The 1142453-nt window shown below is 43.1% G+C and overlaps 16 protein-coding genes and 3 long non-coding RNA genes across 70 annotated transcripts; 9 read left to right on the forward strand and 10 right to left on the reverse strand.

The window, feature by feature from the left end:
- Nucleotides 1–623: 623 nt before the first annotated feature.
- On the forward strand, nucleotides 624–21536 carry snta1 (syntrophin, alpha 1). 2 transcript variants are annotated; one of them, XM_069884513.1, is made up of 7 exons: nucleotides 624–1141; nucleotides 12513–12720; nucleotides 16002–16209; nucleotides 18269–18399; nucleotides 19091–19287; nucleotides 19664–19815; nucleotides 20166–21536. In XM_069884513.1, the coding sequence occupies exons 1-7, from the start codon at nucleotides 703–705 to the stop codon at nucleotides 20256–20258; spliced, it is 1428 nt and encodes a 475-aa protein (XP_069740614.1). In that variant the 5' UTR covers nucleotides 624–702; the 3' UTR covers nucleotides 20259–21536. The 2 variants fall into 2 exon arrangements, with proteins under 2 accessions (XP_069740614.1, XP_069740613.1); XM_069884512.1 differs by having other exon boundaries at nucleotides 626–1141; nucleotides 19664–19854.
- LOC138735900 (uncharacterized) lies at nucleotides 17549–22028 on the reverse strand. Its single transcript, XR_011339991.1, has 2 exons — nucleotides 21899–22028; nucleotides 17549–17807 (listed from the first exon to the last, which is right to left on the reverse strand). It is a non-coding gene; the product is annotated as an uncharacterized lncRNA (long non-coding RNA).
- Nucleotides 22029–32031: 10003 nt separating this feature from the next.
- tox2 (TOX high mobility group box family member 2) lies at nucleotides 32032–324278 on the reverse strand. 10 transcript variants are annotated; one of them, XM_069884518.1, is made up of 13 exons: nucleotides 324122–324278; nucleotides 276817–276919; nucleotides 262721–262815; nucleotides 226791–226980; nucleotides 215901–216010; nucleotides 71749–71814; nucleotides 54368–54613; nucleotides 46748–46999; nucleotides 43843–44070; nucleotides 38063–38143; nucleotides 36951–37361; nucleotides 34791–34930; nucleotides 32032–33054 (listed from the first exon to the last, which is right to left on the reverse strand). In XM_069884518.1, exons 4-13 carry the CDS (start codon nucleotides 226810–226812, stop codon nucleotides 33018–33020), a joined length of 1593 nt encoding a protein of 530 aa, XP_069740619.1. In that variant the 5' UTR covers nucleotides 226813–226980; nucleotides 262721–262815; nucleotides 276817–276919; nucleotides 324122–324278; the 3' UTR covers nucleotides 32032–33017. The 10 variants fall into 10 exon arrangements, with proteins under 10 accessions (XP_069740619.1, XP_069740615.1, XP_069740618.1 ...); XM_069884514.1 differs by having other exon boundaries at nucleotides 46748–47002; XM_069884517.1 differs by lacking the exon at nucleotides 276817–276919 and having other exon boundaries at nucleotides 46748–47002.
- Nucleotides 133820–140655, forward strand: LOC138737477 (uncharacterized). The gene is made up of 3 exons (XR_011340951.1): nucleotides 133820–133899; nucleotides 135620–135723; nucleotides 140567–140655. It is a non-coding gene; the product is annotated as an uncharacterized lncRNA (long non-coding RNA).
- Nucleotides 324279–324375: 97 nt separating the features above from the next.
- Nucleotides 324376–435498, forward strand: ralgapb (Ral GTPase activating protein non-catalytic subunit beta). Of its 8 annotated transcripts, XM_069884525.1 has the most exons (35): nucleotides 324376–324498; nucleotides 332002–332129; nucleotides 340252–340474; nucleotides 341036–341238; nucleotides 344500–344663; nucleotides 346691–346877; nucleotides 350850–350981; nucleotides 352402–352580; nucleotides 357771–357815; nucleotides 361863–361928; nucleotides 364816–364967; nucleotides 366461–366677; nucleotides 367071–367106; nucleotides 367596–367797; nucleotides 377049–377216; nucleotides 379341–379455; nucleotides 381409–381556; nucleotides 381644–381711; nucleotides 381895–382033; nucleotides 390948–391081; nucleotides 395633–395815; nucleotides 397696–397847; nucleotides 402644–402831; nucleotides 408565–408668; nucleotides 409784–409936; nucleotides 413035–413244; nucleotides 414525–414683; nucleotides 418750–418915; nucleotides 422063–422185; nucleotides 423833–423969; nucleotides 426042–426150; nucleotides 427556–427634; nucleotides 429383–429531; nucleotides 430347–430513; nucleotides 431532–435498. In XM_069884525.1, exons 3-35 carry the CDS (start codon nucleotides 340292–340294, stop codon nucleotides 431568–431570), a joined length of 4656 nt encoding a protein of 1551 aa, XP_069740626.1. In that variant the 5' UTR covers nucleotides 324376–324498; nucleotides 332002–332129; nucleotides 340252–340291; the 3' UTR covers nucleotides 431571–435498. The 8 variants fall into 8 exon arrangements, with proteins under 8 accessions (XP_069740626.1, XP_069740628.1, XP_069740627.1 ...); XM_069884527.1 differs by lacking the exon at nucleotides 361863–361928; XM_069884526.1 differs by lacking the exon at nucleotides 357771–357815.
- Nucleotides 408483–409499, reverse strand: LOC138735903 (uncharacterized). Its single transcript, XR_011339992.1, has 2 exons — nucleotides 409190–409499; nucleotides 408483–408687 (listed from the first exon to the last, which is right to left on the reverse strand). It is a non-coding gene; the product is annotated as an uncharacterized lncRNA (long non-coding RNA).
- A 5630-nt stretch (nucleotides 435499–441128) lies between the features above and the next one.
- chd6 (chromodomain helicase DNA binding protein 6) lies at nucleotides 441129–659903 on the forward strand. 11 transcript variants are annotated; one of them, XM_069884536.1, is made up of 39 exons: nucleotides 441129–441299; nucleotides 453491–453547; nucleotides 469170–469325; nucleotides 498157–498710; nucleotides 523462–523597; nucleotides 546055–546207; nucleotides 550548–550616; nucleotides 559611–559666; nucleotides 568553–568670; nucleotides 571292–571378; nucleotides 575853–575987; nucleotides 576914–577035; nucleotides 578921–579164; nucleotides 580355–580531; nucleotides 583230–583373; nucleotides 588147–588402; nucleotides 589223–589433; nucleotides 590691–590886; nucleotides 591912–592076; nucleotides 593723–593902; nucleotides 594692–594802; nucleotides 596339–596541; nucleotides 597905–598104; nucleotides 598750–598909; nucleotides 599238–599327; nucleotides 601169–601272; nucleotides 604686–604815; nucleotides 606412–606478; nucleotides 608027–608087; nucleotides 621763–621982; nucleotides 622723–622928; nucleotides 627536–629086; nucleotides 630532–630686; nucleotides 631595–631816; nucleotides 637216–637647; nucleotides 641037–641225; nucleotides 641688–641828; nucleotides 647260–647364; nucleotides 648556–659903. In XM_069884536.1, exons 3-39 carry the CDS (start codon nucleotides 469269–469271, stop codon nucleotides 649447–649449), a joined length of 8301 nt encoding a protein of 2766 aa, XP_069740637.1. In that variant the 5' UTR covers nucleotides 441129–441299; nucleotides 453491–453547; nucleotides 469170–469268; the 3' UTR covers nucleotides 649450–659903. The 11 variants fall into 11 exon arrangements, with proteins under 11 accessions (XP_069740637.1, XP_069740641.1, XP_069740635.1 ...); XM_069884538.1 differs by lacking the exon at nucleotides 441129–441299 and adding an exon at nucleotides 445774–445793; XM_069884537.1 differs by lacking the exon at nucleotides 441129–441299 and adding an exon at nucleotides 452274–452299.
- Nucleotides 525227–529024, reverse strand: LOC138735905 (uncharacterized). Its single transcript, XM_069884546.1, has 2 exons — nucleotides 528748–529024; nucleotides 525227–528315 (listed from the first exon to the last, which is right to left on the reverse strand). Exon 2 carries the CDS (start codon nucleotides 526219–526221, stop codon nucleotides 525367–525369), a length of 855 nt encoding a protein of 284 aa, XP_069740647.1. The 5' UTR covers nucleotides 526222–528315; nucleotides 528748–529024; the 3' UTR covers nucleotides 525227–525366.
- Nucleotides 659904–663543: 3640 nt separating the features above from the next.
- rbl1 (retinoblastoma-like 1 (p107)) lies at nucleotides 663544–746852 on the forward strand. 2 transcript variants are annotated; one of them, XM_069884547.1, is made up of 22 exons: nucleotides 663544–663795; nucleotides 669313–669446; nucleotides 671329–671529; nucleotides 674067–674131; nucleotides 681132–681260; nucleotides 692744–692904; nucleotides 696253–696317; nucleotides 699076–699262; nucleotides 701912–702078; nucleotides 703591–703703; nucleotides 706194–706297; nucleotides 706385–706522; nucleotides 709143–709307; nucleotides 711479–711611; nucleotides 716662–716925; nucleotides 725996–726216; nucleotides 727952–728128; nucleotides 734340–734411; nucleotides 735645–735738; nucleotides 736470–736666; nucleotides 740016–740180; nucleotides 740786–746852. In XM_069884547.1, the coding sequence occupies exons 1-22, from the start codon at nucleotides 663661–663663 to the stop codon at nucleotides 740954–740956; spliced, it is 3258 nt and encodes a 1085-aa protein (XP_069740648.1). In that variant the 5' UTR covers nucleotides 663544–663660; the 3' UTR covers nucleotides 740957–746852. The 2 variants fall into 2 exon arrangements, with proteins under 2 accessions (XP_069740648.1, XP_069740649.1); XM_069884548.1 differs by lacking the exon at nucleotides 727952–728128.
- Nucleotides 746853–761358: 14506 nt separating this feature from the next.
- On the reverse strand, nucleotides 761359–796220 carry ergic3 (ERGIC and golgi 3). 6 transcript variants are annotated; one of them, XM_069884550.1, is made up of 15 exons: nucleotides 796000–796219; nucleotides 795498–795568; nucleotides 794304–794391; nucleotides 793825–793944; nucleotides 792740–792830; nucleotides 788305–788470; nucleotides 784461–784518; nucleotides 779025–779039; nucleotides 777127–777158; nucleotides 769500–769596; nucleotides 763735–763799; nucleotides 762757–762893; nucleotides 762488–762543; nucleotides 761925–762024; nucleotides 761675–761765 (listed from the first exon to the last, which is right to left on the reverse strand). In XM_069884550.1, exons 1-14 carry the CDS (start codon nucleotides 796085–796087, stop codon nucleotides 761945–761947), a joined length of 1164 nt encoding a protein of 387 aa, XP_069740651.1. In that variant the 5' UTR covers nucleotides 796088–796219; the 3' UTR covers nucleotides 761675–761765; nucleotides 761925–761944. The 6 variants fall into 6 exon arrangements, with proteins under 6 accessions (XP_069740650.1, XP_069740653.1, XP_069740656.1 ...); XM_069884551.1 differs by having other exon boundaries at nucleotides 761676–761765; nucleotides 761936–762024; nucleotides 796000–796220; XM_069884549.1 differs by lacking the exon at nucleotides 761925–762024 and having other exon boundaries at nucleotides 761359–761765; nucleotides 796000–796220.
- On the forward strand, nucleotides 764450–768072 carry romo1 (reactive oxygen species modulator 1). 2 transcript variants are annotated; one of them, XM_069884569.1, is made up of 3 exons: nucleotides 764450–764556; nucleotides 764898–765028; nucleotides 767883–768072. In XM_069884569.1, exons 2-3 carry the CDS (start codon nucleotides 764898–764900, stop codon nucleotides 767989–767991), a joined length of 240 nt encoding a protein of 79 aa, XP_069740670.1. In that variant the 5' UTR covers nucleotides 764450–764556; the 3' UTR covers nucleotides 767992–768072. The 2 variants fall into 2 exon arrangements, with proteins under 2 accessions (XP_069740670.1, XP_069740671.1); XM_069884570.1 differs by having other exon boundaries at nucleotides 764527–764625.
- Nucleotides 796221–796973: 753 nt separating the features above from the next.
- Nucleotides 796974–825435, reverse strand: cyc1 (cytochrome c-1). 2 transcript variants are annotated; one of them, XM_069884568.1, is made up of 7 exons: nucleotides 825333–825435; nucleotides 805879–806066; nucleotides 804700–804826; nucleotides 802755–802912; nucleotides 801582–801742; nucleotides 800782–800882; nucleotides 796974–797875 (listed from the first exon to the last, which is right to left on the reverse strand). In XM_069884568.1, the coding sequence occupies exons 1-7, from the start codon at nucleotides 825375–825377 to the stop codon at nucleotides 797771–797773; spliced, it is 885 nt and encodes a 294-aa protein (XP_069740669.1). In that variant the 5' UTR covers nucleotides 825378–825435; the 3' UTR covers nucleotides 796974–797770. The 2 variants fall into 2 exon arrangements, with proteins under 2 accessions (XP_069740669.1, XP_069740668.1); XM_069884567.1 differs by lacking the exon at nucleotides 825333–825435 and adding an exon at nucleotides 822126–822302.
- Nucleotides 825436–825564: 129 nt separating this feature from the next.
- On the forward strand, nucleotides 825565–850176 carry LOC138735908 (CMP-N-acetylneuraminate-beta-galactosamide-alpha-2,3-sialyltransferase 2-like). Of its 10 annotated transcripts, none has more exons than XM_069884562.1 (7): nucleotides 825565–826001; nucleotides 837785–838504; nucleotides 838958–839145; nucleotides 839403–839564; nucleotides 846699–846741; nucleotides 847044–847163; nucleotides 847575–850176. In XM_069884562.1, the coding sequence occupies exons 2-7, from the start codon at nucleotides 838241–838243 to the stop codon at nucleotides 847854–847856; spliced, it is 1059 nt and encodes a 352-aa protein (XP_069740663.1). In that variant the 5' UTR covers nucleotides 825565–826001; nucleotides 837785–838240; the 3' UTR covers nucleotides 847857–850176. The 10 variants fall into 10 exon arrangements, with proteins under 10 accessions (XP_069740663.1, XP_069740658.1, XP_069740657.1 ...); XM_069884557.1 differs by lacking the exon at nucleotides 825565–826001 and adding an exon at nucleotides 835070–835289; XM_069884556.1 differs by lacking the exon at nucleotides 825565–826001 and adding an exon at nucleotides 835070–835289 and having other exon boundaries at nucleotides 838127–838504.
- Nucleotides 850177–852140: 1964 nt separating this feature from the next.
- On the reverse strand, nucleotides 852141–897434 carry mtss1 (MTSS I-BAR domain containing 1). The gene is given in 15 exon segments (XM_069884571.1): nucleotides 852141–853582; nucleotides 854188–854214; nucleotides 854785–854826; nucleotides 854829–854949; nucleotides 857005–857172; nucleotides 861178–861292; nucleotides 862014–862114; nucleotides 862501–862608; nucleotides 862849–863006; nucleotides 865479–865553; nucleotides 865913–866004; nucleotides 866230–866314; nucleotides 885595–885668; nucleotides 886005–886066; nucleotides 897058–897434. Coding segments are annotated over 15 exon segments (2118 nt in total). The 5' UTR covers nucleotides 897133–897434; the 3' UTR covers nucleotides 852141–852767.
- Nucleotides 897435–897566: 132 nt separating this feature from the next.
- On the forward strand, nucleotides 897567–935634 carry LOC138737478 (ninein-like). Of its 2 annotated transcripts, none has more exons than XR_011340952.1 (3): nucleotides 897567–897984; nucleotides 900055–900178; nucleotides 902916–903112. XR_011340952.1 is itself a non-coding variant. In XM_069888190.1 (3 exons), exons 2-3 carry the CDS (start codon nucleotides 900131–900133, stop codon nucleotides 935508–935510), a joined length of 501 nt encoding a protein of 166 aa, XP_069744291.1. In that variant the 5' UTR covers nucleotides 897581–897984; nucleotides 900055–900130; the 3' UTR covers nucleotides 935511–935634. The 2 variants fall into 2 exon arrangements, 1 of the variants encoding a protein (XP_069744291.1); XM_069888190.1 differs by lacking the exon at nucleotides 902916–903112 and adding an exon at nucleotides 935058–935634 and having other exon boundaries at nucleotides 897581–897984.
- A 4672-nt stretch (nucleotides 935635–940306) lies between these two features.
- On the reverse strand, nucleotides 940307–964848 carry osgn1 (oxidative stress induced growth inhibitor 1). Its single transcript, XM_069884572.1, has 6 exons — nucleotides 964753–964848; nucleotides 954545–954684; nucleotides 952540–952676; nucleotides 949381–949572; nucleotides 946035–946126; nucleotides 940307–942768 (listed from the first exon to the last, which is right to left on the reverse strand). The coding sequence occupies exons 2-6, from the start codon at nucleotides 954603–954605 to the stop codon at nucleotides 941760–941762; spliced, it is 1491 nt and encodes a 496-aa protein (XP_069740673.1). The 5' UTR covers nucleotides 954606–954684; nucleotides 964753–964848; the 3' UTR covers nucleotides 940307–941759.
- Nucleotides 964849–964891: 43 nt separating this feature from the next.
- On the forward strand, nucleotides 964892–986578 carry LOC138735913 (uncharacterized). Of its 5 annotated transcripts, none has more exons than XM_069884574.1 (4): nucleotides 964892–965131; nucleotides 969932–970198; nucleotides 970956–971108; nucleotides 984570–986578. In XM_069884574.1, exons 1-4 carry the CDS (start codon nucleotides 964918–964920, stop codon nucleotides 984788–984790), a joined length of 855 nt encoding a protein of 284 aa, XP_069740675.1. In that variant the 5' UTR covers nucleotides 964892–964917; the 3' UTR covers nucleotides 984791–986578. The 5 variants fall into 5 exon arrangements, with proteins under 5 accessions (XP_069740675.1, XP_069740679.1, XP_069740677.1 ...); XM_069884578.1 differs by having other exon boundaries at nucleotides 985040–986578; XM_069884576.1 differs by having other exon boundaries at nucleotides 983611–984599.
- eif6 (eukaryotic translation initiation factor 6) lies at nucleotides 979438–1023193 on the reverse strand. The gene is made up of 6 exons (XM_069884579.1): nucleotides 1023005–1023193; nucleotides 1009634–1009719; nucleotides 992889–993064; nucleotides 983631–983807; nucleotides 981322–981503; nucleotides 979438–979602 (listed from the first exon to the last, which is right to left on the reverse strand). The coding sequence occupies exons 1-6, from the start codon at nucleotides 1023109–1023111 to the stop codon at nucleotides 979593–979595; spliced, it is 738 nt and encodes a 245-aa protein (XP_069740680.1). The 5' UTR covers nucleotides 1023112–1023193; the 3' UTR covers nucleotides 979438–979592.
- A 10772-nt stretch (nucleotides 1023194–1033965) lies between these two features.
- On the reverse strand, nucleotides 1033966–1113310 carry mmp24 (matrix metallopeptidase 24). 3 transcript variants are annotated; one of them, XM_069884580.1, is made up of 11 exons: nucleotides 1113024–1113310; nucleotides 1077017–1077165; nucleotides 1068915–1069031; nucleotides 1066412–1066716; nucleotides 1060454–1060501; nucleotides 1045065–1045226; nucleotides 1044038–1044252; nucleotides 1040964–1041102; nucleotides 1038698–1038848; nucleotides 1037110–1037225; nucleotides 1033966–1036200 (listed from the first exon to the last, which is right to left on the reverse strand). In XM_069884580.1, exons 1-11 carry the CDS (start codon nucleotides 1113162–1113164, stop codon nucleotides 1035863–1035865), a joined length of 1881 nt encoding a protein of 626 aa, XP_069740681.1. In that variant the 5' UTR covers nucleotides 1113165–1113310; the 3' UTR covers nucleotides 1033966–1035862. The 3 variants fall into 3 exon arrangements, with proteins under 3 accessions (XP_069740681.1, XP_069740683.1, XP_069740682.1); XM_069884582.1 differs by lacking the exon at nucleotides 1113024–1113310 and adding an exon at nucleotides 1081888–1081953; XM_069884581.1 differs by lacking the exon at nucleotides 1060454–1060501.
- Nucleotides 1113311–1142453: the final 29143 nt, after the last annotated feature.

Below are 1142453 nucleotides of genomic sequence, written 5' to 3' on the forward strand. Positions count from 1 at the left end.
GCTGCAGCCAAGCCTGGCACCCCACGGTGACGGCAGCATCCCGACCAGATTACACTGTGGGAGGGGCGGCAGAGGGAGCGCCGCACTGTTGGAGGGTGGTGAGGGAGCGCCGTGCTGTGGGAAGGCCTTGGCGATGAGAACGGGCCGGCGATGAGGGAGTGCCGATCTGAGGGTGGGGCAACGAGGGAGCGCCGATGATGAGGGAGCACCACACTGTTACGGCCCTGGGACTGCATCTCCAAGTTTGCAGAAGACAAAGGCGGGCTATTGCTCCGGTAATTGGGCCAACGCTCGGTCTATCAGCCGGGCAACATTTCTATAGAATTGTGGGCGAGTCACGAATTGGAAAGCGGTGATTTGGGTTCACAGCGGCCCGGAGCGGGAGGTTCCTGTTCAGAGTCGCCTGCAATCCTGGAGCAGAGCTCGGGAGACGGTTGTCCGAGCTCGAGGAGAGGATGGGAAAGTTGCAGAAAGATTTTTACAAGTTATCAAAAGTTTGTGAAAAAGTTATGAAAAGTGTGAGAAAGTTTTGAAAAAGTTTGAAAAGTGTGAGAAAGTTTGTAAAAAGTGGCGGAAAGTTTTGGTCTGGCTTTGAAGCTGCGGCGGGCCCTTTAACTGGGGGCGGGCCGGTCCGGAACAGCGGGAGGAGGGTCCCAAATCGCCATCCTGGCCCCGGACACTCTGACCTTGCCCGGCGCTGGGATGGTGGTGCGGAGCGGTCTGCTGGAGGTGCGGAGCCCAAAGCCGGAGCCCGAGCGCTGGCGGCGGCTCCTTGCTTCCCTGTCCGAAGACGCGCTGTGCCTGAGCCCGGCCGGAGGAGTGGGTGGCCCGGGGCTCAGCAACGGCGAGCCCGAGCTCGAAACTCCGGGCCCGGACACTGAGCCCGGCAATGGCTGCAAGCGCACGGTGCGCATCGTGAAGCAGGAAGCGGGCGGCCTGGGCATCAGCATCAAGGGTGGCCGCGAGAATCACATGCCCATCCTCATCTCCAAGATCTTCCGCGGCCTCGCCGCCGAGCAGAGCCGCCAGCTCTTCGTAGGGGACGCCATCCTGTCGGTGAACGGCACTGACCTGCGGGACGCGACCCACGACCAAGCGGTGCAGGCGTTGAAGAAGACGGGCAAGGAGGTGGTGCTGGAAGGTGAAGGAGTGGGGGGGGGTGAGGATAGAGGGCGAAAGAGGAGGAGGAGGGAGGAGGGGGCGGAGGAGGGAGGAGGAGGAAAGGAGAAGATGGGGAGAAAAGAGGGGAGAAGGGGATGTGGAGAAGAGGAGAGACCTGGATTAGAAAATAGAATTGAGGGAGAGGAGGGGGAAATGGGGATGGGGAGAGAAGAGGAGGGTTGGAAACCGAGGGGGGAGACCTCGGGAAGTTGAGTGGGCCAGTAGGAAGCGGGTGCATTCCTTGGGTGAAAGGGGAGTGGAGAATAAAAGTAATGGGGTGGAGAGAAAGGTCAGGGTAATGAAAAACCATGTCCCCCTCTTAGTGAGGGTAGATCCGGGCATTGGGGAATTCTTGTAGTGGAGGGGTGGTAAAGTGACCACTGCGTGAGGGGTGGGAGGTGCCCAAGTTGTGACCTTAGGCCAGACAGCTCGTTCACTGGTTATTTTTGTTCTGCTGGTTCAGTCAGCAGTTTTGGGTAATCAAGACACTCTGTACATTTGCTGCAAACTTTACAACAGTATGGAAGCAAGGGTCACCTGAGAAGGCAGGGGCAGTGACCTTGGCCCTGGGGTGTGGGAGCACCAGATCTTCTCCCTTGTTTTTGGACAGGGAGCAGGTCTCAATGAGACATGATGTGGGGCTGTTGTGGATAGCTGTGAGTCCCTAGGGGTAGGTTAAACCTGCTACTGTCAGTCACAGTGAAATGGGTTCAGAATTGCCAGGGGTTGTGGTGATGTGGCTGTGTGTGGGATCAGGTTTGAAGAGTGACAGCACTGGATGGAACAGGCTTTCTGGCTTTGTACTATCAGCCCCACGAGATCACACATATTCAGGGCTGGTTAACCCACCAGGGTGTAGGAGGGAAGTGGAAACCCATGCAGTCCCTGGGAGAACGTGACAACTCCATTCAGACAGCATCAGAGGTCAAGATTGAACCCATTGCACCACCATGTTTGCACACATCGAGAGAACAGCATAGATGCAGTTGGTATGAACTGCTCTGGGAGTGGAGAACTTCACTTACCCTGCTATATCCCCACTCTTGACCCTGGACCTTCTCATCCTGTGTCAGGGGCTGTTTAATGAGTCTACGAATTGAACACCACATGCCGCTAACCTCGTTGGGCCACCTCTGGGCTGCACATTGTAGGAAGGGTGTGGAGATTTACAGGAGGGTTGGCAGTTGTGTGGGAAGGGAAAAGTTCGGTGGGTTCAAAGAATAGTGAGTCTGGACACAGTGGTTCTCAACCTTTTATTTTCCACTAACATACCACTTTAAATATTCCATAGGTGCTCTCTGATTTGTAAGGGATTGTTTAAGGTGGTATGTGGGTGGAAAGAAAAAGTTTGAAAATCACTGTTTTAATTGTACCTAATTGGCTCATTATGTGCACAGTTTCATAACTCCAAAGGAAATGGGCCAATGACAATTTTTCTCAAGCAAAATATTTCAGTAATAATTGGGTCTAGAGTAGTGGTTCTAAACCTTCCCTTCCCACTCACATACCACCTTAAGCAGTCCCTTGCTAATCACAGGGCACTGATGGCAATTAGAGATTAGTTAAAGTGGTATGTGAGTGGAAAAAGGTTGAGAACCACTGCTGCTAAATGCAGAAATATTTTTTATTGAACCGCGCATTCGGGGATTGCAACAGGGATAACACACAAGTATTCTCAATCACACAACGCAATGGAACCAGTCACATCAGACTTAACACTACCAATACCAGTACCTGCTTAAACTGAAAAGCACAGTTCAACCCAGTCACATCTGACATATACTACCGATATTAGCAACTGGTGATATAGACTTTTCACAACCAAGGACTGCAAAATAGTACCTGCTGTTCCTTGTCTAATGCAGACACAGCTCAGATGCTAACTACAACCGTATACAGCACCCCTGATCCCTGTGTAGTGGAATACCTTACCAACGACTCCTCCAGAGTTGTCCACAGCAGGGTTCATCTCAGAGCTAAAAAAGAAGAGTTGCTGCATGTAATGGACTTCATACTGAAGGATCCAACCCAGTTAATCACTAGATGATTAAAAGAGCCAATGGGCAGGTGTGCACTAATGGGTGGGCAGAGTCCAACCTTGATTGGCAGCTGATGCAACTTCTGACTAAGTACCTGACGGCGAGGCCACATGGCCCTCCACAATCCACATCCCCACCAGGTTCCAGACTGCGAGGCCACGTGACCCTCCACAATCCACATCCCCACCAGGTTCCAGACTGCGAGGCCACATGGCCCTCCACAATCCACATCCCCACCAGGTTCCAGACGGCGAGGCCACGTGACCCTCCACAATCCACGTTCCAACCAGGTTCCAGACGGTGAGGCCACGTGACCCTCCACAATCCACGTTCCAACCAGGTTCCAGACGGCAAGGCCACGTGACCCTCCACAATCCACGTTCCAACCAGGCTCCAGACGATGAGGCCACATGGCCCTCCACATTCCACATCCCCAACAGGTTCCAGACGGCGAGGCCACGTGACCCTCCACAATCCACACTTCAGCAGGGTTGCAGAATAATCGGATATGGGAAAAATGTGTAGGCTGGGAACACCTGGATCTGTGGAGGTAGATCAGAAGGAATGTGTCCAGTGGTGCTACTTGGCCTGCTGAGTCTTTCAGAAATTTCTGTTCGATGTGAGTGCTTTCAGTACCTCTTGGTTGGCTCCTTAAGAATGTAAAGACTGGTTGGTTCCCGCGGATGAAGGTGATGGAGGGAGTGCCATTATTACCGATTAGCTGGGGTGGGTGGGGGGGAACCAGGTGGCAGAGGTAGTGACCAGGTGGTAGAGGTGATGAGAGGTCTGGGGCTTGAGTCCTGGGGCACTCCTCCATGTTTATACAGCAGCCAGATGTGCAACTGGAAAGTAGTGGCTGGCAGAGCTGGTGGGGGTATGAGACCAGGGGGACAAAACTGAGATGTCCCCAGGGTTTGGGGCAAATGGAGAGATTCCCAGTTTGGGGAGGAGAGAGATTCCCTGGCTAAGGCAGGGATTCCAAGGTCTTCTGAAGGAAGGGTAGAGATCAAAGAACCCCCAGAGTAAGGTGGGGGGGGGGTCATGCTGTATATTGTGTGGCTGGAGAAGCAACTTGCATTCATCTGTCACCTAAAACATTGGAGCTGTCAGCCAGAGCCACACTGGATGGTGAGAGGATGTGAGGAGGAGGTCACAGAGGGAGTTGCAGAGTTGTGGGCCCAGAGCTGGGAAGGTCTACATGGGTGAAAAACGGGTGGATGGAGTTTGTAGGAACATATGAAGCCCTTCAAGAGGCAGAATGGAGTTCATGTCAAAGCCTGAGGTCAGCAGGGTTGGGGGTGGGGGGGGGGTTTTGTGGAGTGTCGGAGGCTGAGGGAAGACCTGATTGAGGTGTGTAAATGATGAGAAGCCTTGATACAGTAGGCATTTTTCCCAGGGTGAAAATATCACGTGTCAGAATTGAAAGTGGGAGGGGAGGGTTTAAATGAGATTTTCACGATGTGGGAGAGGCCTGCACGTCTGATCTAAGGGCCTGTCCCCATGATGCACCATTCCATCTGGTTGGGAGTGCAGTGGTGTATTGTGAAGAGGTTGTAATTTAAAAGTTGGAAGTATTGTTGCAGTTGCACAGTTCTGATGAGACCACACCTGGATTACTGGCACTGTTTTGGTCTCTGTGTTTAAAGGAAGGATACGCAGGCTTTGGCAGCAGTCCAGAGGAGATTCCCCAGCCAGTGGCTGGGCTGAGAGATTGTTCATTCATCAGGGGATAACAAAGTTAGGCCTGTGTTGTTGGAGTTGAGAATGAGGGGTAAATGTGGACCATCGTAAAGGGGCAGTTATGCTGTGCTATTGAAGGGTGTTTAAAGGGGAAAATTACAGAAAGATTGAGGAATTTGGGAATGCCACACTGCATGCTCTCAACAACTGGTGCACCAGGACTCCCTCCTCCTCTTCCCCACCTCTCCAATTCTGATAATTTACCTTCCTATTTCTGCCACCAGAGTTGACAACCTCTTGTTGATCCACAAAGTCTTGCATCTCCCACCTGTTGGCCCTCTCCCTGTCCTGATCATGCTGGAGCCTCTGTAGCTCAATCCACCCAGATTTGTCAGCTGGAAATTTGGAGATGTTACATTTCATTTGTTTGTCTCAGTCATCAGTGTACACGGTGCTGGAACCACATCTCTTCACAATATCACCACTTGACACTCAGAAAATAACTGGTTCATTCCCACTCTCATGATACTCCAAGTGTGGTCTCACCAGTGATGGAAATGTTGCAATGTTAACTCCCCACTTCTATATTCTGAGCCCTGATCTATGCACTTCTCTTTCTATTTTTCTTGCCATTTTCACGGAGCTATGGGGTTGGTCCCCAAGGTCCCTCTAGTTATCCTGTTGCTTGTACCCTCCCATTTATTGTGTGCGTCCTTCCTCTGTTTGACGGCCCAAATGTGTCATCACATTTGGGATTAAATTCCATTTGTCAACACTCTAGCCAACTTCCCAACCAACAGAACCATGTCCTTCTGTAGACATCCTTCCCAACTGATCCATGTCGTGTTGTAGCTGTGGCTGGTCTTCCTTTCCACCAGTCTCTGTGCCATTTGTGAAGTTGATAATCATACATCTACATTCACTTCAGTCGTACATTACAATTGACAAGGTTCCAGCACTAATCCCAGCGGTTCACCACAGGTCACTGACTTCCAGTCAGAAAAGCCCCCTAAGTATATCCTCAGAATTCCAAGAAAGTGGTAAAGCCCAAGTCTCCTTTCACGGGTTCCTGCTGACTGACCAACTCTGTAAGTGTTTCAGACACTCCGCACCTCCCACTGCTGCCTGATTATCATTCTCTCCTCTTTTCTAGTCATTATTTGTGCCACACAACAATCTGTGGAATTGCTCCAAAAGAAATGTGAAAAATCACAACCAATGCAAACTGTCTGGCCCTAGGGATTTATCCGAATCTGGTTTATTGTCATGAACTTGTCACAAAACTTACTGTTTTTGCTGTAGCAGTTTTGTACAGTACAGGTGCACAAATGACTATAAATGACATTATTAGACTTCAATCCCATTGATTTCCTGACCAATATTAACCCCTTTAGACTCACCCTGTAATTCTCAATGTTTCTGGGTAAATTGTATCCTCCAAATGACGCCAATACCAACATTCTGCCACCATTTCACTGTTGTGCATTATTCCCCCCATACTGACTGAATGCTGTCAACATTTTTTGATAATCCTTTCCCCTTCATAAACCGATAGTAGCATTTATAATCAGGTTATGTGTTCCCTGGAAGTGTGCTCTGCTACTGCTCTCCCTTACCCTTCCTCTGCTGAGTTCTAACCAGCACTGTAACACGAGCCCGCACCGCCCAAACACACCCCTGTGACCAATTAACTTACTAACCCCGTACAACTTTGGAATGTGGGAGGAAACCGGAGCACCCAGAGGAAACCCATGTGGCCGTGGGGAAGACGCAGAACTCCTCACAGACAGCAGCATATTGAACCCTGGGTGCTGGCACTGTAATAGCGTTGTGCTAACCGTGCCACGTTTTGCTGAAACCTTTACCCCTCCGATTCCCTTTGAAACTCCTCCCTCTCATCATAAGCCCAGGTCTCTAGTTTTAGACACCATCTACTTTCTATCTAAATTGGAGAAACAACACCTAATATTACGTTTGGGTCCTCTCCAATTAGATGGCATTAACATCGACTTCTCTGGTTTCTACTAGCCCACTCCCCGTTCTCCATCCCTTTCTCTCCTTTCCTCCAGCTCTCCACCCCTTCCCTCTCCATTCACAGAGCCACCCCCCTTTCCCGTTTGCTGGTGTGCCCACCCTTATCCACCTTTTGCCTGTGAGACAGTGCTTCTCCCCCTGCTCCATCCACTTGCTCATTCCTTGATGAAGGGCTCAAGCCCGAAATGTTGGTTATGTATCTTTATCTTTGCTATATAAAATACGCTGCTTGACCTGCTGAATTCCTTCAGCATTGTGTTTTTGTTTTAATCACTCCGACTGCAGACTTTCATATTTTACTCCACTATCTATCACCCCTTGTCTCACTCTCTTCATTTTGTATTTCTCTCCCATGTCACCTTCATCTCCTTTGGTCCCAGCCAATCTGACCATTCCTCAATATCTCGAACCATCCGGCCCAGTCAACATCGTGAATCATCTCCACGCCATCTCCAGCTTAATTCCATCTTTCTGGTAACACAGTGAGGTCACTGTTCTCCAAGCCCAATGTAACCAATGCTTTGTACATCTGTAACAATCCAGTCGCCTCATTTCTTGCCCCCCTCCCCCTCCATCCCTTCCTCCATGACCTTGAGGGAAGGAAAATTCATGGTTTCAGGCTGAAGCCCTTCTGTTCCCAGAACCCTGTGGTGGGATCATGGGCTGTGCTCTGAACTTCCAAAACCATCTCCTGGGAAAATCATCTGTAGTTTTCCCAGGTACCCTCACATATGGACTGTAAATACTTGCTGCATCCAGCAACCTTCCAGCTACCCTAAATTAAAGGATTTTCCACTCTAACATAACATAACAATTACAGCATGGAAACAGGCCATTAGGCCCTTCTAGTCCGCACCGAACCAAACACCCCTTTCTAGTCCCACCTCCCTGCACAATGCCCATAACCCTCCATCTTCTTCTCATCCATATACCTGTCCAACCTTTTCTTAAATAATACAATTGACTCCGCCGCCACTATTTCTCCCGGTATTCAAAGGCATCCCACCAGCTCTCTCACTGCCGAGAGTTTCTCCACTGCAGGTAGACCTCGCATGAAAAAAATCTTCCAACAAAGACCCTTCAGCCCATTCTATCAATGCTAATTTGACCTGTGGATGGACTTTGGCAATCTGTGGATGAGACGTAGACCACCGACCTCTGTTTGAAGAGTCAAGTCCTACACGTCCTCCTGCCACTCAGCCCATTATTTTTGTGTTAGCCCTCTGGTGGACCATTACAGAGCAGATCTCCTTGGCCACATTCTGTGCAGCAAAAGCCTCAACCACCCAGCCTGAGAGCTCTGAAGTTTCCTATCTTGGGTAGGATGATTCCACGGCACATTCTGGGGCAAGCTGGGAATGGGTGGACACTTCTCCCCTCCAGCAGCCCCACACTCATCCTTTCAAATCAGGGGCAGGGGAAGGCCATCCCATCCACCATTCAATAAGACCATGGCCCTCCAATTTAACCTTGTGCTCTCCTGAACCTGAAGCTGGGATTGATGTACAATAATCCGCAAGGAACAGCAGAGCTGAGGTGGGTGATGGCTGGACACTCTGGGTAATTGTGAGCCTCCCCTGGCTGTGAACTGTTTCTAGTTTGTGCTTTTCAGAAATATTCTCTTCTAAATCAATCTTTCATTTCATCTCAATCAAAGCCACATGGATCAAATTTAATGCTGTTGTCTCCTCTCTCCTCCACAGGTCCAGCCTCTAATTCTTTCCCCAGTGAATGGGGGCAGCATATCCAACAGCACTTTGCCTGATCCCTTGATAAGTGCCCATCCAGCACATGGTTTGCCTCCATTCACTGGTAGTTGTTGTCCCACTGCCCCCAATACCTTGGTCATGAGTTGATTGCTGGATCTTCAATGGAGGATTGTTCCATGTTGAAAGTAAAAACATAATGCTGGAGAAACTCAGCATGTCATACATTGGTTAAGTATCTTTGCTATGTATCATTTTGTTCACCCCTTGATGAAGGGCTCAAGCCCAAAACGTTAGTTATGTATCTTCATCTTTGCTGTATAAAATATACTGTTTGACTTGCTGAGTTCGTGCTTTTACTTCATCCATGGTTTCTGCGGACTCTCAAGTTTTACTAATGTTCTGTGGTCATTGGTGTGCTGGTGGTTCCAAGACCTGGGCTAGTGATCTGGGGATGCTTTGGATGTCAATGCAGCAGTGTTTGTTGCAGGGAGTGAGGAAGTTACATTTGGGGAAAATAATCTGAGGTCAGTATTTGTGATGGGCTTTGGATTGTCTGAAAGCTTAAATGTCACTGAGTTGTTCAGGGAGGGGATCTGGTGGCCTGACCCAGTGTGGCCGCAAACAACTCCAGACCCACCCATGTGGTTACTCCAGCCTGAGGCTCCTCCGCAACCAGCCCACCGTGGGCAGTTGTGGATGGGCACCATGTGCGATGCCTGCTGGTGGTGCCCATGTCCTGGGTACGAACAAATGCCCCTTCCTTTCCGCTCCACCAAATGGCCTGCGTCCTGAATCTCTGGCCTTCACCCCGGGCCTGAGGCCCAGCATTTAGTCAAATCTCCAGCTGCTGTGCACCAAGGTCACTGGGCTCTGACTGGCAGCCTATTTTCAGAGCAAGCATTGTGTTTCCGGCGGCTAGAGGCCAGCTGTTATTTCAGGGATCCTTGTGTTCCATGGGTCAGGCCAAGTTCCGGCAACGTGGAGAGTGATCTGCTTTCGGTAGACAGCCCAACACAAGATCGGAGTGCGGGGGAAATGGTTCTCTCTCCACCTTTGCCTTCCATTCCTCCCCTTCCTGCTCTTTGAGGGATCTTGCCTTGGTAACATTGGTTGTGAGATGCTTTGGGAAGTCTGCTGCTTGTGGGATTTTCTTTTCAGCATCTGCAGGACAGGTCAAGGGTGTGATGGAACCCTCTCCTCTTGCCTATCTGAGTACAACTCCAGCAGTTTTCAGGAAAAAGCAGGTGCTTGTCTGCCATCCCATCAAACGCCCCTTCAACCGCACTAAAGTGATTTCCCCCTTATTTTTGTGTACAGAATAACATAATTGCACCCCCCAGTACCATCCCCTCTCAGCATTGTCGAAATGCTCTCCTTCATCAATCTTGTAGCTCCCCTTCCTCTCTCACCTGCTTCTTCACCACCTATAGTATCTGTACCCCCTGGTCATGAGCTGCTCCTCCCTCCCTCAACCATGTTTCTGTAATCATTATAATGTGCCCACCCAATTCCCAGATGAAGGCACCAGAATTTTTGTAAGGCAGAAAGAACAAGAGATGGAAGGTTTCCCGGTGCTGAGGGGAGCCTGGAGTTTGGGTTCCAGTGAGGGAGCAGACTGGGGGCTCAGCCTGCTTCTAGGTCTCTCACAGACCTGCCCCACGTGTTCACTCTTGAACAGCTGAAGGCAAGCAGGCTAAACAAACTGTGCCGGTGATTGATGGCTGTGTTGGAAGGTTGTTCAGCACCGAAACCGCCCTTCCCCGCCTGCACTCTGTGGTTGTCGACACCATTGCCGGCAACAGGGAAGATAACCAGAGACTCAATGGACTCAAGCACTCAGAAAAATTCCATTCCAGAAACAGTTTTCACTTTGAGGCCTCGAAGCAGAGGATCCACTGAAATGAAGCAACCCAAGTCTGAATTCAAGGCAAAAAGCCCTCCGGCTTAACCCCCCAACCACGGTGCAGCAGAGTGTGTGGCCAGGATGACCTCGCGGGGGGGGGCTCACCTTGACCAGAGTGGTTTGTGCCAGTGTTTGGCGTGGGGGTTTGAACACAACAATAGGGAAGGCCCAAGGATGGGTAAATCACTTTGTCAGGAATGAATGGAGTGTCAAGTGAAACACGAAAATCTACAGATGCTGTGATTGCAGTAAAAAAAATACACAGAAATCTCGGAGGAACTCAGCAGGTCTTGCAGTGTCCATAAGAGACTTCTATTTACCTTGAGGAAGGGCTCAGGCCCGAAATGTTGGTTATATATCTTTGCCTCCAGTGAACGCTGCGAGACTGGCTGAGCTCCTCCAGCATTTCTGTATTTGTACTACAATCACAGTGTCGAGTTTTGCTCTGTGTATCTTGTGCGTGGGAGCAGCAAGTAAGAATTTCAGTGCATCCATACATTGTACTTTGGTATATTCTTCCTTACATGACATTAAAGGAAAAGGTCCTTCTGGAAAGAATCCTAGAAATAAATTAAAGAACAAAATACAACCAAAATGTTGGAGGAACTCAGCCGGTCTCGCAGCATCCAGACGAGGCCTCTCGTACCTTGACTAAGAGCTCAGACCCTATACGTTAGTCATATATCTTTGCTTCCAGTGAATGCTGCGAGACTGGCTGAGCTCCTCCAGCATTTCATTGTTTTAACTGGAGTGTTCAAGCCATTTTAGAGATGGCTTGATTGAAACTTGCCAGATGCTGAATGTGGAAGTGCAGACGGGAATCTAGAACTCGGAGCAACAGCAAACAAACTGCCAGGGGAACTCAGTGGGTTGAGCTGCAGTGGTGAGGGTACAACAGTGGTTCTCAACCTTTCTCTTTCCACTCACATATAACTTTAATCCTTGTGCTATTGGTGCTCCGTGATTATTAAGGGATTGCTTAAGGTGCTTTGTGGATGGGGAAGGAAGGTTGAGATCACTGCTCTAGACCTAATTGTTACTGAAATATTTTGCTTAAGAAAAATTGTCATTGGCCCATTTCCTTTGGAGTTATGAAACCATGCACATAATGAGTCAATTAGGTACGATTAAACAGTGGTTCTCAACCTTTCTCTTTCCACTCACATATAACTTTAATCCTTGTGCTATTGGTGCTCCGTGATTATTAAGGGATTGCTTAAGGTGCTTTGTGGATGGGGAAGGAAGGTTGAGATCACTGCTCTAGACCTAATTGTTACTGAAATATTTTGCTTAAGAAAAATTGTCATTGGCCCATTTCCTTTGGAGTTATGAAACCATGCACATAATGAGTCAATTAGGTACGATTAAACAGTGGTTTTCAACCTTTTTCTTTCCACCCACATACCACCTTCAGCAATCCCTTACTAATCACAGAGCACTTATGGCATAGGGACTGCTGAAGGTGGTATGTTAGTGGAAAGAAAAGGGTTGAGAACCTCTGGATAAAGGGATGGTCAACACTTCAGTTGAGACCTTGCACCCGGACTGTGTGAAGGAGAGGGAGGGCTGAGATAGACCGGTAGGTTGTGGAGTCTACAAACAGAACAGGCCCTTTGGCCCAACCAGTCCATACTGACTACCAGCATTCTGGGCTATTCCATGTGCCAGCATTTGGTTCATGACCCTCTAATTCCCCCCACCCACCCATAGATCTGTCTAAATGTCTTTTGAATGTTGTAACTCGACCTGCTTCCTCTGGCAGCTCCTTTCAGATACTCCATTAGATTTGAGAACACAATATTCCACACACTAATCTGTGCCAACTCCCTCCAATCAGTCCTGATCTATCCAAGTGCAGGTAGATCCTTTCCCTTGGTCAGAATCCTCTTCAGCAATGTTTCACCAATGGACACCATCTCACTGGCCTGTGGTTCCCTGGCTCGTCCAACAGTGACATTACTGACGTTGCGTCTCCTCTCCCGGCAGTGAAGTACCTGAAGGAGGTGTCGTCGTACTTCAAGAACACTACACAAGGCTCCCCGCCTACCTGGGATTCCTTGTCCAATCCCACCAGTGGTTCAAGTTCACCGGCATCCCTGGGACACCTGCCTGGAGACTCTGAGCAGGAGGAGACCATCCCCTTAAAGATGTGTTACATCCGAAGGAAAACCAGGCCTCCTGACACAGAGAACAGGTATGGAGAGGCTGGGGCGATGGCAATGGGGGTGGGGAAAAGGGGAGGGGTTTGGGAGGTACAGGTGAGACGTACCAATATTGAATGATGCGGCACAGGAAATGTCCACTGAGCGATGAGGCAGGCTCTCCATCCAGGACACGTATCACCGGGGCTTCCACTGGCAGGTAACCCAGCTGCTCGAGGTTCCTGATTTGTGAAATCCCATGGCACCCTCTGGCCCCTCCCCCATTTTCTGCTCCACCCCTCAACTCCAGTCTCCTCTTCAAATACAGTAGAAGTCTGAAAATCCAAACTGCTCGGGGATTGGGTCAGTCTGGATTTTTCAGCAGTAACCTTTAAAATTCAAATTTGAAGAATAAAGAAATGAACAAGTAGATTTTGATAGTTTATTCATTAGCAAATAACATTGTGCTTCACTAAATTTAAAAAGTTTGAAAGTTTTCAGAGTCCAGATTCTCGGGTGGTCCGGATTTTTGGCATCCAGAATTTTGGACTTCTACCTGCATTCATCCGTTCCCCACGGATAAATCCTGTTGAAACTGCTCCTCGTGGGTAGTCAGTTCCAAACCTACTACCCCCCACCCCCCTTCCCCACCCCACAACTCAGTGGGTCAAGCGGGATCAGAGGGAGAAATGGAACGGTCGACGTTTCTGGCTGGAATTCTACATGGAGATGAGCGTCTCCAGTTCCCTGCCAATTTTATGTTGATCAGACCTCTTGCAAGGCAGCACAATCACCCTTGTCTAACTCTGTCCCTTAACCTCCAGTGTCCGTGGAGATCTCTTATCTCTATTAAATGCAAGCCCCATCTTCCCTGTGACTGAAACCTCCTGGAATTGGCTAGAGAACTCCAGCTGACCATATGGACAGAAGAACTTGGAGCGGATCATCTCATCAGACCTCAAATATACAGTAAAACTCCTGGTATCCGCACCTATGGGGATTGGTAGATGCCAGATAGTGTACTTTCCGGTTGCTTGAGACTTACTCTTACAATGCCTAACCAATACACCTGCATTAAGAGTGAACAGATTAAAAGACAAAAATACTAGACTGTACTTACACTGAACAAACTTCACTTGCATGAATATATGAACCTTAAAGAATTTTACTTTATTTCCAGACACATTCTTTGAAAACTTTTAACCATGGCTGAATCTGCAGGTTCCACCCCTCCATGGATCTGGCCGAAAGATAAACAATAACATTATAGATTAATTAGACCCTCCCCCCAGTTTACAGATAAACCCTCTGACTAGAGCGACTCTTACTAAGCAGGGATAAGAAGACACTTTAAGAGAGACACTGAAACGGTGAGCAGCATCAACCATCTCTTCATCCTGGGCGACACCATTGCTGTTTCACACAACTTTATTCAAACAGCTGCAGCCTGACTGAGACACTCCACTGGCTGAATATTTACTCCCGTCTTCACCAAAAGTTTGTGTTTCTTCAGAGAACATTTACTCTTGCAATTTTAAACATGGATTTTTTGCCTATTATTTTATTTTTTTTTTTAATTAAATTTATTTTCCTCAATTTTTTTTTGCTGGTTGGTTAAGGCTGCAAGTTGCTTAAAATTTGGATACCGGGGGGGTTTCACTGTAGCCATAACCAGGCTGGCTGGGCTGGATACAGCCTTCAGACTAACTGCCCCTGGCTCTCACCTGGGTCTGAGGATGTCCTCCGTCCACAGCTCTGAGCCAAGACCCTTCCTAATCACTGTCTTTGCAGTAATACCAGCCGAGGATTGTGAACCTGCCTCGTACCCCCAACTCCCTGTACCAACTCCAGAACGGTGCACAGACAGTTCCCTTCTTGTTATAAAAACGAAAATGGAAGATATAGAAAACACCCAGCAGGTCATACAGAATTTATGGGAGGAGAAATCAAATGCTCCTCTCCCTCTCTCCACAGATGCCACCAGAGTTATAGGGTTTTATTTTAGATTTTCAGTCTCAGTTACTTGTGAGTTTGTTGTTCCAGGGAATTAGTTTTAAGAAACAAATGCGAACCTGACATTGAATATTTTTGTGTATCATCCTCATTTCTACCCTTCCCCTCCTTCCTCCATTTCCCTTCCCCTCCTCCCTTTTTCCCCTTGCCCACCCTTCTTCCCCTTCACCCTTCCTGTCCTCTACTCTCTCCCTTTGCCCCATTCTGTCTCTGCCCCCCACCTCCTCCCCCCCACCTCCTCCCCCCCACCTCCTCCCCCCCACCTCCTCCCCCCCACCTCCTCCCCCCCACCTCCTCCCCCCCACCTCCTCCCCCCCACCTCCTCCCCCCCACCTCCTCCCCCCCACCTCCTCCCCCCCACCTCCTCCCCCCCACCTCCTCCCCCCCACCTCCTCCCCCCCACCTCCTCCCCCCCACCTCCTCCCCCCCACCTCCTCCCCCCCACCTCCTCCCCCCCACCTCCTCCCCCCCACCTCCTCCCCCCCACCTCCTCCCCCCCACCTCCTCCCCCCCACCTCCTCCCCCCCACCTCCTCCCCCCCACCTCCTCCCCCCCACCTCCTCCCCCCCACCTCCTCCCCCCCACCTCCTCCCCCCCACCTCCTCCCCCCCACCTCCTCCCCCCCACCTCCTCCCCCCCACCTCCTCCCCCCCACCTCCTCCCCCCCACCTCCTCCCCCCCACCTCCTCCCCCCCACCTCCTCCCCCCCACCTCCTCCCCCCCACCTCCTCCCCCCCACCTCCTCCCCCCCACCTCCTCCCCCCCACCTCCTCCCCCCCACCTCCTCCCCCCCACCTCCTCCCCCCCACCTCCTCCCCCCCACCTCCTCCCCCCCACCTCCTCCCCCCCACCTCCTCCCCCCCACCTCCTCCCCCCCACCTCCCCCCCCCACCTCCTCCCCCCCACCTCCTCCCCCCCACCTCCTCCCCCCCACCTCCTCCCCCCCACCTCCTCCCCCCCACCTCCTCCCCCCCACCTCCTCCCCCCCACCTCCTCCCCCCCACCTCCTCCCCCCCACCTCCTCCCCCCCACCTCCTCCCCCCCACCTCCTCCCCCCCACCTCCTCCCCCCCACCTCCTCCCCCCCCACCTCCTCCCCCCCCACCTCCTCCCCCCCCACCTCCTCCCCCCCACCTCCTCCCCCCCACCTCCTCCCCCCCACCTCCTCCCCCCCACCTCCTCCCCCCCACCTCCTCCCCCCCACCTCCTCCCCCCCACCTCCTCCCCCCCCCACCTCTTCCCCCCCCCACCTCCTCCCCCCCCCACCTCCTCCCCCCCCCACCTCCTCCCCCCCCACCCCAATGCCACCCCTTCGTGTTCAGGTACATTGAGCTCTCCTCGGCAAGTGGCAAGCCGGCGGTGTGCCTGCGTCTGCCAGATGGTGCCACCGCACAGTCGTGGTTTGGCTCCATTCACGGCAACGCTGCTGCGCTGGTGCCGCTGGTTAAGTCAGAGTTGAGGGCGCTGGGTGGCACAGCAGGGATCGCCGGGGGCACCCAGCTGCGGCACGTGGGCTGGCTGACAGAGCAGGTGAGTCCCATCCATGAGCCCCGCCTCCTCGCTCTGCACCTTGTGGGGTCCGACCACAGGAAGGCTGACAACAACAAGACTGGCAGATTGCCCCCCCATCCCCCCCACTCAGCCGCTTGTCTGCAGACCCCCACCATACCTTCCGCCGGACCCACTCCCCAAGCTATGCTCCACCCAACCCACTCCCCAGTGTTGCCAGATGCCTAAAAAATTTAAGGCCCAACCAGGTACAAAAACCAACTCAAACCCAGCCCAAAAATAGTGGATTAGATTCGACTTTGTCATTTATGCCAAGTTCAGATACAACCCTAATGAAATGCAACTAGCATCCAAGCAGAAGTTTAAAAAGTAGTGCTCTATATAAATAACTATGTGTGAATAAAAACAAGCGGATTCAGCAAGCAAACAATTATAAAAAGACTGACAGTACAATGTGGGTGCAGAACCACTCAGTGCTGGGATTTAAGGTTCAGCAAGGTCACAGCCTCAGGAAAAAAAATCTGGATTCCTTTATTTATGGAAGATTCTCTACTAAGTCCTGCATTACATGCAGACAAATCGACAACAAAGTTCTGCATCTAATAACTGAATATGTAAAAACGTCTTGAAGAAGGGTAGAAAAATCCAGAAATCCAAGTTGTCATGTTCATTATTGTCGTAATGTTTGTACAATTCTGATGTGAAACGACTCCGTGTAGATGGTGTTGGCTCGAAACTGTTGCAGCAGAAATTGTTTCTGGACATATACATGCGAATGTTTAATATTGTCTCCAGCAGTTCTTGTTGCATTCTGTTTCTCAGTTTTGTTTTGATAAGGTTCATCTGAGAGAAAGGTCTTTCAATGGCCACATTGCTTCAACAGTTTCTGGCTATCCGAATAATTGCATGTCCGATCGCTTGGAACATCTTCCAATAATAATTAGCATTCCTTAAATAGGGCTTCTCTCTCCTATAAGGGGTGCACCCTGCTAAAGGAATAAATAGTTAGGTTTATCCACTCACAAGAGTGGATAGATTAATGCGACCAAATAATGACAAAAGCAGACAGGGTGACGGGAGGGGGCATTAATGCATTTTTCTTTTCAATATTTTTATTGACATTGAAATTCCACTTTGAAAAATACAAAGTACAGAAGGATACATGTTAAAAGTTTTAAAAAAATACATTACACTTAAATCGAATGGATTATGTTAATATTTTATTATTAAAAAAAGATCTAAACCCTCTACCAAAAATGAAGCTGTTGGACAAAAAAGGAAAAAAAGAATTCCTTATTAGAGTAATAAATGACCTTAAATCATGAACATCATTCATATCAAATCACAGAGATTATGAAGATCATTTTGAACTTGTTAATTTCTGGTTATTGTGGGAAGACTCCGTACTTTCCACTTTGATCAAGTTCCAACTTCCAATGCTTATCCACACTTTCCGCAGCATGCGGTTGTGATTTGCGGCCCGCCACTCACGCGATTTTGGTTGATGGGTGAGGGTTCTCTTGAGTCCACCACTGTACAGCTCTGCCTGGTCCTCCGAGCGCCCCGCTCCGGCCGAGCCACTTTTACTGCAACAGTTGTTTCGCTGTTCCTCCCTGTTGCTTCACATAAAAGTCAGTCCAAAAAAAAGCAAAAATTCTTAAAAGGGGCCCAAAGACCCGGAACCTGCAAACGTTCAAATTTTCCTGCAGCCCAAAAGAAAGCCATTTAGGCGGGAAAACAGCCCATCTGGCAACACTGCCCTTCCCCCAATGCCCCACTTCCACTTCCTCCTTCTCCCCCGGCTCCACTCCCCCATGCTCCACCCCCACCGCCAAACACATGCCTAAAGCCACACCCAACCCCTTGCTGCCCTGGCCCCTCACTAACCCCTCACTCCCACCCCACCCTTCCATCAGACCCACTGCAAGCCACGCCCCAAGCCCCTGCTTCCCTTTTCTCCTCCCTTGGCCCCCACTCCCTCCGCCCCAGCCCCACTCTCCAACTTCCCCTCCCCAGGCCCTACTCCCACCTTAACTCCCCCACCCCCAAATGATTGACGGACGGTTCCCCTCCCCTGCAGGTGTCAAGCGAAGCGGAGCGGCCAGTCTTTGCCATCCTCACCGAGAAGGATCTGCTGCTGTACAGCAGCATCCCACACACCCAGGAGCAGCTGGCCAGCCCTGCCTCCCGGCACCCACTTATTGCCACTAGGTAAGGGGATGACCAGGAGCATCACTGGGGCAGGCGGTCAGGTGGTAGGGATCAAACCAGGATTAGGGGGTGCAAGGCGAGGAGTAGGAGGGTTTTCCAGAGAACAGTTGATACCTGGAACTCTGCCATGTCTAAGACAGGCAAGGCATCAAACTAATACAGGCACATAACGTGTGTGGGTGGCCAAAAAGGGGATGGGCTACAGGGCTTGTTTGTGTTAAGTCCAACTCTGCCTGTGAAGACTGAGGATGGCAGATGGAAACCGGTCGGGTTTTTAATGTTCGAGATCACTTTTACCGAGTGCAGCATTTTATTCTGATATTTTTCTTTTTAAAATATCTTTATTGAATTTAATTTAAAAAAAATACAATGTTAGATCCAATACATAAGCTGGAATGTAAGAAAGGACACATATTTATACATTTCAAATAAAACCTTGACCATACATTGTTCAAATTGTGTGCACCTTTCCCAATAAAACTGGCTCTGAACTAGGGGGTCAACAGGCACTGTGGTTAGTGGGGACTGTGGTCAGGGGAGCACTGCAGTCACTGGGCAGTCGGTGGGCACTCATGGGTGATTGGTGGGCACCTGCAGTCACTGTGCATTTATGGTCAGCCCGGGATTGTCTCCAAGCCAGGGTAGGATGACTGTGGGATGAGGGTTAACAAGGCCTCATGTTGTGTTTCAGGTTGGTTCACTCTGGTCCTGCCAAAGGCTCGCTGCTGGTGGACGCAGACCTGTTCTTTGTTCTGAGAGCTGGCACCCGGAATGGTGTAGAGACTCACCTCTTCTCCACAGCCACCCCCTCTGAGCTGGGCACCTGGACAAGGCTCCTGGTAGATGGATGCCACACTGCAGCTGAGCTGGTCCAGGAAGTCATCACTGGTGAGGCAATCCCCCTGAACCCAGGATGCCAGCTTTCACTCTCTCCCCCACCCCAGGGTGTCAGCATTTCCCATCACGCATCCTGCCTCCCCTACCCTGACCCTGGAGCGGCAGTGCTCCCTGTGCCCCACACCCTCTTCCCCCACCCTGACCTCGGGATGCCAGCGTTCCCCATCCCCAACTCCATCTCCCCAACCCTGACCCAGGGGTGCCAGCATTCCCCATTCCCCACAGTCTCTTCCACACTCTGACCCTGGGGCACTAGTGTTTCTCCCCCCCCCCCCCTTCTATCTATACCCTACAGCCCCTACATCTCCCTGCTGTGTGGTTGGGCGAGTATGGGTCTGACATTCCCCATGGTTCCCTCTGGTTTCAGCGTGTACCTGGAATGGACTGGAATGCAAGGTGGGGGTGCACCTGGAGAAGGGGTTCACCATCTACCAGGACAGCCCTGATGGGGGTCGGACCCACACTCTTCTCAGCCAACCCTTCGAGAGGCTTCGCATGTCTTCTGACGATGGAGTCAAGGTGCTCTTCCTGGACTTTGGTGGTCCAGAAGGGGAGATTGTGAGTACAGCTGAGGGGGAACTGGATTTAGGGCAGTGTCTGCACAGTTACAGTGCCAGAGACAGGGAGGGGTGTAGGGGATCAGAGGGGTTACAGAGACAGGGAGGGGTGTAGGGGACTGGAGGGGGTTACAGAGACAGGGAGAGGTGTGTGGGGGTAAGGAATTAGTATGGGGGTGATAGTCAGGTGGCAGGTGGGTGACATTTTGAGGGGGTGGGGTGTGGATGGGGAGGTGGGGGAGGGGTCGGTGGGGGTCTTGGGTGGGTGAGGCTGTGTGACCATGCCCTGACTGTGACCCTCCCATCTTGCAGCAACTGAACTTGACTTCATGTCCCAAGACCCTGGTGTTCATCATTCATTCCTTCCTCTCAGCCAAGATGACCCGGCTCGGCCTGTTAGCATAGACCCCCACCCATAGGAGCAGGAGGGGCGGAGTGCGTCCACCCCATCCGTAGTCACAGCAGGTGAAGGGGAGACAGGACACCCCCTCCTCACCTGCCAACAGCCGCTGTGTTAACCATATGATGAAGCGTCCACGTTGTCTGAAGCAGGTGCAACTAAACTCTCCGCACGTCCGTGTCTGTCATTAAGGGTTCAGGTGGAAGTGGGCCCTCCAATTTGCTTCACTGCACCCACCGTCCACTTCCCACCCCCTCACAGGCCCTGGTGAGGGTTCAGCCATGGCTGGGTAAAATGTAAACTCTCCCCAAGAGCACATCCTTGATCTGCACCTCCTATTCCCATTGCCCCACCTGTCCTCACCCCTGCCTTCCTCCCCTCTGCCCATGTCATCACCCCCTTGCCCTCCCCTCTGCCCCCATTGCCCTCCCTGCTGCTCACTCCCACTGCCCCCTCCCCACCGTTCCTCCTCTCCCCTTCGCCCCACACACCTCTGTGGCCTTGCTTTGCCTGTTATGGATCCAGGAACCTGGCAGTGCCCTCTCACCGTGCCCTAGCACACACGCTGATGGGGATGAAAGCTACCTTGGACATGGAAGGTTCCAGAAGTTCATTGTTCGTCTCTGAGTATTTCAGAAGTTGAGTGGCGATGAGAGGCTGGCAGGATTGAGCCGGGGAGACTGCATCCACGGAGAGGAATGTCCATTAAACAACTCGAGCCAAGACATTGACTATGATCTCCCTCCACAGAAGCTGCCTACCCCACTCAGACCCTCCAGGTCCCAGCAAAGGCAGAGTTAAACGCTGCCAGAGTGCTTGCTCCCCACCTCTCCGCCTGTGGGCTTGAGGGGTGTGCCCAGGTTTGTCCCTGCTGCAATGCAGACTCTGTGCTCATTCCCCCTCCCCCCCATCACCTGTCAGGGTCCAACAGTGTATTGTGGCCATTACATCGTCCCCCTCGCTGCAGGTCCTGCTTGGGCTCCAGGGTTAGGCAAATCCCCAGCATTAGTGCCTCCTCCAGGAGTCTGTCAGGGTCAGGCTGAGGGGGAGAGAATCTAGCCCCACCCCAGCAAGATTCACCAGACCAATGGGGAGAGCAATGAGAGGAAGCGGCCCCTTTGTCTCCCCCCACCCTTGGCCGCACTCTCCGTCTCCATCCCCGTGCACTCAACCCTTTGGCCACTGCGTATTTCCCCACCTCTCTTTTTTGCTGCTCCTTCCTTCCCACCCCTGGCCGTGAGACTGTGGCAGGAGAGGGCTTTTACCAGGAATGGACTGTTGGACATTTGCTGTTGGACATTTGGGGACTGGTGTGAGGGAGGAGAACAGTGGTAGCAAACTTGTGGTGGAGGGGGGGGGGGGGGAAGGAGGGGTATAAGCAGGGTGGGAGGGCTGCCTCTGGTGGGGGTGGGCTATAAATTCTGCTCGCATCCCTTGGTGGTGGTGGGCTATAAATTCTGCTCGCATCCCTTGGTGGTGGTGGGGTGGCAGCCATTGATCCCATCAGCCAGAGGCTGCAGTGACTCCAGACGTCCAGAAAGACTAATTCCAACACTATCCCCACGTCGGCCACTCTCAACACTAGCTTTGTATATTATATCCTTACTAATTTAACGATAAGCTTTGCCAGTTTTGCTGTAAATACCTTAAATGTGGAATTAAAATGGACATTTATTAACCTTCGAGTGTCTGCTGCTTCATTTCATTCCATAGGCTACTGAGGGAGGGTCACACTGAGGGAGGGTCACACTGAGGGAGGGTCACACTGAGGGAGGGTCACACTGAGGGAGGGTCACACTGAGGGAGGGTCACACTGAGGGAGGGTCACACTGAGGGAGGGTCACACTGAGGGAGGGTCACACTGAGGGAGGGTCACACTGAGGGAGGGTCACACTGAGGGAGGGTCACACTGAGGGAGGGTCACACTGAGGGAGGGTCACACTGAGGGAGGGTCACACTGAGGGAGGGTCACACTGAGGGAGGGTCACACTGAGGGAGGGTCACACTGAGGGAGGGTCACACTGAGGGAGGGTCACACTGAGGGAGGGTCACACTGAGGGAGGGTCACACTGAGGGAGGGTCACACTGAGGGAGGGTCACACTGAGGGAGGGTCACACTGAGGGAGGGTCACACTGAGGGAGGGTCACACTGAGGGAGGGTCACACTGAGGGAGGGTCACACTGTGGAATCGACATCCCGGCCGGGAGGAGATGATGTATCACATGATATGAGGGTGCAGTTTTTCTTCACCTACTTGAAGGAGCTACTCCTCAAATTCTGGTTGTGTGCTCCTGATCTACGGGTGCCAGGCATTCAGTAGACTTCCTTGTGGGGGTTGGCAAAACTGACCATTCACAGGTCGAGGTGGTGGGCAGTCAAGGGGGTGGGGAGAGCTGACTGCCTGCCTGTCTTTCGGGGTTACATCCAGGCCCATGCAGTGTAGGAGCGGGAACACATAATGTCCGAGGGGATGGTGGCTAAATTCAGGGCCCTCTGGGGATCGCATATTTGGTGACAAAAATTGTTTTAATTTGATGTCTAATACTGTGTAATGGAGAGATTTTCATAATTGCTGCTTCTCACAGTTTTAGTTGTAGCTCTATGTGTTTTGTGTTGTAATATTGTAGTTTGAACAAAGTTTGTATGTTTTAAAAAAAAGGCAGTGCAGAAGTCATGGTGCACAATGCCGGGAAGGCGGAGAAAGATAAATGATTTAGACGGCTGAAATGGGGATTTGAATGGAAAGGAGGTTTTGTGTGTGTGATGTGGGAGCACTCGGGCAGACTTATTGTTTTTTTTTAATTTTTAACTTTTCACACTATAAACCATATTGATCAAGATACATTTTTCTTCTTAAATATATACAGTGTCATTTTCTCCCCCTTTTTTCCTCCCTCCCTCACACCCTTTCCCATTTATTTGAAGTTTAATCTATAAGATACATTATAAAAATAAACAAGAAATTTTACTGAGTCAGTTCTTTTCGTTGTCTTCTCCTTCTGTCATTTTAGGTGGTGAAAGTCCATGGTAGGATTTCTCTATTGTGTTTTATGTATGGCTCCCATATTTGTTCGAATATTGAGATGTTATTTCTTAAATTATATGTTATTTTTTCTAATGGAATACATTTATTCATTTTTGTGGATGGGGAGGTGGGGGAGGGGTCGGTGGGGGTCTTGGGTGGGTGAGGCTGTGTGACCATGCCCTGACTGTGACCCTCCCATCTTGCAGCAACTGAACTTGACTTCATGTCCCAAGACCCTGGTGTTCATCATTCATTCCTTCCTCTCAGCCAAGATGACCTCTCAAGTTGTCTTCTAATTTCCAGGTTGACATAATACATTTTTTTGCTACAGCTAGTGCTATCCCAACAAATCTTTTTTGTGCTCCATCCAAATCGAGTCCAAATTCTTTTTCTTTTATTACTTCGGAGGAAGATCTCTGGGTTTTTTGGTATATTGCTTTTTGTGATTTTATTTAATATCTGGTTTAGATCTTCCCAAAATTTTTCCACTTTCTCACATGTCCAAATTGCATGAATTGTTGTTCCCATTTCCTTTTTACAGCGAAAACATCTGTCTGATACTGTTGCGTCCCATTTATTTAACTTTTGAGGTGTGATGTATAGCCTGTGTATCCAGTTATATTGTATCATGCATAACCTCGTGTTTATTGTATTTCTCATAGTTCCGGAGCATAGCTTCTCCCATGTTGCATTCTTTATCTTTATGTTTAGATTTACCATTTTTGTTTAGGTTTACCGTTTGTTTCCTCGTTCTCCGTTTCTTGCAGTTTGATGTACATTTTTGTTACAAATTTTAAAATTATCATTGTGTCTGTAATCACATATTCAAAATTGCTTCCTTCTAGTAACCTCAGACTGTTTCCCAATTTGTCCTTCAAGTAGGATTTCAGTTGGTAATATGCAAACATTGTATCGTGAGTTATATTATATTTATCCTTCATTTGTTCAAAGGATAATAATTTATTTCCCGAAAAACAATTTTCTATTCTTTTGATCCCTTTTCTCTCCCATTCTCTAAAGGAAAGGTTATCTATTGTGAAAGGGATTAGCTGATTTTGCGTCAATATTAGTTTTGGTAGTTGGTAATTTGTTTTATTCCTTTCTACATGAATCTTCTTCCAAATGTTGAGCAGATGATGCAATACCGGTGAATTCCTACGTTGCACCAATTTTTCATTCCATTTATATAATATATGTTCAGGTATCTTCTCCCCTATTTTATCTAGTTCTAATCTGGTCCAATCTGGTTTTTCCCTTGTTTGATAAAAATCTGATAGGTATCTTAATTGTGCAGCTCTATAATAATTCTTAAAGTTTGGTAGTTGTAAGCCTCCTTGTTTGTACCATTCTGTTAATTTATCTAGTGCTATCCTCGGTTTCCCCCCCTTTCTTATTTTCTTTAACTCCTTGAAGAATTTCTCTGTTAGGTGTCTTGGTAATGACTGAAATAGGTATTGTATCCTTGGGAAAATATTCATTTTAATACAGTTTATCCTTCCTATCAGTGTTAGTGGTAAGTCTTTCCAATGCTCTAAGCCGTCTTGTAATTTTTTCATTAATGGATAGTAATTGAGTTTATATAGATGGCCGAGGTTTTTATTTAGTTGTATACCTAGGTATCGCATTGCTTGTGTTTGCCATCTAAATGGCGATTCTTTCTTAAACTTTGTGAAATCCGCATTATTCATTGGCATTGCTTCACTTTTATTTGCGTTAATCTTGTACCCCGACACTTCTCCATATTCCTTCAATTTCCTATGTAATTCTTTTATTGATATTTCTGGTTCTGTTTATATTATAACGTCATCTGCAAATAGACTGATTTTATATTCCTTGTCTTTTATTTTTATCCCTTTTATTTTATTTTCTGTTCTTATCAGTTCTGCTAGTGGTTCTATAGCTAACGCGAACAGTGAGGGAGATAGTGGGCATCCCTGCCTTGTTGATGTGCTTAAGCTAAATTGTTTTGATATACATCCATTTACTGTCACTTTCGCCAATGGCCCCTTATATAATGCTTTAATCCAATTAATATATTTCTCTGGTAGGCTGAATTTTTGTAGTACTTTGAATAAATAATTCCATTCTACTCTGTCAAAGGCCTTCTCTGCGTCTAAAGCAACCACTACTGTTGGAGTTTTATTTCCTTCTACTGCATGAATTAAGTTAATAAATTTACAGATATTGTCTGTTGTTTGTCTTTTTTAATAAATCCAGTTTGGTCTAGATTTACTATTTTTGGTACATAGTCAGCCAGTCTGTTTGCTAATAGTTTGGCTGTTATCTTATAATCTGTGTTAAGTAAAGATATTGGTCTATATGTCGCTGGTGCGAGTGGATCTTTCCCTGTCTTTTGTATTACTGTAATTATTGCTGTTTTGCATGAATCTGGTATGCTTTGTGTTTTATCAATCTGGTTGATTACTTCCAGAAGGGGAGGAATTAATAAGTCTTTAAATGTTTTATAGAATTCTATTGGGAATCCATCCTCTCCTGGTGTTTTATTGTTCGGTAGTTTTTTTTTAATATCTCCTGTAATTCTTCCATTTCAAATGGTTTTATTAATTTATTTTGCTCCTCTGTTTGTAATTTCAGTAGTTCAATTTTAGTTAGAAATTCATCTATTTTGTCTTCTTTCCCTTCGTTTTCAGTTTGATATAATTGCTTGTAGAATTTGCTGAAGTTTTCATTGATCTCCGTTGGATTATATGTAATTTGTTTGTTCTTTTTCCTTAATGCCAATACCATTCTTTTAGTTTGTTCTGTCTTAAGCTGCCACGCTAGAATTTTGTGCGATTTTTTAAATTTTTCTCCCAGCTCATATTTCTGTTTTGTCTTCATTATGTTCTTCTCCACCTTATATGTTTGTAGTGTTTCATATTTTATTTTTTTAACTGCCAATTCTCTTCTTTTAGTTGTATCTTCCTTTATTGCTAATTCTTTTTCTATATTTGTTATTTCCCTTTCCAACTGTTCTGTTTCCTGATTGTAGTCCTTCTTCATCTTAGTTACATAACTTATTATTTGCTCTCTGATGAACGCTTTCATTGCGTCCCATAATATAAACTTATCTTTCACTGATTCCGTATTTATTTCAAAGTACATTTTAATTTGTCGTTCAATGAATTCTCTAAAATCCTGTCTTTTAAGTAGCATGGAGTTTAATCTCCATCTATACATTCTTGGAGGGATGTCCTGTAACTCTATTGCCAATAACAGGGGTGAGTGGTCCGATAATATTCTAGCTTTATATTCCGTTTTCCAAACTCTCCCTTGAATGTGGGCTGATATCAGGAATAGGTCTATCCTTGAGTATGTTTTATGTTTACCCAAATAGTATGAATATTCCTTTTCCTTTGTTGTTTCCTCCATATATCCAAAAGTTGCATTTCTTGCATCGATTTAATTATAAATTTGGTTACTTTGTTCTTTCTGTTAGTTTTTTTTCCAGTTTTATCCATGTTTGAGTCCAAATCAAGGTTAAAATCCCCTCCTATTAGTATGTTCCTTTGCGTATCTGCTATCTTCAAAAAGATCTCTTGCATAAATTTTTGATCTTCATTAGGTGAATATACATTGAGTAAATTCCAAAATTCTGAATATATCTGACATTTTATCATTACATATCTCCCTGCTGGATCTATTATTTCCTCTTCTATTTTAATTGGTACATTTTTACTGATTAATATAGCTACTCCTCTAGCTTTTGAATTATATGACGCTGCTGTTACATGTCCTATCCAATCTCTCTTTAATTTCTTGTGTTCCACTTCAGTTAGATGTGTTTCTTGTACGAATGCTATATCAATTTTTTCTTTTTTCAGTAAATTTAACAGTTTCTTCCTTTTGATTTGGTTATGTATTCCATTAATATTTAAAGTCATATAGTTCAACATAGCCATTTCATACTTTGTTTATCTTTCCTTTCTGTTTCCTCATCACCACCTTCCCTTCTTATCCATTTCTGCTTTCTTTTTTTGAACACATTATAAGACAACATTTCTAAAACATAAAATATTTCCACTATTCTCATATCTAAAATTCCTTTAACCCCAATAGTCCCTCCCCTTTCTGAGTTGCCCTTTGTCCCTTGTCGGGCAACCACATCTCCCCTCTCCATTTGGATTTGCGAATCCACTCGCAAGTGTCAACTGATTTCACAGTGACTAATTCTTCCCCACCCAGCCCCCCCAGAAAAGATTTTAATCTTCATATATAACAAAGGTCACTCTCTTAATTCCCTCCTTACTTCCTTTCTTCCCTTTCTTTCCCTTCTTAGTTCTTACCTATACTCTATTTTTTATATATACACATATATATATATATATATATAAATATATATATATATATATATATAAAATATATATGTATATATATATATATATATATATATATATATATATACCTACATATACACATACATATAGTTTGTTGTCATTTGTGTTCTTGTTACATCTCTTCATCTCTCTGTCTGTTTTGTAGTTGTTCTGCAAATTTTCGTGCTTCTTCCGGGTCAGTTTGTTTTGCTGCCCCGGAATAACTATTTTAAGTACTGCTGGGTATTTTAACATAAATTTATAACCTTTTTTCCATAGGGTCGTTTTTGCTGCATTGAACTCCTTCCTCTTCTTCAGGAGTTCAAAACTTATATCTGGATAGAAAAAAAATTTTTGACCTTTGTATTCCAGTGGTTTTTTGTCTTCTTATTTTATTCATTGCCTTCTCCAATATATTTTCTCTTGTTGTATATCTTAGGAATTTTACTAGAATGGATCTTGGTTTTTGTTGTGGTTTAGGGGCTAATGTTCTGTGTGCCCTTTCTATTTCCATTTCTTCCTGTAATTCTGGTCTTCCTAGGACCCTGGGGATCCATTCTTTTATAAATTCTTTCATATTTTTGCCTTCTTCATCTTCCTTAAGGCCCACTATCTTTATATTGTTTCTTCTATTATAATTTTCCATTATATCTATCTTCTGAGCTAACAGCTCCTGTGACTCTTTAACCTTTTTATCAGATTCTTCTAATTTCTTTTTTAAGTCCTCTACTTCCATTTCTACAGCTGTTTCTCATTCTTCCACCTTGTCTACTCTTTTTCCTATATCTGCCATGATCATCTCTAATCTATTCACTTTTCTGTACTTTTTATTCTTCTTTTTATTTCACTGAATTCTTGTGACTGCCATTCTTCTACTGTTTCCATATATTCTTTAAAAATATATATCCATGTACTTGCCCTTCCCTTCATCTTCCATTTCTCTGTGTTCTTCCTCTTCTTCTTCTGAGTCCACTCCAGGGTCTGTGTCCTTTACCTCTGTCTCTTCTGGTTTTCTTGTTGGGTTGTTTGTTTTATTTTGTTGGGTATTTTTGGTCTTATTTTTATTAGAAGTGTCTTGGTGTTGGTCTTCTTCCTCTGGGTTGGTCATCTGTTGTTTCTTTGATTTCTTATTTTTATTCTCTTCCGTCTTGTTCTCGTTATTTTCTATGTTTTCCTCTTGCTGTTGTGTTGTAGTTGCCTGTTTTAGCTGCGGAGATCAACTCCTCAGCTGGTCCCCCCTCCCGTCAATGTTATTTTTGTCTTGCGCGGTTGCGCACTTTTGTTTGGCTCAGTGAGCCATTTTTGTAGTCCCGAGTTCGGGGCTTCAACTGACCTCAGGGAGCGGGCTTCTCTCTCCACGGCGGGCCTCCTCGCACAGGTAAGGCCTTTACCTTTTTCTTCCGATGTCTTTCCTTCTTCTTTTCTTCCCGTTGTTTTTGGTTTTTCTTTCTTTGCTGCCATTTTCTCCACACTTTTACTTTCACTTTGTTATGGTTTTTATGTTTGTGCCTTTGTTTTTTCTCTATCTTTTTTTTAAACTTTTCTGGAGAGGGCTGGAGTTCCCCTACCGGCCACTACTTCATCACGTGACTCCTCTAGGCAGACTTATTGTTCAGGAGAAATCTTTTGCTTGTAAATGAAGCTCTGCTGTCTCCAACTATGCAGTTCCAGCAATTAGCTGGCAGTTTGTCAGGGTGGATTTACTCCACCGTAAAACCATTATCTTTTGCCTAATTTGCTCATTAAAAGTTTAACATCGTTGACTCCACCACCGGTTCATCGCTGATTAGCTTGGCAATAGATTGTTGATGACTTTTCAATGGAGTCTCGAAGGCCTGGGAACCTCGGCCTCACCTTCAAGGAGTTTGAGATGCTTTGGCAGAAGGCCAGGGAGCCAGTTCGTGAAGCATCCAGGGATTTCTGTTGATCGTCCAGATAAAGGACTCACATCTCAGACTCTCGTTTCGATGTGGGGGAAATATGGGATGGTGTGCTCTGAGGACTGAGTTAGGGTGACTTCAATCAACATGAAGTTGTATAAATAGAAATTTTAAATTTTATTTTTTATATATATATATCTAGACATACAGAATGGTAACAGGCCATTTCGGCCCACGAGTCCATGCTGCTCAACTACATGGCTGGTACATTTTGAACAGTGGGAAGAAACGAGCCCCGGGGGAAAACCCAAGCAGACACGGGGTGTACATACAAACTCTTTAAAGACAGCAGGGGATTACAAGCCTGGTCCCACTCGATGGCACTATCGAAGCATTGCACTAACTGTGCCACCCCTCCTGATGTGGACTATTGTTTCATACAATGGTCTAGTTTGTTTTTCATAAATATACCAGACTGGTCTTCTGAAAGACCTGGGCTCTACAGAAATCACGTTGGGCCAGTGATTTCAACGACCCTCTGACCACAAATTTTTTTTGCATCACTGGAAGACGAGAATGCGGTCATTATACTTATCCCCATGAACGTGGATGGAAAATGCACAAGGGCAATGATGGGGAGCGATGGCATCCTGACCATTACAGTGAGTGTGAAAATGGAGGGGAAATCCGTGATGTGCCTACAAAATGCCAAGTCACAAGTTGAGTTGATTCATGGACTCACCAACCATCTGTCACTTCAGCGGCTTGGTTGAGATGTGTTCCATGGAATGTGTGAGAGTGCAGACTCTGCTCGCGTACCTGAAGGGGTTGCTCTTTCAAGATCTGGCTCCATTTCAGCCCAAAGCTCCTAATCTTTGGGCACCTGGTACTGAGGAGGGAGGGATAGTCGAGTGTTGTCCGCGTCAATTTGGTACTAGGCCTAGGCAGCGGGCAGTTGAAGGTTCAGTTTGGGCTGACTGCCTGCCCCTCTTCTGAGGACACTTATGTGCCTGAGGATCCCTGGAGAAGGAGCACACAGTGCTCACGGGCAGACTGGAGGGTCTGAACAGTTGGCCCACCAGGGTTAAATGATGTTGTCGGAGATAATTATGTTTAATTTGTAACATGTTTTGTGTGAATAGCCTGAATTTTAAACTAGTGCAGTACTTGTAACTTTTGGACGATGAATAATAAAGGGGCTATACTGACAGTAGCAAACACCTGAGGATATCTGTATGTTCAAGGTTAGAGGAGGAAAATTTGGGGGAGATGTCGAGTAAGTTTTTTTTACACAGAGTTGTGGGTGCCTGGAATGCCTTGCCAGGGATGGTGGTGGTGGAGGTTAGATGGTGGTGGAATTAGGGACATTTAAAAGACTCAAGCACATGGATTTAAGAAAAATAGAGGGTGGGAAAGGTTTGATTTTTGTGGAAAAAGTTTCCACAGGTCAGCACAACATCATGGGCTGAAGGGCCTGTACAGTGCTGTAACGTTGTCTGCTGTATGAAGTGTGATCTTGCCCTTGGCTGTGACCCTTCAGCTGCCCATTTGGAGGGTTCTCACTGCAGGTTCTACCTCTCAACGTGTCTGAAGTGGTGGTTTGAATGGAGAATCCTGAATGATGCCTGGGCTCAAGAACCAGCCCCGAGTGAGGATTCGGAAAACTGCAGCGCAGGTGTGTTGATGGATCCCCAAGGACCAGGAACCTGGAACTCCTGGATCAAACAGGAAAGGGCCATGGATGGAGGTTGAACAGTGTGTTTGTATCAGAATAAACAGGTGTCAGCAAATGTGGGCAGGAAGCAAATGATCCATGCTGGAACAGGTCAGAGGGACTGAATGGCCTGGCATTTCATGAGTGTCTTGCAAGGGTAGCTCAGTGCTGCCCTCTGCTGTAATGCTTCACTCAAGCACTGCTTGAAATTAACTTGGAAACCTTGCAGAGTTAAACAGTGTGCAGATGTTGGGGTCGAATACAATCCATAGACGTGCTGGAGAAACTCAGCAGGTCACGCAGCATCCACAGGAAGTAAAGGGTAACCAATGTTTCGGGCCTGGGTGCTTTGTCAGGAAGCATCTTTGGATCCAGAAACAATGCTTCATGTGAGAGGCTGATTATACACACACACACACACTCGGGAGGAAGGAGCCCCACAAATTCTGCATGGGTCACTTTGAATTGTGACCTCAGGTGGGTTCTTAGGGCAGCCCCAGAATCCAGAGCTAACCTGGACAATGGAAAATCAGTGCCACCCCTTTGTCTGGGCTGAGCACGTTGCACTGTGAGGGGGTAGGGGGCGAGGTGGCTGAATCAGCACCTGGTCTCTGCTTGAAATCCCAACAACACCTGTGATCATGCAATGATGGTATCTCCCCCCCCCCTCCACCCCCACCCCCCACTCCTATTCAAATCCTCTCACAGTAGCATCTGTTCTTCCTTCCGGAATTATTCAGGTCTGGTGGATGTTGGTCTCAGCGAAGGGAATAAAATGAAAGAGTTTTAAATCAGTGTGCAGGTCTCATTGGAAAAGAGTGACCTTTACACTCGGCTGCAGTATAAAATTACTTCTTTATTTAGTGAAGAGAGAAAGAAATTCAGAGACACAAAGCATTTGAACACAAGGTCTGAGAGTTGGCGTTGAACCAAACAGAGAAATGGCAGCGTGATTTCAGAAAGCTCAACAACTCATTATAAACACAGCTTACAGATGAATTTGTTTCTTTAAATAGGCTAAAGGAGCATCAATCAACAAAAAAATTAAATAACTGGACACTGGCAAGAAATGAATATTAAAATCTACATAAGATGATTATAAAAAGACCCTGGTCACAGATGTTTAACAAAACAGACACTGGGCATTTTGTACACAAGTGGCACACTCCTCTCTACAGTAACTCAATGAGGAGATCCAGTCAAATCTGATACCAAAAAAAGACTCTCCTCTCTAGAAAGTAATTCACAGAAAATGTCTCCGACACATAAAGCTCCAGGAATTTTAAACACCTCTAAAACATTGAGTAAATCTACAGAAAACAATATCTTAAATCTCGGCTTGCTTCACAGACAGCTTCACATTTAAAAGTTTCATGTCTTTGCCAGTTGAATGTGTCATTCTTAAAGTGGTCAGAAAAAGGCCTCTTGGTCATCCCAATGGTGAGTTCCAGGTGGACCATGTGCTTGGAGTCTGTACAGTATGGGGCTGTCCAGCAGAGAGAGCAAAAGGTCATCATTTCAATGGGAAGTGTGCAAACTCTGGGCCAACGCCCTGCAACTGACCACAAAAACCAGCTCAGGAGAGTAGCGGTTGAGATCTAACCATGGGGCACATTAAACATTTCCATTGCAGGACCCAGTTCGATTGTCACCCTTTTTTTTATTTTAACACTTTTGTTTTGCAAGATATAAGATTGGAATCCAAGGGCAACATTAGATGCCCTGGGCACGTGAGGATTACCTAACGTCCTCAATGCTACCATCCAGTGGGGCATCCACGGCAGGTAACTCCCTGGGTGAAGTGCAAGTAACGTTGGTGGCTGTGAGCTCAGGTGAGGTAGAGTGCCTTGTCCCTTGGTAACATGCTTAATTAAAAGAAAACATAGTTACTTTGGTGAACCAGAACAAGCTCAGCTGACAAACTCCTGGAATCTGTTACGAATCATTGTGCAATGTTTAATACTCCACAGTGAATCCCTCCTACGCAACTTTGGCCGTTATCCAACTTAGAGCTCCAGAAAGTATAAAACAAACTGTTTTGGACTGTAGTACAGTGCCAGGGACAGCAGGGTGGGCGTGTGTTTGTGCCAGCTCCACACAAACCGATGTTTCCAGATCAAGGTTTGAATGACTCCTGGTTCTGAATTAGTCCCGGACAGAGACAGGACCTTCAGCACTAAATCTGGCTTGATGTACCACCCTATTACACTGATCCCATATTCATCCAGCTCTTGTTCTCCCTCTTCTTCCCAACCTTCAAAGACAGGCAGGGTTGTAGGTTAATTTGGAGTAATGGGGGGGGGTGGGGGGTGGGGGGTGGGGGGGGAGGGGCACAGGCTCATGGACCGGAACAGCCTGTTACTGTACTGAATTAAAATTTAACTCCTTCAGATCTTACCCTTCATCAGGAACAAGTTATACCAACAAGCATGTCTTTGGGATGTGGGAGGAGAATCACCTAGTCACAGGGAGAACATACAAACTCCACACAGACAGCACTGGAGGTCCAGGTTGAACCTGGATCTCCAACACTGCACCTCCTTTAATTGTGGAATGTTTCATTGGTCTGAACCCATTACCTCCTGGTAGAAGAAATAAGGAGGGATTGTGGAAGATATTTGATTGTTAGTTTCAAACGTCCCCCTTAATCCTCTTCAGCACAGCCACACTGGGCTCAGTGAGACTCTCTCCCAACCCCTGGACTGTCCCCTCTTAGCTGAATGTAAACATTCCCCTGGTACTACCTGAGGGGAACAGGTACTCCTGGCACTACTTCAAGGAGAAAAGGTGCCCCTGGCATGACCCCCGAAGGGAACAAGTGCCCCTGACACTACCTGGAGGGCAACAGGTGTCCCCAGCAGTACTCCGAGGGGAACGTGCCCCCGATACTACCTGGAGGGCAACAGGTGCCCCTGGTAGTACCCTGAGTGAAAAGATGCTCCTGGCACTACTTTGAGGGGAACAAGGCATCCGGCCATGTGAGAGCTTGCTGAGTTCCCCCTGCTAACGCTCGCACCCTTCATTGCCAGTGAGAAGTATTGTTTCCCTTTCCACAACCCGGTCACAGAACCCAGAGCAGATCCAGTGGGTGCAGGCCAGGCCAAACCCCAGCATCATTACCACAATGAGCTGGGTTCTCCTCTGTCCCAGATAGTAAAGATATGCGGCACTGCACATTTAAGTTCCTGTGCTTGTGAAAAATTCCAAAAATATTCCAGGTCACCTCAAGATCCGAAACATAATCCCAATCTAATCCAATTTAATCTATCTGATGTTTCTACTGTGTTTAAATTCTTCCTATTACTAATCCATGTTCCCATTGCAACCCTGGCTGGAGCATGTTCTAACCCCTTATGGGGCACATGTGCCTCCAGCTGGGTCCGACCTGTGTTGTGTCTGCCCCATTTACCTGTGTTGTGTCTGCCCCATTTACCTGTGTTGTGTCTGCCCCATTTACCTGTGTTGTGTCTGCCCCATTTACCTGTGTTGTGTCTGCCCCATTTACCTGTGTTGTGTCTGCCCCATTTACCTGTGTTGTGTCTGCCCCATTTACCTGTGTTGTGTCTGCCCCATTTACCTGTGTTGTGTCTGCCCCATTTACCTGCAGTGACTGATGATGCACTCACTGTTACAGTATTCATTATCCCAGTCGCTTCTTTGTACCGGGGGGTTTGACACCGCAGAGCCAGGAGTCGGGTCTCCGACTGTGCCCTGAAACTCTGACGGCATGTGAACATATCCCTGTGGGAAAAGGGAAAAGAGAGTGATTTTGTAAATTCACAGTGATCCTAGGAACCCAACTGCCTCATCTGGAGTTTGCAGATTATTGAGCTTCGACAGACGACAGAGGATCATTTGAGACACTGGAAAAGTAAGCTTAATTTTTGGGGGTTGAAAAGGATGGAAGATTTCGGGAAACGTCCCTGGATGTGTAAACTCAGGGGTAATCAAATCCCAGTTCATCTGCTGTCATTAGCTTCCTGACTCCACAGGTAGCCAGGATTGATGCAGTCACTGTGAGCTGTTATGGGAGGAACTCAGAGGTCAGGCAGCATTTATGGAAGTGGAGGGATGGGCGACATTTGGAGTCGAGATCACATATCCTGAGTGCAAGTATCATCCATCCCTCTGCCTCCACAGATGCTGCCTGATCTGCTGAGTTCCTCAGACAAATTATCTCTTCAGGTAGCCCCTCAGGTTCAAGGTGACAATGAAATGTAGAAAATTACAGCACATGAACAGGCCCTTCAGCCCATCCTGTCTGCACTGACCAAGATGCCTATCTAACTCATCCCATTGGCCTGCACGTGGTCCGCACCCCTCCCTGCCTGTTCATGTGTCTGCCTGAAACTCTCTTACCTTCCTGTGACTGCCTGTCCTAGGCACCCACCACTCTCAATGGGAAAAACATGCCTCCTGCATCTCATCCCTATGCCCTCCAGAGTGTGACACTTGTATCTTGGGGAAAAGACTCTGACTGTCAATGCCTCTTTTATAAACCTCTATCAGGTCTCTCCTCAGCATGTGACACCCTGGAGAAAGCATTCCAATCTCTCCCCTCTGGTCCAGGTGACATCCTGGTGACTGACCATCTTCTGGCCCTCTCAGAAGACCCCACACAGTATTCCAGGTGTGGCTCCACCAACGAACGTTTTACATAGCTGCAGCATAAGTACACTTTGACGCACTCCATTACCAACCCACTTACTTTCCTGGAGTTCTGGGCAAGTGGCCCAAACCTAACCTTGTGTATCGATAAAAGCATCTCACCAGAGCGGTGGCACAGTTAGCATATGTAGAGCAGGGGTGGCCTGTCAGAACATATGGTCTAACAATAAATTGCACTGTATGTACATTGCACTTCTTAGTTGCAACACTAGATGTCGCTGCCATTTTGAACAACACTAGACTGATTGTTACAATGTTGCTCATTGAGGAAAATGCTCTCCTCAGTTGATTAAACATGGCGGAACCAAAAAGGTGGAAAAAAGCAAGGGAGTGCCAAAAATCACAGACATGGTGGGAAAATGAACACTTTTGCAAGGAATCTTAGCTTTAATAGCCTATCTGCAGATTTACACATTGCATAATAGTCATTAAGGAGGACACTTGGGCCATGAACTGAATTCACTGAGAGTTGTGGAGGAATGTTGGAGACGGCCTTGTCCTTCTTGATTTCTCCTGTTCTTATTTTGCGCTGCTCTTTGAATCAGAGTTTTATTGCATTCATTTAAATTAAATTTAAGAGCAGCAAATGCCTACTGTAGTATGTGAGCACATCAATAAACCTCTGTAATGTCAGCAGTTAAACTGTTCAGTAGTGTTGTATAGTTATTTTGATAGAAAATTAATTTTCAATGATACGGGGGTTTTCTGGTCTAAAAACAGTTTTTCTTGCAGTGTAACTGGATGAAAACTGCCGGGCTGAATATTGCTTTGCCCATGACTCTTTATATTTTCCTGTACATGACCCACAGCTGCTGTAACAGTGCCAGCGGCCCAGGTTTGAATCCAGTGCTGTTTGAGGAGTTTGTCCCTTCTACCCGTGTATGTGTGGGTTTCATCCGGATGTTCCAGTTTCCTCCCCCACCCTCTAAAGATAGACAGGGTTGGTTGGTTAATTGGTCAAGTGGGTGTATGTAGTCGGTGTGGGCCAGAAGGGCATGTTACTGTGCCGAATCTCTAAACTAATATTAACCCCCACTTCGGCGCAGGAGGACATTGCCCTGGGGCATCATGTCTTAGCACTGGTGCTGCTTACCTGCTGCCCGGGAGGAGAATGGAGCTGTGATTGGACTTGAAGTGGCATCTGGTGGGAGATGATTGGCTGGCTCTGCACCTGTTGCATGATGGGCTGGTTGAGCATAGCCGCCTGCTGGTGTTGCTGGAGGGAGAGCTGCTGGTGCAGGGGAGGGCTGATCTGTAGCGATGGCGGTGGAGACCCACTCAGGGGCATTTGTGACATCACTGGCTTGGAACCGAGGGTCCGCGAGAGGCTGTGGTGGGCCGGGCCCGAGTAGGTCTGCAGTTCCGACTGAGGGAGGAAGGAATGTGGCCCAATGTAGGCTGTTGAGGTCTGGGGGCTCAAGCTGTAGAGTGGCTGCTTTGTGGGCATCAGGTGTGGCTGCTGGCAGGTCTGGCCACCCTTGGGCTCCCCCTGGTCGCTGTAGCTCTGTGAAAACAAGTTGAGAGGACATCAGGAATGGACAGTCCTCTCAGCTGCTGGCCCCTCTCCATCAGACAGCACCAAGGCTGACCTTCCACCTCAGGACCGTGTCCCACACCAAACCTCCGAATGACACCTTTTCCCACATGATGAAAGGTCAGAGCTGAATCGTTAACTGCTTCCAACCCCACAGAAACTGACTGACCTGCTGAATGCTTCCTGCATTTTAATTTGATTTCAGAATTCAAGCATCTGTGGTATTTTGCTTCTGCATGTTCTCCAGTTCCTTTTCTTCAATTTGGCGTAGTGGTTAGTACAACACTGTTATAGAGCTAATGATTGGGACAGGGGTTCGAATCCTGCACTGTCTGCAAGGAGTTTGTACATTCTCCCCGTGTCTGCGTGGGTTTTCCCTGAGGGTTGCAAGTTAATTAGGTGTAATTGGGCAGCACGGACTTGTGGGCCGAAATGGCCTGTTACCATGCTGTATGTCTACTTTTAAATTTAATAAATTTAATTCATCAAGACTCACAGCTCAATTTCTCACTATGTGGGAGTGAAGTCCATCTTACCCCCACTCCCTGGGGCAGAAGTCTCTCTGAAATCACTCCTTGCATTTCACTAAGACTATAACCCTGGATTTCCCCACCGGTCGACGTGTGCCCTCACCTCGATTGAACCACCCTAATGGCAAGGAAGAGCTTTACCTTGGACACCAAGCTGGCTCTGTAGGCTGCGAGAGCTTTTAGGTACTCCTTCTTGGCCACCTCAGTCTTCTTCTTGTAGGCCTGTGAAACCAACAGGAAGTTCGGTCATCAGCACTTTGAACCGTAAGCCTACACAAAATTCAGGGCGTGTGGTGGACAGACACAGCGATCTGAGGCACACTGATAGATTCCAAGTAACACACACGTCAACTCACAAGAATGTTGGACCCTCGGCAGAGTCCCCAACTCTACAACACGTCCCGGGAATTACCTTGTTCTGAGGCCCTTCTGATCTCAATACCAATTATTGGGGGCACAATTAGGTGACATTGCAAAATTATTTCACTTTATTCGATGACTATTTATTTATTTAATTGAAGGTACATTAATTTTACTAATATTTTTAAAAGTAATATTTTTAAATTAGTTAAATGTTATTGGAACATAGAACTTTACAGCACAGAACAGGCCATTCAGCCCACAATGTTGTGCTGACCTATGTAAACCTACGCCACATCAATATCTAAACCTTCCCTACCTCACACTCATAAACCCTCTGTTATTCATGCATCCATGTGCCTGTCCAAGAGCCTTTACAATGACCCTATTGTACCAGCTTCCACCACCACACTAGGAATGCATTCCAGGCACCCATCACTCAGGTAACATTCTTACCACTGATGTCTCCCCTGAATATTCCTTCCAAAGCTTTTAAATGTCTCTAAATGTCTGGGATATTTCAAAAGTATTAAAATTTATTTCCAGCTGGCAAAGTGAGCAGGATTTTGTCAGCTGCCTAAGTTTTTGGGATACTTCTAGAGCAGAGGCTCCTCACTGTTCACCCAGAGTTGCTGCCAGAATGTGGAATCCAGCCAGTGGGGGGACCAGCCCTCCATATCTGGAGTGTGAAGTCCGGCCCTCCACATCTGGAATGTGGTGTCCAGCCAGTGGGAGCAGTGCTCCGCATCTGGAGCACTGTGAGAGTGGGCTGAGAGCAGGGATCCTGGCCTACCACCTATCAATGAGAGAGGCTGCATTTCAGCACCCCTCAAAATGCCATGCACAGCTTTTTCCTCTCTGCTCTGAGAAACTGCTTCGAGGCTTCAGCTTCCATTAACCCTTTCTGTTCTGTTCTGGTTTCTGTTCTGATGCAGATAAGGGCCAGGGAGGGCTGAGCTTGTCCAGTCTCCCACGCCACAAGCAACCCATGGAATTCAGTCAGAGGCATGGTACACCTGACAGTCAATTCTTCCCGGAAAATGATAGGCTGAGAGATCCTGGGACAGGAGTGTGATTGGCCAGCAGAATGGAAGAGTTCACCCCCACCCCCTCCCCCCACCCCCCCAACCTCTGAAGATGGAGTTTGAACTAAAGAGAGAGAACAAATGCTGCTTGATTTGGAGAATAAAGGGCCATTGAAGGTAGAAGTTGCTGACTGTGTGGATGTGGGAATGCTTTGGTATAGAACTGCTTGTCTGCTTGTGATTCAAGGTTTATACAGCCACACAGGGCAGATGCAATGGGTGTTGTGTCACGTTTGTGGCTGACTATTTCCTAAGGATGCCCACACTGGGCAGGTTTTAAACTTGAAAGCATTCTAAACAACTCATAAGGTTCAGAATGGCGAGTGTTTCGATAAGTTGTCATGCCTGAAAGTTACTAATGAGTCTCAGGAATGACAATGTAGAGAGGTCACTGAGTCCAGAAACAAACACAACTGAACTTGGCACGTGTTAGCTCAGATTACTGTACTGAGCAAGTCCCAGCAGAATTACCTGCTAATTGGAATGTAATGAAGTGCACTTGTTTCATTAGTGAGACAATGGCTCCTGGAAATTAACTGGGAGCTGGGGCAGATTTATCAGCCAGGAGGAAGAAGACTTCCTGCAGACAAATTGGAGGAGACACTGGGTCTGTTATCCCAGTATGGCTGAGTCTCATTGATGTAACCTGTCCAGGAGTCCAGTGATGAGCATTGTAATGGGGCTGAGCGAGTGTTTTTCAGATGAAGTGTTGAGGAGAACTCCTGGAGAGTATGGCATCAGGCCTGGGCTGCTTTAACTGCCTCAAAGGCAGCAGATGGGAGGGTTCAATCAGGGAAAGGAATCTGCTCGTGCAACTCCAGGCCCATGACTGATGTAACTGCCTCTGTGGTGGTAGAGTTCGAGAGCTACACATAGGTTATGAATATCCTAGTGAATAAAACAATGCGGAGTAACCCAGGAAATAAGAACAAAAGAACAAAATAAACAGGAGCAGGAGTCTGTGGCCTCCCTGGTGCCAGGATCCGCGATATCTTGGCAATATTCTCAGGAGGGATGGCTTCATGCTGCTGGACAATTGGGTTCTGTTCCAGGGAGGGTGGGACATGATCCAGCGAACAGTTTGCACATGAACTGGAGGGGTCTAACATTCTTGCGGGTAGGTTTGCCAGATAGTGAGGTGGAGGAGGAGAAAGGTCATGTCTAGATAGAAATGTGATAGAAATATTCTCATGTGTATTTATTTCAATGCAAGGAGTATTGTCAGAGAGGCTTAGGGCATGGATTGGCATTTGGGATGATGACATTATTGCTTTTAGTGAGATTTAGTTGCAGCAGGGGCAGGACTGGCAGGTCAATGTTCCGGGGCTCTGTTGTTTCAGACGTGATAGAGGGGGAGGGATGAAAGGGGAGGAGTGGCATTGCTCGTCAGGGAAAATATCACACCTGTGCTTAGACAGGACAGCCTACAGGGGCTCATCTACAGAGACCATATAGGGAGTTGAGGAATGGGAAAGGTGTGACCATACTGATAAGGTTGTATTTTAGACCGCCCAATAGTCAAAGAGAATTGGAGAAGCAAATCTGTAGAGAGATAGCAGGCCTATGTAAGAAAACAGAAAGTTGTTATATTAGGAGATTCTAACTTTCCACAGATTGTCTGGGACTCACATACTGTAAAAGGGCTGGATGGCTTGGAGTTTGTCAAATGTGTACAGGAAAGTTTTCTAAATCAATATATAGAGAGGGTGCAATACTTGATCTCCTATTAGGGAACGAGGCAGGTCAGGTGACAAAAGTCTGTGCAGGTGAACATTTTGGGTCCAGTGGCCATAATGTCATTAGTTTCACATTAATTACGGATAAGGATAGATCTGGTCCTCAGGTTGAGATTCTAAATCGGAGAAAGGCCAATTTTGTGGAAATGAGAAAGAATCTAGGAGGAATGGATTGGAATAAGTTGTTTTCTGCAAGGATGTGTTCAGTAAGTGGAAGGCCTTCAAAGGCAAATTGTTGAGAGAGCAGAGTTTGCATGTTCCTGTCAGGATTAAAGTATTCAAGACAGTCACTGACAGACCTTCAGATATTAAGGGAGAGGAGATTAGTGTTAGGGAGTGGCAGTGTGATAAAAAGGACAGCCCCCACACTGATCCCACCGCCCCACTCTCAGTTGTTCCCATGTGCCTCTAGTCACCTTGTGCTGTGAGCAAGTTGGTCTGTGGGTTTGTCCTCAGCTTGAACAGTCTGAAGCCCACCACCCCACTCCTCCACCGACAGCCCGCCACCAACCCCCAACAATAGATAGTGGTAATTAGTAAGGGATTACTTGTGTGATGGTATGTAAATAGAAAGAAAAAGTTTGAAAACCACTGTTTTAATTGTACCCAATAGACTCATTATGTGCACGGTTTCATAACTCCAAAGGAAATGGGCCAATAAAAAATTTTCTCAAGCCAAATATTTCAGTAACAATTGGGTCTAGAGCAGTGGTTCTCAACCTTTTTTCCCCCACTCACAGACCACCTTAAGTAATCCCTTACTAATCACAGAGCACCACTGGCACAGGGATTACTTAAAGTGGTCTGTGAGTGGAAAGAAAAAGTTTGAAATTCACTGCTATAGATCAATACTTGCAGTAGATTTTCCCATGCTCTTTTATAAATTGTGCACGTGTGCTTTAGCTCTTGCTACGAGTTTCCCACATTCTTCCATTAATTGTGTGTTAATAAAAGTAATGTTTTATTGCAGACCCTTGTGTCCAGACTTGTCTCTCTCGAACCTGGTTCTTCCTCAGCACAACAATGTGTGGGGAACCAACGGTGGGCCATCGGGAGAGTCTCCCGACAGCGATAGATGGGGGTGATGCTAGTGAGCCATGGAGTGATGATGATCACTGTCGGTGTTACTCAACATTATTACTTTAATTTCAACTTCACATACAAGACGGGGAATATTTTTGAGCCAGTAGGTCTAACAGGCCATCAAATACAATATGTTATATGTGACACTAGACAACAATGCGGTTGTGTTACAAGTCCTGTCTCTTTTTCTCCCAGAATGCCAGTTTGCTGTGTGAAAAGACACACTGACCTGGCATTATGCTGGCTTTATTCAGTTCAGTGTAAATGACCAAAACCGGCTTAATGTCAGGTGTTCCTTACAGCAATATCAAGGGATTTCTGTGTAAAAATCTCTTTCTCTAACACACACTCCCCCTTTTGTCTGGCATTTACCACTCCTCTGTCTCTGATCATCATCTTTCACCTCTGCTTGTTCATCAATTACACATGGGGTCACCTGCCCAATCTCTGCCAGCCTGACCTCTCTATCTTGCTCCTGCACTAATTCCTGATGAAGTGTTTCGTCTCGAAATGCGAACTACTCTTTGACTCCCACTGATACTGTTCCTCCAGCAGATTGTGTTTGGCTTGAGATTCCAGCATCTGCTGTCTCTTGGGTGTCGTGTGGTGGAAAGGATCCAGTTACAATGTTGTTGGAATCAGCTTACATCAACTCATATGAAACGTTTCAGATCTGTGAAAGTTCAGTGAAAGGTTCCACTAACCACCCCACCCCCCACCCTTTGTTCCAGGACAAACTACATTCGAGGCCCTCAACAGAACAATGGAGGGCGGAGGGTAATCTCATTGAGGGTTATTAAGGATCAAGGTTCCTTTTATTGTCATGTAATTCTTCTTCTTTGGCTTGGCTTCGCGGACGAAGATTTATGGAGGGGGTAAAAAGTCCACGTCAGCTGCAGGCTCGTTTGTGGCTGACAAGTCCGATGCGGGACAGGCAGACACGGTTGCAGCGGTTGCAGGGGAAAATTGGTTGGTTGGGGTTGGGTGTTGGGTTTTTCATCCTTTGTCTTTTGTCAGTGAGGTGGGCTCTGCGGTCTTCTTCAAAGGAGGTTGCTGCCCGCCAAACTGTGAGGCGCCAAGATGCACGGTTTGAGGCGTCATGTAATTATAATACATTAAAAATGTAACTTCAACTTTTGCCTGCTATAAGTCAAACAGTGTCACCATTAGTTTTGTCTGACGCCCCTAACGGTACAAGAGATTTTAAAAAAGTTGGAATGGATTTATTTTCAGTGATGTAGTCTGCTTGGTTCATCAGGAGGAACTGTGAACATTCTGCACAGATTAGAAAGGGTTAAATGCCCAGAAAGCTGTTTCCAGAATGGATGCCCTTGAACCAAAGAGGACAGTGAAATTGCTAATCTCGTATTCCTAGACACAAATTGAATCACCAGGCAACAGGCACAAATAAAAACTGGGAAATGAGGATATTAGGGAAGTCTCTGAGGACGAAAATGAATCCTCGGTGAGAGAGGTTTGGCAGCAGGGAGCAAACTTCACCAAGTGTCAGACACGATGCAAATGTGCACCTTTTAAAGAGGGCTGCAGCTCATGTCTCATGTCCCACCCAGTATGGACAGTGTGGACACCTCAGGAGGCTGGAGGTGAAATTCGGAAGTTGACATGAGGGAACAAGCGTTTCCTGTTTCCCACTTACCTGCTTCTGCTCCTCTCCAAGTCCATCCCACATGGAGGCCACGATCTTGGAGACATCACCGAAGGTGGCGCTGGGGTTCTGCCCTTTAATGGCGGCCTGCGTGTCCCGGAAGAACAGGGCGTAAGCAGACACTGGCTTCTGGGGCTCATTGGGATCCTTCTTCTTCTTCCTCTTCTGTGCTTTCACCTTCTTGCTGAGGTCCATGGAGGGCCTCTTCTCCCCATTGATCTGTAAGGAAATGTGGCAATGAATTCCAGCCCAATTCCATTGACTCTGATACACAACAAGGCACCAGCACAATAGATAACATGCTGAGTTCTTTCGAAAGAGCCAACTTTTCGCTCCAGGCTCAGAGTCCCTCCTCCTGCTGGAATATAAGCATGCCTCTCCCACCACTGGTCCCGTCCAATCACCTCCCTTGATTACGCTTCACCATCAGCTGAGGAACACCCGTTCTCTCACCACTGGGCTCCCCTCATGCCCATCCTCACGCTGCTCCACTCCCACTCAATCACCTCCACCTCCGTCCAAATGCAGCACTGGCTTTCCAACCAATGAGAGGGTGACTGGGGGCTGCATTGTCCCGGCCTGGTCTCACCCTCAATTCCAACACATACATTGAAATGTCCCAGGGACCGTGAGGAATGCTGTTGGTGGTGGGTTTGCTTGCAGCAGTTTGGAGGTCGGACCTTCAGTGCGGAAGGCTGTGGGACTAGTCTGGGTGCCAGACTCCAGCTGCTGAGTGACTGAATGTGGCACTGGTGTGAGTCCAGCATGCAAGTCGGTGCTCACTCTCAACACAGGGTGAACACTGAAGACTTCCAGACTTCCACTGAAGACTTTGTTACCAAGCCTGAGGCACCTTCATACAAAGGAGGTTGTTCAGCCCATTGTGCAGGTACTAGCTCTTTGAAAGTCCGATCCCATGCATCCCACATCCACAGCCTTTGCTGCATCCATCAAAATATTCCCCCCAAGCTAGCAACACACATCTGAATGAAATCATTGCCGGAAAGGTGATCATGACGATTTAAATTTAGATGTACAGCACGGTAACAGGCCGTATTGGCCCACAAGCCCGTGCTACCCAATTCCACCCAATTAATCTACAACCCCCTGTAGGATTTGAATGGTGGGAGGAAACTGGAGGGAATCCAGCAGACACAGGGAGAACTAATTCTTAGCATCTTGTTGAAGAATGGTTGTGGAAGGAGTGTGGTTGCTGCTGTCATGCTCCAATAAAGAGTAATGGGTAGGTAACGAGGACTGAGCAACAGACATTGGGCCTGGTAGATTGCTATAAATAGTCTGACATCTGCTGGAGAGAGCTGCATGGTCTGGGCACTGCAAGGGGGTATAAAGGAAGTCTGATATCTGACCCTGATGACTCAGTGGTAAAGTGTGACCCATTGGGAGATTCAAGTTAGTGAGGGATCTTCACAGTGCTATTTCCTTTGTGGATGGATAAGTTTTTAATGTGAGGGTTTCAGAGGAAGTTCACAAGGATGATTCTAGGAGTGAAAGGGTTATCGTACAAGGAATGTTTGACAGCTCTTGGTCCTGTACTCTTAGGAGAACGAGGTGGTGATCTCATTGAAACATTTCAAATGTTGAAAGGCATGGACAGAGCAGATGTATAAATGTTGTTCCCCATGATGGGAGAGTCTAGGACAAGAGGGCACAGCATCAGGATTGAAGAGTGTCTGCTTAGAACAGGGATGCGGAGGAATTTCTTCAGCCAGAGGATGGTGAATCTGTGGAATTTGTTATCACAGGTGGTTGTGGAGGCCAAGTCATTGGGTGTATTTAAGGCAGAGATTGATAGGTTTGTGGTTAGCCAGGACATCAAAGGTTTATGGGGGAGAAGGCGGGGCAGTGGGGCTCATGATTAAAGAGCAAGGCAGAGTCGATGGGCTGAATGACCTATTTCTGCTCCTATGTCTTATGACATGGATGTCCCTCTCACATCTGAGCCACAATACATGGGCTCGAATAGGCACCGAGCTGACAGTGTTGCCTTGAACCTGGCTTAGGTTGGATGACAGGAGTGCGATGTGTTAACCAGGAGGAAGGCAGGGTTGGAGGGAATTGCAGAGTTGATGAGGGATGGGAGGCAGGAACAGCTCTCCTGTCCTCACACCTCCCCTTCAGATCCTGGCAATCCTGTGCCTTGGACATGGGCTGGAATCACATCGCAAGGGGACATACATGGTCACCAGCTGACCCAGGGGTATGAGAGAAATCATGTCCGTGAACTGGGCCACAACCCCACCTCCACCTGTTTTCCACACAGATCATGGGCAACTACACCTCCATTATCCTCTCCAACCCCTGAATGTCCCTGCTCGAAGTGTGGGGCCTCGGCTCCTTCACTTCAGTAGCTGCTGAGGATTGTGCTAACCAGAGTGTTCCAGCCCTGGGCAATCACTTCTTTGAACCGGTTTGCGGAGACTCCAGCATTACCCCTGTACCGAGACCTTGGTGGGGTCCCCTGACTCCCAGGCAGGTTCTATGACCTCAGAGCCCCAGTGACACTCCTAGGGAGGTCTCTGAGTGTACACAAAGTAAACCAGCAGGCACAGAGGCAGCCCAGAAAATGCAGATCAACCTGGGAGATGGAGGTCAGCTGACATTCCTCTGAAGGTGACCTGACATAGAAGTTCAGCATTTGGTAAGGACTTACTCCGGTGGACAGGAGGTGTTGGTGTGGACGGACCAGAACCGAACAGGAAGCTTGACATAAGGTTTTCAGTTTGTGCCTAACAGTCTGTCAGGACCACAGCCCGGCTGAAGTAGATAACTGAGTGCCTGTTTACCTTTGACCTTGGAAAGCAGGGAGTTAGACACAATGACAATGACTACGGAACAAATGAAGCTAAGCTGGGTGGGCAGCAGTGAGATGTACCTTGGAGAGGGCATCAGCCTCCTCTTCATGCGCTGAGCTGGAGGGCGAGGGGGTAGCTGACTTGCTTCCAGGCGGTGAAGGTGAACCACGTGTGTGATGGCCTCGACCCATGTTCAGGCCGACCTGAGCATTCAGTTGTGAATGGGCAATGATGGACATGTGACTGGGCGGCAGAGCTCCTGACCGACTGACCAGAGGGTGCTGAGTCTCGGTATCATACTGAGGACCTTCGGAGTGGCCCACTCCATGCATCTGCTGAGGAAAGACGAAGTTTTAACAGCTCATTAGTTACAGGAGCAAGGAACTCTGTTCTGTAACAAGTGTTAGAAAACCCTTTACAGTGAGATAACTAAATCCTGGACCACAAGATTCTACCCATCTTTGCCAGGCCAAGCCATTAGAATGTAGAACACAGAAAACTTCAGCTCGGTACAGAGCTTTTGCTGACCTATATATTCCTCCCAAAAAAAAATACTATCCTCTTCCTACCTCGTAACCTTCTATTTTTCTTCTATCCATGTGCCCGTCTAAGAGTCTCTTAAATGCCCCTAATGTTCCAGCCTCCACCACTACCCCTGGCAAAGCATTCCAGGCACCCACAACTTTCAGCGTTAAAAAAAAACACCCCTGGTGTCTCCCCTAAACTTCACTTTGTACATATGTCCTCTGGTGTTTGCTGTTCCTGCCCTGGGGGGAAAGGCACTGGCTGACTCCCTTATCTAAGCCTCTCAGAATCTTGTAGACTTTTATTAAATCACCTCTCATCCAAAGAGAAAAGTCCCAGCTCTCCTAACCTTGCCTCTTAATTTCCAATCCAGGCAATTTCCTGGTCAATCTCCTCTGCACCCTCTCCATAGATTCCACATCCTTCCTATAATGAGATGACCAGAACTGAACCTATACTCTAAGCGTGGTCTCACCTGAGATTTGTAGAGTTACAACACGACCTCTCAACTCTTGAACTCAATCCCCTGATAATGAAGCCCAACATCTCATAGGCCTTCTTAAACTACTCAGTCAACCAGCGCGACAATCTTGAGAGATGTGCCTACACACCCAGCAGCATCTTCACTCACATGGACTCTAGGAGGAGCTGATATCAACAGCTTCCTCCTCCAAGCATCTGTGCCAATAGTCAAAAATCAGGCTGGTCCCTCTGCCCGAAGAGAGCTCAATCTGAAATTTCTGAAAATCTCAAGGAACTGCTGGGCGACCTCAAATCCCAAATTGATAACTCTGGTCTGAATCTCTTTATGGAAAATGTTTAGTTTTACCCATTGTTCTAACAGGCCTGCTCCTTTCCCTGGATCCGACACAGATGTCTGCCATTGCTGGCCTCTTGCCCTGTGCCCAGAAACCGGGTTCAGAAGGATTGAGCTCTCTGGGTAATGATGCTGTGACGGACTCCCCCGAGCCAGACTCTCACCCTATCAACTGTCAGTCCTGCCACAATTTTAGAAACTGCCTTTCTCTGTCACTGTCAATGTCTTCTTTTTGTTTTCATTATGATCTGATGAAAACATCGGCCGGGAATGGGCAGACATTGCCAACTAGTTTGTACACTCCACACCTCTGCCCACCCTGCCCAGTTACCCAGGGAGCAGAAGGCAGCTATCACAACAGGAGTCAGAGTGAGCTCTCTGTGGTTAAATCAGGAGAGACCGATGTGTACACCACCAGTTTACATCTCATCCCTCACAGGGGCTTGGGGAGGTGATATTTCTGAAGATGTCCCCAGTTTAATCTCTTTCCAGCTGTTCTAGAATGTTTTTTGCTCATTCTCAGGAAGTGAATGTTACTCTGACTCTGTCTGATTCAGCTGGTGGGCTCACGAGACCAGCAGAGTTAGCTCCACTGCTGTGGGACGTGTTACAGCGAGGACAGGCTTGAAACATCACCTGTCAAATTCCTCCTAAATGCCCCTCCACACCATTCCGAACGTCACCTGTCATGTTCCCCCTGAACCCCCCCCCCCCTCCCCATTGTTCTACACATCACCTGTCAGGTTTATAAGATTTATAAGGTTCATAGATTGGAGGAGACGACCATTCAACTCTTTAGGAACATTCTTCCTGCGTCTCACCTGTCCAGACCTGTCTGTGTTTTATACCTCTCAATTAGACCCCCTCTCATTCTCCTCAACTCAGTCAGTATCATCCTGGTCTATCGTCTTTCTTCATCCCTCAGCCCTGCTGTCCCAGGGATTGGAACCTTCACTGAACCCACTGAACAGCAAGAATGTCCTTCCTCAGTTTGGGAGACCAAATTGTACACAATGTGCAAGATATGGCCTCACCGGGGTCTGAAACAACTCCCTCCAAACCTAGTTTCCCCTGATCAGCACCTTCCCTTCTCCCCACCTTATCAAACCTGATGCCATCTGCAGGTTTTCTAGTTATGTTCAGCTCACTAAGACATTAAATGGAAGTAAGCTGTTCCTCCTGAACCCTGGGGACAGCAGTTCTGGGCAATGACTAATCGCCACCTCTCCCTGCACACTGGCCTGAGGCTGATGCACATTCTCTTGCTCTGTTGTAATTTTCCTTTGTTTTAAAGTAACTGCCTGATTGGAGCAGGAACTGTTTCCACTGTCCATGGCACAGACTGGCTCTGGTAGTGGTTAGCTGAGTTTGGGGCAGTGTCCAGAGGCTAGGTGACTGGTCTCTTCTGTACAGGTCCCAAGAAAGAGATAAATGAGCAGAGTGTCAGGTTGTCTGTGGTCATGGTCCTAAAGGCCTGGGCAATGGCCATTGGGTAACAGATGAAGCCCCAGTCCACACCAGTGGATGTGGGTTTCACTGGCAAAGCCTGACACCAACTGGCTGGTGAACCTTTCAGCCGAAGTCCAACTGCGGGAAGTCTGGGTTGGGGAGGGGTCACACGAGACAAGACTGCATAAAACTTCCACCCCTCCAACCAAAGAACACTAATGAAGTAAACGGGACTCCCCTGGAGTCCCACCTCACTCCTTGGCATGAGGGCACAGAGGCTGTGCCTACCTTCACTGCCCATTCAGCAGGGAGCAGATGGACCCCCAGAGCCACAAAAGATCAACTCCCTCCACAGACTCCGTCTGTTCACTATGCAAGACCATAAGAAACTGGAGCCGAAGTAGACCATTCGGCCCATCAAGCCCATCCCTCCATTCCATCATGAGCTGATCCGTTCTCCCATTCAGCCCCACTCCCCTGCGTTCTCCCCATACCTCTTGATACGCTGGCTGCCCAGATACCCATCAATCACTACCTTAAATTAATATAGGCGAGCCATGGAATGATTGAAGGGTGTGTGATCACATTAAACCTTATTCCTTCAACAACAAAGTGAGAACATGTCCACAATAATGGTATATTTCCATCTAATTGTGCTATTGGCAACTGAGCTGGTGTGCAGTACTGGCCAGTCACCACCAGATGGCAGTGTTGGTGCAGCTGTCTCTCACCTCACCCCCCCCCCCCCCCCCACCCACATCACACGAGAAGCCACAGTTCGAATCCCAGCTCTGCTCTCATTTCCAGACACGGTTCAATGCGAACCTCAGGGGCTAACATCAAAATGCTGTCACCACTGGCAGAAATTCCACCTGATTTCTGCTTTGCCAAAGGTACCCAGTACTGGTCTGTCTCCCAGGCGTACTGGGTACAGTGCTGGCCTTATAAACAGGACACAGGGGATTGGGAAAGAGGCTGAGGTTATCATTATCTGGAAGGATTGAGCTGGCTGGTAAAGTCATCTCCAGCAAGCAAAGGAATAACAATTGCAATGATGAAAGCAGCTACAGGTGTTTGGTGAATCAGTCCAGGAGATGTGGCTGAGAACCAGGTAAATGCGCGGAGGAATAATGATCAGAAGCAAATGCAGATGGAGGAGAAGCAGAGGAGTGGGAAGTGTCCTGAAGGTGCAGAAACAGCAGGGGGGAGATTGGCAGGATGGCCCGTTTCTATTTGGAGTGTGGCATATCAGAATTGCTTCCTCACCATCTCAGAAACGCCTTGTCCCCAGCGTCCTGATGCACTGCTGTAGTTAAAACACATATGAAGCAGGCAGTTGGAACATGGGCAATTCAGGGATGCAAGAGGTCATTACTGGTCTTTGGCATAAATAATATTTAAGTTTTCTATTACAGATAATCTTGTCTTAAATCCTGAGCACAGGTTGCTCCGACTTCCAAGACACAAACACTTGAAGCACCATCATCTCATGAAGACACAGAATCACACAACGAAGGCAAATTTATTCCAAACTAATTGTCGAGAATATTTTGGAGACTGTAGCATGTGAAACTGAGGAGAGGTTCAGCAGCAAGTTAACCCAGTCCCCTCCACGACTGTTGCCCGACCCGCTGAGGTCTCTGTCTTGATGACATCTGGATTCCCAGATTCTCCTAGGAAGATGTGGCCTGGAGGAGATGCGAAGTGCTGGAGGTGCTCTCTCAGATAGATTCTCTGGCCGTGCCTTCAGCCTGAGTCCTGGAATGTCCCATGGAATCTCTCCACCTCTCAACATTTAGCTGGATATCCCACTGGTTTGAGAGCTTCTAGCTCCCCACTTCACCAAAGCTTGGTTACTTTTGTCTGTCAACATTAAAGCTGCTTTGTAAAAGCAAGTTCCTATCAAACTCTGTCTGAAGTGGACATAGGATGAGGAGGAAAGGTATCTAATAAGAATGATCATGTCATCTCTGGCTGCCCTTGGCAACAAGAAAAAAATATTGTTTTTTTTTGATCTTCCCAAAGCAAATAGGAGGACATGGAGAATATTCTCACTTAACCTAAATCTTGGTGACTTCAAGCTCAAGCCTCCCTCTCTGTGCTGACAAGCGATTTGTAGTGGAGATGCTTCAATTACAACGAAGAAAAGCTGGAAACTGAACCCAGAGGATTGGCGACTCTTGACACAAGGCCAAAGAAGGCAGTTACAAGTGATGGAATATCATTGGAAGTTTTCTTCCCTTGCCTTTCCTTCGATCTCTTGGCCTTGAATTGCTGTTGGTTTACAGGAGGCTTCATTTTAAGTACTATTGGGCAAAATGTTAAAACGGCATACTTCCAGCCAGATTTAAGAAAAGGAGAGATTAATGCAGGAAAGATGTCGAGCTGGCGAGGGTGCAGAGATTTACAAGGATGTTGCCAGGACTCGGGCCTGAGTTACAGGGAGAGGTTGAGTAGGCTGGGGCTTTATTCCTTGGAGTACAGGAGGATGAGGGGTGATCTCATTGAGGTGTACAAAATCAGGAAGGATAGATCAGGCTAATGCAGAGAGTCTTTTACCCAGAGTAGGGGAATTGATAATCAGAGTACACAGGTTTAAGGTGAGGAGGGAGAGATTTAACAGGAACCTGAGAGTTAACTTTTTGTTGCACAGAGGGTGGTGGGTATAAGGAACGTGCTGTTGGAGGAGGTGGATGAGGCAGGGACTCTTGCAACATTTAAGAAACATGTGGACAGATACATGGATATGATGGGTTTAGAGGGTGTAGTGAACTAGGAATTTACTACTGGTGCGATGCTCTAAGGACTGGCCCCTTCCTTGACTCTGCCCCCCCCTCCCGATATAAACCCTGGACCCCCGCCAAAACCCCAGTTCAGTCCACAGACCATGTGCCATTCTCATTGAATAAAAGCCTGTAGTTCTGGTCTTGAGTGCTCTCTGTCGCGCTGCAGATGGATATGGGCTTAACACAGGCAGATGGGATTGGTGTGGGTAGGACATTTTGGTCAATGTGGGCACAATGGGCCTGTTTCCATGCTGGGGGATATATGACATAGTGAAGGCTCCCAGCTAATTACCGAATGTTGAGTAAAACTCTGGACTGGTTCGATGAGAAGCACCCCTACAACCAGCATCTGATGTTAAGAGTGGTAATAAAAGACATGGTTAATGTTACAGTGACATGATGGGTGCACTCTGTGGCCACTCTGCACATACAGGCCCTGCATTCTTCCCTTAGGTGGAGCTACATGTCATCATCATGAATGATACTCCATACATGATTCACATTCCCTGTACAGGTCCAAGTCTATGGTGTGTATGCTTTACATTCCATAATTCAGACACCATTTCCTTGTCAGAAGAATGATCTGAAATAATGGCTCTTGTTTTTGAAATGGACGAAAGGTAGAAGTTGTGTGAAGTTGCTAAATCCCTGCATCACCATCCCACACAATGGTGTGAAATGCCACACCCTTGTGAAGGCGAGATATTCCACCATGCAGTGGTAAGTTCAGTTCCTCACACTGAAAGATTCTTTAGAGAGAGATTCAGTCATTTTTTTAAAAAACACAGAACGGTAACAGGCCCTTCCAGCCCATGAGCCTGTACCCCACAAATACACTAATTAACCTGCAAACCCCCCACCATCACCATAGGTTTTTGGAGGGTGAGAGGAAACCGGAGCACCTGGAGGAAATCCATACAGACATGGAGAGAACGTATAAATTCCTCATAAACAGCGTCGTGTTCAAACCCGGGTTGCTGGCGCTATACTAGTGTTGAGCTAACCATTACACTAACTGTGCTGCCCATGGAGCTATACGGAACGGAAATGCCCCCTTTGGCGAGTTCATTCCTTGCTGGGGCCTCATTTCTGTGAGGGACGCTGGACAAAGACTTATGGTAGACAAAATTAAAGAATTTCATTTATGTTACCATTCTGACCAAGTTACTGATTGTTTTCTGTGAACTCTTTTTTTGTGGATTTAAGTCATGCTGATGTTTTGTGACTTCCTGCAGGCTGCCTGGCTGGTACCTGAAACAAAATGTTTCACTGTATTTCTGTACAGGTGACAATAAATGATTAAATTCAAGTTGCCTACCTGAGCTCAGCCCCATCCCTCAAAATTATTCCTCTCCATGTCCCTTTTAAATGTTGTAATTCTACCACTTCTGCTGACAGCTCCTTCCACACGCCCACCACCCTCTGTGTGCACAAGTGCCCCTTGAGTCCCACCTAAATCTTTACCCTCTCACCTTAAACCTTTGCCCTTTTGTTTTAACCTCCCCTGTCCCAGGGATACAAGCTATAAACCAGCAGGATCTGACTCTGTGTTTTGTGGGACGGTTGGTTTTGGGGCAGGTTATCCAGTTTCTAAAAAGATTTTTTATGTGAAAGGCAATACATTAGTGATTTTATTGAGTCGAGTGGAAGTCTAATATGGGAAAATCAAATGAGTTTAAGTGAAGGTTATAAAGATTGACAAGCAGCCTGCAGTGGAACAGAGGGCTAGAAGGCAGGACAAGGTCTGTGAGGGAGAGGCTACAGGAGATAGCTACAAGAGAGTTGGCAGAAGTCAAAGAGGATGAAAATGCTTTAGCATCAACCATCACAATTCTTCCTGTGGAGTCTTATTTCTTTACTGTCCTTCACATCACTTCTCTACTTTGAGAACCTCTAGACTCACATACAGCCCATCCGAGAACATTGAAATCCACGCTCTGTATTAATAGTTTGAAAAGCTCTGTTACATTAATGGCACCTCACCAGTTCCTACTTGCTTGACCCAAAGGGTTTAAATCGATGCTTTCCCATCCTAACCCTAATTGTTTATTTGAAATCAACAGTCCAAAACAAAACAACACCTTCAAATAGATGCATTGTTCCACCAAAGGATAGACACTGACCATTGGCAGTTGGCTTGGGAGCAGATGACCATCCTGGCTCAGCATGTTGGACACCATAATTGCAGGGAGGTCCATGCCTTGGTAAGTGTACTGGGGCAGGAGGCCATTGGCTGGGGCAGGATGGTACAGTGAATGGTAGCCTCCATGAGGATCCATCAGGTGAAGAAAGGATGGGTCTCCGAGATTTGGAGGAGTGATGGGAGGAATCTCGTAGTCTTCATCACCCAGACCTTGGCCAGGGAAGGACTAAAGGAAGAAAGAAGATAAAATGAAGATTTAGAATAGCATGGTAACCAAAACAGACTGCATATAAATTAATGGAGAGTCATTTAATGCTCACTCTTTTAAAGGTATCCGAGGAAGTCCCAGAATTACCATTTTCAAGCCCTACCACCTTTCTGCAATTTTCACAAACAAAAACCAAACCGTGTTTTTTTCTGGTAAAAGTGATTTCAACTCAGTACCGAGGATCTCCTAGGGATGGAGAATCATGCCATTATAGTTCTTGGAAGGAACAGGCAGCGTTTGCCTCGCTGATATTTTTCTCCAACATACAAGGATTTATCTTGGTTCAGAGGGGATACAGCCAGGAACAGGCCCTTCAGCTCATCCAGTCTGTGCTCACCGTCAACCAACTATTTACACTAATCCAATATTAATCTGTTTTTAATTCTCCCAACACTCTCATCAACTGCCGTTACATGCCCACATTCTCCGACACACGAGAGGCAATTTAAAGCAGGAAGTGGAGGGTCAGGTGTAAACAAATGATGGAAAGTTGCAAAAGCATCAGGGATGTTGTTGTGGGAGACTTTAAATTCCCAAATATTGACTGGATCATCCTTGGTGCCAGAGGCTGAAATGGGGTAGAATTTGTTGTGCATCCAGGAGAGTTTCTTGAAGTTGTGTCTAGATATTCCAGCCAGGAAGGGAGTCACACTTGGCCTTGAGCCCAACCAGGGCATCAGAGTTTCAGTGGGGGAACATTTTGGGAATGGTGATCACTCTTTCTTAAGATATATAGAACATAGAAATCTACAGCACAGTACAAGCCCTTCAGCCCACAGTGTTGTGCTGACCCAATAACCTACTCTAACAACTGCCTCGAGTTTCCCTGCTGCATACTCAAGATAGTTATGGGCAAGGGTAAGTTTGGGCCTTGTAGACAAGTAGTAAATTGGAGGAGGGAAAGAAGCTGGAGGAGGAAAATGGAAGCAGCTGTTATCGGGCAAACCCATAACTGACTCGTGAGAGTTGTTTGAGGACCAATTAATTGGAGTTCAGGACCAGAATGTTCCTGTGTAAATGAAGAATATGATAGCGATATCCTTGGAAGAACAATGTCATGCACTTAGTCAAAAAGGAAAAGGAGTCATATGCAAGTATCAGAAAATACAATCAGACAGAGATGGAAAATAAAAAGACCGCAGGAAAGAGCTTAATTAGGGCATTAGGAAGGCCAAAGGGGGCCTTGGAGAAGAAGAGTATTGAAAATCCCATGGCATTTTATACTTACATTAAAAACAAGAGGATGACTAGAGAGAGGAGTTTGCCCCTCAGGAACAAAGGAGATTTATTTTGGAGTCAGAGAAAGCAGGTGAGTACTTTGCATCAGTGTTTACCAAGGGGAAGTCATGGACAGTGATAGGGAGCATGATGTGGAGAATGGTCATGAAAAATGTCAACAGAGGGCCCATTATCTCTACAGCACTTCCTTCACAACCTGAGCATACAACTGGTATCTGCTTTAGTCCTTGAGTTTCTTCAGAACTTTTTCACTTGTAATCCATTCAAAAGTTATTTGAAATGATCCCATCTGATAACTTGGTGAACTCTTCCACAGCAAAAACATACATTAAAACCCTATTACCTGGAATTCAAGCAACCAGCAGTCTCAAACAACTAGCAAAAAAAAAATCAGATAAAAAAATACACAAGTTTAAAATAGTACACCAATCACACAACCTCAAGCAACCGGAAAATATACTTATCTGGGATCTACCAAGCCCCTTAGGTGCTGGATAACAGGGGTTTTACTTTATTTGCCATTTTCTAATTTTTTCAGTTGTTAATTTACCAGATTTTTTAGAAGCCTCATATTACCATGGGCACCTTCTCATTTCTTTTTTTTTTTTTTTTATTTTTTATTTTTATTTTTTTTTATATTAAATTTTTTATTTTTCACACCATAAATCACAATAGCCATGATATACACTTTTTCTTTTCCACACATTTACAGTGACTTTTTCTCCCTCCCCCCTCCCTCCTCCCAAGCCACCCCCCCATCCCTCCCCCCTCTCATCCATTTTAGTTATACAATCTAGGTTGCATTAATTCAGTTAGACAATGTTGTCATTCAACAAAAATACACCAGAAATTCTACTGAGTCCATTTTTTTCTTCTCTTCTCCTTCCATCAACTTAGGTAATGTTTGTTCCCGGTAGGTTTTCGCTATTGTATTTAATGTAAGGCTCCCATACTTGTTCGAATATTTCAATATTATTTCTTAAACTATATGTTATTTTTTCTAATGGAATACATTTATTCATTGGCACCTTCTCATTTCGACAGAAGCTTTTGCTGTTGGTTTTAGATTACATGTAAGTTCTTTCACAATCAATGTCTCCTGTGCTCTCGTTTGCTGCTGCTAGATCACACCAGGCCTGGCCAGAGAAGAACATCTCCTCCCCACCACCACCAAGGTGGAGAATCTTCAACATTTCCAGTTACCCAGTGATTTAAGATGGAATCCCGTGGATCTTTAGTGTTACGGGAAAGTGGTACGGAGGGAAGAGAGCAGCCATGACTGAATGGGAAACAGGAATGAGGGTACTGAAAGACCACATGTGATTCTGTTTCTAATGTTCCGATTAAAATTACATAAACTTGGAATTTAAAATAAAAGGAAGTTATTAATTTTCTTTAACATTTAAATTTAGAAATAAATTCAATGTCTAGACAGTTGGTCTTCCATGGCACTGGGCTTCTGGCAGTGGAAGTAGGTTTAATTTGCAGGTAAAATTCCCAAGGTGTCAGCAATAATTCTATCAGGTACAGAGTGTCAGTACTCTGTCCTTGCTGTCATACTTTTCCATTGGATGTTCCTATGCCCATATTTATAATGTAAATTGTCGATGGAAACATCATAATATGCACCCTTCCACTGCCATGAAAATTCTTCGCAGTCCTGCAAGGTAAACTCATGGAGTTGTAGTTACGGGCATATACAACATGGAACAGGCCCTTCAGCCCAGCTTGTCAATACTGACCAAATGGGATTAAAGCCCAAAATGCCCTTTTTTCCGAGCCATAAATCTGTTCAAGTGTTTTTGTGAACATTGCTATCGTCCTCTCTTCTATAGTTTCTTCTGGCAACTCATTCCATATACGGGCCATCATCTTGGTTGCCCCTCAGGTCCCTCTTAAATCTCCCCCTCCTCACCTTAAACATGCTCTCTACTTCCAGAATCACCTACCTAGGGGGAAAATACCGACCATTCACTTTATCTATGCCCCTCATTATTTTACAACCCTCTATAAGATCACCCCTCTGTCTCCTGCACTCCAGGGAATGAAGAGCCAACCTGTCCAACCTCCCCCTCTAACTCGGCCTCAACTGTTCCAGACCTGATGGATCTCTTTTGCATCTTATTGACATACTTCCTATAGTGGCTGACCACACCTGCACATACTACTCCCAGTGTGGTCTCACCAACACTTTGTACAGCTGTAACACAAGGTCCTATCTTTTGTACTCGATACTCTATCTAATGAAGATCAACATGTTATATGGTTTCTTCACCAGCCAATGCACCTCAATCACTACATTAAATTAACTGAACATCCAAACCCTCAGGTCTAATACACAAAAGTCTACAGACCCCATGACAGAAGTAAAAATATGATGCTGGAGAAACTTAGCAGGCGAAAAAGTGTACTTTATGTAGCAAAAATAAACATTTCAGATTTATTGTCACAGTACATTCATGACATCACATACAACCCTGAGATTCTTTTTTGTGGGCGAGGCAGAATTACCACTAATGGATAGTACAAAGAATAAACTCTACATAGCAAGTAAACAAATAAAGAACTGTAGAAAGATAATAAATGTAAACAAACTGCAATACAGAGAGAATAAAAAAATCAATAAAGTGCACAAGTAAGAGTCCTTAAACGAGTCTCTGATTGAGTTTGTTGTTAAGGATTCTGATGGTGGTGGGGTAGCAGCTGTTCCTGAACCTGGTGGTATGAGTCTTGTGGCACCTATACCTCTTTCCTGATGGCAGCAGCGAGAACAGAGCATGTGCTGGCTGGTGTGGATCCTTGATGATTGCTGTTGCTCTCCGCAAATTCCCTGTAAATGTTCTCAATAGTGGGGAGAGTTTTGCCTGTGTTGTCCTGGGCTGTGTCCACTACCTTCTGGAGGGCTTTATGCTCAGGGGGTTATGGTATCCCCATACCAGACCATGATGTAGCCGGTCAGCATACTTTCCACCAGACCTCTGTAGAAATTTGCCAAGGTTTCTGGTGTCATACCAAACCTCTGCAAACTCCTGAAGAAGTAGAGGCACTAACCTGCTTTCTTCATGGTGCCATTAGTGAGTTGGGTCCAAGAAAGATTCTCTGAAATAGTGACTCCCAAGAACTTATATTTGCTTATCCTCTCCACCTCTGATCCCCAATGATCACTGGATTGTATAGCTCTGGCTTTCCCTTCCTGAAGCCAACAAACAGTTCCTTAGTTTTGATTAAATTGAGTGCAAGGTTTTTGTCGTTGATGCACCATTCAGGCAAGTTTTCAATCAATATACTGTCAAAACGATCATGTTTTCAATGAAGATACAAAGCCAACATTTCGGGCGAGCCCTTCATCAGATATGACAAAATGTAGGGAGGAGCAAGCGTGTTAAAGCTAAGTTCTATTTGCCACTCCTTGGCTCACCTTCTCAAATGATTTGCATCCTGTTGTAAATATAGATATCCTTCCTCACTCTCCACTACACCACAATGTTGGTGTCATTACAAACTCCTGCCCTAATTGTTAATATAGATGGCAAACAGTAGTTGTCCCAGTGCCAACCATTCTGGCACACCACTGCTCACAGTCCTCCAATCTAAGTAACAAGCTCCATTACCTCCCTCTGTCCTTTCACTGAAGCAACTTTGAATCAATGGGCCAGATCCCCTTGAATCCTATGTGATTTAACCTACCTTCAGGACCTTGTCAAAGGCTTTACTATAGACTAGATATACATCACCCACCACCCTGTCCACATCAGTCCTTGGTCACCTCTTCAAAACATTCAGTCACATTTATGAGACACAATCTCCCACTCATGAATCCATGCTATCTGCAATCTATCCCTACCTATCAGTCCCTACCAATCCGAACACTTGTAGATCCTGTCCCTCAGAAGCTCCTCCAACAACTTTCCCACCATTGATGTCAGCCTCATCAGCCTGGTAGTTCCCTGGCCTGCCTTTTTTAAATAACAGCTCAGCCTCAGTTTAAGGCTGCTTAATCCAGTTTAATAATGACCTTATCCTTAATAAAATCTTTGGCCAGTCATGGTGGAAAGTTTGGAAGTCTGTACCAGTATCTTTGTTGGTTGAGCTCCCAATATCTCCCACCTTAGTGAAGGAACTAAGTTACAGGGAAAGGTTAAACAGGTTAGGACTTTATTCCCTGGAGCGTAGATGAATGAGGGGAGATTCGATGGAGATATTTAAAATGATGAGGGGGACAAAGTAAATGTAAGTAGGCTTTTTCCACTGAGGGTAGGTGAGATACAAACCAGAAGACATGGGTTAAGGGTGAAAGGGGAAAGGTTTAGGGGGAACTTTTTCACACAGAGAGAAGTGGGAGTGTTGAGTGAGCTGCCAGTTGAAGTGGTGAATGTGGGGTCAATTTTAACATTTAAGAAGAATTAGGATGGGTACATAGATGGGAGAGGTATGGATGGCTATGGACTGGGTGCAGATCAGTGGGACTGGGCAGAGAAATAGTTCGACTAGACTGTTTCTGTGCTGTAATGTACTATGGTTCTAGTGCGAGCAACCCAATTTCAGCACTTTTGGTATTGTTTCAGATTAGCCCTGCATATGATAATGTGAAAATACTTTTTTGTTAGCCCTCACGTGGGAATAAGGTGATGAGAACAAACTGGATGAACCATTCATGCGGTTTACTGAAATGAGAACCACATCCTGACTCCAGGGCGACGTAACTGCCAAAGTTTTATGGGTTGAGCTTTCTCCGCCTGCTGTTCCTGGGAAAGCTACACTGACTCTGTAGGTTCCAGCTGGTCACTGACAAAGGAATTCCTGACCTGCAGCATTTTTCAGAACGATGCAGGGAAGGAACATCACATGTGCATGGTTTGGGAAACATTGCAATGAAGTTTCCTGAGTGGAAGATTCCTTTACACTTAGCAGAGTGAGGCTGAATGCTGGAAACACCTTTCAGTCTACGGGTGCAGCAGTTGTCGTGAAGGAATCTCCGAAAAATTGGGCGGCTGTTGGTTCTTGTGGAAGTGGGTCGAAAAGCAATGGATGGCAAGAAGGACGTTGTGGAAACGCCCAAGTACAGTTGGGCCTCCTTTTGCTGCTTCAGGCCAGAGAGGGGGAGCTCCTCTTGGAACAGAACAGGTCTGAGTGGTGGGCACCAGGTGTCAGTCACAGCAAGGTGGCTGGTTCCCCACTTTCAAATGGGAAGCTGAATGTGGTCAATTCTGAACTGAGATCCTTGCACACACCTCCAACCCTGCCGGCATGAGTCACTGGCTAAAGACCTCAAGCAGGAAACCACTGGCTGTGGGTGTTAGTGTGTGTGTTCTGTGTGTGTGCGCCCAAATGTGCTCCTACATGTATGCATTTCTGTGTGTGTCTGCATGTGTCTGTGTGTGCGTGTCTGTCTGTGTGCGTGTGTCCGTGCACGTGTCTATGTGTGAGGAATCGGACATTTTGGTGCTCGCATTTTGGTGAAAAATAGACTTTTGTAGTCCTTCAGATATTTTGGGGCTGGATATTTTGGTCTGGCTCCCTGCCCCACTCACCATCTGCTGGGTGAGGTCGCGTCACACTGCCTGGCGTTGCCTGAACCCCCGGGAAACCACACCCCTGCCAAACAAGGGCTTTTTGTAGCTTATAACGATATATTTAAATGATTAAAAAGTCAGGGAACAATCAAAAACAAAGGCCTTTGCTCAACCCGCATCTGTGGGGAGAGGAAAACAATATTTTGGGATTTATTGTTATGTTTATTATACAAATAATAATTTGTCATTTGTCAGCCAACATATGTAAACAGCTTCAAAATACTTGGAGAGCTTCATCTCGAGTGATGGGTCTTTGGACAAAGAAATTGACTCCAGGATCAGCAAGGATAGCCAGGTTCTGGGGAGGGTGTGTACCAGTGTGCTCAATCAATACAACTTCAACTCCACAAAGCTGAAAATCTACAAAATTGTGGTCATCCCTTCTCTCCTGTCTGGACTCTGTACTGACGTCAAATCAAACAACTGGAGAAATTTCACATGCACACCCTCTGTCCAACATTAGCATCTGTTGTCTCCTACCTGGAGGACTTTGATTGCATGAAGTTCACCAGCATTGAGTCCCTGATCATCAGAGCCCAGATGCAGAGGGTGGGACACTTCATCAGAAAGGACAACCACTGTCTGCTTTGGCAGTTGCTCTATGGTGAACTGAAGACTAGAAAGAGACCTCAAGCCCATCCACTCAAGTGCTATAAAGACACTATGAAGGAAGCCTTATGCTTCTGTGACATCCAGCCAAGAGAACAAGAAACTGCAGCTGTTGACAGAACCCGTTGATGAGCCCTGTGCTATGAAGCCTACACCAGTTTTGAAGTCAGGTGCTGCTAAAAACTGATGGAAAACCGTGAACGGCGCCACAAAGCAGTAGTCACAGTTAATGCGAAAATAGTTTTCCAGTCACCTTTGTGTCCACAGATGAAACAACATGTCTTCTTCGAATCAAAGGACTACCATATATAATCATAAAATGCAAATAATAATTCAATTAATTATATATTCCATTATATGTAATTTAAATTATAATAAATATATTGTTATAATTTACCAAAAGCGCTTTTTTTAAAATTCTTCCCTGACTATTTTTAATAATATAATTATTTTTATATTATTATTATTATTTAAAAATTTTTAAAAATAATATAAGCTATGAAAAGCCCTTGTTTGCTGGGGGAACAGTATCTTGGGGGAAGGCAGTTTCTGCCAAGGGTTCAGGCAGTGCAGTGGGATGGAGTTTGCCAGCAGACGGTGAGTGGGGCAGGCGGGCCAATTGAAGGGGGGGGGGGGGGGGCGGGGGTGTGTTTGTGTATAGTGCTCATTTCAATCAGAATGGAAGCTAAGATATAAAACTTGTAACCAACTATTGCCCTCAGCTCAAGCATCAAACCATGAGGAGATGAGGAGTGCTCTGCTGCTCGCCTGCTGGAGCATGCTGATAGACATAAGGTAGGAAGGAGCGAGCCACCTGAAAGGTTGACAATTAAAGGCAGTGTGAGTGGAAAGGGGGCTGCATTTCTACATGGGGCATTTGTACCTGCGGTATCCCCTCCCCCAGAGCCTGGTGTTCAGTGTCTGGGGAGTGCCATTAAGTAAATTGTTAGAGCCATATTGATCAAGCTCATCGATCCAGCAACACCACAGATCAAATAGAGGGGGTGACCAACTGTTTGCATTTGTTTGAGGAAGTGCTGGCAATTGAGTTGCGTGAGTTTGAGTTGTTCTGCACTGTGGTCTGGAGAATGCTGTTTCATCGGGTTGTACTGGTACAATGATAAATAAACTTGAATTTGTGTTCTCGTTCTCGATGCCACATCACTTGCTGGCAGTATTCATTCTTTTACATTAAAATGTCCAGACACATGCACTGCTCTGCATTCAGCAGCTCTGATGAAGGGTCTCTCAGCTGAAACATTAACTCTGTTTCTCTCCATTGATGTGCCTGACTGGCTGAGTGGTTTCCTTATTTTCTGCTTGTATTTCATGGAATCTGTAATTGCCGGCGCCTTGCGGTGTACAAACTCGTTAACACAACTCTACCAATGGTTTTTGCGATAAGAATGAATTTGAACATTCACAATCGTGGAAAAAATATTCCCACCTACCTGAGTCTATTCATTTTTATCTAGTATGAATTTGTAACACTCAAGGATATTTGGAGAGATTGACCACTATTTGTATATTTATAAAGAGGGAAGCAACAAGGATTGATGAAAAGGATCTCTAGTAGGATCAGGCTTCAGAATCAGAATCAGAATTTATTGTCATGAACAAGTCATGAAATTCATTGTTTTGCAGCAGCTTTCACAGAACAAACATTCATATAAACTACCTTACAACAATAATTTTTTTTTAAATAGTGCACGAAAAAGTAAGGCAGTGTCTGGTTCATTGATTATTCAGGAATCTTATGAGAGAGGGGAAGAAGATGTCCTGTGCTATTGAGTGCTCGTTTTCAGGGTCCTGTAACTTTTTCCTGATGGTAGCAGAGTAGAGGGCATGGCCTGGGTGGTGGGGTCCTTGAGGATAGAGGCTGCTTTCTTAAGACACTGCCTCTTGTTGATGTCCTCGATGGAGTGAAGCTCAGTGGCCGTATGTCGCAGGCCAAGATAATAACCCTCTGGAGTTTTTTTCTTGTTTTGAGTGTTGGCACCTCCATCCCAGGCAATGATGTAACTAGCCAGAATGCTCTCCATGGTACACCAGTAGAAGTTTTCGAGACTCTGGTGACATATTGAATCTCTTCAAACACCTCATAAGGTATAGCCACTGGTCAACCTTCTTTGTGATTACATCAACATGAGGCTCCAAGAAAGACCTTGGAGCTGTTGACACCCAGGAGGTTGAAGTCTTGGTTCTATGTAACCATTACCACAGTATATCTCCGCTGTAACATCAAGGTATTCTGGAGCTGATAAGAAGAGGAAATTTGCAATTTCTGGGGTGGCACAGTTAGCACAATGCTGTTATAGCACCAGTGACTGGGATTTGAAACTCGCACTGTCTGTAAGGTGCTTGTACCTTCTCTCCATGTCTGTGTGGATTTTCCCCAGGGGCTCCAGTTTACTTCAATCTTTCAAAAAATGTTCCGGAGGGTTGTAGGTTAATTGGATGTATTTGGGCGGCAAGGGCTCGTGTGCTCTATGTCTAAAATAAAATTTAATTTTGAAAAAGTTAGTTTGAAAGGTCATCTCTCATTCCAGAGCAGGCACAGCTGGTGTTTGGTAGTAATGCCTTTAACTTACAGTGGAGTCCATCAAAAGCTGATGGACGTGCTGCATCCTGCCAACCTTCCCTCTGCACAGCCTGATTTTCTGTTTTCTGGTACACGGTGGACTCTGAGCATGAATGGGTTGGTTAACAGCTGAGCCCAATTCTACATTGTGGTGGAATCAGCTGTTGCCATGGTGATCCAAGCTTTACAAACTGCTCGTGGATAATCGGAAAACGATTGGGGAAGAAGCTGAAGGGGGTGGCGTTATGTATGGAAGTACCAAAGAGAGGGTGCGCATTCTCAGCACAGACCTAAGTAAAACACAAACCTTTGCAGACATTGTGGTTGAAGTAAAAACACAATGCTGGAGAAACTCAACAGGTCAAACAGTGTCCTTTATGTAGCAAAGATAAAGATACATAACCAATGTTTTGGGCTTGACCCCCTCAACAAGGTATGAGCAAAAAGTAGGCAGGTGCCAAGCCTGTAACCTGAGTTATGTATCTTTGCTATATAAAGTTCACTTATAGCGACTTTGATCAAAGTTGCTTGAAGGCTAAGTGAGAATTTGTTAGTGATGCATTTTCTATTAGTTTCAATACAAGTCCAGATGTGATTAATCTTTTATTTAACATGCAAACTTGAAATTATCTTCTTTAATGTTGACATGAAATATTCATAAATAATATCTGGACTGATGCTTCATGAGGTACAAAGTAACATTAGTGCTAACGGCCAACTAAAGTTATGGCGATCATGTCACCGCCATGTTTAATATTATATCTAAAACTCCAGATTCGTGCGCTGCCCCACCACGTATGCTCCAACCGGCACTCCAACCTAGAACGCACTGTGCATGCTCCTGGAACCACACATGCACATAACAAAGATGGCCAAGAAAAGTAAAAACCAACTTGTGAAGCCTCCGACGACCACACAACAGGAGGCCGACCTAACAAGATAAGTAAATTCTTTGCACCTTTTTGGCCCTTTTGGCCTTGCAACACTGTTTGACCTTCAAAGTTGCTCCAGCATTGCGATTTTCAACACAGACAAGGCCAGATTTATAGAAATTTGTTCAGAAATGTCATCAAATAAATATTTCTTTCTGCTTGCAGAGATTATTTCCATTCTGCAAAGTATGTTCTAATAGAGAACACTCCTTCAAATTGGAAGCATTCTCTGCATAAATCAGAGCACATTGAAGGTTCCAAGCAATTCCCTGGGTCTTTCAAGAAAGGCAGATGAATACGGAAAAGTAATTTTGTTGGCAACAATCTGACTCTTGATATTGTACCAGCCGAACAGATCACCAGAATAAATTCTCAGCTCGGTCACTCAAGTGCGTTTTAATGGAGTTTTTTCAATTCATCCCACGTCAATGGGGAATTGCTCTGTATTGATGCAGACTGCATGTCATTTTCATTGTGCCATCCTGGAGATGCCTTATATTGTTTTTCATTTCCATTCCCAGGATATATTTATTTCTCCCCGTGAAGATTTGGTGTGCTCACTTGCCATTTAGGAAAATACGAATCGTAAATTTTAAATGGTTCAATTTAAGATTTAACCTTTTTCTTTCAGAAGGTCAGACCTCTATGGGTAGCTGAAGATGTTCCCTTTGCCTTGAAGCTGCTGTGTGCCTGTGTGCTCTGCTTTAAGCCCTGCGTTGTCTACAAGGAGAGCACTGCCATGATCCCATAAGATTGGTGAATGTCAACAACATGAAAGCTGGCGTTGAGATACGGGGGAACAGATAAAGGAAAGTTCACCGACTCAGTGCAAGAGGAGGAGGAGAAACGGTGAAAGCAAGTCCGATAGTATAATGGTCAGGACAGTGAAGATGGAAAGACACAGGGCACAGGAAGGAGCTTGAGAAAGAGAATGGATGAGGATGAATGAACTTGACACGGGCTCCTCCAGTTCTCATTTGGCTATCAAAGATGCCTTCCATATTTTTAATATGGTGGTTACAATTAAATACCTGTGCACATCTTCTTAAAAGAGTGAAGTGGATTCAGAAATCTCAGTAAAACAAACCCAAACAATGCTCTTCAGTAGCCAATACAGATAGTCCAATATTCCATCAAATTTCTCCAGCTGCATTGTGGAAAGTACACTGCCTGGTTACATCATAGCCTGGTTTGGGAATTTGACTGCCTAGAAACACAGAAGGCTGCAGAAGGTCCGTCACAGACTCTGACCTCCCATCTACTACAGACTGCCTCAAGAAGACAGCCAACATCATAAAGGACCCCTGGTCACAACCTCTGCTCACTGCCCCCTATGGGCAGAAGGAACAGAAGTCTGAAGACCAACACTTCTAGGTTCAAGAACAGTTTATTTCCAACAGCTAGCACACTCTTGAACCTCTTACACTGATCATAGACTGCTTCCACAGGACTGTCTATACTATCACTAAGTATTTTTTTTGCACTAGGATAATTGAACTTTATTAATGATCTATATTTTTGTTTTTAATTATGTATTTACATTTATTGTCTCCTTTTATATCAATTAAGTAGTTGTCTTTTAGTTTTTTTAAAATGATCTACCAGTTTAGCTTCAGCAAGTAGGAATTCCGGTGCCTGTGTACATTGTACACTGTGTATGACAATAATCTCGGCATCATTATCTCATGTCCATATGTTTTATAAAAGGCTGTGTTTTCCCCAATTCCTGGTGAGCAATGTGCTCTTGTTGTAGGGTCAGGGTGAAACCACACCAAAATTGGCCCTCAGGCCACCAGCCTACCAAGTCTGTACTGACCATCAAGCCCCTCACCTACATGATTCCCATTTTACTTTCCCACATTCCCATCAACTGTTCCAGATTCTACCACGCCTACACCCAAGGTGGCATATTTACAATAGGCAATGATCCTACAACCTGTGGACAGTTGGGAGGTGGTCACACCTGGGGAGAGAGAGGGCAGGCACGTTCCACACACAGGCCTGAACATGCAAGGCAGTGGCACTACCAGCTGTACCAGTGAGCAGCTAACATGATGCTGCGGGGTGGGCTTCTCATGGATCAGTCCCTGAGTCCATGTTGCTAATACATGAGCTGCTTGCAAATGCTTCACCATGTCCATTCCCTCTTACCCCTCCCATGAATATCCTTCATCAGGGTCAGCCCCGAATCTTTGGCTTGTTAACTGGCAAAATTTGCACTGAGGTGATTCAGCATTTCACTTCCTTGATGACTTGTCTGAACATGATGGGTGTGAAGAGGTGGCAGGCCTCTGACTGATCTTGGAGCCACATGGCAGGTCTGCTTGAGCCCCTGGTAAATGGTAATCCCTGCCATGTCAAAGGCTGATCATAATGCCACCAAACATCGGGCTAGGTGATTAGACTTGTGAGAGCTAATGGGTGCCTGGTGTTTGTGTGAATGTCTCATAATTCTGTGTCCAAGCACACCCGAAGAGTTGTGAATGTTGTCAACCCCTCCATCTGAACTGGTAATAGAAGGAGGGCCGGTGATGAAGCAGCTAATGGTGGCTGGGACCAGGATATTTCCCAAGGAACTCCTGCAGTGGTTGGCACACTCGCCGTGAGTGGAGTGGTACTTCACTGTAGTGTTGAATTATGGGGCAGAGAGCAGTGAGAGCCAATCCTCCGGAGAATTAGCTAATGGCAGAGTTGCTCACAGACCATACTGTAAGAAGCAGGAAACCGATCCTTTCACTTCCCTTCCTGTCACGACTGAAGTCTCGCAGAAAGTGCTCAAAACTGCCAACAGGCAGAAGTCACTGGAAACATTGGAAAGAGATCACCATTGTTTGTTAAATCCTGGAGAAAATGACATTTCCTCAGATAGAAATTTTCGAATAATTCTTGGAAGGAAGTAAGCCATATCCTCTAGGACATTTCCTGAACTGTGTGTGGTGTTTGGCTTCTGTTGGCTGTCTCCTGGATATGGATACTCTGACCAGCAGATCATCTGTCTGTGTGAGAGCAGTCCCCATGGGTCTGCTGTCTGTGACCACCACAATCATTTTAGTGAGCAGTCCCCCTGGGCCTGATCTCTGTGACCAGCACCATCAACTCAGTGAGCAGTCCTCCTGGGGCCTGGTGTCTGTGACCATCATTTCGGTGAGCAGACCCCCTGAACCAGGTGTCTGTGACCAGCAGCTCAGCAAGCAGTCCCCCTAGGCCTGGTGTCTGTGACCTGCACCATCATCTTGGCAAGCAGTCCCTGTGGGCCTGGTGTGTGTGACCAGTAGCTTAGGGCCAGTGCTGTGCATGAAGCAGACAGTCCCCACAGGAAGGATGAGTGTGTGACTCTGGGCACCTTTGCTCTAACAATGGAGTGAAGTGAGATTCTAACATCTTTTGTCAGTTGCCCAGATCCTTAATCTGCTGTAGGCAGACAGCAACCATCCTTACTGCTAAACAAGCTCCCATGTACCCCAAGTAATGGCAAGATTTTAACTTTTTTCCTTGGGACTTGAGTGATCCTTGAGGGTTTCCAGCTTTGCCTGTGCATGTGCCCAGAGAGGGTGATGATTTGTTGGTGACCAGCTGCTGCCTGACACTTTTGGTCAGGGCATCGGGGAGAGAATGGAGTCACCTATGGATACAGCTGATGGGCACAGCAGGTTTCACTCCCACTCACAATTACTAGGTTCTTTGAACAAGCCACCACTAGGACACTTTGCTGAGATCAAATGGTTCATCAGCAAGTTCCTCATGGAACTTCATGGTGGTCTGCAGTCAATCAGATAAGTAAGACTTCAACTTTCCCTCCATCAACTCTGTCTTCCCTTCCTACTGCCTTGGAAAAGCAAGACTCATCGCACCCCGTCCACACTCTCCTCTCGCCCCCTCCTATCCGGAAGGAGATTCACAAGTGTGGGAAATGCACCAGTAGATTCAAGGGCAGTTCCTTTCTTGCTATTATCAGACTCTTGAATGAATCCCACACTGGCAAATCTCTGCTGCCTTTGCTCTGTACCAACTGATCTCTCTTCACACTCTACCATGTTTGACTTGGAGTAGGCAACTCTGGGCCATACAGACCTGCCATCTGAGTATTTCCCTTCGTCTTTTAGGTACTCCCAGCAAGTCAATTAAAACAAAACTAGAAAAACTCACACAGACAATACCCACCAAAAAGCTGCAAATGGACCACAACACAATCTGTTGGAGGAAGTCAATGGGTCAAGTAATGGGAGAGAATGTTTTGGGTGGGATCCCTTCATCAAGATAAAAATACATTCTGAACCCAAACCAAACCTTGTAGTATTGGCACCCCCACATGCAGACTGCCTCAAAGTAGGCCATCAGCACTGTTTTCTCCAAGCTCCCTGACATTTGCATACCTGTGACTGCGGCCATACCTATTTGCCAGATCATACCTTCACCCGTGGGATGTGAGTGCCATTAATGGTAAATCTCTCACTGCTCCTCATTTGAGGAGGCAGGTAAGACTCAAGCACATCGATGGGAATGGAGTCAGAAAGAGGCCCAACTCGGACAGTGGAATTTCTGCCTGAAGGATGTCATCTTTTATCTCATTCATTTATGTTGGTCAGCCCATTTCTCCAAACTTCTCAGACAAGCAAAGAGGGGGCAGTAGAGGCAGGCTGCTGTGAAGTGTCCACACGAGCACCTAAATCAGCCAGGCAGTACAGCTATGGGGGAGTGGTGAAAGGAGGGTTGTGTGCAATGGGGGGAGGGGGGGTGATTGGTTGATGTTGGGCTGAATGGCCTGTTGCCATGCTGCCCAACGATAACTCTATGACTCCACAACACAAATCCTGAAAGCGTCCACTGATTACCATGTCGATAGCTTTCTTTGGGGAAGTGGGGAGAATCCCCAGTTTCCAGCCCCCCATGTGAGGAAGTGCTTCCTGCCATGCCCTGAGTCTGATCCCCACAACATAGGAAACCCCAGATAATTAACATCCACACACACACACCCTGGCTCCCTAAACATATACCAATCCTCTAAACAGCCTGTGCCCAGTCATTATCCCTAGTAATGGACTCTGCTAACTTCCTCATTGCAGACATCACAGTAAAGGCCCAAGAATTTTCTGCATCTCTCCTCAAGCCTCTGGTAACGAGGGGCTGTGGGAGGTACATCAAGAGAGCCATTAAGGCATGTAATTAACTTCAGCACCGATAGAATCACAATGGAAGCCCATTTGGTTTGATCAGTTGGGATGGATTTGGGGTAAGATGCATGGGTTGACTATGTTTCCATGGCAACCGTACTAAAATTATGCAATGCCTCTCTGCTAACCTTGCTGCCAGTTTTTAGGGAGGGTTAAAAGTTCAGTTTAATTTGATCAGATGTCACTTCCAATATAGTCACGAGCTCTTTTTATTTCCAAATGTCATATTTCATTACATGACTCTATCATTCCAGAGGTCAGATGGCCAAAATACGTGATTGGTTAATAACAATGATGTCACCATATTTAACCCTGGGCTGACTGTGTTGGCAAGCAGGGATCTCTGAGTGGAATGAATGTTTGTCAAACAACCAATGAAAATATGTACCAGAACGAAAGAGATAGTCCCAGCAGCTGAATAGCTGGTCTCAGTATCTCAGTAAACATCCCAAGGGCTAACGGGGAGGGCCTAGGATGAAGGAGCTCCAGTCCCTATGGTCTCAGTTTACGCCCAGGGGAAAGGGGGGTGGGTGGTTCAGAGCAATGCTGCTCAAGGGATATCATACAGAGGGTAAAGCAAAGTACGCAAATCACACAGCTTTTTCAAAAGAGCTGGAACAAACACAACAGGCTGAATGGCTTCTTCTATTGCAATGGTCTAATGATATGAATAGGAACGGGAAAGAGCAGTGCTTGAGTGAGGACTGCCTTCTGATGCAGACCATGAACTGGAGCTACCCCTGTGGTCGAGTGAAGGGAGGAGTAGGAGGAGGTGTAGAATGCTGGGCTAATGCGAGATTTGTTTCATAGTTCTGTGAAGCAGCAGAGAGACAGAGGTCAGGATTGGAGATGGCATTGTTCCCAGCTGGACCAACATCTCCACACATTGGATACAATGCATTTGTTCCACTCTTTTTCCACGAATGATCAACAAGCTTGTTACAGACATAATTCCGAAAGTGGAAAACGTCAGTCTCTGCCCACTCACCTGATTAGTTGGTAGGTAGTCCTGGTTGGCATCAGTCAGACTCATGTACATATTGTCCCCATCAAACTGAAAAGAGAAGGGAGAAAAAAGATCAAAGTTGAGAATAAAACAGAAGAGTTTTGTTTGGAACATTCCTTGCTTCCTGCTCTCTGGAGACATTTTCACTCCAGACTCCACACACTGATGGTTACTTTCTGCTCCACGAGGTGGGCTGCCTGCTAACTCTATCCTCCTAACCCATGGGCTAAATGCTCATCTCCTGGTGGCCAGAAGATGCTATCAGGCCATTATCTATGGTTGAGAACTAGCCCTGACGTCTCAGGCTGTATGTGGATCAGGATCACTATGGGCCACACACCCCTCAAAGGAGTCATTCTCCCAGTTTCTCTGCTGCGGTTGACAATAATCTGAGAATAGTCCCCTCCAACCTCAAATCCCCCACAACCCAGCTTGCTGCCAGTCTCCAGTGCAGTAGGTGTGGATTTTACATTTTATACCATGACTGTATGGGCTTCTGCCCCCCCCCCACCCCCAAGTGTTCCTGCTTCCTCCCACTTCCCAACGACGTGAGGCTTGTTGCTTCAATGGTGCTGAAAGTTGTCTTCGAGAAATCTTCACCTCAGATGTCAGCAAATGCTGGAAATAGCTGTGTGTAAATCGGAAGTAGAAGAGGGCTAGCACTCCTCAAGGCCATTCTACTGCTCAGAAGGATCAGAGGGGATCTGATTGCAACTTCCATTTGCTGACTGCTAGGTGATCCCTCATGGTTGCTGAACAACAATCTACCTCCGCCTTAGAAGTAGTCCCACGGGATATTCAGTCCATCTAACCAACCTTCACTGCCCTGACAATGACTTGCTGCTTCAGTTCTGATGTCGATGAATAGGGGGGGTCAGTAGAACTTCAAATTCTTGGTTGTCAACATCTCTGAGGATCTGTCCTGGGGCCTCCATGTCAATGCAATCACGAAGAAGACTTACCAGTGGCTAAACCTCGTGAGGAGTTTGAGGAGATTTGGTATGTTACCAAAGACTCTTGAAAACTTCTACAGGTGTACAGAGGAGACCATTCTGACTGGTATGGAGATGCCAATGCACAGAACAGGAAAAGGCTAGAGAGAAAAACGTGAAAGTCTGCGAACACTGTGAATGAAGAAAAAACATAATGCTGGAGAAACTCAGCAGGTTGTGGTTAACCACAGTAATGCTGTGATTGGCTATTGCTGGCTGGACACGCCTCTTGATCCTACCTACAACCCCTTGCATGCTCCCCACTCATTCTGCCAGGATCAGACGATGGGGCTGGCTACTGCTCCAGTCTATTGTCAATAAAAGCCTATCAGTTTCACAACCTCAGGCTGTTGTGGTAATTGATGGTGCATCACCATCACAGGTCAAACAGTATACTTTATATACCAAAGATAAAATCACAGAACCAATGTTTGGGGCTTGAGCCCTTAATCAGGCTACAGAGAGTTGTGAACTTGGCCAGTGTCATCACGGGCATCAGTCTTCACTCCGTTGAGGACATCTACAAGAGGTGGTGTCTCAAGAAAGTAGCCTCTATCCTCAAGGACCCTCTCGACCCTTCTACAGGAGCCTGAAGCCAATACAGCTTCTTCCCCATTGTCATCAGATTTCTGAACGGACAATGAACCACAGACATGACCTCACTTTTCTCTCCTTTTGGACTAATTTATTTTAAAAATGTAATTTATAGCAATATTTGCACCTGTGATGCTACCGCAAAACAAGAAATTGTTTTCACTGTTTCATCGATTAACTCCTCATTCTTTGAATGGTTCCCTCCTATAAAACAGTCCGTTTCCTCTGTTCTACTTCCCTGCATAAGACGTAACAGCTTCTAACCAACATGTTCGTTGCATTCCTGCCTTTTGTCCAATCCCACGTCCTTCCCCAGAAGCTTCTGCTACCACCACCACCACCTTCAACTTTGCAATCCTAATCTGCCAGAGGTATACCTTGGTATCAAAGTTCCTCATTAAGGCAATGCAAATGGAGAGATTTATTTCCAATAACCCTTCCCAGGAGCCAGAGCTTTGTTATAGGTTTCCCACAGATGCTTGAGAGAGAATATGTCAAGAGGAGCTGAGTTCCTGTCACAAAGACAGACTCCTATTTGGTTCATCAATCAGGCTGTAGCAGGAATGTGGAACCTCCACTCCGAATGAGCAGAACCAAACCATGAGCTCTCTCTCTCTCTCAGCAGGAACCTTCCACCTGGTGCCCAATCTGAGTCCAGTGAAAGGGTGAGACTGAGAAGCGGACGCAGTGTGGCTGGTTCAACTCATCCCCTGAGCTCGCACAGCTGGCCTTGCTCAACACAGCTTGGAATGAGGCACAAGCAGCTTGCTTTCCTCTACGGTCGAATAACGTGGACCTATTTCTCTGACCATATACGCCCACATCGGCTTTCTGCGCACAGTCCAGGGGAGTGATACAGTGGGAGAAAACTACCGACCACCATGACCCATGTGGGGAAGAGAAGGGATCGAGGTCCGGTCGATCCTCTGTGAAGGAGCAGCTACAGTGACCTTGTGTGACCTCCTGCCTCAGGAGAGGAGACACACAGGAGAGCAAACAAAAATCAAGGTGCAGATCTCTCTCTCTCTCTCTCTCTCTCTCTCTCTCTCTCTCTCTCTCTCTCTCACAGAGACTGTTGCTCAGGCGGGAAACCAACATGAATGAGTGAAGCTCTGCCTCTCTGCATGTTGGAAAAAGCAGTTGAAATTAACCACAAATTTTCCTGCGCCCCCTCTCAACAAAGAAATAAAGAAAACCTCAGAATATGTGTGGAAAATAAACTTCTACACTACGGAGAGGGTTGTAGATACATCAGTGCCTTTCAACTACTGCCTTCTGTGGTAAATTCTATACTTGGCTGTTCAAATACAAAAGCATACACTTCATCAGCACCTCACAACTCCTGCCTCTGTGGTCGTTTAAATACAAAAGAATGGAATGGAAAGGTGAGTAGGTACAGGCTCCCACCCTCCTTGCTCTGTATCACCCCAAGATACCAACCTCATGGCTGAACCACAAACACTGAATGGGAACGCAGGGAGGGGCAAGATGTCCATTCAATCCACACAACCTTCCTTGCTGCAAACGGGTCTGGGATCAGGAAGGGCAAAGTGACCTTGAGAATGGAACAGCACAAGACCAGACCCTTCAGCTTGCATGCCTGTACTGAACATGACGCCAAAATCAAACCAAAACTCTGCTGTTTGCACCTTATCCCTATCCCTCCATCCCCTTCATGCCTTTCTATGGCCTGTACCCTTTGCCTGCATTTGGCCAATGTCCCTCAGACATTTGTGATCCATGAAACTGTCTACAGCTTCTTCTGACACCTCACTATCCCACACTCTATGTGAAAAGCCTGGCCCTCAGATCCCCTTTAAATCCCCCCTCACCTCAATATGTGAATAGCAAGAAACTGCAGAGCAATGGGGAGAGGGCGGATCAATGGATGAGCTGGGTTTCTATGGGAGAAGCTTCGAAATAGAAAAAAGTTCACAGTTCAAAATATCAAAGTTCAGATTTATTGTCAGAGTACATGCATAACACCACATACAATCTTGAGATTCTTTTTCCTGTGGGACAGGCAGAATTTCTACTTATTGTTAGCACAAAAACAATACTAAAGAAAAAATAAACATACAAAAGAGAAAAATGTAAACAAACTGCAATACAGAAAAATATTCAATAATGAATAATGTGCAAAGAGTCCTTAAATGAGTCTCTGAACTTGTTAAGGAGTCTCCACAAACTTTTGAGGAAGCAGAGGTGCTGATGTGCTTTCTTCATGATGACATTAGAGGGTTTGGTCCAGGACAGGTCCTTCGAGATAGTGAATGCCAATGTACATGGTGAATGACTGTGTTAGTGGCAGCAAAACTTGGTTGGAAACACTAGGCACTTTCAAATTGCACCACCTGGGTATCCCTCCTGGGACCCAGGTGAGATTACTGGGTCAGTGTGCCATGCATCTTTCAAATAGCAGCCTAAACTACCTGTTAAATCGGCAACCCGGTGATTTAAGGGGGATCCCGCCTCTGCGATGATGTGGTGAGTGACACATCACACAGCCACAGGGAATCCCCTGTTCCCTGTGTTCTTTCTGTTCCCTTTATGTTTCTTATGTTTAAAGTTCCAGAATAACCGAGTGAGCCATTTCCCTTTCAAATAGGTGGAGGAGGACTCCTGGGTAAGTTTTACTGGGTTCCCTGACCACCTCCAAGGTAGGTCTGGGACCCATGTGGATTTTGACCGGGCTTACCCAGTTTGGCCCTTTCAAACACCCCTGTACTTGGGTCTTCAACCTAGTAAATTGCCTGTTAAACACCATTTTACAAGGCAGTTTGAGACGGCTTAGTGTGAATTATCTTCTTCACTGACAGAACAGAGTGCAGTCCCAGTAAACACAGCAAACGTCACAATGGACTGTCTGGTTTTCCATCCACGTACACTGTGATCATTCTTTCACTTTAATTATGAAAGGTGCTCTACATTTGTGAAGAAATGATTGATGCTTTTAATTTTCTCCTTTCTTCTCCCAGAGGGACTGCTGCAGTTGGGGGATGGGTCCCGCAGCCCAAGGCTGTTTCTTGTGGTCTTGTCGGAGTGGCCATTTGTTATGTGTGAGATTAGCCACCCAACCACCGAGCTCCAGCAGTTGAGCTGAGCAAGGGCTGCGGCTAACATTGCTTGTGTCAGCTTCGCTCCATCTAATTCTGTCAGCTGTCCTTACACAAACAGACTCGACTGGAGAATACCAGAGTTAGGGGCTAGAAAACAATGAATACAAAGAAGTGTGTGAGGTTGGTGCGGCAGTGGGGGATGGAAGGTTCCATGGATCACTAAAAGTTGGTTTGCAGGTGTAGGAGGTAACAGGGAGGCTATGGAATAGTGGCCTTCACTGCCAGAGTCTGGTGCAACTGTACAGGGTACTGGTGAGGGCACACATGGGATACTGCATGCTGTCTGGTCTTAATTTCTTGATGTTCTTATGGTAAGAGTGAGGGTGAAGTTTCCTCTCAGACAGTAGTCCAGGAAATTAAAACTAAAATTACACCAATGGTCTGCTTGTTCAGGATCAGAATCAGATTTATTGTCATGAACATGTCACGAAATTCGTTGTTTTGCGGCAACAGTTTCACAGGTGCAAATATTGCTATAAATTACATTTAAAAATAAATAAATTAGTGCAAAAAAAAGTAAGTGAGGTAGTGCCTGTGGTTCATTGCCTGTTCAGATATCTGATGGCTGAGGGTGCTACTTGTGCCATATAACCATATAACCACTTACAGCACAGAACAGGCCAGTTCAGCCCTACTAGTCCATGCCGTAGCAAATCCCCACCCTCCTAGTCCCACTGACCAGCACCTGGTCCATACCCCTCTAGTCCCCTCCTATCCATGTAACGATGCAGTCTTTCCTTCAATGTAACCAATGATCCCGCCTCGACCACGTCTGCCGGAAGCTCATTCCACATCCCCACCACCCTCTGCATAAAGAAATTTCCCCTCATGTTCCCCTTATAATTTTCCCCCTTCAATCTTAAACCATGCTCTCTAGTTTGAATCTACCCCACTCTTAATTGAAAAAGCCTATCCACATTTACTCTGTCTGTCCCTTTTAAAATCTTAAACACCTCTATCAAGTTCCCCCTCAATCTTCTATGCTCCAGAGAAAAAAGCCCTAGTCTGCACAACCTTTCCCTGTAACTCAAACCTTGAAATCCTGGCAACATTCTCGTGAACCTTCTCTGTACTCTCTCTATTTTGTTTATATCTTTCCTATAATTTGGTGACCAAAACTGTACACAGTACTCCAAATTTGGCCTCACCAATGCCTTATACAATTTCATCATAACCTCCCTACTCTTGAATTCAAAACTCCGATTTATGAAGGCCACATTCCAAATGCCTTCTTCACCACACCATCTACCTGAGTATCAGCCTTGAGGGTACTATTTACCATCACTCCTAAATCCTTTTGTTGCTCAGCATATCTCAATAGCCTACCATTTAATGCATATGACCTTAGTGCTGCCTACATGGGGGCATGCCCTCAATGAGGGCTGGTTCATGTTCTCCTGATTTCCCCCTCCTAAAATCCACAAGTAAATTAGTATAATACTGATGAAGATTCAGTGAGTCTGTGACAGCATGATGCCATTCAGCCCAGAAAATCCATGACAGCACGAAGCCATTCAGCCCAGTAAATCCATGACAGCACGAAGCCATTTAGCCCAGCGAGTCCATGACAGCCCAAGGCCATTAGGCCCAGCGAGTCCATGACAGCCCAAGGCCATTAGGCCCAGCGAGTCCATGACAGCATGTGGCCATTCAGCTCAGTGGGTCCATGACAGCACAAGGCCATGCAACCCAGCAAGTCCATGACAGCACAATGTCATTCAGCCCAGTAAGTCCACGACAGCGCATGGCCATTCAGCCCAGTGGGTCCACAACAGCAACCCAGCGAGTCCATGCTGTCTATCAGCAGAACAATCCCATCAGTGCCATTATTGCCCTGACCTCCCATCCCACATGCCCATCAACTGCTCTACACCACGGGGCTGGGCCACAGCAGCTCATCTCTGGGGTACGGGAGGATTTAGGAGCATCTGGCAGACATTCAGGTGGTCACGGAGAGAATGTGAAATGTCCATGTAGGCAGCACTAAGGTTAGGATTGAGGCTGGGTCACTGGAACTGTGAAGTGACAGTGCTGGCAGTTTTGCAACCAGATGGGAGATAAGGAGCAGTTTGGATAATGGAAAGTGTAGGGTCTGCTAACATAAAATATTATAGCACAGTACAGCCCCTTTGGCCCTCGATGTGGTGCTGACCAACTAAATTTTTTCTTCCATCCATGTGCCTGAGTCTCTTAAATGTTTCTGTTGATTCAGCCTCCACTACCATCCCTGGCAAGGCATTCCAGACACCTGCAACTCTGTATAAACCTACCCTTCACTCTGTACAGATGTCCTGTGGTGTTTGCTAGTTCTGCCATGGAAGGAAGGTGCTACTGTCTACCTTATCATGCCTTTCATAACCTTGTAGATTTTCTATTAAGTCTCCACTCATCCTTCTTCACTCCAAAGTGAAAAACACCACCTCAGCCAGCCTTGCCTCATCAGACACATTCTAAATCCCAACATCCTGGTAAATCTGCTCTGCACCCTCTCCATAGCTTCCACACTTTTCCTGTCATTATACTTATTGCACAAATGTCCTCGATTGAGCTAAGTCAATGTAATTACAGTTCTTTCTTCCACTGTTTGCTGACTGTCAAATGAAGGACCCTATTCCTTCAAACACAGCCGCATTTCACTGTGAAAGGAAGACAAATATCCATTTCAAGTGACAAAATAATTGTCATGTTAACAGCTTGAGCCGCACAATCATGGGAGGTGTTACTGTGCAGCTTATGTCAATTCACATTCAACAGATAATCAGGTTACTTAAGGGAACAGAAAATGCCTCACTCTATAGCAGAGAGAATTTGTAACAAAATGTGCGGCAAATTGCCAATAGAAATAAAAATTACACTTCAGCTGGTGTGACAGCAGAGCAGATTCAATGCATTTTCTTGGCTGAGAGATCAGCAGAAGCACTCATTCAAGTTCATTGTGTTCAGGTGGAAATCCAGTCCCGGCCTTTTGCACAGGGCCCACAGATATAATTCATTATGGATGATAAATCATTTGTCCCTGTCACTTGTGGCCTTTCCACTAAGTCTCCCACGGTGATGGTTATCATTTCACACTTTTGCCATGATATGCCCTCTCAGGCTATTCTGTTCAAGGATGCTCATCTCTGGACTAACCTACAGTTTTCAGATTTCTCCCGAGTCACCATTATTCGGTCCGGTGGAAGGCACTGGTTCTTCCTGGGATAGATTTCTCTGAAGTGATTCCTATCATGAACTGTTGGATTTTAACAAGAATTTTTTTTAAGCTGTTTTCCCCACCATGTCCAATTGGCCCAACTGTGGTCCTGCTGCTCTTGACCCTGCAGTGACCCTGGCAAGTATGGTGTCAATAGGGACCTCTTGCACTCATTCGCCTCCACGTTCCCCTCTGGGTAAAGTGGATTTAAAGTCAAGTAGAGGTCAAGAATGCTGGTTAGACACACAGCGTTTGAACAGAAACCACTGTTAGAATGCTTGCCATTTGCAGCACACCAGACATCTTCTACATTGTGTGGTCAAACTAACTTATCACACAGTTTTTAAAAAAAAATTTATTTTTCACACTATAAACCACATTGATCAAGATAAATACATTTTCCTTTTCAAATATATACAGTGTTGTTTTCTCCCCCCTCCCTCTTCCCATCCCACCCTCCCTACCACCCCTCCCATTCATTTAAAGTTCAGAATCTAAGATACATTAAACCAGTCAAACAATGTTGTCACTCAATAAAAATAAACAAGAAATTCCACTGAGTCAATTCTTTTCATTCTCTTCTCCTTCTGTCATTTTAGGTGGTAGATGCCCCTGGTAGGCTTTCTCTATTATGTTTCATGTATGGCTCCCATATTTGTTCAAATATTGGAATATTATTTCTTAAATTATATGTTATTTTTTCTAATGGAATACATTTATTCATTTCTATATACCATTGTTGTATTCTCAAGTTATCTTCTAATTTCCAGTTTGACATAATACATTTTTTTGCTACACCTAGGGCTACCCTAACAAATCTTTTTTGTGCACCATCCAAATCAAGTCCAAATTCTTTGTTTTTTATGTTACTTAGGAGGAAGATCTCTGGGTTTTTTGGTATATTGCTTTTTGTGATTTTATTTAATATCTGGTTTAGATCTTCCCAAAATTTTTTCACTTTCTCACATGTCCAGATTGCATGAATTGTTGTTCCCATTTCCTTTTTACAGCGAAAACATCTGTCAGATACTGTTGGATCCCATTTATTTAACTTTCGAGCTGTAATATATAGCCTGTGTATCCAGTTATATTGTATCATACGTAACCTTGTATTTATTGTATTTCTCATAGTTCCTGAGCATAACTTCTCCCATGTTTCCTCCTTTATCTTTATGTTTAGATCTTGTTCCAATTTTTGTTTAGTTTTACCATTTGTTTCCTCATTCTCCTTTTCTTGTAGTTTAATATACATGTTTGCTACAAATTTTTTGATTATCATTGTGTCTGTAATCACATATTCAAAATTACTTCCCTCTGGTAACCTCAGACTGCTTCCCAATTTGTCCTTCAAGTAGGATTTCAGTTGGTAGTATGCCAACACTGTATCGTGAGTTATATTATATTTATCCTTCATTTGTTCAAAGGATAATAATTTATTTCCTGAAAAGCAATATTCTATTCTTTTGATCCCTTTTTTCTCCCATTCTCTAAAGGAAAGGTTATCTATTGTAAAAGGGATTAACTGATTTGCGTCAGTATTAGTTTTGGTAGTTGGTAATTTGTTTTATTCCTTTCTACATGAATCTTCTTCCAAATATTGAGCAGATGATGTAATACTGGAGAATTCCTACGTTGTACCAATTTTTCATCCCATTTATATAATATATGTTCGGGTATCTTCTCCCCTATTTTATCTAGTTCTAATCTAGTCCAATCTGGCTTTTCCCTTGTTTGATAAAAATCTGATAGGTATCTTAATTGTGCGGCTCTATAATAATTTTTAAAGTTTGGCAGTTGTAAGCCTCCTTGTTTATACCATTCTGTTAATTTATCTAGTGCAATCCTCAGTTTCCCCCCTTTCCATAAAAATTTCCTTATTATTTTCTTTAACTCCTTGAAGAATATCTCCGTCAAGTGTATTGGCAAAGCCTGAAATAGGTATTGTATCCTTGGGAAAATGTTCATTTTAATACAGTTTATCCTTCCTATTAGTGTTAGTGGTAAATCTTTCCAATGCTCTAAGTCGTCCTGTAATTTTTTCATTAGTGGATAATAATTGAGTTTATATAGATGGTTGAGGTTTTTATTTATTTGTATACCTAGGTATCGTATTGCTTGCATTTGCAATCTGAATGGTGATTCTTTCTTAAATTTTGAGAAATCTGCATTATTCATTGGCATTGCTTCACTTTTATTTGCGTTAATCTTGTATCCCGACACTTCTCCATATTCCTTCAACTTCTTATGTAATTCTTTTATTGATATTTCTGGTTCTGTTAAGAATACTATAATGTCATCTGCAAAAAAACTGATTTTATATTCCTTGTCTTTTATTTTTATCCCTTTTATTTTATTTTCTGTTCTTTTCAGTTCTGCTAGTGGTTCTATGGCTAACGCGAACAGTGAGGGAGATAGTGGGCATCCCTGCCTTGTTGATCTGCTTAAGTTAAATTGTTTTGATATATATCCATTTACTGTCACTTTCGCCAATGGCCCCTTATATAATGCTTTAATCCAATTAATATATTTCTCTGGTAGGCTGAATTTTTGTAGTACTTTGAATAAATAATTCCATTCTACTCTGTCAAAGGCCTTCTCTGCGTCTAAAGCAACCGCTACTGTTGGAGCTTTATTTCCTTCTACTGCATGAATTAAGTTAATAAATTTACAAATATTGTCTGTTGTTTGTCTTTTTTTAATAAATACAGTTTGGTCTAGATTTACTATTTTTGGTACATAGTCGGCTAATCTGTTTGCTAATAGTTTAGCTATTATCTTATAATCTGTGTTAAGTAAAGATATTGGTCTATATGACGCTAGTGTGAGTGGATCTTTCCCTGTCTTTGGTATTACTGTAATTATTGCTGTTTTGCATGAATCTGGTAAGCTTTGTGTTTTATCATTCTGGTTGATTACTTCCAGGAGGGGAGGAATTAATAACTCTTTAAATGTTTTATAGAATTCTATTGGGAATCCATCCTCTCCTGGTGTTTTATTATTCGGTAGTTTTTTTTATTATCTCTTGTATTTCTACTATTTCAAATGGTTCTGTTAATTTATTTTGTTCCTCTATTTGTAATTTTGGTAGTTCAATTTTAGTTAAAAATTCATCTATTTTGTCTTCTTACCCTTCGTTTTCAGTTTAGTATAATTGTTCATAGAATTCTCTGAAGTTTTCATTAATCTCCGTTGGATTATATGTGATTTGTTTGTCTTTTTTCCTTGATGCCAATACCATTCTCTTAGTTTGTTCTGTCTTAAGCTGCCATGCTAGAATTTTATGCATTTTTTTTCTCCTAGTTCATAATATTTCTGTTTTGTCTTCATTATGTTCTTCTCCACCTTATATGTTTGTAGTGTTTCATGTTTTATTTTTTTATCTGCCAATTCTCTTCTTTTAGTTGTGTCTTCCTTCATTGCTAATTCTTTTTCTATATTTGCTATTTCCCTTTCCAACTGCTCTGTTTCCTGATTGTAGTCCTTCTTCATCTTGGTTACATAACTTATTATTTGCCCTCTGATGAACGCTTTCATTGTGTCCCATAGTATAAACTTATTTTTCACTGATTCCGTATTTATTTCAAAGTACATTTTAATTTGTCTTTCAATTAATTCTCTAAAATCCTGCCTTTTAAGTAGCATGGAGTTAAATCTCCATCTATACATTCTTGGAGGGATGTCCTCTAACTCTATTGTCAATATCAGGGGTGAATGGTCCGATAATATTCTAGCTTTATATTCTGTTTTTCTAACTCTGTCTCGCATGCGAGCTGATAACAGGAATAGATCTATTCTTGAGTATGTTTTATGTCTACCCGAATAATATGAATATTCCTTTTCCTTTGGGTGTTGTTTCCTCCATACATCCAAAAGTTGCATTTCTTGCATCGAATTAATTATAAATTTGGTTACTTTGTTCTTTCTGTTAATTTTTTCCCCAGTTTTATCCATGTTTGAATCCAAATTAAGGTTGAAATCTCCTCCTATTAGTATGTTCCCTTGCGTATCTGCTATCTTCAAAAAAAAATCTTGCATAAATTTTTGATCTTCTTCGTTAGGTGAATATACTTTAAGTAAATTCCAAAACTCCGAATATATCTGACATTTTATCATTACATATCTCCCTGCTGGATCTATTATTTCCTCTTCTATTTTAATTGGTACATTTTTACTGATTAATATAGCTACTCCTCTAGCTTTTGAATTATATGGCGCTGCTGTTACATGTCCTATCCAATCTCTCTTTAATTTCTTGTGCTCCATTTCAGTTAAGTGTGTTTCTTGCATGAATGCTATATCAATTTTTTCTTTTTTCAGTAAATTTAGCAGTTTCTTCCTTTTGATTTGGTTATGTATTCCGTTAATATTTAAAGTCATATAGTTCAACATAGCCATTTCATACTTTGTTTATCTTTCCTTTGCGTTTCCTCATCATCACCTTTCCTTCTTATCCATTTCTGCTTTCTTTTTTTGGACACTTTATAAGACAACATTTCCCTTATCTAAAATTTCTTTAACCCCCACTATCCCCTCCCCTTCCTGAGTTGCCCTTTATCCCTTGTCAGGCAACCACATCTCCCCTCTCCATTTGGATTTGGGAATTCACTCGCAAGCATCAACTGATTTCGCAGTGACCGTAACTCCTCCCCACCCAGCCCCACCACCCCCAGAAGAGATTTTAATTTTCATATACAACAAAGGTCACTCTCTTAATTCCCTCCTTACTTCCTCTCTTCTCTTTCTTTCCCTTATTAATTCTTATCTATACTCTATATATTTTCTTTTAAATACGCATACACTCATGTACACACATATATACATACACACACACACACACACACACACACACACACACACACACACACACACATATATATATACCCATATACACACATACATATAGTTCGTGGTCATTTTTGCTTTCGTTACATGTCTTCATCTCTCTGTCTGTTTTGTAGTTGTTCTGCAAATTTTCGTGCTTACTCCGGATCCGAGAATAGTCTGTTTTGCTGCCCTGGAATAACTATTTTAAGTACCGCTGGGTTCTTTAGCATAAATTTATATCCTTTTTTCCATAGGATCACTTTTGCTGTATTAAACTCCTTTCTCTTCTTCAGGAGTTCAAAACTTATGTCTGGATAGAAAAAAATTTTGTTGACCTTTGTATTCCAGTGGCTTTTTGTCTTCTCTTATTTTCTTCATTGCTTTCTCCAATATATTTTCTCTTGTTGTATATCTTAGGAATTTTACTAAAATGGATCTTGATTTTTGTTGTGGCTGTGGTTTAGGGGCTAATGTTCTATGTGCCCTTTCTATTTCCATTTCTTCCTGTAATTCTGGTCTTCCTAAGACCCTGGAGATCCAATCTTTTATAAATTCTCTCATATTCTTGCCTTCTTCATCTTCCTTAAGGCCCACTATCTTTATATTATTTCTTCTATTATAATTTTCCATTATATCCATCTTCTGAGCTAACAGCTCTTGTGTCTCTTTAACTTTTTTATTAGATTCTTCTAATTTCTTTTTTAAGTCCTCTACTTCCATTTCTACAGCTGTTTCTCGTTCTTCCACCTTGTCCACTCTTTTTCCTATATCTGACATGACCATCTCCAATCTATTCATTTTTTCTTCTGTACTTTTAATTCTTCTTTTTATTTCACTGAATTCTTGTGATTGCCATTCTTTTACTGATTCCATATATTCTTTAAAAAATATATATCCATTGTCTTGCCCTTCCCTTCTTCTTCCATTTCTCTGTGTTCTTCCTCTTCTTCTTCCTCTGGGTTGGTCATCTGTTGTTTAATTTCTTTTTACTCTCTTCTTTCTTGTTCTCGTTGTTTTCTATGTTCTCTTCTTGTTTTTGTGCTGTGGCTGTCATTCTCAGCTGTGGAGATCGTCTCCTCAGCTGGTCCCCCCTCCCGTCAGTGTTTTTTTTGTCTTGCTCATCGCGCATGCGCGAGGAGTCGCACATGCACGGTTGCGCACTTTTGCTTGGCTCCGCGAGCCATTTTTGTAGTCCCGAGCTCGGGACTTCGACTGACCTGAGGGAGCGGGCTTCTCTCTCCACAGCGGGCCTCTTCGGTCAGGTAAGGCCTTCACCTTCTTCTTCCGATGTCTTTTCTTCTTCTCTTCTTCCCGTTGCTTTCGACTTTTCTTTCTTCGCTGCCATTTTCTTCCCACCTTTACTTTCACTTTATTTTAATTTTTGTGTTTGTGCCTTTGTGTTTTCTGTGTTTTTTTTAAACTTTTCCGGAGGGGGCTGGAGTTCCCCGACCGGCCACTACTCCATCATGTGACTCCTTCACTTATCACACAGTTTAAAGGGGAGGTGGTGGTCTGATCTGAGATTTTGTAAATGTTGATTTTTCACAGTGCTACTGCATATAAGCTGGGACACAGTATTGAATGTCACAAAGTGCTTTCAAAATAAAAATTGTCTAGATGATGATCAGTGAAAAACAAGAAGGTTTTCCTCATGATTTTAACATGAAATGAACAGAGTTTCACACAGAGTTGTCTCAATATGTGATGGCAAATCATTGGAATTGAACATCACCTTATTTCAGGAAGGATGCAGTTGCTTTGGAGAGGGTTGCAGAGGAGATTTATCAGGATGTTGCCTGGATTGGAGAACATCTGTAATGGAACAAGGCTGACAGAGCTAGGATCTTTCATTTTGAAAAGATAAAGGATGAGAGATGACTTTGTAGAGGTTTATAAGATTCTGAGCGGCATAGAAAGGGTGGACAGCCAACACCTATTTCTCAAGGCGACAATAGCAAATACCAGAGGACATCTGTTTGAGGTGAGATGTTAGAGGCAATTTGTTTACAGAGAGTGGTCAGTGCCTGGAGTGCATCGCTGGGATGGTGGTGGAGGCTGGTGCAATAGGGACATTTAAGACTCTTAGACAGGCATTTGGATGCAAGAAAAATAGAGGTAATTGGTGTGAGGTAGGGAAGGGTTAAATTGTTGTGGAGTAGGTCTGCATAACTTTGTGGGCTGAAGTTCTGGTACCTAAGCATTTTTTTTATCAATATAGTAATTAAAGTGTTACTGCGACCTGCACTTCCTGAACGTTCCTCACTGTAATAGGAACTTCCTCTGCACACATTAAACCACAAGTAAAGGAATTCCAATACAAGAACACAGCTGAATGAGGGGCTGATGACATTCCGCTGGCTCTCCGGAAGAACAGCTCGCCAGTCCCTTGCCAGCTCTTTCCTCTCCAATGCATTTCACTCCCTCAAAATGCCACTAGGTCACTTAGAAAATTACACAAGAATCTGCTTACTCCTCTCATCAATCCCACCTCATAACAACATTAAATCTGAGCCCAGGCTTGATGGGCTGAATAGCCACACCATCACAAACTGTTCCATTTTCCCACTCAGCCCCACTGCCTGGTCTCTTCCCATAACCTTTGATGCTCTGGCTAATCAAGAACGTATCAAACTCCACTTTAAATACACCCAATGACTTGGCCTCTGCAACTGCCTGTGGCAACAAATTCCAACGATTCACCACCCTCTGAAGAAATTCTTCTGGGTCTCTGTTCTAAGCAGACAACCTTCAATCCTGAAGTTGTGCCCTCTTGTCCTCGACTCTCCCACCATGGGAAACAACCTTTCTACATCTACTCTGTCTACATTTGAAATGTTTCCCCATTTGAAATGTTTCAATGAGATCCCCCACTGGGTCCCAACTCCCAATCATGAGAACACATGCTCTTCTGTCAATCTATCAAAGCTGTCTGAGGCACCCCTTTATCTTCTCTGCTCAAAGGACATTAACTATCTTCTCCCCTCTCACCAAATAACTGATCCATTCATTCTCCTTCCAACTGCTGGGTCGCTGCAGGGCCCTCTCTGGCCCACTCACCCTAACCTTGGGTGACCAGTCTGGTTGCTGCTGAGCCAGGTGTTTTAGAGGTTTGACAGCTTGTATCTTGTCTTTGTACTGATCCATTTATTTATGATTACAAATTACCAATGAGGAAACATCACTCCTTCCCTCTCCCTCTGACTAACCACACTTCAGCTGAAGAGAACACACTGCTGATTGACATTGCATGGACTTGACTATTACCTCCAGCACTCAGTTCCAACACCGTTCTCCCAGGTTCCATGGCACCCAGCCACTTGTGTTGTGGACATCTTATGGAGTTGGTTGGAGATCAGTAGTGACAGGAAGCTCCTGGAGTTCCCAGGCAACTTGTGTGGAGTGTGCTATGAAGCAATCAGCCCAGGATGGGTTTTGTGGATGGGCCAAATTAGTGGAAGCTTTCCCTTTGGAAATAAAATGAAGAGTCCGAATGTAGAGAGCCCCAGAGCTCTGCAGGGCAGATTTAAATCTTGCACTTAGCTTTTATCAAAAAATTGATTAAACAATACATTAGTAATATTTGAAAATAGAAACAATTAGGTTTGGATAATGTACACAGATTGTGCTGTCAGCTATTGCAAGAGTGACTCTGGCAAGCACTGAGGCCTTGGTGGTGACAATGAATCACTGAGGTCATGGTGAAGTAGGAACAACACTTCAGGTCAGATCAAGGCTTCCAACATGATGCTTGACAACAGGCAGATCCTGCTCATCCTCGTCTCATACAATGTACCTCAACCACATCTCATACAATGTACCTCAGGCTCTTCCTACTGTTAACAAGGCCTTGATTAACTCCCAACAGCAGAACTCTGAGATGCTGAAAAATTCAACTCTTGATTCTTCAATATTTCATAACTTTTGTTTCACAATACCTTTTCACAAATAAGACCTGGATTTATGATTCAATTAATTTCATGCAACGTTTGAAATCCTGTAGACTAAGAGAACTCTGCAGCTGGCATGCTCCTCTTCATGGAATGCTGCCCCTTGGGAGATAGGTCAGGCTTCAGCTTCAACCCTTGCATTACCTCACAAGCTTCTCTAAAGGGCATTTCTGCTCAGGTTAGCAATGAAGTTACTGTACAATGTAGGAGAGGAAGGAAGTTTGTGAGGGAAAGTCCCCTTGTCTGAGGTCAATGCACTGACAAGGAGTTTGGAGCATCAAGTGAACTCACAATGAAGTGTGAGCTCATTCACCTCATTGTGCTGGTCTTCTCCTGTCCTCTCCCAAATCTATTTACACCCTCCTCCCCACACTGATGCTAGAGTCATCTAAGTTGGCCTATGAGGAGAGATCGACTCATCTAGGGCTGTACACACATGAATTTAGAAGAATAACAGTGGATCTTTTTTTAAAAAGTATAAAATTAAGATAAGATAGTGGTAGGTAAGTTGGTTCCATTGGTGGGAGAGACCAGAACTAGGGGACGTTGCCTCAAGATTCAGGGTAGTATATTTACAATGGAGTAGAAGAGGAAATGCTTTTCCAAGAGGGAGGTGAATCTGTGGAATTTGCTGCCCATCGAAGCAGTGGAGGTTACCTCAGTTGATCTATTTAAGACAAGGTTGGATAGATTTTTACAAAGTAGAGAAATTAAGGGATATGGGGAAAAGACAGGTAGAGCCTATCATCAGATTAGCCATGAACTCACTGAATGGCAGAGCAGGCCTGATGGGCTGAATGGCCTACTCCTACTTCAATTTCTTATGTAATGTTCTAAATCATCTCACAATCTCTTGGCCTTCCATCCCTGTAAAGACTTCATTCTGTAGTGATAAACCTCAATGACCTGCTGTGTTATACTCTCTGCCTGCCTTTTCTCTGTCATGAGCATCGTTCTTTGATGCTACTTTTCCCTTTGACCATACTCCCCGGGGTATAACAATTGGTTAAGAGAATATTACCAAGTAATTGATCAGTCAGTGCATGGTTAACCAGACCTGCATTCATCAAGCTCTTAGGCAAAGAGTACTATTCTCAAAGTGAGTGCCTTCCCCCTCTAACTGACAAGCTTCAGCTACCTTCTCCAACATCTTTGCGCTGAATCAGACACTAAACATCAATGAGCAAGGTGTTCAGTCAAGACAAATTCTGTTCTTCCCACATCATTTGGAAAGATGAGTAACTTTACCTACCTTTTCCTAATCCTAAAATAGCAGCCCAGAGCTGGCATCTCAGCTACCTGGGTAAGGGCATGGTTATAACCATAGAGCATTACAGCCTTTTGGCCCTTCTAGTCCGTGCCAAACTATTATTCTAATAATTACACCAAAATGCTGGAGTTCCTCCAGCATTTTGCTGTTTTTACTACATTTACAGCATCTTCAGCCTATCGTGTTTCACTCAAACTATTATTCAGCCCGGTCTCACTGATCTTCACTCAGTCCAGATCCCTCCATACCTCTCTCATCAATATACTTGTCCAAATTTTTCTTAAATGTTAAAATTGAGCTTGCATTCACACTTTAGCTGGCAGCTTGTCCACACTCCCACCACTCTCTGCATGAAGAACTTCCCCCTCATATTCCATCTTAACTTTTCCCCTATCAACCTTAACCCATGTCCTCTGGTTTGTATCTCACCTACCCTCAATGGAAAATGTCTACCTACATTTACTTTGTCTACCCCTCATAATTTTAAATACCTCTATCAAATCTTCCCTCATTCTTCTACACTCAAGTGAATAAAGTCCTAACCTGGTTAACCTTTCCCTGAAACTCAAATCCTGAAGTTTGAGCAACATCTGAGTCAATCTTCTCTGCATTCTTTCTATATTTCTTTTTCAGTCTTTTTATTAACATATTATAGGTAAACAATACATGAGAATAGGAGCACATAATCAAAAAGGGTAAAATATCACTATATAACATCATATGATATAACATTAAACCACAATTAACGAATATGTTCTCACCTCCTCAAACTGAAATCTTCAAAATAAATGTTATATAAAACCTCACCTAATCTAAGATTTAAAAAAAAAGACTGGGCAACCTATCCTGAGAATTTATTAATAAAAATTAATCATATGGTCTTCACCAACAAAGGGAAAGGAAGTAAAATTATACATAATTATCCGGAAGGGAAAATAATTATATTAATAATAAGCGAACCCCCAGCAAACACAGTGCACTGGTGGCACAAGCTCCCACACCCAATGATAAAGCTCATAAACCACACTACTAGGTCAGTGCTGATCAACCATAGAAAGGAACCTACTTGAAAATGGTTTTTTGATGATCCACTATTCTTGCATAGTAGCCAATGAAGCTTTCACACACGATGATTCCCACAAACTGCGTACCTGTTTATCACTTTAGTTCTGTTCCAGGTTCTTAAAGCATTTGTAAATGCAATGTCACAGCCCATTTGGGCCCTGAACATTTTCACCAAGCTGTCTCAGTTTTGCATTTGTTCATTCAGTCTCCATGTCCTGCTGAACAAGTGTATAATTCTGGAGATAATTCTAGTGCTCACTGCCAAGTGTATGGAAGACTCTCCTCACGTTACAGCCAACTGCCTGGATCCTCTGCTATTAACTAGGCCTGTACTGTTCCTGGAATTAGATCAGTCCTTTTCTCTCCAACTCTCAAGGCAATGCAACAAGTCTAATAATTAACTTCAATTCCCGATAGCACTACTTGTTGAAAGTTTGACACTTCATTAACCTACAACCCCCGCTACATTTTTAAAGGGTGGGAGGAAATTGGAGTGCCCGGGGAAAACCCACGCCAACACGGGGAGAATGTACAAACTCTTTCAGACAGCGTGGGATTCAAGCCCCTGTCATGATCACTGGCGCTGTAAAGGTATTGCACTAACTGCTATGTCAACCGTGCTGCCCCATGTTTTGACCATTGTAACAAAATAGACAGACCAGCGGACAGTTCTAATCAAGGGCAAGCTGCCTGGCAGAATGTATTTCACGTCCTGCTGAGTAGGTCATTCCCTTCAGACCCAGGCCCTGAAGCTCATATGGTTCCTGAGGCAGCAACATGCTAACCTGTCTGTGCAATCTGATCAAGACTGAATGATAGAATCAAACAACACAGGAATGCTGGAAGAACTTAGCAGGTCTCGCAGCCAGGTCTCTTCAAATGCACTCTTTGAATCTTATTGATATCTTTCCTGTAGTTAGGTGACCAAAACTGCACTCCAAATTTAATATCACTTTCCCTTAACATTCCAACTCTTATAGTCATTACTTTTTTTTATGAAGGCCAATGTGCCAAAAGCTCTCTTTACAACCCTATCTACCTCTAATGCCACTTTCAGTGTATTATGTATTCCTAGATCCCTCTGTTCTAGCACACTCCTTAGTACCCTACTATTACTGTGTATGTCTTACCTCGGTTTGTCCTTCCACAAAGTGCAACACCTCATATTTGTCTGCATTAAATTCCATTTGCCATTTTTCAGCCCATTTTTCTAGTTGGTGCATGAATAGTGAGAGTCTGAACTTTCCTGACTAACCTCCCATGTGGGAACTTGTCAAAGGCCTTAATAAAGTACATATAGACAACATCCATAGCCATATCTTCAGCAACTCTCCTGGTAATTTCCTCGAAAAACTCTATAAGATTGGTTAAACATGACCTGCCACATACAAAGCCATGATGACTATCCCTAATCAGTCCATGGCTGTTATCTCTAACCACCAGCAATGGGCAAGAACCGAGTCAGGCTCAACAGTGGCAACCAGGTAGAACATTGGCATGGTTAGCAGAGCTCTAGGGACCTGGGTTCAACCCTGACTTCCTGTGCTGTCTGTGTGGAATTTGTGCATTTCCACTGTGACCGCGTGGGTTTCCCCCAGGTACTCTGGTTTCCTCCCACATCCTGATGACATGATTGGCTGCCCTACGTTACCCTAGTCTGTAGGTAAGTGGTAGTAACTGGGCAGAATGCAGGGTGAATAAAACAATGGGATTATTATTGGACTATTTAAATGGGTGTCAGCACAAACTTAGAGGGCTGAGAGGCCTGTTTCTGTGCTGTTTCTCTCTATCATTCTACTCCACCTACGTTGAACAGTCTTCCACAATCACTGACCTCACTGACATTCAGTCTAGCTAAATAGTCATTGCAGAGAAACAGTTCACAAATGCTGAAATGTTGAGGGAACAATGTGAAGTTGGAGGGACCCAGCGGGTCAGGCAGCATCTGTGGAGAGAGATGGTCAAGAGTGGAAGAGGGTCCTGACCTAAAATGTTGCCTGACCATTTCTCTCCATGGATGCTGCCTGACCTACTGGGTCCCTCCACTTCTTATTCACACATAGATATGGCAACGGAGTAATCATCTTCCATTGATTAAGGAAGAGCGGAAAAGTGGTTGCGTCTTCATCAAAGACCATCAGTAAATCTGATTTGTTCCAGGGCATTGACCACACTATGACAATAAAAGATTTTATGTCATGTTGTATGTTCCATTTATCGGCTCTGTCTGCCACAATAACGTGGATTTCCCAGTGGCCACCCATTTCAATTCCTTGCTGGCATGTCATTCCATGGTCTCATGCACGGCCAGAGAGACACCACCTGCAAATTGGAGGTACCACACCTCATCTTCCGTCTGGGCACCCTCCAACTGGATGGTAATACTCATTAATCATTGCATATAATTATCATCTATAAATTGTTTAGCAGGAACATCCAAGTATATTCTCCATACAAGTGTTAGTGTGTTTATGTTGTATATTCTCTGGAATAATCCTTGGAGTATATTCGCTGGAGAAGTGTCCTGGTTTGCTAGATTATGTTGTGACTATTACTTGGAGCAGAATCAGGGACTAGCACTTTCAAGGAATACCAGGAAGCCGACAGGACCGTGCCTGTGGAGGTCCCAGCATGATGTGCTGCCATATGAGGGGGGAGAGTTCAACAACTGAATGACCTGTCTTCATCCCTATTTCTTGCTGCACCCTTGTCTTCTGTACAGGTTCTAAAATTTAGTTCTAACTAAACCTGAATTCCAAGCATTCCAGAGGAGAACTGGACAGTGAGGCCGGTGATGTCAACAACTTTCGAGGCTCAGCTCTGAGTGACTGGAAAGCAAACTGCAAACAAAACAATAGCATCTACTCCAAAGAGTTAATTGGACAGGAGAGAGGATGTCGAATACAAGCCACTTTAACTGAATATGGTAAACAGAGATGCTGCGATAGGCTCCCAAGGTGACTGCAATGGGACTTATAGTTACTGTGCATTGGGTTGTTAGACCACAAGATCTGATAAAGTGAATGGAAAAAATTGTTGGTTTCCTCTAACATATAATTGGTTATCTGAATGCGATCTCAACATTTTACCAAAAAAAAGCTGAAAGATTAGTTGCAGAGCTACACTGTCACTTTGTGTATACTGCAGATGGATGCAGGGTGGTGGAACAGTGAATGTGAAGCTGAGGACTCAGTTGGTGCAGTTGAAGTCTTGCTCTCAACTGCTGGACTCGTGTCATGGAAAGGTTTGTATTTATATGCCATCTTTTATGACCCTTTCAAATGGGCCAATGTAGGACTTCTAGCTGTAGAGTAGGAAAAGCAGAGCAAGCTTTCAACAAATCATCTGCCCTGGTATGAGGGATAAGACTGACCAAGACAATGGGGAGTGCCTCAACCCTTCTTTGATGTAGTGACATGAGAGATGTCGGGGTACTGAATGTGAGCATCACAGATCTTCTGGAATGGTCCGAGATCTCCTCCTTCTTTAAAAAAAACATGGCTTCCCTTCTACTGCTATCAGCTCAGCCCTTACCTGCATCTGTATTTCTCGCAGATCTTCACTGACACCCTCCACCCTGAGATCACCTACTACCCAATCAGCCTCCGTATCCAACAATTTCCACAAACAACACACATCTTCCCCTCTGCTTTAAACAGGGACCAATCCCTCCATGACTCTCCCTCATCTACCCCTCCCTTCCCACTAACTGCTTACTTGGTACCTAACTCTGTGACTGCAAGAAGACAGACCATAAGTATGTGCAGCAGAAATAGGCTATTCAGCCCATCAAGTCTGCCCAGCCATTCAATCTTTTTTTTTGTAAATTTTATTTTTCATTTGCATCAATATATGTACAGTATTTATCCATAAGAATAATAAAAGCTAACATGCAAAAAGAATACATTTGTTTTTCACATTTTCTCCCCCACCCACACTCTTCCCCCAAAAAGGTAGGAGAAAAAGGAAATAAGGAAAAAGAAAAGTCTGTCTAACAAACATACATCTTTTAACTGATTAATTGCAAATTAACAATAATAATCTTAAAACATGAACTAATTAGGGCAGGTTGGATGAGGGAATGGCGGCGGCGGACACTCTAGTAAAAATTGTACCAATAAAATCCATGTAGGGTTTCCAAATCTTATCAAATTCTTCTGGTTGGCTTTATAAATAGTACGTTATTTTCTCTAATGGTATACAATTTAATAATTCCATTCGCCATCTATTCAACCCTACAATATCATCTGATTTCCACATTACAGCTAAACATTTCTTTGCGATTGCTACACTTAAAAACTTCTGATAAATATCTAACTTCAATTGAAAAATATCTCCCAATAAAAATATTCCGAGATCCTTCAAAATCTGCGTCTTCAAAACTCGTCCCAATAAAATACTTATATCTTTCCAAACTTATCTACCTTTTCATATTTCCAGACTGCATGCAGAAAGGATCCTACTTCTTTATTACATCTAAAACATTGATCAGAGCAATTTGAATCAATTCTATGTAATTTGTATCGAGTATAATATAATTGATGTAAAAAATTAAATTGCACCATTTGATATCTAACATTAATTGTATTAGTTACAAGATAACTTTGATCAGACTTCTTCCTGAATCTAAATATTTAAATCTTTTTTCCATCTCAGTTTAGATTTAAACAAATCCTTTTTACTGGATAGTTTTTTGCAATTTTATATAAATATTAGTAATAAATCTTTCAATAAATGTATCTGTAATTAAATATTCAACCCTGCCATTCAATCTTGAGCCGATCCATTTTCCCACTCAGCCCCACTGCCTGGCCTTCTCCCCATAATGTTTGATGCCCTGGCTAATCACGAACATATCAATCTCGACCTTAAATACACCCAATGACTTGGTCTCCACAACTGGCCGTATCAACAAATTCCACAGATTTACAACCCTCCGGCTAAAGAAATTCTTTTCAATTTTCTTTTTAAATATAGGCATACAGCATGGTAACAGGCCCTTTCAGCCCAGAAACCCATGCCGGCAAATTACACCCAATTGACCAACAAACCATGGCATGTTTTTAATAGTCGGAGCACCCGGAGGAAACTCACACAGACACAGGGAGAATGTACAAACTCCTTACAGACAGCGCTGGATTTGAACCCGGGTTGCTGGCATTGTAACAGCGTTGCGCAAACTGCTATGCTATGCTAACCATGCCAACCTGAATGAGGAGTGGTCAGATAATTGCAGTTAGCAAAATAAATAGCAGAGAATGGTTTTGATCCATCAACTTCTGGGTTATGGGCCCAGCACTTTCCTCTGCATCTCTGTTCGAAGTGGACACCATTCAATACTGAAATTGTGCCCTCTTGTCCTCGACTCTCCTACCATGGGAAGCACCTTTTTACATCTATTCTGTCCTTGCCTTTCAACAATCAAAATGTTTCAATGAGTTTCCTCCCGACACATTCTCCAAAATTCCATCGAGTGCAGGCCGTAATCTGTCAAACACTCCTCATATGATAACCCTTTCATTCCAGGCATCATCCTTGTGAACCTTGTCTGAACCCACTCCAATGTCAGCACAGTCTTTCTTTAATAAGGAGCCCAAAAATGCTCACAAGACTCTGTGAGGACTCACTAGTGCCTTATAAAGCCTCATCATCACATCCCTACTCTTACATTCTATTTCTCACGAAATTAATGTCAGCATTGCATTTGCCGTCTTCACCACCGACTCAACCTGAAATTTTACCTTCAAACTATTTTGCTCGAGGACTCCCAGGTCCCTTTGCATTTGGGTATTTTCAATTTTCTCCTCATTTAGAAGATATTCTGCCCATTTATGACTGCATTCTTTCCGTGATTGCATTTCATTTGTCACTTCTCTGCCCATTCTTCTAATCTGTCCAAGTCCTTCTGCAGCCTCCCGATTTCCTTAACACTTCTTATTCCTCCACCTACTTTTGTATCATCTGCAAACTTGTCACAAAACCATTCATTCCATATTTCAATTCATTAATGCACAATATAAAATGTGAATCTGTAGGGGTTATCTACTGCATCTGGTGGTCCCATTGTGGTTTCCTCTACATTGGTGAGATTGGACGCAGACTGGGAGATCATTTCATTGAGCACCTTTGCTTTGTCTGCTGCTACAGCAAGGATCTCCTGATGGCCAACTATTTTAATTCCACATACCATTCCCACACTGTCATGTCTATCCATAACCCCATGCACTGCCAAACATAGGTCACCCATAAATTGGAGGAACAACAATAATATTCTGTCTCCAACTTGATGACATTAACATTAGTCTCCACTCCCGAGTCTCTCTCTTTCCCTATTTCTTTTTTCCTCTAACTCCTCACCCCCTTCCCTCTCTATTCAGAAATCTATTCCCTCCCACCTGTATCTAACTGTGACCTCTTACCTGTTACCCTGTGCTCTTCCCTCTACCATTCCCCTCTCCTCCACACCCTCCACCAACCTTTTTATTCAGGTGCCTGCCTGGTAGTTTGCTCTTGCCTTGTGGAGGGCTCAGGTCCAAGACCTTGATTACTCTTTCCTTCCTAACCCCATGTGACCTGCTGAGTTTCTCCAATGCACTCAACCCCAGCATCTACAGACTTTCCTGTTTAACTGGATATGGTGTGCATCTGGAACAGATCCATAGGAACAGCTGGATACAGTCTGTACCTGGACAGATCCAGCGCAACAGCTGGACACTGTCTGTACCTGGAACAGATCGAGAAGTACAGCAAGATACCTTCTGTACCTGGAATGGATCCAGAGGAACAGCTGGATACCGTCTGTACCTTGAACGGATTGAGAGGAACAGCTGGATACCGCCTGTAACTGAAACAGATTGAGAGGTACAGCAGGATACCGTCTGTACCTGGAATGGATTCAGAGGAACAGCTGGATACAGTCTGTACCTGGAACGGATTCAGAGGAACAGCTGGATACAACCCCTTAGCTTTACACACCATAATTAGTGTCTAGCGGGGTCCTATCCACTGGTATTAGTGTCCTTGGCTAAACACTATTTATTTTTCTTTTTTATGTATACATTTACTTTTCATTAATTAGCAACTACACAAAATAAATGTAGTATTTTATAATATTTTAATTCTTTACTATATTTTTAGACTGTTGTAATTGTTTTGATTTGTCTCTAATGAAAAAGGCAATTAATGGTCTGGATGAGCTGTTCCAGCTCAGCTTGCACATTGAATCCACAATAACATATCTTTACCTCCTATGGACGCTGCGAGACTAGTTGAGTTCCTGCAGCATACTTCTACTACCATCACATTGTCTGCATACTTTTGTGTTTCACTGTAACCTCTGGGCTCTTGATCACCACCTGATTGATACCTGCTCTGCCCACAGAGAGAGATGGTCGGCGAAAGACTTTGTTGTCACTGGCAAGGTGAACAGGTAGTGCTGGGGTTGAGTATGTCAGATCAAATTCAGTTTGACAATTTGACCCATTAATTAAAAACTGCCAGTATTTTGACATGGATGTGGTTTAACTGTGAGGAACGAACAGGAGGAGAAACTCATTCCCTGCCCCAGCAGCTGAGATCCTAGTGTCTACTCCCATCCATCCAGGTACAGATGGTATCCAGCTGTTCCTCTCGATCTGTTCCAGATATACACCATATCCAGTTGAACAGGCAGAGGAACATAAAGCAACAAAAGAACATTTTAACCCACTGACATCAATGAAGTTCCCAGCAGGAAATGCTCATTCTGATGGGTGACAGTATTAATGTCTCAGTCTCCCAGGTTGGGTTAGGGGACTCTCTTTGTTTCTCTTTCTCTGACTGTAAGGGGTGCAGTGAAATGCTAATAGCGAATCTATGTCTGCCTTATGGCAGACTAAAGGCAATTTTGTGTAATATGACATTTCTGTTTTATTACATGACAATAAATGGTATCTGATCTGAAAATCAAGATGTAATTGCACTGGAGAGGATGCAGAGGAGATCAACTGGGATATTGCAGGGATGCAACATTTACGAGGAGAGACAGGGTTCTTTATCTTGGAGCAGAGATGACTGAGTGGGAGTGGGGGGGACATGATAGAGGTGGACAAGATTTATGAGATGCATAGAGAAAGTAAATACAGTGAAATCCCTGGCATCTGGAATTCAAGCAACCGACAGTATCAAGCAACCAGCAAAAAAACTGAGGAAAATACATTTTAAAAATTAAAAAAAAAATAGGTAATAAATATGTACTGTATGTTTAAAATTGTAAAAATAAATGTTCTCTGAAGTTACGCATCAACCTTTGATGAAGACGGGAGTAAATATTTAGCCAATGGAGAGCCTTGGTCGTGCTTTGCTCATAGCTGCTGTTTGAATAAAATTAAGTGAAACAGCAATGGTGTCACCCAGGATGAAGAGATGGTTGATGATGCTCAACGTTGGGGTGTCTCTTTTAAAGTGTCTTCTTATCCCTGCTTAACAAGAGTCACCGTGGTCAGAGGCTTTATCTATAAACTTGGGGGGGGGGGGGGGTGGAAGGAGGGGTTAATTATCTAAAATGTTACTGTTGCTCTTTCAGGTAGCTCCGTGGAGGGGGATAAACCTGCAGATGCAGCAATGGTTAAATGTCTCCAAGCATGTGATTGAAAATAAAGTAAAATACTTTAAGGTTTATATATTCATACAAATTATGTTTGTTCAGTGTAATTACAGCCTAGTATTTTTGTGTTTTAAAATGTTTATTCTTAATGCAGGTTTATTAGTTAGGCATTTTAAGATTAAGTCTTAAGCAACCAGAAAATACACTTATCCAGCATCTACCAATCCCTATAGGTGCCAGGAGTTTTACTGTATTAAGAAACCTTCCACTTAGCAGTGCTGTGCACACTCATAGGCCACAAGTTTTAGGTATGGATGATAAGGTGTGGGGGATTTCAATGAGAATCTGTTGTCCAGTGAGTGGTTAACACTTGGAATACATTGCAAGAGTGATGGTGGCAGAGATTCTCACAGTGTTTAGTAAATATGGCCACAAGCACTTCACGCAACAAGAGATTTGTATAGACAGGTGCTTGATGGTCAGCATGCACACAGGGCCTGTGACCAGATCTTCCTCATCTCTGACTCAGAATGTGCCCACGTGCCACTGTAGTCTCTCTAGGGGAGAGGGGCAGCTTTCACCCTGAGCCTGACCCACTGCTCCATCAAACACAAATGCTCCTTTCTCATTCACCCTATGTGCCCAAAGCAGACATCCTTGATCATTTCTGCTATCAACTTTTTTTTTTTTTTTTTTTTTTTAATTTTTTTATTTTTCACACCATAAATCACATTAGCCATGATATACACTATTTCTTTTCACACATATACAGTGACTTTTTCTCCCCCCCCCCCCTTTCCTCCCAAACCACCCCCCCACCCCCCCCTCTCATCCATTTTAGGTATACAATCTAGGTTGCATTAATCCAGTCAGACAATGTTGTCATTCAACAAAATTACACCAGAAATTCTACTGAGTCCATTCTTTTCTTTCCTTCTCCTTCTATCAACTTAGGTAATGTTTGTCCCCGGTAGGTTTTCGCTATTGTATTTAATGTAAGGCTCCTATACTTGTTCGAATATTTCAATATTATTTCTTAACCAATATGTTATTTTTTTTCTAATGGAATACATTTATTCATTTAAATTTGGTAGTTTCTTCCTTTTAATTTGGTTATGTATTCCATTAATATTTAAAGACATATAGTTCAGCGTAGCCCTTTTATATTTTGTTTATCTTCTCTTTCCGTTTTTCCATCATTACCTTTCCTCCTTTTCCATTTCTGTTTTCTTATTTTCAACTCTTCATAAGACAACATTCCTACAACATCTAACATTTTCCTTATTCTCCTATTTCTATCTTATTTATCCCCAATCTCCCCTTCACCTCCTGAGTTGTCCTTTATCCCTTGTCGGACAACCACATCTCCCCTCTCCATTTGGATTTGCGAATCCACTCGCAAGCGTCAACTGATTGTGCAGTGACCGCTATTTCCCCCCACCCCGCCTCCCCCAGAAAAGATTTCACTTTTCATTTGTCACAAAGGTCCCTCTTTTAATTCCCTCCTTATTCTCTCTATTCCATTACCTTCCCTTATTAATTCTTGTCTATACTATCTATATTTTCCTCTAAGTACAGATACATTCATGTATGCTCATTGTCTCTATTCACTCTTATACCTCTTTACCTGCATACATATCAATCGTGATCATTTTTACTCTCATTACCCGTCTTCATCCCTCAGTCTATTTTTGTCTTTACCCACATACATATCAGTCGTGATCATTTTAACTCTCATTACCCGTCTTCCTCCCTCAGTCTATTTTTGTAATTGTTCTGCAAATTTTCGTGCTTCTTCTGGATCCGAGAATAGTCTGTTTTGCTGTCCTGGAATAAATATTTTCAATACCGCTGGATGCTTTAGTATAAATTTATACCCTTTCTTCCATAAAATCGCCTTTGCTGTATTGAACTCTTTTCTCTTCTTTAGGAGTTCAAAACTTATATCTGGATAAATGAAGATTTTTTGCCCTTTATACTCCAGTGGTTTGTTGCCCTCTTTTACTTTTTCCATTGTCTTCTCCAGTACCTTTTCTCTTGTAGTATATCTTAGGAATTTTACTACAATAGATCTTGGTTTTTGTTGTGGTTGTGGTTTAGAGGCCAATACTCTATGTGCCCTTTCTATTTCCATTTCATGCTGTAGTTCTGGACATCCTAGGGTCTTAGGGATCCACTCTTTTATAAACTCCCTCATATTCTTGCCTTCTTCATCTTCCTTAAGGCCCACTATCTTTATGTTATTTCTTCTGTTATGGTTTTCCATTGTATCTATTTTTTGAGCTAGTAGTTCTTGTGTCTCTTTAGTTTTTTTATTAGATTTCTCCAATTTCTTTTTTAAGTCTTCTACCTCCATTTCTGCTGCTACTGCCCGCTCTTCCATCTTGTCCATTTTTTTTCCCATTTCTGTTAAGGTCATCTCCATTTTAATTATTTTCTCCTCTGTGTTGTTTATTCTTTTTCTTAAATCCTTAAATTCCTGTGTTTGCCATTCTTTAAATGATTCCATGTATCCTCTAATAAGAGCAAGTATATCCTTTACCTTGCCTCTCTTTTCTTCTTCTATTTCACCATACTCTTCCTCTTCTTCTTCCTCTGGGTTGACCATCTGTTGTTTCTTTGTTGCCCTTTCCTCCTCTTCTATCTTGTTTCTATTGTCTTCTGTGGTCTCTTCTTGCTGCAGGTGTTCTGCAGCTGTCGTTGCCGGCTGTGGAGATCGACTCCCCAGCTGGTCCCCCCTCCCGTCGGTGTGTTTTTTTTCATTCGCATCGCGCATGCGCGAAACTTCGCGCATGCGCGGTTGCGCACTTTTGTTCGGCTCTGCGAGCCATTTTTGTAGTCCATTATTTACCGACCTGAGGGAGCGGGTTTCTCTCTCCGCAGCGGGCCTCTTCGGACAGGTAAGGCCTTCACCTTTTTCCTCCTTTGTCTTCTCTTCCTCTCTTCTTACCGTTGCTTTCGACTTTTCTTTTTTTGTCGCCATCTTCTTTCCACCTTTATACTCACTTTTCTGTAACTTTTATTTCTGTGCCTTTGTGTTTTCTCTTGTTTTTCCCGACTTTTCTGGAGAGGGCTGGAGTTCACCGTCCGGCCACTACTCCATCACGTGACTCCTCCATTTCTGCTATCAACTTGAGGGGTAAATTGACGACCACCCAGCAACCCTTCCACTCTGGATGAGGAATTGCTTCTAGTTCCAATACCCACCTGGCAATATTATCAGAATACCACCGTCTCCCGGTTTCTCTCATTTCCCCCAATCCCTCTGTCAATTCAACACCTTGATTAGATAATCGCAGGCTTCTGACACGTTTGTGCACACCATCCTTGTGAGTTAAATAAACTGAGGCAGTGTCAATGAACACAGGACTTTAACAGACAACATGGAAACCAGATATCAACTCAGGTTCAGCAGCATCTATAGAAACAAAGGGGTGGACCACATTTTGGCTCAAGATCCGACATCAGGCCCCTATGCCAGCCACCACTTCAGCCATGTCTGTGTCTCATCATGCTGAGTTCTAAATCCTCAAAGTGTGGCACTGCTGGAAGTCCCCATGTCATTGATCCTCTGCGTGGTGAGCAATTTATCTCACTACCAGAGAGTCTGAAAAGGTTTCAAGCTTTATTCTCAGCATACAGAATAAAAATCAAACCCCTGACCAAAATCTCAATGGTGCAATTTACTGGAGTGAGTGCAGAATCTCTGGGGGAATCAGTATTGCAACCAAGAGGAGGACTCCCCTGCCCTAGCTGCTATTCCAACTACCTATGACAGGAAAAAAAAACAGTGTGTTTGGCTTTCCATTGTTATCATTCAGGAATGTGATAAATGTTGGAAAGAAACTGTCTTTAAATACGTGTGAATCTTCTCCCCAATAGGAGGAGTGTGAAGTCAGCACGTGTTGAGGGCACACCAACTCCTCCACTTTCTAAGGAGACTGAGGAGATTTGGCATATTACTGGATACTCTATCAAACGTCTACAAGTGCACTGTGGACGGTTCACTGATTGGTTGCATCACAGCCTGATTTGGGAACTTGACTGCCCAGGAATACAGAAGGCTGCACAAATATTGCCAGATCCATCACAGGCTCCGACGTCCCATCCACTACAGACATCTATATGAGGTGCTGCCTCAAGAAGGCAGCCGACATCATAAAGGACCCCCATCACCCTGGTCACAACCTTTTCTCACTGCTCCCTTCAGGCAGCAGGTACAGAAGCCTGAAGTCCAGCACCTCTAGGTTCAAGGACAGTTTCTTTCGAACACCTATCAGGCTCTTGAACCCTCCCATACTACCCCAACCTTAACTATAAACTACTCCAGGATCACCAAAAGATCTGTCTGAACTACTGAGTCATCACTTTCCTTGTACCCACGTGGTTAAGAACACTAATTCTTAAGATTATGATAGTAGTCCATAAATGAACCCCACATCTTTTGGAATTTAAAATGAGAACCTTGCCCTTTAATTGGTCTTTTCGAATCACTTCAAGTGGATGATGTATTACTGACTTCTGTATTGAGCTAATTTTTATCTTTCACTTCGTTGATAGCCAGATGTGCAATTTTGATAAAATGGAAAGATACCTACACATGCACAATGGCTAAACGATACTGTGTCTTGCTTAAATCTAGAAAAAAATTAGATATGCTATCAAGGATTCAAATATTAAATTCCAAAAGATGTGGGTTCATTTATGGACTACTATCATAATCTTAAGAATTAGTGTTGTTCGGGAATCGTGGTGCGGTGTTGTCCCTCTCCAAGAAGGTGTTACTTGATTCATGCATGTCAATTTTCAACCTTGCTTAGAGGTATGGGTTTCCTTCCTTTTTTTCTTTTGTGTTTTTTTTTTGGTTTTATTTTATTTTATTATTAAGTATGTGCTCTGGATTTCTTAATTATGATCATTTGTGTAATTTTTTTCTAATATTGGAGCACATTGTATAATTGTTCCGTTCAATTGTTTATACTTAAAAAAAAAGAAAAAGATTTAAAGAGAAATAAACCTGTCTTGTTTTGGAGACCCCAACCACTAGAAACATGCTTTCTACATGGTGACCCAAATGGCTGTCCAGTTTAATTAATCAAAGTGGTACATACCACTAGTGTCATGATTTAGGGGGACTCACGACTTGCAAGATGAAATAAAATGGCATGGCTAGCCCTCAACTTTGAATTTAGGGCCAGGCTGTTGATTGGATGTGCTCTGTGTTGGTGTAAACAAACTCTAAGCAACCAACTGCATGCACACATTTTTGTCTTCCCTTAATTCAACCACCAGTCCTGTGTAGGTAGTGTTCTATCACAGCTCCATGTGCTAAGAATCCCCTTCTTTTCTCTTCCTCATTGCCTCTCTGGGAGGCATGAAAGTTCCCTAAATTGTTATTTCCTCACTTTTTTTTTCTACAGCAGCGAACAACCCAGGAGTTCAATAATTTGCATCTTAGTTCTGAGTGTATTTAGATGCACCCAAAATACATTATTGTCAAGTTTTGAACAAATGGTTCAGCCAAGCTCTTCCTCGCCTACTGAGTTTCTCAAATACAAACTTCCCCTTTCTGTGGGTTCAGCTCATTTTCATATCAGATGGGTGCACGTAATGCTAAAGATAAGGCAGAGGTCATTCCCATTAGCCTGCCTCCGCCGGTCAATGTCATATTAGTCCAATATCCCTACTGAAATCTTACATGGTGTCCAATTGCCCTGCACTAAAATAGACAGAGGACGAATATTTCTACAAATACTGGTAGCCTGACAGATCAACACTATTGCATCCAGAGATCTGCTACCTCTGCAGCAACGTTAACACAATTATAATAATATTCCTAACCCCTAGTACGGGTCTCGTCACCGAGATCTCACATGAAATACAAGAGTCTGCAGATGTTGTGATTGAAGTGAACTCACAAAAGTGCTGGAGGAGCTCGACAGGTCTTGCAGCGTAAAGATATATAATCAATATTCTGGGCCTGAGCCTGATAATGTGGAGAAGGGTTCAGGCCCGAAACGTTTTGTACATTTACTGCAATATCTCAAGAGCTTGTTTCAGTTGCTGAGATGTTCCCTGAAGTAATGCTAGTGGATCTAGTATCTCTAGGTGCCAGTTGTGCCGAATTTGCATGTCCCCTCTGCGACTGAGTGGGTTTCTCCAGTTGCCTTCCACCCCCCTTAAGATGAGCTGTTTGGTTAAGCGGCTGCTGTAAATTGTCTCAACGTTGATGAGTGGGGAACAAATCAAAGGGAGTTGCAAGAAAATCAGTTGTATGACTACAGGGAAAATAGGAATGGGATTGATGGGATTGCTCTGCAGAGCCAGCATAGATTTTATGGACTGAATGGCCTCTATGCTATAAGTAAGTGAAATGAAATCATTGATACTGAATCAGTATCTCCACAGTATCTCCAAAATAGTCTGACATCTCCAGATCAATATCTTTATAGCATGACCACACAGTCCAGTATCCCCAAAGTAGTGCTTGCATAGGTCCTGTTGCTTCTTAGCAATCCTATCATAGTCCGACAGCTCCAAAGCAATTTTAGCACAGTCTGATTGAATAACATTAGCGCAGATCTAATATCTCTATAGTGATATTAATAAGTGATCACCATCTCTATAGCAATATTACAACTGATCTGATATGTCTATAGCAGTGGCAGAACAAGTCAGCTATCTCCACAGCAACACCAGTACGTCTGGCAGCTCCACAGCAACACTAACTCAGCTCTGGTACCTCAGGAAATTAAGATAGTAGTCCATTTGGCCCCTCAAGATGATTTCAGCACAGCTTGCCTGAGCCAAACCCACAGCCCCGATGCCCTTGATTGTTAAATATTTATCAGTCGCTTTCTTGCATATATTCAGTGACTGATTCTCCACAGCCCCCTCCTTGCTACAGAATTCCAAAGATTTACCATTCTCTGGGGAAAGAAATTTCTTCTGCTCTTTCTCCTGAATGGTTGACTCCTGATTTTGAGACTGACCTTTTGTTCTCAATGGCCCAGCCTGGGAAAACATCATTTAGGCATCCAGTCCATTGTTCTTTCTGGACTTTGTGCGCTTTTGTATAATTTATGGCATTTGAGCCCCTCATCCAAATCATTGATGATGATTGTTTGGACACAGCCTCCCTCCCGAGAGGGACCGGCACTAAGAGGCAATTTAACGGAGGTGTGCATGTAAGAGTATGAGGGCCACAGACCGAGTGGACAGCCAGCATCATCTTCTCAGGGCAATAATAACCATGACCAGAGGGCATTTGTTTTAAGGTGAATGGAAGAAGTCAGGGTAACTTTTTTTTTTACACACAGAAGGTGGTAGGTGTCTGGAATGCATTGCTGGGGGTGGTGGTGGAGGATGGTACAATAGGATCATTTAAAAGACAGGCATGCAGATGGTAAGAGAAATAGACAGTTATGAGCTATGTGAAAGGGAAGGGTTCATTTGATGCTAGAATAGGTTTATATAGAACAGCACAACATTATGGGTCAAAGGCCTTCACTGCATTGGAATGTTCTAATGCCTAAGACTTTGGGAGTAGACACAGCAGAGTCTGGATTTTGAAATGAAACACACACTGCTGGGGAAACCAAGCAGGGCAAGCATCATCTGTGGGAGAAAATGGTCTGGGATGTTTCATGGATCTGACTTGTGAAGAGATTGACTAGAGTTGGTTTATATCCCCTTGCTCAGAAGAATGACAACAGATGTAATTGAAACGTACAATGTTCTAACGTGACTCTGCAGACTGGATGTAACCTCTGCAACCTGGGGGCAGTCTCAGGAAAGAGTGCAGACCATTTTGGACTGAGATGTGAAGAAACTTCTTCCTGCAGTGGGAGATGACCAATGTAATTCGGCCTCATGGAGTTGTGGCGGGTGAGTCATTGAGTTCATTCAAAACAGAGATTTGGAGGTTTCAAGATACTGAGGAAATCGAGGGATATGGGGATGGTGGAAGAAGAAGGCACTGAGGCAGAAGATCAGCCTGATCTTAATAAGTGGCAGAATGGGCTTGAAGGGCCAGATCCACAGTTTCTAACATTTCTGACATTCACAAGCATTCACAAGCAGTTTTGGTGGCTGGCTACAATTACAATTCTTTTCAGATATCCCTCACTGGTTAGTTGTGGGCAGTACACTCAGCAGCTTTGCTGGAGTGTGAGTGTAATTGTATCTTGAAGAGTCAAGTGTACCCAAAAGTATGACTTTTAGTAGATTGATGCATTTGACTTCATCATTATTGGAGAGTAAAAGATATTCTGCTTTGGTTATTTGCCTTTTGCACAGAAGAGCCTAAATATATCAATGCATTTGCATCACCTGCCTTAAACATACACTTCATTGCTGTTTGAAAGTGAAATTACATTTCTCCTGCATTTTCTCTGAGTTTCTTTTTCTCTCTGCAACCTTCTGTAGTTCCACATCATCATCTATCTCTCACTGTTTCGCCACAGCTGCCTCAGGGTGTGTGTGGCAATTTTTTCCACATGCCACGTTTAATTATTTTTTTATGATCTTCCATTAGCCTGTTGCTGGACCTCTCATGCAGAAACTGTACTATTTGTCAGAGGTGATCTTTTCCTCTCTGCCGATCATTTGTCATTTGTAATTTTCCATGAGTACCTGTTTGCATTAGGTAATCACATTCTCCTTGTTCTGTTTAATTCATTTACCTTAATTTCCATCTGTTCTCACAGGGACATGAGATAAGTTTCATGTCCATCTATCGTGACCACCCTCAATCTTCCTGTTCTAGTTCCCAGAATTTGCTTACAATTAAAACAAATGCTTTAAAAGAACCATTGAGTTTAACTGCTAAAATTATTAAAAAAATAAAAATTGAATTCTACCGAGCCTCAATAAAACTAAACCCATTCTTTGTAGTTCCTTTGTTGAACTCTAGGTTTCCATGGAATTCAGGAAAGACAGTGCAATCCAGTCAATCATTCTGAACCTCGTTCTGTTACAAGATTCAGAGAGATGTGGAAAGCAGCAGAAATAGAGATATTACGATGTGTGGTCAAACCAAAAAAAAAAATCAGCTCTTGGTTACTGAAAGAGTTTGAGGAGAAAGGCAGACTTGTCTAATAAGTCTGATCTTCACCATACTGTCAGAGCAGCAGTGGGGAGTGTGCAGATCAGGCCCTGCTTCAGTTAGCAGCAACTTGCACCTTTTCCTGGTGAAATTGAAGTCTTGATGCCAGTAAACATTTGGAGAGAATGGCAAAAGGCTCGAGATATAGCCGAAAAATTATGGAATGTCTTTTCTAAGGTCACTGTTCAGGCAATGTTACTGAGGGGGGTGAAAATAAAATATCGGTAACAGAAATATAAAACCATAGAACATTACAGCTTTTCTGATCTGTGCCAAATTATTATTCTGCCTAGTCCCACTGACCTGCACCTGGGTTACAGTCTTCCAACCCCTCCCATCCATATACCTGTCTAAATTCTTCTTAAATGTTTTAAAATTGAGACCACATTCACCACTTCAGCTGGCCGCTCATTCCACACTCCCACTACTTTCTAGACTGAAGAAGCTTCACCAAATGTTCCCCCTAAACTTTTCACTCCTTTCACCTTTAACCTATGTCCTCTGGTTTGTGTCTCACTTAACCTCAGTGGAAAAAACCTACCAATATTTACTCTGCCCATGTCCCTCATAATTTTGTCAAATCTCCCCTCATTCTTCTACGCTCCAGGGAATAAAGTCTTAACCTGTTTAACCTTTCCCTGTAACTCAGTTCCTGAAGTTAGGGCAACATCCCAGTGTTACAAACTAAATCTGCAGCAATGGTAATAACCAAGACAATGTTTTTTCCCCCAAAACAATAATTCCTATTATTTAATTATTAATATCATAACATTTCTTAATTAACTCTAATTTAATCCCACTATGTGCAAATGTGTGATGTGTGTTTGTGTGGTAGGGTTGCCATCCCAAAGGAGGACCCAGTTATAGGTTACCATATAGCCTACACATTTACACATACACACACCTACCTAAATGCAAACACAGTGTGTTTGCATTTGTTGTTTTTGCAATACTATTTAAGTCTTATTTTTAAAATTTAAACATGCTATATGACCATGTTCTCCTTTGGAATGGCCACCCTAGGTGGTAAAATCAAAACCATTACAGTTTAAGCTTAATTCTAAAGATCATTTTAAAGTTCAGTCTCAGAAAGCTTTTGTGTTGAAACTTAAAGTCTTTACTGCTGTTCAAAAGCAATTATGGAGTAAGTGTGAGCATCAGATTTCTTTAAATTGTTGTTCAAAAGCAATAATTAAGTATTTTGAAACTTCAAGTCATCAGACCTCTTTAAAACTCACAAATTTCTTGTCAAGTTGTGTTCAGAGCAATGTTTCTTCATACGAACAATTTTCTTTCTCTTGTGTTCCAAACAATAAATGTGTCCTCTTTTCCAAAGAGACAGTGAAGTGGCTATTTTCTTCCATGATGATTTCACAAACCCAGACAAAAGTTAAACTAAGTGCCCAACTGGAAAAGGACACAGATGAACTGCCCTCATCTTAAAGAGACAGTCAGAAGTATTCTCCTTTGTGTTCTCCTTTGACGAAGAGTAACATGTAACAATACTTTTTCTCGTTACTGTATTTCAATCCTGTCTTACTTACAGGAAGGCCCAGCCACTGCTTCAATCCTGTGGTACCTACAGATGGCCAGGCATCTTCTGGTTTCAAAATGCCTCTCGTTCCAGTAATATGTTTCCCTGAAAACTCACATCACATGACACATGACATAATTTCTGTTTAATTTTTCCAAAAGCGTGAATCATGGCAGATGGCCCTTATGAAGTTATTTCATATCCATACGCTAAAAGCATCTTTATTCACTTAGACCCACTTCAAAAGTATGAATCTAAATGAAAAGTCACCCTCCTGACTGTGCAAAAAAAAATCAACAAATTTCTGTTATAGGACAATCAGAATGCTTTTGATAAGATGAAAACCACTCTCTGAAGAAGAAGTCTTTCAAATGAGGTAGTTATCAATGGGATACAAGCACTCATCTTAGCTCAAGGTGAACATGAGCACTCTCACTGAATTGACCTAAGAATGGTAGGTGTGATGTGCCTGTTGGGACCTGCTGATAAGTCTGAAAGCCCAATTTCATCCAGGCTTCATCCGCTACTCATCATGTCCAGAAGAATTCCCCTTCCCCAAGGGCGGCACGGTTAGCTCAGCGGTTAGCATGACGCTAGTAGAGAGCCAGCGACCCGGGATCAAATCCAGCCCAATCTGTAAGGATTTTGTATGTTCTCCCTGTGTTTTCATGGGTTTCCTCCAGCTTCCTCCTACCCTTCAAAATGTATGAGGTTCTAGGTTAATTGGGTGTAAGTGGGCAGCATGGGTTTAAATGTACGGGCTCCTAGGTTAATTGGGTGTAACTGGGCTGCACGGATTTAAATGTATGGGGGGTCCTAGGTTAATTGGGTGTAATGGGCAGCACGGGTTTAAATGGCTGGAATCAGCTTCTACTGGGCTGTAAATAAAAATGTAAATTTAAAACATTTTTTAAAAGTGTTATACATGAATTTATCAACCAAGTCAAACTCTCATGAATAAAATGGACAATCTATGTAAGTTCAGATAAGGTAGGTTCACCACCTTTATGCAGGTTAGAGGCGCAGTGGATCATCCCTCCCACTGGTGAATTGATCCATGTAATTTAATGGGTCAACCATTTGAGAATTCTAGCCCACATTCTGCCTGTTGGTTACAGTTGCCTCCCATAAGCATGAGCAATTCCTGCATCGTTGGACCTTAAAATTAATGAAATAAAACACCAAGGGTACATCCAGAACATATTTGCCAACTCTGCAAAAATGCTGCATACCGTCAGGCATAAATTGTAACCAGAATGGGGTATGAGCATTCACCAACCATCCTTTAGTCCACCAGACTATAAGACATAGGAGCAAAAATAGGCTATTCAGCCCAGCGAGTCTGCCCTGCCACTTAATCATGAGCTAATCCATTTTACAACTCAGCCTCACTGCCTGGCCTTCTCCCATAACCTTTAATCTCTGCCTTAAATACACCCAATGACTTGGTTCCACAACCTTCTGAGGCAACAAGTTCCACAGATTTACCACCTTCTGGTTAAAGGAATTCCTCCACATCTCTGTTCTAAGCAGACACCCTTCAATCCTGAAGTTATGTCCCCTTGTCCTATACTCTCCCAGTTTTCTACATCTACTCTGTCCGTGCCTTTCAACATTCAATAGTCGGCCTATTTCTTTCTTCTACCCAAGTGCATGACCATACATTTTCTGACATTCTATTTCATGCACAAATCTTTTAGAACCAATCAGAATAGTTTTTAACAGCTCCATTGAACAGGCAAGCCAATTTCTTCATCTTGCTTCTATCAGTGTGATTAGCTCACTCTATCCATATCACAGACTGTTGGAATATTATCCTTTAACCTGGCTGACCTGCTTGAGGTCAGAAGGAGCCCAGTCAAGGCCTCTCTCTGATGGACAGAGGAAGCCATGTGTTGAGCCAATGGAAGACAAACTAAGGCGCCGACGTGACAACTTCACTAGTGAATGTCCACTGGTGAAATGGACGTGTTTCATTATATATTGTTTGCACACTTGGATGTCAATTACCAAGATAACACAGTATTAGCAGAGCCTTATAGGCATTGCACAGAGACTATACTCTGAAACTATTGAATTATTTATGATAATTGTCCATTTCTATTCTCAATTATTTATATCTTGGCTACAAACTGGATCTGTAAACGAAAACACTTCATTGACCTAGTGCAGCTGTTGTAGTCCAGTGTACCCAGTCATCGACATCAGCAAGAACCATGCTGCTCACTTTAGTTCAGCCTCACCCTGAATAATTACTCCCCATGTGGATCACTCTCTGAGTGAGGATCTTTCCCCATCATGGACCACTCACAAGTTTCATCAATACCCGCTCCCTTACAGTCATTCTTTCTTTATCCATCATTTCCCATAGACACACTGATCATAGCATTAACTGAAAGATTTAACAATCGGAGCTTTTGGCCTTCATCCATGAAACATTTCACTGTTGCTCATTCTCAGTGCCCTGGTCATGAGGTTTGGACAGAATTGCAAAGGATTCCCCACATTACAGCAGAGATTTTGCATTGGCTGTTAACATGGTATCTTGTGGTTGTGAAAGGTTTTGTAGAAATTAGGCAGTCTAAATCGAAGATTAGACTACTGGTGAGAACACTACAGTGTTCCGTTCTGGTCACCACATTATTGGAAGGATGTGGAAGCTATGGAGAGGGTGCAGAGGAGATTTACCAGGATGTTGCCTGGATTGGAAAATATGTCTATTGGGCAAGGTTAGTAGAACTTGGACTTTTCTTTCTGGAGCGAAGAAGGATGAGAGATGAATTAATAGATTATGAGATGAATTAATAGATTATGAGAGGCATAGATAGGGTGGACAGCCAGTGCCTGTTTCCCAGGGCAGGAGTAGCAAACACCAGAGGCCATTTGTACAAAGTGAAGGAAGAAAGTTTAGGGGAGACATCAGAGGTCTTTTTTTTTCCCCACAAAGAGTGGTGTGTGCCTGGAATGCCTTGCCAAGGATGCTGGTTGTACAATAGGGCATTTTTGAGACTCCTAGACCGGCACATGGATAAAAGAAAAAGAGAGGGTTACAGGGTAGGGAGAGTTTAGTATTTTTTTGGTTGGTATACAGTATATTGGTCGGTTTGAATGGAGTACAATTTGTTAGGTGTTCAGGAAGGTTTCCTGACAAAGTATGTAGATGGCCAACTAGAGGAGAGGCTATACTCGAATCAGGTCAGGTGTCAAATCTCTCAGTGGGCAGACTCAATGAGCTGAATGGCCTAATTCTGATCTTATGGGCTTATGAATGTTTGCTTCATGGTGCAGAATGCGTCCACACCTGCAGTTCTATGACCGCTTTCTAAATGAAAAGTTATCCTCTCTATTCTCAGCAAAGCATCATCAGACTGATGCCTGGGATGGCAGGACTGCCATATCAGGAGAGCTTGGATCCACTAAGCTTGTATTCACTGGGGTATGGAAGAATGAAAGGAGGTACATATCTCAGGCCGAGTTCACACTCACCAGGCTGGATGTTTTCCCCAGGTGTGAGGTGATGGGGTGTACTGAGATTTTTGCACTCAGAGGGTGGTGATCCTCCCATTGAGCTGTGGAGATCAAATCAGTGATACTATATTTCAGGAGATGGATGGATTTCTCAACAGAAATGGCATCAAGGGCATGGGAAGAGAGCAGAGAATGGACTAAGATGGAGTCTGGCCACGACTGCATTGTTTCTCCCTTCCTCTACCTGCATCGATCCTAGTTCGTGGGTTTGTGAAGAACGTTAATGATGGAGGACGTGGGAAATGAAAGGAGAATCCTGGAGCTGGTGATGGGTTCACTCTGGGATTCCACACAGTGGGCTGATTGGGTTCTTGTCCCAACACCTGCAGCAAATGAGACAAGTTAAATTGGATCTGTGACTGATTTTGACTCCCTCTGTGCAATGTTCAGCATGGAGAGAAAAGCTCAGATGATAAGTGCTCTGCAGTTCATCTTTTGACAAGTTTAAGCATAACCTACATAAATAAACTGAACAATTGCAACACTTTATACAAAGAACCAGGTTAACAATATTCACTTGCTAAACTTGCAAATGGCTCATTCATCTGCCTCTGCTGCCCACATATAGCTATGGCGATCAGCTGGTTGATCAAAGACGCAAGCACTAATCGCCAAAGCTGAGGAAATGCTGCTCTCTCAGACATTGAACAGTCACCACAGCCATCTCAAATGGACAACCAATCCATGACAGTACGTGAATATGAGTGCAGGCAGTTTCTGGTCAATGGATCTGTGAACTACCACCACTATAGGACACTGTCTGGGAGCTTGCTATTTAACAACTGGTTGCTGCATTTCCTGTTGTAGAACAATGCTTGCACCTGAAAGCTGCTTCTTCAGCTGAACAACCTTTCATGATGTCCTAGAAATATCTTTCTCTCTTCTTTTTCTTTCCTCTTCCCCAGTTGGGATTAGATCATTGACCTGTTCGCCAACATTTCAGTGACTGAACTAAAATGCCACTCAGAATGATGAACTAATCAGAGTTAGTTTCAATCTGTGACATTTGTTGTAACATTCTCACTTCAGTTTGAAACAAGATAAAGAGTAAGTGAGCTTCAACCAGAACTGTCTTGTGTTGCATCAGGTCCAGTGGAGTGAAGCTGATGGTCCTACATACAGCAAGCAGTGATCAGCCCAGTCAACTTTGCTGAAACATACTAAAATGACCATGGGCTTTCTCACGAGGTGATGAGTCAATGTGGTCAACAACTTAAATTAGTAATGAGTTTAATGGAAAAATTCCATGGGTGCTGATCTGAGGAGGCATACATGAGCAGCATTGCTGAGGAACCTGAAGGCACTTTTTCAGACCATCGCCGGCAGGAAGGGGTGTCACCAATGTATCAAAAACCTTATCATCTGCTTCTTTCCACAGTGTGTTAGCCCATGCGCCTCCTTGAGAAGGGGTTTCATGAGCCCAGATGGTAAAACTGGCCTCCCGTCTATCGATCTCCATAGTCCTTGATCCTTGGTTGCCCCCCTTTCCTCCCATACCATCCTTTCCTGAGGTGATGCCTTTGCTTGTTCCTGTATTATTACTTCTACCCTACTACACACATCAGGCACGTGACTATGGTGTGCGCTGCTTCCAAAACTTGGTTTCTTTGAAACCAATAGAACTGAATGCAGAATGCAGCTGCCACAAGATTCATGTTTAGTGCCACCAGCTGTGGACAGACTGCTCCCAGAGTCATCTCTATGTAGTATTTCCTTCAACAACATGGGAAGGATAAAGAAGTCAATCAAGCTGCCAGACTCAGAACCTCAGGTCTGGAGTCTTCACAGCTCAATCAATTAAGTGGAACAAGAAAATAATAATAAGCTAACCCAGCAAACACAGTGCACTGGTGGCGCAAACTCCCACACCCAATGATAAAGCTCATAAACCACACTACTAGGTCAGTGCTGATCAACCATAGAAAGGAACCTACTTGGAAATGGTTTTGATGATCCACTATTCTTGCAACGTAGCTAATGAAGCTTTCACACACGATGATTCCCACAAACTACGTATCTGTTTGTCACTGTAGTTCTGTTCCAGGTTCTTACAGCATTTGTAAATGCAGCATCACAGCCCATTTGGGCCTGAACATTTTCACCAGCTGTCTCAGTTTTGCATTTGTTCATTCAGTCTCCATGTCCTGCTGAACAAGTGTATGATTCTGGACATAATTCCCATTCTCACTGCACAGTGTGTGGAAGAATCTCCTCACGTTACCGCCTGGATCCTCTGCTGTTAACTGGGCCTGTACTGTTCCAGACGACAGTTTCAAACTGATCTCTCTCTCTCTCTCTCTCTACCATATTCTCTGCTCTCAGTCCATTCCTCTCCAAGTCTCAAGGCAGTGTCATTCCAAAACTATCTCTTTCTTTCTCTTTGGCTTGGCTTCGCGGACGAAGATTTATGGAGGGGTATGTCCACGTCTGCTGCAGGCTCGTTGGTGACTGACAAGTCCAATGCGGGACAGGCAGGCACAGTTGCAGCGGTTGCAAGGGAAAATTGGTTGGTATGGGTTGGGTGTTGGGTTTTTCCTCCTTTGTCTTTTGTCAGTGAGGTGGGCTCTGCGGTCTTCTTCAAAGGAGGTTGCTGCCCGCCAAACTGTGAGGCGCCAAGATGCACGGTTGGAGGCGATATCAGCTCACTGGCGGTGGTCAATGTGGCAGGCACCAAGAGATTTCTTTAAGCAGTCCTTGTACCTCTTCTTTGGTGCACCTCTGTCTCGGTGGCCAGTGGAGAGCTCGCCCTAGAACACGATCTTGGGAAGGCGATGGTCCTCTATTCTGGAGACGTGACCCACCCAGCGCAGTTGGGTCTTCAGCAGCATTAACTTCAGCTCCCGATAGCACTACTTGTTGAAAGTTTGACACTTTATTAACCTACAATCCCCGCTACATTTTTAAGGGTGGGAGAAAATTGGAGCACCTGGGGAAAACCCACACCAATACGGGGAGAATGTACAAACTCCTTACAGACAGCGTGGGATTCCAACCCCTGTCCTGATCACTGGCGCTGTAAAGGCATCGCACTAACTACTATGTCAACCGTGCTGCCCCATGTTTTGACCATCATAACAAAATACACAGACCAGCAGACAGTTCTAATCAAGGGCAAGCTGCCTGCCAGAATGTATTTCACTTGTCCTGCTGAGTAGGTCATTCCCTTCAAATCCAAGCCCTGAAACTCATCTGTAAACCATTGGTTCTTGAGGCAGCAACATGCTAACATGTCTGTGCAAGCTGATCAAGATTGAATGATAGAATCAAACAACACAGGAATGCTGGAAGAACTTACCAGGTCTCGCAGCATCCAACGGAGGTAGAGATATGTTCAAAATGTACTGGGGGTTCCTCACATCGCCTAAGGATGCTGTGAGACTGGCTGAGTTCCTCCAGCATTTCTGTGTTTTTATTACAATCACAGTGTCTGCAGACTTTCGTGTTTAACTTCATAGAATTGAACATGGAAGCAGGCCATTCACTGAACAGTGGACACCATAGAGACTAACCCCAGCGCCCAGATGCGCAGCACACCGAGAATCATCGCTCATCAAAATCAGAGCCAAATATAGCAAGGTCTGAGCCTTCATCATCAGGCAGGTTTCTTGTCAAATGTGCCTCACTGCCAGGAATGAAAGGGTTAATTTTCTTATCTAGAACTGGCAGATGAAATTCCAGTAAAGAACTGAGTGAAGATTTCCTGCATTCTTGCCATATATCCTATATTTACTCAGCACAGTGACAGCTCTTTCCTTGCCACCATGGGATGACCTGGTACGTGATCTCCAATGCTCAATGTTCTGCCTCAGTCCCTATATCTGAAGATGAGTGTTTTCCAATAGGAGTGAACATAATTGAAAGCCATATGGAGGTCTTTACCTTGTGAGGGTTAGCAAACCACATGGCACTGTTAGTCCCTTTCAAGAGGGAGAAGTTTTACACTGTTATAGAACTGCCAGGACTGGAGGGCTTGAATTATAAGTAGAGGCTGAATAGGCTGGGACTGTTTCCCTTCGAGGGTAGGAGTTTGACTTAGAAAATCATAGGGGCATGGAAAAGGTAAATACTTATAGTCCTTTTCCCAGGTAGGGGAGTCTAAAATTAGTAGGTAGATCAGTGGTTCTTAATCTTTTTTAAGTAATCCCTGCCTAACCAGAGAGCACTCGTGGCATCCTATGATTTAAGGTAAACAAAATATCTGCAGATGCTGGGGTCTCAGGCAGTGCACAACAGTGTTGGAGCAAGAAGCAATCGCTGTTTCGAGCTCCCTTCCTCAGGAATCCTGAAACATTGATTGCCTTTTGCTTTCCATGGATGCTGCGTGACCCCCTGAGTTCCTCCAGCCCTCTACTGTACTACAATAGATTTAAGATGAGACGGAAAAGATTTAAGAGAGACATGAGGAGCACCTTCTTCACAATGAGGGTGGTTGGTGGGTCAATGGAAGCTGGCACCAGAGGCAAGGATAATTACAACATTTAAAAAGCAACACCAAATGTATATGGATAGAAAAGTAGTGGAATGTGGGACAAGTGCAAGCAAATGGGACTAGATCAGGAAGGTACCTTGGTCAGTGAGGGCGAGTTGGCTGAAGTGCCTGTTTCTGTGCTGTACAATTCTGTGAATCTTAAAGTTATATTGGCGACTTGCAGTCAGGCTCACATTAACTGGTCCTTTCCAACATGCTACCTCCTTGTGTGACAAATTATGTTATATTTTTATATTTTTTATATTTTAAAGGAGATAAATTGTGTGGGATTTTTAGAGTAGGTCACACACAGATACAAACACTTCAAAAAAGACCTCATTTAAAATGCTGGAGCTCTGCTCCAGCCAGACAGTTCAGGCTCAGAGGACCTTTGCATAAACTTTGAAGATATAAGGACTTCACAAGTAGGTGTTAATTGGACATGCTGTGGAGTAATGGATTTTTGTTTTGGAAAGCAACAGATGAAAGAGCTCGGAAGATTAGGTCTGATGCCGGCAGTCTGTCGAGTGCAGTTGGATGTTCTAAGAGGTTCATGTGGTTTTCTCTGAGTGAGTGAGAGAGAGAGAGAATTCAATTCTACAGTTCAGCAGCAGCAGCTGGAACTGGAACAGGACAAGCCGGCAAACTTGTGGAAAACCCCATTTTGAAGACGAGTTGTTCAGCCTGGTCAAAGACCTTGTGGTCCATACAAGAGGAGATGGCTGGCTGCATAATGTTTCACTTGAAAGAAGGGAAACAGAAAAGGAACTCTGATGACCTGAAAGAAAGAGGTTATCATCTGGAAAACCCCGATGGGGCAAGTTTCTTCGGCAAGACACTGAAGTGGCTGATCAGAAGGGATCATTTGTGGGTGTCCAACAATCAACAAATCTCTCTCTGAAAACTGACAAGAACCTTCCTGAGTGGTAACCTTTTACCTTTCAAGCACCAAAGCCTGGTGAATTCATAAATGTTAAAATTCTGTGCACGGTATAAGAATTGCCTGATACCAGTGAACTTGGAGGAGTGAAAAGTGAGATTACACTGTGAATTAAAGAACTTTTCTGAACTTACACACACATTACATATACGTGCACTTAGAATTAGAAGGGAGTTGTTAATAGTAATAAGTTAAAGTTTGTTTTCATGTTTAAAGATAATTAAAAGCAACTTTTGTTTAAGTAACCATTTTTCTTGGTGAATTTCAATTGTTGCTAGGTTTTGGGGCCCTCTGGGCTCATAACATTTGCTATTAAATAGCATCACCCAATGCTTGAGGATCTGATGAAAATAGAACACATAATCTCAGACTTGAAATTCATTCACTGCCCAGGGAATTGGAGTTGAAGTCCATGGTGCCATAAATGTAACTCCCTCCTGGTGCTTTCAATAGATTAAAGGTTCCTTTATCATCATGTACAGGCAGACCGGATTGTGAATGTCCAGGTTACTTACAAACGGGCCCAAATCACGCATGCACATAATGCACATCATGTCCATAATGTTACCTCACGAATGCTAAATACCTGTTCCGCCTCACATACAAATTCGGCTTATGGACAGACCCAGGCAATGGAACTCGTTTGTAACCTGGTGACTACCTGTATTAAGAACAGTGCAAAATTACACCGAATATGCTTTCGTCTGCTGTAAGGCAGACAGATTCACCATCGGCAGAAATTGCCTGAAGTGCCTCTCAGTCAGAGAAAGAGAAGAAAAAGAGAGTCCCCTCAGAGTCACTGAGTATCCATGGATTCTCCTCCAGGCAGCCCCCGCAGCCACACAGAATCCAGTCCAAACCATTGGCAACTTGAACTTTAGATCCGAACCTTCAACATAATTAGGAAACTCATGGCCATCAGCACCCAGATATTCTCCCATCATGTTCAAGTCATGTCAGGCTGATGGCATGAATTATAAAAGGTTGTGAATGAGACACTCAGGAGTAGCTGTGACACTGGTGTCAAGAAATACACACACAGATATTGGCATGTCACTTCATAACCATTTGTCCTCCACCAGCATTTCAGCGCCATGTTTTAATCACCTTTCTGGATTAAGGGTTTCGATTGCTATGATGGGAACAATGTTATCCATTGCCTTTGAGGTAGGGGGGGGGGGGGAGGTGGAGGGGGGATTTGGATGCCAGTGATGCTCCTTTTCCATGTGGTACTGAACCTGTTTGTCCAGGACAGCTGAGTGCACCAGTTTGACTCTTTAATCACTTCTCTACTTTGTTCATGGTGATAACAGAAAGCTTAAGAGAATGAGTAGAGGTCCCTGAATAGTCATTGCTTTTCACTCTTCAAAAATGTAATAAAAAATGCTGCCCATTTATAACTTTCAATCCATTTACTGTCCAATTAAATCCATTAATAATGTGAGTATACAAAGATGTAAATGATTGGAGCAAATTTGCATTTTTTAATAAGAATAAGTAGCTCTGAAAACCCGGAGCGGATTTCAACTAGTGTGTGCAAAATTGGTTACCCCACTAAAATCTAAAGCAAGTTGCTGAACCTGGGGGGAAAAAAATACCTGATCTATTGTTAAGGTCACAATAGCCTCATCTCCTATCAAATGACTGACTTTGGCAACCTTTCGCAAAACTTAGCCATCTTCTCCACTGCAGGGGTTCAGATTATGAACTCATCCCACATTCTTTAGGGCAGTTGGGAGGAGGAGATGAACAATAAATTCTGGCCTTGCCAACTCCCCTCACATCCCCTGTGAATGAATGAAACCTGGAATCTTTCACCAAATGCAAAACGTAAAAGTCTGCAGACACCCTTGACTGAAGTAGAGACACAATGCTGGAGAAAAAGTGTGCTTTATGTAGCAAATATAAAGGTACATAAGCAATGTTTGGGCACCTGCCTACACCTTGATGATAAGGGCTCAAGCCCAAACATTGATTATGTATCTTTGCTCTATATAAGTATATTGTTTGACCTGCTGAGTTTCTTCAGCATTGTGTTTTTACATCTTTCATCATCTATATTCTTTGGAATCTATATTTAGATTTGAACAAATTACCTCTTGAATAACATGAGCTGAAAGGCACATTCCGACAGCAAATTTCCTGCTTTTGTTTGCTGAGAACTGTTGCTTTTTTGTCCCTCCACACAGGAAAAGCTGCATTTGTTCTGAAAGCCCATATTTCAGATTTCAGCACAGAAACTTGAGTTCACCACAATCGGATATGAGAGCCCTGTAAAAGCTCTGCAACTTGCATGAAATTCAGAAGCGTGTCAGCATTAAATTATCGCATAAAATTCAAAGTAAATGAATGACCTCTTGTGCACTCGAATCTCTGCAAAAACGCACCAAGATGCTGGAGGAACTCAGCCAGACTTGCAGTGCCCATAGGAGTTAAAGATTTATTGCCGACGCTTCGGGCCTGAGCCCTTCTTCAACGAATAAGTGAACTTATTGAACGTTGCAAGGCCAGCTGAATTCCTTCAACATTTCAGTGTGTTTTTACTACAATTACAACATCTGCAGACTTTCACTTGAATCTCTACTTTCTCCTTCCCCTCCAGATGGTCACCAGTTTACTGACGGGTGTACTTGATTCTCTCCTCATTCACTGCCCGACTTTCCTACTGGGATCGCTGTGCCCAGGGCACATCTCACCGCTCAATCATCACCCCGACGAGATTCAACACAGCAGACCACAACAGCTTCCTGCAGTACAGGGGTTCTCCCACTGCTGAGCTAAGCTGTAGGCTCGTCAGTCAGAAACTCTGCAATGTCTAATTAACCTTCAAAGTTATAGCTGTTTGAATGATGACCCAATGTTCAAAAGTATGCAGATCACACTTTTCAATTCCCTGGAACCTAATTTGATTTCAATTCTATCAGCACTTCCCACAAAGATCAAATAAGTAATTGCTATGCTTCTTTTTAAATCTGTTAACTGATTAAATTTATGATTATTTAAAGAATTGATGCATTCAATAAAATTTAATTGTCAATCCTTCCCTTTAATTAAAATGATGAAGGGCCATGGAAAAGACTTCTCACAAAGGCACCATGTGCAAACACTGTGATAACACAAGACAATGTACATAACTTCCAAGTGTGTGAAAAGCAAAGTTAAAATGTTGTTTTTCTCCCAAGGACATTGTGCCTCCCGGTGAATTTATAAAAGATTTCCTAAGTAAAAGGAATGTGTGCATCAGATCTGGGCATTGGTGCTTGATATGCACAGCCATAACTCTCATTGCATGGAGTGTGAGGAATACTGGCACAGGAGGCCAATTTGAACACTTACTTTACACATTATTTATTATTGAATATTTTTTTCTGTATTTGCTGTCAGTTTGTTAACAGCCCTTTCTTTGAATAGAAACCTCTCTTTTCTAATATGTCTTGAGTACAGGTTTTTTTGCACTACCGAGAAGCAGAAATTCTGCCTGGCCCGCAAGAAAAAGAATCTCAGGATTGTATGTAACCCAACACACTAATGGCATCAAGAAGAAAGCATGTCAGCACCTCTACTTCCTCAGGAGCTTGCTGAGGTTTGATATGACATCAGAAATCCTGGCAAATTTCTACATATGTGTGGTGGAAAGTGTGCTGACCGACTACATCACGATCTGGTATGGGACACCAATATCCCTCTAAAAGGTAGTGGACAAAGCCTAGGACATCACAGGAAAACCCTTTCTCACCATCAAGAACATTTATAGGAAACACTGCCATTGGAGGTCAGCAGCAATTATCAAGGATCAACACCACCCAGCACACACTCTGTTCTCACTACTACCATCAGGAAAGAGGAATAGGTGCCACAAGACTCGCATGACCACATTCTGAAATAGCTGTTACCCCTCCACCATCAGTCAGTCTCCTCAACAATAAATTCAATCAGGGACTCAGTTAAGGATTCTTACTTTTGCACTTTATTTTTTCCTCTCTGTATTGCACAGCCAGTTGTTTACATTTCTTTATTTGTTTACATGTGTACATTGTGTACAGTTTTTTTTGGTAATTCTGCCTGGCCCGCAGGAAAAAGAATTTCAGGGTTGAATGTGATGTCATGTATGTACTCTGACAACAAATCTGAACTTCAGAAAAAAACAATACCTGAAAACTCCCGATGGCTCCATGTACACATTTTACAAGATGAAAGTCCTATAAGTCTGCTGGCAAGACTTTGTAGGAGAGGTTCAGGTCTGGAAGAAAGGTCTTCTGATCAAGGGTACATTGGTCATAGGGGTCTCAAAATGATGAGAGGATGTACAAACATGACTTTATCAAAGCAAGTGTACAGGTTAGGAAATATTTTGAAAATCAACTCAGAGGTGCACTGACCGGAGGTTTAGCAAATTAATACCCAAGAGGATCAAATGAATACAAAGTGAATATGTTATGTACAACTAAGCAGGTCTGGAGGAGGTCACTTGGCTAGTTGTGCCTATGTCAGCTCTGCACTTAGTCCCATTCCTTTGGTCATGCTTCATCACTCCACAATATCTCCTGTTCAACTATTCATCCAATTTTTCAATCTCCTATTGGACTGGCTTCCACTACCCCATGAAGGAGTGCTTCACAAGAATGTGATGGGTTAGAAAATCTCCTTTCTCTTTCTTTTGCCAATCATTTTAAATCTATGCCCTCTGGTTACCAATGGTGATCAATGGCAATGGATGGTTAACGTTACTTATGAGTGAAGTACAGTGTGAGCATTGACCAACAAGACAGTGTGCTGGAGTGAGAATAATAAGTATCATTGCTGTGGCACAGTGGAGCAGGAGCAGAACTTTGTCCCATTCTTAAATCATAGGGGTCAATATTTCAAGATCAGCAGAACAAAACAAGATGTGGTTCATTGGTGGTTTAACCTTTTGGGACAGGGCTCACTTTTAAACAAAGCTTTCTAACTAGCCCCACTCATCCAGATGGTGCTCAATTATAACGATAGTGTGTATGGATCCATCTTGTGTTCCCTTGAATACAAATAAAAGGTCAATTAAATTGAGGTGTTCGAGCAACTCAGGAATTTAATTGGGTTGATGGAGAGAAACATTCTCTGCTGGTTTGAGGAATCCTCAATCAGGGACATGATCTAAAAGGCAGGATTGATCATTCAGTCTTGTCTAACACTTAATCCTGCTCTATGCTGCTCAGTCCTGCTCCAGATTTCTTAGCCTAGTGTTCACTGACCAGTTTCAATCTCAAAGAGAAGCTAGAGGGATATCCATGGGTAGAAATAATCAGTTAATGTTTTGGGTCAGAACTCTCTGTCGAGCCTTGTTTCTCTCCACAGATTCTGCCAGACTCACGATGTCCCTCTGGCTTCTCATTGTTTTCTCGATTCCTGCTTTTTATCAATGTGCTTCCCAACACCCCCCCCACCCTGCTTGTTCACAGTTCAGTGAAACATGGAAGTCTGCAAACACTGTGATTATAGTAAAAACACACAGTAAATGCTGGAGGAACTCAGTCAGCCTCGCAGCGTCCATAGGAGGAAAAAATATATTACCAATGTTTTGGGCCTGAACCATTTTTCAAAGTATTAGCTAAAAGCAAGCAGGCGTCAATGAGACACCTGTCTGGTTTTTGTTTATACCTTGAAGGGCTCAGGCTCAAAATGTCAGTGATATATCTTTACCTCCTTTGGATGCTGTGAAACCGACTGGGTTCCTCCAGCATTTACTGTGCGTTTTTAGTTCACAGTTCAACTTGGTCATCAGGAAATGGTGCATTTATTTTTAACCAGATTCAGTCCTTTCTTGGGTTGTGGAAGCATTGTCAATGTCAACCACACCACAAACTGTCCTTAGGTAATGCATTATTAAACAAGATATAATCAATAATGTTCATCTCCCAACAGCTAATTATGTGTAAAATTTATTTTTAAAATTTTAATGAAAATATAATTAAAATTAAATTATCTTGTGCTTTTCTATGTGGAACAGCTGCTTCTTAGTAATTGAAGTCGATCTAAATGTTTTTTAATCCACTGTCTCTGTTCATGTTTGTTTTCCAAAGATTAACGCAATGAGTTCCCTCTCTCCTTCAATAATTAACAATGAGATTCTCACTTTATTATCTTCGTGGATTTAACAAGTGTCTCCAGCATCATTTACTGCTGTTTACAAATGCAGTAGTTTGTTCATTTGAAATTAACATTAATTTAGAAAGCCATTTAACCATTTCCATTGAGACAGATTAACAGAGTGGAATTCATTTTGGCAGAAAAACCCTTACTGAGATAACCACTTTCATTTCGCTCAGGTACACATCAGACCCATTAATCCTGGGACACAGGGACTGGCTGATGATTCATGTCAATAAAAAGCTCGACAAGGAATAACTGCAATCTGTGCCCTTATTGGTCACCAGTTTGTAGCTGAGCAGGGAGGCAGAAACTACAGCCACTCGCCTATCCAAGTCAGGACCTCACCTCTCCTCTAAGCCATGATCTAACCTCGCTCCAAGATTCAAACATATTAACCTCACACAAAGGGCATCACTCTGAGACCATTACATTGCTGGACATGCAGTGATTAAGTGTTCGGCAGCCTTTGGAAAGAGCAGTGTAGAGGGAAGGCTGCACTGTCAGAGGACAGGACAGGACAGGACAGGACAGTTGCTGCTTTGGAATATCACAGGGACAGTAAGAAGGGAATAATAGGAAAGAAATCTAGAATCTGGTTGAGTGGTACCAGAACAACAACATTGCTTTCAATGCCATGAAGACCAAGGAGCTTATCGCTGATGTAACAAACCCAATTGTCCCAGAGACCTATTGTGTCTGCATGTTCCTGCCTGACCGAATTGGGTCTCTTCTTACCTTGACTCTGTTTTGTTCCCCCGGACCAATCCCTCCCCACCTATATCCGGGACACTTCACATCACTTCATCAACTTCCAATTCCCTGAACTTGATTTTTAGTTTCTTTCTAAACAATAGAACCAACCAGTCCTCCTCCACCACCACCCTTTTCTGGCTGGCAGAACTTATCCTCACCTTCAATAACTTATCCTTTGTCTCATCACACTTTCTCCAGGTTAAAGGAGTAGCCATGGGTACCCTTATGGCCCCCAGCTATGCCAGTCTTTTTCTTGGCTTTCTGGAGCAATCCATACTACAAACCTACACAGGCAAGGCCCCTCAATTCTTCCTCTGCTACACTGATGACTACTTTGGTGCTGTCTCATGTACCCATGATGAGGACTTCATCCTCTTTGCTGCCAACTTCCATCCTGACCTTAAATTCACTTGGACCATCTCGAACAACATTCTTCCTCTCCTTGATCTCTCTGTGTCCATCTCAGGAGAGAAACTCTTGACAGACATCTTCTATAAGCACACCAACTTCCACAGCTACCTCGATTACACCTCTTCCTACCCTGTTACACATAAAGATTCCATTCCATTCCCTCAATTCCTCTGTCTCCATCACATCTGCACCCTGGATGAGGACTTCCATACCAGATCATCAGAGATGTCCTCCTTCTTCAAATAACGTGGCTTTCCCTCTACTACCATCAGTTCAGAACTCACCCACATAGCCTCCATTACCTGCACATCTGCCCTGGCCCCCTCCTCCCCCACGCGCAGCAAGGGCAGGATTCCTCTCGTTCTCACCTACCACCCCACCATCCTCCCTATCCAACACATCCTTCTCTGCATGATCCCACCATGAAACACCTATTCCCCTCTCCGCCTTCCATGTGGACCACTCCCTCCGTGACTCCTTTGTCCACTCCTCCCTCCCCACCAATCATCCCCTTGAGGCCTATCACTGTGACCATAGGAGATGCTCCACTTGCATCCACACCTCCTCCCTTAGCACCATTTGGGGCCCCAAACTATCCTTCCAAGTGAAGCAACATTTCACTTGTGAATCTGCAGGGGTCATCTACTGCATCCAGTGCTCCCACTATGGTCTCCTCTACATTGAAAAAACTGGATGCACACTGGGTGATCAGTTTGTTGAACACCTCGGCTCTGTCCACTGCAATAGCATGGATCTCCCTGTGGCCATCCATTTCAATTCTCCACCCCATTCCCTTGCTGACACGTCTGTCCATGGTCTCATGTACTTGCAGTCTGAGACCACCCATAAATTGGAGGAACAACACTGCATCTTCTGACTGGGCACCCTCCAACTGAATGGCATTAAGATCAACTTCTCTGGCTTTCGTTAACCCCACTCCTTGCTTCCCCCATCATCTCTCCATTCCTTCTCCTTTCGCACAGACATGATAAATTCTACCTAATCCCTCATTAACACCTTTTGTTGGTCTGGATTCCTCCCCATTGTTTGAATTCTGAGACTTTCTGATCTATCCGGCTTCTGCCTTTTCTGATTTTTCCTTGAAGCAGGACTCAGGTCGGCGATATATCTTTGTCTCCTATAGATGCTGAAAAGACCAGGTGAATTCCTCCAGTATTTCTATGTGTTTACTACAATCACAGTGCCTGAAGTCTATTGTGTTTCACTGAGAACCTTCAAGTTCCTGGGAGCTTACATTTTAGAAAACCTCTCCTGGAGCCAGCACACAGAAGCAACCATGAGAAGGCTTATCAACCCCTCTACTTTCTAAGGAGTCTGAGGAAATTTGCCATGTCATCGTATACTCTATCAGGTGCACTGTGGAAAGTACACTGACTGGTTACATCCTGCCTAGCTTGGGAATTTGACTGCCCAGGTACACATCTCAAATCAAAACAAGAATAATTAATATTCAATTATCCTTGTGTGAAAAAGGTGACTGAGCAGTAGTGTGCAGATGCCACACATTCACTTCATTTCTCATTAACTTATTAGGAAAGATGCACTTGCCATGTTCTCAAGAATTGGTGCCCATTTCTTCTGCTTGATGCAGAGTTTATTAAACACAATTCAAATTCCTAATTTCTCACCTCAAGTCCAAAGAAATGGGAAGAAGTCCTTCAGACCATAAGAGCCATTCTATCCATAAACATTGTGCAAGCTCCCTACATCTAAGTGGAGCTTTGCAAAGAATGTCCCAACTCCAATCTTTGCAACACCATCAGAAACAGGCCACCTCAGCCCCTCTAGTCTGATTTGAACCATTTCTCTGCCTAGTCTCACTGACCAGCACCTAGTCCATAGCCCTCCATTCCTCTCCCATCCATGTACCTGTCCAAATTCTTCTTAAATGTTAAAATTGAGCCTGCATTTACCACTTCAGCTGGAAGTTCGTTCCACTCTCTATGTGAAGGTTCCCCTAAACTTTTTCCTTTTCACCCTTAACCCATGTCTTCTGGTTTGTATCTCACCTACCTACAATGGAAGCAACTACTTATATTTACTCTGTCTATCCCCCTCATAATTTTAAATACCTCTATGAAATCTCCCCTCATTCTTTTAAGCTTTAGGGAATAAAGTTCTAACCTGTTTAATCTTTCCCTCTAACTCAGTTCCTGAAGTCTGAACCATATCCTAGTAAATCTTCTCTGCACTCTTTCTATCTTATTGTTATCTTTCCTGTAGTTAGGTGACCTAAACTGCACACAATACTCCAAATTTGGCCTTACCAATGTCTTATACAACTTTAACATCCCAAACTCCTGTACTCTATACTTATAGATTTATGAAGGCCAATATACCAAAAGCTCTCTTTACAACCCAATTCACCTGTGACGCCACTTTTAAGGAATTATGTATCTGTATTCCCAGATCCCTCTGATCTACTGCACTCCTCAAAGCCTTACCATTTACCATGTACGTCCTTTCTTGGTTTGTCCTTTATTAAATTCCATCTTCAGCTCATTTTTCTAGCTGGTCCAGATCCCTCTGCAAGTTTTTAAAACCTTCTCTGTCCGCAACACCTCCAATCTTAATATCATCTGCAAACTTTCTGATCCAATTTACCACATTATCATCTAGATCACTGATATACATAACAAACTACAATAGTCCCAGTACCGATCCCTGAGGCACATCACTAGTCACAGGCCTCCAATCTGAGAAGCAATCATCCATCACTACTCTATGGCTTCTCCTGTCCAGCCATTGTCAAGTCCAATTAACTACTTCACCACAAATACCTAGTATCTGAGCCTTCCTGACTAACCTCCCCCATGCAGCACCCTGTCAAAGGCCTTACTAAAGTCCATGTAGACAACATCCACGGGCTTTTGTTCATCAACCTTCCTGATAACCTCCTCAAAAATCTCTGGAAGATTGGTTAAGCATGACCTATCATGCACAGCTATGTTGATTATCCTGAATCAGTCTCTGACGATCCAAATAATTATACATCTGATCTCTTAGAACACTTTCAAATAATTTATCTACCACATCAGGCTCACTGGCCCATCATTTCCAGGGTTACTTCGGAGCCTTTTTTAAACATTGGAACAATTTGAGCTACACTCCAATCCTCTGGCACCACATCCATGGCTAAGGATATTTTAAATATTTCTGCCAGAGCCCCTGCAATTTCCACACTAGCTTCCCTCAATGTTTTTATATAAAAAGAACGAAGATAAAATAAAAAGAAAAGCCTCCTATTAATCCCTCCACCCCACCCTCTACCAACAAACTCAAAAAAAAGAAAGAAAAAAGAAAAGAAACGGGATAAGAGAACCACAACAGGAGAACTTCACTTTCTGATACCTTTAAGTGTGTGTGTGTGTGAATATATGAATATATATAGATATTAATCTTCGTCCGCAAAGCCAAGCCAAAGAAGATATATAGATATGGAGACCTATAAGAGAAAGGGAATGTTTGAGATTCATTTAGATTTTAATACCAATGTTTATAAATATGTGCTCCATATTTTCCAAAATATATATTTGTATCTTAAACTATAAGTAATTTTCTCAAGTGAAATACAATTCCTAACTTCTGCATGCCATCTATCCATTTCTAAATCAATATCAGACTTCCAAGTTCTAGCAATACATTTTCTAGCTATTGCCAAAGCAATCTGAACAAATTTTACTTGATACATAATCAGTTTTAATTTAGGTTTAATCCCTCTAATATCTCCCAGTAAAAATAACATTGGATCCTGTGGGAATCTTACTCCAGTTATTCGTTCTAATAAATTATCCATTTCAAGCCAAAAAACTTTAATTCTGGAACACTGTCAAGTTGAATATTAATTTCAAAAACTTTCCTGAACACATATGACAAACTCCAAGCTATCCAGCCCTTTTGAAGTATGGGAGTCCCAGTCAATATGTGGAAAATTTAAATCTCCTACTATCATAAGTTTATGTTTCCTGCAGCTGTCTTGCTATATCTCTACAAATTTGCTCCTCCAATTCTCTCTGACTATTGGGTGGTCTATAATACAACCCCCATGAGTGTGGTCGTACTTTTTCTGTTCCTCAGCTCCACCCATATAGCGTCAGTAGACCAGCACTCTGGTCTGTCCTGCCTGAGCACAGCTGTGATATTTTCCCTGACAAGCAATGCCACTCCTCCCCCTTTCAACCCCCAGTCCCCTCCCCCACCAGCATTCTATCGCTTCTAAAGCAATGGCAGCTTGGAACATTGAACTGTCAGTTGTACCCCCCTTGCAACCAAGTTTCACTAATGGCCACAATGTTGTAATTCCACGTGTTCAATACTCAAAACTGCATCCTTTCCAACTTGATGTTATTCCTACAGCTGGGTGACCAATGACCAGCGTGGTTTCACCAATGTCTTGTAAAATGGCATCCATGCTCCTGTGCAATTTAAAAAAAATTTTGCTTGATGGAATTATTTTATACAAATTCTTAGAAGCCCCTTATTAGCACAGAGAGAATCCACAAACTCCTACCTTTGGCAATATATGTCACTTCTTGCATTCCCGCCCGTTTCCCAAGGTCATATGTACAAAATGAAGGGAGGGAAGTTTCGGGGAGACATCACAGAGAGTTGTGGGTGTCTGGAATGCCTTGCCAGAGATGGTGGCGGAGGCTGGAATGTTAGGGGCATTTAAAAGACCCTTAGGCAGGGACATGGATGGAAGGAAAATATAGGATTACAGGATAGGGAAGGTTTAGTATTTTTTTGCTAAGGAATATATTGGACAGCACAACATCAAGGACTGAAGGGCCTATACTGTGCTGTAGTGTTCTATGTTCCATGCTGTCAGTGATTGGAAGGGAAGATCTAACCTTAATTCACCTTGACTGACTGCTTTCTTGAGCTTCCCATACAAGGTACTGTAAGAATGGTGCGAAAGTCCATGTTCTTTGCCATGAGCTGTGTGCTGAGCAGAGCTGTGGCAGTAGGGTTGATGTTACTGGCATTGTGTCCAGAGACCTGAATGGGGAGTCCCTGCTGGGGAAGATTCAGTTCAATCTGCATTTGAATGCTGCGGTGAATTTTCTGTAAAAAGCCAACTTCCAAGAAGGAAATCTGGCATCTTTGCCCATGCCTGGCTTCACAAGGCTCTCTGATCAGGAGGCAATTAGAGACCAGATTCCCTCCATATATCACTTAGAATCTTTTTCACTTCAGGGAAGGTGAATGTGTCCCTCAGAGAAAAAAATTCCACCTCTTCTATCAGATCTTTGGTGGTGGGTCTCAAAGCCATTTGATGGAAGGCTTAACGTGTTGGTGAAGCTAGAAATAGGAGAATAATGTAGCTTAACACATGGCTGAAGACATGGTGCAGGAAGGAGGGCTTCAGGTTTCTGGATCATTGGGCTCTCTTTCAGGGAAGGGGACACATGTTCCAACAGCACTGTTTGCATCTAAATTGGAGGGGGACTAATATCCTTGCAGGAAGGTTTGCTAGTGTTGCTCTGGTGGATTTAAGCAAGATTTGGAGGGGGAGGGGAATCAGAGTGCCAGAGCAGATAGAGGAGTGGAGGAGGGAAAAGATGATGTGAAAACTACATGCACTTTTAGAAGTCAATAGGTTGTACATGGTGGAAATGTCCTCAGCTGCATCTATTTCAATGCAAGGAGTATTGTAGGAAATTTACATTTTAAATGTAGATATATAGCATGATGACGGGCCCTCCCGTCAGTTGCCACCCCATTACACCCAATTAACCATCAGGTCTGTATGTTTTGGAGGGTGGGAGAAAACAGGAGAGTCCAGAGAAAACCCACACAGACAGAGGGAGAACATTTAAAGTCCTTACAGATGATGGCAGATTCGAACCTAGGTTTTTGGTGATCCAACAGAGTTGCACTATCCGCTACACTAACTGTGCTGCCTCAACCACAACTGTTGTCGTGAATTACTGTACAACTTCAATTTATCCAAAATCGACTGGGCCTATTTCAGATAATTTTTTCGGAGAACTGGTCATTTTTTAAAAAACAGCCCAGCAGCAACAGCAAATCACTTGTAACAGTGTTTAAACAACAAGGGAAGGCTTTTTAAGTATTAACATAATGTTTATTTCTTATCAAAAAATTCTGGTCACCACCAATCGCCAACACCTCCCCACTGAGGCTCAGCTCTTGCTGGGAGCCCGACATTTTCATTGCCACTAGCGACCCTCCATCAGTCAGCTCCCCACCATGACTACCAGCCCCCCCACATCTACATCGGGCACACAGAACTCAAAACGGTCAACCAGTTTACCTACCTCGGCTGCACCATTTCATCTGATGCAAGGATCGACAAAGAGATAGACAATAGACTCGCCAAGGCAAATAGCACCTTTGGAAGACTACACAAAAGAGTCTGGGAAAACAATCACCTGAAGAAACACACAAAGATCAGCGTGTACAGAGCCGTTGTCATACCCACGCTCCTGTCGGCTCCAAATCATGGGTCCTCTACCGGCATCACCTACGGCTCCTAGAACGCTTCCATCAGCGCTGTCTCCGCTCCATCCTCAACATTCATTGAAATGACTTCATCACCAACATCGAAGTACTCGAGCTGGCAGAGTCCGCAAGCATCGAATCCACGCTGCTGAAGATCCAACTGCGCTGGGTGGGTCACGTCTTCAGAATGGAGGACCATCGCCTTCCCAAGATCGTGTTCTAGGGCGAGCTCTCCACTGGCTATCGAGACAGAGGTGCACCAAAGAAGAGGTATAAGGACTGCTTAAAGAAATCTCTTGGTGCCTGCCACATTGACCACCGCCAGTGGGCTGATTTCGCCTCCAACCGTGCATCTTGGCACCTCACAGTTCGCCAGGCTGCAACCTCCTTTGAAGAAGACCGCAGAGCCCACCTCACTGACAAAAGACAAAGGAGGAAAAACCCAACACCCAACCCCAACCCACCAATTTTCCCTTGCAACCGCTGCAACCGTGCCTGCCTGTCCCGCGTCGGACTTGTCAGTCACCCACGAGCCTGCAGCAGACGTGGACATTACCCCTCCATAAATCTTCGTCCGCGAAGCCAAGCCAAAGGAAAGCGACCCAATGTCCCCGGTCAGTTCAGCTCTGAAAATTTTGGATAAATGAGGCTTTCTGATTTGTTTTGGATATCCTCATTTATCCGAAATTGTACAAAATTTTCAGATAAACAAGGGATTTCAGAGAATCTGATTTCAGATCATTGGGAGTTGTACTGTATAAGAACTGGATAAGCTGGGACTTTTCTCCCTGGCTGAGGATAGACCATACAGGTTTATAAAATTATGAGTGCCATAGATAAGGTAAGTCAGTTGGCCCATTTTCCTCTGAATTTTTCCTGTCCATGTACCTGTCTAAATGTCATTTATAAGAAAGGAACGTGGACAGGAAAGGTTCAGAGTAAAATGGGCCAATTGTCAGATAAATTAAATAAGATTGGACAGACAATTTGATCAGCAAGAAGGAGGGTGGGTTGAAGGGTCTGTTTCCATGCTGTATCTTTGTCTCTAGGACAATTGGAATTTGTCCTGGTTGGGGCTCCAAGTACATTTATGAACTCTTTCTATTCTCAGCAAAAAGAAAACGAAATGAAAGCAGTGTGTTGCTGCCTACAGATGAAAGCCAAGGCTCCACACCAGAATCCCCGAGGCAGTGAGTGAGATGTCTAACACTATAATTCACACTTCACATCTCACATCTCTCATCTCCTGCAGACTTTAATGCTTTACCAGTAATCCTTAGGATTGTCACTCTGTAGCCAGCAGTTATCCGTTTGATCCTCTAAAATATCAAGATTACTGTCAGTTCTAATTGATTTCTGCACATTCTCATGCAATCATGCTCACTGGAGGCTTCCCACAGAAAGCTCGCTCACCTTAGACATATAGGACAATAAGAGTCCATTTCGGCCCAAAAGTGCGTGCCGCCCAATTTACACCCATTAATCTATACCCCCAGTATGCTTTGAATGGTGGGAGAAAACAGGTGACCCTGGAGAAAATCCACGCAGACATGGGGAGAATGTACAAAATCCTTACAGATAGTGTGGGACTCGAACCCCAGTCCAGTTCTGATCGCTGGTGCTGTAAAGGCGTTGCGCTAACTCCTATGCCAACCGCGCCGCCCTACAGTTCTAGTTAATGCAACAAGTACTTCCTGAGTGAGCATTTCATGGTGTGTAATGCAATGGATCTCAGACTAAGAGTTGGAAAAAAAGTAAAATACGAAAGTCTGCAGACACTGTGATTGAAGTAAAAACACAAGGCTGGAGAAACTCAGCAGGTCAAACAGCGTACTTTTATACAGTATAGCAAAGATAAAGATGGAGCCCTTCAACGAAGTATAAGTAAAATGCAGGCAAGTACCAGAGATAAAGATAAATAACTAATGTTTCGGGCTTGAACCCTTCATCAAGGTATGTGCAAAATGTAGAGAGGCAGTGTCTGCCTACATGTTGCTCATACCTTGATGAAGGGCTCAAACCCAAAATGTTGGTTATTTATCTTTATCTTTGCTATATAAAGTACCCTGTTTGACCTGCTGAGTTTCTCCAGGATTGTGTTTCTGCAACTAAGAGTTGGGAAGTGGGTTTATTGTAAATAGATCTGGAAAGTGCACAATTTATCCAGGCTTGGCAGCATCTGGGGTCCTTCATCCCTGGGGCATCTATGTGAGGAGCTGCCTCAAGAGGCATCCAACTTCAGAAAGGACCCCCATCACCCTGGTCACAACATCTTCTCACTGCTCCCTTCTGGCAGAAGTCAGAAGTCTGAGGACCTCACCTACCTCTTGGTTCAAGTAAAGTTTATTTCCAATGGCTATCAGACCTCCCCTTGTTACACTATTAACAGGCTGGTCAGATACCAAAAAAGGACTGCCTGCATTATTGCAAGTCACTTTGGTTTCCACTAGGTTAACTGTGAATATTCATTTTCTATCTATCTTAAGTGTTCTTTTTTTTGGGAATTCATTTAGTTTACTCATAATTTTTTTTAACAAATGCCTTTTAGAGAGCAGCAAGTAAGACATTGTCATTACTGCTGTAGATCCACTCTGTATCTTGACCAAGGCATGAAATCCTTCCAAAAGTGTGGGTTTCAAAATTGGGCGCAATGCACCCACTAAAATAAATAATCTTATTCAATAAAGCTGCTCTTATTCAATGCAGAAGCACTCTTCAAATACTAAAACATGGTGATTCATATTTCAGGACCACATATTTGCAATAGTGAAACTTATATTTTTAATACCTTTCACTGCGGACCACTAACCAAAAGCTGCTTTCACGCTCAGCAGATTTTCTGATATTGAAAGTTTTCAGCACTGACTACTTTAAACCAAATTCTCTATTCCCTCTACCCTGCTAACACAGACCCATACCTACACATGGAACAAATCATACTTGTGGGACTGGGGAGAGACACTCCCTTCGCTGTGAAGGAAGAGAAAGCAGAATCGCTGCCAAGGTGGCGAGAGGTGAGCACAAGAACTTTGTCCTCATCCTGAGACAGCTGGGGCAAGGTGACAGCAAGTTCCAACCTGCCTCTGGGAAAGTGTTAATCGTACATCTGCTGTGTTTTTGCACGAGATAACAAAGTGACATTTTTCAGAATCACAGAGGCGTAACCCTGTCAGAGGCAAGTTGGCCTTTTGCAGCTGTAGTGGTGAAAATATCAGTGTTGCTTCTGACTTCCACTTCCAAGTGCTAAGGTGGCAGCAATAGCCCAGGTCACAAGTTCAATGTCTGACCGCTGACCCTGGGGCCCAGCACATGTGACCCTCTGTGGCTTGGTAGGAGTTAAGATGCCAGATCACCGCCATCAAATCTGCTCCTTCATTTCAATCAACCTGGTCCCTCTCACTGAAAATAAAACCAATTTTGAGGACAAAGATGGGCCCAAAACAAAGGGGCCACAGAGTGTCCATGTCTCCAGACCCTTGGAGTCAGCACTCGTAACAAGGCCTGAGCTTCCTCTCAGAAAACACCACGGCTGGTTTGATGAGGACCACCAGGAGGGGTGGGGGGGGGGGGTGGATTTGGAATGGAAGGTGTTTGTGGACTGGAGAATAAAACAGTGGACAGGCACCTGAAGGCCAAGTACCAAGAAACAACTTGGACTTAAAGTGGGAAGAGTGCAGGTCATCTGGAAACTTGTCAACCACAACAACATGTGCTATTCTTTGACACCTCCTGCTCACTCACTCATCCATCCTGCTGAGAAGTTCATCATATGAGAGGCCACCAGTACCTGCTGGGGGAGGAACTTTACAACCTCCTCACTCAAGACAGAGGAAATAGCAGTTCCCTGCTAAGTATGATCAGCTGCCATCTTCCGCCCCACCGTGATGCCCACATCCCTTAATTTTCTTCCCATTTCAGGATTGAATAGCTGACCATTTATTTTGAGGTCTAAGGCCCCAGCCAAGGGAAAGTTCATCCACCCTGTCAAACCCTATTTTGTTCATTTTAATGGGATCTATCTTTGCTCTGACAACAGCCCCAGTCAGCTGAATGGACATAATTCACACCAGATCTCATGGCAAGAGCACTGATTGCTTATTAGGACCCTCATTGATTGAGAGTAAAACACGAAAGTCTGCAGACACCATGAATGAAGTAAAAACAATGCTGGAGAAACTTAGCAGCTCAAACAGTGTACTTTATGTAGCAAAGATACCAAACCAACATTTCAGACTTCAGCTGTTCATCAAAGTATGAGCAAAATGTAGGCAGATGCCCAAACTCAGGCACCTGCTTACATTTTACTTCTTCTTCTTTTTCTTTGGCTTGGCTTCGCGGACGAAGATTTATGGAGGGGTAAATGTCCACGTCAGCTGCAGGCTCGTTTGTGGCTGACAAGTCCGATGGGGGACAGGCAGACACGGTTGCAGCGGTTTTGAGGGGGAGGACGTGGAGGGGGAGGACGTGGAGGGGGAGGACGTGGAGGGGGAGGACGTGGAGGGGGAGGACGTGGAGGGGGAGGACGTGGAGGGGGAGGACGTGGAGGGGGAGGACGTGGAGGGGGAGGACGTGGAGGGGGAGGACGTGGAGGGGGAGGACGTGGAGGGGGAGGACGTGGAGGGGGAGGACGTGGAGGGGGAGGACGTGGAGGGGGAGGACGTGGAGGGGGAGGACGTGGAGGGGGAGGACGTGGAGGGGGAGGACGTGGAGGGGGAGGACGTGGAGGGGGAGGACGTGGAGGGGGAGGACGTGGAGGGGGAGGACGTGGAGGGGGAGGACGTGGAGGGGGAGGACGTGGAGGGGGAGGACGTGGAGGGGGAGGACGTGGAGGGGGAGGACGTGGAGGGGGAGGACGTGGAGGGGGAGGACGTGGAGGGGGAGGACGTGGAGGGGGAGGACGTGGAGGGGGAGGACGTGGAGGGGGAGGACGTGGAGGGGGAGGACGTGGAGGGGGAGGACGTGGAGGGGGAGGACGTGGAGGGGGAGGACGTGGAGGGGGAGGACGTGGAGGGGGAGGACGTGGAGGGGGAGGACGTGGAGGGGGAGGACGTGGAGGGGGAGGACGTGGAGGGGGAGGACGTGGAGGGGGAGGACGTGGAGGGGGAGGACGTGGAGGGGGAGGACGTGGAGGGGGAGGACGTGGAGGGGGAGGACGTGGAGGGGGAGGACGTGGAGGGGGAGGACGTGGAGGGGGAGGACGTGGAGGGGGAGGACGTGGAGGGGGAGGACGTGGAGGGGGAGGACGTGGAGGGGGAGGACGTGGAGGGGGAGGACGTGGAGGGGGAGGACGTGGAGGGGGAGGACATGGACCTGTCCTCGGGCCTGCGCAAAGGAGCTTTTAGGTGGAGTGCAGTGCGCGCACTACTGGCCCCACCCTTTACACCCATGGTTTGTGTGCCGTGGCAGCGAGGTCCTTGGGTCGTAGGTTTGATATCGGAGTGGCCTTCTCCTATGCAGGTTTCTTACCCGGACTGGAGGGGCCTGCCTCCCCTCCTAGGTCGGACCATACTGCCCCGGACAGGGGCCGGGGTCGCCGCTGCTTTCCCTGTGCCTGGACCGGGGCCGCCACCTCCTACTTTCTGCCCGGCCTCGGTCTAGTGAGGCAGGCAGCGGCCCCGATCCGGGCAAGAGCGAAGGGGAGGCGGAGGCCCCGGCCTCGGTCGAGTGAGGCAGGCGGAGACATTTTACTTATACTGTGATAAAGGGCTCAAGCTCAAATCATTGGTTATATATCTTTATCTTTGCTATATAAAGTACACTGTTTGACCTGTTGAGTTTCTCCAGCATTGTGTTTTTATCTTCCTTACTGAGGATCGTTTACAAATCTGGATCCAGACAAAAGTTCATCCTTACCTCACGAGGCATAGCTTGAACCCAGCACAGACCCAACATCAGTGCAAAATGGCCTCACAGATGCCTTACCTCACTCTTCCACCCTCCATTGCTTCACCTCACCTCCAACTGAATGAATGGAATTCACATCCAATGCACTTCTCCACAACATGCACTTCCACCTATTCTTAATCATTGACAAACTTGGAATCATCACACTTTATTCCTCCATGTCCTAGCTTCAACAGTGTGGGCCGTGGACTGATCCCTGGGTACACAATCCCATCTACGATGCTAGCATACTTCCTCCAATACCTTGGGAACTTTTTCACACCCAACGGATCTTTAGGTCAATCTGATTGGTTAATAATGACTATGCCGCCCTCCCACTGATCCAATAGTTTCCAGAAGGGTTAAGCCCTTGGGCCTGCTGTTCATGTACCACCAGGGAGTCACCATGGACTGAATTTTCAGCTCCTAGCACTCATGTGCTAGGAGATAGTTGTTACACTGAAACCTTGTCCAGATCCTCAGTGAATGCCACAGAGAACACTATGTCCAAATTCCCATCCATTTTTCAGTAGCATTTGGACAGTGACTAGAAGGGGGAATCATCAATCGGTATTACCTCGAATTCAGTCCAACAACCCTTGAGTTCAACTGGTGCAACTCAATTCTACAAAGAGCTTGCAGTCAAAGGCCTGCTCCTCAAACATTTCCTGACAGTCGCAATGAAACTAGTTGATGTGAGAGGCATAAAGGTGGAATTCCATTCTGGGGAGGTTTTCTTTGCATCATTGCTGATGTGCAAGGCTTGCCTTGCTCAACAGTGGCAACGATATGGCAACAACGGGTGTTGGTGGTGCCTTGCTGCCATTTCCCAGTCTTTGGCCAAATGACTCCAACTTTGGACTCAGAAAAGTGTTTATCAATTCACTCTCCATGACACACCAGCTGTTCCAATAACCCATCCAGGCTATAAAGCCAGCTGTTGTTTGCTTAAAACATTTTTTTATAGTTGCATGTACAAACAAACCTCCCAGTACCTCCTGTTAGTGTGAGTCAGTCTGATCAACATTCCCTGGTCAATCAAGTCACCCATCAGTTTCTCCACACTGAAGATGTTTCACTGTATTTCTATCAGGTACAGTGAGTGGGGCCATGGGGATGCCACTTGTGGTGCCCTTCACTCAGGTTGCATTCCTGGCCCTGCACCTTGTGAAGGATGTCACATGCCACAGTTTCAGAAAAGAGCATAGCCTAGTTTTATCCCACAATCAATAGTTCAAACATATTGTCTGTGCAAAACCTCACGGAGGTGGAAGTCATGTAAAGCAAAAAAAACTAGAACTACCAGAAATCTGAAGTAGATGGGGAAATGCTTGAAGCTATCATTAAGGAAGAAATAACAAGACATCTGAATAGAAATTCTTCCATCAGGCAGACGCAGCATGGACTCAGGATGGACATGTTGTGTTTGACGCATTTATTGGAGTTCTCTAAGGATACAATGATCCTAGTGGATAGAGGGGAAATGGTTGATGTTGCATACTTGGACTTCCAGGAGTTCGATAAGGTGCTACATTAAACATATCCATTAGATGAGGATGCATGGAGTTGGGAGTGATATATTAGCATGGAGAGAGGATTGGTTAACCAATAAAGGCAGAGAGTTATGATAAATGGGTGTTTCTCTGGTTGGCAATCAGTTGTGAGTGGAGTGGTGATAAGCTGTACTTATGAGATGGAAGGATGCTGTCCCTCCTACACCTACTCAATGGTTATCTGATGTGATGGCAAAAAATTAGATGCTCTACTAATGTAATTAAATTTAACTTTTTTAATTTATGGGGCCCTTTCCTTGATTATTTTCCAAATTTATAAGATTATTGGATCCCATTTTATGGTTTGGTTGCACTTTTATAGATTAATGAAATATTTATGTTTAATCATAACTTCACATGGAAGGGGGTTAGATCATTAGAATAGTTTTTGCTTTACATACATTTTTTGTCTCTTTCATAGGTTGTTTACAGCTATTTGTTAATATACATCAGGGGTGTCAAACTCAAATTCACAGAGGGCCAAAATTAAAAACTTGGACTAAGTCGAGGGCCGAACTAAATATTTATTGAAAATTTTCAACAACATCTGCATGTTTTCTCTTCTTTCAACATATGTAATGTTAAACTTTTTCTTATTAAAATAAATGTTTAATAATAGTTTTGGATAAACTCTTTCATTGTCATTGGCCCATTTCCTTTAGCGTCTGAAACCGTGCACATGACGAGTCAATGAGGGATGATTAAAACAGTGGTCTTCAAACTTTTTCTTCCCACCCACAGACCACCTTAAGCAATCCCTTACTAATCACAGAGCACCAATGGCACAGGGACATGAGTGGAAAGAAAAAGGTTGAGAACTGTTGTATCGTGGTAACTCCACATCTGATTAGGTTAATTGTTAGGCAAGTGGTCAGAGAAGGACACCCCCCCCCCACCCCAAGAAAGGCTTAAATCACAGCAACAAAATAAGCTTCCGTCTCACTGCTCCCAATCTTACACACAGTCCGGATGTGGAATGTGGGGTCGCAGCTCCACGTTCACCCGAATTCAGGTGCTGTCTGTGTGGAGTTTGTACGTTCTCCCCTTGTCTTGGACCAACAGGTCGGTCGCCTGACGAAGGCACCCGAACCCCCCGTTGAAATTCCGGCGTCCGGGGCAGTGGAGGAATTGGCTGAGAAGAGCACGTTGCTCCCACCCCCCTTCCATGGTTGGAGAGGGATTAAACTGCGATCTCACGGCGCCGGGCTCATCTCCAACAAAAGGAGCGGGAGGCAGGGTCCGCCACACACGGAGCGAGGGGGAAGGCATCGCCAACGAGACGTTCGGTCCGGCGTCGCCGCTGAAGCGCAGACCCAGCGAGGATGGTCCCCAACTCCAGCCGCGTCTGTGTGTCCGGGAGCTGGGCGGGCTGAGTGCGGCGCTCTGATCCCTGGGATTCGGGACTCTGAGATCCCTCCACACCTCCAGCGTCTTCATTTTCACCTTCAGTGTGCATGCGCTATACTGGTGCGGCAGCCAGCGGGCCAACTCTAATATATATTTAATATGATCTTGCGGGCCAAATATAATTATATTGTGGGCCAAATTTGGCCCGCGGGCCAGAGTTTGTCATGTGTGATATACAATTTACTTTGTTGGATATATTATTACCTAAATATGAGCAAAGGAAAGAGAGTGTCACAGGGATCAGTGCTGGACCCATAATTGATTATAATACATTACTGATTTGGAAGAAGGGAGTGAGTGTTGTGTTTCAAAGTTTGCTTATGACACCAGTTTGAGTGGAAAACCTCATTGTGCAGAGGATGTGGAGAGGCTGCAGAGTGATATAAATAGGTTAGATGAATGGGCAAGGGTCTGGCAGATGGTGTACAATGTTAATAAACATTTCCTTTCACTTTGGAAATAAACAATTAGAGCCATAGAACACTATAGCACAGAAAACAGGCCATTCAGCCCTTCTAGTCTGTACCAGAAGATTATTCGGCTAGTCCCATTGACCTGCATTCAGTCCATAACCCTCCAATCTATCCAATTTATTCTTAAAACTTAAGATTGAGCCCACATTTACCACGTCAGATGGCAGTTCGTCCCACATTTCCACCACTCTCTGAGAGAAGAATTTCTCCATAAACCTTTCCCCTTTGACCCTGAAACCATGTCCTCTCATATACATCGCTCCTAATCTAAATGGAAAGTGCCTACTCATATTTACTCTGTCTAAACCCCTCAATTTTATAAACTTCTATCAAATCTTCTCTCATTCTTCCACGCTCCAAAGAATAAAGTCCTAATCTGTTTAATCTTTTGTTTAACTTAACTCCTGAAGACTGGGCAACATCCTAGTAAACCTCCTTTTGCACTCTTTCAATCTTACTGATATCCTTCCTGTAGTTAGGCAACCAGAACTGAGCAGAGGGCACCAACTATTTATAGCCTGACATATAAATTCTGTTTTATTGCTCACCTCTTACTTGTCAAGTAAACATTTAACCAGCTGAATACAATTATTACCAAAATGGGGAAACATTCCCTCTTTATTATTCTTGACGATACCAGGCAATATTCCTCAAATGGGGAAGAGCCCAGATCTGATGGAGGAACTCAGCCCTTTATTGAGACAGGAGAAACACGGGGAAAAGCAGATATGACGAGGACAGGGTGGGAGGGGTGGGAAAAGGGGGTCCAGGAGGTATTGGTGACCCAGGTGGAGGTGAGACAGGGATGGACAGATGGAGTAGATTAGCAGATGCCAGACAAAGGGGGATAGAGACGAGAAAAACAAAGGGTCAGGTGGGGGAAGATGCGTCAGACAGTGAGGGAGGGTGATCAGAGACAAAGGTACATAGAGTAGTGGTATAAAGAGGGTCCAGATGGAAAAGGGAGAGGAGAAAGGTAGTGGAAGAATTCAGTGGGGGGTGGGATTAAAAGGAGTAGGGATCTGGGTGGGAAAGAGTTTCAAAGAAGGGAAGAACAGGGTACAGAAGAAGAGAGTGGGTACTTCAACTGAAAATATAAAATTACATGCTCATCCCATTGGGCTAAAGACTGTCCAGGGGAATACAAGGTGTTGTTCCTCTAGTTTACTTTGGGCCTCACTGGAGAAGGCCCAGGACGGTCAGGTTGGGGAGGCGAGTTGGGATGGCAGCAACCAGGAGCTCAGGAATGACAACTGTCGACAGAGAGTAGATGCTCTGAGAAAGGGTCCCTGAGCATGTTTAGTCTCCCGATGAAGGGCAGGCCTCATCGGGAGCACCGACTATACTGGGTGAGGTTCAAAGAGGTGCATGTGAATCTCTGCTTCACCTGGAAAGGTGTTTAGGACCCTGGATAGTGGTGAGGGAGGAGGTGTCAAAGCAAGTGTTACACTTCCTTTCACTTTGGAAATAAACAATTAGAGCCATAGAACACTAAAGCACAGAAAACAGGCCATTCAGTCCTTCTAGTCTGTACCAGAAGATTATTCGGCGAGTCCCATTGACCTGCATTCAGTCCATAACCCTCCAATCTATCCAATTTATTCTTAAAACTTAAGATTGAGCCCACATTTACCACTTCAATGTCGTAAATGTTCAATGATTTTATAAGAGCATGGAAAAACAAGTGGGGTGTGAGTTCCTGCGCAATATCAATTAATTGATCATTGTATTAAGTAGCATACGAGATGGAGTTCATGATGCACGAGCTGTTGGTGGTGCTCCCATTTGTAAATGAAGATCGTACTTGTAGAGGGCCAGGTCTCTAGTCCACTTCCTGGTAAATGGATGGGTTCCAATTGCGGAATACCCATATTGTGATCCTTGTCATACGTACTTATAAAGTTGCTGATAGCAGCAGGATATTCATCAAGATTGATGTCACTATCCAGGGATAATTCTATTCCCTCTCTGTAACATCAATGGTCTAACTTAGGCATCCAATCTTTCTCGAACCTTTTTATTGACCATATCATACCTCTTAACAAACCCCCTTCTGGTCTCTGGAGAAGACACTGAGATCAGCTTACAAAAATCCTGGGTAGAATCCGAAATGTTCCCTCTGTCTGGTCTGAGACAGAATCAACAATGTCAAAATGAGAGTGAGAAATTTTCATTGATCGGGAAATTGGGGGGGATAGGGAACCAAGACCTGGAGATGGAGCAAACATATTTCAACCATGCTTTAACTGTGTGACTGAACAGAGTGGAGGTGCAGAACTGATCCCTTTGCTCCTTCAATCCTCAGTAACTATTTTGTTTGCAATGTTTTAATAGAGTTTCAGCCATGGAATAAATTCTGAGATTTCAAAGCTTTACCTTGTGTGAGCACCTCACGCGCTCAATGAAGGGGCAGAGGAGATGCAAGACAATGGCCACAGATGGTGTGAGAAGCCAGGGGCTTTCTCTTGGAGTAGCTATCATGAAGACAGGAATGAATCACAATGTCCAAACTTGGGAAGTTATAAAGAGAAATCTGGGAAAGATTAAGGGAATGGAAATGTGTGCTGACAGCTGAGTGAGACAGGGTGGCAAGAGGCGGGCATGGGGTACTGTTGGGTGAAGTGGCCTGAGTCCACAGTGGATTCCATATCATTATTTATTAAATACCAATGCCAGGAGGAGAGAATGCCATGTGATGTACAAGCAAACGAGTTTGTTTAATGCTGATATTCTGCCCTGGCAGCACCTAACAACACATCTACACCAACAGCCCCACCAGCAAGGACAGTGCAGGGTAACTCCGAGACAGATCAGCATAATAATCTCTCAACAGCCAATAAATTAAGCAGTAATTTTATTTCCCTTTTCTTTCTTGCCAAAACAACATTTCACTAAATGTACGTTAGTGCTTCCACTAACAGCGACAGCTTTATAAGTATCCAACCTTCTGTTGACTATTTGCCATGTTATTGCCCAGTGAGCAGGTAATTCACAATTAATATAATTACAGGGACAGCAAGCAGCGAACAAGACATTTAGTGTCAACACATTAACTCTGTGAAATGAGAAAAGATATGTTCCTGATCAAAAGGCTTTAATAATTTGTTCAGTTACATGCAGAGAAACACAGTCCCAGATACACCAGGACAGGGCTGGAGTAAGTTGGTTCAAATAAAGATATGGCAAGGAGCGCAATGCTTGGAGCCTAGGGAAGTACACCCTTGCAAGTTTTTGCAGAGACCTCTGGTGAAGTCAGAGATTCTTTGCAATAGGTGGACTGCTCTGAAGGTGTAAGAAATGGGAACAGCTGAGGACATTCTGCCCTTTCAGCTGGCATTGGCATTCTATAAGACAGGGGTGAAGTGTTTGCAACCATCCTCAGCCAGAAGTGCTGTGAATGACTCACCTCAGCCTCCTTACTGTCACATACCTTGGTCTCCAGGCAATTCCATTCACCCAACATATCAAGAAAATTCTGGGAGGCTGTAGGACCAGGCAAAGACCCAGCTGTATTACTGAGAACTTGCACTCCAGAACTAGCTGCCCCTCTAGTCAAACTCCTCAGGCCAGTTACAACATTGGCATCTCCACCTGGCACTGTGGGAAATTCCCCAGCCTCATCCCATTCACAAAATGCAGTAGCAAATTAGTCTAGCTGATCATTGCCCAATCAGTTCACTGAGCAACTGGATCAAGAAGCACTTACTCATCAATGACCTGTTCCCCGTGTCTGGTTTTGGGTTCCTCAGGACCATGGCTTTGGACCCCAACACAGTCAGGCTCCACACACGGAGCAGGGGCAGAACTCTAGAGGTGAGGTGGAGTGACTGACCCCAACATCAAGGCAACGCCTGACCAAGTGTGGCATCAAGGAGCCCTGGTAAATCAAATGGAGAGGGGAGATGTGGTTGTCCGACAAGGGATAAAGGACAACTCAGGAGGTGAATGGGAGATTGGGGATAAATAAGATAGAAATAGGAGAATAAGGAAAATGTTGGATGTTGTAGGAATGTTGTCTTATAAAGAGTTGAAAATAAGAAAACAGAAATGGAAAAGGAGGAAAGGTAATGATGGAAAAACGGAAAGAGAAGATAAACAAAATATAAAAGGGCTACGCTGAACTATATGTCTTTAAATATTAATGGAATACATAACCAAATTAAAAGGAATAAACTACCAAATTTAAATGAATAAATGTATTCCATTAGAAAAAATAACATATTGGTTAAGAAATAATATTGAAATATTCGAACAAGTATAGGAGCCTTACATTAAATACAATAGCGAAAACCTACCGGGGACAAACATTACCTAAGTTGATGGAAGGAGAAGGAAAGAAAAGAATGGACTCAGTAGAATTTCTGGTGTAATTTTGTTGAATGACAACATTGTCTGACTGGATTAATGCAACCTAGATTGTATACCTAAAATGGATGAGAGGGGGGGGTGGGGGGGTGGTTTGGGAGGAAAGGGGGGGGGGAGAAAAAGTCACTGTATATGTGTGAAAAAGAAATTGTGCATATCATGGCTAATGTGATTTATGGTGTGAAAAATAAAAAAATTAATTTAAAAAAAAAGGAGCCCTGGTAAATATAGTCAATGGATATCGAGGGGTTGGACATATTCCTTGCACAAAGGAAGATGGTTGTGGGTGTAGGGTCAATCATCATTCAAATATCCAGGAACATAGAAGGTAACAAACATAGCCAGGTCCATCACAGGCTCTGACCTCCCATTCATTGCAGACATCTATGTTAGGCATTGCCTCAGGAAGCCGACATGGTAAGGACCGCCATTTCCCTGGTCACAACCTCTTCTCACTGCAACCTTAAGACAGCAGGTACAGAAGCCTGAAGACCAGCACCTTTAGGTTTAAGAACAGTTTCTTTCCAACAGCTATTACCACAAAAGGACTGTCTGCACTACTCCTATCTCTTTTGTTTCTTGCACAAGGATTACTGTGAATATTTATAACTATCTTTTGTATTTATTGTCTCTTTTTGATTCAAATTATGTATGCTATTGTAGTCTTTCTGTGAAGTACCTATCATCAAATCAGCCATGATCTTATTGAATGGTGGAGCAGGCTCGACGGATCGGATGGCCAACTTCTGCTCCTATATTTTATGTTCTTATGTATTCGTTCAGCTGCTGCAAGTAAGATTTTTAGTGCATATGTACATTGCACAATGTTTATGACAATAAACTGATTATGGCTACCATTAACCCAGCACCAGGACGAGAAAGATTGCAAATGTGGACTTCTGCTGGTGAAGCAGCCTCTACCTGTATGCAGGAAGACATGGACAACATCTATGGATGTGTCACAAAGTGTGAATATTCCAGCACAGTACAGGCCCTTTGGCCCACAATGCTGTGCTGACCTATGTAAACCTACTCCACAACAATCTAACCCTTCCCTATTTCACACTCCTTGCTCTCTTTTTTTTTTCACAATCATGTGCCTGTCTAAGAGCCTTCTGAATATCCCTATTGTACCAACCTCCTCCACCACTACCCTGGCATAGCATTTCAGGCACACACCATTCTGTGTTTAAAAAAAAACATGCCTCTGATGCATCCCCTAAACTTTCCTTCATTCACCTCAGATGTCTTCTGGTATTTGCTACGTTCACTCTGAAGAAAAGATGTTGGCTGTCCGCCCTATCTATGCCCCTCATAATCTTATATATCTCTATGAAGTGACCTTTCATCCTTCATGGCTCCAAAGAGAAAAGCCTTAGCTCTGTCAACCTTGCTTCATATGACATGTTCTCCGATTCAGGCCACATCTTAGTAAATTTCTACCTTTGTAAATCTCCACCTTCAAGTTCACACATTGAACTCCAATCTCCTCTTCTCCACCCAACTCTGCCCCCTGTGTATAAACTGTTGTAAACTATGTCAACCTTCTACACTATCTGCCACACCTCCAACCATTATATCATCTGCAAACTTACTGACTGACTCCTTCACTCTTCATCTACTTCATTTATTTTTTAAAAATCACCAAGAGCAGGGGTCCCAACTCCTACCATCCTCTGCTTTCGGTAGGCAAGCCAATTCTGAATGTCAAACAGCCAGGTTTTCATGGATCCTACCATGGGGGACATCATTGAATGCCTCATTAAAATCCATATTCACCACATCCACCGCATTACCTTCATCAATTTCTTTTGTCACTTTCTCAAAAAATTCAATTAGGTTCTTATACATTGGTACAGAACTATGGATAGTAATACAGCAATATAGTAATACAGTACTCAGCATAGTAATACAGACCATCTCCTAGAGACTTCTTGTATGTACCTGAACACATTACTCACGACTACTCAGTATTGTCTCTCCATTACCAGTGCATATTTTTAATCAGATTAAAATCTTTCAAATAATATTATATCGGCATAATTCTTCTAATTAATTACTTGAAAGAATTTAATGTACCTGCATTATGGAACGGACACAGTCTTCTATTTATTAAAAAGTGAGAGCCATGAGCCCTGGACCCAAGCCTAATTGGACATTGTTAACAGATATACACCTGCAACAAATGGATCCGCTACCCACCTGGAAAATGAAGTGAGTACTGCTCCCTGGAGATATGACGTCTGCAATGCTCAGGACAGCAAGGATAGATGTGGTTCAGATTGATGGGTGGATAAGGGAGGTGGCATTGATGGGAACTGAGAATGCAGAGTGCATGTGACTAGGTTTAAGGAATGTAGAGTGAAGACCATCTGTTGGATAAGGGGTTGTTTCCACGATGATTCCTGTGCAGTTAACGGTGTGCCACCTTTAAAGGAGACCACAAACCTGGAACATTTTCACAAACCTGCAGATTACCACAGTTTTCCTACATCTTGAACAATTGACAGCTGACCAAAGGTGCCATCGGCAAGAAGGTAGACCTCCCTTGAAGGTCCCTGTGCTGATCACTGGGTCAGCCACTGGTGCCAACAATGTCTCTTTCACTCCACAGAACACACACTAGCTTGCAGAATGCACACAGATCACACAGGCTGACTAAACCCATCTGCTTCAAGCTCCAACCACAAAGGGTAACAGTAAAATGTTATAATCATGAGAAAAATTTTCAACAATCTTTCACTGTGTACACTCTGTACACAGTTGCCTGCCACTTTCATTTCACCCACCAGGACACAGTGACATCTGCATACCTGGACTGAGCACATCGGAGCATAGATGGGATGTGACTACTGGTTTACAAGTATTGAGGTATCTGTCCGTGGAACATCATTCCTCGGCATCACCACCTTTCTATTCCTAATCCTAGCTGGCATCTTCCCATTGGGACAATCCCATCATGCTTCCGTACTTGGTTACCAATGAGAAGCGTCATTGGCAGTTCCAGAAAGTTCCTACTTTCCCAGATGAGCTAATTAATTATAAAAAAAAAGCAATTAGTTTGTAGTTTCTCTGAAATAACTCACCACATCCTTTCTCTGTTGACAAGCTGGCTAAATATACACAAAAAGCAATTCCATAGCTGGGTGAAAGAACCATAGAACACTACAACACAGAAACAGGCCATTTGGCCCTTCTAATCTATGCCAAACTATTATTCATCCTATTCCCACTGACCTGCACCCAATCCATAGCTTTCCATACCTCCCATCCATGCACCTATCCAAATTGAGCCCGCATTCACCACTTCAGCTGGCAGGTCGTTCCAAACTTCCACCATTCTCTGTGTGAAGAAGATCCCCCTCATGTTCCTTTCACCCTTAACCCATGTCCTCTGCCTATATCTCACCTACCTTTAGTGGAAAAAGCCTAGTTTCATTTATTCTATCTATACCCATCATCATTTTGTGTACCTCTATCAAATCTCCCCCATTCTTCTACGCTTCACGGAAAAAAGTCCTAACCTGCTTAACCTTTGCCTGTAGCTTAGGACTCAGCTCCAAGACATAGCAACATCCTATTAAATCTCTGTACACTTTCAATCTTATTGATATCCTTCCTGTAGTTAGGTAACAAAAAATGCACACAAAACTCCAATTTTGGCCTCACCAATGAGTTATACATCTTTACCATAACATCCCAACTCTTATAATCTTCAAAAACATATGGGAGTTGTGGGTTAATTGGTTGATATGGACTCATGGGCCGGAAGACCATAAGAATTGGAGCAGAAATAGGCTCTTCTGCCCATCGAGTCTGCCCACTTTTTAATCAATGGAAGGGCCTGTCACTGTGCTGCATATCTAAATTTATGAAGACTAATGTGCCCAAAGCTCTCTTTACGATCCTATCTACCTGTGACACCACTTTCAGAGAATTATGTTTCTCCATTCCCAGATCCCTCTATTCTACCGCACTCTTCAGTGCCCTTCTGTTTACCGTGTATGACCTACCTTGGTTTGTCTTTCCAAGGTACAATACCTCATACTGCATTAAATTGCACCTGCCATTTTACAGCCCATTTTTACAGCTGGTCCAGATCCCGCTGCAAGCTTTCCTGACAAAATCACTACACCTCCAATCTATGTGTCATCTGCAAACTTGCTGATCCAATTTACCACATTATCATCCAGATCATTGATATAGATGACGAACAACAATGGTCCCAGCCACAGGCCTCCAGTCAGAGAGGCAATCATCCACTACCACTCTCTGGCTTCTCCCATAAACTAATGTTGAATCCAGTTTACTACCTCACCATGAATACCAAGCATCTGAACCTTCCTGACTAACCTCCCATGTGGGATCTTGCCAAAATTCAGATATTACTTGTTAGCTCTTACAGTGCTTGCCACATTTTTTTAAAAAAACAATTTTACATCGAAGCAAATCCAATGATAAAGTACCGGGACAGGAGTGAGGATCTGGGCCAACATTGAGATTTCCAGCTCAGAGCCCCAAGAGGGAGATTCTACACCATTCATAACCATACTGCTGATCAATGAGTTGACCCAGCAAGCTGGCTGCAGGGGTGTGGCACCGCTGTAGCCTTGCGGATGGTGATAATCCCTTCCCTGTACAGAGGTAAACTGGTCTTCACAGTCTCCAGATGTTTTCCAGTCCATGCCCAGTTTCTCCATTTCACTAGATATGGCTGGCAAGGAGACTATTTCTTCCATTCCTGGTTGTCTAGATAACATTTTGGGAAACCACAGGGAATCAAGTGACTACAAGAGCCACAGGGAGGCAGCTGGATGTTTGGGCCAGCCTCAGTTTCACAGCCTCTACTACAGAAACTCATTCCTTGTTCCACGTGTTGTTTTATGAAATGAATTTAAATTTGTCAGCTGACAGGCTACTCATTTAACCAGCAGGTTCTTCACTTGGGTACAAATATAATGATCCCTCCCCCCAACAGATTACTAACCACACCTTGAAATCTCCTAACTTTTCACCCTGATCCCCAAGTGAAGGCTGCAGTACTGTAAACGCCATATACGTTAGAGTGCCAAGTAATGTTTACTCTTTATATCTCCTTTCAATCAAACTTCCTTATTGTCAAAGACAATGAAATCATTCTGATGGTCAAAGGTGAAAGATAGGCTGAAGTAGGATTTTATGTTGTAACTTTACAAAATACTGAAATAAAAATCGAAAATACTCAGCAGGTCAGATTGAACACCATCAGAATTGCAGAGAGAAAAGCTGTAAAGCAGCAGGGTGGGAGGATAGGGGAGTTGCCTGATGTGGGGAACGGGGTGTCCACAGGATGGTCAATTAAAGGTCAGCTGCAGTAAGTTTACAAGATGCTTGTTCGGCCGCAGTTGGATACAGGGTGCTGTTCGGGTCATCACGCTAGAGAGACTGCAGACAAGGTTCACCAGGATGTTGTCGCCTAGATTGGAGCCTCTAGCTTTGAGGAGAGGTTTGACAGACTGGGCTTGTTTTTCCTGTAGCAAATGAGGTTAACCTGATAGAAGGACATAAGATTATGAGAGACATATACAATATGCATAGTAAGACTCTTTATCCCATGCTTGGGAAATAATAAATAGAAGGCCGACTGTAGTGAGAGGAAGAAGTCTGAAAAGGAATTTGAGGGGTAAGTTTGTTGCACAGAGTGGTTGATATCCAGAACTCACTACCAGAGAAGGCCAGAACCATAATTTATTGTTATGAATAAGTCATGTAATTTGGTGTTTAGCAGCAACATCATAAGTACCACCGTCCATTTTAAAACCATCTTACAACATTACTATAAATTTTTTTTAAATAGTCTACAAAATGCAAGGCCACTAGTGTCTTTAGTTCATTGATCATTCAGGAATCTCACAGCAGCGGGGAAGAAACTGTCCTTAAGCCGTTGAGTGCTCGTCTTTAGTCTCCTGTATCTTTTTCCTGATGGTAGCAGAATGAAGAGGGTATGGCCTGGGTAGTGGGAGTTTTTGAAGATAGAGACTACATGAGACACCATCTCATGTAGATCTCCTGTGAAGTCGCAGGCCGAGTTAACAACCATCTGGAGTTTATTCTTGTCCTGAGAGTTGGCGCCTCCATACCAGGCAGTGATGCAACCAGCCAGAATGCTCTCTATGTAGTTTTCAGTTACTTACTAATATCTCCTCAGACATCACACAAAGTATAGCCACTGGTGAGCTTTCTTTGAGATTGCATCAATGTGGAGGCAACAGGACAGACCATCAGAGATGATGACACCCAGGAATTTGAAGTTCTTGATCCTCTCCACTACTGAGCCCTCGATGAGGAATGAATAGAGTTCTCCTGACTTCCTCTTGAAGTCCACAATTATCATTTTTGTTTTTCTAATGTTGAGTCACTATTTCGGAGGATCTTTCCAGGACCCAACACACTAATAGCATCATGAAGAAAGCACATCAGTGCCTCTACTTCCTCAGGAATTTGGTATGACATTGGAAATCCTGGCAAATTTCTAGATGTGTGATGGAAAGTGTGCTGTCTAGCTACATCATGGTCTGGTATGGGGACACCAATACCCCGAGCATAAAGCCCTGCAAAAGAAAGTGGACACAGCCCAGGACATCACAAGCAAAACCTCTCCAGTATCGAGAACATCTATAGCACACATATCAAACTCAGGCCCGCAGGTCAAATTTGGCCCGTGATATAATTATATTTGGCCCGCAAGATCATATCAAATATGTATTAGAGCTGGCCCGCTGGCCGCCGCGCCAGTATAGCGCATGCACAGCTAATACTACAAATCCCAGAATGCTTTGCAAATGTGTTGGCGCCGGCCCGTCAGCCCGCTAATCGCCCCCACCTCCTCTCTTTACTTTCATTACCATCTGCGACCTGTCACCCAACTCACACGTAATAAACCCCTTACGAAAAATGGCCAAACGAAAGACAGAAAACAGGACCTTTCAAGACAGGTGGGAGGCAAACTCTGACCCCAGAGTTTGATGAACTTGCATCTAAGAAGAGATGCCAAGTATCTGGTTTAGACCCAGGTGCATCAGAGTAAATCACAGTGAGGCAAGCTAAGCTTGGATTCATATTTTCTTTGGTTAACTTTGGACTGTTCATAGTTGAAAGATTGGATTTTCATTGAAGCAAGTTGTTATTTTTTTGACTTGTTGGCTTGTGAAAAAAAATACATTTAAAAGGAGCTTAAAGGCTATAGAGAAATATTATTTATTGAATATTTTATTTCTCATTTGTTAATGCTTCTTCTGGAAAGAGTTTAACCAAAACTATTATTAAACATTTATTTTAATAAGAAAAAGTTTAACATTACATATGTTGAAAGAAGAGAAAACATGCAGATGTTGTTGAAAATTTACAATAAATATTTAGTTTGGCCCACGACTTAATCCAAGTTTTTAATTTCGGCCCTCTGTGAATTTGAGTTTGACACGCCTGATCTATAGGGAACACTGCTGTCAGAGACCAGCAGCAATCATCAAGGATGCACATCATCTAGCACATGCTCTGTTCTTGCTGCTGCCATCAGGAAAGAGGTAGAGATGCCACAAGACTCGCACCACCAGGTTCAGGAACAGCTTCTACCCCTCCACCACCTGACTCCTCAACAACAAACTCAATCAGGGACTCATTTAAGGACTCTTACTTTTGCACTTTATTGTTTTTTTTTCCCTCTCTGTATTGCCCAGTCCAGTTTGTTTATATTTCTTTATCTCTTTACATTGTGTACAGATTTTTTTGCACTACCAACAAGTGGTAATTCTGCCTTGCCCACATGAAAAAAAATCTCAGGGTTGTATATGATGTAATGTATGTACTCTGACAATACATCTGAAATCTTACGCTGGCAAATAGGATTAGTGTAGATGCACAAAAAGGTTGGCATGTGGGCTGAAGGGTCTGTTTCTGTGCTGTGCAACTTTGTGCTTCTATAATTACCAAGGGTCAAAGTTTAAATATCCAACATCCCAAACTGGATTTTACCAAAGTATTTTGTGAACTCAGTGCTGGAAACTATTGTTTGTGACATGTATAATTGATTTGGATGAAACAGTAGGAGAATGATTATTAAGTTTACAAATGACAAAAATTGATGGAGTTGTGGATTGTGAGGAAGGTTGTCAAACAATAGCAACAGGACATAAATCGGTGGAAATTTGAGCAGAGAAATGGCTCTTTATCTAGTACTGTCTATAAGGAGTTTGTACATTCTCCCAATGTCTGCATGGGTTTCCTCCAGGTGCTCTGGCTTCCTCCTACCCTTCAAAATATACCAGGGGTTGTAGGTCAACTGGGTGTAATTGGGTGGTATGGGTTTGAGGGCCGAAGGATCTGTTACCACGCATCATGTTTAAATTAAAAAATAATTAATCTATGTTTATGCTCTTCAAATAACTAGATTTCTATCCATATAATGACATAAAAAGCCACTGGTCCTGCGTTCAGGAGATGAGAACAGCACCCTTGGTACTGGTACGTCTCTGCTGGGTGATTGGAATGTGTGACCATGAATAAGGGACCAACACCAGGCAGCTGGTAGGTCAGAGACACAAGCACAGCAAAGCAAACAACTCCATCCCCATGGTTCATGATCCCACAGAAGAGTGGTTGCTTCACGGCTGTCACAGATGGTTGGGTTTACATAGAGAGAGGGGAAACTGATGAAAGAAGTTCTACACCCAGCCACACAGGTCAGCTCTCCAACATGGGCACATAAGCTCACTCACAAACAATCCCTCAAGCACACTGATGCATGGACCCTCAGATACACTTTTAGACATGACCTGGCACACCCACAGGCATTGAAAACCACACTCACATCGACACACAAACACATACACAGCTGTATGGCACACACAGGAAACCACACAGTGATCAGGAATTGTGCTGTGACATTAAAGATTTTCAATAGAAAAAGAACAGAAAATGGCAGAAAAATCCAACATGGCAGCTGTTCTGAGCACTGGTCACCTCACCTCAGCCACAAACTAAAATGATGCCCCAATGCAGGACTGAAAAGGTGCTGCATTACTCAGGGTGCTATCGGTCTGATGCTCCCATGCAGTATTGATGAGGTGCTGCATTGCTGGAAATGATGTCTCTCTGATGCTCCCATGTAGTATTGAAAAACTCTGTATGGCTTTAAATAGCTAGTTAAATGAGCCGGCAGTGTTTTATTTAAAATCCTGCAACCGCACAGGGTCTGGGTCCAAGATGGTGACATCTGGGTTCAGCAGTAACCTCAAGGGGTTGCAGAGTGGGAGCGGACTGGCGCAGGGTACCAAAAATGTGGAGAGAGCCCCACCCCCACAATGAGAAGAAACAGGGAAGACAATCCTAAGGATGTTGACCACGGGGCAGACCAGTGAGGGGCTCTGGGCTGAAGGACATACAGGTGGTGACCTATTGGCAACTTCTGGGAGAGGAACCCACACAGACCATGGGCAACTGGTGACTTGAGGTCAAAGGACTCACACCAGGCTGCAGGAGGCTGGCTCATGAGAACCAGGTATCGGAAATGGGATTCGAGAGGATGCTGAGGGCAAGGAGGGCTCCCAAAGGCTTCCTCATCATGTCAGAGGTTTAGATCTGGAGCTCGGTTTGCCGATGAATCGAGCAGGAATCTGCATGGCTGCAGAAGCTGTGGGAGGACTGGAGGCGAATCCACGGACACTCAGTTTGTCTGAAGGGACTCTCTCTTGCTTCTCTTTCTCTCACTGTAAGGGGAGACGGAAAATGCTAATTAATTTTTATTTGCCTCATGGCAGACTAAAGGCAGTTTCATGTAATATTACATTTCTGTTGTATTACATGACAATAAATAGCATCTGATTACTTATTAGTATGGAAGGTAAATTCTACAGCTGTATCAAGTGTAATATTCAGGCTAGGGAGAGATTTCCTATTGAAGATGAACAAGGCCATCTTTGTGTGGAGCAACAGGAGATTTTAAATTAATATTTCTTATTAGTCCTAATGAAACTGAAGGTCATGGAAACGAAGGCAGACAAGTGGCAATGTCCTGGACCAGATTAGGACAAAACAGAAGGTATTTGTGGCATTGGAGTTTATTGAAAGAGACAAAGATCCAGGCCCTGATCAAGCACATCCTCATCCCCTGGGGGAAGCTAGAGAAGGAATTACAGATCCCCTTGCTGAGATATTCCCATCATCTTTGGCCTTGGGTAAAGTGCTGGAAGATAGCTAGGTGGTTAATGTTGTGCCGTTTTATTTACTGATGACAGCCTGGGCAATGACATTACAGGATGGTGACACAGCGATGGACCAGTGAGGGGCTCAGCAGCTGAAGGAACCACACAGACTACTGGCTACTGATGACTTGCAGTCAAAGGGCCCACATAGGGTGCTGGCTCAAAGGAACCAGGTATCGGAACTTGAACTCGAAAGGGGGGGGGGGGATGAGGGCAAGAAGGGGTCCCGATGAGCCTCGTGAATCGCAGGTTTGGATCTGGAGCTCGTGTTGACAATGGTTTGCATAGGAGTCTGTGTAGCTGCAGAGGCTGCGGGAGCGCTGGAGGCAAATCCATGAGCATTCAGTGTCTCTGAAGGGACTCCCTTTTGCTTCTCTTTCACCTGTTGTAAGGGGCACTGGGCAATGCTCATGGAGGGCCTTATGGCAGACAAAAGTTGAAGTACAACATGTATATTACATTTTTTAATGTATTATTATGTGACAATAAAAGAAACCTTTGAAGGAAAATCCAGGGAACTACAGACCAGGAAGCCTGACATCAGTGGTTGAAAGATTGAGGGGATACTGAGAGACTAGATCTACCAGCACTTGGATAGGCAGGGTCTGATTGGAGGGAATGATTCGTGTGTGAGAGATTGTGATTCACAGTTCTGATAGGGTTAGGTGACCAAAAAGATTGACGAGGCAAGACAGTGGATAGTGAATTTGTAGATGACACCAAATGTGGTGGTGCAGTGGACAATGAGAAAGTATATCTAAGTTTTACAACAGGATTAACATCAATTGGGAAGGTGGGCCAAGAAGTGGAAAATGGAATTTAGATGTTTGAGGTTCATTTTGTCAGTCAACCCAGTGCAGGACTTAACAGAGACCCTCAGATGGGTGGGATGTGGAGGAGGCATTTGCCATGCTTGCCTTGCCTTCAGTAGATGGGGTATTGAGTGCAAAAGTTGGGAGCTCTTGGTTCAGCTGCAGAAGGCCTTGGTGAGACCACACCTCGACCACTATGTACAGGTCTGGTTGCCCAGAAGAACAACAATAAACAGGAAAGGGTGCAGAGGAGATTCACCAGGATGTTACGAGGACTGGAGGATTTTATAGGGAGAGGTTTGATCTATATTTCCCAGAACATACCTTATGGAGGTTGATAAAATCACAAGGGACATAGATAAAATAAATTTCTCCACAATAAACAGTTGTAGAACTGGAGGGCATAGATTTAAGGTGAGAGGGGAAAGATTTAAGAGGGACCAGGGGGTAACATTTTCACTCAATGCTTGAATGAACTGCCTGAGGAAGCTGCACAATTACAACATTCAAAAGACATTTGGACAGATTTATAGATACGAAAGGCTGAGATGGTTATGGACCAAATTCAGGCAAACGGGACTAGGCCAAACTTAACTGAAAGTTAGTCTTCACTGTTAAACAGGTTTCACTGCTCTGGCTCTTCCATAACATGATGGGAGAGCTGGTGGTTTCAGGTTTGTGTGTTATTGCAAGCACTGAACAAACTATTCTGCAATGCAGAGAACCATGGATGAATAAGATTACAGCGCTCCTTTACTTTAACATCCATATAGCATACAGAAGTGTTGAAGCATGTCCTCTCCAAGTGGGATTTTAAACCAACATATTGAAATATATGCTGCAATGTATTTTATTTAGAGCCTAAAGTATTTTGCAGGTAAAGCTAGGGTTCAGGTATTTTCAAATGTTAAAGTGCTAAATATTTCTGCTCTTTAACGAACAATTTAGCACACTAAAAAGGCACTTGTGTTGAGATGTTTGTTCGGCAATAAATTTCATGGTGCATATTATTTTAATAACACTGAACAATTTTTTTCAAAAGGTTTGTTTCCTGAAAAAAATTGGGGATAATGGTAGACAACTTCAAGTTGAACACAAAGATTATTTCAGATTTGCTGTATCAAGTAGGAAGTTGAGCGAAACATTAAATTAACTTTTATTGAATTTGGTATGTTTAATCGCATTATGACGTTGACACATTGAGTTAGTTCAACTGACAAAAATATTTTGCTGCTGATTTTCATTTGTACTCAGCATCTGATGCCTCTCATGTCAGTGACAGCCAGCATTGATAGATTCTGGTTGACACTGATACCACTTTTCCATGATCGCAATGTTCTGGTGAAATCTTTCACCATGTTCGTCATTGACTGCATCAAGATCAGCAGAGAAGACGTCCAAGTGCGAATGCAGAAAATTAATTTTCAATGACATGTTGCACTTCATGGTTTTGTATCCTTGAAGCATGTTGTCAATCAGCTGGATGTAGTTTGGAAAATGCGTTACATCTAAAAAATGGTCCTTATAGGAAAATTTTAAAAGGTGATTTTTGTGTTCAGTTGCCCAAAATCCATAAAATACACCTAAAAGTTTTCAGGAAGCAGTCTTTGTTGTCCAGTGTATTCAGAATGCTTTTCTTTTCCAGAAACATCTGTTAGGCTACAGTAAAATCATATTCTCTTAATCCCTGTCCCTATTGTAATGAGATTATTGCCATATACATTGTAAAATAAATATATTGTTACATCATAGATCAGCATCAATAGAAATTAACCAAAACAACTATTTTAAAACATTATTTTTTATTAATAGTATCTTACTTAACTCCAACTATATGCAAATGTATATATGTGCATGTATGGATTACCAAAACCATTGCAGTTTAGGCACAATTCTGAAAAGTTAATTTCAAAGTTCTGTCTTAGATATCATGTGTTGAAACTCAAAATCTTTAAACTGATGTTCAGAAGAAATTATGAAGGAGAGACCAAGTCATCAGACTTCTCAAAATTCACGAATTCTTGTTGAATTGCTTTCATAGAAATGTTTCTTCATTACTAGTGATTTGTCACAATTCCCCCCCCCCCTTCCCATTTCTTGCTTTGAGGTTTTGGAACGTGAATTTTCTATGTAATGTTTCCACGAACCCAGGCAAGGGTTAAACGAAATTACCATTAAAATGATCACAATCCAAATGCAACCATGATCTTGCTTTCTTTACCCAAATAGGGGTCAGTCAAAAATGACTATTACAATGACTACAGCAGATTTCTCTCCTCTGACAAAGAGAGTACCAGAAGTGACCATCTCACCCGAGAATCACTTTAATTCTGACTGAAGATAATTCTGGTTGAATATTAAAAATGCTTTTTTTTTAAAAAAGGTGTCTTTAATCACATGACTTGCTTGAGCAATACTTAGTTTTTAGGTTTCCCAAAAGCACGAGTCAACATCTCTTTTGAGTAAACATTCCATTGTTTCAGTATTTCAGTCGAACAATAAACAAGCTGTTTTATGGCTTTGAAGTAACAGACAAGCTGTCTCCAGAATTTTGTCATCTTGTGTCTTTCCCTGTTCCAAAACTTTACTAAAATATATACAAGGATAACATAAATCTGGAACAATATCCACTGAAATTCGACTTGCTGCAGCTAAAGAAATACTTCATAAAATCAACTATTTTCATAAAATTAAATTAAAAACAGATAATACAAAAGATAAATAAATATTCACAGGCCTGAAATCTTTACAGCTTTGCCTTCTTCCATGCAATCCTGACCCCTCGTCTCAGCTTCTTGAATTCAAAACCTGGCTCTCCCTGACTTTTTCTGATCTATTAGAGGTGGTTGTGCCCTTAGCAACCTTGGCTCACATGCCTCCATCCTTTTCTGTCCTCCCTTAACCCACTTTGTAAAGTCAATCTCTCCTATCTGCCACTTGCTACTTCGCTGATGCATTCAGGAAGGAGTGACGTTCAGCTGAGCTGGAACCTATGTTACGAGCCCAAAGGACACCAAAACCCACCAGCAATAGACATTCACCAAGACAAGTGGCTTTCAAAACAAAAGTTATTTTTAATCAACTTCAAACATGAAAATAGAATCAAACTTTAATTTAACTCTATTTTTATACTACTCTATACAAACCCACATTACCCCCTTCTAATTCTAAGCGTGCCTGTATGTAATGTGTGTGTAAATTCAAGAAAAGTTCTTTAGTTCACAGTTCAATCTCACTTCTCCTTCTTCCAAGTTCTCTGGTTGCAGGCAATCACCATACTGTGCACAGAATTTAACATGTATAAAGTTCACCAGGCTTGGTGCTTGAAAGGTAAATGTTTACCGCTCAGGAAGGTTCTTGTAGGGTTTGCAGAGAGAGATATTTGTTGCTCCAGGATTTCCACAACTGAGGTACCACCACTAGTCACCTCAGGGTCTCACTGATGAAACTTGCCCCATCAGGGATTTCTAGATGATAACCTCTTTCTTCAAGCTACCAGAGTTCCATTCCTTCCTCTATTTCAAGAGAAACATCAGACAGATAGCACTTCCAGCCATCTATGCTCTAGAACTTGCTTTCATCAGTTTCAAACAATTTTCCCTGGATTGCATTTTTCAGTTACTCGTCAGTGTCCCACACACTGACTGACTGAGCTGTTAACGCAACTCTCTTTTCCAATTGAAACTCCAAAGAGAGCATGTGACTCATGTCTTGCAAAACCCCCACCTTCTCCAGCAAAACAACAGGAGTTCTTGCTTCTTCTCAAGTTGTTATCTTAGGTAAACAATCCAGAATTGACCTTTCTGTGAGAACTTTGCAGAAAGGGTACTGATAGACAGCATGACTCCAGTAAGACAATGGTCAAGCATTTATGATGTCAGTTCAATTAACACCTACTTGTGAAAGGTGCTTACATTCTCCAGAGATCTTGCAATGTGAATTCTTCAGTCTTTCAAATAAGATCTGTTTTAAAATGTGTGTATATATGTGACCTACTTTAAATCTTATAAATTCTTCCCAAATGTTAATATTGTTACACCTTCCTCAGGAGATCACTACAGTTCTGAGTACCAGAAGGATCAGGAATGTTGTTGGCCTTGATTGTGTGGCTGGCTGTTTGGGAAGGAGGTAGCAAAGAGACTTGACTGGTGCAGAGGTTACTTTAAAGTAATAATCTGCTTAACTCTTTCTTGTATTTCAGGAACGGAGGAATTATCATACTATGAGCGAATCAAAAATAACAATTCATATTAATGTAGCACCTTTAAAATGTCCAGGTAAAAAAATGGGGACATTAGTCTGGGTCATTCATTAAAGAAGGCTGTTGACACCAAGAATGACTGAAGCTTTCAAAAGACAGCCATGGCTGGCTCAGAGTTAACCCAAGTAAATATTGAGCCATGGATGAGCAGAAGATGGGACTTCACAGGTCAGTGGCCTCTTCCACTTCCTACATATGCTCTGGCAATGTCTGCTGTGTGTCATTTACAAGCAAGAGAGGAGCGGGTGCAGGGGAGAGGTTTTAAACGTTACTCACCAATCTCCGATTCCTATGAACAGTCCATGAACTGTCTGTGAAGGAAGCCTTGCCACATCTTTGAAAGGTCCCCAATCCCTTCCTGCTATATGTTGCCTTTTGATAGGGTTCTGTTGCAATGGGGTGGGAGATGTACAGGGACTGTGCTGTCTCAACAATGCTCCAGAAACAAAGATGAGATGAAGAACCCATCCACATTATTGCTTGTGGGTGGAATGTTATCCAAGGCATATTACAAAGTGAAATAGGTATTGTTTTGACAAATGAAATTCACTATTAAAGTCAAGAGGGAAATATACTGTAAATAGATAGACAAGTGCATCATCACCAGTGACTTAATCTGACATTCTGCACAGAATTATTAAGATCACAAAACTGTCACAAGTGAGGTGGGGGAGGGGAGAAAGCTCCTTCACTGACATTTGAAATATTTGATTTCCTGCATATATTTTGAAACATCATCCTAGTGTTGGGCTATTAATTGCTCATTCAATTCCTCTTGCTTTAGAACAATCGGTAGCAGATGAGTTTGCCTTGAGTTTGATAACTCTTTGGAATCAGGTTCCTACTTCTCCGAGCTGTGGCATCCAGCACACTTAGATGGCCTCTTTTGTATTGCTGAATTCTTATAATCATACGTTCAAGCCACAGTAACCATTTAGCTGCCTTTCTTCATCAAAGGGCCCTCCATCCATCCTCCATCCTGCAGAGTTTGTGAAAGTCAACACTATCTTCCCACCACATAGCTCAGAGTACTTTCCAGCCAGAATCATGGCTGATATCAATTCCTTGAATAATAATGGGTTTCTAACATTTATATTAAAAAATACCAAAACAAAAGTATGCATGAACAGAATGCAGGTGCACCAAATAAATACACAACATATGTACTCGTCTTGCACACACCCTGAAAAATCCATATACCAGCACACATAGCCACATTTGGATCATCATTGATCCCTTCCACAGACAGGAAGCAACAACACGGGTTTCATTTGCATCTCTCCAGTCCTCGTCAGCAACAGGGGCTTCTCTTCCCACACCCTCACTGTTAGCTTTGTTGGCTGCAGTTCTTTCTTCCATTAACAGCATCAAATGAGAGAGAGAGAGAGAGAGAGACCAAGCTGAAGGAGTTTCTTGGGGCATTTTGTTGTATTGAAGGTTCTCTATAAGTGCAACTGTGGTGAGTCTTAGGTTGAAATAATGTAAATCTATTTAAATAATAAATTTTCAAAGCAAAGCTAGGTTCCTTCGTTTCAAATCAAGTTTATTGTCATCTGATTGCACAAGTACAACCCAACGAAACAGCATTCTCCAGTCGTCGGTGCAAATCACACAGACACACAACCAGACAACAGGAAAAATATTCATCTATATCAGTGGTTCTCAACTTTTTATTTCCACTCACATACCACTTTAAGTATTCCCTATGCCATAGGTGCTCTGTGATTAGTGAGGGATTGCTTAAGGTGGGATGTGGGTGAAAAGAAAAAGTTTGAAAATTACAGTTTTAATTGTACCTAATTGACTTGTTATGTGCACAGTTTCATAACTCCAAAGGAATTGGGCCAATGACAATTTTTCTCAAGCAAAATATTTCAGTAACAATTGGGTCTACAGCAGTGATTCTCAATCTTCCCTTCTCTTCCCATTCACATACCACCTTAAAAAAAAATCCCTTACAAATCGCAGAGCACCGATGGCTTAGGGATTACTTAAAGTGGTTTGTGAGTGGAAAGAAAAAGGTTTGAGAACCACGAGTCTATATAAATAATTAAATAATTTTGTCTCGTGAATATGAAAGTATAGGATGGTTAGTGTGAGCAGTTCCTTTGCTCATTCAGCATTCTCACTGCATTCAATCAGAGTATAACCCACAGCACCAAGGAAAAAAAAACACAGAAATACTGCTTTTAAAGGGCAAGAACTGGAGTTTAATCTTCTCCCTGAAGATTGAGCCAAAGTCAATCCATGAACAAACAGGCAACTTGCCCCCAGCAGCCACCTGGGCTGGCCAGATCTCCTTTGCTTAAAGATTCAGCACTGAAACTGTGACCATCACTGGGAGAAAGGTCAAAGAGACACTTTCAAAAATAAATTGCTTTTCAATTCATTCAGACATTCATTGGAAATAGAAAAAACACTCATGTTGTATTTTCGGGTTGTAATGACCCTGACTGCTCCCATATGCACAAACAATTTCAAATATTTGCACAAAATGAGCTTAATTTTACCTGGATGATCCTGTCCATTGGATTGGCCTGCCCTTCTCCTGGTGTAGCATTAATTTAGATATCCCAAGGAACACATTAACATGTTCAGAAGTGCATTTCACCAGCTACCACTGGCACAAGGATGCCCATTAACTTTATGGAACTACACCTTCCACCCTATAGGAAATCCAGTTTCCACGCACAAAAAATCCATGTACCAATAAACTAGCAGATATCAACCTCCATGCATCCATGCCTGGTATCCACACAGATTTCTGCAGATACATATCAACCTGCAAATATCTAAAAGTAATCATATGCAAGTACCTACACATAGATATTCACATAAAGTTTTCCCACACACAAATATCCAGAGCAATGATCCAAAGAGAAACCCACACATCGATCTCACAAATCCCTGCTTTTGGGAATGCTGATACAAATATCCACACAATGAAGTGCAAACATTAACACACAAATACTTTAGTACAACCTTGCATGAACAGCTGCTCCTATGTGTGTGAGGATGCCAGCGGTAAAGTGGCCTCATAATATTGTGTTGATCCATGGCTACCTTGCAGGTAATGTACACACCGCAATGCTTCCTTTGCATCTTTGGAATATGGGGTGCACCCCTACAAAAGCAAATTTGCAACTGTGATTCTGTTAGAGGTTTTGTTTCTCTTTGTTCCAAGCCAGCTGGTTATTAAATATTCTGAAACTTGGCTGCTTTAACTTGACTGTTGGAGCTGCTGTGAGTGCTCCCAGTTTGGTTAGAGAATGGTACTGCTGGCCAAACTATTCCAACAAACTGCTACCTCCAAGCACTGCCCAGACTACGAGTCTGTTATGACCCAACTTTACTCCTGGTGTCATGTAAGAGAGTGATCTGTAATCGTGCTGATGTGCCCCAGATGCTGGCTGGTTCCCTCTCCCCATGACATGATCCCCACTGCTGAGGGTGATGACTCAGTGGGACAAAAGCTTGCACTGTGGAAATGGAATAGTGTGAGTGATGGGCACCCACACATGCTTTTCTGTCTGTAATTGTGCACAGGCTACAACAATAGAAAGGCTTCATGGGCCACCACCAACTTCTGTGTACACCAGCTTCACAGTCGTCACTGGCTAAAGCCATGGCACATGAGCGACTCCCTAGAAAAATCTGGTGCTGAGTCACTTAGATACAAAAGTTGGTGACCAAAGGCTTGATATGTAAACTGAGTCGTGGAGGTGGACCCTGCCATTAGGCTTAATGGGCCCTTGCAACAGACTGAGCACATACAGACTGGACCACAATGGTTACATTACACTGGCCCTCAACACGAGAAGCTGCCTCCGTTAAAATCAGAATTTATTGTCATGAACATGACACAAAATTCGTTGTTTTGCAGCTGCATCACAGTGTAAATACTGAACAAGAGCTGTTCTCAGGGAGAGGGAGGGAGGGAGGGAGGGAAGAAAAAGGCCAAAATGCCAAGACAGAGGGAGAGTGGAGGAGAGAGATACAGAGGGGCTTAGAGAGGGAATGCCAGAGCTTGTGCACAGATATACAAAGATAAGGTTGCCAGTGGTGCAGTGATTAAATTAAGGACAAGCTCAGAGTCAGTCAGAGGTGAGGAAGGAGGGTGAGAATGTTGACATGAGACCTTGCTTATGGATCATGGTGTTGGCTAGAAGTTCTGGAGCAGCTCTGGGTTACAGCACCTGAGATACCCTTTACCCTGGGTGGTGAGTGCAGGTTTCAGTGCCATGATGGAGGTGAGTACCAGAGGTGGAAACAAGCTGACTGAGTGTGGGCACTGGGATTTGAATCAAAGGTGGCACCAAGGTTACAAAGAGATTCACACCCATGGGAGTACAGAGCGTGTGCATGCACCACTCACAGAAATATGCATACCTCGCACACATCCATTTACACAATAAAGGCAGATATGTACACAAACACAGAAATGTATTCACACACACGTTAACTTCCCCTCCTGCCCCAGAAGCCTCAAATTTCCTGCCATCTCAGGGAGTAAGTTTAAGGTAAGGTGCAAATTTAAAATACCCATCTCCAGCCGAAGTTTCTGATTCCATTCGCGAACAGCCGGATGCAAACTCTTCACATGCTCGCATTGATTAATATTGCAAATTTTCTCACTTTGCAATTTACTCTGAAGTCCTGGAGCGCTGACATCAACTCTTGCCGAGTCATTTTTAAACAGTCCCTCCTAATGTGCTCCTGATTGATCCAGTCAATCCTTACTCACGGGTTACACCAAGGCGGACGCCCGTTTGTGCGAGTGGTGTCCTTGCCCCACCGGCGGCTCCCGCGAGGAACGGACAGGGCTAGGGACAGGGCTGAGCTCGGGTCCTCACTGAGGCGCGGTGTCCGGCAGCCCGCTTTGTTGGAGTGGAGCCTCGCCACACCAGAGCGCGGCTCGGCCGCTTTAACCGCCTGGAGATGTTACTGCTCCCACCGAGTTTGTAAACAGAAATCCACACGCACAAGACACACTCTCACTCACACATAAACACGTTCAAAACTTCACCGACAAACAAACTCACCTTCACACACAAAACCAAATACTCCTGCACAAAGACAAATGCACCCAGCTCCACTAGAACACAAGTACACACACAGCCAGTCCAGTTCTCCAGCCTGGAAATGCTCTTGCTTTAAGGCACAGCTACAGATCAACACCTTCAGAAACACATTTACAGGATGAAAGCAGAAAGCCCTTTACCTTGTTGGAGTAATAATGTTGCAGACAAGTGGCGGCACCCAGGCACGCCGGATCAGCAGTTAAGGCGGGCACCGTGGCGGGTGCTGAGGGATAAAATCTCAAATCCATCTTTCAGTGGCCACAGCACCAAGTACATGGGAGCAGATTTTTGATTATTATTTTCACTCTTCCTCCCTCCTCAGTCTCTTCCCCCCCCCTCTCTTTCTCTCTCTCACACACTCTCTCTATTGTTGAATGGAACAAAAAGAGAGAATGGGGTGAGACTCAATGCTCTTACATCCGTTTGTGGTCTGCAATAGTTCAGCCTTCTTGTAAGACACAGATGCACACTTTGAATGGTCTTGCCATTCTGGGCTGAGGAAAGTGGCACAACATAAAGCACACTCGCTCAGCAAGAAACTGTTGCCACAAAATGCTGATGAGATTTTCTTTCTGGATTCCTGTCTGTTTTCTTTGTCTTTCTGCCTGTATCTCTCACACACTCCCCTCTCAGTTTCTTTCTTCACTGTGTGTTCTCAGCATGCCTGAGAGTGTTTACCCATGCGTTTAAGCTGAGGGTATCATTTGCTAGCTTTCTCCACACCCAAAGCCAAGCGACCTCTGTCGATAATAGAAGGGATATGGATGAGCTGGGGGAGGGGAATATCAGGCTGTAGCACAATTCAGGCAAAGCAGCTTGATAAGATTGCAGTGCCTGACTGTACCGACGCTGATCAAGGACAGGAGAGTTTCAGGTCCCCCTTCTGATGGCTGCGTGAGAAATGTGGGAGTAAACCAGTAAATCTGAGTCTTTGCATTAGTTCTGATCAGATAGATCAGGACAATGACGAAGTTGAACATTTCCCATAGGGTATCGGGAGGACAACTCCGCTCAACACAATAAAGGTACCGAATCTAAGTGCACAACAGGAGCACACCATTGAGACATCCTACAAACGCAGCGGCGAAGTGAAGGGACGTGAAACAGTAACACGTGGAACAGTGTGGCGGGAGGAAGAGCCCACCCATTATTTTCAAAGCTTTTCAATGAACAGACAGCAACAACAAAAAGGAGGGCACACTTTGGGCTGTCCAGGTGATACAGACAACGTGCAGCCTGCTGTGGGGAAATAAAACACGAATCCTAACAGGATTCCAGAAGGAGCCAGGAGAAGAATACAGACCTGGAGGAAGGATAACAAGCACGGGTATACTCACTGCACAGTGCACAATGCACAGAATCCCAGGAAAAGTCTGGACAAAATAGCTGGAGAGGAGCTGGGGTTTTTTTTGTTCAGTGCTGTATGGAGTGGGGGGAAGGGCAGTGCTGGGGAGTAAGTCAATAACTTGTTGATAACGGAGTGCAGTGTGTATCGTTGTACACTACAAGGTGGAAGCAGTAAATTGTGGCAGGGTGCCTTGTATAATAAAACGGCTGTGGGTGGAGATAAGATAATAAACCCACACTTCTTGGTGATGTTCATAAAATATGTATCTACTTTTTTCAAGTATTCAGGACAGATTTATGTTTCTTAAAATTCATGATGGGTCCACGTTTTGATTTTAGGAATTTAACCACAGTAAATTCTGTGCTTAAAGTGTTCCTTTATTTGAGAATGCACATTCATTGGTCTGTGCTCCAGGTAGGCAATATGTTTTTGACAATCAACCATCCAAAGCTTTCTTGTAATTCATCTTTCCCTTCACTCTTTAACACCCGCTCCTGAACATCCCAAAGCTTCACAGGAGCCCCAAAAATAAATCTGACACTGAGCTGTGACAAGAGGTACAAGGATAGAAGACACACAAATAACTCTGTTGTGGGGACACCAAGTTCCTTGGACTTCACTTAACTAGCGACCTATCGTGGACACTCAACATCTCTTCGCTTGTCAGGAAGGCGCAACAGCAACTGCACTTCCCAAGAAGAAAAAAGCGGGCAAGGCTACGGGCCACCATCATGTCAACCTTTGACAGGATCTCTATCCTGGCCGGCTGCATCACAATGTGGTACAGATGCTGCAGAGAAATGGATCAGTGGTCAATCCACAGGAACAAAGAGTGGCAGAGAGGATCATGGGAGTTTCCCTTCCCTCCATTGACATGATCTACAAGGATCATTGCCTTAAGTGGGCATGCAACATCATTGAGGTCTCCTTTCACCCCTTTCAGCTGCTCCCATCAGGGAAGAGATACAGGAATATCAGAGCCAGCACCACCAGGCTGAGGAACAGCTTCTTCCCTCAGACAGTGAGAATGCTGAACGACTAAAGGAACTGCTCACACTAACCATTTGAGACTCTCTTATGTACAAAACAATATTTATTTATTTGTACATATGAATACTTGTCGTGCATGTATGTTGTGTCTGGTTGTGTGTCTGCGTGTTTTGCACCAAGGACCAGAGAACGCTGTTTTGTCGGGTTGTATTTATACATTCAGATGACAATGAATTGATTGACAACAAAAAGCTGTTTAAAGTAAGTGGAAGAGAGAGCAGTGGAGGTTGAGAGTGGAATTTCTGATGTTTTGGGCTTGCAATGTGAAGACTGGGTCACTAATGAAGTGATCTAAATAAATGAGCATCAAGAGGAAAGAACCAAAGATGCACAAAGATCTTAGAGGGACAATGAGAGTTCCCCATGGAAGGAGAGGCCAGTGAGCATAACCATAGGCAGCAAGCTGGGGGAAAATGGTGAAGTGTCTGCTCTGGGTTAAAACCCAAGCACCAGTGTTTCTGGTGGGTTGAAAGAGGGAAACCAGTCATGAAGGAAGGGTCATGGATCTGCAGAACCAACTTCTGTTCTTGATAATAAACAAATAAACAATAAAGGTGCATGTGGAGGATACCTGCACAGCATGTATGCGCACACACAGGCATACACATGCACACACGCACACAGAGGCATACACGTACCATCTTAGACACACAGATACACACGCAAATGTGCAGACACACATGCCCAGACACACATGCGCACACACTCACATACACCCCTACTATCTCCCACACACACGTGCACCAAGCACGCACATCCTCACAGACACACATGCACACAGATACACACATCTACCATCTTCCACACAGATACATACACACTCGCATCAAGCACACAGATGCGTCAAGCACACACCCTCACAGACACACACACGCACACTATCTTCCACACAGATGCACATGCATACGCACACGCATGCACTGGTGACTGACATGTCATTTAAGCATATCTGTGTTCCATCCTGGCTCCGTTCTGTGAAAGTCTCTTCAGCTGTTCTAAGAGTCACACATCCTTCCTATAATGACGCTGTGCACAGTAGCCCAATGCTTTAGCCCTGTTGCTATCAAGTCTTGCACCAGCGTCTTTGCCTTTGTATTGTGACATATAGATGAGGCAAGAAATCCACTTGGTCCGTGCATGTGTGGGTGAATGTAGGGAGCATGCGTCCAATAGCTGCTCTCCTCCAAGTGAGGTGAATGGGGGGGGGGGGGGGGGGCAAAGAACAGTGCCTGAACTCTGCAACCCATTGTGACCCCACCATTTATTTTAATGTATTTTTTTATTGGAATTGAATCACATGGCATTACAGATGCCAATTAATGGGCAGCAATTTTTGGCAATGGACCATAAGAGTTACCTAGCTGTCCTGTTGAAAGGTTCTAGCCCACCATGCTGACCATTCTTTCTCTCCCCTTGATGCTGCTTGTGTGCTGCTCCAGGTACAGGTATCTGAAGTGTCTCGTGTGTCTACCAAACCTGTCATGCAAGTCACATTTTAAAAGTGCAAAAGTAAGTAACCTGAACATTTTTTGATTTACATCACCTAACCAAAGGATGTTCTTTAAATAAGTCTTTCATGGAAAAAAATGGACCAAATGTTGAATTTCAGTCTTCCAAAACCTCATTATCAGAGGAGTATCAGAGCCGGCACCACCAGGCTGAGGAACAGCTTCTTCCCACTGGCAGTGAGAATGCTGAACGAGCAAAGGAACTGCTCACACTAACCATCCGAAACTCCCATATGTACAAACAATATTTATTTATTTGTTTGCAGAGATAAAATACTTGTCCTGCCTGTATATGTATTATTTGTCTGCATGTGTGGTATGTCTGGTTGTGAGTCTGTATGTTTAGTACCAAGGACCAGAGAATGTTGTTTCATTGGGTTGTACTTGTACAATCAGATGACAATAAACTTGACTCGTTAAGTCAAGTCATGCAAGTGACCGTTACACAAAGAATGGTCACTTTCGGAATGTGAGGTTCCATTTGTGGTGAGGTTAAGTGCCATAGTGCTTTGCTTTGATTAACCTGGCAGTGGGAATTTGCCTTTTCTTCTTGCCCTGACCTCCAAAGGTACTGGAGGGAACTATCCATTCCCGACATCTCCAGGCCATTAGTTCAGTCTGGCCACAAGACTCCCCTCACTCCATCACTTCCATTAGAACTGGGGCTGGGGCAGAGGTAGGTGCTGTAGGATGGCAGAAGATGTGGATCAGGCCACCTCTGATTGCTCAGGAGTGAAAATACTGTGACTTTGAACGGATGCTTCAGATGGATTAGAAACAGTAGCTCAGCAAGCAGACCAAGGCATAGGTATGGGGGTTGCACACTCTGTGGCCGGCTCACAGAGCTGAAAGAAAGGGCAGTGGTTATTACATTCTGCAAAGACCTTTCATGCCAAAGCAAAGCATGCTTCTTGCAAGCAGTAAGAGCAAAAAAAAAGTGGCTGGCTCTTCTCTTTGCTCAAGTATTAAAAGAGGGAATTAAATTATTAATTGCCTTAAATGTATCCTTTCTGTACTCTTCCTGCACATCATCAGGTAGACACACCTCATAATCTAAGAGTTCTGGCCCAGCATCAAAGTCTATATGCACCAGGTTTTTACCTCTCCTGATAGTGTGACTCCAGTATTGTATTATTTAGTTTCATGGAAGAAAACCATAATCTAATTTTGTGCAGATGTTACTGCAGGTTCTCCAAGAGGTTTGGGGGTCAATTGCAGGGATGAATCTTTTTTTCCTGCATGGGATACATTAAACAAGCAAATGCATGCTGCCATTGTTGTAGGAATAAAAAAATTCTATTCACAAGGCCTAAAGATTAGCTTTAAGAAAAAAGGAATTTGTATAGGTGTGTCTCAACAGCATGTGTTGTCTTCTACAAAAAGTCATGAAAAGACTGCATTGTTAAAAATGTTCTCTTTCCTCATTGGATGTCTATTTTGAGTGTTTTGAAGTGGCCTCAGTGATATTTGTAAAGCTGAAAGCAAAGTCTTCATGAGATTGGAATGTCAAGTGTCCTCAAGTGGGCCTGCTCCCAACATCCCCCACTGGAAGAATAAAATACAACATGATTGGCATGAGGAAAGAATTTTAAAGAACACTGTTGTCATTCATCAATGAAATAATCAGGGAAGAAAAAGGAATGTTTGTATGTTGAGAGTGTAGGATGAAGAGAAGGTGGGGAGGGGGGGAGACGGAGTACTCTGCTGATGTCCTTCCACCTGCATCTGATACAGCTTGGATGAAGACTTCTTTGCTACAACTTTTATATGTTGTAGGTAAGCTATTCATTCAGAGAACTAATGTCCAGTGAATAAACTAATCTTAAATTCAAATCGTTGTTGATTTCGTTCTTTAACAGGGAGAGCTTTTCTGACCTTAATGTTGGTATGGGTTTGATGTGCCAGATCATGAAGAGATCAAATGCAGTGTAGTTCAACACATAACATGGCTTTTATTAGTAGAAAATCAGTAGTACAAAAATGAATGTTAATGGGTGCGTACATACTTATAGTCAAGAGGAGTGCCCTTGGTGGTAGAGATAATCCACGTCCAATGCCAGTAGTGCAAACTAAGCATGGTGAGAGATTGATGACATGACACACATTTACTGCAGGGTTCTTATCAAACAATGCCAAATTTCCCACAAAATGATCATTATCATCCACAATAGGGAGATCCCTTGGAAGATAAGGGAGTGTTAGTATTGGGTAAGGCAAAAATGTGGCCATGAATGGTCTTCACGGTGGAGGGCATGTCTAACATGACAAAGAAAATGTTATAGATGCAACGGGAGGTGAGGACCTTGACATAGTCACTGTCACTAAAGAGGTAGTGCTGAGCAAACTAGTGGGTCTAAAGGTAGATAAATCCCCTGGTCCTGATGGAATGCACCCCTCAGTATTGAAAGGAATGAAGGAAATTATATTTGAGTTGTATGTGATGATTTACTTAATTTCTCTGGACTCTGAGTAGATCCCAGTAGATTGGAAGACAGCAAATGTCACGCCACTGCTTAAGAAAGAATGTAAGCAAAAGGCAGGTAACTATAGGCCAGTTAACTGGATATCTGTCGTCAGGGGAATGCTTGAAGCCATCATTAAGTAAGAAATAGTGAGATACATAGAGAGATATTGTTCCATCAGGCAGATGCAACGTGAATTCATGAAGAAAAGGTCATGTTTGACAATTTACTGGAGATCCTTGAGGATATAATAAGTGCAATGGTTAAAGGGAAACACATAGGTGTTATATACTTGGACTTGCAGATGACTTTCAATAAGGGGCTGCATAGAAGATTTAGCCATAAGGATGTATGGAACTGGGGATAAAATATTAGCATGAATAGAGGATTAATTAATCAATAGAAGGCAGAGAGTATGCTCCTGGAAATAAAGTACCAATCTGTTTAACCTTCTTAACTCAGTTACCTAAGTCCCTGCATCGTCCAAGTAAATCTTCTCCGCACTCTTTCAATCTTATTGATATATTTCCTATAGTTAGGTGACCAAAACTGCACAAAATACTTCAAATTTGGTCTCACCAACATCTTATTCAACTTTTCCATAACATCCCAATTCGTAAACTCAATACTTTGACCAATGTGCCAAAACTCTCTGGCCCTATCTACCTGTGACACCACTTTCAATGTATTCACATGCAATTATGTATCTGTATCCCCAGATCCCTCTGTTCTACCAAACACCTCAGTGCCCTACCATTTACCATGTTTGTCCAACCTTGGTTTGTCCTTCCATAATGCAACATCTCACACCTATTGCAAACCATTTTCCACCCATCAGCAAGATTTTAAAGTCTTCCTTGCTGTCCACTACACCTTCAATCTTTGTATCATCTGCAAATTTGTTGATCCAATTTACCATATTATCATCTAGATCATTGATATAGATGACAAACAGCTCCGGACTCAGCACCAATCCTTGAGGCACACTGTTAGTCACAGGCTTCCAGTCAGAGAAGCAATCATCCACTCTCTGGCTTCTCCCATAAAGCCAATGTTAAATCCAGTTTACTACCTCACCGTGAATACTAAGCGGCTGAATCTGCCTGACTAACCTCCCATGTAGAGATGTGTTAAAGGCCTCACTAAAGTCTATGTTGACAACATCCATGGCCTTTTCTTCATCAAGTTCCCTGGTAATCTCAAATAACTGTAGGAAAAAAAAACAAATTAGTTGTAAATTTCCTACTCACTGCTGCATGTACTGTGTGGAACTCCAGTCAATAGTACCATCCGTAAGGGCTGAAACCTTGTGTTTAAGATTTGTGGTTATTTTATGAATATTCCTTTAAGATTGTTGTTTTTGTAGTTACCATAGTTACTATGACATCATCTTTTGTAATATTCGAGTGTACAAGGAGCTCATTCTCATTTTTGGAATAACCATGGAAGGAGAGTGAGCTCACTTGAGAAACCTTTTCTTTGAATTCATTATTAATCAATGATCACATGGAAATCAGGAATATGGAGCTGACAGGAAAGGTTGGAAGATCTATTGCTGTATAACTCTATGAATCTATTAATGCCATTCTCTCTCTCTCTCTCTCTCTCTCTGTCTTCCTCAAGCAATAGATCTTCCAACCTTTCCTGTCAGCTCCATATTCCTGATTTCCATGTGATTATCGTTTCTAAGTGAACCCATTTATTTGACTTGGCGATGGTTAACGCATTCAAGTTATACCCACAGTTCAGCATTGCCTTCACCATGATGAGGGAGGATTGGCCTTGGATGGAGGGGAATTTGAGGAAAGATTATATCTCCCTTTCATTGTTCCAGATTGTGTGTGGATTGTGCCTCCCTCACGCCATCAATACTAACAGGCTCTCAGGCTTCCAGCAATCAGCAGCTCTAAACAACTGTTCTAAACTTTCGACTCAAACTCAAATTTATTTTAAAAGAACAGAACAAATAAGAACACCACAGAAAGCAGCAGATGTGTTGTTAGTACAAAACAGAAACTAAAATGGACAGTATTTTTATCATTCAATGCTCAAAGTGAAAATATCCAGGCAGACTTTGAAAGTGAATCTGATAACTCTCCTTGAGACTGTAAACCAATAGAAGCAGAATCACAATGTCTCCCAATGAGGAGAGTCACAGGCCACAGGTGAATTAGAATCTCCAAGGTAGAGAGACCTTATTGAAAACAGAGTTCATCTTAAAATATACAACATAGGAAATCCTACAGGATGAATGAAACCAGGGGTACTAGGCTCAGAAGATGAGATGAAACTAAACTCAATATAGCAGATAAGATAATTTACCAAGATGTTCAAATCCACTGCCATCATTTCTCCCTCATTATCCTTATTTCTTCTCAAGAAGTGGGCATCACTGGCAAGGCCTTTGCCCAACTGCCCTTGAGAAGGTGAGGAACGTTTGTGAACTCTCATGGTGATGAAGGCGGTCAACAGTGTTCACGAGGGAAATCTACAAATTATTACTCAGCAAATGACAAAAATGTGCTGTTTATTCAATACGCATGTTCTTTCCATGAGCAAGGGAGCATCAACCCACATGGGCAAGCAGGTTTCACACTTTTCACAAATGTTTTCCCTGTCTGTCAAAGGAAATGGATAAAGACTCTGCATTTCAGCTTCCAGTGTGGATCTCGTCTGCAATGTTTCCTGGGAGAAAACATTCACTTAGGAAAGGTTCATGTCGACAAAAGCAGCACTAAAACAAGGCCAAACCACACTGTCACTCTCGAACAATCCCACACCATTAATATTGTGCTTGCATGGCCATTATCATCAACACCTCACTGCACTAAGACTTGCATCAATGTCAATACACCACAGTAGAACTAGAGTCTGTGTGGACACAAAGCGCTGAAGGCGAATCAGTGTCTCTGAAGGGAGTCTCTTTTGCTTCTCTCTCTCTTACTGTAAGGGGTGCTGGGTGACTCAAATGGTGTCTCTTTCTGCCTTACGGCAGGCAGAAGGCCGTTTCATGCTCTGTACTTACATTTTTAAAATTTAAAATAAAATTTAAATTTTTTAAAATTGTTTAACATTTAGACATACTGCACAGTAACAGGCCATTTTGGCCCACAAGCCCGTGCTGCCCGATTGTATCCAATTGTCTACAATGTTTTGAAGGGTGGGAGGAAACCAGAGCACCAGGGAAAACCCACGCAGACACAGGGAGAACATACAAACTCCTTTTAGATAGCGCCGGATTTTTACCCAGTCACTGGTGTTACGCTAACTGCTACACTAACCATGCCACCCCATGTACATGACAATAAAGGAATCCTGAATCAATAGCATCATTGCTCTCACACGACCTAGGTCATCATTCTGATGCCAAAGGCATCACTGGCATTATCATATCAACATCATATCAGTATCACTGAGGAATAGTAACAGGGTGGGGTTTGAGTCAGTGATCCAGAATATTCTATTCTATAGACTCATAGTATAGAGTATTTTTTGGTCCCCCAATAGTATTGGGGCCAGTGGTTTTGGAAAGGCACAAAAATAAAAGGATTGTTGTCATGGGGGATTTCAATTTTTGATGAGAGGTATAGGTAGGGTGGACAGCTGGCACCTTTTTCCCAGGGTAGCAATGGCCAATTTCTGAGGACATCCATCAAAAATTATAATGTCATGAAGATGGAGTTGCCTTGTGAACAGAGAAAATAAGCTGAGAGCCAGGTCAGTGGATGAACAGTGGCAGATATTCAAAAAGCTGGTCCACCGCACTCAGCAGGAATTTATCTCAATTAGAAAGGGATTCCACGAGGAAGAGACACAAGCTGTGGTGAACAAAGAGGTCAAGAATAATGTTAAACTGAAAAGCAGGGCATACAAAGTGACAGGGGCTGGTGCGCGGCCAGAAGGCTGGGAAGTATTCAGGATCCAGCAGTGAAAAACTAAAAAGCTCATTGGAAAGGAGAAAATTGATTTTACAAGCAATCATGCATGTCATATCAAAGCACACCATCAGAGTTTCTGCAGATAGTTAAAGAGAAAGAATAAGGTAGCTAAAAGTAGATAAACAAAAATGTTATAGAGAACAAGTTCAATGAAAACAAGGCAAGGGCAGGACTGATTGACTAATGAGTGGTCCATTCAAGAGTCTGATTATAGAGGGGAAGAAACTGTCCTTGAATCAGGAGATTCATCTTTTCAAACTCGTGTATCTTTTGTTCAATGTGAAGGGGAAAAAAGAGTGTGGTCTGGGTGGTGGTGGGGGATGCACAGTGGGAAACATCTTTTAATAGATTGAATGCTTTCCTGAGGCAGTGGGAGGTATACAGAGTCAGTGGAGGGGAGGGTGTTTTGCATGATGGCCTGACATCTGATTACCACTCCCTGCAGTTTCTTGCAGTCTTTGGTAAAGCAGTTCCTGTACTACATCGTGATGAGTTTGGTCAGGATTCTTTGCATACGAGACATTAGGGACATGCTAAACTTTTTTTTGAATTCTCAGTAAGTAGACACATTGATGTGCTTTCTTAGCCACAGCATAAACGTGGTTGGACCAGGACAGAGAGTTGGTGATATTTACACATAAAATGTTGGAGCTCCTCCCCATTCCCACCTCAGCACCATTCATGCAGACAGGGCTGTCTAAAGTCAATGATAATCACTTTCCTTGTACTGACATTGAGGAAGTCTCCTGACCCCATGCTACCAGACTCTCTCCTTCTATACTCTCATCATTGTTTGAGATCCATTCTACAATGATGATGTCATCTGCAAACTTGTAGATGGAATTTGAGCAATGTTTGGCTACAATTGTGAGTGTATAAAGAGTATACAGCTTTGTAGGCCACCAATGTGAAGGGGTATCAAGGAGGAGGTGTTGTCTCTAACCCTCACTGTGGTCTGTCGATCAGGAAACTAAAATTCCAGTGGCAGAAGGGATGCTGATGTGGTCACGGAGTTTGGAAATTAGTTCCTTTTGGACTATGATGTTGAAGGTGGAACTATAGTCAAAAAATAGGAGCTTGACAAATGTGCCCTTGTTATCCAGGCGTTTGCAGGACTGAGCGAAGGGTCAGGGAGATGGCATCTGCTGTGGACCTGTTATGCCAACAGGCAAATTGTAGTGGACTGGGGCTCTCTGGGAGGCTGAAGGTAAAATGAGCCAGAGCCGCTTCTCAAAGCAGTTCATGATGATGTTCATGACATCTCATAGTCATTAAGGCACATTAACTTGTCTTTCATTGACACTACAAAGATAGTGGTCTTCTGAAAGCAGATGGAAGCAGGGATTGCAGTAAGGAGCAGTTAAAGATGGACTGACTAATAAATACTCCCGCCAGCTACTCCACACAGATTCTAAGTACATGGCCAGGAACCCCATCCAGGCCAGTCGCATTTCACATTCTGAACCATGCTCACTGATCAAGGAATATATCAAACTTTTATTTCCCAACCCACAATACTTTATATCGCATCTAGCAGTACAACTGCCATTCAGATCAAAGCACAGTCTATGGGAGGAACTCAGCAAGTTGAGCAGTGGGAGGAAAAGAATGGTTAATATTTTGGGTGAGAACCCTTCCACAAGACGAGGTCTCATGCCACTGATCTTCAGTTCCTTCCTACTTCACTCCTCTCAGATTCAGCCAAATTATCATTTATTCAGATTTTTAGTTTAGCATTATTATTATTAGTTTGTTACATTATAGCTTGTACAGTGAGAAGAGTTCTTCCGTCAGCGGTCTAACAAGTCAACTTTAATATTCATACAGCTGTGTAAAGAAGAAGAACAAAAGGACACTTTCAGAATCCAGAGCTATAATGAAAAAGATCAATTAGAATCAAGCAAGGACATCATGAGAGCACTGTTATGAAGTTCATTCAAAAGCCTGATGCCTGTGGTGGAAAAAGCTGTCTTTAAACCTATTGGTGCATGATCTCATACTCTTGAGCTTTCTCCTTGATGGGAGGAGGGAGAGGAGAGTGTGTGCGAAATGTGATGGGTTGATCAGTATGTTGGCATTCTTTCCTAGGCAGCAGAAGATGTAAATAGAGTCCATGGAAGGGAGAAACGTGTGTGACATTCTGATCTGCATTCACCTTTTGCAGGCTCTTCCGAATTTGAGCAGAGCAGCTCCCATCCCACACAGTGATGCATCCAGCAAGTCTGTTCTTCATGGTGCCCTTGTAAAAGTTGTTGCAAGACTGAGGGACATGCCAAACTTCCTTAGTGTTCTGAGAAAGTTGAGGTGTTGAGAAAGTAGGAGATCATGTTAGCAGCCTTCTTGAGCATCACCTCATGAAGATGTCTTCAATGGATAGGAGATCAATGCCTATGACAGACTTGGCTAGGTTTGCTCCAAAAATCTTGAAGCTATCTACACTTTGAACTTCAGCCTCATTAATGTGAGCAGGGATGTGGACTTTGCCTCCTCTCCTCAAGTCAATAATCATCTCCTTCATCTTACTGCTGATTGGAGGGAGGTTGTAATCTTGGCACCACGTCACTAGATGTCTGTCTCCTTCCTGTATTCCATCTCATCATTATTTGGTATCTCATCTACAACCGTGATATCATCAGTGAATTTGAGGATGGAGTTGGAACTGGATTTGGCTGTACAGTCATGAATATAGGGGAATGTAGTAGGGAACTGAGTACACATCTTTGAGGAGCACCAGTGTTGAGTGTGATTGAGGAGGAGATGTTATTACCTATCTTCACAGATTGTGGTTTGTTAGGCAAGAAATCAAGGATATGGTTGTAGAAGGGGCACTGAGGCCAAAATCTGAATGAGTTTGCGAGGGATAAAGGTAGGGTAGTAATCAGTGAACGAAGGCCTGACGGAGGTGTGCTTGGTATTCAGGGCCGAGCAGGGGCTAGGACATGACATCCAGTCATCAAGGCTGCCCATTAGGCTTGAGTTGATATGAACATTAGTGGACCAGAAGAATGTATTATGTTGTACTGGGGCAGTCAAGAGAGGAGACAAGAGATTGGTTCCTGGTGAATGATTTGGAATAAGTGGTTGATCTCTAATCTTGAGTTAACTGGGAGTGACGTGTATGGTTATGTAAGGTTTCAAGTTTATGTTTATTGCCACGTGTGCCAAGGTAGAAAGGAAAAGTTTGTTTGGCCTGTTGTCAAGCAAGTGGTGAGACTACACTTGGAGTACTGTGTTTAGTTTTGGTCACCTAGCTACAGGGAAGATATTAAGTTGGAAGGGATGTGGAGAAGATTCATGAGAATGTTGCCAGGACTGGTATGCTTGAATAAAGAGAGGCTAGTAGGCTGGGACATTTCTCCCTGAAGTGTAGGGAGGTTCCGGGATAACCTTCTAGTGGTTTTTGAAAGCATTCAGGGCATAATGATGGAAACAGTCATGCCTTTCTCCCAGGGTAGGGGAATCTAAAGGGTGGCACAGTTAGCATTGCAGTTAGCACAATGCTATTAAAGCGCCAGTGACTCAGGTCAAAACCGGTGCTGTTTGTAAGGCGTTTGTACATTCTCCCCAGGTCTATGTGGGTTTCCTATGGGTGCTTCAGTTTCTTCCCACCCTCCAAAACGTACGGGGTTGGTAAGTTAATCTAGGTGTGATTGGGTGGCACTGGTTTAAATAGCCGGAATCGACTTCTCCCCTGCAGTTAATAAACATTTTTAAAACTAGAAGCCATAGATTAAAGTTGAGATGGGAAATGTTTAAAAGGGAACTGAGAGCCACCTTCAAGAGGGTGGTGGATGTGTGGAACAAGATGCCAGAGAAAGTGGTAGAGCGGTGACAGGTGCATGGAAATGAAAGCTTTTGAGGGATATTGGCCAAACAGGGGCAATGGGATGAGGCTGGTCAGCATGGAGGTTGGGCTAAAGGGCCTGCTTCCATGCTGTAGATCTCTGCCTGTATAATACTGGAGTAGCCCCGCAGATAGCAGTGAGCAGAATCACAGCACTCCCATGGGGCCCAACCACCTAGTCTGACTGCCGTCAGCTCTGTTCAGGCTTTAAACGGCATGTAAATAGAGCCAACGGTGGTTTTATTTAGAATCCTATGACCATGGGGTTTGTACCCAGGATGGCAGTGCCTATGATTGGAGTTGCAGACTCTGGGGAAGCAGAGGACTGCCTCAGAGCACCAGAAAATGGGAAGACCACGCTCTGCTTGAGAAAGAGAAGCAAAGGGGATAACCCATTGGATGGTTACCACAGTGGCAGACCAATGAGGGGCTCTGAGGCTGAAGAACACTCAGGCAGCAGGCTGTTGGTAATTCAAGGCAAAGAACCTGTGCAGGCTGCAAGCTGCTGGCAACTGCAGTCAAGGGACTTACACCGGGCTGAGGACTACTGGAGACTGGCTGAAGGGGTACCAGGTATCGGAACTGGGATTCAAGAGGGTGCCGAGGCGCTGAAGGGTTCCTGATCATGTTGGAAGTTCAGATCTGGAGCTCAGGCTGCTGATGGTTTGGACTGGACACTGTGTGGTGCAGGGGCTGTGGAAGCCCTGGAGGCGAATCCATGGACATTCAGTGTCTCTGATGGGACTTTCTTTTACTTTTCTTTCTCTGACTGTAAGAGGAACACCAGGCAATTTCTGCCGTTGGCGAATCTGTCTGCCTTACTGCAGATAAAAATGCATTTTGTGCAATATTTCATTGCCTTTATCACATGACAATAAATTAAATTGAATCTTGAACTAAGGACAGCAGAATAAAACAGAGAACAGAGAGCAGAGTTATCATGGAGTAAGGACAATATTACTAGTGTGAGCTTCATGATGAGTGATATCACACTCTTAAATCTTCTTCCCATTGGAAGGAGAGAAAAGAGAATGTGGCCATGGTAGGATGAGTGGGCATTTCCAAGTCATCAGATGAAACTGATGGAGGGAGGAGTGCTGATGTGATGGTCTGAGCTGTGTTTATGACTCTAGTTTCTTGTGGTCTTGGGCAAAATGGCTCCTGTACCATGAGGTAATGGTGCATCTGTAGAAGGTGGTGAGAAGCACTGGCCAAGCCAACTTTCCTCAGGCTTCTGACCAAATTGATCATCATGTCAATGTGGCTGGACCAGAATAGGTTATTGGAGATCATTACTTTTAAGGACTTAAAAATGTCCAGAAGATAAATGTGAGGGTAAATGCAAATATCAAGTGGAAGGCATAATCGTAGAACAAAAAGGGCAGCAATGACAAGTTTGAAATAGATATCAAGCATTCATTAAGGTGGATAAGGTGCCAAGTATGAACATCAGAAACACTTTAAGGGATATGTGTGATGTGTGGTGTTAGTTACCCATTTAAATGTTAGTGCTAATTTGAGGCTCTTCATACTTGGAACTTTCCTTGTTTGACATTTGACTATTGCATTAGCATTGATTTGAACAGTGTCAAATCTCACCTCCGAGAGACATTCCTTGACCCTGGCTCCTGTGACGCCACATCACCATTTTGGAGTCTCGTTCACAGCCACAGAATTTCCTCTCTGTCGCACTAACTATTGAGTCGACTCACCCATCGCTACACCTCTCCTTGTATCCACCCTGCCCTGCTGTACATTAGATCCAGTCATTGTGCCACAGGCCTGACTGCTCTCCTCTGAAAGGCCATCCCCCCAACAGTATTAAACTGATATACTTGTTCGTGGGGGGCTTGGCCACAGGGAAATCCTGCACTTTCTGCCTCTCCCTCTAACTTTCAATCAGCAAAAGAGCTGGTTTTCTGATCTCATGAATGGGTTTCATTTGGCCTTTTGTAATGGAGACACCACTCCATTACATCAAAGGAATAAATCTCTTCAGGGGACTGAGGCATATAAACCAGCAGCCAACTTAGAAATGGTGAATTTTGCTCGAGATACCATTCACATTCCCCACTGAAGTGAGATGCAAAAAGCAAATATCAAACAAGGGAAGGAAATGAGTCCATGAACAGCCGCGAGAACAGTGAACTGCCGAAATAATTCTCATCAGTTGCTGCTTTTTACAAGTAACCGTTGGGATTCATTGAAATACTGGCTGACGTAAGGGGAAAGAAGAGCGGGGGAGGGGGAAATGGAATAAATTATGTAGATTAACTCTTTGAGAACACCCACTTTGACACCGTGCATCAAATGTTTTTTTTATATAGCTACACAGACATCATTTTAATTATGAGAATTATTATCCCTACACTTAGTGCCCAGTGTAGTTGGATTTGGGAAACAAGCTGTAATAGGAGAGACAAAAGGAAATTTTATGCTTTTCAATTGTGAGATATTTTGCCTCTTAGGATGTGAGGGTTTCTCCTGCACCTGCAGTACCAGGGAATACGTTGCCCACTTAGTGTCAAGGATGAGCAGAGAAAGAGAAAGAATTGTGAAGAAAATGGGCTGCTGGAGAATCTCAGTGGGTCTGGAGTCTCAATAAATTGTACATAAAGGCACAAAATGTTGGCTGACCATTTTCTCCGAGTCCCTCCAGCAGCTCATTGTTTGCTGAAGGTTCCAACATCTGCAGTTTTTGTGTTTCAGGATTTTAAAGAATAAAGATAATATTGGGTCCATAAATGAAACAAATTGGAGAAGTACACCTCACCCAACATTTTTTGGGACAACAATCGCAACACAATATTTAGGATAGAGATTGACTAGAGGGCAGACAGCATTTTACAAATCTTTTCGCTTATTTTATCTGGAACATCTCAATTTTGATGAGTGAGTTTTACATTGCAACAGAAAGGAAACAACAGGTGTGCCATTATTTTACTGCTGATGTCTTCATCTGGCTAGCAAATGTCCTTGCTAAATGCATAACTATGAATTTGACGAAACCCCATTCTTTGTGGTTAGGCCATGACTGAATTTCACTGATCAAACTCCTGTAGTGGTACCTGAACACTACTCAAATTCTATTCGATCACACCATGATTGTATGTGCAGCAAGTCTCAAGTGAACATAAAATACAATTTTTTTCTTAAGACTGAAAAGTGATTAGTTTAACCAGAAAACAAAGTCTGCTATGGTATGAAGCGTGAGTTGGGGACAGTGGTGAGGCAATGGTATTTTTACAATATACCTTTAAGAAAAAACTCAAATGCCCAAGTGGTTCAACTTAGCTAACAAGAAAAGTAAAAGAAGGTATTAAATGGAAAAAAAGGCTTAGAATATTTCCAATTGCAGAATTCAGCAAAGAGGGACAACAGCTGTGTTGAGGATTTTTAAAACTGATTTTAAGAATCTGTAGTCTGCTGTCAAGGACAGCTATCATTGTCAATGTGTAATTGCTCATGAGAAGTGGACCACTGTGCACTTCTTCTGGTGAAGATTCTCCCACAGTACCTTGGAGCAGGGAAAGGGAATTCCATGATTTAGAGCCTATTTTATCAATTTCTATTTTAATCTATGCTGGTTTTCCTTCCTCATCAAAAAATGAAGTCAAAACTCTCAATTTAGCTGTCTTATAATAATTTTTAAAATTTGGTAATTGCAAATCTCCCAACTCAAATATCCATGTTAATTTGTCTTAAGAAACTCTCGACACCTTACCCTTCCAAAGAACATTTCCAATATATTTATTTAATTCTTGAAAAAAAAATTGTGGTATCATTATTGGTAATGTTTGAAATAAATATTGTACCTAAGGAACTATATTAATTTTGGCACAATTAACCCTACCCAATAATGTTATTGCCAACATATTCCACTGATTCAAATCCTCTCAATTTTTCTTAAGTAATTCAATTTATATACACTCTCTAACATTATCTACCCATATGCCTAAACATTTTATCCCATTCAATGGCCATTTAAATTGGGCAAATTCTTGATGCTGAATATAATCTGCTATAGTAAGGGGCATAATTTCACTTTTATACCAATTCACTTTGTAACTCAAAACTTTATCGTCCTCCTCCATTCTTAAATATAATTTAGGAAATGAATATATTGGTTCCGTCAAATAAATCAAAACAACATCAGCAAATAAATTAATTTCATCTTCTTCCTGATTAACCTTAAACCCTTTAATATCCGGATCAGATTGAATCAACTCTGCAAGAGGTTCAATCGCTAAGATAAATAAAGTAGATGTTAAAGGGCATCCTTGCCTATTAGATCTGGATAACAGAAACAATGTCAAAACCTACCCATTCTTATCAACTTTAGCCGTAGGATTATTATATAAAGCTTTAATCCAATTTATAAATACTGGTTCCACCCCAAATCTTAAACAAAAAATCCATTCTAATCTATCAAATGCTTTTCCTGCATCCAAAGCTATTGCACACTTAAATCTCCCTTATTTTGTGCTAAATGTATTATACTAAGTAATCTAGTTACATTATCCATAGCTTTTCACTTTTTCTCAAATCCTGTCTGATTCATATTTATCAATTTTGGTAAAAACTTTATCAACCTATAAGCTAAGATTTTTGCAATGATCTACATTTAACAATGAGATTAGTCTATAGGATGATGGTTTTAAAGGATTTCTGTCTTTTTTTTGGTATTACCATTATTATTTGCAGAAGAGAAAGTTTCCAGGAGCATATATGTTACCATCACCTGTCTTAATATATCCATAAAAGGAGGAATCAATAAATCTTTAAATTCTTTACAAATTCAGACAGGAAACCATCCTCTCCCAGAGATTTATTACTTTGTAATGATTTCAATGCTTCCCCAACCTCCATTGATGTGAAAGGGGCATCCGACTCACTTTGCTCTTGAAAAGTTAACATTGGTAACCTTGTTTGTGTCAAAAAAACTTTTATTTTGTTATCATCTTTCTGTGACTCAGATTTATATAACTGAGAGTAAAATTGTTTAAAAGTTTAATTAATTTCATAGGGTTTATAAGTGATCACATTCAACTCTATTTTAATTGCATTAATCATCTTGAAACTTCTTGTTTTCAATTGCCAAGCAAGAACTTTATGAGTCCTTTCACCTAGCTCATAATATCTCTGCTTAGTTCTCATTATTGCTTTCACTATTATACTGAAATCTCTTATTTGTAAGCCTTCTACATTTTTCCTCAGAAACCCATCTTTGTTAGTCCTTTTCTAAATGTTATCTCTTTTTCCAATTTATCCAATCCTTTCATGTAGTTTTTCTTAATTTGCCAAGGCAAATAGCGCCTTTGGAAGACTACACAAAAGAGTCTGGAAAAACAACCAACTGAAAAACCTCACAAAGATAAGCGTATACAGAGCCGTTGTCATCCCACACTCCTGTTCGGCTCCGAATCATGGGTCCTCTACCGGCATCACCTACGGCTCCTAGAACGCTTCCACCAGCGTTGTCTCCGCTCCATCCTCAACATCCATTGGAGCGCTTTCATCCCTAACGTCGAAGTACTCGAGATGCCAGAGGTCGACAGCATCGAGTCCACGCTGCTGAAGATCCAGCTGCGCTGGGTGGGTCACGTCTCCAGAATGGAGGACCATCGCCTTCCCAAGATCGTGTTATATGGCGAGCTCTCCACTGGCCACCGTTTCAGAGGTGCACCAAAGAAAAGGTACAAGGACTGCCTAAAGAAATCTCTTGGTGCCTGCCACATTGACCACCGCCAGTGGGCTGATATCGCCTCAAACCGTGCATCTTGGCGCCTCACAGTTTGGCGGGCAGCAACCTCCTTTGAAGAAGACCGCAGAGCCCACCTCACTGACAAAAGGCAAAGGAGGAAAAACCCAACACCCAACCCCAACCAACCAATTTTCCCCTGCAGCCGCTGCAACTGTGTCTGCCTGTCCCGCATCGGACTTGTCAGCCACAAACGAGCCTGCAGCTGACGTGGACTTTTTACCCCCTCCATAAATCTTCGTCCGCGAAGCCAAGCCAAAGATAGGTATAATTAATAATTTGTCCCCTTAAATATGCTTTCATCACATCCCATAAAATAAATATATCGTTAACTGAATTAGGATTGGTCTGAAGGAAAGTCTGAATTTTCCTTCTAACAAAGTCAGAAAAATCTGGTCTTTTTAATAACACTGAATTAAATCTCCATCTATAAATGGATTGTCCTTTTTCTAACATTGCAAATGTCATTAATAAAGGTGAATGATCAGATAAAATGCTTGCTTTATAGTCAACTTGATTGACTCTAGCTTGAAGATGTGCTGACATTAAAAATAGATCTATCCTTGAATAAGAATCATGCCAATTGAATAAAAAGAGTAATCTCTCTCCCTTGGATGAAATATTCTCCATATTTCTATTGCATTCAAATCTTTCATTAATGTTAAGGTGGTTTTTGCTGCCTTTGCTCTTGTTACTGTTCTAGATGATCTATCTAAAACTGAATCTAGACAAAAATTTTAATCCCCAGCTATTAAAATATTCTGTTGTGCTCCTGCCAAATTAAGAAATGTTTCTTGTATAATTTTTTTTGTCATCCACAGCTGGTGCATAGACATTCATAAAAGTCTATAATTCTTTAAAAAAATTGACAATGTACTATAACATATCTTCCTACAGGATCAGTTACTACATTTTGTATCATAACTGGATTAGTCTTCTTTATCAATATTGCCTTTGAATTAAATGAAAATGCTATAACATATCCCACCCAGTCTCATTTTAATTTCTGATGTTTTGTTTCAGTTAAATGAGTCTCTTGTAAAAAAAAGCTACATCTACATTCATTTTGTTTAATGTGTCAATATTCTCTTCTTCTTCACAGGTCCATTCAGCCCCTTAAAATTAAAACTAAGAAAGCTCAATAAATTACTTATTAGCATTTACTTAAGTCCAAATCCCCATACCTCCTTGGTCATCCAAATATGCATTGCATTCCTCAGCAATCCAGGTACAAAAGGAAAATAGAATCATACATAAACAATTTAACTTTATAAGTTAAAATATTCAAAAATAAAATAAAAAAAAACAAAAATCCCCCCCATATAATGTTGATTAAATAATATACAACATTACCCCCCCCCCCTCCATTTTATGAGTGCCACAAATAAACACGAGTCGATAGCAGTCAGTCCATAAAACCTCCATCCACCCCCACCCCCCACCCCGGATGTTTTTCATTATCAATCTTGTCTATGCAAAAAGTAAAAATTAGAATACTGCTTTCTATTCATCAAAATATTTTCAAACTTCCTCTTGCTACCGAACTAATAGAGATTCACCATATTCTTCCACATGAATATGGTCTGTCCTCCACAGTAAACCTTTTCTTGCTGGAGATGGTTATTGTCTGCTACTTTTGTCTGTGAGTGTGATATACCACTTGATAATAGCATGGATGCTTCATGCACTTCGAGTGGAATTGAAGACTGTCCAATCATCAATTCTTTTTTTTTTTTTTTTTTTTTTTTTTTTTTTTTTTTTTTTTTTTTTTTTTTAAATTTTTTATTTTTCACACCATAAATCACAATAGCCATGATATATACTTTTTCTTTTCCACACATTTACAGTGACTTTTTCTCCCTCCCCCCTCCCTCCTCCCAAGCCACCCCCCCATCCCTCCCCCCTCTCATCCATTTTAGTTATACAATCTAGGTTGCATTAATTCAGTTAGACAATGTTGTCATTCAACAAAAATACACCAGAAATTCTACTGAGTCCATTTTTTTCTTCTCTTCTCCTTCCATCAACTTAGGTAATGTTTGTTCCCGGTAGGTTTTCGCTATTGTATTTAATGTAAGGCTCCCATACTTGTTCGAATATTTCAATATTATTTCTTAAACTATATGTTATTTTTTCTAATGGAATACATTTATTCATTTCTATATACCATTGTTGTATTTTCAAATTATCTTCCAATTTCCAGGTTGACATAATACATTTTTTTGCTACAGCTAGGGCTATCTTAACAAATCTTTTTTGTGCATCCTCCAAGTCAATTCCAAATTCTTTATTTTTTATGTTACTTAGGAGAAAGATCTCTGGATTCTTTGGTATATTGTTTTCTGTTATTTTATTTAATATCTGATTGAGATCATCCCAAAATTTTTCTACTCTCTCACATGTCCAGATTGCATGAATTGTTGTTCCCCTTTCTTTTTTACATCGAAAACATCTATCAGATACTGTTGGGTCCCATTTATTTAACTTTTGCGGTGTAATGTATAGTCTGTGTAACCAATTATATTGTATCATACGCAGCCTCGTATTTATTGTATTTCTCATCGTTCCAGAGCATAACTTCTCCCATGTTTCCTTTTTTATCTTTATATTTAAATCTTGTTCCCATTTTTGTTTAGTTTTACCATTTGTTTCCTCATTTTCCTTTTCTTGCAGTTTAATATACATATTTTTTATAAATCTTTTGATTAACATTGTATCTGTAATCACATATTCAAGGTTACTTCCCTCTGGTAAACTCAAGTTGCTTCCTAATTTATCTTTCAAGTAGGATCTCAGTTGGTAATATGCCAGCGCTGTATCTCCCGTTATATTGTACTTATCTCTCATTTGTTCAAAGGATAAGAATCTACTTCCTGAAAAACAATTTTCTATTCTTTTAATCCCTTTTTTTTCCCATTTTCTAAAGGCAAGGTTGTCTATTGTAAAAGGGAGTAGCTTATTTTGCGTCAATATTAGTTTTGGTATTTGGTAATTTATTTTATTTCTTTCTACATGTATCTTCTTCCATATATTGAGGAGATGGTGTAATACTGGAGAAGTTCTATGTTGTACCAATTTTTCGTCCCATTTATATAATATGTGTTCAGGTATCTTTTCCCCTATTTTATCTAATTCTAGTCTCGTCCAGTCTGGTTTTTCCCTTGTTTGATAAAAATCTGATAGGTACCTTAATTGTGCGGCTCTATAATAATTTTTGAAGTTTGGCAATTGTAAGCCTCCTTGTTTATACCATTCTGTTAATTTGTCTAGTGCTATCCTCGGTTTCCCCCCTCTCCATAAAAATCTCCTTATTATTTTCTTTAACTCTTTGAAGAATTTTTCTGTCAGTTGTATTGGCAATGCCTGAAATAAGTATAGTATCCTTGGAAAAATGTTCATTTTAATACAGTTTATCCTTCCTATCAGTGTTAGTGGTAGCTCTTTCCAATGCTCTAAATCGTCCTGTAGTTTTTTCATTAGTGGATTGTAATTGAGTTTATATAATTGGCCTAGATTTTTGTTTATTTGCACACCTAGGTATCTTATTGCCTGCGTTTGCCATCTGAATGGGGATTCCTCCTTAAATTTTGCGAAATCCGCGTTATTCATAGGCATTGCTTCACTTTTATTTACGTTTATCTTGTATCCCGACACTTCTCCATATTCCTTCAATTTCTTATATAGTTCTTTTATTGATAGTTCTGGTTCTGTTAAGTACACTATCACATCATCCGCAAACAGACTGATTTTATATTCCCTGTCTTTTATTTTTATTCCTTTTATATTATTATCTCTTCTTATCGATTCTGCTAGTGGTTCTATAGCTAGCGCAAACAATAATGGTGATAGTGGGCATCCCTGCCGCGTTGACCTGCTTAAGTTAAATTGCTTTGATACATGTCCATTTACTGTCACTTTCGCTAACGGTCCCTTATATAATGCTTTAATCCAATTAATATACTTCTCCGGTAAACTGAATTTTTGCAATACTTTGAACAAGTAATTCCATTCTACTCTGTCGAAGGCCTTCTCTGCGTCTAAAGCAACTGCTACTGCCGGTGCTTTATTTCCTTCTACTGCATGAATTAAGTTAATAAATTTACAAATATTGTCTGTTGTGCGTCTTTTTTTGATAAATCCAGTTTGGTCTAAATTTACCATTTTCGGTACCTGTTCTGCTAATCTGTTCGCTAATAGTTTAGCTATTATCTTATAATCTGTGTTTAGCAAAGATATTGGTCTATATGACGCTGGTGAGAGTGGATCTTTCCCTTGTTTTAGTATCACTGTAATTATTGCTGTTTTACATGAATCTGGTAAGTTTTGTGTCTCATCAATCTGGTTGATTACATCCAGGAGGGGCGGTATTATTAGGTCTTTAAATGTTTTGTAGAATTCTATTGGGAGTCCATCCTCTCCTGGTGTCTTATTATTTGGTAAATTTTTTATTATCTCTTGTATTTCTACTGTTCCAAATGGTTCTGTTAATTTATTTTGTTCCTCTATTTGTAGTTTTGGTAGTTCAATTTTAGTCAAAAATTCATCTATTTTCCCTTCTTTCCCTTCGTTTTCGGTTCGGTATAATTGTTCATAGAATTCTCTGAAGTTTTCCTTAATTTCTTTTGGATTATATGTAATTTGTTTGTCTTTTTTCCTTGTTGCCAATACCGTTTTCTTAGTTTGCTCTGTCTTAAGCTGCCATGCTAGGATTTTGTGTGTTTTTTCCCCTAGTTCATAATATTTCTGTTTTGTCTTCATTATATTCTTCTCCACCTTATATGTTTGTAATGTTTCATATTTTATTTTTTTATCCGCCAATTCTCTTCTTTTGGTTGTATCTTCCTTTATTGCTAATTTTTTTTCTATGTTTATTATTTCCCTTTCCAACTGCTCTGTTTCCTGATTATAGTCCTTCTTCATCTTGGTTGCATAACTTATTATTTGCCCTCTAATGAATGCTTTCATTGCGTCCCATAGTATAAACTTATCTTCCACTGATTCCGTATTTACTTCAAAGTACATTTTTAATTGTTTTTCAATAAATTCTCTAAAATCCTGTCTTTTAAGTAGCATGGGGTTTAATCTCCATCTATACATTCTTGGAGGGATGTCTTCTAGCTCTATTGCCAATAACAGGGGTGAGTGGTCCGATAATAGTCTAGCTTTATATTCCGTTTTCCTAACTCTCCCTTGTATGTGGGCTGATAACAGGAATAGGTCTATCCTTGAGTATGTTTTATGTCTAGTCGAGTAGTATGAGTATTCCTTTTCTTTTGGGTTTTGTTTCCTCCATATGTCCACAAGTTTCATTTCTTGCATTGATTTAATTATAAATTTGGTTACTTTGTTCTTCCTGTTAATTTTTTTCCCCGTTTTATCCATATTTGGATCCAAATTCAGATTGAAATCCCCTCCTATTAGTATGTTCCCTTGCGTATTAGCTACCTTCAAAAAGATATCTTGCATAAACTTTTGATCTTCTTCGTTAGGTGAATATATATTAAGTAGATTTCCAATCATCAATTCTGATGAAGGAGAGCTATTGATGACGCTGAGTCAAGGACACTGCCCTGAGCTCCTGCTGTGGCTGGGGTGATTGACAACTGGTGTCTCCACTTCATGTTCACTGACTTCAGTGTTGCCAGGGCTTCTGAATGCCACACTGGGTCAAATGCTGCCTGGGTGTCAAAGCTAGTTCCAATTACCTCATCGATAGCTCAGTGGTTAGAGCACTGGCCTTGTAAACCAAGGGTCATGAGTTCGTTCCTCATTTCTGTGAGGGGGGCTGGGAAAAGTGGTGACTCTCTGTCTTCCTTACAGTACATAAAGTTAAAGAATTTTATGTATGTTACATTCTAAATGTAATATTATGTGACAATAATGGAACCTTTTACCTATACCCCTAGGATTGATGTCTTTGGTCCATAAAGATAGCCAGTTAGAGGGTTTGAAATGTGTCTATTTCAATGCTAGGGGTATTAGGAATAAAGGGGATGAACTGAGAGCATTGATCAGTACGTGGAACTACGATGTTGTACTGAAACTTGGTTGGAGGAAGGGCAAGATAGGATGATGCAGGTACTGGGGTTTAGGTGTTTTAAAAGGAATTGGAATGGAGGTAGAAAATGAGGGGGGAGTAGCATTACTGGTCAAGAATAGTATCACAGCTATAGAAAGGGAGGATACTGCAGATGGAGTGCCCATTGAGTTGGCGTGAGTGGAAGTCAGAAATAGGAAGGAGCTATCACTATGCTGGAGTAGTCTATAGACCCCCAAATAACCATTGTGACACTGAGGAGCAGATAAACAGGCAGATTTTGGAATGGTGTGGGAAATACAGGGTTGTAGTTATGAGTGATTTCAACTTCCCTAATATTGACTGGCACCTACTGACTGCAAGAGGGATATAAGGGGCTGAATTTGTCAGGTGTGTACAAGGATTCCTGTCACACTATGTCGTCCGGCCGATGAGAGGAGAAGCCACACTAGATCTGGTTCTGGGGAATGATCCTGGTCAGGTGGTCATGTTGGGGAGCATTTTGGTGAGAATGACCCAAACTCCCTTAGCCTCAACATAGCTACGGAAAAGGATGTAAACAGTCTAAAAAAGGGCTAATTATGAAGGGATGAGGCACTAACTAGCGAGAATAAATTGGAAATGGATGTTTAAGGGTGAACGTAATATGGAGGAAGTTTTGGGACCACTTGAGCAGGGTTCAAGATAGGTTTGTCCCACTGGGACAAGGAAAAGATGGTAGGAAAAGAGAACTGTGGATGATGAAACAGGTTGGGCAAGAAGTCAAGAGGAAGAAGGAAGCATACATTAGATATAGGAAGCAGGAAATGGGAAAGGCTTATAAGTATATGGTGGCCAGGAAGAAGCTTAAGAAAGGACTTAGGAATGCTCAAAGGGGGCATGAAAAGGCCTTGGCATGTAGAATTAAGGAGAACCCCAAGGCATTCTTTGTGTATATGAAGAACAGAAGGATGAAAAGAATGAAGGTGGGCCGCTAAAAGATAAGGGAGACAACATATGCCTGGAGGCAGAGGAAGTTGGGGAGGCCCTAAATCAATACTTTGCGTCAGTATTCATAAGAGAAAAGGACCTTGATCATATTGAGGTTGAAATTGAACAGACCTGTGTGCTAGACAATGTGGACAAGGAAATGGAAGTGTAGGATATTCTTAAAAACATCAAGATTGATGTCCCTAGGGCCGGACGTAATATACCCCAGGCTGCTGTGGGAAGTGACAAAAGAGATAGCTGGGGCAGTAACTATGATCTTTGAATCCTCTTTAGCCCCAGGGGAGGTGCTAGAGGATTGGAGAATGGCAAATGTAGTCCCCTTGTTTAAAAAAGGTAATCCTGGGAATTAAAGACTGATGAGGCTTAAATCAATGTAAACCAATGGAGAGGATTCTTAAGGATTGGATCTATGAGCATTTAAAGAAGAACAGACTACTCAAGGATAGTTAGCATAGCTTTGTGAAGGGAAGGTCGTGCCTCATGTATCTAACTGAGTTTTTTGAGGAGGTAATAAAAGAAATTGATGAGGGTAGAGTGGTATATGTGTTCTACATGGATTTTTGCAAGGCATTTGACAAGGTCCCTCATGAGAGACTCATCCAGAAAGTCATGAATCAACGGATCAGTGGAAAATTGGCTGTGTGGATAAATAATTGGCTTGTAGGAAGAAAGCAGAGAGTTGTAGTGGAAGGAAAGTATTCTACCTGGAGGTCAGTGACTAGTGGAGTGCCACAAGGATCTGTTCTGGGACCCCTGCTCTTTGTGATTTTTATAAATTACTTGGATGAAGAGGCGCAAGGATGGGTCAGTAAATTTGTTGATGTCACAAAGGTTGGAGAACTTGTGGATGGAGCTGAATGTTGTTGAATTTCACAAGAGGATATAGATAAAATGCAGAGTTGGGCAGAAAAGTGGCAAATGGATTTCAATCTGGATAAGTATTTTGGAAGGACAAACCATAAGGCTGAGTACAGGGTTAATAGTTACTTAAGAGTGTGGATGAACAGAGGGACCTTGGGGTGCAAATCCATACATCCCTCAAGGATGCTGCACAGCTTGATAGGATAATTAAGAAGGCCGATGGGATGCTCAGCTTCATTAATAGGGGATTGAATTCAGGAGTTGAGAGGTCATGTTGCAACTCCACAAATCTTTGGTAAGACCACACTTAGAGATTATGTTCAGTTCTGGTCACTTCATTTCAGGAAGTATGTGGAAGCTGTGGAGAGGGTGCAGAGGAGATTTACCAGGATGTTGTCTGGATTGGGAAATGTCTTATTAGGCAAGGTTAGCAGAACTGGGATTTTTCACTTTGGAACGTAGAAAGTTGAGAAGAGACTTGATAGAAGTCTATAAGATTATGGACAGCTAGCACCTGTTTCCTAGAGCAGGACGAGCAAACACCAGGGGAGATATGAACAAAGTTGAGGGAGGGAAGTTTAGGGGATACATCAGGCGTAAGTTTTTTTTACACAGAGTTGTGGGAGCCTGGTAAGCCTTGCCGGGGATGGTGATGGAAGCAAAAACATGGGGGAACATTTAAGAGTCTCTTAAACAGACACATAGATGAAAGAAAAATAGAGGGCTGTAGGGTAGGGAGGGTTTAGTACTTTATTTTTTTAGGAAAGAATATATGGGTCAGCACAACGTTGAGGGCCAAAAGGCCTGTACCGTGCTGTACTGTTCTATGTAAGCTTCACAAATGTTGTGGAGACATGGTTCTGCATGAGTAGTTTGTGCTTTCTGTGAGCCACATTGTCTTATTGGAAATTATTGAAATTATGTCCAGATCTCCATCATGTAGCTGGAAAAGTCCATTTTCATGTCTGGGCTTCTCTAGAAATCAGCTCATCAGATATCTGGAAAATGAAACCTGTGGAGTCCAGAATTTTCCTTTTGTAATCGATCTTTCCTTTTGGACTCTAAATGTTAAAATGATCAGTGTTCACTCTGATTTCATTTTTGTCTATGAACAATTATATTCAGAAATAAATATGACAGAAAATTGTAGAACCACTCTCCCGCCCATGGTGTAATTGTTCCTTCTATTGCATCTACATCAGCAACATGTTGAAGTAATGGGCTGACATCCATAAATGGGAGTTTGAAGAAATTACCAAAATCATTATGATCTAATAATTCAAAATTCAGTTTGAGTCACAGAGACTTGTGTAGGGAAACAGGTCCATAGGACCAGCTTGTAAGTGCCAAACAATATTCCCTCCAACTTTTGTCCTGCTTGCCCACATTAGGCCCAGATCTTTCCAATCCCCTCCCATCCATGGAGTTATTCAGGTGTTTAGAACTTAGAACAATACAGCAGGGTAGAGGCCCTTTAGCCCACAATGTGCTGATTGAAATAAGCCAATGCCACATCAATCCAACTCTTCCCTCCATCACAGCCCATAATCTTATATCCATGTGCCTTGGGATTCTTTTAAATGTCCCATTTGTACCAGCCTCCACCATCACCCCCAGCATGCATTCCAGGCACGTACCACTCTCTGTGTTAAGATGTACCTCTGACATTTCCCCTAAACCTTCCTCCATTCAACTTAAACAGATATCCTCTAGTATTGGCCATACCCACCTGGGAAAAAAGGGTGGCTGTTCACCCTATCTATTCCACCCATAATATTATAACCTTTATTCAGTCACCTCTGTCACTTCAGAGATGAGAAACCTACCTTAGTCAACCTTTCTTCATAAGAAGAAATCCAGGCAGCATTCTGGTAAACCTCTCCAAAGCTTCCACATCCTTCTAATAATGAGGTGACCAAAACTGAACACAATTAGGTATGGTCTAATCAGAGTTTTATAAAGCTGCAACTTTACCTCACAGCTCTTGAACTTAATCCCATGTTTTTAATGAAGGCTGACATGCTATATGTCTTCTTAACCATCCTATCCATGGATCCCTCAAGGTTGCACAGAAACCTTGAATGATCTGTAGATGTGGACCCCAATATTCTTCTGTTCCTTCACACTGCTAATAATCCTGCCATTAATCAGGTACTCTGCTTTCAAGTTCAACCTTCCAATGTGAATCACTTAACTTTTCCAAATTGGACTCCATCTGCCACTCCTCCGCTTATCTTTGCATCCTGGTTATACCCTGTTTTAAATTGTGACAACACTCTACACTATATACAACTCCTACCTTCATGTCATCTGCAAACTTATTGACTGTTATATGTGGATTGAGGAGGAACACGTGGCCTCTCTGTCTTTCTGGAACATTTTGGATTGCGGATGGTCACATACCTCCCTGTCTGAAACTTATTTAGAAGTCGCATCACCTGCCGATCAAGGTGGACTCCGTCCACCTATTAGTGCACACCTTTCCATTGGCTCATATAAATGATTCAATGTTATCATTGGCGAGATGCCCAGCTTAGAACAGTATAAAACAGTGATGCACACCACATTTCTCTTTCTCTGCCTCTTGGTCCAAGTCCTGGACATTGCTCCACGCTAGGTCTCTACTGTGGACATCACTGGAAGAGTTGTGGGTAAGGTGCATGCTACACTTAAGTTGACTCATAATACTGTGATAGATCAGTGCTTGCAGAGAGCTGTACCCCTGTTGGCACATGGAATTGGGAGCGTGTTTGAATGTCTCTGTCTGTGAAGTGTGTACATGTGCATGAGCATGTAGAAGGTAGGTGGCCACTGGTAATGAAGTTCAACCTGGGTCCGACGTGGATGTCTATATAGTTGTTTGTACTGATTAAGTATCATTTAACATCTTCCCTTGTTTGTCTCCCGTGTGTTCAATAAAGTTACCTTTGATTGTAACACTTGTGTCCAGACTCGTCTCTCTGTGAACCTACCAAACCTGATACTTTCCCAACACAACACTGACCCACCCCTCCATTTTCTCATACAAATCATTTATAAAAATATCACCAAGAGCAAGGGTCCCAGAACAGACCTCTGTGGAATGCCACTTGACATTAACCCTCCAGGCAGCATATGCTCCAACCTACTACCAACTACTGTGGACAAGCCAACTGCAAATGCATGCAGCCAAGGTCCCATGGATTGCATGTCTCATGATTTTCAAATACCTTATTAAAATCCATATACACCACATCCACCACCCTACCTTTTGTCACCTTGAAAAACTTAGGCTCATGATGCATAACCTATCCTTCACAAAGTCATGCGGACTATCCCCAATAAGACTGTACTTCTCCAAATGCTCTTAAATCCTGCTCCTAAGAATCTTCTCCAATAGCTTGCTTAGCACTGACATAAGACTTACTGGTCTATAATTCCCAGGATTCTCCCTCTTACCTTCCTCTTGTTAACAGAGCAAGTCCCGCCCTGGTTCAGTTTACCAAAGTGCATCTGCTGTTCCCTAGCCCAGTTCCTCATCTGGTCTTGATCCCGATGTAAGGAAAGTGAAACACTAAAGTCTGCAGATTCTGTGATTGTAGTAAAAATATAGAAATGTTGGAGGCACACAGCAGGTCTCACAGTGTTCATACTGCCACATATTTTCATGTCATTAGCAAATGTACTATGCCACAAACATCCTGGTCCAAATAATTTATATTACAAAAAACTAGGGTCCTAGTACCAAACCCTGAAGCACTCCATTCTTGAGCATTTTGGTGACTGATCAAAAGACCTGTCTCTCTTAATTACTGAAACATCACCTTTTTTACTAACTATAACTGTGTATGTTTACTTATCCCTTTATATTTATCATCTCTTTTTCTGTCTCATGCCATACTGTTAGCTGCAAAACCAGATGCCTTTTGACATGAATTACTCAATAAATATGTCACTGTTTACCAGAATGTTAGCATTGTGAGAAATGCATGAACAATTGAAGCCCATAAGAATATCGTCAACTTTGCACCAATCACACTGTGTTCTCATTAGGTCTAATTTACATCCACTAAGACTGCACCAATGAATGAATTTTGGATTGGTAGATGCATGATCAATGTATGCCCATTTCACACCAATTACATCATAGTTGCCTAATAATCAATGTGTGTTCTCACAAATGGAAGAACACATCTATTCCTAATAAGCAGCTATAAATTTTATGAAAGAAAAATTTTCTTTGTCTGCTATGAAGGCTGTGATTTTCTCTTGGCCCATATTCACAGTAAAATCTGCAGCTTCAGTTGAATTAACATACTGTGGGATACAAGTCTATCATGTTCACTTCTCAATTGATGCCTTTCTCCATCCTTGTATAAACAGACTGGGCACCATGCCATCTCTGCCAAAGCTATTCCCAGCAAATAAAATCTAGAATTATTACAAATAAACAGTTTTCTTCAGCTATAGCTCTTTCAAAGTTGTGGTGTACACAACAAACAAGTTTGCTTCATCCATCTAAAGACCCTCTGACTGTGGGCTTGTACTAATAGGCAAAACATTTGAAGATTAACCTAGAAATGAGTCATTATATTAGAGAAACTCAGCAGCATGAGGGGGAGAATAAAAGTGGTCAGTAGTTTGGGCCTAATCCCTTTGTCAAGACTGGGAATGCAGAGAAGCTAATCTAGAGTATCGGATGGAAAGGGTAGAACAGGGGTCATGTGGGCCTGGTGAACCAGGGAGAGGTGAAACATGGCCAACAGAGGCAGAATATTGCCAGATGCCAGGAAAAGGGAGATAGAGGCAAGAAAAGCAAGGTGTTAGGGGGAGGATGAATCAATACAGGGAGGCTGGTAGGGCAGGAATCTGATGGGACGAGAAGATGACAATGGTGGTATAAAGAGAGACCAGAGGGAACTACAGGGGGAGGGAGAGTGAGAGCAGGAAAATCTAGAGGAAAGATGGGGTGGAACGGGGTGAACCAAAAAGGAGGGGGGAGGGATGAGAATGGGTGGAGGTGGGTGGGAAAGGGATCAATTTCTTATCGGCTTAAATTTTTTCAGCTGGATCCACGATTTCCTCATCGGTACATTCTCAATATCACATCCTCCTTGCTTACCATTCACAAAGGGGTGGAATATCCACCTCAAGGCTGTGTGCTTAGTCCCCTTTATAAGTTACACTTACATTGCCAAGTTTGGCAGCAACACAGTGTGTAAATTTGCTGACGACTCCATTGTTGTTGGAAATGGAAATGATGTCAGAGTACAGAATGGAGATCATGATCCTGGTTGTGTGATGCCAGAACAATTTTGCTCTCAATGTCAGAGGAGCTGGTTGTTGACTTTAGTAAGGGGAGGCTGAAGGTCCAGGCAATTGCCTTCAGTAATAGGATGGTGATGGAGAGGGTTAGTATCTTCAACCTCCTGGGAATCCTCATACTGGAGGACTTTTCCCAGGAACAGCACATCAAGGCCACAGTGAAGAAGACACTTTAGAAAAAGTCTGAAAAGATTTGGCACATCTTCAAATATCAAAATTCTACAGGTGTATACTGACTGTTTACGTCACAGCCTAGTTTGGAAATTCAAGTTCCCAGGAACACAGAAGGCTACAGAAAATGATAAACATAGTTAAGTTCCTCACAAACACCAACCTCTCATTCATTGAACACATCTGTGTGAGCCACTGTCTCAAGAAGGCAGCTAACATCATAAGGGACCCCATCACCCTGGTCACTACTTCTTCTCACTTACCTTCTTTGGGAAGAAGGCACAGAACCCTGAAGTTTAGCACCTCTAGGTTCAAGAAAAAATTATTTCCAACAGCTATCAGACTCTTGAACCTTCCCATACCGCCCTACCCATCACTATAAACAACTCCAGGACCACCAAAAGACCTGTCTCTTTTAATTACTGAAACATCACCTTTTTTTACTAACTATAACTGAGTATGTTTACTTATCCCTTTATATTTATCATCTCTTTTTCTGTCTCATGCCATACTGTGGTAATTTAATATATGCCACTGTGGTTGGTGTATCTTACATGTGTGGCTGCAACAAGAAAAAAATTCAGTGCATCTGTGCATTCTGCTTATGTGCATGGCAATAAACTCTCATCTCATCTCATCTCAAGAAATAGTGGGAGAGACCATGGTTTGGAAAGTTTCAGTGCAATATAATGACTCATTTCTAGGTTAATCTTCAAATGTTTTGCCTATTAGTACAACCCCACAGTCAGAGGCAGTGCACACAACTCATTCAGGGACAGGTTGATGTTTCATTTAAACATTCAACTCTTGAGAGGGATTATTTTTTTTTTTCATAATCAGTTTAAGAATTCATTTGATCTTGGTAACCAAGAACATGCAAACCCAATCTCCATCCCACTCCTTGCTAATCCCCTCCCACCATATTCAGTTCATAAGCCACAGTTGAGTGATAAAACACAATATTCATTCACAGAATGATTAAAGTCTGTATTGACAGGAAACTATTTCATAACTAATCTGAAAGGAAGATGGCTTTGGCTGTTACACACCAATAATTTCTGCCCAAAACATCACTACTGAGCTCTCCTGTGTAGTATCCCAAACCAAATCTCCGTAGCTACTTCATTCACTATGTTCATAAGGCCAGAGTGTGGATGCTATGCTGTACTGATGTGTGTTCTACTCACTTATTTCAAATAGCACTGCCCTCCCAGGACAAAGGCGACAGATAATAAATCTAGAATGGACAGTAACATCCATGCCCTCTAATTAAATGAACCCTTACCATAGCACCATAATCACAAACTTTTTTCTATCTATAAGCGAGTTTCAAAGGCGATTCATAATTTTTTAAAATTTTTTTTATTTTTCACACTATAAACCATATTGACCAAGATACATAGACATTTTTTTCTCTTGAATATATAGTGTCATTTTCTCCCCCTTTTTCCCCCCCTCCCTTCCCTCCCTCCCTCCCTCACCCCCTTTACCATTTATTTGAAGTTCAATCTATAAGATACATTTAACCCGTTAAACAATGTCGTCACTTAATAAAAATAAACAAGAAATTTTACCGAGTCAGTTCTTTTCGTTGTCTTCTCCTTCTGTCACTTTAGGTGGTGGAAGTCCATGGTACGATTTCTCTATTGTATTTCATGTATGGGTCCCATATTTGTTCGAATATTGTGATGTTATTTCTTAAATTATATGTTATTTTTTCTAATGGAATAAATTTATTCAATTCTATGTACCATTGTTGTATTCTCAAGTTGTCTTCTAATTTCCAGGTTGACATAATACATTTTTTTGTTACAGCTAGGGCTATCATAACAAATCTTTTTGTGCTCCATCCAAATCGAGTCCAAATTCTTTATTTCTTATATTACTTAGGAGGAAGATCTCTGGGTTTTTTGGCATATTGCTTTTTGTGATTTTGTTTAATATCTGGTTTAGATCTTCCCAAAATTTTTTCACTTTCTCACATGTCCAAATTACATGGATTGTTGTTCCTGTTTCCTTTTTACAGCGAAAACATCTGTCTGATACTATTGACAGGAAACTTATTTAACTTTTGAGGTGTGATGTATAGCCTGTGTATCCAGTTATATTGTATCATGCGTAATCTCGTGTTTATTGTATTTCTCATAGTTCCGGAGCATAGCTTTTCCCATGTTTCATTCTTTATCTTTATGTTTAGATCTTGTTCCTATTTTTGTTTAGGTTTACCGTTTGTTTCCTCGTTCTCCTTTTCTTGCAGTTTGATGTACATGTTTGTTACAATTTTTTAAATTATCATTGTGTCTGTAATCACATATTCAAAATTTCTTCCTTCTGGTAACTTCAGACTGTTTCCCAATTTGTCCTTCAAGTAGGTTTTCAGTTGGTGGTATGCAAACATTGTATCATGAGTTATATTATATTTATCCTTCATTTGTTCAAAGGATAATAATTTATTTCCCGAAAAACAATTTTCTATTCTTTTGATCCCTTTTCTCTCCCATTCTCTGAAGAAAAGGTTATCTATTGTGAAAGGGATTAGTTGATTTTGCGTCAATATTAGTTTTGGTAGTTGGTAATTTGTTTTATTCCTTTCTACGTGAATCTTCTTCCAAATATTGAGCAGATGATGCAATACCGGTGAATTCCTACGTTGCACCAATGTTTCATCCCATTTATATAGCATATGTTCAGGTATCTTCTCCCCTATTTTATCTAGTTCTAATCTGGTCCAATTTGGTTTTTCCCTTGCTTGATAAAAATCTGATAGGTATCTTAATTGTGCGGCTCTATAATAATTCTTAAAATTTGGTAGTTGTAAGCCTCCTTGTTTGTACCATTCTGTTAATTTATCTAGTGCTATCCTCGGTTTCCCCCCTTTCCATAAGAATTTCCTTATTATTTTCTTTAGCTCCTTGAAGAATTTCTCAGTTAGGTGAATTGGTAATTACTGAAATAGATATTGTATCCTTGGGAAAATGTTCATTTTAATACAGTTTATCCTTCCTATCAGTGTTAGTGGTAAGTCTTTCCAATGCTCTAAGTTGTCTTGTAATTTTTTTCATTAATGGATGATAATTTAGTTTATATAGTTGGCCAAGATTTTTATTTAGTTGTATACCTCGGTATCGCATTGCTTGGGTTTGCCATCTAATTGGCGATTCTTTCTTAAACTTTGTGAAATCCGCATTATTCATTGGCATTGCTTCACTTTTATTTGCGTTGATCTTGTACCCCGATACTTCTCCATATTCCTTCAATTTCCTATGTAATTCTTTTATTGATATTTCTGGTTCTGTTAAGTATAGTATAACATCATCTACAAATAGACTGATTTTATATTCCTTCTCTTTTATTTTTATCCCTCTTATTTTATTTTCTGTTCTTATCAGTAGGCGATTCATAATTGAAGCTCATCAATTGATTCTACCTTGGAGTTTTTATGGTTTGTGGTCAGAGATTTCAATGGTCGGGATGCTGAGCCAAAGGTTAACAGGTTAAGAAATAGCGTCTGTAAGATGGGCAATGGAATGTTTGGACCCCCTTTGATGAGCTATATCAATTTCAGCAACAAAAGAAAAAGGAGGGGTCATTCAACCTCGCAAGCCTGCTGTTTCTCATTCAGGACATGAATGACTTTAACCTGAACATCCCCTTCCTGTACAAACTATCAAAAAAATCTATCAAACTCTCTCCTGAGCTTCCAATGTGACTGAGCCTCCATGGCCAGATCAGTGAAGTCTGAAGAATCAGCATCTTCTGTTGAAGAGATAGCATTTCATTTGTATTCTAAATGGTCCACTCCTTACTTTGTTCTTGAAAATCCAACCATGGTAATATCTATTATGTCAAGTCTCTTAAAAGTTTCAATGACATCACTCTCATTCTTCTAAATTCAAAATAGTCTGTTTATTGTCTCTTCAAAGGACAAGCCCCACATTCCAAACATCAGTCTTGTGAACCTATGCAGCACTCCGTCTTTTCCAAGTATTTCCTTTCTAGGGTAGGGAGATTGAATATCCCAGGTGTGATCTCTCCAGGGCCCTCTCTATATGTACTTTCAGGAAGATAATCAGCAAGCAATGTCTATATATGCTTGGTGTACCAACATACTAACTTTTGGCAATTCATGTAAATTACCCACGTCCCTATAAACACCTGTGGTCTTAACCTCTCAATATTTAAAAAATACCCACTTTTTTTACATTTTCTACTGTAACAATATTAATATTTGGGGAAAATTTATAAGATTTAGAGTAGGTCACATACATACACACATTTTAAAACAGATCTTATTTGAAAGACTGAAGAATTCACATTGCAGGATCTCAAAGCACCTTTCACAAGAAGGTGTTAATTGAACTGATGTCAGAAAATGCTTGACCATTGTCTTGCTGGAGTCATGCTGTCTATCAATACCCTTTCTGCAAAGTGTTCACAGAAAGGTCAATTCTGGATTGTTTACCTAAGATAACAACTTGAGAAGAAGGACTCCTGTTGTTTGCTGGAGAAGGTGGGGGTTTTGCAAGACATGAGTCACATGCTCTCTTTGGAGTTTCAGTTGGAAAAGAGAGAGAGTTGAGTTAACAGCTCAGTCAGTCAGTCAGTGGGTGTGACACTGACAAGTAACTGAAAAGTGCAATCCAGGGAAAACTGTTTGAAACTGATGAAAGCAAGTTCCAGAGCATAGATGGCTGGAAATGCTATCTGTTTGATGTTCCTTTTGAAATAGAGGAAGGAATGGAACTCTGTGGTAGCTTGAAGAAAGAGGTTACCATCTAGAAGACTCTGATGGGGCAAGTTTCATCAGCGAGACCCTGAGGTGACTAGTGGTGGTACCTCAGTTGTGGAAATCCTGGAGCAACAAATATCTCTCTCTGAAAACCCTACAAGAACCTTCCTGAGTGGTAAACATGTACCTTTCAAGCACCAAGCCTGGTGAACTTTATACATGTTAAATTCTGTGCACAGTATGGCGATTGCCTGCAACCAGAGAGCTTGGAAGAAGGAGAAGTGAGATTGAACTGTGAACTAAAGAACTTTTCTTGAATTTACACACACATTACATACACGTGCACTTAGAATTAGAAGGGGGTAATTTGGGTTAGTATAGAGTATAGTATAAGAAAAGTTTGATTCTATTTTCATGTTTGAAGCTGATTAAAAATAACTTTTGTTTTGAAAGCCACTTGTCTTGCTGCTGGGTTTTGGGGTCCTTTGGGCTCGTAACACTACACAATATTCCATCTGTGACATCCTCACCCATTCAGAGTGTAATGGATTTATGTTAATTCTTAATTTAATGCTAAACTATATTTCATTTTTAAAAATGTCTTAAGCCACTTTCACAGTTGCATCCCACTAAATTGGCCGTTCATTGTCTTCGGATAGGAATGGGGTTTGGCTTTTCACACTTGACGACTCCTGAGACACAGAAAACTTTTACACTTGCAAGGAGCCATCCTGGGGGTTAGGATTGTTCTACCTTCTACCAGTGATGTGGTGACGCCTCGAGCGATGGTGGACCTGCCCTAAATCCTGATCAATATATTATGATCTGATATTTGAACAAAATTAATCATGCCTAATTATAACATAATTAAGCTTTATGTACAGCATGGTATGAGCTCATCAGCTTCTGTTGTGCTGACCAATATACACCTTTATAAGGGACTGTAGCAATAGTGGACAATTTTTAAACAGGATGGGAAAGTTTGTAGCACTTTAGCACTCAATTTATATAGCATGGGAAAGTTTGTAGCGCTATAGCACACAATTTATATAGCATGGGAAAGTTGGTAGCACTATCGAGTTCAATTTATAAATTCCATGGGGAAAAAACAATGGAGGACCTGGCCTCCCAGAATTCCAGGCAGCAGAGAAAGGGCAGTATGACCAACTGCAGTAACAAGAGCATTTATGGGGGGGGAGGGGTGGGTTCTCTGCCACCTGGCATTCTGGGAAGTGAGGTCCGCCATTGCTTTTTCCCACAGTCTTTATAAATTGTGGGCTATAGCACTACCAACTTTCCCACACTGGTTATAAATGGACTGTTATTGCTATTTATTACTATTTATTTCCTCTCTCGTGACTTTCCCACGGAAAATTTTATAGCTTTGTTTTAATCTTTTCTTCCTTTATGTTCCTGCATTCACGCAAAAACTTGGGTAATTTCAATCTCATAATGCAATTACCTCTTTCATACTTTCCAGATTGCAACACTGGTGTCTATAGATGCCAGGGATTGTACTGGGGTTGAGGCCATCAATCCCAGGCATGAGATGATGTCATCTGATGCCAGCATTGAGCTGATTTTTCTTTCACACTTGGCACTTTAAAGGCTGATTGGTTGTTAATTCCTGGGATCATTTGCAAGTGTGAAAGGGGCTTTAGTAAATTATAGAGTTAAAATATTGTATTTGTATTCTTCGTAAGTTAGCTGTGGGTTGGTACAGGGTCACACACAGGTCATAGCACATTTATAGAGAAGTATTATTTTTAGAGAAGAATATTCATTCTCAGAGCCGAAGTGTCTTGCCCAGATAGAGTTAATAGATTTCAAGTGGGACGTAATGATTCAAGAACTGCTGAGGAAGCTATTTGTTTTTAATCGAAGTCACTTAAGCCTCTTGAACAGAGATGAGGTCAGAGGTTGTTACAGATATGGAATGGTTTTGAAAAGGGAACAGAATTTTGGTAGAAATAAAACTGATGGTCGTGTAGTTTCCACGAATTTGGACACCTTGGTGATGATGTAACTGTCACATGATTTGGAGAAATATATTACCGAATTCAGACATTTTGAGTTCAGTTTTGGAATAGTTCAGTTTGGAGTTCACAGAAATCAAAACCCTGTGACATACAGGGTTTGAAACCTTGTGAAAGACAGGGTTGAGTTACAGTAACCAGAATTGGTGCTGTTGTGTGTTACTCCTAGAAGAAGGGGAACACAGAATCTGTGGCTTTTGAATGAATTAAGACCACTTTGCTATCTCTTTGGAAAATAGGACAGAAATCTACTGGGTGTATTTTTGTTTTTGGCCACTTTGATTAACCCTTGTTTGGGTTTGTGAATTCATTGTGGAAGAAAATAGTCACATTTGCTGTCTTTGAGAAGAAGGCATATTCTTCATTTGGACAACCACATTGTGAGTAAAAGAGGCCTGAATATATAATGTTTAAAAGTGCTTTAGAATTATTTCTGACCTTCAACCAAGAATAAAATGATGCTGAATTTTTAAAGATTGAATTTTCAGAATAGGACTTTGAATGATCTCACAAATACACATTTACATTTTACTTAGTGGGGTTAAGTTTAGAGTGAAGTAAGCTTAGAGTTAAGGAAGGAATGTTAGGTTATTAATAGTTTAATAAAAACAATTATTTTGCATTTGCCATTGTTTGGTGAATTTTCCATTGCTGTTCCTGTGTTAGTGCTAACAAAAACCTTTTAGTCCCAAACATAATTAAGAGGGTTGTTAGTGCGTAACAAGAGTCATAAACTTGTACAGTACAGAAAGGGGCCCTTTGGCCCACTGTGACCTTATTGACCCATTGCCTATTTGCACACATCCCATTTGCCTGTATCAGAACTGTATCCTCTATGCCTTGCCCATTCAAGCGTTTGTTTCCTTTGAAGTCACAAGCAAAGTGGAATAAAGAACCCCTTTCTGGCGGACTGCCGGAGACTAGCAGGATGTCTCACAGAGGTCAGTGTTGGGTCCACTACTTTTCTTGTGGTATGTAAATAATTTCGATGACGGAATCGATGGCTTTGTATAGAATTGATGGCTTTGTGTCCAAGCTTGTGGATGCAGAGATAGATGGTGGAGCAGGTAGTGTTGCGGAAGCAAAGAGTCTTCAGAGGGACTTGGATAGGTTGGGAGAATGTTCAAAGAGTGGCAGGTGGAATACAGCATAGTGAAGTGTTTGGTTATGTATTTTGGTAGAAAGAATAACGAAGTAGATTATTTTCTAAATGGGGAGAAAGTTCAGAAAGTGGGAGTCCATATCTAAGGTAGGATGTGCTGACATTGGAGAGGCTCCAGAGCAGGTTTACATGGTTTATCATGGAAATGAGGAGCATTTGATGGCTCTAGCCCTATATTTGCTTAAGTTTAGAAGAATAAGGGTAGTGTCATCAAAACCTACCGAATATTGAAAAGGCTGCATAGAGTGGATGTGGAGGAGATGTTTCCTTAGTGGGAGAGTCTAGGACCAGAGGGCACAGCCTCAGAATAAAATGAGAACCCTTGAGAACAGAGATGAGAAGTTTCTTTAGCCAGAGGGTGATGAATCTGTGGAATTGTTGACACAGGTAGCTGAGAAGGCCTTCACTGGGTAGATTTAAAGCAGAGGTTGATAGGCTCTTCATCAGTAAGGGTGTCAAAGATTCTGGGTGCATGGCAGGAGAATGGGGGTTGATTGGAAAAAACACATCAGCCATAATCTGAATGGTAAAGGAGACTTGATGGGCCAAATGGCCTAATTCTGCTCCTGCATCTTCTAGTCTAGTATTGCATAGTCCACATGCCTGCACTGAACATGATAGCCAAGTTAAATGAAAACTTTGCTGCTTTCACTTGCTAGATATAAATGCAAGATGTGTATCTTGATCAGTCAAACCAGGTCAGGACTTACACAACAAAAGGTTGGCCCCAGGAGAGTGTTGTTGATCAAAGACCATGGGATGCAGGTGCAAAGTTCCATCCAAATGATGGCACAGGATGGTGAAGAAAGTGTTTGGCTCACTTGCCTTTATTAGTGAGGACACTGAGTATAGGAGTTGGGATTTCATGTTTCAGCTGTACAAACAGCTGTAAGGCCATATATGGAAGACTGTGAGTAGCTCTGGTCATCTTGCTATGGAAACATTGACATTGAAAGGAAGGCTTAAGTTCCAGTGAGGGCTTGACTGGAGAAGCCGAATCGGCTGGGATATTTTCCTGCAGAGGAAGAAATTTAAAAGGCAAGTGTTTTCACACAGAAGCTAGTGCATTACATAAAATGAGTTGCCAGAGGAAGTGGTAGACATAGGAACAATTATGACATTTAAAGTTGTAAAAAAGTTGAGAAGGATATGGTCCAAATGCAGGCAAATGACCAGCTCTGATAAACAACCTGGCTGGCGTGAATGAGTTTGGCCCAAGGTGACTATTTGCTGAGGAATCTTGCCAAGTAATTATATCCCACTATTGTTAACATTTGATGAATAATTCAGTCTAATTATTTATCATAACCACATTAGCATCACCTATTCTTTAAACACAGAAATTCAGAACCTGAAATAAACAAAGGATATTTATTTAAAAACTACTTTACATGTTTATTAACCCTGTTTCTTTCACTTCACAGGTGCTGCCTGACATGCTGAGTATTTCAAACAATCTGTTTCCAGTTCTGTGTCATGATTACCTTTAAAAGATGATTATAATAATGTAGACCCTGTGTTACAGCCGGAGGAATGACATTTTCACCATGCAGATGCAACTTCTTTCCATTCTCACCAGAGGAGAGGAAGCCCTCACCAAAGTTTCCAATTCTGAATTGTATCAATATATGGAACCACAAATGTCTAATACTACAACCACAAATGTGCAAATGCAGGAAGTCAATGGGAAGTTTAGATTCAACTATTTTATTTAGAAAATTAAATCAAGGACTTGAATGTCCATAGTATTTTTCACATCCTTAGGATGTCACAGTCAACAAACTACCTGAAGAGCATTAGTAAAAGATGAAAGTCTGCACAGACCACAGTTGAAGTAAAAATACAATGTTGGAGAAACTCAGCAGGTCAAACAGTGTATATTATATAGTGAAAATAAAGATACATAACCAGCGTTGGTCATGTACCTCTATCTTGGGCACCTGCCAACATTTTGCTCGTACCTTGAAGAAGGGCTCAAGCCAAAAACATTGGTTACTTATCAATGGTATGTAAAGTACACTGTTTGACCCGCTGAGTTTCTCCAGCATTTTGTTTTTACTTAGAGATCAATGTCATCATTTTGTAGCCAGCCCTTGAACAACAATGAGATAAATTGACATAAATACCTGCAGAGGAAGAGGAGGAAATGGTCACATTGTCAGTCATCCTGCACTGTGGAGCAGTGAGATATAAATATGGATGAAAAGCAACTGTGGCATTCTTTGTCTAAAGGTAAACCAGACCCTTGGCATTGTATGTGGCTTGGAATTGAACTTTGGACCACATATCCATCATAAGATTGCCCATTTTCACCTCTATAACACTGAACCATAGAACCACTGAATACTACAGCACTAAAACAGGCCCTGCTGCCCATCTAGTCTGCACCTTGTCCCACTGATCTTCACCTGGACCATATCCCTCCATACCACCCATCCCCCGTCCCAAATGTACCTGTCCAAATTTTTCTTCAACGTCAAATTTGAGCCTGCCTTTACCATTTCAGTTGGCAGCTCGTTCCACACTCCCACCAGTCTTTGTGTGAAACATGCTTGAATCTACCTGCCTTACATCTACTAGTTGCACCAGTCAACGACATTTCAAGATTCCTTTATTGTCATGCAATCATACAAAACATGTAATATTACACAAAATTGCCTTCTGTGTGGCATAAGGCAGATGGAGTCACCATTAGAGTCGCCCAGTGCCCATTACAATAAGAGAGAAAGAGAAGCAAAAGAGAGTCTCTGGCTTTGCCTCCAATGCTCCCGCAGCCTCTGCAGCCGCACAGACTCCTGTTTGATTCATCAGTAATCCAAGCTCCAGATCCAAACCTCTGACGTGATCAGGAAGCCCTCAGTACCCAAGGCCCTTCGGGGGCCCTGCTTGCCCTCAGCACCCACTCGAATTCCAGCTCTGATACCTGGCTCCAGCCTGAAAGTCGCCCGCAGACTATGTGGGTCCCTCAGCAGCTGAGCCCTTTGCTGCTCTGCCATATGGCCACTGGGTTGTCTCCTCTGCTTCTCCTTCTCCACGGGGTTGTTCTCCCCATTTCTGGTGACAGAAGTGTTCACTGGAGTTTGAAACCCTTCGTGGCCGCTGCTAAGCACAGGTGACATCATCTTGGGTCCAGATCCCGCAGTTGCAGGGTAATAATACCGTCATCTCCTCTACCAGGCTGTTAAAAGCCTGCACAGAACTGATGCTATTAGGGCCATGCAGTTGAACCCTTTGGAGCAGTACTGTGCTTCTGCTCTTCATCCTCCCAGGTTTGCACCAGCGGCAGCACCGCTATTTTGCAGAGTAAGTGCAGGGAGTTCACAAACGTCATAATTGGTCATGTGATCTCATACACGTTCATAATATAGGTGAACTTTAACTTCCACTGAACTTGTTGGCCACATTGAAGGATGAAAAGTAGTTTGTGAGTGTTTTGTTTAAAATCACAATGACAGCTTGACTTCATTGGTGTCTGTTCATTCTCTGCTCAAGTATGTGTAACACAGGCGGAACATTGGACTACAGTCTCCATGGAGACTACAACATGGAGGGAGAAACTGTCACCAGAGGCAATTATTGTGAATAAAGATTACTGTAAACCAGACTGGGCTGCCACTACACACAGTTATTGAACTTGGCCATAGATACAGGCACTGCTTTGGAATCACCACATACAATTTATTGTTCCAATTCACTGATGGGATGATTCCAGGAAGGAAAGGGTTATCATATGAAGAACATATGACAGCTTTTGGCCTCTACTCATTGGAATTTAGGAGAATGAGGGAGGGGGGGGGTGGGATCTCATTGAAACATTTCAAATGTTGAAAAGCATGAATAGAATAAATTTAGAAAGGTTGTTTCCCATCGTGGGAGAGTCTAGAAGTAGAGGGCACAACTTCAGGATTGAAGATTGTCCGCCTAGAACAGAGATACAGGGGAATTTCTTTAGCCAGAATCTGTGGAATTTGTTGTGGAGGCCAGGTCATTGGGTGTATTTAAGGAAGAGATTGATAGGTTCTTGATGAGCCAGGGCATTAAAGGTTATGGAGAGAAGGCTGGGCAGTGGAACTGAGTGGGGAAAATGGATCAGCTCATGATTAAATGGTGGGACAGACTCGATGGGCTGAATAGCCTATTTCTGCTCCTATGTCTTATGGTTTTATCATTCTGGCAAGGTTAACATGCCCAGTAAGTGGTTTGTAATCAGATAGTCAATGAAGTAGGAATAGAGCCAATAAAATGTTCAAACCATAAATGGTTCAGTCAATAACCTAATTTTGTGTTCCTTTGATCATGTTATTTGTGTCTATTCTATGTCTTCTTTGAATCACCAATCCTTTAGACTTTTGTCATCACTCCAAACATCACAAGGTTGCTGATGGTAGGACACTGTTGCTATGACAATATCTTGGGTCATTTCAGACTGTTACAAATTAGATGCACCCACTTCAAATGAGGATCCTTGTGTTCCTTTTCCCAAATGAATATTCTATCTTGGATTATTGCCAAAGCAGTTCAACAAGTGACCTTTTTTCCCCAGTTAACTGTTGATAATAATAAAACTTAAAAATTATGTTGCCGCATCTTATAATATGGTTTCCTTCTCTCAGCCTTCACTTCCTGCTAAATAGTGTTGTTGGGCTTGTATTTAATGTGCAAATGAGATAGACAACAGACTCGCCAAGGCAAATAGCGCCTTTGGAAGACTACACAAAAGAGTCTGGAAAAACAACCAACTGAAAAACCTCACAAAGATAAGCGTATACAGAGCCGTTGTCATACCCACACTCCTGTTCGGCTCCGAATCATGGGTCCTCTACCGGCACCACCTACGGCTCCTAGAACGCTTCCACCAGCGTTGTCTCCGCTCCATCCTCAACATCCATTGGAGCGCTCACACCCCTAACGTCGAGGTACTCGAGATGGCAGAGGTCGACAGCATCGAGTCCACGCTGCTGAAGATCCAGCTGCGCTGGATGGGTCACGTCTCCAGAATGGAGGACCATCGCCTTCCCAAGATCGTATTATATGGCGAGCTCTCCACTGGCCACCGTGACAGAGGTGCACCAAAGAAAAGGTACAAGGACTGCCTAAAGAAATCTCTTGGTGCCTGCCACATTGACCACCGCCAGTGGGCTGATAACGCCTCAAACCGTGCATCTTGGCGCCTCACAGTTTGGCGGGCAGCAGCCTCCTTTGAAGAAGACCGCAGAGCCCACCTCACTGACAAAAGGCAAAGGAGGAAAAACCCAACACCCAACCCCAACCAACCAATTTTCCCTTGCAACCGCTGCAATCGTGTCTGCCTGTCCCGCATCGGACTGGTCAGCCACAAACGAGCCTGCAGCTGACGTGGACTTTTTACCCCCTCCATAAATCTTCGTCCGCGAAGCCAAGCCAAAGAAAGAAAGAAATGCTGAAGATACAAAGTGACCCTATTTGATAAGATCAGAGTTTTTTGTAATCATGTGGTGAATTCAAATGATCAATGTCCTGGTAACCCCTAGTCACTACAACAGGACACAGAATATGGAGCACTGATTCTGGGAGCCTCCACTAGATAATGTAGCTGCTTCCAGAGGAACAGAACACATGAGAAACTTTGTATGGTTCCCTTGACATGCCTAACGTGCACAGTGGGTTTTACAATTTGTTTACAACCAAGCTTTCCACAGAAAGGTTCTACAAACACCAAAGCAGCAGTGATCGGTCAGGTATTGTGACCATTTGTAGGAGGGAGTGGGTACCAGAGGCACGCAGAGTAAAATCCCTGCTGCCTGTTAGGTCTGCTTTGTTCATGAATGAGTGAGACAAACACCAGGCTGAGTCGAAATCAGGGTTCTTTGTTCTTTATTACCGGATTGTAACACTTGCGACCAACCAGGTTAGTCGGAGAATGCATTCTGCCGTTATCAGCAAAATGGTGATTTTTTATACCCTTGGATATGTGCTTAGAACATCATCATATCATTACTTGTCCAATGACTAAAACTGTTGCTATCCTTTCCCTGCTAGCTTCCTGCCTCTCAATCCATCAATGTCTCTCTTATCTTGTAAGTACAAGGATGCATTCACATCTTGTTACTGCCCCGTACATTCCCATCTCATGATGTTTTACCTAACAGGAGTACAAGGACACCTCCCCTTCTTGTTACAGCCTTGTACAGGGTAACTCCCTACACATTCCCATCTCATGATGTTTTACCTTACATGCCACATGCCCTTACACATTGCCTGGAAAGTGCAGATGGACTCTCAGTTTCCTCAGAGCAGCATTCCTTTGAAGCATTAATCTAGATCAGCCATTGTCAATGGGTTTCACAGCACATTTAAGTAACAGCCTTGATTTTTTTCATCTCACGTGACATAAATATTTTTTGTGTGTTTTATGTAGTTGGTAGGAGAGAATTATGGAAGAAACCAAAACTTTACTGCTTCACAGTGCAGGGGGCCCATAGCTTTGAGCAGAGTCCTGGTTGGGGGGTGGGGGGCACAGCTGGAAAAAGGTTGAGAATGGCTGGTCTAACCTATAGTCTCAATTCTCTGGAGTGCAGTTAAATTCCAGAAGTTCTTGACTCAGAAGCAAGATAGAATTACTAAGTCGCATACAACTTCTCTGACACAGGGGAGCTGACTAATAAATGCTCAGAAAAAAAATCACAAGTGTATAATGAACACATGGATTCCTTCAAACAAATTATTATGTGGTTTCTGACTTATTAGATCTGATCAGAACACAAGTAAAAACTGAAGCTGATGGAAAGCCAAACCTAAAAACAAGGAAATACTCAGCTGAACAGCTATATTTGTCAGAATTCATGATGAAACAACATTGACTCAAAATGTTAATCCTGCTTCTCTCTGCACAGATGCTGCCTGACGTATTGAGAATTTCCAGCATCCACTGCTATTCATTGTGTGGGTGAGAATTGAAACAGATGCATGGACCACAAGGACAGCATCAGTGGTGGATGGCTCATCCCAAACGCTCAAGAGCTCCTGTTTTTTTTTTGAGCTGTGGTGAATGATTTATTCTGTTCACAACTATTATTTTCCCTTGGTTTTCACCTTTCATACCATCTTACACCATATCTGACCATTCCAGCTGGATCCCATCTCACCTCAATCATTTCTGATTTCCACAGGGACCACAACCTTCATGACTTCCTAGTCCGCATCCCTTGCCCCTCCTCATCCCAGACATTTTCCTCATAATTGTTGAACATTCAAAACCTGTCCCTTTACCTCCTCACTCACTGCTATCCAGGGACTTTAATAGCCCTTCCAGGTGAGATAGAAGTTCATTGACACCTTTTCCAACCTGATCAACTTCATTTGGTGCTCACAATGTGGTCTCCTACATTGTTTGCAGTGCACCAATGCACCTGTCCACAATGGTCAATTGAGCTTTCAAGTGCACGTCATTTACACTTTCCCTCCCACTCCCACAACAATCTGTTTTCAGTATTCTCCATTGCTATGGAGAGGCCAACCAAAATTTACAAGAAAAACACCTCAAATTCTGCTTACAGGCCAATGGCATAAATATTATTCCAATTTTAGATAACTTACTCTCAAACACACCCACCTGTTCACAGGTATCCCACTCTCTTGGTGTCCTCCTCCTCCTCCTACACCCAGTGTTCTCCTCCCAAGGGAAGGAGAACCCACTCCCCAGTGTTCTCCTCCTACACACACACACACACACACACACACAGGTAAACCACCACTTTCTATACATGACCTCTTTGTTAACCTCTCCCTTGCCCCTTCCGCATCTGATTCCACCTGCCCATCATTTGTCCCTCATCTAGTTCCACTGTATTACACCCCCCCTCCCCATCACCATTTACTGCTATATATACCTTTCCTCTTCCATCTGAAGCAGGGTATCAACCCAGAACATTAACTTACATCTTTTGCCTCCACAGGTGAGTTCTTCCAGTCTTCTGTGTTTTGCTCCAGATTCCAGGATCTGCAGTCTCCTTTACCTCTCTGTTCATAGTGGCTGGGTTTCAGTTGCTCTGACACAGAATAAGTAATAAAACCAATAAGGGTCTGGACTCAAACCTGGGTCAATACTTGGTTACTGGTTGGCAATTGTGCTCCAACAAGAACCAGAGGAAAGTCTGGGACTCAGCTGTCACAGGGTTCTGCACTTCCCACTGAAGACAACTCTGAGCAAAATGGCACTGTCAGGCTGCCTTTACACTTATTTGGATCTCTTGAAAACTGTTTCTCGCACTCAGCTTTGGGAGATAATTGACCAAAGGGGTGAATAACAAAGTGAGGTTATGTAGATGGTGCCCTAAACCCAATCCCAGTTCATTCTGTTCCGATGAAAGATCTTGCGTTGAAGCGTGATCGTTCTCTCTCCACAGATGCTGTGTTGCCAGCATTCTGTATTTAGTTCAATATTCCAGTATCTGCAGTTTTTTTTAAAATTTGCTTTCCCAGCTAAATCATTCTACCCCTGCCCCTGCCCCTGCCAACTGCCTCTCCAGCCATTCTGAAGAACATTGAAAATGCATTTGAAACTAATGTATGAAGCTTTTTAAACCAAATAGCTAAATTGAAGACAACACTACAGTAATTTCAAACAATGCAGGTGCTACAAGTACAACCTATAGTCTTGCCAGACCTCACCAAGTGTATGGCTGGCTCACAACAAACACTTCTGGCTTGCAAAGGTACAAATTGCTGACAATTTCAGGCCTTTAATAACCACATCTATGGACTGGAAATCTAAATCTTAGCTCCTCTTTTATCTGAAGCATGTCCAGGTGCTGGTGAACTCGGCCAGAGAAAACATTAATGTTGCTATGGTTTCCAATGAAGCATTTTCTTGTTCCCAATAAAATGGGTTTCCATGGAGCGAGCTTGCTCAGGTTGAAAATGAGGCTGAACTCTGCTGTTACCAAGAGTAAAATTTATGTGCACAGAGAATCCCTTCAGGGGAACAGCTGCTGTTACCACTTTGTAAAACAACATCTTCAACATGAAGCCAATGTTAGTTCAAGGCAGAAAAACAATATTGGTAAATGTCAAAGAGGTTCCTTTTTGAATTGTATTCACAGTTCTACTTGTCTTTGATCAGAGAAGCAACAAACAACAAAAAACTGAGGTATTTTTTAAATTACTTTCCGCAACGTTTCAGACAATTACACAATCATTTTTGGTCAGAAAGGATTTAAAATCAGACATTGGAAACAAACATAGTGGGTGCTGTCTTTTGCTGCAGTCCGTCCCACAGCTGTTTGCTCTCTTGTGGGGGTATTGCTACCCGCAGTTGGCTGTTTTGGTATATCTGTAGAAGCACTAAATCTGCCTTGGTGAAATGGCCAGATTGACTTTCTGCATAGCCTTCACCTTCACTCTTACTCCCACTCCACTTGCAAACCAAGCCCCATGCTTTCATCCCCACTCACCCAGCAATGCAACCCTCCACCTTTGCTTAAGTGTCTAGAGGAGGAGAAAATATTCTGCTGCCCTGTTGATAATTATGAAACTTGCAGTACCATGGCAGATCTGTTTAAACTATGGCATGAAACATTCTAGATTTCCACTTCTGTTTTTTATTCCCACCAAATTGGTTATTGAAGGGTTTACGCACACGTGAAATTGACTATGCTCAATTTTCTTGGGCCATTTTGTTAATATAACTCTTGATGTGTATTTGAACTGAATTGCAAGGCAGACCTGTTAAAGGAGGCTGCCTGTGGTGCGCTGTTGGCCAGAATCAGACACACACAAATTAAAGACTGTACAACAGGCTTTAATCCACAAAGACTTCCATAGAGCCAGGCTGGCTGCAGCTGCAGCAACTCTGAGTGAGGCCTCGGGAGGCCGGCGCAGGCTTATATCCCGGAGGGTGATTGACACCCGACCAGGTGGGGCTTGATCCATTCAGGCCGACTGATTGACAGTCGGCCAGGTGTTGTCCTGTCCCCTTACACACCTGCAGGTACAGAGGTTGTCCCCTGCAGTGGGTCAGCAGGACACTCCTGCAGGTACAGAGATTGGAGTACTACCACAGTGCCAATGCTGGAAAACTGGAGCAACACACAAAATGTTGGAGGAACTCAGCAGGTCAGGCAGCATCTGTGGACAGGCAGCATTTTAGGCTGAAACCCCTCACTGGAAATATTTAAAAGGAAGAATCCCAAATAAAAATGGGGGGCATGACATGGAAGGTGTTAGTGAATACAGTTAAGAGGGAGAAATGGGAACTACATGAGAAACTAAGAGGTGAAAGAAAGAGGTGAAAAAGGTGAAGGAAGATGCACCCTGACAGGAGGACAGTAGGTCATGGAACAAAGGAAGTGGGTGATGGGTGGAGGAAGGAAATTGAGGGTGCAGAGGTGGAGAAGGCAGGAGAAGGAAAAGAGAATGAAAGAGGGGCCAGAGAGAAAAAGGGAAAGCAAGGGGAGGGGTTAATAAAACAAGGGGAGAGGTTGATGGAAATTGGAGGTCGATGTTAATACCATCTCATTGGAGACTACTAAAACAGAATATAAAGTGTTGTTCTTCCAATTTGCATAGGCCTCAACTTGGCAGTTTAGTAGTAAAAAGAAAATGCTGGAGAAACTCTGCAGATAAAACAGTGTTCTTTATATAGCAAAGAAAAAGTTACATAACCAAGTTTTTGGGCTTGAACCCTTCATCAAGATATGGAAGAATGTCAGGAGGTGGCATTTATTGTTGGCAATATAGTTGGCCATCGTCAGACATGTCAGTGTGGGAAAGGGAGGTGGAATTAAAGTGGTTGGCTACTGAGAGATCCTGGATGTTACAGTGGACAGAGTGATGGGTTTCCACAAAGTGATTCCCCAATCTGCATCCAATCTCCTCAATGCACAGGGTGGCTGTATTGGGAGCACAAGGAGTAGTAAATGACCCCAACAGATCCGCAGGTGAACTGTTGCTGTTGTCTTACTCTCCGCTAATGTTAAGATCAGTGTGGCTCCTTCCCAATCCCCACCCTCCTCTCCTCCTCACACAATTAGTTTTTCTTGCATAACCTGCCCCCTGCTGAATTCAGCAAAACTATGTGTCTGTCCAAATCCGGAATGAAGCAGAGCAGATAAACTTGGATGCTTTTCATTTATTGGGGGCATGACTTGTTGCTGGCAAAACCAGCATTTATTGCCCATCCTTTTTGGACCTTGAACCGTTGCCATTCCCATGGTGCCATTGGGAAAAGAGTTCTCGGATGTAGACTCAGTGATGATGAAGGACTGGTAATACAATCCTGTCGGATGGTGTATGACTTGGGTAGTGATCCTTTGTGACTGCTGCCCTTGTGCTTCTTGATGGCAGAGAAGTTATCTGTAAGAGTAGCTTTGGCATATTGGTAGATAGCAGACAATGTGATGATGTGGACTTCTAAGCTAATGGCTGAGGTACTTTTTTCTTGGTTGTGTGGTTTCTTGAGTATTATTGGAGTTTCATTCATCCAGGAAAGTAATGAATTATACTCATGCCTTGTAGATGGTAGAAAGCTTGGGTGCCAGAATGTGAGTCTATTACCACAGAATACCCCAGCTCCCACCTTAATATAGAACATTGAACAATACAGCAAAGCAACAGGCACTTTGACCCAGCTTGTCTGTGTTAACCATGATGTCAAATTAAATTAATTCCGTATGACTCCACATGATCCATATGCCTGAAAGCCTCTTAATGCTACTATCATGTTTGCTTCCTGTTGCCTTTTCTGTATCCAGTGCTCTCAGCTGCTTCTTGCTATCATGTGCTTTTCAAAATTAAACAGTTATGCCATTTCAAACAACAGCCCACAGTCAATGATTATAAACTTTAAATCCTTTTTTCAATTGCTAAGACATAATTAAAGTCCTGTAACCAGTTAGAGACTGAATCTGTTCAAGTTCAAATTTAAATTTATTGTCAGAGTGCATTCATGACATTACATACAACTCTAAGATTCTTTTTCCTCTGGACCAGGCAACATTTCTATTTAATAGTAAAATAAACTGTACACAAGAAAAGTACTCAAGAAAAAGATACCTTTTCACAAGAGAGAAATCTAAACAAAGAAAGTAATTTAAACAAACTGACTGTGAAAATAAAGAAAACAATATTCAGGAATAAATAATGTGTAAAATAAGAGTCCTTACATGAATTTCTGATTGAGACTATTGTTGAAGAATCTGATGGTGGAGAGGTAGCGGCTGTTCCTGAACCTGGTGATGTGAATCTTGAAACACCTATACCTCTTTCCTGATGGCAGCAGTGAGAATAGAGGATGTCCTGGGTGGTGTGGATCTTGATGATGGCTGAATTTGTTGCTGAGTTATTGAAATTCTACTGCATTAATGATAAGGTAAGTGAGGTTGTTTCCAAATCCCAGATTTCCTGAGGACTACCTGAAGTGTTTACATTTGCTTGTGCCTTCAAATCATCATCCGTTGGCTGGTGACATATCATGTAGCTCAACTTAACTGTATAAACTTTAAACAAAGGGCTCGCAGATCGGCTATCTTCAAGTTGCCACATAAAGCATAAATTCTTTCTCTGCTGCAGAGATTACAAGTTACACATTTCATTGAAAAGATTTCTCAAAAGTTAACATTTATCTTCCATACTTTTTCCCAATTAATCCTAATAGTACTGGTACCAAAGGGGTCCTTTGGAGGGATATATCATTTAATTTGTTAATTTTTAAATTTGGAGATACAGCACAGTAACAGACCGTTCTGACCTATGAACCCATGCCACCCAAAAACACCATGTGTTCAATTACCCTACTAATCCCACATGTCTTTGGAATGTGAGAGAAATTGGAGTGTCTGGAGAAAACCCATGTGGTCACGGGGAGTATGTACTATGACAGATTACTTTATATTTTATATTATATATAGATATGTTTTAAAGGAGATAAATTGTGGTTTTTTTATTGTAGGTCACAATCAAACACAAACACCTCACAGCATAGATCTCATTTAAAATGCCAGAGCTATGCTCAATCCAGACAGTCCAGGCTCCCAGTGCCTTTGTAAAGACAATGGAAACTGCTTTACTGAAGGACTTCACAAGTAGGTGTTAATTAGACATTCTGTGGAGTAATGGATTATTGTTTTGGAAAGCAACAGATGAATGGACTCAGAAGATTGGGTCCAGTGCCACAATCTGTCTGAATGCAGTTTGCTGTTCTAAGAAGGTCATGTGGTTTTGCAAACAGAAAGAGAGAGAGAGAGAGAGAGAGAGAGAGAGAGAGAGAGAGAGAGAGAGAGACTGCTGGTTTTCTGCAGAGGCTTTTGGAAGCTTGTTTAAAATCCCATTTTGAAGGTGGGTTGTGAGTTCTGAGTTCAGCTTGTTCAAAGCCCTTGTGGTCCATACAAGAGGAGATGGATGGGTGTATAATGTTTTGCCCGAGGTAAGGGAAACAGAAAAGGAATTCTGTGGTGATCTGAAAGAAAGAGGTTATTATGTGGAAAACCCCTGATGAGGTAAGTTTCTTTGGCAAGACACTGAGGAGGCTGATCGGAAAGAATCAAGTTTATGTGTGTCTAACGAGAAACAAATCACTCTCTGAGAACCAACAAGAACCTTCCTGAGCGGTAACCATTTAACTTTCAAGCACTAAAGCCTGGTGAAGATTCATAAATGTTAAATTCTGTGGACAGTATAACAATTGCCTGATATTGGTGAACTTGGAGGAGTGAGAAGTGAGATTGGTCTGTGAATCAAAGAACTTTCCTGAACATATACATATTACATACACGTGTGCTTAGAATGAGAAGGGGGTTAAGCTAAGTTAATTGTAATAAGTTAAAGTTTGATCCTGTGTTGATGTTTAAAAAAAATTAAAAGTAACTTTAGTTTAAGTCACCATTTGTCTTGGTGAATGTCTATTGCTGCTGGATTTTACAAACAGCCCAGTTTCAAACCCCAGTCACTAGCACTTTAATAGCATTGTGTTAACCACAACACTAACCGTGCCACCCATTGTACACTTGTTTGGGAATGTGGTAAAGCTTGTTTATCAAACTTCATTTGATCAAGACTATGCTAAAGACTCTGAGAATGAATTGTTGAAAACAGTCCATTTATAATCACTATAGGGAGGTATGTGAGTAAAGGATTAAAAGTAGAGATGCAGACAGAAGGCTGAATTATGCGTGACATCCTGTGGCAGATTTCTATCATGTGACGATGGACCAGAAAGGGCAGGCAGCAGGCATCTCAACACCACCCAACACACTGATGTGGAACTTATGGATTTAAAACTGAAACATAATTCAGCAGTTTTATTCCATCTCAGAAACATTAAAATCTCCCTGCATCAAATTGTGAATAGTCAACTACAATCCATCCCTTATTATCTTTTGTTAAAAAATACTGTCCATCTCAATTTAAAATAGAGTATTGGTCCAGCATCAACTGTGGTTTATGGGACTTGAATCTGTGTCTGAGTGATTTCCCAACTTCACCCATGAAAAATTTGTTCATCTTTAGATCCTACTCCTCATGCTAGTGTCCAAACACTCATAAATATGTTTGCTTTATCAACCTTACGAATTATTCTTAATATCTTAGAAACGTCAATTAAATTAAATCTTGAAACATTACAGGGAGTATTTGAATGAAATATATTTCATATATTTTGATATAATTTGCCATGGACAAACCAATATTCCACTCTCACCTCAAGCTGCAGAGATGAAAATATCAAATCATTCTCTTTTATTTTTGATTTCTAAAAAATTCTTAAAAAGAATCAAGCCTAAAAATATTTCATCAGTGAATTATGTCAACAAGTATCAGGATTGCAGAGGCATTACTGCAAAATCAGTGGAGTGTTAAATTCCCCAAATGTTGGATGCTACACAGATGGCAAATGTAGTGCCTTTCACCCTCTGGTAGAATACTCCTCATTGGATTGGGTATTTTGTGACAAATCAATGAACTGAATACACAGTTAGTGAGATGGTTAGCATAAGGCTATTACAGCGGGTTTGAATCTGCCACTATGTGTAGGGAGTTTGCATGGGATTCCTCTAGATGCTCTGATTTCCGCCCACCCTTCAAAATGTATGGGGTTTGTAGATTAATTGATGTTTTCAGGGGGCATGGACTTGTGGGCCTGTTACTGAGATTGGAGGCATTGTGGACAGTAAAGAAGGTTTTCAAAGCTTGCAAAAGGATCTGGACCAGCTGGAAAGATGGGATGAAAAATTGCAAATGGAATGTAATGCAGATAAGTGTGAGGTGTTGCATTTTAGAAGGATAAACCAAGAAAGGATGTACACGGTAAATGGTAGGGCACTGAGGAGTATGGTAGAATAGAAGGATCTGGGAATACACATTCATAATTCCCTGAACGTGGCGTTACAGATGGATAGGGTTGTAAAGAGAGCTTTTGGTATATTGGCCTTCATAAATCAAAGAATTGAGTACAGGAGTTGGGATGTTATATTAAAGTTGTATAAGACATTGGTGAGGCCAAATTTGGAGTATTGTGTGCAGTTTTAATTACCTAACCACAGGAAAGATATCTTAAAATAAGATTGAAAGAGTGCAGAGAAGATTTAAATTTTAAATTTAAGTTTAAATGTAGACATGCAACACAGTAACAGCCCATTTCAGCCCACAAGTCTGTGCTGCCCAATTTACACCCAATAAACTTACACCCCCAATACATTTCAAACAGTGGGAGGAAACTGGAGCCCCCAGGGAAAATCCACACAGATATGGAGAGATCATACAAACTCTTTACTGACGGTGCGGGATTCCTGGACCCAATCGGTGGCATGTAAAGGCGTTGTGCTAAACATAACTCCAACCGTGCCGACCCTAATTAGGATGTTGCCCAGACTTCAGGAAGTAAGTTACAGGGAAAGGTGATACACGTTAGGACATTATTCCCTGCAGCGTAGAAGAATGAGGAGAGATTTGATAGAGGTTTACAAAATTATGAGGGGATATAGACAAAGTAAATATAGATAGATTTTTTCCACTGAGAGTAAGTGAGATACAAACCAGGCACATCGGGTAGGAGTGAAAAGGGGAAAAGTTTAGGGGAACTTCTTGACACAGAGAGTGGTGGAAGTGTGGAACAAGCTGCCAGCTGAGATGGTGAATACAGGCGCAATTTTAACATTTAAGAAGAATTTGGACAGGTACATGGATGGGAGAGGTATGGAGGGTTATGGACTGAGTACAGGTCAGTGGGACTAGGCAAAAAAAAATGGTTCAGCCCAGACTAGAGGGCCGAAGGGGCCTGTTTCTGTTTTGTAGTTTTCTATCGTTACCCTGTAGTGTCCGCTATGGTAGCACTAAGGAATAAAGTGGTGCGAGGGTGAACCAGTAACTCACTATTATTTGAATTGCTCGGGCTGTGTGCAGGGGAGCATCCGCTTCTGGTGATGTGTGCGCTGGCTTCCGGAAGTGACGTCAGTGCGTTGCAGCATCATTCCCTGCCCAGCAGTGCACAACCCGGAAGCAGGGAGTTCCCCTGGGCAACAAATGGCGTCAACCGTGGGCTTCTCCTCAGGAGTGAAGGGGACCCACGCCATTTTGAGTCGAATGACTGGGGCAGCGATATAACTGTGTGTTCGCTCAGTCTGCTACAACCTGTATGTCTAAATTTTAAAAGATCATAAAGATTTGCATCACTTGTCCTCTCACTGCTGCCTTTAGGTAGAAGGAGGTGGCTGAAATCCAATGCATCTGGGTTCAAGAATAGTTTCCTTCCATCAGACATCAGGCTCTTGAACTCCCTCTCGTTAAGTTTACCATAACACTACTTCAAGATTTCCAAAGATCTGTCTGTATTCTGACTCAACACATGTTTTTGAATATTTTATTTAATACTTCATACATGTAGTAACTACAATTATTATAATATAGAAATATAAAAATACACAAATTGATTACATACAGGATGGTCTTCAATCCATTCCAAATTCCCTCCCTCCCAGTAGTAAAAAATAAAGTATATGAAAAAAAGATATAAAAAGAAAATGAATAACAAAGAATCTTGGATTGCAGAGACTCATCAGTTCTAACAATAGCTTATAGAGGAGGATTCTGCAGAATCAGAGGGGTAGAAGGAATATCACTATAAATTTAATCCTATTACAGGTGCCAAATTTGTAAAAACATAGAATATTTATTTCTTAAACTATAAGTATTTTTTTTCCAAAGGAATAAAACTTTGAATTTCACCATGCCACCTTGGCAATGTTAAAGATCTTTTTGATTTCCAAGAAATTGCAATACATTTCCTTGCAATTGCTAATGCTAATTTTAAAAAAAATTCAATTGATAAATTGACAATTTCAATTTAGGAGCTGTACTTTCAATATTTCCTCATAAAAACATATCAGGATTTAACGGAAAGACAGCCTCTGTAACTTGTTGTAAAAAATGACTTAGAGACACCCAAAAGGGTCTCACATTTGAACAAGACCACATTGAATGCATGAAAGATCCTACATCCTCACCACATCTAAAAGATTGATCTGATAAATCTGATTTGACTATTCACCTTCTGTGGTGTAAGATATAACTGATGTAAAAATTATATTGAACTAATCTGTACCTTACATTAATAGTATTAGTCATAGAATCTCTACATAGATTTTCCCAAATTTGTTGATTTATCATAAGTCTGTTTCCCATCTCTGCTTGGATCTCAACACATTTTTTTGCACCACAATTTATTTCTAATTGTAAATTTTTTTCTTCTTCCTTGTATGTTGGTTTCTTACTCTCTCTTCTTTTCCATAGCAAGAGCAAATAAGCCTTTTGTTGCATCTGGTCAGTCTATTTATGCATATGGCAATAAAGTTCATTCATTCAAATAAAGAAAACGTATTCACAATTATATTTCCAATGGTCCATGGCCCTTCAATTGCATGTGAAAGGGAAAGCTATGAAATAGTCTCCTAGTGGCAATGGGTTTCTAAAATTATTTTTATTCTGAAACCTTGTGTAGAAGCCAAAAGAAAGTGTCAACAGGCACAAAGGCTGCCAGGGTTCTTCGATAAAACTTCCTACAGCCTGACAAAGCTATCTGCTGAGACTGACATGCTAAGCTTCAGTCAGTAAGGATCCCTTAGGGACAGAAGGTTGGTCAGAGTTATGTGAGCCAGTCAAAAGTCCCTATCCTTGCAACCCCATAAATTCCTCTTGGAGAATGCTCTGGTTGGCTGGAGTATGGTCAGGCTGGGAATGGGAATAATTGGGAAGCAGAAGTTTCTGGACTTCCTTTGAAAGTTTTAAAAACCTGACATTCACTATTTTCACTAGTGTATAACTGTCCCTTCTGAAAGAAACTACAATGCACAAGTTGAGGCAGAAGAGATCAGCAAATAGTTTTACTTTAGTTCCTTGCAATATATTTTACTGCTAATCTTCAGTTCCTGTAACAAATAATCTACAATATAATTTACTGCTAATTTGACATCTACAAGAAAGCAGTCTCTGTCCTCAACGACCCCACCACCCAGGCCATGGCCTCTTCATTCTGTTACCATTGGGAACAAAAGTACAGGACCCTGAAGACAAACACTCAGCTTCTTCCCCTCTGCCATCAGATTCCTGAATGATCAATGAACCACAGACACTGCTTTACTTTGACTTTTCGTGCACTATTTTTATTTATTTTTGTACGGTGGTTTATATACATGTTTATCCTGTGAAGCTGCCACAAAATAAATGAATTTCACAACTTGTTCATGACAATAAATTTTGATTCTGATTCTAAAGTTCTACACAAATCTAAAAATTAATGCATTGCTTTAATGTAGGAATGGAAAATTTTACATGCCAACATACCAAAAGCATATTGATCCTCCATTGTTGGTGGGTGAAGAATAACTGCTTTGCCAACCAGATTTCCACCTACGCGTCACATACTGTTTTCTTGATCTATGTTGGTCATGAGATGATGCAGCAGAGAAGCATGGCGGTTACTCAACGATAAACTGGTGGGAATGTTCCACACCACACTCACTTCAGAGACCACCTGTGAACAGAAAATAAATTTCGTGACATCCTGGCAGAATATGATTTATAATTCATGAGTAATTTTTCCACAAAAGGCAAGTGGATGTAAGTAGATGAATGACTTTTTTTTTTAAAAAATTTCCATCATTAAAGTAAACGTGACCCAAGACAAAATCCTCCTCCTTATTGCAGTTACCCTGTAAAGATGCAAAGCTTGATCTATTTCCAAAAATTAATGACATTTGTTTCTGTTATTAAACCCGGAAGTAGGGTTTGGGTCTGCCTATTTGGATGAATGAAATAAACAATCTCAGGTTTGAAGGGCACCCATTTAAAATGTAGAGAAATTTCTTTAGCCAGAGAGTGGAATTTGCTATCACGGGCAGCTATGAAGGCCAGGCCACTGGGTGTATTTAAAGCAGAGATTGATAACTATCTGAATAGACAAGGTATCAAAGGTTATGGGGAGAAAGCAGGAGAGTGGGAGAATGGATTAGCTCATGATGGAAAGGCAGAGTGGAATTGATGGGCTGAATGGCTTACTTCTGCTCCCTATAAATTATGGTCTTAGGGTCTTACCTATCCTGTTATCCAAGTTCATCCAAACACATGCACTGGCCAAGTGTGGGACACTGCTCTTTTTTATTTACACACAATACAGTGACTGCATTTTGCTGGCTGTGGTGTCCGTAAGACAAGAAACAAGCCCTGTCTTCCCCCATTCTTCTACAAAAGAGGCATCACTAGGATGGGAAACTTCCAACAGGTGAGAAAAAAAGGATGACAAATACTCTGTCAGGGTGATGGTGAACCTTCAAAGATCATTGTTTTATTGTATGTTTTTGCTTTCCTTACAGTATCAAGTACATTGTTTAAATTCAGTGGCAGGATTTCCTTTTTTTAACTTTTATTTCCATGTACAATCATATTATGTGAGCATACAAACAAAATACATAGAACTATGGAGTACTGTCCATAGTTCTGGTCACCTATATATTTATCTATACACTTCTTCATATGCCCATCATAACACTTTTGAACTTAAATAGGAGAGGGTCAGAGTAAATCTCATTGGATTTATCACTGTGTTTTCACTATATATGCACTTCACAATCACAATCTCATCTGTACACATGACTCCAATTACAGGTAGAGTGCACCAGTTGAACTCCTCCCTACCACTGAGATTATATCCTTAATCCATCACGGTAACTGTAGTATTACCGGTGACCACTTGATGTTGAAAACATCAGTCCTTAGTTGGAGTTTAGCTGTTCTGCTTTCCATCAAATATACACTTTTTAATCTTTCCCTCCATTGTTGGACAGTTGATGGTTTGACATTTCTCCCTAATACTGCAATCATCTTCTTTGTGATCAACAGCAACACCCAAAGTAAACATGCCTGATTTTTGGTATCTATATCTTCTGGAGTCATACCCAATATAAATATAATGGATCTAAAGGTAGGTCTACCCCCAAAATTTACTTAATTTCCACCTGAATATATGGTTTGGGACAGTCCCAAAAAAATATGGGTATGATCACCGATCTTCTTGCATTCTCTTCAGCATAATTCTGAGGTGCTACTTTATCTTGCCTACACCTGAGGAGTCTTAAATACTCTCATTTTAATTTTCCATTCAAACTTTCTCCAGGTTGGGCTACTTGTTAACTTGTGATCATCAAGGCATGTCTTTTCCACATTTCATCTATGGCAGGATTTCCTGAGGGAAAACCATTGCAGCTTGTACCATGTACTCATCAAAGCTTATCAAGTCAGGTTCATGACCTCTCAGGAATATCTTGGATTTACATATTATTAATTAAGGTATTCTGCAAGTCAATGTGTATAATCCTGGATATCACCATCTTTAAATGGACCTGGCTCATGGGAAGATCATTTAGGGGTGGAAAGAAGAGTGCCAGAGGGCAAAATACCAGCATGAATGAATTGTTGGAGGAATGGGTGACAATGGTATGTCGTTGGTGGTGGAGGGTGAGGGTGGAATGGAGACACGAGGGCAGCATTCTGATGAGCCAACTGGGTCCAAATTTGCTGCCTAATCAAAATAATGCTTCACATTATAACAAAGTCTATCATCTGTTGTTAAATTATGAGTTATCTTCCAAAGGGCTGAAAAATTTGCAATTTTGTTTTTACTCATTCACTTCCATCTTCTACAAAGTTCAGATAGATGTAAACTATGCCACAGCATAGTTTTCAATGGTATATATTTCTTCCCCTATTTCTTCAGCATCAAGCACCATAAGAAATGATCACATAGTCCTGATGGTGTGTGATCTTTCTGCACTTAATTAAGATGATGATATGTCCATAATGTCCTGTGGAGATGCAAGTTCTTTCTACTCACACCACACCCAAACCAGCTAAACTTTCACAGGTTTAGCAATAAAAGGGCCTGCTGCCTGCAGAGCTTCATGCCAACTCTATTCAATACTGCAGCGTGAATATTTCATGTTAAATGTATCAACCAGGTTGATTTTTTTCTGCAAGATACACTACTTCCCACTCACAATTTTAATCTGTACAATATCAGACACTGTAGGTGTCAGTGAAATGATCTTCTGAGGAAACTATCCACTTCAACAGCCTTGGTTACCTGCTGTTGCAACAGCAGCTAAACCACCTCCTGCACCTCACCAAAACAGTTCATAACCTGATCATAAGACTGATAGGACCAATAATTTAAATGTTAGTAATGGTGCTGCAATTGGAATATGTGGACCATGGTATCCAAGATGGCAAAATGAACTCTTTCCAATAGTTCAACTTGTTTCTGAGTTATTTTCCATGACAGTTGTTCTGATGTCCTTTGTCACACAAAATATGGTTTTATTTGTTTTGATGGTGTTACATATCAATACTGGTCATCACAAAATGAAATATTCCTTGCAAAATCCCTTCATGATCTCATCATCAATTAAAATTCAACAAGGTTCAATTGAGATATTCACATGAGACAGCAAAAACATAACCTCATTCAGAAGACAACACTTGTTCTGAACATCTCTCTAATATGCAGACAGGTAGACTGCAATTTGACTTTTGATCTTTGGTGGTGTTTGCAGCCCCTTCCCCCACCAGTCAGGGCAGTCTGAAAAATCCAGCCAGGATTATTCTGGGGCTGGAACGGGGCTGAAATGTGCCAGTGTAGCATTGAGAACAAATGTTCCCAACAACTTCACCCCAATGCGAATCTGCAGTTTTAGGCAATGTGAGCAGAATATTATGACAATATTTATTTGAGAGTTGAAAAATATACATTTGTTTGTGCGTGTGTGCGCGCACATGCATGCATGGGCGGGGGGGGGATAAATCTGTCTTCAGCTACATACACCACACATGCTTACAAGAAGATTGAATTTCAGAATTGTATTTTGGCACATTTGTTCTTATTTCATGCACTAAGTGACAGATCGTTGCTTAAAATAATAAATAAAATTAAAGGATTTAAAGGTTCAGTATCGTGACTATTGTAGCAACGGCGACACTGCTAACTGAAGGATCGCACAACCAGCTGGTTGAGTTCAGAGAGCAAAACTGATTTATTTCAGGCTGCCTGGCTGGTCTTATACTCCCAGCCCAAACCTGGCTGAGAACCGCGCTGCGGGACCCCGACGTCACCGGGGTGTCACGTGGGTCGCCAAGTGCGGGCTTCTGAACTCGGTGCCGAGGTCGGGAGGAAACCCCTGACAGCACCATTTTGGGCAGCTGACCCGCCGCATGCGTGACAAGCGGGGCTGGTTCGCCTGCCTAATGGCGTACCGCCACACTATAATATTAAAACTCTTTCCTATATATCAAGAGTTCATTGGAATAATCTATCTCCAGCACTTGAAGCATATCATTCTCAGCTGTATGATGTGGAAGGTCACAAATTGGATGAGGTGTCCACATTTACTTGCGAGAAGATCATGGAAGCTGAGGAATTCATGGAAGAGAACAGTAATGTCATTACAAAAGAGGTAGCGTTACGGCATTACAGTGCACAAAGTTCTTCGAAATAAATAAATCCCTGGGGCCTCCAAGAAACTGCAGGAAGCAATGGAAGAAATTGCTGGCTCTGTGGCAGAGATATTTGGATCATCATTAGCCAGGGGGTGAAGTTCCAGAGTCCCATCCCACCTTTACCTACCTATCATGTGCTGGCCTGTGCTCCTTCCCCCTTCCTCCCTCACCTCCCGCCCCAACACTTTCTTATTCAAGCAGTTGCCTGAAGGGTTCCTGCCCGAAATATTGACTGCCTATAGCTTTCACGTTGCGTGACCTGCTATGTTCCTCAGTATTGTACTAGTTCCCCAGTTTATCCCTAAACTTTCCTCCATTCATCTTAAAAGGATGCCCTCTGGTACTGGTCATTGCCACTATGAAAAAAAGATGGAGGCTGTCCACTCTATAATGGTATTTTATGGCCTCTCAAAATTGACCACCCCTCTATTAAGTAATCTCTCACCCTCCATCACTCCAATCAGAAAATTCCAAGGGAAAAGCCTACAGCAAGTAATTCATTGAAAGTGACAACACAGAAAGTAGGGAGAAGGCGGATTTGTCTTTCTTGGTCTGGGCATTGAGCGTTGGGATGTCATGTTACAATGGTACAAGATGTTGGTGAGACCACACTTGGAGTACTGTCCATAGTTCTGGTCACCCAACAATTGGAAGGATAGAGTTAAGCTGGAAAGAGTTCAGTAAAGATTCACAAGTAGGTTGCTGGGACTGGAGGGCATTTGTTCTGGAGAGTAGGAGCTTGAGCAGTGACCTTATCAAGGTACTGTGATTTGTCCTCTCATGAACAGAGAAGATTTCAATGAGGAGTGGAGGTTTGCTCTGTTGATTGTTTGGACAACAATCAACAAGGATATATCTCAGAAGCCGCATCTCTATTACTGTTGTGAGATCTTGCTATGTGTTAATTGCCTGTTTTTTAGAAAAAAAATTGACTGAGAACATTAAATACACCATTATAATGAAAATTCTTGCTGTGTAACTATGTATGGATGCAAACACACATAACAATATAAACATCCACAACTGTCTCTGGCATAGAAATCATTAGACATCTCTGGAGGAATTCCACAGCTGACTTTCATTACTCACAGTCATTAGTTTGTGTATGATTAATTACAATTGTAATTAACAGAGGAAAAGATCATTTTTCTTGGCAAGAACTAAGCATTAATCATACTGCAATGAATAAATACAAATAGAATCAATAGGATTTTTTTTCAATAAACTATAAGCAGATAATGAGAAGGGATTGAATTCTGAAGACCTGACACAAAATTTCTTTGTACCTGCCATTGCAAACATGTGGACAATTTTAACCACGAACACCATTGTCACTGGTTACTGTTGGCAAGTTTAGTTTTGTTTCCAGACTTGTGGATGTTGCCAGAATAGCCAATATGAAACTATATAACTTTAATGGTCTGCACGGATGGTACTAAAAACTGAGAAATGCTGGAAGAACTCAGAAGGTTCGCAGCATCCATAGGAAGTAAAGTTTTATTACCGACGTTTTGGCCCTCTCCCTTCTTCAAGGATAGGATGTTGAACCGATCCCTTGAGCCCAGTGATGGGGCTCCAACAAAAGTGAGGGTGAGAATTTCAGGATTCTGATAGTGTAGACCTTGGAGAGACTATAAGGGTCAGGACATGTGATGTTCCTGGAGACCCAGCCTCTGTCTTGCGCCTTGAGTAGTGTTGACATTGAGGTGGGGAGTGGGAGTGGGCACAGGGAGTCCAAGCCTGAAATTAATAACAGCTTTATGAAACAAAAAAAAAATGGCTACAGGTCAGCTATGGTCCAGCTCAATGACCTAGTCCTGTTCCTATGTCCAGGGTTATTCACACTTAGTTCTGCAGCCTGCTGTGATCGGATCTGAATTCATGGTCTTTCAATTTGCGGTTTAGTAATCCCAGCCACAACACTTACATAGTCGTAGCTAAATATACAACCATATACCTTGCTCTTCTTTGATCAAATGTTATGGCTCTGCACACTTTAAAATGTATTTTAATTTAACCTGATAAGTGATAAGCTCTTTCATAACTTAGTGGAAACATTTGCTTTATATGTGATGTACTTTGGTATCAGACAATTAATTTCCATTTCTCTTCTTCGTTAAGGAGATCTCCCTCCTCTTGTGCTTCTCAATCTCACCCTGAAGTTACAATCCCATGATATAGATATTGAGTGTGAAGACTAGTTTTTCCAGTGATGGCATAAGGGGATTAGTTTGACATTGTGGGCTTCAAATACTTAGCGTGCAAATAATAGTTCCAATTCATGTCAGGCTCTATATTTGCCCTTCAGAGCTTAAATTTTATTTTATTTGTGCACTGTTATGAGCCCAAAGGACCCCAAAACCCACCAGCAATAGACATTCACCAAGACAAGTGGTTTTTAAAACAAAAGTTATTTTTAATCAACTTTAAACATGAAAATAGAATTAAACTTTAACTTAACACTATACTTAACTAACCCAAATTAACCCCCTTCTAATTCTAAGCGCACGTGTATGTAATGTGTGTGTAAATTTAAAAAAAGTTCCTTGGTTCACAGTTCATTCTCACTTCTCTTTCTTCCAAGTTCTCTGGATGCAGGCAATTCTTAGACTGTGCACAGAATTTAACATGTATAAAGTTCACCAGGCTTTGGTGCTTTACTGCTCAGGAAGGTTCTTGTAGGGTTTGCAGAGAGAGATTTATTGTTCCACGATTTCCATAACTGAGGTACCACCATTAGTCACCTCAACATCTCGCTGATGAAATTTGCCCCATCAGGGTTTTCCAGATGGTAATCTCTTTCTTTCAGGTTACGACAGAGCTCCTTCTGTTCCTCTTATTCCAAGAGAAACATTAGACAGATAGCACTTCCAGCCATCCATTGCTTTGGAACTTTTCACCAGTTTCAACCAGCTTTTCCTGGCTTGTTCTGTTCAGCTGCTTTTCAGTGTCACCCACACTAGCTGAGAGAGCTTGTTAACTTCTCTCTCCCCCTCTCTCTCTCCAACTTCCAGCAAGCCCAACTGACTCTCTCACTTGCAAAACCCCCACCTTCAACAGGAGTCATCCTTCTGCTCAAGTTGTTGTCTTGGACAAACAAAACCGAGGAGTGACCTTCCTGTGAGCACTTTGCAGAAAGGTACTTGTTTTCAGTTTGTCTCCAACAAGACAATGGTCTTTCATTTTATGACGTCAGTTCAATTAGCACCTAGTTGTGAATGTACATAACGTTCTCCAGAGATCCTGCAATGTTACTTGAATATGAATTCTTCAGTCTTTCAAATAAGATCGGTTTTAAAATGTGTGTATGTATGTAACCTACTCTAATTTACCAAATTCCTCCCAAATATTACCAAATTCTCCCAAATATTTACCCATTACAATACATATTCTTCCAAGATCCTATTCACAAGAATCAGATTTGTTAGGGAACAACAATGAAACTCACTCATGTTTTCCAGTTGTTTTTCCCAACACCTTGTGTCATATTCTTGTTTTCTTTCCTCTTCCCTTCCACTCTCCATTCATCTTAAATGAAGTCAAATTATAACCCAAGATTGACATAGTAAATTTAGATAGGCTTGTTACACTGAGGGTTGGTGAGAGACAAACCAGAGGACATGGGTTAAGAATTAAAAGGGAAAAGTTTAGGGGGAACGCAAGGGGGAAACTTATTCATACTGAGAGTCATGGGAGTGTGGAAGGAGCTACCAGCTGAGTTTTAACATTTAAGAAGAGTTTGGACCAGTACATGGATGGGAAGAGGTATGGAGGGCTATGGACTGGGTGCATATCAGTGGGACTAGGCAAAAAAAAGGTTCAGCAGACTAGAAGGGCCAAAGGGGCCTGTTTCTGTGCTGTAGTGTTCTATGGTTCCAAGACCTAGAGTCGATTGAGTTATACAGCACAAACACAGTCTCACAGGCCCATTGGCCTCTCTTGTCCATGCTACCCTCTGCACCTACCCACACTAATCCTATTACCTGCATTAGGTCTGTTGGTTTCTATGCCTTTGTGATTCAAGTACTTGCCTAGATACTACTTGTTATGATGGTCTTTGCCCCACCATTTCTTTAGGAACTGTACTCCAGATTCTAATTCCCCAGTATTAGTAACTCATCAGGAATATAGCTTGTTATTTAAAAAAAAATGTTTACATTTTATTTACAACACAGTAGAAGCCACTTCTCGATATTTAAACCCATACTGCCCAATTACACCCAAATTATCACATCCCCCGTATGTTATGGAGGATGAGAGAAAATTGGAGCACCCAGTGAAAACCCATGCAGACATTGGGAGAACATACAAATCCCTTACAGAGAGCGCTGGATTCCAACCCGGGTTGTTGACGCTGTAATAGCCTTCCACTGACCACTAAGGAGTGTGTTGTTCTGTATTTGTTTCTTTAATAACAATACTCATGATCTCCTCACCTGCACTATTTGAGACAAGAAATAAGCATGTGCTTAATACCATTTACTGGAACACAAATAGAAAGAATGAAACTGAGAATCAGTATCCAACACTAATTCTTCTGGAAAGCATCATATGAAAAATATGGAACTAACTTCTTCAGCAATATGCTGCATTGAAGTACAGTACCCAAAGTTATTGAAATGAATAGAAGAGAGAAACTTGAAGGAGAAGAGGATACAGGGTTATGCTAAAAGATTCCGATGAGCAAATATATGAATGGAGTATAGGCCTTGGTCCTGACTGAGTGGGTCATATCACCTATTTCTGTGGCATATACCTAATGTAATTTTTCCACTTTGAACCATCTATGAGTATGGTATAATTATCAATCCCATTTTCACAACAATTTATGCATATTCCTTAAATAAATCACACTGGCCATCCCTAGATCTATGAAGATGTCTTTGGTGGTTTGGGTCTACAATCTTGACATGTGTAGTACAATACTAACTCTTCAACATCTCGATCCAACACAAGCCAACATGTAGATCTGCCTGCCACTTTGATGTTCTCAATACCAGCACATGGAGTGTAAAGCTCCTCCAAAATGTCTTCAACTAATATTCTTAGCATGACAATTGTCTCCCTATATAACACCACTCTGATCCATCAACCGCACATTTTTATCACCCATGTCTTCATCTGGAATTGATCTGTATGTCCATTTTAAAAAAGTTTTCTGTTGTCCACCTATTTTAAACATCTTTTATGCTTTCCTGGCTATTTCCATTGCTGTTCTCAAAAATCATCATTTATCATTTCAATCTCTGCAGCTGAATTTTTGTGTGGTAGCTTTGGCAAAACATGTAGTAACATTTTGTTTTGGTGATCTATTTTTGATCTTTAATCTTCAAAATCAGAATTTATTGTCATGAACAAGTAACGAAATTTGGTGTTTTGCAGCAGCGTCCCAGTGCAAACATTCATATTATAAACCATCTTACAATAGTAATATATATAAAAATTAAAAATAGCAGTGCATGAAAAGTAAGGCAGTATCTTTGGTTCATTGATTATTCGGGAATCAGATGGTAGCAGAGAAGCTGTCCCTGTGCCTCCGAGTGCTCATTTTTCGGCTCCTGTACCTCCTTCCCAATGGTAGCAGAGTGAAGAGGCATGTCCTGGATGGTGAAGATAGATACTGCTTTTTTAATACACCGCCTCATGCAATGTCTTTGATGGAGTGAAGTCTGATGTCTGTGATGTTGCAGACCGAGTTAACAACCCTCTGGAATTTTCTCTTGTCCTGAGATTTGGCACCTCCATACCAGACAGTGATGCAACAAGCCAGAATGCTCTCCACAGTATACCTGTAGAAGTTTGAGAGTCTTCGGTGACCCACCAAATCTCCTCAAGCACCTCACAAAGTATAGCTGCTGGTGGGCCTTCTTCATGATTGCATTAAAATGGAAGCTCCAGGACAGATCCTCAGAAATGTTGACACCCAGGAAGTTGAAGTTCTTGACCCTCTCCACTCTTGAGTTAACAGAAAGGTCTTCCTTGCATTCTCAATGCAGTAGCCATGACATTTTCTGTGAGTTACTCCTATTAGCTCAGTGGTTAGATAGGCTCTGATAGCTCAGTGGTTAGAATACCGGTCTTGTAAACAGCTCAGTGGTTAGAGTACTGGTCTTGTAAACCAAGGGTTGTGAGTTTGTTCTTCACTGGAGCCTCATTTCTGTGAGGGGTGCTGGACAAAGTAGTGACTCTCTGTCTTCCTTACAGTAGACAAAGTTAAAGAATTCCATATGCTACATTCTAAATGTAGTATTATGTGACAATAATGGAACCTTTACCTTTTTTTTAAACCTTATTACGATCTCAATTCTTACACATCAATATAAGAGCAAGTTACACACAGGAAGCATGGCCCGAGTTTAAAAAGAATGTGGGAAACAGACCCTGTAAACCAACTCCCAAACAAGGGCAATTTCTGAAAAATCAAATAGTGAATGATTGGTGCTTTTTTGAAGTATGGTAAAATAATAAAAACTAATAAAATAGACCTTTCTTACATAAATCATATTCTATTCGTTATGCTTTAACCCAATTCCTCTTCTCAGGAACTGACAGTGTCAGTACAATTACAAAATGTGACCAAATTCTGGCATTGTATCATAACATGCCTGGGGACCTACAATGTTTCTGGGTTATCAGCCTTTGCTTTTGTTCTTTTCTTCTTTATTTATTGAAGTGTGTACCAAGATACAGTGAAAAAATTTTCTGCATGTTACCCAGGAGGGTCATTTTTGAATACCTTTCAGTCAGAAGACTAGCTTTCTTGTACTGTACTTTCATAGAGCTTGAAATATAAAGTTTTGTGCAGGATCATTTATATCATCAATTTCAATAAAGTCATTTGTGCTAAAAAAAAACCCTTGCTTTTGAAGTATACATCCACATATGTGATCATGTGAATAAGGCTTTCACTGTATCTGACCTCGGTCAGAACAATCATTTTGGGCTTTTATTTTATGATTCTAGTCTTGTCCATGCTGATAATGTCAGACCAGACTGCCTGAGGGTTTCTCCGCATTAGCAGTGCCAATTTAGTTTGGAAGTTTCAACTGTCAATGCACTAAATTAACTCTTCTGAGTTGCCTCCCACATTGCTGAAACTACCAGGAGATTCCTTATCTGAGTGTACACTGGAATTCAGTCTGTGAGAATTGTGCTAGTCTTTGTCCAACCACCTTGCCCAGAAACTTTTCAAGCTGCACCATTACCCTTTCTTTTGCAGAGACTGGCAGACTTTTAAGTCAGTTCAAGTTTATTGGCTCATCATCGTCATACAGCAAAGAGGCCATTTACCCAACTCATCCATGCCGACCAAGTTGGCATTCTGGGCTAGTCCCATTTCTTTCAGTGGTCCATAAGCTCATCCCATTCATAAATCTCCAAATATTTTTTTGTCTGTGGTAATTGTACCTGCTTCTACAGTACCCTTTGGCAGCTTCTTCCAGATACAGACCACCCTCTTAGTGAAAAGGTTGTCCTTCAGGTCTCCCTCAAATCTCTTCCCTCTCACCTTAAATCTATATCCTCTTGTTCTAGAATCACCTAGGGAAAACCCCTCATAATTTTATAAACCTCTATAAGGTCACACCTCAACCTCCTAGGCTCTTGGGAATAATGACCCAGCCTATCCAATCTCTCCCTATAACTCAACTATTCCAGACCTGGCAACATCCAGGAGAATCTCCTCTGCACCCCTTCCAATTTATTGATGTCCCTCCTATAGCTGGGTGACTAGACCTGCACACATTACTCCTGGCTGTGCAAATGTTGATGCCCTCACTTCCAGCACATACCTCTTCACAATAACAGGCTCTTCAGCCCACCAATTACCCATTTATACTAATCCCATTTTTAAAAATTATTTTCACTTCCTCATCAACTCCTCCGAGGTTCCACCACTTCCATACGCACTGGGGACAACATCCAGTGGCTAATTAAGCTACCACCGCTCATCTTTGGGATATGTGAAGAAACTACACCTGGAGACAACCCCTGCAGTCAGAAGGAGAATGTGCAAACTCCACATAGACAGCACTCAAGGTCACGACTGAAGCTCTGAGTCTGTGAGGTAACAGCTCTACAAATTGTGCCATTGTGCTGTGCCATACTTTGGAACTAATGCAAATATACAAGTTAGGAGCGGGAGTGGAAGGCATCCAGCTTCTCATGGGCATTCTAGTTGTAAGCTCAACTTCATGTTCACCCAGTAAGATCTCATCTTTTTGCCTATCGAATATCCATTTACCTCTGGATTAAAAATAATCATTGATCCTGCTTCTACAGTCCTTGACAGGGTGGGCAGCCTAACTGCTGCTACATGTTATGTTTCACTGGCCTGTGATGTATTTCAATTCTACTTCAACACACAGGAAAGTAATTCATCAATTAGTGTATTTTTCCTGTAACATCATTGATTCTCTAAGTCTCAGGTCTATGATTTATTTGCACAGCTATCTTTCACTCTAAGGTGCCAGTCTCCCACATGTATGAAAGGACACTGTGCACAAAAAAATATTCATAATACATTTCTGATTTACCCAATTCAACCTAACAAAACATTTTCCAGGAACACATCCCTTTCATGAATCAAAGAATGGCTGTAATATACTATAAGTTGTAACAATAACTCAGCTGCATTTGTTAGTTTAGGTACGTTGAGAGCACAGGAAAATTATTAAATGAAAATCACAGTATTACTTCTGCAGTATACATCCTAAAGAGAATTTTAAAGTTTCATAAAGTTCAATGAAAATAGTTTATTTTGGGAGCCAACAAACATGGGAGGTGGTGAGGCTGACACACTTGCACACCAGAAAGACTGCCATACCAGTATGTATATGGTTCCCAAACTCTCAGATGTATCATAAGTGAGTGTACACTCAGGCCATCACATTGCATGTAGCATCCCCATTTCCCAGCTCGCCACCACCTCATGTTGAACTGGTCCTTCCACTCCCAATGTTCGCCCTTAACTCCCAGTCTATCCAATTGTCCTCTTTATATTCACCAGTGGATTGCATCTCCCATGATATTACATCCAATCCAGACAGAGTATCCAGTCGAGTACTGAAAACCTGTGCTGACTAACGAGCTAGCATGTTCACAGATATCTTTGACATCTCACTCCAACAGAGTATGATACCCATTTGTTCAAACAGATGTATAGTGGAAAGTGTACTGATCGATTTCTGGTCTGGGGGCACCAATGCCTCTGGAGGACAGCCATACAAAAGGTAGTAGACACAGCCTAGTACATCACAGGTAAAATTCTCCCCATCATTAAGAAAATCCACATGGAACACTTTCAGCAGAAAGGCACAGCAATCATGAAGAGGTATATATACCACAAGACTTGTACCACCAGGTTAAAGTATACGTGTTACCCCTCAAGTATTATAATCCTGAACAATGAACTCAGACACTCATTTAAGGACTCTTAATTTAATCATTATATATTATTAAATATTTATTCTGCATTTGAATAGTCAATTTGTTTAATTTCTTTCTTCTTGAGAACATTCTTCTTTATTGATATCTAGAAATTCTGCCTGGTCCGCAGGAAAAATAACCTGAGGGTTGTATGTGATATCATATATGTACTCTGACAAAAAAAAATTAACTTTGATATGGGACCGTATTGATTCCTGCTACCTCAATAACATGTTAAGATACAGACATTAAAATAACCTGAAAAGAACCTGTTCTCCAACAGTTGAATGCGAATTCCTTCACAGCAGTGACCGTTGAGCAGATCTTTCATATCTAACTTTAACTGTAAATTATATGTGTACTTTCTCTCTGCATTTTTAACGCTATTGAATTCATTAGACTTATAAAACAGAGAAATTATTGCAAAGAACTAGACAAAAATATTACATATAAATCCCAGGATATAAATGTGGCTTTTGAGTTTTACATGAAATTCTATACATTTGAGTGTGAAAATGATGATGTTAAAATTAATGATTTTTTAGCTCAACTTCAGTTACCTTTTTTGAGTATTCGAGAACGTGAAGAATTGGACTCTCCATTTACATTTAGAGAAATTATTGATGCACTTAAATCTATGCTGAATGGAAGGTCTCCTGGTGAAGATGGATTTACATCAGAATTTTATTTTAAAAATTCAGGATTCATTAATGCCTCTTTTAATGGATGTGTTGAACCAAGCAATCGAAGTTCATTCTTTACCAGATTCCTCTTCTAGATTGACCCTGTGCCCAGAAGTATTGAACTGCACATTTCAACAACTGATTCCACCTGCATTGAATTCGCCCATTGTTACTGAATGAAGATCTACCAGGACCAATGCCTGAAGAGGGCGCACAAAATCAGTGAAACGGTGCGGACTCGAAAGGCCAACATGGCCTGTTTCCGCTCCGTAAATGGTTATATGACTTATATGGTATTTACTACTCACCTAACCTAATCTGCAGGTAACAGGTAGAAGCTTCAAGCTTTACACACTCTTCAAAGCTTGCAATTTTGGCACTAAGTTTTCCTGCACCATAAAATGTTGAAAACCTGAGCAGTTCCAAGTCATATGTTGGAGAATAAGTGGTGAAAAAATGCTGAAGGACTTGTTCATAAAATTGGAGTCCCAAAGATGGCAAGTGACATACACAGAAGTGACCTATCATTTTTACTCTTAGCATTTTTACCAATTTTACGACAAAAATACATGGAAAATAGAAGTGCATGTTAAAGTATAAGCATTATTGAGGCAGAAATGCCATGTGGTCCTCAAAGGGTTACTAGAAGTGATAAAAAAGCAGAAAATATTGGTGCACCCATGATCTTTATTCCATGTCCCCAGTATTACTAATGATGGTCTATTCTTTTAATGCTTGTATAATGTAATGAATGTTACATTATTGCACTGCAGTCTCTATAGCAATACACATTATCTGCCCTGAGGGCTGCAGTGTTGGTGCTCACAGGAAGACAGTAATTATGTGTGAAAAATCTTGCCGATTGTAATACTAGCTGTGAAATTACTGCCCAGGGTTCAGTAATATCATCACCATTCCATATTGTTGCTGTGATCACACTCTGCCTGCCATCCCTCCTAACCAATTAGCTTTTAGAGTCTACAGATGTGAGGTTGCCATAGTGATAGCTTGCTTTCTGGAATAGAAGACAAAGGTTGAATATAATTAGTAGCTACAACACTGAAGGAAACATGAAGCGCATCTCAACTACACTGGGACTTCTGTTCACCATACGACTGAAGTAACCCAGAACCTTTGAATAAAGCAAGGAATTAATCAAAAATAATGATTCTCACTTTGGCATGGTGTGTCATTCTAAGATCTGGTGGAGAATTTATTGGAACCCAAATTTGAATGAGGGATAATTATTTCTTTTCTCTCATGCTTACACTCTGCTGATCATACCCTAACAGTTCCAAAATGATCCAAAGTAGCAAACACAGTACCCTGGTCCACTCTTACACTATGTACAATGAAGGCAGCACCTCAGTGATAGCTCTCCTGCTTTTTCCACTATTTACCCAGAAACATAGCTTAGACCAGCCATTCCCAATGGGGCCATGCAGCCCCCCTAGGGACCGTAGAACATTGAAGGAAAAGCCTTGCTTTCTTTTCACCTCACTTAACATTTTGTTTTGCATAGTCGGTAAGAGAAAAGTGCAGGAGAATCAAAACTTGATTGCTTCACAGGGAAGGGTAATCAGAATCAAGTTTATTGTTATGAACATGTGCCATGGAATTTGATGATTTGTGGAAGCACCATTGTGCAGAACAAGGTCCATAATTAGTGTAAATTAGATTTCTGTAAAATGAAAAATAAGTGATTAGTGCAAAACAGAAAAAAGTGAGGTAGTGCCCATAAGTTCATTGTCCGTTTAGAAATCTGATGGCAGAGGCGAGAAGCTGTTTTTGTAAAGTTAAGTGTGTGTCTTCCGGCTCCTGTCCCTCCTTCCTGATGGTAGCAGTGAGAAAAGTGCATGGCCTGGGTGGTGAAGGTCTTTGATGATAGAAGATGCTTTCTTGAAGCACCGCCTCAAGATGTCCTTAATGGAGCAAAAACTATTAGTATGATGGTGCTGGCCAAGTGTACAATCCTCTGTTGCTTGTTCCTGTCCTGTACATTGGCATCTCCAGACCAAACAGTGATGCAACCAGGTAGAATACTCTCCACAGTACACCTGTAGACATTTGCAAGAATCTTGGGGACATACCGAATCTCCTCAAACTCCTAAAGAAATATAGCCACCGGCATGCCTTCTTCATGATTGTATCAACATGATGGGCCCAGGATAGGTCTTCAAGGATGGTGACACTCAGGAATTTTAAGTTTCTTATCCTCTCCACTACTGACCCCTCATTGAGGACTGGTTTGTGCTCTCCTGGCTTCCCCTTCCTGAAGTCTACAATCAGTTCCTTAGTTTTACTGACATTGAGTGCAAGGTTGTTGTTGTGACACCACACAACTAGCTGATCTACCTCACTTCTGTATATTTCTTCAATGCCATCTGTGATTCTACCAACAACCACAGTGTCATTAGCAAATTTATAAATGGCATTTGAATTGTCCTTAGCCACATAGTCATGAGTGCAGAGAGAGTAGAGCAGTGGATTAATCACACATCCTTGACATGCGTTTGTGTTGATTGTCAGTGAGGAGCCCTAAGGGGTTGTCAGCACACAAACTTTGATCAGTGTCCCAAGGGGAATCATAGCCAAAAATAAGGTTGAGAATGCTAATTTAGATCATTAACTTCCTCCCCTTGTGCAACAGGTCTCTGAATTCACGCTTTCAATAACCACATCTCACAGCCATTTTCTGTTAAATTTCAATCAACATATCTTCCCTCCCTGAACCACACTTGCTATTAAATGGAACATGGAATGTAGAATACTTCAACATAGCCAAGAATGAGGAATAAGTCACTAGGTAATTTCATGGAAAATAGTCCGGGAGAGTTGTTCCAAAGGGGCAGCTCAAGATGCTAAACCATGCATCAAGTCCTTCAGTGCAGCATGGAAACTGAAAGTGACTACTGGTAAACTCCAGAAGCAGTAAAGACAAGCTTCACAGTCTCCCCACGTTTGCTGACAAAGCCTGCTAGATTGTTTACAATAAAACAAGATGCAAACATTAGAACAGGACACAACAACCCTGCAATGGCAATTCAGAAAGAGTGATTTAAGGGATCCATGGAATTCAAGAAATTATAAACATAATTTTCTGCATCAGTTAGATTTGACTCCACAAAAACTAAATAGACTAAATCCTGCTATATCAGATTTATGTTTTAGGTGTGGATGTGAGAATGGAACATTTTTGCATTCTACTTGGCAGTGTCCTAAAGTCAGATATTTTTGGTTGGAAGTCAGTAATTTTTTGGAACAGATTATAGGGGCCAAGTTTCCACAGGATCCCATGTTATTCTTATTGAGTAACATTAAGGTTATAAGACTTGAATTAAAATTAACTATGTATCAAATTGAATTTGTACAAATTGCTTTAGCAGTTTTTAGGAAATGCATAGCAATATCATGGAAGTCAGATGCAGATTTAGGTATGGAAAGATGGCATGCAGAACTTTGTAACTGTATACTATTAGAGAAGATTACTTAGTTTATGAAATAAATATCATTTGGTTTGGATAATATGGCACCTATATTTACAAAATGTGGTTTTGTACATTTCATAAACTCTCTGAAAACCTCACTTCATGGTAACCTCCAATATTAGACTTTACGATATAAACACTCTATCCCCTTGGCATTCTCCAGTCCTTCTTTCTTCTATCTTTTTTCTTACTTTTCTTTGTCTTTCTAGGGGGTTTTTGGGGGGGAGGGGAAGAAAGTTTCTGAAATATTTTTGAATTTAATGAAATATAATTAATATTGTGGTTTAAATTTTATAAATAAAATATTCAAAAATAAATTATAAACAGTCCAGATCCCATTTCTAGATGAACAATTAATATGGAAATGTCACAAACCCCAAGACTATTGTTACATCTTTCTGATAACCAGTTTCTAACGTATGGAAAAAAAATAGTGGTTACACTTGAAATTGAAGTAAACTTCCACAGAGTTTTAATTTACATCATTTTTGGTGTAGTTTCCAACTTCTTTAGTTTGCAGGCAGACCTGGTTATTGAAAAATTAGCAGGCTCAGGAAAATAACTTTAATTTGAGTGTTAACACACCTCAAAAATTCCAAAATAGGATTTTGGCACTGTTTGGATCCTTTAATTAGACCACAAATTTGATGCTATTAAACATCTAAAATAAGATGGAGTCTCATAGAGCAAACCTCAAAACTGAAAGTGCACATCATCCAATACCAACTCTTGTGAATGGAGAAGCACGTTCCATCATGAAGTATGATTCATGTCATCTATAAAGTTCTGATATTGACACAAAAAAATATTTCTGATTAACATTCTGCTTATTTTATGAGAAATTGAAACTTAATTGATCATTTAATCACTGACATTTAAATGGTAAAGCTGTACTCACACTTTCGTTGGAGTGCACAACACCCAGGATGGAAGCTGATCCACATGACCCTGGAAGGTTCCGAGTTCGATCTCAAATCCTTGCAACAGGTTACACAGTGACATTAATAGAATATGCATAGGTATGGCTATATGACCACAAGACCTTAAACAGAAGTAGGCCTGTCGAGTCCACTCTGCCATTCCATCATGAGCTGATCCATTCTCTCACCCAGCCCACTCCCTTGCCTTCTTCCAATAACCTTTGATACCGTGACTATTCAGATACCTATCCATCTGTCCCAGCATTGTGTTTTTTCCTATCAAGCACTGCCTTAAATACACCCATTCTACCTGCCAAGGGAATTCACGGCCATCATCTTTATCGCAACGTACATTCCATCCCAGGCTAATGTCAGGCTAGCACTAGAAGGACTGAGCACTGTGATTAACAGCCATGAGACATCACAACCTGATGCCTTCCCGATCATTGTAGGGGTCTTCAATCAGTCCAACCTGAAGAAGCCTCTGACAAACATCACATGCAAGACCAGGGAAGCCAACACACTCAACCACTGCTACATCACCATGAAGAACATCTACTGAGCTATACCATAACTGCACTTCGGCAAGTCTGAGTATCTGGCTGTACTTCTGCTCCCGGCGTACAAGCAGAAACTGAGGACCACAGCACCAGTAGTGAAGACAGTGAAAGCATGGTCAAGAGAGGGAGAGGAGCGTCTGCAGGACTGCTTTGAATCAGTGGACTGGAACATATTCAAGAACTCATCCATAGACTTGAATGAATATGTTACAGGTGTCATCAACTTCATCAAGACTCACTTGGACGAGATAGTGCCTAAGCACACCTACCGGGTCTTCCCCAACCTGATGCCCTGGATAAATTAGAGAATTTGCAACCTGCTGAGGGTGAGAACAAGGGTGTTTAAGGCTGGGGATCTAGATCTCTACAAAAAAATCCAGGAACAACTTGTGGAAGGCCATTTATGAAGCAAGGTGGCAATTCTGGAGGAAGCTAGAGGCAGATACACGGGACAGGGAGGGCTAACACCATAGATGGCTATGGTGCTTCATTACCCAATGAGCTGAACACCTTCTATGCTTGCTTTGAGGAGAACAAACAGTACCTCTTCGAATCCTTGCAAAAGTTGAGGACCCTGTGATACCGGTCTCTGAGGACTAACAGGTAGGAGACCAGCATTCTGGCAAGTAAATTTGCCACTGCTGCACGGGTGTATTTAAACCAAGAAATTGGGGGTGGGGGGAGGAGATGAACTGGAATTATAAGGATGGAGTTAAAGGGAAAGAGAGAATAAGTTAAGAATGACAACAGAATTAACGGGGCAGAAAGCTGGAGAAGGGAATGGAGATTATGGCCAAGTGCAATAGGAATCAATATGAAAGGGGAGGGGAGTAATGGATTAAAAGTATTATATATGAATGCACGCAGCATAAGAAATAAAGTGGATGAGTTCAAGGCTCAGTTGGAAATTGACAAGTATGATGTTGTAGGAACAGGAGGACCAGGGCTGGGAAATGAATATTCAAGGGTATACATCCTAACGAAAGGACAGACAGGTGGGCAGAGGGGGTGGGGTGTCTCTGCGGGTGAGGAATTAAATTCAGTCCCTTGAGAGGGGTGATGTAGAATCTGGAGATGTAAGAGTCAGTATGGGAAGAACTGAAAAATTGTAAGGGCGAAAAGACCCTACTGGGAGTTATCTACAGGCCCCCAAACAGTAGCCTGGATATAGGGTACAAGTTGAATAAAGAGTTAAAATTGGCATGTCACAAAGGTAATGCTATGGTTGTTATGGGGAATTTCAATATGCAGGTAGACTGGGAAAATCAGGTTAGTACTAGCCCCCAAGAAAGGGAGTTCATGGAATGTCTCTGAGATGGATTCTTACAATAAGTAGCTTGTACGAGAGCATACCAGGGAGAAGGCAATTCTGGATTTAGTGTTGTGTAATGATCCAGATTTGATCAGGGAACTTGAGGTAAAGAGGCAGTAACCATAATATGATGTTTTAATCTACAATTTGAGAGGGAGAAGGGAAAATCAGGTGTTAATATTACAGTTAAACAAAGGAGACTATGAAGCCAAGAGGGAGGGGCTGGCCAAAGTTGACTGGAATGATGCCCGAGCAGGAATGACAGTGGGACAACAATGGCAGGTATTTCTGCTATTAATACAAAAGGTGCAGGATCAGTCCATTCCAAAGAGGAAGAAAAATTTTAAGGGGAGTAAGGGGCAACCATGGCTGACAAGGAAAGTCAAGGACAGTATAAAAATAAAGAAGAATAGCATAACAAAAATAAGCAGGAAGCCAGAAGATTGGGAAAGTTTTAAGGAGCAATGGAAGATAACTCAAAAGGCAAAACAGGGAGAAAAGATGAAGGATGCAGGTAAGGTAACCAAGAATAAAGAAGGATAGTAAAAGCTTCTATAGGTATGTGAAGAGGAAAAAAATTAGTTAAGATCAAACTTGGGCCCTTAAAGATAGAAATGGGTGCAATTATTATGAGGGACAAGGAAATGGTAGATGAGTTGAAGGGGTACTTTGGATTTGTCTTCACTAGGGAAGACACAAACAGATGTAATAGTGGACAGAGGACCTAGGGTAACAGAGGAACTGAAGGAAATTCACATTGAGCAGAAAATGGTGTTGGGTAGACTGATGGGACTGAAGGTTGATAAATCCCCAGGGGCTGATGGTCTGCATCCCAGGGTACTTAAGGAGGTGGCTCTAGAAATCATTTATGCATGGGTAATCAATTTCCAACGTTCTATAGATTCAGGATCAGTTTCTGCAGATTGGAGGGAGAGAAAACAGCAAATTATAGACCAGTTAGCCTGACATCAGTAAATGCTGGAGTCAATTATAAAAGATGAAATAGCAGCACATTTGGATAGCCGTAACAGGATCAATCCAAGTCAGCATGGATTTACGAAAGGGAAATCATGCTTTACTAATCTTCTGTAATTTTTTAGGGATGTAACTATAAAAATGGACAAGGGAGAACTAATTGATGTCGTGCACCTGGATTTTCAGAAAGCCTTAGATAAGGTCCCACAAAGGAGATGGTGGGCAAAATTAAGAGTACATGGTATTGGGGGTAGGGTACTGACATGGATAGAAAATTTGCTGGCAGAGTGGAAACAAAGAGTAGGAATTAACGGGTCCCTTTCAGAATGGCAGGTCATGACTAATGGGGTACCTCAAGGCTCGGTGTTGGGACCGCAGCTATTTACAACATACATAAATGATTCAGATGAAGGGATTAAAAGTAACATTGGCAAATTTACAGATGACACAAAGCTAAGTGGCAGTGTGAAATGTGAGGATTATGAGAATACGTAGGGTGACTTGGACAGGATGGGTAAGTGGGCAGATGCATGGCAAATGCAGATTAATGTGGATAAATGTGAAGTTATCCACTTTGGTGGCAAGAACAGAAAGGCAGATTACTATCTGAATGGTGTCAGTTAGGAAAAGGGGAGTACAATGAGATCTAGGAGTTCTTGTTCATCAGTCATTGAAAGTAAGCATGCAGATTCAACAGGTAGTGAAGAAAGCAAATGGCATGTTGGCCTTCATAACAAGGGGATTTGCAGATGTACGGGGCCATGGTGAGATCACACCTGGAGTATCATGTGCAGTTTTGGTGTCCAAGTTTGAGGAAGGACATTCTTGCTATTGAGGAAGTGCAGCATAGGTTCATGAGGTTAATTCCCGGGATGGCAGGACTCATACGTTGAAAGATTGGAGTGACTGGGCTTGTATACACTGGAGTTTAGAAGAATGAGAGGGGATCTGATTGAAACATACAAGATTATTAAGGGATTGAACATGCTAGAGGCAGGAAACATGTTCCTTATGTTGGAGGAGTCCAGAACCAGAGGCCACAGTTTAAGAATAAGGGACAGACCATTTAGAATGGAGTTGAGGAAGAACTTTTTCACGCAGAGAGTTGTGGTCTGTGGAATGCTCTGCCTCAAAAGGCCATGGAGGTCAATTCTCTGGATGCTTTCAAGAAAGAGTTAGATAGAGCTCTTAAAGATAGCAGAGTCAAGGGATATGGGGAGAAGGTAGGAACAGGGTACTGATTGTGGATCATCAGCCATGATCACAATGAATAGCGGTGCTGGCTCAAAGGGCCGAATAGCCTACTCATGCACCTATTGTCTATTGATGTCAGAACATCATTCAAGAGGGTGAACTTTTGCAAGGCGTTAAGCCCTGATGGCCTACCTGGCAGGGTACTGAAAATCTGCGGCAACCAACTAGCCGGAGTGTTCACGAACAATTTCAGCTTCTCATTGCTGTAGTCAAAGCTTCCCACCTACTTCAAAAGGGCATCAATCATCCCAGTGCCCAAGAAGAGTAGAGTGAGCTGCCTCAACAACTATCGCTCAGTAGCACTAACTTCTACTGTGATGAAATGCTTTGAGAGGCTGGTCATGGTCAGAATTAACATGTACCTAAGCAAAGATCTGAACCCACTGCAATTTGCCTATCATCACAATCACTCCACAGCAGATGCAATATCGCTGGCTCTCCACTCAACTCTGAATTACCTTGAAAACAACAATTTATACATAAGGCTACTCTTCATTGACTACACCTCAGCCTTCAATACCATTATTCCCTCAGTGCTGGTCAAGAAGCTACAAACTCTGGGCCTCTGTACTCCACTCTACAACTGGATCCTTGACTTTTTCAGTCAGTATGAATAGGAAACAACATCTTACCCTCATTGATTATCAACATAGGATGTGTGCTTAGCCCACTGCTCTATTCATTACATACCCATGATTGTGTGGCCAGACACAATTCCAATGCTATATACAAATTTGGTGATCATAAATAGCAATGAGGAAGTATACAGGAGGAAGACAGATCAGCTCATTGAGTGGTGTCACACCAACAACCTTACGCTCAACATTAGTAAAACCAAGGAGATGATTGTGGACTTCAGGACGAAGTCATGGGAACAAAACCCAGTCCTTATCGAGGGGTCAGTAGTGGAGAGGGTCAAGAACTTCAAATTCCTGGGTGCCAACATCTCTGAGGATCTGTCCTGGAGCCTCCATGTTCATGCAGTTATAAAGAAGGCTCGCCAGTGGCAGGTGTTTGAGGAGATTCGGTATGTCACTGAAGATTCTTGAAAACCTCTACAGGTGTAAGATGGAGAGCATTCTGGCTGATTGCATCACTGTCTGGTATGGAGGCGCCAACTCACAGGACAAGAAAAACTCCAGAGGGTTTTTTTTAAAAAACTCAGCCTATGACATCACAGGCAACAGACCACTCCATCGATGAAATTTACATGAGGTGGTGTCTTTAAAAAGCAGTCATTATCCTCAAAGCCCTCCACCACCCAGGTAATGCCCTCTTCACTCTGCTACCATCAGGAAAAAAGGTACAGGAGCCTAAAGACGAGCACTCAGTGGCACAAGGACAGCTTCTTCCCTGCTCCCATCAGATTCCTGAATAATCAGTAAACCAAAGACACTGCCTTGCTTTTTGTGCACTATTAATTTTATTCAGTATTTATTGTTGTAAGACAGTTTACAATATGAATATTTGCACTAAGCTGCTACCACAAAAAACTGAATTTCATGTCTTGCTCATGACAATAAATTCTGATTCTGACCCAACAACCTGGCCTCAACAGTTGCCCCTGTTAGCAAATTCCAGACATTCACCACTCTTACTAAATAAATTTCTCTGCATCTCTGTTTTAAATGGGCACCCTTCAATGCTGAAGTTGTGCCCTCTTGTCCTAGACTCCCCAACCATGGGAAACAACTTTGCCACAGCCTTTCAATATTCAAATGCTTTTACGATGAAGCAGGACTGATGTTGTATGTTGGCTTTTAGTGACTTGCATACAAAAACACTAAGGTACCTTTGAAAATCAACATTTCTCAATCTTGCATTGCTTAAAACCAGATTTGATTATGGATCTTAAGTTAAAGGATCATTTAGGAGGCAGTGCTTACAAACTGATAGAATTTACTCTGCAGTTTGAGATCGAGAAGCTAATATCAAATGTGTCAGCGTTACAGTTGAGTGAAGGTAACTAAGGCTTACCAAAGTTGATTGGAAGAGACCCTGGCAGGGAAGACAGCAGAGAAACAATGGCAGGAGTTTATGGGAGTAATTCAGAAAATAAAGGATTATTTCATCCCAAAGAAAAACAAACATTCTAAAGGGAGGGTGAGGCAATTGTGTCTGACAGGGGAAGTTAAAGACAGCATAAAAGCAAAAGAGAGGGCATACAGCATTGCAAATATTACCAGGAAACCAGAGGATTGGGTAGCTTTAAAAATCAACAGAAGGCAACTAAAAAAGCAATTAAGAGAGAAAGTTCAAATATGAAGGTAACCTAACCAAAAGATTTGTCATATATCTAAAGAGCAAAAGAAAGGCAAGAGTAGAAATCAGACCACTGGAGAAGTGGTAATGATGGATGAACTGAAGAATTATTGTGCATCAGTATGAAGACACCAGTTATGTGCTAGAAATTCAAGAGAGTCTTGGGGAAGAGGAGGGGGCAGTCTAATAATGTAGATAAATATTGGGAAAAATTGGTAAAATTAGAGTAGGTTACATACATACACACATTTTAAAACAGATCTTATTTGAAATAATGAAGAATTCATATTCAGTGGACTTTACAAAAACTATGGAGAATGCTATGCACATTTCACAAGTAGCTGCTAATTGAAATTATGTCATCAAATTAATCGACTGGACACAGGTCGTTTGGTGTTGAAAATTTTTACAAGGCTTCTGACCTTTCTGCAAAGTGCACAGGAAGGTCACTCCAGAGAAGTTAGTTTACCTAAAACAACGGATGGGAGCAAAAGGCTAACTCCTATTGTTTTCTGGAGAAGGTCAGGGGTTTTGCAAGTGAGAGAATCACATGGGCTTTCCAGCAGTTGGAGAGAGGGAGAGAGAGGGAGGGAGAGGGAGGGAGAGGGAGGGAGGGAGAGGGAGGGAGAGGGAGGGAGAGGGAGGGAGAGAGAGAGAGAGGGAGGGAGGGAGGGAGGGAGGGAGGGAGAGAGAGAGAGGGAGAGAGAGGGAGAGAGAGGGAGAGAGAGGGAGAGAGAGGGAGAGAGAGGGAGAGAGAGGGAGAGAGAGGGAGAGAGAGGGAGAGAGAGGGAGAGAGAGGGAGAGAGAGGGAGAGAGAGGGAGAGAGAGGGAGAGAGAGGTGAAACAAGTTCTCTCAGCCAGAGTGTGTGCGACACTGAGTCACAGCTGAAGCATGCAGGAAAAGTTTGTTGGAACTGAAACAGAAAGCTCCAGAGCAGTGGATGGCTGGAAGTGCTATCTGTCTGATGTTTCTCTTGGAATAAGGGGAACAGAAAGGAACTCTGTGATAGCCTGAAAGAAAGTGGTTATCATCTGGAGAACCCTGATGGGGCAAGTTTCATCAGCAAGACATTGAGGTAACTAATGGTGGTACCTCAGTTGTGGAAATCCTGGAACAACAAATCTCTCTCTGCAAACCCTACAAGAACCTTCCTGAGCGGTAAACATTTACCTTTCAGGCACCAAAGCCTGGTGAACTTTCTACATGTTAAATTCTGTACACAGTATAAGAATTGCCTGCATCCAAAGAACTTGGAAGAAGGAAAATTGAGAATGAACTTTTAAAAAAATTTACATACACATTACATACACATGCGCTTAGAATTAGAAGGGGGTTAATTTGGGTTAGTTAAGTATAGAGTTAAGTTAAAGTTTGATTCTGTTTTCATGTTTAAAGATAATTAAAAACAATTTTTGTTTAAGTAACCATTTGTTGTGGTGAATATCTATTGCTGCTGGGTTTTGGGGAATTTTGGGCTCATAACAAGTCACTATTAGAAAAGAGAAGGTGCTGGGAAACTGAAGGGGTTGAAGGTAGATAGGTCATCAGGACCAAATGAACTACAGCCCAGGGTTCTGAAAGCTGCATCTTAAGAAATGGTATACATATTAGTAGTGACCTTTCGAAACTGCTGAGTCAGGAATATTTCCAGAAGCCTGGAAAATTACAAAGTTATTCTGTTCTTTTAGAAGGGAGAGAAACAAAAGACAGGAAATTATCGGCTGGTTTTATTTTCAAATTCTTTTTTCACACTATGAACCATACTGACCAAAATACACACAAACATTTCCCTCTTGAATATACGGTGTCATTTTCTCCCCTTTTCCCCCTCCCTTCCCTCCCTCCTTCACCCCCCTCCCCACCCACTCAACCCATTAAACAATGTCATCACACAATGAAAATAAACAAGAAACTTGTCTCTTCTACTTTTACATACTGGGTCAGTTAATTTCGTCTTCTTCTCCTTCTGTCATTTTAGGCGGTGGAGGTCCGCGGTAGGACTTTTCTGTTGTGTTCCATGTACGGTTCCCAAATTTGTTCGAATACTGTGATGTTATTTCTTAAATTATATGTTATTTTTTCCAATGTAATACATTTATTCATTTCTATGTACCATTGCTGTATTCTCAGGCTATCTTCTGATTTCCAGGTTGACATAATATTTTTTTGCTACAGCTAAGGCTATCATAATAAATCTTTTTTGTGCTTCATCCAAATCGAGTCCAAATTCTTTACTTCTTATATTACTTAGAAGAAAGATCTCTGGATTTTTTGGTATGTTGCTTTTTGTGATTTTATTTAATACCTGATTTAGATCTTCCCAAAACTTTTCCACTTTCTCACATGCCCAGATTGCATGTACTGATGTTCTTGTTTCGTTCTTACAGCGAAAACATCTGTCTGATACTGTTGGGTCCTATTTATTTAACTTTTGGGATGTGGTGTATAGCCTGTGTAACCAATTATATTGTATCATGTGTAACCTCGTGTTTATTGTATTTCTCATAGTTCTGGAGCATAGCTTTACCCATGTTTCATTCTTTATCTTTATGTTTAGATCTTGTTCCCATTTTTGTTTGGGTTTACAGCTTGTTTCGTCGTTCTCTTTCTCTTGCAGTTTGATGTACATGTTTGTTATAAATCTTTTAATTATCACTGTGTCTGTAATCACATATTCAAAATTGCTTCCTTCTGGTAACCTCAGCCTACTTCCCAATTTGTTCTTCAAGTAGGTTTTCAGTTGGTGGTACGCAAACATTGTACCGTGAGTTCCTTCAAGTAGGTTTTCAGTTGGTGGAAATTATCAGCTGGTTAGCCCAACTTCTGTGGTTGGCAAGATTGCATAGTCAGTCACTAAGTATTATGTTCTAGGATACTTGAAAGCACAAAACAAAATAGGCCAAAGTCTATATGGTTTCCTTCAGGGGAATTCTTGCCTGAAAAATCTGTTGGAGTTCTTTGAGGAAGTTACGTGCAGGACAGACAAGTGAGAGTCAGGTCATGCTGTATACTTGGATTTTCAGAAGTCCTTTCATATGGTGCAGTTCATATAACCATTTACAGCACGGAAACAGGCCATGTCGGCCCTTCAAGTCCATACCGGTTCACTAGAACAACTCCACGAGCTCCTCCGCAAACTCCTGAGGAAGTAGAGGCTTTCTTCATGATGCCATTGGTGTGTTGGTTCCAGGAAAGATCTTCCGAGATAGTGACTCCCAAGAACCTACATTTGCTCATCCTCTCCACCTCTCTGTTCAGAAATCTGATGGCGGCAGGAAGAAGTTGTAAGTGCCGATTTAAGGTGATGGTGCAATCGCTCAACTAGCCCATTGGCCTCATTGTGATTCCTGCACACGTGCCAAATGGTGTCATGCACTCTTTCCCTTGTGGTCCACTGTCCATGGTGATCATTGACTTTCTGCTGAGCAACAATGGACCCAGATGGCCAGACCTGAACTTGCAAAAGTTTTAGTCGACCAATTTGCTGGTTCTCTGCTGAAAATCTGCAAGGGAGGGAGAGAAAGGAAGTAAAACATGGAAGTCTGCAAGCACCATGGTTGAGGTAAAAGCACGATGCTGGAGAAACTCAGCAGGTCAAACAGTGTCCTTTATATCAAAAAGGTAAAGATACAGAACCAACATTTCAGGCTTGTGCTCCTCATCGAGGCAAGGACAAATGTCGGCAGGCATCAAAACAAAATGGTAGAGGATGTAGAGCCAAAAAGCAGGAGGTAATAGGTGGATGAGGGTGCTAAACAAGATAGTAGCCCATGGTCTTATGGGAAAGGCATTGGCAAGGAAGTCTGCAGATGCTGTGATTTAAGTTTTAAGCACAAAAGTGCTGGAGAATTCAGCAGGGTCACACAATGTACATAGGAAGCAAGATACATAACCAACATTTCAGTCCGAGCCCATTATTAAGGTATGAGCAAAAAGTATGCAGGCACCTGAATAAAAATGTGGAAGGAGGAGGAAAGAAGGGTCGAAGAGGAGCACAGGTCAACAGGCAAGAGATGTGGGAGGGCAAAAGAGAAAAAAAGCTGGTAAGTGATGGGGGAAGAGGATAGTCTTTTTCATATCATGTTTAAACTCACCGCACTCACTGGAAAATAGTAACATAAAAAATGAAATTGAAGGATTTATTTTCTTTCTTTTTAAAATATTTTTTATTGAGTTTAACATATAAACACATACAAAATTTTAAGGAAAACACATAACAAGTCATCTTATATACATACAAAAAAATTGATGGAACCACATTAGACAGTTGCTTAATTCACATGAGACACGTTATTGAATATAATGTTGAAACTTATATTTTCCAAATTAAACCAAATAAAAATAAAAAAAGAAAACAAACAAAAAAAAAACCTAAAAACTAAATTTAATCTACCCCTTCCCTCTAATCAAGACGACCTTTGTAAAAGAAAAGGGAAATCGTGGATCAGATAGCAACCTTCAAACATCGATCAGAGAATCTCTGGAACATTCAAAATTCTTAATTCATCCAGTCAAGATAGTATTCTATGAATGGGCCCCACACCTTTTCAAATTGAAACTTTCTATCTTTAATGTTGTATCTTTTTTTCTCCAAGCTTAAATAGGACATTACAACATGTAACCACAGTGTATGGGTAGGTGAGGAGTCATCTTTCCATTTCAATAAAATTGCTTGTCTGGCAGACAGAGGTATATCTGGCTCATGTGAAAAACCAAACAAAGCAATTAATGGACATGGATCTACTTTGATCTTAAAAATCATTGATAAAGTTTGGAAAATGTTTTTCCAAAAGCTCCCAAAACCTATGGATCAGTGAAGCTTCAAAAATTTTACACTTCTCACACAGTGGATCAATATCAATATCTGAAATAATTTAAGTTTGGACATATGTGTTCTATGTACTACCTTAAATTTTAATAAGCAGTGCCTTGCACAAAATGAAGAATTACTAATCAAGCTGAGAGTCGAGAACCAATCTACATCTGAAAATGTTTTGTTCAAATCTTGTTCCAATCACTCTTAATCCCAGCCATTGAAGCTGATCTTAAATCCAATAAATCATTATAAATATAAGATATTAATTCACCGTGAAAAAAGCAAGTTAAAAAAATGAATCAAGAATATTAGTATTTGAGATTCGAGGAAAATCAGAAAGCTTGGACTGAACAAAATATCCAACTTATAAATATCTAAAAAAAATCTGTTAGGAAGATTACAGTTGGATGATAATTGTTCAAAAGAAGCAAAGTTTTCTCAAATAAAAGGAGCTTCATAACGTTGGATAACTAATCTATACCATTCCTTGAAACCTACAACCATCAGAGACGGCTGAAAAAAATGATTATCTACCATGGGACTGGCAGAGAAAAACTATTAAACCCAAAGAACTTTCTAAATTGAGCCCATATTCTCAACCTATTTGTCATTAACGGATTATGTGTCAATTTAGAAAAGGAAAATGGATTTATGTATTAATATGAGTAACTTCCAATCAACGAAAAATCTACTAGTTGCGGGGATGCTGAATTACTGAAGTTTTAATGTAGAAAACGCTGAAAATACTCAGCAAGTCAAGCAGCATCAGTGAGGATTGAAACAGAAAATGTAATTGATGAGCGGTCATTGCCCTTAAATCTTAATCTCTTTCCACAAATGGTTATCGCAACACTACTACAGCGCCAACAACTTGGGTTCGAATCTGGCACTGTCTGTAAGAAGTTTGTATGTTCTCTCTGTGTCTGTGTGGGTTTTCCCTAGGTGTTCCAGTTTCCTCCCACCCTTCAAAAAAGTGCAGGGTTTTGTAGGCCAATTGGGGTATTTGGCCAGCATGGGCTCCTGGGCCAGAAAGGCCTGTTACTGTGCTGTATGTCCAAATTAGAAAAAATATGTTTAAAAATGCTTTCAGAACTGCTGAGCGCTTTCCACATCTGTGTTTTTATTTTAGAACTCCATTGATTAGGGGCTTGACTCTTGGCTACATTTTCAGTTATGAAAAGTGCATTTTCTTTCACAAGTTTCTTTAAAACTGGAGTGCGCACGCCCTCCTTAACGCAAAAGTAATCCATTCCCCTCAGCCAAATAATGTAAGCAGTCATGGCGATGTGGTGAAGCACCTGATAGTCGAATAATCCACCTGATTCACTAGAGTCCTTACTCTGGTATGGTCAAGTGAGACTCCAGATCCATAACAGTTGGTGCCGTTTAACATGGCTTGACTTGACAAGCAGGAAAGGTCTTAAAATGCTGATGTGTCTTTGAGTCAGCCCATGGCGATCGAGCCAGTGATCCGGGCGGCAAGCGCAACCAAAGGCCAGTGGCACTGGCTCCAACAAGCGAACCAGAGGGTGAATGGCATGCGCAGCTTAAAGGCCAGCAACCCCAAAATGGCGCTGGCCTTGCTGCGCAGCCAACAGACAGGGACATTGTGTGGAGAAAAAGGGCATTGTTATGCAGGAAAGTATCCACGTGCGGGAAACCCAATTTTGTTATGCATGATGTGACGTCAGCCAAGGGGGGGCCATGCGGGAACAGTGCAAGTATAAAAGTCAGGCCTAAGCCCTAATAAAACTCAGAGCTTAACATGACTACACTATGTGTTCGTGTCTTCTTTCAAGTAGTGCGCAGCTACAATTGGTGAACCCGATGGTTTAGACGGCATCTAAACCCAGCAATGAGTGAACTGGCATCAGTCAATGCGGTCGCACTAAAGCTGCCGACCTTCTGGACGAATCGACCATGTGTGTGGTTTGACCCAACTGAGGCACAGTTCCAGATCTGACAGATCACAGCAGAATCCACCCAGTACTACCACGTGATGAGTGCCCGAGACCAGGACACAGCATGCTGGAGACCCTATCGGAAGGCGCATACACTGCCTTCAAGGACTTGCTGATCGAGACATTCGGGCTCTCATGGCATGAGAGAGCAGCACGTCTGCTCCACCTGGAAGGGCTAGGGGACAGGTCCCATCAGCTTTCATGAATGAGATGCTGGCCTTCCTGGACAAACACAATCCCTGTATCATGTTTGATCAGGTATTCCTGGAATAACTACTCCTGGCTGACACGGATTTCAGCAAACCCCAGAAAGTCGCCAGACCCATGCAGAGCCGCCAAGAGAACAGCAGGAGTTGATCCAGATGACCAGTGGTGTTTCAAGTGTGTGTGTGTGTGTGTGTGTGTGTGTGTTTCAAGTAAAACTATTCTGGGGACTTCACAGAATTCAGCCACTGGAATAAACCCAATACTAAAATTAGAATCTTTATATCAAGTTAGATCACAACCAGAAAATGAGAGGTGAACACATAATTAGTTTCACTTGTCTCTAATATTTAGAATGTATTTTTTTTTCCCTTTGCATGGTAGAATTTACACATTTCAGTTAATGCCTATTGGTTAAAACTTTAAAAATATGGAAAAGTCTTACAGGAAAGTGAGCAATAAATGACATAACTCAGACATTATGTGGGGAATATTTTCACACAGGGCTGTTGTCATTCATGAAATATTTCTCAGAATAGAATGCACCCCAGTACAAGTGAAATCAGCTGATTAGACTAACGGACTTTTAGACTAGTTAAGGTGTTTTGATAGGGTGAAAGAGCTTGTGCTCTTTCACATGTGCTCATTGCCACATGTTAAATAGCCTGCAACACGCAATTCCTTTTCACGCCTTGATCAAGTTAGCACCAAATGCCAAATTACAGAGCTTGAGTACTGACTGAAGGCACTTGGTGGCAAACAAGAAGACTGCAAATATTGGAGAATAATGTAGTACACAAAAGTGCTGAAGGAACTAAGCAGATCATGCATCATCCATGGAAAGCAATAAGCAGTCAATATTTTGGACATGAGCCCTTCTTTGGGAATGCTGAAAATCAAGCAGACACCTGAATAAGGTTGGGGGGAGGGGCACGGGGAGGAATTCTATGATGTGTTAGAGAGTTACATGACTCCTGATAGTTGCATTTAGGGGATCAGATAGATTAATGACAGAGGTGTTCAAATATAAAAGGGTAATGGCAGTACAGGATTTCAACGTTTCCAATATTGCTTCAACATGAAACCCTTAAAGTGGGAAATGTTTAAAGAAGTGCTCCAGGAGAACATTTTGAGTGTGTGCTGCATGGGAAGGGGAAATACTGGACAAAATTTTTGGGAATGCAGCTGGGAAAATAGTGGTAGAAAATAGTAGGTAGAGCATTTTGTAGATGATAGTTTTAACTGTGAACGTTTTAAAGCAGTTACAGAGAAGGATTATGGAGAAATTAAACTTCAGAACTGGGGGGTGGGGGGGGAAACAATTTCAATTATAGTCAGATGGCACATAGCAAAAGTGGGCTAGGAATAATTCTGAAACAAGAGAGTTTATAGATACTGATTGTAGTAACTACACAAATTTTTTCCAGCACTTTTGTGTATTTATTAGGAATAAGTACTTGCAGGTAAGGCATATGAGAGACTTCAGTGGAAGTCACACAAAGTTCAGAAAAAGAAACACATAAATTAGATACTGGAACTGAGCAAACTGGAGTAACTAAGCAGGTCAGACAATGTCCATGGGTAGAAATTGTCAGTCAGTCTTTTGGGTCGGGACTATTTATCAAGACTAAAGTAAAAAGGGAGTGATATTACTTATATGAAGGGAAAAGAAGCTGTGGAGAAGGCAAAAGGAGATCGGTGTGAGAGATGAAGAGACAGATAGAGCGGCAGAACAGTCAGTGACAAGGGAGGGGTGGGGTGGGATGAGGGGGGTACAGAAAAGTACAGGAGTAATTACGGAGATGGAAACGGTGGAATCAGATGGAATTGGGGTTACTTAAATGAGAAAAATCAATGTTTGTGTCATTAGGTTTCAGCTGTCCAGGAGGAAAATAACATGTTATTCCTCAAATTTACATTTAGCCTCACCCAGACAATGGATGAGGTCAAGTATAGACATATTTGTGTAGGAATGATTGGGGGAGTTAAAGTGGTTGGTTACAGGAAGTTCAGGCACTTTTCAAATCTACAAACTCTAACGGGTAGATGGACAATGGCAACAGGCACGTGGGAATACCATCACTTGCAGGTTCCTCTCCAAGTCACACATCCTGACATGGACATATATCACTGACCTTTTATCACTGCTGGGTCTAAATGCTGGAACTGTGGGAGTGCTTTCACCAGAAGTACTTCTGTGGCTTATGGTAGTATCACATCCACTTTCTTAGAGGGAATTAGGGGCAGGCAATTGTTGCTCCTTCTCTCTTCAACCAATTGAGCTGTTCAATTAACAACTCTAGGTGTGTTTTACCTGGGTGTTTTATTCTTGATGCAAACAAAAGGACACAGATCTCTGCTCTCCAAGAAGTCTCCTGCTTCAGGTGGTTGGACCCCTCAGAATAGGCTGGCTCTGTCCTCAATAGCTTTGCTGTTGGCTGCCAAAGTTCTTTACTGCTGACCACTAGCAACCCTCCAAGTGAGAAAGGGACAAGAAACTGAATTGCCATTCAGTCTGCCTCTCCATTGTTTTTCCTTACCTGGACCAATAATTGTGTTAAATATTTAATCATTCTTTGAGACAGTGGTTCTCAACCTTTTGTTTTCCCCACTTTCATTCCATCTTACTAACAGCAGAGCACCTAACCACAATTATTTCGCTTGGCCAACTTCCCCATTATTCCCAGTTCCTTGTTCTGAGGAGCTTCTTGGCCATACAGTCCTGAAAAACTCTAAAGCTAACTAAAAAAAACTTGGATATATGAAATAAAATCAGACATTTCTGTAAATACCTGACAGGATAGAGAAACAAAAGTGACGTGACAAAAGTTTAATGCACTGAAATGATCACTGTTTCTCTGATCTGCTAATATTTCTAGCATTTTTGTTTTTTTATTTCAGATTTAAAAGATTCTGTTAGTCAAGTTATTATCATCTGATTCTATAAGTACAACCTGACGAAACAATGTTCTCAGGCCCTCAGTGCAAACATGCAGACACAACACACATGCAGACAAATAATACATATGCAGGACAAGTATTTTATCTGTATAAATAAATAAATTAATATTGTTTTGTACAAAGGGAGAGACTCAGATGGTTAGTGTGAGCATTTCCTTTGGTAATTTGTCATTCTCACTGCCCGTGGGATGAAGCTGTTCCTCAGCTTGGTGATGCTGGCTCTAATACCCCTGTATCTCTTCCCAGGCAGGAGCAGCTGGAAGATGCCTTATGTGGGGTGGAAGGGATTTTCAATAATTTTGCATGCCCTCTTCAGATGATGACCCTGGTAAATCACGTCGATGGGCAGGGTGGGGGGGGGGGGGTGGGGAGGTATTGGTAGCATTACCTTGCCTTTATGTCTAATGTGCACCCATGAGCTATTCAAGCAACATCATTTGAAAGATTTAAAGGCATAGAGCCACTAGAAAAATATTGATTTAATATGTAATAAAAACCAAGGCAGCAGTAAGTCAGGCAGCATTTGCAGATTTTTTAAAAAAACTTTTCACTTTTGAATGAAGATTCATAATTGCTTGTTCAATTCATCAATTTCAATTCTTTGTTTAAACAAGGAGTGCTGCTTGTATCATTAGGATGGACAGTTCAAAAATTATTGAGCTTAATTGCATAAATCAGAATGAGCAAAGAAATGGCTATTAACCCAGAGTTTATACTTCATCAGGTGCACATATACTTACTTCATATTTCAGACTCACCAACTCTTCAAAGGTAATACCAGAAATCATATAAACATTTATTCTTGAAATAAAAATTAACACAAACAGGTCCAAATTAGTTGTAGATAATCATTGCTTATTCAAACTTTTATTTTAAAAAAAGGTATTTAATGATGTGACTCTACCTTTGCATGGCAGCACTGTGATTAGATGAATGGATCTGTATCCAGATATCTCCAATAATGATTATGAGACACGTGTCCAAATCCCACTATGCCAGCTGGGAAATTTAAATACAGTAAAAATATGAAATTAGAATTTAAAAATAAAAAGTGAGTATGAGTCATAATATTGCACAGTCAATAAATCAAGAAAGATCTGAGGCACGGAAGAATGGGACAGCGGTTGTCTGAGGACTTTAACATGCACTTTAACATGGACAAATCAAATTGGTTGAGGCAGTCTCGAAGAGGACTCCATGATAGCTTTCTGAAACAGCACACTAAGCCTGTCAGGGAACACACCATCTTAGATCTGGTCTGTGCAATAAGACAGACAAAATGAATGACCTTGTAGTTAGGAATCCTCTTGGAAAGATTGATCACGATAGGATTGCATTTACCATGGAAATGGAGGGGGAAATTGTTTGATCTAGAAACCAGTATAAATTGCCCAAACAATATTCAGAAATTGGCTTGCCTGCAGAAAACAGAGGGTAGTGCCAGATGAAACCTATTTTGCCTGAAGGTCAGTGACTAGTGATGTCCTGCAGGGATCTGTTCTGGGACCCCTGCTCTTTGTCATTTTTATTAATGACCTGGACAAAGTGGAAGAATGGGCCAGTAAGTTTGCAGATAACACGAAGGTTGGCGGTGTTGTGGATAGATGAGAGATTATTTAAAAGAGGTCCACAAAATTATGGGAGGCCTAACTAAGATGGACAGACAGCACCTTTCCCTTGGGGTGACAGTAGCAAATACCAGAGGACATATGTTTAAGGTGAGGGAACAAAAGTTTAGGGGAGATATCAGTGGTACAGAATTTTGGTTTTTTTTTTTAAAAACACACATGATGGGTGCCTGGAATGCATTCCCAGAGTGGTGGTGGTGGAGGTTGGCACAATAGGAACATTTAAAAGACTTAGACAGGCACATGGAAGCATGAAAATAGAGAGTTACGGGTGTAAGGTAGGGAAGGTTTAGATTGGTTGAGTTGGTTTATATAGGTCACCATTACATTATGGACCAAAGGGTTTGTACTTTGCCGTAATGTTTATTTAATTTTAAATTTAGACATATAACATGGTAACAAACTCTTCCAGCCCACGGGCCTGTGCCATCCAAATACTCCAAATTAACCTACAATTCCCATACACTTTGTTCTAAACAAAGTGATGAGGGAAAATTGGCTCGTGTAGACTGGGAATACACATTACATGGTGGAATAGTCAAGGAACAGTAGAATGCTTTTGAAGAGATTTTTCACACTGCTCATCAAAAGTATGTTCCAGTTAAGAGCAAGGACAGTAAAAGTGGGGAGCCATGGATATCTAAGGAAATAAAGGAAGGCAAATCCCTGAACTCTGGAGCAGGCTTGACCATCTGAATGGCCTGTGCAGGGCACAAAGAAAAGTACAATTAAACTGTTGATGGGCATAATCTTTTTACCAATGAGAAGCCCATTTAAAAATCTGTCCTTGCATTTGGATGTCCATGCTTTTAAGCATGGGTATTTTCTGCCCAATGGAAGTCAATTGGACACAGTGTGACCAAAGTGAGATGGGTCCTTTAATATGACAGCAGATGTAGACAAGATCAGTGGAGGGGAGGGTGTTTTAGGTGAAGGCCTGATCTGCACTCACAACTCTGCAATTCCTTGCAGTCTTGGGTAGAGCAGTTCTCATACCAAGTTGTGATGTACTTGGCTTGGTACAAGAACTGCCATTATCAACAATCTGGGAAGGGGAGAATTGAACTGGAAAAATACTGTGGCAACAGTGCCAACTCATAGGTTGTGTGTTCTCACAGCTGTGTGACTCACCCCAAAAGGCTTCCTGCCATCATAGATCCATCATAGTAGAATAGTGGATGAGTGAGTTGAAGCAAACATGGAATTTAAAGTCAACAAGTTCAGTCAGCAGGACAGGCAGAGACAAATCAGGAATGGGCAGGACAGGAAATGAGGAAAGTCTGATAGGCTATTTGCATTAAAATAAATCCAGTTTAGCCTAACAGTAATGTAGATTCACTCAGGTCATGGATGGGCATATTTTTCTGGGATATTGGAGTTATTACAGAAATATGATTGAGTAATGGGCAGGAGTAACAACTCATTGTGTTAGTTGCTTTCAGTGTACCTAAGACAGCTGAGTGGTGATATGACAAAGGCTTCTAAAATCATGAGGGGAATTGAAAGGAGAGACAGTCATTTTCTTAGAGTGGGGTGTCTTATATGTATTGGTTTCGGGTGAGAGAGGAAAAATTTAAAGGGGACCTAAGGGGAAGCTTTTTCATACACAGGTGAATTCAAGTTCATTTGTCATCCAGTACAACCTGATGAAGCAGCATTCTATGTTTCATCAGGTTGTAAATAGTGCAAACAATGCAAATCATGCATACTGACATAACAGACATACAGACAAGCGATACATATACACAATACATATGTATATATTGTTACAGAGTTCTATGTTGTGTGGTTTTACGTTAAAAAATGACAGTTTGCCTTAGAGAGCCAAGGTGAAGGTGGACTGCTGAGAGAGTGGGAGACGGACTGAGCACGTGCAGAAAATGATCTAAAAATTTCTGGACTTGGATGATAAAGCACCACTGCGTGGTGCTGTGGAGTGGAAGAAGGTCCAGAGCATGAGTCATGGTCTGGAGGACAGTTTAGAATGTTGGGATTTCAAAAAGGATGAACATTCCGAAGGCAGCCAGAAGGATCCGGACCAAGCAACACAAGACAACTTCGCACACACAAAGATCTTATGGCTTCAGTTTACCAAACAAACTGAATTTTGTTTATGATCTTTGCTTCGGTTGAGATCGAAGTTTTGTGTGTTTTGTGTTTGTTTTGTGTCTAAGTTTTTCTGTGGGCTGTTTGGAAATACAACTTAGACTTTAATTACATATGTTATATTAGGCTGGGGAATTTATTAGTTTTACACTGTTATAGGAATTTGCATAGTAACCAGTGGGCATTGTTATAAAAGGGGGGATTTTGAATTAAAGTTTGAAGGGTGAATTTTTTTGTTAATAAAGTAATTGTTTATTTTTACCCCTGTGTGATAGGCCTTCTTTGTGGTTGCTGGTTTGATCTTGTAACAATATATTAAAATAAATATTCTTAATAAATAGTAGAGTCATGGAGGGTTGTTGCAGCAGTCATTCAGCATTCTCATTGCCTGTGGGAAGAAGCTGTTTCTCAGCCTGGTGGTTCTATTCTGATGCTGTATTTTTTTCCCCGATGGGAGTAAGTAGAACATGCTGCTGCGGGGTGGAAGGAGTCCCTGCTGATTTTGCAGGCCCTCTTTACACAATGATTCCAGTAAAACCCTTCAATAAGGGGGAGGGAGACCCAAGTTATCCTCCCTACCACCAAGAAGAACAAGGCAGCAGCTGCATATAAACACCACTATTTACAGATTCCTCTTAAAGTTAAACATCATTTTGACTAGGAAATATACTGCAGCATCCAAATGCCAAACCTTCTTTCTAAATTCATGGGAATGTTGCCAGAACTGAGGACTTGAATTATAAGGAGAGGTCGGGACTCTTCTCCTTGGAGTGTAGGAAACTGAGAGGAGACCTTATAAGGTTCATAAAATCATGGGGGAAAAATAAATTAATAGTCAGAGCTTTTTTCCTGGAATATGTGAATCTAAAACTAAAGGTGAGAGGAGAAAGATTTAAAAGGAAGCTTAGGGCCACTTTCCTCACATAGAGGGTGATAGGTATATGGAAAAAGATGCCAAAGGAAGCAGGGATAATTGCCCTGCTCAAAAAAACATCTTTGATTCTTAGTTAATTTTGTGCCTATTTCTTTAAGAAAAAGTATTGTTAATAGTGTTACCATAGTGACTATGACATAATATGTCATAATATCCAAGGAGACCAAGAGCTTGCAGATTATTCTTTGATAAACTATGGAGATGTGAGCTCAAGATACTTTTCTTTGAATTCATCTTATTTCTTTTATATATCTCTTCAAAGTTGAATATTGTTATATCTTTAAATACATTAAATGCTTTGTTTATTCATCGTTATGAAAATCTTGATGCAAAGTTATGCAAAATGTTTATCCATTTCATCAACTAATTTAAAGCTACTTAAAGCTGCATCTACAAAGTTTGGTTATTGGTTTAATAAGATAGTAATTCGGAATATCATCACCACATTTCTTTGAAGATGACGCATTTTGAAATTGGGAAATACTAGAACAAGTGTACTACATGGATAAGAAATGTTCTGCAAGAATGCAGGAAAATGGAACTAGTTTGGTCAGCATGGAGTTGGGCAGAGAGGCCTGTTCCCATGCTGTAGAATTCTAGGACACTAAAATGCGTTCACTGGAAAGATGACAGCGATTCAAAAAGGTAGCTCACTGTTACCTTCTCATGGGTTCTTTTGAATAGGCAATAAATAACAGCAGTGTTCGTGACATCCATATTCCAATAATAAATTCATAAATTTGCATTTATGAGCACAAATTTTCCAAAAAAAAATTTTCAAGATGAATATCAATACAAATGGTTATTTTTTTTGTCATTAAGCAAGTTAAAAAAACGTTTGCTTAAATCTCTCAATAAAAATGCATGTAATTATAGTAAAAGCTATAATATATCGAACAGATTCTGTAATTTAATGCATGACAATATTTAATTGAAATCTTCTCATTCTCTATTCCCTGTACTTTATTAAAGAAATCCCTTGTAAAAACAGATCAAATTGCTTCCACTTACAGACTGCCTGATTGTTAATCAACTAATTGACACAACAAAGACCTTAGTTTAATTTGTATATCCTATTAAAGCTTTTATGAAATTTAATCATGTTGAAATGACTTGCCTTATTGTTAAATTATTAAAAGATCTTTCAAATATTAAATGGTTTGTTAGAGCAAAATATTAGACCTGCATGGCCATGAAACATGGTTAATGTATTTTGTTAAGCAGCCAGAATTTTGTACATTTTCAAACAGAAACAAAAAATTCTAAGTGAAGAAGAAATGGGTAGATATAAAGAAGCTTAAACATAACTTTTAAAAGGCATTCACAATATTCTCAATGTCTTTGCTCTGCATCATGCTCAGATGGCATAAGAAACTATTCTGAAGTTGAAGAATTGGTATTTAGCACAATATTATCAAGAGTAGTATGATACAAATCTACACTGTCACACTATTTCATTCACCCTTTATATTTCAATTATTTGCATCCATTTCAAGATGAAAGTGTTTTGTGACCTCTATAGAAAATCAGCTGCTCATTAACTACTACCTGATGAACTTGTTCCTCACCACCAGAAAAATGTTTAGAAATGTAGCATTTAGCGCAATGCTATTACAGCACCAATGACTCCAGTTCAAATCTGGCACTGTCTTTAAGGAGTTTGTACATCCCACCCTGGATGAGACATATAAGGCAATCGAACAACTGAAAAGTGGCAAAGCAGCAGGTATGGATGGAATCCCCCCAGAAGTCTGGAAGGGTGGCGGCAAAACTCTGCATGCCAAACTGCATGAGTTTTTCAAGCTTTGTTGGGACCAAGGTAAACTGCCTCAGGATCTTCGTGATGCCACCATCATCACCCTGTACAAAAACAAAGGCGAGAAATCAGACTGCTCAAACTACAGGGGAATCACGTTGCTCTCCATTGCAGGCAAAATCTTCGCTAGGATTCTACTAAATAGAATAATACCTAGTGTCGCCGAGAATATTCTCCCAGAATCACAGTGCGGCTTTCGCACAAACAGAGGAACTACTGACATGGTCTTTGCCCTCAGACAGCTCCAAGAAAAGTGCAGAGAACAAAACAAAGGACTCTACATCACCTTTGTTGACCTCACCAAAGCCTTCGACACCGTGAGCAGGAAAGGGCTTTGGCAAATACTAGAGCGCCTCGGATGTCCCCCAAAGTTCCTCAACATGATTATCCAACTGCACGAAAACCAACAAGGTCGGGTCAGATACAGCAATGAGCTCTCTGAACCCTTCTCCATTAACAATGGCGTGAAGCAAGGCTGTGTTCTCGCACCAACCCTCTTTTCAATCTTCTTCAGCATGATGCTGAACCAAGCCATGAAAGACCCCAACAATGAAGATGCTGTTTACATCCGGTACCGCACGGATGGCAGTCTCTTCAATCTGAGGCGCCTGCAAGCTCACACCAAGACACAAGAGAAACTTGTCCGTGAACTACTCTTTGCAGATGATGCCGCTTTAGTTGCCCATTCAGAGCCAGCTCTTCAGCGCTTGACGTCCTGCTTTGTGGAAACTGCCAAAATGTTTGGCCTGGAAGTCAGCCTGAAGAAAACTGAGGTCCTCCATCAGCCAGCTCCCCACCATGACTACCAGCCCCCCCACATCTCCATCGGGCACACAAAACTCAAAACGGTCAACCAGTTTACCTATCTCGGCTGCACCATTTCATCAGATGCAAGGATCGACAATGAGATAGACAACAGACTCGCCAAGGCAAATAGCGCCTTTGGAAGACTACACAAAAGAGTCTGGAAAAACAACCAACTGAAAAACCTCACAAAGATAAGCGTATACAGAGCCGTTGTCATACCCACACTCCTGTTCGGCTCCGAATCATGGGTCCTCTACCGGCACCACCTACGGCTCCTAGAACGCTTCCACCAGCGTTGTCTCCGCTCCATCCTCAACATCCATTGGAGCGCTTACACCCCTAACGTCGAAGTACTCGAGATGGCAGAGGTCGACAGCATCGAGTCCACGCTGCTGAAGATCCAGCTGCGCTGGATGGGTCACGTCTCCAGAATGGAGGACCATCGCCTTCCCAAAATCGTGTTATATGGCGAGCTCTCCACTGGCCACCGTGACAGAGGTGCACCAAAGAAAAGGTACAAGGACTGCCTAAAGAAATCTCTTGGTGCCTGCCACATTGACCACCGCCAGTGGGCTGATAACGCCTCAAACCGTGCATCTTGGCGCCTCACAGTTTGGCGGGCAGCAACCTCCTTTGAAGAAGACCGCAGAGCCCACCTCACTGACAAAAGGCAAAGGAGGAAAAACCCAACACCCAACCCCAACCAACCAATTTTCCCTTGCAACCGCTGCAATCGTGTCTGCCTGTCCCGCATCGGACTTGTCAGCCACAAACGAGCCTGCAGCTGACGTGGACTTTTTACCCCCTCCATAAATCTTCGTCCGCGAAGCCAAGCCAAAGAAGAAACATTCTCCGGATGCCTGCATAGATTGTCTCCTACCTTTCAAAATGTATGGGGGTTGTAAGTTCATTAGGGTGTTTGGGCGGCACGGGCTCAATAGAAAGGTCTATTACTGTGCTGTCTAAATTTAATTTTAAAAAATCTGTTCTAATAATACCAATTAGTTTAATGTTTGTTGTACACACTAGATTCATCTATCAAGTACTCAAGGGTCTTGTATCAGTTTGTATTAATGCAGAAATTCGACGTTTGCTACTTACATTATGGAAGCCTTAAAACACAAAGTATTTACCTTGTTATTTTTCAGTTCTCTTCATTTGCAAATTGAAGTACAAACATGTATCTGTCCCATGTACAGAAAACAGTGCATCCTGACAGCTTGGTGCAAGTCACCAAAACTTGGAGAGGTCCTGAGTCAGAATCAGGAAAGAAAATCAGTTTGCTCATATTTGATTCTGTATTCAAGTTAAAACTATATTTGAATAATTCCTGCTATCCAGTAACCTCAGACTGAAAATACTAAATGTGCAATGAACCCTCTCCATCTGCCCTCTTTCAGGACTTGAATAATACCAAAAACACGATCTTTTTGGAAAAAGAAATTTTCAGTTAATTAGAATGATCAAGATTGCTGTGTACAAGTCACTGATGCACAAAATATCAGTGCAGGATTTTTTGCTCGACTTACCCGGAGCTCAGGCTAAGTGAAGTGCCAGTAATGTTCATGGACTCAGCTCCAATCTACAAGTAATAAAAAGCCCATGCCAAAGCTTTGATAACATCAAGGCTTAGTTTGACAATTGGCAACCATCATTCCACCAATGCAAATATCAATGAGTGATTATCTCAAACAAAAATGAGTTCTGCCATCCTCCCTTACCTTCAACATCACCATCACATGAACCCTTAAATAAGAGGAGGCCACATTATCCTTCCAGTCTCCTCTGCCTTTCAATAAGACTAGGTTTGAACAAGTGTAGTAACATTTCACATGAATCTTCAGGGGTCCTCTACTGCATCCAGTGCTCCCGCTGTGACCTACTCTACATTGGAGAGACTGGACACAGATTGGGAAATCGTTTTATTGAGCACCTTCACCCTGTCTGCTGCAAGTGGCCAACCATTTCAATTCCGTGCCCCATTCCCATACTGACATGGCTGTCCATGGTCTCATGCAATTTTGATAAATTACCACAAATGCATCTGTTATAACTTCTGTCATTTCTTTGAATACCTGCATTCTGTTAGGACCAGGGGACATATAACCGAGGAACAAAGAGATCTTGGGGTCCAGGTCCATAGATCCCTCAAGTGTGCTGCACAAGTTGATAAGGTGGGTAAGAAGATATATGGTATGCTGGCCTTTATTAGACAGGGAATTAAGTTCACAAGCCATGATATGTTGCAGCTCTATAAAACTTTGGTTAGACCACACTTGGAGATGCCAGAGGCAAGTCTTTTTTTCCCCCCCCACAGAAAGAAAATGGCGGGAGCTTGAAATGTATTGGTGAAGGGTGGTAGAATAGGGATGTTCGAAAAACTCTAATATAGGCACTGGGATGATAAAAATAAAAGGTTAAGGGTGTGAGGTCGTGAGGGATTAGATTGTTGTGAAGTAGGTTTACACAGGTCAGCACATCATCATGGGCTGTAATATTCTATGTTCTATATAGTAGGTCACATAGTGATCCTTAACTTCACAATCTGTAGTCTCATAGGTCAGATTATTATATACTGTACTAAAATGAAGCATGAATATGATATTCTCGGATTCAAATGCAAACCATGGCTGCCTTCCTTAAACCAGTAGCTGACGTGTGAATAGACTTAAAGTCAAGTTTATTTTGGTTCATGCTTTTGTCAAGGAGAGCACTAGGTACAAAATCACACATATTATTGTTCTTCATTTGCAAAAGGTTTTAAAAAAAAGCACAAAATTTCCCAGTTTTTCATGATTCAAGAAGAAAATTACAGCCCTACTGATTGACTAGAAACATAAATTCTGCATTAAAAAAATCTTATGGTGGTTGCTATGGAATCTGTGTTGATACTTTTGTCTTGTGGGTGGAATTATAAATTCATTTGTGGATAAGATAGCAGTAAAGTGCATTGGGTTTTTAATAAATTGTGTCTGAGGTCAGAATTTCCCATTAAACCACCTCATATCAGATAAAAATGTTTCAAACTTACAAATGTTCAAATATCTCATTAGCAGAACACATTTACCACAATAGAGTCATGACTAATACCTCTGTTTCTCAGCCATGGTTTAATAACCAATAAAAGCATCTTCAAATTAAGGCAGCATCTCTTAGAGATCCCTACAGTTTAATATTGGCCTGATAAAGCTTTGAGAAATGGATTTCTGTAGCTCCCCAAATTATTTTCACTCTTCTTGATTGTAAATAAAATTCTATATATTTTATAAAGGCAATATGTACCAGGTACATGAAAAGTAATAGCAGATGGTGATATCTTTTAAGAGACCAGTGAGTCATTTTATATCCATCTTTTAAAGGTTATATGACGTACCTTAGCAGTAACTGCTGCAAAAGCACTGTGGGCTGATGGATTCATTCAAAACCACAAAGGGCCTTGTTCTTTAAGCTGTTTTCTGTTGCGCAAAGTCCTTGGAAAATTACAATGGCAGGTAACAAGATGGGTATACCCAAAGGATACTATGTAAGTAATGCAAATGTGTTCTATAATTTTAGTTATATTCTGTGAATTTTTTTAAAAACTGAGAACACTAATGCTTGCCTTACAAAATACGAGCCTCCAAATGGATGTTAATTTTCTAGTTTTTTTGACAAGATGCCCAAGAATCAAGACTCCATGCACTATTCTGCAAATGACATTGGCACAAAATAGAATTGAAATGTATTACAGAACATCAAATAGTATAGCACAGGATCAGGTCTTTTGGTCGACATTTCTGCACTGACCATGATGCCAATCTAAAGTAATCGTATCAGACTATACATGTTTTGTACTATTTTATTCTCTATCTGTTCATGTGCCAATCTAAAAATCTCTTAAATACTGCCATCGCATGTGCTTCTACCACCTATGATGGCAGTGCGTTGCAGACACCTACCACTCTGTACAAAAAAAAACTTGCCCTGCACATTTCATTCAAAAATTCCCCCCCCCCCCCCCCCTTTCATCTTGAACCTACTTCCTTTGGGAAAAATACCATTATCCTGTCTACACCTTTTAATTTCACACATCTCTTCAGCCTGACATTCCAGAGAAAACAATCCAAGTTAGTGGGTTTATAGCTCCCACAGTTAACTCAACCACACCTCTTTACATCCTGCCTCCTGTAATTCTTCTGTCTCTACCACATATGCTCCAAGACTGAGGCCTTCCATCCTAGAACATCTGAGATTTCCTCCTTCAAGAAACATAGCTCCCCCTACTGCCATTAATGCAGCCCTTACTCGCATCTCCTCTCTCTCCCACATATCCGTTCTTGTCCCCATTGCCCAGAGGCAAGGGTTCCCCTTGTCCTTACCCACCACCACACCAGGCTTTGCAAGCAAAATATCATCCTCCACAATTTCCATCACCAACAATGGGATCCCACCACCAGATGGGATCTTCCTCTCACCACTTTCCATAGGGATCACTCCCTTCAAAACTCCATCATTTATTCATCCCTTCCTACCTTTGTGACCATATGTGCTGCACTTGCACTTCCTCCCTGGTTTGGCCAGTGGGCCTCACACTGGTGGTAAGAAAACTATTGGAGATGATACTTAGAGATAGGATTTATGCAAAGTTGGAAAGGCATCATCAGGTTAGGGGCAGTCAACAAACATAGCTTTGAGCTATGTTGATAATTTTTTTTTGAGGAGGCAATAGGTTGATGAAGGTAAAGCAGTGGATGTTATCTAAATGAAGCTTAGTAAGGACCCTCTTTGTGGACTGATAAAGAAGTTACAAATGCATGGGTTCCTAGGTGAGTTGGTAGTTTAGATTTAGAATTGCCTGGCTCATAGAAGACAGAGGTAAGTGTTTGGAGGGTATTATTCTGTTTGGAGGCTGTGACCTTTGCAGATAACACAAGAATTGGTGAAGTTATGGACAGTGTAGAGGGCTATCAAAGAATACAACAAAATATATATCAGATCGTGTTATATGGCGAACTCTCCACTGGCCACCGAGACAGAGGTGCACCAAAGAAGAGGTACAAGGACTGCTTAAAGAAATCTCTTGGTGCCTGCCACATTGACCACTGCCAGTGGGCTGATATCACCTCAAACCGTGCATCTTGGCGCCTCACAGTTCGGCGGGCAGCAACCTCCTTTAAAGAAGACCGCAGAGCCCACCTCACTGACAAAACACAAAGGAGGAAAAACCCAACACCCAACCCCAACCAACCAATTTTCCCTTGCAACCGCGTCTGCCTGTCCCGCATCGGACTTGTCAGCCACAAACGAGCCTGCAGCTGACGTGGACATTACCCCTCCATTAATCTTCTTCCGCAAAGCCAAGCCAAAAAGAAGAATATATCAGTTACAGATGTAGGCAGAGAAATGGCTGATGGTTTAATCTGGACGTGTGAGATGCAAGGATAAAACATATAGAACACTCTTAAAAGCACTGATATGCAGAGGGATGTGGGGTTTAGGTAAATATGGTAGAAATTGGATGGGGCATTGAGTACAAATGTAAGTAAGTCATGTAGCACCTGTATTAACTTTGGTTGGGCTGCATTTTGAGTATTGTGTGGAATTCTGATTGCCCCATTACAGGAAGTAAACAGGCTTTGGAAATGGTACAGAAGAGATTTATCAGGCTATGTGATTAGAGCATAGGAGCTTTGGGGAGAGATTAGACAAACCACACCTGAGGTGTGTTCTTTGAAACATTGGAGGCTGAAGGGAGACCTGATAGAAGTTATGAGAGACATTGCTCGGGTAGATAGCCTGAATCTTTCTCCCAGGAGAAAAATGTCAAATACTAGAGGATATGCATTTAAGGTAAAAAGGGGGGACAGGGGTTAAATGAGATATGCAAGGGATTATTTTTTAAAAAGAGAATGGTGGGTGGCTTGAACAAGCTGCCAGGAATAATGATGGAAGCAAATATGTTACTAGTGTTTAAGAGGTTTCTAGAATCTAGATAGACACATAAATATACAGGGAATAGAAGGATAGGGATCATATGCAAGCAGCAGAATTTTAGTTTAATGCAGGCATCAGATTCAGCACAGACATATAGGCCATTATGTTTCTTTTTTACATTCTATTGCATTAAAAAAACAAAATTAATTTTTTGCAATAACTTTGAAATAAAAGTCCTTAAATGTTATCGTAAAATATTTGTTTTCATGTGATATGCTCCTCTCACTGCTTCAGCTCACAAATGTGAAATATTCTTCAGGTCAGTACTTGTGGAATGCTATTTACCATGAAGGGATACTTGCACAGAAGAGGGAAAGAAAATTAACCAAGCAAATGTTACGTGCATATAATTACTCAGTTTCAGTTGTTCCAATGAACATTTATCAACTTCAAGAGGAACGAGACAACATTTAATGCTCAGTGATTCTTGGAATTTTATATTTTATTTTAAAGTTACTAAAACAAAGACCCATACTTGTATAACAAAAAGTTTCTGTTCGAAATGTTGTAATGCGCGTCGAAAGAACCAAAGACTTGTTGATCCAAACCAAGGCTTTTATTAACTAAAAGACTGGAGCACATCACAAGTAGGTCGACCAGTCCAGAATGACCTGGTCTGGCTAGGAGCAATCCTTTAAGACCTGCCAGTAGGTGTGGCTACACTCTCAGCCAATCTCAGTCATCCTACACTACCATCTGTACATATACACATTGGTGATAGAATCTGTACTATCACAAATGTCAACCATCCTTTTTCTCCCACTGATGCTTTTTGATCTGCTGAGTTTCTCCAGTAGATTGTACTTTGATTCCGACTCCAGCATCTGCAGTCTCTTGTCGCTCTCCACCCATACTGAGTTTAGACATTAAAAAATTGATCTGAAAGTATAGACATGATTCTAGAAAATCCCATTTCCAATTCATTTATAACTAGAATAGTTACACATAGGCACCACTGACAGCTAAAGAAGCCTATAAAAGAACATCCTATATTCCAGGGAAGACAGTATTCCTAATAAAAAAAAATTAACCCTATTTTACATTGAACTGGGGGAACATAATATGGAGTCGTGAGCATTGGAAACCCACTAATCCCCTAAAATGCATTTGAAATATAAGATTTTTCCAAAATGGGGGGGTGGGGAAAAAGGATTTCTGCATGGGTAATTACTGAAACAAACCCTTTGGTTGGATTCAAATTGTGCCTTAGGTTGTTAATTTTGTGCATTCATCCATCACTTGTATGTCTAAGTGTAGAGCTCGTCGAAAGAACCAAAGACTTGTTGATCCAAACCAAGGCTTTTATTAGCAAAAGACAGGAGCTCTTCACAGATGGCCGACCAGTCCGGAATGATCTGACCTGGCTAGGGACACAACCCTTTAAGGCCCAGACAGTAGGTGTGGCTAACCTCTCAGCCAATTGCTGTAAGCACAGTCATTACACTCTAGATACTGTAACTATATACATTGGTGATAGGTCTGTACTATCACACTAAGCCTAACTGATATGAATGCCGTAAGAATATGGCACACTTCCGTAAGGTAACAGGATTGAGAATATCACAGTAGCACTGATCTTAAAGATAGTTAAGATGGTTTTAATATTTAATGATGACATCATAAATATTGTTCAAGACAAACTATGGTCAAGAGTAGTCATGGCACTATGTAAACTAATGCTTCACCAGTCCATATACCAGTTTGGTGGTCCCGCTCCCCCAGTATTTTACTCACACCTGCTCAACATGCGAGATCAGTTCCAACCATCTTTCCTCAAGTGACTGAATTCTGTCATCATCGATGCAGAGAGACCATTTCCTCTGGTTAGGGAATCTAGAACTAGGAGGGCACAAAAAGAATCAGGGATACGAGGCAAGTGAAGCTATCCAGTCATGATATGATTGAATGGTGGATCTCAATAACTGATGGCCTATTCATACTTCTACCTTTTTGGCCCAGTAAAATATTTGTAAGGAGCAGACTTATCAGGAGTGCTTCTGTAAGGGTGACTGAAACAAAAAGCTTGAGCAATATATAAAGAAAGTCCTGGAGGAACTCAGTGGGTCAGGCAGTACCCACTGAGAGCAAGTCAGCGTTTTGAGCCAAAAACCCTTCATCAGGAACCAGTACAGTATTTCCTCCAACACTTTCTTTTTTTTATTGCTCCAATTTCCTACCATCTGCAGAGTCTTATTTACCTCGTTTCAAAACATCTTTCACAATACATAAATAACAAGACATTTTCTTTTAAAAAGTCATGCTGTTTGAGTGACATATTACCACTAAATGTTGGAGTACCTCGCTATATATGTACAAAAACAGTGCCTCAATATTGGACATGACTGCAGCAGGAGTTATAGTCCACAGTCTTCACAATATTTCATAATCATGCTTATTACATAAATCAACACAGCTGGAATAAACCATAACTTGACCTTTTCTGTAAATTCACTCGGAAACAATCCCCTAGCACACAAATGCCTTTTTGTGTAGATTTGCACACCAGAAATGATGCAAACTGAACACTCCCAATTACGGTGGATCGCTGGACATACCTCAATGCTTTTTTTTTTTAAACTTTATTTAAAATTTTATGACATGAATAAAATTAAAATTACATTTAAAGAAATAATAAAAAATAAGATAATAAAAATTAGAATACTACATCATTAAACTACACAAATTAACCCCCCTAATAATTATAACACAACATTAATCATCTAATTTAAAATTTGTCCAACCCTCCCCCCCAAAATAAAGAGTGAAGAATTAATTAACAATGTTGTAAATAAAATAGAAAAAACCCCACTTACAATAAAAGGATAAAACTTAACAAAAAAAATTACTAACAACAAAAAAAAATATCAATACTAAAATAATACCCTTAAACATATATTTAAATCAAACATAATACATGTATTTAACAAATGAAATCCACTTTAAAACTAAGTTCAAATATTAAAATCATATATCAACCACATATCTGTTATACAAAAAAATCATAATTAATAATACATAAATACAGAATTTCCATTAATACCAAGTTTCCTTTATAATTCATAGAGAGAACAAAAACATCCCTTAGAAAAACAATCAGATAAACTTTTTATTCCCTTCCCCTCCCTTTATATAAAAAAAGAAAAAAAAGTTCAAACTCTTATAAAATTCTCCATATTCTTCATTTATAACATCTTCAAAATTCTCTATCGAAATTAACTTAATTTTATTAAACTCTTCTCCCTCAATGTATTTGTACTTAATTTTCTTCTTTTTCTTCTCATCACCTTTCCCTTCATCTTCCTCTTCATCTAATTCAACATCCTCAATTTTTGACTTATTATCTTCTGTGAAATCATCCTCTTAAAAATGAAAGAAAAAAGAGAAAAAAAACCCAAAAAAAGAGAAAAAGGAGAGAAAAAAACCTCCTAATTCCCTCTCAATTACAATCAGAAAACAAAAAGAGTTTAAAAAAAATTATTTATTAAAAAAAATAATAAAAAACCTTCACTTCTTAACCCAAAAATTAGAAAGAAAAAAAAACAGGTCGGAAGTCACAACTACCTCCTCCTGTTTAAACCGCCCAAAGCGGTAACTCCCCCAAAATATTGGGTGTGAGATAACTCACAGGTAGCTGATGACTTCATACCTCAATGCTTGAATTAAAAGCAATAACTGAGGGTTATAAAGTTTGGATTTACGTAGTAAGACCAACAGATCCACTCATTTCCACCATCCATTCATCTGTATTATTTCAACTATTTCCAAATTCTTGGAAGCAAAATTCATTAACAAAGATATGATTATTAGTGAAAGCACTAGGGAGCATTACTCAAGATTATTATGTCATTAGTTGAACAGTTCCATCATGCAACTTAAACCAATCACTTATTAGCTTTCATATTCATCCCTGTGAACAAGTTTGTTTCTTAATTCAGAACGTGACCAAAAATGACTGCTAAAGGGCATCTTCCATGGTAATGAATAGCAAAGCCTGCAACTGTTTAATCAACAAATTCTGAAGCTGACTCCCAGCAATGCAAGCATGCGACTCCCTCATTTGTTAAATTACCAAACCAAGAAATCTGACCTTTTACTTGCAGAGAGTTAGAGAGTGACAATACACTCAATCACTACAGCTGCAGTTCTTCTTTAGTTTCACATGCAACTTTCGTCAAATTTCCTGGTCAGCTATTTAAATGGAACAAGTGTAGGCAGTCTTGGGGTTAGATTCCTGCGAACAGTCTGTAAGCCTATTTTGCCATGTCAGAAATGCCCATTTTTAAAGCTACCTATTGCTCAACATACTCAATCATCAATTACAAGTGGCAAGTGGATGATCCACCTCAGCCTCTTCCTGAGGTCCCTCCGCCACAGATGACCTTACAGCCAATTCATTCAGCTCCACATGACATCAAGAAATTATTAAGAGCAGAAATGTTAGGAGCACAAGATGCAGCAAAAGAAAATGCAGACAGACAATATTCAAAGATACCATAAGAGTAAAAGACAATCTCAACCCCCTATTTTTGGCTAAAAAAATCTGGAATTTTATATATGTCTCATGTAAAAGTCGACCCTAATCTCTTACCTCAGAATGGTAGTAAATAGGAAAGATTATGAAAAAGATACAGAGGGAATGGATCAATTAGAAAATTAGGCAGAACAGTAGCAGATCCAAGTTAATCCAGACAATCTAGCGTTGAAAGCTGAGAGATAACTTAATGTGGAATTATGAAAGGCATAAATAGGACAGGTAGTCAAAGAGTTTTCTTCTCAGGGTGGAAATGTCAAATACTGGAGGGGAAAAGTTAAAAGGAGATTTGAGATGAGTTTTTTTTTTAATGCAGAGATTGGCATTATGGTGGAATGAAGGGCCTGTTCTCATGCTGTAGGTTTTTTTTTAATGTTACAAGTATGAGGTAAAATGCATTTTGGGACTCAAATGTTAACAGGGCATATCAAGTAAATGATTGGAACCTCAGGAGTGTTGATATATAAAGGGATCATAGGATATATGTTCATAGCTTCCTGAATATTATGCTGTAACTTTGGAAAGAAAGTGAAATTATTTTATGATTATTAACTGTTTTCATGATTATTATATCCCATCAAGATTACTATTTTAAATACATTTATGCATGTTTTGGATGTTATAGTGGAATCATGGGCTTAATGCAGGCAAATGGAAATAGCGTGGATAGACCTCATGGTTGGCAAAGGACGTTAGGCCAAAGGGTCCTTTTCTATGATGTAAAACTCTATGACCTTAGCACGTCTTTAAATTAAGAACATCTTTCTTTGACGGCAATATCTGATGTTATTTATGAGAAAAGTTAACCAACAAAAAAATTATTTCAGAACTTTCTTCACCAAAATATTAATTTTCCACTGGATATTTCTCACTTTGAGTCCAGTCTCTTGTAGATTTTCAGCAAGGTTCAGAGGCATAGGTTTGTACAACACAGACATAGGACCTTCAGTTGACCGTGTCCATGCTGACCTTTTTGCCTATTCACACTATTCTGATCTTCCCACATTACATCCTTTTCCTTGTGTGATTTTCTTATTAATGTGACTGTCTAAATGTCTCTTAAAAGTATTGAATGCATCTAATTTCACCAAGTTGCAAATATCAACAAATCTGAAATTAAAAACTTCCCCTGAAGTCTCCTTTAAAATTACTTCTCTTCACCTTTTGCTTATGCCTTCTTGTTTTTGATACCCCCATCACGGGAAAAATTATTCTGACCATCTCTTGTAATGTGTATAATGCATGTGCATATTAACCAAAATATCATCTGACTTTATCTCCTTAATCAGAGATATTGGAGCTTCTACAAAAATCAGCTAAAGAAAATAGTTAAAGACTCCAATATGAATGATCGCAATTCATTGTACTCCCAACAAATATTGCACCATCCTCTCTTGTTTGAAGCCAATTAAATATTGCTCCTTTCAGCATTTTGATATATAAAGCTAATAACCATCAAATTTTAATCAGAAAGTACTGAATTTTTGTCAAGTGAATGAAAATCTTAATGAAAACATGAACAGAACAAAGTAAATTGGATCTTCCAAAAATAATTCTGCTTTAGAATTTTACATTAGCAATAAACAAATGTTTCTTTCATCATTATTTAAAGAAAGGGTGCAGTTTTATACCCCTTTTACGTGTGAACGACCCGTCTTTAAAGCCAGCTCGGGTCATACACACTGAACCAAGAAAAGTTGGGTGAGTGTGCCTTTTTGACAGGAGTTGATGCAAAATGCATTGGCTCTGATACTACCTACCTTAGCGGCCAATACACAGGATGAAAATGACACCTTTCCCTCCTCCTCCCCCCCCCCCCCCCATCCTGCATTTGTTGTGTTTACACAGGTAAGTGCAGCAGTTAAAAGGTGGTTAATTCCCGTATTTTATTGGTTGTATAAAAGGGGTATGAGTCTTTTCAATTCCCATGGTTGATCATGACTGACGGAGGCCAAGGGAGAGTCTTTTCATTCTAGTTCTACTTAAGATTAAAGTGAACTTGTTACACATGAGAACAAGACTCTATAATTATGGAAATTACTGAATAACATGGTTCCTTTTTTTAAAAATACATCTGTAAGTGAACACTCATTTTCCTAATGAGCCTGTTTAATGGCATACATTGATTTCAGATAGAAAAATGAAACCTTTTGAAGTAGACATGCAACACAAATAAAATTGTCACAATTGATCGTCTTTTTAAAACCTAGAACAGGCTTTTCACATGAAGGTCTACTACTGTAACAACAAAGTGCACATCACCACTCCCACTGAAGAGCAGCGTTGTAATGAGAATAAAAGGATGATGGACTAATCAAAGGAAACTAGATGGTATGTTGTTTTACTTTTCAGACCTTAATTAGATTCATATTAAACATCCAAAGAAAAATCACAGAACTATAGTTCTAAAAGAGACCATTCTGCCCTTCCCATCTGTGCCAACCACACTTCCCAGTCTTGGGCCAACCATACTTCCCAGTCTTGGGCCAACCATACTTCCCAGTCTTGGGCCAACCATACTTCCCAGTCTTGGGCCAACCATACTTCCCAGTCTTGGGCCAACCATACTTCCCAGTCTTGGGCCAACCATACTTCCCAGTCTTGGGCCACTGCACATATGCTCTTAAGCATTTCTGCATCAGCCAATCTTCCAGTGAACTACAGACCCTGACAGTCTGCATTTTAAAATCATATTTCTCAACTTCTCTGTAATTGTTCCAATTAAACTAAATGTTATTGATCCAACAGCAAACAACGAGAAGATCAGGCAACATTCACGAAGAGAAAGTCAGTCAACATGGTGAATTGGACAGATTTTTCGAGACTAGAGTGGGAAGGGGAGATACAAAGTATAAAAAAGGGTGAAACTAAAACACAGAAGTCTGCAGACACCGTAGTTGAAATAAAAACACAATGCTGGAGAAACTCAACAGGTCAAACAGTGTATTTTATGTAGCAAAGATACATAACCAATATTTCGGGCTTGAACTCTTCATCAAGGTACGAGCAAAATGTAAGCAGGCACCTGAATCCACGGCATATTTGCTGTTACAGCATTCCAGCCCACCATCTGCATTGTTCTTCCTGTCATTAGTTCAAAAGGTGTAACTCCTGTCCCAATGTTTCGTCGGGTTATACGTATACAATCAGATGACAATAAACTTGGTTTGTCTTGATGGCTTGGCAGTAATTTCATCAGTCCTGCTGGCAGAACCCTTGTCCGGCTTTCTTCCACTTCGGTCAAACTCCCCTTCAGCTTGCATTTCAGATGAAAGTCTGTACCAGGTATGCTACCTGGCTCCAGTCTGCAGTCAGGGGCAAATCTCTTGCAGACAGAGCCCACAGTGTTCTATATGGGATATTGAATGAACTTCAATGAATATTGAAGTAATTGATGGGTGAATAAATCGCTGTGTGCCACATTGGAGGCCTTATTTTGACCCCCATGCCCTGGGGGAATACAAACATAAGAACAGTTCATAATAAATCAGGGCAGTTCTCCATATTCCCAAACATGGTGACAATCAGACACACTCCTGGATTAGTGTAAAATTTTGGAAAGCATCACAACGGTACAAAGACCTCTGAACAACCCATTAACTTGTGCAATCATTTTAGGGGTTCAAGAGAGTGGTAAATTTGCTAGATCGTCAAAGGAAAAATCATTCAACTTACTGAAGAGACAGTACAGAAGGGCCTGACCAAGTCTGGTCTTGCAACACAAGCTAACTATTTATTGACTTTTACCTGTTAATAATAATGAGGCCCTTCTGAAGTATGCCCTAGAAAGAAGTACCTACTATGATACACCATCAGCCAAGTCATATTAAAAAGAAACAGCTACATGAGAATGACGGACCATAGTGTGGCCATGAGGGCCATTAATGCTATAATAATAATAATCACAGGTCAGAACATACCCAAGTCAGCAGCTGAGGAAATATCGACAATGGAGCTTGCAGGTTTCGGTTAAGAAATCACAACAATACATTCTGATGGAACTGCCACCCATTTCACAGTTGGCTAGGAAAAAAACTCGACTAAGATGCTGAAGTTATTAAGCCCTGGACTAAACTCTCCAAGAATGAAGATGATCTAGCTTTAAAGAATTTCTCATATTAGGACAAAATTAGGAACTTGTTTTCAATGTCCAAATGCGTTATTTCACACATTATGGTTGTAATACAGCTTAATGTGTTTGTTGGTTGCATAATTTTATTTTGTGTTCTCTGTGACATAAGAAAGGGAACAGTTTGAGCAACTGAAGGAACTTATTGTCCGGCATCCCTAGATTTTAATAGTAGGTCCATTTGTCTCGAGGGGAAACTGGAGAAGGGATAGTTGGTGGGGTGACTGTCAGGACAGTGTAATAAGGTGGCAAGACAATATAATGTGGTTAGGCATGATTAAAGAGTTAGCAACAATGCAGTTGCACAAGGACAATGTGATGTTCTTATTTTGCAATAAATTGCATTGCCATGATCACGGATAGCATTTGCTGGAGCAACAGCATGCACACTTCAGGCTCCTGCAGTCAGTGACGATGTTCACATTGGCAATAGGTTGATCACACACATTAAGCTACGTAACAGTCTATATTGCCCCAGCGCTGTCAGGTAGAAGAAGCCCGAAACATTCTGGGTTATTCTCTGGGGCATCAGTTAAGTTGAACTCTCATTAAAACACCTTGATGTTGATGGATCGACTCTGATGGTGATTTTTAATTGATCCCACCACTGTTTCTCCAGTCATTGAACACGGAGAAGCTGCTGCTTCCTGTTCAACCTGGACTGGATTTACAGTTTTATATAATCTTCTCAACTTCAAAGCAAACCCATCCTCGCTTGACCAAAAGGTCTCCAGCCCCACCAATATCCTGCTGTATTTTTTCTGCACCCTTTCTAGCGCTATCACATCCTTCCTGTAGTGTGGTGACCAGACCGTACACATAACTCTAGCTATGGCCAAACTAGCATCTTATACAAACCACATTGCATGTTTGGAACAGAAATTACACCCTGGATTTTTTTTTTTTAAATTATAAAGTTTGCCGACAAAACTTAACCAAACCTTTGAGCATTATTTAGCCCAAGCCCTTAACTGCACAAATCCAAGCTGCGAGGACAGATACTGTTTGATACAGATTGAACAGCAGATTGTTGAGGCTATAAAAACAAAACCTTGCATCAGTGAACAAATTATGTTTGCCCAGAAATTCAATTGCATCTTGTTTTTTTTCTTCAGTATAATAAGACTGGATTTTTTTTTCTTGAGTGGAATGCTACAGCGAGCGTTTCTGAGTCTTTTTCTGTCACAGTGGAAATTTAACAGGGTAGTTCTATGCACAAGTCACCTTTTGCCCTAATGCAATCTTTGTATTAGACACATATGGGACAAAATCATTCCGCATGCAATGCACCTTTTGCACTTTCACAGAGGAACTTGAAATATCCTTGGCCACTGGGCGGCATCTTGGGCTTCCTGATGCAGCACTAAATGAGGACACCTTGACTTTTTTACTCAACTGGAGTATTGAAATCTTCCTAAAGTTAAATATCACAGTGCCCAAGTTGTTGGACGACATCCACCACAAACAAAACGTACCCACATTAATGAATGCCAAGAGGAACATCCATACCTTCTTGCCTGAACCAGGCTAAAGTCCCAAGCGTCATTTGCACAGATTCAGGCTCCATTCAGCAGAGAATTCAGATATTCTGGCATAGGCTAGACTCTCTTGATAGTATGCCATTAGATTTATTTGCTTTGTACATTATTCGTCTTTCAGTTGTTCAATGTAACAAACAGGAACAAATTAATTCACCCAGCATGTGCTGAGGCACTAGTTTTGGTGGAGGTTACAGGAGCCTATGTGACAGAGTAAACTCAGTGAAGCATGTTACCACCTTGATGGAAGTTGGTGCCAGTAGTTCTGTCATCTCCTTATTAATTAGCTTCTTAAAACCCCAGATTAAGTTTTATTTAGTTAACAGGGTCAAAAACTTTTTTTTAAATTACTGAATGTTAGTTGTTTACTTACAAAATAATGAGAAAGATACAGTACTTCAAATGCAAGGAAAATATGGGGGGAAGCATTGGAACTTTAATAACTGTGAAATTTACATTGAGCATAAACCTAACAACAGGGTGAATCTATAGATATTGCATCATTTTCATTTTCCATTTGGTTTAATTTTAAAACAAGAGTTTTAAAAATAAACCCCGTCTTTTGCACAAATCAGACCATGTAAAATTGCTTGGTGCTATGTTGTATAATATTTGGCATGCTGATTTTCATATCTGATCTTGTACCTTCTTTGGGCCAAATTACTAACTGTTCCTCAGTCCCGGTTATGAGCCAGAATAGGCATTAGAAACCAGAATCATATAGTTAGAGATGTCCTAAACATGGAAGTATATAGAAGAGGGAACTTCATATCACCCCAAAAAAAAAGTTATGCCTCCTTTTCGGGTCCTTGGTACTAAATATAGATGGTAAAATCTGACATCCTGTTCCTTAGCCAACTAAAAGTTTGTACAAAACTGAAATATACAAATAGCATAAAGGAAAACACAAAAAATAAAGGCAGGAAATCAATCAGCTCTTGCTACACCCATTTACAGGGCAATTGAAATTCTCTTAACCAATATATAGGCAAGATTAAAATGTTTATGAACAAAAAAGCTCATGAACATTTCAAAATGCATGTTTAAAAATTAACTACCATGGAGCCTGAACTATGATAAAGCACATCCATACTTTGAAAATTATGAAGCTATGGCATTTACGCTACACGAGTGTGCCTCAAGTACCTAATTTTCTCCATATTACCTATACCTGCTATACACCTCTCTTCTTCTTAACCAGATCCTCAATATCCCTTGAAAACCAAGGTTCCCGATGTGTGCTAACCTTGCCTTTAATCCTCACAGGACAAACAAACTCTATTCTCTCAAAATTTCACTTTTGAAGGTTCTCACTTACCTCGTGCATCCTTGCCTGAAAATAACTTCTCCCAATCCACACATACTAGATCCTTTCTCCAATTTCGAATCTAAACCCGAGGCCCAGACCTATCCTTCTCCAAACTTAACTTGAAACTAATAGCATTATGATCACTGGACCCAAAATGTTCCCCTGCGCATACTTCTGTCACCTGTCCTCTCTCGTTTCCTAATAGAAGATCCAGTATTGCACTCTCTCTAGTTGGTACCTCTATATTGTGATTTAGAAAACTTTCCTGGACACATTTGACAAACTCTAAGCCCATCCAGCTCTTTTACAGAATGGGAGACCCAGTCAATATGTGGAAAGTTAAAATCTCCTACTATCACAATCTTATGTTTTATGCAGCTGTCTGTTATCTTCAGATTTGCTCCTCCAATTCTCATAGACTTTTGACCATGAGCGTGGTCATACCTTTCCCATTCCTCAGCTCCATCCATGTACTCAGTAGATGACCCATCTGATCTGTCCTGTGATATTTTCCCTAATGAGCAATACTACTCCTCCCCCCCTTTCATTTCCCCACCCCCCCCCCAACCACCATTCTATCGCGTCTAAAGCGACAGAAGCCCGGAACATTGAGCTCTAAGCTCACCTGCCTTTCCTTCAATTCTACTTGTATTGAAATAGATGCACCTGAGAACATTTCCATCATCTACAACCCATTGACTTCTAACAGTGCATGATGGTTCACATCATCTTTTCCCCCCTCTACTCCTCCATCTGCTCTGGCTCTCTGGTTCCCATTCCTCTGCAAATCTTGTTTAAACCCACAGAAGCACCACTAGGAAACCTTTCTGCAGTTCAGCTGTAAACTATCCCATGGGAACAGATCCCACCTTCCCTCCAACAGAGCCAAATAATCCTGAAACCTGAATCCCTCCCTCCTGCACCAGGTCTTTAGCAACATGTTAAGCTGCATGATCCTCCGATTTCTAACCTCACTAGCATGTGGCACGGGTAGCAATCCTGAGATCACAACCCTGTCCTTCAACCTAGCACCTAACTCCCTGAACTCTTCTTGCAGGATTTTCTCACCTTTCCTACCCATGTCACTGGTCTCTACATGGACCATGACATCTAGCTGCTCGCCCTCCCTCGAGAATGCCATGAACTCGATCTGAGACATCTCGGACCCGAGCAGCAGGGAGGCAACTTATCATCCAGGATACTCTATCTTTTCGACAGAACCTCTTATCTGTCCCCCAACTATAGAATCCCCTATCACTACAGCTCTCCTCTTCTGTTCCCTTTCCTTCTTAGCCACAGGATCAGACTCTGTGCCAGAGACCTGATCACTGTGCCTTGTCCCTGGTAAGTTGTCCCTCCCAACAGTATCCAAAATAGTATACTTGTTATTGATGGGAATGGCCACAGGGGTGCCCTGACTGTCACCCCAACTACCCTACTCCTGCCTCTTAGGTGTGATAGTGTCCTTGTAACTCCTATCACCCCCACTGCCTCCCAAATGATCTGGAATTCATCCACCTCCAGCTCCAATTCCTTAACTTGGTTTGCCTGGAGCTGCAGCTGGGTCCACTTCTTGTAGATGAAGTTGTCAGGCTTTCCCTTGGTTGCCATACCCACTGTCTATAAGTAGAGAAAAAAAATACACCATGTTTAAAACTTGCCCTTACCTGTGCCTACCTGCTAAATCTTTTTTGTTCCTCGAATAGGGTGGCCCTTTCTTACTACAACTCCTGCATCACTACCTCAGCCTCTTGAGCCAAAGCCTTATCCACTCTGACTCACTCACTCCAAAGATGACAACTCTGCTACCCAGTCCCTCACTTTTATTGTGATGTTTGGTTTGCCCTTCATCAATTTCTTTTATTATTTCCTCAAAAAACTCCATTATGTCAATGAGGGCTGACCTGCCTCTCACAAATCCATACTGACCATCTCAGAGAAGTCTATGGTTCTCTAAATACTTGTAAAGTCCTGTCACTAAGAATCCTCTCCAATAGTTTGCCCACCACTGACGCAAGGCTCGTGGGACTTTAATTCCCAGTATTCCCATGACCTTTTTTCAAACAAGGGGACTACATTTGCCATTCTCCAATCCTCCAGTACCTCCCTTGTAGCCAGGGAGGACACAAAGATAATTTCCCTACCCCAGCATCTCTTTTGTGGAGAACAGTTCCAGACTATTCAATTGCTTCTCAAACTGCAAACACTCTTATCCTGGACCAGTGAAGTGAGTCTTCACCATACTCTATCAGTGGCAAGCACAAAGAAAGGTACAGGAGAGGAACAGGACCTTCAGCCCATGATGTCTGCACTGAACATGATGCCTAAATTAAAAACATAGCTGCATGCATATGATACATGGCCTTCTATTCCTAGCATATTTATGTCTCTATATAAAAAAAAACTTTTAAATGCTGCCATCATATTTGCTTCCAGGTACCTACCACTCAGCAAAAATAACCTACCTTGCACATCTCAGTTAACCCCTCTTATCTCTTTAAACGTGTGTCCCTCTATTATGTAACATTAATAACCTGGAACATCATCTCTTGAGTAAGGAGATCATCACTAAACTCAGGGTGTAATATCACTAAGCACCTATACAACTTCAATAAGAATAATTCATTTCTCATTTTAAAATCTGGAATACCATTGCCACTCCCACCCCCACCCCATTTAGCTGATAATCATGCACTTTGGCCTCCATTGCCTTGTACACAAAGGTACCACTTCTTCTCAATGTCAACACTATCCAGTCTGTCACCATTTAACAAATACTTTGCTTCTCTATTATGTTCACCAAAAAGATGACCTCACATTTTAGCACATTGCATTCCATCTGCCATGTTCTCACTCACTCACTGAGCTTGAGCACATCTCCTTAAATTTTCTTTATAACTTTCTCCAAACAATCCCACCTGCATGGAACTTGGAAAAATAAAATTTGGTTGCTTAGCAAGAGCACTGATGCAGACTGTGAATAGCTAGAACTGGAGCATTAATCCCTGTGGTACCTCACTGGTCACATCTGCCAAACAGGGAGTTCTCATCTTGCTTCCTAACCAACAACCAATGCATTATTCATGTTAGTGTATTAGCTCCACTGAGTCATGCAATAAACTTTTTTGAGCAATCTCAAGTGCGGATTTTGTTGAAAGCCTTTCAAAAGTCATTAGCTGCAGGTTGCTATCATAATATTCAAGCATGCAAATAAGTTGCATTCAGTGCAGAATACAGATGCCCATCTGTGACAGAGAGGTGTAGTAATTGTGGTCTCCTCTTCAACAAGTCCAGAAATGTGAACAGTGCAAACCCCTGTTATTATCACGGTAACACCATTCAGCTCAACTGAAGTCTTCCAGTTTAGCCTTGTGATTCTATTGTAATAAAGTGGGACACAGTAAGTCTGCAAAGGAAGTTGAAAGAAGCACAATAAATAGAGCAACACTTCACCAATATCCAAACAGCAAGGAAACAAATTATTTCAGCAATCTACAGAGATGTTCTCCACAAAATGTTCAAGACCTTGCAGAATGGATCTTAAATAATACTTAAGACCACAAACTGAAACAGAAATAAAAATTGGTTTCAGAATCAGAATTTATGGTCATGAACAAGTCATGAAATTCAGTGTTTTGCGGCAGCATCAAAAGTGCAAACATTCAAATTATAACCTTTTTAACAACATTACTATAACAAAAAGTGCACAAAAACCAATGTTACACTTACCCCACTGATTGCACTCTTAATAGTCCTAGAGTCAGAACACTCAGAGATGGATACTGCTCTGTGCTTCTTTTTAAAAAGTATCTCCTTAAGATGTGCTGGGAACTTGATGCTCTCACAGCACAATTTCATGGTTTGGTTAGGAAGGAATCACAGAGGCCATGAAGGCTGCTGTTAGAATAACTGGGTTCAAAATTGAAATGCAGGACTCAGGGCTGTACACCAGCTGACATGGTAAATGTGGGCAATGCTAAGGACTGGTAGCATTTGCAAACATTTCATGTTTTTGTCCCTCTTTTCTCCTTTAAGAAGCTCCTAAAAACCTAATCCATTAACCAAGCCTTATAGTTCAAAATGTTTTTTCTTTAAGTTGATGGTTCCCACGTGTTTTGGTTACTGTGTTGGTTCTATAGTAATAGTTGTGGCTGTTGTTGTTAACCAGCAGAAAACTCGTCTTTTGTTTAGTGATGGCACTCATTCAAAATTAGAAGGCGCACGTTCAAAACTTTCTCTGTGTTGTGTCAGTGTTATAATTGGTTTTTACAGGTTGTAGAATTCATAAAACATATCTTCTGAAAGGCCAACATTTATCTGGTTACTTTAAGGATTCTCAAAATGATGATCAATCAACAATTTTTGTTATGTTGACTGAGCAATTATTATTTGGCTAGGATACAGGATAGCCACCTTCCTCTTTTTTCCAAAAGATTCAAGGGATCTGACATTAGATAATATCTCCAACTTTCACACTCTCATTATTGAACTGGAGTTTCAGTTTCAAGAAGTTTGGTGTATCTTGAATTTGCTGTCAGAAATGTGAGAGTGCAAACAACAAAGGTCACAAGTACAGGACAGACCTCTTCATCGATTGGTGCAACACTGGAAACATCTGTCCGATTATTATCCATTCACAAATCCTTTCATTATTTTAAACTTCTCTTCAATGTTAGCGTGTGGAGATAGAAAAAGATGGATTGTGAGAAATTACACCCAAGTGATAAAAGCACTGTACAGCACAGGTGCATAAATGAGGGAAAACAGGTTGTGAAACACATAAGTCATCTTTGGTTAAAACTTGACAGCCATCAATCGAGATCACTAAGGTTTCAGAATTCTGAATGCAGCTTAGGCAAGTTTGTCAGAAAATGATCAATATATTGAATAACTTGGATGCTCCTTCCTTACTGCTTCAAAGAAAAAAATCACTTTTGCAGAGAATAACCTTATGAAGTATTCTTCACAAATTCAATTCTGTAATCTTTACAAGTTCCATCTTTAAAGCACATTTAACTTGGAAAAAATGTCAGTGTCTCACTGAGTCATATTACAAATGTACAATATGAATGGCCCTAAACATTCATCACATGACTATGCATTCAAGCTGCAAAAGTACATTAATAGACAGCTGAAATTAATGCAGAAGGAAAACTGCAATCATCAAAAGATACTTTAATCTTTTTAATGTTGTAATGCTGTGAACCAAAGTAATGTTTTTGGTTTAATCTCCATGCAGTCCAACGTTATTTTCTTGCTGCTACCTTCAGGCAGAAGGTGCAGAATCCTGAAATCCAACATCTCGAGGTTCAGGGACATCTTTCCATCATCCATCAGGCTCGTGAACCTTCCGTATCACCCTAACCATAACCTGATTACAAGACCATCAAAGATCTGTCTGCAGTGACATCAAAATCTTTGCACTACTGGCCAACTGTGATTATCTATTTATTTATTTTCATTTTTCACTTCCTTTTACATTTATTGCCTTTTCTCTTTGTGGCATCTTGTGTTAATTATAACTAATTCTTAGTGTTTTATGTAATTGGGGAAGCTGCAGCAAGTAAAACTTCCATTACATTTCGCACACACAGTCTTTCATAACATTGCAATGAGAACTGCAAAGTACTCAGTACAGAAATCTTCTTAGAATGTGTGGAAGTATGAAACCACAGCAGTTTCAGAGCAGGAATTTTGTTTTCAGTTTATAAATTTGTATGCTTGAATAATGCAAAAGAAATGTATGCTGCACAGCAACAGGTCAATTAATTTTTCTGTGTGTGCTGGCTTGCCTGCTGAGAACAGAAAAGATTTCTTTTGCATCTATATTATTGTTTCAAAAGATGTAAAATTAAGGTAAGGAGGATGATGCAGGAGAGCAGATTTATGAAAAGTTAATAAACCTTTATCATTGGTTGCTTGATGTATCTCTATGTTCATTTAGCTGTATATTTTCCTTGCTCATTTTTCTAAGTACATGTATTTTTATGTGCTTGTTCATGCTGAGTTGGTAGAACCCTACTCCTTAAGTTCACCTTTTATGACCATTCCACTTCATTCTGATTTTCACCCACATTCTTCTCAGTCACCTTCTCACTGGAGTTTTGACCTTGTACTTTTTTCAAGGATGCCAAACAGGTTTGTCAAGAAAAACATGTCTAAACATCTACCACTTCCCACTCCCTTTTAGAAGCCCCTGTTTTCTCACTCAGCATCATATCCTCTACTGTCGAAAGAGACTGCTGGACGCTTAATAGCACAGTGTTATCGAACATGCTCTTTGCACTGTTCTTATCAGCAATGGTTTTAAAACTAAGACAAATATATTTGCATGGAGAAAAATTAAAAATGTTTTGCTCCTTGCATGAAATGTTAACTGTTTACTCCGCAAAAGAAACAACAAATGCAGAATTAAATGCAACTGTCAAGCCACCAATAACTGTTAGAAACCATGAAGAAATAGAAAACTACATAGATCATTATACAGAAACATTAATAATTGAGGTGCTAAATTTTGATCAATAAACCTGAACAAGTGAGAGCCCATGGTAAATTGTTCACTCTTTGTTTCACTGTTGTAAAAATGGGTCCACACTTCCAGAGACCCAAACAGGCTTCTTGCATAATGGACAATGGCCAAAAAAAATGAAAGAGTAGGAAGTAAATCCAATATTATAATAGGATCTAGATGAACTGGAAAAATGGGTCAAGGAATGGCAGATGGAATTCATCTCTGACAAGTGCAAGGTATTGTACTTTGGTAGGTTAAACCAGGACTGCTAGGGGAATGGAGAGTGTTGTAGAACAGTCTTTAGTGGGAAGGGGGATACAGGTAGATAGTTTTATGAAAGTGGCAACACAGGTAGATGGTGGTGAAGGCCGCATTTGGCTCACTTCAGTGGCAACACAGGTAGATGGTGGTGAAGGCCGCATTTGGCTCACTTCCTTTCATTGGTAAAGGCATTGAGTGCAAGGAGAGAGGTCATGTTACAATTGTAAAAGACATTGGTGAGTCAATACTTAGTGTAGGATGTGCAGTTCTGATTACCTAGCAATAGATAAGACATTAAAACTGGAAAGTGTGCAGAAAAGAATCATGAGATGTTGCTAGGATTGGTAGGCTTGAATTAATTGTAACTGGATAGACTGGGATTTTACTCCCTGATGTGTAATATGATAAGGGGGTAACTTATAGAGATTCATGAATGTAGATAAATAGCCATAGGCCTTTTTACTTGGACAGGGGAATGTAAAACTAGAGAATATTGATTTAAAGTGTGATAGAAAAGATTTAAAAAGGAACTGAGGAACACCTTCAAACAGAAAGGTCAGTATATGAAATCAGCTGACAGAGGAAGTAGTAGAGGTGATAACAATTGTAACAGGTGCATGGATAGGAATGGTTTGGAGGGATACGGGCTGAACACAGGCAAATGGGACTAGCTTGGTCAACATGTAAATTAGGTCAAAGGGACTATTTCCATTCTGTCAAACTCTATTACTATAAAGTTCAGAAGAAATTGTAACAGCAGTGATTTACCACAGATTACAAACAAATAAAGAATACACTCACTCATTTCTTTCAGCACACCATAAAGTCAACTTTCTTTTCATTATTCACTAGACACAACATCACATTATTCAACTCCTCAAACACCACCCAGCTAAACTCCTCGGACCTTTTCATTGGCTCACTGCCACAAGGGTGATCCTGACACTCTCACTCTCCTCCCAACGAAGATAGTACGCGACTGCAACAAAAGAAGTCCACCAAAAAATAACCAAGAGATGCAATTTCAAGCTCTCTTCTGTGCTATTACATGTAATTGATTCAGAACTGGATTTAACTGTGTGTGAAATATTCCTGGATAAAGATAAAAAGGCAAAGATAGAAAAGGAACAAAACAAGAACATGTGATAGTTTTGACTAAGAAGAATGCTGCTTACCAACAAGGTATGGTTCTATGATATCTTTGAGGGGGTTAAAGTCAATATTTATGTGGTCAGAATTAAGAAAGAGATCTGTGAAACACCATCAAACAGGAGAATATGAAGGACCAAATAGGCTGGGAAATTATTCAGAAGTACATTAACTATAGTGTCTTCAAACATCCTAATCTAGAAATGGGACCAAAATATTTTCCTTTTACCTCAACTGCAGACTCATCACCTCCAAAGCTGACACTGTTCTAAACCATTCCATTTCCTTCACTGATTCACTACTTCCCCTGCAAAGCAGAACAGAAATGGATCTCTATTTTCCTTGCATTCATCCTACCAACCTCTACATTCTACAGATTATCTGCCATTATTTCTGACACCTCCAAAATAAACCCATCACCATCTTCTTCCTTCTGATGTTTCAGCGCTTAGTAGGGATTGTTCAAAGAAACAGTAGTTGGATTTGATGCCGAGTGATCTCACACTCCTGAATCACTATCTTCTCAGAAGGAGGGAGAAGGCGGCTGGAGTGTGATGAGTTTTTAAAAAATATGTTGAGTGTTTTTTCCATGTCATGGAACATGGAGTTGAAATCAACAGAGGGAGGGGTGTTTGTGTGATAGTCTGAGCTGTTTTCACAGCTCTCTGCAATTGACATATGTACAAGGTGAGGGGAGGAAAGTTTAGGGGAGAGGTCAAGGGTGCTTTTTTAAAAAAACACAGAAAGTAGCAGGCACTTGGAATGCATTTCCAGGGGTGTGGTGGGGGTTGATACAATAAGGACTTTTTAAAGATTCATACAAGTACATGGATACAAGAAAAACAGAGGGTTATCAATGTAAGGTAGGGAAGATTTACTTTGTTGAGTAGGTTTCTATGGGTTGGCACAACATCTTGGGCTGAAGGGCCTGTTCTGTGCAGTAATGTTCTGTGTTCTTGCAGACCTATTCCATGCAGTGATGCATCCTGACAGGATACTTTCAATCGATCTCTGTAAAAGTTGTTGAGCGACAGAGATTACATGCCAAATTTCTTCAGCCCCCGAGGAAATAAAAGTACTGGTTGAATTTATTTGGCCATCGTACCATCATGGTTGGACCAGGAAAGATTGGGTGATATATACACCCAAGAACTTAAAGCTGTCTACTTTCTCCTTCCTCCTCAGCACATTTGTTGCAGGCAGGGGAGTGAATTTCACCTCCTACAAAGGGTTTAGGCCAGAAGCGTTGGTGACCTTTTATTTCCTATGGATGCGGTGTGACCTACTGAGTTTCTCCAGTACCTATGCATATTGAACAAATAAAATAGACTACACAGAAGCTTCAGCCCAGAATTTTGTGTTCATGTCCTCAATTCAGGAGTGAGAATATATTAACAATCTTAAAAAGTTTCAGCATGGAAAACCACATGCTCCTTATTTATCATTTCATAGTGTAATCATTAAAGCCCTCTAAGTTATTAAATAAAATTAACATTTGGTTCAGATTTATAATGACATTGAAAGAGTTACCAAGTTAGTCAAGTGACGAAATGGTGAATCAGAGCAGCTTTCAACATGCATTTATGGAAGGAAGCCACATGAGAAATGGAGTCAACTTATTGATCCTCCAGTCTCATCACAATCAATTCCCAGAAAATTTTTATCTCAGAACAAACTAAGCATTAATATTAATCATGTTGCTGAAATACTTTGCATTAATAACCCTGAGTGAGTATTTTATTACTTGTAACAGTTTCATTATTATAATTTCACAACTGTTTAAAGAATGCTGAGCACAGTTTTTGTAATATGACTGATCTAGGGCAACCACAAGTAGTTATTTCAAAAAACAAATACTGTGTTTGTTAAGTAACTGAAGGTTATGCAAATAATAGAACTATTTTCTGCTCTTCCACCCACTTCACTCCAATCTTCCTTGCTGAACATAGTCAGCTTTTAACTTGCATTAAGTACTGTACATCTTGCTCAAAGAAGTAATTTCTCAAGCACTGAATTAAGTCTTACTGTTTGGCAATGAAATGCAATTTATTTTTTTGTTCACAGATGAGTGAGGAAAATAGCAATCACAGTAATTATTTTGATACAGCAATTATATACCAGGTTAAATTTGAAAATTAATTAGAATTTGAATTTGTTTGCAAACTTCCTGATTTCAGCCTCAACCAGATAAAGGTAGGTGGTGGGGAAGAAGAGAGAGAGAGAGAGAGAGAGAGAGAGAGAGAGAGAGAGAGAGAGAGAGAGAGAGAGAGAGAGAGTCTCAGAGTCAAGGATGGGAAAATCAATACAGGCTCAGCCTGTGAACCCGCATCCCTTGAATAAATAAAAAAAAATAAAAAAAACATCAGTTAACAGCATCAAACTTTGATGTGTTGATGTATAGAAGGGTGCAAGTTTGCAAGTTTATTGCTCCCTTAAAATGGCAACGCAGATGCTTAGGTTAGCGAAGGAAGCATTTAGCTTGCTTGCCTTCATAGGCAGAGTATTGAGTATAGGAGTTGGGACATCATGTTGCAGCTAAACAAGTTATTGATATGGCCACACTTGGAATATTAGTGCCAACAGCATGAATAAATTAGTCCGAAGGGCCTGTTTCCATGATGAACACTCTATGACAGAGGAAGGTTGAGGCTAATATCAATACTCCTTGTGAAATCCCTATTTCAGGTGGCAAACTGAAGATATCTAAAACAAAGAAGCACAAGATCTGTAAATGCTGGTGTTTGGAGCAAAGAGAAACTGGAGGGATACAGCATGTCAAGCAGCGTGCATGAAGAGGAATGGACAACGTTTCACGTCAAGAATATGGTGTCCAATGTGTGAGAGCGACTGTCTCTTCCTCTCCATGAATGCTGCTGAGTTCTTCCAGCAGATTTAAAAACAATTCTAATTTCAAGCCTTCAGACTTCATAAGAACTTTCAGGCAACCACCAGGCATCCTCGGATCTTAATTTTGCAACAAAAAGGTTTTTTAAATTTAGGATCAAGAAGCTGGTAGGATGTTCCTTTAAACCACAGATTTTGGAAGGGAGCTTCGAAGTTTTTGGGACTTTAATGAAGAATTTCATCCATTTAACTTGACATCTGTTTAACTTAAAATAAACACAACTTAATATCTAATAATCAATTTGCCAACTGAGAACAGCATGTGTAGCACAAATGTCAAATAATTTACTGTTCATCTTGCAGCTCATGATTTGAGATCATTTTCTGGACAAGGTGGAGTGTAGTTTCACAGAAAGAACATGTCGCCCACAGAAACTACCGGTACTATTTGTATTGAGTTGCAATTTAAAAGTACAGGCAGCCCAAATTGTTTCATTTCTCAGAACAAACAAACCCAAAGCACGTGAAATGAGTTGGATAGAATTACAAGTCTGCCAATGAGTATTTTTTTAAATATTTAGATATAGATTCACATATTCTGAAATAACTTTCAAACCTTACAAAATATTTTACTTTTCTAACTTCAGTAATTCCATGCATTTTATCAAAACACTTTTGCATCTTTCACCATATGAAATGTAAATTCAAAACCTAATTGTTGAGGAAGGCTGAGTGTTAGAATGACATTAAAAATTAAATACTGACTTTTAAAAAAACTGATTGAAACATTAAAAAACCTTAATAGAACCAGAGAACACTACAACACAGAAATGGGCTCCTCGGCCTATGTCAAGCTATTTATTCCTCCTAGTTGTATTAAACTGCACCAGGATCATAGCCTCCCATACCCCTCCATCCATATTAATCGATTTTTTTCTTAAATGTAGAAATTAAGCCTCCATTTATCATTTCAGCTGGCAGTTTACTCCACAATCTTACCGCTCTCTGGTGAATAAGTTTCCCCTAATGTTACTCTTAAACATTTCACCTTTCACCCTCAGCCCACGTCCCCAGAGCTTTTCTCATCCACCCTCAGTGGAAAAGCCCTGCATTTACTCCAGCTACTCCACTCATAATTGCATATACTTCTATCAAATCTACCCCCATTCTCCAACTCTCCAGGAAATAAAGTCCTAACCTATTAAATCTTCCCCTGTAATTCAGCTCCTCAATTCGTGCAATATTCTTGTAAATCTTCTCTGCACTTTATTTACATCCTGTTCGGAACTTGGGTATCTTACCATACTGTCACAACGTCATCAATTTTGATGCTATTTGCAAATTTATTAACTATATTAACTACACTCCCATTCAAATCATTAACATAGATATCAAGAATAGTGAATCCAGTACAGACCCCTGCAGCACAGTCCATGTCCAGAAAAACATCCCTCCACTACTACCCCAACTCCTTCCACTGAACTAGCTTTGAATCCAATGGCCCAGCTCCCCCTGGACCATCCTTTCTAATCTACCAAAGACCTTGCTGAAGTCCAAATATACAACTACCTTGCCTTCCTTAATCCTATTCATCACTTCTTGCTTAACCAAGGCTTCTTAACCTTGTCAGCCTTGCCCTTTAATCCAACAGCAAAGTGCAATGTCTGCTGTCCCACTTCCCAGCTGTCATCTTAACTGCAAACATTTTCTCCCAATCAAGTTCTTGAAATTCCTGCATTATTGCTCTAAAATCAACCTTGCCCTTATTTAGGACTTTACTTGTGGATTAGTCCCTTCATTCTCTGTACATTTTAAAAACACATGGCATTATTGTCATAGAAATTTTGCACAGAAATTCCTGATATTCAAATAGAATTTTCAAATAGATTTCCCTTAATTTTAACAATGATCTTTCAAGTGCTAGTCTCACTTGCTAGTGGAAACAATCTCCCTGTTTCTATCAAATCTTGTAGCTATTGGCCACCAAGAGTGGAAGAAGCACACTGAGTCAAGTAGAGTTTCAAACGAACTGATTTACTGATTCAAACTTGCCCGCTTAAAAGATCCATGCTGGTCCCAGTGGTCTATACACTCATGTGGGGCAGAAGTGACTTCAACTTCCTGTCTGTTGCTTTGCCCCGCCGAGAGCTCCCAATTCTGTCACTGACTGCGGACTCTAAATGATTGTTGGTACCGGTTCGCCTTTTAAGATCCTTCCTCTTCCATCTGACCTCCAATGAGTATTGTTCCAGATGATTCAATTTCTCCTCATAAGCTTTGATTTCCAGAATATTCCATTGATTTAATTATGGGTCATATTAGGGAAATTATTGAATTAAATTAAAGAATTACAGGAGGTTTATGCAGTGATACAATATGGGCTGTTATTTAAAAAATGTCTTGTGGACAGGAACCCTTATATAATCAGGTACTCCTTGTATTTGAACCAAAACATTTTCTCATTTCTGTATCTCAGAACCCTCATAGAGTTTGTAGAAACTGTTAAATCTTGCCGCTAAGATAAGGAGCCAAATGGCACATTATGTCTTCTTTGTTCAACACGATTCTATTAAAGCCTCTCAACCTGTCCCACTCCACCAAATTCACTGCCTCCAGCACGTGACTGTGACACTATCCCTGCTCTTGAATATTTGGATATCCTGCACATGAATATTTGGACTCCCGAGTGACCAGCCCTTTGCAAAACATTCATGGGCACGGAGTAGAGACAAGTTGATCCATACTAGCTGTCGTATTGTCTCACCGAAAAATGATTGGAGATCTTAATTTCAGGACAAATATTCAGAAGGTTACAAAAGTAAGCAGTCCATTTGAACAAACCATCAAAAATTGTTACACTGATGTGAAAACATTACCTCGATAATATAATCGGCCCTGCTTTCCCAGGAAACAATATGGCATCTTTTTTCCTACCATTGCTCTGGAACCATACACCGTTAAATAATTTAAGCCAAAAGTAACAAAGCTATGATTTAAAAACTGAAAAGATGGAAAATAAACATTATTCATTGTGAAATTTTCCACTTGTGTTTCAACACATTTTAGTATCTGAAACCTGAGAAGCTGCAAAAAGAAAATGAAAGAAAACAAAAGTCTGAAGGCACTGTGGTCAAAGTCAAAACACAAGGCTGGAGAAACTCAGCAGGTCAAACAGTGTACCTTATATAGCAAAGATAAAAATACATAACCAATGTTTTGGGCTTGAGCCCTTCATCAAGGTATGAGCAAAATGTAAACAGGCATATCTGGCCATGTGCTTAGAGCTTGTGCAGAACAGTTGGCCGGGGTTTGTATGGACGTTATAAATCTGTCCCTAGCTCAGGCAGTTGTTTCAATGAGCTACCATCATGCCTGTGATGAAGCGCTCTACCGCTTGGAGTCTAAAAGAATACTGTCCAGGTGCATTTACCCGCATCATCTCAAAGTATTTAAAAAATATTTTATTTTTCATTTTCCATGAATACATTGACACAATTTTAAACATTTATACATGTCAAATATAATATCTACAAAATTTCTCCCATTCCCTCCTCCCCCCGCAAATACAAAAATACATCTTGACGGACTGTCAGAGCACTCATTTCCATAATTCTTTTTCAAGAATATCACATCGTTACATTCATTGAAGACTCAAATTTATAATTGGACCCCAACATAATCTAAATGCAGCTGCCAGTTATATTTATTCTTTAAGTTGTAAGTAATTTCCTCCATGTGTATACAACTATGTAACTCTTCGGCCCATCAAGCAATAAGAATGGGAGAGTTAGATTTTCAAGTGATTGCTGTACACTTCTTGGCCATAGATAGAGCTACTTTAACAAAACAAATTTGAAATTTAGTCAGTTTGTAGCTCATGTCCATAGGTTGCCCAGAAGGTACAGCTCTGGGTTGCATGGGAAAGTCATTCCTGTTACTCTTGTTAGTGTTTCAGCAATATCATACCAGAATGGTCTTACCTTTGCACACAGTCAGGGAGAACGTAAAAGGTTCCAATTTCAACGACACATCTGAAACACATTTCAGATTTTGATTTACGCAGTTTTTGTAGCGTGAGATACAATTGAAGTAAAAGCATATTGTATTGTACCAGTCTATTATCTCGCATTGATTGTTGATGTCATACTATCCAAACACCAATCAGGCCAACAGACCTCTGGTATCATAACACTCAGGTCCGATCCCACCTCTCTCTTGAACTTTGTTGGCCTGGCTTAGCACTTTCACCTTGGAGAAATAAAATACACCCTAGTTATAAATGTAAGTTTATTTCCCAGCCTAAGCATCCCTTCCACTTCATTTCTTGAAAGCAGGACCATTGTGGGACTCCATCTTTCTCACAAGAAGGACCTTAATTAAGAGAGCAGTGGAAGGTTCTATTTGACAAGTCATGTTTTTGTTGTTCAAAGGACATAAGTAGCCCTTTCTCATAACAATCTTCAATATACCCAATTCCTTTCTCATACCAAGTATTTAGAATTTTATGACCCAAACTCATGGGTTCATTCTAGCACAGTGGTGCTTTTGGTGATTTCCCCACTTTTTTCCCCCATACATTCATTAATCTCATTCCAAATTTTAATCATATGTATTAAAATGTTTTTTTTTTTTAAATTTAACATCCCACTTGTAAATAAAATTCTTTGCTGCCCTCTCCCTCACTGTATATAATCCTATTTGGATCCATGAGGGAGAGCTCTCCTCTTCAAAAAAAAAGGATGAAAGGAACCTCCCCTGTGCTGCTAGATATTAAAAAAATTCTGGCAGTCATAATTCCCCCAATTTATATTCCCACGTCAGTTTCTCCATGGCAATCCTAGGCACTTTATTATTCAAAAAAAAACCCCATCTTATATGATCATTATCTTTTAAAAAGTACAGAGGTAAAGGTATGGGCAATGACTGGAAGAGGTATTGCAGTCCCAGCATCACTTTCACACAACTAAAGTAATAGGCACTTTTTTCCATCTTTGTAGATCGTCTTCTATCTTTCCAAGCATAGCGAGATAATTAAGCCTGCATAAATATTTTAAGTTATTATCTAACATTATTCCTAAATATTTAATTCCTTCCAATTTTCATTTAAACTGACTTCCTTTTTGGTATCTTTCATAATCAAAATTTGTTAATGGAATAATTTTGCGTTTTTCTAAATTTTATAACCAGAAACTCTTCCATATTTCTCCAGTGTGTTCTGTAGTTTGGCCAAAGACTCATCAGGGTCTAATAAATACAACAGCACATTGCCTGCAAACAAATTGATTTTATGCTCTTCCTGGTCAACTTTGAATCCCTTTATGTCCGGATCCTCCTTTATAACCTCTGCTAATGGTTCAATTGCCAAACCAAAGAGTCTTAGTGGCAGTGGGCACCCTTGCCTTATGGATCGACTCAAAAGCAACATCAACAACATCTGATCATTAGTTATAATTTTGGCCCATGGCTTATGATAAACTGTCTTTTTTAATCCAGTTAATAAATATTCAGCCCATTCCAAACTTTTCTAATACTTTGAATAGAAATGGCCACTCTAACCAATCAAATCCCTTTTCTGCATCCAAAGATTATAGTTATACTCAGCTTCACTTTAGAATTAGCCAGATGAATTGTATTGAATAATCTGCCAAAATTATCTGCAATGCCTTTTTTAAATAAAGCCTACCTGATCTGGATTTATTAATTTAGGTAAATATTGCCATAGTCTATTAGCTCGGGCTTTAGCCAGAACCTTGTAATGTCCATTTAATTACAAAAAAGGTCTCGATGAGAAAGGTTTTAGTGGATCTCTGTTCATTAACACCATGATAATAACTGTTGAGAAGGATTCCAGGAGAGTCTGAGTCTCCACCGCCTGGCCTACCATGTCCATAATAAGAGGCATCAAAAAATGTTTAAATTTTCTGTAAAACTTGGGGCGGGTGGGGGAACCATCCTCCCCCTGTGATTTATTTGCCTGTAATGTATTCAAGACTTTTTCAAACTCTTCTCTGGTTAAGGGAGCATCCAATTTAATCTGATCTTTATTTTCCAATTTTTGAAATTCATTCACTGAGAGAAATTCATCTATCTCCCTAGAGTCACCTAGCAATTCTGACCTAGTTTTGTATAATATTGTTTAAAAGGTAATTGATTTATTTCGTATTATATCTTAATTTATCAGGCTCTGTTTGGATTGCTTAATCATCCTTGGTGTCTCTTCTGCCTTTGCCATTACAGAACTTTATGTGCTCTAACTCCCAATTCACAATATTTGTTTTTATTTTAAAATAGTTCTTTCTATTTTATATGTTTGTAATGTATTACATTTATATACATTTGTATAATTATATATTACAGGATCTTGTATTTATTTTTCAAACCCATTCCCTGGAACTCTTTTTCCAGCTCTGTTATTTCTTTCTCCAGACCATTAACCTATGCCATGTGTTCCTTCTTTATTTTTTTAGTATATGAAATTATCTGTCCCCTTAAATAAGCCTTGAGTGTGTCCCATATTTTAAAAAAACTATCATTAGTAGAGGATCAATTCATTTCACAAAACAATTCTATTTATCCCCTAATAAAATTACAGAAATCTGTCCCTCTCGACAGCATAGAATTAAGACATCATCTATAAACACTTTTGTTTCTCCGGCATCTTTATCGTTAGAGTCAGTGGTGCATGATCAGATTGCCATCTAGTCATGTACTCCATTTCTACCATTCTCTTTTCCAATTGTGCAGATCAATTCTCGTATAAGAGCTAGGAACCTTTGAGTAGAATGAATAATCTCTCACCCTAGGGTGTGACTGTCTCCATACATCTATCAGATTTAAATCCTTCATAAAAGATAAAGTAACTTTTTCAGCTTTTGTCAACGTCTTTGCTGATTTATCAAGGATGGGATCCAAGCAGAAATTAAAATCTCCCCCAACCGATACATTTTATCTTCCTTTCACTGCTTTAAAAATAACATTCTGAATGAAGGATTCATCATCAAAATTCAGAGCATAAATATTACAGGGTTCTGCATATTTCTGACAAAGTGCCATTACAAATCATCTCGCTGAATCAATGGATATACTGGTATATTTTTGTTAATTAAAATTGCCACCCCTCTTGGTTTGGAGTTGAATTTATTATGTTCAAATTTTGTAGGGTGTGTTTCCTGTAGGAAAACTATGTCCGCCTTTAATTTTTTTTCAAGTGTGCCAAGTCTCTTTTCCTCTTTATGGGTTCATTTAAACCATCAACATTATAATGAATAAATTTTAATCTTTTACTCATATGAATATTTACATATATCCAGCTATCATAAAACCCTTCTGCTTACTCAAACAATAGTGATTTTTCCCTTTTAAAAAACATGATTGATGCCCCTGCACTGACGGTGGTGTAAACAAGAAACCCCAGAAGCCCACAGTACTATTTGAGAAAATCCTTCCTCTTAACTTTGGTGCCAATTTGCCATTTCAACAGTGCTTCACTCTGCTTTGACTCATTTGGACAGCTCGAACTCCTATCTTAGAATGCTATTCATTGACTATAGCTCAACTTTCAACACTGTTGCCCTTTCTAAGCTGATAATCAAACTTTGTCTGCATGGTATCAGCCCATCCCTTTGTAATTGGATTTTGGCCTTCCTAACTAACAGACCACAATCTGTTAATTTGGGCATTATTTTCTCTTCCATTCTTACCTTGAATACCCCAGCGTGCCCCAGGGTTGTGTGTTGAGCCCCATTTTGAATTCCCTTTTTTATCTCCAACTGCGTTCCTACATATAGTACAAATTTAATAATCAAGTTCGCAGATGGCATCACAGTGGTCGGCCTGTTTAAAAGGGATGATGAAACAACCGATAAGGATGAGGTTCAGCACCAGGCCTGTGGTGTGCAGATAACAACTTGACTCAGAAGACTAAGGAGATCATCGTGGACTTCAGGCTTGCCAGAAGCCACACATCAATGGAGTGATGGTGGAGCATTAACAGAGCTTTAAATTCCTTGGCATCCATACCTCTGAAGATCTCACTTGGTCTTTGAATTATTCAATTCTGATTAAAAAGACACAACAGCATCTTTATTTTTTTGAGGAGCACGAGGAAGATACAGCTTTGTCCCAGGATACTATTGGATTTCTATAGATAAGACAATTGAGAGTGTGCTAACATACGGCATTTTGGTGTGGTATAGGAATTGTATTATGCAAGATCTCAGGGTACTCCAGCGGGTAGAGAAAACTGCCCAACCGATTAGGGAATCCAATTGCCTACCATCAAAAACATCTATAGGGAATAATATCTGAGCAGGGCAAGAAACATTATCAAAGATGCAACACACCCAAATCATGAACTATTCACTCTTCTCCCATCAGGCAGACACTAGAGGAGCCTTTGTTTGCACACCAGTAGGCTCAAGTGTTTTTTAAACAAAGCTGTGACTATGTTGAATACTGAATCACAGCGCTGCACTCATTGTAAAATCAGTACTTTTTAACAGTTCATTGTAGAATAGTGTTGTTAGTTTTAATTGCACTTTTTATTGTAATGTATATAGCAGTATTTTTTAACTTCTGGTCAATGATGGATGTATTTCATTAGGTGGTTTACTGATACAATGTAAATAAAATGAATTGTTATCATGAATTGCCTGAAACATTGGTTATGTACCAGTTTCTTTATCTTTGCTGCATTGTTCGACCTGCTGAGTTTCTCCAGCATTGCTCCTGGCTCTCTTTAATTTTGTTAAATTTTACTCAAAGAAAATATACTTGAGAGAATCAACATTTAACAATTTTTCATATGACACTTTCAAGAATTCCTTCATTTATAACCTTACTATTTATTTTGGGAAAAGAGATAAAGTATGAATTGAAAATGTTTTGATGAGCGAAATGAAAGGAATATCAGATCACTAAGCCTATCATCTCACAACATTAATTTGTACTGTGGTGTGTCTCAGATTCTTATTCCTGTTATTAACCTTAAACCCTCGTGGGTTTTTTAAAAAAACATGTATAATTGAAAATAGTTACTATTTTAAGAATGGGCAAAATTCAAATGTTGCAATTGTGCACGTATAGCTTTGGCAGTGGAAAGATTTGCAACTTCCTAAAAGTGTTTATTTTTACACTTTCTGCTATCTCATTCTCAACCAAGACTTTAAAATTTCTTCAAGTCTTTCATTTCTAGTCCCTTTGCAACGCACTGTTCCACAATGCCATAAGACAGCTTCATTTCATAGAACATAGCGAAGTACAGGCCCCTCAGCCCATGACGTTGTGCTGACCCATATATTCCTAGAAAAATGTACTAAACCCTCCCTACCCTGTAACCCTCCACTTTTCCTTCATCCGTGTGGCTGCCTAAGAGTCTCTTAAATGCCCCTAAAGTTTCAGCCTCCAACACCATCCCCGACAAGGCATTCCAGGCACCCAGAACTCTCTGGATAAAAAAGCTTACCCCTGATGTCTCCACTAAACTTGCCTCCCTTCATTTTGTACATATATCTTCTGATGTTTGCTATTTCTGCCTCTCATAATCTTGTAGGCCTTTAACAAGTCTCCTCTCATCCTTCTACACTCTCAAGAGAAAAGTTTCCAGCTCTGCTAACCTTGCCTCATCAGACTAGTTTTCCAATCCAGGTAATATCCTGGCAAATCTTCTCTGTGACCTCTCCATAGTTTCCACATCCTTCCTATGATGAGGTGACTAAAACTGAACCCAATACTGTAAGTATGGTCTTTGTAGATTTGTAGAGGTGCAACATAACCTATCTTTGTAGATTTGTAGAGGTGCAACATAACCTATCTACTCCTGAACCCAATACTCTTAGGCCTTCTTAACTAACCTATCAACCTGCTCAGCGACCTTGAGGGATGTATGCATTTGAACCCCAAGATCCCTCTGTTCATCCACACTCTTAAATAACCAACCAATAACCCTGTTCTCAGCTTTCTGGTTTGTCCATCCAGAATCCATCACCTCACACTTATCCAGATTGAACTCCATCTGCCACTTTAACCTCCATCTCCGCATCCTCTCTAAATCCTTTTGTAACCTTCGACCACCTTCAGCTCCATCCACAACTCCTCCAACCTTTGTGTCATCTGCAAACTTACTGACCCATCCTTCCACCTTTTCATCCAAGTCATATATAAAAATCACAAAGACCTGGGGTCCAAGAACAGATCCTTGTGGCACTCCACTAGTCACTGAACACCAGGCAGAATAGTTTCCTTCCACTACTACTCTCTGCTTTCTTCCTGCAAGCCAATTTTTTTTTAATCCACTCATCCCTTGCCTCATGACTTTCCAGATGAGTCTCTCATGGCAAACCTTATCAAACATCTTACTAAAATCTATATAGACCACATTTATCACCCTATCCTCAATTTATTTTGCTTCCTGCTCAAAAAACTCAATTAAGCTTGTGAGGCACCATCTTCCCTTCACAAAGCCATGTGGACTATCCTTGGGTTGACTGTACTTCTCCAAATGCTCATAGATCCTTAAGAATCCTGTCCAATAGTTTGCACACCACTGACATTAGATTCACTGGTCTATAACTCCCAGGATTCTTCCTATTATCTTTTTTAAACAAGGGGACTACATTTGCCTTTTTCCAATTCTCTGGCTTCTCCCCCGCAGCCAGAGAGGACTCATATATCATAGCATACCCCTGTAAAACACAAAAGTCTGCAGATACTATCAGTGAAGTAAAAACTCAATACTGGAGGAATTCAGCACATCAAACAGTGTATTTTAACAGATTCAGGCACCTGCCTACTTTTTGATGAAGGGCTCAAGCCCAAAACATTGGTTATGTATCTATCTTTGCTATATAAAGTGCACTGTTTGACCTGCTGAGTTTCTCCAGCATTGCATTTACTTCACTTCTCCCCTTTAGTTTAGCACTTCTTCATAGACTTCTTTGGATTGTTAATTACACTTCTTCAGAAGAATGAAGAACATTTTGGTGAACTGTAAGTCGTGGTGGATTTTATTTTGTGTCTCCCCTGACTGAGACGTCTGAAATGTAGGAAGTGATCCACTTTGACCAGGCTCTTATTATTGAACTTAATTGTTGTGGGCAGTATTGCAGTTGGAGAAGGATCTTTCGAGATTATTAGTCTAAATGGCAGACAGAAGTAATCAATGATTTTGAGCTCAGATACAAGTATCACCTGCATTCTATAAGCCAATGAGTGAGGTTAGAGTTCAACAGGCTTGTATTCATCCTGTCGAGTAATTCCACTTGAGTAAGGAGCATTTTGAAGGCAAGTTTGCAATGAGGAATAATTTCATACCTTTATCTTTTTTCCAACACCATCTTGTGACAGTCAGAACATGACAGTCCTGTCCTTGGAAATATAATATTCTTTAACCTAGATTCACTGGCTTTTCATATTCTCCTTTCTGATATTCAGTTCAACAAGGTATTCTTCCAAGAGTATTTCCTTGACATTCACAAGCAGTGGTTATTTTTGCCTAAGATGGCTACTTAATAAAGAAAAAAAAAATCAAATTTGCATGATTGAATGACTTCGGAAAGGAGTCTATAGTCAAGCCAAATTCTGTCATCATTTCACATTCACTTTCACGTATATAACATGGAAGGATGCTGATCAACCCAATGACTTAGGGTAACTCCATCAATACCATTCTCACTTATTTTCAATGCCATTCTTTCTTTATTTTCCTTTTTAAAATATTTTTATTGAGTTTAACAAAAACCCCTTACACAAGGTATACTAATGATGACATAAATCATATCATATATCAATTGTAAATTAGAAGCATACCCATAATTATTACATAACTTGTATAGTTCAGGACATCAAATTCTATAATTATAATAATTAAACAATTAAACCCTACTTTGTCCAAAAATAATATTGAATACAAAAATTTTCCAAATAATACACGTAAAATTCCCTTATATATTTTGTATTTCTCTGATGTGATCATGTTGTTCTGTAATATGATCTGAAATCTGTAGTTAAACCCCCCTTTACTCATTAGCCTTAATAATAAGGGGAAAAGAAGGAATTTTTTTTTATCCTTACTTCTCTACCCCTCTCTCTAAACAAGGTTATTTGTATACATCTTGCAAATATGAATCGAATAATAGCCCCCATACACCAGACAGGAAATCCCCAGAGCATCCACACCAATTAAAACCTCAGATTATGATAATAATCCATGAATAGGCTCCACATTTTATCAAACTCAGACTTTGCATCTTTAATATTAGACTATAGCGGCTAATTCGGTAGAGCTACTAAAGCAATACACACACACCAGGTTAGTCAACATAAGACTGTTTTATTCAGACTTTACAGGCTTGTCCTGGACTCCACAGGATGAGGTGAGACATCATTATGAGTTTGCTGCCGATCCACGGGACCGGCAGGTTTAAATGAAGCACTCCTTCCTGCAGGAGACTCAGCAGATCAATGTGCCATTACTCAGCACACAGCACCGTGGGCGTGCAGTCCATTAAATAGGTGAGTACCCAGTTGTCTATCTTATGGTTCCGCACGCCCGCCAAGAATCACTCTGGTGACGGTTCGCAATACCCCGCTGTGTGCCCGCTCGGCCTGCTACATGGCCGCGACAAGATCTGTTTTTTTTCCCCAAACTTAAGACAGGATATCATGTAACCATAGAATGAGAGTGGATGAAACATTATCTTTTCATTTCATCAATTGTTTGTATAGCTATCAACAAAGCAAAAGCGAGGATTCTCTTCTGGGTTTAGGAGAGATATATCCATTTCTAGAGAAAAACCAAATAAAGCAATCAAATTCTAATTTATTCTGATTTTCTTAGAATTTCTGAAGTGAGTATTCTTGATGTATTTTTTGATTTGTCATTTTCCCATGGAGGATTAATATCAAATATTTATAATCAATGGATTTAAGAATGATTGGGAGCCTTCACGGATGAGGATTGGGACAAAATGCTTAATTTGATTAATTAGTCTTCATTTTTTTTGCACAACATTTTTGTTGCAGTTAAGGTGGTGCATAGAATACATATGTCTAAAGTTAAATTATCTCTTTTTATCCTGATACGGATCCATTATGTGATAAGTGTAGAATTTTTGAAGCTTCATTGATTCATATACTTTGGGAGTGAATGAATTTTGAACATTTTTGGAAAGATATTCTCCAAACTTTATCAATGATTCTTAAGACTAAATTAGAACCTTTCCCTTTGATTCCTCTCTCAAAAACACTCAACTCCACGCTGATCCTCTTATTGCTCACCTACTAAAGGACAAATTTACAATACTCATCTTTGGGATAAGGAAGTTAGCCAGATCACCAGAGGGAACTCAGCAGCCACAGAAAAAAAATATGAAAAATGAAACTTCACAAAGACAGCACACCAGAGATCAGGATTGAATCCAGGTCACTGAAGCAGCAAGAGACCAGCAATTTAACAAAGTACCCTGTAACTGAAAAAACGCAAGATAGCAATCAAAACCAAAAATTATCTTGGGTGCTGGTGTTGATATTTAATAATGTTTTACAATGAACAACCAGAACAGATCAGGAATTGATCTTGAATTCCACTCAACCACCCCCGCCCCCCAGTAAAATCAAATTTCAAACAGAACATTTGAGCAATTAGAAAGACGAGGTCGATGCTTTAGTTCTTATTTTTAAAATAGCATTCTTCTTTGGCTTCTAGAATGAATTCTTGAATTTCCATGCTAAATTAACATCAATTCACAAGAAATAAAGAAATTGAATTATTTTCAAAACATTTTGTTCAGAAGAGTCATCCTTGGACAGATTTAAAGGTTAGCATAGCAGTTAGCACAACATTGTAACATCGCCTATCTATCTATCTCGGCTGCACCATTTCATCAGATGCAAGGATCGACAATGAGATAGACAACAGACTCGCCAAGGCAAATAGCGCCTTTGGAAGACTACACAAAAGAGTCTGGAAAAACAACCAACTGAAAAACCTCACAAAGATAAGCGTATACAGAGCCGTTGTCATACCCACATTCCTGTTCGGCTCCGAATCATGGGTCCTCTACCGGCACCACCTACGGCTCCTAGAACGCTTCCACCAGTGTTGTCTCCGCTCCATCCTCAACATCCATTGGAGCGCTCACATCCCTAACGTCGAAGTACTCGAGATGGCAGAGGTCGACAGCATCGAGTCCACGCTGCTGAAGATCCAGCTGCGCTGGATGGGTCACGTCTCCAGAATGGAGGACCATCGCCTTCCCAAGATCGTGTTATATGGCGAGCTCTCCACTGGCCACCGTGACAGAGGTGCACCAAAGAGGTACAAGGACTGCCTAAAGAAATCTCTTGGTGCCTGCCACATTGACCACCGCCAGTGGGCTGACATCACCTCAAACTGTGCATCTTGGCGCCTCACTGTTCGGCGGGCAGCAACCTCCTTTGAAGAAGACCGCAGAGCCCACCTCACTGACAAGAGGCAAAGGAGGAAAAACCCAACACCCAACCAACCAATTTTCCCCTGCAACCGTGTCTGCCTGTCCCGCATCGGACTTGTCAGCCACAAATGAGCCTGCAGCTGACGTGGACACTACCCCTCCATAAATCTTCGTCCGTGAAGCCAAGCCAAAGAAAAAAAAGATAACATCGCCAGCAATAAGGGTTCGAATCCGGGGCTGCCTGTGAGAAGATTGTACGTTCTACCACGTCTGCATGGGTTTCCTCCGGGTGTTCAGGTTTCCTCCCACTTTCCAAAACGTATGTGTTTGTAGGTTAATTGGGCAGCACAGGTTTAACTAGCTGGAATTGGCTTCTACTGTGTTTTAAATAAAATTTTAACATTTAAAAAAAATACAAAGGATTTGCATTCCTAGAACAGTTTTCATGAACAGAATGAATTCCAAACACCTTCACAGTTGATTTAAGTTCATTTTCAAAATGTAGCCACTGTTCTAATGTTCAAGACTAAAAGCCAATTTGTGCACAGCAGCCGTTCAAACTAAAATCTGATAATGACAAGATAATCTATTCTATTAATGTTGGTTGGGGGATAAATATTGGTGAGGAAGCTTAGAATACTTTTGTCGATAATAAAACTTAATGGAACTCCAAGTTCAATTGAAGCACTCCAACTGAGAGCACTGATGCAGCCTCAATTTAATACCACAGAGTGAGCACTACACGAACATGGCCGGTCTAAATAGCTTAAGACTGGCCTAGATTGATATTCTCAAGTATCTGGAGTTGAACTTGAATTCACACACAACCTTTTGATTCAGAGCAGAGACAAGTCTGCACAAACTGTCCCTATGCACTGATGACTAACTTGTTCTATAAAATAAAGAGCAAAAATAAATATGCACAGAAATAAAATGATTTTGCTCTTCATCGGTTTCCTCCAGAACAGCTAAATCTTGCTTGTTTTCATCGATCTTCAACTCCAAGAAGGAGTATGAACACAAGCTATTGAGTTCTCACATTTTGGATGCAAGAAAATCATTTGGCACAGTCAATTGCAATAACTTACTTATGCAATGTTAGACAAGACAAATTTTACTGCAATCCCAGACCTGCATTTATTTTTATTTTTGAAACATCTTGACAATAGACCAAGAGTTATCAGCATAAAATTTGGTATTTCGTGTTCCTGCCATACTTCCAGAAATGCTGGTTCCAAATGATCACCTTTCAACTCAAAATTAAACCCAAACAATAACACACTGCTAATTTTATAAAACTGTAGATTTAAGGTTTTACCTGGGACTTCTATCGCACGAGTATCAGTAATCAAATCTAATACAGTGCAAGTCCTCATCTCTATTAACTATGATTTTTTTTAATGTAAATCTGTTCAAGTAGATTTTGTTCACAGTTAAAAGCCTACATTATGTAGCTAACCCACAAAATTAGAAAAAGCAATATGCCTGAATTTGTTTTTTGAGTAATTCTAATTCTATTTATGAGATGGAGGATTCAAAGTACCAGAGACATAACTTGCATGCTCAAGTAAAATGGAAAGTGTAATTTGTATTCTTAGTCATTCTGAGAAAAAAGGGGCAGTTAACATTTTAATACAGAATTATCCCCTGGCTGAAGGCACAAGGTAAAAAAAATTCTAATGCAGATGGCGATGTGTTAAGTATTTCATTTTTCTGCATATTCCTTTATAAGCAGTTTGTGATCAATGTAATTTATTTATAGTTTGTACACATTACTTTCTTAAATCATCAGGCACTGTAAAACTTTACAAACATGCTGAAAATTAGCATCACAACATGTTTACATTTTTAAAATATTCTATTGAATGCAAAGCTCTATGGGACATACTGAAATCATGAAATATGCATCAAACTATAAGGATATCCAAATAGTATCATTAACCCCAACATCCTGATCTTGCCATTAATATTGCAGAGATTCCAAAATTCATGAAACCCACTAAAATGCATTCATAGAACACTACAGCACAGTTCAGGCCCTTTGGCCCTTTGGCCCTTTGGCCCTTTGGCCCTTTGGCCCTTTGGCCCTTTGGCCCTTTGGCCCTTTGGCCCTTTGGCCCTTTGGCCCTTTGGCCCTTTGGCCCTTTGGCCCTTTGGCCCTTTGGCCCTTTGGCCCTTTGGCCCTTTGGCCCTTTGGCCCTTTGGCCCTTTGGCCCTTAATATGAAGGTACAAAGCCACCCTACCCTGTAATCCTCTATTTTCTATCATCCATGTTCCTGTTTAAGAGTCTCTTAAATGCTACAATCTCCACCACCATCCCTGGCAAGGCGTCCCAGACACCCACAACTCTCTGCATAAAAAACTTACCCCTGTTGTCTCCCCTAAACTTCCCTCCCTTCACCTTGTACACATGTCCTCTGGTGTTTGCTATTCCCGTCCTGGGAAACAAGTTGTGATAAACCACTGTTATACTGTAATTGGCAACTGCCGGCTGTATACATCTCCCAAGACTGATCCTACTCATAACCGCTTTGCATGCTCGCCATTCACCCTACCATGATCAGTTGAAGAGGTTGGTTGCTGCTCCAGTCTATAATCAATAAAAGCCTATCAGTTTCACATCCTCAGTCTTTTGGGTAATTGATGGTGAATTACAGGGGCTGGCTGTCCATCCTATCTAGGCCTCTATCAAGTCTCCTCTCATCTTTCTACACTCCCAAGGAGAAAAGTCCCAGTTCTACTATCCTTACCTCATAACATTTGTTTTTCAATCCAGGTAATATCCTGGTAAATCTCCTCTGTGCCCTCTTTATAGCTTCCACATCCTTCCTATAAGGAGGTGACCTGAACTGAACCCAAGTGTGGTCTTATCAGAGATTTGTAGAGTTGCAACATGACCTCTCTACTCCTAAACTCAATCCCCCCATTAATGAAGACCAGCATCCCATAGCCCTTCTTAACTATCCTATCAACCTGTCTGGCGACCATGAGGGATGTATGGATTTGAATCCCAAGGTCCCTCTGTTCATCCACACCCTTAAGTAACTGACCATTAACCCTGTACTCAGCATTCTGGTTTGTTCTTCTAAAAAACATCACCTCACACTTATCCGGATTGAACTCCATCTGCCACTTTTCTACCCAACTCTACTTCCTGTCGAGTAATCTTCGACAACCTTCAGCTCATCCACAACTCCTCCAACCACAAATTTACTGACCCATCCTTGTGCCTCCATCCAGATCATTTATAAAATTCACAAAGAGCAGGGGTCCTAGAAAAGATCCCTGCGGCACTCCACATTTACCGCCCTACCTTCATCAATTTCTTTTATTACCTCAACTGTTATTTTTTCTTCCAATCCATATCTGTAGACCTGCAGTCTTAGGTACATTAGAGTAAAATCAAAATATTAAACCAGCCTGCCACAGATTTCCTGACTCACTGAGCAACATCCGACTATGCGACCAGGCCTTTTTATTTCTAGCAAATAATGAGAAGCTGGAGAGATTTATTGGGTCAGGCAACATCCATGAAGAGAATGATCAATCAATCTCTCCCACCTTCATGCATCTGGCATTCTCTCATCTCTTGGCCCCTGCCCAGTCTCTTTCCTCCCCTTCCCTACTGTGGTCTCAATAAAAAGGTCCCAACCAGAAATATCAGCTATACGTTTCTTTGCATGGATGTTGCCTGACCCATTGACTGTCTCCAAATTGTCACCATGTGCTCAAGGTTCCAGACAGCACTTGATTCTAAACCTAGTCCCTATTGTTGCACTAACTGCTACATTAACTGTAGTAAAAATACAAAATGCTGGAGAAGCTCAACAGGTCAAACAATGTCCTTTATATAGCAAAGGCAAAGATACATAACTGATGTTTCAGGCTTGAGCCCTTAGTCAAAGTATGAGAATATGCCAGCAAGCATCCAACATTAACCATGCCATTTAAATTCCCAAATTGCTACACCTTGCACTTATTCAAGTTAAATTTAATCAACTTTCCCAGTTGATACTGTTGCAGTCTTAGACAGTTTTCTTCCCAGTTCACTATACCACCAATTTGGTGTCATCCACAAACTTACTGACAATAGATATTTGGACTTTGAGGCAATCAATCAATATAGGGACAATGCATGACAACCTTATTGAAAGGTGGATAAGGAACAAGGGGGTCAAATGGTCCACTCCTGTCATGTTCATGTGTACTTCTCCAAAGATACTCTTCAAACTTAGCCCTTTGACAAACATTGGGTTATCTTCCCTATATCTCTGTTAAGTGTTGTTGAAAAACATTGAGGTGCAATGTTCAAAGTACTGTAGAAATACAAAAAGTGTTATTATTGTAAGGAGGTAGTGACTAGTATTTACATGGGTTTTTTCCAAAGTCTATCATTTGTTGAGTTAAGCCTTGAATGTCAACAACATAAGTAAGACAAAGGCATCAAACACAAGAAACACCATCACCTGCACATTCTCCCCAGTATCCCAAATTGCAGAAAGTTAAAGTGAAGGGTTTAAATGGAGTGGAATTTCCCGTGTTCCGGAGGATTTCTTGACACAATGTGTAGATTGGCCAACAAGAGGAGAGGCTATAATTGTCCTAGTATTGGGAAATGAACAAGGTCAGATGTCAGAACTCTCAGTGGGTGAACATTTTGGAGAATGTGATCACAACTCCCTTCCCTTTACAATAGGGCTGGAGAAGGACAGGATAAAAAATAGAAAATGAGCATAAATATTGTGCATGAAACACTGATAAGATTTCAGATTTATACACGACCAGGATAAATTAAACTTTCCTGGCTGCAGAAAAGTTTGGTTATTTTATTTTAGAGCTTGTTGCAAAAGAAACACACGTGATGGGGCTTAACACAACCAATATGGATATGTATTAAACAAAGTCAGGATACAAATTTTGCAGAGAACAATAATATGTTACTTGGCTAAATTAAAACCTCATCATTTACTGAGGAACAACAACCTGCAGCATGCTTGGACACAAAAGAAAAGTACTGGAGACACTCAGTAGGTCATAGGAAATAAAAGACTGTCAACATTTCAGGCCTGAGTCGTTCCACAGATGTGCTTAAAATAAAAAGGTTGAAGGGGGGTGGAAGACATAATAGGTGGATAGGGTTAGGGACTGTACAGGGGGAGAAGGCAGAGGGCAAAGAAAAATAGTTCTCTGAGAGGAGAAGGAAGGGAAGGGGTGGGAGCTGGAGAAAGGAGGACAGAGGGATAAGGGAAAGAAAGACTGTGGAGGAGGTTAACAGAAATTGGAGAAGTCAATATTGATGTCGTCTGGTTGGTAGCTAGGAAGGACAGTGTGGTCTTGTTTTTCCCCCCACAGAACTCATTGACCGCTTTGAAATCTCTAAGCTGCCATAAGTAAATAAAAATGCACGATTAACAATCCTTGTTCGTAGTGCTTAATAATAAATAGCAACACTGTACTTACTGCTAAACTTGAGATTTTTAAACTACTGATTAAGAACAGAAAACAAAGGCAAAAACATTACTTTTCGGTATAATTGCCCTACATCAGAAATGTATGATATTGGAGATGACAACATTTCAAAGTAAAAAAGAAGCAGGTAAAGAAAAAGACAGCAAAATGAATGAGGTTGCTAGTCAATTTAAGGATAATTATAGGTTGAATACTGCAACAAAAGCACCTTTGTCCAATTCTTTTATTTAGTAACAAGTGTGTAATTGTATTTTCATTTCTCCACAAGAATAATAAAAATCAATGGAAACATCTATATGAATTTCTTCTGCAATAAGCTGAAAATATAAAATTAAATTTTCTTGCAAACAGGAAGAGTTAATATCAGAAATCAATAATCTTTCTTTTCTATCATCATTCAATTATATCATGTTTATTTGGGATTTTAAATCCATCAGTCCAATTGATTCCATAGTTTAATATATTTAACTCTATTAATCTGTTTTTTTAAAATTCTCATATTTTAATATTTTTTTGAGCCGAAGGGAATTCTAGATTTCAAGAAATTAAGCAAGTTTGTGGTTCAAGCCCAATGCTTCAAATGAGAAAAAAGAACAATAATTGAAAAGCAAGAGGTGGAGAAAGTTAAATGGCAGCAATAACTTGTACTGTACTCATCAAAATCATGCACAGGTGAGCAAAGCACAATTTGGGTGATCAGCATTTTCCTCTCCATCTCACAACTTTCCTGACCTGAATCAAACTTCCCACATTTCATGCACTTCAGTACTAAGTCATTTTGTCTCTTCATTTAAAACAAATTCTCAATTCCCCAACAAAAATGTAAAAATTGTATTTGTAAATGTCCTCATGGCCTCATTTCTCCAACCCACAACGCCCACTGTTCCTCTTGCACCTTGCTCATTGTTGATGGCATTTCATTCAGTCATTGAGATGCCCCATTTCTCTTTTAAATCCCACCTCTTTGGCCACCAAGCCAATTCTTACCTTATTAGTTCTGTATCCATTTTCCTCATTACTCTGCAAAGCTCTTTTGAAAATATTTCTAGTAAGTAGGATTCTAAAAGTAGCATGTAATTTAGCATACCAGTAGATTTTGAAAGCATCAATGCAAGACTATAGCACCATCTAGAGTTTACCAGAGACCTTGCTGTATAAACAGAACAAAAATATAGAAGCTTAAGTTCGTGATTTAACCAAGAGAAACTGAAATAACACCTTTAAGGTTACTTGAAAAGTCAGTATTTTTCCACTAATAAAACTTCATGCTAACAATAAACATCAACCATGTAGAACTTACATTTGCTTTCTGCTTTATGTGGCATGTGACTTCCAAAAGGCTCAAAGTTGATTGACCAATCAGATTTGTTCAAGTCAAGTTACCTTTATTTATTGTTCATACCATGCTCACATGGTAAAGATGAGAAAGCATTTCTCTAGGGCCATGGAGCATATTTACATAAATATAAGTTAGAATAGAAGTTAAACATATTTAAAATATTAAGGCGTGTACAGTAAAAGTCCACGGTAACCTATCTCCAAACGTTCTGGAAATTCATGAGTCTGATGGCTTAGGGGAAAAATCTGTTGCCCTATCTGGACGCAAGGGCTCGAGTGCTGCAGAACCACCTACCAGATGGCATAAGGGAGGTGTGGAGTCCTTCACAATGTTTATTGCTTTTCGCCTGCATTGAGTGTTGTACATCTCCTTCATGGTAGCAAGAGAGCCCACAATTATGTAGTGCATTGGCCAAAGACTGTGGTGAGAAGAGCAGGATGAATAAAATACTGCAATCCAGTGAGTTCCTCCAACACAATCCGCTGGAGCACCTCACTCTCCAACACAATCCGCTGGAGCACCTCACTCTCCAACACAATCCGCTGGAGCACCTCACTCTCCAACACAATCCGCTGGAGCACCTCACTCTCCAACACAATCCGCTGGAGCACCTCACTCTCCAACACAATCCGCTGGAGCACCTCACTCTCCAACACAATCCGCTGGAGCACCTCACTCTCCAACACAATCCGCTGGAGCACCTCACTCTCCAACACAATCCGCTGGAGCACCTCACTCTCCAACACAATCCGCTGGAGCACCTCACTCTCCAACACAATCCGCTGGAGCACCTCACTCTCCAACACAATCCGCTGGAGCACCTCACTCTCCAACACAATCCGCTGGAGCACCTCACTCTCCAACACAATCCGCTGGAGCACCTCACTCTCCAACACAATCCGCTGGAGCACCTCACTCTCCAACACAATCCGCTGGAGCACCTCACTCTCCAACACAATCCGCTGGAGCACCTCACTCTCCTGCAGACACTGTGATCCACTGAGTTCCTCCAATAGACTGTTAGATTTCTTCACAAAATTGAATTCAAGACAATTCGATAGTTTTGTGGTCATTAGGTAAAGACGCTGTTTACATCCGGTACCGCACGGATGGCAGTCTCTTCAATCTGAGGCGCCTGCAAGCTCACACCAAGACACAAGAGAAACTTGTCCGTGAACTACTCTTTGCAGATGATGCCGCTTTAGTTGCCCATTCAGAGCCAGCTCTTCAGCGCTTGACGTCCAGCTTTGCAGAAACTGCCAAAATGTTTGGCCTGGAAGTCAGCCTGAAGAAAACTGAGGTCCTCCATCAGCCAGCTCCCCACCATGACTACCAGCCCCCCCACATCTCCATCGGGCACACAAAACTCAAAACGGTCAACCAGTTTACCTATCTCGGCTGCACCATTTCATCAGATGCAAGGATCGACAATGAGAAAGACAACAGACTCGCCAAGGCAAATAGCGCCTTTGGAAGACTACACAAAAGAGTCTGGAAAAACAACCAACTGAAAAACCTCACAAAGATAAGCGTATACAGAGCCGTTGTCATACCCACACTCCTGTTCGGCTCCGAATCATGGGTCCTCTACCGGCACCACCTACGGCTCCTAGAACGCTTCCACCAGCGTTGTCTCCGCTCCATCCTCAACATCCATTGGAGCGCTTACACCCCTAACGTCGAAGTACTCGAGATGGCAGAGGTCGACAGCATCGAGTCCACGCTGCTGAAGATCCAGCTGCGCTGGATGGGTCACGTCTCCAGAATGGAGGACCATCGCCTTCCCAAGATCGTGTTATATGGCGAGCTCTCCACTGGCCACCGTGACAGAGGTGCACCAAAGAAAAGGTACAAGGACTGCCTAAAGAAATCTCTTGGTGCCTGCCACATTGACCACCGCCAGTGGGCTGATAACGCCTCAAACCGTGCATCTTGCCGCCTCACAGTTTGGCGGGCAGCAACCTCCTTTGAAGAAGACCGCAGAGCCCACCTCACTGACAAAAGGCAAAGGAGGAAAAACCCAACACCCAACCCCAACCAACCAATTTTCCCTTGCAACCGCTGCAATCGTGTCTGCCTGTCCCGCATCGGACTTGTCAGCCACAAACGAGCCTGCAGCTGACGTGGACTTTTTACCCCCTCCATAAATCTTCGTCCGCGAAGCCAAGCCAAAGAAAAGGTAAAATTACCATCAGCCTGTCCAAAATGAAGCAATTCTTTCTACTTCCTTTCATTCTCCAAATATTGACATAATTACACCAATGATGAAAGGCAGTACAAAGCTCAAAGGAAATGCCCAGAAACCCAACCAAACACAATAGAAATAACTAAAAACAGAAATGCTGGAGGAACTCATGTGGTCTCACTGCATCCAAAGGAGGCAAAGATATACTATCAATTGTTTAAATTAAATTAAGTTGCGAGTGAAAAGCAGGCAAGGAACCTTTTTTTAAACAAGCTGGTGAAAAGTGAAGAATGGGAGGGGGAGGAGTACAGACAAACAGATAAAAGATGTTAATTTGATATGATAAGAGGACAGGAGAGGAAAAGTGAGAATTGATAGGTGAAGGGGGGTAGTTTTTGGCTCACTGAAGGGAGACATAGGAAAGAGAGAGAAAAATAGAGCTAGAGGAAAGGAGACAAGGAAAAGATTGGGGGAGGGGTGGGTAACAGAAACTGGAGAAGCTGATGTTAATGTCATCTGGTAGGAAAGTCCCCAGATGGAATATGAGGTGTTGTTCATCCAATATGTGAGTGGTCTCAGTCTGAACAGACATGTCATCAAAGGAATGGGGGGGGGGGGGTGGGAAACAAATTGAAATGAATCGTCACCAGGAAATTCACAATTGTGGTGGACAGAGTCAAGTTGCTCAACGAAGCAATATCCCAGTGTGCATCCAGTCTCTCCAATATAGAGGAGACCACAATGTGAGCATCAGATACAGTAATGACTCTTGCAGATTCACAAGTGAAATGTTGCATCACTTGGAAGGACCATTTGTGGCCCTGAATGGTGGTGAGGGAGGAGGTGTGAGAGCAAGTGAAGCACCTTCTGCGGTTACAGGGGTAGGTGCTAAGGGTGTGAATGATGGGAAGGGAGAAGTGGACTATAGAGTCATAGAAGGAGTGGTCCCCTGTGGAAGGTGAAGAGAGGAAGAGAAAGGAAGATGCGTCTGGTGGTTGGAGCACATAGCAAGTTGCAGAAATGACAGAGGATAATAGGTTGGATGCTAAGACTAGTGGGGTGGTAGGTGAGGACAAAGGGATTTCTGTCTTTGTTGCATATGGGGATGGATGGGTCCAGGGTAGAAGAGCGAGTAGTAGAGGATATGTGGATGAGGGCAAAGTTAATGGTGGTAGAGGGAAAGCCAAGGAGGACATCTCAGATTATCTGGTATGGAAGATCACGACCTAGGAATAGATGCGACGAAGAAACTGAGAGAAAGGAATGGAATCCTGACAGGAGACAGGATGTGAAGAGGTGTAGTTGAGGAGGTGGTGGGTTTTTTGAAGATGTCTGTTAAGAGTTTGTCTCCAGAAATGAAAACTGAAAGATTGAGAAAAGAGAGAATGTTGCTAGAGATGGACCAAATGAATTTGAGGTCAGGGTGGAAGTTGGCAGCAAAGTAGAAAAAGTCAATGAGCTCAATCATAGGTGCAGAAGACAGCACTAAAGTAGTTGTTGATGTAGCAGAGGAAAAGTTGAGGAGCCTTGCCTGTGATGGCTTGTAGCATGGCTTGCTCCACATAGCCAACAAAAAAGCTTGGAGAAAGTAGGATGAGTCAAAGAGATTATTAAGCATCAGAACAAGTTATGCCAGCTGGAGGAGGCTGGTGGTGGAGGGAAACTGATTGGATCTATTGTCAAGAAAGAAACAATGAGCTTCAAGGCCTTTGGTATGTGCATGGAGGTGTCAAGTGATTGGATGTCCATGGTAAAGATGACGCAGTTGAGTTCAGGAATCTGGAAGTTGAAGAGATGAAGGGCAAGTGAAGTATTCCAGATGTAGGTGAGGAGGGACTGGACTACGGGCAACAAAACAAGAGTTGAGATAAGTGAAAACCAATTCAGTGGGGCACAAGCATGTGAACACGATGGGTGTGCCGTGAAAATTGGGTTTATGGGTCTTGAGTAGGAGGTAGAAATGTGCAGTGCAGGGATGGGAAGCAATGAGGTTGGAAGTTATGCGAGGAAGTGATGTGTTCAGAGATAGTGCATGATGCAGTGGTTTGATGAGTCCTGTTAGAGGAGCAAGTAAGAAGAGATGTCTGAGAGTCATCAGCCAAGTAGAGGTCAGTGCACCAGATGTGGATGACTTCCCAGCTTCTAATATTTCCCAATCCCAAAACATGCCACCTTCCTAGAGAAGTACAGCTCAATATTCCAAATTGTATCTTATTCAACCAAATAAATCAATCTTCGTAATTGCAGCTGTAAATAGCTTTAATTTGTCATTGATAAAAGCAAATAAACATTTTCATAGCTTCGCACCTCATAACAATGAGTAAAATAAAGCATATTGTAAATTATAATGATACTCAACTTCAAACTAATATTAACTAATTAAAATGATAATAAATGATTAATAATAAATAATAATGATGATGAATAATATGATAATAAATACAAAGAAAGCTTCTTGAGACTTCACATCTCTTCTACAGTCATTCCAAGAATGAGAAGAGAACTCCTGATCCACTCAGATATTATAACACATGATGTAATAGTAACTATGGTAACTCTACAAAAACAATTAATCCTTAAAGGAATAAATCATAAACACAAGGTTTTAACCTCGACACCAGACATCAACAGCACCACCCTGGTCTGCATGTTGGATGGTGAGGTTGGGATAGTGTGGAGAGAGTGGAGGGCCAGGTGTTCCAAGGGGGTGAAATTGGAATGAGTAAAAGGTGTGGTAAAGTTGAAACAGTTGATGTCTCACCCACAGTTGGAAATATTAAGGTCCAGAACAAAGCATCCAGGAGGAAAAAGTAAGTTTAAGGCAGGAGAAGGGATCTGTAGTAGTGGGGGGAGAATCTTGGTTGTTGAAATGGGCATGGAGACTGAGCTGACAGATGATCAGCTTGGCATCATGATGTGCGTATGACTCATTGAGGTATTGGTGAAGGGGACAAAGGTAAGACTCTGCTGAGGATAAAGCGGGAGGTCGAAGGGTATATCAAAGACCAGGCAAGGGTTGGAAGGGGGTGGGGGGTGGATCAAGTGGAGGGAAAGAAAGATCAAAGGGAGGAAGGAGGGGATTGGGTGAATGGCTAGAGAGAGTACATGATGTAGACTCAGTAATGTGGGCCATCAGAGCCAGGGTGGGATGCTTGGTCCTTGTCAGCCGCCGGGGCCAGGGTGGGAGTGGATGACAGAGGCTCTATCCTGTAGGCCACTGGGGTCGGGGTGGAGACTCACCTTTCCTCTTACTATATCCAACTGACACCTTTTGTCTGTTGGTCTGTCCTCCTCCCTTCCCATTCTTCTCCCATCCTTTAATTCAACTTCCTTTTTCAACTCACACCTTGAAGAAGGGCTCAGATCCAACACATCCTCTTATGGACGCTGGGAGACCTGTTACATCCCTCTAGCATTTCTGTGTTTCGATTCCAATGCAAACGTCCTAGTCTACTTATGACTAACTGGCAATGAGTTCCGGAAAACTTCCCGCGCTTCTTTTCATTCACCTGCCAACAAAATGGCAGCCCGGCACATGCGCAGAACGCGTGGCAATGACGTCGTCCTGGCACGACATTCGGCTGTTTCCGGCGCCGTTCGGCAAACCTCGGCCATGTCTCCAGTTTGTCTCCGACTGGGAGCTTGTCTTCGATGAGAACGAGACGACGGGAGCGGCGGGGCGGGTGGACAGAGCCGAGGCATGTCAGCTCTGTCGTTGCACAGGTAAGAAGCTCCCGTTTGATGGGGTGCAGAGCTCCTTGTGCCTGTTTCTCTCGGAATGCCACCGTAAGTTAGCGGCCTGTCGTCCCCTTGAGCATCGCGGCCTGTGGCACAGGTCAGGCCTGGGTTCCTTCTTGAACCCTCGCCGCTTTCCAAGCCTCCTAAATATAAGTTACCCCACGCAGATCTGCCGAATTAAAATATAAGCACGGCTGTAAGAGGACGGATAATAAGTGACACTTTGTGTTTCGCAGTAGGCCATGAGTTTTCAGCCTGGTGTCATTGTTTATTCGAAGCAGAAGCTAGACACCTCGCAATGGATTTTTAAAGTTCAGCGTGAAACTAGAACGGGATTTGTGAGGGGACATAATTGCCTGCTACTTTGTAAAATTAAAGTCACAAGTGCTGGGACTAGAGTTAGTTGATCAAGGGGGTGAGACCGACCCTTCCGCCTTTATGTTGTTTACGGTCACTTTGTGGTTCTACTCTGCCCTATTTGTATTTGCTTTCAAATGTATGTTCTTTATTCAGACAGTGAATTTTAATTGAATGCAAATTAATGATCATGGTTCACGACAAAGGTTGACTTGTGCATTTTAAAATGTAACTGCATCGTTCATTGAAAGGCATTCGTTTATCAATGTAAACCGATTTTAAAATAATTTGGGGTTTGAAAAATTTCTCGGTGAATGATGTGAAAATCGTTTACATAAATACAAAAACAAGATGAATTGTCCTGGAATCTTGCCTTGATTTGTTGCTGTAACTTCTCAGTTGCTGAGTTCCATGCGTGATGAGTATTCAGCTGTTGATTTAGTTCTTAACTGTAGGGTTAAGCAGTCCCAGTTGAGCTGACATCTGAAGATGTACTTACTCTATCATCAGAGAGGTGCCATCATCTGGATGAGATATTCATGTTACTGGATGTCTATTCCCAGTGAAGTTGGACAGTGCTCAGAACTTGAACCTTTGACATTTTGTGTCGCTCATTAAAAACCTTCTCTTTGACCAGGTTTTTGATGATCTTGCTAATCACAGAGTCCATGACCATAGGTATTCAGCCTGCCCATAAAGTTACTGTCAGTTCTATTCACCTGCCCTTTCCCTGCAGCCCTGCAAATTATAGTCATAATACTGCACAGGTCCTATCCATTCTGTCGTTCCTACATATTTCCCTACTGAAAACTCCACTTCATTTGATCTGATAGGCAATATTTTTGAGTAAAAAAAATTCTCAAATTTGTATCATACCCAAAGTTTTAATTTTTAACCCCCCTCCTCCATTATTTTTTGGACTGTCTGTTAACAAGAACTGCTTAATTCTATCCACACTATTATCAGTTTAATTCTGTATGGGTGAGTTAAGGCATGTTCAATGTATGGAAGATGAGGAGGAACATCCATGATCTTGTACACCTCCATCAAATCATCTGCCTATTTTATACCAACATGAACAAATTCTGTTCTTCCAGCTGAAAGTATTTATCCCTATAAACTGGAATTTTTGAGGCAAAACAAGTGCAGTGGATAGATGGGAGCAGATGATTGTTTATTTGGATTTTCAGAAGGTGCCACATAAAAGATTTGTGCTTAAGATAGGATGTGTAGAGTTGGGGGGGGGGAATGTATTAAGATGTTAAAGATGGTTGATGACCCAATAGAAGGCAGTGAATTGGGGGAAATGGGTGTTTGTCTGGTTGACAATCAGTGGTGAATGGCAGGCAAGGCCTGCAATCAATATGCATAAATAATTTGGAGAAAGAGATCCAGTGTCACGTATGCAAGTTTGGTGATGACACTAAGTTGATTGGAAAAGCAAATTGTGTGAAGGACATAGAGTCTGCAGAAAGATGTAGATAAGTTGAGTGAGTGGGCAAAGTCTGACAGATGGAGTACAATGTTGTTAAATGCATGGTCATCCACGGTGGAAGAAAATAATAATAAATTGGATATTTAAATGGTGGAAGATTGCAATATGCTCTTGTATTGACAGTACTTGTGCATGAATCACAAAAGGTTGGTTTTCAGGTGAAAAGGTAATCAAAAAGGCAAATGGAATGTTGGCCTTCATTGCGAGAGGGATTGAATTTAAGAGCAGGGAGGTTCTGCTACAGCTGAAGGGTACTGGTGAGGCTGCATCTGGAGTTTTGTATGAAGTTCTGATCTCTTTGAGGAAGGATATGCTGGCTCTGGAGGTGGTGCAGCGGAGGTTCATCAGGTTGATTCTGGATTTGAGGAGGTTTGTCTATGAGGTGAGATTAACTCGTCTGCACTTACTCTTGCTGAAATTTAGAAGATTGAGAGGGGATCCTACTGAAACATTTAAAATAAGAAAGGAATAGATAAAATTGAGGCAGGATAGTTGTTTACACTAATAGGAGACTAGAACTCTGGGAGATACCCTCAAGATTCAGGGGAGTAGATTTAAGACTGAGATGAGGAGGAACTACTTCTAGAGAGTAGTGAATCTGTAGAATTCACTGCCCAAAGAAGCAGTAGAGGCTACCATATTAAATATATTTAATGCACAGTTATAGGGATTTTTGCATTGTAGGGGAATTAAGGGTTGGGGAAAAGGTGAGTAGGTGGAGTTGAGTCCATAGCCAGTTCAAATTTATTATCAGAGTACATACATGACATCACATTCCACTAATTTGTAGTGCAAAAAAAACTGTACATAGCGTAAACATGTATCAAACAAAGAACTGCAAACCGATAACAAATGTAAACAAGCTGTGCAATACAGAGAACAAAAGAAAAATCAATAAAGTGCACAAGTTAGAGTCATTAAATGAGACTCTGATTGAGTTTGACATTGAGGAGTCTTGATAGTGGAGGGGTAACAGCTGTTCCTGAACCTGGTGGTGTGAGTCTTATGGCACCTATACCTCTTTCCTGATGGCAGCAGCGAGAACAGAGTGTGTGCTGGGTGGTGTGATGATTGCTGCTCCCTTGCAACAGCAGCATTCCCTGTAGATGTACTCAGTAGTGGGGAGGGTTTTGCCTGTAACATCCTGGGTCCATTATCTTTTGGAGGGCTTTACATTCAGGGGTATTAGTGTTCCCTTACCAGACCATGATGCAGCCAGTCAGCACACTTTCCACCACACATCTATACCACACCTCCTCAGCTGTGATCCTAATGAATGGCTGAACAGGAATGAAGCATAAGATTGGCTACCTCCTGCTCACTTTACAAAACAAAGATAAAGATACATAACTGAAATTTCAGGCTTGAGCCCTTCATCAAGGCAGACGTCTGAACAAAAAGGTGTTTGGACGCCTGCTGAAAAAAGAAAAAAAAAATCACCTTTTGTTTGGATGCCTGCTGCATTTTTCCATACCTTGATGAAGGGCTCAAGCCTGAAACATCGGTTATGTATTTTTATCTTTGATATATTTAAAGGATCTACTGGGTTTCTTCAGCATTGTGTTTTTACTTTAACCACAGTATCTCTGCAGACTTTCATGTTTTATTCCTGCTCCTGTTTCTTGTGTTCTGTGTAAACATATCAGTAAAACTTTTCTGTACCCTCTGTAGAGGTAAGGAGGTAAGGCTGAGGCTTCTAAGGCATTGGGCAGACCAAATTTGGAGCATTGTGAGCAGTTTTTGGCTCTATATCTAATGAAGAATGTGCTAGTATGGGAGAGCATCCAGAGGAGGTTTACAAGAGTGATTGTAAATGGAAGAGGGAGGGTTAATGTATGAAGAGCATTAGATAGCTCTAGGCCTGCACCTGCTGGAATTTAGAAGGATGAAGGGAGATCTCATTGAAACATTCTGAATATTGAATGGTTGGAGAAGATGTTCCTAGTAGTGGGAGAGTCTGGGACCAGAGGGCACAGTCTCAGAATAAAAGGACAGAGATGATGAGAAATTTCTTCAGGCAAAGGGTGATGAAACTATAGAATTTGATGGCTCAAGAAGGCAAGTCATTGGTAATATTTAAAGTGAAAGGTTATTTATTAGTAAGGGTGTCAAAGGTTATGGAGTGAAGGGATTGAGATGAAAATACATCAGCCATGATTTGAATGGCAGTGCATTCTTGATGGGCCAAAATGGTCTAATTCTGTCCAATGTCTTAATATGTTAATGAGCCAGAATTGCCAAGTCATTTTGCAGTGATTAATGTGACATTATAAAGTTATATTTCCTTACATAATTGTTGTATCTGTCCCTGAGTCGTTTGAGGGAGCTTGACTCTATCTAACCCTTAGTGAGTTGATGCTGACCAACATGATGTCATTCTGACACTTTCATCAGTAATAATGCCCTGAATCCCATAGAAAAGAGATGGGTTGCATTTCCAGGTTTAGTTACATCCTTTATTTCACAACTCATTTGTGTTTAGCACTGGAGTAAGAAATGGGTATCATTAAATTCAGGATGGAGGACAATAATTTCAGTCACCTCCCTTGAACCAATTACTTCAGACCTTCTGTAAACCCTATGGTATTCGACCTATGTGCTAAGTAAAGTGTGTCCTTCCTGTTTACCTCAATTAATTTTATTTGGGTTCCTGTGTTTCCAAGGAAAACAACCCCACTCTATCCAAGCTTTCTTTGTAGCTAAAATTATCCACTCCTAGCAACATCCACGTAAATCCTCCATGCACCCCAGTACTGGTGCTCAGTACAAGTGGTAACCTCTCTTGTTTATGATTCCAAAATTCCTTTCCTGCTCTTTTATTGTATATCATGGCTAATAAAGAACAGAGTTTTTAACCAACTTGCCTACTTTCCTTGCCCCTTTATGGGCCAGTGGCCACATTAGATAGCTTTTTTTTCTGCTCACCCAAGTATCTATCCTACCATATATTTAGTTCCCACCCCAGATCCTTATACAACTACACATTTAAACCATTTTACCACTTTATTGATCATTTGACTATTGTTACCTTCCTGCAGCTAAAATATTTTCTTCCCTTTTTGCAAAAACACAACTAATTTTTGTAGCATTTGTGTATTTGTATATCAAACCCTCTACATTTGAGGTTGAAGTTTGCTTATTTGTCACACTGTACCTGTATAGTGAGAAGGGTTCTTCTGTGAACAGTCTAACAGGTCAACTCCAACAAATATACAGCCATCTAAAGGGCAAGAGCATAATTAAACTTGCAATTAATCCAAAACAGGGGCAGCATATTTGTGGTGATCATTCAGGATCCTTAATATTACGGGGGGAGGGGGAAACTGTCAGGTGGTGTACAATTTCACACTCCTGAGCATTCTTGCTGATGGGAGGAGGAAGAAGAGAGTGTGCCCGAGGTGAGATGTGTCCTTCAGTATGTTGGCTGCCTTTCCTAGGCAGTGGAAGATGTAGATGTACAGTACCATTAATACATATAAATTGGACCATCTGTGAAACCTCACACTAAACAGTTTTTCAGTCACTTGTAAGGTGTTATCCTTTTCTTGCCATTCTTGTCTAATATTTCCTGTGTGTGTGTGTGTGTGTGTGTCTCTCTCTCTCTCTCTCTCTCTCTCTCTCTCTCTCTCTCTCTCCCTTAGATCAGAATATCCCTCTATAGCTTGTAGTTAAATTTTGTCTGAAATTTTACCATCTTGGGACTTTTTAACTTGTTGCGTAAACATAGTAAAGAGACATAGTACTTCGAAAGTAATTTCTTGACTAAAGTACCTCAGAAATTTCTCAGGATGTGAGATACACAAGTTCCTTATGATAAACATGGAAAATGAGGATTAAGCAGGTATTGATATTGGTTTTCCAATTTTCAGAGAAGCACGTACATTGAGCTGTACAGTTTAAAATGAGATATAGATGTTAAGGGGAGTTTCATATCCTTAATTTATTCTTGGGATGTGGCCATTCTCTTTTTCTTTGGCTTGGCTTCGCGGACGAAGATTTGTGGAGGGGGTAAATGTCCACGTCAGCTGCAGGCTCGTTTGTGGCTGACAAGTCCGATGCGGGACAGGCAGACACGGTTGCAGGGGAAAATTGGTGGGTTGGGGTTGGGTGTTGGGTTTTTCCTCCTTTGTCTTTTGTCAGTGAGGTGGGCTCTGTGGTCTTCTTCAAAGGAGGTTGCTGCCCGCCGAACTGTGAGGCGCCAAGATGCACGGTTTGAGGCAATATCAGCCCACTGGCGGTGGTCAATGTGGCAGGCACCTAGAGATTTCTTTAAGCAGTCCTTGTACCTCTTCTTTGGTGCACCTCTGTCTCGGTGGCCAGTGGAGAGCTCGCCATATAACACGATCTTGGGAAGGCGATGGTCCTCCATTCTGGAGACGTGTCCCACCCAGCGCAGCTGGATCTTCAGCAGCGTGGACTCGATGCTGTCGGCTTCTGCCATCTTGAGTACTTCGACGTTAGGGATGAAGGCGTTCCAATGAATGTTGAGGATGGAGCGGAGACAACGCTGGTGGAAGCGTTCTAGGAGCCGTAGGTGATGCCGGTAGAGGACCCATGATTCGGAGCCGAACAGGAGTGTGGGTATGACAACGGCTCTGTATACGCTTATCTTTGTGAGGTTTTTCAGTTGGTTGTTTTTCCAGACTCTTTTGTGTAGTCTTCCAAAGGCGCTATTTGCCTTGGCGAGTCTGTTGTCTATCTCGTTGTCGATCCTTGCATCTGATGAAATGGTGCAGCCGAGATAGGTAAACTGGTTGACCGTTTTGAGTTTTGTGTGCCCGATGGAGATGTGGGGGGGCTGGTAGTCATTCTAATTACTACTAAAATGACTCACTTAATCATTTTAGAGAGTGCTGAGATTCAACCACAGCCTTTTTGAGACTCCTCCATAAGTTAAGACTATAACAAAATGTAAACTTAATTTCTATTTCTGCCCTTAATGTTGTCCAGTCCCTAAAATTCTGTCTGCATCAATCTTTTATCAGCACAACAGCTGAGTGTTCATGGAACTCTGGGTGGACAATTCCAAAAGGAAAGATATCTCTTCCTCTAACTCTTTATGCCAAGCTGTCTCCTTTCTAACCTCATTAGCCTAAAGAAACAGATATACCATCTACCCATTATATATCTTTGGCTTGGCTTCGCGGATGAAGATTTATGGAGGGGGTAAATGTCCACGTCAGCTGCAGGCTCGTTTGTGGCTGACAAGTCCGATGCAGGACAGGCAGACACGGTACAGCGGTTGCAGGGGAAAATTGGTTGGTTGGGGTTGGGTGTTGGGTTTTTCCTCCTTTGTCTTTTGTCAGTGAGGTGGGCTCTGCGATCTTCTTCAAAGGAGGTTGCTGCCCGCCGAACTGTGAGGCACCAAGATGTACGGTTTGAGGCGATATCAGCCCACTGGCGGTGGTCAATGTGGCAGGCACCAAGAGATTTCTTTAGGCAGTCCTTGTACCTCTTCTTTGGAGCACCTCTGTCACGGTGGCCAGTGGAGAGCTCGCCATATAACACGATAATAATATTATATATGTTCTATATATATGTTATATATATTATATATTATATATGTTATATATATGCACCATTATATATGTTAATTGATTTAAACTACAAAATGTTCCCCTTATTTTTTTTTTTAGCTCAATCTCATTTCAAAGGGCAATAAATACCATGCTCGTATTCAGACCAGTCAAGACAAGGACAACTTTTCAAAAATGAGTGAATGAAATTTATTTACAACAATATGACTGCACAGTTAATTTTACTGGTAATGCATTTTAAAACAGGTTCATATTCTTAAACTGCTAGGAGTGGATTTAAGTTTGCAATCACTTTCTAGAAGTCCTACGGTTTTCCATGTCTAAATGTGGGAGCCCATTCAAGCACCCACCACTCTGTGTAAAATATTTGCCATCTTCATCTCCCTTAAACTCCCTCCCCCCTTTACCTTAAATGCATGTCCTCTAGGGTGTGATGCCTTTACCATGAGCAAATGATTCTGACTGTCCACCCATCAATGCCTCTCATGATTTTTAAAATCTCTATCAGGCTCCTACACTCCAGAGAAAACAACTCCGGTTTGTCCAATCTCTCTACCCTCTAAACTCATACCCTCTTAACCAGCCGACATCCTGGTAAAATACTACAAAGCCTCCACATCCTTCCTATAATTAGGAATTTATCATTCTATTGCTACATGGTTGTGTTGGCTGAATTCCTGTCATAGGTATGAACCCATTGAAGAAGTAACTTTTATTTCCCCTTTATCCTTTGGCTTGTTTTCATGCATTCCTTTCTCACCAGAGTGAACACATATCCTTCTTAAAGTACTTAAACAGTGGAAAATGTGACAAAGGGAACACTTCAAAGACAGTGGACCAACTAGAACAACTAAAGTTCCCATGTAACATTGAGCAATGCATAAAAATTGTGTATGGATTGATTTCTGTTATAAGAGATTTCCATTAGCCTGGTAAATTTGCCTCAATTGACCTTTAGAACTTCAGTGGCTGTAATATCTTAACTCCTGGTGGAATTCATACCCATTCTGCCTCTGGATGGTGGGGAGCAAGCTCTTCAGCCACTGGGAGAAGATAATTGAGAAGGATTCACAGAAACAACCAGATGAGGGCTGCCCGACACCAGGGCTCCCAGCTGGAAGAAGAGGAAAGTGAGTGAAAGGAAAGAAGAGCAGCAGCAGGAGGCCCAACAGATGAGTAGCCCAGAAGAAGAGGACCAACAGCAAGAAGCAAAGCAAAAAGAAGCCCAGCAAAGTAAGGCAAGCAACTCATCAGGAAAGTCAGAAGAGACACAGATACAAGGAAGAAAAGAAGAAGACACAAACACAGATGCAGACACAGAAGAAGAGGAAGAAGACCACCAAGATTTACACAGAGAAATAGAAGGTAAAATAGATAGTCAGAATATAGATTTTAAAAAAATTCAAGAACAAATGAGAGCATTAAAAGAATGGTTGACATTAGAATTTAGTGAAATGAAAAGTACAGAAGAAAAAGTGAGTAGAATAGAGCTGGTCATGACAGAAATAGGGAAAAGATTAGAAAATGTGGAAGAATGAGAAACGGCTGTAGAAATGGAAGTGAATGACTTAAGAAGAAAATTGGAAGAAAGTGACAAAAAAGTTAGTCACAAGAGTTGTTAGCTCAGAAAATTGATATGATGGAAAATTATAGTAGGTGAAACATCATAAAGATAGTGGGCCTAAAGGAAGATGAAGAAGGCATAGATATGAAGGAATTTATAAAAGAATGGATCCCAAAGGTCCTGGGAATGACAGAAATACAGGAAGAAATGGAAATAGAAAGGGCACACAGAGCACTAGCTCCGAAACCACAGACACAGCAAAAACCAAGATCCATTTTAGTAACATTTTTGAGATATACGACAAGAGAAAATATACTGGAGCGGGCAAGGAATAAAATTAGAGAAGACAAAAAACCATTGGAATACAAGGATCAAAAAATACTTTTTTACCCAGACATAAGTTTTGAACTCTTAAAGAAGAGGAAGGAGTTTAATTCAGCAAAATCGATCCTATGGAAAATAGGTTATAAATTTATGTTAAGATATCAAGCTGTGCTTAAAATATTTATCCCTGGGGAGCAAAACAGACTGTTCTCTGATCCCAAGGAAGCACAAAAATTTGCAGAACGCCTGCAGGACAAAAGGAGAGATGAAGAGATGTAATAAGAACGAAGAATGGCGATAAAATACATATAAAGATGTAAAAATAATATATATGTAAGAACTAAAGAAGGGAAAGAAAAGGGAAAAAAAGAAGTATGGGGAAGAAAAAAGAGGGTGAACTTTTATATGTGAAGAAAAAAAGTCTTTTCTGGAGGGGGTTGGGTGGGAGAGAATAACCGTCACTGCGAAATCAGTTGACTTTGCAAGCGGGTTCGCAATCCAAATGGAGAGGGGAGTTGTGATTGCCCGGCAAGGGATAAGGGGCAACTCAGAGAGGGGGAGGACATTTGGGGTTAAGGAAATATTGGATGTGGGAGTTGTTGAAGTATTTTATGTTTTAAATGTGTTGTCATACATTGAGTTCAAAAATGGAAAACTGTGAGATGAAAATGGGGAAAAGGGGGATGATGGTGGTGGTGGTGGTGGTGGTGGTGAGGAAGCAGAAATGAGGTGTAAACAGGATATGATATGGCCATGTTGAACTATATGACTATAAATATTAATGGAATGCATAACCATATTAAATGAAAAAGGCTATTAAATTAACTGAAAAAAAGAAAAAATAGACATAGCATTTGTGCAGGAAACGCATCTAACTGAAGTGGAACATAATAAATTAAAGAGATACTGGGTAGGGGACGTAGCGGCAGCATCATATAATTCAAAAGCCAGAAGTGTAGCTATATTAATTAATAAAAATGTACCAATCAAAATAGAGGAGGAAATATAGATCCAGCAGGGAGGTATGTAATGATAAAGTGTCACCTATATTCAGAATTTTGGAATTTGATCAATATATATGCACCTAATGAAGAGGATCAAAAGTTTATGCAAGATTTGTTTTGACGATTGTAGATACACAGGGGTCTATATTGATATGATGGGATTTTAACCTTAATTTGGATCCAATATTGGATAAAACTGGACAAAAGACTAGCAAAAAGAATAAAATGGCCAAATTTATGGTTAAATCAATGCAAGAAATGAAACTTATGGATATATGGAAGAGGAAGCACCCAAGGGAGAATGAATACTCATATTATTCGAGTAGGCATAAAACATACTCAAGGATTGATATGTTTTTGTTGCCGGCCCATATTCAAGGGAGAGTTAGAAAAACTGAATATAAAGCTAGATTGCTATCTGATCATTCACCCCTGTTATTAGCAATAGAACTGGAGGACATCCTACCAAGAACATATAGATGGAGGTTGAACTACACACTACATAAAAGGCAGGAATTTAGAGAATTTATTGAACGCCAAATTAAAATGTACTTTGAAATAAAAACAGAATCAGTGAAAGACAAATTTATATTACGGGATGCAATGAAAGCTTTCATTAGAGGGCAGATAATAAGTTATGTAACTAAAATGAAAAATGACTACAATCAGGAAATAGAACAGTTGGAAAGGGAGATAGTAAGTATAGAAAAAGAACTAGCAACAAGGGATGATATAACAAAAAGAAGAGAATTGGTGGACAAAAAAATAATACATTCTCTAAATTATTGTAATACTCCATGAAAGGCTCCCACGTCTTGTAAAAATTCACCTTTACATCTTTAACATTATATGTGATTTTTTTCCCAAACTTAGGAAGGACATGACCTCCTGTAACCATTCATTATGACTATGTGGGGTAATGTCTTTCCATTTCATCAAAATTGCCCATTGAGCTATCAATGACAGAAAAGCTAAAATTCAATTCTGAGAATCCAGCGCACCGGTGGCATCATGAAGAGAGGCTCTGCTTCCTCAGGAGTTTGCGGAGGAGCTAGTGGAATTGTTCAAGTGAACCGGTACGGACTTGAAGGGCCGACATGGCCTGTTTCCGTGCTGTAAATGGTTATATGGTTATATGGTTAAAACATTACAAACGTATAAGGTGGAGAAGAACATAATGAAAATAAAGCAAATGTATTATGAGTATTATTAAAAGTATTATGAGCTAGGAGAAAAAACACACAAAATATTAGCCTGGCAACTTCAAACAGAACAAGCTAAAAGAATTGTATTGGCATCAAGGAAAAAGGACAAACAAATTATATATAATCCAATGAAGATTAATGAGAACTTTAAGGAATTTTATGAACAATTATACCAAACTGAGAACGAGGGGAAAGATGATAAAATAGAAGAGTTTTTAGCTAAAATTGAACTGCCGAAATTGCAAGAAAAGGAACAAAACAAACTGATAAAACCATTTGAAATAGAGGAAGTACAGGATATATTAAAAAAGTTGCCAAACAATAAAATGCCTGGAGAGGATGGATTCCCAATAGAATTCTATAAAACATTTAAAGAGTTATTAATTCCTCCTCTCCTGGAAATAATGAACCAGATAGAAGAAACACAAAACTTGCCAGAATCATGTAAGATGGCAATAATTACAGTAATACTAAAGATGGGGAAGAATCCACTAACACCAGCATTCTATAAACTATTATCTCTACTTAATTCAGATTATAGGATAATAGCAAAATTATTAGCAAACAGATTGGCCGACTGTGTACCAAAAATAGTAAAACAAGATCAAACTGGATTTATTAAGAAAAGACGAACAGCGGATAATGTCTGTAAATTTATTAATCTAATTCATGCAGTTCAAGGAAATAAGAAGCCAACAGTGGCTGTAGCTTTAAACGCAGAAAAAGCCTTTGACAGGGTAGAATGGAATTATTTATTTAAAGTATTACAGAGGTTCAATCTACCAGAAAAATATATTAATTGGATTAAAGCATTATATAATGGACCATTGGCGAAGGTAGCAGTAAATGGATATGTATTGAACCAATTTAAATTAAGTAGGTCAACTAGGCAGGGATGTCCACTATCTCCCTCAGTATTCACTTTAGCAATAGAACCATTGGCAGAACTGATAAGAACAGAAAATAAAATAAAAGGGATAAAATTAAAGGAGAAGGAGTATAAAATCAGTTTATTTGCAAATGACATCATAGTATACTTAATAGAACAAGAAATATCAATAAAAGAACTACATAAGAAATTGAAGGAATATGGAGAAATATCGGGGTACAAGATCAATGCAAATAAAAGTGAAGTGATGCCAATGAGTAATGCGGATTATACAGAATTTAAATAAAGAATCACCATTTAAATGGTAAACACAAGCAATCTGATATCTAGGTATTAGATTAGATAGATAATAATTTAAGACACTTGTACAAACTAAATTATCAGCCACTAATAAAGAAATTGCAGGAAGACTTAGAACATTGGAAAGAATTACCGCTAACATTGATAGGGAGGGTAAATTGCATTAAAATTAATGTTTTCCCAAGGATACAATACTTATTTCAATCGTTACCAATTCCCTTAACAGAGAAATTCTTTAATGAACTAAAGAGAATAATAAGGACATTTTTATGGAAAGGGGGGGTAACTGAGGATAGTGTTAGATAAATTAACAGAGAGATACAACCAAGGTGGTTTGTATTTAACAAACTTTAAAAATTATTATGGAGCAGCACAATTAACGTATTTATCTGATTTTTATCAGACAAGGATAAAAGCAGATTGGACTGAGATAGAGCTAGATAAAATAGGGGAGAAGGTACCGGAACATATACTTTATAAGTGGGATGAAAAGCTGGTACGATATAAAAGCTCAACAGTATTGCATCATTTACTCAATATATGGAAGAAGATTCACTTAGAAAGGTAAAAAAACAAATTACCAAATACCAAAATTATTACTGACGCAAAATCAGCTAATCCCTTTTACAATAGATAACCTTTCCTTTAGGAAAAAAGATTCAAAAGAATAGAAAATTGTTCTTTGGGAAATAATTTATTAACATTTGAACAAATGAAGTACAAATATGGAATAACTCAAGGTACAATGTTTGCATACCATCAACTGAAAGCCTACTTAAAGGATGAATTGGGAAACAGACTGAGATTACCGGAAGGAAGCAGCTTTGAATATGTGATTACAGACACAATGATAATAAAAAGATTTATAACGAACATGTACATCAAGCTGCAAGAGAAGGAAAATTATGAAATAAGCTAAACCCAAACAAAAGAGGGAAAAAGATTTAAACATAAAGATAAAAAAATGAAACATGGGAAAAGTTATGTTCTGGAACTATGAAGAATACAATAAACACAAGGTTACGCATTATACAGTATAATTGGTTACACAGGTTATCACGCCCCAAAAGTTTAAAAAAAAATGGGATCCAACATTATCAGATAGATGTTTTCGCTGTAAGATGGAAATAGGAACAACGGTACATGCAATTTGGGCATGTGAGAAAGTTTTCGGAAGATCTAAATCAGGCATTAAATAAAATCACAAAAAACAACATACCAAAAAATCCAGAGATCTTTCTTCTAAGTAACATAAGAAGTAAAGAATTAGGCCTCAAACTGAATGAAATGCAAAAAGGATTTATTATGATAGCCTTAGGTGTAGCAAAAAAATGTATAATGTCAACTTGGAAATCGGAAGAGAACCTGAGAATACAGCAGTGGTACATGGAAATGAATAAATGTATTCCATTGGAAAAAATAACATATAATTAAAAAAAATAAAGACATTATTTCAGCAAATTTGGGAGCCGTACATGGAAAATAACAGAGAGGGCTTGCCTCGGACCTCCACCCCCTAAAATAATAAAATGATAAGAAGACAAAATGACTTGATCCAGTGTGTAAAAGTAGATGACACAATTTTCTTGTTTATTTTCATTGTGTGATGACATTGTTTAATGGGTTTATTGTATTGTATATGTTGAATGTTTAATGGGTTTGGATGGGGGGGAAAAACGGGGGAGAAAATGCCACTGTGTATATTTAAGATCGAAATGTTTGTATGTATTTTGATTGCTATGGTTCACAGTGTGAAAAATTTAAAAAAAAATAATAAAGTCATTTAATCTTTTCAGTCAACAGGGATTATGGAATCTCCTTCACATATTTGACTGCATTTGGCAATTTAGTTAAGATAATTTGTTGGACCAGAAATTTTGCCAAGTGAGATGGTTTTAATATTCCAAATTCCTTTCAATTTGGGGATTGGGAAATGGTAAATGTAACACTTTTATTTGAAAGGGAGGGAAATAGAAAGTGGAAAACTACAGGTCAGTAAGTTAAATTTTTCACAATGTCAGATGTTATTATTAAAATGTTATAGCAAAGCAAAATAAACATGGCTTGTGAAATCATATTTGACTAACTTTATTGGAGTCCTTTGAAGAAGGGATAGAGTGACTGGTCAATGTACTAAACACATTTCTAAACATTATTTGATATGGTGCCAAGCAAATGATTAGACACACACATACAAACATATAGGCATACAGCACAGTAACAGGCCCTTTTGGCCCACGAGTCTGCCCCTCAATTACACCCAATTGACATACAACCCCCAGTATATTTTGAATTCTGGGAAGAAACCGAGTCCCCAAGGGGAAAACCCACGTAGATATGGGGAGAATGTACAGATTCCTTACAGACAGCGTGGGATTAGAACCCTGGTCCTGATCGCTGGTGTTATAACAGTGTTGCGCTAACTGTGCAGCCTCAATGCAAACAAAAGTACATTTTTGCGATTTGGGAGCTAATAAATTAGTGTGAATAGAAGAATACCTGAGTAAAAGGAAATTGAGAATAGGCCCAAGTGTTTCTAGCATTTTCTGTTCTTACTTCAGATTTCCGCCATCTATTATTTGTTTCACTTTTTCACAAGTTGGTCATTTTCTGGATGCCAGGATTTGGACAGTGATCTGTCACAGGGCTAGTGCTGAGGCCTTAACTTTTTATTTTGTATAAATGGTTTGTTAGAGTACACCAAAGGTATAGTTATTATACCTGATGAGAAAGAAGTCAAGTTGACATAGATTCTTTTTAACGCAGCAGCTGTGGAGGATCTGGATTGACAGGTCACAGTGGAGATACTGTTGCAAAGTTTAAAATGAAACGAGATGCATATCTGAATGGAGCATAAATGGCAGAGATGTGGGGAAATGGCAGCAGCACAGAACAAGCTAGATTGCTCTTGCATAGAAATTGCCCAGACTTGAAAGATCAAATGTCCTCCTTCCGGATTATGACCATTGTTTTGGTGTTGGTGCCAGGATGAAATCATAGCTTCAAATGTTTCTATAAAACTTGTAGTCATGCTTTGATTGTGTGGATTCTTATTTCTTTCAGACAGATGTTGAAGTGAGTGGATTTATGGTATTGGTGCACCATGTATTCAGAGTGGCGATCTCTACAGCTCATCATTCAGAGTGACCGAGGTCATATCAGTGTTCTACATAGCTATCCCAACAACGTTGGCAAAGATGTGGCTCATGCTGTGGTACGTCCTCTGGGACTGGGGCTCAACAGTTCGGCAAGCAGCAATGAAAGTATTCTAAGAACTGACAAAGAGGCAAGTTACCTGAAAATTGATCACTGTTTTATTTAACTATTAAAATGTTAAATGTTATTATTTTAAATTTTTCAAAACCAAATTTTGTATTAGTAAAGGAAAATCTTACTGAGAGAAAAGAACGCAGGGTTACTTGTATTCCGCATTTTATTTTGTATGTAGATTGCATTGGATCTTGCAATAGAAAAGGTGTTTCAGCTCATGGTTTTGCACCAGCTTTTTTGAAAGAATATTTCAAGTAGAATATCACTTTTTTAGAATATGGTTTAATTTCCCCTTGGAAATTAAAGTGGTGTATGCTATCATTTGAAGATTCCATTCAACGTGAATCACTCAGTTTAACATCTTCAGTACTTTAAATAATACTAACCAGTTGCCACAGTCCAGTAGATCCAGAGTGTTAGTTGCATTCACCAGGGTCTGGTGTTTGTATGGAAGCATGTTTCTAACTGCATTAGTTGACAGGTTTGGCTTGGCTGACTCCTCCAGATAAAAATGAGTAATTGAGTTCCATTTGGTAAGTTGAGGCAATATTAGTGTTGCGCTTTATCTCCTGTGCAGGTGAAATGGACCATGGAGGTACTATGTTATGGACTGACTCTGCCTTTGGATGGGGAAACAGTAAAACTGTGTGTGGATGTGTACACTGATTGGATCATGGCTTTGGTGTCTCGACGTGATTCTATCCCTCAGCCCATTATCAAAGAACCAAATTTATATGTGCAAACTATCCTCAAACATTTACAGAATCTGTTTGTTCCTAGGTAAGTATATGGATCCCTTTCTGACTTAATTTGAAAGACCTTGTGGTTCATTGCATATGTATAATGAATTGTAGTTCAACGTTATTAGTTCAGCTGATATAATTTGTAAAGGATTTGTTGCCAACTCCATAACCAAGCTTCTGAGGGAAGTAGGAATCACAGGGAATCCTCTCAGAAAGCCTCTCCAATTAAATCAACTCAGCCAAAATGAGCAGTCAATGGCTCTGACTAAAAAGGAGGGATCATATCCGGGCTCAAAAATGACCATCAAAAGAAATGGACATCCAGGTCTGGGGCACACATCCAGGTCTGATCAACCTGTGGTGGACCTGCCTTGGCAAAGGGTGTTTTGTGTTTAAAAGGCTGAAACATCCAATGATGCTAGGGAATACAATTAAAGATGTGTCTGAAACTGGATTACATCCCCTGCTGGTCATCCTCCATCATCATAAATGAGGGAACCAACACTGCTACCTCTAAAAGAGAGGATTTATCTAAACAATACTGAAATGTCAGGGATTGTAACACTGACAAATCAACCTTATCTGAAACAAAGAAGACAGAGGGAATCATTGAGGTATGTAAAATAATTAATTGGGCAGGAAAGACTTGTTTCTGAAGCAATGGGATTAGGAATTGGAGATATAATTTTAAAGTAATTAGCAGAGGATAAAAAGGATTATGGATTTGTTTGGCGGGCAGCAACCTCCTTTGAAGAAGATCGCAGAGCGCAACTCACTGACAAAAGACAAAGGAGGAAAAACCCAACACCCAACCCCAACCAACCAATTTTCCTTTGCAACTGCTGCAACCATGTCTGCCTGTCCCGCATCGGACTTGTCAGCCACAAACGAGCCTGCAGCTGATGTGGACATTACCCCTCCATAAATCTTCGTCCACGAAACCAAGCCAAAGAAGAAGAAGAAAAAGGAATATGAAAAAATGTTGGAAATAGAAACATTAATGGACTTTTTTAATTTTGCACTTTATTTAGATATACAAGTGTAGAATGTCCAGGATAAAAAGAAAATGAGGAAATGGGATTAGACTTTTCAGCCATTGAGGGAAGGTTGAGCTAAGTAACTTTCTGTATCATGAATTCGATGATTTTATTGTTTTAGACCAGTCCCAAATTTACTTTTTATGGTCTTCCTAAAAGAAGAAAAAGGTATGTAATTAGATATGACTGTTTTATTACTACCTAACTCTGGATCTCGTGCACTTTGAGTGGTTCCTAACACCATGAATGCAAACTCTATTAAAGCATTCAATAAAAGCAAAGCGTAGTTTATAGAAGGTTATACAGGAGTACATAAGTCAGGACTAGAGTAACAGTACCATTGTAGCAGCCTGCGCGCGGGGACTCTGTCCAGCCTGCAAAATGGCCGACGACCACACGGACCTGGGGGGATGACACCGGTCATTGTCCCAGGTAACCTCGGCACAGTGGGAAGATGGGGAAATCTGGTGGGAATGCCAGCCAATCCCAGGCTGGTGTTCCAGCAACGCGAGGCCCTGATGTCAGTTCCTGTGGCCCATATAAGTGCAACAGCCAAAGCAATAAACTAGTCTCGTTTTCCAAGGCTTTGGTGTGCATGTCATTCTTTTCCACGTTCGAGTAGCATGAACACTACACTGAAATCTGAAAATTTAAGATGAATCAAAGGGATAGATTAACTATTGTCTTAAATATTTGTGTTCTTGGGATAAACTCCATAAATATCCATTATTATTCAATGTATTTGTTGACATTTTATCGTAGAGTAAAATCCCCATCATCCGGGATCGTGGACCTCAGATATGCGAATTTTCCTGTTGACTGAGACTCGCTCTTTCAATGCCCAACTAATACACCTGCATTAAAAATACACCATTTAAAAGACAAAAGGCAGTGCAAATTGTAATTTGAAAAAAAATTGTAGTCTATAATTAACCTCCTCCCTTTCCACTGACTTGCATCCACACAAGTGTCTCGGTTAGGCCCTCAGCGCACCTTCCTTTATACTCAAACCCCAGTCTCTAGCACTGTTAACAGCATGGCGCTGGTCATTATGCTAACTGTGCTGCCATCCTAATTACCTCCCCCTCAAAGTTTACAGATAAAGCCTTACTAATATACTTGAGTTTTATTTTTATTCATATATCGTTAACAGGCAGGGATAGGGAGACACTTTGGGAGAGTCGCCCCAGTGGCAAGCAACATTGACAATTCCTTCATCCTAGGTGTTGTCATTTTATTCAAACACAACTTTATTGAAACTTTATTCAAACAGCTGCTGTGGGCAGGGGATGATCAGGGCATTCTCCTGGCTGAATGTTTGCTCACAAAGGGTTGTGTGTTGCTTCGGAGAACATTTATTTTTAAAATTTTAAACTTTTATTTAAAATTTTATTTATTGTAAAAAATTATTTATTTATTTCCTCTTTTGCAGGTTGTTTGAGATTCTGGTTGATTGCCAGATAATGGGATTTTATTGTGCCAACAAAATTTAGGAAACTTGGTTGGGTGGCATTGCATCAATAATAACCTGTCATGGGCTACCAGGCCTTGAAGAGCTCAATTGTCAGAGAATAGCAGCCTTTCTCCTGCCCATTTTCACATGCTATAGGAAAAGAGAAACAAATAATCTGAATCAGAGAAAAAGAGATTCAATGAATGAAAGAACACGAAATGGAAATAAATGTTGCACTATTTTTTTTCATACTGTTACATATGGTCAGAGTTGTACAGCTCAGAAACAGCCCTTTAGACCACTATGTCCACATCAACTGTGGTGTTTATCCATTTGTCTGCATTAGGCCCATATTCCTCTGCTTTTCTATCCAAGTACTTTGTCCCATGACTATCAAGTACTCATTATTGCTTGTCTAGAATGTTCTTCCCTGTTGTACATCAGACCCAGTTGTGCTACCACTGATTTGGGTGCAATAACCTCCTTGTCCCTAAACTACACCCCCCCAAAAAAAACTTCTTACAAATGTTTACAAAATGGTATAACTGAGAAATGGGAATAGTGGATATTCCTGCACTGCTGGCTCACCCTTCTTGGTGGACACTCTTCTATCAGCCTTAATCTTGAATGTGACTTCCTTCCTAAGGATCCAATCTATAAGGCTTTCTGCCTCTTGTCTGCTCAGTGAGTCCAACTGCAACTCCAGTTAGTCCATGCCGTGTGAGAAGAGCTGCAGCTGAATACATTGCCTGAAAACATAGTTATTTGTCATGTTTGTTGTTTAAAAAAAAATGTATTTTACTTTCAGAACAGAGTATGCTCACAACCAAATCACATTGTGTCTGCGAGTTCTAGCAGCTGTTCAGAAACTGGCTCATGAGTCGGCCAATATGTCGAGAGAAACGTGGGAAGTATTGTTACTCTTCTTGTTGCAAATTAACGACTCTCTTTTGGCAGCTCCAACAATTTCAGGTTGGTATGAAGATCAATCACAAACAGCCTGCATCCGTATGTTCAGTATTAGCACTCAATTTTTTAATACGAGTTTCGAATGGTGCATTGTAGAGGTGGTTCACCAAACTAAATTTTACCTTGAGCCATGATGGGAGAAGTGGTCAGAGGATTAGCTCTCAAGGAATAAGAAGGGGAAAAGCTTGCATTCCATAGCTTGAATCTAGAGCAGTTGAAAGCAGGGCCACAAATAGTGGAATGTTTGGAAGTCCAGAAAAGATGGAAAGAGGAGATATGCATGTGTTGAAATATTGGACCATAGCATATCAATGAGAAGAATGGTTGAAGTTACGGCAGGTACGGAATCATGGGAATTTTTCACTTGAGCCATTCCCTGACATACGTCCAAGTTCCATTCTGACTGACCGGTCAGATCACAAAATGGATGTTGGACTCGTGTTAGCATGGCATGTAGAAATTGTATACCTGTACAGCATTCTTTGGGGTTTAATACAATAATGGTTTAATCCAGCACAAATTCATTAGATTTACTTGAATAATGTGCGCTCACTGAATGGCAACTGAGAGATGCTGTGATGTACACAATGCCGGGATATCATCTGATGATCACAGTCGTACAAATGCAGTCATTAATACTAGTGCATTTATGACCAAGCATAAATTTTTATATCTACATGTAGCTTTTTAAATTTGTACAGTTTCGTTTGGTCATGTACGGATGGTCGTAAGTCACATAGGTCGTAAGTAGGGGAGAGACGGTATTTGGTGTAATGGGCAAATGAGACTTGGGCAGAAATATTTTGTATTGTGAAGATGCACAGGAGTGCATTGAAGAGGTGTGTCTGTGCACAACCAAGACACAAATGAGGGAATTAGCAGCAGGTAGGCAATTTATCGAGATGGGTTAATGATGCAGTGGATGTGGGTTTGGATCTTCAGTCAAACAGAATACCAGGATGTGAAACTGAACAATATTAAACATCGGTAGATTAATATTTTATGATTTTTAAACAAGCTGAAGCACTTTTAAACATTTTCTATCACTAACTTCATGAAGAGAGGCTCTGCTTCCTCAGGAGTTTGCGGAGGAGCTAGTGGAGTTGTTCAAGTGAACCGGTACGGACTTGAAGGGCCGACATGACCTGTTTCCATGCTGTAAACGGTTATATGGTTATATGACTTTGTGCTTGAGATGGGAAATTCAGCCATTGGGGAACTAATGTGACATTTAATGTTGAAACTGACTTTTTTTGAATATTTTATGATTTTTCCAAACTCAGGCAGTTCCAATAATTCACTACACAACAATCACGTAAATATGCTTGTTGAACATGGTTTTATCCCCCTCTCTTTCCCCCCCCAACCCCCACAACACAAAATAACAAAAGGAACATTAACCATTTAAATAAAAAAACTTGCATGAAAAGGCAAAAATACTTACTTAACATAAAAAAAACCAAGGCTTAGGACAAATAACAAATTAAAAAAAGAAAAGAAAAACACATTAACCACAGGGTCTGTCGGAGTTCAACGCCTGTCCTCCAGGTCTCTTGCATTCATCTCGACTTAGCTTGATTGGAATGGAACCCCCCCCCCCCAACTTCCCCCAGAAGAGAAAGGATGTTGGTGGGGGGGGGGGGAGGGGGAGGGGGAAAGGCAGGCAGCAATGCACTATATCCTTGCACCTATATAACGCAGGTATTGGTTGCCATATTTTAAGAAAGTTTCATATTTTTTCTTGAGATTGTAAGTAACTTTCTCCAAGGAAACACAGCTCTGCATTGAAACTGACTTATGATGGTTATTGCAAATCCAATGCATGTTATCTGTTCTATAATTAGAAGTTCTTCCTATATTCTGCAATCATAATTACAGCACAGAGGAATGGTATTTAGCCCATCACAGCTTTGCCACTTTAGAAAGATTCCATTCCACTTTTCCCCTTAACTTTGAATTTTCAATATGTGATTGCTTAGGAAAATGTATTATGGTTTTCAAAATGTGTCTGCTGATTTGCTTCTCTTCAGGAGGACTGGCAGAAAATCTTGCAGATAAGCTAATTGGTGTCCTCTTTGAAGTCTGGTTCTTGGCTTGCACACGATGTTTCCCAACACCACCTTATTGGAAGACAGCTCGAGAAATGTTGGCCAACTGGAGGCATCACCCAGCTGTGGTAGAACAATGGAGTAAGGTCATCTGTGCACTGACATCTCGGTTAGTATCTGGCAACTCACTGTTGCTCCCTGTAAAATCAGTGTTTCTAAAGCCAAGCTGTTCCTAATGGGTTACCAAAAAGACTAAAAAAGCTGATTTTTTTAAGAAACTAGGAGCACTACAGGCCATGTGATATAACCATTGGTGGATCTGCTGCAAGCCTCGACTCCTTTTGTGCACCAATTCCACATTCCCTTGAAATCTCTTGATCTTTGAAATTTTTTTCTTCATCCTCTTTAACTATATTCAGAGATCTAACCTCACAATCCTTTGAGTAGAGAATAACAGATATTCACCATCCTGAGTAAGAATATACTTTAATTTTAAATGACCAGTCCCATTTTTGTCATTGTGACCCCTACCTCCCCCCCCGCCATGAGACTCATTCTACTAGTTGAAGCACATCTTGTTGTCTTTCTATAACATGCTTTCTGCATTTAAATGAGATCGCCCTCAATCTTTTAAGTTCTAGAGAAGCCAAATCTATTTTTTTTTAAGCAATCCTTGGCCGGACAATTGTCTGAACCCAGGAATTGGGTTAATGAAATTCATCTGGACTGCCTCTGAAGCAAATATATCCTGTTGCTTTTTTTAAAAAGGGATCAAAACTGCACAGCACTCCAGGTGCATCATACGCAATTGTAACAATAAGCCATTTGCCACTTAAATTACTTGATGCATCTGCATGCTAATTTTGTTTTTGTTTCATGCAGAAAGATTTGTAGATCATTTTGTATTCAGCTCATTTGCAGACTCTCTACATTGATATAAATGTCTGCCAATTCATCTGACTGAAGTTAATGACCTCACACAATCCATTTGGCAAGCATTTGCCCACCCAGTCTACCTATCCATATTCGGCTGCAGAATATCTCTCATCACAGCATGCCTACCTGGTATTTTCATGTCATTAGAAGATTTGAATATTTTACAGTCTATCCCCATCTCAAAGGCAGTAAATAATAGTAGACAAAATCTGATCCTTGTCTTCTTGATCAGCCATTCTCAAACTTTTTTTCACTATGCCCCTGTTGGGACTCTGCTCAAAGTTTATGGGCCCTCTTCCCTGTGAAACAGTTGTTTAGATGGTTTCTTCTGTACTTCTGTCCTACTGACTACATAAAAAGTAGAAGAATATAAAACTAGAAGGAAAGATTTAAAGGACCTGAGTGCATCATCTCACACAGTGGGGTGGGTATGTGAAACAGGTTACTAAAGGAAGTGGGATAAGCAGGTACAATTGTAACAATGAATGACATTCAGGTAGATACATGGATAGGAAATATTTAAAGGAATGTGTGCGGAACTCCGGGAAATTTGATTAGCTTAGTCATCAAGTTGGGCCAAAGGGCCTGTTTCCATGCAGTAGGAAGAAAATGACTATTCAAAATTATCTTGCATTTCATGATCCCATTGAGATAGTGATTTACTGTATAATAACAACTTTCATTGCTGGGTGCCTGAAGTGTTCTGTGCTGGTTAAGTATTTCATATTCATGTTTAAAAATATCTGCAATGAGATAAATGGCCAGATACTCTGTTCCTTTTTGTTTTCACAATGTTGGTTGAGGGATTGGTGTCGACTGAAATTGCCTCTCCATTCTTTCAATACCTTGCACCATCTAAAACATGATCGTTTCGAGACTGCAGCATTCGCCAAAAAAGTATTTCCAAATACTGAAAAATTGCTCAAGAAATTTTTGGCTAGCTGGTGTTGCCATCCAACTACTGAGTTGTGATCTGCGAGTTCATTTCAATCTGCAGATATCTTGTCCATAGATTAATGGTATGGACTTTGAAATTAATTTGCTCCATTGTCGAACATTAAGCTTCTTGTGCACTTGGGTCAACTTTGATTTTTGTGCACATGAACATTCTGTATTCTGACTTATGTAAAAGTGCTGTCAATCCATTCTGAAGACATGAACTAGGATTATTCTGACAATATTTCACATGAGCTTTTCTTGGAAGAACAGTGGAGAGAGCCAAAGTTGATCCTTTGTAAAATAAGGAAAATGAGTAAGCCAGGAAATTATAGACTGGTGCACTATGAAAATATAGATGGATGGGTTAGTATGTTGGCAGGTAATACAAAGATTGGTAGAGTTGTGAACAGTGTTTATAGATGAGTTACAGATAGCGGCACGGTTAGCGCAACATTTACAGCAACTGGGTTCTAATCTGGCATTGTGTGTACATTCTTCTCATGTCTGCATAGGTTTCCTCCAAGTGCTCCAGTTTCCTCCCACCCTTCAAAAACATGCCAGGGGTGTAGGTCAATTGGGTGCATGGGCTCTTGGGCCGAAAGGGCCTGTTAAAATGTAAAATATGGGCAGAGAAATTATAGAACTTAATCCAAGCAGGTATGAGGTCAAGTGCAAGTACTCAGATAATGGTAGGACACTTAGCAGCATCAATGTAGAATGGAATCCAGATGTCCAAGTCCATTGGTCCCTGGAGGTGGCCACACAAGAAGATAAGGCAGTAAAGAAGGCACATTGCATGCTTTCATTCATTGATCGGGGCATTGTGCATAAGGTAAGGAAGCTGTGTTGCAGTAGATAAAGATAAAATTTGGTTAGGCCATCCTTGCAATACTGTGTGCAATTCTGGTTGCCTAATGACAAGAAGGATGTGGAGGCTTTGGAAAGTCTACAGAAGAGGTTTACCAGGATAGTGCCTGAATTAGAATGTACAAGTTACAAGAAGTTGTTAAACAAACTTGTTTTCTCTGGAGTGTCAGAGGCTGAGGGGAGACCTGATTGAAATTTATGAAATTATGAGGGGCATTGATAGGGCAGGCAGGCAGAATCTCTTCCCCCCACCCCCCCCCCCCCGAGTAAAAATGTCAAACACTAGAGAGAAAGTTTAAAGGAGATGGGTAGGAAAAGATTATTTTAAAAAGAGAATTGTAGGTGCCTCAAAATATCTGCCAGGTGCAGTGGTGGAACAAGCCATAATATTTAAGAAACTTCTAGGTCGATGCCTGAATGCGCAAAGAATTGATGGATATGGATCATGTTCAGGCAAGAGAGATTTGACTTAATTTCGCATTGTGCTTGTCTCAGACACCCTGAGCCAAAGGACTTGTTCCTGTGCTTTATAGCTCTTGTGGGGCTTATATTAATATACAATATATTTGCTCCCACCTTGATGACAGGCTCAGGCATGAAGCATTGGTTACCCTTTGCTTCCAATAAATGCTACATGACCTGCTGAGGTTCTCCATCACTTCTGAGTATTGCGTTACAGTCACAGCTTCTGCAGACTTTCCTGTTATACTACAATATCACATTCTCTTATTGGGGTGCCACTACATCTTGGCAACATGTTGAATTAAAATGGTTAGAAAATAATCATTTAGTGACTATACATAGTCATAGATTGCCAGAAATATGCTGTTTCAGTCAACTCACTCTTGCTGACCGGATACCTATGCTAATCCATTAGTTTGTATCCCTCTACTCCTTTGCTATCCAAGTACCTGCGCAAATGCCTTTTAAATACTGTAATTGTATCTTTCTGTCCTTCCCTGACAGTTCATTCTGTATAATGTGGAAATATGTGGAAAAACTTGTCCCTCAAATTACCTTTAACATCTCCCCTGTCCTCTTTGACATATGCCTTCAATTTTGCACTTCCTAACCAATGGAAAAAGATTCTGATCATCTATGTGCTTCATAATTTTATAAAAATTTTATAAAATGTATTAGGTTAACCCTTAACCTCCTACATTCGAGTGAAAATAAATCCAATCTCTCCTTATAAATAAAGTTCTTCATTTCAGACAACATCCTGGTGAATCTCCACTGTACTTGTTTTAATGTCACCATATCCTGCCACCTATCTAACAGTGGAGAAACATAATTGTTGGTATACTGAGTAGGTACAGTGAGGATGTTGAGTAAATTGTTCTGGTCGAGAATAGAAGCTACCATTACATTGTATCATGATGCTGTTTTTCTTTGATAGGCTTCTGAGGTTTACCTATGGTCCCTCTTTCCCTCCATTCAAAGTTCCAGATGAAGATGCAAACCTGATTCCAGCAGAAATGGACAATGACTGTGTGGCTCAGACTTGGTTCCGCATTTTGCACATGCTTAGGTGAGAATGCTTTATTTGAATTTAATTTTTTTTTCCAGCACAATAGAAGTTGATTCTAGCCATTTAAACCGATACGTCCAATTATACCCAAATTAACCTTGTATTTTGGAAGGTGGGAGGAAGCCAGAGCACCTGGGGAAAACCCACGCAGGTCATGGAGAGAATGTACAAACTCCTTACAGACAACACTGGATTTTAACCCAGGTCGCTGGCACTGTTACAGTGTGGCACTAACTGTTCTGCCCCATGTGTAAATCTGTACATCTTGCCTTTTCGGCTGATAAAATCTATGGGAAGAGATTATTTTGTATCTTGGCTTATTAAGTAGATGTGTGCAAAATCATCCACTGAATAAATTCATGGTATAAAATGCAGCCTTTGTCTTTCATCCATTTAGTTTATGGTTCCCAAGACAAAACTGTCCACCACTGAGTTGGCTTTTCACTCAAACAATTGTATCAATTTTGAACATTTTCATTGTTCGTTTAACACATAATATTTTCAGATGAAGATTGGTATCCTACTCTCAATTTGATTAATGATTCCTCATTTTGTGCAAGACACTGCTTATTACAATTCAAGGTGGTACATAGAATTCGTATGTCCAAACTTAAATTATTTTGTTTTTATGCAGATATTGATCCATTATGTAAGAAATGTGAAATTTTTGAAGCTTTTCTGATTCATGCGTTTTGGGAAATGTCCAAATTTAGAGATTTTCAAGGCTTATTTGGAACCTTGCCCGTTAATTGTTCTGATTGGTTTTTTCATAATCCAGATCAACTTTTCTCAGCATCACAGGAAAAAGTTTTAGCTTTTACCACATTAATAGCCAGATGAGCAATTTTATCAAAATGGAAAGGTGTTTTATCCCCTACTCGTACACAGTGGCTATATGATGTAATGTCCTATTTAAGTTTAGAGAAAATTAGATTTATTAAAGATAGGAAGTTTATATTTTTGAAAATTTTGGGCCCATTCTTAGAATTTTTTATAATTGGAAGAATTAATCATTACTGTATGTTCCATTGGTTCTTTGTCTGTTCTCCGGGGGTCGTCAGTGATTCCACATTATTGTTTTACTAAAATATTATTAAGCATTAAAGTCACCTTGATTAGAGGGAGGGGTTAGATAAGATTAATTTTGTAGTTAGTTTTTTTTCTTAAAAATAGTTGTACCCCAACTATTCGTTGTAGCAAACAATCTTCTGTGTCATTAAACTGACCCTCATCACTCGCTCCCTAAATGAAGGAAATGAACTTGTCTTGTTCACCCCATCGATGTGAATGTTTACTATTAACAGATTCCAACATAACGAGAAAAATATGCCAAAGTAGTTTTAGTCCGTGAGAACAATATTTACTCGAAGAACACAATTACTCTGAATTAATTGTATTTTAAATCCTTTATTCTGCTCAGCAATCCAGTGGATTTGAGTAATCCAGCCATAATAAGCACCACACCAACATTCCAGGAGCAAATTTTGAACGTTACTGGGATGGCCCAGGAAATGATACAGCATCCATGTCTGAAACAGCTGCCTCAAATCTTCTTTCGAGCCATGCGTGGTATCAGCTGCCTGGTGGACGCCTTTCTAGGTGACAAACAGTTTATAATCTCTGTGCTTTGAAACAAGTTTTTAATGAATATTAGGGGAATTGAGGGTGATGGTGATATCAGGGTGCAGGGCCAGATCAGCCATGACCTTAATGAATGGCGAAGCAGGCTTCAAGCATCTGAAGGCTTCCTCCTGCTCTGATTTCTAGTGTTCCTCATTTTGTGTATGAAACGTTGGACAAATATCCTTTCCAATGACCTAATATTCTATACCAGAATGTAAAATGAGAAGGAATATTTTTGCTTCAGAATGAGGGGTGAAATTACTGTCAGGTTTCTTGGTTGAATTGGCACACCAATTCTATGCTATCCATTGGACCCATGTATATTAATCTTACATTAATCTATTTTATTCATCCAATCCCATCAACTTCCTCTAGATTCTGCCACTACCCTAAACACCATTCTCCCAACTGTACAAGACCCTCTGAAGACTCCCTGCTTCCTCGGCTCTACCCAACCCCACCCAAACCTATCTTTGTATCATCCACGAACAGTCAAAAGTCGTCAATTCCATCATCCAAAGCAGCCACAACACTGACCCTTGGAAACGCCTCGTCAATGACTGACTGCCAGAAAGTGCACCCTTTATTTCCACTCTTTGCCTTCTGCCCCTCAGTGAATCTTTTATCTATGCTAGTACCTTTCCTACAATACCTTGTAAAATTTTGTTTCGCAGTCTTGTGTGGCATCTTGTCAAAGGCCTTCTGAAAAAGTAAACCAGTCTCTTTTGTGTATCTTCAAAGAATTCCAACAGATTTGTCAGCCAACTTCCCTGAGGGGGAACCATGCAATTTCATCTTGTGCTTTCAAGTTCCTTAAAATCTCATCCTTAATAATTGGCTCTAGAATCTTATCAAGTTGGGCTGATCACCCAGTAATTTCCTATCTATTGATCTCTCCCTTCTTAAAGGGAAGAATGATAGTTGTGATTTTTCTTCTGTGGCTTTGTGAAACTATTTCTGACTAGCAATTCTTGAAAGATTATGACTAATACAGTCAAAATCTCTTCAACTGTCTTTGAGGGGGCATGCCACGTGATGATATGGGGTTAGACTGATAATCCCTGCTCTCCTCGAAAAAGTGACAAAAAGGTTATAAAAGTTACAGAAAATATATGAAATGATTGTCTGAAGACACATCGAAGACATCAACAATGCCACCAAAGAAGGATAAAGGACTTACTGTTGTTCAAGAAACTGAGCAAGAAAAGGAAGAGAGGTCTACCTTAAGAAAGTATCTTGGAGCTGTCCGTAAGTTAGTATCCAAAGGAGGGAGGCCAGAAGCCGGGGAGACCTTGGTCACTGCTGCATGAGGTCTCCCCCAACAATGGCCACCGACATCGGGTGAAGAAATGACTCTGCACATGCGCAACTCCTCGTGCATGTGCAGAGCACAAATAAAAATGGAGAAAATTTAAAAAAAAGATTCCAGGCACCCACAGCTCTAGTGATCAAGAAGAAGACCTGGAAAAGCAAAGGAAAGAACAAGAACGACCTACAATCAAGAAAAAGATAGAAAAAGGTGCAGAAGCTTCTTTATCTTCTGGTGAATTAAAGCAAATGTTAGATTTTTTTCGACAATCCATGTTAACTGATGAAGTAAGGAAGAATGGTGATAAGATGGAACGATTAATACAACAGGTGGACACTAGATTTGAAATAGTGGATTCTCCAAAGGCTAAGGTGATTGCAAATAGACAAATATCAAAATCTTTTTTGTTGGAAAGATCATCTAGACAAGGATGTCCATTATCTCCTTTTTTATTTGCATTAGCTACAGAATCTTTAGCTGAAGTGATTATAAGTGATAGTGAGATTGAGGGCTTTAAGATGCATGATATAGAATGTAAAATTAGTCTTTTTGCAAATTACGTAATATATCTTACAAACCCTGAAATCTCATTACAAAAAGTAAATGATTGATTGGCAGAGTATGGGTTAGTATCAGGTTGCAAAGTAAATATTAATAAAAATGAAGTGATGAAGGCTGATTGAGACAGACTGTTCAAGTTAAGAAAATTACAAAATTTAAATTGCAGACTGGTGCAATTAAATATTTAGGAATTAATGTTGATAAGAATTTAAATAGTTTATTTAAATTAAACTGCATACCTTTAGTGAGGAAAATTAAAGAAGATTTATTAAGATGGAAGGATTTGCCAATTTCTTTAATAGGAAAGATTAATTGTGTGAAGATGAATATCTTTCCTGGAATACAATACCTTTTTCAATCATTTGTACCAATAATGCTTTTTCAGGATTAAAATAAAAGTGCAATAAGGTTTATTTGTAGGGATAAAATGCCTCAGATGGCATTGGAAAAATTAATGTGGAAATTTAATCAAGGGGGACTTCAATTGCCTAATTTGAAAAATTATTATAAAGCAGCTCAACTTAGATTATTGTCTTCTAGTTATCAGACCGATGAAAAGATTGCATAGGTGCAAACTGAAATGAGTAAAATAGGAGAAACTAATTCTGAACATATTTTATATAAATGGCATGATGGTTATTAAGAGGAAAATCAGATCCACCAATTTTGAAACATGTACTCAGAGTATGGAATGGAGTACATGCGGAAAGAGGAATGAAGAATTATCAGTTGGCTAAAATGGTATTAAATCAAAATCCTTTAATTCCTTTTACGGTTAATAATCGTTATTTTGATGTTTGGTATAATTGTGGAATTTTTAAAAAAATAATAAGGGATTGTGTTTTGGGATCTGTTTTCTTGATTTTTGATCAGTTGAAAGATGATTATAATATACCACATCATACTATTTTTTTTATTATCAACTTAAATTATATTTAAAAAGAAAATTAGGGAGGAATTTTAAGGTCAGAAAAAAGTCCATTTGAATATCTAATAATGGATAAGTTTATTGAAAAATTTATTACTAATATGTATATCAAATTACAAGAGACTATTCAGAAAAAGGATTTATTCAAATCCAAATCTAGATCGGAAAAAAGATTTAAATATACAGATTCAAGACTATGAAATTAATTATGCTATGAAAGTGTAACTAATGCAATTAATGTTAGATATCAAATGGTACAATTTAATTTTTTACATAAATTATATTATATTCCATACAAATTGATACACTTCTTTCAAATTGTTCTGATCAATGTTTTAGATGTAATAAAGAAGTAGGATCTTTCTTGCATACAGTCTGGCAATGTGAAAAGGTAGATAAGTTTTGGAAGGATATAAGTATTTTGAGATGAGTTTTGAAGTTGCATATTTTGAAGGATCCCTGAGTATTTTTATTGGGAGATATTTCCCAATTGAAGTTAGATATTTATCAAAAGAAATTTTTAAATGTAGCAATAGCAAAGAAATCTATACCTGTAATGTGGAAATCTGGTGATATTGTGGGGTTGAATAGATGACAAATGGAATTATTAAATTGTATACCATTAGAGAGCATTATGTATAATTTACAAAATCAACCAGAAAAACTTGATAAGATTTGGAAACCCTACATGGATTTTATTGCTATGAATTTACCTGCAGCGTCCACCATTCCCCCATTCAACCTGTCCTAATTAGTTATGGTTTTAAGGTTGTTATGTAAACTGAAATTAATTAATTAAAAGATATAGGTTTATTAGACAGGCTTTTTCCTATTTTCCTTTTTTTTGGAGGGGGGGGGGAGAAAATAAATAAAAATTGTATTTTTTTTTGGATCCTAATTTTAACATTTTTATGGATAAATACTGTATATGTTTTGACACAAATGGAAAATAAAAATTTCAAAGAAAACTCTTTCAAGCCTTGGTCCAAGTGACATCTGTCTTCAGCTTCCCAAGCACCTTCTCATTAATAATGACACTCACTCTGCCTCCTGACTCTCAAATTTCCGGCAATCGCCTGCAGTTTCCACAGTGAATTCTGACACAAAATACCTATTCAGTTCATTCGTTGTATATTTGTGCCTTATCGCCTCTTCTCCAGTGTCTTTTTTTTTCTCAGCAGTTTGATGTCCATTCTTGCCTCTCTTTTGCTTTTTGATGTCGTATTTTATGTTTAGAGTTTATTGTATTTTGAGTTGCCATCTGTTGATGTTTAAAAGCTTCTCAATCCTCTAGCCATCTGTTATTTATTGCTTTTGCTCTGTCTTTGATTTCTCTTATCAGCCATGGTTGCTTCATTCTCCCTTTAAAATGGTGCTGCTTCTTTAGGATGAAATTATCCTCCATCTTCTGAAGTCCTCCCAAAACTCATGTTATTGCTGCTCTGCTGTTAACTCTTCCAATCAACTTTGGCCAAGCTCCTCTCTCATGCCTCTGCAGTTATATTTACTCAACTGTCATACCAACGTATCTGATTTTAGCTTCACCCTCTCAAGCAGGAGAGTAAATTCTATCTGATTGAGATTATAACCTCTTAAGGGTCCCTTTACTTTGTGTTCCCAAATCGTATCTGGTTTTAAAGAAGTTTGGGGACTACAGAAATAAGTCAGGATAATTACTGGATGAGACAACAGACTGATTAAAAAGGTGAATCAGGGCGAACAAAATAGTTATAAATCAGCATTACTTCTCGGAAATGACATGGGTGGAGAATGTAATAATTCATCCATGCACTGTATTGTGGCCTGTTCCAGAGCAAGTATGTTATGATAAATCTTCAAACCATTCACTCTATCGTCTTGTCATTAGTAATATTGTAGTTATTAGGTAGCTTGTTGCTTTGTACCGCATCTGTCATAAATGAAAACATGATGTCTTGCGTTACGAGTAGATTTGATTTGTTTCACTTGTTTAGTGTTAAATTCAGATCAGATGTGTGTAATCACCTCCAGCTATGACAAATTTGTAATTTTATCTGGCATGCTTCCTTGGGATTAACTGCTCTTTTTGGCTCCTGAGCTTTAGAAACTTCAGCCAATTCATGAATTCTATGGCTTCATTCCTGGATGTAATTTGCGTTCAGTGGCAGATTTTTGTTTTTTTCAGTGTATTTGGGATTTTTGTCACTTTGTCGCACATTGCAAATTTCATAAAGTGGTTATTTTTGCAATGGTAAGTTGCTATGGGGAAAATGACAATGTGTTCTGTCTTTGGTCAAATTTAATTTGAAGATGACCTTATTGCCAACTTCATTCACTGAAAACAAGTTGTATGTTTTTAAACAGCACTATATTTCTTCTTGCTCCGTAGGTATTGCAAGGATCAATATCATTCGGGAAAGGTTACCCCCTTATGGTATAAAGTGTTGAGCATTTGACAGCTTCCACCTTTGATCAGTAACATTTAAATTGGTACAAGTGTTACCAATCCACTCCTTATTTCCTGCCAATCTGATTTATGTTTGTTGTTGAATTTTTAAAGCTGCAGTATTCTATTTAGCATGGTTATGTTGATGTAAGCTATACACACCAATTACATGACAATTGGGGAACTATTTATTCACTGTGCTCCAACTTACTAGAGACATTACTAGTGCAAAATAGATGTTTCCAATATTTTAAAAAACTACAAATTGCAATAACCTCAGCTACTTCCTTATGAAATCCTTTAATGTGCCATATTCAATTATGTGTACATTTTTCTTTTCAGGTGTTTAATGTTTTGAATTATCATGTTCATTGGCATTTGACAAATACCATGGCTTCACTCCCCAGCATCTTATTTGTTTTTAACTAATAATAGTCAGCTTCACTAGAGTAAGACTAGAGCTCATGGCTGATCTGAATGTAACCTTCACTTTCCATTATTTATCGTATTCCTTTGTCCTTAAAAGATTCAAAGATCCTGTGAGAGGAAAAAAAAAGCTTTGTGTATCTTGTGGCTGATTCCATATGTTTAAACAATGGATGCCAGTTCTAGATTCTGCTAGGATGAACAACCCTGTCAAGTCCTCTCAGGATCTTGTTTCATTCAGTCTTCTCTCACCCTTCGAGTCTCCAGCAGATACCAATTTGGTCTGTCCAAATATTCCCCACAAGGCAACCATCCCATTCCACACGTTGATCCAGAAATCATTCTCTGAATGGCTTCCAATGAAATTAATATCATTAAGTAAAGAGACCAATATTGAGCTGAGTCCTGTAAACATGTTCTCAACAACATCTTGTACGGGGAGGGAAGGTAGGGGGGAAAAAAGGGGAGAAAATGCCACTGTGTATATTTAAGAGGGAAATGTTCGTATGTATTTTGATTGATATGGTTCACAGTGTGAAGAAAAAAAAATCACCCTCCGGGATATAAGCCTGAGCCGGCCTACCGAGGCCTCACACTGAGTTGCTGCAGCCACAGCCAGCCTGGCTCTGTGGAGGTTTTTGTGGATTAAAGCCTGTTGTTCAGTCTTTTTAAAAAAAAACATCTTGTACAACCAGAGCATAGTATTCAACATTTGTTTTGAATTTCCCAAGCAATATAGGTTGATGTTTTGTTACATCTCCTAATTGCAAAGGCTACATGCTGCAACCTCTCATTCTTTTGCATTTTATTTTTTTCTCCTGTGTATGACATATCTTTTCCCATTCACTTAATATTTTCGCAATTAATTTTCCTATTTTTATTTGTGGCATCAGAAGATGTAGCAACAAAGTCATTTATATAAATTGTAAAAAGTTGAGACCCAGCTCCTCTCCCTGTGGTATACCCACTGTTCACTGTGTTTTTATAGTCAGCAAAAAAAATTGTTTTCGCTGTTTCTTGTAGCCAACCAGTCGTCTGGCCATGTCAGTTTATTAACTCATGCTCTGACCTTTATTTCCTGCACTGAATTTTTGAGGTGGCATCTTATCTGATGACTTCGGGAAACCCATCCTCTAGTTTCTCCCTTATCCTTAGTACATTATATGTGCAGATCTGCGGATGATAAGTAGGGTGAACTTGGGTCGAATGTGTGCATAATAAAGTTGGTGATGTGGAACATAGGCTGATTAAAGTATTATGGCTAATACAGCAGCATTTTATTAAGATTTAGATAGGAAAAAATTGTGGTTTGTGATTTTACTATTGGCAAATCACAAGTCAGAACAATCCCAGTGCTCTCTTGTCTCCAACTTTTCAATTCGAGTGAAACACTAAAGACTGAAGATGCAGATATTGTGGTTTTTAAAAAAAAAAAGCCCACAGAAACACTGGAGGAACTCAACAGATCTTACAGAGTCCTTACGGAGGGAAAGATTATAACCAACATTTTGGGCCTGAGCCCTTCCTCAAGGTGCAAACAAAAAGCAAGCAGGTGTCTGAATAAAAAGAAAAACTTATTGTTCACTTTTATCTAATGTTAGCTGAGGATATATTTCAAGAAATTTCTGGTACAGTCTCTAAGAATACTGCATCTTTAAGATATTTCAACAGAAGTTGACAATACAGGAACAGTGATTTTTTTAAAAATTTCAACCTTTTTCCTATTTTTTCTGATCTTTTGTGTAAATGATTATCAATGATTCTGTTCTGATGCTGATAAATGTTATTCCGCAGTTCAATGGTTTGCTGACTAAGAACCAGGTGGAAGCTGAGACCGCTTGCAGCATAATTTAAAAGCTCAATTAGCCTTTTCCCCCCCCCCCTGTTTATTGGAATTAATAAAGAAAAATACCTTCAAAATTATTATTAATACATGTTGCATGTTTGTGTGACTTTGGCTCCATTAATTTCTCTCTTCAAGGCCCTGATCCAGCAGGGTATGGTGTACATCACAAGTGCTCTCTTGGCCAATTTAAGTTTTAAATGTAAGGCAAGTTTATTCAACCTGTATTTGAGCTTGAATCCACAAAGGCCAGGAATTAGCTTGATGAACCTGCAGGCCAGCGTTGAGGCTTGGAGCACAGAAACAGCCTTTTCAGACTACTGTGTTCACACTGACTATGAGATACCCAGCTGTATGAATCCTATATTAGTCTGTAGCCCTCTTTATCTTTGCCTTTCAAATGTTAGTCTGAATACATCTGAAATGAGCTCTTAGAGAGGTTTACTGAATTATGAGGGGCAAAGATAGGAAAGATGATAATATTTTACTCATGGTAGGGGAGTCTAGAACTAGAGGGCCTAGTTTAAAGTTAAAAGGGGAGATCTTTAAATTTACAGTACAACTCTGATTATCCAAAATTGTCGGGACTGGGCCTACGTCGGATAAATGTTTTTTTTTGGAGAATTGGTCATTTAAAAAAAAACTGCCCAATAGCAGCAGCAAATCATTTGTATGAATGTTTAAACCAAAAACAAGGGAGGGCTTTTTCAGCACTAAAATAATGTTTAATTCTTACAACAAAAAATGCTGGCCGCAACGCTGCCGCCTGCCGCCAATCACCGAGACCTCCCAACCACTGCCACTGATCCCCGAGAAGGCTTCCTGGGCTGGTGGAACACTCACTGGTGAGATGGCAGGCTCCTGTCTCTCCACTCAGTGGAGCTTCATCCTGACACCCGTCTCAACTCCGAATTCTCCCCTAAGCCTACATGGTGTAAGTGGTAGGTAGTAGGCCGAGGGGAGAGTTTGGCATCAGGAGCTCCGGTGTGCCGAAGGAGGGAGGCCACTGAGCCCAAGGTCCCACTCCTGCCTGAGAGGCCGCTCTCTTTGATGATGCTGGGACAAGAAATTCTTCCGACCTTTTGCGGCTGGGAGAGAGCGACCTGCAGTTTGAGGGGGAGAGTTGGAAAGAAAAGTCAATAGGGAAAGGTAAAGAAGAAATGGAAAGAGAGAGGGGAGGGAGTTATCTGAAACGAGGACAATTGTTATTCTAATTTCATATCGGATGAATTTTTTCAGCCTGTGAGGTCTGTTTGGCTCTGAAAAATTTTTAGATAAATGAGGATTTCAGATAATCGGAGTTGTACTGTATTTAAATTTAGACATACAGCACGGTAACAGGCCATTTCGGCCCAAAAATCCATGCCACCCATTTTACACCCAAATAACCTACACCCCTAATGTTATACCACAAACAGGGTGTTGAATATTTGGGACTAGTTGTCTGTGGAGGTCGTGAAGGCAGATATACAACATTTAAAAGGCACTTGAACAGGTACCTGTGTAGGAATAAAGAGGGATGCAGGCCCATGTCGCCAAATGGGATTGACTTTGATAGGCATTGTGAATAGGGTGGGCCATAAGGGTCCATTCCTTCGCTGTATGATTCCATCATCGACTCAGTTCCTGATTCCAATCATCCTCTGGTGAAAATATCCTTTCTCTGACCCTCATATATTAAATCTATGTTCTCAAATTTTAAACCCTTCTACTTTGGAGGAATGTTTCCTACCATGTATCTGCCCCTTGCAACTTTGTATTTCCAGAAGAGTTCTTCCCTCGGCTTCCTTCATTCCAAGAAAACCAAGCAGCATCCTGGGGCGCCACAGCTGGTACGGCCACTAATCTCAGATGGAGAGCCCACCTTGCATCCAGTCTGCGTGAAGTTCGCATATTCTCTCTGTGGCCACACAAGTTTTCTCCCACACACCAAAGATGTGGTGATTTGTATGTTAATTGGACAATTAAGTTCTTCTATTAGGTGGTAGAATCTGGAGAAGTTGATGCAAATATTAGAATAAAATAAATAATATATTAACATGAGATTAGTGTAAAGAAATGGTTAATGGACAGTGCAGAGTGGTTGGGCTGCAGGGCCTGTTTTCATGTTCTATCTCTCTATAATTCCATGTTGGTGAATCTCTTCTGCATCCTGCTGGGTAAAATCATATCCTTCCCATAATGTGGTGACCAGAACTATGCACAGAACTACAGCTCAACCTGTTCTTTTACATTTGATGCACATAGTGTGGCCTCCTCGAGTTTGATGGGATCAAATGTAGATATAGTGACAACATTACCAAGCACCTGTGAGCTCACCATTTCAATTCCCCCAATCATTCCTACACAGACATGTCTGTCCTCAGCCTCGTCCATTGCCCTGTTGAGGTCAAATGTAACATTAAGGAACAATGCATAATCTTCCTCCTGCATAGTCTTAAAACCAAAGAAATTAATGTTGATTTTTCCCATTCTTTCCTCCAGTTCTCACATTTCCCTTTAAACCCCTCCAACCCTGCCAAACAAAGGTCTCTTCTTCTATCTGTCTCTCCAAATTTCCCATCACTTATCCAATATCCAATCACGTCTTGCCCCAGTGCAGGCTTTTTTTTCCACATCATTATATCCTTCATATCTCTCCTTCCTGCTTCAGTTCCAACCTAAACACTCACAGATCATTTTGATCCCTGGATGCTGCCTGATCTGTCAAGTCCCTCCAGCTTCTCTGACCACACATGGTCCAAATCATATTTTAAAGTTTTGCCATAACTTCTCTGCTCTTGTATTCAATAACACAGGTAATGAAGGCAAATATCCTGTCTGCCACTTTATCTGCCTGTGCCCTGATCTTCACCAAGGTCTCTACTTTTCACTAAATTCCATCTGTCATTGCTCTGCCCCACTGACCAACTAATCATCTTGAGCCTTGCATTTATCCTCCTTGCCATCAAAAACCACCATTTTTTTTTTGTTTGGCTTTCATGATTACTAAACATATTTCCTATATTTGTATCCAAATCTTCAATGTTCACAACAAGCAACAAAAATCCCCTTGGCACATCACCATTCACAGTTTTCCAATTTCTAAAGCAATTTTCTACCAATACCCCTCCTCCTATAGGCAAGATGGATGGTCTTTCTGCAGTGAAGTGCCTAGATTTTGTAAAGCTAAAATGGCAATCTTTTACTTTTTAAATCTGACTCTTCTCTGTGAGGGCCAAGTATCTTGTGAAGGGAGCAGAGCTGCTGGAGTGATGACCCTGGTCAACAACATGTAAAAGGTGAAGATGGAAAGGGAATAACAAGAGGAGGTTATTCAGCCTTCAACTTTTCAGCTTGGGGTTATTTGGTGCATTTACTCCATTGGATCAACCTTTAACAAGTACTTCTACATCAGTTTTGTTTTCAGTAATTTTCTTGCCTCCACGGCAGGCTGATCAGGGCACCTCATCCATGCATGATGAACGTAATACTAATCTTTGTAATAGTTTTACAATTTAATCTGACATTACTGTGGTGATTCCACACTACAATGCATCCTTGCCCCATGGAGTTTTAGATCTCTCTGATGGATTAGGTAAAATGGACTGATTGACCTTGCATCTCCATAATTTTTTTAGGCTTGTACAGCACAGGAACAGGCCCTTTGGCTCACCATATCTGCGCTAATCTTGGTGTCTTCTACATCCTGGCAATTAATGTGCTTGTGTGGATACTTCAAGAAAAGCTCATCTGTAACTGCTGGAGAACTGTAAAGCAGCAATAACATTGCCAAAGAATAGCAGAAATGTATACAAAATGATTTTACCCTTTACATCAAGAGAATCTGACTTTTTGTTTCACAGTGGGTCATTTCTAATCTGTCCCTAAGTTTGAATCTTTTTGTCTCACTGGATTCCATGATGAACAAAAACAAGATTTTGGGCAGGGGTTGAGGGAGGAACAAAATAATGCAGAATGATTTCCAGGAGTGATGAAGGTGATCAAACTTGAACCTATATGTTTGGGGAAAAGGTAACAAGCCAAGAAGCAACAGGTACTCATAAACCACAAAGTGCCAACAAACAAAGCATTTGTGACAGCAGTTTGAGAGCTATCTGGGGAATCACCCAAAATGCTAGCTATTGCTAACGGAATTGCAGAATAGTTGCTACTTCTGTAGACCATCAAACCATTTTAACTTTACATCACCACAAAGGCAGGAGTACCAAGTCTCTGATTCTCCCTGAAGATGATAGATACTGACCTGGCTGAAGCTCACTGAGCGAACATTTACCTTAGTTAATGTGGAATAATTTAACTGTTCTGCATAGACCTGGAAATACGTGCAGCTTTCCTTGGATCTCAGCGTAAAACAGTCTCTTATTTTCCCCCCCCTCACAAGTATGATAGAATTAACTTCAGGCCTTGGAATTTCTATATTTCATCAAATGATGAATTGCTTCCTTGACCATATCATCATGTGTCAGTGTTGCTTAATTGAGATTTATAGCTCTGTACAACACCTGGATACATGCCCTCAAAAGAAAACCTTGTTCACAAAAACCTGTCTCGTGCTGTAAGGGTGAAGCCAGCCGTTTTAGTCAGCTCTTACTGTTGTCTGTAAACTGTCCTGCACTAAATATTTCTTTTCAAAATTGTTACTAAACTGGTGGGCAGATTTTAATATGGATTTCACAAATGGTGGTGCTTTTTATGCATGTGTTTTTCCTTTTACAGGTATTTCCAGGCCCCGCTCGGACAGTGCTCCTCCCACTCCGGTGAATAGGTTAAACATGCCACAGGCAAGCAGTACAATGAACACAACACCTCCTCACAGCAGAAGGATCCGATCTGTTACTGTGACAAAGACAACGGTTAAAACAAGCTCAGTAAGCAACTGCCATTTTACTTTATTCACGTCAGTCTTGCACCATTTCTGTGGCACTTGATCTAACTAACTTGATCTGTGGTTCTGAAAACTGTCGTCAGCACCACTCAGGAGCACAACCATTGAATAATGCAGGGCTAGAACAATCTGACAATTTCCAGCAAATATTCCAAACTTAATGGTTAATTAGTTAGTAATTACTGTAAATTGCCACTAGGGTATAGGTAATTGGTGGAACCAGTGGGAAATTGATGGAAAGGAAGAGAGAAAATCAAATGGAATTGGTTTACAATGACTGTAAATGGATGTTTGATGGTCAGCACAAACTAGGTGGGCCTAGTGGTATTAGTGAACCTTCTTCACTGGAAGACCTTGAACCACCTGAGGATGACTGAAGGATTTAATCATTGGAAAATGGTTGAGTAATTGAAAGGACATCTTGTTTCTGCTTGTGGCAAAAGAATGAAGTGTATCTTGTAATTGGACAAATCTGGCAGAACGGGGAGGAAGGAGCTTAAAGTGATTGTAACTAGTACGGGGGAAAAAATAATAATCGACAAATATCCTGAACCTGACTGCCTATGTTCTAGGGTCCAATAGAAAGTGGCTGCAGAAGTAGCCATCTTTCAAATTCTCTGGACTCTAGGGAAAAGTTTCAGCAGATTGGAAGCCACAAATGTGATGCCCTAATTCATGATAGAAAGAATCAACCAAAACCATGTGAATTTGGGCGACATGGTTAGCGGAGCAATTAGTGCAACACTGTTACAGCACCAGGGACACAGGTTTGAATCCAGTCCTGTCTATAAAGAGTTTGTAGATTCTCCCTGCTTCTGCATGGGTTTTCCCCGAAGGCTCTGGTTTCCTCGCACCCTTCAAAAGGTATTGGGTATTTTAGGCTAATTTGGGTATATGGGCAGCACGGATTCAAGGGTCAGAAGGGCCTGTTTGTGCTGAAAGTCTAGCTTTAAATTTAAACCTCTCACACAAGGGTTTCAACAATTCTCCATATTTAAAAAAAAAAACAATGGGTGGGGATGGAACTCGAAATGGTGAAGCTAATGGTTTGTTTAAATATGGAAACTGAAGGTTCAACAGGTAGCTATGCAGCAGTACCAGATGAGTGAGAATCATGGTAAAATAAGAATGGGAAGCATTGAGGAATCTAAAAAAATAAATACATATTTAGAAACAATAGTAGGAATTATCTGAGCTGCCAAAGAGGGAATGAAGCATCTCATCAGCAATCAGAGGTATTTTTGGGAACATCCCAGTGGTCTTCGATGGGTGCAGATTTGATCTGACCATGGATTTGTTTTGCATTTCAGTTACTTGTATACGGGTGTTCCCATGTGTTTGCGTTAATTGCACACGCAATGTCCACTTTCTTTTATTTTTGTGTGTGTACCAATTCAGTTTCTGCTCTTCAGTCATAATTGAAAATGTAATTTGTATCAGCCCCTAATATTGTTTTGAATCTTTTCACCTTGCTAGGGGAGTACTGCACATCCTCCCAAAGTAACACATCAGACTTCCACCACTTCTCCATTGTCTAGCCCAAACCAAACTTGCTCCGAACCAAGACCTCTACCTGCACCAACTCGCCCCAAGGTCAACAGTGTACTGAATCTCTTTGGTCAGTGGTTGTTCGATGCAGGCCTGGTTCACTGCAGACTGCACAGTGGAATGAACAGGGATGGTAGTATGACAGGTAAGGCTGACCAAAATCTTGCACTTCATTCTTGCTTTCTGTTGTAAAGCAAAATGTAGTTCAAATATCATCGACAGTCTGTGTACTCTTAATTTACAGTCCAGATTTATTAAACCCTAATCTAAGTTAACATCAGTGTTCCCCTGATTTTTGTTTATTTCGTTTTGCATATTTTTGCATGCTAATTGTCAAATTCATGGCTTTTACCTGGTTGCCAGTCTTGTACATAGTGCCCAGTCTACCTCTCAAAACACTTGAATTTTAAGTTTTAAAGCAAAAACAGATGAAAGCTGCTTATAACTAAAGCTTGAAAAAAAAACTAATCATCTTAACGATATTATAACTACTGCTGTCCTTTGATTTGTTTCCATTTTTATTTCTATTATCTTGCAGCATCTTTTATCCAAATTCTTCTTTCTTATAAATCTTGTAAGTAGGAAAAGTAGATTCTATTTTAATTGCAGTCAGCTGTTTTATGATTTTTGCCATAAGCCATTCCTTTTCCTTCTAATTGCTCCAGCTTTTTCTCTAACATGTGGCTCCTGTCCTTGTTGCAATCTCTGGGGTGATTCACTTCATTCAGTATTCTGTGTGTTTCTCTTGAATGGGGAGGAGTGTTGCCAAGCCTTGTAATCTGCTCTTCTGCAGGTGCTTGTTTTTATCCCGTCATGCTCATTTCTCCTGCTATTTTTGTATCACGTCATAAACCTAAGACTGTGCACTAACCATTTTGAATATTTTGTATAATTCTCTTTGGTTTCTTCCATTAAGTTCTGGTTTTGTAAACTTACTGTTCTGCGTTTTGTTTTATATGTATGTCTGCATAATGCATGACTTGATTCTGTTTGGCGTTGTGGTGGTAAAATTGTTGTTTTTCACCGGCAGCTTGTGACTTCTTTTGCCTCTTCTTCGCCACAGGTATTACAACTCCAGCAGGACTGGATGTCCGAAGGAAGCCTTCCCAAATATCCACGGAAAATATGGTTGCCAATCCACTCTTTGATGCCAATGAATTTCCAGATAACTACGAAGCAGGCAGGGCAGAGGCCTGTGGAACACTCTGCCGGATCTTCTGCAGCAAGAAAACTGGGGAAGAGATCCTTCCAGTTTACCTCTCCAGGTGCTCTTTCATGCATGTTCAGTGCTATGTCTTTAACGATCAGTCGTGATTTAGTTGTAATTGTTTTATTTGTATCACTTTTGATTACTGCTTTGGTGAGATGATGGCAGTTTTGAGTTAAGCAGTCAATGGAAATTAAATGGGATCAAACTGATTGATTTGCATTCCACGACAATTTTTCTTTGCTTTGACTTCAGTAGTACAGTGAAATGGATAGTTATTTTGATCATTACTGGTTCTTGCTGAGAAGGATAAAAGATACCTGAAGTACATCAACTCTGTCAAGCTTGAATTTCTGGGAAGAAAGTCCAGATGATTAATTTGGAAGCTATACTCGACTGATGGGCTCTCAGAGGGAAGGCAATGTCAGTAATCGAACAATGTAAAACAGATGTGACATATGATTTTCTGTACAAGCACATATCCTAAAATGAATTCATTAAATGCTGCATAGCGGCTGCCTGGTTTGCCCACATGCACCTTGTAATCCTGCAGGCTTGCACCGAGCAGCCTGCAGTAGAGACCTTTTGTTGGAGAGATTTACGTAGTCGCAAATGACTTTTTCAGCATGTACAGGTCTGCACGCGTTCCCTTGGTTCCATCTCATTAAATTTACATCTGCCCCTTTTAGTTTCTGGTGTATTTCATGTTGATTTTAATCTATTTATCTCAAGTTCTGGATCACAACACTCTTATTTTTTTTCCTCCAATGAAATTAACTTAATTTCTTTGCCTGTATCATCGTAATTCCCAGAATCGACCATTACAATTACAATGTTTAAGAGACATTTAGTCAGGTACTTTAATAGATGAGGCACAGAGTATAATAAGGACAAATGGGATAAGTGTAGATGTGGAAAAAAGATCAGAACAGAATGTGATGGGTCAAAGAGCCTAGTTCCATGCTATACACCTCTGAATCTCTGGCCACTTATTTGTAGATTGTTACTGAAAAATGTGTAAAAGATTCAACAACTGGTTTGAAGATGGAATAGAGTTTTTTATTCAGCGAACAGATCAATTCCACATTCATGTAACAGAAATCCTCACACAAATCACTACCCATAAAGTTGAGATACTGAATAAAGCAAGGCACAGGTGAGACCTCACTTGGAGTATTGTGAGTAGTTTTGGGCTCCTCATTTCTGAAAGGATATGCTGATATTGAAGAGGGTTTTGAGGAGGTTCGCAAGGATGATGTCAAGAATGAAATGGTTATCATATGAAGAGTGTTTGATAGCTCTCAGCCTTTACTTATTGGAATTTAGGAGAATGAGGGGGATCTCATTGAAACATTTTTTTTTAATTTTTTTAAAAAATTTTTTATTTTTCACACCATAAATCACATTAGCCATGATATACACTATTTCTTTTTCACACATATACAGTGACTTTTTCTCCCCCCCCTCCTTCCTCCCAAGCCACCCCCCCACCCCCCCCTCTCATCCATTTTAGGTATACAATCTAGGTTGCATTAAGCCAGTCAGACAATGTTGTCATTCAACAAAAATACACCAGAAATTCTACTGAGTCCATTTTTTTCTTTCCTTCTCCTTCCATCAACTTAGGTAATGTTTGTCCCCGGTAGGTTTTCGCTATTGTATTTAATGTAAGGCTCCCATACTTGTTCGAATATTTCAATATTATTTCTTAACCTATATGTTATTTTTTCTAATGGAATCCATTTATTCATTTAAATTTAGTAGTTTCTTCCTTTTAATTTGGTTATGTATTCCATTAATATTTAAAGTCATATAGTTCAGCGTAGCCCTTTTATATTTTGTTTATCTTCTCTTTCCGTTTTTCCATCATTACCTTTCCTCCTTTTCCATTTCTGTTTTCTTATTTTCAACTCTTTATAAGACAACATTCCTACAACATCCAACATTTTCCTTATTCTCCTATTTCTATCTTATTTATCCCCAATCTCCCCTTCCCCTCCTGAGTTGTCCTTTATCCCTTGTCGGACAACCACATCTCCCCTCTCCATTTGGATTTGCGAATCCACTCGCAAGCGTCAACTGATTTTGCAGTGACCGCTATTTCCCCCCACCCCGCCCCCCCAGAAAAGATTTCACTTTTCATATGTCACAAAGGTCACTCTTTTAATTCCCTCCTTATTCTCTCTATTCCATTACCTTCCCTTATTAATTCTTGTCTATACTATCTATATTTTCCTCTAAGTACAGATACATTCACGTATGCACATTGTCTCTATTCACTCTTATACCTCTTTACCCGCATACATATCAATCGTGATCATTTTTACTCTCATTACCCGTCTTCATCCCTCAGTCTATTTTTGTAATTGTTCTGCAAATTTTCGTGCTTCTTCTGGATCCGAGAATAGTCTGTTTTGTTGTCCTGGAATAAATATTTTCAATACCGCTGGATGCTTTAGTATAAATTTATACCCTTTCTTCCATAAAATCGCCTTTGCTATTATTGAACTCTTTTCTCTTCTTTAGGAGTTCAAAACTTATATCTGGATAAATGAAGATTTTTTGCCCTTTATACTCCAGTGGTTTGTTGCCCTCTCTTACTTTTTCCATTGTCTTCTCCAGTACCTTTTCTCTTGTAGTATATCTTAGGAATTTTACTACAATAGATCTTGGTTTTTGTTGTGGTTGTGGTTTAGAGGCCAATACTCTATGTGCCCTTTCTATTTCCATTTCTTGCTGTAGTTCTGGACATCCTAGGGTCTTAGGGATCCACTCTTTTATAAACTCCCTCATATTCTTGCCTTCTTCATCTTCCTTAAGGCCCACTATTTTTATGTTATTTCTTCTGTTATAATTTTCCATTGTATCTATTTTTTGAGCTAGTAGTTCTTGTGTCTCTTTAGTTTTTTATTAGATTCCTCCAATTTCTTTTTTAAGTCTTCTGCCTCCATTTCTGCTGCTACTGCCCGCTCTTCCATCTTGTCCATTTTCTTTCCCATTTCTGTTAAGGTCATCTCTATTTTATTCATTTTCTCTTCTGTGTTGTTTATTCTTTTTCTTAAATCATTAAATTCCTGTGTTTGCCATTCTTTAAATGACTCCATGTATCCTTTAATAAGAGAAAGTACCTTCTTTATCTTGCCTTTCTTTTCTTCTTCTATTTCACTGTACTCTTCCTCTTCCTCCTCTTCTTCCTCTGGGTTGGCCATCTGTTGTTTCTTTGTTGCCCTTTCCTTCTCTTCTTTCTTGTTTCTATTGTCTTTTGTGGTCTCTTCTTGCTGCAGGTGTTCTGCAGCTGTCGTTGCCGGCTGTGGAGATCGACTCCCCAGCTGGTCCCCCCTCCCGTCGGTGTGTTTTTTTTCATGCGCGGTTGCGCACTTTTACTCGGCTCAGCGAGCCATTTTTGTAGTCCATTATTTACCGACCTGAGGGAGCGGGTTTCTCTCTCCGCAGCGGGCCTCTTCGGACAGGTAAGGCCTTCACCTTTTTCCTCCTTTGTCTTCTCTTCCTCTCTTCTTACCGTTGCTTTCGATTTTTCTTTTTTTGTCGCCATCTTCTTTCCACCTTTATACTCACTTTTCTGTAACTTTTATTTCTGTGCCTTTGTGTTTTCCTTTGTTTTTCCCGACTTTTCTGGAGAGGGCTGGAGTTCACCGTCCGGCCACTACTCCATCACGTGACTCCTCATTGAAACATTTTTAATGTTGAAAGGCATGGACAGAGTAGATGTAGAAGGGTTATTTCCCATGGTGGGAGAGTCTAAGACAAGAGGGCACAACTTAAGGATTGAAGGGCATCCGTTTAGAACAGAAATGCGAAGAATTTCTTCAGCTAGAGCAGGGGTTCCCAACCTGGGGTACATATACCCCCAGTGGTACATTTGCACTTCTCAGGGGGTACATTGGGTCTGAGAGAATAACCACTACTGTACAATACATGGTGTTGTAATCTGCAGTCAGATTGCACAATGTCGTGTTTTTTTTAAATCCGTAATTTTTAGGGGTAGTTTACCTATCTCGGCTGCACCATTTCATCAGATGCAAGGATCGACAATGAGATAGACAACAGACTCGCCAAGGCAAATAGCGCCTTTGGAAGACTACACAAAAGAGTCTGGAAAAACAACCAACTGAAAAACCTCACAAAGATAAGCATATACAGAGCCGTTGTCATACCCACACTCCTGTTCGGCTCCGAATCATGGGTCCTCTACCGGCATCACCTACGGCTCCTAGAACGCTTCCACCAGCGTTGTCTCCGCTCCATCCTCAACATCCATTGGAGCGCTTTCATCCCTAACGTCGAAGTACTCGAGATGGCAGAGCTCGACAGCATCGAGTCCACGCTGCTGAAGATCCAGCTGCGCTGGGTGGGTCACGTCTCCAGAATGGAGGACCATCGCCTTCCCAAGATCGTGTTATATGGCGAGCTCTCCACTGGCCACCGTGACAGAGGTGCACCAAAGAAAAGGTACAAGGACTGCCTAAAGAAATCTCTTGGTGCCTGCCACATTGACCACCGCCAGTGGGCTGATATCGCCTCAAACCGTGCATCTTGGCGCCTCACAATTTGGCGGGCAGCAACCTCCTTTGTAGAAGACCGCAGAGCCCACCTCACTGACAAAAGGCAAAGGAGGAAAAACCCAACACCCAACCCCAACCAACCAATTTTCCCCTGCAGTCGCTGCAACCGTGTCTGCCTGTCCCGCATCGGACTGGTCAGCCACAAACGAGCCTGCAGCTGAAGTGGACTTTTACCCCCTCCATAAATCTTCGTCCGCGAAGCCAAGCCAAAGAAGAAATTTTTAGGGGTACACGGGTACGTATAAAAATGCCCAAGGGGTACAGAGGAACAAAAAGGTTGGGAACCCCTGAACTAGAGGGTGGTAACTCTGTGGAGTTTGTTGCCACAGGCAGTTGTGGAGGCCAGGACATTAGGTGTTTTTAAGGCAGAGATTGATAGGTTCTTGATTAGCCAGGGCATCAAAGGTTATGGGGAGAAGGCTGGGCAGTGAGGCTGAGTGGGAAAATGGATCAGCTCATTAAATGGCAGAGCAGACTCGATGGGGTGATTGGCTTATTTCTGCTTCTGTGTCGTATGAACCTCGTAGTAATAATGTGTAATAAAAAAAATAAATAGACATTTTTTTCAACTTGTGTCTCTTGATGCACATGCAGATGAGCCAACTTTGCGAACTGGAAACTGTGATGCAGGCCATTTTTGGGGGCGGCATGGTTAGCTTAGCAGTTAGCGTAATGCTGTTACAGCACCAACAGTTGGGACCGGGGTTCAAATCCCGTGCTCACTGTAAGGAATTTATACATTCTTCCCGTGTCATTTTCCCCGGGAACTCCAGTTTCCTCCCACCCTTCAAAATATATGGGGGTTGTAGGCCAATTGGGTGTAATTGGGCAGCACAGATTTGTGGGTAGAAATGGCCTGTTATCATGCTGTATGTCTAAATTAAAAATAAAATACACCCTCCCTGTTACATGGGGTTGCATGTTACGTGCTCTCCTGGTCAATGATATGATTGTCCAAATCAGGTGGAAAGTTGGGAAGGTGGAATTTAATCCTGCCATGTGCACAGTGACCTGATTTTCTCCAGCACGTTTATGTATTGCACTTAAACCCAACATCTGCAGACATTTTGTTTAACTATGCTCGGTGATGCATTTTTGGGGACATCATATAGGAGTAGGAGCTCAGTAAATGGCAGTGTGGTTCAGGAGAGTGACTTTGGGATCCAAGCCTATTGAAAATGGCAGCACAGGTAGATTGGATGGTAAAGAAGGTAAGTGGCCTGCTTGCATTCATAGGTTGTGACAGAGAATATAAAAGTTGTGATGAAATTTTATAAAATGCAAGTCAGATTGCACTTGGAAAATTGTGTGCAGTTCTGGTCGCCACATTATAGAAAGGATGCTGTTGAACTGGAGGGAGTGCAGAGGCATTTCATCAGGTTGTTGCCTGGATTGGAGGACTTTGGGGAGATTGGATAGGTTAGGATGTTTTACCTGGAGCAAAGTTGGCTAAGGGTAGTGTAGAACATTGAGGGTAATGAGCAGGGTAGATGGTCAACATCTTTTCCAGTGAGAAAGTGATCAAAAAGAAGAGGAGATGGGTCTAAGGTGAGAGAAAGGAGTTTTAAAAGGAATGTTATTATGCAGAGTCGTTGATACAGAGAAGTGGATTCTCATGCAATAATTATGTTAAGATGGATTTGGAGACGCACTTCAAGTAAACATGGTTTATTTTCTTTGTTCAGTACAGAATAGGCCCTTCAGCCCACTATGTGGTGCTGACCCATACAAAGCTACTTTATGATCAGTTTAATTCTTCCTCCAACAGTCCATAACCTGCTATTTTTCTTGTATCCATGTGCCCATCTAAGAGTCTTTTAAATCTCTATTGTATCAGCCTCAACCACTACCCCCAGCAGTGCATACCAGCTGCCTACCACTCTTTGTGTTTGTACAAAATAAAGAAAAATAACCTCTTACATCTCCCCTGAACTTTCCTCCACTAATCTTTAAACAGATGTCCTCTGGTATTGCCCATGGCTGCCCTGGGGTAAAAGGTGCTGTCCATCCTATCTATGCCTCTCATAATCTTATACAGCTCTATCAAGTCACCTCTCATTCTCTGTCACTCTAAAGAGAAAAGCCCTAGCTTGATCAACGTTGCTTCATAAGGCAACATCCTGGGAAATCTCCTCTGCACCCTCTCTAAAACTTCCACATCCTTGCTGTTGTGAGGCAACCAGTACGAAACACAATACTCTACGTTCTAACCAATGTTTTAAGGGTCTGCAACATAACCTCGCAGTCTTTGAACTCAATGCCCTGGCTAATGTACCTTCTTAGCCACCTCAGCAACTTGTGTGGCAATCTGAGGGGATCCAAGGACTTGGACCCCAAGATCCCTCTGTTCCTCCACACTGCAAAGAATTCTGCCTTTAACCCTGTACCTTGACTTCCAAGGTGATTCACTTTGCACTTTTTCAGACTGAATTCCACCTGCCTCTTCTCTGCCTATCTTTGTATCCTGTCTATACCCCATTGGAACCTATGACAACCTTTTACACTGTCCACATCACCTCCAATTTTTGTGTCTTCTGCAAAATCTGATCCAAAAATAACAAAGAGCAGGGGGTCCCAGATCATATTTCTAGGGAACATCTATACATCTATTGTCACTGGCATCCTGGCTGAATGCACTCCATCTGCTGTCTTCTGTTGGCCGGGAATTCTAAATCCACACAAAGTCGAGCTTCCATGGATACGATTCCTCACGACTTTCTTGATGAGCCGACCATGAGGAACCTTGTTGAATGCATTACTGAAATCCATATACAACACATCCATCGCCCGACCTTCATTAAACTTTTGTCACCTCCTTGAAAAATTCAAATTGGATTCTGTCCCTCATAATGTAATTGATGTTGCTCCCCAAGAATCCTCTCTGATGGTTTGCCCACCGCTGATAAAAAGACTCATTGCACAGTAATTCTCAGGATTCTTCTGATGACTTTATTTTAGCAACTAAACAATATTTCCTAACATCCAATCCTCCAGTACTACTCCTGTTGAGAATAATATTTCAGATTTATTATCAGAGCACATAGATGACATCACATACAACCCTGAGATTCTTTTTTTCCTGCAGGCACGGCAGAATTACCATTAATTAGTAATGCAAAAAAAACTGTACACAACATAAAAAATGTAAACCAATCAAAACTGTAAACAGATAACGAATGTAAACTAACTATGCAATACAGAGAGGTCAAAAGAAAATCAATAGAGTGCACCTTTATTACATTAAATATAGACGTAGGTGAAGAAATAGAATTAGTATAGTGGAAAAAGAGGTCAGTGTGGATCTAGTGGGATGAAAGACCCATTTCCAAACTGTATGACTGCTTTCCCATGCATTACTCTGCAGTTACTGAGATTCATATGTAAATGTCATTTGTTTGACAACATTCAGATAGGATAGGCACACCAGGACATAGCTCAGTATGATTTAAGTAGTAATGTGGAAAAATTAAGTATCCTTTAATATTTATGCTAAAAAACTGTGTTGATAAATGTATTGATAATGTAGAGTTAGACCAGGGAGGAAACAAATACAAGACAGAGAAGATAATAAAATAAACACAAACATTCCCTGAAAAGCAGTTAAATTATTAGATGCAAATACTTTCCATCGCTGCTGTTAAAAGCAGTGGCAGCTTCTGAGGGAGAAAATATCTGGAAGGTGGAAGTGTTTCAGGAGGGTTCAAGGTCAAGCTTTCTGTCACCTAATTTAATAATTTCACAATTGGTAAGTGAGGATGCATATTTAATCAGGGATTTTGAAATATAAAATTGTTTTATTGGAAATTTCGGTGACTAAACTCCGGGGAAAATTTGTAGAGATGTTGTGCTTTGCCAGGAATTCGGTGAAGGGGCCAGGCCCAGCATTCGAAGATACCTGACTGGGGACTAAAGCAGCTGTTTCAGAAATGACAGTGGTGCACATCAGGGAAGTAGAGTGGATCACTCAACTTGTTCTGATCTATCAGTATTAGAGCCAAGCCTGGAATGTAAAGGGGAATTGCAGCCCAAAGTTTTTATTCAAAGGTTGTTTTGCAACCAAAATGTGTTGCAATTCTGGTAATGTGCTAGAAATTTTAGGTCATCTTTGATTTGTATTTTCATAAGGAAGAAATTTACAGATTGCTTTCTGAAAACTAGTTCTTTTTAGCAGCTAAACATATCCACAATCTCCTTCTGACTTTGACGGTTTTCCCATAGAATTAAAACTGAAATGTTGATCCCACGGAGCAGTGCATTTAATGGGTCAAATCAGTTAGTTGCATCAATTGGCCATATCCATGTGCCCTAACTTCTTGTTTTTGCCTTGTGAAGCCAACCACTGTTGGTCTGAGCCAATTAGCTCCTCTAAACAGGAAGCCATTCATTCCATCTGTAATTGTTGCAATTGAGAGAGCCAAGAAGAGGCTAGGACCATGTTCACCACATGGCATAGAAGGTTTAATAAATGAAACAATGGCATTGAGGTGTATGTCAATGAAGAGTTGATTTTTCTTTGGATTTTAACTAAGAAGTACAATCTGCTAAAGGTGAACCAAGTTTACTTTTCACAAAAAAATCGACAACAAATGAATTCATGCTTAATAGAAAAACTTCAGAAGTTAAAATAAACTATAGCAATTCAAAGGAATGTATTTGATAATGCTGGAGTCTCTGTTTTATTTTTAAATGCTGTGAAAGTAAATTGACACTGATTTTCTCACTCCAGGTTCTATATGGTGTTGATCCAAGGTCTTCAGATAAATGATTTCATTTGCCGCCCAGTTTTGGCCAGCATCATCCTGAACTCTCCTGCTTTATTTTGCTCTGATCTGAAAGGGATAGATGTTTTGGTTCCTTACTTCATTTCTGCACTAGAAATAATTTTACCTGACCGGTGAGTTGCTTCGTTATTCTTAACACACCATTATTAGAGTTGGATTTCTTTGAGAATCAAAATACACATCAACTCAGAAATAGGCTCTTCGATCCATTTAGTCTGTGGCAAATTATTATTCCACCTCGTTCCATCAACCTGCATCTAGCCTTCCATCCTCTCCCATCCATGTACCTATTCAGATTACACAAATATCAAAATTGAGCCCACATCCACCATTTCTGCTAGCAGCTCGTTCCACCCTCTCACCACCCACTGAGTGAGGGAGTTCCCCACATGTTCCCTTTACCCGAATCCTCAGGTTCTGTCTCACTCTACCTCAGATGAAAAATACTGTTTGCATTTACCCTGTATATGCCCCTTATAATTTTGTATGCTCATATGATACTTGATACTGTTATGGGCCTAGATGACCCCAAAACCCAGCAGCAATAGAAATTCAGCAAGACAAATGATTACTTCAACAAAAGTTGGTTTTAATTATCTTTAAACATGAAAACCGGATCAAACTTAACTTATTACTATTAACTTAACCCCCTTCTAACTCTAAGCGCACATGTATGTAATGTGTGTAAGTTCAGAAAAGTTCTTTGATTCACAGCCCAATCTCACTTCTCACTCCTCCAAATTCACTGATACCAGACAATTCTTATACTGTGCACAGAATTTAACATTAATGAATTTCAACTGACTTTGGTTCTTGAAAGGTAAATGGTTACCACTCAGGAAGGTTCTTGTTGGTTTTCGGAGAGAGAGATTTGTTGCTTGTTGGACACAAACTGATTCCTTCTGATCAGCCACTTCAGTGTCTTGCCAAAGAAAACACCCCATCAGAGTTTTCCAGGTGATAATCTCTTTCAGGTCATCACGGAGTTCCTTTTTATTTCCTTTATTTCAAGTGAAACATTATACAGCCAGTCATTTTTTCTTGTATAGACCACAAGAACTTTGAATAGGCTGAAATAAGAACTCACAACCCGTCTTCAAAATGGGATTTTTCCACAAGCTTATCATGTTCCAGTCAAACCACATGACTCCCTTAGAATAGCCAATAGACAGACTGTGGTCCCGGACCTAATCTTCCGAGTTGTTCATCTGTTGCTTTCCAATTAACATCTACTTGTAAAGTCTCTATAGGCATTCTTCAAAGTTTTTGCAAAGTTACTCAGAGCCTGGACTGTCTGGCTTGAGCAGAGCTTTTGGCATTTTAAATGACATCTGTTTTGAAGTGTTTGTATTAGTTTGTGACACCTACACTATAAAAAAAACCCACAATTTATCTTCCAAAAACATATATATATATAATACAAAATGTAACATAATCTGTCACAATACCATATAAAAGTCAAACTCCCCTTTTTTTTTGGACCCGGACATTTGCCCACCAGAGCTCCTGCCACCTCAACCGCGGATTCAGCTAGGCCCCAGCTGCCTGCCCATCTGAGCTCCTGAAGCCCCGACTGTGGACTTTCATCTAGGCATCGGCCACTTGCCCATCTGTGCTCCTGATGCCCCAATCACGGAATCTCATATGAGCCCCACCCACCCACCAGAGTTTCTGAGGCTCCGACCACGGACTCTTGCCTAGGCCCTGGCCGCCTTCCTAGTGCAATTTTAAAGGTAGTGGGAGCAGAGAGGTGGGATGAAGATTTAAAGAGGCAGATCATTTGTGATCTCATTGAAAGGTGGACGAGGCTTGAGGGGCCAAGTGACTCACTGAGTACCTAATTTATTTATATTTTTCAGTTTTTCTTCACCACCATCAATAAATCCTCACTCTTTTCTATGAATAATCACGTGTATATTACAAAGTACAGTATAGCAAGTTGTATCATGAGATCTCTTGTCACATTGGTTATTATCTATCCTTCCACCAGCGTCATCAGTCAATAAGCCCTAGTTCTTCCATCTCTTATCTGTGGAATTGAAACATGTCTGCACCTTTCTTCGAGACATGTTTCACCTATGCCTTCATTTTTCATGTCCTTCCACTTGTAACGTTTTGTAATGTGCTCTTCAATTTTGGAGGAGCTTTTGGATTTTTATGCTGCATAGACTAAGCTTGGTAAAAGAAAGATCTGAGCAATAATTGTAACATTATAATTATTTAATCTCTTTTTGCAGGGAACTGTCAAAATTTAAAGCATATGTGAATCCCACTGAACTTAGGAGAGCATCGATCCACATTCTGCTGTCAATGTTACCTCTCCCTCATCACTTCGGGACAGTTAAAGCAGAGGTATTGATTAAATGTTTTGAAGTCTGCTTAATATTGTAGCAACAAAGAGGGACATTTATTATTTGGCAGAAGAGTCTAAATATGCAAGGATAAGCTTTGATATTTTTAAAATTTGAATAATGTCTTGAATTTGGGATGCGTGAATGAATGTAGGTGTTGATTGAAAGCTGGAGAAAAATGACCATGTAATAGCAAATTCTCCATCTATTTTGTTTCAAGTAGAAGGCTACATGTTTGACACTATTTTTATTTGTTATTCATTCACAAGTTTTATTTATTCATTTCTGTGACATGGTCATTGCCCAGAATGTAGGCATTTATTGCCCTTCATAAATCACCCTCAAGGTGATGAAGATCCGCATTGAACCATTGCAGTCTTTCTGGTGAAGATGTTCGTCGCAACAGGATCTGGAAGGAACAACAATGAAGATGGTAGCACACATTTTGAAGTCCCAGTGTGATGTGCCTTGAGGTGGAAATTGCAGCTTGCTGTTGTCATTCTCTTTCAAGGAGATGCGCAATATTGATGTATGAGATGGGGTCATTCAAATTAAGAAAATCTGCAGACACTGTGATTGTAGTTCAATGCATAAAAGTGCAAGAGAAACTCAGCGAGTCACACAGCGTTCCTTACGTAGCAAAGTGATGTAACCAAAGTTCAGGTTTGGAGTTACTGCACAGATTTTAGCCATGATGCATTGGTGGAAGAAGGAGTGGTGATGGGATGTCATTCATGTAATTATGTCATGACTGACATTAATTATGACATACAACTGACAATGACCATGTGTACACTAAGTGGCCTAATGCTGAGCATGCCATATGTTGTCTTAACCATCCCATCTACCTTTTTCTGGGAGCTATGGACTTGCATCCCAAGATGCCTCCATACATCTAAGCTCCCAAATTAGAAAAATATGGAAGAAGTTTAGTGGAAGGAGAGTACAGGACCAGTGACAGAAGTCTCCAGAATTAAAAGAAAGACAGAAATTTTTTAAAAGATTAAGAATTTAAACTCCAGCGATATGAGAAGGTTGTTGAATACAGGTGTTTTTAATGCACACAGAGTATGAAACCAGGCAGATGAGCTTAAAGTGCAGTTAGATATTGGCAGGCACAATGTTATGGACGTCAGAGTCATGGCTGAAGGAAGGATCACAGCTGAAAGTTAAGTATCCAAGAACATGCATCCTGACAAAGGCATGAAGTTGGGCAGAGGGTGTGGGGTGGCTGTTGGTAAAAACATTGAAATTAAATCCTGAGCGACAAAGGATTGGACAAGGTAGAATCCTTGTGGGTAGAGTTGAGAAACTGCAAGTGTAAAAAGATCCTTTTATGAGTTACATCTGGGCCTCCAAATAGCAACTGGGATGTGGTGTAAAATTTAGAGAAGGCATGTAAGAAAGGCAATGTTATTTTGGTCATGGGGTCTTCAATATGCAGGAATACTGAGAAAATCAGGTTGGCTGGTGCTGATCCCAAGAGAAAGAATTTGTGGAATGCCTATGAGATGTTTTTTTTTTTGAGCAGCTTGTGGTCAAGCCCACCAGGGAGAAGAGAATTCTGGATTTGGTGCTGTATGCAATGAACCAGATTTGATTAGGGACCTCTATCCCTACCTCAAAAAAAACTCAGTCATATTTGTAAGATTTGACATCCCTCTCAAAGCAATGCTGACTGTCCTTAATCTGGCCAAGCTTTTCCAAATGTGCATTCCTGAGGGATCTTCTCCAGTAGTTTCCTTACCACTAATGTGAGGCTCACTGGCCTATAATTTCTTGGATTATCCCAATTTCCCTTCTTGAACAAGCCTCCAACATTGGCTGCACACCAGTCCTCTGTGACCTCTCCTGTATTTGGTAACAATAATAGGAATTTAAAGTTTAGTTTAAAAAAAAACATTAAAAATTGGACACAATTGTCAACAAATATTCTTTTTTTAAAATTTTCCAGGTGCTTTTGGAAGGAAAGTTCAGCAGTGAGGAGTCTTCATCACATGACAAACCAGTTACCTTTCTCTCACTGAAATTGAGGCTTGTCAATGTATTGATTGGTGCCCTGCAGACTGAAACAGATCCCAACAACACACAGATGATTCTAGGTTGGTGGGAATTTTGTTGTAACTTTTTTTGTAACTGACTCCTCGTTGCCAATATTTTAATCAGTCAACAGCATGTTTTCCCTTTAGGTGCCATGTTAAATATCGTTCAAGATTCTGCTCTTTTGGAAGCAATTGGTTCTTCTCAGACGGAGCTGGTAAGCAACCATCATTGTCCATATTTTAATTTTAAGAATGAGAAGTCTTGTGCATGTTCCAAAGTATGGAGCTCAAAGCTCTGGAACAGCAGCCTATCTCTTTTGGACAGGACTCAACCGTCCAGTTGTGTAGCCTCTGACCGAGGGGAACGTGTGCCTTCATTCTGCCCCGTCTTTTTGCAGAATGTTGGTGGTAGCACTCATGCGTCACTCAAGAGTCACAGTCGAAACAGCAGTGGCATCAGTATGACCAGTACTGGCAGTTCTGAGGCCACAACACCAGATAGTGAAAGACCTGCGCAAGCACTATTGCGGGATTATGGTGAGATAAATCTGTCTTTAAAAACATAATCTAGATGTACGTTTCATCTTGAAGAAATACATTTTTATAAATTTAAATTTAAAATAAAAAGCTAATGACTATTGATGACAGTGGGATAAACCCTCTTAAAGGAAAGCCACGGAATAATCAATGAATTCTGTAAGGCTAGTCCTTGAAGTTTCATTGGTCATCCAACTGTTTGCTTGGTGAAGTCCTTTCCTATATAATGGTTAAAAAAATCTTGATAATTGACAGGACCATCTCAACCATTAGGAGCAGACAGGCCAATCGAGAGCTTACACTGAGAGAGTTGAAGAGCTTCCATATTGTGGTGGCTCTAACTGTACCACCTCATATGCTCTATTTAGTCTGATCCTATCCGCCCCCCAAGATGCATGTAAAAGGTCCAAGAGACCATTTGAAGAAATAGAAGAGCCCCCTGGTTTCTTGTCTGCAAGATCAGTGCTCCATTACCTATAGTACATTTCAGAAGTAATATTTTGGGATGTCTTGAGAAGATGAAATATGCTTTGTGATTAAAACATTTTTGTTTTGGCCTAGAATTCAATATGAATGGAAAGCGTTGCATGTACTTGCATGTAGCACGGTATCCTCAATAAAGTAAATTTATAACAGAATCTACAGTACTGACAATGGTAGACTATGAACAGCCAAGGTTCACCAATGTCATTGCTGTATCTGCTGACTTGCTATTTGTGAACAGGTTAAATGATGCCTGATAGCACTGCTAGATTTGCATGGGTGTCAAGAGGAGCAACTGGCAGAGTCCAAGGCAAAGCCCAGGTCTTCTTGCTGATACAGATGGTGGCATGCTTTAGAGATCATTTCATTCCTGAAAAGTTTGAATTTCTAATGCACAAAATCAATATTGCGTCAGTAACGGAGTTGTTCAAGTGAACCGGTACGGACTTGAAGGGCCGACATGGCCTGTTTCCGTGCTGTAAACGGTTATATGGTTGTATGGTTATAACATAATTCAGAAACTGTCTCACCTGACTGACTTTGGGCCAAACTAACATTTGGCTTCAGTATTCAGCACGACATTGAAATGCATGCAAATGCACAGTTCATAGAATCTTGCAATGGGTCTGTGGGGAGAAATGTTACAATGAAGAAGATGTAAAATAATAGGTGCCAATTTCAATGTTTTGTCGAGCTTGATATTCCAATGTTCTTTCCCTGTCCTTGTGTTTGGGGTCACTCATAAAGGTGACTTTATTTTTGAAGTCAAAATCTATTTCACAGCAGGATTTTGGATATCTTTGTGGATTTTGAGAGATCATGCAGATTTCTACACAAAGGTAGAGAGATTATTGCAACTTTATTTCCATTGTTTAGTTATGTGATCATTTTTTAAAAAGGCTGCAGGACAAGCCAGGCAGCTACAGGCTGGTGAGCCTAATGTCAGATGTGGAGAAGTTACCGGGTTGGAGGTGGGGGGAATTCTGAGAGACAGGATCTATTTGCATTTGGAAAGGCAAAAACTGATCGGGGACAGTCAACATGGCTTTGTGTGTGGGAAATCATAACCTGACTGAGTTTTTTTAAGAGAAAACTCAGCAGGGAGGTGTATGTTATCACCATGGACTTACAATAAGCCTTTCACAAGGTCCCACATGGTAGACTGTTACACAAGGTTGGATCACAAGGGATCAGACAGATTCAGTATTGGCTTGATGGTGGAAGTGGAGGGTTTTTATTCAATTTGGAGTTGTGTGACCACTGATGTGCTGCAGATGTGTGAGCTATTACACATTGGCAGAACTTGCATGGTGAATTGTAGGGTCCTGTGGAGTGTTGTAGAACAAAGAGAAGGGGGTTGAGGAACATAGCTCCATGAAAATGATGACACGAGTAGACAGAGAGGTGAAGAAGGCATTTGGCACACATTTGGTCAAGACATTGAGAACAGGAGCAGGGATGTCATGTTACAACTGTACAAGACACAGGGTTCTGTGCACAGTTCTGATCATCCAGCTAGAAAAAAAGAGATCGTTAAGCAGGAAGGGTTGTCAAAAATATTCATGACAATGTTATCAGGACAGACAGGCTTGAATTATAGGGATAAGCTAGGACTTTTCTCTCTGGAGAGTAGGAGGATGAGGGGGACCTAAAGGTTTATAAAGTTATGAGGGGTTAGGGTTAAAGCTTTTTTCCATTGTAGGGGAGTCTAAAACTAGGAGGCATAGATTTAAAGTGAGAGTTCAAGGTCAGGATTGAAAAATGGACCAATTGGGACCTGGGTGGCAGAAACTTCTTCACATGCAGGATGGTAGATATAGGGAACAAGCTGCCAGGGGTAAAACAAAGTCAATTGTTATAGTGAAAAAATGTTTAGGCAAGTATGTGGAAATCAGGTTTTAAAGGAATATGAGCCAAACACAAGCAAATGATGCTAGCACAGTCAGCATGGACGTTGGGCCAAAGGGCCTGTTTCTGTGCTGTGAAAGTCTATGACTCTATTTGATGCCTTTGATCAAAGGAGTGAAGTTTATAATCTGGAGTGTTCTGTTCATAAGTTGCTGCGAGTTAGTTAAATATAAAACAACAGTAATTAATCTCCATGATATTGATTTGCTTTTAATCACCTTTAAGAATGCCACATATTTGGTAACTTCCAAAAATGTTGTGTTCATATTGTTAAAGAGTGCTGAATATCTGGAATATCTGTGGTTCTAAGTTTGAACTTCCTGTAGCCAACCATTTCCATTCTGCTCAATGTTACTCCGCAGATGTATCTGTCCTTTCCCTCATCCATCATCAAGATGAAGCCAAATGTAAATTTGAGAAACAACACCTCGTATTCCTCCTGGATAGCCTTGAATCTATTGACATTTACATCAATTTTTCTAATTTGAGGTACCCCCACCCCCATATGGTTCCACTGTTTTCCATAGAACAGTGGAGGTATAGAACAGTCATGGTCAAATTGAATTGAACAGAATCGTCCAGGCAAGCACGCCATGCTCTGTGGTCTATTTATCAAAGGTGAACATATCTTGTTCTTGAAGCAAAGAGCAAAATATTCAACATACTCAAGAAGTACATAAAATAGCCTAGTGCTGGTTGATTTTTTGATTCTCAGCGACAAAATGGTAATGTTGGCTATCTAACTTGTCTCTGAATATCTGGAAGAGGGAGCAGTGAGTGAATTAACAGTAACTGTTTTCCTTCCTGTCTGCTTTCCCAACCAACCTGCTATCGATATTTCATTTTTGTGCCAATGTTACTCATCAAACAATAAGTAGTGATATTAAAAATGTTTTTGATGTTGAGCATCAAGGTTTTCACCTTTGCCTGCTTCCCACCTCGAGTTTTTTGCCCATTTATGCATATCTGTGCTACTTCTCTTTTTGGTTCTTTTGTGTGTGATTCTCTGAATTGTTTTCATTGTCTCAAACCCTATTACAGCCTCTTGTCCTTCCACCACACATCAGTGACCCTCAAATGATGTTGACAAAGTTTGAAGTGTTCAAATAAAAAATGTAAATCTCCTGGTGGAAGTAGATGAAACAGTGTTGTAAAATAATGAAACTGTATTTGTGATTTCCACTCTGAAAATTGCCCTTTTGGGGAAATCTCTGATATCAAAAGGATGAGATCTCCAGTCATTTTAATGATCTTTAACAGTTAATGGAACAGGAAACCTATAACCTCTCCAGTACACCCCCGACAGTCTTCCAGAAAGTGGGTTCTAGCTCGTCGCAGCCTGCACAGATGTTGTTGCTTCCCACAGAAGGAACAGAGACAATATTGACCCAGAAAGATCTTGCTGGGATTGAAATGTGAACACCATCAAATGGCAGGTTTGAAACAATTGTCCATTCAGACCTGGATCACACTTCCATCCACATCTTCTCCTTCCACTTTTTGCAGGGATGGCTCTGTCCATGACTCCCTGGTCTGTTCTTCCCTCCTCACCCATACTTCTATCTCTTGGGCACCACACTGCAACTGCAGTAGGTGCAATACTTGTCCCTGCATTCCTGCCCTCAGCCCCATTGAACTGGAGCACTGAGGCAGCAGCATTAACTGATGTTTCCCTGGATGACGGCGTGCAAGCCCATAATTGCCAGAGCTCTCCTCAGAAGCTTTGGAGGTAAATGCCTCCATCCTTTCATAATGTAAGGCAAAGCTCATGAGTCTCATGGATGAAAGCAGAATTCCCACATCTTCCCTTCACCGCCTCCATTTCACTCCACGTTTCTTTGGGCCCTATTCTGTTAAATCTATGAATTTAAAAAAAGAATCTCAAATGCAGTGCTTTCATTCCACTTCACACTAAGTAGGTTTACTGGTAATGCAAGATGATTGTTCTGGTTGAGATCCACAATAGATTCATTCCTGTTTCCTGCTGATCCCCTCAACCTTCCCCACCGTCACCCTGGTCACTCTGCTTTCTTTCTTGTAGACAAAATGTTTGTTTTAAAATGTACCAAAAATGTGACTGATACTGTGAACCTAAGCTTGAGACAGTTTATGATTGCTGATCTGTTGAATATTTCCCATGACTGGTTGTAAATGTCTACTCGACCATGTTTGTACAAAGTGTTGCATGTTAATGTTGTTCTTTTTTTTTGTATGTCTCCCTTCCCAATAGGTGGTACAGGTATTTCTTGTGTCATGACAACTATTCATCTTCAATGTAAATTCTTGAATAAGTTGTGTTTATCACCATACGTATATTTTAAATCTGTTATTACAGAGAAAGGTGTATGCATGTACTTCAAATAATTGGTATTTAATTGGCATTCATTTAAATGAAGTCCTTTTTGTTATTTTGTACAACTCGCTATTTCCAAATGTAAAACTTCCTCTTCACAGTCACACTTGTGCTTTGTTTGGGCTTTAGCCGTTGTTGTATGAGCCAAATCCCAATGTTGTATGAGCCAAATCCCAATGTTTTGCTCTTGTACCTTCTGCCATCTCACCTTGATCCATATACATGTTGCTGGGTGTGGAAGTGGACTTGGACACTAAATAAATGTAAATAAAAGAAAGTCACTTCATCTCAAGGTTAGTGAAAAGATGATGCCATCCTGAATCACAAATAAAGTAGTAGAGATCATTATCCTTTCCCCATAGTGTCCTGCAGAAACATCCTTGTTACCAAAGAACAAAAGATTATTGTAAATGGCTCTACAGTAAGATATGTTTTTGATGAAATGGTATGGTGCTAAATACATAATCAGTTAATTGAATTGAAAATTGGTTTTGGGGTTCACATCACTCTTAATGGGCTCTTGCTGGCTTTCTGCACAACTTAAAGGCTGTTCAGATGAAACTGCATTGCATAGTGTCTCAATAGAGATGCCTCAACATTATCACTCAAAGCAATTGGATTGGGAATGCAGACATCATTATTCCCTCCCTAAGTCTGCCAGGGTTAGCCAGGTGGGTGTTTGAATGGGTTGGCAGTGCATTTGCTCAAGATATGTCGACAGGAAGAGGAATAGTCTGATCCAGCTTCTAAACCCCACATACCCACCAATTACAAGTGTCAATTGAATAGAGAAAGAGAGGTGGGGAGCTGTGTACCTGTTGCTTTGTCAGCATTCTCTGTATGGAACCTGGGTGTAAGGGGGAGAAAAAAAAAATACTCCACAGTGTTTCCCTTGTAGGGAAGTAATGTGTTCCAGTCACAGAAACACTCAAGATTTCCCTGTTAGATCAATCTGCAGACATCCTTCCTGTGTTTTGAATGGATGACCATCTCTGTTTGAACTCCACACCAAACTTGTTATGTGAATGCCTTGCTTAATTCTGAAATCTGGAAGCCTTGACCCTCTACCTTCATCCTAGCCAATCTGTCCAATAAAATCAGAGCAACCTATTGAAGTACAATTAGGTCATTACTTGTATTGTCTTTGAATATTGATAACTAATAGTAGGACTAATGGAAGTCTCCACCATTCCTTGTTCATTCAGTGAAAAACACTCCATTCTGCTGAAAAAATGATCATTGATTCAGGTGTTGAAATCTGCTTTCTTAATGCTGCATGGTTGACATTCATTGCTACATACATTCCCCAGTAAACTAAGGGTTAACATATTAAGAGCGTTTGACAGCTCTTGGCCTGTACTTTTTGGTATTTAGGAGAATAAGTGGGGGGGGGGGGGGGTCTCATTGAAACATTTTGATGTTGAAAGGAGTGAACAGAGTAGATTAGAAAGGTTGTTTCCCAAGGTGGGAAAATCTAGGACAAGTGGGCACAACTTGAGGATTGAACAGTGATGAGGAGGAATTTCTTTAGCCAGAGGAAGGTAAATCTGTGGAATTTGTTGCCAGAAGCAGTTGTGGGGATAAGATCATTGGGTGTATATAAGGAAGAGATTGATAGATTCTTGATTAGCCAGGGCATCAAAGGTCATGGGGAGAAGGCTGGGCAGTGGGGCTGAATGGGAAAATGGTCATGATTGAATAGCAGGGCAGACTCGATGGGCTGAATAGCCTATTTTGCTCTGATAATTCACAATCCAAGAAACCGATCTTACCACTATGTCAAAAAGGTTTCAAAATCTGCTCTAAACATAAGGCTAAATTTGTAGTGAGACACCTTTCAGAATCTGTAACATCGCTACATGTTGCAAAGTGACACTATTTATCCTCTGCAGTATTGTTTCTGAACAGTACCTTTAGCTCTTTGCTTGTTCATGCGAGTCTACATATAAACAATATGCAGCAATTCTGTGTGTATATTTATATAATACTTGTAATTTGGAGCAACTTAACTTTTTTTTAACTTTTAAATTAGCTGACAATATTGGGCAGCTGAGTCAGTTGCCTGGGTTTGACCACTAGTGGTGTTTTGGGGGCTTTTTTTTGGCAGATAATCCCATTGATTCCAATGTTTATTCAAGTGAATCATGCTTAACGTCAGGTATTTCCTCAGAACCATCCAATAGAAAGAACATATTCATCCCAAAGACCCCACGTTAAGACTGGCGCATTGCAATAGAGGACTGAGGCTTGTGAATAGGCTCAGAAAGTGGTCGTCCCATAGTCTGTTTTTTTTCTTCTTCCATTGGCTCCTTGCCACTATCTGCAGTTGGAATGTCTTGTACTATAATGTTTAGCACAGTCAGGTTGTCTTCCGAAGATCGTCAAATGTCAGATATGTAATTTCCACCAGTGGAAAGTACCCCAAAGGTGAGCATCTTCTTTATAACAAATGAAACAAGAACAGACACAGGCCATTTGGCCCGGAGATCCTGTTCTGTCATTCAGTAAGATTGGGGCTGATCTGTTCTTGAACTTGGCTTCATTTTTTAAATTTCCTCATAAGCCTTGATCTTCTCCGGTCCAAAACCTGTCTCCCTTGACCTTGAATCTGTGCAATTACACAGCCTTCATTCCTTTCTGGAGTATAGAATTTTCAAAGAATTACAACTTGCTGGAAGATGTTTCTCCTCATCTCCTTTAAATTTGAACCTGAAATTGTGTCCACAAGGAAAAATGTCCTCTCAACATCTTCCCAGGCAAGCCTCTCAAATCTCATATTTCACCTCTTTTAAACGTCAATCTGAAGAATCATTTTTCATAAGATAGCCCCTTTCTCCAAGGAACCAACACGGTGAACATTCTCTGAAATGCAAATGTATCTCTCCATAAGGAAGGCTAAACTGTGCACAAGCTTGAGAGTGGGGTCACCGGTTTGATTTTCCCCCCCCCCCCCATAAAGATCAGCTTTCCATTTGACTTCCTGATTAGTTGCTGCACTTGCATGCTAACTTTGTTATTTCATTGCAAAGGCACTCTTTGTTTCCTATTAAAGCAAATTTCCCACACTATCAAATAGTTACCCACTTAAACTATTCTTATCCCTTCGCAGTCTCTATTGCCTTCCAGAGGACTTCTTTTTCTGCCATTTTTTTACATCTTCACCAGATTTACTACCCAGATCCCCTTGATGAGCCAGTAATAGACTGAGGCTGTAACACCAAACCCAGTGGCACCCAACTAGTCATAGTGAACATTAATAAGACTTGAAAAATGATTTAAAAAATATTTCAAGATGTTCCTCATTTTTTGGAGCCAGATAAAGTGTAATGGTTCACAAACACTTTGGAAGTTCTTTCCAAAGATACAGATCAGTCATGGTTTAATGGATGGTGAACTTGATTTGAAGGGTTATATGGCCGCCTTTCCCAATGCTAATGGTTCTCAACTGGTTGTAGAACCCACAATCCTTTGTATAATGACCAAAGGTTTAGCATGTGCTCAGTTTCATTTGACATTCCTTTCCTTTCAATTGCAATACTAGATAAACTCCCTTCTATATATCTGTCAGCCAGTCTTTATCTGAAAATGTTCTGGTTGATCCCTTATGAAAATATCACTGTCGAAAAGTTTGGTTCTGGGTATGTTAATACCTCCAAATTTGTCAAATTTTCAACTTTGTCTTCTTTGCTGCAAGAGTGCAGAGCTACTGATATCAGTTTGTTCCTGCATAATTGAACAAAGTGAATCATTTGGGAATATTTCAGGTGGCAAGGGGGTGAAACCCATCTGGTTTTGAAAATTACAGAATAGATGTAAAATTTTTAAGAACTGGATTGCGATTTTGTTTTGTCAAAACACTTTTAAATGACATTACCCCATCACGTAACAATAACCTGCACTGTCTGTTGTGAAATTGGTCCATGGAGCTAGAGAATCTGGTCCTCTGTTGTTGATATGCAGACTCGAGTCCTTTTGATTCTGATGCTGAGATTACTGGCTATCAAATTCTCACAGTCTCATTGCTGGGATGGAAGCAGTTTTCCTTTTTGAATGCTGGTCTTTACTGCATGGGTTGTGAGCTTGTGCTGGTTTTGAATGCTTTGCTTTTGGTTACTAATACCCAGTTGTTTTCCCTCCCCTGTGGTGTGTGATATTGGGGTTATATCATAGCTCTTCATACAGATACAGCAACGGGACTACTGATTCGAAGCATTCATTTGGTAACACAGAGGCTGAACTCCCAGTGGAGACAAGATATGAGCATCTCACTGGCAGCACTTGAATTACTCTCTGGGCTGGCCAAGGTATTGTAATATTTTTGTCATTATACACAATGTATTTAACTACTTGAAGCATTGTACTTGAACTTTCAACGTGAAGTCACAGATTGATGGAATCTGGACCATTCTGGCTGCTTAACCATTAAACATTTGACTCTGAAAATTTTCCAGTGTCAACTCCGGATACTCCTAACTGGAAATGGAAGGAAAGGTTTTATTAAAAAAAAGAATACTAAACCATTTCTACCGCAAGGTGAAATAAAACACAGAATGCTGGAAGTACCAGCACTCAACCAATCATGCAGCACTTATGGAGAGAGAAACTCCTTTGACTATTTTCCTTTGACTTGAAACATTAGCTCTATTTTCCTCTTTCTCCATAGATGCTGCTTGACTGGTTGAACATTTCCTACATTTTGTGTATTTGCAGAATTTTGTTCATGTATTAAGGACCAAGAAGCTGTTGGTTAAAGACTTAGGGCAGTGTTTTTCAAACTGCCCCCCTAAACTCACATTCCACCTTAAGTAATCCCTATGCCATAAGTGCTCTGTGATTAGTAAGGGATTGCTTAAGGTGTTATGTAAGTGGGAAGGGAAGGTTGAGAACCACTGCTCGAGATCCAATTGTTACTGAAATATTTTGCTTGAGAAAAATTGTCATTGGCCCATTTCCTTTGGAGTTATGAAGCTGTGCACATAACGAGTCAATTGGGTATAATGAAAACCACTGTTTCTCAAACTTTTTCTTCCTACTCACATTACCACCTTAAGCAATCCCTTACTAATCACAGAGCTCTTATGGCATAGGGATTGCTTAAGGTGGAATATGAACTTGGGGGCAATCTGAAAAACACTGACCCAGGGTCTTCAGAGATTATAAAATTGCTCAGAAGATTGCGCTTCAAGGTCCTGAGTATCATGTGGGGCTGAAACAGCCAATAAAACCAGTGCACTTTTTGTCAAATCCCTGCGTGGATAGTCTCAAGCAGCCTTTCTCAATGGGGGCCCTAAGGCTGTTATGGCCCCTGGAGGCCACAGCACATTGAAGTAAAAGCCTTGTTTCTTTTTCAACTCGCATAACATTTTTTAATATGTAATATGAAGGACATAAGAAACCAAAATTGCTTCACAGAGAAGGGGCCCCAAACACTTTGAGCAGAGCCTTGGGTGAAGGGGAGGGGGGGGGTCATAGCTGAGAAAAGGTTGAGAATGACTTGTCCACTGTCCCCAAATGAACTGCTCTTGAGTACTGTCATAAAGAGAACACCGATAGGGGGTTGTGAACAAGGGGACGGGTGGGAAATGCTTGCATTGCTTTCTTCCCCACCGTCCAACCCCAATCCCTCTGTTAGAATTCATTCAATAATAGATGTATAATATATGAAGTCTTAGGCATGTACATAAATACAAGGCCCTGATGGACTTGTAATCTCTCAAAACCAATTTTAAATTCCTGCCCTTGCCTTGCATATGATGTTTTGGGCAAACAGCATTTTTTTGTATGTGTGTTTCTTAGTATCATGATCTTGAATGCAAGTTTAACAAATTTTTTTATAGATACCTTGGATACATGATGCAGGTAGTTTGGAGCGCAGTGGACCAACAAACAAGTTGTAATCAGACCACTGCAAACCAGCAGCTACATTGCTTCAGTCTGTAACTTGCAGTGTCTGGGCTTGAATAACTACCAATCTGACATGGTCAACATTCAGATACAGAAGTTTGTTCATTCCCCAAACATTTTAAATGAACCCTTTTCTAATTTATACAATGCCCCGGAGCACTTCCGAGAGCTAGATTCACCTGCCCATTGTGAGTATGAAGGGACAGAGGTGGCTTTGTATTACTATGTACAATTAGCAGACATCTTTGTATATCATAAAATAGGTTGCATTGGATATTTTTAGGTTTCAAGGAACTTGAAGCCCATGTGCATTAGTTGTGTGTTTACTGTTGGTGGTTTATTTCAGTATGACCTTTGCAGGTGCACAGCTGGCTAAAGCTTAATTGTTGGTTAATTACATGAGGTTTTTAAGATTATTGCATCACCATTAAATACTGTATCAGGCTGGCAACAGAAAACTTACAGCTCAAAAAGTCATGAACCATCCACGTAGCAATGTAGATCAAAGTGCTCTGAGGTTTCCTAGTTAGATGTGGCCAAAGTTAAACTAAAACTACTCCGTTTCATACCCTCAGCATACAGTGAGGAACGTGCCCAGGATGGAGGTTTGTTCTGGATTTTTGGGTCGCACTTTATGAACTCTTGTCATGCTTAGCGATTTTATAGAAAAAGGTTCTTGCCAATCAAGTTGTCCACCCAAGCTCATCCCATTTGCTGCCATCCTTCTATTTAGCCCATATCCACCTGAAATTATTTTATCCAAATATATTTTATTCACTCATCCACTTCCTCTGGCAACATGTTCCACATATCTCCCTCTGTGTGGAAAAAGGTGCCCCTTGAGTCCTTTTCAAATTTTTCCCCTCACTATAAAGTCTCCCCTCAGCCTATCTAGCTTCTCTTTACAAGACAAGCCCAACAGTCCCTGTAACATTCTTGTGAATCTTTGCATCCTTTCCAGCTTACTAACATCTTTCCTGTAGCTGGTTGACCAGAATACTCCCCATTTGTGTTCTCACCAACGTTTTGTACAATTGTGATGTCTCAACCTCTACTCAAAGCCCTGGCCAATTCAAACAAAATATTGTTTTAGAATGTGAAGAAAGTGGACAGAACCGAACAGAGCCTTCCAATTATGTTCCTATCCTTGGCTGGTGAATTACTGATGGGCTTCTTTTCACCACGTGCCTGCTGCATCAACTTGATTTAGAATACTACAGCACAGAAACAGGCCCCTTCAGCCCTTCTAGACTGTGCTGAACCATTTTTTTTGCCTTGTCCCACTGACCCTCACCCAGTCCATAGCCCTTTATACCTCTTCCATCCAAGTACCTGTCCAAATTTTTCTTATATATATTCACCACCTCAGCTGGCAGCTCATTCCACACTCCCATCACTCTGTGTGAAAGTGTTCCCCCTCATGTTCATCTAAACTTTCCCTTTCATTCTTTTAAAAATATTTTTATTGAGTTTAACACAAATCCTACATACAAAGTCTTCTAATATAATAAACAACAGGTCACATCATATACTTATAACAAATTAAATATAAATCAAAAAACTATTCATATTTGTTTATTTAACAATATTTCTTTAAAACATTAAATTCTATCAATATGGTAATTAACCATTTATCTCTTTCTCATAAGATATTTGAAAATAGTTCTGGATAGAAAATAAATAAGACTAAATTAAACAATCCCTTTATCCAAAAGAAGGGTAAATTCTATCTTATTTAATGATATGATCTTTAACAACCATATTTAAACCCCTATTTGATGCGTTAATCTAAAAAGATAAAAAGAAAAAGAAAAACTAATTCTAATCTAACCCCTCCCGCTAATCAAGGTTAACGTAAAAATTGTGAAGATATAGATCAAAGAGCAACCTTTAGACTCTAGTTCTTTGAATGGGGCCCACATCTTGTCAAAGTGAAACTTTCCATCTGTAATGTTGTATCTAATTTTATCCAAACTTAAATAGGACATAACATCGTATAACCACAGCGTATGACTAGGTGAAGAGTCATCTTTCCATTTCATTAAAATTGCTCATCTGGCTATCAACATAATGTAAGCTAAAACTTTATCTTGGATTGCAGACAGGTATATCTGGTTCACGAGAAAAACCAAACAAAGCAATTAAAGGGCATGGTTCTATTTAGATCTTAAAAATCATTGATAAAGTTTGGAAAAAAATTTCCCCAAATTTTCCTAAATTGGGGTACTCCCAAAACACATGAATCAGTGAAGCTTCAAAAATTTTATACTCTTAACCCATGTCCTCTGGTTTGTATCTCAACTACCCTCAGTGGAAAAAGCCTATCTACATTTACTCTGTCTATTCCCCTCATTCTTCTATGCTCCAAGGTATAAACTCCTAACCTTCAGTTCCTGAAGTCCAGGCAACAACCTAGTAAATCTTCTCTGCATTCTTTGTATTTTATTGATATCTTACCTATAAGTAGGTGACCAAAACTGCACTCATTACTCCAAATTTAGCCTCACCAATGTCTTGTACAACTTTAGCATAATATCTCAGTTCCTATACTCAATACCTTGATTTATGAAGGCCAATATGCCAAAAGTTCTCTTTACAACCCTATCCATCTGTTTCACCACTTTCAGGGAATTATGTACCTGTATTCCCAGATCTGTTGTTCTTCTACCCTCCTCATTGCCCTACCATTCACCATGTTTGTCCTCCCCTTGGTTTGTCCTTCCAAAGTACAACACCTTACACTTGTCTGCATTAAATTCCATCTGCCATTTTTCAGCCAATTTTTCCAGCTGATCTCGATCCCTCTGCAAGCTTTGAAAACCTTCTTCACCATACACGACGCCTCCAGTCGTAGTATCATTTGCAAACTTGCTGATCCAATTTACCACATCATCATCCAGATCATTGATAAAGATATCTAGAATGGGTACTAATGGTTGTTGTGTCAACAGGTTAAGGTGAGCGTGGACTCATCAGACCGAAAGCGTGCTGTGAGTTCTGTGTGCAGCTACATCGTGTACCAGTGCAGCCGGCCAGCTCCATTTCATTCCCGAGACATGCACTCTATGATTGTGGCAGCCTTTCAGTGTCTTTGTGTCTGGCTCACAGAGCACCCAGACATGCTCAATGAAAAGGTACGTTGGATATTACATGCTCCCATTTTCAGTTCATTTTCATCTGAGTGGGACTGTCACTTTAAGAGAACAAATTTAACAAAATCCTGCAGGCTTTGGACAGTGACTGTGAACTGACAGCAGGATAAAGACAGCGTGTTCTTAAATTGAAGAGAGAGGCAGTGCAGATGCAGAGGCCATGTGACCAATAGATAAAAGTCAGAGTATTGAGTTTGCTCAGGGCCATTTTTGTGGAGACAGTGCTGTGGAGCAGAGGTTTTGGAAGTAATGCAGTAGTGAAGTAGCCTTGTGTGGTTATAGACAAACTGTCTGATTTTCCCCATGTTATAGGGGAATGAGTATGGCCATTGTATGGATACAGCACTTGGAGAAGCATCTTTGGAAGGTATACTGTACTAAATGCGGCCTCATGTACTGCTCGGCAGTGTGTGATTTCTCCATGTAATGGGGGAAATGAGAATACCACTTTGTGACCAAAAAAGGTGAAGGTCACTGAACGGCTGGAAAGGTTTCTGGAGGCAGGAAAATAATGCGTTTGAATTGTGACCATTGAGAGGGTTACTTGGAACAGCTGACCCACGAAAGGGTTCGTGGAAGACTTTGTGAACATTATTTGCTTCGTGTCCCCTACGCCAAAGAAGAGGGGAGTTTTTGTTGCCACCCGTCAGTAAAGGACAATGGTCTTGAAGCACCTCAACAAGGATTTTGTGAGTTTATTAATAATCTGGCACCCCAGTCTCTCTCACCTTGCTTCGCATCCATCTAAACCCTACCTGTCACATCGATTTAAAAAATTTGGTTTTCTGAGACTGAACTCTGAACTGCCTTTCAAGTATTAGGCCTTGAGCTGTAGTGGCTTGGAGTATTCCACACACACCCATAAGTATATTCACACATAGTTGGGGGATAAGTTTAGATAGGTTTAGATAAATTAGTTAAGATGTTGTATTCTTGTTAATTAAAAATTTAAAATATTATTTTAAATATGGCACTGCCTAGGCTAATTTCTATGGCTGCTGTTTGGTATGTAACATGGGAACCATGCTGGAAAGGCCCATTTTTCTGGAGATCTGAATGATTTGTCACATTTTTGTGCTGTTGATCTTGCTGGATCATTAATATCTTCAAATTTGAGGAGACAAGAAAATGGGTACAAGAACAGGCCAGTTAGCCCTCAGACTCATCCCACCATTCAATATGATCACAGCTAAAGAAAGCCTCATTTCATTTCCTCACCATTTCCCCATCGCCCTCAATTCCTTGAGTTTTCAAACATTTATCTATGTCCTCTTCAGTAGTTCCTGTGCACACCTCAAAACAGTGACCCTTATTCGAGATTTGACTTCCGAAGGAAACCTCTCAATGTCTAACGTGTCATACCTTGGTGGGATATATGTTTTAATAAGATCACCCCCTGTACCTTAAAACCTCCTAAATTAAATTGGAAGTGTCAAATCAGTCTTCATCCTCTGACACCACTAAAGCCTGCAAATCTGGAGACTCCAGAAATGGGAGTGACTGTTCAAAAATAAGAGGTTGTCCATTTAAGAAAGATCAGGATAATTTTTTTTTCTGAGGGTGATGAAACAATCTGGGAATGTGTGAAGTGGAAGTGATGAGATCTTAGATTATCACAGGGCTGAGAAGTTGCTCTCTAGATGGGAATGGGGAGGTATGATTGCAATCAGATCCACTGTCCTATTAAATGGTAGAGCAATCTTTGGCATTCAAGGATCCTGCACCAGCTCCTAATACATGAGTTCTGAAATGAATACAGAAATAGTGTGTTGTGTATGTTAAAGGGCAACCGCAGAGAGTATTGTTGCAATGCTCTGCCTTGTCCTGACCATGTTGGTCTAACCTCCTTTCTGCTTTCTCAGGACTGCTTGATTGAAGTGCTGGAGATTGTGGAGTTAGGTATTTCAGGAAGCAAGTCCAAAACCAATGATCAGGAGGTACGATACAAGGGAGATAAGGAGCTGAACCCTGCTTCAATGCGAGTGAAGGATGCTGCTGAGGCTACACTCACTTGGTAAGAGGCATAACCAACAGCTAAAACAGATTTGCTTGAATATTCCCACAAATTCCAACATACCTCAACCAGCTTTCGAGGCAAAGAGCTACCGGAAGCTTCCTTGGTTTTGTACCCAGCTTTTTAGGACAATCAACAAAGCCTGCTGTTGGACCAATTATGGCCTCCTTCTGCATCACTCAGTCAAAAACAGTTACTTCTTCAATGTTGCACCCAATTGGTGAAACTTCTCATTGTTCCAGTATTCAGTAGTACAGTGATTCTTGTACTGAGCCAATAGCCCAGACAGACAAACCATCTCTGGTGAAATTGATTGGGTCCAGCAGCATCAGGTGGAATGCTGGAAGCTTCGAGGCCAGAGACTGACCTTGCAGAGGAGATAGCTTGTATAATGTGCAGGGGTTGGATCATGGGGCTTGGTGAACCAGGGACAGGTGAAGGGTTATAAATCTTTTGATTAACATTGTATCTGTAATAACATATTCAAGGTTACTTCCCTCTGGTAAACTCAAATTGCTTCCTAATTTATCTTTCAAGTAGGATCTCAGTTGGTAATATGCCAGCGCTGTATCTCCAGTTATATTGTACTTATCTCTCATTTGTTCAAAGGATAAGAATCTACTTCCTGAAAAACAATTTTCTATTCTTTTAATCCCTTTTTTTTCCCATTTTCTAAAGGAAAGGTTGTCTATTGTAAAAGGGAGTAGCTTATTTTGCGTCAATATTAGCTTTGGTAATTGATAATTTGTTTTATTTCTTTCTACATGAATCTTCTTCCATATATTGAGGAGATGGTGTAATACTGGAGAAGTTCTATGTTGTACCAATTTTTCGTCCCATTTATATAATATGTGTTCAGGTATCTTTTCCCCTATTTTATCTAATTCTAATCTCGTCCAGTCTGGTTTTTCCCTTGTTTGATAAAAATCTGATAGGTACCTTAATTGTGCGGCTCTATAATAATTTTTGAAGTTTGGCAATTGTAAGCCTCCTTGTTTATACCATTCTGTTAATTTATCTAGTGCTATCCTCGGTTTCCCCCCTCTCCATAAAAATTTCCTTATTATTTTCTTTAACTCTTTGAAGAATTTTTCTGTCAGTTGTATTGGCAATGCCTGAAATAAGTATAGTATCCTTGGAAAAATGTTCATTTTAATACAGTTTATCCTTCCTATCAGTGTTAGTGGTAGCTCTTTCCAATGCTCTAAATCGTCCTGTAATTTTTTCATTATTGGATTGTAATTGAGTTTATATAATTGGCCTAGATTTTTGTTTATTTGTACACCTAGGTATCTTATTGCCTGCATTTGCCATCTGAATGGGGATTCCTTCTTAAATTTTGAGAAATCCGCGTTATTCATAGGCATTGCTTCACTTTTATTTACGTTTATCTTGTATCCCGACACTTCTCCATATTCCTTCAATTTCTTATATAGTTCTTTTATTGATAGTTCTGGTTCTGTTAAGTACACTATCACATCATCCGCAAATAGACTGATTTTATATTCCCTGTCTTTTATTTTTATTCCTTTTATATTATTATCTATTCTTATCGATTTTGCTAGTGGTTCTATAGCTAGCGCAAACAATAATGGTGATAGTGGGCATCCCTGCCGCGTTGACCTGCTTAAGTTAAATTGCTTTGATACATGTCCATTTACTGTCACTTTCGCTAACGGTCCCTTATATAATGCTTTAATCCAATTAATATACTTCTCCGGTAAACTGAATTTTTGCAATACTTTGAACAAGTAATTCCATTCTACTCTGTCGAAGGCCTTCTCTGCGTCTAAAGCAGCTGCTACTGCAGGTGCTTTATTTCCTTCTACTGCATGAATTAAGTTAATAAATTTACAAATATTGTCTGTTGTGCGTCTTTTTTTGATAAATCCAGTTTGGTCTAAATTTACCATTTTCGGTACCTGTTCTGCTAATCTGTTTGCTAATAGTTTAGCTATTATCTTATAATCAGTGTTTAGCAGAGATATTGGTCTATATGACGCTGGTGAGAGTGGATCTTTCCCTTGTTTTAGTATCACTGTAATTATTGCTGTTTTACATGAATCTGGTAAGTTTTGTGTCTCATCAGTCTGGTTGATTACATCCAGGAGGGGCGGTATTAATAGATCTTTAAATGTTTTGTAGAATTCTATTGGGAGTCCATCCTCTCCTGGTGTCTTATTATTTGGTAATTTTTTTATTATCTCTTGTATTTCTACTGTTCCAAATGGTTCTGTTAATTTATTTTGTTCCTCTATTTGTAGTTTTGGTAGTTCAATTTTAGTCAAAAATTCATCTATTTTCCCTTCTTTCCCTTCGTTTTCAGTTCGGTATAATTGTTCATAGAATTCTCTGAAGTTTTCCTTAATTTCTTTTGGATTATATGTAATTTGTTTGTCTTTTTTCCTTGTTGCCAATACCATTTTCTTAGTTTGCTCTGTCTTAAGCTGCCATGCTAAGATTTTGTGTGTTTTTTCACCTAGTTCATAATATTTCTGTTTTGTCTTCATTATATTCTTTTCCACCTTATATGTTTGTAATGTTTCATATTTTATTTTTTTATCCGCCAATTCTCTTCTTTTGGTTGCATCTTCCTTTATTGCTAATTTTTTTTCTATGTTTACTATTTCCCTTTCCAACTGCTCTGTTTCCTGATTATAGTCCTTCTTCATCTTGGTTGCATAACTTATTATTTGTCCTCTAATGAATGCTTTCATTGCGTCCCATAGTATAAACTTATCTTCCACTGATTCCGTATTTACTTCAAAGTACATTTTTAATTGTTTTTCAATAAATTCTCTAAAATCCTGTCTTTTAAGTAGCATGGGGTTTAATCTCCATCTATACATTCTTGGAGGGATGTCCTCTAGCTTTACTGTCAGTATTAAGGGTGAATGGTCCGATAGCATTCTCGCTTTATATTCTGTTTTTCTTACTCTATCCTGCATACTAGCTGATAACAAAAATAGGTCTATTCTTGAGTATGTTTTATGTCTAGTCGAGTAGTATGAGTATTCCTTTTCTTTTGGGTTTTGTTTCCTCCATATGTCCACAAGTTTCATTTCTTGCATTGATTTAATTATAAATTTGGTTACTTTGTTCTTCCTGTTAATTTTTTTCCCCGTTTTATCCATATTTGGATCCAAATTCAGATTGAAATCCCCTCCTATTAGTATGTTCCCTTGCGTATTAGCTACCTTCAAAAAGATATCTTGCATAAACTTTTGATCTTCTTCGTTAGGTGAATATATATTAAGTAGATTCCAAAGCTCCGAATATATCTGACATTTTATCATAACATATCTCCCTGCTGGATCTATTATTTCCTCTTCTATTTTAAATGGCACATTTTTGCTAATTAATATAGCCACTCCTCTTGCTTTTGAATTATACGATGCTGCTGTTACAGGACAGGTGAAGGGTGATGGACAGAGACACTTTATTGGCAGTTGTCAGACAAATGGAGAGAGAGGTGAGAGAAAGCAAAGGGGTGAGGTGGAGGAAGATGCTGCTCAACCTGCCAAGATCCTTCAGCAGATTGTTGCTCCACGATGTCCCCATGTCTCATGTATTAATCACTAGGTCTCTTGTGTCAATTGTTTGTCGATGGGATGTTATGGAAGCTGTAGACATCTAGACATCTGCCTCTGTAATGAGATGGTGTGCTATTCCTGGCAAATGTGCCACCTGCCTGATACAGGAGGAAGGAATAACACCTTTCCTGTTGTCAGACACACAGCCACACTTGGTTTTATTTACAAGCAGCAGTTACATCCTTTATTGCTCCTATGTCTAATTTAATCCATCTGTTCTCATTTTTGTCTTTTCACATCCTAAAAATTAAAACAGCCTAGCCTGTACGCATCCACATGTTCCAACTGTGGATGAGGGATAGATGTAAAAGCATAAAGCTGGAGAAAGTCAGCAGGTTGAACAATGTACTTTATAAAGCAATGCTAAAGAAGAATAACCAACATTTCAGGCTTGAGCCTTTCATTAAGGTATGGCCCTTCAACAAGGACTCAAGCCCAAAGCGTTGGTTATGTATATTTATCTTTACTACAAAAAGTACACTGTTTGACCTCCTGAATGTCTCCGGCATTGTGTTTTTACTTCAACCATGGTGTCTGCAGTCTTTTGGGTTTCACTGATGAGTGATATATTTCAGATTTATGATTTATTGTCAGAGTACGTACATGTCATCGCATACAACCCTGAGATTCCTTTTTCCTGTGACATTGACTTTCCAGTGACATCCACGTCCTAAAAGAATTTTTGGAAAAAAAAATCCCAGTTGATAGCAGTTTCTCTGAATTCATTTTTGTTTTAAATTTAGGCAGACAGCATGGTAATATGCCCTTCTGGTCCACACTGCTCAAATATACCAACAACTCCTGTATGCCTTGAAGGGTGGGAGGAACCTGGAGCACCCGGGGAAAACCCACGCATAAGGAGGAGAACTCCTTACAGACAGCGCTGGATTCAAACCCAGGTCGCTGGTACTATAACAGCATCGTGCTTACCACGACACTAACCGTAACACCAATCATTGACCTCAGAATTCATTCGTTCATTAGTTTGTGAAGTTCCGAACACATGAATGGTTGTGTACAAAATCTTGGTTGTGATGTCATTGTTATTTCTGGTGAGGACAGGCAGATGTGAGAAACTTGAATTTTGTTTGCTCTCTCTGCTTGATGTAGAATTACATAACCATATGAAAAGCACTTTATTCTTGTTTTTTTAAAAAAAAATATGTTTAATGGCTGTTGCACCTATTTATTCTTTTTTCCCAGTATAATGCAGTTGCTTGGAGCATTTCCCTCTCCCAGTGGACCTGCCTCACCATGCAGTCTTCTGAATGAAGAGACTCTCATCAAATACTCCAGGCTGACCTCAACCAGCAAGAACCACTTCCGGTACTTTGTGCTGGATAACAGCATCATCTTAGCAATGCTGGAACAGCCCCTGGGCAACGACCAGAGTGAGTTCGAAATCTCTTTCAGGTTAAGCATGAAGTGATTTTTGTGTTTATTTTGGGTTCTGGCATGGAAGAGGAAGACAAATTGCATCAAAGTTGTTCAAGAAAGATGAAAGGCTCGTTGTACCATGCTCTGTCATACAATTCTTCACATTCCAGCTTTGTGGCAGAAAAATGGGTGACTTTAACCACCTTCCTTTCTTTTTCAATCTTTTTATTATTATTATAATTTATAAACACATACAGTTCAAAGAGATATAAAAAAATACATAGTAAGTAATGAATTAATACAGAGATATTAAACAATAATATTACAGAATAAAAATATATCATAAAAAAATTTTTTTTGATCAGTTTAGGGTGTGAACTATCTCTAAAAAAAGATATAATTAATAACAATATATGAAAAAAGAGAAAAAAAAACCCCAAAAAAGAAGAAAAAACAAATCTGAATTAAAAAAAACTTTAAAAAAAACCTACAGATATAGCTAAACCACGCCGATCACTCCGATCTCATCTTACAGCCCAATTATCATACATAATCGTAGAAAGAAAACAGAGCCAGATCAACTCACCACAAATGAAAATATTGAATAAATGGTCGCCAGGTTAACTCAAACTTAGAAGGGGATTCATAGACAGAGTTTCTAATTTTCTCTAAATTTAAACATAGTATAGTTTGGGTAAACCATTGGAAAACAGTGGGAGGATTTACCTCTTTCCAATTTAATAGTTTTAGAGGATATACTATATTCAAAATTCCCTCCAAAAGGTGTGATATCTAAATTATATAATATAATTACAAAAATAAATTCTGGGACTTTTGAAAAGTTTAAAAATGATTGGGAAAGAGAACTCAACCTTCATATTTCTAATGAAAATTGGAATAAAATTCTGCGACTGGTAAATTCTTCTTCTCTATGTGCAAAACATTCACTAATACAGTTTAAAGTTGTTCATAGAGCTCATATGTCTAAAGATAAACTCCATCGCTTTTATTCTCATATCGATCCTATATGTGATAAATGTCAATTGGAAATAGCTTCCCTTACACATATGTTTTGGTCCTGTCCCTCTTTACAGAATTATTGGAAGGAAATTTTTTCCATTATATCTACTGTTTTGAATATTGATTTACAACCACATCCCATTACTGCAATTTTTGAATTACCTATGATAGATTTGACTTATTTATCTCTTCCTGCGGATCGTATGATTGCTTTTCTTTTAACCACCTTCCAACAAGTGAAAAACCCAAGGTATTCCATTCTCTTCATGGTATTCAAAGCGTCTGCCAGTTACCCTCTTAACTGCTACAAGGAGACTAGCCCCAGCTTCTCCATCCTCTCACATAAAATCCCTTCTGCAACATGCCCAATATTCCAGCTATGGTTCAAACTGTTTTAGAAACCTTGCTCGTGATTTCCTTAAGACTGTGTTCCTGACCTTATTAAAAACCAAGCATGCCAATGCTTTTTAAATTGGCTTCTCAACCCGCTCTTCTTTTTCAACCATTTATGCCACCAAATCTCACTGCAACAGTCTCCCTTTTAGAATTGTCCTTTTTCTTCCTGATAATTAAAAAAAAATTTCCATGGTAAATATTTGCAGTGTTCATTCTACATGCCTTTATTCTGTAAATCTGATGAAAAATCTCATCAGCCCAAAAAGTAAGCATTTTGGTGCATAATATACAATGTATCTGACAGTAAACTAGTAATCACCCAGCCACCCCTCACACTTGGAAACTCCAGAGTAAAAAAAAACACCGGTGTTTAGACTATAGAATTCTGTGGCATAGAAGCAGGCCCTTCAGACCATCGTACCATGACAATCAAGTTGATTCCATTTGTTTGCAAAGTCCCTCTAAATCTTCTCTATCCATGTATCTGTCTAAATCTATTTTAAATGTGACATTTGTTCCCTCCTTTACCACTTCCTCTGCTAGTTCATTCCATATCCTATGACCCTCTGTGTAAATAAAGCGCCCCTTCCAAATCTTTCCCCTCTCACCTTAAATTCATGCCCTGTAGTATTGTATTCCAATACCTTTTAACTAACACACTGCAATGCAAGCAACATCCTGGTGAACCTCTTCTGCACCCTCTCCAGAGAGTTCCCAATCTCCTGGTCCCAAGCAGTTCTTCATTGTAGTGCTCTACATTCCATCCATCATCACGAAGGTCTGTAAACAATATGCATGAACAGACAATGATGTGTACAAATGTACATGCAGCATATCTGCTCTCATTAATTGGGTCAATGAGCATGAGAGTGAGGAAGTCCTGTTGCAGCTGTATAAAACATTGCTTAGGCCACATTTGGAATATTATGTGCAGGTCACTTTATTACAGGAAGGCTTTGAAAAGGATGCGGGGGCATTTGCAAGAATATTGCTAGGATTAAAAGGGAGTTGTAAGAAAAGATTGGTCAAAATTGGATTGTTACCTCTGGAGTGTCAGAGGCTGAGGGGTGAACAGAGAGATGTTTATCAGATTGAGGCAAATGTGTCATACTTCGATTTAGTTTCCCAGAATGCATCACCTTGCATTTCTGATCCTGACGAATGTTTTGGTTGCTAAATACCTGCCTTCATTGACTCGAGTCCTGTTTTATTATTCTAACTCATTGTCGTGTAATAAAAGCAGAAAATGTAATATTACACAAAATTTCCTTTCATCTGCTAAAATGCAGGCAAAGAGTCACCATTAGCGTCGCTCGACGAGAAAGAGAAGCAAAGGAGAGTCCCTTCAGAGATGTTGAGTGTCCATAGATTCGCCTCCAGTGCTCCCACAGCCACACAGACTCCGGTTTGATTCATCAACAACCCGAGCTCCAGATACAAACCTCTGACACGATCAGGCAGCCTTCAGTGCCAAGCCCTTTTGGGAGCCCTTCTTGCCCTCTGAACCCTCTTGAATCCCAGTTCAAATACCTGGTTCCCATGAGCCGGTCTCCTGCAGCCAATATGGGTACCCAGAACACGTCACCAACAGCCTGCAACCCGTGTAGGTCCATTAGATAGGTTCTGATTTACTTGATTTGGTGCTTTTTTCCCTTCCCTCGTCTGACAGATGTGCTACAAAGCATACTTCCATCCCTATACACCTCCATCCCCCATACTGAAGGCCTCAAAACCCTTCATTTCTTACTGGACAATAGACCCAACCAGTCCCCCTCCACTACCACTCTCTTCCAGCTGGCATATCTTGTCCTCACCCTTAATAATTTCTCCTTTGACTCATCCCACTTTCTCCAAGTCAAAGGGGTAGCCATGGGTACCCGCATGGGCCCCAGCTATGCCTGCCTCATTGGTTATGTGGAGCAATCCATGCCACAAACCTACACAGGCAAGGCCTCTCAACTCTTCCTCTGCCTCATCAATGACGACTTTGGTGCTACCTCAAGCACCCATGATGAGTTCAATGCCAACTTCTACCGCGACCTCAAATTCATGGTGCATCTGTAACAACACTCTCCCTTTCCTCAATCTCTCTCTGTCTCCATCTTGGGAGACAAACTGTCGACATCTACAAATTCAGTAACTCCCACAGCTACCTTGACTACACCTCTTCCCACTCTGTCTCCTGTAAGGAATATATTCTCTCAATTCCTCCTTCTCCGTCACATCTGCACCCAGGACGAGGACTTCCTTGCCAGATCATCAGAGATGTCCTTCTCCTTCAAACAATGTGGCTTTCCCTCTACTATCATCAATTTGACACTCACCTGCACGTCCTCCATTACCTCCACATCTGCCATGGCTCCCTTCCCACTCCCCCCACCCCAACGCACAAGGACAGGATTCCTCTTGTCCTCACCTAGCACCTACCAGCCTCCACATCCAACACATCCTCCTCCGCATTTCTGCTCCCTAATATGTGATCTCACCGCTAGATGCATATTCTCCTCTCCGCCTTCCTCCCCACCAATCGTCCTTTTGGTAACTACCCCAGCTCCTCTTGTGCCCACACCTCCTCCCTCACCACCATTTGGAACCCAAAATAGTCCTTCCAAGTGAAGCAACACGTGAATCTGCTGGGGCCAACTACTGCATCCAGTGCTCCTGTTGTGGTCTCCTCTGCATTGGAGAGACTGGCCACAGTCTGAGAGTTCGCTTTGTTGAGCACCTCGGCTCTGTCCGCCGCAATAGCATGGATTTGCCACCCATTTCATCCCCTATCCCATTCCCTTGCTGACATGTCTGACCATAGTCTTGTGCACTGCCAGACTGAGGCCACCATAAATTGGAGGAGCAACATCTCATTTTCTGACTGGTGCTTTTTCCCTTCCCTCGTCTGACAGATGTGCTACAAAGCATACTTCCATCCCTATACACCTCCATCACCCATACTGAAGGCTTCCAACCAGATGGCATTAATATTGAATTCTCTGGCTTTCATTAAGATCTCTGCACATCACCCTCCACCCCAGCCTCCCCCCTCCTCCCACATTTTCCCCCATTGCCTCCCCCAGCTCTGCCTCTCCCTTTTCCCTGTCTCCTTTTGCACAGACAATAAATTCTCCCCTCTCCCCTTATGCTTTTTGTTGGTCTGGATTCCTCCTTCAGCCAACATTGTCTGTATTCTGAGATTTCCTGCTTATTCCTTGAAGACAGGCTCGGGCCTGAAACGTTGGCAATATATCTTTGTCTCCTATGGATGCTGAAAGACTGCTGAGTTCCTCCATCATTTCGGTGTGTTTTTAGTTCATTCCACATGCCCAGGTTTCTGCTGACTGGAGCAAACCGAATGAAATAGTCATTGTAAATCACAGCAGGTTTTGTTAACTTTAACTTTGCTTCTGTGTGTTTGTAACTGTTTATGCCAGTTAACAATCTCCTTCGGGCCTAAGTGGAGGGTGTGATGTTCCACTCATTATCGCAAAACAATCTCTTTATTTGAAAGTGATTGAGTTTCTCAATCACTCCCCATTTTGTAGCCTCGTTCCATCCACTTGTAAAATGTCAGAGCAATGTTAAAATACTGAAGCCTTGCGTGAGTTGTTTGTGATTTCTTTTTCTAACCCACCAAATTTGGGTGCATTATCTCTGCTGAATTAGGTTGGCTGTAAATGCACCGTTGTTTTGAGCAAACTGAAAATGGTTGTGGTTTGTAGAGTCCAGTTTTATCATCCCTGAACACTTGTTCAAGGATGAGATGCCCTATTCAGTCAATCCATCCCCAACACACATATTCCAAGTCCCACCACATGACTGGGCCAGTGCCAACAACTTGGATAGCCAGTAATGGGAATCTGGGAGGAGAGCACTATTGTCTGCTATCAGTGAATGAGGAGAGAACCTGGAACAGTACAGCCCAGGAACAGAACCTTTGGCCTACGTATCTGTGCCGAACATGATGCCCAATTTACCGTCTGAGAACATTGCTGCTTGCACATGATCCATATCCTCTATCTGAATCATTTTTATGTGGCAGCCTCTTCATCTCTCCTGCTGGATATGCTTCACCTGACACTCTGTTCCAGACATCCTCCTTCATTTATTTAAAAGAAAATGCCCTATATGTCTCCTTTAAACTTTCCCCTCCTCCCCCACTCCTCACCTTAAACACATGTCCTCTACTTTGTGATGTTTTTGGCCTGGGAAAATTATTCATCTATTCTATCAATGCTTCTGATAAGGGGCAAGGCCATTTAAAAAAAAATGCTTTTAATCATTGTAAATTTAAACTGCAAATCTGGTTTCTGAAAACATTTTGTCTGCTTTTCCGATAGATCCATGCCCCTCAGTGACAGTGCTGCTTCGGGGAATGTCTGGGAGACACGCGTGGACCATGCAACTCCACCACCAGCCAAGAGGGTCTCGAGCAAACCAGAAGGTTTGAATTCTGTGCACCACTGCAAAGTAACAATATTACATTCCAGCAGCAATGTGATTTAATCATTTTCATTGCAATGATAAAAGCAAAATTACATTGAAAACCCATTGAAGGAAACACTGGTATTAGAATGGTGGAAAACTCCACCTGTGGTCGAATGGGTGGGTTTTCACTGTCATTGGGTTGAAATCCTGGAACTTCCCACCCAGCAACACTCTGAGAGCACCTTCACCAGAAAGACCACAGTCGTTCAGCTACCATCTCCAAGTCAGTTGGAGGTGGGCCTCAGTGCCACTGCCTAGCATCCCAAAAATTGACCAATTAGAAAAACCCAAAAGACAATTTCTAAGCACATATATATATTTGTGTAATAGCTGATCCCATATCAAAGTCAACCCCACCCCTATTTTTTTGTCCCCGATGTCCCGGCTGCTGACACCCTGACCACAGATGCATGTCCCAGCCATCCGCCCACGCAAGCTCCTATGCCCCGACCGCAGATCCTCACTTTAGCCGCTCACCTAATCGAGCTCCCGACGCTATTTCTTTCCATGGATACTGCCTTGTTCTGCTTAGTTCCTCCAGCTCTCAGCTTTAGTTTACTCAAGATTCCAGCATCTGTAGTTCTTGCGTGTTTCCTGTTCTTTGTTGCTTTTTCTCTGTTTCCAATGTTTGTTAAACATTCCCTGGAAAAATGCTTCCTTGTGCAAAGCAGTTCAGGGAAAAACACACCCTTGTGCAAAGAATTCTTTGTTTTCAAAGCAAGTGGAAAATTTTTAAATATCAGTTCCTGATGGTGTGGACGATGCGAAGCTCAGCCTCGTGGTTCGAATTGGCTGAGGTAGCAGTCCTCAACCCTAATTGACCACATCCTTCCTGGCAAGAGCACCAATCATCCTGGCATCCTGCTCCTGGTAATTAGCAAATACTCTGCTCGAAAGGGCACATGAAAGTTATGTCATGCTTTGACCGTTTAAAACTGCACCGCCAAATAACATTCTGATGCTTGGAAGTGGAGCGACATGAGAGCAGGATTCAGGAGTGGGTGGGGGTTTTGTGGAGGCGAATATGCATGAGGAGGGTGATTCAAATGTAACATGCAATATTATCCACAGGCATTTGTTCCTGAGCCTCACCCTCCCCCAAAAGATAACATGGGGATCAAGTACAATGTTAAACATCGGCCTTTCCCTGAGGAAGTGGACAAAATTCCATTTGTTAAAGCTGATCTCAGTATCCCAGATCTCCACGATATTGTTACTGATCAGGTAAGAGTGTGAATGGAGACAGGGCACACACATTAAATAATCAAAATTCAAGGTTCAAGATTCAATTTATTGTCATAGTAATAAAACAGTGTCACGAAATTTCCTTTTGCCTGTTGCAAGGCAAACAGATTAATCGTCGGCAGGAATTGCCTAAGCACGTCGGACAGTCAGTCGGGCAGTCAGTGAAAGAAGCAAAAGAGAGTCCCTCAGAGTCACCAAGTGTCTGTAGATTCGCTTCCAGCACTTCTGCAGCCCCTGTAGCCACACAGAGTCCAGTCGAGTTCCAGATCTGAACCTCCAACGCAGTCAGGAACCCCTCAGCACTTCCTCGCATCCCAGTTCCAATACCTGGTACCCCTCCAACCAGTTTGAGCCAGCTTCCAGCAGTCCCCAGCCCTGATGCGAGTCTCCTGACAGCAGACCCCAAAAGCCCACAACTTCCACAGGTTCCTTGCCTCAAGTCGCCAGCAGCCTTCCGCGTGCACTGGTCCCTCAGCCGCAGTCCCCTCACGGATCTGGAATAAAAACAGAACATTTGGGAAGCATTCATAGTCCAGTATGTCTCATGGGATTGATATTTCTGGCTTCTGTAAAATTTTGAATGGATGTTCAGTCAGTGCATTAGCATCCTGTTATTTTCTAGCTAAGCCTGTTGTAGTCTGCACAAGAAAGCTGGAGGAACTCAGCAGGTCTTGCAGAGGAGGTTACGATATATAACCAATTTGTTGGTTGAGGTGGATAGTTGGTTGTGATGTGTGTGTGGTTGGAAGTCCTTCTTCATGGTAAAATATCTTCACCTCCAACAGACACTGGGAGACCTATTGAGTTCCTCCAGCATTCTTGTGTTTTTACTACAATCACAGCATGTGCAGACTTCGTGTTTCAATTATAGTCAACACTTGGCTATATAAATTCCAGAAGCCGTTGTGTTGATTGTTTGCTAAGAACTTTAAAGCTGAAGTGCTGTCAAGTTTAAAAGGACTGACTTTCAGAAAGTTCCTCGGTGTATTCCTCCAAACATTAAACAGTGTGCATTTGCATCAGAGCATTGTTCCTGTTGGGGAAACTGTTCATTTTATTTTAAATCCTGCCATAACTTAAGAATCTACCTGTTGAAGAAATTTGAGAATTTTTTTTTTTGGAATATTTTCTTTTTGATTTTGTAGACTCGAGCATTTCAAACAACACAGGAAAACATTTGTCCCCTTTTACAGAGTATATTATACAGAGTCTTTTGTTTTCCCCTCCTCCCCCTCCCCCCCCCACACCCCAAAATGATAAATCAATAAACACATACTAGGTACAAAAGAAAATAAAGCACAACAGAATAACAATGGTTACAAACAGGTCACAGAAATGATCCAAAGATAATGTAAGCCAAGAAGATACCCAAGCAACCTAAAGCACACTGAGAAAACCAGAAAAAGACAAGCTGGGACTCAGAACCATTTTTTCCATCCTGGCATTCTGGGACTGGCGTGAACTTACCATCCACCGCTCCTCTTTTAAAGAAAGGAATGGGGGGGAGGGGGTTGTAATAATACCTGCTTTCCAATGCACTACAAGTATGGTTGCCACCCTTTAACATGGTGCCATACCTCCCCCTCAGATTGTATGATATTTTCTCCAGGGAAACCAGTTCTGCATCTTCATGTAGTGCTCAACTGTGAGTCAGACTTCCAGGTGACCGCTTTATATTTCCTGGCCACAGCCAAGGTGACCTTTACAAACTGACTGGATATTTGGACCATCTCAAACTCGTATCCTTGATATTCCCCACCAGGAACAGCCATGTGTCAATTTTTGTTCTGAGATTTTTTTTGAAAGGAAATGTCAGTTCCTAGGTAAAAGACAAAAGTCTGCAGACTCTGACTGAAGTAAAAACCACAATCCTGGAGAAACTCTGCAGGATAAACAGTGCACTTAATATAGCAAAGATAAAGATGTATAACCAACGTTTCGGGTATGAGCACCATGTAGGGAGGCACTCGAGTTCACACACCTGCCTACATGAATGGCTCAAGCCCGAAACGTTGGTTATGTATTTTTATCTTTGCTATATAAAGAACACTGTTTGACCTGCTGAGTTTCTCCAGCATTGTGGTTTTTTTTCTTTTGTGTCCTAACTCCTAAGCAGATGTGTGCGCAAATACACCAGCTAAACAGAGGCTTTGATTTGTGGAACAGTGCTGCCACCATGTGTCAGCAAGTGGTAACAATAATGGAGAGCAGTCAATGTCATTCACACCACAAATATATTCATCTAAACAAGCTCATCTAATCTCTAATAAATCAATTCCATATGTGAGCTTTAAGCTCATGCAATGCACCAGACAAACAAAACGTAATCTGATTTGGGATTTAACAAAGCCTCATTCATTGCCCAGCCTCAGTATTCACGTTGGTATGCTATGCACTCTCAGAGGGTATTGGTCAATCATCGTTAGACCGAAGTTGTCTGGACCACACAAGATAATAATGGCAAAATCCCTGTCTAAAGCAAACTGGTGAGCAGGTGGGGTAATTTTCTCTCATTGTGCCTGTAATTATTCTCGGTTGTGGACCACTGTGGAATTTGGCTTTACAGCTTGGTTGCTGGTTTCATGATGCAGAATGATTATGGCACAGGAGGAGGCTGTGTTGGCCCAGCCTGCACCAGTTCTCGACAACAGTCTAGTCATTCCAATCACCCACTGTAAAAACACAGAAATGCTGGAGGGGGAACTCAGCAGGTCTCGCAGCATCCGTAGGAGGGAAAGATACCCTGCAGAAGGGCTCAGGCCTAAACCATCATTCTATGTCTTTATAATAGGCACAAAAGAATATTATGGGATTGCAGGGAAGCATTTAGTTCAGTGAGTGACTTAAAGTGTAGTTCAACATTTTAATTTGTGTATCCTTCGAGTTTTTGATAGCCACTGGTGGTCATGGAACTCATACTATGACAATACCAACAAAAGATGCTGTGCATTTGTTTGTGGCATCTGGCAGGATCTTGTACCATCCAAAGCACTTCACAGTCAACAGGATACTTGGTGTAAGTGCTTCCATAGAGTGGGAAGGTCCCTTGACACTGAACTCTAATTAAACTTTTACAGATGGGAGTTCAACACGAGAAGCTGAAGAAGCTAATGGCCAGTCAAATTCTCTATGAAAACGCATTGGAACAAGTCAGTGAGGAGAGACTGTCCAAAACGCTATTTCCTGATTCAGACACAGAATGCATACCCCCTCCACCAGCCCAGGAATTCCAAACTGCTCGTCTTCTGCTCTCACACTTTGGATTCCTTTCTTTGGAAGCTCTGAAGGTACAGTGTGTTGTTATTCCTGACATCATTTTGGAGCTTTTAGTTAATTCTTTCTTCTCCTTTACAATGCACCTTCGGAGGTTTCTTGCTTTGAGTGGCAAATCAGATTCCATTTCTTATTCAAAACACAAAAAGGTCTTCCAAGGTGAAGGATCCAGGCCAATATGTTGTTCCCTTTTCCTGTGGATGTAGCATGACCTGCTGGGCGTTGGACTCGACCCCAGCATCTGCACACATTTTTGTTTGACCCCCTTTCTCAGAACCATCCTTGAATTTTAGTCCATGGCTCCTGATTTTTACTCAGTGATGAACAAAGTAATGTTTTAAAGAAAATTATTTACAAAACAGATTTTGCCCAGTTTGCTACTGCTACTTGGGAGGGTTTCAACTCGTGAGGCAAACAGGTGGGAGCCAGAATGACAGTTTTTAAGGCAGAGGTGAAATAGAATAGGTTAGTTCAGTGGGCAGTGCAGATGGAGACAAATAGGGAAGTACAAGTAGGTTGGTTGGCTTAACTGTGTTTACTTTAATGCAAGGAGCCTCACTCGAGAAGGTGGATCAAGATATTACCCCACCTCTTCTCTCCACCACCCGCCCCCCCCCCCCCCCCAAGTTGAGGTGAAACTTATAGAGGTCAGTCCTGACCTAGAAGTGATCTCAATGATTCAAAAACCTGAAGCCTCCCACCTCCCCCCCCCCCCCCACACACACACACACACACACACACACACACACACACACACGCTCCAACCACATTCCTTAAATTATTTTAAAACCCTGAAGTAGTCAATATGAAACACTCAAGTCTTCAACATCCCCTTTTACACTACTCAGTAAAAAAGTTACTATTACAAGTCACTTTTTTTGCATTAGGATTGCTGTGAATATTTATTATCTATGTATTTATTGGCTTTTTAGATTCAATTAGTTAACTATTATCATTTGTTTTTACAAGTATCTGTTCAGCTGCAGCAAGTATGAATTTCAGTGCATGTGTCCTTAGTACTATGTGTGAGTCAATGAAGTCATTATCACATTGGTGATCTGCTTAACTACTTACTACTCCATAACCATCTGTGTAGATATTGTCCTGAAGATCTTGCTGTGCTACTTACGAAATATCCAGCTAGAATGCCACAAACTAAACTCAATCACTGCATATCGTGCCGACACACTTGAGCTGATCTTGTTCGTTGTTTTGATTGTCCCCACTGACTACCCCAAACCCTGTCCACTATTGGAGACTTACTCTTTACAACCTTGTCTGTGTCTTTTCCTAGGAGCCAGGGAACAGTCGCCTTCCTCCTCACCTCATTGCACTTGACTCCACTCTTGCTGGGTTTTTTGATGATATCAGCTACCTGGACTTGCTACCATGCAGACCATTCGAAACCGTCTTTGTATTTTATATGAAACCAGGACAGAAAACCAGCCAAGAAGTAAGAACCATGATTGTTCATGAAATGTGAACAAACTCACTGAATTTTAATAATCTTTCGGCTCTGACACCAGGCATAAAGTAAAACCTAATTGTTTGTTGTACAGTAAGTCCTTGAAATTGAGTCTCTATTAAGTTTGCTATATATTTGTATGATCAACTATTTTATAGGGGATAGTCAGTGTCCCCATCAAGAATTCATGTTGATTTCACTGTAGCTTCAGAATAAGTTAAGAGCCAATTTTTGTTTGCACTCATTCAGGCTTCCAAGTTTCACTGGTAATATGTGGTGAGACAAAGGCTCGTGTAATTGGAAGGTGGCGAGGGGGTGGTGAATGTAGAGGAATGAGAGTATGGGCAGGACTTGAACAATCCTGGGGAATGAGATACTCAGACTGCAGATGCTGGAATCTGGAGAAAAAACACTCTACTGGGAGAAGAATTGTCGATACTTTGGGTCAGAACCTATCTTGATGAAGGGTTTCAAAAGATGACTGCAGTTGAAAGATGCACACCAGTCTGCAGACTGCTGGAGACTGGCTGAAGGGGTACCGGGTATTGAAAATGGGATGCAAGAGGGTACCAAGTAAGCTGAAAGTTTCCTGATCGTGTTGGGGGTTTGGATCTGGAACTCAGATTGCTGATGGTTTGGACTGAAGTTGGTGTGGCCGCGGGAGCACTGGAGGTGAATCCATAGACACTTGGTGACTCTGAGGAAACTCTCTTTTGCTTCTCTTTCTATATTACACCTGTTTTATTACATGACAATAAAGGGATATTGAATCTTGAGTTCCTCCAGCAGACTGTTTTTGCTAGAAAATGAGGTGATTGGTTTATTGGTAGTTGTATTCCTTAACAATTTGACAAACCATCAAAGCATCCTATTAATGGTCACTGAACCCTTTAGAATCTCATAGAATATTCCTTTGTTGAAATAAAAAGTAATAGGGGCTTTCTCCCTCTTTTATATATAGTTTAATTTTATATTTGGTTACTTTTCTCATTAATTAATTAATGGTTGATATTGTACTGGGTTTGCAAAATGGCGATAATTTCCTCAGCATTGTAATTTCTAGACAGCGAACCTTCCTGTTTGATGGCTTGTTACACAGAATTCAGTTGTTTTGTCTATAACGAGTGGGAACGAACATAACTTTGTAATTCCTATTTAGAGCACTCCCAGCTGGAGAAGGGAGGTGTAGCTTTAGCTTGTGGCCCTCTTATTGGGTAGTTTTTTGGGTTTGGGGGGGTTGGGAGTGGGGTTAATTTATGTTAGCTTTTTTTTCCCTGAGCAGCTTTTGAGTGGTTGTGGAACTTATCATTTGTTTCTCTGTTACTATTCATGCTATGCTCTATCACCCTCTCTGGGGGGTGCTTGTAAAGGCACAACCAGCTTTCATTTTTAATTTTATTAATCTTAATATTAATATGACTATACATACTATTTTATTTCTTGGAATTTGAATGGCCTTAATCACTATTAATGCACAAAAATATATTTAAAAGATTTCAGGCTGATATTATCTTTGCGCAGGAAATGCACATTCATAAAGAGGACGAATATCATTTTTTTAAATTTTGGAAGGATTTACAATTCCACTCCCTTTCTCAAGCTAAAGTTAGAGGTGTCTTGATTTTTATTGACTCCAAGGTTCCATTTGTACATTTTAATAAAATATCTGATGTTGCTGGAAATTTTTTAATAGTAACTAGTTTATTGGGAAATAAGAAGGTGGTATGCTCTTAATATCAACTGTCCTGAATTTTTTCATATTATTCTCGACCTAATTTGAATGAATTCATGCTGATTATGGGTGGAGATTTCAACGGTGGTTTAGATCCTTCGATTGACAGATCCTCCACCATTCAGATGCTTCCAAATAAATCAGCTCTTTTTTGCTGGATTATGGTTTAGTCGATCTATGGAGATTTTACACCTGAAGGAAAAGAAATTTTCTTTCTTTTCTCATGTATACCATAAATACTCCAGAATAGATTTTTTTTTAATTGATATGTGACTGGTGCCTTTGATGGAGAAATGTGAATACGACGCAATCACTGTTTCTGATCATGTGCCTTTAAAACTTTGTCAAACTCTCCAATGTCACTTACAGAATTCAACAATGGCAGTTCAATTCAACTCTGCTTCAAGAGGAGAAATTAATTAGCCTTATTAAAGATCTGATATCTCTTTTTTTCAGACAAACTCTACTGAAGGAATGTCCAATCTGGTCATTTGGGATGCACTTAAAGCATTTTTACGAGAACAAATAATTTTTTATTCTGCTGGACTTGCTTCACATACTTGGGGTTGAAGTTACTAAAAGATTTATATAAACTAAATTTTTCTCCTCTATTTGAATGTGAGATTGTTTTTGTTTAGATGGTCGCCTTTATTATTATCTTTAATAGGTCGTATTAATACAGTTAAAATGATAAAATTACCTGTTTTTATATTTATTTCAAGCAATTTCAATTTTCACTCTGAAATCTTTTTTTTAAACTAATATTGACTTAAAGGTTTCCTCCTATAATTGGAAAAACAAAAACCCTAGAATTAGTAAATTTCATTTACAAAAAGTGAAAAAAGATGGAGCTAATTTTAGATTTTATTACTGGGCTCCTCATATTTGCTATCTAACTTTTTGGATTTTTTATTCTGATAAACTGGATCATCCATTATGGACAGATTTGGAATTGAGGTCTATACAGCAGTACTCAGTGGCCTCTTTATTGGGGGCCTCTCTTCCATTTAGCTTTTCCAAGATCAATAGGAATATATTTAATCCCATACTCAAACATGTATTGCAAATCTGTTTTTTTTTTGTCTTTTCTGTCTTCATCCAGTGGAGGGGGGACAGTGTTTATACTGTTTGAAGTTTTATCTTGACATCACTCTCTCTCTCTTTCTCTCTCTATACACACACCAACATATTCTATTTTCAGTTTCGTTCTCTTCTTCATTGTACTGTATTTATTATTTTAAAAAATTGAGAAAGAAAGGAATAATATTCAGTTGGCCAGGAGATGATTATGTTCCAGGGTAACTGAATTCTATGAAATGCTTGAATAGTCTGATAATCTTGCTGTTTCCCCTCTCTGGGATATCTCAAATTAGGAAGACATAATGTTCAAAGCAGGGATTCGTCAGTGACTGGGAGATTTTTTCCCTCCAATGAGGCCTGTATATCTTTGGCGTTCCCTGCATACAAGATACATATTTAGTCGTTGAATATATTTAAGAGTGAGATTTATAGATTTTTGGAAGTGTAAAGGAAGCAGAGGATGTGGTGATCTGGTCGCCAAATTGACCTGAAAGCATGGTAATGTACTTGATCCATGTGATAGTACAGATTCTATCGCCAATGTGTATTTGTACAGATGGTAGTTTAGGATGACTGTGATTGGCTGAGAGTGTAGCCACGCCTACTGGAAGGTCTTAAAGGATTGCTCCTAGCCAGACCGGGTCATTCTGGACTGGTCGACCAACTTGTGATACGCTCCACTCTTTTAGTTAATAAAAGCCTTGGTTTGGATCAACAAGTCTTTGGTTCTTTCGACACGCTCTACAATCCACAACCAATATAATTTAAATATTTATTAGATAAATAATTTGTTTAGAATTCAGATACGTACTCGTGTATTATTGTTGCTGGAGTTGACGAGTTATAGGATAAATCAATGCTAGAGCTCAACTCATTAGAATTTTGTTGTTTTGTTTAGACGTATATTTTCAGGCTGGACCCCTTATTTGTCCATATGGTTTAAATGTGGTGCACATTAAATATAGGATGAAGCATTTCAGGTAAGTGCACATCAGGAGGTCTCTGGTTGTGAATTCTGTGCATCATGGAAAAGCCTAGAAAAAAATTGGGCATTTGGCATTCAGCCAAGTTATTCAAAAATAACAAATAAAACGTGCTTTGATCAGATACTCATCCTTATAGACAGCAAAGGTGATTAATTCAAGTGAATACTTTGCTCTCAACCAAACTCCAGCTGTCCTGCTTCTCAAATTGCTCACCTTTATTTTAAGTTTCATTTTTCTCTTTTCCTTGTCTTTTCAGATTCTCAGGAATGTGGAATCTTCTAGTAACGTGCAGTCTAATTTCCTGGAGTTCCTCTTGTCATTGGGTTGGCCGGTGGATGTTGGGAAGCACCCAGGCTGGACTGGTCACGTCTCAACCAGCTGGCAAATTAATGCAGGCAATGACGACGAAGGGAAACAACAAAGTACGCTGACAGGGCAAAAAGGAAATGGGCAATTGGTGGAAATGTGGCTTTCAATTAAAAAAAATCTATATGGAGGGGAAACTTTGACATTTTTCAGTTGATCAAATTTAAATTTGGACATACAGCACGGTAACAGGCCATTTTGGCCCACGACCTCCCGCCGTCCAATTATACTCAATTGACCTACAACCCCCAGTACATCTCGTACAGTGGGAGGAAACTGGAGCCCCTGAGGAAAACTCACGCAGACATGGGGAGAACGTACAAACTCCTTACAGACGGCATGGGATTTTAACCCCGGATTGCTGGCACTGTGTGCTGTGCTATTCGTTTGCCAACAGCGCCACCCTCTTCACCACCTCTTCCTCCCATTCCCCCCTTCATTTCACGATAGGTTTTGATGGAAAGGGATCGAGAGAGCCAGAACTCTCGTGTTTCCTGACTGCTCCCTGAATGGCCTAGCTGGAGTCTAAAGGTTTGCTCTTGCTCTACCTCCTTTGCCAACCTAAATACCCAATTCAACCACCCTTTAATTGTCTATATTGAGAGGAATGCACATCCAAATGTGGCAACTTGTACAGTAATGTAATCCCAATGTGGATAGAGCAAAATCTCAAGATTAAGATTTCTTTATTGTCATGTAATAGCACAGAACATGTAATATTACACAAAGTTGCCTTCTGCCTGCTGTAAGGCAGAGTCTCTTTTATTGTTGTCTGGCACACCTTACAGTAAGAAAGAGAGTCCCTACGGTGTCACTGAGTGTCTGTGGATTCGTGTGCAGCCGCACAGACTCCTATTTGATTCATTGGCAACCCGAGCTCCAGATCCAACCCCCTGACATGGTCAGGAAGTCTTCAGCACCCGAGGCCCTTCTGAAACCCTTCTTGCCCTCAGCACCCTCTCAAATCCTGGCTCCAATACCTAGTTCCCACGAGCCAATCTCCGACAGCCCGTTCCCTGTGTGGGTCCCTCAGCCACTGTAGTCACCATCCTGTAGAGTCATCTCCTTTGATTTTCCTCTTCTATGGATGTGTCCTCCCAATTTCTGATGCTTTACGCTGGTCCGCTGCTCCCTTGGAGTCTGCAACCCCTCTTGGCCGCTGCAGAGTGCAGCCACCTCCATCTTGGGTACAGACATCCACGATTGCAGGATTTACTTACGTACAGTGTTGGCTTCTTTAACACACCATTTGAATCCCGTATGGAGTCACTGGTATTAGCAACGGGCAGTTGAACCCTTTGGATCAGTACTGTGTCTCCACTCTCCCAGGTCTGCACCAGTGCACTGCTGCCTTTAGAGAGGCTTTCCAAATCCTCTTTGTCCAATCTGATCCTGGAACAGTTATAATGCAAGAGCAGTGAATACAATTCTATCTCAGAAAGGATGTTACCCTAGGTTCAGTGCCATGTATAATTTGATTGTAGTTATTTTGGAGTCGATCATTATGTCACTCGTGGAGTTGTTGTGTCCACTCAGCTAAATTATACAACTCGTGAGAAAATTCCTATTTTTTTAAAACCACATCAAAAGTAATTTATATTTTTTAAATTATTGTATATACTTGTGTAATAGTCGATCCTGTATAAAAGTCAACCCCCTATTTTTGGCCCTGCCACCCACCCATCTGAGCTCCCGATTCCCCAGCCACGAACCCTCACATCATCCGCCCGTTCACCTTAGCTCCTGCCCGCCACCCTCCCAACCAAACTCCTGATATCCTGAATGGGACAGGTACTTGCTCCCATCAAAAGTATGGTCCATGTAAAAGTCAATTTCCCACTCCCTCTCCCCCCAGGTTTGAGATGAAAAATTAGTCCCAAAAAACTTGATGAGCATATTCAGTAAAAATTCAATGTATGTTTGAATGTGATGATGATGACCCAGTGAGGGAAATGTTCAAGTTGCAGCTTTTTATTTGTCTCCAAGTCAAAATCAAAGCCTTTCAAATTATTTCATGGAAAAATCAGTTCGACACTGAGCCATATTGGGAGGCATTAAGAAAGCTTTAAAAAAAAGAGAACTTTCAATATGAGCTTTAAGGAAGAAGAAAGTCAGAAAGGTTTAAGGTGGGGATTTCTAGAGTCTGGATAGCTGGAAACATCATTGTCAATGAAGTGAGAAAAATCATAGGAGGTCAGAACTGGAAGGATGCTGCCTGCCTGCCCTCGACCACAAGAAATTACAGGGAGTTGTGAACAGCTCAGGTCTTCATTAAACCAGCTCCCTTTCATCGACTCCCATCTGCACTTCCTGCTGCCTTGAAAAAGCAGCCAAACGTAAAAAGATTCATCTCACCCTGGTTGCACGCTCCCCCCACCCCACACCATATCTCCATCAGGCAGCGGACACGAGTTTGGAAGTGTGACTCCAGGTTCAAGGAAGTTTGTATCTCATTGTAAGCAGACTCTTGAACAGACCTTTCATTCGTAAAAAGGATATTGTCCTTGTACTATTGTAGTTGAACCTTTTCTCCATAACCATAAGACATAGGAACAGAAATAGGCTATTCAGCCCATCAAGTCTGCACTATTATCTGCACTTTTACTTTGCACAACCTGTTGTATGTTGGTAAGGGTTGATTTCTATGCATAGCAGGCAAAAAGGTTTTTTCACTTATATCAGTACATGTGACAATAGACAATTTGAATTCTGCAAATCTCATCCCAACCTTCATCAGCATCCTGGAGCTACCTACGTCGTCTCTGGTCAACATCACATCCCAGGAACCAGTATCTTGGAATCTGTCCCCATCCTTTTTCCAGACTGTAAACTTGTATGAGAAGATCAGGAAGTGATGGAAGTATTCTGAGATGCTATGAAAGTAGTAAAACACACTAAATGCTGGAGGAACTCAGCTGGTAATGCAGCGCTCTGAAAGTAAATCAATGATGCTTTGACAAGTCAACTTTTCTATCCTCAGTAAGATATGAGAGAGAAGGGAATTACTGGTGTACCAACAGATGAGGGAAGACAGGAGGAAATGTGAATGGAGAATAACCTCTGGCAGAGGCTGATGAGGCTAAATAGCCTGTCCCCATGATCTATATCCTTTGTAAGGCTGTTGAAGGTTGAAGCAACAAAAACTGGTCAGCAGCAAGTCCACTTTAATGTTACTGATCTTGGCTGTTGTCTGAACCTTTCAGAGGACGAGTTGATGCAGGAAGATACAGGAGGAGGTGTTTTTAATGGGGAAAAGAATGCACTGTACTATGCCGATGCCTTGACGGAGATCGCCTTTGTTGTTCCATCTTTTGTGGAGTCGTGCAGTAAGTTAACATTTGGTACTGTATTTGCAAAATCCTTTTGATGTGTAATGCAGCAGTGTCTTTTGGTATTCCTAACCTCTTCATATAATAATACTTAATGCTTTAAGGACAATATTAAATCATACTGAGAATTTTACATGTTCTACAGTGACTGGCCAGGGATTTCATTTTTCAGTTGGGGTTCAGGTTATGACGTAAACTTTTAATGGAATTGATTGTTGGCTTCAAATTTAAAATTCTAGGTGCCAAAAAAAAAACTAAATACAACTGAAGTTTTGAGTAGATCATATCTTGATACCAGCTGAAAGTTCCTGCCTGATCTCTGCACCTCAGCATTTCCCTAACTTCCAAAAAGAAATCTGATTTTCAGTTTTTATAATCTTAACCACAGAAACCTGAACTGCATATGTTGCTCAAGGTGTGTCCAAAGATCCTTCACAATGACAAGACTTCCTTGTCCCTGTCCTCAAAACCCTTGTAACAAAGACCAGCAAACCATTCTGCATTTGAATTATATACAAGCTGCTGGAGGTACCCTGTGGGTCAGGCAGCATCTTTGGAGGTAAATGAACAGTCGATATTTTAGGGTCAGAACCTGACTTCAGAAAACCCTTTACAGACACTGCCTGACCCAAGGAGTTTCCTTGTTGTTTGCTCTCGATTCCAGCATCTACATCTGAAGTTCTTCCTGCACTTGCTAACTTGATTATTCATGAAACAACCCACCAAGGTTGCTTGCATGACATTTGAAAATTTATTTTAACATTTTTCTAAAAAAAAAATGTTCTTTTTGCCAATGGAAATAGGCACAGTTGTCTAAATGATTCTCCATCTTCTACTATCTACCCCCTTGTTTAACCTGTCTGCCTCTGGCTCGTCCTCCACATCTCAGTTTCCCCGGTCACAACCTCTTCTCATTGCCCCTTTTCAGGCAGAAAGTACAGAAGCCTGACGACCAGCAGCTCTCAGTTCAAGAACAGTTTATTTCCAACAGCTCTTGAACCTTGAGTGATTCAATCATCAGAATCTGCTCAGACAACAGAGGGACTTTTTTTTGCACGAGGATTACTGTGAATTTTGATGTCGATCTTGTGTATTTATCGTCTATTTTAACTTGATTCATTTAGTTTGCTATCAGCTTTTCTTTACAAGCGACTGAGTGCAACAAGTGGCACCCGTGTACATTATACAATCTGTATGACACCAAACTTATCAAATTCTCACTGAATTGGTGGTGTCAGCAAAACTGCGTACATTACATCTGTCTTTTATCTAGCCTGAATATGGAGTGAATAATTGAAACCCTAATATTGACTCAGGTAAACCAGTAACACTTTTATGAACAGAATAAATAGAAACATGAATAGGCAAGAACTGACCTCTTATTGCTGCACTTTCTTCTCTTCGCCTCTTTCCATTCAATTTCCTTACCTGTTCATCGTTTGAAGAATTCGGCCACTGAGCTCTTAGGTGCAATACCCTTTGGGTGAAAAAAAATTCTTCCCTCTCAGTCCAAGTTGTCTGACCTTATTTTTGAAATATTCTTTGATTTCTGAGTAATGTTGATCTTTGAGCTGCTACTCTTTACCCCCTGAATACATGCCACAGGACTGCAGAAAGAATATTATTTTCCGATTCTGTTCTCAGCTGACTCTTTGGAGAGTGGACTTGCAATGCAAGAGTCCGAGATGCAGATGGACCTGCTGCCAAGTCTCCTAAAGCAAACCCCACTGACTTTGGAGCTCTTCCCAAACCATTCTGACAGCCTTGGCAACTCCCAAAGGGTGAGATTCTCACAAGTTTATTTCTCCAGTAATTAAGAATATGGTTTCCACTTTGTTAGTACTGTGTGCAATCCTACTGCACATGAATGTTTAAACAAAAAAAATTTCCCCTACTCTCCCCCTCCAAATCCTTGATTGTTAGATTAGCAGAAATTAATTATTTTGTTTCACTTTTCTCATGAAATCCTGCACTGCAATGTTTGGGTGGGATTTGGACCCAGCTTCCCTCCCATCCTGTGATTACATTGGGAGATGCGGAGCGAAGAGGGGACTTCTCTCTGCTGCTGACAGCAACCAGCCCTCCCAATGAAAATCAGCCACCTTCTGCCTCACCCTTTGTTGCATGCAGACTGCCTGCTTCGTGATAGCAGTCATTGTTGTTTAAGTGAATTGTCAGCCTTGGTTTCCTGTCCTTGTGTGAATGTTAAGCTAATGCCTCAGGTAATGTGCCATGGAGTGCTGACTTTTAATTGTTTCAATCAAAGTGCCAATCTAATATCAAAACCACTGATCTTCCATCTCAGTTGTTGATGAAAACTTGCTGTCATCTGTGTGACAAAACCCATAGAACACTACAGCACAGAAACAGGCCGTTTCCTTGTCCCACTGACCTGCACCCCTCTCATCCATGTATCTGTCCAAATTTTTCTTAAATTTCAAAATTGAATTCGCATTCACCACTTCAGTTGGCAATTTGTTCCACACTCCCACCACTCTCTCTTTAAATATTGCACCTTACCCCCTTAAACCATGTCCTCTAGTTCTTGTCTCACCTAACCTCGGGGGGACGGGGAAAGCCTGCTTGCATTTATTCCATCTAGACTAATAATTTTGTGTTCCTCTATCAAATCTCCCTTCATTATCTGATACTTTGGGGAATAAGACCATAAGATATAGGAGCAGAAGAAGGCCATTTGGTCAGAGTCTGCTCCGCCATTCCATCAAGAACTGATCATTCCCCCACGCAGCCCCACTGCCCATGATCTTTGATACCCTAACTATTCAGATCCTTCCAATCTCTGTCTTAAATATACCCAACAATCTGGCCTCCGCAGCCACCCATGGTGGCAAATTCCAGAGGTTCACCACTCTCTGGCTCAAGAAATTCCTCCACATAGCTGTTTCAAATAGGTGCCCTTCAATCCTGAAGTTGTACACTCTTGCCCTACAGTCCAAACCTGTTTAACCTTTCCCTGTAACTCAGTTTTCAAGACCTGGCAACATCCTTGTAAATCTTCTCTACACTATTTCAATCTTATTGATAACATTCCTGTAGTTAGGTAACCAAACTGCACATAATACTCCAAATGGGGCCTCACCAATGTCTTGTACAACTTCACTCACCATAACATCCCAACTCCTGTCCTCTGTATTTTAATTTACCAAGGCCAACATGCCAAACACTGTCTTTACCTGCAATGTCACATTTAGATTTTGAACTTTAGGAAATGCTTCATGTAATAGAAAGCATTTTAGTATTACTGGTGCTAAATATGGTTTATAATGCAAATAACTGCTTTTACTGGGGGCCATTGGAATCTGCAGGATTGTTGTCAGGCATGTCAGTGCCTGTGGCACTGCTTACAGAGTCTCTGCCAGATGACCTACCCTGACCACCTTACTATGTTGACCAGCCCAATGCTGGTGATCAGCATCAAATATGCACGTCAATTGTGGTCTCACCCAAGTTCAACTCTGCTCCTGTGAAGCCTGCAACCATGGTGATGGTTTGATTGGCCGACTTGTAGGGAATGAAGTGAAATATCCAATCCCACCACACCAGTCACCCACAGAAATACTGATCAACATGCTAATTCAGGGAGATGCAGAGTATTTATATCCGTTAATACCAGACCAAATGGCTCCTGTTTGTAATACAGAGAAGCTATCATCGCCCATGTCTCTGGGTTAGAACAGTGCTAGGATGAGTACACCATTGTGTGGTGTTGCTAGAGCGATAGAAGTGTGGAAGCTGGTTCATCAACTTACACACAAGTGAGGTTTGTCCTTGTTTCAGTATATTTGCAGGTTGTAACCAAGAAATCACTAATTCCAGTTTCTCTCTTCCAAAGCCAAGTCCGACTCAAAAGGCCAAGAGGCTGCCACTTGGCCGCACAGTACCTCCTCTGGGTCCTGAAACCAAGGTGATTGTTGTGTGGGTCGAGCGCTTTGATGATATAGGTATGATGTATTTCTAAAAGCTTTTTTTCCAACTCTGAATCACTGCACCAACCTATGCCAGTACATAAAACACACACTGTACAGAGGAGGAATATGCACAGTTAGGGGAGACATCAGGGGAGCAGTGGGTGCTTGGAATGGTGATGGAGGCTGAAACATTAGGGGCATTTAAGAGACTCTTAGGCAAATGGATGAAGGAAAAATAGAGGGTAAAGCGGTAGGGTGGGTTTAGTACTTTTTTTTAGGACTCTATTGGGTCAGCTCAACACAGTCTGTACTGTGCTGTAGTGTACTATGTTCTTTGGGAGTTTTTGGGTATGTGTGTGGATGATACGAAAAACTTGTATTGATAAAACACTTTGTGTCACAAGAGCATCCCAAAACAACTAAATGGAATGTTACCAAACAAAAAAGCTGATGGCTAGCTATTTGGGTTAGAGCAGGTAACCCAAACACCAATGCAAAATTATGCCTTAAAGAAGTAAGGAGAGGAGGTTTGGAAATGAACTCCAGGACGACTGAATACTCAGCAGCAATGATGGAGCAATCCATTCCAGCATATTCAGTAAGCAAGAAATGGCAGCATGTAGATTTATTGGTCTGGCCAGAAGTTGTAGGGCTACATTAGATTACTGAGAAGGGGAGGGTCAAGACCATAGGTTTATTTAAAAATATTCTGCAGATCCTGAAAATCAGAAATAAAAAGAAAAAATGTTGTAAATACTCAGTTAGATAGGCAGCAATTCTAGAGAGAGAAATTGGTTGCACGGATGGAGTAGTGGTTAGTGCAAAGCTGTTAGAGCACCAGCGATCGGGACTGGGGTTCAAATCCTGTGCTATCTGCAATGAGTTGGTGCCTTCTCTCTGTGTCCACATGGGTTTTCCCTACTGTTCAAAATGTACCCGGGGAGGGGGGGAGGGGGGGGGGTTGTAGGTTAATTGGATATAATTGCATAGCATGGGCTCGTGTGCTGAAATGGCCTGTTACCATGCTGTATTTCTAAATGTTTTTTTAAAAAGTTGTGATCCAACTGTGGGCTGGTTTCAGACCAGAGAAAGAGATGGAGTGGAGGTTGGGGAGTTAAAGACACAATGGTTAGGCAGACATATGGGGTGCTGGCCTTCATCAGTTGAGGTTTTGAGTTCAAGATCCGTGATGTAATGTTACAGCTCTATAAAACTCGAGTTGGAACACACTTTGAATATTGCGTTAAGTTCTGGTCCCCTCATTACAAGAAGGATGTAAATGCTTTGGAGAGGGTGCAGAGGAGATTATCAAGTTGTTGCTTGGATTGGACAACGTGCATGCCTTATGAAGCAAGGTTGGCCGAGAAAAGGTTTTTCACTCACAGCACATCCAATACCTGCCTGGTTGGGTACCTAACACCTTTTGATACTTTTCCAGAAAGTTTCCCTCTAAATGATCTTCTGCCAGAGACCAGCACTGGAGTGGAGACTTCGACAAACAGTAGCACATCTCTCAGGTATAGTCAGCCACCCCCACCTGGCCTTTTATTTTGACTCAAGACTTGCTAATGTCGCCTTTGCTTTATCTTAAATTGGTGTTTCTCGGGACTTGGTCTCTGTGCACCAACATGCCTCAGTTTCCCAGCTGTCTGCTGAGTTAGCCAAACAAGGCTATTTTTGTGATGCCAATGTGTTTTTTTTTTGAGCAGACAATATTAATACATGAGATACAATTTAACCCTTGTTTAAAGATCTTTGATAAGGTGATCTATATGAGACTAATGAATAAGCTCTGAGAATAAAGAGTCAGGAGACATGCCACTGAATGTATTGCCTGTGCAAACAACAAGAAGCTGGAGAGATTCAGCAGGTCGGGCAACATCCATGGGGAGAAATGGACAAGCAACATTTTTTGAAAGTGTGACTTCCCATTTCTCTCCATGGATGATACCTTACCCATTGAGTTCCACCACCTCCTTGTTTGCTCCAGATGCCAGCCTCCGAAGTTCCTGTGTCTGTCTTGGCTCTGCCACAGAAAGCAAAGTAGCGTCAAAGCTAGCTGTTCACAGTGCAAGATGTTGACTGAAGAGCCACTTCTGATCATTGTTTAGATGAGCCATTCTGACCCTGAGTCAAATATTGTTGATTTTGCAGATAATCTAAAGATAATGTACAAGAAAGTCAACAATGAAGACACAAACTGTGTTGAACTTGCAGAATGGACAATTGGCAAATGAGGGGAATGAAGGAAGTTGCTTGAATCTATTATGAAGGAAGTAAGAGTAGAACATCTTGGAAGGATTGAAAAGAGTCATTGTGAATTTATATTTGGCTGATGTTCTGTAGTCGTTGAGGAACTGACCAGTAGAATGGATGCACTGTCCGTGATATATTGGGATTTACTCGAATGTCTTGCTGAAGGTGCTGCATGTGAGGTTATTTAACCAGGTTGGAGCCATTGAGGGTATGGTAGTGATGTGAATTGAATATTATTAGACAGAAAACGGAGAGTGGATAACTAGATCCTTCGTAAGCTGGTTGGCTCCTTCTGGTTGGGAGCTGCGGAAATCGGAGCTTGGATCCTGTTCTATCAGATGATATCAACAGTTTGAAGGCATGGAATATCAAAGTTGCAGGTTGGCTGTCTGTACTAAACTGGGCAGGATTGTGGGTATGGTGGATGATGTAAAAGAGGCATCAAAGAGATGTAGATGAGCTGATCAAGTGGGTGAGAAAATGGCAGATGAAAAATTGACAAACAAGGTCATCCATGTAACGAGAATTAATTTGTTCCATGGTGAGAGGTGTGCAAGGATGTGCTTGAGCACAAATCATTGAAGCCAACAGGCAGCAAGGAATTAGGAGAGTAAATGCTGTCTTGTTCTTGATGATGAAAGCGTAAGGAAGTCTGTGGAGTGTTGGAGGACGGCCCTGCTATAAGGACGTGAGCCTGTGTCCATGAATAGGAGGTCTGCTATGGGAGCGGGGACTGAGTAGACTGGGTGTGTGCTCTTTGATGCTGGGAAGGTGCTTGCCCTGGTGAACATCAATCACTCCAAAGTGAAATACTGCCTCTTTTTAAAACATAATTAAGCTGTGAGTTAATTTCTGGAATTTCAAGAATTGTTGGAGTGGCAGGCTGGGTGGTGGGGGGATAAACCTGGGTTCAGCTTTCTGTGCTGACACTACTCTTTAAGAAGATGTTTGTGGTGAACTTTTTCTCGCAGCCTGCACTGAGAGACTTTATTTGTTCCTTTGATTTTAGGACCACTACATCAGACAAAGATGTGCCTGTCATTTTTATCCATCCCCTGAAGACTGGTCTCTTCAGAATGAAAGTGCAAGGGGCTACCGGGAAATTCAGCATAGTGATCCCATTGGTTGATGGAATGGTAGTCAGTCGGCGAGCTCTAGGTGAGGACAGAAGTGGCAGAGAATTGAGGAGACATGCAATCAGCCACTCGCATGTGACATAGTTTTCTGCTCCTATTGGACCTGATAATCCATGCTTCCTGGTATTGTTCTTGTGTTTCTCCTGTTACACTCCCCATCTCGGCCACACACAACCACTCCAAAATTGCAGATGTGTTTAAACATCGAAACAGAAACACCTGAATGCTGGTGTTTATAATCCACACAAATGTTTTCCCCATGCTGCCTGCCTCGTATCAACCTTTCTCTGATATAATTGACTTATTTCATTTCGAGAGCATTTAACTGTGTGACAGTGTTCTAAATTCTAACTGCCTTTCTCTTCAATCCCATTTTTCTGATCCTTTCCTTCATCTCTCATCACTACCCAGACCAATACCGTAGTTATTTTTAAGACCTTTATAAGGTCTCTTTTTAAAAAAAAAAAATTCTGGTATTATCCTCAAATGAAGTTCAACAATGTGAAATCTTGAAACTCAGGCTAAAAGGTTTGACCAGCTCAACAGTAAACTATATGGAATGAACCACATGTTGAATCTGACTTTGTGTACATTCACAGCACATGTCCAAAACTTCTCAACAGCATCTTCACTCTGGCCCCTCACAATGCGTAAGCCTCTGACTAACTTGGGCCTAAAACTTATGTCCTTGACATTTGACCCTCACACAGATCATGCATTAATTTTCACCATGCTGCTCAGCGTGGGGTCTGTCAACTGAAGAGGGTAAAAAGAAGGAAGGGAGAGTGCTGGCAATAATAACTATATTGATGATTCGTGCACGGGTTTTTGTTTCAGGGTTTTTGGTCCGACAGACAATTATAAACATCTGTCGACGGAAGAGACTGGAGAGCGACTCCTACAACCCACCCCACGTACGTAGGAAGCAGAAGATTGCTGATCTCGTCCACAAGTATCGCAACAAGCTGCTGGAACCAGAGTTTTACACCTCACTCTTTCAGGAGGTGGGACCTAAACCCCTAAACCCGTAGGCACCCTGAAATCCATCAGACTATTTATGTTATTTTACTACTTAGACCGGCACTTGGCCACCCCAGAATGTGATGCAAAGCACCGATTGATTTTCAGAGCTCTGAAAAGCAGTATGTTCCAGCTGGTTTTGTGTAAATGTGTATCAAGGTCGTAAACTTGATTTTCAAGAAAAATCTAAACCCCATTTTATACTGAACTTCAGGACAGCCTTACTGAATATTACCAAATTTCTGTACAGTATCTGAAATCTGTATTGTGTATTGTTTCTTTGATCTGTTCTGTAGCCAGTGCTATCGTTTTAGTCCTGGACTTTGCACTGAAGCCTGCATGGGTAGACAGTTGAAGTGACTCTGGGACAGTCTCAATCCATATAACAGTAGAATAACTCCACAGCACAAAACTGTCCTTGCTGTTCATAGTTGGCACAAAATTTAAAGGGAAGCAAGCTGAGGCAGGGAGGAAGAGGTTCCTTTCCACATGTTGGCCTGGATAAGTGATTTTTATTCTGGCATCAAACAGAACTGGTTGAATTCTGAATTCAACCAGTTTCTTTTTGAGTAACCTTCCAAATAGTTGTTTTGCAATCACCTTAATGGTGTCTGCACACTTACATCAGCATAATGGCCAATGCAGTTGGAGAATATCATCTTTCCTTCTGATGTCCTGCAAGCAATGAACAGCTGAGCTGCAATACAATGTTGCAGGCACTCTCTCACTCCTGAATAAAATACAGGAATGAAAAGCAGGTGAAAAATTCTGAGAAGGTGGTGGTTTGAGAGAATAACGAGGTTCACACAAGATAATGCTGATGAATCTTCTTGGAGCCCCAACTGTATAGCTCTTTTCTGAATCTCCATCCTTCTAGGCAGAAATTCAGTAAATTTTTATTGCATATCTATAATCCTGGCAGTCATTGCGTGTAAAATTCCCATGGCACAGGGTGCTGCTATGGATTCCCACTGATGGTATCTTGTTCCTTCTTCTCTCAAGACTTGCTTTGGGTTCTGGGTCAGACCTCTTGTCCCGTGAAGCTACACTCATTTTAGCAGTACAGAGAGGAAACTTCTTTACATCCCCGTAAATCTGAACAGGATGACTTGTAAACCTTCACTGGAATCACTGACCTCAGGGCTAGGTTAAAATAAAATGAACCTGAAAACACCCAAATTTGTTCCAAGCTCTCACATAATTGTTATTTTATTCATAAGCTACAAAGCATTTAAAATGCATTATCAATTTTTATTTATGTATTCTCAGTCGAGTTGTGGACTTAAAGGTTACTTTTAAAACATCTGTTTTCAAAGTGTCGTTACAAATTACTCGAAACATTGTTTTCCAACCAACGATCACAGTAAAAGGCACAGGTTCCTGCTTGTGAGGAGATGGGAGTGGCCGAGGGTATAGCTGAGTGATTGTGTCTGAGATTTCACAGAGCCAGGTCATGACGAGAACAGCCATGAACTTTGGTGGTTCAGTTTGATCTGGATTTATCAGTGGCTTAGTTTGATAAATGGAACATGCAGATCTGGCTTTGATTGTCTTGCCTACTGTGAGAGGACATAGTGAGATGAGCAATGAATTTGGAGTGAAGGTTCTGGGGGTTGCAGAGAAAATTTGTGATGTCTGTACTTAACTGGAATTTGCCTCATGAACATATTCTGAGATGTGTGCTAGAGCCAGCTCAAGGCAGATGTGGGGCAAAAGGGCTAAGGAACATGCACCCGCGATTGCTGACATAAGCCCAAATATGGCACTTTGTATTTGGGTTTTAAAAGAATCTTTTCAGTTTGTGAAAAATAGGGTGATTTTATTCATACCTTGCTGCTGCCAGGGCCACCTTGTGCACCCACCTTTCCAGAGTGACTGCAGCCTACTGCTCTGAACTTTTAATTTCAGTCACAGCATTGTCACAGATTTAGCAGCAGTAGGTCAAGCAGGGAATGAATAATCAATGCCAAGAATTATATTGTGTATCACTGATCAACTGATCATTTCATTTGCTCTAAATTGTGCTGTTTCAATGTAAAGGAATTTAGATTTTGTCTTTGACAACTAACGATTAGTTTTTGTTTTGAATCACCTAAAGTTTTCCTTTAGTTTTGCCAACTGGTTTTAAGCACTACAAAACCACTCCCTGCCTTTTGTACTCCAACAAGCCAGAGTGTTAAATGCCAGCAAGCGTTCTCAATCCGTCAAATAAAAATATAAAATAATGAGAAAAACTCTCCAGGGTGATTGTGCTGCAGCTGGGCAGGAGAGTTTCTACAAGTATGTGAGAGCATGGTCTGACTCCATTTAGTCAGCTAGGAGACAGATTTAGTTGGGAAATGTTTGTCAGTGGGTCGTGGAAGCAGCCTCAGGAGTTGCTGTCATGTAGAGTGATAAGTATCACCACTGCCCATTGCCCAGGAGCCTGGACCGGGAGGCCAGTGGATCAGACCATGTCTGCTTCTCGTTGCAAGCTGGTGGCGTGCAGACTTTGAAAGTCCAGTTCAGTGACACTGACACACCTTTGAAGATGTTTCCAGAGCTTAACACAGACCATAATCAATGATCTTCTTTATAAAGCAATGTGATTTTGTGTTTCTGTGTATGTCTTTCATAAAAAGGAGAAAGAATTGATATCTTTATTGGTATCTTTATTATTTTGTTCATTTAATTTTTCAAAGCTCTCTCCATTTTGACAGCCAGGAGACACCCTTTGCCAGTGGGTTTATTGTCACCTCTGCCATCCATTTGATCCCCTTTATTCTTCTTGTTGGACTCCATCTCCAGTGTGAGTGCTGAGAGAGCAGAGTGGGTGCTCGATAGCATTTTCCAATTTATGTGCCTCCTGGCCTTTTGGATCTTGCTATGTGTAGATCAGCGACCATACTCCCTGCACCACAGCATCATCCATGCATTGCTCTAAAACAACGCCAAGACTTCTGAGGTGCTGAAAAAACACGAGTCCTTTCTCACTGCCCACTCGCTCCAATCTTTTGTGCTTACCCCAGGTGGAAGGTATGCTTGAGGGTGGTTGGGAAGTTGGTCACCTTGAGTCACCATCTGCCGAGGTATGACATTCATCTGGTTGGGTCGGGGTTCCTGCTCCCACTTCTCTTGCTAATTATGTGTTTATTTCTAATGTCAGCAGCCTTGTATCTAATTTTTTTTTTAAATTTAGACATGCAGCACAGTAACAGGCCATTTCAGCCCCTGAGTCTGTGTGCCCAATTAACCAACACCCCCAGTACAATTTGAAGGGTGGGAAGGAAACCGGAGCCCCCAGGGAAAACCCACACAGACACGGGGAGATCATTCAAACTCCTTAGTGCGGGATTAGAACTCGGGTCCTGATTGCTGGTGCTGTAACAGTGTTGTGCTAACCGCTACACCAACGATGCCGTCGAATAGGCTGAATACCTGCTCATTAACTTCTGCCAAATATTGCATCTTTATTGCCATGGTAATATTTTCCCCTCTACAACATCAATGACAGACCATCTTGACAAACCAACTTGGTGTGTTGACATACTATTTGCGGCGAGTTACTATCAGTGTGAACTGGGCTGGGTGGGATTGGAATCGTTGTGAACTGGGTGAGGCAAGATTGGAACTAGTGTGAGCTGGGCCGGATGGGATTGGAATTAGTGTGGGCCAGGAGGAATTGAAACTGGTGTGAACCAGGATTGAAACTGGTGTGGACTGGCTGGAGTTGGAACTGGTGTGAACTGAAATTGGAACCAATGTGGCCCATGCTGGACAGGAATGGAACCAGGCTGGGCAGGATTGGAACTATTGGAGCCAGTGTGAACTGGGCTGGGTGGGATTTGTGTTTGGGTGTATAGAATTGACACATTAATGAGGAACGTGGAGACCAGTGTTTACTCCCTTCTTAGAATTGCTGTCTTTACAGTTCGAAGTTAGTTTGAGAAAGGTACAGCATTTTGCTTGTCCTTTGCCCACAGGTCACCAGCTCCTCAGTAACAAAACTAAACATTCATATTTCTAGCATTTGTTGTAAAAATGCTGAATGGCCACTCCAAATTGAATATCACTGGAGAAAGAAACAAAGGGACCCTCCTGAAAGTTCAACTTGTAACAGACATGTTTGTCACTTCAGAGAAGCCATCTGACTTTGTGTTTATATGTGTTTATATGTAACACAAGCAAAGTGATGTGCTGTGCCTGCTCCACAGGAGAAACTAACAAAGAAATGCATATATTTCACATCAGGTGCACATAGTAGCAGAGTTGGTTGTTTACCTGAGCCCATGATTGAGGAGGTTGCAGAATGAGGTTGTTCATTGGGCAGGTACCCAGCAGAAACTTGTTGGCATCCTACCCTTTCCTTCTCAGACACTTGATGTTACAATTTGGTGTTATTTGCCTTTCAGACACAAACTAAGATAGGGAACTGCTTAAAGCTGGGAAAGAGATGGAGGAGATTGCTGATGCTGAGATCTAAAGCAATAAAACTAACTGTTGGAGGAGATCAGATCAGATGGCATCTGTAGGGTAGAGTCAACTACCTCTGCCTCCAAAGATGCTGCCTGACCTGCTGAGTTCCTCCCACAGTCTTTCTGCTTGATTCTATTCTGACACAAATAAGAGAACTCGCATGTTTGTGCATTTGGCTCTTCATTCCAATACAGACCATCAATATGTTAATTTACCAAATTCCAGCAAATTTACCATCAACCAAAAAAACAAAAACCGGTAAGTGAATAATTTGACTTGCTGGAGATCCAACTATTGAAAAGCTAGCAGTGGCATCTTATCCCAACAACTCCATGGACTGGGGCACACGGAGATTTTATACTTCAATTTGAAATTCCAGCTCACTGATGTGTGCAAACATTTGTAAAAGTGAACTAACTCGGCAGAATGCATTTCTGATGTTTTAAGTGTGACATTTTCTGTAAATAATGCTGGGTTTGATTTCAGATGTATAATAAAGAACCACTGTAAATAGTCCAGGTTGTTTGTCTTCAATACTTGTTCTCCTTGTTGGGATCCGCCAGAGAACGTGTATGTATTCAAAACAATTCAATGTGTCAACAGAGAAATGTACAATGGAATGTACTCTCTATATTCACTAAAATTCCAAGATTTTCTTAAACCTAGACCTTTAGAAAAGCTTAGTGCTCATGGTTCTTAAATGGACTCAGAATAAAACCCTACTTGACTGAAGGACTTGAAGCTGAGGTGGTGGGGGATGTTCTCAGATGTACTTCTAAAAGAGCATCACTTATAATGTCCACTGAAGTTCATTGGAACTGACTGTTGGGGTGACCTGGCCATTTTGATTGAATTTTGCCTGATCCAAGAATAATGCAGAGAAGGGATGGTTCTCCCATATAGTAAGATCACAATTGTTGCATACTTCTGTCTCTGTTTCGAGTTTCCTCAATGGATCTTGGCTAAATTCAGTTGCCCCACTACCTGGCCTAAGCCATGTCACTGTGACAGAATTCTGGATGTTCCTCAGTGAGGCCACAACACCAGAGGAACAACAATAGATCAAGGAGGTTTGTCCTCTGAATGCTTTTTTGCTAGCATCACCTGCTTCCCAAGCAGCCATTTCCAAACTCATCCTGACAATTTGTACTGCTTAGTGAAGTTGCAACAAATTAATGAATGCAAGGACAGACAAATAAAAGAGAAAGTTAAGTGTGTTCTGGGTTGAAATCCCTTTGACCAAACAGCAAGCTCATTTTTTAAGGCTGGCCTATACCTGGATGCCTGGTCTTTATCTGTACTGCCAGCATAGCTAACTAGTTGAGCTTTTCAACTGTACATTAAACTGCCATGAGATAGGACTTGAAGCTGAGGGGGTGGGGGATGTTCTCAGATGTATTTCTAAAAGAGCATCATGTCCCCCTGCAAATCTAGTTTATTAAACCCACTGCAGCACTAACAAACCTTTCTGCATGGATATTTATCTTCCTCCAGTTCAGATACAAACCGTACAGTTGAACTAGGTCCCAAACCTCCCTGAAAGAGGGCCCAATGATCCATAAATCTGAACCCCTCCCTCCTGCATCATGTCTTTTGCCACATGTTATGCTGCATTATCCTCCTATTTCTAACCTTGCACATGGCATGGGTGGCAACCCAAGATCACAACTCTGGAGGTCTGGTCCTTCAACCTAGCACCTAACTCCCTGCATGACCTCCTCACTCTTCCAACTGCGTCACTGGTCCTTCTGTGGATTATGACATCTGCTGCTCACCCTCCCTCCTAAGAAGGGCATGAACTCAGAGATATCTCTGAACCTAGCATCAGGGAGGCAACATACTATTTGCGATGCTCAATCCCTTCCACAGAACCTCTTATTTGTCCTTATAACTATGGGAATCCCTTATCACTACAGCTCGCCTCTTCTCCTCCTCTCCCTGCTTAGCCACAGGACCAGACTCTGTGCCAGATACCTGATTGCCGTGGCTTGTCCTTGGTAGGTAATTTCAGCCCCCCCCCCCCCACAACAGTATCCAAAATGATATTGAGGTGAACAGCCACAGGGATGCCCTGCACTCCTTTGCCTCCTGACTGTCACCCATCAATCCTCCTCCTGCCTTAACACCCCCTCTGCCTCCCTGAATAATCCAATCCAACTCTAGCTCCAATTCCTTAACTCGGCTTGTCAGGAGCTGCAGCTGGATGCACCTCACAGATTAAGTCGTCAGGGATACTGCTGGCTGCCCTGATGACCTACATTCTATAAGAGGAGCATTCCCCTATCTTGTCTGTCATTTCCACTGTTTGTCTGGAGCGAAAAAAAATCTAAAACCTCCCTTTCCCTGTACCTACCTGCTGAATCCTATTTGTTCTTGGAATAAAGTGACCTTTCTTACATCAACTCCTACTATTCCCTTGCATTTCACCTGGTCTCACCGAAGCCTGTTGAGCCAAATCCTTACCACTTACACTCAGCTCACTGATGATTACTCCCTTGAGTTCTGTTCCAATGTGTCATTTTTTGTCAGATCCCCTCTCAAATCTTCCAACTCCAGCAACTAAATGCAGTTACTCACTGATCCTGACTGATTGACCCAACTGTTCCTCACTGACTGACCCTCGCTCTCTGTCTTTGCCTGTTCTCGGACCGCTGCTCCTACTCCTAGTGTAGGGAGAAGAAAGGGAACTTGTTATGGCTTAAATTAGGGCCAGCATGGACTTTGTGAATCAAATGGTCTCCCTTGTATTGAAATACATGAATATTCAAATTTGTTAATATTGGTGATTACCTTGTGTTCAATCTCTTTGCAGGGACCATTGAGTGGAGATGCCATTCTCATCAGTGGATCCCTGGGGTGACCACTGAGGGAGGACCTATCCACACCAGCGGGTCCCTGAGGTGAATATTGAAGGGAGGTCCCTGGGGTGACCATTGAGGGTAGGTCCCATCCATAACAGTGGGTCCCTGGTATGACCATTGAGGGGAGGTCCCTACACACCAGTGGGCCCCTGGGGTGACCATTGAGGGGTGCTCCCATCTACATAGGTGGGTGCCTGCCTCCCTCTCACCCTTTCAAACTATACTGGCCCTCTGACACCTTCACTCCTTCCCCACTGCCCTGAGAGTGTTTACCAGTTCATCATTTTCTCTAGATCCCTTGGCAGCTGCTGTTGGGTTCTTAATCCATCACTGGTTCCATCCTGACAACTTGTTCCAGAGAATCCTTCCCTACACCTTCCCTTGGATTCTACAACTGCCTGACTGGGATGGAACTGCTTCCTCATTTCCAGCCCAAATCGACTGCCATTTCTGACTGGGTTGAAATGCTCTCAAGTTATGATCTCAATGCAATGTTTCACTGATTACTGCTACAGTAAGTGTTCAGCATCTAGTACACATTCTCCGTGAAGTCTCTTTGACCTGATGAGTGGCGTCATCAAGCTATGTGTTCACAACAATCTGTAGGTTGTCTGCAGATGGGAGTCCTTTCTGCTCACAGTGAAGCACAATGGTTCCCCAGTAATTGAGGCCCAGGACTAGAGCACAAGACCAGGCAACTCTACATGTGAGGCTTACTGTCCAAAAAACATCTTGCATAGAGGAAAATCTGTGGCCTGATCCTGGCTGACCGTGTGCATGACTCCTGAACCTGCTGGCCTAACTTGCACCAATTATCCTTCACAAATGTCCACTACCTGTAATAAGATTCTATCAGAGACCATCATCATCCACTCTGTCTCCACGGATCAGTTAACTTTGAAAGGTCAGTACAAGTCAGGGACCCAGCCCGACAGGAAGTCCAAGTGCGATCTATGCAAAGCCATCAGGGATGCCAAAAGATCCAGACAAATCTCAGGTGAACCTCACGGACATCAGGTGTGGATGCCATCACAACTGCAAAGCCAAACCAGGCACAAAAGCAAACAGCACATACCTCCCAGGCAAAGCAGGAGGCCCGTAAGCCGCTGGAGGACATGCTCCCCACCTTGAGCACAGACACACCCATGGTCACTATCACTGACATTGGCCTTCTGGAGAGAGAACCCAAAGGCAAGGACTGGAGCAGACAGAGCCCCTGGATGTGTTCTCCTTACCTGACAGACCAGCCAGTGAGACTGTATGAAGACATCTTCAAACTGTCCCTCCAACAAGCTGAAGTACCCTCCAGCTTCAAGAAAGGTAATGGTAAAGGTTCCATTATTGTCAACTAATGCTACATTTAGAATGTAACATACATGAAATTCTTTAACTTTTGTTTTCGGTAAGGCAGACTCACTGATCCCTCGTCCAGCGTCCCTCAAAGAAATCTCCAGGAGCTAGTGAAGATCACTATCATCCTAGTGCCAAAGATGGATATAGTAACAGGCCTGAAATAACTGCTGGTCTGTGGCTCTGACATCCATCATCATGAAGTGCTTCAACAGGTTGGTCGTGGCTTGTTAAGATAGCCCTAGCTGTAGCAAAAAAATGTATTATGTCAACCTGGAAATTGGAAGATAATTTGAAAATACAACAATGGTATATAGAAATGAATAAATGTATTCCATTAGAAAAAATAACATATAGTTTAAGAAATAATATTGAAATATTCGAACAAGTATGGGAGCCTTACATTAAATACAATAGCGAAAACCTACCGGGAACAAACATTACCTAAGTTGATGGAAGGAGAAGAAAAGAAAAGAATGGACTCAGTAGAATTTCTGGTGTATTTTTGTTGAATGACAACATTGTCTAACTGAATTAATGCAACCTAGATTGTATACCTAAAATGGATGAGAGGGGGGGGGGGTGGGGGGGTGGCTTGGGAGGAGGGAGGGGGGAGGGAGAAAAAGTCACTGTAAATGTGTGGAAAAGAAAAAGTGTATATCATGGCTATTGTGATTTATGGTGTGAAAAATAAAAAATTTAATAAGAAAAAAAAACAGGTTGGTCGTGGCTCACATTAACTCCAGCCACCTTGTCCCAATCCGGTTAACCTGCTGCTGAAACGGGCAGATACCATCTCGCTGGCCCCACACTCAGCCGAGTAACACCTGCACAACAAGGTCCGAGCGACTCCACACGTTGGGAACAACGGTCCGAGGGACTCCACAGGACGGGGAACTCGACAGGTTTTTTTTTCCACAAGCTTGCCAGCTTGTCATGTTCCAGTCCCAGCTGTTGAACTGTAGTAATGAATTCTCTCTCTCACTCAGAGAAAACCACATGATCCTCTTAGAACAGCCAACTGCGCCCAGACAGGCTGTCGTCACTGGACCTAATCTTCTGAGCTTGATCATCTGTTGCTTTCCAAAACAAGAATCCATTACTCCACAGCATGTCCTATGAACACCTACTTGATTGTCTGGCTTGAGCAGAACTCTGGCATTTTAAGTGAGATCTGTTTTGAAATGTTTGTATGTGACCTGCACTTTAAAAAAAAACCTGCCACAATTCGTCTCCTATAAAACATATCTATATACAGTATAAAATATAACATAACCTGTCGTGGTTGTAGTTGGAGCATCCTGCATTCCCTGTGTGGTTAAGTACTTTTATCTTTGCTATATAAAGAACACTGACCCGAGTTTCTCCATTATGTATTTTCAGAAAATGGGAACGATTTCGTGCCTTTTTCTCACGGTACATTTTAAAGCCCATCAATATTGCAGGGTGGAGAGTGTGGAGGGAAAGCTTCACCGTGTTGTGAGGACGAGGAGCTCGGGTTAGCCGTTCCTTCAGCACGATGCACAGACGGACTTCCATCCGGGCACCCATCCCGCGCCTGCCCATGGGGCTCCCCGCCGCACGCCGCCGGGCCACCGTGCTGAGTAACAGCGCGACCGATTGGTCCACCCCGAAGCCGCGGTGGGGAGAGAGGCAGCAATGGGCAAAAAGGCGACATGGCAAACAATGTGGAGAGTGGGGGTGGGGGCAGTCGCTTCGCCTGCAGGGTGCGAGCGATGCCGGCCCTTTTCCCCGCGCCAGCCCGCAGCCGACGCGGCCAATCCCCACCGACGCAAACAGAAATGCAAATACACAATGGAACATGCACCGGGCCGACGTCCCACCCCCACCCCCCGCGTAACCCAGCTTGAAACGGGAAACGCTACCATGCTGCTCTGATGGACAGCGGCGGCGCAGCCAATAGTAGGCGGCACTATTTTGACGGGCGGTTCGCCCAACCAATGGACGCCATGGCGGGGACGAATGGGCGGGAGGCGGGTTTCCGCTAGCAGGTTGCGTTGCGCTGGAGCCTGTGAGCACCGTCGGCAGTAAAGTTCCCAAATAAAAGCTGCCTGTGTTTTGGCCGCGGTCGTGGCCATTTTAGGTAAGTACTTGTGGTAACTTTTCCATCGTGGCTACTTGCCGCTGCCACCGGCTCTCTCCGCCTGGTGCACCTTCCCTAAGTGTGCAGTGTACCTGACTGAGAGAGCAGCAGAGCGCGGACATAGAGAGAGATGGAGGCCCCCGGCCCGGGAAGAGGCCCCCAGCCCGGAGCAGTCCACATCCCACACTATTTCCCTCCCCTGCCGGGAGCAGACCCCAGTCCCATCTTCTCCATTCCCTTCCCACCCCATTCCCGGCCGGGAACAGCTCCCCACCCCTGCCCCATCTCCCTTTCACCCTCACCCGTGCCTGGGAACAACCCCCGGCCGGGAGCAACTCGCATCCCATCCCCTTTCCCTTTCCTTTCCCCCTCTCCTCCCCCTTTCCTTTCCCCCTCTCCTCCCCCTTTCCCCCTCCCCCTCCTCTTCCCTTTCCCTCTCCCCCTCCCTTTTCCCATACCCCTTCACCAACCTTTCACCCCCATTTCCCCTTCCCTAGCTAAAAACAGCTCCATCCCTCTCCCCACCCTCTTCCTTCCCTTCTATCCCTGCATCTTTTTGTCCCATCTCCACCTCCATCACCATCTTTCCCACCATCCCCTTCACCTCAAAACACCCTGTCCACCTCATTCCCCTGCCCCCCCAATTTATCCTCCTGACCCCACCATCCACCTCCATCTTCACCAACTCAGACCTTGCTCTCACCAATCCTCACCATTTACCCCAAACCCCCATCAACCCTTCCTGAACCCCAATGCCACACCTCCTGCCCTGTCCCCCACCAACTCTATACAAATATCCTCTGTCCCCACCAACCCTCCCCCCAATTCCACACCTTCCTTGTACCCACCAATTCCTCTACACACATCCTATACTTTTCTCCACTCCCTTTACCAATTGCACCTGGTGACTGACCACGTCGCTGATCTTGCAACCTGACAGCCGCAATGTATGTGGTCCACTTGACCCTTCCTTGTTGCCTCACTTCATCTTATGTTGATACCATTGTCTCATCCACTGAACATCTTCTGTCACCCAATCCTCCACTGACTGATGCACCAATGTCAGCACTTGCCTACCAACAATTATTACCTGTTTGCTACTGTACTCCTCCCAATAGCCCCATTCCCTCATCCCCGATGTCCCTACATATCTCCCCAGACTCCTCCACCAGTGCTCCACAAACTTATTTCCTTTTCACTCTTCCTGCCTCTAAATTCCCCACTCCTCTACGTGACTTCTCCCCTCTGTGACTATGCAGGAGAATTGGGACAGTTGGTTTCCTTTTTGTCAGATTTGAAACTTAATAAATTTGGGGAAAGAATTTCAGTGTGATGGACAGCATTGTTTTCCCATACGGCAAAAATGGTGAAGTGGGAATCAGTAGATTTTTAGTAACAAGATTGCAGGTCAGTTATTAGAGATATTGGGCAAACAAAGTAAGGTAGAAAAGAAAACAAAATATATGTGACAAGTTATGATGTGGAATGTGCAACATTGAAGGGCTGTGAAAACAGGTTTAAAAGGAACATTTAAAGAGCAGATCTTAAAAATGTAATCTGTTGGGTTATGGGATGATGATGCCATTGGTTGGAATCCCCTATTGACCTCTGAGCATAATTGCTTGTTGGATCACACTAGAGGGCAGTTAAGTCGACCACGTGTATGAGTCAGAAAGGAAGGAGTGTGGGGACTTGACACGAGGAGAATAGGATTAATTGGGTAGCTCTTTCATCTGGCCTTTCTGATTCCATTATTGCATTGGTTGTGCATAAGATGATAATGGGCATGCATTCTTGAGTTATTTGGGCAGTTCAGAATACTCTCTCTGAGGAACCCTTGTGTTCTAACTTTCTGATGTGTGAGGATAAATGTGGTCTGGCTTCTTCATACAACTAATTGTAGGTTATTCCTGTCATTTTTCTTTGGGGGGGGTTAACCAATTTTGGGGTGTTGGGAAAGGGACAGTGTGTTTCTGGTTTTGAAATGAAGTTCATCCTGGCCCATCTCTATTTCTGAGCTGATGCTGCTTCCATTGAATCACTTCATCAGAAAAGTTAGTGTTTTCATTCCAGAATTCTCACTGTGTTCTTTACACTGCTAATTTCAAATTTTTGTGCAGTGTTGAAGATACCTTTAACTTTGTCAATGATATTAACCGAAGTGTTTGGGATAGTGTAGAAGTTGTTAACTCTAACAAGCCTGAATTTTAACTGTAGTGCAAATGTTAGGAAAAGCATACGAATTGGTGCATGCTTTGGGAGATGTAACTTGAAGGAGAATATTGCTTTGATGCCCAACATGCTGAATGGCTGGATAACTGGGTGGGTTACTGGTTAAACAGGTAGGTAATGTTTGCACAGTTGGAACTTTGAGTAATTTAGTGTGAATCTGAACTCAAAGAAATTAGTGTTTGAAATTGTTTCTAATACTGCATTTTTAAGGTAAGAGGTATGAAAGTTTAAATTGGTCTGAAGTTTCTCAGTGAAACAAGGAAGTTTGCAGACATTGTGATGTGGTTGATACACAAAAGTGCTGGAGAAACTCAGCAGGTCTCCTAGTATTCATCGGAGGCAAAGATGTATAACCACCATTTCAGGCCTGAGTCCTCCTTCAAGGTATGGTTTGACAAAGAACTCAGGCCTGCAAACATCGGTTATTTATCTTTGCCTCCAACTGGACACTGCGGGACCTGCTGAGTTTCTCCAGCACTTTTGTGTATTCACTTGAGTTTCTCAGACCAGGTTTTAGGACAAAAGAAATGAATTGATCTGTTGTTTGTTGGATTAGCCATACTGCAGGGATATAATAGCCTGTTGGATTACTGGATTAGTACCTAGACATGTGGATTATTGATTTGGAGATATCAATTTGATTACCAGCATGGCATCTGATAGATTTCAATTCAAGTAATTAAATAAATTCAGGATAAAAATATGATTTCAGTTAAAGTGACCTTGAAATTAGCAGATTACCATTAAATCTAATACTTTTGCTAACATAAAAACACAATGCTGGAGAAATGTAGGTGGTCAAACAGGGTACTTTATATAGCAAGGATAAAGATACATAACCACCACTTCATCCTTTTTTTGAATATTTTATTTATAATTTTTTAAACTCAAAGTGTCAACAACAGAGCATTAGCTCCAAAACCACAGATCAAAAATCAAGATCCATCTTAGTAAAATTTTGAGATACACGACAACCAGCGCACCGGTGGCATCATGAAGAAAGCCTCTGCTTCCTCAGGAGTTTGCGGAGGAGCTAGTGGAGTTGTTCAAGTGAACCGGTACGGACTTGAAGGGCAGACATGGCCTGTTTCCGTGCTGTAAACAGTTATATGGCTATATAATCCATAATAATAAAAGCACTACATTTTCCGATTATATACAAGCTTAACATTTGAGTCCACTTCCCCCGCATCCCCCTCCCTTATCCCAATTAACATATCCAAAGACAAAATTAAATAAACAATTACCCTGAAAAGAGAGACAACAACAATAAATTAGTCCTCGTCCCCTATTCCTGTAGCATTTTACAGAGTCTCTTTACCTTTCTGACATATTAGGGACATAAGAACCAAAAAATAAAATAAAGCTATTACATATGAAAAAATTCTTAAGATAAAATAAGAACAAACTCAACAAAAAGACTGAAATCATAGGATTTGTTGGGATCCCACTTCCAGGTCTTTAAATTTTCATGACTCAACCTAATTAAGATGGATGCATAGATGAATTCCCCCCCACCTCCAAGGAGAGTGTAGGTGCGAATGGGCAGAGTGGTTGAAGCACAAGGAACACCACTATATCTTATCAGGTAAGGTTTCTAAATTTTAAGGAATGTGTCATATTTCCTCCTTAAGTTGTAAGTAATTTTCTCTGGGGATCACAGCTCTGCATTTCCACATTCCAATGCGCAATGTCTTGATGAGAGTCTGACTTCAAAGTCACTGTTTCATGCTTGAGCCCTTCATCAAGGCATGAGCAAAATGTGACCGAGTTTGGGCACCTGCCTGCATTACTGCTCATACCTCAATGAAGGGCTCAATCTGAAACATTGGTTGTGTATCTTTGCTACATAAAGTACACTATTTGACCTCCTGAGTTTCCTCAGCATTGTGTTTTTACTTCAATCATGGTGTCTACAAACTTTTGTGTTTTACTTTTGCTATTAAGTTTCATGAGGAAAATTTGCAATCTTTGCTCAGTCTGGTTTTGACTCTAGACTTGAGGCATTGTTGTCAGTCTTCTGAAATATCAACCAAGCTACTTAATTCAAGGGGCAGAGCTGGGCTGAAAAGCTGGTCTTGACAATTCCAATCCATGGAATGAATAAAAACAAAACAAATTCCAAAATCTGTTCTAAATGGTTTCATTTGTGTTTAAAACATTCTTTAGGCCTTTTCACATTCGCAAGCCGCTAAATTGGCCTGTGACTGACCCGTGTAGAAATACTGGGAGGGCTGTTCACATTGGACCATGAAATCCCAGGTTCGTGCACCCTTTAACATTAAATACCCGGTATCGTGGAGCCAAGGGGGGAGGGCTGAGTGATTATTATGTACGCTCGGGGCAATAAAAGTGTAGCATGAATAAAACACGTGCACAATTTATGAAAGAGCATAGGGAAAAACATGCAAAATATATAAAGGACTGTGGGGAAAAAAGCACACAATTTAATAAGACATACATGCACAATGTATAAAGGACAGTGGGGGGAAAAAGCGTGCACAATTTAAGAAAACATACACGCACAATTTATAAAAGAGTGTGGGAAAATCTACTGCAGTGGGCTTCAGACTGTTTAAACTGAGGACAAACCCACACATTAGCTCCCTCACAATCTGGCAGACCTAGTGTCAAATCTAGGTCCCTGAGCCTACAGGCAACCTTGCCATATAACAGGCTGTCCTTCACAGTGCCCATTATATGTTTGGAGATTTCCTCCTCAGCCCTAATTGAAAGGAGCTTCTGCACCTCCCGTTCCCCCCAGTTGGCCACCATTATCTCAACACTAATACTAAAGCTATGCTAATAGACATACTAATACCTATACTAAAAACATTTGAACTATAGCTACACTAATATCAAAATGACCTTAGCACTACACTAACATCTACACTAAAAATCTTCAACATCAATACACTAGCCTTAATTACACTGAAACACTGACCTTTCCTCTAAACAACCTGACCAGGCCAACTGTATCCCACTGGGATGATGCACACATGGAGGCAACGACATCAGTAATGCTACCTGGCATAGTGGGAGGCCTATTCACATTGGAGCTGAGTCGAAATGGCTCAGCTCTGATGCAACCTCCTTGGTTGTATCAGTCCTGGTTCAATTTGTACCCCTCCATTGGGTTCGGAACATTTACACTAGGAGGTGGACTGCCAAATTCCCAGGTTAAACCCATGTTCAACTGCCAGTGTGAAAGTGGGTTATGATTTGAATCAACTTATAATGATTTGGAACTTATAATTTAATGTTAAAAGTGAATTATCTGACAATTTGAATGAAGTGATTTTATTATGAGTGAAGTCTGCAGTTGGTGTTGTGAACCACAAGCTGGAAAGAGGGTTATGATTTGAATCAACTTATAAAGATTTGGAACTTATAATTTAATGTTAAAAGTGAATTATCCGACAATTTGAATGAAGTGATTTTATTATGAGTGGAGTCTGCAGTTGGTGTTGTGAACCACAAGCTGAGGGTCTCCTGTAACTGCAAAGGCCGTAATGATGGGTCCATTTACCATAACAATAGTACCAAGAGGAGATATACTACATCAGGATGTTGTCCTATTGTCTCGGGGCCAATGTTTAACCTCCAACAGGGTCATTAAAACATTTTCTGGTTGTTATGTAAGGGGAGCTTGATGTGTGCTGTAGTTTCATTGTCAGGATTTAACTTTAGAATGCCCCTGAGAAAATGAAAGGTGTGACAGAGAAGAACGCCTTGTTTGGGTGTGTGGAGCAGCTCTTTTTCCTCACAGGTCTTGTGCTAGCCTCTGCATCTATCAATAAAGGCTTCAGGATATTGGAATGCAAATTCTCAAGTTTTCTATTAAGCAGTGACGATTAGGTTTTTATTACATTGCAATAAAATGTATTGAAAATTCAGTCACTATAATCTGATAAAATAAAATCTGAATTTATAATTTTTTTCCCATTGAAATTTTACAAAAAGTTAAAGTGCAGCAATCGGTTCAAAATCAAAATTGGTTTGTGTGGAAGGAGGTCCTTTGTCCTATCAATTTGCATCTCCATGTGTGAGTAATTAGCTAGACCCATGAATGTAGCCTCTTCCCATTGCTGTAAACATCCTTTAACATTTTATCCAGATTCCTGTTAAAATGCAAAAGTTGAATCTGCCCTTATTACCCCAGCTATATATTCCAGATCCTTGCCATGTGCTGTGTTTTTAATATAAATCATGTACCAATTTTTTTTTGGCCCATCGGTTTTATTGTTTGTCCCTGTTTGTGAGCCTTCTGCCAGCAAGAGTAATTTCTTTTTATCTACTGTACTCAACTTCCTGATTTTTAAATGTCTTGATTGGATTCCTTTGCAACATCCAGTCAGTTTCTCCAAACTTCATCCAAAACGAAACACTCCAATGTTTGTAATTTTTTGTTGCGTACTTTCTGAAGCTTTTATATCTCACCAAAAGTGCAGCTCCAGAACTGGACACAATACTTAATTGTGGTCAAGCCAGTGTTTTAAAGGTTTTCTGTAATTTCCTCCTCGTACTTTGGTCCAATGTTGAGCTTGAAACACAGGATCTTTGGTCCAACTCGCCAATGCTGGGTGACAGTCAGGAGTGGGAAAAGGGAACATACATGCAGGGCACCCCTGTGACTGTTCCCCGCAATGACGTGTATGTAATTTCAGATACTGTTGAGGGGGAATGACATTCTAGGGACAAGTCATGGTTGTCAGGTCTCTACCGTGGAGATGGGAAGGGAGGAGAAGAGGTGAGTTGTCTTGATAGGGGATTCCAATAGAAAGGGGAACAGTGGAAAAGCTTCAGAAATCTGAATGGTGTGTTGCCTCTCAGATGCTGGGGTCTGGATCAAGTTTTCGGCATTCTCGAGAGGGCGGGAGAGCAGCCAGATGTTGTGGTTCATGGAGGCACCAATGATGAAGATAAGGTGATGACATCCTGCAAAGAAATTTCAGTTGGGTGCCAAGTTGAAGAATAGGACCACCAGAGTTGTGATCTCAGAATTTCTACCCAAGCCACATGTTAGTGAGGTAAGAAATAGGAGAATAATGCAGTTTAATATGGGTAAAGATATGGTGCCAGAGAGAAGGCTTCAGTATTCTGGATCATTTGGCTCTCTTCCAGGGAAGGTGGGACCATTTTTATCTGAAGTGGAGGAGTACTAATATGCTAGTGGGAAGGTTTGCTGGTGCTGCTCCCGGGGGTTTAAACTAGATTGGCAGGGGTGTGGGAAACAGAATGATAGGGCAGAGAATAGAGCAAATAGTGAAAAGTTTGATGCAATGTCTATTGAGTTTGTGAGGGAGGGCAGGCAGTGGAGGAGGCATAAATCTAGTCAGTTGGAGGGTTTGAAATGTATTTATTTCAATGCAAGAAGTGTTAGGAATAAGGGAACTAAACTTAAGATCGTGGATCAATACATGGAATTATGATGTTGTGGCCGTTACAAAGACTTTGCTGATGATTCGCTGATGCAGGTAAAAGAGGTTGTGGGGGAGGTGTAGCATTCCTCATTAGGGATAGTATCACAGCTGCAGCAAAGGAAGACATTGTGGAGCGGTCATCTATTGAGTTGGTAAGGGTGGAAGTCAGAAATAGGAAGGGAGCAATCACTGTACTGGGAATATTCCAAAAGCCTCTAAATAGCCCTTGGGAGACTGAGGAGCAGATAAGTAGCCAGATTTTGGAATAGTGCAGAAATAACAAGATAGAGGAGAGGCCATAGTGGACCAGGGTAATAACCCTGGTCAAGTGACAGACCTCTCACTGGGGGAGCATTTCAGTGACAGGGACCACAACTCCCTGGGCAAAGATAGGAAAGGACAAAATGGTAAAATGTTTAATTGGAGAAGGGATAATTATAAGGGATAGCTAGTTAAGAGGAAGAAGGAAGCATACATTAGGTTTAGAAAGCGAAAGACTGAAGGGCTCACGAAAATTGCCTGTTAGTCAGGAAGGAACTTAAGAAAGGACAGGAGAACAAGAAGGGGGCACAAGAAGGTCTTGGCAATTAGGATTAAGGAAACCTTAAGGAATTCTTTGGACAAGTGAAGAGGAGGAGGAGGAGGAGGTGCTTGCTGCCTTAAAGTAAAAAAGGGTAGATAAACCCAGGGCCTGACAAGTTATTTCCTTGGACCTTGAGGGAGGCTAGTGTAGAAATTGCAGGGGCCCTGGCAGAAATATTTAAAATGTTCTTTGCCATATTTGTGGTGCCAGAGGATTGGAGGGTAGCTCATGTTGTTTCTATTGTTTAAAAAGGCTACAAAAGTATCCCAGGAAATTATAGGCAAGTGAGCCTGACGTCAGTTGTAGGTAAATTATTGGAAGGTGTATTTGGATAGCCATAGACTGATTACAGATAGTCAACATAACTCTGTGTGTGAGAGGTGGTGTTTAGTCAATCTTAGAGTTTTCGAGGAGATTACAGGAACTTTGATGAAGGAAAGGCTGTGGATGTTGTCTACATGGACTTAAGTAAGGCCTTGACAAGATTTCACATGGGAGGTGAGTCAGGAAGGTTCATATGTTCGGTATTCATGGCGAGGTTGTAAACTGGATTCGATAGTGAGTGGGTGGAAGAGGCCAGAAAGTAGTGATGGATGATTGCTTCTCAGACTGGGGGCCTGTGACTAGTGGTGTGCTTCAGGGATCGATGCTGGGATCATTATTGTTTGTTGTCTATATCAATAATCTGGATAATAATATGGTAAATTGGATCAGCAAGTTTGCAGATGGAGGTGTTGTGGACAGCGAAGAAGGCTTTCAAAGCATGCAGAAGGATCTGGACCAGCTGGAAAAATGGGCTGAAAAATGACAGAATTTAATGCAGACAAGTGAAGAGTGCATCAGAATAGAGGGATCTGGGAATACAGATAGATAATTCCCTGAAAGTGGTAGATAGGATTGTAAAGAGAGCTTTTGACATATATTGTAAATCACAGAATTGGGAACAGTACTGTATAGGAGTTAAGATGTGATGGTAAAGTTGAATAAGATATTGGTGAGCCCAAATTTGGAGTACAGGAAATACAGCATATCAACAAGATTGAAAGACTGCAGAGAAGATTTACCAGGATGTTGCTGGGATTTCAGGAAGTGAGTTACAGGGAAAGGTTAAACAGGTTAGGACTTTATTCCCTGGACCATAGAAGAATGAGGGGATATTTGATGAGGTATACAAAATTATGAGGGGTATAGATAGAGTAAATGTAACTAGGCTTTTTCCACTATAGTCAGTAGAGATGCAAACTAGAGGACATGGGTTAAGGGTGGAAGGGGAAAAGTGTAGAGGTAATATTAGGGGGACTTCTTTCCACAGAGAGTGGTGGAAGCGTGGAATGAACTATCAGGTGAAATGGTGAATGCGGCTTCAATTTTAACATTTAAGAAAAATTTGGACAGGTACATGGATGGGAAAGGTATGGAGGGCTACGGACTAGGTGCAGGTCAGTGGGACTAGGCAGATTAATAGTTCGGCACAGACAAGAAGGGCCTATTTTCTGTGCTGTAATGTTCTATGGTTCTGTATATGATGAGAATGAAGGTAGGACCATTTAAAGATAACAGGGGCAACATGTGCCTGTCAGCAGAGGAGTTAGTGATGGTCCTAAATGAATACTTTGGTTCAGTGTTCACCAGAGAGAGGGGCCTTGGATAATGTGAGGTGCTGGAGCATGTTGAGGTTAAGAAGTGTTGGATCTTCTTAAAAACAATCGGAAATCTTTATGGATACAGTTGCAACATTGGGTTATGTCTTTGCCCTGTGCTTCTTGGCACAAATGGGCCTGGAGGATGAACTGCAGACATGTTAGTTTGACATCTGGTGGTTGGATACTGATAGATGCGTTTCACAAACATTTCTCGGACTAGTTGACCCTGTATTGAATGTGCCCAGAAGTATTGAACGGCACGTTTTACAAACATTTCTACGTCTGATAGCACCTGCATTGAATTCGCCCCTCGTTATTGAATGAAGATCTACCGGAACCAGTGCCTGAAGAAGGTGCACAAAATCAGTGAACCGGTGCGGACTCGAAAGGCCAACATGGCCTGTTTCCGCTCCGTAAATGGTTATATGGTTATGGATGAAATATCCCCTAGGTTATTACAGGAAGTGAGGGCAGAGTTTGCTGGGGCATTGGCAATGATCTTTACGTCCTCCCTGGCCACAGGGGAGGTCCCGAGGATTGGAGATTGGCAAATATGTTCCTCTTGTTTTAAAAAAAAAGATAATAGGGAGAATCCTGGGAATTGTAGATCAGTGTGTCTTGTTAGAGGCGGGGTAACTATTGGAGAGGATTTTTAGGGACAGGATTTTCGAGAATTTAAGGAAGTATAGTCTTCTTCGATAGTCAACATGTTTTTGTGATGGGAATGTCATGCCTCATGAGCTGGATTGCATTTTTTGAGGAAGTAACAAAAGAAATTGATGAAGGTAGGGGTGGTAGATGTGGTGTGTGTGGATTTTACAAGGCCCTCCCTGGTAGACTCATTCAGAAATTAATGAGGCATGGGATCCTTCACGAGCCCTTGCAGCCCAGTTCTGTTGAATTTAGTTCTAAATTCTGAATGTTTTGTTTTGTCACTAAGGTCGTTAGCATTTCAGTTAACTCCAAGTAGTTTAGTCAAATATAACCGATCCTTTTATCCTTCTATTGAGCATGTTAATGCATGGAATGTGGATGTTGTTGAGGGTTATCGAAGAATACATCAGGATGGCGATCAGTTACAGATACAGTGAAGTTGCAGATGGAACTTAATCTGGACAAGTGTGAGATGTTTCACGTTGAGGGATCAATATAAGTGTATACAGTTAATGGCAAGACTCGTAAAAGCAAATGGATCTGGGGTTTTGGTGCATACCCCTTAAAAGTGGCCACGCAGGTTGATAGGGTGGTAAAGAAGGCATATGGGGTCCCTACCTTCATTGGTTGCAGCATAAAAAAATCTTTGGTTTGGCCACACTTGGAATATTTGTGTGAAATTCTGGTTGCCCCATTACTGTAAGGATGAGGAGGCATTGGAAAGGGTATGGAAGAGATTTGCCTGGGTGCAGCTTGGATTAGAGGTTTTGAGTGATGGGAAGGCTGGATAAACATAGCCTCTGATGCTCCAAAGAAAACAATCTGAGTGTTGGCCTGATGCTTCTAAAACTATGAGAGACTTTTTTTTCCTAGGATTAAAATGTCACATATTCAAAGATGTGTATTAAGGTCAGGGTGGTGGTGGGGTAATGGTAGTGAATAAGTTTAAAGGAGATGTGTAGGGAAAATAATTTATTAGAGTAGTAATTGTCTGTACTGGACTGCCAGATACGATAAGAGTAGAGGATTCTAGTTTGACACAGGAATATGTAGGGAGTAAAGGGATGTGTATCAAGTGCTAGCTGCAGAGTTTTGTGTTAATTTGCATCATGTTCGGTGCAAATGTGGGCTGATAGGCCTGTTCCTGTGCTGTTCTGCTGTGTGTTCAATGACCATTTTCTGTAAAATTCAGTCAAATTAATCACTTAAGATTAATTGTATCCTTAAAAGCATGCTTCCTACCCTTCATCGGTCCTTGTCTCTCGAAGAGCAGACTAATCTTGTCTCTCAGAATATTTTTCAAAGCATATGAAGTTAGATTTATCAGCCTGTAACTACCCAGCATATCTCATTTCATTTGTGATCTTCCATCGTTTGGATGATCATCAAGCATCCATAATTACCAAATTCTTCCTTCTCTCAATCCCTACTTCCTGTTATGATATTTATTGTTAAATGTTGTAAATTGCTACGTCAATATTTTTTATTTGATTTGGCTGCCACTATGTGCTTGCATTGTGGAGCAGTGGAATGCCATTTTGAATATGATATTTAAATTAATATCATTTGGACTTCACAAGTAATTTGTATTTCTTTGAAAAAACTCTTAGTTTCACTATTACTTGACAACGGTTGTATGGTTTCATCACTGTGTAGGAACCAAGCTGGCCCTCTGTAAATTGGACCATGAAAATACAGAAGAAAGAGAAACCGGTGAGTGACCAACCCCATGATATAAACTGTCATCATGTGCCTTCTACTATATTATATGTCAGGAGGAAATGTGTTTCAGCTGAAGTGCTCCTGTCTCATTGTTTTATTCTCTCTCTAGTTTCACTGGTGGCATTTACTGTATTGGCTACTCTCCAGTGATAATTTACTCATGTGAGCAAATATGAATTCCCCTCAGAATTACTGGTACTTTGTAAGCACCCTCTCTGCTTCTCACCCTATACTGTACTTTGACAGGGATTTCCATTTTGAACCCAACTCAACTATTCATCCTTTTCCTTCTATTTTTAAAGGTTGAACAGTACAGATCATTGGTTGCTTGCATTAATCAACTTTCTTGAATAACATAAGATAGTACTATTTGTATGGATATAAATTCAATTGTAATCTTCAATGAAATTCGATAAATACTTCAGTGAAGAAAAACTATTGCAAGATCATTTTAGTGGGTTGTGTTGCTCTTTGAAAGAGCTAGCATTGACTTGTTGGCTGAATGGCCTTCTGCACTAGTCAATGATTCAGTAATTATGTGTGTATTTAATTCCATTTGTTGTCATGACTTGGTTTCCCATGGAAACAGCCAAGGTTGACTGAACTGTGCAGGGTTCTGATGTGTACAATACGTTTCCGATTATCCGAAAATCACTTAACTGAAATTCTCAGTATCTGAAAAAAAAATTTGGCAGTAACATGAGTTTAAAGTAAAATTTTCACCGACGTGCTCATGTGGGGCTCTGACGCACTGTTGGCACCAGTAGGGTAATATCAGTGAGCGACTGGAGGAAGATGGTGGGTCAGACAGCACATGGGGAGATTGTCCTCATTTCAGGTAACTTCCTTCCCTCTCTCTTTCCATTTCTTATTTACCCTCCACTGTACTTGGCTCTCTATCTCCAGAATCAGCATCAGAACAAAGATGACTGGGGAGTGGGGTGGGGCTGGTGGCGGCGGCAGGAGTGGGGACCTTGGGCTCCCAGTCCGGTGTGGTGACAACAGTGGGGAGGTATCTGGGATCAAAGTGGGGACATCGGGCTCCCAGGCAGGTTCGGCGACGGCGGTGGGGAGGTGTCGGGGATCGGCGATGGCCGATACAAGTATGCTGCTGATGCTACTGGCGTGCTTTAAGCCATTTCTTAATTATCCAGAAAATGCGGTTAACCGATACACATCTGGTCACGAGCATTTTGGATAATCAGCAAGGTACTGTAGTTCCTTTCTGTGCTAAATTCCCATATTATGGTAAATAAAATAATTATTCATTCAAAGGGGAAATGGATAAAACTTTTGTAGATTACGTTGAGAGATCCATAGTTTGCTAAATGGGCATTGAGTATAAAAGTAAAGAACTAATGCCAAATTGTTTACGAATCACAGGCTAGAATATTGCATATAATTTGCAGGGGACATTTAATGGAATGGTCTCAGAGATAACAGACTAGTTCATGTCGAGGGCTGAAGGAACTGGAAATGTTAACTTTGGAGCAGAAAGGCTTGATTCTGATGTAAATAAATTAGGAGGGTTGATAGCCAGAGGACATTTTTAAGATCGTTGTAAGAGAAGTGGAGAATTTAAGAACAGTTATGAAAAGGAATAATTGAAACAAGAAATTGATAAGTACTCAAATTAGTGGTAAGGAGGGGGGGGGAAGGAGAATAATTGGACACTTCAGTTGGTGCAACAGCCTAACTACTCCAACTGTCTGAGTTTAGAAAGTATTTATTCTAAGAATAGTAAGTTCTGCTTTGAGGCTGTGAGCGAATAAATAGTGGAGAGTCTTATATTTTATCATTCCTCTTTTAATTATGAAAACCAGAAGAGCACAGAGCATGAGCCACATAATTACCAATCATTTAATTTAATGACAAATAAAACTCTTTCAATCAATAATCTAATTAGGAATGGCATAGGTTAAACAAGGTTGCTGTGGTTAATTAATGAAAGACTAATGTTTTGAATGCAGTTGATGGACTGGTTAATGTAGGGTCATAGACATACGTAGTGAGGAAAAATGCCCTTCACCCCACCTGTCCACACCAACCAAAATGTCTCATTCACGTCTCACCTACCTGGGTTTAGCCCATATCCTTCTAAACACATCTTATCCATGTGTCATCTTAAATGTTGCAATAATACCTACCAGAACTCTGGCAGCTCATTCCAAAAACCCACTACCCTCTATTGAGGGGGGGGGGGGGGGTGTGATTCCCCCTCGAGTTCCAATTAAATCTCTTCACCATAGCTTAAACCTATATCCTTTGGTTACTGATGTTTCCCTACTCTGATCTAATCCTCTCCGAATTTTGTATACTTCTGAGATCACCCCATATGCTCCAAAGAATAAACCCCTTGTTTGCTCAACATCTCCCTATATCTCAGAGGTTCAGGCACCCCCCGCCCACCGCACCAAGTCTTAACAACATCTCTTCATCCTCTCCAGCTTGACAAGATCTTTCAGAAAGCACAGTGACAAATAGAACACAATACTCAAAATGGGGCCTCACCAACATCTTGTTCAACTACAAAATGACCTCCCAACTTCTGGACACTATGTACCTGTATTCCTAGATCCGTCTGCTCTACAACATTCCTTAGATCTCTATTGTTTGTCCTATCCATATTAGATTTTTCGAAATGAAACGTATTATCATCACAAAATGAGGTCTGTGTGGCATGCACTTCCCTTACTGAATTAAATTTGAATCTAGGAACAGTATATGAGTTCTATGATGTTTTTAAATTTAACATTTTTAAATTTAGGTGTACAGTTTAGTAATAGGCCTTTCTAGCCCACTTCCCAATTACGCCCAAATGGCTTACACCCCTGAACATGTTGAAGGGTGGGAGGAAACCGGAGCGCCTGGAGGAAACCCACGCAGACATGGGAAGAACGTACAAACGCCTTACAGTCTACACCAACCACAAAATAAGTTACAAGTTTAGCAGCCAATTGCATTGGAAAAACATTAGGGCCATGGAAATGTGGGGGGGGGGGGGGGGGGGAAACAGGGGGGGAATTTGTTTTAATTTTTCAGTTATAGTTCAAAATTGAGGCAAGGCTGATTTTGGAGTAATTAGACAGGAATTTGCAGAAGTTGATTGGGAGAGCAAGTTAAGATGCAGCTGGGAAGTTCAAGTTTATTATCATCTGACTGTATGTACAACCAGATGAAACAGTATTTCTCCAGACCACAGTACATGCACATACAATACACAGAATGCAATAAGTTCATATGGAACAATAAAATTTAAAATATAAATATTTTGAACAGGGTTACAGGATACTATTTATCAATCTCACAGCCTGTGAGAAGCTATTTCCCAGCCTGGCAGTCCTGATATTGATGCTCCTTGTACTTCCTCCTCTAAGGTAGTGGGTCAAAGATGATGTGTGCTGGATGTAAAGGGTCCAAAGAGCCCTATTTAAGCTACACTCCTGGTAAATATGGTCATTAGTACTATGTTTTTAAAAGTGAGAAAACACTTTAGTCACTGCATGTTCCTCAAAAGGCATGAGATGGATCTGGTGGGCAGGATAAAGGAAAATTTGTGGAAATCATGTTGGGGAAAAAACAGAATGGCATAGGAGCCTATTTCTATGTTGTACTTTTCTCTGTGCTAAAACCTCATCTGATAGCTAGGCAGATGATTTTTTTCATTAAATATAAACATGGCTGTCTGAGGACAGCCACAGCAAATGGGTGGGATATTGAATGAATATTTCTCATTGGTCTTTACTGATTGTAGAAGCCAAGAAATTGAAAGAAACATGTTGTAATCTCTTGACCATATCAAATGCAGCACAGTGGAGGTCCAGGCAGTCTTGGAGCATATTAAGATGGACCTTGGGAAGCCACAAAACTGGAAAACTGGAGGAACTTGCTGATATTTGCATTGTTTTGTATCTGAGAACCAGTTATTTGTGTGTCGCGGGTTCCCACATATGTTCATGAGATAATTGCCCAGGAGGTTTTTTGAGACTTGTATTAAACAGAAAATATTGGCCAGGACAGTGGTAGTGTAAGGTGGCAGAGTGGCCATCATAGAACTTAACAATGAAATGATTAAACCTCAAATATCTGCTGAGCTTGGAAATTGGGTAATGGTGAAATGGAGGTCACTAGTAGAATAATTCAGAGGCTAGGATTGACAATGCAGAAACGATTCAAGTTCCAACATGGGACATTGAAGTTCTATTAATTATATAAATTATGAGTGCCACAATTAGTGTAGCATTTAGTGCAACACTATTTACAGTGGAAATAACCTGGATTTGTATCCAGCGCTACTTGTAAGGAGTTTGTCCGTTCTCCCTGTGTCTGTGTTCCAGTTTCATTTCACCCTCCAAAAATGTATGGGGTTGAAGGTTAATTGAAGTATTTGAACTGCAGAGGTCCTGTTAGGATGTTGTAACTTTTTTTTTTAAAAGTAATGATGGCAGAGCAACTGGATTGTCCTAAACTCATGTGGTTCAATAGTATCCAATGTGGAAATGAAACCTGCTCATTTACACATTCTGTCCTTTGACTTCATACCCACGTAAATGTTGCTGACTCTCAACTTCTGAGCTGACCTAGTAAGGCATTCAGTAGTATTAGAACACAGTAAATCCCAGAATTCTCTATTCAGTTGGATTGTGAGAGTAACTTCACTACTAATTACACCCAATTAACTGACCAATCCTGTACGTTTTGGAGGGTGAGAGTGGGGAGAAAATTCAGAAAGTGAAGATTGAAAAGGACTTGGCAGGCGTAGTGCAGAATTTGTAAAGATTAACCTGCAGATTGAGTTGGTAGTAAGGAAGACCAATGCAATTGTATCATTCATTTCGAGATGACTAGAATATAAAGGCAAAGGTATAATGCTAAGATTTTACTCAGTGTTGGTCAGACCACATTTGAAGTATTGAGCATTTTTGGGCTCCTTGTCTTACAAAGGATGTGCTGGTGTTAGTGTGGGACCAGAGGAGGTTTACAAGAATGATCCTGGAGATGAGGGGTTAACATAGGAGGAGCATTTGATCACTCTTGGGCTGTCCTGTGGGAGCTTTGAAGGATGTGGGACGATCTCATTGAAACCTACCAAATATTAAAAGAACTAAAGAGTGGACATGGAGAAAATGTGTCTAGAAGTGAGATAGTTCAGTACCAGAGTTCACAGCCTCAGAATAAAAATGCATTCCTTCGAAACAGAGACGGGAAGATTCTTCAGCCGAGATAGTGAATCTGTGGAATTCATTGCCACAGACAGCTGTGGAGGTGAAGTCATTGGAAATAGTTAAAGCAAACGTTAATAGATTTTTTATTAGGAAGGGTATCAAAGGTTGTGGGGAGAATGGAGTTGAAAGGAAAAGTACATCAGGCATGGTTTGAATGGTGGAACAGACTTGATAGAATGAATGGCGGAACAGATTTGATGGAATGAATGGCCTACTTTATCCCTAAGTGTTATATTGGTCTGCAGTTGGAATACTGTGTGCAACTTTGGTTGCCCCATTACAGTAGGGATGTGGGAGAGGTTTCCAGGATGCTGCCTGGTTTAGAGGGTTAGATTCGGCAAACTTGAGTTGTTCCCTCTGGAGCATAGGAGGCTGAGGGGTGACCTAATAGTTTTATTAAATTATGAGGAGCATAATTTGCTCAGGGTGAAAACACCACACACTAGAGGACTTATGTTTAAGGTGAGGGGATAAGTTCAAGAGCAATGTGTGGGGCAAATCTTTTGCACAGGTGCATGGAAAAGGCTGCCAGGTATAGGAGTGGAAGCAGATATAATAGTAGAATTTAAATGACCTGGTTATCCACATGAATATGAAAGGGATGGAGACATCTCTTAGGTGCCAACAGCAGAGTTTAGTTTGCTTTGTTTGGCACCTGAGAAATAAGTCTCCAATGGGCCTGTACCTGTATTGTACTGTTCAAAGAATTTGAATTGTTAATCAGCATTGGATAATTCTGACAGCTACTAAATGTTATAACCGTCCAGGACTTTCCTGGCTTTCTTGTTGACCAGCATTGGTTTTCATTTGTCAGTGATGGTTTGTATTGTGAATACCAAGAAGCACCTTGTGTTTGAGTCCTTGTTCATTTGGTTACAGATTGAGAATAGCATCTTCATTTATGGCCCAACTCACTGAGATCCTCACTGGATGCCTAGAAATGCATAGATCGTGAAGTTTCTCCATCCTGGGTTCTATATCTTTTAAGTTGATGGTTTTTCACTGTAGATTCCTGTATCACTTGAGGTGGACTATATTCTCACTGTGGTTTCTTTAATTCTATACTGTTATTGATTCTTAATCTCCTGTCGACCTCCTAGCTATTTTGTACAGGTTTATTTTCCTCACTTTCCATTGCTCTATTTGCTCACAAACTATTCTATATCCGTATCTTGCATTGATGGAGAATCAAATCATAAATATTAATATCCTTTTCTGTTTTTTTTCAGTGGTGTCTTATAAGCTGTGTTCAGAATAGTTTGTGTTTAGTCATCAAACCTGCAAACCAGGATGATGCTGTGATCTGCTGAACTGACCTCTACTTGCAGAGGCCATACGCCAGCTCTTGGATATCTCCTTATACCTACCCTTGGACCATATCCCCATATTCCATATTCCAGGCTACTGTCTCCCACACTGTCACAGATCACATTGCATCAGGGGATCTCCCCTCCACAGCCACCATCCTGATGGTGCCCCCACCCTGCACTTCCTGCTTCTTTCTCTTTGCCAAGATCCATAAACAGGACCATCTGGGTAGACCCATTGTTTCTACCTGCTCCTGTCCCATCGAGCTAATTTCATCCTGTTTTGACTCTCCTTTCTCTCCTGATCCAATTCCTCCCCACCTACATCTGCAACACTTCACATGTCCTCCATCTCAATGACTTCAGGTTCCCCAAACTGGACTGCCTCATCATTGCGATGGATGTCCAATCACTTTATACCTCTATCCCCCCCACACAGAAGGTCTGAAAGTACTTTGCTTCTTCCTGGACCATAGACCCAACCAGTCACATAGGAACATAGGAAGTAGGAACAGCAGTAGGTCAAAAATGGCCCATCGAGCCTGCTCCGCCATTCAATAAGATCATGGCTGATCTAATTTATGACCTCACTCCACCTACCTGCCTTCTCCCCATATCCCCTAATTCCTCTATCATGTAAAAATTTATCTAACCGAATTTTAAATATGTTTAATGAAGCAGCCTCAACCACTTCCCTGGATAGAGAATTTCAAACATTCACTACTCTCTGGGAAAAACTATTTTTCCTCATCTCTGTCCTAAATCTACTCCCCCGAATCTTGAGACTGTGTCCTCTCGTTTTAGTTTCCCCGGCCAGCTCAAAAAACCTTCCTACATCTATCCTATCCATACCCTTCATAATCCTATATGTTTCTATAAGATCTCCTCTCATTCTTCTGAACTCAAGCGAATACAATCCTAGACGATTAAATTTTTCATCATAAGTCAACCCCTTCATCCCAGGAATCAACCTAGTAAACCTCCTCTGGACTGTCTCCAAAGCCAATATATCCTTCCTCAAATATGGAGACCAGAACTGGACACAGTACTCCAGGTGCAGTCTCACCAGTACCTTATACAGTTGCAACATTACCTCTCTACTCCTGAATTCAATTCCTCTAGTGATGAAGGCCAACATTCCATTCACCCTCTACAACCATCCTCCTCTGCCTGGCAGAATTTGTTATCACCCTCAATAACTTTTCCTTCAACTCATCCCACTTCCTCCAAATTAAAGGAGTAGCCATGGGTACCTGCATGGGTCCCAGCTATGACTGCCTGTTTGTTGGCTTTGTGGAGCAATTCATGCTACAAGCCTACAAAGGCAAGACCCCCCCCCCCCTCATCTCTACCTCCGGTATATAGATGAATAAATCAGGGCTGCCTCATGCACCCACAATGAGTTTGTCATCTTCATTCATCTTCCACCCTGACCTCAAACTCACATTTCTGATAACACTCTCCCCTTCCTGGATTTCTCTGTCTCCATCTCTGGAGACCAGCTTTCCACTAATATGTACTATAAACACTCCAACTCCCACAACTATACTTCCTCATACCCTGTACTCTCCCTGCAAGGATTCCATCCCCTTCTCTCAATTTCTCTGTCTCCGCTGCATCTTGGCAAGTCCAGTCCAGAGGTTCCATAAACGAGGCTTCCCATCCACCACTATCAACTCAGCCCTCACCTGCACTCCTCCATTTCCCACTCCTCTGCCCTGGCCCCTCTTCTCCTATACGCAACCAGCATAGAATCCCCCCATCCTCGCCTATCACCCCACTAGCCTTCGCATCCAACACATCATCCACTGGAATTTCCGGAACTTACTACAGCATCCCACCACTAGGCACACCTTTCCTGCTCGTCCTCTCTCGGCCTTCTGCAGGGACTGCTCCCTCTGCAATTCTATCATACACTCATCCCTCCCCAACCATCACATCTCCGGCACCTTCCCCTGTGCCCGCAGGAGGTGCAACACTTGTACATCCAGAGACTTATTTACTGCATCCCGGTGCACCCTTCTGGTATTCTCTACATTGAAGAGACCAGTCGCAGATAGATTGCTTTGCTCAGCACCTCCACTCCGTTCACAACCACAGAGACCTCCCAGTAGCTAACTATTTAAATTCTGGGTCACAATCCTGCAGTCCATGGCCTTGAGTACTGCCCCACCCTGACCACCTGCAGGTTGGAGGAACAACACTTTTTTTTTCATCTGGGCACCCTCCAGCCAGATGGCATGAACATTGACTTCACTGCTTTCCATTAAACCTGCTTGCTTTTTCTTCCCCTCCCCATTTCTTGCCTTTCCAGTTCTTTCACCTGCACAGCCCTATCATCCCCTCGTCCCCTCATTGCTGCTGTCCCCTCTCTTCCTTCTCTACCTATCATCTCCGGTCCTCTCACTCCCCTTCCCCCTCCCATTCTTTTGTTCTGACACTCACAAACATTTTGTCATACTTTGATGAAAGGCTCAAGCCTGAAAAGTCAGATATGTATCTCTCTCATTGCTACATAAAGAACCTCCTGAGTTTCTCTGGCATTTTGTGTTTTTACAGGATTGTCCTGGTAGCCTCATTATTTTCACCTACTCTTGTTCCCCTGAGTTTGTATCCTCGTAAAATCACTCCACCACTTTGACATCTTGCGATTCCCTGGACCTGCCATCTTATCTTCACCCTGACTGAACATCTCCATTCCCTATCAGGAAGGTTTCAAAGCCCACCTGCTTCTTGGAACAACGTTCTGACCAGTTTTCCCCTTCCAATATGTTCATCTGCGTGACAGAACTTATTCTTGCACCGAATAACTTCCCCCTTTAATGTTTCATTCTGTGTTGAGCCTTGATGAAAAGTTCTGACCTGAAATTTTTAATTTTATTTTTTAAAATTTAGACATAACAGCACGGTAATAGACCATTTTGGCCCATGAGTCCGTGCCTCCCAATTTACACCCTGTTAACCTACACCCCCGGTACATTTTGAATGGTGGGAGGAAGCCAGAACCCCTGGAGAAAGCCAATGCTGACATAGGGAGAATGTACAAACTTCTTATTGACAGTGTGGGACTTGAACCCCAGTCCAGACCCAATCGCTGGTGCTATTAAGGCATTGCGTTAACCCCTAATGTTGGGAATTCCTTTTCTCCCACAGTTGAAGCTTGGCATATTGTGTTTAGCTTGCGTTACATGCAGTCTGATTCTATCTACTCTTCCCTGCCTTTCAATTTAGGCAGTGCTTCTTTGAATCCAGGTCTTGGCATTTGAGGTAGTGATATTGTCCCTGAGTAGAGCCTGTGATGTTCTTGTACTGGGCTCTGTCAGCAGTGACCCCCTGAGAAGGCAAGCTGAAGCTCCTCTAGTGGCAGAAAACTGCTATGTGGTGAAACCAATTCCATCCATCTCAATGTTACTTGGTGAGAAGCATAGATTCTCATTTAAAGCATTTTGCTACAAGGACTCTCACTTCTCTGGAATGGAACTTGCATTTTGGACCTGTGTGTGCAGAAGTATTTGTGGAGAAACTGTTTCGATTTCCAGGTGACACCAGTACAATTACAAATGTTTTAGAAGGCAAATTGCCTTATATGTCTCATCCAGGGTGGGAACCTCATCCAGCTCTAGCCTTAGGGGCTGTTGAGGGAGCTGGAGCAGGGCGGAATCTTGGACTGAGCGGTTGGCACTGAAAAGAGATTGGAAGTGTTCTGACCATCGGTTGAGGATGGAGATCTTGTCGCTGAGGAGGACTTTGCCGTCTGAGCTGCGCAGCGGGCTTTGGACTTGGGGTGAGGGGCCGTACACAGCCTTTAGAGCCTCGTAGAAACCCCTGAAGTCGCCAATGTCCGCGCTGAGCTGGGTTCGTTTGGCGAGGCTAGTCCACCACTCATTTTGGATCTCCCGGAGTTTGCGCTGAAGATGGCTGCATGCGCGACGGAAGGCTTGTTTCTTCTCTGGACAGGACGGCTTTGTAAGGTGAGCCTGGTGGGCAGCTCGCTTCTTTGCCAGCAGCTCCTGGATTTCCTGGCTGTTTTCGTCAAACCAGTCCTTGTTTTTCCTGGAGGAGAAGCCCAGTACCTCTTCAGTGGATTGCAGTATGGTAGTCTTCAACTGATCCCAGAGGGTTTCAGGGGACGGGTCCGTGAGGCGGGTTGCATCGTCGAGCTTTGCTTTGAGGTTTGCCTGGAAGTTTCCTCTCGCTTCGTCTGACTGCAGGTTTCCAACATTGAACCTCTTTCTGGGGGTTTTATTGTTCCTGGGCTTTGGCTTGAAGTGAAGGTTGAGCTTGCAGCGAACCAGCCGGTGGTCAGTGTGGCATTCCGCGCTAGGCATGACCCTGGTGTGGAGCACATCTCGTTTGTCACTTTCTCGCACCAGGATGTAGTCCAGGAGGTGCCAGTGTTTGGATCGGGGATGCATCCAGGTGGTCTTAAGGCTGTCCCTCTGCTGAAAAAGGGTGTTTGTAATGACAAATGTAATGTAAGGCAATCGAACAACTGAAAAGTGGCAAAGCAGCAGGTATGGATGGAATCCCCCCAGAAGTCTGGAAGGCTGGCGGCAAAACTCTGCATGCCAAACTGCATGAGTTTTTCAAGCTTTGTTGGGACCAAGGTAAACTGCCTCAGGATCTTCGTGATGCCACCATCATCACCCTGTACAAAAACAAAGGCGAGAAATCAGACTGCTCAAACTACAGGGGAATCACGTTGCTCTCCATTGCAGGCAAAATCTTCGCTAGGATTCTACTAAATAGAATAATACCTAGTGTCGCCGAGAATATTCTCCCAGAATCACAGTGCGGCTTTCGCGCAAACAGAGGAACTACTGACATGGTCTTTGCCCTCAGACAGCTCCAAGAAAAGTGCAGAGAACAAAACAAAGGACTCTACATCACCTTTGTTGACCTCACCAAAGCCTTCGACACCGTGAGCAGGAAAGGGCTTTGGCAAATACTAGAGCGCATCGGATGTCCCCCAAAGTTCCTCAACATGATTATCCAACTGCACGAAAACCAACAAGGTCGGGTCAGATACAGCAATGAGCTCTCTGAACCCTTCTCCATTAACAATGGCGTGAAGCAAGGCTGTGTTCTCGCACCAACCCTCTTTTCAATCTTCTTCAGCATGATGCTGAACCAAGCCATGAAAGATCCCAACAATGAAGACGCTGTTTACATCCGGTACCGCACGGATGGCAGTCTCTTCAATCTGAGGCGCCTGCAAGCTCACACCAAGACACAAGAGAAACTTGTCCGTGAACTACTCTTTGCAGACGATGCCGCTTTAGTTGCCCATTCAGAGCCAGCTCTTCAGCGCTTGACGTCCTGCTTTGCGGAAACTGCCAAAATGTTTGGCCTGGAAGTCAGCCTGAAGAAAACTGAGGTCCTCCATCAGCCAGCTCCCCACCATGACTACCAGCCCCCCCACATCTCCATCGGGCACACAAAACTCAAAACGGTCAACCAGTTTACCTATCTCGGCTGCACCATTTCATCAGATGCAAGGATCGACAATGAGATAGACAACAGACTCGCCAAGGCAAATAGCGCCTTTGGAAGACTACACAAAAGAGTCTGGAAAAACAACCAACTGAAAAACCTCACAAAGATAAGCATATACAGAGCCGTTGTCATACCCACACTCCTGTTCGGCTCCGAATCATGGGTCCTCTACCAGCATCACCTACGGCTCCAAGAACGCTTCCACCAGCTTTGTCTCCGCTCCATCCTCAACATCCATTGGAGCGCTTACATCCCTAACGTCGAAGTACTCGAGATGGCAGAGGTCGACAGCATCGAGTCCACGCTGCTGAAGATCCAGCTGCGCTGGATGGGTCACGTCTCCAGAATGGAGGACCATCGCCTTCCCAAGATCGTGTTATATGGCGAGCTCTCCACTGGCCACCGTGACAGAGGTGCACCAAAGAAAAGGTACAAGGACTGCCTAAAGAAATCTCTTGGTGCCTGCCACATTGACCACCGCCAGTGGGCTGATAACGCCTCAAACCGTGCATCTTGGCGCCTCACAGTTTGGCGGGCAGCAACCTCCTTTGAAGAAGACCGCAGAGCCCACCTCACTGACAAAAGGCAAAGGAGGAAAAACCCAACACCCAACCCCAACCAACCAATTTTCCCCTGCAACCGCTGCAATCGTGTCTGCCTGTCCCGCATCGGACTTGTCAGCCACAAACGAGCCTGCAGCTGACGTGGACTTTTTACCCCCTCCATAAATCTTCGTCCGCGAAGCCAAGCCAAAGAAGAAAAGAGAAGGCAAATTGAACAAAGAATCAAGGAGGAATTGTTTTCTACAGTGCTGGGAAGATGAATAATGCAGATACCACTAGAAAATTACAGAAGTATTTATAAGAATGATGCATGCACTGATTTTCGGTAACTATTGGACTTGATTGAAAGGTTGCAGCTTTCTCTCTCTTGGAGAGGCTTTTGAGATTGTGATGTGATTTGGTAGGTGTAGAATCTTGCAGGGAAGTCTGAGCAAAGGACATGAACCTTTGTGGCCTTCATGATCCAGTAGTGAATTTGGGCATAATCTTTTACTCAGTAACTAAGAATATGGAACATTAGGGTATGGTGGAGTCATGATGCTTTTAACAGGGCCTTAAATAATTGCACAAGGAGAGAGGAACCCAGGGACACCCCAATAGGATGAAATGAGGAGCAGGATGTAAAGGCCGATTAGAGAGAATGAACTGCTTCCTGGAATAAATGGGTAGGCCTTGGCAGTGGTGGAATTGTCATGTATTTAAATGTTTTCCCCCAAACTTGAACTTCTTCAAGAAAGTTAGCTGCAGGAAATATGAGTGAGAGGAGGAGCCTGACCATTGCTGACAGGTGGCCTTTGTAAACTGCTGTTCTGCCTGCATGGTGATTTTTCACATTTGTTCTAATGTGCTCAACTAGCCTGGATCATCATTGTTTTCCTCCAAGCTAAAGTGATGCTTTTCAATGTTAACCCTGCATGCATTTAACTACAAATTGTGTGGACCCATTACCAGTTGGTGCGTCACGGTGCTGGAGGAACTCGGTGAGTTAGTACGCATCCACAGAAAGGAATAAACAGTTGACATTTTGGGCAAAAACCATGATCAGGAATAACCTGAACAAAAGGGTTGGGGAGAAGGGTGGAGCACAGGTTGGTAGGTAATAGGTAAGTCTGGTGATCACATGGTTGTAGAGTTTGAGAGTAGCAGGGATCAGAGAGGGAGCAGTTAGAGAGGCTTTCACAGAACATTCTGGGTGCTATCCACAAATGTATATTTGAAAATATAATAGCTCTTTGTTCTCTGCCGATCATTTTTGGATGCCCCTCAGAACCACAAACTATCAGCTCATCACCCACTCCCACAACACTATCAATCCACTGTTCGTTCTTTCTTAAAGACCTATGGACATTTACGGAGCATGTTTTACAAACTCAAGGTTTCCCAAAGTGCTTAATAGATGATGGGTAAGTTTGATGTATAGTCAAGTGTTTAAATGTAAAAGGTTTGGTGACCACTTCACACAGTAAGGTGATAATCTATCACTGCATTCCAAGCCTGGTTACAGCCTTGATACAAATGTGGACAAAAGAGCTGATTGCAGAGGTGGTGAGAGTCACTGCACTTGATATCAAGGCAATACTTAACAAAGTCGTACATCAGAGCATTTAGTGATGTGTAATATGACCGAATTTCCGGATTTGTAGGCTTGAAGATATTAACAGACTGAATTTCATTCCTTGGTGGAATAGGCAGATAGGTGTCAGATGAAATTTCACGCTGAGAAAAGTGAAGTGCTGCATTTTGTTTGGAAGAATTACTTTATAAACTAGAGGGTGGAATTTTGAAGGGATGCAAGAACAGATTACGTTCCGATAAACCCATCGTAAATGGAAAAATCGTAAATCGAAAAAGAATACAGTACCTCACCTATCGAACATCATAGCCTAACCTAAAATGTATTCAGAACACTTTTGTTGCCTGCAGCTGGGCAAATTTATCTAAAACAAAGCCTGTTTTTCTAATTGTTGAATATCTTGAATAATGGAAAAAAATCTTAATCATAAAATATAGTGATAATAACCATTGTAACTTCAAAAAATCATGTCAGGTCATTGTAAGTCAAGGAGCATCTATATATTGACATCGTTTGGCAAGGTGGGTTGAGAAAGTGAATTAAAAAATAATGGTGGTATCCTGCCTTTGTAAATAAGGACATGAAATGTAAATAAATAAGAAACTCATGATAAGCTTTTATGGGTTCAGCCAGAGCTGTTATGTCCAGCTTTTGTTCAACATGAATCATTAAGCTAGCATATAGAGGGTAGGTTCTAGCAAAAGGTAGCGGAGTGTTTCTTGATTAGACAGTAATCAGGTGAACTGATTGCCAGACTGAAGTGCTGAGGCAGGAAGGACAGAGTTTATTGAAAGTAGTTAGGTTCTGTCATGGGGTAAAATGAATAAAGCGACTTAATCTGAAATTATTTAATGATCTGTTTGAAAGCTTAATAAGAATAGAAGAAATAGGGAGTAGGAATCTGACTTGTCGAGCCTGCTCCATCATTCAATAAGATCATGGCTGATCTGACTGGATTCTGCTCCACCTACCTGCCTTTTCTCCATAACCCTTTTTCCCTTATTATGGAAATATCCATCTAACTGTTTCTTAAATGTATTTCATAAGCCATCCTCTACTGCTTCCTCAGGTAGAGAATCCCACAGGGATTCTCCCACTGGGAAAAGCGGTTTCTCTTCATCTCTGTCCTAAATCAACTGCCCTGAATCTTGAGCCTATGACTCCTCACCTATCAGAAGAAACCACTTTCCTGCCTCTATTATCTATCCTTTTCAGAATTTTAGATCCCCTTATTCTTAATTCTCTAAATAAAGAATGCTCCCGATCCAACTGGAAAATAAATTGGTGTTCTTTTATCTTGTCAAAATCATGGAACTCCTGGCCTTGGTGTATAGTACATTGCAACAAGGATTAGTCTTTGCCACTGATAACCATATTTAAAACAAATAAATCCCATTAAAAACTAGTTTCTGATTACACAATTTAACACTTGCTTATATATATCTTCAGGTGCTTGGATATCTTCAAATGCTGCCTTTTCCTGGAGACAGTCCTGGCAACATTGAGCAAATATTGGGAGTTGGAGAAATTTGAGAAGTGTTGAAAATCATGAACAATTTTGATGGAGGAAATAAGGAGATGCTGATTCCAGTGACAGATGGGTTGGTAAGCAGAGGACACAGATTGAAGGTCATTTGCAAAAGAATCAGGCAATGTAGATGCATGCGGCAACAAAGGGAGGGTATCAGAATGATCCAGGATGATCGTTCCTAAGTTTTTCTGCCTTTCCTAAGTGCATGCTCTGCATTCTTGCTTCAGGCTCCATGATAGGGCACCAGCGGAAAGTTGTTTCTCCTCCATCTCTTGTCAATAATTTTGGAATAAAGCTATTTTTTTTAAACCAACATGAGTCTTGCATTAGAGTTTGCAAAACAGAATTCTGTGAACTCAGCACAAGCATTGATTCCTTGAGCCTGATATTATGCCATACATTACCACCCCACCCAATCATACCCGATTGACCTACACCAAGGTTTGCAAGATCTTGTCCCAAGTATGAAGCATAGAAGGAGTAGCATCATTCAGCTGCTTGACCCTGTGCTGAAAAAAAAATAATCGAATGCTCTCTTGTAATGCATTAGGTTATTATGCTAAATTTTGAGTACAGATCCTGGAGCAGTGCTTGAACTTACAATTGGAAATAGAGTGTGAAGCCAGAGCTGATTGAAGCAACAAAACTGGAGGTGCCAGATGATATGTTGGAATCTGAGGATGGACACAATTTACTGGAGGAAACTCAACAGGTTGAACAACATCATTGGCAGAAAAATAAGTCAATAGTTCAGGCTGGAACCCTTCATCAAGCCTGGAAATCCAGAGTAGAGAAGCCAGTGTGAAGATGACAGGGTGGAAGGAATAACATGTGGGATTGGGAAACCAGGGTAAGGTGAAGTTTGATGGACAGAGGCACTTGATTGGCAGATGCCAAACAAAGGGAGAGAGGGGCAAGAAAAACAAAGGGGTCAGGTGGAGGAAGATGATCCAAGCCAGGGTGGGTGATCAGAAGATGAAGGCTGCCAGTCTGATAAGACGAGGTGCCAATGGTGGTATAAAGAGAGAGCAGATAGACCCAAAGGAGGGGTGGGGTGTAGAAAGAGCAGAAGAATCCAGTGGGAAATGAGGATGAAAGGAATGGAACCAAAGAGAGAGAGAGAGAGAGAGAGAGAGAGAATGACTGGGAAAGGGGATTTTTTTTAAAAAAGGGGCGGAGAGCAAGAGAAAGGGATATGGAGAAAGCAAGAGGGTATCCTACCGTTGGCCTCTGAAGAAGGCCCAGAGAGACGGTCTACTATGGGAGTGGGAAGTAAAGTGGCTTGCAGTTGGGATCTCATTGGTCACTGCGGAGAGAATGTAGGTGCTCTGCAAAACAATGCCCAAGTCTACACTTGGTCACACCGATGTAAAAGAGGTGACATCTTAGCACCAAATGCAGTTGATGAGGTTTGATGTGCATCACCTTTGCCTCACATGAAAGGGACTGTAGATCTCTGGAAGGTGGTGAATCACCATTGGACTCTTCCATTCCTTCCCCCTAGAATTTCTCTTTTCTATCTGCTCTCTCTATTTATCACTATTCTCATCTTATCAGAATGTTGCACTGGTAATCCTTGTCTCTAAGCACCCTCTGCGACTTGTCTTCCTTTTCTTTATTGCTTTTCTCTCCCTTTATCTGGCATGTGCCAATCTGCTTCCTCTGTCAATGTTTCTCTTCACCAATCTCACATGGGACCCTTGTCTCATCCTATCATCATTACACTCGCCTTTCTTATACATTTCACCAGTCTCGTTAAATGCTTTAGCTTGAAACATTGAACATTTTTCTCCCACTGATGTTGATTGACCACTAGGTTTCTCCAGCAGATCGTAGTTAGCCTCAGATTCCAGCAACTGCAGTCCCTTGTCTGTCTCAATACTTATAGAATGTCTTGGAATAATCTTCTATTACAATTGTGTAATCTATTATATTTTGTTCCTTTTCATTTGTTCTATCAGATGTAATACATTTCTCAGCATTAAATTTCAGAGTCCACTCTGCCTCCAAGTTTTGTCAGCTGCAGATTTAGAAAGTATGCCCTTATCTAATATGAGAAACAGTGGACATTGCACCTGACCCCCTAGAAGCTCCCTCTCGTACAAAATCAACTTTTTAGTATCACTGAACTGCAAGACCGTAAGACAGAGCAGCAAAAATATGCTATTCAGCCTATCGAGTCTGTCCTGCCTTCAATCATGAGCTGATCCATTTTCACATTAACCTTTTCTGCCACACAAGGCAATCCCCATCTTTGAAGATCCACGATGAGAGTTTGGTCAATGGGGTAACCTGATTTCTTGGAGACAACATAATTAGGATGGACACTGATGAAACCCACCTTCGGTGCACTACCAGGCTTTGGATAAAATATATGTTAAACTCAGTGCTGGGCTTTATCTCTTCATCACTGTGATCTCTGCTTTCCATCTGTTAGAAATGTGGATAACATTTAGTAGGGTCTAAAAGCATAGAAGTCCCAATAATGCTGACTCCAACCTTGAATGAGTTGGCAGGATAGACTAGCTGTATTGGGGTCTTGTGTCAAAGTTCTGACCTCATTGACTCAGCTCAGATAAGTGGATTACATCATCTGCATGCCTGAAATCTGATTCCTGAAACAAATATCCTTCATCAAGATCAGCTATTCCCAGGAGATGCAAGGACAATCTCACACCTTCCTTGAAAAGATGTAATATCCTCACTGATTTATGGGAATCACTGGGCTGAGATTGCTAAAACATGCAGAATTGGCCTTCACCAAGCACTTTGGATATCTTCAGAGTATGTGAATGCTAAATGCAAGCATTCCAAACAACCCAGCCATTCCATCAGCTCTAGGTACTCACTGTGATGGGAAGTGCAGATTTCACACTGAATTCCTTAGTTACTTCACAACCTACAGGAGTCCATGACACTGAGGGACTGCTTAAGACTGCAAACTGCCTTGGTCCAAATTTGGCCACAGCATTAACACAATTATCCATAAGACAGTAAGCTTTGCTGATACCAAAGACTTTGCGTGCAAGTGAAGAGGTATTCTGCAAGTAGAAACAGGTGACACACTGGTAACCATGAGGGTCAGCATGGATAGAAACAAGTCTTTTAGCCCAATTAGGCAATGCAGATGTTTCAACTCCATGATCTTTTTCTCATCTCATCCTATCAGCATGTCTTTTTATTCCTTTCTTCCCTTGATGTTTATCTGGTTTCTCCTAAACATTTTTCTGCTTTCATCATGAGAATAAGTAACTCATTCCCATTGCACTCAAGTTAAATGGGTTTGATTTATTGGTGCCTCTCTAATAGAACATAGAACAGAACAGCACAGGATCCTATCATGTATCCACATGTTGCCCAAATTCAGCCTAAGATTCTGCTGCATGCACGTAACGCGTATCCCTCTATTCCCTGCATATTCATGTATCCATCAAGAAGCATCTTAAACATTACTATTGTAGCTGCTTCCAACACTACTGGCAACATGTGACATTTTTATCTGGTTTGGTGGTGGTGGGGGTGGTGGTGGGGGGGGGGGGGGGAGGTGGGAGAAGGGGAAGAGAAAGATTTTGTCTTTTTACCTTATCAATGTTTCTCATAATTTTATAAATTTCTGACAGGTCATGCATTAGCCTCTGCTCCAGAGAAAACACCCCAGTTTGTCCAAACTTTCCCCATATCCATTAACCAGGCAGCATCCTGGTAAATCTCTTCACCCTTTCCAAAGCCTCCAAATCCTTCCCATATGGGTTGATTAGAATTGAACACAATATTCCTAAGTTTTATATACAGTAACTGCAATATCTTCCTTACTTTTATCTTCCATGCCTTAGCCAATGAAGGCAAGCCTATCATACACCTTCTTTACCATCCAATCTACTTGCATGACCACTTTCAAGGATATGTGGGGCTGGGATTTCCGATCCCTCTTCATATCCCTACTTCTAGAGTCCTGTCATTAACGTTACAGATCCACTGTACATTAGACCTCCAAAAGTGAAGCACCCCACAGTTCAGATTGAGCTCTATTTGATATTTTCCCTATATCTATAAATGATCTATATCTTGTTTTCTTTGATAGCCCTCTACACTGTCCCACCAAACCTGTTGTCATCTCCCAACATCTTAACTTGCCCATCTACTTTTTCATTTCCTTTATATATCACAAACAACAGGAGTCGCAAGCCTCCAGCCAGAATAACATCCTTCTGTAACTACCCTCTGTCTTTTGTAGGTCAGCCAATTATAAATCCTCAAAAAAAACCTCAAATCAGATTTGTGGGTCACGACTTGCCCTGCACAAATCTATGGTGACTGACCCTAATCTGACCATGTCTTTTCAAATGTGTGTAAATCCCCTCCCTAAGTATCCTCTCCAATGGTTACCCGACCACTGATGTGAGACTCACTGGATTATCCCTATTTCGCTACATGAACGAAGGTACGACATTGGCTGGCCACTCTCCAGTCATTTGGAATTCACCTGTTGATAAAGAAGATATAAAGATCTTTGTCAATGCCAAATTATCTTCTCACTTGCTTCTTCCAAGGACTGGGATATATCCCATCAGGCACTGATGACGTCCATCTTAATGCTCTTCAAAAGACCCAGCACCATCACCTTGATCTCAAAATGCCCAACACATGACCATTCCTCACACTATGCTCCCTATCTTCCATGCCTTTCTCTTTGGTGAATAGTACTTTAGTCACTCGCCAATTTTCTCTGACTCCAAGCAGTCTAATTAGCTAGTCCTTAAAAAAATATATATTTTACATATTAGTTGTGGATGCTTGCTTCCCCCTAGCTCCAGCGTAATGTAATTGCCCTTCCCTAGTTTAATATTTTCCCATGAGATACAGGCTTATTCTCAATCATTTATATTGAAACTTAAGGAATAGTGATAACTATTCCCAAAATGTTTTCCCACTAAAACTCCAGTCGCCTGGCCCAGCTTTATTCCCAGTACAAGGTCTAGGCATGGTCCCTTCAGTGGTTGAACTGTCTGCATGTGGCTTCAAGAAACCTTTCTGGATATTCTAAGCAAATTCTGTCTCATCTAAGCCTCTAGTTCAAAGTATTTCCCAGTCAATATTGTGGGAAATGAAAATCTCTCATTATGACTATCCTGTTCATTTTACACCTTTCTATAATCTGTCTACACCATCATTTCCTATACCTCTTGGTGACTATTGGGAGTCCTGTAGTGTAGGTTGAGTACTCCTTATCTGAATACCTGAAATCTGAAATGATCCAAAATCCAAAACTATTTTCGTAATAAGAAATAGAGTTCAGAAATCTCTAACGGAGAACAGAATGTAGCGGATGCAAGTAGTGCATTATTGAGTGTAGATTTTTTTCTATATATATCTACTTCAGTTAATTTGTGCATATGTAAATATTCATATTGTAAAGTGAGTGCATGCATCTTTAAGTATGAATGAATGAGTGCATTTTTTTTTAAATGGTGTTCCAAAATCCAAAATCCCATGCATTTTGGATAAGGGGTACTCAACCTGTATAACACTGTCGAGTGATTGTACTTTCCTTATTTTAAACTATCCATAATGCTTCAGTGGATGAGCCCCCAGTGTGTCTTCTTGGAGTTCAGCTGTGACACTTTCCCAGATTAGTAATGCAACTCCTTCACCTTTTTATTTCCTCTCTCTCCTGTCTAAAGCATTGAAGCCCAGGAACATTGAGGTGCTAGACCTGTTCCTGCAACCAAGTCTCTGTAGTAGCCACAACATAATTCCAAATACTGATCCAGGCTTGAGGTTGATCTGCTTTATCCATAAAGCACCTTGCAGTAAAATAAACACACTTTACTCCTTCAGTCTCACTGTGTTCATTCACTTGCCCCTTCCTTACAGATGCAATAAAATCTGCCATTCTCTTCTCCACTAGTTATCTTGCTCCTCTGGTTCCCACCCTCCATGCTACTTTACATCTTCCTGAGTAGCACTAGCGAACCTCCCTGCAAGGATAATGGTCACCTTCCCGTTTAAGTGTAATGTTTCCCTCTGGTGCAGATCCCACCTGCTCTGGAAGAGAGCCCAATGATCCATGTACCATCCTGCACTTGCTTCTCAGCCACACATTGAACTGCTCTATTTTCCTCAAACTCATGGCCCTGGCAATGATAATCCTGGAAGTCCTGCTTTTTAATTAATGTTGCATAGTTTTGGACCTTTCCACTTGTGGAAGCATTTTCTCTTAATCCTCATCAAACCTTTTGATAATTGTGAGGATCTTGATTAAGACCTCCAGAGAAAGAGCCTCTTAGTTCAGATTGGTGTACCCAGAGGGGACTGCTGGGAGAGAGAAAATGGGGAATGATAACCTGGTGAACTACAGTGAAATTGTATTTTACTGGTAACAAAGTTGTTAGGCTACAGATTGCAGGAAGAATAAAAGTGGGCGGGTGGGGTGGGGTGGGGACAGTGAATGATATATTTTGATTCATTAGAAAAGTACTATGATAGAACAAAGTATTGCCACACATAATGGGGAATGGGGTTGAGAGAACTTGTGAGCGCAACTTGAGCATTGGTTAATTGATTAAATGGGAGTAGGGATAAATGGGTCACTTTCAAGTTGTCAAGCTGACTGCTGGAACATCAGCTATTTATAGTCTGCAGTAATGACTAGGATGTGAGACAGTATAATGTATCCAAGTATGCTGACTGTAAAAAGTAGGTGGCAAAACAAGTTGAGGGGGAAAAAAGTTTGCAAATAGTTTTGGGCAGGTTATTCAAGTGGGCAAGAAAGGAAAAAAGTAAATTGGGGAAATGAAGTTTTGCATTTTGATAGAAGGAATTAAAAAATAAATATAATTTAAATTGAATGAATTATACTTTTTAACTTTGATGTTCAGAGAGATACGATATTGTCAAGGCAAGCAGAAAGTTAACATCTAGTTATGTAAAGCAGAGCTTAACGGGTTGAAAAAAAATGCAGAAGCTGGAATCTAAAGTAAAATCAGAAAATGGGAGAAATACTAGAGTTCAGGTTTATTATCTGATTGTACATATACAATCTGATTAAACAGCATGTCTCCAGACTTGGGATGTATGTACAAAAACACACAATGCACAGTACATAAAGATCACACAATCAAAATAAATATATAAATATTTGGGATGATTTTCACGGTTACAAGATACTGTTCATCAGTCTCACGGTCTGTATGAGGAAGCTATTCCCCAGCCTGGCAATCTTGATTTTTGATGCTGCTGTACCACCTTCTTGATGGTAGTGGATTGAAGATACTGTGTGCTGGGTGAAACATGATCCCAAGTTAGAAAATGCTTCCTGTAGAGGAAGAGACTCCAAAGATACTCTCGTTTTAATAATCCTCTGTATAAACTTCAGTCCGATGCTTTGCAGCTACCATTCCACACGATGCAGCCAGACAAGGCACTCTGAACTGTGCTACTGTAAAATGTTGTCAAGATTGGGCCGGTAGCCTTGTCCTCCTCAACCTGCTTAGGAAGTGTAGGCACTGCTGCACCTTCCTTACTAATGAGGAGGTGTTGTGAGCCCAGAATAGGTTGTCCCTTGTACTTTGTGCAAGGAACTCAGCAGGTCAGGCTGCATCTGAGAGAAGAGAATTTTAGTGGTTGTCTCAGGACAAAGACCCTTTGTCAGAACTGAGAAGAAGACTAAAGTATTTCCAGCATTTTCTGCTTTTATTCACTAGATTGACTGCTGGGATGGGGACGTTTCACATGGAAAAGGCTTTATGTAAGTAGCAATATTGTAGGTCCTGCAAAAAACAGGCTTCTGCCACAATGATCAAAAGCACATATCCATCGATCCTGCTCTTGACATTTGATACTCATGGGCTCAACACCACTTTCCCACACTCTCCCCATAATCCCTGACTCTTTTGTTTACACTGTTTATCTATCTCCACTTCAGCTTTGAGATAGAGAAGTCCAAAGGTTCATGAGTGGCAAAAGAAATTTCTTATCACCTCTGACTTTGTCAACCCCACTGGGGAAAGTATCTTCTCAATTTCCAACCTGTCTTGGCTCCTCTTCAAATTAAATTTGCACATGACATGAATGTTGCTGATGTTGTGGACAGCATAGAGAGGTGTCATAGGCTACATCTTATAGAGATGCAAGATTATTTTATTGTCATGTAATAAAACAGATGTAATATTAAATGAAATTGCCTTTAGTCTGCTGTAAGGCAGACAAAGATTCACCATCAGCAGAAATTGCCCAGTGCTGCTTTCATTCAGAGAAAGAGAAGCAAAAGAGAGTCCCTTCAGAGTCACTGAGTGTCCATGGATTCACCTCCAGTGCCCCTGCAGCTTCACAGACCAAGTAGAAAACCTTTGGTGCCCTCAGCAGGCTCTCACATTCTGATACTGATACCCAGTACTCCTTCAACCAGTCACCTACAGTCCACGGTCTTGTGTGACTCCTTTGACTCCATGGGTTCCTCACCTCAAGTTACTAACAGCCCGCCACCTCTGTGTACTTCAGTCGCAGAGCCCCTTGCTGGTCTGCCGCTGTGACCTCCATCCCGTAAAGTCATCTCTGCTTCTCCTTCTGAAATGGAGTGTTTTCCCTGTTTCTGGTGCCCTGCACCAGTCCTCTGTTTCCCAGGAGTCTGTAATTCTTCAAGCCCGCTGCCAAATGCAAGTGCCACCATCTTGGGCCCAGACCCCATGGTCACAGGATTTTAAAATAAACCACAGCCTGTACAGAGCCGTCAGTAGTTGGACTGGGTGGTAGAACCTTATGAAGGAGCTTTGTGTCTCCACTGCTGAAGGTCCTATTGCATATGAAGGTAGACTAATCTCCTGGGCCTGATCAGATATATTTGAAGACACTGGAAAGCTAGAGAGGAAATTACTGATGCCCCAACTGAGATTTATGAAAGGGATTGAATACAGGTGCGCTGCCAAAAGATTGGAAGGTGGAAAATGTTGTGCCCCTATTCAAGCAAGGCTGCATGGAAAAGCGTGGGAGCTACAGGCCATTGAGCCTAACATCTGTGGCTGGTAGGCTACCAGAGAGTATTCTGAGGGAGAAGATGTATGTGCACTTGGATAGACAAGGGGTGATAAAGGATAGTCACCATGGCTTTTGTAAATGTGAGGTCATGTATCACAAATGCAATTCAGTTTTTTTTGAAGATGTGACCAAGAAGATTGATAAAGCCAGAGTTGTAAATGTGAATTTCAGCAAGGCATTTAATAAGGTTCCATGTGTTAGGCTGCTTTGGAGGGTTAAATTGCATGGCATCCAAGGAATCAAATGGATAGAAATATGGTTTCATGGAAGAAAGCAGGGAATGATGGTTAGAGGTTGTGAGACATGAATTTACAGCTAATCTTCATGGGGCCAGGACATTTTCTAAAATTGACTTGGTGTGTGGGTACCACCAAAACCTATAAACCTGGAGGATATGCCCAAGACTGCCATCATAACACCGTTCGGCCTCTTCCAATTTTTGAGAATCCCGTTTGGGCTCAAAAATGCTACATAAACATTCCAGCGATTAATGGACACAGTGGGGCATGGCATAGGCTTCCTTTTCATATACTTGGATGACATACTTGTTGCCAGTCACTCCCGCAAAGAGCACCTGTAGCATCTTTGTTTACTTTGCCGCTGCCGACAGGAGTTCAGGCTAACTAAACCCTGCCAACCCTATAGAGTTCTTGGGTCATCAGATCAGCAGCTGGGGTGTCATTCCATTGCCTACCAAGATGGAAGCCATCCTCAAACAAACCCTGATACCATCAAAGGACTCCAGGAATTTGTGGGGATGGTCAATTTCTATCAGCACTTTCTACCACTTTCTACCCTCTGCAGCTCATATTATGAAACCCCTATTCCACCTCATGTCCAGCAATGCCAAGGAACTCAAGTGGACAAGGGAGACGATGGTAGCATTCCATCAGACCAAAGACACCCTAGCGAAGGCAACATTTCTGGTCTGCCCACAAATTGATGCACCAACCACCTTGAAGATAAACGTGTCCAATGCAACAGTAGGCGGGGTCTTGGAACAGTACACCAATGGACAGTGGAAGTCTCTAGCATTTTTGTAGGCACCTCCACTGTCTGGAAATGAAATAAAGCACATTCGATAGGGAACTGCTGGTGCTGAACCCAGCAGTCAGACACTTCTGCTATCTTTTGGAAGGCAAGGACTTCATGGTTTTTACTGACCACAAACCATTAACATTTGCCTTCGCAAAGGCATCAGATCTCCGGTAGGAGTAATGTGGCTGATCTCCTGTCCCACTCCTCCGTTCAAGCAGTACGTGCCCTCTCTCTGGGTGTAGACTATGTAGTGCTCACCAAAGCTCCTAGCTTATAGAACTGCTGTCACAAGCCTGCAACTCGAGGATGTAGCCTTTGGGCTCCAAGGTACCACTCTCCTGTGCGATGTTTCCATAGGTCAGCCTCACCCTATTGTCCCTGCTGCGAGGAGACGTTGCAGTGATATGGACTCAAAAAAACAGGTCATATTGGGCAAAGATGTGCACGGACTGCCAATCTGCAAAAGTGCAAAGCCATGTGAAGGCACCACTTCAGCCTTTCCAGCCACCGCAGATTCAACCACGTGAAGATCGACGTTGTCGGCCCACTTCCGGTGTCAAGAGGGTCTAAGTACTTGTTAACGGTCATCAACAGATTCACTTGGTGGCCGGAGACAGTTCTTATGACAGAGTCATCGACCGATTCATGCGGGGGAGCTTTTATTTCCGCATGGGTATTTCGGTTCAGCCTATCCACACTTATCACCTCCGACAGAGGCCCACAATTTACTTTTGTGCTCTGGGACATTTTGTGGCGACTGCTGGAAATGCAGCTCCACCACACATCAGCCTACCACCCACAGTCAAATGACCTGGCGGAGCAGTTCCATAGGCACATGAAGGCTGCACTGATGGCCCGCCTCCAGGGACCTGATTGGGCAGATGAGCTGTCCTGGATCCTTCTGGGAATAAGAACAGAACCCAAGGAGAATCTCAACTCCTCATCGGCCGAGTTACTTTATGGAGCCCCGCTCATTGTTCTTTCTATCTATGATCTTCTCATTTGCAGCTTCCAGTGCTTGCTGTGGCCTACCCAGTGCCAGACTCCCTCGATTTGGCATCTAGCCCCTACAAACTAAAGCAGGCATTCCTTGATTGGAACAGTGAACTGCATTCCATCAAGAGAAAAATTCAATAGTAACTAAAATAAAACAATCTGCAGATATTTAATGCAATTATGTAAATATTTTAAAAGATTATTTGTTCATATAATTTACTTTGCTCCTCCTCTATTTGCATTTTCCATAATTAATAAAAAAACTCACTCTCCTCCAATTTTGACAGTCAAGTGTGCAACTTGACCGCAACATTTTGAAGTTCACCCTGCAATTTGGGTGGTGTTTTACCACTGTGTAAACATTGAACAGAACAGATCAATACACTTGAGTTTAGAAGAATGAATGTGAACTCATTGAAACCAACAAACCCTCGAGGGAGCTTGATAAGGAATTGGTGAGAGGGTCATCTCTCTCGTGGGAATGACCAGAACTTGGGAACTTAATCTGAGAGGCTCCTTCTCTTTACTGTGATGTGTGGTAATTTCTTTTCCTCCATAGATGCTGAGTATTATGCTATTTTGAGTGGAGAGTGATAGATTTTTGAATTACTTAGATCTAAGGGTTTTTGGGATCTGGAAGGAAAATGGAGTTGAGGTTGAGACTAAATCAACTTTATTAAAGAGTCAAACAGGCTCCAGCATAATTCTTCCTATTTTTACCGTTAGCCATTCATTTCTTATTGTGGATAGTTTGTTACAGTTGGTTATGAATGGGTGTACAGGAGTAGTTTTGTGAATCATTTGTATGGTGCATTTCACCCTGTAACATTTACTGATGGTGGTGGTGCTGGTGTCCTGCATAATGTGAAATGGCAGCCTGGTTAACTTAGCGGTTAGCGCAATGCTATTTCTGTGTCAGCAACCTGCATTCAAATCTGATGCTGTCAGTAGGAGTTTGTACATTGTCTCCGTGAGCACATGGGTTTCCCATGGTTGCTCTGGTTTCCTCCCACCCTTCAAAAAGTACGGAATTGCAGGTTAATTGGATGGCGTGGGTCTCAATGGCCGGAATTGGCTTCTACTGTGTTGTCAATAAAAATTTTAAAAATATCTTTGTGTGGGATTTGATACTTTGTGTGCACTGCTGAGCCCAAGCCAGGTGGTCCTGCTTTAGGGTGGCATGGATCTTTTATTATAGGAGAGGTTTAAATAGGCAAAAAGCTTAAAATAGCAAGTGAGATTTCTGAAATGCTGAATGATTGCAGCATGTTCTAGCTTTGAACTGTAGTCACTGTTGTAGTGCAATAGTTAATTTGGAGACAGCAGCTCCCATTCAGTAATGAAGTAAATGAACAGATAAATTGCTCTGGGTGATATTGGGTCAGTATTAACATTGGCCCAGGAGCATTTAGGAGAATCTGCAGCCACAAAGGAGACTTCAGGATAGTGCGTTGCCTCCCGGGTCCAGGATGTTTATGAGCAGGTGCAGAATATTCTTGAGGAGGAGGGTGAGCAATCAGAGGTTGTGGTGCATATTGCTACCAATGACATGGGCAAGAGTGGAGTAGAGGTCCTGCAAAGTAAGTTTAGGGAGTTAGGGAAGAGGTGAAGAGCAGAACCAGCAAGGTGGTAATCTCTGGATTACTCCCAGAGTCATGAGCTAGGGAAGGTCAAAACAGAAAGATAGTGCAGCCAAAGGTGTGGCTGAAGAGATGGGGCAGAGTTTCAAGTTTTTCTGGGGAAGGGGTGTTCAAGCGGGATGGATTGCATCTGAACTGGAGGGAAACCAATATCCTGTCAGGAAGGTTTGCTAATGCTGTAGGGGGTTGGGGGGGTGGCATTAAACTAGATTCTCAGTGGGGTGGAAACCAAGGAGAAGAGGCAGCTGGCACACAATTAGGGACAGCTGGTAGGGAGTCCACGTGGTAGTACAGGCAGATAGGTCAAAATTGCAACCATTGGGATAAGTTGCAATTCAACAGGGACACAGAGTCAAAAGTAACAAATAAAGGTTCTGTATTTAAATGCACGTATCATTAGGAATAAAATGGATAACCTTGTAGTACAGCTACCATTGGCAGGTTTGATGTTGTGGCCATCACAGAGTCGTGGCTAAAGGATGGATGTCATTGGGAGCTGAATGTCCAAGTATACACAGTGTATCGAAAGGATGGACAGGTAAGTAGAAGGGAGGGGTGGTGTGGCTCTGTTGGTAAGGAAAACATTAAATAATTAGAAAGAAATGACATAGGATTAGAAGATACAGAATTATTGTGGGTTGAGTTAAGAAATGGCAAGGGTAAAAAGACACTGTTGGCAGTTATATACAGACACCAAACAGCAGCCAGGATGTGGAGAACAAATTACAAGAGCAAATAGAAAAGGTGTGTCAGAAGGGCAATGTTATGGTCGTCATGGGGGATTTTAACATGCAAGTAATTTGGGAAAACCAGGTTGGGACTGGATCTTAAGAGAGAGAATTTGTAGAAAGCTTACGAGATGGTGTTTTAGAACAGCTTGTTGATGAGCCCACTAGGGGATCGGTGATCCTGGATTGGGTGTTGGGCAATGCACCCAAGGTGATTAGAGAGACTAAAGTAAAGGAACCATTGGGGGCAGTGATCACAATATGATTGAGTTCAATTTGAGATTTAACGAAGAGAAACTAAAGTCAGATGTGTCGGTATTTCAGTGGAGTAAGGGCGATTACAGTGGCATGAGAGATGAACTGGCCAAAATAGATTAGAAGGAAGCACTAGTAGGGAAGAAGGCAGAGCAGCAATGGATGGAGTTTCTCAAGGAAAGGGGAAGGTGCAGGATAAATACATACAAAAAATGAGGAAATTACAGTATTCAAATGGAAAAATGTCACAACTGTGGCTGATAAGGGAACTCAAAGACAACGTAAAAGAGAAAGCATACAAGGAAGCAAAAATTAGTGGGAAGATAGAAGATCGAGGTTTTTAAAAACTTATGGAGGTAAAAGATGAAGTATGAAAGATAATATAATAATAATATTAAAGAGGATACAAAAAGGTTCTTCGTATATAAAGAGTAAAAGAGAGGTGAAATTAGATGCAAGGCCACTAGAAAATGATGCTGAAGAAATAATAGGAGATAGCAGAAGAACTAAATGAGTATTTTTCACCAGTCTTTGGTGTAGAAGACATTAGCACCAGATGTCGAAGCACATCAGGGAAGGGAAGTTGGTGCAATTACTATTTCAGGGGAGAAAATTGTAAATTCCTCCCCATTATTCAGAAAGCAAGTTATAACGTTATGAGACCAGAGGACCCCAAAACCCAACAGCAATAGATATTCACCAAGACAAATTATTATTTAAACAAAAGTTGCTTTTAATTATCTTTAAACATGAAAACAGGATCAAACTTTAACTTAACACTATTGATTTACTTAACCTAACTTAACCCCCTTCAAATTCTAAGTTCACGTGTATACAATATGTGTGTAAGATCAGAAAAGTTCTTTGGTTCACAGTTCAATCTCATTCCTCCAAGTTCACTGGTTGCAGGCAATTCTTATACTGTGCACAGAATTTAACATTTATAAAGTTCACCAGGCTTTAGTGCTCGAAAGGTAAATGGCTACCACTCAGGAAGGTTCTTGTCAGTTTTTAGAGAGAGATTTATTGTACAATGAACATCCAGCCACTTCAATGTCTTACTGACGAAACTTGCCCCTTTCAGGGTTCTCCAGATGATAACCTATTTCTTTCAGGTCACTACAGAGTTCCTTTTTGTTTCTCTTATTCCAAGTGAAACATTAGACAGCCAGTCCTCTCCTCTTGCATGAACCACAGGGGCTTTGATCAGGCTGAATCAATCACTTACAACCCATCTTTCACATGGGGTTTTCCACAAGCTTGCCAGCTTGTCCTGTTCCAGTCCCAGCTGCTGTTGCTGACTGTAACACTGTAGAAGTGATCTTTCTCTCTCTCTCTCTCCAAGAGAAAGCCTGTTTGACTCTCTCTGCTTGCAAAACCACATGACCCTCTTTGAACAGCTCCAGATAATCTGCGCCTTCAACAAGATCTTTCATCTGTTGCCTTTTTGTAAACAACAACCCATTAGTGAAATCTCTTGGGCACTCTCCATAGCTATTGCAAAGACTGTTGGCCCTGACATGTCTAGCATTGGGCAGAGCTCCAGTATTTTAAATAAGATCTGTTTTAAAGTGTTTGTATGTGACCTACTCTAACAAACCTTTCCCAATTTATCTCCCAAAAAAAATCTATATACTCTTGAAACAATAGACCTGTTGGCCTAACATCAGTGGTTAGGAAGATGTTAGTCGATTGTTAAGGATGAGGTTATGGAGTACATGGAGGCATATGTCAGGATAGGCAAAGCCATGGTTTCCTTAAGGGAAAAATTTTGCTTGACAAATCTATTAGAATTCTTTGAAGAAATGACAAGCAGCCTGGATAAGGGAGATGTTGTGTATTTGGATTTTCAGAAGGCCTTTGATAAGGTGCTGTACACGAAGCTACTGAACAAGATCAGAGCCCATGGTATAACAGGAAACATACTAACATGGATAGAGTATTGGCTGATTGGAAGGAAGCAGAGAATCTGAATATAGGGATCATTTTCTGGTTGGACACCAGTTGTTAGTGGTGTTCTACAGGGATCAGTGTTAGCTGCTTCTTTTTATGTTGTATATTAATTATTTGGATAATGGAATGAATGGCTTTGTGGCCAGGTTTACATTGATACAAAGGTAGGTCAGGGAACAGGTAGTATTAAGGAAACAGGGATGCTGAAGAAGGACTGAGATTATAAGAATGGGCAGAGAAGTGGCAAATGAAAAAAGTATGCACTTAGGTAGAATAAATAAATAAACAGGCAGACTATTTTCTAAATATGGAGAAAATTGAAAATTCCCAGATGCAAAGGCAGTTGGGAGCCCTTATGCAGGATACCCTGAAGGTAAACTTGCAGGTTGAGTTGGTGATGAAGAAGGCAAATGCAATGCTGGCATTCATTTCAAGAAGAATAGAATATAAGTGCAGAGATGTGATTTTTGAGTTTTTATAGGGCACTAGTGAGATCACATTTGGTGTATTGTGAGCAGTTTTGGGTTCCTCATTTAAGAGGATGTGCTGACGTTTGAAAGGATTCAAGGAGGTTCTCAAGGATGTTTCCGGGAATGATTATGAGGAACATTTGATGACTCTTGGCCTGTACTCATTGGTATTTAGGAGAAGCTCATTGAAAGACTTTCATTATTGAAAGGCATGGACAGAGTAGATGTGGAAAGGCTGTTCCCCATGGTGGAAGGCAGAACTTCAGGTTTGAAGGGAATCCACTTAGATGCGTAGGAATTTCTTCAACCAGAGGGTAGTAGATCTGTGGAATTTGTTGCCGCAGACAATTATAGAGTCAAGTCATTGGATTTATTTAAGGCAGAGGTTCTTGATTAGCCAGGGCATCAAAGGTTATAGGGAAAAGGGCAGGCAATGGGGATGAGTGGGAAAATGCATCAGCTCATGATTAAATGCTGGGCAAGATTTGATGGGCCGAATTGCCTATTTCTCCTCCTATGACATGGTCTCAAAGGTATGTGGTATGCTTGGCTTCATTGGGCAAAGCATTAATTATACAAGTAAGGAAATCATGCTGTGGCTATATAAAACTTTGGTTAGGAACACTTGAAATAGTGCGTGCAAATCTGGTCACCTCATTTCATGAAGAATGTGGAGGCTTTGGAAAGGGTAGAGAAGAGGTTAAGCTTGGTTTAGTCCAGGAGTGGGCAGCCTTTGTTAAACTCATATTCCACCATAAGTATTTCCTATGCCATAAGTGCTCTGTGATCGATAAGGGATTGTTTAAGGTGGTATGTGAGTGGGAAGGGAAGGTTGAGAACCACTGCTCTTGACCCAATTGTTACTGAAATATTTTGCTTGAGGAAAAATTGTCATTGGCCCATTTCCTTTGCAGTTATGAAACCGTGCACATAACGAGACAGTTAGTAAGATTAAAACAGTGGTTTTCAAACTTTTCCTTTCTACTCACGTACCACCTTAAGCAATCCCTTACTAATCACAGAGCACTTATGGCATAGGGAATACTTAAGGGGGAAAGTGAGTTTTTTTTAAAAAGTTGCTCATCCCTGGAACTTTAATCAGTATGAATTGTGGAGAGAGATTGGACAAGCTTGAGTTGTTTTCTCTGGAGTGCACATGGCTTGAGAGGCGACCTGAGAGAGATTTGTAAAATGAGAGGCTTTCATCGAGTGGACAGTCAGAACCTTTTCCCTAGGGCAAAAGCGTAACACACTCAAGCAGTTCTCAACCTTTTTCTTTATTCACACACCTCCTTAAGTAATCCCTTACTAACCACAGAGTACTAATGGCATACGATTCCATAGGTGCTCTGTGGTTAGTAAGGGATTACTTAAGGTGGTATGTGTGGGGGGAAAAAGGTTGAGTACCACTGCACTAGAGGATACACGTTTAAGGTGAGGAGCAGGAAGTTGAAAGACGTGTGGGGAAAATACAGAGTGGTGGGTGCTTGGAAAAGGCTACCAGGAGTAGTGGTATATGCAAACAATAGAGGCTCATAAATATGAAAGAGGACGGAGGGTATATCAGGTACAAGCCACAATTTTGTTTTATTTGAATATCATGTTCTGAAGATACACGTGGGCCGAAGGGCCAGTTCCTGTGAGGACCTGTTCTCTTTCCTTACATGACTTCAGTTTAATGGTGTATTCACCCTTTGCATAATTTTGTAAATTGCCTCTTCACCCCTCCCCCAAAATATGTTGTTGTACACTTCTGCTCCAGTCGTTCGTGTATTTATTTTTTTTAAATAGCTTTGTATTCTCCTGGTAGGAAGTTGAATACATGCATGAAAATGTTTGATACTCGGTCTGTGCACCCTCCCCCGCACACACTGTAATGACCGTAATAAAGCGGCCCTGGAATTCTTTCGAGCAAGCTCGACCCAGGCTGAACTCGTTTGATGACTCCATTTAAGCAAGACTTTTCATTTGTAACAAGAAAACTCCGTGAGTCTGTAGTCTGTCTTTGGAGCTGAAAGATGTACCGTAGTTTTTTTTCTGAGGGAGGCTTGTGGGCAGATTGAAGCCTGTTTACGTTGAGCGGGAAGATATTGATTTTAAGTGCTGGGTCCTGCATTGATTCCTGTCCCCTACTGTGCATGCAACGTAATGCTGCAGTACATCAGGAGGAGGGGAAGAAAAGCAATTTGTGCAGTGATGTAGAGAGAGAGAATGAGTGAGCGAAAGCATCAAGTGTTGACTGTGATGCAGACGTCTGGCTTTTCCTCGGCTGAACTGGACAGAAGAGTCTGACTAAGGATGATTGGAAATGGCCTGCTTTTTAATGGGGGCAGACACTGCTCTAGCTTACCCTGGTGAGGTTAGATATCAGGTGAGCATTGTTTGAATTGCGTTGATGATCCGAGGTGTTCTTTTGTGTGCATGCGAGGGAGAGCACAAGCGAAAGAGAGGGAGATACAGAGCTTGAGCAGCCTCATTCAGAGCGTGAGGCCCTCTGGGCCTTCTAAACAAAAACAAGTACAGGCCACCGAGAGATCTCCTTTTAGGCCTCATTCGATTGATTCAATGAAAGATTTCTTTTTGAATAGGGCACTGTAGGGCTGTTCTTTTAAAAAGTTGGAGAGATTTTCTGGGTTTTTTTTGCCCAGCATGGAGACAGTGACCCAGTGAACAAGAGTAATCCATTTCAGGATTTCCTGAGATTTCTCCTTTGCTCTTGGGTTAGCCACTGTTTTTAAGGCACTTGTCCAGCTCAGGCCTGTGTTGTTGATTTAATCTGTGTTTGGAATGATGTTTGTATATAATATGGGTCAACACTGCTATGATGTGCTTTATGTTTGTATCCCTTCTCCCATAGGCCCCAGTCCTGTTTGTGTATAGACAATTTTTCTTGGATAGTTATTGGGATGTAAAGAGGTTAAGCTGAGAGGGTCAGATTTGATTAATTGTACAGATACACAATCCTTTATCCGGAACCCTCGGGGGACAGTGCGTTCTGGATTTCGGAAAGTCAGATTTAAGCCCACCTGAATTGTGTTGCCGTATCCACCCCCACCTCCTTCCAGTCGCGCTGCCGATCTCTCTCCCCCCCCCCCCGCCCGCCCAACTCACGCAGCCGGTCTCTCGCCTCCCGCCTGACTCGCGCTCCCGGTTCTCGCCCGACTCGCGCTGCCGTCTCTCTCCCCATTTGTCGGAGTTTGGAGTGTTCTGGATTTTAGATGTCCGGATAAAGGATTGTGTACCTGTACAAAGTTTTTTTGATGAAAATCTGAATTAATTTCTTTAGATTCACAAATATATAAACCTGCCTGCAGTTTATGCTTGTGTATGTATAATCCATTGACCTAACATTATCAGTACTCACTTTCTGTGTCTGGCTTCCTCCAAGTTGCACCATTGCCTTACCCCTTGTAATCTCTGTAACCTCTTCCAGCTCAGACATCTGAATTCTTCATTTCCTGCTCTCTTGTTCATCAACCATTTTCTTGTCCTCAAAAATGTCCTTGCTAACTCTTTGTTTTTTCCTTAAACTGCTAAGACCAAGATTGTGTTCATTTGCTCTAACATCTCGATCTTTGATTGTAATGTTAATGGTTGTCATGTATTGGAGTTATAAAGGCATGATAAAAATGCAGATTGCTGGAAATGGTCCAAAATGTATGTTCAATTGATTACCCATGGTGGACATGTTTATCGAGTTTATACTATGTTCCTACTTTTAAATGACCAAGCAGTACATTTAGGAAGACGAATGCAAGATTGGCTCTTATTGCAAAAATATGTAAGATACAAAATGAAGGAGGTAACAGGTTTTGAGGAGACTACACGTGGATCATTGCATAAGGCATTGTTGTCACAGCTGAGAGTTAAGAGTGCAAAACAAGTTATTACATTGATTACACGTGCGATGAATGGGTTAACAATAAGGAACTTGAATAGATGTTGTTTCTAATATTTTTCTCATTTAAAATATACAAGGATAAATGTTGATATTGTAAAGTTGTCATGGTTTAATGGATAGTTTATGAACCACAGTGGGATGGGAATCTTAGTTATTGTAAATATACAACACTGATCAATAGATATGTGGCCTTTGAAAGAATTGAGGGAAATGAGGATTTGAAGGAGTTGAGGTAGTTGGTGAGTCTTTCTTATTAAAGGGCAGAGCAACCAGAAAAGGCTGTGATTCTAACTTCAGTTAATTGACTCAGTTGGCAGAGGTATTTCCTCCAAACCAGGGAGGCATGAGGACATGACACCAACCTTGGAAGAGTAGAGAAGAGTGAAGAAAATAACAAAAGTCAAAGGAGATCTGGAGGCTGATGGAACAAGTGAAGAGGTGGCCAATTAAATTCAATGCTGAGAAATGTGAAGTGTTGCATTTTGTCATGGAATCATACTGCACAGAAACATCGGTGCCAACCGTTATACAAAATCAACACGTAATCCTATTTACCCAGATAGCTTCTATGCCTTGGGGATTCAGGTGTTTGCCTTGATGTTCCTTAAATATTGTAAGGTAATATGTTTCTGCCACCTCTTCAGGCAGCAAGTTCCATATTTCAACTGTTTCTGTACGAAAAATTCCCCCTTGAGTCCCCTTAAACCTCCTACTTCTCTCCTTAAGCCTGTGCCCTCCTGTCTTAGACACCCACAATCATGGGAAGAAGTATTTTTATCTTCCCCTCAATTTTATTTACAAAGGAAAGAAGAGTAAGTAGAGGGAATCTAAACTTGAGGACACAATTCTGAAGGGATGTAAGAATGGATAAATCTTCGGGTATTTGGTGTATAGTTCATGGAGAGCGGCAGTACAGATTGAAAAAGTGGTTTATAAAAAAAAATCCTGTAGAAGGCACTAGATATATAAGTGAGAAATCACGATGAACATTTATGAAAGATTGATTTGGCCACAGCTGTAGTATTGTGTCCATTTCTGAATGCTACACTTCCGCAAGATTCAGATGAGATTTGCTGAAATTATTCTGGGGATGAAAGACTTTTATTATATGGATAGATTGGAGAAGGTGGCCTTATTCTGTGAATGAAGGGTTTTGTTATCAGATCAGATTGGAGGTATGAAGTGGGTCATGATAGTAGAGGGGAGAAACTGTCCCCATTCATGGAGGTAACAAAAACTAGTGGGTGTAGAATGATGATGATTGGCAAAAGAATAATCTACATAAGGAATAGGTTTACCTAAGCAGTACGTCCATTGTGTCTGGAATGTATACCAGAGTACTCATTTTCAAAATGATGTTGTAGAATTGTCTGAAAGAAAATAATTTGAAGAGCTGGTTGGGTTGCTCAGACATAGCATGGACTTGACTAGCCAAATAGCCTTCTGTGGTAAAACCATTCTTTATTTCTCCAACATTAGATCACAACATAGAGTGGCATACAGCAACAATGTCTAGAATTTACTGGCACTTTTGCTGTAGGAAACTCTCTCCAGGTAATCTACTGAGGCATGTTAAAACAAAGGAAGAACTGTATATGCAAGGGTTCAGGGTTGCATTGGGTCTGAATTGGTGAAGGATTTCAGATCATACCACTAATGTGGGTGATGGAAGAGTTGGAGAAGAGGGCAGAGTGCCAGTGCTGACAGGTAATAGAACTGGAGAAGATGGAGAGCAGAAAGGGGTTTGGGGCTCTTTAAGGAGAATTTAAAGTTGAAACCTCTCTAAGCTAGCATAGGTCAGGGTATGCTTTCCTGGAGAGGCTTCATTTCAACTGAATATTAAAATCTGATAGGCCTTTTTGAGGAAGAATGAGGAGTTATTCTTGTGGATGGCCAACACTCCGCCCAGAATACTGTTAGTGGGGACCTCTGATGCTGGCATTGAGATGCTCTGAAACAGTTAGACAGTCACTGTTGTGAAATACACACAACTCTGAGTCAGAAAGTTGTGGATTCAAATCCCAAGCCATAAAACTGAATAGATACAGTAGATCAAGCTGTGAAAAGAAGCCTGCAGATGCTGGAATTCTGAGTGAATGATGAGAAGTAGGAGGAACTTAGCAGGTCAGGCAGCATGTGAGGAGCGAAATGGTCAGTCAACCTTTCAGGTCAGGACCTGATAATGAGATGTATCATGCTGATGGTTTCATTGCTGAACTCTTAGTGGATAATGGGCTTTGATTCAGACGTGAACTTGAGAGCAGCTTTGTTTCTGAAAATGGTTGTGGTTCCTTTTGTTTGAAGACTAGCTGGGGAATTTTTCCAATGTCTTTACCCTATGTTTTACCTTTGAATCTGTATCTTTAAAGGCATGTTACTTGGTCATCTGGCACAGTGATGGTTATGGGAGCTAGTTGTATCACTAAATGTTTCCTGCATAATGAGAATGTTATGAAGACAACAGACCTTTTTGGCTGTAGTATGGTTGGAATACTTGGTGATTGTGGAAGATGCCTCAAATAGGGCAAGTCTTTTTTTTTCTTTGAGAGTAGATAACCAGAAATCTATTTCATTAGGGTATAGAAGGAGTAGGAGTCAGCACAGATTTGTTGGTGGGTGATCCTGTTGGGCTAATTTAATTGAGTCTTTTGATGTAGCAATGAGTTGCAGTAAGGCCTCTGACAAGTACCCACATGGTCCAAAATGTTACAGCTCATGGATAGATCTTGGCAAGTTGGATCCAACATTGCTTGCAAATAGAAAACAGAGGGTGATGATGGAGAGCTGCTTTTGTGAGGGGAAACCTATGAACAGCGTTTCATCACAGGTCACTGCTGCGGCCTTTGCTGTTCATTGTACACATTAGCAAGAGATGCAGATGTAGGAGGTATAATTAGTGCATTTGTGTAGGACATGAAAATTGATGGCGGTGTTTGTGAGTAGGATAGTTTTAGGCTACAGAATTATATTGATTGGATGGACAGAGCAATAGCAGATGGGGTTTAATTCTGATATTTGTGAGATTATGTATTTTTCTTGGGGGGTGGGGTTGAGGGAAATAATAGTAGGTCATAGACTGAGGAACAAGGGATTCTTGGTGTATCAGCTCAAAGATCTCTGAACGTGGCAGCACAGGTAGAGAAGCCACTTGGTATATAGTGCAGGAACAGTCCCTTCAGCCCACAGGGTCTGCAGCAAGCATGATACCAATGTAATCCTATCTGCCTGCATGTGCTCTGTATCCCTCTGTTTCCTGCCTATTCACGTGTCTGTCTAAATGCCTTTTAACTGTTGCTATTCTGCTTCTACCACTTCCCCTGGCAGCTCATTCCAGGCTCCCATCACTCTCTATGTTTAAAATAAAATGCCTCTCAAGCCTATTTCAAACTTTTTTCTTTCTCATCTTAAACCTCTGCCCTCTTGTATTTGACATTTCCATTTTCATAATTTCCATCAGGTTTCCCCTTTGTCTGTAATGTTCCAAAGAAAAACTATCATAGTTTGTCCATACTCTTCTTGTAGCTCATACTCACCAATCCAGGCAGCATCCTGGTGAACCTCTTCTGCACCCTCTCCAAAGCCTCCACATCCTTCCTGTAATGCGGCGACCAGAACTGCATACTCCAAGTGTTACCTACCCAAGTTTTATACAGCTGCAACATGACTTCCCGACTTTTGTACTCAATGCTGCCACTGACTAAGGTAAGCATGCCTTACACCCTCTTTACCACCCAATCTACTTGTGTTACCATTTTCAGGGAGCGATGGGTCTGCACCTCAAGATCCCTCTGTACATCAGCACTGCTGAGGGTTCTGCCATACACTGTATACTTTTCATTGCCAAAATACAGCACCTCACTTCTCCAGATTAAACTCTTGTCTGTTAGCTATTTGTCCAAATTTTCCTGCTGTATCCTTTGATATTTTTCCTCATTATTCATATCTCTACCAATTTTTCTGTTCTCAGTAAACTTACTAATCAGACCACCTACATTTTCATAGATCATTAACTTATCTTACAAACAACAGAGATCCAAGCACTGATCCTTGCGGAACTTGACACATATTCCTGTAGCAGATGCTTGCGTGAATTATTCACTTAGCTGTGAAGTTGAATGGACAGAAATTTCGAATAAGCTGGAGGAGAGAGGATGAAGAGGAAGATGATGGTTGTGTCTGAACCCATTGATCTCTTCAATTAGTCAGTAATAGACGACGTTGGTTCAGCTTGTAATCTTGTGCTCTTTTTGCTTCCTGGTACCAGAGCCCTCTGCCAGTTTAATTCTGATTAAGCATCTTTCCCTATGGTCATCCCACACCTCCACCTCAACCTGGAAAGGGGAAGGAATTGATAGTCTAGTCAACCCTGGAATGGTTTAAACCCCTGATCTGTAGGGAGCAACTCGACAGAAGAGGGAAAATGTCAAAAATCCCAGAATATAAAGAATTGTCAGCATGGATTCCATAAGACAAGGTCATGCTTGAACAATCTTACTGAATTTTTTGAAGAGTTACTATAATACCCTCAGATTTTTTCCAACAGCCTTAAAAAAAGGTTCACTGCACAGCAGCGTCATGGCTAAGGTCAGGAGATGTAACAGAATGGTTGGTAAAGAGTAAGGATTGTTACCCACTCAAAGCACCAATGTTTGCTGTTTCTAGAAAATAATTTATTTTGGGAATTGGGGAAATAAATTACACAATTTAAAATTGGACATAGAGAAGAACTATATCAAAATAGAAGATAATTATTGCCAATTAAACTCAACACTGAGCTGGCATGCTGGTGAGAGTAATAAGGCCATTCACTTTGTAAATTAAGACTAAATAAGAGAAAGGAGCAAAGGAACCTAACCTAAAACCTAATCAATAAAAGCAATGGCCAAATGAGGAAACAAAAACATTGAGATTTATTCTTAGAAGAACGGAATTGAAAAGCAAGGAAGTTATGCTAAACATGTGACTTAGTTATTCCTAAAATCACTGGCCCAAAGTGCAGATTCTTTAATTCTTGAGTTGCCACAGTGCATTTGGATAGCTGGTTCCAAGAGTGTGATAGAGATTGGACATCTCTTCCAGTCATGATGGATGAAAACACTGAGGTGATGATGCTCCATGTCACAGCTTTCCCATTTTCCCATGAGTGGCAGAGATGGAGGGTTTGTGGATTTTGTTTTTGGCAAGTTGATGCAGTTTACCTTGCATGTAGTGCAAGCACATTAGTGAAGAGAGTATATTAGAAAGTAAAAGCTTAAGAATTAAGAATAGGAGCAGGCCATCTGGCCCTTCAAGCAGGCCCTGCATTTCTTCTGAATTATGAGTGATCTGATTATTTCCTCAATTCTGATTACTGTTTACTCATGGTAACCTTTTGTCTCCTTGCATATTAAGCATCTATCAACCTCTGCCTTTAAAATATTCAAAGGCTTTTATTCTACTGTTTTTTAGAGTTCCAAAGACAGCCCTGAATGGGGGAAGAAATGACCTAATCTCCATCTTAAATAAGAAACCCTTTATTTTTAAACAGTGACCCAACTTCTAGATTCTCTCACAAAAGCAAATAGCCTCATCAAATCTGGGTTCCTTCTCTGTCACAAGGAAACATGCACCCAGCCAAGATCCCTCAGGTACTTTGATGTTTCATTCAAGTTCTCTTGCCCTTTTCTAAACTCAAGTAGCTACTTGCAGCCTGTCCAATCTAACAGGATGTCTCTCCCATTTAATGTGACAACTGTCTAAACCTCTGAACTGCTTCCAGCATGTCATATGTTTCAATAAAATTATCTCTTCTACCCTCTCAGCTCCAACAAATATAGGCTTAACCTTCCTTCAAACTACAAATCATCTTAATGAACCTTCTCTGGTTTTAGTTTCCAAGGGAGGATCTGCTTATCCTTTCTCCAATATTGAAACTAAAACTGGAAAAGAGTACTCCTGCACTGGTCTCTTCTATATCATGTAAAGTTGCTTCAAGACTTTAATCTACTAATGCTCTGTCCATTTGATGCGTCACCTTCCTACTTTTATATTCAATTTCCTTCATAATAAACAATGTCATCCGGTTGGCTTTCATGGTAACTTGCAGCCAATGTGAAGTGGAGCAGACACATCCTCTACCTCTCCTCATCCAGCAAACTTTTCATCCTGACAACTAGTCTGCTGGATCTTGTAATCAAATCCTCTTGCAATAAAAGAACAATATCCGTTTTTTAAAATTGCTATGAGCTCTTGCTCGTTAGGTTGCAGTGACTTGTGGACAAGGACAGCTTGGTCTCATGGTTTTAAATAATGCTCAGCATTTCCATTTAGTGCATCAACATACATGACCTTCCATTTTCTCATGTTCGATTGACTAAGTTCACACCCACACATTCAAGATTCCTTTGAGGCCTCGGTACATCCTCTTCTGTACTCAATCTCACCTTGATTTGTATTGTCAGCAAACTTTTTTTTATATACAGTACACCAAAGGAACAGGTTATTTGGCCCATGAATCAGTGTAGAACATGATGTTAAGTCAAACTAAAACTCTGCTGCTGACATCCCTTCTTATTCATCTATCCAGCTAGAAGCTTCTTAACATGACTATTTTATCTACTTCCATAGCGGCTCCTGGTATTCCGTTCCAGGTACCTACTCTCTGTTTAAGATATTTTTCCAGCATATTGCTTTTAAACTTCTTCCTATAATACATGTCCTCTAATGTTGATACTTCTTCCATGGATAAAAAGTCTGACTGTTCACACCATCAATGCCTCATTATTTTCTAAATCTCTGTTAAGTTTACCTCAGCTTTCTATGCTCCAGATAAAACTCAAATCTGTCCAATTTTCCTATAACTCAAAGCATCTAAACTAGATAGCATCCAGGTGAATCTTTTCTGTACCCCTTCCAAAGCCTCTTCTTCCTTTCAGAAATGGGGCTACCAGAATTGCATACAATATTCCAAATGCAGCCTAACCATAGTTTTATGTAGCTACAGCATTTCCTTACTTTTATACTCAATGCCCTATCCATTGAGGCCAAGCATACGATAAACCTTCAGCACACTGTATACTTGTGTGGTAGCATTCAATAAGACAACATGGATCTAGACTCGTAGATCCCACTTTTAAGAGGCCTACCATTAACTGCATTAATTCCCCCTTGCATTTGATTTCCCAAAGTTTAAAATATAATACATTTGCCTGAATTAAACTCCATCTGCCATTTCTCCACTACCACTCTGGCTTCTCCCGCAAAGCCAGTGTCTAAACCAGTTTACTATCTCATCGTGAATACTGAGCATTTGAATCTTCTTGACCATTCTCCAACACAGAACTTTACAAAAGCTGTTCATTGTATTAGACAATACAATATACATAATATATGAATCACACAAAATGCTGGAGAAACTCAAAGGGACAGACAGCATCCATGGATATCATTTCGTGCTGAAACCCTTCATCAGAAATGGACAATAAAGTCATTTCATTTCTCAGTGAGGAATTGTGAATGGAAGTGAACAGGAACAGTTATGTACAAACCTTCCTAACTTTTGACCTGCTGATGAAGGGAAGACTCTTGATAAAGTAGCTGAAGTTTAGCACTGAACTGAACACAATTTAGAGCATGTTTTCCAGTTTTCATTTTATAAAAGAAATCTATTCTGTTACTGTGTTCCTATTTCAGTGTCACAGAGGTTATAATCAACAGGAAAAGTTAATGGGACTGGCTTGTTATCTCTCTTCTGAATAAAGAGACCTGATAGATCTTTTCTATATTATGAAGCCTGTGGCCAGTTATGGATGGAAAGGATATATCCACATGTGGAGGGATCCAAAATTGAATGCCAGAAATATGAAATAGTTTTTAATAGTTCACTGAGGAGTTTAGGTGGAACTTCTTTCTTCATCCAGAATGATAAAAATGTGCAACTCCCTAATGAGAATTTTAGTAAAGAGCATGGCTGCTTTTAGGGAATAAGATGAGACTAGGAAGCTGTGATGTGATAGAGAGTAGTAAGTAGACATTCATGTGGACCATAAACTCATGCTTGAATTAGATAGGAGGATTGTCTGGCTTGTGGCCCGAGCTGGTTACTATTGGACGGTGCAACTTGCCATTTGTTGTCTTACAATGCTAACGCTCCGTATGTGTTCAGTCTCAGTCAACATGAGCCGCTGTTGCCTTTTGCACTGACAACTTGATTGACATATTTGACATCTCCTTGCTCCATACTTGATAACTACCAAATGATCGATGAATGAGTTGTTTTCAACTTGCATCAGGCCTTGTATCATTGTCAAGATGAAATATTCAAGTTTCATTGTCGTATGCATTGAGGTACAGTGTCCACACGCACTATCCAACAATCCTTTCCATACATTAAGTACAGCAGAATAAAACAATATAGAGTCAAGTTACAGTGAGCGATCAGTTTGAATTGAGTAAGGGCAACATTATTTAACTATGGTAAGCAGCATTCAGTAGTCTGATAGTAAATTTAGGAATTGAATCCATATTATAACATTTCTGAGTATCATCTGTAAACATTTTTCATGTTTGTAGTTAATTGGCCCATGTGAACTCATTGCAGTTGCAGATATACACCATCAGTTGCTGAAGGTTGTAATTACGAAATGATCCATTTTCACTGGATCCTGACATTATAAACACCAGCAAGAGAACTTATCACAGAAATTTGAAAATAGACACACACAGGTACATTGACCACAGTGGCTGGTACTTAGCTAAGCTCTACCTAGCTGTTCCCAAAGATTGTACAAACTTTTCACTTAGTAGATAATATCATGGTGATTTTAATGAAAAAGATTAAATTGATTTTAAATGATCAAAAATGGGAATGAAAATTTAAAGTTTATTTTTAAATTTTTTTTTGTCAATTGCAGCCTTCCACTTCAAAGACATCCAAGCATCCTCTGACACCCAGCGTCTCACCAGTTGGTGAACATGCAGTACAGCTCTCTCACCCCAGCCCCAAGGACCAACCGAGCCCACACAATCCAGCCTGCACTCCAGAAGCTGCTGCTTGTCTCACTGAGACAAGCAGCAAGAAAGTTGCCCACAGCACACAGTTGGATGTGAGAGTGGACCAATCACCACCTCTTACCAAGGCTGAAGATGTCAGTGTGGGGATTAAGAAAAAAAGAAAGAAAAAAGAACCAAAGGAGGAAGCGAGTGGTGAAACAGTAACTGGTGCACCCAAACCAAAGAAGAAGAGAAAGGAGCCTAAAGGTGACAAGGAACCAAAAGAGGGCAAAGGAGCGAAGGAGCCAAAAGGCTCAAAAGGATCAAGAAGCCGTGGAGAGCTGAAGGAACCTAAAGGTGTCAAGGGGGCTAAAGAGCTGAAGGAACCTAAAGGTGCCAAAGAGCCCAAACAGCTGAAAGAGCCAAAATGTAAATCCAACACTACACCCAAAACCAAGGGCAGTAAGAAAGCCAGGTATGGAGCTTTCACACATGACTCCTCAGTTTAATTTTTCTTGGTGATTCTATGTTACTTATATAGTATCCTTGTTCTTTTAATGCAGTTAATTGCAGTTGACTGGAATAGCTAGTCATATAGTTAAAGTTTTACCTCTTGCTGTTAGCACTTTAAAACTGGTCATTGTTTAACCCATGGATTATTTCTGAGTCCTGTTGCTGTTGAAACTATTTTTAACTGAGAGACAATAAATCTAACTCCTGGGACTTAAACCTCCTCAATATAATAAAAACCTAAGAAACAGGAGCAGGAGTCAGCCATCTGGCTCATTGAGCTTCTCTGCAATTCAGCAAGATCATGGCTGATCTGGCCATCTACCTGCCTTTTCCCCATAACCCACAATTCCCTCACTGTGCAAAAATCTAACTGTTTCTTAAATATATTTAATTCCCTTTTATAATTTTGGATATTTCTATAGATTCTTTTTCATTCTTCTGAATTCTAGTCCCAGGCAATTTGATCTTTCTCCATGAGCTAACTCCTTCACTTCTGGAATCAACCTGGTGAACCCTCCTCTGCAGCACCTCCATATTCAAAATATTTTTGAATATTTTATTTAAATTTCTATACATTAATTAATATCCAGATTCAGAAAATATCCCTCAAACATCTCAAATCAATAATGCATGGTATATACCTCCCAACCCCTCGCACCCCTTCCTCCCCAAATAAAAATAACCCAAAGAGCATAAAAAACAAAAAGAAAGAATAAGAAAAAAGAAAGATGAGAAGAAAAACAAAGACACGCATCTGGAGACTAAAATTTCAATACATTGTCAATTTTTGCTTTTACATTATTAAACATATACTAATTCCAAGGAGTTGATAAGGTTCTCTGAGGTTTAGGAGTTAGCTTTCATAAAGTAATACCTACTCTATATTAATATGGGAACCAATTTTAAAAAAATATCATATTTATTTCCTAAATTATATGTAATTTTCTCAAGAGGTATATAACTATGTATTTCAACATGCCATCTGACCATTTCCCAAATGTAAATCTGATTTCCATGTCACTGCTATACATTTTCTTGTGACTGCTAAAGCAATTTTCACAAATTCCTTTTGAAACGTATTAAGTTTCAGTTTTGGCCGTGTCAAGATATTTTACCTAAGAAGAAAAGCATTGGATCTTGAGGAAATTTAATTTTAGTGACCCATTCTAATTCCTAATTCCTACCTCCTATTTCCATCCAAAAAGATCTCAATTTTGAACATAACTAAGTACACCTCTTGATTACACCTAAAAAAATTATCGATAAATCTGATTTCAGTCTATTTAATTACTGAGGTAAGATATAATTGATGTAAATGTTATATTGAACCAATCTATATCTAACATTTATTGTTCTATCATGACACAATTCCAACCAATTTTTCTCCCCAATACTAATATTTAAATCAGTTTCCCATCTCTGTCCTTTTGCAATAATGTATTCCCTTTTGCAATAATGTACACATAGCTGAAATAAACTTCTTAATAGATTTATTACAAATCAAACTTTCTTTTTCACTCCTTTCAAGCAGTAACATTGTCAAAGCCAATATATCCTGTAAACACCTTTTATTTTATAACAAAATATTGTATTATTTTGTATCCCATATTTATTTTTCAGTTGATCAAATGACATTAAATTTCTCCCTTCAAAACGACCACTATTCTCCTAATTCCTTTGATAGACCAAATATTAAAAAGTTGGTTATTCATTGTAAATGGAATGTCCATTTTGAGTCAATGGCATTTTGGGTTTCTCATAATTCCTCATTCTCATTTCAATATTTACCTTATTTCATATATTAATCATATGTTTCACAGTGGAGTATCCCTATCTCGTTATTAATCTCTTATCCCATTTATATATAAAATCTTCAGGCATTATCTCCCCAATTTTATCCATCTCTATCTTAATCCACGCTGGTTTCTTTCCTTCTTCAAAGAAGGAAGAGAGAAATCTCATTTCTGCCACTTTATAATAATTTTTAAAATTTGAAAGTTGTAAACCTCCCCATTCAAATTTCTGAGTATTTTTCTAACGAGAGCCTTAACATTTTGTGCTTACAATAAAACTTTCTTACATATTTATTCAATTCCTGAAAAAATATTTCTGTGAAATAAATATAGACAATTTTTGAAAAGGATATTGTAACCTAGGAAAAATATTTATTTTTATACAATTAACTCTTCTTTCTTTGACTTGGCTACGCGGCGAAGATTTATGGAGGGGTAATGTCCACGTCAGCTGCAGGCTCGTTTGTGGCTGGCAAGTCCAATGCGGGACAGGCAGACACGGTTGCAGCGGTTGCAAGGGAAAATTGGTTGGTTGGAGTTGGGTGTTTCCTCCTTTGTCTTTTGTCAGTGAGGTGGGCTCTGCGGTCTTCTTCAAAGGAGGTTGCTGCCCGCCGAACTGTGAGGCGCCAAGATGCGTGGTTGGAGGCGATATCAGCCCACTTGCGGTGGTCAATGTGGCAGGCACCAAGAGATTTCTTTAGTCAGTCCTTGTACCTCTTCTTTGGTGCACCTCTGTCTCAGTGGCCAGTGGAGAGCTCGCCATATAACACGATCTTGGGAAGGCAATGGTCCTCCATTCTGGAGACGTGACCTACTTAGCACAGTTGGATCTTCAGCAGCATGGATTCGATGCTGTCGGCCTCTGCCATCTCGAGTACTTCAATGTTGGTGATGAAGTCGCTCCAATGAATGTTGAGGATGGAGCGGAGACAATGCTGGTGGAAGCGTTCTAGGAGCCGTAGTTCCATCCATTTTTTAAAATCTTTATCAATTTTCTTAAGTAAGGGGTTATAATTAAATTTAAATATGTTTTTTTAGATTATTATGTCTTCATATCCCTAAATATTTTATTCCATTTGCTGGCCATTTAAATTGGGTATCTCTTTTACACTGTTTATAATCACAAATAGCATAATCTCACTTTTGTCCCAATCTACCGTATAACCAGGTACTATTCCGTATTCTTGAATATAATTTACATAGTGAACTTTCCGATTCTATCAAATAGATTATTTCATTATCTGCAAACAAATTAAATCTTATGTTCCTCTCTACGAACTCCAAATCCTTTAATATCAGAATCAGACCTAATCTATTCTGCCAATGGCTCTATTACTAAAATGAATAAAGCTGGTGATAATGGACACCCTTGCCTCCTGGATCTAGTTCATTGAAAAAATCAGAGACTTGTCCATTTGTTACCATTTTGTCTTTTGGTCCATTGTACAAGGTTTTAATCCAATTAATAAATGTTTGTCCCAGTCTAAACTTTTCAGGCATTTTAAATAATAAGTCCCATTCTAATCTATCAAACGCTTTTTCCGCATCTAAAGCCACTGTTACACTTGTATCTCCTCTTCTGTGCCAAATGTGATTATACTCATCAGTATATCTTTTAAGTAAGGATACTAGAACTGCATGCATTACTCCTGTGTGGCCTCACCAGTATCCTGTACAATTACAGTCCAAATTTCCTGCTGTTATGTTCAATCCCTCAAGCAATGAAGGGCAACATCCCATTTGCCACCTTGATTACCTTTTGCACCTGGAAACCAACCTTGTTTTTGGTATTCATGCACAAGCACTCATAGTCCCTCTACACAATGGAATGCTGCAATCATTCACCGTTTAGATAATAATCTGATTTATTTTTTATTCCAAAGTGGGTAACCTCACATTTACTAACATTGTACTCCTTCTGCTAGACCCTTGCCATTCATGTAACCTAAATATTTAGAGCAGTCCCATTTGTCCCACCTCTTCCTTTTATTGGCTAATCAATTCTCCAACTCTATGCATCCTTATTTAATGGATGTCATTTATATGGAAACTTATCAAACATCTTCTGGAAATCTGAGCATACAACATCTACCTGTGCTCATTAAATTCTCAAAGAACTCCAATAAATTTGACAATGACCTTCCCTTCCTGAATCCGTGCCTCTGCCTGGTGAACAATTTCTATCCAGATCTATCTCTCTTATTTCTTCCTTAATGAAAACTTCAAGCCTTTTCCTGACTACAGATGTTAAGCCTTTTGTCTACAACATTTTGTGTTTTCAAAATATCTTTATTCAGTTTAATAAAAAAATACACATATTAATCCAATATATGGGATGAAGTATATGAATAAAATAGATAATAGATCATTTGTACTTCTCAAATAATACCTTAAGCATACATGGTATAAACTGCGTGTACACTTCCTAATCAAACCCATTTTCAAAACATTTCAAAAGAAAAAAACAAAAAAATGCCTATTCATCTAAACAAGGCTAACTTGCATATTTAAAGTACATAGGAAACGAAATTGGGAAACGAGATGACACTGTTCAGGAACATTCAAACACCCTAATTTGTTAAATTATGGTAATTCTCTGTGAATGGGCCCTATGTCTTATAAAAATTCACCTTTACATCTTTAACATTATATCTGATTTTTTTCTATAACTTTTAGGAAGAGCATAACCTCCTTTAACCATTGAGTATGGGTAGGTGGAGTGCTGTCTTCCCATTTCATCAAAATTGCCCGTCTAGCTATCAGTGAGGTAAACGCTAAAACTCACTTCTGAGATAAAGTCAATAGTATTTCCTCTTCTTAAGAAAAACCAAATAGAACAATTAAGGGGCACGGTCCTAGTTTAACCTTAAAAATGGTTGACAAAGTTTGAAAGTAATTTTTCTGAAAATTTTCTAAAATAGGTCAAGACTAGAACATATGTATCAATGAAGCCTCAAAATTCTACATTATCACAGAATAGAAGTGAGATAAGTTAACTTTTGAAATAGGTTCTCTATGTACCACTTTGAATTACAACAAGCAATGTCGCGCACAAAATGAGGATTCATTCATCAAATTTATAACAATATCCCAGTCCACAACTGGAAGTGACAAATCCAAGTCATGCTCCCAATCACTCTTGATCTTAAAGAGGGAAACAGTTCCCAAGTGTTAAATAATTGATTTGAGCATCTATGAGAAAATTGGAAGTCAAAAAGTGAATCAAGAATGTTTGTTTCAGAAATCTGTGGAAAATCAGAAAGCTTGGACTGAACAAAATCTCTGACTTGTAGATATCTGAAAAAAATGATTCGGTAATTTAAATAATGACATCAGTTGTTCAAAAGAAGCAAAATTATCTCAAATTAACAAAATCTTTAAAACTGTTGATCCTAGTCTATACCACTCCTTAAAACCTGCATCTGACAAAGGAGATTAAAAAAAAGGATGATTAATGATAATAGCTAGTGAAAAACTGTTGATCCCCCCCCCCAAAATTTCTAAATTGTGCCGATATTCTCAACCTATGTCTCATTATTGGGTTAATTTAGAAAAAGAAAAAGATAAGAAGGACCCTGCGACTACCAACATAGATATTTTTTTTTAGAAAAATTCAATTCCATTTCCACTGAGAAGGGCAATCAATTAATTTATCAAATTTTAATAAAAGAAGCAAATTGACTGCCGAATAGTAGAATCTGAAATTTGGAATTGACAATCTTTTTACTTTTTGAAGATTCTCTTTGTTTAAATAAAGTTGTTTTCCTTGTTGTATACACAAAGAAATAAATGATTCCAGTGAATCAAAATAAGATTTAGGAATAAAAATTTGTATAGATTGGAAAAGATATAAAAATTTGGTAATATTTTCATTCTGATTGAATTAATACATCCAATGATTGAGATAGACGAGGGTTACCATCCCAATAATAGAACTTTTATCTGATTAAATGTTGCAGAAAAATTTCCTTCAATAAATTCTTATAACTCTTAGTAATTGTAATTCCAAGGATTCTAAACTGATCATTCACTAACTTAAAAGGGAAATTGGAATATCTTAAAGACAACCACTTTAGGCATAATAATTCACTCTTATGCAGATTTATTTATGGGCAAATAAAGTTAATATATTTGGTATAGAAACCTCTGGGTTTGAATTGAAAACCAAAAGATCATCTGCATATAAATAAACTTTAATACCATTCCTAATTAACCTTGAAAAGTCTCTATTCTCCCATAAAGCTATAGCAAGAGGTTCTAATATCAAGTCAAAAAGCAACGAGCTTAAAGGGCAACCTTGCTGAGTTCCCTGGTAAAGCCTAAAAGATTTTGACTGTTGTGAGTTTGAACAAACTATGGCCATGAGACATAAATATTGTAATTTAACCCATCTGATAAAATGGGCCAAAATTAAACTTTTCTAAAATAGCAAACAGATAGACCCATTCCACCCCGTTCAAAAACCTTCTTGACATCCAATGAAAGAACACGTTCAAGAGCAAAACTAGAGGGTAAATATAAAATATTCAATTTATATTATAATAAGAATAATGATTTTTTTTAAATCCATTTTTAAATATTTTTAAATAGTGGCAGATCATTTGCTATCTTCCAATCTGCTGGGACCTACCTTGAATCCAGAGAATTATCGGAACTGATCACAAACACCTCTACTGTAAATTCTGCCACTTCTTTCAGTACCCTGGGATGTATTCCATTTGGACTAGGACTGTACTAACTTTAAACCTACTGCTTTGCTCAGCAATAGCTCTTTCATGATAGCGTTATCTCACCTCTCATTGCATCCTTAACATCGGTCTTTAGCATGTTAGATGTGCCTTCCGCTTTTAAGAATGACACAAAATAGTTGTTCAAAGCTTCAGCCATTTCTGCATTACCCAATATTAAAGCTCCTTCTCATCTTCCAGTTTTTTAATTGCACTACATTAACAATGATTATTATCCATTTTTAAAATAGATTGCCTTTTTTCAATTCAATGAACTTTTTTTACTGAGTACCTGTTCATTCCTTATTGACCTTTAATGAATCCCTGGGCCATTTCAGAGTCTATCTGTGGATCTGGAGTCATAAGATTTCCTTCCTTTAGGAGATCATTGCCATTGGCCAGTTGTAGTTATTGGCTGTTCAGTTGTGAGGAGGAAGGACACGTCAGCCCATAAAAAGGAGGGAAAAAAAACAAGGGTCCTGGGCTGTTTTCATTCCTCTTTGAGTAGGATTGCTGAACTGAGCTGTAACATCCTCTCATTCTCTTATGGTTAGTATTGGTAAGCTGGAATCCTATCTCATTTGAATTATTTTACCCTTTCCATTTTTTTTCTTACTTCTGAAATTATTGAATTCTACTTGTTTTCAGGTCAAAGTTGTACTTATTGTAAAACTCAGATAATCTGCCATGTTCAGGGTGTCTAACAAGCAGATGTTCTGGACTATTGGATGTATTTCTATTACTATAACAACACTCTTTTAATTTGCCTTTTTAGATTTGAGGCAACATTGTGATAAATTTTCAAATGAATCAGTTGTTTAAAGGGATCATGGAAATGGGAATCAGGGAAATGGGGCCCAGGTAATTGGGAAAGGATCACAGGAATCAGGATCCCAATGGGTAAAAAGTATTTGCAGGAACTGGGCCCCTGGCGAGGGAAGCACAGTGGAGCAACCATTATGTGGTGAGCCAGATGCCAAGCTGCTGTGATTTCAGAGTTGTCATTTTGGATGTTGGCGTTTTACTCCAGGTTACTTGAAGGAGCCAAATAAAGTCTGGCCCGCTCTCCATTGGAGGTAATGTCACTATGTGCTGGGTTTTGTGCCTCTCTTCCACCAATATAACTTTTATAACTTCAGATGGATCAAAATACAAATGTATTGAGTGTCACAAACAACCCAGCTTTTACCCTCATTCATTCTGCAAGTATCAGCACTTTCTAGCATTGGTAACTGGATGATGATGGAGTAAAACTTCTGATAATATTCAGAATAAAATCACAAGTAATTGGTCATGTAATACAGGCTGTGATTACACCCACATTCGGTTTGTGTCAAGATTCTGAAGCTCACTTGGTCATTTGGACTTTGCAAAGAAACTGAGGAAATTAAAACATTTTTTAAAAAAAAGTAATTTAAAATCTCCCTCTTACATGGATATTCTCCATATGCCGCTGAATGAGCTTCTTCTCATCCACTTGAGCCTGGACATTTTATTATGAAAATGTTATATAACACCAGAATGGTAAATATTAAATAAGATTGCCCTTGTTCCTTTCCTCCCACACAACTCCACCGTTATCATTACATTGTCTGCAGTAACTTCCAGTTGCCATGCTTTCCAACTGCATCAGTAATTAAGTAATGATAACCACCTTCTCTCGTGAATCTATCTGATTTCGCATTGACCTAGCGACCATGTAGGATTCTGGCAAGTTCCCATATTGCTGGTCCTCTGATGTTCCCCTCTGACAGGCAGCACTCCCTAAATGGTTTGTATTGACATTTCCACAGTAATGTCTGGATGAATGCTGCCGGCTGCTTTGTGCTTGAATGATATCCTGGCTTGAATGCTTCAGTTGTTGGAGGAGCTGCCTTTTTGCATGTACAGATTCATGAGGATTGACAGGTGTTGGCTTTCCCCAAGGGTTGCTGTCTGCATTCCTCACATTCCTACAAGTAAAAAAGAAAGGCCTAAAGCTGCCACATACACCCAAGGAGATTTTTTTTACCAGTACGTAAATTTTTTCAGCACATTTTAAGATCCCAGGATATCCCAAGCCTCTTCACAGCCACTGAAGTACAATCAGCATTGTACTCATTCCCTGTTATAACAGTAGATTGGACACTAATTTGCGCACAGCAAGAACCCATGAAAAAAAAATGATTTAACTAACCAGAATATCTCTGGTAGTGATGATACACAACATTGCAGATGCTGGAATCTGAAACTAAAAATTAAATATCTGCAGGAACTCAGTGGGTCAGAAGCATCTATGGAGGAAAGGGAAACCCTTTCAGGACGATCAATGTTTTAGGTTGAAACCCTGCATCAGGACTTGAGTGTTCAGGAGAAATAGCCAGTGGAAAGAGGAAATGGGGAGGTGAATAATAAGTGGATTCAGGTGAGAAGTTGATGGATGGAGAGCAATAGAGTCAAGTGGGGAGGGAAGGGTGGAGAGAGAAACTGGCTGGGAGGTGATAAGTGTAGACAACAAAGGACTGCCGATAAGAAAGAAAAGTTATTGATGAAACTAGATAAGAGAGAAACAATAGGGGAGGGGTTTGGCAATCTAATGGGAGGAGTGACTGGATTATGGGGAGATGAAGCCAGTTGAATTAGGGGAAAACAGAAACTGGGTAACAGGGATGGGGGTGTTTTAGGAAAGAAGGATTGATCACTGAGAGAGAGAACTGAAGGTGTGCAAGTCATGTGAATTTGGAGAATTCAGTATTTATGCTTTTGGGTTGTGGACTACTCATGAACAATATGAGGTGCTGTTACTCGTTCAGTGGTTTTCAAATTTTTTCTTTCCACTCACATACCACCTTAATCCTTATGCCATGGTGTTCTGTGATTAGTAAGGGATTGCTTAAAGAGATATGTGAATTGAAAGAAAAAGTTTGAAAACCACTGTTATAGTTTGCATTGTGCCTCACCCTAGGAGTGGAACAGCTTGAGGATGGACAGATTACCTTTGGAATGGGAAGCAGAGCTTCAAACATCTTGCAAACAGAAGCAAGAGATGGTCAGACATAACGTACACGTTTGGTCTTTGCTGAGCCCACATCAAGGATGAAGTTAGAAATTAGGGTGGGTGATGTTTAAGATAGACATGTTGGTCAGGACACCAAAGAACTGTGGGAAATTTACACAATGTTGAGAAGGCAGACAAGGCCTTAATTGTATTGTCTCCTCTACATCAGAAAGACTAGACGCAGACTAGGAGATCACTTTGTTGAGCACCTCTGCTCTGTCCGCCATAAAAACATGAATCTCCCAGTGGCCACCCATTTCAATTCTCCATCCCACTCCCTTGCCGAGGACATCTGTCTATGGTCTCATATACTGCCAGACTGAGACACCCGTAAATTGAGGGACAACACCTCATCTTCCGACTGGGCACCCTCCAGCCGGATAGCATTAATATTGACTTCTCTGGCTTTTGTTAAAATCATCCCCACCCCCACCCAACCCCTTGCTTCCCCCATTGTCTCTCCTTTACCTGTCTCATTTTGCACAGAAATGATAAATTCCACAGAGTCCCTTATCACATCTAATTAACACCCTTTGTTGCTTTGGATTCTTCCTCCATTGTTTTAATTCTGAGACTTTCCATTACATCCTACTTCTGCCTTTTCTGATTTTTCCCTTAAAGAAGGGCTCAGGTGAACAATATTTCTTTGCCAAAAAAATAATAGATGCTGAGTTCCTCTAAGATTTTGGTGTTTTTACTTAATTGTATGATTCATTCAAAAGATGATACCCCTGGTCCTGTACTGAAGAATGTGTTTCGGGAATAGATAATTGGCATTTGACATGCATCTCCAATCCTACAGTGGTTGATGAAATCAACGTGGTTTAATAATAGTAAAAATGAACAATGAACCAAGCATTGTGTTAAGGGAATTCTATATTTAATATTTTTGGGCATGTTGCCTTTCAAGTTCACTTCATGTTTGCTTTTATTGTCACATGTTCTGAGGTATATGAAGAGATTTGTGTGCTATCCAATATGCAAGTACTGCAGAATAAATCACAGTACACAGAATAGAGTGACAGTAGGAGATCAGTTTGAATAGAGTAAGAGCAACATTAATTTACTTGTGCGTGGTTTCTTCAGTAGTCTATTAGTTTTGGGGGGGGGGGGGCAGAGTGTCATAGCGTAAGGGAATGAAGTGGAATTACAACTCTCCCGGGGATTAAAATATTATGCCTGAATTAAAAATTGATTTTAAATTTAAAATATTAAAATCCTCAGGAGTCTGTCTAGAAGCTGTTGGACATGGCAGCTAGAGGAAAGATAGCTGTAAGACAGAAGAAAATCGTAAGTAAGGATGCTAAAAAATATCAAGGAAGAATGGCCTACCTTGCAATTGGAGCCTGGGCCTCAAATTCCGAAGCCCCTGCGACTGACTCACATGATGACGGATTTCTTCTAGCCAAAACCAGAACATGGGGAAAATCGCGCCGGATCGATTCAGATCTCCCCTCACGAATACATTAACTTTATGCGCAAAGGTTTATTTCCACGCATACCTAAAGAGGGAGATTATGCATTGGAATGGCCGCTCCATAGCGCCATCCCCAGTAGTGTTGGTGGAGTGGCAGATATACCAGACATGCCAGAACTGTCAGGAATACCTGTAGTTTTGACAGGTGGTGATCAAGAGAAAAAGAGAGATCAAGAAGAATCAGATCAAAATAAAGATGAACAAGAAGATGGAGAAGAAATACCGGGAGCTTCAGGTTTTGGGAAAAAAGAACAAAATATGAAAGATCTTTACTTACTAATAATGGGTCAATATCAAGTTATAAGGGCTAATATTAGGGATGTTAGATCTAATATGAAAGAAGTTAAAAGTGAAACATTGAGGTATGCTTCAGAAGTGAAGGAAGTTAAAACAACAACTCAGAGTTGATTGGGATCTGCAGAGAGTTAAAAACGATATGGATATTCATAACGATAGAATTGAAAAAGTACACTCTGGGAAAAACAGAGGAAATAAATGATGAATGTGTTTTGGATGTGCACAACAAGTTGGTACCTTTTTTGCATTTGACTTGGCAGTGTTCCACAATTAAACCTTTTTGGCTTGATTTTGTTAATTTATTAAAACGATTAATAAGTAAGATTCCCACAGGATCCAATGTTATTTTTTACTGGGAAATGTTAAAGGAATTAAACCTAAATTATGTAAAATTTGCATCAAATTGTTTTGACAATAGCAAGAAAATGTATTGCTATAACTTGGAAGTCAGATGTTGATTTGGGAATGGATAGCTGGTGTGCAGAAGTTCAGAGTTGTATTTCACTTGAGAAAATTACTTACAATTTAAGAGATAAATATATTTTTTGTGAAATATGGAGCCCATATTTACAAACTGTTGGCATTAAAATTTGAGTCTCGAATTTTTCCTTTCTGTCTGTCTCTTTTTCTCTCTCTGTTTAACAGTATTGGAAAGTGAAGTGCTCCTGTTGTAGTTTTCTTGTCAATCATATATTCAAATCAATTATACATAATACAAACTATACCCCAATAAATTCCACCACTCCTGCCCCAAATTATAATCCCCAAAATAAAAGAAAAAAGATTGAAACAAAGATAGCGAAGTTAGAAAAGGGAAAAAAACAAACCTGATTACCCAAATATCATCACCCTTTACTCAACTTTGCCTTCAATATCATCATTTATTTATCACAAGGAGTTAAGATTTCATGAGGTTCGGGGAAAGCTTTTTATAAAGTAAATATGGGTGCCAAATTTTCAGAAAAATATCGTATTTATTCCTTAAATTATATGCAATTTTCTCAAGAGGTATACAACTTCGTATTTCTGCATGCCATCTTTCCATTCTGCAAAGCATTTCTTAACTAATATCCACACTCACAGGGCTGAAGGACTTTTTTTTGTAAAATAGACTTTGCAATTGGATGTAATGATTGTCTCTTGATTAGCAATCAAGCACACTTGAATTTAAATCACAAAGGCAATTTGAAACCAAAAGACTGTAGGTGCTGGAAATCAAAAATAAAATTGTGTTTATGTCTGAATTAAAAACAGGAAAATGCTGAAATAATCAGCAATTCAGGCTGCATCAGACACCATAAGACATTGGAGCAGAAATAGTCAACTCAGCCCATCGTCTGCCTCACCATTCTATCATAAGCTGATTCATTTTCCCACTCAGCCCCACTGCCCGGGCTTCTCCCCATAACCTTTGATGCCCTGGCTAATCAAGAACTTATCAATCTCAGCCTTAAATACACACAATGACCTAGTCTCCACAGCCACCTGTGGCAGCAAATTCCATGATTCACTGCCCTTTGACTGAAGAAATTCCTCTGCACCTCTATTCGAAGTGAACGCCCTTCAATCCTGAAGTTGTGCCCTGTTGTCCTGGACTCTCCCACCATGAGGAAACATCCTTTCTAGTTGTACTCTCCATGCCTTTCAACATTCAAAATATTTCAAGGAGATCCTTCCTCATTCTCCTAAATTCTAATGAGTACAGGCCAAGAGCTATCAAATGTTCAAGAGAGGAACAGACAGTGTGGCATGGGAGGAAGGTTGTGTTGAAGGATAGAACACTGCATGGACCAGATGTCACAAATGGCTTGTTTCTGTGCTCCTTGCTCTTTGTAAATCTCTGTTCTAATGTTCTTGTTTTGGGCCCTTGGGCACTGAGTTGGATTTTCTGGTCATTCCCAGCATTCTTATAGTCTTTGTTTTTTTCTTTGGCTTGGCTTCGCGGACGAAGATTTATGGAGGGGGTAAAAAGTCCACGTCAGCTGCAGGCTCGTTTGTGGCTGACCAGTCCGATGCGGGACAGGCAGACACGATTGCAGCGGTTGCAAGGGAAAATTGGTTGGTTGGGGTTGGGTGTTGGGTTTTTCCTCCTTTGCCTTTTGTCAGTGAGGTGGGCTCTGCGGTCTTCTTCAAAGGAGGCTGCTGCCCGCCAAACTGTGAGGCGCCAAGATGCACGGTTTGAGGCGTTATCAGCCCACTGGCGGTGGTCAATGTGGCAGGCACCAAGAGATTTCTTTAGGCAGTCCTTGTACCTTTTCTTTGGTGCACCTCTGTCACGGTGGCCAGTGGAGAGCTCGCCATATAATACGATCTTGGGAAGGCGATGGTCCTCCATTCTGGAGACGTGACCCATCCAGCGCAGCTGGATCTTCAGCAGCGTGGACTCGATGCTGTCGACCTCTGCCATCTCGAGTACCTCGACGTTAGGGGTGTGAGCGCTCCAATGGATGTTGAGGATGGAGCGGAGACAACGCTGGTGGAAGCGTTCTAGGAGCCGTAGGTGGTGCCGGTAGAGGACCCATGATTCGGAGCCGAACAGGAGTGTGGGTATGACAACGGCTCTGTATACGCTTATCTTTGTGAGGTTTTTCAGTTGGTTGTTTTTCCAGACTCTTTTGTGTAGTCTTCCAAAGGCGCTATTTGCCTTGGCGAGTCTGATGTCTATCTCATTGTCGATCCTTGCATCTGATGAAATGGTGCAGCCGAGATAGGTAAACTGGTTGACCGTTTTGAGTTTTGTGTGCCCGATGGAGATGTGGGGGGGCTGGTAGTCATGGTGGGGAGCTGGCTGATGGAGGACCTCAGTTTTCTTCAGGCTGACTTCCAGGCCAAACATTTTGGCAGTTTCCGCAAAGCAGGACGTCAAGCGCTGAAGAGCTGGCTCTGAATGGGCAACTAAAGCGGCATCATCTGCAAAGAGTAGTTCTGAATCTCCCAGGAAGGTGACATTTCATAATTTACTTATTGTAACCGATAGGAACAGGAACAAGCAGTACAGATGCCAACTCCATCAACAGTCTACAAGGATGACGACTGACTTGTATCACCTGCAGCACCCCATATCTCTCAGTTCTGTTTGCATCAAAAATCTTGCCATTACTGTCATACGAATATCTCTGCAATTCAGGTGTACCCACCTGGGGGAAAGAATTCTAAAGATTCACAAACCCCAAAGGGAAGACCTTTTTTCTCAGTTTAAAATGGTTGGCCCATTTTGCTCAGGAGATGACCATTGGTTCTGGGGAGGCAGCATCTATCATATCATGCATCATTACCATTTTATGTGGCAGCTTTTGAACTCAGTCTTGTAGGCCTTGCTTACTTCTATTTTATGTATCAAGATAAATAACACACTCAGAAATAACACCACTCACTAAATGTCATACTTGCTAAATTTTTAAAGACTCTGCAAAAGTAAAACCGTGTGTTTTTGATTCGTAGTTAATTTTTTACCTATCCCTTTAAGAAAAATTATTGTTTGTAGTGACTATGATGTCATATATCATAATATCTGAGTGGGCTGAGAACTTGCATCTCATTATGAATTATGAAAGGGACGTAAGCTTGAAATACTTTTCTTTGAATTTGTCTTAATTCATCTTATTTTGTCAATTTCTTCTTGTATCTGTTAATGTTGAATATCGTTATGTCATATACAGTATGAATTATTTATTAATCGCTATGAAAATTTCAATGTGAAGTTCTTCAAAATGTTTATCCATTTTATCAACAAATTAAATCTACTTAAAGCTGCAAGTGCAAAGTTTGGTTTATTGGATTAATAAGAGTAATTTGGAATATCGTCGCTCATGTTTCCTTGAAGATGACACATTTTGAAATTGGGAAATACTAGAAGCTGGAAAGTGTCATCTATACTTACATTCAAAGAAAAGTTATAATTGTGAACTTTGTTTGGAAGAAAGGTTCGTAAAATTTGTCTGAAAGAAATAACTTGTTAGGGCAAGAAGCATTTAAGTTTTAACAAGAAATTCAGTTTCTGTTACAATTTGTATGTCGATTGCGCAGGTTAAAATTGAATCAAGGCACTGACACCTGTGACCTTGAAAAAGATAAGCATATGCACTCTTTCTGATAGGATGTTGTAAAACAATGGGAAGTAGTGTACATTTGCAAGAGCTGAATATGCTTGCTAATTTGTCACTTATTGTCAATAAATTGCCTTATAAGATGAGGGACTTATGGAGAACCAAGGTTGGAGAACTTAAGAATCTTCCTGAAATGGATGCCACTTTTGGGGATGTTGTACAATATTTGGAATGGCATTTGCATGTTAACACTGTACAAGTATTTGGAAATATTAAGGATATTAAAGATGTCAAAAAGTCTAAATCATCGTCTCAACAGAAACCAAAGGGAACTACCTTTGTTACTGCTGTGTCAGATACAAGCACAAGAAAGTACAAGGAAAAAAGGGAAAAAGAAGATCAGACTGTTCAGGAAAGCAGTTTGTATTGCAAAGATAAGCATGCTTTAGAAAAATGTTCACGATTGGAGAAAGAAAATCATATGACGAGAAATTAACCTTTTTAAAGAATGAAATATGGTTCGATTGCTTGTGTAAAGGACACATCAGTAAAATTGTGATTATATGCAGTTTAAAGCATCCCAAGTTACTGCATAGTCAATTAAGTAAAGTTGAGAAAGAAGTCAAACAGTCCGAATCCAAGACTAAAGACACAGTCAAAGAGAATGCCTTGGCTTCAGTTACTGGGGCCAGTGACAAAGCTCTCTAAGTAGTTCCTGTGAAGGTTAAAGCTAAAAAAGGAAGCTTTATACTGAAGACCTACGCATTTCTTGAAGTACTGCATCATTTTGTACTGTTGAATCAATGAATAACTCCATGGTAAAAGATCACAAATCTTGTTGAAGATGATGAATGATGAAAGGAACACTGAAACTAATATAGTTTCAGGTTTACAGTGTGCTGGATTGAATAGCAATTAATTTTGGGATCTTCCAAGTGTATATACTCAGAAGACTATGCCTGTGAATAAGAAGAATATTCCCTATCAGGATGAAATCAAACAGTGGGATCATCTAAAGGACGTTTGCTTACTCAATTGATGCTAAAATCAAGATATTAATTGGATTAGATGTACCAAAAGGTCTCGAACCTCTATAGAAGTAATAAGGAGTCAAAATGGCAGACCTTATGCTGTGACAACGTTGCTTGGATGGACAATTAACAGACCATTAGGAAGAAAAATGAATAATGATCATGAGTTGTTGAATGTAAATATCAACAGAATTTCAGTTGTCAAACTTAGTGACCCATGGGAACAACAGTTTAAAATTGATTTCCCTGAATGTCTCAGAGATATTCAAGAATCTTCGAAGGAGGATAAACAGTTTCTGGATTTAGTTTCAAATTCTGTTAAACATGTTGATGGTCATTACTATATAGCATTACCATTGAAGAAAAGAGAAATTTGTCTGCCAGGCAATAAAATAATTGCAGAACAGTGTATGCTGAATTTGAAGAGAAAATTCAAGAGAAATTCTTCCTTTCATTTGGAATATACCAATGTTATGTTGGATCTGATAACCAAGGATTATGTAGAAAAGGTATCAGAAGATATCGTGGAATATAAAGATGGTAGAAAATGGTATTTACATACATCCACAAAAGGAGAAACTAAGTGTAGTATTTGATTGTGGAGCATTATTTCAAGGAGTTTCATTGAATTCTCAACTTTTACAAAGTTCAGACTTAACCAATACTTTAATTGGCATTTTGATAAGATTTTGTAAAGATCCTTTTGTAATTGCTGAAGATATTGAAGTGATATTTCATCAAGTGGATGTACCATCAGAAGATCATGATTTTCTACGATTACAGTAAAGATATGATTGAATACAGAATGGAGCAACTTCGTCATCGAGTTGTGCTAATTTTGCTCTCAGGAAATGTGCTGAAGATAATTGAAGAGCAATTTAGTTCTCAAATTATAAACATCATCAGAAATAATATATATTGATGATTGTCTCACTTCAATGTCTTCAGAAAAAGAAGCAATAGATCTTTATCATGAATTAAAAGAGATCTGTAATAAAGGAGGCTTCTTCCTTATGATTAGCAACAGTTGAGATGTGTTGGCTGTTATTCCTGAGGCAGAAAGAGCAAAGGAGTACAGTTCAATCTGATGTTTTCAATTTCAAATTTGTTTTGACAAGAAGAGGTATTCTTTCGATCATAAGCTAAATATACGTTCCTTTGGAAATATTGGCACCAGTAGTAATAATAACCAAGAAAATTCTGCAAGAATTGTGCAGAAGAAAATTTGGATGGGATGAAACTATATCAGATTCGATCGCACAAGATTGGATGAATTGGATTGAGAGTCTTGAAATGTTAGAAAGTTTGGAAGTCAACAGATGTTTTAAACCTCCAGACTTTGGAATTGCCATATTTGCTCAGTTACACCATTTTGCTGACACAAGCAAAGATGGTTATGGTGCTTTCAGTATTTAGTACTGAGAAATAACAAAGAGCAAGTACATTGTGGATTTATAATGGGAAAAGCCAGAGCAGCTCCATTAAAGCCAGTCACCATACTGTGAATGGAATTGACTTCCACTACGATGGTGAGCAAAATGGACACTGTAATAAAAAGAGTTACAGATGGAATTAGCAGATTCTGTTTTGGTCTGATGGTATATCAGTGCTTAAATACATTAAAAGCAAAACTGAGGTTTTGTATCTTTGTGTCTAACAGAATTAATGAGATTGAAAAGGTTTTGCATGCTAATCAATGGAGATATGTTAAAAGAGTGGATAATCCATCTGATAAGGCTTCAAAAGAGAATCAAAAGTTCAATCGTTTCTGAAAAGAACTAACACTTGGGTGTTGGGTCCTCAATTTCTTTTGCAATCTCAAGAAGAATGGCCTCAAAATCCAGAAGGGTCAAAAGAATTTTCAATGGAGGATCCAGAAATCCAAAGCATGAATGTGAATACTATCCAAATATCTAATGAGAATGATTTGATTATTCAATTAATTTGCTATTATTCTTTATGGTTTTCTTTAAAAAGGGCAGTAGCATGAATTCTTAGATTAAGAACTATGTTTTTACATTGTATCAAAAAAGAGAATCTGAAGTCCTGAAAGAGCTGTTACTTAACAGCTGAATTGGAAATAATTCATTTTTGTCAGAAAAAGGCAATTGATAATGAGATATCAAAATTAAGGAAGAATTTGAATTACTAAAGCAAGTCATGTTTACAAGCTAAATCCTATTCTTGTAAATGATGTACTGAGAATAGGAAGAAGATTGGAAGAAGCAATGATGCCAGAAAGAGTGAAACATCCTTTATTAGCTAAGGAATTTCATAATTCTGAATTGATTGTTCGACATATACATGAGAAAACAGGTCACGGTGGTTGTAATCACATGTTATCAGAATTACGCCAGAAATATTGGATACTTGGTGCTTCAATATTGATCAAAATAATTATATCAAAATTGTTAAATGTTGACGTGCAAATGCTAAACCTGGACAACGACAAATGGTAGATTTGCCACAAGATAAAATTTTTGCCTGATGCACCCCCATTTATTATTTTAGTTCTTTGTAAGTAAAACGAGGAAGTGTTGAAACATTATGTGGAGCTATTTTTTTCCTTGTTTAACTATGAGAGCAATTTATATTGAACTTGCGTCGTCGCTTGATACAATGTTCTTGTATCAATGTTCTTCGACGTTTTATCGCCAGACGTGGTCAAGTAAAAGAATTACATTCTGATAATGGATCTAACTTCACAAGAGCTCAACTAGAGTTAAGAAAAGCAATTCAAAATTAGAATCAACATCAAATTCATGATGCATTATTTCAAAAGAAATTAGTTGGATATTTAACCCACCCACAGGATCACATCATGGAGGTGTGTGGGAAAGAATGATTAGATCAATCAAGAAAATACTTAATTTCATTTTGAATAGTCAAATACTGAATGATAACAATCTTCAGTCAGTACTGTGTGAAATCAAAGCTATTTTAAATAGTCGTCCAATAACCAAAAAATTTCTGTCGATCCAAGTGACATCAAGGCACTTACACCGAATCATGTCTTACTTCTTAAATCTAAGCCTTTAATGCCTCACGATCATTTTCAGAAAGAAGATATTTATGTAAGACGCAGATATAGAGAAGTGCAGTTTATTGCGGATTTATTTTGGAAAAGATGGATTAAAGAATATCTTTTATTATTACAAGAAAGACAAAAATGGTCAAAAGCTAAACATAATTTTGTATGTGTATGTAGTTATCATGGACGATTCTGCACCAAGAAATTCTTGGTTGCTGGGGAAAATCGTGGATACAGTTCCAGACAAGAGGGGTTTCGTTCAGCAAGTGTGGATTAAAATCAAATCTGGTTACTTAAATCGACCTATTTCTAAAATCTGTCTTTTACAAGAAGCAGGAAGTTTTGATTTCTAATCTTATACTTACCATATTTACTTTTGTATCTGTAATAGTAATTATATATTAGTCATTGATGTTTATTATAATAATTAGGGGCCAGAATGTAAAGGTAAAACCTTGTGTTTTTGATTCGTAGTTAATTTTGTGCCTATCCCTTGAAGAAAAATTATTCTTTGTAGCGCTGCCATTAATGACTATGATGTCATATGTCGTAATATCTGAGTGGACCAAGAGCTTGCATCTCATTCTTCAAAGAATTATGAAAGGGATGTAAATTTGAGATACTTTTCTTTGAATTTGTCTTATTTCATCTTATTTTGTCTATTTCTTGTATCTGTTTAAAGTTGAATATCATTATGTCATTATACAGTATGCTTTGTATATTCGTCGTTATGAAAATCTCAATGCAAAGTTATGCAAAATGTTTATCCATTTTATCAACAAATTAAAGCTACTTAAAGCTGCAAGTGCAAAGTTTGGTTTTTTGGATTAATAAGATAGTAATTTAAATATAATCGATCATGTTTCCTTGAAGATGACCTGTTTTGAAATTTGGAAATACTAGAAGCTGGAAAGTGTCATCAAAATACTCTATCTCATTAACATTAACCTTGTAATTTTTTAGAAAATTATGAATTAAATTCTTTCTTTGGCTTGGCTTCGCGGACGAAGATTTATGGAGGGGGTAAAAAGTCCACGTCAGCTGCAGGCTCGTTTGTGGCTGACCAGTCCGATGCGGGACAGGCAGACACGATTGCAGCGGTTGCAAGGGAAAATTGGTTGGTTGGGGTTGGGTGTTGGGTTTTTCCTCCTTTGCCTTTTGTCAGTGAGGTAGGCTCTGCGGTCTTCAAAGGAGGCTGCTGCCCGCCAAACTGTGAGGCGCCAAGATGCACGGTTTGAGGCGTTATCAGCCCACTGGCGGTGGTCAATGTGGCAGGCACCAAGAGATTTCTTTAGGCAGTCCTTGTACCTTTTCTTTGGTGCACCTCTGTCACGGTGGCCAGTGGAGAGCTCGCCATATAATACGATCTTGGGAAGGCGATGGTCCTCCATTCTGGAGACGTGACCCATCCAGCGCAGCTGGATCTTCAACAGCGTGGACTCGATGCTGTCGACCTCTGCCATCTCGAGTACCTCGACGTTAGGGGTGTGAGCGCTCCAATGGATGTTGAGGATGGAGCGGAGACAACGCTGGTGGAAGCGTTCTAGGAGCCGTAGGTGGTGCCGGTAGAGGACCCATGATTCGGAGCCGAACAGGAGTGTGGGTATGACAACGGCTCTGTATACGCTTATCTTTGTGAGGTTTTTCAGTTGGTTGTTTTTCCAGACTCTTTTGTGTAGTCTTCCAAAGGCGCTATTTGCCTTGGCGAGTCTGTTGTCTATCTCATTGTCGATCCTTGCATCTGATGAAATGGTGCAGCCGAGATAGGTAAACTGGTTGACCGTTTTGAGTTTTGTGTGCCCGATGGAGATGTGGGGGGGGCTGGTAGTCATGGTGGGGAGCTGGCTGATGGAGGACCTCAGTTTTCTTCAGGCTGACTTCCAGGCCAAACATTTTGGCAGTTTCCGCAAAGCAGGACGTCAAGCGTTAATTAAATTAAATTAATTAAGTGAATTAAATTAATGCATCTTAAAGACATTAGCTCAGGTTTATATTTGACTGGTGATACTGTTGACAACTTGCTGTGTTTGTCAGTGAATTGCCAGGTCAGCTCACTGGAGAGATGTAAATCTTTTGTTATGGCTGTTGATTCAATCTCTATGCTCTGTACAAAACTAGTTCACATTTTTAATCTCTTGCTGGTTAATTCCATGTGTTTAAATTAAAACTCAATGCTACCTGAAAACATCACTTTTGACTTCTATCTCAACTCTCTGCTGGAAGGATGCTGTATCTTACTGTTGCTTCAGAAGCATTTCCCATGGATAATATTGAGGTCCAAGTGTGATGCAATATGGTTATAGAAAGAAGTCATTCATTCCAATTGGTCCATTGGGGGCAGTCCAGAAAAGATTCACTAGGTTAATTCTATCACGAAAGGCTAAATAAATTACATATATATTTTGGAATTTAGATGGGGTAATCTTATTGATACATGTAGCAAAGTTGGCATGACATGCTAGATATGGAGATGATTCCATTGGCCGAGGAGCCTTGAATGTTGGGACAAAATTGAGTGATAAAGGGGCTAGTTGTTTAAAACTGGGTGCCTAGGAACTTTTATCAGAGGGTGGTGAATCCCTGGAATTCTCTACCCTAGAAGGTTTTTAGAGGATGGATAATTGGAGATTTCAAGTTAAGCACCTTTATTTATTGTTCATACTATGCATTGCAAGGTAAAAACAAGATGGCATTTCTCTAGGACCACAGAGCAGATTTACATAAATAGAAGTTAAAATATTAAGACATATAATAAAAGTCCACAGAACACTATCCACAAATGTTCTGGGAATTCAGGAGCCTCATGGCTTTGGGGGGGAGCAAAGCTCTTGCCAAATCTGGACATAAGGGCCCGAGTTCTACGGTACCTCCTACCAGATGGCAGAAGGGGAAAAAAGTTTACGTGATGGGCGTGCCTCATATGTTGTAGATGTCCATCATGGTAGGAAGAGAGCCCCCAATGATCTTTTCCGCTGACTATCCTCTGCAGGGTCTTGCATTCTGAGGTGATACAGCTTCCAAACCAGACGATGATGCAATTGCTCCAAATGCTCTCGATACATCCTCTGTAGAATGTAGTGAGGATGGAGGGTGGGAGATGAACTTTCCTCAGCCTTCGCAGGAAATAGAGGCGCTGCTGGGCTTTCTTGGCTATGGAGCTGGTGTTAAGGGATTAGGTGAGATTCTCGACCAAGTGCACTCCAAGGAACTTGAAACTCTTGATGGTCCCAATGGTCAGTGGAGAGATCTCCTCCCCCGGGCCCTCCTGAAGTTGACAACCATCTCTTTTGTTAAAATTCAGATACAGGTTGTTGGCTCTGCACCAGTCCGTTAGTGACTGCACTTCATCGGGAAGTCACTAACGGGAAGCAAAGGCGATGTGGAACTAACACAGAAGAGACCTAGGGCAAAATAGCCATGATCATGTTGAATGGCAGGGCAGGCTTGAAGGGTAAGGTAGCCGGCTCCTGCTCTTATTTTCTTAAGTTTCATGTACCTTGTGTCCGCTCCACACCAGTGCCTCACACTGTAATCGATCTTGCACGATCACCATCTCCTTCTGCCACTTACACTTCCTGTTTATGTTTGCTTGCTCTTTAATGTATCTGTGATATTCATCATGCTGGCAAATCTGTGTTGTCACTCCCTGGGGGAAGAAGTTTTCAAGTATTTCATATTAGAATTATTAGTAACTATCATATATATATGGCCCGTAGTCTGAGTCTCTCTCTCTCTCTCTCTCTCTCTCTCTCTCTCTACATTACCCTCTACCCCCAGGCTGTGTAAACATGTTCCCAAATGCAAGCATTCACATTATTTTGCAGGGATTTCCAGTAAGTTGGTGCTCAGTCTTTCCTTGAGAGAAAAGAAGCTGACCCTGTTCAGACCCTGCTGACTTTTTAACCTTTAAGATGTGATCACACTTTACCAGTGATTCACCAAGCAATTAAATTGTAAAATCTGGAAAAACTGGCAAAGAAAACAGTGCATTAAAAATCAATTTGTGCTTTATTTTTGTTTTGACCAGCAACTCTCAACCTTTGTCAGCTATGGCCTCCCTCAGACTCTGCTCAAATTTTATGGGAGTTATTTTGGTTTCTTATATAATAGTAAATATTATTTCTTATATAATTAAGGAATATTATTTGCAGTTTTGGTCACCTAGCTACAGGAAAGATATAAAGTTAGAAAGGGTACAGAAAAGGTTTACAAAGTAGTTGACAGGATTAAGGAGACTGGAAAAGCTAGGCCTGCTTTCCTCAGAGTGTAGGGGGTTGAGAGGGGATCATATCAAGGTCTATAAAATCATGAGAGGTATAGATAAGGTGAATAGCAAGAATCAGAAAAGAGAACATGTACAAGAAAGGGGGTGGTATTTAAGGAGGATGTGAGGAGTCAGTTCTTCAGTCAGAGGGTGGTGGGCATAATGGATTGAGCTATCAGACAAAGTGGTACAAGTATTAAGAAATACTTGTAAACTACAAGGATGGGAATGGACAAGAGGGGTCTGGGCCTAATGCAAACAAGTAGAACAAAAGTAGGAGGACACATTGTTTAGCATGGACAATATGGGACTGCAGGCTTGTTTCTATACTGTAAGTTGCTATACAGGAAAAGGCAACATTTAATATCTGGGAAAAAGATAAAAATCATGGCTAATAACAAAGCATTGTTCGACTGGAAGCTAAGGTACATCAGCAAGTAACCATCCTTGCCCACCCTAGAATGTAATGTAAATGGTGTTGTACAGGACGATCCTCAAAATTTTCATTTGAATATGGGTCTAAAATTCTTAACTTGTCGACAAAGTCACAACATCTCTGCCATCTTCCTGCTGGCTCTGATGCAATCTCGTGCAATGCCCCTTTGTTATTTGCGAAGTCTTTGCGCTTCTCTGTGGGGTCCTTCTGCCTGGTCCGACTGCTTTAAACAACTTGCTACAGGAGCCAACTGGTTTATTTTAAAATATCCAAATAAAATGTAAACCTTTAAATTATAATTTGTTATTAAAATAATGTGATTTGCTTTGAACAGCATCCACTGGTCAGCGGTAAGTGCCATATTTGGGGAGGCAGTTTTATATAAAGGGTATTGCTCAAAACCAACATTTTAGGTGAAAATTCCAGGATAGTCCTATACAACGGAAGATATACAGTATATTCAAGCAAACTTACTTTGTCACTAACATCCTTGTCCAAATGATTTATGTTTTAAGAAAGGAAGATAGTGAGTAATAAGTGACCAAAACTTTTAAGGAAATGTATTCTCTTGCAGCAAAGAACAAGGACCAACACCGACTGAAAAGAAGAAGAAAGGGAAAAGGAAAAATGCAGTTCCAGCAGAGAATCCTGAACTTGAGCATTCAGCAGAAAAAACATCTTTGGTGACCGAGGAGTTGACAGATGCACAGGTAAGACAGATCCTTGCTGCAAATTCCAGGCACATCTCCCACTGGTGCTTGGAGATGCAAGGAACTGCAATTGCTGGAATCTGGATCAAAAAATAAACTGACAGAAGAACACAGTAGCTGGCATGCCAAAGGGATGGCCACATTTTTGGGTTGAGAACCTCAGTCAGGAATGAAAGGGAAGAGGAAAGATTGCCAGTATATAGGAGAAAAAGGGAGGGGTGGGACAAAGACTGGTATGGGATAGTAGAACCAGATTGTGTGGGAGAGAGGAAGGGAAATGAAAGGTAGATGGGGGCTGGTGAGGAAGTGGGAAGGGTACAGAGACAGCAGGTGATAGGTGGAACCAAATGAGTTATGGTCGGATGGAACCCAGTGGTGGAAGGTAATGTGTCTTGGTGAGGAAGGTAATGTGTCTTGGTGAGGAAGAGGGGCAGGAGATGGGAACAAAGGGAGAGAAAATTAGGGTTGACTGACATGAGTAGGAAAGGAAGAAGGGAAGTGGACTATCTGAAAATGGAAAACTCAGTGTTCATACCACAGATGTTCCTCCACCTTGTGTTTGTCTTACTGACCGTGAAGAAGGTTTAGGATGGGAAGGGGAGTTGAAATGACATGTAGCTTGTGGACAGTGTACACCTTCTCCCATCTGACTGCATCAAGTTTCCCCCCATCCATTCTGTTCCACCTAGCACTACCAGTCTCTGTCTCAAACTTCCCCATCTGGTTCCATCTGCCTAGTCTTTCTTCCCACCCCTCCTTGTTTGTTTCCACTGTCATTGATCAACCTTTGTCACAGCACTCATCTTATCCATCCCCCACTTGACTCCAAACGTCCAACACCGCTCCCACTCCCCCCGATTCAGTTCTATCAATCACCTACAAGCTTCTCTGTCTCATCCCTCCCTCTCACCTCATTTTACTGGGTATCTTCCCTCTACAGCCCTGACTCTGAAACATTTACCATCCGTTTGTCTCCATGGGGGCTGCTTGATGTAATGAATTCTTCCATTAGTTGCTCCCCCTCCACCCAGGTTTCGCAAGTGAACTCCAGTGATCTTGCCACACTTGAATTAACATTGCCTCAGATGAGATCTTGCCTTAATAACCTTTGAACTGCATTCTGAGACTGTTGGGTTTGGGGAAGCCTGTTTTTTAGTTAGAGATTAAATCAGCCAGCCTCTCGATGGACATCATCCCATGTCCGCTATTTAGAAAAGAGTTGTGTAGTTGTCTTTAATGTGCTAGCTAAACACGTCCCTCTGTCACTCAGATTACTATTATTCTTGGATCTTGTTCTCTGCAGAATTATTGGTGCTGTTTGTTTAATGCAACAATGACAACATTTTCTTTTTAAAATATTTTTATTAATATTTAAAGTGTAAGCATTTGAACAATACAATCATACATTGTGCTACAGAATTAAAATAACAGGGGAAAAAATTCTTCTAAATCTGAACACAATTCAAAAATCCAGAGCACATTGGTAATGATATATCAAAGCATAACATAAAAAAACCCAACCCACAGAGGAAAAAAAAAGAAATGATAAATTATTTTCAAGAAAGTATAAAATTTTGTAGTTGCACTAAGCACGCAGTGATCAAAGAACCACACAGAGTTGAAAGTGAGTTGAACCAACTGAATTTAATAGACCTCTTGCATTCGTTTAAATCCCTTGGAACCCAATGATGCTTGCAACTCTCGGGACCTTTGTGACATTAGCTGCTAGGCTGTGGGCTTGCCCTGCACCTGGAGCTCTAACAGTCAGATCAGCCGATTGCCTGTTGCGTAGATGAGCCACCACTGGCGTTGGGAGATGTGGAGTCTACGACCAATACCTCTTTAGCCCGTTTGGGTGGCTGACCTCGTCGTCGTGGGGGTGGCACGGTTACAGGGTGTTCCAGGTCAAGGTGTGCCAGCTTGAGACAGTAAATGGTGAAGATCTCCACATGGCCACTCAAGTCGAGAATTAACGTGGTTCCTTTCTGACGCACCACCTTGTACGGGCCCTTGTAAGGCCATTGGAGTGGAATCCAGTGCATGCCCCTGCAGATGAAGGCATAGTTGCACTCCTGTGGGCCCTTGGGGACAAAGGAAGGTGTTGGGCCATGGCATAAGGTTGGGACAGGAGCTAGTGTTCCTATCTTCTCTTGGAGTATTGTGAGCACACCCGTGTGTGTCTCTGTACCACAGGCTGCTGGCACAAACTTGCCTGGAAAGGTCATTGGGGTGCCATGTGCCAACTCTGCTGAAGACATGGCTAAGTCTTCTATGGGAGCCATGCCGATGCCAAGAACCACCCATAGGAGCTTGTCCACACATACCTGACCTTGGAGGTGTGCCATCAGGGCTGACTTCAGGTACTGATGGAAATGCTTTACCAGGCTGTTGGACCATGGATGGTAGACTGTGGTGTGGAGCAGCTGTGCCATCATCAACCATAGGCTGGTTGTGAACAGCGACCACCCCCCCCCCCCCCCCCCCACCACCCTTGTCTTAGGTGATGGTAGTAGGCAGGCCGAAACGTTCAACCCAGGTCTGGTACAGGACTCCGTGGACATATCAGCGAGCAGTGCAGCTTCTGGCCACTTGGTGAACCTGTCAACCCTGGTGAATAGGTACATTGCCCCCCACCAAGGAAACTAGCAGCAGATCGAAGATGTCAACGTGGACATGCTCAAACCTCCTGTGCATCAGCTGGAAGGGTTGATGGGGGGCCTTCACGTGCCTTTGGACTTTGGAGGTCTGGCAGTTTATGCATGTCCTGGCCCAGTGCTCGATCTGCTTGCTTAGGCTGTGCCAAGCAAATCTATCCGGCACCAGTTAGATGGTTGTCTGAATTGTCGGGTGGACCAAACCATGTAGTGCATTTAAAAAAGCGATGCCTCCAGCGGCTGGAATGATGGGCCGGGGTTGGCCGGTGGACATGTCACAGAGGACCTTGCTGCCTGTTAGGCTGATGGGGATGTCCTCAAGTTGCAGGCCCGAGACTGCTGTGTGGTAGGCCAGCATTTTTTTGTATAGCTGCTGTGCCTCGGTGAGCGCCGCATAATCCAACCCTGGGGACAGGGAATGCACCAAGTGGATGGAGGTGTGAGACAGTGCATCGGCCATGATGTTTTTCCCAGAGATGTGTTTGACAGTGGTGGAGCACTCTAAGATGTATGACAGGTGGCATTGGTGCCATGCTGATCATGGATCCGACACTGGCGAATGTAAAGATGAGAGATTTGTGGTCTGTTAAGACCCTGAACTCCTGCCTCTCCAAGAAATACCAAAAGTGCTTGATGGTGTCCCTGCTGAAGGCTGAAGAATGCAGGTGGTTTCCACTGACTCTCAATTATTTGTTCCAGCATGCCGCCGACTGCTGAGTTGAAAGTGTCAACCGTGAGAGCTGTGGGCACAGCCACCTACGGGTGTACCTGCAGGGTGGCATTTCTAAGGGTGTCCTTCGTCTGTTTGAAAGCCGCTGCTGGCTCCATATCCCAGGAGATTGTCTTGGCCTTGCTGGACATCAGGCTGAACAGGGGGTCACACGATTTGGGCCACTGATGGTAGAAATCGGTGGTGAAAGTTGATCATGCCCACCAACTACTGGGCCTGCCAAATTGGCGTATGGCCTCGACTTTTGCCGGCAAGGGAACTACTCCTTGCCAGTCAATGAGGAAATCAATGGCTAACAGCCCGAACTGACACTTCGCAGGGTTGATGGCCAGGCCACATTCACTCAGGCAGTGGCAGAGTTGGTGCAGGTGCATGAAATGCTCTTAATGCAAGCAGCTGGCAATCAGGACATCATCTAAGTAGATAAAGACAAAATCTAAGCCACGCCCCACTGAGCAGTTAGTATGCCTGTTCTGTCTTCTTGAGTCCGAAAGGCATCTGCAGAAACTCAAATGGGGTGATGAGGACCATCTTGGGGACATAGCTGGGGTGGGTGGGAATCTAGTGATATCTGCGGATCTGATCAACATTGGAGAAGATGCGTGCCCCAAGCAAATTGGCTATAATGTCCTTGATGTGGGGCACTGGGTAGTGGTCGGCCATGGTGGCGTCATTGTGTCTTCTGTAGTCGCCTCATGGTTTCCATCCTCCAGCCGACTTGGGCACCATGTACAGCAAAGAGGCCCACAGGCTCTCTAAGCACCAGGAGATCCCCATCTCCTCCATTTTCCTGAACTCCTCCTTGGCAAGTTGGAGTCTGTATGGCAGGAGCCTGGGTGCCTTTAAGTGAGAAGGTGGTGCTGTACATTACGCTTAGGGGTATCTGTAGAGAACTGCAGCGTAATAATGAACGGAAACTTCGCTAATACTCTGGCAAATTTGTTGCCTGACAAAGTCACAGAGTCAAGTAACTTGGTTTCGCTGAGCGAGGTCTGGAAGGTTTTGATGTTCACTAGGTGCTGTCTTTTGAGGTCCACCAGAAGACAGTGCGCCTGGAGGAAATCTGCACCAAATAAAGGCTGTGACACAACTGGATCTGAACAGTAGTGGGATGGTTCGCGTGTTGTATGTGCGAACACTGCTGTCGTTGGCAGGAGTGAGCACTGGTCTTGACTTCCTGGCGTGGGTGTCATGGTTTGAGGGAAGCAAGACGCTAACCTCTGCCCCTGAAGTCTGCGAGGAACTTTTGCTTGGAGTGTCGGTTCCATAAGTAAAGGATGCTATCACGGTGGCCAGCTGCCATTGCCATTAGTGGTGGCCAGCCCCGGCGTTTCCTGGAAGAGAACAGTGTGGGCAGTAATGGTGGGCTCCTGAACCCTACTTTTGGTGGTAAAAACATCAATGGTCCGAACTGGGGTTGCTCCTTACTGTGGGCATCACCAGCTTCGTGGGTGGCTTGGGGAAGGCCTGGCCCTTAGGGCGAGACACAGCAACTTGGTTGATGCTGCTTGGTGTGCCACAGGATATCTGTGCGGGTCACTACTTAGCATGGGTCATTGAAAGTGATGAGGAGCTGGATATCTTCTGGCATCTGATCGAGAAAGACTTGTTTGAACACTAAACATGGCTTATGGCCATCTGCTAGTGCCAGCATCTCGTTCATTAAGGCCGATGGCGCACGGACACCTAGGCTATCAGTGTGGAGCAACTGTGCTGTGTGGTCACGGTGGGAGAGACCAAAAGTACAGATCTTGATTGTTTCATACCTGTCCACAACCGGTTGCTGGTGTAGGAAGTCAATGATGTGGCCTGCTGTTTCCTGGTTGAGTGAACCAACCGCATAGTAATATTTTCTGGCGTCCAAGACGATTTACCTGACCTAGAATTGCGGCTGCGAGAACAGAAAGTCGACAGTTTCAGTGAAATTGTATTCTGCATGCTTGGGTTGGTCATCGTTGGGTCTAAATACTGTTTCATTCATCGGAGTCAACCAACGTCATCGCACAAGACACGCAGTGAGCAAAGAACTACACAGAGTTGAAAGTAAGTTGAACCAACTGAATTTAATAGAACTCTCGCACGCATTTAAATCCCTCGGAACCTGATGATGCTTGTGACTTCCCAAACTGTGGGCTTGCGCTGTATTCAGAACTCTCACAGTCAGATCTGCTGTGACTTGCCTGCAACTCCATGAGCCGGATCGCTTGTTGCATGGGTGAGCTGCCAGTTTCTTTTTTTTTAAATTGTTACAGTTCCCTTCTCCTTCATTAATAATTTTATCAATGTTTACATTCTTTGCAGTTGAACAAAGCCGTTATCTATTATCAAAGTCAAAAGAAAGAAAAAAAAAGAAAATCGCAAACAAAAAAAATTATAAAGCAAAACCCTTACAACTAAGCAAGGTTAAACATTTGTGACAACGTTTCTAAATTTGTAAAAGATTCCACGTAATCACAATACACAAAAATGCTGGGGAAATTCATCAGGTCATGCAGCATCCATAGGAAGTTAAAGCCAGTCAACGTTTTGAGACTAAGCCCTTTGTCGGGAATCTGGAAAAATAGGCAGATGTTGGAATAAAACGGTGGGGGGAGGTGCACAGGTTAACAGGTTAGAGATGATAGGGGGATACAGATGGAAAGGAAGAGGAGAATGAAGCTAGTGAAAAATGCTAAGTAAGGTAGGAAAAGGGTGCAGAGCTGGATGAAAAGAGATAAGAAAGGTGGGGAAAGAGAGAGGGTGAACTGTCTGGTTGGAGACTGCCGAGATGGAATACAAGCTCATGTTCCCTTCTCCTCAATTTCTGTAAACCCCCTCTCTCTTTCACTTCTCCTCTGTCTCTTTTTCCTCCAAAGGATTCAAATGCCCAGTCCTCATGCTGTTGGCTTTGTGTAGCCTTTAAATGGCCTGTTAAAGGAGCTGATGGCTATTTATTGAAAAATCCAGCAACCCTAGAGGTCTGTGCCCAAGATGACAGTGTCCGTGCTTGGTGGCGGCGCAAGGGGTTGCAGGGCACCAGAAATGGACCCCGACCCCCCCCCCCCCCCCAAGTTGAGAAGGAGAAGCAGAGGAGACGACGACCCAATAGGATGGTGACCACGGCAGCAGACCATTGAGGGGCTCAGCAGCTGAACAACCCACGTAGACTGGGTGACGTGGTTGGGGGAACCTGCACGGGCTGCTGGAGACTGGCTCATGGAACTAGGTATCAACTGGGATTTGAGAGATGCTAAGGACAAGGAATTTGGATCTGGAGCTCAAGTTGTGGATGAATCAAGCAGGAGTTTGTGTGGGAGCACAGTGTCTCTGAATGGACGTTTTGTTTCTCTTTCTTTCTTATTGTAAGGAACGTCAGGCAACACTAATGGTAACTCTTTGCCTTACAGCAGGTAGAAGACAATTTCATGTAATATTACATTCTGCATTATTACATGACAGTAAAGGAATTCTGAATTCCCCCTCCCACTCCTTTTTAATTCAACTATCTACCTGTTTTTGAGATTCCTGACTAAGAGCTCAGACCTGAAACCTTGAGTGCCTTTTAATTTCTATGGATGCTGTGTGACCTGCTGAGTTTCTCCAGCGCACGTGTGTATTGCACTCAACCCCGACGTCTACAAATTTTCTTGTTCAGCTCCAAGAGTCTTTTGCAAGATTGAAAGCAAAGTTTGTGATGATTTGTTGGAAGTTTTCCATTTGCATTCTGGTTGTGAGTTGTTCATCCCTGCAGTTGTTTCTTGTAACCGAGATGAACGTAATTGACTGGGTAAGTGACCGGAAGTGAAAAGTATTGTTGAGAAGATGGTCTAATGAGAGTGCTAGAGGAATGTTCCACTGCCTCTGGTTACGGTGTGAGTGGTGTGTTGGGCACAGGTGACTTGCTGTTACTTTACTGATATTATTTGAGCAGAAACTGCAGGGTTTAATTTGTTAGTTCTACTCCATATGAAAATGGAATATTAAAAACATAAAAATGCTGGAAGAATTCAGCATATCTTGCACTTGAAGAAGGGCTCAGACCCATAATGTTGATTATATATCTCTCCCTCATATTGACGCTGCAAGAAACCTGAGTTCTTCCTACATTTCTGTGTTTTTACCATAATCACAGTGTCTACAAACTGTTTTTCACAACAATGGAAGATGTTTCAGGAAGATGAATGATTCCAATCTACCAATTGTGTTTCTACCCTTTCTGTTTGATTTCAAATATTTTATTTTGTATTTTCTGCTTTGGATTTCTTGATGCAACTAATATGTTGAATATACATTCACTCAGATAGGTGGCTTGATGTAGTTGTGTTTAACTGTGATTTTGGCACAGTTAGGACCAATAACCATCTGTTAATGTGTTTTAGACTGCGTACGGAATTCTGACACAGACCTGAGTGCATGAATCTATGTGCATGAGTCCCATGGTCAACCACAAGTTGACCTGGGAATGAGCAAAGCATTGAAAGAAGGTGAATTGATCTAATTTAGAATTTATGTCTAATTTATGTCTTGAACATTTGCTAAATGATTGGTCTTGAATGGCATTTCACCAGATAATGTCAATGATGGAAAGAAAGAAGCGTGGCTGTGCCTGGCCAACAGCGGTCTATGGCAAAACTGACAAAACTGTTCATGGTTGACTCTGCAATTTCTAACCTGTTAACTTTGTGTGAAAATTTGTTTCATAGTTAATGCAGAAGAGGTGTAATTTTTATCTTGTGTCAGGAAAAACTGAAATGGGACCAGTTAACATTGCAATTGATGGAAAACTCAGAGTCAAGCACCATGGAATTGGACCTTCTGCCCAACTCGCCCATGCACATTGAGCTGGCATTCTAGCTTCATCCCATTTTCCTGCATGTGGTCCATATCTTTCCAAACCTTTCTGTGTAAATGTCTTTTGACTCCAAAATTTAAAAGATGGAATGAGCCTAATTCAATAGATATTTTCCCATTTGCTTCTGAATTGAGCTTTTGTGATTGAATCTACAAGTCTGGCAACTGTTTGGCTTCCTTGATCCTTTCAATAACTAATTGTTTCATCAGTACCATGTCTGACCTGACAGAAGAAGCTGCCTTCTGCACAAATGATCCTCAATGTTGCTTGGGTTGAAAGTAGAACAGGATGTTGCTTGGATTAGAGGACATGAGCAAAAGGAGAGGTTGGACAAACATGGGTTGTCAGAGGATGAGGGGTGACATGATAGAAATTTATAAAGTTATGAGTGGCATTGACAAGGTAGATGGTCAGGATCTTTTGTTCCAGTGTAAAATAAAGTGACATAATAGAGGGCATGCACTTCTAGTCGGGCCCAGCCCTCAGTGTATTCATTGAGGAAGTAGGACACATTCCATGAATGGACAGCAAGTTAGGTAGTGGTTAGCACCAGTGACCCAGGTTCGGATCTGGCGCTGTCTGTGGAGTCTTTGTGTCTGCTCATGTCTGCGTGGCTTTCCTCCAGGTTCACTGGTCTCCTCCCACTCTCCTAAACGTAGGGGTTGTAGGTTATTTGGGTGTAATTGGATGGAACAGGTGCCAATAGCTGGAATAGGTTTTTACCATGTTGTTAATAAAATTTAATTTAAAATCATTCACTTTTTAAGTTCTACTGGACAATCTCCCAAGAATAACATTTACGAAATGCTGTTGTTATGTCTTTAATCAAACGTTGCAACCTTCCCCATTCTTACCTGCCGCTCTCTCATACCTGTAGCATCTATATACAACAATGACCTCAGCCTTCTTTATGTTATAGCTATAATATCCCAGTCTCTCCCAAGCCAATCCATGCCCTGAGGGCATCTGCCTTGCCAAAGAGACAATTCTGGACCCAGCTGGAATCTCAGATGCTTGACAACTGTGGCAGGTCTTGCATGCTATCACATCATGTAAGACAAAACAAGGGAGTATCATTAACTGCACTTCATCTCTTTGAATGAGCTCAATGGCGTCTATACTCAATTTTAAAGGGAATGGGAGGATTGAATCTGGCACCTTGATTGCAGTATTGTTCTATTCTAGAATTCTATATGTTTGCACGTGGAGTTGTTAAAAAGAGCATTATTATTTTGGATAAACAGCAATTTGTGTTCTCTAATTAGCAAGCAGAATCCTGAACCTTGATTGAGTTTGTGAATGTTGTTGCTGTGGAGTTAGTGGAATCTTGCTAGCTTTATCATTCTCTTGACTTTCTTGTGTTTTGGTGCTCCATTAAATCTAACTGAATTTTTTTAATTTTAAATTTAGATATGCAGCATGCCAATGTGCCATTTCAGCCCATGAGTCTGTGCCACCCAATTACACCTGATTAACCTACAACCCCAGAATGTTTCAAACGGTGGGAGGAAGCCAGAGTCCTCAGGGAATCCCATACAGCAAGGGCAGAATGTTCCAGATCCTTGCAGTGCGGGATTCGAACCCTGGACCTGACCGCTGGCGCTGTAACGGTGGTGCGCTATCTACTACACCAACCGTGCCACCCTTTAAATCTTAGACAGACAGCACGGTAACAGGCCCTTTTGGTCCATGAGCCCATGCCACCCAATTGGCCAACAATTCTGGGTACATTTTAAAGGGTGGGAGGAAACCCACCAAGTCATGGGGAGAATGTACGAACTCCTTACGGTAGCACCGGATTTGAACCCAGGTCCCGATCGCCAGTATTGTAATTCCGTTGCAGTAACCAGCATGCTAACTCTGCCGGCCCAAATTGTGAAGGAAAGAAGGAACTTGGGTGGACAGTGTATCTTGGGACATAGCCAGCAATCTTTACTTTAACAGTGTCAACTATAGAAGCTTTTCTGCCAGCTGCAACATCTGTGCTATTCACATCTAAGCTTTAAATACAACTTTTTCACCATGTCCAAAGGCTTTATTTTTGGGAGAAAATACATTTGGAATGGTCTGTGAGTGAGAGAGATTGATACAGGGGCTAATTATTTGGGAACAGTGAGCTTTCCTTCTCTATGTATTTTGACCGGCTTTAAGATTCTTTTTGTATGATCATTGCTGAAGAGATTATTTATAAAGGCTTCATCTGGACTCATTTTTTCATCTATATTATCATTTGCAACATCTGGGGTTAGCCTGTGAGCAGGAATGGGGTGGCATTGGTAGTTTGAGTTGGTGCTGAGACTTGCCTGATTTGCTGGAACCTGCTGATAAGGATTTTTTTCTTTGGAGTAAAAGCAGAACTTAACTGATGAGTCCAGATCTGTGAATTTTGTGGTGGCTCTGTCTTTTCCCTTCAGTGGAATATGAAATCAGAATATTTTGGAGATTATCCTGCTTTCCATCCCATTCTATTAACTTTTGTTGGTCCGATTGTTTAAGGATCATTCATACCTTGATGAAGGGCTTAAATCCAAAATGTTGACTATGGATCTTTATCTTGGCAATTTAAAGTACAGTACACTGTTTGACCTGCTGAGTTTCTCCAGCATTGTGTTTTTATTTCATTGATTGCAGTGTTCAAGTAACGCAAATCCTGTTCACCAATTACTTGATGGATCGCTGATCCACATTGGCTTCTGGTCTGGCAAAGGCTTAATTTTAAAATGTCTTTTTTCAACCTTGACATTAGTGCCATGGTAGAATAGTCAGAATGGCAACAGGGTTAGTGGAGTGTTCATCTTGCAAGACATGGCAATTCAGGAGACTCGCCATCTCCCTGACAGCTCTATCTGCAGAGTTACATGGAGTCCCAGCTCCTTTCAGACAATAGACAATAGGAGCTGGAGTAGGCCCTTCGGCCCTTCGAGCCAGCACCGCCATTTTCAGCTCGATGACTTTCAGGTTGAGCAGCGAGAAGTTGTGATACATTGTGATATCAGTGACATGGGTAGGAAAAGGATGAGGTCCTGAAGAGAGAATAAAGGGAGCTGAAAGAAAGGATAGTGTCACAGATGATAGCAGAATATATAGCCAGAAAGTAGAGTTGGGCAAAGATGTAGCATATGGAGTTCAATGTGGATAAGTGTGAAGCAATGCATTTTGGAAGGTCAAACTTGAAGCTGAGGACATGGTTAATGGCAGGATTCTTAACAAAGTGGAAGAACAGAGGGATATTTTGGTCCAAATCCAAAGATCTCTCAAGGTTGCCACACAGATTATTAGGGTAGTTAAGAAAGCTTATGGTATGCTGACTTTCATTGGTAGGGGGATTGAGTTCAAGAGGTGTAAGGTAATGTTTCAGCTCCATAAAACTGGTTAGACCATGCTTGGAATATTGTGTTCTGTTCTTGTTGCCTCATTACAAAAAGAATGTGCAAGTTTTGGAGAGGGAGATTTACCAAGATACTACCTGGATTGGAGAGCATGTCTGATGAGGCGAGGTTAACTGAACTATGGAGCAAAGAAGGATGAGAGGGGACAATAGAGGTTTACAAGATTATAAGAGGCATAGTTAGGGTGGACAGCCAGCACCTTTTTCCCAGGGCGACAGGAGCAAATACCAGAGATTTTCTGTATAAGGTGAGGGGAGGAAAGTTTTGTGGAGATGCTTTTTTATACAGAAAGTAGTGGGTGCCTGGAATGAATTGCCAGGGGTGGTGGTGGAGGTTGGTCCAATAGGGACATTTAAAAGACATATGGATGCAAGAAAAATAGAGTGTGGGTGTGAGGTAGGCATGCCTATCTCTATCTTTGTGACCTCCAGGCCTATAACCTTTAAATAAAAGATCAATCATGATCGTATTGAACAGGAAGCAAATGCGAGGACAGAATGACCCACCCTGCTTGTGGCTGAACTTCCCAGACTTATTACAATGTCTAAATAGAAACAGAAAATATTGTATATATGAGACAGGTCGGGCATTTCATCTGGACTGCAATTTGTGAAAACAGCTTTTCCCTAGACCACACTGCACACCACACACAGCATAGAATGATCACAGATATAATAGATATTATTTAATAAATGTATACAACTATTTTGGGATGATTTACTCAGTTACAAGATTCTGTTCATCAGTCTCACAGCCTGTGGGAAGAAGCTGTTTCCCAGCCTGAAATTCTTGGTTTTGATGCTCCTGTACTACTTCCTGGATAGTAGGCATCAAAGATACTGTGTGCTGGGTAGAAAGGGTCCTCAATAATTTGAGCCCTATTTAAACCACATTCCTGGTCAATGGAGGAAAATTATCTTCTCAGCCGTTTTGATGATCCTCTGTGTCGACTTCGGAATGATGCTTTGCAGCTATTGTACCACTCAATGATGCAGCCAGACATAACACTCTCAATTATGCTCCTCTAAAAGATTATCAAGATAACGGTAGCCTTGCCCTCCTCCAGCTCCTTAGGAAGTGTAGGCACTGCTGTTCCTTCCTGACTAATGAAGAAGTGTTGTAATTCCAGGATAGGTCGTCCGTTATATGCACACCAAGGGACTTTGTACTTTCCGCTCTCTCCGTGATGGAACCATTAATGTGTTGTAGAATGTAGTCGACCTTTGTCGTCCTGAAGTCCACAATCATTTCTTTTTTCTTTTCTACGTTAAGGACTCGGATTGTGGTTGCACTATTTTACGATCCTCCTAACCTGCTCTATTACAACCAACACAATGTGGTGGATGAGGCCGACAAATGTTATATCATCCGCAAGCTTGATGATTCTGTTGGAACTGAATCTGGCAATGCAGTCATGAGTCAGTAGCATGAGCAGTAGTGGGCTGAGCACACTGCCATGAGGTGCACCGGTGCTCAGTGTGATGGACGGCACGAGATTTTGCTGTCAACCAGGACTGACTGGTCTTTTGGTCAACAAGTCCAGATCTAGTTGCAGAGACGTGTGTTGAGTGCCAGTGAGAACAGTTTATCCACCAGGCTCTGAGATGTGTGATTGTGTTGGAGAAGCGATAAATACAGAGTGGTGAATGAAGACAGGAGAGAACATTACAGATGCAAATCCAAATTAAAAGAGAAGCTGGAAGTTCTCTGAATAGAAGAAAATAGAGTTGCTGTTACAGGTTGAAGATTGTATATGAGAACTGAGTATGAACGGAAAAGATTTGTCTCCCTACTTTTCCAGTTATGGTGAGGTCAGTGACTTGAAACATGCTGAAGCATTTCGTGTTTTTATTTTACTTCCTAGATTTTGCAGTTCATTTTGCTTTTTGATCGCAAGTGATCCAGTGCATGAATTATTTTGCCAACAATTAATTTTTCCATTTACTCTCTTGCCTTGTTTCTTATTTGTATTGACATGTATTTATTTGGGGTTTTTTTTTACCCCAGTTTAGCACAGAATTATGATGTTTATGTCCAGTATGTTTGAGCACAGTTGTTTGTAAAATCTGTTACAAGTCAGAATTGCCAAACCTGCTATGATTCAGATGTTGTTTGAGAATGCAAAAGAATTATTTGAAATGGCCTCTCCTTGGTAAGCAGTACCCAATGGACTCATTCAAATAAGGAGACTTTAGATCACTGTCTGGTACATCTCTGAAGATTCAGCAACATCTGGTAGAATATTTGGCGAGGTTAGGAGTTGGAATGCTATTAGTTTCCTGATGGCCATCAACATGCTCGAAGTCTTCCTTTGAATGTGTCACGGCGAGGAACCAGATCTGATTGCAAAGCACCAAGAGCAGTAATGCAGTGAAAGTTCTGGAATGACCTGATTGAAGATGAAAGTGCTGTCAGTCTGATCAGCCTCTGCCAGGTTTGGTTGAAGTTGATCACTTTGTTAGGAGCTCCTCTTTCAGAAAGACTACTTTGTTGGGTTAATACCATGTGATGCCCATGGGTCCTTGGGTTTGGTGAACCCCAATGTGGAGGCCAATGAAACATGTCCACTCTCAGCACGTAATTGTGCGCAGATTTGGGGAATTAACATTTGGAGCTTGTCTAAATGTATTGATAATAAGGAAATGAACGAAGGCAGAGGAGAGAAAGAAACAAGGAGTTTTATCAGTCATGTCTTTAACTTGTCTGTGTTCATGCCGTTTGATAAATTCATGATGTATTCAGCACATTCAATGCCAACCATGAAGAAAGATAAGACATCTTGGAACTCATAACTCTGGAGCAAGAAAACTTGGTGGAGGTGAAGTTATGACAGGGTTTAACTTGATCAGACACAAAGATTTTCCTACGTGGCTCAAAAATGGGTGGATTGTCAAGTTGTGAGAGGAAGATGGAGAATGCAATGGTATATGGGGCAGGAAGTGAATGAACATGAAGTTGGTAGATGGGGTTTAATGTGGGAAATTGTGCATATACCTGTAGTTATTTATGTGAAGTGAAACTACAAAATGTTGCAGAACACAGATCTATGACATGAAACACAATTTTTACATGTAGGTACAGCAAGGAAGGCAAATGGAAATGTAATGGAGTATAAATTTTGAGAATGTTTGATGCAGAGATCTGGTGATGCTGCACCTGGAGTATTGTGTACAGTTTTGATCTCTATGTTCAAGGACTCATCAGTGGAGTAAATGCTGAAGGCTATTTGGTAATAGGACATTAGTAGACGAGATTAGACAAAGTTAACATGGATTTATAAAAAGTAAGTCATGTTTTTTTCAAAATTATAAGAGCTTTCTTTTTGGGGATGTAACTGGTAGAATAAATAAGAAACATTCAGTAAATCTGTTGAATTGGATTTTCAGAAGGTTCTTGATTCAGTATATGGTGTTGAGATGGATGATCAGATTAATTGACAGAGCAATCTTGAAGGACTGAATGGTCTGCTATTTATTACAAAGTATGTGCATTAGAGGTAAAGCAGAGAAAGTTCACCTGTTGAATCTTGGAAATAAATTGTTAATGGCTGAAGATTGAGTATGCCAGGCCAATGCCTAACGATGATTAAAATATAAAAGATTTTGAAGGGCAGGATGGATGGTGAGAGGGGATTTTGAGAACTCAAACATGGTTTCAGGATAATGGCTCACCCATTTTAGAGATAGTTGAGGAGTAGTTTATCTTCTGAAAAGGTTGTAAATCCTCATTTTTCTACTCCAAACAGCTGTGGAGACAGTCATTGAAAAGAATTCAAGGCGGTTGACAGACGAAAGTGAGACAATTGAGACCACAATTCGTTCAGTTGTGACCTGAAATGGGAGAGCAACTTTGGTGGCGAGTTAGCATAATTTCCTTTACTCTTGTATACTAAAACTATCAGGAAATAAAAGCAAAAGTCGAAGGTTCTTTGTGTCTCCTGTACCATTCAGCAAGGTCATAGCCGAGGTTTTACCATTTCTGGTGCCATCTTCGTGCTTTGACACCATATTTCTTGCACAGTTGCAATAACTTTAGAGCGATCTGTGGCGGCATGCCACTCGGCAGGCGAACCGGCCCCGCTTGTAATCCACGTGGCGGGGCAGCTCGCCAAAATTGGACCTTCGGGGGTTTCCCCTTTTTCTCAGCACTGGGCTCAGAAGCCCACGCTAGGGGACCACGTGACGCCCCCCCCCTCCTCCCCCTCCCTGGCAGCCAGCAATAAACCAGTTTTTTCTGCTCACTGAGCTCAACCCGTCTGGTTGTGTTTTCTTTCAGTAGCAGTGTTGCTGCCTCTACAATTGGTGACCCTGACTGGTTCAATCGTCTTTGAACCCAACATGAGCGAACCTGGGATCAGTGCTATAGCCATCAAGCTGCCTGACTTCTGGGTTCAGGAGCCGGAAACCTGGTTTAGCCACGCGGAGGCTCAGTTTCACCTCCGCCAGATTTGGTCCAACACGACCAAATTCTACCATGTGGTCGCCACCCTGGACCAGGCCACCGCCAAACGGGTGCTGCACGAGGTGCAGCACCCACCCACCGAAGACAAATACGGGACCATCAAGTGAGTGGTCACTGGATCCCTCGGACTATGCAGGTGTCAGCGTGCCATTCGGATGCTGCACCTCGACGCCTTGGGGGACAGGTGGTGCTGATGGGCGAGATGCTCACACTCATGGGTGATCACACCAACTGCCCACTCTTTGAGCGAATTTTCCTCAACCATCTGCCTGACAACATCCAGCCGTTACTGGCCCAAGAGAGCTTTACCAACCAAAGGAAGGTTGCTCAGAAGGCCCAACTGCTATGGCTCGAGCGATTCCTGGAGGGCTCGGCGGTCCCGCAGGTCACGAGGCATGGGCATGACCACGCCAAGCCTGCCCCTAGCGCTGTGGTAGAACACCCGGCCCCTGCAGGGGCCACCAAGAGCATAACCAGGGGCATGGCATCCGCTCCAGGCCTCTGCTTCTACCACCAGCGCTGGGGAGCCAAGGCTCGGAAGTGTCATCAGCCCTGTTTATGGCTGTGGCGGCTGGCCAAGGACACAGACTCCTTTATCTGCAGGACTCGGTCAGCGGCCGGCACTTCCTCGTCAACACTGGGGCCCAGATCAGTGTCATCCCGGCCACAGCCATCGAGTCCAGGAACCGACCTCGAGGACCTCCCCTCTGCGCGGCCAACGCAACAGAGATCCGGACGTATGGGAACAAGACAATCCACTTCCAGATTGGCCGGCGAAAGTTCTCGTGGAGGTTCACTGTCTCGTCCCTTCCAACCACCATCTTGGGTGCCGACTTTCTCCTCGCCCTTCGCCTCTTGGTGGACATCCGAGGTAGGCGCCTAGTAGACGCCCGGAATTTCCAGGCTGTTTGCCTCGATGCCTCCCGCACAGAGCAGTCGCAGATGGCCACGATCAGCATGCCCAGAGACGAGTTCCAGCGAATCCCAGTTCCCGGCCCCCCTCAGGCCACAGTTATCCGCTGCCTCACCGAGCCACGGGGTGTTCCACCTCATCCCCATCCAGGGTCCACCGGTTCACACCAAGGCACGCTGGCTCCCACCTGACAAGCTCCAGGTGGCAAAGGAAGAGTTTTCGCATCTGCTGGACCTGAGGATCATTCAATGCTCCGACAGCCCGTGGGCCTTGCTGCTCCACCTGGTCCCGAAAGCCTCCAGCGGCTGGCGCCCCTGTGGAGACCATCGATGGCTCAACGAGGCGACGGTTCCTGACCGTTACCCCATCCCTCACATCCAGACTTTACAGCCAACCTGCATGGTGCGAGGGTTTTCTCCAAGGTTGACCTGGTGCATAGGTATCACCAAATTCTGGTGCACACTGAGGACATACCCAAGACAGCCGTCATCACCCCTTCGGCTTGTTCGAATTCCTTCGCATGCCTTCCAGCACCTCATGGACTCAGTGGGCAAGGACCTGGATTTCGTCTTCATTTACTTGGACAACATCCTCATTGCCAGCCGGGAATCGGGCGCAACACAAGGCCCACCTGTGCGCCCTCTTCTCCCAGCTGGCTGACTTCGACCTCACCATTAACCCAGCCAAGTGCCAGTTCGGGCAAGAGTCCATGCAGTTCCTGGGCCATACCATCATAGCCAAAGGAGCCACGCCCGCCACTATAAAGGTCGCTGCTATCAAGGCGTTCCCACGCCCTGACAACCTCAATGGGCTGCAGGAGTTCGTGGGTATGGTCAACTTCTATGACCGATTCATTCCAAGAGCCGCGCACATCATGCAGCCGCTATTCGCCCTCATCACAGCCAAGCAAAAAACGCTCACCTGGACCCCAGAGGCCTGCAGTGCATTCGAGACTACCGATGCCCTACCATGCTCGCCCACCCGCACACCGACCTGCATATGGCACTCTCCGTCGATGCCTCTGCCACAGCTGTCGGCGCTGACCTGGAGCAGCAGGTGAATGGACAATGGGAGCCACTGGCATTCTTCAGCTTGCTTCTCCACCCACCAGAGCGCGAGTATAGCACCTTTGACCGTGAGTTACTAGGCATATACCTGGCGGTGCGCCATTTCCACTATTTCTTGGAGGGGAGGACTTTTACCATCTTCACTGACCATAAACCCCTCACTCAGGCACTCGCGATGGCAAAGGATCCCTGGTCGGCCTGCCAGCAGCGTCACTTCTCCTTTGTGTCAGAGTTTACCACTGACATTCGGCACAAGGCGGGGAAGGACAACGTGGTCGCCAATGCACTCTCACGATCGGCCATCTACGCGCTGACACCCGGCCTAAACTTTGACCAGCTTGCCCGGGACCAGAAGTCCGACGAGGAGACGCGAGCCTTCAGGATTGCCATCACGGGCCTGCGGTTCCAGGACCTCCTGGCGGCGAAGGCACCATCCAGTGTGATGTCTCCATGAGCAGCCCGCTGCCAGTGGTTCCTCAGCAGTGTCGCAGGCAAGTCTTCCATTACATCCACGGCCTTTCGCACCCGTCCATCAGGTCCATGGTCCGTATGATGGCAGAGCGGTTCATCTGGCATGGGCTGCGGAAGCAGATCGCAGGCTGGGCCAGAACATGCACCCATTGCCAGATGTCCAAGATGCACAGGCACACCAGAGCACCTGTGCAAGAGTTTGAGCACATCAGGAAACGGTTCAGCCACATTCAGGTGGACATAGTCGGGCCCTTACCAGTTTCCCGGGGCAATCGTTACCTGTTCACGGTAGTAGACTGCATCACTCGTTGGCCTGAGGCGATGCCGGATGCCTCCACGGACTCCTGCTCCCGAGTGCTTTTGCACGGTTGGGTCGCCCGGTTCGGTGTTCCGAATCACCTCACCAGTGATCGGGGCGTCCAGTTCACCTCTGCGCTCAGGGCACAGCTCGCCAACAGGTTGGAGATAGAACTACACCGCACCATAGCCTATCACCTGCAGGCCAATGGGCTGGTCGAGCATCTGCACCGCCACCTTATGTCGGCACTTATGGCCCCACTCACCGGTCCCGACTGGGTGGACGAACTGCCTTGGGTGCTCCTGGGCATCTGCTCCACGCCCAAGGAGGATCTGCAGGCGTCATCAGCTGAGCTGGTCTACGGCGCACTACTGGCCCTGCCTGGTGAGTTCATCAACGTGCCTCACAAACTCCAGCGGTCACCGTACGGGCTACTTTCCCCACCTCCGGGCCCACTTGAACTCTTTTGCGCCCCCACCGGCATGGCACACAGCCATCTTGCATCCCCAGCAAGCTCCACTCCGCAGAGTATGCTTTTATTCAGCGGGGCCCGTCCACGGCACCTCTGCAGAGGGGCCGTACAGGGTTGTCCAGCGTTCAGGGTCTATGTTCACGCTGGACATCGGTGGCAGGCGGGAGCTCTTTACCCTGGACAGGCTGAAGCCAGCTCACCTTGACCCCACCGAACCAGTGATTGTGGCCCATTCCAAGAAGCGAGGCTGCCCAGCTAAAAAGGACATTGGCGCCAGTTCTGGGGGGGTGGGGGCTATGTGGCGGCATGCCACTAGGCAGGCGAACCGGCCCCACTTGTAATCCACGTGGCGGGGCAGCCAGCCAAAATGGCGCCTTTGGGGGTTTCCCCTTCTTCTCAGCATTGGGCTCAGAAACCCACGCTGGGGGACCACGTGACGCCCGAGTGATGTCAGCACCCCCCAGCGTGGTTCTCAGCCAGGTCCGGCTGGGAGTATAAGTCCAGCCCAGCAGCCAGCAATAAACCAGTTTTTTCTGCTCACTGAGCTCAACCCGTCTGGTTGTGTGTTCTTTCAGTAGTAGTGTAGCTGCCGCTACAGGTCATTGGTAATTCCAGGAGGGAATTTGAATGGATTTTTTTTAACTCCAGAAAGTGATTAAAATGTGCAATTTGCTGCTTTGTGTTGTACTAGAATAGAACAAGTAACAGGTGCAAGATAAGTGAAGAGACAGGTAACGGTGCCAGCTGACTGGAGGAGATCAAAATTTGACCCTTATTCAAGATGGTCAGCAGGGAATCACCAGATAATTAATGACCTATGATCCTGTAAGTGATAAGGAAGTCCAAGGAAAATTTCTGAGGGACAGAATAATCTACATTTGGAAAGGTAGGTTAATCAGATGGTGAACATGGCTTTATTAGAAGGAGATCTAATCAATTGAATTTTTTGAAGAGGTATCAAAATGTATCATTGAACATATTGTAGTTGATGTACAAATATATGATTATTGTAGAATGAGTGCAAATGGGTGGCTGATGGTGTACACTGAATTCTGTGCTGTATCTCTGATTCTCAGGCTTCTTACAGAGTCCTCCATTAGAAATAGTCCAGAAGTGGATCTGAGGCAAAGTGGATTGAAAATAAGTGAGGTAACAGGAGGCAGAGGGGTGCAATGTGATTGGATGCAGGGTGCAGCACTGTTGGTTGCACACATGATCAATTTGGATGTGAAGTGAGAGAAACGTGTTTAGGTTTCCAGAACTCCAACATTGGTGGTGATGTTGGTAGTGGGGAGGATGGTCTTAGGGTACTTCGAAATGGTATGATTCAGTTGGTAAAACGAACAGGATAATGGCAAATGGAATTTGATAAATGGAATCCTGATAATTGTGAGATGATGCATTTTGGGAGACCTGATGAGGACAGGGTAGGGCCCCAGGGAATATGAAACAAGAGTCTACATAGGCAAGTACCTGAAGATAGAAGTTCAGGTAGTTAAGATGAAGAAGGTGGCAATGTTAGCATAGCGGTTAGCATGTTGGTGTTACAGCATCGGTGATTAAGACCATGGTTCAAATTCTCCCTGTGTCTTTATGGGTTTTCCCCGAGAGCTCCAGTTTCCTCCTTCCATTCAAAATGTACCGGGGATTGTAGGTCAATTGGGTGTAATTGGACGGCATGGGCTCGTGGGCTGAAATAGCCTGTTACGATGCCGAATGTTTAAATTTAAGGTATTTGGGATACTGCCCTTCATTGGCAAAGGCATAAAATATATAAACAAATGGCAATAATGGTAATACTTTGTAATATGTTGGTTAGACCACAGCTGGATTACTCTGTATATTTCTTGTTGGTCACTGCACTATTGACAGGATGTGATTGTATGAGAAAGTGCGTAGAGGGGATTCATCAAGATGTTGTCTGGGATGGAGAGATTCCCTTCTGAGGAGAGATTGTATTTGTTTTATTTGGAACAGAGGGGATGAGGGAGCAGGAATGGAGAAAGTATACAGAAATATGGAAGGAGGGAGCAGAGAATTCGAGAAAAAAATACATTTAGGAGTAGATAGAAATGGAAATAATGGAAAAAGATAGGGGTGAGGGTTACTTAACATTCTAAAATTTGATGTTCATGTCATTATGCCCAGGAAGAATATGACATGTTGTTCCTTGTCCACAGGCTTAAACCCAACAGCACGAACATAAAATTTAACAACGTTAGGTAACCCCCCTCCCTTATCTTATTCCACATTTTTTCTCTCTCTCCCTCCCTCCCCCTTATGGTTTCTTGTTTTGCATGTCTCTCCACCACTCACTCTTTCTGTTAACTTTTCAAGGACTTGTGACAATAAGAAGACAAAGTGTGAGAGGTGGAGAGACGTGCAAATGTAAAATTTTAACTACAGTACTCTAATTCCATCTTGATAAAGGGTTCTGATCTGAACTGTTCACTGACACCTTCTACCCAGCTGTCTGATTTGCTGAGTTCCTCCAGTCTGCAGTAAGGACCAATGGCCTGTTTTTAATGCTCTATTTATTCTCTGCAACCCGGTTGTGTTGCACATTCGTGAAGCTGATATATTCTTGGAGAGGATTCAGTTATATCATTTTATTAGTGCAGAGAATTATTTATCATTTCAATAATATGTACTCATATTTAAAGGATGCATAGTTATTTGTGATGTCTAATTAGGAAAGTTGGAGAGAGTACAGTCATGAATGTCATTGATTGCATGGGGGTGGAGGTTGGAGTTGGTGTGGTGAGAGGGACAGATCTGTTTTCTGAAAGACATCTTCATTAATTCTGCCTCTGGTACCAGGACTGTTTGAGCTTGAGATTAAGACGTTGGGTGATGGAAGCAGAATTTTTTTTAAATGTCCTTGTTAACTTTCCAAGGACGTTGCAATAAGAAGAAAGCTGGAATGAATAATCCTTTCAAAGAGTTAATTAGGAATGAAATTGTAGAGAGGGCAGAGGATGAGTGGCTTCAGATATTGAGAGTTGCTGTGGAGTGATTGGAGGCAGATTCTTATCTCTCAGCAGCCAGTTAAACCAATGGGCACAGTGAGAGAAGTGTGACCCAGCCTCTCCCCCAGCTAAGCTGTATTTAGAGAGTTGTGTCAGTTTGAGATGCTGTCTTAATGACGCAAGTTTCTTGTTTGTTTGGTAGAAGCGACGATCAGGCCGTCAAGTAAAACGAAGGAAGTACAATGAAGACTTGGACTTCAAAGTTGTCGATGATGCCGGTGAAACAATTGCTGTACTGGGAGCAGGGCGGATTTCTCCGAACTCTGGGTCCTCACAGAAAGGAAACCAGACGATGGTAAGATGGTGAAGTAGAGAGCAGATAGGGATGTCACTAAACCAGTAAGCCAGTTGGGGAAGATGTGGTCATTATTTCAGGGATTCAAGCAGTTAGCATTAAGTTACATCTGATTATATTGTGTGAGATTGGAACATCAGCTTTCCACATTTGGCATGTAAATCACGATTCCACCACCGAGGCTTTGAGTGGTTAGGAGTGCTCTAACAGTGCAAATGACTGCAGAGGTGAAGGTAGGATCAATCCTGCAGATTGGTCTCTGGGATTGTCCATGAGATTTTGGATTAATTGAGGTTTTAATCATTCGATCCTGACAAGCAGGAAGGTGAACTGCTGACGCATTTGCCTCTCTGTCCGTTTGGGAAGTATTGCGTTACTGACTGTGTGTACAAGTCCTTCCTACTGAAGAAATGTTTGCAAAAAATGAGGCGACGACAGGTACTGCGATTTGTTTGTTGTAGCCTCAATAAATTGATAGCTTTCTACAAATTCAGTGTGAAGATTTCTGGCAGATTTAGTGACTGCATTGATTTGATTCTTAACATAATAAACAAATTGAGAAACCTTTTTGTGCGGCTTGACACAAAATTGGATTATTGTAACTAGCTTTAATCCATCCAGTGACACGATGGATCTGTTAATTGAACAATTTTGAACTTCTTTGGCACTTTTTGACCATGTTGAATAAAAGGAACAATTATTCATTTAGTACCTGTATCCTGTGGTTGAATGAGCATAATTCTCTGGAGAGTCTAAGAACCATTACATGGTTTTAGATTGGTGTGAAAAGGGTACCACATTGAAGGTATAGTGTAAATGTTGTGATGTTACATATACAGAATTTAGCCACCTTCATTTTAAAACTTTTGAACTACTCTGTTCAATGTGGGTTTATTGTCAAATGCATGTACAATTACAGATGCACCAAAATTCTTACTTGCTCTAGCCAAGCTGTTCCTGTAAGATGCACCAACTGCAACAGTTAAAAATTTAAATGAACACAAATGCAGGACAGAGAAAGAGATGATAAATATCAAATGATACATAAATATTCACAGTTGCAGTTGGTGCAAGATAAACAAGTGACATTTCTGCAGCTCAGACAGATTTTTTGGATATCCTGGAGTAGTTTGTTTTAGGTTAGGGTAGTGCAGAGAAATTCAAGAGCCTGAGAGCTGTTGGATAAAAACTATTCTTGAAGGTGGAGATGCTGGTCTTGAGGCTTCTGTACCTTCTGCCTGAAGGGAGCAATGAATGTGACTCAGTGATGAAGGTCCTTTGTGACGTTGGCACTCTTCTTGAGACAGTGCCTCACATTGATGCTTTCAATGGACGGGGAGGTTAGTGCCCTGGTGAACTTTGGTGAGGTTTGACACTTTCTGCATCCTTCTGTGATCCCATACATTTGAGTTTCTAAACCGGGCCGTAACTCCACCAGTCGGTATTCTTTCCACATGACACCTGTAGAAGTTTGATAAAGTATCTGATGACTTGCTAAATCTCCTCAGCCTTCTTTGGAAGTAGAGAACTTCTCAGAAAGTTGTGTAAATTATTTAAGCAAGTTTCAGTCTGCTCAGTTGTGTTCTGTGAAGTTTTCAGTTTATTTTACTGCATTAAAGTACACTGCTGTGATAAACCTCTGTGTTTAATCTTGATGAGTACTGGGATCAGAGGCCAATTAGTTAACTATTTAATTTGATAGTTTCTGATATCCCAAATTTTGAAAAGAGGACCCAGACTGGCAATGTATGATAATGTATGATAAGAAATAACTGTTGGAGATGCCAAGACTGGCTGTAAAATGTAGGAGGAAGATTATAAGATATTGACCTAGTTTTTGGGTGGCACAGTTCGTGTAGCGGTTAGTGCAATGCTGTTATATCGCCAACGATCAGGACCAAGGATCGAATCCCTGCCATTTCTGTAAAGAGTTTGTATGTGTCTGTATAGGTGGTCCCCAGGGGCTCCAGTTTTCTCCCACCATTCAAAATGTACCATGGGTTGTAGATCAATTGGGTGTAATTGGGCAGCATGGGCTCATGGGCTGGAAGGGCCTGTAACTGAATTGCATGTCTAAATTTAAATTAAAAATTTATTGCAGTGTCACACATGGGATATGCGCAGGGTATTGGATGTTGGGGAATTAATGGCTTTAGTTGTGAATGAATAGTACAGCCAAAGAAGAGTGGGGCAAAAGAAATGATTAATGAGTTGGAGCCTGAGTGCTGTGTCCAGTATTGTGTTAGAGTTCTCTGTGTTCCCTGAATTTCAGAACAATGTTTGATTCAAACTTAAGAGTATTGCAGGGCACTGTCTGTGCCTGTTCACTCCCTATTTCATCTCCAGTGCACTGCATTTTAATTTAGTTTCAATGTGCTATAAAAAATTTTGAAAGTTTGTTATTCAGTTTATTTCTGCCACTTCTTGGCTTGTACATTCCGGGTTATTGTAACTTTCTGAATTAGAAACAAGCTTCTTATTCCTCATGTGGGTCACTTTGATTTGGTATTCTCCAGTTATCTACCTCCCTGTTCTCCTTATTCACTGTACCAAAATGCTTCCTAATTTTGACCAAGTCTTTCAAGTCTTCCTTAATATTCCTTGAGGAATACATTCCCAGCTTCTCTAGTTCTACCTTGTGACCAATGTCACTCATTTCTGATCTGTTCAGGTAAGGCTTCTGTGCACTACCTTCAAGACTTTGAAACACATTTGGTGTTGTCTGGATGAGTGTACATTGTGTTATGATGCCTTATAACATATTTATTGATAGCTCAGTGGTAGCTCATGAGTTGAAGGTGTGAGGTTTGTGTAAGCATCCGGCTTCTCTTAGATGGGGGAATTAAAAAGAAAAGAAATACAGAATGGATGAAGAGAAGTGGGATGGGCAGGTTGGAAGGAAGTAGCGGGGTGAAGAGACAGGAGGGAGATTTGAAGCAGGGTGGGGCTGAGGTTAGGAAAGGGTGAAAGAAAAATGTGAGGACAAGACCATGCTGAGTCTGTGTGGCAGAGGTCCGTTCTCTTTTTAGTCGTTGATCAAGGTCTTACTCAGTTATGTCCATATGAAGGCTATTATCCAAGGCCACCCTACATGAAGGAATTCATGCACAGACATCTCCCAAGGTGTCATCCAAGCAAGTATGATTGTTCAAAACATTTTAACAAACAAACTTTACTCATTAAAGTGTATACATGTTTAACCAGTACTCATTTTTACCTTCATTGTATGACATTCTATTTGCAAAGCACACATTTTCTTTCCAAACAGTAGGTCCATGAAGTGAGAGGCTGTTACCCAAGGCCTAGACCCTCAGTGTCCAGAGCTAACAGGAGCCTGGACTGAGGTCCTTCCCCACAGGGACCTTGCGGTGACTGTCCCAGTTCTCATCATTCATTCTTCAGCAATAGTCTTGCAGCCTGGAATGTGCCAATCAGAGATCATAATTCTTATTGTTATTGGAGTGATCATGATCTAGCTTGTGGTTTGTTGGGCCATTCCGAGGGCAGATAAGAACCAGCCTTCCGTGGACCTGGTCTCTCAAATAGGCCTAACAGGAAGGAGTGCAGATTTTCTTCCCCGAGTGGCATTTTTGGACCAGATGAACCCTTGTTTCAGCATTTTGGAAGCTTCATGATGAGACTTACTGATACTAGCATTAGGCTTTAAATTCCATATTATTTACATATTCTTGCTGCTGATTTGAGTTTCATCAGATTTTTAACCAAGGTATTTGGATGATTATATTGGAAATGTATGATATTTATATCAGACCTATTAAATGGTAATTGAACATAGAAGGGCTTCAAATTCCAGACATCCTTGTAGAGCATAGAATCACCATGTCCCTACAATACAGAATGTTACTGGAGCTGAGATGGTTACAACATAGTCTGCTGCCCACGATGTCTGTGCTGATCCTCAGATGGCATATGGTCTATGTTCCTCAATTCTTGCATACTGATGAGCCTCTCATAATGCCTCTTAAACATTGCTATTGTATCTGCTTCCATCACCTCCCCTGGCAGTACATTCCAGGTATCTTGCAATCTCCTTTAATTGCCCCCTCTCCAGTATTTGATGTTCTCAGCCAGAGAAAAAGACTACCTGCCTCATCGATGCCTATCAGATCTCACCTTGGCCTCTGAAGCTCCAGAGAAAATGATTTGTTTGTCCAATTTTTCTTTATAGTTAATAGTCTAATCTAGGTAACTCTTGTGAACCTCTTCTGATTTCTTTTCTCATCTCTGACACCATACTGTTCCTTGTGTTTTTAGTTTCCCTGATCAAAAGAGTGGAATATTGTGAATTGATTGACCATGTGTTTTTTTTTTCGTTGTAGGAAAGTCAGGAGGAGGATGAGTCTGCCGTCATTGAGAAGATTCTGGCTCAGCGAGTGTTGCAGAAGGAGGTGAGGCACCATGTGCAGTGACCAGTAACTGCATCAAATCCGTAACGATACAGGTGCCTAACCCTTTATCCTGGATTGTCGGGACCAGACACCTGGCATTGTTTGGAACCTTCCAGATTTTGGAATCTTTTGATTTCTGTCCCTTTAAGCCTGCCCACCCAAGTCATAATGCCATTTCCACCCCCCACCCCCTCCCAAGTCGGCTGCTGTCTCTCCCCCACCTTGCCTGCTTGAGTCGGACTGCCGTCTCTTCCCCCACATCGCCCACCCAAGTCTCGCTGTCGTCTCATCCCCCTCGCCCACCTGAGTCATTGCCATCTCTCTCCCCCACTTTGCCCGCTCAAGTAGCACTGCAATCTACCCCACTTCCCCCGTCTGAGTCGCGCTGCCCTCTCTCCCCCCACTGCCCTAGTCATGTTTCTGTGACTCCCCTAACTCTCGCCTGCTGGAGTCACACTGCTGTCTCTCTCCTCTCTCCACACTGCGCCCCCCCCCCCCCCCCCCACTGTACCAGCACCAGGGAAACAGCCGCCATCTTGGTTCCCCTCCACTAGTGCAGTGATTTCAGCTGTGGAGGATTATGGGTAGCGACGACGGCCATTGAACCACTGCCGAGACAACTGAAAATGCCGTGATGCTGAATGGGCATCATTATTTAGTGATTTTGAGGCACCTATAAAATAGCAGAGGACAGCTGGATACATGGGAGTTAAGTGAGGGTCGTGTCAGGTCATGTTTAGTGATGACGAGAAGGTGTCAGCTACTGAAAAATGTGCTGGTTTTTGGAGGCTGTCGGTTTTCAGAATTCCGGATGAAAGGTTAGGCACCTGTACTACAAACATAGTGTTATTTCATTAAATAAGATCATGACTGATATTGCTGTGAACTTCAGATCCTCATACCTTCCTGTTCCCCATAATCCCTTCTAAAATAATGTGAAGCTGCATGGATGGTGCAAGAGTTTGAGAAGTGAGGGGAAGCCTTGGAGTAATTTTTGCTTTCTTGGGACCTGGACAACATTATAAGGTCAGCACATTTGAGGCCCATCCTCATTATCCCACTAGGACAAGGGAAAAATGATAGGAAGAGGGAACCGTGGATGACGAAACAGGTAAGGCAACTTGTAGAGTGGAAGAAACAAGCCTATGTTAGATATAGGAAGCAGGGAACAGGTAGGGCTCATAAGAAATATATAGAAGGCAGGAAGGAGCTTAAGAAGGAAATTAGGGGAGGGGGGGTGGTTGGTCATGTGATGGAGTAGTGGCCGGTAAGGGAATACCTGCCCTCTCCAGAAAAGAAATAAAGTGAAGAAAAGACAAAGTTCAAGAAATAAAAAACATAATAAATAAAAGATAAAGTTGTAGAGAAAAGAAAGAAAATGGCACCCAAGAAGGAAAAAGTAAAAACAATGGAAAAAAAATAAGAAAAGATGCCAGAAGAGAAAGAAGGCCTTACCTGCATGAAGAAACAGGGAGCCGTCGTGGAGAAGAGAACCCGTTCTCCGAGGTTGGTGACGACCCAGCAGAGTCGCGATCCCCCCCGACCGCTGGACTGCAAAAATGGCTCTCTGAGCCAAACAAAAGTGTGCAGTGTGCTCACAAAGGAAAGGAGAACACCGACAGGAGAGGGGCCCAGCTGAGGAGCGGGCAAACAATGCGACCAGCTGAGGGATTCCCAACACCAGGGCTCTCAGCTGGAAGAAGAGGAAAGTGATAGGAAAGGGAGTGAAAGGAAATAAGAGCAGCAGCAGGAGGCCCAACAGATGAGTAGCCCAGAAGAAGAGGACCAACAGCAAGAAGCCAAGCAAAGTGAGACAAGCAACTCATCAGGAAAGTCAGAAGAGACACAGATACAAGGAAGAGAAGAAGAAGACACAAACACAGGTACAGACACAGAAGAAGAGGAAGAAGAAGACCAAGATTTGCACAGAGAAATAGAAGATAAAACAGATGGACAGAATATAGATAGTTTTTTTCAAGAACAACTGAGAGCATTAAAAGAATGGTTGATATTAGAATTTAGTGAAATTAAAAGAAAAATGAAAAGTACAGAAGAAAAAGTGAATAGAGCTGGTCATGGCAGAAATAGGGAAAAAATTAGAAAATGAGGAAGAACGAGAAATGGCTGTAGAAATGGAAGTGAATGACTTAAGAAGAAAGTGACAAAAAAGTCACAAGAGCTGTTAGCTCAAAAAATTGATATGTTGGAAAATCATAGTAGGTGAAACAACATAAAGATAGTGGGCCTAAAGGAAGATGAAGAAGGCACAGATGTGAAGGAATTTATAAAAGAATGGATCCCAAAGGTCCTGGGAATGACAGAAATACAGGAAGAAAGGGCACACAGAACACTAGCTCCAAAACCACAGACACAGCAAAAACCAAGATCCGTTTTAGTAAAATTTTTGAGATATACAACAAGAGAAAATATATTGGAGCGGGCAAGGAATAAAATTAGAAAAGACAATAAACCATTGGAATACAAGGGTCAAAAAATATTTTTTTACCCAGACATAAGTTTTGAACAGGAAGGAGTTTAATACAGCAAAATCGATCCTATGGAAGAAAGGTTATAAATTTATATTAAGACATCCAGCTGTGCTTAAAATATTTATCCCGGGGAGCAAACAGACTGTTCTCGGATCCAGAGGAAGCACAAGAATTTGCAGAAAGCCTGCAGGACTGAAGGAGAGATTAAGAGTTGTAACAAGAATGAAGAACGGCGATAAAATATATATAAAAATGTAAAAATAATGTATATGTAAGAACTAACAAAGGGAAAGAGAAGGGAAGAAAGGAAGTAAGGGGAAAAAAGAGGGTGAACTTTGTTTTATGTGTTTATTTTTTTTTAAATAAAGTCTTTTCTGGGGGGGTTGGGTGGGAGAGAATAACCGTCACTGCGAAATCAGTTGATGCTTGCGAGCGGGTTCGCAATCCAAATGGAGAGGGGAGTTGTGATTGCCCGGCAAGGGATAAGGGGGAACTCAGAGAGGGGGGGTCGGGGACATTTGGGCTTATGGGAATATTGGATGTGGGAGTTGTTGAAGTATTTTATGTTTTAAATGTGTTGTCATACATTGAGTTTAAAAAGGGAAAACTGAGAGATGAAAATGGGGAAAAGGGGGGGTGTGGTGGTGAGGAAGCGGAAATGAGGTGTAAACAGGATATGAGATGGCCATGTTGAACTATATGACTATAAATATTAATGGAATACTTAACCAAATTAAACAGAAGAGAAATAGACATAGCATTTGTGCAGGAAATGCATCTAACTGAAGTGGAACATAATAAATTAAAGAGAGACTGGATAGGGCATGTAGCGGCAGCATCATATAATTCAAAAGCTAGAGGTGTAGCTATATTAATTAATAAAAATGTACCAATCAAAATAGAGGAGGAAATAATAGATCCAGCAGGGAGTGTCAGATATATTCAGAATTTTGGAATTTGATCAATATATATGCACCTAATGAAGGGGATCAAAAGTTTATGCAAGATAATTTTTTGAAGATTGTAGATACGCAAGGGAATATATTGATAGGGGATTTTAACCTTAATTTGGATCCAATGTTGGATAAAACTGGACAAAAGACTAGCAAAAAGAATAAAGTGGCTAAATTTATGGTTAAATCAATGCAGGAAATGAAACTTATGGATATACGGAGGAGACAGCTCCCAAGAGAGAAGGAATACTCGGAACTATGAAGAATATAATAAACACAAGGTTACGCATGATACAGTATAGTTGGTTATACAGGTTATATATCATGCCCCAAAAGTTAAATAAATGGGATCCAACATTATCAGATAGATGTTTTCGTTGTAAGAAGGAAACGGGAACAACAGTACATCCAATTTGGGCATGTGAGAAAGTTTTGGGAAGATCTAAATCAGATATTAAATAAAATCACAAAAAACAACATACCAAAAAATCCAGAGATCTTTCTTCTAAGTAATATAAGAAGTAAAGAATTAGGCCTCAAACTGGATGAAGCACAAAAAAGATTTATTATGATAGCCTTAGCATTAGCAAAATAATGTATAATGTCAACTTGGAAATCGGAAGAGAGCCTGAGAATACAGCAATGGTACATGGAAATGAATAAATGTATTCCACTAGAAAAAATGACATATAATTAAAAAAATAAAGTCACATTATTTGAACAAATTTGGAAACCGTACATGGAACATAACAGAGAGGGCTTGCCTCGGACCTCCACCCCCTAAAATAAAAAGAAGACAAAATGACTTGATCCAGTGTGTAAAAGTAGATGACACATTTTTCTTGTTTATTTTTCATTTGTGATGACATTGTTTAATGGGTTTATTGTATTGTATATGTTGAATGTTTATTGGTTTTGGAAGGGGCTGGGAAGGTGGGGGGGGGAAAAGGGAGAAAATGCCACTTTATATTTAAGAGGGAAATATTTGTATGTATTTTGGTTGATATGGTTCACAGCGTGAAAAAATAAAAAATTATTTAAAAAAAAAAAGAAGGAAATTAGGAGAGCTCGAAAGGGACATTAAAAGGCCTTGGCAGCTAGGATTAAGGATAACCCCAAGACGTTCTATGCATATGTAAAAAAAAAAAGAAAGATGACGAAAGTGAAACTAGGGCCACTAAAAGAGGCAACGTGCCTTGAAGCAGAGGAGGTAGGGGAGGTCCTGAGTGAATACTTTGTGTCAGTATTTACAAGAGAAAAGGACCTTGACCAGGATGAAGTTAAAATCGAGCAGGACTATGTGCTGGACAATGTGGTCTTCTAATTAACATCAAGATTGATAAGTCCCTGGAGCTGGATGAGATATACCCTAGGTTGCTGTGGGAGGTAAGAAAAGAAATTGTGGGAGCATTAGCTATGGTCTTTGAATCCTCTTTGACCTCAGGGGAGGTGCCAGAGGATTGGAAAATAGCAAATGTACTCCCTTTGTTTAAAAAAAAATGTAATAAGGAGAATCCTGGGAACTACAGACTGGTGAGTCTCACATTAGTGGTGTGTAATCTATTGGAAGGGATTCTTAGGGATTGGATCTATCAGCATTTGGAGAGGTATAATTTAATCAAGAATAGTCAGCATGGTGTTGTAAAGGGAAGGTCGTGCCTCACGAGCCTAATTGAGTTCTTTGAGGAAGTGATGAAATAAATTGCTGAGGGTAGGGCCATAGATGTGGTCTGTATGCATTTCAGTAAGGCGTTTGATAAGGTCCCCCTGAGAGACTCATCCAGAAGGTCAAGAGGCATGGGATCAGTGGAACCTTGGCTGAATAGATTTAAAAATTGGCATGCAGGAAGAAAACATAGAGTAGTGGTGGAAAGGAAGTACTCTGCATGGAGGGCAGTGACTAGTGGAGAGCCACAGGGATCAGGTCTCAATCCCTTGCTGTTCATGATTTTTATGAATGATCTGGATGATGATACAGAAGGATAGGTGAGTAAGTTTGTGGATGACACAAAGATTGGAGGAATTGTAGATGTAGTTGAAGGTTATCAGAGGTTACAAGAGGGCATAGATAGGATGCAGTGTTGGGCAGAAAAATGGCAAATGGAGTTCAATCCCGATAAGTGTGAAGTGATGCATTTGGGCAGGACAAATAGAAAAACTGAGTACAGGGTTAATGGTCGGTTAATTAAGAGCGTGGTTGAACAGAGGAATCTTGGGGTTCATGTCCATACATCCCTCAAGGTAGTTGCTCAAGTTGATAGGATAGTTAAAGAAGTCGATAGGATTCTGGGCTTCATTAAAAGGGGGATTGTATGTAAGAGTAGAGAAGTCATGTTGCAGCTTTATAAGTATTTAGTGAGACCGCATTTGAATTATTGTGTCCAGTTCTGGTCGGCTCATTATCGGATGGATATGGAGACTATGGAAAGGGTGCAGAGGAGATTTACTCCGATGTTGCCTGGATTGGAGGGCATATCTTATGAGGCAAGGCTGGCAAAGCTGGGACTTTTCTCTTTGGAGCGTAGAAGAATGAGAGGGGATTTGATTGAGGTCTACAAAATTATGAGGGGTATAGATAGGTTGGACAGTCATTACCTGTTTCCTAAGGTGGGAATAACAACCACTAAAGGACATATGTATAAGATTAAGGGAGGGAAGTATAGAAGAGACATCAGGGACAAGTTTTTTTTAACAGAGTTGTTGAAGCCTGGAATGCCTTTCCAGGAGTGGTGATAGAGGCTGAAAATTTGGGGCCTTTAAAAGACTATTAGATAGGCAGTTGGATGAAGGGGAAGTAGAGGGTTATAGGGTAGAGCGGGTTTAGCACTTTTATATGGTTCGGCACAACATGGAGGGCCAAAGACCCTGTACAGCGCTGAAATGTTTTAATGTTTAATCTCTGAGCTGAGTGACTTGCAAGTCCATTTAGAGTGTCCACTTCCATAGATAAATGCTGGACTAAAAGATTAATTGAGCATAATGACCTGGTAGAGATGGTCGGAGATATACAACAGGAATCAGGCCAATTCATCCATGTCAATCTGGGCTAGTCCCCTTTACCTCCATTTGGTCCCTTCCTATACCAAAATCTGTCCAAATTTACCTGCTTCTATTGTTTCCTTTTGCAGGTTGATCCAGATATAGACCACCCTCTGGGTGAAACTGTTGCTCCTTGGGTCACATTTAAGTTTCTCCCCACTTATCTTAAATTTCTTTCCTCCCACCGTAACATAATCTTTAACATACTAGAGTTTCATATGGGAGATGCAGAGTTGGATTCTGCTCTGGAGTGACCAGAACGAGTGTCAATAAAAATTCAGGATGTACTTCTTTCTCCGAACTCATGAGAATGTGAGTCTCAATACTATGGCTGAAGTGAGTAGTAGAAATCCATTTAAGGGAAGCTGATAGACAAGCTAGAAAGGAGAAGGATGCACTGAATGGTGTATTTAGAGGTGTTTTGGGAGGAATTGTTAAAGCAGGTTGTATACAAACATTTTAAAACACAGAATATTTACAGGACTTTTGCAGAGTGCATTTTGCAAAATGAGCAACAAAGTTGCAGCATACAACTTGCCTGAGTGGTAACCATTTGCCTGTTAAGCATCAAAAACTGGTGAACTTTGTTCATGCTAACATCTGTGCACAGTACAAGAATTGCCTGCAACAAGTGAGATTGAACTGTGATCCAAAGAACTTTTCTAAGCTTATATACACATTATATGCTTAGTATTAGAGGGGGGATTAAGTAGGTTAGGAGGGTTAAGTAATAAGTTAAAGTTTAATTCTGTTTTCTTGTTCCAATATAATTAAAAACTACTTTTGTTTAAGTAGCCCTGTGTTGTGGTGCATATCCATTGCTGCTGGTTTTGGGGTCCTCTGGACTCCGTTACAATGGTAAATTTATAAAAATTTTTAAATGGTAAAGCAAATCTTCTTTACCACCCTATCTATTTATGTTTTCACTTTCAAGGAGCTGTGGATCCACCTCACGATTCCTCAGTACATCAATGCTCCAAAGAAACCTGTAATTTACTGAATACTTTCCCTTTACATTTGATCTTCCAGAATGCAGAATCCCACACAAGTTGTGATTAAATTTCATTGACCATTTCTCTGCCCATATCTATAACCAATTGTATCCTGTTGTATCTTTTGAGAACCTTCCTCACTATCCACAACTCTACCAATTTTTATATCATCCACAAATTTACTAATCAGTCCATCTATATTTTCATCCAAATCCTTTTCAGATGTCACAAACAATAGATGTCAAAGAACTAATCTCTGTGAAACACCACTGGGCATAACTCCAGTCAGATAAACAGCCCTTCACCACACTCTCTGTTTTCTGTCTAAGCCAGTTTTGTATCCAATGTGCTTAATCTTCTGGATCAGCGTACCCTGAGGAACCTTGCCAAATGCCTTACTAGAGTCCATGTAGATGACATCCACAACCCTACCTCCATCAATCATTTCCATCTTCTCAAAAAACTCAGTCAAATACTTAAGACATGACTTGCTCCATGCAAAGCCATGCTGACAATTTTTAAAAACCCAAATGCAAATAAATCCTAACCCAAAGAATCCTCTCCCAACAGATGCCCTTCTGATTAATTTAGCACATTTCAATGTATGTTGTGCAGTATTCCTGAAATAATATTTTGCGATTCTAAGAACCTTCAGCTGGTATTGATGTTCATTTTCAAGTATTCCAGGCTTTAACAAGCTGACATTAATGCTTCAATTTACATCCCTACCGCTGATGTAAGGCTCGTTGTCCTATAATTATCCATATTGGCCTCGTGGAACAACATGTCCGTCCTCTGGGACCTCGCTTGCACTTCAAAGCCTAAGAATTCTGCCCTCTTACCTCTCTCAAGAACCTGGAACAAATTCCATCAGGCCCTTCAAGAAACTCATCCTCTCCTCGTTGATATCATCATTCCCCCCCCCCCCCCCCCCCCATCTCAGTATCCTCCATGTGCCTTGGGTGAATACTGATGCAAAATACTTGCTTAGTCCTTCACCCACTTCCAACCATAAATTCCCTCCTTTGTCCAGCTACCTTTTTCTTTTTAATGTACATAAATTTCTGGTTAAAGGAATTATGTAATAATAAATTGTTAAAGCTTTACACAATGGTGAGCATAATGACATTAATACAAAGTGAGTAGAGAGTGGGATTTGAGAGGAGAACTTGTGTGGAACTGATAGTAATAAAGTGAAAAGTCATGAGGCAGAACTGGAGAGATTCTTTTCATTGTTCATTGACATTCAATTGAATAATTTCGCTGGGGTTGGGAGGGTGTCTAAAGAAATCAGTTTGTAAAGGATACATTAGTAATTCAATACAAAATAAATGATAATATTTCATAACAATTGGTGAAAAATATTGAAGATTAGGAAGTTAGTTGGTTGGTGTAGAACTGTGAAGTGGGGTCACATCAGCAGTAAAGATGTTGCCTGTGTTGAAATCTCTACAGTGACACAATTTGCTGAGTAATTATGATGAACAAATCTGTGACTTCAGTTGTTATATGTTTCATCAGACCTCTGGTGGGAGCATGCAGGAGGTGGAAGAATTCTACGTCAAATACAGGAATTAGTAAGTACGAAGAGTACTTTCTTCTAATTTTGTTGCACAGTGAGTCTTCCACAGTCTTTTTTAAAAATATTTTATTTTTCAATTAAATATCACAATATATTAAACTTTTTTCATACAAAAAAAGGAAAATCCCTCTTTTCTCTTCCCCCCCACCCCCCCCACCTACCAACAAAATATAAATCCATACACCTTCAGCTCACATTTATACTATCCATAAAAGATCTATGTGGGGAAGTCACATCTGTTTATATTGTAACAGCATCTGTTGTTATTATAATTGGGCCCCTATATGGTCCATATATGGCTGCTATATCTTGACAGATGTGACATATTTGTTTTTTTAGATTGTATGTAATTTCCTCCATAGGTATATAACTTTTCATCTCTGCAGTATCATGCTATCAGTAAAGAAGAGTCGGACTTCCGAGTAATTGCAATACACTTCTTAGCCACTGCTAAAGCTACTTTGACAAAAGAAATTTAGAATTTAGTTAACTTATTACTTACTTCAATAAAACTACCCAAAAGATAAAGGTCCAGGTCATCTGCAAAGGCCACCCCTGTTATCCTTGTTAACGTTTCTGCAGTTTCCTGCCAAAAAGGCCTCACCTTCACATACAACCACGTAGCATGTAAAAACATTCCTGTTTCAATCCCAACTCAAAAACACATCTCCAATATTTCAGATTTTGACCTATGTAGCTTCTGTGGCGTAAGATATAATTGATGAGGGAGGTTATACTGAACCAGTCCATATCTTACATTTATAATTGATCTCATACTATCCAAACACCAATCAGACCAACATCTTTCTGATAGTACAACACCCAACTCCACTCCCATCTCTCTCTCTTGACTTCTGTAAATCTGGTTTTGCACTTTCTCTGGAGAACATAGTACATTTTTATTATAAATTTGGGTGTATTCCCCAGCCAGATCATTCGCTCCATTTCACTAATTTCAGGTGTGACCAACGTTGGCCTCCATCTTTCTCTAAAGAATGATCTTACTTGGATAAAACAGAAGAATGTACCATTAGGTACTCCATATTTCTGTTTTAGTTGATCAAAAGATATAAGAATCCCCTCTGTATAGCAGTTTTCAATGTATCTGTTCCTTTGTCACATCAGGAGTTTAATATTCTGTTACCTATATTCATAAACAACACATTCTTACATAATGTTGCTCTTAATGATATCCCTGTTTTTTTCCCCCCAGTACACTCATTGATTTTTTGCCATACTTTGATCATATGTATTATTATAGGACTTAACATTCCACTTATAGAAAAAATCCTTTGCTGCCCCCTCTTTCATTGAGTATAATCCTCTTTGAATCTGGGGGCGGAGAGCTGCATTCCTCAAAGAAAGATGAAAGATATAATACTTTCTAAAATCCACAGCCTATGTCCTCTTATCTTATAATCTCATGTTAATTTTTCCAGCAAAATTCTTGGCACCTTATTATTCCATTGGAATTGCCTAACACAATCATTTAACAATTTAGAGAAATTTTTCACCAAAGAAATAGGCAGCGATTATAGTCTTGGCATCACTTTCATTTTGACACAGTTAACCCTTCCAAACAAAGTAATTGGCATATCTTTCCACTTCTGCAAATCCTTCTCTATCTTCCCTAACAGGGAAGTATAATTTAATTTGTACAATTATTATTATCAATCATGATTCCAAAGTATTTAATTCCATCTCTTTGGCTTGGCTTCGCGGACGAAGATTTATGGAGGGGTATGTCCACGTCTGCTGCAGGCTTGTTGGTGACAGACAAAGTCCGATGCGGGACAGGCAGGCACGGTTGCAGCGTTTGCAAGGGAAAATTGGTTGGTTGGGGTTGGGTGTTGGGTTTTTCCTCCTTTGTCTTTTGTCAGTGAGGTGGGCTCTGCGGTCTTTTTCAAAGGAGGTTGCTGCCCGCCGAACTGTGAAGCACCAAGATGGCATGGTTGGAGGCGATATCAGCCCACAGGCGGTGGTCAATGTGGCAGGCACCAAGAGATTTCTTTAGGCAGTCCTTGTACCTCTTCTTTGGTGCACCTCTGTCTCGGTGGCCAGTGGAGAGCTCGCCATAGCACACGATCTTGGGAAGGCGATGGTCCTCCATTCTGGAGACATGACCCACCCAGCGCAGTTGGGTCTTCAGCAGCATGGATTCGTTGCTTGCGGACTCTGCCAGCTTGAGTACTTCGATGTTGGTGATGAAGTCATTCCAATGAATGTTGAGGATGGAGCAGAGACAGTGCTGATGGAAGTGTTCTAGGAGCCGTAAGTGATGCTGGTAGAGGACCCATGATTCGGAGCCGAACAAGAGCGTGGGTATGACAACGGCTCTGTACACGCTGATCTTTGTGTGTTTCTTCAGGTGGTTGTTTTTCCAGACTCTTTTGTGTAGTCTTCCAAAGGCGCTATTTGCCTTGGTGAGTCTGTTGTCGATCCTTGCATCAGATGAAATGGTGCAGCCGAGGTAGGTAAACTAGTTGACCGTTTTGAGCTCTGTGTGCCCAATGGAGATGTGGGGTGGCGCTGGTGGTCATGGTGGGGAGCTGGCTGATGGAGAGCCTCAGTTTCCTTCAGGCTGACTTCCAGGCCAAACATTTTTGCAGTTTCTGCAAAACAGGACGTCATGCGCTAGAGAGCTGGCTCTGAATGGGCAACTAAAGCGGCATCGTCTGCAAAGAGTAGTTCACGGACAAGTTGCTCTTGTGTCTTGGTGTGAGCTTGTAGGCACCTCAGATTGAAGAGACTGCCATCCGTGCGGTACCGGATGTAAACACCGTCTTCATTGTTGAGGTCTTTATTGGCTTGTTACAGCATCATGCTGAAGAAGATAGTAAAGAGGGTCGGTGCGAGGACGCAGCCTTGCTTCACGCCGTTGTCAATGGAGAAGGGTTCGGAGCGCTCATTGCTGTATCTGACCCGACCTTGTTGGTTTTCGTGCAGTTGGATAACCATGTTGAGGAACTGGGGGGGGCATCCGAGGTGCTCTAGTATTTGCCAAAGCCCTTTCCTGCTCACGGTGTTAAAGGCTTTGGTGTGGTCAACAAAGGTGATGTAGAGTCCTTTGTTTAGTTCTCTGCACTTTTCTTGGAGCTGTCTGAGGGCAAAGACCATGTCAGTAGTTCCTCTGTTTGCAAGATGGCGAAGTCCTCCTCAGCGACAAGATCTCCATCCTCAATCGATGGTCAGAACATTTCCAATTCCTTTTCAGTGCCAACTGCTCAGTCCAAGAATCCGCCCTGCTCCAGCTCCTTCAACAACCCTTGAGGCTAGAGCTGGATGAGATCCTTACCCGGGAAGAGACATATAAGGCAATTGAACAACTGAAAAGTGGCAAAGCAGCAGGTATGGATGGAATCCCCCCAGAGGTCTGGAAGGCTGGCGGCAAAGCTCTGCATACCAAACTGCATGAGTTTTTCATGCTCTGCTGGGACCAAGGAAAGCTGCCTCAGGACCTTCATGATGCCATCATCATCACCCTGTACAAAAACAAAGGCGAGAAATCACGCTGCTCTCCATTGCAGGCAAAATCTTCGCTAGGATTCTCCTTAATTCCATCAACTTTCCATTTAAATCGACTTCCTTTTTGCTTAGTTTTTTTAAAAATTTCCATTTTATACATTTGTAATGTGTTCTATTTCAATTTTTTTATTCTCAAAGAGTCTATATTTTTCTTGTAAATCCATCCTCTGATATTCTTTCTCCAGTTCTGTTATCCTTCTCAAAACCATCCAATTCTATATAATATTCTCTTAAGATTTTTTGTATAAGGAATAATTTACCCTCTCATAAGCTTTAAGCGTATCCCGTATCAAAAACCTGTTATCGGTGGAAGAGATATTTGTCTCACAAATTAGTTCTATCTGTCTCCAAATAAACTCACAGAAGTCTGCCCTTTTCAACAAGATGGCATTAAGACACCATCTGTACACATTTTCTTGTTTTTCCATGACAAGATAGTTAAAGTTAATGGTGAATAGCCTTGCCAAGTATTTTTTTTTAAACACTCTGCTTTTTAACTGTGAAGACATTAAAATTAAATTAATCCTTGTATGTGAGTCATTGACCCTTGAGTAGAACGAGTAGTCTCTCTCTGGGGTTGAGCTGCCTCCAGATATCAATCAGATTTAAATCTTTCATAAATGATAGCGTCACTTTCGCGGCTTTTGCCCTCGTTACTGTTCTCGCTAATTTGTCTAATATCGGATCCAACTAGAAATTAAAATCCACCTGACTAATATATTTTGTCTCCCTTTTGATGCTTTTAAAAAGATATCCTTCATCAAGGCTTCATCTTCATAATTTGGAGCATAAATATTCATGAACGTCCATGATACTGCATAAATTTTACAATGTACCATTACAAACCTTTCGACTTGGTCAATCAATATATCTTCTACTATTACTGGTGCATTTTTATCAATTAAAATGGCTGCTCCTCTTGCCTTTGAACCAAAAGAAGATGATATTACTTGCCCCACCCATACTCCTTTTAATTTTGCATGTTCCAATTTAGTACCCTACAGGAAAACTACATTGGCTTAATTTTTTTAAAGTATGCCAAGACCCTTTTCTTTTTCACTTGTTTATTTAGCCCATTAACATTCAAACTAATAAACTTTCATGTCTTATCCATACCAGTTTTTAAATAAATATTGTTAAGCAATAAAATCTTTTTGATTATTCAATTAATAGTGATCTTTCCCCTTTAAAAAACATATATAGTGTCCTTGCTCTGACGGTGACGTAAACAAGAAATACCAGAAGCCCGCAAAAAAAGCCCGTGTAATCTAAGAAAGAAGAACCCCTGCCTTCAGCACCATCTTGCAAAACTACTCCTCCCCCAGAGCCATTAACCCCCCTCCCCCGGACCGGTGTCTCCACCCTGCTACTATTTTTTTAACAAGTTCTCATTCTTTCTTGAGCTCTCCGTTCAAATTTCCATATAATTTAACAATAAATACAAGGGTTCAAAAAATACACTTTTAATCTGTCCCATTGTAAACATTCTTCTTAATCTTCATCTAATATCTTTAATCGTTTTATAATCCTTGTAAAAATTCTTCTGCTTTTTCCTTAGTTTTGATAAAATATCGATTATCATCCATTACTTCGACCCTCAGAGTCGCAGGATATATCGAGTATTTTATGTTCTTTGACCGAAATTGCCTTTTTACATCATCAAATTCCTTTTTTTGCTTAATCAAAGTTGGGCTAAAGTCTTGAAAGAATAACTTCTATCCACCGTCAATCTCAAGCAGGCCGTTTGTTGCTTAGAGTAATCAAATGCTGCTCCCAAATCTGCTTCCCGTTCCTGGTAACTCAAAAGTCATACCAGAACTGGCCACGGCCGCTGCTCGTCAGATCTTCCAGGTCCGGGGATCCGATGAGCCCTTTCTATTCGTAGTTTTCCGTTGAATTTATTTTCTCCCAATACTCGTGGAATCCAAGTTTCAAAGAAGCTCACCAGGTCTCTCCCTTCGGTCCCTTCCTTCATATCAATAATCCAAACATTATTGCATCTGCTGAAATTCTCCATGTGGTCGATCCTATCCACCATAGCTTGTTTATCCAAGTCCCATTTCTTCCATCTTTTTCCAAAGCCTTCAGCTTTTCTTGCATTTTAACCAAGTCAACTTCCACTTGGACCATTTGTTCCATTAAATCATCATTTGTCTTTTTAAATTCAGTCACCTTCTCTGACATATCTTTCATTGCTGTTTTAATGCCCATGAAACGATTGCTTAAAGTCTCCATCTTATATTCAGGTCCGCGCTGATCCCACCCCACCCCCCCCCCAGCACTGCTGGGCTCAGTCGGTCCGAAGACTGCTCTTGTGCTGCTCCCTTTCAGGCTTTCACTCTATTTTCCTGACTGAGTTGGTGTTTCTTCTGATTTTGGTTTTTTGCTATCATGGCTTCTTAGTGTTCATTTTGTTCATCCACAGGGAAATAAATTCTTAATTTTAAACTTTTAAACCATCTTCTTAAAATTCTTCACTGAGAGTTGATCCAAGACATGTCTGTCTACTTCCTTCACATGGCCATGCCCCGTTGAGTCTTCCACAGTCTTGGTACCAGGTTTGGTTTGGGCATCTTGCCTTGTGCCCTCCTCAGCCAGTCTAACTCAACTTGTTCTTGCTCCATGTCAAGAACTTGTGATGTGATTCCCCAGTTGAGATCTGAAAACTAAAATCCAGATCTCCTAAAATGAAACATTTAACAGGTTTGGAGTTTGCCGTTTGATGAATGTTCAATGTGAAAGTTTGTTATTTGACATACAAGTCTGTGTTCAAAAGATCGTTGAATTTGGAATAGAAAATATCAATTTGTTTCTTGATTTTCATGCCGCGTATGTTACAGAGATGCTTGGAGCACCAAGAAAAGGTGTATTGCGGCAGATCGTCACAGAGCTGGTATAGGCACAATGGTCTGAAGGATCACCTTCTGTGGCGAAGACTTCTCAAGAAGTTCCATTCTTGTTCTCCTCCTCCTCCCTCTGAATTACTTCCATTTCATTGCATTCCATTTCATATGAAAATATTTCTCTAAACCTCTTGCTCCATTTAATAGTGTTTTTCAGTTTCTTATCTGGTTAATTTTTATTGGTTAAAATTTTCAATCCAATTTCCTTTATGATGAATGATTTCAATGAATCTTTTCACTCATCTCAGTCAAACCTCTTATCCCAGTATCATTTGAGGAATCCTGCCTGGGTTCTTGCTGCATCTTAGTGGTCATTCCAAAAGCCAGGTGGCAAACGTTGAAGATATGGTCCTTACGACAGCCTAATTGATTATTCAGTGCAGATTGACTGATTTCTCCATTCTTGCTCTGTGTCAGGATAAATTTAGGATCTTTTAAGTTGTTTTTTCATGATTTAATAAATGTATTTAGCTCGCCATAGACAGAGGTCATTTCAGCCCATCACATCTATGCCAGCTCAAAGAGCAATCTTGTTCCACTGTTAACTTTTTACATTCATGTCACCCACTCCAGACCATACCACTCAGCTACATGCTGTGGATGATGTCCAGTGACTAACTAATCTACCAATTTGCACATCTTCAGGATGTGAGAGAAAACCCACAGTCACTGGAAGAACATCCAAACACCACACAGACAGCACAGGAGGCAAGAGCTGCTGAGGTTGTGAGGCCTCTCCCTCCTCCCCTTTTGAACTTTTAATAATTTTGTGTTTATTTCTTCTTTATTCTTCTAAAATGCATCACCATTTCTAATGTTGTTTTGTCATCTATGTGAACCTGTTTGTGTCATGAACTTTTCATTAGTTTATTTTGTAGAGCTGGTATAGGTAGACAGTAAATGTTTGCTATATTCAGATGTACCATTTTGTCCACCGTTCATGAACCAACCAGCTCCAGCAGTCTGCAATGTCGTGCCCATCAACTTCATATCAAAATTCTTGTGTAGCACTTAATCCAAAACCTTTTAAATTCCATTTTAAATTTCCTATCTCAGTATTCTCTTTTGAGAACAGAAATATTATCTGAATAACAGCAATCTGCTACCAGTTTCTCTAATATAATGCATAAGGAAACCTTCAGTGTATTTGGTTAATTTTTTTCAGGAATTAATGCATGGGTAATCATGTTGGAGAATGCTACTCGAATGGGAATTACATTGTCATTGATAACTGACCTGATCCCTCAAACTGAAATTGATCACCCTTTTCTGCAGACTTGAAGTGTGGCTCATCCATATTGTGTTGTGGATGGCTAGTGCAGGGTGGAACTGAGATCACTTGTTACCTTGGCAGAACGATGTGGGTATATTGTACGATTTGCTTATATGGTGAAGCCCTCACTCCTGACTCAAAGGCACAGGTTTAATCCTCGGCTCCAAAGTACATAAATCTAGGCTGGAACTTCATGCATTGTGAAGGATGTACCACGCTATCACATGTGCTACCTTTTGAAAGAGTTTAAACCAGAGCAACCTGGGTTCTCTCTTGTCTCTGAACCAGTGTTTACCTTCAAGCAATATCACTAATATGCTGCTTGTCTTTCCCGTCTTTCCCATATCACCATGAATCTAACTTCAAGTACACTACCTCGACTTTGAAATATTATCAATAGTGAGGCAGCATCTATAAAGATTTTTAAGCTTAAGATGTTGACTGCTCATCAGAGCCATCTGGGTACCTTTGGAATTTCTTCAAAATTAACTTTGTATATGTGTATACTTGTCATGGTCATAGAATTGTAGAGCATGGAAACAGGCCATTCAGCCCAATGTCCATACTAACCATCTGCTACAGTTCATCTAGAGCCATCTATGCTGTCAGTGTCTCAGCTACAACCACTCTCGCTGGTAGTACGTTCCAGGTACTTGCCACTCTCTGGGTGAAGAAGGCCTCCCTCCTTCCCCCCCCCCCCCCACCCAAATCCCCTATAAATCTCTTCTCGGATAAAAATATGCGAAGTAGGACCTGATGGAGGCCTTTCAAGCTTGCTCTGCGATCTAATAATATTGTGCCTGTAGACTTGGCTCCACCTACCTGCTTTCCCCCATTGTTATTAGTTTCTCCACCATGCAGAAGCTATCCATATATTTAATAAAGTAGCCTCTACCAATTCTATAGGCAGAGATTTCCACAGATTCACTACACTCTGGGTGAAGCAGTTTCCTCTCATCTCACCTTAAAATTCATGTAGTTTTATCTTCTTTTGATGGTGGAGGTGGGGAGAGGGTGGAGTTTTCTGCCCTATCTATACTCATAATTTTACATGCCTCTATCAAGCCTCTTCTTAACCCCATCCTCTCCAGGGAGAACAGATCCACCATCTCTTAAACTGAATGCTTCTTCCCCATTTGTTTTTCCAACGTGAACTCAGTATGCTGTGCCTTTATTTCAGCTCATACCTGCACTGCAAATGGGCTACAGTGGAGGAGCTGCAGAAGGATAAGCGCATTCACCAGAAGATCAAACGTTTCAGGGCCAAGCAGGCTCAGATGAAGAACCTTTTAGTTGAGGTAAAGTGATAATTTGGAGGTTTATCAGACTGTGCATTCAGAATTGGAGGAGAGTTAGGTTATCAGATGTTTTTGTAATCTTTAATTGCAGCCTCCCGTGATGTTATCTGCAGTGGCTCTCAGCCCATACTGTGACCATGCTTTCACCTCTATTGGATCAATTTAAGCTCTTTTTCGATGGGTGCAATGGCAGTAAAGACTCGTATGTGCTGCCTCAGCCTGCTGCTGGAATTGGTGTTGACATTTCCATTCCAGCTGCTACATCGTCTAAACAGGGACCTTGTGTTCATGCTAGATAAGTTGGCATCAATTACCAAAGCTTCCATCAAATATTTTTAATGTAAAATTCCTTCTTTTGGAGTTCTCTGCTGAGACTTTGGAGGCTAATAAAGAGCGGACAGTGTGAAATGAAGATTGCCCAAGAAGGTCGTCTGATGGGTTAAATGGTAAAAGAGTCGTGCAGCATAGAACAGGCCCCTCAGCCACCATGTCCACCCACTTGAGCAGCGTGTTCGAGATTGCAGCCACCCTCTGTGGAAAAATTCTCTTCCAGATCGTTTCTTATTCCTTTTCTTAAATTTGCACCCTTAGATATTAATTTGTGTAGTTCCCTTAGCTAGTGTTTCCTGAGAATTTAAAGGTCAATAAATAATTTAATTTTCAGCAACAACTGAGGCAGAGAGAAAGAAAATGTTCTGTCTGAATGTTCTGAACTTGTGGATGCAGATTTGTAGAAATTTCAAACTTTGGTGTACAAATTTCACTGGATTGTCAGTCACTTGTTAATCTTCAAGATGGGGTGGGGTAATAGATTTTCATTAATTATTAAGGAATTTGGTGTAGTGCGAATGTGGAGCCATGATTTCATTGAAGGTGAAATGTCCTACGTTTTGATTCTTTAAATAAGAAGATTACTCCTGCAAAGAATTGGTATTAACATTCTACCAGTGAGGAACATCTAGAGGACATGGATATAGGGTCGGGGGGGAAAATTCAGAGGGGATCCAAGGGATCCTTCTTCATCCTGAGAGTGATGAGTGCCTGGAATATACTGTCAAAGAGATCAGTGGAATTAGAATTGCAGGCGCCATATGAAAGGTCTGGACAAGGATTTGTGTCATCTTGCCTTAGAACCCATGGGGGCCAGTGCTGAAAAATGGTGCTATTGGTCAGCATGGACACAATGGGCCAAATGGTGTGTGTCCATGCTGTATGATGGTAAGTCATAAAAGAGTGAATAAGTCTTTACAGGGAGCATTTCAGATTGCAGGTTCTGATTGAATGGATTAAGTAGTAGTGAGTGTGTAAAGGCAAAAACCATGGGATGTTTTTGTGCACAGCCAATGGTGTATCCACTCAGTGCTAGTCAAGGAATCCGAATGTTCGCTTCTAACCGTCCTGCTACAGGTCTGCTCAGTCACTCCTGAGGAATCTGCAATTCCCTGGCTGGTTAGCCTGTGTGTTCCTTGTCTGGTGTGACTTAATTTAATGTTGCGTGAGGATTTAAGAGTTTGATCATTAACTCAAATGCCAGAAGCATGACCTCACCTGGTGGGTTTTAAAAATAAAACCAAAAAAAAACAACCTGCTGGAGGAAATCATCAGCTCGAGCTGCATCATTTTGGGGCGGGGAGAGCGATGGAGACCTTGCTTTTAAAAATAATTGGACAAAACTTTGACTACTGAAACATTAATAGTGAAAACATGGAAATGCTGGAGAAACTCAGCAGGTCTCGCAGCGTCCATTGAAGGTAAAGTTATATAACTGACATTTTGGCCCTGAGCTCTTCTTACTGAATGGAGCAAAAAGAGAGAATAGAGATGAGGGCTTCAGTAAAGATTCCATTGAGTGCTGGCAGAATTGGGGGCCACATCCTTAATTACTCAGAGCATCTGATGCAAACATGCTTTCCTTTCCCTCCATTCTTATTGATTCCTTGCTACTAAAACTGATATGAGAGAGAGGGGGTGCACTGTGAATGCAGGAAATTGAAATGTCAGTATGATGTATTCTGAAAAAGAAAAGGGTTAAACTGGTCTAAGTTAATGTTTAATGATAATCAAGACCCGTGATCAGATTATTTCTGTAGCATATCATCCAAGGTTACTGTTGTAGAAGGAAGTTTCGTTGAATACTGGTCATGGTCTTCAATTTGCACAGTTATCATTTCAGAAAAGCTCTGAAAATAATCCTGCTCTCCAGCTACCTGAAGTAACAAATCCTGACCTCCTGAGTCAATCAGAAGACAAGACTCTGGGTGCATGCATAAGTGTGCACATGAGACTCCTGTGTGTGCAGCAGACCCAGAGCATAAATGCATGCAGTGTGCTACTGCTCCTGCCTATGCGTATGTGGCCGTACAGTGCAGAGGACACACTTGGTTTTTCCCTACTTTGTCTCAGCCCACAAATCATGTTTGTATAACTCCTCCCAAATCTATCTGTGCCCTCACTACCAGGCCTGCTGATCTCCTGCAACCTTCCCTCCAACATTAAGATGCTGGCCAACTCTTTGCACTGGACAGGTGAAGGTGACATGTCCGTTCTCAAGTAAATGATACTGGACTCTTTTCCTATTTTAATAAAGTTTACATGGTATTTTTTTTTTATCTTGTCTGTAGCCTGATGAAGAGCCATTTAATCCAGATTATATAGAGGTTGACCGGATCCTGGATGTAGCACATACAATAGACTCTGAAACTTCAGAGGTGGGTAACTTGGTACTTGGAAGGTTAAGAGGATATGCAGTAAATGTGTTGAAGTAGTAAAGAGGGTTGAATTGGTTGACGGAAACACTTTGCTCTCCACAAAATCAAAAAAAAATTCAGAGCCCAGTTCACAAGAACTTCTCTGCAAGACCAACAAAGCAACTCACCAAAAAGCTGTATACTGGGGAATCAATTGAACCTTTCAGTCAAATATTGGCAGCCTTTTGTTAGGTGAAACCATCAAAGCGTGTTGAGTAAATGCAGACCCATCATGTCCTAATGGAATAATGCAGCAGGGGTGAATTGTTTCCAAAGTGACTGAGCTGAGTCCTTCTTAAACAATTAAAGGAATGTGCAGGGCACTAGATGATGAGTAGCACGGTTAGCGTAGCAGTTAGTGCAACACTATTATAGCGCCAGCGAACCAAATTCGAATTTGCCGCTGTCTGTAAGGAGTTGGTAGGTTCTCCCCATGTCCACGGGGGTTTCCTCTGGACATTCCCCCCCCCCCCCCCCATCCTTCAAAAAAAAACATGGTGGTTGTAGGTTACTTGGGATATTTGGGTGGCACAAAGGACCTGTTACCTTGCTGTATGCCTAAATTTAATTTAATGACCAGCAGGATAGACTGGGGACAGAATGGCTGAACTACTGGAGAGGACTAGGATTCTGTACCATTCCATCTCCTTCCTTTGTGGAAGCAGATGCAACAGTAGTGTTTAAGAGGCTTCTAGATATACCGGGGAATATGAAGGGGTTAGGATATTTATCATGTACAAGCAACAGAGTTTTAGTTTGATTTGGTTATCATGTTAGACACATTACACATGGGCTGAAGGGCCTTTTCCAGTGCTGTACTGGTCAATGTTCTAACTTCCTTCCACCAACAAGTGAAAACCCATCTTGGTCCTTCTACCAGTTCACCTGCTCCTAAGTCATCCATGCCTTCACTCTGGATGTGCCTGGCCAAATGTTTTCCATCTTCTTCCCAATTTTCATTTTCTATAAGTTTCATCTTGCCATGTTCCAGATTGCACCAAGGCCCATTCAGCCATCATCTTTCATCAGCTCCCAGGCCAACAGCACTTTGATTTGCAATTCCTGCACTGCCTTGTCCCTTTTCAAGATTCATTTTATTGTCATCTAATAAAAACAGTATCATATTACACAAAATTGCCTTTTGTCTGCTGTAAGACAGATTTGCCATCGACAGAAATTGTCTGAAATGCCTCTGGCAGTCAGAGAAAGAGAAGCAAGAGGGAGTTCCCCCCAGAGTCATTGAGTGCCCGGGGATTTGCCTCCAGGGCTCCCGCACCTTCCACAACTACACAGAGTCTAGTCCAAACCATCGGCAACCCAAGCTCCAGATCTGAACCTCCGACATGATTAGGATCCTTCAGCATCCTGGGCACCCTCTCCAATCCTGGTTCCGATACCTAGTATCCCTTCAGCCAGTCTCCAGCAGTCCGCTGCGTGGTATGGGTCCCTTGACTGCAGTCTCCAGCAGCCCACAGTCTGCGTGGGTTCCTCTCCTTGAGTCATCAACAACCTGTGTGTTTCTCAGCCGCAGAGCCCCTCGCTGGTCCACCACCAGGGACACCGTCACATGGATCGTCTCCTCTGCTTCTCCTTCTCAGACAGAGGGTAGTTTTGCTGTTTTCTGGTGCCCAGCGCCAGCCCTCTGCTACCCTGGAGTCTGCAATCCCTTGTGACATCACCATCTTGGGCCCAGACCCCACGGTCGCAGGATTTTAAATAAAACCCCTGTTTAAAGCCTATATGAAGCTGACGGTCGTCGTATTGGGCAGTTGGACCCTGCAGGAGCACTGCTCCCTGCTCTCCACAGGTCCTCACCGGTGGCAGCATTGCCATTACAGCAGCTCCAGCACCTCTGCCGTTCACATTCTAACCTGCTCCACTCCTGGAATCTGTGCAGTCCTCCAGTTCTTGTGTTTTCTTAATTAGATTCACTCACCCTCTGGGCCTTTTGCCTGGCAACTAAGTTCTATAATTTCTTCTGTAAAGCTTCCACATCTATGGAGGTAGATGTAGGGAGCATGAAAAAAATACAAGGCAAATTGAGTTTCAGTTTTGATTCTGACAGCCATCCCTTTTGGGAGCTGAGGTGGGGTCTAGCTTTTATCAGGTTTGTGCGATATTCCAAGCCATGTCACTGCCCAACACTTCTCCTGTGTATGCATATTGGGGGGTGTTTTGCTCTTTGACTTGCATAGATTATGACTGTAACAAGTTATGAAGTTAATGAAATGAATTTCACTTAGTCTGAGCAGCTCTCAGAATGTAAAAATAAATCAAAAATTATCAGCTATGATGGAAGTTTTAACCCACAACCTGCAATCATTTCGAGGAGTGAGGAATTATTCTCTGCTAGTAATTTAATCTTGGTTCCTGTAATGTTTGGCCTTGTATTGTGCAATGATGTAGCAGAGAAGATGGTCATTGGTGCCTGTGTCAGCTATTTGTACTCACTCTCGTGCTCTTCGTCAGAGCTTGCAAAATTTATCTCTTTTCTCCAGTTTCCTTTTGAATGTTACAGTTGAATTGACTTCCATTCAGACACCATGTTTTAGGACACAATTGGTTATGTAAACAAGTTTTATTGTTTTTCCCCTTTTACAAGGATCATGTGATTACTGCCCGAATATGCCTTATTGAAATCCTTCATGACTTTGATCACCCCTCTGTCACATATTTTCAGCTCTCAGAGGTTGCACCCCTAACATTCCTTTCTTGCATCCCCTCCGATTTGAGCAGGTGCTCCAATTAGAGTTGAAACATTGCCTTTTAAAAGGCTTGGGAGGGTTTTTGCTTTTGTGCTATATTCCTAAAATCAAAAGTTGGAAATGCATTTCTGACAGGTTTTTAATCTTGTCACCTTCAAAGGTCGATACACGTGGATTCTGGTCCCTCTATATCTGCTGTCCCTTTAAAGTTGAATGTTTTAGCTCCCAATGAAGGGTTTTAGCCTGAGACATTTAAAACACCTTTTGTCTTCCATCGATGATGCCTGACCCACTGAGTTTCTCCAGCATTCTGTGTGTTGCTCTAGTTTTCCAGTTTCTGCAGTCTCTTGTTTACCGCTATTTAGTTCACATTTCCCAACCGAAATATATTTCTTTTCTCTGCATTGACTTTAATCTGCACCTGCAACACCTCGGTTCATTTCACCAACCTGTTTCAGGATTTCTGAAATCTATCACTGTCGTCCTCTTTAACCTCCTCACTGCTTTCTACATTTGAGTTATAAAACTCAATCACACTGTTCTGCTTCATCCTACTCCAGCTATAGCATGCTTCTTAAAACCCAGCCAGCTCATTAACCAAACATTGTGCTCTTTTTCCCTCAGCTTCACTTGACCCACTACCTGCTGCATTTTTGAAACACCTTGGGATATTTTTTCATGGCAAAAAGGCTTTAGAGTTTCAAGTTTCTGCTGTTCTACTTTATTGCCGATTCCTTGATGAAGTGAGGGGGTGGGGGAGGAGAGAAGGTGAAGGCAGATGTGTGGGGGAAAATTTTGACAGGGAATGACAGGTGCCAGGAGCAATGGTGAAAGCAAATGCATTTGTAGCATCGAAGAGGCTTATCGATAGATCCCTGAATATGAAGGAGATTGAGGAATGGCCATCAGGTACAAGCAGCCAAACTTTGGCTTGAGGCTGAAGGGGTCTGCTCCTGTGTTGTACTTTTCCATGTTCTATCGATTTTTACAAGATAATCAAAAAGAACCTGAATGTTGGGAATAGTTGTTCAGTCTTTGCACCTCAGTTGCAGAATAAGAGTTTGGGTTTTTGGTTTCAAAATCACCAGAGGGTGGTGCTGCTAAAAATATCAGTTTTGTAGAATCTTAGTTGTACACCCTTAATTGATAATAAAGTGATGCATGATCTGAATTGTTTAAAGCCAATAATTTATTAATTTGATCTTAAGATCAATGCTATTGCAGCAACAGTGACCCAGAGTTCAAATCTGGCACTTTTTGTAAGGAGTTTGTACATTCTCCCCATGTCTGTGTGAATTTCTTCTGGGTTCCCCAGTTTCCTCCCACATTCCGAAGACAGTTGGGGTTAGTAGATTAATTGGTCACATTTATACATTTGGACTGTGTGGGCTCATGGGCCAGAAAGGCTTGTGACCATGCAGTATCTCTAAATTTAAAAAATAAATTAAAATGTGGCCTTCTGAGTCAAATCCAGAGCAGATGACAAAATCATAAAATTAAACCTAAATCTATAGAAGTAAATTCCATGTGCTCTTAAGCATGATAGACATCTAGCCTCAGTGTCGGATGACTGTCGACGTTTGTCGACTGAAAGTCTCAAGATGGAGATTGATAGGTTTTATTGGGTAGGGTTTTGAAGGATGTGGACAAAGAGGACTGATAGGACTGCTCTGCAGTTGTGAATAGATTGGGTATGCCTCTGTTTAATATTTGATGATCTGTTTCCCAAGCCTGTGACTCATTACTTGGTGAAGTGGTGCTCCCTACCATATGAAGAAAGCACATGGGAGCTGGTGGAAGACATCGACCCAGCAAAGATACAGGAATACGAGGACCTGCAGATTGTGCCTGAAATCACACATGTGGTAATTAAATCCGATTTGTTTGTGTGCACCTATCATTGTTAACTAATGAGAGATGTACAAAATATCAGCAACATTAAAACTGAGGAGGCCTTACATTTTTGAGCCAGCAGGGTAATCTCTGTGCACCAGATGGGACAAAATAGTCCACAGCTGAATTTGAAAGTTAATTTATTAGGCCTGGATAGAATGGAAGTGGGGAGGATGTTTCCTGTGGTGAGGGAGTCTGGGACCAGAGGGCACAGCCTCAGAATACAAAAATCTCCCTTTGGAACAGAGATAAGAAATTTCTTTCCTCAGAGAGTGGTGAATTTGTGGGGTTCGTTGCCGCGGACAGCTGTGGAGGCCAAGTCATTGGGGATATTTAAAGCAGAGGTAGATATGTTGTTGATCAGGAAAGGAATCAAAGATTACAGGGAGAAGGCAGAAGAATGGGGTTGAAAAAGATAGTAAACCTGCCATGATGGAATGGTGGGGCAGACTTGATGGCCTGAATGGCCTAATTCTGCTCCAGGGTATTATGGTCTTGGGAAACAAAGGTAGATAAAGAATAAATGAACATCTCTGTCTGATTAGTGTAGGTTAAAAATAATCTAATTATTCATTCTAATTTCTAGCCAATAGAGAGGAAGGAAGCAGCAGCTCCTCTCTTAACAGATCCACAGCTCCCGAGCCCACTCTTGGATTCCTTCCCTCATGCCTTGGCCTAGATTGATTGGCAGGGTGAGAGGTCAGCTCCAAAGTGGTTGCCAAATGTTCAAGATGAGACCCTGGCTGTTTAATTTACCTTTGGTTCCTGTTTTCATTTGACTCTTACCCAGTCATGAAACCAAGGATGTTAAATGGGAGAGTATTAAGTCATGAACAGAGGGAACATGGACAGCCCATGCCTTTCAGTTGCTGTCATCTATTCCCTTTACTTGAAATAGGAACGGCCTGCTGCTGAAAAGTGGAAAAAACTGGAGTTATCACGGCCGTACAAAGCAGACAATAAACTCAGGGAGTACCAGCTGGAGGGGATGAACTGGCTGCTCTTTAACTGGTACAACAGGTGAGCATGTGGCCACTGAGAATTCTCATTTTCTGCATGGAATCTCTTGCTTGCTCTTTCATGTCCTCACTTTAGCACCCTCTTTCTGTTTCCAGTACTGCATTCTCTTCTCCTTCCTTTGCTGCCCTTCCCGACCTTCCTCCGTTACCACCCCTCCTTTCTCCCTTATGGAACCAGTCCTTTGCTGACTATGAGTGAATCCTCAAAATACCCCCCTCTTTCCTCATTTATTTAGTAAAAAGTGATGGTGCTATGGGAAATCCTATGCCCCAGCAGTCTGCTTGTTTTATTTTGGTCCCTTCACTTGAGGTCATTCTAAATAAAGTGGAATAGTAGATCCCAAAATAGATGGAAAAGTTAATGTTCATAATGCTATCTTTGTCACCTCTCCATGAAAATTGGTGATGGTGGATCTCTACTTTGTGTAGACCACCTCTCCCATATCATCTTCTTTAAGACAGTCACAGAATGAAAATCCTAAATAAACTTAAAATGATGTAGCAGGCAGTATCTATGGAAAGAGAAACAGAATTTCTGGAATCCTTTCTCAGAACTTGGAAAGGGAGAATAATAAATTGTAGAGAAGGTGATGGAGGAATGGGTGGAACGAAGGAAACATCCTGATGGATTGAATGGCAGGAGTGGTTTCTGCTTCGTCTGCATGCTGTCTGCTCCTGTCAAACACATTCCCTCCATTCTGTCTACAACTGGAGGACATAGCTTCTTTGCTCAGCAGTTCCAAAGAAGAGGCTGCAACCTAAACCTTCCGAGTCCACACCTTTGTCACCAGTTCATCCAGCGGTTTCTGTTGTTTAAGATTTCCAGCATCTGCAATTTATCGCTCTCCTTTTGTTTGAGGTGAATGTGGCTTGTAAATTTGTCATGTATAATAGTTGAAGAAAGGATTTGCTTGTAGTTTTTATTCTGGGAGTTAAAATGGCAAAGTTGCACTAATTTCCCACTTGTAATGGTGCTGATTAAATATTATTTTATGAGTCAACAATATTGTCCAGAGTTACTGTCTCACAGAGGATGGGATGTTTGTTTCGCTGGAAGACACCAGTTATCCAGCTTCCTGCTTTCAGTGATACTATTGGTTGTCACTCCACAGTCATACGGTGGGATTGGGCATTATTTATATATATTTTTTAATTGTGTACTGAGAATGAGAAGTTTTTCAAATTCATCTATGGGGTGGAATAAATTTCGCGAGAACGGGAAATATGCAGTGTCTCCTCAATGATTCTTGGTTATCACTCCCTGCTATAGTAGATATTGAGGTCATTGGATGGTGTAATGCTGTCAGAACGATTGGTTAGCAGTTGAATGACATGAGGAAATGTGTATTAAAGGGGCACAACCTTGTTCCACTAGTGACAGTGTTTTCTGTGCACCTATCCGGTAGTGAAGGGGAGATTTAAAGAGCTCCACACCACCCTAAGGTGCAGTAAGTATTGGGTGACCTCCAGTTACCTTCCCACTAGCATTTTGTCTCAGTTCAGAGCTACCATGTGCTTGATTAGATGTATAGGACCTTGTCTGGAAATAGTAAGAAAAGAGTAGATTAAACTTTAGACTGGCTGCATTGATAACAGAAGTCGGAATGGTATGCATCTCTTATTCCATGTGCTCCCTCCTCCAAGCAATGGGTTGGACCCCTCCCTCCCCCCCTCACATAGTGGGCTGTGACACCTCCCCCAGGACCATGACCTCATTCTCCCCCAGGCTATAACCCCACTCCCCCCAGGCCATGATCCGTTCAACCCACCCGACGCTATGGCCTCCGGCGCTCTGTTAATCCTTCTGCTCTGTCTTTCTCTAATTCCCACTGTTACAATTGTTTTCCCTCCCCGCTTATAAGTTTTTGAAAATTTATATTTTTCAGAAAAAATTGCATCCTGGCGGATGAAATGGGTCTGGGGAAGACAATCCAATCAATTACATTTCTGTATGAAATATACTTGATGGGAATCCGGGGCCCTTTCCTCATTATTGCACCTCTCTCCACAATAGCCAACTGGGAGCGGGAGTTTCGCACGTGGACGGAGGTAAATGTCATCGTGTACCACGGCAGTCAGATCAGTCGGCAGATGATTCACCAGTATGAAATGCACTACAAGGACTCTGAGGTGAGACTATCAGTCCTGTGGCTGCGTGCCCACGTAAGTTCAGTGGTTTCTGTGCACAAGTCGAGCTTTTTTTTAAACTGAAACATAATCCTGTTTGTAAATAAAATAGAAATTGCATAAACACTAGACATCTGAAATAGAAATGCACAGGAAACTCTGAGAGGGTAATGTTTTGCACCCAGATGCCATTTCAGAATTTATAAAAATGTTGTCCATTTTGGGAACTCTCTGTTGATATTCCTGTTTATGAAACACTCAAGGTCAGTCTGGGACCTGTGAAGTTTTTAATTCTCACGTCCCTGGATTACAAAGGAAGTCTTTGTATCAGTTCAGAAGTTCCCAATAGTTTGGGAAGAATTAAAATATTGGACAGGAGATGCTGGGCATCTGTCAGAGTGACAAACTAAGAATCACAGGTGCTGGCTTTTGACTGCCTACTCATGGCTGTTGCCACATTAGCTCAGGATTTTCTGAAATGTGAGGAATAGCTGGCTCTTCTCTGCCTGTATGGCAGAAGCATGATGGATCTGTATCCAGACAAAAGCTTCTCTACTAGTACTGTGGGTCCACAGACAAAGAGGGACAGAGATGTTGTGTTTGCATGTTCACTGTAGCTCAATGGGTAGCAATCTTTCCCGTCCCGACTTGAAGGTGGTGTCTTCAAATCACACTTTGCAGAAATTTAGACCGATATCCCCACAGTTGTACTGGGAGAGTGCTGAGCTATCAGGGCCATTGCTGAGTGAATGCCACACTTGACAGGCAATGTCAACAGAATGCTGCATTGTCAGTCAGGCTGCACAGTATGCAGAGGTCACTGTTCGAAGGAGTACTGAGTGCTTCACTGGCTGTTTCTGCCAGGTGGATGTAGATCCTCTAGCCTTGAAAAGCAGAATTTATCCCCGGAATCTGAGGCAAGAAATCATCCTTCAATCCTTAGCAATTCAAAAAAAAGCAACATACAGTCACTGGAAGATTTCTGTTTTGGGGAACTTTTGGAGGCAAAATTGGTGTTGCTGCATTCCAACAGTGACCACATTTCAAAGATCCCCAGTGGTTGGAATCATTTGAGAATTCTGTGATCATGAAAGGCACTGTGGAAATCCAAGTCTTTTGGTTCTTACTGTAGCTAGGCTTAGCACTCAGGTCCTGGCTAATGTCTCTTCGTTGTTTATTTCTCAATCCTGCAGGGTGTCCCCATCCAGGGAATTTTCAAGTTCAATGCAATAATTACCACCTTTGAAATGATTTTGGCTGATTGTCCTGAGCTGCGAAAAATCCAGTGGAGTTGTGTGATCATCGATGAGGCCCATAGACTGAAGAACAGGAACTGTAAACTGCTGGAGGGTCTCAAGCTCATGGCTCTGGTGAGGACATTGATGATGTTGTGACCTCCAGATGGATGGCCGTCTCAAAGAGCAAAGGAATAGGACATGGCCATTCCTCCCCTCTCTACCCCCTTCCTGGATTGCCGATTGGGGAAGTAATTGAATAGACTTGCAGAGATTGAGAGATAGAACAACCTGTATTCCCAGGAATTTAGGAGAATGAACAATATTAGAATGTAAATGTTCAAGAAACTTGATGAGATGAAAATAGAGAAGATGTTTCATCTAGTTGGGGAGTCCAGAATTAAGAGACATTCCCTTATGGTTAAAAGTTGTCCATTCGGATCTGAGGTGAAAGATTTCTTGCTGCAGCAGGTTGTCAACCAGTGGATCTCTCCCTTAGAGGGCTGCAGATGTGCAGTATGAGTCTCCTCAAGTCTGGTATAGACATGGATATTTATAAAGTTAACAAATGGGATGATTGGATGGGAAAATGGTTATCATTATGGAGGGCTGTCTGCAGCCTTGCTGAATGGAGGCTGCTCATAAGGCTGTATGGGCCTGCTGATCAATTCTTATCATGTCTGTGGGCTAAAGATGACAAGGGTCCAACAGGTGCTCAAATCCAGCAGTTGTTCCACACTGAGGGTTGCAACTTTTGTTGAAATTGGTGAATGATCAGAGTTCATTGTATAGAGAAGGAACAGTGTGGACCATTGGATAGAGGGGTGTTTACCAAGAGTTGCACATTGTCAGAGAATGGAAATGCAATAGAAAGTGGGGTGTTCGTGAAATGGGAGGCAGGAGTGGAAAGTTGAGACATGCAGTTAGTGGGAGTTGATGGTGCATGGAGCAACAAGAGGATGGATTTGAAGATTGGAGTGGATAAGGAGCTTTAATCTCCATTCTGATCAGGAATGTGCACACCATGAAAATTCATTTTATCTGTGAGATTGAGATTTAATTGAGCTTGCCCACTAATGATTTGCTGAGCCAAGTTCATCACACACTTACACCCATGTGCTGTGTTTTAATTCCCCCTCAGGGTGTGGATGTGACTGGTTAGGCCAGTGTTTATTGCCCATGAACAGTGATGAGCCACTGCAATCCTCTTGTCACCTCACATTTCAGGCTGAGGTGTGGCCTCTTTCTGGTCTGGGGACTGAGATGTTTTGCTCAATGAGAGGCCTGCTATTTGACCCTGGGATCCTTTGATGTGGGTCATTATTTCTATTATCGTCGCCTTCCTGCTGAATTTGCTGCAGGACTTTTTAGTTTCTCATTTGTGGAGTATGGGCGTGGCTGGCAAGGCCTGTGTTTATTGCTTATCCCTAAGTGCCCTTGAGAAGGTGGCAGTGAATCATTGAAGTTCTTCAGCTTAAGATGCTCCCTCAATGCTATTGGGAGGGAACTTCAGGATTTGGATCAAGCGAGTGGTAAAGTGCAGAGAGTGACTTGGAGGAGAACCTGTAAGAGTTGAGGGTGTTTGTTGGTGGATGCTTTTGTACTTTAAGTTTGGGATCTGGGGTGGTTGTTTCTGTAGAATGACACAGCAGGGAATTTTCCCATTTGGATTATGGTATCTCCTCTATCTCTGTGGTGTTGGCTCCCAGTTAATCCCACTCGCAGGGATGAACCTACTGGGCTGAATGCCCTATCTTTTTGCTGCAATTATTTTGTATTCCAGTTTCTATAACATTGTTGATGCTCCAGTGCAGTCCTGGTGGAGCATTATATACAGAGAATATTAATTGCATATTCCAGGTGTATTATTTCTAGCTTGGAGTCAATCCCCAACCATTGACTAAGGTGGATCTCTTGGTTGTTGTTCCTCCTGTACCCAGGGAATCAAAGGATATGCAGAGAAGGCAGTGGGGTGGGGCTGAGCGGGAGAATGGATCAGCTCATGATGAAATGGCAGTGTGGACTTGACAGGCCAAATGGCCTCTTTCTACTCTTATACCTTATGGTCTAAGAAATTACAAAGAGAGGGCTGAGGCTGCGGAGGATTTTGGAAACGAGGACAAAAGTTTTAAAATGAAGATAGTACTGGACCAAATGCCAGCATAGGTCATTGAGTGCAGAAGGTGCTTTGGACCTAGTGTGAACATTGGAAATTATATTTAGAGTTACCTTGTTGGCAGGTGCAAGGTGGAGTTCACCTGCATGACATAATGCTGGTCAAATCATGGAGGAACAAAAGTTTGGATAAGGTGGATAATATTTACTCTTTCACAACCTGAGTCACTGCATTTGGAAGTAAGGAGATATTTAATATGCTGAAAAAATAGTACAGGACAAACATTGCTGAGGAAGTTGGACAGAATTTGAGACCATCTTTATTTCCCATAGATAATCAGCTGAATAATTAAGAAGCAGCAAATTAACAGGTGAAACCTGGCGGATTTGAGTGCTAAGTTCTATCCTGGGTTCATCACCAGGAGTTCAGTTTATATTAGGCATTAGAAATGATTACGATTGTGCTGTTGGGAAGCTCTGTGACTTTGTCTCAGTACTCCAAGAGTGCAAGTCATTTTTGAGTTGACAGTTCAATCTTAGCTCTGGGTTAATTTTCATTAAGCGGAAAGCTAGTTCGAAATCTGTGAAGATTTACTACACAAATAATGTGATGTGGGAGTGTTCTTGGCCTTGGTATCACACACACTAGGTCGCATTAGTTGCCCCTCTCACCTGTCCTTTCTTTCTCTGCCTTTTTTCTCCCCCCTTCCTAATTTAGGAGCATAAAGTCCTTCTGACTGGAACCCCTTTGCAGAATACTGTGGAAGAGCTTTTCAGCTTATTAAATTTTCTTGAACCCGTTCACTTTCCTTCTGAGTCTACCTTCATGGAGGAGTTTGGAGACCTGAAGACCGATGAGCAGGTACATAGGCAAGGACTGGCTGTGCATGTTGTTGACTATTCTCCTTTATTTGGAAGGGCAGGAGTAGAGGGCAGCAACCCCTCACCAGCTCCTTTCAGTTAGGTGATGTGTGGTTGCCTTCACCACAGCAATTATATTCTTAAAGATGGTTGGAGGAGGGCATTCTACCTGGCATCAGTGCTGAATGCCCTGGCTCAGATTTTCATGTTCTGGTTTCTTCTACCAGAGGAAATACTGTATTTTCACTCATATAACGCATATGTGCATATAATGCGGAGAGCATCATAAATTGTTTAAAAATAATTTTGTATAACGTGCACACGCATATAATGCGTGGGTGTAGTATTCTAAATTCTGACTGGCAAAAACAATTTACATTTAAATGGGTCATGAGACAAAGTACATACCAGTTTCTGCCACAGTTAATTTTCTGCATTTAACACCCAGTCAACTTCCCCTCCCAGAGGTGCCAATCACTAATTATATGGATGATATCCTGCTTCAACACATTAACAAGCTTTGGAGAGAAATCAATTAAATACATTGAAGACAGACTTCAGAGTTAAAATGGATTTTAATTCTAATGTCTCAAATCAGAGACATTTGATATGATAATCTCCTCCCTAAGGGACAGGACTGGTCAATTAACATTAATAAGGTGCAGTGCCCCAGCCAGATTGTCCTGTTTATAGGAACACCATGGCATTCAGTACAAAGAGGTTCCCAAGATCTACATTTCCCACACTCGCTATTAATTGTGCCCATTCTTTCATTGCTGATATTACATTCTCATGCTTGCTATAATATTCCCACGCTTGCTATAAATTGCCAGCGCGTCTTTCCCACAGCCGCTATTAATTGTGTGCATTCTTTCAATGCCGCTGTTATATTCCCAGACTCGCTAATATTCCCATATTCACTGTAAATTGCTGGGACGTCTTTCCCACAGCTGCTATTAAATGTGCGTGTTCTTTCATTGCCATCCCATGCGTTATATGCTTAAAAATATGGTAGATTTTCTTTCTTTACCATATCAAATCATTTATTTACTGAATCTGAACATATTCGGGGAAAATATAAAACTCATCATTATAATTGGTGGCCCTAATGTAGCTGTTTAAGCACCCCTTCCAAGTCCAATCCATCTGAGATTTTGTGCCCCGATGCAACAGTTGCTTTCAATTGAATCTGTCCGTGGTAGCGTGCAGCTGAAAATTCATTCATCGGTTACTCAAATTATGCTTCATGTAGGTAAGTAGGAAAGAATCAAAAGGAGAGTTGATAGGGCTTGGATAAATCACAGGCTTACATGGAGGATGGGTGGAATTTCTCAGTTATGAAACTTGCCTGGACTCGATGGGCCAAATGATGACACCCTGTGTAAGGAAATAAATGTTGGTTTTAATTGGAAAGAGGACAGAGTATAAAAGCCTTACAGCAATTGTGCAGGGCGAGGTGAGACCATACCTGGAGTTTTGTCTCCTTGTTAAAGACTGCATCCACTGCAGCTAAAGGCATAAAACACCATAGGCTGAAGAGTTGTGGAAGCAAAAGCAAAAATCTGGGGACCTTTTGGAAGACTTGCCAATAATGTGAGGTGTGCCCTTATTCTAAGCACCTGTAATATACCGGATAGATGTATTAGAAGCAGTCACCAGGTTAATCCTGGGATGAAGGTTAAGGAGATTGTTCAGGACAATGAGGGGTGATCCAATTGAAGATCAGTCTCAACAAGGTAGTAGCTAAGAGGATGATTCCCCTGAAGGGAGGACCTAGAATCAGGGCACAATTTTACAATATGAGGTGTTCATTTAAGAACCATAATACATTACAGCAGAGAAACAGTCCCCTTGGCCCATCTCGTCTATGATGAACTTATTTAATCTTACTAGTTCCAACAACCTGGATCCAGACCACAATATTCCTATCCAACCTTCTCTTAAATGTCAAAATTGAATTTGCATCCAGCACTTCCTCTGACAGCTTATTCCATAATCTCACCACCCTTTGAGTGGAGTTCCTACGAATGTTTCCCTTACACATTTCACCATTGGCCATTCTTGTCTTGCCCAACCTCAGCATAAAAAGTCTTGTTTGCATTTACTCTATCTATGCCCTTCATAATTTGTATTCGTCAATCAAATTTGACATCATTCTCTTAAGCTCCATGAATTAAAGTCCTGACCTCTTCAACAACTCTCGATAACTCAGCTCCTGAAGTTCCAGCAACATCCTTGTAAATGTTTCTGTACTCTTGATTTTATTGATACCTTTTCTGTAGGTAGATGACCAAAACTACCACAATACTCCAAATTTGGCCTCACCAATGGCTTATACAACTTCAAAATAACATCTCAAATGATATACTCAATACTTTGATTCATGTAGGTTAATGTGACAGAAGGTCTCTGCAATCCTATCTGTCTGTGATGCCACTTTCATGGAATTATGAATCAGTATTCCTAGATCATCTGTTCACAGCAAACTCTGCAGCATGCAAGTTTACTATGCAAGTCCTACCCTGGTTTGTCCTTCCAAAATGCAACATGTCACATTTGTCTGCTTTAAATTCCATCTTCCATTTTACAGCCCATTCTGCCAGCTGATCCAGATCCTGGTCCAAGCTTTGAAAACCTTCCTCGCTATCTACTGCACCCCAATTTTAGTGTCATCTATAAATTTGATAATCCAGTTTCTCACATTAAAGTCCAGATCTTTGCTAGTAATGATAAGCAACAATGGACCCAGCACAAATCCCTGAGACACATTACTGGTCCAGGCAACCATCTACTACCACTTTCTGGCTTCTCCTACAAACCCAATGTCTAATCCAATTTCATCTTGCATACCAAGCGACTGCATCTTCTTGACCAACCTCCCATGCGGAACCTTGTCAAAGGCCTTACTAAATTCCATGTGGACAACATTCATGGCCTTCATCAATCTTATGGTAATCTCAAAAAACTAAAATTGGAGAGTCGTGTCCTACCATGCAAAAAGCCATGTTGACTATCTCTAATCAGTCCCTGTCTATCCCAAGTACAGCACATATATTTCTGATGTCTTAGGATACTTTACAATGATTAACCACTGCTGATGTCAGGCTCATGGGCTGATCATTTGAAGATGAGAAAAGGGGGTTGTGGAGGGTTATTACTCAAATTGGAGGCCTATGATTTGTGTGTTGCGGGGATCAGTGGTGGGCCCACTGCTTTTCATTTCTATTAATATCTTGGATGACAATGATGATTACATTGGCAAATTACATCAAAATTGGTGGTACATTGGACACTGACCATTATCTGAGATTATAACAAGGTTAAATGAACTGGGAGATAGGCCAAGAAATGGCAGATGGAATTTAATCCTGAGCAGTGCGAGGTGTTGCACTTCGACAAGGTTAAACCAGGCCAAGACTTGCGTGGTGAATGATAGGTCCTGATGAATGGTCCAGAAGAAAGAGACTCAAGAGTACAGCTACACATTTACACAGAGTGGTGAAGAAGGCTTTGGTACCTTTGCCTTCATTGCGTACAGGAGCAGGGAGATCATATGCACAATGTTGGTGAGAGCACACTTGAAATACTGAGCTCAGTTTGGTCATCCATTTATTGAAAATATAAGCTGGGATTTGCCTCCTTGGTGTGCAGGAGGTTAAGGGGGACACAGAGGTTTATAAAATCATGAGGGGTATGGATATGGTAAATATCTTTCTGTGGGTTGGGGAATCTAAAACTAGAAGGAATCCATTTAAGGTGAGAGGGTGAAAATTTGAAAGGGACACCTTCACAGAAGGTGGTGGGTTTATGGTACGAGCTACCGGAGGAAGCGTTGGAGGTGGTTACAGCCGTGATATTCAAAAGAGATTTGGACAAGTATGTGGATAGGAAAAGTTGAGAGGGATAGGGGCCGAATGCAGGCAAAGGGTCTAGCTTGGTCAGCACAGACAAGTTGAGTTGAAGAGCCTGCTTCCATGTTGTGGAACTCTTATCTCCATGAACAGGATATTCTGTGTCTGTATGATGCCTCCAAAATATCTTGCGATTGCTTTAGATTTTCTTGTGTCCAGGATGGCACCGTATTTGCTTTGTTTTTAATGCTTTCAAAATATTCTGCTCAAGAGTTTGTAATTGTAGATACTTGAAGAGCTTACTGTTGAGAAATAAAATAGCATCACTATTCTTGATAACAAATGAAGTGGCATAAGGACAGGTGAAACTTAGAGATGGTCCCAGGGACACTACAATTATGATCTAGGTCCCAGTGGCTGACATGAGGCATCATTCTAATGCTGAGGTGTTGATAAATTTGTTTGAAAGTTACAATGTTACTTCAGTAGATGAACTCTGAGAACCAAGGTAGTCGTGTGCTCTGTCAAGTTGACTCTTCTCTCAGCTACATTGATCTACATCCATGCAATATGTTGGAATCAAAAGGCTTTCCACTTCTGCCCTCCATTTTTTCTCCCAGAATTTCCTTCCTGCCACCTTTTAAGACATTTTGCTGTAAACTAATATCTACTACATTATTTGGTTTAATTCCACTTTGCTTTTTTCCCCACTGTCACTGTAGCCTGAACTATGTACATTCATCTAAAGTTTCTCAGATCCTTTAGTTGTAACTGTTTGAAGTTCAATTCTGCTTTCCCAAAATGTGAACTATTGCTTTGCTTTGATTTTGAAGTAGTTCGGCTGGAGAGATGGGGGGGGGGAGTCATCTCGGCCCTAGCTAGATACTGACTGGGTTGTAATCGGACCTTTCCCCTTGTGGTAGGTGAAGAAGCTGCAGGCTGTGCTGAAACCCATGATGCTTCGAAGACTGAAAGATGATGTGGAAAAAAACCTAGCTCCGAAGGAAGAAACCATCATTGAGGTGGAACTGACCAACATCCAGAAAAAGTATTACCGGGCCATCCTGGAGAGGAACTTCTCTTTCTTGGCGAAAGGAGCTAACCAGGCTAACATGCCAAACCTGCTAAATACCATGATGGAACTGAGAAAATGCTGTAACCATCCCTACTTGATCAATGGTGAGTCTGGGTCTCAAGCTCATTTTCATGCTGTTAATGCCTCACTATTCCATCCAAATACCTCCTTAGCCTCTGCGCTCCTCGTTATCTCTGTAATTTCCTACGAGATCTCGGAGCTCCTCCACTTTGTGCATCAACTTTTTCATTGCTGTCCTGTTGGCAGCTGCACGTTCATGCTGGTGGCCAAAGCTCTCAATTTCTCTGCTTAAATTTTTCTGACTGTCCTGTGCACTGCTTGGGGATGTTTTACTGAAATACCTAATCAGAATGTGTGGGACTGAAAACGATGACTTCTGTGAACGACTGATTGACGCAGTGTGGACAGTGGGCTGCAGGGTTTCTTTCCATGCCATATTTCTGAGTGACTCTGTAACATTTTGTTACTTGGTCCATTTGGTCTCACATCTTCTTTGACTAGGGCAGAAGGATTTTCTCCCTCAAAGTGGAAACTGTTGCCCTACTGGGCCATACAGAGTGGAGTGTACATCTTGAAATCCCTAATTAGTGTTGATAACTAACATTCTAAGTGCCAGCAATTTCCTGACCATAGTGTGAAACAATTCTAGCTCCTGATTAGGTCAGTGATTAGTGCAAATAAAAGAGTTAGTACAGGTGGTGTGATGGTTGGCATGGACATATCAGGTAGATATGGCCTGCTCCTTTGCGGTCTGGTTCAAGTATCAGGGTCTTGGGTGCCCCAGTATTTTTGGCAGTGGGTAAAGTAGACGTCACATTGAAGCATGAACAGGGCAATTTCAGAGGAGATAGAGTGCTTCTGGGGAAAATATGCAATGAAACTTTGAATTTTGATTCCTGCCAGGTGCTGAGGAGAAAATCCTGGATGAATTTCGTGAAGTGCACAACCCTGATGCTCCTCATTTTCAGCTGCAGGCCATGATTCAGGCAGCAGGAAAGTTGGTACTGATCGACAAGCTGTTGCCCAAACTTATTGCTGGTGGCCACAAGGTGCTGATCTTCTCTCAGATGGTCCGCTGCCTGGATATACTTGAAGATTACCTCATTCACAGACGGTGAGCTGGGACAAGCTGGCTGTCTCCCTGAGTTGGAGCCAAGCCTTGCCTCTTCAGAGCTGCTACTTATCCATAAAAAATCATTTGAACGGCTGGTATTTTGTTAAAAACAAGTCCTTAAAACTTTGATCAAAAATTAAAAGAACACTTGATCCTATTCAGATGTTGTGATTGAAGTTTCCTAACCTCTTCTTTGGGACAAGCCCAGGTGAATCAAAAAGTCCCAACATTTCTACCTGGTTTTGTGGAAGTGTTTGAGCTGTCTGAACACAGCATTTGATAGACCCAGTGTGAGTGGCAGAAACAATTAGACAGTGTGTATTGCCAATACCATTCAGCCCTGCGGCTGGACATGATGTTCACCCAGTGGTAGAAATATTTATCTATCTCAGTTTGAATCAGAGGAGTACCTGCTCTCATTAGCTACTCCTGCTTTTGTTATGGTAGGGACTGAGGAAGGCTTTTAAAGTAACTTTAGGTGAGTCACTCTAGTACATCTTGCACACTGTAATTACTGGGTCCATGGTGAGGGAGAGAATGGATTTTAACTTCCCAAACCCGTGATCTCTCACCTAAAAATACCAAGTCACCAGAGACTTGGGACCTCCAGCTCCTCCAGGTTTTCCTCTGACTTGCATCAACTGACGGGAATAGAACACAGGAAGAATACAATCGGGCCACGATGCCTGTTTTGAGCACAATGCCAATTTATACAACACATTTACTCCATTCCTTGCCTGTTTATGTGTCTGTTGAAATGCCAATTAAACATTGCTATCCCATCTGCTTCCACCACTACTTCAGCAGCATGTTCCTGGCACCCTCCATTCTGTTTCCTCATAAATCTCATTTAAGCTTTCCCCCTCTCATCTTCAATCTACGCCTGCTAGAAATGGACATTTCCATCCAGTGAAAAAGACTGTGGCTATCTACCCTATCTCTCTCCTTCCATCATCATTGCTGCCTGTAAATCTTGAACCCAGGTCTAACCGTGTTTTCAAAACAGACCTGTCTTTTCAAGGGCAGGTCAGGGCAGCCTTTAAAGCTAGCCAATAGCAGGCACAGCTCATGAATGGATTAGGGGGTAAAAGAAAAGAGTTGATGAATCTGTGGCAAGTTTTTAGGGAAATTTCTGAATTGAATTTTAGAAATCTAGTGCTGGTAATGAACAGAGAGGCCTCCTTAAATGCTGTAGGATTTCATGTATAAACATGTTGGTTTACATGTTCAACCATTGACTGTTCTTAACTATTTTAGGTACACCTACGAGCGAATTGATGGCAGGGTAAGGGGAAACTTGAGGCAAGCTGCGATCGATCGTTTCTCCAAGCCGGACTCCGACCGCTTTGTATTTCTGCTGTGCACCAGAGCAGGAGGTCTTGGTATTAATCTGACTGCTGCAGACACTTGTATCATCTTCGATTCAGATTGGAATCCGCAGAATGACCTGCAGGTGAGTGCCTGCACCATCTGCCCTGGACACTGCTCTCCACTTAGTTGCTATTCCACTTCACTGAGTAACCTGTCAAGTGCTCAGTGCAGAGATGGCTCAGTATTTCTTGAGTTTTGAAATCCTTTGAGGGTTCTGATGGATTTTATTGCAGTAAATTGGTTGAAAAAACAGCAAGGCTAATTAAGAATGCCACAAGCTACACAGGCAAAATAAAAATAAGGAGGTTAAATTAAGGGGTATAAAATTGAGAGAAGTCTAGACAGGCTAAACAGAAGGATCCATTAGCAAGAGGGGCCATTAAATTAGGGGACAGTGATTTAAATTGGTGAATAGAAAGATTGTGGGAGATGTGGAAAATCAAAACAAAAATCGCTCAACTAGTGAGTCCTAAAATGGTCAAACATACTTGGATGACCACTGCACATCAAGACCATGGACCAAGAGATGGTATTACATGGTCCAATTTTGGCTGCACAGACTCCAGTGAGAGGGCCTCCCTGTGCTATAAATTTGCATGGATTTTATTTCAATAATTATTGGAAATGAAAAGGTATAATAACATGCATTTATTATTTAGGAGTTACAAGGTACCCCATTAGTGATATGAATAGAAACATAGCTAAAGTAAAGAGGCAAGCGAAAGAATAAAGTTACAGACAGTTAGAAGTCTCTTGTCACAGAAGACTGGCAACATCAAATGAACTGGTTGAAATGTCAGAGAATGAAGGGGCTGCATTTTGGGGTCAGAGAGGCATTAGTGAAAAGCGAGTGTTTTGCCTTTTGTGCTGGTCTCATCGTAAACAATGGGGAAGTTTTCCATCTGAGGTCACAGAGAAGCTTCTGAAAGAAGTACTGACTTATTCATGCCCAAGTAAGGTTATGTCTGGAGAGGCTGCAGTTGGAGCCAAAAATGTAAAGTTTCTGTTGTGTTCTCCTCACCAATACTGTACATTTTCCCTCATCCATGCATTTCATTATCTGATTGCATGCATCTTGAAACTCCCTTAACCTTTCATTATCTCCAGGCTCAGGCTCGTTGTCACCGGATCGGACAGAGTAAAGCAGTTCAAGTATATCGCCTCATAACTCGTAACTCTTACGAGCGAGAGATGTTTGACAAAGCTAGTCTCAAGCTGGGTCTGGACAGGGCTGTGCTGCAAGCAATGAATCGCAGAGGAAACACTAACGGGGTAAGGTGGCCTGTCACTGTCTATTGTTGTTTGCACACTCAGTGTTTGGCTGCTTGTGCTTTGTGAGGTGGCCTCTAGTGATGGAACACATTGGAAGGGCCTGCTTATGCAGGTTCAGCATGTCAGGTCAGACGCATCACAGGCATGTTTATCAAGGGTGTGATAAAAGCCAACATGAGAGATAACTCAATGCTACGGAAAAATCAGGATTGGGAATTAAATGTTGCAGATTCAATCTTTCTTTATTGTCATATGATTAAAAACAGTGCAATATTACATGAAATTTGTTTTCGCCATCAGAAGAAATTGCCTGAAGTGTCTCTTAGAGTCATAAAAAGAGAAGCAAAGAGACATAGATTAAAATTGCAGTGGGTAAAAAGGTGCAACTATAAGAAAGACAATAACATTAATTTGAATCATGACTGCACCAATCTAGTGAAAGAAAAGTAGAGCAAGAGATATGCTTGCAAATTAGAAATCAGGGAATTTCAACTGCCATAATACCAATTTGATAGAAAGGGGGAAACTTTGTTCAGTGACTACAAGGCTCCTTTTCTAACCTGGAAGATTTAAATACTTAACAAGGAAATGTTTATTTGGTGTAGTTATGCAGGATGGACCATAACAATTAAATATTTAAGTTACAATGAGCATAATACCAGACAATTTAACAGGATAACTGCAAAGGTCAGAAGGAAGATAACCACCAAGGTATGAGATTGATACCTCATAGAGTAGGGTTATTGGATTCAAGCAGAATAAGAAGGACTCTCATTGAGATGTATAAAATTCTAACTGGACCGGACAGGTTAAATGCAGGAAGAATGCTCCTGTTGTTGGGGAAGTTTAGAACATGGGGTGAGAAGGGGGAAGCCACTTGGGACCAAGATGAAGAAGAAACTTCTTCGCTCAGAGAGTTGTGAACTTGTAGAACTCCCTGCCACTGAAAATTGTTGAGGCTAGTTAATTAGATATATTCAGAAGGGGGTTGGATATGGCCCCATTGGCTAAAGGGATCAAGGGGTATGGACAGAGTGAAGGAATAGGGGATTGAGGTCACATGATCAGCCACGCTGGTATTGAATAGTGGAGCAGACTTGGGCTGTATGGCCTTATGCTTTTAAATTTCTAAGCTTGAAGACCGAACAAATGATTGACAGATGACATTTAAGAAAGTTGATTGACATTGTGCATTTTGTTAGGAAGAATGAGGAGTTAGTTATTACCAGGAAGATGTGACTCTGGGATGAAGGAGGTATCACGAGTACAAATCCCTTGCAAACTGTCCCATCAAACATTTCCAGGCAGTGATGGCACTGATGAGATGTGGTGTGAATCACGCCTTGATTCATGACATTCCACCTCTCCTGAAGTCTATTGTGGTGTCCATTTATCATTTGCTTTGCTTATAGTACTGTACTGCAGATTCAATGGAATCTGGATGTAGTTTATCTAGTTTTATCAAGTGAAGGAAGAGTGGTGAAAAGGAAAGTTAGCTAATAAAAGCCATCTTTCAACAAAATCTCTGCAGGGCTGTTAGCACTCCCTGTTTACCCACCTACATTACAGTAGCCCCCTTTCTCCAGTTGATGTTTGGATGAACAGGACTTGTCTGTTACTCAAAGACCATGTGCCTTCCCACACAGGTGCAGCCATTGTCTAAAATTGAAGTAGAGGATCTACTTCGCAAAGGAGCATATGGAGCCCTAATGGATGAGGAGGATGAAGGGTCAAAGTTTTGTGAAGAAGACATTGACCAGATCCTGCTTCGTCGAACTCGCACTATTACCATCGAATCGGAAGGGAAGGGCTCCACATTTGCAAAGGTTAGAAGTAACATTTATGGATCCAACCCATGATGGCTACCAATAGTTAATGGTTCACTGGCCAAACAGTTTCATTGATTAGTCGAATATTTGAACTGCTGTACGACTGGAATGGGAGGGAAGAACAGAGATCGCCTGTTTGCCTGTTGGAATTTATTTTGATCAAATTCAGCTGCTCATATTGCTGACATCGCAATCAGTGGAAATACTCTCTGGAGCAAAGAGAAGGGGACATCAGAAGGAGGCAATTAAACTGCAAACGAATGTGGTCCTGTTCCTCCATTTAATTAATTATCGTGAAAACATGGCTTATTAGTAAAACTCAGCCAAGTTATTTTAGAGAGTTACCTACATAAATCCTGTGATGTTCAGAGGAGGGATGTGCTGAGGTGGGGTTGATTGTGGGCCACATGGTAATGCATATCTTGTCTCATCTCAGCACCTGTTATTAAGTGTCATGAGTTAGTTAATCTGGGGTCACTTTGAGATTCGTCATTTAGCCAGCATTGTTCCCTCTGTACTTACAGAATATTTTTTAAGTACTAATCCATATCTGCCTGTGCTCATTGCATTGATTCAAGATTGATTTCCACATTCTGTTAAGACCTGCATTCGCAGCTAATCTACTGAGAATTGAGCAATCCTCACACTTCCCTCCAGGGGTATTCCCAGCTGTGTAATTTAATTTCACTGGCACACCCAGCAGTACATGTGTTGGTTGCTTAAACTGTTTACAGCTCCTTGACAAGAGTTCCTTTGGTACTCTGCTGTGATTTGTTTCTGCTTCAGGCCAGCTTCGTAGCTTCAGGAAACAGGACGGATATCTCCCTGGATGACCCCAACTTCTGGCAGAAATGGGCCAAAATTGCAGAGCTGGATATTGAGTCGAAGAACGGAAAAGTAAGTGCTCTGTCGGGTACTTCCCTTCAGCTGGTGCTCACGTGTGCTGAGATTTCATAATCTCTTGGCAGCGGGTATGGTAACAGGTTGTGGCCAACTTCTATCTGGTCCTGCTTACCCACTCTCTCGGCCGCCCTCACCCCCAATGGCTTATCTGGGGTTTCTGTAGCAGAGAGTCCCTCTAGTTCTAGCTGTATTTTCATTGTATGTCATGATGATACGTACCAACTAATGTGGATGTCATATCAGTGCAGCCATGCTGCCCTGTATCTAGCCCTTTGAAGGGGAAGGTCACTGCACTCAGATACAGTGAAATTCCAGTGTGATTGGTATACCTTCAATTGCCAATGTGTTCCGCCTGTCTCCATTGATTGTTTTGGGAGATGTTAAGAGTTTAGTGAAACTTCTGCAGATGCTGTGATTGCAGAAAAAGCACAGAGATGCTGGAGGAACTTGACAGGTCTCACAGGTCCCAAAGTAGGTAAAGATATGTTACCGGCGTTTCAGGCCTGAGCCATTCCTCGGCCTTTTTTTTTGACTCATGCCTTGAAGAAGGGCTCAAGCCCAAAACATCAGTTATATATCTTAACTTCTAATGGACGCTGTGAGACTGGCTGAGTTGATCCAGCATTTCTGTGTTTTAATCAAAAATTTTGTGCCCCTTACCCAGTTCACCAAAATACTAATTCAACTGATCGTCTTCTGCCAAATATCGTTTGGACAGAATTGCTACCTCGTAAGTTTAAGGAGTGAAAGGGGGGGTGTGAACAGGCAACGACTGAGAGCAGTGCTCCACTGGTGGGGAGGGGATTGGAAGAACAGGTGGAGACTAGAGTGGTGTGCCATTGGTAGGGATGAGATTGGAAGGGTGGGTGGAGACTGAGAGCAGAGATCCACTGGTGGGGAGATCAGAAGGGCAGGAGGTGACTGAGAGCAGTGCTTCACTGATGGTGGTGGTGGGGGGGGGGGGGGGGGAGGTCAGGTGGGTGACTGAGAGCGGTGCTTCATGAGTGGGGAGGGGATAGGAAGGACAGGTGGAGATTAGAGCTGTGCTCCACTGGTGGAGAGATCATGGTTATATGGTTATATTCCAGGTGCTGTTCAGTGGGACTAGGAGGGTGGGGATTTGTTCTGGCATGGACTAGTAGGGCCAAACTGGCCTTTTCTGTGCTTTATATGGTTATCAGAAAAGCAGGTGGTGACTGAAGGTGATGCTTCACTAGTGGGGAGGGGATTGGAAGGGGTGGGTGTTCTGGAGGGTTCAGGTGCAGCAAAGAGTAGCTGATGGAATCAGATGGTTTGCACATTCAACAGGAGGTATTTGGATTACTTTTGGCAAAGGCTAGAATGATAGGGGTTTGGTTTGATTTGGATCAATTGCAGGTCATAGTGTGTAGATGATGGAAACAAGATAGAAGATGAGATCTAACAGCACGCCATAGGCACATCATCTTGTGGAACCTTAAAGTCAGTGGAGCTGGACGATTAGTTGCCGTGGCAGATGTTGATTCTTGAATTTGAATGTCTTGCACATAGGACAGTTTGGTCATCGACACACCACGTGTCAGGAAACAGACCAAGCACTATAATTCGTTTGAAGATGATGAACTGATGGAGTTCTCTGAGCTTGACAGCGATAGTGAAGATAAACCTTCAAGGTCCCGACGTCTCCATGACAAGACCCGTCGCTATCTTCGGGCAGAATGCTTTCGGGTAGAAAAGAACCTATTAATTTTTGGGTAAGTGCATGCTTTGGACTGGATTTATTGAATGTAAACTGATAAACTGCCTAACAAGTCATCAGGACCATCTCATGTATTCCAATCAAGTGCTTAGGATTTCAATCACTGTTCTAGCATTGGAAATCTGGCTGCCATTTAGCATGGGGTGAATTCCCAGTGACAGGGTATGTGAGGGCAAACTACCTGTTCCACTCATGACAACATCTTCAGATCTTTCATTCGAATTGGATGACCTGAGAGAGGGAGAGAGTTTGTTCAGGGGGTGGGGAGCAGAAATCTGTCCCACGAAATAGCCTTGATCTTTGCTCATCTTGTAAGCAGAGTAGATGAGGTCAAGGTTCCTTCCTGTGACCATCAGAGATCAAGACTACATCTGTACTGGCTCGAGTATTTAACAATCTTTCACCATCACTGAAAGGTTTGAGCCACTCATTCTTTAATCTGGCCTCATGCCAGCACAGCAGAATGAGTTTTTGATCCATGTACAAATATCCTGTGAAAAATTGGAACCAGATAATCATACAGTACTCGATGTGAGTTTGTTGTCACAAACATATGGGCAGATTCTTTATTGCTGCAGCTGAACAGGTACTCAAGATAAACCAACTACAAGATTAAAATTTAAATGACCACAAATGCAAGACAGGAAAAGAGATGATAAAAATCAAAGCGAAGAGAAATATGTACAGTTGCAGTTCGATCAAAAACCAAAGTAATGTTTCATTGATCATTTGGTGACCCTGGGGTAGTTTATGGTTTGGTTAATATTGGTATTGAGCAGTTCAAGAGCTTGGTAGCTGTTGGATAAATCCTGAGGAAAAACTGTGCCTGAGCCACATTCCTCTGGCTTTCTCATGTAACTTGGACCCCCTTCCTTCCGAGGAAGGCCTAGTAATGGAGTGAAGCATGGAGACACAGAGACTGCAATTGCCAGAATATGGAACAGGAAACAAGCCTCTGGATGAACTCATATCAGGACAAGCAGTAATAAAGAGGACAGGGGGATAGTCGGGTGTTCCGGTTAAGACCCTCACAGAGGGAAGTTGGCTGGAATACGGAAGTGAGAGCGATGAGTGAGACAGACACTGGTAAATGGAGCCAGATGGGGGATTTTGCTCGTACCTTGATGGAGAGTTTAGGCCCAAAATGTTGTTTATGGATCATTATCTTGGCTACATAAAGAACACTGCATGATCTGCGGAGTTTCTCTACCATCTTTGTGTGGAGGATAAAAGGTGGTAAGTGGAAACAGATTGGGGAGGGATGATGTAGTCTTAACTATGCATGCAAGGGTTGTGTTGGTGGAGATTTCTAGGCTACTGTTATCTAAAATGCCAGTGGGCTGTTGCCCTCTATGCAGGTGGGGACGATGGAAGGACATCCTGTCGCATGGACGATTCAAGTGGCACCTGACAGAGAAGGACATGGAGACTATTTGTCGCACCCTTCTGGTCTATTGTCTGAAGCATTATAAAGGAGACGAGAAGATTAAAAGTTTCATCTGGGACCTTATTACTCCCACAAAGGATGGACAGAATCAAGCACTCCATAACCACTCAGGTATGAGATCCTTTAGAGATATAGCACAGTAACAGACCCTTCAAGACCATGAGTCCGCTCACAGTTGCCTGAACTTCTGATAGTTAGTAGGCTACAGGTCAGGGGAGCTGACTGCGTGCAGCTGCAGATTATCGGAGCTGAGAGTGATGGGCAGAGGACTGAGTGACAATGAATCGTGGGCTGGGATTGGAGGAGCTGAGATTGGATGGGCTAGGGCTTGGATGGGAGGGGAGTGGGTGTGTTGGGGATTGAAGGAGTTGATATTGAGTGGGCTGGGGATTAGGGAGGAGGGGAGTGGGTGGTATGGAGATTAGAGGAGAGTGGGTGGGCTAGGGATTGTATGTGAGGAGAATGGGTAGTATAGGGATTAGAGGGAAGTGGGTGGACTGGATATTGGAGGGGAGCAAAGTGGTTGGGCTGCAGAATGGAGGGGAGGGGATGGACTGGGGATTGGAGAAGCTGAGCAATGGGCATGAAATGTTCATCGATAAAGACTGTTCACTAATATGGTAATAAAGAGAGCATTTCATATTAAAGCTGACTAGTGATGGTCTTTCTTATTTAAAGAAGATATGGACATTGTCACTTGAAGCCATATTGTGTACTGGAATATTTAATAATAACAATTTTGAACCTTTGTTCCAGGGTTATCAGCACCTGTGCCCAGGGGGAGAAAAGGAAAGAAGCTGAAGACACCACTGTCTCAGCCCGAGCTGAAAAATGCTGATTGGGTGGCTAGCTGTAACCCAGACGTGCTCTTCCATGATGATGGTTACAAGAAACATCTCAAGCAACACTGCAACAAGTGAGTGTAGTCGGGACTGAGCTGTGTGGAGGGGAAGAAGTCCTGACCCAGGGGTGGGGTAGGTAGGTGGTGGCACAGAGATTGGGATGTGCAGAACTGTGCCCCTTGGATAACTATGCCCAGTTGCAAGTAAAAGAAGCAGGATTTCTTCTTAAACTGCACAACCTTTCTTATTGATGTCACATCCGTTTCTTGTGCTATTCAGGGATAGACCTCACTGCTGCACAGTATCATCCTGTCAATCTGTTGAAAACACAAAGCAATGTGTAGGTAAAGATATGTGATTTCTGCCTCTTCCTGTTCTTGAGCTTTCTGTGGTTGTCCACAGGGTGTTGCTGAGAGTCCGAATGTTATATTATCTCAAGCAGGAGGTACTGGGGGAGGCTGCTGACAAAGCTTTGGATGGTATTGATGCAAGGTACGTCACATAGCTTGGTTTGATACTGAGCCATCCAGAGTAAGGTGGACAGTTTTGAAAGAGGTTCCTGTTTAAACGTGGTGGGGTGAGGGATGCTTCTTTCCCTCTGGAAAATGACATCTAATGTTGATCAGGTGGTAGGATTGGGTTGCACTGCATCCATTTATTTTGCTCTCCTGCTTCCAATGACACAGGTTGTTAAACAGTCTTGATGATAATTGGCCAAAGAACCAGAGAAGGAGATCAAACACTTCACGCAGAGCACTCCATGACCTGAAGCAAATTTCAAAAAGGGTTGGATAAAAATGGGGAAAATAGTGTTGAGGTTTAGGAACACAGCAGTGTGTCGCAGGATGAATGGAGGGCTGGGATAGGCAAAATGGGCTGGATGGTTCTATGATTGAACGTAGTAAAACATGAAAGTCTGTAGACACTGAAGTAAAACCACAATGCTGGAGAAACTCAGCAGGTCAAACAGTGTACTTTATTTAGCAAAGATAAAGATACATTGCCAGCATTTTGGGCATGATGAAGGTTGGCTGCTTTAGCCCCAACTGCTGCTGAAGAGCTCACTCATGGCAAGCTAAAATGTGATACTGGAATATGGCAGCACAAAATACATATGGATTTCAGAGGTGTCTGAAGGAGAAAAATAGTATTGTCTCTAATCTGGGAGTTATTTTGTCCCACTATGTATAAATTCTATCCTAACTCTGCTAATCTTACCTATAATGGAGGTGCTTTAATAATCTGACAGAAAGAGAATCTGTTTTACTGATGAGTCCAGAAAAGGAAGTGATAACCTTATCATTAGAGCTGGGTCAAAGTGATGTCAGAAAGCACTTCGCACAGTACAGGCCCTTTAGCCCTTGATGTTTTGTTTACCCCATATTCCTTAAAAAAAAATTACTAAACCCTCCTTACCTCATAACCCTCTGTTCTTCTTCAATCCATGTACCTATCCAAGAGTCTCTTAAATGCTCCTAATGTTTTAGCCTCCACCAGCATCCCTGGTAAGGGCATTCCAAGTACAACTCTCTGTATATTTAAAAAAAACATATCCCTAGTGTCTCCCCTCAACTTTCCTCCCTTCACTTTGTACATATGTTCTCTGGTGTTTTCTGTTCCTGCTCTGGGGAAAAAAAAGGCTCTGGCTGTCCACCATGTGCCTCTCATAATCTTGTAGACTTCTGTTAATTCTCCTCTATGCTCCAAAGGGAAAAGTCCCAGTTCTGCTAATCTTGCCTTAAAAATACTTATTTTCCAATCAAGGTAACATCCTGGTAAATATCCTCTGCATGCTCTCCATAGCTTCCACATCCTTCCTATAATTAGAACTGAACACAAAACTCCCAAATGTAGTCTCACCAGTGATTTGTAAAGTTGCAACATGACCTCTCTACTCTTGAACTCAGTTCCCCTATTAATGACGCCCAGCATTACATAAGCCTTCTTAACTATCCTATCAACCTATACGGCGATCTTGAGGGATATATGGATTTGGACATTCTTCAGAGTGTAGATGAACAGAGGGACCTTTGGGTCCAAAGGGAGTGGAAATTTCCAAACTTTCCCAAAAGAGCTGTTGAATATTTCCAGACTGAACAAGAGAGGAATAAAGTAGTTGTTTTGTGCTCCATTGAGGACCATTAAATGAAAAGTCTGCTCACAAATTATTGTTATTTATCATTTCTAATGCAATGATTTTATCCATCTCTTCCTGATATACGTTGCCGCTGTCTTCCTCTTTGTTGCTATGTCTTTGCCTGTTTGTGTCTTGCCTCACTGCCTTACCCTTTCTGCCTTGTGCTTGCTTCTCTTCACCGCGCCTTGGACTACAGTAAGCTGGAAGTCTGGATCCCTGAGGTTGACTACAATGACATACCAGTCGACTGGTGGGATGGAGATTCGGACAAGTCTCTACTTATTGGAGTTTATAAGCATGGTAAGCCTGTTTGGCTTTGTAGACTTCCCAGTCTGTTACTCCTTCTCAGTCAAAATCCCTTTACCTGATCCCCTTCTCATCCTTCTACCAATTACTTTAAATGTTTCCCTCCCTTAGTTTTGGATATCTCTTGAAAGGGTAATCGATCCTTTCAAGGTTTTATACAGAAAATAAAAATTGCATGGGCAAACTAATTGAAATCTGACAAATCTATGAGTCCTAATAGATGTTACCTCAAGGTCTTAAAGGAAGTGGTGCTGTTAGTTTTAATTTTACAAAATTAATAGATTCACAGAAGTTTCTATTTGATGAGAAAATGTGGTTATTTCATACAGAAAGCAAAAAAATTCAGGCCACTCTGATTTTTCCAAAATGTTCAGCACAGGCATGTAGGCTGAAGTGCTGTACTGTTCAATGTTCAGTTGGTTAATCATCTATCAAAGGGAAAATATTAGAATCAGAATCAAAATTTATTGTGATGAACAAGTCATGAAATTTATTGTTTTGCGGCAGCGTTACAGTGCAATCATTCATATAAACCATCTTACAAACATAATGCATGAAAAGTCAAAGTAAAGCATTGTCTGGATCATTGATAATTCAGGAATCTGATGGCAGAGGGGAAGAGGCTGTCCTTGTGCTCGTCTTCAGGCTCCTGTACCTTTTTCCCAATGGTAGCGGAGTGAAGAAGGCATGGCCTGGGTGGTGGGGTCCTTGAGGATAGAGGCTTCTTTCTAAAGGCACCACCTCTTGTTGATGTCCTCGATGGAGTGAAGACTAGTGTCTGTGATATTGCAGGCTGGGTGAACAACTCTCTGGAGTTTTTTCTTGGCCTGAGACTTTGTACCAGACAATGATGCAACCAGCCAGAATGCTCTCCACTGTACACCTGTAGAAGTTTTCAAGAGTCTGCGGTGAGATATTGGATCTCCTCAAACACCTTACAAAGTATAGCTGCTGTAAAGCCTTCTTCATGATTGCATTGACGTAGAGGCTCCAGGACAGATAGAAGCTATTATTAAAAATGTTATAGCTGCCACTATGGAAAATTCACAAAGGTCTTTGAAAAGTACCATAATTTTCAGAAGGCATTTGATAAGGTGCCAGATGAAAGTTCAATATGAAAAAGCTTGTGGTGTGGGAAGTGTGGATAAAAGGTTGCCTGGCTACCAGGCAAGAGTATAAATAGAAGTGGGCTCAGTTCTGGTTGGCAGCAGTGCACAGGGAATGATGGTGAAGACTTGACTGTTTATAGAAACACTTGGAGGGAAGCAAAATTTGCCGAGGATGCAAAGATAGGAAGATAAGTTCTCAAGTGGGCAGAAGTAAGTGGTGAACTGGAGTGAGCTTCCAGAGGAAGTGATGGAGGTGCAGAGGCACCTAATTAATTGTAATGTTTGGAAAGCATTTGTGGAAGTACTTGGACAGGAAAGGAGTGGAGAAATATGGGCCTAATTCAGGCAAATGGGATGTGTATAGCAAAGCATTGTGGTCAGCATGGAGGAGGAAGGGTGAAGGGCCACTGTTCAGCTTCACAACACTGACTCCATTTGCTTTACAAAGTTAAATAGAACATATAGCACAGGAACAGACCCTTTGGCCCAGGTGTCTGTGTCAAGTTTCATTGAACTAAAACTGCTACACATGATCCACATCCCTCTCAAAGCCTCTTAAACCTCCACCATTACCCCAAGCCACCCATTCCAGGCACACACCATTCTCTGTGTCAATAGAAACTTGCCCTGAGCATCTTTAAATTCCCTCTATCCTCACCATAAATGTGTGTTCTCTTGCTTGTGACGTTTTTACTCTGAGGAAAAGATTCTGATCATTTACTCTGTCTCTCTTAATTTTATAAATTTCTATCAGGTCTCCCCTCCAGCACGCCAGAGAAAATAACCCAAATTTGTTCAACCTCTCCCTGTCGCACATATACTCAACATACAACACAGCATTGCAATACAGAAGAGGCCCTTAGACCCATGATGTGCCAACCTTTATAAACCTACTCAACATCTAAACCTTCCCTACCTCACACCCATTTTTCTTGTATCCATGTACCTGTCTGAGTATTTTAAATGTCCCTGTTGTACCAGCCTCCACCACCACCCAAGATAATGCATTCCAGGCAACCACTACTCTGTGTTTTTAAAAATAAAAACACCCCTGATGTCTCCCTAAGCTTCCTCCCCTCACCTTGCACAGATGTCCTCTGGTATTTGCTACTGTTGCTCCAGGAAAAAGGTGCTGGCTGCCCACCCTATCTATGCCTCTCTAACTCAGGCAATATCTTGTCCCTCTCCAAGCCTCTACATCCTCCCTGTAATGAGATGAAGAGAATTGTGTGTTATTTAGGATGACTGTTGAGCTGTATTATCTGTAGCCTTTAGGCTGATCGTCTTCAACCAGTTTCTGCATGTTTAAATTTAAATTTTCAATTTTTTAGATTTAGACATATAGCACGGTAACAGGCCATTTCAGCCCACATATCCGTGCCACCCAGTTTACACCCAATTAACCTACAGCCCTGACACATTTCAAACGATGGAAGGAAACTGCAGCCCCCAGGGAAAACCCATGCTGACACAGGGAGAAGGTGCAAACTCCTTACAAAGCAGGATTTGAACCCTAGTCCTGATCGCTGGCACTGGAAAAGCCTTGCGTTAACCGCTCCATGTGGAATTGTTCAGCACAAACTTAGCTGGAGTTATCACAGTGGATCTCTTTTTACCTCAGCAGCTAAGTATACTGCCAAGGTGGTGCTGGGAGGAATTAGGAAACAATTTTTGATTTGGCCCTGTTGATTCCAGGGCTGGTTCGATGGTTTGCTTTTACGATTTTAAGTTAGTGGGAGAGAGTGTGATGTGACAGGAGACAGATGGCTCCAGTTTAAGTTATTACTTCACACTGCAGAGCAGTAAATCTTTGCCATACTTATGTGGGGATCAGAACCACTCAGTGGGTCTGGCAGCATGTGTGGCGAGGGGAAGAGTGGAGCAAGCTGAACTGTTAACCCGTTAGCAGATTTTCAGCACTTGTATGTTTTGCCCTTGTTTCAGTGTGTGGAGGGTGGTTTCCCATACTGCCTGGCTTCAGGTGACACAGTTCTTTAGTCCTGCATGGATACTCACCAGCTGAGTTGGTGGAAGTTGTGCCCAATACTATTGTTAGAAACTAAGATGTTGGAACAGAAATCCAGCAGATGCCTGGTGCTTGCTCTTGCATTCCTCCATCCTCCTGCCCTAGGAGTATCAGAAGGAAATCAGTTGAAGTATCACACCTGTGGCAGTGGTGTTATGGCTGTGATTCCTGATGCATCAGTATGCCACTAATGGGCCCTTCTCCAACTGTGGAGCTGAATTCTGGTGCTGGATGCTTTACTCGCCCACTGGGACCTGATTCTTTCTTTCCAGGTTATGAGCGGTATAATGCGATGAGAGCTGACCCTGCACTCTGTTTCCTTGAGAGGGTGGGCATGCCCGATGAGACCTCGCTGGCAGCGGAACAAGGAGGTGTCGACCTGGCAACAGACATGAGTGAAGGGTAAGGCATTGTCATCCATTGGAGCGGTTGAAGCATTCATCCTGAGCAGTAGCTCCTGTGAGCAGCCTTCAATGGTACTGGGTTCAAACTCCACTCAGAAACTTATGATGATAGAAGCACATGATACTTGAAAAGGCTATTCTGCCCATTGTACCATATCTCTGTGAGGTCCATCCCGGTGCACTGCCAGTTCCCATTTCAAGGTAATTCTGGAATCGGTTTGTACCTTTTCAGACAAAGAATTTTTAAATCCTGACAACTCTGAGTTACTGCTACTCAGTTCAGTATTTTGTCCATGAATTTACATCTGATCTTGTAACTCACCAGCAGGAAGAGTAAGAGGTCATAGCAATGTATTCTGGGATCAAAATCATGTACTCTGATGAATGCAAAGAGTCATTGAGTTCTACAGGAGGAACACAGGCCCTTCAGCCCAACTTTGCTGACAAAGCTGCTCCCATTTGCTGGCATTCTGTTCACCTCTCCTAAACCTGTGGTTCTCAACCTTCTTTCACCCACTCACATAGCACCTTAAGTAATCTCTTACTAACCACAGAGCACCTATGGCATCCCATAGGTGCTCTGTGGTTAGTAAGAGATTACTTATGTGCTATGTGAGTGTAGGAAAAAAGATTGAGAATCACTGCCCTAAACCTTTCCAATCCATGTACTGGTCTAAATGCTTTTTGAGTGCAACAGTTGACCCAATCTCCACCACTTTCTCTTTGCAGTGCACTTCATATACCTACCACCCTCTGTGTGAAGTTGCCCCTCAAGTCTCTTAAATTTTGCCCCTCTAATCTTGAATCCATGCCCTCTAGTTATAGATTCACCTGCCCTGGGAAAAGTACCATGGCTATTTACCTTACCTATGTCCCTCATCATTGTTGTGAACCTCTATTTGGTCTCCTGCTTACAGGGAGAAAAGACCCAGCCTTGAATTATGTGAGCCTCTTTATATAATTCAAGCTCACCTGTCCCAGCAACATTCTCCTGCATCTTTCCTGCAGCCTTTTCAACTTACTGACATCTTTCATCCATCTGGATAACCAAAACTGCACATAATACTGTGTAAAGCCTCATCAACAACTTGTACAGTTGTAACAGGACATCCATGCTCCAGTACTCAAGGCCCAGACTAATGAAGGAAAGTGTGCTAAATACTTTCCTCAGCACCCTGGCTACCTGCATTACCATTTTCATGAAACTATGTACCTGTACCTCTGAGCCTCCCTTTATTTTAAAATGCTCTCTAGGGCCCTACCATTCACTGTGCCAGTCCCGCTCTGGGGTTCAACACTTTACACTTGACAGAGTTAATTTGCATCTGACCATTTAAAATAACTCATTTGTCTTATTACTGCTCACAGATATTCTTTGAATGTTGAGGCTGACAGACAGAAGGCACTATGATGGAATGTCTCCATCTGTCCTGCCTCTAGCTGTGTGCACTGTGAACCCTCATTCTCCAGCCAGAAAAAACACCCACTCAAAACATGCATACTCTTGAGGCTGGTGAATCATATGTTCAGGGTTTAGGACATTTCAGAGTGATGTTTTCCATGAATGGGTAATTCTCTATGTCCTGCATTCTAGGGTTGACCTCTGTAAAGGTGATGTCTCTGAGTTGAAGTCTGATGGACAGTTCAAAGATCAGCCAGAAGTGAGTAAGGTGTCAAAGCTTTTCTAAAAAAAGTGTCTGCCCATCTCTTATGGATATGTGTTTTCCTTCAAATGTCTTCCTATTCTTCCTGGGGAGACAAGCTCCACCTGGAATGCACATATATCGTCTCTACCTGGCACTGCATTGTTGCTGGTTCCCATTTATGAGAGTATTCACAAAGTGTCAGCAGATAATGATCTAGAGCAGCCATTTTCAACCTTATTTCAACTATAGCCCCTTCAGACTCTGCTTAAAGTTTATGGGCCCCCTTCTTTATGAAAGCAGTCAAGTTTAGTTGGTTTCTTCCATACTTCTCTCGCACTGACTGCATAAAAAATGGAAAAAAAATATTTGTTATGTGAGGTGAAAAGAAAACAAGGCTTTTATTTAATGTTCTGTGGCTTTGAGAATGGTTAATCTGGAGCAGGAGTACTGCCTAATCCCTTGCAGGAATATTCCTGGAGCAGGAGTACTGCCTAATGCCTTGCAGGAATACCACCGCCAGCCATAGACCTATTATTGGTACGGTGGCTTAGATCTTAAAAACAGGTAGCCTTCCACCAGTGAGAGCTTGTGCCATTTCATTAGATCCTGCCCAGCCTGAACTTCAGCTTCCCATGTCATTGATGCCCATTCCCCAAAATTTCCATTAATTAAAAATTAAACAGGAAATGTGATAAATCTCAGAGATCAGGCTGCATTCTATTAATCTCAGTCTGAAATATCTGGTAATGCCAGTGTTAAAAATCTGAACAGATCCCTTGTATCTTCATCATTCTGCGGGAGAGTTCCAGATTTTCTTAACTTTTTTGTGGAAAATTGGTTCAAACTTTATTATAGCCTCTTGTTTTCCATATTCAGGTTTTATTTCAACATCTCGACTCACCTTTTAGGCAAGGGAATAGAAGCAGTCTTTGCAGCTTCTTCTCATTTGTAACCTGTACTGTTGACCCTGGCAGGAGGTTGGATTTCAATAATGTTCCAAACCTAGCCAGTTGTGGATGGTCCTGAATTCTGGTTTCCCCTTGAACCTGTTGCAGTGTCCATTCTATGGGCTTCCTTGGGAATTATTTCATAGCTGTGTCACCTGACTGACCCTTGTAGCTGTCCATGGCAGCTCTCCTGCCACATAATGGAAAAGCAGCTGGCCACTCTTGCTGTTCTTTACAGCCATAATGAAGAATTGGGGCTTCATAAACAGCTGTATGTATACAGAGAAAACATTTCAACTCTCTTGTTTATTCCAACATCAGTAATTCAATCATGCATTATTAAAGGAACAGACCATGAAATAGCCGCAGAGTTAGGCTTGATGTGTCGCATGGTGTAATGATCCTGTCCTAATTAAACAGAAAGTTGAGTTCCTTTCACAAATACAAACTATGTGATAGTAATAATGTTTGCAGGAAAAGCCAGCTGGTGGTGAACAACAGAGCATCATCAGTAGTAGGAAGAGGGGAGGATGGGAAACTGTTTCTTGAACTACGACCCTTAACCTCATAAAGCTGGCAAGGGTTATTCTTAGTTAAGGTTCGTGTTGTTTTACAGGAAGATACAAACTGCTGCATTGAATCTGGAATCACGGAGAAAGGGGAGGACTCGATTGTAGGTAAGATGTTTGTATGGTAACTGGCTTGTGTTAGTGAGATCAAGTGGAAAGCACAGAGAAAGAATATTCAGCCCCAGTTGACCAGGCCTGTGTTTATACATTACTCAAGCTCTTGCTTTCCCACACTGCCTCTTCCTCATTCCAATGTTAAAACAATCCATTTTGGTCTCCCTCATGAAAAGTGTTGCTTCCCCTTAAATGTCCTGAAAACACAGAAATACTGGAGGAACTCAGCAGTTCTCGCAGTGCCCACGGGAGGTAAAGATATCTAACCAACATTTCAGGCTTGAAAAAGCATGCAGGAGCCTGAATTAAAAAGTTGAGGAGAAACATCAGTTATATATCTTTGCCTCCTACGGATGCTGCGAGACATGCCAAGTTCCTCCAGCATTTCTGTATTTTCACTCCAATCAAAAATACAGACTTTTGTATTTTACTCCCTTAAATGTTTCCCTGCTCTACCTCCCTGTGGCAGTGAATTCCACATTCTAAAACTCTCCTGCATAGCTTGGTCTGGCTGAGCAATCATATCGGTCAGATCCTTCCTATACAAAAGGAACATCATCCACAATGCACTTTGTACCCAAGTTGACTGCTGTTGAGTGGAGACAGTTGCTCACCTCTTTGCAGAATGCAGATTCACCAAGAGTGTGTGGAGAGGGATGCGAGGGTCCTTGTCTCAGTCCATCCCCAGCGTGACAAAAAGCTCTCTAATTTACGGGCTGTTCCCAGAGACATCCAGAACTGCTGGAAGACCATCGGAGTGAAAGATGTCCTTTGGTCTGCCTGAAACTTGTCAGTCATTCAGCACAAGGAATGCTGCCAACTGGCAAATTCCAGGTTGCAGAAGTACACACTGACACAGCTATAACTAAGGTGCTGTGGTGAAGGACCACAGTCAAGAGTACTTCCATCAACAGGTATCGAGGGGCTGAGACTGAGTGAAATCCCTCAAAAAAACAGATGGGGGATTAACATCAAAGTGCCACAGTGGTGACAATGGTGTAAATAGAGAGCAATGTACAATGATGGGAATGTATGGACATGACACTAAGGGTGCGAAGAGGCTTTGAACAGTTTTCTGTTGTAAGTAATTTACTGTGAATAAAGTCTATTTTTGGGGAAAAAAATAAGTGACTATCTTGCATTTATAGCCCCAAGCCTTCATCGGCTCTCTTCATATACCCCCCCCCCCCCATCCCCACCACCATCATAACAAGTTTATCATGAATTCCCACCTCTCTTTGATTTTTTTCTTTCAGCTTGTGTTCAGTTCAGAACACTGAAGCAGATTGCTGGACTAACTGGGGTTAATATTCCTCATGCCCCACATCTGCTATTGATTATAGCTTTGTACTCTGCTGTGGTATCTCGTTACTTCCCATATAGGAATCAAATTATTTGATAACCATTCGATATAATGTTAGGTGAAACTATTTCACACTTGGAGTGATTTATTTCGATGGTTACAGAATTAAGGAAGGTCACTCAGTTGAGTCTACCCCCTCAATGTAAGAGCAATCCAGCTATTCCTACTGCTTGCCTTTTCCCTCCCACCCTGCGTTATTTCAGATCCTTAACCACCTCTTTCTTTCTTTTTTATTGTTTTTTATAAGAAATACAATACAGTGAAGAAAAGGGTATGAAATTGAAAATACGATGCCATGTATATGTATTAAGATAAAATTTCAAACAGTATAAACTTGGTCCTCCCTCCCCTGCAATGGGTAAAAATTAAAAATAAGACCTCAAAAGTATTATATAAAAATAAACCACCTAACCTACTCTAATTTTAAAAAAATTTAAAAACAGATGAGCAGCTTACCCTGAGGGTTACATATTTTGTAGTTTTTGGTTCCTACCGTAAATCGAAAACAAAGATAAGACTATCTTTCATCTGGAAGAGTAAATACATCTAATCAGATTAGAAACATTTACATCACATGAAAATATGACATAAAAAGTCGCCAGGTATTTTCACATTTCACCAGTGAATCAAATACATGATATCTAATTTTTTCTAGGCTTAGATAAGACATAATATAAGAAAACCATTGAAACACGGTTGGAGGTCTAGAGTCTTTCCATTTGAATAGGATGGCTCTTCGAGCCAGTAATGTAGAGAAGTCCACAACCCATTGAACAGGTACAGAAAAACTCCCTATGTCTGGTCAATAATCCTAAAAAGAGCAGTTATTGGATTGGGTTGTAACTCCACCTGGAATACAGTTGAAAAGATATTAAAAATTTCTTTACAATAGTTTTCTAAGGATGAACAAAACCAAAACGTGTGTCAACATAACAATTTCAGATTTGCATCTGTCACAAATAGAGTTAATATTAGAATAAATGCTAGCCAATTTATCTTTGGACATGTGAACATGATGCAGCACTTTGAAATGGATGTCGGGCACATATAGAAGATGTATTTACCAGTTTAAAAAGCTTGTCCCATAGATTGTCAGGTAAGGGTCTTGCAAGTTTCAGTTCCCAAGCCTTTTTAAAAAATATTTTATTTACAAATTTTAAACCACAATAATTATATTCCATTAAATTCAAAAAGTTATACATGTGGTATATAAGAACCCCCATCTCCCTTCACTCCCCCAAAACCCCTAGAAATAAAAAAGAAAGGTAAGAAAAATAAATTAAAAGAAATAAGGACCGGAGAATGCCAAGGGAAGTGAGGTCTTCAGAGAGTTTATCAAACATACAAACCCACATTTTGTTAATATGGGTGCCATATTTTCCAAAACAAATGGTATTTATTTCACAAACTATAAGTAATCTTCTTTAATGGTATACAACTATGAAGTTCTGCATTCCATCTTTCCATACCTAAATCCATATCTGACTTCCATGATATTGCTCATTTCCTAGAAACTGCTAAAGTAATTTGTACAAATTCAATTTGATACATAGATAATATTAATTTGGGTCTAATAATGTTAATATTACTCAATAAGAATAAAACTGGATCCTATAGGAACTTGAACCCTGTAATCTGTTCCAAAAGGTTACCGGCTTTCAATCAAAAATATTCCAATCTCACGTCCACCTATAACATAAGTCTTATACAGCAGGTTTCAGTCTATTTAATTTTAGTGGAGTCAAATATAACTGATGCAAAAAATTATATTGAACTAACCTATATCTAACATTTATAATTTTTGTCATATTATTCTTACACAATTCCATCCAATCTTTCTCATTTATTTGACTATTTAGATCTGCTCTCTCTCTTAATCTCGCTTTATGTACCCCTATTTTGGGGGAAATTCCCAAGCCTTTTGTATCTTATCGTGAAGTACTGGATGTAATTTCAATAATTTATCATATATAATTCCAATTAATCTTTTCTGAGAAGGATTCAATTGAAAAATATTATCAACTAAATCTGGTGAATACACAAATGAAAAATCCAGTAATATGACATTTCTAATTGTTAATATTTCTAATTTCTAATTGTTAAATATTTTTTAAAAATTAGTATTTGGTAAATCTGTAAAAATTAGTACTTGCAATCTGTTCAAGACATTTAACAACCTTACTTAAATAAATTTGCAAAAGAAACAATACCTTTGATTTTCCATATAAAGAAAGATTGATCAATTATTGATGGTCGAAAAAGTAATTATCAGAGGTAGCACTAGATAAGATGGGTTTTTTAAACTTAAAAAATATCCTAAATTGGAACCAGTTTGAGTATGGGATTAGATATATTCCTATTGATCTTGGAAAAGCTAAATGGAAGAGAGGCCCCCAATAAAGAAGCCACGGAGTACTGATGTATAGATCTCAATTCCAAATCTGTCTATAATGGATGATACAATTTATCAGAATAAAAAATCCAAAAAGTTAGATAGCAAATATGAGCAGCCCAGTAATAAAATCTAAAATTAGGTCGGGCCATACCTCCATCTTTTTTCAATTTTTGTAAATGAAACTTACTAATTCTAGGGTTTTTTTTTCCAATTAAAGGAGGAAACTTTTGAGTCAATATTAGTTTTAAAAAAAAAGGGTTTCAGAGTGAAATTGCTTGAAATAATAATAACTCCACTAATATTACCTAAAAACTTAGGTAATATTATCATTTAACTGCATTAATATGACCTATTAAAGATAATGATAAAGGAAACCGTTTGGAAAAAGACTATTTCTCCTCCATTCATGTACTTGAATAGAGGAGAAAAATCGAGTTTATATAAATCTTTAAATCTTTTAGTAACTTTAACCCTTAAGTATATGAGGTTATCTTTAACAATCTTTAATGGAACTTGAGTGTAGATTAGGACCTGCAGATTAATCGGAAAATGTTCACTTTTATAAAGGTTTAATTTATATCCAGAGAAAGATAACATAACTGGAATAGATCTTTCAGGATCTGAAATATAAACTAATAAGTCATCTGCATACAAAAAAAACCTCCATCTCTGGCAATCCCTTGACCTCTTGAGTGTCTCTAAGGGTTATTGCCAGAGGTTCTAAAGCTACATCAAATAGCAAGGGGCTAAGGGGACATCCCTGTCTAGTTCCCCTAAGCAGCCTAAATGAGGAAGATTTGTTATTACCATAGCTAAGGAGGTACTATAGATCGATTACTCCATGATATAAAGCCCATACCAAAATTAAATCCCCTTAATGTTTCAAATAGATAGTTCCATTCCACTGTCAAGTCTTTTCAGCATATAGAAAAATTACACATTCAGAAATTGTGTCTGAAGAGGAATAAATAATATTAATTAATCTAAATTGTGAATAGCGACTTTTAATAAATTCAATCTGATCTTTAGATACAAGAGGGAAGAATATTTTCAAACCTGTTGGCTAGAATCTTAAAATCTACATTCAACACAGAAATTGGCCTGAAATTGGCCTATAGGAAGTACATTCAGTCAGATCTTTATCTCTTTTAGGAATCAATCAAATTAACCCTTCATAAAAAGTTGGCAGTAGAAAAAACGGAATTTTCGAATACTTTACATAGTTGAGAATTAAGTAAATTATTAAGTGATGTTTAAAAATTTTACTGTAAAGCCATTGAAGAGAAGATGTAACTTGGGAAACTTCAAATGATATTTCAGGAATATTCAACCTTTGCAAAAATGTATTCTTTTAAATAGAATTATTAGGAAATTCAGATTTGTATAAATCTGAATAAAATTCCTGAAACACTTTATTAATTTCAGCATAATCTTAAGTCGTTAATTCTCGATGGGGTAAGTTAATAATAAGTCATGCTGAGTTTGAAATTCTACTCTTTCCTTATAAAAGTCCATACTAGATGTCATAGAATATAATCTGTTAATCTCATTAATTCTATTAACAAGTCACGTCACTAATAGCAATCCAACTGTTCCTATTGTTTGCCTTTTTCCTCCTGTCCTACAAGTTCTTTCAGATCCTTTGCCTGCCACCTATCTTGTGAACATTTCCTTTGCACCTGCCTGCTTGTGGAAGTGTATTCCAGGCCCTCACCACTTGATGTGTGTAAAAAAAAAAAAGGTTCCTTCTATCTCTTTAAATTTATTGTCACAGTATATCTAGAACAGTGAGAAGGTTTCTTCTGTGAGTAGTCTTAACATCAACTCTATCATACAGCTGTATAAAATAGAACAGGAGCAAGTTACAGAGTATAGAACTATAATGAAAGCTAGCAATCATCAATGTGAGGAAATGCAGCATGAGAGAACTGTATGAGTTTCATTCAGGAGCTTGATGGCTGCAGGGAAGAAACTAACTTTAAGCCTGTTGGTGCTTGATTTTACACTTTTGAGTCTTGCCCCAAATGGGAGGAGAGAGAAGTGGTGTCTGGTGTGTGATTGACTTTTTCCTAGCAGGAGACGCTGTAACGGCACTGATTTACCATGGCTTACAAACTTGTTTCAGCACACTGTGAAGTCAACATCGCATTCTTCAACTCCCTAAACACCACCCAGCTAAACTCCTCTGACCTTCTCATTGGCTCACTGCCACATGGATGATCCTGACACTTGCATCTGAGTTTCATCACCAGATACTGACACTTAATACACCCATGCACGTGCGCTATTACTCCCACATGCTGCATCGCTCAAGTCAGCAGCAACCAACACACCACTCGCGACAAAGATAAGTGCGCAACCATGCCAGCCCTCCTCCCCTCAGCCTCTGAGCCATGGAAGGAGGAGCCTGATTGGAACTGTCCCACTACGTAACAGTCCGGAGGACTTACAGTTCAGCCCACCCTCATTCGATAGTGCAAGACAGACAATGCATAGTCCAACTGGCAAAGGTGAGATTGGTCCTCTGACTCCGGCTCCCATGCAAAACATGGACCGTCGATATACGCTGACTTCAACCTGTTGATGGAAACCGTGTCAGCTTTTCTATTCCTGTTAATCATAAAGGTCTACGGGTAGTGTCATAAGACCTGAAAAGGACCATTGTAAACGGATGAAGTCGTTTACGAACAGCATCATCCCAGAGGAACACGAGTACAGCGTTGTAAATCATTCGGCACATATGCGTAGGAGTAGGATGGAGTAATCTTAAGTTTTCCCGAAGATTATCAACATACCGAGCCGGATAATAGAGCATTGTGCTTGGACTCTGATTCACAAACTCACCTGGCAAGGTTAACGCAGTGCTACATACAAGCTCTGCTGCTGAACATCCAAGATCTGCCTTGCCAGCTGTACGATCTCAAAGGAGAACTATTGTCAAACGTTCGCTCCACGTAGATGCATCACCACCTGCTGGTAATGCTGCCTTACTTGTTGATGGAAATGCTCAACGAGGCCATTGGTCTGTAGGGCAAATGCGGACAGTGCCCAGCAGATTAGTGAGAGCTCAGAACAACGCTGAGCTTAAATTTCGTTTGTCTGGAAACTTTAGAGCGTTGACGGTAAGCAGGCCTTTGCCCATAATCCAACATCTTGTTTAAAATGAGGCCAGGTAAAATGTTCCATAACTAGTTTGATTGATGCTCTTCTACCAGGATGCAATAGATTGTGAAGAGACTCAAAAATCTCCTGCCTCATAGCTGCCGGCGCAAAAAGCCTAGGCCTTCCTGTGGAAAAAATCACGGACTAACTTTTCACCCAATTCAACCAGGATCACATCTTGAAGATGGAGACCACAGTTGATCTGGTGATACCGGATGAGATCAGAATTGGTGTGCTGTGCACGAGCCAGGGTGGTGAAATCTGTGACAGTAGTTGTATGTAAGGTGTCAATGTCACATCTGGCCACGGCATTTGCTTTTCCTCAGATGTGCCATATATCCGATGAAAATGGTAGGATGAAGTCCAAGTGCCAAATCTCTGGGTGATTAGAGATGTGAGCTTGTACTTGCAGTATGCGTAAGAGACTGGTAGTCTGTATAAATGATGAAAGAATAATCTTCCAATAAGAAGCAGAAATGTTTCACTATGAGATAGATGACCAAGAGTTCTCGACCAAACGTAATATACTTTGCCTGAGCCAGTGACAGCTTGGCTGAAAAAAACACCAGAGGCTCCAAATGCCCATGGAGTCATCATTCTCATATTCTCCCACAGCACTGACAAATGCATCTGTGGTAAAAGAGAGCAAGGCTTTGGCCTTTTGATGTACAAGCATCGTGGCATTCGCAAGTGCAGTCTGCGCATCAATGAAAGCACACACAGCATCATCTCCCAGAGTTAATGGACTTTTGGTCACTGACTTATTGGATCTGAGTAGTTCAGTAAGGGTTAATAGAGATGCTGCAGCATTTGGCAGAAATTGGCGATTAAAAACGTAGCAACTAGCCAAACGTAATGGGTGTAGGAAATTCTCAAATCTCTCATACTTTTGATTTATTGGGCAAAATACCATGTTGCATAATTCTGTCCCAAAATTATATGATCAGCAGCGCCAAAAGTGTATTTACTGGGATGCCAAACTCATTAAGCCTCTGAATCAATGAGATAGGGTGGCTCTTGTGCTCTTCTTCATCCACGCTTGCAACCAGAATATCGTTGATATAAACAAACACAAAATCAAGGCCAGCGAGTATGTGATCCATAAACCGCTGGAATGTCTGAGCTGCATTCCACAGACCGAATGGCATTCACAGAAACTCAAGCATGCCTAAAGGGGTAATTACTGCCGTATTTGCAATTGGCGACTTCAGGGGTTTCTACGAGGCTCTAAAGGCTGTGTACGGCCCCTCACCCCAAGTCCAAAGCCCGCTGCGCAGCTCAGACGGCAAAGTCCTCCTCAGCGACAAGATCTCCATCCTCAACCGATGGTCAGAACACTTCCAATCTCTTTTCAGTACCAACCGCTCAGTCCAAGATTCCGCCCTGCTCCAGCTCCCTCAACAGCCCCTAAGGCTAGAGCTGGATGAGGTTCCCACCCTGGATGAGACATATAAGGCAATCGATCAACTGAAAAGTGGCAAAGCAGCAGGTATGGATGGAATCCCCCCAGAAGTCTGGAAGGCTGGCGGCAAAACTCTGCATGCCAAACTGCATGAGTTTTTCAAGCTTTGTTGGGACCAAGGTAAACTGCCTCAGGATCTTCGTGATGCCACCATCATCACCCTGTACAAAAACAAAGGCGAGAAATCAGACTGCTCAAACTACAGGGGAATCACGTTGCTCTCCATTGCAGGCAAAATCTTCGCTAGGATTCTACTAAATAGAATAATACCTAGTGTCGCCGAGAATATTCTCCCAGAATCACAGTGCGGCTTTCGCGCAAACAGAGGAACCACTGACATGGTCTTTGCCCTCAGACAGCTCCAAGAAAAGTGCAGAGAACAAAACAAAGGACTCTACATCACCTTTGTTGACCTCACCAAAGCCTTCGACACCGTGAGCAGGAAAGGGCTTTGGCAAATACTAGAGCGCATCGGATATCCCCCAAAGTTCCTCAACATGATTATCCAACTGCACGAAAACCAACAAGGTCGGGTCAGATACAGCAATGAGCTCTCTGAACCCTTCTCCATTAACAATGGCGTGAAGCAAGGCTGTGTTCTCGCACCAACCCTCTTTTCAATCTTCTTCAGCATGATGCTGAACCAAGCCATGAAAGACCCCAACAATGAAGACGCTGTTTACATCCGGTACCGCACGGATGGCAGTCTCTTCAATCTGAGGCGCCTGCAAGCTCACACCAAGACACAAGAGAAACTTGTCCGTGAACTACTCTTTGCAGATGATGCCGCTTTAGTTGCCCATTCAGAGCCAGCTCTTCAGCGCTTGACGTCCTGCTTTGCGGAAACTGCCAAAATGTTTGGCCTGGAAGTCAGCCTGAAGAAAACTGAGGTCCTCCATCAGCCAGCTCCCCACCATGACTACCAGCCCCCCCACATCTCCATCGGGCACACAAAACTCAAAACGGTCAACCAGTTTACCTATCTCGGCTGCACCATTTCATCAGATGCAAGGATCGACAATGAGATAGACAACAGACTCGCCAAGGCAAATAGCGCCTTTGGAAGACTACACAAAAGAGTCTGGAAAAACAACCAACTGAAAAACCTCACAAAGATAAGCGTATACAGAGCCGTTGTCATACCCACACTCCTGTTCGGCTCCGAATCATGGGTCCTCTACCGGCACCACCTACGGCTCCTAGAGCGCTTCCACCAGCGTTGTCTCCGCTCCATCCTCAACATCCATTGGAGCGCTCACACCCCTAACGTCGAGGTACTCGAGATGGCAGAGGTCGACAGCATCGAGTCCACGCTGCTGAAGATCCAGCTGCGCTGGATGGGTCACGTCTCCAGAATGGAGGACCATCGCCTTCCCAAGATCGTATTATATGGCGAGCTCTCCACTGGCCACCGTGACAGAGGTGCACCAAAGAAAAGGTACAAGGACTGCCTAAAGAAATCTCTTGGTGCCTGCCACATTGACCACCGCCAGTGGGCTGATAACGCCTCAAACCGTGCATCTTGGCGCCTCACAGTTTGGCGGGCAGCAGCCTCCTTTGAAGAAGACCGCAGAGCCCACCTCACTGACAAAAGGCAAAGGAGGAAAAACCCAACACCCAACCCCAACCAACCAATTTTCCCTTGCAACCGCTGCAATCGTGTCTGCCTGTCCCGCATCGGACTGGTCAGCCACAAACGAGCCTGCAGCTGACGTGGACTTTTTACCCCCTCCATAAATCTTCGTCCGCGAAGCCAAGCCAAAGAAAGATTTGCAACATCCAAAGGCTCAACTGGAATCTGACAGTAAGCACATACTAGATTTATTTTCGCAAATATATGTTTGCCGTGGAGGTTTGCTGAAAAGTCTTGTAAATTAGGGATGTTGTATCGGTCAGGCATAGTAGAATTGTCCCGGGCACGATAATCACCATAAGACCGCCAATCCCCAGGAGATTTCTTTTGGAACCATATACAACTGTGAAGCCCAGCAGCCTAATTCTTGCACGTGGTTGAATTCCGATTTTCTCGATTTCAAGATATTCCGGGAGTAATCTATTAGCCCGTGCTACCACTGGAGTACCAATGGGGTCACTAGGTGAGCGAAACACTTGAGGAAAGCTTGGAGAGGGAAGAGGCCAGGTTGAAGGCTCATCATGAACAGATGCAGTTCACTTGCATACAAGGGCTGCAGTCCATGACAGCAGTTTTGGAGGGACCATTGAAATCTCTGCAGCAGAATCTACAAGAAATTGAACACCCGAGAGATAGTCTTTTAGGAAGAGACAGCAGCTGACATGCCCGTGGGCAGCAGTTGCCTCTACTGTCAGGCCTGTTTGTTTCCCAGCTGCCATTTGTACAAGTCACAAGGTGGTTGACAGGACCAGGCAGCAGAACCAGACGTTTGATGCTTCCAACAAATACGCCATCTATTGCCTCTACCATGTCCTCGACCACCACGATTCCAAGCAGGTCAATGGAAGGAATTCCATTGCGTGCCCAAAGCCTAGACCTGCATACAGCTGCTCCAACTCAGTTATCTTTGATTAATATGGTGCTGGTGCTATCTTCAAGATTCAATTTATTATCGTAGAAATAAAACAGTGTCCTATTACATGAAATTTCTCTTTACCTGCCGTAAGGCAAACAGATACGCCATTTCTTAAAATTTTACAGTCAGACAGAGTCCCCCCATAGTTACCCAGTCTGTAGATTCTCCTCCATTTCTTTCGCAGACATCCAGAGTCTAGTCCAAATCATTGGGGACCCAAGTTCCAGATCCAAACTTCCGACATGGTCAGGGACCCTTCGGCTCCCCTCACGTCCCGGTTCCAATACCTGGTACCTCTTCGGCCAGTTTGAGCCAGTCTCCAGCAGTCTGCAGCCCAGCAAGTCTCCCGACTGCAGTTTCTGTGGGTTCCTCACCTCTAGTCGCCACCAGCCTGCCGCTTGCACTGGTCCCTTAGCCGCAGAGCCCCCTCGTTGGTCCGCCTCCATGGGTCACAGTCCAGTGGGTCGTCTCTTCCGCTTCTCCTTCTCAGACGGGTGTGTGGGGGATGGAGGTGATCTTCCCGACTCCATTCCTTTGCTTCTCTAGAGTCTGCAACCCCTTGTGACTGCTGCCGATTAATAGGCGCCGCCATCCTGGGCCCCAAGATGGCAGTATCTCAAATAAAACCACTGTTGGCTTCCTCAACAGGTTGTTCCAAGCCCATGCGGAGCCGATGGCTGTCGACTGGGTGGCTGGACCCTGCGGGAGCACTGTGTCTCCGCTTGCTGCGGGTCTGCACCAGCGGCAGTGCTGCCGGCAGTGCCGCCATCTTTAGATTTTTTTCTCAATTGAGAAGATGCTGGCACTACCTTCGATTGATATAGTGCTGGTACTTCACAAGGCACGGTAAGCAGTTGTTCCAGTTCCATATGCTCTGTTGACTAGGGGAAGAAGCCAATCCTTCTATCTTCAATGCAGAGGTCGTGGACATAACGAGGTCGGCATGATCCGCTAACTGATCGAGAGTGGACATTTGAAAGACACTCACCAAATGCTCTTGAACACAATGAGGTAAACATCGATGGAACCTCTTTTACCAAAAATCTCCTTCAATGGGATCTGTTTCAGCTAGCCTGCACCACCTCCTCAACAGTTGCCTGTTGCCTTGGCTGTCATCAGCTTGTAATTGTGCAATATGAGTCTCTCTTGATGGCAGAGTTCGCCGCAGAATAGCTGCCTTAAGCATGTTGGGAGATTACCATCTGGATCCACTAAGACATCCTCCAATTCACAGGCAATCTGCTCTTGAATACGATTCACAAGTAAACCATACATTATCTGCTGACTCGTCACACTGAGGCCAGAGAAACATGCTTCGAGGATCATAAGCCATGCTGGTGCATTATTAATAAAAAAAGGGGAGGGGGGGATCTTTAGTTTGACCTCCCCTACTGCTCCTGTAAGGGGGTTTCTCCTCATCACTATCCATTTTAAGTTAGAAGGTGCTGTGAACTCACGGGGTAACCACTTGTAATGGCACTGATTTATCACAGTTTACAAATAAAGAAAGAATGCACTCACTCATTTCTTTCAGCACACCATGAAGTCGACTTTCTTTTTTATTATTCACTAGATACAACATTGCATTATTCAACTCCCTTAACACCACTCTGACCTCATTGGCTCACTGCCACACAGGTGATTCTGATGTTCTCATTCTCCTCCTCCTGCATCTGAGATTCATCAGCCATATACTGACGCTAAACACGCCCGCACATGCGTGCTATTTACCCCTGTACATTGCATCGCTTACGTCATCAGTGGTGGCTGGTACCACTACTTACATGGGTAAGTACGTGACCATGAAAATACAGATCAGTCCAAGGAGGGGAAGAAAGTTTGTATTAAGTTTTGAATTCCATTTGCTACCTTCTGCAGTTTCTGATCTTCAGTGAGCATCTCCCATCCAACGCTGTGAAGCATCCAGCAAGTATGCTTTTTGAAACCAAGAAAATAAGAGTAGGAGGAGCTATTCAGCCATTTGAGCGTGCTCCATCATTCGATACAATCAAGCAGATCATACAATTTCAGTCCCCTATTGCTTTCTTTCCACATTTCTTGATCCCTTTAGCCAATGGGGCCACATCCAGCTCTCCTTTGAACATATCTAATGAACCAGCCTCAACAACTTTCAATGGCAGGGATTTCTACAAGTTCACAACTCTCTAATTGAAAATGTTTCTCATCTCAGTCCTAAGTGGCTACCCCTCCATCATTAGACTGCAACCCCTTGTTCTGGACTTTACAACATAAGGTACATTTTTTCTGCATCTAATCTGCCTAGGCTAGTCCTGTCAGAATTGTATTTGTCTCAATGAGATTTCCTCTCATTCTTCTAAATCCAGTCTTCTTTGGTCAATCCTGCCATCCTAGAGATCAATCTAGTGAACCTTGACTGTGCCCTCTCAGTGGCATGAATGTCTTTCCTCAAATCTGAAGGCCAAAACTACAGAATGATCAAGATGTGGTCTCACCAAGGCCCTGGACAACTGTAGTAAGACCTCCCTGCTTCTATATTCAAACCTCTCACAAAAAGGCCAACATGTCATTTGCTTTCTTCAACAAATTTTCAATGTGCACCTGTAACAGTTGTTGAAGGACATAGGGGACCTGCTGAACAGTTCTGCAGCATGTATTATTATATGCAAAATTGTTTGTTTTTATAGGATATCCTGGGATGTGGTTATCTGCCTATTCTGCTGAATGTTCACTCACCTTTGACCTTTGCTCTATTCAAGGCCAGGATGGCATCGACATTGACCGTCCTCAGTGGCCAGTTGCATCTGTGCTCACCGCTCGTCTCCGTCGCCTGATAACTGCCTATCAGCGCTGCAATCGCAAGGAGCTGGTGAGGATGGAGTCACTGGCTCGCAATAACCGACGTCGCTGGTATCCACAGGATGAGATCTGGGGAAGGATGCCAGAAATGGACATAGTTACCATGGAAATCCAACAACGGTAAACGATTGGGACACATTCTGTGTCATTCTTGTGCTCTGTGGAAAAAGAGGTGGTGGGCCTAGGATGAGAGCTTGTGCCTTGATCCAGTCGCTAGACAGCACCCCCTCAAATTTGAATTGTGGATTCTTGGGTGGGTAGCTGTGGAAATCAGATAGGCGATGCCATACCTGTTGTCTTCATGGTTACTATGCCAAACTTGAGGAAGAATTTTATAGCTTGCTTTGAGAAGCTGCATGATGTTTTCCACAAGTTCTGTACAATATTTTGTTCTTGGAATATGGTGTACAACTAACTTGGATAATTTGATTGAATTTAGAAATTCTAATGTGTCAAATTCCAAAGTTTTTTCTGTATGTGCATGATATACATTCATAAAATAATTGATTCAGATAGTCGAGGCAATGTGATTTGTAGGTGAACCATTTCGCCCTTCCTGTATGGTTTGTCCAGGCTAGAATGGATGCCCAAATCCAGACACTGAATTCTGACCAGCTGAAACTTTTCAGGTCAGAGAAAGGCCGTTCCAATATGATGTGGGAAGGAAACGAGCATATGGCTAAAACCAAGTCAGTCACAGGAAAGTTTGCAACCCCAACACTGATAACAGCAGAGGTCAGGAAGGAACCAGGGTGTTTGGAGCTGTCAGGCAGCACACAGTTATTCATGATGGAAATTTGTGAAAGAAAAGTTGGTTTCTGATTTCTCAGAGGGTCATGCCCGGCTCTTTATCTTTCAAGGTGGACAAGGAGGGAACAGACAGATTTCTACCGTGTTGTCTCAACATTTGGTGTGGTATATGATCCAGATAAGAAGCAGTTTGACTGGAACCAGTTCCGCAGCTTTGCCAGGTTAGAGAGAAAAACTGATGGGAGCCTGGAGAGGTATTTCCGAAGCTTCGTGGCGATGTGCCGGAATGTTTGCAGGCTGCCTCAAAGGAAAGAAGGTGAGAAATCTGTCCACTTCCTCTGCAGCTCAGTCCACATACCCCAAACTCACGGGACCCTTTAAATCTTTCTCCTTTCACTTTCAGCTCGTGCCCTCTAGTTTTAGATATCCCTGGCAAAAGACTATGACTTTAACTATGACATTGTGATTTTAAATACCGCTGAAAGGTAATCCATCAGTTTCTTTGCTTCAGGGAGAAGAGTCCCAGCCTATGCTGTCTCCCCTTATAACTCAGCCTATCCAATCCCAGCAACTTACTTGTGACTCTTTTCTTCACCTTTTCAACTTAATAACATCCTTCCCAATGTCTTGTTCAACTGCAGCATGACATCCCATCTCTTCTTCTGTATGCCCTGACCGAGGAAGGCAAGCATGACAAAAGCTTCCTTCACAGCCCTGTCTACCTGTGTTGCTACTTTCATTTAACTATGTATCTGTATGTTTAGGTTTCTCTGTGCAGCATTCTCTAGTTCCTTGTCATTTTCTATGCAAGTCCTGCTGTGGTTAAACTTGCCAAAATGCAGCACCTTGCACTTGTCCAAATTAAGTTATCTCTGCCTTTCCTTGGACTCTCTCTTCCAGTTGATCAAGATCTTGTGTAACCTTAGATAACATTCTTCACTGTCCAATCTTGGTGCATGTTCTGCAAACTTATTAATTTTAGCACCTACATTTGCATTCAAATTCTCGGTACACATGTTGTGATAGAGACTCTAGCACAAATCCCTGCAACACAATGCTGGTCACAGGCCTCCATTGAGTCATGGCCCTCTACTACCACCCCTGACTCCTATCACCAAACCAATTTTATATCCAATTGGCCAGATGGTTGTGGATCACATGTGATCTCACCTTCTCGATCACTCTACCACATGGAGATAACATCCATTTCCCTGTCCTCATCAGTAATTTTGGTCACTTCTTCAAAAATTTCAATTAAATTTGAGAAACATGATTCCCACACACAAAGCCTTCCTGACTCTCCCTGGCCTTTCTAATGTAGGATCCTGTCTCACAGAATCCCCTCCAATCTCTTTAGAAAGTAGCCTGGGGAACAGTGAAATATGGGTGAAACCTGGAGACCTTGTGTGGGATAATGGCTGGAATTTTCACATTGGTAACTAAGAAGCAATATGAGAGTTAGACCACAGTGTTATACTGACCTAATAACCTGCAATAATAACTGCCTAGAAATTCCCTGCTGCAAAACCCTCCATTTTTCTCAGTTCCATGTACCTATCTAATTGTCCTTAAGGGATCCTGTTGAACCTACCTCCACCACTGTTGCTGGCAGTGCAATCCATGCACCCAGCATTCTCTGCATGGAAAAACTTAAATCTTGAATTCCCCCTGTATGTACTCCCAAACACCTTAAATCTATCACCACTGGTGTTAGTCATTTCAACCTCTGGCCATACACACGATCATGGCTTTCATCATCTTATATATCTCTATCAAGTCACCCCTTATTGTCTGTTGCTCCATGTAGAAAAGACCAAGTTCACTCAATCTATCCTCACAAGGCATGCTCTCCATTTCAGACAACATCTCCACTGGACCCTCTCTCTATCACATCCACATCTTTCCTGTAATGAGGTGACCAGAACTGAACGCAATATTCCAAGTGGGGACTAATAAAGATCTTCTTCAACATTTTTTCTGTAGCATTAACTCACAGCTCTTGAACTCGATCTCACGGTTAATGAAGGCCAACGCACCACATGCCTTCTTAATAACACCGTCAACTTATGCAGCAGCTTTGAGTCACCTGGGGACACGGACACCAAAATCTCTCAGTTAGTTCAGACTGCTCAGTGTCTTTCCATTAAAATTGTATGCTGGTTTCAAATTTGACGTACCGAAATTAACCACTTCACGCTTTTTTGGGTTAAACTCTGTCTGCCACTTCTCAGCCCAGCTCTACATCCTATCAATATCCCTTTATAATCTCTGGCAATCCACCAGGCTATCTTCAAACTTAATAACCCACCCTTCCACTTCCCCATCCAGGTCATTTATAAAATTCACAAAGAGGTGGGGCCCCAGAACTGATCCATAGCAGAACACAACAGTCATTCTTCACAATTGCCAAGGACCTTTTCTCTGGTGAATACTGAAGCAAAGTATCCATGAAGGATCTCTGCTACCTTCTCCGATTCCACACAAATTTCCACTATCACCCCTGATGAGTCCTCTCCTCACTCAACTCATCCTCTTATTTTTCACGTCCCTGTAGAATGCCATGGGGTTTTCCTTGATAAAGTATGCCAAAGCCTGCTCACGGCCCCTTCTAGCTCTCCTAAATCCTTTCTTGAAATCTTTCCTGACAATCTTCTCATTCTCTAGAGCTCTATGAATTCTTATTTTTGTAAACCTCTTGTAAGCTTTTCCTTTCTTCTTAACTAGATTTGCTGCATCCCTTGTACAACATGATTCTTTCACCTTTCATTGAGGCTATTCCTGCCTCAATGAAATATATTTCTGCAGAGCACCATGCAAATGTTCTCTGAACACTCCTGGCGTACTTTTCCCCAAGTACATCTCCCAAGATCCTGCCTGTCCGAATTAAATTTTTCCCTAAATTGTCTATTTCTGACCTTCTCCAGTGCGACGGTAAGGGAGAGAGAGTTGTGATCACTTTCTCCAAAATGTTTGGCCTCTAAAAGATCTGACACCTGACCTGGTTCATTTCCCAGTGCTCGATCTAGTTAGTCTATCTAGAAAACTATCCTGATCACACCCATCAAATTCCATACCAATCAATATTAAGAAAGTTAAAAATAATCCACAACTACTATCCAGGGGCATAGCCAGGTTCTAACATTAGGGAGAGCAAGCACATAAAAAGGCGGTACGACACATGCCAGATGGTGAATCAGTGGTTGAGTGGCGGGCCACACTGATTTTCCAGCAGCGTCGTTGGTGGGGGGAGGGGTGGCAGAAGTGTCGGACAGAGGGGAGGGAGGTGGCAGCAGCAGAGCGGCGTCACCTTTGAAAAATATGTTGTGCACCACCCCTAGCTGCACCACTCCAACTACCTTATTATTTTAGAATCTGCTTCCCTACCTGCTCGTCAATTCCTCAATGTCTCATATTATTGGGATGGGGGGGGGTCTAATAGACACCGAGTAGGGTTATTGCCCCCTTCATGTACCGCAGTAGGCAATCCTTCCACTACTTCCCTCTTTTCTGCAGCTCTGATACTATTTCTAATCAGCAATGCCACTCCCCCAACCTCTTTTACCTACCTGCTTGTACTTTTGAAGCATCTAAAACCCTACACATTCAGCAGCCATTCCTACCCCAAGACAGCCATCTCTGTAACATCAACAACATTGTAGTTCCACATATTAACCCACACACTGAGTTCATCTCTGTTCCTAATTCTCCTTGCATTAAAGTACATACATTACAACCCATCCAACTTACAGCATTTGTGTTCCATCTTCTATTCTTCCTTACAGTCTCTTAGCATCTACCATTTTACCAACTGTTCCATCATCTAACCTAACGTTCTTGTTCCCATCCCCACTGCCCAGCTGGTTTAAACTCTACTGAATGGCTCTCTCCATCCTAACTTCAAGGATACTGGTCCCTTTCCAGTTCAGGTGCAACCTGCCCATTCTCTGCAGGTCATACCTGCCCCAGAGGAGATCCCAATGATCCACAAACCTGAATCCATGCACCTACTCCTCAGCCCTGCATTCACATGCCATAACTTCCTATTCTTCCCCTCACTGGTGAATGGCATAGGCAGCAAAGCAGAGAATATCACCCTCTTTAGCTTCCTTCCCAACTCCCTGTTTAATCCTTCAGGACCTCATCACTTTTCCTATCTATGTATCTATGTCATGGTACCAAGATGCACCATGACATCAAACTGCTTACCCACCCCCTCAGGATTTCTATGGACTCAGTCAGAGACATCTCTGACCCTGGCACCATGCAAGAATCTTGATCAATTCCATGGGATCTCATGTCTATTCTACTCACCCTATCACTATTGCTCTCCTCCCTTATTTCATTTCCCTCTGAGACACAGGACTTGTGCCAGAGACCTGGCTGCCGTGGTTGCCATCCCAGTGTGGTGGGAATGTGGTAAACATGACTGCGACCTGCTAATCGGCACTGCCTAGCACGGCCTCAGCAGAACAGACTACTACATCCTGAACAACCCTCAGCTTTCCTTCCGAGCGGCGCACAGAAACTATGTACAGAATGGCAGCACCTACTTCCAAAACGTGCTAGCGCCTTGTTGCCAGTCCTCCCTCAACTTCAGCCAGTCGGCTGAGGATTGTTCCCTCACATATCCAAAACAGTATACTTGTTATTGAGGGGAAGGGCACAGGGTACCCTGCACTGCCTGCCTATTCCCTTTCCCTCTCCTGACTGTCACCCAGTTACCTGCCTCCTGCCTCTTGGGTATGACTGCTTCCCTATAACTCTTGAAAGAGTGCACGTTTTCCTGCTTGTAGAAGGGAACTGATTCTTTGGGCTAGTATAATGCCTACCGATTACTTTGCGTGTTTTGGCATACACCTCAGTAGGACTGTTCTGCCCTGTGCACATTGTAACTGGAAGCTGACTACACTTTCATTATTTCAGAGGCTTCAGATCCAAGCATTTTTGTCGAGCCCATCACAGAGGAACGAGCTTCAAGGACCCTGTACCGGATAGAGTTATTGCGCAAGGTTCGGGAGCAAGTTCTGCGCAGCCCACAACTGAACGAGCGGCTGAAACTCTGCCGTCCCAGTCTGTACCTGCCAGTGTGGTGGGAATGTGGTAAACATGACCGCGATCTGCTAATCGGCACTGCCAAACACGGCCTCAGCAGAACAGACTACTACATCCTGAACAATCCTCAGCTTTCCTTCCGAGAGGCGCACAGAAACTATGTCCAGAATGGCAGCACCTACTTCCAAAACGTGCCAGCACCTTGTAGCCAGTCCTCCCTCAACTTCAGCCAGTCGGCCTCTCCTGCTTCCACTGTGCTCACCCTGGGGGAGAAAGACAACATCGAGCAGATTGACATGGAGCAAGAGAAGATGGAGGAGGCTTTGGATGATCCAAGCCCCCAGCTGGGAATGCTCAGTGAATGCTCGGAAGTGAAGCATGAAGAGGATGCTAGTGACCAAGTAAACAAGTGCAGTGCTGCCCAGGCTAACCTCAGTCCATCTGAATCAGTGGCTGCAGGAAATGAATGGAGACCTGTCAATTGCACACAGACCAAGTTTTATACTCTACCGAAAATACACCGCACATGTGAGGAGACAAACGAAGTGAGTGGCATCTGTACAGAGAGTGATGGAGTGGACAGTTCACAGAAGCCTGTGTTTGGATCTTGCAGCAGTGCAGAGACTGTGCCATTGAGAAAACTGCAGCCTGCTTGTGTTGGTGCTGCCCAGTCGCCAGTGAACTGTCTGGACTTTCTGCAGGTGACGTCCAACGGTGAGCTGGAAGTGCAGGGTGTGTCGGAGGAGGTGGGAGATAGCCCAGCACCTGTATGTGATGTGGCTGGAGTGCAGCCAGTATTGGATACGGAGCTTGGTGCCACCTCTCCATGTGATTTTGTGCGGAACAAGAAAGTTAAAGCTGAAAACGAATGTACTGTGGATACGAGCTTGATGGAGATTACTGATGGAGAGAGGCCCATGGGTGGACATATTTATGACATGCAGACTAACTACCAAGACGTGTGTCACAGACAGACTGCAGCCTGTGGCACAGATACTCCATGGAGTAAAGCCAGCCAACTGACTGAGCCAAACCCTTCAACTGCCATGCTTGCAAGTACAGAGGACCTCAGTGGTTCAATGCTCACTGAAGCTGTGAGAGGCAGTGATCTGCAAGGGGTGGCTATGAATGAGAATAGCTTGTCAGAAAGAATGGATTTGGTGACCATTGCTCACGCTGAGTCCGACCTCCCAGGGTTTGAGGCAGTACCTGAAAAAAGCTTGGCAATTGGAGTTCAGTCGCTGGGAACTGCATATGACACATTGAAAAGTGTGCCGGATGAGCCAGATCCATCCTCCACCCATGAAGGCATTGTCCCCATAAAGAGGGAGCTGACAATCCGGCATCTCCTTGAGGACTGCATGAAGGATAGACTGTGTGAAACTGAAGAGAAATCGGAGGAAGATAATTCACAGCCTGAAGGTAGCTGCTCTTCGATCTATTGAAATTGGGAGGGAAAAATAAGCAACTAACTGTAAGGGATTCATTAGTTTACTGAACACAAGAATTTTTTATAAATTTACTGAAAGTATTCTTGAAACAATCAAACCCTTAAAGTCACGAATTTGCATTTTTGAAAACGTTCTGATGTGTTTTTTTGTTATGAACCAGTTAAGCATGAACCTGAGCTAAGCTACAGGGCTTGAACCATGGGAGGGTGCTGCATTTATGGGATTTGCATTGGCCAGTATGTAGCACCTTAGAGGAGTGACTGAACTGAATTATAAGAGGGTATTTGCCTGAAGGGTGAGTCCAGAGCAGAAGATGAAACCCCAAAATTAGAACCAGGCAGATCAGGGATGGAGTCAAGACTCTCCTTCACATTTGATGCTTTTCCTTCCTCCACCTCCTTCCAACTTTCCCCCACCCATCAAAAAACCGAGGGCCTACCAGAGCCATTTCAAGTTGCTCCATGTCAAGTAAGGTCCTTGAGGTTTTGTAGCCAAGATGGGTGCAAATCAGCCAGAGAGAATAGCAGAGGCTGAATTGACCCCTTGTCTTCCTGGAGACAGCAGTCAGTAACCAAGATGGTCACCAGGTTGGTGTCAGAGGCAAAAGCCACAGACATCCTAGAGTAGTAGTTCTCAACCCTTTTTTTTCACTTGCATACCACCTTAAGCAATCCCTTACTAACTACAGAGGTTTATGGAATAGAATGCCATGGGTGCTCCGTGGTTAGAAAGGGATAACTTACGATGATATGTGAGTAGACAAAAAAGGTTGAAAACCACTGTTCGCGAGGAGGTTTGGGAACCAAACTAAAGGTGCTATATCAATGCCAATGGATGTTTCTGTGGAATGCAGTACCACATTGTCAAAGTAATTTGCCTTTTTAAAGGAATAACCTGTGTTTGTAAATATCTTGAGCATGGGAGAAACACCCGTGGCATGCCCCAGAAACCTAATTGAACAGAAGCATCTGTGCATCTCGGCAACATTGTGGAGCTGTGATGGATGCCTTTCTTTGTGTGCATGACATGGAGCTAGAGGTAAAGACTGTGATGGAGAAGTGGGATTCTCTGATCTGCCACGTCCCCTTTTGAGTGATTATTAAAAATCCTAGAATATCAAAGAAAGTTTGGCTAGGAATGTATGGAGCTTTGGTGGACTATACCTTGGACAATCTGTTCCTGAGGAAAGGATGCAGTGCTACAAGGGCAACAAGTCAGACAGTTGAAGATAATTACGCATCATGTGGTTTTTCCTGTGAAAGATGTTCAACAGTTGTCAGATTCTGGAATTTAACTTTCAATTTGCTAGTGCGGAATTTCAAAATACAATTTAAGGTAACAGAGCAGGATCATAATTGTATGACTCTTGTTAAACAACTTCAGCTGTTATTACAAAAAGAATGTTGGTGTTCTTAGCTACCCTGCTAAAGAATTTTGATGAAGAGAGCAACACATCTACCAGCCTGGTCCAAGATGAGATTCAGGACACCCTCCTTCAGGACATCAGAGAGCCAACCATTGCTCAGCTACTGCAGGAGAAAACACTCTACTCTTCTGCTGAGTGGCCCAAGGTGAGCGTGAGTACAGAGACACATTTCAGGGGTTCACTTCAGATGAGCTGGAAAATACCGTGTATACTCGTGCAATCGTCAATGCCATATAATAGTCAACCTCCCCCCTTTTTGGCCCTGACTACCAGCCACCGGAGCTCCCGACACCCTGAGCGACTGCCCATCCGAGCTCTTGACGCAGACCCTGCTCCGGCCGCCTGCCCACTGGAACTCCAAATAGCCATCCATCCAAGCTTCCGTCTGCACATCGAAACCCCCAGCCGTCCGTCCACCGGAGTTCCCAATGCCCTGGCCACCCAGCCATCCAAGCTCCCAACTGTGGATCTTGGCTCCAGCCACCCACCCATCCGAACTCCTGACACCTCCTCCCTCCTCTCCCCCCCCCCAACCCCCCCCCCCCTAACCGCCTGACCCTGCGGACTTACACCACCAAGTCCTGGCCACCTGAGGTCATGATGCTTTGAATGACACATGTCAAAGTTTGACCTGTATAAAAGTCAACCCTCCCCATATTTTGGCCTATAAAAGTGGTCCAAAAAATTTGACATTTACATGAGTATACATAGAAGAAGCCTCAGCTCCCATTTTGGGTGAATGCAGAACCCTTTGTCATTATTTGAAGAACATGAATTCTCTCCAAATTTTAAATTTCATCCAGCATTGTGTAAACAAACAATTTGAGCATCTTTCACATTCCTGTATGTACAAGCTTAATTGGAAGCCTTAGGTTGCAACTTGCCATGAAGTGAATCGTTAAGTCTGAAACGCTTGGTTTTCGTCACAGGAATTCAAGCTCTTGCGTCAATTCATTAACATTCTGTTTCGATTAGAACTGAGCATTTCTCTCTCTTCTTGAATTGACAGATTTACATTAATGTGTTGCATTTTTCTTATTTTCATTCTCTCAGGATCGAGTTATCATAAACCGCATCGACAACATCTGCCATGCTGTGCTGAAAGGGAAATGGCCATCAGCACAGCAACAGAACCTCGAATCAGCTGGTGTGATGTACTCCATGGCTGCCCCAGCAGAGAGTCTGAATGTGAGAAGTTGCCTCAGTGTCCCTTTGCAGGCTGCACACACTCTCGGCTTTGCTCATGGCTCTGTCTCCTCCCAGCAGTTTCCAAAGGCAAGTCCTGCAGAAATCTCAATCTCCAATTGCACCTGCAGAACCTTCTGATACTGTTGGTAACCCCAACCATTATGGGATAGGGAGGGATAGGGGGTGGTGTGTAGTGTGAAGAGGAAGGAGCTTAAACTTCCCTCAGACTCCTCACCAGAATGATGCATGCCAGAGGTACTGAATGTAGTGTTACAGGCCCAGAAGATCCCAAAACCCAGCACCAATAGAAATTCACATTACTATTAACCTAACTTAAGCCCCTTCTAATTCTAATTGCACGTTATGTAATGTGTATATGTTCAGGAAAGTTCTTTGGTTCACAGTCCAATCTCACTTCTCACTCCTCCAAGTTCACCGGTATCAGGCAATTCCACTGTGCACAGATTTTAACATTTATGAATTTTCGCTAAGCTCTGGTGCTTAAAGGTAATCGGTTACCACTCAGGCAATTGGTTTCAGAGAGAGATTTGTTGCTCGTTGAACACACAAACTGACTTTGCAGAGGCACTCGGTGCCGCAGTGTCTCTCTTTCAGCAAAGCTCTCAAAACCCCCATAATCTACCTCTTTTAAAAGCTTACTTATGTAAAATGTAATATAATCCACCGCAGTAGAATGGTCTGTCACTGAAGAAGACCTTGCAATAATTGTCCATTTTTGCCACTCAGGAGCCTGGTCAGGGATTTTGCTTGTCCTTCCACCCTAGTGCCGACTTTTCCCGCTCCCAATTCCTTATTAGAACATAATGACTGGGCTGGATTTTTGGTCCCTCCATGTTGTCCTCCTCGTTTCCCTGAGCGCAATGAATCTGCAAATGTAAGGTCTCAAGAATTTCAGTTAGTTCTTGCACATAATTAATCATTCTTTCACTAGGCATGCCACAGGTGTTTCTCCTATGCTCAAGATATTTACAAACACAGGTTTCCCTCTCTGACTTGCATTTTCGCTCCAGCTTCCCTGTTCCTTCCATTCCTGTATATGCTTTCTCCATTTCTTTCCCATGTTTTTCCCAAAGTAGTTGTTTTGCTTTATCTGTATCCCATACGGACCATGTTCCTCTAATTGGCAATGCCTCATTACCCAGTCGATTTGTTAATGCTGCCAACAGCTGTCAAAATTCTTTACCATATTTCAGATACAATTAACATATTTGTTGTACTGGGGTATCCCCCATCCAATCTTATCCATATTTTATCTCCTGACTGCCTTACAAATCAAATTTTTATCCAGGCCTCTCTGGCCAATCGATCAAATTAAAATTTAGCCTCTGGCAATCCAGTATCCCGTTATCCGTATAACCACTGCGGTCACGTAAACCTTATAACATACATTCCACTGATTAGTCTATCCTGGTTCTTTTCTGGATCTCGGCAGGGAACCAGATCAACCTTGGACAAGGGACCCAGTGTTCCCAGAAACCAGGGTGGGAGGCAGATGCAATGGATCTCCAGATGCCTCTTTATCCTTTCTCTAGCATCCCAAACGCCAATGGCTTCTTACTCGGTCCAAAGTGACTTCTGTCCCAGCGAGATCCTGTCAATTACGCCAATATGAAAGTCAGCTCGCACTGTAATAAAACAAACAGCAGATCACAGCAGAACCAATTAAGTTTACAACAGTTTCTTTATTCATCCTTGATAATGCTAGCGGATGTGAGGGGTACAAAGAAAGAGTTCAATAACTCATTCTCTACACCGAGCCCCACTGAAAGCATACAGAGTATCCATCCCATTTTTATACACCTTTGGGCAGGGGTCTGGCTGAAACTACAAGTTTCACACAGCTGATGATTCTTGTTTTTACAACATATGGTGTCTGCAGACAAGCTGACAAAAATAGGATGATCGTACTTCTTTACCTATTTGGTCTTGCTACATTCTTTGTGGTGTTAGTTACCATCTCACTGTAGCACAAGGAAGATCATATTAGAAGGCAATCACATTCCCACCTATGTTACAAGGCAACTCTATTATCACCTAACTCATTAACCCTTTGTTAAACATGTTCGTTAAACTTATTCTTTCACAATGCTCCAGCTCTTCCATCAGTCACTGTCGTATCCTCAAAACCCTGCAGGTATTTTACCCTTTCAGTTCAATTTGTTAAAACAGAAAAAGAATAAAATCTGGACTGCTGGAGGAGGAACTCAAGGGGTCAGGCAGCATCTGTGGAGGCATAGACATTGAGCTATGGCCCTGCATCAATATATATTTGCTCTCTTCCCCTTTTCCTCTACAGATACTCCCTGACCACCAGGTTCTTCCAGCAGCTCACTATTGGCTCCAGATTCTGGCTTCTGCAGTCTCTTGGGTCAGCAGAAAAAGAAAACTGGAAGGACCATCCTTCATAGAGCTGGGAACCACATTGAAACGTAGCAGTTTATCCCCACCACAGCACAGTCAGCCTTACAAAGGTGTTCTGGGCACATATCTGGGTTTAAATTGGGGGAGCTGTTCCGCAGACTTGCTCAGCCTGACAGCCGTACACCTAGAATCAGATCTTACAATCATAATCTCCAGAATCACCCTGTCTCACTGGCAGGACACATCCATTGGAGGAGGAGCCTTTCAAGTCTTCAACATTGACTTGGATCCTGCAGCATTAGGTCAAACGTGGGCAAGGTAGCTCCTCCTGATTACCATTCTCGTCCTCCCTCAGCTGATGATGATGGTAATAATATCATTAATAATGAGTTTATTGTCGTACACATTGAACAATGTACATATGCACCCAAATTCTTACTTGCTGTAGTCGAATAGGGACTTGGTGTAAAAAAAAAACCCAACTACAATAGATTGCATAATTGAATTAAAAAGACAAAAAATAGATAGATATTAAATATTCAAAGTTATTCTCGTGCATAAAAAGTGACTTGGCAATAATTCAGCCAGTTCTTTTACTGTGTCCATTGAATCCGTGCTTGTCCACAGTTAACAGCATAGAAGATTCATTGAGAGTAGCCAGGGTGCAAAATGTACTTGAGATGGGAACTTCAGTGTCCACCTTGAAGAGTAGGTGGGTAGCACTGCCATAGCTAACTTAGTTCTACACCTGGGTCTGCACCAGGTAGTTAACAAACCAACGGATACTCTGGTTACAGATCCATCTGTCCACAGCAGCATTGGTAGAAGTGACCACCACACAGTCCTTGTGAAGTCAAACTCTTCCTTCACATTGAGGATAGCCTTTATTATGGTGTGTGGCATGTCCTAAATGGAATTGACTTCGAACCGCTTGGCAGCCAATATCTTGGCTTACATAAGGCTCTGGGGACAATCAGACACATCTGTAAGCTGGCCCAGTCTCTCCCTCCCCTGTAGTGTTACAGTCAAGTCAGGATTCAACCTCGCATTAATGTGATTGCAGGTGCATGTTGGAAGGAGCAGCAAGCCTTCTGAATAAAGGGTGCACCCACCTGTTAAATCTCCAGATCATTACCCAAAATCATACAAAACAGAATTAGGGAATCCTGTTATCAATGGATCAGATCAGAGCTCTGCACTCCTACCCCACAAGTGGATGGTTACATGGATAATGGGAAGAGGAGATTTTGAGAACATTCCATCCTTAACATAGTGGAAGATTTGTAGCCATGCCCAGCCAGAAGTACAAGTGGCTGATCCTTCTCAGCTTCATCCTGAGATCTCATCTTCAGCCAATTCCATTCGCCCCTTCTGGTTTGAAGAACTAGCTGAGAGCACTAGGTACCACAAGTCTTGAGAATCTGAGCTCCACAATTATCTGCCTCCAGCTAAGCTGTTCTCTTACAGTTCCAATGCTGGCATCATCATGGAAAATTGGCCAGTAATGTGTTTGCAAAAGTGAAATCAGGATGAATGACTCTTTGCTCAATAATCAGTAGAAGAGGAAGGCATTAGGTGACACTTGCTAACCAGAACCTTAGGATCACCTGGCTCCAGACTGTCACAGTTTTGGAATAGATTTCCTTTTCTGGTACCTGATAATCTTCACTTCTCCTCCATCCTGTTTACGTCCCTGCAGAATGTTTTATAATTCATTTCATGGATACTACCAGTATTCTCTCATGCTCTCACAGTTGTTTCCTTTCTTACTTCCCCTCTGAACTTTATGTAATCATTTTCGTTTTTGTGTGTTAACAATCTGACCACTGAGATAGCCTTTTCACTTTCTGCATTCCATCCTTTTGGACTAATTCCCTTGCCCTCTTTCCACCTGGAAATTTATTTAGAAATTAGCAGAAACGTCTCTGTTTAAAGACTTCCAATTACAGTTTGCCTGGCATGCTTTGTATCCTGGTTATCTCAGCTGGATGTGTCCTCATCCATTCATGAGTGTCCCTGTTCCAATTGACTGTTTTACCCTGGAGTTGTCAAAATCTTTTGCCACATCAACATTAAACATTATGATATTCTGATCACTATTTCCCAATTGTTCTCCAACTTGCCCCACGTGATTCAGCTCATTTCTCTGAACCAAGCCCAGCAATGCTGTGCTCCTTGTAAAGTTCTCCTGAACACACCTCAGAAATTCCTTTCAGTCTTTTGCCAAATGTTGTTACAATCGTAGCCCCTCTCACTGAATGCCAGGAAGATTAGAAGCATAGTTTTCATCCCTGACCATAACGGGCTCTCTTGCTTTGAGTGAAAACTTGAGAACAGCAGCAGATGAATTACCAAGTTTTTGTTTATATCAAAACTCATTTTCAGGGGTGTAGCTGCCTCTAGCAGAGCTAGTTTATAGTGTCCTGAGACCTTGAACTTTTGCAGTCCTTTCGGTGAAGGTTCTTCCATAATGCCTTCAGGTGATGCCGTGTTCCAGGATTGAGATCCAGGAGCAGTGCAGGTCAGAATGATATGAGTCACAGCTGATTCCATTCATTTGTTACCTTTCTTCTTTGTGCAGGTGGAAAGGTAGTAGGTTTGAGAGGTGCTGTCGGAGTAGCCTAGGCAAAGAAACTGCAGTATCGATGGTGCACCCTTTGCTGGACGGGGTGGACGCTGATGTTTAAGAATAGGGTACCCATTAACTGGGCTACTCAGTCCTGGATAGTGTTAAGTTTCTTGAATGTCATTGGAACTGCACTCATCCAGGCAAGTGCAGAATACTCCATCACACTTCCGACTGGTCCTTTATTAATGGTAGAATGGGGAGGGAGTCAATCCTTGCAGCCTCAGTGTTTATGCAGCTGGTCCATTTTGGTTCTTCCTGGATGATTATGGCTGGGAACGACGTTAAAGCCAGGGTAAGTGATTCATGTCTGTCTGCTTGGACAGCTGGTGCTTCCCCTTGACCTGGATGATGTCCGTATTCTACTGTGAAATGGGTTGCATCTCTCCTGGTTTATATACACTGCTGCAGGGGTTTTATTCTTTTACTAAGATGTTGTGAGTGTTGCTGACACATTGCAATTTTATTTGGAAAGCAGGAGAGCTTACTTGCATTAACGTTTCCGAGGGATCAGAGGAGGAGGAGGCGGAAATACGAGTTTGAGACAGATCGAGGTGCAAAGAGGAAGAGTCTGGAGGAGGCTGTCCCAGTTCTCACCCGCCCTCCTATAATTTTGAATGGCTGGCAGGAAACTGCCATGGACCTTTCAAAGGCATCTGAAGAGGCGCCTGGCTCCGTGCCAGTCATTATTAGTACAAGCACCCCGAAGCTGGGCTCACTGGACCCCTCAACTGCTTTCAGGGCAGACATGGCCGGGATCCTGCAGGCAGGCCTCGTCCATCCAGTCACAGGACAGTTGATAAACGGCGCCTATAGAGGAGATGACACATCAAGGAGGAGGAGAGGGCGGCGAAAGAATGTTGAAGGAGTTGATATCCTCTTCATGAAGGAGAAAAAGACAGAGAATCTGGTAGGTGAAGAGCAGTCTGCTCAGTAAAGGTTAGCCTCAAGATCAATTGGCACAAGGAAACAGCAGCATGTGATTACCTTGAGTACTGTCTAGTTTCTTTCCCTTTGTTGCATTAGATTAAGAAACTTGAACTCATGGGACAATTGAAAACAATAAATGTTGTGAATAAATTCCAAATCATTTTTTAAAAATTTAGAGATACAGTAGGGTAACAGGCCCTTTTGACCACAAACCGTGTCGTCCAGTTACACTCATTTAACCTACACCCTCAGTACTTTTTTTTAAGCATGGGAGGGAACTGGAGCACCTGCAGGAAACCTGCACAGACATGGGGAGATCTTGCAGACCGCACCAGATTCGAACCCGGGGTCGCTGGAACTACAAGTGTTGTGTGAACCGCTACGCTAACTGTTTGGGAACTTACACCCTCTTCCCCACCCCATACCTAGTGCCCCTCTACAAATTCCTCCTGCTGGGAACCCCTCAGTGTGATGTAAGCTCCCCCTGGATATGCTGTTCTTGCCAAGAGGTTTGTATGAGAATGATGAGCATGGCTCAGGCAGGCTGATTGTGCAGAGTTCTGCAGTTGAGCTGTGCTTGGGGAGATGGGGATTAAACAAAGGGAGGCAGTACGCCGCCAGCAGGCCCTGTATGACTAATTTGATCAGATTTCTTGAGAGGGTGACTAAATGTGTGCGAAGAGAATGGTTGTGTGGTTAATGTCGACTGGATCTTTGAGAAAATCCCTCGTGGAAGACTGGTCTTCTTGCAAAGGGTGTTGAATCTCTAAAATTCTCAACATCGGATAGTTGTGCAGACTGGTTAACTGGAGGCAGCAGAGGTGGACAAATTAAATTTCTAAAGTTATTCATACAGCACGGTAACAGGCCCTCTTGGCCTACGAGCCCATAATCAACCTACAACACTCACTATATTTTGAACGGTGGGAGGAAACCCACACAGACACGGGAGAACGTACAAACTCCTTACAGACAGCACTGGATTAAAACCCCAGTCACTTGCACTGTAACAGCATTGTGCTAACTGCTATGATAAGCGTGCCACCCTTGTTGAAAGATTAGAAATTGAGGATGATGTGAAATTGGCACAGAAAAGGAGGATTAGGGCAGATCAGCCACGGTCATTTCAAATGGCAGGCAGGCTTGAGGAGCATGATAATTGTAGAGTTTTACAGCACAGGAACAAGCCCTTCAGGCCAACATCCATGCTGACTCAGTTTGGCAAGCGAGTGTCACTTGTGTGCATTTGGCCCATACTCTTCTAAACCTCTCTTTGCCATGTACCTGTCCAAAACATCAAATTAATCATTGTTCTCGCCTCTACCACTTCTCCCCATTGACACAGGAGGTATGATCACTTGAAATTGAAGAATTCAACATTTATGCCACTACCCAGTGTTCTTCTGGTATGTTCCCTCTTGCTGAGTTCAGACAGGTGAGAATGGGAATGGAGTTGAGTGGCATGAAATAGGAGTTAAGATGGCAGTAGTGGACAGAGGGCAGGAGCTCGGCAGAATGGTGGCCAAGACTACAGTAAGTTTCGCCGACGTAGACGAGACCACATTGAGAGCACTGAATGCAGTGGATAAGGCTGGAGCAGTGTGCATGAATCACTGCCTCACCCGAAAGAACTCTTGTCTCTGGGCAGTGGTGAGGGAGGAGGTGTAGGGACAGGTGTTGCGCCTTCTTTGGTTGGAGGGGGATGGGATTGGTGATCTAGGGAGTCACGGAGGGAGTGACCCCTGTGCAAGGCAGGAAGGGGTTGAGAGGGGGAGCTGATTGGTTCACTGGTTTCACCAGGATGCTGTAAGGGATGGAATGTTTTAGGAATGGAGAGACTGGATTGGCTGGGTAGTTTTCTTTGGAACAAGAGATGCTGAGGAAAGGTGTACAAAATTGTGAGGAGTACAGAATGGGTAGATGGAGGGAAATTATTCCCCATAATGGAGAGATCTTTGACCAGCGGGCACATTTAGAGGGAATGGGGGTTTGAGGAAGGTGTCTGAATGTGGAACATACTGAGGAGTTTGGTGAAACCAGCGACTGACAACATTGAAGGATTTAGATATGCATGGTGTGTACTATGATGTAGAATGTTACTGCTGAGTGTGGAGAATGGATTAGTAGGCATCTGCTGATCACAAGGACATGGTGAGTTGTGGGGCCTTTTATTGCCACTACAGAGGAGGAAGTTGGCCATCCAGAAGGGTTGGATTGCGTTTTTCTTTCCTGAATAGTGTGAGAGGGCCAATGGGCTTTAATGCAGTGGCTTCATGATAATGAATATCAAGACCAAATGTTATAAATTTCAGTTTTGTCCAATAACTCAAGTTTAAATTCTCCAACTATTATATTGGGAATGGAAATATTGATTCCCTCTAGGCCCAGATCTCTGGGATGTTAAACTATTAACTTGGCCACTAACCTTCCATCTGTGTATAAGATTAAGTGTAAGAACATTGAAGACAGAGAGTTGAAAAAATGTTTATATTTAGAGAGCCAAGAGTCCTGGAGAGGAACAGTAAGGTGAGTTTTCTAAGTAGGGACAATGTTATCAGTTAAGGATGTAGACAGATACCTTAATGACAGGGAAAGAAACCTGCTAGTCCAGCAGCATCTCCCAAACTGTGATCTCTAAGCCCTGAGGAGCAGCACCCTGAGTGTCCTTCACAACTCATGCACCACCTTGACTTGAAAGTACACCGTCCTTGGGTCTGTCTCCCAGTAACACTGTGGGAGTACTTTGCCAGAAGGACTGCAACAGTTCAAGAAATAGGGATGGGCAGTCAATGCAGCCTTGGAGAGAAAAAAAATCTGCTTGAAAAGATTGCCACAGATCCTAGAATTTGTCCTCCTGGACACCCTCTGAAAAAGGGAATGTTGGAGGTATCTCGGGGGATTTTAAAACATTGGGAGTGTTTTCCTCAGAACTGAGATGAAGAAATGATTAAAGGCTTACATAGAGAGAGTATTCCCTCAGGCAAGTTATTCTGTTACCAAAGTCCATTGATGTAAAATTGCAGGCTGAAGATCTGGAGTTGAGATTAATTTTTTTTTCACTGAGCATTGATGTGATCTGGAATATTCTTCTCTTCTAAGGAGTGAAAGGTTACCAAGAGCAGATGGGAATACAGAGTTGAAGTTCCAGTCAGATCAGCCATGGGCATATTGCATAGTAAGGCAGGCTTGTGGAGCGGAATGGCCTACTCCTGCATGGTATGTGTGCGAGGCTGTTTGTTAGGTGTTGTTATGTGTTTACAGAGCAAAGACGGGATGTGGGAGCCAGCACTGTTGGTATCAAGAGCGAGGCAGGCACGAAATACAGGGACACACGGCGTGATTCTCATTCTGGGTTCTCTTTTAACGAAGGAGACAGACCTGTCGAAGCAGCTTTTCTCTGGGGCAGCTAGTTCTGCTGACAGTGTGGCCAGTATGATGATTAAACTTCCTCAGGGCAAGCAGGAACTGGCGAACGAGGAGGAAGAGAAAAACAAGAGTCTGATTGAGTGGCTGAGGCAGCATCCCACCTATACCATGGACGTGTCCAACCTGACTCCCGTGAGTATGCTGTTAGTGTGAAATCTCTGAGATGCATTGCCCCACTTGCCCAGGCACCCTGTGTGCCTAAGCTGAGCATCAGGGTCAGGAGGAGTCATGTGCCATCTATGTGACACATTGAGCTGATGTGGAAAGACTTCACTTACCTTCAGAGAGGGCCATGTTGAACTTGGCATTTCTCTTCATCGTTGCTGGGTCCAAAATATCCAATCAGAGATGTGGTATTCTGATGGTGTGATTGGCCTGAATGTCACAAGGAACTGATTCAATTTTCTGATGATCAATGGCCCCTTGCAGGGGTGTAACCAGTCACCTTTGAAATGGTCAACATGTTGGAAGAGGGAGGGAGGAAAGATCTGAAAACTGTCAAATCAACAGCTTCCTTTCCACCCTGATCAACCTGATGCTAGACTATCTTATCACAAAGAAACACATTTGACCTTGTTGTTCTGTTTATGGCAGAATTGCACCGCAATTTTACATGGCCTTTCCGAGCGTCCGAAACAGAGGAGGCATCGCTGCAAGGACCCCAGTAAGCTGGACATCAACGCGCTGACTGGGGAGGAAAGGGTACCGGTCGTTCATAAGGGAAGTGGAAGGAAGGTAAGATTGTATGAGGGCAAATTGAGGCAGAGGTCAGTCTGTGCAAATATCAGGGAAAAGTATCCAGAACTCTTAAAAGCAATGATTTACAGAGGGAGCGGGAGTGGGAGAGTGCCCATGTCCATTGCTCCTTGCAACTTGATAAGGTGTAGAGGAGAAGTATGGTATGCTTGCCTTCATTAGATTGGGTACTGACTACTAGAGTGAGGAGATCACGTTGTGGCTGTTAACCTTTGCTTTGGCCAATCTTGGAATAATGTGTGTAATTTTGGTTGCCCTGTGACAGGAAGGGTGCGGTGGTTTTGAAAAAGGTACAGAAGAAATTCACCAGGATCCTGCCTAGATTAGAGGATATGAGTTCTAGGGGGAGGTTGGACTAATTTGGGTTTTCTCTGGAATGTCGAGGCTGAGGAAGGACTGATGGAAGTTCATAAAATTATGAGAGGCATTGATAAAGGTGGACAGTTAGAATCTCATAAAAACACAATGCCGGAGAAACTCAGCAGATCAAACATTGTGCTTTATATGGCAAAATTGCCTTCAGGCACCTGCCTAAATTTTGCTCATACCTTGATGAAGGGCTCAAGCCCAAAACATTGGTTTTGTATCTTTATATTTGCTATATAAAATACACTGTTTGACCTGCTGAGTTTCTCCAGCGTTGTGTTTTTACCAGATTCTAACTGTCCATCTTTATCAATGCCTCTCCAGCATTGTGTTTTTAAGTCAGAATCTTGTTCCCAGGGTAAAAATGTCACATAGTAAAGGAAATAGATTTCAGGTTGGAGGGGGGAAGTTTGTGGGGAGATGTGCAGGGCAAGTTTTTTTTTACAGATAGTGGTGAGTGCCTGGAATGAGATGCTAGGAGAAGTGGTGGTCATGTTTAAGTCTCTTCCAGATAGACTCATGATAGGGGGATATGGATGACATATGAGTAGTCGAGATTTAATTTAATTTGGCAAGCATCGGGGGCTGAAGGGCCTGTTCCCGTGCTTCATTGTTCTATGTTTGATTAGTTACAAGGGCGGTAAATTAAAAGTTACCGTATATGCTGTTGTGTAGGACAATCCTCAAAACTTTAAAATGACACCTTAAAATCAAGGTCGTCCTATACAAAGAGTCTAAATTTCTTAGCTTGACAACGGTTGCTACACTGCCCCCATCTGCCTCCGACATAATCTCGCGCATGCCCTGTTAATTATTTGCAAATTCTCAGCGCTCCTCTGCAGGGTCCATCAGCCCAATCCGACTGCTGTTGGCTCTTTACAAGCTTTAAATGGCCTATTACAGGAGCCGACAGTGGTTTATTTTAAAATAGCCAAATAAAATTTAAAATCTTAAAATGATAATTTGTTATTAAAATATTGTGACTTGGCTTTTAACAGCATCCACTGGTTAGCAGTGAGTGCCAGATTTGGGGGCCTCTAATACAAAGGGACTCACAACCAGCATTTTAGGTGGAAATTCTGGGGTCGTCCTATACTTAAGTCGTTATGTACAATGGCATATATGGTACTTCACTTCATTTGGATTAGATCTGTCATTTAAGATGAGGTCCTCTTTGGGGTACAGGCTAAAACCTGAACATCTTACCACAGTGCATGTTGGGTGGCTTCATGGCAAAGCTGCAGTGAGTTGTGGAAGTACATTTTCCAGGAATAGCAGTAGGAGAGTTTCCAGCATCTTAAAGACATAAAGCACAGAAAAAGGCCCTCTCAGCCCCTTGTCTGTGTCGACTGTGATGCCAATCCACACCACCCACATTTGCTCACATCAGGCCCATTTTCCACTCTGGCTTTCCTCTCCGTATCTGTCCAATCACCATTTTGTCGTTATCATTGTATTTGCCTCCTCCACCACTGTGACAAATGTATCCCTTGGCCTCCCACGTTCCAGTGAAAATAAACCCAGCCTATCCAATATCTCCTTGCAACTGCAGCTATTCATTCCTGGCACATCCTAATGAATCTCCATTGCTGACATATCCTTCCTGAAGTGTAGTGACTGGAACTGTACAATATTTGATATGCAGACTAAGCAAAGTTTTGTACAACTTCAGCGTGATAATCCCATCTAATGAAGCAAGTGCAGTACAGGCCCTTCAACCCACTATGTTGTGCCGACCTATATGAACCTACTCAACAACCTAAACCTTCCGTCCTCACACCCATAACTCTTTTTCTTGCATCCATGTACCTGTCTCGCCCCTATTCTACCAGCCTTCACCACCACCCCTAGAAATCCATTACTCTCTGTAAAAAATAAAAAAAATACCCTGATATCTCCCTAAACTTTCCTCCCCTCACCTTGTAGAGATGTTCTCTGGCATTTGTTATTGACTCCCTGGGGAAGAAATGCTGGCTGACCACTCTATGCCTCACATAATCTTGTAGTCCTTTATTAAGTCACCTCTTATCCTTCTTTGCTCTAAAGAGAAAATCCCTAGCTCTGTTAACCTTGCTTCATAAGACACATTCTCCAATCCAGGCAACATTCTGGTAAATCTCCTCTGCACCCTCTCCAAAGTTTCCACATTCTTCCTGTAATGAGGTGACCAGAACTGAATCTTGCACCCCACTGAAGACACCTGCTATATACTGGGAATTTCCTCCAAATTTGACTTCCCAAAGTGTACTACCTCAGACTTAGAACCATAGAACATTGCACCACAGAAACAGGACCTTTCGCCCCTTCTAGTCTATGTCAAACCATTTTTTGCCTAGTCCCACTGACCTACACCCAATCCATAGTCCTCCATACACCTCCTATCCATGTACCTGTCCAAATTCTTCTTTAATGTTAAAATTGAGCCTGCATTCACATCAGCTGACAGCTCATTCCACACTCCCACCATTCTCTATGTGAAGAAGTTCCCTAAACTTTTCCCCTTTCACTCTTAACCCATGCACTCTCATTTGTATCTCACCTACCCACAATGGAAATGACTATCTATATTTACTCTGTCTATCCCTCTCATAATTTTAAATACCTCTATCAAATCTCCCCTCCTTCTTCTACGCTCCAGGAAATAAAAGTCCTAACCTGTTCAACCTTTCCCTGTAACTCAATTCCTGGAGTTAAGGCAACATCCAAGTAAATCCTCTCTGCACTCTTTCCATCTTATTGATACCTTTGCTGTAGTTAAGTGACCAAAACTGCACCAATACTCCAAACTTGGCCTCACCAATGTCTTATACAACTTTACCATAACATCCTAACTCCTATACTCAGTACTTTGATTTATGAAGGCTGATATTCCTAAAGCTTTCTTTACAATTTTTAGGGAATTATGTATCTGTATTCCCAGGTTCCTCTGTTCTTCCATACTCCACAGTGCCCTACCATTTAACATGTATGTCCTTTCTTGTTTTATCCTTCTAAAAAGCAACACCTCACAATTATCTACCTTAAATTCCATCTGCCATTTTTTAGCCTATTTTGCCAGCTGCTCCAGATCCCTTTGCAAGCTTTGAAAATCTTCACTGTCCGCAACACTTCCAATCTTACTGTCATCTGCAAACTTGTTGATCCAATTTACCACATTATCATCCAGATCATTGATATAGATGACAAACAACAATGGTTCCAGCCCCGATCCCTGAGGTACACCTCTCATCTCAGGCCTCCAATCTGAGAAGCTATTATCCATCACTACTCTCTTGTTTCTGCTGTCCAGCCATTGTTGAATCCAATTCACTACTTCACCATGAATACCCTGCATCTGAATCTTCCTGACTAACCTCCCATGGGATGTGTCTGAATTAAAATTCTACCTGCTCTGCTCTGTCCAACTTTCCAGCTGATGTTTGTCCCACTGTATCCTCAGATGACTGTCTTTCACTATGTATGAGGTTGTCAGCAAATTTACTATGTTGTCATCCATGTATGTAACTTTACCAATTTCAACCATGCAGGACCTTTTCAAACCCTTTCTAAAGACCAAGTAAACCATGCATTCTGCCTTTAATCAGTTTTCTGAGTTAACTCCTCACTCACAGATTGGTGAGGCATGAACAGAATAATGCTGGTATCTCCATTCCAAGTCCGTCAGAATCTTCTCCAACAACTTCCCTTCCAATGATGGAAGGCTCACCAACCTGTAGTTTCCAGGCTTATTCCTACTGCCTTTTTAAACAAGTGGAGACAATAGGTATCTCCAGGCTTGTTGTACTGCACCTGTAGCTAACCATGATGCAATCATCCCATCAAAGCCCCAGCAAACTCCTTCCCTCTGCTTCCTGGGAGAATTACTGTCAGCCACTCAAATGTGCTCTAATAGTTCTCTCACTTTCTCCTTACAGATATGGGTACTTTTAAGGATAACAGTGTAGTCCTCCTTTAACTGTCCAGCTAACCAAGTCCTTTTCCCAGTGAATACTGATAAGTATTCTTATCCCCTGGCTCCACAAATCTAGTCCCTGAGGATCTACCCTCTTGCTTCTTATGTACTTAGTAAAGGTTTTTGGATTCACCTTAATCCTTATTTCTAAGGTCATTTCATGGCCTCTTTTGCCCTCCTAATTTCTTTTTCGAATATTTTAAAAGACTCAAGCAAATATATACCTTCCCCCGATATTAAATAAACCATAAAAGGCAAAGGGAAAAAAATCATTTTTAGCCCTCCTAGTTTTTTCTCTTATTTTTCACCTATAAATCTTCACTTGATTGTTACTAACTTTCTCGCCCTGACCTGCACTTCCTTCTTTTCCCTGTTGAACCCTTCAATATCCTTCATTAGCCTGGGTTCCCTCAGTTTACCATCTTTGCTTCCTACCCTACTGGGGTCATACTGACTCTGAACTTATTCTGTCTCGCTTTTAAACGCCTTCCATTATCAAATGTGGCTTTCTCTTTGAGTAATCTACTTTTCCCAGGTCCTGTCTTATGACTGTCAAAATCTACCTTTCCCAATCTCGGGACCTGAATTCAAGGGCCAACCAAATAATTTTCCATGACGACTTTGGTCACTGTTCCCAAAGGTTTCCTCTACTCTCACTTCAATTTCACATCTGCAGAGCAGAAGGTCCAGGCAAGCTGAAGGACAGCAACAATTAATAGATTCAGGGCAAATAAAGCACTTCCAGGCACGGCGCTGAGGGAAATGGGAGTGCCATGGGAGGGGCAATGCTGGGGGAGGGGTGGTACTGAAAGAGGGTCACACTGTGGAGGTGTGGAGTACTAAGGGAAGATCACACTGTGGAGTGGCATTACTGAGTGTGGTTCACACTTTGAGTGGGGAGTACTGAGGGGGGTTCGGTCAGGCTGTGGAGGAAGGCATCGTGTGGAAGAGATGATCGGATCCCAGGAATGGAGTTACTTGGTGTCCAAGAGTGGGGTCGATCAAGGCCGCAGGGAAGACGCAGATCAGGGAACAGAGGCTTTTGTGTTTGCATTAATTTGATGATGGGTGTTTGTTTATGTGTGAACCTAGCTGGGGGGAGCAATGGCACCACTGATGAAAGAACTGGCAAGGTGGCTGGATGCAAACCCAGACTACGCTGTGGCACCTGAATGGGCAGAGATTGTGAAGCACTCGGTAAGTCTGCTCATCAAACATGGCAGGTGCAGGAGAGCCTCTTCTCTTCTCTTTACAGCTTGGTGAATTGGCCAAGTGTTGCCCTGAAGCATTAGGCTGAGGGGTATTGGGCACAGGGGAGTGTGGGAGTCGGCTTCTCATGCCTGCTCTGCTACTCTGGAATATAGTTTTAACCTTGACCCTCAGCACCATTTTTCTGCACTAACCTCCTTGTCCACTCCCTTTCTGGAATTTTGTGTGATTGCAGCATATTTCTGCTTTCACATTTCAAATCCTTATTCAGTAAAGACTAACAGCCTTCCTCATATCTGCTAGTGTAGCATTCAGTGATTTATGTACATGGACCACAACAGGTCCCTCTGAACACCAACGACTTTCAATCCTTCACCAAAAACCTCCTCTGGCTGACTATTGTTTCTCCAGAAGTGAAGGGCCTCCCATTTCTCCACATGTTTTATTTACCCTTTTCGTATGATCCTTTTTTTTAAGCCAAGGGTCATGTGTAATACAGTAAAATCCCTGTACTTCTGATCTTTGGTTAAGAGTCTCAGATTTGGGAGTTGCTGCTTGTATAGCATGTTTCTTTATCTGGATTCAAGCAACAGCAGTATACACTATATATTCATGTAATAACATGTAATAGTTCCTCTCCTCTCCTCTCCTCACCCCCCCCCCCCCCCCCCCACTTTTTGGCTCCAAGCACCCGATGCCTCGACTGCGAATTCTCACCCTAGCCGCCCACTCATCCAAGCTCCTGATGCCCAGCCACCCACCCAGCACCCAGCAGAACTCACAATGTCCCGACTGCAGATCCTCACCTCGGCCACCCGCTCATCCATGCCCCAACACCCTGGCTGCCTGTCCAAGCTCTCGATGCCTTGAACAGCACAGGTACTTACTGCAGTCAAAAGTATGACCCTTGTAAAAGTCGCCCTACAACTGCACACCATCTCCAGCCCAAATTTGACCTAAATTGGTCCAAAAACTTCAATGATTACACGTGTATCTACGTATATATCCTGGAGCTCCACCAGATGTCTGGGTCCCGCCCCCATTACCTAATATTTATTGTGGATGGAAATGATAGAAACTTGGGTGTGCCTTTTGCTTTCTACTGATGAGTTTTGAGGGATGTCTTTCCTTGGGTTATGTGCCGTTGCATTTATCTATTACATCTTACTTGGTCTTCAGGGCTTTCTACCAGAGAATAAATTCAGCCGCATCCTCACAGAGCCCGTGGTGAAAGAGACGGGCGCCAGAAAGCGGGGAAGGAGACCACGGAGTGAAATGGTCAAACCTGGCGGGGCTGTCGGTGACACCACCTCGGCAATGGGACCCATGTTCATGAATGGACTCATCGCAGGGATGGATCTTGTCAGCCTTCAGAACCTCCGAAATATCCATAATCTTCAGCTGGCAGGGCTGATGGGGGGATTCCCTGCTGGCTTTGCTGCAATCCCTTCAGGAGAGGATGGCAAGAATAGCCTGAACATGTTGCCCATGATGCTCCCGGGGATGGCTGGCATGTCACATGTCTTTGGCGTAGGGGGATTGTTGAACAGCCCATCGGTGGTGTCGGGTACCAGCACTTCCTGTACATCTACGCTGACAACAAGTGTTTCTTCAAAAGTGAATAAAGGCAGTGAACAGCAGGGCAGTGCTGCCGAGGCGAGAAAACATGAGGAAGATGCTTTGTCAGGGGAGAAACCAGGTCCGAGTTCATCCTTCCCTGACTCTGGAGAATCGAGAGTCACCACCAGCAACGCCTTACCCTTCAACCCATTCCTGCTACACAGTATGCCTGCCGGATTAATATACCCTTCCATGTTCCTTCCGCACGGTATCGGCATGGCAGTGCCTGGCTATGCTCAAGCCGGACACTCTGAGGGAGACACCACTGGAAGCCCAAAGAAGAAGAGGAAGAAAGCCAAGGAGGAGGCTGCAAGTGATGGGACTGAACCCTGTCCACAGCTAACAAACAGAGAGGAGAGCACGAGAAATCCGACAGACTCCACTGCCGTACAGGACAGTTCTGTGCAGGAGACTAAGAAACATTCTGTAGATGGTACCCAGAATGCCGAGTAGAATTTCTATTTCCTTTTAGGTCAACTTTAGATTTTCTTGATTTAAAATTTTAAACCATGTTTATGACCCCTTCCTGCCTCAAACTGTTCTCATCCCCTCCCACCAATCCTCTCTCCACTCCCACTGTGTGGAGCTTAGGAATCTAACATGGTTGAGTTTTTTTTAAAAAACATCCTCTGAGGTTACTTTGATGGTAAGTTTTAATTGGTGACTGCATTCTCCATGGCACAAACTATGCTTGGATTGTTGCTTCAGAGATTATGGTGGGCTAGACTTGGGGGATGGGAGAGGAAAGAAGTAGGGAGGCAGAACATCCTGCTTCATCATCTAGGTATGTCGCACCAGGGGAACATCAACAGTGACTTGATGCCTCTTGCTCTAGGCTCTAGATTTGTCAGTATTTCACCTCTTTTTTTTCTAATACACTAGCCACAGAAGAGGAGGGAGGATCCAACCTGTTTAACTCACCCTGGCTGGCAAAATTGAGAGAGTTTATGTGCTTGTCCTCCCTTTCTGCAGTGCCAGTAGTCTGTTGGTGTGTCTGTCATTAGACATTATGCTGTGTCTTTGTGTCACAGTGCAATAAGCTCTTTATAGGAGTGTATACTTCACACAATAGCTGTTCCACTTTCACCTATATTAGAATTAATTGGAGCATTTGATGTTGGGAGAAGGGATGAGGCGAATAAAAGTTACAGTTACCCTTCAAAATGGATCCCCTTGAAAAAGTTTGCAAATTAGACTTTTAATGGATACATTAAATGCTAAAAATGTTGCAATAAAGCATGTACAGAATTATTCTTTGAATTGAGGAACCAGTGGAGTACTCAGTGAGAAACAGAGGAGAGTTGTGCTCATTACAGTACACGTATAACCAAGATCTGGTTGGTGAGAGAGAGTTCATAGCCCTACGTGATGCACAAATCAACAGGTTATTTTGAGCCAAGCAGATGTGTTGATCTGATGCTGTGAATAGTTGCAGTAAATAAATACAGAAACCGTTGGAAATCTGCAGTCAGTCAGATGGCATCCCATGGAGCAGAATGGTGATCGGTTCTCATCTGTAACCTCTCAACGGTTCATTTTCTCTCGAGCCATTGCCTGGTCTGCCAAGAATTCACAACAGCTTCTGTTTTAGTTCCCAATTTCATCTGCAGTGTTTGCTTTTTCAGAAGTTGCTTGTAACTGGTTCTTGTAAAGCTCACCTGCTCAGGAACAGATGAGATGTGGGCCAGATACCATTCCTTGCTATGTGTCTGCAGCCAGCATCCAGATGTCAAGCTCCTGTCAACGTACCAGCAGGCTGGTGCTCTGTAACCAAGCTTGCAAACGATTCCATCTCCCTTCCCTCCTACACACCTCCACCCTCAGCAGATGGTCATTCAAAGTCTTGGCTTCTCACATCATCTGACACCTTTTGGTAGTATTACTGGCATCTGTAATGAGGAGACTGGTTTCCCTGCAGCAAGAAGATTCTGAATCCTGCGGTAGTAATTTTGTGTAATTGTAAAATGAAATACCCAGTAGGTGTAGGAAGATGAGGTTTTCTGTTATATGACAGTTTTTTTTGTATTTTAATTATTATAAGAGGGGTGGGGAGGAGCCAAATTATAATCAAATATTTTCTGCCTTTTTTAGCCTTTAGTTTAGTTCGTGAATTGTTACTGATTTTTAAACAAAACTTTTAAAAGGGTCACCAAAGACCAATTTTCTTGATAACTCTGAGTCCAGTCCATCATGTTGGTCTCTCATTTTCTAGTGGGTAGCAGTGTATGTCCCTCATTAACTTGCAGGAACACTGGGAACATGGCCTAGGTTCGTATTTTTTGATGAAATGCCCCTGTTTTTTGCTACCCCACCCCACCCCCACTTTCAATTTTTAGCTCAGTAGATGCCGGAATACCGTTTAATCGTGGCTAATTAACAGAGGAATATCCTATAAAGAAGTGGTATCAGAGTGGCAGCAGACATGGAAGGGGTTTAGAACTCCACTCGCCTCCCCTTAGCCGACCCTTTGCTGCAGCCTGACACCTCAGGTGGACACTGGCCTCTATCCAGCCAGCCAGTCCCCTGGTGTCAGGACCCAAGGCTTAGCTTGAACAAGAAGCTTATTGATGGTTTATTTCCAAAGGGAATATCAAGTTTTGAAGTATTCAAAGTTTACTGTCCACTGAAGTTTTTTTTAAAAAAAAAAACAAATGTTGGTTTTTTGTTTTCTTCACTGTTACAAACTTGCATAACTTATGGATTTGTGCCGAGGTCCAAATGTTGAGTCGTATGTTTCGTTACTACATTATTTATTCATCTGTTGAATGTCTATGTTTTTTATTATATATAATAATTATTCTGAATCACTAACTACAAAATTCTGTCTTCTGTTTTTCTTAACCTTAAAAGGCAAGCAAATGGTCTTTGACAATTACACAGTGTGTTCAGCAGTTTGAAGTTTGAAAACTTTGGATAATTTCTAAAATCTTTTATTGAAATGTTTTACCAAAATGCACTGTTTTTATTGAGGCAACATCCCATCTGTTTGTCTGCGCTCCATTCTGATTATCCAAACCACTCTTGGGTAGAGACACTACCTGGTCTCTACTGTGCAAAATAGTTTTGATACAAATCCAAAATTAATCCTAAATTTCCCTGCAAAGCCTCAAGCTTCTACATGGATTAAGTTCTTAAATTATTCACAAATTATGTGCTTGGTACACAATGACACCTGAGCTGAGGAGAAAGGAAAAGATATCAAAATTCAGGTGACCAAATCGCATCTCTCTGGTCCACTCAGCATCTCTTGTTGCATCCTGCTACAGTCCTCCCCATCTATTGCTTGGTGAACTTGCCTTGTTTTAAATCAGGTTAACAGAATTGTGGACAGCAATCAATTTACATCAAGCAAAGAGAGGTCTCTATCGCACAGAATGTTGTGACTCTTCTCCTATTTGTTGATCTTCAAAGATACTTTTGATACATCCTGGTCAGATTAGACAACTTTGTCCTTAAAGGAAAAACAGTTTACAAAATAAAGTACAATTGTAGCGTGTGAAATACCAGTTGTTAGAAGGTGCTGTGGAGGGAACCCACTGGCAAGAGATACTGCAATTTTGCGTTGTTCAGACTTGGATCCATTTTTCAGGAAGGGGTTGTATGTGATGGGCACATGTAAGACTGACCTTGCAGCGGGAATGTGAGGGATTTTTTTTGTTGTTGTATCAGATCCTGGTTTGAAAGGAGAAACAGCAGTGATTTTGAACCTCCCTGTTAGGTGAAATCAGCCAGGCATGGATCCAGTGTCAATCAATGTAAGATGATTGTGCACTGAGCTCAGGCAGCTACAGCAACGAAGATGGCTGAAAGTATAATAGTTTCATTGTTTAACACCAAATGCCAGTGACTACACTAGAGTATCTAACAGTGAAGAACTGACCAATGCTACATAGCCTGCACGTTCCAATTCCCCTCTAATGAGGCCATCCCATCAGTAAGACTTCCAAACCAAATATCAGTTTTGCCTTTTTTTCCATCACCTGAACCCATTCCCCTGTAAAATCTGGGACACATAATGAGAGTAGACCATTCTAGTCTGAAACCACTTCTACAATTTGGTTAGATTCCATTTTGTCCACATCTCAACCCCAACTTACTGGAATTTGCTGATCGATTTCAACAACAGGTGTTATACGAGCACATCTGTAATTTCCTAATTCGTGTCCTTATTGATTAATAGAGTGTCACAATTTATTGATCCAAAAACATAATCCTTGAATTCATGCAACTTTGTAAAATAATAACTGGCATTCTAAACTTTCCCTATCTTTTTTCTGATAATCTTGAAGTAAGCCTGGGTGACTTAAGTTTCATTATTAGCACACTGTCAAATTTGTGTACTTAAATATAAATATTATTTGATATAAATATTTTACTCAGTTACAGGATACTGTTCACCAATCTTACAGCCTGTGACTCACTATAGATTTGCTGACTCTTAACTATCCAATTTTATTTTTCATAAATCTCAATAAATTTATAAAAAATTCTATAACTTTATTCCTTCCAATTCCATCAAAACCTTTTTCTATATTGGGGAAGAAATTTATGTTGTAGTTCTGCCTGATTCCCAACTTTTATTTGTGCATTCATATGGTAGAACATAGAGATCTATAGCAGAGTACAGGCCCCTCGACCCACAGTGTTGTGCCGACCTAATAACCTACTCTAACAACTGCCTACTTTATTACCCTCCATTTTTCTCAGTTCCATGTACCTATCTAATAATCTCTTAAAAGATCCTATTTTACCTGCCGACACCATTGTTACCAGCAGCACATTCCATGCATCCACCACTCACTGTGTGAAGAACTCACCTCTTGCATCCCCTGTACTTCCTCCCAAGCACCTTAAAACTCTGCCCCCTCGTGTTATCCATTTCAGCCCTGGGAAAAAACCTCTGGCCATCCACATGATCGATGCATCTCATCATCTTGTACACCTTTTTCAGCTCACCCCTTCATCCTTCATCACTCTCAGAAGAAAATATCAAGTTCACACATTCTCTCTTCATAGGGCAGGCTCTCCAATCCAGGCAGTATCCTTGTAAATCTCTTCTTCAACCCTTCTTTTAAATCCACATCTCATGAGGTGACCAGAACTGAACACAATATTCCAAGTCGATCTAACTAAGGCCTGATAAGTTCTTGTATAGCTGAAACATTACTTTATGGCTCTTGAACTCAATCCCATGGTTAATGAAGGCCAACACACCATACACCTTCTTAACACAATCAACGTGATTAGCAGTTTTGAGTATCCTTTGCACATAATCCCAAGATCTTTCAGTTTATCCACACAGCGCAGAGTCCTCACATTAACATTGTATTCTGCCTTCAAGTTTGACCGATTGAAATGAACCACTTCACACATTTCTGGGTTAAACTCCATCTGCCATTTCTCAGCTGAGTTTTGCATCCAATCAGTGTCCCTTTGTAACCTCTGACAACACTCCAGACTATTCTTAACATGACCGACTTACCTGTCATCCACAAAGTTACCCACCCTTCCTCTTCCTCATCCAGGTCATAATATAAAAGTAGATTAATTGAACTTTATAGAGGAATGTTTGCTCCCATAGGACATTACAGTACAGGCCTTTCAGCCCATGATGTAACTATAATTTTTCTCCACCTCACACTCGTAATCCTTTATTTTTCTTGCATTTAAACATCTTTTGAATGTCTCTTATGTCCCAGGCTACAATCCCCCCCCACCCCTGGCAATGCGCGCCATGCGCCCACCACTTTATGTTGTTTTTTTTAAAACCTACCTCTGACATTGCCCCTAAATTTTTCTCGCCTCACTTTAAGCAGATGTCCTCAATATTTGCTATTGTCGTCTCAAGAAAAAGGTGCTGCCTCTCCATCCTTAATCTTGAAGACTTCAATTAAGTCACCTCTCATTCTCCATCGCTGCAAAGTGCTGCCTCTCCACCCTTAATCTTGAAGACTTTGATTAAGTCACCTCTCATCCTCCATCGCTGCAAAGTTTGCTTCAAAAGACAAATTCTCCAATCCAGGCAGCATCCTGGTAAATATCCTTTGCACTCTCCAAAGCTTCCACATCCTGTAATGAGGCAACCAGAACTGAACACAATATTCAAAGTGTGGTCTAACCAGAGTTTAATAGAGCTGCAACATTACCTCGTGCCTCTTGAATGCAACCCCCCACCCCATCCCCCACCCCTCCAATGAATGAAGGCCAGCACACCATAGGTCTTCTAAACCACATCAACTAGCATGGTACCTTTAGGAATCCATTGACCTTTACCTCTCGAACCTTCTGTTCCTCCACGCTGTTAAGAATCCTCCTATGAGCCATGTACTCCACCTTCAAGTTTGTACTTCCAAAGTGCATCACTTCACACTTAGTGGATTGAATGCAATCTGCCACTTCTGCACCAAACTCTGCATCCTGTCTATATCCTGTTGTAACCTACGACAACCTTCTACACTATCCACAACACCTTTAACCTTTCTTTAATCATATGCAAGTGTACTGACCAACCCCCTCCACTTCTTCTAGTCATTTTTTTTTAAATCACAGCAGGGGTCCAGGACTCTTGCCTATATAATTTTGGTTTTCCATCTGCATGTGTAACAATAATTGTCTTCTTGAGGGAAGGTTGAATGCATTGTGCCTCCCACAGTCTAGTTTCCTGGTTTACATTTGACCTGATGCTTGTACTCTGCATTGCTGTCAGTCCTTCTGAAATGGAGACAGACACACAAAGGGGGAGAAGTGAGAGATAACAGAACTGCTGTTGGAGAGGAGGAAGACAACAAAGTGGGAATATGGTGCACAAACTAACTGGAAGAACTCAGGAGGTCAAGCAGCATCTGTGGAGGCAAAGGGTCATCATTTAGGGTTGAGATCCCACTTCAGGTTGTGCTTGACCTGCTGAGTTCCTCCAGCAGTTAATTTGCTCTTGATTTGTGAAAGGAACCCCAAGCCTCACCCCTTCCCCTTACTCTCTGTTACCCAGTGTAATGCAGATTTTGAAGTGTTTTGGGAGAGATAAGAGCACAGTTTGTTTTATAACAGAGAAAGTCTATGGACATTGTTTTCAACACCCAATGAAAATTTCCAGGTGGAAAACTAGATCATCAACTGCCACAATTTTTTTAAAGGATTGGTGGATGTTTACTGAAGCAAGATGCAGCATTTCTTAGAGTGAACTTTTAGCCAAATGGACCTCCTGTGTTTCGTATCTATTATTCTGTAACTGGATACAATAAATGGTGCCAATCCATTGAGTCTAAGCTGAGGCCAATATGGTTTAAATTGCTGTTGAGAATAGTCTGTATAACTTGAGCAGACCAATAAATGGGAGTTGTGTCTCTTTATAACTTGATGGCTCTTACAATGCAGTGCTCTGCGGACTCCATTTCATGCTACAGAATTTTTTAACACTAAGGGGGAAAAGGTGAAAGCTTTCAAACAAATTGTTTGCAGATATGTCCTATAATTATGTAATTGTTTTTAAAAATTAAAAATAATGAAGTTTAAGATTTTGATGCAGACATGCGCCACTTTTGAGTCAGACCTGGTCAGAACGAATCCTTTTACTTGAACTCAGCAAATTAATCTCATCAAGTTAATTTTTTGGGATCTAATCTCTGTCTAAAGAGCACATTTCCTGTGTTCTGGAGAGGTAACCTCAGTTTATCATTTTGTTTTGCTCTTTATGACAAATTGACCAAATGCTGATTGAAGCAACAATTAGGTACCTGTGAAGGCATTGATACATGACATTTAGCAGAACCAGACCAGGGTGAATAAATGGCATTGGTGCATTTGGAACAAGTTACATTTATACTGCAAGGCAAGTTGTATATTATGGAAAAATGAGCACAAATTGAGAATGGGAAGATTGGGCTACATATCACAAGGCCAGACCTTTTGTAAATAAAAAAATATACTTGACATTCTTTATTTAAAATACAGAGGGACTCTTTAGAGAATTATAGCAATAAATTAGAGAACTGTTATGTGTTGTATAAAGAATTTGTGAAGTATATTTCTGTTCCTCTGTTCATTTCAGCAGGCTTTGTTTTCTAATGAGGCCACTGTAGAATAATAAGAAAATTTTTAAAAAAACTTTAGAACTGCATAGACACTCTGTTACACAATGCCAGTGGAAAGTGAAACTAGACTGTGTGTAGTTTCTTCTATTTATCCTTTAATTTGTTGAGTTTTACTTTTTTATAGATATTCCTTTTGTGTAATTTATATATAGGTGTACAGACTATATGCTGGTCACTGGTTCCAAGCAGTTTCCCTTTGAGAAATGTTTTTAGTTTGATGTACCAGTTTCGTTAGGATCAGATGGCAGCACTGAAAGACACGCCTTCTTGTAGACCAAGCCACTTAAATCAATGACTTTAAATGTTTCAGTGTTCATGAAAGGTATGTGTGTTCTTGTTACATTGTGCAAACTAGACCCAGAAACTGCTAAAAGAGCCGGAGTTAATTTCTATCTTCACCGTACGGTTTGCTTATTGGTTTTGGAGGAAGGGCTTCGATGAGTTTGATTCAAACTTCTCAATGTGAAGCTGGAGTGTAAACCTTCCACCCTTTGGAAAGCATTTGCATGTTGAACTGGCATTGGAGACAATATTGCTGCAGGAATGACCTAAATGCCTGTTTCAAAATATACCTGTTTCACATCTCCATCTCACTGTGGTTGCTCTGGGATGTTTAAACTCAGAGCTGAGTTTGTGTTCCATCGACCAAAAACTCGCAGTAGCAATGGAGTTTGTGACATAACACCCTTCCTGCACTTCAGCTTCCAAAAGAGTGGCTTCTGTTCTCTACTTATCATCCTGCCCCCAAAATTAAGTTTGCACCTTGAGGTGTGAAACAGGCATCACTTTTACCCATGAATGTTAATGTGGTCCTGCAGAACTTAGTTCATGATAATGTAATTTGATTTTGGAATATTCCAATCAGTTCTGGAGGTTTTTATTTCCCCAGTCGAGCAGTTCCGATAACCTGGCATTAGGTATAAACTGTTCAGTGATGATTCAAGCACTGTGTTTATTAACTTTTGTTTCCACTGTCGTTTCCATTGTGTTGGAAACAGAATAAAATTTAACTATCAATAAAAGAAAAAGCTAAATGGAAGTTGATAAGTTTTGTATTTTAGATGTCTTAATTTCAGAATGATTAGTATGTGCTGTCTGTGATCCCCAGCTGTTCCAAAGGACATATTGTTCCATCTTCACAACCATGCCTCCATCGTCTGATGGGCACAAGGTTGTCTTCAGATCCACTGAACCCTGAAGCTGGCCAAATTAACTAATGCTTTGTCTGTTTTCCCAAATCAATAATTTAGATAGCTTGAAAGTGACAAGTTCCTAGATAGAATGGGGGAGAATCAACCTACATTTTGTTTACCCTTTCTATTTATCTCTTGGTTGGGGTCCTTGAGAAAGCGCATGGCCACTTCTGCAATGGCAACCATAAGGTGAGGAACTTTCACACAGAAAGGGGAAATCAAGTCGCAACTTTGCCATGACAGTTGTCAGGCCAATTATAAATAGTTTCCACTCTTATGAGAGGATGGTTTTCAAAACCTACCAAGTGCAGAATATCTCTTACCCCATTCTGCAACCACTCTCCAAGGCCAGCAGTTGGAACTGGCTTCCAAATGAAGGAACATCTGGGAATTGGGTATGAGTGTGTGTAATGTGAGGTTCCTGTGGCAGTCAGGGTTTCTTCCAATTGTGTGTGCTCCTGTCTCCACTAATTACATTGTGACTTGGCTTCAATCTTTAACCACTTTCCTGTTCTTAAGATTAGACCTTAATACATTGTCATTTCATTCAGTTGCCTTGCCACTCAGCATGGATGATCATGTTTCTCCATCTACGATCTCTGACCCTCCAAATTGTAGTTGTTGCCTCCCCTGTTCTCCTTCGTTGAAGGCTGCTTCTTTGAGCTGAGACCGTAGTTAATGTTGAGTTAATGATTATACATGGGAAAATTACTGAAGTTGTTTCCTGTTGCGTCTTCAGTTGCAGTGTCCATACTGGATGGGTAACCCTGGCCATTGATCAGCAGATTCATTTGCCCAGTGTTTTTAGTTTTGCACCATCTGCAACCCATGGCTTCACATGAGCCTGATTGGGAAGCTAAACAGGACTACACCTTGTCCAAGGGTGATCTGTAGGCTGTCGGATGGAAGTGCTTGACTCCTTTTGCTGAGCAATTGCGCACCATTGACACCATAGCAAGAGAATTTGAAAACAATTCAAAGTACTGAATATTTCATTTATTTTGTAACATTATGCCCAAATTCTACTGATATGACTGCCCTAGTGTCCCAATCCTGTACCTGACTTGTTGAGAGCCTCAATAAAATGTTAACATCCTGGCAGAGAACTGTTGGTATTGGCCCAGAGTTTCCATCCTATTAGCTCAATATATGAATACCTGAAGACCAACCTTTAGGTGTTTGTGTTTGAGATTTAATTTGTTCTGTTCGCTGGGAGCTCTTTTGATGTGTGTGCCCGGCAGTGGCCTTGAACAGACAGCCTTGTCACAAGAGTACTGAGTGTTCTTTTGTTTTCTTGTAGAAAGTCAGACTTGAGGTTCCAGATGATCCTGACTGTGGTGAAATTATGGTGTTAACCCTTGAGCATTTTTTGTCTCCATGGTGAGATGTCCACATTTAGACTGGTGCCCAGCCTGGAAGATATGTGCTCAAAATGCTGCAGATCCTCATCACTTAGTCCTCTGGCCACCAGGTTATAACAAATACTACTCTGCAGGGGAAGTGACTTTATGATCTCTACCACCAAGGTTACTAACTTGATTATGAATTCAAATGTTTTGTATTACAGTCCACCAATGTGCTCCAGCATGAGTGATTAGTCATATTAAATATTGCCAGAACTGAATTTAATTCTGCTCTGAGCTTTCATTCGTTTTGGAATCTACCCCAGATTTAACCCTTTAAATCCATTCTTTCTTTCCTGCTGAACATGATTTCAACCTCGCATCCACACTTATTTTTTTTAATTTTAATTTAATTTCAACAAACAGCAAGGGGGAGGAGTGGCATTGCTCGTCAAGGAAAATATGACAGGTGTGCTCAGCCAGACCAGAGGGCTCGTCTACTGAGGCTATATGGGTGGTATGACCACACTCATGGGGTTTATTATAGACCACCCATTAGTCAGCAAGAACTGGAGGAGCAAATCTGTGGAGATAGCAGACAGCTGAAGGAAACATAAGGTTGTGATAGATTTTAACTTCCACATATTGACTGGGACTCCTACACTGTAAAAGAGCTGGATGGCTTGATGTTTGTCAAATGTGTTCAGGAAAGTTTTCTAAATCAATATATAGAGGTACCATCTGGAAAGAGTGTAATATTGGATCTCAAATTAGGGAATGAGACAGGACAGGTGAAAAGTATATGCAGGGGAACATTTTTGGTTAAAATGATCATAATGCCATTAGTTTCAAGTTAATTATGAAGCATGATAGCTATGGGCCTCAGGTTAAGGTTCTAAATTGGAGAAAGGCCAATTTTTAGGAAATGAGAGGATCGAGAATGCATGGATTGGGATATTTTTAGGCAAGAATGTGCAAGGTAAGTGGAGGATCTTCAAAGGTGAAATTTTCAGAGAACAGAGTTTATATTCCTGTCAGGATCAAAGGCAAGGTTAAAAGGCATAGGGAACCTTGGTTTTTGAGGGATATTGGTAATCTGATTCAGGTGTATAACAGGTATAAGCAACATGGGAGCAATGAGGTACTTGTGGAGTTTAAAAATACATAAGAAGACAAAAGGTTGATTTGGCAGACGATGTGAAGGAAAATCTTAAGGGTTTCTACAGGTATACTAAGACCAAAAAGATAGGGACAAAATTGGTCCCCTTGAAGATCAGAGTGGTTGGCTTTGTATGAAGCCAAAAGAGATGGGAGAGGTCTTGAATGTTTTTTTTTCATCAGCATTCACTCAGGAAATGGCCACCAAGTAAGGAAAAAAAGCAGTCAAATCATGGAACCAATACAGATTAAAAAGGAAGTGCTTGCTGATGTAAAGCAAATAAAGTTGGATAAATCCCCAGGACCTGACAAGATATTCCCTCAGACCTTGAGAGGCTACTGTAGAAACTGAAGGGGCTCTGGCAGAAATATTTAAAATGTCCTTAGCCATGGGTGTAGTGCCAGAGGATTGGAGGGTAGCTCACGTTGCTCTGTTCTTTAAAAAAAGGCTCCAAAAGTAACCCTGGAAATGATAGGCTGGTGAGATTGACATCAGTAGTAGGTAAATTATTGGAAGGTGTTCTAAAAGATTGGATATACAACATTTTGGACAGCCATAGTTCACATGACTTTGTGTGTGATGTGTTTAGTTTTTTGAGATTACCAGAAAGGTTGATTGGAAAAAAAAGGCTGTGGATATTGTATACGTGGACTTTAGGAAGACCTTTGACAAGATCCCACATGGTAGGTTAGTCAGGAAGGTTCAGATTAAGGGTATTCGTAGTGAAGTAGTGAACTGGATTTGACAATAGCTGGATCGGAGAAGCCAGAGAGTAGTGATGGATGATTGCTTCTCAGCCTGGAGGCCTGTGACTAACCAAGTGCCTCAGGGATCAGTGCTGGGACCATTGTTGTTTGTCATCTACATCAATGATCTGGATAATGTGGTAAATTGGATCAGAAAGTTTGCAGATGACTCTTAAGATTGGAGGTGTTGTGGACAATGGAAAAGGTTTTCAAAGCTTTCAGAGGGATCTGGACCAGCTGGAAAAATGGGCTGAAAATGGCAGATGGAATTTAATGTGGACAAGTGTTAAGTGTTGCATTTTGGACAATCAGGAAAGGATAGACCAAGAAAGGATAGATACGGTAAATGGTAGGACACTGATGAGTGTGGTAGAAGAGGGATCTAGGAATACAGATACATAATTCTCTGTAAGTGGCATTACAGCTGGTGGATAGGTTTGTAAAGAGCTTTAGGCATATTGGACTTCATAAATCAAAGTATTGAGAACAGGAATTGGGATGTTGTTGAGGCCAAATTTGAAGTATCATGTAGTTTTGGTCACCTAACTACAGGAAAGGTATCAATAAAATAGACTGCAGAGATTTACTAGGATGTTGCTGGGACTTCAGGAACTGAGTTATAGGGAAAGATTAAATAGGTTGAGACTTTAAATAAGGGAAGATTTGATTGAGGTATTTAAAATTATGAGAAAAGACAGAGTAAATATGCTTTTTCCACTGAGAGTAGGTGAAATACAAACCATAGAATATGGGTTAAGAGTGAAAGAGGAAAAATTTAGGGGGAACATGAGGTGCAAACTTCTCAGAAAGTGGTTGAGGTATGGAACGAGCTTCTAGCTGAAGTGGTGAATACAGGCTCAATTTTAACATTTAATTGGAATTTGGACAGGTAAGTGGATGGGAGAGATATGGAGGGTGATGTACTGGGTGCAGGTCAATGGAACAAAGCAACAAAAATGGTTCAGTACAGACCAGAAAAACCAAAGAGGCATGTTTCTGTGCTGTGATGTTCAATGGTTCTTCTGTCCATGATCCTTTTAATGGCAATTACACAACAAATAAAAGTCAATAATTTCTGTCAGATTTGAATCAAATTGATTATTTTTAAGACTTTTAGTCAACACTTGAAAGCACCCTGAGTCAGTTTTCTAGTTTGAACAATTATTAGATGTGATGCTAAATTTCGGATGATTGTTATGAGAGTGGGTGCCTGAGTGTGAAGCTATGCGTGGCAGTGGAACGGTGCGGGAGGAAAGAGGGCTTGGGGTTGATAATTAGTCAGTGTATCCCAGCATGGAAAGGTGGGGGGGGGGGGGGGGGTAAGGGGGGAGGGAAAGAATAATATATCCTAGCATGGGGGGGTAGGGAGAAGTTAGTATATCCCAGGATGGGGGAGCGGGGAGTAATTAGTGTGTCCCAGAAGGGGATTGGGGGAAAGAAGTAGTGTGTCCAGGGGGTGGTGGGAGTAGAAAGTGTGTCTCAGCATGGGGATGGGGGTAGTAGTGTATCCAGAATGGAGATGGGGGGGGGGGGAGTTTGTCCCAGCATGAGGATGGGCGGGGGAGTAGTTAGTGTGTCCAGCATGGAAATTGGGGGGGGGGGGGGGAGGTGGAGTCATTTCACAGCATGGGGTCAAGGGGTAGGTGCTCCCCTTCATCCCTCCCTCCTCTCCTCATCCCTCCCTCCTCTCTTCCTCCCCCATCCCTCAGGCCCGGAGAGATTACATCTTCCATCACCATCCATGCAGAACGAGTCCGGGACGCCGCACTTCCCCACGGGATCCTTCCACTCGCTTCCTTCCTCTTCCCTCTTTCCACCCACTTGCCTCCATTCTCGTCTCCAGGCAGGAGATGGGAGTAAAGGTCGCTGTTTAAAGCGTTGAACCGCAAGAAGCAGTTTGCTGGGGGTGGGGTAGGGGGGTAGGTGGGGGGAGCCGGTGCGCGGAGGAGTGATGTGGACCGCTGGCGGAAGTTGGGAGAGCGCGAGACGTTTTTGGCGCCACTGCGGCGCGGTGCATCCTGGGATCGGGGCCGCTGAGGGATTTAAACCGGCGCCAAATCTGGGAGTGTGGCCTTGGGGCCGGCCCGAGTTCGAGGTGGAGGAGCGGGTCGTGCCGACTCCCGTAGTGGGGCAATGCCGAGCGGCGAGGAGTGGCGGCGGGCGAGCGACAGCTTCACCAAGCTGTGCCAGGACCTGAACCTGGACCCGGGGACGGCTGCCGAGGCCTGGGGCAGCTTCCAGCGCATCGGCAGCACCTACACCCTGGAGGTGAGGGGTCTCGTGGGGGGGGGGGTCTCCCACCCCTTCTTGTTACGGGGGCCCCCGCACGCCCACCTTCCGCTGACGGGACCCCATTATCACACCTAGAGAACAGAGACGTGGCTGCTGCCCCCCACACCTCATAGGTTTGGAATCAGGATCCTGATCTCCTCACACCACCCCTTTACCCGAGGACAGAGATGGGGCCTCACCTCCTGCAGCAAGAACCCACATCTTCCTTCCCCCCCCACCCCCACGCCCCCCCCCTCCCATTCAGGGAACAGGTCCCTTTCACTTCGGGACAAGGACCCGAACCTCAAATCCCCTAATCTTCTGAGGACTAGACCCCAATGTTCCTCACCCATCACTGCCAGAGTCCCCGTCAGCGGAAGCTGGGCGGGCGAAGTGGGGAGGTCCTCACCCAGTCTCTTTCTCCTGAAGGTGAGGGGTGCGGGGTCTTGCCTCCATTCCTGATCTATCCATTTTTCTATGTCAAAATCGAGCCCATGTTCACCACATTGATCTGTAGCTCGTTCCGCTCTCTCACCATTCTTCCTAAAAGTGGGAATAAACAATGGAACTTGTTCAATGCCCCAAGGATCATTCTTGGTCCTCAGTTAGTCATGATTATGTTTATTGTCATATAGTATGATGTAAATATGCACTAAAATTCTTGCTACAGAAAAATATTCACAGTTCCCATAGTGCAAGAAGAAAAAGTGATGCAATCATGCAGACGGACTTTTTTATGGTATTGGAGCAGCCTGTGATGGGAGGGTTAAAGGCTATTGAGAAGAAACTGTCCTTGGAATTGCTGGTCTTCAGATCTTCTAGCCATAGACAGCAATTAGAAGAGGTTGAGTTCCAAGCTCAGAGCCTTTGATGGACCTTTGCAACCTTCTGCAATCCTGGAGGCCTGGAGGAACCTAGTGAGTGACCCTGCATCAGTTTAGAGGGTATAGGGAAAATAGCCAGTATAAAGAGGGGTGAGGTGGGTGATGGGTGAACTGAGAGGGGCTGAAGGATGATGGAATGGGAACATACCTAATTGCAGAATTACCATATTAGAGAGTCGTCATTTCAAACAGATCTGCACTGGTTGTTCATCAAACTCTGGAAGTCTCTCTGAGAAGGTTGTGAAGACCAGATCCTTGGAGTATTTCTGAGAGGTAGAGAAATTGAGAGCTGGTGCAAAGGATGTGGCAGACCAGCAATAATATTAGATGGCAGGGCAGGCTTGAGGGGCTGAATAGCGTACCCCAGCTCCTATCTTGTTAACTTCTTGTTAGAACTGTGTTGAAATAACATCTGATGTGTTGTGTGATCCTTGAGCCATCTACTTATCTTGGAGGGTATGGCATAGGTCCAGGTAATTCCTCTGATACAAGCTATTTCATAGGGTGAGTAGCATGAGTTAATTTAGAGGAACATAGGGACTTCCTATCAGAATGTATTCAGCGTTGATGTGACAGATCCTGGTATAGGTTGGACAGTCGAATTGAGGAACACCATCCCATAGAAGAAGCTGGTTTTTAAGGCTGAGATGAAGAGAAATTTTTGATGATAAATTATTTGAGATTTCTGACTGGCTGTAAGAGTTTCGTGGTTAGGCAGGCTATGATTGCAATCTGTCCATAAAATGTAGAGTAAGCCTCTGTCAGCCAACAAATCCACATATTGTCTTTTTTACAAAGCTAAAGTGCTCTAAAACTATGAATTTCTCCGTGAAGCCAAGCCAAAGAAAAAGAAATTGTATTACAAACACATTCTTTAAAACACAGCTTAATTTACACTAGCTTTGGTGATAGATGTGAACAAACTGGACTGAAGGCACTGTTTCTGTAATGTGAAGCACTAGTGAAATCATCTTGTCATCTACTCTGTCATTACTCCTTGGAAACATGACTAACATGAAGGTATGCTCACTGGTACTGAGGAGTGAGAAGATCCTTGGTAGGCATATTTACCTTGCAGGTAATAGGACTGGTAGATAAGTTTCCTATATGACTTCCTCATATTTTATCCTTCGAATAAAGAGCAGAGAGGTCATGGAACAAGGTGATTTCACTGGAGAGGGTCCAAAAGTTCACCAAGATGGTGCCTGGTATAGGACATTTCAGTTGTGAGGAAAGACTGGATTGGCTGGGTTTGTTACCCTTCGATCAGCAGAAGTTGAGGGTGAACTTAAAAGTGTCCAAAATCATGAAAACTTAGATGGAGTATATAGTGATCATTTTTTTTCCACTTACCAGAGGTGTCTCTAACCAGAGGATACTGTTTTAAGGTATCTTAGAAGTAGCTTGAGGAAGATTTTTTCACTCTTTGTGATGAAACTTGGAACAAACTGGTGAGGCCAAGGCATAGAAACCTCGGAGCTATGCTTGGAAATAGAGTTGTGGTAGGTAAGTAGATTTGTGGGGAAACCAATAGGCTTTAATTCACTTGAGAACATAGCGTATCCTTACTGTTCAGCTGTCCTCCACTGAGTTGCAGGGGGCTGTGGAACAGCTAACTTTATACAGGAGCCTGTGGGGAGGGGCCACAGGTATAGCTGGCCTATAGGCTTGCTTGACCAGAAAATTATACATTACTGTGGTTTATACTAACACTGCTTGTTTTTAAAGAGTCCAGCAGGGTGAAGTGGAACTTACAAAGTTACACATTTACAATTTAAAAGTCATAAGTTTAGCCTATCAGGCAGTCTGGTAGTTCGCTGAGAGCGTCGTAGAACTGGTTGAGGCTGTGGCATAGCAGTGGAGTCCTAGATGATCTTAAGTCCCTGTTCGTATTGTGCTGGTGGGTGGGTGCTCTGTCTGGTGCAAAGGGGCCTTGGGGTGAAGACAGGATACCAGAGATTGGGTGCATCATGTGGGGAGGATGTGGGGTAATTAGCGGTCTCCAGGGCCCCTGAGGGAGCCTACTCCCTGATGGATATGGTGTCCTCATGTCCATCCAGAGATGACCCATTGGACCCTTTCGGCCAATGGGTCAGACTTATGGTTCCTCACATGCCTCAGGAGCAGGACAGGCCCTGGGGATGTCAGCCATACTGATAGTGTGGACCCTGTTGCAGTTTTCCTGGGGAAGGAAAACGTGCGTTCATGTGGTGTTGCATTAGTGGCGGTGCACAGCAGGGACCTGATAGAGTGGAGGGCCTCTGGGAGAACCTCCTGCCAGCGGGAGACTGGGAGGCCCTTTGACCGCAAGGCCAGGAGGACTGTCTCCAGACCATAGCATTCTCCCTCCACTTTTCTGTTTCCCTGGGGGTTGGGACTGGTGGTCCTTTGGCCAACAGGTACTGGCCTAGCTTATCACTCATAAAAGAAGGCCCCTGGTGGCTCTGGATATAACTGGGGAAGCCAAATAGAGTGAAGAGACTGCAGGGCCTTGATGACTGTGGCAGTGGTCATGTCCAAGCAGGGGATGGCAAATGGAAAGCAGGAGTATTCATCGATGGTGTTAAGGAAGTATATGTTACGGTTGGTGGAGGGCTGGGGTCCTTTAAAGTTGACACTGAGTGGCTTTAAAAAGTTGTGCCCTGTCTGGCCGGTAGAAGTGCAGCTTGCACTCAGTACAGACCTGGCAGTTCTTTGTCATGGTCCTGGTCTCATCAGTGAAGTACAGCAGGTTGCATGCTTTGATGGAGTGAAAGAACCTGGTGTCTCCAGGGTGACAGAGATCATTATGGAGGTTTTCCAGTCAGTCGATCTGGGCTCTGGCATATCCTACAGGATGGGGCATTTGGTGGCTCATTAAGTTTCCCCTGCTGGTACAGGATGTCATAGTTACAGGTGGATAATTCTATTCTCCATTGCAGTATTTTATCGTTTTTGATTTTTACCCCGCTGTTGACTTTTGAACATGAATGTGACAGCGCATTGATCAGTCAGCAAGGTGAATCTCTTACTGGCCGGGTAATGGCAGCAGTACCGCAGGGCCTCTTTTTTTACCGAGGAGTGTCAAATCTCGGGGCCCTGCATGGTGTGTGGAAAAAAAATGCAACAGGCCTGCCAGCCTGATTAAGGGTGACTGCCAGGGCAAAGTCTAACACGTTGCTTTCCACCTGAAAAGTGGTGGATTCGTCCACAGCATGAATAGTGGCCTTGGCGATGTTGGGCGATGCAGTTGAAGGCTGCACGAGCCTCCTCTCCCTGCGGGAGGTCATAGCTTAGATAAGGGGGCAGGCCTTGTCTGCATAATTAGGGATCCACTGAACATAATAGGAGGATAAAACCAAGGTACCACTTCAGGGCCTTGAGGCTGTGTGGGACGGGAAGCGCTAGGAGTGGTCGCATGTGGAATATGGCCCCCATGATCTGCATGCAGTGCTGCTAGGGATGGGTTGGAGCAGATCAAATCCTTCGCTGGGCAGCATTTCTGCCGATGCTTGTCCAGTCCACAGAAGTAGCACTTTGGAGGTTCCTAGAACAGTGCAGCTTTGGTCGGGTCATTATCAGAGCCAATCGAGAGTGTCAGTGGGGGTTTTGTGGAGCACTGCTGCTGACGTCTGGTCATTAGCGGAGCGGAGGGGTGATGGCACTTCCCAGGATGGCTGCGACCAGGGTGTCCATGAGGTGGCTGCATTGTCAATCAAGTAGGCCTCCATGTTCTTGAGAGCTACCTGCCAACTCAACTGCTCTCCACAGACTGAGTACCCCTTGCTCCAAAAGTCGCCATCTTATGTAATTCAACCTGATCCCTGCAACATCGGTGTCCTGGATCAGGTCCTCTGTATGCTCCACGGCGGACACAGTTTTGCATTCACAAGCCCTGCCGAAGTTTGACTCGCTGGGTTGTTGCTCGAAGGTGTCTATCATAGGCAAAGTTGATGTTGCATAGGTATTGCCCTTTGAGGGTGTCCATGACCTCCTGGTATGTTGTGGCGTCCCTGATCATGAGTATACCAGGGTGCCGACCCGGGAGTGCAGTACTTGCAGTTTGTCAATTTCTGATCACACGATGGTAGAGGAGAATGGCAGGAATGCCTCAAAACAGCGCAGCCAGATTTCAAAGCTAGTCGATGCCTCAGGCTATTGAGGGTTGATTTCCTTTTTTTTCTGGTTGGAGGATCTGCTCCATTGTAGAAAACTTCAAGTGAATTAAATTGATGGACGATATCCTTATTGTTCGGCTGTCCTGCACTGAGTAGCAGGGAGGTGTGGAACAGCCACCTTTATACAGGAGCCTGTGGGGAGGGGCCACAGGTACAACCGGCCAATAGGCATACTTGACCAGATAATTATGCATTACAGTGGTTTATCACAAGTACTTCATAGACATGGTGGGCCAGCAGACCTGTACTTAGCAGTACTTTTTCAGATTGGATCTGGACACAATCTGTATTCCCTCAACATAAGTGTAAATTCTGGAAATCATCATGTTTATGCCTTCTCTGTGTTTGTTGTTTGTCAAGAACGTGTCAGCTATTTCAAGAATTCTATTTTAATGAATAAAAGTAGTCCACTGCAGGACTGTTTGTACTTCCCAGGACAAGTCAACCAGTGTTTATAAACCTATTTTTCTTAGGGAGAAACTCTGCATTGGTTGGCTTGTGCTCTATATGTGGCCTGTCGTAAAAGCATCACCCCAACTGTTGGCAAAGGAATGATGGAAGGAAATGGCGTTTCATTGACAAGAATTCTTCGTTCGTCAAAGTTAAGGTAATGATCATTCCGTGCTCCAGAGCTAGAAGCAGGAGAATGCCTTTGGTACAGTTCCACTTCTCTTTGGTGTGGGACAATGGTGTGTGTTCCTGACAGTGTCATCTTGTGGAATGCATCGTCATTTTAAAAATATCAAACATCATAAATAACTTGATGAAGGGCTCAGACCCAAGATGTTGGTTACCCTTTACTTCCAATAGATGCTGAGTTTTTCCAGCCTTTTACTGGAGCCATTTCTCCAGCTGTCAAACTGGTCTACAATCCCAGCAGCTGCAGACTTTCCTGTTCAATTCCATTCTACTTTGGACTTCAAAGTGTATTGGGGATTGCTCTATTTCACATTTGGAAGTAGACAATTTAGCAATGTGTGACATGCCAGTACATCTTTGTCTTAACAACAAATTAGCCTCAGATTTTACATTATCTCAGTGAAGAACAGGGTAGTCAATTACATTCAGTTAAATGGTTATTTTAAAGGATGGGGGGGAAACTTCAGGGCAGCCAGTTGTATTTCAGATTATTGAGTGAATCTGAATTATAACTTCTACCTGAGTCTTGACAGAGAGCAGGGAAAAAGAGTAGAAGCTAAAACAAAGAAGTAGATCAATGAAGAACTGAAAGTTTGAAGAGTTTTAAAAAAAATAGAGAAGCAGATGTTTAGGGCAGGATTGTAATGTATTGGGCACTGTTGCCATATGCGTTGTTGAGGTTGGGGAGAAGATGCATAAGACTGCATCAAAAGAATTGAGATGTTAGCAGAGCTCGGGTAGAGTAAAGCTGTTGAGGGATCTAAGCATATTTCAATGTTATAAACATTATAATCTCAAAATCAGGATTTTAGAGATACAGCAGGGTTACAGGCCCTTCCAATACATGAGCCCGTGCTGCCCAAATACACTCATGTGACCAATTAACTTACTAGCCCTGAACGTCTTTGGAATGTGTGAGGAAACCGGAGCCCCCAGGGGAAATCCACACATATGTGGGAAGAATGCACAAACTCCTTGCAGACAGCACCAGATTGAAACCTGGATCACTGGTGATCTGCAATGTTCTGCTAACCACTCCCTTGACATTGCTGTACTTCAGCAGTTTTAAAAAAAAACTGAAGATTGCAAATGAGCTCATTTAAAATTGTTAGAAATCCTTATGAACCTATGGTGCCTTACTGAAATGTGGACTGGGCAGAGCTCTCAGCATGCTTCTGCTTTGAAAATGGGTCCAGGATATCAATTTGTACAACTATAATGAGGATGTGGTTGCACTGCAGGAGTGCAGAGGAGATTCAGCAGATGTTGGAGGATTTCAGCTATGAGAAGAGATTGGATTAGGTGGGATTTTTCCTCGAGAATAAGCCATTCTCAACCTTTTTTTGGGCTGTGGCCCTCCCAGGTCTCTGCTCAAAGTTGGGCAATCAAGTTTTGGTTTCTTACGTACTTTTCTCCCACTGACTACATAAAAATATTTGTTACTTGAGGTGAAAAGAAGACAAGTGCTGTGGCCCCAATTGAAAATGGCTACTCCAGAGTGAAGGAGGCTGAGGGGTAACCTGATGAGAGGTGTATAAAATTATAAAAGACATGGATAAGGTGTATAGTTCAAATCGTAGGGTTTCTATAAAGATCTGAGGGGAAAATATTCTTGGTTGAGATCTGGAACACACTAGCAGAAGAGGATGCATTTTAGTGGGCCTTGAATAGACAAGACATAAAAGGAAATGGTCCTGATGCAGGTGTAGATGGGCAAAAATGGATGTGATGGGGCAAAGGGCCTGTTTCTGTGCTCTACAACTATAAAGTAGAACATTGCTCTGCATCAGTAAGTATTTTACATGGGGAACATGGTCCTTCACTGGCTTTTACTTTTTCCATCTTTGTAGCCTAATCCAATTCTTTAGCAAGATGAAGAAATGGGCAGATATGGCTAACTTATCCCAAGACTTCAGAAAGCGAGTTGAACAGTTGGAAAGGAATTTTGAAGTTTCAACAGTCATCTTCAGAAAATTTGAGCCTATATTTTTGGACATGTTTCAAAGTCGACCCCAGGACCAGCCTCGGCTCCAGAGAAGCAGAAAGCAGCGGTAAGTTATTTATCCTCAGTACCCTATAACATCGGCCTCTCCCCTACATCTTTTTTTTTGAATGCTTGATATCTCTTTTCCATCCTCAACTGAAAAAGGGATTTTGCCCCAAAATAGCTGTTCATTTCTCCCCATGGATGCAACCATCCTTCCAGTGCCTGAATTTGCTCAGCATGTGCAGTTCTGACGTTTCTGTTATTTAACCGTTTAGTCTTGGTATCTTAATCTGGATCTCAAACCCAGTAGTAAATAATTGACCTAGTGGTGTGCTGACTGCTAAGCATGTTGCTCATTTTTGGCAATAAGGACGTGAACCATAGAGCCACAAGGAAGATGTTATTTTACAAAAGATAGAAACAAGGGTAGGTCCTAGAACCCTTCAAGGTGACCTCATGTTATTTAGATTTAGACATACAGCACGATAATAGGTTATTTCAGGCCCGTGTTGTGCTAACCTTGCTTCCCCTGATCATCCACCCCTGTTCATTTGTATCCCTTTATTCTTTCATTTTCAAATAATTATATTAATCTCAGCCTTGTAATGACAAGCCACTCAGTGACCAGAGGGTTTGAAACTAGAAAATTTTTATATTTTGTAAAAAATTTAGTCATACAATTGTGGCCCTCTAGCCCATGCTCCCCAAATACACCTTGCAACCCCTGGTACATTTTTAGAGGGTGGAAGGAAACTGGAGCCCCCATGCAAAACACGTGCAGACACAGAAAAAACATACAAGCTCCTAACAGACAGCGCAGATTTTGAATCCCAATCACTGGTGCTGTAACAGTGTTGCACTGACCGCTACACTAAGATCCTCTAGGGAGCTGAATCTCTCATTTTTGGGTAGCCAACACATTAGCCTGAGACTATGGTCCTCGTTCTGTAATGTCCAACCTGAGATATCTCTGCTGCTCCCCTCTCAGAACATGGTGTGTTTAAATAGAGTAGTCTTTTAACACTGGGGATGCAGTCCCTTTTTTTTTTGAGTATTTTATTTTTAATTTTCATAGACTCATAAGAATTTAAACAAACAATATAATCCCTTTCAACACTCATATAACGTTCAGGGTCTGTTTATCCCACCCCCCTACCCCAATACAACTGAGAATACAGTCATATAAATTATACAGATACAAATACTGGTGGGGTCAACAACCCCTGCAAAAGCCTAGGAAAAAAAACAACCAGGGTGATAAGTAACAAAAGGGGGAAAAAAAAGAACTAAAAAGAGCATATCTTCTGTGTGACGCAGTACTCATAATTCAAGGGGGGGGGGGAATCAAATCTGCTTACCGATGTATTTCATATAGGGTTGCCGCACTCTAAAGAATATGTCATATTTCCTCCTTAGATTGTACATGATTCTCTCCAGGGGAATGTAACTTTGCATTTCACCATGTGGTATTTAACTGGGAGTCAGACTTCCACGTAACCACTATACGCTTCTTGCTTACTGATAGGGCGACCCTCACAAAATGAATTTGGTATTTGGACAGTTTAAAACTCCCGTCCCCAATATTTCCCAGAAGGTACACTTCTGGATCCTGTGGAAGATCCACTTTTGTAATTTTTTTCAGAATGTTCCCCAGGTCCTCTCAGAAGGATCTCGCCCTCGTACTTTGTCAGATAGAGTGGACAAAGGTTCCAATCTCCACATCACACCTAAAGCACATTTCCAAAATTTCTGGCTTTGATTTATGTAATTTTTATGGTATGAGGTACAGCTGGTGTGAGAAATTGTACTGCCCCAAACTGTATCTGACATTAATGACTCCAGTCAAGCTGTCCAAACACAGGTCTTCATTGATTGTTGTGCCCAAGTCCAACTCCCTCGACCTGTATAAGCCTGGCTTCGGGCCCTAACTGTAATACATGTTGGAGATAAATTTACACACATTCCCTTTTTGAATTAGGATCTCCATGTCACTACACATGGGCAGGGTCATAAGTAGGACACAGTCCAATCTTGCTTGTTCTTTCACATGACAACCTTCTAAAAATGAAAATAAATCTACTGTATGGATTCCGAGGCAGGGTTATCCTCCCCTAAATCCTGAAACCAATGCTTGTTCAGCACTCAACGTAGTCTGATAATCTTTGATATCATTGGTTTTCATTACACTCCAGAAATTCGCAATATCCTTAACATATTGGTTGCTTTCTTAATTATATTCTGGAGCCACTCATTAGCTTCTTGTACAAGTCAAGATCCTACTATCCTCCAATATTTAAAGCAGATACCCAAGAATTTGGAGCAGGGCATTCATACTCTGCCACATTATGACAGTCATAGAAAAATAAAAGACTGGCAGAAAGTTGGATTTTTCTGTGGGCTTTCGCATTGTCATGGTTTTGCAGAATGGACACAGGGGATTTGCCAGGATCCAATCTTTTCAGTAGTTCATTCGAATGAAGTGTCCACAGGGGTCTGTCATCTTTGTAATCGTATTCTCACTGCCTTGGGGAAATGATAAATCGAGAATGCTGCAGGATTTAGGAGGTGATTTTTCTAAACATGATTTTGATTATTTTACAGGCGTCTTCCATGCAGTGTAACAGATGTTTTTAGTTTTTGCTGGACTTTGTTTGTCTACATTAAAGGTAAGGGGTTCTGTTCCTATTTCCCTCATTAGTTTTGAGAGTTTCCAGCAGGAAACCAGATTGCACTATGGAGGACAAACTTGCAGTTTGCTTTCTCTCACACTTGTTGAGGTTAAATTGCACCTCGGAAGGTCAGGTTTCTTCAGTTGAGTCCAAGACCCTGCAATATACACAAACCAGAGCCATTCGCAACGTAGGGTGAGACCATTCAGTCAGACTCTACCATCATAGGACTCATCAATGACCTTTCACCCTCTGCCCTATTTTGCTCACTACCATGGAACTTCCTCAAATGCATGAAGGCACAAGAGGCTGCAGATGCTGGATTTGCAATTTAAACAACAAACTGCTGGAGAAAGTTGGGTCGTACAGCATGTGGGCAGGGGGAACCCTGGTATGGTCTGATTGGAGAGAAAACATTTGTTCCTGCTTCACTGTCAGAGAAAAAATGTACTTCATTATATTTCAACTCTGTTGCAGTTGACAAAGCTTCGATATTTCAAGACTGTTCTCTTTATTGCATCTTCCCAGCCATGGCAGTAGCATAAGGAATCTTCTGTACATACCCTGAGCTTTTCATTTCTTCCAAAACCATTTACAAATTGTTTTAACTGAAATCTAATTGGGTATATTCATCACTTTTGTTCTGGTATTCTGTGTGTCATAAAGGACCCCTATCATCCAGGTCACACCTCTTCTTGCTGCAACTTTTTATGAAGATGGTACAGAAGCCTAAAATCCAATACTTCCAGGTTCAAGAATAGTTTATTTTTCAACAGTTGTTAGGCTCTTGAACCTCCTCTTCGTAATCTAACCAAAGTTTAAAGTTCAGATTTATTGTCATCATACATGACAACATATACAATCCTGAGATTCTTTTTCCTGCAAGGCAGGCAGAATTTCTAATTAACAGAAATCGTAAACTACTCAAGAAGAAAGAAATGTAAACTGGCTGCAAATACTGAAATATAAATATTCAGTAATAAATAATGAGCAAAGTAAGAGTCCTTAAATGCTTCTCAGGATGAGTCTGATGTTTAGGAGTCTGATGGTTGAAGGGTAGCATCTATTCCTGAACCTAGAGGTAGAAGTCGTGTGGCACCTGTACCTCCTTCCTGGTGGCAGCCACGAGAACAAAGCATGTCCTGAGTGATGTGGATCCTTGATAATAGCAGCTGCTTACCGACGGCAGTGTTCCATTTCTGTGTTCTCGATGGTGGGGAGAGTTTTGCCTGTGATATAGTGGGCTGTGTCCACTACTTTTAGAAGGGATTTCCACTCGGGTGGAAAAGGTGAAGTCTTTGGCTTGGCTTCGCAGACGAAGATTTATGGAGGGGTAATGTCCACGTCTGCTGCAGGCTCATTTGTGGCTGACAAGTCCGATGCTGCAGACAAGGTTGCAGCGGTTGCAAGGGAAAATTGGTGGGTTGGGGTTGGGTGTTGGGTTTTTCCTCCTTTGCCTTATGTCAGTGAGGTGGGCTCTGCGGTCCTTTTCAAAGGAGGTTGCTGCCCGCCGAACTGTGAGGCGCCAAGATGCACGGTTTGAGGCGATATCAGCCCACTGGCGGTGGTCAATGTGGCAGGCACCAAGAGATTTCTTTAGGCAGTCCTTGTACTTCTTCTTTGGTGCACCTCTGTCACGGTGACCAGTGAATTTGACAAAGCCTGGACAGGAGAAGTCGGAGAGTAGTGGTGAATGATTGCTTCTCAGACTGGAGGCCTGTGACTAATGGTGTGCCTCAAGGATAAGTGCTGGGAACATTGTCATCTATATCAATGATCCTAATGATAATGTGGTAAATTGGTGTGGTGAATATCTGCCAAGCTACCTATCTCCCCTCTGGCGAGCCTTGCTGTACTAACATTGGCTGTGCATTATCTCTACTGTTAAGGACACTCCCCTTGGGTATAACTGTGTATGCACCTATTGTCTTTCATTATTGTACCATGAGTTTCTGCTAATAAAAGCCATTATTGTTTGACCACATCGTCTTTGTCGACTTCATCAACTGGCACTTCAATTTTATTAGCAAAAATGGACGCAGCACTCAAGCCAGAGCGGCTGATAATCGACCAGTCTGCCCCAAGGGCCAGGGAAATTTTCAACCACTGAATTGCTTGTTCCGATTACTACATGGCTCAAAACAACGTGGTCGATGAGGCGATACAGTGGGGCCACCTGAACTCTCTGCTGGGTGAGGTCCCTTTCGCCGTAACGCAAGGAGCTACCACTCTGGCTATAGCCCGGGAACATCTGATTGCTTACTATGCAGGGCCACGGAATGTGGTACTTGCTCGACACCAGTTGCTGACTAGACGCCAGAAACCCGGGGAAAGTGATGCTGCCTATGCACTGGCCCTCAATTCGCTGGCAAACAAATGTGATGTCAGGGCAGTCAACATGCAGCAACACCACAATGCCTTGAAGCTGGATGCTTTTGTCAACGGGATTGACTCCAGTTACATCCAACAGAGGCTGCTGGAGACGGAGCCCTTAACCTACGACCAGGCAGTCACTCTAGCCAAAGCACTGAGAAGTGCCATGCAGTCCAATGAAATGCTAGAAACCGAAAAGGAAACATCCAGGAGTGCTGGAACCCCGACGGAAAGAAAAGGGCGAACTCCTGAAAAATGCTACTTCTGTGATAAGACCTGGCACCCCAAACAGAAGTGCCCGTCTCGACTTGCTACCTGCAGCTATTGTGGGAAACTCGGCCACTTTGCTAAAACGTGTAAGGCGAAAAGTACTCCCACTGATAAGAAGAAAAGCACCAAGAAAATGCGTCCTGGAGCTGCAGGAATGGAAGACAACTGTGAAAAGGGGGAATTGGGTGAGTAAAACAGACCCTCTAGTCCAACCAGTTCAGCTACTGCATACCAACCCCAACTACGCTCATGTTAAATTCCCAGACAGGAATACTGACACTGTACCCCCCCCCGGTAAGCTTTCAGATGGCCATGCTGGGGCTCCACTGCCTCACGCTGGTGATTCTGGAGCGGGTCCGGAAGTCATTCCTTCCCACACTACAGACCCAGGAACTGTAGCAGTTCCCAAGGTTGCAAAGGATCCACCTGTTTTGAGAAGAAGCATCAGAATTCGTAAACAACCTGATAGGCTGACATATTCATAAAGCATCTCATTATATTTCGATTGCTTGCTAGATATTGGCGTATTTTGGCTTTTAGAATATTCTCAATGCCAAACATGGTATCCATATGTATCACTTGCTTCAGTCTTCCCTAGCAGCTGTCCTTTTGATTTTAACCCTTCTTCTGCCAGGGGGAGACTGTGGTGAATGTCTGCCAAGCTGCCTGTCTCCCCTCTGGCGAGCCTTGCTGTACTAACATTGGCTATGCATTATCTCTCCTGTTAAGGACACACCCCTTGGGTATAACTGTATATGCACCCATTGTCTTTCATTATTGTACCATGAGTTTCTGCTAATAAAAGCCATGATTATTGTTTGACCACATCGTCTTTGTCTACTTCAACAACTGGCACTTCAATTGGATCAGCAGGTTTGTAGCTGACACAAAAATTGGAGGTGTTGTGGACAGCGAAGAAGGTTTTCAAAGCTTGCAGAGGGATCTGGACCAGCTGGAAAAATGGGCTGAAAAAATGGCAGATGGAATTTAATGCAGACAAATGAGAGGTATTGCATTTTGGAAGGACAAACCAAAAAAGGACATGCATGGTAAATGCTAGGGCACTGAGGTGTGGTAGAGTAGATGGTCCTGGAAATACAAATACATAATTTCCTGAAAGTGGTGTCAAGGGAGGATAGAGTATAAAGAGAGCTTTTGGCATATTGGCCTTCATAAATCAAAGTTTTGTATAGGAGTTGGGATGTTATGGTAAAATTGTATAAGACATTGGTGAGGACAAATTTGAAGTATTGTGTTCAGTTTTGGTCACCTTACTACAGGAAAGATATCAATAAGATAGAAAGAGTGCAGAGAAGATTTACTAGGATATTGCCCAGACTTCAATAACTGAGTTGCAGGGAAAGGTAAAACAGGTTAGGACTTTATTCTCTGGAGAGCATAGAAGAATGAGGGGAGATTTGATAGAGGTATTTAAAATTATGAAGAGGTTAGACAGAGTATACGTAGATGGGCTTTTTTCCACTGAGGGTAGGTGAGATAGAAACCAGAGGAAATGGGTTAAGAGAAAAGGGGAAAAGTTTAGGGGAACATGAGGGGGATCTTCTTCACACAGAGAGTGGTGGGAGTGTGGAACAAGCTTCCAGCTGAAGTGGCGAATGCGGGGCTCAATTTTAACATTTAAGAAGAATTTGGACAGCTACATGGATGGGAGAGGTATGGAGGGCTATGGGCTGGGTGCAGGTCAGTGGGATTAGGCAAAAAAATGATTCAGCACTGTTTCTGTGCTGCAGTGGTCTATACTGGGTCAGCACACTTTACACATCTCTTGAAGTCTGCCAACGTTTCCAGTGACATTTTAAACCTCTGCAAACTCCTGTGGAAGTAGAGGTGAGGGACGTGCTTTCCTCACGATGACATTAAATATCATGGGCCCAGGATAGGTCCTTCAAGGCAGTGACTCCCAGGAACTTAAAATTGTTTATCCTTTCTACCTCTGGTCCCCCAATGATTGCTGAATCATACAGCTCTGATTTTCCTTTCCTAAAGTCTACAATCTTGGTCTTGCTGACACTTAGTACATGGTTGTTGTTAGTTCACCATTCAGCCAAATTTTCAGTCTCCTACATGCTGCCTTACTGCCTCCATTTTATACGGCCCACTATAGTGGTATTGCCACAGACCCACAGTGAGTAGAGCAGGGTGCTAAGTACACCACCCCTTGGTGCTTCGGTACTCATGGAGATTGTGGAGTTGTTTTTGCTGATCTGCACTGACTGGGGTCTGGAGGAAAGGAAATCCAGGATCCAATTGCATAGTTGGATGTACAATGGGATCACAACAAGACCTATCTGCACTGTTGCACTATTTCCTTGCACTGAATATTTATTATTCATCTATCTTACATTTATTGTCTCTTTATAATTGTTTTTTACTCGACTGTCTGATTGCAGAAAGTAAGAATTTTACCCAAGTACAATTACTTGTGTACATGACAATAAACTCATTATTATTAAATACTGCAGTTATATTGCTATAATACAGGTGGACCTCTACTTCCGATGGCATTCCGTTCTGGAGCTCGCAATGTAAGGTGAAATTATTGTAATTCGGGGTCAACCTGTACAGCAGCAAACTGAATAGTTCCTGCCGGCGCAGTAGGATGACATCCCCACTCCTGCTGGAAGCCAAAAGTGGCGCCATGTAACTAGGGACAGCAGCATCACTTTGCAACCTGCATTGTGATTTGGAATGCATGTGCTGTTGCTGGGGAGGGAGAGAGAGCGACATTTAAAAACAGTGTTGGTCCATCAAAGCATGATACAGGTAGACCCCGGCTTACCTTCATTCAAAACTGATTCTAATCATCGTAACTTCGAAATATCCTAAGCCAGAGCATCATAGGTCGGGGTGTATCTATAATAACTTTGTACTTTAATTTTCTGGGTATTGGGTATTTGAGCTCCAAGGTCCAAGTTTTATCCTGACTCTTTGTATCCCTTGTACCTTGCCCAAGTCATCTATACAAGAATTAACTGGAAAAGATTAAGCCAGGTGAATTAAATGTGAAGCAAAATCAAGTAAAATTGATTTGAAATGTTAAAGCAAGGTCTGGGTTTAAGAGAGCGTCTCAGAGCTGTTGCAAGAGGGCAACTATGACCCTCTGAGTTAATCCTGGGCCTACTTCTATCAACTACAATTATATCTTAATCTTGATATGTTTCAAACTCTGGGGGATATTGATCAGATTGTAAAAGCCACAAAATATATTTTGTCTATTAATTCCAAAATATTTTTGTAAATAATAATTATTGCTTGGGGAAAGAGGTAATGTAAGAAGAAGGGAGTTGTAGATTTGGGTTTGTAAGATGTTTAGAAACAAGTAAAGAACTGAGCCCTGTTTCACTCTTCTCAAGTGCTGCGTGACCTCATGCGCACTTCCAGAATTCTTTGCTTTTCATCTGTCACTGATGTAAATGTTGACAAATCTTTTGGGATAGACTCCCCTGCCCTTGTATCTCTGTTCAAACAAGGCCTGTATGTCACAAAAAGAGGATCTGGAGTTTATTTCATGAGTTCTACTCGGCCATTCGTGGAGAGAAATGGACTGTTAACTTCTCAAGTTGGGTATCTTTCTCAAAACTAATGGTGTGGCAAGGGGAAATATAAAGCTTTAAAGGAGATGAGGGTGGGAAGGGGCTGAGGAAATAGGCTAGTGGCTAAATAGTGGTGGAGAGAGGCAGGTAGGGGAAGAGATCGTGGGGCGAGGATGTTGGAGTGGAGGAATATGAAAGCAGGTCAAGTACAGATGAAAACAGTGGAACTGGATTGAGATGGGATTGCCTGAAATTGCAATATTCAGTGTTAATGCCATTGCAGGCTACCCAGGTGAAATGTGATATGTGTTTTCCCAGGTTTATATTTGGCCTTGCTCATTCAGTGGCTGAGTCTGTGTGGGAATGGGGAAATGTCTGGCAACAAGTAGTTCCAGCTTTTGGTTGCTCCCCTGCACCCTGACTTGAAACATTGACTATTCATGTCCCTCATTGGGTGCTGTCTGTCCTGCTGAGGCCCTCCAACTCCTCTTTGTTTACTCAAAGTTCCAGCATCTGCAGTTATTGTGTTCTCATGTTCTGTATGTGAGCATTCTTCACCCAGGCATCCAAGCTCCTGAACATCTACATCAATGGTATTTGCTTTTCCAGGAAGCTGGATGTGCAAAAAGAGCAAATGTTGCAAGGCACATTTCCTTTATTAAATTTGATTTGTTATCATATTTTCCACAAAAAATAATGCGTATTTTAATTAGTAATTCAAAACAGAAAATACTGCAAAAAAACACGGGTAGCAACTATAAAGGAACTGCAGGCCATAATTTCATGTCATTGTTTTACAGGTAATTTCCGTATGATCGGCGATGACCTTGTAAATTCTTACCACCTTTTGCTCTGTTGTTTGGATCTTCTGTTTGGAAATGCTTTATTATGCCCTAACAGAAGAGATCTACTTAACCCAAAGTTTGAGGGTAAGAGCTGCTGTGTACACACACATGATGCATGACGTTTCATCATTCTTGAGCCTTTCGTATAAATTATTTCATGAGTTCTACTTGGCCATGCTAGTTGCCCACTTTCTGCAGCATTGTGCAAGGTTGCTTGGTGTCAATAGAAGCTTGGAATATTGCCCCTTGAGGTGTGCAATCCAAATACATTTCTTATTTCAACCCCACAATCAGAGACTTAACACACTATTGTGCTTGCTGGTGTCGTTCACAGAATTGTATTGACTTATTACTGTGAACAAGTAAGAAATATTGATTCATTTTCTCAACTGAATTTATTTAGCAGATTTGATCCAGTTATCTTGAAACAGAGCCAGCTTTGACTATAAACTATAGGCTGGCTGTTTTCAGTTCATAATTGTTTCTGGTAAGGATGTCCCAGGTGTTTCATTTTAAGATTAAAGTCAAGGAGGAGATTCAATTTCTGGAGCTGAGCACCAAATGATTTTTTTTTAATCTTTCCAGAACCGATGTATAAGATGAAAATCATTGGTGAAGAGCACTGGTGAATTTTTATGCTTATCAAAAAAAAGTAAAGGGCGGCACAGTTACATAGCAGTTAGCGCAACACTCTTACAGTTACATAGCAGTTAGCGCAACACTCTTACAGTTACATAGCAGTTAGCGCAACACTGCTACAGTTACATAGCAGTTAGTGCAACACTGTTACAGTTACATAGCAGTTAGCGCAACACTGTTACAGTTACATAGCAGTTAGCGCAACACTGTTACAGTTACATAGCAGTTAGCGCAACACTGTTGGAGTTACATAGCAGTTAGCGCAACACTGTGGCAGTGACATAGCAGTTAGCGCAACACTGTGGCAGTGACATAGCAGTTAGCGCAACACTGTGGCAGTGACATAGCAATTAGCGCAACACTGTGGCAGTGACATAGCAGTTAGCGCAACACTGTGGCAGTGACATAGCAGTTAGCGCGACACTGTGGCAGTGACATAGCAGTTAGCGCGACACTGTGGCAGTGACATAGCAGTTAGCGCGACACTGTGGCAGTGACATAGCAGTTAGCGCGACACTGTGGCAGTGACATAGCAGTTAGCGCAACACTGTGGCAGTGACATAGCAGTTAGCGCAACACTGTGGCAGTGACATAGCAGTTAGCGCAACACTGTGGCAGTGACATAGCAGTTAGCGCAACACTGTGGCAGTGACATAGCAGTTAGCGCAACACTGTGGCAGTGACATAGCAGTTAGCGCAACACTGTGGCAGTGACATAGCAGTTAGCGCAACACTGTGGCAGTGACATAGCAGTTAGCGCAACACTGTTGCAGTGACATAGCCGCAACGCTGTTTCAGTGACATAGCAGTTAGCGCAACACTGTGGCAGTGACATAGCAGTTAGCGCAACACTTGCAGTGACATAGCCGCAACGCTGTTACAGTGACATAGCAGTTAGCGCAACACTGTGGCAGTGACATAGCAGTTAGCGCAACACTGTGGCAGTGACATAGCAGTTAGCGCGACACTGTGGCAGTGACATAGCAGTTAGCGCGACACTGTGGCAGTGACATAGCAGTTAGCGCGACACTGTGGCAGTGACATAGCAGTTAGCGCAACACTGTGGCAGTGACATAGCAGTTAGCGCAAAACTGTGGCAGTGACATGGCAGTTAGCGCAACACTGTGGCAGTGACATAGCAGTTAGCGCAACACTGTGGCAGTGACATAGCAGTTAGCGCAACACTGTGGCAGTGACATAGCAGTTAGCGCAACACTGTTGCAGTGACATAGCCGCAACGCTGTTACAGTTACATAGCAGTTAGCGCAACGCTGTTACAGTTACATAGCAGTTAGCGCAACACTGTGGCAGTGACATAGCAGTAAGCGCAACACTTGCAGTGACATAGCCGCAACGCTGTTACAGTTACATAGCAGTTAGCGCAACACTGTGGCAGTGACATAGCAGTTAGCGCAACACTTGCAGTGACATAGCCGCAACGCTGTTACAGCTACATAGCAGTTAGCGCAACACTGTTGCAGTGACATAGCAGTTAGCGCAACACTGTTGCAGTGACATAGCAGTTAGTGCAACACTGTGGCAGTGACATAGCAGTTAGCGCAACACTTGCAGTGACATAGCAGTTAGCGCAACACTGTGGCAGTGACATAGCAGTTAGCGCAACACTGTTGCAGTGACATAGCAGTTAGCGCAACACTGTGGCAGTGACATAGCAGTTAGCTCAACACTGTTGCAGTGACATAGCAGTTAGCGCAACACTGTTGCAGTGACATAGCAGTTAGCGCAACACTGTGGCAGTGACATAGCAGTTAGCGCAACACTGTGGCAGTGACATAGCAGTTAGCGCAACACTGTGGCAGTGACATAGCAGTTAGCGCGACACTGTGGCAGTGACATAGCAGTTAGCGCGACACTGTGGCAGTGACATAGCAGTTAGCGCAACACTGTGGCAGTGACATAGCAGTTAGCGCAACACTGTTACAGTGACATAGCAGTTAGCGCAACACTGTGGCAGTGACATAGCAGTTAGCGCAACACTTGCAGTGACATAGCAGTTAGCGCAACACTGTTGCAGTGACATAGCAGTTAGCGCAACACTTGCAGTGACATAGCAGTTAGCGCAACACTGTGGCAGTGACATAGCAGTTTGCGCAACACTGTGGCAGTGACATAGCAGTTAGCGCAACACTGTGGCAGTGACATAGCAGTTTGCGCAACACTGTGGCAGTGACATAGCAGTTAGCGCAACACTGTTGCAGTGACATAGCAGTTAGCGCAACACTGTGGCAGTGACATAGCAGTTAGCGCAACACTTGCAGTGACATAGCAGTTAGCGCAACACTGTGGCAGTGACATAGCAGTTAGCGCAACACTGTGGCAGTGACATAGCAGTTAGCTCAACACTGTTGCAGTGACATAGCAGTTAGCGCAACACTGTGGCAGTGACATAGCAGTTAGCGCAACACTGTGGCAGTGACATAGCAGTTAGCGCAACACTGTGGCAGTGACATAGCAGTTAGCGCAACACTGTGGCAGTGACATAGCAGTTAGCGCAACACTGTGGCAGTGACATAGCAGTTAGCGCAACACTGTGGCAGTGACATAGCAGTTAACGCAACACTGTTGCAGTGACATAGCAGTTAGCGCAACACTGTGGCAGTGACATAGCAGTTAGCGCAACACTGGCAGTGACATAGCAGTTAGCGCAACACTTGCAGTGACATAGCAGTTAGCGCAACACTTGCAGTGACATAGCAGTTAGCGCAACACTGTGGCAGTGACATAGCAGTTAGCGCAACACTGTTGCAGTGACATAGCAGTTAGCGCAACACTTGCAGTGACATAGCAGTTAGCGCAACACTGTGGCAGTGACATAGCAGTTAGCGCAACACTGTGGCAGTGACATAGCAGTTAGCGCAACACTGTGGCAGTGACATAGCAGTTAGCGCAACACTGTGGCAGTGACATAGCAGTTAGCGCAACACTGTGGCAGTGACATAGCAGTTAGCGCAACACTGTTGCAGTGACATAGCAGTTAGCGCAACACTGTGGCAGTGACATAGCAGTTAGCGCAACACTGTTGCAGTGACATAGCAGTTAGCGCAACACTTGCAGTGACATAGCAGTTAGCGCAACACTTGCAGTGACATAGCAGTTAGCGCAACACTGTGGCAGTGACATAGCAGTTAGCGCAACACTGTGGCAGTGACATAGCAGTTAGCGCAACACTGTGGCAGTGACATAGCAGTTAGCGCAACACTGTGGCAGTGACATAGCAGTTAGCGCAACACTGTGGCAGTGACATAGCAGTTAGCGCAACACTGTTGCAGTGACATAGCAGTTAGCGCAACACTGTGGCAGTGACATAGCAGTTAGCGCAACACTGTGGCAGTGACATAGCAGTTAGCGCAACTCTTGCAGTGACATAGCAGTTAGCGCAACACTGTGGCAGTGTCATAGCAGTTAGCGCAACACTGTGGCAGTGACATAGCAGTTAGCTCAACACTTGCAGTGACATAGCAGTTAGCGCAACACTGTGGCAGTGACATAGCAGTTAGCGCAACACTGTGGCAGTGACATAGCAGTTAGCGCAACACTGTGGCAGTGACATAGCAGTTAGCGCAACACTGTGGCAGTGACATAGCAGTTAGCGCAACACTGTGGCAGTGACATAGCAGTTAGCGCAACACTGTGGCAGTGACATAGCAGTTAGCGCAACACTTGCAGTGACATAGCAGTTAGCGCAACACTGTGGCAGTGACATAGCAGTTAGCGCAACACTGTTGCAGTGACATAGCAGTTAGCGCAACACTTGGAGTGACATAGCAGTTAGCGCAACACTGTGGCAGTGACATAGCAGTTAGCGCAACACTGTGGCAGTGACATAGCAGTTAGCGCAACACTGTGGCAGTGACATAGCAGTTAACGCAACACTGTGGCAGTGACATAGCAGTTAGCGCAACACTGTGGCAGTGACATAGCAGTTAGCGCAACACTGTTGCAGTGACATAGCAGTTAGCTCAACACTGTTGCAGTGACATAGCAGTTAGCGCAACACTGTGGCAGTGACATAGCAGTTAGCGCAACACTGTGGCAGTGACATAGCAGTTAGCGCAACACTGTGGCAGTGACATAGCAGTTAGCGCAACACTGTGGCAGTGACATAGCAGTTAGCGCAACACTTGCAGTGACATAGCAGTTAGCGCAACACTGTGGCAGTGACATAGCAGTTAGCGCAACACTGTTGCAGTGACATAGCCGCAACGCTGTTACAGTTACATAGCAGTTAGCGCAACACTGTGGCAGTGACATAGCAGTTAGCGCAACACTTGCAGTGACATAGCAGTTAGCGCAACACTGTGGCAGTGACATAGCAGTTAGCGCAACACTGTGGCAGTGACATAGCAGTTAGCGCAACACTGTGGCAGTGACATAGCAGTTAGCGCAACACTGTGGCAGTGACATAGCAGTTAGCGCAACACTGTGGCAGTGACATAGCAGTTAGCGCAACACTGTGGCAGTGACATAGCAGTTAGCGCAACACTTGCAGTGACATAGCAGTTAGCGCAACACTGTTGCAGTGACATAGCAGTTAGCGCAACACTGTGGCAGTGACATAGCAGTTAGCTCAACACTGTTGCAGTGCCATAGCAGTTAGCGCAACACTGTGGCAGTGACATAGCAGTTAGCGCAACACTGTGGCAGTGACATAGCAGTTAGCGCAACACTGTGGCAGTGACATAGCAGTTAGCGCAACACTGTGGCAGTGACATAGCAGTTAGCGCAACACTGTGGCAGTGACATAGCAGTTAGCGCAACACTGTGGCAGTGACATAGCAGTTAGCGCAACACTGTGGCAGTGACATAGCAGTTAGCGCAACACTGTTGCAGTGACATAGCAGTTAGCGCAACACTGTGGCAGTGACATAGCAGTTAGCGCAACGCTGTTACAGTTACATAGCAGTTAGCGCAACACTGTGGCAGTGACATAGCAGTTAGCGCAACACTTGCAGTGACATAGCAGTTAGCGCAACACTGTGGCAGTGACATAGCAGTTAGCGCAACACTGTTGCAGTGACATAGCAGTTAGCGCAACACTTGCAGTGACATAGCAGTTAGCGCAACACTGTGGCAGTGACATAGCAGTTAGCGCAACACTGTGGCAGTGACATAGCAGTTAGCGCAACACTGTGGCAGTGACATAGCAGTTAGCGCAACACTGTGGCAGTGACATAGCAGTTAGCGCAACACTGTGGCAGTGACATAGCAGTTAGCGCAACACTGTTGCAGTGACATAGCAGTTAGCGCAACACTGTGGCAGTGACATAGCAGTTAGCGCAACACTGTTGCGGTGACATAGCAGTTAGCGCAACACTTGCAGTGACATAGCAGTTAGCGCAACACTGTGGCAGTGACATAGCAGTTAGCGCAACACTGTGGCAGTGACATAGCAGTTAGCGCAACACTGTGGCAGTGACATAGCAGTTAGCGCAACACTGTGGCAGTGACATAGCAGTTAGCGCAACACTGTGGCAGTGACATAGCAGTTAGCGCAACACTGTTGCAGTGACATAGCAGTTAGCGCAACACTGTGGCAGTGACATAGCAGTTAGCGCAACACTTGCAGTGACATAGCAGTTAGCGCAACACTTGCAGTGACATAGCAGTTAGCGCAACACAGTTGCAGTGACATAGCAGTTAGCGCAACACTGTGGCAGTGACATAGCAGTTAGCTCAACACTGTTGCAGTGACATAGCAGTTATCGCAACACTGTGGCAGTGACATAGCAGTTAGCGCAACACTGTGGCAGTGACATAGCAGTTAGCGCAACACTGTGGCAGTGACATAGCAGTTAGCGCAACACTGTGGCAGTGACATAGCAGTTAGCGCAACACTGTGGCAGTGACATAGCAGTTAGCGCAACACTGTGGCAGTGACATAGCAGTTAGCGCAACACTGTGGCAGTGACATAGCAGTTAGCGCAACACTGTGGCAGTGACATAGCAGTTAGCGCAACACTGTGGCAGTGACATAGCAGTTAGCGCAACACTGTGGCAGTGACATAGCAGTTAGCGCAACACTGTGGCAGTGACATAGCAGTTAGCGCAACACTGTGGCAGTGACATAGCAGTTAGCGCAACACTGTGGCAGTGACATAGCAGTTAGCGCAACACTGTGGCAGTGACATAGCAGTTAGCGCAACACTGTGGCAGTGACATAGCAGTTAGCGCAACACTGTGGCAGTGACATAGCAGTTAGCGCAACACTGTTGCCGTGACATAGCAGTTATCGCAACACTGTGGCAGTGACATAGCAGTTAGCGCAACACTGTTGCAGTGACATAGCAGTTAGCGCAACACTGTGGCAGTGACATAGCAGTTAGCGCAACACTGTGGCAGTGACATAGCAGTTAGCGCAACACTGTGGCAGTGACATAGCAGTTAGCGCAACACTGTGGCAGTGACATAGCAGTTAGCGCAACACTGTGGCAGTGACATAGCAGTTAGCGCAACACTGTGGCAGTGACATAGCAGTTAGCGCAACACTGTGGCAGTGACATAGCAGTTAGCGCAACACTGTGGCAGTGACATAGCAGTTAGCGCAACACTGGCAGTGACATAGCAGTTAGCGCAACACTGTGGCAGTGACATAGCAGTTAGCGCAACACTGTGGCAGTGACATAGCAGTTAGCGCCACGCTGTTGCAGTACCAGCAACCTGGGTTTCAACCCCACCTTGTCTGTAAGGAGTTTGTGCATTTTCCCCGTGTCTGTGTGGGTTTCCTCCTACCCTTCAAAAATGTACTGGGGTTTTAAGTCAATTGCTCCATGGGGTCATGGGTGGAAAGGCCCGTCACTGTGCTGTATGTCTAAATTGTAAAAAATTTAAAGCTTTTAAATTAAACCTGGTTGTTCAACAGACGTCAGCTGTGGTGTGATTTTTCGTAAATCCAAGATTCTAGGGACCAACTGCATTATTCATAAGCTGCCGTTGATGTACTTGGGATCATATTTTCTATCCTTTGTGTCTTGAAAATGTACTAGTTAAACTGCTGTTTTAAGCACAGTTCTTTGTGCTGAAGAAAGTCACACAGTTTAATACTGAAATCAGGGTTTTGAATTCTTGAACCTTCCTACATCAGAGCAGTGTGGAAAAGGCAAGTAACTGGAGTTTGGCTACAGATCAGATCTGATTATTAGATATGATAACCAGTAGACTCCTAACTAAGTGACCAAACTCCATGCCCTACAGTCCAGTCCTTGTTCATATATTTGTGGTCACTTGTCAGGAGGATCCATTCGTTTTCTTCAACATACGACTCCGTGGTTAGACAGCAGGACAATTTAATCTTCCTTTATTTACCTGCACAGGGAAAAGCACAGAACACAACAGCACAGAAACAAACCCTTTGTCCCATTCAGTCAATGCCATTATTATTCTGCCTCATCCCACTGACCTGCACCAGATCATATCTTACCATACCCCGACCATCCATGTACCTGTCCAAATTTTTCTTAAATGTCAAAATCAAGTTCCTATTCATCACTTCAGCTGACAGCTCAATCCACACTCCTGCTGCTCTCTGTGTGAAGGTTCCCCCTGATGTTCCCTTAAAACACTCCACCTTGCACCCTAAACCAACATTCTCTAATTCTTTGCTGAATTCTTCAAAAACTATACCAGTTTCCTATCTCGGCCTACTACTACAAATTATAAAGGCTTTTTTTATGTCTCAGAAATACAGCTACTTCTCCTTTGGTTAGTTTAAACAAAGCTATTTAACCATTGGTTAGTTTGGCTATTGATTTGCATATTTTATTTAAACCTTTACCATGTGGCGACACTAGGTGTTACGCTCTGAAATTAACCCTTTCATCACCCACTTACAGTAAAATACCCAGTATCTGGAATTCAAATAATTGGCAAAATAAAATCAAGGAAATAAATACAATTTAATGAAATAAGAATTTAAATAAAAGTTTAAAATTGTAAAAGTAAATGTTCTCTGAAGCAATATACAAATCCTTGGTGAAGATGAGAGCAAACGTCAGCCAGCAGAACATGCAGTTGTGCTGCCTCCCAGCGGCTATTTTAATAAAGTTGTGTTTGAATGAAATGGTAGCATCCAGAATGAAGAGCCAGATAATGCTGCTCACCACTGTGTGACTCTCCCAAAGTGTTTCCCTATCCCTGCCTAGTAAAAGTCTTTATCAGTATTCTTTGGCTTGGCTTCGCGGACGAAGATTTATGGAGGGGGTAAAAAGTCCACGTCAGCTGCAGGCTCGTTTGTGGCTGACAAGTCCGATGCGGGACAGGCAGACACGATTGCAGCGGTTGCAAGGGAAAATTGGTTGGTTGGGGTTGGGTGTTGGGTTTTTCCTCCTTTGCCTTTTGTCAGTGAGGTGGGCTCTGCGGTCTTCTTCAAAGGAGGTTGCTGCCCGCCAAACTGTGAGGCGCCAAGATGCACGGTTTGAGGCGTTATCAGCCCACTGGCGGTGGTCAATGTGGCAGGCACCAAGAGATTTCTTTAGGCAGTCCTTGTACCTTTTCTTTGGTGCACCTCTGTCACGGTGGCCAGTGGAGAGCTCGCCATATAATACGATCTTGGGAAGGCGATGGTCCTCCATTCTGGAGACGTGACCCATCCAGCGCAGCTGGATCTTCATAAGCGTGGACTCGATGCTGTCGACCTCTGCCATCTCGAGTACTTCGACGTTAGGGGTGTAAGCGCTCCAATGGATGTTGAGGATGGAGCGGAGACAACGCTGGTGGAAGCGTTCTAGGAGCCGTAGGTGGTGCCGGTAGAGGACCCATGATTCGGAGCCGAACAGGAGTGTGGGTATGACAACGGCTCTGTATACGCTTATCTTTGTGAGGTTTTTCAGTTGGTTGTTTTTCCAGACTCTTTTGAGTAGTCTTCCAAAGGCGCTATTTGCCTTGGCGAGTCTGTTGTCTATCTCATTGTCGATCCTTGCATCTGATGAAATGGTGCAGCCGAGATAGGTAAACTGGTTGACCGTTTTGAGTTTTGTGTGCCCGATGGAGATGTGGGGGGGCTGGTAGTCATGGTGGGGAGCTGGCTGATGGAGGACCTCAGTTTTCTTCAGGCTGACTTCCAGGCCAAACATTTTGGCAGTTTCCGCAAAGCAGGACGTCAAGCGCTGAAGAGCTGGCTCTGAATGGGCAACTAAAGCGGCATCATCTGCAAAGAGTAGTTCACGGACAAGTTTCTCTTGTGTCTTGGTGTGAGCTTGCAGGCGCCTCAGATTGAAGAGACTGCCATCCGTGCGGTACCGGATGTAAACAGCGTCTTCATTGTTGGGGTCTTTCATGGCTTGGTTCAGCATCATGCTGAAGAAGATTGAAAAGAGTGTTGGTGCCAGAACACAGCCTTGCTTCACGCCATTGTTAATGGACCATCCTCAACCGATGGTCAGAACACTTCCAATCTCTTTTCAGTGCCAACCGCTCAGTCCAAGATTCCGCCCTGCTCCAGCTCCCTCAACAGCCCCTAAGGCTAGAGCTGGATGAGGTTCCCACCCTGGATGAGACATATAAGGCAATCGAACAACTGAAAAGTGGCAAAGCAGCAGGTATGGATGGAATCCCCCCAGAAGTCTGGAAGGCTGGCGGCAAAACTCTGCATGCCAAACTGCATGAGTTTTTCAAGCTTTGTTGGGACCAAGGTAAACTGCCTCAGGATCTTCGTGATGCCACCATCATCACCCTGTACAAAAACAAAGGCGAGAAATCAGACTGCTCAAACTACAGGGGAATCACGTTGCTCTCCATTGCAGGCAAAATCTTCGCTAGGATTCTACTAAATAGAATAATACCTAGTGTCGCCGAGAATATTCTCCCAGAATCACAGTGCGGCTTTCGCGCAAACAGAGGAACCACTGACATGGTCTTTGCCCTCAGACAGCTCCAAGAAAAGTGCAGAGAACAAAACAAAGGACTCTACATCACCTTTGTTGACCTCACCAAAGCCTTCGACACCGTGAGCAGGAAAGGGCTTTGGCAAATACTAGAGCGCATCGGATATCCCCCAAAGTTCCTCAACATGATTATCCAACTGCACGAAAACCAACAAGGTCGGGTCAGATACAGCAATGAGCTCTCTGAACCCTTCTCCATTATCAGTATTAGTATATTATTAAATATAGTAGTAAAGCTTTACAGATATACCCTGCTTTACGAATTCTTGCTTTACACAAATTCACTTTTACAAAAGTATTTTCACTTTTACAAAAAAGTGGCCGCTGGGACTGTTACTAGGCGGCCAATGAGGCTGTCAAAAATCACTGTCTTCCCAATTCTGATAGGTGAAATTAGACTGGACATACATTATTTCTACTCTTTCTAGGCTGTGTATCATAACATACTTTTACTATATGTTAGTGTTAATTTAGGTTTTCTGTGTTATTGGGTATGATTTGGTGGGGGGGGGGTGGTTTTGGGGTCTGGGAACAATTAAAAAGTTTTCCCATAGTAATCAATGGTAATTGTTTCTTCATTTTACACCATTTCATCTTATGAAAGGTTCAGTAGGAATGCTCTAGTTTCGTAAAGTGGGGTATACCTGTATCTATAAACTTTAGGGGGAGTGGTTAATTATGATGACAGTATGGGTAGTGTAGTGGTTTGCTGTTATAGCGCCAGTGTCCAGGATTTAAATTTTGTAAGCTATGGGAATCATCTAATTAAAGTGAACTTTACGTAATTAAGGACTACAATACTGATTCTTTTTCAAATTACTTTACATTTTGCACTGTCCTTTGTCTTTTTAAACTATTTATTCTTAATGCAGATGTGTTCGTTAGACAGTTGTAAGATTGTGTCACAGGCAACTGGAAAATTTGCATATCCGGGGATTTTACTGTACATAGTTTTTCAATAAATATTGAAAATGGCCTTTTCTGATTAAATTATTTTCTCTAAGGTGTGTTAATTTGTGCCTTCTGCAGGTTTGCCTCCAGAGTTTAGCAGCCAGGACTATAAACCCCCAGCACAACCACCATGTATCATTGAGAAACTATGTGACTTGCATAATGGGCTCATAGTAGAAGCCAAAGGTATCAAGGAGCACCACTGGAAACCTCACATTAAGAGGTTATTTGAAAAGAAGGTAAGCCAAGATGGGAAGAAAACATTTGAATTGTGTATTCTCTACAGTGTCCTTTTTCAATATTTTTATTGATTTCATTTAGCAAATGTTACATAGGTAAATAAACATGAATAGAATAATCAAACTTGTATAATACTAATGACAGTAATGAAAAAACCTACGTTACATTTAAAAATAATGCATGCAAAAAGAAAAAAAACTTGCAATTCTACAAATCGACCCCTGACCAACAGAGGCTATTGGCAAAATACATAGAAAACTATATGATAATGAAAAGAAAATTAAACAATGAAGTCAAAAATTAGTTAAGCTTCCAAATTTGAGAAATAGTTGAGAAAAGAACCCCCATAAAGAAATAAAATTTACATTCATTACATTAGTGGAGCATCTTTTTTTTTCTTAAGACAAACAAGCCATTGTAACAGACAGCCATTTAGAGTGTGTGGTAGGGACAGCATCTTTCCCTTTCATGATTATGGCCCTTCTGGCAATCGGGAGCAAAAGCTACTACATGGGATTGTGAGGAATTCAATATCAGATCATTGGGCCCAAATATTCCAAACAAGGCAATAAAAAGAGATGGGGCCAAATTAATATTAAGAACTAAAGATAATGTATGAAATATGCCTTCCCAATAATTGAGATGAGAAGGACCTAACCAAAACAGTGAACCATCTTCACTTTTACCTTGATCACATTAAGAAGATAAATTAGAATAGAATTTCGCCGATTGGGTTTTGGAATAGTGGGATACTGCTTTAAATTGCAATAGTGGATGTCTAGCATAGAGAGAGGATAAATGAATACATTTCAGAATAGAATCTCATGTAGTCTCAGAAAATATTTGTTGGAAATATTGTCCCCATATTTTTTTTTAAATTCCATTCAGGAAATTATTCCTAAATAGCAAAAATAGTTCATACAGGGCATGCAACAGCCGTTTATGGTCCGGTTGAGAACTATATATCTTCCTTATATACATTAAAATCCAAGTCTGAAGGAACTGTCAAAGATAAAAAGTTCAAAAAATTCCTAACCTGTAAATAATGAAAAAAATGATATCTGGGTATATAAAATATAGCAGATAGTTGTTCGAAAGAGGCAAGAGTATGGTTGACAAGAAGGTTCCAGAAAGATTGGATGCCTAAGTTAGATCATTATAAAAACCAATATCTTGAACCAAGGGAGGAGGGAAAAAAATAATTACTTAAGATAGGGCCAACTAATAAGAATCTATGATACCCAAAATGTTTCCTGAATTGAAACCAAATTTTCAATGTATGTCTGACAACAAAATTGTCCGATAATCTGGAAGCAGAGAAGATAAAGGTGGTCCACGAATTGAAATAAGGGAGAACTTTTTAGTAGATTTAATTTCTAAATTAATCCATCCTGAAGCACCTGAGAAAACCTTATGATGAATCCAAACAATAACGTATCTGATATTAGCTGCCCAGTAGTAAAATTTAAAATTGGGTAATGCCAAGCAATTTTTCTTAATATTTTGAAGGAAGGTTTTTTAAGACTGGGAGGCTTATTGTTCCATATAAAGGAATATATAAAAGAGGCCAAAGAATCAAAAAAAGGATTTAGGAACAAAAACTGGTATAGCACAAAAAATGTATAAAAGTTTTGGCAGAATATTCACCTTAATAATATTAACAGTCCAATAAAGGACATCAAAAGTAGGGTCCACAAAGACCAAAGTTTTTTTCAGATACAGGTAGTCCTCTACTTCCAACCTACATGGGTTATGTCCACCTGCACATATGACCACATTTTTTATAAAATTAAAACTACTGTCCAAGTGCATATTTTATGTTAAAAGTACTGTGTACAGTGTTCCCCCGGGGCAGCCCAAGGTCCCCATCCCCTGCAGCTACCTGAGGTCCCATTCCCTGCGGCAGCCCAAGGTCCCCATTAAAGTTTCATTCGTTGAATGTTCCATGGCCTCAGGGTGGAGGAGCGAATCCAACTTGCGACCAACCCCGGGTTACAACCGATCCTTCAGTCCCCATTGCGGTCGTAAGTCGGGGACTACCTGTATATAAAGGGTAAATGAGGCAAGAGTGGACATTGGGTCACTGGAAAATGGCACTGGGGAAGTGGTGATGGGGAACAAAGAAAAGGTGGATGAACTTGACAGTTATTTTTGCATCAGTGGATGTGGGCAGATGCCACAAAATGGGCAGATGTGGGGAAATGGGAGTAGCTCAGGCAGGCCCCTTGGTTGGAATGGAGGGGTTGGGCCATAAGGCTTGTTTCCATAGTGTCTAACTCTCACCAGGCAAAAGCAGTAGTTGTTCTTGTGTTCAAAGTGTACTGTGCTCGGGCACATTCCCAGTTTAATAGAAAACCTACCCCACCCACCCCCTCCACTCTTTGATTTATCTTCTAGTGTGTTCAAGCATTAGCTCCACTCTGCATTCAGTACATGCAAGATGACTGGGAAATGCTGGAGATGCTGAATAGATGTCATGGTATTTTGCTCACTCTTCCATTATGTTTTTAGGTGTAAAATTTCCAGAATCCTATCCATAATTAGTTCTGTAAACCATTTATTCAATACCTGTGTTCTGAACATTAATACATGCTCTAGTTATAAGATTTGTAATACAACTTTTTCTCAGAGTTTATTGTGTCTATGGCTTATTTATTCGGAAAGAATGTGATCCTCCATTAAAATATTGTCAATCTCTGTGCATAACTGGTGCAGGATGTCAAGTGTGGTTTAAGGAACACACCATGCAGTTGTAGCATGATGTCCCAGAGGCTCCGATAGCTCAGTGGTTAGAGCACTGGTCAGGTAAACCAGGTGTTGCGAATTCGTTCCTCGCTGGGTTCTGTGAAGGTCGCTGGATAAAGTGGTAGCTAACTGTCTTCCTTATGGTAGACAAAGTTGAAGAATTTCATGTGTATTACATGACAATAATGGAACTTTTACCAATCCTCTTACTCCATGCCCTGACCAATGAAGAGAAGCTACCAAATTCCTTCTACATGTGTTTAATTGTCATCATCCTTCATTTACTTGTGATTGTGATTGAAGAAGAATATACATGACCTACCCAGTAAAAAAAAAAAAAAAAAAAAAATTTTTTTAAAGTAAAATAATACTAGGGATCGTGATCATAATTGTCTGCAACTATGGGAGGTCATTTGCAGTGTTTAGATCTTGGTGCTGGTGAAGAAGTGTCCTTGTTTCTTGTTTCATCTCCCACATTTATCTTTTCACCAGAGGATAATGAATGGAGCCAGCTTATGTTGTGCCCTTATTTGAGACTGGCTGATTTGATGTTTCAAGAGAACAAACAATTTTGAATCCATTTTGTCATTTTTGCTTTGCAGATTCTTAAAGGAAACAACAAGCTCTTTATTGATCTTTTGGATGTTACCAATTTCACAGACAACAAGTGAGTTCAACAATTACAGGGTTTGTTGATATAAATATGACAGAAAGGTTGAAAGTCCACAAGAGTTGTGACTATTTCAATTATCAATCTATGGTATGTTTTCCTGATGTATTGGGGTTGGTAGCACTGTTACCAATGAGCTGATGTTCGAGAGGATGGCTGACTAAAAAGGAAGTTGAACTGAAATTAATAACTATTTTGTGGAGGGGAAAAGTTGGTTGTTATCTTGCAAGATGACAATTTTTTATGTCCAATGTTTCAGCTGATTGATTCAGTGGTCTGTTGTTGAATTGGTCCCCAACCCTGGACCTGGAAACACATCTTGACAATATTTGTTGGTGTCCATCAATGGAAAGGACAGGTTCAAGAATGTTCTGAAACCATTGTGTGCAACCTGTGGCTGTGTTTTATAAACTGCAGATTGTATATTCTTGTGGGTGTTCTGAATGGAGGATCAAAAATACTATAAAGAAGGTAAAGGTTCCATTATTGCCAAATAATATTGCATTTAGAATGTAACCTACATGAAATTCTTTAACTTGGTCTACCGTAAGGAAGACAGAGAGGAGTTACTTTGTCCAGTGCCCTCACAGAAATTAGGCCCCAGCGAGGAAAGAACTTGTGATCCCTGGTTTACAAGATTAGTGCTCTAACCACTGAGCTATCGGAGCCTCTAAATACTAAGCAAGATTCTAATATGTCTTGTCTATGTTGTCTGACATGTTAAATAACTTGGTTAATGAAAAATATTAGTTCAGACCCATTATTCTGAAATGATAATCAATTATCATTTAACAAGACAGTTCAGTTCCACTGAAGATATCCCATTCATGCAAGTTCACAGTGGATTCATAAAAAAAATGTTAGCCTACAGAAATGGATTTGGTCTGGACAAGATTAAACAGGCTTACTGAGCGTTTTATTGTTCATACAATAAGTAGGCTGACAAGCCATCATTTATTGCCCCTGATGAGCTGCCTTTACTGCAGTCCATCTGCTGAAAATATCCTGACACTTAAGTTCATAGGGAGTTCTGAGGTATCATCTCAGCAAGCATATTTCCAAGTCGGGATGGTACATGACTTGGAGGGAAACTTGCTATTGCTGTCGTTTCTGCGTGCCTTTTGCTTTTCTGTGTCGTTGGTAAAGATTGTTGGCTCAGGTGAAGCTATCAAAAAGAATTGCTGCAATATATTTTCTGTATAGAAAACCAAATTTGCAAAAGAAAGAGTGGGCAAGAAAATAGAGGTAATTAATTGGAAAATTTGAAGAGGAGTGGTGAGAAACTAGTAAAAAGTGTCCTTGGTGTGTGAGTTCATGATGCAAAATTAAACAAGTGGATGCAACAAAGAATTCAGAAGACATCATATGCTCTGTATTCACAAAGTGTTTTGAGCATAACATAAACTTGTCTAAGGGCTTATACAGGGCTTTGGTGAGACATCATTTGTAGTAGTATTTGTGGTTATGGCCTCTCTCTGTATTTGTCACTTGTTCTCAGTGAAGACCAGGACATCTAGTATTTAGTTTTGCAGTGTGTTCAACACTAGCTGATTAGACCGAGCTTTCACAAGGGTGACAGGTTAGGGATATTGTAGTATCAGTGGACCTTGATTTTTGCCTGATGAATAGGCTTTTTTTTTATGCAGGTACACCAAATGGGATGATCCAATGTCTGTTCCCAATCCTGTGTCAGTGTTAAAACTTTTCAGGGAGTATTGGGATCTCTTTCTCTGACCACCACATGGTTGTTTACCCTCAGTCAGCTCTCTGTGAAGTAGCTGGTTTGGTATCCTTTCATCAAACATTCTTCTAATACATTCTGCCCATCTAACCTGTGATTCTTTCAACAGTGTATAGGTGCTGGAGAGATTTATCTGGGACAAAATCTGTGTGTCCAGAATCTTATCACTTGATGTGAAGTATTCTGTGCAGACAGGTCATTTGAAAGTGGTTAATCATGTCTGGTGTATGCACTGCTAATGTCTTGCAAGTATAAAGTGGGTGTGAGAACTGCACCATCAGCTAGGTCTTTAGATCCATTCCTCTTCACTACCATAGTCTTCCAAAAGCAGACCTGGCTTTCACTATCCTGTTGTTGATTTCTTCATCAATGTTGTGCTGCCAAAGTATGTCCACTATTGAAGACCTTTGAGCATTCACAAGGGTGTTTGGTTCTGTGTAAGTGGCATTTGTTGCAGGTTGGTCTGCAAGGCCTCATTTGCCTCAGGCAGATTTGTGTATGCTGTCCTGCAATCCAATGTGAGCTCCTCGCATTTAATGCATTGTAGAATTCCTATGAAATTATTGGATATGAAAATATAAGATGTTGGCAACATCAAACAGAAAGAGAAACAGAATAAAGTTTCAGATCAAAGATTGGACTGTTCTCTTCATCTCTGCTGCTTGACCTGACTTTTTCTAATATTTTTTGTTTTGTTTGATGATCAGCATCTGCAGTTTTTGGTTTTCATGTAATGAAGAATATAGTTCCTATGAAGTCAATACAGTATTGTTTCACCAGCTTAACCTTAGGAGGGAAGAGGGGTTGTCAAATGACTGAAGAACGTTGGACTTTGCCACTCATTCATGTAATCTCATTCAGGCATTCAAGATTCTAAAATTCAGATTTATTGTTCGATTTCATGCAGAATACACTGTATATATGTATCAGTGTATATAAAAATGTTAATCAAAATTAGCCATTTTCTCTGATATAAAATGAATAAATTTTTGCCATTTTGATTACTTTGTACAGCAAAGCAGTAAACAAGGAATATGAAGAATATGTTTTGACAGTGGGTGATTTTGATGAGCGAATATTTCTGGGAGAAGATGCTGATGAAGAAATAGGGACACCACGTAAAGCTGCAGCAGATGTTCCAATTAGCAAACTGTCGGCAAGAATGCAAGTTGAGTGCAACCTGCAACAACACTTTGAAAAAGTAACTTGACTCCCTTCCTTTTAAGCCGTCATTGTGCGTACCTCACTGACAAGAAATTGAGTTTTGTTATCCTTATCTTCACTATTCTTTAACCAGCTCTTCCCATTCTGTTCTTCTTAAATTGTTTTGTCAGAGAATTCCATGTCTCTCTCCAGAATCATGAAGGGTCTGTGGCCCATCATTTCTATACCAGCCATAAAAGAGCAATCCAATCAACTTCCCCTGAGATTAGTTCAAAGCCCTGTTCATGTGGCACCTCGAGTTCATCAAAGTACTTATTACACTTGAACCTTGACAAAGGGCTCAGGCCTGAAACATTGGTTAGATACTTCCTATGGATGTTGCGAGACCTCCTCAATTTCTGTGTTTTAACAAGTCCTCTGACTCATTGCCTACTTGTGATGAAAATTATTCGCTCCTCATTAATCCTCAACCCATTATTTTAAATCTCTATCCACTGTTTTGACCTAAATTATCTCGTTTTTGGAATGAAATTCACTTGTTACTTTTTAGCTCCCTTTCTGATCCACTGGTTTTCTTTCTTGTCCTTGCAAACTTGAGTGTGTTCTTGCACTGAGGGGGAGAGAGAGAGAGAGATAGATTTTATATATATATATATATATATATATATATATAATATATCAAAAGACCTGTCATGAACCACATGGAACCCCATGACAAGTACTAAATTATCATCCCCCTATGCTTTCTGGCATCGAGTTTTATCTTGGATCCAGCCTAGCACTTAGTATTGGCTCTTATCTTTGTCCTGTCTGTATGTGGGACTTTGTTAGAGTCAGATGCTTTTTGAACTGCTGAGTATTTTCAGCAATTTTCTGTTTTGATTTTTCCCGGTTCAAATCCATGCTTTCTGACCTGACTAACGAGTGTCTTTGAGAATTACAACATTGTCCTTTAGAATTTCTTCTGGATAATATGTGCCCACCATTGATTTAAGATGGCTGTTTTTAATTATCTAATATAGCTACTTCTCTGATCTTGCCATCAACCATGTACTGTGAGCAGTTTTGAGAAAAGATGTGCTGAAGTTGGGGAGGTTCAAAGGAGATTCCCAAAGATGATTCTGGGAATGAAAAGGTTATCATATGAGGAGCGGTTGACAGCCCTTGGTTTGTATTTGTCAGATGGTGGGGGGGGGGGGGGGGGAATCTCATTGAAACATTTCAAATGTTGAAAGGTTTGGACAGAGTCGATGTAGAAAGGTTGTTTCTATGGTGGGAGGATCTCGGACAAGAGGGCACAACTTCAGGATTAAAGGATATTCACTTAAAAATCCATAGGAATTTCTTCAGCCAGAGGGTGGTAAATATGTGGGGTTTTTTTGCCACAGGCAATTGTGGAGGCGAGGCCATCGCATGTATTTAAGTTCAGTTTATTTGTTTACCACATTTAAAACCATTCAAGTTGACCAAAGTTCTGTACAGATCAAAAAGACTTCCCAACTAGGCAACTGTTTAAAGTACAGAATAAAACGAATACGAGAGATTAGAACACAAGATTACAATCAGATGCATGAGGAGGACTCAAAATGCAAATACATCTTCAATCTGGATATAAAAGAGTTGATGGAAGGGGCCGATTTGATAGAAGGAGGAATGTTGTTCTGCATTTTGGGGGCTGCAATGCAGTCTCCTCTGAGTTTACAATTTGAGCATGGAACAGCCAAGTGCCCCAAGTCAGCCAACCTGAGGGCTCTTGAAGTGGAATATGGAGTTAGGAGATCCATGACAAACAGGAGAACTTTAAAATCAATTCTGAGCTGGACCGGAAGCCAATGGAGGGAGGCCAGAATAGGAGTGATTATAGTCCCTCATCTTGGCATCTGTCAGGAGCCTGGCTGCACCATTCTGAATCAGTTGCAGATGGAATAATGAAGACTGACTAATTCCAGTATATAGAGAGTTAGAATAGTCTAAACGGGAGAATATAAGGGCATGGATAACTTTCTCAAGATCTTTAAATGAAAGGAATAATTTGATATTTGGCAATAGTGCAAAGCTGGAAAAAGCTAGCTTTTACTACGCATTAACTTGTTTGTCAAATTTCACGGTGGAATCAAATATCACACCAAGGAATTTAACATGGGTTTTAATCAGGGTGAATAAGTTATCAAGATTATTGGAGATAATTTTGGTAGAATTAGGGGGACCAAATAGGGAAACCTCAAATTTGCCCTCATTTAGTTTTAAGAAATTTTGAGCCATCCAACACTTTTATATCCTATAGACAGTTAAAATTTAAGACAGATATTGATAGATTCTTGATTAGCCAGGGCATCAAATTATGGGGAGAAGGCCGGCCAGTGGGGTTGAATGCAAAATAGATCAGCTCATGATTAAATGACAGGGCAGACTTGATGGGTTGAATAGTCTATTTCTTCTCCTATGTCTTATGGTCTAACCAATGGGAAATGATAATTGGAACTTCAGATGGAGGTTTCCATTTTCAGTACTTAATCCAAGGAATGAAACATTGATGAATGAGGTTCTAAACTAAGGCCCTGTATACCTTTATCAGTTAAAGTTCAAAAGCAGAATCTTTGAGATTACTGACTCTGTACTTGAGGCTGTCTCTTGAATGTTTTGGGTGAAGGAAATAAAATACCGAATCTCGTAAATGTTTTCACAGACAAGATCATTGGCACCTTCAACACCGTTGACAGGAAGACGTTACTTGAAAGAGAAAGAGCCTGTTGTGACGCCTGTGTCCTCTGCAACCCAGAGTGTCAGTCGTTTGCAGACCATGGTAATGGGACTGAAGAATACTCCCAGTGAACATCTACTACAAATCTTCAAGTAAGCAAAGTTTTTTCCCCACTCCAGTGGTAAGTGAAGTAGGTTTTATTGTTGTGCCGGCTGTCTATAGACAGACATGCATCCAATTTACTTCCACTCTCTCAATCTTCCTGTCTCAGCTATTGGGTAATGTTTTGTAGAGGCAGTATTTCCTGCTGGGTGACCCTGAAAGGACCACAGAGAGTTATACGGTTGTACTGAACCTTTGTTCTCAGCAGCATTGATAGAAGCAAAGGAAGCAAATTGTTTGCTATTGCCTGGAACTGTTGCAGTCAAGGAAAGAAAATGGACAGTGCATTGGAGATGGAAACAAGCAGTTTTGAAAAATGTATTTCTTTGACGTGAGTGCTCCAGAGGTAGCACTTGTTGCCATTCTTGGTTTCTAGAGGCAGCAAAATTAAGACTACTGACATGTCTGAATGTGCTCCTTAGCAAGCTTGTTCCATTCATTGGATTGGAATACACTGGTAGTGTGGTTAGGACCTAGAAGCAAGAATGCTTGTGGAATTTGGACTAAAGGGGTCATTGTTCATGTCTTCTCACTACAGAGGTATGTTTAAAGTGATCTTATCATGGCATGTTGTGGTATGGACTGGTTGCCATTGAGGAATGGTGTTTGGGCAGGTGGTCTGGCCATTGAGGATTCAGGTATACATTAGAGCCACTACTGGCACCTAGTATGTCCTGAGATCACTGTGCTAGGCGGGTACCTCCTTGAGCACCATAGCCTGCCTACTCCACTCGCCTAGCTTGCTCCCTATCACCAGCCCTCCAGGCCATCTCAGATTTATTGTCAGAGAACATGCATGGAATCACGTACAAACCCTGAGGTTCTTTTTTCTGCAGACAAGGCAGAATTGTCACTTTCTGATAGTGTAAAAAAAAATATACAATGTATACATTTAATCAAATGAAGAACTGTAATCAGATAATGAATGTAAACAATGTGCAATATGGTGAATTTTTTTTTAAAAATCAAAAAAGGGCACAAGTAAGAGTCCTTAATGAGTCCCTGATTGAGTTTGTTGTTGAGGAATCTGATGGTGGAGGGGGAGCACCTGTTCCTGAACCTGGTGGTGCAAGTCTTTTGACACCTATTACTCTTCCCTGATGGTAGTAATGAGAGCAGAGTATGTGCTGGGTGGTGTGGATCCTTGATGATTGCTGACATCTGTGGAGATTAAAATCAAGTTGAACGAGGACAAGAACTAGTGAAAACCCTTTGGAGGACAGAGCAGAGTGTCATCAGTCCTACAAGGTTGATTCTAGACATAGTCACAGTTTATTTTATTTGCTTGTCATGCCATTCTGTTGCAGATTTTAAACTTATAAATAGCTGGCTTAAATTGGACGGACATTGGCTGACCAATCTCACTGTTCCTAATGTATTTTTACACTCACTTAGTTCAAGTTAAAATGTTTTCATGGTTAAAAACTATAACATTTTTACAATATCTTGTGGAAAGTATTGGGTAACTTTGCATTTTTGAACAATATTATAATTTATTTCAGCTCCTGTTCACGGAACCCAGTTGAAGCTGTATCAACACGAGTAAAGGGGATTGGTGATACGTTCTGCCAGCACTACTCCCAACCTACGGAAAGCCAGGCTGGTTCTCATATAGGTGAGGACCCCAGTGAGGCTGATAGTTTTTATATTCTTTCTGAACTGATGGTGGATTGCATTCCTACCCATTGCTTTTCATTGAGTGTCATCGTCCCATGTGATACCTTTGGGTGTGCTGTTGTCAGAAAATAACTACTGGGTTGTGCAGTCCCTGAAATTCCAACAGAGATACTAAGTTTGTGAAAAAGACCATAGAGGTGCTTTCAGTAAATTGGCTTGTCATTCGCCTGTGTTTAAGCCAGGTAGGATCGGAGCGTTCACACTGAACCAAGAAAAGCCAATTCAGTGCAACCTTTATGTAGGGCCCCGGCATTCTGGTGAAAAAGGAGTCTAGACCTGCAGCACAACAGCATTGGCATTCCAGGAAGGTGGGTAAGCCTTTTACACTGGAGCCAATGTGAAACACATCAGCTATGATATCACCTACCTTGGCAGGTAAGTACATGGATGAAAATGACCCCCTATACTGTGTTGGTCGTGTTCACACAGGTAAGTAAAATGGTAAAAAGATGACTGTGCCCCTGCACCTTAACATTTCCATTGTCAACAAGGTTTAACTAAAGTAATGAAGTACCAGTAAATGAACTAAATGGTGATATCACATGAGTGTTTCTCTTCCACATGTAAATTTTATTGACCATAATAGTTCTCTAAAAGACTGTTAAAATTCTATTTGTGTGGTAAGTTATAAGGACTCTCAGGTCATTCTCTTATCCTTTAATAGTAATTAGCCGATGAGAAATACCTCACTACTAGTGCAGACCAGGGGAGAGCAGGGAGTGGAAGCACAGTGTTCCCTCACAGGGTCCTACCACCCAGCTCTCCTGCTGACTTCTCCAGACGGGGTTTAAGTGGACTATTAAAGAAGCCAATGGTGGTTTATTTAAAATCCTGTGACCACGGATTCGGGTCCAAGTGTGCAGATTTCTGGTGAACAGCAGTCAGGCACAGGACATCTCCAATGGGAACAACCTCCCAATGAGAAGGAGAAGCAGAAGAGATGACCCTATGGATGATGACCATGGTGGTGGATTAGCAAGGGGCTCTGCAGCTGAAGGACACACACAGGCAGTGAACTGTTGGTGACTTGCAGGTGAGGAATGCATACAAGCTGCTGGCAACTTGAGTTCACAGAACTCGCACCAGGCTGCTGGAGACTGGCTCAAGACAACCAAGTATTGGACCAGGAATCAAGCAGTGCTGATGGCGAGCAGAGCTTCAAAAGGGTCCTGGGCGCTGAATGGTTTTCATGGTGACAGAGGTTTGGATCTGGAGCCTGGGTTGCCGATGGAATGAACTGAAGTTTGTGCAGCCGCAGAGGCTGTGGGAGCGGTGGAGGAGAATCCATGGACACTCATTGTCTCTTTGGGGTCTCACTTTTGTTTCTTTCTCTTTGACAGGAGCCAGGCAATGCTAATGGTGATTCTTTATCTGCCTTATGGCAGACTAAAAGCAATTTTGTGTATGATTTGTAGGCCAAAGGGCTAGTAAATTTCTATTACATTTCTGTTTTATTACATGACAATAAATAGTTTCTGAATCTGAAACCAAAACAGGCCCTTCAACCCACCACATCCATGTTACTCATCAAACACCCATTTGCACTAATCTACCTTTATCCCACATTTAGGTCTCTTATTCCAATGGGAATAAACCCAGAATGTCCAATCTCTCCTTGTGTGTAAAGCCCTCCAATCTAGGAAACACACTGGTAAATCTCTTCTGAACACTTTCTAAATGCCACTGCATTCTTCCTGTGGTGCAAGACCAGAACTGTACACAATACCCCAAGTGCAGCCCAACCAATGTTCCATACAATTGCAACACAATGTCCTAACTCGTAGTCAGCAAGATTATAAAATTTGCAGATGACCCCAAGATTGGTGCAACAGTCAGTAAGGAAAGATATCTAAAGTTTACAACAGGATCTAGCTCATTTGGGATAGTGGGCCAAGCTGTGACAAATGGAAATTAACTCTGACAAGTGTGAGGTGGTGCAACACCTCAAGGGAAGGACTTGCACAGTGAATGGCAGAGCCCTGGAGAGTGGTGTAGAACAGAGAGCCCCAGGAGTACAGGTGCAGAACTCCTTAGAAATGACGACTCAGGTGGCTAGGGTGGTGAAGAAGTCGTCTGACTTGCTCACCTTCAATGGGTGATATATGGAGTCAAAAGTTTGGACCTCGCGATTTACCTGAACAAGGTGTTGATGAGACCCTGCTATAGGAAGGACATCAATGAGCTATAAGAGGTGCAGAAAAAACCCACCAGAACCTTGCAGGGACTGGAGAGCTTGAGTTATACAGAGAGGTTAGATAGCCTGAATTTTATTTCCTGGACCATTGGAGAGATGTTTATAAAGTTGTGCAACGTGGATAAAATGAATGTTCACAGCCCATTTTCAGTTCTAGAATCAGAGAGTTTATGCTTTCACTAAAATGCAATTAATTTATAGAAATCTCCATTGTGTTGGGTTTGTTCGAAATAGATTTTGCCATCAAACGGTTGCGGCTTGCTGAGATATTGTATTGGAAGATCCTGGAGACCGTAATGGTACAGGAAAGTCGAAGAAACCCTGGGAAAGATATGACAGTAAGTAACTGGCAATTCTATGTGTAATAGGCATTTCTGTAATGTATCTTTGTGCAGACTAATTAAGGTCCGTTTTAATGCTTCTAGGTGTTATTGGAGCAAGATATTTTCCATTGCTCGCTGATGGCTTGCTGTCTGGAGGTTGTCCTCTCCTCCTACAGTTCCCAACGCACCTTCCCATGGATTATTGACATTCTAAACCTTAGCCCTTTCTACTTTTACAAGGTAAGTTGAAATTCAAGGTTCCATATTGCTGTGTACATGAAGACACTGCCATCAGTTTGATCATTTCCAAGTTCATGAGAAATCAACTGATGGGGAAGTTCATTTGGCAATTGAAACTGATTAAATCTGGGTATTTTCCTCCAATTGCCTACTTAGATCTGTTGACACATTAATCAATGCGTGAAGAACTTCGGAACACCAACCCTAATCATGTCACTATTTGTGTTTTACCTTGACACAGATAATTGCAAGATGCACTCACCATCATCTCATCAGTCCATAACTGGATGGCTGTTTAGAATGTTTTTAATTTCTGTTTCTCCCACACATGGGGTAGTTGACATTCTTGAGTTAGCAGTGGAACCAGATGGATGAATCCAACTTGCTGCCAGCTTATCTGTTTGTTTCTGGGATGTAAGCATCTTTGATGAGGCCATGTTTATGTCTATCCCTAATTTCTATGGAGAAGGTGACAGCAACAGTGAACCGCTGAAGTGATTAGTTTTGCAACAAACTATTAATTTTATGGTCACTATTGTAAGGTTTATTTTTAATTCCAGTTTACTGAATAGGTTTTAATTTCTCAGTTACTTCAGTGGGATTTGTGTATCATTAGGCAAGTAATTTGACCATGGTTACCTTCCGAGCAAGGAATACAGGCAAGAAATTACCACAAAGAGTTTCTTGTGCTTTCAGTTACCTCCTGATCTAAAATAATTTGATGTCCAAAGTAATCATTTTGTGAGCTGTAATGTCACAACCTGATTTGCAACATCAAAATGTCTACATCAATAAAGACAAACTAATGTATCGGTAATTTTGTACGCAGGAGTTTCTTGTTACGTTGACTTAAATGTGTGATGTTTCCTGCTTCTTTCAATGACACTGCTTTATTATTTATGGATTGCCAAGGAAACCAGAGGATTGTCTAGCACGAGTAACCTCATTAGAACAGTACGAATATTATTAGAATAGTACTGCTATTAGCAGAATAAAAGATCTAGGAAGTTGGTGGAGTGGAGGGGTTGTGTGGTAGTGATGGAGTACATGATTTTAATCAAAGCTGCCCAGAAACTGCAATTAAAAATAATTTATTCATTATGTCCAAAGGAAGTCAGACTGAAATCTATCAGTGGAATCGTGTATGTGATACACAATAAATATACATGAGCGTATGTTTTCAGGCAGGGTTTCCCAAACTTTTTCTTTCCTCACACATACAACTTTAAGTAATTCCTATGTCATAAATGCTCTGTGATTAGTAAGGGATTACTTAAGGTGGGATGTGAGTGGAAAGAAAAAAGTTGAAAGCCACTGTTATAATCGTACTTAATTGACTTGTTATGTGCATGGTTTCATTAACTCCAAAGGAAATGGGCCAAAGACAATTTTTCTCAAGCAAAATATTTCAGTAACAATTGGGTTTAGAGCAGTGGTTCTCAACCTTTTATTCCTACTCACCTCAAGTTATTTCCTTACTAATCAGAGCACCTATGGCATAGGAATTGCTTAAGGTTGTATGTGAATGGAAAGAAAAGGTTTGGAAAGCCCTGTTTTAAGAAAATCCAGTTTGTAAAACTTCACCACAGTATTTTTGTCATGGACTTAGCGGTGCTGAGAATATTTTTAATATCTTATTGCTTGTATCATTTTTATTGCTGCATCTTTTAAATTTGACTTGCCAGTAATATTTTTTAAACCTCCTTTGTGCTAGTTATATAAATTCACAGTGCAAGTTTGTTTTTCCATTCAAGGACCTATTTCTTTATCATGGCTGGAAAGTCATTCTTTCTTTGGCCCAGGCTAAAATAGCAGTTGCGTTGCAGCTATAGAAATCGTTGGTTCAGTGACATGTGGAGCATTGTGTACAGGATGTGGAAGCTTCGAGAGGGTGTAGAAGAGATTCAACAAGATGTTTCTGGGATTAGTGGGTATTAGCTATAAGAGGATAGACAAATGAAAGAAGTTGATTTAAAAAAAAAAAAAAAATGAGAAGCATGTACAGGATAGATGGTCAGTCCTTTAAACTAGGTTAAAGGGTCATTAAAGGACAACCTATCCTGGACCCACGACACCTTGTTAGTCAAGAAGGCACAGTAGCACCAACACTTCCACATCTCGACAACATTTTACAGGAGTACAATTGAGAGTGTCCTGTCTGGCTGCATCATTGAGTGGTATGGAATCTACAAAGCATCAGATCAGAAGATCAATTTTTTTAAATTAAATTTAAAAAATTAAATTTAGTGCACAATTGGCCATGAGTCCATGCTACCCAATTGACCTACAACCCCCCCCCCCGTATGTTTCGAAGGGTGGGCCGGAGCTCCCAGGGAAAACCCATGCAGACACAGGGAGCACATACAAACTCCTCGCAGACAGCACGGGATTGGAATGCCGGTCCCAATCGCTGGCACTGTAAAGGCATTGAGCTAATCACTATGCCATCTGTGCCACCCTATCTTGTTTGGTAACTCAAAAGAGATAACTTAGTAAAACATTGCTGACTGCACCTCAATGTGTGAAGCACTTTGCATTCTTAAATTAATTAGAGAGATGGCATAATACATCTTTTTGCAAGAATGAAGTTAACATTATTGATGATAATGTTCCCTTTCAGGTGATTGAGGTGTTGATTCGGGCAGAGGAGGGTCTATCCCGTGATATGGTGAAGCATCTTAACAACATCGAAGAGCAGATTTTGGAAAGTCGAGCTTGGACCCATGATTCTGCCTTGTGGAAAGCTTTGCATGGAGCAGACAACAAGGTTCCAACGTGTGAAGAGGTGTGTGGGTCTCTTTCAGTAACTTATGTTTGTTTGCATATCAAAGAAGTACTGCATCCACTTTGCTCTTAAGCAAAGTAAAAGCCTCTCATGAATAGCCTACTAAATTTTTAACTAATTCTTCACATTGCTGAACTCATTTGATGTTTGCTCAGTAAAAGTTCTATTCATATTAGCGTCTGATTCTATTTTGCATCTGGCTTCTCACTAAGGGGCTTTAAAAATATTAATCTCTCTCCATCAATATGAATGTCATTCTTGTATTTCCCTCCAAACTGGTTTTCGATCCATCTACAGCACTAAATTCATCTTGCCTCCTTGCCTCTTCTAGTAGTCCACAGAGTGAGCACCTTCTATACACACTTTGATTCTATTTTGCATCTGGCTTCTCACTAAGGGGCTTTAAAAATATTAATCTCTCTCCATCAATATGAATGTCATTCTTGTATTTCCCTCCAAACTGGTTTTCGATCCATCTACAGCACTAAATTCATCTTGCCTCCTTGCCTCTTCTAGTAGTCCACAGAGTGAGCACCTTCTATACACACTTTGATGAGAAAAACAGGATAATACCCAAAAAAGCTGCATGCCCCCCGATGAACTGGCTCCCCACATAGCCACGGCCGAAGTGAGGAGAATTCTATCCAAGGTGAACCCACCCATGCGGGACCAGACAACATACCTGGTTGGGAACTGAAGGACTGTGCAGACCTATTGACAGAGGGCTTCACAGACATCTTCAACACCTCACAGTCTATTGTTACTGCAGGGTTCAAGATAGCCACCTTCATCCTGGTACCCAAGAGGGTGACAGTAACAGGCCTCAATGACTACCACTTTGTGACACTGACCTCCACCACCATTATGAAATGCTTCGACTGTCTGGTGATGGAACACATCAAGGCACGCCTCCCAGAGACGCTGGATCTATTTCAGTTTGCCTATAGAAGAAACCATTTCACAGATGATGCTATAGCCTTGTCGATTCACTCTGTCCTGGGCCACCTGGAGAGCAATGCCTCATATGCCAGGCTGGTGTTCATTGACTTCAGCTTGATATTTGATCATTCCCCCAGAGGCTGGTGGAAAAGCTGTCCTTACTGGGATTTAACACCCCTCTCAGTAATTGGATCGTGGTGTTCCTAATGGAAAGACCACAGTCTCTGGGTTGGTAGCAGAATATCAAGCACCATCAAGATGAGCACTGGCATCTCAGGGCTGTGTGCTCAGCTCGCTGCTTTTCATGCTACTGACTCACAACTGCATCACCAGATCTAGCTCCAGTGGTGTCATCAAATTTGCAGATGACATGACAGTGTCAACATTCTATAAGAGATCTATTGAGAGTGTCCTGGCTGGCTGAATCACAGTTCCTGCTGAGAAATGGATCAGAGGTCAATCCACAGGACCATAAGAGTGGCAGAGAGAATCACTGGAACATGTCCCACCCCCCCTTCCCCAGCAACCCACCAGCACCCCGCTCCTCCCATCAACAAGATGTACTGGGATCATTTCCTGATGAGGGCTTGCAAGACCATTGAGGACCCCTTCCACCCTGCGCACAGCATCTTTCAGCTGCTCCCATCGGGGAAGAGATACAGGAGGATCAGAGCCAGCACCACCAGGCTGAGGAACAGCTTCTTCCCATGGGCAGTGAGAACTGCTCATACTCACCATCCAAGACTCTCATCTGTACAAAACAATATTAATTTATTTATAGCTATGATCCTTATCCTGTGTGCGTATTATTTGTTTGTATGCGTGTTATGTCAACATGTTTTTGCACCGAGGACCGGAGAACACTGTTTCGTCGGGTTATACTTGTACAATCAGATGACAATAAACGTGACTTGACTTGAGCATTCAGGATGATAAATCAATAAACCTTTATCCTCAATTTTCACAGAACTATCTTTGAATGGCTCTTGTGATAACTGTCCAAATATAACTGTGCTCTTCTAGTGATGCCTTCTCTTTATCATGTCTCACATGACGAACATCCCTGTATTTCAAATCTCTAAGATCTGTCAATAATTGTAATTGCCTGCCATATTGAAATGAATAACTGTTTGTGCAGTTTGGATATAGATTGCAAAAGTAGAATTCGTTTCAAATGTAATATTTTGTTCCATTACCTGTTATTGAAATATGGCTTAAAAATACACTTTCAGGTAACCTTCCCTGCCAACTTCGAAAATGGTAATAGTGGTCCCATGCACCTTCCACTCATGCCCATTTCTCCGATCGTGCATCCTCGGGTGAAGGAAGTGCGCACAGATATTGCTGGGAGTTTCAATAAACGTGGTAAAGTTTGTTTCCTTCAGCATCATTTCTCTTCCTTCCAAAAACTGTCCTTATTAACTCTTGCTAAGTAAAGTTGGGGCATTTTGAAACTCCTCTATCTCATTGCCACTGATATTTTGTGTCTATTGTATATTTACTGGTTATAATTTTTCACACTACTGCTGGTTTCTCTACCAATGTAAGGTTTAATTTGAGAGGGGAGACATTGAAAGACCATCTGAGGAGTAGAGATTTTGACAGAGCAGTGGTTCTCAACCTTTCCACTCACATACCAGATTTAAGTTCTTTGGCTTGGCTTCGCGGACGAAGATTTATGGAGGGGGTAAAAAGTCCACGTCAGCTGCAGGCTCGTTTGTGGCTGACCAGTCCGATGCGGGACAGGCAGACACGATTGCAGCGGTTGCAAGGGAAAATTGGTTGGTTGGGGTTGGGTGTTGGGTTTTTCCTCCTTTGCCTTTTGTCAGTGAGGTGGGCTCTGCGGTCTTCTTCAAAGGAGGCTGCTGCCCGCCAAACTGTGAGGCGCCAAGATGCACGGTTTGAGGCGTTATCAGCCCACTGGCGGTGGTCAATGTGGCAGGCACCAAGAGATTTCTTTAGGCAGTCCTTGTACCTTTTCTTTGGTGCACCTCTGTCACGGTGGCCAGTGGAGAGCTCGCCATATAATACGATCTTGGGAAGGCGATGGTCCTCCATTCTGGAGACGTGACCCATCCAGCGCAGCTGGATCTTCAGCAGCGTGGACTCGATGCTGTCGACCTCTGCCATCTCGAGTACCTCGACGTTAGGGGTGTGAGCGCTCCAATGGATGTTGAGGATGGAGCGGAGACAACGCTGGTGGAAGCGTTCTAGGAGCCGTAGGTGGTGCCGGTAGAGGACCCATGATTCGGAGCCGAACAGGAGTGTGGGTATGACAACGGCTCTGTATACGCTTATCTTTGTGAGGTTTTTCAGTTGGTTGTTTTTCCAGACTCTTTTGTGTAGTCTTCCAAAGGCGCTATTTGCCTTGGCGAGTCTGTTGTCTATCTCATTGTCGATCCTTGCATCTGATGAAATGGTGCAGCCGAGATAGGTAAACTGGTTGACCGTTTTGAGTTTTGTGTGCCCGATGGAGATGTGGGGGGGCTGGTAGTCATGGTGGGGAGCTGGCTGATGGAGGACCTCAGTTTTCTTCAGGCTGACTTCCAGGCCAAACATTTTGGCAGTTTCCGCAAAGCAGGACGTCAAGCGCTGAAGAGCTGGCTCTGAATGGGCAACTAAAGCGGCATCATCTGCAAAGAGTAGTTCACGGACAAGTTTCTCTTGTGTCTTGGTGTGAGCTTGCAGGCGCCTCAGATTGAAGAGACTGCCATCCGTGCGGTACCGGATGTAAACAGCGTCTTCATTGTTGGGGTCTTTCATGGCTTGGTTCAGCATCATGCTGAAGAAGATTGAAAAGAGGGTTGGTGCCAGAACACAGCCTTGCTTCACGCCATTGTTAATGGAGAAGGGTTCAGAGAGCTCATTGCTGTATCTGACCCGACCTTGTTGGTTTTCGTGCAGTTGGATAATCATGTTGAGGAACTTTGGGGGATACCAGATTTAAGTAATCTCTTACTAACCACAGAGCGCCTGTGGCACAGTAAGGGATTACTTAAGGTGCGATGTGAGTAGAAAGAAAAAAGTTGAGGACCATTGACATAGAGAGTGGTGGTATTATGGAATGAATTGCCAGAGAAAGGCATGTAAAAGGCATGTAACCTGGTACTTGGATAGAAAAGGACTAGACCAGGGGTGTCAAACTCAAATTCACGGAGGGCCAAAATTAAAAACTTGGACTAAGTCGAGGGCCGAACTAAATATTTATTGAAAATTTTCAACAACATCTGCATGTTTTCTCTTCTTTCAACATATGTAATGTTAAACTTTTTCTTATTAAAATAAATGTTTAATAATAGTTTTGGATAAACTCTTTCATTGTCATTGTCATTGGCCCATTTCCATTAGCAATCTGAAACCGTGCACATGACGAGTCAATGAGGGATGATTAAAGCAGTGGTCTTCAAACTTTTTCTTCCCACCCACAGACCACCTTAAGCAATCCCTTACTAATCACAGAGCACCAATGGCACAGGGACGCGAGTGGAAAGAAAAAGGTTGAGAACTGCTGTACTGTGGTAACTCCACATCTGATTAGGTTAATTGTTAGGCAAGTGGTCAGAGAAGGACCACCCCCCCACCCCAAGAAAGGCTTAAATCACAGGAACAAAATAAGCTTCCGTCTCACTGCTCCCAATCTTACACACAGTCCTGATGTGGAATGTGGGGTCGCAGCTCCACGTTCACCCGAGTTCAGGTGCTGTCTGTGTGGAGTTTGTACGCTCTCCCCTTGTCTTGGACCAACAGGTCGGTCGCCTGACGAAGGCACCCGAACCCCCCGTTGAAACACCGGCGTCCGGGGCGGTGGAGGAATTGGCTGAGAAGAGCGCGTTGCTCCCACCCCCCTCTCATGGTTGGAGAGGGATTAAACTGCGATCTCACGGTGCCGGGCTCGTCTCCAACAAAAGGAGCGGGAGGCAGGGTCCGCCACGCACGGAGCGAGGGCGAAGGCATCGCCAACGAGACGTTCGGTCCGGCGTCGCCGCTGAAGCGCAGACCCAGCGAGGATGGTCCCCAACTCCAGCCGCGTCTGTGTGTCCGGGAGCCGGGCGGGCTGAGTGCGGCGCTCCGATCCCCGGGATTCGGGACTCTGAGATCCCTCCACACCTCCAGCGTCTTCATTTTCACCTTCAGTGTGCATGCGCTATACTGGCGCGGCGGCCAGCGGGCCAACTCTAATATATATTTAATATGATCTTGCGGGCCAAATATAATTATATCGCGGGCCGAATTTGGCCCGCGGTCCAGAGTTTGACATGTGTGGACTAGAGGGACACAGGGTTAGTGTAGACATATGGTCTGCATGAATGAGGGAGTTGGAAGGACCAATGATGAACAACTCTGATTCCTTGAGAAGAGTGTCATGATGGACCTAAATAGCATGGAGTCACCAGGAAGACCTGAGCCAAAACTGATGTCATGTGAGATCATTATTGGAGCCAGGGTCAGCAGCCAGTGGCCTTCAGGTTGGACATGCTGTTGTACCAGATGCCCATCTGTTCTTCTGAAACCAGGGCCCATCTCTAGATCACAGTTCTGGGTGCAATTGTGTTATGCTCATCAATGCAGGCCTATCAGGTTATTTCATCGGGTAACACCAGTGGTTGGTGCAGTTCTCGTACTGTAATAATGGCTCTCTTGCTCAGTCCGAAGTGTCATTTTAATGTGTTGTTGCAGGCACGGCGGTCTGTGTGATCCTTTGAATTGCTATTGCTGCCATGGCCTTGCTCCAGGATTGTCCTTGTGTTAGACCCAGGCGTGTGTATTTTACCGATTGCCAGGTGAAGCTTGTGGTGTAAAGGGTGAGGATGGATATGGAGGAAATATGTCCAACCTTTTGATTTGAATAAGTAGGAAATGTTTGTCCTCTTGTTACCAGCTGGTTAAGTAAAACAACTTTTCTATGTCCTTTTCAGAATGGTTTAGAGATGTGCCTTTCAGTTCATCTCTACCCTCAGGGCACCATAGGATCGTTGTGACTCTTCATTCTGATTGGATCCTTTGTCCCCACCAATTGTTGGAGATGTCAGAAAGCAAAATTATGTAGACACTTAAGGTTTTAAAAATACTGGATGTGCTCAATGTATTGCTGATATATTCAGAGCCTGCAAAGAAAGAAACAGTAGTTAGGTTTTCAGCTGTTTTCTTTTCGTCAGATTGAATGTCACCTGAAATGTTACCTGTTTCTCTTTCCCAGATGTTCCTGTCTGGCAATCATTTCCTGTCTAATAAATGTGAAAATACTTCAAATGATAGAATGTGGTGGTAACTGGTGGAGCAAGGAGACAATGATAGGAGCAGTGAAAACAGTAGGCGTTTTCGCACTGCAGGCGGGTGGTGACCCTACCATGTCCTGGAGAAATTCCCAGGAATTGAGGACCTCACAGGCCTTTCGGACTGTGTGGTCCAAATCCCTGGAGAAATTCCCAGGAATTGAGGACCTCACAGGCCTTTCGGACTGTGTGGTCCAAATCCCTGGGAATTTGCACTCCTGGCAATTTTGGGGAAGTCCCGCCCCCATCTGATGACATATTACACACTCTCAGGAGTAAGAATAAGTTCCCCTCCCACCATCCGTCGATTGCCCACTCTCTTCCCGGCCGATTGTCAGTCTCATTCACCTGCTCCTTCCCTCCCAGCCGTCTGTTGCTCGCTTGCTCCCTCCCGGCCCCACCCACTCCGTCCCTCTAGCTGTCGGTCGCTCATCTGCCCGCCCACCCCACCCCCCCGCGCATCGGGGCCGCTTCGACACGTTACAGCTGGAATCACTCTGGGAAATACAGCTATGTGAGGGATTATGGTTAGCGAGGGTGGCCATTCATCCCGCATTGGGCTGCCATTGCAATGAGCCAAAGCGGCCCACTGTTCTCAGGCGGTAAGTATCTTTTAATTTTAATCGCCTACATGCGCTGATGTCACGAGGCTTCCCTGCTGGACCGTTTGGCTCTTCGCACTGCGCAGACCGGGAAAATTTCCCGGGCTGCGGCCTTGCCTACAAGGTAGGGCCCATCTAAAATTCCCGGGCCAACCTTTTCGCACCACAGGTTCACGGGAAGGTTCCTGAGAATATTTACGAGGAATCTCCATTTTACAATGCAGTATGAAAAGGCTAGTGACACTTGTGCCTGCTAGTTATTTTAATCATTTTTATTAGCTTAAGTACATTGAAACTGTTATTGTTAAGTGATCCTCACAAGTGACTTGGAACATATATATTAGACCCTCTCGGGGAATAAGATGTTTATGCACCATTAATTTAAGAAATGCCAGATGTCTCTGCCTGTTATTTAGTCTTGAAATAGATCTGTGCCTCTACTTTTTGAAAACTTGATTAAAAGTGTTGCTGGTCTTGTGCACTTCAAATCCTTTTAAAGAATGATTGTTTTTTATTCATTGCTGGTTCACTGTTTCCCAGATCTCCCACCTCCAGCATCACCGCTGTCTGTCCACGACAGGTTCACTTCGCCCTCAGCGGGAAGTGCCAAAAGGAGACTGTTTGCTGATGATGATGCAGTAGATGCTCAAGTGACTATTGCCCAGTCATCTGGCCTGAGGATTATTCAAGCACACAGTACGACCAATGAAAATATTGCTATCCCTCCTGGGCGGACTATTGTAACCATGGCGACTGCCACTGTACCGACAACCAATGGTCAGATGCTTACTATACCAGTACAAGGTGAGTTTGTGTGCATGTCCACTCTGCATGTGATACTAATAATCAGGAACAAGCGGGGCTTCTTCCCTTACAAGCCTGATCCTTGGGTTGATTTTCCTGCAGCCACCTCTCTATCCTTCGATTGCATTCGTAGGCCGAAATTTATTATCATAGAATATAGGCCTTCCAACCAGTGTTGTGCTGACCCACTCTAACAGCTGCCTAGAATTTCCCTTCGTTTTTCTCAGTTCCACTCTCTAAAGTATATTAAAACTTTGTCCCCTCGTGTTATCCATTTCTGCCCAAGGAAAAAGTCTCTGGCCATCCACACGATCCATGCTTCTCATCATCTTGTACATTCCTCATCCTCTGTTGCTCCAAGGAGAAAAGACCAAATTCATTCAACCTATCCTCACAAGGAATGCCCTCCAATCCACGCAACATCCTTATAATTCCCCTCTGTACCTCTCAATAGCATCCATATCTTTCCTGTAATGAGGTGACAATATTTTGTGGGGTCTAAACAAAATCTTCTACATTACTTCTGTAACATGACCTGACGGCTCTTGAACTTGATCCCACAGTTAATGAAAGCCAATGCACCATGTACCTTTTTAACAACACTACCAACCTGTGCAGCAGCTTTGCATGTCCTCTGGACACGAACTCCAAGACCTCTCAGTTCATCCTCACTGCTGAGAGATCTCCCATTAACATTGTATTCTGCCTTCAAATTGGACCAACTGAAATGAACCACCTCATACTTTTCTGGGTTAAACTCCATCTGCCACTTCTCAGACCAGCTCTACATCCGATCATTGTCCCTTTGTAACCTCTGATCTTCTTTCTTTGGCTTGGCTTCGCAGACGAAGATTTATGGAGGGGGTAAAAAGTCCACGTCAGCTGCAGGCTCGTTTGTGGCTGACAAGTCCGATGCGGGACAGGCAGACACGATTGCAGCGGTTGCAAGGGAAAATTGGTTGGTTGGGGTTGGGTGTTGGGTTTTTCCTCCTTTGCCTTTTGTCAGTGAGGTGGGCTCTGCGGTCTTCTTCAAAGGAGGTTGCTGCCCACCAAACTGTGAGGCGCCAAGATGCACGGTTTGAGGCGTTATCAGCCCACTGGCGGTGGTCAATGTGGCAGGCACCAAGAGATTTCTTTAGGCAGTCCTTGTACCTTTTCTTTGGTGCACCTCTGTCACGGTGGCCAGTGGAGAGCTCGCCATATAATACGATCTTGGGAAGGCGATGGTCCTCCATTCTGGAGACGTGACCCATCCAGCGCAGCTGGATCTTCAGCAGCGTGGACTCGATGCTGTCGACCTCTGCCATCTCGAGTACTTCGACGTTAGGGGTGTAAGCGCTCCAATGGATGTTGAGGATGGAGCGGAGACAACGCTGGTGGAAGCGCTCTAGGAGCCGTAGGTGGTGCCGGTAGAGGACCCATGATTCGGAGCCGAACAGGAGTGTGGGTATGACAACGGCTCTGTATACGCTTATCTTTGTGAGGTTTTTCAGTTGGTTGTTTTTCCAGACTCTTTTGTGTAGTCTTCCAAAGGCGCTATTTGCCTTGGCGAGTCTGTTGTCTATCTCATTGTCGATCCTTGCATCTGATGAAATGGTGCAGCCGAGATAGGTAAACTGGTTGACCGTTTTGAGTTTTGTGTGCCCGATGGAGATGTGGGGGGGCTGGTAGTCATGGTGGGGAGCTGGCTGATGGAGGACCTCAGTTTTCTTCAGGCTGACTTCCAGGCCAAACATTTTGGCAGTTTCCGCAAAGCAGGACGTCAAGCGCTGAAGAGCTGGCTCTGATAACACTCTAGGATATCCACAGCAGCACCCATTTTTGTGACTTCCAAAATCTTAATAACCCACCCTTTTACTTCACCATCCAGGTCATTTATAAAAATCACAAAGAGGAGGGATCCCAAAACAGATCCCTGTGGATCACCATCCTCTGCGCAGAGCACGAAACATCTACAACTACTCTCTGCTGCCTTTGGGCAAGCCAATCCAATTTCCTTTTTTTTTAAATTTTTTATTTTTCACACCATAAATCACATTAGCCATGATACACACTTTTTCTTTTTCACACATATACAGTGACTTTTTCTCCCCCCCCCCCCCCCTCTCAAGCCACCCCCCCACCCCACCTCCCATCGTTTTTAGGTATACAATCTAGGTTACATTAAACCAGTCAGACAATGTTGTCATTCAACAAAAATACACCAGAAATTCTACTGAGTCCATTCTTTTCTTTCCTTCTCCTTCCATCAACTTAGGTAATGATTGTCCCCAGTAGGTTTTCGCTATTGTATTTAATGTAAGGCTCCCATATTTGTTCGAATATTTCAATATTATTTCTTAAACTATATGTAATTTTTTCTAATGGAATACATTTATTCATTTCTATATACCATTGTTGTATTTTCAGATTATCTTCCAATTTCCAGATTGACATAATACATTTTTTTGCTACGGCTAGAGCTATCTTAACAAATCTTTTTTGTGCATCCTCCAGATCAATTCCAAATTCTTTGTTTTTTATGTTACTTAGGAGAAAGATCTCTGGATTCTTTGGTATATTGTTTTCTGTTATTTTATTTAATATCTGATTGAGATCTTCCCAAAATTTTTCTACTCTCTCACATGTCCAGATTGCATGAATTGTTGTTCCCATTTCTTTTTTACATCGAAAACATCTATCAGAGGAAGGAGTCACGTGATGGAGTAGTGGCCGGATGGTGAACTCCAGCCCTCTCCAGAAAAGTCGGGAAAAACAAAGGAAAACACAAAGGCACAGAAATAAAAGTTACAGAAAAGTGAGTATAAAGGTGGAAAGAAGATGGCGACAAAAAAAGAAAAATCGAAAGCAACGGTAAGAAGAGAGGAGGAGAAGACAAAGGAGGAAAAAGGTGAAGGCCTTACCTGTCCGAAGAGGCCCGCTGCGGAGAGAGAAACCCGCTCCCTCAGGTCGGTAAATAATGGACTACAAAAATGGCTCGCAGAGCCGAGTAAAAGTGCGCAACCGCGCATGCGCGAGGATGCGAATGAAAAAAAAACACACCGACGGGAGGGGGGACCAGCTGGGGAGTCGATCTCCACAGCCGGCAACGACAGCTGCAGAACACCTGCAGCAAGAAGAGACCACAGAAGACAATAGAAACAAGAAAGAAGAGAAGGAAAGGGCACCAAAGAAACAACAGATGGCCAACCCAGAGGAAGAAGAAGAGGAAGAGGAAGAGTACAGGGAAATAGAAGAAGAAAAGAAAGGCAAGATAAAGGATATACTTTCTCTTATTAAAGGATACATGGAGTCATTTAAAGAATGGCAAACACAGGAATTTAAGGATTTAAGAAAAAGAATAAACAACACAGAAGAGAAAATGAATAAAATAGAGATGACCTTAACAGAAATGGGAAAGAAAATGGACAAGATGGAAGAGCAGGCAGTAGCAGCAGAAATGGAGGTAGAAGACTTAAAAAAGAAATTGGAGGAATCTAATAAAAAAACTAAAGAGACACAAGAACTACTAGCTCAAAAAATAGATACAATGGAAAACCATAACAGAAGAAATAACATAAAGATAGTGGGCCTTAAGGAAGATGAAGAAGGCAAGAATATGAGGGAGTTTATAAAAGAGTGGATCCCTAAGACCCTAGGATGTCCAGAACTACAGCAAGAAATGGAAATAGAAAGGGCACATAGAGTATTGGCCTCTAAACCACAACCACAACAAAAACCAAGATCTATTGTAGTAAAATTTCTAAGATATACTACAAGAGAAAAGGTACTGGAGAAGACAATGGAAAAAGTAAGCGAGGGCAACAAACCATTGGAGTATAAAGGGCAAAAAATCTTCATTTATCCAGATATAAGTTTTGAACTCCTAAAGAAAAGAGTTCAATAGAGCAAAGGCGATTTTATGGAAGAAAGGGTATAAATTTATACTAAAGCATCCAGCGGTATTGAAAATATTTATTCCAGGACAACAAAACAGACTATTCTCGGATCCAGAAGAAGCACGAAAATTTGCAGAACAATTACAAAAATAGACTGAGGGAGGAAGACGGGTAATGAGAGTAAAAATGATCACGATTGATATGTATGCGGGTAAAGAGGTATAAGAGTGAATAGAGACAATGTGCATATGTGAATGTATCTGTACTTAGAGGAAAATATAGATAGCATAGACAAGAATTAATAAGGGAAGGTAATGGAATAGAGAGAATAAGGAGGGAACTAAAAGAGTGACCTTTGTGACATATGAAAAGTGAAATCTTTTCTTGGGGGGGCGGGGTGAGGGGAAATAGCGGTCACTGCAAAATCAGTTGACGCTTGCGAGTGGATTCGCAAATCCAAATGGAGAGGGGAGATGTGGTTGTCCGACAAGGGATAAAGGACAACTCAGGAGGGGAAGGGGAGATTGGGGATAAATAAGATAGAAATAGGAGAATAAGGAAAATGTTGGATGTTGTAGGAATGTTGTCTTATAAAGAGTTGAAAATAAGAAAACAGAAATGGAAAAGGAGGAAAGGTAATGATGGAAAAATGGAAAGAGAAGATAAACAAAATATAAAAGGGCTACGCTGAACTATATGACTTTAAATATTAATGGAATACATAACAAAATAAAAGGAAGAAACTACTAAATTTAAATGAATAAATGTATTCCATTAGAAAAAATAACATATAGGTTAAGAAATAATATTGAAATATTCGAACAAGTATAGGAGCCTTACATTAAATACAATAGCGAAAACCTACCGGGGACAAACATTACCTAAGTTGATGGAAGGAGAAGGAAAGAAAAGAATGGACTCAGTAGAATTTCTGGTGTATTTTTGTTGAATGACAACATTGTCTGACTGGCTTAATGCAACCTAGATTGTATACCTAAAATGGATGAGAGGGGGGGGTGGGGGGGTGGCTTGGGAGGAGGGTGGGGAGAAAAAGTCACTGTATATGTGTGAAAAAGAAATAGTGTATATCATGGCTAATGTGATTTATGGTGTGAAAAATAAAAAATTTAAAAAAAAGAAATCATCTATCAGATACTGTTGGGTCCCATTTATTTAACTTTTGCGGTGTAATGCATAGTCTGTGTAACCAATTATATTGTATCATACGTAGCCTCGTATTTATTGTATTTCTCATCGTTCCAGAACATAATTTCTCCCATGTTTCCTTTTTTATCTTTATATTTAAATCTTGTTCCCATTTTTGTTTAGTTTTACCATTTGTTTCCTCATTCTCCTTTTCTTGCAGTTTAATATACATATTTGTTATAAATCTTTTGATTAACATTGTATCTGTAATCACATATTCAAGGTTACTTCCCTCTGGCAAACTCAAATTGCTTCCTAATTTATCCTTCAAGTAGGATCTCAGTTGGTAATATGCCAGCGCTGTATCTCCAGTTATATTGTACTTATCTCTCATTTGTTCAAAGGATAAGAATCTACTTCCTGAAAAACAATTTTCTATTCTTTTAATCCCTTTTTTTTCCCATTTTCTAAAGGAAAGGTTATCTATTGTAAAAGGGAGTAACTTATTTTGCGTCAATATTAGTTTTGGTAATTGATAATTTGTTTTATTTCTTTCTACATGAATCTTCTTCCAAATATTGAGGAGATGATGTAATACTGGAGAAGTTCTATGTTGTACCAATTTTTCATCCCATTTATATAATATGTGTTCAGGTATCTTTTCCCCTATTTTATCTAATTCTAATCTCGTCCAGTCTGGTTTTTCCCTTGTTTGATAAAAATCTGATAGGTATCTTAATTGTGCGGCTCTATAATAATTTTTGAAGTTTGGCAATTGTAAGCCTCCTTGTTTATACCATTCTGTTAATTTATCTAGTGCTATCCTTGGTTTCCCCCCTCTCCATAAAAATTTCCTTATTATTTTCTTTAACTCTTTGAAGAATTTTTCTGTCAGTTGTATTGGCAATGCCTGAAATAAGTATAATATCCTTGGAAAAATGTTCATTTTAATACAGTTTATCCTTCCTATTAGTGTTAGTGGTAAATCTTTCCAATGCTCTAAATCGTCCTGTAATTTTTTCATTAGTGGATAATAATTGAGTTTATATAATTGGCCGAGATTTTTGTTTATTTGTACACCTAGGTATCTTATTGCCTGCATTTGCCATCTAAATGGAGATTCCTTCTTAAATTTTGAGAAATCTGCATTATTCATAGGCATTGCTTCACTTTTATTTATGTTTATCTTGTAACCCGACACTTCTCCATATTCCTTCAATTTCTTATATAATTCTTTTATTGATATTTCTGCTTCTGTTAAGTACACTATAACATCATCCGCAAATAGACTGATTTTATATTCCTTGTCTTTTATTTTTATTCCTTTTATATTATTATCTATTCTTATCAATTCTGCTGGTGGTTCTATAGCTAACGCAAACAATAAAGGTGATAGTGGGCATCCCTGCCGCGTTGACCTGCTTAAGTTAAATTGCTTTGATACATGTCCATTTACTGTCACTTTCGCTAACGGTCCCTTATATAATGCTTTAATCCAATTAATATACTTCTCCGGTAAACTGAATTTTTACAATACTTTGAACAAATAATTCCATTCTACTCTGTCGAAGGCCTTCTCTGCGTCTAAAGTAACTGCTACTGCAGGTGCTTTATTTCTTTCTACTGCATGAATTAAGTTAATAAATTTACAAATATTGTCTGTTGTGCGTCGCCTCCTTCCTTTCTGAATGAGCCTTGCATGGGGAACCTTATCAAATGCCTCACAGAATCCATATGCAATACATCTGCTGCTCTGCCTTCATCAATGTTCTTTGTTACATCTTGAAAGATTTCAATCAGGCTTGTGATACATAACCTTCTGACGAAGCCATGCTGACTATCCGATCAGATTTTGCCTCTCTAAATGCTTGTAAATCCTCAAGATCTTCTCCAATAGCTTTCCCACCATTGTAATAAGACTCACTGGTTTATAATTTCCTGAGTTATATTTACTCCCTTTCTTGAACAGGGGAACAACATTTGCAACCCTCCAATCCTCTGGTACTTCTGTCCCCAGTATACTATTGTAGTCTTTTTAACAGTTTTTTTTTTAAATAAAATACCTGTTCAGCTGCAGCAAATAAAAATCTGGTACATATGTACATTGTACAATGTGTGTGGAAAATAAACACAAACTACTTGGGCCCAAGTAAAGATCTGTACAGTTCCCCAACTAATCACATTCTTTCAACCTAAAAAAGCTCATTCATTTCCACTCTTTGTTTGTTCTCTGTTGACCAATTATCCATGCCAGTACATCTTCACATCTTCACATTCATGTGGTCAATCATCAACTTACTGCAAAGTTTATTATGGGAAGCTTCTTTATTATCACATCCTCAACAAACTCCACGAGACACACCGAACACAATTTCCCTTTCATAGGTCAGTGCTGACTCCATTCAAATCTGAGATGAACATAGCCAATTGGAACAAGAAGGAGTCACTTCACCTATTTGGACTGCTCTGGCACTTGGTAACATCAGGGCTGAACTGACTGTAATCTCAACACTGCATCCCTACCAATCCCAGGTACTTATTAATCAGTGGTCCCAAACCCTGGATTTTCCCATAAGAGCCTATCTAAATATCCACTGAAAGACAAACTACCCATTCCCAGGTATTAGTTTAGCATGCACTGTCTGAACTGCTTCTAACACATTAACACCCTCCCTTAAATAGACCTCCCCCTTACCCAGTATTCCAAGGCCTTCTAAATGAAGCAGAATGCCCCCCCCCCCACCCCCTTTCAATTTCCTTAGCAATAATATTTGCCTGGATTTATCTTTGAATCATGCTCTTGGACATCAGATCCTTTTGCATCTCCAATCTCTGAAATCTGCCATTCACGTGATATGCTGCATAATTTTTCCTGCCAGAATGGACATCTTCATATTTTCCAATGTCATACTCCATTTATTATCTTTTTAATTCAATTAATGATAAAATTTTAGTAGGTTTTTTTTTTCAAGTACCTGTTCAACTGCAGCAAGTAAGAATTTTAGTTGTATAATGTATGATGCAATTCACCTACCTTCACAGTTGATCCACAGCAGGCACAATATCATTGGCTCTCCACTCAGCTCTGGATCACCGAGACAACGCCAACTTGTACATACAGACATCAACTACAGCTCAGCATTCAACTATTATTCCATCAGTGCTGGTCAACAAGCTTCAAACCCTGGTCCTTTGCAACTGGATCCTTGACTTCCTCATTGAAAGTCCACAGTCAGTACAAATTGGAAACAACATCTCTTCCTCACTGACAATCAACACAGATACACCTTAAGGATTGCGTACTTAGCCCCGTGCTCTACTCACTATACATCCATGACTGAGGTTCTGTCCTGGAACCTCCATATCAATGCAATCATGAAGAAAGCTCACCATCACCTATACTTTGTTAGGAGATTCAGTATGTCACTGAAGACTCTCAAAATCCTTGACAGGTATACCGTGGAGAGCATTCTGGCTGGTTGCAACAGGCCAAGAAAAACTCCAGAGGGTGGTTTACTCAGGCTGTGACATCACGGGCACCAGTCTTCACTAAATCAAGGACATCTACAAGAGGCGGTGTCTTAAGAAACCAGCCTCTATCTTCAAGGACCCTAACCACCTTGGCCATGCCCTATTCACTCTGCTACCATGGAGAAAAGGGTACTGGAGCCTGAAGATGAGCGCTCATCAACACAAGGACAGCTTCTGCTATCAAATTTCTGAACGAATGATGAACCATAGATGCCACCTTACTTTTTATTTTGCACTATTTTTACTTATTTTGTAATGTGGTTCATTCAAATGTTTGCAGTGATCCTGCCACAAAACAACAGATTTCGTGACTTGTTCATGACAAAAAATTCTGATTCTGGTTGTTTGTGAATTCCATGAAGGCAGACACAAAGTATATTTAATTTCTCTCTCATTTTCTTAGTTCTGCTTCTCTAAATTGTTCACAGGGGCCATTGTGGTGAAAACTCCCTGAGCAGGGAAAGACTCGTTAAAGCTCTTTTATCAAACAGAATTTCCATTTGCTTATTTTCCAGGTGTCACTAATGAGATAGGAGGGATCACTTTCATCCCAGTCCAAATGAGGGTACCCCAACAAGGACAGGTTGCAGAAGAACCAGTCCAAAAGCCCCTCTCTGCCCAGGCCTTAATCAGCACTTCTCCCAAGGGTATGGGAATTGCATCAGCACAAGAGCCTCCCGTAGCCACAAACAGTAAACCCAAGAAGACTGGCTCGCTGGCCTTGTTCTTCAGAAAGGTGAGCATCCCGGTGGTGATTTAACATTGCTCCTCTACAGCTTCATTCCAATGTTAACATTTCAGATTATTGGGATGATTTTCCTCACGTGGCTCTAGACCTGGCTGCCCTAAACTTCTCTTCATGCACCCTGGATGACTGCCTGCTCTGCACCTCGGGCTTGCAAGTGGCAGCACACAATGTCATGCCCGGAAACCAGCTGGATTTAAGGTTAAGTTTAATGGAGACTATAATCCAGACTCCTCCAAGCTTCTCTGCCATAATTTTAGTTTTGTTCTTAAAGGTTCTGACAAAGTTCTAACAAACACATTCCTTGTGCCGATAATCCCACTTCGTAGAGAAGTTCCTGCTACCCATCCTCCATATCCTCTTGCTAAAATTAGAGCCAAAGAACATGTGCCGAACTTTCTGCCTAGTCCCACTGATCTGCACGCAAACTGTATCCCTTCATGCCTCTCCCATTAACGTACGTGTCCAGATTTTTCTTAAATATTAAAATTGAGCCCACATTTACCATTTCAGCAGGCAGCTCATTCCACACTTCACCAGTCTCTGTGTGAAGAAGTTCCTCCTAAACTTTTCCCCTTTCACCCTTAACCCATGTCTTCCAGTTTTTTTAAAACTCACATAACTTTAGTGGAAAAAGCCTACTTGCATTTATTCATAATTTTGTATACCTCTATCAAATCTCCCTCATTCTTCTACGCTTAAGGAAATAAAGACCTAACCTGTTTAACCTTTCCCTGTACTCAGTACTTCAAGTCCTGGCAACATCTTTGTAACTTTCCACTGCTCTCTTTCAATCTTATTCATATCTTTCCTATAGTGAGGTGACCAAAACTGCATACAAAGCTCCAAATTTGCCCTCACCAATATCTTATACAACTTTACCATTACATCCCAACTCCTGTACTCAAGACTTTGATTTATGAAGGCAATGCACCAGAAGTGCTCTTTACGATCCTATCCACCTGTGACGCCACTTTCAGGGAATTGTGTATCTGTATTCCCAGATTCCTCTGGGATCTTTTTTAAAACAATGGAACAACATGAGCTACCCTCCGATCCTCTGGCACCTCACCCATGGATAATTTTAATTAATAAACACTCCACAATCATAGCAGAGATTTCATAAAGCAAAATAAAACTCCTGGTTCAGCAGTGAGAACAGATGAGGCTGGAATTACTTAGCCAGTCATGCAGCATATGTGAAGAAAGAAACCAAGCAGATGAAAGGTCAACAACCTGAAACATATTGTTTATTTTTCCTGCTGAGTACTTCCAGTATTTTCTGATTCTTTCTCTAATCATCCTGTCAAATCTCATCTTTATTTAAAAACTCCAGCAAAATCGGAATTCTGTGTCTCTCCATCTGGTGCCTCGCATCTCATTATTGGCTTCATCCAGGTAACTTTGCACTAACTCACGCCACATACAAAACTGAGCTCCCACGTGGCACAACTCCCTCCTTGCAGACCATTTTCATTTTTTCTGCTGGTGCAGCAGCTTGTGTGTTTGGATCCTGAAGTCTCCATTCATCTACTACATCAGACACCTATTCCATTTTCCTCCTCAAACATGGTTGACAGTTGTTCATCATTTTTAAAAGCTGACATTCCCTCCTGAGGTATTTTGCAGTCGTCTTGTTTGACAGCCTTCAATTCAGTATCACTCTTCTGTTTGTCTATTCCTTTCTTTCCTTGTGTACAAATCTTGGAGAATATTTTTCCTCCAGGTGTATCATTTGGCCAGTGTCCGCCTACGGGACTTGTGTCTAAAGCTGGATGTATCTGCAGAGCTTCGTAGGAAGATATGGACCTGCTTTGAATATTCTTTGGTCCATTGCACAGATTTGATGACAAATCGGCACCTTGATCAACTTCTCCTTTGTGCTGTGTACATCATGGCCAAGGTATGTTTACAATTTCAGCTTGTGTGCTAAAAACAGAGCTAATTGTATTTGAAGCTTAGCATGCAAGGGGCTGTAGGGAATGTGCGTGAAAAGGATGTGTAGCACCAAGTCACCAGCATGTTTTCAGGGAGGCAATGATGACCTACACAGGCAGGTTTCAGTAACATTCCCCCAATGGTTTCTTTTTCTTAGACCAAAATGTAACCTCCTGTTGTTCAATATTAGACACCTTTGATATCAATAAGATAGAAAGAGCACAGCGAAGATTTATTAAGATGTTGCCTGGGCTTCAGGAACTGAATTACAGGGAAAGGTTAAACAGGTTAGGACTTTATTTTCTGGATCATAAAAGAATAAGGGGAGATTTGATAGAGGTATTTAAAAATATGAGAGGGATAGACCGAGTAAATATAGATAGGCATTTCCACTGAGGGTTGGTGAGATACAAACCAGAGGGCATGGGTTAAGATTGAAAGGGGAAAAGTTTAGGGAGAACATGAGGGGTAATTTTTTCATATAATGTGGGAGTGTGGAATGAGCTTCCAGCTGAAGTGATGAATGTGGGCTCAATTTTAACATTTAAGAAGAATTTAGACAGGTACATGGATGGGAGAGGTATGGAGGGCTATGGACTGGGTACAGGTCAGTGGGACTGGGCAAAACAAAATGGTTCAGCACAGACTAGAAAGGCTAAAGGGGCCTGTTTCGTGCTGTAATGTTCGATGGTTCTTGTCAGTTCCCTGTCCATTCTGTTGTACGTTGTGCTGCTTGGTAGAGCAAAGCTTACCCTTCTTCACCAGGTTAATGTTAGCAAGGGAAGTCAGTAAGCCTTATAACATTCTCTGAGGGGTTCTGGGTCAGCAATCAAGTTCAAAACTATACCTAATGATTTAAAATCCCATGCATACTATTTCATTTTTAACAGTTACTTTTGGGTAGATGTAGAAAGCTTGTTTCCCGTGGTGGGAGTCTCAGACAAGAGGGCACAACTTCAGAATTGAAGAGCATATGCTTAGAACAGAGGGTATTTATTTTGTCAGAAGATGGTGAATCTGTGGAATTTGTAGGTCGTTGGGTATATTTAAAGCAGAGGTTGTTGATTAGGTTATTGGGAGAGGCCGGGCAGTGGGGAAAATGGATCAGTTCATGATTAAATGATGGGGCAGACTTGATGGGCTGAATGGCCTATTTCTGCTCCATTTTATATTGACAAACATCTCGAATCAAATCATAGCCTGCCCCAAATAGGTAATTTCTAGTTTTAATGTAAACAGGTATCCATTCTGCTCTGTGAATATTTAATATTGGCATGTTTTTAGATTCTTTTTCTTCATTTTAGGTTTAATTCTGACTAGCCCTCTTTGCTCTACTTTGGAAAGCAAAAAGGGAAGTATTTACAGCAGCAAGCATTTGGCAAATACCTTTTCCTCACTGAATGTGAACCAGAAAGATTACAAATAGATATCATTCCTTCCCACTCAACTTATTGCCTTCCTTTCTTTCAGTTAACATGTCTTTCCCTGGTTGTCTTGTGATGTAGTTGAGGCCTTTCTAAATTGCTTTTGATATACTTGAAGCTCTTGTCAGATCATGAGCAGGCAGCTAAAAATCAATCGCAGCTTCTACTTCTGGCATGGGACAGACAGAACATAAAAATGAACTGAAATTAATGGAGGCTGTTGAAATTTGCTTCCCATATGGGTCACCAATCTTTGCCACGTAAAGAATGCTGAGTTTTTCCAACATTTTGGTGTGAACTGCAGTTTGAGGCCCCATTGTCTAGAGAATAGACCCTTTGATGAATTGTGTTTGCTGGAGTTTTTTGAAAATGGTTTGAAAAGCATTGCAAGCATGGAGTTCTGAAATAAAATCTAGCTAATACCTGTCCTTGAGCTCCCTGGCAGTCCAGCTGCCAGGTCCTGAGGACTTTTACTGAGAATGAAAGTGGAAAACTGTAATGGGTGGTGGGGAAACTGACTGGTTCCTTTGTTTACTGGCACTCCTGACTCCATACTTTTTAACTTCTCAGATTCAAATATCTGGGTTTTGAGTGCATATTGTCTGGATTAACTTGGCCTGTGTTAAGAGAAGAGCTTGTGTACACATCTATGTTGTTTTTTTTTTTGTTTTGTTTTTTTTTTCACACCATAAATCACATTAGCCATGATATACACTATTTCTTTTTTACACATATACAGTGACTTTTTCTCCCCCCCCCTCCTCCCAAGCCACCCCCCCACCCCCCCCCCCCCCTCATCCATTTTAGGTATACAATCTAGGTTGCATTAAGCCAGTCAGACAATGTTGTCATTCAACAAAAATACACCAGAAATTCTACTGAGTCCATTCTTTTCTTTCCTTCTCCCTCCATCAACTTAGGTAATATTTGTCCCCGGTAGGTTTTCGCTATTGTATTTAATGTAAGGCTCCTATACTTGTTCGAATATTTCAATATTATTTCTTAACCTATATGTTATTTTTTCTAATGGAATCCATTTATTCTTTTAAATTTAGTAGTTTCTTCCTTTTAATTTGGTTATGTATTCCATTAATATTTAAAGTCATATAGTTCAGCGTAGCCCTTTTATATTTTGTTTATCTTCTCTTTCCGTTTTTCCATCATTACCTTTCCTCCTTTTCCATTTCTGTTTTCTTATTTTCAACTCTTTATAAGACAACATTCCTACAACATCCAACATTTTCCTTATTCTCCTATTTCTATCTTATTTATCCCCAATCTCCCCTTCCCCTCCTGAGTTGTCCTTTATCCCTTGTCGGACAACCACATCTCCCCTCTCCATTTGGATTTGCGAATCCACTCGCAAGCGTCAACTGATTTTGCAGTGACCGCTATTTCCCCCCACCCCGCCCCCCCCAGAAAAGATTTCACTTTTCATATGTCACAAAGGTCACTCTTTTAATTCCCTCCTTATTCTCTCTATTCCATTACCTTCCCTTATTAATTCTTGTCTATACTATCTATATTTTCCTCTAAGTACAGATACTTTCACGTATGCACATTGTCTCTATTCACTCTTATACCTCTTTACCCGCATACATATCAATCGTGATCATTTTTACTCTCATTACCCGTCTTCCTCCCTCAGTCTATTTTTGTAATTGTTCTGCAAATTTTCGTGCTTCTTCTGGATCCGAGAATAGTCTGTTTTGTTGTCCTGGAATAAATATTTTCAATACCGCTGGATGCTTTAGTATAAATTTATACCCTTTCTTCCATAAAATCGCCTTTGCTGTATTGAACTCTTTTCTTTAGGAGTTCAAAACTTATATCTGGATAAATGAAGATTTTTTGCCCTTTATACTCCAATGGTTTGTTGCCCTCTCTTACTTTTTCCATTGTCTTCTCCAGTACCTTTTCTCTTGTAGTATATCTTAGGAATTTTACTACAATAGATCTTGGTTTTTGTTGTGGTTGTGGTTTAGAGGCCAATACTCTATGTGCCCTTTCTATTTCCATTTCTTGCTGTAGTTCTGGACATCCTAGGGTCTTAGGGATCCACTCTTTTATAAACTCCCTCATATTCTTGCCTTCTTCATCTTCCTTAAGGCCCACTATCTTTATGTTATTTCTTCTGTTATGGTTTTCCATTGTATCTATTTTTTGAGCTAGGATTCTACTAAATAGAATAATACCTAGTGTCGCCGAGAATATTCTCCCAGAATCACAGTGCGGCTTTCGCGCAAACAGAGGAACTACTGACATGGTCTTTGCCCTCAGACAGCTCCAAGAAAAATGCAGAGAACAAAACAAAGGACTCTACATCACCTTTGTTGACCTCACCAAAGCCTTCGACACCGTGAGCAGGAAAGGGCTTTGGCAAATACTAGAGCGCATTGGATGTCCCCCAAAGTTCCTCAACATGATTATCCAACTGCACGAAAACCAACAAGGTCGGGTCAGATACAGCAATGAGCTCTCTGAACCCTTCTCCATTAACAATGGCGTGAAGCAAGGCTGTGTTCTGGCACCAACCCTCTTTTCAATCTTCTTCAGCATGATGCTGAACCAAGCCATGAAAGACCCCAACAATGAAGACGCTGTTTACATCCGGTACCGCACGGATGGCAGTCTCTTCAATCTGAGGCGCCTGCAAGCTCACACCAAGACACAAGAGAAACTTGTCCGTGAACTACTCTTTGCAGACGATGCCGCTTTAGTTGCCCATTCAGAGCCAGCTCTTCAGCGCTTGACGTCCTGCTTTGCGGAAACTGCCAAAATGTTTGGCCTGGAAGTCAGCCTGAAGAAAACTGAGGTCCTCCATCAGCCAGCTCCCCACCATGATTACCAGCCCCCCCACATCTCCATCGGGCACACAAAACTCAAAACGGTCAACCAGTTTACCTATCTCGGCTGCACCATTTCATCAGATGCAAGGATCGACAATGAGATAGACAACAGACTCGCCAAGGCAAATAGCGCCTTTGGAAGACTACACAAAAGAGTCTGGAAAAACAACCAACTGAAAAACCTCACAAAGATAAGCGTATACAGAGCCGTTGTCATACCCACACTCCTGTTCGGCTCCGAATCATGGGTCCTCTACCGGCACCACCTACGGCTCCTAGAACGCTTCCACAAGCGTTGTCTCCGCTCCATCCTCAACATCCATTGGAGCGCTTACATCCCTAACGTCGAAGTACTCGAGATGGCGGAGGTCGACAGCATCGAGTCCACGCTGCTGAAGATCCAGCTGCGCTGGATGGGTCACGTCTCCAGAATGGAGGACCATCGCCTTCCCAAGATCGTGTTATATGGCGAGCTCTCCACTGGCCACCGTGACAGAGGTGCACCAAAGAAAAGGTACAAGGACTGCCTAAAGAAATCTCTTGGTGCCTGCCACATTGACCACCGCCAGTGGGCTGATATCGCCTCAAACCGTGCATCTTGGCGCCTCACAGTTTGGCGGGCAGCAACCTCCGTTGAAGAAGACCGCAGAGCCTACCTCACTGACAAGGCAAAGGAGGAAAAACCCAACACCCATCCCCAACCAACCAATTTTCCCCTGCAACCGCTGCAATCGTGTCTGCCTGTCCCGCATCGGACTTGTCAGCCACAAACGAGTCTGCAGCTGACGTGGACTTTTTACCCCCTCCATAAATCTTCGTCCGCGAAGCCAAGCCAAAGAAAAGATTTTTTGAGCTAGTAGTTCTTGTGTCTCTTTAGTTTTTTTATTAGATTCCTCCAATTTCTTTTTTAAGTCTTCTACCTCCATTTCTGCTGCTACTGCCCGCTCTTCCATCTTGTCCATTTTCTTTCCCATTTCTGTTAAAGTCATCTCTATTTTATTCATTTTCTCTTCTGTGTTGTTTATTCTTTTTCTTAAATCCTTAAATTCCTGTGTTTGCCATTCTTTAAATGACTCCATGTATCCTTTAATAAGAGCAAGTATATCCTTTACCTTGCCTTTCTTTTCTTCTTCTATTTCACCATACTCTTCCTCTTCTTCTTCCTCTGGGTTGGCCATCTGTTGTTTCTTTGTTGCCCTTTCCTCCTCTTCTTTCTTGTTTCTATTGTCTTCTGTGGTCTCTTCTTGCTGCAGGTGTTCTGCAGCTGTCGTTGCCGGCTGTGGAGATCGACTCCCCAGCTGGTCCCCCCTCCCGTCGGTGTGTTTTTTTTCATTCGCATCCTCGCGCATGTGCGGTTGCGCACTTTTACTCGGCTCAGCGAGCCATTTTTGTAGTCCATTATTTACCGACCTGAGGGAGCGGGTTTCTCTCTCGGACAGGTGCCTCTTCGGACAGGTAAGGCCTTCACCTTTTTCCTCCTTTGTCTTCTCTTCCTCTCTTCTTACCGTTGCTTTCGATTTTTCTTTTTTTGTCGCCATCTTCTTTCCACCTTTATACTCACTTTTCTGTAACTTTTATTTCTGTGCCTTTGTGTTTTCCTTTGTTTTTCCCGACTTTTCTGGAGAGGGCTGGAGTTCACCGTCCGGCCACTACTCCATCACATGACTCTGTACACATCTATGTTTGATGCTGAATTCCCCGGGAACTTTTCACAGAGGGAGAAATTATGGCAATAAATATGAAAGTTGTAACAAAAATTATAAGTAGGAACTAAAATGGGAAAAAGAAATTGCAGATCTAGTTTTTGTGCAGGGTAAGTACTGTATTGTAATTTCTGTTTTGAAGTTCTCTCAGTAGTGCCACAGTTCAGTTGATGTTTCAGTAATATAGTCACTCTTTGCAGGTTACTAAGGAAGATAGGTCTTTCACAGATATCATGAAGTGTTACAGAAGCCAACCCCAAGCCAACAGTCATGTAAGTTTGCATTATTTATGTAGCAAGTCATAGATTTATACAGTAGAGAAAGCAGTCCCTTCATTCCACTGTGTGCAGAGTCCACTTTGACTATTTAGTATCCGGCTATACTGATCCCATTTCTCGACTCCAGGGTGTACAAGCACTCAGCTGAGTACTTCAATGGGGGAAAACTACCTCCACTACCTCTGAAGGTTGTGTGTTCCAGGTTTCTGGTTCAAAGCAAAAATATTCTTCTCCTTAAACCTGTCTGTGACACCTCTCTGCTACAGAAAAACATCTCTATTTTTCGTCTCTGTGCCCCTTATAACTTTCAAGATTCAATATTCAAATTATTGTCATAATAATAAAACAGTGTCCTATTATATGAAATTCCTTTTTACCTGCTGGAAGGCAGACAGAATTGCCACTGACAGATATTGCCTCTTATATTTCATTCAGTCAGACTTGCAGTCAGAGAAAGAGAAACAAAAGAGAGTGTCTGTAGATTTGCCTCCAGTGGTTCCGCAGCCTCTGCAACCACCCAGAGACCAGTCCAAACCATTGGCGACCCGAGATTCAGATCTGAACCCCTGACACGATCAGGGACCCTTCAGTGCTCCCACACATCCCAGTTTTCCTCCAGCTAGTTCTCCGCTTCCCTGGAATCTGCAGCCCCTTGTGGCTGCTGCCGATTAATAGGCGCCGCCATCTTGGGCGCAGACCCCAAGGATGCAGGATCTCAAATAAAACCTTTTTGCCACCATGCCCACCTGAGTCGCCACTTTCAGGGAACTATGCACGTAACCATAGATCTCTCTATTCTAAGGGCTTCTACCATTTATAGTGCAAGTCACCATGTGTTCTTTAGCACCTTGTATTATTTACTGTGCATTTCCTAACCTTTTAGTCTTCCCAGAATGTAAAACCTCTGATTTTAAGGATTAAATTCCCTGTGACAATTCCCTACACAACTAATCAGTATCATTATTTAGCAAAGATGAAGATTCATAACCAGTGTTTTGGGCTTGAGCCCTTCATCAAAGCCTGAGTTCAGATGCTTGCCTACATTTTGCTCATACCTCGATGAAGGGCTCAAGCCCAAAAAGTTGGTTATCATATCAATGTTATTTTCGAGTAAAGCCTATTCTCGCAATCCACCTCACCACCAATCTTTGCATCATCCATTCTTGCTTTCTACATTCGTTCTTAATTCACTTAGTCATTAATTTTCCTTGACATGTTCTGCTTCAGGTGTACAGAAGTGTTCTGCTGAAAGGGAAAAGATGGTCAAGCATTACAGGTATTGATGAGCATGCAGGGAGAGATGTAAAGGTGGAAGACCATGGTGAGTTGTACTCCCTCGCTTTTGAGACTTTGAATATCCTTTGACTCCTGGAACCTTTCTGCAAGAGTTTCTGATTCAGATTTAACAGATGGGGCAACTTGAACAAGATGGGCTCTGTTTCACCAACACTGTGTTTTCTTAAACTGGTGTGTTCTCCCTTCATATCTCTCCTTCCTCTGCAATCCTCCTTAAAGGTTATTTGTTTTACTAAACATTTTCTTATACCTTGACACTTTTTGCTTTTGAGAAAAGGCGTGATTCAGTTTTGGGGCATATTTCCATTTTCTAAATAAAAATGCTTCAGAACTGAAGGTTGCAGCTGGACTTGAATAAACCTAAACCATACATATACTTCTGCTGCAAGACTATGGAATCAGTCAGCTACATTTTGCCAACTTTGCTTTTTAATATATTCGATGGATTGCTTTTCTCCTTGCTGACCATTTCCAACTCTGCTTCCTGCTCCCAGAGTCGATGTGTGGTATGAGCAATTAAGATTCTCTTGGTGTGCTTTCCTAAGATTGAAGTTAAATTACTTTGTTGAGACCAGATTTAAAGCACTTTACCTTCCTGATCTTGGAATGTTACAAGTTTAGGCATTTTTCACAAAGTGTAGACATTTTTTTTACTGGTGGTAGAATTAGAAAAGATGTTCTGGTGTGGAATTAACAGTTATTTTGGGGAGTCTGATCGAAATCCTGAGACTAACAATTCCTTTGTGCCTCTTTCAGAAACCAGCTGTTGTGAACCCGGCATAAAAAACCATTGTGAGGTGATCAGTCCAGCAGTAACAGCAGCCAGCTTATCCAACTCCTCAGCTCCTGTGGAGGAAGAACGGGGCGATCTCATTAAGTTCTACAACACTATCTATGTGAATAGAATTAAAGAGTTTGCACTGAAGTACTCTAACATAAAACTGGAATGTGGAGTAAGTAAACGTGACCATTGTCAGCATTAACCTGTGGATGCTGAACAGACAACAATTGTAATAATACCAAGCCATTATAAGGATGAACCACCAGAGGTTCCAAAGTGTGGCCTCAGATGAAGGTTTTAAAAATCATCGGCAGGATATTAGCTATGGAAGTTTAGAGAGTGAATCTCGGAATGGAGCCTTTGCAGCTGAAGGGAAAACCACTGAAAATTGAGATTATAAAGGATGTGAGGTGAGCTGTGTCAAAGGTTATTGAGGAGGAAGGATAGTTTCCCATGATTAATTACATTACTTAACAGTTGGTCCAGTGACACTGAAACTGTTTAAAAGGCTTTAGAGATGTTGGATGTAAGTAAATGTTGAGGGACTTTGGAGAGGACAGTAGGGTTAGGGATATGATGTAGCATATCAGCCCAGGCAGCTGCCTATCTTTTTGGGGAGGGGTGTTTACAGTATATATTGAAGGAGAGGGACTACAATATTAACTATAAACCATAATTCTGATAAAGTTCACATTTCTCAATCACTACAATCTTTCACCTTCATGAAAATAACTTTCTCTGCTTGTTCACATTGTTGTCATCAACTTAAACACTGTCCTTTTTTTTTAAGGCTCCTCTCTGATTCTTTTTGCTCTGTCCACAATCTGATACAAAACTAGACTATTTTTAAGGTTCTGAATCTCCTTTATTTCTGACTGTTTACACTTGTTGAAAGAGCTGAGACCTTTCCAGACAGTAGGAGTGAGAGTTAACGAACTGGGAAGAATAAGTTATCAAACTGTTTGGTGTTCATAATCAATGAGAAAGTAGCATTGAAGTTAATTTGCTGCCATCATCACCTGTCTTGGACTCTATCCTTGCAGCAGTGGAAAATTACTCATTGTTAAAGAAACCTGCAGAGATGCAAACGTCTCCATTGGGTGTGGAGTACATTGGAACATTGAACAGCACAGGAACAGGCCCTTCAGCCCATGACGTCTGTGCTGAACATGATGCCGTTAAACTGAATCTGCTTGCACATGATTCATATCCCTCTATTTAGCTATTTATGTGCCAGTCTGGAAGCCTCAAACACTGCTCTCTGCTTTCATCACTATTCCTGGCAGCCTGGTCTGGCCCTCTGCAAAAGCTTGCCTTGCACACCTCCCCTGCCCCTCTCCACCACCTCCCCTGCCTCAACTTGAACTCATGTCCTGAAGTTGCGTATCAGATTACCCTGGGGAATTGTGTGGCGGGGGCAGAATTGGGGAGTGGGGTGTGAAGCAGGATACCTGTGTGCTCAGTTTGCCAGGAGATATACTACAGAGCACTGATCCTGCCATTCAAACACTCAAAGATATTTTGAGGAGAGACATCTGGGTGCTACTGTGTTGAAAACCTGGTACAAAGCCTGAGCTCCCCTATACTCCCACAGCCCAGTGTGAAAGAGTGTTGGGAGGGCTGTGCTGAGTATTGTTGCTGCAACTTGGGGCTACACCATGGTGAATGTGGGCTTTAATGGGGATTGGATGCACCTCTTCCAAGCATTGATAAACAGTGCCTGTCATCACTGCCTGCTGGACATAATGGAAGGTGCTGTCTTCCCCTTATTGTATGGCTGCACACCTCTTCCCAGCCCCAAGATATCAATATGGTGGGAGGTTCCATCACGTCTGACAGAAACTGATGGGAGAGCAGAGGGTGGACATTCAACACAGGGAGTAGGTGCTACAGTCACCAGTAATCGACCCCTCTTTCCTATCCCCCTGCCCCCCCCCTCCCCCCAGCTGGCCAGGGACAGACCTGAGCCTGCCTCTCATTGCAGAGTGGCTGCACAATTCGCCACAGTCAGCGCCTCCAAACCAGGTCCTGCATCTCGTGTTGCTTTGTAAATGTAGGTGGAGAGCCAGGGTTATCAGAATTTATTGGCATGAACAAGTCACGAAATCCGTTGTTTTGCAGCAGCTGACTGAGTCAGTGATGGGTGGCAGAGAGCGGAGATGGCAGGAGCTCCCACAAGCCTGGTTTTTAATCTCTGATTGTTAGCGCATCATTCAGAACCATCCTGAGGGCTTAGCAACCTATTTTATTTGAGGTTCATTTCCAAATGAATGGAATTTGAAAACTAGGGATATTATATTGCACCTACATCAGATCTTAGTTGCTGTGTGCACTTCTGGTTGCCATTGCTTAGAAAGAATCCAGAGATACTGGAGAGGATTAATGAGCCAGATACTAGAGATGTTAGGGTAGCTAAGATGCCAGAAAAGTCAGGCAGGTCCTCATTGAAGTGTTTAAGATGAGCATTCGCTTTGACAGAATGAATGCAGGGACATTTCCTTTTGTGGGGAAGAGCAGAACCAGGTGTCAATATAATATGTTGGCTCAGAAAAGAAAATCAATGGGAATTGGAGGAAATTTTATCCAGTGACAAGAATCAGAATTTATTGTCATGAACAATTCATGAAATTCTGTGTTTTGCAACAGCTTCTCAGTGCAAACATTCACATTATGAACCATCCTACAGCAATAATATAAAAAATAAAAGTAGCAAAATGCACGATAAATAAGATAGTGTCTTTTGTTCATTGATTATTCAAGAATCTAATGGCAGCAGAGAAAAAGCTGACCTTGTGCTGCTAAGTGCTCGTCGTTAGGCTCCTGTACCTTTTTCCCGATGGAAGCAGAATGAAAAGGGCATGGCCTGGGTGGTGGGGGTCTTTGAGGATTAAAGGCTGCTTTTTTAAGGCACTGCCTTGATGTCCTCGATGGAATGGAGTCTAGTGCCTATGATGTCGCAAGCCAAGTTAACAACTCTCTGAGATGTGGTGCCTCCATACAAGACAGTGATGCAACCAGTCAGTATGTTCTCCACAATACACCTATAGAAGTTTTCGAGAGTCTTCGGTGATGCACCAAATCTCAAGTACCTCACAAAGTATAGTCACTGGCGAGCCTTCTTCGTGATTGCATCAACATGGAGGCACCAGGACAGACCCTTGGAGATATTGGCACCTAAAAATTGAAGTTCTTGACCTTCTCCTGAGAGGAAGAAAGGAAGAGAGGGCAGGCTGGTAAATTTGTTTCTGTGTCCTGTGTGATGCACCCCACATTTCATTTTGTGAAAAGCCTTGGGATGTATGAGCAGTTATGTAACTGCTTCTTAACTTTATCAAAACAACTAGTTGTTTGGCAAAAGCAGTAAGTTATGTATTTGGAATCCTGTGTATTTGGTGGATCTGCAGACCAAGCTCCAGGAATCGTTTCCTTTTCTGATTTTTGGGATTGTCGAGCAACTTGATCTTGAGGCTGGTTCTGTAACATTTCAACATTAACTACAGTTTTAAATGTTGCCTTGACAGATGGAAGCACCGCCACTCTCCCCGTTTCCAAATGTTAAACCTCACCCTGTATCTCCACGGCGGATATCGCAACAACATGCAGTTTACATCTCCCCTCGCAAGAACAGCACTGCTCTCACACCACGCACAGCGATGATGTACAGGTTCAACAGGAGCCCATCAAAGGTGAAGCTTCTCCTTTAACTCCCTTCTCATGATTATTGATGAATTTTGGATTTATTTAGGAGGGAGATTAATAGCAGTGTTAAACATTCTAACATGATACAAGTTGTCTTAAGATTCTTGCATATGTTTTTCTGCAATAGACATGATTTTATGGATGAAAAAGACTGGAATGTGAGCAGAGGTCAGTATCATATCTGGGTTATCTACCTCTGGGTGCCAATAGTACCATGGAGCCTTTGCTTCACCCACTGAGTATACAATTCACCTGTAGAACTGCAGCTCAACACTGGGCAGGCAGAGCTGGTGATTTATCTACGTTAAAGTTAATGTAAATAGTTCAAATTCTCACCTCAGTGAATGTTTCCCCTCATGGGGGAAGCTAGAACTGATGGAGGGTAATTTGAGAGTCATTAAAAGTGGACATTTTTTTGACAAGGAATTCTTTTTCAAGAGTTGTGATTCATTGAAGTTCTCCACCCGTTAGAGCAACAGACTCCAAAAAGTCTGTTGGGAGGTTCACGGTTATGGGGAGCTGAGGCCAAGATGATATCAAGTTGTGTGTATTCCTGCCCCCAGCTAACCGTTCCCTTTCTGATTTTCCACAGAATCTCAGGGACATCAACTGTATGATCAAACAGGGGGAGCGACTGAGCAGGAAGCGAGCATTCACCATGGAAAGTGACTGTGAGCCACCAACAAAATATCTGTGTCAAGAAAACGATGACATTTTGTTGAAGCGGCTACAGGATGTTGTCAGCGAACGGGCAAATCGTTGAGAACATAAAGCATAGAATTTATGATGTAGAGATCTTAGAACTGGATTTGTCCGGAAAGAGCCAAGAATTCCTGCCAGATTGTGTAATTCCTTTATTTACCTAGTACATTGGCAGCAGGTTTGTCTCCACAGGGTCACCAGATACTAAAACAATAAAGCAGTGGTTTCCTAATCAGTCTACAAACCAGGCACACTATGGGCAACTGCGCCTGTGATTCTTGGATGGAGCAACATTTCACGTTGGTGCTAGTTTTACCACTGCCTGCCTGCTCGTTTTGAACATGAACAGCTTCACTCATTTGCAGCTTCACTTGGCTTTGATCAGCTTGTGTGTCTTCAGTGACTAGATTGATTTGGGTTGTTATTAGGCAAGAACAAGAAGATTCACAAAGTTGACTCTTCATTACGATGTATGTATTTTGAAAGTTTCCAGAGGGCTTCAAGAGAGAAAGAAAGAAATATTGGGAGTTTTGCATCCTCTCAGTAAAACACTAATAAATACCAACACCTAGTGCAGCAGAATTCTCAAAGTGGAATGGACTTTACAGTTCCATTCCCAAACAATTACTTCACGGTGCTCTGATTCATGGATTTTGACAAACAATTCTCATTTGTTGAAATCCCTTTGCTTAAAATAAATACTGTTGTGTGGGTCTCACAGATGTGCCCATGCTGTCTCAAAGCTTTTGTCAGGAGACTTGTTAGGAGGAAAGTGAGGTGCTGGGGCAGAGAGATTGGTACTTCAGTATCAACCTCGGGTTCAGGGGTGACATTATGGATTTCCCACAGTCCCCCGTCCTGTGCTTATGTCAGTACAGTGTCACAGGAGCATCAGCTATAAAGTGCCTTATTTCTTCTCCTTCACTGTTTTGGTTTGCAGTGAAGAGGTCTGTGGGTCTTCACTGTAAATGTTGGTCTGCAGAGGTGGGACCTTAGTAAATTCAGTGCTGTTAAGCAGATGCATCAGCTTTCAAGAATATGCTTGCTGAAAAGTGGCTTTGAAGAAACTTGTCTTGCTGAGATTTGGTGCATTTCCATCCACTCTAACATCCTGAAATTATCTGCATCCTGCAGCAGTGTAGTGTAGCTGGCGGCTCATGACTTTTACGCATTTTAAAATGCTGTCATTGTCTCTCTCTGTCAAGGTGCTGTGTTGTGCAGTGATCAAAATAGACCATGAGATGGAACCTCAGGGATCCAATCCCCAGTGGGGCTGAAGATCCATCTGTGGGTATCCAGGACCAAGTCCACAGCAGAAGCTACGCCAGATTCTAGGAAAAGATCTGAGATTAGGGAGTAGAAAGCTTTCGACTTGTTGCAGAATAAAGGGTGGCACAGTGATACAGTTTGAGCACAGAATGAAATGAATGTTATATAGTAAAAACCCTGCACCAGTTATCCAGCACCGATCAGGATTAGTAGATATTAATTTTTCTGGTTGCTTGAGATTATGGTTGCTTGATTGGCGAGGCACGCCAATTTTAAACTTCCAGGTATTTTTTACCTGTTTATTTCCCACTATTTTTTTTGCCTATTGCTTCATTGTCCTGATAACGGGTTTTACTGTATATCTTTGCCTTCTGTGGACGTTGGTGGACCTGCTGAGTTTCTCCAGCACTTTTGTTTATTAAGGGCACCGAATAGAGAGAGCTTTACTTTATTTTGGATCCAGGATGGAAGTGATCTCAATACTTGGGGCCGATCTTGTTATAAAAATGCATTAAAACAATGAAATAAAATTATAGGAATATTTCCTGTTACCAGTTTCAAATTGGTATTAACTTCCTGGGTCACTATGCACAGCAGGCTGTGTTTGCTGCCTCACAGTTCCAGCAAGCCCACATTAATCCTGACCTTTGCGCCTCTGGAATCTCTAGGCTTGATGACTGTAAGTTTCACAGAGGTTCTGGTTTTCTCCCTTGTTACTGAATTATTTTTAGTGTAGGTTGTGGAAGGAAATTTAGGAATTAATGAGAATTTGGGGGAGAAGGCAGGGAAGTGGGGCTGAGTGGGAGAATGGATCAGCTCATGACGAATGATGGCGTGGTCTCGATGAGCCAGATGGCCTATTTCTGCTCTTGTATCTTATGGTCTTATTAAGAGAGAATGGGTTACAGGGAGCTAACTGGGGGAAGGGGGATGCTCTGAGAGCTGGAATGTACTCAATAGCCAAATTTGCCTCGTACCACATTATAATGAAATGAGAAATGCATTGCCTGAAAGGGAAATAAGACCCTACCACTGTTAACCTCTATGATTATTGGTTCCTTTTGATGGCAAGAAACCCATCCTTCCTTCCCCATGCATTGGGAGGTCTCATCCCATTATTGAGAATCAGATGTTCTGATTTTATTTATATTTGTTCAATGTACAGTGGTCTCCATAATATTTGGGACAAAGATACTTTTCCCTTTATTTTCCCCTTTGCTCCAGTTTTAAATTTGTAATCAAACAATTCATGTGATTAAAGTGCACATTCCAGATTTTATTCATGGTTATTTGTATACATTTTGGTATGACCATGTAGAAATTAGAGCACTTTTTATACATAGTCCCCTCGTTTCAAGGCACCATACTATTTGGGGCATAGCAATGGTAAGGACAGCTTCTTCCCCGCTGCCATCAGATTCCTGAATAATCAATGAAACAGACACTGCCTTACTTTTCATAGATTTTTTTTGTATTTATTGTTGTATATGAACGTTTACTCTGTGACGCTGCCACATCTTGGGTAATTTCTTTACGCCTCCAGATTTTGTTCTTGCCTTCGCTCTGACGCAGCTTAATCTTGGTCTCGTCTGTTCCCAAGATCTTTTTCCAGAATTCTGCAGCCTCTTTTAAATACTTCTTGGCAAACTGTAATCTAGCCATCCTCTTTCTGTGGCTAACTAGTGGTTTGCATCTTGCAGTGTAGCCTCTATATTTCTGTTCATGAAATCATCTGTGGGCAGAAGGCATTGACCCTTCTAAACCTGTCTCCTGAAGAGTGTTTCTGAATCTCTTGGACAGGCTTTTGGGATATTTCTTCATTATGAGGAGAATTCTTCTTTCATCAGGCAGTGGGGATCTTCCTTGGCTCCCAGTCTCTGTGAGCTCACCTGTATGCTCTATAATGATGTTCTAAAGTGTTAATTTTGGTAATCCTAAGGTTTGGGTGCTGTCTCTTACTGTTTTATTCTTGATTTTCAGGCTCATAATGACTTCTTTGACTTTCATTGGCAGACAATGTGAAGGAAAATCTTAAGGGTTTCTACAAGTATATTAAGAGCAAAATTGGTCCCCTTAAAGATCAGAGTGGTCGTCTTTGTATGGAGCCAAAAGAGATGGGGAGATCGAGAATGTTTATTTTTTTCATCAGTATTCACTCAGGAAATTGGCACAGTCAGAGAAGTAAAGAAAAAAAGCATGGAACCCGTACAGATTAAAGAGGAGGAAGTGCTTGCTGTCTTAAAGCAAATAAGAGTGGATAAATCCCCAGAGCCTGACAAGATAGTTCCTCGGGCCTTGAGGGAGGCCAATGTAGAAATTGCAGGGGCTCTGGCAGAAATATTTAAAATGTTCATAGCCTGGTTCAACCCTGGAAATGATAGGTGGGTGAGCCTGACATCAGTAGTCGATAATTTATTGGAAGGTGTTCTAAGAGATCAAATATACACTATTTGGATAGCCATTGACTGATTAGGGATAGTCAGCATGGCTTTGTGGTTGGTAGGTTGTATTTAACCAATCTTATAGAGTTTTTTGAGGAGTTAACCAGGAAAGTCTGTAGATGTTGTCTACATGGACTATAGTAAGGCCTTTGACAAGGTCCCATGTGGGAGGTTAGTCAGGAGGGTTCAGATGCTAGATATTTATGGTGAAGTAGTAAACTGGATTCGACAATGGCTAGAGAAGCCAGAGAGTAGTGGTGGATGATTGCTTCTCAGACTGGGGGCTTGTGACTAGTGTGCCTCAGGGATCGGTGTTGGGACCATTGTTGTTTGTCATCTATATCAATGATCTGGATGATTCTGTGGTAAATTGGATCAGCAAGTTTGCAGATGACTCAAAGATTGGAGGCTTTGTGGACAGTGAAAAAGGTTTTTAAAGCTTGCAGAGGGATCTGGACCAGCTGGAAAAATGGGCTGAAAAATGACAGATGGAATTTAATGCAGACAAGTGTGAGGTGTTGCATTTTGTAGCACCTTCATAAATCCAAGTATTGAGTATAGGAGTTGAGATATTAGGGTAAAGTTGTATAAGACGTTGGAGAGGCCAAATTTGGAGCATTGTGTTCAGTTTTGGTCACCTAACTAGAGGAATAATATCAATAAGATGGAGAGATTTACAAGGATATTGCCCAAACTCCAAACATTGAATTACAGGGCAAGGTTGAACAGGTTAGGATTTTATTCCCTGGGGCATAGAAGAATGAGGGGAGATTTAATAAAGGTATACACAATTATGAGGGGGGCAGACAGAGTAAATATCGGTAGGCATTTCCACTGAGGGTAGTTGAGATATAAACCAAAGGGCATGGGTTAAGAGGAAAGAGAAAAAGTTTAGAGGGAACCTCTTCAGAGAGTGGTGGGAGTGTGGAACTTGCTGCCTGCTGAAGTGGTGAATGCGGACTCAATTTTAACATTGAAGAATTTGGACAGGTAAATGGATGGGCGTGGGACTGTTTCTGTGCTGTAATGTTCTATGGTTCTAACTCTGGCCCTCACATAGAAAAATGGCAACTACAGACTCTAAAGGTGATCAAAAGCTTAGAAGCAAATCTAGTTCTCTTATACCTACACCAATGAAGCAATTAAACGTACCCGAGTACTCGCAAACAGCTGTGAACCAAATGTCCCAAACATTATGGTCCCCTGAAATGGGGAACTCTGTATAAAAAGTGCTAAAATTTCTACATGGTCAAACCAAAAAGTGTACAACTAACTTTGAATAAAATCTGGAATGTCCACTTTAATCATGTGAATTGTTTGATAACAAATTTGGAGCACAGGGGTAAATAAAGGAAAATGTGTTTATGTCCCAAATATTGTAGAAGGTACTATATGTTTGTCAAATGTAAATACTGCAGCTTTCTACTGCAGCATACCAGATCTGAGTTCACAGGCGATTGAAATTTACTCCTCTGAGATTTGCAATAAGCTGTTGTTTTAACTATTGTGTAGTATCTACACTCTTCCTTTTGCATTAATTTTTTTCAAAGAATAGGATGGGCATTGTTAATTATCATGTATATTTGTATAGCTTAGATTATTCTATGAGTTAATATTTGTACTTTTAATGCTTTGTGTATGGGATTGAGAGACAAGTTCTGCTTTGGAATGCGAATGAAAATATTAAGACATTTATCTGCTGTGATTTCCCGGGGATTTTCCTTTTGGGAATTTTATTCCTCTGGGAGATTGACAGCTAGTCTGACATTTCCAGCCTTGTTCCTCGGCCAGAGGATGCGAGGAAGTGAAGACAACAGGGTGTGTCCCACTTGCTCCATCCTCTTGCTTTAAGAAGCTCGGCTGTGGGTCAGAGAAGATCCTGCATCAGCTAACTCCAGCCACTGAATACTCTGTTCTTGTAGCATTAGAGGCACCATTTACGGGAAGACAGCAATTCTGGTTAAAAATCCTCCATTTCTGATGTGCTTCAGACCAATACCATAAATGGCGTCATTGACTGACGTGGAGGTTAATAAATATTGCCTCGCCATTTGATTTGGGACAGATCACACCAAAGTTCTCTATTCCTGGACCCATTCGCCGGTTTTGCACCGTTTATTGCTTGTGATAATTTTTAAACTTTCCATTTGGATACTGCGTGCTTTTTATCCGTGTGGGAAAAGTGGTATGCTCATCTTTAATTCTCTTTTACTTTTAAACTATTTTTAATAAACTGTTTACCTGCAATCTATCTAGATTCTGCCAATTTTTTCAAGGAATGCCACTTTCATCCATGGGTGTTACTTTTAAATTCTGTAAGATTTGACCTATTTATCAATTGTGATGTATTACAAGGGAGCAATTGGAATAGATGTGGTGATAAGGGGATGTAGAGAGGGTTCCTTGGGGTCAGGGAAGGATTACCGACTGTTGTTCATGGTCGCCATAAGAAACAATGATGGAAGAGAAAGGGGTCAACTTCTGCAATAACAACAGATCAGAATTTTCTTGTTCCAGATTTGTAATTTATTGCCTTTTGAAGAGGTTCAATGGTCAAATTTTAAGGATTCAGCAAAGAGATGAAAAAGCTGAGAGGGATGATGGCCACATATCTCCACATGCCAGTGAGTACAGAAAGATGGGAATGGCTGGAAAAATGGTTCAAACGGGAGGCTGTACTGTCCTGGGATATTGGACCAGTTCTCTGGGAGGTGGGATCTGTACCTCACCAAAGCTGGAGTCAGTGTCCTGGGAAGGTTCACCGTTGCTGCAGCAGAGATAGAAACGCGTTTGAAAATGGTGCAAAAACTATTGGGACGAAAATCCTCTCCCCACCTGCGCATCATTCACGCCTTCCTCCCTCCAGCTATTCTCCTCTCTCTCCCCCCCCCCCACCGCTCCCTCCTTCCTATCAAAGTTTGTCTTTCTCGATCCTTTATCCCTCCTATTACTTCAGCATCTTTTTCTCCTTTGCCACCTGTATTCACCTGTCACATGCCAGTCCACTTAGCCCATCCTTCACCTAATTATTCAGGTGTCCACCCGGTTATTCCTGTTCCTGGCGAAAGATTTCAGCCATCTGTTAATTGTCTATCATCTTCCACGGAAATTCCCTGACCCGCTGAGTTACTCCTGCATTCTGTGTGTGGCTCCAGTTTTGCAGTATCTGCAGTGTCTCGTTTAACCTGTTATATGACTCCAGTGAGGTTCATTCAGGAGTCTAATAACTACAGCATTAAAGTGATCTCAGTTGTGAATAGTCTTCCCAATGGGAGTTGGGGGAGGTTAAATTCATTTTTATCTGAAATGTTTCATTAATTGCTCTGCTATTTTGTTCTCCATTTTAAATCCTCCCTTTTTTTACTGTAAGCAATCTACCTTTTACATCTTTGCCTAAATTTTTGTAGTCCACTTTCATGTTCCTTTACAAGTTTTCTTGTTTGTAGTATCCAGAGCTGCCACAAGGAAGTGATAGAGAGTCGTCCCTTGTGAGAAATCCCTCTTGTAGCATGCACCTGACCGATTTCAGCCTAGTGTTGTCTGCAGTGACTGCAGGAGCTTATGAAGCACTTGAGATCTGAAGGTTGTGTTGTGGACTCTGAAAGAGAAAAGAGGAAAAGTATGTCAAAGCTTCAATGGAAGGTTCTGTCTGAGAGAAAAATAACAAGCTGCTCAGGGAAGATCTGTGAACAAAAAGTTTGGGATCTGGTTGTCTCTGGAATAAAAGAGCCAGTTTGTGCTGTTAATCTACTGTGAAAGGAAACATCAAGTTATGAAACCATAGACAGCCCCCACTCCTCACCCAAACCCAAGGCTCACCCATGGCCTACAACAGATTGTAGTTGTTGATGTTCTATTTCCCAACCTCTCTCCCAATGCCTTCATCTTCCAACCGTTCCCCACAGCAATCCCGCTCTCTCTATATCAGTGATATTTCCTTTAGCGTTCCAGCTCTCCTCTACTCTCTCCGGAACTGAAAACTAAGTTGTTCTCCCTTTCCCAATTCTGCGGAAGGGTCTTCAACCTGAGATGTTGACTGTTTCTGACGACTGTCCACATGCAGGCCAAGTGGTTCCCGCATTTTCTGTTTTTGATTTTCCACAACCTGCGGGCCTTCGTGACTTTCCTTCAGCTGTGTACAGCAGGTTGTGGGGTCCCTGCCCATTGCGAGTTTGCAAGGTCAAGCTGTCTCTGCATGAACTCTCTTCCTGGACACTTTTCCCACACACCCCACCCCCATCCTCTGCTTCTCTCCCACCTCCACCCCCATTTTGGATGAGCTCCCTACCTACCTGCTCACATGCTCTCTTCTTGGTTGGAACTGCATTAGTGCAAGTTATTGGGATTGAAGGACCCTGCCAAACAAATTCTTAGAATGCTATCTGGCCAGGCTGATGGAAAACAGCCTGGAAAGAGCACTACCCAGGGAGCTGTCTCGATCACCCTAACCCTAACGCTATCAAATCCTGGCTTCTGCCTATTCTCAGTGACAGATTCTACTTAGAATTTACACCACAGAACTTCCACTGTGATGTCTTGCATCCTGTCAGGAGAGCCATTGCTGAAGTTAGCATGGTTCCTGTAGGTTTGTGGTGGGTTTCATCTGCAATGACCTGCAGCCAAGCCTGGTCCAGTGTTCCTCTGATGAAGTGGCCCTGGTACGTCTGTCTCCTGGACATGCAGACAAAATGGGTTACCTGTCGCATCATGGTCTACAAGAGGGGGAGGTCCCATTCATCAAGGTCACTGCTGATCTGATCTCCATCTGGCTGCCCATCCCCAGACGCCTCGAGCTCCCCCAACACCACATGTTTCCTTCCCTGGAGTATTTCTTAAATGGCAGACTTTGGAACGATACACAGGTTGTGGTGCTGCAGTTAACTGGATGTTTACGACGGTTCCCCGTTCACAGAGCAAGTGTGAACCGATTATCACAGGTTCATCAGCTTCCTCCCCGCCTGCTTATTGTCACCATCCACCTGCCCTCCCTTCCCTAGAACAGCACCTACCCTGCCTCATCCGTCTCCCTGCACCTATCCTGGCTCGTCTGTCATCCTTTGCACCTTGCACCCATCCTGGCTCATCTGTCATCCTGTGCATCCTGCACTCACCCTGGCTCATCCACCCTGGGCCATCTGACCCCCTGCACTGATCCTGGATTGATCACGACCCAGTTCCCTCCCTGGGTGGGGCTAGTTTCAGGGTGAATCGGGCAGCTTTTTTACTGTTGCTGCCCTGGCCTCGCACTGTGCCTAGGTTCCTGATGGGCAAGCTGGCAGGTTGGGGTGGCGAGGCCTGAGGGCTTGGAGAATGGATCCTTGGGCCTTATTCATCATTAACCTGGGCCTCAGCAGGACTCGAACTCCAATGCTTCATCTGCATGGGTCTCTGGAGCATGGAGCTAAGCTCCAGGGGAGAGGAACTGTCCTCACTGAACCCTGGAGAAAATGAATGTTGTGGTTGGGGTCTTCCTTCACCCAGAGGATGATGGTTGTGGCTGTTGGTCAGTGATGAGCCCAGGACATCAGTGCAGGACAGAGTGGGGCCGATTTTCTGGTCAGTGGTGTTTGCTGCTGCTGCTGGTAAGGTGATACTGGTTGTATCTGTAGTGGAGCTGTTTCATCAGCTGTGCTGAATTCTGTGGGGAATTTGCTGATACAGGCACAGGCTGACTCATCCCACCTTTGCCTGTCCGATGGAAGAACAATGACCAAGGTCAAATATTACCTGTTGTCAAGGCAAGACACTCTCACCTCTAAACTTGCTCTCTGCTCTTCCTCCATAGTTGCTTGACCTTTTAGATTATTCAAGCATTTTCTGATTTTATTTCTGATTTCCAGCTTCTGCAGTTTGATTATCATCAACTTGTTCCTCAGCTACACTTACTGCTCTGTCTGATAGTGTATCAACCCTCCTCCCTGCCTCACCTGGGGCCTTGTTTCCTCTCACCATCCGTGATAGACCTGGCCTGGTTTCAAGGGGTGATCCATGAAGAGGAATGATTTGTGAAGATGGAAGAATGAGTAGGCAGTTATGAGGGGATCATTGCTTTCCAAATATGGCCTGATCCCACAGAGCCCTTTGGCCAGACAAACTGAAATACTCTCCTTGGGACAGTGAGGGGTGGACATTAACTGCTGGCCTGCCAGGGAGGGGCCACATTCCTAAAGAACAAACTCCAGAAAACTTTTCAAATTCCTGGGTGTTTAAATAGGAAATACTTGTGGAATCCAGGCCAAACTCTTCAGCGCTTGACGTCCTGTTTTGTGGAAACTGCCAAAATGTTTGGCCTGGAAGTCAGCTTGAAGAAAACTGAGGTCCTCCGTCAGCCAGCTCCCCACCATGACTACCAGCCCCCCCACATCTCCATCGGGCACACAAAACTCAAAACGGTCAACCAGTTTACCTATCTCGGCTGCACCATTTCATCGGATGCAAGGATCGACAACGAGATGGACAACTAACTCGCCAAGGCAAATAGCGCCTTTGGAAGACTACACAAAAGAGTCTGGAAAAACAACCAACTGAAAAACCTCACAAAGATTAGCGTATACAGAGCAGTTGTCATACCCACACTCTGTTCGGCTCCGAATCATGGGTCCTCTACCGGCATCACCTACGGCTCCTAGAATGCTTCCACCAGCGTTGTCTCCGCTCCATCCTCAACATTCATTGGAGCAACTTCATCATCAACATCGAAGTACTCAAGATGGCAGAGGCCGACAGTATCGAGTCCACGCTGCTGAAGATCCAGCTGCGCTGGGTGGGTCACGTCTCCAGAATGGAGGACCATCGCCTTCCCAAGATCGTGTTATATGGCGAGCTCTCCACTGGCCACCGTGACAGAGGTGCACCAAAGAAGAGGTACAAGGACTGCCTGAAGAAATCTCTTGGTGCCTGTCACATTGACCACCGCCAGTGGGCTGATATCGCCTCAAACCGTGCATCTTGGCGCCTCACAGTTTGGCGGGCAGCAACCTCCTTTGAAGAAGACCGCAGAGTCCACCTCACGGACAAAAGACAAAGGATGAAAAACCCAACACCCAACCCCAACCAACCAATTTTCCGCTGCAACCGTGTCTGCCTGTCCCGCATCGGACTTGTCAGCCACAAACGAGCCTGCAGCTTGACGTGGACATTTTACCCCTCCATAAATCTTCATCCGCGAAGCCAAACCAAAGAAGAAGACTTGTGGAATAGCTCACGTTTATCTTGGGTGGTAAGAATCCTGGTGTGTGTGTGTGTTAGATTTAATTAGTTGAGCTATTTAATGTGTTCCCTGAGGCTGTGCCTGCTGACCTTTTGTGGGGCTGAATGACCTGGAGTTCACCACGTATGCGTACCACACAACAACCACACGCTTCCTTGACTGTTTTGGGTCAAAGAAGCGGGCAAATCAAGTGGAACTGTTTAAATGGTCAGGACAGTCAGCCAGTGAAACCAGAGCCCCCCACATTCATCAAAGCCAAATACCCAGACAGGGCAGGATGGAAGTTTGAGTTCCCAACTCATCTGTGTGAGATGTCTCCCTTGAACCTGCCATACCCGATAAACACCTGTGGCCGCTGACTGGTGCTTCTCCTGTGGAGTCGGGTCAGTGCGTCATTATAAACCTACTGAAAACCCCACACAGGGTAGAGCTGGAGAAGGTAACTCATCTCCACTCCTCCTCCTGATCATCTGGGGAAAGTAGTGTGGGCTCCATGACAGGTTCAGGGAGTTCTCTCAAGGGCGTGTGCTGGCCAAGGTTGGAAGCAGCTCAGTTGGTCAGTGACCCCGTATTCACACCATCCCAAATGAACTGCAGTTACCTACCCAACCACCAAGGGTATAGGAGAGCACCAGCATCTTAACTGAAAGCTATCCCTGTCCCATATTATGACTGGGTGTGACTGCAGCGTGGGAACACCTTCTCCACACGCACTGCAGCTCAGCGCCACTTCCTGAAAAGTGAGAAGAAAGTAGCTTTGGAGAGGAACCCTGGATCATGTGGAACCTTTTCAATATTTCTCAACCTGCAATATTCCAGGTTCTACCTTGCTAACTGGCATCTAGGGTCAGACATACTCTGGAGGAAGTCAGCAGGCTGAGAAATATCAGTGCGAGAAACAGGATGGGAAACAGGAAGTCCGTTGAAGTTAATAATGTAAACATTTACTTTGTATAATGCCATTTTAATGCAGAGTGAACACTGTTTGTTATTGGCATTGAGCAAGAAGATCCTACAGGTGAGACTGTTCAGAGCTCCTCTCCTCATTGACGTGCCAGTGGTGCCTGGTTCTTGATCAGGGAGGACCCACCTCACTGGAGCCGTCATCCAGGAATCAAATGTGCCCACTCAGTGTCCTGTCTTCTACAATCAGCAAAATGCACAGCATGGGACTTGTAACCCTTTCGCCACAACACTTCTTCAGCTGAATTAAATTCTCGGTGTCTTCTAATAATTTCTTGACTTATTCCCTCCCTCCCCTCTACCCACCCCCCTCCAAAATCCATAAATATTCAACATGGGAAGGTGTTCACCAAGGACTAGAAAGGCCAAACTGGCCTGTTTCTGTGCTGTAATTGTTATATGGTTATATGGAACTACAATGACCATCTGCACTAACCCCATTGACAGCACTTGGTCTGCAGTGACCCAGAACCCACCATACTCTCTGGTTCACTTTCCTGAAACCTACGGAGCCCTCCAATATTTGCCCCTGTGCTCCAGTTTTAAATTTGTAATCAAACATATAAAGTGCACATTCCAGATTTTATCCAAGGTTATTTGTAGACATTTTGATTTGACCATGTAAAAATTACAGCACTTTTTACACATAGTCCCCACATTTCAGGGACTATAATAGTTTGGGTCATTTGGCTTCACAGATGTTTAATTGTTTCATTGGTGCAGGTAGAAGAGTTCAAGGCTTGGTTCTAAGCTTTTTTTTAATACTGGTATTCTATTTTTGGGGTTTTTTTTTCATAAATATATCTTGATGATGTAACTGCTGATGGCCATTAGCAAAATGAATTCTGAGGTGCATCTGCACTAGTTCGAGCAAATGCCTCCAAATTCATGGACATTGTTTCATCCTACAGTAAGACAATAATCCCAAACATACTGCTAAAGCAACAAAGGAGTTTTTCCAAAGCTAAAAACTGGAAAATATTTGAATGGCCAAGTCATTCTCCCAATCTAAATCCAATTGAGCAGGCCTTCCTTATGCTGAAGAGAAAACTTAAGAGGACAAGTCCCTGAAACAAACAAGGGACTGAAGGGGGCTGCAGTCGAGGCCTGGCAGAGCATCAAGTCAAGTTTATTGTCATCTGATTGCACAAAAACAATCCAAGAAGATGCTCAGCACCTGGTGATGTCTGAATCACAGACTTCGAGCAGTCATTGCATGCGAGGGATATGCAACAAAGTATTAAACATGACTGCTTTAATATTCGTACCGTTGCTATGTACCAAATATGTTGTTCTGAAATGAGGAGACTGTGTATAAAAAGTGCTGTGATTTCTACGTGGTCAAACCAAAATGTATACAAATTATCTTGAATAAATTTTGGAATGTGAAAATGTCTTATTAAAACTGTGGAGCACAGGGGCAAATAAGGTATAAAAAAAAAAGTCTCTCAAACGTTATGGAGGCATTGTATGTTGTCTCGCTTTACCCACCTAGTGTTCATCCCTCTTATTTATAAACTGTAGTAAAGAGGGTTGGTGAGAGGATGCAGCCTTGCTTCACGCTGTTGTCAATGGAGAAGGGTTCAGAGAGCTCATTGCTGTATCTGACCCGACCTTGTTGGTTTTCGTGCTGTTTACATCCGGTACCGCACGGATGGCAGTCTCTTCAATCTGAGACGCCTGCAAGCTCATACCAAGACACAAGAGCAACTTGTCCGTGAACTACTCTTTGCAGACGATGCCACTTTAGTTACCCATTCAGAGCCAGCTCTCCAGCGCATGACGTCCTGTTTTGCGGAAACTGCCAAAATGTTTGGCCTGAAGAAAACTGAGGTCCTCCATCAGCCAGCTCCCCACCATGACTACCAGCCCCCCCAACATCTCCATTGGGCACACAGAGCTCAAAACGGTCAACCAGTTTACCTACCTCGGCTGCACCATTTCATCTGATGCAAGGATCGACAACAGACTCACCAAGGCAAATAGCACCTTTGGAAGACTACACAAAAGTCTGGAAAAACAACCACCTGAAGAAACACACAAAGATCAGCGTGTACAGAGCCGTTGTCATACACACGCTCCTGTTCGGCTCCGAATCATGGGTCCTCTACCGGCATCACCTACGGCTCCTAGAATGCTTCCATCAGCGCTCTCTCCGCTCCATCCTCAACATTCATTGGAGTGACTTCATCACCAACATCGAAGTACTCGAGCTGGCAGAGTCCGCAAGCATCGAATCCACGCTGCTTAAGACCCAACTGCACTGGGTGGGTCACGTCTCCAGAATGGAGGACCATCGCCTTCCCAAGATCGTGTTCTATGGCAAGCTCTCCACTGGCCACCGAGACAGAGGTGCACCAAAGAAGAGGTACAAGGACTGCTTAAAGAAATCTCTTGGTGCCTGCCACATTAACCACCACCAGTGGGCTGACATCGCCTCCAACCGTGCATCTTGGCGCCTCACAGTTCGGCGGGCAGCAACCTCCTTTGAAGACCGCAGAGCCCACCTCATTGACAAAAGACAAAGGAGGAAAAACCCAACCCCAACCAACCAATTTTCCCTTGCAACTGCTGCAACCGTGCCTGCCTGTCCCACTTCGGACTTGTCAGTCACCAACGAGCCTTCAGCAGACGTGGACATACCCCTCCATAAATCTTCATCCGCGAAGCCAAGCCAAAGAAAGAAAAAAGAAAACCGTAGTACTGCCCCCCTCTTCGCCTCCACTCCAGAGAGTCCAGTCCGAACCTCTCCATCCAAGGCCACGAGCTGGTGGACCTCCTCTTGAGTGGTGACCTGAACTGCCCTTGGTACACACACTGAAATCTGACCAAGGGTTTATGAGTGAGGCAGACAAGATGTCATGGAGAATTATGACTGTGACCATCAGTGAAATTTGGTTGCAGAAGAGGCAGGACTGGCAGCTCAATGTTCCAGGCTTCTGTTGCTTTACACATGATAGAATGATGGTGGGCGGGGGGGGGGGGGGGGGGGGGTGGGGAATAGAGTGGCATTGCTCGTCAGGGAAAATATCACAGCTGTCCTCAGGCAGGACAGACCAGAGGGCTGGTCTGCTAAGGCTATATGGGTGGATCTGAGGAACAAGAAAGGTATGACCACACTCCTGGGATTGTATTATAGACTGCCCAATAGTCAGCAAGAATTGCAACAGCAGTAGAAAACCTAAATTTGTGATAATATGAGATTTTAACTTTCCACATATTGACTGGGTCTCCCATACTGTAAAAGGACTGGATGGTTTGGAGTTTGTCAAAGGTGTTCAGGAAAATTTTTAAAATCAAAATATAAGAGGAACCAATTAGGGAACGAGACAGGAAAGGTGACAGAAGGATGAGTAGAAGAATATTTTGGGTCAAGTGATCACATCGCCATTAGTTTCAAGTGAATTATGAAGAAGGACGGGTCTGGGCCTCGGGTTGTGATTCTAAATTGGAGAAAGGCCAACTTTGAGGAAATGAGAAAGGATCTAGAATGCATGGATTGGGAATAAAGTGTTTTTGGGCAAGAATGTGCGAGTTAAGTGGAGGGTCTTCAAAGATGAAATTTTGAGAGTGCAGAGTTTGTATATTCAAAGTTAGAAGACATAGGGAACCTTGACTTTTGAAGGATATTGGGGATCTTTGCCTAGTCCTCCCTTTCCCTTCCCCCCCCCCCCCTCTCGTTCACCCCAAGCAAAAACATAAAAATCAATTATTACAAATATATAAGGAAGAAAAGAAAGAGAAAAAAGGTGGAGGGGGAGCCAGCAGGATTTCCGAGTTTTCCCCTCATTCTCAGTGTTTCAGGGCTTATGAGATCCAACTGTTCCTGTTGAGAAGGGCTCTGGGGAGGCTAATCACACCTGTGGCTGCACACCTCAACGAATGTGCCATTTCTCTCTCTCCCCCCCCCCCCCCCTTAAGTTATAAGTAATTTTCTCCAGGGGAACACAGCTCTGCATCTCCATGTTGCATCTTCCTATGCTTAGCTGAGAGTCAAATTTCCAGGTAACCATTATTCATTTCCTGGCCACCTTCACAAATTGAATTTGATGTTTAGACAATCTTGGACACACATCCACAATGTTTCCAAGCAGGAATAAGGCTGGGTCTTGCACCCCTGTGATTTCTTTTTAAATGTCCCCTAATTCTACTCAAAAGGGTCTCACCCTGGTGCATAAACCACATTGAATGCACAGATGTTCCTGTCTCTGTGCTGCATTTAAAACCCAGGTCTGAGATTTCCTGTTTGACCTTGTGTAATCTTTGTAGCGTGAGATACAACTGGTGCAAAATGTATTGCACCAGTACTATCAGATACAATTTATAGATACTGTGGGGAAAAGCCAATGGCGGACCTGCCCTCCCAGAGTGCCATGCAGCAGAGAAAGGGCTGTGTACGTGGCTGCACACACAGAGCACTCATGGAGGGTTTCTCTGTTGCACTGCATTCTGGGAAGTCAGGCCTGCCATCGCTTTTTCCCACGCTCTTTATAAATTGTGCGCTATAGCGCTACCCACTATCCCGCGCTGTTTAAAAATTGTCTGTTATTGCTATTTATTTCCTCTCTCCCTCTCACTCTGTTCCCCACTGCGAATTGCCCACGGCAAAATTTATACCTTCATTTTAATCTTCCTTCACATTTTCTGCACTCTCGGAAAAATTTGGATCATTTCAATCCCATAATGCAATTCCCCTTTTTCTACTTGCCTGATTACAATGCTGGCATCTGGAAACGTGCAAGTGTGAAAGGGGTTGAGAGTCTTGGATCTTCTTAAAAACATTCGGATTTATAAGTCCCCAGGACTAGACAAAAAATGCCCCTGCTTAGTTACTACAGGAAGTTTTGTTGTCGAGGACTGCGAGCGTGGACTTGGAGCAAGGAGTGTTTAAAAAGCAACGGAACAGGTAGGTGCTTGTTTAAATTTCTCCATTGGCTAATGAGTTGAGGCCAATGAAAGGAAGAGGCAGTGACCCAGTGTACAATTGGGTTCATGTGGCTTCACTGAGCAGAGTGGGTGGTACAGGAGTTGGGATAAGGTAAGGACAACCCTGTTGAGGAACAAAAGGATTCAGCAAGGAGATTGACCCAAATTTAGCCATTCCCATTGTCTATAACAATATAAAACAAGGTTAGAGAAGCCTGTCCCAGCTGCACCAGGGAAGTGAGTAGTGTCCCTGATGACTTCATTTGTGAGGTGTATCCAACTGGAACTCCTTACAGGAAGAAAACTGGAGTTGGATGAACTCTGGATCATTCAGGAGGCAGAGGGGGTGAAAGACAAGAGTTACAGTGATGCTATCACACCTTGGAGGCAGGAAACTGAGTGACTGGAATTGCCGGATGGCCATTCATCTCAAGAACACATGCTCATTTGCATACTATTGGGAGGGGGGGGGGGGGGTGTGGGAATGACCTACCAAAGACAAGACACAGCTTCTGGTCATGAAACTGATGTAGATTAAAGGGGAGGAAATGCTTGCTGTTTTAGAGTGAATAAGGATGGATAAATCCCCAGGGCTTGACAAGATATTCTCTCGAACCTTGAGGGAGGCTAGTGTAAAAATTGCAGGGGTTCTGGCAGAAATATTTAAAATGTCCTTAGCCATGGGTGTTGTGCTGCAGGATTGGAGGGGAGCTCACAATGTTCTGTTGCTTAAAAAAGGCTCCAAAAGTAACCCAGGAAATTATAGGCTGGTGAGCTTGACGTTAGTATAGGTAAATTAATGGAAGATGTTCTAAGATTGGATATACAATTATTTGAATAGCCAGGAACTGATTACGGATAGTCAACATGGCTTTGTACGTGGTAAGTCGTGTTTAACCAACCATGGAGTTTTTCAAGGAGGTTACCAGGAAAGTTGACAAAGGAAAGGATGTGGACTTTAGGAAGGCCTTTGACAAGGTCCCACATGGGAGTTAGTCAGGAAGGATCAGTAGCTTAGTATTCATGCTGAAGTAGTAAATGGGTTTATATGTTAGCTTTATGGATTTATGGATGATTGCCTCGCTGACTTTTAGGCCTGTGACTAGTGGTGTTCCTTGTCATCTATATCAATGATCTGGATGATGATGTGGTAAATTGGATCAGCAAGTTTACAGATTGGAGGTGTTGTGGACAGTGAAGAAGGTTTTCAAAACTTGCAGAGGGATCTGGACCAGCTGAAAAATAGCAGTTGGAATTTAAAGCAGACAAGTGTAAGGTATTGCATTTTGGAAGGACAAACCAAGAAAAGACATACACAGTAAATGGTAGGGCACTGAGGAGTGTGGGATGACAGAGGGATCAGTGCAGAATAGAAGGGCCAAATTGGCCTGTTTTCGTGTTGTAATTGTTATATGAATACAGATACATAATTCCCTGAAAAGTGATGACACTGATGGATAAGGTGGTAAAGAGAGTTTTTGGCATATTGGCCTTCATAAATCAAGTATAGGAATTGGGGTGTTATGGTAAAGTTATCTAAGAGAAATTTGGCATATTGTGTGCAGATTTGGTCAGGAAAGAAATCAATAAGATAGAAAGAGTGCAGAGATTTACTCAGATGTTGCCCAGATTTCAGGAACTGAGTTACAGTTTAAATGGATTAGGATTTGATTCCCAATAGCATATAAAAATGGAAAGAGATTCAATAGTGGTTTACAAAATTATGAGGGGTACAGATAGAGTAAATGCAAGTAGGCTTTTTCCACTGGGGTGAGGTGAGATACAAACCAGAGGACATAGGTGAAAGGGGAAAGGTTGAGGGGGAACCTCTTTGCACAGCTAAAGTGGTGAATGTGGACTCAACTTTAACATTTAAAAAAATATATTTGGACAGGTACATGGGTGTGAGAGCTATAGTCTGTGCAGATCAGTGGGACTAGGTAGAATTATAGTTTGGGACAGACTAAAGGGCTTGTTTCTGTGCTGAAATGTTCTATGGAAGTGAGGCAAGAGATCGCTAGGGCATTGGCGATGATCCCTGCGTACTCCCTGACTACAGGAAAGGTACCAGAGGGTTGGAGAATGGCAAATGTCACTAAAAAAAATAGGGAGAATCATTGGAATTGTAGAACTGTGAGCCTTCCATCAGTAGTTGGATAGTGTACCATGGACTTTCACTGTATACATCTTAATATTTCAATGTGTTCAACATATTTATGTAAATATGCTCCGTGGTCCTGGAAAAACTCATCTTTACCGTGCAATGTGACTTGATGCTAAGGGTGCATAAAAAATTTTTTAAAATTTCTTTGGAAAATAATTTATTGTGAGTAAAGTTTATTTTGGAGTTTTAAATAAACATTGTCTTAATATTAATTCTGATTTAATTTTCTGCCTGATCAACTATACAGGTGAAGGTAGAATTTGACAACAGAGTTAGTTCCTGCAGGTCATTTGGAGAAGAGGTAGGCATGTTGGATAAACTCCTTTTCCACTAGGCCACAGCTGGTTAGTTTTCTGTGGGGATTCCCACCAGATCATCTTGGACCTTTGGTCTCTAAAAGAACACTTTGAACAGGTCTTCAGTTTATGTCAGAAGCAACAGTAACCAGGCTGCAATCCACAATACAGACGTGAGGACAGGCAGGGCCTGGGAAGCATTGGGCTGGTGGCAAAACATGGACACAGCTGAGACATTATTCAGGAGTGGTCTTGCTACAGATAGGATAGCAAGCCACCCTGTACTGGGCAGCAGCCATTTCCACCACAGTACAGACTCTTCACTCCCCAGCCACATAAGGACCAAGCCTGTCAGAGTGGGATTTGGGGGTAAGTAGCTCACCTCCTTATTCAAACATCCAAGGCGGTTGGACATGGCAGCTGTTTCCACAGTGGGAGAGTCATGGACAAGGATACACAACTCAGGGCTGGTCAGTGAAACCTGAAACATGTAAATATTTCTTCTCAGATGGAGGTAAATCTCTGGTATTCTCTGCTATGAGAGTAGTGGAGGTCAGATCATCAGATATGTTTAAGGTGAATGGATGAATATTTGAAAGATCACTGCACTTTTGGTTCTGGGAACTGGTAGTTGAGGCCAGTAGTCTTCTCCTGAGGTCATCGTGGGGCAGTCTCCACCTGGGCCTCAGTGGTCTTGGGACTTACCCTCTTACCCCACACTGTTCTCCTGCTACCCTGTCAAACCCTCTTGGATGTTTGAATAAGGACTGGAGCCACTCACCCCAAATCCCCATTCTGGCAGCCTTGGTCAGTGGTGGCCCTGGCTGTCGAATGTCCAATCAGACCCACTTGTTGGAAATGGCTTGCTGTCCTTACCTGTAATAAGACCACATCTAAATAATGTTTCACCTTGCCACCACATGGGGAATGGTTTGTGTTCTCCCACTTCTTGGTCTCTGCTGCCCTCCTCAGGCTGCATTTGGTAAAGGTTTCATGGCAGGTCTGACACTGTCCATGGAGACCACAGATGCTAAAAATGGGGCAAAATACAAACTACTAGGGGAACTGGGTAAATGCACATGCTGGAGAAACTCAGAAAGTCAAACAGTGTGTTTTGTGTAGCAAGGATACATACCAATGCTTCAGGCTTGAGCCCTTCATCAAGGATCTCACAAAATGTTCATTTTATAAAAATTATTTTAAAGTTCTCTTTATTGTTTGCACATCCTCAAGTTTCTGGTTAAGGTTTCCTGATGACTCATTGTGTACAAACCATTGCACTCTAAGAATCTTTTAATGTTTTGTAATATGCATTTTCTTCTGTCCTACATGTTCAATAAGAATGATTTCCCATTTGTCTGTCTGTTCAGGATTCACACACCACAGCTGTTACACTCACGAGTAAAGGCCTTGTTTTCTTTTCACCTCACGTAATAACTGCTTCACCTGGAAGGGGGCCAAAGGTTGAGAATGGCTGATGGTGGCTTTGACCTGGGGGAAAATCTCTGGGAGTTTCTATCTTATATTCTGAGACTTTACAACAGGGTTGTTGAAGTCTTCACCTTGTGTGTCGTGAGATTTCTGGGAGACGTGCAATTTCCCTGTAAAGGTAAACAAGACACCACTCAACAACTCACATGGGGAGGTACAGTGTTGACCCTTTTCCCCGCACCATGACCACATGCCCGCCGGTGTGACCAGCCTGGACCATTATATCGGTGAACCAGTTATGGGAGCTTCTGAATGAGATACTGACTTACAGTGGCCATACCCGTCTGTGCTATGAGGTTTTCCCCAGCTCAATCTTCCTCTGGATAGCCCGTGCCGAATGGTAGATCAGAGAGTCGATCAGACTTGCCACTGCAAGAGATGTGGAGAATTACTGGCCTGCATGTGAGGTGAGCATGTGCGCAGGAAGGGTAGAACGGGCACGATTGGGGAATCCTGTGGCATCACACACACTGGTTAGTGTAGGGGTACAATATTCCCGGTGGGACATGACAATGGTGACCCCCCACCACCCCCGGCCCTGCATCGGATGCGACCTCCCCAGCTCTGTCGAGTCCTCTGGGGGTGGCACAGGGTAAATGAACACCAGTTTACTGTTCCCACATTCCCTGCAGTGTTCTTGTAGTCAGGCAAGACTACTGCTACAGCTCCTACCACCTCCAATGTAGCCCCTACTGCCCCATCTATCTTCAACCTTGAGTAGCTCTCACCAGCCCTGCATTGGGCTGAGGCTGCAAAAGTCAGGGCCCTGGAGCAAGTGAGCAGGCTAGGGATCTGGGCCTCTCATCGAGCACGCGTGGCATGGGGACAGTACCTGTGAACACACCGCCGATGATGGCACACACTCCAGTGAGAAAGTGAGTGAACGACCTGTCACACAAAGCAACACTGGGTTAGTGCAGCCAAAAAGAAAGGGGCAGGGATGGGGAGGAGCAGAGAACCCACTTGGGGTCCCCAGACACACTCCAAAACCCCTACATCCATGTACACACACACACACACACACACACCCCAAAACTACAACCCCACTCACACATACAGCCACACAGTATAGACCCTGGTGTGGGTGGAAGGAGCACCTACCTGTGTTTTTCAGTAAATTTCACCATCATTGGGGACAACTCATAGAGCACAAAGACCCCTGGTAGCCCCTGGTCGCCAATCAGCCCGTTGGCCACCTTCTCGTGGCGTGTTACCGAAAACTGGTTGGTTCTGACCACCTAGAGGAAGGAGAGGGTGTCAATGTTGGGGGGGGCAAGGGTGGTGGTTTGCAATGATCCCAGCAGTCATGAAGCTGGGGTGAGGGTCCAGACCAGATCTCAGCGCTATTGAGGGAGGTTACACTGTGGGAGCAACATCACAAAAGTAAGTTTGATAAATTAAGTCTGCTGCTTTTGAGTAAAGCTCTGCTATCCTCACCTACCCTGGAACAATGAATTATAAAGGGGTGGTACTGAGGGAATGTCTGTTATATGTTGATTTTGGAGGAACATGTGGCCTCCCTCCCTGTCTGGAACATTGTGGCTAGTCATGTACCTTCCTGTCTGAAACTTATTCAGAAATCATCACCTGCCAGTCAAGGTTGGACTCCGGCCACTTATTAGTGCACACCTTACTGCTGGTTCATATAAATTATTGGCCAGGCATCCAACTCAGAACATTATAAAATATCAATGCATATCACATTTCTCTCTCTCTCTGCCTCTTGGTCCAACACCCAGACATTGCTCCATGCCAGGTCATTACTGAGAACGTCGCTGGAGGAGTTGAGGTTAAGGTGTGCACTACACTTAAGTTGAGCCATAGATGTGATCAGTGCTTGCAGAGAACCACACCCCTATTGGTACAGGGAACTGGGATTCTGTGTGAAAGTCTATATGGTTGTTTCGTAATAGAGTAATGAAGTATTGTTTGACTTTTTCCCGTTTGTCTCTTGTGTGTTCAATAAAATTACCTGTAATGGTAACAATTGTGTCCAGACTCATCTTTCTGTGAACCCACTGATTCTAATACTCTTCCAAACACAAGTGTTGGACTGAGGGAGTAACTGTCTGACCTTACCTCACCATCCAACTTGACATAAATCGTGGGTACAATCTTCACAAAGTACTGGAACATCATAGATGCTGGAAGAGATGGATGCAGATTAACATGATGTCCTGCAGAGGCAGATCACATTATCTATTTCTTTCTAAACTTAAACCAGGCAGACATTGAAAATCCCACCAACTCGTTGTCACTCAACACTGAACTGCTTGAATGGACATTCTACCAGGAGTTGGCTGCTTTCCCTGCAACCACTGCTACCTTCCACCTCATTGAGCCTCTCACGACCTGATCTAATCATATTCTGCTCTGAAATGTAGAATGTGTTAATCTGATCGTGGTGCTGGTGATGCAGCAGAATCGGAGTTGTTTGAAAGGGCAGGTACTAGTCAGCAAGGCGCAGGAAGTGGTGGGGGGGGGGGGGGGGGCGGCTGAGGTTACAGCACTGATCTTAATGGGCAAAGCAGGCGTGAGTGCCAGTCCCCTTACAACAGCCCAACAACTGGTTTTGACATGCAATCTAAGTCCCACGTTTTGTCATACCTTAAGGGCTCAAGCCTGGAAACGTTGGTTCTTTATCTTTGCTACATAAAGGACACAGTTTGACCTGCTGAGTTTCTCCAGCATCTTCAGTTGTCTTTAAAACACCCGAGACGGATGGGTGGATGAGGGTTGAGCCACGATGTCGGACCCGGTTCTACGCATGCGCAGGAGAGCTGCAGCAACACCTGATTACAGCGCCCTCCGCTTGACCGGCCCGATGACATCACTTCCTGCCTGGGGTAAGATGGTGGCCTAAAGTGACAGGAGGAGCGAGGTTCGACGAGCGGAGCCGCGGTGAGCGGGGGCCCCCACCCCTCCACCGGCCCCTGGATCCCCGAACGCCCGGAGGGAGGGGAGCAGAGGGTGGGTGCGGGCCTGGGGTCGGATCATCGCTGCCCCGGGTGAGGGGGTGGGGGAAGGGGACTGGCAGCCGGTGGGGATGGGGGAGGGGAGCTTGGACCCGGGTGAGGGTGGAGGAGGGACGGGGCCCGGTGGAGGGTGGGGGGGGGGGTGTAAATGGGATCCTGGGTGGTGGAGGGAGAGGGGGAGGGGGGTCGGAGCCGGTCGCCGGCACCCAGGGCCACACCGGGGAGGCCAGTGCCAATGATGGTCAGTGACGCTCTGCCCTCTCCTAGATGCCAGTGAGCGTGGGACCGTATGGGCAGTCGCAGCCCAGCTGCTTTGACAGGGTGAAGATGGGCTTCATGATGGGCTGTGCTGTTGGCATGGCAGCAGGGGCACTGTTCGGCAGCTTCTCCTGCCTCAGGTCAGCCAATCGCCACAAACATTTTGTTTCAACTACAAACTAGCACACGCTTTGTAGTCTGCCCATTACTCCCTGCCTGCCCCCTGGCTCCAACCCCAAACTGAGCTCCTTAGTTACCCTGGGCTTAGAATCTCTATGCTGCTTTTGCCCTCCATAGACAGTCAGCACGAGACTCAGCTACAACTCATAAGGAGATTTGTGCCAGTCATCTGGTGCCAACTGATAAATGTAATAGGCTAGAAATCTTCGAGAAATATCGAGACAAGTTTTGGTGATTGATCAGTGCAGCCTCACGCTCTGCCAACAGGGAACACCTATTCACACAGCTTCACAGAAAGAACAGCTCTCTCCCTCCCCCCCCTAGCCAACACATCTGGAGTGTGCAGTAATCCTGAGGGGCCAGTGGCATTTGCTGCTGACAGCCACTATAGCTGGAATTAATTATTAATTCAATTTCAAACTTGATTAGCTGTTCAATACCAAGCTCTGGGTGGAGACCAATGTTCAAAAAGCATCAAACAACTGACACCACAAGATATCCTACTGCAATAGAGATTGGTAACCAAGTTCTGGCTCCAGCTGCCTTCACTCACCAGCCTCAGCTGTGCTTTGTGCTTAATCTGCTGTAGTTCATGCTAGGGGTTTAGTTGAAGGTGCCCATTGGGATAGGGTCAATGGTCAATCTGTTGCCCGTCCCAGAGTGAGAGGAAGGTGCTTTAATTTTTACAGAGTGGCTGATGTCTGGAACTCGCTGCCAGAGGTGGTGGTTGGAATTAGACACAATCACTACATTTGAAAGGTATTCAGACAGTCACTTAAATAGGCAAGTCATACAAGATTACTATCTAAAGCAGGCAAATGGGAAACAAGGTTCATATGAACATGGTGGGGTTGGGGGGCTGGTTATTTGATGTACAGTTCCATGATGCTCATTCTCTGCAATGTGACTAATGGATCACATTTGGCTTGTCTGAAGGTCATGGTCCTCACTGGTGCCCATCTTGGTTCTATTCCCAGAGTGGTCCTCAAACTATCATTGAATGAAGTACTTTGTGGGGGGTAAAATAGAAGGGCAGGATATACAATTATAGCAGGACTTGTGACAGCATTGATGTAGAGGAGTCTGAGGGTTTGAGTCCACAGCTCACTGAAAGCACCATGTAAGTAGATCAGATGATAAAGGCATATGGGGTACTCTTCTTAATTTTGGCATTGAGTATGGACTAATGTGGCAGCTATCCAAGAAAAATTAGGCCATATTTGATATATTGCGTGCAATTCTGGTTGCCTCATTACAGGATATGGAGGCTTTGGATACAGGTTTGCCATGATGCTACTTGGAGTAGTGGGTATGAGCTATGGGGAGAGGTTGGACAAACTTGGGATGCTGAGAGGAAACCTTATGGAGGTTTATAAGATTGATAGGTTTTGCCAGAATCTTTTTCCCAAGGTGAAAATATCAAACATTAGGGAATGTGTGCTTAAGCTGTTGGTGGATAGTGGGGAGAGAAGATTAAAGGAGATGTGGGGGCATGTTTACACAGAGTGGTGGGTGTCTGGAACAGGCTGCCAGGGGTAGGGGTGGAAGCAGATGCAATTGTAGCGATTAAGAGGCATCTAGACAGATATCTATATACAAGTGCAAATGTGGAAGAGTACAGCACAGGACTAGACCCTTCGGCCCATAATTCTGTACTGAACATGATGTGCATATCAAAGTAAAACTCTGCTGCCTGCTCCTGATAGATATCTCTCCATCCTTCATGTTCTTGTTTTTAATCTAAAGGCCTCTTAAACACAACCATTGCATCACTTCCAGCTCTTCTCCCAGCAGCCCGTTCCAGACACCCTCCACTCTGTGTGAAATATTGACCCACGTAGCTCCCTTTCTCACCTTAAATAGTATGATTCTTCTACTCTGGTGGAAATCTGAGGTTATAACCCTAAAGGTCCTCCATTGTCACTTAGTATCCATTTCCCTGAACTCCTTCTTCCTTCCTACCCATCACTGGTACCAATGTGGACCAGACTCTCCATTCCTTCTCAGAATGCCCTGGACCTGCTCATCTATGACTCAAGCACCAGGGAGGCATCACACTATCCTGGTCTCACTTGCAGCCGCAGAAATTCACTTAGCTTTTGCTGACCGCCCTTCCCTGCTGAGACTGAGCCACTCATGGTGCCAATGACCTGGTCACTGCTGCCCTCTAGCAGTCCAAAGTGGTATACTTGTTACTGAGGGGAATGGCCACAAGAGAACTCTGTGCTGTCTGCCTTCTCCCTTCACTCTTCCTAGTGGTCACCCAGCTGCCTGCAGCCTGGACTTTGGGTATGATCACATCAGTGTTGCTGATGACCTTCTCTGCCTTTTGGATGATCCTGAGTTCATCTAAGTCCTTAAACAGCCGTTTTAGTTTAATTTAGGTATCATGTTTGGCACAGACATGGGCCGAAGGGCCTGATCCTGAGCTGCTCTATGTTCTACATGGATCTGCCAGCATTGAACGCCATCGTTAGGGCTTTTCCTGGAAGAAACCGAACATGTTTCTGGCTAAGTGAGTGTGGGCACAAATCACTGATACATACGTTCCATTCATTGTGAGACTGCCTCTGGTTGCCATCTTTGGGGTTTGCATGTTCTCTGTTGACCATGCGGACTCTCCCACATCCCAATGTTCACCAATCACCAGGGAAGGTCAGTGGTAAGAGAACTGGGCATAGGGACGAGCAGTTACCAGGAGGTAAAGTGAGGAATCGGACCAAAGGGTCTGCAGAGCTGGGAGACAAATGGCCAAGTAAGTGAATATGAAACCTATCACCTTGCTGAACAAACCCACCTTTGCTTGGTTTCTAGGCTAGGACTGAGGGGCCGGGAGCTGCTGGGCGGAGTTGGCAAGACCATGATGCAGAGTGGAGGCACGTTTGGAACCTTCATGGCGATCGGAATGGGAATCAGATGCTGACAGCTCTTTCTGAAATTGAGAGTTCTGAGATTGTGCTCAAGTAATAATGGAGAATAAAATGTGATTTACCGTTGTATCAAATTGTGAAAATTAATGTGTCTGATTGGAAGGCTCGTCACTGAATGCAAAAATAATTTGGTTGACAGTGGGTTCTACTAGTGGGGGACGTCACTGCATGGAAAACATCAGCAAACACAAGGCCAACTGGTAAAACTGCCCGATATGACACAAGGGGAATTCTTTGGGAAGTAGGCACCCAAGAATGGCAGGGCAGTTTGGGAAGGGCCTCTGTTACCTACTGCTCCTGTATCACCTGCAGGCTCTGGGATGGGAACAAGTTGGAGCGGGTGCAAAGCAGCTGTTGGGAGCATGGGGGGGGGGGGGTGGTTTATTTCACAAGCTACATGTCATTAAAGAGATTCTGAGGGATGAAGAGTTGGCAAGCAGAAGACAGATTTCACAAGACATAGGAGCAGAAGTAGGCCCACTGGCCCATTGAGCCTGCTTCGCCATTCTAACCATGAGCTGATCCATCATCCCACTCAGTCCCACACTCTGGCTTTCTCCCCTTAACCCTTAATGTCCTGACAAATCAAATAGCTGACTATCTCTGCCTTAAATATATCCAATGACCGCTTCAACAGCCCTGTGGCAACAACTTCCACAGACTCACAACCCTCTAGCTAAAAACATTTTTCCACATTGCTGTTTTAAATTGATGCCCTTTTATCCTGAAATTGTGTCCTCTAGTCGCCAATGGGAAACATCCTTGCTACATTGACTCTGTCTAGGACTTTTAAGCATTCTAAATGACTTGGAGGTTCCCACCCTCCTCATCCTTCCGTACTCCAACGAGTCCAGTCCAAGAGCTGACAATCATTCTTCATATGCTAACACTTTTCTTCCTGGTATCATTCCAGTAAATCTCTGAACCTTCTCTAATACCAGCACATCGGGTCTCAAATACAGCACCTAAAACTCCCAAGTGAGGTCTCACCATTGCTTTACGGAGTTTCCACATTATATCCCTGCTCTTGTATGCTATCCCTCTAGAAATGAATGCCAACATCGCATTCACCTTCTTCACCACGGTCTACACTCAGAGTAGCAATCTATCTGGTGCAGCAGAAAGAGCTTCAGTAGGAGAAAGTGGATAGACTACTGCAGAAAGCGTTCAGGCTGTGGATTCTGCAAGTCCTCAGAACAACAGGCAGGCTATTCATCATGCTTGTTCTGTTCATTCACAAAGTTGGACAATGTAGGTAAAATTCAAAATTCTCTCTCTTTTGTTCACTGCTGATTGAATGATGTACCTTGGAGCTTGTTAGCAAATAACTCCATAACACGTCTGTGTGTGGTTAGCGGTGAATCCCAAGTTTTTCCAAAAAAAACCAAATGTGCAAAAGTCTATTAAAACGGCTGTTTTATGCTTCAGCCTCAAGACTGCGCATTCTCCACCCACAAAATTTCCTCTCAGGTTTCTCTGCCCCCAGAACCATTCTGCTTACCTTGGTTTGCTGTTATGTTGCTTCCATCTAGAGGGTTGACTATTCCAGGGTAATCACTGCCAAAGGAGAGGTGCTTGATGTAGTGGGTCATGTTTATCTGAAGGAGAAAGTACAGATAATGTTACTCCCCAAACCTTTCACCAGACATGCTTTACCAGATTTGAAAGTGGTAACAGGCCTTATTGGCCCACGAGTCTGTGCTGCCCAATTAACCTACAATCCCTAGTATGTTTTGAAGAATGGGAGGAAACTGGAGCCCCCGGGAAAAACGCACATAGACATTGAGAGAACAAACAAATTCCTTATGGACAGTGCAGGATTCGAACTCTGGCTCCAATCCAATCCAATCCAGCTGGTGCTGTTACAGCATTACATTTAACCGCTATGCGGCCCTGGTGAAGAAGTTCAAGGCTTTTTTTTTAATTTTTTAAAATTTTTTATTTTTCACACCATAAATCACATTAGCCATGATATACACTTTTTCTTTTTCACACATTTACAGTGACTTTTTCTCCCCCCCCCCTCTCATCCATTTTAGGTATACAATCTAGGTTGCATTAATTCAGTCAGACAATGTTGTCATTCATCAAAAATACACCAGAAATTCTACAGAGTCCATTCTTTTCTTTCCTTCTCCTTCCATCAACTTAGGTAATGTTTGTCCCCGGTAGGTTTTCGCTATTGTATTTAATGTAAGGCTCCCATACTTGTTCGAATATTTCAATATTATTTCTTAAACTATATGTTATGTTTTCTAATGGAATACATTTATTCATTTCTATATACCATTGTTGTATTTTCAAATTATCTTCCAATTTCCAGGTTGACATAATACATTTTTTTGCTACGGCTAGGGCTATCTTAACAAATCTTTTTTGTGCATCCTCCAAATCAATTCCAAATTCTTTGTTTTTTATGTTACTTAGGAGAAAGATCTCTGGATTCTTTGGTATATTGTTTTCTGTTATTTTATTTAATATCTGATTGAGATCATCCCAAAATTTTTCTACTCTCTCACATGTCCAGATTGCATGAATTGTTGTTCCCATTTCTTTTTTACATCGAAAACATCTATCAGATACTGTTGGGTTCCATTTATTTAACTTTTGCGGTGTAATTTATAGTCTGTGTAACCAATTATATTGTATCATACGTAGCCTCGTATTTATTGTATTTCTCATCGTTCCAGAACATAATTTCTCCCATGTTTCCTTTTTTATCTTTATATTTAAATCTTGTTCCCATTTTTGTTTAGTTTTACCATTTGTTTCCTCATTCTCCTTTTCTTGCAGTTTAATATACATATTTGTTATAAATCTTTTGATTAACATTGTATCTGTAATCACATATTCAAGGTTACTTCCCTCTGGTAAACTCAAATTGCTTCCTAATTTATCCTTTAAGTAGGATCTCAGCTGGTAATATGCCAACGCTGTATCTCCAGTTATATTGTACTTATCTCTCATTTGTTCAAAGGATAAGAATATACTTCCTGAAAAACAATTTTCTATTCTTTTAATCCCTTTTTTTTCCCCATTCTCTAAAGGAAAGGTTGTCTATTGTAAAAGGGAGTAGCTTATTTTGCATCAATATTAGTTTTGGTAATTGATAATTTGTTTTATTTCTTTCTACATGGATCTTCTTCCAAATATTGAGGAGATGATGTTATACTGGAGAAGTTCTATGTTGTACCAATTTTTCGTCCCATTTATATAATATGTGTTCAGGTATCTTTTCCCCTATTTTATCTAATTCTAATCTCGTCCAGTCTGGTTTTTCCCTTGTTTGATAAAAATCTGATAGGTATCTTAATTGTGCGGCTCTATAATAATTTTTAAAGTTTGGCAATTGTAAGCCTCCTTGTTTATACCATTCTGTTAATTTATCTAGTGCTATCCTCGGTTTCCCCCCTCTCCATAAAAATTTCCTTATTATTTTCTTTAACTCTTTGAAGAATTTTTCTGTCAGTTGTAATTGGCAGTGCCTGAAATAAGTATAATATCCTTGGAAAAATGTTCATTTTAATACAGTTTATCCTTCCTATCAGTGTTAGTGGTAGATCTTTCCAATGTTCTAAATCGTCCTGTAATTTTTTCATTAGTGGATTATAATTGAGTTTATATAATTGGCCTAGATTTTTGTTTATTTGTACACCTAGGTATCTTATTGCCTGCATTTGCCATCTAAATGGAGATTCCTTCTTAAATTTTGAGAAATCCGCATTATTCATAGGCATTGCTTCACTTTTATTTACGTTTATCTTGTAACCCGACACTTCTCCATATTCCTTCAATTTCCTATATAATTCTTTTATTGATAGTTCTGGTTCTGTTAAGTACACTATAACATCATCCGCAAATAGACTGATTTTATATTCCCTGTCTTTTATTTTTATTCCTTTTATATTATTATCTATTCTTATCAATTCTGCTAGTGGTTCTATAGCTAGTGCAAACAATAAAGGTGATAGTGGGCATCCCTGCCGCGTTGACCTGCTTAAGTTAAATTGCTTTGATACATGTCCATTTACTGTCACTTTCGCTAACGGTCCCTTATATAATGCTTTAATCCAATTAATATACTTCTCCGGTAAACTGAATTTTTGCAATACTTTGAACAAATAATTCCATTCTACTCTGTCGAAGGCCTTCTCTGCGTCTAAAGCAATTGCTACTGCAGGTGCTTTATTTCCTTCTACTGCATGAATTAAGTTAATAAATTTACAAATATTGTCTGTTGTGCGTCTTTTTTTGATAAATCCAGTTTGGTCTAAATTTACCATTTTCGGTACCTGTTCTGCTAATCTGTTTGCTAATAGTTTCGCTATTATCTTATAGTCTGTGTTTAGCAAAGATATTGGTCTATATGATGCTGGTAAGAGTGGATCTTTCCCTTGTTTTAGTATTACTGTAATTATTGCTGTTTTACATGAATCTGGTAAGCTTTGTGTTTCATCAATCTGGTTGATTACATCCAGGAGGGGCGGTATTAATAAGTCTTTAAATGTTTTGTAGAATTCTATTGGAAATCCATCCTCTCCTGGTGTCTTATTATTTGGTAATTTTTTTATTATCTCTTGTATTTCTACTGTTCCAAATGGTTCTGTTAATTTATTTTGTTCCTCTATTTGTAGTTTAGGTAGTTCAATTTTAGTCAAAAATTCCTCTATTTTCCCTTCTTTCCCTTTGTTTTCAGTTCGGTATAATTGTTCATAGAATTCTCTAAAGTTTTCCTTAATTTCTTTTGGATTATATGCAATTTGTTTGTCTTTTTTCCTTGATGCCAATACCATTTTCTTAGCTTGTTCTGTCTTAAGCTGCCATGCTAGGATTTTGTGCGTTTTTTCCCTAGTTCATAATATTTCTGTTTTGTCTTCATTATATTCTTCTCTACCTTATATGTTTGTAATGTTTCATATTTTATTTTTTTATCCGCCAATTCTCTTTTAGTTGTATCTTCCTTCATTGCTAATTTTTTTTCTATGTTTACTATTTCCCTTTCCAACTGCTCTGTTTCCTGATTATAGTCCTTCTTCATCTTGGTTACATAGCTTATTATTTGCCCTCTAATGAATGCTTTCATTGCATCCCATAGTATAAACTTATCTTCCACTGATTCCGTATTTACTTCAAAATACATTTTTAATTGTTTTTCAATAAATTCTCTAAAATCCTGTCTTTTAAGTAGCATGGGGTTTAATCTCCATCTATACATTCTTGGAGGGATGTCCTCTAGCTTTACTGTCAATATTAAGGGTGAATGGTCCGATAGTATTCTCGCTTTATATTCTGTTTTTCTTACTCTATCCTGCATACTAGCTGATAACAAAAATAGGTCTATTCTTGAGTATGTTTTATGTCTAGCCGAGTAGTATGAGTATTCCTTTTCTTTTGGGTTTTGTTTCCTCCATATGTCCACAAGTTTCATATCTTGCATTGATTTAATTATAAATTTGGTTACTTTGTTCTTCCTGTTAATTTTTTTCCCCGTTTTATCCATATTTGGATCCAAATTCAGGTTGAAATCCCCTCCTATTAGTATGTTCCCTTGCGTATTAGCTACCTTCCAAAAGATATCTTGCATAAACTTTTGATCTTCTTCGTTAGGTGAATATACATTAAGTAGATTCCAAAACTCCGAATATATCTGACATTTTATCATAACATATCTCCCTGCTGGATCTATTATTTCCTCTTCTATTTTAAATGGCACATTTTTACTAATTAATATAGCCACTCCTCTTGCTTTTGAATTATATGATGCTGCTGTTACATGTCCTACCCAATCTCTCTTTAATTTCTTGTGCTCCAATTCAGTTAAGTGTGTTTCTTGGACAAATGCTATATCAATTTTTTTCCTTTTTCAGTAAATTTAGTAGTTTCTTCCTTTTAATTTGGTTATGTATTCCATTAATATTTAAAGTCATATAGTTCAGCGTAGCTATTTTATACTTTGTTTATCTTCTCCTTCCGTTTTTCCATCATTACCTTTCCTCCTTTTCCATTTCTGTTTTCTTATTTTCAACTCTTTATAAGACAACATTCCTACAACATCCAACATTTTCCTTATTCTCCTATTTATATCTTCTTTATCCCCAATCTCCCCTTCCCCTCCTGAGTTGTCCTTTATCCCTTGTCGGACAACCACATCTCCCCTCTCCATTTGGGTTTGCGAATTCACTCGCAAGCGTCAACTGATTTTGCAGTGACCACTATTTCTCCCCACCCAGCCCTCCCCAGAAAAGATTTCACTTTTCATATGTAACAAAGGTCACTCTTTTAATTCCCTCCTTATTCTCTCTATTCCATTACCTTCCCTTATTCATTCTTGTCTATACTATCTATATTTTCCTCTAAGTACAGATACCTTCACGTAGGCACATTTTATCTATTCACTCTTATACCTCTTTACCCACATACATATCAATCGTGATCATTTTTACTCTCATTACCCGTCTTCATCCCTCAGTCTATTTTTGTAATTGTTCTGCAAATTTTCGTGCTTCTTCTGGGTCCGAGAATAGTCTGTTTTGTTGTCCTGGAATAAATATTTTCAATACCGCTGGATGCTTTAGTATAAATTTATACCCTTTCTTCCATAAAATCGCCTTTGCTGTATTGAACTCTTTTCTCTTCTTTAGGAGTTCAAAACTTATATCTGGATAAATGAAGATTTTTTGCCCTTTATACTCCAGTGGTTTGTTGCCCTCTCTTACTTTTTCCATTGTCTTCTCCAGTACCTTTTCTCTTGTAGTATATCTTAGGAATTTTACTACAATAGATCTTGGTTTTTGTTGTGGTTGTGGTTTAGAGGCCAATGCTCTATGTGCCCTTTCTATTTCCATTTCTTGCTGTAGTTCTGGACATCCTAGGGTCTTAGGGATCCAATCTTTTATAAACTCCCAAATATTCTTGCCTTCTTCATCTTCCATAAGGCCCACTATCTTTATGTTATTTCTTCTGTTATAATTTTCCATTATATCTATTTTTTGAGCTAACAGTTCTTGTGTCTCTATCGCTTTTTTATTAGATTCCTCCAATTTCTTTTTTAAGTCTTCTACCTCCATTTCTGCTGCTACTGCCCGCTCTTCCATCTTGTCCATTTTCTTTCCCATTTCTGTTAAGGTCATATCTATTTTATTCATTTTCTCTTCTGTGTTGTTTATTCTTTTTCTTAAATCATTAAATTCCAGTGTTTGCCATTCTTTAAATGACTCCATGTATCCTTTAATAAGAGAAAGTACCTCCTTTATCTTGCCTTTCTCTTCTTCTTCTATTTCACTGTACTCTTCCTCTTCCTCTTCCTCTGGGTTGGCCATCTGTTGTTTCTTTGTTGCCCTTTCCTTCTCTTCTTTCTTGTTTCCATTGTCTTCTGTGGTCTCTTCTTGCTGCAGGTGTTCTGCAGCTGTCGTTGCCGGCTGTGGAGATCGACTCCCCAGCTGGTCCCCCCTCCCGTCGGTGTGTTTTTTTTCATGCGCATGCGCGGTTGCACACTTTTACTCAGCTCAACGAGCCATTTTTGTAGTCCATTATCTACCGACCTGAGGGAGTGGGTTTCTCTCTCCACAGCGGGCCTCTTCGAACAGGTAAGGCCTTCACCTTCTTCCTCCGTTGTCTTCTCTTCCTCTCTTCTTACCGTTGCTTTCGATTTTTCTTTTTTTGTCGCCATCTTCTTTCCACCTTTATACTCACTTTTTTTTCACTTTTATTTCTGTGCCTTTGTGTTTTCCTTTGTTTTTCCCGACTTTTCTGGAGAGGGCTGGAGTTCACTGTCCGGCCACTACTCCATCACGTGACTCCTCCCAAGAAGTTCAAGGCTTCTCATATTACACAGACTTGAAGTTCTGGAGACCTTTCCCTCCCTCTGGTCTAATTCCACTCCCCCCACCAAATCTTGAGAGCACGTCCTCTGGATCAGTCCAACAATCTGACATTGGAACGAGTGAGTAGACCAGGAAGATACTAGTAATTGTAGATTTTCAGAAAGCTTTGATAAGGCCGACACGTAGTTGGTCAGAGTTACAGCACCTGGAACTGAGGTTATAGATACAGATTGGACAAACCATAGGAACACACTGACCCTCGGGGGGAGGGGGGGGGGAGAAACGACACACTGATCCTCACCTCACCTAATCACCATCTAGATCAATGCATTGAGTAAAGGTCTAAAAGTTATTTTTCTAAGTTGACTGAAGACATAAAAGTGGGTGGGTGGTGAAGGAGGATGTGAAGAGGCTTCAGTGGGAGACAGATAAGCTGATGGTACAATGTGGAAAAAGTGAGGTCGTCACTTTGGTGAACAGAATGGAACTGTGGAGGATATGTTAACATGCCACGGATCCTCTGTGGTTAATAAGGGATTACTGAAGGTGGTACGTGAGTGGAAAAAAAAGGTCGAGAAACATTGGTTTAAGGGGACAGATTTAGGAGACATGAGGAGCAAACCTTTCACTCAGAGGATGGTGTGTATCTGGAATGTACTGCCAGAGGAAACTAGATACGGGCACAGTAACAATGTTCAAAAGACGGTTGGACAGATTTATGGGTGAGTGCAGGCAGATGGGACTGGCACCTACTCTTACATTGGTTGTCTCAACCAGTTGGACCTCAAGGCCTGTTCCGTGTTTCCTGGTGTGTCCACCCTTGGATTTCTTCAGTCTCACTCATGCCCTATGTCACACAGCCTTTCAGGACAAGAACCTTTATATAAATCAGGGTTTCCTCCTGTCTGGCACCAATGCTTCCCTTATTCAGGCCTTGCCCTGCCGATGAACGTGTTTGGCAAACACCTTGATTTGATCATCTCAGTGACAGATGATACTTCATAAATCGAGTCAGGCAGACCAGTGCCATTCACAGGAAGCTGCAGACACTCAGTGAAGGCCAAGTGAAGGCAGTCAGCCAAACTTATAGAGTGGGTTAACGTTGGTCGGCACATTGTGGGCTGCAGGGCCTGGACTGAGCTGTGTACCCCAGAAGCAATTCCACCCTTGTGTTTTTTTTGGAAACACTTGGGATTCACCGCTAACCACACACAAACGTGTTATGGAGTTATTTGCTAACAAGCTCCAAGGTACATCATTCAATCAGCAGTGAACAAAAGAGAGAGAATTTTGAATTTTACCTACATTGTCCAATCCAAATGTTTGCAGGTCATGAACTGGGAGACAAAAGGGGAAGACAATCAAATTACAAACAAAAGTAGAAGAGACGGGCACATTTACACATTTGCGGCTGGGACGAATGGTGGGATTGGAGTTGAGGGGTGGAGGGTGGTGATGAAGGGCAGGGTCCATGGAAGTACCCAATTATTAAAATTCTTCATGTAGTTATTCAAATTATTCAATGTATCTACATTACCAAATTATACTGTCCTGGTGACCAGTGACACGGGGATGTGTGACCCAGTACTGTTGACCAGTGAGACAAGGTGTGACCCAGTACTGTTGACCAGTGACACAAGGTATGACCCAGTCCTGGTGACCAGTGACACAGGAAGATGTGACCCAGTCCTGGTGACCAGTGGCACAGGGAGGTGTGACCCAGTCATAGTGACCAGTGACACGGAGAGGTGTGAGCCAGTCCTGGTGACCAGTGACACAGGAAGCTGTGAGCCAGTCCTGGTGACCAGTGACACAGGAAGGTGTGAGCCAGTCCTGGTGACCAGTGGCACAGGGAGGTGTGACCCAGTCTTGGTGACTGGTGACATGGGGAGGTGTGACTCAGTCCTGGTGACCGGTGACACGGGGAGGTGTGACCCAGTCCTGGTGACCAGTGACACAGGAAGATGTGACCCAGTCCTGGTGACCAGTGACACAGGAAGATGTGACCCAGTCCTGGTGACCAGTTACACAGGGAGGTGTGACCCAGTCCTGGTGACCGGAGACACAGGGAGGTGTGACCCAGTCCTGGTGACCAATGACACAGGGAGAGGGAGTAGTACTTTTCAATGTTAAATCTGACAAGAATTGAATTATTAACTGCCATAGACAAGCGAGCTAGTTAATTTTGCAGATACCATGCTATTAGTTTTTGTTAACAGCGCACTCTCCATGCACAGAGATTCCTGTAATTAACATCAGTGAAAGCACAAGCATCAGCCATTTCTGCAGTCATTCTGCAAATAGTTCCAGGCCAGTTCATCTCTGCCTCATCCCCAGGTTCAGTAGAGCCCTAGCTGTCAAATGTCCGACTTCTGGACCCCGTAGTGAGGGCGAAGGTCCTGTGGCCTGTCAGGACAAAGGAGGTTGAGACTTTTCTACCCAACACCCTTACTGCTGAAGGCCTTCTCTACCACCCTATCTTCTTGCTGCTTCTCTCAGGGAGCTATGGACCCTCATCCAAAGATCCTTCATGCTCCAAGGAGATGTGGAATTTGAAGTAAAATAAATTGCCCAAAGGATGAAAGGGAGATAATGTCAGAGACGTCTCTCCTCCATTTGCTCCAATGAAAAGTGGTCAGACCTGCAGCTGTGAGCAGATCTCAGCATCTCTGTGGGACAAGGGTGGAAACTACAGAGACTATTCCCCCTCGGAGAGAATCCAAGACACCCGTGACACAGAAGAAGCCACCGAGCCATCATGTATTGCTGGCTTTCCCAACAACTCTTGTGGTTATTCAGAATTAAACAACCTTGCATCAATATCTGAAATCCTCCCTCAGTACTGGATACTTTACCCCAGACTGCAGCCACTAACACTATATCCCTGTGGACAACTGACCCCCACCAGTGGAGCCAGTCTCACACCTGACAACCTGTTTTGAAGGCAGCATCAGTCATTGGAAGATGGCGGGGGGTGGGTCTGGTCTACAGAACTAAATTAAGATGCATCTAACCACTCACTGTTCCCAGAATTTCCACACACTATATATCCCCATTACATCACCCTGGCTAACACAAAGCATCAACAGGAAATAGGGTTTAGTGCAAGTGTTTCAAAGGCATGTCAGCAAGAGCTTTCACAGGGATGTAGGGAACTACAAGAGACTTGCAGAAGTAAACAGAATCCAGAATTAGCCACTTACTCTCAACAGCATGTACTGCAAGGAAGAAAAGAAACAACTTTTAAAGGTGGAAAAGCATCACAGAGCAAACAGGCAGAACACCCAGTGACAGATTGAAGAACAAGTATGTTCACACCGGCGTAACGCTGGAGAAGCAGGAGCCACTGCTACACCACTTGAAGCCACATTGTTTTTTTACAGGTGTGGGCATCACCAAATCATCCCCCTCACCACTCAATTCCTCCCTCCCTCCCTGTCACAGGAACACCAATAGGAAGCCATTGACATCGCGCCTGTGGCCATGCAATAAGAACACCAATTATTCTTCTGACTTCATCTCCTTTGTTTCACTTTCCATCTAAAAGTCTATTATCTCTGTTGAATACACTCATCAACCAAGCTTCTTGGGTGGAAAAAAATCATCCATCCCCACCATCTGGGGATTGAAATGACTTCTCAACTTAGTCCTGAAAAGACAAAGCTTTTGTTTAGATTGAGCCCCTGTTCTGGACTCCATACCCAAGGTAAACACCTCCCGTCATGCCTTGTCACAACTTTGGATGCTCCAAGAGGCTTCTCATCCACTGCTTAACCTCTCCTTGTAGACAAATCCCCCAAACTGGCAATCAGACTGGTGAACTTTTGCTGCGCGGTCACAGTGCATCAGCCTGCTGAAACTTTGCTGTGTGGTCACAGTACATCACCCTGGGGATGTCCACTATCTCCCTCACTGTTCGCGTTAGCTATAAAACCACTGGCAGAACTGATAAGAACAGAAAATAAGAGGGATAAAAATAAAAGAGAAGGAACATAAAATCAGTCTATTTGCAGATGACGTCATAGTATACTTAACAGAACCAGAAATATCAATAAAAGAATTACATAAGAAATTGAAGGAATATGGAGAAGTATCGGGGTACAAATAAAATTGAAGCAATGCCAATGAATAATGTGGATTTCACAAAGTTTAAGAAAGAATCACTATTTAGAAGGCAAACACAAGCAATTCAATACCTAGGTATACAACTAGATAATAATCTAGGCCATCTATACAAAATAAATTATCAGCCATTAATGAAGAAATTACAAGACGACTTAGAACATTGGAAAGACTTACCACTATCACTGATAGGAAGGGTAAATTGTATTAAAATGAATATCTTCCCAAGGATACAATACCTATTTCAATCATTACCAATTCACCTAACAGAGAAATTCTTCAAGGAGCTAAAGAAAATAATAAGGAAATTCTTATGGAAAGGGGGGAAACCGAGGATAGCGCTAGATAAATTAGCAGAATGATACAAACAAGGGGGCTTTCAGCTACCAAACTTTAAGAATTATTATAGAGCAGCACAATTAAGATACCTATCAGATTTTTATCAAACAAGGGAAAAACCAGATTGGACTAGAGCTAGATAAAATTGGATTAGAGCTAGATAAAATAGGGGAGAAGGTACCCGAACATATACTATATAAGTGGGATGAAAAGCTGGTGCAACATAGGAATTCACCAGTACTGCACCATCTGCTCAACATTTGGAAGAAGAATCACGTAGAAAGGAATAAAACAAATTATCAACTACCAAAACTAATATTGACGCAAAATCAACTAATCCCTTTCACAATAGATAACTTTTCCTTTAGACAATGGGAGAGAAAAGGGATCAAAAGAATAGAAAATTGTTTTTCGGGAAATAAATTATTATCTTTTGAACAAATGAAGGACAAATATGGTATAACTCATGGTACAATGCTTGCATACCACCAACTGAAAACCTACTTGAAGGACAAATTGGGAAGCAGGCTGTTACCAGAAGGAAGCAATTTTGAATATGTGATTACAGACACAATGATAATTAAAAGATTTATAACAAACATGCACATCAAACTGCAAGAGAAAGAGAACGAGGAAACAAGCTGTAAACCCAAACAAAAATGGGAACAAGATCTAAACATAAAGATAAAGAATGAAACATGGGAAAATCTATGCTCCGGAACTATGAGAAATGCAATAAACACGAGGTTGCGCATGATACAACACAATTGGTTACACAGGCTATACACCACGCCCCAAAAGTTAAATTAATGGGTTTAATATATCATATATGTTGAACGTTGAGTGAGTGGGGAGGGGGGGTGAAGGAGGGAGGGAAGGGAGGGGGGAAAAGGGGAGAAAATGACACTGTGTATAGTAAAGAGGGAAATGTTTGTGTGTATTTTGGTCAGTATGGTTCATTGTGCGAAAAATTTAAAAAAAATTTTTTAAAGTGCATCATCCTGGTGAACCTTTGCTGTGCGGTCACAGTGCATCAGCCTGGTAAACCTTGTTCATTTAAGTACCACCCAGATGCCTCTTCCTGATCCTGCCTCCACACCTCCTCTAGCAGCTCACTCTAAACAATGGCAACTCTGTATGGGAAACATTTACCCTGCAATCCCCTTTGAACCTTCTTCCTCTCACCTATATATATGTGTGTGTGCATATATATATGATTATTATGGGCTGTATTGTGTATGCGTGTGCACTGTGGTCTGGAGAATGCAGTTTCATCAGGCTGTATATGTACAGTCAGATAACAATGAACTTGAACACTATCTAATAACTCCACCAATCTTCATGTCATCAGCAAATTAGCTAATTCAACACGAACATTCTCATCCAAGTCATTATTACAAATACCAAGCAACAAAGGTCACAGCACTGATCCCTGCAGCACACCACTGTTTTATTTGTTTTCTGTTCAAATTTAGATCGTAAAATAATCAGAATAAATTGTGAAATAAAGTTGGATAACCTGAACCACACAGTGGAATGAAATTAACTTGTCAACAGGGAAAGCTCTCCAGTGACAGGTCACGTGCTGAATCAATGGTGCTGGCACTTACAGGTCCTTGTGCACCTGTCAGAATTAACATGTTGTGACTGGAGGCAGTATGACTAACTATTTATTTGCAATAAAAGTGTAACTAAGGTTCACCAGTTTGATCCCTGGTTGGTTAAGTTTTTCCCTGGAAAACTATGAGATGAACTCGTGGAAACGGACAGATTCTTCCAAAGATTGACAGCTTCCTCTCCCTAGATGGTCCACAGCCAAGAGCCATTTGGGGCTGGAATGATGAGGAGTTTCATCAGCTAGAGGGTAAGAAAACTCTGGAATTGATCACCCACAAGGGCTGTGGAGGCTCAGACAATTAGTACACTCATTTCCAAGGTTAACAGATGTTTATGTATGAAGAGAATCAAGGGATGTAGACGGTAGAGGGACTTGGTGCTGAGGCACAAGATCAGCCATGACCTGGGAGATCCTTTTTCTTGTTGACACATTAAAAATTGGACATTTTAAACTCGTGTTTAATAACTTGCATTGCAAATTTACACCAGTTAAAGGGACTATTTGTTGAATCATCTTGCTTACAAAATAGATCACTGCACAGAAAGCTAAATAGATTATTTGCAGAGGCATCTCATGACCTTATTGCTGAGAATGTTTTGAAGTTAAAAAATAAGACCTTAAGCTCTTAGAGCAGAAATATGCCATTCAGCCCATCAAGTCTGCCATTCTATCATGAGTTGATCCATTTTCCCACTCAGCCCTATTGCCTGGCCTTCTCCCCTTCTGTTATTTTTCATTTTTTTGACAATGGATGACTGAAGCATTTGCTAGCATTTTGAAAATGGTCCTGGAAAGATACACAACTAAGTGGCTCCATCAACAGTGTCAGATGCCTGACAGAGACTCGTGTATCAGGCAGCGAAGGGATGCTCGTACAGGCACCCCTACGCATTTCATCTCCTCAGAAGGAAATCGACAGCTCTACAAAGTATTAATGGGACGAAACATCACTGAATTAAAAAAAAAACACATAGAAATGCTGGAGGAACTCAGCTGGCCTTGCAGTGCTCATAAGAGGTAAAGATATATTACCAAGCTGTTGGCTCAAACCTGAATCGTTGCTAATAAACCTGTATCTTTACCTCCTATGGATACTGTGAGACTAGCTGAGTTCCTCCAGCATTTCTGTGTGTGTTTTAACTACAATTACATCATTTGCAGACTTTCATGTTTCACCCTAAACTTCATGGATCTCACTTTGGGTTCCTTTGTCATCATTCATTCCCATTCAGCAATTATTTGGCTGCATTCTGCCATGAGAGCACCCCATCCATTCTCATCCCCCAAACTCCAGGCCCTACTCATTTCCCAATACTATTCAGCTGGCCCATGTGCATCACAGGATTGAACCTTAAAACAATGTGTCCTCTGCTCCTTGTTGGTAGAATCACAAACGGCAATGAGGAAGCGTACAGGAGGGAGATAGATCAGCTTGTTGAATGGTGTAATGACAACAACCTTGCGCACAACGTCAGCAAATCCAAGGAGATGATTGTGGACTTCAGGAGGAAGCCAGTCTCATAGAGGGGTCAGTAGTGGAAAAGGTCAAGAACTTCAAATTCCTGGGTATCAATATCTCAGAGGATCTGTCCTGGAGCCTCCATGTTGATGCAATCACAAAGAAGGCTCACCAGCAGCTATACTTTGTGAGGTATCTGAGAAGATTCAGTATGTCACCCAAGACTCTTGTAAACTTCTACAGGTGTGCCATGGAGAACATTCTGACTGGCTGCACCACTGCCTGGTATGGAGGCACCAACTCTCAGGACAAGAATAAATTCCAGAGGGTTGTTAACTCAGTCTGCGACATCACAGGCACCAGACTTCACTCCATCGAGGCCATCTTAAAAAAGCAGCCTCTATCCTCAAAGATAGACCCCCATCACTCAAGTCATACCCTCTTCACTCAACTACCATCAGGAAGGTGGTACAGGAGCCTAAAGATGAGCACTTAATGGCACAAGAACAGCTTCTTCCCCGCTGCCATCAGATTCCTGAATAATCTATGAATCAATGACACTGCCTTACTTTTCATGCATTATTATTTTTAAATAGTAACATTGTAAGATGGTTATAATATGAATATTTTCACTATGATACCGCTGCAAGCATCAAATTTCATGACTTGTTCAGGACAATAAATTCTGATTCACTGCCAGCCTGCCCTGCACCCACCCATCTCCTCCCAGATGTTGCTTGCCCAGAGGTGCCTGCTCCTTGCCTGCCCTCCCCGATGGTGCCCACACTGTCATTTTCACCTTTTATTCATTTATGAACCATTTGATCTCCTCCCTCCCCCATCTCCTGCCCCTTCCCTCAACCCTCCAAGGCATCTCTCCTGAACTCTGGCAGCAGAAATACCCACATGTGACTATTTCTCCACTAGCAAGCCTGCCTTCAGAGTCTGAGGATGAAACGCAGCTCCAATCCATGTCTTCCAAGCAGCCACCTCTGACCACAACAATTCTGTACACACTGCTTCTCCAACGCATGGCAGGTGCAGTCACTCAGTCCGGGCCACTGCCACACAAACCCTGGCTAATCCCGCGCTCCCGCTTACCGTGTACATGTGACTGTTGAAAGCTTTTCCCAGGAGCAAAATGAAAATTCCCAGCAACCTGAACAACAGAAATAATAGAAAGACATGAAAACCAAACCCAAGCCCAATCACCAACTAACCAGACCCACAACCCAATCACCACAGACCCAGTAACCAATAACCAGATCCACAACCCAATCACTAGAACCAGTAACTAACTAACCAGACCCACAACCCAATCACCACAGACCCAGTATCCAATAACCCAATCACTAGACCCAGTAACCAACTAACCAGACTCACAATCCAATCACCACAGACCCAGTAACTAACTAACCCACAACCCAATCACTAGACCCAGTAACTAACTAACCCACAACCCAATCACCACAGACCCAGTATCCAATAACCAGATCCACAACCCAATCACTAGACCCAGTAACCAATAACCAGATCCACAACCCAATCACTAGACCCAGTAACCAACTAACCAGACTCACAATCCAATCACCACAGACCCAGTAACCAATAACCAGATCCACAACCCAATCACCACAGACCCAGTAACCAATAACCAGATCCACAACCCAATCACTAGACCCAGTAACCAACTAACCAGACTCACAATCCAATCACCACAGACCCAGTAACTAACTAACCCACAACCCAATCACTAGACCCAGTAACTAACTAACCCACAACCCAATCACCACAGACCCAGTATCCAATAACCAGATCCACAACCCAATCACTAGACCCAGTAACCAACTAACCAGACTCACAATCCAATCACCACAGACCCAGTAACCAATAACCAGATCCACAACCCAATCACCACAGACCCAGTAACCAATAACCAGATCCACAACCCAATCACTAGACCCAGTAACCAACTAACCAGACTCACAATCCAATCACCACAGACCCAGTAACTAACTAACCCACAACCCAATCACTAGACCCAGTAACTAACTAACCCACAACCCAATCACCACAGACCCAGTATCCAATAACCAGATCCACAACCCAATCACTAGACCCAGTAACCAACTAACCAGACTCACAATCCAATCACCACAGACCCAGTAACCAATAACCAGATCCACAACCCAATCACCACAGACCCAGTAACCAATAACCAGATCCACAACCCAATCACTAGACCCAGTAACTAACTAACTAACCAGACCCACAACCCAATCACCACAGACCCAGTAACCAATAACCAGACCCACAACCCAATCACCACAGACCCCGTATCCAATAACCAGATCCACAACCCAATCACTAGACCCAGTAACCAACTAACCAGACTCACAATCCAATCACCACAGACCCAGTAACCAATGATAACCAGACTTTCGGTAGTCAGCAATGAACCAAAACCACAAACAAATGATCAAATCTGGTAACCATTCAACTAAACTCACATCACAATCTTCATACCAATAACTGACATCTAACCAGACCCACCACGGATCTGTCTGATTCATGTTTTACAGCAACTGTGACTCTAAATATTTAATGAGCTTTTATATTTATTATCTTCATCCTGACTCATGGCATGTGTGATAATGATGGGTTTATTGTCATAAACATTGTACATATGCAGGTATTTATAAAAAACTATAATAGTAGGGTAATTGAATTGAAAAGTCAATAAATCCATTATGTAAATAAATATTCACATTTATGCCCGTGCAAAAAAAGTGACTTTGCAATAGTGCAGACAGTGTTTTTGTGGTGTGGGAGCAGTCCCTGATCAGTGTAATGGTTCAAGAGCTGATAGCTCTTGGTTTTCAGGCTTCTGTACCTTCTGCCTGAAGGGAGCAGTGAGAAGAGGTGGTCACCAGGGTGATGGGGGTCTTTATGATGTTGGGTGCCTTCTTGAAGCAGTGCATCACATAGTTGTCTGCAGTGGATGGGACGGCAGAGCCTGTTATGGACTTGGCTATATTTGCTACCTCCTGCAGTCTTTTGCATTCCTGGGCACTTAACTTCCCAAACCAGGCAGTGGATGTAACAGTCAGTATACTTACAAAAGTATAGCTGGAGAAGTTTGATAGAGTAACTGACAACTTGCCAAATCTTCTCCGATCCGGAGGCAACGGTGACCCTTCTTCACACTTTCCTCAAAATGCGGTTCTGGGAGAGGTCTTCTGAGATATGGACTCTCACAAACGTGAAGGTTCTGACCCTCTCCACCTCTGTCCCATCATTCAGACAGGTGCGTGATCCCTTGGACTTTCCTTCCTAAAATCAACAATCATCTCCTTGCTCTTGGTGACGTTGTGGGCAAGATTGTTGTTCTGGCATTGCCCAACAGGATTCACGGTCTCAATCCTGTATTTTGACTCACAATTTACAATTATTGAGATATCAACAGTATCAGTGATTGAGTTGGAACTGAACTTGGTTGTGCAGTCATGGGTGTGCAGAGATCAGAGCAGGGGACTATTCCCACAGGCTTGGGTGCCCACGTTGATGGTCGGCGAAAAGGAGGTGATGTTGCCAATCCGCACTGACGGGGTCTGCCAACGAGAAAGATGAGGATCCAGCTGCAGCAGATAGAGGGTCTCAGGTCACAAGTTTTGCTGCTCTGTTGAACGCAGAGCTGTAGTCAATGAACAACAGCTTAACTTAGGTATTCGTGTGGTCCAGGTGATCTAACAGAGTGGAGGGCCAGCAAGATGGCATCTGCCATTGACCTGTTGTGACAATAGGTGAACTGAAGTGGGCACAGATCCTTCCGGAGACAGAAGTTGCTTTGCTCCATAAACAACCTCAGGCATCATGATGGATGTGCTCCCAGTTGAGAGTCAATGAGGCATGTCACTTTGTTTTTCATGGGCACCAGTATAATGGGAGGTGGGGATCTCTGACTGATGTAATGAGAGGTTGAAGTGCCCGCAAAAACTCCAGTCAGTTGATTTGCATAGGTTTTAAAGACCCAGGCAGGCACACCATCTGGGGAGGATTCACCGTCTTCAATGTGCTGTTCACCTATTTATACGGTCCTTTAATTTATACAGTTGCAGTTGCGTATCTAACATACCTGTGTGGCTGCAGTAGGTAAGGATTTTGGTGCATTTGTACATTACACTTATGTATATGACAATAAAGATCATAGCTCATAAAACACACAGGCCTGGTAACCGATACCTAACCACAATTACCATGATCAGATTATGATGTGGGTGTGGTAAGACGTCCATTACTACAGGGAATAACCATCAGATCAGCATCACAGTCACAGAGTTGTCCAGTATGGAAACAACTTGATCAAAATGCCCCACCCATACAAGTCTGCATTTGCCCCATATCCCTCTAAACCTATTCTGTCCAATTTCTTTCATAAGCGTTCTTAAACAACCACCTCCTCCAGCAGCCCGTTCTATTAACCCTCCATCCTCTGTGTAAAACAGCTCCTCTTAAATCATCTCCTCCATCTTACCCCGATATCCTCTGGTTACTGGTTCCCCTACTTCCTTCCGCAAGACTCTTTGCATTCATCCAATCTATTCCTTTCATGATTACACCAAGGAATAAAACCCCAGGCTGCTCGACCTCTCCCTGTAGCTCAGGCCCCCGAGGCCTGGCAACATCCTTGTGAAATATTGGAAATACATTGCTGGTCCTCCATCAATCACTTGGTAAAGCCAAGTGTACAACATACGGTAGACCAGAATGGCCTCAATCTCACTCTCGCCACTGCATTGACCAGCAGGTCCACAACTCAGTTTCCCAAGATTTACAACTCTGGGAATAAATTCCTTCACTTGTTAGTCTTCAGCAGACCAGTCTGAATTCTGAAATCGGGTTCCCCATATCGAGGCGTGGGTATGACGTGACAGTGGTAACTCACTTTATTGACCTCCAGAAATCCGTAGACCTGGCAGCCTTCGTTCCTCTGCTCCTGCAGCTTCTGTGTGAAGCCTTCCCTCATGCACTGTTCAATGGTGTCGGCATTCTTGAAGGCCCAGCCTTTCCGCCTATAAGCCTCCCGCACATCGGCACAGGTGTTACAGCATCTGCACAGATCAATCCGCATGTATAACAGCTCTTCCTACCAAAGCACAGCTCACAGATGGGCAAGATCTTTCACCAGCTAGAAAGTGGATCCTACCAGGCCATCCACAGTCAGCAGCAGGGAGAAGGAGGTGATGGTGCACTGAATGAACAGGAAGCTAACCCCAATGCACAGGACCAGCTGAGGATTTAAATGCTTTTGAACATTCCTGGTGTCAACTGAAAGCAAGGTGATGGGGTGTGATTATCTTTCTGCAAATTGCCATTTAAGGGGGGTTGGTGGTGAGGTGGCGAGGCAGGATGATAGATGGAGAAAGGAGGGAGGGGACAGCAGCAATGAGGGAATGAGGGGGAGGGGGGATGGTAGGGCTGTGTGGGTGAAAGAACTGAAAAGGCAAGCAGGTTTAATGGAAAGCAGTAAAGTCAATGTTCATGCCTTCTGGCTGGAGGGTGCTCAGACAGAAAATAAGGTGTTGTACCTCCAATCTGTGGGCAGTCAGGGTGGGACAGTACACAAGGCCATGGACAGACACATGAGCATGGGAAAGTGACCCAGAATGAAATGTTTGGCCACTGGGAGGTTGCTGTGGTTGCAAATGGAGTGGAAGTGCTGAGTGAAGTGATCTCCTAGTCTGCGATGTAAAGAATGCCGCAAAGGGTGCACTGGATGCAGTAAATAAGCCCTCTGGATTTACAAGTGATGTGTTGCTTCACATGAAAGGCCTGTGGTGATGGAGGAAGTGTGGGTGCAAAGTGTTGCACCTCCTGCGTGCACAGGGGAAGATGCCAGAGGTGTGAAGGGTGGAGTGCACAAGGGAATCACAGAGGGAGTGATCCCTGCGGAAGACCGAGAAGAGAAAAATGTGTCTGGTGGTGGGAATTCCAGTGGATGATGTTTTGGATGCGGAGGCTGGTGGGGTGGTAAGTGAGGATGAGGGCGATTCTATGTTTGTTGTGTCTGGGGGCAGAGGGCCAAGGCAAATGAGTAGGAAATAGATGAGATGCAGGTGAGGGCTGAGTTGATAGTGATGGAGGAAAGCCATGTTTGTGGAAGAAGGCAGACATTTCAGAGGCTCTGGACTGGAAGACCTCACCTTAGGAACAGATGCAGCGGAGTTGGAGAAATTGAGAGAAGGGGATGGAATCCTTGCAGGGGGTGGAGTGTGAGGAAATGCAGTCCAGGTAGTTGGGAGTATTTGTAGTATATGTCAGTGGAAAGCTTGTCTCCTGAGATAGAAACAGAGAGATCCAGGAAGGGGAGAGCATTATCAGAGATGGACCAGGCAAGTATGAGAATCAGGGTGGAAGTTGACCATGAAGTGGATGAAGATCACAAGCTCATCGCGGGTGCATGAGACAGCCCCGATGTAGTCGCCAATATAAACCGGAGGAAGATTTTGGGGCGGGGGGGGGGGGGGGAAATCTTGCCTTTGTAGGATTGCAGCATGGATTGCTCCACAAAGCCCACAAACAGGTTAGAGTAGTGGTAGAGGATGACTGGTCAGATCTTTGGTACAGTGCTTTCAGACCTTCTGAAATACTATTGGAAAGAATAGAGTCAAGGTATGATGAAACTAGTTTGGTAGGACAAGAGCAGGCAGAAACAATGGGTCTACCTGGATGGTTGGGTTTGTATATCTTGGATAGGAGGTAGAAACGGGCAGTGCGGGGGTGGGAGAAATGTGGTTGGCGGTTGTGGAGGGGAGGTGTCCAGAGGTGATGAGGTTGGAGATGGCTTTGGAGACAGTGGCTTGATGTGTGGTGGTGGAGTCCTGTGGGAGGGGTCGATAGGAGGAGATGTCTGAGAGCTGTCGACTGGCCTCGGCACAACTATACCTTCTTTGCCTGTGGGTTTGATGCTGAGGTTGGGATTGTTGTGGAGAGTGCGAAGGGCAAAGTGTTCTGAGGAGGTGTGGTTGGAATACAAGAGGAGAGTGGTAAAGTTGAGATGGTTGATGGAAATTGGAAGTGACAGTTGGAAATAAAAAGGTCTGGGAGCTGGTCAGGATGAAAAAAGCTTGAAGCAGAAGAAAGGGTCTTAAGTGGTGGGGGTGGAGAGTCGCAATCATAAAAGTGGGCCTGGAGGTGGCAGAAGAGTTCGGCATCGCGGTGTGCATGGAATTCATTGAGGAGTGGGCAGAGGGGGACGAAGGTGAGGACTCTATTGAGGACCAAGTGTTCCATTTCAGAGAGGGGAAGATCAGAGGAGATAGTAAAAACCAAGCATGGTTGTGGCGGTCCAAGGGTGGAGGTGGAAGGTGCGGAAGATGGAGGGGGATTGGCAAGGTCAAAGGGGGCAAGAAGAGAGAGGAGGGTAGGGGATAGCCAGAGAAGGGATGGGGGGGGAAGAGATGAGGTCTGAAGATTTTAGGGAAGGGGGAGAGAGAGAGAGTAGGGAGGGATGTAGGAGGATGGGGAAGGAGTAGTGAGAGGGAGAAGTGAGTGGGATCCAGTAGCAAGGTCAGGTCTCTGGTAACATTCTGTGTTGTGAGCTACATGGAGCGAATCAGTGAGGAAGGCTCCAGCAACTTCTTCTGCAGGTCCAGTCGAGACATCAGGAGCTCTGGTGAGTAGGGGGTTGGGGCTCGGGTGGGAGTGGATAGCCATGGCGTCGGGAACTCCGTGGGGTCCATGGCCTGGGTTGGTATACCAGTAAGCAGCCATAGAGTTGGGGGCTCCATGGTTTCCATGGCCGGGGCCCAGGTGGGAGTGGGAGTGGGCAGCCGTGGCATAGGGAACTCCAAGGGGTCCACATCCAGGGTCAGTGTTCCAGTGAGAGGCCGTGGCAATGTGGAGCTCTGTGGAGTCCATGGCTGGGGCCTGGATGGGAGTGGGTGACCGTGGCGTAGGGAGCTCTGTGGGATCTGTGGCGAGGGTCAGTGTGCCAGTGAGAGGCTGTGGCATCGGGAGTTTCCGTTGGGTAGGCAACCGAGGTCAGGGCTCAGGTCGGCAGCTGTGGCAGTTGGAGCTCCGGTGAGTTGGCGGTCAGACCCAGGTAGGATTGGGTGGCAGTGGCATATGGAACTCTGTGGAGTTGGCGGCCAGGGTCGGTTTTCTGGTCAGCATCCATGGCGAGGGGGCCTCCGTTGGGAGGGCTGCCAAGGCCACAGCATGGATCAGCAGCTGTGGCATCGGGAGCTCTGGAGGGTAGGCAGCCAGGGCCGAGAGGGGGATCCACATGGAGGGTTGCAGCAGCTGCAGTCTCAAGGGAGGCGAGTTTACAGTTTTAAGGATAATTATTATCCACTTGGATGATATTTTAAGGGGCATTTTTTGATAATCACAGCATGCATGACTGTGGAAATTCCAAGTCACCTCTTGTGGTCTGAAAGGGGCACGTGTGTGAGGCTGCACGGATGATATGCAGTCAGACAGGGAAGCAGGTAGGCAGGGAAGTCTCAGACTGTGCCTCACTGCCTGCTAGGAAACACAGGGAGCTGAGGGAGAAGTGTTCCTCTTGGGAGAACAGGGCCAAGATCAGCTACACTCAGGAGAAAGAGCAGAGCCTGAGGGCAACGACGACACAGGACGAGACGGTGAGGGGTTGGATGGACAGGAAATTGTGCCAGAGTTAAGGATGCCATGGCACAATGTGCAGCAATCTGCAGAGGAGGGTGAAGAGAAGTTGCAGCTCACAATGACATCTATGGCATTGGTAGAAAGAACCAGGTTCCACCATACACATTTGGGGAGCTGGTGGACAATTATATGGGCAGAATAACAACTGGATCAGTACAGGAGCAGATATGAACAGTTCACACTCAGACCAACAGAACAGAAACGGCCCTACACCCCAGCAGGTCCATGTTAACCCAGCCCATCTACACTAATCACACTGCCCGCAACATCAATGTACCCTTCCCCTTCCCATCTGTTCCACCCACATTTAAATATTTTTATTAGGTTTAACATATAAACTTAAATACAAAATTTTACAGAAAACATACAAGTCATCTCATATAGACACAAGTACAAAAAAAGTGGATGAAACTACATTAGACGGTTCCTTGATCCGCATGAGACCAAGTTATTGAATGATAACCATGTTGAAACCCATATTTGTCAAATTAATAGAAATAAAAATTGATAAAAAGCCTAAAAACTAAATCTAATCTAACCCCTCTCTCTAATCAAGGTAACCTTTGTTAAAGGGCCCCTCCCCTTCCCATCTGTTCCTTTCACCCCTCCCTCCCTCTATCCTCCTCCTCCAACATCTGATGTACCCCTACCCCCCACCCTGCTACCTTCTCCATCAGAGCTGTGACACTCACTTCATGTCTTCCGACTCTGCCCCATAGCAGCTTTCGCACCGTGCAGGGTCCAGCCTGGTCACATTGACCGCTTCGTCGTGTTTGCCCAGCTCTGAAACAGGCAGAAAGATGACAGGCCATGGAGGATCATCAGGACAGAGGGAGATCAGAGGAACTATGTGGGGCATATGGTGGGGGCGGGGGTGGCACAGGCCCGAGGGCATGCTGCGAGTCACAAATGAAACTGAAGCAATCCATGAATGGTGGAAAGAGAAGACACGTGGAACCCGGAGACAGGAGGGAGAAAGGGGTAAACGCAGACACAACGGCACTGCCACAAAAGTACCTCTCAGACTGACTGGGCATGTTTAAGAAAATTAAACTGGAATACAATCCGCGAAATTAAACAGGAAGATAGCTTGACCCCCACCCCAGTAACTCAGATCAAAGCCAGAGAAGTTCACAGATGGAATAACCCAGTCATCCTGCAATCAAATCCCTGGCCCGAGTTGTCAGACCTGCTGAATGAATCATCTATACAAGATGATGGGAGGAACGTGTTGGGGAGATGTCAGGGTAAGTATTTTTGCAGAGTTGTGGGTACCTGGAATGCCCTTCCGGGATGGTGGTTGAGGCTGGAACATTAGGAGCATTTGAGAGACCCTTAGACAGGCACACAGATGGAAGAAATACAAGAGGTAGGAAGGGTTTAGTTAAATTATCGGCACATCGAGGGCCAAAGGGCCTGTACACTGCTTTTGTATTTTATGTTTTAAATTGTTCCATGCACTAGGAGTTAAGATCAGCCAGGTATTAGGTAACCAGAACGTTCCTGTGACCCCTACACCTCAACGTACAGCCGACATTCAAGGGCAGGGGATGGATTAGGAAGCATCCAACGACATGGCCCACTTGTGCACATCAGTGACAAGGATCTGAGACCCAGCACAAATCATCTCCTGCTTCGATAAGCACTCTTAACTTCGGCTGAAGTGTGAAACGCATTCGAGTCAGGATACACCAGAAATTTAACCTGTTCCAGTCTGCTCACTGGAACTGGCTGTCAGTGACCCTGTGGAGAAGCCAATGACCATCCCTGTTCTTACCGTGCTTCTCCACCTCCAAAGTGACGATATTGCCCACCAGATCCAGCCTCTTTTTGAACAGGTTATGTTCCACATCGAGCTGCTGTTCCCCAGCCACATCCATTGCATCGATACTGAGATCTGAGCAGAGGGTTTACCATTATACAATGTGCTGCACTGAAGTTAGGCAGAGAACATTTGTCAGGCTAGCAAATGTGGAAAGAGGACAGGGTCAGGGAAATAATTCAAGCCTGGTCTGTGGCTATTGCCGGGAGGGACAATGGACTCATGTGCAGTGTGTTGGGACACGTGAAGAGGAAGGGGAGGCCAGGTGTGAAACAATGTAAAGCCCATCAAACCATCAACCATTTCAAATCAGAGAATAGTAGGGAGCACAGGGTCAACGGGGAGAGGGGTGGGTGGGGAGAGGGGCGGGCGGGGAGGGGGTGGGCAGGGAGTGCAGACAAAACGTTAAAAAGGTATACAGTATTTTTACTCACAAGCACAAGGCATGTGTGGAAAAATTGTATCAATATTGATTTTTAGCTTTTCCCCCCTTGATGTGTCGACGAAGAGTTCAGGATGCACCTGGAAAGGGAAAAACAGCATCACTTGTCAAACGAAAGTCTGCAGATGCTGCGATTATAGTCAAAACACAGAAATGCTGGAAGAACTCAGCAGGTCTCACAGCATCCACAGGAGGAAAAGATATATTACATATTTCAGGCCTGAGCCCTTCTTCAAGGTACCTTGTCAATGGGTTTGGTACACAGGAAATGCTGGTATTTCCTACTTCCCATTTATGGTGCTCTATCACTGAGGAAGACAAAACCTGGAGGTACTAGACAATGAGGGAGCAGCTCTATTTATTAACCATGGATAAGGCAAAGAGAGAAGGAGTTATGGGGAAAAGCAGAAGGAATACTGAGGAAGAGAGGGGCCATTAGCTGAAATGGGAAAATTCTACCCCCACACCATTGCCCGTAACTGCCCAGATGAAATATGAAAAAAGTAAAAATTCAAAATCTGCCAACACTGTGGCTGAAATAAAAACACAATGCTGGAGAAACTCAGCAGATCAAGCAGTGTCCTTTATGTAGCAAAGGTAAAGGTACATAACCAACATTTCAGCCTGCCTGCATTTTCCCATTTGATGAAGGGCTGAAGCCTGAAATGTTGGTTATGCATCTTTGCTTTATAAAAGTACACTGTTTGACCTGTTGAGTTTCTCAAGCATTGTGTTTTTGCCAGGTGCAGTACGAGGTGTTGCTCCTCTCATTTATATGAGAAGGCGCAGGACAGACAGGTTGGTGTGGGAATGAGAAGAGGAGGGAGGGGGGAAAGTTGTGGGGGGGAGGGAGGGGAAGAGTTCTACCTTCATCTCTTGTGTTCAGTACTCCCGAGGTGGCCTGCTGTACCTTGGTGAGACCAAACACAGACGTTGGGATCATTTCACAGAAATAGCCATTCCGGACTCATGGTTGCTGACACTTCAACCAACCCTCCCTCCCTCTCATTCCCACATCTCAATGTGTACCAATTCCTGGGAGCAGACTTAACAGGTACAAATCCCATTACTCTCTCAGTAAATCACAAGTAAATGATAATGGCCAAAACATTGTGAAATAACTAAAAGAATGAGTAAACTACACACAGAAGAGCAGCCCATGTCTCATCCTCTGCGTGATACCCACCTCCTTTGTGAGGTAATACTGAAGCTCCGAGAAAAACAAGAGCAGTATGATCAGGCTGCTCATGACAGTGACTGGAGAAGAAAGACAGAGTCAGTCACACAACATTCCCCCATCCCTCCCACTCCTGAATCTAACCCCTCCTTCCCCAAGTCGACAACCCCCACCTCTTGAGTCCCATCCCCTCATATTCTCTTCCCTTTCCACCCCCCTCTTCTCCCTTACCCACTGCCTTCCTCCCATCTGTCTTCCTTTCCTTCCCCTACATCCTATCCTCCCTCACACCCCATCATCTCCCTCTCGATCCCCTTCATTCCTCCCTCACCCGCCGCCTCACCACACCTCTCAATAGCAGCCTCACCTCCCCTCCCCCCCCAACCCCCACCCCACCCCCCCAGCCCCCACCCCACCCCCCCAGCCCCCACCCCACCCCCCCAGCCCCCACCCCACCCCCCCAGCCCCCACCCCACCCCCCCAGCCCCCAGCCCCCACCCCACCCCCATACCCAGGGCGCCGCCGCAGGTTTTCACGCGGAAGTCCTCCAGGGTTTTGGGGTAGGCGTCAAAGCGCCGCAGCCGGTTGAACATTTCCATCCCCAGGCCGGGCACCGGAACCACCGCTCCACTTCCGGCAACCACACGCGGCGCTCTTGCCGATTGGTGGAAGGTTTTCAGCGCGCGGCCCAGCGTGCGTTGCCTGTTGCCATGGGCGGGACCCGGTGCTGCCTGTTGCCATGGGCGGGACCGTGCAGAGGATGCCGGTCTATTGAGGGGGGGGGGGAAGGTGGGAGAGAGAGGGGTGCCAGACTTGGGGGGGGGGGGGAAGAGGGCTACTAGCCCAGGGGGACAGTGCAGTGGTGCGGGATGGACAAAGGTTCTGTCATGTTCAATGAGAACATTGCAGGTTGGACGTTGTGATGTAATTACCCACCTTGGTACTGGGACACTGCTGGTCTGAGGTCCAATCTGGGGCAGCAGCAGCACAGTTGGTGGGTGGTGAGCAAGGCCTCTGACCCCACCACCTGGAGGTTTCCCTTGCACTTCACAGCCTGACAGGGGCTGCTCTGCGCCCATTCCCTCTCGGGGCAGCTGCTAGTCTTGGCAGGGAGATGGAGCTGGAACTGGTTCTGCTCCCAGTGAGGGAAGCTGGACCAGGGGAGGAGTTTGTCCCAGTAGGGAGCTGGCTCTGGCAGGGAATTGGTTCCAGCATTCATACATACCCTGCTTCCCTTGACTCAGGTTGTTGCCCTGAGACTCATCTGAATGATCTATGCTGCACCTTTCTCTGGCCCTTCTTGTCCATGTGTGGGGGTACCTTTGCCTCATGGTTATCCACAACTGCTGCAGTGAAAGCAAGGTTTATTGACCTGTTCTTGAGAGCTGGAGCACTAATTCATCCACCTGATTACTATAACACGATCCTCAGCAAGTCCACATAATTCATAGGGGCAGGAGCAAAGGCAGGCAGTGACCAACAATGTACATGTTTACAGTGTAGTATTTATTAAACATCTCAGGCCATTAAATATTTACACAATGCTGTAATAATCTAACAAAGGGAATCTTTCAACTCACAGTTGGACCAGAGACACATCACATCACCAAAGCATGCTGAAGTGAATTTAAATGAAGAGCCAGATGCTGAAACCAATTCTACAGAGACAGCCTGAGGGAGTTGGACCGAAGGGCCTGTTCTGCGCTGGATGACTCTGACCCTGAGACCAGCAATATGATCCTGCAGATCTGGGTAAGGGGGGGGGGGGCACTTCAATGGCCTCAGCAAGACCATGTAATCTCCTTTGCCCATCACCATAGCTAATGAACGATAATGGTCTTGTTCATCCAGAACTTTGACCACTATGGAGATCAAACTCAGCTGATGCCCAAAGCTTGTGCTGACTGCCTGCTTACATTTGGTTATTCAGCAGTTAAGTACGACATTCACCATCACCAAGGCTGCCGCTGGAACAAGTTTATTTCAAAAACCCCTTTTAAAAAACTCGACAGAACAAGTCAGGGCCATGCAACAATCAGTTGGCAACACATACGTGATTCAATTCATTGAGTCAATCAGTAAGCTGCCCTTCCTCAAGAGCTGGCCAGACAAACGTATAACAGTGCTGCACTTTAGTGATGGCCCAGCGGGTTGCCGATTCATTTGAAATCCATTCAGATCGTTTTGCTTTTCCCACCCACCCACACCCCTGGAACACATCCACATTGACTAAATGTAATGAACAGGTGCCACTGGAGTCAAAGTATCCCTGGTGCCAGAAGTTATTGAGGAGGCTTATAGGCGATCTTCCTGCTTTTTAAGACAGACCATCGATGCTTCTTCATGTAGTATAGCAGCGGGAAGAGCAGAGCTGAGATCATCAGTGCCTGGAAAGAGAAGCACAGATTCAAACAATGGCACCAGGGGAGGGGTAAAACACATAAGTCTGCACACCGTGGTTGAAGGAAAAAGCATACTGCTGGGGAAACTCAGCAGGTAAAACAGGGTACTTTATTTAGCAAAGGATACATAACCAACATTTTGGACTTGAGCTCTTCATCAAGGTATGAACAAAATATAGGCAGCTGCCCAGTTTAGGCAATACCATCAAAACCTGGAAGACAGTTCACTAAATGTTGCTCTGCTCTCTCCAAATGGCCGCATGCAGCAATAATAAAGCTCCTTCACTCAAGATTGGATGCATCTGAACCAGTGAATGGGACGTGGTGGTTTTCATCAAAATGGAAAAGGCTAAAGGGAGACCTATCCGAGCTGTGTAGAGAAATGGGGGACCAAACAGCGAACAGGAAGAACCATTTCACTTAGGAACAGGCTGAAAAAAGAGGCACGTGTTCAAAGTTGTCAGTAGAAGTAGAGAGGAGATGAGGAAAGCTGAAGATTTGCACATCACTGCCTAAGCAGGTAGTGGAGCCAGAAAACCCCATCTGATTTAAACACTGAGGAGCTGTGATCCACAGAGGTATGGATATGTGCTGGAAGGTGGAATTAGATTGGTTTGCTTTCAGCTGACATGATGTATGAATAGTATCCGTCTGCATCGTAAACCTTCCATGACCCTGCGATTCTCAGAGAAAAGACACAGCAGAGGAAGGATGTGACAGTGCTGGAGTGGGTGCAGAGGTGATTCACCAGGATGCACCCTGGGATGAGCAGTTCAGTTTCGAGACCAAGGAGCTGGGTTTGTTCTCCCTGAAATGGAGGTCAAGAGGGGATATGGCTGAGGTTTATAAAATTATACGGGGTGGTGATTGAGTAGAATGCTGGAAAATTTTCCCCATATCAGAGGTAGGTAAAACAAGAGGTCACCAACTTAGGGTAACAAGAGAGTTTTAGAGGGGATTGCTGTGAGTCCTTCATGCAGAGGACAATGAGAACTAGGAATACACTGCAGGAGAAAGTGATGGAAGCACAGTCCCTGAAATCATTTCAGCGATGTCTAGAGCAGCCATTTTCAACATTTTTCCAGTTATGCCCCCCCCCCACCCCCAACCAAGGACTCTGCTCAAAGTTTATGGGCCCTCTTCTCTGTGAAGCAGTCATTTAGTTGGTTTCTTCCATACTTCTCTCCTACCGATTACATATTTTATGATTTCAGTGCCTGACCCTCCCTTCAATGTGTTGTAGCCTTGGTGCGGGGGGAAATTAGCACTTGAATAGCCCAGGTAGGAAGATGGGATTAGTACAGGTGGGTCCCCACAGGTCTGTGTCAACATGGTGGGCCAGCCTCTCCATGCTGTACCTACTTATGATGGGGTTCCATTGAAACAATAGCACCCTCTACCATTTTTATTTATTTACATTTAATTTAAACTGGAAAAATCTTATAAAACACAATTTATGCTGAAGAAACATTTCTGCAATGCACACTACCTTTTTTAATTTAAATTTTACTTAAATGCTGAAAACTCGAATATGTGGGGTGCCAAGGAGAGGATCCGCAGTCGGGACCTCAGATGAGCAGGGAGCCAGTGCAAGGATCTGCGGTCGGGAGCACGAATGTGCAGGAGGCCTGGGAATTGGGAACTCAGATGCACAGGTAGCTGGGAAGGAGACCCATGGTGGGAGCTCAGATGGGCAGGCAGACAGTGTCCACGGTCAGGAGCTCAGCTGCATGGGCAGCCGGGGAGAGTACCCACAGTCGGGAGCTCGGATGCGCAAGCAGACAGGGAAAGCGTCACTGTGGCATGTATCGGAAGTTATGGGGAAACACTGGAACTCCAAATTGTAACTTTGAAATATTGTAAGTCGGAACATCGTAAGTCAGGGTCTGTCTGTATAGCTATGGTGGTAGCACCCCACTACAGCACAGGAACAGGCTCTCCAGCCCAATCTGCCTTTGCTGACCAATTTACCTGTGTTCGAACCGAATCCTTCTCAACCTTCCCTCTCTGTGTGCCTGTCCTGAGGGTCCCCTGAGTGGGAATGGAGTGTAGCCATTTGCCACTGGGAGATTAGCAAGAACAGGGTTCATCCCTAGTGGTGGTCCACTCAGACCCTGACTGGCAGCTGAGTTGGTGGAGGTGCCACCAAACTACTCAATGATGCTCAATGATGGTTTCAGCTGCAGGACAGTCTGTCCCTCCTGCCCTCACTGCTTCTCCTGAGGGGGATCCAACTCGGAAGAGAAGCGATTAATCAACTGAGGCTGGGGGAAGGGAGAGCAGTAGGTGGGAGTCAGGAGTTTCCTTCCCCATAACTGAAACAATATCAGGAGATTTAATATGGTCTGGAAACAGTGTTGAGCGTACCTGCTCCTCCCACCAGTATACATCTGAGGGGCTCTGGCCTGATGGACCTGGGATGGGTTACCCAGGGATTGCAAAAAAGTTGGTAAAGTTTGACCCTGTGGATCCAACGACATCAGAGCTGCTCGACTATTCTGTGGAACACATGTCTGGATACTTGTGAGGCCATTGCTATGATTGACGTGTGTCAAAGCGAGGGCTGAGACTCCATTGGGCTTTACCCTCCCATTGTAATCGAGGTAGTGCCTTAGGTCTGAGGGAAGGAGTGTCTGGAGCCACAAACTAGCCAGCATCGGTCTCCCCGAAAGACTTCAGACAACCTGCTGGGTTTTACCAAAGGCCGCTATCATTTGTATCCCCTCATCAGGACGTCTCTACAATAACCAAGATGATAGACCAATTGAATGGTATTGGCATGGTGGAGCCTGACCTCCTGTGTCCTGGTTCTTTCCCCACTGTGCCACACTAACTTGTCAGGTAGTGATTCCCAGCATTGCCAGCCAAACCCATGCCTGCACAGAGCTGACCTTAAGGCCCATGCGCTTGCGTTGGTCATGTTCTGGTTCCGAGCTCCAGCGCAGAAATGTGCACACATCCTTGGCAATCTGACTCATGGTGGCAGGGGTCCCTGGAAGTGGGGAAGAACAAACAGTTACTGCTCAGCCAACTGCAGCGTCCTCACAATCACAGACGGCAGGTCATCCATGCAGAGATTGTCAGTCAGGGCAAATTCTCCCTGAAGCACCACCCCCTTTCCCCCTCCTCTCCTCTCCTCTCCTCCACCCACCGCCCTCTCCCACACTCCCCTCCCCCACCATTTCATGCCATGAGCATTCTGGTCTCCAGCCCCAAATCCAGTCTACACCTTCCAGCAACAGAGTCTGAGATGAGGAGGACCAACCACTGAGCTGCTCACCTCACACCTGAATGTGGCATCCCCCGACAGTACAGACCCCCACTTTTCCCACGCCAACCCCCCCCCCCACCCCCCACACCAGCCTCCCCACGCCATAAACAACAAATTTTGTGATACCCATTCATGACAATAATTCTGTTTCTGCCCCCGGATAGCTCAGCGATGGGTAAGGTTACTCTCAGTCCTCCCCTGAAAATCTTGTCACCATAGTGAGTGACTCACTGCCTTCCTCCCTGCACAACCCATCTCCTCCGCCTGCAGTACTCAGAACACCAGTCTTTCATTTGTGAGTTCATCCAGTGGTTTTATACTTTTAGTGGACTGAAACTTAAAACCTCCCAGGGCTCAGAGTAATAGAACAGGAATCACATTGAGTCAGTTGTCTCAGACACACCTGCACCCAACTCTTACCATCCTCAAACTCAACAGCCTCATCATAGATCGGAGGGGCCATTCCGATAGCTTGACCAGGGAAGTAGGGGTTGTAGTACAGGTCCTCTCGGAGACTGATGCCAGCAGGAGGATCACAGTAGCCAACAAGTAGGGTGAAGATGTAATCCTCACCACCATGTCTGCACAGACAGATGAACGTCGAGTCAGAAGGTTTCTCAAACAAGTTCAAGGCATTAAATGCAATCAAGGGTTTACAAACAGATCTGCAGAGGGCTTTACCTCATCTCTTTGCAGTTCAGCTTCTCTGTTTTGGAACAAAATTATAACATTGGCTGAACAGACAACCCAATGGGTTACAGGTATTGTATTCCTAGAAAATGTACCATATTGTGGCTGCATAAAGTAAAGTTGTGTCATGTGCATCAAATTTACTTTATTTTCCCCCATAAATGCTATAGGCACCTCACTACCCCACAACCCTGTACGAGTCCCCGTACTGATTCGACTGTCCCTCTCTCCTCACAGCCCTCTATCAATCCCCAACTAATCCCGCTGACCCTGCACAACTGGAGTTCTTGACCACAAGACTCTTGAGTAAGTGTAGTGACTGGGGTTGCCTACAGAGAACTGAACCACAATAACTAGCTTTTCATTGGCTGGTTGTGTTTCCTCTAACAAGCAGTGAGACCAACATCAAAGGATTTTCACACACTGGCCTCTTAACCCTGCCCAGAAGAACCTGCATGCATGGACATGGAGCTTGAGAGGCTGAGTGGGGGGTGGGGGGGGGGGGGTGCCTTGTTGAGATTTATAAAATCATGGAGGGGGGGCATATTTAAGGTGAATGGTCACAATCTTTCTTTCAAGGTAAGGGAGTCTAAAACTAGACAGTACAGAGGGGAAAGATTTCTTGAGGACATGAGGAACAGATTTTTCACACAGAGGGTGTGGGTATATGGAACAAACTGCCAGAGGAAGTGCTCAGAAAGGCACCTTGGCAGGCATGGAAGAGTTGGGCCAAAGAGTTTGTTTCTGTGCTGAATAACTCTGTGAAAAATCCACTCAGGCAGAATGGAAGCATCAGACTGCAAGCAAATCCTGTTCCCAGAACTGCGGGGCAGATTTCAGCAGGCATTAGCAGAACCCAGCTGTGGGGAGGAATGCGTGGGAGCAGCAGTGAAGTGCAGGTACCTGGCATTTGCAATGTAACTGAGATCTGGTGGAAGGGCGCCATTATTTGCTGCTCTTGCTGCCTCGGAGTTGGGGTATGGCCGAGGGAAGTAATCAGAGAGCTTCCCAGGACGGGTGAACATCTCTCCATTCTCGTCTGGTCCATCCAACACTTCAATCTAGGAGTGGAGACACACGACAAAGAAACAATCTTCTGATTACAGCTATGCATGGATTCAGCACAGCTATTGCAGTTCGGATAGTTTTGAAAAGTTCAGTGGCATTCTATCAGGGACATTCCACAGATAACACGTCGTGATCCTACTTAGTGTCCTCCTCCTGTGCCCCGCTCTGGCCCCATACTCCCTGTTCCCGCAAACACCTGCTTCTCAGATATGAACGGCCCCAAGGCTGACACCCTTCACCTCAGGTTGATGTTCTAAGCCCTGTGTCATTCTCCACTTATCTCCCAGCTATCATTTTATGATGTGTCCGGGACTTTCAGCCAATTAGCTTTCATTATAATGACATCCAGGCCCAAAACATTGGTTCCTCTTCCTATGGATGCTCCATGATCTGCTGAGTTTCTCCAGCATGTTTGTGCATTGCACTCTGTCGGCCCCAGGAATAGACAATTTCTCATTTAACCAGCATCAAACCTCTAGATTCTTTAACCCAGGACAAATGACATGTTCAGACATGCAGTTCTGTAGTCTCTGTTGCACCTCTCCACCTCAACTCCTGCTCTGACAGGTCTAGCACCAAGTTCACCATTCACAGCGCCATCCAGAGCCAAACATTTAGAAATCTCAACTAAATGTGTCTCAGGAGTTTGCGGAGTCTTGGTAATAACATCATAAGCCCTGGCAAATATCTACAGATATATGATCTCATATCATGACACCAATAGCTCTCAGTGAAAAGCCAGTGGACACATCCTAGGACATCATAGGCAAGTTTCAGTGACAGCCATAACATCATAGTTTTACGTACTGATCAATGGTCTCTGTTCATCCCCTTTATTCCTAATACTCCTAGCATTGAAATAGACACATTTCAATCCTTCTTAATGTTTTGTCCCCTGCCTGTCCTTCCTCACCAACTCAGAACACATAGCATCATGCTTTTGTCCTACCCTAATCTCTGCACTCACATTCTGATTCCCAACCCCCACCCTGGCGAAACTAGTTTAAACTCTTCCCAACAGCCCTAGCAAACCTGCCTGCCAAGATATTGATCCCTTTCCAGTTCAGGTGCAGCCGATCCTTTTTGTACAGGTCAACCTTCCCCAGAAGAGATCCCAATGATCCAGAAATCTGAGCCCCTGCCCCCTGCACCAACTCTTCAGGCAAACATCCATCTCCCACAACTTCTTGTTCCTACCTTCTCTGGCAGCAATCCTGAGATTACCACCCTTGAGGACCTGCTTTTTAACTTCTTTCCTAACCACCTTTGTTTCCTCTTCAGGACCTCATCCCTACTCCTATCTGTCATTGGTCCCCACGTGGACCACAACATCTGCCTGCTCACCCTCCTCCTCCAGAATGCTACAAACTGGATCAGAGACAACCCTGACCCTGGTAGCTGGGAGGCAACGTACCATCCGGAAGCCTCAATCTCGTTCACCAAACCTCCTAACTGCTTTCCTAACCAATGAGTCCCCAATTGCCATGGTTCTCCTCTTCTCCCCCATTTCCTTCTGAGCTGAGGGGCCAGCCTCTGTGTCAGAGACGTGACCACCACGACTTGTCCCTAGCATATAGCAAGGATAAAGATACATAACTAATGTTTTGGGCTTAAGCCCTTCATCATAAGGGCTCAAGCCCAAAATATTGGATATGTATCTTTGCTATATAAAATATACTGTTTGACCTCCAGCATTGTATTTTTGACCTGCATCCATGACATCACCTGTGGAGACAACCTCCTGCTCAAGGAGACAAAAGTAAAGTGTGGCTGATCTCACCTCCTCAGCTAGAGCCTTTGCCTGTTCTTCTGTGTGAGTGACTCCGACTAGGTTACGGAAGGCCAAGTACTCCATGCTGTGACAGGCTGCGCACACCTCCTTGTATACTTGATAGCCACGACGCACACTGTGAATAAAGCAAGGTCGCAGCTTCAATCAGTCCTCCCTCACCTAAATTTCCAAGGCTACTTTATGGGTCGAAATCAAAGACTGATTTATTGCACTGGCAACTCTGCTTACATGGGCCCCTGGCACTGACCTCGGGGACCTCATCATCAGAGCGCCACTCTCGGGTTGGCCGGCGTTCCCACCAGAGTTCCTCGTGCAGAGGTCATCTGGGACGATGGCCAGTGTCACCCCCCCAAGTCCGCACGGTCACCGCATTCAACGGCCACTTTGCGGGCCGCTACAGTATTATGTATTTGATTCATTAGTGAAATTTGAAGATACCTGGTGACCTTTTATGTCTTATATTCATATGATGTAAATGTTTCTAATGTGATTGGATGTATGTATTCTCCCAGATGAGATATAGCTTTACCTTTGTTTTTTTTTAATTTATAGTAGGAACAAAAAAAACGACAAAACATATGAACCCTCAAAATAAGCTGCTCATCTTTTTTGTTATTGTTAGAGTAGGTTAGGTGTTTTTTTTAAATATAATACTTTTTTTCTTTTCACTCATTGCTTATACCTTGATGAAGGGCTTAAGCCCAAATTTTTGGTTATATATCTTTATCTTTGCTACATAAAGCACATTATTTGACCTGCTGAGTTTTTCCAGCATTGTGTTTTTCACTCTCTCGAGACAGTATGGGTTTTGGGAAATATGAGGCCAAGCACAGACAAGGTGGGCCAATGTGGTTGGTGTGGACAATTTAGGATGAAGGGTCTGTTCCCACACTGTGTAACTCTGTCTATGGTAAACTTGTCTCCACTCTTAACCATTCTTGTCCAATCGTAGGAAGCAGGTCCCAGCAAGCTATTCCAGTGTGGAAGGAACTAAACCAAGCCCACCCTCGTGCACATACACTGACCACTTGCCCCCAGCTGACAAAGCAGGTCTGACATGGACCTAGCTCCCTGGTCTGTGTGAACCAGTCCTGCACAGAGCAGCTCCCTGACCTAATTTATTGATCTAACTGAGATTTAACTGTCGACCAACTACCATTATCTCACCTGGCATGGTCAAGTGAAGACAAAAATCCTCCGTGACTCCAGGGGTAGCTGGGAGGATGGAGCTCCAGCTCGGCATACACAGAGCGATGCAAAGTAATTGCGAGTGCACTGCCCCCAGCAGCGAGCAACCCTAATGTGGACAATGCAATCTTCTTTCCACGAGGCAAGTTAGCAAATGATATCCTGGCCTATAATACACAAAATAATTTCTGTAAAATGCCACACGATGGAATCAAACTACAGATTCAATAAGCAGAACCCTTTCAACATTGAATGCAAAGTTGTTGGGGTAAACCATGAAAGTCTGCAGACACTATGGTTGAAGTAAAAACATAATGCTGAAGAAAGTCAGCAGTTCAAACAGTGTACCTTTTAGAGCAAAGATAAAGATACATAACCAATAGTTCAGGCTTGAGCCTTTCATCAAGACATGAGCAAAATGTCGGTAAATGCCCGAACAAAATTTATTTTGTTTTTTTTTTTTTACTTTGTTCACACATCTACCGACATTTTGCTCACACCTTGATGAAGGACTCAAGCCCGAAACATTGGTTATGTATCTTTGCTACATAAAGGACACTGTTTGACCTGCAGAGTTTCCCCAGCCTTGTGTTTTTACTTCAGTCACTGTGTCTGCACTTTTATATTTTACTCCATTCTCTAGGACCATTGTTGCCAACAACCTCAGCCATGTAAGAGTAAGAAATACACATATTTTGCAAAGCAAGTGTTCCCTGGAGATTTTGTGACTAAAGGCCCAACCCTAATTTTATTCTCCCACCAGAAAAAAATGTATTTTATTCACTTTGTTTAAACTGTCTCTTGGCCATCTATTAATCCAGTGGTACGCAAACTATCAGGGAATTGGAGAAACACCTGGAGGGAGCAGGCATTGTGAGGCAAGCTGATGGTATTCAAAGATAAAGTCTTCAAAAAGACACGGTCAGGAAATCTTTACTGGGATCCCATGTGGCCATAAAAATCTACCACACGTGGGTGCTCCCTTGATTACAATGGACAATTTTTTTTCCCCCAAAAGGTTTTCTTCCTGAACAAAAATTGGTGATTTTGATAGACTAAACATAAAGATCATTTCTGATTTGCTGTATTACATAGGAAGTGGGAAAAACTTTTATTTAATTTAGCCTGTCTAATCACGTAATGACATTGATTAATTCCTGAACACTTTTGGGTGTATTTTATGGATTTTGACCTGCTGATTTTCCTAGTTGTAACCTATTTTTGTGATTTCCTGACGTATTTTAAGTCTACCAGTATACTTCCCACAAAGCAAACTATTTTGATCAGGCCTGGGTGCTACGCGCAGTACAGGTGCTTTGCAAATGTTGTCTTAGGCGCAGTATGAATGCATATCACTCTCCTGGACATTTCCAAGTCATGAACTAACTATAGTGGGTGCTCAGCTGGCACCATCAATAAATAATTAAACAGTACAATTATATATTGTGCTACGATTCAAGAAAAAAATAATTATTACGAAAAATCTTTTCATGATTTAAAAAATCCAAACCACCATCATATTAAAGAAATAGAATTTAACCACATATAAAAAAAACATATATTTAAATTATTTAGTGACCTATAAATAACTCCCACTGTTGTTTAATGCCATTTGATATTTCTTAGCTTGACCAAATTGATTTAACTCTTCATGTGGAGAGCATTCTGACTGGTTACATCATTGTCTAGTATGGAGGTGCCAATGCACAAGACAACACCAGAGGGTTGTTCACTCGGCCTGCGACATCACTGGTACTATACCACTCCATCGAGGATGTCTACAAGAGGTTGTGTCTTAAAAAAAGTCTCTATCCTCAAGGACCCTCACCACCCAGGCCATGCCCTCTTTACTGCTACCATCAGGAAGGAGGTACAGGGGAGTCACGTGATGGAGTAGTGGCCGGACAGTGAACTCCAGCCCTCTCCAAAAAAGTCGGGAAAAACAAAGGAAAACACAAAGGCACAGAAATAAAAGTGAGTATAAAGGTGGAAAGAAGATGGCGACAAAAAAAGAAAAATCGAAAGCAACGGTAAGAAGAGAGGAAGAGAAGACAACGGAGGAAGAAGGTGAAGGCCTTACCTGTTCGAAGAGGCCCGCTGTGGAGAGAGAAACCCGCTCCCTCAGGTCGGTAGATAATGGACTACAAAAATGGCTCGCTGAGCCGAGTAAAAGTGCGCAACCGCGCATGAAAAAAAACACACCGACGGGAGGGGCGACCAGCTGGGGAGTCGATCTCCACAGCCGGCAACGACAGCTGCAGAACACCTGCAGCAAGAAGAGGCCACAGAAGACAATAGAAACAAGAAAGAAGAGAAGGAAAGGGCAACAAAGAAACAACAGATGGCCAACCCAGAGGAAGAAGAAGAGGAAGAGGAAGAGTACAGTGAAATAGAAGAAGAAAAGAAAGGCAAGATAAAGAAGGTACTTTCTCTTATTAAGGGATACATGGAGTCATTTAAAGAATGGCAAACACAGGAATTTAATGATTTAAGAAAAAGAATAAACAACACAGAAGAGAAAATGAATAAAATAGATATGACCTTAACAGAAATGGGAAAGAAAATGGACAAGATGGAAGAGCGGGCAGTAGCAGCAGAAATGGAGGTAGAGGACTTAAAAAAGAAATTAGAGGAATCTAATAAAAAAGCGATAGAGACACAAGAACTGTTAGCTCAAAAAATAGATATAATGGAAAATTATAACAGAAGAAATAACATAAAGATAGTGGGCCTTATGGAAGATGAAGAAGGCAAGAATATTTGGGAGTTTATAAAAGATTGGATCCCTAAGACCCTAGGATGTCCAGAACTACAGCAAGAAATGGAAATAGAAAGGGCACATAGAGCATTGGCCTCTAAACCACAACCACAACAAAAACCAAGATCTATTGTAGTAAAATTCCTAAGATATACTACAAGAGAAAAGGTACTGGAGAAGACAATGGAAAAAGTAAGAGAGGGCAACAAACCACTGGAGTATAAAGGGCAAAAAATCTTCATTTATCGAGATATAAGTTTTGAACTCCTAAAGAAGAGAAAAGAGTTCAATACAGCAAAGGCGATTTTATGGAAGAAAGGGTATAAATTTATACTAAAGCATCCAGCGGTATTAAAAATATTTATTCCAGGACAACAAAACAGACTATTCTCGGACCCAGAAGAAGCACGAAAATTTGCAGAACAATTACAAAAATAGACTGAGGGATGAAGACGGGTAATGAGAGTAAAAATGATCACGATTGATATGTATGTGGGTAAAGAGGTAAAAGAGTGAATAGATAAAATGTGCATACGTGAAGGTATCTGTACTTAGAGGAAAATATAGATAGTATAGACAAGATTGAATAAGGGAAGGTAATGGAATAGAGAGAATAAGGAGGGAATTAAAAGAGTGACCTTTGTTACATGAAAAGTGAAATCTTTTCTGGGGAGGGCTGGGTGGGGAGAAATAGCGGTCACTGCAAAATCAGTTGACGCTTGCGAGTGAATTTGCAAACCCAAATGGAGAGGGGAGATGTGGTTGTCCGACAAGGGATAAAGGACAACTCAGGAGGGGAAGGGGAGATTGGGGATAAAGAAGATATAAATAGGAGAATAAGGAAAATGTTGGATGTTGTAGGAATGTTGTCTTATAAAGAGTTGAAAATAAGAAAACAGAAATGGAAAAGGAGGAAAGGTAATGATGGAAAAACGAAAGGAGAAGATAAACAAAGTATAAAATGGCTACGCTGAACTATATGACTTTAAATATTAATGGAATACATAACCAAATTAAAAGGAAGAAACTACTAAATTTACTGAAAAAGGAAAAAATTGATATAGCATTTGTCCAAGAAACACACTTAACTGAATTGGAGCACAAGAAATTAAAGAGAGATTGGGTAGGACATGTAACAGCAGCATCATATAATTCAAAAGCAAGAGGAGTGGCTATATTAATTAGTAAAAATGTGCCATTTAAAATAGAAGAGGAAATAATAGATCCAGCAGGGAGATATGTTATGATAAAATGTCAGATATATTCGGAGTTTTGGAATCTACTTAATGCATATTCACCTAACGAAGAAGATCAAAAGTTTATGCAAGATATCTTTTTGAAGGTAGCTAATACGCAAGGGAACATACTAATAGGAGGGGATTTCAACCTGAATCTGGATCCAAATATGGATAAAACGGGGAAAAAAATTAACAGGAAGAACAAAGTAACCAAATTTATAATTAAATCAATGCAAGAAATGAAACTTTTGGATATATGGAGGAAACAAAACCCAAAAGAAAAGGAATACTCATACTACTCGGCTAGACATAAAACATACTCAAGAATAGACCTATTTTTGTTATCAGCTAGTATGCAGGATAGAGTAAGAAAAACAGAATATAAAGCAAGAATACTATCGGACCATTCACCCTTAATATTGACAGTAAAGCTAGAGGACATCCCTCCAAGAATGTATAGATGGAGATTAAACCCCATGCTACTTAAAAAACAGGATTTTTGAGAATTTATTGAAAAACAATTAAAAATGTATTTTGAAGTAAATACGGAATCAGTGGAAGATAAGTTTATACTATGGGACGCAATTAAAGCATTCATTAGAGGGCAAATAATAAGCTATGTAACCAAGATGAAGAAGGACTATAATCAGGAAACAGAGCAGTTGGAAAGGGAAATAGTAAACATAGAAAAAAAATTAGCAATGAAGGAAGATACAACTAAAAGAAGAGAATTGGCGGATAAAAAAATAAAATATGAAACATTACAAACATATAAGGTAGAGAAGAATATAATGAAGACAAAACAGAAATATTATGAACTAGGGGAAAAAACGCACAAAATCCTAGCATGGCAGCTTAAGACAGAACAAGCTAAGAAAATGGTATTGGCATCAAGGAAAAAAGACAAACAAATTGCATATAATCCAAAAGAAATTAAGGAAAACTTTAGAGAATTCTATGAACAATTATACCGAACTGAAAACGAAGGCAAAATAGAGGAATTTTTGACTAAAATTGAACTACCAAAACTACAAATAGAGGAACAAAATAAATTAACAGAACCATTTGGAATAGTAGAAATACAAGAGATAATAAAAAAATTACCAAATAATAAGACACCAGGAGAGGATGGATTTCCAATAGAATTCTACAAAACATTTAAAGACTTATTAATACCGCCCCTCCTGGATGTAATCAACCAGATTGATGAAACACAAAGCTTACCAGATTCATGTAAAACAGCAATAATTACAGTAATACTAAAACAAGGGAAAGATCCACTCTTACCAGCATCATATAGACCAATATCTTTGCTAAACACAGACTATAAGATAATAGCTAAACTATTAGCAAACAGATTAGCAGAACAGGTACCGAAAATGGTAAATTTAGACCAAACTGGATTTATCAAAAAAAGACGCACAACAGACAATATTTGTAAATTTATTAACTTAATTCATGCAGTAGAAGGAAATAAAGCACCTGCAGTAGCAGTTGCTTTAGACGCAGAGAAGGCCTTCGACAGAGTAGAATGGAATTATTTGTTCAAAGTATTGCAAAAATTCAGTTTACCGGAGAAGTATATTAATTGGATTAAAGCATTATATAAGGGACCGTTAGCGAAAGTGACAGTAAATGGACATGTATCAAAGCAACTTAACTTAAGCAGGTCAACGCGGCAGGGATGCCCACTATCACCTTTATTGTTTGCGCTAGCTATAGAACCACTAGCAGAATTGATAAGAATAGATAATAATATAAAAGGAATAAAAATAAAAGACAGGGAATATAAAATCAGTCTATTTGCGGATGATGTTATAGTGTACTTAACAGAACCAGAACTATCAATAAAAAAATTATATAGGAAATTGAAGGAACATGGAGAAGTGTCGGGTTACAAGATAAACGTAAATAAAAGTGAAGCAATGCCTATGAATAATGCGGATTTCTCAAAATTTAAGAAGGAATCTCCATTCAGATGGCAAATGCAGGCAATAAGATACCTAGGTGTACAAATAAACAAAAATCTAGGCCAATTATATAAACTCAATTATAATCCACTAATGAAAAAATTACAGGACGATTTAGAACATTGGAAAGATCTACCACTAACACTGATAGGAAGGATAAACTGTATTAAAATGAACATTTTTCCAAGGATATTATACTTATTTCAGGCACTGCCAATACAACTGACAGAAAAATTCTTCAAAGAGTTAAAGAAAATAATAAGGAAATTTTTATGGAGATGGGGGAAACCGAGGATAGCACTAGATAAATTAACAGAATGGTATAAACAAGGAGGCTTACAATTGCCAAACTTTAAAAATTATTATAGAGCCGCACAATTAAGATACCTGTCAGATTTTTATCAAACAAGGGAAAAACCAGACTGGACGAGATTAGAATTAGATAAAATAGGGGAAAAGATACCTGAACACATATTATATAAATGGGACGAAAAATTGGTACAACATAGAACTTCTCCAGTATTACATCATCTCCTCAATATTTGGAAGAAGATCCATGTAGAAAGAAATAAAACAAATTATCAATTACCAAAACTAATATTGACGCAAAATAAGCTACTCCCTTTTACAATAGACAACCTTTCCTTTAGAAAATGGGAAAAAAAAGGGATTAAAAGAATAGAAAATTGTTTTTCAGGAAGTAGATTCTTATCCTTTGAACAAATGAGAGATAAGTACAATATAACTGGAGATACAGCACTGGCATATTACCAACTGAGATCCTACTTGAAGGATAAATTAGGAAGCAATTTGAGTTTACCAGAGGGAAGTAACCTTGAATATGTGATTACAGATACAATGTTAATCAAAAGATTTATAACAAATATGTATATTAAACTGCAAGAAAAGGAGAATGAGGAAACAAATGGTAAAACTAAACAAAAATGGGAACAAGATTCAAATATAAAGATAAAAAAGGAAACATGGGAGAAATTATGTTCTGGAACGATGAGAAATACAATAAATACGAGGCTACGTATGATACGATATAATTGGTTACACAGACTATACATTACACCGCAAAAGTTAAATAAATGGGACCCAACAGTATCCGATAGATGTTTTCGATGTAAAAAAGAAAGGGGAACAACAATTCATGCAATCTGGACATGTGAGAGAGTAGAAAAATTTTGGGATGATCTCAATCAGATATTAAATAAAATAACAGAAAACAATATACCAAAGAATCCAGAGATCTTTCTCCTAAGTAACATAAAAAACAAAGAATTTGGAATTGATTTGGAGGATGCACAAAAAAGATTTGTTAAGATAGCCCTAGCCGTAGCAAAAAAATGTATTATGTCAACCTGGAAATTGGAAGATAATTTGAAAATACAACAATGGTATATAGAAATGAATAAATGTATTCCATTAGAAAAAATAACATATAGTTTAAGAAATAATATTGAAATATTCGAACAAGTATGGGAGCCTTACATTAAATACAATAGCGAAAACCTACCGGGGACAAACATTACCTAAGTTGATGGAAGGAGAAGGAAAGAAAAGAATGGACTCTGTAGAATTTCTGGTGTATTTTTGATGAATGACAACATTGTCTGACTGAATTAATGCAACCTAGATTGTATACCTAAAATGGATGAGAGGGGGGGGGGGGGTGGGGGGTGGCTTGGGAGGAGGGAGGAGAAAAAGTCTCTGTAAATGTGTGAAAAAGAAAAAGTGTATATCATGGCTAATGTGTTTTATGGTGTGAAAAATAAAAAAATTTAAAAAAAAAGGAAGGAGGTACAGGAGCCTGAAGACAAGCACCCAAATCCACAAGGGCAGCTTTTTCCCCTCTGCCATCTGATTTCTGAATGGATAATGAGCCACAGGCACAACCTCACTTTTTCCCATTTTCTTGCACTATTTATTTTTGAAATGTAATTTATGGCCGTCACAAAACAATGAATTTCGTGACACGTTCATGACAATAAATTCTGCTTATGTCCCATACTCCACTGAGTAATGAATGGTGTGACACTACCACCTTTTCCTGTCACCTCTCCTTCCAGAATGTCACACATCTTAGAATGTTTAGTTCCGAGCTTTTGTCAGCCTGTGATTAGATTTCTGTCATGGTAATGGCGCCACACACATTCTTTCTTTCTTTCTTCTTTGGCTTGGCTTCGTGGACGAAGTTTAATGGAGGTGTAATGTCCACGTCAGCTGCAGGCTTGTTTGTGGCTGACAAATCCGATGCGGGACAGGCAGACACGGTCGCAAGGGAAAATTGGTTGGTTGGGGTTGGGTTTTTCCTCCTTTGTCTTTTGTCAGTGAGGTGGGCTCTGCGGTCTTCTTCAAAGAACTGTGAGGCGCCAAGATGCACGGTTGGAGGCGATATCAGCCCACTGGCAGTGGTCAATGTGGCAGGCACCAAGAGATTTCTTTAGGCTGTCCTTGTACCTCTTCTTTGGTGCACCTCTGTCTCGTTGGCCAGTGGAGAGCTCACCATATAACACGATCTTGGGAAGGCGATGGTCCTCCATTCTGGAGACGTGACCTACCCAGCGCAGTTGGATCTTCAGCAGCATGGATTCGATGCTGTCGGCCTCTGCCATCTCGAGTACTTCGATGTTGGTGATGAAGTCGCTCCAATGAATGTTGAGGATGGAGTGGAGACAACGCTGGTGGAAGCATTCTAGGAGCCGTAGGTGATGCCGGTAGAGGACCCATGATTCGGAGTCGAACAGGAGTGTGGGTATGACAATGGCTCTGTATTCGCTAATCTTTGTGAGGTTTTTCAATTGGTTGTTTTTCCAGACTCTTTTGTGTAGTCTTCCAAAGGCGCTATTTGCCTTGGCGAGTCTGTTGTCTATCTCGTTTTTGATCCTTGCATCCGATGAAATGGTGCAGCCGAGGTAGGTAAACTGGTTGACCGTTTTGAGTTTTGTGTGCCCGATGGAGGTGTGGGGGGGCTGGTAGTCATGGTGGGGAGCTGGCTGATGGAGGACCTCAGTTTTCTTCAGGCTGACTTCCAGGCCAAACATTTTGGCAGTTTCCGCAAAACAGGACGTCAAGCGCTGAAGAGCTGGCTCTGAATGGGCAACTAAAGCGGCATCGTCTGCAAAGAGTAGTTCACGGACAAGTTGCTCTTGTGTCTTGGTATGAGCTTGCAGGCGCCTCAGATTGAAGAGACTGCCATCCGTGCGGTACCAGATGTAAACAATCTTCATTGTTGAGGTCTTTCATGGCTTGTTTCAGCATCATGCTGAAGAAGATTGAAAAGAGGGTTGGTGCGAGAACGCAGCCTTGCTTCATGCCATTGTTAATGCAGAAAGGTTCAGAAAGCTCATTGCTGTATCTGACCCGACCTTGTTGGTTTATCCAACTGCACGAAAGCCACACACATTAATGCATAGTCAAATATAGCACCTTCAACGTCGTCTTCATAACCCTTTTCCTGTCATTTAACTTCACACTTATTTCACTTGCTACCATTCTAACCTGCCTTGCTTTGTTTCTCTTCGCTCCAACTTCCCTTTGAGGTTCAATCCCCTTGCCCATCTTCCACAAAAGCACGAGCAAACTCTCCACAAACATGCTGGCCCCCACATTTGTCTGATTTGTTATGGTCCCATCTGCTCCTGACAAGATTCCAGTGTCTGAGGAATCTAAAGTCCTCCCCTCCTGCACAATCACTTCAGCCATGCATTCATCTGCTTATTATTTATTGAGATTACTATCTTTATGTTCCTGCTTTGGAATCTCATTCCTAGCTCCCTATTCCTTTTCTTAAACAGGTTGTAGGTGTAATTAGGTGGAGAGATTCAGTGGGTCAGGCAACACCACTGAAGGTCAATGTTTAGAGTTCAGACCATCCCGACCAAAAACGTTGACTTTCCATGGATGGTGCATGGCCTCTAGAGTCCCACCCCTGTTTCACAAATGATTGGAGAGGATTCTTCGAAACAGGATTTGTAAGCATTTGGGGAAGTACAGTCTTCTCAGAGATAGTCAGCATGGCTTTAGGAGGGGAAGGTTGTGCCTTACGAGTCTTCGTTTTTTGAGGATGTAACAAAAGAAATTGAAGAAGGTAGGATAATAGATGTGGTGTGTGTGGATCTTAGTAAGGCATTTGACAAGGTCCTATCATGAGAGACTCATTGAGAAAGTTATGACACATGGGATCCATATAACCTTGGTTGGATAAAAAAATTGGCTTGCTTGTAGAAAGCAGTATAGTAGTGGACAGAAAGTATTCTGCATGGAGTCAGTGACTAATGGAGTTCCACAGGGATCTGTTCTGGGACCGCTGATCTTCGAGATTTTTATAAATGACCTAGTGGAAGTAGTGGAAGGATGAGTCAGTAATTTTACAGATGATACGAAGGTTGGAGGAGTCGTGAATAGTGTTGAAGGTTGTCGTAGGCCAATGGTTCCCAAACATTTTCAGTCTGCCGCCTCGTTGGCCTCCAGGCAACATTCCCGGAGAAGGGGGTGGCGGCGCTGGGGGGGAGCGGGTGGCGGCGCTGGGGGGGAGCGGGTGGCGGCGCTGGGGGGGAGCGGGTGGCGGCGCTGGGGGGGAGCGGGGTGGCGGCGCTGGGGGCGAGCGGGTGGCGGCGCTGGGGGCGAGCGGGGTGGCGGCGCTGGGGGCGAGCGGGTGGCGGCGCTGGGGGCGAGCGGGTGGCGGCGCTGGGGGCGAGCGGGTGGCGGCGCTGGGGGCGAGCGGGTGGCGGCGCTGGGGGCGAGCGGGTGGCGGCGCTGGGGGCGAGCGGGTGGCGGCCGCTGGGGGCGAGCGGGTGGCGGCGCTGGGGGCGAGCGGGTGGCGGCGCTGGGGGCGAGCGGGTGGCGGCGCTGGGGGCGAGCGGGTGGCGGCGCTGGGGGCGAGCGGGGTGGCGGCGCTGGGGGCGAGCGGGTGGCGGCGCTGGGGGCGAGCGGGTGGCGGCGCTGGGGGCGAGCGGGTGGCGGCGCTGGGGGCGAGCGGGTGGCGGCGCTGGGGGCGAGCGGGGTGGCGGCGCTGGGGGCGAGCGGGGTGGCGGCGCTGGGGGCGAGCGGGTGGCGGCGCTGGGGGCGAGCGGGGTGGCGGCGCTGGGTCGAGCGGGAGGCGGCGCTGGGGCGAGCGGGTGGCGGCGCTGGGGGCGAGCGGGTGGCGGCGCTGGGGGCGAGCGGGTGGCGGCGCTGGGGGCGAGCGGGTGGCGGCGCTGGGGGCGAGCGGGTGGCGGCGCTGGGGGCGAGCGGGGTGGCGGCGCTGGGGGCGAGCGGGTGGCGGCGCTGGGGGCGAGCGGGTGGCGGCGCTGGGGGCGAGCGGGTGGCGGCGCTGGGGGCGAGCGGGTGGCGGCGCTGGGGGCGAGCGGGTGGCGGCGCTGGGGGCGAGCGGGGTGGCGGCGCTGGGGGCGAGCGGGTGGCGGCGCTGGGGGCGAGCGGGTGGCGGCGCTGGGGGCGAGCGGGGTGGCGGCGCTGGGGGCGAGCGGGGTGGCGGCGCTGGGTCGAGCGGGAGGCGGCGCTGGGGCGAGCGGGTGGCGGCGCTGGGGGCGAGCGGGTGGCGGCGCTGGGGGCGAGCGGGTGGCGGCGCTGGGGGCGAGCGGGTGGCGGCGCTGGGGGCGAGCGGGTGGCGGCGCTGGGGGCGAGCGGGTGGCGGCGCTGGGGGCGAGCGGGTGGCGGCGCTGGGGGCGAGCGGGTGGCGGCGCTGGGGGCGAGCGGGTGGCGGCGCTGGGGGCGAGCGGGTGGCGGCGCTGGGGGCGAGCGGGTGGCGGCGCTGGGGGCGAGCGGGGTGGCGGCGCTGGGGGCGAGCGGGTGGCGGCGCTGGGGGCGAGCGGGTGGCGGCGCTGGGGGCGAGCGGGTGGCGGCGCTGGGGGCGAGCGGGGTGGCGGCGCTGGGGGCGAGCGGGTGGCGGCGCTGGGGGCGAGCGGGTGGCGGCGCTGGGGGCGAGCGGGTGGCGGCGCTGGGGGCGAGCGGGTGGCGGCGCAGGGGGCGAGCGGGTGGCGGCGCTGGGGGCGAGCGGGTGGCGGCGCTGGGGGCGAGCGGGTGGCGGCGCTGGGGGCGAGCGGGTGGAGGCGCTGGGGGCGAGCGGGTGGCGGCGCTGGGGGCGAGCGGGTGGCGGCGCTGGGGGCGAGCGGGTGGCGGCGCTGGGGGCGAGCGGGTGGCGGCGCTGGGGGCGAGCGGGTGGCGGCGCTGGGGGCGAGCGGGTGGCGGCGCTGGGGGCGAGCGGGTGGCGGCGCTGGGGGCGAGCGGGTGGCGGCGCTGGGGGCGAGCGGGTGGCGGCGCTGGGGGCGAGCGGGTGGCGGCGCTGGGGGCGAGCGGGTGGCGGCGCTGGGGGCGAGCGGGTGGCGGCGCTGGGGGCGAGCGGGTGGCGGCGCTGGGGGCGAGCGGGTGGCGGCGCTGGGGGCGAGCGGGGTGGCGGCGCTGGGGGCGAGCGGGTGGCGGCGCTGGGGGCGAGTGGGTGGTGGAGTTGGTGGAAGCGCTGAGTGGGGGTAGTGACACCACTGTTTATTTTGCTCACTACTGCCACTACAAGTCTGGTCGGAAAATTACTGCACTGGCTTCTTCATTAAACTTAGCAGCAAAATGAATAATAAAACAGGTTTAGAAACCAGTCGTTTCCCTCCCCCCCCCACCCTTTTCCTCACCATCCCCTTGGATCTTTCCACCACCCAACAGGCAGGTGGAAGTGCTCACTTTGGAAATCACTATCATATGTTACAAAAGGATATAGACAGAAAAATGGCAGGAGTTCAATCTGGTTAAGTGTGAATTGATGCATTTTGGAAGGTCAAACCTAAAGACTGAGAACAGGGTTCATGGTCAGATATTTAAGAGTGTGGAAGAACAGAGGGACCTTGGGGATCAAATCCATATATCTGTCAAGGTTGTCAAATGCCACCCAGTTTGGTAAGATAGTTAAGAAGATCAATGGGATGCTGGGCTTCATTTGTCAGCAGATTAAATGCAACAGTTTACAGGTCACATTGTAACTCTACGCATCTCTGGTAAGACCCATTTAAGAGTATTTTGTTCAGTTCTGATCACTTCATTTTCAGATAAATGTAGAAGCTATGGAAAGGGTGCAGAGGATATGGCAAGGTTAGCAGAGCTGGGATTTTTCTCTTTAAGGTTTAGAATCTTACTAGAGGTCTGCAAGATTCAAGATTCTGAGAGATATAGATGTTTCACCAGAGCAGGAGTCGGAAACACCAAAGGAGATCTGTACAAAGGAAAGGGAGGAAGTTTAGGGGAGACATCAGGATAAGTTGTTTTTTTTTTACACACAGAGAGCTGTGGGTGCCTGGAATTCCTTGCCAGAGCTGGCCGTGAAAGATGAAACATTTGGGGCATTTAAAGAGACTCTTAGACAGGCACATGGATAGAAGAAAAATAAAGGGTTACAAGGACAGAAGGGTTTAGTTTTGTTTGGTAGGAATACATCAGTTCGCACAACATTGAAGGTTGAGGGCCTGTACTGCGCTGCAGGTGACCAGAACTGAAGACAATATTCCAAGTGGGGTCTAATCAGAGTATTACAATGCTGCCACATTACTTCATAGCTCTTGAACGATCCCACGGTTAATGAAGGCCAACACACCATACACCTTCTTAACAACACAGTCAATCTGATCAGCAGCTTTGAGTGTCCTATGGACATGAACCCCAAGATCTCTCCATTCATCCACACTGCACAGAATCCTCCCATTAACATTGCAATCTGCCATCAAATTTGACCTACTGAAATGAACTACCTCACACTTTTCTGGGTTAAACTTCTTTGCCCAGTTTGTTCACACTCTCCATAGAATAGCTACTTCATCTTGAGATTAAATCTACTGAATTTTCACACAATAAACTAAATGGGGAAGAACTGGGCACACCAGGCACCTCACAGGGAGAGTCAGGTTTTAGGTTGGGACGGTCCTAACCCGATACATTGACTCTCCATTTTCCTCCAGGTTAAAAGATATTTGACATTACATCAGACCCACTGAGCTCCTCTAACAGTTGCTGTTGTCTCCATCATGCGTCCATGCAAAGTTTTCATAAACTGAATTGAAGACAAAAATATCTTCGGGAACACATTATCGATATGGCACACCAAATGAGATCCCACAAACCAAGTACAATTCTGACATTCTTACTCTACTTTCCAATTGGACATTGATGTTTACAATTTCTCACTGCTTTCCTTCTAACATTTTCTCACATTGACTTCACCTCCAGCTTCTTGCCCATCTGCCTCAACACCTTTGAAGACTCTTTAGCCACTCTGCACAAGTCAATATCCCAGTTTTATTTTAATCAGCAAATCTCCAAATCATTACTGTAAATTGCAGAACTGATCCCTGCAGCACTCCACAATCTGAGAGCGATCCCATTCACTCTTATAGTTTTATAGCCAGAGTCAGAAGTACAGACACCTGAGGAGAACAATGGAAACTGGTTTTTGTTCATTGATGTATGATTTGGACTGAATGCTCGTGATGGCAGTATTTACTGTTCATCTTTGACAAATCTTGTCCTGAGGCATTCCACATGAGCATGTTTTTGGGTCTGTAATAATGTTTGGGCCAGGCCAGGACTGCAAATGCATAGAAAAACACAGCAAGTCAAACAGTGTACTTTAGAGAGCAAAGATAAAGATACATAATCAACATATGAGCAAAATGTCAGCAGGCGCCCAAACAAAATTCATTTTGATTTTTTAATTATTTTGCTCAGGTGCCTGCTGACATTTTGCTCATACCTTGAAGGGTTCAAGCCCAAAACGTTGGTTATGTATCTTTATCTTTGCTCTATAAAGTACACTGCTTGACCTGCTGAGTTTCTCCAGCACTGTGTTTTACTCTTTTCTCTAGGTTCACCCTTTATTTTCCCATTGTTACCAGCTATGTGAAAGCAAGAAATGCACATATTTTGCAAAGCAAATGTCCCTGGAGATTTCATGACTAAAGGCCCAACCCTAATTTTATTCTCCCACCAGAAAAAAAACTTATTTTTCAAAATCTTGTTTAAATTGTCATTTGGCCAGTAGTACACAACTAGTGGGGTACCTTGTTGAAGGGCTCAAGCCAAAGTTAGTTATGTATAGAACCACAGAATATTACAGCAATGAAACAGGCCCTTTCAGCCCTTCAAGACTGTGCCAAACCATTTTTCTGCTTAGTTCCATTGACATGCATCCAATCCATAGCCTTCCATACCTTTCCCATCCATGTACCTGTCCAAATTCTTCAAAAATGTGAAAATTGAGCCTGCAACTTGTTCCACACCACCACCACTCTCTATGTGGAAAATGTTCCCCTTTCACTCATGTCCTCTGGTCCATATCCTCGCCTATCCTTAGTGGGGAAAAAAAGCCTATCTATATCTATTCTGTTTATCCCCCTCATAATTTTAAATACCTCAATCAAATCTCCCTTCATTCTTCTACACTCCAAGGAATAAAGTTCAAATCTGTTTAACTTTTCCCTGTTTCACAGTTCCAGAAGTCTTGGCTACATCCTAGTAAATATTCTCTGCACTCTTTCCATCTTATTAATATCTTTCCTGAAATTAGGTGACCAAAACTGCACACAATACTCCAAATTTGACCTCAGCAACATCTCAACTCCTATACTCAATACTTTAATTTATGAAGGCCAATGAGTCAAAAGCTCTCTTTATAACCATATCCATGTGTCCACTATCAGAGAATGTGTCTGTATTCCCAGATCTTTGAAAGCCTTCCTCGCTGTCCACAACGCCTCCAATCTTTGTGTCACCTGCAAACCTGCAGATCCAATCTACCACTCCAGATCATGAATACAAATCTAGATAATACCTTTATCTTTGCTATATAAAGAAAGGTCAGTATGACCTAGTAAATTTCTCCAGTATTGTGGTTTTACTTCATTCATAGTGTCTGCAGACTTCCGACGGATACCTGGCCCAGATGGGACGTGCACTAGCTCAAATTCCTGGGTAAGTGATCCACCAGTATCTTCCTAGGACCGGGACCTCCCCACCTCCCCATCAGCAGGCCATGACCGCACTCATACCCCAGCAAGTGGGGCCCAGAGACCGGCCTGACGAAGTCTGCGGACGGGTGACCGGCCTGTTCCAGCCGCGGCCTCCCGGGTCGCCTTGCTCCCGGCCGCCAGGTGAAGGAGAAAGGCCGGTGACCTTGACGCGAGCGATCGTTTTAACCGGCAACCGCCCGCTTTTCCGCACCACGCTTGCGGTCCGTGTCCCCGCCGAGGCCGGGGCGCCATCCGGCCAGTTAGCCCTCACCTTACGGCAGTGGAAAGTTGCCTGTCGGCTGCGGAGAACAGCACGCCCGCTCCCGGCCGCTGCTCGCAGCGCCGCCATCTTGAGAGTCCGGGCCTCACTTCCAGCATGCACCGCTCTCTGCGCCGGCATCTTGGGAGTTTCGACCTTATGTCCGGCATGCATCGCGCCCACAAGAGGGAGAGTTTTTTTAAACCCCAAAATAGCCTTTATTCACAATAAATTATTTTCAAAACAGAAAACCTTTCCAAGTCTTTAGTGTCATTCCTATCACTGTGCATTGTTACTGTAGGGCACTACCATATCACCACAGTTACATTCATGTCTATTTATACCACTGCCACCCCTACGACGTCTTGTCCTTTCTCCCCCTCTGTTGTTTGAGGGGCTTCACCCCAGGCTCAGCCCTTCAGTGCCCGGTAACGGACAAACTCTAGACTGTGGTCCTTTCCCACTGCGCTCTTGCATGGCTGCACCAAGCCTCAGCACGTGCTCCTGCTGCCCAGAATGTGCCAGTCGGCAGCATTCCCTCACCAATATGTGCTGGAACACCAACAGGTTTTGGGCATCTTTCGCCGAGTTGATGGACTTCCAGCAGTTCCAGATGTCTGACTCCGTCCCCGGGAACACCTCCGACATGCTGCTGCTGCTGGGGATGAAATGTGACAATGACCCTTGCATCCTCCTCCACACGCTCTTCGCGAATCTGCATTCTGCAAAGAGGTGGACAACTGTCTCTACTCCGCCCCAATAGTCTTGGGCACAAAGTGCGTGGAGGAAAGTGATGTTCCAGTTGGCCAGGAAGGATCTGACTGGGAGGGCTTCTTTCACTGCCAGCCAGGCCAGGTCTGGGTGCTGGTTTGTGAGCCCTGGTGATGAGGCTTTCCACTAGGTGACCCAGACACTCTGCTAAGGAACCTCCCTGGCGAGAGTTCAGGGAAACTGCCTTCCAGTTCCAGCGAAGGGCAAGGTTGGATGCACCGCCCCCTTCCACCCGCTGCTGCGTGCCGTGGCCCCTCCGTCTACCGCCAGGTAGAGCGCCCCCTGTCACCCAGCGCCAGATGCAGCACTCCCTATCACCTGCCGCCCGCCGCCGGGTACAGAGCCTTCTATCACCCGTCGCCATATACAGCCCCCCCTGCCGCTCGCCGTCAGGTACAGCATCCTCTTCCATCTGTTATAGCACCCCTGCTGCCGAGTACAGCGCCCTCTGGCCGCCCGCTACAAGGTACAGCGCCCGTTACCACCTACCGCGAGTACAGCGCACCCTGCCATTCGCTGCCGAGTACAACGCCCTCTGTCACCCGCCGCCGGGTCTGCTCCCCCTGCCAACCAGTGCTGGATACAGCGCCCCCTGCCCCCCGCCATCTAGTACAGCATCCTCTCCCATTCGCCGGATAGAACGCCCACTGCCGTCGACAAGGGGGGAGAAATGCCATTCAGCCCCTTTGCACAGATGCTGGCCAAATATAGGCGTTAGATTAAAGCCACTTGCCCAGTCTCAGTGATGGCCTGCTGTTAAAGGCTACCCACCCACTAGCACAGATAACGTGTGGCTGAAGGGTGGTGGACTCAGATACCAAAGGAACTGTACTTCCCAGCCACTGGGCATGAAGGTCCCATGGCAGGGGAGATGCAAAGGCAAGGATGGGTGGTCCCAAGAACAGGAGGGTCCTGAGAAATGGGGATCTCAACAAGAGGAGGATCCTAAGCTGGGGGCATCTTTTGAGGATTGTGTGCACCAAAAGGTGTGGATCCTGAAGAGAAGGACTATCTGAGCTAAAAGTAGGTCCAGAAGATCATCTGATCTGAGCAGAGGAAGTCCAAAAAAGGGAGGGTCCTGGATGATAGGGAATCTTAAAGAGATGGGAATCAGATGGGGACTCTTAAGGAAGGGGTGTCCCAGAGGGGTTCTAGAGAGTGATGTGAATCCTAGCATCATAGCAGGGAACTGGAACCTGCGATGAGTTTGGAGAGAGGGATCTGGGATGGGAGGGGTAAACATGGGTTCCTTGGGCATTGGGAAATGGTCAGTGTGGTGGTCAGATCATCTCAGTTGTGGGTAGTCCACTCAGGGGTTAAATCCACACAGGCCTGTCTCAGTGCTGGAGTGGCAAGGAGTATATGGCACAAACACAAGATGGTTTCCTACATCTGTGTGTTGCAGAACCAACGGGGCATCCAGCTGTTTGAGGTTTGTGTATTGAGAAAGTATCCTGGTAAGGATTGGAGAATTGACTGAAATGGGTCCTTGACTTTGTCCTTCGAGATGAAGACTGTTCTGCCCTCTTTGGGTTCCCTTTAGCCCACCAGACCTTCACCCAGTTCCCTCATTTATCACATCTTGAGCACATGGCGTCTTTTGCGAGGGATCAGATGGAGGGGTGCTGTGCCTGTCCACAGAAGTACCATCCCCAGTTGCCTGGTGCCGCTTTTGCCTGTGAGGTTGTCAGCTCCTAGTTGGGCCTGTTCGGTGTATCGCCAGCTCCAGGATGCTGGCCTAGTCTTTCTTCCCCAACTCTAGCAGTTGCTGGCTCACATACCTCAATCTCACTCCTGTCACGAGGTTGTCCCGGATTTGTTCCTCCTCTCTCACCTGGGCCATGGCCACTTCACAGTGGCATTTTCTGGTCAGCATCCAGAATTCAAGGACATAATCATCCAGCAACTCACCTGGACACTGCCGACGTTGAGAGAGCCGGTGCCTCACCAGCACGCCATTCTGGGGCCACATGTAGTGGGCCTTCAAGCCTTCTATGGCAGACACAGTCTCTGATGACAGCAAATCCCTTGGGGCCAACTCAAGAGAGAAGTGCAAATCTCTGAGACTATCAGAGTTGAAGACATCTTGTGTGGCCGTCAAGTAGGACTGGATGCACTCCAGCCATTAGGCAAATTCCTTTGGGGTCTCTGGGGACAGAGGGTTGACCTGGAGCATGCCTGGCTTCAACAGGGCTTCCATCCTGCTTCAAAGTTAAGCTATTTAAATTGTAACGCGACTGAATGCACTCTGAGACAAGTGAGGAGTACAAACACACTTTGAATAACTTACAATCAATGGCCAGTAGACACAATAGTCCTCAGGTGAATCTGAGGTAAGGCAGGAAAACCAGGGTTTATATTGGGGTAGGTGAGGGAGGAGCCTCTCATCTGAACAATACACAGACAGCGAATTCCAGTTCACTGCCGCCTACATGCCAAGCCAAATACCTTCTTCACCTCCTTGTCCTCCTGAGTCCCCACTTTCTTTGACATCCAGGTTTCTCCTTGGATGTGAAGGGTTCAGGGGGGATATTGACAGTTGCCGTGAGTGGGCAGAGAAATGGCAGATGGAATAGAATGTGGGAAACTGTGAGGTCACCCAGATTAGAACACTAAACAGAAAAGCAAGGTATTTTTTGAATGTTTTGAGATTTCTACAGAGAGCTGGGAAGGACATACCTCTGTCTCAAGACAACATTCAATTACAACAAGAGAACAAAAGATATGTGGCCTCCTTCCCTGTAGAAAGAATTCATTGGCTGTGAAGGAGTGAATGATGGATTTGGCCATTGAGGGCAGACAGAGTACACTGTATTTGAAGATGGGAGGAGATCTTGAAAGCTTAAAAAAAACTTAACCTTGACGAGCTGAAGGAGAACATTTCTCCTGGCTGGTCTGTTGAGGACAATAAGGAGGAATTTCTTCACAATGGGTGGTGAATCTTTGGATCTCCTTACCCTGGAATCACAGAATTCATTCAGACCAAGCTGAGCAATTCCTGGTTCATTGAAGGGTGGGGCAATAGTCTAAGAAGCTGTTGAAGATGAGTCTCAAACTGTGTGCATGGCCGAACAGATCCACAGGGCTGAATACTCTCCTCCTGCATCTATTTCTCAGGTCTGTGGAGCATTGGTGTGTGGACAATATCGCTCAAGGCTTCCATCTTCCTGACTGTGCTCTCCAACCACCACAGTGGGCAGAACTACTGACAGCATCACGTAGATTTCCTGTCTTTGCCCCACTGCTCAGAGAAAGGCAGTTCTCCATCACCCCACCAGCCTCCGCATTTCAACACATCATCTTGAACAGTTTAAGGCAGCCTCAGTGATGGTCGCCATCTTCCCCTCCCCTCCCCCCTCCCCATACTTGCCCCTCACATCTCCCTTCCACACCACCCTTTCCCTCCCCTCCACACCTCCCTTCCCCTGCTCCAGCTGACTCCACACCTTCCCTCCCTCCCCTATACCCACTCCTCCTCTCCCCTCCCTCCCCATTCAGCACATCATGGAAATGTCCTCTCTGCACCTCTGATTGGTTCTTGTCCCCACAAACAATGGGAGATGCCATACGTCCTGATGCGAAGTGTTGATATATTTTAATTTTCCTATGATGTCATCTGGAAATAAGCTGATTTTATACTCCTTCTCCTTTATTTTTTATCCCTTTTATTTTATTTTCTATTCTAATCAGTTCTGCCAAAAGTTCTATTGCTAAGGTGAACAATGAGGGGGATAATGGACATCCCTGTCTAGTTGACCTACTTAATTTAAATCAGTTTGATACATATCCATTTACTGCTACCTTCGCCAATGGTCCATTGGCTTTAATCCAATTAATATATTTTTCTGGTAGATTGAACCTCAGTAATACTTTAAATACGTAGTTCCACTCTACTTTGTCAAAGGCTTTTTCTGCATCTAAAGCAACAGCCACTGTTGGTTTCTTATTTCCTTGAATTGCATGAATTAGATTAATAAGTTTGCAGACATTGTCTGCTGTTCATCTCTTTTTAATAAATCCAGTTTGATCTTGTTTTACTATTTTTGGTACAACAATCGGCCAATCTGTTTGCTAATAATTTTGCTATTATCTTATAATCTGAGTTAATTAGAGATATTGGTCTATATGATGCTGGTGTTAGTGGATCCTTCCCCGTCTTTGGTATTACTGTAATTATTGCTGTCGTACATGAATCTGGCAAGTTTTGTGTTTCTTCTACCTGGTTCATTACTTCCAGGAGAGGAGGAATTAATAACTCTTTAAATTTTTTTTTATAGAATTCTCTTGGAAATCCATCCTCTCCTGGTGTTTTATTGTTTGGCAGCTTTTTTAATATATCCTGTACTTCCTCTATTTCAAATGGTTTTATTAGTTTGTTTTGTTCCTTGCAATTTCGGCAATTCAATTTTAGCTAAAATTTCCCCTTGTTCTCAGTTTGGTATAATTGTTCATAAAATTCCTTAAAGTGCTCATTAATCTCCATTGGATTTTATGTAATTTGTTTGTCCCTTTTCCTTGATGGCCAGTTCTTTTACCTTGTTCTGTTTTAAGTTGCCAGGCTAATATTTTATGTGTTTTTTTTCTCCCAGTTCATAATACTTTTGCTTTGTTTTCATTATGTTCTTCTCCACCTTGTACATTTGTAATGTTTTGTATTTTTTTTGTCCGCCAATTCTCTCTTTTTCGTTATATCATCCCTTTTTACTAGTTCCTTTTCTGTACTTACTATCTCCCTTTCCAACTGCTCTATTTCTCAATTGTAATTCTTTTTCATCTTAGTTACATAACTTATTATCTGTCCTCTAATGAAGGCTTTCATTGGATCCCATAATATAAATTTCTTTCACCGATTCTGTGTTTATTTCAAAATATATTTTAATTTGGCATTCAATAAACTCTCTAAATCCCTGCCTTTTAAGTCGCATTGAGTTTAACCTCCATCTGTTCTTGGTGGGATGTCCTCCAGTTCTATTGCTAATAACAGGAATGAATGATCTGATAGTAGTCTAACTTTTATACTCAGTTTTCCTAACTCTCCCTTGAATATGGGCTGACAACAAAAACTTATAAATCCTTGAGTATGTTTTATGCCTACTTGAATAATATGAATATTCCTTCTCTCTTGTGTGTTGCCTCCTCCATATATCCATAAGTTTCATTTCCTGCATTGATTTAACCATAAATTTGGCTACTTTATTCTTTTTGCTTGTCTTTTGTCCTGTTTTATCCAACATTGGATCTAAATTAAGGTTAAAATCCTCTCCTATCAATATATTTCCTTGTATGTCTGCAATCTTTAAAAAAAATATCCTGCATAAACTTTTGATCCTCCTCATTAGGTGCATATATATTGAGCAAATTCCAAAATTCTGAGTACATCTGACACTTTATCATTACACTTTATCATTACTCCCTGCTGGATCTATTATTTCCTCCTCTATTTTGATTGGTACATTTTTGTTAACTAATATGGCTACACCTCTAGCTTTTGAATTATATAATGCTGCAGCTACATGTCCTACCCAGTCTCTCTTTAATTTGTTATGTTCCACTTCAGTTAGATATGTTTCCTGCACAAATGCTATATCTATTTTTTCTTTCTTCAGTAAATTTAATAGCCTCTTCCTTTTAATTTGGTTATGTATTCATTAATGTTTATAGTCATGTAATTCAACGTGGCCATCTTGTGTCTTGCTTACACCTCTTCTGCTTCCTTGCTTCCTCCATCCCCCTTTTTCCCATTTTCATTTCTTAGTTTTCCCTTATTAAACTCAATGCACGACAACACATTTAAAACAAAGTACTCCAACAATTCCCACACCCAATAATACCTTAACCCCAAATGCTTCCCCCCCCCCCTCTCTGAGTTGCCCTTTATCCCTTGCCAGGCAACCACAACTCCCCTTTTTATTTGGATCTTGCTCGCAAGGGTCAACTGATTTTGTGGTGATGGTTATTCCCTCTCCCCCCAGACCCCAGAAAAAACTTTTTTTTTTAAACACATGTAACAAAGCGATCTCTTTTTTTTCCCCTTACGTCCTTCCTTCCCTTTTCCCTCTTTAGTTCTTTACATGTACATTGTTTTTTACATCTTTATATATACTTTATCGCCATTCTTCATTCTTGTTACATCTCTTCATCTCTTCTTCTGTCCTGCAAAGGTCTGCAAATTCTTAAGAACAGTCTGTTTTGCTCCCCCGGTATAAATATTTTAAGCACGACTTAAAATAAATTTATAACCTTTTTTCCATAAAATTGTTTTCGCTGTATTAAACTCCATCCTCCTCTTTAAGAGTACAAAACTTATGTCTAGGTAAAAAGATATTTTTGACCTTTTGTATTCCAATGGCTTATTATCTTCTCTAACTTTATTCCTTGCCCACTCCAGTATATTTTCTCTTGTCGTATATCTCAAAAATTTTACTAAGATGGATCTTGGATTTTGATGTGTCTGCTCTGTGTGCCCTTTCTATTTCCATTTCTTCCTGCATTTCTGTCATTCCCAGGACTTTCAGGATCCATCCTTTTATAAATTTTTTCATGTCTGTCCCTTCTTCAGGCTCACTATTTTTATGTTGTTTCGCCTACTATAATTTTCCAACATGTCAATTTTCAGAGATAATAACTTTTGTGTCTCTTTAATGTTTTTGTCACTTTCTTCCAATTTTTCTCTTGTCATTTACTTCCATTTCTACAGCTGTTTCTTGTTCTTCCACATTCTCTACTCTTTTCCCTATTTCTGTCATGACCAGTTCTAAACTTTTCATTTTATCTTAATTATATTTGGCCCGCAAGATCATTTCAAAAATGTATTAGAGGTGGCCCGCCCTGCAGCGAGAGCCGATGCTGGTTTTTGGTAATGTCACCCCCTCCATCCTCCCCCTTCATTGCACATCCTTCCCCACCCCCTAACTATCCCCTCCCCCCTAAAACCACCCCCCTTAAAAGATGGCCAGAATATTCTCAAAAAGGAATCCAGAATGGTAAAGTTCCACAAACCTTCTGCTGGGAATCCTAACAACACCCGGGCATAAGATCCACGGGACGCGGAGGGAGCAAGAGTGTTGCAGGTTGACCGTGCAAACTATTTGAGAACGGGGAAAACAAAATTGTAACATGAGAAGTCTGTCAATGTCATCAGCCAGCAAGCCAGTTGGAAGGCTCCCCGCACAACCAGTCACTTCTCCCACCAGTCGAGCGGTGCGGCAGATTGGCGAGCACCTGTGATTTCCTGTTGGCGCGACGGACATGGCAGGCTGCGCACGGTCCCTGCTGTTCCGCAAAGGCTGATCGGCAGCGCGCTGGGCCTGAGTGGGTGGGTAAGCAGGGGTGGGCAGAGGGTGTAGGTGAGGAGTAATGGGCAGGGGAAGTTATGGTGGTACGAGGGGCAGTTAGAGGGAGGGATGAGTAGAAGGAGGGGTGGATAGGGAAGAGGTAAAAGGGGAGGGGCAGGGTGAGTAGGGGAGGGGTGATTAGAGGGTGAGAGACGGGTAGAGGGAGGAACAGGTTGAGGGGAGAGGCAGTAGAGGGGCGTGTATAGGATGGGGTGGGTAGAGGCAGAGCGAGTGGAGTGAGGGGTGAGTAGAGGTTGGGTAAAGGACTGGTCAGGTAGAGGATGGTGGGTCGAGGGTGAATAGAGGTCTAGAGTCTGAGGAGTGAGCAGGAAATGCTGAGTCCTGATGCAGGCCAAAATGGACACAGCCTGTGAATGCTGACTACATCTCCACAGGGACCAAATAGGTTTCCCTCAGGTCAACCAAAGGGTGAACTTGAGCTACCTACTCCTGACCTGTAACATTATCCTCCTAAAGTTATATCCTAAAGTTTAACATTACATATGTTGAAAGAAGAGAAAACATGCAGATGTTGTTTAAAATTTTCAATAAATATTTAGTTCGGCCCTCGACTTAGTCCAAGTTTTTAATTTTGGCCCTCCGTGAATTTGAGTTTGACACCCCTACTCTAATTTGTTCTTCAAAAAAGGCTTTATCTATATTCTGTCCATCTGTTTTACCTTCTATTTCTCTGTGAAGATCTTGGTCTTCTTCTTCTTCTGTGCCTGTATCTGTGTTTGTGTCTTCTCTTTGTGTCTGTGTCTCCTTCTGTTTTTCCTGATGAACTGCTTATATCTTTGTCGGGCCTCCTCTTGCTGGGCCTCTTGCTGTTGGTCCTCCCCTCCTGGGCTGCCCGTCTGTCAGTGTTTTCTTTTTCTTTTGATTGCGCACTGCACTTTTGTTTGGCTCCAAGAACCATTTTTGAAGTCCACTGGTCAGGAGGTCGTGACTCCACAGGGCAGGCACCAACCTTGGGGATCGGGCGCTCCTTTGTGCAGGTAAGGCCATCTTCTTTCTCTTCTCTATAACTTTATCTTCTATTTCTTTTTTTTTGAGCTTTGTCTTTTCCTAACTTTTTTTCTGGAGAGGGCTGGTTTTACCTGACTGGCCACTAGTCCATCACGTGACTCCTCCCGACCTGGTGAGTTCTTGATGTTTGGACAAGTACTTGTCCTTGTCCTTGAAGAGCTTATGCCTTCTTTAAAAGCCTTGTATGTGATGCATGTCAAATATTGTTGATAACACAGCACCATGCCCACTGGTTCCTTCTTGCTACTTAAAGCTTCAACAAAGTCTATCAGATTCCCAAAGAGGATTTTCTTTTGATGAAGTTATTGTCATATACACAAGTACGGTGAACAAATACACTGACATTCCTGTTTGCTGCAGCTACAGGTGTATAAAATACACTAACAGATAAGAAAGAAAAGATGAGAAAGAAAAGGTGAAACATATAAAGGAGAGATAAAAATTCACAGTTATGGTTCATGTAAATTAATGTGATGTTACGTTATTGCAGACAGATCTGTTGGTTGTTCTAGAGTAGTTTATGGACTGGGTGAGGGTAGTACAGGGAGGTTTGAGAGGCTGATAGCCTAGAGGTGCTGGACATCAGGCACCCAGCTCTACAAGTCTCTGGTGAGACCACACCTAGAATATTGGGTTCAGTTCTGGTCACCTCATTATAGGAAGGATGTGGAATCTGTGGAGAGGGTGCAGAGATTTACAGGATTTTGCCTGGATTGGAAAACATGTTTTATGAGGTAAGGTGAGCAGAATATTCTCTTTGAAGCGAAGAATGAGAGGAGACAATAGAGGTCGACAAGATTCTGAAAGGTATAGATAAGGTGGACAGCCCGTGTGCGTTTCCTAGGGCAAGAGTTAACAAACACCAGACAACATCTGTACATAGTGAAGGGAGGGTAGTTTAGGGGAGACATCAGGGGTAAGGTTTTGTGAGTGCCTTGAATGCTTTGCCTGGAGAAGGGGTGGAGCCCCCTAAATTTTTCACCCTTAATTCATGTCCTCTGGTTTGTATCTCACCTGCCCTCAGTGGCAAAAACCTATCTACATTTACTTTGCCTGTCCCCCTCATAATTTTCTCTCCCTCCATCAAATCTCCCCTCATTCATCTACAGTCCAGGGAATAAAGTCCTAACCTGTTTAACCTTTTCCCTATAACTCAGTTCCTGAAGTCCAGGCAACATCCAAGTAAATCTTCTCTGCACTCTTTCTATCTTATTGATATCTGATTTCTTAGAATACCTTCCTGTAGTTAGGTGACCAAAACTGCACACGATATTCCAAATTTGGCCTCACCAATTTCTTACACAACTTTAATATAACATCCCAACTCCTGAACTCAACACTTTGATTTATGAAGGCCATTATGCCAAAACCTCTCTTTATGACCCTATCCACCTATGATGCCACTTTCAGGGAATTATGTATCTGTATTCCCAGATCCCTCTGTTCTACCGCAATCCTCAGTGCCCTACCAATTACCGTGTAGTCCTTTCTTGGTTTGTCCTTCAAAAATGCAACACCTCACACTTGTCCACATTAAATTCCATCTGCCATTTAACATCCCAATTCTCCAGCTGGTCCAGATCCATCTGCAAGCTTTGAAATTATTCTTCACTGTCCACAATGCCTCCAATCTTGGTGTTATCTGCAAACTTGCTGATCCAATTTATTACATTATCATCCAGATCATTAATATAGACAACAAACAACAATGGTCCCAACACCGATCCTTGTGGCACACCACTAGTCACAGGCCTCCAGTCTGAGAAACAATCATCTACCACCACCTTCTGGCTTTGCCCATCCAGCTATTATCAAATTCAGTTCACTACTTCACATGAATACCCTGCGTCTGAACCTTCCTAAGTAACCTTCCACATCAAAGGCCTTACTAAAGTTCATGTAAACAGCATCTGCAACCTTTCCTTCATAAACCTTCCTGGTAACCTTCTCAAAACACTAAGATTGGTTAAACACGACCTACCATGCACAAATCCATGTTGACAATCCCTAATTAGTTTCTGGCTACCCAAATAATTGTATATCTGATTTCCTAGAATACCTTCCAATAATTTATCTTCTACTGACATCAGGCTCACTAGCCTACAATTTCCCAGGTTACTTTTGGAGCTTTTTTAAAACAATGGAATATGAACTACCCTCCTATCCTCTGGCACCACCCCCTTGACTATGGACATTTAAAATATTTCTTCCAGAGCCCCTGCAATTTCTACACCAGCTTACCTCAAGATCCAAGGGAATATCTTGTCAGTCCCTGGGGACTTATTCACCCTTATTTGCTTTACATCTGTATGGGTTCCATGACCTCACTGCTTGTTTTCCTTATTTCCCACAATTCTGTGCTACTTTCTTGAGTGAATATTGATGAAAAACATTTCCCTATCTCCTCTGGCTCCATAGAAAACTAACTACTCTGATTTTCAAGGGGACCAATTTTGTCCCTCACTATCCTTTGCTCTTAATATGGAAACCCTTAAGGATTTTCCTTCACATTGTCTGCCAAAGCAGCCTCATATTTTCATATATATGATCTCTTTCTTGAGGTTTTTCTTGCATTTTTCATACTCCTCAAGTACCTCATTTGCTCCATGTTGCCTATACCTGTTATACACCTCTCTGACCTTCCGGAACCATATACCTCAAAAGCCAAGGTTCCCTATGCCAGTTAACTTTGCCTTTAAACCAGACAGGAACATACAAACTCTGTACTCTCAAAATTTTACCTTTGATAGTTCTCCACTTACCTCGCACATCCTTGCCTGAAAATGACTTATCCCAATCCATGCATTCTAGATCCTTTCTCATTTCCTCAAAATAGGCCTTTTTTTCCAATTTAGAATCTCAACCTGAGGCCCAGACCCATCCTTATCCATAATTAACTTAAAAATAATGGCATTATGATCACTGGACCCAAAACATTCCCCTGCACATTCTTCTGTCACCTGTCCTGACTTATTCCCTAATAGGAGATCCAGTTTTGCACCCTCTCTAGTTGGTACCTCTATATATTCATTTAGAAAACTTTCCTGTGCACATTTGATGAACTCCAAGCCATCCAGCCTCTTTTACAGAATGGGAGTCCCAGTCAATATGTGGAAAATTAATATCTCCTACTGATATAACCTTGTTTCCTGCAGCTGTCAGCTATCTCCCTGCAGATTTGCTCCTCCAATTCTCAGCTCCAACCATATAGCCTCAGTAGATAAGCCTCTGGTCTGTCCTGACTGAGCACAGCTGCGATAATTTCCATGGTGAGCAATGCCACCTCCCCCTTTCACCCCTCTGGCTCTATCATGTTTGAAATAACAGAACATTGACCATCATCGGACTCCTTCCACTACCATCCCATCCACACTGACAGATGTATGGTTCCTTGGCCTCCACTTCTCAAAATCCACAATGAACTCCTTGGTTTTGGAGACGTTGAGAGCGAGATGATAGAAACCCAGATTCTCCCTCTTCAGTTTATAATTTCTTAAATGCTTTTCAAAAATCAATAATTATCTCCACATTCCAGTAACAGATTAACCCCAGTTAATCTGTTAACTCCTGAACTAGTGTAGGGTGAGGGGGGTGGGGGTGAGGGGGGTGGGGGTGAGGGGGGTGGGGGTGAGGGGGGTGGGGGTGGGGGGGGGGGGGGAGGGTGGTGTCAGGAGCTGCATTCAGTTGCTCTTTGTAATGAGGACCCAGTGAACCCCCAGCACACCCGGAGACCTCCCGCCCAGGCCCGAGGCTCTCACCATCTGCCCACACCCACCGTCAGCAGTCAGTAAAGGAAGCAGAGAGTTTTTCCTCCTTTCCTCAGGAAGTCGTCACTTCATCAGCTTTATTTGTCCCTGTCAGAAGCACGCACCTCAGCCCTGGCCAAAGAGGCCTAGTCATTAGTCTCGATGAGTTGACTCTGCAAGGGAAAAGGGAGCACGACGGACAGACATCAAGGGGTTGGTGTGTGAAGAGCCTGGAGCCTAACAATCATTGTCTGGGCAGCACAGTTACAATGCCAACGACCAAGGTTTGAATCTGGGTATGTCTGTAAGGAGTTTGTACGCTCTCCCTGTGAAGGAGCCTGTATGTTCTCCCTGTGTTTACATAGGTTTCCTCTGGGCGCTCCAGTTTCCTCCCACCTGAATCCCACATGTGGGGTTGGTAATTGGGATATTTGGGTGACATGGGCTCAGGGGTTGGAAGAACCTGTTACTGTGCTGCATGTTCAAATTTTTTAAAATGAATTTGTAAACCTACACCTGGCAAGGCCGCAATTGCCAGGCTCCAACACAAAATCAGGCCCCGCCTGCCCATTCAGACCCTCAGCCTGGCCCCGTCTGCCCATTTGGACCCTCTCAGCCTGGCCCCGTCTGCCCATTCGGACCCTCTCAGCCTGGCCCCGTCTGCCCATTCGGACCCTCTCAGTCTGGCCCCGTCTGCCCATTCGGACCCTCTCAGCCTGGCCCTGTCTGCCCATTCGGACTCAGGAATACTTAAGGCTGCATAAACACAGCGAGAATTCACTATTGGATTCATCACAATGTGGAGGAACAGAGGGACCTTGGGGACAAGGTCCATGGAACACTCAAGGGTGCCCCACAGGTTGACAGGGTGGTTTAGGTGTATGCTGTCATTAGTCAGTGGATTGTTTCCTGGTGCTCCTGATTCCATACGTTTTTTCATCAATCCCTGCGCAATTATTCTGCTGCTATCCTACATTTCTTCACCAGGAATATCAGTGATCACGAGAACATAAGCTCCCACCCTCTTCCTCCCCCACACCCCCTACGGGCTCCCACCCTCCTACCCCATTCCTCCCAGGCTACCCCTGGCCTCCTCCCAGGCTACCACCCCCTCCCTATCCGAGCTCCACCCATCCTGAGGAAACGGATTACCTCTCCATTCTCCCCGAGTGGAGTCGGTGGTTAATCATAAGCCAGAGAGTTTTATTTGGCTCACGTTTGCAATGTGTGGGTTACACAAGACTCATGCGTACTTGCTGGTAACGACTCCTCAGCGAGCTCTTGCTGTAGGGAAACTCGGCACTAGCACAGGGAAGTTGGCTGTGGTGGTAAGTTTCTGAAGGTGGGGGTAAGTTTCTGTAGGTGGGGGTTACCTCTGGGCCCCCACTGTGGGGGAGTCATGAGATGTTCCCATGTGGTGGACAAGCAGAGAGGCTACTTGGCCCATCACAAGGTCAACTCCAGACCATTGCTCTTCCACCACATCCACGTCTGCCTGAGGACTGTGGAGAAGGTGTTGAGGATCACTGTGGGAGGGGAGGGAAAGGGCTGGGAGATAAAGAGTTTGGAGAAGGAATGCATGGATGGGGTGTGATGGGGAGGAGAGGCAAGGGGGATGAGAAGGGAGGTGAGGTGATGGAGGTGGGAAGGAGAGGACAGGGGGAAGGGAGGAGAGGTGAGGAGGGGAAGGGAGAAGTGAGTAGGGGAAGGGAGGTGAGTAGGGGAGGAGGAGAGGCGAGGAGGGAAAGTGAAGAGGCAAGAGGGAGAGATGGGGTGAAGGTGTTAATGGAAGAGGGTGAGCAGGGAGGAGTTGAGATGAGGTGGAGGAGCAAGGGGATTGAGGAAGAGGGGGTGGAAGGCAAGGGGTGGGGTTTGAGGGGATGGGGGTTGGAGTGAGGGGAGGTGGGAGTGAGGGGAGGTGGGAGTGAGGGGAGGTGGGAGTGAGGGGAGGTGGGAGTGAGGGGAGGTGGGAGTGAGGGGAGGTGGGAGTGAGAGAAAGTAAAGGGATGTGGGGGTGAGGATGAAAATGAAAGTGAGGGGGTATAGACTACACTTGCCAGCTGACTCTGGAATGCCCAGCAGCTCGCTGCTGTCTCTATAGGGAAGACTAAGGCAAGGAACCTGCTCAGCTCATCCACCATTCCCCATCACCACTCCTCCCCCTCACAGCCCATCCACGGATTCGTTCTCCAAACACTTCATCACCCAGCCCTTTCCCTCCTCTTCCCTCCCCTCCCACAGTGATCCTCAGCACCTTCTCCACTGTCCTCAATGTCATTTTAAAAAATATACAGTATTATTTTAATTTGAACAATACAACATGGTAGAATCTGATTCCAGGCATTGAAACCCGTGCCACCCATTAACACCAGCCTACCCCCCCGCCCATGGGAGGAAACCAGAGCCCTCGGGGAAAAACCCAAGCAAACACTGGGAGAACATACAAACTCCTTAGTCAGTGCGGGATTCGAACTTGAGTCGCTGGTGCTGTAACAGTGATGTGGTAACCGCTACACCAACCAATGCCCAATTCAGCTGCACTTTTACTCTTTCTACATCTGAAAAGCTTTTGCTATCTGCTTTTATGTTCCTGGCCAGTTTTTCTTCAGACTTCATCTTTTCTCTTATTGCTTTTGTAGTTGCTTCCTGCTGGTTTTCAAAAGCTCCCCAATTTTTGCTAACACTGGCACCCTATGTACTTTGTGATTAGTTAGGCATTGCTTAAGGTGGCACGTGAGTGGGGAAAAGATGAGGACCATTGGTTTAAACATTCTCTCTTGTTTCTGTACAGTCTCTGACTTTCTGTGTCAGCTACAGATGCCGGATCCGCCCCTTGCAAAGCTTCGTCCTTCTGGATCAATTTACCTTGCATTTTCCAATGATTTCCAGAAACTCCTGCTGTTGCTGCTCGACCATCCTGCCTGCCAATTTACTTTAGCCAGTTCCTCTCTCATGGCTTTAGCTTCTCCCTCTCAAATGGAGTGTGGAGTTTCTCATCAGTGGAGACCCCCCCCCCCCCCCCCCAGAGACTGGCACTGAATGTTGAGGACAGATATCTTCTTGTCTGGAGCCTTGGTTCAGGACCCACTAGGACATGTTTGTGACTGGTGCGTATTTATGTGATTCACCTCAGGGCCGCTGGTGAAGGATAAAGAAAGTGGCCAGAATTTTCGGTTGGTGAAAACCAGGTTTCCGAGAGCGGAGGCTCTCACATCTCAAAGCTGAGGACACTTGGACCTGCATCCCAATGGTTTGTGTCTGCAGACCAACTGCTCTCTGCAGTCTCAGGAAGAAGCTGTTCAGATGGGTAACCTTCTTCCTCTTGCTGTTCATCATGGTCATCTTCTACAAGGAAGGGTGTCCTTGCAGAGGGACTTCATGTGGCTGTGAGACCTATATCAGTGACAGGGGGATCTCTTCCTGGTTTGACAAGCACTTTAATTCAACCATTGAACCACTGCTGACCAAAGAAAACCAGGAGATCTCCCCAGATATTCTCCGTTGGTGGCTGGTGAGTCAAATCTACTTGGTAAATGTGCAAGTAGAACAAGTGCAATTTGCAATAAAAATAGAAAATATTGCACAGAGCTCTTGGGGGGGGGGGGCAGGGTTTGGGGCACAGCTGTCATCTGGGGGTGGTGTTCCCAGTGTGGTGGGGGAGCCCAGGGTTTACCCCCCTCCCAGCTGTGAGCAGGGAACTCACTTCCACGGACACCCAGGCTCAGGGGAAGCTGTCAGTGGTGGTTCCATGGTGGGCACATTTGAGCTCTCAGAGGAGGGGGCCATGTGGAGTAGGGGCTATGGGATAGGGGCTGTGGGGCAAGAGGGAATGGCCATGGGGAGGGACTGTGGGGTGAGAGGCCATGAGGGAGGGGCCGAGACCCATCTCCCACCCCCAACCCGGAGGGGCTACGTTCAGGCCTGTGCCCCGCTGCTGTCTCTCACCCAGCTACTGTTTCCCCAGAGATTGCAGCTGAGAGAGACTGCCCCAAGACCCATCCACCTCCAGCTGTTCCAGAAGGCCAGAAAATGGAGACCGACCAGGGGGCGGAGGTCATGTCAGTGCTGGAGCTGCGCCGTTGTTGGCAATTCGGGGCACCTCCTCGGGTCGGGCTATGGGGCCCTGATCGACTCACACCATGTTGTTCTCAGGTAAGCATGAATGTACTGGTTTAGAGCAGGACGGGCTGGTGGTCCCAACCTCCCACACGGCTGGTCTCCAACGTCCAGCCCCCCATTCCCAGACCCCCACCATCATTCAGCAGTCAGTCCTGGACCAATGTTTCCAGATTCACATGGTTCAGGAACCCATCCAAGCTTTGGGGGTGAGTCCAAGCATTGACAGCCCTAAGAACCTTGCGTACTTCAGGATCATCCTGTTGGAGCTGGTAACTGTCTCCTCTCTCCAGGATGAACAAGGCCATGACGGAGGGATACGAGTCCGACGTTGGCAGGAAAACCACCCATCACATCATGTACCCAGAGAGCGCCAAGGATCTGAAAGCCAACGTTGTGCCGGTGCTGGTCCCGTTCAAGCCTCAGGACTTGATATGGTTGGAGAGTGTCCAAGGGTAAGGGAGATATAGAGCAGCTGCAATGTGCAGAGCTAGGCATGGGGAGATCCCTCAGGAACAGGAGTAAATGGAGGAAATGGGGTGCACACTGGAGAAACAGGCCCTTCAGCCCAACTGGTCCATGTCCACCCTAGCTGGTCACGTGTTAGACCCACATCATAACCATGGACCTATCTGAATGTTATTTGGGGATTGAAACTGTGGCCGCCTCTTCCACATACTCTGGCAGAACATTCCACACCCCAAAAGACCCCCTCCCCACAACCCCACCGTGGCGATACCCCAGCCTGCAGAGTGCCCAAGCACACCTGCAACAACATGGATCTCCCAGTGGACCCCACTTTCAATCCCCCCACACCATTCCCAAGCCCACATATCTGTCCACGATCACATGCACTGTCCAACTGGGGCTGTCCGCAAATTGAAGGAATAACACCTCATCTGAATGGGCACCCTCCAACCGGATGACATTATCCTCTGGTCTCTGTTAGGTGCTGAGACCCCCCCCCCCATGTCTCCCATAGAACAATGCAGCACAGTATAGGCCCTTCAGTCCTCAATGTTATGCCAGCCCATATATTCTTTAAAAAATACTAAAGCCTTTCTACCCCATAACCCTCTATTTTTCTTCCATTCATGTGCCTATCTCTTCTTTGGCTTGGCTTCGCAGACGAAGATTTATGGAGGGGGTAAATGTCCACGTCAGCTGCAGGCTCGTTTGTGGCTGACAAGTCCGATGCGGGACAGGGAGACACGGTTGCAGGGGAAAATTGGTTGGTTGGGGTTGGGTGTTGGGTTTTTCCTCCTTTGTCTTTTGTCAGTGAGGTGGGCTCTGCGGTCTTCTTCAAAGGAGGTTGCTGCCCGCCGAACTGTGAGGCGCCAAGATGCATGGTTTGAGGCGATATCAGCCCACTGGCGGTGGTCAATGTGGCAGGCACCAAGAGATTTCTTTAGGCAGTCCTTGTACCTCTTCTTTGGTGCACCTCTGTCACAGTGGCCAGTGGAGAGCTCGCCATATAACACGATCTTGGGAAGGCGATGGTCCTCCATTCTGGAGACGTGACCTACCCAGTGCAGTTGGATCTTCAGCAGCATGGATTTGATGCTGTCGGCCTCTGCCATCTCGAGTACTTTGACGTTAGGGATGAAGTCGCACCAATGAATGAATGTTGAGGATGCCTATCTAAGAGCCTGTTAAATGGCTCTAATGTTTCAACCTCCACCACCACCCCTGGGAAGGCAATTCAGCACCCATAACTCTCTACGCTTAAAAAAATCTTACCCCCGATGTCTCACCTAAACTTCCCTCCCTCCACTTTGTACACGTCTGCTGGTGTTTGCTATTCCTGCCCTGGGAAACAGGTACTGGCTGTCCACCTTATCTATGCCTCTCAATCTTGTAGACCTCTATTAAGACTCCTCTCATCCTTCTACCCTCCAAAGAGAAAAGTCCCAACTCTGCTAACCTTGCCTCATAAAATGTTTTCCAATCCAGGCAACATCCTGGTAAATCTCCTCGGCACCCTCTCCATAGCTTCCACATCCTTCCTATAATGATGTGACCAGAACTGAACCCAAATCTCACCAGAGATTTGTAGAGTTGCAACATGAACTCTACTTCTGAACTCAATTCCCCTATTAATGAAGTCCAGCATCCCATAGGCCTTCTTAACTATCCTATCAACCTGTGCAGCGACCTTGAAGGATGCATGGATTTGAACCCCAAGGCTCAAAATTACACTCCTAACTATCTGACATTAATCCTGTACTCAGCCTTCTGGTTTGACTTTTCAAAATGCATCACCTCACACTTATCTATATTGAAATCCATCTTCCACTTTTTTGCCCAACTCTGCATCCTGTCGAAATCCTTTTGTAACCTACAACAAATTTCAGCTCCATCCACAACTCCTCCAACCTTTGTGTCATCCGCAAACATTCTGACCCATCCTACCGCCTCTTCATCCAGGTCATTTATAAAAATCACAAAGAGCAGGGGTCCCAGAACAAATCCCTACAGCACTCCATTAGTCACCAACCTCCAGGCAGAATACTTTCCTTCCTGCATGCCAATTTTTTTTATCCACACATCCAAAGTTCCATGGATCCCATGGCTCATGACTTTTTGAATGAGTCTCTCATGGGGGGACCTTGTCAAATGCTTTATTAATATCCATATAAACCACATTCTCAATTTCTCTTGTGAATACTGAAGCATTTATTTAGGACCTCCCCAACCTCCTCCCCCTCCCGGCACATGCTGCCTCCTTTATCCTTTAGTAGCCCCATTTTCACTCTCATTATCCTTTTATTCTTCACATACACATAGAACATATTGGGGTTCTCTTTAATCCTACATGCCAAGGCCTTCTCATGCATCCTTTGAGCTCTCCAAAGTCCTTTTTTAAGATCCTTCCTGGCTACCATATACTTCTCATGAGCCCTTCCTGTTTCTTCTATCTAATATATGCTTCCTTCTTCTTCTTGACTAGCTGTCCCACCAACCATGGTTCCCTTTTCCTACCATCTTTTCCTTGTCCCATTGGAACAAACCTATCCTGAACTGAACATAAGTGGTCCTTAAACTTCCTCTACATTTGTTCTGTGCTTTCACCCTTGAACATCTGTTCCCAATTTACTCTTGCTAGTTCCTGCCTCATCCCTTCTCCAATTAAACACATTCCAATTTTGTCTGTTTTATCCTTTTCCATAGCTATGCTAAAAGCTCAGGGAGTTGTGGTCACTCTCCTCAAAATGCTCCCCCACCAAGAGGTCCGCCACCTGACCAGGTTCATTACCCAGAATTGGATCCAGTATGGCCTATCCTCTCGTCCACATACTGGGTCAGGAATCCTTCTTGGTTGCACCTGACAAATTCAATCCCTCTTGCAGTCAGCAAGTGCCAGTGAATATTAGGGAGGTTGAAGTCTCCCAAAACCATAACCCTGTACTTCCTGCAATCTAAGATTTAAAAATGTTTAACAAAAAAATGTAGACATCCAGCACGATAACACGTCATTTCGGCCCATGAGTCTGTGCCACCCAATTGACCCACGCCCAGTACGTTTTTAAGGGTGGGAGGAAACTGGAGCCCCCAGGGAAAACCCACACAGACACAGTGAGAATGTACAAACTCCTTAAAGGCAGCATGGCATTCGAACCCAAGTCCAGATCACTGGTGTTGTAAAGGCACTGTGCTAACCACTACACCAACTGTGCCGCCCTTCTGCTGATCTGCTCCTTGGTGTCCCAAGGGCTATTTGGGAGCCAATAGTCTATGCCTAGTACAGTGAATGCTCCCTTCCTATTTCTGACTTCCACCCAGATCATCTCAGTAAATACTCCCTCACAGTGTCCTCCCCTTCCCACATCTCTCCCGTTTCCTGGTTCTCCTTTCCTCCAGCTCTGCATTCACAGAACTACCCTTCTTCCCCGAACAATTTCCAGCTTCTCTCTCCTGCCCTCCTATCCATGCCTACCTACAGCCTCTTGGCTTGTGGCCTGTACTCCTCCCCCTGCCCCTCCTTCCTCCAGCTTTTTACTCATACCTTGCAAAAGGTTCAGTCTGAAACGTCAATAATATATCTTTGCCTCCTATAGACGTCGCAAGTCTGTCTGAGTTTCTCCAGCAAATCTTTTGTGCGTTTTTACTGCAATCACAATTGACAAACCTTCATTTTTCACACCAGGGATATGGTTGGCTTCACTGACTATCCACATGTCTCTGTCCTGGCTGCCATTCCCACTGTCTATGAAATACAAAACCTTACCTCTGCTAAATCCCTTTGTTCCTCGAGAAGCCGCCTTCCCTCAATTCCCGCATCACCACCTCAGTCTCTGCTCACCAAGGCCTTGGTCCATGCCCCCACACTGGTGACCGTCCCCACTGACCACACCCTCATGACCATTGTCCATGCCCCACAGCCACTACCCCTCCAACCCGGGCCAAACTCCACACCAGTCATGCCCCCAAGGGCCCCGAACACACCTCCTGATATATACCTCACCCCCCCACCGCTAGTCATGCCCACCATGGCTATACACTCCAGTGGCCATATGCCCCTTCCTATTATTGGCTGCAGCTAATTAGCCAATGGAGGAAATTAATAAGGACCTGGTGCTTTTGAACCGTTCCCCCACCCCTCCCTGACCCAAACTTCTGGGGAATACTGACTACCCACCTCTGCCTCTCACGATTTTATGCATATTTATAACCCTTCCCATCATCTAACACACCAGGGAATAAAATCACATCCCTTTAATCCTCTGGTACTGGTAACATGCTTGTAGATCTTCTCTGCACCAGATGCTCATTGCTGGGTGACCCAGTGCTGGATCTCCAGCACCTCGTACAGTTATAACAGGGCATTGCTGTTCCTGTCCTCAATACCCTAACGAAGGCAGGCCTGGTACCCTGTCTACCCGTGTCACCACATTTACCAAACTCTATCTGTACCACCAAGTCTCTCTGTTCAACAAAACTGCCCAGAACCCTGCTATTCATCCTGCAACTCCCACCTGCTTTGACCTCCCAAAGTGCAACACCTCAAAGGTGTCTGAGTTATATTCCATCTGCCATTCCTTCCCAGTTCATCTGGAGTTTAGACCCACTTGTAATCTTAGATAACCTTCTCCACTGTCCAATACACCACCTATTTTTGTCATCTACAAACACAGTAACCACACTAACTACATGGTTATCCAAGTTGTTAACACAGATGGCAAACAGCAGGTACCCAGCACCGATCCCTGTGGCACACCACTGATGATAGACCTCCAGTCTGAGTAGCAATCTTCCACTACTACCCCTGGCTGCCACCACCAGAACAATTCTGCATCTAACTGGCTATTTACCCTGGGCCCTGTGTGATCTCACCTTCCGAACCAGTCCATCATAAAACCATAGAAAACTACAGCACAGAAGTAAGCCCTTCATCCCATCTAGTCTGTGCCAAACTACTTTTCCACCTAGTCCCACTGATCTGCACCTGGACCATATCCTTCCAATCTCCTCCCATCTATGTTCCTGTCAATACTTCTCTTAAACCTTCCTTGGTTCTGTGGTTGTAAATATTGAAATCAAACCCACATCCACCATCTCTGATGGCAGCTCTCTGTAACTAGTTAAAATCCTAGTATTACTCACTCAGGCACTCCACTCATTCCAAGATGATTGTGGAAAGCAATGAGGAGTTGGGGAGAGGGACAGAGCAACTAAGGCACTCCAGGGAATAAACTCCTAACATGTTTAACCTTTCTAACTTAGTTCCTCAAGTCCGGACCACACCCTTACAAGTCTCCTCTGCACTCTTTCAATCTTATTGTTATCTTTCCTGTATTTAGGTGATCAAACCTGTACAGGATACTCCAAATTTGGACTCACCAACGTCTTGTACAACTTTATCATAACATCTCAGCTCCTATATGCCAAAAGTTCTTTTACAAACCTATGATGCCACAGGTCCCTCTGTTCTACTGCACCCCTCAGTACCCTATCATTTACCATGTATGTCCTTTCTAGGTTTGTCCTTTCAAAATGCAACACCTCACACTTGTCTGCATTATATTCCATCTGCCATTTAATAGCCCATTTTTCCAGCTGGTCTAGATCCCTCTGCCCTTTGAAAATCTTCCATGCTGTCCACAACACCTCCAATCTTTGTGTCATCTGTAAACTTCCTGATCCAATGTATTATCCAGATCATTGATATAGATGACAAACAACAATGGTCCCGGCACCAATCCCTGAGGCACACCACTAGACACAGGCCTCCAATCTGAGAAGCAATCATCCACAACTACTCTCTGGCTTCTCCTATCCAGCCAAAGTTGAAACTAGTTTACTACTTCTTCATGAATACCTCATGTCTGAACCTTCCTGAGTAACCTCCCATGTGGGATCTTGTCAAAAGGCCTTACTAAAGTCCACGTAGACAATATCCACAGTCCTTCCTTCATAAATTTTCCTGGTAACCTTGTAAAATTCTAAGATTGGTTAAACACGATCTACCATGCACAAAGCTATGTTGACTATCCCTTTTTCAAATAACGGAACATGAGCTACCCTCCAATCCTCCGGCACCTCACCCGTGGCTAAGGATATTTAAAATATTTCTTCAGAGTCCCTGCAATTTCTACACAAGCCTCCCTCAAGGTCTGAGGGGTACATCTTGAAAGGCCCTGGGGATTTATCCATTCTGATTTGGCTCAAGACAGCATGCACCACCTCCTCTTTAATCTGTATTGGTTCCATGACCCCACTGCTTGTTTGCTTCACTTCTGTAAACTCTAAAGTACAGAGCAAATACATATGCAAAAAAAAAACATTCAAGATCTCCATCTCTTTTGGCTCCATACAAAGCCAATCATTCTGATCTTTAAGAAAACCAATTTTGTCCCTTACTATCTTTTTGGTGTAGAAACCCTTAGGATTTTCCTTCACCATGTCTGCCAAAGCAACCTCTTGTCATCTTTTAGCCTTCCTGATTTCCTTCTTAAGTGTTTTCTTGCAGTTCTTATCCTCTTCATGTACCTTATTTGTTCCTTGCTCCCTATACTTGTTATGTACTTCGTAACCAGGGCCTCAATCTCTCTATTAGTCTTGCCTTTCATTCTGACAGAAACATACAAACACTGAATCCTTAAAACCTCACCTTTGAAGGCCCTCACTTACCAGGCACACCTTGGCCAGAAAACCTGTCCCAATCCACTTGCCAGATCCTTTTTGATTTCATCAAAATGGGCCTTTCTCCAATTTAGAATCTTAACCCGAGGACTAAACCTATCACTATCCATATTGGCATTATGACGATTGGACCTAAAGTGATCCCCGACTCACACTTCCATCACCTGTTCTACCTCGTTCCCTGATAGGGGATCCAGTACTCCAGTGATGGGCTGCAGGAAGAATGTCGTGAAGCTATAAAGATGCAGAAAAAAAAATCATCAAGCTGTTACCGGGAAGTTGGATGTTGGACAGAGCTGCACTGGACCTGAAGGGGGTTGGATAAGGATGTTGTACTGGCATAGGAACTAAGGGTAACTCTGGGGCAGTCCTGGTGAGAAAGATGGGAATGGCTGTCACTCAGCCCCCATTCCAGTGCACTGATGCCAGTCTCTTCTCCCCTCCAGGTCCTTCAGAACGCAGAAATCCATTCGAGCTGCCTGGGATAAGGTGAGGCAGCTGGTGTGTCCACCCAACATCCCTGACCCTCACCGACCTCCAGTAACCCTTGTCTGACACCCAGCGACTTCCAATGACCTCTCCTGATCTCAGTGACTTTCCCTGACCCACAGTGGCATCACCAATCCCCAGTAACCTCCTGATCGATGACAACTAGTGCCTTCCTGACCTCCAGTGTCCCCAATTCCAGTGACCCCTTATCCATGACAGCCAGTGCCCCTGACCCAGTGACCTGATGCATGACAACCAATTCCTCCTGACCCCCAGCGATCTCTAATGACCTCTCCCTGCAGGCTGCCATCTTGCATCCAGCCTTCATGAAGTATGTGCATGATTCCTGGATGGAGCAACATGGCCGTTACCCGTCCACAGGCCTCCTTGCCCTCATCTTAAGTCTTCATCTCTGTGACCAGGTAAGGGGCAGATGTGGTGCTGACCAGGGAATAGGGGGAGAGGGGAGGCACAGAGGAAAGAAGAGGGCAGGCACAGAGGAGAGGTGTGGAGTGGGCAGAGGGGGAGGGGTGGGGAGAGAGGTGGGGGGAAGGGTGGGGAAGTGCAGAGTAAAGGGGAGGGTGAGGAGGGGGCAGTTGAGGAGGGGGAGGGGGAGGGGAGGGAGAGGAAGGTGAGAGTGAGGGGAAGGGAGGCGGAGAGTAAAGGGGAGGGTGAGGAGAGAAGGGGTGGGTGGGGAGAGGAAGTCCTGATCTATGCAGCTCGGTCTGCTCCCCTGCCCCGCACAGCCTGGTCTGTGTAAGACATTGCCTTCCCTGGGGTGTATGTGGTCCCTGAGGTTTTGATGCCATTACTGACTCTGATGTTACCCACAGCTGTCGGTGTTTGGATATGGTGCAGATAGCAAGGGCAACTGGCACCATTACTGGGAGCACAATCGCAATGCAGGGGCCTTCCGCCGAACCGGAGTCCACAATGCCACGTTCGAGGCCGCAGTCATCCAGCAATTGGCCAGGATTGGCAAGGTGCGGCTGTACGGAAGCAACCACATGGAGCCTCGGGTTGCCCAAGCAACATGTCACACTGCCACATCCATTCTGGAGAGTATTTTGTCAGCACTTGGCATCTGCGGCCAGAGGTCACCTTGGCCTGGCTGAGCGCAGCTCCCACGGTCTCCGCCCCATTCTGCACTCCTCTCCTGTCCCATATAGCCCAGTCTGCGCACCCCTTTCCTGTCCAACACAGCCTGGTCTGCGCTCTCCTCTCCTGCACAACATACCCTGGTGTGTGCTCCTCTCCTGCAAACCACATCCCAGTCCAGGCTCTCCACTCCTGCACATCACAACCTGGTCTGTATTCCTCTCTCCTGTCCAATACAGCCTGGTCTGTGTTCCCCTCTCCTGTCCTATGCATGCCAGAGAGAGGTCACTCACCCCCCCATACTCGCAGTGAGGGGTCTCCCACCTGTGGAGAAAGTTCTATCAACCTGCAGAGAGGGAGGTTCCGCCCCCATCCATGGAGAAAGGAACCAACCCCAACCCCCTGCCCCCAAGGAGAGGAGGGGTCTCATTTTATAAAGACAAAAGACAACCCCCTCCCCTCTGTTATGCGGCTTCCCTCTGCACCTTGGCTTTCCCTCCTCTCTGCTCTATTTCTGTGTAAATAACGACAGGCTAAGGGAAAATTTCCCCGATTCCTTTAATGAAAGGCTGCAGCAATTACTACACGAAAACTAGAATCCTTATACAATAAAAAACTGAGAGGTGATCAACTCCCAATGCAGTTCAACCGTGAAGCCTGCAGACTTCTGGTGTCAAGTACAATCTGCAAACGTGCCGGGAAACTCAGCAGGTCCAGCAGTGAGGCAGAGGAGAGTTGCGGGCCTTGGCTTTTCGTCAGGGAGCCAGGGGGAGGCGGGGGGGGGGGGGGGGGTTCATCGCCTTGGCTTCATGGGCAGGGGTGAAACACGAGAGTCTACAGACAGCGAGACAATGCTGGAGATATCAGCAGGTCAGTCCTTTATACACAGCCAACGTTTCGGGCTTGAGCCCTTCATCAAGGTATGAAAAAATGTGCCCGATTTGGATCCCACCACCAATCTTCCCCTCTCTGCCTTCTGTAAGATCCACCCCCCTCTGTGACACCCTCGTACACTCATCCCTTCCAATTAATCGCTCTCCCCCAACCGTGCCCCCCCAGCACCTTCCCCTGTGGCCACACCTCCTCCATCACCACAGTCCCAGGGCTCCAAACGCCTTTCAAGTGAAGCAACACTTCACTTGTGTGTCTGCAGGACTGCATCTTGTGCTCCCTTTGTGGACTTCTCTACATCAGAGAGACTAGGAGGTCACTTCGCGAAGCACCTTTGTTCTGTCCACACCAGTGACAGGGATCTCCCAGTGGCCAATCATTTCAGTTCTGCATCCCACTCCCATGGCCCTCATGTACTATCCCACCAAGTCTACCCATAAATTGGAGAAGCAATACCTGATTTTCCATCTGGGCAATCTCCAGCTGGATGGCATTAACGTCAACTTCTCTGGTTTCTGCTAACCTACTCTCTTTTCCACTGCTCCCCCCCCCCCCACCTCGCTTCCCCCATCTTTTTTCCCTCAGCTCTCCACCCCTTCCCTCTCCATTCACCCAGCCATCCCTCCACTCTCTGCTTGTTGCAGTCCCCTCCCTCCCTTCTCCATATATTACCTCCAGCCTTTGCGACCACACTTCTCCCCTAGTCACTCTTTTGTTCGGACACCTGCCAACATTTTTCCATACTTTGAGCCTGAAACGTTGATTATGTATCTCTATCTTTGCTATATAAAGTACACTGCTTGACCTGCTGAGTTTCTCCAGCATGGTGTTTTTAATTTCTAGACATGATACCATTTGTGGTGCCAATGCCCTGGATTAGTGTCCAGCCCCAATGCGGAGGGAGAGGCTCCCTAGGGCCCCTCCCAGCTCCCCGCACCACACTGCCCCCTACCCCCCCAGCTCTCCGTGCCCACCCAGCTCCCCCCTAGCTTCCCACACCCCCAGCTCTCTGCATCCCCTGGTCCACCAACCCCCCGGCTGGTGGCTCCCCACACCCCTCTTCTTCCCAAACACCCCGACCGATGGCTCCCTGCTTTCCCTTGGCCCACTGCGCTTCCCAGCTGATGGCTCCCCATGTCCAACCCCCCCCCCCCCCCACCCTGGCCCCGAAACAAAACCTGAGAGTTTGATTTAAAACCTTTATCTGGGAACAAGGAGTGGGTTCCAAATGTAGATAGTTCCATTTGTACAAAAGGAATACTGTCTCTAACTTTTACCAAATGTTTAATAACCAGTCTTCAAAAAATGGGAAGTTGTATGAAACTTGGTCAGATTGCTGCTGTGTCCGTGACCGCCGTGCAACAGCCAGACGGTCATCGTGGTCCCTGGAAACCCCTCATTCTGGGTCCTGGGCTAAAGTGCAAACATTTCCAACAACTCCTGAAATTCTGCATTTGTGCTTCTCCACAATGAGGGGCTGAGGTCTGTCCTCACTGCGATTAGGTCTGTCCTCACCCTCCACATACCCCTACCTTCCCACCCACATGCCCTCTCTCTGCCTGGACTGCAGACCTTTGACCTTGTCTTGGACCCCAGACCCTCACAGGCTGCAGTCAGGAACTGAAGCCAAATGCCCTGGCCATCTTCGCTCCAAGCCTGGTTTGCGGTCAGTGAGGAAGACTCCTGGCTGTGGTTGAAGCCATGGGTGAGAGACTCACAGAGATGAGATAAAACCCTCCAACACTTAAGTCCTGTCTGCCTGCGTTTGGCACATGAAGAGGCACTTGGAAAAACAGGCTGGTTCTGGGCAGGTCAGCGAGGTGTGGAGCAAGTCAGGCAGGTGTGGGGGAGGCACCTGGCTCGGGGGCAGGTGTGGGGGAGGCACCTGGCTGGGGGGCAGGTGTGGGGGAGGCACCTGGCTGGGGGGCAGGTGTGGGGGAGGCACCTGGCTGGGGGGCAGGTGTGGGGGAGGCACCTGGCTGGGGGGCAGGTGTGGGGGAGGCACCTGGCTGGGGGGCAGGTGTGGGGGAGGCACCTGGCTGGGGGGCAGGTGTGGGGGAGGCACCTGGCTGGGGGGCAGGTGTGGGGGAGGCACCTGGCTGGGGGGCAGGTGTGGGGGAGGCACCTGGCTGGGGGGCAGGTGTGGGGGAGGCACCTGGCTGGGGGGGAGGCACCTGGCTGGGGGGGAGGCACCTGGCTGGGGGGGAGGCACCTGACTCGGGGGGGGAGGCACCTGACTCGGGGGGGGAGGCACCTGACTCGGGGGGGAGGCACCTGACTCGGGGGGGAGGCACCTGACTCGGGGGGGAGGCACCTGACTCGGGGGGGAGGCACCTGACTCGGGGGGGAGGCACCTGACTCGGGGGGGAGGCACCTGACTCGGGGGGGAGGCACCTGACTCGGGGGGGAGGCACCTGACTCGGGGGGGGCACCTGACTCGGGGGGGGGAGGCACCTGACTCGGGGGGGGGAGGCACCTGACGGGGGGGGGCACCTGACTCGGGGGGGGGGGAGGCACCTGACTCGGGGGGGGCACCTGACTCGGGGGGGGCACCTGACTCGGGGGGGGCACCTGACTCGGGGGGGGGGGAGGCACCTGACTCGGGGGGGGGGGAGGCACCTGACTCGGGGGGGGGGGAGGCACCTGACTCGGGGGGGGGGAGGCACCTGACAGGGGGGGGGGAGGCACCTGACTCGGGGGGGGGGGAGGCACCTGACTCGGGGGGGGGAGGCACCTGACTCGGGGGGGGGAGGCACCTGACTCGGGGGGGGAGGCACCTGACTCGGGGGGGGGAGGCACCTGACTCAGGGGGGGGGAGGCACCTGACTCGGGGGGGGGGAGGCACCTGACTCGGGGGGGGGAGGCACCTGACTCGAGGGGAGGTGTGGGGGAGGCACCTGGCTCGGGGGTTGGTGTGGGGGAGGCACCTGGCTTGGGGGGAGGTGTGGGGGAGGCACCTGGCTTGGGGGGGAGTTGTGGGGGTGGCACCTGGCTTGGGGGAGAGAGGGGCAGAAGCACCTGTGTAGAAATCACATCCAGTGAGGCAGCAGGGACCCAGGCAACCCCATTGCCATCAATCCAGCTGCCCGGCAGCTGTTAAAAGTCATAGTATGGGGTCACAGGTCAGCAGGAAGCTGAGAGCATCTAACAATTATAAAATCTGTCAATTCCAGGAGAGATTCAATGTCACTAACATATGATTTTAAAACATCTCATCAATATAAGCATTATTTAAAACAAACACAGTTTGGATGCTTGGCCAATGCAAAATAAACTGTCCATTTAAATCTTAGTCCAGATCAGGAGCGGTTGTCACACCTCAGGAACAAGTCTTGCCACAAGCCCCAGTAGATCAGATCAAGATATACAAACTATACTCTTATCTAAGTAAATAATCTTGCTTCAGTGAATGATGGAACAAAAAAGGCAAATTTTTCAGCAAACCCATCTTGCAACCTGAAGATTTTACAATTTGTCGCAAATAAATATCAAGGTTAAGATTCATAAAGAAGAATACCTCGGAGTGCCCACAGTGCAAGCCACGGCTTCACGCCGTGGTCCCTGTCGGCTGGAACTTTGTTGTAATCCTCAGCAGATCCAGAGTACGTTCCAGTTAACACCTTAGACGCATTGGAAGTCTCGGTCCTATGGGTGCTCCGACACCCTAGGCAGGAGGATGTGTCAATGGTGAGAGACGTCCCACCTCCTGCTGAACCCGAATGCCCTTATCTCTGGGTCAGAGCAGGGACCCTGACCGCTGCTACCAGGGACTGCGGCACCTCCACACCAACGGGCCCGCAAGTTCACCCCTCACCCTGCATCCCTGCTCCATCAGCGTGAATGGGGGCAGTTCTCAGCAAGGGTCCCTCTCATGGGAAGCTGGAAGAAGAGGCCTGGATCCTGTAACTAGGGGTGGGAGGGATCAAGGGGGAAGATTGAAGATGCAGGGAGGGTGAGGAGGGGAGGGAAGATGAGGGGAGGGGTGGGGTGAGGAAGGGAGGGGAGGGTACCAGCCCGGGACACCCGTGCCAGGTCGTTCACATGATCTTTGGAGCTGAGCGATCGTTGGTGAAGGTTTTGCGGAGTTTGACCCCACGGCGGATGAGAGACAACACATCATCAGTGTTGCTGGGTGAGGGTGCGGTGACCGTGACTGATGAATTGCCCCCTCCCTGAGTGATGACAGCTGGTGGAGGCTGCATGCTCAATCCAGTGCCTGCGGAGGGCTGAGTGAAACTGAGGCTGTGTGGCAGCTGGTGCAGCCCACAGGGCTGGGGGTAAGTGGGACTATGGGCAGAGGGGTGGGACTGGGGGTAGGTGGGACTGTGGGCAGAAAGGTGGGACTGGGGGTAGGGACTGGAAACAGAGGGGTGGGGTTGCGGGTAGGGACTGGGGGCAGAGGGGTGGGACTGTGAGTAGGGGGCAGAGCAGGACAGGGGGTATGGGCTGGGGTAGGAGAGGCTCAGGGTGGACCCGCTAGACCCCTGCTTCCTGGCCACCCCCACCCACTCCTCGCTGGTAGTGCGGGCACCCAGCAGTCCGGCGGGTTTGCAGGACACGGGTGGAGGGGGCATTGGCACGACTGGGGGACGGATAGGGATCGGCACACCACTGATGGTTCCCCGGCGCAGGCTTGGCTTGCTGGAGGGTTTCCTGCGGATGGTGGCCACATGCGAGGGAAACCGAGCCTCAGGCTCAGTCAGGAGGCTGACAGTGGAGGCCGGGCGCTTCTCCTGGAACATCCTGCGGTAGTTCTGTGCCAGGTCACTGTTCCGGGGGATGGTAGACGACTTGTCGAAAGTGATGTGGTCCTCCATCTCCCGCTCACCGTGAAGTGAAACGCAGTCGTAGTCTAGCACCAAGACAGGGACAGGGACAGGATCAGGCCAAAGTGAGACCCCAGGACCTGCGACCAACCAACTGTGCCCTCGGGAGGGGAGCTCCTCCTCTCCCTTCCCTGCCCTTAGCCCTCATCACCCACCCTCCCCAGTTCTTACCTCCACCCCTCCCTCTCTCTGTCCTTAACCCCATCCCCCTCCCATGTCCTTACCACCCCTCCCTCCCCATTCTTTATCCCCATCCTTACCTCTCCTTCTGTCCTTGCACTCCCTCCCTCCCCTATCCTTAACTACCCCCCACCTCTACCACCTCAGCCCCCACCCTGTCCCCATCATCAAGGAGCAAACCCAGTAACCCCCCCCCCCGCGATTCTCCATCTCATCCCCCTGCTGAATGGAACATGGGGAAGGATCATTCCTGTATCTACTTTGATGGTTGTGCTGGGATCTTGCTGTGCATCAGTGGCCTATTGGGGCATGACGATGATGACAGGGGGTGCTGTATCAGCCTGATAACCCAGCCGAGGTGGGGGTTCTGCGCTCTGCATCCACTCCCCCCACCACCCAATCACACGGTCAAGTCAAATAGTTGAAAGATCAAATTAACGTTAAAGCTCACCAATCAGTTCATGATCCTTCTTCACCGCTGGAAAACATCAAACACAACATGTCAGCCACACAGTAATCTGTCCCAGCAATCAGCAACACGGTGAACCGTCTTGATGATCAGCACACATTGTAACCGGCCCAATGATCAGCCGCACGGAGAACCGTACTGGCATCTGTGATCAGCCGCATGGAGAATCATCCCGGTGATCAGCCGCATGGTGAACCATCCTGGTGATCAGTCACACATTGAACTGGCATGGTGATCAGTCACATGGTGAACCGCCCCAATGATCAGCCACCCGGTGAACCGCCCCGGTGATCAGCCACACGGAAAACCGTACTGGCATTGTTGATCAGCCGCACAGAGAATCGTCCCGGTGATCAGCCACACGGTGAATTGTCCTGGGCTTCCTCCACTGACTCTCCCCCTTCCTCTGAACTCCCTCCTACCCCACAAGATCCTGTTCCTCGACCCCCCTTCCTCCCACTCAAACCCACTCCCCATCGATCCCCTCTCCCTCCCTTCTCCCCCCACTGCCTCCCTGCTACCCTCTACTTTCCCTCCCTACTGCCCCCTCACCCCCCTCCGATTGCAGTCGACACTCACGGTGTGAGGGGATGGTATCCTCAGAGCAGGAGGGGGTGGTGTCTGGGTGCTGTAGCCGCTTGAGCAGTGCAGTGAGTCCCGGCTGCTACCTGGTGCCTCCCCACTCGGCCCATGGCCTAGTGCCAGGGCCAGGTGCTCACGGGCACTCATCTCACCCAGCGCCGGCTGCAGGACACAACAGGAGTGTCACTGGAGGTCCGGGTAATATCCTCCCACCCAGGCCTGGTCAGCATGGACTCCAGGAAGCACCCACACGGACCCAGGGAGGGGGCGCCCGCACGGACCCAGGGAGGGGGCGCCCGCACGGACCCAGGGAGGGGGCGCCCGCACGGACCCAGGGAGGGGGCGCCCCGCACGGACCCAGGGAGGGGGGCGCCCGCACGGACCCAGGGAGGGGGCGCCCGCACGGACCCAGGGAGGGGGCGCCCGCAACGGACCCAGGGAGGGGGCGCCCGCACGGACCCAGGGAGGGGGCGCCCGCACGGACCCAGGGAGGGGGCGCCCGCACGGACCCAGGGAGGGGGCGCCCGCACGGACCCAGGGAGGGGGCGCCCGCACGGACCCAGGGATGGGGGGCGCCCGCACGGACCCAGGGAGGGGGGCGCCCGCACGGACCCAGGGAGGGGGCGCCCGCACGGACCCAGGGAGGGGGCGCCCGCACGGACCCAGGGAGGGGGCGCCCGCACGGACCCAGGGAGGGGGGCGGCCCGCACGGACCCAGGGAGGGGGCGCCCGCACGGACCCAGGGAGGGGGCGCCCCGCACGGACCCAGGGAGGGGGCGCCCGCACGGACCCAGGGAGGGGGGCGCCCGCACGGACCCAGGGAGGGGGGCGCCCGCACGGACCCAGGGGAGGGGGCGCCCACACGGACCCAGGGAGGGGGCGCCCACACGGACCCAGGGTGGGGGCGCCCACACGGACCCAGGGAGGGGGCGCCCACACGGACCCAGGGAGGGGGCGCCCACACGGACCCAGGGAGGGGGCGCCCACACGGACCCAGGGAGGGGGCGCCCACACGGACCCAGGGAGGGGGCGCCCACACGGACCCAGGGAGGGGGCGCCCACACGGACCCAGGGAGGGGGCGCCCACACGGACCCAGGGAGGGGGCATCCACATGGACCGCTGAGTGGCCACAACGTACCCAGGGGAATGAGAATTCTGTACTGGGTGCTGCGCAATGAACCAGGGCTGATGAGGGAGCTGAGGGTGAGGGAACCTGGAGGACATGGTGACCATACTGTGTTGGAATTCCCCTGCAGTTTGAGAGGGAGACACTAAAATTCAGAGGTGACAGCACGCCAGTGGAATAAATGGAGGTACGAGAGAACTGGCACACTAGCAGGAAGGATGGGAGTTTCTGCAAATAAGGAAGGTGCAGGATGGGTATTGTTCAAAAAGAAATATTTGAATTGAAAAATAAAGTGAGAAGTTAAAGCCAAAGAAAGTTAAAAGTTAAAGCAAAAGAAAGGCCATACAAGGACGTAAAAATTATCGGGAAGAAACAGGACTGAGAAGCTTTTAAGTGTAGCAAGGGCAACTAGGAAGGAAAAGGAGAAACTGGAAAAAATTTCAGAAAGAATACCAAATGGTTTTTTTAAATAAAGAGTACATTAAGAATAAAAAGGAGTCCGATAGAAAATGATGCTACAGAAATTGTAATGGGAGATAAGGAGATGACAAGAAACAGTATTTTGCATCAGTCTTCATTGTGGAATACATTAGCAGTAGACTGATCTTTCAAGAGTATCAGGGAAGAGAGATGAGTGCAGTCACGATCACCAGAAAGAGGTGCTTGGAAAGCTGAAAGGTGTAAGGGTAAGATTGTGGCGGCATTAGTTATGATCTTCCAAGAATGAATAGATTCTGGAGTTTGAAAAACTGGAAAGGTCACTCTGCTTTTTAAAAAGGGAGTGAAGCAGCAGAAAAGAAATCATAGCCCTGTGAGACAAGTGGTTTTCAAACATTTTCTTCAGTAATTCCTTACAAATCACAGAGCATCTATGGGATAGGGAATACTTAAGGAGGTATGTGAGTGGAAAGAAAAAGTTTGAAAACCACTGTTAGACTATCATCAGTGGGGGGGGGGGGGGAAGGAGGAAGGGGGAGTGGGGCGCGGAAGAGGAGAGGGGCGGCATGGAGGAGGGGGAGGGTGATGCGGAGGAGGGGAGATGGGGGGCCGCGGGGAGCAAGAGGATGGAGGGGGTGGGGCAGATTGGTACCTTGCAGGAAGCGGTGGTGGTCATTGCCCGTGGCCGGTCTGTGTACTGGTTGACTCCAGCCTCCAGTTTGGTGTGGGTGGTTTGCGTTCCTGTGCTAGGATATACAGACCCCTGCTTCTGACCTGCGTTGGTGTGAGCACGGTCCAGTGAGGGTAACACACACCGGTCCTAGAGGAGAGAAAGAACACGTCACTGACACCAGTCATCATGTCTTGCTGTCGTGCACTGACTTGTGCAGATTCCTGCTCTGAATGCAGAGGTGCAGCCAACATGCGCAGCGATAACCCCTTACCCTGCACCCAACGACCTCCAACCCTGCACACCCGACCCTGCACCCAACAACCTTTCACCCCACCAACCCTGCACCCCATGACCTCCCACCCTGCATCCAACAACCCTGCACCTGATGTCCTCTGACCCTGCACACCGATCCAAACCCTGAACCCAACGACCCTGTATGCAACGACCCCCCCAAACCTGAATCCAACAACCCCCTGACCCTGCGCCCATCGACCCCCTGACCCTGCGCCCATCGACCCCCTGACCCTGCGCCCATCGACCCCCTGACCCTGCGCCCATCGACCCCCTGACCTGTGCCCATCGACCCCCTGACCCTGCGCCCATCGACCCCCTGACCCTGCGCCCATCGACCCCCTGACCCTGCGCCCATCGACCCCTGACCCTGCGCCCATTGACCCCGACCCCTGCGCCCATCGACCCCTTGACCCTGCGCCCATCGACCCCCTGACCCTGCGCCCATCGACCCCCTGACCCTGCGCCCATCGACCCCTGACCCTGCGCCCAATGACCCCCTGACCCTGCGCCCAATGACCCCTGACCTGCACCCATCGACCACCCCGCGGCCTTGACCATCCAGCTAACTCTGCCAGGCACTGATCATGGCAGACCCCTCAGGACAACACACAATGAGGGATCACAGAGGTACTCTCACCCAGACTCAACCCCATTCAAAAACAACCCAAATAGTACGCCAATCCCCACAGCAGACTCCCTGGGCCAGCACACTCATGACAAATTACAGGGACACCCTAACACAGTCCCAACCTTACCAAGAAACACCCCCAATAACCCTAACCCTTACACCATACAAACTCTAAAACCCCACAGCGGACCCAGCTAGTTAATGAATAATACAGAAACCCACCGGAGAAGAAACAAGGCCAGCAGAGGCTAGAAACAGACACAGTTTAATGAAAACATGGGGCAGCACAAAGTGACAGTTCAGAGTGACACAGAACCCAAGAGGGGGACACAAGTGAACACAAGGGGGCTGATTATCCTGCTGCCCGCATATTGACCTTTCACCCCAGCAACCCTGCACCCCCATGACCTCCAAACCCTGCATCCGACAACCCTGCACCTGATGACCTCTGACCCTGCACACCGACCCAAACCCTAAGCCTAACAACTCTGTATGCAACGACCCCCCCCCCCCACAACCTGCATCTATCAATCCTGCACTCAATGACCCCCGACCTACACCCATCGACCAATCTGAGGAGACCCACACTGGGGCTGGATCAAATCAACTTCCAAACCCTGGAACTCACTGAGAAGGAGAGCACAGAACATTACAGCACAGAAACAAGGCCTTTGGTCCTTCTAGCCTGTGTCAAACTTTTTCTGCCTAGTCCCACTGACCTGCATTCAGTCCATAACCCTCTATACCTCTCCCATCCATGAACCTGTCCAAATTCTTCTTAAATGTTAAAAATGAATCCACATTCACCACCTCAGTTTGCAGTTCCATACTCCCACCACTCTCTGTGAGTCCCTCCTCATGTACCCCCTAAATTTTCCCTTTTCACCCTTACCCATGTCCTCTGGTTTACATCTCACATGTCCTCAGTAGAAAAAGCCTATGCACCGTATATTTACTCTGTCTATCCCCCTCATTATTTTGAAATACCTTAATCAAATCTCCCCTCATTCTATGCTCCAGGGAATAGAGTCCTTATCTGTTTAACCTTTCCCTGTAACTCAGTTCCAGAAGTCTGGGCAACATCCCAGTAAAATCTTCTCTGTACTCTCATTGATATCTTTCCTGCAGTGAGATGACAGTGAGTTGTATAAAGAAAGGTGATGATTCAGCATACAGGAGATTGAAAACTTGGCTGGGTGCACCAACAACAACCTTGCACCCAATGTAACCAAATCCAAGGGAACGAATGACTTCAGATTTCAAATACTTTTTTTCCTGTGGACGTGGCAGAATTACCACTTATTGGTAGTGCAAAAAAAAAAGTGTAACCAAATAAAGAACTGTAAACAGATAATGACTATAAACAAACTGTGCAATACAGGGAATAAAAAAGAAAATCAATAAAGTGCACAAGTAAGTTTGTTGTTGAGGAGTCTGATGGTGGAGGGGAAGCAGCTGTTCCTGAACCTGGTGGTGCAAGTCTTATGGCACCTACACCTCTTTCCTAATGGCAGCAGCAAGAACAGAGCGTGTGCTGGGTGGTGTGGATCCTTGATGATTGCTGCTGCCCTTTGACGGCAGTGTCCCTTGTAGATCTACTCAATAGTGAGAATTTTGCCTGTGATGTCCTGGGCTGTGTCCACTACCTTTTGGAGGGCTTTTCCCTCAGGGATATTGATTTCCTCTTACCAGACCAAGATGTAGCTGGTCAGCACACTTTCCACCACAGATCTGTCAAAATTTACCAGGGTTTCTGAAGTCATACCAAATCTCTGCAAACTTCCGAGGAAGTAGAGGCACTGACAAGCTTTCTTCATGATGCCATTGTGTGTTGGGTCCAGGAAAGATCCTCTGAGATAGTTACTCACAGAATTTAAATTTGCTCACCCTCTCCATCTCTGATCCCCCCCAATGATCACTGGATTGTACACCTTTGGCTTTCCCTTCCTGGTCAAAAATCAGCTCCTTAGTTTTGTGAAGAAAGGTTTGTGCTTTAATAATTGCTGTAGGGGGCAAGGTTGTTGTTGGTGCACCATTCAGTCAAACTTTCAATCTCCATCCTGTATGCAGTCTCATCCCCATCCTTTATACAACCCACTACCGTGGTATCATCGGGAAATTTGTAGATGGTGTTATTGTCTTACAAAGGTATCCAGTCATAGGTGTAAAGTGAGTAGAGGGGGCTAAGAGCACAGCTCTGTGGTGTTTTGGTACAGATGGGGATTGTGGAGATGTTCTTAACAATCTTCACTGATTGTGGTCTGGAGGTGAGGAAATTCATCATTCAGGAAAGCCAGAGATAGGCAATCCAGTGATCATTGGGGGGGAATCAGAGGTGGAGAGGGTGAGCAAATTTAAGTTCTTGGGAGTCACTATCTTGAAGGATCTTTCCTGGACCCAACCCTCTAATGGCATCATGAAGAGAGCATGTCAGGACCTCTACTTCCTCAGGAGTTTGTCCAGGTTTGGTACGCCACCAGAAACCCTGCAAATTTCTACAGATGTGTGACAGAAAGTGTGCTGAATCACAGTCTCGAATGGGGGCACCAATACCTCTGAGAGTAAAGCCCTGCAAAGGAAGTGAACAGAGCCCAGGACATCCCACTATTGAGTACACTACAGGGAACGCTGCCGTTGGAGAGCAGCAGCAATCATAAAGAATACACACCACCCAGTACACGCTCTGTTCTCTCTGGTATCGCACCACTAGGTTTAGGAACAGCTACTGACCCTCCACCATCCATCAGACCCCTCAGCAACATACTCAATCAGGGACTCATTTAAGGAAAAACTTCTCATTTTTTTTCCTCTCTCTATTGTACAGTCAGTTTGTTTACATTTGTTATCTGCTTGCAGTTTATTTGCTTACCCTGTGTATACCCTACTTTTGCTCTATCAATTAGTTGTAATTCTGCCGCGCCTGCATGAAAAAGGAATCTCAGGGCTGTATCTGAATGTCGTGTATGTACTCAGACAATAAATCTAAAATCTACTGCAGTCCTCAGTGCCTTATCATTCACCGTGTACGGCCTTTCTAGGTTTGTCCTTCCAAAATGTAACACCACACACTCGTTTGCATTACATTCCGTCTGCCATTTTTCAGTCCATTTCTCAAGGGGGACATACAGGGGTTCGGACTGGTGAGGGGAGGGGCCTTGGGTTGGAGAGGGGGGCCCCTTGGATGGGGAGGGGCTTTTCGGACACCCTGCAGGGTCAGGATGCAGACCTACCTGGCCTCCAATGCCGACGGAGACAGCAGGGGGCGGTGACAGCGAGGCGGTGACCGGATCGAAGCTGGGAATGCCAGCATGTCTTCCTGCCGCTGGGAGGCACTGAGAACTGCTGCTGGAACCAGAGCATGAGAACCCAGTGAGTCACCGCACGGATACCTGGGCCCACCCCACATCCCAACCTGTGGCCCACACACTCCCCTGTACTAAACACTCTCACCCCACACCCCCTCCCATACCCCACACCCACTCCTGTACCCCACATCCCCTCCTGTACCCCACAATTCCACTCCTACCCTACCTCCAAATCCACACTACCCCACAACCCCACCTCACCTATTAACCACACCCTCACCCCACCCCACACATTCCCCACCCAACACCCCCTAACCCCAACTCGTACCACACCCCACCCATCCCCTCTTCCCACACCCATACCCCCATCCCTCCCCTCTGCACTCAACACCCCACCCATACCTACCACACCCATCTCCCCACCCTTAACCTCCCCTCCTCCCAGACCTCCACCCTCACTCTGGGAACCCAAAACTTCATCACAACACAGAAAATTGGGATTTTAACCACAGAAAGCACAGCGCATCACAAGATGGTCACCGGGTCGGCGCTACGCAATCCAGCCAGCACAGTGCAAGACAGTCGCTAGGTCAGCACTATACGTCAGTCAGACATCCACTGGGTCAGTGCTATGCAGGATGATCGCTGGGTTGGTGCTATGTGAGACGAACGCCGGGTCAGCGCAATGCGAGATGGTCGCTCGGTTGGTTGCTGGATCAGCATTATGTGAGCCAGTCACTGGGCGGCATTTGATGCCCTACCTGGTAAGTGTGCCCCTCCGGGACAGCGTGGTGCTGGGCGAGGATGGGGGCGTGTGGTACGTGTAGTTGTAGTCATCCGTCACCTTCAGGTCCACAATCACCTGCCACAAGGCCAAGGCTCAGCTCTCTGATTGGACACTGCCATACCGCATCATAAGGACCCCTCCCCCCACCCCAGCCAATCACAGGCCAGTAGGCAGGGTGAACTCCCATACCCAGGGAGGGGGGAGAACACCAGCATCATCTGTTAGGCACAACCAGGGACTGGCCTTGGCATGGGGGCTGCTGGAGCAGCTAGCCACTCTCCCTACCTCCCCCTAGCCCCTCCCTCCCCTCTCCCCAGCCCCTCCCCCATAGCTCATCCCTCCCTCAACCCCCTCTCCTAGCCCATCCCTCCCCTCTAACCCAGCCTCTCCCTCCCCGACCCCTCCCCCGCTCCTTCCACAGCCCCTCCCCTCCCCTCCCCTCCACCTCCTGACCCTCTTACCTGCTCACTGGCCGGGGGGAGTGTTTGTGGCTCAGCTGTCAGGATGGTCAGGTCATCCAGGATTGTCTGTAGATGGGTCACCTCCCCCAACATGCTGATCTCCTCACCCTGCCGGGCCAAAGATGGGCTAGACAATCATGAACACAGACTCCCCTCCCCCGTTCTGGCCCCACCTCAGACTGACCTCCCCCCACCTCAATCCAACACCCTCCTTTCCGTGAATGATCCCCTCCCCTTCCCTCTGACTGACCCCCCTCCCCCCGAATGATCCCTTCCCCCAGGAATGATAACTCCTTCCAGACGGAAATGATACCCTCCCCCCCGATGGAAGTGATCTCTCCCCCCTACCAGCACGGGCCGCAGCAGGGAGACAAAGGTGCAGAAGCGGCTGCGCTCCTCGATCAGCGCCCGGCACACGGCCTGCTTCTCCGTGTCCTCCAGCAACGCGTACTTCTCATTCACATCCTGCAGCGCACTGTCCAACTGCAGCCGCACGTCCTCCTTCCCTGTTGGAGCCAAGTACAGTTATCAAGCCCAGCATGGACAGTGCGCAGTATGGGAGGGAGGGCACTGAGTGAAAGGAGAGCACTGAGGGAGGGAGGGAATTCAACCTTTTGCATTCTATATTTTCTCTGTCTATCCCCCTCAAATTTAAATACTTCTCTCAAATCTCCCCTCATTCTCTAGTCTTCAGTACTCCTAACCTGTTTAATCTTTCCCTGTAACTCACTTCCTGAAGTTCTGGAAACATGCGAGTAAATATTCTCTGCACTCTTTCGATCTTATTGGTATCTTTCCTGTAGTTAGGTGACCAAAACTACACACAATACTCCAAATTTGGCCTCACCAATGTCTTATACAACTTTACCATAACATCCCAACTCCTATATTCAGTATTTTGATTTATGAAGGCCAATAAGCCAAAAGCTCTCTTTACTACTTTATCCACCCATGACGCCACTTTCAGGAAATGATGTGTCTGTATTCCCAGGTCCATCTGTTCTACCGCACTCCTCAATGCCTACCATATACTGTTCTTTGTTTGTCCTTCCAAAATGCAACACCTCACACTCGTTTGCATTAAATTCCATCTACCATTTTTCAGCCCATTTATCCAGCTGGTCCAGATCCCTCTGAAAACCTTCGTTACTGTCCACAACATTTCCAATTTATGTGTCATCTGCAAACTTGCAGATCCAATTTACAATATTATCATCCAGATCATTGATTTAGGTGACAAACAACAATGATCCCAGCACCGATCCCTGAGGCCTCCAGTCTGAGAAGCGATTATCCACCATCACTCTCTGGCTTCTCCCATATAGTCAATGTCAAATCTAGTTCACTACTTCACCATGAATACTGAATATCTGAACCTTCCTGAATATCCTCCCATGTCTCTTTCTCTTTGGCTTGGCTTCGCGGACGAAGATTTATGGAGGGGGTAAAAGTCCACGTCAGCTGCAGGCTCGTTTGTGGCTGACAAGTCCGATGCGGGACAGGCAGACACGGTTGCAGCGGCTGCAGGGTAAAATTGGTTGGTTGGGGTTGGGTGTTGGGTTTTTCCTCCTTTGCCTTTTGTCAGTGAGGTGGGCTCTGCGGTCTTCTTCAAAGGAGGTTGCTGCCCGCCAAACTGTGAGGCGCCAAGATGCACGGTTTGAGGCGATATCAGCCCACTGGCGGTGGTCAATGTGGCAGGCACCAAGAGATTTCTTTAGGCAGTCCTTGTACCTTTTCTTTGGTGCACCTCTGTCACGGTGGCCAGTGGAGAGCTCGCCATATAACACGATCTTGGGAAGGCGATGGTCCATGTGGGACCTTGTCAAAGGCCTTACTAAAGTCCACGTAGACAGCCTTTCCTTTGTCAACTTTCCTGGTATCCTCTTCAAAAATCTCTACACAATTGGCACTGTCCCTGACAGCTTGTTCCACACACCCACCACCCTCTGTGTGAGAAGCTGTGGATTGTGTTGAAGGTTGCCGTGGGTACAAAAGGATATAGACAGGATGCAGCTGGGTGAAAAAGTGGCAGATGGAGTTCGCATTTTGGAAAGTCAAACCAGAAGGCTGAGTACAGGTTTAATGGTTAGTTATTTGGGAGTGTGGATGAACAGACGAACCTTGGGGGTTCAAATCCATGCATCCTTCAAGGTTGACAGGATAGTTAAGAAGGCCTATGGGATACTGGACTTCATTAATAGGGAGATTGAGTTCAGGAGCCATGAGGTAATGTTGCAATTTTAAAACTCTCGTGAGATCACACTTAGAATATTGTGTTCAGTTCTGGTCACTTCATTATAGGAAGGATGTGGAAGCAATGGAGAGGGTGCAAAGATTTACCAGGATATTACCTGGATTGGAACATAAACCAAGAGACAAGGTTAACAGACCTAGGACTTTTCTCTTTGGAGTGAAAAAAGATGAGTGAATTGAGGTCTACAAAATTATGTGAAGCATAAATAGGGTAAACAGCCAGCTCCTGTTTCCCAGGGCAGAGTACAAAGTGAAAGGAGGGAAGTTTAGGGGAGACATCAGGGATTTATTTATTTACTTATAAAAACCACAGAGAGTTGTGGGTGCCTGGAATGCTTTGCCAGTGATGGTGGTGGAAGCTGAAACATTAGGCACATGGATGGAAGAAAAATAGAGGGTTTCGGGATAGGAAGGATTTAGATATTTTTTAGTAGGAATATATAGGTTGACCTGTACTGTGCTGTAGCGTTCTACGTTCACCTTTAACTGGTGCCTCAGGTTTGGGCTCCCCAAGCCACATCAGACTGACTCTCCCCCGAATAGTACTAGCATCTGCAGCCTCTCCTTAGAACCTTAGCCCTCGGGAATCTTTTACGTCCTTTCCAGGTGAACGACGTCCTTGTGCAAATGGAGAAGCATGTTGGTTGCAAACGTGGACTCGTTGGCTCAGTCCACTCTGGCATTTGGTATCATATACATGCTGCAGGAATTATCAAAGCACAAACCTTTCTTCACTTTCTTTTGAAGCTTCAATGTGTCCGACGATTTCTTCTTAATCTCTTGCCGGGCTTTCTTGTATTCTGCAAAAGTTCATATGAGGTTGTAAGACCATAGGAGCATAAATAGGCTATCTGGCCCTTCGAGTCCACCCTGCCATTTAATCATTAGATTCTCTATTTTCCCACAGCCCCATTACCCGACCTTCTCCCCATAACCTTTGATGCCCTGGGCTAATCAAGGAGAGGGAGAGAGTGGAGGTGAAGAGGGGTAGCGAGGTGGACGGAGAGAATTCAGAGGTGGAGAGTGAGAAGATGAAGAGCAGAGAGTCAGAGAGAGATAACGCAGGGAGGAGGAAGAGAGTGTGAGGTGGAGCGATTGTGGAGAAGGGGGGGAGAGGAGGGGCGCGGCACGAGGGGTAGGCGTGGAGCAAGAGAGTTACCCTTCGCATGGTCCTTGTCCAGCTGGTTGGCGATCTTCTTCCACTCCTCGATACGAAGCTCCAAGGGATTTATCAAACCATCAGTCAGGGCTCTGCCAGGGAGAAAGGTACAGGTCAACTGGGAGCAAGGGGAGAGCAGGGGACGGAGGGGGACAAGAGAGGGGGAGCGGGGATGAGAGAGGGGGGGAATATCAAGGGTTAGAAACAACAAGTGGGGGCATGGGAAAGGTTGGGAAATGGGAAGGGGAAGAGTGGAAGTGGGTAGAGGGGGAAGGGAGAAAGGGTGTGGGTTAGAGAGAAAGTGTGGGGGGACTTACACGGTGAGCTGTTTGAGCCTGGACTCGATGCTGCGATGCCTCATGCACATCCTGGTCAGGGCCGAACCGATCTCCTTCGTGGCTCCTGTGAACAACAAACCAACACAATCATGTTATCATCAACACCCGCCATCTGCAATACACACCGTCCGCAGTGCTCGCCTTCTGCAACGCACAGTCTACAACATTCATCGTCACTGCCCACTGTCCACAACGCTTAATGCCAGCCATCCACATCACTTGCCATCTCCAATGCACTCTGTCCGCAACACACACCATCAGTGCCTGCCGTCCGCAATGCACACCATTGACATGGCGTCTGCAACGCAAACCATTAACATACAGTGTCTGCAATGCAAACTGCGAACATTCACGACTGGATAAATTCAAAGTGAGATTGACAACCATGCTGAGGGGGACATCATCAACAGCTGGGCTGTGCCTGTGGGTGAACACCTCTACCCATGTCAACATGGTGGCCAGGAACACCTCCACTTCCTCAGGAGCCACATCTCCAAAGTACCTCAACAACTTCTCCAGTTGGCCTGTTGACAGCATCCCATTAGGGTGCGTCACTGAGTAGGACTGAAATTGCTCTGATCAAGGCAGAAGAGAGCTGTGAACATTACTCAGACCATCAAACCAAACCTCCTCCCCTTTCCCCACCGACTTCGTAACTCCAACTACTTTGGAAAATCAGCTAACATATTAAATGTGTCATGCCACCCTGGCCACCTTACAGGAAGGATATGGAAGCTATGGAGAGGGTCCAGAGGAGATTTACCAGGACGTTGCCTGGATTGTGAAACAAGTTTTATGAGGCAAGGTTAGCAGAGCTGGGACTTTTCTCTTTGGAGGGTAGAAGGATGAGAGGAGACTTAATAGAGGTCCTGTAGCAACTGTGTTCGCAGAACGAAATGAAAAATGAGAAAATCATCAGATGTAGTTGAGTTGAAGTTCAGTAAAAGTCATTTTACCCAGACACCTGCAGCTTTTGAAAACTCTGCACGTTCCAAATGACGTCATTGCATCGTGACGTCGTGACGGCACTTGGAACTTCCTGACCCAGTTCAATTAAGCCTCCAGTGAGTAGCTACATGGCACCCCCCCCGCCCCGAACCAGTGATAGGAGGCTAAATCTCTGGTGCCATTAATGTCGACTGCTCTTGGGCGGTTGTCCGAGCCTTTCAGATTGGGGGTTGTGGCAAGGGCCAATCAAGGTTGAGATGAGTGGGCTTTAGTTGGTCAATCGTGAATGTCTCGTGAATGTCCAATACACAATTTGTATGATTGTTTCATAGCACTGTGAAGGAGCCCTCATACAGCCTCTGTAAGGGTGGCACATGTGCACCTCTACGCACAAACACAAACTCACAGTCCTGGAGTTCCTTTGGGATGAAGGATTTCGTTGTTCCATGCCTTAATGTGGAAAGTGGGGCCAATTTTACAAGTCGCTCCTGGAGTCTGCCTAAGATTTCAGTTGGTGGCACCTCCTGTCTGCGTGCTGCGGGTACGAACTGCCGAGGTACAATGAGCAGAGCTCCATAAATCAACTTGGCCAATGAGGAGTTGAGATCCTCCTTAGGTGCTATTCTTATTCCCAGGAGGATCCAGGGCAGCTCGTCTGCCCAATCAGGTCCCCGTGGAGGCGGGCCATCAGTGCAGCCTTCAAGTGCCTATGGAACCGTTCCACCAGGCCATTCAAAAGCGGGTAATAGACTGTCGTGTGGTGGAGCCACATTCCCAACTGTCCCGACAAAATGTCTCAGAGTGAGGAGGTAAACTGTGGGCCTCTGTCAGAGGTTTTTTTAAAAAAAAATTATTTATCATTTGTATCAAAAATATAAATTCAATAACACAGTTACTTAACAAACCATACCAAATTATACAATAAATTTTTAATTTTCTCCCCAACCCCTCCCCCAAAAGAAAGAAGAGAAAAAAAGAAAAGAAAGAACGCTTAATTCTACATATATATTACTAATATATATAGTATTCATTGACTATTTTTATAATTACTGAGAGGGGTGGGCAAAGTGGAGGATGTGGATGGGCTGTTATTTATAAAATCCATATTTGGTTCCCAAATTTTATAAAAGTTTTCAATTTGATTCTTTAAACTACGTTTTTTTTTTCTAAAGGTATACATTTTGCATTTCAATGTGCCATCTGTCTATTTTTACCAAATTCTCAGTTTTCCCACATTACTGCTGTACATTTCTTTGCTGTCACTATGGCTATATTTAAAAAATTTCTTAACATTTATCCAATTTCAGTTTTATATCTTTTTCATATATATTCCCAAGTAAAAATATTCTTGGGTCTTTTTGTATCTTTGTCTTCATAATTTATCCTAGTAATACACTCAAATAATTCCAAATTTGTTCCACTTTCACACAGAACCATACCGAATGTTAAAAAAAAGGTCCCCATTTCCATGTTACACCGAAAACACTTATCCGAATAATTAGAATGAAGTCCATTCAATTTATGTGGTGTATAACTGATGAAGAAAATTATATTGAACCATTTGATATCGAGCATTAACTGTATTTGTAACACTCTCTTGACACAATTTTGACCATATTTCTTCTTGGATTTGTATATTTAAATCTTTTTCCCATCATAATTTTTTCCTTTTAGTTTCTTGATATACATATATATATTCATATTAGTAATAAATTTCTTGATAATAAATGTATATATTATACATTCAATTTTACTTTGTTCTGGGAGTCTCAAATCTGTTCTAGTTTCTTTTTTAAATATGATTTTAATTGATAATATGCAAAAATTGTATTATTTTGTATATTACATTTATCTTTTAATTGCTCAAGTTAAAAAAACTCCTAAAAACAATCTTTTATCCTCTGTATACCTTTACTATCCCAATTATCAAATAAAAAATTATTCAAAGTGAACGGAATAAGTTGATTTTGTTTCAACATTTTAGGCATTTGATAGTTTTTAAACCCTCTCTCCATAAGAATCCCATTCCGTGTTTTCAATAGGTTTTAAAATTAGTACTTCCAATTTTCCTTTAAACAATTCACTATTCCATTTATACAAAATTTGTTCTGGGATAGTTTCTCAAATTTTATTCATTTTGATCTGAATCCAAGCTGTTTTCTCACCCATTTGATAGCAGGACAAAAATCTTAATTGAGCTGCTTTATAATAATTTTTAAAATTCACTAATCTTAGTCCTCCATGATCAAATTTCCATGCTAATTTTTCATGACCAATTCTTCACATTTTACCTTTCCAAATAAATACTCATATAATTTTATTCAAACGCCGAAAAAATGTTTCTGGAGCATGAATGGATAATGATTGAAATAAATATTGTATTCTTGGAAAAATATTCATCTCAACACAATTCACCCATCCTATTAATGTTATTGGTAGGTCTTTCCATCTTCTCAGATCTTCTATCTTTTTTAATAGCAGTGAGTAATTAATCCTTCCCTTTCTTTGGAATTACTGTTATTAATGGTGTTTTAAAAAATTCTGGTTGATCATGTAACTCTTCCATTTTTTCTAACACCCCTATCAATACAGGAACTAATAATTCCTTTAATTATTTATAAAATTCTGGTGGAAAACCATCTTCATCTGGTGCTTTATTATTCTGTAATGACATTAAAGTCTCAACCTTTTATTTCAGAAAAAATGTTACATAATTCTAATTTTTCATCTTCATCTAACATAGGCAATTGAACTTTTCGCAAATATTCTTCTATTTATTATCATCTTTCAAAGATTCTGATTGATAAAGTTTGGCTTAAAATTTCTTAAAATTATCATTTATTTCCTGTGTTTTATAAGTAACTTGACCAGTGTTCTTCTTAGTAGCAATTATTGTTCTAGAAACTTGTTGTTTTTAATTGCCATACTAGTACTTTATGAGCTTTTTCACTCAGTTCACAATATTTTTATCGTGATATTCTATCTCTCTCCATTCTGTAAGTTTGTGCTGTATTAAATCTTAATTTTTTTTGATTCTAACAATATTATTTTCTCCTCAATTTTTTTTTGCACTTGTAGTTCCTTCTCCAATTTCTTTATTTCTTTTTCCAACTAATCCATCTCTTTCATAGATTATTTCTTTACTATTGGATTATAACTTATTATTAGAATCCCATATTATAAATTACTCATTACCAAATCATTGTTAGTTTCAAGAAATTTTTTTTATCTGTTGTCTCATAAATTTGCAAAATTATTTTTCAAGTTTCAAAGTTAGTAGAAGAAACAATATAAAAATTGTTGGACCTAAGGAAGGCAATGAAGGTCAGGAAATGAGGATGCTTTTACAGCGTTGGATTCCACAGTCTTTGGGGGTAACTGAATTTCAAGGAGATATTGAGATTGAAAGAGCTCATAGAGCGTTATGGCCGAAGCCACAACCACATCAAAGTCCACGTCCGATATTGTTTAAATTGCTTCGTTATAAAGTGAGAGAACTGGCGGCGAAACAAGCAAAAGAACGACAGTCACCAGTTTATTTTTAAACTTCTTCAACCTTTATTAACTTTTTAAAACTTTTTCAGAGAGAAGGGATTCACAATCTAACCCAACGACATTAAGTGGCATGCCCCCAGCCTCTGTCAGAGGTGATGTGTACAGGTAGGCAGAACCGAGATACCCAGGCAGAAATAAAAGCTCTGGGGGGCATGAATCAGTCATCGAGTCCGTTGTAGGAACCAGCTCCAGCCACTTAGTGAATCTATCGATGACCGTTAACAAGTACCTAGACCCTCATGACATCCAATAATATCGACATGCACATAGTCAAATCTGTGCTGGTAGTCCATGCACATCTTTGCCCAGTATGTGATCTGCTTTTTGAGTCTATGCCAAACTTGTCAGCTATCAGGTAGACCATCGCTCAAATGGAGGGGTGGGACAGTGACAACGAAAATGCAACATCTCAACACTGTAGGACAATAGGGTGAGGCTGACCTGTGGAAACGTTGCACAGGAGAGTGTTACTTGCAGCCCAAAGGCTACATCCTCCAGTTTCAGGTCATGACAGCAGTTCTATAAGCCGGGAGTTCGTTGTCCTGGCGCTGATTTTTGACGAGCGCCATGTAGTCTACACCTGGAGTAAGGGCACGTACTGCTTGAACGGAGGAGCAGGACAGAGCATCAGCCACCATATTACTCTTACCAGAGACATGTTTAATCCTGGTTGAAAACTTGGATACATAAGATAGGTGGCGCTGCTGGCGGGCTGACCAGGGATATGATGCCTTCGCAAAGGTGAACGTTAGTGGTTTGTGATCAGTAAAAACCGTGAATTCCCTCTCTTCCAAAAAAATGACAGTTTTTTTTGATAGTTCCCTTTCGAACGTGCTTTATTTCGTTTCCAGAGAGCGGAGGTGCCTACTAAAAAATGCTAGAGGCTTCCATTGTCCATTGGTGAACTGTTCCAAGACCTCGCCTACTGCCCCATTAGACATGTCTATCAAGGCGGTTGGTGCATCAATTTGTGGACAGACCAACAATGTTGCCTTCACTAGGGTGTCTTTGGTCTGCTGGAATGCTACCATTATCTCCCTTGTCCACTCAAATTCTTTGGTATTGCTAGACATGAGGTGGAATTGGGGTTTGTACAGCATTTTTTTTTAAATTTTTTATTTTTCACACCATAAATCACATTAGCCATGATATACACTTTTTCTTTTTCACACATATACAGTGACTTTTTCTCCCCCCCCCTTTCCTCCCAAACCACCCCCCCACCCCCCCCTCTCATCCATTTTAGGTATACAATCTAGGTTGCATTAAGCCAGTCAGACAATGTTGTCATTCAACAAAATTACACCAGAAATTCTACTGAGTCCATTCTTTTCTTTCCTTCTCCTTCCACCAACTTAGGTAATGTTTGTCCCCGGTTGGTTTTCGCTATTGTATTTAATGTAAGGCTCCTATACTTGTTCGAATATTTCAATATTATTTCTTAACCTATATGTTATTTTTTCTAATGGAATACATTTATTCATTTAAATTTAGTAGTTTCTTCCTTTTAATTTGGTTATGTATTCCATTAATATTTAAAGACATATAGTTCAGCGTAGCCCTTTTATATTTTGTTTATCTTCTCTTTCCGTTTTTCCATCATTACCTTTCCTCCTTTTCCATTTCTGTTTTCTTATTTTCAACTCTTTATAAGACAACATTCCTACAACATCCAACATTTTCCTTATTCTCCTATTTCTATCTTATTTATCCCCAATCTCCCCTTCACCTCCTGAGTTGTCCTTTATTCCTTGTCGGACAACCACATCTCCCCTCTCCATTTGGATTTGCGAATCCACTCGCAAGCGTCAACTGATTTTGCAGTGACCGCTATTTCCCCCCACCCCGCCTCCCCCAGAAAAGATTTCACTTTTCATGTCACAAAGGTCACTCTTTTAATTCCCTCCTTATTCTCTCTATTCCATTACCTTCCCTTATTAATTCTTGTCTATACTATCTATATTTTCCTCTAAGTACAGATACATTCATGTATGCTCATTGTCTCTATTCACTCTTATACCTCTTTACCCGCATACATATCAATCGTGATCATTTTTACTCTCATTACCCATCTTCATCCCTCAGTCTATTTTTATCTTTACCCACATACATATCAATCGTGATCATTTTAACTCTCATTACCCGTCTTCATCCCTCAGTCTATTTTTGTAATTGTTCTGCAAATTTTCGTGCTTCTTCTGGATCCGAGAATAGTCTGTTTTGTTGTCCTGGAATACATATTTTCAATACCGCTGGATGCTTTAGTATAAATTTATACCCTTTCTTCCATAAAATCACCTTTGCTGTATTGAACTCTTTTCTCTTCTTTAGGAGTTCAAAACTTATATCTGGATAAATGAAGATTTTTTGCCCTTTATACTCCAGTAGTTTGTTGCCCTCTCTTACTTTTTCCATTGTCTTCTCCAGTACCTTTTCTCTTGTAGTATATCTTAGGAATTTTACTACAATAGATCTTGGTTTTTGTTGTGGTTGTGGTTTAGAGGCCAATACTCTATGTGCCCTTTCTATTTCCATTTCTTGCTGTAGTTCTGGACATCCTAGGGTCTTAGGGATCCACTCTTTTATAAACTCCCTCATATTCTTACCTTCTTCATCTTCCTTAAGACCCACTATCTTTATGTTATTTCTTCTGTTATGGTTTTCCATTGTATCTATTTTTTGAGCTAGTAGTTCTTGTGTCTCTTTAGTTTTTTTATTAGATTTCTCCAATTTCTTTTTTAAGTCTTCTACCTCCCTTTCTGCTGCTACTGCCCGCTCTTCCATCTTGTCCATTTTCTTTCCCATTTCTGTTAAGGTCATCTCCATTTTATTTATTTTCTCTTCTGTGTCGTTTATTCTTTTTCTTAAATTCCTGTGTTTGCCATTCTTTAAATGACTCCATGTATCCTTTAATAAGAGCAAGTATATCCTTTACCTTGCCTTTCTTTTCTTCTTCTATTTCACTGTACTCTTCCTCTTCCTCTGGGTTGACCATCTGTTGTTTCTTTGGTGCCCTTTCCTCCTCTTCTTTCTTGTTTCTATTGTCTTCTGTGGTCTCTTCTTGCTGCAGGTGTTCTGCAGCTGTCGTTGCCGGTTGTGGAGATCGACTCCCCAGCTGGTCCCCCCTCCCGTCGGTGTGTTTTTTTTCATTCGCATCGCGCACTTTTACTCGGCTCTGCGAGCCATTTTTGTAGTCCATTATTTACCGACCTGAGGGAGCGGGTTTCTCTCTCCGCAGCGGGCCTCTTCGGACAGGTAAGGCCTTCACCTTTTTCCTCCTTTGTCTTCTCTTCCTCTCTTCTTACCGTTGCTTTCGATTTTTCTTTTTTTGTCGCCATCTTCTTTCCACCTTTATACTCACTTTTCTGTAACTTTTATTTCTGTGCCTTTGTGTTTTCCTTTGTTTTTCCCGACTTTTCTGGTGAGGGCTGGAGTTCACCGTCCGGCCACTACTCCATCACGTGACTCCTCCTCGTACAGCATTTTTGAGCCCAAAAGGCATTCTCAAAAATTCGAAGAGGCCAAAATGGTGCTATTATTGTTGACTTGGACACATCCTCCGGGTTTACCCATGCACCAAGTCAATTTTAGAAAATATCCTGGCCCCAGGAAGATTAACTGTAAAGTTCTGTATATGGGGAATAGCGTAGTGGTCAGCAGTGGTAGTGTTGATGAGACGCCTGTAATCCCCACAAGGTCTCCAGCCTCCCATGGCTTTGGGCACCATATTTAGCAGGGAAGCTCATGGGCTAACAGACCTATTTATGATTCCAAATTCCTCCATTTTGTTAAACTTGTTTTGCAAGCCGCAACTTGTCAGGCAGCAGGCGTCAGGCTTGTAGAGGAGATCCTTGGGTGAGGATGTGGTGTGCGACGCCATGTTTGGGTGTTCGAGTATCTAGGAGTATCTAGGAGCATCTAGGAGCATCTAGGAGCATCTAGGAGCGGGGCAGGTAGTTTGGCTTTTCCAAGGCAGAAAGTCTGGAACGTTCTGGGATCACCAACTGACACCCTTTTGCCCACCATCAGTGAGTGGGCTCTGAGGCAGTTGGCACCCAGCAAGAATGAACTTCCATGTGAACTTATTGTTGCCGAATTTTAGGGGTATAGTCTGTGTGCTGTACGTACAAATTGAACTGTTATTTTCTGCACTGAGCACCAGACCCACGCCCCAGGTATGGGTGTCAAAGCCCGAAGGAGGAAGGACACTAATCTCCACACTCATGTCGACTAGAAATCCGCGCTGGAGTGTTTGTTGCAGATGCAGAGAGGGCTGTTATGGTAGCCAGACTCTGTAGCCATTAGTGAAAACTGGCCAAGGCATTTCCCGGAAAAGTACAAGGGGGTCGGCAGTGGTGAGCTCCAAAACCGCAGCATTGATGGTAAAAACACCAGGTGGTTGTCACAGTCTCATGCTTGTCCAGGGGAATGTGCGCCCTCATCGCCAGCACTTGAGGAGCCTGGGCCTTTGGGTGTGATGCAGCGCTATTTTCTATGCGCCTTGCTGTTTCATGCACCACAGAATACCTGCATGGGCAGCCACTGTTCGAGGGTTATCAAAGTCCTCGTCAGCCAACATGAGGTGAATGTCTTCTGGGTTATCTTCTAAAAACAACTGCTCGAAGAGCAAGCAAGGCCTATGGCCATCTGCCAGTGCCAACATGTCATTCATTAACTCCGAAGGGATGTGATCCCCCACCCAGGCCATCGATATGCAGACCTATGCAGCTCACTTGCACCGTGAGAGACCGAATATCCAGAGGAGTACGAGATGCTTTGGCAAAAGGCCAGGGAGCCAGTTTGCAAAGCATCCATGGATTTCTATTCATTGCACTGCTCTTTCATCGTTCAGATAAAGGACTCACACCTTGGACTCTCGTTTCAACATGGGATGGATGGTGTGCTCCAAGTTATCAGACTTCAATCAACATGAGACATTCCTTCTCCTGATGTGAACTATTGTTTTATACCATAGTCTAGTTTGTTTTTCATAAATATGCCAGACCAGTCTTCTGAAAGACCTTGGCTCCACAGGAGTCAAGCTGGGCCAGTGACTTCAGTGACCCCTGTGGCCAGGAATTCTTTCTCATCACTGGAAGACGAGAATGTGGTCATGATACCTATCCATAACGATCACAGTTGGAAAATGCACAAAGGTAATGGTGGGAGGCGATGACATCTTGTCCATTACAGCGAGTGTGAAAATGAAGAGGAAATCCGTGATGTGACTACGAAACGCGAAGACGGTAGGTATAGTCATGAGTCTATTTGATTCGGCGGTTTATTTGAAACTGTCTCACAGAGATATTGTGTGTGCAAGGGTGCAGCCCCTGACGGAAATAATGTTTCAATTTATAACTTACACAAAAGGCAAAGGTTCCATTATTGTCACATAATACTACAATTAGAATGTAATATACATGAAATCCTTTAACTTTTGTCTACCGTAAGCAGATAGAGTCGCCACTTTGTCCAGTACCCCTCACAGAAACCTACAGCACCTGGTGTTCCTAGGTGATCTCCCCTCCAAGTACTGACCAGTTCTGAGCCTGCTTACCTTCCGAGTTCAGGCTATTTTTGGTGTGAATAGCCTGAATTGTAGACTAATGCAGTCTTTGTTACTTTTATATTAAGAATAATAAAGGGGTGGTATTAATTAACACCAAAAAGAGCAGTACGGTGGGTCTCTGAGAGAGGGATGTTACTGTTAGAGGGTCTCTCTATGGGAGAGGCAGTACTGAGGGGGGGGGGTTTCTGTAAGAGGGACGTTACCGAGGCTGCGTCTCACTATAGGAGGAGCAGAACTGAGGGAGAGTCTCTGAAGGAGGGATGGTACTGAGGGAGGGTCTCTCTGTAGGAGGGGCAGTACTGAGAGGGCTCTGTGAGAAGGGCAGTACTAAGGGTAGGAGGGGCAACACTGAGGGGGGGGGGGGGGGAATTTGTCTCCCATACTAAGCGCCCTGTCTGGCAAGACAAGCAGTGAAGCAAATCTGACTCACTCCAGAGGAAAAGATATTCAGTGCAAGGTCCCATTGTTCCATCTCAAACACATCTCCCCTTTCTTATCACACAGCATCCACTGGAGAGCAGGTCATGGGAGTTCTGGGATATGGGGACGGAAACAGTCATGTCTTGGAAATATCTGCACTGCTCCGGAGGAGTCACTGGCTTTGCCTGACAGAAGTGAAAGCCCAGGGCATGGCTGTGTATCCCAGGAAGTGTTGGGAAGCTGGGGCAGGAACTGTAAATGGTCTGTGGAGATATCCACAGGTACGGTGGCAGGTTCTCCCTGTGGGCAGGGGGGATCTTCAAGGGGTTTATAAAATCCTGAGGGACATAGACAAATGAACCAATCATGGGCTTTTTCAAGGTGAGAGGGGGAAGCTGTAACAGGAACCTGAGGGGAACCTTTTTCACACAGAGGGTGGTGGGTGTGTACAATAGGTTGCCAGAGGAAGTCGTCTAGACCAGGGGTGTCAAACTCAAATTCACGGAGGGCCAAAATTAAAAACTTGGACTAAGTCGAGGGCCGAACTAAATATTTATTGAAAATTTTAAACAACATCTGCATGTTTTCTCTTCTTTCAACATATGTAATGTTAAACTTTAGGATATAACTTTAGGAGGATAATGTTACAGGTCAGGAGTAGGTAGCTCAAGTTCACCCTTTGGTTGACCTGAGGGAAACCTATTTGGTCCCTGTGGAGATGTAGTCAGCATTCACAGGCTGTGTCCATTTTGGCCTGCATCAGGACTCAGCATTTCCTGCTCACTCCTCAGGCTCTAGGCCTCTATTCACCCTCGACCCACCTTCCCTCTACCTGACCAGTCCTTTACCCAACCTCTACTCACCCCTCACTCCACTCGCTCTGCCTCTACCCACCCCATCCTATACACGCCCCTCTACTGCCTCTCCCCTCAACCTGTTCCTCCCTCTACCCGTCTCTCACCCTCTAATCACCCCTCCCCTACTCACCCTGCCCCTCCCCTTTTACTTCTTCCCTATCCACTCCTCCTTCTACTCATCCCTCCCTCTAACTGCCCCTCACACCACCATAACTTCCCCTGCCCATTACTCCTCACCTACACCCTCTGCCCACCCCTGCTTACCCACCACTCAGGCCCAGCGCGCTGCCGATCAGCCTTTGCGGTACAGCGGGGGCCGTGCGCAACCTGCCATGTCCGTCGCGCCGACAGGAAATCACAGGCGCTCGCCAATCTGCCGCACCGCTCGACAGATGGGAGAAGTGACTGGTTGTGCGGGAGCCTTCCAACAGGCTTGCCGGCTGATGACATTGACAGACTTCTCGTGTGTACAATTTTGTTTTCCCGTTCTCAAAGTTTGCACGGTCAACCTGCAACACACTTGCTCCTTCCGCGTCCCGTGGATCTGATGCCGGGTGTTGTTAGAATTCCCAGCAGAAGGTTTGTGGAACTTTACCATTCTGGATTCCTTTTTAAGAATATTCTGACATCTTTTAAGGGGGGTGGTTTTAGGGGGGAGGGGATAGTTAGGGTGTGGGGAAGGATGTGCAATGAAGGGGGAGGATGGTGGGGGTGACATTACCAAAAAACAGCATCGGCTCTCGCTGCAGAGCAGGCCACCTCTAATACATTTTTGAAATGATCTTGTGGGCCAAATATAATTATATCATGGGCCAAATTTGGCCTACGGGCCAGAGTTTGACATGTGTGGTCTAGACCAAGAGAAACAGAACAAAAACATTTGGACAGGTACACAGGTAGGAAAGGTTAGAGCAGTGGCTCAACCTCTTTTCCCCACTCACATACCACCTTTAAAATAATTCTTTACTAACCCCAAAGCACCTATCGCATTCTATGCTATGGGTCGCCGTGGTTCGTAAGGGATTACTTAAGGTGGTACATGAGTGGAAAAAGGTTGTGATCCACTGGTTTCAGGGACGTAGGCCAAACACAGGCAGCTGAGATTGGCTTGTGTAGACAGTCTGGTCAGCACAGGGTGTTGGGGCATGCGACAGAACTCTGTGAAGACGTTAACACATATCAGGGCCATTTCCACCAGCCAGGACCCAGGTCTGAGGCTTCTTGCTGACGAGTGCAGGCAGATCAGGAAGGTACAATCAGTCCAGATCATGCTGAGGAGGAGGGAATGTTGATGGTTTAGAAGCAGGTGGTTAGAGGGAACACCCTCCACCCCTCTTTGCCCTCCCTCACTCTGTGGCCTTGACCCCAGCCCATACAGCGATCCCTCCTGTTGGAGAAGCAGCTGATCAGGGCGCCGGATCTGTCCCGGTCTGTCAGTGCCTGCAGGGCAGTGTGTGGTTGGGGGGGGGGGGGGGGGGGGAAAGGGCAGTCATGCATTCCAGCAGATCACAGGCTGCCGTTGCCAGGAAACGAGGCGATTCACAGCAAAAGGCAAAATGAATCCAGAGTAAACTGTGAGTGAGACTGCTGTACAAGCCAACCACACAAAGATTTCCTGCTGCCTGCTATCCACAATGTTATCCATGCGGCCACAGAGCAGCGTTTTGTACCCATGCCCCTGGCAGAACAGGGTCTCCTTGTTCAGATAAATGAGGAAGGCAGGGAGCTCACAGCCCTGGCCTGTACAAACACGTCTGGCTCTACAACCCCACCTTGGCTGCTGATGGAGACAGGTGCTGACTAACCGGGTGGGGCAGCCGCAGTGAGACACCAAATGTTTCCATAAATGCAAAAAGTCAGATCATTGCTCCATGGTTTCACTGCAGTGACGACCTTGGATCAGGGAGTCCTGGCAGGCTGACACCCTGACCCTACCGGGCTTGGGGTACCAGAGGTATTACTGCAAGGAGTCAGGGCTCAATCCAATTTACGCTAATTGGTGGCAGTCATCAACAGAAGCCCAAGGCCATCCAACCCCCTGCCAGTGTCCCCCACCCAGACCCTTGCCCAGGCCGATCCCCTACTGCCCCCCCCCCCATTCAATAAGGCCACAGAACCATTTTCTCCCATGTCCCATACCCCTGGAATTCCCTGTGGATCATCCTTGAATAAACATTCACTGAGCTTCCCATGTCTCCTGGAAGAGAATTCCAGGGATTCAAGGAGCTCTGGATGCCAAAAGTTCTCTGCCTTCAACAGCTGGAGATAAGGGACCCCACTGTACACAGCCCTGGCATAGAGGGGCAGCGGAGAGGGAGCTTCACACTGCGGGAGGGTCCGGTGATGAGGGAGATTCGCGGCAGTAGGGGTGAAGGAGAGCAATACCAGTTAACACAGATATGGGCAGCTCTCTCCCCTACATGCTGCTGGATTCTTGGGATTGCTCTCCCATTTTCCCTCCTGTCAGAGGGGCAAGCTGTGCTATAAATAGAACCAAGCTTGCAGAGTTTATCTTTCCGGGAAATGAGGCTTGTTATTTTTTGCAGACTTCCTGAGCAGTGGTCAAAGCCAGCGGCTGAGCTTGAGGTGCTCACAAACAACACGGAGCAGATGACTGGCCCCTGGGACCCCCCCCCCCCCCGATAGAACAGGAACACCGTCTCACCTTGCCTGCAGCAACGGAGTTACGCAGTCAGAATGAGAGGAGGAATGTGTAATGAGGGAATTCAGGCTCAGACTCGGGAGGCTTATTTGTTTATGGGGAGCAGTTTGGAAACAGGAACCGGTTTTTCGGGGGGGGGGGTATGGGGTGGAGTTCGGGAGCTGGAAACCAAGCGGGGAAGGAACATCTTAAACTCCATCTGCCTCTCCTTGGCCCACTTCCCAGGTCATCTTGATCCCACTGTAACCATACTGTCCATTGCAACACTAATTATACATATTGAGTTACCTGCCATCTACACGGTCACCCAATTGGCCAGAATGATGAACAGGTCTTGAGGTCTCAAGAAGTAACATCACAGCCGGACACGGGGGTGGGGGGTCGAGGGGGGTGTGTGGACAACCAGACATGGGATGAGTAGAGGGTGTCAGCCGGACACGGAGGGGGGGGGGGAGTCAGTCGAACATAGGGGTGGGGGGGGGACCTCTCCGGGGGTGGCAGGGCAGGGTGGGGAGGGACCTCTCCGGGGGTGGCAGGGCAGGGTGGGGAGGGACCTCTCAGGGAGTGGCAGGGCAGGGTGGGAGGGACCTCTCCCGGGGTTGGCAGGGCAGGGTGGGGAGGGACCTCTCCGGGTGTGGTAGGGCAGGATGGGGAGGGACCTCTCCGGGGGTGGCAGGGTGGGGAGGGACCTCTCCGGGGGTGGCAGGGTGGGGAGGGACCTCTCTGGGGGTGGCAGGGCAGGGTGGGAGGGACCTCTCTGGGGGTGGCAGGGCAGGGTGGTGAGGGACCCTCTCCAGGGGTGACAGGGCAGGGTGGGGAGGGGAAGGACCTTTCTGAGGGGAGGGGGGTAGGGAGGCGCCTCTCTGTTGGAATGAGCCTCTCTGGGGGACTATTGGACGTAGAGATGAAACACACACAGGGAACTCAGGATATAGGCTCGCTGTTTGCCCTGCAGCTCACAAGCCATCCTGTCCATCTCCAAGTTTCAGAGACAACCTTAGCCACAGGACAGAGCAACAAGTGTCGGCATTCAGTAGTAAATACACACTCCGTGACCCTCACCAATGCCTCGCCTTACCCCTGACCCTCCCTGACCCCAGGCCAGACACAACCCTCACTGATCCCAGGCCTGACCCTCAATGACACCCCAACAACTGGACCTGACCCTCATCAACCCTACCACCTAGGCCTGACCCCTGGCCCTCACCTCCAGCACCCCCATCTCCCCCCCACACCCCCAATCTGGGCCTATCCTCACTGCCCAGGGTGGGGAGGAAGAGGTCTTACCAACCCCAGGTGGGAGAAAAAGAGACCCTCACCCACTCTGAGGAGGGGGTTGGAAAGAGAGACCCTCACCTACTCCAGGGTGGGAATGTGGCATGGAGACCCCCCCTCACCTACCCCAGGGTGGAGAGGGAGATCCTCACAGACTTCCGGGGGGGGGGGTCGAGGGGAGGGGAGGCATACAAAACTCCATCACATACAGCCCCCCATCACATGCAGCACCCCCCTCCCCCCATCCATGTGAAGACCAGCTTGCTCTCTATCAAAAGGCTCAGTCACAGACAAAGAGCTGCAATATCAGACAGTTTTCATTTTACTTGATATTTGATTTGCCGAAACAAACATGTCTTTATGAAGGGCAAGTGGGCTTTTGGAAAGTGAAAAATACCTTCTCCAAGTTCCATGGCAAAAAATTAACTGTTGATTTCTCTCAGCTGAGCTGAAGTGCCCATAAATGTCTGCTACTGTTCTTTCTGCACATGGACAATCTGATACATGCCCTATCCTGACAACACGCTGAAACAGAACAACCTCTGTGCAGAATGTCCTCACATTTACTCCCAGCCCTTTCACAATGACTTTCGCAGCCCCAACCCACCTGATCACCAATTACCCAGCGGTGACTGCTGGATGAGCTCACTGCTGCATGGTTCGCTGGGTGGCAGCAGAATGACGTGGCCAGTGTCCAGTGCATTATCTCTGCCATGGGTAGGGTGGCCAGAAGGGTGGTGCCCCTTTGGCTACCCAAGCACTCACTACCCCTTTGACACTGAGAGTAGGTGGGCCAGAGAATTCCGGAATTGGTGGGAGTGCTGCGATTTAAAAAAATTTATTTTTAACACAGGCTCTAACCACAACATCATCGCTTTCAGCCCAAACACAGACCTACAGAGAGCCAAGAATGGAGGCAAACACATCCAGTGCACAAGGACATTGATCTTTGCTTGAAGGAACACTAAGGAACTTCTCAACCATGTCCCAGAGCTCTCAAATCCAACCCACCACAAAACGCTCCAGTCCAGATCAACGTGGTCAAAATGGATGAACATCAACAGAGAACATGCTTCAGGGGCTGATGGAATCCCTACAGAAGTTTAATCAAGAGGAATTACAAAAAAGTTATTTGCAAGCCAAATCTCCATCCACGCGGAGGATACATTCTCAGCTCCGCAACTCACTGGCTGTGGCACCTGAAATGCTGCATTCATTGGCCTCCCTTCATCCACCTTCCAGACACCATAAAGGACAATCCTTTGGCCTCACCCATCCTCAGTGCCTGACAAACTCTTCCACAATGATCAAATCCAGCATTTCCTTTACAATTGGCTGCCCCCCCCCCCACCCCCTTCTGGATATTTGCAGCTTCCAATCAGAATCCTGGATGGGTTATCAGGGGAGGTTGGATTTGAAAATGCCTGCAGCAGAACAGCCTGAAGGAGTTCCACCTTAACCTGCTGGACTATTTACCTGTAGAACCTGGTCAAATACACATGGACAACAGCCACCTGCCTGGAGACTGGGGGATTGTGGAGCTCACAAGCGTCGGGAGCATTTGAGGTGAACAGAGAGGAGATCTAAGGGACACTGGCAAATGATGAACACAAGAGAGAAAGGACAGAGAGAAATGCTGACAGAACGAATCACGTGAAGCAGAAACAGACTAAACACAACAGCGCCATACAGCTCGATGTAAACAGGGCAGAGACAGGGCTCAGCAGTTAATGATGTGCAAATCAGGCATGCTCTTGCATACTGTCCCCACACCAACTTGTACCGTCCCCACACCAACTTGTTCCGTCCCCACACCAACTTGTTCCGTCCCCACACCAACTTGTTCCGTCCCCACACCAACTTGTTCCGTCCCCACACCAACTTGTTCCGTCCCCACACCAACTTGTTCCGTCCCCACACCAACTTGTTCCGTCCCCACACCAACTTGTTCCGTCCCCACACGAGCCCGATCCCACACCTGCCCGCTTGTACCGTCCCCACACCAACGTGTACCGTCCCCCACACCAACGTGTACCGTCCCCACACCAACGTGTACCGTCCCCACACCAACGTGTACCGTCCCCACACCAACGTGTACCGTCCCCACACCAACGTGTACCGTCCCCACACCAACGTGTACCGTCCCCACACCAACGTGTACCGTCCCCACACCAACGTGTACCGTCCCCACACCAACGTGTACCGTCCCCACACCAACGTGTACCGTCCCCACACCAACGTGTACCGTCCCCACACCAACGTGTACCGTCCCCACACCAACGTGTACCGTCCCCACACCAACGTGTACCGTCCCCACACCAACGTGTACCGTCCCCACACCAACGTGTACCGTCCCCACACCAACGTGTACCGTCCCCACACCAACGTGTACCGTCCCCACACCAACTTGTACCCAACATAGGGGTGGGGGGGACCCAACACCCGCCCGCGAGTTCCGCCCTCCCCCCACCCGCCCGCGAGTTCCGCCCTCCCCCCACCCGCCCGCGAGTTCCGCCCTCCCCCCACCCGCCCGCGAGTTCCGCCCTCCCCCCACCCGCCCGCGAGTTCCGCCCTCCCCCCACCCGCCCGCGAGTTCCGCCCTCCCCCCACCCGCCCGCGAGTTCCGCCCTCCCCCCACCCGCCCGCGAGTTCCGCCCTCCCCCCACCCGCCCGCGAGTTCCGCCCTCCCCCCACCCGCCCGCGAGTTCCGCCCTCCCCCCACCCGCCCGCGAGTTCCGCCCTCCCCCCACCCGCCCGCGAGTTCCGCCCTCCCCCCACCCGCCCGCGAGTTCCGCCCTCCCCCCACCCGCCCGCGAGTTCCGCCCTCCCCCCACCCGCCCGCGAGTTCCGCCCTCCCCCCACCCGCCCGCGAGTTCCGCCCTCCCCCCACCCGCCCGCGAGTTCCGCCCTCCCCCCACCCGCCCGCGAGTTCCGCCCTCCCCCCACCCGCCCGCGAGTTCCGCCCTCCCCCCACCCGCCCGCGAGTTCCGCCCTCCCCCCACCCGCCCGCGAGTTCCGCCCTCCCCCCACCCGCCCGCGAGTTCCGCCCTCCCCCCACCCGCCCGCGAGTTCCGCCCTCCCCCCACCCGCCCGCGAGTTCCGCCCTCCCCCCACCCGCCCGCGAGTTCCGCCCTCCCCCCACCCGCCCGCGAGTTCCGCCCTCCCCCCACCCGCCCGCGAGTTCCGCCCTCCCCCCACCCGCCCGCGAGTTCCGCCCTCCCCCCACCCGCCCGCGAGTTCCGCCCTCCCCCCACCCGCCCGCGAGTTCCGCCCTCCCCCCACCCGCCCGCGAGTTCCGCCCTCCCCCCACCCGCCCGCGAGTTCCGCCCTCCCCCCACCCATCTGCATACCCACTCGTATGTACTGTCCTCCCCACACCAACCCAACCCCCACCCACATACACCATCCCCACACCAACTTGTACTGTCCTCCCCACACCTGCCCGTGTGTACCATCGTCCCCGCGTGTACCCTCTTCCCCACACCAACTTGTACCTCCCCTACACCCATCTACATGTACCGTCCGCACACCAACTTATACTGTCCCTCACACACTCTCCCTCTCCCTCTCCCTCTCCCTCTCCCTCTCCCTCTCCCTCTCCCTCCCCATGCCATGCACACAATGACTGCAAGGACAACCATTGCAGTAACAGAACTGTGCGCAGTGTGCAGAGGATTACATTGGGAAGCTTCCTGCAGCTACAGCATGTGTGCAGGGTCTGTTTCAGAGGGACTAGGCTCACTGGTCAGTTCACAGGCAGCCTGCAAACAATGAAACCAAGACATGGTTGTGTCGCCTGGTCTCTGCTGTGAGGTATATCTGGGAAAAGAGCTGCTGACAGCTGCCTGCAGCCCCTCTCCCAACATCAGCGTCACACTCATAACAAATAATTAGGCACATGTTGGCTTCAATCTATCTGCGCTGGTACATGTCCCCCACATCCCAGCCCATGGACACCAGCAGCCACTTACAGAATGGCTGAACAACATTGCACCCCCCCCTCAGGCATTGCCCCCCTCCCACCAGCCCTCCCCCCCCACGTGATCCCCACGACCTACCCCGTGTGTTTGTTGCCAGGTCAGCTACTTTCTGGAAGGCGTCGAGAAAAGCTCCAGCGATGACGATGGTGGTCCTGAGGATTGGAGGGGATTATCTGCTCAGGCACAGCTCTAGTGAGGGAAGGCTTCCCCTATCCCACTATCCCCTCCCCCATCCCCCACCCTCACCTCCTACTACCCCCTCTTTCCTGTCCCCCTCCACCTCTTCCGCTCCACCCCATCATCCCTTTCCCCCACTACCCTTTCCCTCCAGTCCCCTCCCCCCCCACTTCTCCACTCCCACGGCTCCTCCTGCCACCCCTCCCCTTAGGTATGGGTGAACCAGTATTCAGCACACACTCTGGGGCTGCTGGGTGTCAGGGAGAGGACCCACCAGGGCAGGTTCTGGCAGTGAACAGGCCCACTCATACCTGAGGTGTGACTGCAGCTTCGTCGTTTTGGAGATGAAGTCCTCCCAGACGGGGTACCCACCCTGAGGAGAGAGGAAAATGGGTCAACAGGAAATGCATGTACCCGCCCACAGCAGGGTAGATGGGGCCGAGAGCCACACACCTTGGACGCCCCCTCACCACCCTACTACCTGGCCTGCCACTAATTTAACCATGCGTACGACTGTAGTCTTTACTTCACTGGAGTACCTATCTGGCTGCTGTAGGAATGTTCATGCACATGTACGTCATACAATGTACTTGATAATAAACTCATCGAGGAACCACATATCACTACTGCACCAAAACAGGCCTTCAGCCCATCTAGTCCATGACAAACTATTCATCCCTCCATCCCATCAACCTGTACCTGGACCAGAACCCTCCATACCCCTCCCATCCAGGTACCTAGCCAAGCTTCTCTTAAATATTGGTTGCACCCACATTCACTACCTCCAATGGCAGCTCGTTCACACTCTCACCACCCTCTCAGAGGGAGGTTCCTCCAAATGTTCCCCTTGAACACGTCACCTTTCGCACTTAACCCCTGACCTCTAGTTCTGGTCTCACCTAGCCTGCTGGCATTTACGGTTTACACTCCTCAATTTTTTTTTATACCTTTCTAAAATATCTTCTTGGGACAGAGGTTGAGAAGGTTGGACATCCAGATGGAGAAAGGAGGATTCCACTGGTTCAGAGGCAGGTGGAAGTGAGGGAGCATTTATGATGCAGTGTGTTGAGGATGCCCAGCCTTAAACACAGGTCAGAGCTTTCACAGAGCAGAGAATCCTTGACAAGATTATTTTGTATGGCTGGTGGAGAGAGTGGGAACATGAGGCAGAGTTGGTGAATGGTCTCAGTAGGAATGTCTTCACAGCCTGGTCAGGGACCCTCGTACAAGTTTTCACTGTTGAAGCAAACTTGAGCTTCCAGCCTCACCCTCCTCTGCTACAGCCTCATTATGTGATGAACGGAGTTTCCTTTGTAGATAAGCTCGCTGGCTCCCCACCCTAAACAAAGCACTCTGCTGCTGGTTCTAAGCTCTGGCAAGATGTGAAGCAGTGATCCAGGATGCTGACAGCTCAGGGAGATCAACAGTGCATGGGTTAGACCAGCACATTGCAGTGCCAGCTCGTCCCAGCAGCACAGATTGCAACACCGGCAGATTACAGTGATCCATCCCTTGTGCCTCTGAGATTTCTGCTGTTCATTCTCTTGCAGCAGGTTGTGAAGTGAGAGATAATAACCGAGCAATCCCACCCCCCACCCCCCCCTGCCACAGGGAAATCTTCCCTCACCATGGGAGCATTGGTCTGTAAGAGGGACAGCTTTGGGGGGCTTCAAGCTGACAACCTGGAGTTACCGAGGTGCAGAGGGAGCTTCATTCTGTGTCTAACCCTGGGACAGTGCGGAGGGAGCTTAACGCTGTGTCTGTCTGACCTTGGAGTGTGTGATGGGATGGGGGAGAGGGGGCTTCACTCTGTATCTGATCCCAGGAGTGTGTGATGGAATCATGCAGAAAAAATTAATCCTGTGTCTGATCCCAGGAGTGTGTTATGGGATGGAAGGAATTTTCACTCTTGTGTCTGACCCCGGGAGTGCATGATGGGATGATGTGGAGGTAGCTTCCCTCTATCCACGCGAGTTAAGATTCCCAGGATGTAGAGGTGACCCTGAAGACAGACAAGGTTCACCATATGATGCGTGAGGGTCATCCCTATCTTTGAAACTATGGCAGGAAGCAGATGAACTTTCTATTTTAATACGAGACACTGATTTTTTTTCTGTTAAATTTTAACAAGGAATTGATCAAAATCAAAAGCAATAAATATCTTCCAGTGTGGGAGACAGAGCCACAACAACTGAGTCTGGGTCATGGTGGGGGAGGGGGGGGAAAAACACAGAACTGGGTGGGTCACAATTCAGTCCTGGGTGGGTCATGGTTGGGGGGGGGGGGGGGGCGAGAAAACGCAGTCCTGGGTGAGTCAAGGTGGGGGGGGGGGAAGATACTCAGTCCTGGGTGGGTATTGGTGGGGGGGGGGGAATACTCAGTCCTGGGTGGGTCATAAATGAGGGGGGTGGGAAACGCAGTCCTGGATGGGTCATGGTGGGGGGTTAGGGAAACGGTCCTAGGTGGATCACAGTGGGGGGGAGGGGAAAGTAGTTTGGGGGGGGGTCACATCCATGGGTGTGGGAGGGAGGGAGGGGGAGGTGAGGACACCCCTGGGTGGGGCAGCTCAGGAAACCGGTGGAGGATTCTTCGGTCACTCAGTGGTGCGATGTCAGGCAGGTGTGTGAGTGGTGAGATCTGTCTCTCTGCCAATGGCAGCAGGAAAAGCCAGGCAGGGGGGAGCCAGAGGGGGAGATGCGGTGGATAAACCCAGGAGAACCACGAGGAGCAGGTGGGGAACCCCGAGGAGAGTCGGATGGGGAGAGCTGGGAGGGAAAGCTGGACAGGGGGAATCACGGGGAGAACCGTGAAGAGAGCCAATAGGGGAGACTTTGTGTGGGGGGACCATGAGGAGGCAGGCGGGGCAAGGCTGGAAGGAGAAGGTTAAAATGTGCTGTGAGACAGAATAATGGGAAGTAGTGGTGGAGAGGACAGAGACATGAGGCATCGATGATTCATCACCATGACACACTGCTAAGTGGGGTGTGGAGCAGGAAGAGAGATGTCTCCAGCATCCAAGAACGATTGCAGCCACCCCCAACACTCCCACAGCCAGGGACTACAAAGAGAACCAGCCCACATACCCACCTGACCAGTCACTGCCACTCTCCCCTCCATATACCCGCAAATCCAAATTCATCCCACAGCAGTTCCAACACCCACCCACTCAGGGACCCCTCAACACGAGAAGCACAGCAGGGGTACACCCCACATATGTCGGCCATGTCCCCCTGGGTTGGGCAGCAGTGACCAGGACATGGAGTGATCAGTGGTCTGCGTCAGCTCTAACCACCTTGGTTATGTGCCACAGCAACAAGGCAAGGCCCCAGGAACTACAGCACCATCCCCCCCTCAGTCAAACCAGGCTGACATCAGGCTGGTCTGTGCCGGGTTAATGCGGGCAGCCCCCCCTCAGTCAAACTAGGCTGATCCGTGCCAGGTTAGTGCGAGCAGCCCCCTCTCAGTCAGATCAGGTGGCCCATCCCAGGTTAGTGCAGGCAGCCCTACCCCTCTCCCCCCTCCTCAGTCAGATCCCCTCAGGCTGATCCATGCTGGATTAGTGCAGGGAGCCCCGATCTACATCAGGCTGATCTGTGCCAGGTTAATGCAGGCAGCCCCCTCAGTCAGACCAGGTGGGCCCATCCCAGGTTAGTGCAGGCATCCCCGCCCCCCCCCCCCCCCCCCCCGACCAGTCAGACCAGACTGGTCCGTGCCAGGTTAATGCAGGCAGACCAGGGTGCAACAGGTTTCCCTGGAAAATGAAGTTACAACAACCATTGGGCAACACTGACAATCTCAACCCATTTCTGCTCCAGAGATCAGCCTCCCCATCCCCTTGTTCATTCCCCACAGCCCAGTAATGATTTCTCCTAATGTCCCCTCCATTCCCCTCAGGAGAATTCCCCACCATGTCTATGAAGCCCTGAACCATCTCCTGCACTGTGTACACGTTCCTCATTTCCTGTGCTGTGACCAGCACTGGGTGTTTCGGCAACACTCCGGAACACATTCCTTGTGGAACAGACCAAAACTGTCACACGATGCAGCCGGTGAGATACGGTTAGATACCATAGCCAGTGAGGAATGGTGAGAACCCCGGGGCCAGTGACTCCTTCCTCACCACCTCTCTCTCCGTACACCCCTCCCTGCTCATGACGCAGGGCTGCCTTCTCACCAACCCTCCCTTAGTGCAGCAGCAGGATGAGTGCAGGAGAGATCTTCCCCCTTGGATGGGCTGAGGGCGAGTGGGGCAATGAAGGGGGCAGGGCTGAGCAGTCATCTGTTCCCCATGACCAGTGGGATCAGGATTGTGGCCCTTACAGCCTCCAGCTGACCAAAATCCCACATTGGCTGAGAAACTCTGGGCAAATGGACAGGGAAGTGAGAGGTACTTGTGAAATTCTAGCCTTGATTTAGTCTTGGAGTCACACAGCTCAGAACAGGCCTTCAGCCCAACTAGTCCATGCTGAGCTAGCTGTTCCGTCACTCATCCCATTGGCCTATATTTGACCCACAACCATCTCAGCCCTTCCTGTTCATAAATCCATCCAAATGTTTATCAAACATTTCCTCTCTTCCACAGCTTCCTCCAGCAGCCTATTCCAGATACGGGCCATTCCCCTCGAGAGAAAATAGTTGTCCATCTGATCCCTCTTAAAGACAGTAACATTCACTATATCCATGCCCCTCATGATTTTATAAGCCTCTACGAGATCACCCCTCAGTCTCTAGGGAATAAAGACCTAGTCTATCCAGCCTTCCTCTATAACTCAACCCTCCAGACCAGCAACATCCTGGTGAATCCCCTCTGCACCCCTTCCAATTTATTGATATCCCTCCTGGATTTGGGCGACCAGACCTGCATACAGTGCTCCCAGTGTGGTCCAAGTCCTGTACGGATGAATCAGGAGGTCCCAACTTTTGTACTCTACACCCCACTCAGTGGAGGCCCATGTTCCAAACACCTTCTTCACCACCTTATCCTCTGAGTTGCCACTTCCAGGACATGACCCTGAGGGATTAAAGCTTTTCACATGATCAGACCAGGGCCATTGGGAAACAGTCCAACCCCCGGTCTTTCCTGATTGGTACAATCTCCCAGTTTGACCACAAGAGATAGAAGCCGAAGTAGACTATTTAGTCCATGAAGTGTATTGCACTATTCCATTAAGAGCCGATTCATTCTCCCACTCAGAATCAGAATTTATCGTCATGAACAAGTCATGAAATTTGATGTTTGCAGCAGCATCAGGAGTGAAAATATTCATATTAAAACCATCTAACAACGTTACTATAAATAAAAAAAATTAAAAGAGTAGTGCGTGAAAAGTAAGGCAGTCTCTTTGTTCATTGATTATTCAGGAATTTGATAGCAGAAGGAAGAAGTTGTCCTTGTGCTTGTTCTTAGGCTCCTACACCTTTTTCCCGATGGTAGCAGAATGAGGAGGGCATGGCCTGGGTGGTGGGGAATCTTTGAGGATAGAGGCTGCTTTTTTAAGGCACCACGTCATGTAGATGTCCTTGATGGAGTGAAGTTTGTGCCTGTGATGTCACCGGCTGAGTTGTTCTGAGATTTGGTGCCTCCATACCAGGCAGTGATGCAACCAGCCAGAATGCTCTCCACAGAACACCAGTAGTCGTTTACAAGTCTTCAGTGACATACTGAATCTCCTCAGAGATTCTTTGTGATTGCATCAACATGGAGGCTCCAGGACAGATCCTCGGAGATGTTGACACCCAGGAATTTGAAGGTCTTGACCCTCTCCACTACTGAGACCTCGATGAGGACTGGGTCATGTTCCCCTGGCTTCCTCCTGAAGTTCACAATCATCTCTTTGGTTTTGCTGATGCTGACTGCAAGGTTGTTGCCATTACACTATTCAACAAACTGATCTATCTCCCTCCTGTACGCTTCCTCATTGCCGTTTGTGATTTATGCTGACAACTGTGGTGTCATTGGCAAACTTGTACAGTGTAGATAGCATTGGAATTGTACCTGACCACACACAGTCATGGGTGTATAATATGTAGAGCAATGGGGCCACTCATCCGCACTCCCCTGCTTTCTCCCCATAACTATTGATAACCTGACTATTAACGTACCTATTAGTCTCTGCCTTAAATACACCCAATGACCTGGCCTCCACAAATGCCTATGGCAGCAAATTCTAGAGGTTTACCTTTCTCTGGCTAAAGAAATTCCTCGCGCCTCTGTTTGAAATGGGGGGCCCTTAAATCCTGAAGTTGTGCCCTCTTGAATGAGCACCAGGCAGTCTCTGTGAGCCTCGATATCAATGTGTGGAGTTCCATTACATTCACAGGAACTTTGTAATGAGTAATTGGACAGGTTTTGTTGTGCAAGACTGCAAACTTCAGGTTGTGTTGATAGTCACAGCAGGATTGAATAATCACGTTAACATGTTGCAACCGAGCCTCATGCATGTTAAAACACATCAACTCAGCTCAGACTGCTGGCTGTGGCACAAGCATGGAAACAACACTCAGTCACAGTGCAGCGCACAGTGGCAGCTGCCCAATGAACAGAAAGTGGAGGAATCCAGCCTGAGGATCTGACCACAACTCTACATGGGAACAACCTCGATGTGGCATCTCCACCCCCAGTTCTCAGCTCATGAAGTAAAAAACACAAGGCTGGAGACACTCAACAGGTCAGCGTACTTTATAAAGGTAAAGGTTCCATTATTGTCATGTAATACTACATGAATATAACATACATGAAATTCTTTAACTTTTGTCTACCGTAGGCAGACGGAGAGTTGCCACTTTGTCCAGCGTCCTCAGACACTTACAGCACCTGGTCTTCCTACATGATCTCCCCTCCAAGTATTGACCAGTACTGAGTCTGCTTAGCTTCTGAGATCAGACAATAAAGGCGATAAAGATACATAATCAATATTTCGGGCTTGAGGCCTTCATCAAGGTATGAGCAAAATGTGGGCAGACCCATATTTTCCCTCTTCCTCTCCCCTCCTCCTCCTCTCCTCTCCTCTCCCCCTCCTCCTCCTCTCCTTCCCCCTTCCTCTCCCCCCAAAAATTTTCCTCATACCTTAATGAAGGGTTCAAGCCCAAAATGTTGGTTATGTATAGAACCATAGTACAAGTCCCTTCACCCCTTCTAGTCTGTGCCAAATGATTTTATTCAGGTGCCTGTCTACATTTTGTCCTTGATGAAGGGCTCAAGCCCAAAACGTTGGTTATGCATCTTTATCTTTGCGATAATAAAGGACACGGTTTGACCTGCTGAGTATTTCCAGCCTTGTGTATTTACTTCAACCACTGTGTCTGCAGACTTTCGTGTTTTACCTCATGCTCATGGACCTTGGTGTCTCTCTGGAAGACTCCTTCTCCCTTCACACTTAAATCTGCCCTGAGACATAGCCAATTCCTCCACAAACACAATGCTGCCACAGGCATCAAGACAAACTTTCAGCTCTGAAAATGCATCCAGGATAGTTCTGAATTTAGATTGCAGCCATCAAACCTTTTCAAAGACGGAATAAAAAAAATGAAATTACTCAAATTGCCTACCTGCTTCCAACTGCCACAACTCTCTCTGGGTCTATGGGGTGCTGTAACAGCTTCCCCCCTCCCACCGACATCATCTCCCTCACACACACACACACACACACACACACACACACACACACACACACACACACATCCTGCCCTCTTCCCCAGAACTGACCTTTAATTCAATAAATGTCTCGCACACAGACCGCATCTCACTGATCACCTCCAGAACTCAGTCTGAACCCTCTGACCCAAAAGGCCATGCAATTTGTGAAATGATCAATTCCCAAATTTAAAAAATTGGTTGATTTACCAAAACACTTTCAAATTTCCCTCCCTTCCCCTCTAACTGTTCTCACTCCTTCAATAACAGAGCCACAGCCACCTAATATTTCCCATTCTTCCCTTACCCCCAAACCAATCAATTCATTTCCAACGTTCCCCTTTACATCAACTTCCCCAATCTCTTCCTCATCCCACTTCCTACTCTGCACCTTACCTGCCTCCTCACCCTCTCAATCAGTCCCCCTCCTCTACTCTTCTTCCCCATCCTCTCCTTCTCCCTCACCTCCCCTTCCTCTGAACTCCTCCTCCCCTTCCTCTTGCCTCCTCCTCACCCCTATGCACCCCCCTCCCAATCTCTTCCCCCTCACCCATCCTGTCTCACCCATTCCCTTCCTCATCCCACTTTCCCTTGCTCCTCACCCTCCTGTCAGTTTCCGCTCTTCTCCATGCCCCTCCCTCGGCCCCTCTCTCTCACCCCCCTCCCCTCGGCCCTCTCTCTTCACCCCCCTCGGCCCCTCTCTCTTCACCCCCCTCGGCCCCTCTCTCTTCACCCCCCTCGGCCCCCTCTCTCTTCACCCCCCTCGGCCCCTCTCTCTTCACCCCCCTCGGCCCCTCTCTCTTCACCCCCCTCGGCCCCTCTCTCTTCACCCCCCTCGGCCCCTCTCTCTTCACCCCCCTCGGCCCCTCTCTCTTCACCCCCCTCGGCCCCTCTCTCTTCACCCCCCTCGGCCCCTCTCTCTTCACCCCCCTCGGCCCCTCTCTCTTCACCCCCCTCGGCCCCTCTCTCTTCACCCCCCTCGGCCCCTCTCTCTTCACCCCCCTCGGCCCCTCTCTCTTCACCCCCCTCGGCCCCTCTCTCTTCACCCCCCTCGGCCCCTCTCTCTTCACCCCCCTCGGCCCCTCTCTCTTCACCCCCCTCGGCCCCTCTCTCTTCACCCCCCTCGGCCCCTCTCTCTTCACCCCCCTCGGCCCCTCTCTCTTCACCCCCCTCGGCCCCTCTCTCTTCACCCCCCTCGGCCCCCTCTCTCTTCACCCCCCTCGGCCCCTCTCTCTTCACCCCCCTCGGCCCCTCTCTCTTCACCCCCCTCGGCCCCTCTCTCTTCACCCCCCTCGGCCCCTCTCTCTTCACCCCCCTCGGCCCCTCTCTCTTCACCCCCCTCGGCCCCTCTCTCTTCACCCCCCTCGGCCCCTCTCTCTTCACCCCCCTCGGCCCCTCTCTCTTCACCCCCCTCGGCCCCTCTCTCTTCACCCCCTCGGCCCCTCTCTCTTCACCCCCCTCGGCCCCTCTCTCTTCACCCCCCTCGGCCCCTCTCTCTTCACCCCCCTCGGCCCCTCTCTCTTCACCCCCCTCGGCCCCTCTCTCTTCACCCCCCTCGGCCCCTCTCTCTTCACCCCCCTCGGCCCCTCTCTCTTCACCCCCCTCGGCCCCTCTCTCTTCACCCCCCTCGGCCCCTCTCTCTTCACCCCCCTCGGCCCCTCTCTCTTCACCCCCCTCGGCCCCTCTCTCTTCACCCCCCTCGGCCCCTCTCTCTCACCCCCCTCGGCCCCTCTCTCTTCACCCCCTCGGCCCCTCTCTCTCACCCCCCTCGGCCCCTCTCTCTTCACCCCCCCTCGGCCCCTCTCTCTTCACCCCCCTCGCCCCTCTCTCTTCACCCCCCTCGCCCCTCTCTCTTCACCCCCCTCGGCCCCTCTCTCTTCACCCCCCTCTCTCTTCACCCCCCTCTCTCTTCACCCCCCTCTCTCTTCACCCCCCTCTCTCTTCACCCCCTCTCTCTTCACCCCCCTCTCTCTTCACCCCCCTCTCTCTTCACCCCCCTCTCTCTTCACCCCCCTCTCTCTTCACCCCCCCTCTCTCTTCACCCCCCTCTCTCTTCACCCCCCTCTCTCTTCACCCCCCTCTCTCTTCACCCCCCTCTCTCTTCACCCCCCTCTCTCTTCACCCCCCTCTCTCTTCACCCCCCTCTCTCTTCACCCCCCTCTCTCTTCACCCACCCCTCTCTCTTCACCCCCCTCTCTCTTCACCCCCCTCTCTCTTCACCCCCCTCTCTCTTCACCCCCCTCTCTCTTCACCCCCCTCTCTCTTCACCCCCCTCTCTCTTCACCCCCCTCTCTCTTCACCCCCCTCTCTCTTCACCCCCCTCTCTCTTCACCCCCCTCTCTCTTCACCCCCCTCTCTCTCACCCCCCTCTCTCTTCACCCCCTCTCTCTTCACCCCCCTCTCTCTTCACCCCCTCTCTTCTTTCACCCCCCTCTCTCTTCACCCCCCTCTCTCTTCACCCCCCCTCTCTCTTCACCCCCTCTCTCTTCACCCCCCTCTCTCTTCACCCCCCTCTCTCTTCACCCCCCTCTCTCTTCACCCCCCTCTCTCTTCACCCCCCTCTCTCTTCACCCCCCTCTCCTCTTCACCCCCCTCTCTCTTCACCCCCCTCTCTCTTCACCCCCCTCTCTCTTCACCCCCCTCTCTCTTCACCCCCCTCTCTCTTCACCCCCCTCTCTCTTCACCCCCCCTCTCTCTTCACCCCCCTCTCTCTTCACCCCCCTCTCTCTTCACCCCCCTCGGCCCCTCTCTCTTCACCCCCTCGGCCCCTCTCTCTTCACCCCCCTCGGCCCCTCTCTCTTCACCCCCCTCGGCCCCTCTCTCTTCACCCCCCTCGGCCCCTCTCTCTTCACCCCCCTCGGCCCCTCTCTCTTCACCCCCTCGGCCCCTCTCTCTTCACCCCCCTCGGCCCCTCTCTCTTCACCCCCCTCGGCCCCTCTCTCTTCACCCCCCTCGGCCCCTCTCTCTTCACCCCCCTCGGCCCCCTCTCTCTTCACCCCCCTCGGCCCCTCTCTCTTCACCCCCTCGGCCCCTCTCTCTTCACCCCCCCTCGGCCCCTCTCTCTTCACCCCCCTCGGCCCCTCTCTCTTCACCCCCCTCGGCCCCTCTCTCTTCACCCCCCTCGGCCCCTCTCTCTTCACCCCCCTCGGCCCCACTCTCTTCACCCCCCTCGGCCCCACTCTCTTCACCCCCCTCGGCCCCTTCTCTCTTCACCCCCCTCGGTCCCTCTCTCTTTCACCCCCCTCGGCCCTCTCTCCCTCCCCCCTCGGCTTCTCTCTCTTCACCCCCCCCTGGCCTCTCTCTTCCTCCACCAACCCCCCTATTCACACCCCCACCTCAGCCCCACTCTTCCCCTCCCCCCCTCAGCCCCTCTCTCCCTCCCCCCTCGGCTCCTCTCTCTTCACCCCCCCTGGCCTCTCTCTCCCTCCACCAATCCCCCTATTCACACCCCCACCTCAGCCCCACTCCCCCCCCCCTCGGCTCCTCTCTCTTCCCTCCCCCCTCGGCCCCTCTCTCTTCCCCCCCCTCGGCCCCTCTCTCTTCACCTCCCCCCTCGGCCCCTCTCTCTTCCCCCCCCCCCCTCGGCCCCTCTCTCTTCACACCCCCCCGGCTCTATCCTGCACCCCCCCCTCAGCCCCTCTCTCCTCCCCTCTCGGCTCCTCTCTTCACCTCCCCCGTCCTCTCTCTCCCTCCCCCGTCCTCCTCAGCCCCTCTCTTCCCCTCTTCTCTACCTTCATGTCGGTCATGATGGTGTGGAAGAGGCCGCCGAGCGCGCTGCAATCCTTCTCCATTCCTCCCGCGTCCATGGGACCGGCTCCGGGACGAGCAGCTCTCAGTGGCGGGGGGGCTCCGGGAGCCGCTCACGGACACATTGTATCGGGCCGGCGAGTGCGGCTCCTCCCTCTCTGCTTCCTCCCCGCTCCGCCCGCCTCTCCCACCTTCACTCCGTCCCTCACTCGCCTCCAGCTCCCGTTTTCCTGCTCCGGGGATGGGCGCTCGGTGCTGGGCGGAGCCGGGAGCTTCGGCACCTTCCGCCCATTCACTTCGGCCCTTTCCGCCATCGTCCCGGGGCCAGTCCCCGCTGTGCGGCTGGGTCTCCCCCCCCCCCCTCCCCATTACCCCACCCTCTCCCCCTCATTCCCACCAAACCCCCCTCCTCACCCCATCCCCAACCCCCCATCTTCACCCTCAACACCCCATCACACCCACCCTCCTCACCACCACCTACCCCCTCACCCTCACCCTCCTCACCCCCACCTACCCCCTCACCCTCATCACCCCTCCTCACCCCACCCTCTCCCCTTCTCCTACCCCTCATTCCCACCCCAACCCCCCCTCCACATCTTCACCCTCAACACCCCATCACACCCACCCTCCTCAATCCCACCTAACCCCCCACACCCCTCCTCACCCCAACCTCACCCTCAACACCCCATCTCCCCTTCACCCACAACACGCCATCTCCCCATTATACCCACCCACCTACCCCCACCCTCAAACCCCCTCCTCACCCCACCCTCTCCTCCCCCTCATTCCCACCCCACCCCTCTCCTCACCCTCATCCCCAACCCCCCTCTTCAGCCACAGTGGAGTTAGATCAACATTTTAAACAAACTCTGGAAAGGTTTGATGTTTGGGTACATTTCCCTGGATCCAAGGTTGGTAAAAGTGACACCACTTTTTTTCAGAAAGGAGGGGAAGAGAAATGAGGCAATGTTTGACCAATTTGCTTGACTTCAGTGGTGGGGAAATGTTTTGGTCAATGATTAAAGATGGCCTTGTTGTGTATTTGGAGAAGAGTAACAGTGTTTTTCTGAATCAGCATGGATTTGTTGAAGGGGAAACCCCATGCCTGGCAAATCTTCTGGAATGTTGTGAGGATGTGACCAGTAGAGGGAACAACAGTGAACTGTTGATGTGGTGTGTTTGGACTCTCAAAAGGCTTTTGACAAGGTCTTATGGAAGAGATTGGTATGCAAATTAGAGACCATGGTTATAGAGGTAATGTACTGATATGGATCAAAAGCTGGATGGCAGGCAGGAAGGAGAATGGGCCCTTTCAGATTGCAGGCAGTTACTAGTGAAGTTTAGTACTTGGACCCTGCTATTTAGCACATACATTATCATACCCTGTCATACCCACACTCCTGTTCGGCTCCGAATCATGGGTCCTCTACCGGCACCACCTACGGCTCCTAGAACGCTTCCACCAGCGTTGTCTCCGCTCCATCCTCAACATCCATTGGAGCGCTCACACCCCTAACGTCGAGGTACTCGAGATGGCAGAGGTCGACAGCATCGAGTCCACGCTGCTGAAGATCCAGCTGCGCTGGATGGGTCACGTCTCCAGAATGGAGGACCATCGCCTTCCCAAGATCGTATTATATGGCGAGCTCTCCACTGGCCACCGTGACAGAGGTGCACCAAAGAAAAGGTACAAGGACTGCCTAAAGAAATCTCTTGGTGCCTGCCACATTGACCACCGCCAGTGGGCTGATAACGCCTCAAACCGTGCATCTTGGCGCCTCACAGTTTGGCGGGCAGCAGCCTCCTTTGAAGAAGACCGCAGAGCCCACCTCACTGACAAAAGGCAAAGGAGGAAAAACCCAACACCCAACCCCAACCAACCAATTTTCCCTTGCAACCGCTGCAATCGTGTCTGCCTGTCCCGCATCGGACTGGTCAGCCACAAACGAGCCTGCAGCTGACGTGGACTTTTTTACCCCCTCCATAAATCTTCGTCCGCGAAGCCAAGCCAAAGAGAAAGAAGATGTAATGATCTAGTTGAAGGAATTGTATGTAAAATCTCTAAATTTGCAGACACCACCAATTGGGGGGCAGTGTGAAGTGTGAGGAAGATTCCAATATTCCCATCCACTGCAGACGCCTACATGAGGCATTGCCTCAAGAAGGCAGTCAACATCATAAAGGACCCCCATCCCCCCTAGTCACCACCTCTTCTCACTGCTACCTTCAGTCTGAAAACTAGCACCTCATGGTTCGAGAACTGTTTTCAACTGCTATCAGACTTATGAACTAACTCATCATGAACTGTCTGCACTCATTTTTCCACTAGGATTACTATGAATATTATCCACCTTGCGTTTTATGTCTCTTTTAATTTAATTCTGTTGATTTACTATGATCGTTTTTCTTTCTGAGTACTGGTTTGGCTTCAGCAAGTGAGAATGTTGGTGCATATGGAAATTGTACTTGTGTGTATGTCAATCAACTCGTCATCAGGAGGCTGTGGTGTGGTGGATATATGGCAGATCCAGAATAAGGTCGAGAAATGTGAGGTTATCCACTCACTGGGATTGAATAGAATGAGAGGGGATCTCATTGAGACGTACAAAATTCTGACGGGATTGAACAGGTTAGATGCAGGAAGAATGCTCTTGGTGTTGGGGAAGTCCATAACAAGGGACCACTTAGGACTGAGATGAGGAGAAACTTCTTCACTCAGAGTTGTGAACTTATGGAACTCCCTGCTACTGAAAGTTGTTGAGGCCAGTTCATTAGATATATTCAAAGTGGGGTTGGATGTGGCCCCATTATTGGTTAAAGGGGTCAAGGGGAGTGGAGAGAGAGAAGGAATAGGGGACTGAGGTCAGATGATCAGCCATGATAGTATTGAATGATGGTTCAAGCTGGAGGGACTGAATGGCCTTCTCCTCCTCCTATTTTCTATGTTTAAAACCCAGAACTGTAAATGGTGCATTTTTCAGAGCTGAGGCCTTTTTACCATGCGTGACAGGATGATGTTTGCTGAGGAATTGGCTATCTCCCAGGGCAGGCTTACAGATGAAGAAGGAGTCTCCCAGAGATAACCACCTAGGTTCAATTGAATGGGTGAGTGAGTTTGAGTTCTGGGTGTGGAAATTCCAAATAGAGGTTATCCCTGTACACAGTTTGTGATTAGATGGTGGTGTTCAATTCATAAGGCAAAGGAGTGATATTAGGCTGTTTGGCCCATCTAGTAAATCATGGCTGATTTACTATTCTTTTCTCTCAATTCTATCTCTTCTTGCTGTATCTTTGATTCCCTTCCTAATTCTGAACTTATCTACCTCCATCTTAAATATCTCCAATGACTTAGTCTCCACAGCCATCTGCGGCAACAAATTCCACAGATTCACCACCCTCTGGGTAAAGAAATCCCTTATCATCTCTGTTCTAAAGGGATATTTTTGTATTCTGAGGCTGTGCCCTCCGGTTCCAGACTCCCCCACCACAGGAAACATCCTCTCCACATCCACTCCATTTATTGTTCAATAGGTTTCAAAGAGATTCCCCCTCATCCTTCTAAACTCCAGATTCAGAGTCACCAAACTCTCATGTGATAACATTTTCAATTCAGGGATCATTCTAGTAAACCTCCTCTGGATCCTCTCTAATGTCACACATTCTTCCTTTGTTAAGGAGCACAAATCTGCTCACAATACTGAAAAAAAAGCCTCAATGTAACATCCCTGCTTTCATATTCCATTCTTTTCCAAATGAATGCCAGCATTGCATTTGCCTTCCTTACCACCGACTCTACCTGCAAGTCAACCATTTGGGAGTCTTGCACGCAGACTCCCACGTTCCTCTGCACCTCTGATTTCTGAACATTGCCCATTTAAAGAATAGTCCGCACCTTTATTCCTTCCACCAACGTGCATGATCATACACTTCTCCACACTATACTCCATCTGCCATTTCATTGCCCAAATGCCAAATGTCTCCAAGTCCTTCTGCCAACTCAGTGCTTCATTAACACTCCTTCTTGTAATCCTACTTGAAGGACAAATTGGGAAGCAGTCTGAGGTTACCAGAGGGAAGTAATTTTGAATATGTGATTACAGATACAATGATAATCAAAAAATTTATAACAAATATGTATATTAAACTGCAAGAAAAGGAGAATGAGGAAACCAATGGTAAAACTAAACAAAAATGGAAACAAGATTTAAACATAAAGATAAAGAAGGAAACATGGGAGAAGTTATGCTCTGGAACTATGAGAAATACAATAAACACGAGGTTACGTATGATACAATATAACTGGATACACAGGCTATACATTACACCTCAAAAGTTAAATAAATGGGACCCAACAGTATCTGACAGATGTTTTCATTGTAAAAAAGAAATGGGAACAACAATTCATGCAATCTGGACGTGTGAGAAAGTGAAAAAATTTTGGGAAGATCTAAACCAGATATTAAATAAAATCACAAAAAGCAATATACCAAAAAACCCAGAGATCTTCCTCCTAAATAACATAAAAAACAAAGAATTTGGACTTGATTTGGATGGTGCACAAAAAAGATTTGTTAGGATAGCCCTAGCTGTAGCAAAAAAATGTATTATGTCAGCCTGGAAATTAGAAGATAACTTGAGAATACAACAATGGTATATAGAAATGAATAAATGTATTCCATTAGAAAAAATAACATATAATTTAAGAAATAATATTGCAATATTTGAACAAATATGGGAGCCATACATGAAACACAATAGAGAAAACCTACCGGGGACATCTACCACCTAAAATGACAGAAGGAGAAGGAAATGAAAAGAATTGACTCAGTGGAACTTCTTGTTTATTTTTATTGAGTGACAACATTGTTTGACTGGTTTAATGTATCTTAGATTCTGTATTTTAAATGAATGGGAGGGGAGGTAGGGAGGGTGGGATGGGAAGAGGGGGGGGGAAGAAAATGACACTGTATATATTTGAAAAGGAAAATGTATGTATCTTGATCAATGTGGTTTATGGTGTGAAAAATAAAAATAAAAAAAAAACACTCCTTCTTGTCCACAAACTTGGCCACAAAGCCATTAATTCCCTTATCCACTTTCTTTCCCAATGGGAGGCTACCATTCAGACCCACTGGAGAGTTCCATCTTCAACGGAGGAATCCAGGACCAATGCAGAGAGGCCACACAATACATTCAGATGAGGGTCTGCACTGTATTGAACTATCAAGGGAATCACACTCTGCTGCAGGAGCTCAGTGGGTCGAACAACATCAGTGGGAGAAACAAAATAGTTGAAGTTATCCATTCTTTTTCTCATATTAATGCTGATCCACCCACCAAGTTCCCCCAGCAGACTGCTTTGCCCTTGAAACTGTTCACCACCCATTCACCTAGTGTCGAAGGGGGGCAAAAGAGGAGCAAACAAGGTCAGATGCCTTGATGATCTCCATGGCCGGACTAGGGAGCAGATCCCCTGATAGTCACCATGATCGGACCAGAGAGCAGACCCCCTCCATGGTCACCATGGCCAGATCAGGGAGCTGACCCCTCAATGGTCACCATGGCCAGACCAGGGTGCAGAGTGATGGGAAGGTTCATCCCACCATCCCAATGTAGAGGGCGCTTCTCAGCCTTATCCCACCATTACCAGAACAGACCAGCACCATGTGGAGAGGGTGCAGGGCAATGGAAAGCACCCACTTCAACAGGACTCTGAAGGTTTGATGGAAGTTCATCCAGCTGTAAATGGAACTGTGAATTTCCACAAATATTGTCTGAATTGCTGAGTGTTGCAGGATTTTAATTTGATTACCTTCTATGTGTAACATTGATCTGCCTGCAGGAACAAGCAGAAACAGACTGTTCACAATTCTAGCGAACAGTAGACACAACCCTGGAAGTAATCAACGTTCACAGGTAACTCAAGACTCCATTTGCAGAGTTGATGTCAACTGCCAACAACCTGTGGTTTGTTTGTAACTGCTCAGAAGTTGCCCGACTGGTTTGTTGCTCTGAATAACCTGATCATTTAACCTTCATACAGAGGCAAAAACTTGATCCTAACATCCACCCAGGAGGGTGCAGAGAAGCGTTAACAAAAGGTCTGCAGGAAGATTAACAGACTGCTTTCCCAGGGCTGACTGTAGGCACTTTCAGGTGGCCAATTGACCCACTTGTAAAGCCCCATATCTTGGCAAAATGCGGCTGTAGGAAAGCCAAGTGAATGTGCAGGAGGTGCCTGCAAGTCGAGTTTGGTAACCCTCCTCTGAGAGGGATAATTCCTGCGGCACATTGGCCTCCCCAACCTTCTGAATATAGCCACCTAAAAGCGGCTGCATTCGGATGACAGTCAGCTGGCCAGCGCCTGACAGCTCCTCTCCCAGTTCCCACACTGTCGGGTGGCAGTGGGGGAGAAGGGGGTCGGCGGGGGCCGGCTGAAACAATGCCGGTACCCGACTCAAGCACCTCCTCCTCCTGCTGGTGCTCCAGCCCCTGTACTCACCCTTCGGTGTTCCAGCCCCCATACTCACCCGCTGGCTGCTCCAGTCTCCTTCTCCCCCACCAGTGCTCCAGCCTCCTCCCCACCGGCCGCTCCAGCACTGTGAGTGGGGAGAGAGCGGGGCAGTGGGATCGGTGTGGGGATGTCCCCGCGCTGACAGCCAGCCATCCTGAATTGACAGCCCAAGGGACAGGAGCCGGAATGCGCTCAGATGCGCATCCCGGCGCAGCTGTCCTTTCAAGTGGCCAGCGCTGCGCTTTCAATGCTGACACCTGAACTGTAATTTAAAAGGCCGCTTCTGCTTCTTCAGGCGCATTCTTAGCAGAGAATGCACCTGAAAAAGCCTTGTGGAACCTTCAAAGGCGTGGGTTCAACTTCCTCAGGAGCACAAACTTTAAAATGCCCCCAGATGCGGGTCACGGGTGGGAGAGGATCCCACCCCCCCCAAGACGTCACAGGGTCTGTGAGGGGGGGACAGCGTTTGAGATAGAAAGTCAGGATGAGCCTTGCTTCCATCAAGCTGAGCACAAAGTCACCGAACCTCAAGATTCGGCGGGTGAGAGGTGGCAAAATACTGCAGGCTCAGAGAGAGAGAGAGAGAGAGGGAGAGAGAGAGAGAGAGAGAGATAACCAGGTCACAAGAAATGCACATGACAATGAACACATGATCATGTACACAGCAGATCAGGCAGCGCCTGCAGAGAGAGACACGATATTTCTGGGGAAATTGGATTTCACTCCACCTGACAAACCAAGTCTGCGCAGCAGAGGAGCAAGGCACGGGCAGAAGTACCTCACTACAACAGGATGGGTGAGGGGGGATGACAGTTGGGGTACGGCAGAGTTGGAGGTGACAGGTTGAGGGGGTACAGGCAGGGTGAGGGGGTGACAATCGAGGTACAGCAGGGTGGGGGGGTGAATGTTAGGGTAGAGCAGGGTGAGGGGGAAGTGACACGGGGTATGGCAAGGTGAGGGGGGATGACAGTCGGAGTAAGGCAAGGTGGGGGGACTGTTAGGGTATGGCAGTATTAGGGGATGAAATCTTGGAGCAAACAGGGTTGGGAGTGTGTAACTATCAGGATACAACAGAATGGGGGGGACTGTTGGGGTACGGCAAGGTTGAATGAATGTTGGGGTATGGCAGTGTTGGGGATAAAATCTAGGAGTATAAACAGGGTTGTGAGTATGTGACTATCGGGGTATGACTGGGTGGGGGGGATTTAAGGTATGACAAGGTGTGGGCATGACATAGGGTAAGGCAGGGTACGGAGGTGAGTCGGGTATGACAGGGTGGGGGGGATTGTCGGGGTATGGCAGGGTGAGGGGGTGAGTCAGGGTACGACAGGGTGAGGGGGTGACAATTATGGTATGACAGGGTGGGGGACAGGGTACAGCAGGATGGGGGCATGACACAGGATAAGGCAGGGTGAGAGGGTGACAATTGGGGTATGACAGGGTGGAGAGACTTGGGGTATGGCAAAGTTGAATGAATGTTGGGGTATGGCAGTGATGGGGGTGAAATATTGGGGTACAACAGGGTTGGGAGTATGTGACTATTGGGGTATGACAGGGTTGGGGGACTGTTGGGGTATGGCAGGGTGGGGGCATGACTCTGAGGGTAAGGCAGCATGAGGGAGGTGATAGGCGGGGTATGGCAGAGTGGGGTGTTGACTGGTGGAATGGTATGAGATTGATCATTGGACAGGAAGCAGTGGGAATTTATGGGAGCTGAAGGCTTCTTTCCACTAGGCTTGACTCTTTATCCGGTCAGCAGAGGGAATTCTATGAGGCAATGCCTGTTCTCCACACATATCTATGATCGGATGGCCTGTTCCCCACGCACATCTACAACGGGATGGCCTGTTCCCCATGAACATGCTGACAATGTTAAACGATCTGGTCTGGTCAATGGGAAAGAGGATGTGAAGTAGCTACTAGGGATGCGAACTGAATGAGGGTGTGGGCAAGGTTCCAGCTGATGGAAGATGTGGTCATGCAAATGGAAGATGAAGAAAGCAGTGTCATGAAAATGGGGAAGTCTGTGAGGTATGATGATCAAAATATCCTGTGTATACTTGTACACCAACGTGCAGCTGATGTGGGAGTTAAGTAAGAGATGAGTAGAACAATAAAAATGTCTTACTGCATTTAAGCCAGACTTTGATGTGATGATTCCCCAGACTGTGGGGAGGAGGTGTGCCACATGAGGAGAATAAGCAGGACTGAACTTTCTAATAGATTCATGTATGTGGGGAGATTTGAAGGAAACAGTCACATTTCCGAAAGCTCAATAGGCTGGATGCAGGGAGGGCAACTCCACCTGGCTGAGGGCTCTGGGACAGAGGGCTGGCCATTCAGGACTGAAATGAGATGATGGCTCTTCAGTCAGAAGGTGAGGAATCATTAGAATTCTTTGTGCTGGAGCATCGAGAAGTCCAGTCATTGTTAAATCAAACCAGAGATTTCTGGACATTAAAGGAAGCAAAGAACATGGGCCAGTGTAGGACACTGACAGTGGTAGAAGGTTGCTTGTGACTGGATGCCTGTGATGAACAGTGTTCCAGAGATCAGTGGTTTGCAATATACACAATTGATTTGGATGTTACAGGCACATTTAGAAAAGCTATGGATGACATAAAAATTGGTGGAGATGTTGACAACGTGGGGTATAGTGTTAAGCCAGAGTGATACCTTTGTTGGTAAAATGGCCTGAAATTGCAATTGTAATTTAATCCTGATAATAGAGTTGCTTTTTGGATCCAGACATGAGGCTAGACCATGTAGGATTAATGTAGGGTCCCGGGGAGAATCGAGGAACAAATCCAAATATCCTTGAAGTTGGCAGCACAAGTGTATGGGATACTGGTCTTCACTGGTCAGGGTACTGAATGCACAAATAGAACAGGGTTGCTCCAACTATGCAAAACCTGGACACTGCCACCAAAGTATTGGCTGCTTTAACCTTTAGTTTTCTCTATCCCCCTCATTCTTAGCAACGTATTTGTATCTCTGACTGGCCTGTTCTGATCAAAGGGCTTTCACATGACTTACTTCCTCCTCACTGGTACCATTACCTCTGGCATTCCCAACATCTTCAGCAACCTGTGTGGTGATTGTCAACTGGTGGACAGCTCTGCCCCCTGGTGGATTCCTGTCAGCCACACAAGAATTCCTGATGTTGGCCGTTCCTGCTGGAACCTGGAAAAAGGGTTTGGTTTTTCTGGGCTGCTCTGCCATTCATAGGTATCCTAGTGAATTCTCCCTCACCCTTCACTGCCTTTGGCATCTGTTTCAATATATTCAGTAATATTCAGTAATACCAGCCCCATGGATGGGAGTGAACACGTTCCTCAATAAGGAAAGACCTCCATTCCAACAAAGCTAGCCCCATTTGCCTGCATTCATTCCCACATGCCTTCATATCTTTCTATTCCATGTACATGTCAAAATGTCTTTTGAACATTATGGTTGTTCCTGCCTCTTTCACTTCCTCCGGCATATCGTTCCACACACCCATTGCCCTGAGTGAAGAAGAAATCCCTCTTAAATATTTCCCCTCTCATCTGGAATCAAGGACCCCTTGTTTTAAACTGCCCTACCTTGGGAAAAAGTCATTTATTGTCAATTGATTGCACAAGTACAGCCCAACAAAACAGTATTCACCGGTCTTCGATGCAAAGTATGCAGAGACAAAACCTATCACACATACAGGCAATGCATATGCAGGACAAGTATTCACATAGACAAATAAATATTGTTTTGAAAATATGAGAGTCTCAGATGGTTAATGTGAGCAATTCCTTTGGTCGTTCAGCATTCTCACTGCCTGTTCCTCCATGATTTTGCACACCCTGGTAGATTGCACCAAGTGGGTTGGGAGTGAGGGAGAGTGGAAAATTGCAAGATCTACCTCCAAGAGACAAGTTTGCAGATCAAACTACAGGACAGTGAAACCTCATTAGAACGCTATTCGTTAATCCACGGAATCACTTATAGTGCGGGTGTCTGTGGACCCCAAACATTGATTTTAGGAGGCCAGGCTAACAGTGGTTAACAGCCACAAACTCAAAAACGGGCTCATATACAAGATGGAGTTTAAAGGTTTTTTTTAATAGGGTTTGAGTCACAGTTTTCTGTTTTCCTGCTTCCTGCATCATGGCATATATGCATCTGTTCTGTGACTTGGCTGTAACGCGGTATGAAATCTTGGACCCCAACTACCGCGTTCTAACGAGGCTTTACTGTCGTTGGCCTCATCAACAACAATCAGTTGTGCCACATCACGAGATTTTCACTTCTTTTCTGCAGTGCGACGCATCATTGTTGCTGATGAGGCCGACGACTGCTGTGTCATCTACAAACTTGATGACATTGTTGGAGCTGGATCTGTCGTTGCATTTGTGGGTCAGGAGTGTGTGCAGGAGCGGGCTGAGCACACAGCCACAGCCCTGAGATGTGCCAGTGCTCAGAGTGACAGTCTTGATGTTCTGCTACCAACTCTGACAGACTGGTCTTTCCATAAGGAAGTCAGAATCCAGTTACAGAGAAGGGTATTGAGTCCCAAAAAGGACAGCTTCTCCACCAGCCTCTGGGGAATGATTGTATTAAAATACTATGATGACTTACCATATCTATGATTTTATAAACCTCTACAGAGTCCCTCTCAGCATCCAACCTCCAGGAAGAAAAATCCAGCAAAATTCTCATGTATCTTTTCTGTAGCCTATCCATCTTACTGATGTCAATCCCATAGCTGAGCATTTGCAACTCATCCCAGTTCTAAATCTTGAACACAGTTGCCTGACACTCATGACAGGGGAGTCATCCAGTCCTTTGAACCCTAATCAGAATTCTGTAATTTCACTGTGATCAGACATCTTGGGACTGTTACTGAGAGGAGTGTGGGACTTGAGAGAACTGGGAGTATCAAGAACTAGCTTGAGGTGAGCGCCTTTAAAAAGCAAGTGGAGGACAAGTTAAGGGTTAAACAGAATGGTGATTAGTGGGAGGAATAATTAAGATAAGGGGCAGTGACAAATAAAAAAGGGGGTAGCTAAAGAGGAGCGGTCCTTTGTGTGAGTGGCTCAGGGTAGGAGTGGGACTTAGAGGCTTTGGCAAGCAGAGGCTAAAGACGAGCTTGATTCAAGTAAGGCAAGATCTTTGAAGTTAAATTAGGAATAGTTAATGGAGACAGCAGCTAGGGCAGTGGAATGCTCTCATTGCAGGATGTAGGAAATCTGGGACTGCACAATTGTCCCTGGTGACTACACCTGCAAGAGATGCATCCAGCTGCAGCTCCTGGGAGACTGAGTTAGGGAACTGATGCTGGATGAACTCCAGATCATTCAAGAGGCAGAGGCAGTGATAGTGAGGAGCTTCAAGGAGACAGTCTCCCCTAAAAGTCAGGAGACAGGTAACTGGGTGACTGTTAGGTGAGAGAAGGGGAATAAGTAGTCAAGGCAGGACACCCTGTGGCCATTCCCTTCAACAAGTATACTGTTTTGGATACAGTTGGGAGGTACGATCTACTAGGGACAAGCCGTGGTGGTCACGTCTCGGGCGCAGAAGATGACCCCTCAGCTCAGAAGGGAAGGGGAAGAAGAGGAGAGCGATAGTAATTGGGGACTTGGTTAGGAGAGCAGATAGGTTTGGTGAACAAGATTGAGGCTCTCAAATGGTATGGTGCCTCCCAGTACCAGGGTCAGGGATGTCTCTGATCAAGTTCATAGCATTCTGGAGGGAGGAGAATGAGCAGCCAGATGTTGTGGTCCACGTGGGGACCAATGCCATAGACAGGAGTAGGGACAAGGTCCTGAAGAGGGAATATAGGGAGTTAGGAAAGTTAAAAGGCAGGACCTCAAGGCTGGTAACCTCAGGATTGCTGCCTGTGCCATGTGACAGAGAGGATAGGAATGGGAAGGTGTGACAGATGAATGCTGTCATGATAATGAATAAGTATGAGATGTACTGGAAGTCACGTGGTATGAGAGAGAGATAAGAACACAAGCAGGAGAACAAAGGAAATGGGAGAATAAAGCCACTGAGAAGTTTACCTGATAAAACTTGTGTTTAATGTTTTATTAACTTCACATTTTGGGCCACAAATGTGACATTGGCGACGAGGATGGGATAAGCTTGAAGAAAATTAAAGACTAAACAAGATTACAGAGGATTACGGACAACTTCAAGGTGATAAGAATTTTCTCTGTGACTCAGTACTTTTGGGGCTGGAATATTTCCTCATGGCTGGGGCAGACGGTGACTTTCTAACACATAGTGGAATTGCTCATTTTGACCCAACGGGTGATGCAAGCACTGTAAGTGTGAAGTGGAAGGCATGGCTGGAAGAATTTGAATCCTACGCCAACAGTCGTGGCCTATTTCTAGATACCGGTACAGTTGAACAAAAAGCGCAGAGAAGGGCGTTACTTCGTTTCACTGCTGGACCTGCAGTTCGGGAAACATTTAAAACACTTTTGAATACTGGAAGAAAGGATGAGTACCGGAAAGCGGTAGATGCATTAAATGCACACTATGTAGTGACACCGAATGCTACATTTCAACGCCATTTGTTTCGGAGAACGAGACAAGAAGATGGCCAGACAATTGCTCAGTACATGACGAGACTACGCCAGCTAGCTGTTGGATGCAATTACATGCCAGCTGATTTGGACAACCAATTATTGGATCAAGTCGTACAGCACTGCAGATCAGATAAACTCAGAAGACGTCTACTGGAAAGAGGGAGTGAGTTGGAACTCACCGATGCTTTAACCATTGCTGCTGCATTAGAGGCTGTTGAAGGGGAATTTCATACCATGACCCTGAAAGGCAACTCAAGCCAGCAAATTAAGAGGCTCTCACATCGCCATAACCAGCCAAGATATACGTCAACACAGGACGTGGAGTGTTATCGATGTGGAAACCGAGGTCACTTTGGAAAAGACCCATATTGCCCGGCCAAAGGCAAAGTTTGCAGAAAGTGTGGAGGTAAGGACCATTTTGCAAAGAAGTGCAAAAGCAAGTCCAATGCAGACCAGAAGAGGAAGAGTACAACTTCCAAAGGCAAAGCCTGGGGGAAAGGAAAGTATCCTGGAAAGAAAGATACCATTCGCCAGATAGACAGTGACGATGATGATACCCAGGAGGAACAGAGTTGTTACCAACTTACGTTGAATGAAGTACATCATGAGAAGGTCCCAGTGATCATTGGTGGAGTGACAGTTCAGGTCATTGTAGACTCAGGCAGTGACAGTAATGTGATTGATCGACATTTATGGGAGAAGTTGAAAAGGAAAAAGATCATCTGTACCTCAAAGAAGTGTTCCAAGAAACTGTATCCATACACAGCAACCAAGCCATTGCAGACCATTGGATGTTTTACTGCAACTGTTGAAGCTGGAGATAAGTACACCGAAGCAGAGTTTATGGTCATAGAAGAGAAGGGAGAACCATTGCTGAGTAGAAGCACAGCGCAAGACCTGGCAATACTTCATATTGGAGCTTGTGACAATTCAATTCAGTCATACGAGGATATGAAGCAAGAATTCCCCGCAGTCTTCCAAGGAGTAGGAAAGCTGAAAGGTCGACAATTGAAGCTAGCGGTAGATGAAACGGTCAAACCCAAGGCACAACCAATGCGCCGAACTCCGTTTGGACTTCGTGGGAAAGTCAAAGCCAAAATTAAAGAATTGATCGAACAAGACATTATTGAACCGGTGGAACATTCGACACAATGGGTCAGTCCCGTAGTGATTGTGCCCAAACCAAAGGGTGACATAAGACTATGTGTTGACATGAGAATGGCCAATGAAGCTATAATTAGAGAACGACACCCTATACCAACAGTGGAGGAAATACTTCAAGAACTAACTACCAGCAAGGTATTCTCAAAAATTGATCTGAAATGGGGCTATCATCAATTAGAGCTGGATCCAGGTTCCCGAGATGTGACAACATTTGTGACTCACAGTGGATTGTATCGTTACAAGAGACTATCATTTGGAATTAATGCAGCTTCGGAGATCTACCAGTATGAAATCCATCGAGTGATTCAAGGTATTCCTGGAGTTGCCAACATTTCTGACGACATCATAGTCCATGCACCAACGAAGGAAGAGCATGACAAACGGTTGAGACGTGTACTATCTAGACTACAGGAGGCAGGCCTTACCGTGAATGGAAACAAGTGCCAGTTCGGTGTGTCAGAAATGGACTTCATGGGACACAGACTTACACGGGAAGGACTAAACCCTGCAGGTGAAAGCTATTGCAGAGGCACATGCACCTCAGAACGCAACAGAGGTGAGGAGTTTCCTGGGATTGGTTAATTTTTGTGGAAAGTTTATTCCTAATTTTGCTACAGTGGCAGAACCACTAAGGAAACTAACCAGGAAAGGTGTACCATTTCATTTTGGATCTGAGCAGAAGAAAGCATTCACAGCGCTGAAGCAAAGCCTGACAGATGCAAAAACTCTTGGATATTACGATCCGGCGGCATCAACCAAAGTCATAGCGGATGCCAGCCCGGTTGGTTTAGGAGCCGTGTTGGTCCAGATGCATGATGGAGGACCAAGAATCATTGCCTATGCCAGCAGATCGTTATCAGATGTGGAAAGAAGATACTCTCAGACAGAGAAAGAAGCACTCGGACTTGTATGGGCCTGTGAGAGGTTCCATGCATATTTATACGGCATTGAATTTGAACTCATCACAGATCATAAGCCATTAGAGGTGATCTATGCACCTAGATCCAAACCATGTGCCAGAATAGAGAGATGGGTACTCAGACTACTACCCTACAAATATAAAGTAATCCACATTGCAGGGAAAGCAAACATTGCAGATCCGCTGTCCAGATTGGTGAAGGATGGTGGTCCACAATCCAAGTCAGAATTGGGAACAGAAACAGAGAGCTTTGTACGCTTCGTAGCTATTCAGGCGACACCGAAAGCTGTGACTACGAAGGAAGTCGAGAGAGAATCCGAACGTGATCCAGAACTCAGGGAAGTAAGAGAATGCATACAGAGTGGACAATGGGACAAGTGTACTCACAAGGCTTACATTCCCATTAGAGACGAACTTTGTTGCATCGGACAGTGTGTATTAAGAGGTTGCAGATTGGTGATTCCGCAAAGATTGAGACCGAAGATCGTATCCTTAGCGCATGAAGGACACCTAGGTATTGTTGGTACCAAGCAAAACCTCAGGACCAAGGTATAGTGGCCAGGTTGTGATAAAGACGCAGAGAAATTTGTCAAAACTTGTCACGGATGTCAAATCACAAGAAGGAGTAATCCGCCAGAACCGATCCGGAGTACGCAACTTCCTACAGGACCATGGATCGACGTAGCTGTTGATTTTCTTGGACCTTTACCGACGGGTGAATCAATTATGGTAGTGATAGATTACTACAGCAGATACTATGAGTACGTGGTGTTGAAGTCCACAACCACTGAAAAAACAATACAAGCATTAGCAGAGATATTCGCAAGATATGGATTACCTGTTACATTATACTCTGACAATGGTCCACAATTCATTTCAGAGACATTTGCGGAATACATGAGGACCACAGGTATCCACTATCATAAAGTAACTCCGAAATGGCCGCAAGCCAACGGAGAAGTAGAGAGACAAAATCAGTCCATTGAAAAACGATTGAGGATTGCACACGCAGAAGGACAAAATTGGCGAGAAGCATTGCTATCTTATGTGGCTGTCTATCGAACAACGCCTCATGCAACCACTGGAAAAAGTCCTGCAGAAGCATTTTTTGGGAGAAAAATCCGCACAAAAATGCCAGAAATAAAGGAAATCAGAGACGACCAGGAGATGAGGGACCACGATGCTGAAAAGAAAGGTGCAGCAAAGCTGTACACAGATTCGAAACGTGGAGCCAAGTACTCAGACATCATGCCAGCAGATAATGTTCTAGTGAGGCATGAAACTGGTGGTAAGCTAGACACACCTTATTACCATCAACCCTATACTGTCGTATCCAGAAGTGGCAGTATGGTGACAGTCAAGTCTCCGACTGGAGTCCTATATAAGAGAAATGTATCAAGTGTAAAAAGGTACCAGTCCAGAGATACATCGAGCGAAGAGGTTGAAAGGCCAATACGAGATGCTGAAACTGAGAGACCTGATGATGTTCCAGAGGCAGTTACCAGCACTCCTGATGAAGTGACTAGAGCGCCAGAAACACCCGAAGCCGTGGCGAGCAGTATTTCCGACGCTGAGAGTGAACAACCGAGAAGCGACGACAATATCGCAGGCAGGCCGAAATGAAACCGGAAAGTGCCCAAACGATACGAAGACTTTGTGCCATAGTTTTAATAAGAACTTTGGGACAGTATTTAATCTTATATCATAAAGTGCATGTATGAGTGCTGTAGGAAGTAAATTTTATGTAGTTGAGTTATAGTATTACCATTAGTTACGATGTTTGTATGTTTCCGAGGGATATCGGTAAGTGAAGGTAAAGTTTATTTCTGATTAAAGGAGGGATGTCATGATAATGAATATGTATGAGATGTACCGGAAGTCACGTGGTATGAGAGAGAGATAAGAACACAAGCAGGAGAACAAAGGAAATGGGAGAATAAAGCCACTGAGAAGTTTACCTGATAAAACTTGTGTTTAATGTTTTATTAACTTCACATTTCGGGCCACAAATGTGACAAATGCGTGGCTAAAAAATTGGTGTAAGGGGTAGGAGTTCAGATTTCTGGATCATTAGGATCTCTTCTGGTGAGGGTCTGACCTGTACAAAAAGGACAGGCTGCACCTGAACTGGAAAGGGACCAATATCCTGGCAGCCAGGTTTGCTAGAGCTGTTGGGGAGGGTTTAAACTAGTTTGGCGTGGTGGGGGGAAGGTGTGTGGTGAGAATCAGAATGGAGTGCAGAAATTAGGGGAGGTCAGAAGTATGATGCTATGTGTTCTGAGTTTGTGAGGAAGAACAGGCAAGGGACAAAACATAAATGTAGCCAGTTAGAGGGGGCTGAAATGTGTCTATTTCAACACTAGGAGTATTAGAACTATGATGTGGCCATTACAGAAACGTGGCTGGAGGAAGGGCAGGATTGGCTGATGCAGGTACCAGTGTTTAGGTGATTTAAAAGGGATAGGATGGGAGGTAAGGGGGAGGGGTTAATAGCATTACTGGTCAGGGATAGTATCATGGCTATAGAAAGGGAGGACACTGCAGAGGGATGGTCCAATGAGTCAGTATGAGTGGAAGTCAGAAATAGGAAGGGAGCTATCACTGTGCTGGGAGTAGTCTATAAACCCCAAATAGCCCTCAGGACACAGAGGAACAGAGGAACAGATAAACAGGCAGAATTTGGAATGGTGCAAGAAATACAGGGTTTTAGTTATGGGTGATTTCAACTTCCCTAATATTGACTGGCATCTCCTGACTGCAAGAGGCTGAATAAGGGGCTGAATTTGTCAGATGTGTTCAAGGAGGATTCCCGACACAGTATGGTGGACCGGCCGACGAGAAGAGAGGCCATAGTGGATCTGTTTCTGGCTAATGAACTTGGTCAGGTGTAGGACCTCTCGGTGGGGGAGCATTTTGGTAAGAGTGACCACAATTCCCTTAGCTTCAGCAGAGCTATAGAAAAAAATAAAAACAGACAAAATGGGAAGCGTTTAACTGGGGAAGGGCTAATTATGAAGGGATGAGGGAGGAACGAGCAAGAGGAAATTGGAAACAGATGTTCAAGGGTGAAAGCACAGAAGTAATGTGGAGGAAGTTTAGGGACTTGTGCTGGGTTTTTTTTATTTTAATTTTTTAATTTTTTATTTTTCACACCATAAACCACATTGACCATGATACATACATTTTCCTTTTCAAATATATACAGTGTCATTTTCTCCCCCCTTCCTCCTCCCATCCCACCATTCCTACCTCCCCCCCCATCCATTTAAAGTACAAAATCTAAGATACATTAAACCAGTCAAACAATGTTGTCATTCAATAAAAATAAACAAGAAATTCCACTGAGTCAATTCTTTTCATTTCCTTCTCCTTTCGTTAATTTAGGTGGTGAATGTCCCCGGTAGGTTTTCTCTACTGTGTTTCATGTATGGCTCCCATATTTGTTCAAATATTTCAATATTATTTCTTAAACTATATGTTATTTTTTCTAATGGAATACATTTATTCATTTCTATATACCATTGTTGTATTTTCAAATTATCTTCCAATTTCCAGGTTGACATAATACATTTTTTTGCTACGGCTAGAGCTATCTTAACAAATCTTTTTTGTGCCCCATCCAAATCAATTCCAAATTCTTTTTTTTTTATGTTACTTAGGAGGAAGATCTCTGGGTTTTTTGGTATGTTTTCTGTAATTTTATTTAATATCTGGTTTAGATCTTCCCAAAATTTTTCTACTTTCTCACAAGTCCAGATTGCATGAATTGTTGTTCCCATTTCTTTTTTACAACAAAAACATCTGTCAGATACTGTTGGGTCCCATTTATTTAACTTTTGAGATGTAATGTATAGCCTGTGTATCCAGTTATATTGTATCATACGTATTTATTGTATTTCTCATCGTTCCAGAACATAATTTCTCCCATGTTTCCTTTTTTATCTTTATATTTAAATCTTGTTCCCATTTTTGTATAGTTTTACCATTTGTTTGCTCATTCTCCTTTTCTTGCAGTTTAATATACATATTTGTTATAAATCTTTTGATTATCATTGTATCTGTAATCAAATATTCAAAGTTACTTCCCTCTGGTAACCTCAGACTGCTTCCTAATTTGTCCTTCAAGTAGGATCTCAATTGGTAATATGCCAGCACTGTATCTTGAGTTATATTGTATTTATCTTTCATTTGTTCAAAGGATAATAATCTATTTCCTGAAAAACAATTTTCTATTCTTTTGATCCCTTTTTTCTCCCATTCTCTAAAGGAAAGGTTATCTATTGTAAAAGGGATTAGCTGATTTTGCGTCATTATTAGTTTTGGTAATTGGTAATTTGTTTTATTCCTTTCTACATGAATCTTCTTCCAAATATTGAGCAGATGATGTAATACTGGAGAACTCCTACATTGTACCAATTTTTCACCCCATTTATATAATATGTGTTCAGGTATCTTTTCCCCTATTTTATCTAATTCTAATCTAGTCCAATCTGCCTTTTCCCTTGTTTGGTAAAAATCTGATAGGTATCTTAATTGTGCGGCTCTATAATAATTTTTAAAGTTTGTCAGTTGTAAGCCTCCTTGTTTATACCATTCTGTTAATTAATCTAGTGCTATCCTCGGTTTCCCCCCTTTCCATAAAAATTTCCTTATTATTTTCTTTAACTCCTTGAAGAATTTCTCTGTCAAGTGTATTGGCAATGCCTGAAATAGGTATAGTATCCTTGAGAAAATGTTCATTTTAATACAGTTTATCCTTCCTATTAGTGTTAATGGTAAATCTTTCGAATGCTCTAAATCGCCCTGTAATTTTTTCATTAGTGGATAATAATTGAGTTTATATAGATGGCCGAGATTTTTATTTATTTGTAAACCTAGGTATCTTATTGCTTGCATTTGCCATCTGAATGGTGATTCCTTCTTAAATTTTGAGAAATCCACATTATTCATTGGCATTGCTTCACTTTTATTTACGTTAATCTTGTAACCCGACACTTCTCCATATTCCTTCAATTTCTTATATAATTCTTTTATTGATAGTTCTGGTTCTGTTAAGTATACTATAACATCATCCACAAATAAACTGATTTTATATTCCTTGCCTTTTATTTTTATCCCTTTTATATTATTTTCTGTTCTTATCAATTCTGCTAGCGGTTCTATAACTAACGCGAACAATAAGGGAGATAGCGGGCATCCCTGCCTTGTTGATCTGCTTAAGTTAAATTGCTTTGATATATATCCATTTACTGTCACTTTCGCCAATGGCCCCTTATATAATGCTTTAATCCAATTAATATACTTCTCTGGTAAACTGAATTTTTGCAATACTTTGAATAAATAATTCCATTCTACTCTGTCAAATGCCTTCTCTGCGTCTAAAGCAACTGCTACTGTTGGAGCTTTACTCCCTTCTACTGCATGAATTAAGTTAATAAATTTACAAATATTGTCTGTTGTGTGTCTTTTTTTAATAAATCCAGTTTGGTCTAGATTTACCATTTTAGGTACATAATCTGCTAATCTGTTTGCTAATAGTTTAGCTATTATCTTATAATCTGTGTTAAGTAATGATAGTGGTCTATATGACGCTGGTGCGAGTGGATCTTTCCCTTGTTTTATAATTACTGTAATTATTGCTGTTTTTCATGAATCTAGTAAGCTTTGTGTTTTGTCAATCTGGATGATTACATCCAGGAGGGGAGGAATTTATAAATCTTTAAATGTTTTATAGAATTCTATTGGGAATCCATCCTCTCCTGGTGTTTTATTATTTGGTAATTTTTTTATTATCTCTTGTATTTCTACTATTTCAAATGGTTCTGTTCATTTATTTTGTTCCTCTATTTGTAATTTTGGTAGTTCAGTTTTAGTTAAAAATTCATCTATTTTGCCTTCTTTCCCTTCGTTTTCAGTTTGGTATAATTGTTCATAGAATTCTCTAAAGTTTTCATTGATCTCCGTTGGATTATATGTGATTTGTTTGTCTTTTTTCCTTGATGCCAATACCATTTTCTTAGCTTATTCTGTCTTAAGCTGCCATGCTAGAATTTTGTGCGTTTTTTCTCCTAGTTCATAATATTTCTGTTTTGTCTTCATTATGTTCTTCTCCACCTTATATGTTTGTAGTGTTTCATATTTTATTTTTTTATTTGCCAATTCTCTTCTTTTAGTTGTGTCTTCCTTCATTGCTAATTGTTTTTCTATATTTGCTATTTCCCTTTCCAACTGCTCTGTTTCCTGATTGTAGTCCTTCTTCATCTTAGTTACATAACTTATTATTTGCCGTCTGATGAACGCTTTCATTGCGTCCCATAGTATAAACTTATCTTTCACTGATTCCGTATTTATTTCAAAGTACATTTTAATTTGTCGTTCAATGAATTCTCTAAAATCCTGCCTTTTAAGTAGCATGGAGTTTAATCTCCATCTATACATTCTTGGTGGGATGTCCTCTAACTCTATTGTCAATAACAGGGGTGAGTGGTCTGATAATAGTCTAGCTTTATATTCCGTTTTCCTAACTCTCTCTTGCATGCGAGCTGATAACAGGAATAGGTCTATTCTTGAGTATGTTTTATGTCTACTCGAATAATATGAATATTCCTTTTTCTTTGGGTGTTGTTTCCTCCATGTATCCAAAAGTTGCATTTCTTGCATTGATTCAATTATAAATTTGGTTACTTTGTTCTTTCTGTTAATTTTTTTCCCAGTTTTGTCCATATTTGAATCCAAATTAAGGTTGAAATCCCCTCCTATTAATATGTTCCCTTGCGTATCTGCTATCTTCAAAAAAATATCTTGCATAAACTTTTGATCTTCTTCGTTAGGTGAATATACATTGAGTAAATTCCAAAACTCCGAATATATCTGACATTTTATCATAACATATCTCCCTGCTGGATCTATTATTTCCTCTTCTATTTTAATTCGTACATTTTTACTGATTAATATAGCTACTCCTCTTGCTTTTGAATTATACGACGCTGCTGTTACATGTCCTACCCAATCTCTCTTTAATTTCTTGTGCTCCAATTTAGTTAAATGTGTTTCTTGCACAAATGCTATATCCATTTTTTCTTTTTTCAGTAAATTTAGCAGTTTCTTCCTTTTGATTTGGTTATGTATTCCGTTAATATTTAAAGTCATATAGTTCAGCGTAGCCATTTCATACTTTGTTTATCTTCCCTTTCTGTTTCTCCATCATCACCTTTCCTTCTTATCCATTTCTGCTTTCTTGTTTTGAACACTTTATAAGACAACATTTCTAAAACATCAAACATTTTCCTTATTCTCCTATTTAAAACTTCTTTAACCCCATTCTCCCCTTCCCCTCCTGAGTTGCCCTTTATCCCTTGTCGGGAAACCACATCTCCCCTCTCCATTTGGATTTGCGAATTCACTCGCAAACGTCAACTGATTTTGCAGTGACCGTAACTCCTCCCCACTCAGCCCCCCCCCGGAAAAGATTTCAATTTTCATATGTAACAAAGGTCACTCTTTTAATTCCCTCCTTATTCCCTCTATTCCCTTTCCTTCCCTTATTAATTCTTATCTATACTCTATATATTTTCCTCTAAATACGGATACATTCATGTATACACACGCATACACACATATATAATATATATATATTTATTTATGTACACAAATATACCCATATACACATATACATATAGTTCGTGGTCATTTTTACTCTCATTACATGTCTTCATCTCTCTGCTTGTTTTGTAGTTGTTCTGCAAATTTTCATGCTTCCTCTGGATCCGAGAATAGTCTGTTTTGTTGCCCTGGAATAACTATTTTAAGTACCGCTGGGTACTTTAACATAAATTTATATCCTTTTTTCCATAAGATCGTTTTTGCTGTATTGAACTCCTTCCTCTTCTTCAGGAGTTCAAAACTTATGCCTGGATAGAAAAAAAATTTTTGACCTTTGTATTCCAGTGGCTTTTTGTCTTCTCTTATTTTCTTCATTGCTTTCTCCAATATATTTTCTCTTGTTGTATATCTTAAGAATTTTACTAAAATGGATCTTGGTTTTTGCTGCGGTTGTGGTTTCGGGGCTAGTGTTCTATGTGCCCTCTCTATTTCCATTTCTTCCTGTAATTTTGGTCTTCCTAGCACCTTGGGGATTCAATCTTTTATAAATTCTCTCATATTCTTGCCTTCTTCATCTTCCTGAAGGCCCACTATCTTTATATTATTTATTTTATTATAGTTTTCCATTATATCTATCTTCTGAGCTAACAGCTCATGTGCCTCTTTAACTTTTTTATTAGATTCTTCTAATTTCTCTTTTAAGTCCTCTACTTCCATTTCTATGATTATTTCTCATTCTTCCACATTTTCCACTCTTTTTCCTATCTCTGATATGACCATTTCTATTTTATTCATTTTTTCTTCTGCATTCTTAATTCTTCTTTTTATCTCATTAAATTCTTGTAATTGCCATTCTTTCACTGATTCCATATATTCTTTAAAAAAAGATATATCCATTGTCTTGCCTTTCTCTTCTTCTTCCATTTCTTTCTGTTCTTCTTCTTCCTCTGGGTTGACCATCTGTTGTTTCCTTGTTTTCTTTTTACCCTCTTCTTTCTTGTTGTCGATATTTTCTGTGTTCTGCACCTGCTGCTGTGTTGCAGGTGTCTCTCTCAGCTGTGGAGATTGACTCCGCAGCTGTTCCCCCTTCCCGTCAGTGTTTTTTTTCATGCGCATCGCGCACGCGCGAGGATGTGCACTTTTACTCGGCTCTGTGAGCCATTTTTGTAGTCCCGAGCCCGGGACTTCCACTGACCTGAGGGAGCGGGCTTCTCTCTCCGTGGTGGGCCTCCTCGGACAGGTAAGGCCTTCACCTTCTTCTTCCGACATTCTTTCTTCTTCTCTTCTTCCCGTTGTTTTTGACTTTTCTCTCTTCGCTGCCATTTTCTTCTCACCTTTATTTTTACTTCGTTTTAACTTTTAATCTTGTACCTTTGTGTTTTGTGCGTTTTTAAAAAACTTTTCGGGAGAGGGCTGGAATTCCCTGAATGGCCACTACTCCATCACGTGACTCCCCAGCGACTTGTGCTGGGTTCAGGATAGGTTTATTCGAGGAAAAGATGGTAGGAAAAGGGAAGTGTGGCTGATGAAACAGGTGAGACAAGTCAAAAGGAAGAAGAAAGTAGGAAACAGGGGCTCATGAGAAAGTATATGGTAGCCAGGAAGGAGCTTAAATGACAGGAGAGCTTGAAGGGCCACGAGAAGGGTTTGCCATGTAGGATTGAGGAGAACCTCAAGGCGTTCTATGCATATGTGAAGAACAGAAGGATGGGGTGAATGAAGGTGGGGCCGCGAAAGGACAAAGGAGGCAACATGTGCCTGGAGGCAGAGGAGGTTGGAGAGGTCCTAGATTAATACTTTGCTTCGGTAATCACAAGAGAAAATAACCTTGATCAGGGTGAAGTTGGAATAGAACAGCCTTGTGTGCTGGACAATGTGGAAAGGAAGAGGAAGTGTTGGATCTTCTTAAAAACATCAAGATTGATAAGTCTGCTGGCTGGAAGTAGTATAGCCCAGGTTGCTGTGGGAAATGAGGGAAGAGATAGCTGGGGCAGTAGCTATGATCTTTGAGTCCTCCTTAGCCACAGGGGAGGTGCTGGAGAATTGGAGAATGGCAAATGAGTTCCTTTGTTTAAGAAAGGTAATAGGGAGAATCCTGGGAATTATAAACTGGCAAGTCTTACGTTAGTGATATGCAAACTAGTGGAAAGGATTCTTAAGGATAGGATCGATGAACAGTTAGAAAACTATAGTTTACTCAAGGATAATCAGCAAGGCTTTGTGAAGAGAGCCTCAAAAGCCTAATTGAGTTTTTTGAGAAGGTAAATCGATGAAGGCAAGGTGGTAGGTGTCTGCATAGATTTTAGCAAGCCATTTGACAAGGTCCCTCGTGACTCAACCAGAAAGTCATGAGGCACGGGATTAGTGGAACCTTGGCTGTGTGGATAAAAAATTGCCTTGCAGGAAGAAAACAGAGAGTAATAGTTGGAAGAAAAGTATTCTGGCTGGAGGTCAGTGACTAGGGAAGTCTCGCAAGGATTTGTTCTGGGAACCCTACTCTTTGTGATTTTTATAAATGATCTGGATGTAAAAGCGACAGGATGGATCAATAAGTTTGCAGATGAGCCGAAGATTGAAAAGTTGTGGATGAAGCTGAAGGTTGTCGAAGGTTACAAGACAACATAGACAGGATGCAGAGTTGGGCAGGATGCAGAGTTCAATCTAGAATAAGTGTGCATTTTGGAAGGACAAACCAGAAGATTGAGTATAGGGTTAAAGGTCGCCACACAGGTTGATAGGACAATTAAGAAGACTTATGGGATACGGAGATTCATTAATAGGGGGATTGGGTTCAGGAGTAGAGAGGTCACGTTGCAACTCTACAAATCTCTGGTAAGAACAGAGTATTGTGTTCAGTTCTGGTCTCATTATAGGAAGGATATAGGTTTAAAGTTTTGAACTTTCTTCAGCACATTGTGGTGGTGTTACCCTGTTTGTGGTATTTAAATATGTTTTTGATGGGTGTATCTCCTTTCTTTCTTTTATCTTTGGGGTTGAGGGTAGTAGGAAGGGGGAAGGATTAGAGTGAGGGGTATGGGGTGGATGGGAGGGAGTGGGGATTTATTATATACCAGTTTTTTATATATGAATTATCATATTTAAATATAATGTGGCTTAAAATTTTAAATAAAGTATTCATTATAAAAAGTATGTGGAAGCTGTGGAGAGGGTGCAGAGATTTACCAGGATGTTGCCTGGATTGGAAAACAAGTCTTATGAGGCAAGGTTAGCAGAGCTGGGACTTTTCTCTTTGAAGCATAGAAGGATGAGAGGAGACGATAAGAGATCTACAAGTTTATGAGAGCTGAGATAGGGTGGACAGCCAGCAGCTGTTTCCCAGGCCAGGAACAGCAAACACCAGAAGACATACAGTATGTACAAAGGGAAGAAAGTTTATGGGAGTCATCAGGGTGTATTTATTTTTTAAAAACCCAAAAAGAGTTGTGGGCACCTGGAATGCCTTGCTGGGCATGGTGGTGGAGGTTGAAACATTAGGGACATTTAAGAAGGTCTTAGACAGGCACATGAATGGAAGAAAAAGAGAGTTATGGGGTAAGGAGGGTTTAGTACCTTTTTTTTTAAAAAAAAAGGAATATATGGATCAGCACACCATCAGGGGCATGTACTGTGCTGTAGTGTTCTATGTTCCAGTTGTCGCAATGCATGTTAATCTGAAACACCTACTCCTTCTGCCTCTGGATGGTTCTTGACCCATTGAATTCTCCCAGTGTTCTACTTTTGTTCTCAATTCCATCATCTCTTTTGTTACTATTTATACTTTGATATTCTGCTTTCTTTACGTGGATAATTACAGATACATTCATGTTTTACCACTTCCTTAACTCTGGAGCTAACAGGCATCCTCCTCATAACTCATAATCCCACCCAAATGCCTCACCTGATTTTTAGCAGATTTGATTGTCCAAAAGTCAGTCTGAGCATAATTTTGGAGCTGCTCAAACTACAATTGTTCACGAGTCACTTGTACTGGTTGGGCACATTAATTTATTTTCAACATTACAAGGCCACAAGTGGAAGTGAAATCAGTTTTGGCACCAAGTCCCAAACAACAGTGCAAGGATTCTGCAAGTACTTCATCTCTGCACTCACCCCGTGCACTTGGAGGCACAGTGCAGGAGCACTCAATAATCTGAAGGATGGCCTCTCAATGTCTACCTATCATCAGCTGTCAGACATGGCCCAGTCCATGTGAGGGGAGTTTTGGTCATAAGATTGTGTTGAAAAGCCTGATGGTAGAAGGTGACCTGGTGCCATGGAACAACAAGGGAGAGTAATATATGGCACAATGCCACAGTATCATTGGGAAATGCCAAGAGAGCATACCATAGTGCCAATAAGCAATGCTGAGAGAGAATACCATGGGAAAATGCTACAGCACCAATGGGCAATGCCAAAGGTGTGTGCCATGGGAAAATGCAAGTTACAGTGGGCAATGCCAAGAGAGAGTACCATGGGAAAATGATACAGTGCCAATGGGAAATGTGAAGGAGAGGGCCATGTAAAATGCCACAGTGCAATGGGCAATGCATAGGGAGAGTGCCATGGTATTGAAGGGAAGGGATAGATGTGTTAAATTGAAACCCCATTCCCTTTCACCAATGTAGGAACTCAGCAGGTTAGGTAGCAAGTACTGAGGCAAAGGAATGGTCAACATTTCGGGTCGAAACTTTGTGTTAGGATTGTGTGGAGGGGAGATAGCCAGAGGAAGGAAGGGGTGAGGAGGGGTTCAGCAGGCAACAAAAGGATAGACAAGGAGCAGATGCTGGAATTGAAAATAGAAAGAAGGTATTTAGTGGTACCAGATGGGGGGGGGGGGGATTGTGGGCAAAAGGAACCAGTTGGGGAAGGGGATAGGAAGACCCATTAGGCATCGTGTAGGTGATGGTCAGATTGAAGAGGGGAAAGATACTGGGTTGATGTGGGACTGGGCGGATCAGAAATGGTACAATATTTATGACGTTAGACTGTAGACTATCCAGGTTGAATACGAGGTGCATGTGTACAACCCCCTCCCAAAATAAGAGCTCTAAACCCCATACAGGGAGATTCGCCCTTCCTTGCTGCTTGTCTTTCCTTCAACCTTGCACTAGATTGGCAGTCCACAGTGTACAGGCTGACTCCACCAAAGAAGTACTTCTCTTTTTTAATTTTTTTAAATTTTTCACACTATAAACCATATTGATCAAGATGCATACATTTTCCTTCTTAAATATATACAGTGTCGTTTTCTCCCCCCCTTCCCTCCCTCCCTCCCTCACCTCCCCTCCCATTTATTTAAAGTTCAGAATATAAGATACATTAAACCCGTCAATAAAAATAAACAAAAAATTTCACTGAGTCAGTTATTTTCATTATCTTCATTTTAGGTGGTAGATGTCCACGGTAGGTTTTCTCTATTGTGTTTCATGTATGGCTCCCATAGTTGTTCAAATATTGTAATGTTATTTCTTAAATTATATGTTATTTTTTCAAATGGAATACATTTATTCATTTCTATATACCATTGTTGTATTCTCAAGTTATCTTCTAATTTCCAGGTTGACATAATACATTTTTTTGCTACAGCCAGGGCTATCATAACAAATCTTTTTTGTGCTCCATCCAAATCGAGTCCAAATTCTTTGTTTTTTATATTACTTAGGAGGAAGATCTCTGGGTTTTTTGGTATATTGCTTTTTGTGATTTTATTTAATATCTGGTTTAGATCTTCCCAAAATTTTTTCACTTTCTCACATGTCCAGATTGCATGAATTGTTGTTCCCATTTCCTTTTTACAGCGAAAACATCTGTCTGATACTGTTGGGTCCCATTTATTTAACTTTTGAGGTGTAATGTATAGCCTGTGTATCCAGTTATATTGTATCATATGTAACCTCGTGTTTATTGTATTTCTCATAGTTCTGGAGCATAACTTCTCCCATGTTTCATTCTTTATCTTTATGTTTAGATCTTGTTCCCATTTTTGTTTAGTTTTACCATTTGTTTCCTCGTTCTCCTTTTCTTGTAGTTTAATATACATGTTTGTTACAAATTTTTTGATTATCATTGTGTCTGTAATCACATATTCAAAATTACTTCCTTCTGGTAACCTCAGACTGTTTCCCAATTTGTCCTTCAAGTAGGATTTCAGTTGGTAGTATGCCAACATTGTATCGTGAGTTATATTATATTTATCCTTCATTTGTTAAAAGGATAATAATTTATTTCCCGAAAAACAATTTTCTATTCTTTTGATCCCTTTTTTCTCCCATTCTCTAAAGGAAAGGTTATCTATTGTTAAAAGGGATTAGCTGATTTTGCGTCAGTATTAGTTTTGGTAGTTGGTAATTTGTTTTATTCCTTTCTACATGAATCTTCTTCCAAATGTTGAGCAGATGATGCAATACTGGAGAATTCCTACGTTGTATCAATTTTTCATCCCATTTATATAATATGTTCAGGTATCTTCTCCCCTATTTTATCTAGTTCTAATCTAGTCCAATCTGGCTTTTCCCTTGTTTGATAAAAATCTGATAGGTAACTTAATTGTGCGGCTCTATAATAATTTTTAAAGTTTGGTAGTTGTAAGCCTCCTTTTTTATACCATTCTGTTAATTTATCTAGTGCTATCCTCGGTTTCCCCCCTTTCCATAAAAATTTCCTTATTATTTTCTTTAACTCCTTGAAGAATTTCTCTGTTAAGCGTATTGGTAATGTCTGAAATAGGTATTGTATCCTTGGGAAAATGTTCATTTTAATACAGTTTATCCTTCCTATCAGTGTTAGTGGTAAGTCTTTCCAATGCTCTAAGTCGTCTTGTAATTTTTTCATTAATGGATAATAATTGAGTTTGTATAGATGGCTGAGGTTTTTATTTATTTGTATACCTAGGTATCGCATTGCTTGCTTTTGCCATGACAAATCCACATTATTCATTGGCATTGCTTCACTTTTATTTGCGTTAATCTTGTACCCCGACACTTCTCCATATTCCTTCAATTTCCTATGTAATTCTTTTATTGATATTTCTGGTTCTGCTAAGTATATTATAACGTCATCTGCAAATAGACTGATTTTATATTCCTTGTCTTTTATTTTAATCCCTTTTATTTTATTTTCTGTTCTTATCAGTTCTGCTAGTGGTTCTATGGCTAACGCGAACAATAAGGGAGATAGCGGGCATCCCTGCCTTGTTGATCTGCTTAAGTTAAATTGTTTTGATATATATCCATTTACTGTCACTTTCACCAATGGCCCCTTATATAATGCTTTAATCCAATTAATATATTTCTCTGGTAAGCTGAATTTTTGTAGTACTTTGAATAAATAATTCCATTCTACTCTGTCAAAGGACTCTGCGTTTAAAGCAACCGCCACTGTTGGAGTTTTATTTCCTTGTACTGCATGAATTAAGTTAATAAATTTACAGATATTGTCTGTTGTTTGTCTTTTTTTAATAAATCCAGTTTGGTCTAGATTTACTATTTTTGGTACATAGTCGGCTAATCTGTTTGCTAATAGTTTAGCTATTATCTTATAATCTGTGTTAAGTAAAGGTATTGGTCTATATGACGCTGGTGCGAATGGATCTTTCCCTGTCTTTGGTATTACTGAAATTATTGCTGTTTTGCATGAATCTGGTAAGCTTTGTATTTTATCAATCTGGTTGATTACTTCCAGAAGGGGAGGAATTAATAAATCTTTAAATGTTTTATAGAATTCTATTGGGAATCCATCCTCTCCTGGTGTTTTATTGTTCAGTAGTTTTTTTATTATCTCCTGTATTTCTTCTATTTCAAATGGTTTTTTTAATTTATTTTGTCCTCTGTTTGTAATTTCGGTAGTTCAATTTTAGTTAAAAATTCATCTGTTTTGTCTTCTTTCCCTTCGTTTTCAGTTTGATATAATTGTTCATAGAATTCTCTGAAGTTTTCATTAATCTCCGTTGGATTATATGTGATTTGCTTGTCTTTTTTCCTTAATGCCAATACCATTCTCTTAGTTTGTTCTGTCTTAAGCTGCCACACTAGAATTTTGTGCGCTTTTTCCCCTAGTTCATAATATTTCTGTTTTGTCTTCATTATGTTCTTCTCCACCTTATGTTTGTAGTGTTTCATATTTTATTTTTTTATTTGCCAAATCGCTTCTTTTAGTTGTGTCTTCCTTCATTGCTAATTCTTTTTCTATATTTGCTATTTCCTTTCCAACTGCTCTGTTTCCTGATTGTAGTCCTTCTTCATCTTAGTTACATAACTTATAATTTGCCCTCTGATGAACGCTTTCATTGCGTCCAATAGTATAAACTTATCTTTCACTGATTCCGTATTTATTTCAAAGTACATTTTAATTTGTTGTTCAATTAATTCTCTAAAATCCTGCTTTTTAAGTAGCATGGAGTTTAATCTCCATCTATACATTCTTTTTTTTTATTTTTTTTTTAAATTTTTTATTTTTCACACCATAAATCACAATAGCCATGATATACACTTTTTATTTTTCACACATTTACAGTGACTTTTTCTCCCCCCCTCCCTCCTCCCAAGCCACCCCCCCACCCCCCCCTCTCATCCATTTTAGGTATACAATCTAGGTTGCATTAATTCAGTCAGACAATGTTGTCATTCAACAAAAATACACCAGAAATTCTACAGAGTCCATTCTTTTCTTTCCTTCTCCTTCCATCAACTTAGGTAATGTTTGTCCCCGGTAGGTTTTCGCTATTGTATTTAATGTAAGGCTCCCATACTTGTTCGAATATTTCAATATTATTTCTTAAACTATATGTTATTTTTTCTAATGGAATACATTTATTCATTTCTATATACCATTGTTGTATTTTCAAATTATCTTCCAATTTCCAGGTTGACATAATACATTTTTTTGCTACGGCTAGGGCTATCTTAACAAATCTTTTTTGTGCATCTTCCAAGTCAATTCCAAATTCTTTATTTTTTTATGTTACTTAGGAGAAAGATCTCTGGATTCTTTGGTATATTGTTTTCTGTTATTTTATTTAATATCTGATTGAGATCATCCCAAAATTTTTCTACTCTCTCACATGTCCAGTTTGCATGAATTGTTGTTCCCCTTTCTTTTTTACATCGAAAACATCTATCAGATACTGTTGGGTCCCATTTATTTAACTTTTGCGGTGTAATGTATAGTCTGTGTAACCAATTATATTGTATCATACGCAGCCTCGTATTTATTGTATTTCTCATCGTTCCAGAACATAATTTCTCCCATGTTTCCTTTTTTATCTTTATATTTAAATCTTGTTCCCATTTTTGTTTAGTTTTACCATTTGTTTCCTCATTCTCCTTTTCTTGCAGTTTAATATACATATTTGTTATAAATCTTTTGATTAACATTGTATCTGTAATCACATATTCAAGGTTACTTCCCTCTGGTAAACTCAAATTGCTTCCTAATTTATCTTTCAAGTAGGATCTCAGTTGGTAATATGCCAGCGCTGTATCTCCAGTTATATTGTACTTATCTCTCATTTGTTCAAAGGATAAGAATCTACTTCCTGAAAAACAATTTTCTATTCTTTTAATCCCTTTTTTTTCCCATTTTCTAAAGGAAAGGTTGTCTATTGTAAAAGGGAGTAGCTTATTTTGCGTCAATATTAGTTTTGGTATTTGATAATTTGTTTTATTTCTTTCTACATGAATCTTCTTCCATATATTGAGGAGATGGTGTAATACTGGAGAAGTTCTATGTTGTACCAATTTTTCGTCCCATTTATATAATATGTGTTCAGGTATCTTTTCCCCTATTTTATCTAATTCTAGTCTCGTCCAGTCTGGTGTTTCCCTTGTTTGATAAAAATCTGATAGGTACCTTAATTGTGCGGCTCTATAATAATTTTTAAAGTTTGGCAATTGTAAGCCTCCTTGTTTATACCATTCTGTTAATTTATCTAGTGCTATCCTCGGTTTCCCCCCTCTCCATAAAAATCTCCTTATTATTTTCTTTAACTCTTTGAAGAATTTTTCTGTCAGTTGTATTGGCAATGCCTGAAATAAGTATAGTATCCTTGGAAAAATGTTCATTTTAATACAGTTTATCCTTCCTATCAGTGTTAGTGGTAGCTCTTTCCAATGCTCTAAATCGTCCTGTAATTTTTTTCATTAGTGGATTGTAATTGAGTTTATATAATTGGCCTAGATTTTTGTTTATTTGCACACCCAGGTATCTTATTGCCTGCATTTGCCATCTGAATGGGGATACCTCCTTAAATTTTGAGAAATTCGCGTTATTCATAGGCATTGCTTCACTTTTATTTACGTTTATCTTGTATCCCGACACTTCTCCATATTCCTTCAATTTCTTATATAGTTCTTTTATTGATAGTTCTGGTTCTGTTAAGTACACTATCACATCATCCGCAAATAGACTGATTTTATATTCCCTGTCTTTTACTTTTATTCCTTTTATATTATTATCTATTCTTATCGATTCTGCTAGTGATTCTATAGCTAGCGCAAACAATAATGGTGATAGTGGGCATCCCTGCCGCGTTGACCTGCTTAAGTTAAATTGCTTTGATACATGTCCATTTACTGTCACTTTCGCTAACGGTCCCTTATATAATGCTTTAATCCAATTAATATGCTTCTCCGGTAAACTGAATTTTTGCAATACTTTGAACAAGTAATTCCATTCTACTCTGTCGAAGGCCTTCTCTGCGTCTAAAGCAACTGCTACTGCCGGTGCTTTATTTCCTTCTACTGCATGAATTAAGTTAATAAATTTACAAATATTGTCTGTTGTGCGTCTTTTTTTGATAAATCCAGTTTGGTCTAAATTTACCATTTTCGGTACCTGTTCTGCTAATCTGTTTGCTAATAGTTTAGCTATTATCTTATAATCTGTGTTTAGCAGAGATATTGGTCTATATGATGCTGGTGAGAGTGGATCTTTCCCTTGTTTTAGTATCACTGTAATTATTGCTGTTTTACATGAATCTGGTAAGTTTTGTGTCTCATCAATCTGGTTGATTACATCCAGGAGGGGCGGTATTATTAGATCTTTAAATGTTTTGTAGAATTCTATTGGGAGTCCATCCTCTCCTGGTGTCTTATTATTTGGTAATTTTTTTTATAATCTCTTGTATTTCTACTGTTCCAAATGGTTCTGTTAATTTATTTTGTTCCTCTATTTGTAGTTTTGGTAGTTCAATTTTAGTCAAAAATTCATCTATTTTCCCTTCTTTCCCTTCGTTTTCAGTTCGGTATAATTGTTCATAGAATTCTCTGAAGTTTTCCTTAATTTCTTTTGGATTATATGTAATTTGTTTGTCTTTTTTCCTTGTTGCCAATACCATTTTCTTAGTTTGCTCTGTCTTAAGCTGCCATGCTAAGATTTTGTGTGTTTTTTCACCTAGTTCATAATATTTCTGTTTTGTCTTCATTATATTCTTCTCCACCTTATATGTTTGTAATGTTTCATATTTTATTTTTTTATCCGCCAATTCTCTTCTTTTGGTTGTATCTTCCTTTATTGCTAATTTTTTTTCTATGTTTATTATTTCCCTTTCCAACTGCTCTGTTTCCTGATTATAGTCCTTCTTCATCTTGGTTGCATAACTTATTATTTGTCCTCTAATGAATGCTTTCATTGCGTCCCATAGTATAAACTTATCTTCCACTGATTCCGTATTTACTTCAAAGTACATTTTTAATTGTTTTTCAATAAATTCTCTAAAATCCTGTCTTTTAAGTAGCATGGGGTTTAATCTCCATCTATACATTCTTGGAGGGATGTCCTCTAGCTTTACTGTCAGTATTAAGGGTGAATGGTCCGATAGCATTCTCGCTTTATATTCTGTTTTTCTTACTCTATCCTGCATACTAGCTGATAACAAAAATAGGTCTATTCTTGAGTATGTTTTATGTCTAGTCGAGTAGTATGAGTATTCCTTTTCTTTTGGGTTTTGTTTCCTCCATATGTCCACAAGTTTCATTTCTTGCATTGATTTAATTATAAATTTGGTTACTTTGTTCTTCCTGTTAATTTTTTTCCCCGTTTTATCCATATTTGGATCCAGATTCAGGTTGAAATCCCCTCCTATTAGTATGTTCCCTTGCGTATTAGCTACCTTCAAAAAGATATCTTGCATAAACTTTTGATCTTCTTCGTTAGGTGAATATATATTAAGTAGATTCCAAAGCTCCGAATATATCTGACATTTTATCATAACATATCTCCCTGCTGGATCTATTATTTCCTCTTCTATTTTAAATGGCACATTTTTGCTAATTAATATAGCCACTCCTCTTGCTTTTGAATTATACGATGCTGCTGTTACATGTCCTACCCAATCTCTCTTTAATTTCTTGTGCTCCAATTCAGTTAAGTGTGTTTCTTGGACAAATGCTATATCAATTTTTTCCTTTTTCAATAAATTTAGTAGTTTCTTCCTTTTAATTTGGTTATGTATTCCATTAATATTTAAAGTCATATAGTTCAGCGTAGCCATTTTATATTTTGTTTATCTTCTCTTTCCGTTTTTCCATCATTACCTTTCCTCCTTTTCCATTTCTGTTTTCTTATTTTCAACTCTTTACCAGACAACATTCCTACAACATCCAACATTTTCCTTATTCTCCTATTTCTATCTTCTTTATCCCCAATCTCCCCTTCCCCTCCTGAGTTGTCCTTTATCCCTTGTCGGACAACCACATCTCCCCTCTCCATTTGGATTTGCGAATCCACTCGCAAGCGTCAACTGATTTTGCAGTGACCGCTCTTTTCCCCCACCCAGCCCCCCCCAGAAAAGATTTCACTTTTCATATGTCACAAAGGTCACTCTTTTAATTCCCTCCTTATTCTCTCTATTCCATTACCTTCCCTTATTAATTCTTGTCTATACTCTATATATTTTCCTCTAAATACGGATACATTCATGTATACACACTATATACACCCCTATACACACATACATATAGTTCGTGGTCATTTTTACTCTCATTACATGTCTTCATCTCTCTGTCTGTTTTGTAGTTGTTCTGCAAATTTTCTTGCTTCCTCTGGATCCGAGAATAGTCTGTTTTGTTGCCCTGGAATAACTATTTTAAGTACTGCTGGGTACTTTAACATAAATTTATATCCTTTTTTCCATAAGATCGTTTTTGCTGTATTGAACTCCTTCCTCTTCTTCAGGAGTTCAAAACTTATGTCTGGATCGAAAAAAAATTTTTGACCTTTATATTGCAGTGGCTTTTTGTCTTCTCTTACTTTCTTCATTGCTTTCTCCAATATATTTTCTCTTGTTGTATATCTTAAGAATTTTACTAAAATGGATCTTGGTTTTTGCTGCGGTTGTGGTTTCGGGGCTAAAGTTCAATGTGCCCTCTCTATTTCCATTTCTTCCTGTAATTCTGGTCTTCCTAGGACCCTGGGGATCCAATCTTTTATAAATTCTCTCATATTCTTGCCTTCTTCATCTTCCTTAAGGCCCACTATCTTTATATTATTTCTTCTATTATAGTTTTCTATTATATCTATCTGCTGAGCTAATAGCTCATGTGCCTCTTTAACTTTTTTATTAGATTCTTCTAATTTCTCTTTTAAGTCCTCTACTTCCATTTCTACAATTATTTCTCATTCTTCCATATGTTCCACTCTTTTTCCTATCTCTGACATGACCATTTCTATTTTATTCATTTTTTCTTCTGCATTCTTAATTCTTCTTTTTATCTCATTAAATTCTTGTAATTGCCATTCTTTCACTGATTCCATATATTCTTTAAAAAAAGATATATCCATTGTCTTGCCTTTCTCTTCTTCTTCCATTTCTTTCTGTTCTTCTTCTTCTTCCTCTGGGTTGACCATCTGTTGTTTCCTTGTTTTCTTTTTATCCTCTTCTTTCTTGTTGTCGTTATTTTCTGTGTTCTGCACCTGCTGCTGTACTGCAGGTGTCTCTCTCAGCTGTGGAGATCGACTCCGCAGCTGTTCCCCCCTCCCGTCAGTGTGTTTTTTTTCATGCGCATCACGCATGCGCGAGGAGTCGCGCATGTGCGGTTGCGCACTTTTACTTGGCTCTGTGAGCCATTTTTGTAGTCCCGAGCGCGGGACTTTCACTGACCTGAGGGAGCAGGCTTCTCTCTCCGCGGCGGGCCTCTTCGGACAGGTAAGGCCTTCACCTTCTTCTTCCGACGTTCTTTCTTCCTCTTTTCTTCCCGTTGTTTTCGACTTTTCTCTCTTCGCTGCCATTTTCTTCTCACCTTTATTTTTACTTTGTTGTAAATTTTAATCTTGTACCTTTGTGCTTTGTGTGTTTTTTTTTAACTTTTCGGGAGAGGGCTGGAATTCCCTGACCGGCCACTACTCCATCACGTGACTCCTCCCTGGTGTCGATCCTTGATGATTGCTGTTGCTCTCCAATGACTGCATTCCCTGTAGATGTTCTCAATGGTGGAAAAGGGTTCGTCTGTGATGTCCTGGGCTGTATCCACTACCTTTTGCAAGGCTTTATACTTGGGGTATTGGTGTCCACATATCTGACAGGGATGCAGTCAGTCAGCACACCTCTAGAAATTTGCCAAGGTTTCTAGTGTCATATCAAGCCTCCGCAAACTCCTGAGGAAGTAGAGGTACTGACGTGCTTTCTTCACAATGCCGTTAGTGTGTTGGCTCCAGGAAAAATCCTCCAAGATAGTGACACCTGAGAACTTGCATTTGCTTACCTTCTCCACCTCTGATTTTCCCCCCAATGATCACTGGATCATACACCTCTGCATTTTCCCTCTCTGAAGTCAACAATCAGTTCCTTGGTTTTGATGACATTGAGTGTAAGGTTGTTGTCGATGCACCATTCAGTCAAGTTTTCAATCTCCCTCCTGCATGCCGACTCATCACCTCTTTTTGTACAACCCACTACCATGGTATCCTCGTCGAATTTGTAGGTGGTTTTTGTTGTACTGAGCCCCACAGTCTTAGGTAATTCTGATCATTACTGATCAGAATAAAATCTATTCATTTTCTGGTTTCCTGTTGTCAGATTCAGTTACCCGATTTTTAAATAGCCAGATCTTTCATGATTGCAATACTTGTTCGAATGCTTACATTTGAGAGTTTGAGATGTTAGAGTCAACTAGGGTAGGGAAGAGTTTGAGATGTGTTTGTGTCTGTGCATACTTGTTCATGCAGTATGTCTGTGACCAAATTAACAGTGCGCTAAATGTCTGGCTTATTTGTCCTTTTCAGGTCAATTATTATGAGGAACAAATGGAAGAAACAAAGGTTAAATATGAAATGGAGAAGGAGGGTGCTAACCAGGTACACAATAACGAGATTGCAAAAATGAAAGAAGAGATGAAAGAACTCGAAAACCATGTTTCACATCTTCAAAGAGAAACCGAGACGATTAAAAACCTACAGCATTCAACAGAATGGAAGCATAGAGAAGAGAAGAATGAATTAGAGTACAGATTTAACATAGATAAAGCACAGTTAGAAGAGCAGTTAAGGCAGGAACATGAAACAATCCAAAGTAAAATGGAAGAAACAAGCCACACTCTCTGCAAAGAGAGGGAAGAATTGTTAGAAAGGCTGAATGTCACCGAAGTGCAAATGGAAGTTCAAAGAAAGGAACTGAGGGAAGCATTCCGACAGGAAAAAAATGGAGCTAGAGCAGGCCTACTCCAGGCAAATTTCTGAACTGACTGAAAACCTTCAGCATGAGAAAGAAGAGTTGCAACGGAATCTTCTCTATAACAATCAAAATGAGCTCCTACAGGAAAGGTGAGAATTTTGGAGAGGATTTGCTGCAGAAAATGTAAATATCCATCAGTTATTACATACTGAACTTAATTCTTTTTAATTAAGTGAATTTTCATAATTGTGAAATCTCTGATTTCTTTCAGTGTGAGCACAATTAATTTTCTCATCCAATTTTATTTGAATTTAAACATCAAAATATTTTTATATGTACATTTTTCTGATTTTATTCTAAAAATAGTTCACAAGCAGCTAGTATTACCATAATTTTTGCAGAACTTTTATCCTATCTTGATAATTTCCTTCCTTCCTCTTCTCAATTAAAAAAAAACTTTTTACAAATTTGTCTTTGATTTAATGCACAAAACCATATGATAGTATTTTTGTAGTTTCGGGATCTCCATGCTATCCTTAATTGCCCTTGAGTAGGTGATGATGAGCCATCACCTTCAAACACTGCAGGCTTTCTGATAAAGCTACTTTTCCTCTAATTACAGATACTTTCACGTATGCCCATTGTCTCTATTCACTCTTATACCTCTTTACCCGCATACATATCAATCGTGGTCATTTTTACCCTCATTACCCGTCTTCATCCCTCAGTCTATTTTTGTCTTTACCCACATACATATCAATCGTGATCATTTTTACTCTCATTACCCGTCTTCATCCCTCAGTCTATTTTTGTAATTGTTCTGCAAATTTTCGTGCTTCTTCTGGATCCGAGAATAGTCTGTTTTGTTGTCCTGGAATAAATATTTTCAATACCGCAGGATGCTTCAGTGTAAATTTATATCCTTTCTTCCATAAAATCGCTTTTGCTGTATTGAACTCTTTTCTCTTCTTTAGGAGTTCAAAGCTTATATCTGGATAAATGAAGATTTTTTGCCCTTTATACTCCAGTGGTTTGTTGCCCTCTCTTACTTTTTCCATTGTCTTCTCCAGTACCTTTTCTCTTGTAGTATATCTTAGGAATTTTACTACAATAAATCTTGGTTTTTGTTGTGGTTGTGGTTTAGGGGCCAATGCTCTATGTGCCCTTTCTATTTCCATTTCTTGCTGTAGTTCTGGACATCCTAGGGCCTTAGGGATCCATTCTTTTATAAACTCCCTCATATTCTTGCCTTCTTCATCTTCCTTAAGGCCCACTATCTTTATGTTATTTCTTCTGTTATAATTTTCCATTATATCTATTTTTTGGGCTAGTAATTCTTGTGTCTCTTTAGTTTTTTTATTAGATTCCTCCAATTTCTTTTTTAAGTCTTCTACCTCCATTTCTGCTGCTATTGCCCGTTCTTCCATCTTGTCCATTTTTTTCCCCATTTCTGTTAAGGTCATATCCATTTTATTTATTTTCTTTTCTGTGTTGTTTATTCTTCTTCTTAAATCATTGAATTCCTGTGTTTGCCATTCTTTAAATGACTCCATGTATCCTCTAACAAGAGCAAGTATATCCTTTACCTTGCCTTTCCCTTTATCTATTTCACTGTATTCTTCCTCTTCTTCTTCCTCTGGGTTGGCCATCTGTTGTTTCTTTGATGCCCTTTCCTCCTCTTCTTTCTTGTTTCCATTGTCTTCTGTGGTCTCTTCTTGCTGCAGGTGTTCTGCAGCTGTCGTTGCCGGCTGTGGAGATCGACTCCCCAGCTGGTCCCCCTTCCCGTCGGTGTGTTTTTTTTCATGCGCGGTTGCGCACTTTTACTCGGCTCTGTGAGCCATTGTTGTAGTTCTTTTTCTACCAACCTGAGGTAGTGGGCTCCTCTCTCCACAGCGGGCCTCTTCGGACAGGTAAGGCCTTCACCTTTTTCCTCCGTTGTCTTCTCTTCCTCTCTTCTTTCCGTTGATTTTGATTTTTCTCCTTTTGTCTCCATCTTCTTTCCATCTTTATACTCACTTTTCTTTAACTTGTATTTCTGTGCCTTTGTATTTTCTCTTGTTTTTCCCGACTTTTCTGGAGAGGGCTGGAGTTCACCGTCCGGCCATTACTCCATCACGTGACTCCTCCATCTATACATTCTTGGTGGGATGTCCTCTAACTCTATTGTCAATAACAGGGGTGAGTGGTCCGATAATAGTCTAGCTTTATATTCCGTTTTCCTAACTCTCTCTTGCATGCAAGCTGATAACAGGAATAGGTCTATTCCTGAGTATGTTTTATGTCTACTCGAATAATATGAATATTCCTTTTACTTTGGGTGTTGTTTCCTCCATATATCCAAAAGTTGAATTTCTTGCATCGATTTAATTATAAATTTGGTTACTTTGTTCTTTCTGTTAATTTTTTTCCCAGTTTTATCCATGTTTGAATCGAAATTAAGGTTGAAATCCCCTCCTATTAGTATGTTCCCTTGCGTGTCTGTTATCTTCAAAAAGATATCTTGCATAAATTTTTGATGTTCTTCATTAGGTGAATATACATTGAGTAAATTCCAAAACTCCGAATATATCTGACATTTTATCATTACATATCTCCCTGCTGGATCTACTATTTCCTCTTCTATTTTGATTGGTACATTTTTACTGATTAATATAGCTACTCCTTTAGCTTTTGAATTATATGATGCTGCTGTTACATGTCCTATCCAATCTCTCTTTAATTTCTTGTTCCACTTCAGTTAAGTGTGTTTCTTGTATGAATGCTATATCAATTTTTTTTCTTTTTTCAGTAAATTTAACAGTTTCTTCCTTTTGATTTGGTTATGTATTCCATTAATATTTAAAGTCATATAGTTCAACATAGCCATTTCATACTTTGTTTATCTTTCCTTTCCATTTCCTCATCATCACCTTTCCTTCTTATCCATTTCTGCTTTCTTTTTTTGAACACATTATAAGACAACATTTCTAAAACAAAATATTTCCATTATTCTCCTATCTAAAATTCCTTTAACCCCACTATCTCCTCCCCTTCCTGAGTTGCCCTTTGTCCCTTGTCGGGCAACCACATCTCCCCTCTCCATTTGGATTTGCGAATTCACTCGCAAGCGTCAACTGATTTCGCAGTGACCGTAATTCTTCCCCACCCAGCCCCCCAGAAAAGATTTTAATCTTCATATAACAAAGGTCACTCTCTTAATTCCCCCCATACTTCCTTTCTTCCCTTTCTTTCCCTTCTTCATTCTTACCTATACTCTATTTTTGTTATATATACATACACACACATATATATATATATATATATATACCTACATACCCATACATATAGTTTGTGGTCATTTTTGTTCTCGTTACATGTCTTCATCTCTCTGTCTGTTTTGTAGTTGTTCTGCAAATTTTCGTGCTTCCTCCGGATCCAAGAATAGTCTGTTTTGCTGCCCTTGAATAACTATTTTAACTATTTTAGCATAAATTTATATCCTTTTTTCCATAGGATCGTTTTTGCTGTAGTAAACTCCTTCCTCTTCTTCAGGAATTCAAAACTTATATCTGGATAGAAAATTTTTTTTTGACCTTTGTATTCCAGTGGTTTTTTGTCTTCTCTTATTTTCCTCATTGCTTTCTCCAATATATTTTCTCTTGTTGTATATCTTAGGAATTTTACTAGAATGGATCTTGGTTTTTGTTATGGTTGTGGTTTAGGGGCTAATGTTCTGTGTGCCCTTTCTATTTCAATTTCTTCCTGTAATTCTGGTCTTCTTAGGACCCTGGGGATCCATTCTTTTATAAATTCTCTCATTTTCTTGCCTTCTTCATCTTCCTTAAGGCCCACTATCTTTATATTGTTTCTTCTATTATAATTTTCCATTATATCTACCTTCTGAGCTAACAGCTCTTGTGTCTATTTAACTTTTTTATCAGATTCTTCTAATTTCTTTTTTAAGTCATCTACTTCCATTTCTATGGCTGTTTTTCGTTCTTCCACCTTGTCCTCTCTTTTTCCTATATCTGACATGATCATCTCTAATCTATTCATTTTTTCTTCTGTACTTTTTATTCTTCTTTTTAGTTCACTGAATTCTTGTGATTGCCATTCTTTTACTGATTCCATATATTCTTTAAAAAAAATATCCATGTACTTGCCCTTCCCTTCATCTGCCATTTCTCTGTGTTCTTTTTCTGAGTCCACTCCAGGATCTGTGTCCTTTACCTCTGTCTCTTCTGGTTTTCTTGTTGGTTTGTTTGTTTTATTTTGTTGGGTATTTTTGGTCTTTTTATTTTTACTAGAAGTGTCTTGATACTGGTCTTCTTCTTCTGGGTTGGTCATCTGTTGTTTCTTTGATTTCTTTTTACTCTCTTCTTTCTTGTTCTCGTTATTTTCCGTGTTTTCCTCTTGCTGCTTTGTTGTGGTTGTCAATTTCTCCTCAGCTGGTCCCCCCTCCCGCCAGTGTTATTTTTGTCTTGCGAGGAGTCGCGTATGCGCGGTTGCGCACTTTTGGCTCCATGAGCTATCTTTGTAGTCCCGAGTTCGGGGCTTCAACTGACCTTAGGGAGCAGGCTTCTCTCTCCATGGCGGGCCTCCTCGCATAGGTAAGGCCTTCACCTTCTTCTTCCGACGTCTTTTCTTCTTCCCGTTGCTTTTGGCTTTTCTTTCTTAGCTGCCATTTTCTCCACACCTTTACTTTCACTTTATTTTGGTTTTTGTGTTTGTGCCTTCGTTTTTTTCAGTCTTCTTTTTACTTTTCCGGAGAGGGCTGGAGTTCCCCGACCGGCCACTACTCCATCATGTGACTCCTCCAAAGAAGTACTTCTCGAAAGCAAACAACTGCAGATGTTAAAATCTTTATTTTTTTTAAAGTGTCTCTCCCTCTGTGTACATTAATTTTCAGTTAAGAATGACATAGTAATGACTGCTAACTTAGTAGAGGTGGAATTGCCAGCACTGGTCTGATGCAAGGCTTCACCCTTTCAGTTTGTAAACATAACTGGCACTTGGGAAATATGCAGGAAACAAGCAGAAGCATTTAAAGACCACAACTAATTAAAGAGTTGTAAATCTAGAGTTCAACAGAAGACCATAAACCACAGAGGCTGCAGTGATGAAGGAGTGGGACAGTCAATGGAGGAAAGAGAAGGCCAAAGGAATGATCCAGAAACATAACATGACCCCTTAACCCCATGGCACCATTCAATAAGAATCCAGTTGATACGAGTCCCCATTGAACCTTATTTCCCCAATGTCCATCAATCCATTGATCGGAACTTGTAACATAATAAACTGAGCATCCTCGGATCGCTGGAGCAGATATTCCAAATCCTCAGTGATACAAATGATTACAAAGACCAACAGGATATTTACACTAGGGCTGTGCAGGGAACTAGAGAGGGCATTGCCAACACCATCACACAAAACAGAAATCTTTACTTCTTAAGGACCATCCCAAAATTTTGGGGGGGGGGGGGTTGGGGAAAAGGGAGGTGATGGTTTATTCTGTCCCCCTGTTGTCGACAGTGTGTCAGATGCAAATCTCCAGGAAGTCTCTTACAAACACACCCAGGATTGTTAATCCTACCCTTTCTGCTAGATTTTAGTGGATTAACATTAACATATTAAACTCACAGTTTGAGCCACAGGCTTCAGTGCAAGCAGCCTTTTAATGACAAGGTAATCATTAACACAGTGACAGTCTGATGTTCCATAGAAGGACAATTACATCTTGCCATTCTTAGAGAAGATTATTTGTCCTGTCCTTTGCTTTCCCCACTTCTATGCCACATATCTATGTCACGATTCCATCTTGGTCTCTTCTGTACTGCCTTCATCAACCCAGTGCTGTGGATCCCAAATGTTGGACTAGTCTCTCACCGAGTCCTTGTGCTCTCACCACACAGTGTAGAACATTGATGGCAAAGGGGGGAGGCATGCACCTCACTCCTCCAAAGTGTGGCTCTGGGGTGAGGTGAAACCTCAGACTACAACCCAAAAGAGAAAGGAAATCTCAATTCATCTCCCACCAGGGATGCAACCTTTTTATGTGTTTTAGTCAATGTGGGCATCCAGCAATGTGGCGGTGTGGCTCAAACCTTCCTCACAATTCAAGTGGAAAGCTTTAGCCTTCACCCCTAATGACGGCACAGAAGGCAGTGACAGGAAACGAGCAGAGGCGCTTTCATTCTGTTCCTTCAGCTCTTCTCCAGTGGGCTTTCCAAATCGGTCAAATGCCTTGGGATCTCCTTACAGCAGTTCCTGCTCCCACCCTGTGTTAAAATCGGCAACCAGATACACAAACAGGACATCTTCCTCTCTCCACCATCTCAGTTTGTAGGGAACCATCGTTCTTTGTGCCTTTTCACCAGGCAGCTGGTGATTGCCAGAGCCCCACCCTTCACAAACCGCACAAAGTTATCACCCACCAGAGGTCCCATTGCAAATAGGGTGGGCTCTTGGACCAACTCGTATGTGTAAGGGTGGACCTGTAAAGGGTTGTATCGACAGGAGATGGGCATCTCAGGGTTCATACCTAGGTGGACACCATCGTCCTCCAGGAAAGAAAGTCTGGGATTGGTCCCAATTAGTACTAGTGCCATGGAGACACTCACCCGTGTCTGAACCTTGTCCCAACTTTCCAAGATACACTTGTGATCCAGCCGGAAGCTGTGGACCCGGTGCTGGGGGAGGCTGGTGTAACCACGGTAAGAGGTTGGCTCCTCGCCCATGCATTGCTGGCTCATCATCTGATGCACCTTGTGGTACTCTGGATAAAGCACCTTGGGCAGCCGGTTGAAGATCAGGTTGGGGTCAGTGACTGAGCACCGGAAGGCATGCAGGACTGGGATGCTCCAGTGGTGGGCACAGAGGATGGCATCGGCTGCAGTTAGCCCTGCGCCGACAATCAGCACTGGTTCCGAGAAGTTGTTCAGCCGGCCCTGCACAACGGCCGCTTTGAACTCTGAGATGCTGTGACATACATAGGGCAAGTCCTCGCCTTCCACCCCTAGCCGCAGGGGCTCATCGTGGGTCCCTGTCGCCAAGACCACATTCTCGGCACGGATCAGAAAGGGGGTCCGAGTCCCTCCCCTGCAGGTCTGATACCCCTGCACCTCCCACAAGGACTGAGCTGTTCGACAGCACTTCCCCTCCTCTCTGCTCTCCTGCTTGACATGGCTCTCTTTGTCCACCTCCCGCTCAGAAGCAGCGCCGGTTCGACGCAGTGACGTCACGCAGCTGTTGCACACAAAGTTCTTCTCCAGGCCCATCTCACTGACAAAGTGTTGGTAGTAGGCAGCCACCTGGGCCGGAAGGACGCGATCATTCCTCAGACTCCTGTGGTCCAGGGTTTACATACAGGGAAGAGGCAGAGGAAAGGGGGGGGGGGGGGGGGGGGGGAAGCAGCAGGGCATGGGGTGGTGGGAAAAGAAGAAATAAAATGTTTGTTATAATTCGAACCTTGTGCTGCCAGCTGCTGGACAGACGTGCCCCAGCCTGGAGTGGGTTTGTGACTCCATTGTCGAGTCCTGGAGATGTCTCACCTGAATCCTCATCCTCCCACTCTCCAGTCCTGGGCTCCTACACTGGACCAATGCAGCTTGGAGAGACCGCCTCATCTTGCATCCGGGCTCAGTACAGGACCAGCTCCTCCACTCAAAACTCCACCCATCTCCAATGCGGATCCTACTTCTCCTATTTTCCCTCTGTTTCTTTCCTTGACCCTTTCCTTTCCACCATCACCCCAATAAAAACAGAGAATACTGGAAGCACTCAGCGGGTCAAGCATCTGCAGGGAGAGAAAGAGTTAACGTTTCAAGCTGAGGACCTTTCACCCAGAAGCATCCTGCTCAGCTGAGAAGGCCAACCTTTTTATTTGGCTTACCGACATGACCCAAACTCTATCCCCTTCCCTCAGTTCCACCTTCCATTAAAGGCCTTAGCAAATAAGTTAATGGATTAAAGGTTTAAAATTCCTCTGGTCTGAGGGAGGGAATGCGACTCTTTACCCACCCCTGATGACTTCTTCCCTCCTCTAGGAAAGTGGGAGCACAAGTAGCTGGGGTGGAGGCAGTGCATGACATGTTTGCCTTCTTTGGTCAGGGCATGGTTTTCAGGATCAGGGATGTCATCTTACAGCTCTCCAGGCAGTGGTGAGGGTTGTGTGCAGTTCCGGTAGCCCAATTATGGAAAGGCTGTGATTAAACTAAAGATTACTGGAAAAGATTCACAAAGATGTGGCTTGATTTGTAAGGAGAGATTGGATAGACTTCAATGGAGTGTAGTAACCTGCCTTAATGACCACAAGACTCGCACCACCAAGTTCAGACTCTTCAATGACAAATTCAGAGACTCATTTAATGACTCTTTACTTGTGCACTTTATTGATTTTCTTTTTTATTCTCTTTGGATTGCACAGTTTGTTTACATTCATTATCTATTTACAGTTCTTTATATGTTTACAAGTATACACTGTGTACAATTTTTTTGGTACTACCTGTTAGTGGTAATTCTGCCATGCCCGCAAGAAAAATAATCTCAGGGTTGTATGTGAAGTCATGTATGTACTCTGACAATAAATCTGAAATCTGAAGAAGGTAGAGGGGTAACCTTCAAGTTTATAAAACTATGTGGGGCAGACAGAGGAGATAGCCTCAGTCGTTTTCACAGGGTGGGAGAATACTAGAGACTGCTGATGTTGGAATCTAGAACAAGTTGCTGGAAGAAGTGTGGAGGTAAAGGGATGATGAACATTTTGACCCCCGCTTTTCCTTTATTTCCCCTTTTCATCCACCAGGTCCTCATTCTTTTCTCCCACCCAAATGACACCCACCCCCACCTATCAGCCAGTTTATTCCTCCTCTCCCACCTGGTTCCATCAGGTTCATCACCCACACACCCTCCCCCACGACCCATACCCCTCCCCTGTGCCCTTCTGTTGACCACCCCGCTCCTATTTGATTCGACTTATCAGAATCCTTTCATTGCCTCCATTTTTCACCTCCCAGCCTCTACCCTCCCATCTGCCCTTCCTGCACCTGATCCACTTAATGTTTGCCAGCTCCTGCCCTCTTTAGACCAGTGGTTCTCAACCTTTTTCTTTTCACTCACATACCACTTTAAGTAATTCTTATGCCATCGGTGCTCTGTGATTAGTAAGGGATTGCTTAAGGTGGTATGTAAGTTAGAAGGGAAGGTTGAGAATTGCTGCTCTAGACCCAATTGTTGCCGAAATATTTTGCTTGAGAAAAATTGTCATTGGCCCATTTCCTTTGGAGTTATGAAACCGTGCACATAACGAGTCAATTAGGTACAATTAAAACAGTGGTTTTCAAACTTTATCTTTCCACCCACATACCACCTTAAGAAATCCCTTACTAATCACAGAGCACCTATGGCATAGGGAATACTTAAAGTGGTATGTGAGTGGAAAGAAAAAGGTTGAGAACCACTGCTTTAGACTGACCATTTCCTTGCAACACTTCCAGTTCTGATGTAGGGTCTCAATATGAAGCACTGATAATCCCTTTGCTTCCACAAACTCTGCATGGCCTGCTGAGTTCTTCCAGCCACTGTTGTTTTGTTCTAAAACTAAAGGTCAGGAGTTTAAAATGAGATGGGAAAGATTTAAAGAGGATCTAAAGGGAAAGTTTTCCAACACACAGGGTGGCAGTTCTATGAAATGAGATGCCAGAGTAAGTTGGTATTGATTTTGAGGCTTTGTAAGGCACTGGTGAGGCCTCACTTGGAATACTGGAAATAATTCTGGGCTCCTTATTTAAGGAAGGATGTGCTGGCGTTGGAAAGGGTTCAGAGAAGATTCACAAGAATGATTCCTGAAATGAAGGGATTAGCAAATGAGGAACGTTTGACAGGTCTTGGACTGTACTCCTTGGAGTTCAGAAGAATGAGGGGAGACCTCAGAAACATTCAAATGTTAAACAGCCCGGTCAGAGTAGATGTGGCAAAGTTGTTTCCCAAAGTAGGGGTATCTAGGACAAGAGGGCTTAAATTCAAGATTAAAGGGTGCCCATTTGAAACAGAGACACTGAGGAATTTCTTTAGCCAGAGAGTGGTGAGCCTCTGAAATTTGCAGCCAAGAAGGTCAGAACATTGGATGTATTTAAGGCAGACATTCATAGGTATCTGAATAATCAGGGTATCAATGGTTATGGGGAGAAGGCCAGGGAGTGGGGCTGAGTGGGAGAATGGATCAGCTCATGGTGGAGTGGACTCCATGGGCTGAATGGCTGACTTCTGCTCCTATATCTTATTGTCTGAGAAAGTTTAATACTTGGCACAGGCACCTGAATAGGAAAGATTTAAAAGGGATTTAAAAGGGATCAAACACCAACAACTGGGATTAGCTTGGCATAGGAATCTCGGTTGGCATGGATGAGTTGTCATCTCATTTTTTTTCCAGAATCTTACAGTCCTCAATGAAATTACCAACTACAGGTGTCGAAATTAGCTCATACGCGTCTCTGTGAGCCCTGGGAACTACAGAATCTTTTTTCCAAAGCCATTGTGTTGTTTAAAAGGAAGCCGGCACTAGTAAAATGAACCCCTTTAAGGAAAAGCACAAGGTTGCATTTAATACAGACCTGCGCTTCTCACCGATCCAGTCCTTCATTTTCAGCCCCGGTAACTCCATCCAGTTGCCAAAGCTCAGCGTGAGCATTGAGCCCTCCATATCCTGAAAGAAAAATGGTGAGTGGTTTAGCTTTTGCAAGGGCAGAATGAAGCACGTTACAGGGCTGAGAACAGAACCCAATGAAGTCTCTGAAGGAAATAAAGGCCGAAAAAGTTAGACAGACAAGATGGTTTCTTATTTATAAATGAGTGGGAAAACAGGGAATGGCTCAGAGCCAGAATATAAATGGAAAACAGAATGAGAAATGGTCTTCGAATTGGACAGCATAGAAATAGGCCCTTTGGCCCATCATGTCCATGCCAACATCTGTACTCATCCCAGTTGCCTGCATTAATGGGATTTCCCTCTGAGTCCTGTTCATTCAACACCTGTCCAAATGCTTCTTAAATGTTGTTACTGGTATCTCATTCCAGGTATTGACTACTGTGCGTGTGTGGCATAGATAAAAGCTCACACTCGACTGGAGGGAGAACAAACGTTTTTATTAGTTTACAACACAGGTAGGGTTCACGAATAGGCTTCAGAGGGGTTCTGGGTTTAGGCGGGAAACCAGGGTTATATGCGGGCCCCAGGGGAGGAGCCGGGAGGCAGGACCAGTCGTCAATACAGCACACTTCCAGTGAATCCCAGTTCACCACAGCGTGTAAAAAATGTACTTCTTAGATTCCCTTCAAATTTCCTCCCTCACCTTTAACCCATGTTGCTTGGTTTTAAGCTCCCCTACCCTGAGAAACAGACACTGGCTATCTACTGTACATATGCCTCTCATAATTTTATATAATTATCTGATACCCCTCAGCCTTGCATCCCACGAAAAACAGACCTAGCTTATCCAACCTCTCAGCAACTCAAGCCCTCCAATCAAGGCAATATCCCTGTGATTTTTTTTCTACATCTTCTTAGTTTAATCATATTTTCCCTGTAATTGATAACCTTGTAATGACCTTCCCTTGTAATGACAGAAGACAGAGCAGTGCAAGGACAAACGCCAATGGGCCCAAATATACTGTACTGAATATACTGTACTACTTGCAGACAGGGTGCAGAGCAGCGCAGCAGATAGGGCCACCTACATACCATCTTTAGTGGACGTTGCTACCATGTTGCTACACAGTTTAGAGGAAAGACTAAGTACATTGATAAACTGTGGAATGATTAATTCTGGATCCACACTTACTAGTTCTGTGGGTAATTAGGGTTTGACTAGAATGGTACTGTGATAGTACAGATTCTATCACCAATGTGTATATGTACAGATTGTAGTGTAGGATGACTGTGATTGGCTGAGAGTGTAGCCACACCTACTGGCAGGTCTTAAAAGGATTGCTCCTAGCCAGACCAGGTCATTCTGGACTGGTCGACCTACGTGTGATATGCTCCAGTCTTTTAGTTAATAAAAGCCTTGGTTTGGATCAACAAGTCTTTGGTTCTTTCGACGCACACTCCAGGTACTTATACATTTAGAGGTTGGTTACTGAACAAATGAACTCCTATTTCAGGAAGGACCTGGACCCATCGTCGGAACAGGTCAATGGCAGACTCCATTTCACTGGCCCCACACTCTACCCTAGATAATCTAGACCACAAGAACCCTATGTCAGGCTGTTGTCAGTGTTCAACACCACCAGCAAAACGCAAGACCAAACTAAGATCTGGGAACCTGTTCCCTCTGCAACAGGATCCAAACTCTTTTACTCAATGCCCCGACCGATTAAGGCAAATGTGCCAAACTCCTTCATATCCTGTCTATCTGTGACACCACTTTCAGGTCACAGGCCTCCAATCTGAAAAATAACCATCTACTATCACCTTCAGTCTCCTTCCACCAGGGCCAACTGGTCCTGCTCACTCTGGATCCCAAGTGATCCAACACAGAGTGGTGGCTGCCTGGAACACTTTGCTGGCATGGTGGTGGAGGCTGATACAATAGGAACATTTAAAAGACCCTTTGATGGACACATGGATGCAAGAAAAATAGAGGGCGATGGGTCTGTCGGGAAACAATTACATTGTTGTGGAGGAGGGCCACCAAAGGGCCTGTGTACTGTAATTTTCTATTCGATAGATCTACATCTACATATCAATGTGGTCTCTGGTCTTGATAAATCAACTTAGACTACAATGACTATCCTACACTCATCAATCCTCTTGGTCACCTCTTCAAAACAATTACATTTATGAGACACAATTTACTCTGCACAGTCCTGCTAACAATCACAAAACAATCCTTGCCTTAACAAATGCAAATAGAAAATTGGGGCAGGAGACAGGATTTATGTTTCCATGAATGTGGTAGTGTCGAGAGGCCTTTACACCCTTCCCATAGTCCCTCTCACTGTTACAATTTCTCAGCTCCATCAAATCCTCTTTGATATCCTGGTTTTCCAAACTTGGGTTATTTGCAGTCAATTTTGCCAAGACCATTATTTCTTACCAGTCACTCCTTACTTGTCTATCCACACCCAATTCATTACATGTTGCAGCCATGTCTCTAATGTCAGATACAATTGCTCACAGTTTGCCTTCAGTTCCTCTATGGTTTTGAATGCCATGCCCATTCAGATACAAAGCATCTACAATTGTCCTATTATTTCTATAACCTCTAGCTTTACAGTCTCTTACTTCTAAACTTCAATTCTTCGTTCCTTCCCGTCAGGGCCTATTTATCATTTCCCATATTAGTTCCTTCCTCCAGCTTCATCTTTCCTCTTGGATTTATCAATTTTGGACCTTTTATCCTTCCATCCACTACTTACTTTAAATTTTCTCAAACAAAATATTTTGGTCCTTGTAAAATAGATGGTTATGTGCGAGAGATAGAAAAGTAGAGGTGTGATAGCATTGGGAATGTTGCTGTCATTTGAATTTTTGAAAGCTTCCTAACATCACTTCATTCTCATTACATAGAAGAGTAGAGCACAGGGACAGGTCCTGCAGCTCACGTGTGTGCCGACAATGATGCCCATTACAACTCATTCCTCCTGCCTGTACATGGACCATAATGCCTGGTGAAAGGTTTCAGACATAGTATCCTTCTGTCCATGATTCTTTTTTTGTTTTGACCCATGGCCTTTCAGCCCAGATGAATGGGGGAGGGTTAATGGAGAGAACCCATGCCTTTTGTTTATTCAGCACTCAAAGCAGAACATGGAGTCTTACAAGGAATTGGAAAGCAATGTCATAATAGGAATATTTGCATATTTTTCCAGGATGCAAATGTCCTTCCCTGGGTTAACCTATCAAATGCTAAAATAAAGAAAGAATGGACAATGCTGAGCACATTAGCAGCCACTCACATGCCAGGAACCTCCAGGTAACCCTGTGCCCAAGACAAGATGCGATATACACTGTGAAGACTCCAGTCTCCAACACAAGGGTGAAGTGTGATCCAGACCATAGTCGCCATCAGGCAGGAGAAGAGTGTCAAAGAGTACAGCCACTGGATTTGAGGAGCGTCCCTCCAGTCCTTCAGACAGCCACTCCAGATCCTGTGGGCAGTCAAAAGAAATGATGAATTTGCAGTAATTAAGGGTAATGAACTCAGTACTTTATCTGAAGAAAGTGGAATCCAGAATGTAAAACACAGGTTAATGGGCAGATAGTCACTGATATCATCAGGAGTTGGATTTAGATGATGCACATAGCTCCTGAACCAACGACATTATGACAGTGGAAGCCACCCGTCCTGTCTACGCCAGTTCCCAGCAGAGCAATCCCAGTAGCTTATCCCTCCTCCCATTTCCCAGTAGAACAATTCTCTCCCACATGCCCATTAAACCTGCTTTGCTCATTTTTGTTACTTAGCTACACAAAGGCAATTTACACTGCCAATTAACCTACCAACCTGTATATCTTTGGGATTTTGGAGGAAGTTGAAGCATATATCCATAGGGATCCACAGTGAAAATTGCACACAGACAACACCCAATGTCAGGGTTCACTCAGGGTCACTGAGCTGAGTAGTTAAACCAGAGGACCACAGGTCTCACCCTGTATACATTTGAATCTTCTAAAGCCTCTGTGCTGTTAAATGTTCACAGGTTCAGCCAGGGAAAATCCTGCTCTATAGAAGTTGAAGCAAGACCCAACCCAATCAAGTCAGGACTAAAATCCCCAAATTTTCCTACAAGTATTTACACCCGCTGTATGTGATATATATATATATCTGTATTAAAAACCATCTCCAATTTCTCACATGGTGCCTTACCATGAATCGATTTTTCAAAAACTAAGATATCTCTGTAAATCATGCTTTAAAAATAAGATGAGCTGCATAGCTCACTCGAACTCCCATCTGTCTGAAACACTCAGCATTTCACTCCATTCTGAACAACTTGTCTAGTGGTCAGTTATGGACAGACAGGATAGAGGACAAATATGTAGTGATTAACCAATGAGACATTAAATTATTCCCAGACCTCCACATACACGGTGCTAAAACTGGGAGGGGCCTAGTTAAGGTCCTCGGGAAGCACAGAGGTGCTCTGGTTGGTGCTAGATTGTGACTGAAAAAAATATTAACTTGTATTGAAATACACTAAAAATCTTTGATTTGTAACTCATACAGTGCAATAACAACAAATAAATAAACAACAGTGTAGGGAATATTGTTACAATGGCCAAATAGTATAGGGGATTAAGCACAGAAATATAGTGCAGGGTATAGAGATAAGTCCAATTTAAAAACACAGCAGGTTCATCCACTTTTGCCAGTGTGAGATCCATTTAAAGAGTCTGAAAAAAAAAAGTCCTTGAATCTGGAGGTTCGTGTTTTCAGAAGAGGGGAGGGAAGAAGAGATTGTGAGCAGGATGGGTTGAAATCTTTAACAACATTGGCAACTTCCCCAAGACAATAGGGGGCATAGCTGTTGGGTTTGCGTGATCACCTGAGCTGCGTTCACAACTCTGCAGTTTTTGCAGTGTTGGGCAGAGCAGTTCACATACCAAGCTATAATTCTTTCTACGAAGCACATGTAAAAGTTGGTAAGAAACCTCCAGGACATGACAATTTCTTTGGGCTTCTGAAAAGTAGAGTCTCCTGTGCATTCTTGGTTGTAACTTCAAAGAGGTTTGACCACGATAGGATGAAGAACTTGAACACTCCACCATCTTTACCTCATGACTGTGGAGGTATGTAGGGAAATGTCCTCCTCTCCATTTCCTGCCAATGACCAGTTCCTTCATTTTGCTGACCTTGAGGGAGAGATCATTATCCTGATACCATGCCACCATCTCCTCAGTTTGGAAACACACATTGTTGGAGAACACAGAGTAATGGGTCAACAAGGCTGACTCACTGATTACACTAAAGATGGTCCAGAATTTACAGCAAAACAGATTCATATCATTGCTTAAATGTTCTATTATATGTTCCCGCTACTGTTCTGATCTCTCCATCATCCCTTCTCTATCTAGTTTCATAGACATTGGAGCAAAAATAGGCTATTCAGCTCATCAAGTCTGCCCCACCATTTAATCATGATCTGATCAGTTTTCCCACTTAGCCCCACTGCCCAGCTTTCTCCCCTTAACCTTTGATACCCTGACTAATCAAGAACTTATCAATCTCTGCCTTAAATACACCCAATGACCACAACTGCCTATGGCAACAAACAAATTCCACAGATTTACCATTCTGGCTAAAAAAATTCCTCCACACCTTTATTCCAAGTGGACACCCTTCAATCCTGAAGTTGCACCATCTTGTCCTAGACCCTCCCACTATCTTTACAATTAATCTGTCCATGCCTTTCAACATTCGAAATGTTTCAATGAGATCCTTCCTCATTCTCCTAATTTCCAAAGAGTTCAGGCCAAGGGCTGCCAAACGCTATCATAACCCATTCTTATCAGATTCCATCATCTACAGCCCTGCATTGTCTACAAGGGTCTGTTCCTATCTGTATCCTATCCTTCCCCACCTGCCTCTATCTGTCCATCAACCCCTCTTCACACAGTTCCACCTAATATCTGCCAGCTCTTGCTTCCCCTCCTCCTCTTCATAAAGCCATCTCCCCATTACATTCCTAGTCCTGATGCAGCATCTTGACCTGAAACATCTACGATTTGTTTGCATCCACAGATACTGCCTGACTGCTGAGTTCCTTCAACATTACTCAGCTAATCCCTTCCTGCATTTTAAACAATAGTATAGCATTTTAGGCCCTGCAATCTTCCAGCAACAATCCCACAGGCAGGAAGATGTGCAGTAAACATTCTGTGCTATGCAGTCACACAATTTCCTGCCTTCGTGTTTTTTTTAAAACAGAACTATTGCCTTGATTTCAGTCCAGCCATCTGCACTCCTAATCTACCACATCACTGGTTCCATTTCCTACATTAGCGATCCTGGCATCCACATATACCCTGCCCACTGAAGTTGACAGTCTCATTCACCCTCCAGGATTTATACAAGACAGTATTCTCCACAATTTCAAATAGCATGTACACTATACCTGGCCAACGATCGACAGGTGGTGGTTCTCTTCTAGTTTGTGCTGCAGAATTGGGTTTGGGTGACTTGCCAGAGGAGACAAATAGGGCCGATATCCAGACAGTAGGTAAGACAAGCAAATTCCTGAGGGCCCATTCCCTAAAGAACAAACATTTTGTTTGCATGTTTTAGAGCTACATGTGTTAAAGGAGACCAGTCAGCCCACTGAACCCTTCCAAGCAAAACCCATGCCTCAATTTATCCATTTTGCACCATATAGTCAATAACCATGGGGCGGCACGGTTGGCGTATTGGTTAGCACAATGCTGTTACAATGCCAGGAATCAGGATTGGGGTTTGAATCCCTTGCAGTCTGTAAGGATTTGTTATGTTCTCCCTGTGCCTGCGTAGGTTTTCCCCAGGGGCTTTGGTTTCCTCCCACCATTCAAAACTTACTGGGCGTTGTAGGTTAATTGGGTGTAAATTGGGCAGCCCACAGTCTTGTGGGCAGTCATGTTGTTATCATGCTGCATGTCTAAATTTTAAAAATTAAATCCTCATCTTTAAAATTCAGGAAGGGATCTGCACCTCAGCACCATTGATATATACAGGAACTGTGTCTGAGGCCCAAGTGCTGTGAGGGCACTTGGAGGGCAGGTGCTGCAACTTTGGTGTTAGAGGCTTCAGCAGAGGTAATGGTCAGGACTGGCAGGGTTCCTCCTCCCCCCCCCCCCCCCCCACAAAAGTAGTCAGAATAGCAGACAGTGCATAGGTATATTATGCTCCTCTTGTAGGATGTGAAAGAGGGAAGTATGCCCAGCTGAAGCTCCTTTCTAACTGTAACAAGGAGCAGGAGTTGGATGAACTCAGGATCACCCAGGAGGCTGTGATGTGGTCACATATACATAAGGATTTGATAGACAGGAGGTTGGCTGCAGATAGGAGGGCTTGCACCAGGAAGGAAGAGGGGAGAAATGTCAAGGGTCATCTGTGGCCACCCACACCTCAGAAACATGAACACCATTTAGATACTGTTGGGGGAAGGGGGGTGGGGTGGGTGACTCATGATAGGAGGCTCCATAGTGAAGAGGAAAGACAGATATTTTTGTAGCCACAAGCAAGGCTCCAGGATGGTAGGGTGCTCCCAAAAGAAAAGGCTTCAGATCGAATGGATTATTGGGTTCTCTTCCAGGGAGATAAGACCTGTACAAGACTGACAAAATTGCACCTGACCAGCGTGGAACAGGAGCATAGGGAGATTTACAAATGCTATTCAAGAAGGGATTTAAACTAGACTGGCAGGGGTGGGTACCAGAGCAGCTAGTAGGGCAGACACAATTCCTATTTCCCCCTCCGGTGATTGGTGGTGGGGGGGGGGGGGGGGGGGGTCATGGTCCCATGTCTCCCTCCTGTAGCCACTCCTTTGTAACCTTGGCTCTGTCTTTCCTAACCCAGTTGCAATGCCATATTTAGGCCTTGAACTTCCAATCCCTGACCTGTTGTCCACAACTGTGGATGAAAGGAGGCTGTTCCAGGGCAGAGAACACATTATTAACGCCACCCCCAACAGTATCAAAACTGTTAACAAGGTTTTCCTGCAAGGTCACCGTCTCCCCCCCACTTCCCCCACATTGGCTGGGCTTTCAGCTGAACATGTGTCTCCCCCCCACATTTATTCAGAGACCTGGCTAATTTTTGTTCATACCCCAATCAAGGGCTCAGACCTGAAATGTTGGTTACCCTTGGCTTCCTATAGATGCTCCATGACCTGCTGAGTTTCTCCAGCGCTTTTATGAATTGCACTATGATCTCAGCATCTGCAGACTTTTCTGCTCAACTCCTTTGAGCTGAACACCTCTCCCTCAACTCCTGATTCACTGCGGCAGAGTATCCTAGAATTGGGTAGATCAGTGGACAAAGATGGAAACATGCAGCCCCTGGTGAGTTGATTCTGCTGTGGCTTCAGTGGGAGGAAACCAACCTGGTGACAGCCCCATTACCCCCATTCTACACCCATCTGATCATACCCACGACAAGAACAGGAATGGTCAGAGAGCCATCCTCTGGCAGCACTTTCTCCTCCAGCATCACGAGGGGTAGCTGTGGAACTGCTGCTGTACAACTCACACCAAGTTATTGCAGTCTCCTTCTAGTACCTGGCACAAAACTGAGGGGAGAAAAGCAAAAAATTAATTTTGTTTAGAGTACAATGCATTAGATCCCTGCTCATTGCATGAAACTTACTTCACCAAAGTAGTCCATTCCATCCATCTGCTCCGTGCCATGCCTTCCCTTACTCCTCTCTATCATACCATTAGCATGTGACCAATATTTAACAGAGGAGGGAATTGCTGACATGTCACCAGTCGATCTCAATCACAGACCATCTATGACAAACCCATGGACCACCTGTGAGGGAGGAAGGGAGTGATGCTAGTGAGCACAAGCCCCTTTCCAGATAACTGACAGGATTTTTACTGTTCGAGTGAGAAAACGATTTGAGAATTTTTTTGTCCAATATGCAATCTCATTTAACATCAGTGGTATTTGTGCTTTACCCTTTTGCATTCTTCCTGATTCCAGTACAGTTTCTAATTAAATGGTTTTGTCAAAGACACATTAAGTTAGCTTCTTTGCTCCAGTCTCCTGCACTGTTGCAATGTTGTGATAGGAAAAGGTACAATAATGCAGTTCCACGAGTGGAGACTGGACGACCAAGAGGGCTAATGAGATGAACACACATTTAGCATCACCCCAATTCTTCATATTTTAACTGTCACACCAAATTGTTCTGCTAGGGTAACAGCTGGAATTTGCTTGTAATGAAAGGACATTGAGAAAGTTTAAGGATGGAGCAGAGGCAACACAGATTTATTAGAGGGAAAACATGACTAACAAATCTACTGGAATTCTTTGAGAATACGACCAGATACTAGTTATGGAGGAACCAGTAGGTAGGTTGTGTTTATATTTTCAGTAGACTTTTGATAAGATCTCACAGATGAGTAAAAACATAATGCTAGAGAAACTCAGCAGGTCAGACGGTGGACTTTATATAGCAAAGATAAAGATACATAACCAACATTTCAAGCTTCAGCCCTTCAAGGAATGAGCAAAATATGGGTAGGCACTCGAATATTTTGCTCATACCTTGATGAAGGGCTCAAGCCCAAAATGTTTGTTATGTATCTTTGCTATATAAAGTACACTATTTCTCCAGCATTATGCTTTTACTTCATCCACAGTGTCTGCAGACTTTTGTGTTTTACTTCTCACAGGAGGTTAGTCAAAGTTAGAGAGCCTGGATCAGTGTGAGGCACTAGGGTAGGCTGAAAAATTGGATATTCAATAGGGAGTTAAGACTGTTCACAGCTTGGCAGTTGTGACCATAATGGAGTGGCTCAAGGATCAGTGCTCTGGCCCTAGCCCTTCATAATCTATAACGATGATTTGACTAAAAGCACCAATTGCAATATTCCCAAGTTTGCTTATAGGAGCCTGGAATGGAATATGAATGAACAAAATATTTGGCAAACACATGACAGATGGAATCTGTGGAGCATGAAACAGAAACAGAGGATGATGAAACTGCTAAGGGTGATTTTTAAAATGACATGATGAGCAAATGGTTTGTTGGCTTTCTTGCTGGAGGATGCAAGAAAATATATTTTTCAAGGCCCTGGTGAGAAGCAATGTGCCCCACCTTTGTGTTCCTATCATGGAGGGAATGCTCATCAAGAATTAACCTACTTCTGCCTTAAGAATATGAAGATTGCTTCCAATAAACTTTGAGAAAATAATTCACGAGGCACTATTCTCAGAGAAAGAAGTGTACCTCATCTCTGTTGTAATGGAAACTCATTTTTAATCAGTGAACCCCCTCCCATCCAGTCCAGATTAAGATTCAAAATGAAAACAGAACCTTGAGATGGCATCTTCAATTAGTGGAGAGTTGATGTAGGATATGCGGAGGAATGGGATTAAGGGAGGCAGTGGTGTCTCAATGCACCAAATGGCAGCAATGTCATACAGAATTATGATAATGAGCCCAATATGGCACAAGTTTTTCAGCTATCTCCTAAAGTACTCTAGATAGGATCACACCAATGGACTACATAATTGATATGTGACCTTATCTTTGTATTCAATTTCTCTCTCAATAAACAACGTTGACTTTTCAAATTACTTGCTGTATCTTTGTGAATGATCTATTTGAACTCCAAGAGCCCTTGCACAAGAAAATGGCCTCTCAGCCCCTCAAGCCTGCCCCATTATTCAACATGATTACAGCTGATCTGCCCCAGGTCCCAATTTCCATGTCCATTTCCAAGAGTCCTTAATTCCCTTACTTTTCAAAAAATATGTATGTACCTCATTTTAAGTACCTTTGGTGATACAGCCACTATAACCTTCCAGAGCTATCAATCCATTTTGAATGAACTCGATGACTGAGCCTCCACTTTAATAACCACTCTCTTCTGTTTAATCATTCAAGACTCATCTCATGACCCCTTAGGACTTGACATGTTTCTACTCATTCTTCCAGGTTCATTAGAATACAGGTCTAACCTTTTAAGCTGTCTCTGATAGGACAACCCACTCATTTTAGGAATTAGATTAGTGGATCACTTCTGGACTACTTTCAAAGCTAATATATTGGTTCATCAAAAAAAGGGACCAAAATTGTACACAGTACTGCTCTAGGTATGGCCTCACAAGAACTCTGTATAATTGTAACATACTTCTCCATATTTAAATTCCAAACAACTTGTAATAAAATACAATATGCTATTTGATCCTTAATTATTTGGTGCATGCCAGCTAACAAGATTCAGCAGATCCTTCAGTTCTTCAGCCATCGACAGTCCCTCCCCATTCTTCCTACCATCACGCATAACCTCAAACATTCCTATATTAAATTCCATTTGTTAAGTTTCCGCCCACATATTCAAACTATCGATATCCCATGGGTATATTAGTGTCACCAGCAAACTCGGATACCCTATACTCTACCCATATTTCAAAGCCATAAACATACATAGTACATGACTGAAGGCTAAGGACTACCCTGCGGCACTCGCTAGTTGTCTTTTCAATCTGACTGCCTTCTGTAAAATAACTAATCCTCAATCCATGTTAACTCACTTCCTCAATATCATTGAGCTCTTACCTCGCACTCAATCCTTCAATGAGACACATTCTGAATGCCTTAGAGAGATTCAAAACACGACATGTACAAATCCCCTCTGTGGAATCTACTTGTTACACTCAAAAAATTCCTGCAAATGTGGCAATCATAATTTCCATTTCATGAAATCATGGAGATAGGATTTGATTGAATTAGAATCTCTTAATGATGAGCTCATTTCCTTTTTGATTATCAAGTACAGCAGCTTTCCAACAACAGATGTTAAACTAACTGGTCTGTAAATTCCCACATTTGGTCTCCTTTCTTTCTTGTACAAAGACATCATATTTGGAGTTACCAATCTACTGCAAATAGTTTCTTTAAATTACCTGACATTTCTCCTTTCCTGTTATTAATTCTCAGGGCTGAAATCTCTCACCATTTAGATACAGGGGCTCCCTGGATTACAAATGACCCAACGAAGAAATCCAACTTTAGAAAAATTCTCGCCATATACATTTTTCAATAAGAAAATGTTTAATTGCTTTCAGTAATGACTATATATAATCCATTAGTTTCCTCCCCTCACCTCATATCGATGTCTTCTGGTTTTTATTAAGGTTACCCCAGGAAAAATGTGCTGGCTGGTTACCCTATCTAATGCCTCTAAAAATCTTGTACAGCTCTATTAAGTCAACTCTCATCCTTCTGTGTTCCAAAGAGAGAAGTCCCAGCTCTGCCAACCTTGCCTCATAAGACACCTTTTCCAGTCCAGGCAACATCCTGGTAAATCTCCTCTGCATCCTCTCCAAAGCTTCCACATCCTTCCTGTAATGAGGCGACCAGAATATGACACAATATTCCAAACAAGGTCTAACAAGAGTTTTATAGAGCTGCAAGTTACTTCTCGGCTCTAGATCTCAATCCCCCGACTAATAAAAGCCTGCATTGCCATAAGCTTTTTGAACTACCTTATCAATCTGTGTGGCATCCTTTTTTTTTTAAACTTTATTTAAGATTTTATAACATGAATAACATACATTAAAAAAAATTAAGAACAAAATAATAAAATTACAATACAGTATCAGTAATCTAAATAAACTATACCCTCCCCAATAATTATTACACATTAATAACCCAACTCAAATTAGTCCAACCCCCCCTTTCCCCCCCAAAAATAAAGAGTGAAGAATTAATAAAGTTAATAATATGTGAGAAAAAAACCCACTTACAAAAAAAAACAAATACATAACCGATTAAAATACTAACAAAAAGTAATTAATACTAAGATATCAGACTTTAAAAAATATTTAAATCAAACTTAAATGCATATATTTAACAGAGTTAAGATGAAACATATATTTAACTCAAACTTAATATAAAAAATTAGTAAAGTTAGTAACATTGTCTATCAAAAATTTTTAAATAATAATCAATTCTTTAAAAAAAATTGTAGCATGAGAAAAAAAGATGAAAAAAAAACTTTCTATATAGAGATAAACCTTCACCAAATATCAACTAACTTCACATCTATCATCATATTAGTCACATAAACCACCATCTTAAAACAAAATTCAAACCTCATTAAACATTGTACAATTCAATTTTAGTACTCTTCCACCATTTTTCCCTTTTACTCTTGAATAATTATCCAATAAAAGCTCCAATACCACATTTAAATATCCCCAATCATTACGTTAAAATTCAGATATCCAAATAATAAAAACACATCTACAACGAAATCTATATCTTCAACAAATGGAGCATAAACCACAAACAAAATTCAAGCCTCATTAAGAATTGTACAATTCAATTTATAACTTTCACCATTATTCCCTTCGTTCTATAACTAAAATAGCAAAATAATATACACTGTGTGGCATCCTTGAGAGATCTATGGATTTAGACACCCAAGGTCCCTCTGCCCTTCCTCACTGTTAACCATATACTCCACCTTTAAGTTCAATCAAAATGCATCACCTCATACCTATCCAGATCAAACTCCATCTGCCACTTCTCCACCCAACTCTGCATCCTGTCTATATCTTGTTGTAACCTAAGGCAACCTTCTTCACTATCCACAACACCTCTAACCTTCAGTAAAATTACTGACCACTTCTTAGACCAGGTCATTTATAAAAATCTCAAAGAACAGTGGTGTCAGGACAGATCCCTGCAGAACTCCACTAGTCCTTGAAATAAAAAAAAATTATGGCAGGTGTATGTAATGATAGGTGCAGCATTAGAAAACAAATGTCATTGACTGAGAGAAATCAGCTTAGAGATGTGCTCAGGAACTGAAACCTTATTGAACCCAGTGACTGCCGGTATGCCTTTATTTTCCAGCCACATTTTTAATACCTTCATCCAGGTTATTCACATAATTTGCAGATTCCAGGATTGATTGCTATTGAACATTGTGCATTGCATCTTGCCAAGCAGCACGAGCCCACCCATCTTCCATCCATGTAAATAACCAAAGTCCCTTTCACAAAGCCATGTCAACTTTGCATGATTATTTGGAATATCTCCAAGTGCTCTAACCATATAGCTTCCAACATTTCACACAATGTGTGAATAAGTTGTAGCTCTCTGCTTTCTGTCTGAAAGAAATACATTTGCTATTTTCTAGGAACAGAATCTTCCCCGAATCTAGAGAATTCTGGAAAATGAAACAACATCAACTGCATCCGAACTCTCAGATGGCTCATTATGCCTCAAGGCAACAGCTCCAATAAGATGCCAAATGGCATCCTGGTTTCCAAGTTAATTTCTTCTTGTAAGGAGATCTGTGCCCCTTTAACAGTTCAAGGCATCAGGGTTGTTTTTCATGGATTTATAGTGTCAATGAGCAACGAATAAAAAAGGCGGGAGCCAGTGTAATTCCTGATGTAGCTATTCCTGGGTTGTTACTGGTACCATCATGAAAGCCAATACAAATATCAGTTCACTTGATTTTCCCACTCTCCATACCAATTTGATAACTTTTTAAAAATTACTATCAAAAATTCTAGTATCTGGTTTTATATTTTTGACTATTTTTAGCTTGTTCTATATTTACCCTTTCTCTTGAGTCTCCTCCAAATCTTTGCTTCAAGAAGAATAATTCCAACTTCTCTCATCTATTCTCACAACCTCGACCTTTGAGCAATTGAAGTGAACTGAATAAAAATAGAAAATGCTGGCAACACTCACGTCAGGCAGCATCTGTGGAAAGAGACACGTTTGACTGGGGGAAAGAAGCTGAGATGAGATAGCATCTAGATCAGAGATGTGAGAGGCAGAGAGAAACCATGAAGAATGGGAAGTAGGGAAGGAAAAGTTAAAGAAATGTACAACAGTACAGAACATAGCAGCACAGTGCAAGCCTTTCAGCTCACAATGTTTTGCTGACTTATGCAAACCTACTCCACAACTAATTTTTCCCTTCCTCACAGCCATAAACCTATTATTTTTTTCCTTTCTTCACATGAAATTCTCTATTTATAGTAGTTAAAGAAATGGGAATCGGATGCGGTGTGGGGGGAGGTCACCTAAAATTTGAAGTGTCAATATTCATACTGTTAGGGTTAAGGTCTAAGGAATATGAGGTGTTATCCCCCAAGTTTATGCCCTGACAGCCCCATTCAGCACTCTCACGGCTCTGCTCAGACATTGGAAGCAGTTCCCAACTCGCATAGCCAAACTCTCACCTCTTGTTCCTGGGTAAACCCCTGGGCCAACACTGAACAAACGCTCCCTCCGTCACTCACTTGACAACTCCTCCCTCCCCACCTACCCTGTGACTGCAGGAGCTGCTCCACTTGCGCCCATGCCTCCTCCCTCACCACATCTCAGAGCCCCAAACAGTCCTTCCAAAGTGAAGCAAGATCCGAATCTGCAGGGGTTATCTACTGCATCCAATGCTCTACATCAGAGAAACTGGATGCAGACTGGGAGATCGCTTTGTTGAGGACCTCAGCTCTGTCCGCTGCAAGAGCATGGATCTCCTGGAAACCCATTTCAATTCCATGTCCCATTCCCTTGTTGACAAGTTTGTCCATCATATCATGCACTGCCAGACTGAGACAACTCTCAAATTGGAAGAATAACACCACATCTTTCATTTGGTCACCCTTCAACAGGTACATGTCTTCTGGAAGAACTCAATGCCTCTACATTTGCTTCAAAAGGGAAAACAATGATGCACCTTCATGAGCGCCATAGACCCTCTGTGCTTGGTGATGCTGACCTGAACCGGACCTTCAAGAGGGCAAATTCATGAAGAGTGTCCAGGCCATACGGTGCACCTGGCTGGGTCCCTGGAACCCATGCTAATCAACTGACTGGAGAGTTTGCATTTTCTTCCTTTTCTTATTAGTCACACTTGCTTCAAAGGTACACCCATTATACTTTTGCCAAAGACAGATAAGGTGACCTATCTCAATGACTATCGGCCAGTGGCAGAGTACTCTGAAATCGGGAACATGTTCCCGTGAAGAAGAGGGACAGCGAGTTTCAAAAGGCATGACAAGAGACAAGAGATGTTGCAAATTTAGTCAAAGCGATAAAAGGAAGCAAGGTTTGAGTTGAAATTGGACTGGGCCTTTGAGGATGCAGAAGGGAAAAGACAGGATATCAGCAAGGCTAAAAAGGGTCATGAAATGTCATTGGCAAGTAGGAGCCAAAGAGTCAGGGACAAGAGATGATTATGGAGTTCAGGACGACTAATGTTGACCAGCCTTTGGTACACATCAATGGTTCCATCATGGAGAGCACAGAGTTCCTTGGTGTGCATGTAGCTCTACCCTGGACACACACACCTTTTATTAGTCAGGAAGGCGAAGCAGCATGTATACTTCCTAAGGAGGCGGAGGAGGGTAGGGCTACTGGCCCCCACCATGACAACATTTTACAGGAGCACAGTTGCGTATCCTGTCTGGTTGCATCATTTGTGGGATGGTAGCTGCAAAGCATCAGACTGATCGTCAAAAGAGCCAAAATCACTGGGGTCTCCCTTTCCTTTATCGATGACATTTACCAAGTGCATTGCTTAAAAAGGGCTCAAAGAATTATAGAAAGCCCAGCACATGGTATCTTTGATCTACTACCATACAAGAGATGCATCAAAATCAGAACTCCCAGGCTGGGAAATAACTTCTTCCCACAGGCTGTAACTGAGCAAATTATCCCAAAACATTTGTAGATACAGTATTTATTTTAAATATGTATTGATTGTATATACATTTCTGCACCATTGTCCAGATAAACTCTGTTTCATCAGGTTGTACAGGTACAGTCAGATGATAAACTTTATTGAAAAGAATCTATAGGTACTTTATACTTGTATTGAAAATAAAAGGATAAGCCAGGAGAGATGATGACCACTCAAGGACAGGAAGAAATTTATGACAGACTCAGAAGTGGATGAGGCATCCACTACTGTTCTTTAAAAAACCTGTTTGAAACTTTCCTCCACTCACTTTAAACATAGGCTACCTGGTATTGGCCACTGCCACCCTGGGAAAAAGGAGCAGAATGGCTACGCTATCTGCTGCTCAGAATCTCATACACCTCTTGGTCCTAGTATATTCAATTTCTCCATCATATTTAGAACTAGTTAAACAATTATTCCCTGCCTTCCTTCCATGATAGGAACATCCTAACTCTCAGATGAGACCCAGGCGCAGTCTGAGGCCCTTCCAATCTTGCATTTCACACCCAAACATCCGCTCACATCATTTGCCTCCATAGATGCTGCTTGACCAAAGAGTTCCTCCAACATCAGCATGTCTAAATGCTCTCCTGTATTGTTTACTTGCACACCCATCTCCCTCACCTCTCTGCAACCCCCCTCCCAAAACCCATCTACCGCACCCTCTCCCTCCACACTGCTTGCCATACCACTCCACCTCCCTCCCCGCATCCCCTTGCCTCCCTCCCCGCATCCCCTTGCCTCCCTCCCCGCATCCCCTTGCCTCCCTCCCCGCATCCCCTTGCCTCCCTCCACCACACCCCCTCCCCGCACCCCCATACTCCTGCACCTCCCTTTCTCCTGCACCTCCCTTTCTCCTGCACCTCCCTTTCTCCTGCACCTCCCTTTCTCCTGCACCTCCCTTTCTCCTGCACCTCCCTTTCTCCTGCACCTCCCTTTCTCCTGCACCTCCCTTTCTCCTGCACCTCCCTTTCTCCTGCACCTCCCTTTCTCCTGCACCTCCCTTTCTCCTGCACCTCCCTTTCTCCTGCACCTCCCTTTCTCCTGCACCTCCCTTTCTCCTGCACCTCCCTTTCTCCTGCACCTCCCTTTCTCCTGCACCTCCCTTTCTCCTGCACCTCCCTTTCTCCTGCACCTCCCTTTCTCCTGCACCTCCCTTTCTCCTGCACCTCCCTTTCTCCTGCACCTCCCTTTCTCCTGCACCTCCCTTTCTCCTGCACCTCCCTTTCTCCTGCACCTCCCTTTCTCCTGCACCTCCCTTTCTCCTGCACCTCCCTTTCTCCTGCACCTCCCTTTCTCCTGCACCTCCCTTTCTCCTGCACCTCCCTTTCTCCTGCACCTCCCTTTCTCCTGCACCTCCCTTTCTCCTGCACCTCCCTTTCTCCTGCACCTCCCTTTCTCCTGCACCTCCCTTTCTCCTGCACCTCCCTTTCTCCTGCACCTCCCTTTCTCCTGCACCTCCCTTTCTCCTGCACCTCCCTTTCTCCTGCACCTCCCTTTCTCCTGCACCTCCCTTTCTCCTGCACCTCCCTTTCTCCCGCACACCCTCCCTTCCCCTTCACCTCCCTCCCCACACACCCTCCCTTCCACTCCCTCCCCACACTCTCTTCCCATACCCGTCCACCCTCTCCTTGCACTGCCTCCCCACACCTCTCCACCTCCTTCCGCACCCTATCCCCATACCCCTCCACTTCCCTCTCCCACACCCCTCCACCTCCCTCTCCCACACCCCTCCACCTCCCTCTCCCACACCCCTCCACCTCCCTCTCCCACACCCCTCCACCTCCCTCTCCCACACCCCTCCACCTCCCTCTCCCACACCCCCTCCCCATCCCTCCGGCAGTTCATCTCCCACCTCTGCCAGATTCACCGTGCCCCCGGCCCCAGCCCCGCCCCCGCCGCCGCACACTCACCATGCCCTCCAGGGGTAGCGCCATCGGCCACTACATGGCGCCAAGACCGCGCGCCGTACGTGAAAGACGCCGCGCTTCGCCAATCAGTAGCCGAGGCGGTGGAGGACCGACCAATCAGCAGGCGAGGGGCCGCCGCATTGCCGGGTTGACGGCCATGGAGCCAATATGGCGATGGTATGGAGTGTCGGGGCCGCCGTGCGGGAGCAGGCCGTGCAGGAGGGCCCGAGCTCCTGCGGCGCCACCGCCGTGCTGAATGTGCTGCGGGCTCTGGGCCTGGGCTCGGCCACTTCAGCCGATGCGGTGGAGCAGTGCGTGCGAACTCGGCTGAGGGAGCAGGACGCCTTGCTGCCCCAGTACTTGTTGTCCCGCAGCGTGGCAGGTACCGACCCCCCCCCCCACCCCCTTTTTACCCACCAGGCCCCCGGCCAGGCCTCGGGACTGCCATTCCTCTTTCTCCCTCCCCTCCCCCCCCTCCCCGCTACAAACATGCCGCCGGCCAGTCCGAGATGGAGGATATTGTAACCCCCTCACCATCCCCCTGTGCCAGCTCATTTCTGAATTCAAACTGGGTTAGTGTGGATCCTGTACACCAGTACTTGCCTTGAGGGACCTCGTCAAATGCCTACTGTAGTCCATGTAGAATAGATGATATGCATTGCCCTGTCCTTGTCAGCAACCTTTGACACTTCAAAAAAACTCAATCAAATTTAGAAGGCGTGAAATGATTCTCACAAAGCAGCAATGTCTGTCCCTAATTTGATCTTGCCTTTTCTAATCTGCATATATCCTATCTGAGGATTTTCACCAAGTTTCCCTTCTGTTAATGTGAGGCAGACTGGCCAAATATTTTCCTGAATTTTCCCTATTTCACTTAACTAAATTGAACATTGGTTACTCTCCACTCCTGGTCCTTGCTGGTTGTTAGTGACAACCCAAAAATCTACTCCAACTTCAGCAATTTCCTCACTTGCCTCTTTTAATATCTTGGGATATATCCCATTAGGTCCACCTTAATGCATCTTATCTTTGTTGATCTCAAAATACCTAAAAACATTAACATTCTTCGTAATTTGCTCCTTATAACTATTCTCCTTGATCTTCTAGGTGAATACCAATGCAAATAATCCATTTAAGACATCATCCACTTCTGACTCCCAAGCATAGATGTCCTCTTTTGTCTTTTGTTCCTTTTTTTAATTAAAAAAAAATTATTTACACCGCAGTAGAAGCCAAATCCAGCCATTTAACCTGTGCCATCCAAATTATCCTATTGTTTTGGAAGGTGGAAGGAAACCGGAGTAACTGGGGAAAACCCATGCAGACAAGGGGAGAATGGACAAACTCCTTGCTTTCTCTGTCTCTAGTTATCTCTTTTTTAAAAAATGCCTTTGAATTCTCTTTAATCCTGCTTGTCAATGACATTTCATGACCCTTTGAGCTTGAGCTCTTGATAATGAAAATGAGTTTAGTATCATGTACAATGTACATGTATACTGAAATTCTAACATTCCTGCAATGCTTGATTTCCTCCAGGGCCCTGCTGGATTTGAGCTTACTAGGTTCATTACCTCTCATGTCACCCAAAGTTCCCTTGATAAACTTAGAGATTGTAACAGGCCCGAGCCATCTAATTTCCCAATTAAGTTGCTGATCGTGTATCATTAAACATGGGAGGAAATCTATGCAGTTATGAGAATGTACAAGCAGTTTACAGACAGCGACGGGCTCAAACCCAGTTTGCTGGCGCAGTGGTGTTGCGCTGCTGTGCCACCCTAAGCTTGCAACCCCTCCTTCCTCCTTACTGGACATTCCTGTCCTAAAGTTCAATTAGCTGTCCTTAAACAACTCCCATGTGCCATTTGTGGACCTTCCAAACAAGTTAAAAGTCTTAAGTTCAAATTTATTGTCAGGGTACATACTTGACATCACAGAGAACCGTGAGATTCATTTCCCTGCAGGCCAAGCAGAATTTCTAATTACGGGTAACTAAACTGATAACAGCTACTTCTAATTAACACCCACATATCCTGTATTATTATGTCATAATTTGCCTTTCCCCAATTTAATATTTTCCCCACAAAGCCCAAGCTTGTCTTTATTCATAGCTATTTTGAAACAAGGAATTGTGATCACTATTCCCAAAATACTTGCCCACTAAAATTCTAATCACTTGGTCAGGCTTATTTCCCAATACAAGGTCTAACAGCCAAATGTCAAAGCCAAGGAGTTGATTGTAGAATTTAGGAGGTGTATGATCCAGATTTGAGGATCAGAGTTGGAGAGGTTGAGCAAATATAAATTTCTGGGAGTCACTCTCTCAGAGACTGTTCCTGGACCCAACACACTAATGTCATTGTGAAGAAAGCACATCAGTGTCTACTTCCTCAGGAGTTTGTGGAGGTTTGGTATGATATCAGAAACCATGGCAAATTTCTACAGATGTGTGGTGGAAAGTGCTGACTGGCTGCATCATGGTCTGGTATGGGGACACCAAAGCCCTGCAAAAGTAGTGGACACAGCCTAGGACATCATAGGCAAAACCCTCCCCACCAGTGGGAAAATTTATGTGGAACGCTGCCGTCGGAGAACAACAGCAATCATCAGGGATTGACACCACCTAGCACATGCTCTGTTCTCATTGCTGCCATTAGGAAAGAGGTATCGGTGCCTCAAGACTTGCACCACCAGGTTCAGGAACAGTTGCTAACCCTCCACCATCAGACTCAGAGACTCATTTAAGGACTCTCACTTTGCATATTTTTTACTAAATATTTTTTTTTCGCATTTGTTTACTTTGTTTACATTTCTCTCTTTTGTATTTGTATCTTTTTCTTGAGTACAGTTTACATTACCGATAAGTAGAAATTCTGTCTCCCCTGCAGGAAAAAGTATCTCAGGGTTGTATGTGTTATCATGTATGTACTTTGACAATAGATTTGAACTTGAACTTAAGAATGCCCCCTTACGGGTTGGGCTAACTACATACTGCTTCAAAAACTCAAATCTTTTCTGGACCCTATTGTGCGGTGACTAGGATTGAACTTAATGTTTTATGAAGATTCAGTATGATTTCCCTGTATTTATATTTTACATCTGTTGACTAAGTTGAGAATTTTGTACCTTTTATTAACTGCCTCCTCAATCAGTCCATTAACCCCACCATTCTGCAAACCTTTGAGAACAGTATTCTGTACATTTGGCCATATTTTACACACCCTGACCCTATCTGCTGCCTGCCTTTGGTTCTACTTGCTGTTAATTTTGCTCAGGACATTTCTAACTTCTATTTTCAGCTTTGTTTCTACTCTCCCTGACTATCTGATTCCTGACCCCCTATCATTCTTCCCCTTCTCTGAAAATGCAATTTGTTTAATTCCCACTTTTTCCCAATTCTGATGAAAAAGTTATTGACCTGAGAATGTTATAAAACACTGGAAATACTGAGTAGGCCAGGCAGCCTCTGTGGAGAGAGGGAGAATATTGTGCCATCCGCTGGAAATCAAAATAGAAATACTGTGCAGACTCAGCAGGTCAGGCAGCATCTATGGAGAGAAAAAGAATTTCATCTTCAGCAGAACTGATGGAATCTGAAAACTGCTTGAGGAACTCAGCATCTGCAGTCCTTTGTGTCCCAAGATGGAATGGTGTGTTGGGGTATCAAGGAATATGGAAGCAAAGGAAGTAAATGGGATTGGAGTGCAGAACAGCAGTCATCCAACTAAGTAGCTGAACAGATTCTAGATGAGAGGATCTTCCTGAGAGGATCTTCCTGTTCCAAACAGATAAGCTCAAGAGATACTATGTAAAATTCTGGAGGGAGAGAAACATGATCGGCTGCAGATGCTGTGATTGTAGTAAAAACACCGAAATGATGGAGAGGCTCCTGTTCCTAAGGTGGGAATCAAGTTTTTCCAGTTCTGATTTAAATTGTCATTGACCTGTTATAAAAATAGAGAAAGTAGAGATACTCAGCTGGAAGTGAACTTTTTATTTGCACAGAAGGGGAGAGAGTGACAGGAGCACAGGAAACTGAGAGAAGAATCAAGAGGGAGAGAGCCAGCTGGTGGTGGAAACTAGAAACGCAGGAAGCTACAGAAACGAGCAGGTAGTGGAGTCAGACAAAGCAGCCGAGGCTCTTTGAACTGAGAAGAAGAAATGATGACCCAGCTGAGGTGTGTTCCAGCTTCAAAATCTGAGCCAAGTTAGTAATGGAAATGATGCAGGTGTGGAGAAATTGCGTGAAGGATGCATAAGTGGTGTGCGAGCAGGTGAAAGATGGAGATTAACTAATAGTGCAAATCATGAAGGAGCAGATTAGTTTGGAAGGGTCATAATCCAGCAATACCAGGAATGATCATGGAAATTTTAAATGAAGATACTGAACTGATGATTTTCCAAAGTGTTGAATTAATTTGGTCTGGGTGTTTCAAATGTCTTTATGGCATAATAGACCATTCAGTCCATGCCATCTCCAGACCATTTCCATTGGTCCCGTCTCCCCACTTCACTGTAACCTATCCTCTCCCACATTCCCCTCATCTCTGGTTCTTCAGTGGTAATTTACAGTGGTCAGCTGGTCCTATTAACCCAAACCTACCAACCAGCACATCTTTGTGGGTCTAGTGAGAACGTGCAAACTCTATAGAGGTAGCACTGGATACTGAAGCAGTGTGACAGCAGCTTCAGTCTGCTGCATTACCATTACTCAACCTTGGAATGAGCTGTGTTAAGCATTTTGGGTAAATGAAGACCAGCCCGGATCTGAGTGGAAAAGTGATGTGTGACTCAAAGCCAGTGGCTCACACAAATAGATTAAAAAGATGTTTGCATTCATAGTGCATCAGGTGTGTGTGAGTGTGTATGTGAGCATCAAGTGGATGATGTGTGATGAGTGCAGGGACATAGTTGGTATGGTGTACACACATGCTGTTTGTGTGCGCATGTGTGTGTGTAGCCTCTGCATGTGTGCATAGTATGTTAAATGTGTGTGTGTGTGGACAGCATGTACCTGCAAATGAGCATGTCAAGGTTTTCTCAGTCTGCAGCTCTTCAAATTGGATGTGGGAGCTGTGGATTCCAAGCAGGATGTGGTAAGATTTGTTTGGCTGAGGATGAAGGGGAATGGATGAACTGGGACTGCAACAGACAGCAATGATCACTCACTGCTTTCTCTTGCCAGGTGCTACCCACGATCAGCTGCTGGAAGGAGCAGAGATGGCCAGTGAGGGCAGGGTCACTGGCAGGTTCTTCAGCTTCTACCCGGACCGGGCAGTGGATTTGATAGCTTGGCTGGCTGGCTGGATCAGCAAGGGGGCTGTTCCTGTAGCTACCATGAACATGCAAGTTGCAGTACCAGAGGGAGAGGAGATTCCTGATGCTTGGCATCATCAGATGATATTTGGAGTAGGCCCTGAGGGGATATACATGACCAATCCTCTGGAGCTCAGTGAGTCAGGAGACTTTACAAATTCTTGTTCCTTTAAACTCTTAAACTCTGTCCCCCAACGAAGGCAAGCATGCCATTTGCCTTCTCTGCTGTTTGCTGTACATGTCCCACCCCATATTTCTTCACAAAGTGCATCACTTTGCATTTGGTTGGATTCTGACCGCCAATTTTTGTGTCAGACTACTTTTCATCACATCCAAGTCATGAATATATATTTCTCAGGTTGTGCAGGGGTTAACTACCACTTAAAACCTTGTTATAACTGTGTAACTGACACGGTGTGCCTTCAGCTGGTACTGAAGCTTCAAAGCCCAGCACAAACTTATCATACTGAGTGCATCTCCTGCACACAAGATTATATGGACCCCAGGAAGTCCCAGAACACACAGAACTGGGCACCCAGGCAACTTAAAAAAAACACTTGACAGTCTGCTAAACACTCCAGGACCTAATGTCTGCACCATAATAGAGGTATAAAGACTCATCTAGTCTGAATGAGCAGCAGTGGTCTCCCAGCCACGCCCCATTTTCTGAAACATGTCCTCTGTTTTGCTGTTCTCCATGGGATGCGTGACTCTGAGCCGGAGTGAATCAGGAGCACGGGCTCTGTGAGGAATCACTATTCCAAGAGCACAGGCTCTATGTGAGGAGCTGACTGAACCAGGACCTTTAAAGCTTCCAGATAGTGGGGTGGAATGGGATTAGGATTAGGGAAAGGGTTCCTGACCCAGTGTAATGAATCTTTTCCTCTGTGCAGTGGAGAGCCACGTTGTGAAGCGGCGCCTGTGTAGTGCCTCATTGCTACTGATCCGGGAGGAGGATGTCCTCTCTCATCTCCCGCAGGTGGCTGGGCCGTGTGTGCTGACAGAGTTCCAGGATCACCCGGCCTGGAGAGAGCTGGATGTTGTTGGTGAGCAGAGATTGCATATTATAACTGGTTTAGCACAGAGACCCTGTCAGGTCAACACCATGAGGCACAGAGCCTCCACGTTCTCTGATACCTCCAGCCCATCTCCACATGGGTTCTGATAAGCTGTATCCTCAGGTGTAATAAGAAATATCCCATTGATTCTGTGGAGGTGCTTGAGGACTGGAAAACTGAATGTTAGCAAGAGTAATAAATCCAAAACCGATGCCAGTTTCATTGGAAAAATGCTTGTAACTGGTATTAAAGAGGTAATAGCTGGAAATTGGAAGGCAATCAGGATGTACTGGTGTGGCTTTATGAAAGAAAATGTAAGAATCAGGAAAACAAAGCTATCTGGCCTGTCAAGCCTGCTGCATCATGGCTGTGGACTCATCTCTACCTACCTGCCCTTTCCCCAGAATCCTTAATTCCCCTGCCATGCAAAAATCTATCCAACTCTTAAGTATATTTATCTATCCATTTTATAATTTGATTCCCTCTTATTCTTCTGAATTCCAGTGTATACAGTCCCAGGCGTCTCAATCTTTTATCATATACTAACCCCTCCCCCCCAAAAGTGGAATCAAACCAATTAACCTCCTCTGTACCACTTCCAAAGCCAATACATTTATACTCATGCAAGGAGATCAGATCTGCATGCAGAACCCCAGTTGTGGACTCACCAGTACTTTGTACACGTGCAGCGGAATTTCCATGCTTTAAATTCCATCCCTCTAGTAATGAAGGCCAACATTCTATTTGCCTTTTTGAGTACCACCTGCAAATCAACCTATTGCAATTCATGCACAAGCACTCCCAAGTCCCTCTGCACAGTAGCATGCTGCAATCTTTCATCATTTAAATAATAATCTGATTTTTTTTCTTCCAAAATGGATGATGTCACATTTATTAACATTGTACTCCAGCTGCCAGACCCTTGCCACTCATGTAACCTATCTATATCTCTCCATCCTCTGCACAATTTGCTTTTTCACTCAGTTTAGTGTCATCAGCAAACTTGGATGCTTTGCACTCAGTCCCCGCTTCCAAATTGCTTATGCATATCTTGAACAGTTGTGGGCCCAGCACTGATTGCCAACCAGAGAAATACATTAGCCTCTCTGCCTTCTATTAGTTAACCAATTCTCTTTCCATTTAAAAAAGAATGCAGCACCTTATCAAATGTCTTCTGGAAACGCAAGTACACAACATCCACCTTTTTCCCCCTCTATCAACTGCACTTGGTATATAACTCCAGTAAATTTGTCAAACAGGATCTTCCCTTCCTGAATCCATGCTGGGTCTGCCTAATAGAAGAATTTCTATCCAGATGTCTTTCTATTTCTTCCATAATGATGGCTTCAAGCATTTCTTGGACTACAGACAGTTAGTTAACCTGGCTTTTGCCTACATCCTTTCTTAAACAGCAGCATTACATTAATTGCCTTCCAGTCTGCCAGGACCTAGCCAGAGTCCAGAGAATTTGAGTAAATTATATCCAGCCTCTACTATAACCTCCTCCATTTCTTTCAGCACTCTCGGATGCATTCCATCAGTACCATGGGACTGATCTACCTTTAGACGCACTAGTTTGCTCAGCACTCTTTAGAGGTAGTGATTGTATTAAGAGCCTCACATCCCATTGCATCCATAATATCACTCATTAGCCTTTTTAGATATGTCCTCCACCCTGAAGACCGACAAGTTAATTGTTCAAAGCTACGGCTATTTCTCATCTTCCAAAGGAACTACCTTCACTTTAGCCACCTTTTTCTGAATTATACAACTATAAAAACTTTTACTATCTGCTTTTCTATTTTGTGCATTTACTTTTGTAATCTATCTACCCTTTATTGCTTGCTTTGTGGTCCTTTGTTGCTTTTTAAAGTTTTCCCAATCTGCCAAATTCGGACTAGTTGATGACTGCTTGCATGGGCTTTTAGTTTGATGCCTTCCTTCATTTCCTCTCCCCACCATAACCTTGCTTTTAACTGAAATAGTCTTTTGTTACCACTGTGGAAAATCTTTTTGAAAGTCTTCCACTGTTCCACCACATAACGTGCGTTCCCAGTCTATACCAACTCCTCCCTCATTCTGTTGTAGACTCCCTTGTTTAGGCATCAAACACTGTTTTTAGATTGAACTCTCGTATCCCATATTTGTAATGAGAAATTCAGTTATACTGTGATGACTCTTTTTGAGAGGATCCTCAACAATAAGATCATTAATTTCGTCAGCCATACACAAACGTGCTGGAGAAACTCAGGTCACGCAGCATTCAGAGGAAGTAAAGGGTAACCGATGTTTCGGGCCTAGGCCCTTCGTCAGCATTGCACATGACCCCAGTATCTGCAGCATTGCACAGGACCAGATCTAAGATGGCACATTCCCTTGTAGGTTCAGTAACCTGCTGCTCAAGAAAGCCATCACGATACATTCCGTACATCCTCAAGACTGGTTCAAACATGTTGATTTGCCCAATCCATTTGCAAGTTCAAGTCCCCCATGACAACTGCCTTTCCATTCTTACATGTCTCAGATAGTTCTTGGTTTATTGCCTGTACCTCTGTAATGTTAATATTTGACTGCCCGTGGACAACTACCATCAGTGATTCCCCCCCCCCCCCCCCTTATTTTTTTAATCTCCAGAAAGATTCTGGTCCTTAAATCTTGTATCTATTGGCCTAATTGAGCCATAGAAACACCACAGCACAGAAACACCCTTTGGCCCATCTAGTGTGTGCCAAACCTCTTCTGCCTTGTCTCAATGACCTGCACTATTATCCTCCCTTGGCTTGCTGCCTGTCTTTACACAGTAACCTGATACTCTTGGGATTTAATTGCCAATAATCTCCACCCTGCAGCCACGCAAATCAGTTGGCATCAGTCAAACAGACTGGGGTGGTTGGGGGAGACCCAGAGGCCTGGGGGGGGGGTGGGAAAGGAGTAGATCATGGTGGAGGGAAGACCAAGGGTGGATTGGGTGAAGAGGCAAGGGGGTTCATGATCTCTGGGAAACCCTGGATCATGGGGGTGGGGCTCGATCGGGGGGGGGGGGGCAAGCCCTTGGGGTAGATCTGGGGAGGGTGAGAGTCCTGGGATCTGGGGGGAGAGGCAGGAGTGAGCCCTGGGGTTGGATAAATGAGAGGCGAGTCCTTGGCAGGGGGAGGGGGGATGTTAGCAGAACGAGAGCCAGTGCAGAGTTGTGATTTGCCTAATGCCCACTCCCTGCAGGGCAGGTGGCTCGGATGATTGCTGGAGAGGACACACGCACTGAAGGTTTAGGTTCCGTGCACTTGATCATCCCAGCTGCCTACAAGTCAGGGATCACACTGTTCGTCCAGAGACACTCGGAAGTAGCCAGTGAGATATTTTCCGCATCAGAGCTGCCTTTATCAGCATAAGTCAACAATCACAGCCTAAACAACAGACCTGGTTCCTGGGAGAAACTGAGTGCAGGAAATAGGCTAGACACTCCTTGAGATATCAGACCCCCGGCATCTTAGAACAGGCTCTGCAGCTGCTATGTCTACATCAACCACCAGAAACCCATCTGTCCTGCACATGTCCTTCGGTACCTCCCTCGAGGTCAGGATTCAACCCACATCACTGTGAACTGCAGTACTTACCACTGAGTCACACAGCTGCTGAATGATGGGACAACTGTGAATGATACATGGAACAGCACAGCAAGAGGACAAGCCTTACATCATTTGTGGATTGTGATGCCAAATTCAACTGATTCTGTTTGCTTGCACATGGCCCCTTTGAATCCCTGAATATTCACACCTGTCTGACTACTCTTACTATGCATGTCACACCCTGGCAGTCTGTTCCAGATGTAAAAAAGATGCCACGGACATCCCTGACACCCTCCCACCCCCATCCTATATCCTCCAGTTTTCCAATGGGATGAAATAGGAATAAATAGAATTCTATAAGTTTCCTTTCAAGCTGCAATTGAACAATCTAGATTTTTTTTAGACATACAGCACATTTACAGGCCCTTTCGGCCCCATGAACCCATGTCACCCAATTATACTCAATTGAGCTGCCCTCCTTGGTACACTTTGAAAGGTGGGAGGAAACTGGGGCTCCAGGGAAATCTCACAAAGACACAGGGAGAATGTACAAACTCCTTACTGACAACACAGGATTGGAACACCAGTCCCAATCGCTGATACTGCAACGGGGTTGTGCTAACCACTACCCTAACTGTGCTCCTGTTCTTTGCAAATTTGCGAACAAGTTGAACAGTTTTGTATACCTTGTTTCTTTGACAACATTTGGGTATGGCTGGAGATGCTGGTGACTTTTGCACTTAAGCCACTGTTGTGTGACCATGATGTGGCTGTTTTTGCCTGCTCTGGTTTGACATGTAGGAGTAACTCACATATGATTGATTTTGGGATCGGAGAGGTAAAAACCACCAGTCAGTGATGCTCGTGGCTAAGGCTATAGTCCTTTGGAATCAGTGGCTATATCCAATGCAAAGTGATGACCTTGCATAGGAATCCCCTCTGACTGTCATTGATAAAGCCCGTACCCATATTTCCTCTTTTTCATCTACTTCTGCCCTCTCCCTTCCTCAGACAGAACAAAGCCAGAGTCCCTCTGCTCTCCACACCCTACCAGCCTCCTAATTCTTTGACACTTGTGCCATCTTTCAGCACAGTCCCACTAGCACCTCATCCACATTTTGCAGGAATCAGCCTTCGGACTACCTGATCATCTCTTCCCTCCCCACCCACCCATCTCCTGCAGCACTTCGCTTTGTAACTGCAGGAAGTCCCCTACACTTCCCTCCTCACCTACTGCATTGGGTGGACTTGATATAGCCTCTTATTCAGTGAAACCAAATGCAGATTGGGCGACTGCTTTGCTGACCACCTGCACTCTGTGGGCCAACTTTGATCTCCCAGTAACCATTTAAATTCTCAGCATTTCCACACTGACATGACTACCCTTGGCCTCTTCCATTGTCAGGGGGAGGCCAAATGTAAACTTGAGGAGCAACACATCAGAGGAGAGCCTTAAACCCAACCTTGATAACATCAAGTCTGCAGTTGCTGTGACTGTAGTAAAAACACAAATGCTGGAGGAACTCAGGTTGTCTTGCAGCATCTGTAGGAGATAAAGATATATTACTGATGTTTTGGACCTGAGCCCTTCTTTAAGGTGTGACACTTGATTTTTTTTCTAATTTTAGGTAATCCCATCTGATTCAAGTTTCCATGTCTTCTTTACCTATTTCTGTTTTACATTTCTAACTCTTCACCTCCCTCCCATCATCTCTCCCTTGACCTCTCTACTTCTCCCACTCTTTCACCTCTTTGCCTTCCCCTGATTATTTCCTTCCCGTGGTATGGTTAAAGGTCCCAACCGGATACATTGACCATCCATTTCTACACATGTATTGCACAGGAATAGGGCCTTCGGCCTACATGTCTTTGCTGAATATTGTCTCAATCAAACTAAAACTGCCTCTTGCACCTGATAAATAGCCCTCCATCCTTTTCATATTCATGTGTCTGCCTGGAAGCCTCTTAAATATGACCACTGCACCATGAGTCTTGTGTAAAATATTTCACCTGCACATCTCCCTTACACTTACTCCCCTTCACCTTAAACAAGGGCAGCACAGTTAGTGCAGTGCTTTTATAGCACCAGCGATTGGAACTGGAGTTCAAGTCCCACGTTGTCTGTAAGGAGTTTGTATGTTCTCCCCATGGCTGCGTGGGTTTTCCCTGGAGGCTCGTTTCCTCCCACTGTCAAAACATACAGCGGTTGTAATTGGGTGTAATTGGGCTGTGCTGAATGTCTAAATTAAAAAAAGTTCTATAGTGTACAGGAGATGTGGGCCAAGTATTTTTTATAAAAGTGGTGAGTACTGTTAGGTCTGCTTTGTTCATGAATGAGTGAGACAAACACCAGGCTGAGTCGAAATCAGGGTTCTTTGTTCTTTATTACCGGATTGTAACACTTGCGACTAACCATGTTAGTCGGAGAATGCATTCTGCCGTTATCAGCAAAATTGTGATTTTTTATACCCTTGGATATGTGCTTAGAACATCATCATATCATTACTTGTCCAATGACTAAAACTGTTGCTATCCTTTCCCTGCTAGCTTCCTGCCTCTCAATCCATCAATGTCTCTCTTATCTTGTAAGTACAAGGATGCATTCACATCTTGTTACAGCCCTGTCCATCTCCCAAACACTCCCTGTAACTCCTTACACATTCCCATCTCATGATGTTTTACCTTACAGTACCTGGAACAGGCTGCCAGGAGTGAGGTGGAAACAGATATGATTGCCATGTTTAAGGGGCTTTGATTATGCAGTGAATGGAGGGGCTCATGGACCACATTGCAAACAGCAGAGCTTTGGCTTATATTGAGCATCACATTGGGCACTGACACCTGGGCCAAAGAGCCTGTTCCTGTGCTTAATCACGTTCATTGTAAGTTCACGGTGTGTGTACCCAATGATGTGTCTGTACCTGAATGGGTGCTCAGGGAATTGCATGTGTTCAACATGATTGTACAGTGCAAATTGGTGTCTCTGCAACTCACTGTGGGAGTCAGTGCCTGGGGAGATGGAAAAAGGTGTCTGGGGAGCTTTCAATCATGAAAAGGAGGAAAAAAAACAGGATTGCTTTAGTGGCAAGAAGGAAGATGGTAGTACATTGGTGGAGATTCACACTGACTGTCAAAGTCATGATCTGTGGCATAAAGAAAGCATCATTCATGCATGGAGCAGTCAGGAATTAGTGTTCACTGCCCAGGTGGGGCGCTGGCCGAAGTGGATTCAATCATGGTTCAGAAACAGCCCCTTCAACCCACTACATTCATGCTGGCCATCTACAAATCCCACCTGATTCAATTAGGTCCCTATCCTTTGTTTTTTTTTCCTATTTAAGTGCCTAAATGTTTCAAGGTTGGGATTGCATCTGACTTTACCACTTCTGCTGGCAGCTAGTTCCAGATATCAAACATTAGATCCCCTTTAAATCTCTTTCCTCTCACCCTCTTGGTTCAGATACCCCTACCCTCAGGAACAAGTTTTGACCATCTATTCTATATAAGCCTCTTAACCTTATCCACTTTGTTCAGGTTGCCCCTCAGTCATCTTTATTCTAGGGAAAAGAAACCCAGCCTCCAATCTCATTACTAGAGTCCTCCAATCTAGGCAACATCCTCGTGAATCTCCTCTGCACTCTCACCACATCCCTTCCCAATAACGTGGACACCAGTTTAATATCTGGGTACAGAGCAGAAACAAGATTGATAGGATTCACACACCTGTTCACAAATTCCACATGTTTATCACCTACATCTCCCCCACTGATGGTACTATAGGTTCCATTGGTTCTCCTTTACTGCCTTTCAGTGCAACCTAATCTATTGTCTCATCACTTTGAGGACTTTGAACATGATTTGCATCCAACTACAATTTAGCTCTCAGCTATGTGTGTATACAAGGGAGAAACTGGAAGCCATGTGCTGTGATCCTGTTGTGTGTGACTTGGGTGAGAATATCTGTGGTTTGATGTCTTGAATTGTTGATGACACAAAGACTGCTGAAGTTAGAGACAGTGAGAATGTTGCCAAGAATACAGAACCACGTGGATCAGCTGGAAAGCTGAGCAGCGCACAATGGCCTAAGTAATGCTAGGTAATGCAGTTTTATGACGAGCCACACCTTAAGACAGCAGTGTGCTGAGACAAGAAAGCAGGAAACAACAGTCCATTTAGCTTGACACTATTCAAAGCAAAAATGGTAAAGGAGATTAGGAAAGATAAAATAGTAAAAAATGAAGGCTTTGTGATAGGGAGATGATATCAAGCCAACTTGTAGCAAGTGTGGAGAGAAAGACGAGACAAAATGTTTTTTCAGAGGGCCAGGGATCATCAGGTCTCCACTGTGTGATGGAAGGAGAGAGACATTTAAAGTAGGAATGGATACTCATTAAGCATGTTGCAAGGGTTTAGCAAGTATGCAGAATTGACATGATAATCAAGATCTGACCTGATCAAGTTCAGTGGCAGAGTAGATGTGAGGAGTCGAGTGGCTTTAACCCACTCCAAATTTGCAAACTTGGAAGTGACTGGTGGCCTGGTCCTTTGTCAGTTGCTTGCTCCTACCATTGTCTTTCCAGCAGGAAGCTCTTCGCAGCAGCTCATTCCCAGATTCCAGAGAGGAATTCATAAAGCATAAAAATTTTCCTTCCAATTCAGCAGGGCCATGGATGCTGAGCATGTAGAGAATGACCAACATGTCCTTCAAAAGCCAGCATGTGTATTTTAAACACTCAAAAGGAAACAGATAGTTTAATCAAACATTATTTTTTTTATTGACTGTTTCTCATGCTGTTTAGCTGCAAGATGCGAGAGGTGTGAGACCACTGCTGAACGGTATAAGGTGCCCTTCTGCCCCAGAGCTGGATACATTCTGAAGGTAGAGCAGCTCCTCCATATCACTCCTTTATGTTAGGCTGCAAGAGGGAGGTAGAACGAGAGAGAGAAAAAAACAGGTCAGTGTCACGCTGTCTAGATGCAGAAACAATGCCCAGCACAGTGCCTCGGCTCCACAAACAGGCACTCTTCTGATCCTGGGTGTCATCAGTTTGGAGGCTGCACATTTGCCCAGGCGTTTCTCCCATAGGTTACTAAGTTAATTGGTTGCTGTAAATTATCCCTAGTGTGCAGGGCAGTGTTTAAAATGTTCAACACATTGAAAGTATTCATTAGATGAACACAAACAATTTCTATGGTAGAGGCTCCAGGACAAATTGAGTGGGGAGTGGACAATTCCCAAAAGTCAAGTGAACTGGGTCTGATCGTTCACCATTGTGAACAAGAAAACACAACAACGGCAGGAAAATGGAAGTCGAGAGTAAATCAGCCACTGAACTGAACAGAGGAATGAGTTTGTTCTTCAGAAACTAAATGGTAGAATGTCAGTATTCACTGTGACTTTGGACATGAATCTCTTAAAGTTTCTGTATAGATTCAGCAAGTGATTAACAAAGAAATGTGAATGTTGGCCTTTACTGTGTTAGAATTCAAGTGGAGGAGTAGACTTTGCTCCAATAATACAAAGAGCATTGACTTCCAATTTAAGAAGGTTCACCAGATAGATTCCTGGGACAAGTACTTATTCTATGAGAAGCAATTTAGCAGAGTGGACCTCTGCTCCCTCAAGTTTAGAATGAGAGATGATCTCCTGAAACACAGAATTATTATGGGCCTGGTTACGGTAGATGAACGGATGTTTCCCCTTGCTGAGGAGTCTAGAACCAGCAGATACAGTCTGCCATTGAGGATTGAAGAAATGTCTTCACCTGGAGGGTGGTGAATCTTTAAAATTCTCTCCTCGTGAGGGTTGAGAATTTTGAGTGTGAGAAGGATTCAGAGATCGGGATTACCACAGGAAAATGGTGCTGAGGGAAAAGATCAGCTGACATCGCGTTGACTGGCAGAATGGGCATGAGTTAACGGAAGTAGATGCTCCTTTTTGATACCTGTTTCTAGGTCAGCGCAACTCTTCCATCGCCATACCAAAATGTTAAAGTGCCACCATGCCTGCACTTAATTGGAGATTTTCACTTTACCTGCAGCCTTACTCACCTTTCTAGCTATGAATTTCTCTATTTCACTCTCCCTGCAGCCTTACCTTTCTATCTGTGACTTTCTCCATTTCACTCTCCCTGCAGCCTTACTCACCTTTCTATCTGGGAGTCTCTCTATTTCACTCTCCCTGCAGTCGTACTCACCTTTCTATCTGGGAGTCTCTCTATTTCACTCTCCCTGCAGTCATACTCACCTTTCTATCTGGGAGTCTCTCTATTTCACTCTCCCTGCAGCCTTACTCACCTTTCTAGCTATGAATTTCTCTATTTCACTCTCCCTGCAGCCTTACCTTTCTATCTGTGACTTTCTCCATTTCACTCTCCCTGCAGCCTTACTCACCTTTCTATCTGGGAGTCTATTTCACTCTCCCTGCAACCCTACTCACCTTTCTAGCTATGAATTTCTCTATTTCACTCTCCCTGCAGCCTTACCTTTCTATCTGTGACTTTCTCCATTTCACTCTCCCTGCAGCCTCACTCACTTTTCTATCTGTGAGACTCTCTATTTCACTCTCCCTGCAGTCTTAATCACCTTTCTATCTTGGAGTCTCTCTGTTTCACTCTCCCTGCAGCCTTACTCACCTTTCTATCTGGGAGTCTCTCAAACTGGTTGCAATTGCACTTGGCTGTGCTTCATTTAACCGGAAAACACTCTCAACGACGGACAGCTCTGTGCTGGTGGTATCGAGACCGCAGAAAGCACACCAATCATTCACCACCATTCCTCCACCGATCACCTCACTGCCACGATTTATTGTACCAGCCTGCAACAGAGCAGCAAAGAAAATTGGCACCAATTCCGTCACCTGGCAGCCTATCTCATGGCTGCACCTCTCCACTGTGGAAGTACTGCAGCATCAAAGTTTGGAGGCAAGAAGAGTCATTCAGAGGAACATCAGACAGCAAGGAATAGTGTAGCAGGCAGAGGAAAGAGTGGCAGATGGAAGTTAAGTCATACAAGTTAAACTAGGGTAGGTGGTAGAGAGTAAACTGTCAGGCTAGAGAGTGTTAGAGAACAGACAGTCCTAGGGGTACATTGTTCCCTGGAAGTGGTGACACAGGTAAAGGTGTTTGGAATGCTTGCCTCCATCAGTCAGGGAGTTAAGTTTCAGAAAAGGATCTGACCTACATTGTTCATTGCCTATTTCCCTCCATGGATGCTGCCTGACCAGCTGAGTCCATCCAGCTTCTTGAGCACAGGAGTTGGGAAGTCGCAGTACAGCTGCACAACATACTGCACAAGGGCACATTGGAGTATTGTGTGCAGGTTGTCCTTTTAGTGGAAGGATGTTATTAAACTGCAGACCTCACAGAAAAAGTTCCCAGGACCAGAGGGCTTGAGTGACAAAGCTGCAACTTCTTTCCTTGGAGTGTAGTAGCCAGAGAAATTACTTTATAGAGGGAAATAGAGGAGAGATCATTTGAATAGTCAAAAACAAGAAATCTGTAGATGCTGGGGTATAGTGCAGTACAGATTTGCTGGAGAGACTTTTCAGGTCATGTAACACCCACAGGAATTAAAAGGCCATCAATGTTCTCGGCCTGAGCCTTCATCAGTGGGGGGGGGGGGGGGGGGGGGGGTGGTGGTTGAAAGCCAGTCAAGATACCTGAATAAAAAGGTGGATACAGATGGGTGGGGGTAGAGTAAAGCTGAGGAGTGATGGGGAAAGGAGAGAGGGCTAAGAAATTTACCATTCTGATAGAAGGGAAAGAGGTGGCGAGCTAGGGGAAAGGAGACAAGGGAAAGAGAAAGAACCAGGGAGGAGGCTATACAGGTGAGAGGGTAGAAGGTGAATGGTCAGTCCTTTCCCCAGGGTGATAGTCTAAAACCGGGGAACATAGGTTTAATGTGAGAGTAAAGATTTAAAGGGGATGTGAGGTGCACCTTCACACAGAGGGTGGTGGGTATATAGAATATATAGGGACATATATTGGTTAGGAAGCATATAGGCCAAACGCATGCAAATGAGATGAGCTCAAGTAGACAATTAGAGAGTATTGGTGGATGATTGCCTCTCTGACGGGAGGTCTGTGCTAGTGGTGTGCCTCAGGGATCAGTGCTGGGTCCATTATTGTTTGTAATCTATATCAATGATCTGAATGATAATGTAATAAATTGGATCAGCAAATTTGCAGATGACACAAAGATTGGAGGCATGAACAGCTAAGAAGGTTTTAAAAGCTTGCAGAGGGATCTGGACCGGCTAAAAAATGGCAGATGAAATTTAATGCAGACAAGTGTGAGGTGTTGCATTTTGGAAAGACAAACCTAGAAAGGACATACAAGGTAAATGGTAGGACATTGAGGAGTGTGGTAGAACAGAGGGATTTGAGAATGCAGCTAATGTAATTCCTTGACAGTGGTGTCACAGGTGGATAGGGTTGTAAAGAGAGCTTTGGCATGTTCGCCTTCAAAAATCAAAGCATTGACTATGGGATTGGGATGTCAGAAGGAGTGTGGAAGAATGAGGAGATGTGATAGAGGTGTACAAAATTATGAGGGGGATAGAGTATTAAGGCTGGCATCATTCCCCCACCAAAGCAGGCTTTTTCTGCTGAGGGTAGGTGAGATACAAACCAGAGAGCATGGATTAAGGGTGAAAGGGGAAAAGTTTAAAGGGAACATTAGGGGGAATTTGTTCACACAGAGAGTGGTGGGAATGTGGAATGAGCTACCAAGCAGCTGAAGTGGTGAATGTGAGCTCAATTTTGACATTTAAGAAAAATTTGGACAGGTACATGGATGGGAGGTGCTATGGACTGGATGCAGGTCAGTTGGACTAGGGAGAATAGCTCAGCAGTCTAGAAGACCTGTTTCTTTGCTGTAATTAAGGGGTAAGCACACGATAGTCAATGGGTAATCATCTACAGGGAAAAATCAAAGGGCTTACCACCAATGGAACCTGCAGCAGTGAGGAGAGCTCATCCTGATCTTCGATGGAGGTCTTCGGGTGAACCAACCCCCCCTGGTTACTCAACGCACAGTAACTGCCCACCAGAACCTGCTGGGCCACAGTCTGCCGGAAAACCTCCACCTTCAGCACGTCTGCCAAGATTTCCTCTGTTTCCTGGTTAGGAACAGATGTAGCCATATTCACATGAAGAAATTCTGTTATTTCATACTAAGGGTGGCATCATTCTCCCACCAAATAAAAAAATTTACAAGCTAAAACAAATATTATTTGGTAAACACCTGGTTTACCATTAAATACTGAGGTGACTGATGGGTATAACCAATGGGGGCCACTGTCATACCTGGTAAAATAACTCATTAAGTGTGCTAGCTGGGACCATTGCCACGAGAATTGTAGAGCAAACAGCCAGTACCAGAAAGTGGGACATCCAGTGGAGCTGCAAATCCAGCGCTGTCTGTAAGGAGTTTGTACGTTCTCCCTGTGCCTGCACATGTTTTCCCTAGGAACTCCAGTTTTCTCCCACCGTTCAAAACTTACCACAGATTGCTGTTTAATTGATGTATTTGAGCAGAACGAGGACATGGGCTGGAAACTGGGCTGTATGTCTAAATTTTTTTTAATTACTGTGCTGACTAGACATGGTTTCTTCCCTGAGGAATGAGTTGTTGCTTTTTTCACGCTAGGGGTCAGGTTACCTGCTCCTGCATCCATTTAGTTATGTTCCAACATTTGGTAGCAAAGCTGTTGGAAATAAAATGCATGCTGGCAGAATTCACCATATTGCTGCATGCCTGGGTGTGTAGAACTGCCGTGTATTGGAAGGCAATGATGAAATGAGACGATACGATTCAGCAACAAAGCACCGAGACTTCTTCACTAAATGTTGGTACTGAAATGTCTCTGTGTTCTACTCAGTTTCTAATAAAAACACACCGAAATGCTGGAGGAACTCGGCTGGTCTTTCAGCATCCACAGGAGACAAAGAAATATTGCCGACGTTTCAGCCCGTACCCTTCTTCAAGGAGCATTTCGGTGCATTTTTACTACAATCACAGCGCCTGCAGACTTCTCTGTTTCTACCAGGAAACCCACGATTTGGAGATGGAATGTCATGTGATCAACATTGTAAAATCTGAACTACCACACATTACTTGCAATTCATCAATAATGAATCCCATCAGCAAGAGGGACCCTTCTAGAGACACTAAGTATGCATTATCAATTTATAACATGACTAGAGGCTCCACCTTCTCAAAAGTTATCAAATAACATTGTCAGTTTATTGTCAATAAAAGTTATTTAAGGAATGCACAATGCAAACTGTGTAAACACATCACCCACAACTAGACTGAATGAGGCTTCAGTTTTCCATTTCTGACCTCTAGGTAACAAAAAAAACATGAAAATATAAGGACCAGGGTCCACATCTCCCTGTCTGAGGGAAGAGGACATTGAAGTAGGCCACTCAGTCAACAAATGCAAGCCCATCGGCGAGGCAGACAGCACTCCTTTCAATCCAAGAGGCAGTGATTACTTCAGTTGTCCAAGATGCAGAAAGATGCTGGTTGAAAACTCCATTAGATCAACAGGACAGGAGAATCATTTTCATAGAAAGGTATACGCAATTCAAATGGCTTCCATATACTGTGGCAGGAAAGTAGTTGCTTTCAGGGGAGATGGTATGGAAATACTGAAGAATAAGGGCAGATTATTCAGAGGCTTGTAAATATCCTAGAGATTGGGCACCTCAGAAGACAGAAAGACCACCTGCTTTGCACAGTTCTATAAACTGTGCCAGAGGCCTCCAGATCTCTCCACAATCTCCATCAGTACCAGAAAACCGACAGGGCTGCGTTCTCAGCCCCTGCTCTACTCCCCTGCTTTACTCACTTTACACCTATGACTATGGCTTGGTACGAAATCACTGACGACACCACAGTAGTGGGTTGTATAAAGAAAGCCGATGAATCAGCTTACAGGAGGGAAATTGAAAAAAATGGCTGAATGGTGCACCAACAACCACCTCACACTCAATGTCACAAAATCAAGGAGCTGAGTGTTGACTTTAGGAAGAGAAAGCCAGAGGTGTACAATCTAGTGATCATTGGGGGATCAGAGGTGGAGAGGGTGAGGAAATTTAAGTTCTTGGGAGTCACTAACTTGGAGGATCTTTCCTGGACCTGACACACTAATGGCATCGTGAAGAAAGCACGTCAGCACCTCTTCTTCCTCAGGAGTTTGCGGAGGTTTGGTATGACACCAGAAATCCTGGCAAATTTCTACAGATGTGCGATGGAAAGTATGCTGACTTAGCTGCATCATGGTCTGGTATGGGGACATTAGTGTAAGGCCCTACAAAAGGTAGTGGACACAGCCCAGGACATCACAGGCAAAACCTTCCCCAGCGTTCCAGCTACATGGAACGCTGCGATCGGAGAACAACAGCAATCATCAGGGATTGGCACCACCTAGCACATGCTCTGTACTCACTGCTACCATCAGGAAAGAGGTATAGGTGCCTCAAGACTCACACTACCAGGTTCAGGAACAGCTGATACCCTTCCACGATCCGACCCCTCAACAACAAACTCAATGAGGGACTCATTTAAGGACTCTTACATTTGCAACTTATTGATATATAAAATTTACTCTGTATTGCAGTTTGTTTACATTCGTTAAACACTGTGTAGTTTTTTTTGCACTACCAAAAAGTGGTAATTCTGCCTGGCCCGCAGGAAAAAGAATATGATGTCATGTATGTACTCTGACAATAAATGTGAAATCTAAAGGACCATGCACTGTCAAAATGTTGGAAATATCACCTACAGTGTAAAACAGTGCTGGAGAAACTCAGCAGACCATATAGCATCAATAGGAAAGAATATATTTTGCTCATACCCTGATGAAGGGCTCAAGTTCATAAACATTGATTATGTATCATTCTCTTTGCTACACAGTTTGACCAGCTGAGTTACCCAGTATTGTGTTTTTATGGAGGGGGCAAGACCAGACAGAAAACCACTGCATTGCTTTCTCAGGGTTGGTTAAAATGGAGAGAACAAGTAGTGAACATCTGACATTTACACCAGAGGGCGTGTGGAGCCAGCAAAATGGTCACGATCCAGCAGCAAACCGTTGACAATGAAACACAAACATCTGCAGTTACTGTGATTGCAGTAAAAACACAGAAATACTTCATCCAGCATTTTTGTGCTTTTTTTAAAGTACTTTGTCATACACTTCTATGAAGCAGGAAAGTTAATCTTTAATAAGGGTGTGCTTTCAATGTGGATAGCAAGTTATTGAATTACAATTTCAGCCAGGAATCACTGGTGACAATAATGCCAACAGCAAGTTCCTTGACACTTCTTTCTATTGCTGCCGATCTGGGCTGAGCTACCCCTGTCTGCTACCTTGACATTTTTCCTGTTGTCACTTTAATTTATGATAAAAAAAATTCAACACCAGCCCACCTAGCACTTGACCAACAACTCAGCAGGTTACTGTTATGAGTGTGCGTCCAGGTCAGATGTACCCATCACGAGTGTGCATCCAAACCAGACACCCCCATCCCGGAATGTACATCCTTCTCAGGCTTTCCTTGATCTTGGTTTAGTCAACCTTTCACCCCAGCCGATCATGGTGGCACGTTGGGTGAAACTTCACCACGTTGTCTGTGACACTCACACATGAACCTATTAAGCAAGCTTCTCTGCCTTGACATCAATACAAAGCACTTCCTGCACAGAGGGTGGCAGTCCTTGCAGAGAATGCATCTGCCTTGCGAGAGTGGAGAGATTACCCAAAGTGGTGACTGACACAGTAATGTAGCTCGATCATTCTTACTCCTGCTCCACCAGCCAAGCCAGTGGCAGCTCCCAGATTCTTTTATTTTAGGCAACATTTGCCATTGAGGGAATTGATGGAGGGCCAGACGGATAAATATAATCTGCTGATAGATTCTTATTACAGCAACAAAAAGCCCTGTTCCACCTTTCAATAGGGTTCATTTCAGTATCTGTCCCATATTAATTCCATATCCCTTCAACATTCCGAAAAATATGGCCACTGATTATCTGACATGGAACCAGGCCTGTTGAGCAACTCAGTCCATGCAAACCAAGGCCCCATCTACACTAATCCTCTTCACCACCAGACAACCAGCAGCCTTCAACATATGGCATTTCAAGCGCTTGTCTACCCTGTGACGTATAGGTTAGAGCTCACATGTCAAACTCAGGCCCGCGGGCCAAATTTGGCCCGTGATATAATTATATTTGGTCCGCAAGATCATATCAAATATGTATTAGAGCTGGCCCGCTGGCTGCCGCGCCAGTATAGCGCATGCACAGCTAATACTACAAATCCCAGAATGCTTTGCAAATGTGTTGGTGCCGGCCCGTCAGCCCGCTAATCGCCCCCACCTCCTCTCTTTACTTTCATTAGCATCTGTGACCTGTCGCCGAACTCACGTGTAATAAACCCCTTACGGAAAATGGCCAAACGAAAGACAGAAAACAGGACCTTTCAAGACAGGTGGGAGGGAAACTCTGACCCCAGACTTTGATGAACTTGCATCTAAGAAGAGATGCCAAGTATCTGGTTTAGACCCAGGTGCATCAGAGTAAATCACAGTGTAGCAAGCTAAGCTTGGATTAATATTTTCTTTGGTTAACTTTGGACTGTTCATAGTTGAAAGATTGAATTTTCATTGAAGCAAGTTGTTATTTTTTTGACTTGTTGGCTTGTGAAAAAAAATACATTGAAAAGGAGCTTAAAGGCTAAGGAGAAATATTATTTATTGAATATTTTATTTCTCATTTGTTAATGCTTCTTCTGGAAAGAGTTTAACCAAAACTATTATTAAACATTTATTTTAATAAGAAAAAGTTTAACATTACATATGTTGAAAGAAGAAAAAACATGCAGATGTTGAAAATTTTCAATAAATATTTAGTTTGGCCTATGACTTAGTCCAAGTTTTTAATTTTGGCCCTCTGTGAATTTGAGTTTGACACCCCTGGGTTAGAGGGTTAATTGGTTGCTGTAGGTTACCCATGTGGGTGAGTGGTCAAATCTGAGGAGAATTAACGAAAATGCAGTGGTTAATGGGTGGTGTAGACTCAATGGGCTGAAGGGCCTGCTGTCATACTATGTACAAGTCCACTATTTCATGCCATGAGCAGTGACCAGCCTTCAAATAATCAATAACACTATCTTGGCTTAAACTATGCACCCAGTGTTAACAGTTTCTTCCTATCTACCCAATAGGGCCCCACAGTTTACTGGTTTTCAAAGTGAAAACCTCCATCTTTCTCATTGTTCGAATGGTCAGTCCTCCCACAGTAGCACGACCATGCCCTTGGGAACTATCCACAGTTATGCCTGTTACTGCCTCACCCACCTCCTTCATTTCAATAGCAACATGTTCCCCAATTCCATCGGTGAATACATTCATCACATTAGTGCACATGACATCAATTTAAGGTGAGTGCAGGAACATTCAGGGGAGATGCTTTCCCCCCCCCCTTCACTCAGAGTGGTGGGTGCCTGGAAGGTGGAGGATGATTCAATGGGGGCATTAAAAGACTTTTAGATAGGCACATGGATGTAAGAAAAATGGAGGGTTATGAGTGGTGAGGGAGAGAAGGGTTAGACTGATGTGGAGTAGGTTTATATAGGTCAGCACAACATTGTGAGCCGAAGGGCCTGCAGTAATGTTAGATATTCAATTAGATCTGTGCACTGCACCGCACAGCTCTGATGTGTTCTTTGTTTTCTCTCTAAATGTCTGGACAACTTTACACTCCACCTCATCACAGATGTTCCTTCAGTTCTACCTCTGTCAATGAGAACACCCTGGTTTTGACTGAAACACCAATTCTGCTCTCCATAGTTGCTGCCTGACCCACTGTATAACTTGAGCAATTTGTGTTTATTCCAAAGTGCACTCCTTGAAAACAGCTTCTGAATAACAAATTCCCTTTCCAATTCATTCTACAAACAGTTGTCATGGCTACAACACCCAAAACCTTTTCCATCAAAAAATGTGAGAATCTTTGCACTCCAAATCCCTTCACTCAGAGATGGCATTGGCAGAAGGGCCAGAATTCACAACTCATATTTAATCAGCTGGCATACACAGACAGACAGCCCCTTCTGTAAATCATATACCATGGATGAAAATCTCAGGCAAGTTAAACAAACCAGAGTGCTACATATTTCACTGATGTTGCTGCCTGCCAGTTCAGACACTAATGGAAAGGGCCTAAAAGTAACCTTGCTGTGAACATACTCAGATGGTTGGCATTCAAAATAGCCAGGCTCCAACATAGAAAGTAAGAGTTGTGGAGATGAGCCTTCTCAGAAGCAACCCTTTCTTTGCCTGAGGAATGGAACCAGGTAATGGGCACTACACAGTGGGGAGGAGGGGGCATTCAACCAGTCAACTCTGCACTACTTATATCAAGCAGTTCCAGTGGTCCTGCTTACCTTTCTCCAGCACCATGCATGTTCAATCCTTCCTCATACTTCTCCAGCAGGCTACAACTCAATTTGCCTCTATTCCCAATTCAAGCACTGCATGCCAAACTCAAACTTCTCATTACATTTGATTCCTTTCCCTCTATCCCTTTCACGGGAACTCAGGAAGAGGAGAAGCCATCTGGCCCATGAAGCCGACATCACTATTCAATTAGTTCAAGGTTGATCTGGACATGGGCTTGGCTACAATTATCCTTCGCGGTTAGTGCAATGCCTTTAAAGCGCCAGTGATTGGGACTGGACCAGGGTTCAAATCCCACGCTGTAAGGAGTTTGTTCATTCTCCCTGTATCTGTTGGAGTTTTCTCCAGGGGCTTCAGTTTCTCCCACCCCTCAAAAACGTACTGGGGTATAAATTGGGTGGCATGGACTCTTAGGGCTGAATTGGCCTGTTACAGTACTGTATATCTAAATTAGAAAAAAATTACCCAATCATTCCCTATACCTTTAAATTCCCCTACTATTCAAAAATCTACCTGTACATTAAATACTCTTAATGTGGCAGCCTTACCGCTTCCTCGGACAGGAAATACCATAAATTCACTACTTTCTGGGAACTGTACCCCCTCCTCTGTCTTACTCTACTCCCCTGAATCTTCAGGCTATGCCCCCTAGCTTTGGTGTCACCCACCAGTGGAAAAAAACTCCCACCTATATCTAATCTATTACTGTGATAATTTTATATATTTCTACAAGGACCCCCCTCCCCCCAATCCTTCTAAACTCCAGTGAGCACAGTCCCAGGCAACTCAATCTCCCCTCCTAAGCTTAGCCTCTCATTTCTGGTATCAACTTGATGTTTCCATCTTCCACCAGGTCCCTTCATCATCCTTTGGGGCCTCGTCAGTGGGGATGGGAAAAATGCTTCTTCCTCTGAGAGAATTTTAGAACTAGGGGTCATAGTTTAAACTCAAGAAGTCTCCTACTGAAACAATGTGGCAGTGAAATCTTTTCTAACAAGCGTTAGGGATCTTTTGAACCCTTCCAAAGAGCAGTAGAGCAGAAGCTTTGAATATTTCAAGGCACATGTAGGTAGATTCTGATATGGCAGTGAAGGGGTGTCAAAGATAGACGAGAGTGCAGGGTTATAGTGGGATCAGATGAACCACCAGCATATCACATCATGGGAGGGAAGTTGTTGGAGAAGATTCTAAGGGACAGGATTTATGTTCACTTGGAAAGGCAAGATGGGCATAGATGGGTTAATTTTCCTGCAAGGCAGGGGAGTCTGGAACTAAAAGTGAGAGGTGAAATTTTCAATGTGCTCTAAGAGGGAAATTTATCCACACGGTGGGTGGTAGTTTATAGAATATGTCATCAGCGGTGGCGGTGGAGGCAGATACAATCAAGGTTAAGAGTTTGAACGGGAGAGGCAGAGGGAGATGGGCATATTGCAGACACATGGATTTTGTGTAGATAGGCACCATGGTTGTCATGGACCAGGTGAGTCAAAGAATCAGTTTACATGCTGTACAATTGTACATATAAGCTGGCTTGAGTAAATGAACAGCCTTTCTGGCTTCTAATTTGTATGTAGAACTCTTATGGATCAACCCCAGCCTCTCCCAACCATCTCCAGATCTAAAGTCCCCTTAACATAACATAACATAACAATTACAGCACGGAAACAGGCCATTAGGCCCTTTTAGTCCGCACCGAACCAAACACCCCTTTCTAGTCCCACCTCCCTGCACAATGCCCATAACCCTCCATCTTCTTCTCATCCATATACCTGTCCAACCTATTCTTAAATAATACAATTGACTCCGCCGCCACTATTTCTCCCGGAAGATGATTCCACACAGCTACCACTCTCTGAGTAAAGAAGTTCCCCCTCATGTTACCTCTAAACCTCTGCCCCTTAATTCTTAACTCATGTCCTCTTGTTTTAATCTTTCCTCCTCTTAATGGAAATAGTCTATCCACATCCATTCTGTCTATCCCTTTCATAATCTTAAATACTTCTATCAAATCCCCTCTCAACCTTCTACGCTCCAAAGAATAAAGACCCAATCTGTCCAATCTCTCCCCATACTCCAGATACTTAAACCCAGGCAACGTTCTGGTAAACCTTCTCTGCACTCTCTCCACTCTGTTTGGAAACATTCGTGTTAGTCTCTTTGGAACCCTCTCAAAAGCTTCACATCTTCCCTCAAGGATTACATCCAGGAATGAATGGAAAATTCCAGTATAACTAGTGTATTAAAAAGATGAATCATCACTTCTTTGCTCTTGTACCATGACTCTGCCAAAGAAGTATTTTTAAATCACTTCCTCAATTTGCCGCCACCTTCAGCCATGCACATACATCCCCAGATCTGTTCTTCAGCCCCTCTTCCATTTGTGCCCCTCTTCTCATCAGAATTCAGCACTTCACATTTCTTGGTATTACATTTCATCTGCCATCTGTGCTGATTTCACCAGTCATCTACATCTTGGCCTGCAATGTTAAGCCTTGTTTTATGCCTCCAAGTTTTTTTTGTTAGCTGCAAATTTGGAAATGCTGGCATGTTTGAAATCCAAGCCAGAACGAACAAAAAGCAATCCACGAATCGGTTTACCTGCTGTATTACTGGAAGGCTCTACTGCGGAAGAGACTAGTTCCTCTCATTAGGACCACATCCCTCAGTAATGTGGAGATGCCCTGCTCCATCAATTCAGCCATTAAGATACTGCAAGAGAGCACACGTACCCTGTCGAGATCTGGGTGCACCAAGGCCACATAGTCATTGCAGGCGACAACATTGCCGAGCGCAGACAGGCGTTCCTCCACTCTTTGGATGGCCACAGAGTCCGGAAGACAATTTCTAATGTGTTGCAGCTCTTGATCAGTTGTGTTATTAGGGACCAATAAACCATGCCGATTACCTGTTGGAGTCAACCGTGCTGATTAGGACAAGTCGATGTAATGCATTATTATCCAAATAAAGTGTTTTCTAAAACCAAGTTCACCATTATAGCAATTACATCAGGCTTAAAGTCCCGGAGTCACGAAGACTCTTCACCCCATTAAGTCCATGCCAACCCTTAACCAACCATTTCATTCTTTCCACATTCCCAATTCCGCCCGCCCCCCCCCCCACCAGATTCCACCCTCACTCTCCACCATGAACAATTTACAGTGGCCACTTTACCCATGGAACGTATTTATGTGATGCGAGGTCAAAAGGAGAGTGTGCACTGAACACATAGCACTGGAGGTCAGCACTGAATTCCAGTCATGGGAGCAGTGCAGAAGCAGACCCATCAGCTGCAACACTCGCTTGGTTTCTGGTTCATCAAATAAAAGCACCTTGTATTTTCAAAATTCATCACTAACCGATCGTTAACGGCCATAGAAAAGGTGAGTGGGACCAGCTTCTTGAACATTCTTGGGCATAATGGTTAGCGCAACACTGTTACATTACCAGCGACCCAGATTAGAGTCTGGCGCTGTCTGTAAGGAATTTGTACATTCTCTGTGACCTGCACGGGTTTTCCCCGTGGGCGCCAGTTTCCTCCCACCCCTCAAAATGTACGGTTAGTGGCTACCAGTAATTGGGGTTCATTGAGTGACACGGGTTTCAATGACCAGAGGTATTGTTGAAAATATTTTGAACAAGATAGGATGGTGTGTCCTTGAAGGGAACCTGAGGTAGTGGCATGCCCTTGAAATGCCTACCAAAAGTATTCACATTATAAAATGACACGATCCACGCATATTTTACAGGAAGATTCAGTCAGGTACTAAAATGGTTACTCCCTTGACTTATTATACATGGTGCACAGTCTGCTCCATGGTAAATGTTAAATCAGCCATTATTGTAACATTTTTAATGCTCAATGGTAATTTTTCAAAAATTTAAACAATTGTAACAGGCTAATTTGGCCCCACAAGTCTGTGATGCACAATTTACACCCCATTAACCTACACCCCAGTACATTTTTGAATGGAGAGGAAATCGGAGCTCCCGGGAAAAACCCACAGACATGGGGAAAATGTACAGATGGACAGCATGGGACTTGAACCCCAGTGCCGATTGTTGGCACTGTAAAGGCATTTGGCTAACGGCTACGCCAACTGTGTCATTTCAACAAATCCAGGACAGAGGGATGGAGAATTTAAAAAAAAACTGCAACCCTCCTGTGAGATGAAGATGAGCCCTTGATGAAGGGATCAGGCCCGAAACATTGGTTATATTTTTGCCTCCGATGGACTCTACGAGACCAGCTGAGTTCCTACAGCAATTGTGTATTTACTAAAATCACAATGTCAACATATATTGACAACTTCTGTTGTCAAGCACAGGCTAGAAAGGCTGAAGGGGCTCTTTTTGTCATGTGTTCTATGGTTCCTGTGCTGGCACACCATTATGTGCTGAAATTCCAATGATGGGACTATCCAACTTAAAAAAAGTCAGGGTTCTAGAGCATGGAAACAGGCCCTTCAGCCCACCTTTCCATGTTGACCAAACTAGTTACATTTGCCTGCAAAAACACAAATGCTGGAGGAACTCAGCAGGTCTTGAGCGTCATAGGAGGTAAAGATATATAACCAACGTTTCAGGCCTGAGCCCACCTGCAAGGTACAAGAATAAGGTGGACCAGCACCCGAGTTAGAAGGCTGGGGAGAAGGAAAGAGCAAGAGGAGCACAGACCAATAGACAAAAGGTGATAATTGGACATGGATAGAAGAGAGGAAAAATGGGAAATGATGGGTTGAGGGTGACTCTGTGAAGGCAGAGCTGGGGGAAAGGAGTCAGAGGGAAAGGGGGAGGGAGAGAGAGAGAGAGAGAGAGAGGAAAGGAGAAATAAGGATAGATTGGGGAGGTGGGGCTAACAGAAACCCGAGAAGTCAATGTTAATGCCATCTGGTTGAAGGGTGCCCAGATAGAAGACGAGATGTTGTTCCTCCAATCCACAGGTGGTCTCAGCCTGGCAGTGCACGAGACCATGGATAGACACGTTAGCAAGGGAATGAGGTTTGTTTGCGTTCAGCCCATATCCCTCAAAACCTTTCCTATCCGCATATCTTCTTGCACCTGTCTCTTGAACGTTACATTTGTTCCTGCTTCTCCCACTTCCATTGGAAGCTCATTCCATATACCCACAACCCTTTGTGAAGGTGGACCCCCTCAGCTCCCGCAAAAATATCCCTTCCCACCTCAAAACCATCGCCTTCTAGCATTTACCCTATCGACACCATCATGATTTTGTAAACCTCTTCAAGATCCCCCTCAGCCTCCTATGCTCCAGAGTAAAGTCCCAAGCAGTCCAGACTCTCCTTATATTTCAAGCTGACCATTCCCTGCTACATTCTTGTGAATGATTTCTCCTTCGAGATATCTTTCCCAACTGTGGATAGTGTGGTCTCACCAATGTCATGTACACTTGTACTATGATATCCCTGTTCCTGCACACAGTGATCTGACCCTATCACCACCCTATCTACTTGCACCACTTCCATGGAACCTGTACTTCCCCTCCCTCTACAGCTCCCAAGTCCCTTTGTGCTACAGCATACCCCTAGGTTCCACCATTCACTGTGCAAGTCCTGCTCTGGTTTAACTTACCAGAGTGCAATTTCCACTTGTCAGAATTAAATTCCTTCTGCCACTTTCTCAATCTAGACCCTGTTGCAATTATAGAATATTACTGCACAATACAGGTCCATCAGCCCTCAATATTGTGCTGACCTACATAAACCTACTCAACAAATAAACCTTCCCTACCTCACACCTGTAACCCTCTACGTTTCTTACATCCATGTGGTTAAGTCTCTTAAATGTCCCTATTGTTCCAGCCTTCACCACCACCCTGGCAATGCATTCCAGGCACCCACTACTCTGTTAAAAAAAAACTTACCCCTGACATCTCCCTAAACTTCCCTCCCTTCACCTTATACATGTCCTCTGCTATTTGATACTGTCGCCCCAGGAAAAAGGTGCTGGCTGTCTGTCCTATCTATGACTTTCATAATCTTGTCAACCTATTAAATCACCGCTCATTCTTCTTCACTCCAAAGGAAAAAGCTCTAGCTTTGTTAATCTTGCCTTGTAAGTCACATTCTCCAATATCTAGGCAGCATCCTTGTAAATCGCCTCTGCACCCAACCCAAAGCTTCCACATCCTTCCTGTAATGAGGTGACCAGAACTGAACACAATATTCCAAGTGTGGTCTAACCAGAGTTTTATAGAACTGCAACATCACCTCACTGCTCTTGTATTCAATCCCCCGACTAATGAAGGCCAACATACTATAAACCTTCTGAACTACCCTATCAACCTTTGTGGCAACCTTGAGAGATCTGTGGACTTAGACCCCAAGGTCCCTCTGTTCTTCCACACTTAAGAATCCTGCCATTAACCCTATACTCCGCCTTCAGGATTGACCTTCCAAAATGCATCACCTCACATTTATCCATATTGAACTCCATCTGCCACCTCTCTGCTCAGCTTTGCATCCTGTATGTCCTATTGTAACCTACAACTCCATATGCTATCCATTACACCTCTAACCTTTGTGTCATCAGCAAATTTACTAACCCATCCTTCCATTTCTTTGTCCAGGGCATTTATAAAAATCACAAAGAATAGGGGTCCAGAACAGATCCCTGCTGAACTCCACTAATCACCGACCTCAAATCAAGGCAGAATACTTTCCGTCCACTGCTTTCTAAAGGCAAGTCAATTCTGAATCCACACAGCCAAAGTTCCATGGCTCATGACTTTCTGAACAAGTCTACATGGGGGACCTGGACAAATGCCTGACTAAAATCCTTATCAATCACAGCTACCACCCTACCTTCATCAATTTCTTTTTACATTGCCTCAAAAAAAAACTCAATTAAGCTCATGGAGCATGACCAGTGCCTCAAAACCATGAGAATAATATACTTCTCTAAATGCTTTAAACTATGTCCCTAAGAATCCTCTCCAATAGTTTGCCCAGCACTGTCTCAAGACTCACTAGTCTATAATTCTCAGGATTCTCCCTAAACAAAAGGTCTATATTTGCCAATCTCCAATCCTCCAGTACTTCCCCTGTGGCCAGGGAGGATGCAAAGATCATTGCCAATGCCCCAGCAATCTCTTCCCTCACTTCCTGTAGTAACCTGGGTATATCTCATCTGGTCCCAGGGACATCAATCCAAATGTTTTAAGAAGATCCTCTTTTCTTAACCTCAATGTGCTCCAGCACATTAACCTATTCTATATTGACCTCAAATTGTCCAAGGTCCTGCTCTCTGGTGAATACTGAAGGAAAGTATTAATTTAGAACCTCTCTGATCTTGTCTGCCTCCAGGCACATGTTTTCTCCTTTATCCTTGTGACCCTACCTTCTCTCTTGTCATTCTCCTGTTCTTCACATTAGCATAGAACACCTTTGGGTGAAAGCCAAGGCCTTTTCGACCCCCTTCTTACTATCTGAAGTCCATTCTTAAGTTCCTTCCTGGAAATCATGTAATTCTCACGAGCCCTTCCTGACTTTTGCTTCCTAAACCTTCTGTATGCTTCCGTCTTCCTCATAACCAGCTATCTCACCTCTTTTGTCAACCACAGTTCCCTGATCCTACCATCAATGGGTCAAACCTATCCTGAACTCAGAACAAGTGGTCTCTAAACTTCATCCACATTAGTTCTAAGCTTTCACCTTTAGTTCTGTACTTTCACCTTTGAACATCTGTTCCCAATTTACTTTCACTAGTTCCTGCCTCATCCCATTGTAATTAGCCCTTCCCCAATTAACCACTTTACCACCTCGTCTGCTTTTATCCTTGTCCATGGCTATGCTAAAGCTCAAGGAGTTGTGGTCACCATCACTGAAATTTTCACCCACCAAGAGGTCTGACAACTGACCGGGTTCATTACTCAGTACTAGATCCAGAATGGTCTCTCCTCTTGCTAGCTGGTTCACGTACTGTGTCAGAAATCCTTCTTGGACATTCCTGATAAATTCTGCCCCATCAGTAAGGAGGTGCCAGTTAATATTTAGGAGTTTGCAATCACCCATAGCCAAATCCTTGTTATTTTTGCACCATTCCAAAATCTGCCTGCTTATCTGCTCCTCAGTGTCCCAAAGGCTACTTGGGGGCCTTTGGAGTATTGCCAATACAGTGATCACTCCCTTCCTGTTTCCAATTTCCACCTACACCAATTCAGTATACAATCCTTACCCACCATTCAGCTGTGATACTATCCTGAGGAGTAATGCTACTCCCTCCCTCCTTTATGTCTCTTTCTATCCCAACTGAACATTCAAAGATGTAAGATAATCATAGATAATCTTCAGTTTTTATTCTTTACCCCTGATTTAATACAACCAAACGAGAGTAGGATGGCAAAGCACAATGGTTACAAGAGATAACTGCACACTTTGTTCAAATTTCTGAGCGCATTTAAATGATCTCTTAATCTCAGAAGTCTTCAGCTTTTCCCAGTAATTGGTAATATGAAAGAGATGATGACAGAACGTGCCTCCCACATATAGACGTATGAGAAATATGGTGGGTAAGAAGCCTCCTTCCAGTCATAGCAGACTAGTTATAATGAATGTAACAACATGATTGTAAACCTGCTGAAGTTCAAGTCTAACTGATGCACACTCTTCCTTTAACATCAGTGGAAACGTACCACACTTCCATCAGCTCCTGCTGCCTGCTCACAGGAAACTAAGGAAAAGTAATGCAGCTCCTCATCACTAATATAACCTTAAAAAAGTCACCACACAATAATGACAAAAGCCCCTTTTACTCTAGAATCCCATTAAATTGGCCGCTCAGTGTCCCGGGAAAGGAATGGGGGGGGGTTGACTTTTTCCACCAACTACCAACTTTCCAAAACTGTTTAAAAATTGTCGACTACTGCAATTTACTTCCTCTCTTCCTCCTGTTGAGTCTTTCCCATGGCAAAGTTTACACCTTCATTGTCATCTTTTCTTTTTTTTTTCATATTCCTGCACACGCAAAAAACATGTGTCATTTCAATCCCACAATGCAATTGCCCATTTCACATTTGCCTGATTGCAACACTGGCATCTGCAGATTGTACTAGGGGTCAAGGCAGTCAATCCCTGGCATGAGATGACGTCATCTGACGTTGGCGTTCAGCTGATTTTGCTTTCACATTAGATATTTTAAAGGCCGATTGGCCGTTAATTCCTGGAATCATTTGCAAGTATGAAAGGGGCTAAAGTGACATCTTGCAATGGGAAAGCCTAAAACGAGTTTCAACCTGGTTTGATGCTGAATTCTCACGCAGGAGTCGCAACCAACTCTGGACCTGATTGGGAAGATAAATATAAAATATTCATGGTTGTCACTTCGATCAGCTCCAGATCTTAGCACTATCGTCAACTGGAATAAATTAAATAGCCACAGAGGCAGGCAGCAAGAATCAATCCCGTGACTGTCACATCTTCACCGCACTGGGATCACAACCTCAGATTGGGAAGGAACTAAAACATTTGGAAGTTTATAATAAAACCAACCAAAATATTGAAAGAGAAACGTAAAGGGAATTGGAAATATATTTTAAAAGAAATTACTTGCAGCACCATGGGGAAAGAGCAGACATGGGCTGAAACCATTTTTTAAAAAGTCTTTTATATAGAAAATGACCTGAATTCCCCTTTGAAATAAAGGCCGCCTGCCCCTCCCCCTCAACTCCCAGCCCACGAGGCAGCTTCAGCAGACTCCTCAGATGGCCAAGTTGGAGTCTGAAGTTATTCATCAATTATTGAAGTGGCAGACGGAACAGCTCAATCATGTGGCCTGAACCCAGGGGAAGGTGACCTCAATTTCACAGCCTGCTCGCCACCTTTGTGAAGATCCAATGTCAGGCCTTTTATTTTCGAAAACGCAATTTGAACCTGCAATTGATCATCCCTGACCCACTAAATGCATCACCAATCATGTGGTTCTGAGGCATGACATGCTCTGTGCCACTTTCAGGGGAACATTCTGGAAAAGGCTGTGCAGTACAAGCCGTGGCTGAAATGTACAATTATAGCTTTCTTCAACAACAGTTCCTCATTTGCGCTGCATCTGCTTTCAACCAATTCAGTCAGTGTAGATGCTCAGCACCACTCCCCTGAACTTAGTTCAATCAATAAAAATTGTCATCGATTTGATCCATTAAACCTGGATTGTTGATCTAATTCTAAACAAACTAAAGTGCTTTACATGAGGCATAAAATACAAAGCATAGTAAACAAGACTATTGTGGCCAGATGGTCCATGGCGATACAGGTAGTCCTCGACTTCCATCTATGCGAGTTACATCCATCCGCACATATGACCGAATTTAAAAAAATCTTTATTAAAAATTTCTGTTCAAGTACATATTTTGTATTAAATGTACTGTATACACTGGTTCCCTCTCCCGGCAGCAGCCTGATGTCACTGCTTCCTGCAGCAACCCCGAAGTCCCCGCTCCCTGAGGCAGCCTTGATGTCAGAGTCCAATGACTTTATTATATACTAGATGGGGATCGGGGAGTACCTTTATTGAAGGTACTCTATATATGTTTACAAAAATGCCCTCGCTTGAATAAATTCATCTTCAAAAACAGATTCCTGATTTTCCTAGGACTCCCAAGGTGAATATTGTTGATACATTTGTTTTTGAACTACAATCTCCCTATAAAGGCTTAATATTTCTTATCTATGACAAATTGGCTGATCTAAGACAAGCCCCATTAATTGAAATCAAGAACCCCTGGGAGCAAGATTTGAACCTTTCACTGCCCAATGAGGTTTGGAATTCTATTTTTAAACTGATTTAAACAACATCCCTTTGTGCAAGACATTGTCTGTTGCAATTCAAAGGGGTACACAGACCACCTATGTCTAAAGTTAAATTGTCTCATTTTTATTTGGACACAAATCCCTGACATGATAAATGTAAAACAGGCGATGCTTCTTTATGTTCTGGACTTGTCCTAGCTTAGAAAAATTTTGGAATGAAATTTTTTGAACACGATTGACAATTCTCAATTTAATTGCTCTTTTTGGAACATTCCAAGAAGATGATATATAACTAACGTCAATTCAAAGTCACATTTTATCTTTTACTTCGTTGATGGCCAGATGCACAATTTTAATCAAGTGAAAAGACAAGACTCCACCTATACATGCACAATGGCTAAGGGATATAATGTCTTGTTTAAATTTGGAAAAAATGAATCAAAATATTAAATTCCAAATGATATGGGGCTCGTTCATGGACTACTACCATAACCTTAAGATGTAGTGTTATTCTGGAATCTTGGCATTGTGTTGTCCCTCTCTTAGATCGTCCCACATGGATTTATGAATGTTAATCTTCAACCTTGTTTAGGGGAAGGGGTTTAGAAATTTTAAAAAAATATTTTGTTATTCTCTTTGTGCTTTGGAACTTGTACTTATGATCATTTTTATAACTTTTTCTCTGGTCTTGTAGCACATTTCATAAGTATTCAACTTTTTTATTGTAAAAAATATCAATAAAAATAATTTAAAAGGAAAAAATCCCTTACTAACCACAGAGCACCCATGCCATAGGTGCTAGAGTTAGTGAGGGATTACTTAATGTGGAATGTGAGTGGAAAGACAAAGATTGAGATCCACTGTTATAAGGGATCAGAGATGTAGGATCAAGTTGACCTGTTTGGCTGTGGAGGAATCCTTCTCACTGTACCATGCTTAATGTGACCAAATTCAATACTTGCATCAAATGTTGAGAGACATAATTCCCCATGCATGCTGACAATTCCTTTTCTTCCAAAAGCCAACAGATTCTATCACTTAAGAATTTTTATTTGATGCAGACACTTGGAGATTTTCCACAATTCCACACAAAACATGCAAAGGAAGGCTTGGGATCTATGGGCACTCCAGCTATGTTTAAGAAGCATTCAGAGACAGACAAGATATGGAAGGATATAGATTTCTGCAGGTAGATGGGATTAGTTTAGATTGGCATCATGGTCAGCACAGACATCATGGTCTGAGGACATGTACTAGGATGCACTCTTCTATATGCTCCTCACTCTGGGAGGCAAATAGTACAAACCCATCACGATGAATGCACCTTTCTTATTTCTGAGCTCTACCCATATCACCTTACAGATGGATGATCCACAATGTCCTCTCTTAGTGCAGTTGAAACATTCTACCTCATCAACAAATCTACTCCCCCACCTATTTTACATCCTTGTACCTGGAATATCACGCTACCAGCCCTGAGCTGTTCACAGCCAAGTTTCTGTAATAGCTACAATATCGTAGCTCCTGTAGTAATCCCGACTTCGTCCTTCTACCTTACCCGCAATGTGTGTTGCATTAATTCAAAAACCGTACATGCCATCGTATAGGACGACCCGGAATTTCCACCTAAAATGTAGATTGTGAGTAATACCCTTTGTAGAAGATGGTCCCCCCAAATCTGTCACTTACTGCTGACCAGTGGATGCTGTTAAAAGCAAATCACAATATTTTAATAACAAATTATCATTTAAAAGTTTCAATTTTATTTGGATATTTTAAAATAAACCACTGTTGGCTCCTGAAACAGGCCATTTAAAGCCTGTACAAAGCCAACAGCAGTCGAACTGGGGCATGCGCAAGATTGCATTGGAGCCTGCAGGAAGATGGCGGCAGTGTTGCGACTGTTGTCAATGTGAGAATTTTAAACTCTTTGTATAGGATTTTAAGGTGACATTTTTACATTTCCGATTGTCCTATACAACAACATGTACGGTACATTCAGGTCTCATTCTTGCCATGTTCATTCTCAAGGCCTAGCCTGTTTTCCTGATTGGTCTTATGTAGCTAACGTTTATCTTCTCCTCCATCACTTTCCTGTTAACCCAATGCTCCAGTTTCTACCCACCTGCCTAAAAAGCAGGAACAGAACTCCCTATTGATGCCCCTCTGGTCTAGGTCCTTTTTGTCCAGGTCCCATCTGCCCAGAAAGGATCCCAGTTGTCCAGGTTATCCAAAACCCTCCCTCCTACTCTAGCGCTTTTGCCACACATTCAATAAGACTGAGGAGGAGAATTAGGCCATCCAGTTAATCAAGCCTGCTCCATCATTCCAATCATAGCCACCTATATATTCTTTCTTTCAACCCATTCTTCTGCCTTCTCCCCAGAACATTTGACACTCTCAATAACCAAGGAACTAGCAACTTCTTTAAATCTAGATTCACCACCCTCTGGCTGAACAAACTTTGCCCCACTTCTGTTCTAAAGGGACATCCTGTTATTCTGAGGTTATGTCCTCTGGTCCCAACACTTCCCTGACTGGAAACTTATTCATTTTTTTAATTTTTTTATTTTTCACACCATAAATCACATTAGCCATGATATACACTATTTCTTTTTCACACATATACAGTGACTTTTTCTCCCCCCCCCCCTCCTCCCAAGCCACCCCCCCACCCCCCCCTCATCCATTTTAGGTATACAATCTAGGTTGCATTAAGCCAGTCAGACAATGTTGTCATTCAACAAAAATACACCAGAAATTCTACTGAGTCCATTCTTTTCTTTCCTTCTCCTTCCATCAATTTAGGTAATGTTTGTCCCCGGTAGGTTTTCGCTATTGTATTTAATGTAAGGCTCCTATACTTGTTCGAATATTTCAATATTATTTCTTAACCTATATGTTGTTTTTTCTAATGGAATACATTTATTCATTTAAATTTAGTAGTTTCTTCCTTTTAATTTGGTTATGTATTCCATTAATATTTAAAGTCATATAGTTCAGCGTAGCCCTTTTATATTTTGTTTATCTTCTCTTTCCGTTTTTCCATCATTACCTTTCCTCCTTTTCCATTTCTGTTTTCTTATTTTCAACTCTTTATAAGACAACATTCCTACAACATCCAACATTTTCCTTATTCTCCTATTTCTATCTTATTTATCCCCAATCTCCCCTTCCCCTCCTGAGCTGTCCTTTATCCCTTGTCGGACAACCACATCTCCCCTCTCCATTTGGATTTGCGAATCCACTCGCAAGCGTCAACTGATTTTGCAGTGACCGCTATTTCCCCCCACCCCGCCCCCCCCAGAAAAGATTTCACTTTTCATATGTCACAAAGGTCACTCTTTTAATTCCCTCCTTATTCTCTCTATTCCATTACCTTCCCTTATTAATTCTTGTCTATACTATCTATATTTTCCTCTAAGTACAGATACTTTCACGTATGCACATTGTCTCTATTCACTCTTATACCTCTTTACCCGCATACATATCAATCGTGATCATTTTTACTCTCATTACCCGTCTTCGTCCCTCAGTCTATTTTTGTCTTTACCCACATACATATCAATCGTGATCATTTTAACTCTCATTACCCGTCTTCCTCCCTCAGTCTATTTTTGTAATTGTTCTGCAAATTTTCGTGCTTCTTCTGGATCCGAGAATAGTCTGTTTTGTTGTCCTGGAATAAATATTTTCAATACCGCTGGATGCTTTAGTATAAATTTATACCCTTTCTTCCATAAAATCGCCTTTGCTGTATTGAACTCTTTTCTTTAGGAGTTCAAAACTTATATCTGGATAAATGAAGATTTTTTGCCCTTTATACTCCAATGGTTTGTTGCCCTCGCTTACTTTTTCCATTGTCTTCTCCAGTACCTTTTCTCTTGTAGTATATCTTAGGAATTTTACTACAATAGATCTTGGTTTTTGTTGTGGTTGTGGTTTAGAGGCCAATACTCTATGTGCCCTTTCTATTACTGGAAACATATTCTTGACGTCCACTCTGTCCAGTCCTTTCAATGTTCAGTAGGTTTCAATGAAACTCATCCTTCTAAACTCCAATGAGTACAAGTTTAGAGCCATCAAACACTGTTCACAAATCCCCTCTGGATATTTTCCAATGCCAGCACATCCTTCTTTAGAGAAGGGGCCCAAATCTGCTTGAAAAACTCCAAATGTGGTCTGACTAATCCCTTGTAAAGCCTCAGTATTACATCTTTGCCTTTATATTCGAGTTGTAACTTTTCTTAAAATTTAAATTTAGACATACAGCATGGTAACAGGCCCTTTCAGCCCATGAGCCCATGCTGCCCAATTGCACCCAATTAACCTACAACCCAGTCTGTTTCTAATGGTGGGAGGAAACCAGAGCTCCTGAGGAAAACCCATGCAAACATGGAGAGAACGTGCAAACTCCTACAGACAGTGCAGGATTCGAACCCCAGTCCTGAATACTGATGCGCTTACTGCTACTCTAACAGTATCTAGAAATGAATGCTAACATTAAATTTGCCCTTACGTCTGACTCAACCTTCCAATTAACCTTCAGGGAATCCCGCACTGGGGCTCAAGTCCCTTCAGACCTCTGGTTTGTGAATTTTATTTTATTTAAAAAAAACCATTTAGACATAAAGCCCTTTCAGCCCACAGGTCTGTTCTTTCTTTTCTTTGGCTTGGCTTCGTGGACGAAGATTTATGGAGGGGTATGTCCACGTCTGCTGCAGGCTCGTTGGTGACTGACAAGTCCGATGCGGGACAGGCAGACACGGTTGCGGCGGTTGCAGGGGAAAATTGGTTGGTTGGGGTTGGGTGTTGGGTTTTTCCTCCTTTGTCTTTTGTCAGTGAGGTGGGCTCTGCGGTCTTCTTCAAAGGAGGTTGCTGCCCGCTGAACTGTGAGGCGCCAAGATGCACAGTTTGAGGCGAGATCAGCCCACTGGCGGTGGTCTATGTGGCAGGCACCAAGAGATTTCTTTAAGCAGTCCTTGTACCTCTTCTTTGGTGCACCTCTGTTTCGGTGGCCAGTGGAGAGCTCGCCATAGAACATGATCTTGGGAAGGCGATGGTCCTCCATTCTGGAGACGTGACCCACCCAGCGCAGTTGGGTCTTCAGCAGCATGGATTCGATGCTTGCAGACTCTGCTAGCTCGAGTAATTCGATGTTGGTGATGAAGTCATTCCAATGAATGTTGAGGATGGAGCGGAGACAGCGCTGATGGAAGCGTTCTAGGAGCCGTAGGTGATGCAGGTAGAGGACCCATGATTCAGAGCCGAACAGGAGCGTGGGTATGACAATGGCCCTGTACACGCTGATCTTTGTGTGTTTCTTCAGGTGGTTGTTTCTCCAGACTCTTTTGTGTAGTCTTCCAAAGGCGCTATTTGCCTTGGCGAGTCTGTGGTCTATCTCTTTGTCGATCCTTGCATCAGATGAAATGGTGCAGCCAAGGTAGGTAAACTGGTTGACCGTTTTGAGTTCAGTGTGCCCGATGGAGATGTGGGGGGGCTGGTGGTCATGGTGGGGAGCTGGCTGATGGAGGACCTCAGTTTTCTTCAGGCTGACTTCCAGGCCAAACATTTTGGCAGTTTCCGCAAAACAGGACGTCATGCACTGGAGAGCTGGCTCTGAATGGGCAACTAAAGTGGCATCGTCTGCAAAGAGTAGTTCATGGACAAGTTGCTCTTGTGTCTTGGTGTGAGCTTGCAGGAGCCTCAGATTGAAGAGACTGCCATCCGTGCGGTACCGGTTGTAAACACCGTCTTCATTGTTGAGGTCTTTATTGGCTTGTTTCAGCATCATGCTAAAGAAGATAGTAAAGAAGGTTGGTGCGAGGACGCAGCCTTGCTTCACGCCGTTGTCAATGGAGAAGGGTTTGAAGAGCTCATTGCTGTATCTGACCTGACCTTGTTGGTTTTCGTGCAGTTGGATAACCATGTTGAGGAACTTGGGGGGGCATCCGAGACGCTCTAGTATTTGCCAAAACCCTTTCCTGCTCATGGTGTCAAAGGCTTTGGTGAGGTCAACAAAGGTGATGTAAAGTCCTTTGTTTTGTTCTCTGCACTTTTCTTGGAACTGTCTGAGGGCAAAGACCATGTTTGTGCGAAAGCCACACTGTGATTCTGGGAGGACATTCTCGGCGACACTAGGTATTAGTCTATTAAGGAGAATCTTAGCGAAGATTTTCCCAGCAATGGAGAGCAGCGTGATTCCCCTGTAGTTTGAGCAATCTGATTTCCCGCCTTTGTTTTTATACAGGGTGATGATGATGGCATCACAAAGGTCCTGAGGCAGCTTTCCTTGGTCCCAGCAGAGCATGAAAAACTCATGCAGTTTGGTATGCAGAGCTTTGCCGCCAGCCTTCCAGACCTCTAGGGGGGGATTCCATCCATACCTGCTGCTTTGCTACTTTTCAGTTGTTCAATTGTCTTATATGTCTCTTCCCGGGTAAGGACCTCATCCAGCTCTAGCCTCAAGGGTTGTTGAGGGAGCTGGAGCAGTGCGGATTCTTGGACTGTGCAGTCCAAGAATTGGCACCACCCAATTAACCTACAACCTATGGTACATTTTGAATGATGGGAGGAAACCGGAGCTCCAGGGGAAAACCCATGTAGACAAGGAGAGAATGTACAATCTCCTTACAGACAGCAAGGGATTCGAACTGCAGCTGTGATCGCTGGCGCTGTAAAGGCACTACGCTAACTGCTATGCCAACTATGCTGCCCTATGTTCTAATTCTCTCACTATTTAGAAAATATTCTTCTTTATTCCTCCTACCAAAGTGCTACGAACATTTCTCTGTGCTGTATTCCATCCACCACTTACATACTTTGTCCATTTTCCCAACCTGTCCAAGTCCCTTTGCAGACTCCCTCTTTCCTCAACACTACCCACTCCTCCACCCATCTTTATGTCATGCACAAACTTGGCCACAGAGCAATCAATTCCATCATCCAAATCATTATATATGCTATGAAAAGTCACAGACCCAATTTCTAACTGCACTCGAAGCTCATCGACCTTGTTTTGTAAACTTCAAGCATTTAAATACAATGTCATCACTATTCTCACCCTTGTCCCAGTGCTGACAAGAGTTTAAAATTGTATCCCTTTTTGAAGTTGCAGTCTTTTGTTTTGTTCTGGAGACTTCAATAACCTCCTCTGCATCCTCCTTCCCTTTATCGACTTTTCCAATCTGTTGAACCTACCCCACTCGTCTTTAGACCTGCCCACAGCTGCAGTTATGCGATTTGATAGAACCCTGAACCCATCATGGGTGAGGTGGAACCCATTCAATCAGAACCCAGGTCCCAGCATGGGTGAGGTAGAGCCCAACCTGTTAGAACCCTGGACCCAACATGGTTGAGTGGAACCCATCCCAGTTTTGAATGTTTTATTTATGATTTTCCAAACTTAAACTCAAACAATTATCAACATTATCTGTGTCAATGTTAACAGTATCAGCATTGAATACAATTTATAATTATCAATTCTATACAAAGTTTTCTGCACAGTTCAAGTTCTTAATAGCTCCCTCTTTTCCTAATACCGGAGCCAGTGAATTCAAACCCATTCTTCCCATACCAGTCTTTAAGCTATACATTCAACACTATAATCTTATCAATTCTGTGCCAACCTGCACATGGCTCAGGTAGCAACCCTGAAATTATTACCTTGGTTCTGCTTTTTAACTGTCCTTTCTTCCTATTTCTAGCCTCACTCTGGCACAGGGAGCAATCCTGAGATTACAACTCGAGAGGCCTAGCTTTTAACTTTCTACCTAACTTCCCAAATTCCTTGCAGAACCTCATCCTCCTTCCAGCCTGTGTCATTACAATGTGGACCACATGCTCTGGCTGCTCACCCTCCCCTTTCACTATGCCCTGCGTCTGCTCATCTTTGACCTTCCACCAGGAAGACAACATCTCATTTACTCAGTTACAGAAATTCCAGACTGTCCTCCCAACGATCGAATCCCCCTAGATTTAATCTTCCCCATCGGGCAATAATCATTTCTCATGCCACTGATCTCTCCTGAGGGTCATACCCCAACAACACCTGGAGTTGTATTTGTGATAGAGTAGGAAATAGCCTCAGCTTTCCACTTGGCTCTGCAAGTTCTTCACGCAGATTATCATCTCTCTTATCTGCCAGAATCTTCCATGTTATTACATTTTGCAGTTTCCAACATTGCTGAAGAGAAATGCTTTCCAGAGTGAAAATCGTTACCTTCAGGGCAGTGAAGTGAACAGAGCTGATGCATTTATTAAAACACATTTGCTGGAAAGGAGTGTCTCAGATTGTACAGGCTAGGCTTGCAGTCCTTGAAGCAGAACTGTCAGAAGGATGCAAAATTCTGAGGGACATAGTTGGAAATCATTCCCCTGAGCAGGAGTGCCTAAAACTAGAGAAAGTGAACAGCACAGAGGTTGAGAAGGATCTGTAGAACTTTCTCCAGTGACTAGAGTCTGGAACATACTGACTGAGAGGCTGCTAGGGGAGGGGCTCCCACAACACCCTGCAACTAGGTGAGTACACCAATTACCAATGCACAGATGATTGACCATAATGGGATGTACATTAACATAGGTAGTTGCTGGTCAGCAAAGGGCCTGTACTATGCTCTATGGAATGTTGATGGAGTGAAAAGGAAGCACTAAAATGGAACATGATACCACTGCAAAGCGGTTGGCAAACCGCAATCCAAAACAAAACTCACCAACACACAGCCTTCCGATGATTCTGCACCCGGCAATGGATGCGTGGACCACAGGAATAGTTTCTGATAACTCTCCTTCGAAGACACTGAAACACATTACAGCTCATCAGGGGCAAGATCTCATCAGGTTGAGCAACATTTGATCTTAACCATATAAAATCCACAAAGCAACAGGCAGTTTAGGACAAGAAATCAGTAAAAGTTAGCCCAACGTTTCAATCAGGCCAGACAGGGAAGGGAGTAAGGACCGATCAGGCCAGATTTGTATCAGTCATGGATCTGCAGAATCATGAAGTTATAGGATTGTACAGGAGGGAAATAGGCCACTCAACTCAACTCATGCAGGCATTTGGTCCATAGCCTTCTGTGTCTGAGCGAGCTACTTCTTAGAAATTGTCAGTGGCACATGCATCCCATGCAGGAGTTGAGAAACATGTTGGAAGCTGTCCCAGTCATAGATGAGAAAGCTGAAGTTGACAAACATCTCCTCATTTGTTAGGAAGGCACAACAGCAACTGCACTTTCTGAGAAGACTGAAGCAGGCAAGGCTATGAGCCACCATCATATGTCAATCTTCTATTGGAGCTCTATCGAGAGCATCCTGACAGGCTACATCACAGTGTGGTATGGTTGCTGCAGAGAAATGGATTGGAAATCAATCCATAGGACAATAAGTGTGGCAGACAGGATGATTGGGATCATTGTCGAAAGAGAGTGTGCAAAATCATTGAGGACCCCTTCCATCCTGCCCCACAGCATCTTTCAGCTGTTCCCATCATGGAAGAGATACAGGAATATCAGAGCCAGCACCACCAGGCTGAGGAACAGCTTCTTCCCATGGGCAGTGAGGATGCTGAACAACGAAAGGATCTGCTCACACTAACCATCCAAGACTCTTATATTCACGAAACTATTTATTTACAGAATTTTTATATTTGAATACATGTCCTGCACATGTATTATCTGTGTATATGTCATGTCTGGTTGTGTGTCTGCGTGTTTTGCACCAAGGACCGGAAAATGCTGTTTCATCAGGTTGTACTTGACGAGAAATTAAAGTAAAACATGTAAGTCTGCAAACATGGTGAATGTAGTTAACACACAAAAGTGCTGGAGATGTTGGACCTGGTGAGTTTCTCCAGTAATTTTGTACATTTTGTAGAGAAGTTAAAACAATGGAGAACTGGTGGGGACAGGAAAGAGAGTGAGGAATCCTAAATTGCATTTATTTTAACCCACGAGGCCAAACAAGTAAGTCAGACAAGTTGGCATGGACTGGTACACAGGACTGGGGGTATTATAATCCTAACAAAGACATTATTGAGGAAGGGGCAGGACTGGCAGCTCAATGTTCCTTGCATATTTTTTTATTTTATTTATTTTGAAACATTTTTCACACTATGAACCATACTGACCAAAATACACACAAACATTTCCCTCTTGAATATACAGTGTCATTTTCTCCCCTTTCCCTCCCTCCCTTCTTCACCCCCCCCACCCACTCAACGTTCAACCTATATGATACATTAAACCCATTAAACAATGTCATCACACAATGAAAATAAACAAGAAATTTGTGTCTTCTACTTTTACATACTTGGTCAGTTCATTTCGTCGTCTCTCCTTCTGTCATTTTAGGTGGTGGAGGTCCGCGGTAGGACTTCTCTGTTGTGTTCCATGTTAGGTTCCCAAATTTGTTCGAATACTGTGATGTCATTTCTTAAATTATATGTTATTTTTTCCAATGGAATACATTTTTTCATTTCTATGTGCCACTGCTGTATTTTCAGGCTATCTTCTCATTTCCAGGTTGACATAATACATTTTTTTTCTACAGCTAAGGCTATCATAATAAATCTTTTTTGTGCTCCATCCAAATCGAGGCCAAGTTCTTTACTTCTTATATTACTTAGAAGAAAGATCTCTGGATTTTTTGGTATGTTGCTTTTTGTGATTTTATTTAATACCTGATTCAGATCTTCCCAAAACTTTTCCACTTTCTCACATGCCCAAATTGCATGTACTGTTGTTCCCGTTTCCTCCTTACAGCGAAAACATCTGTCTGATACTGTTGGGTCCCATTTATTTAACTTTTAGGGCGTGGTGTATAGCCTGTGTAACCAATTATATTGTATCATGCGTAACCTCGTGTTTATTGTATTTCTCATAGTTCTGGAGCATAGCTTTTCCCATGTTTCATTCTTTATCTTTATGGTTAGATCTTGTTCCCATTTTTGTTTGGGTTTACAGTTTGTTTCCTCGTTCTCTTTCTCTTGCAGTTTGATGTACATGTTTGTTATAAATCTTTGAATTATCATTGTGACTGTTATCACATATTCAAAATTTCTTCCTTCTGGTAACCTCAGCCTGCTTCCCAATTTGTCCTTCAAGTAGGTTTTCAGTTGGTGGTATGCAAACATTGTACCGTGAGTTATACCATATTTGCACTTCATTTGTTCAAAAGATAATAAGTTATTTCCCAAAAAACAATTTGTATAGATGGCCGAGGTTATTATCTAGTTGAATACCTAGGTATCGGATTGCTTGTTTTCGCCATCGAAATGGTGATTCTTTCTTAAACTTTGTGAAATCCGCATTATTCATTGGCATCACTTCATTTTTATTTGCGTTGATCTTGTACCCTGATACTTCTCCATATTCCTTCAATTTCTTATATAATTCTTTTATTGATATCTCTGGTTCTGTTAAGTATACTATGACGTCATCTGCAAATAGACTGATTTTATATTCCTTCTCTTTTATTTTTATCCCTCTTATTTTATTTTCTGTTTTTATCAGTCTGCCAATGGTTCCATAGAGGGAGATAATGGACATTCCTGCCTAGTTGACCTGCTTAATTTAAATTAGTTTGATATATACCCATTTACTGTCACCTTCGCCAATGGTCCCTTATATAATGCTTTAATCCAATTAACATATTTCTCTGGTAGGTTGAACCTCTGTAGTACTTTGAATAAATAATTCCATTCTACTCTGTCAAAGGCTTTCTCTGCGTCTAAGGCAACCGCCATTGTTGGCGTCTTGTTTCCTTGTACTGCATGGATTAAATTAATGAACTTACAGATATTGTCCGTTGTTCGTCTTTTCTTAATAAATCCAGTTTGATCTAGTTTTATTATTTTTGGTACACAGTCGGCCAATCTGTTTGCTAATAGTTTAGCTATTATCTTATAATCTGTGTTGAGTAGAGATATTGGTCTATATGATGCTGGTGTTAGTGGATCTTTCCACATCTTTGGTATTACTGTAATTATTGCTGTTTTGCATGAATCTGGCATGTTTTGTGTTTCTTCAATCTGGTTCATTACTTCCAGGAGAGGAGGAATTAATAACTCTTTAAATGTTTTATAGAATTCTATTGGGAGTCTGTCATCTCCCGGCGTTTTATTGTTCGGTAGTTTTTTAAATATATCTTGTATTTCCTCTATTTCAAATGATTTTATTAATTTGTTTTGCTCCTCTTCTTGCAATTTCAGTAGTTCAATTTTAGTGAGAAACTCACCTATTTTGTCTTCTTTCTCTTCGTTCTCAGTTTGATATAATTGCTCATAGAATTTCTTGAAGTTGATCTCCATTGGGTTATATGTAATTTGTTTGTCCTTTTTCCTTGATGCCAATACCGTTCTTTTAGTTTGTTAAGCTGCCAAGCTAGTATTTTGTGTGTTTTTTCTCCTAGCTCATAATACTTCTGTTTTGTCTTCATTATGTTCTTCTCCATCTTGTATGTTTATAGTGTTTCATATTTTATTTTTTTGTCCACCAATTCTCTTCTTTTTGTTGTATCTTCCTTTGTTGCTAATTCTTTTTCTGTACTTGCTATTTCCCTTTCCAGCTGTTCTATTTCCCGATTGTAGTCCTTCTTCGTCTTAGTTACATAACTTATTATCTGCCCTCTGATGAACGCTTTCATTGCATCCCATAGTATAAATTTATCTTTCACTGATTCCGTATTTATTTCAAAGTACATTTTAATTTGTCGCTCAATGAATCCTCTAAAATCCTGTCCTTTAAGTAGCATGGAGTTTAATCTCCATCTATACGTTCTCGGTGGGATATCTTCCAGCTCTATTGCTAATAACAGGGGTGAGTGATCGGATAACAATCTAGCTTTCTATTCCGTTTTCCTAACTCTCCCTTGGATGTGGGCTGACAACAGGAACAGGCCTATCCTTGAGTATGTTTTGTGTCTACCCGAATAATATGAGTATTCCTTCTCCTTTGGGTGTTGTCTCCTCCATATATCCAAAAGTTGCATTTCCTGCATCGATTTAACCATAAATTTGGTTACTTTGTTCTTTCTGCTAGTCTTTTGTCCAGTTTTGTCCATCTTTGAGTCCGAATTAAGGTTAAAGTCCCCTCCTATCAGTATATTCCCCTGCGTATCTGCAATCTTCAAAAAGATATCTTGCATAAATTTTTGATCATCTTCGTTAGGTGCATATACATTGAGCAAATTCCAAAATTCTGAATATATCTGACACTTTATCATTACATACCTCCCTGCTGGATCTATTATTTCCTCCTCTATTTTGATTGGTACATTTTTATTGTTTGATATAGCTACTCCTCTGGCTTTTGAATTATATGACGCTGCCGTTACGTGCCCTACCCAGTCTCTCCTTAATTTCTTGTGTTCCACTTCAGTTAGATGTGTTTCCTGCACGAATGCTATATCAATTTTTTCTTTCTTCAGTAAATTTAACAGCCTCTTCCTTTTGATTTGGTTACGTATTCCGTTAATATTTATAGTCATATAGTTCAACATGGCCATTTCATACTTTGTTTGCCTCTCATTTCCGCTTCCTCATCACCACCTTCCCTCCTTATCCAGTTCTGTTTTCTTTTTTTGAACACACTGTAAGACAACACTTCTAAAACATAAAATATTTCCACTATTCTCATATCTAAAATTCCCTTAACCCCAAATGTCCCCCCCTCTCTTGAGTTGCCCCTTGTCCCTTGCCGGGCAACCACAACTCCCCTCTCCATTTGGATTGCGAACCCGCTCGCAAGCATCAACTGATTTCGCAGTGACTGTTATTCTCTCCCACCCAACCCCCTCCAGAAGTCTTTTATCTTCACATATAACAAAGCTCACCCTCTTAATTCCCCCCTTACTTCCTTTCTTCCCTTTTCTTCCCCTTCTTAGTTCTTACTTATACATTATTTTTCTTTATATGAAGTTTGTCATCATTCTTGTTCTTGTTACATCTCTTCATCTCTCTTTCTGTTTTGCAGGCATTCTGCAAATTCTCGTGCTTTCTCCGGATCCGAGAACAGTCTGCTTTGCTGCCCCGGGATAATTATTTTAAGCACCGCTGGATATTTTAACAAAAATTTACAGCCTTTCTTCCATAGGATCGATTTTGCTGTGTTAAACTCCTTCCTCTTCTTCAGGAGCTCAAAACTTATGTCTGGGTAGAAATTTTTTTTTTGACCTTTGTATTCCAGTGGCTTTTTGTCTTCTCTCATTTTTTTCATTGCCTTCTCCAATATATTTTCTCCTGTCGTATATCTCAGGAATTTTACTAGAATGGATCTTGGTTTTTGTTGTGGCTGTGCTTTTGGGGCTAATGTTCTGTGTGCCCTTTCTATTTCCATCCCTTCCTGTATTTCTGGCATTCCTAGGACCCTGGGGATCCATTCTTTTATAAATTCTTTCATATCTTTGCCTTCTTCATCTTCCTTAAGGCCCACTATCTTTATATTGTTTCTCTTATTATAGTTTTCCATTATGTCCATCTTCTGAGCTAACAACTCCTGGGTTTCTTTAACTTTTTTATCAGTTTCTTCCAATTTTCTTTTTAAGTCGTCCACTTCCATTTCTATGGCTGTTTCTCGTTCTTCCACCTTGTCTACTCTTTTCCCTATTTCTGTCATGACCATCTCTAATCTACTCACTTTTTCTTCTGTACCTTTTATTCTTCTTTTTATTTCATTAAATTCTCATGTCTGCCATTCTTTTACTGCTTCCATATATTCTTGAAATTTTTTTTATCTATGTACTGTCCATTCCCTTTATCTTCTATTCCTCTGTGCAGAGCTTGATGTTCTCCTTCTTCTGTGTCTGCTGTTGGGTTTGTGTCTTCTTCTTCTCTTCCTTGTATCTGTGTCTCTTCTGACTTTCTTGTTGGGTTTGTCTCAGTTTGTTGGGTATTTTTTTTATGGTGTCTTGATGTTGCTCCTCTTCTTCTGGGCTGGTTATATGTTGTGTCCCTGATTTCCTTTTTTCATTTTCATCCCTCCCGTTCCACTCCACAGCTGGTCCCCCCTCCCGTCAGTGTTGTCTTTGTCGTGCGCATCGCGCACCTCTGTTTGGCTCCGTGAGCCATCTTTGTAGTCCCGTGTTCAGTGGGTCGTGACCCTGCGGGGTTTCCACTGACCTCAAGGAGTGGGCTCCTCTTTCCACGGTGGGTCCCTGCTTCTTCGTACAGGTAAGCCCTTCACCTTTCTCTTCTGGCGTCTTTCCTTCTTCTTTTCTTCCCGTTGTTTTTGGCTTTTCTTTCTTTGGAGCCATTTCCTCCACTCCTTTATTTTTTATTTGCTGTGGTTTGTGTGTCTGGGGCTTTGCTTTTTCTTTACTTTTTTCCTTCTTTTCTGGAGAGGGCTGGTATTCTCCTACCGGCCACTACTCCATCACGTGACTCCTTACTATGTTCCTTGCATTATCGAATGCATTATAAATTCACACTTATACTTCAAACTATTTAATCTATGTAATTATCCACTCCCTGTGCAGGCTTGAAGCAGTTCCATGAAGCAGGGGCTGCAATAATAGCATGGGATGGTCAAAAAATGTTCAATAATAGCATGGGATGGTCAAAAATGTTGCTCTTAAAAAAAAAAGCACTGGCTTGGAATGGTGTTGGAAGAAGGAATCAAGGAAGTAGATTCCCGGGATCCCAATGTTAGTTGGACACGTCTGTATCATTTTAAGCAGCATGGCAAAACCCAGTTCCAAACCATTTGTCTTCAGCCAGAGGTTCAGTGGCAATAGTTAGAAAGGCAAATATGCCCAGTTTCATTCCTTCTCCAACCATGTTTTGTAACAGACAAGAGGTTTGTAGGAAACAAACTTCAGCAGGGGAAAAATGGCAACATCCTGCTGCCAACACAGGACCAGGATTAATCCCTGTGGCTGGAGGTATGAGACAACATATCTTCCATTTGATGCCAACACAGGGGCCAGGATCAAACACAGCTAGTTGAGAGGTGTGAGACAATAAAGGAATGTACATCACATAAATGGCGACACTGCCAGAGCTGCTATTATGGCAGTGCTGGTGCGGACCTACGGAGAGCGGAGACACAGAACTCCAACAGGGTCCAACCATCCATTTGAATTCTGTCAGCTTCATACAGGCTTTAAATGGCTTGTTAAAGGAGACGATGGTAATTTTATTTAAAATCCCGCAATCTTAATGACTGTGGCCAAGATGGTGGTGTCTATGATCGGTTGCAGACGCAGGGCACCAGAAAATGGGTAAACCACCTCCCATCTGAGGAGAAACAGAGAAGACCCACAGGATGGTGACTCTGGCGGCGGACCAGTGAGGGGCTTTGAGGTTGAAGAACACACAGACTGTTGGTAATTCAAGGCGAGGAACCCATGCAGGCTGCTGGCCACTGTGGTCAAGGCTGCAGAATGCTGGAGACTGGATAAAGGGGTATTGGAACCGGGGTGCAAGAGGGTGATGAAGGTTTACTGATCACGTTGGAGGTCCAGATCTGGAGCTCAGGCTGCTGATGGTTTGGATTAGACTCTGTGTTATTGCGGAAGCTGCTGGAGCACTAGAGTTGAATCCACAGACTCTGAGGGTCTCTCCTTTGCTTCTCTTTCTCTGACTGTAAAGAGACACTTCAGGCAATTTCTTCTGATGGCAAATCTGTCTGCCTCACAACAGTCACACCGTTTTTGTTAAACAATAAATTAAATCTTGATCTTGATAATATCTGCCACTTGCTGCTGCAAGTACCATCTAACCCTGGATTAGGAATACCAGGCAAGAAACAAGAAGAGAGGCTCAGAGGTTGGGGGGGATGGGAGGAAGACGGGAAACCATCCAGATGCACAGCAGTGCTGCACTCACTGCATCGGAGATCAATGCTGCTTTTCAGACAATGTGTAGCAGCAATCAGTGGAACACCCCAACGTTGTAGATCAGCATCTCAGCTTTAATGTAATTTTGTGTGTTCTGGCTTGATTTCTACGATGTATTCCTTTAAGTTCTCCTTTTTGTGCCAGGTTTCTATCTTGTAACAACACCTCTGGCTTATTGACGCATACGTCACTGCCACCAATCTGATATCTACCCCTCTCATCCTCTTCTGCCAAACCCATGAAAGTCAAAATAATTGCAAGTACTTCAACTCCAATAGAAAATCAGGAAGTTTTCAAAAGAAAACCGAGTTAATGTTTCAAATTGAAGACCCTTCTTTGGAGATGAGAAAAAGGGTGATCTTTCTGAAACACACAAGGCAAGGGGTCAGTTTTCAGTAGATGATGCAATCTTTTCATATGTTTTCTTTATTTTTAAAACTATACCTAATTTTCTCAAAGGTTAGATATGACATTACATCGTGTAACCACGGTGCATGATTCGGTGAGAGTTCATCTTTCCATTTCAATAAAACTGCTAGCAACGTACTAAAAGCCGATAAAAGTTCATCTGGTTTACGTGAAACAACCAAACAGGTGCAGTTAAAGGGCAAGGACCTAATTTAATCTTAAAAATTGTTGACAAAGAATTAAAAATATTCTTCCAATAACTTCGTAATTTAGGAAATTCCCAAACATACGAGTCAGCAAGGCTTCAAAAATTTTACACTTTGCACAAAATAGATCAATACCACATAGAACTGTGATCATTGGAGTTTCAATTGTAACAGTGCCTTGCACAAAATGAAAATTAATTGATCAAACTAAGAGTGGAATACCAATATTCATCTGAAAAAGTTATATTAAGATCACGTTCCCAATCATTTTTAATCTTTGTCATTGGGGCTAATCTTTAATTCAAAAGATCAATATAAATACATCCACTGTGAACAAATTGTAGATCAAAAAGTAAATATATATATGTATATATCTGCAAATCAAGGAAAAGTGTTCAATTTAGACTGAACAAAATTCCTAACTTGTAAATATGCAAATTATTATGTAGGCATTTCTTTTAAATAATGTATTCTAAATTTCCATTTAAAATAGTTCATGATCAGTTTCAATATTTAGGAACCACTATTACAAAAAGTTATAAAAATCTTATGAAAAAATTTTATAGCATTACTTAAGCAGATTAAAATATTATTATTAGTCACCACTTTCAATTATATTGACTGGATGGATTAATTTGACTAAAATTAATATTCTAACCGAATTTTTGGATTTTTTCCAAGCCATATGAATTGTTATTCCTAAATCCTTTTTTAATTCATTTATATGGCAGGGAAAACAACCACATACAAGATCATCTTCAGAAAACTATTAGTAATGGTGGAATGTCACTTCCAAATTTTAGATTTTACTACTGGGCAATTAATATATACAGTTTACCGTACTTTTATTAAAATTTGATAAATTAGCAAGTCGCCCTTCTTGGGCAGAAATGGAACTGAACTTTTCTAAGAAATCATCTATGTTACCAATTTTAGGTTCTGCTTTACCTTTTTAATTGACACATAATCTGATCATGAGAAAATAGATTGAGAATATGGGCTCAATTTAGGAATTTCTTTGGTAATAATTTTTTTCTGGCTAGTTCTATTATAGATAACCATTTCCCCCTACCCCCACTTTCATTATTAGATGGAAGGTTTTGAAGAATTTTAAAGATATTTATTCAAAATAACTTTGCTTCTTTTGAACAAATGTTTTCAAACAAGGGGACACTGATAGGCTGATAATTTAAAACCTACGTACTTCTCAGGAATTCTCTGCTCCCACGAGATTGGAGGCAAGATCATTAAAAGTATAAGATGGGAGTTTAAGTTTTTTTTATATATACAAGATCATGGAAAATAAGGGTGTGAGGATCTGGCACAGGACACATGAGGTTTGGGCACATCAGAGATTCAGGATTCCTTTATTGTCATGTAATTATTCAGAAACCATGCTAACGTTGAATGGCAGCAGGGGATGGAAGGGCTGAGTGGTCTGATCCTATTCTCTTCATCAGTACCTTTCCCCACTTATCAACAGTCTTCATCCTGAAGCATTAAACAGGTTAATTCATTCCAAATAGCTTTCAGAGCCATGAATCCACTTAGTTTTAGCTTGCTATGCTCAAACAAACCCTTTGCCCCCTGTGGTTGAATCATTTTGTGCTGCTTTCAAGCTCAGCATGAGTGACCAGCTTCCAGACCTGCAGATGGAAAAGAGGCACAAAAAATAAACCTATTTCCTCTTCTGTATGATCAAGGACATTATTCTGTGATGAGCAGCAGTAATAGAAAGATAATGTAAATTAAGGAACCCATTTTTGGACTGAGCTCAGTCATATTAAGAGTACATAGAGTTGTAGAGCAGAGAAGCAGGTGCTTCTGCCCAATCGACCATTGTGTATCTGAGCTTGTCGTATGCGTTTGGCCTGAATTCCTCTAAACTTTTCCTATCTGTGTACCTCTTCAAGGCAGGTAAACCTAACACATTAGTGAATGGAATTATGTTGCAGCATCACAGCATCTCGGTTGCGAGGGGACAGCACCAGCAGCCCAATATTCCTGGGTTTTGGACATGATAGACAGGGTGGTAAAAGAGGCACATTACCAACCGGGAGAGTGCCACAACTGTACTCAGAGATAACATACCGGAGAGCTCATCCTCTGACACATAAATAAGAAAGGTGCAGGATGATGATGAGACTATAAGAGTAGGACTGCTCAGGGATGAAGGGGGAACATGAGCCTTAGGTCTTGCAGGATTCACACTCCCAACGTTTGCTTTCGCCCATTGATTAAAGGCTCTGGCCTGAAACAGTGATAATTTCCAACCACTATTACTGCTTAATCCGCTGAGTTTCTGCTGCAAACCGTGGTTTGTCCTCGTATTGGTTCTAAACACAACATGCCCTCACCACCCTTACATGAAATTTTTTTCCTAGACTCCTTCTACAATTACTGTAGTTTAAGTTTACATCTGCTGGTTAGAGTGTGTATGCTTCCCAGTTTTTCTCCCAAACCCTCCTACGGCTTTACAAACCCGTTAACTGAATCAACCCTTCCAGTACTTATGACTGCAAGAATTGTTGCGCATACACCTGCATCTCCGCCCTCACCACTATTGGGCTTCCAAGTGAAACACCATCTTCACCTGTGAATCTGGAGGGGTCATTTACTGCATCCGATGTTCCCGATGCAGTCTCGTCTACATTGGGAGACTGGACCAGAGGGAGATGGCTTTGTTGAACACCTTTGCTCTGTCTGCTGCAATAGCCAGGAACTCCCAGTGGCCAACCACTTCAATTCCACTCCCCATTCCAACACTGACATGAGTCCCCGTGGCCACCTGTACTGCCAGCTGGAAGCCACTCATAACTTGTAGTAACAATCCCTTGTATTCTATCTTGGCAGTCTCCAACTGGACTGCATCAACATTGACCTCCAATTTCCACTGATGCCCTCAGCCAGTCTCTCTTTCCCTTATCCCTGACTCCCTTCCTCCACCTCCCCAGGCCCTTCGCTTCTCTTGTTAGAGAGCACCTTTCTCAACCCTCTGCCCCCTCCCCATCACCTCTCAGCTCCTTCCCCCTCCCATTTCTACCTCTCACCTACTAGCCTGTGCTCCTCCACTCCCACCCCCGCCCACCACTTACTGACTTATTCCAGCGACTGTCTGATTTTTAACACCTCTGAAGGGCTAAGGGCCAAACGTCAGCCGCTTTCTGAGCATTCCCGTGACCTGTTGAGTTTCTCCAGCACTGACCTTCCCTTTAACAACAGCAAATGAACAACCTCCAGCTCAGTCCCTTTACTCAGATTCTACATCTCAGCCAAATCCCATTTGCCACCATGAGCTGCCTCAATCAGAACAATCTTGTGGGTCTTCAGTTCACCATGAAATTGTATCATTCAGCCCAACAAGTCAAACCAAATCACTCCCATTCTCCCCATAACCTTTGACATCTTTTCTGATCAACCTTCGATGTAAATATCCCCAATAGAGGGGCACAATAGAAACATTTAAACCAGCTCCTGGATAGGAAGGGGAAATAGGCTAACAGGCCTGTGTGCACGTATAGAGTCCCCGGACACTGGTCCGATTTCACCTCCCCCAATGACCCGCACAATGTTCCCCCCCCACCATCCCCCCCCACCCCACCATCCTTCCAACCTTCTCCCACCCTCCCATCCTTCCAACCTTCTCCCACCCTCCCATCCTTCCAACCTTCTCCCACCCTCCCATCCTTCCAACCTTCTCCCACCCTCCCATCCTTCCAACCTTCTCCCACCCTCCCATCCTTCCAACCTTCTCCCACCCTCCCAACCTTCTCCCACCCTCCCATCCTTCCAACCTTCTCCCACCCTCCCATCCTTCCAACCTTCTCCCATCCTTCCAACCTTCTCCCATCCTTCCAACCTTCTCCCACCCTCCCCTTCCAACCTTCTCCCACCCTCCCCTTCCAACCTTCTCCCACCCTCCCCTTCCAACCTTCTCCCACCCTCCCCTTCCAACCTTCTGCCACCCTCCCCTTCCAACCTTCTCCCACCCCATCCCCTCAACCTCCCCACCCCACCATCCCCCCCCCACCCCACCATCCTTCCAACCTTCTCCCACCCTCCCATCCTTCCAACCTTCTCCCACCCTCCCATCCTTCCAACCTTCTCCCACCCTCCCATCCTTCCAACCTTCTCCCACCCTCCCATCCTTCCAACCTTCTCCCACCCTCCCATCCTTCCAACCTTCTTCCACCCTCCCATCCTTCCAACCTTCTCCCACCCTCCCATCCTTCCAACCTTCTCCCACCCTCCCATCCTTCCAACCTTCTCCCACCCTCCCATCCTTCCAACCTTCTCCCACCCTCCCATCCTTCCAACCTTCTCCCACCCTCCCATCCTTCCAACCTTCTCCCACCCTCCCATCCTTCCAACCTTCTCCCACCCTCCCCTTCCAACCTTCTGCCACCCTCCCCTTCCAACCTTCTCCCACCCCATCCCCTCAACCTCCCCACCCCACCCCACCATCCCCCAACTTTCTCCGACCCCCCCCCCCACCATCCTCCCAACCTTCTCCCACCTCCTACCCCCCCCCCCCCCAACCACCACCCAGCCTTGAGCACGTCTCCACCATCCCCCTAACCCCATCCGGTATCCCCCAGCGTTATCACGCCCGGGCGCGTCATCCTCCATCCTCACCCGTAGAAGTTCTCGGAGCCACCGATCCCCACCAGACAGAAGGCGTTGGTCAACTTGGCGAAGCAGCCGATCTCGTTGTTGTTCTCGAAGGAAGCGCGGACAGCCATGGCTAGGCCGGAAAGATGGCGATGGAGACTGCGGCCACACTTCACTCCCTCGGATCTGCACGTCTCGGCAGCATCACTTCAGCTCCATACGTCACATCCGCTTTCTTATCATGCGCGAGATACAGCGTTTTCACGGCCTCCATCTTGCCAGCAGAAGTGGGTCCCCAGCTACTTCCGGCTGTGGAGGTTTGTCTGAGGGTCCGAGCGGCCGCTGGGTCTCGGCCGGGTGGCCCGGGGAGAAGGGAGGAGTGGTCGGTGCCCGGGCGGCTGCGAAGTGAAGGAGAGAACCGAGTGACAGCAGAGACCAGGCCGGGGACGGGTTGACGGGGGAGGCCGGAGCTGGTCCCCCTGACCGTGGGGGTGGGTGGGGTTGGGTTGACGGGGGAGGCCGGAGCTGGTCCCCCTGACCGTGGGGGTGGGTGGGGTTGGGTTGACGGGGGAGGCCGGAGCTGGTCCCCCTGACCGTGGGGGTGGGTGGGGTTGGGTTGACGGGGGAGGCCGGAGCTGGTCCCCCTGACCGTGGGGGTGGGTGGGGTTGGGTTGACGGGGGAGGCCGGAGCTGGTCCCCCTGACCGTGGGGGTGGGTGGGGTTGGGTTGACGGGGGAGGCCGGAGCTGGTCCCCCTGACCGTGGGGGTGGGGAGATCGTAGCTGGCTCGCGGTGCAAACACGGCTCCCCAGTGTGAGGTTTCCGAAGAGGCGATGAAGGTTGAAGAGGGCAGGTGGTAGTCTTTGTCCACATAGACTACATTACGGCCTTTGACAAGGTCTCCCGTGGTAGGTTGGGTTAGAAGGTCAGATCACGCGGGATCCAGGTTGAACTGACGAATTGGACACCGATAGTAGGCGGCAGCGGTGAGGAGAGTCGTTTCCCAGAGAGGGTTGTTACCAGTGGTGTGCAAAACTAAAACACGAACGGCTGCAGACACCGTGGTTTCAGTAAAGACACCACGTGGGGAAACTCAGCCGGTCAGTGTCCTTCAAGTCGCAAAGATACAGAACCAACGTTGCGGGTTTGAGCCCTCCATCAAGGTATGGGAAAATGTAGGCAGGCGCCCGATTTCCGGCTCATAGCTTGATGAAGGGCTCAAGCCCGAAACATTGGTTATGTATAATTTATCTTTGCCACGTAAAGTACATTGTTTGACCAGCTGAATTTCTCCAGCATTGTTTTTTTTTATTAGCAGTGGTGTGCAGGATCAGAGATGTTATTTGTTGTACCACAGATTGGTCATGTTTTGTGTCGTAGGAAGGATGTCATTAAGCTGGAAAGTTAAATAAAAATTCATAAGAATGTTACCAAGACTTGAATATTGAGGAGAGGGTGGGACTTTTCTATCTAGAATGGATTAAGCAGAGGAGTGACTTATTGTTTATAAAATCACGTAGGCTTCTAGCTGTATGTGATCACAACCTTTTCTCTTTAACGAGAGAACTCATATTTTGCTTCAGAAATAAGAGCATCTTCCTCTCTGCAGGAGTTTGGGTGAGACCACACACCAAATACTGTATAGTGTTTTTATAAAAGGATATACACTGCAGAGGAAATGCTGTAAAGTTCATTACATTGGCTTCATGGATGACAGTTTGTAAGATGAGGAAAGACTATTCTCTGGAGTTCAGACAAAAAAAAAGGTGACATTAAATCACAAGTCTTGAAAGGCTGGATGCAGGGAGGAGATTTAGCTGAAGGATCTCAAACTTGATGTTAGTTTCTGACCTTCCATCTGTCCACATTAAACTATACCTGTCCACCCACCCAACCTTTTAAATCATATTAGATCTTCTTTACATCCTCATCATGGTTCACGCTCCCCCAACCCTTCCCTCAGCATTGTCATCTTCAAACAACAGAGGTTACATTTACTTACCTCAGCTGAATCCTTAATCCCAATCATGGAGAGGTGGGAGCCAGGTACCAACTTCTGCAAGAAGTTGCCACCTAATCACTGCCACCCAGAAAAATTTCCAGTCCATCCAATACAATCAGTAAATTACCCATAATCCATGTGTTTTAATTTAGCACAGTAACCTTTCTGTGGAACTTCATCAAAACCCTGGGTTGATACGCAAAGGGACGGTTGATGAAATTTAATGCAGAGAAATAGGAGGTGTATTTGGGTAGGACCTACACAGTGTGTGGTAGGGATCTGTGCAGTGTTGTAGAGCAGAAGGATCTAGGGATAGAGGTACATAGTGTCTTGAAAGTGGAGTCACAGGTGGAGAGCTTAATAAAAAGCCCTCATCAGTCAGTATTGAGAATAGAATATCTCAATAGCATCCGCTTCCTTCAAAAGGCCCTCTTTGGAGTATTGTGTTCACTATTAATCACCAGGCTATAGGAAAGATGTTGTTGAGCTGGAACGGGTACAGAGATTTATAAGGATGTTGCCAGGGCTCGGGGTGGGTGACCCTGAATTATGGGGGGAGGTTGGTGGACAGTCTGAAAAAAAAATGACAAAGGTGGGTTTTCCACAGTTGAACTTTCTAGGGGACATTGGGGAAGTACAGTTTAGACTGTCCAAACACCAAATTCAGTTTGTGAAGGTCGCTTTGTCAGAAGCCAGGAAATGTATAGCGGTTACGTGGAAGTCCACCTCCCAGCTAATTATTGAACGATGGAATATGGAATTACATACATAGAAAATCACGTACAATTTATGGAAGAGATATAACACATTAGTTGAAGTGTGGCAACCCTATCTGAGGATGAACAGATTGGTGAACAAATATAATTCACATCCCTTTCCCCTTCCATGAAGAAAGGAAAAGAAACAATCTGTCCCAGCAGGTAAAGGATTTAGAGTATGAAATGGGGGATGCGGTGCAGACAACGTGAGCTTTTGCCCATACCTGTTCTTATTTAACACCCGAGGTCCTCTAGCTTCAAGGAGGATTGTTGTCTTTGTCGGTATTTAGGTAGTTTTTGTATGTTTGTGTTTTATATTTTGGTATTTGTATAATTTAAAGTATAGAGAGGGGAGAGTGTAAGGAGGGGGAAATTTGGACTCTATAAATCGCATTACATGGAAAGAGAATCTAATATTTTGTTTATTGGATTTGCATGAGTCTTTGGAAAATCAAAAATAAGATATTAAAATAAATAATAGGGAGAGGTTGAGCAGGCTGCAGCTTTATTCCTTGGAGCGCAGATGATAAGAGGTAATCTCAGAGGTGTATAAAATCACGAGAGGAACAGATCGGGTAGTCACAGTCCTTTTGCACAGAGCAGGGGAAGTTGGTAACCAGAGGACACAGGTTTATTTAACAGTAACCTCAGTGGTGACTTTTTTTTAAAAAATACACAGGGTGGTGGCTGTGGGAGGAGATGGTTGAGGCAGGTATGATAGCAATGTTTAAGAAAAAAAATTAGATGGATACATGAATAAGATGGTTTGGAGCAACCATTCTCAACTTTTTGTTGTCTATGACTTACTCTCTCTCTTCCACACTCCCCTCCCACCCCCCCACCCCCCAGGAACCTGCTCCCTTTCCTGTGAAGCAGTCAAGTTTTGGTTTAGGCAGGACATGTTGGTTGGTTTGGGATGAGGTGGTACAAAGGGCCTGTTTACACATCATGTGATAATTGCCAGTATTTTACCTGTCCTGCAACAGCTCAGCTATCTCAGGAATGCAGGTCTTCAGCACCACAGCTAGAAAGTTGAATGGTCCCATGATGTTTGCTGCATCCAGCTCTCTCCACTGTTCCTTGACAATTTCTGTAATTGTAAAGGGGCCTGAGGTGGTTATGAAGCCTATAGCCGAGGCTTTGGGACCACATGCTAGGACACTCATCATGGAGGATGGGATGTTGTGGATCCTTTCCCATTTGCAATGGCCTTTGCAGAGAGATATGTGATTGGTTGGTTGTGACTGCTGAGCTGCTGTTCACTGTGTCGCATCCCCAGCACACCCCCCTGCCCTCAGTGAACCACCACTGATGCCCTGGCTGGACAGGTCATGGTGGAACACAACATTGGTTCTACTGATGTTCTCCAGAACAAGGCCTTGAGCCAATATCGCCGTTACTTCATGTGATTTACTGGAAACCTTGTACTACTGCTTGTGGTTCTAACTGAGATCTGCTCCATAGCTGTTCACAGAGAGTGGGATTAGTTTCTCCAACACTGACATTCCACAGATTAGTGAAGAGTAAATTAATGAGGAGGTCAGGGAGGGATGCTGCTTGGTCATGGTCTCCTGGAGAGTTCACTAACTCTGTAATTTGGTTTCCATAGCCAGCAATGGGTGGAGAGCAGAGCAATGATCACCGAGGAACAGGCCCAAATGGAGAAACCACAGGGAAGGGAAAGGGGCCGCCAGCTCCATCAAGTCCGTCAGAGCCAGTGGAGATAACCACCGTTCCCCAAATACGCATTGCAAGCAGGAATGTTGACGACATGCGCTTCATGACAGTTTGCACAAACTGGTACTGAGTCACAGGGCAGTGGATGGCCAGAGTGGCCACACAGATGGTACCCTGTCCCAGGGAGATGGATACAACTTCACCACAATATAGCCATGTGGACAGCACCCTGTCCCAGGGAGATGGAGCCAACTTCACCACAGTGTGGCCCGCAGATGACACCCTATCCCAGGGAGATGGTACCAACTTCACGAGGTGTGCATGTTGCTCTAATCGGTATACTTTTAACAGCACTAATTTATAACAGCTTACAGACACACTAGCCGAAATCCAGCTGCCTGCTTGTTCCAACCATCATGCTGGTAAGGTCGTCGGACAGTAGGAACCAAAGGTGAGCAGTCTGGGGACCCTGGAACGTTGCCAGGCACATGTTCCTTCATATCACAGCGGGAGTCTCTCCAGCGAGACTGTCCCTCTAGCAGCTGATCTCCTGAAGGGAGATCATATCATTCCGCTTCAGCTTTGCCTTGAAGTTAGTTGTCTCCAACTCCACAGAGAAGAGCAATGCTCATATCTTAATCAGATTGCCTTCCATTGTGGCAAAGTTATTTTCCATGTGAGCTTCCAGCTGCCCCATCAACTGCTGCTCATGCTCATTAAGAAACAGGTGCAGGTCAGCAAACTGCTGTGACGTGCAGATCAGATGGCATCCCATTTCCTTTGTTCTTGCAACCTCATGTTCTTGATTCTTCTGATTCAATGAGTTAAGGATAGCAGCATCTTTGATCTTGGAACTTGCAATGAATTCATCTCGTTGTCTGAAGCGGTGTTGTTTGAGAAGTTTGGAGTCTCTGCACACCAAGCAGATCAATATCCTGACCATCTCACACACGAGACTCCGTCTCTCCCAGTGCTCGGTGCACAGATCCTTGTCCCCCTCAATGTGGCTTTCCAGCTGCGGAAACTGCCTGACCTCATCCTCAGTGTATGGCTGGATTACAGGGTTGCATCAGGGGTATCCTGGCTGTTCTCGGGGTAACAAATTGAACTCACCCTGGATCTGCCATTAAGTCTCAATGCAAGAGCAGCAGAAGGTATGGCCACAATGCACCAGAACCGGGTCTGTAAACAACCAATGACAGATGGGACAGCTGAGACAGTCGAGAAGCTCTTGGTCATCCCCATTCTCTTCACAATGACTACAAGGTCACATGACATTAGAATGTCTGCTTTCTTCAGGGGTTGGAGGGACCACTGAAATCTCTGCACTAGAATCAACAATTGAACACCTGAGAAACACCTGAGGAAAAGATGGCGGATGATGTGCCCTTGGGCAGCAGTTGCCTCTACTGCCAGGCCTGGTTGTTTCCCAGCTGTCATTTATAGAAGTCGCAAAGTGGCTGACAGGACCAGGAAGCTGCACAAAATCTCTGATGCTTCCAACAAATCCGTCGCCTCTACCATGTGTTGTGAGTGAGGAAACCGATGTGGTAGGTCCCGATACACCATGTCCTCAACCACCACGATTCCAACCAGGTCAATGGAAGGAATTCCGTTGAGTTGCCAAAGCCGGGACTTGCGTAGTCAGTCTGCCACTTGCTGTTCCAATGCAGCCATCTTCAATTGAGAAGGTCCTGGTGCTTCACAAGGAGCAGTAAGCAGTCGCTCCTGCTAACTAAGAGAAGAAGCCACTCCATCTATATTCAATGCAGAGGTCGGGGATATAACAAGGTTGGCATGATCCACCACCTGACTGAGGGTGGACATTCGAAAGACCGTCACCAAATGTCCTTGAACATGATGAGGTAACCTTCAATTTGACCTCCTCAACTACTCCTGTAAGGGGTTTATTTTCATCACTATCCACTTTAAATTAGACGCTACTGTGAATTCTCCAGATCACCACAAGGCCACCAATCCCCAGGAAAATATTTTGAAACCATATGCAATGGAAAAGCCCAGCAGCTGTCAGATGGTTTTTTTCCCCCCAGGTCTTACCTCATCACCTGAAGACTTTTGTAATCATCAGGAATGAGAAAGCTGACATGGTTTCGAACGACAGGTTGAAGCCAGCTTATATCAATGGTCCATGTTCTTTGTCGGAGCCAGAATCAGCGGACCATTCATTGTGTGTCTAGTGGTTAATAAAGAAAGTCAACTTCATGGTGTGCTGGAAGAAACGAACGAGTGTATTTTTTTTTGTTTGTATGCTGTTATAAATCAATTCTGCTACATGCTGTTCAATAAAGGGAAAAGCCTCACTATGATTGGTTGGCTCAGATATTTGTTCCTAGATTAACTATCATGTTCCCACTCAAAGGTTGTGTTCAATCATCAGAATCTGAAACCATTCCACCTTCCCCTACACTTTCACTAACCCAGTCCCCATTCATGAACCTCGTCCCCTTATCTGCAATTAGTGTTTAAAAGACATTGCAACAGATACATGGACAGGGAAGGTTCAGCAGGATGTGCACCAAATAGGACAAACTTCAATGGGTGATGTGGTCAGTGGGCTGAAGGGCCTGTTTTGTGCTGGGTAATTATAGAATGTTACAGCACAGAAAGCTGGCTCTTCAACTGTGCCAAACTACTATTCTGTCTAATCCCAACAACTTGCCCCCCAGTCCATCGCCCATATCTCTCCTATCCATGTACCTGTCCAAATTTTTCTTAAATGTTAAAATTGAGGCTACATTCACCATTTCAGCTGGCAGCTTGTTCCACACTCCCACCACTCTCTGTGAAGAAGTTCCCCCTAAATTTCCCCCTTTCACCTTTAACCCATGTCCTCTGGATTGTATCTTGCCTACCCTCAGTGGAAAAAGCCTATGTCTGTCTGTCCCCCTCACAATTTTAAATACCTCTATCAAATCTCCCCTCATTCTTCTACTCTCCATGGAATGAAGTCCTAACCTGTTTAATCTTTCCTTGTAACTCAGTTCCTGAAGTCCAAGCAACATTCTTGTAAATCTCTGCACTCTTTCAATCTTATTGATCTCTTTGCTGTAGTTTGATGACCAAAACTGCACACAATACTCCAAATTTGGCCTCACCAATGTCTTATACAACTTGTACTCAATTCTTTTATTTATGATTATGGGTTCTCATTGTTGTGAAAATGAGATTATGCTGAATCTTTTAAAATAGCAGGGAACAAATATCAGTTAATAAAAACACCTTCAGTGTTTGCCCTGCTGTGGTCTCCTCCAAGCCACTGACATCAGCAGATCAGCGGCAGGGGGCACTGATCATCGTGGTCTGTGTTGATGAGAGTTGCTGAAACTGCCTGTAAATTCCATTACATAGGCCAAAGATAGATGCTGTGGACAGTCATGCAGCAGACCAGGAGCTGTCAGCCGGCTTCAACTGCTGCCATCCAGTAAATGGGGAAAATTGATTCTGTCTCCATCAACACCCACTTTCACTCAGAACAACCATCTATTGTGGAGTCAGGATGATGGGGGACCCAGTAGGAATGTGATGGCTAAGGCAAAGACCTCAGGAGATGGCAACTCAAAACCCACCTTCACTGACATTGCTCACTTCAACTCAACTCATTCACAAATCCAGGCAACATTAATTTTTTCTATTTATTCAAATGAAACCTGCAGGTACCTCATGGAGGTGAGTTAGTTCTGTTTTATTCAGTCCAATCTTGTGACAACCATTTTCTTTTCATTACATCTCCTTTTGTGGTTTAAAATTTGTTTTGTATCATTTAATAAGATTGTTTGTCCTTGCATCCATCCCACAGCTGGGTCTGGATATGACCCATGTTCCCGGTACCAGAGGCCAAACTCCCCAAAATACGACCTTCGCTGTCTCCGTGGAGCATAAAGCAGAGACCCAGTGTCAGCCCACGCCACCCATTGTCCTTATCCATGTGACCTCTGTCTTGGTGTTTAAAGTACACATCCAGTTGCTGCTCATGCATTGAGAGTAAACTCACATCTTCCCTCCGCCCTCATCCCACAAAATCAACCATGATTTTTCCTCCTGCTGTTCTTCCAACTCTGAAATCATTAGTGTCCATCTCTTCCACAAAACACTCATGAGCACCTTCAACTCTTCCTGATCTATTATTATAAGTGCTTGAGATCAGCCAGTTGATTTTTCTCAATTTCTCACCAGCTTCTTTTCCTCCACATCCACGATTAGCCAACATGGCGATGGGCAAAATGGTCATCACCACTCACAGCAACTCTGGCTGAGCTGGCACTGGGAGACTTTCAAAGTTACTTTTGCCTCATCTCAAATTAAAAAAAACCCAAGCCATTTAAATTTTTTTTTGCCAGTGGGACAACAGTGGTCCAGGGTTAATCCAACAGAGGTCACTGACAGTCTATTCCTTGTGTCAATCAAAACCGATGTCTAGTTGGTAGACTGCCAGCCAGTTCTAACAAAAGTAAAAGCAAGGCTGGAGAAATTCAGCAGGTCAAACAGTGTATTTTATATAGCAAAGATACAAAACCAACTTTTCAGGCCTGAGACCTTCAAGGTATGAACAAAATGTAGGCAGGATAGTTTGCATATTTGATCACTAGAAACATTTAGAGAGAAGACAGATGGGAATATTGAGGACTGTTGGAAAGTGGTGAAGAGAAAGTGAGGCTGGGACAGATCACCTACAAGCACATCTAATGGTGGGACTGATGTGAAGGGCCTCCTCCAGTTCCCATTTCCTCAGGCCTAAACAAGCAAAACAGTTTCCAAAACAATAACTCCTCTTGGTTTGTAAAACCACAATCTGCTGAGAAACTCAGCAGATCAAACAGTGTACTTTATGTCGCAAAGATAACCAATGTTTCAGGCTTGAGCCCTTCATCAAGGTATGAATAAAATGTAGACAGGCGCCCAAATTGGGCTGCCTGCCTACATTTTGCCCATACCTTGATAGAACCATAAAACATTTCAGCACAGCAACAGCCCTTTAGTCCGTCCTGAAATTGGGCAGCTGCCCACATTTTGCTCATACCTTGACAAAGGGCTCAGGCCCGAAACATTGGTCATGTATCTTTATCTTAGCTCTATAAAGTACACTGTTTGACCTGATGAGTTTCTCCAGCATTGTGTTTTTACTTCAACCACAGTATTTGCTTTACCTCCTCTGTTTGTCTTTGATATCTCCTCTTCTACATTTTGCTCATACCTTGATGAAGGGCTCAAGCCTGAAATGTTTATGCATCTTTATCTTTGCTTTATAAAGTACACTGTTTTTGACCTGCTGAGTTTCACCTGCTTTCGAACATAGAACACTACAGTACAGCCCCTTTGGCCTTCATGTGTTATGCCAATTCTAACTGTTGTGGTAGGGCTGGGAGTACTAGTGACCATCGGTGCCTCAGATGTGATCGTGGGGGAGTGGAGGGGGCTTCATCCAAATCTTACCGTGAAAGGACTATCAATGTTCAATTGGAGGAACAGGCCAATCACTGATGAAAGGCCATTGTACAGCTGCCTCTCTCTGTATTGAAGGAAGACAGATGGATACAGATCATCCCTGCCATCATTGTGTGGAAATACATTGAACCCAGTAACTGCAATGGAGCTGGCAGTTTTTACTGTCTTCTGGGCTGCTGCCATTTTTATATACAAATTGGCTCCAACAGAAGCCAAATCTGAATCTGCAGGTGGGGAAACTGCTAAAGGAAGACACTGCCATAGCTCTCACCAGAAACTCGGTCACCTACCAAGAGTACAAGGTCCCTCACTGGAAACTCAGTTACCTACTGGGAGTAAAGGGTCCTTCATCGGAAACTCCATCACACACCAAGAGCCCAGATTCAATCACACCGGGAGTAGGGGGTCTCACTGGAAACTCCATCTCACAATGGAAGTACAGGATCACCCGTGCCGGAAGAAGAGGGTCTCACTGGAAACTCTGTCCCACACCGGGTAAACAGGTCTCACCAGAAACTCCATCACACACTGGGATTAGAGAGTCTCACTAGAAACTCCATCAGAAACCAGGATTATAGGGTCTCAATGGCAGAAAAGACCATTCACACAATCTGTCCAGGCAGTCACAGCAGGATATTAGCCAATGCAGCTGGCCCAGAAAAGAACCAATTTCATTTCTAAAAGGAATTGGAATCTCACCAAATGCCCAACTCTGAACAACCCCTCTGGGTGATAATGACGTTAGGGGGGAAAAAAAGAGACAATTTTGTGAATCTTTCCATGATTTTTTGTTAAACTTTACAAAGAATTTCTACATCTTTTCTCAACATTTACATCTGTACAAAGCTTCAGCTCAATTAACACTCAATAATTCAAGAATGCACAAACCTTCTTCAAGTTTACAGAGATATTACTGGATGGCCTCTGTTCTGATTGATGTGTCAGCTTTAGCAGGTCATCTTGAGTACAATAGTAATGGTTAGAGGGACATATGAAACATAACTGTACCACAGGTGAAATATGAAGAGATTTAATAAATAATTAACAATTCAAACATTTAAAAAAAAATCAGCTCTAGCCCATAAGTAATTGGATATGTACTTTATAGCAACATCAGATTTGGTTTCTATGGGAAAACCAGAACATTAAAACTGATCATTGATGTCGATGTGCAAACAACAGGCTGATGGTGGCTGACTCTTGCGCTGGTACATCTGCTGTCTGCATAGCAGCAACTGAAATGGTACATGGTGCAGCTGCCAAGGAATGCACTGTAATATTTAATCAGAGAAAAGGCAGCTTAGAAAATTAATGAAATTAATTAACATTCAACCATTCTTTCTTGATAGTTGCAGATTATCCGAAACTCAACTAATGTTATGTGGACCAGACCTGACAACAGTGACTTGTACACCATCTCCCATACTTCGATGAGACACATACTTTCATCCTGAACTAAAAACTCCTTTTGCTCCACATTAATGTTTATGCCTTTCCTTGTTTAGTTTATGGTGAAGGTTTGAACTGTAGATTTGAACAAATGGCCATCCAAGATGTTTGGGCCGATAAGTAACTACAAGTCCCTCTGATACTGCCCACCATCAGGACCTAATGAACAGAACGACAAAGTGAGGTCCTGATGTACAAGCCTCATCATCCTCTGAGCCACACACACAAACATCTGAAACTGCCCACCGGGTTAAAAATTTACACTTGAAATCTTGGTCAAGAAAACAAGTAAATGGAGGGGAATATTCTCTCATATTTTTTAATCCAGTGTCAACAAAACAAACAGGATTGGTGCAGCTATGCAAAAAGATTCTCCCTACACTGGAACATGTCTTTGTTTTCAAATCCCTTTCAAAGCAATGGGATCAGCAGTAGCAGTTGCTCTCACCCACTCCCCTACCCTGGGGACCAGCAGACAGAGCACCCCGAAGACAATGAGGAGTATCTGGGACCTTGCCTAATCATTCATCCATCAGATCAGCACAAAGTTGTTCATCAGACATAGCCATGTGACAACTTTAACACGGACCACTGAATAATACTGCAATGATCAGCTCAGAGCCAAATCCTCATCATTTCCCATTCATCACCTTCCCTTCTGGAGAAGTGACCATTCACCAAGGATCAGGTGGCACCTCTATTGGTTCAGGGTGCTGCTGTGTGGCAGAGAGTCTGGATCTGCCTCTCCACTACACGGGCACTGCTAACACTGACCATTCAGCATGCTGGGCCTGAAGGCCCAAATTCATTCGGCCTCTCATACTATGGTCAAAGTTTCATCAATGACATTGATGAAGGTTCACAACAAGTTGTAAATGTTGACATTCAAGACGTGACCAAACAACGAACAAAAATGGTTTAAGGCTGTTTAACTATTGTAGATATTTTGGCCCCCACTTATTTCAAAATACACTGAAATTTTTAATCCCCTGTAGATCTGTAGATTAACAAGTTTGTGATCTCTTTTCTCCAATGTTCCGCTTCATGTGTAATAAAATAACACCACATTAAGAGTCGAGATCTTTGTCCGTTTGGCTTTAGATATCTTGCTTCTGTCATGACCAATAACAACTTTTCTTGTTCAACATTTCTGTTTGTAGATGTTTGGAGTGTTTAAAGAATGTGTTCTGGTGCAAGCATCTGCCAAACAACCACTCGACATCGCAGAATGAGAAACCCAGACCCAGTTCATCCTTGCGTCTTGGCAACCGCCTTTGTTGAGGTCCACCCACTGACCAATGAAAGTACGCAGGCCGACTGGGCTAACTAAATGGCACGTCACGATCATGAATGAGGCATTGGAGGATGGCAGGTGTGTGCGATGGGAGCTCATAGTCCCCTTGTTCAGTAAACACCACAAACACTGCAAGGTTCAGAGATTCCAGCCTCTCGAGTTCTCCTCCCCACAGATGGAAGATTTCCGCCTCATTCAGAAAGAGCCCTTGTGAACAAATGGATTTCTTTTCCCAGATCCTCAGACCCACTCTTGGACTGAGTGTTTGCACGTTACCAGGTTCTGCTGCGACCCTTTCTGCTTGAACTGGAAGATGGTGTAGACCAGCACAAGGAAGCAAAGGGACAGTATGCAGGGGATGACGATAGCGATGGCGTTCACGGTGCTGGGCACATCATTGATCTGCACCATGATGTCCACATCATCATGGGACTGATGCTTGTCTCGGTTTGTGTTGACATCTTTATGATTGCAGCCCATCCAGTCCTTGACGATTGACCGGGGGTATCCTGGCTCCACCATCAGCTTCTGATTGTCAAACTTCCAGTACTGTTTCCCTTTGTAAAAATACGTGTAGGCTAATGGAAGAAACAAAGAAAGGTTAATCAGCTTGAGCTTTGCACTCTGTCTGCAGTCCCTGGGCAGGGCCCACACCAGGACAAATGTATTTCCCAAACAGAGAGGGGGCTTTGTGATCAGATCAGCATGGGCACTCCAGCAGAGATCTGTATGGCTTCCGTGACTGGAATGTTCTCCTGTACTAGATGGGGATCATTGGGTTCATCCAATTAACTGCACAAACCAGCGTCCTCTGCCAAATACCAGCTCAACCACCACACAGCCCAGAGCTGTGTCATCATCTGGCACCATCCCTCCCTGCTGCTCCCTCCTGTATGGAGGCCCCAGCTGATCTGGTGCCCTGGAGGCTAAACCTAGGACCTTGCCAATGCTGCCCTCTTGCGTCCTACAGACTCCCCCACAAAACATCCCAGGTCCACCTGCTTCCTACCCACAAGGCAATCCTTGCCAATGCTGCCCTCTTGCGTCCTAGAGACTCCCCCACAAAACATCCCAGGTCCACCTGCTTCCTACCCACAAGGCAATCCAGACTCACCTACTTCCCACGTAACCCCACCCCCAACAAGGCAGCCCAGACCCACCTTCTTCTTACAGACCCCTACAAGGCAGCCCAGACTCACCTACTTCCTCGAGTCCTCCACAAGATGGCCAAGATCCACCCACTTACCTCAGACCCCCCCCGCAAGGCAACCTTGACCCACTCTTTTCCACAGACCCTCACAAAGTAGTCCTGATCTACCTGCTTCCCACAGACCCCCACAAAGCAGCCCAGACTGACCTACTTCCTACAGACCCCCACAAGGTAGCCAAGATTCACCTACTTTCCACAGACCCTCTCAAAGCAGCCCTGGCCCACCCGCTTCCCACAGACTCCCACAAGGCAACCAGGCTTGCTGCTTCAAACTTACTTCCTTCCTTGCTTACGAAGGCCCCCTGGGGAGCCTCTGGGATTCCCTTCCAGATGGTGATGGGCTTAGGATATCCAGGGTCTGATGCCTGCTTCTCTTCGTTGTATCTCCAGTACCTGTCAAATAAGTAACAGCTTCAGTACATAACTGACCCTTCACCAGGACCTGTCATTACCCTGGACCACCTCCCCAGGGACCTTCATCTCTTCTTCACCACTGCTCCAACTTTCCTTGCCCCACCTTCCCAGCAATCATGGGCTGAGTCCTACGCTTTTGGTTCTGGGCAGAGGGGGAATGCCAATTATTAGTGGTCACATAATCAGTGAACAACAAGAGTGCTGGGAATTCCACCAATGTGATGGGACGGCAGAGGCAGGGGAAGCTCACACACCAGGTGACTGGGATAGTCTGTGGGATGAACAGAGATGGCCACAAACTGGTGGGTCTCTGGTGCCCTGAGGTGTTGGCTAGGTCCATGTGCAGATGCTGTGGGGGGGGGGGGGTGCTAAATGTTGGTTACACCTACTGCAGCATCTGCAGTGAGTGAGCACCCGCACAGACCACCCCCCCCACCCCGCTTGAGGTGCTGACTGGGTCCCCGTGCAGGAGGGGATGGAGTGTTAAATGTTGGTTACACCAACTGCACCCCACACACACTATGACGCCTGATCTAAACAAAGACACCAGCATGGGGCACAAGAAGCCAGGCCATTCATAGGACAATGAATGTAACAAATCAATGTATGGCCAGGACTCACAAACCAAAGATGTAGCCACTGGTGGATAAATCAGCCGACCCAGGTGGAAAATCCTTGGCTACCAAACGGAGGAGAAAGTGACTGCAGAGTCTTCAATCCTCCTGGTGCCAGGGGATGAGCAGAGATTGGAACACCTGTTAGCATTGCGTCATTGCTAAAAAGTGATAAACCAAATGGTCTGTGTTTAACTGTGGTGCTGGGAAATTTATTTGAATCAATTCAGTACAAACTTTAAAAAGGCACAGACTAATCAGGGAGTGTCAGCCTGGATCAATTTGGAGAAACTTGTGCCTGACCAACTAGCTCAGAAGTTTGGGGGTAACATTAATTAATGAGAGCAGTGACTCTGATGTGGTCTCCGCGGATTTCAGCAAGGGTTTTGACAAGGTCCCACACAGCATACTGGTCAAAAAATAAATGGCCACTAGGCCTGAGGAAAGGTGGAAGGTTGGATCCAACAGGAGCTCACTGGCAGAGATCAGAGACAATGGCCAATGCATGACAGAGTTCAATATTTAATCCACTGCTTTTTACAACATGTCAATAGTGTGACGTTGGAGGGAACACGTAGCTTCGTGTGGCTGTAACAAGGCCTCCACAGCTGCCTCTTCTCTAGTTTCATCAGACACGGTGCAACAAAAAACAGGATAATATGGATGCCCGACCACCATTCCCACTCACTGAGAATCCAGTGAGGCCACGACTTACAATCCAAATAAGGAGTTATTTAACAATGCAAGGAAGGTGGGTATAAAGTCTTTTTGACCCACACGTGCACCTTTAGAAAGACCATCAGTATTGTAGCCACAGATTGAAGAGATTGTGATTACTTGTTTCCTTTGAAGAAGTATGTTTTCCCGACGGGCTCCCATCGAAGGGCTGTGTCGATTCCTTCCCGAGGAAGCCCTTTGCCCAACTGCAGCAGACCATGTGGGTAGCCAGGTTCTGCCGTCACCTCCTTGAACACCCAGTACTTGTCGCCTGTGGACCAATAACATACAGTCACACAAGTGCAAAGCAACAGTGAAGTGCTGGGTGACTGGTCCCCATTCCCTCTCCTTCAGCTTCCAGAGGAAAGCCCTTTCGGCACCTTGAAGTGGTGTCCACAACCCTGGATGTCAAAGCCTGACCAGTCCAGGTCAATGCTGGGCAAAAGTGATCACTACAAATGCTTCTAGTGACTGAGGAATCCCAGTGAAGGCACATCTCTGTTGAACAGTTAATCCCCCTCCCTCCCTGTGCATTGGACACCCCAGCAGCGACAAAAGCTGTATTAAAGACACCAGGGCCCTCAGCACTGCCCACAGAAAGGAGATGCTCCGTTGTGCTCCTGACAATGGAGAAAGTTAGCAGTCAGGGGTGTAAGGTGAACATTGTTAGCTCCAAGGTTTGGGGATAAAGTCCACCCAGCACCAAAATTAAACAACTACTGGAAGCTGAGGATCACCCTTATCAATGGAACAGAGGCCTTCAACCAAGCAGGTGTTCAATTTGGTTTCCTCCCTCCAGAGATGTTGGATCATACTGCGATCTCCACCTGCAGTGCACAACAGGAGGAAGTGCAAGTGAATCACTGCTGTAACTGGCTGGGTAGTTAGGCCACTGGATAGTGGCAAGGGAAGAGGTAAAAGGATGGTGCAAGTGGGGTCAAGGGGAACTGAGACCAAGAGTTTCCTGTTATTGGAGGGGGTGCTACCTTTTGCCAGTGAATCGGTGGTTAGGATGCTTTGGCAATGATGGTTCAGAGGATGCTTCTACTCGTGTAAGGATTTTTTTTTTAATTTTTAAAAAATTTTTTATTTTTGTGCAAGGATTTATGCAGACTCTCACTTAGGCCTGGGTCACTGCTCACTGAACATGGTACCAGTGTAGGGAGAGCAAGGTGCTCTTGTTCAGCTGGCTGGCTGAGAAAATGATACAAGCATACCCTAATTCCATGGCTCCCCCTTGTTACACGGTAAAATGAGTCACATCTCCACGAATGCCTGGGGCTGTCCACAGGACTGCCAACAGCTCTACTCTGGGATAGCTTCTTGCTGAATATATTTTTACCTTTTTGAGAGTCCCTTTAGCCAAGTGAAGTCCACTTACTCTACTTGCATCTTCCCTCATGCAGCCTGAATCCCTCAAATGCTCCCATCCAAGCATCATTTAAGCGCTGTCATTGTATCTGCTCCTCTGGCAGCTTGTTCCAGATACCCATGACCCTCTCTGTGTGGAAAAACCTACCCCTCAAATCTCCTTTAAATGCCTGTTTTCTCACCTTAAATTTCTGCCCTCTAGTTCAAGGCTCCACTCTCCTAACAGAAAAGGGACTATTTAGTCCCCCATAGTTTTATAAATCTTAAGATCACTCAGGTTGGCAGTTGGCCTAGTGGTTAATGCAATGCTGTACCAGTGCCAGTGATTGGGACCGAGGTTGGAATCCTGCACTGTCTGTAAGGAGTTGGTATGTTCTCCCTGCATCTGTGTGGGGGGGGTCGGGATTTTCCCCGGAGGCTCCAGTTCCCTCCCACCATTCAAAAACGCACTGGGGTTGCTGGTTAATTGGCTGTACTTTGATGGCATGGCCGGAATGGCCTTATATCGTACTGTATGTCTAAATTAAATTTATAGGTAACCTCTTCGTTCCCGTGGGAACACTGCTCATTTCAGATTTACAGCAACCGCTGTGTTCTGCAGCTCAGTTCCAGAATGTTGTTCTCCTCTCCAGTCCAAGGAAAACAAACCCCCTTTCCTGTCTCTCCTCGTTAGTACAACACTCCATCCTTTGCATCCTCACCAGTCCAACCCCCAAAATAGTTAAATTACATTGCCTGTGCTCTGTACCAACAGATCTCTCTCTGTAACTCTTCAGGTGTCACCTGTCCCACTTCTGGTACTATGTTTGAGATGTTTACTGGTCTGCTTGCATAACATCCCTTATCACTGCATCAGGTAATAAACAAACTGGATTCACCTTTGAAGCCCCTCCCCCCGGGACAGTGACAGCTCATCTCCTCGCCCAGGGACATTAAGGAACGGGCAATGCATTGCTGCTGGTGCCCATGTCCAGAGGGGGTGCACATAAGAAGACTGTTAAACAAGTTCCCTTACCTTTGAAGAAAACAAATTTGCCGTCGGATCTCTCATAGGCGGCATCAATCCTGGTGGGGAGGCCTTTCCAGAACTGGTCAATCTGCATGGGGTAGCCCTCCTGAACCCGGTTATTGCGCAGGCGCCAAAACCAGCGATCCTACAACAGCCACAGAGATAATGACGTGGTGGTAATGTTCCTGCAGCTCTCCGCCTGTGACCCTGATTTCTATACCTCCAGCCTCCCTGACCAATCTTCATTCTCTCAGTGGCACGGCCACAGAGGAGTACAGCCCTTGTGTCCGTACCATTCGGGAGGTCAACTAAATCAATCCCATCTGCGTGCACTTTGTCCATACCTCTCCCCTCTCTATGTTCATTCATCTATGTAAACCCCATATCATATCTCTTTCACTGCCACCCTGTTCCATGCACTACCCCCGTGTAAAATAAAACACACCTCACATTCTTCCCTCCCAATCCCGACCCCCCACACACATGCACCTCACCTCGAGGCTGTCCCTTCTGACTGACTACCCAATCTCTCTCTCACACACACACACTCCCCTCAACTCCAATTATCCGAAATGGTCAGGATAGGGCCCATGTTAGATAAAGTTTTTTTTGGAGAACTGGTCTTTTTTTAAAAAAACAGCCCAGAAGCAACAGCAAATCATTTCTAACAGCGTTTAAATAACAACAATCAACAAGTGAAGGCTTTTTAAGCATTAAAATAATATTTAATTCTCACCAAAAAAAAGTACTGGCTGCCGCCAATCTCCAACACCTCCCCACCAAGGCCCAGCTCCTGACAGGAGCCCGACGTACCCAGTCAGTTCAGCTCGGAAAAATTTTGGATAAATGAGGATTTCTGATTTGTTTCGGATATCCTCATTTATCCGAAATTTAAAAAAAATTTCAGATAAACAACAATTTTGGAGAATCCAATTTTGGATAATCGGAGTCGTACTGTGTTATATCCTTCAGGAAAGCAAAATAAATTTGTCTAAACTCTTTTAGTGTATAATTTAAAAAGAACACTTCAGAAGGACGCTGCCGGGGCTTCAAGAACTGAGTCTCGGGGAAGGTTGAAGCATGGAAGTCTGCAGACACCGTGATTGTAGTAAAAACACAGAAATGCTGGAGGAACTCAAGCAGCGTCCATAGGAGGTAAAGTTTTATTACCAACATTTAGGACCTGAGCCCTTCCTCAAGGGAAAGGCTAATTAGTTTAGGACTTTATTCCCTGGAGCGTTGGAGAAGGAGGGAGAGATTTGATGGAAGTGTACAAAGTGGGATGCATTCCTTACTTTCTTCTCGCTCCTGATATACCAATAGAATATCTTTGTATTCTCTTTAATTATTTTTTGCCAAGGATATGGTCAGCTCCCTTTTTGCCCTCCTAATTTTAATGTTCTCTCACACACTCCATATCCCTCACTCCCAGTTGTTCATACCCGCTACAGTTTCCTGACGAAACCTTGTCATCCTAGGTTTCCTAACCGTGCCTTTCACCCTTATTGCTGGCCCTCAACTCACACCAACTCCATTTTAAAGGCTCCCACATGTCAGATGTTGTTTTATCTGCAGGTATGTGCTCCTCATCTGCGCTCCCCAGGTCCTCTCTTACGCTGTGAAATCAGGTTCCCCCACTCCGAAACCTTAACATGAGGACCAAACTTATTCCCTTCATAACAACCTTGAAACTTTCAGAATTATGGTCAAAGTGCTCTCCACTGACACTTCCACCACCTGTCCACCTCCTAGTAATGTTGATGCTGAGAGAAACAGAATGATAAATGGGCTGGGTGCGAGAGGGAAGACTTGCTCAGTGTAGAGAGGAGCAACTCACAATGCTAAAAAGCTGTTTCTCAGCTCCTCCCTCCCACTTAAAATACATTAGATTTTTCCCAGATCTGATGAACTATTAACGGTTTCCATCTCACAGGTAACGCTCTCTTACAGAGGTTCCAGCATTTCCAGATTTCATGCATAATATTGAGATTGTAGAAAAAAGCTTAAACATACAGTGAGGTGTTTTAAGCCTGCAAGTCATTTTAAAGTTTTAATTGATGCAGTGGAAAATAGCACTGAGAAGATTGATAAAGCAATGTTGTAACCATACAACTTACTCTCTCTACCACAATGGTGACTGTAAATAGGGGAGAGGGGCTGTGATGTGAAGGCAGACAGGTAGCTGGGAACAAAACAAGATCAAAACTGGCAAAAAAAATGCTAATGAACAACAATCAAAACAAGCAGGTCCTGAAGGAGTTGAACCGCAGAAAAAAGCTAGACTCGTCACTGAGAGATTTTACAGATTTGAATCTTCCCAGATCGAGGAAACTTTAACCTGCACCTAGCAAAAATGGGAAATAATGCTGGCCTCGCCAGTCACCTGAAATTTGAATTTTTAAAACCTTGGTCCTGAAGTTGGCTTGAGTTTTCACGGCTTTATATCCAGCAAAGACACACCAGGGTGGGGAGCTCATTGACTGCCAAAGTTGTCCAGACATTTAACATTTGAGAATAAACTAAAGAAATTAAAATTAGCAACAACAAAAATGTGCCCATGTCCCTCAGAATTGAGTCCTGTTGTAGGCTGACACTGGGGCGCAGAAGAATGCCACTGATGAGGATCTATTGGAACCAGCAGTTCCACATTCACACAAGTGACATGGCCCTCCTCACAAACCATAAAAGCCTCTCTACTCTCAATCCACTTGGCTGGGCGAAGGCAGTACCAACAACCCCCAGGAAACCTAACACCATCTGGGACGCAGCAGGTGACCTCCATGTTCGGGCAGCAGACCATCTACGTCTATCTCCCAAATCTGGACTCTGTACCCTTCAGGAGCATGGCAGCAAACATACGTGGCACCACCATCACCCACAGGTTTCCTCCAGGCCACACATCAGCCCAGTTTATGATTGCTTCATGGATGGGCCCAAATCCTGGGACCTTGCAAAGCAGCTGTTTGTCCCCACCACCTTTCTGACAATGTTTAGGATGGACAATTAATTCAGATCTTGCCAACAATGTCCAGATACCAAGAAAGTATTTTAAAATATCACTACATTTCAACAATGCTCACCTTAAAAACGAACATTTCCCCTCGAAACAAGGCCACAGTGTTGAAGTGTCCATCGCAGATGTTGGGTTTGGAGCCAGGGTACGAGGGCCTCTCCCCAGAAGGTGGCCGAGGAGGCCGGGGCTGTCGCTCCTGCTTTCTGTCTGAAGTAGAGTGGATCCTGCGTGCAGAGAGGGTCGGCAGAGGCCTGGTGGGCTCCAGGGTCTCTGTGGGGGGCCCTAGAGATCACCAAGGGCAGTGTTACTCAGGAACTGCAAATAGGACCAGGAAAGTCAGTCCATACAAACTCAAGTCAAATCAAGTCACCTTTTATTTATCGCTCATACCATGCTTGCACAGTAAAGATGAGATAGAGTTTTTCCAGGACCACGGAGCAGATTTACATAAATATAAATTGGAACAGAAGTTAAACACATTAAAATATTAAGACATAAAACCCTGACCAATTCCCAGCCACTAAAGTGGAATAACGCTCAGCTGCTTTCCAGAGATCTCCCATCACTCGATCAGTATCCCTGCCTGGTCCCACACAGGCTGCGGAAGCCAACCACGCCCTGCACCCCCCCACCCCCCACACTCTGTACACACTGACCAGGTTTGTAAATGTAAAGGGATGAGGCCATGGCTGGTACAGAATTCAACTGTGAGCTCAAATAGTACCGTCAGCCTCAAGGGGGAGGACCTCCTAGTCCTGGGTACTTCCGGTCAATTGGGACCACAGTCTATCATTAACCAGAGACAAAAGGAGGAGAAGGTTCAAACTGCTGCTCAAGGTGAGCATTGGGTAGGAATCCATCCTGATTAGATGGACCGATGCCCCCCTCCTCCCCATCTCAAGGACAAATTGCTAGATTCACTCCCGTGCACTTCTGTTCAGGAAAGAAAAGCCAACGGTTGTTACCCTGACCTAGTCAGTGGAACCACAGGAATGGCTCAGTGGTCACCTACTCTGGTGCAGTAAAAGAATACAGTGATGTGGAAGAACTGAGCCATCCCTTAAACACAACACAGGGAAGGGTCCTTGGATTACCATAGATCTTCTGAATGCCTTGTAGATCATCCTGTGGCAGTTTGAAGTGTTCTGTATCCATGTACTGGTAAAAGGGAGCCATAATGGCACTGGGATCGTTGGAGTGTTCCAGACCCAAGGCGTGACCCAACTCATGAACAGCAACCAGGAACAGGTCGTTACCTGAGGACGTAAGACCAAACAGTGGTGAACATTTGCACAGCCCAGCCTGCCACTGCATCAGGGCAACTGAAATTCCTGGGGACACGGATCTCCCAGGGACATGGATCTACAGGACTGAGCTTTGGTCCACATTACTATCTAAATGCCAATTAATCCCGAGCTCATCTGAACAAAGCCCCAGCTATCACCTCCCTCTTCTCCAAGACCTGTCACACCCAACTATCATGAGATCCCACTCCCCCAACCCAGAAAAAAGAAAATGACAGGCCAAGTTGTCCTCAAAGATGAGCAGACTGCAGGCTGCAGTTGCAGCATGGGTGCTGGTCGGACTGCAGAGCTGTACAATCTGCATCCACCTTGCATCCTGCACTAGAACATTGGTCTACTTCAGCAGGGGCACAGTGGGTTGCAGAGGGGCAGGTTGCGGGATCGGTGCGCAAGGATGGTGGAGGGCAAACAGGCAGTGAGCAAGAATGGTGGGCTACAAGTGAAGTGCAAGGGAGCATGTTAGGGAGGGTCCTGAGTTAAACATACCGACAATCTAACATACTCTCTGTTTGTACAATCAAGAGGGCCCCATGGGAAAGTCAGTGATACCATGGTAACGCAATGTGCTGAGATGGAGACCTTCAATGTGAAGTCACAGTTTATAAAGGTTATAAAATCATCAGGGGCAGAGATAGGGTGGATCGTGTCATCATGAGACCTAGAAACAAAATTTGTCCATTCAGCCCATCAAGTTTGTTCTGCCATTCATATTGTTTCAGATGCATTTTTCCTTTCAACCCCCTTCTCCCCACATCCTTTAATGCCTTAACTAATCAAGAACCTATCAACCTCCATTCTGAATCTACCCAATGTCTTGGCCTCAATAATCCTCTGTGGCAATGAATTCCAGAGGTTCTCCACTCTCTAGCTGAACAAACTTCTCCCCATCTTTGTTCCAAAGGGTTGTCCCAAGGCTGTGACCTTTGATCCAAGGCTCTCCCATGACAGGAAACATCTTCTCCATATCCACACTGTCCAGAACTAGAGAGCACCACAGCACAGAAACAGGCTCTTTGGCCCACCTAGTCCATGACAAACTACTTTTTACACTATAGACTTACACCTGAACCATAGTCCTCCATACCTCTCCTATCCAATGACCCTTTACAATCTCCTCTTAAATGTCAAAATCAAATGTGCATCCACCACCTCCACTGGCAGCTCATTCCACTCTGAGTGATGAGGTTCCCCTTAAACATTTCATCTTTCACCCTTAACCCATGGCCTCTACTCCTTACCTTACCCAATCTCGGTGGAAATAGCCTGTTTACATTGACCCTATCTCTGGCCCTTCAAAATATGTCATACTTATTTCTTAGGTTGTTAAGTAATTTTCTCAAAGGGAACACAGCTATGCATTTCTGCATTCCAGCGTGCTATACCTGGATGAGAGTCAGACTTCCAAGTAACTGAAATATACTTTCTGGCCACTGCAAATGCAATTTTAACAAATTCAACTTGATATTTAGATAATTTCAATTTTGGTCTTATCCCACTTATATTTCCCAGTAAAAACAATTCTGGGTTTTGTGGAAGTGAAATTCCAATAATCTGTTCTAAAAAAATTCCCAAATCCACCCAAAAAGGTCACACTTTGGAGTGTAAGGAAGTTCCTATCTCCTCACCACAGCTAAAACATTTATCTGATAAGTCTGACTTTAACCTCTTTAACTTCTGTGGTGTAAGATATAACCGATGCAAAAAAATTGTATTGTACTAATCTATACCTTCCATTTATTGTATTTGTCATTCTGTCCTTACATAAACCAGACCAGTTTTGCTCATCAATACTTACATTTAAGTCTGATTCCCATCTCTGTCTACACTTATGAAACCCCTGTTTAGGGGCTCCCATTTGAAGTACATTGCCGGAGTGAATTTCTCTCGAATCAGAGTCTCCATATCACTACAGTTTGATAAGAACATTGTTGGCCCCAATTTTTCCCTTATGTATGCTCTTAACTGAAAATAGCAGAAGATTGTGTTGTTAAGGCTTCCATATGTATTTTTTAATTGTTCAAATGACATAAGTGCCCCTGCTCATAGCAATCCTCAATATATCTGATCCCCTTATGAGACCAAGTCTCTAAAATTTTATTACCCATGGTAAAAGGGATGAGCCTGTTTTGAATCAGAGGTGTTTTAGGAGATAGACCCCCCCCCCCCTTTTGTTCCAATCTCATAATTTATTTTATACCAAATATTAATTATGTTTTAACAAGGGGGCTTCTCTTTCTCACCAGATATTAATTTTGCTTCCCATTTATATATAAAATTTTCTTTTATTCTCTCTACTACTTTTTCTGGTTCTATTTTTAACCATGCAGGTTTGTTTCCTTTCTCAAAAAAGGAAGTAAGGAATCTCATCTGGGCCGCTCAGTTATAACGTTTAAAATTTGGGAATTGTAAACCTCCCAAATCATAACATCGTTAATTTTTCTATGGAGACTCTGGACATCTTACCCTTCCAAAGGAATTTTCTGACATTTATTTAATTCCTGAAAAAAAACTTATTGGTTAATGGAATGGGCAATGTTTGAAATAGATACTGAACTCTTGGAAATATATTCATTTGATTCAATTAACTCTTCCAACTAATGCTATTGGGAAAGTTGTCCAGCTGTTCAAGTTGTCAACCTTTTTAAGCAAAGGTGAGTTATTTAATTTATATAAATTCTTTAAATTGTTATCTGTATGTATTCCTAAATATTTTATTCCATTTAATGGCCACTTAAATTAGATATCGCTTTGGCATTGGGTATAACCCCCTTCTGTACATGGCATAATTTCACTCTTATCCTAATTTATTTTGTAACCCAATACTTCCACATAATCTTTGTCTTTAGAATCAATGCCTTAATCCAATTTATAAAAATTTGCCCTAATCTAAATCTTCCAGTACTTTAAATAGAAAGTTGCACTCCAGTCTATCAAATATTTTTTCTGCATCTAAAGCCACAGCTACACTCAATCACCTCTCTTTTGTGCCAGATGAATTATACTAAGCAATCTACTTACATTATCAGCAGATTGTCTCTTTTTTGCAAAGCCCATTTGGTCCATATTTATTACTTATGGCAAAAAAAATTGCTAATCTATTTGCCAAGGGTTTAATGGATCTCTATTTTTTTTGGTATTACTGTAATTATCACTGTTGAGAATGATTCTGGGAGGGTATGTGTTTCCAACGCCTGATCTAACACCTCCATAAAAATAGGAATCAGCAAATCTTTAAATTCTTTATAAAAGTCAGGGGAAAACCATCCTTTCCTGGAGATTTATTGATTTGCAAAGAACCCAGTGTCTCCTTCACCTTCATATGGGTAAAGGGGGCATTAAGTTAAACCTGTTCTTCCAGGTCTAACCTTGGAAGCCTAATTTGTGAGAAACTCTTCCATGAGATTCTGATTGGTATAACTTGGAGTAAAATAGTCTAAAAGCCTCATTAATTTCTTGAGGCTTGTAACTGGTCACATTCGCATCTGTTTTTAATCACATTGATTATTCTTGAGACCTGTTCTGCTTTCAACTGCCAAGAAAGGACTTTATGGACTCTTTCACCTAGTTCATAACACCTGTTTAATTCTTGTAATTGCTTTTTTATTCTATATGTTTGCAATGCGTTATACTGAAGTTTTTTATTAATAAGCTGTCTGCACTTCTCTTCAGAATCCCTCATTTGAAGGTCTTTTTCCAAATAAAGTATTTATTTTTCCAGTTGCTCCACCTCCCTTGTTTATTCCTTCTTGATCTTAGAAATATAGCTTATAATTTGTCCTCTTAAATATACTTTCAGAGCATCCCATATAATAAATTTATCAGTAGATGAATTGCAGTTGGACTCAAAATATCTGAATTTATCTCCTAATAAAAAAAAATCACAGAAGTCGGATCTTCTCAACAGTGAATAATTAAGACACCATCTAATAGACTGATCTTTCTTTAAATGACATCATGATAGAGGTGAGTGATCTGCTAAAATTCTTGCTTTATATTCAGAATCCATGATCTTCCCCTCTAATCGGGCTGATATCAAAAATAAATCCATCCTAGAATAGGAACCGTGTTTATTTGAATAATAAAAAAATCTTTCTCTTTGATGAATCCTTCCCCAGGCGTCCACTCAGTTCAGCTCTCTCATTATTCTCAAAATGGCTTTATGGCTTTTGCCCTTATCACTGGATCTATCTAGAATTGGGTCCAAACAAAAAATTGAAATCTCCTCCCACTAAAATATTTTCATAGGCATCTGCCAAATTAAGAAACGTTTCATGGATCAATTTCTCATCATTAACATTTGGTGCATATAGATTCATGGGTCCAGGATTCAGAATATATTTGATAGTGCACTATTACATGCCTGCTGGATGTATTACTACGTCCTGTATCCTAACTGGAAGGTTGTTCCACATCAAGATCACCATACCTCTTGCTTTTGAATTGACTGAGGAGGCAAATACATGGCCAACCCAGTCCCTTTTTAGTTTTTGATGCTTTTTTTCAACTAAATGAGTTTCTTGTAGGAATGCTTACTCCCTTTTTTTTAAAAAATGTGTGCTAACACTCTTTCTCTTCACTGGCCATTCAAACCATTAACATTAAAGCTTATAAACTTGACTGTATTATTCATCTCTACAAAAGCTCATTATACTCTCACTTTATGCTTCCCCCATCTCTTCTTCAAAGTTGCTTATTCTTCCGTGGTGAGACACACACCCTTCAGCAAACCAAGTAGAAAAAGGAAAGAATGTAGTATTATCCATAATAATTAAGCAAACCCCGCCCATTAACGTTGTTAATATAATATACAATGCTACCCCATTTTACGAGCTGTGGCAAATGCCACACATGTACACGATACGATAGGGATCAGGTTTTCATCACCGCCCCCCCAACCCCCCAGAAAATTCTCTGTATGATAATTACTCATTCTTTTTATAGAAAAGTAATATCTAAATAAAGCAGAAAAATACAAAGTTGTCATGAATTAATCACTCCAGTGGCTTAACATTCTGCAAAGATTACACAAACTCTGCTGCAAGTTTAAAGTCTGAAAAAAATTATTTCCACCATTTGGCTGAATGATTTTCAAAGTTGCTGGATGTCTTAGCACAAACTTGTAACCTTTCTGCCAGAGATTTTTTTTTTAAATAAATCAGATTGAAATCTCATCTTTGCTTCAACAGTGCAGCACTTGTATCCAGATAGAAGAATACTTTATTTACTTCATATTCCAGTGGACCTCCTCTCTCTATTACTCCCTTTGATGCTGCAGCCTGTCTTGATGCCTTGAGCATTTAATGAATATAGAATGTGTTTTCTGATCTGGTGTTGGTTGCAGTATAAAAGGATCTATGTGCCCTGTCAATTTCAATATGTTGTCCAACCTCTTCTGCTCTCAGCATTCTAGGTATCCATTCTTGGAAGAAATAAATAGGATCTCTATAAGTCCAACAATCTTGATATTATTCCTGCTAATAACATTTTCTAGTGTATCCAATTTTTAAAACACATTTTGTTCCTTTCAGTGGCCCACACATCTGTTTCATACTCAACTTTTTCAACTCTTTCCTTTACATCTTCCATTCCATCTTCTAAAGTCTTAACTCTTACATCCAAGTTATCCATGGCAATTTGCATATTGTTCACAGCCTTATGATACTTGTTCGTTTTTTTTGTTGAAATTCTCAGTTCTCTCAATACATCTTCAAGGGTACACTTGGTGCTCTCTGGTAAAGGTAAACAGCCAAAAAGCTCAAACAGTAGGGCTTTCATCTGTGTAGCTTGTTGTTGTTCTTCCTCTGCACTGTTATTGCTCTCCAGTGAGTCTGTTATGACTTCATCCTCCTCCTCCTCAGTGACCTGTTGTAGTGGTTGGAATCTGCTTGTGCTAGCAAATGCACTAGCTGTGTCAGCAGGCAGTGAAGATGTAGTCGCCCCAATGGGCGAGCTACTCACGCGAGTGGTGGATCAAACTCCAGCTCCAGGCTCCGGTCCCGATTTCCTTCGAATGCCTGGGAGACCCTGCAGCAGGTTTGTTCCTCTTTGCTGACATTCTTTTATTGAATATTTTAGTTATAAATTTTAAACCACAATATTAATTACATTTAATTAAATTCAAAAATTATTCCCCCAAAAACCCCTAAAAAGAAAAATAAGAAAAAAAGAGATACAAGAAAGAAGGACCAGCAAATGCCAAGGGAATAAAGCATTTATAATATCAATTCTAATATTGGAGGTAATCAAGAAGTGAGGTCTTCAGAGAGTTTATCAAATCTACCAACCCACAAAGTGATATTTATTTCGTAAATTTCTCCAATGGCATAAAAGTACAAAGTTCTGCATTCCATCTTTCCATACCTATAACTATATCTAACTTCAATGATATTGCTATGCATTTCCTAGAAACTGCTAAAGTGACCTGATGGAATGGAGCGCCATAGGAAGAACTTCCTGCCAGCGTGTGCTGGAAGGCCTCTTGACTTCAGGGCCAGTTTGACAGCCTTCCAGACTGTGGAGTTCTCCTTTTCAACCTGCCTGCTCCCCTGGGGGTTGCAGCTAGTAGCCCTACTGGATGTGATGCCCCTTGCTAGCAGGTACTGAGGTAGCTCTTCATTCATAAAAGATGAGCCTCAGTTGCTATGTATATAGCAGGGATACCCAAACAGGGTGAAAATGGAATCTAGGGCCTTTATGACTGACGACATGGACGTGTCTGGACATGGGATGGCGAAGTGGGAGTTCTCAATGACAGAGAGGAAGAAAGTGTTCCCATTCGTGGAGGGGAGAGGTCCCTTAAAATTGACACTGAGCCTGGATGAATTAATCAGGTGCGCCTTTGCTGGGCAGCAGAAATGTGACTTGCACTCCACGCAGACCTGGCTATTTCCTTGACATTTTCATGGCGTAGGGCAGATTGCGCGCCTTGACAAAATTAGCCATGCAAGTAACCCCTGGATGACAGAGCTCATTATGTAGTTGACCAGTGTGTGCAGAGGCACAGCATAAGGCGGGTCATTAAGGGCTCCTGGCCAATAGGCAACATCATAATTGTAGGTGGAGAGCTCGATCCTCCACCTAGCAATCTTGTCATTTTTGATTTTGCCTATCTTGACGTTATTAAACATAAACGCAACAGAGCACTGGTCAGTGAGGAGTGTAAATTTCCTACCAGCCAGGTAGTGCCTCCATTGCCTCATGGCTTCTACCATGGTTTGAGCCTCCTTTTCCCACAGAGGGGTTTCGGAGCTTGTGGCCTTGCAATGTCAGAAAAAAAAAATGCGACCGGCCTGCCCGTCTGGTTGAGGGTAGCGGCCAGGCCACGTCCGAAGTGTCGCTTTCCAGCTGGAAAGGTACATTCTTGTCCACCATGTGCATGGTGGGTTTCGCAATGTAGTTTCGAAGGCAGTTAAAAGCCATTAGGGCTTCAACTGAGAGGGGAAAAGAAGTGGAAATGCATAGCAATATCATGGAAGTTAGATATAGATTTAGGTATGGAAAGATGGAATGCAGAAAGAGGGGTCAAGCCTTATCAGTGTATTGAGAGATCCACTGGACGTAATACGAGAAAAACCCCAGACATCTCCTCAAAGCCTTCGTGGTCCTGGGAACAGGGAGCTCTTACAGGGGGCGCATCCTATTGGGGTTGGGGCCAAGGATAGCCAGACACTGAACACACTCTTGCCAGAGTTATAAGTGAGGTTCAGGGCTTTTACTGCAAAGAGAAAACTCAAGGTTAGCGTCATGGTCCTCCAGGGTATAGCCATTATTGAGCTAGGGGAAGGTAGCTTTCAACCGCACAGATGGGGCAGCTCTTGTTCACTGACCTCACTTCCTCTACTGAAAAATAGGAGGTTTTGGGTTTTAATGAAATGAAAGAGTCTAGCGACCCCCGGGTGGCCCAGCTCATTGTGCAAGTTCTGCAACTGGGACATGTGGTTAAGGGTGGTACAAGTGCCTCTGGACAGCACGTCCGGGGACTCATTGAGTCTCCCGGGGCAGTATAAAATGTTGTAGTTAAATGTAGACAATTCTGTCTATCTGCCTTTAGAAGATAAAAACCCCGTTAGTTATACTGAAAGGGACCCTCCGGAATTGAGAGAGACAACAGTTACCCTCAAATGACATATACAGACGGTCCTCAGAACAGATTGGCAGCTGGTGATAGGCAGCTTTCAGGTCAATGGTCGAATAGACCCGATAATGCGCAATATCATTCACCATGTCCACAATTCGAGGGAGGGAGGTACGCGTCCAGGAGTGTGAACCGATTAATAGTTTGGCTATAGTCAATTACTAGCCAGGACTTGTTTTCCCCATTTACCACTACCACCATTTGCGCTCTCCATGGGTTGGTGCTAGGTTTGATGATACCTTCATTGAGCAGATGTCATGTCTCAGACTGTATGAAATCTCGATCTGCTGTGCTGTACCTCCTGCTCTTGGTAGCAATAGGTTTGCAGTCTGGGGACAGATTCAGGAAGAGAAGTGTGGGGGGGGGGTTGTCAATATTCAGAGTGGAGAGGCTGCATGTGGGTTCTGAATTTAGAGGCCCTCCATTCCAAACCGTTATGGGGGAGGGGACCATAATACTCTAAGGACACGCTTTTAAGGTGTCACAGGAAGGCCAGACCCAATAGCACCGGAGCACATAATGCATTATGTACTTCCAGGCTTATTTTACAAAATTCCCCCCTCAAACGACAAATGTTCTTGAATACGGGTAGAGTGCGAATGAGACGCAAGGAATACATGGTAATTGGAAGGATCTACCTTTAGGTTGTATTCTTGTACAGTCTATGAATCTTTCAGTTGAGCCTGTGTTAATTAGGCATTTAGTGGAGTGTCCGTTTACCTTAACGGTCACTTTGGAGTTGCTAAGCTGGTGAGGTCTGTCCTGATCTAGAACCATCGAGGCTAGGACTCCGGAGACTCTGTACTCCTGATTCGAATGGCCCCTACTGTCCTGGGTTGCCCGTGAGTAAGATGGCATCGACCTTATGGCGCAGCAAGATAGCCGCCCTCTTTCCTCTTCTGATGATGAAGGCACCTTTTCATACCATTTTCTTGCAGCCATCCTCCTTTGGTGTGTAGCGCAGCAAGTGGGTTCAGCCGAATTCAGGACAGATGGCATGGCGCTGGAATTGGATCTGGGAGCGGTGCAGGCAGTGGACTTCCCCTCGCCCAATGTCCTTTCTTGCCATAACTGGAGGAAACTGAGTCTTTATCCGGGCAACGAGATCGGGGGTTCCGGCTCTTGCCGCAGAAAAAGCACTCCCTAGCACGGAAAGCAGCAGCAGTTAAGGCTGGGGTAACAGGAGCAGCCAATCCTTGGAGGAAGTCACCTGGATGAGCGAGCCCACTAGCTTTGAGGTCGTCATTCTCAAGCTTGGCCTGTTCTAATGACTTGGCCAGTTCAACGTGTCTAGCCAGGTCCTTTTTACTGGACTGGAGCAGTGCTGCCTTGTGTACCTCGAGTGGACCCCTCCGACTAGAGTGTCACAGATCAGTTTCTCCTCACAAACACAGCCCATAGCCATTTTGTACCTGTACTTCTTGGCTAGCATCCACAGTTGGTGGCTCACTAGGTCCTCATTTTGTGACTTCAGATACTGAGCCTTCAAAGCCTCAACGGCAGCGTGATATGTAGTGCAGTCTCTGATGACTGTGTACCCTTTTGTTCCTACCCACAAAATGAGCGTGGACCTCCTGAGTTAATCGGTGTGGAAGATGTCTCTAGTCGCATTCAGGTAGGCCTGGAAGCAATCTAGCCAGCATATGAACTCCTCAGCCATGTCGGGGGACAGAGGGTCTATCAACAGCATACCTGGCTTGAGCAGGTATTCCATCTTCTAGGGAATGCTAATAAAATTATAGCATGAATAAAAGGAGAACATATGCTTTTATTAGCTTATAACTGGTAGGGTCTTACAATGGTCTTCAGAAGGGTTCAGGGTTTAGGCGGGAAACCAGGGTTATATATGGGTAGATGGGGCGGAGCCAACTATCAGTACAACACACCACCAGGGAATCTCAGTTCACTGCACTAGGTAACATCAAATTCGGACCTATTTTACGAGGCAAAAAGGCTTTAACTTGATAATAGCAAAATAAAGTATTGTTAGGCACATTAAATTTATTCTTAATTCATTCAAATGTTATAAATTTCCCATTCTCAAAACAATCCTCGATCTTCTTAATATCCACCTGCATCCAAGTCTTCAAAAATTGATTATCTATTGAAAATGGAATGTCTATTTTGACAGAGGGGCATTTTTTGAGATATTAAACCTTCCACACCTATTTCATTATTACTATTATTTCATAATTCAATCAGGTGTTTCAAAATAGGTGTTTCCCTATTTCCTACCAACAATTTAAAATTCAATTTATAGATAAAATCCTGTAAATTTATTTCTCCTATCTTACTAAATTCTATATTAACCCAAGCAGAAATTTTATCTAAACTAAACAATACATTAATATATCTCAGTTGAAAAGGTTGATAATAATTCTTAAAATAGGGAAGTTGTACATTCCCCAGTTCAAACTCCCACATCAATTTTTCCAAAGAAACCCTTGCCATTTTTCATTTCCATAAAAACTTCCTAATGCTTGTATTTAAATCCTTAAAATATTTTTGAGGAATTGTGATAGGGATTGACTGAAAAAGATATTGAATTCTAGGAAAAATATTCATTTTAACACAATTTACCCTGCCTACTAAAGTAGGGTAATCCACCTTTTCAAATCTTTAACAATTTTATTAAGTAAAGGCAAATTATTTAACATGTATATTTCTTAAATCATTATCAAATACCTAAATATTGAATACCAGCATCTGGCCACCTAAATTTAGTAACCATTTTAAATTTAGTATAATCACCCATAACTAAAGATATGATTTCACTTTTCTCCAAATTAATTTAATACCTAGAAATTTCTCCATATTTTTCTAACCTTACATGTAATTGGGACAAAGAATTTATAGGATCAGTCAAATTACCAAAACATCATCAGCAAATAATTTAATCTTCTTTTCCTCTTGATTAACTTTTATACCTTTAATCTTAAAATCTTATCTAATAAGCTCCACTAAGGGTGTAGCGGATCACAGGAGGCTTAATTGAACCATCTCAGGAGGTTCCAAGTAACGTCACAATGCAATGAGGTCATTTGGAACGCCAGGGTTTTAAAAAGCTGTGTGTGACTGTTTGAGTAAACAACTTTTATTGAACTTCCACTCAACTACGTCTGATCATTTTCTTGTTCTTCATTTTGCTTTGCGACAAAATTGCTACATTGGTGACCCCGCTGGACCCAAATGGATTTTGGGTCCAACATGGACAATGCAGTGGTTTCACTCACCCAACCTGAAGTTTGGTTCAGGCAGGCTGAGGCGCAGTTCCACATTTGCAAGATAGAAGTGGATGCCACTAAGTACTATTATGTGGTAAGCTCCCTCGACCAGGACATAGCCGGTTGAGTAGTGGATTTTCTTCAGGACCCAACAGTTCTCGGCAGGTACGTAGCTCTAAAAGCCCTCCTTCTCCAGATTTATGGTGTCTCTTGACGTGAGCAAGTGTATGGCTCCTCCATATTGAAGGCCTGGGGAATTGCGTTCGTTCGAAGTTAACTAACAACATGTTGGCACTGGCAGTCAGCCATAGGCCTTGCTTGCTCTTTGAGCCATTGTTTTTAGAGCATATGCCAGAAGACATCCGCCTCATGTTGGCTAACAAGGACTTTGATATCCCTCGTACAGTGGCTGCCCATGCAGACATTCTGTGGCGCATGAAACAGCAAGGCACAAGGCCCACAGAAATTAGTGCTGCATCACACCAAAAGGCCCAGGCTCCACGAGTACCTGCGACGAGGGCGCACATTTCTCTGGACAAGCATGACTCTGTGACAATGACTACGACAGCTGGCCATCATAACAGCCTATTCTACGATTGGGAGAAACTCTTCCAGGGCAAATTTCTAGTCGACAGGGTGCAGAGGTTCATGTTCTTCAAGCTTGGGTCTGGCGCTCACTTCAGTGAATAACAGTTTGATTTGTATGTACGGCACACGAACTATACCCCTGAAATTTGGCGACAATAAGTTCACATGGAAGTTCATTCTTGCTGCTGCGTCCTAGTCCGTCACTGGGTGCCAACTGCCTCACTGATGGTGGACTTAAAAGGGTGCCAGTTGGTGAACCCCACAAAGTTCCAGATTTTCTGCCTTGGGAAAGCCAATCTACCTGCTCCGCATCTAGACGCCATGGAGTACTCGAACAGCGAATTTGCCAAACTTTTTGTTGAGTTTCTGGACATTGTCTCTCCCAGATCTCCACTGCCACACCCAAACATGGCGTCGCACACCACATCCTTACCCAAGGACCTCCTCTACATGCCCAAAACCTGCTGCCTGACAAGTTGCGGCTTACAAAACAAGAGTTCCCCACTACATATGTTTGCCAAAGCCTCGGGAGGCTGGAGACATTGTGGAGATTACAGGTGTCTCAACGATGCTATGACTGCGAACCGCTACCCTGTGCCCCATATAGAGGACTTTACAGCTAATCTTCACGGGGCCAGGATATTTTCTAAAATTGACTTGGTGTGTGGGTACCACCAAATTCCTGTAAACCCAGAGGATGTGCTCAAGACCACCATAATAACACCATTTGGTCTCTTCGAATTTTTGAGAATGCCTTTGGGGCTCAAAAATGCTGTATAAACATTCCAGCGACTGATGGATGCAGTGGGGCATGGCATAGGCTTCCTTTTCGTATACTTGGATGACATACTCGTCGCCAACCACTCCAACAAAGAGCACCTGCAGCATCTGTATTTACTCTGCTGCCACAGACAGGAGTTCGGGCTAACTGTGAACCCTGTCAACCCTATCAAGTTCTTGGGTCAGAAGATCAGCAGCTGGAGTATCGTTCCTTTGCTCAGCAAGGTGGAAGCCATCCTCAAATTCATGAGGCCCAATACCATCAAAGGACTCTAGGAATTCGTAGTGATGATCAATTTCTATTATTGCTTTCTACCTTCTGCAGCACATATTATGAAACCCCTCTTTGACCTCATGTCCGGCAGGGTCAAAGAACTCGAGCGGACAAGGAGACGATGGTAGCATTCCAGCAGACCAAAGGTGCTCTAGTGAATGCAACATTGCTGGTCCATCTACAAATAGATGAGACTTGATGTGAGACTCGTCTGACACAGCAGTAGGTGGGTCCTGGAACAGTACACCAATGGGCAATGAAAGTCAAGCTTTTTTTTAGTAGGCAACTCTGCCCTCTGGAAACGAAATACAGCACATTTGATAGGGAACCGTTGGCACTGTACCTAGCGGTCAGACACTTCCACTTTTTTTTGAAGACAGGAAGTTCATGGTTTTTACTGATCACAGACCACTATCGTTCGCCTTCATGAAAGCATCATATCCCTGGTCATCCTGCTTGCAATGCCACCTATCTTATGTATCTGAGTTTTCAACACATCTCCGGTAAGAGTAATATGGTGGCTGATACCCTGTCCCACTCCTCCATTCAAGCAGTACGTGCCCTCTCTCCAGGTGTAGACCACACGGCGCTCACCAAAGCTCAGCATCAGGATGACAAACTCCTGGCTTATAGAACTGCTGTCATCAACCTGCAATTCGAGGATGTAGCCTTTGGTCCGTAAGGTACTACTCTCCTATGCGATGCTTCCACAGGTCAGCCTCGCCCTATCGTCCCTGCTGTGTGGAGACGTTGCATTTTCAATGCCATACACAGACTGTCCCATCCCTTCATTCAAGCCACGGTCTGCCTGATAGTCAACAAGTTTGTATGGCATGGACTCAAAAAGCAGGTCACGTATTGTGCAAAGATGTGCATGGACTGCCAACCTTCAAAAGTGTGAAGGCACGTGAAGGCATCGCTTCAGCCTTTCCAGTCACTGCCATAAAAGGAGATATTAAAAGATCCTTAAGTTTCTTATAACCCTCAGGCAGAAAACCATCCTCTCCTAGAGACTTATCATTTTGAACTGACTTCTCCTGTCGTAAAAGGAGCATCTAAATCTCTTTGATCTTGACATTTCAAACTAGATAAATTTATCCGAGCTAAAAAAATTCTTAAAATTTAACTTCATCTCTAGTACACTCAGATTTATATAAAAATATTTAAATAAATCATTTATTTCTTGGGGTTTATAAGTAATCATCTTTGAGATTTTCCTAATAGCATTAATTATTCTACAAATTTGTTCTCTTTTTAGCTGCCAAGCTAAAACTTTATGGGCCCTTTCACCTAATTCATAATATCTTTGTTTAGTTCTCTCAGTTTTTCTGTTCTACAAGTCTGAATCATAGTAGAATAAACCTATTTATTTATTTATTTATTTATTTATTTTTCTCATCTGAAATCTTTCTTTGTAAATCCTCTATTTTTATTTCCAATTGATCAACCTCTTTTATATAATTTTTGCCATAAAACTTATTATCTGTCCTCTCAAATGTGCCTTTAATGTACCCAAACAATAAATTTATTAACAACTGAATTAGAATTTATTTCTAAAAATTTCTGGATTTGCTTTCTTATGAATTCACAAAAATCCCTCCTCTTCAACAACGTAGAATGAAGTCTCCATCTATAAACCAATTGTTCCTTTTCCCTGCTATCATTAAAAGCAGGGAATGATCAGATAAAATTCTAGCCTTATAATCCACTTTCATAACTCTTCCTTGCAATTGTGCCAACACCAAAAACAAGTCTATCCTAGAATAAGAATCATATCTATGTGAATACAAATTGTCCCTTTCTTTAGGATTTAATCTTCGCCAGATATCTATCAAATTTAACTCTTTCATTACATTCAGGGTTACCTACTTTAGCTTGAATAACTGATCTTGTCGAGTTGTCCAAAACCAGATCAAGACAGGAATTAAATCCCCTATCAATATTTTTTCATGCACTTCAGCTAAACACAAAAGTATCCTGAATAAGTTCTTCATTATCTAGGTTTGGTGCATAAATACTCATCAATATCCACATTTCAGAATAAATTTGACAGTGAACCAAGACAAGTCTTCCCACAGGATCAATAACCACTCTGAATTTTCATAGGTAACATTTTCTTAAACAAAATCACCACACCTCTTGCTTTAGAATTAAAAGTCGAGGCTACCACTTGTCCTACCCAGTCTCTCTTCAATTTCTGATGTTCCTTCTCTGTTAAATGGGTTTCCTGTAGAAAAGCAATATCAATTTTAATTTTCTTCAAATAAGCTAATACCTCCTTTCTTTTAATTGGATTATTAAGCCAATTTATATTAAAAATTACAAAGTTTAATACCTTATTATTAACCATTAACCTACTTCCCATAAATTAAAAACTCCCCTTTACCTCTCCTCTTGGGTCTCCCACTTCCTAAAACTATTAACCACACTTGATACCTCCATACAAAGAAAGTAAAGAAAAAAACAAAACAGAACCCTCCCCCCAAAAAAATGTACCGTCAGAAAAATGACAAGTACTACCTCCCTCTATTGTGCAGGAAGTGGCTCTTGCCACTTGATGGCACATAATAGCTAGGGAAAGAGAAGGAAAAAACCCTCCATTTTACCCCCCCACCACGAGAGAACAGTCATTATATAAATTTCAAAAATAAGCAGCCGCTTCAAGATGTCTATTGACTTGTTCTTCATCAAGGTCATCCATTTCCTGTTGCATCAACTCTTTCTCTCCAGCTTGTATCTTCTCAATTTATTGAATATCTGCAGTTTGCATATCACCTTGTTGAGCCTTTTTTACTTGGAAGAGAATTAGCAAATTCCAAAGCTTCCATATCATTTACAAAAAATCTCACTTGGTTATATTCCAGAAACACTAAGTGTAGCAGGATGACGAAAGAAAACTTCTATCTTTTCTTCCACAATATTGATTTAGCTGGGTTAAACTCCTTTTCACAATTGCTACACTCAGATCTGTGTAAAAAAAAAAATTCTTATCGGTCACTATCAATGGACTTCAAAATTGATGAGCCTTCTGAACAGCTGCTCTTAAAATTGTCTATCCTGATAACAGAGACACCTAACCAGAAGAGCGTGGTGCCTGTCCAGGTAACTGCTTCTTTCTATTGGCCCTATGTGCTCTGTCCAGTTCAATTCCGTTCGGAAAATTTTCAGGTCCTAAAATCTCTGGAATCCATTTTTGAAAAAATTGTACAGGAAAAACCTTCAAAATCTTCCATCAACCCAACAATCTTCACATCACTTTTTCGACTATGATTTAATATGTCAATTTTTTGTAGAAGCTCTTCCTTCTCAGCACTCCATGCCGTAACTGAATCTTCCAACTTATTAACCACTTTACATTGGTCCACTTCATCATGGTATACCTCCAAATTTTCTTCAACTTTCTGAACTTGTGTTTTTACTTTATCAATCACTTTAACGTATCTTTTCATTTCTTCCTCAATAATCTATATCTCTCCTTTAACATATTCAAATTGAGTATTAACATCAAGCCTTATAGACACATATTGCAAATCCACTCGTAGCTTGTAATTAATTCATCAATTTTCTGCCCATACCCTGTCCCTTGACTTCAGGAGCCTTTAACTGTAATAATTTGGCTTGTTGATATTCATCTTCATCTTCCTCCTCTACTTCTTTCTCATGATCTCCTTCTTTATCTATATCACTTAATGTTGGAGGCAGATCTTGTACAATAAAGCTACTGTCTTCCATTGCATTACCATTTGGTCAGTTCTGCGCATGTGCGAACTTTCACACATGCCTGCTCGTTCTTGTAGCCTTTGTAGTTTGATGATCTTCTTCTGGACTCCAGCGCCATCTTCTTCAGCTCCCCAGAGAAGTGGCACCAGCATCATCTGGACTCGTGCCGCCATTACTCTCGTTTGTGGAGGAAGAGGAACTTCAGCCCGAGGCTCCGATGTCAAGGTAGACCCGAGTTTTCAATTTTTAAAAAAAAAACTTATTTCAACACTATTCTATTCATCTGAACCTTCCCTTTCCTTGCAGCCATACTTAAAACTATGCAGGCAAGTTCCAGAAGCTTATTTTGATTATTTAAATTTTTTTTAAAACTTAAAAAAAATCAGATATCAATTAATTCTGCCAGAGGAGGCATATTCCCACGTCCTTCACTCATACCATCATGCCACGCAACCCCCCCCCCCCCTTTGGTGATATTCTTGGTGTTTAGATAGATTTTTTTCCTTCAAGGTTGTATTTTAATACTTCACTTATTAACTATTTTTAATTACTTTCCTGGGAGGGGAGGGTTCTTGCTTTCTAACCCTGCCACATCACAATGACCTCCCCTAATACTTTGATATAAGAAGGTCAATATGCCCAAAGCTCCCTTCACAACCCTATCCACCTGTGATGCCACTTTCAAGGAATTATGTATCTGTATTCCCTGATCCCTCTGTTCTACTGCACTCCTCACTGCCTTACTGTTTACCATGCATGTCCTACCTTGGTTTATCCTTCCAAAATGCAACACCTCACACTTGTCTGTATTAAATTCCATCTGCCATTTTCCAGCCCCGTTTTTTCATCTGGTCCAGATCCCTCTGTAAGCTCTGAAAGCCTTTCTCGCTGTCCACTACACCCCAATCTTAGTGTCATCTGCCAACCTGCTGATCCAATTAACATTATCATTAAGGTTATTGCTATAGATCACAAACAACAACGGACACAACACTGATCCCTGAAGCACACCACTGGTTGCAGGCCTCCAGTCAGTGAGGCAATCATCCACCACCACTCTCCAGCTTCTCCTGTAAAGCCAATGTTTAATCCAATTTCCTTCATCATCCTTAACCAGTCTCCCATGCAAGACCTTGTCAAAAGCCTCACTAAAGGCCATGTAGACAACATCTAAAGCCTTTCCTCCATCAACTTTGCTGGTAACCTCCCATAAAGCTATAAATATGGCACAAAGGCGTGTTGACTATCCCAAATCAGTTGCTATCTATCCAAACACTTGTTTTTTCCCGATCTTTTGGAACACCTTCCGATAACTCACCCAGTACTGGCATCAAGTTCACTGGCCGACAATATCCTGGATTATTCTAAGAGCCTTTCCTAAATAACAGAACAACCTTAGCTATCCTCCAATTCTCCTACACCTCATCTGGAGCTAAAGATGTTTTAAATAACTCTTTTATGGCTCCTGCAATTATTCCCTCAAGGTCCAAGGGAATATCTCGACAGGCCCAGAGAATTATCCACTCTTATTGGCCTCAAGACATCAAGCACCTCCTCCTCTGTAATCTGCATCGGGTCCATGACCTCATTGCTACTTTGCCTTACTTCCATAGACTTGGTCTGCCTTTCAAGATTTGATAGGTTTCTATGAGATTCCACTCCCATCCTTCTCAACTGCAATGAGAACAGGCCCAGAACAATCAAATGCTCCTCATAATTTAATTTTTGGGATCATTCTCATAAACCTGCTCTGGAGCCTCTCCATCGCCACCACATCCTTGTATATGCAACACAAAACAGTTCACAACACTCCACGTGTAGTCTGACCCATGCCTTGTAAAGCCTCAGCATTACATCTTGGCTTTTATTTTCGATCCCTCTCAAAACCAACACTGACATTGCATTTGCCTTCCTTGCTGCCAGCCCAGCCTGCAAGTTAACCTTTAGGCCATCCTGCACAAGGATTTTCCTGGCTCAGGGAGTCTCTGAGGAAAAGGAGTGAGGAAAGGGCACTTGCTGGGCAGGTTGGAATTGAATTCAAGAGAGCCCACCAAAGCCTGATTAATTTCTGCTGCCCTTCCCCTGCTCTCGATTAGCCTGGACCCCCGCTGCTAGTCAGCCAGGACCTCTGCCTTTTCAAGGCTCAATGCGAGGCATTAATCTGCAGTAAAATGGTTGGGCAGCATAACATGGAAAACTATCCCCAAATCAGAACAAATTTTCTGCATTTGGGCAATCGATTCTTTCCATCGGAAGCACACTAGTAATGACTCCATATTGGCTGCATTCTCTCCTGTGCCTGCTTGCCTTAGTGATCCAGTTTCTGCAGCAGGGGAAGCGGAGGAAATAAATCACAGGCTGAAAGCACAAGGGCAAGGTTTGTTCAGGAAGGTAGGCATTTGGAACATGAGCTGAAGACGTGAACCCAGGCAGAAACGCCTGTGCTGAAAACAGGCAAGGAAAAGACCAGACTCACAGGAGCAGAATGGAAGCTTGAGGTTGTGGGAAGGTCAAAGGCCAGGGAAAAGTGCTGCAGACAGTGGGGCAAAGACTGCCCATAAGGGCTGGAGTGCTAACCAAGAGTCAAATGGAGGGATGGAGGGAAGGGGGAAGCGTGAGGGGCAGGTAAATTACAGGAAGTCCATATGGGCAGATAGGTGATGGCCAAGCACCCACATCCTGGTGGATATCGTTACTGAACTCCATTGCTGCCCTCAAACAGGATGATGAGGTAAACCTCTCAATTCACAGCTAGATTAAAAACTGCAGACTTCACATCGAGGACTGGGATAATGTTACGCTCACTTTGGCCTTCATTTGTCAGTATGGAGGAGATAAGTTAGGAGGTCACGCTACAGTTGTACAAGATGCTGGAGAGGCTCCATGTGGAGTATTGTGTTCAGTTTTGATCACCCTGTTATAGTGAAGATGTAGTCAAGCTGGAGAGGGTGCAGCGAAGACTGATGAGGACAGTGCCAGGACTCAGGGGCCTGAGCGAAAGGGAGAGGTTAAGCAGGCTGGGGCTTTATTCCTTGGAGTACAAGACATCATACTAAATCATGAGAGGAATAGATCAGGTGAACACAGAGTTCTTTGCCCAGAGTAGGGGTACTCTGAGGATATAGGTTTAAAGTGGGGGGAGGGAGGAGAAAGTTTAACAGGAACCTAAGGGGTAATTTATAAAACAGAAAGCGTGGTGGTGGAATGGTACAGGCTATTGGAGAGGATTGAGGCAGGTCTCTTGCAACGTTTAAAGTGGACAGATACATGGATAAGATGGGTTTGGAGAGATATGTGCCAAGGCAGGTGGTTGGGAGGGATATTTTGGGTGGTGTGGACAAGTTAGGTCGAAGGGCTGTTTCCATGCTTTGGGACTTTGACTCACCAGCAGAAGCCTTCCACAGTCACCAACTGCCAGCACAGCTGGTGCTCCAGAATGCCTGTTCCACAGAGAATCCTCACTGTGCCTTAAAAAAACACCCAAGGGCTTAAACTCCTTGAATGCGTTTGCATTTCTGAGTCACCCTAGATCTGGGGCCAGGAGTCAAAATTAAAGCAGCAGGAACATAGCAACGTTATCGCTCAGAGTGGAGCGAATATGGAACTCCCCCACTCCGAGAATGACTGAGATAATTCCATTGAAAGGAAGGTGGATAAGTGCAAAGGAGGAGGAAGGACGTACCGCTGGAGGGAGATGCAACAGGACAGAAGTTGCATCAAATTGCCCATTTCGATGCTGAAGGTGTGATATTAATCCAATATTTTGGTTTTTTTTTTAAAGATAGAAATCTGAAATAAAAATCAAGCTTTGAGTTCAATTTAAATTACAACAGGAATTACACCCTTGTGGGAAATGTTTGACAGTATCCAGAGGTGCACAGATAACTTAGAGATGATCTAAAGATAGATGGGTAATACCTTGCACTCACCTCAGAGTGTTTAGTTGCCTTTGTACCAAGAGGGCACTGTACTTCAACAGAACAGCAAGGAAACTCAACTCAGCAGCTGACAGGGCAAATGTTTCAATTACCCCTAAGGTTCCTGTTAAATCTTCCTCCCTCATCTTAAACCAGTAAGACATCTGAATGTCTTCCAGTGTGCAGATGTTTTAGTAAATTTTCATCAGTGAAGCAGATACACACCCAGCCTCTCTCCACCTTCCTAATGGGGATGAGTCTCAGCAACATTGACTGGAACAAGCAAACCCTCTGATCACTCTCCTTGCCACACCATTGAGGTTACAGATGGAAAAATCTCTCTCCAAAACAAAATACAAAGTCTTCACTCTATTTACCGGTATTTGCTGAGCCTATCGTGAAGATTACGAAGCCTTTTCTCGCTCTGCTGCTGTGATTTGTGGACTATCTTACTCAATCACTTGATGCAATAATAGGATTTAAACAGAACACGCTCTAACCATCGTGATTGGAGTTTCCCAGCGTCCATGGCTCATCGGAGTCGAAATGTGTGTCTCCGCCAATTCCAGGCCCAGGGAAGTAAGCATGCGCCAAGAAGCCTCCCTCCCCATCGAAGGGGGAGCTGTCACCATGGAAACCAGAGGCAAAGAAAATCATAATGTCTGCTTCCTTCCTGTCACTCTTAACCTCATGATAAGGAATCTCCTGAAAAGTCAATGGAGTGACTTTCTGCCAGACATCGAATGCACGGCGGATGGCTCGACGGGTCTCGTACTCTCCCACCTTGGGTGTGTAGTTGTGAATGCTGTGGAGATGAAAAGATGGATGATGAGGAAATGCCTCGGTTTGGAAAACCTGCTTTCCCCTCCAGCACCCTGTCCTCAACCCAGGGCAGGACACCCACCACCCTCCTCCCCTCTCCCATCACACACCAACACTGGACCTCACCAAGACCAAACAGATGCCAAGCAAGGGTTCAGGGTGAGAAAAAAGCAACAAAAATCATTTGTCAGACTTCAGTGAGAGAATGAGCAATGAGATCAGATATGTTGCTCTCTGGTGTGGGAGGGGGTGAGTGGGAGGGGCAGCTAGTTCACCAGCTGCATTACTGGCCATGCCATTAACTACAGGCACATACATGTACAGTCATGCACGGTGTTCATGTGTCGTGCCTACTGCGAACAGACCAGGACTTTGCAGGTTGAATCTTGTTCAGGGTACCCACCACTCACTCAGATGTCAACATCATGCTCAACTCACATTTGATTGGATCAAAACTATCTCAACTTCATTCAGTTAAACAAGGAACATATCAAGCATAAAGTTGGACATGGATTTTTGTCATTATTTGATGCATTCAGGGGAGTCTAAAAAGGCTATGATGTACACCATGAATAATAGGGCTCTTGGGAATAGTGAGGAAAAAGAAAGGCCTCTGTGTACATCTGCAGAAGCCCAAAGGTGTCAGCACAGGGTGCTGCAAATGACACCTAAGATACTTTCTTTCATTAGGTAGAGCAAAGAATACAGGAAAGGTTGAGTGCTCCTCCGGTCACCATCCCGCAGAAAGAATGTGACGGTGCTGGAGAGGGTTAGAGGGGATTCACCTGGATGGAGGGTTTCATTTACAACAACAGGATGGATAGGCTGGTCTTGTTCCCCCTGTAGGGGAGCTGAGATGGGACCTAATGGAGAGTGACCATATATTTTAAATTTTTTTGACATACAGCATGATAACAGGCCATTTCAGCCCATGAGCCCGTGCCACCCAATTTACACCCAATCAACCTTCACCCTCCTGTACGTTTTGAACGGTGGGAGGAAACCAGAGCCCCCAGTGAAACCTCACACAGACTCGGGGAGAACATACCAATTCCTTACTGATAGCATAGGATTTGAACCCCAGTCCCAAACACTGGCGCTGTAAAGGCATTGTGCTAACCGCTATACCAACTGTGCTGCCCATAAATATTATGAGAGATCATTTCAAAAACATAAATAGAAAATACTGTGTTCAGTTCTGGCTACCTCATTGTAGGAAGGATTTGGAAGCTTTTGCTACGGTACAAAAGAGATTTAACAGGACGCTGCCTTAATTAGAGAACATGTCTGATGAAGGTTATGAGAGGCAAAGATAGATTGGACAGCCTGCACCTTTTTTGCCAGGGCAGCAATGACCAATCCCAGAGTACATCTAATTCAGGTCAGTGGAGGAAAGCTTGAGGAAGATGTCAGACATAGGCTATTGTTTTTATATACAGAGAGTGCTGGATGCCTGGAATGCATTTCCCAGGCTGGTGGTGAAGCCTGGTACAACAGAAAGACCTTATTGACTTAGATATGCACATGGTGTAACAAAAATGGAGGGTTATGATCTGAGAGAGAGGGAAGGGTTAGATTTTAATTGAGTAGGTTTATATAGGTTGGTACATCATGGGCTGAATGGTGCTGTTCTAAACAAGTAAATTTCTACAAGTTCACAATCCTGTGTGTCACCAACAATTCTCATCAGTGTACATTTGACCCATTTTTGGTGAAAGCCTGGGGTAATTTGCAATGTTGGAGAGAGACCAACACCATAGCTGCAATGGAAGAAGCCTTCAAAAATGCACTGGTCCATAAAATAGGACTATATTCATGATCCACAGGAGACCGACCTCAGATCACAGTATGTAGAAAGAATAAAGAGAATGCAAAGTGGTGTTTGTTCCCATGCTCTTGCCAACTAATTATAGATGTTAATCGGCTGATGGAAGACCTCATGTACACTCATTTACCACAGCACAGTTAGCAATATTTGTTTAACCTGGGCACTGGAAAAGAAAATCAACAATAACATTTCATTGGTTGCCCAAAATCGAATCATGCCCAACAAAAATAGGATACCCGTCTCCCTGAGACCTCCCACTGCAGCACAAACCCATTTATGCCAAAGTATAAGAGTGAAATGGAGCCCATGGTATTCCACTGCAAGGGCTGGGGCCCTGGCCCAAGTGCCCGTACCTGTATGTAATGTATTTCTGTCTCCACTTCTGCCCAGTTAATGCATAGCGCTTATTCCTCTGTCTCCTAGTGACTCGGGGCTGATCAGGGACTCCACATCGAGGTTTCTTCATCCATCTGGAAGCAAAAACAACCAATGAGCATTACACCACAGTTTGGGTCAAGCACATACTTCCTTTTCCACTTACTCCCCAAGCTGCCTGCAGGAGGAACATGGGGAGTGAACCCAAGTACCCTCTAACCACTCTATTTGATATATCTTTGAAGAACTTCAGCACATTTAGAACATAGTACAGACTGGGCCCTTCGGCCCACATGCTGTACCGATTTATATTAACTTATTCAATATCAATCTAATCCTTCTCAACCTCACAGCCCTTAACCCTCCATTTTCCTGACATCAATTTGCCCAAGCAAGGGTCTTTAACATCTCCCTATTGTACCAACCTCCACCACCAACCCCAGCAATGCATTCCAGGCACTCACCACCATGTAAGAAAGAAAACTTTCCTCTGACATCTCCTTTAATAACAAATATAGATATCAAATTTGTCAAATGTGACCTGTCCATCCTAAATCCATGCTGCGGCTGCCTGATGGAATAATCTCTATCCCGGTGTCTCACTACTTCTTCCTGAATGATTGCTTCATACATTTTCCCAACTATGACCTTTGTCTACCTCCTGTTTTAAAAAGTGGTGGTGGTTGTTTTATCTTGATTACCTTTTCTCCCCGGTCCAATCCCTCCCCATCTACATCTGTGATACCTCACATGCCTTCCATCTTTTCAATGATTTCAGATTCCCTGAACTGGGCCACCTCATTTTTATGAGGCATACCCAATCCCTTTATACCTCCATCCCCCTTACAGAAAATCTTAAAGAACTTTCTGGATCAGAGACCCGACCCGACCAGTCATCCTCTACCACCACTCTGGCAGAACTCATATTTACTCTAAATAACTTCTGCTTTGACTCAGCGCACTTCCTCCAAATCAAAGGATTTGCCATGGGTACGCACATGGGTTTCAGCCATGCCTGTCGGTTTGTTGGCTTTGTGGAGCAATCCATTCTGCAAGCCTACAGAGCCAAGCCCCTTAACTCTTCCTCCGGTATAGAGATGTCTACATCAGGGCTGCCTCATGCACCTGCAATGAACTCATCAACTTCAGCTACCAAATTCCACCCCGATCTCAAACTCACCTAGTCCATCTACAACAATACTCCCCCCTTCCTGGATCTCTCTCTGTTTCCATCTAGGGAGATAAGTTTCCATTGACATGTATGACAAACCCACCAACTCCCACAACTACCTCGACTACACTTCCTCACCCCTGTCCTCTACAAGGATTCTATTTCCTTCTTGCAATTTCTATATCTCTGCTGCATCTGTTCCCAAGATGAAATCTTTCAGTCCAGATCATCTGAAATGTCTGCTTTCTTCTATAAACGTGGCTTCCCCTCCAACACCATCAACTCAGCCCTCAACTGCATCTTCTCCATTTCCTGCTCATCTGTCCTGGCCCCCTCTTCCCCCAGACGTAACAAACACAAGATTCCTTTGACCTTACCTACCACCCCACCAGTCTTTACATCCAACACATTATCCTCTAGAATTTCCAGGATCCCACCACCAGCCACATCTTCCTCTTTCCTCCCCTCTGCCTACCATAGGGATCACTCCCTCTGTGACTCTCCCTCCCTACCAATATCCCCCCCCCCCACCCCTTCCCCTTCCCCTTCCTGTGGCTGCAGGAGGTGCCACACTTTTGCCCACACCTCCTCCATCACCATATTCTCGGGTCCCAAACAGTCCTTTCAAGTGAAGCAACGCTTCACTTGTGTATCTACAGGAGTTATCTATTGCCTCTGTTGCTCCCTTTGTGGCCTTCTCTATATCGGAGACTGGGAGATCGCTTTGCTGAGCACCTTCACTCTGTTTGCATCCATGACAGGGACCTCCCAGTGGCCAACCATTTCAGTTCTGCTCTCCACTCCCATTCTTGCATGTCTGTTCATGGCCTCATGTACTATCCCACCAAGACTACATGTAAATTGGAGGAACACCACCAGATTTTCCATCTGAGCACTCTCTAGCCCTTTGCCATTAACATCAACTTCAACGGTTTCTGCGAACCTACTCTCCTTTCTCCCTCCCTTCCTTCTGTTTTCTCTCCCTCAGCTCTCCATCCCCTTCCCTCTCTTTTTACCTAGCCATCACTCCTTCCCCTGCTTGCTGCTGTGCCCTCCCTTGCTTCTCCACCTATAACCTCATGCCTTTGGGACCTTGATCCTCCCCTCACCCCACTTTACGTGCCAACATTTTTCCATATCTTGATGAAGGCCTCAAGCCTAAAACATCAATTACATATTTTTAATCTTTGCTATATAAAGGACACTGTTTGACATGCTGAATTTCTGTAGTATTGTGTTTTTACATATTGTATACCCAGAACCCATTTTTAAAATAAATATTATGAATAAATAGTAGTCACGGGAAGATTTTTTTTAAGTAGTTCATCAGTCATTCAGCATTTTCACTGCCCATGGGAAGAAGCTATGCTTCAGACTGGTGATTCTGGCTCTGATACTTCTGTATCTCTTTTTCGATGGTAGTATCTGGAAGCTGTTATGTGCAGGGTGGTAGGGGTCCTTATTGATCTTGTGAACTATCTAAACAACAATCCTGGTAGTTCATGTCGATGGGGGCGGAGGGGGTGTGGAAGGAAAGGGAGATCCCAGTGATCCTCTCTGCTATTCAATGGTCCTGTGGATTGAACTCTGGTAAAAATGCTCCACAGCAACCGTACCATACGGTTGCTGCTGGCCAGGACACTCTTGAGAGTTCCTGTAGAAAGTTGACAGAATTGTGTCCTGTTACCTTGTCCACCTCATTCATCTCAGGAAATGCAGTCACTATTGTGACTCCCTAACAAGTGAAGAGAAGTTTTGTGTCCAGGATAGATCGCTAATTAAGTGAACTCTGAAAAACTTGTGCTCTTCACTCTCTCTACTTCAGAGTTGTTGATGTGTAGTGGAGGGTGGTCATTCCTGGTCCTCCTGAAGTTCACAATCATCTCCTTTGTCTTGTCCACTCTCGCACCATTTCACGAGATTTTTCACCTCTTCTCTGTAGTGCAATTCATTGTTGTTGCTGAGGAGGCCAACTACTGTTGTGCCTTCTGCAAACTTGATGACTCTTGGAGCTGGATCTGTTGATGCAGTCAGGGGTCAGCAGCATGACTGACCACCACGGCCACCCTACTCTGTACAAGATAGGGACTCCAACCACCACCCTACTCTGAACAAGGTAGGGACTCCAACCACCATTCTACTCTGTACAAGGTAGGGACTCCAACCACCACCCTACTCTGTACAAGGTAGAGACTCCAACCACCACCCTACTCTGTACAAGGTAGAAACTCCAACCCCCACCCTACTCTGTACAAGGTAGGACTCCAACCACTCCATCAATACTCATTGACCAATCTGAACAGGCTCCTTGGGTGCCACATCCAAACAAGTACTGCCTTGGGGTTGAGAGCAATTCCTCCCACCTCTGAAATGTAGCTCTTTGGTTCATGTTTGAATGAGGCTTTGAGGCAAATGGACCTGGTGACAGCCCAACTAGGGATTTGTATACAGACTATAAGAGAGAAGGCGCCATCAACAACACCTTGCATAACTTTGCTGATAATTGAATGTGTACCATTCTCTAAAATGGATTTGCTTGATTTCTTGAGAACAGGAAGGTCTATTTTGTGTGGACAATGTTCTACATTGTGTGGTAGAAGTAGCCACACAAGTCTTCAGTACTCCAGATAAAGTTGTACAATCTGTGGAATGTATCAGGGTTGCTGTTCACAGCAGTACATTACAGACTATTTTACATTTGGTCTTGAGTAATGAAGGATTAAAAAATAATTTTGTGGTTAAAGATCCTCTGGGAGTAATGACTACCCAATAATGGAATTCCAAATGTGATATACGAAAATTTACAGACGCTGATTGTAGTAAAAACAGAGATGCTGTAGGAACTCAGCTGGTCTTGCAGCGTCCATAGGAGGTAAAGATATATTACTGATGTTTTTGGCCTTAGCTCTTTTTCAAGGAAAATAATGGTACAAGGGAGATGTTGACAGTGGACTTTGTAAACAAGCTAAAAGGCAGGTCAGTAGAGGAACACTGACAAATATTCAAACAGCTGATCTATAATGTTCAGCAAAAGTCTTTTTCAATCAGAGGGATTTCATGAGAAAAAGGCACAGTCCATGGTTAAAAAAAGGTCAAGGATAATGTTAAAATTGAAAAACAGATCACATGAAGCGACAAGAGCTAATCATTAGTGTAGACCAGAGGAGTGCAGAGTTTGGTGGGATCTAGATGGAAGGAGATCAGAAAGCTCACAAGGGACAAATAGAGAAAACTTGCATGTAATATTAAAACAGTAAAAATAAAATCTCCATGGATATAAAAAATAGGAAGAGGCCAGCTAAAATGAACATGGGGACCCTAGAGAATGAGAGTGAACAGAGAAATGGCAGACATGTTTAATATTTTGAATTTATCTTTGCCTTGGAAGATATTGTTTATACTCCCAAGGTATCAAACATTCATTTCAATTAACATCACAAAACCTAGAAAAATACCAATTACAAAGGATTCATTATTGCAGAAACTGGAGGCTAAAGGCAGATATATTTTCAGAAGCAAATGGACTATGTTTGTCAGAGATGTGGACTCTTGGTTGAACATTTTCAGAACTTTCAACAGGGTACCAAAGATTGAAAACAGCCAATGTGCCTCGTATGATATAGTCCATCTAGAGTTGGCAAGTTGCTCATGTCAATAATCAAAGGGGAAACAGCTAATCATTTAGGAAAGCTGAACATAATTTAACTTTGTCAACATGGTTTTATGAAAGGTAACCAGTGTTTGACAAACTTCCTCAAATTCTTTGAGAATCTAACAGGAGAGTTGATTAGAAGGAAACTACAGATGTAGTGAATTTAGATTTGCAAAACCTATTCAATAAGATGCCACATTGGAGGTTGGTGCATAAATGAAAGCCTACAGTGTTGGAAGGAACGTGTTAGAATGGATAGAAAACAAAGATGGAAGAAATGGGTTCTTCTGAGCCTGGAAGGAGGTAATTAACTAGTAGTGCATCTCAGTCTTGTTCTGCAAATGTTTCCCCATTTACATTAATGGCCCAGAGAATGGAACAGGCTGCCAATTATGCAAATACAGGTGGAAGGGGACGTTGGAGAATATGATTCTACATTGGGAGATGGGTATATTGAATTGGTGGGCAAAGTAGAGTTGAACTTGAAGTGACAGCTCACGCACTTTGGAAAGACATATCAAAGGACAGATTCAGTGGAGAGAGATTGCCAATGAGTGCAGTTCAGAGGATTCTGGGTTTCAAAGACACTAATCATAAAAGTTTAGCAGACAAGCGGTTAAGAAGGCACATGCTAGGTTTCATTAGTCACCAGATTGAGTTCAAGAGCCACGAGATAACATTTCAGCTCTACACAACTCTGGTTAGACCACACTTGGAATGTTGTGTTCAGTTCTGGTTGTCTCATTACAGGAAGGATGCAAATACTTTCGAGAGGAGATTTACCAGGATGCTGCCTGGATTGGAGAACAAGGCTGACCGAGCCAGAACTTTTCTCTTTAGAGCAACAAAGGATGAGAGGTGACTTAATATAGATCGTCAAAATTGCAAGAGACATAGACAGTGGACATCCAGGAATTTTTTCTTGGGGTGACAAGAGCAAATACCAGAAGATCTGAATACAGGGTGCCTGAAATGCATTACCAGAGGTGATGAAAACTGGTAGAATTAGCACATTCAAAAGACTCTTAGATGGGTACACAGATGCAAGTAAAATAGAGGGTTGTGGCTGTGAGGCAGGGAAGGATTTGTTGTGGAATAGCTACATAGATCAGCACAACATGTGGGTCAAAAGGCTTAGACTGTGCTGCAATGTTCCATGTTCTAATACAGGTGTCTGGCCTTTTATCCGGGATTCCCAACACTGGCAACCTCCAAATGTGGACATTTTTGTTTCCCAGTAATGAAAATGCCTGACCACCTCGGTCATCTCCCCTGCCGGCCATCACCCCTTCCCTCCTAACTGCCAACACAGTAGCAGGGTTGCAGTGCTGCTGAGCCTGGAGTTCATGCGGCAGCGGCTGGCGATGGCTTGTGATGGCTCAATGCAGGAGCAAAAGCCATCTTTGTTACCCATAATCTCCCATGCAGCTGGAACCGCTCTGCCAGCATCAGTGGTTCCAGCTGCGTGGGGGAATTATGGGTAAGGGAGACAGCCATTACTCCCACATTGACCCAGCCATAGCCTGCTTCTTTCCCACCAGGTGTTCAGGGTCGAAGAGCCACCTTTCCACTGAAGGCAAGAGAGGGTGGGGATGGGGGTCTGAGCCAGTTTTATTTTGAATTTTTACTTTAAAATAAAAAAATGCTTGTGATATTATGGTCTTTATTTTGTGTGATTTTGAAACATCGCATTTTAAAATGATTCTGAAATCTGGAAGATTCTGAACAATGGCAGGTGTCTGGACCTGACGATCCTGGATAAAAGGTTAGGTACCTGTACAACAACGGAGGGGGTTACATGCAACTTAACAAAACATTGGTTAGGTTACAGTTGGAATACTGTAAGCAGTTGTGGTCACCATGCTAATAGGAAGGGCATGGGTGCATTGGCGAGAGAACAGAGGATATTCACCAGGATGTTCCCAAGGATTGAGTGTAGCAATTATGGGGAGAGCTCAGATTGGCTGTGTTTCTTTTTCTTAGAGTAGAAAATGCAGAGGTGGAATGACAGAGGTGTTCAAAATTATGAGAGACACAGCTGTGATAATTCATGGATTATCCATTCCAGAAGGGAAATCAGGGAACTAGAGGTGAAAGGTTTAAATGAATTGTAGTAAAACCACACAAAAATGTTGCAGGAACTCAGCCGGTCTCGCAGCATCTATAGAAGGTAAAGGTATATTACCAACATTTCAGGCTTGAACCCTTCAAGGTATGAGTAAAAACAGGACGACATTTGAAAAAAGATTGGGGAGAGAAAAGGGAAGAATGGAAGGGAGAGAAGCCGAGACCAAAAGGTGTTAATTGGGCGTGATAAGCGGAGAGGTGAGCATTTAAGGTAATGGTCAAGAATTTGAGGAAGAACGTTTTTTGGCAATGGGCTCCAAGAAAATGTGAAATTGGAGACAGTGCAGAGAAGATTTACGAGGATGCTTCCTACAAAAATCATGAAAGTAACAGATCAGGTGAACATCATCTTTCACCAAGAGAAGGATAAATTGATAACCAGAGGACAAATTTAACAGAAGGGGTCTGTTTCCATGCTTTACAACTCCATGATTCTCCCAGAGGATGATTGTAATCTGAAACTCAGTGTCTAAGATGCTGAAAGCAGATACTTTCACAACAGTTTAGAGTTCAGCACTAGAATTGCCAAGACACAAGGCTGCAGAGTAAGTTTGGTGAATGGGATGGACAGGCTGAGCCATAGGGCCTGTTTGTGTGCCATATGCTCGATAACTCCAATTTCTCTTCCCTCTAAAACATTCCTTTGTCTGTTATATTTGGTCATTCAGACCCCAAACCAGTACAAGGTGATTCACAAACTGACAACAGAAGATCCCTGGGGATGGCAGAGAAGAATAAAGCCCATCATAAAGTGCTCCAACAGGTGTTGCTTCATCTCTGTACCTGTCAGTATTCCCACTAGACTGGGACAGTAAATCTGGAGGAAAGCAGGGTGCGGCGCAGAGGCATCAGTGTCTACAGCTTGTGGCATGGCTCTACATGCTGGTGGAGTTCTCCCATTCCCTCCACGGCTGGAGAAACAAGGCTGCTGTTGGTATCCAGGCATCAGTGCATGGACAATTAGGCAATAGGCTATCAGCATTGATTCAGCTTGTGACCAGACACTACAGGGCTATGAAGCTGCTGGTGGGCAAAGCAAGCCTCAATTAGTCAGCCAATGGCTGAAAGTGTAGCTGTGCATGTTAGTGCGGGTGTGAGATGGAGAGGGGTAATGAACTGCAGATACTCACTCAATGGTGGTCTCGTCAAGAATGCCAGTGACTGGAATCCGATAGAAGCGTTGCATTGCCGCAATGGCAGCTTGCATAGAGTGACTGGATCGCAGGGCGGAGGTACAGAGATCATCTGGCAGAAAATATCCGTAGGTCTTCAACCAATTCTGCAAAAGAGAAATAACATCTTGTTTATCAAACTCCAGCCAAGCGCAGCTTCAATCCATGCCCAAAACTGCTCTGCTTTAATTTGCCGTTTGAGAATTCTGCCTTGTGGCTTTCTACATTTGATTCATCAGGCCTGCTAAATGAGTGATGATCACTGCGTACAGCTGCTGTCTCCATAACCCTGCTCTCCTGACTGTGTCTTCACACTTCCACATGGTCACTCATTTCCCACCTCCTCTCCATCGGTGGCCTCCAACAAGCCCCTGCCAGGGTCACTGGGCAATTTCGCCCAATGCACCGATCTCCTGGATGGGAAACCTCACTCTTTTCCAATTTCTGATCCACTCACTCACCTTTTAGACTCTTCACAGCCAAGACTATTCACCCAGAGACCTGCACCGATTACCTACAGTCACTAAGTTTGTACTGAGATGATGGCTCCTGGCCAGTAATCATTGGAACTTAGGAGAAAAAGGGGACCTCATTGAAACATTTTGAATGTTGAAAGGCAGGGACAGAGTAGATGTAGAAAGGTTGTTTCCCATGATAGGAGAGTCTAGGACAAGAAGTCACAACTTCAGGATTAAAGGACAACTGCTTAGAACAGAGATTCGGAGCAATTTCTTTAGCCAGAGGGTGGTGAATCTGTGGAATTTGTTGCCACAGGAGGTTGTGGAGGCCAGGTCATTGGGTGCATTTAAGGCAGAGATTGATAGGTTCTTGATTAGATAATGGGGAGAAGGTTGAGCAACAGGGTTGAGTGGGAAAATGGATCAGCTCATGATTAAATGTCAGAGGAGACTCAATGGGTGGAATAGCCTATTTCTGCTCCTCTGTCTTATGTATTGGTAGTGTGGTGAGGGTGGATGCTGGGGGCAGAATGTCAAGTTGTTGTAGCAAGGATTGGGCACACAAACTAACACCAAGGAAATTTTTGGAAAAACTGTGAAGATGATGGAGAACCAGGCCCAACAGCCAAGCCAAAGGACAATGATGTAACAAAGGGACCTAATGCTATGACCCTTGCTGCGTGCCACATCTACAGGATGCATAGGAAGTTAGCACGCTTTATCCAACACTATTTCCTTTGCACAAAGCTACACGACTAGCCTAAATCAATCCTCACCTTTCCAATCCACTTGTGTTCTGTACCTCAGAATCCCCTGCAGTAACTTTGCCACCACTGATGCTTGGCCCACAAACATGTAGAACCTAGATCAGTGCAGGCTCTTCACCCCACATTGTTGTGCTAACCTATACAAATCTACTCCACCAATCTAACCCTTCCTTCCCTCACCCCATCACCCTTCATTTTTCTTACATCCATGTGACATTCAAGATTCTTTTCAATGTCTGTAGGCATCCATCCCCACTCCTGGCCTTGCATTCCAGGCACCCACCACTCTGTGTAAAAATAAAATTACCACTGACATCTCCCCAAATCTTCCCCCATTCACCTTAAATACATCGTCTGTTTGCAGACAATGTATTAATATATCTGACAGAACTGGAAACTTCTTTACAAAGATTGCATTTACAATTGGAAGATTATGGGAGGGTTTCTGGGTATAAAATTAATTGGGACAAGAGTGAGAATATGCCATTAATTGATGGGGATTATAAAAATTGTTAAATAAACACAATTTAGATGGCCAAAGGGTGGGATTAAGTATTTGGGGATCAAAATAGATAATGACTTTTTAAAAAATTGTATAAAATGAACTATCTCCCCCTGCTTAAAAAAGATGAAGATTTAAATAAATGGATAACTCTCCCGATAATTTTAATTGAAAGAGTGAACTGTATTAAAATGAACATATTCCACGTATACAACACCTCTTTCAAACTCTTTCAATACAAATACCACAGAACCTTTTTTCAAAATTTGATTAAGTTAGTTAGATAATTTCTTTGGAAAGGTTAGTTAGCCAGAGTCTCCATGGAAAAATTAACTTGGAAATACTATATGGAGGTTTGCAACTCCCAAATTTTAGACATACTATTGGGCAGCCTGAATGAAATTTCATATCTATATAACTTCTACATACATGGTCCCATAAAGGGGACAGATATGTGTTGTTATTTGCAAGGGCAACTAATGCCTTTTGAACAGTTAAAAAAAAATATAATATTCTTAATAATAAAATCTTCTGCTACTTTTAGTTAAGAGCTTTTTTTTACATAAAAGAGATGATTTAGGACCGACCATGATGTTACCAGAGTGCAATGAAATGGAGATTCTGGTTCGAAAGGGGATCAGAAGAAAGTTTACATCTGCAATGTATTCCTCACTTCAGTCAGGGACTCCTAAGCAGGAGTTATACGAATCAAAACAAAGATGGGAATCAGACTTGAATATTAGTATTGGTGATAAGAACTGGTCTGACTTATGCCAAGACTGCAAGACAAATACAATTAACACAAGATATGGATTGGTGAAATATAATTTTTGCATCAGCTCTATCTTACCCCACAGAAATTACATAAATTAAATTCCAATATATTAGATATATGTTTTAGAAGAAGGTGAAGAAAAGGGAACCTTTTTACATTCCACCTTGTCATGCTTTGAAGTGAAACCCTTTTGGGAAAAATTAAGAATTTTGTTAGATCAAAATATTGGGAAAAATTTCCTCAAAGTCCAGAATTGTTTCTCCTAGGAAATACTGTCGACATAAAATCCAAAATGGAGCTGTCCAAGTATCAATTAGAATTTCTTAAAATTGCACTGGCAGTGGCCAAGAAATGTATTGCGGTTACGGAAGTCTGATTCCCCTCTGGATATAGCCCCAATGGAATGCAGAACTGCATTGTTGTGTTCCCCTAAGAAAATTACTTACAATTTGAGGAAGAAGTATAACATGTTGTTGCAAGTACGGTGGCCGTACAGGGTTGAATATTTAGGGACACTTATTCTGTTCCTGAGTTCTACATCCTGGTTCTTTCCCCTATTAGATATCTAGCTAAGAAAAGGAATTGGATCTTATGAACTGGAACTGGACCCAACAGTCCATTTTTTCTTTTTTTTTTCCTGTTTCTTTTATCTTAACTATCTTTTTTATTTTTTCTTTATTTCCAGGTGTTGTTTGTGGGGAGAGGTGGGGGGGGGGTGGAAATAGGATTGTTTGGAGATATGGACAACTTGTACCGTTATTTTTTTTTTCATTTCAATTTATGTATTTATATAATGATTATTTTGGATGCATGTTGTCCACAAAATTAAAATAAAATATTTAAAAAAAACAAATGTTCTCTGGTATTAGCCATTGCCACCTTGGGAAAAAAGGTGCTGGCTGTACATCCGAACTAAGCCTCTCATGATCTTATATATACCTTTATTAAGTCACCCCCTCATCCTCCGTCACTCCAAAGAGAAAGCCAGAGCTCAATCAACCTTTCCTCATCAGACATGTTTGCCAATACAGGCAGTATTCTGGAACATCTCCTCTGCACCCTTTCCAAAGCTTCTACATTCTTTTTATAATGAGGCAACCAGAACTGAACTCCATACTCCAAGTGTGGTCTAACTAGTTTTATAGTTAAGTTTATCATCTGATTGCACATGAACAACCAGATGAAACAGCGTTTCTCTGGACAACAGTGCACCCATATACACATGTAATACATTTCTCAAAGCACATAATCACATACATACATAAAAAATATACAAAATGTATAAATATTGTAAATAATTTACTCAGTTTCATATACAGAGACCCAAGAAGTCAGGATACTATTTATCCTTGATTCATCACCCCCCCAGTGAGGGTGGAGAGGGTGAGAAAATTTAAGTTCTTGGGAGTCACTATCTCAGAAGATTTTTTTTCCTGGACCCAACACACTAATGGCATTGTGAAGAAAGCATGTCAGCTCCCCTTCTTCCTCAGGAGTTTGCAGACGTTTGGTAAGACGTCAGAAACCCTGGCAAAATTTCTACAGGTGCGTGGTGGAAAGTGTGCTGACCAGCTGCATCATGGTCTGGTATGGGGACACCAATACCCCGAGCGTCAAGCCCTCCAAAAGGTAGTGGACAGAACCCAGGACATCATAGGCAAAACCTTTCCCACCATTGAGAACATCTAAATGGAACGCTGTTGTCAGAGAGCAGCAGCAATCATCAAGAATTCACACTACCCACCACAAGCTCTGTTCTCGCTGCTGCCGTCAGGAAAGAGGAATAGGTGCCACAAGACTCGCCCCGTCAGGTTCAGGAACAGCTGCTACCCCTCCACCATCAGACTCCTCAACAACAAACTCAATCAGGGACTCACTTAAGGACTCTTACTTTTGCACTTTATTATTTGTTTTTTTTTCCTCTCTGTATTGCACATTTGTTTACAGTGTATGTTGTTTTCAGGTTTTTTTTGTACTATCATTAAGTGACAATTTTGCCTCACCCACAGTAAAATGAATCTCAGGGTTGTATGTGATGTCATATATGCACTCTGACAATAATCTAAAATCAAACTTACAAGCTACAGTAGGTCCCCAAGTTAAGAACCTCTGACTTAAGGAAAACTCATACTTATGAACAGATTACGCACAGCTTCAGTGGTTCGTCAGCTCGAGGAAGGAGAAAGCCGTCCACCATTTTAAAATCGGACCACACTGCTGTTAACGCTGTGTTGAGTGTGTAACTTTGTATCTGGCTTTAAATTTTCTCTTATTTACCCTTGTAACCATGCCTCAAAAGTGCTGGTGATGCTCAAGTTTCGACTTACCTACAAATTCGACTTAAAGACAAACTTAGGAACGGATCTTGTTTGTAACCCAGAGACTGCCTGTATTCCCCAGCCTGGTAGTCCTGATTTTGATGCTCATGTACCTTCTTCCTGATTGTAGAAAGTCAGAAATATTGTGTGATGGATGGTCCTCAATAATTCTTTGAGCCACATTTAAGCAACACTCCCAGTAAATGCCATTGATAGAGGAAAGGGAGACCCCAATAATCTTCTTAGACATTTTGATAATTCTCTGTATTGATTTCCAGTCCTATACTTTGAAGCTATCATACCACACAATGATGTAGCCAAACAAGGCACTCTCATTTGTGTTCCTGTAAAATGTTGTCAAGATGGGGGCTGGTAGCCTTGCTCTCCTCAACCTCCTGAGGAAGTGTAGGCACTGCTGTGCCTTCCTGATTAACAAGGAGGTGTTGTGGGCCCAGGATAGGCCAACCAAGGAAATTTGTGCTCTGTACTCTCTCCATAACAGAACCATTGATATGCAGGGGAGAGTGGTCCTCCTGAAGTCCACATTCATCTCCTTTGTCTTGTCCACATTGAGATTCAGGTTGGTGTTCTTGCACCATTTGATGAGCCTTCTCTCTGTAAGCCGACTCATCGTTGTTGCCGATAAGGCCCACCACTGTTGTATCATCCGCAAACTTGATTCAGTTTGAACTAAATCTGACAGTGCAGTCGTAAGTTCGCCCTGAAGTGTGCCAGTGAGCAGTATGATGGGACTTGATATTTAGCTGCCAACCCAAACTGACTGGTGTCTATCAGTCAAGATCCAGTTGCAGAGAGGGGTGCTGAATCCCAGCAAGGACAGATTATTCACCAATCTCTGAGGTATGATCATGTTGAACACCAAACTGAAGTCAATGAACCAAAGACTGGCAAGTGAGGTTCTAGGTGGGTCAGGACGTAGTGGAGAGTCAAGGCTATAGCATCACCTGTGGAACGGTTTGGATGATAGACAAATTGGAACAGGTTCAATGTTGCTGGAAGGTGTGATTTGATGCAGTCCATTACCAGTCACTCAAAGCACTTCATAACACTGAGACCAGTGCCACTGGTAGTTGTAATTTGGTCTGGATACCGTCGCTCTCATGGGCACCGGAATGATGGTGTCTGCCTTGAATCCTATGGGGAAAATAGATTGCTGCAGTGAGATTTTGAAGTTGCCTTCTAGGACCTCCATCAGCTGGGCTGAATATTCCTTCAGCACTTGACCAAGTATGCTGTCTGGTCTTGCATGGGTTTGCCCTAGATAGGATCCTCCTCACCTCAGCCACAGCTATGCAGGATGTCTATTTTTCAGGGGTAGAGGGGGCTTTCCTTGGCATCACAGTTTTTTTTTCTTGGAGCTGCAACATCAGGATTGAAGGGTGTCCGCTTAGAAGAGAGAGATGTGTTGGAATTTCTTCAGGCAGAGGGTGATAAATGTGTGGAATTTGTTGCCACAGACAGTTGTGGAGGCCAGGTCATTGGGTGTATTAAAGCAGAGATTGATGGGTTCTTGATTAGCCAGGGCATCAAAGGTTATGGGGAGAAGGCTGGGCAGTGGGGATGAATGAGAAAATGGATCAGCTCATGATTGAATGGTGGGGCAAACTCGATGGGTTGAATGGCCTATATTTGCTCCAAGTCTTATTACCTCATGGCTCTTGAACTCATTTCCCTGAATAATGACAGCCAGATCACCACATGATTTCTTAAGGACCCAATCAACTTGTACAACAATCTTGAGGCCTTGAATTGGACCCCAATATCCCTCTATTCTTCCACTTTGCTAAGAATCCTGTCATTAACCGTGTATTCTACCACCAAGTTTGACCTTCCAAATTGCATTACTTCACACTTTCCCAAACTGATCCTCCTCTGCTAGTCCTCTGCCCAACTCTGCATTGTCTATATCCCACTGTAACCGATGACAACCTTCAACACCATCCAGGACATCTCAACCTTTGCGTCATTTGTATATACAGTATATATTTTTTTAAAAATCACAAAAAGCAGGGGTCCCAGAATAGATCCCTGCAGAACTCCATTGGTCACTGACCTCCTGGCAGAATAGGCTCCATCAACTACTACTTTCCATGGGCAAGGCAATTACAAATCCACAAAGCCACGCTTCCATGAATCCCATGCCTCATGACTTTCTGGATGAATCTCCCATGGGGAAACTTGTCAAATACCTTACCAAATCCATATACACTGCATCCATCACCCTATTTCAATCTCTTTTGTCACACCCTCAACAAACTGAATTAGGGTTGTAAGGCACAACTTGCCCCTCACAAAACCCTGTTGACTATTCCTAATGAGACTATACTTCTCCAATTTCTTGTCCTGTCCCCAAGAATCCTCTCTTATAGTTTGCTTTCCACTAGTCCATTATTCCCAGGATTCTCCCCATTCCCTTTTTGAACAATTTTCATCTTCCAATCCCACTCCTGAGCACATAAAGATCATTGTCAACACCCGAGCAAACTCTTCCCCCGCTTCCTGTAATAATCTGGGGTATGTCCCAGCTCTCCCCAGGGACTTATTTAACCCAATGATTTTCATAAGTTCCAACACAACCACTTTTTTTAAAACCTCAACATGTTCCACCACAACGCCTGTTCTACACTGACCTCGCATTCATCGACGTTCATCTCCCTGGTAGACACTGAAGCAAAGTATTTATTAAGGACCTTCCTTACCTGCTTTGTTACCAGACATGTTTCCCTCCTTGAGCAGACCAACAAGCACTTTCGTCATCTTCCTGTTCTTCACATACATTTAGAATGCCTAGGGGTTTTCTTTAACCCTACTTGCCAAGGCTTTTTCTGGCCCCCTTCTAGCTTTCCCAAATCTTTCTTAAATTCCTTCCTGGTTACCTTATAATTGTCATAAGCCCTGCATGATATTTGCTTCCTAAACCTTATGCATGGTTCCTTCTTTCTCTTGGCTAAATTCTCCACCTCTTGTCAGCCATGGTTCCTTTGCCCTATCATCCTTTCCCTGTCTCAATGGGAGAAACCAATACAGATCCTCATGCAAGTGGTCCCTAAGCATCCTCCACGTTTCTGCTGCATATTTGCACAAGAACAACTTCATGAAGGGCGTCCACTTTGAAGAGAGTGTGGAGAAATTTCTTTAACCAGAGGGCGGTGAATCTGTGGAATTTGTTGTCACAGGCAGTTGTGGAGGCCAGGTCATTGGGATTCTTTCAGGCTGAGTGGGAAAATGGATGAGCTCATGATTGAATGGTGGGATAGACTCGATGGACTGAATAACCAATTTCTACTTTTATGTCTTATAGAATATTTATTCTCAAATAATATTCCCAAATTCCTGCCTCATCCCATCGTGATTAACTCTTCCCCAATTAAACAGTGCCCCATTTTGCCCTATGCTATCCTTGTCTACGGCTACACTAAAGGTCAGGTAGTTGTGGTCACTCTATCCGAAGTGAGATGTCTGTCACCTGACCAGGTTCATTGCCCAGTACTAGATTCAGAAAGACCCTTCATGTAGTTGGCCTGTTTACACACTGCCAGGAATCCTTCCTGGACAGCAAACAAATTCTGCCCCATCTAAACATTTTGCATCAGTCAATGTTTGGAAAAGTGAGGTCAACCATAAAAACAACCCTGTTATTATTGCACCATTCCAAAACCTACCTGCAATCTCTTCCTCAATGTCCCAAGGGCTGTATGGGGGGAGGGGGCTATAGACAACTCCCACTAGAGTGATTGCTCCCCTCTGGTTTCTGACTTCCACCCACACTGTTGAATATCCCTCCACATCCTCTCTTCTTAACACCTTGTATTACGCACATTTCAATCCATCTAACTGACTGCATTTATACTCCATCTTCTGCCTGTCTTTTCTCACAGTGTCAAGAATGATTCCTGGAATGAAGGGACTAGCATATGAGGCACTTTTCACAGCTCTGGGACTGTAGGGGAGTCAAGGACAAGAGGGCACAATTTCAGGATCAAAGGGCGCCCATTTAAAACAGAGATGCAGAGGAATTTCTTTAGCCAGAGAGTGGTGAACCTCTGGAATTTGCTCCTCCAGGCAGCTGAGGAGGCCAGGTCATTGGTTGTATTTAAGGCAGAGATTGATAGGTTTCTGAATAGTCAGGGTATCAGTGGTTATGGGGAGAAGGCCAGCGAGTGGGGCTGAGTGGGAAATGGATCAGCTCTTGATGGAATGGCATCACATTTTCAATGGGCTGAATGGCCTACTTCTGCTCCTATATCTTATAGTTTTAAACATATCTACCTTCCAATTTCACCTACCTATCTACTCCAATCGCTCCATCTGACCTTAGCATTCTGATCCCCATCCTCCTGCCAACCCAGCTTAAACTCTCTCCAACAGCTCCAGCAAACCTGCCTGCAAAGATATATTAATTCCTCTCGTGTTCAGGAGGAACATGCCCCATTTGACAAGGTCATACCTTCCCCAGAAGAGATCTCAATGATCTGCATATTTGAATCCCTGGCCCCTGAACCAACTCTTCAGCATTAATCTGCCACAACCTCCTATTCGACCCTCACTGGCGTGTGGCACAGACAGTAGTAATCCTAGATTACCTCCCTTGAGGTCCTGCTTTTTAGCTTCTTCCTCACTCCCTAAGTATCCTCTTCAGGACCTCATCCCCTTTCCCATCTGTGTCATTGGTACCAATGTATATCATGACATCTGGCTGTTCACTTTCCCTCTCAAGAATGCAGTGAACTCAATCAGAAACTATCTAATGCTGGCACCTGGAAGGCAACATACCATCTGAGAATCTCAATCTCCTCTACAAAATCTCCTGTCTGTTCCCCTACTCAAAGAATCCTCATCACTCTCCTTTTCTCACCCCTTCCTTTCCAAGCCTCAGAGCTAAACTCAAAGTCAGGGACCTGGCTTCCTCCTTGTAGGACATTTCACACCCCCAACAGTATTCAAAGGGATACATGTTATTGAGGGGAATGGCCCTGCACTGATTGCCTATTCCTTTTCCTGATGGTCACTGAGCTACCTGCCTCCTGGGTGTGACTGCCTCCTGGGTGTGACTGCCTCCTGGGTGTGACTGCCTCCTGGGTGTGACTGCCTCCTGGGTGTGACTGCCTCCTGGGTGTGACTGCCTCCTGGGTGTGACTGCCTCCTGGGTGTGACTGCCTCCTGGGTGTGACTGCCTCCTGGGTGTGACTGCCTCCTGGGTGTGACTGCCTCCTGGGTGTGACTGCCTCCTGGGTGTGACTGCCTCCTGGGTGTGACTGCCTCCTGGGTGTGACTGCCTCCTGGGTGTGACTGCCTCCTGGGTGTGACTGCCTCCTGGGTGTGACTGCCTCCTGGGTGTGACTGCCTCCTGGGTGTGTCTGCCTCCTGGGTGTGACTGCCTCCTGGGTGTGACTGCCTCCTGGGTGTGACTGCCTCCTGGGTGTGACTGCTTCCTGGGTGTGACTGCCTCCTGGGTGTGACTGCCTCCTGGGTGTGACTGCCTCCTGGGTGTGACTGCCTCCTGGGTGTGACTGCCTCCATGTAACTTCTGCTTATCACCCCCTCATCCACTCTCCCAAATGATCAAGTGCTCATCCAGCTCCAGCTCCCTAACTTTCTGTAAGGAACTGCTACTGGGTGCACTTCTCCCTGGTGAAGTCATTTGGGACATTGAAGGTGCCACAGATTTCCCATACCCGATAAGTGGAGGATTTCACTGCCCCAACTGCCATCTCCGGCCACCATCCCCAACGCTCTCTGTACAACAGGAAAGACACACGACTTCACCACAGCCTCCCGAAGCAAAGCTTTTTTCTCAGTATGGCTGCACCCAATCTTTTTCGTAGTTCCCTGACTTGTCATTGCAAGCTCTTCTTCACTAACCACCTTCTAGACTTCTGCATCATCCATGGCGACTGATGATGCAAATATCTCTCTTCGGGCCTCAGCAATGTCTTCCCTTGCTTCTCACAAAGTCCGAGGACACAACTGCTAAAGCTTTGGGAATTTATCTGCCTCTGTGTGCTTTAAGAACCCAAGCAATCCTTCTTTTGTAAAATAAAAATGTTTCAAGACATCACTATTTCCCTGAATTCCTTAGCTTCCATGAGCTTCTCCACTGTAAATACAGACAAGAAGTATTCATTAATGCATCACCCATCTCCTGTGGCTTCACACAAAAAAGCCATACTGATCTTTAGGGGGACTTGCTCTCCCCTTTTTTGCCCAATATATTTATAAATTATTTTACAATTTTCCTTTACCTTATTTACCAAGGGTATCTCATTGAGGACATGACATGATTTTATAATTTCCTACAATGAACACCAAGCTTTCAGTTCTCCCACTTCCTCAACCATGTTCCGTATTAACTATAAATTAAGTCCCATGTGCTCCTCCATGAGTGACCCATCAGGCATCCTGCATTACAGTAATTGACATTTAATCTCTCAGACCTTCCTCACTCTCTGACTCCTCTTTCTTGAGCACTAAACTCAAAGTTCAACATTTGCCTCAATTTTCTATTCTGCCATCCTGGTTTGAATTCCACCCCTTGCCAGTCTTCCTGAAGAGCACAAGTAAATTCCTCATTAGGATATTTGGCCCTCTATTTCAGGTGCAACCCATTCCTCTGGTAAAAGTCACCTATGCCCCAAAAGAGCTCCCAATGGCCTACTCCCCAAACCCTTCCCTCCCTCCTGCATTAGCTCCTCAGGTACATATTCATCTACCCCATTCTCCTTCCTCTTACCCTCACTAACACACGGCATCGGGCGTAATCCACAAATTACTAGCATTGAGATCTGGCATCTTAATGTTTTGCTCAACTCCCTATTTTCTGCTACAGGATCTCATCCCACCTCCCCCCACCCCCCCCACTTCCCCGGGAGGCCACCTGAAAGGAACTCCCTAAGGCAGTGATGCAAGCCAGAATTCTCACATTGAGAAAGTATCAGAACACGCATTGATTGACCAAGGAATGGAATACCATGAGCTGTGCTGGTAAATGGGACTAATATCGATGAACATTTGTGGGCTGACATGGAGATGGTGAGCTGATGAGCCTCTATCCCTACTGTGCTCCCACGAATAACTAGGAGCAAAAGATGTTCCACCATTCTGCTGACTACACCTAAGCTAATCCTGCCACATCCCAGCATCTGGACCCCAAGATTCCAATTTCCATCTGGTCTGGAGTGACAGGCGGTTTGGTTAGTGACAATGCAAACAGCAACACCTGAAAAATAATTGGAATGGTAATAATGGATTTGAAATCCTCCACTCTGGGAGCCCCAGTCAACAGCCCAATGACAGCAGTGTCCAGGAGTCCACTGCCAACTTTAGTATAGACAGAGAGCAGCGCAGACATTGCACTCGACATCTTCGCAAGTGAACAAAGCCTGCAGAAAACAAAAAATAAAACAAATCTGTAAGAATATGATGATCAGTGTCAGGGAGATTGGCCAAGGACCTGAACTCAAGCATTAAAATGGTGAAGCAGCATCCTATGTTTTCCATGCCTAATCACAGAACATTCGCCCTTTGTGTGCACCCAGGTCTGGGTGCACATCTGAGTTGTGAGTCCACCCACCACTCTCAGCCCACCTCTTGCTCTCCTTTCCCACTTCTTCCCTCTACACCACACTTTAGTCGAGGCACAATATCAATATGACGCACACACAGCAACTGGAGGCACTCAGCGGGTCAGGCAGCATCCGTGTGAGAGATGGACTGTCTATGTTGCGGGTCAGGACCTGTAAGTGGGAAAAGGGGAGAGCAAGTATTGGGGGGGGGGGGGGGGGAGGAAGGGATAAGGGTAGGGCTGAAAGGGTCCAAAGGGTGTTCGGACAGTCGACAATGAAGAAAGTGAGGAGATGACCACTGGGGGAGGTGCAGCAGGTACTAGAATGGGAACAGGTAAAGGACAGTGGAACCAGATCAGGGTTAGGGGACCTGAAATTATAAAATTCAATGTTCATGCTGCTGGCTACACAAACAAAATAATGAAGTGCTGTTTCTCAAGTTTGTTTGGCATCAGCCTGGCCATGGATGTGGCCAAGGACAGGTTCGTGTGGGAATGGCTGGAAATGGAAAGATTCAGGTGGAGATGCACATATTGGAGAAGTTGGATACAGCCTCTGATCCTGAGAAACAGCAGAACCTCAGCAAAGGCAGGCAGTTGGTGACGAATCTGCATTTGCTGCCTTCTGAGTTGTCGCTATGGATACACTCGAATCAATTTACTGCATCGCATTTACATTAATTTTCAGTTCAGTGTCTCTCCAGATGCTCTCACTCCGACAGTAGAGGCAAGGCAGCTCATGCCTGGTTCAGAGACAGAAACTACCAACACCGCTGCTCTTTGTGAAAGGTACAGGCTTTCATCATGCTTGCTGTTTACCACAGACACCCAATCACACTGGAGCTGGCTGGCGGTATGAGTAAAAGGACCAACTGCATCTGTGCACCCACAAGTGCCCAGCCCACGGCATCTGTGACCAGCAGCATAAGTCCCAGGTCACCCAGTTTCTCCTCCATAAACTCCAGTAATTGTGCACTGCTTATCAGTTACGTGGGACCGGGTCAGTTCTGCAATTAACTTCAAAAAATAATGTTCTTTATGAGAACTCTCATCATTCCAGAGACACAGCTAATAAACAGACCCAGCTGATATAGAGCAGTTCAAACTCTGCTTTGTACGAGCCATCTGTTCATGCTGATCAAGGTTACAGGGACTTGGTTTGCCCACATCTATCCACGAACCTGTCCAAATGCCACCTCCCCTAGCAGATCATTCCATATACCCAAAAGTTCAAAGGTTCCTTTTACTGTCATGTAATAATACATTAAAAATGTAATATACATAATCTGCTTCAATGTTTGTCTCCAGCAGCCTGGTCATTTACTGTCCTTCAACTGCAAGTTCGAAGGAGTTTGAGGAGATTCGGTACATCACTGAAGCCTCTCATAAACTTCTACAGGTGTACTGTGGAGAGCATTCTGGCTGGTTGCATCACTATCTTGTATGGAGGCGCCAACACTCAGGACAAGAAAAAACTCCAGAGGGTTGTTAACTCAGCCTGCGACATCATGGGCACTGGTCTTTACTCCATTGTGGACATCTACAAGAGGCTGTCTTAAGAAAGCAGCCTCTATCCTCAAGAACCCCCAACACCAGACCATGCCATCTCCACACAGCTACCATCGGGAAAAGGGTACAGGAACTCGAAGACAAACACCTGGAGGCACAAGGACAGCTTCTTCCCCACTGCCATCAGATTCCTGAATGAACAATGAACCACAGACTTCATTTTTTTTTCTTTTTCCTGCGATTTAAAAAAAATTATTTTGCTAGATGGTTTATATAAATGTTTGCTCTGTGATGCTCCCACAAAACAACAAATTTTGTGACATATTCCATGAAAATAAATTCTGATTCTGAAGTCACCAACAGCCTTGTTTGCTGTTTACCACAGTCACCCAATCACACTGGGGCTGGCAGTAAGATTAACAGGGCTAACTGCACCAGTGCACCCACCAACCGGGTCACAAGTGCCCAGGGTGCAGCCCACAGCTATGACCAGTCTAGGTCCATCACTGTCTGTGTGGAAAACTTGCCTTATCAGGTCCCCTTTAAATCTTTCCACTCTCTCCTTAAACCTACGCCTTCTAGTTTTGGACTTCCCTACCTTGATTTAAAAAAAAGCTAACCACCCACCTTATCTATGGCCCTCATGATTTTCTATACTTCTGTAAGGTACGACACTCCAGGGAAAAGGGTCCCAGCCTATCCACTGTCTCCTTATAATGCAAACCCTCGCCCAGGCAACATACTTGTCATTCCTTTCTGCATCTGTTCCAACATAATCATATCCTTTCTAATCGTGTGGCTACCAAAACAGCACACACAATACTCCATGTGGTCTCACCACCACAGGAAGCAGCTGCAACTCCTGTCCTTGATGCCTCGTCAGATGAAGGCAAGCACACCACCCAGCTTCTCTACCACCTTCTCTACCCATGTTGCAGCTTTCAGGGAACCATGTACTTGGACCCCTAGATATTTGTTTCTGTGGACCGTGTTTCATGGCCTGGTTCGACTTCCCAAAGTGAATCACTTTAGACTTGGAGTTAAATTCCATCTATAATTCCTTTGCCCACTTTCCTAACATGCTGCTCAGCCCATTCCAGAAACACCCAATAAAAGGTGATTGACTCAAATCATTAACTGTTTCACTCCCCACATATATGCTGCCTGATTGGTGCATATTTCTAGCACCTAGTTGGGTCAAATCCCTTTCAATTCTTCCCAAAAAACTTTCTCTTGGAATTTATTTAATTAAATCTCCTGCTTGGAAAGTGTAATTTATGACTATTAATTCTATACTGTGTGCCATCATTGCGATATGGAATTCACACACACACCATCAATGCTCCTACCTGTTCCCACCTCTGCTGCTCAGCTCCAACACCAATCTAACCCTGCCTTACAGATGTCGCCGACTTGCTCAATAAGTCCGCACTACACACATTTTCTGACTCCTTGAACTTTCCATTAACCATGATCTTAATTTGTACAATTCACAGATTTAGGGTTCAGAAATCCTTTAACCCATCATTAACCCAGTCTTTGAAAATTACAGAATTACTAGATCATATCCCGCGGGAATCTCATGCTGACTGCAAGGAATTTGTAAGTTTTCCCCGTGTCTGCGTGGGTTTTCCCCGGGTGCTCTGCTTCCTATCACCATTCACAAGCCGTACCAGGGTTGTAGGTTGGGTGGCACAGGCTCATGAACCAATAGGGCCTGTTACCATGTTGAATGACTTCATTAAAATAACAAAGATACATTCAGTTTGTTACCCAGGCACACTGACAGTCCCTCTCAGGTGTCTGCTCTCTGTAGCTACAATACTTCTTTCAAATATTCATCCCAAGATAACTGAACCTGCCTCCAATCATCAGGACATGTCAAGGGCTAACTACTCAGCACCATTCTTTCAAATCTCTGTGCTCTGGTCATGGATTTTAAACAAGGAAGTCTTCAGATGCTGTGATTGTAATATAATACACAAAAGTGTTGGAGAAACTCAGCAGGTCATGCAGCTTGGGCCCAAAACATAGGCAGTGCATCTTTGCAACATACCTTGCTGAAGGGCCAGAAATGTTGGTGATGCACCTTTGCCAAAAGAATGCTGCCTGAGTTTCTCCAGCACTTTTCTGTTTTAAATGTAGCCCCTGGTTCATGTACACGTAAAGAAGCAACACCAACCATCTGGGAAAAATAAATAGAAGAGGGAAACATACCAAGTTGGTGCACTGAGATCACGTGTGCTGACCACATGCCTCTCTCCTCCCTTTTCTGCAGACAGCTGCACCTGCCTTTCTCTCAGGACATGCTTCATCCATTCTCCCCATTGCGCTAATGTAAACAGAGCTGCTGTCAGCAGCACAGCCCAGCATCCCCACATTCAGGAGGAAGTGACCTTGACAGATCTCCACAGGGCCGCAGCTTTTTGCTGCCACATTTTACACTCGGTGCCAGTTATGTTTATAATGAGGTACCTCTAATTACTCTTCAAGCAACTAAATCTCCCAGCTTTCCCTAAAACCCACTTTACAGCTAACAATTTAATCTGATAAGATTTGAAAAATAAAGGTCATTTAATCTTTGTCTAATTACTGCGAAACCCCCATTTTCCCTAAAACTGGGAAGAGAAGCATTTCCCGCCTGTAACCTCCAGTGCAGTGAGACCTACCACGAAGGTGGCTCACATGTAGATTTGGAATGCTTCCTCTTGCTGGGAGCCCACATACCTCACATCTCTGCCAAACAACAAGGCAGCAAAGAGGACTGGTGAAGCATTTCAATAAGTGGCACTTTGCTTGGTTTGAGGTGAGCCACACCATTGACATCAGTGAAACCACAAACAGCTGCTGGATGTCAAAGGGAAAGCAAAGAATGTCAGGCAGCGTCTGCCCATTTCTGCCACAAACAAGGAGAAGCTGGAGGACTCGTCAATGGACACAAATAGTCAGGCAATGTTTTGGATTGGGATGCTTCATTAAGACTAAACTGAGAAGAGAAGTATATTGGAGAGGGGTAAGTGGTGAGAAGGCACTGGATGGAAGGTGGGAGATGCTACTGGGGAGAGGGAAAAGGAGGAGAATATTGGAGATCTCAGCCAACCCAGTCCCGAACACTCAGCTCTAAACTTACTCTATACCAACTTTACATTAAACCCATAGACAAGGGAGGTGCAGTTGTGGTCTGGTGTACCAACCTCTACATCACTGAGGCCAGATATGTCATATCTACCCCCTAGACCAATGTTCCACCAACCATCATCAGTATAACATCAACCCCTACCCCCCCACCACCTTGCTCTGCCCATTTCTATCACCTATTCAGAATTCATGAACAGTACTACCGTGGGCGACCCATTGTTTCTGCCTGCTCTTGCCCTTGTACCTCAATACCATAGTGGTCCCCCCTCATCCGGTTCCTTCTCTCCGACATTCAGGACACTATTCATATTCCCCAGCTCTATGAAGAATTACAGTTTTCAAGCTATCATCGCCTCTTCAGCATGGATGTACAATTGCTGCAAAGTCCATTCCCTAGAGGATTCCCTCTTCCTATCATTGATAAAACATGCAGCCATATCCCCCTCAATTTTTACACTTCTGCCTAACACCACCTGCCCCCAAGCAAAGCAAGGGCAGAGTATTTTTCCACCCCGCCACCCTCTGCATCAGACATTATCGTCTACCTGCCAAACAATGTGATTCCACTATCAGCCACATCTTCCCCTCCTACCCCATCCACTTTTATTCCAACACCGCCCCCCCTCCCCCACCAAGTACATCCTTTCAAACTCCCTAGTTTGTTCTTCCCTCCCACCCATCCTTCCACCTGCTTTGGTCACTACAGAAAGTGCACATTTTTCCCTAAATCTCCACCTCCACCCAGAGCCACAAACAGACCTTCCAGGTGAGGCAGAGCTTTCCCTGTACACCATCCAACCTCATCTACAGTATTCAATGTACCCAGCAAGGAGTCCTCTATGTCACTTTGCCAACTACCTGCGCTCTGTGAGTCCAGGCTAGAACTCCCAAATGCCAATCATTTTAATTCACATCACCTTTCCCAGAAAGACATCTGTCCTTGGGCTCATCCATTCCCAGGGCGAGGAACAACACATCACATTTCTCCTGGAGAGTCTTAAACCCAATGGCATGAACATTAATTTCTTTTCCAATTTTAGGTAACCCCCATCTCCCTGGCTCCATTTACCTGCTTTCTTACTTTTCTCCCTATCCTTCACTCCCCACTCTTCCCCCCACTTGTTATAATGAATAAAACTAGGGGTGGCCAAACCATCCAACCTCATCTACTGCACTGGAGTGCTCACCGAAGTTGGGTTCTCCTGGCTTGGGCTAGACCATACCACAGCAGAGTATCGCCAATGTGGGATGTGTGATAGGAGGATCAGGCAAAGCTTAGATCCGCTTCAGGGAGTGGCTGTGGAGGTCAGAAAGCCGGTGCTGGGCCAGGAGAGCTCTAATGAGGCATGACCTGCCCCAAAGGCATGGAATCTGTCCAGGGATTCTGTCAGTGGGGAAACAAGGTGATGAAGACAGGAGAACCAATGAGGACCTCATCCAGGCATCAAGCCAGGACAGAGCTGGAGGTGGCAGCAGCTCTAGCCCCACTGGATGAAGAGTCCACTCCAAGCAGCTGCTCCCTCCATCCCACTGGTGTCTGGGAAGAGGGGAGCAGAACCGTGGGTTCCTTGGCCTTGCTCTGCCACAGGATACAGCTTTGCATCAGGTCACTTCCTGACTGTGACCACTACAATGGTGGGCAGTATGGTTAGTGCAACACTGTTACAGCATTAGCGATTGGGACTGGGGTTCGAATCCGGTACTGTCTGCAAGGAGTTTGTGCATTCTCCCAGTGTCTGTGTGGGTTTTCCCAGAGGGTTCTGGTTTCCTTCCAACGTTCAAAACGTACTGGGGTTGTAGGTCAATTCGATGTAATTGGGTGGCATGGGCTCGTGAGCTGAAATGGCCTGTTATTGTGCTGTACGTCTAAATTTAAATTTAAAAGCTATATCTGCAGAGACCAGTGGCAGCAATGTTCCCAAAGGAAAACAGCAGAAACAGGAGTCATCCATCTGGCCAGTCGAGCCTGCTCTCACATCTGGCTGTGGACCCAACTCCACCTTTACCCCATAACCCTTAATTCACCTACAATGCAAAAATCTATCTTACTATATCTTAAATATATTTAATGAGGCAGCCTCTACTCCTTCCTTGGGCAGAGATTTCCACAGAAAATTAGTCAGGATTTCTAAAATATTTGGTATGTATAGGTGTACATTTTTATTATTGACGCTGATACAAATCAGCAGTTTAAAAACTACATACTTGAATAATTATTATGTATATTATTTCCTAATATTTATATAACATTTTTATAACAAAACGTGCAGCAAGAGTAAAAATGTGCATGTAATTTTCTTTCATGTCTTGCAGTTCTCAAACATTTAAAGTTTATGGTATGGGGCTCTTGTATTAAACAAGTTTACATTATCACGACAAGGATTTCCCGTTCTACATTATCACGACAAGGATTTTCTCCTCCATCGCTGACTGACCATTCCTCTCCAGCTTCTCATCATTTGCTCCAGATTCTAGCATCTGCAGCTATTCCCTCAACATTTTTGCTTACAACCTGATGACCAAAACATGAACTCTGTTTTTTGTTCTCCAGGTTCATCGACCAGGCTGAGTAGACACACATTCTGTTTTTACTTGAGATGAAACATGAAACCCAGTTAGTAGCTGCAACTGACAAGAGCAGAGTGTATGGCGCAGATCAGCAATGCCAACATACCAGGATGTTCCCAGTGTCTATAATTCTGCAGGAAAATGGCAACATCCCAAATAAAATCTCCTCTCTGTGGCTGCTGTCTGGGAGACCAGGAGAATCGGCACATCCCAGGATTCCAACCATAGGTACACAATGCACACAAATCCTTAAGAATACAAGAAACAGGAATTATCTTTCATACTTGCTCAGGTAGGCAATAAAATCATGGCTGATCTTCAGAACCACTTTCTTCCTGAATACACCCATAAGTGAGTCTGCACACCTGATGGGTAGAAAATTCCAAAGACTTCTGGGTTGCAATTTCTTCTCACCTCTGCCTGAATGGTCAATATCTTACTTTGAGAAAATTAACCTTGGTTCAAGATGCCCCAGCCAAGGGAAACACAAGCTCCACATCTTCCTGTGGAGCCCCATGGAACTCTGTACATTTCAATAAGATTAACTCTCATTCTTCTAAAGATCACACCCAGTCAGCTTAATCCCTCCTTATCGGATACATCTTTCAGCCTAGAACAATCTGCTGAATATTCACTCCTTCAATCCCAAATTCACACTTTCTTTGGGAGGGAGACCAAATCTGTATCCAATGGTCCAGATGCAACCCCACCAGGATTCTATAATGGGAGCATGCCATCTGTACTTTCATATTCAAGAGCTCTTGCCATGCAGACCAACACCCCACATATCTTCCTAAACACTGCACCTGAACATTAACCTTCAATGAGATTTATAACTCCAAACACCAACACTTCCAATCTCTAATCTTTTAGAAAAAACTACACCCCTTTCTAAACTTTTGCCATTCTTCCATACATTCTACCTTCCATGAACTTAACCAGACACTCAGACAGTTTTTTTTGTTGCCCTGAAGCCTCTCACCACCCACTTCACACATCATTGGGCAAACTTGAAAATATTACTCATCATTGGGCAAACTTGAAAATATTACTTGACTCCCTCTGTCCGTCCGTCTAGACTGGCCAGCACCAAGTCATGATATCCACCCACACACTCTCTTATGATTGTTTTGGCCCCAGGTTAATCCACACTGGTGTATTATTCCTAACACCTAGTTTCACTTTGTTCCATTTCTTGACTGGCACCATAAGGACCAAATGCATCTCAGTGACAGGAAATGTTCCCCAAGACTACAACATTCTTTCTAAAACACTCAAGGATGGAAGTTACATTGAATCTGGAACCAATCCTGGTCATCTGTCAGAGAAATTTAAAAATCCTTGTCAAGGAGTAAAAATAGTTGATCGGAATGCTGCCAGTGATGGGCGATTTCAGCCAAGATGGGATCACTGCCGTCAGAACAAGGGAATTTTTAGTATAGGCATACAAAATTATGACACGATGAGAGGGATACTGATCTCATTGGCCAACAGTTCAAGACAGCAGAGACCTATGTAAAGGAGTTTTGAACCGATAAGAGGATTGGTTACGCATTTGCAGAAAGAGTAGGGAGTACGCTACCGGAGGTTGTTTGTTACAATGGAGTAACCAGCCTTCAGTACTATTTTGTATGGAACATGGCAGGCAGAATCACACACACACACACACACACGAAGCAGTTAGACATCACAGCCTCTCAGGCTACCCCACTATTCAATAGGATCACTCACCATTTGGGGTCAACCCCAGTAACCTTGCAACCTTGTGTTGTCAAGGATTTTCCTGCTTTAAACTGCTTCTAAAAAAGGAACATCTCCATGCCAACTAGGGCAAAGTTTAAAGATGATGTGTAGGGACAACATTTTGTTTTAAACGAACAAACAGAGTGGTAGGTGCATGGTGCAAGCAGTGCTTAAGAAGCTTCCAGATAGCACATAAATATGCAGGGAAAAGGGAGATGGGCATCAAGTTCAATCAGCAATGTTTTTGGGCATCAGACTTGCCGTACACATTGTGGACCAAACAACCTGGCCCTGGGCTGTCTATGAAATAGGATTCTTGGCTATTAATTTACTCTTTCAGTTTTAAATAGCCAGCCCTAGTTCCAGATGTACTCATGAGGAATCATCTTCTCCACACCAACTTCTGGACCCTGAGTTTCAGTCATCTCCTCCCAGTCATCCAAATTCCAGCAAGGGATATGAGGTACAACATCATTAGCTGCAGACGGCTGTACAAGTTTATAAAACACCTGAAGTACAGGAAGGATATCCTTGCACTGGAGTTGGTGCAGAGCAAACTCCCTCCATGTTGGTAAACAAGAAGTGTACAGTACACAAAAGTTCTGGAGAGACTCAGCATCCAGAGGAAGTAAAAGGCAATCAGTGTTTTAGTCCTGAGCTCTCTTCCTGAATTCTCAAACACTGACTGCCTATTGCTTTCCATGGATGCTGCATGACCTGCTGAGTTTCTCCAGCATGTTTGTATACTCAGTAGCATGTTGCTTTCATGGAGTGTTTCAGTAACAAAGAGAACCATAGAACATTACAGCACAGAAATGGGCCCTTCAAGTCTGTGCCAAATTATTATTCTGCCTAATTCCATTGACCTGCACCCAGCCCATACCCCTCCATAACCCTCCTCTCCAGGCACCTATTCAAATTCTTCTTAAATGTTAAAATCAAGCCCTCATTTACTACTTCAGCTGCCAGTTCATTCCACACTCCCCCCACCGCCCATGTTCTCCCTGTATTTTCCACTTTCACTCTTAACCCATGTCCTCTAGTTTGCATCTCACCTACCCTCAGTGGAAAAAGCCTACCTACATTTAGTCTGTCTATCCCCCTCAATTTTAAATATCTCTATCATGTCTCCACTCATTCTACGCTCCAGGGAATAAAATCCTAACCTGTTTAACCTTTCCCTGTAACTCAGTTCCTGATGTCCCAGCAACATCCTAGTAAATGTTCTCTGCACTCTTTCAATCTTATTGATATCTTTTCTGAATAGAAAACTGGCTGATAAGCAGAAAGCAAAGGGTTGAAATTAAGGGATCCTGTAACAAATTAAGGGCTGTCTGTAGCAAGTGGTGTTCTGCAGGGGTCAGTCTTGGGGCCCTGCTGTTTACAATCTATATTAATGATTTGGATTGTCGAATGAATGGTTTTGTGGCCAAATTTGCGGATGACACTAAGATAGGTTGCGGGGCAGGAACTGTTGAAGAAACTGTAAAATTGCAGGATATAGATGGATTGGGAGACTGGGCAAAAATATGGCAGATAAAGTACAATGTTGAGAAGTGTTCTGTTCTACATTTTGGCAGTGGAAATAAACAGGCAGAGAACTATTTGGATGGGGACAAAATTCAATCCTCGGAGGTGCAAAGAGGCCTGGGTGTCCTTGTGCAGAGTCATCTAAAGGTTAATGCCCAGGTGGGATTGGTAGTGAGGAAGGCGAATGCGATGCTAGCATTCATTTCAGTAGGTATAGTATATTAGAGTAGAGAGGTGTTTATGAGACTCTATGGAGCACTGGGAAGACCTCATTTGGAGTACTGAGTACAGTTTTGGACCTCCTATCTTAGAAAAGATGTGATGTTGTTGGAGAGGGTTCAAAGATTTACTAGGAGGATTCCTGGAATGCAGGGGCAGGTGTATGGGAGCATTTGACAGCTCTTGGGTTGTCTTTGTTGGAGTATAGGAGAATGGGGGGGGGGTGGGGGGTTCTCATAGAGACATTTTGAATATTGAAAGGTATTGACAGAGTGAATGCGGATATTTCCCTTGATGGGTGAATCAAGGAAAAGGGGTCATAGTCTTAAAATTAGTTGTCCAATTAAAACAGAGAGGAGGAAGAACTTCTTTAGTCAGAGGGTCATGGATCCGTGGAACTCACTGCCGCACAAAGCAGCGGAGGCCAGATCACTGGGAGAATTTAAACAGGAAATGGACTAGTATTTAATTAGTAAGGGTATCAAGGTAAATGGGGAAAAGGCTGGAAATTGGAACTACGTGTGAACATAATTCAGCTTAGTGTAGAGTCACGGAAAAGACGCGATGGGCCTAGTGACCTGCTTCTGCTCCTTTAACTTGTGATCTTGGTTAGGTGACCAAAACTGCACCAAATTTGGCCTCACCAAGGTCTTGTATAACTTTAGCATAACATCCCAGCTCCTATACTCAGTACTTTGCTTTATGAAGGCCAATATGCCAAAAGCTCTCTTTATAACCCTATCTACTATGTATCTGAATTCCCAGATCCCCTCTGTTCTGCTGCACTCCTCAGTGCCCTAGCATTTCCCATGGTAGGGGAGTCTAAGACAAGAGGCCACAATTTCAGGATAAAAGGCTGACAATTTAAAACAGAAATGTGGAGAAATTTCTTTAGCCAGGGTCATGAGTCTGGGAACTTGTTGCCACAGATGGCGGTAAAACCAAAGTCGTTAGGTTTACTGAAGACAGAAATTGACAGGCATTTGATTAGTCAGGACATCAAGGGTTATGGGGAAAAGGCTGGGGAGTGAGGCTGAGTGATAAGAATCAGGTCCTGATTAAATGGCAGAGCAGATCCAATGGATTGATTGGCCTTCCTCCGCTCTTAGATCTTGTGATTTACTATGTACATCCTTTCTTGGCTTGTCCTTCCAAAATGCAACACCTTATTATTTATCTGCATTAAATTTCATCTGCCATTTATGAGCCCATTTTTCTAGCTGATCCAGATCCCTCTGCAAACTTAAAGCATTATTCACTGTCCACAACACTTCCAATCAGGAGACTGGGTGGGAGCAAAGGGGTCTGAGAGGGGACCAGATAGAGGTGTAGAAAATTATGAGAGGCAATCAGGACAATGGTGAGAAACATTGCTCTTCAGACAAGTGTCGTTAACCAGAGGGCAAAGGCTGAGGATAAAGGAGGGGAAATTTGCAGCAGGTTTGAGGGAGACAGGTATTCTCAGAACATTGAAGAACTGCTGAATGAACACTTGAAATGCCATGGTATAGAAGGCAACAGACTGAATGCTGCTGAAGAGAACAAAGTACAGCCCATCACCTCTGTGCTAACGATGAGGCCAATTTGAACACCCCACCTGCCTCGATGGGGACTTTATTCCTCCATTCCTTGTCTAAACGCCTCTCAAACATTGCCATCATAACTGCTTCCCCAACACGTTTCAGGCACTTTCCACTCTGCGTGGGGAAACACTTGCCTCGTAAATCTTGTTTAAACTCTCCCTTCAAGCATTTGACATTTCCACCCTGGGTAAAAGACTCTATGCAGCTACAATATTATAAACTTCCATCAGGTCTTCCCTCAGTCTGCACAACCCACTGAAGACCATCCAAGTTTGTCCAACCTCTCCTTGCAGCCAAATCTCCAAACCAAGCCACATCCTGGTGAACCTTTGGCACCCTCCACATCCTTCCTGGAGTACAGGGACCAAAGCTGCTGCCCACCACTCCCTCCCCTCACCAGTGATAAGTGGCTCCTGGAATGGGGGAAGTCACTGTGAATGAGTTGTTAAAATGCCTGTAACCCATTGTCACAATTGTTCTTATCTGTTTTGCCACGTGCTTTCTGTGAACTTTTAAATTCAAAATGGCACTGAAAATTGGCAATGCTTTACTATGCCTGGATAGCACTCAAAATTCAAATTTTCCTTGCATCTTGGTATACATTACATTAAACCATAAACAGTGAAATGTCACCCAACCCAAGTTTTATACAGCTGCATTGATTTGTTAACTTTTATACTCAGTACCCTGACTGACAAAGACAAACACACCACCTCATTTGAGAAGGCTGAGGCAGACAAGGCTACCGGCCACCATTCTGTCAACTGTCTACAGGACTCGAGCTATAATCAGATGATAAATAAACATGAACTATCTACTTGCAGGGTCACTTTCAGAGTGCTGTGAACTTGCACTGTGAGATCCTTCTGTACATCAATGCTGGCCCATTTACTGGAGAGTTTTCTCTTACATTTAACTTTCAAATGACTTCCCATCTGTCATTTCTCTGCCCACATTTCTAATTGATCCACGTCCTGCTGAATCCTTTCACCATCTTCACCATCCATAACTCGATTAACTTTTGTGTCATTTGAAAACTCACTAATCTACCCATCTACACTTTTGTCCAAATCATTCATATACTTCAGTGTTCCTAGTGCTGATCCTTGTGGAACACCATAGGTGACAAGGCCTCCAGCCAGAGACACACCTCTCAATCACTACTCTCTCTCATATGCAGGTGGTCAACATTTTCAAAACTCAGCAGGAAAGCGATCAATAAGATTGAAAGAGTGCAGAGATGATTTACTAAGATGTTGCCAGGTCTTCAGGAGTTGAGTTACCGGGAAAGATTAAACAGGTCAGGACTAAACTCCTTGGAATGAAGAAGGATGGGATGCTCGATAGAGGTTTATAAGATTATGAGGGGTATAGACAGAGTAGATGTGAGTAGGATGTTTCCACTTACAGATTGGGGGGAGATAAATACGCCATAGCTTTAGGCTGAAAGGGGAGAGGTGTAAGGGGAATATAGGGGAAAGTTTTTTTTTTACTCAAAGAGTGGTAGGAGTGTGGAATGAGTGCCATCTGATGTGGTAAATTTAGAAAATTAAAAATAAATTGAATAAATACATGGATGGGAGGGTTATGGAATGAGAGCAGGTCAGTGGGACTAGGTAGTTTTATTGGTAGCAAAGGCCAGAGGGGTCGAATGGCCTGTTTTCTGTGCTGTAACATTCTATGGTTTTGTATTCAATCGCCCATCTCCATAGATCCTATGTGTCTTAATCTTCTGTCTCAGTCTATCTTGAAGGTCTTTTCTTTGGCTTGGCTTCGCGGACGAAGATTTATGGAGGGGGTAAAAAGTCCACGTCAGCTGCAGGCTCGTTTGTGGCTGACAAGTCCGATGCGGGACAGGCAGACACGATTGCAGCGGTTGCAGGTCTTTATTAAAAGCTTAACTGACATCCACATAGACACCCTCAATCATCTTCGTCCCTCCTCAGAAAGGAAGAGTATTTTGATGCCCAGCATGGACGTAGTGAATCTCGACTCACTAGACCACATCCTCTCATTTCAATGATTAGTCTGTTAGTCAAATGAATCCTGGCTGAACTGCTTCCAAAGCACTGACAAATGAAGCAAAACTTCCCTACTTTGGGATTTAATTCTCCTCATAAAGAACGAAAACATTCTATTTGCTTTCTTAATTACATATTGATCCTCAGTACTAACCTTCGTCAAACCCTGCACACCCCGATTTGTTCACATCTCAGAAATCTACAATCTCTCACCATCTATGTAAAATGCTGAGCTTTTACGTTTGCTGCCAAAATGGACAATGTGCCAGTTCTTGGACACTCACTTAAAGTATTTCAAACTTTTTCTGTACTTCTTAAAGTTAATTTTAAGCCTAATCCTTTATCTGCTTTGTTTAGCATGGTTGGAGAGAGCGGCACAACTCTAACGGCATCTGATTTGCATTTACGAGCTTTTACTTTTCTTACGGCTGGATGGGCAGTGTTGCTCAGATGGAGGGACATTGTTCCACCTACTCACGCTCAATGGCTATGTGATGCCATGTCATTTTTAAATTTAGAGAAGATTATATGCTCAATTTCCAATTTGAATTTAAATTTTCAAACACTGTGGGAACCTTTTATGAATTATTTTCATAATCTCTGATTTGATATGAATGCAGAAGTGCTGACTAATAAGGTAATTTATTACTTTGATTAGGAATTATTTTCTTCTGTCCTTGCCAAACAGCTTCGTTTTGGTAGTGGATTTAGATTTTTTTAAAAATAATAAAATATTACTGTAATATAATTTGTTTGAGAATGCGGGGTCAGATGAACTGGTATGATCTAAGTATAATGTATTTTTTTTAACTTTTAATGTAAAAATATTGAAAAAGAAAGCACATTCACGTAACCTGTCTACACCCTTCATAGATCTTATTCATAATGGGAAATTCTTGAATTGGGGACATAGACACAAGGGGTCAGATAATTTAATGCAGTGTACAGAAATTTTTTCTTGTAGAGAGCAGATAAATGGGACTAGCCCTTGGTGCTAAATTGGTCAGCATGCATGAGTTGGGCCGAAGGGCCTGTTCTGTGCTACATGACTCTTCTAGAGGGTGGCATATTTCTGGTTGTTGGACCTAGATCATTGGAAGAATTGAAAGCACAAGTACAGAAACACTAACGGTGGACTTAGGAGGAAACAGCCACAGAAGAGGAATTGAAATCAGCATAGATCACATTGAATGGCAGGAAGTACTGAATGGCCTCTGGCATCTATCGTCTTGTGCCCTTGTTGCCTCCATATGTCTGCTTTACAACTCTATTTTTTTTTTAACCCATAAGAAAATCCAGCAACTACTTCTTTGGTGCCTTCATCCAAACCATTTATGTAAATAGTCCCAGCACACTGTGGTCACACCAGTCCCTACCTCGGGATACCTGAAAAGGACCAGTTTATACCTGTTAGCTGCATATTTTACCCCAGACCAAATATGACCTCTTGCACTTTATTTGCATAATTTCACTTTAAAAAAAAATCAATGCTTCTATTCACAAAGCCTATAATTTTCTGAAAAGATTTAATATATTGCCCTGTCATATACAAGAACAAGGGCAGCTGCATCTTCCTTTGGACCCTTGATGATACAATCTTTTCACACCATTTCCTTCCACATTTATTTGCTTCCCATTTCACCGGGCAGTCTACACCCTCCTGAATTCTACTCCAACTGTTCATTTTGCCAAGTTTTCAAAGTCTTGACTTCCAACACCCAAGCACAGGCCACTTATATACATCGAGAACAATGGGACAGCCGCACCTCAGACCTCTAAAATTCAGGTGGAATTACCTCTGAATGGACAAGACTTGCTGCTGCAACAGTACCCACTACCCACCCTCCCTTTAACCAGTTTTGCAGTCCTTGCCTGCACGGGTTTTATTTCTCCCCTTCCAACATCAACCACCTGCACAGCTACTCGAAGACTCCAGAATGGAAGGAAGAATTGCCCTAGTTACAACTAACTGCTCCCTTTTCAGTTTTATTTGCATCTCAGCTCACACGCAGCCTAGAATTAGCTGAAAAAAAAAGTTAGCACTCATCTGGTGACATTTAGTGGCCCATTACCCACTCAGGGATGGGGAACCTCTCCTCCGGCAACTAACAGATGACAGAGGTAACCCACTCTGGTACTGGAGAGAACGTTCTGGGATAGTGTTTAGTCATGATGAGAAAAGAGTGAAACACAAAAGTCTGCAGACACTGCAATGTACACATCTTTACCTCTTCTGGATGTCGCGAGACCAGCGGAGTTCCTTCAGCATTTGTGTGCGGCTTGGCCATGATGAAGCAATGGCCAGTCCACTTCTCTGTAACTAGACCATGTGACAGAATCCTAATGGTATTCTAATATGCCTGCTTGCATCAAGCTAATCTGGACCTCTGCAGCTCTCGATAATCTCATCCAATATTCTGCCTGTCTTGCTAATTATAATTTTTCTGCACATCTAATGCAATTCCTGCTACCAGAGTGCCAATCATTTTAAGTAGACTGATCTAATCTTTCTTCACCATCTAAACCAAATTCCATGAAGAAAGGTTTGTGCACCTTGTCCTGACAGTGAACACCATCATTCTGCTGAACATGACCCACCTTCCCTCCCACCTGCACCACACCTGGGTGCCTGACCAGAGTTCTGCATACCTACAACACCAATTCTTCTGTTTCCTATTCCAGACATGAAAATAATGATTGAAATTTCATTCAACCCTTGATCACAATGAGGTGGGCAATCACTTTCTGGATTATTTGAACCTAATACCTTTGTGATTATTTGTAGTACCCAGTCTCACCATTATTAACTGTTATACTGATTCTTGAACTTCAGTAGACTCTACGCTGAATTTTTCCTCCCCCAATTTAGTTTGCTGACTCTGTTCCCTGGAGAATAGGAGGTTCAGGGGGACTAACAGAGATTCACAGATCACAAGGAAAATTGATAGGGTCACCTTTTTTCCCGGGTGGGTGAAACTATAACAAGAGGGAGAAGGTTTAAGGTGAGAGGGGGAAGATTTAAAAGAGGACCTGAGGGGCACCTCCTTCACAGGGTGTGGTGGATGCAGACAACCAGCTGCCAGAGGAAACAGTAGAAGCAGGGACATTGAGGCAGGTTCATGGATAGGATAGGTTTAGAGGGATAGGGACTGAACAAAGGGATTTGTTTGTTTGCCGTGAACGTTGGGCCAAAGGGCCTGTAGAACTCTTATGGATCTGCTTTTCAAATGTCCTCAAAAGCAGAATCGTACAACACAGAAACAAGCCCTACTGACCTTTATAACTGTCTATACAAATCCCAGTTGGTGGTATTGTGGGCATGACTACACGCTACAGAAGCTAGTGGTCTATTTGATTCTACTACCTTTGTGGCAGCAAGAAATCAACCAATCTGTAAAACCCTTCCCCTCACATTAAATGTGCCCTCTATTTTTGATAGCACTACTGGGAAAAACGTTCTATTTAGCCCACCTTAAGCCTCTTATAACTGTATACATTTCTCCTTAACCTCCTTCACTCCAAGCCAATCAAATCTCTCCCCACAAGTACCCCAACCTAGCCATCTCGTGTTGAATTTCCTTTGCACTCTCTCCAACATAACCACATCTTCCTATTACACTGTTCTGACCACAACTGCATAGTCTAGCCAGTATTTAGCAGCATAATATCCCAATTTGTATACAGTATGCCCTAGGCTATGAAGGCAAGTGTGCCATGTGCCTTCTTCACTCTATCCACCTGTACTGTTTAATTCGGAGAACTATAGACTTCAGCAATATTCCTTAGTGCACTGCCATTTACCATAGGTGATGAAACTCTATGTGAGCTCCCAAAATGCATCACCTCATACTTGTCAAAGTCAGCTGCCAATGCTCCAGCCAACTTTCCATCTGATCAGTGTCCAAGAGTTGCCTCATTAAACCTTCCTTACTATTGTTTCTTGTCATCCACAATCTTGCTGATGACATTCACATCATTAATATATGCAAACAACAAGGGTCCCAACACTGCTGCAGCACACCTTGGTCAGAGACTTTCCACCATCACCCTCTGCTCCCAATGTCACTCTAGGACCTTTAGTTTCTGCGTGTGGAGAAAATATTACAGTTGATAATTACAGAAGAGGTCTTGCAGATGGTAGAAAAGCTTTGGTGAGTCCATTGTCAAAGTCTATCCGCCTCTGATCTGTTCTCACAGCCATAGAATGCATGTAGCTGATCTAATAAATTTGCTAATCAATGGTGATCTTAACTCTGGCACCTCTCATCCCTGACCCCAGGATCTTTGGGAATTTGGCAAGGATGTTGTCAAGATTGCCAGGTTATTGATGGAGACAGTCACTTCCTGGTACAAATGCCATTGCCTAATCTGTCTCTGCCCAAGTCCAGCTTGGGGGGCTTTCCCTGATCGATAGTTTCCTGGTTTATTGGCTAATTTGCTTCTCGCTGTGATTTCCTGGCTGGAAGCACTGCTGCAGGAGAGGCAATTATATATCTTAGTTTAAAAGAAACCTGTGTTTTGGTGAATGTCATTCCTAAAAATAGGCACCGGTCTGTTATGGCTAAACCCATGGTGACAACAACTTATCAGGGAGCCGGCAAGAGTGACATCAATGTTGATATTGACAAATCTGGTTCCGATGACATCACCAGTTGAGTGTTTACCAAACACATTGTGTGGTGGGATTTCGGCCACAAATCCTTGCCAATTATATTTTTGTTTTTAATGAACAGTTGCTACCAGAGCTCAGAGGCAAAGGTGTAAGTTGCAGGTTTGCGGGATCAACGCTGTACAAATGGGAGAATGCAGGGGTCAAAGCTTCCTGACAACTCTCTGGCCCTATTTCCCAGGTTGTGAGGGGAAAAAAATCACTGTGGATACCAGTCATCTGTAATGGTGCTTTGGCATCTCAGAGAAGCAACACACAACTATAACACAGGTCCCTACCACACACAACCCTTTGAAAGAGCTCCCCAGTTAAATCCACGCCTCTGCTCCTTCCTCACAGCCCTGCTTGTTTCTTTAAACAGTGCAGCAATTAAAAACAGGACTGACAAGCTGAGTCTGGTTGTTAAACAGAAGGTACTCTATCTAAACGTAGCAAAACATCTTCAACCAGCTTTGTGCGAGCATTTCAGGAGAGAGGAATGAAAGCTGTTCAAAGAGAAATTTTGAGGAGAGGGAGATTTCAGGAGGGAACTGCTGAGCCTCAGGGGCAGCCTCCTGAAACCACAGCAGAGGGCAAATCATAGACCAGCAACTGTCCCAGTCTGACTGCAGAGCCAACAGGAGCTTATTGTCATCCAGTTCAATGGAGGCAAGATGATCACACATAATCGATCCACCTTGCCTTTATCCCTCAGGACATTTTCCATTGAAAGACACCCTCAATATCTCAGAGGGGAAATAGTCCAAGATTTTCACTGGATGTGCTTTGACCTCAGCTACTCCAAAAGGAAATGCCATCTTCAATTCTGCTACCTGAATTTAGAACAGATGCAATGCAGGCCATTCAACTCATCACATCCACATTGGCTTTAACAGAGTACATTTCTAGTTTCACCCTGGCCCCCTTCTCTGTACATTTTTCATCATGTACTTAGCCAGTTGAAGCCACAGTGGGGAGGGGAGGGGAGGGGAGGTGAGGTGGGGAGGAGATGATGGGGAGGGGAGCCCACCACATCTGCAGGCAATGATGCCAGATTCCAATCACTCTTAACTTTCTGCCCTTTCATTTTTTTTTACCTGCACCTCTCAGGTCCTCTCCATCAGGAAGACCCTCCCACAATCATAGCTCAAGAATCCTCATCATTTTACATACTTTCTCAAATCTCCTGCTTTTCTCTTCTTTCTTACATATTTACACACATGTAGGAGGCACAGGATTGGTGGAGCTGTGGAGGGTATTTTTAACTCCTGGGTACTATCAATGTGTTGATGACACGGATGGAACCTTGGCAGATGAAGTTTAATCCAGACAAATGTGAGGTGGTGATCTTGGGAATAAGAATGATCAAGAATATACCACACAAATGGTTGGGTCTTAGGGAGCATTGAGAACAGTCCAAGGATTTTTGAAAAGTGACAGCACAGGTAAAAAAAACACAGCAACGTTGGTTCATCAATTGGGCATTGAACACAAGAGGAAGGAGAAACCATGGTCAGCTATCAGCTGCAGCACTGTGTGCAGTCTGGTCACCTTGAAGGATGCAATAGCACTGGAAGGGGGTGCAGTGGACATTCACCAGCAAGTCACCTGGAATGGAGCAGTTCAATAAGATGACATTAAAGAGGCTGGGTTTGTTCACCCTGGAGCAGAGGGGGTCAAGAAGGGATGTGACAGAGGTATAAAAGTTATGATGGGTATAAGAAAGGTTTCCCATATGAGAGGTGGATAAAATGACACTTTAGGCAAGGGAGGGAAATTTTTTGAAGCTATTTGAGGGTTCTTTCTTCACCTGGAGTACCGGGAACACACTTCCAGAAACTGGTTGAAATTGGGTCACTGCCAGTATTTGAGTGTCTAGATCAGCACTGAAGTCATTTAGAGAGCATGGCCTGGTTTGTGTGGATAAGTTGGGTCAAATTGCCTGCCTCCATTCTTTATAATTCTATGACTCAATTTAACAGCGTCTTCTCTGCCTCCACGTCAGTTAACCTAGATGGGATAGAACTTAGACAAACTCAGGAAGAATATCAATTGATAAATAAAAGTATACTTGAAGGGCAAATTGAAAATGGATGCAGCAGGTTGACTGGGAGATCTGGTGAAAGTAGACCAGTTGTTGCATGTATAGCTATTTCAAAATCAGGTTAAAAAGGGTTATTAGAGGTTAACAATTTTGAGTCCAATAGTATTAGAGACAAAGGATTAAAGACCCAGCAATGGCTCAGGTTGTAAAACTGAATAATGGAGCACAGGTACTGCCCAAGACAGGAGGGAGATGTTGAATGGTTGTGACCCAAAGGTCTTCCTTTCATTAATACCACTTCTCAATGCAACTCATTGCTCGCAGTCAGAATGGGAAGAGAGTCTGGTGTTTGGTGCTGGAGCCCAATTACTATGGCTTGCAATGTCAATACTGCCTTTGATCAGACACTGCCTCCGCCACATTCAACCTGTGACCCTAACACTCAGGTGTCCACGTCACACACCCTCAGAGGGATGAGGAGCACCACTGCAGAAGGTACGGGTCCCAAGACTTGTCTCTGCATTCAGCTCAATGTCTTACCTCACTTTCCTAAAGCTGCAAGGTCCAGTTTGGCTCAGATGTGTCCCTTTGGTTCAGCTCTAAACCCCAAAGGTTACTGTGACCAATATTACTTATAGATATTCAGAACAATTGTGACCAAATTCCAATGATGCCCACATTATATTGCAGGTATGGTCAATGGCAGGGAGTGAACCATGCACCAAGCAGCTCATATCCCTACAGCCCAATTCCCAATCAAAAACTGACAACTAATCAAGAAGGTTAGTTGCCAGGAAATATTCACCTCCAACAAAGTGTACCTGTGATACACAACAACATTCTCTTCAATGGGTTTGCTCTCCAACATACTGGGCATTAACCCTTCAGCAGAGATTCAACCAGGCTAGCTACGTAAACACTGCTTTTCAAGAACAGGTCAGAGACTGGGGATCCTGCAATCAGTGACTCATCAGCTCAGAAAAACAGTACACGTCAGAAGATGATGGAACACTCTGCACTTGCCTGGATGAGGGCAGTTCCAACACTCAAAGAGCTCAGTGTCATCCACAACAAAGGAGTTTGCTTGATTGGCCGCCATTCCTTCCTTCAGAGACAACCACCCCTCCTCTGAGGCATGATGGCTGCACCAGGTACTACAGCACAATGCTGCAAGATGCTTACCCTGGCGAGGATATCAGCAACCACTCCCACACACTCATACACCCTCCCACCCATCACTCCCCCACCCACTCCCCACACACCTATCCCTTCTCTGTTTCCCCCCCACAAACCCACCCCTTTCCCAATCCAATTCCCCCACTCCCTCCCTTGCCTCACCCACACCATTCACCCCCAACCTATCACCACTCTCCTACCCATCACCATCCTCAACTCCCATCCAAATCCCACCCCTATCCATCACCCCTCCCCTCTCCCTACCAATCCCCCTTCCTACCCACCAATCCCCTCCTATCCCTTTTCCCTCTTCCACCTCTACCTATCCCTCCTCCTCCACGCATCCCCTTCATCAATCCTCCCCTTCTACCTCTCCCCAATCATCTCACCCCCACACCTCCTCACTTCACTCCCCCACCTCACCCCCTCCCCATCTCAACCCCCCCACCTCCCCACCCCACCTCCCCACCATCTCCTCCCCTCCCCATCATCATCTCCTCACCACCACACCTCCCCATCATCTCCTCCCCACCTCACCTCCCCTCCCCATCTCTTCCCCACCTCACCTCCCCATCATTTCCTCCCCACCTCACCTCCCCTCCCACCTCACCTTCCCTCCCCATCATCATCTCCTCCCCATCTCACCTCCCCATCATCTCCTCCCCACCTCACCTCCCCATCATCTCCTCCCCACCTCACCTCCCCACCTCCCCTCCCCATCATCTCCTCCCCACCTCCCCTCCCCATCATCTCCTCCCCACCTCCCCTCCCCATCATCTCTTCCCCACCTCCCCTCCCCATCATCTCTTCCCCACTTCACCTCCCCTCCCCATCATCTCTTCCCCACTTCACCTCCCCTCCCCATCATCTCTTCCCCACTTCACCTCCCCTCCCCATCATCTCTTCCCCACTTCACCTCCCCTCCCCATCATCTCTTCCCCACTTCACCTCCCCTCCCCATCATCTCTTTCCCACTTCACCTCCCCTCCCCATCATCTCTTCCCCACTTCACCTCCCCTCCCCATCATCTCTTCCCCACTTCACCTCCCCTCCCCATCATCTCTTCCCCACTTCACCTCCCCTCCCCATCATCTCTTCCCCACTTCACCTCCCCTCCCCATCATCTCTTCCCCACTTCACCTCCCCTCCCCATCATCTCTTCCCCACTTCACCTCCCCTCCCCATCATCTCTTCCCCACTTCACCTCCCCTCCCCATCATCTCTTCCCCACTTCACCTCCCCTCCCCATCATCTCTTCCCCACTTCACCTCCCCTCCCCATCATCTCTTCCCCACCCCACCTCCCCTCCCCATCATCTCTTCCCCACTTCACCTCCCCTCCCCATCATCTCTTCCCCACCAATCTCCTCTTCCCTCCCCCTCACCTCCACGATGAAGGGCCGCTCCTCCCCGCTCACCGCCAGCAGCCAGAGCAGCGCCTGCAGGCAGCAGCCGGTCCAGGAGAGCGCGGCCCGACCCCGAGCTGCCGCCCCGACCCCTGCCCGCGGCTCCCGGCCCACTGCCATCGCCGCCCGGCTCGGCTCCGTTCCCAATCCGGGTCCAACTCCGCTTCGCTCCGTTGCCGGTCCGGGTCCGGCTCCCGCTCCGGGTCCCGACGCCCGGTCCCGGGTCCGATTTCTCCGCAGTGTCTCCGCCGCCGCCTCGCTCTGCGCAGCCTCCCGCCTTAAAGCGGCAACTCCGTGGCTGGTTGTGGGGACCACGGCGGTGGCAGCGTCAGCAGCGCGATTTAGCGCGCGCCCCGCCCCACGCGTAACTGTCCATCACAGCACCCATCGTGTGGCAGACACATCCCTGCCCATTACAGCACCCACCGTCTGGCAGAGACACCCCTGCCCATCACAGCACCCACTATGTAGCAGACACATCCCTACCCATCACAGCACCCATTAAATGGCAGAGACACCCCTGTTCATCACAGCACCCACCGTCTGACAGACACATCCCTGCCCATTACAGCATCCACCGTCTGACACACACATCCCTGCCCATCACAGCACCCACTGAATGGCAGAGACACCCCTGCACATTACAGCACCCACCGTCTGGCAGACTCATCCCTGCCCATTACAGCACCCACTGTCTGACAGACACATCCCTGCCCATTACAGCACCCACCGTCTGACAGATACATTCCTGCCCATTACAGGACCCACCGTCTGACAGACACATCCCTGCCCATTACAGCATCCACCGTCTGACACACACATCCCTGCCCATCACAGCACCCACTGAATGGCAGAGACACCCCTGCACATTACAGCACCCACCGTCTGGCAGACTCATCCCTGCCCATTACAGCACCCACTGTCTGACAGAGACGTTCCTGCCCATCACAGCACCCACCAACTGGTAGAGACATCCCTGCTCCACACGTCCATGGCTCAGACTGCCCCTCTGCTCTCACCATCCCTTCATGTTCTCTGTTCCCTTCTTCTGCCTCTGGCCAATTGCTTCAGCCATAAGTCACCCTCACTCCGATGTTCCCCTCACTTCTTCCCCTGCTCCTGTTCCCATCCTTCCCCATGGGCAGTTCATTCCTTCCCCCACGAATGAAGCTCCCACCCTTGATTTCCTCCAGAAATTTGCTTTTTGCTGACTAATCACACACTGGGAATGGGTTGTTGGTGTTTTCCAAATGAATTGGCCACTGACTCCCCAGCACCGAAACACTCAGGTGCCTATTGTTCCTGCCACCAAGTCAGCCTTTTCCAACTTAGCATTCCCTTTGGATTTTTGTAAGATCTCAACTCTTCATTAAAATCCACATAGAATATATTGAATGAGTTCTACTCATCAAACCAAAATCATTTTGGCATGAATTTTCCCTTGTATCCATCCTGCACTCTCTGCCATGCTGTTCGAAATGCTGGTTTATGCTGATGGTGGGATATTTGTCCAGATGGTGGATATGAGCCCTCATTGCTCAGTCTATGCTGGGCACCTTACCTGTAGCTGAAGAGGACAACAACAGGATCACACATTGCTTCCTTTTGCGTCAGTCTGTTAGCACAGCCATTCACTTGGACAGTGCAATTTAGCTGCATTTAATGATGGGTCCCCTTCACATTTTCTTGAACATCCTTCTCCTCAAACCTAAATCCTCCAACCACACACATTAGATGCTTGGTCCTTATGAGAACCAATCTTTTTTATTATCCACTTTTCTTTCAAGTATATACAAAGAATGTCATCTTAGAGGTTTACTCTTCATGATTCCTAATTTCCCCTTTAATTTCAGCTCCACACTTGCTGTACCCCTCCAGGCTCTCTGCAGTGTTGAGCTCTTGCTATCTATCACAAGCTTCTCTTTCCTTCACAGTGCGTGGTCAACAAACATCCAGGCTCATCTTGATCTGAGAGGCACGATTTTCTTATCGGGTACATATTTGTTTGGAACTCTCACCAGGAATACTTTCCATTGCTCTGACAACTTCAAGTTCACCTTTGCTAATGTATCTCAGTTTGGCAGAATTGGCCTTTTCCTGATTTAGATTTATTCTCTCTATCCCAGATGCCAACTATAACAGTAAAGATTACTACCAGCAATGTTCCTTCACATGAATGTTTGTCTGTCTAGTTTCTTTCTATAAACTCAGCAAGTTCAACAAGAGAATGTATACCCTACCTTGATGAAGGGCTCAAGCCTGAAATGTTGGTTAAGTATCCTTATCTTATCAAGTACACTGTTTGACATGCTGTATTTCTCCAGCATTGTGTTTTTACTTCAACCACAACGTCTGCAGACTTTTGTGCTTTACTCCTCTCTCGTTAGACATCTTGTTAGACAAGATAAGAAATCCTTTTATGGATGGATGCTATCCAGGTCTTCCTGGGCTGAGTGTGGGACCAGGGAGGTGGTACCTGTCTGTTTCAGCAGCAGGTGAACCAAATTGGGACAAGGTGGCTTGTGAGCCACGACCAACCTCTTGAAGCACTTCATGGTGATGGGCGTCAGAGCCACCAACCCATAGTCATTCAGGCCTGTCACTACATCCCTCTTTGACACCAGGATGATAGTGGTCTTCTTGAAGCTGGAGGGTACTTCATCTTGTTGGAGGAACAGGTTAAGGTGTCTGTGAACACTCCCACCGGCTGGTTTGCCAGGCACGGAGAATACATCCAGGGACTGTCTGCTCCTGTCTGTTCTCGCGGGTTTTCTCTCAGTGGGTGGTAGTGGAGGTTTTTTAAACCAGATTGGAGGCTTGTGAGCAGTGGTGTAGCACAGAGAATGGTGCTGGGCCCACTGTTTGTTGCCTATATTACCAATTTGGATGGGAATATAGTTCGCATGATTCGTACTTTTTTCTATACCACCAGAATTGATGGTTTACTAGACAGTGAAGGTTATCTGGGACAACAACAGGATCAAGAACAAATGGGAACGTGGGCCTAGCAATGGCAGGTGGAAATGTGAGGGGATACATTTTGATAAATTAAACAAGGGAGGACATAAGTTGCAGGGCCATAGAAATAATTGTAGAATAGAGAGATCTTGAAGTAGAAGGACGCAGTTGCCTGTGGAGACACAGGTGAACATGGAGGTGAAGGAGGCATTTGGCATGCTTACCTTCACTGGACAAGAGTTCGGAAGTCATATGTGACTGTAAAAGGTGTTGGTGAGGCCTCATTTGGAGCATTGTGTGTCATTCTAGTCATCAAGTTATATGTCATGATGCTGAAAAGGGTGAATAAAGATTCACAAAGATGTGGAAACATAAGAAACAGGAGCAGGAGTCAGCCATCTGGCCTGTTGAACCTGGTCTGCCATTCAATGAGATCATGGCTGATCTGATGACAGGCTCCTCGCCACTTACCTGCCTTTTCCCCACATCCCTTAATCCCTTACTATGTAAAAATCTATCCAACCTTGTCTTGAATATATTTACTGAGGTCACCTCCACAGCTTCAATGGGCAGCAAATTCTACAGATTCACCACCCTCTAGGAAAAGCAATTCCTCGTCATCTCCGTTCTAAATCTACTACCCTGAATCTTGAGGCTATGTCCCCTGGTTCTGGTCTCCCCCACAAATGGGAACAACTTACCTACCTCTGTATGCCTTTCATAATTTTATACGATTCTATAAGATCCCCTGTCATTCTTCTAAACTGTATACCAGACTTTTACTAAGACTGAATATACAGGACATTTATCTTTGAAGCATAAGAGGCTGAGAAATATAAAATCATGAGGGGCAATGGCCAGTATTATTTTCCAGGGCCGGGTTCGAATCTGGCACTATCTGTAAGGAGTTTGTATGTTCTTCCCGTGTCAGCGTGGGTTTCCTCTGAGTGTTCCAGTTTCCTCCCACTGTTCAAAGATGTGTGGGGTTAGCAGCACAGGCTCATGGGCTGTCCACTCATTCTAAATTAAATTAAATTAAAAAATTAAATATCTGAGAGGAAAGATTTAAAAGGGATCTGTGGCGCACCTTCTTCACACAGAGAATTCAGGGTATCTGGGAAATGCAGGAACAATGACAACACTTCAAAGACATTAGGAGAGCTACATTGATAGGACAGGTTTGAGGTATATGAGCTGAACTCGGGCAAAGATGACTAGATCTGATAGACAACTTGGTCGATATGGGCAGGTTCAGCTGAAGGACCTGTTTCCCCGCGAATCATTTTGTTTCCTTACTGTTGGTCAGCTGCCTTCCCATCACTGATGTCTAACTAACTGTCTTCTTGATGAAGGTTTTCACCATTATTAGCCTGAAGCCATAGTTAGTGTACCAGAATGGTGTGTAATGTCCACATGTAACTCTTGGGCATATCCCATCTGGGGCTTGAGATGATTGATGAGATGTTTGGGAACTTCTCTACAATGGTGCTTGGCTTTGCAGCTTCCTCCCCCTCTTTATCTTTGATGCCTCAGTAAAGGCATTCCCATCGCTCAATCATGGCCTCCCTTCTGTGACACATCCCCTCCTCATCATATGTCATTGACCTTTCCCGCCTGCTCGCCAGTTCACTCTCTAATTTGTCCCACATGAGTGTGTGTGGGGACTGTCCCATGATTGCCCTCTCTCAAGGCCACTCACTCTGCTGCCATTTCTCCTGTTGTCATTTTTAATTCATTTCATGGAATCTTTGTTTGGTATCATAGGTTCATAGTGAAGTTGTAAAGCACAGTCACAGGCCCTTCAGCCTATCGCATTCTAACCCACTTTGCCTACATTAGTTCTGTACCCTTCAATGCCTTTGCCTATCGAAATGTCTGCCTAAATGCCTCTTAAATGTAGTGACTGTATCCGATTCCACTGCCTCCTCTGGCAGCAAGCTCCAGATATCATCCACTCTCTGTGAAATATTGCAAGGCAATTAGCATTTGTGAATAGTGGCATGACTTCACGAGTGTTCCCAGAGCCCATGCAGTCCCTCTGCTGGGACCGATGGCCAGAAAGAGTGTGCAAGAGACTAATATGTGAATGTATTAGATGACTCCAACAAATCAGATTTCAGCTTTCTTGTCAGAGTACATACATGATATCACATACATCCCTGAGGTTCCTTTTGCCTGCGAGTGCAGCAGAATTACCACTCATTGTTAGTGCAAAAGTAAACTGTGCACAGCGTAAACATGTAAACAAATAAAAGAACTATAAAAAGATAACAAATGTAAACAAACTCACTTTACAATACAGAGAGAACAAAAATAAAATCAATAAAATGCTCAAGTAAGAGTCCTTAAATGAGTCTCTGATTGAGTTTATTGTTGAGGAGTCTGATGGTGGAGGGGGAGCAGCTGTTCCTGAACCTGGTGGTGGGAGTCTTGTGGCACCTAGACCTCTTTCCTGATGGCATCAGTGAGAACAGAGCATGTGCTGGGTGGGTTGATAATTGCTGCTGCCCTCCAACTCCAGTGTTCCCTGTAGATGTACTCAATAGTGGGGAGGGTTTTGCCTATGATGTCCATTACCTTTTGAAGGGTTTTACGCTCAGGGGATTGGTGTTCTCACACCAGACCATGATGCAGCTGGTCAGCACACTTTTCATCACACTTCTGATTGGGAGCACAGCTGATTGGGATATCTGCTGTGTACTCAAGTCCACAGGACAGGGGTCAATGAGCCCAAGCAATGAATGTGCCATTCCCTTTGCTTCTCACAAGTGAGTCAGAGTCTAGTGGAGACACAGAAAGGGTGGAGTTCAACACCATCAGTCAAATGGAAGAACCTTTCAACTCACAGTAACAAAAAGTTAGATTTCCAAAACCTGCCTGTGAATCTGTAAGACACCGAACAGGAAAGATTTGATAAAATATTCAAAATGATGAGGAGTCTGAGTGATGAATGTGGAACAGTATTCTTGTTGGTGAGCACAATGTGGTATAGGGACGGTGGGAGTGTGGACTCACATTACATGGATGATGGGAGTGTGTGTCCTGTTACACAGACAATGGGAGTGTAATCATGGATAGTGGGAGTGTGGACTCACAATATACAATTGATGGGAGTGTGTACTCATTTTACATGGATGGTGGGACTGTGTACTCATGCTACACAGATGGTGGGAGTGTGTATTCATGTTACATGGATGGTGGGAATGTGTACTCATAATATACAATTGGTGGAAGTGTGTACTCATGTTACATGGATGGTGAGAGTGTGTACTCATGTTAAGTGGACGGTGGGAGTGAGTACTCACATTACACGGACGGTGGGAGTGTGTGCTCGTGTTACACAGAGTGGGACTGTGTACTTGTGTTACATGGATGGTGTGAGTATGTACTCGTGTTACACGGATGGTGGGAGTGTGTACTCGTGTTACACAGATGGGAGTGTGTATCATGTTAGACAGATTGTGGGAGTGTGTACTTGCGTTACATGGATGGTGGGAGTGCGTATCATGTTACATGGATGGTGGGAGTGTGTATTGTATTACATGGTTGGTGGGAGTGCAGACTCGTGTTACACTGATGGTGGGAGTATGTACTCATGTCACACAGATGGTGGGAGCATGCACAGGAAAACAGGGTGGCGAAGAAGGCATTTGGCATATTTGCCTTAATTGGGGACAGTGTAGAGTACATAAGTGGCACTTCCTGATTGTGCTGTATAAAGCATTATTGAGAAATGGGGCAGTTCTGGTCACTCAGTTGTAGTAAGGACTGAACTATACCCACATTCCAACACAAATAAACCTTCAGATTGAAGACAGACCTTCAGGGAATGTACAGCAAATGCCTCCGATGTCAGCAGCCAACTCACACCTCTGAAAAGCATGGGGCTGGAGGCTGAATCAATGAAATGTCAGTTCATTCAGAGCAGCTCTATGTATGTGGGAGCCTCTTTAATTAAACCTCATAATGAATGAAGCAAATAACGTCAAGGTGCTGGATCCTTCATTTCAATGAGGTGACTTGCTAAAACATAGACCTCCAGTGCATCTCCACATCGTGATGGGGCAGGCCAATGGTCCTGGTTCTAACTGATACCCTCTCTGACCACTCACTCCCCATCTTCAGTCTCCTCACCCCTCACAACTCCTCTCCCTTCTGTCTCTGAGCCCCTCACTCTCTCATCCCCCTCTCTGAACCCCTCACCTCCTCTCTGAGCTCCTCACTCCCCCTCCCTCTCCCTCCCCTCTCTGAGCCCCTCACTCCCCCTCTCTGAACCCCTCACCCCCCCTCAGAGCCCTCCTCCTCCCCTCTCTCTGAGCACCACTCCCCATGCCCCTCTGAGCTCCTCACTCCCCCACTCCCTCAGCCCCATTCTCCTCCACCTCCCTCCTTCTCCTTCTCTCTGAGCCCCACATTCCCCCCTCTCTGAGCCCCTCACTCTCCTCATGCTGATAGACTATTCTTTCACCTTGCATCAATATCATTGGAAAAACACATCATCCCTTCCTTTCCCAGAATCAGTATTCCTGCTGGAGTTACTCAAGGTCCCGTTGTTACACCGGAGCATGAAGTTTGACTAATTTTCTGGGAAAGGACGAGATGTAGCAGGATGTACAGATCTCCTTTCAGTGGTTTGAAGTAAGGCAGGGCGAGAGGCAGGAACAGAGCCGCATTATTCACAGCAGTGGCTCCTTCCTGAGAACAAGGGCTAGATACCCCATCACACCAGGTGATTCAAATAGTTCTTAAACCATCTCTTAAGTGGCATAGCAGTTAGCGCAACGCTGTTACAGCGCCAGTGATCAGGACCAGGGTTTGAATCCCACTGTCTGTAAGGAGATTGTATGTTCTCCCCATGTCTGCGTGAGTTTTCCCCGGGGGGCTCTGGTTTCCTCCCACTGTTTGAAACATTACAGGGGGTATAGGTTAATTGGGTGTAATCAGGTGGCACGGGCTCATGGGCCAGAAGGGCCTGCTACTGTACTGTATGTCCAAATTTAAATTTATAGTTAGAGCCCCACTCCCCCTAAACCACCACAATCAATTAGACTATATGTACAAATGAAGTTACCGTATATTTCAGTGTTCAAGTTGACCAGCGTACAAGTCAATCTCCCTTTTTCAGCCACGTTTTAAGGGTTTTATGGTATATCCAGCGTATAAGTTGACCTTCATTTTCTCGTATTATGCCAAAAAACAAAAATTGCACTGAAACTACCAAAAGATCTTGATCATAAAGTTGTAAGTTTTCACCAGTTTATTATATGGAACCGGCAGAAACACGAGTTTGCATTGGCAAATATTGGAAACATGGACGAAACCCCCATGAATTTCGACATGATAGGCAATAGAACAGTGGAATGGAAAGGTGTTAAAACTGTGCAAACCAAAAGTACAGGCCACGAAAGGACCAGGTTTACCATGGTGTTAATGTGGATGGCCGACAGGACGAAGTTAAGACCCGTGATAATCTTCAAACACAAAATTAAATTGAAAATGAAATTCCCTGCAGGTAGTTTTGTACATTTTCATGAAAAAGTATGGATGGATGAAAATGGTGTAAAACTATGGATAGACAATGTGTGGAACGGGCAGCCAGGCGATTTATGCAAAGAATGGAGTTTTGCTGGTCTGGGATAGGCTTTGTAGCCACTTAACTGTGAACACTAAAAGTAGATTAGCACTACATAATACTTACATGGTGGTTATCCCAGGTGGTTTGACGTCTACATTGCAACCTCTTGATGTCTGCTTGAACAAAGGCCATGTGCGTGAGGAATTGAATACATGGATATCGAGTGCAGAAAAGTAGTTTACAAAAGGCAGGGCAATCGAGCTGATGTTCTGTGTAACTTCATGCTCAAGTCATGGGACAAAGTTAAAGTAGAGACTGTGATAAAATCGTTAAAAAAGTGTGGTATATCTTGGGCAATTGATGGTACGGAAGATGATTTATTGTGGGACACTGACGATGAAGCTGAAACCGCCTCATCAGATACAAACTTGGACCTATATGATGACTGTTTAAACGGTGTGAGTATCGATGTGCTTTCTGCCGCCATCTTTGCCTCAGTGGGAATGATTTTGAAGGACTCTAAATGTGTTGTTTTCAATGAAAATCTGTCGCAGTCAGGGTTTAAAAAAAAAATTTTCAAGGGTCAACTTATACGCTGGATCAACGCAGATTGGATTTTGAGCTGAATTTAAGGTCTCAAAAGTATATTCAGCATATAAGTCGACCCCCATTTTTTGAGAGTTTTTTTTGGGTTTCGCAACTCAACTTATACACCAAAATACATTATTACACTTGTATATTTCATTTTTACTTCACTTAAATTTAATGTAGAGTAACAGCAACAGGCCCTTCCAGCCCACGAACCAGTGTCACTCAATTACACCCATGTGGCCAACTAACCCACTATCTTAGATGTCTATAAGGCCCTTTCAAACTGCTGTGTAAAATGGGGTTAACCAGGCAATTTGCAGTTAGTGCCCCAGTTATGCAGCAGTTTGAAAGGGCCTTATAGACATCCAAGATAGTGGGTTAGTTGGCCACATGGGTGTAGTTGAGTGACACTGGTTCGTGGGGTGGAAGGGCCTGTTGCTGTTACTCTACATTAAATTTAAGTGAAGTAAAAATGAAATATACAAGTGTATATTTGACCATCCAGGTCAACCCTGTCAGAACCCAACCGGGTCCATGTCCTACTTCAGAGGTAGTCAGAGAACCCAGTTAAACTTACTTAGGGTTCATCCATGGCCAATTTAAAAATGAAAATGGCCAATCCGCTTATTTCCGGTGACATCAGCATTTGTGTATGTGTGTCACCGGGCAACCAACTTCTGAACATTCAGCAGTACTTCTGGTGCGTGCATGACACATCATTGTGGGGGTGGGATCCCCCTTAAATCACCGGGTTGGCGATTTAATGGGTAGATCCCCTGCGACTTGAAAGGGGCTTTTGGAACATGGGAGGAAACTGGAGCGCCTGGAGGAAACCACGCAGGACACGGAGAGAACATACAAACGACTTGCAGACAGTGCTAGATTCGAACCTTCGCCCATGCAAAGTTTTGTGCCAAAGGCTTGGCCTGCGGGTGGATGGGGCGGGGCACAACAACTAATTTTGGGAGACATGGCCCGTGGATGACACCCTCCCCCCATGACGTTGGCCATGCTGTAAAGTTTTGTTTCATTTTAATGAAGTTTTTCCTCCCCTCCTCTAACCAAACACCAACTGGTGTATTCCCAGCACACACCCGGTGGATAAATTTAGAATATGTGAGGACGTCATGCCCAATTTCACTTTATTCTATTCAATGAAGGGTGGAGGCTGTGGGGCAGAGGGGGAAAGTCGGAGGGGGGAGGTCAAGGGGGTAAGGTCAGGGGGGCCTTACTAAAGCTCACCCTAAGGCCTGGGTGGTAATTAATCCGCCACTGCTTCAGATGCTGAGTACAAATGGAAATCAATGACAAAACTTTTTTAGGTCAGTTGAACTAATGCAATGCGTCAGTGTCATTGTGTGATTAAACATGATAAATTCAATAAAAGTTAATTTCATGAATCTCCAACTTCCTACGTGATACAGCAAATCAGAAATTATCTTGTGTTCAGCTTGAAGTTGTCTATCAATCCCCAATTTTTTTTCAGGAAGCAAACCTTTAGAAAAAAATTGTTGTGATTAAATGTGAAGGGAATCATGGAATATAATGGGACCGAGACTATGTCAACTCCCAGTCATATTTACATCAATAACTTATGTCCATCGAAGGTGGGCCCAAAGGTATGTCTCTTTGCTGACCAAGAGGATAGTACAGGTAAGGTAAATGAGGTGAGGCAATGAACGGAGTGTGCACAGGAGGCTGAATGGCCCACTCTTGCTTCTGGTTTTCTGAAAAGTAATTTCTTCTGATGCTCTCGTTCTGCACTATTCACAGATGCTGCCTGACGTTTTCTGGCATTTTCTGACCTTAGTTCAGATTTCCAGCATCTGTTGTTTGTGGATAAGGTCCGTGGGTTTGGATGAGCCACTGGTGCTGAGCTGGAATTCTGGAGCATTTGTCTGGACTGAATCGTTCCCACTGACCCAGGGCAGTGCAGGCGAGAAGACAATGGAATGATGGTCAGGCTGAGGTAAGTGAATGACAGAAGGCTCTACTGCAACTATTTCTTGTGTTGAAATGTTGATTGATTTTTTGCCCTCTTCTCCTGGTTGCTCCTCTCTTACCCAGTCTAACTCACTCATCTGCAACCTCCCACTGTCCCTTTCTGGTCTGGTCAACTTGACACCACTGAGAATGAATAAGTTGAGGTGCCATTCATTTGCTCACTCATGTAGAGACCTCTCTAAAGATCTGGCTGCTATATATATGATCTCCTTCAGGAATTCTATGTATCATATGATATGAATCTGACACATGTCTGTATCAAACACGTTTGAGTTGAAATCAGCAAGTGGGGAAAGTCTACCCGTGTGCAGCTTCTCATAAAGACCCTGTGCAGTTTGGAACACCCCAGTATCCTGGGTGTGGTGACAAAGAAAACCTTGGCTTGTACCTCTTCCTGCATACAAAGTTTGTCTAATTAAACACACACATGAAGAGATTCCAGCTCCTGTTTACACTGAGGAAGATGGCATCGTGGGTGCTTCCAGTTTGAACATTCTAGAATGTAATTTCTGCTATTTTTAATCCATCTGTGCGGGATCTCTTGATGCTGTGTCTGTGACTGTATAAGCCTGTCAATGAACTTCTCCGCGGGGCTGCCAAGGAGACTGAATTCCAACACCTCATCTAATTAATCAGTTCCTGTGCCTTGGGGAAGACGTTTGAATTCACTGCCACTCAGTGTGATAAAGGATGTGAAGCTGTTCCCAACAACACGCCATTCAATTCAACCTCCGCCATCCTTGGCTCTATCCCACAGAAGAAAGCCACTTCAAAGGTTTTCTGGGGCAATGGCAGATGATGTCAGAGCACTCCTGATACAAGGTGTGGTGAAGCATTACAGGATGCTGTCAACACACTCTCACCTCCAACAGCTAATTCTGTAGAAGAAAAAGCGACACTGTCTGTATATAGTAAAAACACAATGCAGGAGAAACCCAGCAGGTCAAACAATGTATTTAATATAACAAAGATACATAACCCACGTTTCAAGCTTAAGCCTTTCATCAAGGTATGAGTAAAATGTAGGCAGGTGCCCGATTCTATCTTTGCTACATACAGTATTTGACCTGAGTTTCTCCAGCCTTGTGTTTTTACTTCAATCACAGTGTCTGCAGACTTTTGGGTTTTACTCTTTGGCTTGGCTTCGCGGACGAAGATTTATGGAGGGGGTAAAAAGTCCACGTCAGCTGCAGGCTCGTTTGTGGCTGACAAGTCCGATGCGGGACAGGCAGACACGATTGCAGCGGTTGCAAGGGAAAATTGGTTGGTTGGGGTTGGGTGTTGGGTTTTTCCTCCTTTGCCTTTTGTCAGTGAGGTGGGCTCTGCGGTCTTCTTCAAAGGAGGTTGCTGCCCGCCAAACTGTGAGGCGCCAAGATGCACAGTTTGAGGCGTTATCAGCCCACTGGCGGTGGTCAATGTGGCAGGCACCAAGAGATTTCTTTAGGCAGTCCTTGTACCTTTTCTTTGGTGCACCTCTGTCACGGTGGCCAGTGGAGAGCTCGCCATATAACACGATCTTGGGAAGGCGATGGTCCTCCATTCTGGAGACGTGACCCATCCAGCGCAGCTGGATCTTCAGCAGCGTGGACTCGATGCTGTCGACCTCTGCCATCTCGAGTACTTCGACGTTAGGGGTGTAAGCGCTCCAATGGATGTTGAGGATGGAGCGGAGACAACGCTGGTGGAAGCGTTCTAGGAGCCGTAGGTGATGCCGGTAGAGGACCCATGATTCGGAGCCGAACAGGAGTGTGGGTATGACAACGGCTCTGTATACGCTTATCTTTGTGAGGTTTTTCAGTTGGTTGTTTTTCCAGACTCTTTTGTGTAGTCTTCCAAAGGCGCTATTTGCCTTGGCGAGTCTGTTGTCTATCTCATTGTCGATCCTTGCATCTGATGAAATGGTGCAGCCGAGATAGGTAAACTGGTTGACCGTTTTGAGTTTTGTGTGCCCGATGGAGATGTGGGGGGCTGGTAGTCATGGTGGGGAGCTGGCTGATGGAGGACCTCAGTTTTCTTCAGGCTGACTTCCAGGCCAAACATTTTGGCAGTTTCCGCAAAGCAGGACGTCAAGCGCTGAAGAGCTGGCTCTGAATGGGCAACTAAAGCGGCATCATCTGCAAAGAGTAGTTCACGGACAAGTTTCTCTTGTGTCTTGGTGTGAGCTTGCAGGCGCCTCAGATTGAAGAGACTGCCATCCGTGCGGTACCGGATGTAAACAGCGTCTTCATTGTTGGGGTCTTTCATGGCTTGGTTCAGCATCATGCTGAAGAAGATTGAAAAGAGGGTTGGTGCGAGAACACAGCCTTGCTTCACGCCATTGTTAATGGAGAAGGGTTCAGAGAGCTCATTGCTGTATCTGACCCGACCTTGTTGGTTTTCGTGCAGTTGGATAATCATGTTGAGGAACTTTGGGGGACATCCGATGCGCTCTAGTATTTGCCAAAGCCCTTTCCTGCTCACGGTGTCGAAGGCTTTGGTGAGGTCAACAAAGGTGATGTAGAGTCCTTTGTTTTGTTCTCTGCACTTTTCTTGGAGCTGTCTGAGGGCAAAGACCATGTCAGTGGTTCCTCTGTTTGCGCGAAAGCCGCACTGTGATTCTGGGAGAATATTCTCGGCGACACTAGGTATTATTCTATTTAGTAGAATCCTAGCGAAGATCTTGCCTGCAATGGAGAGCAACGTGATTCCCCTGTAGTTTGAGCAGTCTGATTTCTCGCCTTTGTTTTTGTACAGGGTTTTACTACTGACTGCATATTCCCATTTCCTCAGAAGAGGGTGGGTGGAGCAGTTGTGTTCCATTGTAGAAGAAGCAGAGGGAATAAATGAGCAAAGATACTACATGACAGAGATAATCTTGAAATGGGTATGTTCTGATTTTCCACAATGGTGAAGGCATGGGTCAGTGGAGGGGACACATCAAAACAATTTTAACAGAAAGATCTTGACATCAAATTGTCTGCCTTGGCCGAGTTGGCAAGATCATTCATTCATGCAGAGACCGCAAGACATTGGAGTTCTGGAAACCTGCTCCTCCATTTGCTGAGATCATGGCTGATCTAGAATTGTAGGGTCCTACAGAACATAGACAGGCCCTTCTGCCCAAAACTCTTGTTTTGCCCATTACCACTCATCTACACTATTCCCATTTTACTTTGGAAGAGGGAAACCACTAGGTCTTGGGATTTTATTAAACTCAGCTACCCTTACCTCAGCTACCTCAAAGGAGTTCATTCCAACAACCCAGCAGCCAGTACAACACCTTTGATTCACTTTCATGGCACCTCAAGTCAGATCCTATTGCATGAGACCTACTGCCTTCAAGTGCTTCCATTATGTGGTAAGAATGATGGAAACTCAAGACACAGAACAGCCCTGAGTTTGTCCACACTTGAAAACCTTCCTTTGGTCTCTTACTTTCAGTTTGTTTGCTCAGTCTTATTCCTTTACTTGGTGATGTGGCCTTTGAAACCACATTTTCTTTGCTATGATCCAGCACACTTTTCTTTCCAAAATGGCAAAAGTCCTTGTTAGCTTTTGAAAGAGGTGTTGACTTTGCTGCAGAACCAGTATGTTTATCTGCTCGTGCCTGCAGTTACATGGAACAGCGAACCCCACTTGCAATTCCCACATTTTAGCTCGCAAATTTCACCACTTGAATGCACCCACGCATGTCATATTCTCCTCTTATGTCAACCACTCCTGAATCTAGATATCATTAAAAGACCTGCTCTCAGAGAACAAGATGGGACAAGCGACAGAAGTGTCAGTGGGGGAGGGGGGGGGGGCTCTTTGTGACCAGTGACCACAATTCATTTATTAACAGTTACAGAGAAAGATGGGACTGGTCCATAATTTGTCCCTAAATTGGGACAAGGCTGATTTTTGGAGGCATCAGGAGGAAACTTGGCCTTTGGGTTTGATGTTTGAGATCAGGTTGGAGATGGAAACTGGGAGGTATTTAAATGTGAGATAGCAAGAGCTCAGGCATTGTTTATTCCTGTGAGGGTGAACCCTGAGTGACAAGGGATATTGAGGCTCTCATCAGGAAAAAAAATGAGGCATATGTCAGGAGATGAAACACAGATGTCTGCAGACGCTGTGATTGTAGTAAAAACATACAGAAATGCAGGAGGAACTCAGCTGGTCTCGCAGCGTCCAGAGGAGGTAAAGATACTTTCTTCAAGGTATAACCCTAGCCCTATACCTTGAAGAAAGATTCTTTACCTCCTCTGGACGCTGCGAGACCAGCTGAGTTCCTCCAGCATTTCTGTGCCTTTTTATACATCAGGAGATGCACAGGAGAATGGAGATGCTAAAACCTCCAAACACAAAGCACTGGAGGAACTCAGGGGTTGAACAGTATCCATGGGAGAATGAGATATTTCGAGCCGTAAATCTTCACCAGGGCTGAAGCATGCATCAGAGCTTGACAGTCTGGATCAAGTGCATCCTTGGTGAGTAGAAATGTCGAAGTATGTTCGAGAGGGAAGTCATGAGGGCAAAAAGAGGAAATGAGATTGATATGGCAGCAGGATAAATAACATCTCAAGGGATTCTGCAGGCATATTAAGTGCAAAGGGGTTGCCAGGGAGAGAATGATCCCTCTAAATATTAGCCTGCCCACCTTTACGTGGAGCCTCAGGAGATGGGTGAGATTTAGTGGATGGTGAGGAAGGATTTCTAGGTTTATAACAGGATCTAGATCAATTGAAAAGGTAGGCCAAGGAATGACAAATGAAATTCAACTCCAAAAAGCGTTAGGTAAGTCAAACCTGGACAGGGCTTCCATGAAGAAACTGAGGGGTACAGGTGCAGAGTTCTGGAAATTGTTCACCCAGGTGGACGAGGTGAAGAAGGCATGTGGAATGCTTGCCCTCATTGGGGGCAGGGTATTAAGTACAAAGGTTGGGACATCCTATACAAGGTGTCAATGAGACTACACTTGGAGTTCCATATGCAATTCTGGTCACCCATCTATAGGAAGGACATCATGTTGTAAAAGGTGCAGGAAATACTCACCAGGATGTTACCATGAGTTGCAGGGAGAAGCTAGGTCTTTGTTCCTTGTAATGTAGGAGGCTGAGAGGTCACCTTTCAGAGATATATAAATTGTTGAGGGGTGTAGGTAAAGTGAATGCTCACAGACTGTTTCCAGGGTCATTGATTCTTGAACATAGGTTTAAGGTGAAAGGGGAGAGATTTGAGAGCTAACGTTTTTACTAGGATATGGTGGTGGTCCCTGTCTATAACAAGCTGTCAGAGGAATCCACAGAAGCTTGTACAATTACAACATTTGGACAGAACTATGGACAGGAAAGGCCTCGAAGGACATGGGCCAAATTCAGTCCAGAATGCCAATTTGGTCATTACGAACAAGTTGGGCAAAATGGCTTGTTCTTTGCTGTGCTGTATCACTGGTTTCACAAACTAATCCTTCTGAGAAAGCACCAGTTACTTGGCTACCTGCAGAGTCTTGGCAGCAAGTCTCAGGAATGCAATAAGGGATATTAACATCTAGTCCTACATTGCATACCTTGAACTGTGAAGCCAACTTAAAATATTGCACAATCTTGCAAGGTTTTAAGTAAAAGTGATTCTCCAATGAATCGACCAATTTCTTAAACTTTTTATGACTGAGTTTCTCTAGGGTCAACTGGTTTTTGATTAAACTAAATGTCAGGCTTCCCTCCTTTGTTTATATGCATAATTAATACATATGGCTGAGAAGAGTTACAAGATTGTCCAATGTTCCTCCCATGTCTGGATCCTGAGTCAAATACAGCAAATACCCTGTTACAGCTGTTCGCTTTCCCTTGTGAGGATGGTGGCAGGGCTTTCCTGCTCTCTGATAAAGTTTCCCTTTGGCCCTGCCTCTGTCTGATCTGATGCTGAGACCGTGGCAATGTTATCATGTCGTCTCTGATGGAATGTGCAGAGCATTACTCATGCAGGACGTTACAAGATCATTGTTAAGGGGGATGGTGTGGATCTCAGGAATATACTGTACATCAAGCCAGCTTGCCGCTGATTCCGATCAAAAAGTTACCCAAAGAACCATGAGTGGTCCAGTTAGTGGTTAGTGCAATGCTATTACAGCACCAGTGACCCCGGTTCAAATCCAGTTTAATGAGTTTATCCGTTCTCCCCGTGTCTGCATGGGTTTTCTCCAGGTACTCCGGTTTCCTTCCATCCTTCAAAACATGAGGGTTGTAGGTTAACTGGGCAGCACAGGCTCATGTTACCGTACTGTATGTGTAAATTTTAAATTTAACTGTGGGTTAATGTTGGTGTTATTTTCTATATTCTGGAGATTTGCTGACTTTAATGTTGTCTCTGGCTCTGGCCAATTGCCTGTTGTGAAACTGTTGGTTCCTGAAAAGCTACCATTCCAGTGCTGGATGGTGTCCACGCAGTTTGTGTACATTTACATCAGTCCAGACCTTACATCTGCGGTGAGAAGTGGGATTTGCAAAGGCTCCCAAAATCTGTCTCTTCACCTGATAAATTGGTACTGGGGGACATTGCAAAACTGACTGAAAAGGTCCAAACCCCTTGGTAACATGGTTCCGTAATTTGCTAAATTGCTCTGCACGTTTGCTGACTGTTGAAATCCATGGAAGGGAGAGAATATTTATGCAGAAAGAGGCATCGATAAAAGGTAACAGTTAAAGTAAATGCTGAATATGTAAACATTTTCCTGTTTCAATCACTTGGTGAATTGCACTGGAGAGGAATGCTGGTTATTTCCTGTCCTGAGGCACACTTTTTGAGACACAGTGCTCAGCCCCTGTATGAGTCCATGAATGGAGCCATTTTCCACAAGATGCTTTGCTCTCTGAGGCAATGAACCAAAGTAATCACCAACCAACTCTGCCCAACAAGGCTGAATTATAGGCACGGTGAGCCCTGATCCATCAATATCTTCTAAATTTGATGGGAATAAACCAAGCAATTAGGAAGGCATTTTTTTTGTACATATCGAACCCACAGAGGACTGTGCCCAAGATAGTGGTGGCCATGCTTGGTAGCCAGACCACAAAGGTGGTGGGCTCTGGGAGAGCAGGGGACTGGCGTAGGGCACCAGAGTGGGAGAACACCCCTTCCACCCCCGCCGAGAAGCCTGAGAGATCACAGCAGTGGACCAGCGTGGGGCTCAGTGGCCGAAGACTCACCGCAGGTCACAGCTGAAGAGTGGTTTGTGGAAACCAAGTATCAGGACCTGGATCCGTGAGGGTGCCAACAGTGAGCAGAGCTCAAAAAGGTTCTGCAGAGCTGTCAGCTTCCCAATTGTATCAAGGGTTGGTACCCAATAGCCAAGGAGGGTGATGGATGCCTGGAGCTTGTGTTCACTGTTGGAATGGACAGTGGCAGAGGTTACAGAAATCCAAGAGATAGCAGTGCTAGAAGAGGTGTTGGGACCCACAAATGTTGAATAACTCTGCAGGAATGCTTTTGCTTCTCTTTCTCATCAGCGTAGTTAGCATAGACGTTAGCACAAATCTATCGCGGCACCAGTGACCTGGGTTGGAATCCCATGCTGTCTGTAAGGAGTTTGTACATTCTTCCCCATTCCTGCGTGAGGTTTCCTCCAGGTGCTCTGGTTTCCTACCACACTCCAAAAACATATGGGGTTGTAGGTTAATTGGGTATAATTGGACGGCATGAGTCTCAATGGCTGGAATCAGCTTCTACTGTGTAATAAATGCAATTTAAAAATCGTAGTAGGGGAGCTGGGCTAGAAACGTCTCTTTGTACATCTTCATGGACAAACAATAATCAACAAATGTGTATTTTGATACATGACAATAAAGGAATCTTGAGTATCGACCTGCATTGTGAAGACTCTGGAGTATTCATGAAAGGGTTTTGATGCCTCTTTACAGGGCACTGCTGAAATCTCGCTGCACTGCATACAGTTTTGGTCTCCACATTTGAAGGATTGCATTGGAGTTGATGCAGAGAAGGTTCACTGGATCAATTCCTGGGAGGAAGGGGTTGGTGCATGAAGAAAGGTTGAGCAGGTTGGGCAGATACTCAGCGAGTTCAGAAGAATGAAAGGTGATCCTCTAAAAAATAAGAATCTCTGTCCTTAAGAGCTTTGGAGGTTGAGTCTTTGGATATAATTCAAGCAGACAAACATTTGGATGACAAGAGTGGCCTGCTCTCCTTCACGTCTCCTCAACTCTTGGATCTTGTTCCTGATGAGGCCAGATCCTGTTGGCACCTATAGCATGGTGGGAGGCCTTTGCCCACCAATCCCATGCAAGACTGATGGAAGCCACACCTGCAGCAACCCTCCTTTAGGTCAGTCCTGGAAAAATAGCGGCATAGTCAGAGCTGCTGTAACTGCAGCACTGCCACTGGTGCAGACCCACAGAGAGTGTGAAGCGGAGTCACAGCGCTACCGCGGGGTCTAACCACCTAATCCAACTGCAATCAGCCCAGCACAGCTTTAAATGGCCTACTGCAGAGTCTGGAGAAGCAGAGGATTGGAGAAGCAGAGATGACCCGCGGCACGGTGACCAAGGCGGCGGACCAGTGAGGGGCTCTGAGGCAGAAGAACACACATGTGTCGGGCTATTGGTGATCTGAGGTGAAGGATCCATGCAGGCTGTGAGCTACTGGTGACTGTGGTTGAAGGATTCACACCGGGCTGTGGACTGCTGGAGACTGGCTCAAGACTGGCTGAAGAGGTATCAGGTATTGGAACCGGGATGCGGGAGGGTGCCAAGGGAGCTGAAGGTTTCCTCATTGTGTTGGAGGTTTGGACTGGAGCTCAGATTCCTGATGGTTTGGACTAGAGTCTGTGTGGCTACGGAAAGTGTGGGAGTACTGGAGGTGAATCCACGGACACTCGGTGACTCTGGGGAGACTCTCTTTTGCTTTTCTTTCTCTGTAAGAGGTGCTTCAGGCAATTTCTCCCAATGGTAAATCTGTCTGCCTTACGGCAGATAAAAACAAATTTTGTGTAATATTGCACTGTCTTTATTACATGACAATAAATTGAATCTTGATTGACTGGGTATACTCCTCCTCCGGGACCTACTGATTGTGACCTGTCAACTGAGGATAACTTGTGGGGAAAGGAGGCTTATGCAATTCCTGACAGCACACACCAGGTATCTGCCAGGATTGCCCCTCAAGTTTCTCAAATGTTACTCACCCAGAAACGCCTCCTTGGGCCCTGGGTTGAAATCCCAAAGTCTGCACACAGAAGGCTGCAGTAGGTTTTACAAGGAAACTGCAGAGATCATCAATTCCTCACAAACAGTTGTGGTTGGACAATAAATCCTGACCTTGCCATCAATCACCAGGTCCCACAAAAGACGTGGTGAGTGAATTTTGTAAGGAAGTGGGAGTTTTCATGCAGTGGCTGCAGCTGAGGCTGATGGTTGTGATGTTGAGGCAGCCAGTTGGATTCACCATTGTAATCCAATGCAGGATCGAGTTCCAGGTTGCAGCAGTCAATTATGATATCTCTTTATGGCTCCTGTATGAATTGCAGGCAGTAGTGTTTGGGCACCAGAACATCACAGTATTCGAACTGTGGATCATGCCATTTGAACAAGATTGGCTCTGATCCAGATTGCTTCACTTGTTTGTGGATTCACCCTGATGACTGATCTCAAGGAGTTACCGCAGTTGCAGCTCATTTATTGGATCCAACTCTGACTCTATCAAACCCAAAGTGTGAAGCTCCTCTTTCGGCAGGTTATTTCCAATAGAGAGGCCACAGACTACAGATACTCGAACCAGCAAAGTGCTGGTGGAATTCAACGGATTGAGTGGCACCTGTCAAAGTTTCGGTTCAAGACCCTGTGTCAGGATGTTTCCAACAGGATGAAAAGACCATAAGCCCTAGGAGTGGAATTAGGCCATTCAGTCCAAGAGTCTGCCCTGCTATTCCATCATGACTGATTTGCTATCATTTTCTTCCCATGGAGAGTGAGAATGTTCAATAACCAAAGGAACTGCTCACACTTATCATCCAAGACTCTCATATTCACGAAACAATATTTATTTACAGTATTTGTATATATGAATACTTGTCCTGCACATGTATTGGCTGTATGTGTGTTATGTCTGTTTGTGTCCGTGTGTTTTGCACCGAGAACCAGAAAATGCTGTTTCGTCGGGTTGTACTTGTACAATTAGATGACAATAAATTTGATTCGTCTCAAAACATCACTGTTCAGGGGAAATTTGGAAATTAGGGAATGTAATTTTCTCATCTTTGAAGATCTAACCTTGGGCCATCATCACGAAGAAGGCCCATCAGCGGCTATACTTCATGAGGAGTTTGAGGAGCTTTGGTACATCACCAAAGACTCTTGCAAATTTCTACAGAACAGCATTCTGACTGGTTGCATTACTGGTATGGAGGTGCCCAATGCACAGGACAGGAATAGGCTGCATAGAGCTGTGAACTCATCCAGTCCCATCAAAGGCACCAGTCTTCACTCTATTGAGGACATCTACAAGAGGTGGTGTCTTGAGAAACCAGCCTCTATCCTCAAGGACCCTCACCACCTAGGCCATGCCCTCCTCACTCTGTCACCATCAGGAAGGAGGTACAGGAGCCTGAAGACAAACACCCAATGCTACAAAAATAGCTTCTTCCCCTTCACCATCAGAGTTCTGAATGGACAATAAACCTATTGACACTACTTCACTTTTTTTTTTGCACTAGTTTTATTTTTAAATATTGTATTTATGGAATTGTAATTTAAAGTAATTTTCCACCTTGTTCTGTCTCCCAAGGGTTCCAGACTTAGTACAGCAATAAAACACAGAGGAGAGAGCAGTTACAGAGAGGGTTTAATGAGAATGGGGTTGGAGCACATGATTCCAAGTAAGTGAAAATTGATCAGGAGTCTGACAACAGCAGAAAAGAAACTACCCTTGAATCTAGAGGTGTGTGATCCCACACCTGGGAATCTACTTCCTAAAAGAAAAGATGAGTGTGGCCCCGGATCATGGGTCTTCTAATGTGTTAGCTGATTTTATGTAGTGGGAGTTATAGACAGTTGATAGAGGGATCGGGGTGTAAAAAGGAGAGGGGGAGTGGGTGATGGAGGGGAGGGGGTATGACAGAGGGGAGGATGTGTGTAATAGAGGGGAGGGGGTTTGATAGAGAGAGAGAGAGAGGTGAAAAAAGGGGAGAAAATGACACTGTATATTCAAGAGGGAAATGTTTGTGTGTATTTTGGTTAATATGGTTCATAGTGTGAAAATTTAAAAATTAAAAAAAAATTGCACTTAACATGACAATAGCACTTTGAGGCTTAAGGTTATGAATTTGATGCATGGTGTAGAGTACCCTGTAGTAACATGAATTGAGATGTTCATTTGAAGGGGGGAAAAAGGCTCTGCACAATGTAGCTCAACTTAATTATTTGATAATATGTTGTTTTCAACTGAAGAAGCAAAGAGTGTAATATTGATTATTAAAGGATACCTGGCATACTCACCCTTGGGTATCACCAGTGACCTTTCTATAATATAGGATATTGGCTTGCCTCAGTTATTGCACCTTTGACAATAAATCATTGTGTGTAATGTCTTAAGTCATTTGGATATAAGGAAATGCTTATACATGCAGTAATCATTTAAACAATTTGATATATCAAAAGGTTGCATTAGTTTTGAGAATTCTTCCATCATTTGATGGTTGTTGTAGTGGTTAGTGTAATGCCTTTAGAATGCCAGTGATCAGGACTGGGGTTTGAATCCCGTGCTGTCTGCAAGGAGTTGGTATGTTCTCCCTGTGTCTGTGTGGGTTTTCCCTTGGGGGCTCTGGTTTCCTCCCACTGTTCAAAATGTTCTGGGGGTGGGGGGCGTAGGTTAATTGGGTGTAAATTGGGCGACACAGATTTGTGGGCTGTATGTTTAAATTAAAAAAATCTTTTCACAATAGCTTTTTGATTGACTTGATGATAAACATGTCACTGAAATGTTTTTTGATCTCAGTCATGGTTTTGTATTTTTTAATTCCAATAATTAACAGAATGAAGTAGATATGAAATTTGTATTTATTTAAAATGACTTTTTTCAAAAGTAGTTTGAATAACTATTTATGTGCAGTCAAATCTTTTGCTCCTTTTTTCTATGCAGTGAACAAGTGAACAAAGGTATTGGAATTGAGAACATGCATTACTTAAATGATGGTCTCTGGCACATGAAGACATACAAATAACAAGGAAATTCAATATTAATCTCCAAGGGAGAAATGCACAGACACCATCAAGATACGAAGACATTTTGAACATTGAATTTTAAATAATGTATTTTTGATTTCCCTAAACCTGATGTTACAGAGAAAAATGATTTTATGTTCATCTGATGGCATTTTCTCTTAGTTTAAATCTGTCTAAACTAGGAAAGGAGTTGTAACCACTTCAGGGCATGGTGAAAAAGTTCTTCTGACATGCATTATTTGACAACAACCTGACTTCAGTTGTGAAGTCAAATCAATGCACATGTCATTAGCGTATGAAGTAGACATAAAATTATGAATGCATGTTTAAAATTTCTAAATGTTTATTAAATTAATACTCAAGATATAAAAAAAAAGAGAGAGAGAGAGAGAGAGGTGTGTGTGATGGATGGGAGGGGTGTGTGCGATGGAGAAAGAAGGGTTTGTGATGGAGGGGAGGGGGTGTGATAGAAGGGAGGAGGTTGTGTGATAGAAGGGAAGGGTGTGTAAAGGAAGGGAGGGGGTATGTGACTGAGGGAAGGGTGTGTGACTGAAGGGAGGGGATGTGATGGAGGGGATGGGTTATGTGATGATGGGTGGGGAGTGTGATGGAGGGGAGGGAGTGTGTGATGATCTGAGTCACTTTCACAATCCTCTGTTTTTTGTGGTGTTGGGTGGAGCAGTTCCCTTTCTGACAGGATATTGCCAATGGTGCTTGGTAAAACCTGGGAGGAATCAACAGGAATGTGGGAAGAATAGATTGAAGGAAAATTATTCTGGAATGGGACAGCTCTTTGAGCCAGCATTTACTCAATGGGTGAACAGCATCCAATAGACAATAGGAGCTGGAGTAGGCCATTTGGCCTGTCGGGCCAGCACCGCCATTTTAGATCATGGCTGATCATTACCATCAGGGACCAACAGCATCCAAATGGGTGATGAATTCAACCAGTGGTGAATCTACCTTCCTGAAAGGTCCCTCCTTGGTCAGGACCTGGACTGAGGTGACAGAGATTAACTGCTGATGAAGGTCCGTCTCTGTCATCTCATCGGCCATCTACTACAAAAATTCAAAATCATTACAGGCTTGAAATGTGAAACCGAATCTGCCAACACTGCAAACACAGCCATGTGCACAACATCTGTGGAAAGGGTAACCAAAGAGGTTTCAGGAAACAGATGCTGTTCAAGGTTCTGAAATGTTTTGGCATTTTCTGTTATTCAATCGCTGCTTATAAAAGACAATGTCACCATCTAGTGACTGAGGAGAGAACATTGATTAAAGACAAACCTGTGGTCACTGCAAATTTGGAGTCCCTCTAGGCCAATCCCACACCAACATCTCTGTCCATGGCTTCATGCACTGCCAAACGCGGCCACCCGCAAATTGGAGGATCAACACCTAATATTCCATCTGGCCATTAACATTGACTTTTCTCGTTTCTGACAGGTCCATCCCCACTCTACTTCTCTTGCCTTATCCCAGTCTCCCTCTCTTGCCTTATCCTAGTCTCCCTCTCTTGCCTTACCCATCTCCTTTCCCATCCCCTTCCCTCTCCTTTCAGACCTCTTCTCCACCCATCACTTCTCAGCTTTTTTCTCTTCTGCTGTCCTATCCAGGTCCACCTCTGACCTCGTGCCTGTGGGCCTGGGGCTCCTCTTCTGTCCTTTCCTCCCTGTTTTTTGGCTTAGTGAAAAACACAAATGTGCTGAAAACTCAGCAGGTCACGCAGCATCCACAGGAAGTAAAAATTTTTAACCAACACTTTGGGCCTGAGAACCTCTTTAACACAGCGACTGCAGAGTACCGTGTTTCACCCCCTGGTTTTTGCTCATACCTTGGCAAAGCGCTCAGGGCCAAAACATTGGCCATGTCAATGCTGTGTGGCCTGTTGGGTTTCTCCAGCACCCTTGTGCATGGCACGGAGCTGTGAGGCTGCACAAACTTGGGTTATTTTCACTGGAACGTCGAAAACAGAGGGGTGACCTGACATAAAATGTTGAGAAGCTTCGGTAAGGTGGACAGTCTGTAAATTATCCCCAGGGTAAAAGTGTCACACACAAGAGGTAAAGGTAATGAGGAGGAAGTTTGAGGGAGAGATGTTTGGGGAAAATATTTTACACAGAGAGTGGTGAGTGCTTAGAATGGGCTATCAGGAGAAGGTGTGTAATGGAAGGGAAGAGGGTGTGATGGAGGGGATGGGGTGTGTGGTGGAAGCAGATACCACAGGTAGATACATGAACATGCAAGGGATGTAGAGATATTTATCAAGTGCAGCAGCAGGGTTAGAACATCATGACTGACAGATATGTGGGCCAAAGGGCCTGCTCCTGTCCTGTTCTATGTATGAAGAGGGAGAGGAGGGTGAGACATGGGGATGGGTGCACAGGAGGTAAAGATGTACAGATGAACTGGTGGATGGAAGGTTGCGGGGTTGGGGGAGATGGTGGGGCACATAGCCTACTGAAGATGGAATCTGCCTGCTGCATCTTGATCCCACCTCCAGCTACCCCTCCCATTCCCTTTTACCTGTGCTCAAGCTGTCGATGTTCAGTTCCACCTTTATATCACAATGGTCACTTTGTAGCGGCTGCTCCCAGCTGCGCTTCTGAAATGAAGCATGTCCACACAGCACGAGGGTGAACCAGCAACTGACATCAGCGCGATGCGGAGTCACTGCCTGCCCACTGATGCACAACCAGGAAGTGGCGACATCTCCTGGGTAATGCCTGTTAACAAATAGGGAAGGGGGCCCTGTGCCATCTTGTACCAATCGACTAGGGCAGTGATTTGGCCCGTTTAACTGCATGATTGCTTGGCTTGGCTCTCTACAACCTTCTTTCATATTCCAGCCATATTCTACTTATCAAACCCCCTCCTACCTGTGACATCCAATCCACCCTGTGATGTCTCCTCCACCATGACATTCCCTCCACTCTGTGATATCTCCTCCACCTGATCCCTTTATTCTCTGTCCTCTCTCTTCCTTTGTCAGGCACCTGACAATCATCTGCCTGTCTCCATGACCCTTCACCCTGTCTTATTCACTAATCCCCTACTGCCCCTGTATCCATCACTTCTGTCTGGATCACCAATCCCCTACTGCTCCTGTGTTCATGACCCTCTACCCCTGCCTGGATCACCAATCCCCTACTGCCCCTGTGTCCATGACCCTTTACCCCCTGCTTGGATCAACAATCCCCTACTGCCTCTGTATTTATCAGTAGGGACTGGCTCCACCTTGTCTTGACAAATGCTTCCAGTCCAAGGGAATGATCCTCCTTTTCCTCCCACTGATGCTCCTTGACCGGCTGAGTTCCTCCAGCAGAGTGATTTTGTCCAGATTCCAGCATCTGGAGACTCTGACGTGCCTCCAGTGCTGGAATCTGATTGATGATAATGGGACCATTAAGGAAGGGTATGGCCAGGTGGAATCAGATGGGGGAGGGAATCCAATTGGGGTGATAGATTCAGGGAACCAGGAGGGGGTGGGTAGGTGATGGGGAGTTGGAGGGGAGGGAGTATGAGAAAAGGGGACAAAAACAGATGACTGGAGTTAAATTGGAAGTAGAGAAAGTTAAACACAGGAAATGTTTTGCAACACTCCAACCAGTTTTCCTCCACTAACATCATTGTCAAGCTGGTACAACTTGCTCATACCCTGAACAAATTCTTTTTGTGGAAATGTCCTTTGGCCCAAATTGCTGACCCAAGTTTTCTATGCACACTAGTCCCATCTGCCTGCATTTGTTCCATATCTAAACCCAATCCTATCCACGCATCCATCCAATTTTTTTTTTCAACATTGCAATAGCACCTGCCTCAAACCCCTCCTCTGGCCGCCTCTTACATTTATCAATCACTGTGTAAGGAATTACCCTCAGGTTCCTTCTCCCTCACCTTAAACCTATGCCCTTTAGTTAATGAGTTCCCTATTCTGGGCAAGGCTTTCGGCATTCACATATCTTTTCCCCTTGTGATTTTGTAAACCTCTGTGAGATCACCCCTCATCCTCCTGTGCTTCAAGGAATAAAACCTCAACTTCTCCCTGTAGCTCAGGTCCCCGAGTCCTGGCAACATCCTCATAAATCTTCTCTGCACCCTCTCCAACTTGACAACATCTTTCCTGCAGCACAGAGACCAAAACTGAACACAGTACTGTACTCCAAATGGGACCTCACCTATGTGGGGGCACAGGGCGAGCTCTATGTGCTGGTGGCTCAGGGTCCATTTGGATCTGGGGGTTCAAGGTTCTTTTGGGATCTGGCAATTTAGAGTCAGGTTGGGATCAGAGATCGAGGCTCAAGATGGAGATATAGACCTTCAGGGCCAGGACTGTAGGCTGAGGATTCAGGGTTAGGTCAAAGGCCCAGGGGTCCAGATTAAGGGTTTGGGGGCCAGGCTCAGGTCTAGAGTTTGGGGGATTTATGTGTGGGGTATGAGGGTTCAGGGCCAGCTTCAGGTCTCAGGGATTCAGTCAGGTTTGGGGTTTGTCTCCAGGGTTTGGGGAGTTGGGTCTGGGGATCAGGGCCAGCTTCAGGGTTCAGATCCAGGGTTTGGGGTTCAGATGCAGGGTCCGGGGCTCTGGTGAGCTCCAAGGTTCAGGGCCAAAGCCCTGGGGCTGAGGGTTTGGCCGCACGGGAGAATTTAGGGCCCGGGATTGAGGATGCGAGGTCTCGGGCCGCTGTTTGAACCCAGGGTCCGGGTGCTTGTGACGTGAGGCTGAGGTGAGGGCTGGCGCCGCATCACTGCCGACAAGGTCCGCGGGAGGAGGGAGCGGCGGGGGGATGCAGCGAGGTGAGGGCGCGGGTGGGGGAAAATCCCTCGGTGGAGGCCGGGGTGGGCAGAGGTGGCTGAGGGTGGAGGCCGGGGTGGGCAGTGGCTGAGGGTGGAGGCCGGGGTGGGCAGAGGTGGCTGAGAGTGGAGGCCGGGGTGGGCAGAGGTGGCTGAGGGTGGAGGCTGGGGTGGGCAGAGGTGGCTGAGGGTGGAGGCCGGGGTGGGCAGAGGTGGCTGAGGGTGGAGGCCGGTGTGGGGGTGAGGCGAGGGAGGGAATGGAAGGATGGTGGGGAGGGTGTGAAGAGCTGCTGTCATGGGGGCCTGGATCATGTTTGAGATGGGAGCTTGGCAGCAACGTGCAATGTGGGAGAAGTTGGGGTCGGACTGACCCAGCGAGTCTCTGCCTTGTGCTCCTCACACAACGTGTTTCCATTCTGATTCCAGAGAACTGCTTTGCCTCCACTTCTCCTGACTCTTGCAAAGACGGAGCCATTTGTCTATGTTTGTAAATCCAGCCCTTCACGCCTGGAAACTGTGGTCCATTTCTGTGACCAGACGGGTAGTTTGCACCCCTCCGGTGAAGCATGGGAAGACCCCAAGGCCGTAGAGGCCTCAATCAGGCCAGGGAACCTATCATTCCCTCCGCTCGGGAGCACGGGCTCTCCCGAGGGTGACGAGGACGGGGTGTCGGTACCCCCTTCGGGCGAATGCGGATCCTGTAAGTGTGGCGCCTCACCGCCGTCTGCAATCTCCCAGATACATTTTACTACTTGCAAAGGACGGCCGTGTCCGAGGGCGACGGCCAGGAGACAGGGCCGTGCACAGGGGCCTTGTCGCTGTGGAAGGGCTGTGCGCTCCACGACCACGAAACGGTGGAAAGATGGGAACCCAGAGGAAAGCCCCGAGCCGAGGGTCTGCACGAAATCCCCTCGAGCCCTCAAAAGATGAAAGGGGGCTGCAGTTTGTTTGGTCTGGGGGCATACAGGGACGGGGAGAGGGAGGGAGGGGAAGGGGAGAGGGGGGGAAGGGGAGAGGGGGGAAGGGGAGAGGGGGGAAGGGGAGAGGAGGGGGGAAGGGGAGAGGGGGGGGAAGGGGAGAGGGGGGGGAAGGGGAGAGGGGGGAAGGGGAGAGGGGGGGGAAGGGGAGAGGGGGGGGGAAGGGGAGAGGGGGGGAAGGGGAGAAGGGGGGGGAAGGGGAGAAGGGGGGGGAGGGGAGAGGGGGGGAAGGGGAGAGGGGGGGGGAAGGGGAGAGGGGGGGGAAGGGGAGAGGGGGGGGAAGGGGAGAAGGGGGGGGAAGGGGAGAAGGGGG

This window comes from Narcine bancroftii, chromosome 6, assembly GCF_036971445.1.
Source record: "Narcine bancroftii isolate sNarBan1 chromosome 6, sNarBan1.hap1, whole genome shotgun sequence".
Taxonomy (NCBI): domain Eukaryota; kingdom Metazoa; phylum Chordata; class Chondrichthyes; order Torpediniformes; family Narcinidae; genus Narcine; species Narcine bancroftii.

Coding starts and splice junctions, on each gene's coding strand:
- chd6 (XM_069884534.1), top strand. Junction 523,598..546,054: donor AGGAGTTGACAGATGCACAG/GTAAGACAGATC, acceptor TTTGTTTGGTAG/AAGCGACGATCAGGCCGTCA. Junction 599,328..601,168: donor TTGGATGGTATTGATGCAAG/GTACGTCACATA, acceptor CTTGGACTACAG/TAAGCTGGAAGTCTGGATCC.
- LOC138737478 (XM_069888190.1), top strand. CDS start 900,131: ATGAAGAAGGAGTCTCCCAGAGATAACCACCTAGGTTCAATTGAATGG. Junction 900,179..935,057: donor ACCTAGGTTCAATTGAATGG/GTGAGTGAGTTT, acceptor TGTCCTTTTCAG/GTCAATTATTATGAGGAACA.
- snta1 (XM_069884512.1), top strand. CDS start 703: ATGGTGGTGCGGAGCGGTCTGCTGGAGGTGCGGAGCCCAAAGCCGGAG. Junction 12,721..16,001: donor CCTCCTGACACAGAGAACAG/GTATGGAGAGGC, acceptor CTTCGTGTTCAG/GTACATTGAGCTCTCCTCGG. Junction 16,210..18,268: donor TGGGCTGGCTGACAGAGCAG/GTGAGTCCCATC, acceptor CCTCCCCTGCAG/GTGTCAAGCGAAGCGGAGCG.
- mmp24 (XM_069884580.1), bottom strand. CDS start 1,113,164: ATGGCAGTGGGCCGGGAGCCGCGGGCAGGGGTCGGGGCGGCAGCTCGG. Junction 1,077,166..1,113,023: donor AGCGGCCCTTCATCGTGGAG/GTGAGGGGGAGG, acceptor TCTCTTTTGCAG/AATTGGTTGAAGACCTACGG. Junction 1,044,253..1,045,064: donor AGGCATTCAGAAGATCTATG/GTAATCCAAGGA, acceptor GGTGATCTCTAG/GGCCCCCCACAGAGACCCTG.
- LOC138735913 (XM_069884574.1), top strand. CDS start 964,918: ATGGCGATGGTATGGAGTGTCGGGGCCGCCGTGCGGGAGCAGGCCGTG. Junction 965,132..969,931: donor GTTGTCCCGCAGCGTGGCAG/GTACCGACCCCC, acceptor TTCTCTTGCCAG/GTGCTACCCACGATCAGCTG. Junction 971,109..984,569: donor GAGAGAGCTGGATGTTGTTG/GTGAGCAGAGAT, acceptor TGTTCTACTCAG/TTTCTAATAAAAACACACCG.
- eif6 (XM_069884579.1), bottom strand. CDS start 1,023,111: ATGGCTGTCCGCGCTTCCTTCGAGAACAACAACGAGATCGGCTGCTTC. Junction 1,009,720..1,023,004: donor GGCTCCGAGAACTTCTACGG/GTGAGGATGGAG, acceptor AATGTGTTTCAG/TGTCTTCGAAGGAGAGTTAT. Junction 983,808..992,888: donor TGCACCCAGATCTCGACAGG/GTACGTGTGCTC, acceptor GTTCCTAACCAG/GAAACAGAGGAAATCTTGGC.
- LOC138735905 (XM_069884546.1), bottom strand. CDS start 526,221: ATGTACCTATTCACCAGGGTTGACAGGTTCACCAAGTGGCCAGAAGCT.
- ralgapb (XM_069884525.1), top strand. CDS start 340,292: ATGTATTCAGAGTGGCGATCTCTACAGCTCATCATTCAGAGTGACCGA. Junction 340,475..341,035: donor TTCTAAGAACTGACAAAGAG/GCAAGTTACCTG, acceptor TCTCCTGTGCAG/GTGAAATGGACCATGGAGGT. Junction 341,239..344,499: donor CAGAATCTGTTTGTTCCTAG/GTAAGTATATGG, acceptor TTTTACTTTCAG/AACAGAGTATGCTCACAACC.
- romo1 (XM_069884569.1), top strand. CDS start 764,898: ATGCCAGTGAGCGTGGGACCGTATGGGCAGTCGCAGCCCAGCTGCTTT. Junction 765,029..767,882: donor GGCAGCTTCTCCTGCCTCAG/GTCAGCCAATCG, acceptor CTTGGTTTCTAG/GCTAGGACTGAGGGGCCGGG.
- osgn1 (XM_069884572.1), bottom strand. CDS start 954,605: ATGCTGGAGGAGAAAGTGCTGCCAGAGGATGGCTCTCTGACCATTCCT. Junction 952,677..954,544: donor CATTCCTGTTCTTGTCGTGG/GTATGATCAGAT, acceptor TTTGTTCTTTAG/GGAATGGGCCCTCAGGAATT. Junction 942,769..946,034: donor TGGATCGGTGAGAAGCGCAG/GTCTGTATTAAA, acceptor CCTGGACCACAG/GAGTCTGAGGAATGATCGCG.
- LOC138735908 (XM_069884562.1), top strand. CDS start 838,241: ATGGTTTGTGTCTGCAGACCAACTGCTCTCTGCAGTCTCAGGAAGAAG. Junction 838,505..838,957: donor ATATTCTCCGTTGGTGGCTG/GTGAGTCAAATC, acceptor CTGTTTCCCCAG/AGATTGCAGCTGAGAGAGAC. Junction 839,565..846,698: donor TGGTTGGAGAGTGTCCAAGG/GTAAGGGAGATA, acceptor TCTCCCCTCCAG/GTCCTTCAGAACGCAGAAAT.
- cyc1 (XM_069884567.1), bottom strand. CDS start 822,287: ATGCATGCCGGACATAAGGTCGAAACTCCCAAGATGCCGGCGCAGAGA. Junction 804,827..805,878: donor TCTTCACTTGACCATGCCAG/GTGAGATAATGG, acceptor CTTTATTCACAG/TGTGCGTCGTGGCTATCAAG. Junction 797,876..800,781: donor GCAAGCGCATGGGCCTTAAG/GTCAGCTCTGTG, acceptor TTCTCTTTCCAG/GCACTGATGATCTCAGCTCT.
- rbl1 (XM_069884547.1), top strand. CDS start 663,661: ATGCCGAGCGGCGAGGAGTGGCGGCGGGCGAGCGACAGCTTCACCAAG. Junction 711,612..716,661: donor TGGGAGTTTCAATAAACGTG/GTAAAGTTTGTT, acceptor ACTGTTTCCCAG/ATCTCCCACCTCCAGCATCA. Junction 736,667..740,015: donor ACATAAAACTGGAATGTGGA/GTAAGTAAACGT, acceptor TTGCCTTGACAG/ATGGAAGCACCGCCACTCTC.
- ergic3 (XM_069884549.1), bottom strand. CDS start 796,087: ATGGAAATGTTCAACCGGCTGCGGCGCTTTGACGCCTACCCCAAAACC. Junction 784,519..788,304: donor GATTTCTGGAGGTCAATAAA/GTGAGTTACCAC, acceptor TCTGTTGTTCAG/GTTGCTGGGAATTTTCATTT. Junction 763,800..769,499: donor CAACATAACAGCAAACCAAG/GTAAGCAGAATG, acceptor CATCTCTTCCAG/CATCTATGATGTTCCAGTAC.
- tox2 (XM_069884517.1), bottom strand. CDS start 226,812: ATGGAGGATCAATATGCTTTTG. Junction 216,011..226,790: donor GGAGGATCAATATGCTTTTG/GTATGTTGGCAT, acceptor ATTCTGTGTCAG/AGCAACTGAAACCCAGCCAC. Junction 37,362..38,062: donor GAGCCAGCTTGGTGTCCAAG/GTAAAGCTCTTC, acceptor TTGTTTTCACAG/AGCTACAGCGACCAGGGGGA.